This window comes from Hemicordylus capensis, chromosome 1 (assembly GCF_027244095.1).
Source record: "Hemicordylus capensis ecotype Gifberg chromosome 1, rHemCap1.1.pri, whole genome shotgun sequence".
Taxonomy (NCBI): domain Eukaryota; kingdom Metazoa; phylum Chordata; class Lepidosauria; order Squamata; family Cordylidae; genus Hemicordylus; species Hemicordylus capensis.
In genome coordinates, this window is record NC_069657.1 from 245536777 (window position 1) to 246558021 (window position 1021245).

At 43.0% G+C, this 1021245-nt stretch overlaps 3 protein-coding genes, 7 long non-coding RNA genes and 1 other non-coding gene across 32 annotated transcripts; 6 read left to right on the plus strand and 5 right to left on the minus strand.

The window, feature by feature from the left end:
* Positions 1-32791: 32791 nt before the first annotated feature.
* RUNX2 (RUNX family transcription factor 2) lies at positions 32792-399696 on the minus strand. 8 transcript variants are annotated; one of them, XM_053284098.1, is made up of 8 exons: positions 399574-399696; positions 399224-399348; positions 294045-294343; positions 275356-275512; positions 259087-259191; positions 206752-206925; positions 174562-174723; positions 32792-33755 (listed from the first exon to the last, which is right to left on the minus strand). In XM_053284098.1, the coding sequence occupies exons 2-8, from the start codon at positions 399279-399281 to the stop codon at positions 33043-33045; spliced, it is 1668 nt and encodes a 555-aa protein (XP_053140073.1). In that variant the 5' UTR covers positions 399282-399348; positions 399574-399696; the 3' UTR covers positions 32792-33042. The 8 variants fall into 8 exon arrangements, with proteins under 8 accessions (XP_053140073.1, XP_053140075.1, XP_053140076.1 ...); XM_053284100.1 differs by lacking the exon at positions 259087-259191; XM_053284101.1 differs by lacking the exon at positions 206752-206925.
* Positions 55228-55386, minus strand: LOC128341416 (U1 spliceosomal RNA). Its single transcript, XR_008314415.1, has one exon. It is a non-coding gene; the product is annotated as a U1 spliceosomal RNA (small nuclear RNA).
* On the plus strand, positions 161774-204203 carry LOC128339738 (uncharacterized). Of its 2 annotated transcripts, XR_008313191.1 has the most exons (3): positions 161904-162134; positions 162813-163002; positions 203879-204203. It is a non-coding gene; the product is annotated as an uncharacterized LOC128339738 (long non-coding RNA). The 2 variants fall into 2 exon arrangements; XR_008313190.1 differs by lacking the exons at positions 162813-163002; positions 203879-204203 and adding an exon at positions 162223-162744 and having other exon boundaries at positions 161774-162134.
* LOC128339739 (uncharacterized) lies at positions 218505-263433 on the plus strand. The gene is made up of 3 exons (XR_008313192.1): positions 218505-218627; positions 230654-230846; positions 263296-263433. It is a non-coding gene; the product is annotated as an uncharacterized LOC128339739 (long non-coding RNA).
* Positions 344093-346228, minus strand: LOC128339741 (uncharacterized). Its single transcript, XR_008313194.1, has 2 exons — positions 346063-346228; positions 344093-344420 (listed from the first exon to the last, which is right to left on the minus strand). It is a non-coding gene; the product is annotated as an uncharacterized LOC128339741 (long non-coding RNA).
* Positions 346311-723225, plus strand: SUPT3H (SPT3 homolog, SAGA and STAGA complex component). 9 transcript variants are annotated; one of them, XM_053284109.1, is made up of 14 exons: positions 346311-346427; positions 349154-349237; positions 360136-360239; positions 540670-540754; positions 584096-584182; positions 585885-585975; positions 593817-593962; positions 626654-626729; positions 642189-642301; positions 645838-645945; positions 648813-648998; positions 653594-653704; positions 719175-719260; positions 722727-723225. In XM_053284109.1, the coding sequence occupies exons 2-13, from the start codon at positions 349220-349222 to the stop codon at positions 719214-719216; spliced, it is 1167 nt and encodes a 388-aa protein (XP_053140084.1). In that variant the 5' UTR covers positions 346311-346427; positions 349154-349219; the 3' UTR covers positions 719217-719260; positions 722727-723225. The 9 variants fall into 9 exon arrangements, with proteins under 9 accessions (XP_053140084.1, XP_053140083.1, XP_053140081.1 ...); XM_053284113.1 differs by lacking the exons at positions 346311-346427; positions 349154-349237 and adding exons at positions 358331-358545; positions 397716-397788; XM_053284108.1 differs by lacking the exons at positions 346311-346427; positions 349154-349237 and adding an exon at positions 356378-356419.
* On the plus strand, positions 461428-466340 carry LOC128339742 (uncharacterized). Its single transcript, XR_008313195.1, has 2 exons — positions 461428-461539; positions 465602-466340. It is a non-coding gene; the product is annotated as an uncharacterized LOC128339742 (long non-coding RNA).
* LOC128339740 (uncharacterized) lies at positions 718203-768337 on the minus strand. The gene is made up of 3 exons (XR_008313193.1): positions 768210-768337; positions 722454-722617; positions 718203-718510 (listed from the first exon to the last, which is right to left on the minus strand). It is a non-coding gene; the product is annotated as an uncharacterized LOC128339740 (long non-coding RNA).
* Positions 768338-782786: 14449 nt separating this feature from the next.
* Positions 782787-838252, plus strand: LOC128339919 (uncharacterized). Of its 2 annotated transcripts, XM_053284451.1 has the most exons (10): positions 782787-789245; positions 790942-791043; positions 798588-798729; positions 801425-801456; positions 833373-833396; positions 834121-834149; positions 835370-836194; positions 836377-836502; positions 836780-837010; positions 837931-838252. In XM_053284451.1, exons 4-10 carry the CDS (start codon positions 801425-801427, stop codon positions 838116-838118), a joined length of 1455 nt encoding a protein of 484 aa, XP_053140426.1. In that variant the 5' UTR covers positions 782787-789245; positions 790942-791043; positions 798588-798729; the 3' UTR covers positions 838119-838252. The 2 variants fall into 2 exon arrangements, with proteins under 2 accessions (XP_053140426.1, XP_053140427.1); XM_053284452.1 differs by lacking the exons at positions 782787-789245; positions 790942-791043 and having other exon boundaries at positions 798536-798729.
* LOC128339921 (uncharacterized) lies at positions 791251-913739 on the minus strand. Of its 3 annotated transcripts, none has more exons than XR_008313327.1 (4): positions 913591-913739; positions 894704-894829; positions 801699-805032; positions 791251-791549 (listed from the first exon to the last, which is right to left on the minus strand). It is a non-coding gene; the product is annotated as an uncharacterized LOC128339921 (long non-coding RNA). The 3 variants fall into 3 exon arrangements; XR_008313326.1 differs by lacking the exon at positions 791251-791549 and having other exon boundaries at positions 800708-801814; positions 804269-805032; XR_008313325.1 differs by lacking the exon at positions 791251-791549 and having other exon boundaries at positions 800708-805032.
* LOC128339920 (uncharacterized) lies at positions 913725-922418 on the plus strand. 3 transcript variants are annotated; one of them, XR_008313324.1, is made up of 4 exons: positions 914696-914805; positions 915454-915521; positions 916416-916670; positions 922092-922418. It is a non-coding gene; the product is annotated as an uncharacterized LOC128339920 (long non-coding RNA). The 3 variants fall into 3 exon arrangements; XR_008313323.1 differs by lacking the exons at positions 914696-914805; positions 915454-915521 and adding an exon at positions 913725-914179; XR_008313322.1 differs by lacking the exons at positions 914696-914805; positions 915454-915521 and adding an exon at positions 913728-914170.
* Positions 922419-1021245: the final 98827 nt, after the last annotated feature.

Here is a 1021245-nt window from a genome sequence, read left to right on the forward strand (position 1 = left end):
CCAAAATGATGAAAAAGCATGCTCTACAGAAACCAGCTGAGCCAATATTTAAAGTCTTTTTAATTTAACAGAGCCCATTTTTACAGTATTCAGGATATGTTGCTGGCTTAACTACTTGTCACATGATCTCCTGACCAGATGTGCTGCTGTGTATCTAGGAACGGACTAGCCAAACCACAGCACTTTCCCCTTGCTTGTAGCTTGTTACTGTAACTCAACCATACACCTCTCGGTTACAGAAGCACCACATTACTATGTGGTATAACAACAATAACACAGAAGGGGGATTAAGTTAACCATAATATTAGCATGTATCTAAAAATAATAACAATAAAAATCATGAAACTACCCAGCTCAGACAGATTAATTTGTCAGCCCAGAAAACTCATCAAATATAAAAGCCTCCAAGTATGTGCTTGTTTCAAAACTTCCTAATTCCCTCCCCCGCACCACACGCATACACTTGCAATAGAAACCCTTTACCAAAAAACGAAGGAAAAAAGGGGGAAAGGCTTCCTTTAACTTGCTTCAGCAAAGCAGTCAGCTCTTTTGTTCAGGTTTCTTTTTGTTCATAGTCTTGCATGCCATTTTCAAGGGCAGCCTGTTCAGCGTAACTTTTATATGACAGTGAAATCTGAAGGATCTCTTTCTAAGCAGATCATATGCCTCCAGGGCCCAAGCATCATTTCTTTGGGTCCAGTATAAACTTGTAAAGTGGGTCCTCCACACATACATAGGGACCAGTACAACTGCCGCCTGGCTCTTGTCATGAGTAAGCCTCGGGGCTGCATGTGTTAACCCAAAGGGATCGGGTGAGCCCCCCCTTAAGGTAAGAAAATAAGAACATCCCTGCTGGATCAAGCCCAAGGCCCATCTAGTCCAGCATCCTGTTTCACACAGTAGCCCACCAGATGCTGCTAGGAAATTCCCCAACATCAATGCATTAAAAAAATAGACACGAGCCATTCAAGAATTCCTGGTTGGGGCTGCCTTTTAAACCCAACCCGGGTATCGCCGCCCCACCATATGTTACCATCCCAGCGATCTAACGGGGTTGCCCTATTTATGTTGCCACTGTGACTGCATGTGCTTGTGAACATACATCTTTATTGCTTCATTTTTGGAGAGCAAAGCACATAGTGCCCATCTTGCCATCCCACCCCTTTTCTCTCCTGTTTTCCAAGGGTGGGGAACCAGGGACAGAGTGGGAAGAGGGCATGTCCCCATATGACTTTCCCATCTGACAGGCTGACAAGCTTGGGATGGGATGTGTGACGTTGCCCATCTGTTGGCCAACTGCTTTATTAGATCAGCGATAAGGGGTAGGGCAAGTGCTTGGAACGGTGGCCAGCGAGATGCGCCACGGGCATGGAGCGACCACCCTCTTTGTGATTTTGGTTCCAGAAACAGCACACAACTACAGTTATGGTGGCGTCCACATTCGGACGTAACACCGCCACTGCAAAACCTTAGGTTGGGGCAGTGAAACTCACTACAAACCAGTTCAAATTGGAGTTTGGTGAGGGAAACCGCTGGTCGCTTTGCTGCAAAACTGTCGTTTCATGCATTCAGATGTACACAGATGCCAAGCTTTGCCCCATTTAACTGTGGCTTCGTGTTACGTACAAATGCAGCCAAGATGTAATGTAGGAGAGCCTAGGATAGGATCACACAGTTTTGTAGGTGGGACTTAGTTTTGGCACAATTTTTTTCCTCCCTGCATGAGGTGGAGAGTTGTGAGAGAGTTCTTTTAATCTCCGCTACACTCACTGATACTGACACAGGTGGGAAACATGCTGCTTACAAGACAAACATGCTGTTTACAAGTTTCACCCACATTCACATATCAATTCACATATCAATAAGTGAGAAAAACTGTCTGTGCCTGTGAGTGTGTGAATTTTCAACACAAAATATACATTTTCTTTTGCTATGACAGGAAAAAAAGGACAGTCCTACCCACCAAGGAAAAGACTTAAAGCATGGAGGTCACCCCTTGTCCCTTGTCTTCACTCCCTCATCTTCTAGTGCCCCACTTACAGCCTCTTCAGTCACTCCCCACCCCACATTTCTCCATGCTAGAGTCTGACAGAGCATTTTGCCCAGGAAGATCCCAGTCAGGTTTGGGGTGAAGAACTGAAGTGCATGGGCCACAAGATGAGAGATCCCAGGATGGAGGAGGAAAGCCAGACCTCAAGCATAACCCTTAAAGCATAGGGGTCTCCCCGGTACCTTGCTTTCTCTTTCCCACTTTCTCTTTTCCCACTTTTCTCTTTCCCACTTTTCACTGTAAGCACATGACTTACAGCTGTTTCTTCCACTCTCCAACTGAAATCTGGGGTTGTGGGCTTGGAAACTGTGAGGATCTTTTCCTATTAAAGAGATTTTCCATGTCTGGAGCTCACTATATTGCTCACTATTATCTACCTATCTAAAGCTGCTTGGGCCTCACTCACTGACATGAAAATACCCTTTGGTTTAACAGAGTGTCCTTGTGCACCCCCACTGCTTCAAAAGGGCTTCCTCTTGTTTTCTTCATTGTGCAATAGCATGGGTGTGCAAGGACACCTTGTCAAACAAACAAAACCTCAGAGAACAATACTTGCAGCTGCTATTACCAACCCATCCAGGGAAGGGGTATTGCTCAATCTACAGAAAGCAGCTGTGGACACCATTGTATTTCCACTGCCATTCCACCCACCGCCCCAATTTTCTGATAATTTTAATGATAATTTTTACATTTCTAAAGGGGATTCCAATAATTCTAATCTAACATAAAGGTAAAGTGTGCCATCAAGTCAGTGTTGACTCCTGGCGATCACAGAGCCCTGTGGTTGTCTTTGGTAGAATACAGGAGGGGTTTACCTTTGCCATCTCTTGTGCAGTATGAGATGATGCCTTTCAGCATCTTCCTACATCGCTGCTGCCCGATACAGGTGTTTCCCATAGTTTGGGAAACATACCAGCGGGGATTCGGACCGGCAACCTCTGGCTTGCTAGTCAAGCCATTTCTCCGCTGCACCATTAGGTGGCATAGGGAAGCCTATATTGGATTAGAAATTTTGGAATCCCTTCCAGAAATATCATTTAAAATATCATTAAAATTGGAATTATTCCTGATATATCTGATATCATTGATATTGGACCCCATATTGCTATTGGATATATCTAACTGCACAGGCCTAATAATCCTCACCTTTCTTTGATATAAGCATTTCATGCCCCCAAAGCTGGTTTCTGAGCAAAAGCCTGAAGAGTTTTACCAGGATGTCTGATTAATGTGCTTACAGTCTTTCTCACACAGAAAATCTGAAGTTAAAAAAAATAACCTTTTCAATAGGAAATGGTTTTAAGTACTATTTGTTGTCCAAAGCAGTGTCTAGGTATGTATAGCATGTATGTTTATTGCGACCTCCTCACTCTGCCAATGTAAGTGATCTGGCTATGGTGGAAGTGTAAATTACTTCCCAAGTGGTAGGAAGTTAGAGGGACAGACAGCCCCTACAAGATCTGCTTCATTATTGGAAGAGAGCCCTGAATATTCATGACCTTTTTGTGATATCTGCTTCTTTACATGGGGAGCATGCAAATGCTGAGATGGTGCTAAGCTGAAGAGCTGCATCCATTTCTTTAAAAGGAAGCTGCATCTACTTTGGGCCCCTCTCCTTGGCTCCTTCATTCCAACTAGCCACAAAATTTGTTTCCATTTTACAGGTGCAACTTCCATTTGCTTCTCCAGTCCCCATCCTAGCTCAGTATACCCACACTGAAGAAATATCTCCTAGCCATCAAAAGCCATTGGGTTGGCATATTTGGGTACTGTGGTCTTAAAAACATCAGTGGACTAACAGCAAGCTATCAGGTTAAACAAAAGATGGTCACCTCTTCAGCTGCCTCACCACAATGGCATTTACTTGAGGTTTGCGTTTGTTGTCACCGAAAATATCTTTTCTTTGTATTGCCTGGATCAAAGCCAAAAAGGGAAATGCACCAAGAAGAGCAAATGCCTTGCTAGGTTGTTCAGAACTCTCCTAAAGGCCCAGTTCAACTGTTAACCATAGTGTTGCCCTAGAAAGGACCCAGAACCCTCTAGGAAACTACATTTCCCAGCAGGCTTGGCACCCACAATGCTGCTGCAGTACACTGCAGTACACTTATAATGAAGGCCATAGCAGCAGCCTTTCTTGTCACCACCATTCCCACTGGATACGTTTGGGAAAAAGGGGAAGGGGAAGAGGGGATCACAAGCCTTCTTTAGACATAACTGAAAGGATGCTCTACAGTAGTAGAGTGTCCAAAGCAGGGCCAGACGTCGTGTCACAGCCCTGTCACTTGCCTCTGGGAGCCCACTGCTCATGGTTCCAGTGGCATTCATCTGGAGAGGTGAACACCACTTCTGTCATGGTGGGTGCTTCCATGATTGGGAGGCTGGGGTGCCACAGCCTTCTGACTATGAGAATGCCTGCCATCACAGAGTCGGTGTTTGCCTCTTCAGATGAACACTGCTGGAACCATGAGCAGTAGGCTGATGGCAGGGATGCACGGACCGGCTCGCATTGAGCCAGGCATGACGTCAAGCCAGCCCGGTTTGATAAGTCCAAGTTTGAACAAGACTGGCCCCCCAAAGGGGTGGTGCCAGTCCAAGTTTGAACTGGACCGCCTCCAATTCTAAGAATTGGCTCATGGGCAGGCTCTGAGGGTATATCTGTAAAGCAGAATCCAGCTAGGATCCCCCTTTATAAGTAAAGAGGATTCTCTAGCCTAAGAAGGAGGGCAGTGAAAGGGGAATCTTTTAACTTTAGTTTCCCACCAAAGGTAAACATCAAAGGTAGCGGCGGGGGCTCCTCCAAATGAAGGCTGCGGCCCAGTGCAAACCCTTAGATTGGCCTCTGCACGTGCTCACAGGCCATTTGTGTCACCATAAATTTTCATCTGTGAAAGCCACTCTGCCCTCGCCTCACATGTGCTCTGCTGCTCAACAAGCCATCGGCTGAGCTCAGAGCAGCCTCGCTGCAGAGGGATGCAGCTCCCTTATGGCAGCAAATGGATGCATACCATGCCAGTCATTTATTATATTTAGAAACCTGTCATAATTTGGAAGTATATTTCTCCAGACAATGTGAGAGCAGTTGAAATAACCCATTATTGCAGCCCATTATCGAACCCCCAATTATTTTCTTCATCTCAAGTTCGCACGTTCCCCCTCAGAGGCGGAGGTGGGGATTGGTACTAAATTTCTTGGTGGTTGTGGTATTTCCACTCACTGCAATTCTGTGGAGGAATTTTTCCCTCTTACATCTCCTGGTTGAACTCTGTGTTTTCTGTGTCCGAGCAACACTGCCCTCAACATGTCCTCCTGTCTATAGATTTATAGTCAAAAGCAACCATATCCTACTGATTTGCTCAGTTCCACCAGTTTTCTGATATGCTCACTATAACTGTGTTCTCCATCACAGCAAGCACTCTGGCTCCCTTGTCTTGGCCTGGGGGCATCTAGCATTTGCATATAAACACCTAGGCATGGTATCCCTTTCGGAATGTCCTCTGCATGTGCTTTCCCCCTATGGGAAAGCTTTAGCCTCCATAAACAGCTGTGATGTCTTTCTGACTTAGATAACTCATCCTTGCATCCTCAAGGGATGAATCTTGAACTGGAGTCTCCCCAGCTTCTCTTGGTGTTCCCCCAGAAGTCGGCTTGAAACTTTTTATATTAAGCCTCAGCAATTGTTCCATTATGGCTGCAGTACCATTTGTACAGACTTGTCTTGTTTCCAGTGCCTATTAAATCTCAATTCATCTTCCTGACACCAGCGTCTCATCCACTTACTGAGACCTGGCAGCTCTGCCTGTTTAAGCAGCCCTGCACATGGAACAGGCAGCATTTCTGTAACCTGGCATGTCCTGGACATCAAGATCCTACTTAGCAACCTTTTTCTTTTCCTAAGACTAAACTCCATTATTTCCTAATGTCATTGAGGCTGCCATGCACCAAGACCACAGACTCCTTCCCTGCATAGTCTATTAGTTATGCTGCCAATGTTGAGACGGGGGGCGGGGGGGGGGGGAGAGGGAGGCTCAAAATAGGAGTGGATTGGATTCTATGGCAAGTCAAGCTCTGCTGTCCTGAAATTCTTATTCCAGTAATAATTAAAATGGAAATATATCACAAATGTAGATGCTGATTTGGAGGTTGCCATTTCTCAAAATAGGCATTCAGAGCTGCTAGTCTCTATTAGTGCATGTTTTTTAGAAGTTAATTACTTTAAGCCCTCTGTTGGGGCTCTGAGTAGATATGAATGGATGGAATTGCCTGGCTGTGTCCTCACCAAGAAACTCCTGCCTCAAGAGAACCACCCCTCTGACCCAAGAATAAAGGTGGGTAGTGGGATGGAAGGGGAGGGACTGCTATATGTAGGCATACTGGGAAGCATTGCCATGCTTAACATCCGGTCTTAAGGTGCAGATGCGGATATGCAAGATAGTTTCTGGCTAGCTGGCCAGTACACTCAAGAAGCCAGGGGATGTCCTCAGCCCTCTTTCAAGACTGTGAAAGTCGCATGGTAGTCATAAAGTAGAGGTGGAAGGGGAGGTGGATAATGCCAAAAAGAGTGATGGACATGGCTGAAGTTGGTTCCATGACCAACTGTTCTAGGGCACAGACATTCAGTGTATCTAGAAATTTGACCTCTTTGTCATTACCTGACTGTGAATTTACCCAGTCTATATGTGGGTAATTGAAGTCGTCTATTATAACTGACACCTCCCTGATTTCCTTCTGCAACTCCCAGTCACTGTTGTGTTTTGATCTGGAGGTCAATAGTGTTGGAAATGGAGTTCCAGTGCATTGACCTTTTGCACCAACTATCCTAATGACCACTAAATCAAATAAATAAATAATAAATAAATAATAGAGGCATTGGGAGTAGAGGTAGTTAATGAGGGTCTCCTTAGCTGTCCCTGCTTTGACTCTACTCTATGATCCCTGCCTTGACTCCTCTCATCCTTTCCTCTTAGAGAGTAGATGGAAACATATCTCTCTCCCCTACCTATCCATTACGTAGCTGATAGTACTAGATATTTCCTGTCCAAAATGTATTTCACCAATAAACCTATTTAGTTTAGATTGTAAAACAATCTCCATGCTTGTTCTTTCAATAACTGCAACAAAAACCTAAATAAACACAAACCCCAACAGATAGCTCGTGCCCAGTAGCACATTTCCTTTCAGGCCTCTTATTGTCATCCACAGTATTTCTGTGGAGGACTCCGGTCTTCCTAGGTTTTCTAGCTTGTTAGAGTCTATCCCTACTTTAACATACAGTGCTACTCCACCTCCAAGGCACCCCTCCCTGTCCTTTCTGTAGAGTTTATATCCAGGGATAACAGTGTCCCACTGGTTCTCACTGTTCCACCATGTTTCTGTTATGCCCAATATATCTATTTCTGTGTTAGCAACCAAGCACTCCAGCTCACCCATCTTGTCTCAGAGGCTTCTGGCACTGGCATAGAAGCACCTGTATGCTGAATCTCTTGATTCAGGCTCTTTGATCTCTCTGACCCGCTAGCACTGCCCTCTGTCTGCTCTTTACACGGTTCTACTCTGTCCCCTTCCATTTTATCCGAAACTATTACACCCTCACACCTTAAGGGATGACATTTGCCGAACCAGATACTGCCCAGCTCCTGTCGGCTATTTCTGTATAGTCTTGCAAATAGCTTGGAGCCCAGTGGTTGATCCTTTGTGGTTAATGTGGATAGCACTTCTCCTGCACATGGGCCTAATGACACTGGTGGATCAGAATTGCTGGATGGGATGACATTGTCACTAGGTATGGAGTCATTGTCATCATCATCATCATCATCATAGCTTGAAGCCTGATGTGCGCTCTGTATTGGCTTGAAGTGATACATTTCTCGTGACTTAATGATTATCCGGCTGGGCTGGGATCATGGTACTCTTTAACTGTGTTATTTGATAGGTCATTTGATAAAAAGGCAGTAATAGTTTATTCCAAGGCTGGTGGTTTTTCACTAGAACCATGTCACCCACTTTAAATAATATTGTGGTTGCTCACCTGCATTGATCAGTATACTGCTTCATTGCACTCTTTGCATATTTATCATATTGACATATGTGATCAACACTGCCTAGAGATGTCTATATCAGGTGGTATAGAAATATGATAAATACATAAATAAATATGACAGTGTCCTGACATGGAGTGTCAAGCTGAAGCAGTTTTGTCTGAATGTGTCTGCCAAACATAATGGTAGCTTGTGCCACACCAGTAGAGCAGTGGGGAGTGGTCTAGTAGCTGTGGAGGAAATGAAACAATTCTTGGTTCAGATTGGTACCCTCTGCTGTGGCAATCTGGAGAACTTTATTGAGTGTCCTCATGAACCTCTCAACATCCTCATTGGCTTGTGGCTAGTAAGTTGTGTGTTTTCCATGTATGAATCCCAGATAGTGTGAGAATACAGGAAGGGCATTTTCTGTGGCCAAATTGACCAGTCTGCTTGACAGGAATTTTAGGAAAATCCAGGCTTTGGAGGCCTGTGAAGTCAAGACTGTGCCTATCAGTTTGTTTCCAACAGATTCCAATATAATCTGTTTTCCAAGTAGTGTTCAAATGTCAAAAGGTGATCTTTTTAGAAGGCACACGAAGGTACAACTTGGCAACTTTCCCAGTATGGGTGAGGTTCTATATCAAGTGAATTGAAAGGATAAGATATATAACCAGATGGGCATAAACCACAGAAATCCCTGTCTGGTTCTCTTATGATACATTCTTTGGTGTAGAGTTTCGATAAAATCACCTAAGATACAAAAATACCTGTAACAATTGCGCAAATTCTATGTAAAATCATAGGTCATGGATAATAGACAAATAAGGGTATAGGTCAAGAATGGTTGACAAATTTAGGTATAGGTCAAAAGTAGTCTGGCCAATCAATATTAAGACAAACAAGGGGACAAATTTGAGAGGGTGATGCCCAGACAAGATATAAGAGTGGGGTAGCAACACAGGAAAAACAACTCATGCAGAGAGGGACATGAAGGAAGAAAAGCAAGGGGAAACTAGACAGATAGCTCTCATCTAAAAACATCTAGATCTCTGATTATTGATGGTTAGAACAATTGATGATTAGAACTTCTCCCCCTCTCCTTTTCTCCTAGACATTGAAACTTGTTTGCTTGATTTGTAAGATATTTTTACTCTACACATTAAAGAGGTCTAAGAATTTCATCTGATCTTTTTTTGGTAAGATCCCTGGGAGGCCGGGAAATTGTGGCAAGCTGTGGGATCTGCCACAATAATTTGCAAGGCCCAAAAGGCTACAAAGTTCAGTAGCAGTAGTAGGCACAACAGCATTCTGTATTGCCATTACTTTTGGGGGGTCATCAAGGAAACCATCTTTGGAAAGATATAGCCAAAAAACCCCAAGGTGGTTTTGTTGAATTCACAATTGTTCTGGTTAAGAGATTCTCTTCCTACGAACATTGTGAGACTAGAGGAAAGTGAGAGTCATGCTCCTCTTCTGTGGTGCCAAACACCAACATATCACAACATACCTAACAGGGACTTCAAGGTAAATCCCCCTGGTGTGCAAACGCATACTCACACTCCTGGGGAACTTTGAAGTAAATTTGCCATCTAGGAAATCCCATGATGTATCTGGAATTAGGGTGGAGTTCAAGTTGATGGTAACCAGAAGTAAGATCAAGCTTGGAGAAAGCTTTGGTTCCATTAAGATCAACAGTGATGTCATCCACAGTGGGAGTAATGGGTCTCTCTCACTTGCTCAGTTGGGTAGGTGCATGTCCACACATATCCTGATTATGCCCAGCTGTTTAGGTTTGGGGGCAACAACTATTGGGGAGATCCACAGGGTAGGGCCATCCATGAGCCCATTGACATCAAGTTTTTATTTATTTATTTATTTATTTATTTATTTATTTATTTATGTAACATATTTTTATACTGCCCAACACTTACATCTCTGGACAGTTTGCAACAAAAAAAGACAACAGAAAAGTCAAAACATCAGTTAAAACAAATAAACAACAACAGAGAAATTAAAACATTGGTTAAAATAAATCACAGCAAAAAGTTAAAACATTATAACAATTTAAAATTTAAAACAATAAAACAAGTTCTTCCAAGTTTCTCAACTCTTCTTAGTTTCCTAATATGGAAAGGAATATGTGTCTGTGTTGCAGGGTAACTGGCTGAACTCGTTCACCAATGTGAACTTCCTTTTCAGCGTTCCAGTGCCTTGAAACATGTGCTCATACTCGTAGAGATTTAAAGGAAGTGGAGCAGGGAGTATAGTCCAGAGTGCTGTGATGAGTCCTAAGGCATTGGCTGTGTCATAGGTGATAAAAGTATCACCACTAGGTGTAACATACATGGGACGCGTAACAGTTATGTTCTGGAAGGAATGCCTGGAACATGCCACACAGAGGCAATGGAGTTGGAGTTACATGGGGATACACTTTCATGGTTGAGTGCAACAGCAGCGGTTTCTGAGGAAGTGCATCATAGTCTTTTAAAGCTTTTAAAGACTTGGCTTTTTACCCAGGCTTTTACATAATCGTTTTTTACTGCTGTTCTTGTGTGTTTTTTATCTGCTGTCTTGTTTTTATGTATGTTTTTAGCTTGATGCTTTTACTGCTTTTATTGTATGTTTTAATTTTTGTAAACCGCCTTGGGGAAAACCCTTTTAACGAAAGGCGGTATAAAAATGTAAAAATAAAAAATAAAAATAATAAATAGTCACACTGGGCCATCACATTTATAGTCGCACCTATGTCAATTAAAACACAAATTTGGTGTCCTTTTATAAAAACATAGCAATGAGGCAGACCCTTACGGTCAGAATTAGTTGGAGCTGGAGAACAGACAGTATAGATATATGAGTTACCTTCCCCTGAAGATCAGCCCAAAGAGTATTTGCTTGCCCATGACCCTGCTGGTGAGGATGTGAGATAATCTGTAAGGACCTGCAGACCAATGTTCCCTCTAAGGCATGCACATGTGTGCACTCACACAAGTTTTTTGATGTTCACTCAGTTAATTTGAGATCCTGCTCAGATTGAATCAGGAAGGCTCCACTCTGAATGCATGGGTGCACGCACACTGCCTTGATACTGCTGCCCAGAACAAAACTCATTCCACACACACATATGAAAAAAATTAGAAGGACAACTGCTGCAGACTCTTGCACAATGGTTCTGCTTTCCACAGGCATGGCAAGTTGTGTCCCGGGCAGGGCAAACACTCTTGTGGGGATAAGATCCACCACAGTTGTAACATACCTGTTGGGCTGTCTGCTCAGGCATGTGCTGTGTGGTTGGAGATCTGCTGTATGGTTGGAGATCAAGAAAGTGTTGGCTGCTTACAATTGGGATATCTCTGAAGCGTTTGTACAGCTTCCATTTGTGGGGCATGGCTTCCTTGTTTAATCAGTTGGGCATGTTGTTCAGTCACTTCATTTGCTTGAGCAGAGTCCACTATTTTGGTAAGAGTCATCTGGGGTTCATGCAGAATTTGTTGCAGAAGCTTGGCTGAGGATCTTCCTTGTATTATCTGTGTCCTTATGATTATTACATCACCTGTCTTTGTAAATGTGCAAGGTGATGTAGATGGATGTGATATGCATCAGTACTTTCTCCTTCCTTTTGCCATGCTTGCTGGAACATATACTGCTCAAAATCTGTTTCTGCAGGTCTTAAAATACTTGGTGAGTGCTAGCTTTGCCTTTTCATAATCATCACTATCTCCATTATCAGGTAATTTTTGGAAATGTGGTGAAATTCACTGCCTGCAAAATGTAACAGCATTACCCTGCTAGAACAGAGCATAGCGGACAGGGATAGCAAACAGGATGCTGGAGTTTTGCAGGAATTTAGCAGTAAGTGTGCGGGGGAGCCTGGAACAAGCCCCTGTGATCACAAGGAGCCCAGCGGAGAAAAGAACGTAAATACAAATCCCTCCCTCATATTTTTGAGAAAGACTGTTTGGACAGTTAAATAGCTGACCATTACAGCTGAGACCTAACCTTCTAATAAACTGTCTCTAAATACTGTAAACAGCCAACAAAACCAGTATGAAGATAGAAAGTCAGCAGGGGAGGAGGCACTTCAGAGAGTCACATGTATGACTATTTGCCCCATGGGCAGAAATCCTGGGTGTGTGCTCAGTGCAAGGAGCTCCTGGCTCTCAGGGAACAAATTCGTTCCCTCGAGACCAAGGTGGCGGATCTGGAGAAGCTCAGAGAGACAGAGAGGCATGTGGACGAGACCTTCAGGGACGTGGTAGAGGCATCCCACTTCAGAGCTGATAGCTCCTCTGCTCTCAGGGAGAATGAAGGTCTTGGGCAAGGATGACACTGATCTGAGGAAAAGGGAAAAGCTCCTTTAGAAGGGAGTCCTTCCATGGATGATGAGCCCATATCCTCTCTCACAGGGGATACTCCTCTGGGGGGTGGGGGCCTCCTTGTGGTGAGTGATTTGATCATTAGAGGTATAGAGAGATGGGTTTGTGACCTGCGTGTTGACCGCAAGGTGACTTGCCTGCCTGGTGCGAAGGTTGTGGACATCACACAGAGTCTAGATAGGCTCTTAGGCAGTGCTGGGGAGGAGACAGCTGTCGTGGTGCATATCAGCACCAACAATATGGGGAAATGTAGTCGGGAGGTCCTGGAAACCAAATTTAGGCTGATAGGTAGCGTATTGAAGTCCACGACCCCCAAGGTAGCATTCTCAGAAATGCTACCTATTCCACGTGCAGGCATAGTGAGACAGGCAGAGCTGAGGGGTTTCAATGTGTGGATGAGACATCAGTGCCATGAGGAGGGGTTTAGGCACTGGGATACATGTTGAGGCAAGCAAGGCCTGTACAAAAGGATGAACCAAGATGTAACAAGACTGCTGGCGCTTAAAATCAAAAAAGTTGCAGAGCAGCTTTTAAAATGATGACTGGGGAACAGCCGACAGGAGCTGGGCAGTATCCCATTTGGCAAATTCCATCCTTTAAAGTGTGAGGGGGCAAAGGATTCAGATAAAACAGAAGGGGACAGAGCAGAAATAAAGAGCACATAAAGAGCAGACAGAAGGCTGTGCCAGCTGGTCAAAGAGTCAAAAGAAAGATAGCATACATCAGGTGAGAGATTCAGCGTATAGGTGCTTATATGCCAATGCCAGAAGCCTCTGAGCCAAGATGGGTGAGCTGGAGTGCTTGGCTGCTAACACAGAAATAGATATAGTGGGCATAACAGAAACATGGTGGAACAGTGAGAACCAGTGAGAACCTGTTATCTCTGGATATAAACTCTACAGAAAGGACAGGGAGGGGCACCTTGGAGGGGGAGTAGCACTGTATGTTAAAGAAGGGATAGAATCTAACAAGCTAGAAAACCTGGGTGGACTGGAGTCCTCCACAGAAACCCTCCACAGTGGCCTGAAAGGAAATGTGCTACTGGGGGGATGCTATCGCCCTCCTGATCAAAATGCTGACAGTGACTGGGAGTTGCAGGAGAAAATTTAGGGACTGAGAAGCATCAAGGAGAGGCAGGGCTGTAATAATGGGTGACTTCAATTACCCAGTCATAGACTGGGTAAATTCACAGTCAGGTAATGACAAAGAGGTCAAATTTCTAGATACGCTGAACGACTGTACCCTATAACAGTTGGTCTTGGAACCAACCAGAGAGAAGGCGACCTTGGACTTAATCCTGAGTGGCACCCAGAACCTGGTGTGTGATGTCAGTGTCATCGACCCTTTAGGGAACAGTGACCATAGTGCCATCAAATTAAGCATATATGTGGGGAGAGAATCACCAAGGAAGTCTAACACAGACATTTTGAATTTCAGAAGAGGAAACTTCTCCAAAATGAAGAGTATGGTGAAAAGAAAACTGAAAGGGGAAATCAGGAGAGCCACTTTGCTCCAGAATGCATGGAGTTTACTGTAAACCACAATACTAGAAGCCCCGTTAGATTGTATAACCAAAAGGAGGAAAGGTAACACTAAGTCCAGGAGGGTGCCAGCATGGCTAACGGGTACCGTCAAGGAAGCCATAAAAGGGAAGAAGACTTCCTTCCAAAATTGGAAGTCATGTCCAAATGACGAGAACAGAAAGGAACACAAACTCTAGCAAAAGAAATGCAAGGTGACAATAAGGGAGGCGAAAAGAGAGTTTGAGGAACATTTAGCTAAAACCATCAAGGAGGATAACAAAAACTTCTTTAAATACATCAGATGCGGGAAACCTGCCAGTGAGGCGGTTGGACCATTAGACAATGAGGGAGTGAAAGGCATTATTAAGGAGGATATGGAGGTTGCAGAGACGCTAAATGAGTTCTTTGCGTCCGTCTTCACAGCAGAGGATACTGAGCATATACCTGTTCCTGAACCAGGCTTTTCAGGGATGGAGGCTAAAGAACTTATAGAAGTGACAAGAGATGATGTTCTAAAGTGTCTGGAAAAACTGAAAACTAGTAAATCGCCAGGGCCGAATGGCATCCATCCAAGAGTCAAGAGAAATTGCCAACCTCCTTGCTAAAATATATAACTTATCCCTGCAGTCGGGCTCTGTACAGGAGGACTGGAAAGTAGCAAATATAACACCGATTTTCAAAAAGGGATCCAGGGGTGATCCAGGAGATTACAGGCCGGTTAACTTAACGTCCGTTCCAGGCAAATTGATGGAAAGCATCCTCAAGGATAAAATTGTAAAGCACCTAGAAGAACAGGCCCTGCTGGGAGAGAAGCAGCTTGGCTTCTGCAAAGGTAAATCTTGCCTCACCAACCTTTTGGACTTCTTTGAGAGTGTCAACAAGTGTGTGGATCAAGGTGATCCAGTTGACATCGCATACCTGGACTTCCAAAAAGCTTTCTACAAAGCTCCTCATCGAAGACTCCTGAGGAAACTTAGCAGTCATGGGATAAGGGGACAAGTACATGTGTGGATTGCTAACTGGTTGAAAGACAGGAAACAGAGGGTAGGGATAAATGAAGAGTTTTCACAATGGAGGGAAGTAAGAAGTGGGGTCCCCCAGGGATCTGTACTGGGACCGGTGCTTTTTAATTTATTCATAAATGATCTAGAAGTAGGGGTAAGCAGGGAGGTGACCAAATTTGCAGATGATACCAAACTCTTTCGGGTAGTGAAATCCAAAACAGATTGTGAGGAGCTCCAAAAGGATCTCTCCAAACTGGATGAGTGGGCAATAAAGTGGAAAATGCAGTTCAGTGTTGGCAAGTGTAAAGTGATACACACTGGGAGCAAAAACCCCAACTTTAAGTATACGCTGATGGGATCTGAGCTGTTGGTGACTGACCAGGAGAGTGCTCTTGGGGTCATGGTGGACAGTGTCGACACAATGTGCGGCAGCTGTGAAAAAGTCCAATTCCATGCTAGGGATCATTAGGAAGGGGATCGAAAATAAAACGGCTAATATTATAATGCCCTTCTACAAAATGATGGTGCAACCACACCTGGAGTACTGTGTACAATTCTGTTCCCCACATCTAAAAAAGGACATTGTAGAACTGGAAAAGGTGCAGAAGAGGGCAACCAAGATGATCATGGGTTTCTTAACCTTGGGCCCCCAGATGTTGTTGGACTACAACTCCCAGAATCCCCAGCAACAAAGGTGGTATCTGGGGATTCTGGGAGTTGTAGTCAAACAATATCTGGGGCCCCAAGGTTAAGAAACCCTGGACTAGGGCACCTTTCTTATGAGGCAAGGGTACAACACCTGGGGCTATTTAGTTTAGAAAAAAGACAACTGCAGGGAGTCATGATAGAGGTCTATAAAATCATGCAGGGTGTGGAGAAAGTGGACAGCTAGAAATTCTTCTCCCTCTCACATAACACTAGAACCAGGGGTCATCCCATGAAATTGATTGCCAGGAAATTTAGGACCAACAAATAGAAGTACTTTTTCACACAATGCATAATCAACTTTTGGAATTCTTTGCCACAAGATGTGGTGACAGCCAACAACCTGGGTGGCTTTAAGAGGGGTTTGGATAACTTCATGGAGGAGAGGTCTATCATCAGCTACTAGCTGGAGGTCTAAAGGCCACCTCCAGCCTCAGAGGAGAGCATGGATGGAGAGCATGCCCTCAACTCCTGCCTGTGGCTTCCAGTGGCATCTGGTGGGCCACTGTGTGAAAGAGGATGCTGGACTAGATGGGCCTTGGGCCTGATCCAGCAAGGCTGTTCTTCTGTTCTTACCTGCTTAGTGGTGGGGTAATTTTCTTTTATCACAAGAAACAGATTTTCTACTCTTTCAAGCCAGTGGTCCCATATGCATTTCAATGTAGAATGGAGGTCATGAACCGCAAATTCAGGTAAAGCTGGAAGCGTACCATTTAAAAACAACCAGAGATGGGGAGATTCTGATTTCATTTGGGAGCGTATTCCAGAGCCTTGGGGCAATCCTAGAGAAGGCTTGGTTTTGGGTCGCCACCAAGCGGTCTGGTGGCAACCTCAACTGGGCCTCCCCCGTTGATCTTACTAGGTGGTGGCATTGCGAGTCTCACTGTGCAGGTACACAGAAATGGCTCGCCGGATCGAGCCTCCAGCAGGCCCAGCCAGGCCCAGTCTGGGACCAGTGGCTTAGCCACTGCTACAACCACAGAGTGCCACTCAGCTCTCAGCCCCCACCCACTCCCGACCATGTGGCACACACAAGGGACAGGAGATCGTGCAGCGCAGCAGCAGGCATGGCACAGCAGGGGCAGTGGGCTGCAGGAAGACCATCCAGGATATTTGGAGGCCCCCTCCTGGTGCTGAGGACCAGACTTTGGACCAGAAGTCCATTCAAAGAATGCCCCTGGCCCTGCCTCCAGCCTACAACTGGACTAAATAGTAACTAAAGCACCATTCAAGAGCTGGTCCGGATCAAGGAATGGATTAACCAGAAACACCACAAGGAGGAGGATCTGGGTGACTTTAAGTCCCCTCCTTTCCATTCTGAGGTGCCTGGGAGGGGAAGAAAATGAGGAAGTGGAGACAGCAGGACCACGGCTCAGGTGGTCTCAGAATGCACAACCTTTCTCTTGACAATGGAATATATTTACAGCAGAGTATCTTGACTCCTGAGCAACTAGTTGTCTGTGTTTGGTCAGGACACATGGTAGATCTATGTTGCCTCCTCAAGCTGGAGCATCACTATTATGAGGGAATTTCCTTGGAGGTTACAAGGAAGAATCTTGTGTGTTGGGGGTGTGTGTGCTTCCTTGAGGTGTAAAGGGAGCATAGGCTTGTGTCCTTTGTGTTAATCTTCAGACAACAGGCTGCCTGGGTTTAATCGGACATTTCCTCCAGTAGCTTGCATCAGTACAACTCACAACTTTTGTACAAGGCATCTTCTTACAGATGAGGGGGTGAGCCTAGATCATGTGTGGTGCCCTCATCCAGCATTGTCATTTTGTGATACAGAAATACATATTTGTGCTTTGGGTGGTGCTCATCTTTTTCTTCCTTTCTTTAAATCTAATCTTTTGAATCCAGTAGAGGGAAGCATTACATAAATATGTCAGCCACAAACAAAAGTTATCTTAGATGTTTGCAGTTAATCATCTGAGTTGAGTCCATAAACAAATATGTATCTTACTATTTTAGCATCTGGTCTGAGGTGCAAGATTTCTTAAATGAAAAGAAAGCTAGCTTTTTTTTTTTTTAAAAAAACTCCTTTTAATTGACAAATCTGTCTGTAGAGCAGGGCTTGTGTTTCTTCAAATACAGAAGTCTGAGAAATGAATTTTTCCAGGGAAAATCCTGCTTTACATTTAGCAAATATAAGCTAAACTTTGTGTTATTTGGTTTAATGGCGGAGGTGGTTATGTATTGAGAACATGAGAGCCTGATGGATCAGATCCAAGGTCCATCTAGGCCAGTGGCCACATGGCCAGCCAAAAGCCTCTGTGCCTCATAGGCATGCCCAGGGTGTCAGTAATGGGAGGGGAATCCATCACGGAGTGATGCACAACTTGTATAATACAACATGATACATTGTCGTGATGAAAGATGATGACCTTCATCATCTCCTAATCTCCATGATTACATATCATAATATTAACACAAGATAAATCTGATGGAGCTGCCAGTGGCAGCAAATAAGACAGATGAACTCAAACTGGAACGACATGCTTGTGCAACATTAAAGAGAGTCTATTGTAGCTGCGTCCATTGGATGATAATAGAGGGGCAAATACACCCCCATGACTCCTCTCCCATGCATGTCTGTGTCACATCTTGTTCGTGACTCACTTCCTAGGGGCAGACAGGCAGGCATCTTCCCCTAAAGTCTTCCCTTAACATCTGCATCTAGAACAGAACAGGATGATTTTGTCACACTGTCTTTAAACATAGTGGTTCTATTTCTGTCATCATGGCTAAGAGCTCTTAATAGACTTGCAGGCCAATGTATGCATGTTTACTGAGAAGTAATTCCTACTGTGTTCAGTGAGGTGAGTCTCCATGGGATTGCAGCCCTAATCTCCATGATTGTGTCTAATCCTTTCCTAAAAGCCATTTAAGCAAATGGCTATCGATGCACTTCACTGTAGTGAATCCCACAAGTTAATTATGCATTGTTTACACCCAGGTGCCAAACTCTGAATTAACTTGAATGTAACTCTGCCTCCTTGACAAGAAACAGTTTTGGTGAAAATCTCCTGCCAAGCCCTGTCATCCCCACCCCACCCCTGGGACATTGTGTAGATGATGCTGACACTCAACTCCTGTTTAGCTGGTAACCCACTTAGAATAGCAGTGTTATGGGGTCAGCACCTGTGGTCTAGTTGGCGGAGAGGAGGCTTCCTCAACATTATCTTCCAAATAGAGCTGAAGCAGGCCAAGTTGTCCATCTCTGAACAAACTTCAACATGGGTGGTAGGCTAGAGTTTCACTAGAATGTATTTTTTTTTCATGTGGGTTGGGTCCAGGAAAAGTTTTGATGAGATCAGAAGGTGCTCTCTATTTCTCTCTTTGACTGGATTGTTCTTATATCAGTTTTAGGCAGGATTCACAATTGTCAGCCTTTTAGTACGTAGTCTCATTCCCCATCTGTTCTATTGCTTTCCTCCATTCAGTTTCACTCTGGTGTGTAGATCTTTGATCATACAGGTTGAGTGTCCCTTATCTGGACATCCAAAATCCAGAATGCTCCCAAATCCGGACACCACGCTGTAACAAAAACATGCAATCAAAACTTACTTATTTGAGAAGGCTGCACACATCTCATCCCCCTCATTGCCCACCCAGGACATTGCTTCCCTGGTTCCGTCATCCCAAGCCCACTCCCTGCTTTCCTCCCTTGCATCACCTCCCCCCATGGCTCTGGGGTCTCCACACACCACACCTACATTGGCAACCACCGAGTTCTCTTCTCCAAGGGGGGGGGGCTGGAAAGGAAGGCGCCCTTGCCGAATGTTTCTTCCCAGTCACCTCTCTAGGAACCTGGACGCCCTCAGGTTAACCTTTAAACTGGCCTGTTCTAAAATCCAGAAAAGTCCAAAACCTTGAACACTTCTGGTCCCAAGCAGTCCGGATAAGGGGTACTTGACCTGTAATAAACTGAATTGAATTTCACTCTACCTTGAATTCCTACACAATTTTCACTGCTGTATCTTGGCATTTTTAGTTTTCAGTCCATAAATTAGGTCTCGCCTTGGTTGTAATTATAAACTTGAAGGATTGAGCTAGAATTTAAGTAGTAATTACTGGTTCACACATAACTGGAAACCGGAGATCCTGTCACCTCCAATTCCCAAACCTGAATGTCTGAAATGAGAATTGGAGTGACACAAAAGAAGCCCGCACAGCCAGCTTCCCCACCTCTCTGCACTCTCACTGACTGCAAAGCGGCCCCTCTCCTGAATGTATGAACATGTATGGGGGAGCAGGAGGAGTGGGGTATGGAACTGTGGGACCACTGGACCCACAGTTCCCTGTTATATTGAATGGGGACATAATTTGAAGAGTACATACATACACACCAGTTTTGGTTTGGAAAAATCACAAACTGAGCAACAGAGCAGTGGGTTGGAGATTAAAATGTATGCAAACAATATTTTGGAAGACTTTTATCCTTAATGTAAACTAATTATCCACCTTCCCCCTCTAGAACCCCTTATAATTCTATCTAGGGAAACGTAATTCTTGACATTGAAATATCCAAGAGAAGAGCTTCCAAATGAATCAGATGCCAAAATGTTATTGGAGGACTTGCCACCCATTAAAAAGAAACTTGCATCTCATTTCTTGGCTCAAAGTCAAAGCCTCTTTCCTAAAGGAGGTGCCGAAAAAGTGTCTGGGTATTAATTCACATTTGTGAGATATTTTAGTACTGCTATAAATCACACTAAATCACAAATCAGGCTTTAAACAGGAGGGTCCTTAAACTTCCTTTTTTTTTTTTTGCTGTATAAGGTTGTGAAAAATAGGGAGAAAAAAGCCACAATGGAAATGCTACACAGGGACAGAGATGGGATGGAAAGGAGGAATGTTGTTAGATTTTAATTGCCTGTATAGTGGGATATTTCACCAAATCGTTCAATAAATCATGTTGGACATCTCCAGTTGTAGTGATAAATGAAGCTGAAAGTGACTTTGTTGTAAAAAAAAGTATAACGATCAAAGGAGGGGGGAGATACAAAATCCCTCCTCTAGCTGTGGGGAGTCCCGGGTAGGCTGCCACCATCACCTTTTTAATAGGAGCAGATTCACCTTTCCAAGGGAATATTCTGGGAGAGTAAAGCGGAAAAGCCCTCCCTACAAGAAAGGCTCGAGCAGTCTTAGGCCTTCAGGAGCGTGTGACTAGGGCAGGGCCCAATAAGGAGTGACACTCTATAACAACAACAGGGATTTATTAACGATGGAAGACTCTCATGAATTAGGAGTGGAGCTTGGCAGAACCTGGGGTTTGGGAGGATTATCAGACTTCAGTCCTGATAACTGGACTGGACACAGTTTTAACAGTGGATCAGTAAAACCTTGACTGGTTGGAAGCCCTAGTTACTGGGATGTTGTCTCAAGATACTCTGAGTATGCCCTCACTTTGAGCCGGTAAGCATGATCAATGATTGCAGATTTTCTTCTTCCCCTAGTCCATATAGACTTTAGGGGGCTGGAGGTTATTGTTATGGTTTGGACTATGACAGACAGCTTAGGGGTTATTCAGACTATACAAGAAATTTCCACCAACACAATAGGTGGTGAGTCTGGTCCAGACGCGAACCGAACCAGGCAAACTGGTTTTGTGCACACGGCTCAAGGGTGGCTCCTTAGTGAGGTAAAGTGAGGGGATGGCCTCAGGCAGCACCTCTGTGAGGGACAGCAAGTACAGGCATCCTGCTTCACCCTCCACCACCCGGGCATCACCTGCCTGTGACCCTTCCCTATTGCCACTGGCATGCACTTTAAGCTTCAGTTTAAGCGGCAAAAAAAGAGAGCTCACTGCTCAGATTGAAACTTAAAATGCATCCCTGGCAGGGGTGTACCGCTAATGAGGCAAAGGGAGAAGAATGCCCCCTGGCCCACAGCCTCTGAGTGGCTCCTCCAGGCCAGTCCTTGCCCTCTCAATTCGGCCATGCAGCATGCCTGCAAGGGAGAGCAAAGGCAGCTGCCTGCCTGCCATATCTCTCCCTGCTTCCCTGCCCATGCAATGTGCTTGTGAGAGTGAGAGGGAGCTGCTGGGAGCCCAAGGTGATGGAAGGAGCTAGAGAAGCAAACTTCCCCTCGGCGAAGCTTGCTCCTCCCCGGCAGGCTGAGGTAGCTGAGAATAATTGTTTGGATCGCTGCTGAGCCCTGTCCTGCTGTTGGGGGGAGGGGGCAGTTCTATCTGCCTTCTGTTGCCCAGGCTGGACCTGGAGGTGGAAGAGGGTGGGAGACACTACAAAGAAGACAAGAAAAAGTAAGTCCCCACTCCTTTGGGGGGTTTTCTGCCAATTATGGCACTTGGACTTCAGTTTGTAAACTGTCTCTCTTCAAAGGGGAAAGGGGAAGAGTTTCATGTGTGTGGAGGCGTGGAGAATGGAGCACCCTTGTGGAGATCGGGTCTGTCTTGTTTGTTTCATTTTTTGTGCGTGTCTTCTCTCTGTGCTTTCAAAACTTCTGAACTCTGCACAAGGAAGACAAGAAAAAGTAAGCCCCTGCCCCCTGTTTTTGTTTTTTTGCAAATTGTGGAGCTTGGACTTCAGTTTGCAAACTGTCTCTCTTCAAAGAGGGAAGGGGAATAGTTTCATATATGTGTGGGTGTGGAGAATGGAGCACCCTAGTGGAGATCGGGTCTGTCTTGTGTATGTTTCATTTTTTGTACCAGTGTCTGCTCTCTGTGCTTACAAAACTCCTGAACTCTGCAAATGTCCTGAAAAAGCAAAAGCAGCAGGAGCAGGAGGGAAGCTGGGAGAGGGGGAAACTTACTTCCAAACACTCAATTCAGTGATGCCGAGGGAACGAATGCAAGACAGGAGAGAGAGGCATGAGGGAGCAGCTAAGCAGCTCCTGCTTTTCTGAATGGTGGGTCTCTTTCCCACCCAGCCCCCAAGTAGCATTAAAAAACAATAAAAATTCCAAGGTCTCCCCCATCTTCCCTCAAAAAAACCCCATTACCTTGTTTTTTTTTCATCTTTATATTCTTGAAAATTCTGTTGTTTAAATACTAGGTCCTTTAGAGACAGAGAAGGGAGTGCATAAGAATTATGCAGGATGTGGGAATGTGTTAAGTTGTGTGTTGAAATGTTTCTGCTAATGCATATTTGCATGAATATACTTGATTTATATTATTACATTCTTGTGAGTTCAGTTGCTGTTTGTGCCCTCAAGAACCCACGTGTGCCATGTTGTATGTGTGTGTGGGTGTGGAGGGGCGGGGAAGATGCTTGACTTCCCAGTCAGTGTACACAGGATTGCAGTTTTATTATAAAAGTATATCAACACAAAGTCCCAGGTGGTGTGGTTGTGTTTTGAAATAAGGGTCAAGGCTTTCAAACTGAGTCACTTGGTGACAACCTTAGATTGGAAAAACTCTGAAAGAACCACATTCAAGCACTGGTTTGCAGGATTGTTTGGATGTTTTAATTGTAAACTGCCCTGAGCCATTTTGGAAGGGTGGTATAAAAATTGAATAAATAAATAATAAATAATAATGTTAAATTAATTTGCATTGCTCTTTAAGACATGTTGTTTTATCATGGAAAACCTCTACTGTGAAAAGCCAATATACTTAAAACACATCATGTAATTTCTACAAGTTGCCTTTCCCATATTTTGCAAATTGTTTTGTTGGGTTTGAGAACAACCGCCCATCATTTGGTCCATATATCTTGGAGGGGATTCAGATGACAGTTTGACTATATTACATGTGTCCTTAATGGTCTTCTGCAGCAGAGACATGGGTCCAGGAGAAGGAGAGGAATGCAGCGAGGGGCCCATTTTAAAATCTTGTCTCTGGGCTCACTCCAACCTTGGTACACCCCTGGTCCCTGGCAAGATGGGGAAGGGTGGGGGTGGGTGCACAAGGGGTGGCCACACCCTCCCCCAGCCCAGCAGAGCACATTTTAAGCTTCCATTTGGACAGCAAGTGCTCTTTTCCCTTACCCAAACTGAAGTTTGAATTGCACCTTTGCCAAGATGGAGAAGGGTGGGGTGTGTGCTAGGGAAATCAGTACTAGTTGTGTGTCCCCTGAGACTTGGGCCTTGCCTTGGGCAGCACCAGTGCTAGAGCCAGCACTGGATCTGGTCCTGGCTTCTCTTCACTGCTCCTTTGTAAACTGGTGAATAGGAGAACCTGGGACCAGGTGTGGTGTATGTGTCCTCTTTCCAGCACAGTGGTGGAGAGGAATGTGGGGGAGGGAGGGAGGGAGGGAGAGTGTGAGTGCTCTGACTCCAGCTTCTCTCCACTGCTTCATTGCTGGTGAATAGGAGAGATGGCACCTAGCTCTTTCCCTCTCTTTCTCTTTTCTTCTTTCCAGCATGGTGTTATTGGGAAGGGGAGACAGCAAGAGCGAGCCCAGGCAGTCACCTCTGCTGCTGAAGGCTATCTAAGCTATCTCCTGTGCAGGTGCCCCAAGCCACTAAGGCTGCCGTCTGAGCTTGAAGGCAGAGCAGGGCTGCTAGGAGGCATGTGGAGGCAGGAGCAGGCTGGTGGGCTTCCACTGGTGAGTCTGGAGGAGAGCTCATTCTGCAAAGATGCACCTAAGGTGACTGCCATGAATTCCGCAATTTGCTTCATGGGGGAGCCACCCCTGCCTTTTCCTGTTCGTTTATCTAGCCATGGAATCCCATCAAGTGCTTCTCTGAGCTTCTTAGAATCAGATTTCCTGAATTCTAAGGCAATGGTCTAACTACACTCACATTTAACTTTCCATTAGATCAAGAATTCCAGAATTGCACGATCATTTTCCCCCAAAGTTCCTATGTCCCCAACCTCATTGGCCAACTCTTCCCTATAGGATCAAGTTAAGGGAAGCCAATCCCCTCGTTCCTTCCTTCACCTCCTAAAAGAAGAAGCTGTCTGGAAGGCATGTCAGGAATTTTTTGGAATTTCTATGCTTAGAGGAGTTTGTCTTTCTACAGATATCACTGTACCGTAGTTAAACTCCTCCATTACTACTAATTCTGTGTTCCTTGAAGCACCTTGAAGCACCATTTGTTTCTGGTAAGCATCATCCATATCTCCTCCTCCTTGATATGGCAGTCTGTCATAGACTTCAACTACAATTTTGAGTATACGTTCTTCTCCATTTATTGTTACTTAGATGCTCTCCACCAGGCTACTATGTTCACTCTTTTGGATTTCTGTGCAGGTGTACACATTTGTGCCATGGAACACTGCTATATAGTATTTTCCATTACAATGATGATCTTTTAAACAAATTATATCCTTCAGTAGCTACATTTCAACCTGGGAGCCACCCTTCAAATCTCAATTATATCTATCAAGTGATATTTAACTTCTTGTATTGTTGCTGACATCCACCATAAGTGGTGCAGTGGGAAAATGCTTGACTAACAAGCAGAAGGTTGCTGGTTTGGATCCCCACTGATATGTTTCCCAGACTATGGGAAACACCTATATTGGGCAGCAGTGATCTAAGAAGATGCTGAAAGGCATCACCTCATACTGTGCAGGGGACGGCAATGGTGAACCCCTCCTGTATTCTACCAAACAAAACCACAGGGCTCTGTGGGTGCCAGGAGTCAAAATCGACTTGATGGCACACTTACTGTTTACTTTATTGTTGTTGACATACTGTGCAAGGGGACATAGGCAACGTGAGCACTACCCATTCCCCTGAACATGTGTAACCATCTGCAATCAGGCTATGCCACAGGGTAGTGTGAGTGTTCACTGGTGAGGACTCTATCCACAGAGTTGCATGATGCCCATGGAGCATGGAGCCTTTACCACCATGTGCTGCTGCCCTGTGGCACAGCCTCATCACAACTGTTAATATGCATGTGGAGGCTGGGGCACAGAAAATATTGGAGCTGACTACCATAGAGCCCTTGCATAGTAGGTCAGTCTAGGAGTTCAAGTGCATCTTATTTGTTTTGCATACTCTGTGCGTTAGGGTATCAACACTAGAAAATAGTATCCATGGCTTGCAGTGTCTCTGCTGCTATTTTATTTTGAGGTTTGCTAAGTAACCCCACAACTCCTCCACTTTGTGCTGTAGCATTTTGGGATGTCCAAGCCACCCATTTGGCCAGTCTGGTTTGAATCTGGACCGGATTTGAACCGGCCCCATCCAATTTCACGTTTGGCCAAACCAGGTCCGGTCTGGTTCAGCCATCGAACTGGGCTGAACCGGTATGCAGGCTGGTTTGGGGGGTATACTTGTAAAGAGGAATCCAGTGAGGATTCCCCTTTACAAGTAAAGGGCATTCCCTATAGAAATGTGGGGGGTGGGGGAGAAAGTGTACTTTTTGCCTTTAATTTTGAGGTGGCAGAGATGGAGACATTGGCGGTGGCAGGGGCTCTAACTCCCCTCCTCCCCCCCACCGCTGGCCTCCTGAAGAGCAGCCCGAGGCAGCTGTGGCCTGGTTCAGGCCTCCACTCTCATTGGTAATCTTTTATTATCATTGGTAGCTCCAAGAGGCAAGATTCAGGCACATTGAAACAAAACAAACCTGTGCTTATATTTATTTATTTAAAAGATAGTTTGCCATTCAATCTGTCCTACAGCCTCCCACACTGCTCCCCCGCTGGTTGTGTGAATGACCATGATGTGTTGATGTTCATTAGCTTAGATAACTATAAAAGGGGATTAGACAAATTCATGGAGAACAAATCTATTAATGGCTACTAGTCCTCATGGCTATATGGTACCTCCAGGTTCCCAGGTAGCATGCCTTTGAATTCCCATTGTAGGGGGGCAACAGCAGAAGAGGGGGGTGCTGCCCATCTCCTGCTTGTGGGCTTTGCAGAGGCATCTGGTGGTAGGCAGATGGTAGGCCAATGTGGGGGAAATGATGCTGGACTAGATAGGCTTTGGCCTGATTCACCAGGGTTCTTCTGACTGCCATGCTAGTAAGAAAGCAGGAGAGAGTTGCCAGTTAAGTCACTAGATGCGCTCTCTAGTCCACCACCACAGTGGCTTTTCAGCATTCAAAAAATGAGAGAGGATGTCACACTTCTGCAAACCTTTGTGGATTTCCATGAAGTAGTGCCCAATTTATAATTATTTACAAATGCTGATTAAATTAATTTATTGTGTTTTAGTGTGTTTGGTTTTCAAAAAAACATATTTTACTGTAAGCCACCTTGAACTCAATGATAGTAACATTCTAAACTCTTGGGGCAAGATTACCATTTTGCTCACAGGATACACAAACTTGATTAATTTTCATGATTCTTTTTATTTTTAATGAAACTGGAAGAAACTGAGTTGCAGTCTTCAAATCCTTGAAGTGGGGGTGGGTGGAGGTGGGGGTGTAGAATTCCCATTCGTTCTTTCTTTAGGATTGAAAAAAATGTTCCTTATTCCATCTCCATATTGACTTGCTTTTAGTGCACACGACACATGCAGAGGAGAACTTTATATTCAATACACTAACATGTGTACTCCACAGAAAAGAGAACCATTCTTTCTCTTCATGGAGAGTTACAAAGAAACTAAAATTCCATATGTCAACATCTTTGAACAACATGAAGTTAGAAAATAAAAAGCAATTTGAGCTTGCGTCTCAGTTGACTTAGCCAGCTTCCCCATGATACTCTTAAAATGAAAAATTAATAATGCTTGAATATGGGATACCCTGTAAAACGCACACACACCGGAGAGGAATGAAACACAAGATGCCCCTACACAGCCATTGCCACACACAGCGCACCATGTTTCACTGCAAAAGGAATAAGGATAATCAGGCAAATTAATACATACTGTATGTACATTTGGCTATGTATGTCAAAAGGTATGTTGGTCACAAGCTTGCAGATCTTGAGAAGTATGCTGATAGTATTCTGAGCCCTCTGCTTTCTGCCCTGCTCTTAGGAAAGTATCCCATGCCCATGGCAAAGGTCTCATAGTGTGTGTTCCCAGTAGCATACAAATGTGAGCCAGGTGAAAAGTATGCACACTTCACCCAATATGTTTGAGCCTTCTGCCCATTTGAGAAGAGTATTACACAAATTGGATATATTGGGCGTTCGCTGGTACATGCCATTCACATATGGTGATGTCACATGGCACTTGTGTTTGCAAGGACCAATCTTGGGATATTAACACAGGAAACAGCTTCTGAACTGGTCCTTTGTACAAAGAATATGAGCTGAACTTCTGAACTGAGCCTCTTTACATAGCACAAGATATATAGGGATCAAGATCTAAAGTGCTGAGGATACAGTATTATGTGTGGAATAACTCCACTAGTGTACCATAGATTTGCAAGAGGATTTGTGGGTGTAGGGGAGAAGAGTAAACACTCTCTCCTCATCCGCTGCCTGCAAGGAATCTTTTTACTAAGTCTTTGTCCTACCTGTTTGTATATGGATGATAGCATTTGGATGTAGTAGGGACTGCCAATATTCTCACATGGGTGATTAGACCACCCAAATTCTCAGAGCCTTGAAATGCGTGAAACTGAAACTCATCTAAACTTGAGAGACACGGTGGCATGGGTTCCAATGGGAATCTGAAGGTATGCAAGCCGTATTACTTTGTGGGCTGAGAGAGGGCTCAACGCGGGAACATCTGCAGACTATACCTGCATTATACTGCGTAGAGAAAAACACACTGAAGAGACATCTTATCCCAAGTAAAGAACTGGCTTCCTGGCTTCATGCACCGCTAGTTTTCAGCAAAACGAATGCAGGAGAAATGCCTCTCGTTGCTTCTTCCAGATTCTGTTGACTGCATGTGTGTGATTTATTTGCCACCTTCTTGAGTTGCAGTCTAAAATACCACTTATAGGCCTCTGATCACCAAAGGTCCAGAGGAATTATAAGGAGCTGAACTGCACATTAAGCAAAGGCACCATAAATCTGCTGGACATTTTGTTCAATTTTTTTCAGTCAAACTTAAATAAAAGAAAGGAGAGCTGGGGAACAGCCATGCTGCCAAATCTTCACTGCATATGCATGATTCTGTAATTTTACTTCACGTTAGACGTCTACAACTGCAGCCTTATGGATTCTGATTTCAGAATTTGGATATGCCTCTCAGGCATACCCAGTCTCTGTCATTTATTTGTGCATGGGAATCTACCTGCACTGTTGTTATCACATTATATTAGTATCCAATCCTTCTTGCATGGAGCTCAGGATGTCATATATATATTATCTTCACAACGACTTGGTGAGGTAAGTTAGCCTGAGAGACAGTATGTGATCAAAGCTCACCCAGCAAACTTTATGGCTGAGCAGCATTTGCATCTAGCATGAGCCAGCGTGGTGTAGTGGTTAGAGTGCTGGACTAGGACCGGGGAGACCTGAGTTCAAATCTCCATTCAGCCACGAACTTGCTGGGTGACTCTGGGCCAGTCACGTCTCTCTCAGCCTAACCTACTTCACAGGGTTGTTGTGAGGAGAAGCGTAAGTATGTAGTACTCTGGGCTCCTTGGAGGAAGAGCAGGATATAAATGTAATCATCATCATCATCGTCATCATCCAGGTTTCCTTGGTCTGACATTATATCTACTGTACTGGCTCAGGACTGGGTGCATAGTGTCTGATTCTACTGGCTTGCCTATTCAAGGGTGGGGCACGTACATTGGTTCAATCCATTTCCAGTGCTGCTAGAGCGCTTCAGTGGCCCCTAAGAACTGTGTCACACTTCTGTCAGGAATGATGGGGAAATTGTCACTGGAATGCCAACACAATTCTTAGGCACCATAGAACCTTTCTGTGCTCCATAGCAGCATAGATGGGCTTTGGAGATGGACAGAACCAGCTTGCATGCCCCACTCACTGTGTTAGCCACTGAAAGTATTAGAGATGTTCCTGGGAAAGAGAGGTCAGTTTCCCTTGTGACACACTTGCCACTTGGCTTCCCCGCCATCTGCATGAGTGGCAAGGGTGACTGACACGAGACTGAAATCTGCAAAGCAAGCAGAGTTCCTTCTGTTGGCAAAGAGGATTTGCAGGAGGATCAGGGTCAAACTGGATGTTAAGCCAATTGCATGTTTAGGAGGCCTGCATTGAATTGGAAGTGCCTCTTCTTTCATCAGAAACAAAGAGGTAAGCTAATGGTCAAATCACAGAATTCTAGAGCAGGAAATAGAAAGCAAGTCCACTCCATGTGAATGCCCACATATTTGGAGACATCTTAGCATATTTCCTTCATCTTCTCTGATTCTGGTTGATTGCAAGGAGGAGATCTTAACTCACCATTTCCCCACCAAAAATCAAATTGCTTCAAATACCTACCAACCCCCAACCAACCCACCCACTTTGTGATATGCAGCAACAATGTTTTGGAGAGTAAGATATCTTCTGTGCATTTCTTTTTTTAATGACAATGGCCTGGTTCTAAGGCTGGTGAAATGAGCACTTATTGTTGACCCCATTTTTTAAAATAAGTGTTGGCCCCTATGAAGGTCTTGTAAGTGGACTAAGGGGGAAGGCAAGAATTTCAGGCAATAACTCTGTGCCCCTCAGTTTGCCATGTTTCCACAATGTCATGCCTACAACAGAAAAAGCCCTCCTGGCTATAACTGCTATAAATTGCAATACATTGCCAGTTCTAGCTCCCAATGTGCTGGAAGGTATATGGAAGAAGATTCTCTGTCAAGTGTCCTGGACCTAACCTATAAAAAGGAAATGCCAGAACCTTGAATTTGACCTGGAAACAAACTGGCAGCCAAAGGAGTTCATGAAGAATCTGTATCAGATTTTCCTATAATCAGCACTGATGATCAACCTGGCTACTGCATTTTCTACCAGTTTGGGCATCGAAATCATTTTCGACAGCCCCACAGAGCACAGTCTGAAACCCCACAGAGTCTCAATAGGAGGTTTCCAGAGCATGTTCCATGGTGGTAAAATCCCCTTCTTCCAGGAAATGATATAAAATGATCTATCAATGGCAGTGATAGAACATGCTTCTTTCAGATCACTAATTCGACTTGGTAATCCCCTGGAACCTCACTGCTCAGTGAAGTGGAGACCACATAATATTGGTGAGGAAAATATTCACATATTGTGAGCAAGGGGAAAAAAGCTATTTTCATTCATTAAAATGATTTCTAAAATGCAAAATATTTACAAGGCAAGAATGCAATTGATTGATTGATTAAGTGCCATCAAGTCGGTGTCGACTCTTAGCGACCACATAGATAGATTCTCTCCAGGATGATCTGTCTTCAACTTGGCCTTCAAAGTCTCTCAGTGGTGCATTCATGGCTGTCATAATTGAATCCATCAGCTGCGCAATCCTATTTTCTTCGAGGATAAATCCCATTTTTGCTGACTTGTAAAAGTCTACCCAGTTTTTGTCATGTAATTATCTTTGGAAATGAACATTGTACTTACTTGGTTGTTGACAGTGCAAATCTCCATCTTTGCCTCTAAACAGTTATGCTCCTAAATGCTCCATTCTTTAGTTTCACAAAACTACATCTGCCACTCATTCACAAATTCCTCTATTAAGAATCCTGCATGTTTACGTTCATTTATGGCAGAACATCAAGTATACCTTGGTTATTCTAGACATTATCCAGATTCATGGTGGTGTCTCCCTTTTAGCCTCATGTCAATGTAACTTTAAGCAAATATGTAACCCCATGTAAACAGCACTCCCATTTATTTTGGGCACCCACCAAGCCATTTAGATACACTAAGCTATGTTGTGATTCAGGATCAGAAGACACTGTACAGATACTTTCAACCTGACATATAGTGCTGTCTACTGATTTTCAGTCATTGGATGCTGTATCTATGGACTCCTAAGGATATGTCTTTATAAGATTTATTTAAAGATAGCTTTTACTCATTCAGTACAGCCAATCCCTGCAGCTCTGCATCTGCATCTCCAGCCTATTCTGGTTCCCAGTCTGCATGTATGACCTGAAGGGATAATTGCCAGACCAGAAACAACCAGGCAGTTTTTATAACACTGTGGGCAGAGAGATTGCGCCACAAAGGTTTATCAGCAGCTTTTTAGGGAGACCGCTCCTGCATATCTATGGCTCAAAGCTGGATTAAGAGTGCAAGGAGTTATAATACGGATGCACTCTTATAATATGGCCACTACACAAGTTACAGAGTGACTTACATACTGCTCAGCAAGCCGCATTTCGATGAGGGCTGTAGGCTTGCCGCTTCCATGGCACTCCTAGTGACAGTGGGAGAGACTCCATGCGAACAACACTGTGTTCACATGAAGTCTCTCCTGCCATTGCTAGGAGCACCGATGGGCTGATGAATGCCACAGAAGCAGCAAGCCCACAGCCCACTTCAATGTGTGCACAGAATGTAAGCCAGAGCACAGTATGAATTCTATGTGTCTATGTAGTGCATATTATCACATTGGCTTCAGCATCTAGTCTGAGTGCACTGAAAACCTGTGTGGATCGCCTTTGCTGGAACAGAGTGTTTACCCTGTTCACTGAGCAAATTACATGTAGCTCGGCTAGCTATAGCTGGATATGGCCGGGGTTCAGAATCTCTGGGCAGCTGCTAAGGGCCTGGGACCTGAGAAGGGCCTGCTGCTGATTCTTTGAGGTCTCCTCTGGGCCAAGAGCTTCCCTAGGAGGAGAGCTGGTCTTGTGGTAGCAAGCATGACTTGTCCCCATAGCTGAGCAGGGTCTGCCCTGGTTGCATCTGAATGGGAGACTTGATGTGTGAGCCCTGTAAGACATTCCCCTCAGGGGATGGAGCCGCTCTGGGAAGAGCAGAAGGTTTCAAGTTCCCTCCCTGGCTTCTCCAAGACAGGGCTGAGAGAGATGCCTGCCTGCAACCTTGGAGAAGCCGCTGCCAGTCTGTGAAGACAATACTGAGCTAGATAGACCAATGGTCTGACTCACTATATGGCAGTTTCCTATGTTCCTATGTTGGTGGCAGAGTGACTTTATCAGGGCCCACAGTGGTGAGATGCAGCCCATGAAGCACAAATTGCTTGATGTGTCCTTCAAACCTGGAGCTACATCTGGCATGTTTTCCAACTAGAAGAGTCCAGCAAAACCAGTGTTCTGCTTTAGGGAACTTTCGGTTTCATCTAGGTTTTCATCTTCATGGTGCATGAAATACTTGTGTTAATTAAAAAAGAAAGAAAATGTTATGTATCTGCAAATATTGTAAAGATGGAAAGAAAGGGACATAGTACACATGTAACGGATATAAACAACTTTATAGATGCAAACACAGTCTTCACATCTGTGTTCCCACAGTAGTAGGAAGGGAAGCTGAGGAAGCCTACACAGCCTTTCGTCTCTCAGGAACAGGGCAAATAATGATCAGCACCAAAACCACTGCATCTGCACTTGGACCTCTTGCCAACTGTATCTTGCCCCTATCATCCACGTTCCCAATAAAAGAATGCAGGAGACTTTCAAAGGAGATACCCTGAACGAATTCCTTTCTTACAAGCCTGAAGGGTTTGTGGGATCTCGCTGAGGGGCTAAGGATGAGGCAAGGTGGCTAAGAGCCCTCGCTATGGTCGAAAGGTGGCTGTTCATAGTCTGCAGTTCTGCCAGGATGTCCTGTAGAGTCACAGGTGCTTGTTCGGAATGTGGGGGCATGTCCTGAAATGGTGGCGGTGAACAAACAGATTCAGGGGGCTGCTGCTTGATGAACCCTGCTTGAACAGTCCCCGCCTCATTGAGCACAGGCAGGTATGTGCTTCCACACCTCTTCAGGCGCTCAGCCAGAGCAGGGCCTGTTGAGGGCTGTTCTTCCTCCTTCCCCCGCATGGTGGTGGTCATCACCGAAGCAAGGTACGGTAGCCAGTCAATCAGGTGGGGGGCCTGGCTAGGCGAGATGGCGACACCTGTAGGTGAGTAAATGCAAGGTTGGGTAGCTGAAGCAGAGGCAGCTGACGGTACAGCCGGAGGAAACCCAGGAGGCAGGGAGCAGAGGGAGGCAGATGATGGGTTTACTGTGGCAGAAGCTGATGTCCGTGGTGGCATTTCAGGATTCAAGGCCAAGGTGCAGGTGGGGAGTGGCGGTGAGAATGTGGAGGCCTCACAGCCATAGGGAGGGGAAGGCGAGGGAGGTGCTGTGAGAGGTGCAGGGTCTTCAGAAGATGAGGGTGAGGCAGTGGCAGAGGGCGTGTCAGGGGTGCATGGCTCAGAGTCTGCAAGAAAAACAACAAGAATCATGCATTATCAGCCATATCCAGGCATTATCAGCCATATCCTTTGGTAACCCAGGTGGAAATACACATTCTGAGGTTTACCCCATCATGAGCATATCCCCCCTGGAAAACCTCATACTTCCAGCCCCCTAGCTTTTTATCTCCTTGATACCAATCCGATTATACGCCTCCTTCCTTCCCCACTTCCTAGGCACCCTCCTTCCGGTTTTGGGCTCTGCAGGAAAGGGTATGCAGTGTGTAACAGTCCCTGCTTGCTAAAAGAATGGCAGCAGCTCCCCAGGTCACCACTCAGTAAGCGGAGGCTCTCCTTCCTCCTGCTGACCAAAGACTAATTCAGGGAAGGACAATGAAAACCACGTCCCCACACCCATTCATGCTAGCTGGGCACACCTCCATGCTGTGGAAGGCTTCACCATCTCCCCCCACCCCACACAAGCAAAGACTATGCTACCTTACCTCAGTGTGTTAACTCTCAGCTCCCTCACACCAAAACACACACATATAGAAATAAAATTGAATCAATAATAATAATAATAATAATAATAATAATAATAATAATAATAATAATAAAACATGCACACACACCCTCACCACCCAGCACTGCCTCCTTCCTCACTACCTCATTCTCCTCCACAACTCTCCGCTGCTGCAGACATACACCCTCCTGAGGAGGAAAAGGGAGTGAGAGGGGTAAAAGCATTGCCTGCAACCAAGAGACAGAGGCTGCCATCCAGACTAATGAAATGCACATGCAGCAAAGGAAGGGTGTGTGCAGCATGCTGCATTCCAGACTAAAGTGGCACAGACCCTCATGCAACCTTCAGGGACGTATTTGTTGCATGGCACAGAGGGCTCCAGAAGGTAAGGCAGATCGGAGGGTGGGGCGGAATTCACTCTGTGCAAGCACTCACCCTGCTTTAATATAGAATGCAGTATGTGTGCTACATTAGGCTGTCCGTCAGAATCTCTTGATCCTCTTGATTCTCCTCAGGGCTGTCCTTAGGGCATGGCAAGCAGGGCAACCGCCCCAGACCCTGCTCTCTTAATCCCCATTAGAATTAACTGGAAGGAGGCCCTGCACTGGCTGGTTTGCTCCAGGCCCCAGGCCCCACCAGGGCTCTCGAAGGACAGCCCTGATTCTCCTCTTGGGCACTCATGGTCAGAAATCTGGGTTAACTTGCTTGAACTATTCTTAGAATAAAAGAGAAAACAAAAGCCCTTTCTGATTTACCCACATCTATTGGTGCAGTGATGTGTATTTCCTTCTCTTCTTCCCTCCCTCCCCCTCTGCTCCTCCTCTCCCTCTTTCCCTGGTTGCATATGAATGGGAGACTAGAAGTGTGAGCACTGAAAGATATTCCCCTTAGTGGGTGGAGCTGCTCTGGGAAGAGTAGAAGGTTTCAGGTTCCCTCGCTGGCATCTCCAAGATAGAGCTGAGAGAGATTCCTGCCTACAACCTTGGAGAAGCCTTGGAAAGAGAGCTGGTCTTGTGGTAGCAAGCATGACTTGTCCCCTTCAGCTAAGCAGGATCCACTCTGGTTGCATACTAAAGGGAGACTAGAAGTGTGAGCGCTGTAAGATATTCCCCTTAGGGGATGGAGCCACTCTGGGAAGAACATTTAGGCTCCAAGTTCCTTCCCTGGCATCTCCAAGATAGGGCTGAGAGAGATTCCTGCCTGCAGCCTTGGAGAAGCCGCTGCCAGTCTATGTAGACAATACTGAGCGAGATAGACCTGTGGTCTGACTCAGTATATGGCAGCTTCCTTTGTTCCTAAGCCTCTGCCAGTCTGTGAAGACAATACTGAGCTAGATAGACCAATGGTCTGACTCAGTATATGGTAGCTTCCTATGTTCCTATGTTCCAGAGTGATTGTTGCAACTATTCAATTCAATTCAATTCTATTCAATTCTATTCTATTCTATTCTATTCTATTCTATTCTATTCTAGCAAGAATTATAGTGCAATCCATCTCCAAGGAAGTTAGTAGTTAAACATCTGTTGATTTTAATGGTGTTGCATTGTGGCCTTGGATTGGTTGACACTAGCAAATGATTTCCGTGTGGCCTCTCCCAACCATCCTTGGGAATGCATGGTTCTTATACCAACTGGCACTCCACAGATATACAAAGAGATTGCGAATAAATGGCAGTGACTGGAGGAGAGACAAGAATCAGTCAGGAGAAGAACAGGAGAATCTACGAGAAGGGGTGTAAAATAAAGAAGAGACAGAATGAGCCACCTTAAAATTAAAACTGTATTGAGAAAGGTGCAGTTGGAGGAATGATGGGAACATTAACAACGCTTTTGCTGTGAAAAGGAGTCTTTGTTGCATGCTTTTCTCAACCTATCTCAACACTGAACAGGTGTCCTAAGACTGCAGACCAGCACAGATGCTGCAATTCCAATGAATACAAAGGTATTAAGCCATAAGGGACAGTGACCTAGTTGGAGTTCCAGGTTTGAATCCAGGGTATTCAGTACCATGTTCTTCATTCAGTCCAGTGAACCACAGAGCCTATTGGATTTAGTTCATCCATCACTAAAAGCAGGCTTCTGCCTGTACCTTATCTAGCGATCTGTTGGGAGTTAATGTTTTGGTCTGCTTGCTTTCATTGCATCATTAGTTTTATCTAGCCTGAAGTCAAACCACCTCCAGCTGTGATCTGTTCATATCAACAAGGTTAGCTCTGGCAGAGAGAAGCTCTTGAAGAAAATGTTGGGACCTATTGTGGATTGCCATGTCTACAGTCACAATGCAGCTATTCAGGGTTTTGAAAGTCATTATTAAAATGCAGATGCCTTTTTTTAGGCCCAGTGGAAAAAATGATAACAAGAATTTGTACCCTCTTCCGAAGTATGTACATTAATTCACATTAATGTGCATGTAATGTAATGTGAGCCTTCCTGTATGGTTCACAAGAATCACAAGACAAATTAGCATTGATATTTTCATTCTAGTGCATCTCTATAAGTATTCAAATGAGTAACTGAGCTCACTCAAACAAGCAAAAAAACCAAAATAGTCTTATACATCATTTTAAAACAATGAGCCGGGTCTCATGATCAGTGAGACCCAGTTTGGGGAGCAAACAGGGAGAGCGGGCTAAGCCCGCTCTCCCTGCACACGAGCAGGGCGGGAGCCCTGGGCAGCTGTATCGGCTGCCCACACGATTGCCGGCTCCGTGATGGAGCTGGTGGGGGCTGGGGAGTTCGGGGGCCGAGCAGCCCCCAGAAGCTCCAGTATGCCCTGCACGAGTGCGCAGGGCATACTGGAGAGACCTCCAGAGCCAGGAGGTGGCTTTTCGCCTCCCCTCCGGGGTCTACTAACGATCAGAAAAACCGAGTTTGCAGAGTGCTCACTCCGCAAACCCGGTTCAAGGGGAGGGGTACTTATGCGGGTTAACCGCTGGGAGGCAACCGGGCTCGGCTGCGAGCCCGGTGGCTCGCACGATCATCTGAAATTGGGCTAGGCTCCCCTAGCCCGATTTTGGCTGTTCGTGGGAATAGCCTCCTTATCTATCTATTATATATTTTGAAAGAATTGTTTGTATGTTTGTGCAAAATAAAGTCATACCACAGATGACCTACAGATACTAAATTTTGCATGAAGAAAAAAATTAAATCTTTCCCCGAACATATTCTGGTGTAAAAATTAGTGCATTCAGCTAGGTAGCTGAATGCACTAATTTTTACACCAGAATATATTCGGGGAAAGGTTTAATTTTTCTTTGTATTTTTAAGATGAAATTCTGAATATAATCATCATAATGTAACTGTTATTGTTCTCAACAGATTTTTAACAATAATCAGATCATAATCCCAAAATGACATCATGCCCCCCAAAAGTGAAGATCTTTCTCAGATTCACACATACCATATGTTTCAAACTGTTCTTTCACTTCTCCTTTGCAAGCACATCAATAAAAATGCTATTAAATATATTTACTTTTTTGAACTCTCCTATAAGTGTAATCTATGCAAAACGACTTTGCCTGGCCAATGACGGGCCTCACCTACTAGTCTTCAATAACTGTTGTAACAAGTCTCATGATGACTGCTAAGAAACTGTGTTGTTCCTAAAGAAATTAGCAGGAGACTATCTCTTGTTTGATTTCTGCCAATATCAGTAGCAGGTCTTCTCCTTTATGTCCATCAAAGATGCCTAAATTTACACCTTTCTGCAACTGTAGCACCACTGTGGACTCTCAGGAACGTAGAGAAGATGTGCCTCAAAGTCTTGTCCAGATGAAGGGTCAGAGTTCTGAAGATGAAACAGATAAGAACCACAGAGGCAGAAAGGAGCTAACTTTATTCTTGTTTACCACTAGCTGGAAAAGTCTAACAAACAGCCAACAGTGTGTTGTTTTGTTTTTAAATATTATATATTTCTAAAGGCCTCTTTCGGGGTGGGGGTGAGAGTATATAACCTGGATCACCGTATAGTTATCTCAAAAGGACATTCTGAGATAAGAGCAGAAATGATAGATACTCATCATTCTCCCAAAAGGTAGGAATGTGACAAACCAAGGTTTATTCACTGGCTTGGCACCGTGCGGGGGGTGGGGCAGGGAGCAGGATCTTTTATTATTATTATTATTTTAAGGAGAGCAGGCCTTTACCTGCTCTCCACCGCCACATGCAGCTTCCTGTTGTAGCGGTGCTTGTCCCAAGAACACGTACTTGGTGCCAGGACACACAGGACATCTATGTGTGGCATGGTGTTGCTGACCGCGCAAATGGCACCCGTGCAGGTGCAAAGCAGTGTTCCCTCTAAGGTGTGCGCATATGTGTGCACTCAGGTGTTTTTTTGATGGCCACTCAGTAAATTTTAGATCCCGCTCAGCTTGAATCAGGAAGGCCCCACTCTGAATGCAGGTGTATACACACTGCCTTGATACTGCCGCCCAGAACAAAACTCATTCTGCACACAGATGAAAAAAATTAGAGAGAACACTGGTATAGAGCCATGTGCATCCCTGAGCTGTGACTGGATTCTTGGGACAAGTGCCTCCCTCTGCAGCAGGAAACTGCATGTTGCAGTGGAGAGCAGGTAAGGGCCTGCTTTCCTTTTTAAAAAAGTTCCTGCTAACCAGAAAACATTAACCAGAAAACCAGTCTGCTTCTTTAAGAACTTTAGAAGGAATCCTGGTTTACCACAAATAATCCCTTCTTGGCACCTTGTTGGTGGTGTGGCTCTGCTACATATTAGAAGCAGGATCTAGCCTTAACTCTGCCTCAGAAGGGCAATGGGAACTCATCTTGCTTGCTTATGGAATCTGTGAAACGTGTTTGACTTCCCTCATCAAGCTTTTTCTGTTTTCAAGAAGAACCACTCCCTTTTTAGATACTATCTAAATATCTAAAGCTTCCCTAAACAGCACAATATGTTGATTTTGTAAAAAGAGATAAATGAAGTGACGGATGAAAACATAATTTTTTTGTGAAATGATATTCTACAGGCATCACTTTCACTCCTACTTTGTTGCCTTTTCGTCTGTTTGAACTTTGTGCATGGGTATCTTCTAAAAATATGTTCTTCTGTTTTAGTACTGGGAATGTTCCTGGGAACTTGAGGGGGGAGCAGTGATGGGAGTTTTCTGCAAGAACAGCATTTATCATTTGTGACCCACTGGGCCCAATGCAGTCCACCAACCCTGTTGGGCGCAGGGCTGCCAAGTGTCCAAGTTTGGCATGGACAGTCTAGAAATCAGGAACCAGTCTAGGAAACTTACCTAATCCAAAAGATTTCCAACCTTGTGTTATAGGAAGATAGGAACCTAGGAAGCGGCCATATACTGAGTCAGACCATTGGTCCATCTAGCTCAGTATTTTCTACACAGACTGGCAGCAGCTTCTCCAAGGCTGCAGGCAGGAATCTCTCTCAGCCCTATCTTGGAGATGCCAGGGAGGGAACATGGAACCTTCTGCTCCTCTCAAGGCAGATGATGGGGGTTATAGTCCAACATCTTGTGGTAGCAAGCATGACTTGTCCCCTTAGCTAAGCAGGGTCCACCCTGGTTGTATATGAATGGGAGACTAGAAGTGCGAGCACTGTAAGATATTCCCCTTAGGGGATGGAGCCGCTCTGGGAAGAGCATCTATGTTCCAAGTTCTGTGAAGACAATACGGAGCTAGATAAACCAATGGTCTGACTCAGTATATGGCATCTTCCCATGTCCCTATATTCCTAACATCTACAGACCAAAGATTGGGAAACCCTTCCTTGAAATAGCATGGTCCAGACATTAATCTCTAACCAGGGGTGTAGCTATAATTGAGTGGATCGGTTCAAAGAACCCGGTCCCCCCAGATCCTGAGGGCACCCCAGCTCCACCCCTCCCTATTCTCTTCATTATCTCCCTTACTCTGAGGGGCTGCTGTGGAGAGGGGTGAACATGGGCCTCCTCTTCCATAGCTATACCTCTGTCTCCGATGCAAATAAAGCTCCCACTTGCAATGAACCTTCCTAATGCAGATGGTTATGTGCCACATGTGAAAAAGAAGAGGAAGGCAAAACTTATTAAGGTACCAACAGGAATGAACAATTTTGTAAAAGAATCCAGATGTCTCAAGCAAGAGAGCTAAGCTACACATTGCCAAATAGGACTGGGTAATGGAGCACGATATGAGAATTCTTCTTCACTTCAAAACCTGAAGCAAAACACATCGCTTTTTCGTCCTACTAACACAAATCCACATAGGAACATATAGGAACATAGGAAGCTGCCATATACTGAGTCAGACCATTGGTCTATCTAGCTCAGTATTGTCTTCACAGACTAGCAGTGGCTTTTCCAAGGCTGCAGGCAGGAATCTCTCTCAGCCCTATCTTGAAGAAGCCAGGGAGGGAACTTGGAACCTTCTGTTCTTCCCAGAGTGGCTCCATCCCCTGAGGGGAATATCTTACAGTGCTCACACTTCTAGTCTCCCATTCATATGCAACCAGGACAGACCCTGCTTAGCTATGGGGACAAGTCATGCTTGCTACCACAAGACCAGCTCTCCTCTCCTCCACCTTATTCACTATTCTGCCTGGAGTTATGACAATCCCTTATCAGAGATGTGATTTCACATTTCAGTAGGAGAAGGAGGTAAAGAATTCAGAAAATGAGCAACTGGGCGGTGAAGAGTTACGCATCTTACCCCTCCCTGATGATTTTCCCCTATAAATGCCCCCCCCCCAGCAATTCCATCTGGGCAACTTTAGGAAGCCTGTTTTCCTCCGAACATCTAGTTGGGCTCTCACAGGGGTATCACTTCCTCTCAATTGCACATTGGCCACGGGTATGTTGCTCGCTATAGAACATCTGTCCCATGCACATAGTTGATTTCCTTCAGCACAGTGTAGTTTAGCTGGAAATGATTCCTTCTAAATGAAGATTCTAAAGTCCATTAAAAACCCCAATCCTTTTCAGATTACCTGGAGGAAGGCAACCTGCTGCTGTTTTATGGAGAGAGTATTGCAGCTCAAGACAGAGCCTACCACCTTAAAATCCTGTCTGAATTACACCCTTAGGCATACAGTACATCAGGCCACCACAGAGCTTCTCTGCATGATCGCAGGAAATCTTTTTAGAAAGAGTAAAAATCAAATTGCTTAAAACGAAATGGAACATGAACCCAGCTATTGGTTTGACTCAGGATATGGAACAAGAAGGAAAAGACAACTCAGTTTTTGGTGAATGCTTGAGTTCCTGCCAGTATTGTACTGACTTGAAACGGTAGTAAAAACATTATTCAAATCTCAAAGAAAAAGCAATGACTCAACATGGAAAGGTTTCAGGGATGATTTCAGTTCAATGGAAAGCCAGTCTATAAAAGTGAGACAGAAGAGAGATCCATAGAGCTGAGGTCAAGCTGAAGGGAATTTTTTTCAAAGGTACAGAAGTTGTATTTGAGTCCCACCTAAAATGGTTTATTTATTTTTTACAAAAAGAAGAAAGCAAAAGAGCCTACTTATTAAAAAGAGAAAGTGTGTTCTGTGGAACATGGAGTGAGACCGTGATTGCTCATAAAGTCTAGGTCTGAGTTTGCCTTTAGGTTTGTGGGAAGCTTATTATTTGTTTCTGCTGCTTGGATTCTTAGTCATATCAGCCAGCTAACTGGTAGGTGGTGCTATTCACATTGCTCTACCCAAGTAAAAAATGAGATCAGACCTAGAAAATGGCAAGTCCAGCTATGTGTCCAGAGTTAGCATATGACATTATTACAGTTGCTGGTTTGGACGCATCTCTAAATGTAGTTTTGTATTTATTAAAGAGAACCCGGAAAGCCTTGTCTAAATATCAGGGGAGAGAGAGAGAGATGTCTGGCTACAACATGAGACAAGTGGTTTCTCCTTTTCATTTCTTTACTGGATTGCCTGAGGAGGAATGGGGGAGGGTCATTTGGCAGGATGAGAAATATTCAACGTGCCAAAAGGAAGAAAGACCAAAGGGTCACCTCTTTTGGAAAAGGAAAACTGCCTGATTTTGGAATGCAACAGGGCTGTAAAAAGACAGCATTTTGTCTTTAACAAGGCCTGAGAGTTAGGAACTCAGCCAGCTGGGTACTCCTTGCAAACCCAAGAATATTAGAACTCTCAAGGTCAGAAAGAGTCAAGACGCCACCAGGAATGTGAAGAGAGACAGTCTGGCTATGTGGTGATGGGGAAGAACTGAGGTACAGCGTCCTGAGGTCCATAAATGAGTCAACAGATTGAATGAGGTCAGAAAGCCGTCTTCAGAGAAGGAAGTATTGTCTTCTAAGACAAAATATATGGATAAACCCCTATTCTCTGCACACATACCCATCTGATGGTGAATGAAACAAAATAAGAAAAAATACATTCATTTCAAGAAAAAAATGTTTTAACTTTTATCTGTACTGTAGGGCCCACCAAATGATGTGAAGAATTTAAGACAGTAGCAAGCATTCCCTATATCCCATATCATAAACTCTAATATTACTATTAGATGTTACAGCTCAGCCCTGCTACCAGAGCAAAGAGGCAAAGTGGTGATTCTCTTATATTTAGCAGGGGGAGAGCAACTGTCCCTATCCAACCCTAGCACAACATCCCTCCAGTGGCTATTGCTGGTGCCAACTTTATGTTTCTTTATGTGAGCCCATTTGAGATAGGGAGCCATCTTTATTTGCTTATTATTATTGTTTATATGTAAACCAGTTTGAGAATTCTTGTTGAAAGGCAGTATATAAATATTTGTAGTAGTAATGCTGTTGGTAGTACAGCAACAAGGGTGAATAAATGTCTCTTATAAGGGGTCATGCACATAGACATGTACACACATACACACACACATAGAATCCAAGGGTAAGTGTTGTGTATGCAAGAACAAGGCAGTGGAGTGAAATCAGGAATATTAGTAGTTTAATGAAATGGATATTATGTACAGAGATGCGCGTGCAGACTGCTTTTCAGCCTGCTCTTGCTGCAGGCTGTTAGTTAGGCCCACCTCTACTCCAGGACTGGAATACAAATAGCTAAAGCCTCATTCAAAAGCTGGCCTGGATCAAGGAATGGATTACCCCAAAACACCACACACACAAACACACACATTTACATTTGTTTTGGAGTCCTTTTTCTGTCTTCCTGCTGTTTTGAAAGTTGCCTTTTTTCTTGGCTTCTAGAGACCCCGATCTGCCAAAGGACTGATAGTAACTAATTCAGAGAAGATCAAACAGAGATGGATGGAGAATACTGAAAATCTGTGCAGCAGAAATCTATACTCTAGAAGATATTCCCTACTTTCAGGAACCTCTAGTATGGGAAGATGAATTAAGATCAGCACTCTGGTCATTACCAAGTTGGAAGGCTATAGGAACTGATGGAATAGCTATAGAAATATATAGAAATATATAGAAATATATAGATATATATGTATGTATGTATTATTTCTCTACTGCCCTGAGTCATTTTTGGAAGGGCGGTATAGAAATCAAATCAAATAAATAAATAAATATGGCAAGCAACAGAAGAAGAATCAGTCAAGGCTCTAACCAAACTATGCCAGCAAATGTGGAGAACGACACAATGGTCAACAGATTGGAAGAGGTCAGTCTACATACCTATACCAAAGAAAGGGGACTTAACAGATTGTGCAAACCATCACACAATATCCTTAATTTCACATGCTAGCAAAATAACGTTCAGGATTATCTAACACAGATTAGAGACCTATGTGGAAAGGGATGTGCTGGATGTTCAAGCTGGTTTCAGAAAAGACTGAAGAACAAGAGACATCATTGCTGATGCATGCTGAATAACTGAGAAAGCCAAAGAATACCAAAAAGAAGTCAATATGTGCTTTGCTGACTACAGAAAAGTCTTTGGTTGCATCAACCATGTCAAGTTGTGGAATATCCTTAGGAAAATGGACGTCCCAGAACATCTCATTGTTCTCATGCGAAACCTATACACAAGAAAGAAAGCCACAGTCCAGATAGTGAAACAGACTGGTTCCGGATCAGCAAAGGAGTAAGACAAGGCTGTATACTTTCTCCTTATTTATTCAACTTATATGCTGAACATATATTTATTTATTATTTATTTATTCTATTTCTATAACGCCCTTCCAAAAATGGCTCAGGGTGGTTTACACAGAGAAATAACAAATAAATAAGATGGATCCCTGTCCCCAAAGGGCTCACAATCTAAAAAGAAACATAAGACAGACACCAGCAACAGTCACTGGAAGGACTATGCTGGGGCTGGATAGGGCCAGTTACTCTCCTCCTTCTAAATAAAGAGAATCACCACATTAAAAGGTGCCTCTTTGCCATTTTAGTAGGGGTTGTAGCAGGGATATACTGAGAGAAGGATATACTGAGAGAGGTATATACTGTTATTAGCAGGGGCTTGCCAAGTTAGCAAGGATATACTGAGAGAAGCTGGATTGGAAGAAGATGAGCGTGATTTTAAAGTTGGAGGAAGAAACATCAATAACCTGCGCTACGCTGATGACACCACTCTGATAGCTGAGAATGCGGATAATCTGCAAGCTCTAGTAATGAAAATCAAGGAGCACAGTGAAAAAATGGGACCACAATTAAATGTAAAGAAGACTAAACTAATGACAACAGGTACAGCAACCAGCCTCAGAATTGATAATGAAGACATTGAAGTGGTAGATAGCTTCTGCCTTTTAGGATCGAGCATCAACAGTAAAAGATCCAGCAGTCAAGAAATATGCCACAGACTAGCACTTGGTAGGCTTGCAATGAAGGCCTTGGAAAGGATATTTAGATGCCGTGATGTGTCTATACATACAAAGATTAGAATCATTCAGACAATGGTTTTCCCTGTGACACACTTGGATGTGAAAGCTGGACTTTGACGAAGCAAGATAGAAAAAGCATTGACGCGTTTGAATTTTGGTGCTGGAGAAGACTTTTGAGGATACCATGGACAGCCAGGAAAACAAACAAATGGATCATAGAACAAATCAATCCAGAATTTTCACTCAAGGCACAAATGAACAGGCTCAAACTACCATACTTTGGACACATTATGCGAAGACCCAGCTCCCTTGAGAAGTCTATAATGCTGGGGAAAATTAAAGGAAAAAGAAGAGGACAACCAGCAGCAAGGTGGACTGGATTATGACATCAATGAATGTACCACTGAGAGACCTTAAAGGCCAAGTTGAAGACAGATAATCCTGGAGAAAATCTATCTATGTGGTCGCTAAGAGTAAACACCAACTTGAAGGCACTTAATCAATCAAGAGACCCCAGCAATAGTGGGATAACAGCCCCCGCAACTTTAGTGTCGCAAGTCTAGGGGCAGAGCCAACTGAGAGTGCTCTCTTCATCTAAGTTGCATGTGTTTACAAGTCCCCAAAGAATAACATCCACACATGATATCAGGTCATTATAGATCAATCTCTTATCTATTTCCAGAAGAGCTGGAAATGTTGTTATCCTTATGGACGCATAACTGCAGCACCTGTGGGCAAGAGGGAAGTACCGACAGATACATTGGTTTCACAAAAATCTAAAGAAAAAAATATAAAGGGGTCAAACACCCCCCCACTGCCCCAATGTAACTCAATGGTGTAGAACAGGCCTGCTCATCTTAGGATGCCCAACTGCTTTTGTACTACAACTCCTATAATCCCCAGCCACAGTGACCAATAGCCATGGATTATGGGAACTGTAGGCCAACGTCTTCAGGAGGGCAAGAGTTGGTGGGGGGCAGCCCAGGTGTAGAATGTTTGCAGAGTCAGGGAGCAGTTAACACACAACTGAGTGGGCTGAGATGAAACTCAGCAGCAAGTGTGGGGGAAGGAGGGCTGGAACAAAAAGAGTGGGAAATTTCTCACCTTGAAGAATACTCCATCGAGACAGTCACAACCCCTTCAGCTTCTGAGGGGGGAAGTGCCGAAAACATTTACCATGCTCAGCCACAGGTTCAGGTAACACATGCACACCGAGGATATACTGCAACATTTTGTTGCGGGTCCATACTTGTCTAACATAATCCAGACTACAACGGTGTCACAAGCACAAAACAAGAGCTAAATGTGCATGCAGAACAAATTACACAAACAGGTGAGCCCATATGAATGTTTGTTTATTTATTTTTAAAACATTATACCCTGTCTTTCTTAAATGAATTTGTGGTGGCTTACAAAAATATAAATAATACCATAAAATATTAAAGCAACAATTACTTTCTTTATCTAGAAGAAATGAAACAGTGGGGCAGGCCACAAACATTTATACAAACGCTGCAGAGGCCTCCCAAAAAAGAATGCCTTTAACTGCTGCTTAAAGGCAGTTAAGGAGGTGGGCATCCAAGTTTCAGGGGAAAGGGAGTTCCAGAGAGCAGGGACATTGTGGAGAAGGCCCACCAAATCTGGCAGTCGGATGTGCAAGGGAGCCTCTCTAGTAGATCTTAAGGGCCAGGCAGATTTATTTGGGAGTTGGCAGTCCTATGGGTTCTTGTATGCCCTAAGCCATTAGGACAACAAGATTTTGATTGGACAACAAGATTTTTTTATTGAACCAACAAACTACCAAAGCATACAGTACTTTACCAAAGTACAATTATATACAAAGTGGGTGTTTGTACATCATATATATACAAAGATTTACACACAAGGATTTGGTAAACAACAGGGTTATAAAGTACTAGTGTTTTCAGGCCCGTTAAATAACGGGCGCTAGTAAGTGCTCTGGGCCCACCCCCACTCCCTCTTGCCCTCCCCCCTGCCCAGAAGACTCTTCTACCTTTTATATGCTCCCTGCAGCGGGCCCCGGCTTTCCCCGCGGCAAGGCCGGTTCCGCCGCAGCCGCCTCTGCCCTCCCTGGTCCCCGCTTCTCCTTCGTTCCGGGAGACCCCCCCCCCGAGTGCGGCCGCCAGCGGGCCCAGTCCTTTCCTGTTCGTCCTGCCACCCCGCCGCAGCCCCCGTTCCCGCTTGCTGAGGCCGCGGCTTCGCTGCCGCCTCGGCCGCACTTCCGTGGCAGCGGCCCTGTCCGTCCTGCCACGGCCCCCGCTTGCCGAGGCCGCGGCTTCGCCGCCGCCTCGGCCGCACTTCCGTGGCAGCAGCCGCTGCCATCGGGGCCAGTTGCCCCGCCGCCGCCTCACCCGCACTCCCGCCGCCAGTTGCCCCGCCGCAGCCACTGCCACCTCTGGCTGTGGCCACGGCTCCGCCGTCGCCGCTTCACCCGCACTCTCCTCCCGGCGTGGACGGCAGCCACTTCTCCTTCTCCCAGCCCCAACATGGCCACCGGGTGCTGGCGTTCGCGGCTGCCTTGCTCTGTTCTGGGCATGCGCTTTGCGCATGCCCAGAACAGGCAGGCACGAACGCACGCTTGGTGTCCGTCCACGGACAGACACCAAGCGTTTTATTAGAGAGGATATGCAGGCAGTACTGTAACTCGGGGGAGGGGGGATTTCAAGGCACATCAGGTAATCGGGGGGTGGTGGTGTTTACATCAAATGTCCATTTCCACAATTTGTCCCATTGCTGTTTAGAAGAGATACACTTGTCTTTCTGCACATAACCATACAGACTTTTCCAGAAGAAAATTTGCTGTCTTATCCATGTGGACCTCTTGGGTCACATCTTCCCTCCCTGTTCCTATGCAAGAACATTGCATAAATAACAAACAGGTTTACTAACCTAATTACAAGAAGGGGAATGTTCCAATTCCCTAGTATGAGGGTGCCCATTCCGTCCCATTTAAAGCCATTAGGGCTTTAAAGGTAATAGCCAGCACCTTGAATCATAATTAGAAATACACTGGTAAATCAGTGCAATTGGTATGATGTTGCGGTGATATGATCCAAATGCCTAATGCTCATCAGGACACCTACCATCACATTCTCTACTAACTGAATAGACCATATTTTTGAGGAATTAAGTATTTAGACCACATTTTAAAGTACTCTCCCTACTCCACAGGTGTGTGTGGGGTGTGTGTGTGTGCTAGTATAACCTGACTGCTGCAGCTAGCTGTCCCTCTGTTGCTCTTGCTGCATACAGAGATCCCTCCACTGTCACCGCTTTCCCCATGCCAAACCCAGTGACCAATGACCCACTGGCAAGGGATCGGGAGGCAGGGAGTGGCTCAAGCAGCAATGGATGGGTGGGGGCTGATGAATCTAACACCAAGATTTGGAGGGTCCTGAAGGACTGGGAGCTGTGCTGAAAGGCAGTTTGGGAGAGCCTGAAGCACATGATCTTACCACCTCACAGCAGATCATGTGGCAGGACTCCGTGCTCCCTGATCAGCAGAACTGAAAGAATACACCAAAAATCAGTCTTATCCCTGTGTCTTACCCACTAGCTTATCCAGTCATTCGCCCCACCCCCGTACACTGGGTAATAGCCAAGTGCTGAATAGAGGAACTTATACAGCAGTATACACCCCTAAACAGCAGATTCCGGGCACCCCTGCTGAGTTTATATTCAATGAATGTATCTGATCCCTAAGGCTCAAATCCAACTCCAAACCCCTCTCTGATTCTGCAAGTTTGGCAGAGTTCTTGCAAACATTTAGCTAGACAAAATGACTAACTGACCACACACACATACAAGCTAGATGATCTATGTTGATGTTTAACTATTGTATTACAACGTTGATGGTTTATTTTGCTGGGCTTCTGTCTGTAAGTATTATTCTTGTACTGGTCTGTGACTGTAATAAAGTACTGAATAACTGATCAAATAAGTTAACAATGACCAAAATTCACCAGGTCATTAATGAAGTAAAGTTAAAAAATAAAAACAGACACAGCATCACAATTCTACCAGAGAAACGGGGTGGTGGTGGTGGTGGTGGTGAATCATTAGTAAAGCTAAGGCAGATCAGAAAGTCAATTTTTGCAAACATGTTTGCATCCACCAAAAAGCATTCCCATTTTGCAAACATTTTGCAAATATTTGCAAAAAGCACCCTCATTTTTTCAGGAGGTGGTTGAAAAATTTTGAAAATGTTTGCAAAGCATGCCTTGTTATGGCCTCAGCATGCAAGCTGATGGTCCTTCTTTTATTATGCTTGCTGTATGCATAGCATGACAAAGGAGGGAATCAGCTGGGGAGCACATTTGAGTGTGGATGGTGTCTTTGTAGGAGATGCACATTTGAATGTGCCCTCCAGGACATCTTATTATTATTGTTATTGTTATTGTTACATTTATATCCCGCTCTTCCTCCAAGGAGCTACATACTTGAGTTTCTCCTCACAACAACCCTGTGAAGTAGATTAGGCTGAGAGAGAAGTGACTGGCCCAGAGTCACCCAGCTAGTTTCATGGCTGAATGGGGATTTGAACTCGACTCTCCCCAGTCCTAGTCTAGCACTCTAACCACTACACCATGCTGGTTCTTTTATTTCAATCCACAAACCATAAAAACAAAAACAAACCTTTGGTTTGAACACCAAGCCTAAGTTAAAAACTAAAAATCATAGGCCTAATTAAATTGTACAGCAGAGTTAAATATCCAACAACTAATTCATAACTAGCACACTATAAGATTGAATTAATACAAATTGGCCTGTCTCAGTATCTTTGTCCTTTGTTCTAATAGCTGCCACAAGAAACTTAGCCATATTTTTAGTAATTGTTATGTTAGAATCAATGATATGTTTGCATCAGTGATCAATATGTGTATATTTTATTTTGATTTTATCTGTGCAGAATAAAGTATGATTACCTACAAATACCAAATTTTGCATAAATAATGTTGCCACTTGATGTAGCTGAAAGCACTACTTTTTATGGTGGAATATGCTGGGTGAAAGGTGTATGTGTATGTGAGAGAGATTCTGAATATAATTATAATATTTTAATTATTGTTCTGAACAGATTTTTAACACTCAATAATCAGATCAATAATTTAAAAATGACATCATGCCCAAGAGAAGCAAAGATCTTTCTCACCTTCAAATGTACTATGTATGGTCATTATTCAATAAAATGAAGGATGCTTGAAGCTGAAACCCTACAAATTTCAAACTGTCCTTTTATGTTCCTTTTGCAAGCACATTAATATAAAATGTTATTACATATAGCTTTCTTAAACTTCCCTAGTAGTGCAATCTATGCAAAATGACTTTGCCTGGTCACGATGGGCCTTACCCACTAGTACATATATAAATAATCAGAATTCCCCAGATTGGGGGCATATCTGGATTTATATTCCAACAGTAGAATTTCATCCAAGATTCAAAGTGAGAACATTGTGGTTTTGTTTGCCTTCTTCAATATCACTATATAACCAAATCTGATTGGTCCCATGACATCATCATGTACACATTCGTTTCTCAACATGTTGTATGCATAGTCCAGGAGGTCTATGAGACACAGCTGGGGGTTACAGAGTGGGAAGGGAGGGGAAAGAAACCCAGCAAGGAAAGTGCTTGCCTTTTGCAGCTGGTTACTGAGAAACTGAGCTGCTTCACTCCTGCTAACTGAGCAAAGAGGCACCCTTTAAAGTGGTGATTCTCTTATATTTAGCTGGGGGAGAACATAGCATCCCTTCAGTTGTTGCTTGTGTCTACCTTATGTTTCTTTTTTAGACTGTGAAATTGGTACAGGAAACCATCTTATCATTTAATTATTTTTCTATGTAAACTGCTTTGAGAAATTTTGTTGAAAAACAACATATAAACATTTGGAGCAGTTGTAGTAGTACTGCCAAGAATTATTCCCACTCTCACACTCCCTTTCTCTTTTCCTGTCTCTCTATCTTGCCCCTCCCTCCTCTCAAAATAATGGCCAACACAATCGGCACATTATGCGGTGTGTAATGGTTTATATTTCCCAGCAATTTGGCAGTCCATGCTTTGCACCACACTGTATTCAGCCCTCATAGCTTTGGCCAACATCACTTCTAGCCCAGGTACTGTTATAACATATCAGAACCAGAGGTCTATAACATATCAGAACCAGAGGTAGCAACTCAGAAGTATGGTGAAATATAGGCCTGTGTCTGATTTCAGTTTATTAAGAAATGATACCTGAACTCAAGGTGAACTAGGATGTTGCTCTCCCTGCTCGGTGGAGCAGGAGGAATCCAGCATTGTTTTGTAAAATGGGTGAACACAAAGGCTTTGGCCTGGGCTACTCATATGCTAAAATGCATCTGACTTACTATGTCTATGGAAGAGTCTGCCAGAGGCTGATTTTCCCCCTTCCTGTTGCAAGAAGCCAGTGTCAATCCTTGTCAATTGCTCTCTATAGAAATTCAACATAGCCAAATGCATACACAGTAAATGCCAGTAGATTTTAATCCTCACCTCACCAATGCTACAAATCTCACACACACCTTTTCATGTATACTTTAAATATTCTCGTTTTCAATTAAACACTGGGTAGAGGTACACAAGCTGTCTCACGCAGAATATCCTGAATCCCCTTACTAACTGCTGACTTTTTAACACCTTTTGGGAAGATGCCATTGTGGCTCTCAAGTGCAGATTTGCCTTGGGCAATGCTCCCCACCCCTCCCTTCCTGAGCACGCAGTTTACAGAAGATGAGATTCAGAGATCTCTCTGGACTGGGAATATCCTGAAAAATTAAGATTTTGTTCAGAAGGTAGCAGCTAGTTTTCACCTTTTTGGACACCCAGGAAAAGAGGAGATTTTGAATAGATTCTATTCAAGGATCAAAGAGAAAAACACTATAAAGAATGAGGCTTTAGACAGAGAGTTCAGCAATCTTTTGCCTACAGCAAAAAGCTGCTCACAGAATCCCAGGGTCTGCTGCTAAGCCGCGGGGCAAAGCAGGAATTCTGTTCATGAACAGAAACTACAGCAATGCCTGAGTTTTGCTGCCCAAGCTGCCTGATCTGAGCAACTGCACAGCTCCTATCTCAGCGAGCGCCTCACTCCTTCAACTGAAGTGATCCTCTGCTTTCAAGTCTCTGATCCTGGGTAAATATGCTGCTCCTTTACAAGCCTTGGAATTCCCTCCATCCTTTCCCTGCTCCCTTCTCCTTCCCCCCCTTCTTTTCCTCTACTAATCTCCTCAAAAACCATGCCAGTCCTCAGCCTCTCTCAACCCCCTTTCTGCCTGTATTTTAATTGTATTAGCCTTTAGGAAGATTTAATGCACACACATATGTTAGTTAGGCACACGGGTGAATATTGGTACTGGTTAGGATGCTCTGTTTAAATACTGTTGCTAATTTGGATAGAGGGTTTTGCTTTCTGCTTTGCTAGATTATGCTGTTAGTCTTTATACTCAATAAAGTCCATTGAATCCTTTTGAGTAGTTTGATCTCCTTTCTTCCTTGCATCTAGATCAAACGTGGTCACCAATATAAAAGAACTTGGCCCAGACCTATTTTATATACTAGCTAATGAGCATATTTAGTATATAGATCAGGCCTGGTCTGTAACAGTACCTACCTGAGTTGTGCACCCCTAATGTGAAAGGAGGTAACCCTACCCTAGAGTGGACATCTGCCAAAATCTGATCCTACATGTACAGTCATTCTTCCAGAATTTGGCACACATTACTGTAAATATAAAATCAACTGGACCCCCCCCCCAAAAGTTAGGGTGTACCTGCTACTTAAAAGCTTGACAAACACTGCACTACATGATTCTTAACTGGTTTCTTTTCTCTTAGGAGAGGAGAGCTGGTCTTGCGGTAGCAAGCATGACTTGTCCCCATAGCTAAGCAGGGTCTGCCCTGGTTGCATATGAATGGGAGACTTGATGTGTGAGCACTGCAAGATATTCCCCTCAGGGGATGAAGCCGCTCTGGGAAGAGCAGAAGGTTCCAAGTTCCCTCCCTGGCATCTCCAAGACAGGGCTGAGAGAGATTCCTGCCTGTAACCTTGGAGAAGCTGCTGCCAGTCTGTGAAGACAATACTGAGCTAGATACACCAATGGTCTGACTTAGTATATGGCAGTTTCCTATGTTCCTATAGTGAAGAGAGAGGAAGCCCTGTTAAGTTTTGCAAACTGATGCTGACACAGCAATGTATCACAGAAACTGGCTGCGAATACACACGGAAACCAGTGTGGAAAAGAGGCGGTTTGGGGCTGCTTTTTGCACCTCTCAAAATCACACTTTTTGCCTCAACAATATTCAAGAAAAAATTTAACACCAGTCTAATTATGAAAAGAATTCCAGTTCCAATAATTATGTAGCGATATATAATTAGGTAGAATAATTATGTATGTACATGTTATGCATTTCACCTTTAGGTGGAATATGAGTAACTGGTGGCCACTTGTAAACTTGCTGTGGGAACCCTGTTGACCAAATGGTGAGGCAGATTTCACCACATTCCTGCCACTGGCTGGAGATGTGAGGCATGGAGGCTTGGAAAATCCACTTTGCCATCTGTCTGTATCTTAGAGATGGCTAGCTTCCCCTTTGTATCTAAATTATGCTACTGATTTCATTGGAACTTAATTTGGACTGCTGTAAATATATCAGATTACAAGATTTCATAGTCACAGGTCATAGTCACAGCCATTCTACACAACACAGAAATTTCAAAACATTGTCAGAAAAACGTATAAAATGGGTTGACATCTTTTCATAAATCTGTCAGATGCTTGACCAGATTATTCTATCAAATAAAATTGCCTAACAAACAGTTCATGAAGATTGTTTTGTTAAACTGTTGTCCAACTAAACTATTTTTAGAAGAAATAATGTCTTCCAAGTTTTAAAAATAAAGTTTTGCTGGAAATTTTCTGACCAGTTCTCCTAATTGTGATGGCTCTGAAGGAGGCCAGAGGGTAATCTGCTGTTATTAAAATAAACAAAAACCTCAAAGGAAAAAACGAGAATATTATTTTTTAAAATATAGGATAAAGCTGAAGCACAAGGCAACACAATCTAGGATTTTCTGAGATGAAATTAATCCTTGTTTCTCATCAGATCTTGTCATCAGGATGCACTGTTATTTTTTCCCACGATATGGGAAAGATAATGACCCAGTCAAATAACTGTCGTATGTTACATCTAACTACTGGTGATTTAAACATTCATGTAGCAAAATGGCCACAAAATAATTGAAGTCCCATCCTCTATAATAAAGAGCCAGGGTGTGCGTCCGTGTCTCTGCGCCTGTGTCTTTCTCAGCCATTCTGAGCATGCGCAGATATGGCCGCAGAGACACGGCGGCCATGTTGGCTCCCGGTCCGGGAGAAGGAGAAGAGGGGACCGTGGAGCAGAGGCGGCGGGTCCAGGCCAGCCGCGGGGATAGGAGAGGCGGCGGTGGGTCTGGCCCGCCCGCCAAAAAGAACAGGGGCAGTGGCGGCCGCAGGGAAGGGAAAGACGCCGGGGGCGGGCGGGCGGCCATGTTGGTCGGCCCAGGCACAGGAAGGCCAGAGGCGGCCACGGGGAGGGCAGAGGCGGGGGCGGCGGGTCCAGCCCAGCCACTGGAAGAGGAGAGGCGGCGGCAGTTTTGGACTGACCGCGGGGCAGGGAAAGACGGCGGCGGCGGGACCGGCCTGACTGCGGGGGGGGGGGGGGGAATACGGTGGAAAAAGATGGCGGCAGCGGGACCGGCCCAACCGCAGAGAGGAGAAAAACGGCGGAGCCAGGATCCGGACCGAGCACAGGGAAGAGCAAAATGGCCGAGGCAGCAGAGGAAGCCGGGCAAGGGGGAGAGGGCGGGACGAGCGTGGGGAGAGGAAATACGGCGACAGAGGCCGCCCTACTAGTGCCCGTTATTTTAACGGGGTTAAAAACACTAGTGTCTTTATAATATCAGAAGAGAACGATGTGAGACTCATTTCTAGAAATGCTCTTCCACTTCTCTTCAGGCCTGATTTTTTCTAAAGTTACAAAGACATGAATTTTCTGACTGCTTCCTTACACCTTTTTTTTTTTTTTTTCTTTAATGTGGGTAGTGAAAAGATAGGCACAAGGCACAACACAAGTAGCAATTATTCAGTAATCCAAAAGCGTTCAGTTTAAAATGAGAGTTAAGCTGCTTTACATTTTCAATCGCGCTCAGAAGAATGGAAATTGCTCTAAAAAGAATGGAAACTACCACAAATTATGCAGTCAAGTCTCCCTCATTTGGGGAAATTGCAAGGGTCAGCACACCCGAAGTGCAATGGATGAGCCTCACCCTGGGAAAACCACCTTCATGATCATGGTGCCCATCTTAACTTCATGATCTTGGTGCCCATCTTAACATCCACATCAATTAAACTGTAAAGACTTCATACAGTCTGGTATATGATGATGGCTTTGGAAATGAGGCTCCACCCATACTTTGCCTTGGTCTTTCAGTTGGGGATGGATGCATCCAGGCAGACATTTAACAGGTGCAGTTCAATAATCATTTCCTAGAGATGCCCCAATGAATTTCTGCCTGATGCATCTCTGATCAAGAGATCAGAGATGGCTTCTCTCATTAAAAACTTAGGAGTACAGTGCCTATTTTTGTGCAGACACCTGTTCATGTGGCTGAATTTCCAAACGCATTTCCTTCAGGCCGCTCAGAAACCATAGTCAGCCAATGACTTTCAGCCACTGTTGACCTGAGGTAGATTCAGACTGTTGACATGGAGTCTGAAAGTTCTTTGATCTTTTTAAATATGTTATCCTATCTGTCACATAAATAAATAACCAAATATAGTAGCAGAACCACTTTCCACTGCTGGGAGAGCTACTTACGTAGAATGTATCTTGCTTGCCTTTCTCTACCTTCCATGTTCATCCTAAATGAGCAAAAATATTTGTCCTGGGTTGTGGATCATCCAGTCTACTAGCCACAATGACAACTGCATGTTTCCCATCTTAGAGGTGGCTGCAGCTCAGCCGATGCACATCACTCAGGTTGCTCAATGTTTGTCAAGTGCTTTAATACCCTGAGATGCAAAGGCTGAATGTAAAAGCCATCATTCATTAAGCTGCTGCCCACATGTTCAGAGGGGCGCATTCTAATTCTATGACTGAAGGCCACATAAAGAGTGAAAATGTTCCTTTCTGAAAGGGTAGTGCAACCTGCTCCAGTGAACAAAGCTATTTTTGTCATTTGTATTGCTATTCTTCTTTTATATGGGCAAATGGAGGATCTGGAGAGCAAATTATGCCCATCACTTGCACATATATTCTCTCATAATGTACACTGGGGCTTTCCTGTTGCCCAGAAGGCAATTGGTTAAAGAGAGTGAAAGTATCAATCAATCCAGCTCATTGTTCAGCTGTAACTGTGACATAAGTATCTAATTCTAAAACTGGATAGTTAAAACAATATAAGAAAATCACAGAAGAAGGTGAAACAAGGTAGGGAGGTACCTTTCAGCCATCTTGAAATGGCTGTTGTAAGGGCAGCTCAATAAAATGGCTCATCATGACAAAACACTGATCTAATCTTCCATACTATTTTGCCATAGTTCCAGAGACATTCTGTGCAGCATGAAAGCATAACTCACACTAGGTCATCCTGTCTCACTACCAAGAGGAGAGCTGGTCTTGTGGTAGCAAGCATGACTTGTCCCCTTAGCTAAGCAGGGTCTACCCTGGTTGCATATGAAAGGGAGACTAGAAGTGTAAGCACTGCAAGATATTCCCCTCAGGGGATGGAGCCACTCTGGGAAGAACAGAAGGTTTCAAGTCCCCTCCCTGGCTTCTCCAAGATAGGGCTGAGAAAGATTCCTGCCTGCAACCTTGGAGAAGCTGCTGCCAGTCTGTGAAGACAATACTGAGCTAGATAGACCAATGGTCTGACTCAGTATATGGCAGCTTCCTATGTTCCTAGGTGTATACAGACTGGATCAGGCTTGTAGTCCACCTTGCCCAGCAGCACATTTTCAGTTATATTCAACAGCATATAGCCTTTTACAGAGTACAGTGCTCAGTTATGACCTTAGAAGGGACACGTATGGGGCCAAATTCAGTACAGGGCAAAATTCAGCCACCACTACATTCAGCCACAGATCCAGAAAAAACTTCCCACCCACGCCCTCCTGCAGAATACCGCCTTCCTTTCATCTTCTTGGTGACCAACCCATAAGGCTCCTGTGAACTACCCATTAATTTCACTCCATCATTTCAGAATCTGTGATCAGTATTGTCCCTTATGCTATCTTGAACATATGCATGTATTTCATTTCATTTATTTATCTTTACATTTATATCCTTTTCTTCCTCCAAAGAGCTCAGGGTGGTGTGCATGGTTATTTTCATCCTCACAACCACCCAGTGAGAAAGGTTAGGCTGCAGGATGGGTGACTGGTGGCCCAAAGTCACCCAGTAAGCTTCATGGCTGGATTTGAATGTGGATATCCTCAGCAGCCCCAAAGGCACTCTGACCACTACACCACACTTCATTTGTTTATGTATTGCCATCCCTGGCATTTTGATCCAGAATGATTCCCTAGCCTAGGCAGTTCACATAATCCAGCAAAGTACTTTAAAAAACCAAAACCCTCTATTACATGATTATGCTGTCCATTGGCTGGACTTTTACCATTCCCAGCATCATGCTGAACTGAAAATGGATCCTCTGGAGGGGGTAGAAGGAAAGGGGAAATGTGATTTAAAACTCCAAAATAAAAATGAATATCTATCACCACCACCAATTATTCTTTATACTAGCTGAACCCGCACAGAGTATCTGTGTGCTCTTTGGGGCTGGCGCTTACCTCCCCCCCCGACCTTCTGCCCCAGTCTCTGCTTCTGAGTCCAGCCGTCTCTCCTCCCCACCACCACTTCTGCCCCCCTTTTATCCCCCCCCGGGCCTTGCCTCCGCAGCTGGGCCCGCTGCTGTCCCTGGCCTCTGCGGCCAGGCCGCCGCCACCATGGCGACCAATCCTCCTGGGTACACGTCAGCCAATCAGGTGCCTCCACCGCCCAGCCAATCAGCTGGGTGCTGGGATGCACATTCCAAAGCGCACTCAGGAGAATTAAATATATAGATAGCCTGGATTGCTTGAGACCAAAGAGGCAGAGCATTATTATTTGTTTTGTTTGTTCGATTTATATACCACACTTCCAAAAATGGCTCAGGGTGGTTTATGCTTTTAAAGGAATTCTTCTGGCTAGGGACAGGATTAGGCTTTCAGGAATTTACGCCACTTCTTTCTTCACCTCAAATCACCCCACCACCCGAAACTAGTCAATACTCTCAGTAACACCAAGCCCAGCTGATGTGAGCATGAGTCGCACATACGAGATGCCAATCACACGGCTTAGAGCACTGTTAGAAAGCACTCAGCGCCTGTGATGCACGATGAAGAACCTGACTAAAACAGGACGGCTGCTTTGCTTCATTTGGAAAGCTGCAATGGAATGCCTACTGTTGTCATCTACTGGATGCATACTTAAATTAAATGCTTTGGTGAAGCCCAATCTTGATCCCAGAGAGCATGCATTTTTTCCTATAGATCATAACCATTTTTTTTAAAAGTACCAAGTAAAACGTAGATAAGACTCAGGCTGCCTTTTGAAGATTTATGATAAGAAAATGATTCCTTTTGTAATGTGCACGTAACCAGAATATATAGCTGACAATGATAATCATTAACAGGTACTAATGTTATTTCAAAACAGAGTGGAGAGAGAGATAGACTAAACTACTCGTCCTCTATGCATCCAGTAGAGGAAATCCAAGCTACGATAATTAAAGGCAAATAAAGTCTAGAGTGAAAATTCCTGGTCTCCCTGAGATAAGAGAAAATGTGTTTCTATCTATACTTCATTTATTTCTCTTGAAGACTCTAATTTGTTTTTAAGCTAATAGATCAAACATTCTTGTCACAGTTCGTACAGCTTTCTCAAATATGCAAGGAGTACCCACCAGGCTAGGACCACCAGCAAATTTTTATGATTTCTTTACACTACAAATATTTGGCAGAACTCAAATCACCCAATAAAATAAACTTGTGGATTTATCTGCAGTTTTAGCATCTCTCCCAAGTATTTTTTGGGCTTCTTCCTAAAATAACTGGTACTCATAATATTCAAATATCAAAAGAAAATACATCCCATTTTTATGTCTCACTACCTATCTGTTATTCAAACAGAAAGTAATCTTCACAGTCAGCCAGGTGAGCATATAAAGGCAGTACATAATCACCTGGCTGATTATGAAGAAGTATACAGGTGTCCCTTGTTCTTCAGGGGGGTTCCGTTCCTGCCAATTTCCGCACATAACACATAATAACGAGACCTTGAGTCTAAGGGATTTGGGTGGGGGGTTAGGTTCCTTGAGCTTAAAAAAATCACTAATAAAGCAGGGAGGGGCAGAAATAAGGGTAAAAAAGCATAGTACTTTGTTCTCCAGGTCTCCAGGAATGCCCCGCAAATCCCCCAAATGCTCTTATTTTTTGATGATGATGATGATGATGATGATTTTTACAAAACAGAGCCACAAAATGGCTATGCACTTCAAAATGGCAGCTAGAAATTACATCCGAAGTTATTCCCAGCCACTCAGGAACTATGGATAGGTGAAAATTGCCTATATTTCATGCTGGGGATAAAGAAGCTGGGTCTCCATTACCTGAAAAAGATTTTAATACATGAAACCATGGAGAATGAGGGTCTCCTGTATGAAGAAGTCATGGGTCCACCCAGTACTGCCAACAGCTCTACAAGATCTCAGACAGGGCTCTTTCCCAGCTCTGTTATCTGAATTTCTTTTAATTAGATATGTCAGAGATTGAATTTGGGACCTTCCATATGCAAAGCATGTGCTCTACCAATGAGATGCGGCATCTATCAGAGAGAGACACACAGAATCACCCAAAGTCTCTGTAGCACCTTTTTTTGGTTCTTATGGTCCCTCAAAGTGGTGGGTGAAACATTTTGCAAAAGTCATACTTTGCAGCTGAGCTAGCAGCACAGTCTACTTCCTTGAATTATTGCTTTTTGTTAGCTGGGAACCCAAAAGGTAAAGTAAAGTAAAGTAAAGTAAAGTAAAGTAAAGTAAAGTAAAGTAAAGCGTGCCGTCAAGTCGATTTGGACTCCTGGCGCCCACAGAGACCTGTGGTTTTCTTTGGTAGAATACAGGAGGGGTTACCATTGCCTCCTCCCATGCAGTATGAAATGATGCCTTTCAGCATTTTCCTATATCGCTGCTGCCCGATGTAAGTGTTCCCATAGTCTGGGAAACATATCAGTGGGGATTTAAACTGGCAACCTTCTGCTTGTTAGTCAAGCATTTCCCTGCTGCGCCACTTAAGGTAGTCAACCCAAAAGGTACTAGCATCTAAATGTAGATGCCTGTGGCCTTGCATTGTGTTAATGTTCATCTGGAAGAAAGGTACATTTGGGGCACTAATGTCAAATCAGGGCTTCTTAAGAGAAGTCACTAAAGTCTTGCTTAGAAGTGACTTTGGTCAAGGTTTAGGCAAGCTGGTAGAGGAATACATAGGCATAGATCCAGCATGTTGGCTAAAGATGAATATTGCAAAAAGCTCTTGCTGCTCTACATTCTGTAACCTGAGCACAACATTGTTTACCATTAACTCCCTAAATGTAATGATAAACTGCCTCATCTTAGGTGAAACACGTACAATAGAATTCACCAGGAGCCTGATCCAGCATTCACAAAAACCAAAGGAAATGTTTTCTGTAGGTTTCAGTGAACTGCCTGCGAATTCAAGTCTCTGCACTTCAACTTCACACTCTGTCAGCTCTTTCCAACATTAAAAGCCACAAAAAAGTCAACAGTAAAAACACTTCTCCAGCCTGGTGTCTACTTCATTTTTAAAGCCAGCTGAACTCTGTGGGAGAGGGCTCTCTCATAACATTGCCTTTGACAATCAGAACTGGCTTTTCTTTCCGTAGTTCCCCAACCAAAGCAGATTAACGAGTTTTCCATGAATAGAAGTAGGCTGAGATCAAGGCAGGGATTCCAGGATTCATAAAAGCCTTTCTATCCCTGAACATTCAAACAATACATAATTTTAAAGGGTTACTTACAGTAGGCCTTACAAACTTCAACTTCATAAAGCACTGGAATGTCTGTTAGCTCAAGTCAACTTCACATGTTTTCCAACAGATGGGAACATGAATTTTGTTTCCAGAAATCAAAAGATGATCCTTTCATGAGGCAAACTGAGGCAGTCCCTCCAAGCAGTGGACTATTGTGGCAGAATGATGGGGCAGAGAAGCAAGATGTCCCCATTTCATGGCCACTATTGGAGCAGCTCTTCCAGACCAATCTGATCCTTCCAAACTTTGCAAGGAGCATGGGGAGAAGAGAGATGACTGCTTTCCTTTCCTCACACCCCTCCAAAGCTTGCAAAAAACATCATAGGAGGCTGCTGGCAATCTTTCCTCCTCCTTGACTCTTATGAAGTCAATGTCGACTCCTGGCGACCACAGAGCCATGTGGTTTTCTTTGGTAGAATACAGGAGGGGTTTGCCGTTGCCTCTTATACTACTTTCAAAAGTGAGCAAGAGTTGGTTTTGAAAGGGGACTGGCCCTTACCAGGGGCATGAGGCAACACAGCATTTGGCACCTCACCTAAGGCACTGCAGTACCTTGAGCCGCCCCTGCAATGCTCTCACAATTTCAAGGTCTTACACTGGAGCTAGGCGACTTATTGGATGCTCCCAATGGGATCATAGAGCTCATTCATACAATCTAAAACTTTTCTACCGTCTGGAAGCAAGGCAGGAGGAAAAGCTACCCAGGTTTTCCTCTAACCTTGCTTCCACATAACCAAAAACTGGGAGCACACACAGCTCCCAAAACCGGGTAGAATAGTTTTTGCTTGTATGAATGACCTCGTTGGATGGCTAAAGGGCTGCAGCAAATGTGCATACTTTGAATGCGTGTAACTAGTCTTGGCTGAGGTGGTTATCTAGTGGGAACCACTCCATGCTTTTTCTGGGAAGGGAACAACTGCTTTGACTGGTATCTGTCAGGAAGTGGGGGTGGTGGCAGCGGGTGCCTCAGTCAGCACTGCTGTGGGCTCTTAACTGGCTAGCAGAGTCTGGCACTGGTGGAAGCTGCTGTTGGTTCCCAGCAAGGACAGGCTTTCCACTCCCCTTCATCGATGTCCTGCAGTGGCAGCTGGCCATTCCACTTGCCATTGCATGTAACTGATGCAATTTATGTATTGTTTTGCATGAAGTGGGGCTAGCCTTAGGATGGGTGAGTGGGCAGTTTCCCAGGGTGACAGCATGCTGAGCTTGCTGGCGAGCTGTTTGTCAAGTGGGCCATGGGAGGGTGGGGCACTGAAGGACGCTCTGCCTAGGGCACTATTTATGCCTGCCCAAGAAGAAGAAAGTGGGTGTCAGGTTTGTGACCCTGGACTTGCTTTTGTGATGTGATACTCTTTTTTCCGGCACTGTTGAGCCAATGTTTTTGAGTGAGAGCTTCCAACATTTGAGTTATGCAATAATGAGGGCTAGAATACCATTTCAAAAAATGAGTCTTGGGAATTCAATACACCTAAAAATTGCACAGAGGTCCCTGAAGATGTGGCTTTGGGATTTGTTGCCTAAGCCTTCTCTCTGATCTGCAGAGAGGTTGACCACATTAGATTATTTGATTGAAAACTATTTTCCTTAGCTTTACAATTGGTTTACATGCATTAAAATAGCAGCATATTGCCATGTTCAGTAATAATAATAATAATAATAATAATAATAATACAAACAGACAAACATCTGCCACACAATACACCAGATATAACTGTAGTCGAGAAGAAAGAAAAACAAGTTAAAATAATCGACATAGCAATACCAGGCGATAGCAGAATAGAAGAAAAAGAAATAGAAAAAAATAACAAAATACAAAGATCTACAAATTGAAATTGAAAGGCTGTGGCAGAAGAAGACCAAAATAATCCCAGTGGTAATTGGCGCCCTAGGTGCAATTCCAAAACAACTTGAAGAGCACCTCAACACCATAGGGGCCACAGAAATCACCATCAGCCAGTTACAAAAAGTAACTTTACTGGGAACAGCCTATATTCTGTGACGATATCTATCATAACAGCAAGAACATTGAAAATAAAATTCTGGCATCCCAGGTCCTTGGGAAGGACTCGATGTCTGGATAAAACAAACCTGTCAATAACACCTGTCTGACTGTTTAAATAAATAATAATAATAGAAACAATTGGAGAAAATAACTAAATACAAGGACCTTTAGACTGAAATTGAGTGACTCTGGAAAAAGAAAACAATAGTGGTGCCAATAATTGTTGGTGCCTTTGGCACAGTACCAAAAAAACTTGAAAACCATCTTGACACTTTGGGCATCAATAAAATCAATAAAATTACAACACATTAACTACAGAAGGCCATACTACTCGAGACAGCATGAATACTACAACACTATCTTTAATTTTTCTTTAGTTATCCTAGACCCTTGGAAAGGGCCCGATAATTAAAGTACCCAATCCAGTCAATAACATCTGGTAGACTGTGTGTAAATCACCAATAATAATGTTTATATACTTCTTTTCAACAAAAACATTTTCAAACTGGTTTACATGGGTGGGGAGAGAAGGTGCATCATCATACTTATTTATTGTAAACTGCCCAGAGATATTAGATGGGGCAGTATAAAAATATGAGAGAGAGAGAGAGAGAGAATATTCTGTCACAAGTGGTAACGTTGGAGTGAGTGAACTTAAATTCTAAGTCTCATAATGCATAATGGAACATAGGAACATAGGAAGCTGGGCTGTCATATACTGAGTCAGACCATTGGTCCATCTAGCTCAGTATTGTCTTCACAGACTGGCAGTGGCTTCTCCAAGGTTGCAGGCAGGAATCTCTCTCAGCCCTATCTTGGAGAAGCCAGGGAGGGAACTTGAAACCTGCTGCTCTTCCCAGAGCGGCTCCATCCCCTGAGGGGGAATATCTTGCAGTGCTCACATATCAAGCCTCCCATTCTCCCATTCAGCTCCATCCCCTGATGCATTGAATAGCTTAAGAACTGCCTATTTTGTGGATTTTTTTGGTAGATCCTTTTTTTGTCTTTCCTTATAAAGGTGAGATTTGATACACATACAGTAAAATAGATCTGCTTACAAGTAGGCATTAGATAATGATGAAAATAATGAAGGGAAGCTGAGCCACGTTGCTACAGCTAGATATACTGTTATTACCCCTGTGTAATGTCATTTGCACAAATCTTGCATTTGTGAAACTTGCATGAATACGGAGTTATTAGGCTGCTGTACTGTTACACAGTATGTCGGCCGATGTTTGGTATGTGGGGCTATAAGCATGTATCTTAAATCACTTTTCCTAGATGTCTGGCAGAACTGTAGCTTTCATTTAGAGAGTTGCTGAGTGTTGCACAAAATATAAACATCTAACGGAACCAGAATCGGTCATCTGGAGACTTCCCAGAGACTAGGTTCAGGGATGTGATTCAGGGGCATACCAAGGTTGGAGTGGGCCTGGAGACAAGATTTTAAAATGGACCCCTCACAGTATATTTAATTATATACTACTTTTCAACAGTGGCAACAGCCATTAAAGGGATGCCCTTCTGGGGATGGATAGGGCCAGTTGCTCTCTCCCTGCTAAATAAAGAGAATCACCACGTATTTCTTTACCCATCCCATCTTCTGTCTCTGAAACCATGATGGACCAGTGAAAAGAGGATCTGGGGGTCAAGAGAGTGTCAGAAGGGAGAGAGTAAAAGAGGCACAAGATCTCTGCTCAGATTACCCCTTTTTCTTAAATTAAAAGTGGGTCTTTCTTATTTTAACAGGCAACAACAGCCCCTTTTGAATGGCAGTGAATGGCAGTCTGAAGCTCAGTGGGGGGCACCATTTAAAACATGTGGGGTGCTTATGCTTAGTTTTTGAATTCGAACCATATTGCGCCCAGCCCAGTGATATGAGTAAAGAACACATGCCTCTGAATTCAGAAATGGATAAAAAATTATATCTGACCCAGAGATTGTCAAACAGTGTCCCCAGTTATTTTTGGACCTTCAACTCCCATCATCCACAGCTACAATGGCCTTCGGGCTGGTGGGAGTTGTAATCCAACAATGTCTGTGGACCCCAATTTGACAACTGGATAATTTAATGGATTAAGTAGACCTCATTTACTGTAGAAGCTTTATGCCATAGTGAGCATTCATATGGTTCCTCCTCTTATGAAAGCTCCGTTGTTTAGTATGGTGGAAACCCCTCCATCAGTGCACGTGCACAGCCTCCCCTCCCCTCCACACGCTCCGTTTAACCCTGTGTTTTCTTGCTTGCACTCTTTCTTTTCCACTGCTACTTTTTCACCCCCCACAAACTACATTATGGGTCACCTCCCAGTATGGGGCCAGGGTGGTTCTCTGGGGGATTTGAGCAGGGAAGCTTCGGCTCTCACCCCAGTTCATTCCTGCAGCTTTGAGATTCCTGCCTGCAACCTTGGAGATGCTTCTGCCTGCCAGTTGGTGTGTTCTTAGGTTCTTCTTATGTTCTTATAGACTATACTGACCTAGATGGACCAATGGTCTGACTCGGTATAAAGCAGTTTCCTATGCTCCTAATGTCATTTTACTGTTGTGAGGAGCATTTGTAAGTCGCTTCAAGAGCCAAGAGAAGCAATTTTATGCTGTGTACTGTATGTTAATTAACAGACTTATTTAAAAATGTTCAAAAAATGATGAGGCTGAGTTGTAGGGTATTGTGCTTCCCAGCATTCATATATCTGAGGTTGCACACCCTTTTATAGTATGTGCAAGACTAAGGAAATACCTGTCTTCAGATAACTCCTTACTCGGTGTCTCTCCATGACTCACTTTTACATGCCTCCTTCTGGATCAGGCATACACACACACACACACACAGGGCTCCCCCCAGAAGTGCATACGCATGCATGTGCGCACACACACCAGGAAGTATTGAATGCACAAACTTTTTTTTCCTTCTCCCCCACCCCCAACATTCCACCATGTGCAAAATCTTGCCTGTTGCCTCTGTGTTGAGGAGGCTTGTAGCTGCCTCCTCCTCCTACTACTCCTCCTCCTCCATCCACCTCCACCAGTCTTTTTTCGTGGCCTCCCCTCCATCGCCACCGAGCCCTGCAAGCCGGGCGGCACACACGTGCACTGCATGCACACACACACACGCCACTGCTGGAGAGGACCGGTGGGGAAGAAAGGCAGCGGCGTGTCTGCCCGGGCCAGGCTTGCTGGGGACAGCAGAAACAATTGATCCTTTAATGGATTTGGGTAGCTAAAGAGCCTAGAGTCAGGGGAGGGATGGTGCATTTTCACTAATTAGACAAATAGACAGCCGAAAAAGTGGAAGGAAGAGTAAACAAGACTGAGGGATGGATTGGAGAGCCTGGAGAGGGGGAAGCTGGCAAGGGATAGGAATGTAAATAGGAAGGTCTAAAGGCTGGGAAAGGTGGGTGGGGAAACTGCAGCTGAATAGTGAATAGAAAAGGAGTCGAACAGATAAACACAGCACGGGGAAGTGACGGAGATGCAAGGCAGCGAAATAAATGGCAAGACAGAGAGAAAACAGTCGCAAGGGAAGCACGGCAGCCCAGAGGTATAGCAAGATGAGTAAGCTAGGTGAATGGAGAAGGAGGGAGATGGACACCAAGCAAGCGTAATCCCTTCAGCAAATATCCAGCTAGAGATGTAGGTCCAACTAGATGTCATTGGGTTATTGATGAGCTTCCTTCCTGGTGCAGAACTAAACGAAAAGAAAAGGGACACAACACACGATGATGGGATTGGTTTCACTCCCTTCCCTTCTCATTATCAAAAGGAGGTTTTCTGAGGAACAAAAGTACCAAGTGCCGCCCAACTGCATGCTGCTCTTGTGCCCTGCATTACTCAGAAGCAATGATATCAATAGGCTTTCCTTTCCCTCAAGAACTTGTGCATAGGCAGGCAGGCAGGTGGCTGCTGACCCACACCACCCCCCAACTGGAAGAGAGAGGGCATACAGGCGCAGCTGCTCAGGTCTTTCCTTGAAGGCAAGGGAAAGCATGCTACATCGCTGTCCTTGCCACTCGGAGGCTGCCAGCCATTGCACAACCTGCCCGAGCAGGCGGCCACAATCAGGTGTGTGTGGCTGGACTCTGGGGGGGCCTTTTGAGGCAGTGGGCCAGGAGACAACTGGCTCCCCTTGCCTAATGGATGGTACGCCCCTGATGTGATTGCTTCTCAGGTGGGGCAGCCACAAGCTGCAGAGACAAAATCTACATTTCTTTGTTTGCATTGGGGTGAAAGATACAGTGGCTGACATGATGCTCACAGGTGCTTCTGAATTGCCCACGCAACTGTGATCATATAAAACAACACCTGTGCTGTTGTGGTACGGGTCTGGTGCATTACTTACAATTGCATAATTGCACTTCTGCAGCACTCTGCACTTTATTTCCAATGTATGTAGCACTCCAGAAGTGTGATCGCACCATTGTGAGTAGTAGTGTGTGAGCCCAGTTCCATCACACTGCAGGCACTGTTTTGGACACGCACAGTGGTGCAGGCAGTTCAGAATCAGCCAGTAATCCTGGGGCAGGTCTGGAATAGTGTTTGCACTTACATTGTTCTATGGCCAGAGAGAGAAGGCGGTTGATATAATAAAGCATATTTGGCCTGTAATTGCCTAAAAATATAAAGATCTAGGCAATCCTGATTTGTTTTAATAAACTAGAGTTTCCTGAGTTTGGATATAACAGGAACTGTTGTTAGTTCAAAAGTGGAAGCTTTCAAATATATTTGCCTACAACTTTAAGGTGAATTCTGAAGTTCCTGACTAGATGAAAAATTAGAAAAATTTTAAATGAAGTTAAAATGTGTTTTGATATTGGCTTGGTTCAGACAATAATCAAAACCATAATTTAGTTGTCGTGCCTTCACCTCATGCTCCTCTGTGTGCTAGAGGAGATTGAAAGCTTCCATTTTTGAACTAATCACAGTTCCTTGTTACAGCCAAATTCAGGGAACTGTGATTTGTTAAAACAAATCAGGATCAAATTGAGGTTTAATATTAATATCCCAGATTGTTTACAAACCACATTTTAAATAAAGCACTGTCCCGCAAATGAACAGCCCTGAGGGATCAGGCCCAAGGCCCATCTAGTCCAGCATCCTGTTTCACACAGTGGCCCACCAGATGCCGCTGGAAGCCAACAGGCAGGAATTGAGGGCATGCCCCCTCTCTTGCTGTTACTCCCCTGCAACTGGTACTCAGAGAGGCATCCTGCCTTTGAGGCTGGAGCTCACCTACAGCCCTCCTACTAGTAGCCATTGATAGACCTCTCCTCCATGAAGTTATCCAAACCCCTCTTAAAGCCATCCAGTTTGTTGGCTGTCACCACATCCTGTGGCAGAGAATTCCACAAGTTGATTATGCGTTGTGTGAAAAAGAACTTCTGTTTGGTGGTCCTAGATTTCCTGGCAATCAATTTCACGGGATGACCCCTGGTTCTAGAGTTATGTGAGAGGGAGAAGAATTTCTCTCCATCCACTTTCTCCACACCATGCATGATTTTATAGACCTCTATCATGTCTCCCTGCAGTCGTCTTTTTTCTAAACTCAAAAGACCTAGGTGTTGTAGCCTTGCCTCATAAGAAAGGTGCTCTAGGCCCTTGATCATCTTGGTTGCCCTCTTCTGCACCTTTTCCAGTTCTACAATGTCCTTTTTTAGATGTGGTGACCAGAACTGTACGCAGTACTCTAGGTGTGGCTGCACCATAGTTTTGTATAAGGGCATTATAATATTAGCCATTTTATTTTAACTTTTATTTTATTTATTTTATTTTATTTAAATGCAGCTGCAATAGTGAAATGCAGAGGCATGGCAAGGCTGAAGTGAACCCTGAGACTATAAGTAAAGATGGGCCCCAGGGCCTCTTGCCTTCTTCTTCTTCTCCCCCACTCCATGTTTTTACTGCAGGCAAAACGTTCTCTGCATACCCTTTATCTTGCTCTGATGCAAATAATATCACACACTCCCCATACTCCAATCAGGAGGAAGCAGCTTGCCGGTAAGTCAGGGAGGAGGTTGGAGAGAGCAAAGAGTGTGCTGTATCCTTGGCAGAAGACTTCCTTTCCTCATGGGCCCAGGGACAACATTCCCCCACCCCCCGCTTGAATAATAGCTATACCCCTGGTGAACTGTGGTTAGCTCAAAAGTGAAAGCAAGAGCTTTCAAGCTCCTCTCACATATGAAGGAGGAGAGGTGAGGGAGAGCATGTGAACCCGACGGGAGGGAAGATATGTTCATAATCATCAAAATCATGATTCAGATTATTATCTGAATCAAGCGAATTAGATTCTTCCAGGAGAGGGGACCAATCTTGACCTTGCCAACAAATCATACCTAAAGCAAAATTTACCGCCAATGTGTATGTTCCTATTTGGGCAAAAGACGAGAGGAATTTTGAGGGGAGTCAAGAGATTAAAGCTCTTTTAATCTAAAAGAGATTAAAACTAAGATTTGTAGAATCTATTTTGGTGATAGCGCTTTCCCCTAACAAGGACACTGATTCTTCTGAACTGGCTGAAAGTTGGTACCACAGCCTAGTATAGACTGGCAGCTACACAGGAGACTCTGCCAGGGTATACTTGTGTAATCTGTGCTCATCCTTTACTGTGCCCCTTATATATAAGTCCCAGGCACAACTAGAATGTTTGTAGTCTCATCCACTTTTAACAAGGAGGCATTTCAACTCAGGACTAGAGGGGAAGTGCAGCCATTATGGACAAGCAGGACTGTTTACGTGCTGCAGAGCGCAGAAGGGAATGAAGCCAACAACTGTGTAGGTCGAGACATTACAGTTAAGCATATTGCCCAAGGCCACACAGGGAGTGAGTGGCCAGGACAGTAATTCATACATTCCTGACTCATAGTTGCTACCACTCCTAAAATACGGTGGACTGGAACTATTTTGTCAAAATCAGATCAACATTTGAAGTGAATTGAGGGGCACAATAGTTTGGATTCTCTTGCCCACTTTTTTAAAAAATAAAAAAACTAACTGGATCAACATTAGAGGTATCTATTTGCAGATTTTGTTCTGTGTGCATATGTATGCGTGTGTTCTATAATATACACACATATCTAGCTTTCTAAAATCTTCCAACCAGTTAAAATAAAAATGCCAAGTTTTAGCCCATAAGGCTTTCCTTTTTCCCCTGTACTCCCCTCTTTTTTCTGGCAATGTTTTTAACCCCTGAAAATAGAGGTTTATTGTGGAAATGCTGACAGCTTGTTAAGCAGAGCATCACATTTGCAACACTATAATTATGTCTCCTTCCAACCAATCCAAAGAAAACATGAATTTCTTGTTCAAACAAATCTTTGAATGGTTTTAGCTCCAGATTTAAATAATTTGGACCAAAAGGACTACCTCATCATGTATTCTAAACCAGCTCTGTAGTGGGGAGATGTGCAAGAAGATAAATGGAGACTGATTGGACCATGTTTGTGTAATTGGAGTCATGTCTCTGCTTGTCTCGACTGAATAAGTAAAAGCCAGATCAACATCTTGGTGATGATTATAATACATATTTTCAGCTGATTTACAAGTTCCATCTAGAAGTGTAGGCTGTTGCTGTCCCACTGCCCTACACCAACCCCCACCTTATCCATGCACATCAGCCTATCCCACGCCTTTAAGATAAATATTTGTAATGTCAATTTATCAGTGGCACAGGTAAATGTGTTGTAATGTATTTGTGTTTTCTGTTCTCTAAGAAGAAAGGTGTCCACAGTGATTTTGAGCTGGTGGCAACTGCAGACAAATCTCTCTGGATTATCTCAGTGGGTGATGGGGCTCATGGCAAAGAAGACGTTCTCTTAAATACCCAGGGCCTAAGCTGTTAAGGCTTTATAGGTTATAACTAGCACCTTGTATTTTGCCCAGAAGCCTATTGGTAGCTAGTGTAGTTCTTTTAGTATAGAAGTAATATAGTCTCTCCAAGATTACCTGGAGACCAACCTGGGTGCCGCATTAGGTACCAACAGCTGTTTCTGGACTACATACAAAGGCAACCCCACATAGAGTGCATTGTCAAGGCTGGAGGTTACCAACATATGTACCACTCTTCTGTGGTTGTTTAGCTCAAGAAATTGATGCAGCTGGAGTATCAGCCAAAGCTGATAGAAAGCACCTCTGGCCACCACCTCAGCCTGGAACACCAGGGAGAGGTTTGGATTCAGAAGCACCCCCAGGACTGCATACCTGTTCCTTCTGGGAAAGTGCGACCCGATCCAGAACCAGCAGATCTAAATTGTCTCCTGAGTTGTCCGACCCTGCACAATATATAATTCCATCTTATCTGGATTCAGTCTCAGTTTATTATCCCTCATCCATTCTAGGCATCTAGGGAGGTTATGCCTTCACTGTCTAGGCATCTAGGGAGGTCATGCCTTTTCCTCAGAATCAGAATCAGATCAGAATCATTTTATTTGCAGCCATGAGCCAAACAAAGCCTTCTCCTGATGATGTTGACATGGCGGAATAGATTTGGGTGTCATCAGCATGCTGATAATATGTGGTTCTTTTAAACTATTATTATTTTATCTCTTCTTCCTTAAAAGGCTTAGCGTCATCACTCTACATAAACAGGTAATGAAATATTGGGAAAATGCATGTCTTTTACACACAGGCTGGCATCCTGATGAAGGGAGCACTGTTGCAGCAAGAGAGTCAGAATAGTCGATGAACTGCATCAGTGCTAGTGAGAGCACCATGAAATGATAAAGGATTCCTCCAATCTATGATTGGTTGAACTGAGAAACAACACATTATTTAATCAGTGTATAAGCAGTATAACAGCAAAGAACTTTTACTGTTCCAAAATAAATGATAAAGTAAAATATAATCAATTGAAACTAAATTGGTGTCTGTGGATATTTTCTTTTCAATTGATTATATTTTACTTTATCATTTATTTTGGAACAGTAAATGTCCTTTACTATTATACTGCTGGTACGTTATCTTCTATGATTTATATTTTCTACTGCTATATCACATGAAGCATTATATTGCTATCTTGTTATACAAAGAGGCGGGTCTCACGATCCGTGAGACCCACTTTTCCCCAAACTGCGGGGAGAGCGGCCTAAGCCCACTCTCCCCACAGACGATCGAGCAGGGAGCCCTGGGTGGCTGGATTGGCCGTCCACACGATTGGCGGCTCTGTGACGGTCGGCGGGGGCTGGGGAGCTCGGGGGCTGTGTGGCCCCCAGAAGCCCCAGTATGCCCTGCACAAGCACGCAGGGCATACTGGGGAGGCCCCCGGAGCCAGGAGGAGCCTTTTTGCCTCCCCTCCAGGGGTCTACTCATGAGTAGCCATGGTGCGGAGCCGTGGCACGGCTACTCATGAGCAGAGAGCCCAGTTTTGTGGAGCACTCGCTCCGCAAACCCAGGCTAAGGGCAGGAGTACTTGAGCGGGTTAACCACTCGAGAACCAGCCAAGCCCAGTGGTTCTGACAATCGGGGAAAATAGGGCTAGGCTTTCCTAGCCCAATTTTTCCCGATCGTCAGAATAGCCCCTACATCTGGTCAAAGACTGTAATAAAGAATTTACTTACTTACTTACCTACAGACCTTCGACACATTGGCTGACATCCTTATGAAGGAAGCACCAATGCAGCAAGAGGGTCAGAATACCAGACTAACTGCACCAGTGCACTTGGGAAGGGGTGATTTTTGATAGCCTCCCCTTCCTCAGGAAGCCCCTGTGTCACCCAAAGATATGTCCCTAGAGCAGGGCTGTATGACTTTTGCCCTCCAGCTGCTGTTGGACTACAACTCCCATCATTCCCGGCCACAGTGGCCAATAATCAGGGGTGACAGGAATTGTAGTCCAACAACAGCTAGAGGGTTGGAGTTGTGCAGCCTTACCCTAGAGTGAGGATAGTGGGCATTGCCCTCATTCTTCAGAATTGTGCTACCTTTGATTATTTTTCTGTTTGTCATTTCCCCTTAAGGTGGTTTGTTTGATTGATATTTTGTTGGGGAGGGGTTCTTTAAATAGTTATAGAATAATGCTGATTTAAAGCATGTTGCTGATGACTAAAGAGTATCCTCTTCCTATCATTCCCGAAGGGCATATATAGTGTGAGCATGGTCCTGCCCAGTATGAGGACGATACAGCACCTGCCTATGGAGGGAGGCATGGAGATGGGAGTGACAACAGGGACATCTGGGGGATGGAGGAGTCTGACCATGCCTCCATAGCACTATCCAATCGAATGAATGAATGAATGAATGAATGAATGAATGAATATCCTGTGTGCCACCCTCCCCCCCCCATCAAGTTACTTGAGTTCTAGATTTTGAGTAATTTGCAGTGCGCATTGAGGGATGATTGGATGGGGATATGGGGTAGACCTCTTATTCATCATGTTTGCCTTGCACCTGTGAGCACCTGCTGAGGTGAGTCTTGCTGGGATTCTACACTTAGGTAGGGAAGAGGATAATGCTCTAAGATTATGGATAGAGCATAGATCTTCAGGCTAAAACCATTTTTAAGAAGCCAACCTCTTTGCAAAAGATTGAAGGTACTGTTGAATTACATCACTAAGGAAAGAAAATGAATGGAAATGGATCTACTTCCAAAAGCCCTAGTCCAAAGGTATGTAGCAGCAAACTACTCAGATGCTACTGTGCATGGAGGATATAGTCACTGAACAGGTGGTTGGCAGCATCTCAGCTTTCACAGAATAGATAGTCTCCTTGAGGGTTCAGGTGGATGGAATAATCCATGTAGGTGCCTTGATCTAGCACTGCAATGACCTTCAGTACTGGACTTAGGTTATTTTACCCTTTTGTAAATGCAGGGCCCAATGGAGAATGGGATCTGCCTGCAGAGGTCTATTTCCTTGGGCAGATTGCTTTGCTGGAGTTGAAAAAGAAAATGTGCAGCAGGTTACATCTTTTTGATGAAAATGTAACACCACTGTCATTGAGATGTTATTTGAAGCATAGCCTTTATAGTTATGCCACATTTTTAACTTGCTACAAAAACCCATATTTGAAAATTGACTTATTTAGCATGCCATTTAAGAAACATTTCCCCATACAAAGTACACAGTAGTTTTAAATTACTTTGCTTCATTGTGGTGGTGGTGGTGGGAGTTAACTTCCCAAACTTAACATTTCCCCCCAAAATCAAAAGCATAATAAACCATATTATTAATCACATCATCACATTCTTCCTTTTAAAAGCTGTTATTAAATTTTAAGTAAAAGATAACAGGAAGCAAAATATTCTATTTCAGTACTATGAGAATTGATTGACAACATGCCTGAAATTCCCATTTTTCCTGTGGAACATAATTTAACATTGTAATTTTTTTTTCTAGAATACCAATTTGTTATTTTACTGTTTTATTTCTGTAAGATGCTTTCACTATTTTTAATCAAAATCCTAGAAATAAATATATAACATGTGTAAAAAATCACCAGCAGTGTGTATATCTGTGAAAGGCAAAAAAAGAGGGATACGGATAGTATAATATGACTGGATTATGCTTGGTGAAATTAAAATATTTTTTGTACTAAATTTTGCATAAACAATCCTGCCACTTAAATTTGCTGCATGCACTAATTTTTACACTGGAATATGCACAGTGAAAGGTTTAATTATTTTATTTTTATTCTTAAAGGGATTTTGGATATAATCATAATATTTTAACTATTATTGCTCTCAACAGATTTGCTCAATTATTCCAGTATGACATCATGCCCAAGAGAAGCAGAAGATCTTTCTCTGATTCAAATTTACTACTATTTACAAATTTACTATTATTATTTACTTTGTCAGATTCAAATTCACCATATATGGTCATTAATCAATACAATGAATAATGATTGCAGTTAAAATCCTACAGATTTCCAACTGTTCTTTTACTTGCCTTTTGCAAGCACATTAATAAAAAAATCTATTACATATTTTTAATTTGCCCAGTCAGTGATGGTCCTCACTTACAAGTATGTATATATTTGCTAGACATAATAGGCCTGTAGCAATTGGCCCTCCCTGACCCTAAAGAGTGAACTGGAAGTGAATCCTGTCCTGACTGACAGGCAGTGACCTCTAGGGGGATCAGCGGGACTACGGGACCTAGAGGGCCTTGCAGCAGGAAGAGAAGCATATCTTTGTTCTCAGGAGGAGGATGAGAGAGGACGGGCAGAAGGCTTAGTGGGGAGCATCAATGGAGATTTTCCTGCCTCGTGGTCAAAAGCTAGCCTGAAGAATTCTCTCATGGAAGGACATCTGCAGATCCTTGAGAGACAGGATTGCAGGAAGCCTGAAATCTCTCCTGGAGTTTGGGGTGAGTTCAAGGGGGAAGGAAGCCAGAGCTTTTGGGCTTCTGAAGGGTTTAGCGAGGGAACAGTTTGTTAGTTAGCTCATGTTAGATTTCTTTATTCCTATGCTTTCCAAATTCTTACAACTGGTTTATTGAGTTTTATCTGTAATGTAATAAACTAAGAAACACTAGCTGGAGCCCTTTTTATCTATCCAAGGGCGCTGCAAAAGTCTCTGTAACCTTTAAAGATGCTTTTAAAGGTTCCTATATCCCCTGTTCCTTGCAACAGGGGGTGCTTTTTAAAAGTATTCTTGTAACCACTGAGTATCTTTACCTGTAACTAAAAGCTGAGAAAGCCTCAGACTGAAGAAGTCTGTAGTATTTTGAATACAGTTTTCTCTTTTTGTTCTTTGTATTTTACTGGCCTCTGAGTGGATTTTTAACTCAGGGAAAGGGGTTTTACTCTGGTGAAAATATGCCTCAATGTTAATTACTTAGCAACCTACCAAGTTTTCTCACCACGTGGAAGCTGCACATGGAGGTGCGGGGATAAACTCTGTTAAAAAGGTGGGTGTGGTGGTAGTGATTGGACTGCCAAAGGAATAGTTTAAGTTTTAAAGGAACAACCTATGTTGAGCCCACATGGGCTTGCTCTGAGACAAAGGCTGGGCTCAAATTCGCTACAAGGCCCATTCACATATTATGCTCAAAACTTGTACAAGTGTACACTAGTACAGATCTGTACACAGGTACAGTCATTCACATATTATGCTGAACGCAAGTTCATACACTTCCTATCTGTACCATGCATTTGAAGGACCTGTATCCAAGTTCACTTTTAAAATGAATACAGGTACAGTCATTCACACAAACATGTGTATGAGCTTACAAACATCTGTACACTTGTGCAGCATAATGTCTGAATTGGGCTAATATTTCCACTGCATAGGATTTGAACTGGTTGTCTATCAGCCCAGCTTTTCCTCCAACAGCTTCCTACACTACACTATCCCTCCCCAAGCTATTGTTTTACACCAGTCATGGAGGCTGTGCACATGAACAGTCTACCTAGGTTAGGGCTGCCCTATCTGGGTAGGACTGATCGTGTACAGTATCGGGATCAAGGCTGATCCCAGTGCTTGCCTCCCCCAGTAGCCTGAGGTGTTTTTACCTGGGCTTTTACCTTGGTTAAAGGAGCCAGGGTTTGGGGATCCAAGGTCAGGCATGCAGCCCAGCCATACACAGAGTCAGATGGCTAGAATGTCTGACTCACGAGGGAATCCCTAAATGCATCGCACTGCTTGTGTGGTGCATTTAGGGATTCCTGGAGGCTGGGACTCATTATCCCTGCCTCCAGTGACCCGCACTGACAGGAACAGCATGGATCATGTGGGCACATGAGCAGCGCATCCCACATGTCAGATGGGATTGTCTGGGGTGGGGAGAAAGGTAAGCTTCATCTTGCCTTCCCTCCGCACCCTCCCCACCCGCACTTGATGGTCATGTGCACAACCTTATGATCTGGTGGGGAGAGCTGCTGAAGGAAAAGTTGCCAGATGATCTCTGATGCATTTGAATATGAGAACTATTTCCCAGTAATTAGCACAGCTTACTGTTTGGAGAAGCTAGGTTGGGCTGAGAGATAGTGACTGCCCAAGGTCAACGGGTGAGCTTTATAACTGCGTGGGGATAAAGATTTCTGCTCAGACAGGAAGAACAGCTATGAAGATAATTCAGAGTTAGAGAGAGGCTTGGTTACAACGTATTCCATCTGTGCATTAATATAGCTCACATGTTTACATTTTGGGAAACATTATTATTATTTTATTTTTTTAAGAAGTCTGCTTTACAGAGTCTCCGTAACACTTCTTCGCCTTTTTGGGCAAGGACACAGTTGCTGTGCTAATACTGACAATTGTGTCTTTGTTAACCATGGAAGGATTAGGCACACCCTCTCGCACCTCAGATTGAAAGGAGTCTCTTTAAAAGTGTCTTACATCCTGCTTTACCTGCAGAACAGCAATGGAATTTGGATCATTTTCTATAAAAAGCTATTTCAGTTTCCTTTTATTGATGGAGAATAAAAGAAAGGGTGTGATTCAATAAACATCAGGAACTGGATTAGAAGAAGTGGTTGCAAGGAGGTGTGAATTCTGCCCACCCTGCAGAAGCTGAATCACTTGACACTTCAGGGTGGCAAATAAGTGCATTTCAGGCCCCCCCCCCAACCGCCCTTTCCACCTTTCAGATGTTAATTTCTACCTTTTAGGAATAAAAGCACTATGTGAGCACTATAAATATATTAGTAAAAGAAAGAAAATACACAATATTGCTGGCTTTGAGGTGTGAAACCATTTTGGAAATGGAGACCATAACTTTTACAGCTGTAAATAAAAATATGTGTGATGATCTGTCTACAACAGTTTCCAGCAAATGGGGTCTTTCAACAATAGTTTATAGGAAGGAAAAGTAAGATGGATGTTTTGTTATTTGTTTCCTCAAAAACTGGTAGAAAGTGTATTATTAACAAAGGTAGATTAACATTAACATAGGTAGATTATTTCATGTGTAATAGAAGCCTCCGTTTAGAATTGGAGTGTAATGTTACCTCTTTCCAAAACAGGATTGATTGATTGATTTAACATATTTAACATATTTAATTGATTTAACATATTTAACATAAACTTGTGTCTCTGGGAGGTTTACAGTTAATATCATTTAAAACATCAAATCAATTAACAATTAAAATTATTTAAAACATATAAAACCCAATATTAAAAATATAAATCTATTTAAAAGCTTGGTGAATAAATGTGTCTTCAGTGCCTTTTTAAAAGTTGCCAGAAATGGGGAGGCTCTTATTTCAATAGGGAGTGTGTTCCAAAGTCCAGGGGCAGCAACAGAGAAGGCCCGTTCTCAAGTAGCCACCAAACGAGTTGGCGGCAACCGCAGAAGAGCCTCTTCAGATGATCTTAACAGGCGGTAGGGATCATGGCAAAGAAGATATTCTCTTAAATACCCAGGGCCTAAGCTGTTCAGGACTTTATAGGTTATAACCAGCACCTTGTATTTTGCCTGGAAATGTATCAGCAGCCAGTGTAGTTCATTCAGCACAGGATTGGGGAGGGATAGTGTAGTGTAGGAAGCTGCTGGAGGAAAAGCTGGGCTGATAGACAGCCAGTTCAAATCCTGTGCAGTGGAAATATTAGCCCAGTTGGGCTAAAAATATGGTCTCTCCTAGATGACCCAGAGACCAACCTGACTGATTCTGAACCAACTGCGGTTTCCAAACTACGTACATACAAAGACAGCCCCACATAGAGCGCGTTACAGCAATCCAACCTAGAGGTTACCAGCATATATACCACCATTTTGACATCATTCATCTCAAGAAATGGACGCAGATGGCGTATCAGCCTAAGCTGATAAAAAGCACCTCTGGCCACCACCTCAGCCTGGAACACCAGGGAGAGGTTTGGCTCCAGAAGCACCCCCAGACTGCATACCTTTTCCTTCTGGGGGAGCGTGACCCCATCCAGAACAGGCAGATCAAAATTGTCTCCTGTGTTCTGACCCTGCACAATAAGTACCTCCATCTTATCTGGATTCAGCCCCAGTTTGTTATCCTTCATCCAGCCCATTACTGCCTTCAGGCAGGCATCTAGGGAGGTTATGCCTTCTCCCGATGATGTTGACATGGAGAAATAGATTTGGGTATCGTCAGCATATTGATAACACCCTGTACCAAATTTCCTGACGATCTCTCCCAGCGGTTTCATGTAGATGTTATACAATATCAGAGACAACATGGAGTCCTGAGGGACAGCGTATGGAAATTCAGATTTTGAAGTACAACAGTCTGCAAGAGACACCATCTGGAATCTGCCTGTGAGGTAGGAGTGGAACCACTGCAAAGCAGTGTCTCCCACCCCCAATCCCCTCAGATGTTCCAGAAGGATACAATGGTCAATAGTATTGAAAGCTGCTGAGAGATCCAAAAGGACCAACAGAGTCACACTCCCTCTGTCAATTGCCAATTAGAGATCATCCATCAGGCTGACCAAGGCAGTCTCCATCCCATAGCCCACCCAAAAGCCAGTCTGAAATGGGTCTACATGATCAGTTTCCATACTGTCTGAAGCTGGGAGGCCACCACCCTCTCAACTACCTTGCCCAGCAATGGAAGGTTGGAGACCAGCCATTATTTATTAATTATTATTATATTATATTATATTATATTATATAATATTATATTATATTATATTATATTATATTAATTATTATTTATTAGTAATTATTTAAGTCTGAGGGATCCAAGGCAGGCTTCTACAGAAGCGGTGTAATGATTTCCTCCTTAAGACAAGTAGGCATCCTGCCTTCCCCCAGAGAAGCATTTATAATCTCTACCAGGCCCTCTACAACAGCTAGATAGTATAAGCTATGTCAGGCAAGGATCCAGAGGACAGGTGGTATGCAGACATTGTACAGGCACAATAGAGCCTGTATAGTTAAGATGAGATGTGAAACCTGTATCATACTATTATAAGCCCTAAATATTCTACCAATAATAAAATTCAAAGCATTCTTCCAATCTCTCTGAAATCTGGCATGGAGCAACTAGATGACACATGCCACAACCCCTCCAATTTATAGGCAGATTCACTGAGAAGCAGCTGTGATACAGTAGTTTGAAATTTGATCCCCCTCACTTGTTGGAAATGTACCTAGGTAAAGTGTGTTGTCAAGTCAATTTTGACTCTTGGAGCCCCGTGTTTTTCTTTGGTAGAATCCAGGAGGGCTTTACCATTGCCTCCTCTCATGCAGTATGAGATGATGCCTCATACTTATATATTACCATTGGGATTATATCGAACCAGCAACCTTCTGCTTGTTAGTCAAGCATTTCCCCCCTGCGCCACTTAGGGAGTAACCTACCTTTAAAAAATCATTTTAGATGAATCCAAGAATTTAGGTCCATAGTGAAATGCATTTTTAAAAAAGAATTTCCAGATGTCAATTGGTCTGATTGATTCTCCCCAATAGCAACCTTTCCCCTCAATAAACATGGCTACCTTTCCCTTTAGCTGGGTGAACCCCTTGAACCACTACAGCAAGCTGAGTTGTGTGTCCTAACTTGACCAGTGAGTAGCCCTTTTGTGGATTGCTATAGATTTCACAATGTATCATGCAGAAATCCACCATATATATTTGTAGCCAGTAACTGCATATGGATTGCAAACTTGTTGGATTTCTGACTGGACATCTATTATAGTTGGCATTTTGAGGGAGCACCATACCTTTTAGGAATGCATGAGGCAGAAATTCATCAGAGGCATCTATAGAAAGTGATGAGAAATCTACACCTCTTGGATTTCTGCCTGGCTCCATCCCTCCCCTGCCAAGTGTGTGACTACAGCCTAATTTGCAAAGTCAGCATAATATATGATTCTACAAAATCTTTACCACTTACATAGTGTGACAGTTAAGATGACCACTTTTTGATCAAATCGAGATAGTGATCCAGAGTACAGAGCAACTTCGCTATCCACAGATTTGCAATCCACAGTTTAGTGTATCTGTGGTCAGGTAATTGACACCCAACCTCAGCATATGCAGGAAAAAAATGAAAAAAGGGGTTTAATTCACGTGTCTACAGGTAAAGGGCTAGTGGCTGGAAATGACCTTGGAGGTCATTTCCAACTCCTATTTTAAGAAAAGGAGCCATTTTGTGGCTCAATTGTGTTGTTTAAAAATACAGACCCATTAATGTTCATGGGGGAAAACTGGATTATTTAAAGGGGTGGGGCAGCATTGCTGGACTGCTAGAGCCCTGCAGAGCATGTTAGGGCACTTTACTTCATGTTTCCCCCTTCATCTTTGCCCATTTTTGTGCGATTTTTGGGCCTCCAGGAACCTAGCCTCCACAATCCCATAGATTTAGTTTATTTATTTATTTATTTATTTTAACATTTATATCCCACTCTTCCTTCAAGGAGCCCAGAGTGGTGTACTACATACTTGAGTTTCTCTTTCACAACAACCCTGTGAAGTAGGTTAGGCTGAGAGAGAAGTGACTGGCCCAGAGTCACCCCGCTAGCATCATGGCTGAATGGGGATTTGAACTCGGGTCTCCCTGGTCCTAGTCCAGCACTCTAACCACTACACCACGCTGGCTCATCTCCTCTTTGCAGTTTCCTTATCTGTGGTAAATGTGGAGAACAGAACCCCTGCAAATACTGGGGTCCTCCTGTACAATGAAGACTTAATTTGTGTGATATGCACTTTTTAAAAATGTTTATGCAAATATGTGGATTTACTTTAATAAATGCATTGACTAACTTTAGTGTACAAAGTGAGTTTCAAAAAATCAAGCTCGGCCTGCTCAGTACATTGAAATATATATTTACTTTATGTATTTTAAACAATGTAAATAAGATCAAGGAACCACAAACCAAACTAATAACAAAATTAGCTTTCTCTGTGAATGTGGTTGCTTGCGATATGACTGAGTCCATGTGCATGCTCTCCACAATCCCACCTGCTACAAACAATATGCTCTCACTTCCAATCAGCACTATACAAGTTAAACGTTTCTCCTATGACTCAGGAGCAGAACATAAGCCAAGATGAGGAGTACCTGAAGATAAGGGTGGGAATTCCTGTTCCCTCTTGATTTTCAAGCAGCATCTAGTAGAACCTAGTGATCCTCCTCAGTGAGTCTTGTACTTCTCCTGACTCTACCATCACATTTTCTATAGCAGATGGGTTTTATTAGAGACCTTGCTCACTGGCATGATTTAAAAGGTTCTTGACATCGAAAATGGCAACAGTAATCAGCCAACAGTATATCTTTCTCATTTAAACAATATCATTATTATTTATCTTGGTCTACATCCTTTCACAGAGTGATGCAGTAGTGTAGTTGACTGTGGGCACCAATCCTGTCCACCCTGAAGTGTGCCGTGACTACATACCAAGATTCCTCCCTGGAATCTTTGAAAATAAGCAACTACGTTAAGTAAACCAAAGTAGCAAATTCTCACAGCCAAGCTGCCAAAGAGGAAGATTTATTTTTGTCTCATGAATTGGTGGTTGTTCAATCATTTCAATCATACCTTCAAGGAAATGGTGAAATGGATAAAAACAATAAGCACGGGACAGGCAGAACCAGACTTTATGAAGGCAAAGATAGCCAACAAAGATAGCCAACAAGCTTGTTAAATCTTGGCTTTTTATCCAGGCTTTTACATGATTGTTTTTATTGCTGCTTCTATGTGTTTTTACCTGTGTATAGTTTTTTGCGCTTGTATTTTATAGGTTTTAAATTTGGTTTGTTTTTATATTTTTAGCTTAATATTCTTATTGTCATTTTATTGTATGTTTTTAAACTTTTGTAAACTGCCTTAAGGTTGTTTTTAATGAAAGGCAGTATAGAAATGCAACAATCAATCAATCAATCAATCAATCAATCAAACAAACATGCCTTGCAGTGCCTGGTTATATTCACACTCTAACAACATTTCTTGGATGTCAGAGGGAATTAGGACTGGAAAGGTATTATGGTGGGATCAGTAGTGTATGCCACCCATCCACACCCCTTCACCAGCCACACCCCTTGCACAGGCATCAGATGCACATCCATGCAGGGGGCATGGCCCTTCAGTCTTTTCTAGTCAGCTGATCTTTTATCTGTCAACTGGGTGCTTCCTTTCTCTCCCTTGCTCCGAGTGAGGGAGAGGAAGTAAGCACTCAGCCGACGAATGAAGCACTCACCAGCTGGAAGGGACCGGCCCTCTCTCCCAGTGGTGAGCACTTTATTCACTAGCTGGGCGCTTTCTCTCCCTTGTTGGAGCAAACAAAGCACCTTATCACTGGGAGTGGGTGAGGGGCCACACATTGTACCACCAGCAGGCAAGTGCTTCGTTTGCTGGCTGGATGTGGGAGGAGGGCAAGGGGGAGCCCTGAGAGAGGGGCTAGGGGGCAGCATGGTGGCACCTGGGCCCCAGCACTCCAGGATCATTTGTTCTCTCTTATCCAATAATGGCTACACCCCCTGTGTAGGATAACAAGACAAAGTGAACATAATACTGGTGCAAAAAACAGCTTTCAGATCTTAGGTACTACATACGGTAGCAGGGCTGTGGGGAACTTTGGGGGGCCTCTTCATCCTTGTGAGCCGCACATGGAACAGATGGAGAAAGCACTCAGTCTCTAGGAGAGGAGAGCTGGTCTTGTGGTAGCAAGCATGACTTGTCCCCTTAGCTAAGCAGGGTCTGCCCTGGTTGCATATGAATGGGAGACTAGAAGTGTGAGCACTGTAGGATATTCCCCTCAGGGGATGGAGCCTCTCTGGGAGCTGCAGGAGGAACTGCAGATGGAGCTGCAGAAGGTTCCAAGTTCCCTCCCTGGCATCATCTCCAAGATAGGGCTGAGAGAGCCTCCTGTCTGCAACCTTGGAGAAGCCGCTGCCATTCTGAGAAGACAATACTGAGCTTGATAGATTAATGGTCTGACTCAGTATATGGCAGCTTCCTATGTTCCTATGTAAAGTGGGGTCAAAGCAAAACATACAGGCTGAACCTTCTGGACTCTCACAATACTTCTACCCCTAAGACTCCCAGCCATAAGGGAGCAGGCAGTCATCTTCCACAGCTTGGCTTTTTAAATGATTTCTTTTCTTCCCCTGCAGTCCTGGAAATAGTAGGTACATTTCCTGGGAAATGTCTTTTCTGAGGTTGCAGCAATGGCCATAGCCTCAGGAAAGACTACAAATCCCAGTAGTATCTGCACTTTTCTCAGGACTCCAGGGGAACTAAAAAAGTCATTTTGAAAAATCAAGCCATGGAAGATGGCTAGGAGTGATTGTAGAGGAAACCTGCCTGTCTTCTGCCCCCTCCCTGATCCTGAAGTAGTGGGGCCAAAGTGCCCAAGCTTTGCTTTGGAGGACCAAAGGGTTCAACCTGAAATGAGACCCCCTTGAAGAAGGTCCAAAGTAAAAGGGGGAACTCCTCCAGTTCAAATAGGGGAACCCCCTGAAGTGCTAAGTTGGTCCCCAAAGCAAAGTGGGGCTGCTTTGCGCAGCTCTGTTACATGTTACATCACGTTTTGTACTCATCTAGCCTGGCCAGTGTGGCATAGTGACCAAGTGGTCTTGGTTAAGCCACTATCCCTTCCCAGTAAGCTTCCAATGAAAAGCAGAACCCAAAGAATCTCATGCTTAAAAAGCAAATCTTTTTTTTTAAAAGCACAACCAAACCCAAAATTATGCACTTGAATGACACATTTGCAAGGTAATGCTCTTTTGTAGGGCAGCGACTATCAGGCTCTACTTGAGGAGCCACATCTCAGGCCGTGTGAGCCTTTGTAAGGTCCACTGACCAGAATAGCCCTATACAGATGTTTGAAAAATGAAGCTCTGTGCTCATGCTTAGAGTGTCCAAAGTGGGTAGGAAGCCCTCCCTCAGTACTGTCACTCAACATCTTGACTTGCCATACATGGTTACAGCAGGGTTTGTGTGAAGAGGGAAATGCCGCCATCTTGGTGTCTGGTGCTTCTGTGATTGGCAGCCTGGGTCACTCGAGGCTGCTGGTCGTGGAAGTGCCGGCCCTCACTGTTACGGCACCTCCCTCTTCACACAAATATGAATGCGAATGGGAACAAATATTTATATACCACTTTTCAACAAATGTTCCCAAAACGGTTTACATAAATATAAATAATGAACTAAAATGGCCCCCTGTCCCCAAAGGGCTCACAGTCTAAAAAAGAAACATAAGATAGACACCACTGGAGGGATGTTGTGATGGGGGTGGATAGGGCCAGTTGCTCTCCCCCTGCTAAATAAAGAGAATCGCCACTTTTAAAAGGTGCCTCTTTGCCAAGTTAGCACGGGAATGTCACCTTCACAGTGAGTAGGCGAACTGGAGGGGGTGAGTGATGCTCTGGGGTGGGACTCCCAACCTGCTTCAGTGCTGAAACCATACAGGGCACTTATCTTCTATCATGTTTGAACAGGCTAATAGATTGGATAAAAGAAAGCATCCAATGAGATGAACTTAGTTTAAAAGAAAGAAAGTCCACAAGCCTGCTTTCATTCACTCAGGGAATCTCCCTCCCCTTCCTCCCTAATTTGGGGTCTGCATCTTCTCAGCTTCCAAATCTGGCAGCAGGATTTGTACTGCAGTAACCTTCCTGTGTCTGGCAACCTCTCTTGGGGCAGAAGTTGATAACTGAAGCCACCCTCTTGAGCCAGGGAACTTCGTGGCCAACTCTGACTCTGCTCCCCACTAAGAGCTGCCCTGCTGGGGGGGTCCTGCTTATCAGAGGGCCTAGGATTGCCTCCCCCTTGCCCAACTTTCCACCTAGCCTCTTAGGCCACTGAAGTCAGCTCCAGCTCTGTGTTGTGAGGAACGAGGGTAGGCAGGTTGTGTAGCCATAGAGGGAAGGCTTCTCCAGCTTCAGCCCCCAGTGAAAGCAAGGTGAAGAAGGGCTTGCAGCATTCTTGGGGTGGGTGGGGGGGAGGCACAAGCCTAGGGATCCCTTTGACACTGTGATTTCCCACCTACAACCCAAGAACAATTTTCACCATGTGCTCTGCTGCTAGAGACTACCTGCCACCAAGTCAGAGGTTGGGGTGACTAGAAGTTCATCTAGTCCAACTCCCAGATGCAAACCAAGACTATCTGCACGAAGTTTTTCACACGGGGCTTCTAAAGCCCTTTAACTCGCATCTCCTCCAGAATGTAGGGGCTGCGTTCACGTATCAGCCAGGTTTACCCCCGAAGTCCCTGCGAGTTATCGGGAAGCAGTTCACACATAATGCTGGTTTTTCACTGCACATTAGGGTATAGCCCGATTTAATATCCAGGGTGTTAAAAAATCCATTATTTGCATTGGTTTTTTGGGACAACTTCGATTTTGCAGGAAAGCCTCCCAGTAAAGCCTGCTGAGTGTCAATGTCCCAGACAGATCACCATATGCAATCTAAATTGCAAGATGCCCAAGAAGAGAGCAGGTGCATTGAAAGATGCCGACAAAAAAAGTGCTCCATGCAAGCAAGTCAAAGCAAATGCTGGAGAGAAAGGCATTTATGTGAATCCGCCCTTGGTGCCACAACTCCTGTTACAAAGAGGCCGGCTTGTACTTAATATTTGTCATGTTACTTCAGCACAGAATCAAAAAATGAATACAAGCACTGAAATTTGGCCTGGAAAATCTATACATTCAGACACCTCCCCCTTATTCATCTCCTAGGGGAACAACACACATTCAGCATTGTGTACTGGACAAAAGGGCATGCACAGACTCAATGGCACTGAAGTGCTGCCAGCTCCTTATTGGCAGCTGACATAGTTTCCCAGAAGCCATTGAACCTAAAGGGGCACCATAAAATCTTTAGGTAACAAGACAAGAGCTTAGTCTATATGCCTGGGGTTGTTTACATAGTAATGCTCTAGTTAAAGCTTATTAATTAACTTGTTAGCACATGAACTCGAGGCAAATTAGAGTTTCCAAGACACTTTAACACTGTTTAAAAATATTAGCCCTAGTGACATGCAATTAAGCATGCCATGTAAATACCAGCAGCATTGCAATTAGGGACGTGCTGTTCAGTTCAAGGTTTATTACAGTCTATGACCAGCACAACAAGGAAACAGAACAGAACATATAACACAGTTATAAAGGGATGTGCATGAAATGGATTTTGCATTCTGTTTCGAGTTAGAAACAAAACACAAACAGCCAAAACATCTCGTCAGAAACATCATTTGAGCCAGTGGTTTCAAAGAAACAACTCAAAAGATTTCGAGTGTTTGGGCCATAGGGAACAATGAGGGAAATCAAAATAACTCGTTGTTCCGCATGGATAGCTCCTAGGGACACCAAAGTGGGTTGGGTGGTAGAGCATGATGGGTGCTACCTACCATAACTCTTTCCTCTGGATTCTACACCACCCACCCAACTCACAAAAGAAATGGGCAAGTGGGTGATTTTAAACAAATTTTTAAACTTCTCCCATATGGGGGTTTGGGTGAAAGGTTAAAAAATGTGTTTAAAATCACCCACTTGCTCATTCCTTTTGTGGGTTGCGTGGTAGGTAGCACACATCATGCCCTACCACACAACCCACTTTGGTGTCCCTAGGAGCTACCCATGGGGAACAATGGAGTGTTTCGAGTTCCCCATTGTTCCCTATGGCCGGTACAAGCTGCTCTCACAGAGTGCACAAACACAAGTTTTGCATTGCAAATTGCAATGCTTTTTGCAACCCTGCCTTGAAAAAGAAAACCAGTGCAGAAACACAAGTAAAAGGTAATCTGTCCCTCCCAACACACATTTAAAACACAGTCCAAAAAAGGCCAAAAAAAGAATAACTGACCCAGAATCCACTGCCAGCCACAGTGCCTGCACTGCAGCAACATCATTGGCACAAGTTGCTCTCTCACACTTCTTACATTAGGACTTGTCCCCAGACCCCAGCCAGAAAAGACACTGAGACTTGTTCATTTTGGGTAAAGGGCCACAACTTTTATTTCACCAATTACAAGGCATAGCGGACCGACATCAAATGGGGTGGGGGCAATTAATTACCCCCAAGCAACAGTGCGGGCCTAACAAGGCCGGGTTGGGACTCGTCATCCCTCCCCGTACCTTTAAAGGGTGACACACCTTGGCTCAGGCAAGTGGCAGGTACAACCTGCCCCTCACCCTCAAGGCCAACCCCTTTTAAGGGGCCTGAATACTTCTAGGCCTTCACCCACCCCGGACCACACAGCCCAAGGGTTGGTGAGTTCCTGAAGCCGGTGCCATAGTGAATCAAACTCCCTGAGCTGTACAAACCACAAAGGGAGTGATTGACCAATCCACCAGTTAGCTATTCAAAGGTGCTCACCAATGTTTCGATCCTGAAAACGCCCCCCAGCCTACACTGTTCCCGCCAAGCTGTGACCTGCCTAACTCAGCTAACACCTGAGAACAGAATGGAGTAGGTGGAAAAAACCCCAACAAAGGCCAATTTGTTGGGAGCAAAAAATTCCTACTCGGCCCCCGAGGGCGACCAGTCCTAGACTTGCTCTGCATCAGGGAAAGGGAGGGTGGGGAACGCCCAAGCAAGAATGAGGGCTTGGAGTGGGCCGGCCCGAGCAACGGCCCCAAGCCCCGCCCACTCCCCGCTCCCAACCAATGAGGCTGCCTTTTCTAGCCTCGTGCAGGGTGGCTGGGACAAATCGCCCTCCCCTCTGCACGAGGCCAAGAGGAGGGGCATTCTTACATTGCTTCCTAGCACTGCAAAAGTTGCCACAGCATCACTTTTAGCATCAAGTATAGCCTGCACTGCAGCAACATCATTGGCACAAGTTGCTCTCTCACACACTATTAGGACTTCTTACATTGCTTCCTAGCATTGCAACAGTTGCCACAGCAGCACTTTTGCATCAAGTATAGCCATAAGAAAAATTAGAGCAATTTCAGCCATATTTTGACTGAGTACACTTTGCAATTCAGATTGCAGAGCAGATCAGAGCAGTGAGTGAAACACAAGTTAGTCTCAAGGCCAGACATGGAGCTCATCACAGCAATCACCAAGAAATATTATACAGTGAGAGAGTCCATTTCTTGCCACAACTCTATCTCACAAACAAAACAAACCACAACTCAAGGAAGGAAGGCACCTAAGTTCTGCTTTTGTCAATTTGAGATCCAGCAAAAGCAAATAGTTATCAGCAATAGCACAGCATATTATACCCAGTGCTGAGAAAATAAAACCTTCCTTTCTCTTCTCTCTTCTTAAAGAAAGACACACGCTAAGGGCTCTCTATCTCTCTGTCTCTCTGCCTCCCAGTCCCTTTGAATACATTTTGAAATCCCCTCCATTTGTGTTCCCCCTCCTTCCTCCCCCCAGTCAATGGGGGCACAGTTGCCCATGACAACACTTGGTTTGTATTATAACACACCAACCAAGAAGCAAGGCGATCACAAGCCAATCAGAAGCCAGTGCCAGAAAACTAATAGACAAGGAAAACCTTTCCTCCTACCTTGCTTCCACACAATCACTTCTCCCTCCTCCTCCTGCCTAGTTGTTTGCACTCACACAACTGAAAATTGGGAGCACACATAGCTCCCAAACCTGGCTAGAACACAGTTTTCATTTGTGTGAATGACCTCAATATTTGGTAGAGCCTTTGTTTTAAATATTTTCTAGCCCACTGGAAAGGTGGGATACTGTATATACTGTATAAATAAATAAGAAATAATCCTTGTTCCCTTCAATGTACATATTCTTCAAAATATAAAGCCACTGTGCTACTGGATAGTTGCAATAGTTATAGGCACCGCAGGCACTATGCAGTCAGTTCTAATACTGATGGGAGTAACTACTGTAGTCCTTATATGCAGAAACAGTTGGGTGTAATGTGCCTTTTTCAAATGCAACATCTTCCGTACTGGGTGACCCACTCAAGGTAACCACCAGTACCAGCACTGGAGCCTGAAGTGCCAGTAAATCCAAGATTCAACCAGGCTCCACTCATAACCTTTTCCTTCCCCCTTCTTCCTTCCTTCCTCTTCCACGTGCATCTGTTTATTTTGACTGTAAGCCTGCGGGCAGGATTTTGTCATTGTTAATGTTATGTTACATACTACACAGTGCCTTGTTTTTCAGGCACTTAAGAAATAATAAAATATTATAACCCACCTGGAGCTTTCCCAGACAGGCAGCTTTATTGAGGCAGGAAGTGCCTAAAGCTAAGCCGTTCTGAGTACTGCACCAAACTGCTACTATTTATGGAGGCATATACTCCACAGTAATTGTGAATTGTCAGGAGCAAAGCTGAATAATGCCACAGGCTGTATGAACGGCCCCTTCGGCCACTGTCTTGACATTGCTGTAAATGGTTCCCTCATATGGACTCTTCTTCAGTCAAAGTGTAGCATAGCTGTGTTCAGTCACCATTTGGAAAAGCTCCAGGTTCTGCCCTAACTGGTAAAATTGCAAATGTATAGACGAGGGAGCCAATGAGGCTATTCACATGAGCAGTCCTTCCCAGGCTTGTGCAGCCCGACCTGGCTAGGGCTGCATGTGTGAGGTGTTGGGATCCAGGCCAATCCCGGCACTGCCTCCCCGGGTAGCCCAGGAATGTATCCCAGGCTTTTACCTGGGCTAATGGGTGCGAGTGCTTTTACCCAGGTCCCCAGTTGGGTGAATGCTTGGGCTGCATACAGCCTAGCATATGCAGAGCCATGAGGGACTCACGGGGGAATCCCTCGGTGCACCACACTCATGGTAGGATATCTGGAGGCCGGGAGGCATTTTCCAGACCTCATGAATGCTCTGAGGCTCACAGCAGTGCCAGTCTTTTGGGTACACAAGCTGCATGGCTACGACCACCACTGGATCATCTGGGGTGAAGGTAGGTGCTCTCCTGACTTCCCTTTCGCCGGCCTTCTCTGCCTCAGAAGAAGGTCATGTGAATGACCTTAATAAGTAGTAAAAGTCAAGTTGTGCCATCATGTCGGTGTCGACTCCTGGTGACCACAGAGCCCTGTGGTTTTCTTTGGTAGAATACAGGAGGGGTTTACCATTGTCTCCAGTGTGAGATGATGCCTTTCAGCATGTTTCTATATTGCTGCTGCCTGATATAGGTGTTGCCCATAGTCTGGGAAACACACCACTGGGGATTCGAACCAGCAGCCTCTTGCTCCCTAGGTGTGTTACTTCCCCGCTGTGCCATTAGGTGGTCTACTTACTGTAAATTTGGGCAATAAGTGAGCAGCCTTTTTGTCCAAATGTTGGTTTTTTTGGGGGGGGGGGCGGGGGGGGAGATTGACAGAAGATTTGCAGCCTGCTCAGTTTTAGTTGAAGCAATGCTTCAGCTATCACAGGAGCTCTCCGTAGTACAGGGAAGGTCTGGGTGGGCAGATAAATAGTACAGGCTCCTCCAAGTCCTTCCTGGGAGAAGCTGCAGCTCACAATAATGACTGTGCTTCAGATCACAGCAGTAGCATTTCTAATGCTAGGGGTCTGCATTTGATCACTTAAACTTACAGGACTGTGAATATATGCACATCTGTATGATCTCAATATTCCCCAGTATTCCAGGCAGCTGTGTGATTTGCTGGCAAAAAGCCAGTTTACAGCTGCATTGTAGTAACTACTCTAATCATCATAAGGAAGAAAGTGCTAATCTAAAGTCCTTTCCTCAGCATGATAATCACACTGGGGGGGAAACAAACAAACAAACAAACAAACAAACAAAAATCCACAGAAGTTCACTCTAAGTAGAACTTTGTGTGGATATATCTCTGAAGTTAGCAACCATGTGCAAGCAATATCTAAAAAGAAAAGAAAAGTGTAAAAGAGAAGTGTAGAGACAAAGATAGGTTTCATCTGTGGATGAATCAGGTTGGGCCTTAGAATCATGAACACATGCTTAGAATCAGAATGTTAGAAACCTAAGACCACAACTTTGTTCTTTTTAGTCCCTTTTTAGCCTACTTTCCTTAAGGAAAGTAAGCTTATGAGATCACCCAGCATTTTGTATGTGTCTGTGTCCTCCCCCCACCCCCGATCAACTGTGCAGTGTCTTAACCAATATGAACCAAATGGATACAGTTGTAGGGATACACAGGGACACCTCAACGGTGCAGTTTGTGATGATGTCATCCACACTAATCTTTAATTACTGCCTAACCAATTAGAACCAGATTTGCTACAGCTGTAGTGAGTGACATACCTCAATGGCATAGTGTGTGATGATGTCATCCACCCCAGTTCAAGATGGTGGACATGTGGATATTAGAGGAAGAAGTGAGCTAACTTGTGAAAATGGTAATTATCAATTAAGATTATAGTGAAAGGAAAGTAGGCAGATTGGTTCTTACCAGAACAACTTGTTATACATCTTTTTAGAACTCTTCATTTTTCAGGGTCCTGTGAGGAGGAAGAAATATTCAACAGTCTGATGTGCCAACTACTGCCATAAATAAGTTTTAGAGTGTCCCACTACCCAAACATCTTGCTTTGTCAATGAGGTGGCACACTGGAGAGTTAGTATCTATTTTCATTAAAGGCAGTGTGTACCTTTCCAGTCCAGAAATGTAAAATGTACCTGACAAGTCAGTGAGTTGTATGGATGTGTATGTATATATAAGCACAGATAATCTTTAACATATGTTAAACATTGACTGTATGGGATCACTGACAAATTATGAATTGCTCAGGAATATTTTAAACTTATGAATTAGTGGGGGAAAGAAATATTCAGTTTGGAAGCGGGGAAAGATTGTATCTAATGTGCTATACACACGCTGGAGATGAATGTTAATTTCCCTTAAAGAAATAAAACCAAAGTAGCCACGTGTTTCACCTGGCAAACTTATTGATGGTGGGGCTTGTTCCAAGAACGTTCTAAAAAAATCCTCACCTCCCTTTTTAACCTCTAGGAAATTCCCTTTTCATGGAAATGAAAATCCCATCTTCCCCACCCACAGCTTTCAAGACTGTGGCACTTTTGAAAAGCAACTCTCAGTAAGTTGTGGCCACTTCCCACTGGAAGCAGTGAGCCTTGTCGCAAAAAGCATGCTATCTTTTCTCTGCATGGATCATATTTTTCGGTAAGAGCATTTTTTTAGTGGTGGATTTAGCCAACTTCCTATGCGCCTGTTGTTGTTTTTAATTTATTTCCTCTATCTTTGAGTGAAACCTTTACAGAGAGGAATTGCAAAAGTAAAATAAAAAAGGGGGGGGGGATAAATAAATAATGAACAAAAATGTCCCTTTCCCCCTCTCATTTTAATAATGAATGTTTGGAAAGCTTTAAGCTGCAGCAGTATTTTGACACTGTGCATAGTACTGGCCCCCTCCCCATATTCCTTTGAGGTTCATCTTTCAGACCACAGCTCTGTTCTGCTGCCAACTCTTTGGAAGTGTTTAGTGACTGGAGAACTGTTGCCTGCTCTCTTCAGAACTTCACACTTCATTTTTCCAGGTCCCTGCAAGCGGCAGCAAATATTTCACCAGCCTGGTTTGCTGGCTACCACCATAAATCAGACTTAGAACCCAAAAAAATATCCAGGCCTGTCAAGCGATTAAGCTTTTCTTTTCAGGTTGGATCTACTGGTAAATGAGGGTTTGTTTCTTTTCTTTTTTTCATTAAAGAAAAAGAGGTAAAGGGGTTTTAAGGACTGGCAACATCCAAATGATACAATGCAGAACATAACTGGATAGAAAAGATTTGAAGAAGTCTCAAATCCGAGAAATGGCTTTTCTTACAGTTGCTTTACAATGGAATAAGAAGCTGTACTTAATTTCCATGAAGTGTCTGATCTATTGAGAGCTGTTGTGGTATTGGTCCTTAGCAAAAGATTGTCCTTTATATTAGACTAAAACCAATTGGTCCAATAAAAGGTACAATGCACTCCCTTTTAACTCAGACATGTTGGCTGGCATACAGAGCATACACTATTGCAACGAGAGAGCAGCCAAACAGAACTTCCCAACTATATGCACAGGTGCAGTGGGGAAGCAGCAATTTTTGACACCCTTCCCTTCCCCAGGAAGCCTTCTGTGCCACCTGAAAATATGTGCCTGAGGGCTGCACAACACTGATGCATTTCCATCATATCCATTTCAGAGCTTCAGTCTGTTCCACCTGGGGCACAAGGTGACTATTATATGCCTGCTGAAAGGCTATATCGAACAGATCTCTGTTGCCGCTGCACTTGTTATTCTCTCACAATGGGTTTGGACCAGGGCGGAGCCACCAATGCCCCAACAGCTCCCGACTGTCCCATGAACATTGGCCCGTTGGAGAAACTGAATTTGAGAGAGCTGCCACAGTCTGGGGAGAAAAGGCTTTGCAGCCTGTGTACCTGCTGCGAAGCAGAGCCAAGGCTGGAACCCGGGGACAGGGGGCTGAGACAGAGGAAGAGCTGGAGGCACAGCCTCCAAAGGACATGCCGCTTTAGGCCTGCCCTGATCGCCAGGCCAGGGGGGTTGGGTGGAAACACAGTAGGAGCTGCTAACAGGCACTTGTCTGCTGGAGCTGATGCCCAAGTGGGAGTGAGAGTAGGGAGAGTGAGCAGCTGGGAGGGCAGACTCTGAGCTTGTCTGGACAGTGGACTGCCTGGCTGAGCAAAGCTAACTGAGGCAGGGAGCTGCGCAGGGTGTGAGCAAGCAAGTGAGTTGGGGCATTGGGGTGACTGGCCGGTGGCACCGTGAGCAGCAGCAGCAGCAGCAGCAGCAGCAGCAGCAAGGGGCTGCATGTACATGAGGGACATTTGCAGGGAGGGGCAGGGGGACTCTGTTAAAAATAAAAACTACAAAAACTGGGGGGGGCAATGTCCATTTATTGAACACAGCCCCCCTCTCAGCTTCCTATGCCACTGGACTTTAGACAGAGGCAGAAAAATATTTGTTTTTAAATAGCATTTATTCTACTACGATGACGACGACGAAGATTTATATACTGCTCTTCAACCAAAGTTCTCAAAGCGGTTTACACAGAAAAATAAATAATATATAAATATGATGGTCCCTGTCCCCAAAGGGCTTACAGTCTAAAAAGAAACATAAGACAGATACCAGCAACAGCCAATGGAGGGACGCTGTGCTGGGGTTGGATGGGACCACTGCAAATCAATTATCTTCAGCTACATTTCTCTCTCTCTCTCTCTCCCTCTCCCTCTCCCTCTCTCTCTCTCTTCCTCTCCATTTCTATCCCACTCTTCCGCCAAGGAGCCCAAAGCGGTGTACATGCTTATGTTTATCCTCACATCAACCCCGTGAGGTAGGATAGGCTGAAAGATACGTGACTGGCCCAGAGTTACCCAATGAGCTCCATGGCTGAATTATAAGCATAAGCAGCACACACAATCGCAAGAACCATTAGACAGAGTGCTTCCAATTCAGAGTTAAGGTAGGTGATTTCTTTGCTGAGAAATATGTGCATAGACCTATGGTCACTACTTGTTGACAGATTGTGAATGCTCAGAAACTCCCACCAGGGGCGTAACTACCATTAGGCAAGGGGAGGCAGTCATCTTGGGGCCCCACTGCCTCAAGGGGCCCCCCAGAGGCACATCACATGACTCCCCACCCATCCATGTAGCACCCCCTATGAATTATGTTGAGTCTCTTGGAGATCGGCAGGAGCAGAGAGTTAAAAAACTAGATTCAATGTGAACTAGATATTCACCGTATTCATAATGGGGATGTGAGTGTGAGTGCACGATATATTGTGAAGTGTGTTTGTGTGTGTACATCAGCGAGGGGCCCATTTTAAAATCTTGTCTCTGGGCCCCCTCCAACCTTGCTATGCCCCTGACTCCCACCTGCCTGGGTGTAAAGAAGAAGCTGAGATGATGGCAGCAGAGTCAAGGTCAAGGGCTGACATTGCCAGACAGATATCGATAGGGCACATCCAGCAGAGATGCACCGAATCAATTTGGTGCAGCGGGCTCGCCAAATCATTTCAGCAGGGTGGGGAGCAGTACCTTTAAACATGAGTAAAACCCGTCCTTACCTGCTCCTCCACCAACCCACCACATTTCCTGGTGCAGCACTGCACCACTTAGAAGTCCACACATGGCTGCGGCGCTGCACCCGGCAGCCTATGCACGGTGGTGGGATGCACATGGCCATCGCGCTCGTGCGACGGCCATGTACGTGGTCAGCAACACTATGCTGACCACACACACCATGCTGACCATGCAACATCATGCTGACCACACACATGGCCACTGCGCATGCACAGTGGCCATGTGCGTCCTACCGCCACACCACATGGGACACACATGGACACATCCGTGTGTGGACTTCTGGGTCCAGCATCACACCACCAGCATTGCACGAGGAGATGCGGTGGAGTGGCAGAGGAGCAGGTAAGGACTGGCTTTACTCGTGCTTAAAGGTTCTCTATCCCGCTCCCCATCCTGCCGAAATGATTTGTGCACAAAGGAGCTTTGAGGCCATCTCTGTTCCCTTAGCCCTCATACAGTGGGGAAGAGTAACTCTCAGTGAAGAGAATCACTTCATCACCCCCTCTTTGCCACCTAGTCTGCTGAGGAGGCCCATCTCTTAGAGGCCCACCTCTTAGAGGAGGCCCACCCAGGTAAAAGGGGGGCCATGGAAGACAATTTGTTGAGGGCCCCTAGAGGTGGCCTGGACCTTAGAGTGAAATCTGGTTAGACATTTCTACCCACCATTTGTTGGGTACCTAGATAGTGTTTTAATGTAAACCTTTCAGTAAGTACTGGAAGGGAAGGTAAAAGTAGGCATGCTTGAAAAAGATAAAGACTGAGACTTACACACATTCAGAAAATATGGGGGGGGGGAGAGAGAGAGAGGTTAGCTTTATCATAAAATATATAACATCTTCAGTACAAATACTGGAAGTGTCCTGAAATACATACTCAATATCTATATCATTTGGTCATATGATATGCTGTACAATGCATCATTCCAAGCATTTAATACCAAACGTGGGGAAATGGGGGAAGTAAAAAAATGGGTGCACGGCATTGTTTGCGCACTATGGGGATAGAGGGGGCAGCATCTTGTCATTAGATGCTGGGGGCTTGGGCCGGGTTGGGCTTTAGTTAAGAAAGGCTAGGCCTTATTCTGTGCAACCAATGTGGCAATTCTCTCCAGTGACATGGCAAGTGATTTGCTTTTGTAAACAAGCCTCATCATGCCCTGTACTTCATGACCAGTTAAAAGGAAGAGAGAAGGAATGGAGGAAGTTTTGTGTAGTCGGTCAGTTCAGCTCCTGGCAATGGAGAAGCAACGTGGTGAATGAAAAGCACCCTAAAGGATGTTCAGCTTTTAGGATTCAGAAGGATTGCCTAGGGGCTTCTTCTCCAAAACAGATGGCATGGCTCTGAGCAAGCTACATAATTTAGTTTTCTAGACATGGCATGGACACTGCAAGGAGGTTGTTCTCTGGATTCACAGGTGATATCCTTGGCACGAGCAGATGAAGTGGGGTGTCTTTGAGTGACAGTCAAATTACTCTTCGTGAGCCAGTCAGATACTCAATAAAAGATAAATTTCCAGGCTCCCTTTTGTGCTTTCAGTGAGTGCAACATTTGCCTACGTTCCCTGACTTTCCCATTTTTTTCTTATGTCCAATATGATTACTTTCCTTGTTCATTCTCCTCTTTGCATTTCTGCCCATATTCCACTCTGTTTGCTGCCTGCTATGCTTCTTGCAAAATGTCCCACCCCTCTGACCTTTTTCATTGCCGGCATCTTGGGTGTTCTACACTAGACTCTGAGTCAATTAATTTTCCAAATTATAGCAAACTCAGCAAGCCAGTCACAAGCAGCAAAGCAGGAAGGATACATTTGCTGGAGAGGAAGAATATTTTGCTCTATAATTTAGCATGTTGTGTGGCAAAAGTGAGCAAGGATCTGGTATGGGCCACAATGTACAAACAGTGGCTTCTCATATAACATTTGAAATGCCAACACCACGTTCCACAGTAAAACAGAATTAAAAAATGAATGAAGCAGAAATTTAAAGTCTGGTTTGTCCTCTTGCTGAAGAAAGCATGTGGAGATCAAAACGTCCTTGCTGGAAGATTTCCATGACAGAGAAAATTGCAAATATTTGACTGGTATTATCCATAGTAACAGAATTCACATTTTGTTCTAAAATGGTTTTTGATTTGAAGTGAGAAATTGTGAAGGGGGCAGAGTTTTTGAATCCAGTACTGGGTCTCAAGACTTGTAATCAGAAAAAATCTTGCTCTGGTACACTAATACCTAGACCCCATCCTAAAAATGTATTTGTTGTCTCAGCACATCTTTGAGTTAGGCTGCTTTGTTTGGCAGAATTTACAGCATATCCTGCTATATTTTGTTTCTCATGTTTTGGGTCATTAATCAGCAGTCCTGTTAACACTGAGTTGAATCCAAAGGTGACTTTCCACATGTAGCTGCTTCTGCCAGTGGAAGGGCTGCATTACACTTTGTGCTGAAGTGTTGCATAAGAAAAGTGAAACTAAATCCAGAGTTGTTCTTCCACACGTTGCTCACATTCTTGTCTTAGTGGACACATGAGAACTGCTATAGAACTTATCACAGCACTGCACAAAGCTCCTCCTTAAGCTCTTGTGCAAGCATTTGTGGAACAGTGCTAACAGCTAATTCCATTCTTCTCATGATTCTTTACATCCAAACCTATTTAAATATCTCTCTATATAATACGCTAAGGTCGTAAGTGGCAAGCCCTGCCCACACAGTGCTTTACCAATCGCAGGTAACAGAGTGGAAGCACCGCGGTGATTGTGCAGTAGGGATTCCATATGCAGATAAGGAAGAGAAGCGGGTAGGGGGGCGAGTGAGTGAGCAAGCAGCAGGGAGGGGGTGAGTGAGTGAGTGAGCAAGTGGTAGGGAGGAGGTGAGTGAGTGAGCAAACAGTGGGGAGCAGGCGAGTGATTGAGCAAGTGGTGGGGAGAGGGCGAGTGAGCAGGTGGGGAGGGGGTGAGTGAGCGAGCGGGGAAGGGGTGAGTGGTGGGGAGGGGGCAAGTGAGTGAGCGAGCAGCAGGGAGGGGTGAGTGAGAAAGCGAGCAGGGAGTGAATGAGCGAGCGGCAGGGAGGGGTGAATGAGTGAGCGAATGGAGGTGAGGAGGTGAGTGAGTGATTGAGTGGTGGGGAGGGGGCAAGTGAGGAAGTGGCAGGGAGGGGCAAGTGACCAAGCAACCAGGGAGAGAATGAGAGGCAGGGAGGAGGTGCATGAGTGAGTGAGCGGTAGTGAGGGGGTGCATGAGTGAGCAAGCGGCGGGAGGGGCCCAGCAAGCAAAAGAGCAGTGGGGAGGGGGCAAATGAGTGAGTGAGCTGTGGGGAGGGGGCACGTGAGAGTGGGTGGCTGAGGAATAAAGCAGGGGCTGTGGCAAGGGGGGACAAGGAGAACAACAAAGTCTTAGTACACAGATGTTCTGTGTGGGTTTAGCTTAGTTTTAAATATTTATTTGGTACTCCATTTGGTACTCATGGAGAAATGTAAACGGACAGAGTTTTTGCATAAGATAACTACAGGTTGCTTACCTGTAACTTTGGTTCTTCTAGTGGTCATCTACACTTTTACACCAATGGGCTATGCACCTGTGAAGAGACCTCGTCGGAACCTAACAAGCTCAATTCTCTTGCTTTGGGCGGAAACCCCACCCCCAGCCACTATATGTGGCTGCACCACTCCACATCCCCTCAGTCACGGAGTCAGACCCCGCAGGGAGGACGGGAGGGCGTGTAAAAGTACAGATGACCACTAGAAGAACCAAAGTTACAGGTAAGCAACCTGTAGTTCTTCGATGTGGTCTCTGTCTACACAAATGGGCGCATAACAAGCTAGCACCCAAGGAGGAGGAAAGAAACAGAAGCAATATGTAATCTGCCAGAAGTATTTCTTTCAGAAACAGATACATCAACTGAAATGGATTGCAGGACACTCCTGCCAAATACAGCATAATTCTGTGCCCTGGCATCAATAGCATAATGACGGATAAAGGAGTGGGGCCCAAGTAGCTGCCTGGCAGAGAGCATCCAAGGGGACCACACAGTCAAAGGCAACAGAGGCCACCACAGACCTGAGTGAGCCTTAACGGTTGAAGGCAATGCTTATGAGCCAGTTGATAGCAAAGCTCAATTGTAGAGAATATCCATCTAGACATGGACTGGGCAGACACTTGAAGACCCTTACATGGCCCATCATAGAGAACAAACAGGGAAGAAGTTTTCCTCCACTCAGCTGATCTCTGAACATAGAAGGATAATGCCCTCCTACTGTCCAAATGATGTAACCTGCGCTCCACATCTGAGGAACGGTTTTGGAAAAACACAGGTAGACTGAGTGGCAAGGAACAGTGAAAGATAGAGACCACCTTAGGAAGGAACTGGACATCTGGCCTGAGCACCTCTTTGTCTTTGTGAAACTCAAGGTATGGTGGGTCAACCCTCAGGGCCCACAATTCACTCACCCTCCTAGCGGAGGTGACGGCTACTAGAAAGGAAAACTTCCAGGTCAAGAGATGGAAGCCAAAGGCTCAAAGGGAGGCCATAGCAAACCGGCCAAAACCACATAAAGGTCCTAGGCCAGAGACATAACAGGGTCGTCCAGAAAAACATGGGACAAACCTTTTAGGAATGGGTTCTTAATGGGTCCTTAAACCAAAAAATCCTGGTTGTCAGGGAATGCACCACAATGGCAGCCAAAAGGACTCTCAGGGACAAGACTTTCAAACCAGACTCTTTAAGGGATAGTAGATATGTACAGACTTCCTGTACAGAGGAATTTAACGCATCAAATCCATGCAGAGAAGCAAAGAAGCAAAAGTGAGTCCACTTATGGCCATAGGATTTTCTAGTGGTCTGCTTCCTGGTCGCAAGCAAAATGCCCCTGAGTCTTAGTGGGAAGTCAGCAGGACCCTCCAAGCTGTTAGGTTCAGGGGTTGAACATCCGGGTGGAGCACCCGTCCCCCTTCCTGTGACAGGAGGTCCGGAAGGGCAGGGAAGCACATCCAAGCCACCGCCAGCCACCTCAGGGTTGGAAACCACAGTCTCCTAGGCCACCACGAGGCTACCAGGATGGCCCTGGCATGATCCACCCTCAGTTTGCACAGGACCTTCAGAATGAGGGGGAATGGAGGGAATATGTACATCAGAGGGCCCGTCCATGATAGGATGAAGGCATCGCCTAGCGAGCCCTCACCTTCCCCTTCCCTAGAGCAATAGAGGGCACATCGAGCATCGTCCTGGGAAACAAACAGATCCAGAGTTGGAACACCCCATTTTACAAACAGGTCCTTGAGAACCCTGTGGTCCAAAGTCCACTTGTGGGAGACTGTCATCAACCCACTCAATGTGTCCGCCTGGACATTCAGGGAACCCTGGATGTAGGTCGCATGAGGTGACTGCCTGTGCCACGCACCAGTCCCAAAGGTCCAGTGACAGGAACAGAAGGCTCCTCAAAGACGTGCTGCCCTGCCAATTGATGTAGCCTTTCGCCACCAAATTGTCTGTTTGTATCATCACCAAACATCTCGCAATCACAGGCAAGAACCCTTTGAGTGCATGGAATATGGCCCCAAACTCCAAATAGTTGATGTGCTGGGTCCTTTCCCTGGGGGACCAATGTCCACTCAGGCAAAACCCATCCAAGTGTGCCCCCAACTGAGCTCTGACGCATCAGTCATTATCACTCAAAGTGACCGGGGAGCCTGGAAAGAGGCGCCAGTCTCTTTCAGATGGCGAGTCTCGGCCCACCATGCCGCAGTCTCTCACACCCAGCGAGGGGGTGTTTGATCGAAATAAGCTGGATCCCGAAGGGGGTCAAATACCAAGAACCACCTTTGAATGATGCGCATTCGAAGGTGCACTTGAGGGAGCATGAAAGTGGTGACAGCCATGTGCCCCAACAAGCGCTGCACCGAGTGCATCATCTGTGGGCCCCAGGCTAGAAAAATGGTGGCCAGCCTCCTGAAAGTATGTATGCAGGTGTCTGGGAAGAAGACCTTCTCAAAGGCCGTATCAAAGATCAGCCCTATGAACTGTATCCTGCGGGTTGGTTCCAGCTGAGATTCTTCAAAGTTGATCTGGAAGCCCAGAACCTACAGGGTATCCACAACCGTCTCGAGGGCATTGAGTACCTCTCGTCTGGTGCTCACCAGGATGAGCCAGTCATCTAAATAGGGCAGGACCTGCAACCCTCGTTCCTGCAGGAAAGCAACCACCGGGCCAAGCATTTTGTAAAAACCCTCAGCGCTGTCGTGAGGCCAAGCGGCAAAGCTTTGAATTGAGAGGGGATCCCCCTTATCTGAAAGTGCAGGAAGCATCGATGCTGAGGGTGTATCTAGACATGGTAGTATGTGTCCTTCAAGTCTAGGGAGACCATCCACATATCCTTTTCCAGGATGATCAATATAGTTGGTATTGATAGCATGACGTTTGTACACCAGGTGCCTGTTCAGGGCCCTGAGGTCCAGTATAGGACACCGACCTCCGTCCGGTTTTGGCACGAGAAAGTACCTGAAATAGATACCAGGACTCTCCGGATTGGTGACCATGTCTATTGCATCCTTTGAAGGAGAGCGGAGACCTCCTGGTCCAATTCCAGCGTATACAGTGTAGTTACAACCCTGGACATGGGTGGTGTCCCACTGAACTTGAGAATGTAGCCCAAACGTATGGCCATAAGGACCCACTGGTGTGTGGTCACCTTGTCCCACTTGCCACAAATGGGTCCAGGCGAGTCCAAAAACACCCTGAGTCATTGTTTCTTTGGAAAGGTATTTGGGAGCTTTTTCTGAAAGGCCAGCTTACTAGGCTGGAGGCCCTACTTGTATCGGGACTGGAACCTGTTGCTACAAAAGGAGCGCTCAGACAAAGCTTGCTGCTGGGAAGGGTTCTTCTGCTGTTGATAGGGGGACCACCTGGCAGACTTCTGCGGTTTAGGTGTTGAGGATGAATAAGCCATGGACCTCGCCATGCTCCTCAACTTCTGGAGCTTTTGGAGCGTGTTGTCTGTCTGCTCCGCAAAGAGGCTGGAAACTTCAAAGGGGAGGTCCTCAACCCTGGTACGGGCCTCATAGGTCAGACCTGAGGAGCACAGCCAGGCATGCTGCCTGAGTGCCACAGACATGGCCGTTACCTTGGCAGTGCACTCCACCGAGTGTCTAGCTGAGAATATCTCTTGTTTCACGACCTGTATTGCCTCACGTAGAAATGCCTTAGTGGGATCGTGTTTGTCCTGTGGCAACAGGCCTAAAAAGGGAGCCACCTTCTCCCACAGAAAGTGGTTATAATGGGCATTGTAGGCCAGATAGTTGGCCACCCTTAGGTGGAGAGCCAAGGCCGAGTAAAGCCATCTCCCAAAGGAGTCTGATTTTCTGCCCTCCTTGTCACCTGGAATCAACTGGCTGTGATCTCTGGCCTTCTGTAGAGATGCTTCAACGACAATAGAATATTGGGTCGGATGATTCTGCATCCTGCAGTTGCACCCTGTAAAAGTTCTCCAAACGCCTATTGGGCTGAGAAAGAGTGGCTGGCTTCCTCCAATGGCCTTGCATGACCCCCAACAATGCCAAGTTAAGGGGCAGAGCAGCCGGTATCTTGGCCTCTGCATCAATAAGGCTAAACAAGGGGACCAGTTCCCCTTTCTGCTGAGTACCGAGGCTCATGCCCAGGGCAGAAGCCATGCAGGCCACATATGCAGAGTACTATTTATAATCCTCCGATGGAGAAATGGGCTTAGAGTCCTGTATGTCCAACGAAGATGACCCGTGGGAAGCAATGTCCGATCCCAGGGAGCTAGGATCGCTCTCACAGTCCGATTCAGGAAGCGCCAAAGAATCTTGGGCCAAGGCCACTGAAACCGTAGGGGAGTCCATCTTGCTTCCTACAATGTTCGGTATCGAGGCCAGAGACTCCGTCAGCAGTATCTGAGCAGGCTGCAGCACCTGTTGCAGAGCCTGAATTGCAGAAGGCAAATCGCGGTGCTCAGGCCACTCACTAGAGGAGCGCTGTGGGAACTGGGAGTGAGGCTTCCCTTCTGAGTGAGAGGGGAACTCACGCCAGTCCCGGACAATTCCAGGTCTCCCACATGCGGGATCTTCTCAGTTTTGAGAGCCATATTGGAGCCTAGCATAGTTCAAGTAGTCCGAGCGATAGACCTCCTGGTATCGTCCATAGGCTCCTGAGTCCTGCTGCCAAGCGCCATAAGATAAAGGCTCAATCTCATCCATGGGGGAGCAGCAGTCTGTCATACGGTACCGATCTGCGTGCCCGGGTCCATGACAGTCCCATTCTCGATCCTGTCTATAATCAGAGGAGTGATCATCCGAGTCACAACAGGAACTCCGATCCCTAGGAGAGAGACGCTCCTGGTGTCTCCAAGGGGGTGAACAACACCGAGGAAGCCACGACGCATCTTCTGTGGGCTTGTCCGGAGAATATGGTTCTTCCTCAGACAAAGCGTATGCATGTTCATCCGTTGCCACCAACAGTTCTCTACTTGTTTGGGCACGATCAGACGCCAAGGTGAAGGAGTCCCCGGCCTGTGGCGAGCTAGGCCGAATGGAAACCAACGACTTCGATACTGGTGGGGCTGAAGCCCTTGCTGAGACCAACTTAGGCTTCTTGGCCAACAGGACCTCCGACCTAGGAACCAACACGGTCTTCGTCATCTTCGGGATAGGAGGGAGGTGTTGACCTGCCAGCAAATCATGAGGCAACTTCATATCTTCTTCTTCTTCTTCTTTGGCTTCAAGACCAAGGGAGTCGGAGAAGGATCCAGCACCGTGGGCAGAGAACACTGAGGCAAGTCCTCAGAAGGCACCGAAGTGCTCGAAACCATCAAGGGATTGGCGATGGAAGACACCGAAACCAGTATTGAGACTGGGGTTTCGACTTCCACTGGAGAGGATTTCAAATGCTCCAACTGTACCAAAGCCATCTTAGCTGACCTCTTCAATGATAAGGCTTCCGAAGAATGGACAGCCAAGTCCCACAGGGCTGCGCACAGGCGAGAAGCCCTATTCTTGCAAGCCTGCTTCGTAAACTTCTGGCAATGAAGACAGGTCTCGACAGAGTGAGATTCCCTCAGGCACAAAAGACACTCGGTATGAGTATCGGGGGAAGGGATCTTAGATCTGCAGCGAACACATTTCTTAAAGTTTGTCGTGCCCGGCATAAACACCGTAGGCCAGCCAGCCACCCCACTCCATCCCGGCCAGGATTGGAGCATCAAAGAGAGGGAAAACCATAAAAAAACCAAAACGCCAAGAATAAAAACCCTACTACATGAGAAATAAGAAAGAAAGAAAGAAAGAAAGAAAGAAAGAAAGAAAGAAAGAAAGAAAGAAAGACTGAGGGGAAGAGGAATGGTGCAGCCGCATATAGTGGCTGGGGGCGGGGTTCCCACCCAAAGCAGGAGAATTGAGCTTGTTAGGTTCCGACAAGGGCTTTGCGCAGGCACATAGCCCATTTGTCTAAAAGACAGAGACCATTTGTGTAAAAGAAATAGTGGGTGGCATAACACTTTTGTTGCAATGGCACTCTGTCTGTGGAAGCTCCTTCCATGATTGAAGGGGTCCCTGAGTGAGCACCACTCTCCTTTTCATGCAACTGAGTTTCTGCAATGTTTGCATGTATCCAAGAGCGCACTTGTGCAACTTTGTGTACATGTAAGAGTGCACTTGCACAACTGTTTGCATGTGTTACAACATGCACAGAAGCTTGCACAGTCTTAAGCATACTTATCTCCATGTTGGATTGCAGCCATAGTGTTTAGGGGTGATGGACTGTTTTTCTGGAAGTTGTCAAGAAGAGCGTTCAATAATGGTGACACTTTTCATTTTGCAAAATAGTAAAACAAAAATAGCATTCAGTCTATGCTGTGTGGCGAATTGGACTTGGACAAATGAGACCTGTTGTGTAGCATCTGCTCTTCTTACATAATAATTCGTGCTTTCCAGTGTTACTAATACATAATTTGTGCTGGTATAGAGAAAGCACTAAAAGTGTGGACTGTGAGCCAGGAACTCAGGTTCAAATCACACCCATGAACCTATTGAGGCTGTTCTCATATGCAGCCCAACCCAGGCTAGGGAAGCCCAGCCTGGATTAGCCTGCATGTGAGAAATGCCTGGATTGGGCCTGATCCTGGTGGGGCAACACTATCTAACCTGTCTTTTTAGCCTGGCCCTTAGCCGAGGTTAAGGGACCGAGTGCTCTCTTAACCTGGGCTTACTGTTTGTGTGCAAGCTCAGTCTGCTTCCAGCCCAGCCACACACAGAGATGGACAACTAGAGTGCCCAACTCCTGGGGAAATCCCTCAATGTACTGCACTTGGTGCTTTGTGGGATTCCCGGAGGTTGGGACACATTGCCCCATCTCTCAAACACATCTGGGGAGAAGATGAGAGTATCTCTCTTTTTCATCAGACTCAGGTGAGGTGGTGACTGTCCTGAATCAATGCCTGGATGCAGCAATGGACTGAATGAGGGTGAACAAGTTGAGACTCAATCTGGACAAGACAGCAGTACAGTTGTTCGGTGGTTCCTCTGCCTGGGTGAATGATGTTCAGCCTGTTCTAGATGGGGTTGCAGTCCCCTTGAAGGATCAGGTTCACTATTTGGGGGTGCTCATTGATTCAGCACTGTCATTAGAGGCCTTTTTGGTGGTTGCACCCCATTTATAGAATAGCCTCCCCAGTGAGGTTTGCCTGGCTTCATCACTTTGTTATTTTAGGTGCCAGGTACATACCTTTTTGTTCTCCAAGACCTTTTAAATTTTGATTTTTAAATTTGATTTTGGAACTGACTTTTTAAGTTTTAATATGGTTTGGTTTTGTATTTTTATTTTTGTGTGTTGGTGATTTCATGTGATGTGTTTTTATTTGATGTTTTAATGCTGTATTGTGAGCCACCAATTTGAACAATTTGTTACAGGGCGGCTAACAAATAAAATTATTTATTTACTTACTTACTTACTTACTTACTTATTTTGTAAGAAATCCAGTTGAGAAACTGTATTTTAAGCACTTGGAACACACTTGAAATGTGCCATATAAATTCTTTGCATTATTAAGTATTCATTCACTTGTCCTCCCTTTAATCTATTACAGAAATGATTGATCTGTCTTTATTTCTTCTTTAAAATAAGAAGTAACTATATTCAAGAAACCTATGCCTATAGCTGCATTTTAAAAATGTGGCATAGCTTATGATGGTTCATTCTGTACACTTTCCTTTTCCTGTATCTTAGCCATGCAGGTATCATCACTCAATAACCATACTGTGACTATAATGCTTCTCACATGGATTGAATTGGGCTTTATTGATGGCAAATGTTGTTTAATGTGCTTTCATGTCAAGAGAAAATCTGAAAAAGAGGTTTTTTTATAGTGTGTGCACCCTATGAAGCCTTTGCAGTACATTACACTGTCTAATGCTTACACTTGTATGAAGCAGGGGCAATATTTTTTACAGGGCAGGGGGGTTGAAGCAACCTCCATTTCAAAGAGAGCATATCCCTGGTAGATACACTTACAGATGATTGGTTCAGTGGCAGGTGGCAAGATAACCTGCACCTTTTTTGAGCCATTGCATTTAAGTACAATTTCAGATATGAGTCTATGGAGTGCCTTCCCCAACAGAGGGAAACCGGGTCAGATAAAATAGGATGCATATCCCTACCCTTTTGGGGTGGTATGGGGAACGGGTCTACAGTCATCACAAGCATATTAAGCTTAGACATCTTTCCCCTGCTGGTCTTGTAGTAGCAAGCATGACTTGTCCTCTTAGCTAAGCAGGGTCACCCTGCTTGCATATAAATGGGAGACTTGGTGTGGGAGCACTGTGAGATAGTCCCCTTAGGGGATGGAGCTGCTCTGGGAGGAGCAGAAGGTTCCAAGTTCCCTCCCTGGCATCTCCAAGATAGGGCTGAGATTCCTGCCTGCAAACTTGGAGAAGCCTCTGCCAGTCTGTGTAGACAATACTGAGCTAGATAGACCAATGGTCTGACTCAGTATATGGCAGCTGCCTATGTTCCCTCCACTTTACGTAAATCTTTTCTGTTATTGCTGTCAGTGGCTCTACAATTGCTCCCTGAAACATGCAAAGATTTCTGCCTATGTGGTTCAGCTTCTGGGTGCATTTATTAACCATGCAAGTGATAGTTCTCTCAAGAGGCCAGATATTGTTTATGTTATTTGGGTAAACAGTCCATGAAGCTGAACCATATTGACAGAAGTCTTTGCCTGTACCCATATCAGTGTGGGAGTGACCACAGAGGCAATCGTGCTGGAAAAGGTACATGGAAAGAGACCTTGCTTTGGAAAAAGCAGCTTCCTATGCTAAAGAAAATCTTCCAGGGGTGTGTGTGTGTTGGGGGAGGGATTGACAGGCACCCCATACCATATTCCATTGGTTTAAAAAAGAGACATGCTTATAGAGCAATAAGCCTCTGTTAGTTTGAAGATTTCATTGCATGCTAATTAACTTCAGTGGTAGAACCTCTGCTTGAGGCTCCATGATCATCTGGTTCCCCAAGGGCTAGAGATCCCATCCTACCTCCACACATATTCAACCAAAGGTGACACTACTAACATTGCACTTCAGAAAAAATGGGTGTCTAATTCTTGCTATGGCCTTTGGGAAACGTGGCTCTAATTCTCTTTGTATCCCTGGCATCACTGCGTTCCCCACCTCAAACAATAAGGTGAAACAGCCCATGAAATGTATTGTCACATAAAGTAACGTGTGATGTCGAATCGGGTATTGACTCCTGGAGACCACAGAGCCCTGTGGTTGCCTTTGGTAGAATACAGGAGGGGTTTACCATTGCCATCACATAGAGGCTGGATCTTAATTAAGTATTAGCTTAAATCAATATAATTAACAGGTGTTAATTTTATGGGTAATTGCTATGAATCATCTTGATGAACTGAGGCTGTAGACTCAACACTGTGATACTGACTTTTATAAAATTGCTTTGGAAAGGCATATGCAGTGGAATATCAGAATTGTCTTTAAAATATTCTATATGTCAGTGGTCATAGTGCTTTATAAAAACTTAATATCATAAAAATGCTCAAGAATAATTTTATTTTATGAGAGCCAAAGTAGACACAATGGTAGCAGATCTGCATGTTTAGCTGAGAATGCTGAATCTTTCCCTATCTGCGTCTTCTCTCTCCATAGCCCCTCTTTCCAAATGCTTTTTCTCCTAGCTAAGGACTTCCCTGGGATCACAGCTTGCTGGAGCAGGAAAACACCTAGATGTAGACTTTGGATGGGGTACTCCTCTCACTCCTCAGCACTCCTCTCCCAGGCACCTCTTGCTGTTAAAGCACACCCACCTCTTTCAACGTGCCTTGGCTTACACACACAGATCTCACACAGTTTGGCCCTCCGTGTATACTGAAATTTGATCAGAAACCATCTTGAGACTTAGAGACCTAATGTGACTGATGTTAGCTGAATGGCCTTCAATGGCATGAATTGTCACAATTCCAGAAGGCAAATTGGCATGAAGGTCATATGGCAGCCCTAGCTCCTTCCTCCCCTTACCTGCAGTGACAGTGACAGGCCATTGATCTAGCGTTTCAAATGAGGGACAACTATAATCTTGTTTTAGGATGCTAAGGTGTCTTTTGATAAGCTAATGGCTTGCTAAGAGTCCAGGATTGTTGTTGGTGGGTATTTAATCAATGGAAAGTAATGACAGTAGATGCTCTCCTGATTGCTGGGCTTCTTTCTCCAGCTTTTGGAATGTGACACTCAACCAGAGACTGGAGAAAGATGACAACCTTTCAGGCAGTGGGAGAGGATAAAGAAACAGTTTGAAGCCAGATTGCAGTTTAAATGTAGAGAGGGGGAGATTTATTTATTTTTTAATGTGAATGTGAAACCCTTTAGAATGCAGGCTCTTTCTTTGGGAAACGGATACAAGGTTAGCAGATTGGTTGCCAGAATCGACTTCCTTAAAGTAGGCTTTAAGTAGGCTTGCTAAAAGTAGGCTCTGCTTTTATATTTGTGAATAAAGCAAATATGCCATAGACAAGTCTCAGCAAAAGAAAACCCTCTAGTGCTGCCCCAAGAATTTATCGCAGTTCAGTGTATAAAATTATAGAGAGCCATTGCAGTGTATAGTGTTGGACTAGGACTAGAGAGTCTGGGTTCAGTTGCCACTTGACCATGGAGTTCATGGGGTGATCTTAAACCAGCCAGCTCTACCTCACAGGGTTGATGTGAGGATCAAAGGCAGTAACCCATGTATGCTTCCTTGAGCGCCTTGGAAAAGATGAGTAATAAAAATAATATATTTGATGCCCTCTTTTCTCAAATACGACTCCAACTGGAGCATCATCACAGTATTCCTGGTAATGCAGCAAGTTGGATTTGCTTCATTTTCATGTCTCAATGCCACTCATTCCCCACAGTGGGAAAATGCACCTCAAGTGTGCAGGGAAGGTCAAAAAGAAGTCAGTCTGGATCTGAAGTTCCAGTCCATTACCTCTTATACGACAGAGGAAGGAGGTTTGGTTTACTACATTTAAGATGGCTTTTTTAAAAATTTGAAAAAGCATATTTGCACTGGAGTTCCTGCCTGCATTTCCTGTGTGTTAGTTTGCCAAAATAAATTACTGTGCATATCGTATAAGCAACTACATCTTTTTTTTAAAAGAGTTTCTGTTACCACCAAAAGGCCAATGTTTTATTGATTTGTTGTTGCATCTGGACTAGGTTTCAATTTACTGATAGTTCAGCTGACCTTTCCATTTTGCCATGATTGTGGCTGACCCATTTTCACCTAAAAGAACTCCACAGAGTTCTTGCAGGACAACCTCTTATTTCTCAGAAACCCTGGATCTCATTCCCTCAACTCTTTCATATCTCCCTTGTCTCTAAAAAGTCGCTAAAAGCCCCATATTTCATTAATTTGTGATCACAAGATCTGGCACAGCCAACTGCTGTTTAACCATCTTAAATCGCAACCTCTTTGTGTGACTTGGAATGGTGGAATTCAACCGAGTCTGATCAGAAGCTCATGTAAAGGAGCACCTGAAGGGCTCTTTATGTGCTCCAGGAGAAGCCTTTCCCTCCCAGCCTTGCCACTGATCCTTTAAGCAGGACTGAACATACAAAGCAAATGCCATTTCCCATTCTACATAGAATCAAGCTCAGGTTTGCTGCTGGGTGTAGATTCCACAGGGAGCTGCAGCTAATCTAGAGGATGAGACTGTAGTTCAGTGGAAGAGCATCTGCTTTGCATACAGAAGGTCCCAGGTTCAATCCCTGGCATCTCCTGGTAGGGCTGGGAAAGGGCTGCTAGGGCTGGTTTCTGAAACACCAGAAAGCTGCCTTCTGCCAATCAGAATAGACAATACTGTGTTTGATGGACCAATGGTCTGACTCAGAGTAAGACAGGCTCTGGTGGACTTATATGTTATACATGTTTGCAAATGCATGATTATTACAATAGCTATAAGTTACAGTCATGTTTTTAGGTATATCCTTAAGTTAAGACAACTGTACACCAAAATACTGAAATGTGTGACATTATTGCAAGCACCTCTGACAGACACATGCCAAATCTGGGCAGACTCATGAGACAGGCAGAGATCTCTGCAAAATTGGGAGAAAGAACCAAACTTCTTATACAAAACATAGGCTATGAAGATGCAAGATGAAAGCGGTTGCTTTGGGTTCCCTATGTTTTAGCCTTTCTGACCCTAGTGGGGTCCATAGTTGAGCTGTGGGTTGCTTTGATTAATTTGTCTTAAGTTTTCTATATATCACACTTTATTTCCTCCTTCCACTCGACAGAATCCAAAGTGCACCTAACACCCAATTCTTAGCCAGGTTTTAGAACCAACCATGGCAGGTAAATGTTATTTGCGTGTCATATGGTTGGAATCATGGATGGTCAGGTTAAAAAGGCATCAGTGACCATTGTGAATAAAAAAGGAAGACTAAACATATACTTTGGGGATACTCCCCTTGTACAAGCCTTCTGCATGAGGGGAGATTTTTATATGGGGCATTTTCAAAGCAATTGCCCAACTGCATTCTAAGGCAAGATGTTTACATTTTACATTTTTTACATTTTATTAGGGGTGTGCAATTGGGATTTTCAGTGATTTGGTTCGGGACCTGAACCGAATCACCCCTGTTCTGTTTTGTGCCCAAATATGGGCCACTCGAATCACCCTTGATTTGGTTCGGATTCGGATTTAATCCGAATCTGAATCGATTCGGGGGGGGAAGGGGCCCAGGGGCAAAATATTGGAGTGGGGTGGAAGTGTCCAATTGGTGGAAGCTACCACCCCAATTTCAGGGGGATTGGGCAAAGGGCTGGTTTTTGGGGAATTTCTGAAGTTTTAGTGACTTTGGGGCCTCCATCCATTAGGCACTATCTACCAGCCCACCCCACTCTTTTGGGGCAGATCCACTTTCTGCCCCCAATCTGCCCCAAAGACACCAAAACTTCAAAAATTCCCAAAAATCAGCCCTCTGCCCAATCCCCCTGAAATTGGGGTGGTAGCCTCCACCCATTAGGCACTACCACCCCACCCCACTCTTTTGGGGCAGATCCACTTTCTGCCCCCAAACTGCCCCAAAGTCACTAAAACTTCAAAAATTCCCCAAAAATCAGCCCTTTGTCCAATCCCCCTGAAATTGGGGTGGTAGCCTCCACCCATTGGGCACTACCACCCCACCCCACTCTTCTGCCCCGGGCCCCACTTTCTGCCCCAATCTGCCCCAAAGACACAAAAACTTCAGAAATTCCCCCAAAATCAGCCCTTTGCCCAATCCCCCTGAAATTGGGGTGGTAGCCTGCACCCATTAGTCACTACCACCCGACCCCATTCTTTTTGCCCAGATCCCATGCTATGCCCCCGAACTGCCCCAAAGTCACTAAAACTTCAAAAATTCCCAAAAAATTGGTCATGAGCCGAATCACCCGAATATTTCAGCCCCGAAATTCGGGTGATTTGGCTCGGCCCCCCAAAATATCGGGGGGCATCGAGGATGATTCGGTTTGGCCCCGAATCACCCAAAATTGCTCATTTCGGGCACAGATCGATCTGTGCCCGAAATATTTTGCACATCCCTACATTTTATATCCCACTCTTCCTCCAAGGAGCCCAGAGCGGTGTACTACATACTTAAGTTTCTTTTTTCACAACCCTGTGAAGTAGGCTAGGCCGAGAGAGACGTGACTGGCCCAGAGTCACCCAGCTAGTTTCATGGCTGAATGGGGATCTGAACCCGGGTCTCCCTGGTCCTAGTCCAGCACTCTGACCACTACACCATGCTGGCTCATGTTCATGGCAGAGGAAGGAGTGGCACTTCATCCAAAAGAGGACATTTGAAGAAAAAGCTCTACCTTAGGATAAGCACCAGCTTGTGCCCGCATGTCCTGTTTGGCTTTACAGCAATAGGCAGTGTGCACTTTCTGGGTTGCTTCAGTGCAAAAGGTAGCTACCTCAAGTCAAATTCCTTCCCTTTAAACTTCTAGAAGATGAGAACATATTCAGCTTAGAGAAGCCAAGCGGCTGAGTACTATTTCACAGTTCTGAACCATTGAAATGGATTCTGGTGCCCTGTCACTATGTTTGAAGTTGGAATGTTATGTTACATGATAAGTCAGCGATCTGCCCCTGGCCAGGAGCCTACAATCAGCAAAGTGCCAGGCTTAACTTGGATATCCTGTTAAAAAAAATATCTTTCATAGAGAAATATATTGCTTTAAAAAACTGAATGTACCCTGTTAACTAATCTCATAAAATGTGCTAATAATTGGAAACATATGTAAATGTTCAAATTTTGACTGAAAGGCAGTTTTCAAAATCTCCAGGCAAAAATACAAAAAATAAAAAATACACACACACACACACACACACACACACACACACACACACACACACACACACTGTTCTATGAACAGTTCTGGTAATTTATATTCAGGAAAATGGTTATATATGTAACTAGTTTAAGAGTTCTGAAATGTCTCTGAGAAAAGCCTTTTAATTGAGACTCCCTTGTCTAATTAAATTAAGGGCCAAACTGGAGGAGATGCTGGGAGATTTGTGATCAGATCTCCCTCACCCTGCCTTCTTTTCTTTTTTTAAAGTTCAAAGCAGTTGCAAGGACTTCCAAATCAGATGAGGGAAATAACTGGTGCTGTAGGAGGGGGTGTTTAACCCTTCCACCTCACACCATTTTTCTGATCTAAATCATACACACATGCTCACACACACACGCCCTGAACCTGCTAGCCCTGCAGGGCATACAAAGGGAAACAAGCAACTCAGCTGGAGGTTTTAACCCGCTGCAAGCCAAGGGCCTGTGCAGCTGGGAAGCTCTCCTGCACAAGATTTATTGAAGTAAAAGGGAGGTGCCCCCGAGTGGAACAGCTTGGTGTTGTGCAGCTCTTATTCCATCCAATAGGGCTTGTGCAAGAAAATGTACTGCTTTTTGCTTAGAAAAGCCACCCAGTCCAGCTCCATGCTGCAAACCCACCACTGCCCCACAGACCACCTGATACAATCTGGACCAAACAAGGAAAGAGCAGCTGCTCTACAGAAACGGGCTGGTAGTAGAGTGAGTTGCTTTAGATAGCTCCGTTTTTTAAAAAGGCACACCACCTACTTCAGGATGGCAAAATAACCAAAAAGCCACTAGCCAACCCGGCCTGTTGAAAAACCTCTTCCCAAACCTAAATATGTTGAACAGTCCAACACGACACATAAGCAAAAAACAAAACAAAACAAAACCAAAAAAAAACAACTATTCACTAAGGCACTGCAGAAGAGAAATGTTGCCAGCAAATGCCACAATACTTGACAACCTGTCACCAGCAGTACCATTTAGTAAGAACAGGGAGCATCCCCCTGCTGCATTGGGGCATTGTGTTTTTTGTAATTTAACCTTGCACATATAATCTTGCTTAGCCAGACTTTATGTCTTGCAAAGACCACCACCCCACATCTGAACTGATGCCCCTGCTAACACTGTATTCCAGTCCAGACTGCTTTTTCAGAAACTGGCATCGTGGGCAAGGTAGGATTCAGGGAACCAAAATACCCATGAAAAGTCTGCTCTATTCAAGTGGGTAGTGGGGTTGTGGGGGGGGGGTTGGGGGGGAGGAATTTTCCCCGCATGTATTGATCTGCTGAAGAAGCCATGAATCAATGCCACATAACTCTTGTGCATGGCAAAATATTTTGATAGGTATTATCTTGGGTCTCATCGTCACCCCATGTGACCCATGAGTATGACCTAGAACACACTGAAATTCAGTTGCACATTGCAAGGAAATTTTGGTAGTTGTAAGAAACCTGTCTTTTCAGGGAACCTGCTCTTCTAATTGAACCTGCTCTTCTTGCTATGCTTCTGAGGAACCCTGGGCTTCCCGAGAACTTTTGTTTCAAAACAAGAGTTCTAGTGGTTCCCCAATGGAGACAAGGGTTGCCTTTGAACATAACATGGAACCACGAGTTCTATCGACCTGCAGTTCCATGTCCCCTCGCCCTGTTCTCCCATCTGAATTTGGACGTTCAGGAAAGCTCCCTTTCTACAGTCTCACTGACTGCAGAGAGGAGGTATTGGGGCTGCTGGGGCTTCCTTCTTGACTGAAGAAAGTTGAGGGAGGAGCCAAGAGCAGCTGGAGTGAAGGAGGAGCAATCAGACTGGAGTGCCAGTGTTCAGCTGTAACACTGGCACCGCAGAACCGTAGGCCCAGGAGGCGGATCTCACTACAAACCGAATGTACAAATCTCTGCCAGGGGAGGGAAACAGAGGGGGGATTTTTCCGTGAAACTGTGTCTGCCTGAACTTAGACATACTTAAAATGAAACCAGAAGTCCCTTCACCTCTGGTTTAGTGTTATGTGTGAATGCAGCCAATGTCTGTGTGAAACAGCCCTGCTTCCATTCAAACATAGCTTCAGCCCCCCGCCCCCGCCCCGCCGAGGGATTACAATTTCAAGGAGCACCTGCACCATTGCCAGGACTGAAGGGAAACTCTGCCAGAAGTAATTTTAAATCTCAAGCTGCCACCACTGCTCCTTCACTGCAGGGAGAAAGAGGAACTATCTCCAACCTGTCTCCTACCCACAGAAATACCTTTTGGTAAGTACCTTCAGGGGTCAAAGAAATAAGGACAGGCCAAAACAAAACTTTGGCATCCCAAATCTGCCTGATTTGCTTTGATTTGGTCCAGATCTGGCACCCAATACTTAACACAACCCTAGCAGACATATACAAGCTACACAGAAATGGAAGCAACTTAGCACTGCCCCTTTTCACCCAACCAAGAGAAAAACGACAAACTAGGTTGCAAGGAGGCAGGGTAGGAGATCCACTCTTCATCGGGCACTTGCATGACCTTTCTTAGGGAGGCCCAGTCTATATTCTGAGAACGGTTTGTTACATAATTTCCCACACAAGCATTATTATGTGCTATATTTATCTATTTCCAGTACTTCCTTGTTATTCTACAAATCTGATGCTGTCATCTCTATTTTACTGAAAACGTTTACTACTGTTAGTAATGGAGAGCTACAAGAGTGAGCATCACTCATTACTTGCAATCTTTTTCTTTTAAAAAACAACCCCTTATTGATCAATATGGGTGATCTCAAATAATATAGTGTTCTATTACATCTGAAGTGAAACAAGAACTTTCAAATGGAAAAGTTTTATAGCTATTTCCTTTCAAGGATCTTATAGTACATTAAAAGTGCATCTTAGGTTTATGGTGACCTCACATTGCTACTGTCAGACTCTAATATAAAATCAGAACTCTGGTACAAATAGCATTTTTACACAAGTCTGCAGTAGAGCCAAGAAAAAGTTAGCACTTATTTCCTGAAATTCTATCCTCTCCCTTAATCACAACACTGTCATTTAGAAGTTTCACTTTAATCAAAGCAGAAAGTTATAGCAAAACAAAGGAAGAGAACAAGTGGGAAACACTATGTTAAAATTACTATCTTGAATCCATGGGTGCCTATCTAAACAGAGGGTGACCTGCTCATGAAAGGCTGTTTTACACTCAATGCTAGTGTGTTGTGAGAGAGAAAACTAAATCAAGACATCCTTCCATTTGAGACAGAGTTGATACCTCTTGTGCAAGCAAATACATGAGAACAGCTATGGAAGCTACCTATTACAGTACTGCACAAACTGTTCTGCTAAGTCTTGCACAAGGATTTGTGAAGCCGTGCCAGCAGCTATTTTTGTTATGCTCCCAGTTCTTTGGATCCAACTCACTGGCTCCTGTTCAGGGTTTTTATTGTTTTCTATAGTAGGCATATGACTTGCTAAGCAATGCTTTTAAAATTTTATTTCCGTAGACTCGCAAAAGATAGGAGTCAAGAATATATTCAACTTTTAATTTTGAAGGACAATAATCAAGGCAGCGATCATGCAACTGAGGAAAGAGACACCCCCAAACCGGGGAAATACACTCAATAATCAGTTTGAAAAGAGACAGGAGTAGGAGTGCAGTGGTGGGTTTTCAATCTTGATTCTGTGATCTTGCTGCCAAGCAGGGGTTTACAAAGCAACGGCCTCTGGAGAGTTCTCATACTTTCTGGCTTATTCTCTCGGTGTTCATCTTAACAGAATTCAGCTGTTCCCCTTTCTCACTTATCCAGGGTTTAGCAGTGAAGTGTTTAGCATCTGGTCTGGCTATTATTATAAAAATAGAACATCCTGCTCAGTTGAGAGAACACCACCATTGGCAATAAAGGGACCCATATCTTTTGAAGCCGTCAGGATCCTCGATAACTGCCTCTATCTATGTCTTGTGTTAGTTTTCCCTCAGCAGACCAAAGAAGCACAGCATTCTTCTCTTGTTAATTTGCTGCTATTTCTTTCGCTTGCATTATGCCCATCAGTCAACTTTGGACCAAGATAATTCATCATAGGAAACACTGCACAAGATGTGGATCTCACATTTCTTTAATGCAATATGATGAGATCAAGCAACCAAGGACAGCAGAAGTTTCTTTTTTTGGTTGTTGGTTTTTTTTTGTTCCTAAGAACTGCGGAAATGAAAAAGTAAACAAAGTTCAGGACTGCATCAGCATCCAAACTGCTCTTTAAACCAACCCCACTCCCCAGACTAGACAAGAATGAAAGCTGAGACTAGTGAAAGACACAAAAGTTGTGGTTATTATTTGCATAGTTTCTAATTCTCATGATGATCAAAGTTTCTCAGAACTTAAAAATTGTGGGTCTTGCAATAAAACTATTATACCCTCTTTTGGACCTCTACAAATCAAAACTAAAACACAAATAATCACATTTTTGTTACTTCAGTTAAGATATGAATTCATATCATATCATAAGATACCAATTCAATCATTTTTTTGGAAATTTCATTTTGAAAAAATTCAAAACCTCCTATCTGCCTTGTGCTGCAATTCTAAATCCACTTTTTAGGGAGTAACACCCATTGTACTTAATGTGACTTATTTCTGAGTAAACATGCATTGGATTGCACACATTATTTATTTATAATAGCCTGATTCTATGCATGTTTAACCAGAAGTGCCATTGAATTGAGACATAAGACTATAACCCAAGCAACAGAATGTCAGTTTAAGAAAATATGAATGCTGCAATCCTGTGTGTCATCACACACACAGGAAGACTACTAAATTCAGTTTAAGTAACTGCACAGGGTAGCAATCCTAATACTTACTATTTCTTACATGGAGATAAGTGCTATCAAATCTATGGAATTTGCTCCCATGTAATTGTCCCAGTTCAGAGTGGACTACGTTCATGGTTTTCATCTATCAAAACTAATCAAAACTAATATCAAACTAATGGATTATTGTTGCGGGGGCTGCTGGATATATATATTTATTTTTTTCATTACATTTCTATACCACCTCATTGAAAGGCTCTGGGCATTGCACAACAGGAAGAATATTACAACAAACAGCATTTAAAACAAACAGGTTAAAACAATATAAAAACAAATCGATAACAATTCATAGCCATTTAAACCCAATTAAAATACTTTTTAAAATATAGGAAATGCTTGGATTCAGGGCAAAGCTTCATCTTACATAGAATATATTATTTGTAAGGTGACTTAAGTCTTGAAAAGCCTCTTCATTTACACAAAGCCACTGCGAGGAACCTCAATCCAGATCAGGACCATCACATGTGGGAAGGGGGTTAAACCTTTCCCCCTGCACCATTCAACCTTTGAAAATTATTCCCTTGAGCTGCTATTTGCTCCCAGAGTAGAAATAGCCATTTCAACGGCAACTAGCAACTAGGGTGGCAGGCATGATTTTCGACAGGAAAATGACACAGAGGGAAAGGATTAACCCCCACTCCTGCCCAAGTCTAGATAGGTTATCCCACAGCTGCTTTTTATTAAAGAAGTGGTGTTTCTGGTTTTAAGTGCACTTCTTAATAACGCAGTATGACATTAAGACACATTCGCACAACTGGGCGGGTGGATGGGAAGCCTGGGTCCTACTCACCTTTCCCACAGATGATTGAGAAAATGTTGCATGGGAGTGCTCCCTGATGATCTGAGCTGCTCCAAGCAGAGCCTCTCTGAAGGACAGGACAATGTGTCCTGGCCTCCGGATATCGCACAATGCACTGCACAACAAGTGTGGTGCACTGGGAGATCCAGGGACATAGCTAGGGGAGAGGAGGCCTGTGTTTGCCCCTCTCCCTGGTGGCCTCTCAGAGTGAGGGAGATAATCAAGAAAATAGGGAGAGTGGAACTGGGGCCCCCAGGTTCTTTGAATGCATCTGCTCAATTATAGCTACACCCCAGGGAGATCCCTGAGGAGTCGGACGCTCAAGGTGCGCAACTCTGTATATGCAGAGTCGAACATATACATGACCCCACACCTGAGGCAAGCAGACACATCACCCCATACCTAGGGTAAAGGGCAAACTCATGCCCTTTAATCCAGGTAAAAGTACAAAACCCCGGCTTGAGGGGGAGGCAGGGCCGGGATTGGGCTTGATTACAATGCTGCACACAAGCAGCATCAGCCCAGGTAGGGTTTCCTGAACCTGGGCAGGGCTGCTCATGTGTATAACCGTATTCTCTTTCCATGTAGTGTGCAGCTTGGCCCTCAGTTTCAGCCAACATAGGTGAGTTCAGGTGGTCAGAGCTAGAAGTGCCTGCCACTGAGTCCATGAAGGAACTGTGTGGGCACTCCAAGTTGATGGATATGGGTGGCTGGTTTTTATTTTTGGTCTCCTCTTTGGCACACAAGGAGACACCCTTAGAAGGGCTATCTGCACTTCTTGTTTGTTTCTCAAACAAGCTTGTTTCTCCCTGTGAATCACCCATTCCCAATTGGTGCAAATGTGCATAGGATTATTGGGTGTTACATCGGATGAAGAAAAGGAAAGGCTTTTTACACAGGTTGTATGGGTTTTACTCTGCTCTCACCCAAACCCATATTTCTGCCATTGACCTTAAGTATTAAGAAGGGCCAACATTCATAGCCCTTCCTCTGCAAATAAGATAGAGGCTGTTCACACGAATAGCCCCACCTAGGCTTGGGCAGCCCTACCTGGGCAGGGCTGCTTGTGTGACACACTGGGATTGAGGCCGATCCTGGTACTGCCTTCCCAGCTAGCCTGGGAATATTACCCGACCTTTTACCTGGGTTACAGGGAGTGAGCATGCCCTTTTACCCAGATATGTGGTTGTGTGAATGTTCTGGCTGCATGGAGCTCAAGCAGACACAGAGAAGGGTGCCTAGAGTGCCCAACTCACGGAGGAATCCCTCAGTGCACTGTGCTCATCACACGGTGCATTGTGGGGTTTATGGAGGCCAAAATGCATTTCCCTGGCCTCCTGAACACCACGTGGCTTGTGGCAGCACCAGTCATATGGGTGTGTAAGCCACGCAGCTAGGATCGCCGTTGGATAGTCTGGGGGGAAGGTTGGTGCTCTCCTGCCTTCCTCCCGCCAGCCCTCTCCAGCCCAGCAAAAAGTAAAGTGAACAACCTTATACTTTGCAACTTGCTCTATGCTAAACCGTTTAGGCACACTTTTGAAAGGGATACAGTCCAAGATGATCTATGAATGCTAATGTAGACAGGACACTCGAGTTTCTAATAGATTTCAGTCCTCATATATTCAGATGCAATATATGTCATAAGGATCTTGTGTTGATGCTCTCTTACCCCCCATTGCTTTGTAGTCTGCATGGCAGATCATGGCAATTGTGGGATCAGCACACAATGGCAGAATCCCTATGGTGGAAACCCGGATATGCCTTTCTTTTTTCACGGCACTGATTCTTTTACATTTTGTGGTATGCCAACACTCCAAATTCATGCAGTCATTTCTGTGAGACAACTGGTTTCTTGTTTTGTTTTGTTTTAAACCATCCTGGTACCCTCTGATTTAGGGCTGCTATTTGTCTTATTCCCTATAGCACAGAACATTTTTTAAAAAAATAATATATCATCATTCCACTTTATTTTATATAAATGTTTGTCAAATTTATTCAGATGTTTGGGGCCATCAGGCTAGATGCACACAATTAATCAGGATTTCTAGGAATTTCAGATAGCTGTGGTTAAGGCTTTATATTTTTAAATAGTTGCTTCTATTCTGCAAAAAGTGAAGGAGCTCTCAGCCAAGGGGTGGTATGATATTTCAGTACAGACTGGCTCCAGTCAGCTCTAGTCTATTTACAAATATAAACTAGATAATTATGGAGATGCAGCAAAAGACAAAAGAAGCAGGGAACAACATTAACAAAAAGCCATTTTATTGAAAATGAGATTCAAACCTCAAAATTAATATTACAATCATGAGAGAATGCCAAACAAATTCAATTTACAGTTGCAACATACAATACAAATAGTCCCTTTGAAGATAAAGTAAACCCTTCCACAATCGCTGTCTGTGGCGCAAAAAAGAATGTGTTTGTACAATATGTGCATGAGAAGCAAATCTTGGGCAACAGCAATTGGAAAAAAAAAAAGAAAGAAATTAAAGCTTGTATTTACAGGAAATGCTACAAATATTTTGTTCCAGCAGAAATTCAAGACTGGTAAAGCATATTTAACAAAGCAACAACAACCAACCAACCAAAAAAAATAAAATAAAGTGGAATGTTGCTTAGTGTACCTATGAAACAAAAATTACTGTAAAAATATGATTTCTGGCTGAACTATTTAAAAGTATTGCAATAAAAATGAAGCAAGGAATTATCTGTAAACGGCTACAAGGCCAGGTAGAACATGCTGAAATGAAATGCATCACAGAGACACAGAGACTAAAAAAACTGGGATTTCTTTGATCTTTACTGATGACTTTTACAGGTTTAAATTATTGCTTTTGTTCATGGCTTTTCAGTGATTCCTGATACATAACTTCACCAGGACTCAAATGGCAGGCTCCAACAATAAGGTGGAGCAGTATTCCGGTAAACATGACAGTGCAAAAGATTCACCTCTTGACAAGGCATTGGGGGTGTGTGGTGCGCTAGAGTGAGGAAGCAACTAGTATCCATGCTCAGGGGGACGGTTAGCTGGGAACTCAGTATTAAATGCAGCGCCCTCACAGTCAACTAAAGTGTTCCAAAAAATGCTGCTTACCAATTCATCTCATCCTTATCCCCATCAGCCTCACCCAAGCAGGGAATCTGGAATTAATCATTCTCTTTTACCCAACGACATTAACTCCTGTTCTCCTGTAAATACATCTTTGGTACAATCTTTGGAAACAGTTTTGTACGTGCAGTTTCACATCTTTGATTACACAAACTGGGCCAGCATTTCTTCTTGTTGAACAAGTAATTGCCATCCTTGGAGAATCACAGTCCATATGATTCCATAATGTTAGTATCTTCACACATGCTAAGAAAATGTACTTTTTAAAAGTTGTGTTTTTTGGAGGGGCGTGAGTATTAAAAATGTGTGATCATTTTATAATAATTGCCAGTTCAAAACTAATACAGAACTTTGACAAAAACAGTGATAACATTAGGAGCACAAGTCATTTTGAATGTAGTGTGTGTGTGTGTGTGTGTGTGTGTGTGTGTGTGTGTGTAGTGTTATCAAGTGCCACCCAGGACTGAATAAAAAAGTTGCCTGCTGAGAGCTAATTTCTAAAAAGAGAAAAGTATGTTATGATAACACAATGAGAGGGAATAGAAAAGGGCCTTGTGCTCTACGGGGGTGCATATGCAAGGTTCTCCCCTGCCACCCTTTAGTTATTATTCAACCTTGCAAAATGAGCCATTTTATCTATGCAGTTTTAACAACAAAGCATGAATTGGACATGTTTGGGGGCATATAAAACTGCACACCTGAGTAATCTGGAGTTTTAATCCCAAATGATCCAGTTTTAAAATGTGATGATACAGAAAAAATTACTGTAGGTACAGAACAAAACAGAAAAATGATCTATGCTGGATTATATCCAGGAATATAAAGCAGTACTTGCATTTTACAAGAACAACTTTCTTTCTTTAAAAAAATGTATTTGGGTTGCTGCCTGCAGCCACTGTAACACAAAAACATCCCTACAAAAATTACTTAATACACATAAAGTAAAATCTTTAAAAAGCCCTTTTCAGCAATAAAAAATAATGTACAAATATAGTACCTTTATTAAATACGCAACAGCTTTTGCACTGGCAGTTCATTTTTCCCCCTCTTGCTTAATAGACAACAAAAACAACAATCCCACAAAACTTGAAATGTGTAACCAGACACTGGCTCTTTTAAGTGCTGCTGAAATGAACAACTTATTTTACAGATACAAATAAATCGACAGTGGTATGCTTCAAGCTACCACAAACAATAAATAGGATCAATAACAGCTTCCATCTTTGAAGGAAACAACATATCAGGCAACTGTCTCTTACTTACAAAAAGGGTACTTGATATATAACCTTTAGAAGGCAAGGACATTTCTCATAAGGAGAAAATTAATCATACCAAATTGTCAGGAATGTTCTGTGGGAATGTGGAGTCTCTCTAGTGGGCTGCCTTAGCAATCAACAAGTGATGAGGTTGACACTGTCCACTTAAATCATTCCACTGCATAACAGTTTCACCGTTCCTTATTGTTGGGGTGGCCAAAAGAGTCCCCGTAGCTATCATTAGTTTCAGCAGCATTGCAGTCCAAAGAAAATACTGCTGACTGCATGCAGTTAAGGCCAAAAGCAGTGCAAAGAGGAATGTGGAAAAGATTGAAAGGATGATGCATTCTGGGAAGCTGGCACCTCCTTTTAAAAGAGTCGAGCTACAACCCGCTCCACTTCCTGCTTAAATTAAGCAAATATGTAAATCTGCTGAATAGAGGAAGGTTGTGAGATTTCAGTCTTTAACCTACTTCCCAGTGAAGTCTAAAGAAGAGTTCTCAATAACTTCAAGAATTCTTGGGAACTCAGGCACCTAACAAGCTGCTAATCTTGTGTGTCATCCTGGCAATAGAACTTGGAGTGGTGGATGGGTGGATTAAGAATCCCAGGTGTGTTTATGTATCACAAAGAAACTAGGTGTGTGGCCTTAAAGTGACTTTTGTCTTCAGTATTCAAGCTTGAACAATTAAATATTGCTGAACACTGAGCCTGCAGAACACAGATCTGCACTGCAGTGGTTCACTTGTGCTTTTTCCTTTTTAACACGACTGCCATCTCTCTTGAAAAAGGACATAGTTACTCTAGCATTTAATGCTAGATAAGAGTGATAAGTTTAGTAAACAATATATTTTTCACGAAGAGTTTGTTGCTTTTTATTGAGAAACACACAAAACTTTTGCGATTATTCCCCTTAAATGCTTTCTCCTTATTTAGCATAATAGGTTTCTAAATGCTGATCAAAAATTGAGAATGTTTGGCATTCACCAACATGCATTGGCTGGAATCCAAACCCTCCTCTACATAGGTAGAATATGTGTCCATGTGTGCACAGGGAAATTGGAGCTACACTATTTCCTTCTAGTAGTAGCCCCCTTACACCTGACAGAAAATCCTTCCAGAGGACCTGCCCCCACCCCCCACTCCACCAACCTAGGAAGAGGAGAGCTTCAGGAGTGCACTGGGCCATCACTAGAAGGGCAAAGCTGAAGACAGAAGGAGGTTGGGAGCAAAGCACCAAATGAAACCAGAAAAACAGAAGGTGAATCCTGAAAGATGCTGAAAATATATATTTATTTTATAAACACACACCAGGCCTTATTATTTCACCTAATGCATTTAAGAAAAGTCATTACAGAAACGAGGAGGGTAGACCCAAACTAAACCAGAAAAACAGGAGGCAAATACCGAAAATGCGGAAAAAATGTATAAGCTTTTTGTCTATAAACCTGTTGCCTCTGAAGAAGAGCTAATTTGCTCAAAATATGTTAGGTGAAATAACAAGAGCAGAGTGTTTTTCCAGAAGCTGAAAGGCTCATGTGTGAGCAGAATGCTGCCTGTGGTGTTTTGGATCCTGCCCATTAAATTTTGAGGAACTACACAGAAATGTATTCAAAATATTTTCATTCATTCTGCATCTCTTTCCAGCTCATTTTTGACAGATTAAAAAGGCCAGACTGTGTTAAAGGCAACCAAACATCCAATAACATTTTATACAATATCTCCTTCATAAATTAAAACAATGTGCTACATCCAAATTCCTTTGAAATTGAAGCATTTTTAAAAATCACACTGCAGCTGGTTTATACTGGAATTCAGAATTCAGGCGTGGGCTTGAGGTTTTACACAACTAAAAGTCTGTCACTATTTAAAAACAACAAACATTTTTAGAGACCAAAGTCAGCATATCATTACATTAAGAAAACTTTAAAGGGACCAAATATAATTAAATAATTATAAATATTTCTTTAAAATTATATGACAATTCTTTTTTTTTTTGCAAATAATCTCAATTTTTACATATTTATAACTTAACAAAATAAAAAAAAAAATAGCCAAACACAAATACTATCTATACTGTTTTGGTTTGAGTAAGATATATTGCCATTATCTTTTGTTTCTTGCATAAGAAATCAGGTTTCATTTTTGTTTTAGAGATTCCCTCCCCTGCTCAAGATCTTTTTTGGTTAACTGGACTAAGGCAAAAATAATGACAGAACTGCATAACAGAAAACAAACAAGGTTGTCTTGATACCTTGTACGAAGCTCTTTCAGCACAAAATAAGCCGTGCACTTTAAGGTTCTATCTTTCATTTGCTGCAAGGCTTTGATAAGATGGCTAAAGTGTCACTGTAATCTGAAGGTATTTTGGTATAAAAGGAAGCTCTTTTTCTATGTGCACAAACACAAGAAGTAAATTGCACTGTGCATGCATAGGGGTCCTGTATATTATATGATTGCAACTGTACCTGAAGTTCAAGGTGTTTCAGTTTAATCTGAAAATCAAACGGAGCACAGGCTTTGTCTTGATAACTGTCAGGAGTCCATTTCTCCTTTCTTGGCAAAAGAACTCGCTAATTTTTATTTTATTTTTAAACAAGAGTCTCAACAAAATGGGCATCATTTGTTGTGTCAGAATACTTATTTTTTTTACGCTGAAACCCAGGCAAACATTCTCAAGATGGGATTAAAAAAAAAGTGCTTTGATCCACACTGACTGAAACTATGATGTTGGCAGGTTATTCTCATGTGGTACGTATAGAATTAGCTGTTAACATACATCCCCATCAACAGAATGTATTAAAAAAACGAAAAGGAAAAAAAAAACCAGGCACTTTATAATTAGCTGACTTTTTTTGGCTCACAGACTTTAGGCCATGCAGATGAAATTTCAGTATGGCCTCCAAACAGATTCATCCATTCTGCCACTAGAATTCAAGACTGTTGGGGAGCTGCTGTGGCTTCCGTCAGCCTCCACACCGTCATTCTGGTTAGGCAAGTTAGGGTTTAATAGTGTGCTGCCGTTGGAAGTGGTGGTACAGGGAGGAAGCATTCTGGAGGGGGAGCGGTCTCCTCCTGGCACCATGGGGAACTGGTATGATCCTGATGATGTGCCATAGTAGAGATATGGAGTGCTGCTGGTCTGGAATGGTCCACTTTGGTTTTGGGAAGAGCCTGGGTAAGGTGGCGGTAAGTAGGTGTGGTAATGAGTGGTGGCTGACATACCCAATGACATGCCTGAGGTGACTGGCGGTGTATAAGTAAAGGTGGCTGGATAGTGCATTCGTGGGTTGGAGAAGCGGCTCTCAGTGAGGGATGAAATGCTTGTAAACTGCCTGGGATCTGAAAATGGACCCAGCTCTGAAGCACCTAAAAAAATTATAACAAAAGATGGGGGGAAAATTCTGTAAATATCCATTTTTTTCCTTAAAAGTGATGATATAATTTATTTATTTTTTTAAAAGAAACCCAAGAACAGCAAGCCATACTACATACACACTGCAAAAAATGGCACCTTATATAAACAGTGGTCATACATAACCCGCAAGAGTCCACTACCACAAATACAGGTGCGCTGCTAACAACAATGGACACATATTTTCTGTAATCCTTTGCACTTCCATGTTTTATCATAATGCACTCAAGGTTCAGTATTAATTAATGAGAAATCTACAAGTTTTGAATTAGTATCTTACCAGGACAATAGCTAGGGAGGTTGTCCATTTTGACTCTCACTGTACTTGCAGCCAGCCTTTTACCACGATAAACCTGGACTGCTTTATAGTATTTTCTGCAGATGCTCTATAGTCAATGCTGTGTATGTTCTGCACATCCATGCACAGACTATATGCACAGCACTATCTGATATCCTAACATTTTAGCATTCATTATGGCAGGGAGAAAATCAAAGAGAATATGACTTTTCAGAGGATTCAAAATATCTATAATCTTGTTCATGAGCTGGAAATGATGCATGGATGGGTGGAGCAATTTTGTTTAATATGAAAATAATCACTGGATGATGGAAGTGCAATTGATATGGATTCTTTTTAGGAAACAGCCAATGACCATGAGGACGAAACATTTAATGTAAGAGCATGCACTGAAATAATGTGCAGATGTATTTCTTCTCATCCCATTTAAAATGGCTAAGGGATTAAGGAATGGGCCATGAGATTGTGCTCTCCCTCCACTGTTATGGACAAATTCCTTCCCACTGTCCTCCATGCTATCTTTCACCATGGTTTGATGTTATTTCCACCCCAGTGTTAACCATGTTTAATGCTAACCAGGTTGTATTAACCTAGGTTTTTAAATAAGGCACTGAAGCGGAAGGGAGTGTGTAATCATTGGCTCATTCCTGATTTCTTAACCATATTATGAATAATAAGGAAATGGAATGCTATTTCTGCACTGGCTCAATGTGGAGGGGAAAAACAAGGCAGAACACTTTAAGAGGAAAAGTGTTTCATTAAAAACTCTAAATATAGGCAAAGATTGCAATATAAAATCACCGACTACTACCTATCTACTTATAGCAAGAATCTCTAAGATGATGAAGAGAATGATGAACTCGACCATCTTTAAACTTTTGGTTGAAAACAACTTTATAGAACTTATGGGATTATTGAGGTTCATTTATCTGTTTACCCACCATGACCATCAAATCCTCAGTGTTTTAAAAATAATAATTGTAAATATTGCAAAGACTGATTACCCCAAACAAAGAAGTCCAGTTTTGCAAATAGCCTAGATTTCTGATTGGTCAGAAATTACTTTGTCAATGGACTAATCAAATATTGGTCAGATAATTGCTGCTACATTTGCTGCCACATAATGATAAAAACAGGCAAGATCATCAGCTATGCCCATATATTCCGGGCTTCTGGAATATTGGACTGTGCTCAAATAAGAAGTGTCATTCAGTACATTGACAGAGTTCTACCAGTCGGCTGGCCAGTCATCCAGCCCTACTAAGCTTCTCAGTCAGCAGGAATTTTTCACGTCTCCAGGTGAATAGCCACCAGCTGCCTGGCACGTGTGGTTCCTTCTACAGAGTGTACTAGAAGCCAGACCGCCACCTTAAGGGAACATTCAGCCAACAGCCATTGGTTCATGTCTGATTGTGTTTTTTAGCCTCCAGCACTGGGGATGTGCATGGAACCAGTTGGGTGCTCCTTTTCTGGAGCACTGAACTGGTTCCGTTGACCTGCGTTCAAACCGGTTCGGTGGGCGGAGGGGTTGCTTCAAATGACAGGGAAGGCGCTGCCTACCTGTCACCCCCGCCCCACTGGCGCTCTCCCCAAAAGTCCTGTGCTGCATCACCATGCAAATAGCCGGCCCATGTGTGTTGGCCATTTGCATGGTGACGCTGAACAGGACTGCAAGGAGGAATGCTGCAGCCCACGCTTTTGGGAAGAGCGCCAGTGGGGGAAATGGAGAGGAGGCAGGTTGGGTGGGCTGGCACTTCAGGTGGCTGTTGATCGGACAGCATTGTAAGTTCTGTGCCTACCCCTTTATGCTGGAGGAAGGGAAACAAAGGATTGGGCTGCACTGAAAAAGAGCACTAGACAGGCACAAGTGAAATGAGAGGATAATAGAGGGTTTCCTTTCTGAGGGCAATACGGAAATGAATGTTTGCAAGGTAAATTAATTGAGGGGCACTGAATTGGGGAGGTCTGAGTGGAACATTAATTTGCAGGTAGGAGAAAATAAATGTTTTGGTGGTAAATTTGGTTGCAAATTTGGTACACAGCTTGGGGATGACCCTGGACTCAGCTTGCTGCTGAAAGCTAAGGTGGGGCAGCTAAGGCCAGGAGTGCCTTTTTCCAGCTTTGACTTGTCTACCTACAACAACAACAAATATTTATATACTGCTTTTCAACAAAAGTTTCCAAAGCAATTTACACAGAGAAATAATGAATGAATGAATGAATGAATGGAGATGGCTCCCTGTCCCGCAAGGGCTCACAATCTAAACAGAAACATAAGATAGACACCAGCAACAGTCACTGGAAGTACTGTGCTGGGGGTGGATAGGGCCAGTTACTCTCCCCCTGCTAAATAAAGAGAACCACCACCTTAAAAGGGTGCCTCTTTGCCCAGTTAGCAGGGGCCTATTGCAATCCTTTTTGGAAAAAGCAGACCTGGCCACTGTCACCCATGTTTAACTCCCATCCTGGGTAGATTATTCCAACACACTCTATGTGAATACTCTTGAAAAGCACTTGGAAACTACAGCTGATAGAATGCATCAGCTGAATGCTGCAGCCAGGCTAGTGTTGGAGGCAACAAGTATGAAGCACATTATTTCTATTATTTTTGCTCTTCACTGGCTCCCTTTCTGTTTTCAGATACAAATTAAGGTGCTGGTTGTTACATTTAAAACTCTAAAACTGTTTGGATCCAGGGTATCTAAAGGACTGCCTGCTCCCACATGAATCCCCTCACCTGCTCAGGTCATCAGGAGAGCCTCTGATCTCTGCTGAAGCCAGTGTCTTCCAAAGTTCAGCTGACAATCCCAGGGGACAAGGCCTTCTCAACAGCCGTGCCCAGACTCTGGAACTCCCTACAACTCCTGCTAACTGGGCAAAGAGGCACCTTTCAAGTAGTGATTCACTTATATTTAGCAAAGCTATTCTCTCTATTCATCTCCCAGCACAATGATTTTTTCTGTGGCTGTTGTTGGCAGCTCCCTTGTTACTTTTGCTCTTTTTAAAAAAGATTCTCTGGGGAAAGGAACAATTTTTTTTCAGGTCTCCCTATGTAAACCGTTTTGTGAACTTTTTGTTGAAAAGTGGCACATAAATATTCTAAATAAAAACAAACTCCCCACTGCAGAAGTTCAGATCACCCCACTCCTCCTTGGTTTTTGCTGGATAGCCAAGCCACATCTGTTTCACTGGGATTTTGAATTGGATAGTACTAGAGGTTCTCTTAATTGTACGTTTCCTGTTCTCCTTGGTCTTGTTTTAGTTTGTTTATTGTATTATTGATTTTAGCTGTGATGTCCGCCACTTTGGGGCTGTATGAGAAGCAACATAAAACATTAAATAATAAAATTAAAATGAGATTCATTTGATGTCTCAGTGTGTTTATGTCTCAGATCCACCTTTGCCTTGATCTCAGTTGGTCACCTTGGGTAAGTCACATCTCTCAAACTCACTAGTTTTCTTTCTGTAAAATGGATGCTGGAGAAGCAAACGCTGGGTCAAAAGAGTGGTTTGGTCTTGTGGCACCTCTGTCGTGCATTGTCTCTGCAATCTTGCACAGGTCTCTAGTTAACATCCAGCCCTCTCACTGTTTCCAGCAGTAGCCAGACAAATGCTTCTAGGAAGCTTTCCAGCAGGATGCATGGTCAACAGTCCAGCTGCTTCTCTGCATTCAAAAGTATCCTGTCACTCAACATGGAGGTCCCATTGGGCTATCATGGCAGGGGGGATTTCTATGGGCAGAATTAGGATGGAGCAGGCAGGAGGACCTTTAGGTGGGTGGACCTGGGGGAAGGTGTGACAGAGGTGACTTGGCTAGGGATGTGAAAATTGATTCAGGTACAAATCTATTTGTACCCAAATCTAGCAGATTCGGGTGATTTGGAGACAAAACAAATCACCCCTGTGGTCCATTGGCTAGATTTGGGTACAATCGAATCGCGCCTGATTCAATTTGAATCGATTCAAGATTCTGATCCCTCCTATTAATTCCCCAAGATTCCTAACTTCCATTTAAAAAAAAAGCTAAGCTCTAGCCCTTGTAGAAGTGGCGTTATGGAGCAAAATGTGTGGTCACTATTTTTCAAGGGTTTGGATTCTTTGTTGTATAATAACTTTCCCTCAATGAATCCTCCCTATGAGGATTCATTACACACATTCATTTCTTCTATTCATTTTGACTGTCTTTTCGACAGTGCCAACTGTCAACTGCCATGTGCCAACTACACCCCACTCCCAACCGCAAGGCAGTGGGGTATGACTCAGTTTATGTTCTAGGACTTTTTTTCAAGTGTTTAGGCTCTTTGGTGTCTAATAACCTTTCCCATTCATTAATTCGATTTCTATACCGCCCTTCCAAAAATGGCTCCGGGCAGTTTACACAGAGAAATAATAAATAAATAAGATGGATCCCTGTCCCCAAAGGGCTCACAATCTAACTTTCCCCTGCTAAATAAAAGAGAATCACCATGTTAAAATGTGCCTCTTTGCCAAGTTAGCAGGTGTAAAATCCCTATGATGATTCATTACACACCAAAGAGTCTAAACACCTCAAAAATTCCTAAAATATAAACTGAGTACCCAGTGGCTTGTGGGGTAGTTGGAACACAGGATGCCACTAATTCTCCACACCCACCTGCAAAGCAGTGGGGTCAAAATGAACAGAAGAAATGAAGGTGTGTAATGGAGACACCAATGAATCTAAACACTTCAAAAATTCCTTAAAAATAAACTGAGTACCCCAGTGTGTGTGTGTGTGTGTGTGTAGTTGACACGTGGCAGTTGGCACTGTCTAATGACAGTCAAAATGAACATAAGAAACGAAGGCGTATAATGAATCCTCCAAGGAATTCATTATGAAGAAAAGTTATTAGACACCAGAGAATCTAAACATTTCAATATTCCTAAAGATTAAAATGAGTACCCTACTGCCTTGCAGGTGTGTATGTGTGGGGTGTGTGTGTGTGTGTGTGTGTAGTTGGCACATGGTAGTTGACAGTTGGCACTGTCCAGTGACAGTCAAAATGAAAAGAAGAAATGAAGGTGTGCAATGAATCCTCATAGGGATTCATTATGAGGAAAAATTATTATACACCAAAGAATCAAATCACTTGAAAAATAATGACTGCACATTTTGCTCCATAACTCAACTTCTACAAGGGCTAGAGCTTAGCTCTTTTTTTAAAAAAAAAATGAAAGCTGGGGATCTGTTTTAGGGTTAAGACATGGCAATTTCGAATCCCCATTGTTTGCTATGGCAGAAATGTTCAAAATCAGTAAAACCTAAAGAAATTCACTAAAAATAAACCAAGTGTCCCACTGCCTTGAAATGTGGGCATATGTGGCACCCATGGGGACCTACCTACCACCCAAATTTGGTGCCCCTAGGAACTTGTTAGGTGGTCCAAATCCAAATTGAAACAAAGCAAATACACATCAAATCTGGGGTGATTTGGAGGGGGTAGATTTGAATACAAAACAAATCAGGGGTGACTTGTTTTGGGCACAAATCAAATTTAAAAAATGAGCTGTGCACACCCCTGGACTTGGAAGAGTGGATGGGACCTGGAGCATCCCTTCCTTTATGGAGACACTAGACTTCTGCCTGGCTAACTGCAATATGGCAGAAGTCATAGATTGGCTCCTAGAGCAGTTGCTGGCCTGCATTAAAATGTTAACACTAAAAATGTTAATTTTTTTTTTTTTTAAAAAAGCTTACTTAGCAGTGGTAGGGGAAGGGACAAGCAGAATTGGGACCATGGTGCACTGGAAGGGCTTTTTTTTTTAACCCTTTCCCTCTCATGCCATAGTCCTCCTAAAAATGCCCATCTCCCCCTGAAGCTGCTCAAATTGGCACCAACTCTTCCCTCCTGAGAGCAACTGAAAAAGATTAAAGACACTTGTATTTCACTTTAGCTACATAGTATTCTCAATGTTCAGCACACTGAGGCATAAGACCTTGGGCTTGAATCTGAAAATATATCCTGCCTGAATATGAAAATATAAAGGACTTCAACCAACCTGTAATAAAATTTAAAGAAGCATGGATGTAAGATTTCTCCTCTTTGTCTTGAGACTAATCCCTAACTTGTACCTTTTGCAGCAAACACTTTTTCTGAGCAGGCAGCAGGCAGGGTTTCCGCCCCCCCCCCCCCCACTTTGGTTCATGCCTACTGAACAACAGCCAGAGGCAATACCACCCAGAAACAAGGTTCTGATTTTAGAATGCTGCTCCTCCTCCTCCATACTGTGAAAAGGGACTAATATTTACTGGGGAAAGGCTCTATAATTTCCACAAATTCAGAAAAGACTGCTTGTGATCCTCTTCCTGCATTACTCCCAAGTTTATAGCTTACAGTTATACAAATGGAAGTTAAATGAGAATCAGGTCCAGGCATTCATACAAAGATAAATGTGTAATTTGTATAGTCTTAGTGTAGTGAATACATTGCTCCCACAAACCATTTTTGACCATTTATAAGATTATTATTTTTAATCCCAGTGTTAAAAAGCACAGCCCAACAGCTGAACAATGAACTCCACTATCTGCCTACACTGGAAATCTACTTGTTTGGATTGTTGAGGTCTGAGGATATGCTTCAAGAGAACAAAAGGGCACAAGCTGTGATTCTGAACTCATACAGCTATATACAGTAGCTGAAATCAGTGAGACTAGCTTCCAAAGAACTGTTTAGGATCTTGGTTCCAGACTTAGTAAGGAGATAGTTCATTAAAAGCTAACAGCTTTAACTATCAGATTCAAGGCTCACCTTGCACACTAACAGTGGCCAACCAGATGCTGCTGGGAAGCTTAGGAGCAGAGCAAGATGGAACTGGCCATCTCTAGTTGCTTGCCCTAGGAACCGGTAACATCTGTTGGCAACTGAAAAATTGCTTTACACTTCACTTTGGACCAGCCAAAGGCTCTCTTTCCCAATGCCAATTTATATTTTTGAAGAGGTAGAGGTTAGGTTCTTATCTGATGATAAGAACACTTATTTTTATCCAAAAGTAAAGTACCCCTGACTTTCAGGAGAACATGGTGCCTATAAAACTGCAATAGTTTTATCAGGTGCAGCTTCTCTTGCAGAGATGAAAAAACCACACCTGCTTGAATTTGCTCTTCTACACAACCATCAAAAGCACAAGAGTACAGACAATACTGACTAGATGGACCAATGGTCTGACTCAGTATAAAACTGCTTCCTGTTTACCTACATAAGGGCATCTTTTGCATCCAGTAACCCTATCTGAAAGATAATATAACGTGTTCTTAATACATGTGAGTTTTTATTTTGAAATTTAACATCACATTGTTGCATGATTATTTGTTATTCCAATGAGAAACTCCCTTACTGAATTGCTGGCAGTTAATTTTTATTTGAAAATGGTTATCTATTATGTGCCAACACTTACTTTTCACAACACAATCCCCATTATGCACTGGTCTACTGCCTTTTTAAAACCCTATTAGAATTATAGCCTCCCAAACTGCTCTATACTGACATTTTTAAAAAATCAAACTGTTCTGTGCTGACATTTTACTTTGTTTTTGAGTTTCCGTATTTCCTCACTGTACTAGTGCTCTCCATTGGCTGGCTCCAGTCCTGCAAACTCCTGGCATGCAAACACAATACTTGGCCCACCCTCTGCAAACAGCCCTTGTATAACAATAAGCACACACTTATGCATCTGTAGAGCTAAGTTTCAGGATAATAGTGAATATATTAGTCATTTGTTTTGCAAATAGCCTTCCCTACTTCTTGACAAATTCCTACAGTGGCTTTTCATCAGATGTAACAGAAAAGGTTTAGGACTGCTCACAGCATCTTAAAAGTATCCCTTCAAAGAAGCATGACAGCATTTTTTCCTAATCTATACTTTATGAGCAATCTTTGCCATTCCTGTCAATCTACACACTGCAAAGAGAGAAACTGAAATGTGCATCTTTAAGCGACTTTCCCCATGGACACAATATAAATAGCCCAGAAAGCCTCTTTTTTAAAAACAACAAAAAAAAAACCATTTTATATCCCACTCTTCCTTCAAGGAGCCCAGAGCGGTGTACTACATACTTAGGTTTCTCCTCACAACAACCCTGTGAAGTAGGTTAGGCTGAGAGAAGTGACTGGCCCAGAGTCACCCAGCTAGTATCATGGCTGAATGGGGATTTGAACTTGGGTCTCCCCTGCCCTAGTCCAGCACTCTAACAACTACATGACGCTGGCTCTAATCACCCTAATGGTAGCAATATATTCCACATGGGAAGCGGAGTCTGGGTTAGGTGTACAGGCTGCAGACAGGCGACCTTGCTGGTCACAATCCCAACCTAATGCCAATGCAGGTAAGTTTCCATCATGCACCACTGAAGCTAATGGGAAGCACCAAACACTCCTGTTCATCTATTGCAGTGATTCTCAAACTTGGGTCCTCAGGTGTTATTGGACTTCAACTCCCATAATCCCCAACCAAAGGCCACTGAGGCTGGGGATTATGGGAGTTGAAGTCCAATAACACCTGAGGACCCAAGTTTGAGAATCCCTGATCTATTGGTTCTGCTAGGAACACTCTCACGGCTCATTCTTTTTTGCACGGCACATAAAGCAGAACAGTCACCTGAGACAGAGTTTAGATCAGGGGTGGGGAACCTTGGCCCTCCAGCTGTTGTTGAACTACAACTCCCAACATCCCCAGCCACAATTATTGTGACTGAGGATGGTGGGAGTTGTAGTTCAAAAACAGCTGGAGGGCCAAGGTTCCCCACCCCTGGTTTAGATGCTGATCTTTGCATAGGGCAGGCTCCCCAAATTGTATCAGGTCCCCCAAGGAGGAGCCTTGGGGGAGCTAATACAAGGCTCCCCAAGGAGAAGCCTTGGAGGAGCTTATCAGGAGAGTTGTTGTTGCAAAGCTGCACTGGGACCTATAGAATGGAAGAGCCCCTAGGTAGCGACACTCATTCTCTAAGTCAACAGCAACCCAGTTACAGGCCAAGTTCAGACGTACAAGATAACCACGGTTATAGCTGGCTGTGGTTGTAACTACAGTATGCCTGAATGCATGAAACAGTGGTTACGGACCGAAAGCTAACTCCGTTTTGCCTCACCAAACTGCAATTGGAACCTTCCATTTTCTCTTAAGCTTTGCTGCTGACTCAGCTATAACAGCGGTTTTGTGCCCATTTCCAAACTGCAATTATAGGTGAAGCAGCACAGACCTGCCCAAGGACGTGGCTGCTCCATGCTTTCAGCACTTCTCGCTGGCAGCCTCTCAGAAAACCGACCACGCCCTTCCTGTCAGCCATGCAGCTATGGAGTTGCCCGGCTATAGGGATGCTACCATGCCCCATCCCGGACTGGTCAGCATGTCAAGCCCCACAGCCAATCGGGGGCATCCCCAATTCTTGGAATCTGGGACTCTCCTCTCCCGGGAATCCACGCACCAGAAGATCTGCATACAGTGGCACATCGGACCCAGCCAAGGAGCTCTGAATGGGTTTGAGGTTCCCGCCCAACCCCTGCACCCATATCACCCATGCAAGAGGGTATGCCCTGGCAAATGGCCCCCTCATGGCAGGAATAGCCAGCACGTGCAGGGTACCCCCTCTCTGGCCGGGAGCAAATATTCCAGGGGGTGTTTCTGTCTGGCTTTGAGGGGCTGCCACAAACAGGGATTCAGGAGCAGCAAAGTTCTACTTTCTTCACATATAGGTTGGAGAAGGAGCGGCCAGTTCCTTCCCCCTTTTGAGGGGGTTCATGCCCCCACAGGCTTACTCTTGATCAAGGCTAGTCACCAGGCTCAGTCTTGGGTTAACTGAGATCCTGAGATCCTTTTTCAAGGATCCAGCTACCTGACCTGGGGCTCACTTGCCAGGCATGAGAGGGAAAGGCCATGGGGAAACCCCATGAGAAGGACCATTGCAGGGGTGGGTGGGAGAGAGAGAGAAATGCCCAAACATATCATAACTGATTCAAGAGGGCAATACATCCCCTTTCCCCAACACCTCCCTCATGAAAGTGTCAGGCCACAGGGGCTCTGAATAGAGCCAAGTTGCCTTGTGGAGGTGAGCCTGGGGAAGGCTACCCCGAAGACTGCTCTCCTTGTCTTGGGGACTGCAGACAGGCTCCTGTGAAACCGATGTACATGTACACCCTTGTCAGTGCCCAGGAATGGCTGCCCCACTGTCTTGGGGTGGCCAGAGAATGGGTGCCTCCCTTTCTCCCGGGAATCCCAGCGCCGGGAGATCTGCATACAGCATGACACCAGAGCAGGATCTGGGAAATCTTGAATGGGTTTAATGGTCTTTCCCAGTGCCTCCCCATCCCCTCTGTGCATGTACCTGGGCAATGCTACATGGAATGTCTAGATGTCCTCGGGGTGCACTGAAGCCCATGGGGTTACTCATGAGCAGGGCCAGCAAGATCAGGATCTATCCAGGTTTTGGGAAAGATTCTTCCTAGTAGGTAGATTCATCCTACGTGATAGCCCATGAGGACTATGCCCACTCAAAAGAGTGTCAGGCCACGAGTGCTCTAATTAGAGCTGTTGTGCTGGGCTTCCGTGCATTGGGAAGCAGCGCGCAGGGGTCTCCTAGAGACTACTTTCCTAGTCCCAGGAATGACAGCCAAGCTGCCATGGAAAGAAACCGTCTGCCTTGCTGGGCACACCTGTGCACAGGTGCACCCTTGCCTCCGGCCCTTGCAGTCAACCCTGCTGCCTTGAGGTCAGGGGAGCATAGGAAAGTGCCCTCTCTTGCAATCCCCCACACTGCTTCTCTGCATATGGCATTGGTGGTTAAGTTGGTGGCTCAACTCATGAGCTCACAGCCCATGGGTGGGGATAGCGCCTTGGCGGGCTCAGAATATCCCTAGTAGACTGGCCCTCTCATGAGTGTGATAGCCCACTAGGCAGCAAACTGCTTGCAACAGCTTTGTGATGGGTCTGGCTGGACTGCTCTGCAGGGATCTCCCCTCGCAACATCTTCCCTGGTCATGGTGGGACAGACTCCCCCATCCAGGATCCTTTGCCCTCCCCCATCTGCATATCCCATTCTAACAAATGTGTTTCCCCCCTCCCCTCCGGCACTGAAAACAGGATTCCATCTCCCCCAGGTCCCCCAACCCCCCAGGAATTAGAGTCTGCATTATGGTTTTGGTGTGTGTGGCTACTTTGGGAGGGGGTGACAGTGCCATGGCTGGCAGAAGCAGTGCTGGCATTGCAGGGAAAGCCCTTTCCCTGCTGAGGGTGGGCAGGTGGACCACTCCCAAAATGCACAATCGCACTCAGCACACTCCTTCAGGATCATAGTAATTGTGACCACACCATTGACATGGTGACACTTTACCCACAGTTTGATTGCGGAGCTGACTGAGAGGCTGAGCAGCAGGAAGGGAATCCTCTCTCCTGCAACTGCACTTTTGCTGGCTGTGGTTTGTTGATCGTTTGCAGTGCGAATTGGAGTTAGGATTTGTAACCCTGGCCATGAGTAACTGCAGTCATCCTGTACATCTGAATCCGGCCACTGTCACTGTCTGTTCCAGCTGCAGTCCTTTACCCACCACACTCCTGGTGTCTTATATTTTTTTCTAACTGCAACCCTCCAAGACACAGAAATGCAAGGATGTTCCCCACCCCTGTGCCTTGAAGATCATTAGCCAGGTCTGCAGCAGCAGAGACCAGTGAGGAACCAGTTAGTCCTGTGTGGAGTTGCCAGGGTTGTCCTTTCAGGGTGGAGGCACTCTGTGCTTTTCCAGAGTCCATGGCAGAGACAACAATATAATAGATCCCGCAATACCCAGCATGCAGATGCAATGGGGGTGGGGAGCTGTACCTGCTTCCCTGATGATGTTCATGCAGATGTCAGAGCCACACCAAGAACAGAAAAAGCATTTACATAAGAAAATATTACACTTAACGTGTGTTAAAAAACATAACCATTTCAGTTGTGTTTCAGTTCTTCTTAGGTAGCAGACAGGAAGCCTATTTTGTTACTTTCTTCTGCTGCTGCCTCCCTCCCTCCCTGCCACACACACACATGCAGAGGGGACTGCATTCATTCATCTTGCTCATGTCTTTGTCACTTGGCATATGAAAAAGGGGGAGGGGGTCCCAACAGTGAAACGTCCTCTTAATGTCTGTCATCCTTGGTTGCTGTTGGTGTGAGGTAATAAAGCAAGCAGTGTTCCTGACATGGGAACAAGGGGTAGGGATGTGCAAACTGTTTGAATTTGAACCGGTTTGGTTCGAATTCGAAATGAACCAGCCATCAGGTTCGAGCTGCAGGTTCGAATTTGAACCAAACTGGGGGGTGGTTCGATCAGAACCTCCAAAAATGGGTGGGGTGGTAGCTGGCACTCATGGGTACCTACCACCCAACCCCCAAAGCAATCAGACACCCAAAGCAATCAGACACTCGTCCCCCAAATCAGACAACCGTACGATTTTTGAATGGATTTTTGAGAGAGAGAGAGAGAGAGAGAGAGAGAGAGAGAGAGAGAGAGAGAGAGAGAGATATTAGAGTATAATGGGACTCGAACTAGCCCATTATTCCTTATTGTGGAGCACCCATGGGTGCCAACTAACACCCAAACCCCAAAGCAATTGGACACTCTTACAATTTTTATGAATATTTTAAATATTTTTAATTATTTTTCGCATAGGGTATAATGGGACTCGAACCAGCCCATTGTCTTCTATTGTGGAGCACCTAGGGGCACAAAAGTGGGGTGTGTGGTAGGCACCCAGGGGTGCCTACCACCCACGAAACCCTAAAGCAATTGGACACTCCTCCGATTATTCGTGAATTTTTAAAATATTTTTAATTCCTCATAGGGAATAATGAGGATTCCAGCAAATGTATCGCTTCACGTCAGGGAGAAAGGGGTGGCCTAGAGTGGAGTGTGGTGGGTGTTAGTGCCCAAGGGGGGCAAGGAAGCTACCAGAATTATTTCAAAGGAATTAGGCAAAGGGCAGATTTTTAAGTGATTTTTGAAGTTTAAAGGTTTTTCTCCATAAGGAAGAATGGAGATTTCAGCAGCCCCATAACTGCACTTGGGGGGTGCTGCAGTGGCCCAGAGCGAGTGGTGGTGTAGTGCACAGAGGGTGCCAACTGGTACAGGCTTTTGTTGTTTCTGAGCTGTTCTGAGTGTAGATTCTCTGGTAGCAAATGAGATTTTTGATTGCCTTGGGGTTTCATGGGTGGTACGCACCCCTGGGTGCCTACCACACACCCCACTTTTGTGCCCCTAGGTGCTCCACAATAGGGGATAATGGGCTGGTTCGAGTCCCATTATACCCTATGAGAAAAAATAAAAATAAATTTCAAAAATTCATTAAAAAATGTACGAGTGTCCAATTGCTTTGGGTGGTAGGTACCCATGGGTGCCAGCTACCACCCCACCCACTTTTGGAGGTTTGAACTGGTTCAAAACAGTTTGAATTCAAACCAAACCGGGGGGGGGGGGTTCAAGCAAAACCAAAACTGAACCTCCCCCTCCCGGTTCAAACCCAGTTTGAATTTGAACTGAACTGGGCAAACTGGTTTTGTGCACATTCCTAACAAGGGGTTGATCACGAAGTCCACTGAAGAACGGACTGGGCCCTGACAATCAACCTGAATGTGAGGGAATCTGGTTGAATGGAATGAAGGGGGCTTATCCAGTGAAAGGTATCCTGGACATGACTGAGTCAATGACCTGAATGAGGCACTGGGGTCTTTAAAACACTCCCTCTTGCTTCCTGTACAGCACAGTACTGCACTCCCTCCAGTATGTGTCTTCCTTCCCCAGTCATCCCTCTGTGTGACCATGGTCAGGAACTGAACTTGGGAGTCTGCACTGTTCCATTAGGCTAAAGCCAAGTCAGGGCATTTATTTTGTTCTATATGTCTATGCTCCTTGACTGTCCTTGGAGAAGGGACAGTCACAGTGCAAAACAGTAATTATAGCATGTAACCAATGAATGCTGTAGGGCCCCAACCTGGCGCAGCCTCAAGGTTTCTATGAAACCCATGAAGTTCTGAGCAGCACTTGACATGGAGACCTCAACATAAATGGCAATTCCCCAGCACAAAAAAGCTGGGGGGCTCCATATGTGCCAGCTCAGCCAGAGAATCCACTAGGCGGTTGGGTGAACAGCACACCAGCAGAAACCTTAACAAAAAGTGCACACAATCAAGACCAGACACTACTTGTGCTGGACATCTGAAAAGACAACTATGGTGTATGATGGCATCCCCGACTCTCTGTTCTCCAATTTGAAGTTGCTGCTGGATTGATTATGAGGTTCAAACAAGTGGGATCATTCTAGGCCCACTTATGCAGCCAGGTTTATTAACCTGAGCAGGTAGGCTTGGTCCTCCACAGCCAAATTATAAAAGAAACTTAAGCAGTTGTATTTGTATACAGTCACCAGCAAGAAAATCAAAATAAAAGAACTAGAAGATGTTGAATCTCAAGATGAGGGTAAGTTATGTTTAGAGGAAGAAGAGCCCTTAAATGTCTCAACTCCATTCTCCTATCACCCCATCTTCTCCCATCACCAGCTCTCCTTTGCCCCACATGACTGTATTGAGGCACCAAGGCCACAGCTATCTCCATGCTTGCCTTCTGTCTACTGGGCATTGTGATTGGAATGGCACCCCTTCCTTATCTATCTGGCCCTGGTTAAAGAGTAGTTGTTTTTGAGGTGTACTGCTCTGCCAAAGGATTTGAACCTGCTTCTGCAGGAAGTCTTGGTGTTAGTGGTTATAGGTGCTAGTTATTGACTTCCTTTGCCATAGCAGTCTGCATTGGAAAAGATGCCATGATTGTTTTCTGGTTCCCTAGTTGTCCATTGTGTTTGGAGGGTGTGCATGTTGGGCTGGGTGATGGCACATGGTTCAGATTCACCATGTATTAATTGGTGACTTCCCAGCATGGCTAATGTGAAGGTATGTCTTCATGATTGATGGGTGATGACATGATTACCAGGGATGCTGTGGGTGTGACTGTCAGTTGCTATGTTGGCTTTTGTTTCTAGAACTAATGGTTTGGTGTTGTCTTTGCTGCTGATTGGGGGGCGGGAGGAACAATTAAAATCCATGTGGTTTCACTTATTTTGATGCTGAACTCTTTAAAAAGAAAAGAAAAAAGACCTGGGTGTCTTCCAGTAAACAATCCTTTGTTTTTGCATTAGGGTTTTTTTTGGGGGGGGGGGGCATTTTAAACATGTGACTGTTTCACTGGTATATGCATGCATTTTCTCCTGTGCCATGATCACTTCTATGCTGACATCTACAAATGCCTATGGGTATTCATTTTTCTGTTAATGAGTTCTGATGTTATATATACGAAATAATAAAACTTTTTTTCACATTTACAGTACTGTGGCCCATACTTTTCAATTGTTTTAGACTATAATGTAATCTGCACAGATTAACTCTTGTGAATAAAACACTGATGAGAACTTTTAAGGAGATCACAGGATAATTTTTTAATCTCCAAACACCAGCATTTGCCTTATTCAAGTTCTGTTACTGGGAGAAATTGTCCCTCAGGATATTACATACATCTGTTTGTGAATGATCCTTACACAACCCATTGTTCATCTAATAATTACTAAAATGGTGTTTGCATTTGGGGGTGACATTTGGAATGTAGTACATTACTAATAGGATAGGGAGGAACTTTTTGCAATATCCCTTTATAGGCCTTTAATACTGGACTCAAGACAGGAGCAAATCAGATTATGAATTCAATAAATTGAAACAATTAATTAATAGACTAATGTGCTGCAAGAAAAACAGGATCTCCCAGCACTGCTTGTTATGGATGTAGCTTGCTGTCCAATGCCAACCAAGTCCCCTTTCCATATCCTTATCCCTGACACCAATTAAGAAATAGAGGGAATATATATTATCCTGACAAACCAGTTGGTGTCTTTTCTAAAGATACAGCCTCTTGGTTTTAAATGAAAAGATTATAGTTAGATTAAACTTTATAAATATTTGTAGTGAAATTCTTGGCAAGGTTCCCCTCAGCTTTTTGTAGATTAGCCAGGGGTGGCTCTTCCATGAGGCGAGGTGAGGTGGTAGCCTCAGGCAGCAGATTACTAGGGCACCAGCCAGGGGGCAAAATGCTCCCCACCACTGCTATCAGAGCAGCTCTTCGAGACCAATTGGACCCTTGCATGCTTGCAAGGAGAACCTCTCCTCATACTTCTTGCAAAGCTTAGAAGGAGCACAAGGAGAAAAGAGGAGGCTGCAGGCAACCTTTTTGCCCTTGGTTTTGAAAGGGAATTGGCCTATATGAGAAGCATGGGGCAAGGCAGTACTTAGCACCTTGCCTTAGGCACTGCCAGCCCTGAAATTAGGGCCAGCCCTGAGATAGGAACATAGGAAGCTGCTCTATACCGAGTCAGACCATTGGTCCATCCAGCTCAGTATTGTCTACACAGACTGACAGCGACTTCTCCAAACTTACAGGCAGGAGTCTCTCCCAGCCCTGTCTTGGAGATGCCAGAGAGGGAACCTGGGACCTTCTGCATGCAAGCTTGCAGATGCTCTTCCCAGAGCAGCCCCATCCCCTAAAGAGAATACTTTGCAGTGCTCTCATGTAGTATCCCATTCAAATGCAAACCAGGGCAGACCCTGCTTAGCAAAGGGAACAATTCACATTTGCTGCTACAAGACCAGCTTTCTTCCTGTTAACTAAGTTGTTGTGCTTTCATAATTCCATAGAGACTTCTGTAATATAATAAGCCCTTTCTCATAATCAGTGAGAAAGGGCTTGAGGGAGAGTGGGGAGGAAGGCTTCTAGCACTTACCTCCCTGCAGACGATCCCCCTTTTCTCCCTGGGCTGGTGGATCACCCATCCAGATGATCGCTGGCAGCTCCCAGCAGCACAGAGGGTCAAGGGCTGGGTAACCCAGCCCCTGGAACTCCCATAATGCACCGTGTGAGCGAACAGTGCATTATGGGGATTCTACTGCCACTGGCTGGGAGGCTGCTACGGTTTTGGCACCATGCAAAGCAGCATGGCACTGACACACGATCATTTCACCTGGGCTAAGGGCACACTCGTGCCCTTAACCCTGGCTAACAGGTGGGGCTCTTTGGTGGGTTTGCTGCGGGGCTCCCAGCAGTTCTCATGCACAGGTAAAACTGGGCTTGGCTTCCTTAGCCCAGTTTTGCCCGTGCATGAGAACAACCTCACTGAATGCATTTACTACAGCAATGCACATTTGTATGGGGATGTTGTAAGCAATGCTCTGATATTTCTGGTGCATTTTTTTTTACTTCCCATCTTTCCTTCTGTCTGTCTACATACCTTGTATCTTTCTTTACTAACATTTCATACTCAGACAGCCTGTTCCCCTCATTGTTGCAGTGCTCAGTCATTCCTTTGCAATGAGAAGCAAGAGAGAATTCATACACACAGGAGCAAACCAGTCCATACTGCCAGCAGCAATCACATATATAGGTGAACATTGTCACCCACAGCCCCAGCACCCGGAGTTTCATGTATCTGTGGTTGGGCTATGTACACCTGGTTCAGTATACTCACGTAAAAAACCGGTTAAAAACCACATATCCTGAAATGACCTCTGAGGTTATTTGCAGCCACCATTTTGCTTAGCAGAGCCATTTTGCAGCTCTTGATTGGGAGAAAAAAATTGCCCTATGATTTTTCATGGGGAAATTGTGGATTTTGAGGTGGGACAGCTGGAGACCCTAAGAGCATGCCACAGAACTCTTTTTCTATTATTTCTTCTGTTCCTAGCCATTTTCTCCCACTTCCAGGAACCTAACCCCTCAATTCCCATCGCCTCAATGGCTCATTATCTCCGGTTTCAGCCAAGAATGGAACCCCCGTGGATAACAAGATCCACCTGGGTGTGCCCCCTTCCTGAGTTCCCAAGTGCCAGCAACTGTAGAGGCAATTTAGCTTGAATACGTCCCCAGAAGTCCACATTATATTGTACACACAAGCGCAGGCTATTTCTGATGTTTCTAACCTAGTTTCAAGGAAAAGGATATTCATGTGCCCATGTGGTATACATACAAATGCTCCCAGCAAATTCACAGAACACATATCCCTGCACTAGGAAATATCTCTTTTGAGCATGCTTACCTTCTGCTAATACAACCACGCAGAAGAAAAATAAACCAAAATCAACATCATGTTTTTTTCAAAAATTCTGCTTGAAGTGACTGTCTCATCATGAGGATTCCACATCAGACTTGTAACCACCCATTGGCTTGGTCACCCATGGCAAATAAGAGTTGCCTCCAGGCATGTAGACAGGGAAACTTTTGTAAACTGGCAGATGGTTAGTTCTTTAAAAAGCCAAAAATAGGCCACAAATACTTAAAATAGTTATGCATGGGCAGCTAGGCTGGTGAAAATGTGTGGACTAAATAGTAACTTTTGTTGACTTATTTGTAAGATCGTTTCATGTAGTCAGCTTAGAGTCTGATCAGATAAGTTCCACTTGATCTACTACATACAGGGTAATGAGACATTCAGTGCTTTAAAGCCTACTGATGTTTTTAACTGAATCTTGGAGGAAAGATTTCAGAAACTGTTAAAAGGGTGATGGCAATGGTATAGTATGTAAGAAATGGTATATTGGAAGACATATCCCCATGGAAATTGATGGTAACAGATCCAGTTCTCTCTGATATTCTCTGCAGATCTATAATTCCTATTACCTCAGAGCTGTCTGTTGTGCTATGCTGATGATCAACTAGTGTCAAAACTGTGGGACAGTAGAATAGCAGGAAAAATGGCTCAGAATTGGCAATATTATTAATATAGCGCTCTTCAACAAAAAGTAGAAAAAAGTGGCTTACACAGTACAATGAATAAGACTGTCTCCTGTCCCAAACGGCTCACAATCTAAAAAGAAACACCAGCAGTGTCTAAAAAGGAGACACCATCAACAGCCACTGGAGGGGGGCGGGGCTGGGCCAGTTCCTTCCACACCTGCTAACTGTAAGATGGCCACCACTTTAAGAGGGGCCTCTTGCACAGTTTGCAACGGTTAGATTTTAGATGTAAAACAGTAAACAGATTGTTTTTTCTTTATGCCCATCACAGAAATATTTCAGGACTATCAACAGAAGCATTATCACTGGCAGTTGCTGACTTCTGAACAAGCTAAACACCTATTCTTGTTTTAGTCTCAGTATGAAGGCCAGCTCAGAGACTTTTAAAAGTCTCAGTTCTGTTGGGCAAGATCCAGACTAAGCAAGTCATGGCTAAGCACCAGTGAAATAAATAAGACAAGTTAGTCACGAGCAGCTTATATCTGACTAATCTCAATGGCTGACAAGCCCCGCAGCGCAATGCAGGATGTGCAGACCTGCCTGCACTGCATTGATCTAAATCACCCGATGCTGCTGCTGCTGCTGCATTCAAGGGGAACAACTGGATACTTTCATTATTTCTTTGGGGGAAAGATGAATAGGAGACAGAGAAACAGAAGTGCGAGCTTAAGGCACTTTCTGGGGTGCAGGACCTTGACCTGGGGACCCAATGTAAGGTAGTGTCTTGTAGGAGCACATGTGCTGCTTGTTTCCACCTATGCTCTATTTGTAAATTAACAAAAATACCAGAAGCCTCCAGTAACCTCTCCTCCAAAAGAAACCAAAACCCAAGTGTGCTACTCACTGCTGGAGGAACTGGGGAGCATGTAACAATATACACAAAGCTTAGCAGGCTATTTTATTTTTGCAGAAATATACCCACGCTGCCAATTTCTGCATTGGTTTACAGTGTTGTAAACTGTCCTGTGATATTTCAGTGAAATAAAATACCGTTCAGTCCCTACAAACGAGAATATACTATTCCATGACAATCCTATTCAAGAATATATACTTCTGCTTCCTCCCCCTTTTCTTTTTGGAAAATACATTTCCTTGCTGTTTAAGAACTTGATTAAACACTTTTAAGCAAAGAGAAGGAAGATACTCTTTGAAACTGAATCTACAGCAGGACAGAAGCCAACACGCAGGGCACCATGTCTTCTAGAAAAGGCCACCCACAGTGCCACTGTGGTCATATGACTTCTCTGTCACATCCTGAAGCCATTTCCAGCCCTTGCATGGGTTTGTACTCCCATTTAGAAGAGGACGGGATATATTGGGAACACACATATGGAAACACTTTCAGAGAATCCGTTTCCATGAAATCCATAATGAGCCAAGTGGCTTCAGATGTGGTGGCGTGCCTCAGATTAGCCAAAGGGGGGCTGGGGAAAAGTACAAATCCACCCTTTCAGCCCTTATTTCAATTTCGTTAAACACACACTTACACACACACACTCACTCACTCAACTGACTACCAAAATGCTGGAGCCAACCCCCCACAACTTAACCCTACACCAGAGAGAGTATGCCTTAGGAGAATCTGCCTAATGCTCTCCTAAAAATAGCAACATTAATATCAATATCAATATTCTTATCATAAATCAGGAAGAGCCATTAATGTCACAACAGCTGCCTGAAGTGGTTTAATTAGCTTTTTTCCTAAAATGCAACAAAGAAGGGTTATGTGCAACGTGTGTGTGGGTAGGAGGTAGGAAAGGACCCTCTATTCAACATGTGTGGTCAATTAACATCTTTTTCCAAATTTCAGATAAGATGATAAATTGATAGTCATGTAAAACTCAGAAAAACACTATTCAGACAGGACACCTTCAGGCTCCATCCTCTCTTCCTTCAGCCTATTGGTTGCCTTTGGGACACACTAAAACCAGAGATTCCAAATTGGATGATATTAAGCAAATAGTACACTGAGATGACAGTGCCATAAACTGCTTTGGTGTCAAGTAACCCCAGATCCCAGCTCAAAATATCCCCTGACGTTTCTTTTTCCTTTCCCCTCATTTTTAAGCAAAAGCAACCTTTGAAGGCTACAAGCCTAAGTGGAGTAACATGGGGATTATTTCTTTCCCTCTAGGGAAAAATGCAGCTTAGAGGGCGCAATTTGATAAGGAAAATGGCCTATAGGGAATGAGATAAGTATACACACACCAATGCGCAAATATCCAATCCACTGCAGTTTCTCACAGCTGCTTTGGGAATAAAAGACATGCAGCTCAGCATCATATAGAGTTTGGCCCAAAGACTAGAATGATATGAATGACACACCAGTCCTAATATAATATTCTAACTTCTGCCTTCAACCCTCCCACTTAGATCAAAGGGCTTTTAAAAAAGAATTTTATACTAGGGTTCAGTTTAGTAAATTAACTTAAAAGGTCTACATTCAGGAAACAATTTTGTTTTGACTTTCCTTCCAAGAATTTTCTGCATATTTTAGAAAATCAACTTATACCCAAACACGCAATGTAAGTTTCACTAATAAAGACTTTTAAAAAGGTATCTTCTCACTCCATGTAATCAACATGATTTAAAAACATTAATTGTCACATTAAGCTCATACATTTTCAGTCTCGAGCAGTGCTTTTTCAAATATGTCTACTTTCTCTCCTCCACAACAGGTCTTCTAAAAGTAAAATGACACAACAAATTTCATATCAAGGGGACTGAAAGTAACAGCTGATGCTCAGTGTCCAGATATCTTCCCTCCAGGCAGCAGTTTTGGGAGACATTTCGGATTCTATCAACTCTCAGACTTCCATATTTTCCTCACTGGGGAACAGATACGTATTATATAGAATGCAGTTGTACGTGCGCAACAGATATCAACTATTCAGTGTCTGTGACATTAGCTGGAACGAACAACAAACGTTATCTTCTTTCATGCCCAGCACAATTTTGTAACATTTGCCTTCAAACATCTCTTTATTGGTGTTTTGTTTTTTTTAATCTTTGTAGTCTGTGCAGTTCCTTAGTATACCAGATTGTTGCAGGATTTATCAGCTGACATCCAAGTTCCACTTTCCTACAGCAGCATTTCAACACCCCACCATTTGTAAACATTTTGTACTTTCACTGTTATGCAAGGAGGGGAGTTGGTCTTTTGGCAGCAAATATTATTAGTCCCCTTTGCTAAGCAGGGTCTGCCTTGGTTTGCATTCAGATGGGAGACTACATGCGAGCACTGTGAAATCTGGGGCCAAAACTCAGTGGAAGAGAATCTGCATGCTGGCATTAAAAGCATCCCAGGTTCAGTTCCTGGCATCTCCAGGTAGGGCTTGGAGAGACTCCTGCCTGAAATCTTGGGAGAGCTACTCCAGTCAGTGTAGAAAATACTATGCTATATGGACCAATGGTCTGACTTAGTATAAGATAGCCCTTGAGTTGTCCGTACAGCTGTAGCAAATTTGGTTCAAATCAGTTAGGTGGTTCACAAGTTAGATCACTTGCACCTCAAATGTTTACACATCTGTCATCTTCAACTGCTGTTGATGACATCACTGCAAACTATGCCATTGAGGTGCCCCTATGTGTCACTCACTACAACTGTACCAAATTTGGTTCAAATTGGTTAGACTGTGACAGTCTACAAGTTAACCCACTTGCACCTCAAACATTCAAATATCTACCATTATGAACTGGGATGGAAGACATTATTACAAACTACACCACTGAGGTGTCCCTATGTGTCCCTACAGCAGTAGCAAATTTGGTTTATATTGGTCCAGGCATTGCAAAGTTGACGGGGCGGAGGAGGCACACTGATGGACGGACACACAGACACAATCCCGAGTAGTCTCATAACCTTACTTTCCTTAAGGAAAGTAGGCTAAATATGGGCTTCCCATATTCCCATGAAACCTGAGTGAATCCAAAGCTTAACTCACACTTCCTCTGTGGTCACATTTTGTAATGTCTTCATTGCCAAGCCATCAGTAAGATAGTGTCAAAACTAGGGCACTAAAACGATACAGCTAATCACTGTCTTGCACTACTACGGCTGCTGGCAAAAGGCTGAGTTGTGATGGAGAAAGACATTCACTCTGCACAGTTCAGATGTAGATTCTATGCTGTCCAAATGAACTGTTGTAAATAAAACAGGTTGTTCTGGTAAGAACTAATCTGCCAATTTTCCTTTCATCATCCCTACAACTGTACCAAATTCAATCCAAATCAGTTCCCACCTCCATCTCAAACGTTCACACGTCCACCAGCTTGAACTGGAGTGGATGACATCATCACAAACTACACTGTTGAGGAGTCCCTATGTGTCCCCACAGCTGTAGCTAATTTGGTTCAAGCTGATATGGTTCAAATCAGTTAGGCGGTTCACAAGTTAACTCATTTTTACCTCAAACATTTACACATCTGTCATCTTGAATTGGGATGGACATCATCACAAACGACACCACTGAGATGTCCCTATGTGTCATTGTCTACAACTGTACCAAATTTGGTTCAAAATCAGTTAGACAGTCCACAAACTAGCCCACTTGCACCTCAAATGTTCACACATCTGCCTCCTTGAATTGAGATGGATGACATCATTTTAAACCACGCCACTGAGGTGTCCCTATGTGTCCCTACAGTTGCAGCAAATTTGGTTCGTGTTGATCCAGGCATTGTGAAGTTTGGGGGGAGACACATGGATGGATGGATGGATGGATGGATGGACGGACAGACAGACAGACACATAATGCCGGGTGAACTCATAAGCTTACTTCCTTAAGGATAGTTGGCTAAAGAGAATGGACTGGGGTAGGAAAGGAGAGAGGAGCTGTGGTTGTGATAGGAGGGGAGTGGTGAGTTTAGTTGTGATCCTATCTACCATTCCAGGATCACAGCCAATTCCTTATAGTATTTGGACAATGTGAACATAAAATATAAGTCATAATTCAAAGCACAGCCACTATATATACTGGCCAGTCTATGACAACAACCCCACACCTCAACCAGCCAGGCATACTAGAGAAGATTCAGAGTAGCCCTGTCACCAATCATACATAAGACAGGAATGTAACAGCTGAAGAAGGAGAAGGCCTCTGCAATTCCATGGCCCCTGTGAAAATTGCTCTTCAGATATTATCTGCATCATCTTTAAAATAAAAGCTACTGCTGCAATTCCTAACAAGAACTTCAGTCATTTCCCCCTATTTAGTTTGGCCAATAAGAGTGCCATATTTGGGTTTTGCTTTTTTAAGCAGATAATTTATGTTCTGTTCTAGTCCATATCCCAAATATACTGCATTCTGAAGAATTCAGCACAGAGTGGGTATCTTATACTGTTGCCTGGCTATAAAACTGTTAACCAACGTTGACAAATGTGCTCATTATGGCAAGCTTGAGGAGTCCTCGCTTTTCTCCCAAGCTTGGAGCTGGGGAGGAAGCTGGGAGATCATGCCTGAAGTTGGGCTGTACTTCTACATGCCTCAGAGGCACAGCACAAGTTGGGAGATGTGCAGAGCTATGGTAATCACAATTTTGGGCAGGCGAACAAGGCCTGCCAGAATCTATAAATCCTGGTTGATTAAGAAAACATTAGTCAAATTGGCCCAATCTTAAAATAGATCTGCTTCCCAGAGCAGAGGGGAATCAGAAGAAGTGTTACAAGCATTAGTCAAGGCAATTGTCATAGACACTGAAAGTGAGATTTTACAAGAATCCTATTTTCTCATCTACCCTTAAGTTTATTATGTTGTAGGGATAGCTTCAAAAATGATGAGGTATGCAAATTCTTTATACCTATCCTTTAGAGTTTGGATATTTTATAATAATCAGACTTTATTTATTATGTACCTGAAATTACTATGCACTGTATAACATATTTTGAAAAGACAACTCCCTGCACACAGACCCACTATCTGAAACTGATGGACAGAAGAGAATCAGGTTGAGAACTTGATGGGAAACGGGTGTTGGGAGCAGGAGTGGAAAGGGGAAAAGGCAGCCCTACACAGGTTAGGGTAGCCCAGCTGGGTTGGGCTGATTATGTGGAGTGCTGAGACTGCTCTGGATCCTGGCATTTCTAACTCCATTAGCCCAACTTTTAACTTCAGCCCTTAAACAAGGTTGGAGTGCACGAGTGTGCCCTCAAACCCAGGTCCAGTGTCATGTGAATTCCCAGACTGCACACAGCCCGAGCAGTCATAGAGACGGGCACCTAGAGCGCCAGTCTAGAGGGGGAATTCCCCAACGTACTGTGCTGTTCACATAGTGCATTTTGGGATTCCTGGAAGCCAGGACTCATTTTCCCAGCCTCCAGTGACTCACGCTGCCCGGAGCAGCTTGGATTGTGTGGGTGCATGCCAGTGTGCCAAAGAGGAGATTGTCGACCATCTGGGGTGAAGGTAGGTTTATTCCTGCCTCTCTCCTCCCCTCTCGTGGTCATGTGTATTATCTTAATATGAAAAACAATAGATTCTGAATCAAAAACTATCTTAATACACATTAAGATAAAACATAGGGTTTTTGAAAAAATTCCTTAAAAGAAGAGAAGAGGAAAGACAAATACATCAAGAATAAGAAAGATATAAGAAATATATTAAGAATGGAAGTAGCCACTGCAAATGATACAAGATGAACAGCATGGAGGCAACAAGAAGTCTAATGAGAAAATTTGATTGAGCAGAGAATAAAGAACAAGAGGCCACATGAGGACGAATCAAGGGGGAGAGATAGGAATGAACATGGAGGGATCTGAAAAGTAAGAAGTATATAATGAATTAAGATAGGAAAAGGTAGGCAGTGAAAAGTAAAGAGATGATACATGATCAGGACAATGAGACACAGAAAAACAAAGCACAGGAGGACTGAAATAAGAGAAGACTAGGAGTTTCAAGACTAGTAAGAAGAATATTTGTATCATCGCTAATATTGAAATAACCAAAATGGGAACTAGAGTCTCAACAACATCAAAAGAATTGGGGCTGCATTCTCACACCCATGGCAATAAGGGTTAAAGAGTTAACCATGATCGCCAAGCCCTGTGCAGTCTGCAGAGAGTGATGTGAGAAGCTGGAATCTCCAGGCAATCAAGATCAAACTGGGATTGCCCTGAAATTCTGGGTTCTCAAGTCACACTCTGCGGGAGCATGTGGGGCTTGGTGATCATGGTTAACTCTTTAAACTCTCTCACCATGGTTGTGAGAACATGGCCTGGGTGAATCTTTGCAATATTGATAGAAAAATATTGGCAAGTATCTGTAGAAAAATTAATGTATAAATGAAGGGATAAATCAGAATAAAGCATACCAAGACTACAAATAGTAGAACACATAGTAAAAAATATTAGCAGTAAGAGCAACTGAGGTGCCAGGAGAAAATTTTGTGGGGAAATATGATTTTTGTTCACATTGTTTCAGATTGTGTTGTGACATCCACAATTAAATTGCTGTTAGTAATATTAGCAAACATACTAGACAACATTAGAGTAGAAAAATAAACTGAGTATCTCCAACATGAGTTTGATAATACTTCAAATCAATGGAGTGAATCAGCTAGCCAACCAAAAGAGTATACAAGGAAAAAAGGGCCCAAGACTGAGCCCCACAGGATAATGGAAATGGAGAAAAAATACTACAGTTACTAGCAACACAAAAAATCAATTAGAAAGTTAAGGAAAATAACTCAGGAAAGGAATATATCCCAAGTGACCTATATGCTATAGAAAGAACAAGAAGAGCAAACATAAGAGAAAATCCCATAACCCTACTAATCCTTATATGATTTAAGGTATTTTGCCAAGAGTGGTTTTGATGGAGGGTGCAGCATTGTCAGTTGAACAAGGACTGCAAAATAGCTGTGCCAAAAGTGACATCAGCACAGGACAAACACTGAGACATAAAGCTTGTATGCCAGTTTGGTCATCAAGGAGAACCATCTTGGGAAGTGTTGCAACAAGACCAACAAACACTCATGGGGGTCTGAGCAACAAACAAAGAGATGAAGGGTGCACCAGAAAAGAGGTAGTGCTGTGGATGTAGGAGAAGAGGGCACGGCAGACATAAAGGAAGTGGAGTTCCCATTCAAGGGAGGGGAAAAAATATTGGAGAAGTATCCTCCACTATATGGAAGGCAAAACAACCTTAGAGAAGAGAAATATATTTGGCCAAAGAATAAGCTTGTCACAATGAAACACAAGGAAGAACAGATAGGCTCAGAGAGCTCCAGTTTCACTCACACACCAAGCCAGTGTGATGGAAAAGAAGGAGGAAGTTTTTTTAAACAGAGCCAAAGTTTGCAGGATGCGAGGGGCTTGAACGGTTTGGACATGAAATACTTGAGGACAAGTGGCAAATTCCAGGTCAAGTGAATGGGTGAGATGTCAGATCCATACTTCTGGATCTATTCCATTGTGTCATTTGTATATGGCCACAAAGGACGTCTCCAGCACGGGGAAGATCCTTGAAGTATGAATGCATCTCAGAAGCCAGAACTTGAAGAGGAGAGCAAAGTATGGCAGTGGAATACAAAAATGACAGCCATGGATCTGGAAGCACAGTCAGTCATATGATGGAAAGTGTGGATTTGTTGTTTCATGAGACAAAAGGCCCAATTCTGGAAAATAAGAGCAAAATTGTGCTTAGAAGTAGAGTCGCTTTCCCCATGAGAGCTACTGGTAATGTGAGATGCATGTTTGGAAATTCCCAATGCAAAGATGAAGAACGGAGTTAAAGAAAAACTTTCTTGCCAGCACAGCATTAAGTTTGTGACCTCCCCCACGCCCTGCCCTGGGATCCAATGGAATGGGGAGTGACTTGTGTCTGTTTTGAACCTGAGGGGCTTCCATGATCACCAAGTTGGCCAGACATGGTCTCTAAGTGGCAAAGTGTAGGAGGAACAGAAGGCAGTTTATCTCAGGCAGTTTTTGCAACATCAAGAAGTGCAAAGGACACCGCGAGCATGACTAGGGTGGGAGCATCTGCTTCTGTTAGCTGAAAAATTCAACAATTTCAACAATTTCAAATTTCAAGATATGGCCATATGGGAGAGCTGCTTGGCATAAAGATGGGGATCTTCAATGGGACAGGCAGGTTTAGTATGGCCTACATGTTCAGATGGGGAAGATCCAGATACAGTGTTGGATGTCAGAGAAAGCAATGCCCTCAGATTCAGAGTCAGAGTTGGATGGAACATCAATATTCATGTCAGACCTGGAACAAGGGGAGTGCAGTTGAATTGGAAGTTGTGTGGTGACAGGCTACTGGAGTGAAGGTAGCACCGGCAGTGGTATGGATAATGATGAGAGAGGCAGAGGTAAAGTGGAAACAATAGGCAGTGGTGAAGAAGAGGTAGATAGCAAGAGACATGGTGGAGCAGCCGGTGGTGCTGAGGAGTGTGTGTCCTGCAATGGGTGACCGAGAAGTAGGAGAGAGTGGAAGGACTGAAGTAGAGGCTGAAACATAGCATTATGGCATAGGTTGACAAGGTGTTATACTCCCAAGGGGTTTGGGAAGCAACGGTCGAAGGCAGAGGTTACCATAAAAGTGGTAACTGGCATGCAGCCAGTAAGGAAGTTACTGCCAGTCATCCCAGTGGCAACCCCATAATATGTGTTTGAACTAGCTCATGGCTGCAACTGCAGAAAAAGCAGAGGGGGGAAATGGATGAAATGAAAGTCAAACCAAATAGAGAGAGAACTGAGAGGAGAAATAAAAGGGGGAGGGGGAGAAATGAGGGGATAGAATACAAACTTGCATAGTTATGATAAATGAATATAAAGTTCTGCTGAAGTAATGCTGCAGTGTTTGAAGAAAGAAGTGTGGGTCACAACCAGTTGAATGTGTACTCTCACTCCATAGGGGTGTGGCTTGTACCAAAATTCTTGAAGCTTAGCTCTAGAAAGTTCCAAATGAGGCTCTGAGCAGGTGCAGATCTCTCAGTTGTGAATGCATGGAGACCACAAAGAATGGTTTCAAATAATTCACTGAAAATTTAGAGTAAAGGAGAAGTTACACCTTTGTACACTGATAGATGCCAAAGGAAAAAGAAAAAGTTAAATATTAAAAATCAATGCAGAAGAACAGAAATTCTAGAAGTAAACTAGAATACAGGTCTATATTTATTATTATTTATTTATTTATTATTTAGCATATTTCTATACCACCCAAAATGCAAGTTCTATATGACTGGACACGTGTTAAGCTGTGTTTTTTTCAAATTTTGCTCCAAAACACAAAAAATGAAAAAACACAGCTTAACATGTGTCCAGTCAGTGTGGCTGTTAAGATGCTGCATTTGCTTAAGCAATTAAGCCAAAATTGTATCATACCAATCATCCTCTGTTCATATGTTCGGGGGAAACTAAACCAAGAATCTGATACTATGCTCTGCTGTGTGGGCAGCAAAAAATAGAGAAGAGAATCAGGCCTGAACTTCCATTGCCAGGACCAGAGAAAGGCTGATCCAACTCTGGCTACGTTTAGAGATGAGCTCACCCCAAAACATCCCAGCTCACCCTGAAAACCATTTTGACTTTTGGAATGTTCCTGTCAAATGCTCACAGAACACAATAGGTTGAAGTGGGGTTCCCTGCTTTCCTCCCAGTTCCCCACCTTCCTCAAGTGAAAGAAAAGCCTTATTTGGAGGAAAGGCAGAGAAACTTCAGTGATGTGGAACGTCATTTTCAGACTTCAGTGATGTGGAACGTCATCTCCTGCTGCGGACGTCATTTCCTTGTTTTCTATTACAAATTATGTTCCACATATCATTTCCAACTAAGGAGAGGCCTTGAAGGGCCTCTGATGTGGAAGTGAAGTCTCTGCACCTGGTATTCCTTCCCAAGATAAGGCTTTGCTTGGGGAAGAGGAGCAGCTGAGTAGCAAAGGGTTCAGGGTAAAAACTTCATTCCAAATTGGACTCAGTTCAAAGCTTGCACCATCATTACTTTTATTTGTACAGTAATCACATAACTGTTCAGGAAAAGTCCTAGTGCCTCACTAGCAATAAGGCGCAAGCATTCATCTGAACATTTAAAACCAAAAAAATCTGTACAAGCCCTAAGTATCATTTATTGACAGCACCTCTCTACACAGGTGACCACTTCTCTATGTAATTAGAACTGCAATGTGATTCAAGAATTTTTAATGTTTACTGTAAAGTTAGTTTTCATCTGAACCCATCCCTTAACATGAATGCATATAAATAAATATATTCCCCAGGAAGACATAGCCATCTTCATAGAGACCCTCACTTTCATTCAGATACGGAGCTTGTCATAAAACTTGCATCTTAGGTATCCTTGGAAAGACTGAATACAGGAGATGGAAGCAGCTGCCAAACAAATACAAGATTGTAAGCAAGAGCCTTAAAAATTCTAGCTATGCCTGGTGCCTAGGAGGATACATTCCTCTCCTCGGATAGTAACAGAACATATAGAGAGCCCGATGGTTCAGAGCGCAGGTGATACAGTAATCAGAACCTGCCCAGCATCTTGCCTACCACAGTGACAACTCAGATGCCCTTAGGAAGCCCAGAAAGAGAAACAAGTAGGCAAATAGCCCTCTCCTGCTGTCACTCCCTTGCAACTGTTATTCTGAACCTGGAGTTAGCATATAGCCATCATGGCTAATAGCCACTGACAGGCTTGTCCTCTGTGAATGTGTCTATTCCCCTTTTATAGCAATCTAGGCTAGTGTCATCACATTTCATGACAGTGAATTCTATAGATTAAATATGCACTGTGTGAAGGAAGTATTTCCTTCTGCCTGTCTTCAATCTCCTCCCAATCAGACTCATGGGATAACCCCAGGTTCTAGTGTTATTGAAATGGAGGGATACTTTTTTCTATGCACCTTGTCCATACCATGCATAATTTTAGAAAACTTTATCATGTTCCCTTTTCTAAACTAAAAAACCCCAGACCAAAGACAATATATTCTTCAAGAATCAAGATAGCAATGCAAGTGATCTACACAAGTATGAGATCACATGCTATTCTTCTGCCTAAGCCACTGTTTTACTGCCACTGCGCGTTAATTCCGATGCGCTCCTATTGATCCCACTTACATATCTACTGTTAAGAACCCACTTTTAGAATCAGCTAGAACTTACCAGTTCTTAAGTTTCAATATCCAATTCAAAATCTTAACCTGTTTGTTCTCCTTTAAAAAAAAGGGGGGGGAGTAAAATATGATTCTAGCTTTTGTTATGAAATCAGATTTGGGAATGTGATTCTAATGCCCCCTAAAACAGAATATATAAAGGAAAACTCAGATCTTAGTAAGCGGTGTGACTTAACAAAAAAACAGAACACCCAAACTTTTCATTGCACTGATTGCAACAGCAAAACATGTATTCAAATCTTAGTCCCATTGATTTCAAGTACTTAACTTTGAATGGATCACATCCAAAGTCTTCCAGGCCAATATGATTACTCTCTCTACACATCATTTAAAAATTGGTTCTGGAAACCTGGAGATAGAAGATAAAATGTGGCATGTGCTACTGTTGTGACTGTAATATGATGTATGTAGTACAACATACTTAAAATGTAAAATGTGCTACTGATATGCAATGTGTCAAAATACCCTTGGGCATATAACACATCGGTAGTTATGTTACCTACAGTGAAGTGTGCCGTCGAGTCGATGTCGACTCCTGATGACCACAGAGCCCTGTGGTTTTCCTTTGGTAGAATACAGTCGATCAATCAACCATCTTTATTTATGATCAAGGATCAGAAACATCAGATACTATTATTTTAAAAATACAGTCAATAACCAGGCAATAATAGCAGTGATAGATGCCAAACAATCATCTAAAAAAGAAAGCTTAAAATAACGACAATCCTGCTAACTCAGGGCATAGCTTGCAGACAGCAAAACAATAGTTTGCAACATTTAAAGAAATGGCATCATCATCAGACAATAAAATTTGCAAATAGAAAGCATACGAGTGCCCTGGATATTTTGACAGCAATGGTAAGATTAATTGAGCCCGAACATCTCTGTAATATAGGCAGTACATTAGAACATGATCAGAAATTTCAACAACCCCAGCATCACACGGCAAACCCTGGATCCATAAGGAAACTTCTTGAATTTGCCTTCAAAAACAGCTGTAGGTAAAATATTAAATCTAACCAATGTTAAGGCTCTTCTTAGCTTGGGGACTGTGATGGAATATATATATCTAGCAGGTCTCAGCAGAGGAGAACCACTGCTAAGAAAAACATATCTTGGTAAACTGGCTATATCCTCTTGGAGGTCTAAATCTATCAAATGTTGCACCAAGATTCTCCTGGCTTTTTCATAGCCCATTGACAATAAAACTTCACTTGAAAACCCAATTTGGGCAGCTTAAACTCCATTCCCCCCCCCCCCAACTTGACTTAAAATTATCAGTTCATATTAGTTAAGCTAGGCCAGCTGAAGAAAAGTGCAATTTAAACCAATACACAAATGTGCATTTCCAAATCTTAGTCTCCATTTTAAGAAATCCAGCCTTTCTGCGTAAGACTGTTGAGGGGACACATCGCGCTACCTGAAAGATGTTCCTTAAAAATCTTGTTTGTATCTTTTCAATGTCAGTAACAATACCTACCAGCCTCAACTGAGCTCCATAAAGAAGTTGCGACCCAACTTTAGCCTGAAAAAGTTTCAGCGCGGCAGGAATATAGTTGGCCCCTTGAGAGCTATAAAATGCTTGGACAGCCGAAGCTGACTTAGAAGCCGATTGGCAGATGTATTACAATGGGCTTCCCACTTCCCTGAGGCCTGAAAAATTACACCTAAGTATTTTAATGCCTTGACTTGTTCTATCAATTGCTGATCTATCTTCCATGTATGTACTTTTGGGCGTTTCATAAAAGGAAGAATTTTGGTCTTCTCATAATTAATTACCAATTCCTCTTCCTTGCAATATGCCGCCACAGCATGAAGTGACCGCCTCAGGCCTACTGGGGTCACTGCATCAGTAATCATTGCATCATCCACATATAAAAGAATTGAAATATGCCTATTTGCCCATTTAGGTGGGGGAAAAGACTGATTACTCAACTGAGAGACTAGAATTAATATAGAAATTGAAAAGTGATGGCACTAAAATACAACTCTGGCTAACCAGGAGGGGTTTATCATTGCCTCCTCCCACGCAGTCTGAGATGATGCCTTTCAGCATCTTCCTATATCACTGCTGCCCGATATAGAAGTTTCCCATAATCTGGGAAACATACCAACGGGGATTCGAACTGGCAACCTCTGGCTTGCTATTCAAGTCATTTCCCTGCTGCACCATTAGGTTACCTAACCAAGGATATTTTGAAATACTGCATAACAATTGAAAAAAGGAGTTCTCTGGAATCATTTAAAAACAACAACACCACTCAAACATGGATCAATTTGAGTCTTTTTAGCCTACTTGCCCATACCTATCTATGTTTCAGCTGGAACAGAATTTTGCAAAATTTCAATTTCCGGACTCTGAAGCTGAAATTTAATCTAAACATTTGCCATATGAATTTTTTAGTCAAAATTTGAAATGTGCCTGTTTTGAATGGCTAGATGAATAAATTGAGTTAGTATAAAATGTAATTATACAGCAAATACAGCTATCAAATATAGATTACTACTGCATGTCTGCAGACCATTACTGTAAGAATTCACTGCTGAGTGTTCAATATTGTCAAATACTGACTGCTACTCCATACCAGATGGCAAATATTGTTGAATATTCACTACCACATGATAGATACTGCCCAAAACGGATGGTACTGCCAGTCAGTTGCCACATATTGTCAAAAACTGGCTGCTACATGTCAAATACTGATAGGAGTGCCAAAATTCGTATTGCTGAACATCGTTCCCGCATCCTTCATAAAGTGGTAGAGGCTCCTCTTGTGGCTCACTATATAGACAAGCAACATTCTGCAGATGATATATGGTTTTTTATTCTGTACAAATATAGGGGGTCTTCTTTTGCTTTAGAAGATGTCCATCGTGTTCTCCTTCAAAAAGAGGCTTTATTCATACACTTCTTTTCCGCAGAGACACCTTGAGGTCTCAACTCTTATAATGATCTCTTGTGCTTCTTGTAACTTTGGAGCACGTGGATATTGTTCTGATATGTCTTTGCATCCTGTGTATGAATTCTAGTCTCTCCCTTGTAGACCTTTTAGTTCCTGGGTTTGGTTAGGTTTTTGTGGCTTGGTGGCCTTTTTCTCCTCTCATGGGTTTTGCCAGCTTGTGGGTTATGCGGCTCCCTGGTTGGGGACTGGAGGACCCCCCTGGATATAAGGTCTCCTCTTGAGGTTGTATGGCTTTTTGAGTTTTGATGTTGTTGCTTTACAGTGGTCACTTTCTGAGTTATTAAAGTATTGTTTATTATGATTGTGGCTATTACCACTGTGTGTTTTTTCTGTGTTCCTCTGGAGCAGTTTACTGGCTTCACGGCATTTGAGTAGTGCCTCTGATTAGCTTTTTGAACTAGTGATTGGTTATCTGGTTTGACCAAACAATTACTGTTATTTTGGCTATTACCACTGTATGTATGATTTTTCTGTGTCCCTTTGGAGCAGTTTACAGGCTTCACGGCATCTGAGTAGTGTCTCCGATTAGCTTTTTGAACTAGTGATTGGTTATCTGGTTTGGCCAAATAATTACTGTTATTTTGGAATACAGCTGCAGAGGCTTTCCTGCTAATTAGCGTTCTGTTATAAGCTGTGGAGTCTTGTGGAGAGTTAGTATGCTTTTAGGCTTTTACCTGCCTGGAAGAACTTTATTGAGTGTTACTATGTTCTGAGCCAGCATATGTGAGTATATTTACAAATTAATTTTTATATTGACCAGCTTTTTTCTTCATGTATAATAATCATTTTCATGTGATATTTTTGATTGTAGTATTGTTAATATAGCAATGGAGACTGATGAAATGTGCACCTGAAGAAGAGTTTAGCGAAACAGCTATTTATCCTGGGGCAGCTGTTGGTGTGCCTTTTCCAGTCTCGTGCCCGTTCCGGTCTCTTCAGTCAGCATTCAGCAGACTACACAGCATGTACTGTTTTCCTGTTATCAACTTTTGAAACCTTGAGTACAAGTGATTACATCCCTATCATCGCTCCCAACTATCAGACTTCAAGAGCTGTTATTGTAGATGTGAGCGAATTTGGAGCCACATATTGATGCCAACTTCTGGCTGTTAGGTTTTTTGCTTCCACCAGACTCAGGGCTCCTATTGGGAGTTTACTATCTATGTGCATTGTATTCATTCATTCATACATGCTGTTTGTAGATGTCTACCTGGCTGGTTTTGTGTATAGCATATTTCAGTCATACACTTTTTGCATATATACTGGTTTGGGGTATATTCTATATCATGTTTAGTATGTTTATTGATTAAATCTTATTTCCATCTTATTTCTATTCAATTGCCTATTAGATCATTCTGTTCACGGTTTGTTTTTGTTTTTCTACATGTCAAATACTGTCAGACCAGACTGCTCTTTCATGCCTGCTGTCAGATCTGTCCAATGTTTATTGATATTGAAAATCTTTTGATGTCAACGACTGATGCTGAAGAACAAATATCTGCCATGCATTCTATGGATATTTCTGTATCCAGGACCAGACACTCTATGAAGAATATTTGCCATCAAAGACTGCAGAGGAGAATTTTGATAGGTAGGTTCATTTCACCTCTAAGATTTGATATAGAACCATTCAATTGTTTCACATTTATTGATGAACAAATGGTTTCAAAACGTATGAAGTAAAAAAAATCTGGCACATAAATCTGTTTTGGGAAGATACCGGATATATACACAGAAAGGTGGTGACATGTTTACCTTCTCTGAGGTTAAAGCCAAACTGCCTTTGGAGATGAGAGCTGGTCTTGTGGTAGCAAGCATGATTTGTCCCCTTAGCTAAGCAGGGTCCTCTCTGGATGCATATGAATGGGAGACTAGAAGTGTGAGCACTGTAAGATATTCCCCTCAGGAGATAGAGCCACTCTGGGAAGAGCATCAAGGTTCCACGTTCCCTCCCTGGCATCTCCAAGATAGGGCTGAGAGAGATTCCTGCCTGAAACCTTGGAGAAGCTGCTACCAGTCTGGATAGACAATACTGAGCTTGATGGACCTATGGTCTGACTCAGTATATGGCAGCTTCCTATGCTCTTATGTTTAGTGCTACTTAATTATAAAGCACTCTTTGTTAGTATTGATCTCAGTTTGAACTTTATTTGACTGAAGAAAGCTGGTCAAGAAAAGGAGTTCCATTCCATTTTGGTTCAGACGACATGCCTGAACTGGCCTGCCTACTATACAACTGTGCACAAGAACATCCCACTCCACCTTCTTCCTTTCTCCGTGTGTGTGTGTGTGTGTGTTTGCAGGCTGTCTGAACTGCCGCCTCACACCATTAGAAGAGGGAAGGCGTGCATACTCATGAACGTATGTCTCTAGGCTCAGGGATATTGTTCAAACTGCAGATTTTTATTTTTTTTAAAAACAAACACTTTTATCAAACTACCCACCTGCAAATTATCCTAGATGGAGAAATGATTTCTAGCTACAGTGCTTAGAGCCCCAATCATGTAGCCCTCCCATGTTGAACATCCCATTGACTTTAGTTTCAGAAACTAGGGTGGTAGGATCTGTTCCTTTCAAATGTCTGGAATCAGACATTTCGTTGTCCCTATTAAGAATTAGCATATTGTTTACAAAAAAGCCAAAAAGGCCAGCTAGGAATAAATCATTACCAAAGCAGTTCAGGCTGTGAGGCCTTATTCCAGTTTAAGTTAATATAATTTTAATGAGCACTTCAGAAAAGGGATATGGCGCTTATGGAAAATGTCCTTAATTAATATCAGACCTCAAATTATGGATAACAAAAAAGGCAGTATCATTTGGTCTCAAGCTGGAACTCAAGTATGTTTTGGCATCATTACTAACTGTTAGCAGCAAGTTCTGAAAACAGATGCAAATCCTGATATGTGCCCTAAATATAAAACACATTGCACAAAAAGCTCAGATAAAACATATATCTATGCACTCACACACTGATTGCAGTGTGCTATTTCCTGCCTGTACCAGCAACAAATATATTCCATTTAAGACAGTTCCACTAGTTTCTTTCTACTAACAGTTTTTAAACTCAAACTACTATGAATATATGAACTCGTTTCATGTTTTCTGTCAAAGATTTTTCTGTTTTCCTATCAATATTAATTTTAGATACTGTAAATGAAGGAATTATAACCTAAGATCAAAATAATCAACTTCTTTTTGTGGGGGGAGGGATCTTGATTATTTATTTTGGGGCCTAAATATGGAAATGAGAGCCTAATTTTAGGACATAGATATCTGAAAATCCTGGTCTATATTCTCAAGTCAGGAAAGCAATCATCTTTCATAGCATTCAAATAATGGCATTAATGAAAAAATTCAGACAGACAGCATATTTAAAAACAAAAAATGATTCTAATCTAGGGTCTACCCAAATGCAATTGTTTCTACTATACCTTTTCATTCTTCTCCTCTTCCATTTTTAAAAAGTATTCTCAAATGTAATTTACATGCAATTTTCTTGTGAAATTAGATATTATTTGTTTCTGCTGAATATGTTTTTCTAAAGAGACTGAAACAGTCCATGAGGAGAGATTGTGTTCTTGGCATCCTGATGCACAAAAGGTATGTTAGAGTTTCTGGTAAAATACAGGGTTGCATCATGAAACAATTTGTTCTAGTAAGAACTAATCTGCCTACTTTCCTTTCACTTTAGCTACAACTGGACTAAATTTAGTCCAAACTGGTTAGGCAGTTCACAAGTTAGCCCACTTGTGCCTCAGACATTCATGCGTCCACCATCATGAATTAAGGTGGATGACATCATCACAAGCTATGCATCTGAGGTGTACCTATGTATCCCTACAACTGTACCAAATTTGGTCCAAATCGTTTCCCACTTGCACCTCAAACATTCACGTGTCCACCATCCTGAATCAGGGTGGATACAAATACGACAAATATTTATACACTTCTTTTCAACCAAAGTTCCCAAAGCGGTTTACATACAGAAATAAATGAATTAATGAATAAATTGAACAGCTCCCTGTCCCCAAAGGACTCACAATCTAAAAAAGAAACATAAGAAAGACACCTGCGACAGACACTGGAGGAATTCTGTGCTGGGGTTGGATAGGGCCAGAATCACCACTGATGACACCATTAAAAATGACACCACTGAGGTGTCCCTATGTGTCCATACAGCTGTAGCAAATTTGGTTCAGATCAGTTAGGTGGTTCACAAGTTAGCCCACTTGCGCCTCAAACATTTACGCAGCCACCATCTTGAATCGGCGTGGATGATATCACAAACTACAGTGAGGTGTCCCTGTGTGTCACTCACTATATCTGTACCAAATTTGGTTCAAATTGGTTAGACAGTCCACAAGACAGTCGAGCTCGAAACAAAACGCAGACAGCTGAAACATTTTGTTGAAACAGGATTGAGCTGGTAGTTTTGACAGAACAAACACTTTTGAGTGTTTTGGCCATAGGGAACAATGGGGAAATCAAAACACCCCATTGTTCCTCATGGGTTTCGAATAGGATACTACGGGAGTTTGGGGAAAGGTTAAATATTTGTTTAAAATTGTCTGCTTGCCCATTTCTTTTGTGGATTGGGTGGTAGGTAGCACCCATCATGCCCTACCATACAACCCACTCTGGTGTCCCTAGGAGCTATCTATGGGGAACAATGGGGCGCTTAAAGTTTCCCCATTGTTCCCTGTGGCCAGAACAAGCTGCACACACAGATTTGCCCTGAAAAACACTGCAGAAGCACACAGTTAATGTGCCAATAGGGGCACAATTTCCCATGACAACACTTGAGTTGTATGATAACAAGCCAAGCAAGGAGATTGCAAGCCAATCAGAAGCCAGTGCCAGAAACTCAATCAGTTAGGGAAAAACAGGCCTCCCAAATGTCGCTCAAAATATCAAAAGATTTTGATTGAAACAGAGTTGTTTTATTCCAAGCTCGAAACAGGCCCTTTACTTAAAGAGCATTTTATATCAAGCTTGAGAGACTCAAAATGGCCCGTTTCAAATAGAAACGTTTAAACGTCAAAACATTTTGCACATCCCTAGTTTGGAGCCATTCTGTCTGACTTTGCATATATTTTTTGCAGAATACAAACAACAAAAAGGCAAATGAGGTTGAATGTAAGTGAATGTAAAGTGTTGCATATTGGAGCAAAAGCATCCTCATTTTAAACAGTATACAGTGTACTGTGCTTGACTGGCCAGCAAACTCGCCTGACCTGACCCCATAGAGAATCTATGGGGCATTGCCAAGAGAAGGATGAGAGACATGAGACCAAACAATGCAGAAGAGCTGAAGGCAGCTAATGAAGCATCCTGGTCTTCCATAATACCTCATCAGTGCCACAGGCTGATAGCATCCATGCCACGCCGCATTGAGGCAGTAATTGCTGCAAAAGGGGCCCAAACCAAGTACTGAATACATATGCATGCTTATACTTTTCAGAGGTCCGATACTGTTCTATTCTACAATCCTTGTCTTCTTGGTTCCATGTAATATTCTAATTTTCTGGGATTGTGGATTTGGGGTTCTCATGAGCTGTACGCCATGATCATCACAATTATAACAAATTAAGGCTTGACTTATCTCGCTTTGCATGTAATGCGTCTGTCTCATATATCAGTTTCACCTTTTAATTTGCATTACTGAAATTAATGGACTTTTGCACGATATTCTAATTTTCCGAGTTTCACCTGTACATGAAATTAAGTATGTGTTTGGGGGGGGTTTTTTGCTCCAATGTGCAATGGGGTTTGTACTGTTGGTAGCAAACCAGTGAAGAGAACTTGGGGTTGTAGTGCAGCTATGATGAAAACCCAGTCTGTGGCAGCTGTGAAAAGCAAATTTCATGCTAGGGATTCATCAGGAAAGTGATCAAAAATAAAACTGCCAATATTGTAAATGCCCTTATACAAATAAATGGTATGGCTACACTTGGAATAGTGTGCAGTTCTGATCACCCAATCTCCAAAAGGATATTATATTATAGAGATGGTTATGGTGTATAAAACAACAAGCAAAATGATCAAAGGGCTGGAGTTCCTTTCATCTAAGGAAAAGTGACTAAGGGGGACCTTCAAGAGCACCTTTCTTATGAGGCTGCTCACCTGGAGCTATTTAGTTTAGAAAAAAGATGATTGCGAGGAGACGTGACAGAGGTCTATAAAATCATGCATGGAGTGGAGAAAGTGGATAGAGATAAATTCTTCTCCCTTTCCCATAACACTAGAACCAGGCATCATCCCATGAAATTGATTGTCGGGAAATTTAGGACCAGAAAACGGAAGTACTTTTTCACACAACGCATAATCCACTTGTAGAATTCTCTGCCACAAAATGTGGTGAAAGCCAACAACCTGGATGGGTTTAAGAGGGGCTTGGATAACTTCATGGAGGAGAGATCTGTCAATGGCTACTAGTCGGAGGGCTGTGGGCCACCTCCAGCCTCAAAAGCAGGATGCCTCTGAGTACCAGTTGCAGGGGAGTAACAGCAGGAAACAGGGCATGCCTGCAACTCCTGCTTGTAGGCTTCCAGCGGCATCTGGTGGGCCACTGTGCAAAACAGGATGCTGGACTAGATGGGCCTTGGGCCCGATCCAGCAGGGCTGTTCTTATGGATATGAGAGATGTATATAAAAGCATGCATCATATAGGGAGAATGGAGCCCCTCTCTCATAACACTAAAACACATAGAACCTCTACTGAAATGTTAGCAAGAACTTCATGACAGACAAAAGAAAGCATGTCACACAATGCATAGTTAATTTATGGCATTCTTTACCACAAAATGTCGTGGTGGCCACTAGCTTAGGTGGCTTTAAAATATTAGACAAATTCATGGAGGTCTAGCATTTGTCTTTAATGGCTACTAGTCATTTACTTGGAAGAGAGTTCTAGTGAAATACTTAAGCACGTGTTCAGTATAGACATGCCAGTTTAACTAAATAATTACAGTGCACTAATGAGGTCATGCAAAACACAAGGGACTAAAGAAAGACCATTTTCTCTCTAAAAGGTATATTATAATGCAATTCTAAACAAATATGGAACACCCCAGACAAAAGCACACTTCTGATATTAATCAAAATCCCTACTTGCGCCAGTTTGATACATGCAGTGAGATGACACCCACAGTTCTATTCCTCAGCACCTAACTTAAGAAACTATAATCCCATTCATAGAACCACGAATAAGAAGGTTGGAGAAAGTAAACCCAGCTATCCAGGCTTGTGGGGACCCATGGGAATTCCTTCTATCCAGCATGCACAAACCTTGGTAGCCCACTTTTTTATCTGGTTCTTTAACGAGGTAGGAGGAAAAGAGGAAATGCCCTACTTTGGAGTTTGCGGCAGTTCCCTGCAGCCAGCAGCCAGGTTTGAAATACAGAGCTGTGGCTACAAGGGCTGTTTGCTGTAAATGTGCCACTTTGTACAGCAGTCTCTATGGTCCATTCCTCAAAATGGCTTGAATAGGGCTGGGCCTGCCTTCTGCCCCCTCATGGCCAATCACAGGGCGGATGCTGACATCATGAAGTTTTCCCTTCTCCTGGCAGTGTGATGCATGCTAGGAAGATTCTCTCAATCCTGGCAGGATCTTTTCTGTTTCAAGCTCCTGGTTGCTTTTCTTGTCTGGGCACGGGGTTTGCAGAGCCAAACAGAGGCTCTGCTTGTCTGACTAGAATAAGGTAGGAGCTCTTCCCCTGCTCAAACTACCTCCATATGATCATATGGATGGCCTCTCTCTTTCAGAACATGTACATTTTAAACTCAGGCTTTTTTTTACTGAGCTGTTATCAGAGGGCTTTTGACTTTTAGATAACTATTAAAATCAAGTTATATTTCACAGAAACTGCAACTGACTAGCACATCACTGACTGCTTAAGGATCAACTCTAGGTGACATCCTGGCTACAATGAAATCAACTGCAGAGCTCTCATTGATTTCAGTGGGACAAAAATCCTCCCTTTGTTTAACTGTTTATAGCTCTTACTGGACAGGATTCCATTATCTCTCTTAGACTTCCTCTCCTACACATGCACAAGCACTCTAATTGTCCACATGCATCTATCTGTAAGTTCATAGTTTGTTCACACAGGGGCATATAAAAAAAGTAACACTATGGTTGCCAGATGTCTCATTTTAAAGACTTACGCTTTATTCAGCAACATCTTAGTCCAACAGAATAAAACTGATCTCTCTTTTCATGGAACTCGTTTCCATCTCTCTTTTCATGGAACATGGAACTACGAGCCCTTTCTCATGATTGGTGAGAAAGGGCCCAAGAGAGAGTGGGGAGGAGCGCTGCTTGCACTCACCTCACCACAGATGATCCCTCTGCTCTCCTTGAACAGGAGGATTGCCCACCCACACGATTGTGATCAGCCGCCGGCAACGCGGAGGGTCAGAAGTTGTGACGTGAGTGCATGGTGCTTTATGGGGGGTTCCCCCAATGTAGGCCAGGAGACCCACAGTCTCCCAGCCCGGGCTGCAAGCAGCCAGGGCTGGCAGGCAATTAAAAAAAATGGGGCTAAGAGAGCGCCAGCTCTCTTAACCCCATTTAAGAGGGTAGCTGACTTGGTGGGTTTGTTGCTGAGGTCCCACTGGGATTGTGCACGATCCTGGTGGTTCACACACGAGGGCAGGACTGGGCTTGGCTTTGTTAGCTCGGTTTTGCCAGCACGTGACAACAGCCTCTACATGTCTCTACAGCTCTGAACCACTTCCTTAGTTTTGCAACTTTAATCTGCAGCTCTAGAATATTTTTGTTTGTTTGTTTGTTTGTTTTGTTTAACACATTTGTATACTACCTAAAATGCAAGTCTCTGGGCAGTTTACAACAAAACAATTTTAAAAACTGATAAAAAGATTAAAACATTTCAACAATTAAAATTTAAAGCATTAGAACTATTAAAAACACAATTAAAACAATGGAGTGGGTCTCACGATCAGTGAGACCCGGTTTCTCCCCGCACACGAGTGGGCAGGGAGCTCCGTGACAGAGCCGGCAGGGGCTGGGGAGCTCAGGGGCTGCGAGCGCACAGGGCATACTGGGGAGACCCCCGGAGCCGGGAGGCGGCTTTTCACCTCCCCTATGAGGGTCTACTCGCGAGTAGCTGCGGCGCGGAGCCGCGCCACAGCTACTCACGACCAGATAGCCCAGGTTTGTGGAGCGCTCGCTTCGCTAACCCGGGCTATGGGGAGGGCTACAGGAGCGGGTTACCCGCTCAAGAACCACCGGGCTCACAGCCAAGCCCGGTGGTCCCCCAGATTAGCAAAAATTGGGCTAGTTTCTCCTAGCCCGATTTTTGCTAATCGTGTGAATAGCCCCAATATCTAATGAAAAGCCTGGGTGAACAAATGTGTCTTGACTGCCTTTTTAAAAGTTGTAAGAGATGGGGAGGCTCTTATTTCAGCAGGAAGTGTGTTCCAAAGCCTCGGGGCAGCAACGGAGAAGGCCTGTCCCTGAGTAGCCACCAGACGAGCCAGTGGCAACTGCAGATGAACCTCTCCAGGTGACCTCAATGGGAGGAGTGGTTCATAGCGAATAAGGCGTTCTCTTAAATACCCAGGGCCCACGCTGTTTAGGGCTTTATGGGTTATAACCAAAACCTTGTACTTTGCCTGGCAACTTATTGGCAGCCAGTGTAGAGCTTTTAAGATAGGAGTGATATGGTCTCTCTGAGATGACCCAGAGACCAATCTGGCTGCCGCATTCTGGACCAACTGCAGTTTCTGGACTATGTACAAAGGCAGCCCCACACAGAGCGCATTGCAGTAGTCAAGTCTGGAGGTGACCAACAGATGTACTACTGTGCTGAAGTCATCTATCTCAAGAAATGGACGCAGCTGGCATATCAGCCGCAGCTGATAAAAGGCACCTCTGGCCACTGCCTCAACCTGGGACACCAGGGAGAGTTTTGTGTACAGAAACACCCCCAGACTACGAACCTGTTCCTTCTGGGGAAGTGTGACCCCATCCAGAACTGAATACATTGTTTTATGTTATATGTGCACATTTGTATGCATCTTTAAAATATGTCCCACTGTAATTCATAACTTTCAAAAGGAAGGAAAACACATAGACAACATAGTTGCCCACCGTATGAGTGGCACCTTCTTAAACACTTTAAGAGCCTTGGGGCAATACTAGCCCTATTCAGTCACTGTATGCATGTACAGATATCTGTAAACATGTACAGATTTTTGTGTGAATGACTGTATACATGTTCACTGTAAATCTAGGTATGGGTCCCCTCAAATGCAGGGTACAGATAGGAAGTGTACTACTGTATGTCCATTCAACATAACTTGAGAATAACTGTACGTGCATACAGATCTATATGATACATAGATTATATGTGCATTGAACATCATGTCTGAATAGAGTTACTGTTTTCAGGCTAGCTAAGGAAATGCCACCCATAATAATTAACATACTAATAGGCACAGTAGAATTAGGGACTGTGTGGGATGCTTAGGCTTGCTTAAGGATATGAAAATTCTTGAGGCTGCCAATGGTCTACGTTCCTTTTTTTTTTTAAGCCTCAAATATTCACATGAATATTTTTAATCTTATTCAATGAATAAATATTGTTAACCATTATAAAAGGTAATACACAATTACTTGTATTAATATTAGTGTACTTGTTTTACTGATTTTGTGAACTGCCCAAGAAGTAATATACTGGAGGGGCGGGGTATAAATATTCTAAATAAATATATTAAATTTTAAAAAGAAAGCAACTAGAGTTGTACGACATATCAGTACTCAGGACTGCTAGGAGCTTGCCTAACATTACCTTAGTACCAACTGGAACCTCTGGCAGCAGATGTCATCCTCCTTTTGCTCTAGAAAGATCACATTCTGACAATATCACAATGGTGAGGGGAGGCCACATGGATCAGTGGCACTAAAGTAAAATCAGTAGCCACCTTTGGAATGCCTGAATGGTTTACCAACGGCATGTTTTGTTTCCTTTTATAGCATCTTTGGTCTACTCTGGAGGGCTTTTTAAAATTGTTTCAGTTTTTATAAATATCCATTTTAATTGCCTATTTTAAAAACTTCAGTCCCTTGTGACCTTTTTGGGGCAATGTTCTTTGGTAAAATATAGACCAATACAGCACATGTGCTATAATACTCACCAGCCTACTAGCTTACGTCAGCTTCTCTTTATTAGGGAGAAGGGGAGAAATTTGCAAGGCAGAGCCTAGCAGAGGAATCTTCTTCCCAAACAGTAAAGGAGAAGTGAGACAGTTTGTTTGCTTGCTGCACTTTGTTAGTATGATTTCTAAGCACATGGGCTCTTCCACTTGTTAGGCACTCATGTCTGAATGAACACTGACAAGCAAGGGCTGCAGGGCAAGAAAGTTCCCCAGCTGCTGCAGTCTCAGCCTAGCTACTTCCTGCAGGTACTGCCTGCGGCAAAGCTGCAAAAATAACTGCTTTGGCAATCCCAGGCCATACTTGAACTGAATAAAGATAGTGTAAATTTAAAAAATAACAACCCTTATTTAGACCAGTTCAAAGAAAAACATGCTTCACAGTTGACAGTTAGAACAGAGATGGCTGGCTGGTGTTTCCAGAAGCCATGAATTTACACCTATCCAGTATGGACATGACAATGAATGTATCTTGCTCTCTGAAGACACACTGGGGAGTTGAGACCAAAAATACTTTTGCTGCTCTTTGTTTGAGAAATTAAAAAAAATCTCTCTTCTAAGATAAAAGAAATGAAAGGATTTGAACTAATCAAATCCTATATGCCTCTTGGCTGTAGTCCAGCCTGTCAAAAATGCAGTGAGGTGAAGTAACACTTATATAGCACTATGTCGGAGCATTTCAGAGAAAGGCGAAAAAACAAGACAGACATTCACCTGGCTGGGAGTCAAACAGGTGTATGGAATGAGAGTGTCTGAGACAATAACAAAGCCTTGCAAACCTAGGGTGGGGTAAGAAGAGCCGATAGAGTAGCCCAAGTTCTTCACGCTTTAATAACAAATAATAAAGTTTTTCTTATACTACACATAGTTCAGGAAGAGAGGCCACTAATTTCCACACCTGTCTCTTTAGAGCATCGGTTTTCCAGCACTGGAACTTTTCATTTAGCTCCCACCACCACCACCACCGCCCCATGACAAAACACAGAGGATGACTGTCTGCAATTACATGCTGCATTAGAACACAACAAGCAGATTATTTCACATAGAAATATATTGCTCTGAGGGCTGTGTGTGCGTGTGTGTGCGTGTGCACTGACGCACGCATGCACATGAGTGTATGCGTACAGATATACTGTATAGAGAGATCTGTTTAATATGACTGATATTGGTGTCAGTCTTATTTAATATAAGTTTCTAAAAATTTTCCTTTCCTCTTCCATAATTACACATAGTGATTTGTCCAATTCATTCCAGCAAGTGAGCTTCTAATAGGGATTTTATGTATAATTAACTAAGCGAAGTGGCTTTTTAAAACTATTGTCTTTAAAGGCATGTGTGAGTTTTCAACCTTATTATGATAGATATGTAGACCTTAGTCAGTAATAACTAATCTAATTTATGAGAGTCCGATTATAGCAGGGATCATCCAAAAGAAAGAAAACATTTAACTGTTTACATAAAACAGACAGAGCAAAGCAAATGGTGTGAAGCAGACTGAAGCTATGAGATCTTCACACCCTGAAACCATAATATGAAAACGACAAATATTATATACTGCTTTTCAACAAAAAAAGTTCCCAAAGCGGTTTACATAATAAATATAAACAAATAAAATGGCTCCCTGTCCCCAAAGGGCTCACAATCTAAAAAAGAAACAGAAGATAGACACCAGCAACAGCCACTGGAGGGATGCTGTACTAGGGATGGATAGGGCCAGTTGCTCTCGCCCTGATAAATAAAGAGAATCACCACTTTTAAAAGGTGCCTCTTTGCTCAGTTATCAGGGGCTAACTGAAGCCCCTGCTAACATAAGGCTAAAGAAAGATGAAGGGGTTCAGCTTATAGAGCAATCCCAAATGGTTTTGCTAACCTGCAGGTGCGGGTAAGTATGCTGCAATAAGTATTAATCTTCGAGGCAGCCTTGGCCTTTCCTATTTCTATCTGAGATAACTAGTTCAAACATGGTCTTTACCTGAGAGCCGTCTGGGCACATCGGTGATGGCAGGAAGCCCTGTGCCTCGTGTGGAGGACAGGGGTGTTGTGGAATGAATGGATGGTGAAGTCATCTGGCTCAAGTATGATGGGTAAGACTGGTCATAGGACCATGGAGGGGATGACTGTGCTTGTCTGGGGTCTAAAAACAAAACAAAAGAGAAAAGAATTTAAAATGAAAGACTTACAGACAGAAGCAGCTGGTGGAATTCAAGAGCTGGTGGCATTCGAGAGCCTTTCTATAAGATGAGAATGTGTGAGAAGTAAGAACCCCAAACACTAGGCCCTTTTTCTTCATGACTCCATGGCCTGTCTTATATTGTTTCAGAACTGACAAAATCAGTGGGACTTCAGAGAGATGAAACTTAAGATATATGAAATGAATGATCACTCAATTGCCTCCAATAGCTTCATTCATATGGGGCACTAACTCCTTCTTAGAGATCAGATCTTGGCGAGCAAAGTAAGGGAGGCTTCACAGGGTTGTTCATTTAATCAAGATTTTAACTAAATCTTCAGTGAGAAAGGATGAATAGGCAGTTGATAGAACATGCAAGTAGGTGCTGAGAATTTTGAAAAGCTGATGTGAAAGTCTTCAGGGCCGTGGGGAGCTAAAGGAGCAGGACAGGAATCAGTGTGCTGTGAGAGAAGGGATTTCAGCTTTGCAATCAGTCTCTTTTCCAGGAGTATTTGAACCTCTCAAATCTTCAGGTAGGTTTTATTACTACAAGTCCCAGCATGCAGACCTGCAAATTTAATATCACTTTAGTCTGACAGACTTAACTCTGACTATACAGAGGAATTTATACCAGAATAACCAAAAAAGAGATAAGGGGACAAAAAAAACCCAAGCCTTTACCTGCTCCCTCCTCTTTGAAATGATTCTCCATGGAAAATATATAAACAACTTCCTCAGGAGTCTCCACTGCTCAGAAAGCCAATGTATTGAGTCTACACTACTGGAGAAAACTACATTCAAATTCAGACTAGTACCTATATCTGTTTTTGGACAGTGGACTGCCAGAAAACCTGTGAGTTATATGGGAAAATAATATACTGAAAACTAAAAAGTTCATATAAACTCCTTTAAGTGACTTCTTAAAGATAAGGCAAATAATGTATAATATAACATAACATATATCAACACAAATATGACAAATATTATATACTGCTTAGCAACACAAGTTCCCAAAGCGGTTTATATAGATAAAAATAAATGAATAGAACAGAACAGAACAGAACAGGTCCCTGTCCCCAAAGGTCTCACAATCTAAAAAAGAAATATAAGATAGACATCAGCAACAGCTACTGGAGGGATGCTGTGCTGGGAACGGATAGGGCCAGTTGCTCTCCCCCTGCTCAATAAAGAGAATATAACCACTTTTAAAAGGTGCCTCTTTGCTTAGTTCGCGGGGGTGCAAATTTGTTGGATCATATAGTACACTATCCAACAAAGCTCTCTCTCTCTCTCTCTCTATATATATATATACACACATGCTCAAACATAACACTGAAGTTCTTACCATAGTCCTTTGCAGTGCAGAAGAGGCAAACTGTTTTTCCATTTAAAATGTGGTTTGCCTTTTCAGCAGTGTCAGTAGCTGGTATGGAAACTTCGGTGAAACTTTTGGCTGTGCTAGAAAAGTTCCCCATGTATGCCTATAGCTTTATTAGATTGTGACCATTATCACAGTTTTATAATCTTCTTGTTTGACTCCTCTGCTGTCAGCACAAAGCTCTGTTAATATCTGCATAGTCTTACACGATTTCCTTTATTTTTATTTTTATTTTTTTAGGGTGTGGCAGAACTTTTCTTTTTTAAAGTTTATGCTGAATCTAAACTAGATTTCAGAGTGGGGGGGAAATGAAAAGTAAAGATTAATCTCTCAAGTTGTTTAGTAACTTTCAACAGAAAACAAAAGGCCTTCCAGTACTGCAGAAGTCATCCAAGAAGGAAAGTACCATTAATCCCTTTAGATTTCATTTGGAAAAAGTCACATCTGGATACCAGCCCAATTACCTACATACAAGTCCAAATGAGTATAATAAAATAATATATGATGACTTGGGTTCCAGTAACCACTCTAACTCTGATTATTTCCCCAATACCTGCAATGAAGGGAATATGTTCTAACTTGCATTTTCTGCACCATCAATATATATATTTTGCTGGGTTGCATTAGGTAAAAGAAGTAAAAATATGGTGAGGCTGATGAACAGCTTATTTTTCAATGGTATCCAGTGATTTGAATAAATTCTCATCTACAATCAGTTTTTTGTTTGTTTTTTGTTTTGTTTTGTATAAGAACCAAAAGCATTTCCTATGTAAAAGAACTTCTTTCTGGTAACTGTGCCTCTTGCTGTCTCTGGAATGATATTTGTCTATTAAAGATCTTTCAAGATTCTTTCTACTGTTTCCAAAGCAACAAATCATTTCTAGCTTTTATTCAAGATAATATCTTAGAAGAGCCTCAAATCTCTGCTGTGCCAACATAAACATAATAATCACATGGCAAAAGAAACACCCCCTTTTCAGGAAATTCATCCTGTTATAAGAGAATCCTTTCTCCCCTTCCATACAATAAAACCTTGGCATTGCAGCTTCCCCACCCCCACCCCTGTTCAGACATTATTTGTTTGAAGAAATGTCTGGAAAGCTGATACTTAGAAGCAAAAACAACTATATAGAAAGTATATGAAAAAAGTCCATTTCAGTTTAATTTTGGGAGGATTTTCCTTCACTCTGCAATTTACATTAGAATTATGTCATAGAAATTATCAAAACAAACACCACTGTGAAGTCTAAAAAGTGCTTCCTAATTGCAGTGAACTTCTTTGTTTTAACAATTTGGCTGGTTTAACAAAAGGTTAAACCTTTTGCTTTAACATGTTGCATTAAGGCCTTTCCATGTTCACTCAAGCTCCAAAATGCCAGGAAATTGAGACTGTTAAGGGCCACGTCCTGAACAGTGATGTGCGGAACCGGCCCAGGGGTTCAGTTAGGTGGTTCGAGGTTGAACCGCACACACCGGTTCCATCCGGACCAGAACCACACCCCTGCACAAATCCACATTTATTTATTTATTTATTTATTTATTTTTAAAAAATTACCTTCAGCCCCTTCAGGGGCTTCCTGTAGGCCACTGGGGGGGGGGTGTCCATGAGAATTCCCCCTCCCCCCACCTGCTCACATCACCACCGCGGCCCATCCAGAGCCACTGTAAATCGGCGCAGTGACCATTTTGGAGGCTGCCGTGCATGCGCAAATGGCCGCTGCAAGGCCTGGCACAGCCCAGAGCCTTACAGAGACCATTTACGCATGCGCGGTGGCCATTAAAAAAAATTAAATGGCCACTGCAAAAAATGGCCACCAGGCATGTGCAAATGGTCTCTGGAAGCCCTTCGAAGGGGCTGAAGGTAAAATTCTTTAAATTTTATATATATATATATATATATATATATATATATATATATATATATATATATATATGATTTATTAATTTGATTTATTTGTAATTGATTTATTTGAATCAATTACAGTGATCAGTCAATCAAAGTTTATTATGGTCTATGACCAGCACAACAAGGGGGGGGGGGAATACAATTAAAATATAAATAACAGTTAAAAAAAATAACATATCAACAGTCTAACCCACCAACAATATTATAAGTGATTAATTACAGTGATTAAAAACCCCGAAATTGGGTTTTGAATTTTAAAATAGACCAGATATTAAAAAACCCCAAACCGGACTGGACCGGACCAGCGGGGGTTTGAAGGTGTGCTGGACTGAACTAATCTGGTCAGGTTCGAGTCCGGTCCGGACTCAAACCGAACCGGGCCAGCTGGTTTTATGCACACCCCTAATCCTGAACAGTCACATTAGGCAATATGGATATGGTGTCCTATGCTGTGGTTAGTTCAAGCTTTATCACTGTCTTGGAGCTGAATGGCTGTCACTGTCTGCAGAGGTAATATGATGGCCTCCTGGCTGGCTGCAGCCTTCCCTCCACAGCTCCTGCTCCTTTGTGGATGAAGGAGGATGTCAGGCACTTTCACTTTGACCATAACTGGAGTGCCTGAAGCCCCCTGCCAGTGGTTCCTCTAATTTTCTTCATCTCTGTGCAAAATGAGATTTGTTCTGGGTGGCAGTATCAAGGCAGTGTGCGCACACATGCATTCAGAGTGGGGCCTTCCTGATTCGACCTAAGCGGGATCTGAAATGAACTAAGTGGACATCCAAAAACTTGTAAGCATGTGCACGCCTTAGAGGGAACAGTGTCCCCTGCCCTCATCTGCCACTGTATGTCCCTCAAAGGCTTCTTGAGGGCATGAATTGCTACATGTGCTTCTTCGTTTCTGAACCTGCAAGATCAGGAATCGGACAAGCAGTGGCACACCTAGTAGTTTGGGCACCAAGACCACCCCCCCCCCATGAGAAACACACACACCCTGCCATGAAGTCCCGCTCCCGCTGCTGCGAACCCCCAACTGCCGACCTTGCCAGTAATTCTAGCTGCCATGTGCGCAGCTGGGGGTGGGGTCGCGTAGGCAGAGCGGGAGTGGCAGAGGGCCTGGCCGTTCGGCCCAGCAGCCCTTCAGAACTGTGAGACGCTCCAGCGCACCTGCACAAATTGCCCTCAACTCACCCTCACTCATGCATGTGGTGGCTAGAATTACTGGCAAGATCGGTGGTTCGGCCTCACGGCGGAGGGGAGGCCCCCTGGACGTTGGAGACTGGGGCCCCAAGGTCCAGGGGTAAGAACGCCTTTGCACACAAGACTTGTGGGTGTTGTGCAATCATCGTAACACTGATCAAAATAGAGCATGTGCTTTGTTGTGCATGATAGCTTTGCATGATATCATGCTGGCACTAGCAGTACATTAGTCTGCATCCTATTCATTTCTCTCACGTAGTTAACAAAAATCAAGATATTTTGAAATGCTCTACTTGTGGCTGTCCTTCACTCAACAGGGGTTGGACTAAATCACTGATTCTCAAACTTGGGTCCTCAGGTGTTATTGGACTTCAACTCCCATAATCCTCAAGCAAAGGCCACTGAGGCTGGGGATTATGGGAGTTGAAGTCCAATAACACCTGAGGACCCAAGTTTGAGAATCCCTGGACTAAATGACCTCCAAAGTCGTTTCCTACTTTGTCGTCTATGTGGATGGTCTTGGCTGCCAGTTGGGGCACCTGTAATGTGAAATGGTAGCTTCAGTCACACGGACTCCATGGATCTATTCCAGTGAATAGACCATTATGTGACTTGTATCCACCAGTCTGCCACTGATAGGCATTCAGCTCCAAAGCAGAGGTTAAGCTAGAAGTAACCAATAGGGATTGCCTAAAAGCAAGTCTGTTTTTTAGGCAACATGTCACTCCATTGACCAGTTATGGTCAAAGTGAAAGTGCCTAAATAATGTGACTGTTGAATGAATGAATGAAATCGAAATCAAATGAATGTTCAAGGCATGGCCCTTAACAGTCACCATTTCTCAGCATTTTGGAGCTTGAGTTAACATGGAAAGCCCTTAACACAGCATGTTAAACTAGAAGGTTTTATTAAAGGAATTTGATTACAGTTTGGGACAGCTATGCCCACAACTTTCTAATCAGAGTTCCACCTAAGTATGGCCTCCTCTGACAGGCAGCATCTCACTGGGAAATCAGGATGGATACTCAGGAAGTATGCATTCCACAGTGATAGTGGAATTCATATTAATTATGTATTAATTAATTATTAATACATAATTAATTACTATTAATTTATTATTATTAAATTATTATTGTTATTGTTATTGTTATTGTTATTACATTTATTATTTATTTAGAATATTTCTACCCCGCCCCTCCAGTGCACCTACTGCTCGTGCACTACTGCTAAGTGTATTCAGTTTGAAGGAGACTGATCCACTAGTTTATTTTAAAAATCTGCACATGTTCTGATAAACTCCCTTCTCTTCATAGTTTGCTCCTTGGAGAAGCCGCTGCCAGTCTGTGAAGACAATACTGAGCTAGATAGACCAATGGTCTGACTCAGTATATGGCAGTTTCCTATGTTCCTATGCTTGGTTAATTGTGCATCAAAATTAAGTTTTTGCTAATTAAGTTTAAGTTTTTGTTAATGCAAATTGTCAATTAATTCTCAGGGTTACCAAATGACTGGGAAAATGGCCTAGCCTGCTCTTAATTCTCCTGAAAAAAATTGCTCCCCTGAAACTACTATTTGCCCTGTGGGGTATCTATATGGCAAGCAAGCAGAGAGGCCAAACTTAGCACAGTCAAGGAGGAAGAAATGATGTTAAAAGGAACAACCCCATGGCAGTAAATTTTAGTTGAGGGTTGGAAGTATGAGGTACCTTATGTTTTATAACCTATTACCTCAGCTTATCCCTCTCCCGCAACCTCCCCCAACAGTCCTTGAATTTGGGAAGTCTCTACTGGAAAAGTGGGCTATGCCTCCTCAGTGCACTGCTGTTGAGAGATGATACCGTAAATGCCCCCAATAATACAATACGATGCAACACACACACACACACCTCAAATTCCAGTAATATGCCTGCTACTGTGTGCGCTGGCATGTTGGCGACTTCCGGTGATATCCGGAAGACAAGGGCAACGGGATGGCAGGGAAGTACGTTGCCACCCCGATGGGCATTAAGAAACACGGACGCCAGCAGGGGGGAAAGGGGCGGGAGGGATAAGTGCACCCTTCCCTGCTCTTAAAGGGAGACCTTTGAGCCTCCCTGCCGTGGTTCCATGCACATCCCTACCTGCTACAGGGGCACTTCCAAACCCAACAGTGCCCCAAATAGCACCAAACTACTATTTCCCACTTCAGCTTTTGTAGCTGAAGCTGTTACTGGGCAACACAGGTTCTTCCTGAGCATGTGCCACTATCAACCCTATCACCCACTATAAGCTAAAATGGGCTGATTAATTCCACATATAATAAAGAACTACAGATGTGGAACTCTACTCCTAGGGCAAAGCACATACTAGATGTTCCCTCTAACCAAACACACATAAAGTTTCCTAAAAGACAGAGTACAAATGAAGAAATTGCCCAATAAAACCTATGAGCGGGGAAACAACAAAAACACGTCAAACGGCTTGTCACTCAACAAATTTTAAACTCCTATAAATAAGCTATTTCTTATCCTTTCTACCTCATAGTCAGCATGGATTATTTTCAAACCCACCACTTCTAAACTGCCAAATTTCAAAACAATCTATTAAGCTGTTTTCTAACTATAAGTTGTAGCACAGACTGGGGCTATTCACACGACCGCGAGGGTGGGCGGGGAAAGCAGGGTTAACCTACCTTCCCCAGACAATCGCTCTTTGCTCCCGGGTGCTTAGGCTGCACACCCACATGACCCATGCTGTCAGGAGCAGCGCAGATGACTATCCATACTGCTCTGGGCAGTGTGGAGCAACAGAGGCCAGGTCTCATTATTCCAGCCTCCAGGTATCCCACAGTGCACTGTGTGCTGAATCCCCCAGTGCAATGAGGAATTCCCCCACTAGGTGCCCATCTCTGTGTCAGCGCAAGCTGCCTTTGCACCCTTAACCTTGGCTAAGAGCCAGGTTTCTGCGCTGGGTTTGGCGGCATGGGACCGCTCGGATCCGCGTGGATCCGGGCAGTTCTCACGGGTAGCCAATCTCAGGCTTGGCTGCCTACGACAGGGCTTGGCTGATATGAGAATAGCCTCACTGTCTTCTAATACCAATTAGCATATCCCAAAGCAATACAGCAATAGAATTCAAGATGCAATGGTAAACTATTCTTAATTTCTTTTAAATCTACAGAAATTCACCTGACATTGGAAAATAGTTAACAAAGAAAAGCTGAAAATTAGCAATTGTCAGAAAAAAAGACTTTTGAAGGGATTTTATTATTATTATTATTATTATTATTAGTAGTAGTAGTAGTAGTAGTAACAACAATAATAATTTAATTAATGTATATACTGCCTGATTCCAATGGCTCTAGGTGATTCACAAAAATAAATACAATAGAGACAAAATAAAACAAACTGTTAAAACAATTCACAACAATATACAACAGGCAAATGACCAGTGTACATGTGTGGTGGCCAAAAAAAAAAAAAAAAGGCCTCCATGTGTGCACAGAGGGCTGCCAGGGGAGGAGGAACCACCGGAGAGCTCCCTGCAGCCGCTGCAGCACTCCCCAAGGACTCCACAGCCCTCGGCAGTGGTAAGACATTCCTTTTTTAACTCAACATTATCGCACCCCCCACTCCACCCTTGAACTGGGCCCAAACTGGCTTGAAATCAAACCAAACTGGGCCCAGCTCAAGGGGGTGCCAAAAACCGAACATGCCCAGTCCAGTTCGAACCTGGTTTTGATTGAAACCAAACCGGGCAAAGCGGTTTTGTGCACATTCCTAATAGACAGAAAAGGTATTTGGCTATTTCCAATTTAAGGATCCAAATAGTGAAGTAAAGCAGTCTTTCTTCAGTATTTCATGGGCTTCTTTAAAAACTCCAGCATAAATTTTGTGCCGCTTTCAGTGCTGCGTTCATTTTGATTTGGTTGTGACTCATTATTGTGTCTTCTTTTCTACTTATGTATAGGTAGTCGAGTGTTTATCAGATTGGAAGCAAAACAGGGCCACCCAACGATAAGGTGGTTCTTTTTACGTACTTGGAATGCTGAAGTACCTGATGCCCTAGGAATGCTGAGGTACATTAGCTTGTAAATTAAAGGAGAGAATAAAAGAAAACAAACAGCCTGACAAGCCCCCAGAAACCACATAGTGTTGAAAGTGGGGTGAACCCAGAAAACTGGAGAGAGGCAGAGAATTGGCCTCCTTGAGCCCTTTCCTGGCATTAGGATTAAGGAGTTGAAAGATTTTGCGGCCGGTCCCACTTGTGTATACTTGAAGTGAACTCAAGTAGTTGTGTTTCCTATCAAAATGGGGCCATTACAAAATAAGGAACTAGTTTCTTACATACTTGGGTGCCTCTCCAGGTACAAAGTAGTAAATATATATTGTACATTAAAAGTAAAGGAATCCTATCTTGTTCATTCCATTGTTGGACTGAGTGGTCAACTCAGTTTTTGCAGCTTCCCTTCCTCATTTGATCATTAGCATCAAAAACCACATCTGTGCGACGTGGGATTTTTAAAAAATGTATTCTATGCACCCCAATATTGGAATGAAAACCCACCCTGTTTAAAAAAAACATTAAGAGCAGCAAGGCTATCTCTGTGCTATTCAACTATTTTGTTAAATTTTAGTTTGTTTACAGCCAAATTACATACTCAGAGCAATTGCATGTTCATTAAATACATGCTTGCTGCATTTGCTTACAAAGCTGGGGTGAGAGAGGGTCTAGTTTTTATATCAAAGTACTCAGGGGAGGTAAATGAACCCTGTCCTCTCCCACTTTCCAAACCTTGAGAACATTAGAACAGCCCTCTGGATCAGACTCAAGGCCTATCTGGTCCAGCATCCTGTTTTATACAGTGGCCCACCACCAGATGCCTCTGAGAAGTCCACAGGCAAGAGGTGAGGGCATTTGGAGGCATCTTGTCTCTGAGTAGGGTGTGCTAGCCAGCTGGAAATCAAGCCAGCTCACACTCGAACCAGCTCAGCCCGAAGTTTCAACCTCAAATAAATCAGGGTCCGGTTCAGTCTGAGGTTGAGCTGAGCCAGCCAAGGTTGGTTTGGTGCCCTTGCTGCAGAGTTTAAAAGCATTAAAAATTTTACTCACAGTGGCCGTGGAGGGGGCAGCTCCCCCAACCCCCGCCGGCTTCCCTCCAAATGTCCAAGGCTGGCCTGGGCCTGATTTGTGCCCATTTCGGGCCTCTGCAAGTGCATTAAAGCCATTTGTTTGGCCAGTGTGCACAAACAAATGGCCTCCAAGCATGCAGAGAGGCCCGAAATGCGTTGAAGAAGGCCTGAAGCCCTGGACACTCAGAGGGAGATTGGCAGGGGTCGGGGTGCTGACAGGGCCCCCACGACCACCACAGCCACTGAGTAAAAATTTTAACCCTTTTAACTCTACAGTATGGGCTTCAAACCAGGCCTAATCCAATCCAAATTTGAACCCAGCCAGGGACCCAGTTCTGGGGGTGCAGTACCAAGCTGGTCCGAATCCAGTTTGGATTTGAACCGAAGCAGAAAAATCAGTTTTATGCACACCCCTACCTCTGAGGCTACACACTACTGGTTTTAAGCAATTTCCCCCTACCCTATGTTAACAGGTCTTAAGAGAATCCTGTTGTACAGTAAGCCCACTTTGCCAAACAGAAACCTTTATTTAGTGCTGGAGAGGTGACGTAAATAAAGTGATGACCACTGTGAAATTAATTAGGATGATGATGAAGGAGGAGGAGAAGGAGGAGAAGGAGGAGGAGGTGGTGGTAGGAGTAGTAGTTAGGGGTGTGCATGGAACCACAGAGCTGCGGTCCAGCACTGGGGTGGGGGGTTCCTTTAAGGGCGGGAGAGGGTTTACTTACCCCTCCCGCCGCTTTCCCCCCTCCGGCTCACGTATTTTCTGTAGTAATTGGGGCAGCAGGATACCTCCCTGCCACCCACCCCCACCCCCCCGGCTTGGCTGCAAAGGGCTTTTAGAAGCCTTTTGCGTGTGTGCACACGCACATTTTCTGTCGTAATCGGGGCGGCAGGATACTTTCCTGCCGCCCCTTCCCCCACTTGGCTGCAAAAGCCTTTAAGAAGCCTCTAAAAGCCTTTTACAGCCAAGCAGGGGAAGGGGCGGCAGGAAGGTATCCTGCCACCCCGATTACTACAGAAAATACATGAGCCGGAGTGGGAAAGAAGCAGGAGGAATAAGTAAACCCTCCCCTGCCCTTAAAGGAACCTCCCCACCCCAATCCACCTGAACCCGAACCGCCCATGTCCGGAGGCCTGTAGAATGGCCTCCGGATCAGTCCAGGCACATCACTAGTAGTAGTAGTAGTAATAGTTCACAAAGTGTTCTACATAGAATCAGAAAATTCTTCAGGTGGCCTTCCCCTGTCCTTCTGTTGTGGATAAATGGATTTTCTTGTTACTTCAGGCTGTGAGACTTGCCAGGCACTAATGTGTGTGTCTCTGTGGGTTAGGAGCTCCAAACTGACACACAAATCATCATGAGCTCTGACAAGCACAACATGCTTTTCCAATTGTTAAAGGAAAGGAACTGTTTAATTAGAAGAAGCCTGGTTTTGCCTAGAGGAATCCTGAGTGCAGTATGGTGGCTGATATGGGAGGAGGGGAGAGTCCATGCAGAATCTGAAGAAAAATAACCCACCCAACAGATTATAGAGCATCACTCAACTTACAGAGGGGCAAAAGAGAACACATGTATGGAGAAAGGGGTTAACATGGAGAAAATGGTTAGATTTTGGAATGGCAAAAAAGTGCCTCTGAAAATATTTTGCAGTGATTACTAATAGCAGCCCTTCTTGTGTAAAACATTTCTGTTATCCCTGCATGAGTGTGAAGAAAAGTGCTGATTTCAACAGCAGAGCATTCACAGTGAAGCCTGTTGCACACTATGTTGCTTAACTTAACTTCTTGTACAGTTTGGCTTGCAACAAGCCAGCAACCAGCAGGGGTAAAGCCTTAACTAATATGCAAACAGCTATTTCCTGTTTGCACTACCACATAGGTTCTATTAAGAAGGAAACACCAAATATTGCTTATTCATTTCATCCGAAGTTTATTGCTACACTGACTGTTCTTACAGCCTTGCAAGTTACTTGACCTTTTTTCTTCTCTGTTCTATTCAGGGAGGCTTTTGTTCCTGGTATCTATTCCAGCAACTACATGTTGCCTGCCTACCTGCAAGACTTCTTCAGGCATTGGTTGAGCTGCAGGGATGTCATGGAATGTTCACCAACATTCCATGCCAGCCAGCGTGGTATAGTGGTTAGAGTGCTGGACTAGGACTGGGGAGACCCGAGTTCAAATCCCCATTCAGCCATGACACTAGCTGGGTGACTCTGGGCCAGTCACTTCGCTCTCAGCCTAACCTACTTCACAGGGTTGTTGTGAAAGAGAAACTCAAGTATGTAGTACACTGCTCTAGGCTCCTTGGAGGAAGAGCAGGATATAAATGTAGTAATAATAATAATAATAATAATAATAATAACAACAACAACATTCTAATTGCTGAGAATTAGGGAAACAATTGAATATTTGAAAACAAAGCAACTTATTTATTTATACATACATACATACCATCAAATTATTAAATCTCATTGTGGTTTACAAGAAGTCAATTAAGACAATTAAAATCAATTATAACAATTATTTTATTAGTTATTTATTTAAAATATTTGTATTCTGCCCAGTAAACTACTGCTTGGGGTGGCTGCTGTGTTGGTAGCCGAAAAAATGGAGGGAACACACAGGCCTAAAAACACAACTACTCTTTATTGTTACACTCAGGATCTGCAGAAGTTCCACCCAACCACTACAGCGCCCCAAAACTACATGAACTGCAAAAAGTGCAACTAACCATCACAGCATGCCCTGGCATACATAACAGTGGCTCACAACATTAATACCATAGATACAATAAATTTTAAAAAAATTAAAAAGTTAAAAGATCAAGCTAAAAACAATTAAGAACAATTAAAACAATCAACCAAAAGCCTGGTTAAACAGAAGCACCTGCACCCTTCACAGGACCTAAAGTAAATCTAAAGAAAAGAAAATGCTTTAAATCGTGAGCCACTGAAAACAGCTCCCTGCATGTGCCTGCTCCCTTTGGAGCAAAGATGAAGATACGCAGCCTGTCCCCTGCTCCCACCCAGTCACAGGGAAAGGGGGGTGGCAGGTCAAGAGAGCTGCCAGATCTCAGACAGAGTTCGGCCATGAAAGCAGGGAGCCGGAGCCTCCTATGAGTCTGACTCCTGACTGTCAAAGGCTCCCTGACATGGCGGAACTCCACCCAGCAATTCCTCATGGAGGGCAAGTCAGGTCCACAGGCCCATAGCAGCACACACCCCTATTAAGTATACCTAGCAACACTGAGCACATGAGCATTTACTGAGCTTGCAGAGAACTGCTGGCATGTGTCCCTTGAAGCTTGGTGAAAGTTCAAGGGGGGCAGGGTGACCCCTCTCTCAGAAACTGGTAGTAGAACTGACCATTAAACTGCACCTCTCAAGCAGGCAACTACAAATCCACTTGCCAACTTCTCAAGAAGCGGGCAGACCTCATGCTCAGCAGTAACCCAGCTGCTGGGCATTCTGGAGGGGGTGGCGAGTGGCCATTGCCTCCAGCAGCAAGTCAGTGGTCAAGCACCACAGAGGGACAGCAGGTGGCCCTTGCACCCAGTGGTAATGCAGCTGCCAAGCTTGGTGAAGAAAGCAGAAGGCTCTCACACCTAGGAACGATATCGTTGTTGGGCACAGAGAAGGGGAGTGATGGGCAGGCCTCATGCTCACTGGCAACCCAGCCGCTGGGCACTGTGGAGAGGTTGACAGGTGGACCTCACACCTGGTGACAACCCAGCCAATGGGCATTATGAAGGGAGCAGTGGGTGGTCCTCACACACAGCAGCAATGGAGGATGGGACAGCAGAGGGAGCGGTGGGCAGCCCTTGTGCCCAGAGGCAACTCAGCTGCTGGGCTCTGTGGAGGGGTGGCAGATGGCTCTTATGCCCAATGGCAAGGCATTTGATGGGCATGGTGGAGGGGGCAGCAACTGTCCCTCATGTCTATCAGCAATCCAGCTGCCAGAGATTATGGAGGTGGCAGTAAAGAAGTGAAGTGAGATCCGCATTCCCAGAAGCAACCCAGCTGTTGAGAAAGGTGAAGGGGACTAGGCAGTCCTCACACTCAACAACCACTGAGCTGCTGAGCATGGTGGATGGGGCGGTGTGCAGTCCTCACATCCTCCTGTGGTGGCAGGAGGTGGAGGGAGTGACCCATGGCAATGCACCTGCTGAGCATGGTGGATGAAGCGGTGAGTGGATCTTGCAACTAGCAGCAACTCAACAGTGGTGGAGCTTAGCTTAGTGGTGGAGGTGATGGTAATGGCCCAGGAGTAAGAGGTGAGTAGCCTCCTCCAAAACTATAGTTTACCCTCTCCCCCACAAACCCTCTGGTGTTAAAAAGAAAGAAAGCTTGTGCAGCAGCAAAGCCACCACAAGAAAACCAAAAATAAAGGTTTTCTTTATTAATAAATACTTATGTACAGTAAACCCCACCGTCCAAATGTCCAAATTCCCAAAGTGGCAAAACTGTGGTAAAAAGTGATTGCGGTGGCGGTGGTGGGAGAGATCTGAAAATAAAGGCCAAACATGCCAGCCATATATAACAAGAATGTCCTGGTGATTAATGGCTTTACAAAATGGAAGAAAACTATGGTTTGCTTTTGGAGAGCATGAAGAGGGTTAATTATCAAAACAGGGGCTGGGGAGAGGCTGTGAGCCAGGCTCTAGATCTTTTAAGTACCTAACAATGGCTCTAAGCAATGGTGCTTGCTGAGCCCTCAATATGTGCTGCTCTCAGACACTGTAAATAACACAGAACTGTTATTTTAAAATGATATGAAAAGAAGAAGAAAATAATACTGGAAGACCATTAAACTTAAAATACCAAACAAAAATGACAGTTTTAATGACAGACCTTCAAAACCTTTGTTACCAGCGGGTCACAAGAGGAAGCTGCCAACAACCTAAGTCTGTAATGCATTTGCATTTTTTTAAGCAGTGGTTTGAAGCTACCCTTCTTTTTCTACTCCTGATATACCACAGCCCTTGAGAATGTGCTCCTGGCTATTAATTTGTCCTCCCACAGGCACTCTCAAATTTAAAAATATATTAACTCCTTTGTCTTTAGCACAACAGACTACTGACCACAATACAGAAATTTTGGAGAGGGGGCTGATAAATGGAAGTACTGGCACTCTTACATCATTGTGGAATTTATTAAAAGTTGCTGAAGCCTGCTCAATCAATAGCAATGCGGGCACGGAAGGAGGACATCCAGAGGAGGCCATAAAGCTGCCCAATAACCATAATCCCAGCTTTCTGGATTCCCCAAAACCAAAGCAACATAAAAATGGGCCCAACACCTATCTAATCCAGCTTCCTGTTTCCCAGAGTGGCCCATGAGATGCCTCAGGGAAGCCCACAAATAGGAGATTAAAGCATGCCCTCTGTCTTCCAGATGCTCCACTGCAACTGATATTCAGAGGCATCCCAGAGGTAGCCTATAGTCATCCAGACTAGTAGCCATTGATAAACCTGTCCTCCATGAAGTTGTCTAAGCCCCTTTTAAAGCCATCCAAGCTGGTAGCCATCACCACAGCCCCAAGGCCAAGCATTAATATCTTTAGTATTAATATTTGTGCACATTCTCCAGAATGTGGTATTCCATCGGACAAATGTACCCTGCTGGGTAGGATGTTCCTTTATCGGGTACAATTTTATCATACTCTGCAAGTGGTACGCGTGGAACCCAGCAAACTGGTAATCTCACCAATTCATGCAGCTACTAGTTCCAACTATGAATCTGCCTAGCTTGAAATTCTCTGATGCAATGAAAAAAATTATCTCAAAAGTTATTTCACAGCTCAGAATGCAAGATAAAGGTCTGCACAGAAACCAACTTTGCTTTTTAATGCAAGTCTGTTTTTTGTCCAGGTCCTGGACACTCATGACTGCTCAGACAGAGCTAAACAAACATCCCCAAAGGGGAATTTTTAAAGCTGCAGGCAGTTAAGGGTAAAGGCAAGGAAACTCTGTAGGAGGCTTCAGGGAAAATGAGCTGTAAAATCCCTGAGCTCATCTATCCAAATACCCCCCAGGTCAGACCAGCTTTTCAAAGGTTCTTTATGCATTCTCTGCCTACTATCTTCCTAGCCTATATTTTTCTTTATCTATTCAGCTTATGAGGAGGCCAAAAGAGAAGTCTTCCCTCCCGCCCCTCAGCAAGTCCAAAGGTGTTTTATGCAACTGATTAATTTTAAAATGTATATCCAACTCCTCCTCCGAAAAGCCCAGAGTGGTGTGCATGGTTTTAGGTTTATCCCCACAATAATCTTGTGAGGTAAGTTAGGCTAAGAGTTAAGTGACTGACCCAGAGAGACACCCATTGAGTTTCATGGCTAAATGGAGATTTGAACTCAGATCTCCACGGTCCTAGTCCAGCACTCACCACTACACCATGCTTGCTTTTATTTGCATTTGATATGAGGCTTTGGGGAGGGGAAGTCCTCTTCCCCTTCTTTGTTAGAGATCCCTAACCTCCCTCACAGAACTGCTATTCCCACTATATCCTGGGGAGAGGAGAGGGAACAGCTTTAAACAAACGCTTTAGCACAGACACACCAGTGGGGCGGGGCAGAGGACAATACAGAACTACAGTAGAAGGCATGCATGTTGATCTGGTCAGATTTCTGAATACTGTCTGAAAGTGAGGCATCTGTGAGGCATCTACAGCTACTAGCTTTAAGCTTATACGATTTCATGATTCATCTCACAAGTCTGTGGAAAAAGTCTGAGCTGATAATAAGCACACTCTCTCTCTATCAAAGAGCACTAAACAAAAAAAGGAAACATCCAGGAGACTTTGCAGAGAGCAAAACATACACATCAAGTCCTATATTTACCAATCAAACACTTCTATAAACCTAAACGGAATGAGTTCACAGGAGTTTCCCCAAGTCTGAGAAGTGAAAACTGAGGTGTGTTTTTTTTTTAAAGTTCCTCATGGTTCAGACCACTTGACTTTGCATGCTGTTATTTCAGTTACTAAAGACACAGATTGCCTATAGATCAGATGGTGCCCTAGTGGTGATGGAGCATGAAACCTCACTTAACTCCCACTTACAGTTTCTACGGCTCCTTCAGTGAGATTCCACCATGCACACTGACCACATTTTTACCATTATGCCTGCGGCTTTTCCTGTCTCGTATATAATAATCCTTGCTGGCTGTATTTTAGAAAAACAACAGATTTTTAAATTATTATTATTATTATTTTCTTTCTAAGATGCAACAATTCACTGTTTAAAATGGACTGGAAAGAAACTTGATATATACAGGCATGTTCTATAAGCTTTTAGAGCAAAACACACACAGCAGTAGCACAAAACATTGAGTTGACAAAGCTATTTATTTATGAGTAATATACCGGGTTCCAATTGGGTCTGTACTTCCTCAGGAAAAATATTTGCTTATTGGGCGATTTGTATTTTAACGACCTTTCAGTGTTGGTTTTGTAGCACACTAGTTAAAATGCCATGTTGAATAAGAGTGACTCTCTACTAATCTATGCCTTTGCATGCCTTGAATAGCCCAGAGAGACAGATGTAAAGTGTGTGCATGTTAGAGAGAGCTAGAGAGCACACAAATGGGCAAACAGGATACAAATGCATTCCAGTATTAAAGGAGGAAAAGAGTGAATAGGGAGAAAATACACAACCTGGGGTGGGGGGAGGAAATTTAATTCTTGAGTCAACAGCTACTTATTTGTTACTCGGATGGGATTTGATTGGGCTATTAAATACTACAGTGGTCCCTCGACTTACGAAGATAATCCGATCCGAACGCACGTTCGTAGGTCGGAATTTTCGTAAGTCGAAAAGCGCATCCACGGAGGTCCGGAACACTCGTAAGTCGAGGAAACCACATCTAAAAATTCATAGGTCGAGGAAGCCGCATCTAAACTGGCAACGACTTCCGGTATTTTTTGTCGTTCGTATGTCGAAATCTTCGTATGTCGAGTGCTTCGTAAGTCGAGGGACCACTGTATTTATGGTTACTCATGCATTAATTAAGCCAGACCACAATTGGAATGAAAGAAATAGTTTGTGTATAGATGTGGACATCCATTATTTTTATATTATTTTTATTATTTATTTATTTTTTCACTTGTGTAGTGAATGGCCCCTCCCCTCCCCTCAAGAGTGAACCAGAAGTGAACCCTGCCTTGTCTGACAGGCAGTGACCTTTAAGGATCAGCCACTCAGCACATGGTGGGCGGGACCTAGAGGGCCTTGCGGCAGGAAGAGAAGGGTTTCTTTGTTCTGAGTTGGAGCCAGGCAGGGCTAACAACAGGTTGGCTGGCCAGGCAAATGGCTGCAACCAGGAGGAATACAATCCTGGGAAGTTAGAACTGCAGGGGCCTGAAGTCTCTACCATGGATTTGGCGAGTTCAGGAAGGAAGCCAGGGCTTTGGCTTTGGGGAAAGGTTTAGCCAGGGAAGAGTTTGTTAGCTCACGTTAGACTTCTTACTTTCCTTTGGTGTACTTTACAAATCCTTACAACTGTTCTATTGTGTTTTATCTGTAACGTAACAAGCTAAGAGAAACTGAGCCAGCACCATTCCAGCAGAGCGCTGCAAAAGTCTCTGTAAACTCTTAAAGGGTTTTGGGTTTTTTTTGTATTTTCTTATGTCTATGTTCTTTGCAGTTGGGTAACCATGATTTTTAAAGTGTTCCGCCCCAAATATCATCTGAAGGTGCTTTTTGAAATATTCTTGTAGTTACTGAGTGTTCCTTTTACCTGTAACTAAAAGCTGAGAAAGCCTCAGATGGAAGCAGTCTGTAGTATTTTAAATAAAGTTTATTTTTCCGTTTGTCCTTTGCTATTTTAACCAGCCTCTTTGAGTGGACTTTTAACTCAGGAAAGGGAGGCTAGAACGGGGTTTTTGTCTCTGGCACAACACACGTCTCAATTTGATTGCTCAGCAATTCTACCAAGTTTTTTCATCATGTGTAGGCTGCACATGGAAGGTGTTTTGTACTTTTCCATTAGTAAAGAGGAGAGTTCCCTGGAATTTTGCCCTCACTGTTGGGGGCGGATTAAACTCTGTTAAAAAGTGGGCATGGTGGCAGCGATTGAGCTACTAGAGAGAACAGTTTAAGTTTAAAGGAACAGCCTTTGTGGGTGAGAACAAGTGAGAGGATGATTGAGCTTTTTTTTCCCCTCACGTGGGATTGCTTTGAGACAAATGCGGGATTAAATCTACTAAAACCTGTATTTCTCTTTTGCCTCAATTATCAAATGTCAGATGTGTCAGCAGGGGCAGGCATAAGGTAGCTTGGGAGCTCCTGGGGTTATCTGAAGTAGCTCTACAGGTATTTGGCCTTGCTTCTCCCTCCCTTAATAGGAACATAGGAAGCTGCCTTCTACTAAGTCAGACCACTGGTCCAGCTAGTTCATCGACACTGTTTGGCAGAGGCTCTCCAAAATTTCAGGAAGGAATCACATGTAGTCACACATCCCAATGCAAAGCAACCCTGCTTAGCAAAGGAGACAATTCATGCTCACTACCGCAAGACTGGCTGCTTCCAACCAATACTGCAGATCTGACTGACTAGCTGAGTGAGCACATGTGCATGCCTATCTTAAGCTCTCTCTTTCCCAGAATGCTCAAGGTTGCTTTTACTTTCTCTTCCATTAATTTCTCTCCAGTTTCTTCTAACAAAAAACCTCTCTTGCTCTCCTCCTGTTCTGTAGCAAAATTATTCTTGAATTTAGGAGTTTAATGTATTTTTGTACAAACTGCCATTTTGTGACTGGTTCCACTTTCCAAGCTGTTGGGAGCTCCCAGAATTCTGGCAAAGAAAAGAAAATGAGTAGCTTCCAGAAGCCTTAAGTTTGCCCGCTCCTGAGATATAGTATTACTCACTATTAATGTCATGGTTTTGCACTTTGAAATTAATTTAGTGTGGGATTAATTTCTCATTGTACCATCATGTTTTGTGAAGTGCAGTGATGAGAACATTTCATTTTAAGATCAGGCTATATAAATTGCAACCCGCCAAGTTAAAAGCAACTTACCAGCCACACATGGTGGCCTGCAATGGGAATGCAAAAAACTGAGGGATCATTAAACACTTTGCAAACCACAATATACATCTTTCAAATTTTGTCCTAAAGATTTATTTCCCAATGCAGCAAACCTCAGATGTCACTAATTGCTAGTGAAAGCAGGCTAAGCATTTTTCAGTTAAAGAGAAAAAACAGTTTTAAGTTCAAGGTCAGTTTAATTTTTGCACCTAATATAGGGTGGGTTCAGACCTCACATGAAACTTCTCTTGCAACTGAACTTCACACAACATCCCTCAGCCCTGGAGCACACTCTCTCTTCCCAATCCTCAGGTATCTACTTCCTTTCTAGGTTAAGATAAGCTACAATTGGTCATGATGTCCAAACCCATGAATCTCTGCTTATTCTTAGCTACTTGCTTCAAAAACCTGTGTCAGTCCTCAGGTTCAGGTTCTCTGAAGCAAGTAACTAAGAATAAGCTGAGATTGGTGAGTTGGACATCATGACCAATCATGTCTTAGCCTAACTTAGAAAGTAAGTAGAGGCTCATGCAGGGACAGGGAACACACAGGGGTGGGGCGGGAAATGCACAATTCCAGGGCTGAGGGCCATCATATGAAGCTCAGTTTCAGCCAAGATTCACATGAGATCTAAACCCGTCCATATTTTGCACTAATATGTTGTACTGAGGTAGAAACTGGGATTTATATTTTTGGTAAGGATTGCATTTAGGGTGGTAGTCTAATGAAGTTATTTTCAAAACCTTCTACCTTCAATAAACAACAGGTTATTCACCTGTAACTTTGGTTCTTCTAGTGGTCATCTGTACTTTTACACCAGTGGGTTATACGCCTGTGCAGAGACCTTGTCGGAACCTAACAAGCTCAATTTTCCTGCTTTAGGCAGGAACCACGTCCCTAGCCGCTATATGCGGCTGTGCCACTCCTCATCTCCTCAGTCACGAAGTCCGCCTTTAGGAGACCCCACGGAGAAGACAGGAGGGCATGTAAAAGTACAGATGACCACTAGAAGAACCAAAGTTACAGGTGAGTAACCTGTAGTTCTTCAATGTGGTCTCTGTCTTTTACAGCAATGGGTGCATAACAAGCTAGCACCCAAGGAGGAGGGAAGAAACAGAGGCAATATGTAATCTGCTAGAATCATTTATTCAGAAACAAGTACATTAACTGAAGATAGACTTCAGGACACCCCTGCCAAACACAGCATTATTCCATGTCCTGGCATCAATAGCATAATGAAGGATAAACAAATGGGGCGAAGCCCAAGTAGCTGCCTGAAAAATAGTGTCCAAAAGAACTGCACAATCGAAAGCAACAGAGGCCACCACGGACCTGACCGAGTGGGCTTTAACAGTAGCAGGTAACTGTTTATGAGCCAATTTATAACAAAGCTCAATTGTCAAAACTATCCATCTGGACATATAGTGAGCAGAAACTTGGAGGCCCTTACAAGGCCCCCTAGTAGTGCACGAATAGAGAAGGAGTCTTCCTCCATTCCGCAGACCTTTGGAAGTAGAAGGAAAATGCCTTTTTAATGTCCAGGCAATATAACCTATGCTCTGCATCAGAGGAAGGGTCGTGGAAAAATACAGGCAGAGTTAGTGGCATAGAACGATGGAACATAGAGACCACCTTAGGGAGGAATTGCACATCCGGCCTAAGTACGACCTTGCCTTTGTGGAGTTGTAGGTAAGGTGGATCCACTCTCAGTGCCCGCAATTCACTCACCCTCCAAGCGGAGGTGATGGCCACCAAAAAGGCCACCTTCCAGGTAAGAAAATGGGGGTCAGTGGAAGCCAAAAGCTCAAATGGGGGCCTCATCAATCCAGCCAAAACCACAGACAGATCCCAGGTCGGTGACACCACAGGGTCATCAGAAAAAACATTGTATACAGAAGGGTTACATACATCAAACCCATGTAGGCTAGCAAAAGACCTGAAGCGAATCCACTTATGATCATAGGCTTTCCTAGTGGACTGTTTCCTGGCTGCAACCAAAATGTCTCTTAGTCTTGGTGGGAAGTCGGCAGGACCTTCCAAGCCATCAGGTGAAGGTCTTGAATGTTTGGGTGGAGCACTCCACCACTCGGCTGGGCAGTAACCAAGCCACCACCAGCCTCCTCAGGGCAGGAAACCAAGGCCTCCTGGGCCACCAAGGCTGGCTCTTGCCCGCTCCAGCCTCAGTTTGCTCACCACCCTCGGAAAGTGTGGAAATGGAGGGAATAGGTACAACAGAGGGCCCGTCCACGACAGGACAAAGGCATCTCCCAATGAGCCCAAGCCCTCGCCCTCCCCACCTCCAGAGCGAGGGCACACCAAGCACTGTCCCTGGACACAAATAGGAACCAGAACACCCCCCTCTGTGAAAATGTTTGTGAGAACATCCTGGTCCAAAGTCCAGTCATGTGAGACCGACACCATCCGGCTCAATGTGTCCACCTGGACATTCATGGCCCCTTGAATGTACACTGCTTGAGGCAACACCGCATGCACCATGCACCAGTGCCAAAGATCCATAAACAGGAACAGGAGGCTCCTTGACGATGTGCTGCCCTGTCGGCTGACGTAGGCTTTTGCCATTGTATTGTCCATTTGGACCGTCACTGAATAACTCACAATCACTGGCAGAAACCCCTGAGTGCTTTGAAAATGGCCAGCAACTCCCAAGTAGTTATTGTGCCGAGTTTGTTCCCTGGGGGACCAATGTCCGCTCAGGCGAAACCCATCCAGGTATACACCATAACCAAGCTCCAATGCATTGGTGGTAATCACCCAGTGACACTGGGGTGTCCTGAAAGCAGTGCCCACGGTCAGATGATGGCTCTCTGCCCACCATGCCACAGTTTCCCAAACCCATTGCAGGGGTGTTCATTCCAAACGGGCTGGATCCCGAAGGGATGTCTAGACATCCCGAAAGATGTCTAAAAAACAGCACTGGATTATCCATACCCAAAGGCATGCCAGAGCGAGCACGTAAGTGGTAGCTGCCATGTGCCCCAACAAGCGCTGCACCGAGTGCACAGTCTGGGGACCTCCAGCTAGGAACACTGAGGCTAGCCTTGATAGAGTACGAACACATTCTTCTGACAAAAAGACCATCTCTGAGGTCGTGTAGAAGATCAATCCAATGAATTGAATTCTGTGGGTAGGTTCCATTTGGGATTTCGTGAAGTTGATCTGGAAACCCAAGCCTTGCAGGGTGTCTACAACCATCTTGAGGGCATCCAGAACCGCCTGCCTGGTGTTTGCCAGGATCAGCCAAACATCCAAGAATGGCAGTACTTGTAGGAAAGCCACCACTGGGGCTAGACACTTTGTAAAAATCCTGGGAGCCGTTGTGAGCCCAAACGGCAGGGCTTTGAACTGGTAGGGTCCCCCCAATCTGGAAGCGCCGATGCTGGGGGCAAACAGACAGATTATAATATGTGTCTTTTAAGTCCAGTGATACCATCCACATGTTCCTTTCTAGGATAGTCATGATGGTTGGTACAGACAGCATCCGGAATCATTTGTATACTAGATATTGATTCAGAGCCCTGAGATCTAAGATGGGATGCCGACCTCCATCCAGTTTCAGTACTATGAAGTACCGAGAATAAAAACCAGGACTCCCTGGATTGATGACCTGCTCTATTACCTCTTTGGATAGCAGAGCGGAAACCTCCTGGTCCAATTCCAGAGTGGATGGAGTCATCCCGATCCTTGACACAGGTGGCGCCCAAGCGTATGATTGTAAGGACCCACTGGTCCATGGTCACCTCATCCCATTTTGCTGAAAATGGGGCCAGGCAAGTCCAGAAACTCCCTGAGTCATTGCTTCTTTGGAAAGGGGCCAGGCCATTGTTTTTGGAAAGCCTGTTTGCTAGGATGAGGGTTCGATTTGTATCTGGACTGGAACTTGTTGTCACGAAATGGACGATCAGAAGAGGATCGCTGCTGTGGGGAAGCCTTCTGCAGATAAGATGACCATTGGGTAGATTTTTGTTGTTTAGAAGCCGGAGAGGGATAGGACATGGACCTCGCCATGCTCCACAGCTTCCAGACTTTCTGAAGCGTATCATTAATCTGCTCAGCAAATAGGCTAGAGCCCTCAAAGGGGAGATCTTCCACCCTAGTGCGTGCCTCATACGTCAGTCCAGAGGAACGCAACCAGGCATGACACCCGAGGGCTACTGATGTGGCCAACTTTGGCCGTGCACTCCACCACGTACCTGGCCAAGTATAGTTCTTGTTTGGCAACTTGTATTGCTTCTCGCAGGAATGCCTTGGCAGGATCACACTTATCCTGTGGCAGTAGATCCAGAAAGGGAGCCACTTTCTCCCACATGAAGGGATTATATCTGGCACTGTAGGCCTGATAATTAGCCACTCTCAAGTGGAGAGCTGATCCCGAATAGAGCCTCCTCCCACAGGAGACCAATTTTCTGCCCTCCTTGTCACCTGGGGCTGACTCTAGGGATGCCTCCACAATGATGGAATTAGGGGTGGGATGATTCTTTAGGAACATGGTATTATCCTGCAATTGCACCCTATAAAAGTTCTCCAAGTGCCTATTAGGCTGCGATAGGGTTGCTGGCTTCTTTCAGTGCCCTTTCATGATCCCCAGCAAGGCCGAGTTAAGGGGTAAAGCGGCTGGTACCTTGGCCTCCGCATCGATAAGGCTAAACAACGGGTCCAATTCTCCTTTCTGTTGCGTGCCGAGGCTGATGCCCAAGGCTGAGGCCATTCTCGCTATGTATGCAGAGTACAGTTTGATAGCTTCTGATGGAGAAACAGGTTTAGAGTCTGACTGTATATCCAGGGGAGAGGAGCCCGGGACACACTTTCCAATTCTGGAGAGCTAGAAGCACTGTCAGTCTTCCAGTTCAAGTGGTACTGAAGACGCTTGTGCTACTGCCCCCGAGACTGTAGGGGATTCCAGATTGTTACCCTTATCCACCGGTATTGAGGAGGGGATTCCAGCTGGCAGCACCTGGGTAAAGAGCAAGGCTTGCTGCATATCAGGAGCCGCAGAAGGTGATTCACGCCACTCCGGACAATCCCGAGGGGAGCAATGAGGAGATCATGAGCGTGGCCTCCCTTCAGAGTGAGAGAGGGGCACGCTGTAGTCTCGAACAGATCCGGAGCCCCCATATGCTGGATCTTCCAAGTAGTGAGGGCCATAACGAGGCCTGACATAGTCTGAGTATTCAGAATGGTAATCTCTACGATATCAATCGTAAGATCCGAAGTCCCGGCGCCAAACGCTGTATGAAGGCACCACTCATACAATCTAGGCTTCTTGGCCACCGATTCTTCGGCTTCTTGGCCATGGCCTACCGATGCAGATTCTTCACCTTTTTCAGGATTGGGGGCAAGTGTTGCCCCACTGGCAAGTCTTGAGGCAACTTTGGCTTCTTCTTCTTCTTCTTCTTCTTCTTTCATTTCAACACCGAGGGGGTTGCCGAGGGATCAGGACCAGCTGGTAGAGGGCACTGAGGCAAGTCCTCTGAGTGCACCAAAATGCTCCAAGCCATCGAAGGAATGACGATGGGAGGCATCGATACCGGTATCGAGGCCGGAATACTGACATCCACTGAAGCAGAATCAGGATGGTCAGGCTGTACCGATGAAGCCATTTTAACTGACCGCTTCAGCAATAAGGCTTCCAATGAACGGAGAGCCAGATCCCACAGGGCTGCGTGCAGGTGAGGAGCCCTATTCTTGCGAGCCTGCTTCGTAAACCTCTGGCAGTGAAGACAGGTCTCGACAATGTGGGATTCCCCCAAACAAAGAAGACACTGGGTATGAGTATCAGAGGAAGGGATCTTAGATCCACATCAAATACTTTTTTTTAAAAGTTCATGGTGTTCGGCATAAACACCGTAGGCCGGCCACCAAGCTCTGTCCCAGGCAGAGCTCCAAAGGAGGGGAAACCCCACAAAAAATAAAATGCCAAAAGAAAAACATTAATATGCGAAGAAATTAGAAGAGAGAAGAAAGCAGGAAAGAAAACAAGGGGATAGATCACAATCCTACTCATTGCAAAGCTGCAGACTCCACGATGTTGACTGAAGCGTGGATGACGAAAGACTGAGGGAATGAGGAGTGGTGCAGCTGCATATAGTGGCTGGGGGCGGGCTTCCCGCCTAAAGCAGGAAAATTGAGCTTGTTAGGTTCTGACAAGGTCTGCGCAGGTGCATAGCCCATTGGTGTAAAAGTCAGAGACCACGTCAAAGAACCCTTTCAATACATCTCCTGAAATGATCCAAACTATTCCAGAGCATGTTCTAGGCATGCACACTTTACACATGTCAGCCAACAGGGGCTCCACTATCTCTCTGAACTAAGAGTTTTCTCTAGAACAGGTTTGCATAACATAAGGCCCAGGGGCTGGATCTGACCCACGGGGAACTTTTTGTTGAATATTCTGCAGCAACAGCAGAAACCATGAAGAGCTCTTGGCCTGTCCTTCTGACCAGCAGCAACAGCTCAAGGCAGTTGGCCACTCGAGACCAGATGTCCCCTGCCCATGGGCCAGAGCCCAATGACACCACCCCTCTTTGCCCTCATCTTTACCCTGACTCCAGCTCTCTGCCCCATCACTTTCATTAATATTTGTAATAATTAATTTTAATGTAATTTAATTAATGTGGTGAAAATCTATCATGGCCCCTGCACAGCACATCATGTTTGGCTGAAGCCCACTAGGAAATTTGAGTTGTGCAGGGCTAGAACATAACTCAAGATTCCTTCTAAGGTTCCCTCTAAAGCGCTCCCTCTAAGGCACGTCCCCTCTAAGACGCATGGCTGTGTGCCCGCTCACAAAATTTCAGCCCCAGCACAGAAGATTTCAGCAGACAGGCAGTTTCACGCTGCACTCCAATGGCTGCTTAAAATGTTAGCAGTCTTCCCCCAACTGCCACTGTGTTAGCCCTTGCTGTGATCAGAGGGGGGGAAATCTGCTTTCTCGTGCAAGTGAGAGAATCTATTCTTCCACTCTAGCCTTGGCAAGAGGCTACTGCAAGCCTGCGCCTCCTCTCGGAGCAGCTGGCAGCCACTCTCTGGGTTCCAGGAGCCTCTGGCTGCAAGCAAAGCAGCCACGTCGCTGCCTGCCTGTAAGATCTCTCCTGCCTGCACTGGAGCCCAGAGAGAAGCTGCCAGCCACTCTAAGAGGAGGTGCAGGCTTGCAGGCATGTGTGTACTCTCCCCCCAGCCCCTACCACCTTCTGCAACTTTCTAATTAACTGATTAATAAAGCTTTCTAATGGACTGATTAATTAATGCATCCCTCCAATATGTGGCTAGAGGTGGCATTGAAAAGTGGGAGCTGGGATGAAATTGAGTCCCGTCCCCTGCCCATGGCCATGCTCAACTCGGAGCCAGCCTCAAGAGTTCACTGGGGATGCACAAGGGTAAATACCAAAGAAGGAAACCACAAGCAGGGAGGGGGGTGAATGGATGGCACAAAGAATGGGCGGAAGGGAGTGGAGAAAGCAGCTGGAGGTGGTGGGGGCTGGCTCGGATGTTTTTCGCATGGACATGTGTGTGTAAACTGTAGGTGTGTCGTGTGTTTGTAGAATGTAGTAGAGGGAGGTGTGTGGGATGGGAAGGAAAGGAGTGTATCAGAGGGAGATTGTGTGTGTGTGCATGTGCGTGTGTGTAGAGGGAGGTGTGTGGGATGGGAAGGAAAGGAGTGTATGGGGGGGAGTGTGTGTGTGTGTGTGTGTGCGCGTGCGCACGCGTGTGTGTGTAGAGGGAGGTGTGTGGGGTGAGAAGGCAAGAAGTATATCAGAGGGAGTGTGTGTGTATGTGTAGAGGGAGGTGTGTGGGATGGGATGGGATGGAAAGGAGTATATGAGTGAGTGAGTGTGTGTGTGTGTACACAGATCATGTTCTTTATCTAACTGGAAATTATTGCTCAAAACAACAGACTAAAGGCTGGTTAAGAGTATCTTTAAGGGGGCTTACTCCCAAAGTACTTGTGCACAAAACTGCAGCCTTAAGTACTATAAATGAAACTGCTTTCAGTACCATTGGAGTTTCCAGATAGTTTATTCAGGAGATCACCCCCTGTATGTTTGTTTAACAGGCCAAACACTTCATTTACTTGAGTCATCAACAGAAACTATTACTCCTGTAGATTCAGGAAAGACCCTTTGGGACATTTTATGTGAAAGAAAGTCCTCAAACATTGGTGAAGTCTTCAATTGAGGAACATAGAATTTAGATTACCGTTATCTAAAGCCAAGCATTTCACTGTAGCGAGGTTGTGTATTGCATCCCTCTTGCTGCTGGTATTTAGCTAGCTACAGGTACAGCAGAAGAGTTAGTTAATCTGCATTCTTCCCATTTCTGCATTTCCCTCTCTCACCTGTCTATAATGAATCCTTTTGCCAAAATCATGGAGGGACTTCCTAATTATTCCCAAGCCATTACCTGAAAGATATGAGCCATTTGGGGGATATGGAGTGATCCTGCCTCACTGCAGGAATTCCTGAAACTTTCAGATCCCATCCAGGATTCTATGCAATTAAGTATGCTGGGTGGGGATTTAACCTCAAGGGTGTTGTGCTCAAATTGCAGTACCACAGTAAACTCAGTAAGTGTACTGCTGCCCACAAATGGTCCAGTCCGTTTAAAGCCAGTATTATTGCTTTTCAACAAGTGCAGTTTGCACTTTTAAACTGTTTATTTCAGTGTCATTCGCGTTGTTGTGATGCTAAACTAAATGCATTACATTCTTATCTAAGTGTGTGACAATCTGAACGTATGACATTCGTATCTCCTTGTTTTCATTATACTTAAATGTGAAGCAGAAAAAAGTAACAATCCAATTTTATAAATAGAATTGTAAAATACATTTATTTCCTTCCATATTTGTGTGTGTGTGTGTGTGTGTGTGTGTGTGAGTGTGAGTGTGAGTGTGAGTGTGTGTGTGTGTGTGAGAGAGAGAGAGAGAGAGAGAGAGAGAGATCTATAGTGGTACATAATATGGCACACTGCCTTGATAATGCTGCCCAGAACAAACTCATTCTGCTCACTGATGAAAAAAATGAGAGGGAACATTGCTCTATAACATAACTAGCACTCTCCCTAGCTGCACAGTGCACACTGCAAGGAAAAATCAATAACAACAAGTTGCTATTCTCACTGATAACTTTCTGAGGAAACTCATGGTTCCCTAGAACAACTTGAAAATTGCTGCTATGCTGTATACCATCTAGATATGGTTAACATGGAACACAGACAGCATTTTTTTTACCAACTTACACAGAACCACTTCTATAATTCACAAGGATACATCCAATCTGTCATAGTAAACGAAATGCTTGACCGACAGTATCAAGAAGACTAGAAAACTCCGGTGCTAGTAGAATTTTAAAGCTTGAGACACTTTGCTTAAAAATTATTGTTGTGCTAACACTACAGTTTTTTATAGTACTAACTCAATATAAATCATGCTGGATATTTGTATAATGCTTGACTTCTGATCTGCAGGCCCTTCCTTCCTTTTTTTAGCACAGAACACTTTGTAATATAGCGGATGACGACGATAAGACTGATTTTGGATAATTACAGCACGAGAGAGAGAAAATGTGCAGCCATGTGAGTAGATGCAAACTTCCAGTCACAGTAGAAATGATCACTGGCAAGAGGCAAAGAACATTTCCAGTGTCTGGCAAGGAATGTGTGTGTCCCTCTTCAGTACAAGTCACTCTTTTGTAAAGTAGCACTACTACTGTCATCTGCATATTTACTTGCATTTGGAAGAGAAATTGTAATCTTTCCACTGTCAGCTCTTTAGCTATACAGAATGAAGGGTTAACTTCACATTTTCTTTTAATGGTATTCATGACTCATATTCTTTTAAACATCATCTACAATTTACATGATATTAAAGTGCTGCAGTGATTCAGAACAAGACAAAATTGGTAGGTTATTAATCATAACCCAACAGCAGAATTTCTTTAGAATGAATTTATGTGAACAAGAACAGCATATGACATTTCAAAAGCTTTAAGTAACTCTATGTTCCATCTATGTGACAATATAAATTGATCAACGAATGGGCACTGACATCCCAATGAACAGCTTGCATAATGAGCAAAGTTGCTCTAGTGCAATAAGATCATGTAATCACAGTAAAAATTGATTTGCACAAAAGTTCCCTTTAAAGGAAATTTCCCTTTAAAGGAAATGCGATGTGCTGCATTGTGCAAGTGTAAGCATTCTTGTGGTAGTGCAACTCTAGTCTGGAACACAAGATCCAGACTTGGCACAAGTAGTTAGTGCAGGAGCTTTGCACTAGCGCAACACCCTTCTGCAAGTGCTTCATTAGTTAAGAAGTCAGCCAGAGCTGAGAAGATAACTTATGCTCAGTTACTGGTATAACACTGTACTAGGAATGTGCATGGAACAAATTTTGCAGTTTGGTTCAAATTTGGATCAAATATGAATTGATCCGCTGGTCCGTGAACTGGATCAGTCAAACCAAGTGAGCAGTCTGGTCCATTCAACCAAACTGGTTTCACGGTTCAAGGGGCTATGCTTGTAAAGGGGACTCCAGTGAGGATTCCCCTTTAGAAGCCAAGGGGTGGAGGGATCCTTGAAAAGTCTTCTAAAGGGCAGCCGGAGGGGCGGCGAGAGGGCACCTTTAAAAGTAGATAGCCCAAGTGTGCGGTACTCACTCCAGAAACCCTCCTGTGTAGCAGCAGTGCGATCTCAGCCTCCACAGATGCACGAAGGCCAGAACCACATTGTCACCATGTAGGCAAGTTGCTGGAGGGAGCACCATATACTTGGACTGCACCAGGGCGTGTTTGGAGGAACAGTGATGGTCACTGCCAGGCCACTAAGCACCTTAATCTACTTTTAAAGGTGCCCTCTCACTGCCACCCTTGGCTGCCAATTTGACTTTTCAAGGATTCTCCTACCCTTTTGAATTTAAAGAGGAATCCTCACCGGGTTCCCTTTTACAAGCATAGCCCCCTGAACTGCCCAACCAGTCCACCATGGACCATGCTCGGTTCAATTTGATGGTGGATTAGACTGCGTCCAGTCCAGTTCATAGTCAAACTGTTGAACTGGCCTGGTTCGAGGCAAACTGGTTCACGATCAAATGGTTCATGCACACCCCTAAACTGAACAATAAATAAACTAAGAGAGTCCAATTTACACATTTTGGACCTCAGAAAGAAATATGAGAAGAAATTTATTAGAGGTTCCTGTTCACTTTCTGGGAATTTTTATGTTCTCTTGAGAAGGAAGAAATGACAAGAATAAGTAAAATACTACTAGTGGAATGGGAACCACTTCCCAATGGCAAAACACCCCTCACATTTCTGTTCTACCAAAACCACCTGGGAAAGGCCAAATTTATGGGTCCTTTCCACTCCACTGTTGCTTTTCCGGCTGGGCCACCCAGGACCATGAAAGTTCTGTACTAATATCATTTGTCCTTAACAATGTTATCATGTGGCCAGACCTAATTGGTTGTGCAACTATATTACTTACTAGGAAGAAAGCTATTTTTCAAACAAAAAATGGTGCCAATACTGCAGTTGACTGAAGCTGCAAACAACAGGGAACTGGCATAAAGATGGTGAGTGTTTCACAATCTTTTATGAAACATTTTTAGGTCCCTAAAAGCCCCCTTTTACGCTGAAAATGTTCACTGCAGAACATTGTTTGGCCTTATGGCAGGGGTGGGGGAGGGTTTCAGGATGATTAAAATGAAATTGTATAAAACCAAAATAAATATTCATCTAAGTTCCTCCCTGCAACACACAAAATAAGCATTGGTTTGAATCCCCCCCCCCCGCCGCTTTTTTAATAAAGCCTCATGGCTTCAGATTTTCTCTCCTTTCTCTCTACATGTTCTGTTTTGAAAAATGAAGTCAATCTCTAGGCTTGAAAACAGAATGTATAAAAGTCTCAATACAACCTGCTTCATGATTTATTGAGACAGAGAGAAGCCACAATGTGGAATAATAAATGTGGCAAAGCAGAATTTTTCTTGGCAATGCTAATGCTGTGCAGGCAATCCGCAGAAGCCATTCTAATAAATATGCACAGCAGAAGTATTTACATATATTTTATCAATGCATGCAGATCAATGACAAAAGAGATGAGGCATTTCTCCAGTTTCATCTTCAATTTAATTTCTTGTCAAAATGTTGACTTCAGATTATAAAGAAGAATAATTCTAGTAATAAATACTATAGGGGCGGGGGGAATCTACCCCACTTAGCTTATACACACTTATACTTTGCACTTGGTAACAATCTTACTCTTCTATATTTTGAAACAACACCCTCCCCCACGTCAAAAAAGGCCTATAGTCAATTATCACCATAGCCCATATAAAACAAGCCTATGGTTCTGTCTCTTACCTGTAATCTGACTCTGTCCTTGTGGATTAAAAGGGCTTGGTGCAGAGTTCAGAGAGGGCCGTGGGCTCTGAGTCGGGACCCCTACTCTCATACTGGGGTGAGGAATGCGCCCTAAATCACTGAGGCGCTCAGAGAACAAACTAGGTTTAGAGTCATCAAGCTTCTGTCTGTGCCCTGGAAACAGCAAATCATAAAATAAAAAGTGTTGTTAGCATGACTTAACAATGAATTATTAAATAATAACTGTTCTTTTAAACAACAAGGACAAAATAAATTTTAGACTTAACCTAGGCCTAGTGCAGGGAATGAAATCAGAACTGGCTCACCCATTTACAATATTCCTATAATGAAGGCACTTGTTTGATTCTACTTATACATGTGTAAATCACTACCTATTTTTGCAGCAATGTACACAAGTGAAAAATCATCACCTGTGACAATCTAGAAACATCTAGAATGTTATAAGATATAGAACATGCCTTGGAGTCTATCATAAAGTGCTAAAAGGGGTACAAAAGGTTTTTTTTAAAACCCAGCAAAAACTATTTAGTTAGATCATTATTCTGTAACTCTTATTATTTGAGGGTTTTAAAAAACCAAAAGAAAAATATTCATCATACAAGTAAATGGCGAATCTCCTTGAAGGAGGAGGGGAGTGGATGACGTACTATCATAGGAAAGAATAATAACCTGATGAATGCTCCCAGGATTCAGTTTCCCTTAAGTTTACCCACCACTCTTAATCATTGCCCAATTTCAAGGGTCTGCTTTGTGCTTTTAAGTCTCAATGAACTCTATTATCTATTTTGATCTCTTTTATTTATATATTTTTTATTTATTTCTATCTCATCTTGATCTGAAGACTCAAACATACCCTTTCATCTTAAATAGTAGCTTATTATTATTATTTTTTGTCTTTTTGGAGTTTTTTGTCCTGACCATTGTATTGCTGTTTTACTGTGTACCTGGCATAATATGACTACTGTAATACATTCTGTGTAGGGTTGCCTTTGTACATAGTTCAGAAGCTTCAGTTAGTGCAAACTGCAGCAGCCAGGTTGATCTCTGGGACAACTTGGAGAGACCTTGTGCTGAAAGCATTGCACTGGCTGCCAGTATGCAATGGTGGGGCAGCCTGCTTGGGGGCCCCTTGACCCTCTGGGCCAAGGGACATTTGCCCCTGCTTATCCAATGGATGCTACGTCCATGAACCAGCTCATCTGACAGTGAATTGGGATCAGGCCTTTTCTGCAGCAGCACCCGAGCTTTTGAATATTATTCTAGCCGAAATATGGGGTTTGAGGCTTCTGCGGGCCTTAAAAAAAAATTAATATTGTTTCTGTTTTAAATTATTTATTTTAATTGGTTTGTAAACTGCCTAGAGAGTTTTATTAGGTGGCAAATAAATAAATAAATAACCAACCAACCAACCAACCAACCAGAGTAGGTACATTTTAATTGGGCTATTTTCTATTCTCTCGCAGAAATGCTTGACTATGTTTCTATACTAGATGGCTTAATTTTTATGTTTGGCTTCCTTTCTACTTTCAACCAAGGGGAAAGACAAGCATTGTAGTAAAACAGATTATTAGAATAAGGATAGGCAACTGAGGACACGAAGGCCTACTGCATTTCCCCTGGCTCAAAGCTTTGTCCTGTACACCTGTCAGCTGCCTTCTCCTGAACTGTATATGCAAACATGTTTCCTAAAGTATATGAAATAATATTTCAACTGCCTCCTTCAAGAACACTTCACATTGATGAGAGAGAATAGGAATACGGCCTTTCCTATTCATAAGTAGCTTTGCCAACATGTGGCTAGGGAACATTCTCAGTCCCTCAGAGTGCCTATCCTGTCAGTAAACTAGCTTGATATCTGGGCACTGGACATCACATTTAAATATGCAAATAAAATTCAGTGCAGGTAGCTGTGATTTGCACTATTGCTACTCCATAAGTAGCAACCGGCTGGATCAGATCAAGTGTCCATCATCCTGCTTCCTACTGTGGCCAGTCAGACGTCTCTGGGAAGCCACAGACTCCATAAATATTGCTCTATAAATCTGTCTAATCTCCTTTTAAATCTAACTTGAACCAACCATGACTTGGTGTGCGCAGGCCAAGATCAATTTTCAGCACATTATTACATTAAAATTCATTAACAATATAAATGAAAGCAATTGTTCGTTACCTGTGGATCTTCTCTCACTGTCAAGAGACCCACAATTTTAACCAAGGGGAGTGGTCAGAAAATAGGCCCTGTTCTTGCTCAGTCAGTGGGGCACCTGAATGCACCTGGAGCCCCAAACAACTCCTCTCCTCTCTCTTAATGTTGCTTTTAGTCTTCAATCCAAAGCATGCTTACTTGGGAGTAAGTCTCACTGGGCAGAACATGGAATGTATTTCCACATAAACAGACCCAGAATGGTGCTGTAAAGCAGTTTCTGGAGAGAACAGCGGATGGCTTCTCTCAGAGAAGAGGAAATGGACTGAAAGAGTGGCCCTCTGCAGGATGCTGATGCTGCTCCAACCCTCTCCATGCAACAGTGCTACTGCTGCTCAATCAGCAGCAATTGGCTCACTTGCTTGTTAAGTTCATTGCTGTCACATGCATCTCATCTGATCTCAAGGACCAACTGCACTGAGCTCCTGCTGCTCATCAGCAGGACAACCCAAGAGCTCTTCATGGCTCCTGCTGTTGCTGCAGGAGATTCCTATCTGGGGGGCAGAAAAAAATCAAAATCCTGGGCCTTAGTTGTACAGGTCTGATCTAAAACATTGTGCATTACCATGTGGCGTGAATGCCATAAATGAATTATATGTTGTGTGAAGTAGTACTTCCTTTAGTCTAGCCTGAATCTACTGCCTATCAGTTTCCTTGAATGACTTCAAGTTCTAGGATTATGCGAGTGGGAGGAATTCTCTCTCAATTTCCTCTACTTCATGAATGATTTTATAAAACTCCACCATGACCCCTACACCATAACTTATCTTTTCTCCAAACTAATAAGCCCGCAACATTTTAGCTTTTTCTCACAGGGTGGGTGCCCTTTCCTTCATCTTTTCCAACTCTACAAATTCTTTTTGAGATGGAGCAGTCAGCAGGGTCGGCCCATCCAACAGGCAAATTAGGCAGTTGCCTTGGTTACTAAACAGAGAGGGAGATCGACAGCCTGGGTCACGTGCCGCCCCATGAGTTGAAAATATAGTCAATTGGGGTGCGGGTGCTTGCCTGATGCCCCACCACTGATGGCTGCAGCAACAAGGGAGACAAGGAAGAACAGGGGCAAAGGGACCACCACTGCTTGCCCCCTTCACCCACATGGGCGCCCCTGGCAGGCAGAGACCTCCTGTTGTTCGAGCTAGTAGGCAAGAGGGTGAGTGATTGGGCAGGAGAGTGAATGAGTATTCTGCATCCCTGTTGCCCGCCCACCCACTTGCTCTCCTTGCTGGCTGCCTCTAACACTCGTGCCACAATGCTGGCCTGCCACAGTGCATTATAATGGACAGCCAACATCATTATAACATGACATGACAGGCTGGCTGCCCCGGTGGCAGACAGAGTGGCAAGGAGAGCAAGCAGGTGGCCAGGAAGGCAACGGGGACCACTCGCCCACTCACGCAACAGGAGGTACTCACATGGGCAAAGGGGGCAGGGAGTGTCAAAACTAGGCTTCACCTGGGGTGCCAGAAATCCTTGGGCCAGCCCTGGAAGCTAGAACTGTACAGAAATATTCCAAATGCAGCTACACCACATAATTATTCAAATACATTATGACTGCAAATCTTATTTTGAATCCTTAGCATGGAATTTGCCTTTCTTGACTTTCATAAGAATATAGGAGCATAAGAACAGCCCTGCTAGATCAGGCCCAAGGCCCATCTAATCCAGCATCCTGTTTCACACAGTGGCCCACAAGATGCCGCTGGAAGCCACATTCAGGAGTTGAGGGCATGCCCTCTCTCCTGCTATTACTCCCCTGCAACTGGTACTATGAGGCATCCTGCCTTTGAGGCTGGAGGTGGCCTATGTCCCTCCAACTAGTAGCCAATGATAGACCTCTCCTCCATGAAGTAATCCAAACCCCTCTTAAAGCCATCCAGGTTGTTGGCTGTCACCACATCTTGTGGCAGAGGATTCCACAAGTTGATTATGCATTGTGTGAGAGTCTCTGTGTGTGTTTTATTTGCCAGGGCTAGCAAACTCCTAGCATTTTCCAGGGCTAGCAAAAACAAAAGTGTTTTAGTTTGTCCCTGCCTGGAGGAAATGGAGTCAGCTAGGGCTGTGGGAGGTCCCACATTCCTTTGACCCACATCCTGTGTCTCAGTTGGAAGCCTACTCTGTAAAGAGCAGAAGCAGCCTTGAGGAGGTGAACAAGCTTTTCTAAACAGAATAACATCTAGCCTCCCCCCCCCTTCAAACTAACTAACAGGAAGAGGGGAGATTTTGAGGGGCTAGTTTCTCTTTAAGGGATAAGTCCCAGTGTGTGTGTGTGTGCGCACGCGCGCCCATGCACGCTAGCATTTGCCAGGGCTAGCAAACTCCTGTGTTTTTGTTTTCCCTGCCTGGAGGGATGGAGTCAGCTAGGGCTGTGGGAGGCCCCACATTCCTTTGACCCACGTCCTGTGTCTCAGTTGGAAGCCTACTCTCTACATAAGAGGAAAAGGCCCAAGAGCATAGCGAACAGAGGTAGCAAACAGGATGCTGGAGTTTTGGAGGAGTTTAGCGTGAAGTGTGTGGGGGAGCCTGGAACAAGCCCTGGTGATAACAAGGAGCCCAGTGGAGAAGAGAATGTAAGTACAAATCCCTCCCTCATATTCTTGAGAAAAGCTGTTTGGACAGTTAAATAGCTGACCATTACAGCCGAGACCTACGCTTCTAATAAACTATCTCTAAATACTGTAGACAGCGAACAAAACCAGTATAAAGATAGGAAGTCAGCAGGGGAGAGGGCACTTACCAGTGTATTGACAGAGTGCCACATGTATGACTATTTGCCCCATGGATAGAAGTCATGGGTGTGTGCTCAGTGCAAGGAGCTCCTGGCTCTCAGGGAACAAATTCGTTCCCTTGAGACCAAGGTGGCGGATCTGGAAAAGCTCAGAGAGACAGTGAGGTATGTGGACGAGACCTTCAGGGACGTGGTAGAGGCATCCACGTCTGATAGCTCCTCTGCTGTCAGGGAGAATGAAGGTCTCAGGCAAGGAGGACATCGGTCTGAGGAAGAGGGAAATGCTCCTTTAGAAGGGACTCCCTCCATAGATGATGAGCCCATATCTTCTCACACAGAAGATACTCCTCCTGGGGGTGGGGGCCTCCTTGTAGTGGGTGATTCAATTTAGAGGTATAGAGAGATTGGTCTGTGACCTGCATGTTGACTGCACAGTGACCTGACTGCCTGGTGCGAAGGTTGTGGATATAACGTGGTTTCTAGATAGGCTCTGAGGCAGTGCTGGGGAGGAGACTGGTATCGTGGTGCATGTCGGCACCAACAATGTGGGGAAATGTAGTTGGGAGGTCATGGAAGCCAAATTTAGGCTGACAGGTAGCGTATTGAAGTCCAAGACAGCCAGGGTAGCATTCTCATAAATGCTACCTGTTCCATGCACAGGTACAGTGAGACAGGCAGAACCAAGGGGTTTCAATGCGTGGATGAGATGTTGGTGCTGGGAGGAGGAGTTTAGATTTGTTAGGCACTGGGATACATTTTGGAGCACGCAAGGCCTGTACAAAAGGGATGGGGTACACTTGAACCAAGATGGAACCAGACTGCTGGTGCTTAAAATCAAAAAAGGTTGCAAAGCAGCTTTTAAAATGACGCCTGAGGAATAGCCAACGGGAGCTGCGCAGTATCCGGTTCGGCAAATGCCATCCTTTAAAGTGTGAGGGGGCAAAAGATTCAGATAAAACAGAAGGGGACAGAGCAGAACCACATAAAGAGCAGACAGAAGGCTGTGCCAGCTCGTCAAAGAGTCAAAAGAAAGATAGCATACATCAGGTGTGAAATTCAGCATATAGGTGCTTATATGCCAATGACAGAAGCCTCCGAGCCAAGATGGGTGAGCTGGAGTGCTTGGTTGCTAACACAGAAATAGATATAGTAGGCATAACAGAAACATGGTTGAACAGTGAGAACCAGTAGGACGCTTTTATCCCTGGATATAAACTCTATAGAAAGGACAGGGAGGGGTGCCTTGGAGGTGGAGTAGCACTGTATGTTAAAGAAGGGATAGAATCTAACAAGCTAGAAAACCTAGGTGGACTGGAGTCCTCCACAGAAACCCTGTGGGTGACAATACAAGGCCTGAAGGGGAACGTGCTACTGGGGACATGCTATCGCCCTCCGGATCAAAACGCTGACAATGACTGGGAGTTGCAGCAGGAAATCCGGGAGGCGTCAAGGAGAGGCAGGGCTGTAATAATGGGTGATTTCAATTAACCACACATAGACTGGGTCAATTCACAGTCAGGTCATGACAGAGAGGTCAAATTTCTAGATACGCTAAATGACTGTGCCCTAGAATAGTTGGTCTTGGAACCAACCAGAGAGGTGACCTTGGACTTAATCCTGAGTGGCACCCAGAACCTGGTGCGTGATGTCAGTGTCATCGACCCTTTAGGGAACAGTGACCATAGTGTGATCAAATTCAGCATACATGCAGGGAGAGAATCACCAAAGAAGTCTAACACAGACATTTTGAATTTCAGAAGAGGAAACTTCTCCAAAATGAGGAGTATGGTGAAAAGAAAACTGAAAGGGAACATCAGGAGAGTCACTTCACTCCAGAGTGAATGGAGTTTACTCAAAACCACAATACTAGAAGCCCCGTTAGATTGTATAACCAAAAGGAGGAAAGGTACCACTAAGTCCAGGAGGATGCCAGCGTGGCTAACAGGTAATGTCAAGGAAGCCATAAAAGGGGAGAAGACTTCCTTCTGAAATTGGTAGGCCTGTCCAAATGAAGAGAACAGAAAGGAACACAAACTCTGGCAAAAGAAATACAAGGTAACAATAAGGGAAGCGAAAAGAGAATTTGAGGAACATTTAGCTAAAAGTATCAAGGGGAATAACCAAAACTTCTTTAAATACATCAGAAGAAGGAAACCTGCCAGTGAGGCAGTTGGACCATTAGACAATAAGAGAGTGAAAGGAATTATTAAGGAGGATATGGAGGTTGCAGAGAAGCTAAATGAGTTTCTTTTTTGTTGCTACCACACATAGTTGATATGTTCATTAAGCTATTCCCCCCAACCCAAAGATCACTTTCTTTGGATCATAACTGCCGGTTCAGAGCCCATCAGTACTGCTACATACACACTATGTTCAACACACATTTACACCTCTTTATGCATGTACAGTTCATGTCTTATCCTGAATGCCCATACAGCAGTATACTTCCTATCTGCAAGTTTGGGTCAGGAGAGAACACGTGTGCATGCATTCTCCTCTCCCACACATTTAGGATAGGTCAGTGGATATCTCATACATACTGGCTCAGTAAAGACCATCTTTTCCTAGTTAAGAGAGGAAAGAAATATACAGAAACAAATGGATGCCCTATAAACAATGAAGAACAAGAAACCAAAGATGTGTCTATCAGACAATGTCTCAAGTGGCTTTTAATGATGTTGTGATGGCAGTATTATCAATACTGTTAATACCTCAATAAATTGTATTCAATATTTTCTTATTTGTGTGTAAACACTGAAGACTGGTCTGTCGTTCCCTTGCTGCTTCTCTCTATTGACTTTCATTACTTGCTGCACTCTCTCTTTTCCAGCCTATTTTTCATAGTGAATATTATCTTCAATATCTGACTTGAGCAAACAGAACCAACATAAACATGTGCATAAACTCCCCTGAAAATAAATCCTTGCCCAAAGTGAGTTTAATGTCCAACCCCCTCCATTCTGCTGTCTGTGTAAATAGTATCTTTCTTTAGAATCACAAAATGCTTTAGAAACTTAATATATATAAAGCTATACCACCACAATATCATGACCAGTTCTTCAATCATCACTATCCTTCAGTCTTTCTCTATATACCCCCATCTGCTAAGACCAATTAATGATATGTTGCCATTACCTAGCACTCATACACCCCTTCTTTTAGATTTGCAAAATATGTATTAATTTAGAGGATTTATATTCTGGTTTTCAATCAAATGGTCTTCAAGGCAGTAATAATAAAATTTAAACAAGCAAGCAAAAACTCCACATGTACACTGCTTAGCAGCCTTAGTCCTCTGGCTGATGGTAGAGGCTAGAAGGGATTTCCTCTTTGCTGCTGCCATCCCTGAACAACTGGCATTTGGCACAGAGTGTCCTTTTCTGGCAGGAAGGGGGAAGGGGGCTCCCTGCAGCTCCTCTTTCCCTGGCCACTGGAGAGGACCAGGCTGGCTGACAGGATGTTCTTCCTTGGAGGGAGGGTGTTTAACTTCCCAGCAGCCCTTGGCTCTCCAGCTGAAACTTATGGGAAGCAGGAACAATATTTCCCAGGATCAGCAACAGTGGTGTCTGGCAACTGATCAATAGACAAAGTCCATCTTTACATAACAGGCTAAAAACATGTTTCTGTTGCCACTGGCTAAACAACTGTGTTGTTACAGAAAGATCACAACAATTCAGCAGGTAAGATTAGAACGTGCTATATTTCTTCTTTTTAGGTTGTGAGCCCTTTGGGGTCAGGGGGCTATCTTACATATATATTTTTCTATGTAAACTGTTTGAGAACTTTGGTTGAAGAATGGTGTACAAATATTGGTAGTAGTAGTAGTAGCGGTGGTAGTAAATTCATCCTTTGCATATGTACAACTTGTTAGTTAAAAGTGAAAAGTCAATCTGAATGGGTTAAAAGCATTTACACCGGAAGTAGGAGATAGGTTGTATGCTGTTACAGAAGGAAACAAAGGCAAGAGGTGCTCAAGAGGGAGAGGGCCTAAGGGATGGAAAGAGCAGTGGAAAGAGGGACCAGGAGGCAGAGTACATCAGGAAGCATAGGAGGCAAGAACCAGCATTCAAGGTCTCTCTGAACACAGAGAGACAGGGCAGGGCCCCATGGGAAGAATAACCTTATAAAGCAAGATCGTGTGCACAGCATATTAAAAACAACTTCACTATTCCAACAGTACTTGCTGTTGGAAGTTCATTGTAGGTAAGCAAACACTGACTGATATCCAGACTAAGTTACTCCATAGTAACTCAGGGCTAACTCTAAAGGACTACTTAATTTCAACTGGACTTTCATCAAGTAATTTAGTCAGGCTGTCAGTTACTGAGTCTATTCTAATTTAGTAGATAGCTAACCTGCATTTAGTAATATCTGGGAACCTGTCAAAACCAATGCCCACTGCTCTGAAGAACATTAAAATGTGTGCTACTGCTGTTTTGAAATTTAACATAATACAACAAGCCACAAAGACTGAAATCTGAGTTAACCCTGTGGTCAGAATTGTTTCATTTATTTTTAAGATTTGAAGTATAATTTCCAAAAAGGGAAGTCACACATCTGGGCACCAAATGCAGGCACATCTCATATAACCTACCGCACTGGAAATACATGACTACTTTTAGAAGGTCTCTCAGAAGTATGGAAAACTGGATGCACAAGCCATTATTACTTCTCTCCCCTCGTAAGACTGCAATATCTGGACACCTGCAGTTTTCATGCCTTAATAGTCATGGACCAGGTAATCCACAAAAAAGGTAATCCAGAGGAGCCCCCACCACCAATTCATGTATGTGTGTGTTTTCCATCTTCACTACACAACAGCACAAATCTCCAGCAAAAATAACTAAATAAATAAATAAAATAATCAACCCAGCACAACATCTGTCCGTTGAGTGTTGCTAGCATCTACCTCATATTTCTCTTTTGATTGTGAGCCTTTTGGTGCCAGGGAATCATCTTATTATTTTTTCTATGTATTTATTATATTATTATTATTATTATTATTATTATTATTATTATTTATTAAATGTATATACCACCTGACTCCAAAGGCACTAGGGGGTAAACTGCTTTGAGAACATTTTGTTGTTGCTGAAAAGTGGCATATAAATATGCTAAACAAGAACAACAAAAGTAATAGCAGCTTCTGAAAAGATGATCTATGAAGGTGACAAGCAAAGAAAACATTATGAGAACAGGGATGAAAACCACACCAAGGAAGCCTGAGGGCAGTTGGCGGGGGGGGGGGGGAGGGCAGGGAGGGATAATGTGCCACTGTGTAATACACATGATAAGCACATGGTTCAAGTCTAATTTGGCAACAGTTAAAGAAACAGACAGCAAGATGCTATGGTGGGGCAGCCTGCTGAACTTCCACGTAAGCTGAGTTAAGACAAGCCCTAGGTTGTGGGTTAAGCAAACAGCACTTAAATCAAGTGAAGGCATCAGAGAAAATTTTTGACTGAAAAGAAAGCATCACAGTTTATATAATGAGTGTGAATATTCGCCTCCCACCCCCAGCAGTTATCAAGGAAACTGTTTATCAAGTACAAACAGGACATTCAGGTGATCATTTATCTATCAGATGAGCTTCGACCTTCCAGATAAAGGAGAGCTCAATGGCAGCCCACAAAGCAGCGGAATCTTGCCCTACCAATTGTTATCAACATGAATGTATTACTGAAAGGCAACTTGTTAAACACCTTAAAGAGAAAAATATACATTGTGGAACAAAATAAGGACATCCCTAACCACCTTTCACTCAAATGCCTATAATTGTATATAAATGCCTATAATTGTATACCAAGTATGTATATCAAAAATAAGGCAGTTTTCATGGGCAGCCAAGCCCAGATTTGGCTGCCTAAACCTGGGCTTGACTGCTCGTAAGAACAGCCTCAATGAGCAAAGTGAAAGGAGAATTTGAAGAACATTTAGCTAAAAGAATAAAGGGGAATAACAAAAACTTCTGATGTCTTTAAAGACATCAGAAGCAGGAAACCTGCCAGGGAGGTGGTTGGACCATTAGAGATGAAGGAGTGAAAGAGATTATTGAGAATGTGAAGACTACAGAGAAGCTAAACGAGTTCTTTGCATCTGTCTTCATAGCAAGGATACTGAGCATATACCTGTGTCTCAACTAAGCTTCTCAGGGACAGAGGTTGTGGTGCCCGTGCATGCCCAGAGGCCAATTATGTTGCCTCTGCGCATGAACAGGCAGGGGGTGGGGAGTTGGGCATGGTGGGGAAGTCCAAGTCTATGACTTTGCAACATTTTAGCTAGTTCCAATAAAGAGTATTACCATGCTGTGGCTTTAGAATTTCTTTCCTAATGGATCAACAATGTGGCCAATTTTGGGGCATTTTCAGCCGATTGGGAACCTAACCACCATAATCCCATAGGTTCCCTTAACTCGATATTCACAGTTTCCATATCTGCAGCTGTAGCCCAGAATGGAACCCCTGCCAAGGGAAAGAAGTACTGTACTGGGAAAGAAGTGAAGCCCACGATGAGATTCACATATGACTGTCCTGATTATTCATAAAGTGGTATTTGTGTTGTAGTCCATAGGTATTGAACAGAGAAATTATGACACAGAAGTGGAGCAGCAAAAATGTATAAACACTAACAAGAAGTTATATTATGTTTATAGAATGTTAGGTACTTCATATGTTTTTATGGGGTTACATATTATAATTACTCTTACTTTTTGAGTTTGTTGGAGCAAACTTTACCAAAGGGAGAGAATGGAACCTTCTAAGGTCTAAGAATGAGCCTTCTAAGAATGGTCTTAGAAGGACAGCTACAGGGAGGGGCGGGGGAGTTCATTTTAAAATCAAGCCTCAAGCTGGCAAGGCAGCTGGTTACATGTTCTCTCCCAGGAGCAAAGTGGAAGTGAAGCATCCTGCCCCCACCCTATTACAGGTAAAGGAGGGAGAGGAGAAGGAGAGAGCCATGGTGGGGGGGGGATGAAAGAATGTTGGGGCTCTACAGCAACAGGACCTGACTCGACAGTTGAGAGGACTGCTACTGCCTGGTTATGTCTTATGGGAATCGGAAATGTTCAGCCATGCACAGTTCTAGTAGTGCACTTCACACTATCCTAATGAGAGAGTAAAAATGATCTGGGCTTTGACAAGGGCCCACCTTCAAGAAACAGTCAAACGTTCTGAGGCAGTTAAGAGAAGGAATGAAAGTTCTGCAACAGCTGAGGGAGAGATTGCGAAGGAAATGAAACTGTTAAAACCACCGAACAGTCTAGAAAATGACTATGAGTTTTTATTAGCATGTGATACGACTCATTAACAACACAATGTATGCTCACCAATCCATTTTCCAGTAATTATTTACAAATTTCTTTAAAAGAACTGACTGTTTCTCATCTGTGTCTCTGGAGTACAATTACAACAGGCTCTCCTTCAGTTTGGCACAAAGCTGAGAGAGATTTAAAATCCTAGGCAACTGATACCCACTAAAAAGAGACAGCTGGTGAGGTCCTAGAAAAGTATTCTCTTTACTTAAGCATAGGATCGGACTGCATGTTATGACTTTTTCCCCCTCCTGGATTGTGCCCTGTGTCTAAAGAAAGTCTACAACAGTTTGTTGCAATGCCCGTGAGTGATGTTATTTCCAGCGCAATAAGGGCAGACAATTCATCTTTCTGTTCTAAATTTCAGGCACTCTATCCATGAGAGTGGATAGACTCAGCTCTAAAGTAACCATCTAGCTTAGCTCTGAGGGGAAAATAAGGGCATCATAAATCAAGTGCAATCAACAAAGTTAGTGCTTCTCTAACAGGGTTCCAGAAATAAGTCAGGAAAAAAAGAGCTACTGTCTACTAAAACCATATTAATACAAATGTTTATTTGTGACAAACTGTTGCTCTCCTTGTTGGCTTCCCTAAGCAACCCCTCTGGCTGTGCCATACAATTCAAGGTTGTTTTTATTTTAAAGGCAACAAAACATACCCAAACCATTTTTATCCCAGAAAACGGAAATCTTGGAGTCCTTCCAGTCTACTGGGTAGACATAATTATGAGAAGAGATATATAATCTACCCAAAAGACATAATTACATAATTAGGCCCTAGGCTCTAAGTAAGAAAAGTTCTTATAGTTCCTCAGACAAGGTGCTGTATAGTCCTTGTAACTTTTACTCACTCATTGAATTGGGTGTGGGGGGGGGGATGCTTTAAAAAAAAAAAAAAAAAGCTCAAAGCACTAGTTTGTGCTTTAGATGGGCTTTTTCTGGTGGGAGAGGTAAGGACATTTCTTTCCCTCCTAAATGGGTATAAGTAAGGGGAGGGTGCATTCAGTCCTAAGACTCTCCTCCACTACCATGTTGACTGAAAACTCATGTCTTAAAATGCAGCTTTTAGAATCCAGCTTATGGCCGAATTCCGACGTAACGCAAAATTGGAGGTTGGAGAACCCACGCTTTCAATTTTAAACTGTACACAGTACTGCAGACATTCATCCTACCATGGTCCATCAACCTCCGGTTCCAGGAGGTTGCAGGCTTCCCATCCCTGCTACTCAGCCACTGAGGCCGATCCCAGCAAGCTCTACAGCAAAACTGTGGGCAAAGCGGCAGCACGTCAGCAGAGCAGCCGTGATTGGCCATGATCTTAAAGGGGGCATGTCGAGCACGACTGCACATTTTCAGAGTAGTCCACCCACCCTTGGCATGGAAATGGCATTTAAATCCCTTTAAATGCCATGCCAGCACTTATTCAGATAGTGATGGCACCGCTGCCCCCCCCCCAAGAGCCCTGAACCAAAATAGTCCCCCACACAAGCATGATTTTGAGGGTGGGCTCGGGGGGGGTCACTATTTCCCTGTTACTCATGAAAGGGAAGGGAACATGAAGACCCCCTAGGGGGGAATATGTATATGAGGGAAGGCAAAGGATCCTGGGGGGGGGGTCTGCCTCACCATGACCTAGGATGCTGTTGCGAGGGATCACCCCATCAAAGCAGTCCATGTAGACCAAACTACATTCCTGCTTTATCGTCAGCTTGCTGCTGGTGGGCAATCCCTCTCATGAGAGGGCCAGTCTACTAGGGAGGACCATGGGGTTGTAAGTCCTAGATCTCCCATCACACTGCATGCTCATGAGTTGAACTAACCCAACAAAGGGGCCCTGCTTGCGTGGGGCCCCAACTCTCCATGGTAAAAGATAAAACAGAAGCACTGCAACCCACCTTTCCTGTGCAGCCTTGCATGTACCCAAAGGAGATTTTGATGCTCCATTTGTCAGACTTTAGCCATGTGCACAGATGAGACATCGGGTGCATGGACGGATCTTTAAACCCATACAAAATTCCCGGATTCCCGGATCGCACTGTATGCAGATCTGCCAGCGCAGTGAATCGTGCAAGAGAGGACCCCCAATTTCCAGGGGCCACAGATGAACAAGGTTGCCATTTGGGGTCATGAGCAAGGGTACACATGATCACATGGGTGGATGGGCTGGCAGGGGGCATGCTTTGACAGCTACTTGGCAGCAGCTGCCAAGACAATGACAGCAGTTGCCGGGGTACCCACCCCTGTGGCAACCTGGCTCGATATAGAGCCCCAACAGGAGGGGTGGGGCTGGTGCTCAGAGAGGTGACCAGTGAGAAGTGCTGCAGTAAGAAATGCTGCAGCCATAGAGTGGCCACAATCCCAGACGGGTCTGTGCCTCCGTCCCTATGATTGTAGTTTCAAAACTGGCATAAAACAGCAGTTATGGCAGCATCCAGGATCAGACACAATGTTTTGACGGCCAAACCTCTGGTCTTGGCAGCAAACCTTACTGCAAACTGAAGGTTCACATTGGAGTTTGGCAAGGAAAACCACACTTTTGGTTGCTTTTGGCTCAAAACCACAGTTTCATGAATTCGAATGTAATAGAATTCTAACCTCTGCCCCATTTAACTCTGGTGTCGTGTCATGTCTGAATTCAGCCTATGTCAAAAGCAGTTTTTAAATACATTTCACTTGGGAGTGGTTTCCATCTGGGGAAAGAAATCTGCCTGTAAGATAAATTAAGTATAACATATGAATTTCCCAAGACTCTGACCTGTCTCTCCTGCAGCCCCTTTTCTTTGTAAATAGACCTTCCTGAGATTTATCCAGTCTCTTATTCCGGGACTTGCAAGAAGCAATCAAGAAATCTACTAAAAGAATAACAATTAATGCAGGGTCACTACCAGTCTTCTGGGTAGGGTTTGAAAGAACAACCCCTGGGGTGTATGACAAAGCACTTCTTAAGCATCCCCAACACAGAACTATATGCAGTCACTGAGATAAAGTGCAGAATTAATTTCATTTATGTTAATACCCAATACACTCAGTTTGTCTTGCGGGCAAAATTCTTTCCATTTGGTAGAGTGCATTTAAGGACCACTTGTGACACAATCAACATCTAAAGCTGCATCTTCACACCTGTATTAATGGGCCTAGGCTGAACACTATTTGCCTGTGAGAAAGTCAGTAAAGTGACAGGACAGTCTCCTGTTGTGCATTCTGCCTTTGGAGTGTAGAAGAGGAAGATCACTCCATCCCAAAAGAGTTTTGAGACATTACAGCAATTCATATGACCAGATTTGGGGGGGGGGGCAAGGTCAGAAACCAACTCACCTTCCCCCCAGATGATCAAGAATATGCTGCATGGAGAGTGACTCATGCTCCCAGATGATCTGAGCACAGGGATCGTGCTCAACCCTGGTGCTGCACATGAGTAGCCTAACCCAGGCTGGGCTGCCCTAGACTGGGTTAGGCTGCTCGTGAGAATAAGCTCATTATTTCTCTCCACTTAAAAATAATACTTAGCATTTGTATAGCACTTTCAAATGCACAAAACACTTTACATACATTATCCTCTTGTAATCCGCACAACTTTGTAAAATAAGTAATATTATCTCCAGGGGCGTAGCAAGGTTGGAGTGGGCCCAGAGACAAGATTTTAAAATGCCCCCCCCCCCCGGTTTTGTAAATTCTGAACGATGCAAGTCATTTAATGGTACTAGAGAAAGACATGCTGTTCTGGTAGCTCCAGGTCTTAACACTCACATCAGTTTCGGAGGATGAATACAACTGAAGGAAGCCTGGGCGGGTGTGTGGCTGGGGGAGTCAGTCATGTGACTTGCCTCTGGGGGGCCCCCACAAGGCAGTGGGCCCCCAGACAACTGTCTCCCCTTGCCCGATTATAGTTACGCCCCTGATTATCTCCAATACAGCAGATGGAGAGGCTCAGATTTGAGAAGGAGTGACTTGTCTAAGACCATCCAGTTAATTTATGGCAGAGGCAGGATTTGAATCAAGAAAGTTCCTGTTCATAGCCCTGTCTCTTAGTCACTGCACTACAGCTCTCTTGGATAAGACTGCTCAATAAAACATCATTACCACATTCAGTTCTTATGAGACAAAGAAAAAAAGTACTATATCACACACTCAAAGGAGTATTACTTTTATTTACCTGACCTCTCCTTTATTTTTCTCTTTAAATGAAAGCATCACTCTGAATATGCCAACATGCCAGATCAATATGGTTATTACTATCATTAAAAGACTGAAACCCAACTCTTGCCAAAAATAAAAATAAAAAATCTGTCAAGCAAATTTCCAGTCTTCAGTTCAATTCCTTTGATATGCTAGTGTCTGAGCCGTTCCTTTCTTTACCCCCTTTCTGCTCCACCCATTTCAATGTTTAGGCAAGGAAGGGGGGAAGTTTACTGCATAATTTCAAAGGCACAAGACCTCCTGATTTCATCAATTTATCAGTATCATGCAATCTAAAGAATGAGGAAATGCTTTTTTAAAAAGTGCTCCACAAAGATCCTGCCAACATCTTTAGCTTAGTCTTGCTACAGTGAGTTGCAATAAAGATCAGAGGAGAAAAAAGTGATGGGAGGTGGAGGAGAGGCAAATGAGAGAAAATAACTTGCTTGAACTGGAATATCTCCAATTCCTGACAGAATGAGATGGTTTTTCTTAACGCTTGTGAAACCTGTTAACTTTGAAATAATAGAGAGTAAGAGCGAGCGAGAATGTAAACACAACCATTATAACAGATTTAAGGTACTTATTTTTAATCTAGTCTAAGACCCCTCCAATTGTATACTGCTTTGGAATCCTTTTGCTTGTCAAACTTCAATAAGGTGCACTTAATTTCTTTCCAAAACCAAGGCTGAACACTGTGGTTAAACTGGAGTTCAGGCACAGAAGGAACAACAGTTAAGCAACAATGAATTTGTGGATACATGTAACTGCATACTTCATAGATTCACAGAATGCCCAATTCAGGCATTATTAAGGCAGTGGACACTGTACTGAGGACACTGTACTGGGAGTATATTGACTTGGTGTCTTAATCATGAGGAAGATTTCTCCTTGTGTACAGCATTTGTCTCTGCAGACAACTGTTGTATGCGTGGAGAGTGGGCAAGGTTTAAGAGAGCTCACTGGCTCAGAGGGTGGAGTTGGTCAGAGAACTCCCATGGGCAATGTACCCAAGTGCCCATACTTTTACTAATGCCTTCCACTATTGAATTGCTCTTCTGTTTCTCTTAAAGTTCAGTCGAAACTGCTTTTGCATAAGAGTGCAAGTACTTCAAGCAGCACATCTGCACGCTGGAAACACAACTTAGATGAGAAATACGTCATAGATTGTCAAGCAACTGTATCCAATCTAAGCACCACTTCCAGAGTGTGAGCACATTACTTTAGGTATTTGCACTGTTGTGCAAGAGCACAAGACTATCAGTGCTTCTATAGGAGCCCACAGAAGTGCATATGGATCAGCACCACTCATTATGCTGCACAACATGTGGACCACTGTCCCTACCATTCTGGGCTTCTAGGCTGTATTCTTCATTGCGACCGTTCTATTTTTAATATGAACATATAAATATATTGTTCATTTTCAGCTCGTTACTAAGCTTTCAGCAGGCAGTTGATGGACCCACACTAAAAGACCATTGTGTTTAGATCCCCACAAATCAAGTTTTAAGCAGATAATTTAAGAGAGTTTAAACAGCAGATGGTTCTAAAAACCACATATTTCTAATAATATTCAGATGGCTAAAGAGACCTAGAAATCAGCAAGATGTCCATCCATTTTTGTATACCTGAACAGAATTCAGACTTGGGAAAAAGTGATCAGTTCTCTCAGATTCTCTCAGGACCTCTGCAACAGAACAGCAGTTTATCCACATAACCATTCAGGTTTAAGCTGTTGAATAATTTACTACAGGTCTTATAGACAGATACTTGCTCTATCCAGCCATGCGTAATAAATTGAGTCTACGATGTTAATCTGTATTCTTATTGTCTGTAAATACCAAATAAGGGAGAGACACACACATCCTGAGATCCATTTCTTTTCATTCCAAGAAGGAGTTAGGTTACTCACATTCAAACCTGCAAAGCCAACACACATTCCAATTACATTCCAGCCCAAAGACATACATACCAACTAATGTGAAGAGTATCACATTATTGTTATATAAAGGCCACTTAAAATCAAATTTGCAACACAATCATATAGATGGTTCCTTGGAAGCAAGTCTCTCGGAATTCAATGGGCCTTACTCACAAGAAAGGACACATGGGTTGCAGGCTAAGCAAGGTAAGTAGAAGGCAAGGACAGCCTTTTAAAAAGTAAAATAAAATCAAAGGCAGTTTCTGAGATTGGCTGAATAGGCCAGACAGAGTATTATTTGTTCTCAGTTATAAAGGCAGAAGTTAATTAATCTGAGGTTTAAGACTTGACTTCTAGGAAGCTAGAAGCATAAAATGCTCTTTAACCATTGGCCTAAGCATTTTCTACAAAAATCTATGCACTTTTTAAAATAATAATGTCAAAACCAGGCATCACCTTTAAAAGGTTTACAGATTCCTGGCAGTTCCACAAAGTTAGGTTTGTGGCATCTAATCTCTAATGACAGTTTGATGGATGTCTCTCTTTCTTCCTTCTGAAAGGTATAAAGAACTGGTAGTTTCCCCAGTAAAATTACACTTAACACACTTCTTGCTTTTACACTTCCCAAAGCCTAGCTAAAAGGGTAGAATATGATGAAAGTCCTGTGCTCCTAGTAATGTATGGGCTTAATAGGATAGCAGGTATGTCATAGATTCCAGTCTGTTTTACTTTGGGATAAAATTCATCCCTGTGGAGACACCTCCTTCCATCTATAAACGGAGATGCCTTTGTCCTGTCACTAGGCATCTGATCTAAAAAAATCCTCCCCAACTAAGCCCAATTGTTTATTCTATCTTGCCAGCCTTTAGCCCCCTCCCTTTCTCATTTTAGCCTAACTAGGGGCTTCTCGTATTGTAACCTGAAGATAAGAAGACACTTCTGAGACTCTGAACAGAGTGTTATATGTGAACAAACACTGACCCTTGGTTAATTAAATCTGAGAGCATGTATTTACAGTGTTGTTGTGATGCAAACACATAGGTGATTAGGTGTTTGCTTGCCAAATGGAAACCAGCCTCTACTGCTACCCCGTCAGTCATCCCTTCTCTTTTCCAACGAGCCCAAGGATGCCATCTCACATATGCCTTGCAAAGCAGAATTAACCAAACAAATATAAGAAAAGAAAGCCAGATTCAATAATACATATAAATTTTAAACTGTGTAACCTAAGGTAAATCACACAAAATAAGAACTGACATGGTCCTTTGGTTTGCTCTTCAAACAATCTGAAAACATGTAACTCAAAATCAAATTAATAACTAATTAGAATACTTCTGATTGGGTGCCTACGTTTTTGAGCTATCTAGACCTGTAACTTTCTCTACGTCACAATTTTCTCATTATCAATATCTAAAGGTGATACTCCAGTGGTCAGCATGCTGATCATGAATTTGCAGTGATCTTTGTTGGTTAAGGATGTTCATGCACTTTTGCATTATATTCCTAGTACATAGAATTTATCCTTAAATCAATAATGGTGGGTTCTTTGAGCATGGGGAGTTGTGAAAATTATATAACATTGGGAGGACAGATCTACACCCAACCTTCAAGTTTGGATAGCTGATATGTATTCCCTATTGGCATGTGAACTGGTTTTTTAATCGAAAAAAGAAAAGGAGTTTTTAGCAACCCAGTCTAAGTTTAATTAACTGTTTGTGGTTTAATAAGAAAAATCCTTGTGGGGGAAACATTTCCCACCCCATATTAAAGATAGCATCACATAAATACTATGTAAATGACTGAGGGATTATTTTGGTTTCCTTTTTGTCAGTATATAATTTATGTTTTTCTTCAATTAATTATTCATATGGATTATTATTTATTGTTCATTTGTTCAGTTGAAATAAAAGCAAAAAATACTAGTCTGCATTCCATTTCATCCTAGTTTTCTCATACGATTCTTATTGGCTGTGGGAAAATAATTCAAATGTCCCTGTTCCTTGAGTCCTTATTTGTAAAACAGTTAATACAGGACTCCACGGAACTCCAGCCTGAAGTTAATATTTCCACTGAAAGATCATGAGATGCTCGATTATATAATGTTATTCAACAGAGATAAAACAAAACACAAACCAACCAAGAAGTAAGTTTGTTTGCTTTACATATCTGACATCTTTTAGACTAGGGATCTGAGATACTTGCACGTAACAACAGCCCTGCTGCTTCAGGCCCAAGACCCATCAAGTCCAGCATCCTGTTTCACACAGTGGCCCACCAGATGCCTCTGAGAAGCCCACAGGCAAGAGATGAGGGCATGCCCCCACTCTTGCTGTTGCTCCCTGAAACTGGTATTCAGAGGCATCTTGCAACTGAGGCTGGAGGTGGAACCACCAGACTAGTAGTCATTGATAGACCTGTCCTCCATGAATTTGCCAAATTTGCCAATTTGCCTTTTAAGCCACCCAAGCTGGTAGCAGAGAATTCCCGTGGTAGAGAATTCCACAGGTTGATTATGCACTGTGTGAAAAAATACTTCTTTTTATTGGTCCTAAAATTCTCGGCCTTCAGTTTCAAGAGATGACCCTGATTCTAGTGTTGGGGGAGAGGGAGAAAACCTTCTCTCTGTACACTTTCTCTATTCAAAACATAATTTTACACACCTCTATCATGTGTCCCCATAATCACCTCTCTCCCAAACTAAAAAAGCCCTAGATGCTGTAGCCTTGCCACATAAGGAAGGTGCTCCAGGCTCCTGGTCATCTTGGTTACCCTCTTCTGCACCTGTTCCAGTTCTCCAATGTCCTTCTTAAGATACGGGAACCAGACTTGTACGCACTACTCCAAATGTGGCCGCACCACATATTTGTATAAGGGCATTATAATATTAGCATTTTTATTTTCAGTCTCCTTCCTAATGATCCCTGGAATGGAATTAGCCTCTTTCACAGATGCACACTGAGTCGATACTTTCAACAAGCATCCACCATGACCCCAAGATATCTTTCTTGGTCAGTCACAGACCACTCAGACCTTTATTGTCTCCTTGCATTTCCTTTGTCAGAGTTTATGTTCCTTTCTGTTCTCTTCATTTCGGTGGGATTTCCATTTTTTTGGTACATGAAGACAACATGATTCAGAATCTACCATGAATTACTGAGATCCCTCATTAATATGCAATACTGTGACTATTTTCTTTTAAAAGCCCACAATAATTTAGCATTAGAAAAGCAAATTCCCATGATTTCCCCACCCACCATCAACTTAGAAAGCTTTTTTAAAAAAATAGACATATTTGTGGAGAATAAGTATACCAGTGGCCATGGGAACCAAATATGGTATTTCCACATTCAGAGGCAGCATACCTATGATTGCCAAATGCCAAGAACAAAGAATAGGAGAATGGCCAGCTCCACTGTGCCTGATTTGTAAATTTCCAAGAAGCATCTGGCTTGTCACTGTTACAGACAAAATGCTGGATGCAATGAGCCTTTGATCTGCTCCAGTAAGGCCCTCTCCCACAATCATTCAATTGACAAAAAAACTAACATGGTTCGCACAAGAGGCAACAAAAGGTTTAGAAGCAACAAATGGAAATTAAACTGATATTCTCACAATGAAATATCATTGTGAGGAGAGCTGGTCTTGTGGTAGGAAGCATAACATGTCCCCTTAGCTAAGCGAGGTCTGCCCTGGTTGCATATGAATGGGAGACTTGATGTGTGAGCACTGTTAAGATGTTCCCCTCAGGGGATGGATCCACTCTGGGAAGAGCAGAAGGTTCCAAGTTCCCTCCCTGGCTTCTCCAAGATAGGGCTGAGAGAGATTCCTGCCTGCAGCCTTGGAGAAGCTGCTGCCATTCTGTGAAGACAATACTGAGCTAGATGGACCTATGATCTGACTCAATATATGGCAGCTTCCTATGTTCCTATGAAATGCTGTGCCAGATAAAAGATCCCAAATGAAGTTCACTAGTCAAAATGTATATAGTCACACTAATGTAACTATGTGTATATAGTTACACTAATGTGTAAGTTTTGCTTATGGCAAGTCAAGTACACATTTCAGCGGTACTACACAGTGATGTAGTGATGTGCATGGCACCTTCGACTAGTTTTTTTGGTGGTTCCCACTCCCACTGCTGCCACCAGCTGCTCACCCATCTCCCTCTCTCATCGGCACTGGCAAAGAGTCAGCTCGACACACACAGAGCCAGGGCTGGGGGAGTTTCACACCACAAATGTCAGCAAAGAGCCAGTGAGTGGACTATTGACATCATCACCCAGCATGTTTGGCCAGATAGTGACGTCATGAGGCCACTGCTGAGGGTATAGGAAGAGAGGCAGGTGTGCGAGCAGTGCCCGTGAGAAGATGGGCGAGCATATGTGCTGGCTCATTGCTGGTGCCAACAAGGGAGGGAGGGAGGGAAGTGGCTGTGGAAGAACATGGTCGCTCAATGATAGTCCCACCTCCGATTTCACACTAACATGAGATGGAGCGACACAGCAGCATGCCAAATCACTTTTAATAAGGAGTTCTCAAACAATGAATCTGGTTTAAAAACATATACTCTGTTTATTATTCAAATCAAATAACTGCTCAGAAGGCTACGGTTATGCATCTAACAGATTGTCCAACCTTGTTCACAAATAATAACTACATCTAACAGTCAGTGTCAACTTGTTTGAGGGGCTAAATGTCGTACCTGACAACTGCTGTTGAGCAGTGATGGAGGGGAAGAGGAGCCCTTAAGAACCTCTTACCTTCCCGGTCGCCACTCAGCTGTGGCAATCATGTTGAATCATGAGGCTGACATCCTGACTAAACTACTCAGAGGAAGCCCTGTTGAAATTAAATATGCCTTTAGAGCAGGGTTAGATGACTTTGGCTCTCCAGCTGTTGAACTCCCATAATCTCCAGCCACAATAAATTGTGGCTAGGAATTGTAGTTCATCAACAGCTGGAGAGCCAAGGCTGCTCATCCCTGCTTTAGAGTAATTTCTGAGTCATATTTTTGAGTATTTTTGTCTGGATCTCAGTTACAGAATATTAAGAGTTGTAAAGGACCTTGGGAGTCTTCTAGTTCAAGCCCCTGCTCAGTGCAGGAACTACATGCTGCCATCCTGCACCAGTTGCCACTGCTTACATTTCTTGTGAACCTGTGAGCCTGTGTCATGAACTGATGCTAGTGGACTATTTACCAAGTACTAAAGGACCATCAATTGCATAGCAACTCCGAAGCTTCTGTTCATAGTGCTGTCAAACCAAGAGACTTGCCAGGCACAATTTAATTTGAAATAATCAAAGCCAGTTGTAAAAGCCTAATTTGCCCCAGAAGGAAAAAATATAAAAATAAAGTTAAAGTTATACAACAGCAAAGAGAGAGAAAATGGTGTCAACAAGGCAGCATTAATCTGTTAAGAAAGTTTGGAAATAAATCAATTATATTGTTGCAAGCCAGTATCACTTCTTTTGAATGAGGAATAAATTCTGCTCTTTGAACTTACAATAGTCAAAATGATTGTTGAAAATTCTTTACTCTTTTTAGATTCCAGCTGCAAGTTTTGAGTTTTCCTGAAGTCAAATGAAGCGAACTGAATTACTCTGAAGTAAACAAAGTAAAGACTGCATCTTCAAGAGGCTGTTGTTGGGTCACAGCCATCTCGCTGTTGTGTGAACACAAGACTAATTTATACTACTGCATTTGGCAACAGAGCATGGCTGGAAGTAACTTACCAAAGGTAAAGCTGATCAATAATTATTGATAAACTTAATATCATAATTTTAGGGAGTGAAAATATAATTGATAACTACAGTTTAAACAGTGGAGTTAAGAGGCTTGGCTGAAGAGGATGTTCTTATGAATTGGGTCCTAAGGAAACTCTAATAAGACATAAAACCTACTCATGAAGCCTTGAAATGTTTCTAGTATGCCCAACTTGCACCCTGGTAGCTGTTTGCAAGGGTAAATAGCATTAATTAAAACCCGTCATTTCTTCTATTCTATTTACATGTTTCACTTTAATAAATACAGCAATATGGGTACAGTATATGGTTGCTTGAAGAGGTGCTGCACATTTCACCAATTTTGTTGGTTAGAATTTCATACCTGCCAACATGTCCCTTTTTCCCATTCAGGTAAATGGGAAAATAGGGACATGTTGACACATATGAAATTTTACTTGCTCCCATGTCCTTTATGCTCAGTTGGATCTTCCCTGCTGGAAGTACTATGCCCAAGAAAACACATGCCATATTTGACTTTCAGGGTCAAGGGCTTACAATGCAGAAAATTTTGAAAGTCTTCTTCACTATACTGGCACTACTGTGCCAGTATAATTTCAGCAACAACCATGCACAAAGATGCAACTCACAAAGTGTAATATTGTCCTCACACAAAACACCTGCAATTTCAGAATGTGATATTCACTTCCAAATGTGTTGTGTTTGCTTATTTGTTTGGGCCTAAAAAGAAAGAAAGAAAAGAATACAGCATGCCTCAGGTTTTTTGAGTTAGGCATGCAAAGGCTAACTGCAAGGGCATTAGCCAAAGCCAAAGAACCACAATGTGACCTAAAAGAGTAGAGTTAAAGTGTATGTTTCTGATACTCAGCAGAAATCCACTCAGAAAAAAGTGTAAGAGGTCATGTCACACAAACAGTAGCTGTAGAATGCTTACTGCGGGTGGTGAGAGGGCAGCTGTGAAAAATATGGCTTCCTACTGGCTGCATCATGTGTGTGCTCAAAATCAGGGAAAACCTATATGCACTGGGTCATCACTGACAGATGTTTCACAGAGAGAGAGAGTGCACATAGTGCTCTAAATGAACATTTAGAGAGAGGTGTGCGCGTGCACACACACACACCTCTCTATAAATGTTCATTATGTTCTGCCTGGTTAATCATAGCATGAAGATTCTCTCTCATGTACACCATTTGAAATCTGAAATGTAACAGTACTAGGCTGAGTGCAACATTCTTCCTATTAAACATGGAGGCGAGTCTCACGAGGTTTGAAGGAAGAAGAGAGCTTAGCCCACTCTCCCCGCAGACAAACAGGAAAGCAGCCCTGGGCGTCTCCGTCACGGAGCCGGTGGGGGCTGTGGGGATCAGGGGCCGTGCCCCCGGAAGTTCCAGGATGCCCCACATGAGTGCGCAGGGCATCCTGGAGAAACCCCCAGGGCCTGGAGGCTTGTTTCAGCCTCCCAGCATGGGTCTCCTTGTGTGTTGCCGCAGCATGGAGCCACGCTGTGGTAACACACAATCAAAAAGACAGGGTTAGCCGAGTGCTCATTCCGCTAACCTTGTCTAAGGGGAGGGGGAATTAGGAGGGTTTGCTGCCAGGAGCCACATGGCTCCCATGGCAGCTGACGACTGGGCAAAAGCGGGCTAGGCTCCCTTAGCCCGCTTTTGCCCAATCGTGAGAATCCCCTCATGGAGTTACATCTTTCCCACCAACTGAGCCCAGAACTATTCCCATTTTACCTTTTTTACAGCACCACATGCTCTGGAGCCCATGACCCCACTCTGCTTGCCCTGGTAGGCAGAGTGTTGCAACCAGAGGTGCTCTTACCCCTGGACTTTGGGGCCCAAGTCCAGGGCCTCTGCAGCCCCTGGGGGCCCCCAAATCCTCTTTAGCCTGTCCCGGGTGGTGTGGTCACCCAGCTGAGCATGACAATGCTTAATTTGCAGCGGGGGAGGGACCAAGGCGTTTAGGTCCAGGCTCCAAAATTACCTAGCTGCCCCTCTGGTTGCAGCTGTTGATTCAAACAACACCGTTTTGAGAGAGGGAGGTGAACCTTTCACTCTTATCTGCCATGCCTAGGAACAAAATGCAAGTGTCGTCGCAACTGGCCATCTCTTTGCATGCTCTGCAGACTTGTTCAGAAGGAGATCCAAACGCTGGTTGCCTTTGATAGACTGGTGCATATGACTGGTGCATAAATGGCTCTTAGATGCCATTTTGTTTAATAATACTGTCTCTCTCTCTTTTTTTTAACCCTTTGAGCCCTTTCACAACAATAAATATGATGAATATTTATATACCACTTTTCAACACAAGTTCCCAAAGCGGTTTACATAGATATAAATAAATAGAAAGGCTCCCTGTCCCCAAATGTATCACAATCTAAAAAAGAACAGATATCAGCAACTGTCACTGGAGGGATGCTGTACTGGGGATGGATAGGGCCAGTTACTCTCCTCCTGCTAAATAAAGAGAAAGCATATTTGCATATTCACATTACATAAAGAGGCTATTCTCACAATCGGGGAGCCTAGCCCGATTTTAGAAGACCGTGAGGAACACCGGGCTCGCAGGTGAGCCCAGCTGCCTCACAGTGGGTTACCCACTTAGGAAACCCTCCCCTTAGCCCAGGTTAGCAGAGCCGCCTCCCGGCTAAAAAGCAGTCTCCCAGCTCGGGGGTCTCTCCAGCATGCTCTGCGCACTTGCGCAGAGCATGCTGGAACTCCCGGGGGCCACACGGACCCCAAACTCCCGAGCCCCCGCTGGCTCTGTCACGGAGCCAGTAGTCATGTGGGCGTCCAATCTGGCCACACAGGGAGGGCTTCATGATCGTCTGCGGGGAGAGCGGGCTTAGACCACTCTCCCCGCAAACCCTCTGGAGGCGGGTCTCACCGATCGTGAGGCCCACCTCAAAGATTGTGTGGTAGAGCTCCTGGCTCTTGAGAGCTAGAGAAGCCGGCACGATCACCCACACAATCAAAAGCTGAGGTAGAACAGTGGTGGTTTCTGTCTTACCTCAGTTTAAGCCTAGGTACAAACGCCAGCCTACCCAGTTAGGCAGGCACTGGGTAGGAGAGGTTCCCATGGCTCCAGATGAGCCCCTGTACCTGGTTTAACCCTCTTCTACCTACAGAAGTTTGGTCATTAAAATAATCTCTATGTATTTTAGGGTCATTTTCATGCATAACAGTAAGACATTAATTCAGAATTCTGGAACACCACACACTTCTCTTGCCTTATTTATTTATTTATTTATTTATTTATTCGTTTATTCATTCGATTTCTATACCGTCCTTCCAAAAATGGCTCAGGGTGATTTACACAGAGAAATAACAAATAAATAAGATGGATCCCTGTCCCCAAAGGGCTCACACTCTAAAAAGAAACATAAGATAGACATTAGCAACAGTCACTGGAGGTACTATACTGGAGGTGGATAGGGCCGGTTGCACTCCCCCTGCTAAATAAAAGAATCACCACATTTAAAAGGTGCCTCTTTGCCAAGTTAGCAGCCCAAGTTAGCGAGGGTTATGTGCTTCTGTGCTTATCCTGTTAAGTTAGCAGCCAAGTTAGCAAGGGTTAGAGGGGTAATGTGCTTATCCTGCTGCTCCCACAGCAAGTTCAGTGCTATACTGGACATGGGGAGGAAAAGTATGCAAGGAAAAGGTGCCAGTGAGCACAGTGGTATTCTTCAGAATGTGCCCCTCTTGATAATCCTATAAGCCTTTCCTCTGTTGCTCTTGAGGGCAGGACTGTTTAAAAAAGAAGAAGTTTCAATTCATTATCCTATTCCCCAACCCCCACCCCGCAACCGTGTATGCACCTTAAGGTATTCTGGAGGCCTGCTCCCTCTGTTCACCTTGCCCTCAAAGAGCCATCTATGGATATGTGAATTATTCTTGTGTGTGAAATCCAAGAGGTGCGAAATATCCCACCAAGAGGTGAGATAAATTCTCTTAAACATTCACACCTCCACACCACCACCCACCTCCAAGCAAAAATAAAAACAAAACAGTGGTTGGTGGATATACTTTTCCATGTACAGCTGCTTAAGTCCTATAGATCGTTCAGGACTATCAGAAAGAAATGGTCAGTATATTAATTTCAGAGCCTAGTTTAAAAAAAAACAAAAAATCACAGGATGCACTCCCCCCTCTTCACTGCTCTAGGACAGATTTGGTTGGCAATTCATTTGACAGACATACTAGCCAGTGCTGATTCAGTGTCCCACATCCCATGCTTCAGGATGGCTATCTGGATTTTAGACTTTTAAAAGTACAGCAAGAATGTTCCTTCACTTGCACGGTTAGGAGTAAATAGCCCACTTGAGCCTCAAACATTCATGCATCCACCATCTTGAACTGGGGTGGATGACATCATCACAAACTATGCCACTGAGGTGCCCCTATGTGTCCCTACAACTATTTCAATTTGGTTCAAATTGGTTACAGCCCACAAGTTAGCCCACTTGTGCCTAAGACATTCACGTGTCCACCATCTTGGACTGGGATGGATGACATCATCACAAACTACACTGCTGAGGTGGTCCTGCAACTGTACCAAATTTGATTCAAATCAGTCCAGACACTGCACATTTGTTAAAGGGACACACATGGACACACAAAGAGAGCTGGAGGAGAAATCTTACTTTGGTTAAAAAGGACCACAACAAACATTTCAAAACAAGAACCGCTCTGGAAGGAGAATATGTCCTTGTGATATCACATGGGTCAACAATACTTCTGCTGCAGGTAGGAAGAACTGTATGCCTCTGAGGTCAATGCTGAACAAAGGACAGTGTTTGTCATTGCAAAGCCCAGCTTCCAGTGGCAGCTCCTATTGACCCTAAGTATAAATCTCTGACTTACAGAGCTTAGGGTTTGGTCTTGTGTTTTGGTCAAGTTGAATATCCCACAGAGTCCTGCTGGTATCGTGCAGAGGTGACCATTCCCATTGCACTGTGCTGTTGTTGCCCAGTACTAATGTGGCTCCTTTAAGGAAAATGAAGCCCTCGCTAGACCCAGTACCATACTGGAAGGTGCACACAGAGTACTGGGAAGTGGAGTCCTTCCCAGTGCTTTCCCCATGGAGCTTTATGAGGAAACTGTTGGGAAGGAATACACTTCCCATCGCTCCATATGCCTCTTACAAGATGGTGCTGGGGGTTGACAGGACTTCATTTCTCCTAAAGCCCATCCCCCCAACCCCAGTGCTGGTAAGGGTGCAGCACTAGACAAAGGTCAGTATGCTGGGAAAGGACTTTTAGAATGAAGTTTTGGGTGGTTGATGTTTTTTGCTAGAGTGCCCCTCTCATGAAAAATAGTGAAGATCATTGCTCTGTCTCATAATACCAAGTTATGCAGATCCACTCTCAGTCTAATACTGATTTTTTTAAAAAATACACCAGCTACTAACTTAAAAAGCAACAAGAGAGAGTGCATGAGAAAGTAGAACAAGGAGGACAGAGTAGGAAGGGAAGGGGGGGGGAGGTGACAAACTGAGAAAAGAATGTACATGTACTTTTTTAAAAAATAAGATACTTTGTATAATTTACCCAAAGTGGAGTTTAAAAAAAAACACACCACCTTGAATTTATTTATGACATTTATAAACTGCCCCATCCAGAGGCTCTGGGTGGCATACAATTTTTTAAACAACATAAAAATAAACATCAATTAAAAAACACTACTTAAAACAATATTAAAACAATTTAACACAATTTAAAGCCAATTTAAATACTTAAAAATAATTTTAAAACCTTGGAAGGCCAGGCCAAACAAGTAAGTCTTTAGGGCTTTCTTAAAGGCCAACAGCAAGCCTAACTGTGGATATCTGCTGGGAGTTCATTCTATAGGCCAGGAGCAGCTACAGAGAAGGCCTGGTCCCAAGTTGCCACCAGACTTACTGGTGGTAAATGGAGACGGACCTCTCCATATGACCTTAACGTGCGATGGGGATCATAGAGAAGGCGGCACTAGGGATGTGCGAACCGGTTCGAGCTGCAGGTCCGAATTCGAACCAAACTGGGGGTGGTTCAATTCGAACCGGTTCAAACCTCCAAAAGTGGGTGGGGTGGTAGCTGGCACCCATGGCTACCTACCTACCACCCAAACCCCAAAGCAATCGGACACTCATACAATTTTTTATGATTTTTTGAATTTTATTTTTATTTTTTTCTCATACAGTATAATGGAACTTGACTCAGCCCATTATTCCCTATTGTGGAGCACCCACAATGGGGTTGGTTGGCACCCTCTGTGCACTACACCACCACTCATTCTGGGCCACCCCAGCATCCCACAACTGGCTTTAAGGTTTTTCTCCATAGGGAAGAATGGAGGTTTCAGCAGCCCCATAACTGCACTTGGGGGGTGCTGGGGTGGCCCAGAGAGAGGGTGCCAACCACCCCCATGGGTTGATAACCCATGAGGTACTGGGTTTTGTTGTTTCTGAGGTGTTCTGAGTGTAGATTCTTCCGTAGCATATAAGATGTTCAATGACAAACCATGAATCCACTCTATTTGCTAACCTTAAAGACACATAAACTTCAAAAATCACTTAAAAATCAGCCCTTTGCCCAATTCCTTTCAAATAATTCTGATAGCTTCCTTGCCTCCCTTGGGCACTACCACTCACCATACTCTGCTCTAGGCCACCCCTTTGCTCCCAACGTGAAGCTATACATTTGCTGACACCTCAATGCTTCTTTATGGAGAAAAACCTCAAAGAAGCGTAAACTTTAAAAATCACTTAGAAATCAGCCTTTTGCCCACTTCCTTTCAAATAATTCTGATAGCTTCCTTGCCCACCTTGGGAACTACCACCCACCACACTCCACTCTAGGACACCCCTTCCACCCCCGACGTGAAGCTATACATTTGCTGCAATCCTCATTATTTCCTATGAGGAATTCAAAAATACTTTTAAAATTCACCAATAATCGGAGGAGTGTCTGATTGCCTTGGGGTTTTGTGGGTGGTAGGCCACCCCCCTGGGTACCTACCACCCACCCCACTTTTGTGCCCCTAGGTGCTCCACAATAGGGGATAATGGGCTGGTTCAGGTCCCATTATACCCTATGAGAAAAATAATTAAAAATATTTCAAATATTCATTAAAAAAATGTATGAGTGTCCGATTGCTTTGAGGTTTGGGTGGCAGGTACCCATGGGTGCCGGCTACCACCCCACCCACTTCTGGAGGTTCGTACAGGTACAAATCAGTTCAAATTCAAACCAAACCAGGGGGGTTCACGCAAAACCAAAACCGAACCATCCCCTCCAGGTTCGAACCCGGTTCGAATTCGAACCAAACTGGGCAAACCGGTTTTGTGCACATCCCTAGAAGACACTATCTAAGGTAGCCCAGACTCAAGCTGTTCAGGGCTTTAAAGGTAATAACCAGCACTTTCTATTTTGCCCAGAACCATATCGGAAGCCAGTGCAACTTTTAAAAAACAAGTATAATATGGTCTCTCCGGGTTGCCCTGGAGACCAATCTAGCTGCCACATTATTTATTCATTCATTCATTCATTCATTCGATTTCTATACCGCCCTTCCAAAAATGGCTCAGGGCGTTTTACACAGAGAAATAACAAATAAATAAGATGAACTAACTGAAGTTTCTAACTGAACTAACTGAAGTTTCCAAATTATGTACAAAGGCAGCCCCACAGAGAGCGCATTGCAATAGTCAAGCCTGGAGGTTACCACCAGGTGATGCACCACTGTTTTGAGATAGTTCTCTTCAAGGAATGGATGCAGCTGTGGAATTAACCGATGTTGATGGAAAGCGCTCCTGGCCATAGCCTCCCCCTGAGAGACCAGGGTGAAGCCTGGATCCAAGAGGACTCCCAAGCTCTTGAATAATCTCCCTTGGTTTGAGTACCTTCAAGTATAGCACCTTATTCAAAGCCCATATATCTTGATACATCCTCAGAAAATCTACCAATTTTGAGTCACTTACATATTTTAAGTCACTTTATATTTTAAAGGTTTGGTTTCATGGATCTGTAATGTGGACATGTACTTTTAAATGGGTCCAATTTTAAATAGTTAGGGTACAGATGAATCCTGGGTCTGAAAAAGCTAAAAACTATTGATGTGTGGTCCCTCAGTCAAAGCAAAACATGTAGCTATTTTAATTAAAACTAGCTGGCCCTGTGCAGAACATCTGCACTCTAGTTCTCTGCCTCTTACCTCTCCCTAGACAATCCAGCTCCCTGCCCTGCCTTCCCCACCTCAACCGCCTTAAGCCATTCCCTGCTATCCAGGATGGCTGCTGAGGTGGCAAAACCTCCTTTACTTGGGGCCTCCTGCTGCCCAAATGTCTGATTTTTGACAAATTTCAGGGGACTCTGCACATGTGAACAGCCTGACCAGACACTTGGGCAGCAGGAGGTCCCAAGTAAGGAGGTTTTGCCGCCTCCACTGCCATCCCTGCCTCAGTCTCCCCTCTCCTGTGCACAACTGGCCACATCTCTGTTCCCCCGCCAGCTGTTCTGGCCCCCTGCACCCCACCTCCCCTCTGCCTCCAGGTGAGGATGAGCCTGAGCGCTTCCTGGAGGGCTGGAGGAGTGAGGCACTCTGGTGGTGAGGCGGTGGAGAGGAGGAAGCAGGGACCTCGGCCCCCACTCATACTACTCTCAGCTCCAAGCACGGCAGAAGCTGCCCCTTGCTCAGCCCTCCTCCGTCCCTTCTCTCTCCTCGCCGCTGACGCCCTCCTTCTGCCGCCACCTTTCTGCTCCTCCTTGGCAGCAGCTGTCCATCACCCAGCCCTCCTCCAAACTCCCGCAAGATGTGCCACATACCACGGGATTTGCAACATACCTCCTTAGGCTTTTATAGATTAACAGAGATCGATAGATAGACAGATAGATACTCAGTTATTAAAACACATAGATTTGAGGAGACATAACAGTAGTTGAACTCAGCTTGCAGTGTCCCCATTGCTGTACAAAACCCCTCAAAACAGCCAATTTAAGAAGCCCAAGTTTACTCTTTAAAAAAACCAAGCTAGATTCTGAAGTAAGGCTAGGTCTTGATTAGACGACGGGGGGGGGGGGGGGAGAAGGAAATTGGAAAAATAAAGTTTAATTCAGTGATTACATGCAAAGTTTTTTCTAAATGTGATAGACCCCAGTTCAAAACAAAAAAGACCTTAACTGAAACTTTCATAGATGTAGTTAGAAAGCACAATTTATTTTTTCTGCCTCCATTCAACTATCAGAATTCCTATGCAATGAATCGATTACAGTTGCTAACATACATAATTCTCATTACAGCTGAGCTTTTACCATTGGTTTTTTACCCACTGTAACTGTTATAATACACAAAAGAAGAATATTTATTACGCCGACATTAAAAGCTGAAGTTGTAGTTTGATAAGAAGGGAAAACTTGAATACATGGGAAAAAAAGTTGCTCTATAATCACACCTCTTCTGAGAATAATGCCATATGTTTTAACAGCAATTGTTTTCCTGAAGCAAGAGAGGATTTTTCAATCCAACCAAAATAATTATGCAAACAATTTCACTATTACTTTCACTGGAACCAAATCCATGTGGCCCTTTCATACTCAAAGACACCCTTACAGACATTAAGCCATTGTTACATAAAATTCCCTAAGGGGTGGGTTACTGGATGAATTTCCTGGAAGATTATAACTTGCGACAGTGTATTAGGCATACCTTCAACTGCTGCTACTAATTCCCCTGAGCTAGCAGAGGGCAAAAGTGAAGAATGCAAACTTTACAATAGGAAATGACTATATTTTGAATGGACTTTGGTGTTAATCAGAATTTATTTATGAGTAAAGGCTTGAGATTCAGTCTCATGAACAGACTACTTGTACCAAACTTTTGGGGATGTTATCATGCAACAGGCATTTCATCCCCTCAGCAAGCTCTCCATGACTGAACCCTACTAGCAGTAGTGCACTGAACTAAAAATACAATGTTTTGTAGGAGGAAACCAACCCTAGGGACCGTCTGGGCTCAGGAATAGGAAAAAAGAAGCCTTCAATAAAGTATGCTGGAGTGCCTAAGGCCTGCCACTGCTGCTGGTGTACTTAGCTGGGTTTTTTGTTGAATAGCAGACCTTCTCATGACAAGTGACAAACTACTTTTGAAAGTCCACTCAGTTTCAAAAGCAATTTGCCATGTGACACAGTCAGACAGCTGCTGTTAAAAAAACCCACAAGCCAAATCACCCCTCTTAGGCATACTGAAGTAATTACTTTATTGTATTTATTTATTTTTACATTTATATCCTGCTCTTCCTCCAAGGAGCCCAGAGTACATGGGCAGTGTACATGGTTCTGTTTATCCTCACAACAATCCTATGAGGTAGGTTAGGCTGAGAGATACACAACTGGCCCAGAGTCACCCACTGAGTTTCATGGTTGGATAGGGATTTGAACTCAAGACTCCGTGGTCCTAGTCCAATGCAGAGGTTCAGGAGCAGCAACTGCAGCTGCCTGAAGTCCCATGCTTATCAGCTGGACAGGGAGGGGAGGGCACCGAATTGCATAGACCCAAGTCTGATTAAAGATGCCAATGAGGTTTTGGAGGCTTTGGTTGTAAGCAGAACTACTTAAGACAGTGCATGCAGGTAGAGAACAGAAGAATGCTGGAAAAGCAACACAAGGTCAGCTATGAGGACAATGAGATGCTGTCCCTTTAACCATCAAGGAGAGAGAAGACATAGTAATCTGGAAATTGGTGTCCAGAGACTTGGAGGTGTAGTGGTTAGAGTGCTGGACTAGGACCGGGGAGACCCGAGTTCAAATTCCCATTCAGCCATAAAACTAGCTGGGTGACTCTGAGCCAGTCACTTCTCTCTCAGCCTAACCTACTTCACAGGGTTGTTGTGAAAGAGAAACTCAAGTATGCAGTACACCGCTCTGGGCTCCTTGGAGGAAGAGCAGGATATAAATGTTGTTGTTGTTATTATTATTATTCCACCTCTGGCCTATGTAGGAGCAAGTTGCTCACTGGGAGCTATCCAAGGTGCTGCAACTCCAACTGCCTGCCCTGTCCATTCCTGATTTTGGTACAGGACACATATCTCACACCAGGTGCTGGGCATACTTAGGATTAAGTCCTGAGTTGCTTCTCCTTGGTTCTGTGACCAACCAACTGTTCTAGACCACTTGCATTTAGAGTACTGTATCTGGAAAGTTGATCCTTTTGTAATGACCTATTAGGCATTAACATCAACTTTTTCTCCTCATGACTTCCTCATTTCTCTCTCCATCCCGCCTTTAGTATTTTGGAAATAGTAAACCCCAAGTACTAGATTACTTTCTGGGTTTTGTAATGTCAATCACAGAAGTTCTATAGAGGAGTCTGCTCCTCCTTTTTAATGGACTCATTGGCTGACAACCAGACTAAATCACCACTAACTCATCCCATTAATTTCAGTAGGTCTACTCAGGAATAATTAGTCTGGATGCCAGCAAATGTACTGTTAGACATCTCTGAAGTTCTCATTGTTCTACGAGGCTTCTGTTATGCCGACTATATCTATGTTTTTGTTTGTTACCAAGCACTTCAGCTACTCCATCTTGGCTTGAAGACTATAACATCCACATATAATTTTAGTAACATGATATCTTATCATAATCATATCATAACCCTATTTTAGCCATTTATCCTGGTCACACAGACCAATTTTATTTGGAAATTATGCTGGCCAATTTTAAATCTGTAATTTCAGATAATGTGGCAAAGTTCTGTTTGGTGGTGTCGAAGCTCCGTAAAGACTGTATTAGTAAATTGAACATTTTGTGATTTTGTAAACTTTTGAAATTCTTGAATTTTCTTATTAATGCTATTAATTGTTATTGTTTGTTAACCTGGTCTGTGACTGCAATAAACATACTACTACTATCATTAGCATATAGCCTATAAATTGTAACCCTTTCTAAAAGTTGTTGATGTGTGCATTTTTCTATATAACCCTTTTGCTGCTTTGGCCAACTGCCATAGGATGACCTGGAACTTTTGTACACTCATCCATGGGCATCTGGAGTGGAGGCAAGAGGGAGGCCCCAGATTGAGCCAGTTTCCCTTGAATTCAAAGGGGCTTACTCCCAGGTAAATGGGTATAGGATTGCTGGCTTTGCAACCCCATCCTAGAAAATGTCCTGCGTACACCCATGCACTCATCCATTAGGGATAACCCATCCCAAACTGGATGCTGGCCAGCTCCAACTGGCTTCCCCCCAGGAGTCAATTTAAAAGCTACTTTGTAACCTTTTTGATATTAAGTGCCAACCAATGTTCTCTCTAATTTTTTTCATCTGTGTGCAGAATGAGTTGTGTTCTGGGCAGCAGTATCAAGGCAATGTGCGCACACATGCATTCCGAGAGGGGCCTATCTGATTCAAACTCCGCAGGATCTAAAATTTACTGAGTGGACATCAAAAAACTTGCTAGCATGCGCACGCCTTAGAGGGAACACTGGTGACAGTAGTCTGGTTCCATCTCAGTTCAGGTTGAGCCCATTCCTTTTGTATATATTTAGCTTGTCCCAAAATATTATCCAGTGCCTAACAAATTCAAACCTCTCCAAAATGCACCATGTCTCATTCATGACCCCTCAAGCTCTACCTTTTTAGCTGACTTTGTACGTGGAACAGGTAGCCTTTCTGAAGTTGGAGGCTCTGGATTTCAACTTCATGCCAAGCAAGGTAAATTTTGTTTCCAAGACAACTCAACCACATTTCTCAATGTGATTGATGGAAACATGCTCCACAACTGCCAGCTTCTCTCCAGCATAATCTACTAGCCTATGTAGATGATGCACAATGACTACAACTTTCACACCAAGCCAGCAAGTCATCATATCTACTACCATCTCTCAGTGGCCCACGTATTGTTCAGCCTGATGTGGGCAGTGCCAATCCAGCTGTGCTGCTATGTGCTCATGGTGAAGTACCAACAGTTTTGAGTCTTTGTGCAAGAGTACAAATACTTAAAGTAACACACCCACATTCTCAAAGAACAACTTTGATCAGAAATATATCACTGATGGTCAAGTGACATATTTCCTTTCAAAGTTGCACTTCTGGAGGGTGGGTGTGCTATTTTAAGCATTTGCACAAAACTGTTGGCACTTCACTAGGAAGCCACAGCAACATGGGCAGATAAATACCACCAGCAGTAGGCTACACAAGATAGGCCAGTGTTCCTAATGATCAGGTAGGTCATTAGGAGATTATCAGTTAATCACTGAAGGAACTGGTTCATTATTCAAGAAGTTTCCCTCTTCCTCACACAGCAGAAAGAAAATAGTACAAGTGATACTCTGCACAAAAGCTGGGTAGCTCTCTTTCACTCATACATGCACACACATGTCTGTGTCTATAGCTATGACTCATTTACTGGGAAAGGTCACCTGGCTGATTCAAGTTTTCCTCAGTGCTTTGCTGTTGGAGCTCCCTTGTACATGTAAAATTGGATTCTCTTGTAAGCTCGCCATAAATTTATGCCCCTAGTTAGTTCTCCCAATTTCTACTCTAGCCAATCAGACTAAGAGGGCTCAGTGAGGAATTGTTTAGATGCCAATTATAGAGATACAAAATTATTATATTCTGATCTGATTTTTTTTAATGCAGGAGAGAAAGAAAGAGGTGCTGATAGAACCAGAAGGGGGATAGATTTATTTAAAGGAAGCAAATTCCATATTCTAAGCAAATTTAAATTTAAAAATAAAATAATACTGATACATGTTCCCTGGGTACCCTATCTAAACATTCCCATATCAATGAAAAGTGAAGCCCTGTTCCCCCTTTTTTGTATTCTGTCAAACGAGTTGTATTGTTTTGTTTATGTGATGGGTCATTGACCGTAATAAAGATTAATTCATTCAAGTGAAGCCCTGTAATACTTTTAGATTGTTCTTTAGAGTGAGAAAACAGAATATGGGCTGGCAAATTGTCCTTTTTTGAAACAAAGCTATAGTTTGGAAGTTTAAAAAAAAATTCTGGAACACTGGTTCAAGGCACAATACACTTTTTTTTTTTTAAATGTCAGAGTAAATGAAAACCAATATTAGCCATTGGTGACATATTGGGACTTTAACCGAGTAAAACCACTTATGATTTATGCTGTGAACCTTTCAACATTATGCTCCTCAAAATCTTCATGTAAAGATTTCTCAAGGAAAGTTCTTGCTCTTCTTACCAGTAAACACCCTTAACTGAAGAAACTATTTGAGGCTGTTTCCTTATTCATATAGCATTAAGCAATGTAAAATTCACATCATATAAAAGATACCAAAGGAGTGGGTATGGGTAACAGACTTTACCCTTGAAAAACTCCTTCTCAAGGATAATAGTTGTTTGCTGCTTGTTATCAGTCATGAGACACTGATTCTTCCTTATGACACCCTTCCCATCAAAACAATCACCTCTCAAAATGGCAGAGATCTTGGAAGATGTTTTTAAACAGGTATCAACAGACTCAATTTTTGACAATATAATGGTTGTATGAGCTTGCACTTACACAGAGCTTATTCCCTCTCTTTGGTATCTTCTCCCACTTTTCTACTGTGCACTACAAGTGCACTCTACTTACATGAATGTGCCTGTTATGGACAATCACTTACACCAGATAAAGAATGGAAACATCCTCTATAGCGTCAGTAAGAGCTAGCCCTGTATACTGCACAGATTGTCTTAGTATTATACATGCCAGATCACATGGACCAGTAAATTCACTAGATCTATGAAACAAGAGGCAACAGTATAAATCCTAAGGCTACAGCTTCCATTGTCCACTTGTGATAATAAATGAAGGTGGTTGCTATATCTGATCCAAAAGACTTTCTAGATTATCAGCCCTCACACCAGCTTTTACTCATAATGATATGATTTTTACTCATAATGCTAACTTTTTAAATTTTAGATTATTGATTTGTTTAAAACTGTTTTTAGCATTTAATTGATTTTAATGTTCTGTTTAGGTTTGGAGCAGCATACAAATATGATAGATAAATAAATAAATAAATAAAACAACCCCAATTCAGTCTGGCACGACAGCCCTCCCACACATTTGATGATGGGGGTATTCTTGCTGCAAAGGGGATAACCTCATCGCAGGGATAAGCAAGTTTACAGCTCCTCCCCCCACCCCATCCCACTTTGTAAACCAGACTTAAATGAGCACTGCAATATAGGCTCTGAACAACAGGGGAGCACAAAGCTGACACAGATTGCCGGTGGAGGGTGGGGGGGAGAAGAGACTTATGACTCTTTTTATTTTTAAAAATTAGTATGGAAGCATTTCTGCTTCAAGAATGTTGCAGTAGGGAAGGAGGATGAACAGCCACCAAGCATCTAAGAACATTTTTTATAAAAAGAGAAAGGGGGGGGGGAAGAAAAATAGTTCACAAATTAGCACATTACGAGGAGGAAATGGTGTCAGCTGTCACTAATGATGTCACACACACTATCCAATTGTTGCCTGTGATGCTCAACCAAACATATATGACATCTGGGAGAAGAACCACATTTTCCCAGCAATAAAACACTGGTGTTTGAAGAAACTGAATTATTTCCCCACAACAGAGGTGCCATCATAAGGGAAGACATCTGGATCCTGAGCAGAAAATGAGTACCAACTGATTCTTTATTGCACTATAAAATGTTTGTCTGAAAAGATCCTACATGGAGTGCACTGTATTTTCTTTAAAACCAAGGACCAGAATAAATCCTATCCAGAGGGAATCATAAGGCTACATACTGAAACAATATTTTTAACCCCACCCTTCATAAAATGCTTCCTTTTCCCCTTATTGCGGTATTATTGCCTCCTTTCAATTTGCCATACGGTATACAATAGAGAGTGGCCCCAATTCAGCTAAAGCCAGTCATTACTAAATTCTATAGAAACCAAAAGAACTAATCTGCTAACAACTAGTTCCCACTCTTCGCTGGGATTTGGTCACAAACCAATTTAGCAGGACTAGGGCCAGAGCTTTAACCCAACTCTAGACTCATGCGACAGCATGCTCCAACTTTAATTATACAGATTACTTTCAGAATGATAGTGTTTAGAGTCCTTGAGAATAATATGCTAAATCCAAAACTAGGTTGTTGCCATTGTTTTTAAGTTTATGGCTTTGGGGAGTTTGAATTGAGTGACATGGCAACTATGAACAGAGACTACAGTGGCCTTAGACAGGGCTCCTCCATCTAGGAATGCAACACAATCTGAAGAGCTTACTATCCCACTTTTCAAATTATATTTCCCTAAGCTTTTAATAATTTGGTGTAGACAAAACTAAAAATACAGAACTTAATAAGCATTAAATACAATTATAAGTGCCTTTTAATAGTATCATGACATGAATGTAAAGAACAAAACAAAAAAAAACCACCCCAAAAATTTCTTGTGCATAACAAAATCTAAATCCCATATTAACCAAAGTGTATATATTTACCTATTCTCAGAATGTTAATCAAATTCACACTCTGTAGATGGTAGTCAGGTTTGCTGTGGTGGTTACCATGAGTTGTGAGCAGGAAGAGAAGCCTGTCCGCTTGAACACATGCCAAAGAACTGTGGCCAATCATATTTCCCCTGCATATGTCCAATGTGTGGCCAATCATATTTCCCCCGCATATGTCCAATGTGTGGCCAATCATATTTCCCCCGCATATGTCCAAGGCACACATCCTCCCTTCACATTTGATGTGTTCACCACAAGTCATATTTCTGCAGTTATCAGTAACATGTGAATCTGTCCAAGGATTGTGTTGCTAACTATTTTTAGTATACAATACGGCTCCCCACCAGCCCTAGGAAAACATTTACAAATATTGGCCCACATATTGTGTAGCCTCCTGAAGCTGTAAAGTGTAAGGCTGCTTTGAGCTCAGCTGATGTCTTGTTGAGCAGCAGAACACATGCAGGGTGAGGGTGGAGAGATTTTTTGCTAATTTTCCCAGCCTCCAATAGTGTTCTTTGAGTCAGAAATATGTCCTTGAGAGCTGCACAAGCCTAATGGACATATTCCTGGACAGCAAAGAGCACTAACAGGCAGTGGGAATCAGCAAAAATCACTCTGCCCTCACCCTGTGCATGGTACTTGACAAGATGTCGGCTGAGCTTGGAGCAGCCTTGCTCCACAGGGATGCAGCTCCCTTACAGTAGCGGATAGCTTGTGGGCCATTAATGAGTAATTAATGTTGACATTTATTGCTTGAAAGTTGACTTAAATGAAAATGGCTTGATGCACACACAACACTCAATAATGGTTAGAGTTATAGTTTGTTGCATGAACCCTGGGGTAAGATCTTGAATACACAGTGAAACCATAGCTTAGCTTACCAGACAAGAACCTGCTCCCAAAGGATGTATATGAAGAGAGACTAATGAGTCATTCTTGGTAATCCCTAACTTGAATTCTCTATTAGCCTTCAGGAGAGCCCTTAAAACGTATCTGTTTGGCCTGGCTTTCCAGGGTATTTTAATTGATTTTAATATTTTAACCCAGTTCTCAGGGTTTTTAATTACTGCGACTGTTTAATTGTTGTTTTAAAATATTTTTAAATTGTTAATTGTTGTTATATATTTTTTTAATTGTTGTTTTAGCTCTTTACTGTTTTAATGGTTTGTTTTAATTGTAAACCGCCCTGAGCCATTTTGGAAGGGCGGTATAAAAATCAAATAAATAAATAAATAAATAAATAAGTAAGTAAGTAAGTAAGTAGAAAGGCTGGAGAAGTGAGGAAACTGCCTATACTAAAACTATCACAGTTTACTTGATGCAAAAATAGCTGTGGTTCAGATGTAAAGAAGTAGAGAAAAGAAGGAGAGTAGGAAGCACACAAGCCTGAGGTTCATGCTGGCTCATGCACATCATGCCAAACCATGTTTTGATGTTACATTAGAACAGAGTCATGATGATGCATCTTGGCTTATTGCCAACCCTTAACCAGGATTTAAGCATCCAGACTCAATATTAATAAGCCTAGACTGGGCTAAGGAAGCCAAGCCTGGGCTTGGCTGCCCATAAGAACCCGGCAGCACCTCAGCAGCAAGCCCACCTAGGAAGCCCACCTTGTAAATGAGGTTAAGGGAGCAAGTGCTCCCTTAACCACAGTTCTTTGATCATGCCAGTGCTGGTTGCTTACAGGCAATGCTGAAGCACTGATGGACGCCTGCCCACTCATTGATGGGCAGATTCCCACAATGCACCAGACACTCACACAGTGCATTGTGGGATTTCTGGGAGCTAGGAAAAGACCCCACACCTCTATGCTTCCTGGGGCAGTGGCAGACCATCTGAGCATGTGATCCGCGTGCCCAGATGTTCCTCGGAGATTGTCTGCAGAGAAGGTGGATTTTTGCAGCCTTCCGAGACACCCACCCACCTTAAGAAGAACGACCTTAAGAAAAACAAAACAGTTAATAAAAACAATTTATCCAGCTCTATGCATGACATAAAGCTCTACAAGGAAATTGCTTCCATCAGATTCTAGTCCACTGAGCTGTTGGGTCTCACTCTGCTTTAATCCAAACCAATAGTACCCTAGAGTATATCAAATGGATTGTTTGACTGAGTCACCCAACAGATCACAATCCAGATCACTGGGAGACCCACAATCCTTTGTGGGAGAGAAAGAGAAAAAGAAAAAAGGTCTACTGGTCGCACACAATCAGTTACTTGGTTCTCTGGATTGCAGTCCTGGTTCTAAATATACAACATTTGCCCTAAAATATTATTAAATTTTCCATATTGTTTTACGATAATATATAAGTAATATATTTTTTGTCATGTTCATTCATATCCCATCTGATATTTGTTTAACTTCTAAACTGTGAAATACACAGAAAATGTAACAATGCTCTTCATAACCTAAAAAACAGGACAATCTTAAGGATATTTACTCAGAAGCAAACCTCAATGGGAATTGTTACATGGTAAGCCACCTAATAGCGCAGCGGGGAAGTAACATGCCTAGGGAGCAAGAGGTTGCTGGTTTGAATCCCCACTGGTATGTTCCCCAGACTATGGTAAACACCTATATCAGGCAACAGCAATATAGGAAGATGCTGAAAGGCATCATCTTATACTGTGTGGGAGATGGAGATGGCAATGGCAAACCCCTCCTGTATTCTACCAAAGACAAATCACAGGACTCTGTGGTCGTCAGGAGTCGACACTGACTCAATGGCACAACTTTACCTTTAAGTATGCTTAATTGAGGCCTAAACAGCACTATATTGAAATAGGATCTGGATGCAGTTTATAATTTTTTAAAAATTCCTAAATAACATTACGCCTCTATTTTTCAAAACACACTGAAACCCACAAAGATGATAATAGGGAATCATTAATCCAACGTAATCACTTTAAAATGAAACGAGTTTGCTCAGACCCTTCCAAAAATCTGGGGAGCTGAATTCCCAAGGGGATCCATAAAGCTACCCAGCATCATAGTGTCAGGCAGAAAGGAAGCCTTGCTTCTACATGCCTCAAAGGGATATGGACAGACTACTTAAAGAGTCAGTGAGCACCAATAAAGACCTGACAGACAAGGTCTGTCACCCATTTTTCAGGCCATCATGTTCTAACCCCCAACTCAGCAAGCTTTTGTTTATCAGGCAGACTTGTGTCCTACCCACACTCCTTCTCCCTTCTCTTTCTGGCAATGTGCACTGTTGGACTAGAACCTGGTATTGGACTATTGAGAGTGCTTTTCCCCTGGAAGTTGCCCAGGGATCTTCATTCAAGGTTTTCTCCTCACTGGGTGGCTTCACACATATTGCAGCAAGTAAGGCTGCTGTGAACTTCCATTTCCCCATAGAATAATGTACAGCACTTCCCTCTGTAAATATCTGTAACCAACTTCAAGTTTAGGTTACGGCTGTCAGGAAGCCCGAAGGAAGTGATGCAGGATAAGCCAACATTTCTGGGTTCGGACAACACAACTGGCACGGAAGTTGCAGCTCATGCTAGGAACACACATGGAAGGAACCAGCAGTTCACAGCAACCTCACTTGGTGCATTATGTGTGAAGATGCCCACCGTATCCTGACTGGAAACCAACTTCAATTTCCCCTTCCCCATCCTTCCAATTGCCAAAGTTCATCCTCTCATGCAACTTGTTCTTCACTATGGAATGCTCATGGTTTGCTTCCAGTGTGCATGTTTGGAGCACGCATTTGCTCATTTGAAGACAAAGCTGTGCAACTTATTTGGCATTGCAAACATGTTTGTTCTTTGGGGCACTTGTGAAGCACATTTTGTTCAAAACCCTTGCCTTTCTGCATTCTGCTTGTACAGTTTCATTAAACTCTAAACCAGATCTATACAACCATAATGGCTGTACAGAACCTGAAGTTCAATATTAGACTATAATAAACAATATCTCTTCATTACATACTCAAGTCACACAAGAAAATATATTTAAATAAACTTTTGTTGAGCGAACAAAGGCTTTCTGAGGGCAAAACACAAAGCACACATCCTGTTTTTAACTGCTGTGAAAATTTCTGCATAAGAGATGTTAAGGGTTTAGCTCTTTGGTATATCATCCCATGTGTCTGAGTAAAATTACTGCTAGGCAAGGAATGTTTAAACAGGCAGTGGATCCCCTTGCATCAGTCCTACGAAATGTTGCACAACACAAATGCCTCTAGATGTGTCATTTCCTGCTTGGCCCCCAGCCCAGTTCCTGACAGACAAGCACACAAAAAATTAAAGAAGAGATTTAAAGCTCTTGTATTCATAAGCACATTCCTCCAGACATCAGACATACCCCTCCACCTCCCTGCGTTGGAGGGACTTCTTGAGAAAGACAGAAAGAGAGAGAAAGAGCTTCCTAAAAACTGTCACAGTGGAACTATAGGAAAGAATCTGACACATTTTGGTCATTATGCAGGCTGTCCAGTTCTTCCTGCTTGCCATTCATAGCACAAACACAACAGCGGAATGTTTGCTTCTATCTTTAGCCAAATGTGTACCTCACAATTTCTGAATGCAGACAAATGCTCCACAACTGAAAGATTGGTACACTGCTATAGGTAGCTACCTTTGAATTATCAGCAGAATGTGGGTGTATGATTAAGCATGATATGATCCTGTATCACAGAAGAGGGAGGTTGGAAAAATCCAGGAGAGCAACTAGTCTAGCACCCAGACCTAGAGCAGAACATAATATATCTAAATAATGTGTGGATGTCCACACTTTAAGAACTCCAGAGAAGAGGTTTCCACACCCTCTCTCATTAGTTTCTTCCAGCGTTGAACCGGATTTATTGTTAGAAATATCTTCCTAAATGTCCTTAAATTAACTCGATCTCCCTGTTTGAAGTAAATGCTTCCTAAAAATCACTGTCTGAAGTTCATTGCAAACTGTAGTTTGCCTTTTCTATATAAAATCCCTTTAAATATTCAAAATCCATCAGCATAGTCACTCTTACTCTTTTTTCCCTCTAGAGTCCAGGATCTAGACTAAGCAGCTGAGCATTCCAGACCTTTTATTATTCTGTCTCACAATCCTTCTTGAACTGAAAGTGCAGAACTGAACACAGTGTTCCATATGATGTCTCACTAGTGCCAACCATAAATGCACAAATACTCCCAAAGCCTTGGAGACAATGTTCCTGTTCATACATCTGAAAGTGTCATTAACCTTTTAAGTCACAGCAGCACACTGTTATTTTCTTCAATTTGCAGACTTTTCATCATAACCCTTACAGCTTTCTCCAAAGCATGGCTGCCTTCAGATAAATTGCTACAACTCTTAACTAGAAGGTATGTCAGAAGGTTAAAAAGAAAGAAAGAAAGCTCATGCGATATGTGGCATTTCTGAATGTGCAAATCCGCCTCTAATATTGGTCTTCCGTATGGGGAGGGGTGTCGTGAGTTCAATCCTGATCCAGTCAAATAAAAGAGCTGTAAGTTAGGACGAGGATTTAACACACGAGCCCATTCTCACGATTCCGCGAGTTGGCTTGAGGGCAGATGGCAGAGAAGGCAGTTGCAGCTTGCCTTCCCCGCAGATAAGTCTGGATAGAGTTGCTGAATGGGCACCAGGTGAGCTGCTGCTGCCCCATGCAGTGCAGTGGTTCAGGGGCCGGGATGCATTGTCCCTGCCCCCGGAAATCCCACAATGCACCACGCAAGTGAGCAGTGCATTATGGAGATTCCCTCGGCAAGGGGCAGCCGCCCATCAGGGTGTCAGGATTGGGTGAAAGCAGCTGATGCCAACACACAGTCAAGTAAATGCAGCGAAAGGGGCGCTTGCTCCCTTAACTTCATTTAAGAGGCGGGTTCCTGAGGTGGGTTTGCCCCGAGGAGCTGCTCTGCACCCACAGGGTCCCACGAGCAGCCAAGCCTGGCCTTAGTTACCCTAGCCCTGTCTTGGCTGCTCATGACAACAGTGTCTCAATATTTCTTTCCTATGGCTTGCCTATCTATCTTGGCAGTCAATATGGCAATACTTGGCTTCCACAGTTGCACTGCCTTCTCCAGCAATAGCAAGTTGTGCAGAAGCTGGAAAGGAGGAACAGCAGAATGGGAGCTTATGTGAAGAGCAATAACAAAGCATGCTGAATCAAGAGAGGGATGAAGGCCAGAGGAGCAACCTAGGCTGCAGGGATTAGTGTGACTTCATTTGCCACGTACACACCAATGGGGGCTTCAGTTTAATTAAACCCACCATTTGCTTCCGTTCCTGCTCCAATGTAACTGAGAAAAGAGATAAAATGAAGAAGAAATGTACATCCTCTTCAACTACATATTTCCAGTCCTGAATTGTCAAGAAAATGTTAGCAGAATCATGCACTCTCCATCCTAGAGATATAGCTATTATTGAGCAGATGGGTTCAAAGAACCTAGGCCCCCCAGCTCCTGAGGACCACCCAGCTCCACCCCTCCCTATTTTCTTCATTATCTCCCTCACTCCAAGGGGCCTCCAGGGACAGAGTGAACACGGGCCCCCTCCCTCCTACCTAAATCCCCTGCTCCATCCTCTTCCCAGAGTGTCACTTTCTAAGAAAGAAAGAAAGAAAGAAAGAAAGAAAGAAAGAAAGAAAGAAAGAAAGGCAACTTCCTCTTCAGGCAGCAGGCAGAAGAAATCTCTGAGATTTTTCTCCTAAACTTGACCCTATGGATGAGAAAGATATGCCTCTATCCTAAAGATTGTGCAATACAGAGGTAGCCCCAACAAACGTAGCCAGTATCATTTGTCTTTGTTCATATGAACACAGCCTTCACTGAACACAATTGATCAAAACTTGGCAACAGGTAGCATTCAAAATGTGAATGCTATTTTTGAGCCATTTAACAGAATCAACCCTGGATTTGTCTCCAAGTGAACATTCAAGTAGGAACTACAGTCAGCCACAGCTCCCAGTCCCTGGGTGTGTCTACTTGACATGCATGCTGCACTCACTAAGATATACTCCTAAAAATTTAATGTGTGTGAAGTGACCCTGAGAAGCACAGGGATGTGAAATGGAAATCTTAACGGCTCTAAAAACTTGAATGATTTTTTTCGGCACAGGTGGCCAAAGCTCTCAATAGACCTCTCCTTCTGAAAGTGAAACTCTAATCCACAGGCACCCAGGACTGCTGCTCCTACTTGCCAATTAAAATTATGCAGCATTAGTTCCCTCAGCTCTACTTGCCAAGAGAAGGTCAAAGTGCCTTGCCTATAAACAAGCTTTACAAATTCAGGATCTTCAGCATGATGTCATGTCTTAAAATGATAAGCTGGCAGCCCAAGTAACTGACATTCTGTAAAGATGTGCACAGTGTTATGTTTATGCTACTTAGAATGAAGGTTCTAATAAGTCATCGTCTGTGTTCCTTTAAAGAGGAGTTTTATAACAGAGATGAATCACAACGGCAAAAGATCAAAGTTTAAAAACATCAATGATGCCATGGGGTATTTTTTAATCTTGTAATGAATGATGATCATGTGCTCTTGTGAAGTTGGTCCAACTGCCAACGCCAGATGTGTATATTAAGAAGTTGTTTGTGATGTGACAGGCCCTGGTTCAGCTGAGAGAGAGAGAGAGAGAGAGAGAGAGAGAGAGAGAGAGAGAGAGAGAGAGAGATCTCCGAGTGGAATAAGTGCAGGTCTTCACAGAGAGAGGGACGGTCTGTTGAAGCATAACCTTATGTTATGTTATGCAACTTAAGAGTGTGTGTGTGTGCGCGTGTGTGTCACACACACACACACACACACACACACACCTCTATCAGAAATTCTTGTTGGAGAGGCCTCATAATTCTTCTCAGCCATCTAGGGTTTTTTTGTCTAATGTAGATGCCAGCTGCATTAATTTATTACAGTAATTACTAATATACTAGTATAAATTAGTCTGAGTATAAATTAGTCTAAGAATTGGAATTCTTAGGAGGAAATTAAATCTCAGCATACATCTGTATAAAGCACATTGGTAAATAACTTTTTGAAAGAGCAAATTTTTTTGTGAAAAACTCTCTTTTTCTACCCTTTTTTGGGGTACAAATTCTTCCAATTGGTAAATTTGTGGCACCATTGATCAGATCTGAGAAGTTCTTTGGCTGGTGCTATCCTCATAGAAAGGAGATACTATTGCCAAGTCCTCGAGTCATTCCAGCATAGCCCCATTCACAGATTCTGTTCTAAAGCGCTTATTGGCAAAAACAGCCAAAGTTGATCAGGATGCAAGCAAAAGATATCCCAGCTTACTCTTCTGAACAGCCCATTTCTTCATCTATACAATCAACCTAAAGTGTTCATAGATGTATTAGAAGATTCAGAACTCTTTTCTGATTGCAGCACAATAAGCAAGCCCTGCTATCAGAGCAAAGAATTTCCACAGGATCATCACCAACAACTTTAGTATGCCAATTGCTTTTTACTTTGCACAAGTCTTAATATCCCACAGTGATCATCCTTCAAACACACACAAAGAGAACAACCAAGAATCTATTGAGTAGTTCTCTAAACACAAAGTAGCCCCCAGTCTTAGATAACCAGCTAGGCAGAATACTGAGCTAAGTTGCTCAGAAACAGCTGATCACCATAACATGTGGAGCCCTTTCTAATAGCTAAATTTACATCCATTTGCTTCTTTGGACTCTGAAGGAAATTCTAAGAAGTCAAAGATTTGATGTAAGTGTGATGAAATATTATGCATAAGGAGGATTTCAAGATTACATTTGAAAACTGTTTTATTTTCATTCTGACCCTATGGGAGAAAGACACATGCTGTGCAGCATGCATTATCCCTAGCAAAATTTTGCTAAGTGCTTGCTACTGAAATGTTTGCTCCTTGCTAAGTTACCACATGTTGTGCTGATGTCCACATTTAGGCACAAGCCTGTTCTTTCTCCTACAATTTTAAATACTGTCTGCCCTGCTTGGAAGTTTCTTGCTTCAAAGATACATCAGCACAATGTTTCAGACTTCCAAATGGGAAGGACCAAATTAACTCCAGATGTAGAAACTTGTTAGTGTTTCACCATGGACAACAGTCTTTCAAAGTCACTAAATGCTAACAGTTGCAGGTGATAGAAGGGCCTTTTTCAAGAGCAGGAAGCTTTGCATAGGTGAACAGAAAAGACAGGAAGCATCTATGATAAAAATGTAGAAAATAGCCTTCAAGAGGGGCAAGCAAACTCCATTTGCAACAAGACTAAAAAGAGGTTCCTGGTAGTTCTCCATTCTTAATTAGGGAGAAACGATAAGGAGAAGGCAGTTTCTTGGTAAACTGGAAAAAATGTCAGAATTTCCAAAAATGGCTTCTGGGTACAGACTCTTGGCAAAGTATCATCATGCATAAAGCAGCAAGAACTGGATTTGCACTCCTGGATTACTTTGGGAAATACTCCTGAAAAGTCTCATTAGTCATCAAAGGAAAGCAAGTGACTGAGATGCTTCCATTAGAAGGGATTGTATTTCTATTAATGTGGTTATTCTTCAAATAATTCTTAATCTCCAGATATAATGTAAATACAGGAATTCTTCATTAATTCTAACCAGTTTCTAAATGATATTAAGTAGGCAGAGGAATCTAGGATTCAGTGATACCTGCCTTATAAAAGGACACTTACCAGTTAACACTGCCCCAAAGACACAGACAGCAAAACCAAGATGGATTAACCAAGTCTGACAGTACACACACACGCAATACCCCACTATCTATAACAGTTACTGAAACATGATTGAACACAACTGTCATAATGAAGTCAGCAGTCATTTAAATAGATTATTAGTAATTAAGGTGTATGCATATGTGATGCCCAACCCATTGGAGAGGAAGAATGCAGATCTGCCACAGAGAACATACCAATTACTCAGCTTCATAAGCAAGCAGTAAGGAACTAGGAAGCAGCTGGGGTCAGCAGGCCAGTGCTGACATCAAGGCTTACCCAGGCTGTGAACAACTTAGCTTTACAAGGCCACTGGCTCTACTTGGCTTGACACTCCAGAGACGGGAGATGCAGGAAAACAAGCCAGGAAGAGTCACCCTCTGTGGACCTAAAACTTCTCATCCAGCCAGCTTCCATCTCACTAGAGGTGTTTTTATGCCAAGTCGCACAAGTCATTTAAGCCACTGTGAATTAAGGAGGTAGAACTTGGATAACTCCCAATTCTTTGGAGCAGTTTTATCTTAAAGACCCATTGGTCCTTAGTAACAAACTTCTCTTATGCTATAAGCGACTTCTGTAGTCCCTTCAAGGGCTTGGAGGCAGATCTATGCCAGATGTGCTCAGAGCAGCACCTACCAGCACTCTAGGGCTAGACAAGGGCCGTTCTCTTGTCTGACAAAATGCTATAAAGGAGAAACAGGTGAACAAAACCTTTAAAAATATTGCTAGGTGCAGGAAGAGGATAAGCGAAATGTTGTTAGTATTTCAGTGCTTTTACAGTAAATTGTTGTGCTCCTTATTCCCAGACGTTCTGTGGCAGGTCTTCTACTAAAAACTGATTGTCTAATATTGTGTGGGACACAATTAATCAGCAACTTTTAGAATGAACCATCTGATATTTTAACACAACTCTGGAGCAAAACACAGACATTCTACTTTACATTCTTCCAGATACAGAATATCTTTCCTCTACTAAATGGAGAACACAGTCACTCAGGTTCTGGGATAACATGTTCAAACACACCTAACTAAGGCTTATTCAAATCTGTGACTTACTCCTGAGCATAGAGACCCAACTATCACATTTAGGCTAAAGTGGGAATGCAACCCTTAAACAGTAATGGATATTTAATCCCTAGCAATTCACACCTCATTAATGCAAAGTAAAACACCTGCTTTCTAATCTCACTGCATTCTACAGAGATCCAGAGGCCTGCCTGGCCTCCACTTGAGGTCCTCCTCACAGGGCTAATATTACAAGAAGTAACCAAAGACTAAGCATGCACATAGGAATGTGTGAAGCTGAATATACCAAGTCAGACCATTGGTCCATCTAGCTCAGTATTATCTACACTGACTGGCTGCAGCTCTCCAAGGTTTCAGGCAGGAGACTCTTTCAGCCCTACCTGGAGATGCCAAGGAGTGATGTTATTCCACTGAGATATGGCCTCATCCCCTAAGGGAAATATTTTACAAGACCTACAAGCAGTCATCCATTTAAATGCAAACCAAGATAGACCCTGCTAATCAGAGGGGACAATTTATGCTTTCTACCACAAGGCCAGCTCTCCTCCCTCATCTAAGACCCTCTTCACTTGCTATCCTTAGAGAAGATCCTGGGAACTCAAACCACACAAGCGCCTCTCTGCATGGTTAACCATTATGTGAAGCAGAACCCAAATGCATTGCATGTATTTCAGTCCTACTAAGGAAACCCTTCAAAAGAGAGAGGGGCTGGCATGGCTAGAATTGATCTCAACCATGTGGGTGCCACTTCACACAACTGGCAAAATATGGGGAGACATGCCTATAAAATCTAAGTCTCTAGTAGGAACCACACTGCTCAGATAAAGCAGTGATTGAGATCTTGAACCTTCCCAAAATCATAGAGGGTTACAAAGCTCCATTACTGAACCGAGCACCCCTTCTCTAAACCAGATTACTGGAACAATTAGCCTCACTTACAGAGAGGCTTCTTTGTGTTGGATCAACAACTACCATATAAGTGAGAACCAAAATTCAATTTGGTGAAGACACTATATCAGACACTGAAGGTATGTCTAGCTGTTTACTTCCACAAATAAACAAAACCAGACCCTAAATCACAAACAGAGAAGAGTACTTACTCCTTGGCTCTCTTGGTCCATCCACTGTCACCTTTATAGCTCTGTGGTATGTAGCAACTTGGGGGGGATTTGTAAGGACTGTTATTGTCAAGGTAAAGCTCTTCCCTGTAAGGAAAGGTAAAAAGAGAAAAGGGTGGGTGGGGAGGAGGAGAAACAGGAATGACTACAGGAATATGGTTGCACATATCCTCAAGGGGGGGGGGAATCAAAGGCACTCACAATCCCAAATACTATGAATCGTTAAGCCCCACTGGAACAAAGAAACATTCTTCTGCTCTGGTTTGGCGCTAATGTTTGGAACTCAGCCAAACGCTGCAAATTTAAAATTTCTTGCTTTAATATCACATTATGAGCTAATGGTGGGAAAATAATTAGTGGTTCCACAGAGGCAATGTCTCTAACAATAAATGCTAACCAACAGGCTCTAAGCCCATTATCTAAGCTTTGGGGCAGGACACGCTTGTAAGCACCTGCAGGCGTTTGCTCTCAGGACATGTCCAGACAGCAGCTTTCAGCACTGTAGTGCATAATGGAGCCAGGCGAGTCAATCAGAGAAAGGCAGGTTTCTTATTCACTGAGATACACTCCTGTGATGAGTGCTGGAAGGAAGCTGTGCAGAGTCCGGACTGGCCCTCCCGCCATCCCTGTCGGCTGTAGGAACTAGCAGCATCCCAATGCAGGCTGAAGCAGTGCTGCTGTTTACAGAGATGTGGGGAACGCTGAAACTGGAATTCTCCAGGCAGGGCAGGCGGGAAGGGTGTGCAAATCTGTATGACTGAACAGAGTGCCACACTTCACGAAGGGAGGGCATTGTGCAGGTGTACTGCTGGAGGGCAAAACTGATCATACTTGGACTTTTCATAGGGGGGGTCAATTTTAGCCTAGAGCCAGCCCTGCCTCTCAGTGTGCCTCAGAGAATGTGTCCAGGGCCTTTTGGCTTTTGTAACAGAGCTTCCTACAAAGGTAAGCCAGGAGACCCTGGAGAGATGAACAAACCTTTCTTTTTTTACCCAACAAATGGTGTACACACTGAGGCGGTTCACATGAGCAGCCCTACCCAGGCAGGCTTGGGCTGCCCTACCTGGTTAGGGCTGCTTGTGTGAAGCGCCAGGATAGAGCACTGCCTCCCTCAGATAAAACAGGGTGTTTACCCAGCCTTTTACCCAGATCCAGAGTTGTGTGCATGCTTCGGCTGCCAACACAGAGCCAGGCACCTAGAGAACCCAGCTGGAGGGGAAATCCCTCAATGCGCCGTGCTCATCGTGCAGGGCATTGCGGGATCTCTGGAGGCTGGGACACATTTTCTAGGCCTCCAGAATGCCACACAGCTCACGGCAATGCCTGTCATGTAGATTCACGAGCTGTGCTGCGCAGCTCATCTGTGGATTGTCTGGGGAGAAGGTGGGTGCTATCCTACCTTCCCCTCCCTCCCCAGCCAGGCAAAAGGTCATGTGAACAACCTTACTGTTTTACCTTGTGTTTTACAAAGTAACAGAAGCAGCTAACAGGTTCCAATCCTGGCCTAAGCAGCTTACAATATAAAGAGGTGGGGAAAGATGTTTGCATCAGTGAGTGTGGGGGGGGGATCTAGGGGTAATGAGACCGGGAGGATAATATCCAAAGGGAAACCAGAAGGATTGAAATCCAAGGAAGGACTTGCCCTGGAGAGGCAAGGAGAAATAAGATGTATGGTGCTTGCTGATCTAGAAAAACAATAAATTGCAAGGCCACATGAAACATTTAAAATTTCCTTCTCTGAATTGAAAGTAGTTGACAGATCCAACAAATACCTACAGCAGCCTCGCATCTTAATAATACAAGCCAAATGTAAGGTGCACCCTTATGTTCTGCATCCTAGGGATGTGCTCAAAACACAATTCAGTTTCTGACTTGTGGCACAATCCCTTTAAAAGGGCTTACCCAGCCCCTTTAATGTGGAGGAGAGCAAGTCCATCCCTGCTCCTCCTCTGATCACCACCACTGCAGTAAGCCCGGCAATCCTCCCCAGGTATGCCCACGTTCTGCCAGCGCTCTCCCCCAGCAGCCTGCGTGTGACACTGGCAAACACACTGGCTCCACGCATGCATGGCGACTATTTACATGGTCAGCATTGCTGACCACACAGTGGCCACCATGCATGCACAGCGGTTATGTGCATGCTGGCGTCATGCTGGGGGACACCCAACCAGCATGCGGGCATAGCTGGAGGGAGCGCCAAAATTACCGCAATGGCAACAATAGGAGGAGGAGCAGGAATGGACTTGCTCTCCTCTACATTAGAAGGGCTGGGTAAGCCCTCAATTTTTAACGGATTGTGCCACAATTCGTAAGTCAAATCACGTTTCAGCACATCCCTACTGCATCCTATTGATCACAAGCAGGACCACCTCAGCACTGCTGCAGGATTCTAGCATGCAACAAGGCAGCACCATCAAATGGGAAACAAGTGTAGCCCTCTTTGGCATCTATGCCCCTACTCTGAAAATGGGAAAGCCATATGCAGACTTGGTCTGATAAATCGAGGGGGCTTCCTTCCTTCTACTACCAAGAGCCCGAACTGCATTGGCTATTTGCATTTTGCTTGTCCTGTGCATTTCTGAATATGGAACAAGACACATTATTTGCTTCTGGGCCATGACATGCTGGTTGAACCAGAATAACTTACTGTGAGCAGAAAGGCTAATCCCACTCTGTCATTTACACCAGCGTAAATCTGTTCACTAGAGCAGAGTTACTGTTTATTACACTGTGCAGCTGAAAGGAATTTTCCTTTCTCATATTTTACTTCACATGGTTTTATTATTTAATTTGTTTGACTCCACCACAATAAGATGTGGAAAGAATATATATTGCTCCTGGGAGCCATTTAACAGGGAGCTAGTGTCTCCTGCTTTTAATATGCCTGTGGTAATAGGATGATATCATCATTACTGGAACAAACTGGAAAATTCCTTCTCTCTCTCTCTCTTTCACTTAGACATATTCCAACTATTAAACTTAAAAATAGCTATCTAGTGCAAGCTGCTTTGCATGCATAAAATAAGTCCCACTGCAAAATCTGCAAGTCAGCATGTTGAAAAACTACATTTTAGATGTACATCATGCACTGTAAACCTGCAACTGTTAACAGCATTAAGAGACAAAACTGTTTAGAAAGAAAGAGGAGAAAGAGCAAAGGAAACAGAATCTAAAGGCATGTTCACTATAGGAAGACTGTAGCCTCTGTTCTGCAGAGTCACTGACAGTTCTAATCAGTTAGATATGCAACCGTTAGTCATTTCAGATAGTCAAACTGCAAACTGTTTCGAGACAGGAAAAGGTGGGCGTGCAACAGTGACTCAATAAAACAGTCAGCAATCTCATGCCTTATGGCTCATTTAGGCTCCCGCTTTACCAGAATCTTAAAAAGGTCTTTTTCTCTAACCAGTGACTGTTTTCCTTCACACACCCTTCCCCCCTGGTTTGAGGAGCTCTTGTGGGCTTTAAATCAAAAGCCAAATCTTAAACAATATGTAGCAGCACAAAACTTAATACAGTCTTTTCAAAGCCTAATACAGAACAGGTTATATATATATTTTTAAAAAACCTAATATGGAACAGGTCTGTGGCTGTCAGATCCAGTAAGCGGGCTTTCTTTTCAAACTCAGCTCTCAAAACCTGCTTGAGACCCACATCATTCATTATCAGGCATGTGGCTTCAGACCATCTTGGATATATATTTTTCAAAAGAGAGAGAATGTGACAGTGAATTTTGCAACAGTCATAAGGAGTCAGAAGGCTCGCTTTATGCAATCTGAATTCCAAAATGGGCAATGTCCTAACAACACAAGGCACAGCTTGTGCAGAAAAACCTGTGTTTTTAACATGCAACATTGTGGATTTTTAAAAATTACTTTGCAGTAGCAGGCAGATTGGTATGGCATAGTAAAAGTCAGCTGCTAGGGAGTACATTACAGCCTCCGAAAAACATGAGACCTTAGGTAGAATATTACTTGGTTTAATCTTAACTGATCAGCCTTGAATCTGGCAAATGTTGTTATTTATCATTGCTGGGGTTTGTGATTGATATATATCATTTATGATGTTTTATTTTATAACGTTTTATCATATTTGATTGTGTACTTTTCAACATCTCTGTACAACCACTCTGTGGGTGCAGAGAAACCAATAGCTTAAATAGCTAACTTAATAATATCTTCTGCTTTACAGGGTACTGAAATAATAAGGATATGCTCCTCATGAATGCACAGACATAACAGACCAGATCAGTATGTAATATATACAAAAAGATGTATTCACTACAAGAGAGATACAGGAAGCACGGCTCTTAGGAGAGAGATATCTGAACAGAATCCTAACAAGACTAGAGTTCTTTTTGAATCTACTCACTTGTGAAATAGCCTGTTTGAGTAGTGGAAAATACTTGCAATAAAGTCACCTTATCCCAATTCTATTTATTAAACACATGTCTACTAAATATGGAACACTATTCACTATTTATGAGTTAGTTTCCATATCACAGCAAAACGCAATCGGACTATTGTTGTGTTTAAACCCACCAGTGACATTTAAGCTCCAAAGTGCACAGACAGCAGCTACCACCGGTGTCACTGGGAACTACTGGAGGCCTCTGATGGCAGAATTACTCTTTAGCAATGACAGGTCTGCTGCTTCTATATTTGTTTTTAAAATACGGTTCTGCAATCAGTTACACATCCTTAAATCCCATGTACACCAGGAAGAGCATGTGGGATTGCCCAGCCTTCAGCCACAACCCAAATTATTGGGCTGTGGAGCTGAAGATCACTGAAGTCATCAGATGTGCCTCCAGACTATCAAGCAGCAGTGAACACTAAACCATTTTTGTTTAAATAACCAGAGTTGCCACTGCACTCAAAGCTCGCATTTCCAGTGCATTGTTAAAACAAAGAATGGATGAGGAAAGGGACAAGGGACACATGTAAAACTGCCCTATGGCAATGAGCATGGAACCTGCCCTTCACAAAATCATATATGTTGCCTTATTTCAGAGATTCAGTGCTCAGGCAATGTGGTTACAAGGGCGAAACTGGAGTAGCAGTAGAGAGATTGTCACCCTCTTAAGTTTACCACTTTATGTCTTGGTGCAGTGGGTGGAATGATCCTGCCAAATCATTTATTAAAGAATCTTAGAAAACTACTGCACCTTCTGAATATCTAACAAAACCCAGTGAAAACAAAGGCTGCCAACATCTTAAATGTTGACCTGCTTGTTCTAATATCGTGCTTCCAAGCAAACATATGTAAAAGTAGAGGGAAAAGAAAAATACCTGAGTTTACTTTAGAATGCTTTGATGGGGGGATCTTTACGCAAATGGACTGCTATGCTATTACAAAGTGGGGAAATGCTTGACTAACAAGCAGAAGGTTGCCGGTTCGAATCCCCACTGGTACTATGTTGGGCAGCAGTGACATAGGAAGATGCTGGAAGGCATCATCTCATACTGCGTGGGAGGAGGCAATGGGAAACCCCTCCTGTATTCTACCAAAGAAAACCACAGGGTTCTGTGGGAGCCAGGAGTCGAAATCGACTTGATGGCACACTTTACTATAATTCAATAATCTGGCCAATGTCTTTGCCCATTCACATTGCAATGAAGAAATAAACCAAGCAGAAAACACTGTTAAGCTAGTACAGCAGTAACAATGGCCCTGCAATGCAAACCTGCCTCCAGTAAAGTACAAAAGATTAATAGACTTTATATGTTTTTGATATATTCTATAAAACAGAAGCAAACAAAAACAACCACGGGGGCGGGGGGAGACTGTTGATAGTTAAATGTCCCTAAGTGACCATGTGGGTTTCCCTCAACTAAACTATATTAGTTTTCCAAATCAATGCAATACTTACACTGTGCAAGATGTTGTGCTTTATGTGGATGCTTAGGCCACATTAGAGGCACAATCTAGCTAAAGTAAAGCACTTTAAGTGCCACTGATAAAGTTTCTCCCATTAAAATCACTAGGATTTATTTTTAAACTGCCTAACATTGGTTGGATCATGCCCAGATTCTCTTTCTATCAGCTGCTTTCCACAGGTTTTTACTAGTTTCTCTGTGCCTTTAAAACTTACTTCTTGTGGCTAATTACTAACTTTAGTGCTCTTTTTATGGACCTCACTAGCTAAAAAGTCATCTGGTACTACTGCTTTACTGTGTCCCCAAACTGTGCATTCTTCGTCATTAGCACATCTGAGTGTAGCTGACATTATAGCAGGCAGAACGGACGTGTGTTGAGGAGTAATGCTGAGAAGAGAGATTATCCTGGACAATAGAGATTTTTCAACCAGATTCTGTATATTATTCATTTAAAGGTCTCAGTGCCCTGATCTTAAATATTTGTGCTGTTGTATCACCTCGCAGCCTAATTTAACAACCCTACAAAGCTGGTAAAATGTCTTGTTCATTGCAGCAATAAGGTTAAGGAGCTGAGAATTCTGTTACAATGTTGGGCAGGAGTTAAAGTGTAGCGTGCCACTGAGTCAGTGTCAACTCCTGGCGAGTTTAGGAGAGGAGAGCTGGTCCTGTGGTAGCAAGCATGACTTGTCCCCATAGCTAAGCAGGGTCCACCCTGGTTGCATCTGAATGGGAGACTTGATGTGTGAGCACTGCAAGATATTCCCCTCAGGGGATGGAGCCGCTCTGGGAAGAGCAGAAGGTTTCAAGTTCCCTCCCTGGCTTCTCCAAAGATAGGGCTGGGAGAGAGTCCTGCCTGCAACCTTGGAGAAGCTGCTGCCAGTCTATGAAGACAATACTGAGCTAGATAGACCAATGGCCTGATTCAGTATATGGCAGTTTCCTATGTTCCTATGACCTCAGAGCCCAGTGGATTCTCTTTGGTAGAATCCAGTAGGGATGTGCACGGAACCGGGCAGGGTGGCCCGAAGGGGTGGGGGGTAGGTATTTAAGGGTGGGGGAGGATGCACTTACCCCTCCCCCTGCTTTCCCCCCACTGGTGCTGGTGTCCAGTAAAATCTGTTGGGGCGGCAGTGTACCTCCCTTCCACCTCTTCCCTTCTTCAGCCAGAAGCGGACGGAAGTACCATGCACGTGTGCACATGTCACGATCATGCACACCCCCGTCTGGCGAGCGCAACGTGCATGCGGTACTTCCAGCCGAAGAGTGGAAGGGGTGGCAGAGAGGTACGCTGCTGCCCTGACAGATTTTACTGGACACCAGCGCCGGTGGGAGGAAAGTGGGTGGAGAGGTAAGTGCACCCTCCCCGCCCTTAAAGACCTCCCCCCACCTCTGAATAGTCAAAATGGCCAGTGTTTGAACCTGTTCAGAGGCCCATAAAAGGGCCTCCAAATAGGTTCGTGCCTGTTTCCCTAGACATCCCTAGAATGGGTTTACCATTGCCATCTCCCACACAGTATGAGATATGCCTTTCAGCATCTTCTTATATTACTGCTGCCCAATAAAGGTGTTTCCCAGAGTCTGGGAAAGATACCAGCAGGGATCTGAACCAGCAGCCTCTGGCTTGCTAGTCAAGTCATCTCCCCACTACACCATTAGGTGGCTAGAAGTTAAAGTACAAGTAGTTAAATGAATAGTAGTCTATGCTAATCATAACCACTTTACAAAAGTTACACTGCTAAACTACTTTTACTTATAGTAGTTAAACTACAGGAGTTAATTAGCAGTGATAATTACTTTCATCCATTAGCAAAAGCACCCCTATTAATATTTAAATAATTCACTATTTATTATATTGAAACATTATATACATACCATAGGAGTACCAAATCAGGCACTAAAAATACAGGAATGCCTACAATTACCAGTGGAGTATGTGATAACTGTGTCCTATAGCTGTTAGGAGCATCCTTAATTGTAGCACTTCTAAAATGGCTGGCTGCACTTTGAATATTTTAGCAGTTTTGGCCAAACACAAGAAGAGAACAGTCACACCAGAAGGGTGGTGTTGCTGCTGTTTGCTGTTTATAGGCCCAATTTCAATAGTGAGTAATTTTTTTAAATAAGTAAAAATGAACCTTATGCTGAAAAAAAGATCTCTCTTTTGAATTTAACTCCATTGTTTACATTTTTGCTCCCCCCCGCCACTAATATCCCCAAGTATGTTTATATGCCTTGAGGATAACACTACATGCATTTGATGAAGTAGGTTGTAGTCCCTGAAAGCTACAATAAATTTGTTAGCCTTTAAGGTGCAAGAGTGCTCCTTATTGTTTTTGCTGAAGCAACACAGCTACCTTTTCCCAGACTTCCAAATCAATGGGACTCTTTCTACTGATCATGAACAACATTGGTTGTTACCTAATTAGCAAGCTACTGCCCATCCTTGTCTAATAGGGAGTAAAAGGCATTCCTCCAAATATATCTATTTAACAAACACTGTAAAGTCTTCATTTTTGCTTTTATGCTTTTGTTTTAAATTTTTAATCAGATTTGTTTAATATTTTTTCACTTAATATTTTAATTGTGTCTTTTTTACCATCTTGTGTTTAATTTTTTTTGCTGTAAGCCACCTTGGGATTGCTTTAATGAAAGGTGGTATATAAATTTAACAATCAATCAATCAATCTTTCTGATGACAGGAAGCTGGACTCATAGATTCATAGAATTGGAAAGGATCATGAAGGTTTTCTAGTCCAACACCTGCTCAGTCCAGTTCCTGCCCAGTTCAGAAAACCACTACAGTATCCCAAATGGATGCTTGCCCAGGCTCTGCTTGAAAATCTCCAGTGAAGGAGAGCCCACCACTGCATGAGGCAAACTGTTCCACTGTCTAACAGCTCTTACAGTTGGGAAAATCTTCCGAATGCCTTGCCTAGATCTGCTTCCTTGCCATTTTAGCCCAATGGTTCCAGAAATGCCTTCATGAGCAACAGAGAACCAGTCCGCTTCTCCTTCTGTGTGCCAACCCTTCAAACATTTGAAGTCAGTTATCATAGATCCCCTTATTCTTCTCTTCTCCTGGCTAAACATATCCAGCTCTGTCAATGGCTCATCATAGAACTTGGTTCCCTCAACCTCTTGGTTGTCCTCCTGTGAACCTGTTCCAGTTCAATAACATCTTTTTAAAATATGGTGCCCAGGACGGGACATAGTATTTCAAGTGAGGTTTGACCAGAGCAGTAGAATGATTACTTTTTGTGTAAGAAGAACACTAAGCTTCTCTTAATACAGCCCAAGATTGCATTAGTTTTTTAGCAGTTGCATCACACTGCTGGCTCATGTTCAACTGGCGCCCACTAAGAAACCGAAGTCCCTTTCACATGTACTGCTGCCAAGTCAGGTATCCACCATCCTATACTTGTGCATTTGGTTTTTCTTGCCCAAATGCAGGACTTTACATTTGTCTCTGCTAGACTTCATCTTGTTGGTTTGAGCCCAATATTTAAGCCTGTCTGGATCAGGCAGGATTGTGATTCTGTCTCCTAAAGTGTTAGCTATCCCTGCTAACCTCATGTTATCTGCAAATATTTGCAAGTTTATAAACTGCTTAAATCAGAGGTGCAATTTCCTGCTAAGCCCCACCTTTGGAGGGAGTCCTCTGCCAAAAAGGCAGTGGCGCACTGGATCTGATCCTCCACCATTCTGCCAGTGGTGCCTACCTACTTCCTCTCCCCACCACCGCCACTGAACTGCTTCCAAGGGCCGGGACATGCAATCGCAACAGTGCTGTAGGGGCAGCAGAAGGAGAAGCAGGTGGTTGGAGAACTGATGGAAATAAATACAGCTGGACAGCCCCACCACTCCAACCCTTTGCAAGGCTATATTTGATACTAATGCTAAAGAGGATTTCAGATGACCTTTGTGGAGTGTTCCGATATCAGAGCTTCTTGATAAAGCCACAGTAAACAAAGGAAATGTGGGGAAGAAGATACAGCAACAGATTGAAAATTCAGACTCTACAAGTGTATTTAAAGAGACAAAGATAAAACCAGAATCAACTTAGAAGCAACCAGCAGAAACAACATAGGCACAGGCATGGGTATTTTATTTCCACCCAGAAACAAAAATCTTTTTTTTTCCCTTCCCTAAGTCAAAATTTCTGTGTCAGCATCTCCAGTGGCTTCTAGAAATGAAGCTGCTAGTTTTCTCCTATCAACCAGTCTATGTGTAGACAATCTTGAGCTAGATGGACCAAGGGTCTGACTCGGGAGAAGGCCGCTTCCTATGTTCTAACCTGGGAACATATGTGCTGCATCCCTTAGACACTACCTCTGTCCTATTGTAATCAGTAATGTCTAAGAAGAATGCCTTCACAGTTATTCCATCCTTGCACCAAATCTGAATTCCAAGAGTGTACAGACAGGTGTCCTTGGGGACGGTCCTACAGCTGCAGAACTCCCTTCTTAGGAAGCTATCATATACTGAGTCAGACCATTGTTCCATCTAGTGCAGCAGCATTTCAGACAGCAGACCACTGTATCCTCCAACAGGGATTCCCAGATGTTGTTCACTACAATTCCCTGCATCCCCAGCTGCAGTGGCCTTTGGCTGGGGATTATGGGAGTTGTAGTTAACAACATCTGGCAACCCCTGTTAGAGGGAACACTGCAGCAGACATTCCCTGTCTTACCTAGAAATGCCAAGGATAGAACCTGGGATCTTCATGCTCTACCTCTGAATGATAGTTCCTTCCTGGGAGTCTTGTCCAGTGTTCCCTCTAACAGGGATTCCCAGATGTTGTTGACTACAAGTCCCATAATCCCCAAGCAAAAGCTATTGAAGCTGGGGATTCTGGGAGTTGTAGTCAACAACATCTGGGAATCCCTGTTAGAGGGAACACTGATCTGGTCCCCTTTTGGAAATGTAGCAAGACATTTTTATGTAAGTGGACTTTTGGTGACAAAGCAAAGCTTTTAATTGGGCATGAATTTGTAGCTCATGTTTTGTTTTGCCAATTTTTTACTTCCATATTTTATGTGTGTGTTTTATATTGTAACCTGTCCTCAGTCACAGGGATAACACAAACCAAATAAATAAAATCTTAACAAAATTCCTGCTATGTGTATAGTGTGTGCACTGCTGTTTGCCACTGCTGCGTTTTTTCCTGCTATTTTAAGCAGTGTTATAAAAATCCATCATTAATGATAACTCTTTTCTTTCTTGCTCTCTGCTCTGTGTCTGGAAGACAAGTCTGGACCAATTTCTCCATCCTGCCTCTGGCAGCAAAATGGAGCTAGCATTTCAGATCCTCCACCAAATCCCAGCTGCTTCAAAGGAAAAGCCCTACTTTCTTCCGTTAAGATCATAAGAAATATAGGAGGAGGGGGTCAGCTCTGTTTGGACATAATTACACTTCATCAAAAGAAGCTTTCTTCATCTTCCATGCGTGAAAAGTCTGCAAGCAGTTAAGTCTGTCTTCCCCCCCTCTTTCTTTCTTTCTTTTTTTAATATAAAAATTGCTATTTGGGAAAGTAGCCAAAACTTGGAAAGCCAATATAGTAAAACTGTGCACACACCCTTTGTTTTCCTTTGAAGTTTCTTAAATAAATATGTTGAGAGTTTGTAAAGTATACTATCACTTTTCGTAGATTTTACTCATATTGATCAGAGAAAGATTCTCATCCATGGGAGGTAAAAGTGGGGGAGACTTGCACAGTGATTCTTTAGATACTCACTTCATTTCCTACTGTTTAATAAAAATGTATATATCATAGGTTTCAAATGAGATTCAGAGCGCACAAGTGCTACAACATATTTCTGTACTTTTTCAGCACTAGTTATGGGACAGAACTACTGTACTTCTATGGCAGACTGTTTTGAAATAGATGCCAGAGAGCCTTCAAGCTCAATCAATCAACACAGAGATAAAGCAGAAATTAAAACTATACATTACAAAAGGAAAGGAGCTTAAATACACACACACACACAACAATTTATAGGATTCACACCTTATCCTAGAGGGCAGTGTACTCAATTATTTTATATCAAATTACCTGTGCACTGGAATTGTTCTTTATTATATATAATTAAAATACATTTATGAGAAATACATTGCTGGCCACATTCCTAAAAATAAAAACCATTCACTGTGAACAGCCCTTTCTGAATCACTTCTAGCAAATGATTATTATAATCACAGTCACCCTATCTGACTGAAGTTATGGAGGGAGTGGTCAAGAACTTTGATTTCGGCCTCTCTCACAACTCAGGGACGCCGCTTTGTATTCTCAGGCTCGCATTTGTGTGCACTGTATATCCCAGAGTATTCTGGTTTCTCTGTATTGAGGATTGGTGGTTTTGTTTTTAATGAGGCAGTAGAATCTGAACCTACGTTCTATGTGTTATATGCTGAGCAGAGAAGAGGATCAGGATTGGGATTCCCAGTGCCCTGGTGCTGACCCAGATCTTTGCTGCTGTTTTCATGAAGGCACAAAAGTACCATGCTGTGCTGTCTTCTAGGGCGGATAACAGACTGAACAGAAGCAAGCCCTTCTGTTCCATCCTAAGATATATGGAACAGGTGGTCCACAACTCCTAATACCAAAACACAGGGGCAGCTTATTCATGGATGCCCCAGGGCCTCAGGTGAGGCCTGCGCCCTGGGGCAGCCAGTGCAGGCATTCTACCCTGCCCCCACCCATTCCTGCAGGCATTGCTTCATCTGGTCAGCCACTCCCCAGCTCCTCATCATAGGAACATGGGACACTGCCATAGACTGAGTCAGACCATTGCTCTATCTAGCTCAGTATTGTCTTCACGGACTGGCAGCGGCTTCTCCAAGGTTGCAGGCAGGAATCTCTCTCAGCCCTATCCTGGAAATGCCAGGGAAGGAACTTGGAACCTAGATGCTCTTCTCAGAGTGGCTCCATCCCTTAAGGGGAATATCTTTCAGTGCTCACACTTCTAGTCTCCCTTCCATATGCAACCAGGGCAGACCCTGCTTAGCTAAGGGGACAAGTCATGCTTTCTGCCACAAGACCAGCTCTCCTCTGCTCCCATCGCCCTCCCTTTCTCCCCCCTCCACCTTGAGGCCTAGCCCAGCCCCCTGACATCATTGCTAGAGGGTGGGGCCAGCCCTGCCTCCCTCACCAACACCACCTGTCCCTATCTCCCCACCACCCTAAAGGAAAAGGCAATGCAGGTTTTAAACTATAAGTGAGGTATAGCTGTCCAGTTCTGCCTCTGCTAGCTTTGTATAGCTCACAACATAATTTGTGGTGCAAGCCTCTGCTTGTGCCACAATGGATAGAATATGTAGTCCTAATTAAATAAAGCAGAAAATTCCTTTGCTTTGTGGATTTCTGTATTTATTTGCTTTTTTAAAATGAGAATTGTCAGTTTTGTTTGAAGCATCTATTCATACATTAGTTTCAATTTTGAATCAGCTATAATAGTTTTAAAACAGGCCTGCTCAACTTAGGCCCCCCAGCTGTTTTTGAACTACAACTCCCATAATCCCCAGCCACAGTGGCCAATAGCCTGGGATTATGGGAATTGTAGGCCAACATCTGCAGGAGGACATCCTTTTCAGTACTGCTATTTAGGGATGTGCATGGAACCGCCGAGGGGGGGGCGTGGTTCAAAGGCAGGGGGCATACCTTTAAGGGTGGGGGAGGGTGCCCTTATCTGCTGGCGCTCCATTTAAAAAGTCTCAGTCGGGGCAGCAGCGTACCTCCCAACCGCCCCGGTGTTCTCCTTGGCCAGAAGTAAAAGGAAGTACCCAGCGTGTGTGCGTGTGGGCACACATCGTACTCGCACTAGGTACTTCCTTTTACTTCTGGCCAAGGAGGACACCGGGGCAGCTTGGAGGTATGCTGCCAACCCAACAGAGACTTTTTAAATGGAGCACCAGCTGGGGAAACATGGCGGGAGGGATAAAAGCACCCTCCCCCACCTTTAAAGGTATGCCCCCTGCCTCCGAACCACCCCCCGTCGGTTCCGTGCAGATCCCTACTGCTATTGCTGTTAAAATGTCTGATGCTTGGGGGCTAGATTTCAGATTACAGAAAACTATTTTTAAAACGGAGAGGCAACTCGGATGAATCTTCTGGGAACTAGGAAGTCATATTCCCATTCTAAAGTAAACAATACTTGACTCTCACTAACCTAGCAACTCTATTATTTATGGAACCCGACCCAAAATTTACTGAAACCTGCAATGGCTTTTCACTTATCTCAGTAAGCATGGAATTAAACACACAAAGTGGGCCTTTACTTCCATCTTCCATAGAAACAACACAATTGAGCGGGGTCCTCCCTCATCTTGGGGAATTCTTTGAAATCAGAAATAAATCCAAATACTCTCTCCAACTCACCCTGTTTACCAGAATAGTCCCTATTTCCTGGTAAGTCACTCTCCCTTCTTTTACCTTTTGGGGATACTTCATTTGATTTTTGCAAGAGTAATCTGCTAGAGTTGTCATTGTTCAGGTTCCAGCCCCTAGTTAAAGTCTCTGAGTGGAGAGCAATATATCTTGTTTCTGGCACACATGCATGCAAACACATATAGTAATACAATATGGCACAACCTACTATTCCACACATTTCCACTGCTGAGGTACTGAGTTTTCAGTGATGCAGAAATGTGTTTACATGCATGAGTCTTAGGAGGAGATAGAAGTATTATAACTGTGTTCTCATTTTCATGTGTAAAATTGTAAAGAGCCTATCATAGTAGTTAGACAGCCTATCACAGTAACTAACCTTGCCTGCAAATGTTTCTTCGCTCCTGTATGCCCCGCACTACCTTCCCTTTTCCCAAAACTGACCTTCCAGCAGTAGTGATAGAGGGCACAGAGGGCAGAGCTACTTCTCAGGCCTTCATTAAGGAGATGGCAACCCTAGAAAACTATTATTTCTGTGATCTTTGAACTAGGAACTTTTTGTTGGTAATAACATGTTTGAGTTTAACAAAAGACTGAAGAGCAGCCCTTCCTTTTGCACACACATAGCTTACTGTTGCTGCTGGAAAGTAAGTTTGGGGGGAAAGAGAAGGGGACAACTCAACATGATCCAATCTTGTTTACAAGTGGAATGAAAATTCAAAGGAACCTTGACTCATATCATAGAAAGCTCATTATTTCTGAACTAGAGGAGTTCATTTCTGAATTCACCCACCCCCAATTCCAAACTTCAGCAACATCAGATCTTAATTCTTCCTCCTATAAACTGAGGAACAATTAAACTATTTCAGCTGGAATCCTATGCACACTTCCTTAAGAGTAGCGTGCTGACTTCTGAGTAAGATTCTGGCTGCATAGCTAATACACAACTTTTTTTTTTCCTTTCCATTTTTCTCACCATATTGTAAAAACATTCAAGAGAACTGCATTTGCTGCAAACTAAAACAAATATTTTATCTTGCTTCCCCACCACCACATATTTGCTGGTGTCAACTAGAGGTGCACATGAATCAAATTTTGCTATTAAATTCGAGCTTGAATCAAATAGCAAAATCGCAAATTGATTTGTCAAAAACAGCCAGCTTGCCTGGCTGACTCAATGGATCAACCTCAAACCACTTGAATCAATTTGAGTTATTCGAGAGCCATTTTGAGGCTGGTTTTTTCTGGGGAGAGGTGGGAAAATGGGCTTCAAAATGGCACCATTTCCCCAGGATTGCTGGTCTACCAATTGGGGTCAGCGAGTAGACCGACCTCCTAGGTGGTCAGACGCACCAAGTCCAGAGTGGAAGACTCTACCCACCAACCCCAATAGCTACTTTTCTAGCCCTAGAAAAGTAGCACCATTTTGAGGCCCATTTTTCCAACTCTCTCTGGAAAAGCAGGCCTCAAAATGGTGCTTTAATCACTCAAATTGATTCAAGTGAAATCAGGGGTTATTCTCTTCAAGCCCAAATCAGGCCCTTTATTTTGAGGATGAATTAATCGAGGTCTAATCCCCAAATTGCCCCCCAATTTGACCCAAATTGATTTGAGGTTGAATCAAATTGCACATCTCCAATGTCAACAAAATTAGCAAGCAGTTCTTCTGTCAATATTTTTTTCAAAAATCAGATTTCTTAAAAACCAAGAAAACATAGGCGAGAAAAAATACTTTTTAAAATAGACTAATCTATAGTTTAGTGTGGAATCAGTTTTAGGACAAGAATTTAGATCTATTCAGGTCTTCACATCACACATTCAAGTGAATGGAGCTCCTACACATACAGTTGTTCCAGCATTCAGTTAATGCATGGGGATTGGGGGCAGAATTTTCCATCTGCCACTCATCTGCATTCATTGATGTTCAATGGGAATAGGGCTGCAGTTTTTATTTGTCCATTTAAGAAGTAAGTAATGTAAAGGTCTACCTCTTCCACTTCTGCCCACGAATCTCAGGTCATTAAACCGGGCCACTTGATTCTTCATTACAGCAGAGGCATTCCTCAGCTCTGCAGAATAATTTTCATCATTCCCAGCCATGACTGTGACCACTGTCCCATCAGGGACTTCTCCTAAAGCCACCACCTGTAACAGAAAAGACAAAGCAACAGCCTCTTAAAATAATGTGGCTCCTGATCTCAAAAGTAGGAACAAACAGAGGTCCTGCAGCCTGGCATTCTGTCATAAACCAGATACAAACTAAGAGGCATCTCCTCCCGCCCCGATCCAACTGGAAGTTTTTCTTTTTATATCACAACAAGTGAATTTTAGCCCGTTGAAAAACGGGCGCTAGTAATGCTTTCGGCCCCCGCCGCCGAACCTCCCAGCTGCCCGATCCCACCATTTGTACAGGAAAGAGGAGCTCGCCAGCAGAGCTCCTCTTTCTGCAAAGGCTCTTCTCAAACTGGCACTTTGAGCGGAAAGGACGCCCTTTCCGCTCAAAGCGCCAGTTTGAGAAGAGCCTTTGCAGAAAGAGTAGCTCTGCTAGCGAGCTCCTCTTTCCTGTAGAAATGGTGGGATCGGGCAGCTGGGAGGGCGGTTCGGCGGCGGCATTTTTCAGGGCCAATTTGGCCCTTAGTAATTTGGCGGGGGGACGGGAATGGTGGGATCGGGCCCCAAGGTTTCCCCCCCCCCGCCCGGCTTTACTGGCGGCGCCAGGCCTCGGCGGCGGCTCCGCCGCCACCTCGGCCAGCTTCCCCGCCGCCTCTTCCCCCGGCGCCTCTCTCCTTTATTTGCGGCGGCCGCTTCTGGCCCCGCCGCCGCCTCACCCGCACTCCGCCACCTCTGGCCGTGGCCACAGCTGCGCTGCCGCCTCTCCCGCACTCTCCTCCTGGCGTAGGCGGCGGCCACTTCTCCTTCTCCCGGCCCCAACATGGCCGCCGGGTCCTGCCGTTCGTGCCTCCCTTGCCCTGTTCTGGGCATGCCCAGAACAGGCCAGGCACGAACGCACGCTTGGTGTCCGTCCACGGACGGACACCAAGCGTTTTATTAGAGAGGATGTACTTATCTAAAGTACCTGACCCAACAGGGAAAACTAATCCAACAGGATTAGTCTTGTTCTTTGTACAATGGGATAACAAACTGGAGCTCTATTTGCATAAACTGTAAATGAAACCTCTTTTTAGTAGAAAGTTAGATATTAATACCTAAAGCCAACTCATTTTGGGGTTCTGTTTGGTTTCAGTTAGGTTTCTAATGTGAAACCCATCACTTACAGTAATTCTGAGAACCAGTTCAACACACTTCCATGTGATTGAGTCCCACATCACTGGTAACATCTGTATACAGGAACTTCATGGAACAGATGAATGATATGGTTATTTCTCATGCCAGTGACACTAGTCCTTGGGGTGTGTGGGTGGGGGGGGAGTTGATTCTGACTTGCCAACATTCCCTTGTGCTGACACAAGAACCCTGACATATATGTGTTCTTGAAATCATTCAAGATTTGAACTCAGAGACCCAAGTTCAAATCCCCATTCAGCCATGAGACTTGCTGGGTGACTCTGGGCCAGTCACTTCTCTCTCAGCCTAACATACTTCATAGGGCAGTTGTGAGGAGAAACTTAAGTATGTAGTACACCGCTCTGGGCTCCTTGGAGGAGGAGCAGGATATAAAATGTAAACATAAATTTTAAAAAACAATAAATTCCTTAAATTAGCTATAAATGTCTCAACTTCTCATTTTTTAAAAAGGGGGAATGCATGGTTTTCATGATTACGGAGAAAAATATAAACACATAAGGTAATTTTATTATAAAAGAACCAGGACTTTCGTTGATCAGGGTTCTTTATTCAGCACTGCTCCCAGTTCCTCCTCTTGGCCTATAATCCCACACGTTTCATGATCTCCCTCCATATCAAAGGAAAGGCACAACAAAATTCTCACTTTTGGAAAGAATTACTATGTTGAAACATGCATGCACATTAACTAACCATTATTTTGCAGCTTTTAAAACACAAAACTCAGGTCTGTTGGTCCTAGGATTTGGGATTTTAGCAGTCTATTTTAGACTTTCTGCTGATATTCCAATTCATACAGTTGTAACACAGTACCTAAAGCACAACAGCACTGTGAAGGTTGTCTATCAAGCATGTAGCTTGCTAGGCCCAATGTTAGCTATACTACTACGCTATTAAATATACTTTAGTAGTCTAACAATGTGTGGATTTCCCCTGTCCTATTAGTTGATGCAATAAGAGGCCACTACTTCTAGATTACAAATGAGATCTCCATGAAATGACTTGAGAAGACAATGAAGCTCTTCTCATGATCGGTGAGAAGAGCTTCTTCACCCTCTGATCCTATTCGACACTATACCTATACAATTTAGTATAGTTTCAAATTGGAAGTTGATATCAGAGAATCAACTTCTGGAAAAAATCATTTCTTGAGAAAAATGCTGCAATAGGACTTGCACCACCTCAGAACTGATTATCGGTTTTATGTGCCCTAGAACATAAGAACAACCAGGCTGGATCAGACCCAAGGCTCATCTAGTCCAGCATCCTGTTTCACACAGTGGCCCACAGATGCTTCTAGGAAACCCACAGGCAAGAGGTATGTGCATGCCTTCTCTCCTGCTGGTGCTCCCCTGCAACTGGTATTGAGAGGCATTGTGCCTCTGAGGCTGGAGATGGCCCACAGCCACCAGACTAGTAGCCATTGATAGACCTGTCCTCCATGAATGTATCTAAGCCCCTTTCAAAGCCATCCAAGTTGGTGGCCATCACCACATCCCATGGCAAAGAATTCCATAGATTAATTATGTGCATTGTGGAAAAGTACTTCCTCTTGTCGGTCCTAAATTTCTTGGCATTCAGTTTCATGGGGTGACCTCTGGTTCTAGTGTTGTGAGAAAGGGAGAAAAATTTCTCTTTGTCCACCCTCTCCACTCTCCATGCATAATTTTATACATTTCAATCTTGTCTCCCCTTAGTTGCCTCTTTTCCAAGGTAAAGAGCCCCAGATGCTGTAGCCTAGCCTCATAAGGAAAGTGCTCCAGGCCCCTGATCATTTCGGTTGCCCTCTTCTGCACCTTTTCCAGTACTACAATATCCTTCTTAAGATACGGTGATCAAAGCTGTACACAGTACTCCAGACATATACAAATCTATGGTGCGGCTAAGGGGATTATAATATTAGCATTTTTATTTTAAAACCCCTACCTAATGATAGAAAGTAACAGCCATAACATGATGTCCTATAATATTGGGACTGCAACCGGGTTAAATCCCTAAGATGGGAAACATGTTGCTGAGGGTCAGTGATACGTTTCCAATCTTACTGAGTGCTTCTGGAGTGTGAAGAGTGTTCAAAGGTATTAACTCTTTGGTGCAACAGCACGTGCAAAGGAGGACTGAGGGAATGGTGCAAGGGTTCCTGGAGTGTCTCCGCAGAGCCTCCTAATGCACGGGCTTCGGCAGTCAGCCCATGGCAGCCAGTATCTCTTTTCTGCAATATATTCAAATAACGGAAATATAGCTCAAGTACAGGGTGATCAAACACTAAACACACTCTTTCCTGAATGCTTATTCTACAGGTGAAACTTGGAAAATTAGAATATCGTGCAAAAATCCATTAATTTCAGTAATGCAAATTAAAAGGTGAAACTGATATATGAGACAGACGCATTACATGCAAAGCGAGATAAGTCAAGCCTTAATTTGTTAGAATTGTGATGATCATGGCGTACAGCTCATGAAAACCCCAAATCCACAATCTCAGAAAATTAGAATATTACATGGAACCAAGAAGACAAGGATTGAAGAATAGAACAATATCGGACCTCTGAAAAGTATAAGCATGCATATGTATTCAGTACTTGGTTTGGGCCCCTTTTGCAGCAATTACTGCCTCAATGCGGCGTGGCATGGATGCTATCAGCCTGTGGCACTGATGAGGTATTATGGAAGACCAGGATGCTTCATTAGCGGCCTTCAGCAATTCTGCATTGTTTGTTCTCATGTCTCTCATCCTTCTCTTGGCAATGCCCCATAGATTCTCTATGGGGTCAGGTCAGGCGAGTTTGCTGGCCAATCAAGCACAGTACACTGTATACTTTTCAGAGGTCCGATATTGTTCTATTCTTCAATCCTTGTCTTATTGGTTCCATGTAATATTCTAATTTTCTGAGATTGTGGATTTGGGGTTTTCATGAGCTGTACACCATGATCATCACAATTATAACAAATTAAGGCTTGACTTATCTCGCTTTGCATGTAATGCGTCTGTCTCATATATCAGTTTCACCTTTTAATTTGCATTACTGAAATTAATGGACTTTTGCATGATATTCTAATTTTCCAAGTTTCACCTGTATTTACAGTGTGATCATTTACATTATTTTGTTGGAGGGCAGTGCCAATTTAGGAATATGCCTGCTCTGGGTGGGATCAGTGTTCCCCTTGAAAACTAGATTTGTAATCTAGTTAAAATGGCAAATGCTTCTGGTTTCAAAATTGCTCATGGATGCCAAAGTAGTGGCTATGATCCAGAGTGATTTATCATAATAGATAGGTAAGACCATTGTGAAATCAAATCAAATCTTTATTGTTACAGTCATTTGACCAGCAAAGTATGACCATTGTTGGAAAACAAGGATCTGGCCATTTTCATTCTTTATCCTCTTCCAGTTGAGCTGGGGCCTCCGTTGAGGCAGGGATCAAAGAGGGACACAGAGCTCAGACAGCTCCATGGGGGAAAGGGGTCAGAACCTCAGAGAGCTCCAAGCAGGCAATCGAGAGAACTGCATACAATACGCACAGAATAGATGTTGCTCCAGTGGATGCTGGGAGCTGGCTGCCCGTTTTACAACTGTTGTCCAGTAGAGAGGACTGGCCCCACCCCTTCTGTAAGGAAGGCTCGATTGTTTAAAGGGGACTTGCCCTTGTCCATTTTTAATAGCACTGGCTCCAACAGTGCTAAGGGACCTATACCTGGATTAGCAGGTCCTCGAGGGACTCCTCTAAGGCAGGGACATGTCTTTGGGTTGTGGCGGGAGTACTGGCACTGGTTCTCCTATTGTGGGGGATCCCAACAGTGTGGGATCACCTGGGGTCTGGGTAATACAGCCCTTCCAACCTGTCTCATCCCCTCAAGTGGGGTAGGGGGTGGGTCCCAGATCTAGGGTAATATCTTGGTTAACTTCTAGATTCAACTCCTATAAAATGCTTTATATGAGGCCGTCCTTGAAGATGGCACAGGAACTCCAGCTGGTACAGAATCTGGTTGCCCATTTCTTATTGGGAATATGCTTCTGCAAACATAATATCATACCTGTCCTAAAGCAACAACATTGATTACTAGCCTGTTTCCGGGCCCGTTCAAAATGCTGATTTTGACCATTAAAATTCTAAATGGTGACCTGTTTCCTTCAATATGATCCCCTCCCCCACCCCTAACATTTAGAATGGTCAATGAGGTCTTGCTCCATGATCCATCAGTTAGGAACACAGGAACATAGGAAACTGCCATATACCGAGTCAGACCATTGGTCTATCTAGCTCAGTATTGTCTTCACAGACTGGCAGCAGCTTCTCCAAGGTTGCAGGCAGGAATCTCTCTCAGCCCTATCTTTGGAGAAGCCAGGGAGGGAACTTGAAACCTTCTGCTCTTCCCAGAGCGGCTCCATCCCGAGAGGAATATCTTGCAGTGCTCATATATCAAGTCTCCCATTCAGATGCAACCAGGGCAGACCCTGCTTAGCTAAGGGGACAAGTCATGCTTGCTACCACAAGACCTCTCCCAGTTGGAAGGAAGTTTAGATTGTCATCAGAGAGGAGCAGGGGCTTTTAGGCTGTAGAGTCAGAATTAGAATTCTACAGCCTGGCACTTAGGCTGTAGAATTAGCCCCACTTGGTCTGTTTGGCATACTCCCTCTCTTCCTTTCAGAAAGGAGTAAAATATCTTAATTTTCTTGTGTCTTTTCTGTCTGATGTTTACAAGATAATTTTGGAGCTTTGAGACTATATCATTGTTTTATATTCAGTTTTCCTTGTTTTTTTAATTGTAGATTTATATTAGCTAGTGTTACAATAGATATTGCTCTATATTAATACCTTTATTTTGGTCTTTGACCAGCATAAGATAAAACATAACTGTAGCATTAAAAACAGTCTATGCCCGTGGAGACAGTAACTGTAAAGTTGAAGCTAAAAGTTTATTGTTGCTGAGCTAAAATCTATGGAGTATTATAAAATTAATTAGAATATTATAAATTAAATGCATAGAGGCTAAGGGACTGTGAGCATAAAACTAACATCTATAAGAAGCTATAAAATAGTTAATATTAGAATTAAAGTTTTATTAAAATATGATAAAATGAAAACTATAACTGGGTAGCAGGGGCAGCAGTGCAGATATGAGCATTGTCAGGCCTGATTAATTCTTGCTTGTGGTCAGATCCTGGTCCTTGGATGTGGTCAGAATTTTGTATATGCTGCCGTGCAGAACTTAAGAAGTGGCAGCTGGCGAGGGTGGCACTGGCGAGGGGCGAGAGGCACCATTAAAAGTAAATTAGAAGGTGCTTACCAGTGGTACTGCTGCACCAGCAAGCTGCCTCAAGCACCGGCACTCTGCCTGGCATCCCGCATGGCGGCCATGAGGCACAGGCACTCACCTGGCCTCCACCCTTGCGCATAGTGCCAGTGCTGCTCAGGATGCCAGGTGAAGCACTGCTGCTGGAGGCAGCTTGAAAGTGAAACAGTTCACCTTTACTAATTTACTTTTCAAGGTGCCTCTCGACACACACCCCAGCACTGCCCTCATCGGCCACCACTGTAGGCAACATTATGGGTTACCAATGGGTTGCAGTCAGAGAGTAGTAGGGAGACGCAGAACTAGCTTGTGTGGGCTGGAAACCTTGTAAATAGTTGGAGAATGAGGGGATCTTGCTCTATTCTTCTGAATACTTTTAATAGTTTTATTACTATTGTAAACTATTTTGAATTATGGTTGCAAAGCAGAAATACAAATATTGGGCAGAATACAGACTAAATTAATGGGATGTGTTAGTTATAACTTGTGTTTTGTTTATTTTCCAATGGTACTTAATAATAACTAACTTAATACGGATCCTGTCCATTTTAATCAAATGCATTAAAATTGTATTGCCCTCCTAAAAATTATTCTATGTAATAAAATCACACTTATTCTCAACATGAGAAAGCAACTTGTAAATGCTATCAACTTAAGTGAGATTATGTTCAGCGTAAGTATTGGGTTGTATCCAAAGAAAAATAGCCATGACTAAGACCACTGAAATCAATGAGAAAATAGTGATGCTCACAACCTGTGGGTGGCGCAGCAGGGTGGAGGCAGGATCAGTCCTAACTCCCTCAGACAATCTTTGTTCTTCTGTGCAACGGACAGATCATGCACCCACATAAACTGTGCTGCTCCTGGCAGTATGGTGTTCTGGAGGCCAGTGGCATGCACCTCCTGATGCTACCTGAAGCCCAAGCAGACACATGACTGGGAACCCAGAAGGAAGGGTGCACTCATGCCCTTCTAAAGTAAAGTTGTGCCCTTGAGTTGGTGTCAACTCCTGGCAACCACAGAGCCATGTGGTTTTCTTTGGTAGAATACAGGAAGGGTTTGCCATTGCCTCCTCCTGTGCCGTGTGAGATGATGCCTTTCAGCACTTTCCTATATCGCTGATGCCCAATATAGGTGTTGCCCATATTCTGGGAAACATACCAGCAGGGATTTGAACCAGCAACCTCTTGCTTGCTAGCCAAGACATTATCTGAATAAAAACCTCGTGCTACCTGGTGGGGCAGTGCTTTTGTGAACAGCCTTAGCAAGTCATTACTTTCTCTAGATATAATCCATTATTTAGACAAACCATGTAAAAATAAAAATAAAAACCTGGTTCAGTCATAATAGTGAAACCTAGTAAATCTCAATCCAGTCTTCCTACTTTCCTGATCTAGCTGGGACAGTCACTTTTTTCAGAGACCATACCTAGGGAAAGCCACCTCTTCCCATCATTCCTATTTTCATGAAACAATTACACTTCTTGCCATTGCCATTGTTGCATTATACATACCTATGACCACTAAAACTGTGTCTCAGCATGGGCATCATAAATCATGTGCTTACCAAAATGGTACTATCTCTCTGTATTTTTGCCACCCACTTAATCATAGTGATGTCAAAATCCATAATCATCACATACTTCTACTTATGTAGAAGCCCCTGGTGGCACAGTGGTAAAACTGCCGCCCTGTAACCAGAAGGTTACAAGTTCGATCCTGACCAGGGGCTCAAGGTTGACTCAGCCTTCCATCCTTCCAAGGTCGGTAAAATGAGTACTCAGAATGTTGGGGGCAATATGCCTTCCATCCTTCCGAGATCGGTAAAATGAGTACCCAGAATGTTGGGGACAATATGCTAAATCATTGTAAACCACTTAGAGAGCTCCGGCTATAGAGCGGTATATAAATGTAAGTGCTATTGCTATTGCTATTATGTGATCTGTGGCAAGCCAATACATTGGCATAAAATGAAAGCATTTTTTTATATTTAAAAATGTTATTTCCAGCACCCCCTCTGAACCTTCCAGCCCAAAGTCTCAAATGCAAATTAGATGCTTCTACTGTAGGTTAGGTCTCTCCAGTTCTCCCAAGGCCATTGCAATGAAAATCTTAAGAGGGAAAGGGGTGAAGAACAGGAAGAATTTGGGTGAGGATTGTGTTTTCCTATGCCTAATAATAAATATTACCAATTTATTGATAAAATGCCAAGTAAAATATTTTATAAAGTTCTTTTTTGCACTGTGCTGGAAAGTTACTAATAATCAAGTAATAATACTTGGGGGGGGGGGCTTATAGAATAAGGAGGCAGGGGCAAAGGAAATAAGGAGTGGTAGTGTTTTGGGAGGGGTTGTGGAGGAAAAGGATTGTGGGCTTTATTAGAATTATTTATTATAGAACTCCTGCCAAAGCTCAAATACAACCTATTCCTGAATTCTAAGTGTGTGGGGAGGTAGAAGCCTGCAGTTATTAACAAGTGAAGGAAAGGCACTCACATGGTCAGAGGTGATTTCCCCCCTATTCTAGGGCTCAGTCCTGGCATTGAAAAGACTTCTGGCATGAATCCTGGTGAGATCTTAGCAAAAATTAAGTCAAGAGGAAGATGACAACGAGAGACTGCTGATAAAAAGAATTTGGGGGGGGGGCAGGTTTATTGCTGTGCCTCAATATTCCTTAGCTGTACAATAGTACTAAAGTCCTTTAGGGGGTATAAATGCAACACAATGCCTCTATGCATGTTGTGTGAGTTTGATTTGCTGTGTAGGTATAGCCTGCTCACTGCTTTTGTCATCTGGAGCCATCTGCTAGCACACACATTTAAGTCCCAAGTTTTACTCGTTCGAGTAAATATTGAGTCTAGATTGTATTGGTTCCACCACTGTCCACCAAGTCATGTCATGGGACTGCCCAAAATCACCCCCAGCCCAACCCACTAGTTCACAAGAGTGTCCTTATTTTCATCAATGAAAGGAATGGTGTATTTTCTTGACCCTGGAGACAGTCATGCAAAGTACAAATGAATCAGTTTTCTGCTAGCCAAAGAAAGATCTGCCCAACTCCTACTTCACACTTTCCTGAGAAGTCCCCCAGTTTGCTTAAACAGCTTAAACTGTCTACTTCAAAGAGGGTTACTGTGAACTGAACATATAAAACTCTACTGAGCTGGAGAGTGAACCAGAATTAGCAAAGTTTCTGGATTCAGGTTCTGCTTATACACTGAATTCTCAGACTACACTTATGGTAAAAAAAATTATTCCATGTACTATTGCTCAGATATAAAGTCCAATCTAGCTCAAATAAATATATCAGGTGTAAATGCTACATGTGATCTGAATCTAAGAAACAAATACTTGCCACTTAGACCAATATTTTTAAATTCAGCCTAAAATCTATAATTCATATGCAGTCTATAACTCATTCAATACCATTATTTTATTTAAAACTTAGGGGGGGAACAGTCTAAAACCTAGAAAGACATATTTCATTGTTTATTCACTTAATTCACTTATCCCATAAACAGTAGGAGAAGCATCCAGAATGGTACTAGCACAATTCGAGGACTCGCCTGAAATCCGACAGATTACAACACAGAGCGCGTTTAAAGATCTATGCTCAGGCAATATGTGCAGCAAAGAAGCAATCTTCTCTGCCTGAACTGCATCCGCAAGCTCATGCCCAGCGCAGTTGTTCAGGGTTCTGAGAGGGCTAGTAGGTGCCCCTCCTCCGTTGAATCAGAATCTAGAACAATCAATTACCCACTGCAATGTTTTTAATGAGTTCTTTGTGGATAAGATATCTCGTATTCAGGCAAACTTAGATTCAGATCCCACAATTACTGCAGTGTCTGATGCGGAAGTGTCCAGCCACTCCTCTTAAGTGGTTAGGCTGGATCAGTTTCAGTTTGTGACTCCTGAGAATGTGGACACGCTGCTTGGAATTGTGTGGCCTACTACCTGTTCTCTTGACCCTTGTCCAACATGGCTTATACGATCTAGCAGGAGGGCTGTTGTAGAAGACCTGGTAGATATGATAAATGCTTCTTTGAGGGAGGGCAGGATGTTTCCTTGCCTTAAGGAGGCAATTATTAAACCTCTTTTGAAGAAGCCTGCATTGGATCCCTCAGGGTTAAGCAGCTATAAGCCTGTCTCCAAATCCTGTGGCTGGGCAAGGTAATTGAGAGGGTGGTGGTCCCAGCTCTAGACAGTCCTGGAATAAACTAATTATCTAGACCCATTTCATACTGGCTTTTGGGTAGGCTATGAGGTGGAGACTGCCTTGGTCGGCCTGATGGATGATCTCCAAATGGGAATTGACAGAGGGAGTGAGACTCTGTTGGTCCTTTTGGATCTCTCAGCAACTTTTGATAGTATTAACCATTGTATCCTTTTGGAACATGTAAGGGGATTGGGGGTGGGAGGCACTGCTTTGTAGTGGTTCCACTCCTACCTCACAGACAGATAGTATCTCTTGGAGAATGCTGTTCTTCAAAATCTGAACTTTCCTATGCTGTCCCTCAGGGATCTATATTGTTTTCAATGTTGTTTAACATCTAGATGAAACTGCTGGTAGAGATCATCAGGAGATTGAGATTTGGTGCAGGGTGTTATCAGTATGCTGATGACACCCCAATCTATTTCTCCATCTCAACATCATCAGAAGGCATAACCTCCCTAAATGACAGCCTGGAGATGGTGATGGGCTGGACGAAGGATAACAAACTGAGACTGAATCCAGATAAGATCGAGGTATGTATTGTGTGGGCTCTGAACTTGGGAAACGTTTTTGATCTGCCGGTTCTGGATTGGGTCACACTTCCCCAGAAGGCAGGAGGTACAGAGTCTGGGAGTGCTTCTGGATCCAAACCTCTCCCTGGTGTCCCAGGTTAAGGCGGTGGCCAGAGATGCCTTTTATCCACTTCGGCTGATATGACAGCTGTGTCCTTTTCTTGAGATAAATGACCTCAGAACAGTAGTACATCTGATGTTAACCAGTAGATCTGACTACTGCAATGTGCTTTGTGTGAGGCTGCCTTTGTACATGGTCCAGAAACCACAGCTGGTACAGAATGTAGCAGCCAGGCTGGTCTCTGGGTCTTCTCAGAGAGACCATATTACTCCTGTATTGAAAGAGCTACACTGGATGCTGATAAGTTTCCAGGCAAAATACAAAGCGCTAGTTATAACCTATAAAGTCCTAAACCACTTAGGCCTTGGGTATTTAAAAAAAAATTTAAAAAACATCTTTGCCATGAGCCCCACCACCCTTTGGAGAGGTTCATCTGCAGTTGCCATCGGCTCGTCTAGTGGCTACACAGGGACAGGCCTTCTCTGTTGCTGCCCCGAGGCTTTGGAATGTACCCCCTGCTGAAATAAGAGCCTCCCCATCTTTAAAAGGCAGTTAAGACACATTTGCTAAGCCAGGCTTTTAATTAGATTTACAGTTTTTAACATGGTGTTCAACTTTAAATTATTTTAATGTTTTAACATTTTAATTTTGTTTTAATTTGTATTTTATGGTGAACTGCCCAGACACATATTTTTGGGTGGTATATAAATGTGATAAATAAATAAATAATGCTCATGCAAGCTATTTTCCCTAGCCTCTGCTCCCCAACACAGCCCCAAGCCCCCCGAAGAACTATGCTTGAGTGTCAAAGGACCCTTGAGAATGGCACCGGAAGCAATATGGAGAACTGGGGAGAAGAGCTTTGCCCCTCCTCCTGTAGTCCCTCATGTTGTACCCTGCACCATTACCAAGGATCCCTCAGTCTTCAAGAACACTACAACCCTTGCAGTTGCCAGTCATCCCTCAATCCTTCAAGGGCTCAGGGGGCTGCAGCAAAGAGGAGTAAGGTGTGAGGAAAATGGCTTGCACTAGTGCCTTTGTGCCAGCACTGCTCTGGATGCTACCTAAGTGTCCTATAGCCTTTTCCAAATGTCACCTTCCACACTCATCCTGTTACCATGTCTGAAAGCTAACCACTCCCAGAGGTCATTCCCAAAATCAAAAACTGTGTTCTACCCAAGCTTGGAAATTATGTTTCAGTTGTGTGGAACCAAGGTAGAAGGAAAACCTGGGTAGAAATGATTGTGTGAAAACAAGGCAGGAGCAAAACCTGGGTAGCTTTTCCTCCTACCTTGCCTCCACATAATCACTTCTACCTTGCTTCCACACAACCTAAAATTGGAGCACACACAGCTCCCAAACCCAAGTAGAATACAGTTTTTGATTGTGTGAATGGCCTCATAGTCTTTTCCAATCCTCCCTAAACTCATCCCTTCTAGGGGAAAAAGGTTTGTTTGTTTAAGGATAAAGGAATACACATTTGTGAGAAACAAGGTGAAAATGAGCAGGCAGCTTCTAAAACATAAATCAGACCAATAATGTCTTAAAAGATATTTAGAAGCAAATAAATTTTTGCTTCTAAATGCTTTAGAATGTTTTTTAATATGCAATGTTTATTGTAATCTGCAACATGAAGGCTGAGCAGGCTGCTAAGTATCTAATTTCCAAAGGTTCTATGTTTTTCCCTTCCAAAATTAAAGGAGTTTTACACCAAGTCTCAGGGTATATAACAAGACTGATAACAGTCATGAAACACTCAAATTGTATTTTGAAAAGCAGTTTTTGCTGGCTTGCCCAAATTCAGTCCAATGAGACTTGAAATGGACAATGTGTTTAACCTGAAGACAGGAGCTACAAATGTGAAGTAAATGTACTTCGGGCAGCAATACTCTACACTGCAAAGATTGTTTGAACAAGTACTCTGGATAAATGCTAAAAAGTTCTTTGAATGTACTAGCTATAACACCACCTGATGGAATACACTTTTATAAAAAGAAATATCGATATGCAATTTAATTACTACAAAATCCCCTATATTAAAAATATTTTTTACCTAGCTATTCCCAAAAGTATATTTAATACATTTTCTGTAACTATAATGCTGCCCTGTAACTTAAAACAGAGTAGCTGATTTGCACTACACTTTGTTTGATTTTTTTTTAAAAGACATCTGCACTTACAATTTATACACCAAATTTCAGCTTGAAGCTATTTAAACCAGCTGAGTTATAAACCCTGAAAACTGAAGTTTAGGTAGAAATGCTGACAGACCCTTAAATACTACAGTGCTACTGAACAGAGCTTTACTACCATGCTGGGGTTTTGGTTTTTCCCCCCCTGTTCCTGATGTTATCATAAAATCCTTTTGCTACTTTTCCTATCATCAAGGTCAGCAAAATGTTTGCAGACTGGACTACAATCCTACAGTCCTTCAACCACTTACTTTGGTACAGTCCCACTGACTCCAATAAGGCTTCTTTGGAGCAAGTGATTTAAGTACTGAATGCAGCATCTTTGTGAAGACATAATTATCGGCCCTAAAATAGCTATTGCCAGTGGGTCAGATGCTGTATATCCTAGTTCAGACCCACTATATAGAATGATTCATGGGAATTTATTTGAATGAGTTGGCTTCAGGCCCACTGTACCACATTCCTTCTTACAAGAACACTATTAAATAGCTACAATACTGTCTTAATACATATATTTTGTTATCTGCCACTTGTAAAGTAAAGCTGTGATACTAATAGAATTTTACTGGAAGGAAGTTCCTTTAAAAGCAGTAGAACAAATAAAAATGTTTACGGTCAGGGTGCTGCTCTTATTTTTCAGAAAATTCAGCCATAAGTCCACCACTCCCTGCTTTTTCCTTCTGAAAAAAGCAAACACTACCATTCCATAATGCTTGACCAGTGTGATTTTAAAGATTTATAATCAAAACAGCACAGTACTTCATCAGTACATACTTCATCTACTACAACTGAGCTATGGTAGATTTAAGATACTGCTCAAAATTACCATCAACATAATCTAGTCAAACCAATTGGTGCATATAAAGAACTATGTTTTAGGAGGTGGTCTATTTTACTCGTGTTGAGTATTTTCAACTGGCAATTTATTCAGTTTATGATACCATACAAAGAATACACCATAATAGTATCTTAGTGTTGTTAATGCTCGATTGGTTTGCATTCCTTTTAAATAAATAATCTTTCAAAAATAATTTTGTTCATTTCAGTGAACAATGAGTCTACAGAGCTATCTGCAATTTCAGTGTCCACAATTAAACACCTTTTTCGCAAAATAGATAGATATGCAGCATGTGTAACAATTTTTAACATGCAAAAGTTTATGTCAGTAGATAAACTAGATTGCACAAACAGTCATCTTACATCCTAAACACACTTGTTTGTGAGGAACTTGGCCAATTTCAGCAAAACGTACTTCCAGTCTACAGTCTTTTATTAGTTTTTTATAAAACAATATTCTAAGAGAAACATTTACTTTCCACCCAATATAGTTATTGATCTCAAGTACAACACCATGGTATAAGCAAAGTGCATTGCTGTGTCACATAATACAGATGGAATCTGAATTTGCATGCTGTAGGTATGTCACAAAAGTGCTCAGGGAAGAAGTCAGCATGTTTGACAGCTATGTTGGTTTATGATACCATACAAAGAATATACCATAATAGTATCTTAGTGCTGTTAATGCTCAATTGGGTTTCAAAATTTAGCTGGTAAAGAGATAAATGCATGTATATGGACAGATGCGTAAACTTATAAAAAGACATCTCTTATTGTATCAAACATGCTCTTGATAAGCTATCAGGGGTGTAGCAAAGTTATATTGAGCCCAGAGACAAGATTTTAAAATGCCCCCGCTCACTGAAGCTCAGCTCATGAGGTAAAGAAATCTTAAATGAGGCTGAATAGTGGTAACAAAAAGCATAGTAAAATGTCATTTAATCGTTCTAGAGAAGGACATGCAGTTCTGGTAGCTCCAGGTCTTAACACTCACATCAGTTTCGGAGGACGAATACAACTGAAGGAAGCCCAGGTGGGTGCGCGGCTGGGGATGTCAGTCATGTGACTTGCCTCTGGGCCCCCCCCCAATGCAGTGGGCCCCCCAGACAACTGTCTCCCCTTGCCCTATTATAGTTACACCCCTGATCTGGAGACTACCTCCCTAACACTTCAAAAATGAGCAGTAGGTGTATATTAATTGCACTGAAGTCTGGCAAAGTTACAAAAAAACAAAGCATGTGGGACGGACACACACACACACACACACACACAGAGGCTAATTTTCCAGGAGATCTATCAACTTTCTATCTGCAAGCTATATCATGGAGGACTAAGACAGAAAATGATAACAATCAGCTCTAAGGCACAGATCTTTTACAGTCATATTGGGGATGACTGCACAGCAGGCTGTGGGTGAATTAACCTTCAAGACTTTTCCATAGTAAAAAGTTCAATGACTTTTTCAATCAACTTGTAACTGGAAGTCCAGTTAAGCTAAGATCCAGAGCTTCATGGACCTTTTGTTCACCAAACTTTGAACAAGCAACAAACTTCTGCTTCTCTGAAGCTGTGACAACAGCGACCAAGCGCATGGCATGTTAGCCCTTCAATCAAAGCTAATGCCATTAGATTTCCAAAAATCTGTAACTGAAAAAGTTGTTGCTTACTGGGGGGGGGGGGAGGGACACAGAACAGCAGCCTAAATTCACTTTATTTCTCTCTCAAATGGCAAAGCTAGTATTACTGTTTTCCATACCAACAAATATCTAAATTCTTCCGTCTGCATATGATTTCAACTCAGATTTACATGTAACAACAAACATGGCCATGTCACTTGAGGAAAAGGCTAGGACCTGGAGGAAAGAGGATGGTGGGACTGACTCTGTAGCCATGCCCTATATATACACTAAGTCCTAATGTTAAATTTTTAAGTCTCATGTGTTACCCACTGTTGGAGCAAATGAGTGCCTTTGAATATCCCACCATGTACAGAAATGGGCAGAAATTTGCAGCAGAAGGTTGAGAAAATTGCTGACAAGTGTAAATGCATGCACAAGAGGGAAAGGAGAAGGGAAAAGGTATTCTACCTTTTCCAACATTAGTAGGGTGTGAACATTTAGTAGAAAATCAACATTCCTGATTTAGGTCTGGGTGGTATTTAGAATTTAAATGATGTGTGATTCTCTCATAACACAGGCTCCATTTGCCCAGGCAAAACAAGCATCTCCTGGGCAAACATTTCCTAATTTGTCCAGCAAGAGTCCAGCACAACCTCCCATTGGAAGAGGAAAGGACATTGCTTCCCTCCACCCCATCTTTTTCAATCTTAGGCCCAATCCACAGCCCATCCTTTTTGTCACTAGCTTAAAGGACCTTTCACCCTTGTACACAGTGAATCAACAAATCCCCTTATGTGAAATACATATGCCTTGACAGCTTCCAAAAATAACTTTCAATCTAACACCTTGGACGGACACACCCAACTGCACACACACACACACACACACACATACCCCAAACCAAAAATAAAAAATAATCCAACAACTTCCCACAATGGTCTTGGAATTTTTTGCTGAATTATGTTGCTAAATCAACAGAGCATCCAGAACAACACCATAACACTACCACCCATTTAGTATTTGTGACTACAGAAGTCAAATGAAATGGCTCTTGAAGCTGTTGGTAAATAAATGGGAAAGTGTAGTACTGAAAGTTTGAAACATGTGAGAGGAAACACTGAGGGGAGCTAAACTACCACTTTCTTCCATTCTGGAATTTGTAGCTTTGAATGACTCCCCAAAGATTGTGCCTGATATGCTGGTGTTAGATGTTGTATGCCTTTGTGGTTAGGCTGGTTATTAGTTTGGGGATTTGCAATATTAATAATATAATAAACCAAGCAGCACAAAGTAAAAAATACACCCACTTTATTGTACTTGAAGTATGAGATGCTCAGCCATCAATGTACCATAGGGCTGCATACACTAAGAAGGATATTTATTAATTTAACATTTTTATGTGCATGTTGCTTGGTACGGCTAACTTCTGTGGGTAGTTAAGTGTTTTTGTTAACTGTGGGATAAGGACAGTGGCTATGATACTAATGAAGAACTGAACAGAATATAAATAGAGATTCGGAATTTCCTAAAAATGCATGTGCCATTGACTGCAATTAGGTTTATTCATGAGCTAGGGATAGAGCCATTATTGTTAGTCTTTACCTGACAGTTTTAGAACATCCTTCCTGAAGCTATATTACCTGTACAAATATAACTGGAGTATATGGCTCCTGAGAGTAGACTGGGGAAGAGGCGAGGGTTTGTAGAGAGTTAAATGAAGTTAATTATATTTGTGGAAAAGGCAGGCAGTAGCTCCCTCAGGAGAGCAAAACCTTGGCTGCCCATGAGAAATGACATCTGAAATAAATGGTAAAGATTGTTGGGCAGCAGTGGGGCGGGTTGGGGGGAGAGACTCCTAGAACAGGAAAGGGCCCAATAGGTCATGTTTTACTTTTGAAGTTAGGGACTAGTAAAGGGTACTGCTGTATATCTCTGAAATAAAGAATTAGATAGGTGTACACCTACACCAAGGACAGATATTATATTCTGAAGAAGGGCCTATCTCAGGGGCAAAGGGTGAGTTAGTGTTCACAGGAGACAAAGCTCTCCTTTTCAGAGAAGGGAAACGGTATTTCTATGGAGGCCAGCAGAAAATAATTGACTTCTAAGGTAAGAGAGATACTGGGGAGAAAGGAGGACACTTCACATCTGAGGTAAAGTGAGAGTGGGCATGTGGATAACAGAAAGGTATCCAACCCCCCCCCCCAATGAGGTTTGTTGGGGGGGGACAGACGCTACTTGAAGGCATGGGTGCTCCTGTCAAGTATGGCAGAAGAAGGTGCCACATCGGTGCAGGAATGGGAATGGGTACTTCTAGTGGGGACAGAAAGGACCATATCCAAGAGGTTCGAGGGGCACGGGGGAACAGCCAGGCGCGCGCGTGAATGCTGTGGTAAGTGGGGAGCGTGCAGTGAGTGCAAAGGGCGGGTAAAATCTGCCAGGAGCGCCACAAGGGCCAGCCAGCGCCTGTCGCTTTGCCCCCTACTCACGCCAGGAAGAGGCGAAGAAAGTTGCCTTGGGCCACAGAGGAAGGACGGGGGGTTGGGGGGGGGGAAGGCTGGAGAAAGTTTATCCAACTTCCCTTACCTTGAATGCCACCGGGAGCGTCTTGTTGCAGCGCCAGTGTGAGGGCAGCACGGAGCACAAGAAGTTGGGGCTGTCGGTGCGGACCAGCTCGGCCGGGTGATCGGCGATGATCTCCACCATGGTGCGGTTATCGTGGGGGCGCAGCCTGGGCACCGCCGCCGCTACTGCCGCCGCTTCCTGGTGCTGCTGCTGCTGCTGCTGTTGCTGCTGGGCTGCTGCCACCACCGGGCTCACTTCGCTCATCTTGCCGGGCTGCAGGCTGCTGGACGGGGGGCTGAACCTCCGGCTGGTGCTGGGATCTACGGGAATACGCATCACAACAGCCAAAGTTAGCGAGTTTTGCGGGGGGGGGGTTAAGGGGGTGTCGCTCGAGGCGGCGTTTGAAGTGGGGCCGAGGAGCGGAAAAAAGAGTGGGAAACGAGGGGTGGATGGAGGAGGATGTGGGGAGGACGGCGGGGGAGAGAGAGAACAAGATCCGAGTAAGTTCAGGAAGAGGGGAAATCAGAGTTTGGTGTGAGTTTTTTAAAGGTGCTGCTGAGTCTGGGGGAGGCAGTGGGGCGGCTGAGCGGCTTCCCGGAGCTGCCTCCTCCTGCTCTCTGCAAAGCCCCGCTGCAAAGTCTGCCGGCTGCTGCACAGCTGCGAAGCGCGTCTCTTCCTTCCTCTTTGCTTTTTTTGCTCAAAGTCTCTGCGTGTTCGCTCGCTCGCTCTCGCTGTCTCTCTCCTTTGCTTCTTTTCCCTTTTTTGCCTTCCCTCCTGCCACCACCGTCTCTTCCTCAAGGGCTACACGGTGGTGTTCTCCCCCCGCCGCCACCCGTCCTTATTTTCTTCTTTCCTTCGGGGGGGGGGGATGTTATAAAGGGTTGGTCGGGCGAGGAGGTGAACGGGCTTCCTCCTGAGCGCTCCTTCCTGCTGCGGCGGCGGCAGCGCCTGCCCCTTGCAAGATGTGTTGGTTGCAAGTACTGAACTGGGCAGCTAAAAGGGAATGGCCCGCTTTCCTCCAGGGAGGTCTTCCACCACCCCTCCCGCCAAAGGGTCTTGATCGGATAAAATCAGGATGCCAATGAATTTCTCAGCTTTTCCGATTACTAGTTTTGCCGCTTCTAGCGGGGGTGGGGGGAGTGTGCTCTTTTGGAGAAGCGCCTTCTCTTTGCTGCACAGGACTCGGTCGCTCTCTTCTTCCGCATAAGCAGCAGCAAGTTCTTCGGGGTGGAGTGCGGCGCGGGGGTGGGGGGATAAAAAGTAGTCAAAATAATAACAATGTGGACAGCAACTTTAGACGGCTACTGAGGAAGGATCAAGAATTTTTTTCCAAGATCGCACTTCCGACTCCCTGGGAAATAAACGAGGCGGAATGAACAGTCAGGAGAAAGTGGGGGGGGGGGGGGATTGTCGGGCTGGTTTCTGAAAGACGCTCGAGGGAGTACTTGCTGTGGAAGGCAGCAGCGGTACGATCCTGCTCCTCTTAATTAAGTCGTTGCTGTTCCACAAAGATGCATAGATTTTGAGCAAAGCCCCCCCCCCAGCCTGCCTTAATGAACAACGGGGGGAAATTAAAACTTTCGATTTGATCAGGTTAAAAAAAGTCTTTGAGGGTGTTCTAGAAAAAAATACATATGGGGAAAGTCTGAAATAGGAGGAGGAGGAGGAAGGAAGCTTTTTTTTTTTTAAAGTCCCAAAATGAGGGAGGGTGATGAGGTTGGGATTTCTAATGATTCGATTTTTGTGGTTTATATACAGGACTCTCCGGCTAAGGCGATCATTATGCTGATGAGAGTCAGCAGCACGTGGTGTCTCCACCAGTCCTCAGACTCCTGCAGCCATCAAAACAAATACCACAATGTGCTTTCCTTCCTTCCTTCCCTCCCTCTCTGCCCAAAGAGAAGGCGCTCTGCTCCTCCAGAAGAGTCGGACTCCCCTGCTGAGAATTGGTGGGGGCAAAACCAAGGATCTGTACTTCTTCCAAGGGGTTCCCGTGCTCCCATTAACATCAGCATCTCTTTCTCTCTCTCCTTTTAAAAACACTATAAGAATATTTTATAGGTGATCATCTTGATCGCAAACAAAAAGCAAACACCCCCAAAGACCCGTGTGGCCAGCGTCACTCCCCAGCGCCCAGCACTTCCTCGAAGAAATGAAAATTCCTTCACAAACTAGCAGAAAGGTACAGCGCGTGCCTGGCTTGTTTGCTCTCTTTCCACCCACATGCAACAAAAGGCAGCTCTTATTAAAAACAATTTACATACCCAATAGTAAAATAGCGTAAACGCCTCCCAGAGTAGATAACAACCTATCAAATCCTTTCCTCGGGCCTTCTAATGTCTAAGGTTTGGGTTCGGCTTGATGCTTCTACCTTCCAAAGAAAACTTGCCAGCGGTCAGCGTGTTCGCGTGCGCGTAAGGGAAAGAGATCAGCGAGAGAAACCGGAGGGCAGGAGTGGGGCTCCTTCTCCCCCACCCCCGCGCCACCGATGCTATATCACAACAGTCCTGGGAGTGTTTTAAGCATCGTGAAAGCCAGACTACCCTCCCCACTCTCGTTCTGCCACGGGAGTGCTTCCACGCAGAGAGGCGATCCAAAGGCAAGGGCACCTGGAAGGAGCGGGCCATCGAGGTGGAGAGACGGGCGGGAGCTTGCCTGCCCTTCACCATCCCAGCTTCTCTGGGGTGATTTCAAAAGCACTACGCGGAAGGAACGCACGCGTACACTCGTACCCAACACGCGGGATCCATCGTTTCGTCCCACTCCTGTTTCCGCGGACAGAAACGAGAGCTTACGCTTAGGGAGGCGGGAAGCGAGGAGAGAGGGTCGTCCGGGCTATTTCTAGGCTACAGATTTAATTGTACGTTCGCCTCCCCCCCCCCCCCCGCCCAGCCCTTTCCCCGCGCATCCTTCGGTCACTCGAGAGAGATCTTTTTCTGGCTACTTCAAGCCACTCACTTTGAAGGTTTGCATTTCGATTCCAATTTCCATTCCGTCTACAAAAAGGAGTCCTTGAAGGGAACTTGAACTTTTTATTTCCGCTTTTTTCCCCTTTGGTGTTTTCTCCCTTTCCAGTCTACCTGCTCTCCCCTACACACACTCTCTCTCTCTTTTGTTCATCAGGGGTGCAGATTTCCCTCACACACCCCCGCTGCCAAATCTAATAACCTATATCTCTTCTCCCCAAAAATGCCTTCCCCTCCCCCGCAAAAAACAGACAAACAAAAAAAAAATCATAGGAGTTACTCTTCAAGCTTTTCCTCTGCCCCCACTCCTGAATCCCAGCACATCCCTGTCTCCTGTTCCTACCCCAGATCTTTTGGAAGGCACATATGCGATTGCAAACGACTATAGGAGAAAGGTATATCGTTCCGCAGGCAAAGTAGCTATACGGGGAAAGCAGAACGTTTGCAAATGAAACTACCTTATCTGATTATATTTCTTTTCAGTCATCCATAGCCCAGTTAGGATAAATTACTTGGACTAATGATGTTTACCACCACAGTCCTAAAGTATTTAACTGGAAGCAAGTCCTGTTGATTTCGTTAGGATTTACCTCTATGTGTTAATGTGTTAAAGATTAAAATCATTAATTCATTCTAATGCTTAACTGGGCTGTGGATTGGCTTTTAGCAGTTTCTATAGGGCCTTTACACTGTATGGAAAAACACTTTATTGCATGCAAAATTAACAATAGTACCAACAGGGTTTCTAAACTAAACAGATATATAGGCCTGCTTTTAGTAAACCACTCTGACAGCCTTTCTCAATTCAAGAGAACGTTTTAGAATAAGGAAGCTACTCCCAGTGTAGGGCCACTTAAAATAGACTGCCGTCATTTATAATGTGGAAATAAAGTTTTCCACCAAATGCCTTCACAAAGTTTTAGGCTTTTGGCAAAACTGATCTTCACGCTCTGCAAAAATTTCTTTCTGCTGAACACCAACTAACAACAGCTTACCAAATCCTGGAAGGAGCCACAGCTCAGAGCATTCGTATTTCAATTATTATGAATACCTTAATTAAAGTAGCCTAGCCATTTTGACTTGAAAGTAAGTCTAATTGATTCTATGCTAAGAATGCTTAGGACTGCAGCCATAATATTTATGGAGATGAAGAAAGGCTGTATGGATTTTACAGATATGTATGTATGCTATTGTTTATATAATCTGAGCCATAGATGTGTCTAAAAAGGCCCAGGTTAACTAACAGATCCTATGGTTTCTTATACCATTCACATGAAGAGATGCAAAAGATGTCAAGAAGCCACAGAGGTGTAAAAAGTGAAAGTGTGCTATGGGGAAGGAGGCACAACCCAACCAAAGATGAAGCACTATTGATTTCAAAAAGCAAACACTTCAATGGGATGCAAAAATGCTGTACCCTAAATTGATAATCTCTATTTTTAAAAAATAAAAGATTCATTAGCCACTTTTAAAAACAAATCATTACATTTTAAGAAACAGCTGTGTAATAGGAAAGTTTTTGTTTGAAATTGACATTTTGCCTTTGTAAGTGCCTTATTAATAACTGCCTAATTTTCATCTTTTATTAAAATATATACCTAAATCTCCCTAAGCCCAGCTATTAGAGTGCGGTTTTAATTTTGTTTTAATGTTTCCCAGTGTTTTAGAGGCATAATGTAGGTTCATGTGAAACACTTATTTCATCTATAGAAAAACAAAACACCATACTTGTTAGTGTGTTACCAACACCCTTTATAGGTGACAAATTTGACAATCATCATTTTTTGGCCTGATGTATGTTGAGATTTGTTTTTATGTATTCTCACTAATATAAATAAAGCTTCAGTGTGGAATGTTTAATTTTATGTTCATGTTTACTATTATATCAGATATTTTGCAGCATTTTAGCCATATCATAAATCATGGTTATTTTCTTCTCCAAAAAAAAGTATGCTTCATTCATGCAGCAGGCATTAACAATAAGCTAAAAAAATGTCTGACCTTGGTTGGAAAGAGCTCAGGGGCAAGTCACCCGTTATGTTTGTAGTGGTGTGGCCAGAACCAGTATTCTGGCTTTGCCTTTTTAGCTGTGGGTTGACTGCTCAGTTACCAGAACCTGTCCAGATCTTATTTTATATAGACAGTTATTCAGAAGTGCAAAACAATATATTTTGTAATATGCTGTATGATGTAATATTTTAATCTTATAATGTATTATGTTTTATTGTTGCAATTGTTTTATTGATTGTAATTGCTATCCTAAGAGCCTTTTTGTTTGTTTGGGCTGAAGAATGGAATATACATTTTATAAATAAATGCCATTGATAGAAATGGCGTAGAATCACTTCAGCTGTTCTATTGACTGTCTACACCTAATCATTTTGATTAACAGGTCCCATGGAGAAAGATACAAGACTATGAACACTCTGGTAGTCTGTATTAGGGCCTTTGATCTTGCCCAATTGATTTATGATCTGGGTGCAACAAGAAAATCCTTGATTGCTGTCCTGAAATGACAGCCAAGCACATAAGACATGATCCATCCAAAGTTAAGCACGTTTAAGTCCCATTTATTTCCGTGTGAATTGTGTTAAACACATGCTTAACTCTGACATTTAAATCAACAGAACTTACATCTGCTTTGCCTGGATTATGCCCATAGGTTCAGAGCAGCACCATACAAGGGGGAAGAGTTTACCAGTTGGAGAATGTTGCATATTCAGGGACCAAATACATTTTGAATGTCAACAAATTTTGAATGTATATTATGTATACATTTTCTGATCTAATGGTTGGATGAAGCAGTGGTTCATTTACAAAAGAATGCTGGTTTTTAGAGCAAGAAGATCGAGATTCAAATCCCCTCTAGTGTTGAAGATCACTGGGTGATCCTGGGCCAATCTTAGTCTAATCTACCTTGCAGTAGGACAAATGTGGATTATGTCAAATGTAGATACAAGGCTGAAGTTTGTCTGAGGGTTGGTTGTTTTTTAAATCATTGTTGTATCCTTCCTGCTCCAGGTATTTCAGGGCATTATACATGCTTGGTTTGTTTTTGTGCAAGATACTGCCCAGTGCAATGCCCAGCAATGCCAGACTTCTGTATAAAGGAATATGAGAGACACTAGTGGAGACAGTGTGCCGGTTGTGAAACATCAGTTCCATGTTCTTTTATACCTATGTTGGACCTTACTGTATTGAGGCTAGCACAGTTGGCATGTCTGGAGCAAAAACAAAGTGCTGGGCCAGGCACAAAGCTAGTGTATTTTGCAGGGGAAATTCTCCCGGTCATGTGAGTGTGCCATTTGGGGTGGTCTGTGTTGAGGTGTACAGCACCAGTCCCTTATTCTTTGATACATATACCAGACATTGCTCGGCTGCAGCCAATGCATTTAGCAGTATCTTGGGCAAAAACAGTGTGTTGGGCCAGACATGATGCCAGTGTGTTGCAGGGGATGTTCTCCGGGCTATGTGGGTATGCAATTTGGGGTGGAGAGCAGGACTAAAGCTTATTTGGGGGTGCAGATCGCAAGATCCTTTCTATTAGATGTATACTGGACATTACTGGTTTTGTGACAATACCTTGTGCTTGTGCAAAAGGGGCTGGGCATAGTGCTAGTGCATCTTGTATGGGAAAGTCCCCTGGCCAATGTGGATATATGATTTGTGGGGACCAAAGTCTTGTTTGGGGGTATAAAACACCCAGTTCCTTATTCCTAAGTGTTGTCTGAGGGCATCATGTGATAAAACATTTTGTGTAAAAGCAGTGCTTTGGGTCAGATGGAACACTTGTGCATCTCAAATAGGATAGCCTTCTAGTGTGGGTGGGTTCATGATTTGTGGTAGCCCAAAGCTTGTTTGGGAGTTCAGTTGTATGAAAACTGCAGATCCTTATTCAGGCTGCTCATGCAGCTCTGTGCCGAACGAGGAACTGGAAACTAGGAACCAACTTCAGCCTCATCCTGTAACTGCCCTGAGTTGCTTAGAGGGTGAGGGATATAAATGTGATAAATAAAGAAAAGCCTTGGCAGTTCTGGCATTCAAACTGCATTTTCCAGAAACCAAACCATCAAACCTTCATGCTCTATTTTCAAAATCAGATGTATAGAGGTAGCCACATGGCAGTGGGGGGAAACACAACACACTATGTGCAGAGAAGCATTATCTTTTACTTTATTTGTTCCAGTGTAAAAGTCTTGCATTGAAAAATTTCTGAGGGCTTAAATTAAAGTCCTATTAATATTTACTGCTGCTAAAAAGTTTAAGTTGTGTTTCTCATAATTTTTTTGTTTATTTAACATATTTCTATACCACCCTAAACTTGCCTCTCTGGGTGGTTTATGTATAAACAAACATTAAAATAATTTAAAACCCACATTACAAGTATTAAAACTATAAATCTAATTAAAAGCCTGAGTGAACAAATATGTCTTCAGTGGCTTCTTTAAAATTGCCAGAGATGGGGAGGCTCTTATCTCAACAGGGAGCACATTCCAAAGCCCAGGGGCAGCAACTGAGAAGGCCCATCCCCAAGTAAGTAAAGTGTGCCGACTCTTGGCACCCCCAGAGTCCTGTAGTTTTCTTTGGTAGAATACAGGAGGAGTTTACCATTGCCTCCTCCCATGCACTATGAGATGATGCCTTTCAGCATCTTCCTATATCTATATGCTGCCTGATATAGTAGCAGCAGGGATTTGAACTGGCAACCTTCTGCTTATTAGTCAAGCATTTCCCCGCTGTGCTACTTAAGGTAACCCATCCCTGAGTAGCCACTGAATAATCTCCATTATTTCTAAAAATCTAGTGCTGAAAGCTGGGAAAGAGTTTACTCAGCTGACATCACTGAGATTAACACAGAATGCACTACAGATCTTCCACAGCATGTTTTAAATTGCTAATAACATGGACATCAAATATTGGCGGTAACTGTCCTGAACTTGTTCCTAGCTGGGTGCACAATGGGCAAATTGAACTTGCATAATATTACTAGCCTTCAGTGTGTGCCACATGTCTTCTTAACAATATTTCCATAGTGAAACCATTTTTTCTGAAATTTCATATACATTTTATTTGCCAGAACAGAATATTTTTCCTGAAAAATTTCAGATAAATTGGAGCTGCATTTAAGTACTATTGATTGAATCCTTTGTGCCTTTTCTTAGACTGTTGACATTTATTATGGATAAAACGTGTTTCTTATGTCTTGAATTGGAAATTCAGAGCATAATTCTTTTCCTAGATACAAATGATGAGTTTTAAACCTAGCCATTTCACTGGGACTAGATTTTAATAAACTGGAATTAAGATTTTAGCTTCAAACTCTTTTCTCATTTGATTTATTGTGAAGAGAGCTCAGATGTGAATAATAATGAGAAAAGGTTTATACTAAAGTGACACCTGAAGAATATTATAGTATTGGTCTAAGCAGCCACTCTAGAGCCTAAGAAGTCTAAGACCCACCATAATCTCTGACTAGGTGATATACTGTGGGACAGGGTTGGGCATTAGTGTAAGCTTCTGTACAAAGGAAATCAATCTCTACAGGAGTTAGATCATCTCTGACTAGCTGAGATATACTTCAGAACAGGGTGGGCATCAGCTAACTCTGGCGCTACTGGTGGTTCCCAGACTTATCTGAACTAGTTCTCTCAGCCTTTGGGCTTCTCTTCTACTTTCCTTTCAGTCAGTACTGCAAATCAGATTGCAGGTTGTGGTGGGGAGATCACCATATTTTTTTTCTTCCTCTCCTCATCTCTCTTTTTTACTTCCCCCAGAAAAGCAGCCCATCCTGGTCCCCTTCTGCAGCAAAATTCTGGAATTCAGTAGTCTCCCACCTTCCCTCACTATCCCCAGTACTTCTCAGTCAGCTATCTCCTGCTCCACCTGTGTGCTAAATCCACTGATCAGAAGACTGGGCAGACACGGAGGGAATTAGACTGGGCAGACAACCAGGAATGGATTTTTTCCCCCTGTGCTGTGAAGTACTCAGAACTCTGAACCTCGGTTTTCTCTGTCTCTAAAACAGGGCTGTGATTAAGAATGCAATTCCCTGCCTTGGATTCAACAGCTGGTCTTGGGCCTATCTCTCAGCCTCCATATTCACTGGTTGCCTTTGTTCATGCCTTTTGTAAGGAGGGCCGATGTTAAAAACCCCTTATTCTGTAGTTTTGGGCTCTGTGTGTGTGTGTGTGTGTTTTACAAGCTGTCATTATTTTGTGCTGGTATGTCCCAAGGCTGGCCAAACAAACAAACAGCCAGCTCCTGGAAGGCTTCGGTCTGCCCACCCCTGCTGTAAGAATCAAGTGTAAAGTATGGGAATGTGCAGAACTGTTTATGTAGATGAAGCATTTATTTTCAAGAGCATGTCAGACTAGCCTCTGCATTGGCTCCCTGCGGCCTTCTGAACACATGGGGGTGCAGATCCGCCACCAAGCATTTGAGGAGTTCCCTTGTTTTACTGTACCACTTCCAGCTCCTATCCCAAAAGTGTCTTTCCTCCCTCAAAAAAAGCATGTAAGTAAGGGGTTCCTCCTCAGGCTGTCCCTCTCTCTGCATCCCTGTGAACACAATACAAAATATGAAGATATACATTTATAAAGACACAACTAAGAGATGTCCTCAGGATTACCATATCTCCTCCTCCCACTGGCTGGATTGTGAGGCTTTTTATTTGATAGGACTTTTATAATGACCTTCTATACATTTGATGTCTAGAGCTATTTACTGTGTTGATTTTATATGCTACAATCCACATTGAGCCAATGGAACAGGGCAAGATAACAAATCTAAATAAAGAAGACTAAAGTTTCTGACTGGTCATAACAGAGGGAAGGGGTTCGACGCACTAGAGCGGGGGGCAGCTGCTATTTGCATGTTTAGCCTCATGGAAGAAGCATAATTTGATTGTGAGGACAACTGGAGTGTGCAGGTGCATCCAACAGTATCCTGTGCTGGGAAGGGCTTCCCAATAGTTCTATCAAAAGTTTTGATGGGCACCACTTCAAAGTTAAGTCACTAATTCATCCCTATTGTAATGGAGTCTGCTGTTTCCCTTGCCTTATCTGCCTTACCTTCCTGGCCTAATTGATTCATTAGCACCAGGCGATCTCTCTCTTGTGGGAGGGGAGTTTAAGAGTTCATCCTAAATCCAGAATGACCTTGTATGCCAGATAACTCACAGTAGCTAGTTCTGGAGTCTGCTTAGCCAGGCCCCCACATAGGGAGAGGGGATGTGAAGCTAATCCCCTTTGCAATTTGTGTTACTTGCACCCAAATCTAGGGGTGACCAGTCCACTGCCAACTAAGCGACTTGTCCCCATGTATAACATAAACTGAGAGCTCACATTGCAGTGCAGCTCCTGAGCATAGCAAAAGTGCAATCTCCAAGTCAGGAAATGCAGCTGCAACCAGGGAGGCTTCTGGGAGTGGGCAGAATAAGCTCAGCTGGTAACAGCTCATGCACTAACTGTGCAACTGCTGACCATTAGTCATTTCTGTCCCTGTGTCTCTCTAGGCTCTCTACAGGCTGGCTCCAACAGGGGCAAAGATAGGGACATTTCCTGCTTCTGCTGCAATGCACACCACCAGGAGGCTAACAGAGTAACCAGCTGCACAACCAACTAGTGTGAAACTAGCAATTCCTTTGAGGGTTGCCAATCTTCTTGTTCTAACAGAGATCCTGTACCTTTAAACGCTGTTTGACAGACAGATAAGCAACAGATGAAGCCATAGCTTTCATGGGGATACAGCAGTGGGAAAAGTTGCACCTCTTAGTCTTTTGTCTGCCATGCAGTTTTCAAAGGCACAGAGCCTTGTGGGGAAAAGAAGCAAGTAACCCTGTCTTGCTTTAAGAATCCACTCTCTGTCACCAATACTGTTTGGGAGTTTTACAGTTGGATGATCTGCTGGGATCTTCTCCACTTTATCCCACAGGTGTGTGCAAGGGGTGGATGGGTCATGGGGTGCATGGTTGTCAGAGACTGCAATCCCTCAGTCATCTGGCTGACTGGGCTCTAACAAAGTTCAGGCTCCGAACAGCTCACCACCCGCTAGTTATAACTGGTGTGACCAATCATGCCATTGAACTTCATGAAGTGGGCGGTAGCGGTGGGTGGGGAAGGCACATAACAAGGTCTACAGGGGTGATAAGCAATCAACCTAATAAACAAGGAAGGGATGGCTGGGTGGGATGAAAGAGACTAGGCAAAATGACAGTCCACCTGAGTCATGACAGATGACTCTGCAAAGCAAGAGCAGAGTAGAAAAGGAATGAGACCATTGGCCGGTGATGTTGTTGTACATTCTGAAAGGTAAGGAAGGATAGGGAAGAATAAGGAGACAAGAGTAGTGGGTGACAGTGCAGTTAGGTACTAAAAGGAAACAATAGTAGTAAGTTGTAAGTTTGTAGCTACAGCAGAATTTTCTTTGACAGAACTTGGAACAGAATCCAAGGTTCCTGGATACTAGATTACTCAGATTTCATGTTGTCACATGTGAAGATGACTAAAAACGTTTAGTTACATAAACATGTATACATATATCGTTATAAAAGTAAACTGTAGGCTTATCCCACACTATTTGATTGCATACAGGCTTTAGCATGGACCAGTTCTTGCCACCATTCATAGGTTAGAGGCTGATGCAGAAGAAACATTTCTTAAAATAAGTTATTCATTTTTTTTAAAACCCCACGATAAAATAATGTCCTTAAATTACAAAGCTTTTTCTTCACACAATGACTCTAGATGAGTGATCCTCTTGATAACCAAAGACTTATCCAATTCACATGCAGCAACGATGTAATTATCTGTGGGTGTTACATTTTCTAGTATGTAAAGTTGCTGTTCTTCTGTCCTGGTTTATATGACTTATGGAGAAGATTATTCTTCATTTCTTAACCAGACTGCAATCTACCTGCAAATATGATACAGCTGGGAAGACAAATCCTATGGTTCCGCTTCACCAACATAATGCTTGCATATTTATAAGCCTGTTGCACTTCCAGAAGCAACATAATAAACAAAACAATACCAGTGGAAACGAGATAGCATAGCAATATAAATAGCCACTCCCATAGCAATTCTAATGCCACCAGTCAATCATGGCATTTGTACACCAACAATCCCCACAGTGCCCATGCAAGGAAGGTGCCAATCAATCAACGGCAACCACAAGAACCACTCCGTCACAGTGAACCCAGTTTGCAGCTCCTCTCTCTCACACAAAGCACAAGCACATGGCCAAGAAAATCTCACATTTTCCTCCTCAGAGGTCTCTGTAGCTCACTTCTTAGGAGGGCAGCAACTAACATCTGGACACAAGCTGGGCTTCCCACATAAAATCCTTCAGTAGTGGATGCCAATTTCATCTGGTAGACCACCACTTGTTCAGGGACAAACAGAGAAGTGTGAAGTGTCATTACAATCACAAAAGTCAGCTAACTCCATAGCCTAATGGGCAGGAGGCCTACATGTGGAACTCAAAGGCTGCAGGCTCCTCTAGGAGAAAGACCAAAGTCCCACAGTGGTGCCAAAGTTCTGACATGTACAATGTCCAGACAATATACACAACAGGTGTATACTGGTGTCTGCATAAGGGGGGCAAGAAGGGACACCCAAGGGAACAATTTCAATGAGGAAGAATGTACACTACTAATACAAGGGCAAAAGAGACGGCAAAAGAGACGGCACAAAAGAGAGCTGCATGGTAGCTCAGTGGGGAATGATGCACAGGAAAACAGGAAATGGGGGTTCAGTTCCTTCCCACTCTGAGAACGTTTCTACTCCTACTATGGATATTGCTACTATGGATGTCCACAAGGCAATGTCTACCTTTAAAGAGTATAGATGGCAATGGTAATTTTTGATGGGGAAAGGAGGAAGAGAGAGCAAGACTGAATGAAGAAGAAAAAACCCATTACAGAAAGCAACAGTCTAACCATACCATCACAGATTAAAGAGAGGCCTTTGTAGAGTCCTCAGGGTGCCTATAACATGCCCCTACCCCATGTATCACACCCAGAGATCCTAGCCATACAGCCCAGCACTGAAAGTATTCTGTGTGGAGTGATAGAGGAACAGTGTGGTCCTGACATACAAGAGATCCCAAGTCTGATCCCTGGTTTCAGGCAGGGCTGTCCTTAGGGTGGGGTGACTGGGCCCTTGCCCCACGCTGGCACAGTGCAGCCTGCCCTACTCTCTCCCCCTCCCAGACCCAGGCACTGATCTTTCCCCACAGCCCAGCCAGAGCCGATCTTTTGTGTCTATGTGCAGCTTGAAATGCTCCCAGGCAAGCTGCTAGAGCTCAGTATCTCTCCGCCTCTCAGCTGTTCGGTGGGTGGGCGAGGCTTCCAGAGAGGCCTCCATGCAAGCCTCCCTGAAGTATGAAGCTCAGGAAAGAAGCAAGCAGGCAGGCAGAGAATGTCCCGCACCAGAGCTCTCTGCAGAACCTTTGCCCAGCCCAGCCTTAGTAATGGAGGTATGATGGGATTTCCTTTTTGTGGTTATCTCCCCCCGCCCCTGAATATTAGGCTTGTCATAGGGCTTTGGTATTGAGCAGAGATGTAGGGCAGAGTGGGAAGAATATGCTTCTTTAAATTGAAGTGGATTGGACAAATCGTTGGTTTTTAATTTCCCCCCCTTTAATTAAAAAAAAAGACCATCCAAAACGTCCAATAAGTGGCTTACTTCATGGCAGAAAATTACAAAAATTTCTGGAACTGGAGTCCCCACTTAGGCCATCATTCCTCCCCCATATGGAAGAATCTGTCCTTTGCCTTCATAAAAAAGGGGTAAAATCCACCCCCCTTTTCTGCCCCAGCCCCAGATCACCTGTCCTGGAAACATTTGGCATAGGGCTTTGGCACTGAGCAGAGATGTAGGGCAGGGTGGGAGGAATATGTATATTTAAATTGAAGTGGATTGGACAAATGGTTGGGTTTCGGGTTTTTTTAACCATTCAAAATGTCCTACAAGTGCTTTGTTCCATGGCAGAAAATTACAAAAACTTCTGGAATATATATTTGTTTATTTGTGTATTTGTTTATTTATGAATGCACTGTGCTCAAGTTGATTTGCAACCCAGAAGGTCTGAGAACTGTGAAGCATGTGTTGTGCTTTTTATTTTTATTTCTTTAGAAATGCACTATATGCCCAAGCTGGTTGGACATGTCCAAAAACCTCAGTTACTCACACTATTTACACTGTATGCCATCAATCAGTATGATTCTGTAATTATATAAAATGTTAAGGAGGCCCCGCACATGCTGATCCACCCCCAGCCCCGCACCCCACCTTGGGACAGCCCTGGTTTCAGGCTTCCAGAAGAATTGGCCTGACACAGACCTGACACCAAGCAGTGGGAGAGCCAATCACTACCTGCTATGTGAACCGTTCTCATTCTGATAATGCTCTGATGCAGAGGTGTACCAAGGTAGTTTTAGAGCATGGACCTAAAGGCCTTTGGAGGGCGCCCCCCACCATTATCCCCCTACACACACCATGACACACACAGTATTTTTAATACAGTATTTAAAACATATTTTTAATGCAACCGCGTTATCTGGGACAGACTTAAAGAGGATTTGGGGGCCTCCAGAGGGTGTGGAGGCCCTCCACTTCAGCCTGGAAGTCCAGCGGTAAGAGCATCTCTGTTCTAATGTATTCTAATGTAATGTCTCAGGGTGCCTGCCTTGCATGTTGCCCAGCCATCTTCAACCTAGCCAGCCAGACTGCTTCCATATCAATTTGGTTGGTTCCCAATGTCTGCTGGTCATTTTCCCAGCACCTTATCAACCTCCCACCATCAACACACTACAGCAGCACGGCTTGGTTTATTATAATGGCAACAATAACTGAGAATGGGGGTGGGAGTTAGGAGGATATTGAGCAGCTGGGATCTTCCTTTGGTGCTCCAGTGGCAACACCATGGAAAAAACCCATAACCTCACACCTGGTGGGATACTGTGGTGGAGAACCCACTGCCCCTTTCCAGTGTGGTGCTTTCGTTGTGAAGACAGTATACGTCTGCAAGCAGACGTTTAGCCCCAAGCAGCCAAGGAGAGGGTTGTTGTCCTGACAGAGATAGATCTTCAGAAATCCTGGGATGGAAAAGATCAAGAATTCTGGACTAGACAATCACATTTGCTAATTACCATGAATAGGTAAATTTTTGAGGACTGGGCAGATCCTATTCTAATATCTTATTACTAGCCGACCCGCACAGAACATCTGTGCACTCTTTGGCTTCCCCCCCCGCCCCACTCTCTCCTGCCCTCCCTCCCCCTTCTGCCCCACTCTCTCCTGCCCTCCCTCTCCCTCCTGCCCCACTCTCTCTTGCCATCCCCCTCCCCGCACTGAGTTCTTTACCTCTGCTGCCACAGGCCTTACTGGGTGGCGGGCGGCCAAAAAGGGCCCCGCCACCACTGCTCCTCCTCCCGGGTGGTGAACAGGGAAGTTTCGCTTCCCGGTTCCTTCCCGCCCCGGCCTCCCACAGGCGCCTGGCTTCTGCAGGAGGGGCGGGGCCGCCGCCTAGTTTCCGTGGGTGGGGCGGGCCCACGGCTGGGCTAAGTACCAGCTCCACAGCCCACTGCTTGCCTCCGCAGTACACTCCCCCCATTTCTGCCCCAGTCCCCTCCCCCAGCCTTCTGTCCCAGTCTGCTCTCCCCCCCCAAGCCTTCTACCGCAGTCCCCTCCCCCCCAAGCCTTCTGCCCCAGCTTGCTCTCTCCTCCGTTTCCCCCTCTTTCTTTCTCTCTTTTTTTGCTCTCTCATTCATGCTCCCCCCCACCACGCTTTTTAGCCTGCTTGTGTTTTCCCCGCTGGCCGTTGCTGCCTCCTCCTTCCTCCAGTCCTCAGTGTCGGACTCAGGCTGCCAAGCGTTCAGCCGGCTCCTTCCTGCCTGGCCCTCCCTCTAGCGAGCATCTTCCGAAGTGGCCAGCCGTTTGTCTCTGCCCAGCCAGGCTCCACCGCTTTCTCTCCCCGCAGCTTCCTCCCTCCCTTCTGCCCCAGTCCGTTCAGTTCTCCTCTCCGCTTGCCCGCTTTCCTTCTTTTCCTTTCCTCCCTAAGTGGCCACTTCCAGCCAATCCGGCACCTCCGCTGTCCAGCCAATCCGCTGTGTTGCCGGGACGCATCCCCACAGAGGCACGTCTACGAGAATTAATATAATAGATCCTGAAAATCAGGCAATAGTCAAAATTACCTGAAAGATAATTTCTCAGTGTTTGGTAAAATATACCCAATGCATGCACTCGCACATGCACCACCTGAATAATTAGAACATATCAAAACAACTACATAGAAAATTCCAAGTATCCCTGAGAAATATTGCTGGTGTCAAACATTCAATCCTGTGGAAATGATGCACAGCCTGATTCTCAGAAGTGAGTCTCATGGAGTTAAATGGATCTGACTGCTAAATAAATGTGCACAGGACTTCATCCTTAATTGGTATCCAATATTGCTCTAATATATGAGGGAGTGTCTCAGGTAGATGGAACCCAAACACAAACATTAGTAAATAATTAATCACAAACACTATAGCAAGATTGAATTGCAACACATATTTTATAGTGTCTTCACAGCATCACTTAGCATCAGTTAGTAACTTCAGAGTGAGAAAGGGATGTTGTTGCTTGTCACTACATAACATCACATAAATATTGAACAGGTCTTCATGATACTTGTGAAAGTACATTCTAGATGGCAATTACAAAAGCAATTAAAATAACTGGGAGAAATATAACATTTTCTTTTTAAATATATCATCATCCTTATTATCATCATCATCATCATCTGCCTTTTGGATATAAACACTTCCACTTCTTTTTTTAACCCATGGCTAATCCGAAGCATTGACCTGAGGGAAGATGTGAGAACTGTGCAGAACAAATGAGAAAGAGATACATATTTGTTGCACAGTGAAACGATTGTGCACAAACTCCTCAGGTAATCAATCTGACTGTGCTCACTCTAACTCCAGTTCACTTAATGCAATTTACTTTCTAAGAGCTTCAGAACACACAATTTAAGATGTTTTCCATAGCTCAATAAATAATGATTTTGTGATGTTAATTTTTTTTCATAAGATACAACTTATAACATAACAATCAATTGCAGCCCTTTTAAAAACCAACTGAATTAAAGTAGCTTAAATTCAAGGATTTTGGTTCCTTCTCCTGTATATCAGGAAAATACAATACTATCCTAAATCCACAGAAGTAAGTTCAGTCCAAATGAATGGGGCTTGCTTCTTAAAAGCTGTGAATAGTGTGGAACATATGTTACAAATTATATGATAAATGTAAAATTTGACAATGTTTTGTAAATTTTGTAAATTTATTAATAGAGTTTCAAATATAATTGGTATCTGAACAGGAACTCACATAGGATAAATGAATGAACCTTTTAAACAGACAACTAATGTCTGTTCTAACTGTAATGCTGCACACTGCAGTTGGTGAAACCCAAAGTGAAAAAGAGCAATCTGCACCAGGATCAATTGCTATGTGACAAAACTGTGTGCGCTTGGCAGGTAGTCTACATGATGCATAAAAAAGGTATGACTTATTTGGGGTCGTAAATGGTAGCAATATATTTTGTCACAAAGCTAATAGCACACTAAACAATGGGAAAGTGTTGCAAGAGCAGATATGTTCTGCATTAATGATAACAATTAATAATTAATGATAATAATGATTAACATGTTCATGACAAGTCTGCAAGATTTGCTAATGGATTCTGAACCTCAGATGGCTGAGAACTATTACTGGTGGAAGGGGCTTAGCAACAATTGAACAAAGGGGGACAAATGTCCCTGGGCCCCCAGGGGGCCCCTGCTGACTGGTTGAGAGCTTGCTCTGTGTTATCCGCCGTGTATCTTGCTGAAGAAAGTGTGTGTGTGGGGGGGCATCTTCACTGTTTGTAACACACCTGCTAACTGGGCAAAGAGGTACCTTTTAACGTGGTGATTCTCTTTTATTTAGCAGGGGGAGAGTAACTGGACCTATCCACCCCCAGCACACCATCCTTCCAGTGACTGTGGCTGGTGTCTATCTTATGATTCTTTTTAGATTGTGAGCCCTTTGGAGACAGGCATCCATCTTATTTATCTATTATTTCTCTGTGTAAACTGCCTGAGCCATTTTTGGAAGGGCGGTATAGAAATCGAATAAATAATAATAATAATAATAATAATAATAATAATAATAATTTGTCCCAGAGCCCACTCTAACCTTGCTACGCCTTTAGTCTGCCTACCTCTGTGACTAATTGAACAGGTAGGCATAATCCTCCTGGAACAACTCCTGTATTGAAGGAGTTACACTGGCTGCTGATATGTTTCCGGGCAAAATACAAGGTGTTGGTCATAACCTATAAAGCCCTAAACGGCTTGGGCCCTGGGTATTTAAGAGAACGTCTTCTTTGTCATGAACCCCACTGCCCATTGAGATCATCAGGAGAGGTCTGTCTGCATTTGCCACCTGCTCTTCTGGTGGCTACTCAGGGATGGGCCTTCTCCGTTGCTGCCCCGAGGCTTTGGATTGCGCTCCCTAGTGAAATAAGAGCCTCTCCATCTTTGACAATTTTTTAAAAGTCTTTAAAGATGCACCTATTCACCCAGGTTTTTAACTGATACTATTTTGATTGTTTTTAATGTTATTTTAGAATATTGTTTTAAAAATTTTAAATTGTCATATTTTAAATTTCTTGTTTTTGTTTTAACTAATGTTTTAATGTTTTTATTTTGTTGTAAACCGCCCAGAGACATAAGTTTTGTGCCGTATAAAAATATGTAAAATGATAAATAATAAAATAATAAATAATGCCAACCCGCTTCCTGACAAGAATCGTGACATGATACAAAGCATGGAAGGCCCTATGTGTCTTCAATCGTCCTGAAGAAGGGGAAATTGTAACAGATGTCATTTGCCATGCAGGGATAAAAATAACAACGCCTGCTAAAAATAACCTCTTTTATATGACAAAGGTCACACTGTTCCTGCTTTGCCTGCCTGCTCTGGTTGCCCTCCTCCTTCATCCTCTGTCCCAATGCTATGTTGTCTTCAGCCTCTGCATAGAATGTTAGTGTTGGAAAGGACCTTGGAGGTCTTCTAGTGCCAGGGTTCTCAACCTGTGGTACTCCAGATGTTGCTCCACAATTCATTGATAATAATGGGAGTTGTAGATCAGCAATATCTGGAGAAACACAGGTTGAGAGCTCCTATTCCAGTCAACCCCCTACTCAGTAGAGGGAAACTACTATAACAACTCTGATAGATGGCTGCAGCATCTTCAGCAAAGAAGTGTGCGACACTGCATGAGGTAGGCTGTTCTACTGCCTAACAGCTCTTTCAGTTAGGAAATTCTTCCTTAAATTAAATTAAATTAAATTAAATTAAATTAAATTATTTATTTAAAATATTTCTACCACCCAAAATATCTGGGCAGTTTACTATCATATCATATCATATCATATCATATCATATCATATCTCATGCTTGACTAACAAGCAGAAGGCTGCTGGTTCGAATCCCCGCTGGTATGTTTTCCAGACTATGGGAAACACCTATATCGGGCAGCAGTGATATAGGAAGATGATGAAAGGCATCATCTCATACTGTGCAGGAGATGGCAATGGTAAACCCCTCCTGTATTCTACCAAAGACAACCACAGGGCTCTGTGTATGCCAGGAGTCGAAATCAACTTGACGGCACACTTTACCTTTACTGTCCAGCCTAAATCTGCTTCTTCTCCCCCGCCCAGCCCATTCGTTCTAGTCCAGCCCTCAGGAGCAATAGAGAACAAGTCTACTCTTTCTTCTACATGACAGCCCTTCAGATATTTGAAGACAATGGTCACCTTCCGTTAATCTTTTCTTCTCCAGGCTAAACATATCCAGCTTCTTCAGCTGTTCTTCATACGACTTGGTTTTCAAACCCCTCACCTTCTTGGTTGCCCTCCTCTGAACCTGTTCTGGTTTATCAAGGTCCTTCTTTAAATGTGGAACCCAGAACTGATAATGGCTGATCTCCGAGTTAAGCATGCCTAAATTACTTGACAGAAGTCCCACTAAAATTAAGTAGTCCTAGTAACATTGGAAGCTGCCATATACTGAGTCAGACCATAGGTCCATCTAGCTCAGTATTGTCTACACAGACTGGCAGCAGCTTCTCCAAGGTTGCAGACAGGAATCTTTCTCAGCCCTATCTTGGAGAAGCCAGGGAGGAAATCTGGAACCTTCTGCCCTTCCCAGAGCGGCTCCATCCCCTGAGGGGAATATCTTACAGTGCTCACACATCAAGTCTCCCATTCATGTGCAATCAGGGCAGACCCTGCTTAGCGAAGGGGACAAGTCATGCTTGCTGCTGCAAGACCAGCTCTCCTCCCCCTTAGAGTCCCCCTTAGTCATTAGAGGAACCTGAGTAAGACCATTGAGTAACTTAGTTTGGTTGTCAGCCAGTATTCCAAGTGAGGTGTGACCAGGGCAGAACAGACTCGGAATGGAACAATTACTTCTCATGATCTGGAAACAATGTCTCTGTTATGATATGATGTCTTTGTATGCAACCTAGGATTACATTAACTTTTGAAGCAGCTGGTGTTGTCCACTAAGATATCTAGGTCTCTTCCATACATGCTGCTGCCAAGTAAAGTCTCCTCCATCCTGTATTGTGCAGTTGATCTTTCTTGCCCCAATGCAAGATGTTACATTTGTCTCTATTGAACTCGATGTAAACCACTTTGATAACTTTTGTTGAAAAGTGGTCTAGTAGTAGTACTAGTAGTAATTTGTATATGTAAAGGCTTATAGATCCTTGTAGTGTCCTTAGTGAGATGTGGGTCAACCAGTTTTAGAAGATGGGGAGCAGATTTCTCCCTTACCTCCTCAGCTTTTCTAATAGCCTCTTTGTTACTATTGTTACAAGGACATGGGGGAATAATTTCGATAAAATTGAGGGAGGCAGGGTAGGACTCCTCTTCTTTAAGACCTCCCTCCCTTCTTTAAGACCTCCTCTTCTTTAAGACCTCCCTCCCTTCCCCCTCATAATTTAAGCAGCATATAGGTCTGACTGGACTCTTACTTCTTGGTCAATCTAGAATGCAGTGGAAGGAAACTGGTTTTAGAGATAATATTCAGATGACTTTTTTGTCAACCCAAGTCATCCTAGGCCACACAGCGGGCCATTGCACAGGCATGGCAGCCTCCAAAATGACAGCCATGCAGAGGGGGAAAGGCCGACGAGGGCCTGAAGAGCGCATACGGGAGGCTAGCAGGGCAAACCTCCATGGATCCTGCCGCTGCCTTGAACAACTTCCCCGGAGGGGGTAAGTATAATTTTTTAAAAATTGTAATTTGTTTTTAATCGCAAGGGGAGGGGGGGTTGGTCTGGGATCAGACTGATGAGGAGATGGTTTGGTTCGACCCCAAACAGTCAAACTAAACCTGTTCGATGTCGAACTTGTTCGACGTCAAACCTGTTTGCAAATCCCTAGCAACCAAAGAGCCCTGTGGTTGTCTTTGGTAGAATACAGGAGGGGTTTACCATTGCCATCTCTCCCACACAGTATGAGATGATGCCTTTCAGCATCTTCCTGTGTCACTGCTGCCTGATATAGGTGTTTCCCATAGTCTGGGAAACATAACAATAGGGATTCAAACCGGCAACCTCTGGCTTGCTAGTCAAGTCATTTCTCCACTGCACCATTAGGTACTCCTGTTAAAATCTAAATGGAAGCCACACCCAATGTTTGTGTCCTAATTTACGTTTGGGGAATGGCATGAACACAAGGGAACTTCCCTGCCCTCCTCCCCCACAGCAGTCCCCCAAGTCCCTTCTCAGTGTCACTCCATGGAGGGGGGGGGTGGACCCTCAGGAATCTGGTAGAATGGGGCACAGGGAGCTGAAGTGGAGGGAGTGGAGTTCTGAGTTAACTGACAGTGCAATTTGGGTGCATTATTTCCTCCCTTGCATCTTTTCATACCAAATCCTACCCCATTCCCAAGAGTACCCAGACCCTCAGGAGCAGCGTTTGAGGGGGCTGCTGTGAGGAGGAAGGACAGTTCACTGGCCCTCATGCCATTGCCCAGACATAAGTTAGGATATAACCCACTGATACAGAAGTTGCACATCTTATCACGCACAGAAAAAGACAGTGACTAAATTGGTGAGACACTCAGTACATACTCTGAGACACATTTATTTATTTATTTGTTGATATAGTTTTGATTTTCCAAGACTAAGGCCTACCGGTAGCACTGAAAACAGGTTACCAAAATGAACTCTCCTCTGTCCAGGTTCAGATATAGCCCTGGTTCTGCCTGGTTGCATAAAAAGGTTTACCATATACCAACATCACAGAATGTAGAATTGCTAGTTTTGTAGGGGGCACATTGATTCCCCCACCCACTCACTGCAATTCTCTTGCAGAATATATTTGTATGGGTTGCATGTTAGGCAGTATAATTATAAAGCTGAATTACTTCAAGGAAACCGACTCTTTCTCAGAAAGTAAAACCAAGCATTTGAAACTGATATATTCTGCAAGTTAACATGTGCATGTGCAACTTTTTTTCTAGAATTTAAACACTGAGCCAGAAAATTAAACAAAATTGAATACAGAAAACCTCTCTAATTCCTACATCCCTCCCAGAGTGTTTCTTTGGTGAGAATAAAATATTAGTAACAGCAAAATAAGCCACCAAACAGAAGAAAACTTGAGGTATAAAAAAAATAATCTTCCCAAATATGGCATGATCAAAAACAACAGCACCATCATAGATCATCAGCACACAGAAATATTTGGATGACAATAAAGGCATGATTTGTTGATCATATAACTGAATTGTCCATGTTGGCATTTGCTTTGACCTGCTGGAAGGGGAAACAAAACCATTCTGTCCCAATGCAGATGCTTCCATTATTGTGGCATTTACAGAAGCTCTGGCTGGTCTTCAGAGCATGGAGAATTCTCGTATTCAGGAGCGTAGCTACAACTGAACAAGGAGGGAGGGGCACCTTCTAGGTGGGTGGCAACTTGCTCCTAGCTCTCACCATTGTGCCTCTCTGAAGAAGATGGCGGGGAGGCAGGGGCCCATCTTCATGTTTTGTTCCAGGGCCCACTCCAACTTTGCTACATCCCTGCTTGTATTATACACATGGAATGCTTTCTTTTCAAAATTATTGGTAAAGAATTGTTTTTTCCTATTCACAGTGTGCAAAATCCCTCAGTATCAATGAGGGATTTTGATTTCAGGGGAGAGAGCTAACAGAACACAAGCCTCTCAAGTTACAATGGTTCATGTTCCTTTAATGACTCTGTTGACAGTATGGAGACATTTTTGTGGTGTGATGAATCCACCCAATCTCCCGTTGTGTTTTCCTCAATGGAAACTCTCTCTGTGAAGCTGTAGCCTTCTGCTCAGACAGCCGCTTCATTACCGTATGGTCTCTGTGTTTAAATGACACCCCAGCAGCATTGAAATTCTGGTATGATTGATGTAAATTACACACTATGCAGGAGGAAAAATCTCTCTTTTTTCACTTTTCATATTCTGCGGAGCAATAAAAGTAAAAAACAAATGACAGAGAAAATCAGGTCTATCCTAATGTGAAATTTGGTACACATTATGGTTTGAGCTTACTCCAGTGTATGGAAATTCTGAGACAGCTCATAATGACCTAAGTATCTTAAAGGTGACCTAGAGAGGGAGAAGAATTTTTGTGGCCTTTTTTGGTGCTTTATGATGGGTAATGAAAGCCTGACTTTATTAAATGGGGGGGGGGGACTTATGAAGTTTAGAAAGCCCTAAGGAGCCTTGGTCAGACAGCAGACACAGCACAATTTGACTGCAAAAGCATTCAAGTCATAAGAAAGAAGAACGGCTTACTGGTTCAGACTAGGGCTGCAGCATTGTGCCCACACTTCACCTGGGTTTAAGCTCATTGAACACAGAGGGACTCACTTTTGAGCTCTTTGAACACTGAGATCGTTCACACAAGCAGCTCTGCCTGAACTAGAGCAGCTCTACCCAGGTAGAGCTGCTTGTGAGAACTGCCAGAATCGGTCCTCTCCTCCTTGGTTGGGTAGCCAGGGTTTTTTACTTGGGCTAAAAGTGGAGTAGGAGGATGCGCCCATGTCCTCCTACCCCACTGTCCAGTTGTGTGGCACTGGCAGCATGGACTGCCAGCAACCTGTATGATCACAGAGGCCGAGGGGAAGAGCGTCCTGGCCTCTAGAAAATGCCTACAATGTGCTGTGCTGCTCTTGAGGTGCATTGTGGTCTTCCTGGAGGTGGTGCATTGTAGGCTTCCTCTTCGCCCGGTTTCTACATTGGCGTGTTGCTCATCACGTGGGCGCGTGAGCTGTGCTGCCGAGGAAGAAGTGCCAATAGTGTGGGGGGAAGGTAAGCAGGAGCTTGCCTTTATCCTGTCCTTCCCAGCCCCAAGCCAGCCTTTCTTATGACTTGAGAATGACCTCATATAGTAGGATCATGCTGGAAGGCCCACCTAATGCAGCATTCTGTTTCCAGTCAGCAAGATGCTCTGGATTCTGGATGCTCACAAGCAAGAAAAAGTAAAATGTGCCGTCAAGTCAGTTTTGACTCCTGGCGCCCACAGAGCCCTTGTGGTTGTCTTTGGTAGAATATAGGAGGGGCCCACCATTGCCATCTCCCGCACAGTATGAGACGATGCCTTTCAGCACCTTCCTATATCGCTGCTGCCCAATATAGTACCAGCGGAGATTCGAACTGACAACCTTCTGCTTGTTAGTCAAGCACTTGCCCGCTGAACCACTTAAGGTGACGCTCTCAAGAAAGGTAAGAAGGTAATGGCCAGGGGTGCTGCTATAATTGGACAAGGTGGGGTAAATGCCCCTGGGCCCCTGAGATAGGGGACTGCTCTTCACTCTCCCACTTCTATCTCCCCAGCTCATTGGCATGTTGATGGCTTCTGACTGGAAAACTCATCTTGGTTTCAAGCAAGATGACTCTTCTCCAGGAGGAGAAAGGGGAGGAGTGTCAGACAAAGAATGTCCCTTCCTCCTCCTCTCCTTCTGACTGGCTGGCTAGTGCTCAGGTTTTGCCCATTCCTCCTTCAGCTCAACAATGAGGGAAATGTCGCTCAGCACCAGCCAGCCAGTCATGAGGAAAGGGGGCCCTGGATGCTGCCTGATACTCGTCCCCTCCTCTTTCCTCTGGAAGCTGAGACAGAGCTGAAAGATCTTCAAATACCTTTTTGGACCCTGCACTCATTCAAGAGAACAGGGTAAAACAATAATATGCATTTTCTGTGCTCCCCACTCCCCAACAGCAACTGGGTTCAGGTTACCCCTAAATACTGGGGCAAAATCTGGGACTAATTTTTCCCTAGAAAACTTTGACTGTGTTGTGTGAGTGGGTGAGTGAGTGTGTGTGAGAGAGAGAGAGCACAAGCAAGTAAGAAAGATAGAAGCATCGTTGGATGTTATATGAATATATGAGGTGATTGCAGTAGCTATGGATACTAAAAAAAAATTCTGAGCCACGGGGGTGTGTACGTGTGTGTGTGTGTGTGTGTGTGTGTGTGTGTGAGAGAGAAAAAGTATATCTCTGTGTGGGGAGTGTGTGATATTATTTGCATAGGCGTGGGCATGCCAAAATGGTTTTGTTTTTCACAATGCCCTTAAGAGTTCTCCTGCAGCAAAGACTTGTGGGGGATGGGGAGGGGGGGAAGGCAGGAAGTCCCAGTAGTACATGACCCCGCTGGAGTGGCCAGTACCATTGGTGAGGGTGAATGTCCATTGTGATGTTTGACAAGGTTTATACCCCTAGAGCTGATAGCATTGCAATACTTTCAGCTTCCAGTGAGTAATCATGCTTTTACTGTTCTGCCCATTGGGACCATCTTGCAGTAGCCAAATTTGCAGTGGAGTTTTTAAAGCATTAAAAATTTTAAAAACACAAAACCTACTATAACATTGTATTGAAGTTGTCAGGGGAATGGGAATGACAATGGGCAGGAGTGTCTTCCAAAGATTACTCCATGGATAGAGTACAACATTTTTTTCATTGTTACCCTAACTGTACCCTAACCTAACCCTTCCCTCTGTGCAAAAATGCCTGCAGTTTTACCCTACCTGTTATAGTAGATTGTTTGAACCGTTTTTGTCTATTTTGCTGTTATGCTGGTCAAAGACTGAAATAAAGACTATGCTATGCTACTTGTGTGTTGGGGTAGACATGAAGAAAGGGTGATAACACAGAGAAAGCTGTAAGTGTAACAATGCTATCACTTATTTTCTATCTCTGGGAGAGGGGGATAGACATTGCCAAAAAATCACTACAAGCATTCATCCCCTGAGATGGTGTACATTATTGGGCCTGGCTCATGGACTACAGGGAACCATTTTAACTACGTGCCTGAGGGCCCATTCCAATGGTCCCTGGTAATGGACATCCCTTGCTGATGGTTCCTGCCTTGATTCCCAGAGATATACTGCCCCTGAACATGTGGGACTTCATTTAACTCTTGCGGCTACCCTACCTCCATTGCCTAATCCTTCACTGCCACCATTCTTTTGTTATTATAGCAATAGCACTTACATTTATATACCGCTCTATAGCCGGAGCTCTCTAAGCGGTTTGCAATGATTTAGCATATTGCCCCCAACATTCTGGGTACTCATTTTACCGACCTCGGAAGGATGGAAGGCTGAGTCAACCTTGAGCCCCTGGTCAGGATCAAACTTGTAACCTTCTGGTTACAGGGCGGCAGTTTTACCACTGTGCCACCAGGGGCTCTGGTCTTATGTTATGAGAAGTATGGATCCACATCAATGTTGCGGTATATATCCCACTGTGCCTGTGTTACTTGAGCCTGTGGCTGAGCATGGTGAAAAAACAAAAGTTAGCAACAAAGACAGGAATCCCTATTCTAACTTGGGTCTTCGTTCATATGCAAATTGTATTTGTTCTGATTTGGGGGTTTGTTGGTGGGAGGGCACTGGTGCTCATTCCCAGCTCCTTTTCACCCAAGCCTGAAGTTTCAAGAGTTACAGGCTGGTGAGGGGTCAGATGGATGTTTTCATCAAGATTTGCTGAGTGAAGAAGCAAAGAGAAAGAAAAGGATTGTGGAATAGGTTATACTGTATCTAAAAGTGAGTGTTTTTAGTGTATTGTGTGACTGTGTGTGCATGTACACATACAATGATCAGCAGATTAACAGATTCAGTGCAGATCTTTCCCCTCCATTCCCCAGGAGAGTTCACACACATAGACCCCTTTCACACGATCAGTGAGAAGGGCTTGAGGGCGTGTGGGGAGGAAGGCTGCTGAATCTTACCTCCCCCACAGACAATTGTTGGGTCCAAGCTGGATCTCCCACCCAGATGGACACGAGTAGCCCTCAGCAGCATGGAGGGTCGGGGGCTGGGATGTGTCATCCCGGGCCCTGGAAATCCCATAATGCACCACACGAGTGTGCAGTGCATTGTGGGGATCCTCGCGGTGGGTAGGTGCCCATCACTGCTACAGTGCTGGCAAAAAGCACCCTGCACACAGTTTGAAAAATGGGGCTAAGGGAGTGCTCACTCCCTTAACCTTGTGTTTAAGAGTCTGGCTCGACGGGCGGGCTTGCCGCTGAAGGGCCACTGGGATTGGGCACAATACCAGCAGTTCTCACACGGTCACACCTGGGCTTGGCTGGCTTAGCCAGCATGATAACAGCCTCATATAGTTGTTTTAATGTTGTGGGGGGCACACACCATGCATTTAAGTGTGCCAAACCCCTTTCCTCTCAGAAACATAAAGGTATGGAATGACTGGTGAGAAATCTAAAGAGATTTAGAACCCCCCCGCCCTCCATAAGCAGAAGGGCTTGTGATTGTTTTGAAGGAGTCTTCTTCAAGCTGAGAAATTTCCTGCTCTTTTTGTTCAAGCCCTCTTTCCCCCATCTTGTTACTGAGTTCTATTAGCTATGTCCACCTGATTGTCTATTAACTGCACTCTGAGCCTACAAACATTCCACACCAATGACTTACATGGGGGCTGTTTTAGGGAGGTTTTGCCTGCTTAGATGTTTTTTCTTCAGAATTTTTGAATGCTGGCATATCTGTGGGTTACCCTGAGTCTGCTGGCACCTCCCAGCTCCACTCACACACAGGCATTCAGTTTATTCATCCATGAGAATCATAATGTTTCCAGCTCTTTCAGAAATAATATAGAGATTAATTGTGCATTAGTACTTTGACCTGCCTGCCTGTGAACCTATGGCTAGCCAATTGCAATGCATTGGGCTCTAAATTGTGTTATTTATTATTTGCTTACTTGATGTTTTTATTACTATTCTGATCCACCCTAGGAGTTTTGTTAAACTGAACTGTTAAACCAAAGGATAGTGTACAATGGTTTTAAAATAAATAAAAAATTATCTAGTATTATGAGAGAGAAAATCCTCTTCCTGTCTACTCCACACTATAATTTAGTAATATATTATTGTATCACTCCACCTCAGACTTATTTTTTTCTGAGCTAAAGATCCCAAACTTTTCAGCCTTTTCTTATAGGAAGGCTGCTCCAGCTCTTTGATCTTTTAGTTATAGTTATATCCTTTTCAGATGGGCAGACAGAACTGGGCCCTATGCTGTAAATGTGGTTACATCATAGAATGATATTACATCATGATACTTGCAATTTTATTTAGCTTATTTTCTGTCCCTTGTCTAATAACTAGATTCCCCCATTTCACCACTACAGCACACATAACATTGATAAACTTCTCACCAGAACCCAGGTTCTCTTTCTTGGGGATCCTTAGTCATAGGCAGTTTAGTTTCTCAAAAGATTCTATACAAGCAAGTATTTTAGCAAGTATTCAAGCCAAGATGGTATAGTAGTTAGAGGGTTGGACTAGGAAGACCTGCATTCAAATTCCCACATTATCAGTTATCTTTCTATCTATCTATCTTTCTATCTATCTTTCTATCATATTTTATACCACCTGATATGTACATCTCTAAGTGGTGTAAACATTTTAATATTAAAAATCACAGATTGAAATACATAACACAAAAATATAAAACAAATCATCAAAATTATTAAAATTAATTCTAATTCAAAGCTTGTGAGAATAGGAGAGTCTTGAAGGTCTTCCTGAAAACAAACAGAAAAGGAGATGCTCTTATTTCACCAGGGAGCATATTCCAAAAACTTGGGGCAGCCACAGAACAAGCTCGGTCCTGGCAACCATAACCAGACCTCGCCAGATCGTAAAAGGTGGCAGGGTTCATGACAAAAGAGGCGCTCTCTTAAATTGCCTGGACCCAAGTTATTAAGGGCTTTATAGGTAACTGGCTTAACCCACACAGAGCATCTGCACGCTAGAATTTGATAGCTCCCCTCACCCCCTGCCACAGCCCCCCTCACTTCAGAGATCTCTCCACCCTCACCCGAGCCGCACTCCTGCTCCCCGTCCTCCATCTGGTTGCTTCCACCCCCTCACCCCTCTTGGTCACTCCTCCATCCCTTTACTCCATCCCCTTCAGCCATCTTGGTTGTGGCTGCCAGCGTTGCTGGTGCCTATTGGCCAAGCTGCAGCCCCTTATCCATAGAGACCTCCCCACCTGTACCCAGGCCCCACTCCTGCTCCTCCCCACTGGAGCAGCCGTGGTTGACCATGCCCTTACAAGCTGCCACTACCACCATGGCCACTTGTTGCCCTCAGGCCTGTCCCTTGCTTGCCTCCGCCAATGGCCTCAGTAGCCACAAACAACAGTAGTGGTTGACTGGGCCCTTCCTTGCTGCCAGTAGGCACTGCCATGGCTGCTTGTTCCCCTCAGGCTGCTGACAGGCTCGAGCCCATCCCTTACCCTTCATTCTTTCTCTCTCCCCACCTTCTTTTTCTCTCTTTCTCTCTCCTCCACTTGCTCTTCCCCTGTCTTTCTTCCCCTACTTTCTTTTTTCTTTCTTTCTCTCTTTCTCTCTCTTTCCCTTCCTGAGTTAACAGATCTTGTTCATCTTGTTTCCTCATCTAATTCACATAAAGGCAGCCTACTTCTCCTGAAGGGGCTCTTTCCTCCCTCACAACCCCTCACTTTGCAGACCCCTGCTCACTATCCTTTTATATATAGACTAGTGAATTTAAGCCCATTAAATTAACGGGCGCTAGTAGACCGCTATTGCGGCTTGCTCTTTGGGGCTGGCTGTTCCCTTCTCTCTCCTGCCCCACTCTCCCTCCCTCCCTTCTGCCCCACACTCTTGCCTCTCTTCCCCTCCCTCCCACCCCACTCTCTTGCCCTTCCTCCCCCTCCCACCCCTCTCTCTCACCCTCCCCTCCCTCTTGACTAACAAGCAGAAGGTTGTCAGTTCGAGAGTGCCGCCGCCGCTGCGGGCAGCTGGGTGGCCGGGCCGAGAGTGCCACCGTTGCTGTGGGAGGCCAGGCGGAGAGTTCCGCCGCCAAGAGTGCTGCCCGCCGCTGCCGCCTCTGCCCTCCCCGCAGTCCCTCCGTTCCCGCAGCCGCCGCTTCCGGCCTTCCCGTGGCCGGGCCGGCCATCCAGCCAACATGGCCGCCTGGTGCCTGGTGCTGTATCTTCCTCGGACGTTCTGGGCATGTGTTCCGCGCATGCCCAGAACGGCCGAGGAAGACACGGGCTCAGAGACACGGGCGCACACCCAAGGCTTTTATTATAGAGGATTCCTCTCCTCTACCATCAAGAACATCTTCCTACCAGTAACAGTTGCATTCAAACTGACCTTAACCATCACAGGCTCCTCCACCTATCTGCATATAGAATCCCCACTGCCCAATCACCATGGTTCCACAGACTCCTCCCCCCATCTGCATATGGAATCCCCACTGTCCAGTCACCACGGTGTTTCTACTTGCCAACTCTTGCAAGAGCTGCAACACACAGGATTAGCCACAGGTATGCCTTAGAGAAGTGTGTGTGTGTGTGTGTGTGTGTGTGTGTGTGTGTGTGTGTGTGTGTATCTCCAGCACTTTGTATTTAACCCAGAAACATATTGGCAGCCAGTGCAGTTCTTTCAAAACGTGAAGCTTTGAAGCTTACTAGGTGGCCTTGAGCCACTCACTCTCTCCCTCAGCCTATCCTACCCTACCTCACTGGGTTGCTGTGAGGATAAAATCCCATGGATGCTGTACCTTCAGTTCCTTGAAGATAACATTGGTATAAGATGATATTAATATTAATTTAAAGGAAAGTTATGCTTTATGGACAGACTCCCTGGGGCATCTGCCTTCTGTAAAATACTGCCCCTTCTTCACTGCCCAGTGAAAATGATGTAGAACAGCAGAAACTACAATGTACTGGTCAAAGTACTACAATGTACTGGTCAAAGACTAATAAAGTCTATCTATCTATCTATCTATCTATCTATCTATCTATCTATCTATCGTCTACTGCAATAACAACAAATATTTATATAGTGCTTCTCAACTGAAGTTCTCAACACTTCCTTCTTGTGCTGGTCTCAGACCGTAATAAACTTCCAACTGAACTGAACTTTCTTATTTAAAATAATAAATAAATAATATGGTTCTCTGTCCCCAAAGGGCACACAGTCTAAAAAAAAACTTTAACTGAAAAATAAAACTCCAAATACATCATTAAAATATGATTATATATCCACTGAAATCAGCAGAGGGCAGCTCCATTAAGCCCCCTCTTGTGGAGAGGAACTAACCAGACAGTCCTCCAACGCAAGGCATCTCTTCAGAACACAAACATAAAAGCACTTCATGTCCTTCCCTTCCCTTTGTGGTCTTCCTTGCATCAATTATAGGTTGTGAGCCTATGGGACCGGAGGCCTGTCTTGTTCCCCTCACATGTAAAATGCCATGTTGTGCCACCCCAATAAGTGAGAGTCCTCTTACATTTCACAAGGAGACAGTAGTTATCTCTAATTATCCCCAGCATTTTCTGAGTAGCTCTTTGCTGGTGTCATTCTTGTTTCTACTTTGTTTTTAAACTCTATAGTCCCATTTGGGTTATTTGTTTGTTAACTGCCTTGCGACTTTTGTAGTCAGCAGATATTCCCATGTATTAAATACATTTGGGACTGGACACCATGCTTTCATTTCTAATGCCATGAGAACCGCCGTGGGAACTTTATTTTTGTTTTTTTTAAACATATATAAATATTCTAAACCAATAACAATAATCTTTAAAAGGTGACACTATATGAAACAAAATAATACCAAAATTATTAATAAGGAGCCATTGTTTCCCAGCATTCCTTGGGTAGAGAAGAGTATAAAACCTCCAAAGCAACCAGAAATAAACACTAGAGAAGCTTAGAAGTCTGTGTTGAGGAGAAAACTATGGGTTTAGTGCCTTTGAGTGTGTGTGTGTGGGGAGGGGGATAAAGTAAGTTAACTTGTAGGTCTAGACCAGCCAAGACTATCTATGGGTATTGTCCTACACAACACACTGTGGGATAAAGCTACCAAGTATATTTTCAGGAGAAGGAGAAGGAGAAGAAGAACTGTTCCCATCTTTACCACTCCCTGGACCAGAGTGTGCCTCTTCTCCCAATGAGAGAAAAGCACGTCCGCATGCACGCCTAATGCATTTTGCACACCTTAGACAGCTGTCGGGCAATATTTCTGAGCATGGTGAAATGTGCTAGGCTCCACCCCCTCATTCAGCGGCTACGTGCTGTTTTCCCCTTCCCGTTAACTGGTTCTAGGGCATCAGCTTCTCTTTCTCTTGTGGTTCTTAGAGGTGGAAGGAAGTTATAATTATTTCCAGTCCCTCCGCTATCCTGTCTGTCTCTGGACTGCAGCACATTGGAGTTAACTGAGTCTCTGTGCAAGACACCCTAGGCAGCAGTTTCCTCCTTTGCACATCTTTTCTCCCTGAATGTGTTTGAACCAGGGACGGAGCCACCATTGGGTGAACGGGTTCGAAGAACCCGGGTTAACACTAATCAAAGGCCGCGAGCGTGGCTCCAGACATGCCCCCCACATCTGATGTCAGATGTGGGGGGTGTAATTTTGGGCCCAAATGGGGCTGCGCGGCCCTCTTTGGAACCGAAATTGGCTCATGCTGCATTGGCAGCGTGGCTGGAGTGACTCTCATTGCCTTAAAGGCAGGGAGAGCTGCTCCTGGTCTCGCTGCCAATGCATGAGGGCCAACTGATCTCCCTCCCAAACAGGGCCGCAACAGGGAGAGTCACTCCAGCCCATGCTGCCCCATGCAGCGCTGGCCAATCTCCCATCCACACTGGGCTGCACAGCCCCATTTGGGAGGGAGACCATGCACCCATGTCTGACATCAGGCATGGGGGCATGGCTAGCTGGCCCCCCTGCATCTGATGTCAGACACAGGGATGAGGCCAGGGGGCCGGAGCGGCAGCCACACATTTGCCGCTGCCAGCCTCCCTACGCTCCTGGTTTGAACTATTGAATGAGTCACTAGCAGCACAATATACTGAGGAAAGAAACACAACATACCATGCTGCTAATAACTAACTAAGCAAGCGAGGTCAGTGAGGTGGGGTAGTGAAGGGGTGGGAAAACCATTAAAGTATCAGTGATCCAAAAAACTTCATTTTATGATGAGAGTTAAGATGTTTTACATTTTCACTCTTGCTCTAAAGAGTGCTAAGGTGCGCATCTTAACTTCCACACCATATAAGCTGCAAAGACTTTGTACAGTCTTTGTACAGATGATGGCTTTAGAAATGAGGCTCCATGCACCACACTTTTTCTTGATCTTTCAACTGGATATTGAGCTGGGGAAGGATGCATCCAGGCAGACATTTAACAGGTGTAGATTTCCTAATCACTTTCTAGATATGCCCCTGATGAATTTCTGCCTAATCAATTTCTGAACAAGGCCATGTGTAGGTACATGGAGCCTCACTTCTAAAGCCATCATCATATACCAGACTGTACATAGTCTTTACTGCTTTCTAAAAAAAAATTGTTTTTTTTGTTTTTTTGTTTATTTGATTTTGTTGGGGACCCCCTGACCACAACATTCGACCCAGAGCTACCAACCCAGAATTATATGGAACCCAGACCTGTGTCTGATTCCATTTTATTAAGTAATCAATTAATGCCTGAATTCAGCTGAACTGACCAGTGCAGACTTCATGACTGCCCAGTAAATGATTTGTGAAGGCAAGGGGTAATCTAGCATTGAGTATCAGTGCTTGTGAAACTCACAAGAGACACAATGGGTCTTGCTTGATTACCAGTCTAACACTGCTAAAATTAACTTGCTCTCCAGTAATCCCCTTACCTAGCTGACAGGATGCTTCTGCCTTAGTTAAATGTATTGATTCACTAGCTTCACTCATGTACCCTTTTTGATGTTACTTTAAACATTCTTTTGTTATAATTACACGCTAGATAGAGGTACACAAGAAGTAATTTAATTGCTGACTCACACAAATAGATCTAATTATTTCACTAACTCCTGACTTTTAACATTCTTGGGACCAAGAGAGGCACATTTACTTTGGAAGTGACAATGAAACAATACTCTGCTAACAGGAGATGAACTGAGATCCTGTGTTCCCTGACTGACCTAATATCCTGAGTTAACTTTGATAAGTAAAAGACAATATCCAGAGGATAACAGGAATGGACACCTTTTGTGATCAAAAGGGACATCAAAGGGACATCAAAGGACAAAACAGCTATAAGAAGGGAGTCTTTGCACATGGCAGTCAGCAATCTTTGCCTAACAAGTATACTTGCTCAAGAGCCATCCCAGAGTTTGCTGCCTAAGCCGTGGGGCAACAAGCAGGAACTCTGTCCATGGACAGGAACTGTGACTTCTGCTGCGCAGTGAGAAGTAAAGACTTCCCCAGCCATGGTGCTCTCACGCTCTACCTCACTCTGAGCAAACTGCTTGCTTGACCAGCCTGCTTGACTGCTAGAAGCTTGCATCACTCCCAAGCTCCTGTTCTCCAGCTATAGCATTTCTCCTTCAGCTGAAGCCTCACCGCTCTCAAGCCTCGGACCCTGGTAATATGCTGCTTCCACAAGCCTTGGATCCCTCCATCCTTCCCCTTTCTTCTCCTCCCTCTTCCCTCTACTAATTCCTGCTCTCCCCCAAACCATGCCATTCCTCAACCTTCCTTACCCTCCCCGCCCTTTTTCCATCTATATCTGAATTATATGAGGCTCTAGGAAGATTTAATACACACACATACAATAGTTAGGTATACTGGGTGAATGTTGTTGCTGGCTGTGGTTGAAATATTGTTAGAAATACTGATAGATGGTTCTGTTTTCCGCTCAGTTAGATAGATGTTGTTATTCTTTTATACTCAATAAAGCCCATTGAGTCATTTAGGATTGTTTTGGTCTCCTTTCTACCTTTGCACCCAGACTATACATGGTCACCATATAAAAGAACTGGTCACTTTGTGACACTGATGAAACAAGCCTAATTTCATATGCTAGCTCTGGAGCATATCTAGTATAACAAATCAGGCTTGGTTCACAACAATTTATATACCACCCTTCCTAAAGTGGCTCAGGGTGGTTTACACTAAAATAAAATACAAACATAACAATTAAAATCAAAAACCAATTAAAACATTAGAATTACAATTAAAACTAGATAGTATTAAAACTGGATGTCATTAATAAGCCAGGCTAAAAAGATGGGTCTTTAAGGCTCTCCTGAAGGCCTCCAAGGAAGACAAACTCTTATATCCATGAGGAGTGTGTTCCACAACCTAGGGGTGACAACAGAGAAGACCCTATTCCAGGTTGCCACCAGATGAACTGGTGGCACCCAAAGATGGACCCCTCATGTTGTTCTCAGTGAGCGGTGAGGATCCTGTAGAGAAAGACACTCCCTCAGGTAACCCAGATCTAAGCCATTCAGGGCTTTAAAAGTAATAACCAGCACTTTGTACTTTGCCCAGAAACTTATTGGCAGCCAGTGCAACTGAGAACAGGCATAATGTGGAGTGGAAGTTAAGATGGGCACCTTAACTTGCAATTTCCATTCTTTTTAGAGCACAAGTGAAAATGTAAAGCACCTTAAAATGAAGGTTGTTGGATTACTGGATTTCCCAGCATTTTAAAAAGAAAAAATATGATTAGACACTAAGGGGAAGAGCTTACCCAGCAGGAAGGATGTGGGTGCCCATCATTCTTTTTCTTACTCTGTGGTTTTGAGCACTGCTCCATGCCCACCTTGGGTGCTCATCTCTTGGCAGCCACTCAGCCCCAGCGGTGCAGCTAGGTTTTTGCAGAATCTGGACCCCAGTATGCAAGGTGTTTTTTTTTTGTTTGTTTTTTTAAGGAAGAAGTTGTTTGTACAGCAACTAAATTATTCATGGGCACCTTCCCTGTGTCCACAGATAGAAGGAAGGAGGAAAAGGGTGGGGTGGGGAGACAGAGAGAGGAATGAACAAGTGAAAGAAAGGCAAAAAAGAGAAAAAAGAAAATAAAAGAAAGAAGAGGGAAAGGGAGGGAGAGATCTGATAAGTGGAAGGAGGGAGAGAAGAGAAGGAAAGAAGGAGAAAAAGAAAAGAAAGACAAGGAGAAGGAAGAAGATGAATAGAAAAGTGAAAGGAAGGAGAGAAAGCAAGCTCCCTTGCAAGCCCAGCAAAGGCAGATTTTTTATTTTTTTTTATTTTTGCAAACTGCCTCCTCCCAGCTGACCGGCCAGTCACATACACCCCACCTGCCTTGCCTTTGAGAACAGCCTGACCCAGGCACCTCCTCTGGAGTAGCTTTTCCCAGGCCGGCCCAACGGTGTGAGTCTGTTCCATACTACTAGCCACTGCTGGCACATGGTTGGATGGAGCTGGGAGGAGTGCCTCCACTGGTAAAACCCTTCCCAGCCTGGCTCAACCCTGCTAGTCTCCTCCCCATCTCCAGCTGCAGCCTGTCACTGTTGGCCAACTGCCAACCAGCACCAGCAATGCACAGACCAGGCAGAAGGAGAGGGAGAAGAGGACAGTGAAGGAAACTAGGGATGTGCACAAACTGGTTCGGAGGCCCTTTTACAGCCCTCCAAACTGGTTCAAAGGTCCAGTGGTTCAACCTGTTTGACGGTGAGGGAGTATCTTTAAGGAGAAGGGAGGGTGCTCTTACCCCCCCCCCCGTGTTTCCCCCGCTGGCATTGTGCTTAGGAACGGTCCCATGGGCAGCAGTGTACCTCCTTGCCCCAGTTTGCATCAGACCAGAAGTGCCCAGTGCGCACACATGTCATGCTCGTGTGTGTGCACATTGCACTTATGTGCACCAGGCACTTCCGGTCCTACCCAGTGCCACAAGATGGGGTGTATGTGAAGGCTGACTGGCCAGCCAGCTGAGAGTAGCCAGTTCCATGCACATCCATAAAGGAAACAATGGCTGGACTTGAGCGACTCAGAGAGGGTGAGAGCCAGCCGCCATATTACCCCTGCTAACCGGGCTACCCCTGCTAACTGGGCAAAAGAGGCACCTTTTACCGTGGTGATTCTCTTTATTTAGCAGGGGGAGAGTAACTGGCCCTATCCACCCCCAGCACAGTACTTCCAGTGACTGTTGCTGGTGTCTATCTTATGTTTCTTTTTAGAATGTGAGCCCTTTGGGGACAGGGAGCCATCTTATGTTTTTATTATTTCTCTGTGTAAACCCCCCTGAGCCATTTTTGGAAAGGCGGTAGGTATAGAAGTTGAATTTATTATTATTATTATTATTATTATTATTATTATATTGATTGTGGGCAGTGCTGTGGGCACCTGGAATGTCAAAATTGCTACTAGGTGGGCTCTTTTCTCTTAGTGTCAAAGATGCATTTTTCTGCCTTTACAATTATAACTTCGGGGTACAATTATAAAATACCAGGGTTTTTTTAGGTCTTGGCGAGTTAAATAAAAGGCGCTTCTCTGGCATGCACTCTAAAAGCTGAAGCTGCCTAAATGGACTACAAAATAATTTAAATAGCTCTTCCTCAGTCCAAAAGAATATCGCCAACCCTTTAAATCCCTGTTCAAAAGAGAAGAACTTTAAACTGCACTATCTAATCCAGTTTTCAATGGATCTTCACTAGGGATGTGTACGGAACTGAGTGGGGGAGGCTTGAAAGCGGGGGGGGGGTGTGCACTCACCCCTCCCACTACTCTTCCCCCACTCAGTGTCAAATGGGGTGGCTCTGCCCCTTGCCTTCATGTAATGGGTTTGGTCGGTCTCCACCCAACCGGGAGGAGAGTGTCCATCCCAGGTGGGCTTTTGCCCCTGCAAACGCTACAAGATGGAGCACCAGCGAGAGAAGAGCTCCCTCCCCCACCCTTAAAGCAGCACCCCACCTTCAAACTGGTGGAACCACCACTGATTGAACTGGTTTGTAGGCCCATAAACAGCCTCTGAACCGGTTCCATGCACATCCCTAATCTTCACCATATTTGCATGGGAGGTGTTGCTTGTCACCCAGTGAATGTGTGCTGATGGCCAGGCAAAATGGTTTTGATTATATAAGTAATAGAATGTTTAGGGCTTATAATGTTGGAAGTATCCATCTTAATTATACTGGCACGGCTCTGCCAGTATAATTAACCTACCAAATCTCATGTCTAGGTTTTAGTTTTAGTTTTTGAATGTGGGCTGTTTTTTGTTTTTAGATTTTCAGTTCTTCGTTAAGAATATAATTTGCCATCAAGTGCTACTTGGCAGCATCTTTGACTTAGACTTTAATGTGTGGTTTGGCCTAGATGCTTTGGGTGCCTCTGAGTTTCCTGATTTATTCAGATTTTCAAAGAGATTAAGTAATACAGGGATAGCTAGGAAAGCTCGTTGTGCATTTATTAAATCAAGTTCTTTAACAACACTGGATAAGGATAGATACAAATGGAGGAGGGAGTTGGATGTAGAACATAAATGGGCAAAGGCATTAGCTGCTATTAGTAAGACATTGTAAGATTTCTGCCCAAGACTGATTCAGCAAAAAAAAATTACTTGAAACTTACTGGATGCCAACTCACTTCTTCTCATTTGTTTCATTAAATGGTGATAATTGCATGTAATCTACAAGAAACTGGATTACTTCCACTTATTTTGGGAATTTGGTGCACTTGTTCTGGAAAGATGTCTTGGAAAACATAGATATAGTTAAATTAACTTTCGCTAATATTCTAAGGTGAGCCCACTGCACAAAGACGCGCCTGCCTATTCTATGGAGGGTTTCTTAGCTGCGCAGCATGGAGCATGAAGAGTGGGGATGAATCCCCCCCCAATTCCTTCTTCCTTTGCAAATCTCCTCCCTGCAAATCTCCTTCTTCCTCAGGGTGGTTTACACAGAGAAATAATAAATAAATAAGATAAGATGGCTCCCTGTCCCCAAAGGGCTGACAGTCTAAAAAGAATCATAAGATAGACACCAGCAACAGTCACTGGAGGTACTGTGTGAGTGTGGATAGGGCCAGTTACTCTCCCCCTGCTAAATAAAAAGAATCACCACGTTAAAAGGTGCCTTTTTGCCAAGTTTCACATCTCATATTAGCAATATTTATTTATTTGACTTGTTTTGCATACAAAGCAACATTCATTAGTGAATCACATTCTTACATGTGTACATGCAAATAGTAATGAGAAAGAGGTACCCGAAGGTGCCTTTGGTGTCATGTTTTGTTTTTTTTAACATTGGCTGACATGTGCAGGCTTATGAGGGTGGAATAAGAACTGCAAGCAGCCAGGAAATGGCAAGAACCCAGCACTGCACTGAATGAGCAGAGGGGAAGTGATTTTTATTTCTCTTTCCTCCCTGAAAAAGCACTTATTGTGTCCAGGAATACATACTTGAAGGTTGTGTGGCAAACCTAGCTTATTTCATTTCCTGGCTGCTTGGGAGGATGAGCTCTTGCTCTGCCCTCGTAAGCCTGCATGCCATGTCAGCCATTGGGTTTTAACTCAATGTTGCTTTGGCTCAGAAGATGGCCTTGTATTAGGGATGTGCATGGAACCCGTGACAGCCAGTTTGCCAGTGTGGTGTGTGTTACTTTTAAGGAGCAGGGAGGGTGCTCTTACCCCCCCCCCCACCAGCGCAATCCCCCTGCCTGCGCTCTGTTTAAAAGCCATCCCATGGAGTGGCAGCAAGGAGGTACGCTGTCACCCCATGGGACCATTTTTAAACACAGCGATTGCAGGGGAACGCAGCCGGGTGTGTGTGTTAGAGCACTCTTCATGCTCCTTAAAGGTAACCCCACCTCGCCATTGAATCAAACGAACCACCTGTCCTTAGAACCGGTTCAGAGATCTGTAACAGGGCCTCTGAACCAGATCGTGCACATCCCTACCTTGTATGGCCTTTGACAGAGAAGTTGGCCTTGTTTTCTTACCTTTATAAATAGAATATAAATAGAAGCATTAGTGGTGTGAGAGAGAAGGATACAGGTATTATGAAGAGCCTGGTATGCTAAAAATTGCATTTTATAAATGCATAAAAATTGCATTTTATAAATGCATAAAAATTCATTTTATAAATGCATCATGTTTTTGTTTTATGGGAGAGGATAAATTGTATTAGAACAGTATCATAAATCATTCTGGTCCCTCACAGGGAACTAATGAAAACATTGCAAAACACCTCCTCTTGATTATGGAATATCTGAGAGAGCATTTCAGTGACTGCATTTCCCAAACTCCCTGGATTCCGTTAGTTTGTATATCTTTGGAACTACAGAAGTTACATAAACGTGATTTACAAATTAAAAACAACAACAACACTGCATATACGTAAAGCTTTATACGTTCCAGAAGAAAATATTTGAGAATAGTTAGTAAAATGCTGAAATATTCAGGGCATTTGATTTCAGAATGTTTCCAGGACTGAACTTGCTTGGTAGTTTATAACCTAAGTGTAATGGAAACGAGCAATGAATGTAGTTGATGAGCTGTTTTATGGAATACCTTGTTCGAAATCCCCCACAAAGCAACAAGGTTTCTTTGCTCCTTGGTCTGAGTACTGTCTTACTTTTTAACGCTATAGTGTAAAAATCCTCATTTTTATAAGTTGTTTCTGACTCCTTTTTCATCTTCTCTTTGATATTAGTGTATGTGTATTCAGCCATGGGCATGATTGATGTAATCATTCTTTGCACTAATTTCAGCAGGTTTTTGACTAGGCTTTTTATTTTCAAACCATTAAGGATATCTTCTGGTGAGCTTTATGCTGTTGCTGGAGGTTTTTTATCCAAGTCACAGAACCTTGTTTGTTCAAGATCAGTGTCAAAATTTGAAGAGTGGCTTTTGTGGGCTTATTAAAATGCAACAAAAGTATCTGAAATGTGATTAGTCAAATAGTTACATGTCAGCATGCAGCAAACTGCAATTTAATCAACGTACGTATGTTTTGGCAATTACGTTTGCACAATACTCCTAGGCACTGTTGAAGAAATGGAGCTAATGACATTTCTGCATGATCTCCTAAAACAATAAGACATGCTAGATGGCGCATTCCCAGGTGATTATATATGTACCCCAAGGGGCGTATTAAGGCATAAAGCCTAACTCAAGACGTGTGATAATCCCTCAGAAATTAATTGGGTGGAATGTTTATTGCTAGTGAGAAATGTGATGTACAAAAGGGTGGGATTGGGGAGGAAACAATTTAGACCTGTTTGTGCTCTCTGTTTCTTTGAGGTTGATGGTCTTGGTGAGGGATCTGTTTAGCATGAAGGAGTTTCAATTGATTTTGGAATAATTCCTTCTCACAATGATCAAGAAAGCATCGCAATTCATTTTGTGCCTGTCTCTCAGGATTCCACAGAATAATTTTGTTCAATTTCAGCTAAAACTAATTTCCTTCTCACTCTCATATACTCCAAAGTTTGTCTGGGAAAATAAGGAGTAAAATAATAGATCAAACACAGCTGATCACTGATTTCTTCACAACCACTGAAGGACTGGGCACAACTGGACACAATATAGAAGCAGGAGGATGGCTTCAAACAAGACTAATCTGCATGGACAGATCTTCTATGTTGGAAACTGTGTGTGTATCCTGCATGTACACCATTATGGGTGGCAAATGCATGTATGCTATTTCACCACTGGAAGCTGCATTTGACAAGGGTACTCATACAGTAGTTTCCTATATGGAAGTGATATTTGTGTATGCCATGGTGCAAAGAGGCCCTAAGACAACAAGGGCTGATATCCTGACAAAATGTACTTGAGATAATTCCATTGAAATTAAAAGGACAAGTTAGGCATGCTCCTGACTACAAACCTTTATTCTTCCTAGGACTGCAATCTTGTTTAATCCAATTATCAGGTGCAAATTCCATTTAAATCTGTGGGACTTGCTTCAGAATAAGGATGCATAACCTTTGCTGTGAAACACTGAAATGTGCTTAATAAAGGCTCATCTGTCATCTGTAATGCAACCCTTGCATTTCTAACAAGCTAAATATTAGTGCAAAGAACCATTACCATTTCTAAATGTTTTTCTGAAGACTCGTCCCGAAACAGACGCTTTATCAAAGAAATTAAGATAAATGTCCAGCCCTGCCCTGGTTCCTCCTGTGTCTCTGCCTGTCTTCCTCTCTGTTTGATCTGCAAGTTTTTTGAATTATAACCACCACCCACTTTTGTGTTCAGCCTAGAATCCTTGCTAGCTCTAGACCTTCTTGCTCTAGCCCTTCAAGCATTATTGTAGCCATTCACATGGTCACCTGACAAGGTCCTTTCCTGCATTGATATGGAATGTAATCCCAACCCGTATTGACCACAACTACAATGTCTGAAGAGGCAAATGCTGTGCTTGGGTGAAACATAAATTATTAGGAATGATGGGATAGGCTATTACTGAGTACAACAAAGAAACTGTACTGCTATATTGTAATTTATAAGGACATTCATGATTAGTATTTGTTAACCTTCATAAAATAATTTCCGGGGCTTTCAGATAATTTTTGTCTAAAATTGCTTTTAGCTGATATATCTGATGCAATTTCATTAAATGTTGCCAAGTTTTGCTCAATAGCTGGGAACGTTTGTTGGAAGCTGGTAGCTTCATCAGTTTCAATGTATAGTTTGAGTGCCGGTGTTGTTATTAGTTAAATCTTGTTATTGTTATTAGTTAAATCTTTAACTGTATTACGGATTTTTATTACGGATGTATTACGGATATTACGGATTCTTTTTCCTTTTGTTTTTTGTATTGGGATTTTGTATAATTTCATGTTTGATTTTCTGTTTTCTGACTCATTCATTCATACGTTCAAGAAGCTGTCACCGTTTACAAAGGTGATTGATTGATAAGAAGCAACAGATGGATGGGAGAAGTGTGGGAGTGAGAAGGGTAAAACAAAAATAATTAAAAAGCACCCCCCTCCACATAAGCATACTGCTTAAGAGATCTTAAGATACTGGCTTTGATGCAGAGCAGTTTGTATGGCCATCAAGGTGGAAGTGGCTCTGACAACTGGAGATGATGCAAAGGTTTTGGTTCTTCATTTTAATGGGATCTTTTCCTAACTCTCAGGTTTCTGTATCAGTCATATAACTGCATTCAGCCACTTAATTAGTAGGTAATGAAACAAAAATAATTGTATTAACTTTTATAGTTTTCAAGAAAATACACTTTAAAGTTAGCCTAGCAACAGTGGAGACTGAAAACACACCTCTTTGGCTGATGTGATTATGAAATCATGTTCTTGTTCTGTTCTGGGGCAGGTAACAGGACTTACAATTATTAAGGTGAGCAAACTACATAGGGAAGGAGGGGGAATTGTCCAACTCTGCTGCCAAGTAATGAGGTTGCAGCTCTGATATGGGTGGGATGCTGGGGTTGGAGTGTGGGGTGAGCAGTAGGCAAGCAACAGGCAGCATCTGAGGTGGGGGGAATGAGCCTGAGGAATCCTCTCTGATACTGCAGGACTTTGGTTAACAATAAGGCAAGAAAGAAAACAAAGCACTCTGCACATGAGTTGGCACCATTGGTAGTTCATCTTGGCCTTTTTATTTCCTTCACCATTAACTGCAGAACTGTGTTTCTTGCCTTACTGTTAACGGCACAGTGCCCTTCCATCATATTCCCAGGATTAAAGAGTAGGGATTCCAAGGCAGATGGAATCTTCCTTGGCAGGGGTGGTAGGCCTTTTATCTATCACAATTCAAGTTATGCCATTGATCTGCCAAATATCTCTGGAGCTAAAGTACCGTACGATCAGGGTCCCCCAACCACCACCACCAAATGTAAAAGGCACTTCCATCTCCTCCACATTTGTTAGCCAGTCCCCTCCTGCTCTGCTCCTATCTTCATCTTCTTGGCCTTCCCAGCTCAGGGTATTTCCCCCTTTAGGGACATGAGAAAGACTCAGTCGGGAAACACAGCTTCCCTGGTCTTTCAGTGTAACTGAATAATCACCCCCTTGCGAAGATGCTGTCTGTAGCTTGCCTTCTACTCCCCCCACAATCCAACCCCAGGAACACTAGAGACAGTGTTAGAGCAAGTTCCTCAGGCCCCCCTTCCAGTATCCCCCCAAATCAGAGCTGCTACCACCTCATACACCAAAGGCTTGCTGTATCGGAGAAAGAGAGAATTCCTCAGTTCCCCTTCCCCAGCAGTATCCCACCCAAATCAGAGTGTAAACTCCTCATTACTTGCTAGCAAGGTTAGATGATTCCTCCAACTCCCCACCCCACCCCACCCCATGTAGTTAATAATTTTAAGGCCTGTTAGTTGGCCAAAAATCCCAGCAGAATAAGCTGCAGTATCTCTGCCCAGAGCAGAACAAGGAAGTAATGTCACAATCACAACAGCCAATGGGCATGTGTTTTCAGACTCAGGATTGATGTCAAGATTGCAATTTCCAGCTAACTTTAATTATGTTTTCAGGAAAACTGTAATATTTAGAGCACTATTTTTACCCCTATAATACTGTATGAGTAACAGTTGATCACAATGAATTCTCCTGCTAACTTGGCAAAGAGGCACCTTTGAACGTGGTGATTCTCTTTATTTAGCAGGGGGGAGAGTAACTGGCCCTATCCAGCCCAGCACAGAACCTCCAGTTACTGTTGCTGGAGTCTATCTTATGTTTCTTTTTAGATTGTGAGCCCTTTGGGGACAGGGATCCATCTTATTTATTTATTATATCTCTGTGTAAACCACCCTGAGCCATTTTTGGAAGGGCGGTATAGAAATCGAATTAAAAATAAATAAATAAATAATTCTGAAATGTAGGAAAATACAGGTGGTCCTTGTTATCTGTAGACTTGTGGATCACGGTTTCATGTATCCGTGGTTGGGTCTTAGATACTCAGTTTCTTTATTCGCAGGTAGAAAAATAAGCAAAATTCTCCTATCTGCAGTTTTGAGTGGCCAGAAATGACCCAGAAATAGCTTCCAGTGTCATTTCTGGCTGCCATTTTACAGCAAAGAGCTATTTTGTGGATCTTTAAATGTGACTGTTTTAAGGGTTGGGTGGGGCATTGCTGGAGACCTGGAGACCTGGAGAATGTGTTTTATTTCTGCCCCCTTGCTTTTTTGCCCCCTCCTTTTGGTTAGGAACCTACCCCCTAGATTCCCATAGGGGTAAGGTTTTATTATTCATGGTGCCTATAGGCAAGAATGAAACCCCTACAAATAACTAAGGTCACCTTTACCCCATTATGGTACCTTATGGTTTGTAATTTGGTTGTTTTAGCTTTATGCTGTACGTTGCTTTGGAAATACATATTGAAATCTCGTAAGTAAAAATAATGTGATCTTTTAGGAAGGTGGTAAGGTCTGGAAGTCATTAAGGGTAAGAGATGTTGCAGGGCTGGGAAGTACCAAAAAATAAGCAATATGATAGGTCAGAACAGGAGTGGTTATTCTTTGAAGTTTTGTTTATCTGCATTTGGGGGCAAATTTGATGCACTCAAGCTGAGAAAAAGGTTGATAGGAAATTGAGATGTAAATATCATTAAGTTGAAAATGATTGGATAAGTGCTACAATGACTGACTGGCTTGAAAAGCAGTACAGCTGATGTTAACCTTCTTAAACATTGTTGCTGGGTGTGGTGCTGGAGCAAAATTCTGGTTTATGATGCTTCACTGGCACTGCAGTTGTAAACCTCTCCATCATAAGGTTATAATTTGCTAGCACAGTGAGGGAAGCAAGTTGCACTAGATTCAGGAAACCATAAGGAATCTGAATGAGCTGATGGATTGAACAAGGTAAATAAGATCATAATGGCAAGTGAACTTCATTGATGGTTCAGTCCTCATGACCAACCATGGCTTGCTCTCACCATAATTTGGAAACTCAAGTCCTGGTTTATGTTTTATGTTCAACAGGCATATATGACACATGACATTTAGAACTTCTTGACTGTGTTTATTTTCTGCATTTATACGGCCGCCCAGGGAGGGCTTGATGCTTATGTGCAGGGAAAGCAGGCTTCGCTCGCTCTCCCTGCCAAACCTCATCCAGCTCTCCACATTGCTCATGTGGAGAACCTCTAAAATATAGTTAAGCTTCCTTAACCATGGTTTGATGTCTGAACTGAACCATTATTTCACTACTGTCACATGAAAGGTGGTTAAAGTTGTCCTTTCAAAAGCTCTGTTTGCAGGAACCTGGCCCATGTCACGTCACACTTTAAAAAAATAATAATTTTCTGTTGCTTGTATGTGAGAAGTTGCATGAATAATCACTAAGGTAGTAATTACACTTACAAGATTTCCCCACGTTTTCAAAAACTGAACCAGTCTTATATGAACTGATGTTGGCAAAATAGCATCTGTACTTGAACATAAGGACAGCTGTTCTGTACAAGATTGCAACTTGAGGCACTGTGAGCCAGCTCAGGACATGGGTATGGGAGTTCTGGTTAACAGGACTGTGCTGGCAGATGCAGCATTGCACCAAGGAAAGTGAGGATCAGATTGGAGGTGACTCTCTGAAGGGCTTTTTGGATACAGAACCAGGTATGCTTGTGAAAAGCTTAGCACCTAATCTTTGGAAACAAACTGTTTCACAGAATTGCAGCTGCACAGAGCAGAATAGCCCCATTAGCAGGCACAGAATGCTACTGTAGGCATGTTGACCCAAGCCATTCTGTATAACATCAGAGCTTTGTCTGTTTGTAGGGTTGGGGTACCAATGGCTTAAGTAAACAAGTCATCTGCGTGCGCTTAGCCCTTCTTAGTACTACTGCAAATCACATCCTTCTGTGCTGCTCCTGTTTTCTCAGTAATTGCTGTTGGTTTCCTATTAATTCGATCCAGACAACATACAAGCACATAGAATAATATTCCGTTTTCCAGGCATGTTCTTAGCATGCTATGAACGCACTAATAACTTCAGGCTTTGTAATGCAATACTTTTCTGTTTCATTCAAGCCACAAATGCAATTTGTGTGGTTTGCCAAGAGAAGATTTGATTGGGAGTGTGGTTATATTTTGAAAAGACCGGAATAGCACTGTTTCTGAATGGGGGAAGTTATTCCACTAGGGATTCCTGGGCTGGAATGTGTTGGGCAACTAATCATTTGCCACTGTGGGCATGGCTGGGGAAATCCCAGGCATTTGGAACCCCTAGATGTTACTGGCACTGAGGAAATGGAAACATCTATTCAGCCCTGTACCAGAATGACACCTTAAAACAAACCTGACACTGGCACCTAAATATTTGGAATATGTTTCCAGCACTGACTGCTGGTGAGCTCTGGTTTGTGATGTAAGCAAAGAGAACTGATTTATGTTAAAAGAAAAAAAGAGTTTCTTGCTAAAAGGGTGGGACTAATTGATCTTGGTACAGACTCAGTTAGCTATGCTAAAAACATCTAAAAACTTCTTTGCAAATATTCTGATTAATAATGTCCAGAAGCTCAGGTAGGTTCACCTTGGTAGTTAAATCATGCTGGTTGTCCAAGTAACTAAAAGGCTTTCTAAACATCACCCAATGAAGTATATTTTGGTGTGAGGCTTTTGTTACTTATCATGAAATGCCACCCTCCCAGAGGCCACAACTATGCTTTTTTCTCTGCAATTCATCTTTATGACATTTGGGTCATTATGATAGACCAGTTTTTTCCACATACTGGGATGGGTTCAAACCATAATTCACACCAAATTTCATATTAGCACATGCCTGATTCCGCCACCCCCCCCCCTCGTTTGTCTCTATGCAAAAAGTCAGAAAAGATTTTGTCTTCCCACTATGTAGCATGTCATTTAAATTGGTTAGGAAGATGCTGTAGCTACACCAAAGCTGCTGTATGCGGTTACCGCCAACTAGAGAATCAGGATGTAATGCACTGTACCGTGTGTGTGTGTGTGTGTGTGTGTGTGTGATTGGAATATCTGAGATATTGCATTTCTACAACATGTGGTTTTTTGTATGGGGCACAACATACTGGGATGTTCTCCTGAACTTACCTGACTGAAATATGTGGCATCTGTGCAAGTCCCCATTCTCATTTCAGGGGACTATCCTCAAGGGCTGTGCCAGCAGTGCAAATCTTTGTTTCCTACTTGTTGCCCTTAATGGTGCCACTTGAAGTGGTTGCCACACGTAATCTATAGCCATGCCTAATAGCTTATGGTGTTTCTACTAAAAATGCCATTATTTGCCCATAATATCCACTCTTTTTCCACCTAGCAGATATTATTAGTCTTCCAGCAGAGAAAAAACCTTGTGTTGTGATATGTGTAATGTGTATCTACTTGTGCAAAATTTTAGCAGTCTTGTTAGAGATATAAACTAGACAACCTGCAGTGTCCACAGATTGCTGGCAGGGGAATAGGAAGAATTTAGGCTGCAGTTTTCTCCTTAATGGTGTGATCTGCTTAATAGTAGCTACAATCTTCAAAAATTTCTCATTGTTTTTAAGACATTAGTGGGAATAGGCTCTACAGAAAGCTGAGCTGCAGAGGGACAGTGATTGGAGAGTGGATGAGACATTCTGTTGAATAAAATCCATAATTTGGGAACTCAAATGCAATGCAGAGTATCCATTTGGGGAGTGAACAAGGCTTGTGCATGCTTTTATTCCATGTTAGTAATGATTTATGACACTGTATACATTAAAAAGTGAGCAACACAGGAAGCTGTCTTGTACCGAGTCAGGCCATTGGTCGATCTAGCTCTGTATTGTCTACACAAATTGACAGCGGGTTCTCCAAGGTTACAAGCAGGAGTCTTTCTCAGGAGATGCCAGGGAGGGAACGTGGAACCTAATGGCACAGCATGGAAATGACTTGACTAGCAAGCCAGAGGTTGCTGGTTCAAATCCTCGCTGGTATGTTTCCCAGACTATGGGAAACACCTATATCGGGCAGCAACAATATAGGAAGATGCTGAAAGGCATCATCTCATGCTGCGCAGGAGATGGCAATGGTAAACCCTTCCTGTGTTCTACCAAAGACAGCCACAGAGCGCTGTGGTTGCCAAGAGTCGACACTGACTCGATGGCACACTTTACCTTTACCAGAAGATCAGCTGTCCTCCTATGACTATATGTATAGTATCATATATAGACTACATGTTACTATCTGCTAAATAGAATGGGTGTTAGTTTTTCTCTCTCCAAGCCTAGAAGGACAAGCATCACCAGAATGAGATTTTTTTTTTTAACAAAAGGTCCTATATTAAAGAGGAAAATTAAAATTTTGGTGCCCCCTAGAAGAATACAGAAGAACACACATGCAGGTATGTCATATACTGGCTCCATTCAGACATCATGCCAAACCATGGTTATGGAGTTTAATTGTGTTTTGGTGGGACATCCAAATTGACAAACCTTGGTTTGTCATCCACCAGCAAACCAGAATTGGAAACTGGTTTGAAGCAGCAAGGAAAGTGAGGATCAGATTGGAGATGACTCTCTGAAGGGCTTTTTGGATACAGAACCAGGTATGCTTGTGAAAAGCTTAGCACCTAATCTTTGGAAACAAACTGTTTCACAGAATTGCAGCTGCACAGAGCAGAATAGCCCCATTAGTAGGCACAGAATGCTACTTTAGGCATGTTGACCCAAGCCATTCTGTATAACATCAGAGCTTTGTCTGTTTGTAGGGTTGGGGTACCAATGGCTTCAGTAAACAAGTCATCTGCATGCGCTTGACAAACCTTGATTTGTGATCCACCAGCAAACCAGAATTGGAAACTGTGGTTTGAAGCAGATGTACAAACTGTCATCTGAATTGAGAAACTGTAGTTATGATTATTTCTTTATTTTTGGGGGCCAGGAGTGCTGAGGTGATGGACAATGAAAGTACTCCTCAGTTGTAGTTCCCTAAGCACACTTCCCTCACTGTAATTTCCCCACAGTCTTGCTGTAGTTGGTGACTTCCTGCAATTCAAGCTCTGAGTGCTTTCCAGTGCAAGAGCAAAAAAAAGGCCATGTAATTGAATCAGAGGAGGCAATGCTGATCAAGAGATCGTTGTTATCCTTTGTTCTCTGTCCATGCTCTCAGTCCTTTGAAGATGCTCAAAAGGTATAGGTGGGAAGAGCTAGGCATGTGGCATCCAGAGATGTGGGTTTTCTGGAAAATTTTGAATTGGAAACGTTTTTGGAAAAAATTCCAGAATTTATCCCCATGAAATGTTTTTCTCAACAGCATGAAATTTTCATTGCCCTCCCCGAAAGAAACAACACTGTACAAATTTTCTAAATGCCCTAAATAGATTGTGATCTTGTTTGACCTATATTCAGTAAGAAAACCTTACCATATTAATTTTTCATTCTGTATCTCAAAGTTTTTCAAGTAGCCAAATAGTTGAACTGAGCTATTTCATTAGGGGGAACAAATCAGTGAAGAAACTGAAAATGGTTTAAATGTTATACTCAAATTCAAAGCTTTATGTGGAAATACATTAAGAAATGGAAAACCTTCTGTGGAAAGGGAAAACTTTCAAACATAGAACAAGGAGAAATTTTCCAACTCCACATTCTTCTCTGGCATCCCACCTTTTTAAAAAGCTTTGCAACATAATGATGGTTTATACCAATGTTCAGGTGAAAGTCATAGGCAGCAGGGAATAAGTTCAGGAGGAGAATGTTCTAAAACCTGAAAAGGCAGGAATGTGGTGTGTATTTGTCAAAACTGAGAGCAGCCCAAAGGTTTCTGAGCAGACAAGTCTGTGGAATAGCTGCTCAATAATGCTGAGCAGTATACCATTTTGGCCAGTGGTTGGGCTAGTATGTTGGTATCATATCTGAGGGATCTTTAAAAAAAAGGGGGGAAAAGACAGGTGAGCCAAAAGATGGTGTAAACCAGGGATTCCTAATATGTGGTACTCCAGATGTTGCTGAACTACAACTTCCATCAGGGCCGGTTCTAGAATTTTGTGGGCTTACTGCACAATTAGGTTTGGCCGGGGCCCCTCTGCACAGCTAATTTCCTTTGGGCTAAAGAGTGGGGAGGTTGTCGGTACCTTGATCCCTCAGCTCTCCTCTGCCTCAACTAAGTTGGCAAGAACAATCTAGAACAAAAGAAAGAGAACTAACAACAGCCTGCAAACAACTGCTCGTTTTTATTTGCCTCATGTTCATTGTAGAGGTGATCCAGTAAAGCTGACTGTCAGGATATTTAGGATGGAGAAAAGGAAAGCGTTCTTCACATTGTGTATAATTAATCTAAGGAAACCAGTGTACAGAACGTACACTTTGCATTTAGAAGAAAGTCCTAGGTTCAATTTCTAGCTGCAAGGTTCTTGGGTAGCAGAGCTGGGGAGGAGTTTCAAGAGCTGCTGCCAGTCAAGGTAGACAATACTGGGCTAGATGGACCAAAGTGCAAGGCAGCTTCCTATGTCAAGGGGAAACTTAAGGAATGGAGCCTCTGCTTTGCATGCAGAAAGTGCTGGGTCCTTCAGCTCTCTGTGGCTGGTGTCATCCTCAGCTGACCCCATGGCTCCTGCCTCTCCTCCTCCCAGTATTGAGAGGCCAGCCTGTCTGAAAACCCATTTTGCAAGAGTTAGGTTTCTGAGACTCTCTCCCTACCTGCCCCCATTGCGGTTCTGCACAGACCCCAGCCCAGCATGAGGTCCCCTGCAAGATGGGAGTTGTAGGTCATCAACATCTGGAGTGCCACAGGTTGGGAACCCCTGGTGGAAACCATTGTTGGTCTGTAAGGAAGTAAAGCTGTGGTTCTGATTCTAAACTATAGTGTCGGGATGCCATATTACCTGGTCGCTTGGGTGGCCCTGTGGAGGCTGGAGAAGGGCGTAGCATCCCTCCCCTGAGGCTTTTGTTCCCTTTAGGAGGCAGTGGGGATAAGAAGGGCCCAGGCAAGTTGGATCCCAGGGGGGTTGAGAGGGCAAGGCAGGGAGAGCTGCAGGAAACAGCTCCAGGGAGACAGCTAGGTTGGGTGTGGCAGGAAACAGGAAGCCAGGTCAGGAAGGGGGCGGGGCTGGAAGTCGGCTTGAAGCCCTGTCAGCTCTGCACTGGGGCATTTAAAGACAAGGATGAGGGGCTGCTTCTGAGTATGGGAGCCAGGAGCTCTCCAGGAGAGGGAACTGGCTGAATGCAGCAAGCCAGGAGGAGGACTCAGGTGACAAACTAACTTCCTCCCCTGGCTGTTCCTGAGGCTGATCTTTCTGAGGTTGCTCCAGTCATTCTGGAGTTTAAGAAGGACTAGGAGTCCACCTCGACCCCTGGGTATAGTTAGCACCACTGACATATAGTTAGCACCACTGTTCCTTCTAAGGCGTGCAAGTGTGTCAAATGCTCACACATTTTCTGATGTCCACTCAGTTAATTTTAGATCCCACTCAGGTTTAATCAGAAAGGCCTCACTCTGAATGTGTAGTGCCTTTATACTGCCGCCCAGAACAAAACTAATTCTGCACACAGATGAAAAACAATTAGAACACTGGTTAGCACAAATCATGGTCTGGCATAATATCTAACTGAGCTTCTGCCTTACTGATTACTTTTCACTTGATAATGTACTGCTGAACTTGTGAACTACTTGCATTGAAAAGAAGCAGCCTATCTGCAGACTTCTCAGCTAGTTAGGAACATAGGAAACTGCCATATACTGAGTCAGACCATTGGTCTATCTAGCTCAGTATTGTCTTCACAGACTGGCAGTGGCTTCTCCAAGGTTGCAAGCAGGAATCTCTCTCAGCCCTATCTTGGAGAAGCCAGGGAGGGAACTTGGAACCTTCTGCTCTTCCCAGAGTGGCTTCATCCCCTGAGGGGAATACCTTGCAGTGCTCACACATCAAGTCTCCCATTCATATGCAACCAGGGCAGACCCTGCTTAGCTATGGGGACAAGTCATGCTTGCTACTGCAAGACCAGCTCAGCATGCAAAAGCTTTGCATGAGTTTGTTCCTCAAGCAGTAGCAAATGCTTCACTGCTAGCGTCAGGAGGCAGTGTCAGGACTTTGAAATTGAGATGACTTTCAAAGGGGTGTGTGGTATCATATGGGCGTCTACTGTTCAAAGCAGGGGTGTGGGGGGAACTCCCTTCTGAACTTGTCCCAAGGGCTTGGGTGCATCTCAAGTAAATCTCTGAGCTCCAGTGTTTAAGATTAAGTGATTGTCATCTTCAGCAAATGCAAGTCTCACGACTTCATGTGCTGCACAGCCATTGATGGATAAACATGCATTTTATATTTTGTAGCTCACAGAAGTGGAATACCAAGTCTATTACTAGCAGAGGCGTATCTAGGGAAAATAGCGCCTAGGGCAAACACTGAAATTCCGCCCCCTGTCCAAGCATCTGACACCCATCTTTCAGATAACTTTACCATAATATCAGCTGAAAAATACAAGTCAAGCTCGTTAATCTTTTAATATTTCAAAAACTATTTTAGCAGTGGACTTAGCCAGATCAAAAAATGCTGGAAAACTACAAATTTCAGTATGCCGGGGCTCATGAAATACCCAAATACTATGTGGAGGTGTACTTGGAAAACTAAACAGAAGTGTCTGTCTAATTCTCTACTATGTATTGTAGCATCACCATTACATAAGTTTTAAAAATCAATGGAGAATTTGACTTTTCCCAGATACTCTGTAAATAATTAAAGGATATGCAGAGTAAACTGTGTCACTGCTTGGAATATAATCTAGTCTTTCAGAAAGACAGTTAAAATGAGAGAAAGAGAGCAAGAAACTCCCAGTGGGCCTTAATATTAAGGATTTCACACTGATTCAAAGACAAATTCACCATTAATAGCCATATTAGCAAGACATCACATTTAACTCACTTATCACAAGAAGCAAAGTAAGAGCAAATGAATACAATCCTAGCTCATAAGCATCAGCTCAGTATTCACAAGCCTTGATTCTCTGTACATAGTGCCAATCTGAATATGTGTACAGTGACTTATATTATATATTATTATTTTTTTACCTGTAGCCCCTTCGGGGGGCTTCCTAAAGGCTGGGGGGTTTGCAAAGGTTCCTCCTCCCCCCACTGGCCTCTAGGGCCTTGCAGGGACCATTTGAGCATGTGCAGTGGCCATTTAATTTTTTTTTTAAAAAATGGCCACTGAAAACAAAATGGCCACCGTGCATGCTCAAATGGCCTCTACAAGGCCTGGCATGACCTAGGGCCTCACAGAGGCCATTTGAACATGCACGGTGGCCATTTTGTTTTTGGCAGCCATTTTTTTTAAAAAAGTTAATTTTACAAAATGGCGTCCCCCTTCAAGTGGCGCCCAGGGCACGTGCCCTGCCTGCCCTACCCCTAGATACGCCCCTGATTACTAGGCATTGGAGTTTTTCACTTGTCATGTGCTATAGCAGACAAGAAACCAAGAACATTTGGGACAAACTTCATCTGCAGGTAGAGGCATCCATAACCCTTATTTTACTTCACTGGAAGTTGCCTGAGGCTGAGTGTAAAAGGTAGACCACACACATGTAAACATATTTAGCTGTTGATAAGCCATATTTATAAAGCTTCTACAAACACAAGTTTGAAAAGGGGACAGATCTGTGGAACTGAAGGAACGTTGGATATTTGGGTCAATTAATTCCCTAGTGTTTTTTTAATGCCGCACACATACTTTGTTTCACGGAAGTGTTCGTTTCATAGTCTAATTGAGGATTATGTCTCTTATTCTTAGCACATTTTTCAAGGACATTGAAACTTCACCTTTTAACTTTCATATTGCACAATAATTAACCATTATTAAAATTAAAATTCTGATTAAAATCAGAAGCTGTATTTGCTTGGAAGGTGGAAAGCAAGGTAAGAGTGCTGGTTTCTGAGTTGCAATGCCATACAGGAAAATAATATATCTTTCTTTGTCCTATCAGCGTTGTCATCGTGAAGATAATTGACTGTGTCGGACATGACTACATAAACAATACCATGGTCAATGCATGCAGCCTCTGGTGTCGGTGAGGAAAGAGTTGTGTTTACCTGTTCTGATCTGGCAGATTTAAAGTAGCAACTGTATACCCTTAATTTTTCAAACCTGCATTTGTGACCCCTTCTTAATTGAGCCTTCATCTATCCCAACTCCCTAAAGGCATACACCAGAGATCAACTCAGGTAATTTTTTTAGCCTAGACCTAAAGGCCTTTGGAGCCCACTTCCCACTTGCTGGAGGCCCTCCCCCTCTGCAGGTAAAGCATTATCCCACTACACACACCATGATACACACGTTGAGGGGATTATTACAATCGGGCAAAAGTGGGCTAAGGGAGCCTAGCCTGCTTTTGCCTGATCGTCTGCTGCCATGGGAGCCGTGTGGCTTCCGGCAGCAAACCCTCCTAATTCCCCCTCCTCTTAGATAAGGTTAGCGGAGCGAGGTTAGCGGCGCTCCGCTAACCCCATCTTTTCGATCGTGTGTCGCTGTGCTACGGCAGCACATGAGGAGACCCCTGCCAGGAGGCTGAAACAAGCCTCCCTACCCTGGGGGGTCTCTCCAGGATGCCACATGCACATGCGCAGGGCATCTTGGAACTTCCAGGGGCCATGCGGCCCCCAATCCCCGCAGCCCCTGCCAGCTCCATGACAGAGCTGGCAGTCATGTGGGCAGCCAATCTGGGCACCCAGGGCTGCTTTTCTGCTCATCTGCGGGGAGAGCAGGCTAAGCCCACTCTCCCCGCAAACCCCTTCCCGGCAAGTCTCACTGATCATGAGACTCGCCTCAGTATTTTTAGCATGTGAGTTCTTGAGGGCACAATCAGCAACTGAACTCTCAAAAATGTAAGAATATAAAACAGGTATATTTATGTAAATATGTATTAGCAGAAAAATTTCAACACACAACTTAACATATTCCCATCCTACATACTTCTTTCCCCACTCCCTCCTCTGCCTCTAAAGCACCCAGCACAGGTCATAATCACACTTGGCCACCTGGAATAGTGTGGGCCAGCGGTGATCACCCAGGACAGACTAAAGAGGATTTGGGGCCCCCCAGGGGGTGTGGAGGCCCTGGACCTTGGCCTAGAAGTCTAGGGGTAAGAGCGCCACTGAAGGCAACAAAGGAGAGCAGCCAGTGTCTTGGTTGTCTTGGTGCGCCAGGCATTCCAGCCAGTGAGGCAGGCAGGCAGAAGAGCTGAGAGCCAGCCTTGCGAAAGAACACACTGTTTGCCTTGCCTCAGCCCTGGGAAGTGGCAGCAGTTGTTGGAGCTGGTCCAAACCTTCCCCCTGGAAACAATCTTTGCAGCCTTTGCCCTCCCTCAGATGGAATCTTGCTTCTGTAAAGATCATTGCACTTTTGGGCTCAATTCAGATGTTATGCGAAACCCTATTTTAATCCTGGTTCTGTGTGATTCGAATAAACTGGGATTTGCTGTGATGTCCATACTCAGCAAATTCCAGTGTGTTATAAACCAGGAACAGAAGTTTAAAAGTTCCTCCGCTTAGACACAAAAGGGGAAGGGGGAGCATGTGTGTGAACATCGCATGCAGCCAGGATCTAAACAGGGCTAGTAAAGTTTTTTCATTGAGCTGTTAGATCCAGTGGCTTGTGTGGCAAAGATGGCAAATGGCTCACCAAGTGGTGATTGCTGCCATGTAGAACAATGTCAGCCATCCCCATTATGTTGCCTGGAGACTTCTGTCTGGTTTGAATGAGCATTCCCTACTTTATGAGACCTTTTGAGGATGATGGATATACAGTAGCATGGTTTTTCTATTTTGTGCAAAATTTAGCCAGGAAAAACCATTTATTGAGCCTCTCTGAATGTCACTATGATGGGTGTAAAATCCAGCGGTTTTCCTGGCAGTACTTGTTTTGCCCTGTCTTCACAAGAGAGAAGAGCCCAGAGAATGTTTCCTGAATGAGGGGACCAAGGAGAAAACAAAACATGGGCATAAAGTGTCCTCATCACTGACAGTCAGCACAAGGAGGTCATTCACACAACTGGGCAGGCAGGTGGGGCGTGCAGGAGAAGGCTTGGCTTCACTCACCTTCCCCCCAGATGACTGGCAAAAAGTTGGTGGGAGCGCTGTCTGCGATCCATTGTCGGAGAGCCAGATATCCCACAATGCACCAAGCACAGTGCATTGAGGGATTCTCCCAGAGATGGGTCTAGAGCAGGGATTCTCAACATTGGGTCCCCAGATGTTAGGGACATAGGAAGCTGCCATATACCAAGTCAGACCATTGGTTGGTCTAGCTCAGTATTGTCTACACAAGACTGGTAGTGGCTTCTCCAAGGTTGCAGGCAGGAATCTCTCTCAGCCCTATCTTGGAGATGCCAGGGAGGGAACTTGGAACCTAGATGCTCTTCCCAGAGCAGCTCCATCCCCTGTGGGGAATATCTTGCAGTGCTCACACTTCTAGTCTCCCATTCATATGCAACCAGGACAGACCCTGCTTAGCTAAGGGGACAAGTCATGCTTGCTACCACAAGACCAGCTCTCCTCCATATTATCTCCTCCATGTTATTGGACTTCAGCTCCCACAATCCCCAGCCCTAGTGGCCTTTGGTTGGGGATTTTGGGAGTTGAAGTCCAATAACATCTGGGGATCCAAGGTTGAGAATCTCTGGTCTAGAGTGCCCGTTTCTGTGCGGCCAGGCTGGAAGCAGCCTGGGCTTGCACATGAGCAAGAAGCCCAGGTGAAGGAAGTGCTTGCTCTCTTAACCTCCGCTAAAAGCTGGGCTAAACAGCTGGGCTGGGCGGCACTGCCCCACTGGGATCAGGCCCAATCCCAGCCATTCTCATGCGCAGCCTAACCCAGGCTGGACTTCCTTAGGCTGGGTCAGGCTGCACACGAGAACAGCCTCAAGATGTGGGTTTTCCCCTAAAGCTCTTATATTTTGTGGTGATTTGAAAGGAGTGACCCATTTCTCATGGTCCAGTTAGAGAAACAGTGTGAGGACTGCACATTAATAATTTAGTAAGGAAGCAGAATAGGCAGGGACATAACATTATTTCCTAGGATAGAATGTTTTTATTACTAATAGGTGTTTCACTCAACATTACTTCTGAGTTGATTGAAGAGGGAGTTGGATAAGTTGATGATGTCCTCTGCTTTGAACAGCAGCATTGTAGCCCTTATACTTCATGCTGGGCTATGACCGTAATAAAGATTATAGCCTGTTTCACAAACTCTGAATAATCCAGTGTCTCTACCAAACTTTTGTTTCATCTTAAACACTTCATTACTTCTTCGTGTGAAGTAATGTTTCACATTACTTGCTATATCATGACTTTGAAAATAAACAGAATTGCTAATACAGATGTTCTGTCTTTCAGTGTCCTGCCCCCCTACAAAGGTAGACTGTGAGAGTGGATTCCATAACAACTTAGGAGGCTTACTTTCCATCGGTAATGAAGCCACTACAGATGAGGACATTAAAGTAACTGTATGATGTCTCCATCATGGGTCCAGCTCCCAAGTTAGCATACCACTGCAAAACAATATTATTGGAGCATTTGCTGGTGGCTTTCAAGAACATAAGTTTCAAAATGTATACAGATATACAGCTCTAGCTTACCCCTAAATTAATAATAAGGTAACCTACATGGTTAGTTCCTGATTTGGGCTGGAGTGGAAACTACTCAATGTTCATTGTGTAAAATAACATGTTAAATAGCTGAGAGTGTATGATCGCTTTCATATAGATGACTATAATTTTCTATTAAATGAAATGTTTCTCCTTTCTTTTAAAACTGTTTATGAATACCAGACTTTCTTCAGAGAAGAATAATTTGGCAAATATCATGTAGATTTAGCTAGAACCTCATAATTACTAGTTTTAAATAGTGTTAATCAAGTGTTATCTTCTTATGGAAGTTTATGTATAAACTAAAGCATACTGAAATAATCTGCAATCCCATCTGAACATCTGAATTCATTTTGTAGAATATGGCATGCAGCTGCATTTAAATTCAAAGCAAAAACAACTGCAGTACATTGACCCGCTGAATATTACAGTAGGTTTTGAGTTTCATGTTAGTTGGATTTATTGGAGAAAATTGATTTGAGTGCTTCTGCTTTTGGCAGAGTTTTTTAATGTCCGGAAGAAAGGAAATAGGACGTGCATATGATGTGACTTTGATGTGTAAAGAAGTTAATTATCTAAACCATCTAACAAATCTTGGCTGGGAAGTAATTATTTTAAAGGGTTAGAGGGTGGTCTCATGAGCTGTTGGGCTCATATAAATAAAATGCTGTACACCTATTTGATTTCTAGGTTATATAACTTGGCTCCAGCAGAAATTGCCAAAAACTCAATGCCCTGTGATCCCGTGCACATCTGTACAGGTGACTCACTACATTTGACATCTGCTTGATGATAGCAGTTGTACAATCAGGAGTTTAGGGGATAGGGAGAGCAAGCTCTGAAGGATTACCTACCCAGAAAACTACAACTGGCACAGAGTGCGGACAGAGGACTATTTGTTGGCTCCTGGTGTGTTTCAGAGCTCAGATCAAAGTGCCAGTCATTCCTTTGCAACTTTAAACCAGGGGTGCACAACTTCAGCCTTCCAGCTGTTGGACTACAACTCCCATCATTCATGACTACTGGCCTCTGTGGCTGGGAATGATGGGAGTTTTTGCTCCAACAACAGCTGGAGGGCCAAAGTTGTACATCTCTGCTTGAAACAGTATGAAGTCAGGACTGCCTCTCCTGCAGGATCCTGACCACCTGCTGAGGTCTTTGGGAGAGGCCCTGCTCTGAAACCTACAGATTGTTGCTAAGGATGCAGGGAAGGGCCTTCTTGGATGCAACATCCAGACTGTGAAGCTCTTTTCTCTCTGTGGTTCATTGGACTCTTTCCATATTGACCTTTTGACATCTGCTGAAGAGCATCTTTTTTTGTGTTTGGGGGGAGTCTTTGATATTAGTTAACTTGTCCTCCTAATTGACTGCTTTGTTGCTGATTTTGCTCCTGGTCTTCTGCTGCTTAAGAGTATATTTGCTCAATTTGTCATTTTAATTGATTTTTAATTGTATTTTTAAAAAATTGAATTTTTCCTGCATGCTTCTTTGTGGGCCCTTTTAGGGTGGCAAAGCAGCCTATAAAATTTTAACATAAATAAATATTTTTAGTAGTCTGCCTAGAGAGGCTTTTAAAATAAAACCAATGTAGTATATATATATAAATGAAAGAGATTTGGTAAAAACCCTAATATTTATTTGCATTAGCCCTCCCAGTCAGGGTTGGAAAATCAGTATTTTGGATTTCTTAGTACACACTTGTATGTGTAGAGGCAACCCTGGTGGTTGGGATTTCATAGGCCTGCTCATATGCACCCAATGGTCCCTCTAACAGGAATTCCCAGATGTTGTTGACTATAACTCCCAGAATCCCCAGCTGCAAAGGCTTTTGCTTGGGGATTATGGAAGTTGTAGTCAACAACATCCGGGAATCCCTGTTAGAGAGAACACTGTATGCACCTAATAAAAGCTTGTTTTGGCAGCCGTGTTGTCTTTCTGTAGCAGTTTTATTCATTCATTCATTCGATTTCTATACCGCCCTTCCAAAAAAGGCTCAGGGCGGTTTACACAGATAAATAATAAATAAATAAGATGGATCCCTGTCCCCAAAGGGTTCACAAAGTTTTCTAAAGTTTAGGTAATAGCAAGCAGTTGGCAAAATCTTTTGATATAGTGAACTGTTGCAGAGGGAGAGGGAAGGCAGACTAAACAGCATAGTTACTGTTCCTTCTGAGACAATGGCACATGGAATAGCAAGAGGTTGTAGTTCAACGGCTACTGGTTTTGAACAAAACATTCAGCACAGACAATTGGTATCGCATGACTGGGTATGGTCCATGGTTTCTGGGTGAGGAGTAGAGAGCCAACCATGGATGGAGAGTGCTCAGAGCATTCCTGGTGGAAGAGCATTCTGAGGTCTGTTGCTTTGAGAAGATGGGAAAATGGTAAAGAGCGACAGAGCTGCTTAACATCTATTTTGCATATTTCTTGCACAAGGCAATTGTGATCCAACCAGGTAATAGATACACAAATGAAGGAGGGGAAAGTACATCAAGACAGGTAAAGAGATGGTAAGATAACATTAGCTACTTTAACGAGTTTGTCTCCAAGCTCAGGGGGATTACATACCCAGGTACTCAAGGAACAGGCTTGAATACTGGGCCAAGCCAACAAGATGGTATTTAATTGAGAAAAGTATGAAGTCTTGCATATGAGTAAGAAAAACCAAGTGCACAAGTATAGGATGTGGGGCACCTAGCTTTGGAGCTGTTGTATGAAAGGGATCTAGGTGTCTTAAAGAACAACGAGCCAGCATTGTGATGCATCTGCTAAAAAAGCTAATGCAATCCTAAGGTGCATTAACTGATATAATGTCCAGAGCAAAAGCAATTGTTTCACTCTATTCTGTGCTGGTCAGATGTGACTTGGAATACTGTGTCCAGTTGTGGACCCTGCAATTTAAGAAGGATGTTGATAACTGGAACAGGTTCAAAGGAGGGCAGCCAAGATGGTGAGGGGTTCAGAACTGAGGGGTCTGGAAATATAGTCCTGTGAGGAATGGTTGAAGAAGCTGGATATGTTTAGCCTGAAGAAGAGAAGACAAAGGGGAAAGGAGAAGACAAAGGAAGCAGATTTAGGCTAGATGTTAGGAAGAATTTCCCAACTGTAAGAGTGGTTCAACAGTGGAACATTCTACCTTGTGCAATGGGGTAGAGGGTGGGGGACTCTTCTTCACTGGAGGACTTAAAACAGAGGCTGGACTGTATACTTGTAAGAGATGGAGTAACAGTTTTCTTCACTGAGCAGAGGGTTGGACAAGATGACCTATAAGTCCCTTCCAATTCTAACATTTTATGATTCTAAGAGATACTTTACAGAGAGGCTGTACAAAGCCACTTATTTACTATTGATTTACATTTATACCCCGCTCTTCCTCTAAGGAGCCTCAAGAGGTGTACATGGTTTGTTTATCTCCACAGTAACCCTGTGAGGTATGTTAGGCTGAGAGATACAGTAAGTGACTGGCCTAGAATCACTGAGAGTTTCACTCTAAGCACTACACCATATTGACTCTTTTTAAAGGACAGATGTGGCAAGCCTTGCTCTTATAAAGCACTTGCAGATACTTGTGAGGTTGGAACTTTGATGGGAGCTGGACATATTCGGAAAATGGTAATGGTAATTGGATCTAATTTCAAGAGGTCTGCTGGGGAATTACTATTTTACAGCACAGTTTCACTTTATGACCTGGTCTGTTTCACCATGTTCCCTCTCTGAGCTCTTTGGATGAAATGGGAAAATATATATTAACTAGTAATTTTAAGCCCGTTGAAATAACGGGCGCTAGTAGGATTGTATAGATACGTTTGTTAGATCCTACTGAGAGTACTGCCCCACTCTTCCCCCTTCCCCCACACCCCACACTCTTGGACACCTGTGGTGTCCCGCACTTCTTTCTGACGCCAGGAGGAGACAGAGTTAAGTGTAGGCGTCAGAGAAGCCGAGTCTGGGGTTTGCAGGCGGCTTTGGCAGCCTCAGGGGGGCTGGTATGGTTCGGGTGTCAGGCCGGTCCAGGATGGACTCGCGAATGTCAGAACTGTTCAGGGGCTGCTGCCGGCCTGTGGGGAGTGGGAATGGTGGGGCTTTGCGTGGCTGCGCTGGCAGCGGCTGTGGCTTCGCTGGTGGCGGCGGCACTTCTAACGGGCGGAAAAAGAACGGGCGACACCAGGGAAGCAAGGCCAACAATCCTGCCGTACCTGCCACCGGAGGTGAGCGAGGTGGAGAGGTGATGAGTGTGGGACTTGGCTGGGAGAACGTTGTGTGGAGGGCGTCCCTGGGCCCACTTGGCCCTCCTCCGCCTTGTGGCCTGGGTCTCCGCCTGCTCTGGCTGAGGCGGCAGCTCTGCCGCCACCTCGGCCGTTCCGGGTTCTCTGGCCGAGGCCGCGGCTCCGCCGCCGCCTCAGCCAGCTTCCCTCGCTGCCTCCTTCCGGGTCATTTGGCTGCTGTGGCCAAGGCCGCGGCTCCGCTGCCGCCTTGGCCATTCCGTGTCCTCTGGCCGAGGCTCCTCAGCTGCAACGCGTCCTCTGGCCGAGGCCGCGGCTCCACCAACGCCTCGTCCGGCTTCCCCCGCTGCCTCGTCCTCCCGCCTGGCTTCGGCGGCGGCCGCTTCTCCTTGGCGGCCGCTTCTCCTCCTCCAACATGGCCGCCTGGTGCCTGCGGCTGTATCTTCCCCGGACGTTCTGGGAATGGCCGAGAAAGACACGGGCACAGAGACACGGGAGCACACCTAAGCCTTTTATTATAAAGGATATAAAATATATCCTGAATGATCAAGGAGAGTGCAGACCTTCCACTCTTGAAAACAGTTAATATATTTAAAATCAGAACTGTGAACCAATGGGGTAGAAAATACAATGCTAGTTATAATAATTTTAAAAATTGTTGGTTTTACAGGGAATTTTATGTTTTGGAAAATATACTCCGGTGAAGGGTAAAATAATAATTGGCAAATATAAGACTGCTCATATTTTAGATCGCTGACTGGGAGCAAGTGATACCAACATCTGCTTCTCATTCTTAAAGCTACTGCTGCTGCTAATAAGAAGAAATAAGTAGACCTTGGATAAATGAAGGTTTACCAGATCTTTGTAAATCAGGCAGATTAGTGGAAGTGAACCACCAGCATTTGCAATGCTTATAGTACTATAACTTTTAAATGTAATATCTGACGCTTGGAATAAAAGACCAAAGGATATGTATGAAGTAGATATAAACTTTCACATATAAAATAAACTCGGGAAATAATAGGGAAGGAGTCAAAATTTGTCGTCCGTCCACCATCCCTCTCAATCTTGCCAATGTTGGTGGCAAGAAAATGCAAGCCAGCTGGATTTGTCCTGAAATCGGGCGAACTAAGCAAACCCAGCGCATTCCTCCCACATTAGTGGCCAGGGCTCTGCAGAATGCGCCTGGCCAGCCCTCGCTTCGCTGTGACTGGCTGAGTAGGCGTAGCTGAGGCTCAGCCCGTCCTGCCTTCAGCCTGACTGACAGGCTCAGCAATGAGGGAGATGCCGGCGCTGAGCATCTGCCATGATCTCTCTCGCTGCCCAGACTGTCAATCAGGCTGAAGCAGGGCTGGGCTGAGCCCGAGCATTTCGTCAGCCAGTCAGGAGGAGGGAAGGCGGGAGAAGCTGCTGCCGGTCAGTTCTCCCCCTCCCCCTCGCCGAGGATTCGTCTCTCCCCTGGCTTTGGAAGCCGAGGCGAGCCCTCCGATCCTGAGCAAACAGCGTGGCGTGCTAGTGAGTCAGGGAGTGGGAGCGGGAAGAGCGAGCACGGCGCGGCGTCTCAGCTTCAGGGGCACGGCGCGTTCGCCCGGTTACACTGGCCAGAAGACGTCGGGCGTGCTTGCCGCCGTGGCTGCAGGGGCTAGGAAGGTCCATTATTGGGGCATGTCCCAGCTGGGCCCCAGTGTGGAGGCAGCCCTGGGAAGAGGACAGGGGATAGGAGAGTGAGCAAAGTATCGGGTGGGTGAGCACCCTCTCACAGCTGTTTCTGTAGTATGGTAAATTAGGTATCCGTAATAGAGGGAAGAAGGTTAGCAATTGCATAGGTGAAAATGGTCCCTGGGTGCCTTTCGTCTCTCTCGCAGAGTCCTTCATTTCAATTCTAGCATCTCCCTTGATTCGTGTTAAATGTCTACTCTTGGTAATGGTTAAATTTTAGGAAGGTGAGAGAGAACTGATTATATTGTCACTTAAAAACAAAGAAAAAAGTTATTAAGAGTTGAAACTGTTACCCTTCTATATCAGGGCTGCACAACTGCAGCCCTCCAGCTGCCTCTGAACTACATCTCCCATAATTCCAAACTACAATAGCCAGTAGACAGGGATGATGGGAGTTGTAGTCTAACATCTGCAGCAGGGCTGAAGTTGTACAGCCCTGTTCTGTACCCCCAAACAAGTGTTGAGCACCATGGCATGTTGATTAGGGAACATAACTTGCATGAAAACGTGAGGACAGGTTGTTCTAAACACAGGATTATATAATCCCTTTTCCTGTTAGTTTTAGAGTGACATTAGGCCCTGAATGTTATGGGTGGGTGGGGTGGGAACCAGGAATACAAAAGCATATTTATATGTTCCTTCAGACACAGACCAAAGATATATAAAGGAACTTCATTTGACTCCACCCCCTCCTACCACAGTCAGTACTATTAAAAATTTAGCATAACACTGGGCCCTGACTGTATTATGTTGTTGGGGAAGGGGGCATATTTGCTAGAGGACATGGTCTGAAGATGCTTGTAACAATCATCATCTAAGTGTTGAAGAATATATTGTTTATTTATGAGTGTAAAATTAGGCTCTGTGCTTTGTTTTTGGAAAAATCATAAGCATATATTTGCACATTCTGAAAGCATGTTCAAGCACACCTCTTTTAGTCTTATATTTATTTATAAAATTACATAAACAGGAACCTCACATAATGCCCCCCCAATCAATTCTAGAATATGAGGCCTAATATAGACATGTTTTCTTATGATACAAGAATTTCTAATAAAGGGAGGGTTTTCTTTGAGGAACTCTGGCTTAATGTTTTATCTCATTCTAATTCCAAAATAAGCATATGTTTTAGTTGAATTCCACTTGTAAATACACTAATTACTGTAGTGTGTGTGTATAGCATACCTATTTGCTATAATAATTTTGACTTCAGTTGTCCATCAAAGAGGTGGACAAAAAAGGCTTTCATGCTGTTCAGGAGATTATGATCCTTTCAGAATGGAGCTAATGTGTGTATGTACCCTGTGGAATCTTAATTTGCTACTTTCCATATGTGGTGCTTTATAATGTATACCTGCAAACACTGTTCTCCTTTTGGTTACTCAGATGAGCAATACTGGAGCTATTCCAATGTCGACTCCTATCCCATCGAGCAGTGGAAGAGGAACTGGGAGATCCACAAATTTGATTCCTGAACTGCAAAGTATGATGTAAGTGTATTATTGTTCCCATATCTCATGCTATTTGTGTACTGTATTAGTTAACCAAGAAGCAGAGTCAACGGAGGACAGGACAGATTTGTCCAATATACATATTGATCCAACGTTGCAAAGTTTGGAAATGAAGAGGTATTAAATATCATAGCATCGATTCTCCTTGATAGACTTAAAGTTATATGTAGTTGGAATGAACATGGTGGTAAATAAGCAAGTACTGGTTATGCTGTACTGTATACATTTTGCTGCTGTTGTACTTTTGTTTTTAAATCTGCTTGACGTGCCCTAGAATCAAAAGAAAGTATTCAGTTCAACAAACAGGACTTATTTGAGTTTCTTTTAAAAATGCCTGATAGTAGTCTTGCAGTTACCTTTTTATTATCGAAGAGAATATGTTATCTGATGAAATAATGCAGTTTGTGACCAAATTAATGTGTGGACTAGGGATGTGCATGGAACGGGTTTTGCATTCTGAGCTCAGAACAGAATGCAAAATGGTTTAATGTTCCGACCAGCACACTGGGGCGACCTGGTGTTTTCATGAAAAAAAGCCATTCCATTCGGAACGTTCTGAGTGTTCCGCCTTTAATTAAGATAGTGATTACTTTAAAATTAAAGATTACTTTAATTTTAAAAGGTACTTCTTGCCCAGTGCCACCCCCCACTAGCTTAATTTTTTTAAAAAAAGTTGGAACACTCTGAACATTCCAGACGGAATGGGCTTGTTCTGTTCTGAGCTCAGAATACTCGAAACAGCCCATTCCAAGCTAAGAATGTTCTGCACATCCCTAGTGTGGACAAGTTATACTTCACTCTTGAAAATAAGTATAATCATTACAAAGAATGATTTATTGTAAAATGGCACAGGGATATGGAAATCTGGTTAAATTCTGCTTTGAGATGAGACAGGAAAGGGTTTTTTTTAGTCTCTGAATATCTAATTTTTACCAAGCCAAATTCTTCATCTTGAATACACACACCACTACTACTGCTACTACTAAAAGCCATGATCAGGAAGACTATGCATTTAAAGTTTGATTACTTGCCTTGTACAATGGGCAAGGCTACAAATTTTGATTTGTTGGAAGGAAACCTATTAATCAGAGAAGTTGACCTGCCAGTTCATGTCATTTTCTCTTTTATATAGCTCCAAGATGCATTGGTCTAGAGAAAATGGGGGAGCTAATGAGCTCTTCTTTCTCTATAGATCATTATTTCTGATTTGTCAAGCAATCTAAAGAGAATTTTCAACCCAAGATGGTCTTTTAGAACTGCAATAGGAAGACTGGCTGGATTGTTATGACTGAACCACCTAACTATTTAGTGGTAGGAGCTGGGCTGCATTTGCAAAAATTGCTGTAAGATGTACTTTAGACAACCCTGTGATTTATTGTAGTAATGCTAATTCTGAAGTTACGTATCTATAACAGGGCTGCACAACTTTGGCCCTCCAGCTGTTGTTGAACTACAGCTCCCATCCTCCCTGACAATGAATGTTGCTGGGGATGATTGAAGTTGTAATCCCACAACAGCCTGAGGGCCAAAGTTGTACAGACCTAATCTAGAGGAAGTTATGCCCATCCCTCAGAATAAATTGTATGAGTGTCTAAAACTAGGACAAAAGTCGTCTTGTTACTCTAAACAGCAGCATTTCATAAGCAGATTAATAACCATTCAAAGCCTAGACTTGTTTCACTAAATAGTTTATTATTTTAATCAAGAATTGCACACTTATTAGAAGTGCATCAAAAGAATGTGACCTTCTTAAAATGACTTTTTAAGAGAAACAGTTTGGATAGCTTTTACTGCTAGTCTTTGTTAGAACCTTCAATACTGAGGGACATTTGAAGTTGCTGCCTTTAAATAGATGCATAGTATCAACTTACATATTTAGCCATATTTAGAGGCAGATCTACATGCACTAGGAAGGTTCATTTCTGTAAATTGTAGATTTATTGCTGAGTAGTCAAACGTAAGGCCAAAAAGAGAACTTATCCATCCTTCTGAGGTCCCCACAGCATCTTTAATGCACTCTACACAAATTTATTAAATAATACTTTATTTGGATCTAAGAAGTGATGCCTTAGTAGGACAAAGGGGCTGATCTACCAATGGCTGCTATTGCATACTCCAGCATCTCTCAATTGGCTTGCTTAAGTCACCTGAATTGTTCTAGTATGCTACTGTTTGCCTGTGTATGCCTCTTGTGTGCAAGTAACCAAATTCTTCTTTGTGGCATACTGACAACTAAATATGGTCAGGGCGGATTAAGCTAGTGCGGGGCCTGTAGCATATGTTATGAAGGGGCCCCAAATTTAAAAAATGAACATAAATATTGAAACATAAAATTATGGTTGTATGGTGTATGGTTGAAAGTATATCATTTTTAGACACTTCCCCATCATTGAATACAATTGTTAGCATTATTTATGCCTTGACAATGCAAGCAAACAAAACAAACAAAACCACATTGTATCAGCCCAGAAGCCAATGCTTTTTGTGTCATTAAACAATCCTGGCAAACATTTGACAGTGGCAGGGGGAGAGCAGGTAAAACAGTGGGTGAGGCATCCTGGTAAGCAGAGCACTAATCTAATGGGCAGAAAAAAGTTTGCAATTAATAATAATACAAAATTGACCTTTGCTTTGCAAACAACTTTGCAAAACGCCCCCCACCCCTCTTTTGTGTTCAATAATCCGCACACAGACAGGAGTCACTGTGGCAGGAGCTGGAGGGCTGAGCCCACTTCTCAGCAGTGCACGCTCTTTAAGTTTCCCCACGCATACCTGGTGTGCTGGCAGCAGCCCCGGCTCTTCAGATTTGTTTTGGGGGTGGTTAGTGGGCTCGGTTCAGCACACAGGCAGCAGCACACCCTGTGGGAAATGGCGGCGGCGGGGGTGGCAGGTAGACAGTCAGTGACACGCTCTCTTCGTCAGCATACACAGAAGTGTGGTGTCGCGTGCGGAAGAGAGAGAGAAGGCCCACGGAGCGGCTATGGGTGACAAGCAAGTGTGCGTCGGTCGTTGGCCGTTGTTGTCGTCGTCACTAAATAATATAGGAGGCTGTGTGGGCCCCACAGGCATAAGGAGGGAGGGAGCGCGTACAGGGCAGGTTGCCTGCCCCTGTTAGCCCCACAAGAAGCAGCACGTGGGCAAAGGGCGGCAGGCAGCCAGCCAATTGGAATCGGGCGGTGGCCAACTTGTAACTGCCCCTCCCAGCAGTAGGTAGGTTTCCATAGGGGACAAAAGTGAGGGGAGGGTGAACCGATGAGTTGGTGGGTGATTGCTCCCTGACTATTTACAAAGCTGCATAAGTAAAGTATGCTTTCCTCTTTGACTCTTTTGCAAATATTTTTCTATATCCGTCATATGATATTTGAAATCACATATCTCTTAGCCTCAGTGGTGGCTGCTGCCTCTTGGGGTTGGGGGGCAGAGGGGAGGAACTAATAGTAGGCAAGTCCAACCCTAAATTACAAAGAACCAGTCCATGGTTTTCTGCATCTGTAAAGTTGTTTACTTGGCTCAACCAAAATCTCTTATCATTCACACCAGCATTTGGCAGGTGGCTATTGAGTGCTAAATTCATCCCTTGGTTGGCTGTGAGTAAAGGAATCCTGCCCTTTGAGTGGTTCATGGTGGGTGTCAGTGTGGAAAGTAGCAATGCCCTTTCTCTCTCTTGTTCTCAAATCCCCATGCCTCTTCTTCCCCTTAGTAGCTCAATCCCTCCTCCTATCAGCATTGCCTCCATTTCTCCCCTTCCTTGCAGTCTCAGCCCTCTCCTCCTCACCCCATGCAGTACTAGGCTAAGAAGATCAACTTAGTGGGCAGGGGGAAGATTTTGAATCTTGAATGCCTGTTTGCAGGTAGCACCTGCATGCATACACCTCACACTGCTTGAAAATACCTCAATGCATTTGGCCACGCAGAGCCCACTAGTTTCCTTTCTTCTCACACACACCTTTTAAGCAAGCCTCATTTCTCCCTTTCTCACAATAGAAACATTTCTGGGATATGTCCTTGGGCTACAGTCCTATGCACAAAGCAGTTACTTGGGAGTAAGCCCCAATGATTTCATTAAGGCGTTATTTGGAATAAACTGTATAGAATTTGCAGTTCTATGTAGCATTTACTTGAGAGAATCCTTTATCAGATTTGAAAATTAAACCATATAAATCACAAACCTGTCCAAAGTACTTAGACTGAAGACTTCGTTCCATACTACTACCACTCACCAAAAAAAGAGAGGGGCAAAACACAAAATACCTAACTAGCAGCAAACAAACTGGCATAAGGACTATAGAGTGGGGGAGCTACTTGGCTATTTTGGACTGGCCTGGTTTCCAAGCTGTGCCTGTTAACTTGCTCATGAAGAGAAGGCAGTAGTCTCAGAATTCTTAAAAAAACCCACCACACACACTTCTGCATTAAAGACACACACATTTAAAACAGGATAAGTCTGAAATTGTCCACTTAGTAGTTTCAGTTAAAATGCCTTGTGTATTTGGAAGCTACAGCCCCCTCCCCCTTCTTCACCCTCAAGAGGTGAGAGAGACTATGGATAAAGATAGAGGAACTAACAGGAGGCTTTGCTTAAAGTTCCAGAACAAGAGGGAATGCAGTAGGGCTGCTTGCTTGTTTGCCTGTTAGTAAAATATCTACCCAGCGGACCTGCCAGTCAACAATATTCCCCACTTCCCCTCTCATTCTCTAGAGCTCTGAATGTTGCCAAGATTTGCTAGTAGCCTTTTTAAAAAGAAAAGAGAAAAGGTCTCCAAGCAAATGCTGGAGAAATCCAATGCCTCCTGAGGGCTTTGTTAGGGTGCTGAGTGAGGAGAAAAGGACTGGCTTCTCTCTGGAGAGGGAGAGAGAAAGGTAGCCAGGGTTCCTACCTTGAACTCCATTTGCTTAAAGACTGAGTACTCTCATTTTGCATACAGATCTCCAGAGAGTCTGCCCAGCCTGTCTTGAAGGACCCTGGGGAATCAGATGACTGTGGGCTGACTTTGTTTGCTGGCTATTAATATGTGCCTTTTCTGATTGGTTGGAGGCAGAGGCTACCTCTGCCCACCCTTAGTGGGGAAAAGAAAAGAAAGGCAAATCCTGATTGGTGCTGGGGCACTAAATATGCAATGTGGGTAGTGATGAAGCATGGTAATAGCTTCATTTTGGGGCAAAGGATCCCACTGAACACCCTGATAATGAAGAAAGGACTTAACAAAGGAATTTAGAAAAAAGACTAACACTCAGGGTTATCTACTGGCAAGTAGTGGAAATGCAAGAATAAAATTCAAGTAAGAGAGACACAGAGAGCAAGAGTTGGTATGTTTGGTGAGAGAATGTAGAGTTGGCAAGAATGTGAGGCTGGCAAGGAGCAGGGGGCGGGGGCAACACCCCTCTACCCCAGATGAAGAGCCTGCATTGCTTAGTTTAATGTTGCTTTTGTAGACAAAAATTATATTGACTTGATTGTTAGTATTATTTCTGGAGTCTGACCTGAATCTCCCTGTGTATTCCAGTATTCACACTAAGATCTTCGCAAATGCAGATATCCCCTTTAATAATCCATTAGTGAGGTTGTTCTCAACAATCACATAAAAAGGGAAAGCCCGTGCATATGCAGGAGCTCCGTGTGTGTGCTGGAGCTTTTGTGCACATATTTCTTATGAGTACATTAGATCACATCAGCATGAAGGCTTCGAAAAAGCTTTGAGTGCTAAAAAAAAAAGTTTCAGAGTGTATCAGAAGTATTTCATGTATCTACGTGAACTGTGTGTTATGGTTCAGCTCAGATTAGGGGTTCTGTAAGTGACCAGTTCTGTGTTGTTGTTTTTAAACTCCATGCTGCTGACCTATATATTAAGTTTTATGATTCAAACACCCACTTCCCAAGGCATCCGGTAGTATCCACATACGTATCCAATCATGGAAGAAATCTACTCAAGATTTGCAAAGCATTGCTTGATGTTAATATTCTGTGCTGGAATGTGCAGCACTAAAGGATGCCAATGGAAAATACTCTCAACAAACTGGAAACTCAGCAAATACTCTCACAGAGCTACTATGCCCTAGTGGTGGCTCCTACCCCTACTTTGGAAATAGTAGTATTAAGTTTCATTTCAAATACTTTTCAAAAATCATATTTCCTTGCTCTGAACCAGTCTGACTTTTAAAAAAATCTGAAAGACTTTATCGAAATTGAATAATGCATATTTTGTTCTTTGGGCTGGGAGGAAATACAACAGAACATTACTTGGGCTCAGAAATCAAAGGAAGGGCATGAGTCTAGGGAGCTATGGAGGGCCAGGCAGATCCTTTGGGTAAGTAGCTGAGGAGACTCTATTTTTATATCATTGTGGACTTCCTGATTAAGCACTTTCAAAACTCCCCTCCCCGCCAGTGTACACACACTTTCTGTCAGTATAGAAGTTATTGTTGGCTATGCAAGTGGAAGACCTAGACGTCTTCATACTGTTTCAGGCCTGATGCAGTTTCTACTTTACAAGCTATCCAAACAAGTAGACTTTGATTCTGAGATACTTTTCACCAACTGTGCTGTTGACTTCGTTGGGGCTGGTGGAATTCTTCCAGTAGATGTGTTTATTTATTTGAAAAAATGGATATTATTAGCAGAAAAATAATTACATGACAGGAATAGACTGTGGATATAAATGTTAAAATTGTTTCCTTTGGCTTCTGCATTACAATAAGTTGCCACTTTAAAATAACTATTCTAGATTCCTGCAGAAACTTTAAAAAACCCCAAACACACCACCCATGTAACTTACACTCTAGTCCTAAAATACATATATTTGAAATAAGGGACATCGATTTTAATCTCCTTCCACCGTAGTGCCTTAGGAAGCCACATTATTTTATAGAAATGATTTTTGATCTTGTGAACGTGGCCTTACCATTAACCTATTTTAAGCATGTGGGTTTTCAAATTTGCTACTTAAACCACCCAGTTATACACAGTCAGACTGGCAGATTAGATATGTTTTTAGAAACTTCAATAGCAGCTACAAGGCAAATCTGATCAAGGCTACATCTCTAGGGGAAGAGCTTTTTAACTTGCTTGTTGAGAATGCCCCCCCCTTCCCTTAGTTGCTGCTTGCTCCATAGGGAAAGATATACTGGTAAAACATGCATTGTGTGATGAAATCAGATAAAGAAATTCGGATAACTGCCCTGATCTTTTCTGCCATCTGCTGCAGTATTATGATATGCATATGTTAGTCAACTGATAGAAGTGCAGGTTAGTGAATCAAAATATCATGCGCTTTGGACAAGAAGTTTAGATATTAGGAAATGAAAAGCCAAACCAGATTTAATTCTGTTGACAGGCTTCAGGATTTGATTTTAGAAGGTCCAATTTCAAATTATTATTCCATACAGCATTGCATCTCAACATTACTTTATGTGCCAGTTATTTAAAGTTATGGTTTTATTCTATTGGAGATGTCACTTCCTTTGGTAAATATTCTCACAATATTAAGCATTGCCCCCCAACTCCAGAACCCTCTGTGCACACTGATTCACCCACTGGGAGCACACTGATTCACCCACTAGGAGCAGAAGTCGGATAAGTTCAGAAGCATCCCTTTGTACATGTGAAGGGGATGTTGAAGTTAACAGGGAAGGCCATTTAAGCAGTACAGCTCTATGTGGATATTGGACCTGGAAGGAGCTGCTGGTTCAAGGCATGTGCCTGTTAAATTGTGCATTGGGTACATCTGAAGCTGTTGAACGGAGAGAGGGAGAGGGCAGGGAGAGAATGGAATTGCTAAGCTGTCTACTGCTGCTTGTAATAGTTTCCAAACGTTTGTCATCTGTGCTTTGTATTTTAAAAAGTTGGAAATATGAATGCATATTGCATTTTGTTTGCATCAAAACACATCTTACACTTCAAATTCAGTTAGAGGTGAGCATGATAGAAGCTAATGTCTTGAATCTTGGATTACTATGTTTTTAAATGATAGTTCTTCATAGACGGATTATTAAAACAGTTCTTTCCTTAAAGAATTTATATATGCTGAGATATCTGCCATAAGAAATACCATATTTTGTAAGAAGGAACAAAAGAGCTTCCAAAATGAGGGGCTTGAGTTTCAGTAATCTCTGCTGGGGGATTAAGCCAGAAGAGGTAATAACATCCAAAACAGAAGAAACTTTATCAACTGCTAGAACAGTTTTTGATGCCAAAGAATGCACAAACATAAGAGCAAACATTGTAGTAACACATCTAAGACTTCACATCAACTGAAAGGAAGAAAGAGTAGATTACATCAGATGAAAACATTGTCTTTCACAAATTGTTGTGTAGTATTAAATGCTCATAGTAATTTCTTTCTCTTGTAAACCTTTTAAAAAATTCTTTCCTAATATGTATTAGGAACACGAGAGGGGAAAAAAGTTAGATTCTTTGTTGTGCTGTGTGCTAAGTACAAAATATGTCTCTTACTACTTTCTCAGTAACATAAAATAAAATCAAGTCTGAATGCAGGTTCTCGAGTCACATCATTTTTGCAAACTTCTCTTTTGGGGGAAAGATGAGTGAGGAGTGGCCCAGCCATGTCAGGTGTAGCTTGATACAGTCAGCTTTCTAGACTGGGGTTGGCCAACTGATGACATGTCAACTAGATCTAGCCCCAGAACAATTTTATCTGATTGTAAGATCCACTTGACTAGCAAGCCAGACTGTTCGAATCCCCACTGGTATGTTTCCCAGACTATGGGATGTTCCCCAGACTATGGGAAACACCTATATCGGGTCGCAGTGATATAGGAAGATGCTGAAAGGTATCATCTCATACTGTGAGGGAGATGGCAATGGTAAACCCCTCTTGTGTTCTACCAAAGAAAATCACAGGGCTCTGTGGGTGCCAGGAGTCGACACCAACTTGAAGGCACACTTTACTTTTAAGAAACGTAGCACAATTTAGGTCATTTTGGGATTAAAATGTTGGCTAAAGTTTTATTCAACAATGAGATTTGGTGATAATCCACACTTAAGTGTTTTATTTCTTTCCAAGTTTATATGTAATATTAAGGTATATGTACTCCATTGCTACGAAATCTTTCTTACTAGATTGTGGGGACTTTGTGCAACCAGGCCCATATATGTCTATAAATGTGTGATTTATGTATGTATGTATGTATGTATGTATGTATGTAATAATGTATTGTAAAGTATACTTCAGTGCTAGTATAGACTCTGAAATTATAGGTGTTGACCAACCCTGTTCTAGACAACTAGCAGTCCAGCTTCTTACCTAGATATGCTTTGTACTTTGGCTATCCTGTTTTCACATTGTATCTCCTAACGTTTCAGTATTTCAAATTTGCATGTCGTTTTGATGTGCATCAGTAAAACAATCTTTCTCTAGGGAGTTAAGTTTGGATAATATTGGAAGGAAATGGCAGTAATGATCTTGCCTGTGAGGATGCTGGTTAACCAAACTGTAATTTGAGGTTGTACAGGATTTCTCCATTACATTCAATCCTTGTTTACCATACTTGAAACCAGAAGCTTTGCTGAGACTGCATTGTGCAAAAATAACTATTTTGTCCAGTTGAACTTAAAGTCTGAATGAATTGTTTTAAGAGTTATAATATATATCTGTGATTAGGGAAGGGAATAAATGTGCTTGAAATTCTGTAGTTCCCATGATTCCTCCTCCCCAAATCATTCATATATCAAAAGAAGTAAGGAATAATTTTTCAATCACATTCATGCAAACTTCCATGAAGAGGTTGTTGCTAAAGGGGTTCCTCTTTCTATTAGGAAACTTGGTGTAAAACAGAAAATAAGAATACTACTCAGTATCCACATATCTTATTTCACATATTGAAAGTGCATCATCTACATCTCAGCTATCTGCCCCGCCCCCCACAAGACATGGAAGGTTGGCCAGACCCATAAGTGTGTGTGAGTGTGAGAGAGAGGGAGGAGGAGGGAGAGAGAGAGAGAGAGAGAGAGAAGGACACTTAGTGCAGTGATCTTCCCTATTTTTCAAGCAGGGGCCATGTGGGCAAACAACAACAAACAGTGTGATAGCCATTTCCCACCTTGCTGACCTCCATGTAGTGCTGTTCTTTCCCCGAGGTCGATGGGGCTCCTTTAAAGAAACAGCATAATGAGCCCCGGTGCCATCTTGGAAGGCATGCATGGAGTGATGGGGAGCGTAGTCCTCTCCAGCACTTCCCCCATAGAGCTCTATAGGAAAGACTGCTCTTTCCTGTGTTCTGTGCACTCGTTACAAGATGGCTCGATGGGGCTCTGTTTCCTTTAAAAGAGCTCCACCAGCAGTGGGCAAGGCACAGCACTGCTTGTAGGGAATGGTTGGCTCCACACAGGGCCTTGGGGACAATGGAGATGGAGAGCGCGGCTCCTCCGGGGCCACCGTTGTTCTGCCACTGCCCGGGAGCTGCCGGCTACCTCCCCCACACTGGGTGCTCCGCCAGATGATCTCTAATTCCCCCAATTACGTGGTGATCCCAGTGAGAACAGGTGGCCCCTTTAAGGGAGGCATGCTCTCATTAGCATCTGGAGGCATGCCAGCTTGGCAGCATCATCAGTCTGTGCTGATAGTGGTGAAGATTGCTGGTCAGGCTGCTCGTGGCAGAGAAGAGGTAGAAAGCAGGAAGGCAGGTGGGTGACTGCCTTCTGCCCATCCTTAAATCTTGCCCCAGGGCCATATCCAACCTTCCTACACCCGTGAGTTAGGGTGCTGCACTTAGGGTTGATGGGAGCTACCATTAGCTCCTGGGCCTTGCAGTGTAGAATACTGACTTAGTGAGTTCAGGTCTTGCATTCTTGAACATTACATAGGAACATAGGAAGCTGCCATATACTGAGTCAGACCATTGGTCTATGTAGCTCAGTATTGTCTACACAGACTGGCAGCGGCTCCTCCAAGGGTTCAGGCAGGAATCTCTCTCAGCCCTATCCTGGCAACGTACTGTATGTTTTGGTAGTTTGTTGGTTTAATAAAAAAATCTTGTCCTATTAAAAAAATAAATAAATCTTATCCTATCCTGGAGATGCCAGGGAGGGAACTTGAAAACTTCAGCTCTTCCCAGAGGGTTCCATTTCCTGAGGGGAATATCTTACAGTGCTCACACATCAAGTCTCCCATTCATATGCAACCAGGATGGACCCTGCTAAGCTAAGGGGACAAGTCATGCTTGCTACCACAAGACTAGCTTGTAGTATGATATATACTCTATCTATCTATCTATCTATCTATCTATCTATCTATATCACACCAACTCACAACTAGTTTCCACAGGGTGAGTCCATAGTTTAATGTAGGCTAAGGTGGGAGTGACTCTAGTAACTCTTCATATTCTCATCTTAAGTAGAAAGTGCCATGAGAATGGAAGAGGAAACAGAAGCACTTTTAATCCCCTATACTCCAGTCTGCCTGGGTGAAATGGGGCCAGGTTTGGGGTGTATGGACAGACAAAATTGTGTACTGTTTTGCTGTCTGCTTGCATCATTGGTATATCTGGGTCTCTTAGATTTAGCAATGTCTGATGTAACAGTAGACACTGTTCTGTTTTAGTACTTTCATGATGTTGGATATTATTTGACTAAAAGAATGAGCATAACTGTGATTAGACATTATGCAATTTGGTGTACTTTATGCCACAATAAAAATTAGAGTGAAGGTCTTAATTGCTCGTTGCTGTAGATAGGACAAGTGTCAGGATAAAATTATCTCCTATAATCTGTAGAGTAGAAAGCTGAACATATTTGCTCCTTGCCTTCACTGAAAGCAGTGGTGGCATTTTCTCAGCTACAAGGGGTTCCAAGGCTACTGCCAGTACTTGGGATGGGACAGTGATAACGGTTTATTCATGCATCACCTAGGACAGGCTTGTGACTCACCCAGTCAAACCAGTACCACCAGCCATGTAATGTGACTTTCAAGGGGCTTGACAGCCATCTGGTTTTTCAATCACAGGTGGGTGGAGGAAACAGATGTTTGATTGAAGCCCTTCCTGGTGGGCTCAGTTTGGCTTGTCACAGTTGTTTATAGATGTGCATTGAGGTTTCTGTAATTGGTGTGGTAGGACAGGTTTGGGACCGAACGACAACAAGGAGTGGCAAGGTGGCTGCTCTTTATCAAGTCGTCTTGTCCTTGGTACTTATTTGGGAAGGGGTTGCACTCCTCTCGTCAATTCTGTGGTGAGTGACCACACAGAAGGACATGCTGCATGCTGTAGAGGGGCTTCATAATACCTTTGGTGTCAGGGATGTGCACGGAACTGGTTCAGAGGCCCTTTATGGACCTCCGAACTGGTTTGAATGGCGGTTGGTTCTGCCGGTTTGAAGGCATTGGAGGGTGCTGCTTTAAGTGTGGGGGAGGGTGAACTTACCCCTCCCGCAGCTCTTCCCCCATCAGTGCTCATTTTTCAGTAATTCCATGGGGCAGCGGTGTACCTCCCTGCTGCCCTGTCTGCCTCCATTTACCGGATATACCCGGAAGTATTGGGCGTGCTTGCATGCACCAGCGCAAGGATGCGTGCGTCATGTATGGGTGCACGACAGGCATGACGCGTGCCCAGTACTTCTAGGTATATCCAGTAAATGGGGGCAAACGGGGTGGCAGGGAGGTACGCTGCTGCCCCATGGACCTCCTGAAAAAGGAGCGCTGGCAGGAGAAGAGTGGCGGGAGGGGTAGGTTCACCCTCCCCCTCACTTAGAGCAGCACCCCCCTTTGAAACTCCCACGCCCAGTTCCGTGCACATCCCTGGTGACAGTGGCTGGGCTCCATTGTGTTGTGTTTGTACATTAGGTGCAGTTATTTTGGTTTATCACACAAGTTTCTAATAGCTGTGAATAGTGTGGGAGCCATTATGAATGGAGGCACATGTTGGAGTAATTATTACAATAACTGAGATAGTAATAAAGGTTCTTTCTGAATGTTGCAGAGAACTGTAAAGAACCTTTTTAAATTTGTCTACCTTCTCTCATGGTTTTAGGGCAGGCAACAACATGGTAAAAACTTTTAGTCGCTCTAGCAGTCCTTTGACTTGGTTCCCAAAAACATCACGCCCCCCACCCCGCCTGCCCATATATTATATTATATGCTTGCTTTGCTAATTACAACATTCTGAAGGGACAGTTTGTTTTTACTCAAGAAATAATGATGGTAGCGTTCCCCACTTGGCTTTGGCTACCCCCCCCCCGCTTTTAAAAGATAAAACTTAGATCAGGTAGTGGCATTAGGAAGTAGTATATGCATACCTAATATTTCCTTTCCTGAGTCTTCTATTATTTTAGTGCAGGGTATTTTTCTTTCCAATAACGTGATTTAAAAAAAAAAAATAGCTGTAACCATTTGCATAGTCATCATTTTCAGTCATTCTGCCATCCCGGCTTAGACTGACTTGAGTGGAGTCACTGTTTTTCTAATTCCAAAAATAGATCTCCATAAGAGAAGATAGTTCTTGACCCTTAAAAATGATGGGCCGTCCATGTAAGAAGGGGACACTTAGTCATTCTTTCATTGTACTGTTCTTGCATTGTTAACAGATGGCCGATTGTCTCCCTTGATTGTGATTCAGTCATTGGTAAAAATACTTTGAAGTGCTGTGCTATATGAGACAAAGCTGGAGTACAAAATAAGAACCTTGTTATAACTGAATTAGTTATGAATCAATCTGTATTGGTTATGTTGTTTTGAATATAAAGTCAGCAGTGTGTTTCATTCAATTATTTCTGAGTAAGAGGGTGGCTTTGATTAGAGTACAATGTCATACTTCAGTTTTAAATAGCACAGTGCGCAAATGAATGATTTTTACTAAATGCGAATACAGTAATCTATAGCCTTTTGTCAATCAGTGTTTCTAGTTGAACACTCACACTGGTGTTCTAATGAGGATCTGGTCTTGAAGGCTATAGGCCACCTCCAGCCTCAGAGGCAAGATGCCTCAGAATACCAGTTGCAGGGGAGCAACAGCAAGGGATAGGGCATGCCCTCATCTACCTCTTGCTTGTGGGCTTCCCAGGAGCATCTGGTGGGCCACTGTGTGAAACAGTATGCTGCACTAGAGAGGCCTTGGGCCTGATCCAGCAGGGCTGTTCTTATGATCCTATAAGCTGCTTCAGTGAGGCCATGACTTGGATGATTGTTGCCCCTGATGGTTTTAGCCTGCTCTGCTAGGCTCAGCCTTCAAAGAACAACAACAAAAACCAAGCTATATGGGAGTACAGTATGCACAAAACACCTCATTCCCAGTTACGTGCTTAACCAAAAGCCAATTGTAATGAAACAGTCTTTTGAAAGAGGCTCTGGCAAATCAATGCGGAAAGGCTTGTGCATTTCGATTCGGGTACAAAACGTTTTGTGCCCGAAAATGGCAATTTCGGAGGTTTTGTAACTAAAACAAAATCAAGAATTAAAAAACAGAGATTTTTGTTTCCAAATCGAAATGACTGTGTTTCGGACAGAATGCTTTGTTCTTTGGAAAAGCACTGCAATTGAAATTGACTTCTCTGACTCTCTCCACTCCAGCTGAGGCACTGAGTGATTAGCAGAAGTTAAGATATGCAAAAAGCTTTTGAGCTTGAATGGTTTAGTTAAGTATGTGTTGTATTCAGTGTGATTGAAATGCAAACTGACCATGCAAAGGGATTTGGAAGACAGCATTTTGAGACAGAAATACCCAAAGATCTTTGGGAGCTCAATGCAATTCCAAAGCTCTTGCTAAAAGCCATGGTATAAATTGTGTGGAGAAGCTTTTCGAGAAGCTGGTTAGGAAAGTTCTGAAATTAAGTTCTGAAGTTTTTCTTTCCAAAGGTTTAGAAAAAATCTCTTGACTTGTTCAGGGGTCTTTTGAAGAGCTTTTTTCTTTTTTTGGTGGTGGTGTCTAAGTTTTGATGCCCAAGTTGAGCAGTCTAATGTAATTTAGGCCACAACGTAATTTGGTGGGACATGATGTCTAAGCCAGTGGTTCACAACTTTTGCCATTTCAGGGACAGGTCATCCACATGGGACTACAGGAGACAAAAGGAGGGGGTGGGGAATATCCCTGTCAATTTATTGACATCCTCAGGAATCTTAGTTGCTTCTCTCTTTCTTGTAACCATGATCCATGGTTTTGCACTTTATTAAATGCAGTGATGATAAATCTCAACAATTCTGAACAGTAGGCTGATTTGTTTGGGCTACGGCTCACTCCAGTTCAGTTAAATGAACATTTGAAGCTGTTCCATAGTACCAAGGCAGTTTTATTTTATTTTTATTTATATCTCGCTCTTCCTCCAAGGAACCCAGAGCGGTGTACTACATACTGGTTTTTCCTCACAACAACCCTGTGAAGTAGGTTAGGCTGAGAGAAGTTACTGGCCCAGAGTCACCTAGCTAGTATCATGGCTGAATGGGGATTTGAACTCAGGTCTCCCCGGTCCTAGTCCAGCACTCTAACCACTACATCACGCTGGCTCATTGGTCTATCTTGCTATCTCAAATGACCTGTGGTCACTGCTCCATGGGGAGGGAGTGTTTTTATTGAAAGATTGCTTGAATCCACAAATGGGTTGTGCTGCTGTGCTAGTGCCACAGGGACAGGCTCACACCCGCTGCAAAATTCTCAAATAACTGCCAAAAAATTAAGTGTCATTATTGTTCATCATTCTCTTCACTCTTTCAACTTGTTTATGTGGGGCTTCAGGGGCAAAACAGTGGGTTGGGTGGCAGTGCCCCAAGGGTGGTGCACCCAGATTCTAAATAGGGCAAAGGGCTGATTTCTTAGGAATTTTTGAGGTTTACACGTCTTTAAGATTTTCCCCCATAGGGAATAACGGAGGTTTCAGCAGCCCCATAACTCCACCTGGGGGGCACTGGGATGGCCTGAAGCGAGTGGTGGTGTAGTGCACAGAGGGTGCCAACCACCCCCCTGGATTGCTAAATTGTTGGGGGTACTGGGCTTTGTTGTTTCTGAGGTGTTGAGTTTAGATTCTCTGGTAGCAAATGAGATTTTTAATGAAAAACCATGAATCCACTCTCATATGCTACTAGAGAATCTACTCTTAGAATGCCTCTAGAACAACAAAACCCTGTACTTCATGGGTTGGCAACCAATGTGGGTGGTTGGTACCCTATGTGCACTACACCGCCACTTGCTCTGGGCCACCCCAGTGCCCCTCAAGTGGAGTTACGGGAGTGCAGAAACCTCCATTATACCCTACGAGGAAAATCTGAAAGACGTGTAACTTCATTAATTCTTTTAAAATCAGCCCTTTGCCAAATTCCTGTGAAAAAATTGTGGTAGCTTCCTTGTATCAACTGGGTACTACCACCAACCACACTCCACTCTGGGCCACCACCCCCCACGTGAAACTATACTTTTCCTGAAACCTCCATCATACCCAAGGGGGAAAATCTGAAAGACGGCATACTTCAAAAATTCACCAAAAATCAGCAGTTTGCCCAATTCCTTTGAAATTTTTGTGGTAACTTCCACTCATTGGGCACTATAAGCCCCACCCACTCTTTTGACCATGTGACCCGTTTTAAAATCTGAATTAATTCGGATTCAGATTTGGATTAATTCGGATACAAAACAAAACGGGGTTGATTTGGAAGGCTTAATTTCGGACAAAATACAAAATGGGGTTGATTCGGATTTGGTACAAATCGAAACAGAAAAGTACAAAACGTGCAATCCTAGCCGAGCTCCATTATTGAAGGGTAACCACAGAGAGTGCTTGTGTAGTATTCTCAGCTGATTTTAAAAACAATCATATTGAGAGAGATGGGTGGCGCTAGTGATTCTTCTTTCTCAGGCACATGTGCCCTGAACAGAATATTCTTGGGATGGAAGAAAGACCTATAAGGGTCTCCTCCTGTCCCTACCAACATAGCATCTGATGTTTAATTCCTTTATAAGAGACATGGAAATTGATACAAAGCAGGTCTTACACTCTGTTTACACTCAGGTATTTTCCTGAGATTCTGGAGTAATACAGGGTGATCATGGCAGATGGCAATCTGGATGATGTAACTCTGTGAAAGGGCACACACTTTGGATGTCTAAGGGGGCCCGGGTTCAATCCCTGGCATCTCCAGTCAGTTGTAAGGATCTTGGGCAGCAGGTTGGGAAAGTAAACCGTGCCTGAGACTTTCAGCTGCTGCTGCCCATTGGTGTAGGCTAGTGCTGGAATTGATAGAATAATGGCATGACTTAGTACCACGCAGCTTTATATGAGAGTGAATCCAGATAAGACAGAGGTATTTATTGTGTCGGTTTGGAACTCGGGAGATGATTTTGATCTTCCTGTTCTGTATGGGGTCACACTTCCCCAGAAGGAACAGGTACGCAGTCTGGGGGTGCTTCTGGACACAAAACTCTCCCTGGTGTTCCAGGTTGAGGCAGTGGCTAGAAGTGCCTTCAGCTTCGGCTGATACGCCAGCTGCATCCGTTTCTTGAGATAAATGACCTCAGAACAGTAGTCCAGTCTTGACTACTGGAATGTGCTCTATGTGGGGCTGCCTTTGTACGTAGTCCGGAAACTGCAGTTAGTCCTGAATGAGGCAGCCACTTTGGTCTCTGGGTCATCTCAGAGAGACCATATCATTCCATCTTAAAAGATCTACACTGGCTGCCGATAGGTTTCCAGGCAAAGTACAAGGTTTTGGTTATACCCCATAAAGTCCTAAACAGCTTGGGCCCTGGGTATCTAAGAGAACGTCTTTGCTATGAACCACACCGCCCATTGAGATCATCTGGAGAGGTTTATCTGCAGTTGCCACAGGCTTGTCTGGTGGCTACTTAGGGACAGAACTTCTCCATTGCTGCCCCGAGGCTTTGGAACACACTTCCTGCTGAAATAAGAGCCTCCCCATTTCTTACAACTTTTGAAAGGGCAGGCAAGACACATTTGTTCACCCAGGCTTTTAATTAGATATTGTTTTAATTGTGTTTTAATAGTTTTAACTTTTAAAATTTTAATTGTTGAAATATGTTAATCTTTTTATTGGTTGTTGTCTTGTAAACCGCCCAGAGAACTTGTGTTTTGGGTGGTATAAACATATGTTTAATAAATAAATATGTTCAGGATATTGCACAACACATATAAAGTTTCTTTCGCCTCCCTTTTAGATCTAAACAGGAAGTGTAAGAAACATATGTTAGTGTGAAACATTTCCATGTATATTTATTTGAAATATTTATATCCTGCCTTGATAGCCAAAGTAACTTAACAATAACATGCATCACATACAAAGCAAGTTAATAAAAATATTTATAAAAAACTGCTGCTTAAGTAAGCGTTAAGGTGCTTGCCATGTTCTCGCCTGCTCTAAAGATCACGGAGATTGTAAGTTAAGCTGGCTGTCCTAAACTCTGCATTACGTAGGCAGTAAATATTTTTATTCAGTCATATATTATGCTGACTTTACAAATTAGGCTCCAATAAATGTACCTGCACTACACTTTTGTCTTTCAGCTCTGCTTTGGACTGGGAAGGGGTGTGTCCAATCAAAAATTAAACAGGTGCAGCTTTCCCAACCACTTGTTAAAGATGCAGCTGATAATGCCTCTAGACACACCACCATTTTCACTAAAGGTCTAAAGCTAAACACTGATGAAGCCAAAGGAGTCTCCTTTGGAAGGGAGTTCTGGTTTCTGGTGCCTAGGTACCACATCCAAGAAGGTGCTAGCAAAGAACTTAGAGCAGGTTCTCTGATGTTGACCAGAGTGAAAAAGGCATGTCGTTGAGACAGTGCCATTTTATTAGTAATGAATCTAAATTCCAGTGGTTGGTGTGGTGGGATAAAATACTTTAAATAGCATGAAGCCATTTTCAGTAATGTGTTTAAAACTCTAGGAAGAGGTAAAGATTTGAGCCCTACTGTTTTCAAGCAAGTAACTGAGTTTTTGTAATCTTATAATTTGTCTAAAGCGAAGCATCATGCCTTACAGAAATATTTGTATTACTTGCTGATGTTTTCATGGGTTTGATGTGTGGAAGCATAGGGGAGTGATGATTCATCTAGTCAGTAAATATGTAGGTAATTGTTAAAATGGTTGTTACTGTATCTGTTTATATGTTGGGTTGTCTGGGGTGGGGGGATGTTAGTTTGGGAAAAGAGTGAAGGAATCCAGCCTGTTTATTGTGTGGTTTTTTAAAAAAAGACACCCACTGAAAAGTATAGTGATAAAGAGAGAGTGATAAATCAGAATGTTTATGGCTTCTCGCTCTCCTGCGTTTATAACTTCATTACTCTATAGTAGTCAACATTCATTGTTTTGTAGCTCAATCACTTGCACTAAGTCATAAAAATTCCTGGATAGATGCACCTGGCAAATAGTGTTTCTTTTAATCCTATTTTAATGACTACTTGATTAACATGGAATTAGTTTCATTTAAAAACTGTTTATGTACTAGCTCATCCAGGTCAGGAACCATGTTCTAATGGTGAAAGATGCAATAATTATGAAATGGAATGTCTCTCCTTTACAATACATAAATAAAAATATTGTACAAATATGGCTAAACTTATGCAAAGCAGCGGGGTTTTTTTGGCATGCTCTGTTACTTTTATGGGTTCAGATTCAAAGAGAAAAAGCATATTATATTAGTCATAATAGCCCAAAATGAAACTCCTTTGTTTAGAGGTAGTATATCTTTGATTACCAGACCTGGGAATAAATTAGTGGATGGATTTTGAAATCATGCCCTGCTTGTAGGCTTCCTAGAGGCATCTGGCTAATTTATGGTGGAAAGTGGAATGCTAGATAGATCTTCCACAAAACATTAATTTTGTCCTTGATTAAGACTTCTGCAATATTAGAAATCGCTTAACTTGAATTAGTGATGTCTTAACAGTGAAATTATTGTTTCTTCATGCTTGCTTGGTGACCCAACATTGGTGACTGACCCAAGCATGTGATTCTAGTGTGCTAAAGGTGGTGGTGGGGGGGGGGGGGAGGATCATGCAAGCCTGAAATCTACTTGTTCTTGCTCTAATTAGTCACAGGCACTACCCTTTCCCCATTCATCCCTTCTAGTGATGAGCCGTTTGATCATGAAAATAAATTAGTTCTTTTTGTCTTGGGATAACTTTAGGTAGAAAAACACTATCAAAATTTTAGTAAGCTATAATTTGAAATTAGTTATCAATGGCTCAATTCATATGTCACATTCACTAAACCATGGCTTGAAAATTGGGAATGTGATGTAGATCCTCATATTTCCACATCCCCTCTTTGATAACCACAGCTTAATGTTAAGTGTGCATTCGAACTATTTCGGATTGCCCCAAACCATGGTCTGTAACTTCACTTCAAGTGATGGTTTATAGGCAATTCTGGTTAACCAAAAGAAACACTAAACTGTAGTTATAGCAAACTAAGGAGGGTGGGGGGAATTCACAAGCAAGGAGGGAAGTGAGAGAACCTGTACAAAACCTGTGGCATTTTACCAATCTCTGAACATATGAAGCCACCATATTGTATCTTACCATATCACCTTACTGGCAGTGGCTGTCTGGGGTCTTGGCAAAGTCCTTTAGCAGTTCTCCTCCCTGAGATACTTTAACTGGAGAGTGTGTGGGATTTTCTGCATATAAAGCATATGCTATACCACTTGGCTATGGCCCCTTCATTCAGATGTGATGTTTGAAATTGTGCCACTATGGTTTTACAAAATGGTAAAATTCCACTCTGCATTTTATGAATAGAAGCAATGCATGTAAGACGTTGGAGACAATCCATTTCAAGTCAATGGCACAGTTAGGGATAAAACTAGATATTCCGCTAAGCATGTGATTAGGGCTAACATGCTTCTTTATTTAGTAAGCGGCTGCTGGATCGGGACTATGGCATTTTTTTGTGGGGGGTGGTAGTAATAGTGGTGAACTCCCGTCAAGTCTCAGAAACTTTCCAAGATCCCCACATTTTTAAAATAATAAAAGCAAATAGGCAAAGCTCTTGAGGAGATCAGCTAAAATGATAAAGGGTTTCATGCGCAAAATAAGAAGAAATGTAGAATATGCTGGTAATGTTAATTTCAAAGGTACTGGTAAGCAGAAGAGTATGATGTATTTTATAGTTCCGCTGTTGATTTGAATACGTATTTAACTAAAGTTTTTATTTTGTCATGCTTACAATGGATGACAGGTTGCAGCTGATTAACAGCTTACACTGTTCAACATATCCCTGTGTAGAAACTGATCACTATACAATGTGGAAAAACCTTGGGGCTGGAAAACTGTTTAGGTCTCATCTCTTCGTTCCCCCATTCTGTAATATTGTTACTGTTATTGCATTCAAACTTTTCTGTAGAGAGGAAGACCGGTAATATCTTTGCAAAAGATAATGGCCTGTGTGAGAACCTCAAATAAGAGGTTATCCACACAATTGAAAACTGTGTTCTACCTGGGTTTGGTAGCTGTGTGCGCTTCTAGTTTTTGGTTGTGTCGAAGCAAGGTTAGAGGAAAACCTGGTTAGCTTTTCCTCCTGACTTGCTTCCATACAATCACTTCCATGGTTTCCCTCTAACTTTGCTTCCACACAACTGAACACACAGCTCCTATATCTGGGTAGAACACAGTTTTTGATTGTGTGAAGGACCTCTGTGTGTTTTTCCCATTGAGTTTTGGAAAGAAGATCTAACTTAGTGGAGGTGGGGCGGGTTGCATGACAAGGCAAGCAGCTATTTACAAGTCTGTTGAATGGAAGATGAACTGTGTGGGGCTATTCCCATGATTGGGAAAAATCGGGCTAGGAAAGCCTAGCCCGATTTTTCCCGAGCGCAAGAACCACCGGGCTCGGCTGCGAGCCCAGTGGTTCTCCAGCAGGTAACTTGCATTGGTAGCCCTCCCCTTTGGTAGCCCGCCCCGCTCCGCAAACCCGGGCTATCGGATCATGAGTAGCCGTGGCTATCGGATTGTGAAAAGCCGTCTCCCAACTCCGGGGGTCTCGCCAGCATGCCCTGTGCGCTTGCGCAGGGCATGCTGGAGCTTGCGGGGGCCAATTGGCCCCTGCTCCCCCCAGCCCCCACCGGCTCCGTCATGGAGTTGGCAATCGTGTGGGCGGCCGATACGGCTGCCCAGGGCTCCTGCAGGGATTGTCTGCAGTTTCGCCAAAAATGGGTCTCACAGATCGTGAGACCGGCCTCTGTGTGTTAACTGCAGCACAGCAGGTTTAAGAGGAGATATTGACAACCAATCTGGACTGCACCTACAGCTGACCCTTGGGACAAGTGGACCAGGGAAGTGATGGAATCGCTGGAGATTTTGAGGACACCGAGCATTCATTAGCAAATGAATTTAAAAACAAAGTAAAATTTTGAACCATAACTTGCATAACTTTTTTTTTTGAGCAGTGGACTTTGCTGCAAATGTAAATTTTCCTTTTCTGTTTGTCTTCTGTGTTATATGGCTATTACCATTGATGCATTGCTGTCAAGCACATTATTTTTTTCTTTGAAGAAAATGATTTTACATAAAACTCTCCACTGCACCTGGCATTTTGCTGTTTCCCTCTGCAACTGTGGTGCTTTATAGAAATGTAAGCGGACAGGTATCAAGAGCACTAGGTATCTTTTTACAGTACAATATGAGTAATCTCTAATAGTTTTATTTCTTTGGCATTCATAATGTATTGGTTATTTCCTTGCTGTCTTAGAGAATTTGAGACGCTTGTGCTCATTTACAGTGAATCATAAAACGACAGATAGTCTCTCTGGGGTTAAAACGTTTGGAAACCACTCCACCTGTTATAGCTGGAGTTGCAAAAGTACATTTCAGGTGGTTTTCAACTTTAAAAATGCAAAACAAGCCCAGTGGGAATTAGTTTTTGGACTGAAGATGAGTCTCATAAGTTATTCTCAGCACACTTGAAAGCTCTACAGTTTCTTACTACTGTACAGTATGAGAACCTCTTTGCATGGCTGCTAGACTTTTCCTTCCCTGACAATGATTCACTGCTTTAGTGCCAGATTGATCACCTGGATGGATAGGTATGAAGTAGTAAGGAGTCTCTTTGTACAGATGTTAGTCATGTTTGAAACAACCCTCACTTTCAACTTATTAGAACTAGTATGCTGAAAATGATGGCTGTTTAAAACATGACTAATGTCCTTCACAGGCAGTTCTATTATATATTTGTTACACAGAACAATCTACATGTCATTTGTATGCTTTTTCTTTCATGGAATTGCAGTCAGTGTAGAATATTAGTTACGATTGAAATGATTTTGATTAGAAGAGTGGTCCTTGCTTTTATCCTCCCTGTGCCAAACAGTTCTAGTGCACCATGCATCCAGTTGTGATTGAAAAACCAAGTCTTGGGTCCAGTTTGAGTGCGAACTCCAACTAGCCTTAATTGTGATCAGTCTTACTACCAGTAAAATGGCAGCTAAGCAGGAAGGAAGGATTTGTTCCAAAAGGTAAGGGGCTGGTGGAGTGGGTGATCCTGTGGCCTGCCTACGATTTCTTAACCATGGCTGCACTGTCTCTTAGTTGCACCTGCAGGTAGCTTTGATTAAAACAAAATGCAGGTCACTCTGCAGGCAACATTCCTCCCCCCCCCTTTAATGGGCTTGGGAACAAATGGATCATTTGGAAGTATCTTATGTTATAGAAGCCATAGGCAAACAAAAATCTGTAGTACAAACCCACCTGTGGCTATTTGGAATTTGGCAGCACAGGTATAGATTATGGCAGGGATGTGCAACTTTGGCCTTCAGCTATTGTTGGACTATAACTCCCAGCCATAGTGGCCATTATTAAGGAATGATGGTAGTTGTATTCCAACATCTGCAGGAGGACAGAAGTTATGCAGCCTTGGATTAGGGACTAGTTCTTATGAAAGTGCTGTTTGAATTGGACCTCTTCACATTGCAGGTATGATATTAGGAAAAGGGGCATTACCCCTTTGCCCTGCCATGGCCCTGATCCAGATTGCTACTCCCCAGAGGATTTCTGTTTACCCCTGGAGGTGGGGGGGGGGGGAGAGCTCTCACTAGCATTCTCTGAAGAATGCATTGGGCTGTACATGATGCTCTTTAGCATACAAGGAGTAATGATAAAGCGTGCCGTCAAGTTGATTTTGACTCCTGGTGCCCACAGAGCCCTGTGGTTTTCTTTGGTAGAATACAGGAGGGGGGTTACCATTGTCTCCTCCTGCACAGTATGAGATGATGCCTTTCAGCATCTTCCTATGTTGCTGCTGCCTGATATAGTACCAGTGAGGATTTGAACCGGCAACTTCTGCTTGTTAGTCAAGAATTTCCTTGCTGCGCCACTTAAAGTGTACTGTATGGTAAAATATACAGTAGACAGAAATATAATTAAACACTAAATTACTAATAAAAACACTTGCTTTTGTTACTTTGGACTGTCTTGTCAACATTTATTGAATTGCATCCAATATATTGAGTAGTTTATATGCCAAATGGAACATTTGATTCCACCTGTTATTTTCTTTTTGTCAATACTGATTGGTAAGTGGACATTCACACATATATTCAGTGGTGGTTTTTGGCCTAGCCACCCTACCTGGTTTTGTCTGTGTGAAAAGCTTTTATCACTTGTATTTATAATAAATTGTTTATATTAAGAAGATCCATAACTAACTTTTAGAGGGGTTCCAGTCACGGTTTTTGCTATCCATGTTGGCAGGCTTAATCTGAATGGCTGAGAGTTCTGGTGTTTGTAGATGACATTTTTTAAAATTTCAGATCAAGAAGTTGTTCACATGCGCAGCCAAGCCTGCTCTTGAACCCATGGGAGTTGACCTGCTGCTGGTGTGGTGGCGGTGGTGGCAAACCCACCTTAGAGGGTATCTTAAAGGAGGTTCAGGGAGCAAGTGGTATAGTGGTTAGAGTGCTGGACTAGGACCGGGGACACCCGAGTTCAAATCCCCATTCAGCCATGGTACTTGCTGGGTGACTCTGGGCCAGTCACTTCTCTCTCAGCCTAACCTACTTCACAGGGTTGTTGTGAAAGAGAAACTCAACTATGTAGTACACCACTCTGGGCTCCTTGGAGGAAGAGCGGGATATAAATATAAATATAATAATAATAATAATAAGTACTCCCTTAGCCCCATTTTTAAAATTGTCTGCAGTGCCAGCTGCTTTTAGCTGGTGCTGTAGCAGTGATGGGTGCCTGCCCATTGCTGCGGGGATCCCCACAATGCACCACACACTTGCACGGTGCATTATGGGATTTCTGAGGGCCGGGACAATGCATTCAGGCTCTTGACCCCTCCATGCTGCGGGGAGCTGTGGAGGATTGTTGTGCCATGCAATAGTCATCTGTAGGGAAGGTAAGCAGTCCTCCCCTGCCCCCCACCCTTCGGCCCTTCTCACGATTGTGAGACCGGTCTCCAAGATTTAAATTTCAGAGACTAGGACAACTAAAAGTAATTTCCTAAGGTTTTAAAACATCTTCTATTATGCTGGTATAACAACTCATTAGAACGCTGATTTGCATCGCTCAGAAAACAGATGAGTTGCAGGAGACAAAACCAGATAAAACCAGAACCTCTTGATGTGATTCTATTTCATCATTGGATAACTGATCATGTAAACATTTCAGGCTTCTTGTTTCTAGTGTTTGAAATTCTCTGTAATCAAAATTAGCCCATGATAACTTGCACAACCTTTGCAGTTGTTATCAGGATACTTTCTTTTTGGCGTGCAGATAAGCACGTTTTGATTAGAGGCTTAGCATCTTAGCTCAATTGAATTCTCATCACCATTGTATTGTTTTGTAAGTGTATTTGTAGAAATACACTTCACTTTGGACAGCTACGTAAGTGGCTCAGGGTTATGCTTCCCTTTCGTTTCTACAGAATTTTTTTTTCTGAGCTCCATACCAATGAGAATATATTGTGTCAGCTGTCTTTCATACAATATGTACCTGAACATGATGCTGATAGCTGGTAGCAGCCCATGTTTCAGGTCGTTCCACATTAGATATTCTTTACATAACAATTCCTTATTTCAAGAGGTCAAATGTCCCTCATTTTGCCCTTGACAAACAGTCAAGAGTGTTCCTAACCTCAGCCACAGAACATCATCACCTTGCATGCAACAATCCCCACCAATAAACCCATTGACTTGGTTCATGTGCAATAGCCAAACATGGAGAGATATTGTGTCTAAGCCTTGGGTACTCCCTCCTCCTCCTCCTCCTCCTCCTCCTCCGCCGCACTCCATTTTCCTCCCTCACTTTGTTTGCAGAAGCTATAGCATGCTGATGTGTCTGAACCTTGTCTGCAAATCAGAACTTGAGATCATAGTTTAAATATGGTTTTCAGTTCCAGTTTACAGGTAAGCTACGACTTTCACAAATAAGGAAATGAGGGAGGGAAACAAAGTGCACAGGGAAGCAAGAAGAACATGTGTCTGAGACTCAGGCACAAGTGGCCAAGCCTTGATTTGCTGTTACAGGTGCACCAAGACACACTGAGGGGTATGTTACCCACAGAAGCATCCCAAAGCTGTTCGCTCCCCTCCCCTCCTGGGGCTTACATGCCATGGTGGAATGCCGTTGTATTTGTGCAGTTAAAACAAACACACACGCTCCCCAAAGGAGCAACCAGTGGTTCACAGTGTGGGTGATGTTGTATCTTCCAAATGCAAGGTGTTCTAGAGCACACTTGCACAGTTGCTGAAATTCCACGAGGGAGTTAATGTGCGCTAATGCAAGTTGTATTTGGAAGATGCAGCACCCCCCACCCCCAGTAGTGTGTAAAATACCCCTGGAATGCTGTTACGGTATGTGAGCCACTGATCCTGGGAAAAGGAACAATTTACATACAGAAAACACAGGAGGAATATCACAGGAACACATAAGAGCAATGAAGAACAAGTTGTAGTTGGGTGTAACCAGTTCTGTTACTTGAACAATTTGAACCCCATCAATTCATCCTATTATGGGATCAGTTCAAACATGTGTACACTTTTTGATTTGAAGGTATACTTGCCCATTTGTTATGGTATGGAATGAAATGATGGGTGCAAGTTGCATACTACCTATATTAAAAAATACATCAATTCTTGCTTTAGAATGAACACCAGTGGGTAAAGTCAATTCAAATGTGCAGAATAGCATGTACTAACTTTTGAATCATATGATCATTGTTTTAATGTGAACTTTTTCATTAACATGCTTTGTTTAATTTAGCATTTATATTGTGTTGTACTCTTCATGTTGGGTTATTTTGTTTGGTTTGTCATTCTGGTTTAGAGTACTCTTCTTGTGCAATTCTAGAACTGTACAGCTTCAGATTGGTGGTGGTTCCCTGCATGTGGAAAGCTAACATACCAAGGGAAGACATTTTTTATCTGGGCTTTCTCCCTAACATGCTTATTGCTCTGTGAAGAGAAGTGTGTGTATATGTGTGTGTGTGTGGGGGGATTCAAGCTTGAAGCTGCTGACTACAGCTTGAGCTATCAAGCTGAAGTAGTACCACCCCCTTGTTCCATGATGCTCCATTTGGCTTTAGCTTTTTTTATCACCTTTCTCATATCCCTCAGTCATTCTCTTAGTGGTCTCTGTTTGGCCTCACAATTTAGAAAATCCTGATGTAAGTGAACAGATCCACTATTTCATGGACTGTCAGGCGTTTTCTCTAGTTGATTTCTTATTTTTGGCTTCTTGCCTTATTTCACCAAGCTTTCAAGATCATAAAATTCTGGTAGCTCAAAATTACTTTAGATTTATTTTCAGGGGTCAGGGTTACCTTTCGTATTTGTCAGTGTTGAAGTGTGACTTGCTGCTTTTGAGAAAGTAACAAACATAATAGTATGTAGAGTATGATCCGAGGTGAATTCTAAATCAGCCTTAATGTTCAACAAAAGTATCCAGGATACATATTTTTGAGGGGGGGAAAGAGAACATATAGCCGTCTGGGCTGCTTGAACAGATATATAGAAATACCAGTTGTAGAATTTTGGAAAGAAAGAAAGATACAACCCTCTCTGTATGCTTTTTGAATGTTAATAGCATGGAGCTCTCTCTCTCTCTCATATCCCTGCTACAGTAAACTCTGTATTTTTAAACCTATGTTTACAGATCTCTTGATTGATTCATAGACCTAGGATAAAAGATGTATTTAGACATAAACACCACAGCTCTAAAAGCAAGATGTATCTGTTTCCATTGACAGAATTTGCTGAAGTTCTAGGCATACTTATTTAGCAGGGCTACTGCTCAAATTTTGTTAAGGAAATGGTTGGATATTAGATTAGACCTGCATAACTGGCAAAGCCACACACAGCCTGCCAGACATGTATGATGACTGCCCAGTACCTTGAGTCTGATAAGCTTCTTTCTTTCTTTTCCCCAGAGACTATGAAAACAAGTGCGTTCTCAAGCACATGGTTAAAGCACATGGGCTTGAGGTCTGTAGTAGGGCTTCTGGGTCCTAGATGGTGCAAGTTTGTAAAAAATAGTCTGATAGCTTAGAAACTCTGTGAATGGATTCTGATGCCTGCTGACCACTATTCCTACTCTGCCCCCTTTTATGTCAGTGGTTCCTGTGTAGGAACAGGATTCAGGGGACTGCGTGCCTGTGTCCCTCCAGGCAACTAAACGGAGGCATGAAAATAAGGCTTCTTAATCAACATGTTAGAAAATGTAAATAATCTTGAAAAGTGAGGAGGACAGTCTTTTATACCCTTTAGATCTTAATTTATTTATTTTTTAGATTTCTCAGAGATGTATCGTATTATGAGTGTTAGAAATGTTTTGCTCTGAGGATATGTAGCATTCCTGTAAAGGTTAAACTAATAAAAATGATTTGGCCACATTCCTTAAGCATGGCTAGAACAGGTAGCCCGTTGTTTTAAGGTACACTTGAATTTCTGGATCAGATCATTATAGTGCAGCAGAAAGGTTTGCTCAAGGTGTGTTACTGTATGCAGACATTCCATATTTCTTCTAGACGAGATCATCTAGCTGAAAATGTCTGATCATGCAGACGATTAAAACATGACCTTCAAATCTTGCGTATTCATATGTAAATTGTACTGTGTTTGCTGTAAATGCTATATAAGACTTAGAATCCTGGAAGATGAAGATGCTTCAGTAATTGATAAGACTCAGGTATGTGAACGGCTATACTCAGCAGAAAGAGGGGGGTGGGAGAGAAAGCAAAAAGCAGCACCTTTTAAAACATTTTGGGGATGGCGAGAGACTTAGAGATCGAGATGCTGTTGCATTTTGTCAGACTCCCAAAAGCTACCACCTTGATTCAGCTGTTTTTTAGCTTCTGAATAAATGACAAAATGTAACTGCCATTCAGCCCTGTTTGTTCAGTACATCTTGGGAGCTCTGCAAATGGTGTTTGCATTTTACTTCTGTAAATCACACTTTGTTAAAAAACAACAACCCAGCAACCCTCTTGTGTTGAATAACTACTGTGTCTGTTGTTAAGGAGCTAGTGCATTCATTATGTATTCTGGTTTTACCCATCATATATTGTTTTAGGCTATTTCATAACTGATGAGTGCCTAGGCTGTATTAGCATTCTAATATTGGTCCTCTCCTCCTGTCTTGTCTAAACCATTCTAGACTGAGGCTCACACATTTTTAAGTTGTTTTGTGGAAGGAGGTGGAGGCAAATTGTTGAGACTTGCTTTTTAGATGTTTATGGAAACTGAATGGTTAGAGAAAACCTTTATCAAGAATGCAAGCATTGAATAACATTGAAATGTCTTTCTTTTAAAAAGGGAAGAACAACATTTTTGTTCAGAATTGGAATATTCAGTTTCCAGTGTAAACATAAACATAGAAAACTCCTCTCTCTCTCTCTCTCTCTCTCTCTCTCTCTCTCTCTCTCTCTCTCTCTCTCTCACACACACACACACACACACACACACACACACACACACACACATAGATTTATTTAAACAATTGATCAGATTATGTTTCTAGAATTCACTAAACATATAAATGTTTTAAATAGGAGAATATGTTCTCTGTTTTGTATATCTTCATGGAAACTTAACCATTCTCATTATGTGAAAACTTAATTAGATTTTTTGATTAAATCTTTTTAATGTATCATAACACTGACATTTTAATAACAAAAATATTTATTGTAATAATTCATGCTTCAGGTTTTGCAGTTAAATTATTTGATTTTTTAAAAATGTGATGGTTTGATTAGGTCAGTCAGTTTAGCTTGAAATATTTGTTTGCTTGGGTCTGAAAATGAAGCTCAGCTTTTGGTCCAGTAATCCACTCTTTAAGGATGAAGTAAGCTATCATTTTTATCACTCTTCTGACTGAACTTTTACTAATAAAATGTCTGTAAACATACTTTCTTGTCGTGAGTTTTTAGTTTTTTCTAAAGACTTTTGGTTTATAGTTAGATGGGAAAAAGTGACAGGAGTGATGTGAAATTAAATGACATGTGAAGTAATACAAAAGTAGAGTATGCATCTTAAACTCACATACTGGGTGTGGATTGGAAAGGCAGTGAAATTAAGTGAATGTCCTTTATGCTTAAAAAAAAATCCTTTAGGGAAAAAGAGAAGAGTTCTACTAATGTATACTAGTTTACGCTGCCTGAATAAACAGTCACTGTTTTAGGACCTTGTCATTTTAGATAAGTTCATTGTTATGTTCACTACACTTCTCACTCAATTAAGTGGCTTCAAAAGGATATTTGAGTTGAATTTTAGTATTGCTTATTGCAAATCTTTGTGAAGTTCTATTTGACCGGAGTAGCACTGATTATTTTGAGGAATAAACACAGCGCAAACCTGTACTACCTTTATGTATTACAAGGCTGTTTTTGTACTTGTATTGTACATCACTGACCCTAACTCTCTATTTATTCCTCAAATGCTCCACAGTGCTGCACTGTGAAACTCCTTTGATATCTTAGAAAAACAGCATTCCAGTTGTGTTCTGACTTATTCCTCTACATCATGAAAATCAGTTCAGTAACTTAAAGAGAAGGAAGGACCACTATATAACAATTATGGTTTTCTGAAGTGTATTTATGTGCAATTTCATAGGTGATCAAGATACACAGAATGCTTCACTTTTTGCTTCTGAATTATGTAGATACTGAAAATTTCTAACCCTTTGAGATTACAACGCAAACCTGATCAGCTCAGTTCCTAGTATTTATGTGTTCTATCCTTTCATTTAAATATATTCCTGTGACTTCTGGACATTTTCTTTACGGGCAAGAAAGTGTGATAAGCTAACAGTTAAAATAACAAAGGTCAATGCAGCATACTCTTTGTTCCCATTCTAATACATGACTGCTTTTAAAGATGTATCTGCAGCATTCTCAACAAAAGAATCTCAGCAAGGTGGCACAACCCTTTGCAAAGACTGACATTTACTTAAAAAAATAAATGAAGTACAGTTTAAAAATCTGTGCACTCAGTGGTACTCCCCCCCCCCGGTTTGTCTTTGGAAACAGTAGCAAGCTCTCCCCCCACCCCATGCCCCGTTAAGGCTCTCTGAGTGCCTACAAGCGCTTAGCGTGCCTAAAGGAGCTTTCTGAGTTACAGCCAAGGTCTAAGGCTATACTTAGTGTTAATCTGCACAGAAAAACACAAAAAGTATTGCAACAGTTAGTTATAGCCTTTATGTGAAACACTAGAACAGGATTACGATCTCAGTATTTAAGACCAGGGCAAAGTCTGAAGGCACATGGGGTAGAAACTTTGCTGAAGCTAAGCAGGGCTGCCTGCTTAGTGCCTGTCTGGGGGACCTCCTGGGAACCCTGCATACGCTGCCTTGAATATTGTTGAAGAAAAAGCAGGATATAAATGTTCTAGAACAAAGCATTTTATTTGTTTTAACTCTGTTACTAGGTTTATAGCTGCAAAAATAAATACAGAATGTTTTGTTAAAGACATGTCTACTCTGCCTCAATACAGAAGCACACAAGGCAGCTTACAAAGCAATAACAGCCCCCCCCACTAAAAAGTAGTGCACACATGTAGTCCATGTAATTTGCTTTAAGAGTAGAAAGTTACTGTTCATGCTAATCTTTATTGTTTTAAAAAATTGCTTTCTTTAGTTTTTCAAAAAAGGTTAAACACATTATCTTTAAAACAGCTTTGACGATAATGTGCTTAACCTTTTTGGACAATTAAATATTCATATGGAAAGACACTTGTACAGTGACCTTAAATTGCTTTCCTTAGAAATAAGAACCACTGATTTCATTAAACGTGCTTCGAAGTAAGTGGCTTACATGCCATTCCTAAACGGGCTCACTTCCAAACAATGCATTTCAGACTGGGATGTCAAGCAACAATCCTAAATCCATGAGTGGGAAAGGTAAGTCCCACTGAACTTCCATGGAGGGAGGGGTGTGTGTGTGTGTGTGTGTGTTTGTTTGCAGCCCATATCTATCAAAAATGCTCAGCAACAAATTCCATTGTATTGAATTTCTGCCAAAATGTCTCTGCCTCAGGGTTTTTAGCTCTAATATGTTAAAATGTAAAGCTTTTGTTAATTCCAAGAGTGCCTGACTTTAATGGATGTATCACTACTTTAAAACCAGACAGTAGAGGAAATAATGGTTTTAATCTCTACTTTAATCATAAGAGTTTGTGTGTGTGTTTTGTGTTTTTTGTTGTTTTTGAGTGATAGAAAGTATTCTGGACATAGACTGCTGAAAAATACAGGAAAACTGATATAAATAACCCCCCCCCCAGCAACTTTATTCAGGAAGTGCAGTGTGTTGTTTATTTTAGTGTAGGCAGCTATTACTCTGTGTTGCAACTGAGTTCTCTTCTGTTGAAAGATGGTGCAGACTTACACAGAAGTTACACAGAACACTTCATCCTATGTAATTAAAGATTAGCTAATTCTCAGTTTTAGGGAGAGTCAGTGTGGATACATATGAAACTGTTTCATATTTATTTTCTGATACAGAGGTGAAATTGGAAAACTCTTTTGTGTTATGCTTTAGAAATGGCATTTAATCTATCTTCGTGCATAGTTGCACAGATTAGAATTTATGATTTAAAAATTTCAGTTATTCTTTCAGAACAGACAAATACTTAGAAGTCAGTACAACATTTCTCTCTTTCCTCCCTCCCACCTTTCCCATTTCTCCAAATCCCCTGGGCAAGTTTGTAATGAAATAGAAAACTTAGAACTACATGTTGAAGCTCAGGGCAGTAATCTGACTGCTGTCAAGTAGAGAAAACTATCTCTTTCTGCCCCTCTTTCTGCAGGAAACAGATGCATGGATAATGGATAGTCTCCCCCCGCCCCACCCTGGAAGTGTTAAACAGCTTTATGATACAGTAACTAGTGTGTAAAAAGTCACTTTGATGCTCATCTTTAAAATGTTATTCTTAATGGCTTGTGTGGTGTGTGTGTGTGTGTGTGTTTTAACATAATGGCTGAGATCCAGCAGCACAGCATTATGTGTGTGCGAGACCAATAAGCTTAAGTGCACCATACTTTTTACTAAATTGTAGTATTTCTTATAAAGAGTTTGTTTATGCAAGTAGATGCCATTAACATAAAAACAAAAACATCTGAGGAGTAAACAACAAGCCCTAGCCTTGTGAGTAGCTTCAGGTGGAGGGACACCACTGAAACAGAAACTTGGGGCTGCAGTCCTGCACACTGATTGGCTGTGCCTCTACTTTAGCAGGATTTAAGCAACTTAATATCAACCTAATGTTATACTTTTGTCAAGAGTATAATTCAGTTGTAACTTCTCCATTGGTAACAGTCGCCTTGTTGGCAGAGGCAGTCTCTCTTGAATATACTGCTGTGATGGACAAAAGCTTGTGGTCAAATTGTAAACCTAACAAACTTTGCAAAAGCAGTTCTCTTGAACAAAATGCATTTCTTAATTTGTTGTTGACCAACAATCCAACTGTATATTTGTTTACTTGAAGCCAAAAAAGGCCTCACTTTGTCCAGTGGAAGCTTCAAGTCAGTTTTCAAGGGAGTGGACCTTGAGTAATACATTTTTGGGGCCAAATTGAGTGTGTGTGTGTGTGTGTGTCTGTCTGTCTGTCTGTCTGTCGGTTGTTTCTCTTGAGAAAAATTGAGACATACACTTAAAATATAAGCAAATGCTTGGCAGTTCTTTAAACTGTGCTGGGAATGTTTGATTCCTATAATGTGTTAAGCAGTGAGCTTAAAATGTGTTAGGATTTACCATTTTAAACTTTCTCACTGTTTTTATGCTCTAGGGCAAACTAAATAGGTCAGTTTATTATAATGTTGTATTGTGATATTTTAAGTTTATTGTATTGTAATCTTGAAGGAGGCTTCTGAATCTGTTCTGTCATCTGTAATGCTCAAAAGTATGTTTTTTATGGATACCTATAGCAAGAGTATTACTTGTGTGCTTCTACCTCTAGTAGTTTGACAGAGAAACTTGCAAAGGGAGGGACTGTTAGATGCTGAGTGCCTATGCAAGTTGGACCTGAACAGGCTGTTTTTCTCTTGTGTTATTTCTTCTAGTATATTTTTGTTGTTGCCATCTGGTAGGCAAAATGTTGCTCATGTGGACATTTGAAAATTGTATGTTTACCTATTTATTCATTTTACATGAACTGAAGCCATGAAGATTCTAAAATAAAATTGAGCTTTGAAAATATATAAAGCCAATTCTGTTTAAGAAAGAAAACTAAGTGTTCTATGAAATGCATTTTTAGGCCATTATTAGACCACCTCTGAAGAAATCTCATATATGTGAGAATGTTCAGCATTGCTGTACCATATTAAAGTGGGGGTGGTAGAATCTTAATATTTCTGGTAGGCTCGTTAATATAGCCTACCAGGTTTGACATTTGTCCAGTTTAAGGAATTTGAGGTGTTACCCCTACTTTGACTTCAGTTTTCAAGTATGCACTGGTGCATCATTAATCATAGGAAATGCAAAAATAAATAATATAGTTCCCTTGGATTTTTCATGTGAATACTTACCTTTTCCTTTTTTTTTTTTGTATATACAGTTGAGGTATTTTGGTAACCCCTAACCTTTTACTTCAACAAGGAGGTACAGTATAAAAATATTACCACAGTCTTCATAGGAGCAGCTCTCTCTTAAGAAAACCTCTAGATGAATATTTATTGGAAAAAAGCAAAAGTTTCAATACAGACTGACTAAGCTCAGCCTCATTTCTATATTTTAGACCACCAGTATATAAAATTAAAAGCACATGGAATTTGAATCACTAGAAAAGGTTTGTAATTGATTAGTGCTGTATGAAAGTATTGAAGTCGAGTACGTTTTGATTTGTGAATGGTTCTATTCAATAAAGATTAATCCTGTATGCTTGATAAAAATCTTACTCTCTCCAATGAATTAGGTTTTTTCACTTTCTCAACTGTCAAATATTTTGGTGTTCTTTTAACTAACTGGAACATTTCTCTTTTGAGTGAATTTCCCTCAGATTGGGGAATACTTGAGCAGTAAGGGAAATATTGATATCTATTGCCAAGTAAATAAACCAATTCATTTTGTTGTCCGTATAGCTTATAAATGTGAAAGGCATGACATACAAACACTATTGCAGGAAGGGATGGCCATGGATTGCGACTGGGAATCTGTTCCTCCTTCACTTCCTCTCTGGTGTTTGGCCTGTCTCCTTTATTTTATGGTATGCAGATCTAGAAGTTGAAATTGCTTCTTTCCCCTAAGTTTCATAACACTTTTGGATTTCAGAATTTTAGAGCAGGTATATTTTTGCCTAAATTGCTTGAATTTTGCCCTCTCTTTTGTACTCCTTACTCCGCTGTTCTCCAATTGACTCCAGTAGAAATACCCTGAAGTAAATAACATGGATTGTACTCATTGGTAATACATATTATATGTTTTCAGGGAATATGCATAATATTGAGGGCACCATGATATATGTTCCCTTTTTTGATTAACTAGAGAAATTAAAGTAAGCGTAATTCATAAAGTATGCCAATTCTTAAAATGTTGCATACAGTTTCAGCAGTTTCAATAAAAACTGTGGGGGATGTACAATATGAACATTGAATAATAATGAGGTCTCCTCATCCCATATATATTCTTCACTTATATATGTGCTGCAAGATCAGGTGTAAATTGTGGGTATAGTCCAGTGGGAAGTTCTTCACCACAAGCCCCACTGAAATGAATGAGAGCTGCATAAGAACACTGCTGCTCCATTCATTTAAATGAAGTTCCCAGTGGATTGTGCTTGAAACGTATTGTGAATTTTACTTCAAATTTAATATATATTTATGATTGCTGCTACATGTACAATAAATAAACCAGTTTAACTTGAAACAATGTAAATCAAGGCCTAAACATTGATATAGGTGTGGTAATTATACAGATTATTACAAGAAATGGAGCACAGTTATTGGCAAATTCAGACCCTCTTTCTCCCCCCGCCCCCAGCAAATGTACAAGGATATACTTCTTATGGTTAGTGAAACTTCCATCAGATTTAAATTCTGGTAAATCAGATGTTTCCTCTCTCTCCAATATCAGCCTTTGTTCGTTTCCTAATTGGTAGTTGATATTTTGATGTCTGATGAGGGAAACTTCTGATTTATTAGTGCTCCAGTAGGATAGATTACTGAACTTGGTGACTAATACAGGACCAATGCCAATCATATTCCCAGTGATATGAATTCGACTACTTCATTAACGCATATCAGCTGAAAGTGACTAAAGACTGCTGACCTATACTTCTCTGTTGGAAGACAGCAATGAAACAGAAACAAACAGACTAGTTTAAGTATTACTACTGCCAAATCATCAAGAGGAATTAATAATTTTCCACTGAAAAATTCATTATAGCTTATAATGAATGTGTCATGTGTCTCTAAGGACACATTCACTTGGTTGGCTTTATTTAAATGTGGTACATTTGGAAAGATGCTTTGCCCATATCCCACGACTTTTCAGGTAGCTTAAAGAATGACCCAAAGTAGATGAATTAAGTAGTCAGCATTACATGTTATGATAAGTTTAGCCAACTATATTTCTTATAATCTCTTTTTGGATGTAAAAGCAAAAGAAAGTCCCTATACATGTAAACTGTATTTCCTGTTGTAAACAGTGGGATAATGTGGTCTGGCTACGCTTATGCTGTGCTTCATTAAGGCAGAAGTTTTGTAGGAAAAATATAAATCTACCTGCCATTTTAAAAAGCCTCAGGATTTTTGTGTTCACATTTTAGCATACTGCCTAATTACAGTGCAACTTAGTGTGACTAACTTGCAGAAGGTAGGTTTGAGGCGTAGTGCTATGTAATTCATCAGATGTCTCAGTATATCAGAAATTAAATAAGTCCCTCTGTTTCATGGGTACAATTGCTTCATGTCTAATTGTGCTGTTAGATTTGCAGTGGACTCATTTGCTTAAACAAGAGCCAGCTGAAACGTGTGAAGTAGGAGGGGTAAAGTGATCTCCAACCTTCAACTAGATACAATACAAGCTCAATGTAGGTACATACACTGAAAGCATTTCAAGCATCAATCGGGTTTTTTTTTTTCTTGGAAGGAAAAGAAAACCCATTAGCTTTTACAGCACCAACATAGTTTTGAACCAAGATGGACAGCATTAAGAAAATATTGTAAGTGTTTGCCTTTTTTTGTTCTTTATATACTGTTAATATTCACATGCTTTTAGCAGAGACTTCTGTAGTGTTTCAGATGCGGGAATAACCATTGCTCTCTGACCACTGGTTAACAAACAGCCTTTGGGTTTAGAAGCAAGCTTTTTACCACATCTTTAGAAGCAAAATTCTAACTGTATTGCAAACTCCATAGAGGTCAGAGAAGCCATTCACTGTATTGTATTCATGAACTCTAAAACAAAAATTGGGAATCTTTTTATTTCATGTGGTATTAATATATGTACTGACATAATTTCAAAAACTGATCTTAGACAGGAAAGATCAAAGAGCTGCTAGAGGTACTGCTTTACAACTCAGAAGCTCTCGTTATGGATGGATATTCAAATAGGTGGAGTGTATCTGCAGAGCTAACTTCTAATCTTATATTTTAATTGTCTGTTTTGAGAGGTATTTTATACATAACTTCTTTAAACATGTTACTACAATTTTTGAATCATTCTGATCTGCATCTTTGTTCTGTTTGCTACTTCCTAGTTTTGATGCCAAAAGCCTTTTGGCTTATGTGTGTTTACCTAGAATTGCATCGTCTGGATCCTGTCAGTTTTGGTACATTATAAAGAACTTTTTTTTAAAGTGGAAAGAACATACACAAATGCACAGGATCTTGGGCTCTATATACACATTTGCAAAGCTCGTGATTCTAAGCATACCTGGAAATACGCTTCAGTTTTGGCTTATGTGTGTTTACCTAGAATTGCATTGTTTGGATCCTGTCAGTTTGGGTGCATTATAAAGAACTTTTTTTTTAAGTGGAAAGAACATACACAAATGCACAGGATCTTGGGCTCTATATACACATTTGCAAAGCTCATGATTCTAAGCATACCTGGAAATACGCTTCAGTTGAAATCTGAAAAATTTACTTCCACTTAAAGGTGTTAGGATCAGGATGCTAATTGGTGTGTGTTAATAAAAAAATTGCATGGGGTGTGTGGATAGGTGTTCTCAATTTTCATCATATATTGGGAAATATTTAAATCAGTCCTGTTTGCAAGTGGAATTCTGAAGCGGCTGGCATGTTCTTTCAGGTCCTTTTTATATGGTGTGCTCAATATGATGGTCAGCATATTCAGTCTAAATTTTGAATCTGCTGACTTCACAACTGTGCTTTTCCCAAGTATATATTTCACACTCACAAAGAGAATTGCAGAAGATGAGCACACCTGCTGCACAAGCAGTAGAGGGGACAGTAAAGCGATCTAACATTAGCTGAGCTTTCCGGTATAAAAAGGAATGGCTATGGTAACTTGTATATTCATTACATTCAGACATCTTCTTTAAGAGGGGGAAAATGGAAAAGGCAGAACATAAATGGCAAGCAGCTTGTGACAATCAGCAATATTTCATAGTATTTGGAAGCATGAACACTTACCCCAGAAGAAGTTTTGCTGACAAGGTGTCACTGAGCTGAATAGACTGTTCGATGCCATAGCTCTCCCCTCGGTCACACAGTGTGTGGATGGATCTTCTGGTGCAAAGACTGCTTGGAGCCTTATACTGAAATCACAAACCATAGCCAAGCTTTGTTTTAGTTTTACAGCATGCCCGGAGTGCATAGATTCTATATTTGTGTTTTTTCTTCTCTGTCAAAAAAAATAAAATAAAAATCAAGTGCTGGTAATTTAAAAAGCAAGGAAACAAAACAAAACAAACAAAAAGAAAATGAGCAAATATTTGAAGGACCTACTATTACTGAATAGGCTGTGGTTTGAGATCACTTACTGACTCTGCTGGTCTCGGTGGCTGCTGGTGACCTGTTGAGATTAACCATTTAAAAACCAGAGGCTTCTTGCTGTGTCCTTCTGGAGAAAGTTTGCACCGCACTTGTGGTTCTGTGGTTGTTTGTGAGGCGAATGAAGCATTCACACAATCCAAAAAAGCAAAAGCTTTTAAAACTCCTTTTTTTTTGCAAGCACTGTTACTGGAGAGACAGAATCATGTGGTTTGTGACATCATAGTAGTCAAGTAAAGTGGGACTGCCCAACACTGTGACTTTTCCTTTCCTCCTCCCCCCTTTTTAAAAAGTTTGACAAAAGGCCCGTGGTAAGGCCCTTCCTGGCATCCAGAAGGATATAGCTTTTTAATTTTTGTGACTCATGAGGATTTGGAGAGAGTACAAAATGCTCAAAGAGTCTAAACTCCTGTGCAGTTAAAGCATATGGGCAGCAGAACTTCATTTATACTCTCCCAGTTTTCCTGCCTCTCCCCCCCCACCCCCCGACCTTCTCTGCTTCCTTATTGTGTCTGTGGAGAAATATACCAGAATTGGCACAAATGTCTGTGTGAAATTCTGAACAACAGTGATGATTTACAATAATTTACATCTTTGGATTGTATCACGATCTTGGGGTCTGCTTCATATTTGCCGGGTAGCTGGATTCCTTCTGTTTTTCTTTTTCTTCTTGTCTTCCTCTGCTTGTGAATCTGTAACTCATTGTAAGAAACTCTACCTTGCCTCAGGTTCTACTAGCAGACTGCTTACCAGAGCTGTGTGTTTTGGGCTGTACAGTAATTGGCTGTCACTGAAGTGTTAGTCTGGGGATTCCTTTGCAAACCTTAAATCATGTCTGTCTAGGTTACGTGCTCCCAAAGCTAGTTGGCAGCTTTATGTAATGAACATTAAGTACAATTATATGTCAGTATTCCCCCTCCCCCGCCTTGTTTCATAAAGAACTGTCATCTGCATATTGTGACTTATGCATTTTAAAATGGAGACAGCAAGGATGCAATATAGGGGATATTTGATATTGGCTGTGATAGTTCATGCTGAATGGTTATATACTTAATGTATTGGAGAAGAAAAAACTGCTTAAAAAGATTTCATCATTCAATGGGAATGATTCTTTGAAAGTGAAACAATCAAATCTCATGCATATGCATCATGTGGGCACTTAATGGCATGAACACTGATATGACATCTTGAAATGTATCAAAATATGATTATCTATCAGAAGCTTGAACTATGGTTGTACACAGCGGGTTAAAATGAAGGTGGTGTTGTGTCTATAATTTAGGCTCTGAAATAAATTGCAATGTACTGTGCAGACCAAAGAATAATGTGCACAGACATTGTGTGTTAGCGTTTTTGATTTGCTCATTTGTGTTTAGAACTAAATTGGAAACATCATTGACAAAAGTCTGATCCCTGGCCTTTCAGCCCTGTGTGTGTGTGTGTGTGTGTGTGTGTGTGTGTGTGTGTGTGTGGTAAAATGGTTGTAGGGTACAGGTATTGGTACTTCATAACTTCCATGGCATTCTTGGGGAACTAGGCTAATTGCTAGCAAAATACTGAGCTCTTCCTAAATGTGTTATAGAATTTGCAGATAGAATTTCTAATTGCATTTGGATGTTCTCCTTGCTCCCACATAGAAGAATGACTAGAAATGGCGCGAGCATGACATCTGGAGAGGTTTGTGTCTTCCGGAGAAGCACAGTAAAGTGGGGATGATGACGACAATGATGGATAAAGAGGAGGGTGCAAAATTGGAACAGCTTGGAGAAAAAAGATCTATGTTTAATCTGTTCTGGAACATAATTCTTTGTGTCTTTTTAGAATAAGAGATGTTGTCCTGAACATTCTCAAGTTGTCTGTCTCTGCTCAGTGTTACCTCCTGCCACGCCTTACTTAAGACTGTCATCAGATTTCTAAACTGACATGTGTAAAGAATTCCTTGTAGGGTCAAATTAATTGAATGGTGACACAGATATATGCCAAATAATAAAAACAAACACATTATCCCAATTAGTTCTTTCATACAGATAATGTACATACATTAGACATTATTCAATTTTTATATAGCAAGTTTAGATGTTTACTTTTTATGGCTTGATTCTGTGTACAGTTACTTGAGTTAGTCCTACTGCGTTCAATGAATGTTACTCCCAAGTCAGTATGTATAGGACTTCAATCTTAGTAAGCAGATTTTATCTGGGAATATACTTTCCTTAATTGGACTTCATTTCTTGTAAAGTACTTCTAATCTTAGGAAGAGGATGCTGGTATTTTTAATTTAAGTTGGTAATTTATATAAAACAGCCATAACATTCAGTGAGAGACGAAGCTATATCTTGATTTGTTATTGAAATCTACAATTCTCGTAGCCTCTTGATTTTGTAGTTTTAGATAGCTTGCCTAATATTGATTGAGGTTTTTTTTGTATTAATGCCACTATTTACATAGCTTTAGTAAATTTTGTAGTATTTCCTTTTCTGTATTTTACCTAATGCTATGACTTTGAAATTTACTGCACAATTTCCCATATTGATGATATCAATCTATTTAGCTGACTTGCACTGTGGAAGATGAGGTTTATTTGAATGTAATAAAAATGCATCTCCTTGTGCACTGTATAACTGCATTTAAAATCACGTTATTTATATTGTGCATTTATTTATGCTTAATTCTAATAGTATCACTTATGGGGAAAATATTTGGGACGTAAGGAAACATGATGTTTGCTTAAGTATCGGTGGTGCTTTGGTATTTGTCTCATCAAAACTTCTTTGCATTTTTTGGAAAGGAAAAGGAAGAGAACTTGTGCACAAACATTTGGTTTTAAATTGTATATCATGCAGTTGGCTCTGTTTCAAAAGTAAGAACTTTAGAAAGGTAAATATGTTCACTTCCAAGGAAGTAATACTACACTTCAAATTTTTTGTCAAAATTATTTGTCTCCTCAAATTCTTTATAACAATTTCTTAACAAAACAATGAAGCTAACATTAAGATTTACTATTACCCTAAGGACTGATGACATTCCTATCCAGAAATTTCTGATGTGGTTTGATATCAGCCACTGCATGGCTGGACCTTTTGGTTATATTTCTTTATTTGCCCCAAAGCAAATGTTTTGTGAACTGAATTGATAAACAGGTAGCTCTTGGCATGGACAGGGAAAAGAATTTGGGGCTAATGGTCATGCCATGTCATGTCACTTCCAGCAGATAATGGAGAAGATCTTTCACCACCTGATATTAAAAGCAAGTAATGATACTTTTAATCGGAGCAATTGAGCTTGCAATTTAGCTACAAAATCATAAACATGCTGATTTCAATCCTCCCCCCCCCGTTTACACCCAACTGAACCACAAAAGTTCACAATTTGTCTTGAAAACCTGTAATCTTTACTTCTTGTGTGGTGTTGAAATATTTGTATGTGTGTACATGAAACCGCATATACATAAAGAGCTGTATTTTTGAGAAAATGTATTTGTAGTGAAGGTTTTTTTAGCAGTAGATTTAAACTGTTGTCTATTTAAGAATGCCTTGTATTGATAGCATATTGATTATGCTGCCACAATAAATGACATTGATGCCATAACACAACTACAGGATGGCCCCTAACTTTTTAGCAACCTTGAGGCATTAGGTCTGATTCCACTTGTGTCAAATTTTGTGTTGTTTTCAAGGCATAAAGTATTGTGGCATGACTTCATTGTTTCACAAATTGGCCACAAGTCTCTCTCCTTTGTGTTCTAGCATTTTCAGCAAGTGATACATTTTCTTATAATTGTCTCCCCGTAATTTATTTAGTATACTACACTTAACATACAATATATAATTATGGGATTTTAGCATTTTGCTTCAACATGTTTCTGCCAGGACTTGAATTTCTAATTTGGAATAGATTAGATATTGCCAATGATCCTAGCTTGTCATAGAAAAATTCTGCTATTGCCAAAAGGCCAGGCAGCTAATTGGCGTACTTCATTATATTTAGCTACCTGAATTGGTGGCATAAGAGCTCTTTTTTTCTTGTTTCATTTTTTGGCCACATAGTGGACAAATGTTATCTTCAACAACTGATAGGGCCACTTTTCCGTGCTGTTTTTGAAATTTCCTTTATTTCCCCCCCTTCTTAGATGACTTAACAGTAAGAAGTTGATTTCAGAAGACTAATCAGTTTGTGAAATGTGTAGGTTTCCCCTAAACAAACATTTTTTGTGTGTAAGTAAATCTATAGATAGCTTTTGCTTTGATTATTTTCTTACTACTTGGTTTTCTTTAAAGAGATGTTTTTACCCTAGGAACTCACAATGACTTATGCTGGATTTTATGTTTTTACCCCTGCAACAGTTCCGTGAGGTTGGTTATGCAGAATTAGTGACTTGCCCAAAGTTATGCAGTGAGTTTCAGACTGATTAGGAATTTGAACCATTGTCTCTCTGGTCAACATACAAAACTCTTTCAATACCACCTCTTTGGCTTTCCCACTGCACTGTCTTAGCCATTTAATATTAAAGATAAGTGTCTGGCTAAAATGGGTATCTCTATAATAGAGATAAGATGTACCAAAGAATAATTCATTTGACTTCTTAAAGGGTTTTTTTTGGGGGGGGGAGGTAAAGAAAGGGTCTCCAACAGAGAGAAAAGGGAGAAATTGTCATCTTCCTATGTGTGTGGGGGGTAGGTGGGTAGCCGGGTAGCCATTTAGGAAGGCTGGAGATTTCTTTCCTTTGCTTTGTTTGGTTGAATTGTACATCTTTAAAAGTGTGGCTCAAGAAGGGAGAGGGCGAGAATGCCCTCAATAAGTTACATGCCAATAAGAAAGTGCAGATGTCCTCTAGCTTTTCACTGGGTCTATGAATGGCAGGGAGATTCTCTGGTACAATCCGGTGACGAGGTTCTAGAGAGAACCTCTGAGCTGCTTTGTCTTACTGGGTTGTGGATGGGAACTCTGACAATTGCTTTCTCAAAGTTTGGTTCCTCTAACTAGAGTTATGTAGGAGTTTAGTGAAGCTAGGAAGACGTTTCTGGCTGACATCCTGATTAAATTTACTCGAGGAAGTCCCATTGAAATTAAAAGCACAAGTGAGGCATGCCTAACTTATCCTTTTAATTTCAATAGGACTTCCTTGAGTAAATTTAGTCAGGATGTCCGCCTGTGTCTGTTTTGGCTGGAGTTTAAGTAGGATATTCTCTCCCACACTAGATCTTGATGAAAAGGAACCACCCTTCTTAATTTCCCAGCTACTAGAAAATTAGAAGCTGGGCTCCTGGGAACCTCAAGCACACTTCTTGCATACAGGGATTGTAGCCTTAATCTGCAATTGGTAGCTGGTTTAAAAAAAAAACCCCAAACCCTTGGTTTTAACAGCAGTTTAATATTGCATGAAAAGCTTTTGTATCCTAATAGTCAGACCTGGGAGATGTATCACAACTCATTGAGTTAGTTTGTAGCAAGCCATTATCTAGTTGGTCTTGGTTCTCTGTACAATGAGTATATTTAATGATATACTGAAAAGGATCTTGTGAGATGAAGAAGATTGTGTTGTAGAAATAAGCACGTGCTGTAGAAATAAGTGATAGTTTCAGTATTTTAAATTTGTTACTACCAATAAATTCATTTTTTCTGTGCTGTTTGTCTTTCAGAATGTGTAGAACAAATTAACATACCTTTTAATGTAATCCTACTGCAGACAGTTAGTCAGCCCAAACCATTATCTTTTTTGTTTTATTCTCCAGACTTGTTTTCCTTTTAGGGTGGGGAAAAAAAAGTCAACTTTGCACAAAATATGGGAAACTTGTCTCATATAACAGCTGAGGATGTGGCTAGGTTAAAGCAGGAAACTGCTACCCACAATGCAATGTTACATACACTACCACTTAATAAAATTTATTTCAAACATGCTACTGACAAAACCAAAGAAAAATAATATCCAAACTATGCTAGTTAGTACTCTAAATATATCTTGGGAAAAGTGAAAGCAATCCCTCTAGAGCCTTTTTGCGTGGTGTATAGACTACTGCCAATAATTAAAGTACAGGAGTATTCTCAGTAGTTGGTGGACTGAACTATTTTTAGATAATATATCCCTAGAAAATTAAGTCACAGGCTTTTAACACTGGTTAAACAGCTCTTTTTTACTTAGTTAGCAGGGCGAAGGATTTTGTATGTTTGTGTGACTACCCATATATTTGAAGGGGCTACATGAATTCAAATTTCATTGTGTTTAGATTAGGTATATTGGATTTATTTTCTTTTGCCATACCCAGACAATCCCTTTCCATCCCCTGTCTATAATAAGTTATTACTAAATATTTTAGCCAGTTCATGTTTTGACATGGAACATAATGTTTCGAGGAAACAGCACACACAAAATGTTCACATTTGTAAGCATCCCACAAATGAATATCTCTCTGTGTGTGTGTGTGTGTGTGTGAGAGAGAGAATAAATAAATAAATAAATAAATCCTATCTGTCTATAACTTGTCCCTCTATAATCCTGTCATCATCTGGTTCTACAAATCAGATGATCTTAGTAAGATAGCTAGTGCAAGGGGTGTCTTTAAAATGTCTATTAGGGATTCCTCTAAAACATTGGTTTTAGTGTGATCTCCATGTGCAAATATCCAGAGAGTCTCTCTCTCTCTCGAAATAGCACAGATCGGTGTGTGTGAGAACATGCATGTTAAGGGTGATTCCCTGATGGAAGAATTTTGAAGTGTTTCCTGTATGACTGAAGAAACCTTATCAAGAACAGCTGCTGCAGTGCTATGAATCCTATCCATGGACTCATGGTGGTCTGCTGAACAACGTTCTTCAACTTTGACAGGTGAGACAGAGACTCTCCAGTGCCACTGTTTTTGGATGACTCTAGCTGTGGTTGGAGAAAGTGCATCTTGCCAAAATATATGGGTGAGACCACACACAGCCTTTAAAATAGTCATTGTAAGCTTATTTTTAGGTAATATGGGTCTTGACAGTTCTTTAACTTGCATGCCATTTTCACTGCTGCTTATAGATTTTTTCATTTATTTTAGTAATTACAATTGCAGATTTCGATCTGCATTTGTAAAGTTACCTCACAGCATTTGCACTAGGGAAGAATACAAGCTAATTATTTTAAGGCCCCAATAAAGATTCAGGTTGAAATAATATAGCCGAATGTTCATGCTATCCATAGTTCTGTGCTGAGCTTTAAAGCTCAAGTCCTTACTACCAGAGGTGTAGTTAAGCAATAAACATTTGTTCCAAGCTTCACATTTATACTTGTTCCAGATGCTTCTGGCTTGTTAGGAATTATGTATGTTTCAGACATGAAATCTGTCCAATTGGATTAATAGAATCATTTAAAATATTCAAATGGTAGACAGTGAAGCATCAGCAAAAACAACTTTTGGAATTATTGGGCACAGTGTATTTTGTACTCGATATGTGGCACATATTTTGAGTCTCAACTTGATATGTTCCAAGCAGTGAGTGTTTGGGAGATACTCCGTAGGTTAAACGGAAGTTATATCTACATTTTTTTCAGAGGTGTGCAGTTGTGCTGAGGCATTCTTCAACCATGTTCATGGCAAGGATGCTTCGTGAAGGGTGTATTAATGTGCAATAATATGCTAGTGTTTTTTTTTTTTTAAGGACAATATTATGAAGACAATGAAGGTAATTCCCTTAAATATATGTATTTGTTGATAGTCATAATTCTTACTTGAACATCCTTACATCAGCATGAATAATTTCCTCACATAGAGTGGTCTGAACCTTCCACAAATGCCCAGAGGAACTTCATTAGCCTCACACGTAGGGAAAGTTATGGAAATAGGCAAAGGTAGCACACTGATTGTAGGGCGAGGGACTGAATTTTAGTGTTATGTTTCAGTTTTATACTTTGACAGTGAAGGTCACATTACCTGTCAATTTGGAAGGGGGCCTCCTTGAAGGTGTTAGATCTAGCAGAATAAGTAACTTAATGCATTGTGTCACTGTCCTATCATTATTATCAGCATTACCTCCCACCTTTCTGCTTCCAACTGAGTATACCCCAAACAGCTTACATTGAAAGATTAAAAATCGATTTAAAAACAGCAGCAAAGGAAATAGTTCTGTTGTTGAGGGGCACTTTTCTGGTAGACTGTTTTATGCAAGCTATTCTTGAGCACTCCTGATCCATCTCATTTTGCTTTGGGGTGAGTTCTCTCAGGTTGTTCTACCAGTAGTCTTCCAGTCAATTCTAAAAGAGGAGTTGGGTTCCTGTTCAACAACATGCTGTGAACAACCAATCCTCATCTTTATGATTTTCCACTTAGCCAATCAGTAAAGCAGCTCGATTAAAAGAGTTAAGTGCTTTAGCATAATTTTACCACGGAATCTACAATGGGGCTGCTTTTTACAACTTCTGCACTATACCTGTACAGGAATGCACCACTCTGAAATCATCTGAAGGTATGGCACATGCTTCCCTTCATTCTCTGTTGACCACTCCTCCTATTCTTCTCAGGCAATATATATTCTCCTCTATGTGCCCCTGTTCCACCTACACTATTAAAAGATCTCTGTAGTCAGAAGTCTTACCAATTTTTCTATCCTCAATCTTTTGGTCTGCAGGATATAAAATTCCACCCCTGTCCCTGGCTTAACAAGTAGGCTGAGAGCCAAATTGTTCATTAATTAGAATGGGGCAGAGCTTTGTTAAGATTGTACGATTTCACAATGCTGGCGCATGACTGAATGTATCCTTTTATCAAATGTTTCCTCCATTTGGAGGGAAGGCTGTCGTGTATTCCTTCTTCTCAGCAGACTACTCAACAGATGTGGAGTTCTTGATAGGAGGGGATATTCAGTCACCTATTTACATTCTGAAGTTGCAAAATCCTAGGAGGATTGCACACCATGTAGTTCTCTTAAGGATATGCACTGGCTCTCAGACTTATTTGTTTTACAGAGACCTTGCCATTTCTGAAACATTGTCATAATGAACCTTCCTCAGAACAAGACGCCTGTTTTAAATCTTGCCAAGGCCAACTAGGATTTTTTCAGAAGTAATGTCAAGAATGCCCCTTAGTTTCTTAAACATCTCTTCTGCATAGTGTTAATGTGATGCGGAAAGCAGAAGATGGATTTACCGATGTGGGAAATTCAACCACTGGTTTTGGAATCACTTAGGAAAATACCTTGAGAATGAATGAGTTAAATGAACAAATAAACTGTCAGTACTCTTCCCATTCTTGGTCAAGCAGAGAAAGGAATATATTACCTTAGGTGTAATGCTTCAGTACTCATCAGAGGCATATCTAGGGAAAATAGCGCCTAGGGCAAGTACTGAAATTGCGCCCCCTGTCCAAACATCTGACACCCATCTTTCAGATAACTTTACCATAATATCAGCTGAAAAATACAAGTCAAGCTCATTATTAATCTTTTAATATTTCAAAAACTATTTAGCAGTGGACGTAGCCAGACCAAAAAATGCTGGGAAACTACAAATTTCAGTATGCTGGGGCTCATGAAATACCCAAATACTATGTAGAGGTGTACTTGGAAAATTAAACAGAAGTGCCTGTCTAATTCTCTACTATGCATTGTAGCATCACTATTACATAAGTTTTAAAAATAAATGGAGAATTTGGCTTTTCCCAGATACTCTGAAAATAGTTAAAGGATATGCAGAGTAAACTGTGTCACTGCTTGGAATATATTCTAGTATTTCAGTAAGACAGTTAAAATGAGAGGAGGAGAACAAGAAACTCCCAGAGGGTCTTAATACTAAGGATTTCACACTGATTCAAAGACAAACTCATCATTAATAGCCATATTATTAAGACATAACATTTAACTCACTTATCACAAGAAGCAAAGTAAGAGCAAAGGAATACAATCCTAGCTCATAAGCTTTAGCTCAGTATTCACAAGCCCTGATTCTCTGTACATAGTGCCAATCTGAATATGTGTACAGTGACTTATATTATAGTTTTTTTTTAAAAAAAATTACCTGTAGCCCCTTCAGGGGGCTTCCTAAAGGCCGTGGGGGGGTCTGCAAAGGTTCCCCTCCCCTCGCTGGCCTCTAGGGCCTCGCAGGGACCAATTGAGCATGTGCGGTGGCCATTTTTTTAAATAAGGTATCTTAAAAAAAATGGCTACTGAAAACAAAATGGCCGCTGTGCATGCTCAAATGGCCTCTGCGAGGCCTGGCATGGCATTTCAGTGGCCATTTAAAAAAAATTAATTTTAAAAAATGGCACCCCCCCTTCAAGTGGCGCCCAGGGCACGTGCCCTGCCTGTCCTACTCTAGATATGCCCCTGGTACTCATGGGAAGGGAAATGTGTATCCGCCCCACTATTGGGAAGCCATTTGAATCCATTCCAGTCAGAGTTCTGGGCATACATGTTGTAAGGGGCATGCACACACAGTTTCTCTATAATACAAGCAACAGTTCTCAGAAGGTAGGAAACTTCCAGTGATTATATTAAAAAGAACAAACCCTCCCCACAGGTGCACAATCTAAAAAAGATAAGGCCAGAAGCAGAAGAGGTATAAAAATAAGGAGGAAAGGAGCAGGAGAGGCAGGGATTAGAGGTCAAAGTCTTGGGAGAAGAGGAACATTTAAAAATTCTATTTAAATAGTTGAATGGTGGATCAGTGTGGATGTTGGGAGGCAGTGTGTTGTAGACAGGGCAGCAAGAGGGCACGAAGCCTTATTTAGACATTTAATTGTATGTGCATACAGGTATGTGTACACATGGACATTAGGGATGTGCACGAAGCATTTCGTGCACATCCCGGGATGCAGAGTGGGCACTTTAAGAGGAGGAAAGCAGGTCTTATCTGCTCTTCCATAGGCCCCTCCCCCCCTCAGTGCTGCACTGTTGGGATTAAATGCCCTGCTGCAGGGCTGCTCCCAGCAGAGTGCGGGTCATCGTCGTCACAGAAATGGCATCTGAGCATGTGTGGACACCATCTTGAGTGGCCAGCATGGTGTTGCTGACCACTCAGGATGACGTCCGTGCATGCTCAGACACCATTTCTGTGGCGACGAAGCCTGTGCACTGCTGGGTGCACCCCTGCACCCACGCGGCGGGGTGTTTAATTCCGTCAGCGCCGCACTGGGGCAGCAGAGGGGCCATGGAGGTGCAGGTAAGACCTGCTTTCCTCTTAAAGTGCTCGCCTACCCCCACCGAAAACAATTCGGTGGGGGAAGCTCAAGGCGTTTCAGTGCCTCAAAATAGAGGTGCTAAAATGCTTCATGCACATCCCTAATGCTCATGTTTTGGGATGAATGAATGTACATGTACTTTTAAAATAAGCAGTGTAGAGGCTCTCTCGAATGTAGAGTGAATGTGTGAATAACATGTGTGTGCATAACACAGCACGTAATGTGTGGATAACTTGTACTTGTGTAACACTGTACACCAGGGTTGCACAACTTCAGCCCTCTTTCAGATGTTGGACTACCACTCCCTTCACACCACTGAATTTGTGAGACTTGCTTCCTGAGTAAATGTGTTTAGGATTGTACTGTTAACTACTCATGTTCTCTTGTTGGTGCTTCATGTGGAGTAATGCTGACCCCACTTGACGGCATATTTATCTCCTTTTTCAACAAAACAAGTTGTCAAAGCAGTTTATATAGAGTAAAAAGATGGTCCCCTGTCCCCAAAGGGCTCACAGTCTAAAAAGAAATACAAGACAGACACCAGCAACAACCACTGGAGTGTTGCTGTGCTGGGGCTGAACAGGGCAGAAGCTTTCCCGCTGCTTAATAGAAAGAGAATTACCACTTTGAAAGGTGCCTCTGTGCCCAGTTAGCAAGAAATCAGGCAGACATAGTACAAGGTCTATACCCCCTATATTATTAAACACAGAGAGCTTCCCCATCTCACTCTTGCATGTCCTCAGAGTTATATAAGATGACACTACTTATCTCTAAGTGATATAGTGCCAAGCAGATTCTAGTTGGCAAGAGCTTTTATAATAAAGCAAAATGAGTAAAATGACTAAACTGTATATTGAAGGTTCATACGTTTCCTAAACTGACTTGCATGTGATCTTTAAAACGACAAGTTTAAAAACAAGTCTATTTCTTAGGAAGTTTTAATTTGCAAGTAGACATTAGGAACATAGGAAGCTGCCATAAACTGAGTCAGACCATTGGTCTATCTAGCTCAGTATTGTCTTCACAGACTGGCAGCAGCTTCCCCAAGGTTGCAGGCAGGAATCTCTCTCAGCCCTATCTTGGAGAGGCCAGGGAGGGAACTTGAAACCTTCTGCTCTTCCCAGAGTGGCTTCATCGCCTGAGGGGAATATCTTGCAGTGCTCACACATCAAGTTTCCCATTCATATGCAACCAGGGCAGACCCTGCTTAGCTATGGGGAAAAGTCATGCTTGCTACCACAAGACCAGCTCTTCTCTCCTTGTTGCTTTCCAGTCAGTCTTTTTCAGGCACTTGATCATTCTTCCTCTGCCATGATCAATACTTCAGGCTGATTCTAATAGGCATTCTGTCCCTCCTCCTTCCCCCCACTGATTGGACTCATCAGGTAAAGCCACACTGATAGCAATATCAGTGGCGCAGTGGTAAAACTGCTGCCCTGTAACCAGAAGGTTACAAGTTCGATCCTGACCAGGGGCTCAAGGTTGACTCAGCCTTCCATCCTTCCGAGGTCGGTAAAATGAGTACCCAGAATGTTGGGGGCAATATGCCAAAATCATTGTAAACCGCTTAGAGAGCTCCGGCTATAGAGCGGTATATAAATGTAAGTGCTATTGCTATTGCTATTGCTATATGCTTGGCTTCAAAACCAAGGAGGCAGCTGGTGTGTGGAGGCAGCTGCTCACACCATGCTTGTCTCAGCACATTATTGCATGGTTCCTGGAGGAAGGTGGGGGCTCCTTTACAGAAAGCAAAGCTCTGTACTGTCCCAGTGGCATCTGGGAAGGCACACGGGAAGCACTGGAAGGTTTCCTTTTAAGTACTTGCTCTATAGACCTCTGCGAATTATAGCTCTCAGTGCTCTTTGTGTGCACTTTGCCGTTCTCCCCATGTGCCTTACCGGCTGTCACTCTTTCACTATGGGGCTCTTCTTCCTGTTGAGGATGTCTCTCCTACACCAGAAGAACAGCTTGGAGATGTGTGTGCTGGAAGTGACCGTCTCCATGGAGTTCCAAAGGGGTGTTGTGCACTTTTCAGCTCTGGACATTTCGAAGCACAGCCTTAGTGTTTGAACCCTCAGAAATGTTCTGGTTACTGTTGAACGTGGATTGAGCATAGTTGGGAACCAGAAGAAGAGAAGTAGATAGGTTTGGCACTTCAAGTTCCTCACTGTGTTTTGGCTAGAGCCGAGCCCAAAGTACACACTGTTCTTCATGCACAGTTTTGTCAGTGCTGAAAAGTGTCCTTGCGGGGGTGGGGTGGGGGGAACGTTCAGAAATTTGTGCTTCCAAATTTACAGTAATTGGGAAACATCTCCCAGTGCTTTCAAAGTGTATCTTGGTTGTCAGTGATGTCAGCAAATAGCCTGATCTGCTTTGCTATGCACATTTGTGATGTCACAACCTCCACACCATGGTCCCTGATTTGGTTGCTGGGTGGGAATCTGACAGATGCAGCTGCAGCTTAGGGAAACTAATGACAGGGAGAGCGAAAATGTTGCTATTGCCACAATTAAAGCATTTTAACTCCACCCCAGATAGTTAATTCCTTACTCAAACACTGAAATGTTAGATCTAGAAATTGACCTTTTTTTTGGCCATCAAATTCCAATTTGAATAGCATCAAGATAAGTGTTCATAGAAATAATTGCCATACATATTCTAGAGCAAAGATGATCTTGGTTTACAGACTCATCCCTAGGAGACAAGACACTTTAAACAGTTGCTGTATTTGGGTCAAGAGATTTCATAAGATTTCATTGTTACACCATGAGCCAGTGTGGTGTAGTGGTTAGAGTGCTGGACTAGGACCTGGGAGACCCGAGTTCAAATTCCCATTCAGCCATGACACTAGCTGGGTGACTCTGGGCCAGTCACTTCTCTCTCAGCCTAACCTACTTCACAGGGTTGTTGTGAAAGAGAAACTCAAGTATGTAGTACACTGCTCTGGGCTCCTTGGAGGAAGAGCGGGATATAAATGTAATAATAATAATAATAATAATAATAAATTGTTTGCTGTTACTAAGTGGAACTAAGTATAGTTATCTATAATCACCATGGTTGGGAGGGACAATTTTTTAAAAAATTATTATTATTGGTTTCACCCAGTTTTTTATATGCCAGTGCTATCAGAATAACTTTGCTATCAAAATAACATGCCATAAGATGGGGGCTCTGTAGAACACCGCGTGACTACAGGAATTTCATACATACACATCAGAGAACAGTGGAATGATTTCATCCTGGGACCCCTAGCATCATGTTACAGATTTATTGTTAGAATATAAATTTAGCAAGCTAACCCATATCATTATGGATCTATAGTTATAAGAAACTTTTCTGCTTGGAGAAGGAATTAAAAAGTAAACTTTAATGAGAAGTAGCATGGCCTTTTACAGAACATATAGTGTTAATATTGTAATGGAATACAATCATGTCACATCTGGCAAACTTCATTTTGCCTTTTTATGTTGTCTTCAGCATTTTACAAAATTTTGGGCTTTTTTGCTGATTTACATGATCTTTTACTTATTAAGAAAAACTAAATATGACTTTGTTGCTTTGTGGCATTCAATTTTGTTTAGGGTGGGTTTGCTGTAGCCCTGCAGCAGTATTGTTTATAGCTCAATTTCAAGAAAAATAATACCAGACTTTTGAAAAATGAAACACTTGTAAAAATTTGTGGCATGGCTACAAGTTAAACATATATTGATGAAAGAGCCATGAAGAATACCTAATTTGGATGTCCTTCAGACAAATTGCAACAAAATCATTGAGGGTCTTGGGTTGCGGGCAGAGAGAGAAGAGGATGGTAGTTTGACTCTTTTTGTTGTTGCAGATCTTATGCAATTGGCTTCTGTTTACAAGTCATACTTCTTCTGGCACTGGTGGAATGTGATATTTTGCTTACTTGTGTATATATGAGCAGAATAGCTTGTTGTGTCTTTAACCCTGTTTAAGATGCTTTGTACTTGAAATGTGAGCATTAATTATGTTGCATGAATAGAGATTATATTCATGCATTATGGCTTTGGTTTAAATAAGTACTCCATGGTACCCAATGTACTCACTCACATTGCACTGTGGACCAGTTCATATAATCCGTAGAATAGGGTGGTGAAACATTTCAGATTTGCCTTTTCAGAGTGCAGTTAAAGAAAGACAGCTTTTTTGCAAAAATAGATTCCATAAAGCGCCCACCCTTTCTGTTGCTCATATCCAGACTAACTCTGCAAGGGAGAAGCTATTTTTGCTGCTCTCCCCTTCCCCCTGAGAACCACTGTGCCTCTCAGAATATACCCCTGAGGGTCCTGCAACCCCCAGGGACATATTTTTTGGAAGGCATTCTGGTTAGAAGGAAGGGAGGATTGGCAAAAATTTCCCTGCCATGATAGCACCAGCTGGATTAGTCTGGATGAAAGCCTCTATGTATGCTAGAATTTTTTCATGTATGGACCACTCCACAACCTAATGGAGGATAATACAGAAAAGGCTTTTCCACTTGATAATTTACAGTATAAATTATTCCTGTGTGAACTTGACAGACTGATTGTGTCTTTTTTATGTGTTATGTGTTGCTTCAGAACGGATTTCTTTTTCTAGTATTTTTGTACATATCATATGAAGGTTAAATTTGTTGGACTTAAGAAGCAGACGTAAATTGATAGGGTTCACTGAAGAAGAACTGATTAAAAATGTTTGATTTACAATACTAGGAAGTATTGTTAAATATTGTGCACACATTCATGGTATCAGTATTGCATTCACTATATTAAAAAGAAAAAAGGTCTAGTCCAGACAGGCTTTCCTAATCCCACATTCTATCACACACTTTACCAAAAATCTGCACCTGTTTGTTCACATCTTTCTTACCCCCTTATATAATACAGATGACCAAAATGATATTGAGTGGAAAAGCTCACCCTATGGTAAAGTTGTCTTGAGGGGCTCTTAAATCTGCAATTCTCTAATGTAAAGGAATTTTGTTCTTGATTTTGTCCAAGTTCTCTTGAATTTGAAGTGAATAGTGTGACCTACCATGGACTTTTAAAAAGGTCCAATGTTATCCATTATTTCCTGTTTTAATACTTTGTGTATTGTGAAGGACTTACCCTGGGTACTATTAAAGATCATCAAATGTTCATATTCCAGACTCTGTTCTTCTGCCACACACCCCTTACCCTGCAGATTTTTAAACAGATTGATTACATGATATAAATTATCAGCTTAATTCTGTTTACTAAATCTTTGCGTGTAGAGCCCTTAAAGTTTAGTCACAGATCTCTTCTTGTACTGTGTGTTCATTCTAGTTTGTTGCTCTATAAAAGGTGCTGCTTTGAAAAGTACTTAGAACTTTTTCTGAGAACAAGACATTTCAACTGAAATCAACATTTTGTTGTTAGAAACAGAGTAACAGCTGTGACTCTGTAAGCTACTGTTAGTGGTTTCTGGAAGCTAATTTGTCAGCTAGCTGGCACACTGAGTTCATTTGCCAGAATATGCTGATGTCATCTGCCCCATAGTTTTGTGAACAGGCAAGGTCTTCTACCAGTATTTCTGAAAAAGGGCTCTTTCCCCACCCTTGACATATGATTGTGTTATTGTCATATAGTTCAAGTGTAGATCATTCTTCATTAATCTGAAAAGAGTTGTCTGGCATAGCTTGAAATTATAGTACATCCATTTAGTATACTGTGTTGAAGCAGTCTCTTGAAGAATAGATTCCTCTACCACATACACATATTCTAATGTACTCGTTTTAGACAAGCACAACACTTAGTTTTTATCATAATGGAGATTAGTTTTTTGTTAATTACCTTGTTGTCTTATGTAAGTTGGAATTTAGATCAAATTGATTTAAAGTTAGATGAAGGTGTTGATGCATTTTCAGTGGCAAACTGAATTTCACAGACTGTAAAAGCTATAAAACTGTTGTTTTAATCTTGAAACTTCAGATTCTTGGATCAGAAAAATCTAAGCTACAGTTTTAAAAACATTTACTTTTTCCTTTATGGATATACCAGCTACCATAGTACTAAGTGATATAGTATTTACCCTATGATACTAGACAAGCTGACTTTTAGGTGATTGGCTGGCATAGTCCTTCATATCCATCCTCTATCTGCCCAACCTATTTTCACTTGCAAACTTTGTATCTAATCCATACATTAAGCAGAAGCATGATAAATATCAATGTATACTGGAATCACATTTCTCTTCCTCCCCCCCCCATTTCTCAGGCCTTTTTAATTTTGATTTTTAAAACTTTTTAAAAACAAAATTCTTAAATTGTTTTGTATTGTATTTTTTGTGGGGTTTTGTTGTTACTTTGACGTGTTGTGGTTTCATGTGTTATGTGGGGTTTTTTTTACTGCATGTTTTAATTTGTTGTGAACCGCCTTGAGAACAAATTTTTAATAGGGTGGCTAATTGTTATTATTATCATGGTGAGGTCCATGCATCACACATGGTAAGAACTGTGTGATCCTTGAGTAATATCTGGAGCCTGTGAATCTCACCATGTGTAAGATGTACAAACCTAATTACATATTTGTGGAAAGAAGCATAAGGTTCTCATCCTTTATGTAATGTATGAAGTGGCTCTTTGTTTCAGGGCCATTTCTAGCCATGTGCCTTATACATGCAGCCCTGCTTGAAAGTACCTTTGTGTGGCAGCTGCTGTATGCCATTGACATTTCAGATTTGCCATGCAGGTCACTTACCATTGCATATAGCAGGCCATTGTGCCTGGAGATGATGGGAATTGTAGTCCAACAACATATGAGTACCCAAGGTTGGAAACCCCTGCCATATAGCATTGTCACTGTTCCCTCTAAGACATGTGCATATGAGCATGCTCACAAGTTTTCTAATGTCTGCTCAGTTAATTTTAGATCCTGCTCAGGTTGAATTAGGAAGGCCCCACTCTGAATGCATGGGTGCACAAAATGCCTTGATTCTGCCACCCAGAACAAACCTCATTCCACACAGAGATGAAAAGAATTAGAGGGACCACTGAGTATAGTGCTCCCATTTCTGGAGCAGCTTGAAGCCCCTCAGCAGAGTGGTCTCCATGGTCAGCCTCAATGTACAGGAAATGCTAGTCAGGTGTAATGTTCCACTTGCAACAGGTGGTTTCCAAGTAGTAACATAGGAAGCTGCCATATACTGAGCCAGACCATTGGTCTATTTAGCTCAGTATTGTCTTCACAGACTGGCAGTGGCTTCTCTAAGGTTGCAGGCAGGAATCTCTTTCAGCCCTAGCTTGGAGAAGCCAGGGAGGGAACTTGGAACCTTCTGCTCTTCCCAGAGCAGCTCCAACCCCTGAGGGGAATGTCTTACAGTGCTCACACTTCTAGTCTCCCATTCATATGCAACCAGGGCAGACCCTGCTTAGCTAATGGGACAAGTCATGCTTGCTACCATAAGACCAGCTCTCCTCTGTTGTTGATTCTGTTGTGGGAAGAAACGCTGAGCTGTTTCCCATGTGTTTCCCAAGATCAGCCCCAGTGCTTGTATTAATCTATCTGCACATGCTCCAACTATTCCTAGTATTTGGTTCCTGTCCCTTGTAAATCACTGTTTCTCTTTTTGCCTTTTGGAGGATGCCCCGTTAAAATTGTCCTTGTGTGGCTTGATAGTGTTGCCATTCTCCAGGGTTTGGTTCCTCCCATGTCTATACAGAAGACTCTATGGGCAGGGAATGGATTCATAGTGTTACATTCATGTAGATGTATGTGCATGAACACAAGGGCGCTATGAAGTGCCTTTGGGTGAATTTCAAAAGGAAACCACCCTACAGGTTTGTTTTTTGGGTCAAACTAAAATATGTTCATAGACTATAATTATAAGAGCAGTATATGGGGATGAGAGATAACAGACCTGATCAGGTGGTGTACATGCAGCACAGTCAAGTGCGTGTGCTCACATCCACACCCAAAATGCAAAGACAAAGAAGGTCAGTGAATAAATGGAGGATTTGGAGACTACCTGAGTGCCACACCAGTACCTCGCGAGCCAGCAGTGCGAATGCTAGCAGATGCCCCTACTCTCCCTTTAACTCAGTAAGAGTTTCAGTCTACCAGCTGGCCTGCTGGAGATTACCTGAATCCTGCCCAGAACTCAATTCCCATATTGACCTTATGACATCCCATGGATCAGCATAAGATCAAGGTCATGTTATAGAATTTGGCAGGATGACTCCCTTCCAGAGACGCAGACTCCACCAACTTCCTCTCCCAATTCGACATAATTCTGGTGCAGGATACCTGGACAATGGATGACCTTACGTTCAGTGGCTGCCACTCATACATAGTGGGGGTGGCACCTGGGACAGGCCGTGAGAGGCTCAATGGAGGACTGGTGATATTAGTCTCCACGATGACGACACTCTTTACCTCGCTCAAACAATATGCTATGGCTATTCTAATGCACTTTGGTCCTAACTCGCTATTAATATTCAACACGTAGCTTCCATCACAGCGATGGAAACCCCAAGCCAGCTCTGTATGGGCTGAACTTGATTGCTATACAAATAACCTTCTGGCCAATCCTGAAGTGCTGGTGGTGTCGGGGAACGACTTCAGTGCCAGGCTGGGGCGTGATGACTAGGGATGTGTAAATAGGTTCAACGTCAAAGGTGTTCAACGTCAAACGAGTTCGATTCGACCATTTGGGGTTCGAACCGAACCATTCCCGGTTTGGTTTGACCCTGGACCAAACACCCCCTGACCATTCAGGGGGTTCATGATTTCTAAAATATTTGTAATTTAAAAAAAAACCTTCTAAAAAACTTTTTTAAACTTTTCTTTTTAAGAATTCCCCCCCCCACACACACACACACACCAAACCGGGCAGGGTTCGAGCAGGTGCCAGACTTAACTGGCCCGGTCTGGACGAATCAGTTCCATGCACACCCCTACTGATGTCTACACCCTATTTTCTCAACATAATAAGCTCCCCACCCCCTGCTTAGAGACTGAGCTCCTACCCCTTACCTGCTTTTCAGAGGAACTGAGATTAAACTATGTGGGTCTTTGCTTAGCACAGATGACTGCCAGACTTATCCTCCTGATTTTAAATGGCTCATTTGTAAGTGATTATCCAGGGGAATTTACCTATCAGTCCAGCTCCAAAGCAAGTAACATTTTAGTTTTATAAAGTGGCTAAAACAAGATATGTAAAGTAGATTATCTAACTGGGAGAACTGAGTGCTAACTGGGAGACCTTGGGTTAGGGCGGTATAAAAATGTGTTAAATAAATAAATAAATAATAAAAAATATTTATTTATTATTTATTTATTCGATTTCCATACCACCCTTCCAAAAATGGCTCAGGGCGGTTTACACAGAGAAATAATAAATAAATAAGATGGATCCATGTCCCCAAAGGACTCAGAATCTAAAAAGAAACACAAGATAGACCCTAGCAACAGTTACTGGAGGTACTCTGCTGGGGGTGCATAGGGCCAGTTACTTTCCCCCTGCTAAATAAAAGAGAATCACCATGTTAAAAGGTGCCTCTTTGCCCAACTTTGCCAAGTTAGCAAGGGTTAGTCAGTACTTAAATAAAATTATTTAAGGAGTGAAGGTATTTTAAATACTGCCCCAGTCCTATAGATGTTCTTACATTATGCTGTTGTTAATGTTGCTTAGTGCTTCCACTTTTCATGTGTATTTGCTTTCTTCTCGGCAGTTGGCGCTGCGAGAGACACAATGCTGCTGGCCTAGGAAGTGGTGGTGATGCTGCTGCTGCTGGGAGTGGAGTGCGCACTAGAAGTTGGTGCTCCAGCCCTCTCCTCCTGGATTAGAACCAGCCTCCTCTCCTCAGCCTGCCTAACCTCTTGAACCAGGAGGTCCCCCCATCTGGGCAGCTCGTCATGGGTGATGGTGTTGCCCTTCATCGTTGGGTCACATAGGTAGGATAAAACATGCTCTGCTGATTGACCCAAGAATTTGCTGAGCTGTTCCACGACTACAATCCTCAGTTGACGTGCCAGGGCACATACTTCTCCAGTGGTCAGCAACGTCTGGAGGTCACCCATCATCTTCTCCAGGAGAAGAGTGGCGAGCAAAGCCTGGCTCAGTGTTGCTGTCTCAGCACACGAGTTATACATGGCAACAAGGAACAGCTCGAGTGTTGACAGTGAGGTCCTAGTCTGTGTTTGATATGTCGCACACTCCTTACCCGGTAGTAGATGGCCACCTCTTGCTCCTGCAGGTGCTGGAGCAAGAGAGAGGTGTAGTTCCACCGGGTCAGAACATCCCAAAGGATCAGTTGTTTAGGTAAGAACATAAAATCAGGCCCAAGGCCTATCTAGTCCAGCATACCACCAGATACCTCTGGGAAGCCCATAGGCAAGAGCTGAGGCCATAAAATAATAATAAACTTGCTTTGTTAGCCACCCCATAACAAATTTTTCTCTGGGTGGCTCACAACATAAAACTAAAACATCCAGAAAAAACTCACAACACATTAAATCGTATTGTATTGTAATTTTATTTACAGTCATTGACCAAACAGAGAATAAAGACTAATAAGCATTAAAATGTGTATACAGTTTAAAATTGGGATGATGTCCCATTATACCTTTTAAAAGCAATATAACTAAACTTAGCTACAGAAATAGAAATTAAAGCATCTTTATCTGAAAGCAGATGTTTTACAAGGTTATCATCGGATTGATCTGCCAGTTTACATATTAAAGGAGCAATAAGACATTCCCTGGGATATAAATGGAGTTTACAGTGGAGAAGGATATGTGCGACAGTTTCTGTATCTCCTGATCCACAACTACAGTGTCGTTCTTCTAAAGGCACACCCTGAAACCTCCCAGCTAGAAGTGCAGATGGAAAGGAATTGACCCTTACTCTTGTGAATATCCATCGAAACTTAGAGAAAGTAATTGTCGACAGATATTTTGCGGGGGAAAGATCCATATTAGTTCTTATAACTCTATAAAACTCTGGAAGCGCAGCCCAGTTTTCTTGGATCTCAATATCAACAAAGCGTTGTCTCACTACTCTTTCTGCATTCGCTAAACCCAGTTCCAGCAGTTGAGCTGGGTCTAAGCCTAGAGAGGTGAGTTTTGTACTTACTGTAGCACACCATAGTGACTGGGGACTAACTGAGAGAAACTCAGGAATTAAACCAACTGGTCGCAGATGTATTTTCAACCAGAAATAAATAATCAGAAGCCAGGCCCGAGATTCAATTTTTATAAAGCCAGCCTCTGTCCTTAAAGTCACATTTGCTGTACATTTTGGAGTGCCAAATAAGTTCCTCAAGAACCCTGATTGGCTTCTTTCCAAAGTGTCAAACCTTGAGTATGGACCTAGTTGTATACCATACAATAATTGCGGAATGACCTTTGCAGTATAGAGCTTTAAAGCAGCTGGTATGAAGCCTGCACCCTGAGTTCTAAAAAAATCTTAAGATTGCTGCTGTGCTGCGTTTTGCCGACTCTGTGACCATACTTATATGTGCTGATTTCCCAGCATTGTGTTGAAAAATTACCCCCAAATATTTTATTTGATTTACCTGTTCAAGTTGGTGTCCATCTAGCATCCATACAAATTTTTTTACTTTGTTGGTGAAGCACATAATTTTAGATTTGTCGTAATTGATCTGTAGATGCTCCTCTCTGCAGTAAAGTGCTAAGGCATCTAACGCTCTTTTGAGCCCGACCCTGGTTTGAGATAGTATTACCGCATCATCGGCATACATCAGGATTGGGATTTTCTTGTTAGCTAGTTTTGGTGGATGAGTGTCAGATGTCTGCAGACACTTTATCAAATCATTAATATAAAGGTTAAATAAGTAAGGGGCTAATACACACCCTTGTTGCACCCCTTTCCTAATGGGTACTAAGTTCGTAAGACTACCAGCATGGTCTAAACTCACTCTTAAAAAGGAATTTTCATGCTCACAACATAAAACTAAAACATCCAGAAAAAACTCACAACACATTAAATCATAACTGACCAAAAGAAAAAAAAAAGTAAACACAATGTTAAAAGTAATTAAAAATCAGTTAAAAATCAAAAATTTAAAAGGCCTGAGTGAACAAAAAGGTCTTGACCTTGACCTCAACAAAGTGATGAAGCCAGGTGAATCTCACTGGGGAGGCTATTCCATAAGTGGGATGCATGCCCTCTCACCTGCTGTTACTCCCCTGCAGCTGGTATTTAGAGGCATATAAGGTAGGCAGAGCTCATGCTGCATTTCCCTAAGCATCTGCCTACCCTTTTTGCTCCAGTGGAAGTGGGCTGCTATCTTGTGGCACCTCTCCACAAGTGCAGCCGTGGCAGCAGCAGGACCTTCAGGGGCGGTGGGGAGGCCTTGCCGTTGCCTGGCCTGAGCCTCCTTAAGGCCAAGTGCATCTGACATGATCAGGTGCTGAGTGTGTGTTGGACAACAGACGGGCTTCCCTCAACATGTTGGCATTATTGTCGGTGACTAGGAACCCTTGGTGAAGGTTTGGCTGCTGGGCAGACATTCTTCGTCTTAGCATTCAATGGCCACCAAGAGTTCATCTGCCGTGTGTGCAGTAGGGATGTGCATGGTCCGGCAGCGGGTGGTGGTGGTGGTTACCTTTAAGGAGCAGGAAGGGTGCTCTTACTCCCCTGCCGCGTTTCCTAACTACAGGTGCTGCCTGCTCCTGCCATGCAGTCACATGTGGTGGCTCTTCCCCCCGCCCCCCGCGCTGTGCCCAAAATCGCTGCATGGGCTGGCAGCGTACCTTCTTGCTGCCTTGGTCAGCATCAGACTAGAAGTGGTTGGTGTGTGTGCACACTCCACGCACGCGCACCGGCCACTTCCGGTTTGATGCTGACCGGGGCAGCAAGAAGGTATGCTGCTGCCCGCACAGAGATTTTGAGCACAGCGCCGGGGGCGGGGGGAAGAGCCACCACAGGCGACTGCATGGCAGGAGCAGGCAGTACCTGTAGTTAGGTGAGCCTTGGTGCAACAATACATATGGGGATGTCAACTTAGGGAGTAGGCCACTCTTGCTGCCCACTTCCTCCCTCTACCTGCCATTCTGCTCCCAGCTCTGCTTCACACCCTCCCAGACAACTTGTGGTTTTTAAATTAAAGCCTTAGCTCTGTTCGGGGGCGGGGTGCCTTTAGGATGTGTGGGCTTGGTGGTGGTCATTTATTATCCTGTGGGTGCCACACTCAGTACTTCTATAGCACCGTAGTGTACACACACAAGCTAGAAAAAATAAGTCCTTGCAGAAGCATGCTTTAACTTTTTTGGGAGGGAAGCATGCAACAATGGGGTAAGGGAGGGAGAGAGGGGTGGGGGAAACCACCAGCAGGAGAATGAAAAAAAAAAACACCACAGGAATCAGTTAAAGTCACTGGAGTGCTTGTAACTCAGGAAAACAAAAGCAATTGGTTCTACAAAATAAAAATAAAAATGAGAGAGAGATATAAGAAAAGGTACTCTCTGTCTCTCTCCAGTCCAGTGTCCAGCAGCAGGCCCAGCAGAATAGCAGTGTCTACTGCAGTGCAGAATGAAAGCTGTCGCTCTGCGCTGAGTCAGCACAGTGATTCAGCAGGGCAGCAGCAGGGAGTTTCTTCCTCCTTCCAGAGGCAGAATGAAGTCAGGCAGGCAGTATCTGCCTGGGCTTTAAATACAGTTGAAACTCCCTCCTCCGCAGTCAATGGGGGCAGAGTTGCCCTGACAACACTTGATTGTGATAAGTCAACCAGGATATTGCAAGCCAGTTGGAAGGCAGTGGCAGAAAACCAATCACCAGGGTAAAAACAGATGACAGCCCTCCAAAATGGCACCCGTTACACCGCTTGAACTATCAAACCATTGAACCCAGTTCAGTTCAGTTCAACTGCAGACTGGGCCCCTTTCCTGAAGGCTGGTCCAGTTTGCATTCGAACCACTTGAACCAGACCCGTTTGCTTCAAACTGTCCGTGCACACCCCTGGAAAATATGTCCCTGAGGGTTGTGCAGCCCTTCAGCAGGAACTCAGCAGCAGGACCAGGATTTCTCACATAGTGCTCATGCTTCATTAGTCAGGATGTCAGCCAATGCTTTTAGGATTTAGGTATGTTGGATTTAGGTATCCAAACAGTGCTCTTTCTAATTTCTTTGATCTGTGTGAGGGATTAGTTTTGTTCTGGGAGCAGTATCAAGGCAGTGTATGAACACATGCTTTCAGAATGGGGCCTTCCTGATTCAACCTGAGCAGGATCAAAAATTAACTGAGCAGACATCAAAAAAGTAAGAGTTAGTGGGAACACTATATCCAATTCCCCAGCCCTTACTCCACTTTGGATCTGAAATTTACCATAATGCGTGTGACTGTGGGAATGGTTGTCCCCTCTGAGGTCACGTTGCTCAACAAATTGCAGAAAAATCGTTTCAGGGGTTTCTGTGGAGGTAGTTTGAGGCCCCCCACTTTTTAAATTCTCTCCAATAGACCCTTTATTACGCAGAATAACATGTTCTGCTCCAAGTTGGTACACATCAATAAAAACGTTTTGGCGTACATGCCATCATCAGTTAAACGAGCACAGAAAAAGACCTCTTCTGTTCCCCAGCTATTAAATTCTTTAACCACATAACACTCTGTTGACTGGCAGAGAGATAGTGAGGGAAGAGAGAGAGAGAGAGAGAGAGAAGAGAATCACCTGGTTTTTCTCACAGGCCAGTGAATCTTATAGCATCAGCCAATGCCTCTTGAGCATTGATGTCTGGTCTCAATTTTTCTATAAACAATGCTTCCCCCCACCTTTGTAAATTCCTTTCAATCCCCCAAACAGATATTTTAGTAGGCACCACTTTGCCTCTGTACTTTTTCCTCAGATGACCAGGGCTTTGTTCTCTGTGTACAGTGCTTTGTATCTGCTATGTTCTTTATATCTATGTTTCAGTGTTCTACCGGATTCTCCAGTATAAATGAAGTGCTGCCTAAACATTGAATTTTATATATTGCACCTTTCTTTCCGCAATTTCTTCTCACTGTTCACAGTTTTCGCAGTCTTGTGCATCACATCTCCTACCATACGATCTGGAGTTAACTAATTGTTTTTTTTAGTGTTATTGGTGCTGAGCAAACCACATTCACTCTAATTTCTTGTCTTTCCAAGATTCTCTGGGTTTGCCATGTAAATCTATTCAGAATAAATAGTATTTTTAGAACAGGCAAACCCTTAATGAATCTAGCTCTTCTCCAACTCTTTGAAACAGGCAGTTCATACCCATTCTTCCTGATTGGGGTTTCTGTTTTCTCTCTAGATTCCTTTTGATGTTCAATTGTAGGCACATCCTCCGCCCTCTTTGTCACATTTTTCATAGTTTGTATTTTCACTATTTTGGGGTGTGTTGACTGATTCTTTAATAAAATGTACTTTTTGGCTGATTTTTCTGTTCGATTTGGTCTCTGAGTGATTATTTTCAGTTATATTTAGGGATGTGCAAAAAATTCCGGGCACAGAACGATCTGTGCCCGAAACAAACAATTTTGGGTAATTCGGGGCCGAACCGAATCACCCCCGATGTCCCCTAATATTTTTCGGGCACGAGCTGAATCACCCGAATTTCGGACCCGAAAAATTCGGGTGATTCGGTTCATGGTTGATTTTTGGTGATTTTTTGAAGTTTTAGTGACTTCGGGGGCATAGCATGGGATCTGGGCAAAAGGAGTGGGGTGGGGTGGTAGTGCCTAATGGGTGCAGGCTACCACCCCAATTTCAGGGGGATTGGGCAAAGGGCTGATTTTTGGTAAATTTCTGAAATTTTCATGTCTTTGGGGCAGATTGGGGCAGAAAGTGGGGCCTGGGGCAGAATAGTGGGGTGGGGTGATAGTGCCTAATGGGTGGAGGCTACCACCCCAATTTCAGGGGGTTTGGACAAAGGGGTGATTTTTTGAGAATTTTTGAAGTTTTAGTGACTTTGGGGCAGTTTGGGGGCAGAAAGTGGATCTGCCCCAAAAGAGTGGGGTGGGGTGGTAGTGCCTAATGGGTGGAGGCTACCACCCCAATTTCAGGGGGATTGGGCAGAGGGCTGATTTTTTGGGAATATTCTCATTGTATCATAGCAAATGAGATTTTTTTTTCAATTAGACAACTCTCATGACCCCACATTCACTTTTTCACACTCTCTATTACTATGAATAATATGAGGAAGTAATCAATTTAGCACACTTCACCTTATGAAGACAAACCTCATAAAAATAAATTCACCAAAATTCACCCCTCTGCCCAATCAATCTTAAATTGGGGATGGGTGGTAGCCTCCACCCATTAGGCACTATCTACCGGCCCACCCCACTCCTTTGGGGCAGATCCACTTTCTGCCCCCAATCTGCCCCAAAGACACCCAAACTTCAAATATTCCCAAAAAATCAGCCCTCTGCCCAATCCCCCTGAAATTGGGGTGGTAGCCTCCACCCATTAGGCACTACCACCCCACCCCACTCTTTTGGGGCAGATCCACTTTCTGCCCCCAAACTGCCCCAAAGTCACTAAAACTTCAAAAATTCACCAAAAATCAGGACTTTGCCCAATCCCCCTGAAATTGGGGTGGTAGACTCTACCCATTGGGCACTACCACCCCACCCCAAAATTTTGCCCCTGGGCCCCTTTTTACCCCCCTGAATCGATTCGGATTCGGATTAAATCCGAATCCGAACCGAATCAAGGGTGATTCGGGTGACCCAGATTCGGGCACAAAACAGAACAGGGGTGATTCGGTTCGGGTCCGAGCTGAATCACCCGAAAACCCGAATTGCACACCCCTAGTTATATTTCCATATCTAGAAAAAGGAAGCCAGTCCTCCTCATTTGGCTTTTGCCTTGTGAGTCTTATACACCCTCCCTTATTCAATTTTTCAAATATTTCAACTGCCTGCTTTTTAGTAGATGAGATGAATAATTGAGTAATCTGTGTACCTTTTATACAGAACGTACCTTTATTGGCTATTTCATATATGAATACCATCAAGAGAAGGAGCATCAATTCTGATGTAATTCTGTCAGTGGGAGTAGGGTTAAGGTTGTGTGCCTGCCTCTGAACCCATTTCAATTTCCTTCTTAAAATGCAGTGCCTAGAACTGGGCACACTATTCCAAGTGAGGGAGTACAGTGCAGTGCAGAACGGAGTGCAACTCGGGATGGCTTTAGTTTTTTTAGCAGTTGCGTTATGCTGTTGGCTCATGTTCAACTTGTGATCTTTCCCATATGTATTGTGATCAAGCCAGGGCTCCTGCATACTGTATTTACACATTTGATTTTTTTCTTACCCAAATACAACACTTTACGTTTATCTCTGTTGATCTTCATCAGCAGTTGAGCCTGTCCAGATCAGTTTCAATACTGGTTTTGTCTTGTATGGTGTTAGCTTTGTGTCATGTACAGATTTGATAACCTCTTTACTTCTTCCACGTCATTTATGAAGATGTTGAACAGCACAGGGCCCAAGTGTGCATTTTGTGGCACTCTACTTAATACTTTTCTCCAGATTGATGTGTAATGATTAATGAGCACCCATTGGGAACAGTTTTTCAACCAGCTGTGAATCCACCTACTAGTAGTATAATTTAGCCCACATTTTACCATCTTGTCAATGAGGATATCATGGGAGGTTTTTGCAAATACTTTTCAGAAATCAAGATAAAGATGTCCAGAGCATTCCCATGATCAACTAAACTAGTAACTGTCAAAAATGGAGATGAGATTAGTCTGGCCTGAATTGTTCTTGAGGAAACCTAGGCTGGTTTTCACTACATTCTTTTCTAAGTACTTGCAGGCAGACCACTTAATAATCTAATCCAGGATCCTGCCAGCTGTTGATGCGAAGCCAACTCGCTTGTAGTTTCTTGGGCCAGAAGGAAGAGCATATTCAGTCTTTTCCAGCCAAAGTCTCTTTGATCCTGTTTGGCCTTGGAAGGGCTGCTACCAGTCTTTCAGCATGTCTTTGTGAGACCAAGCTGCTTCCTTCCTTCCTTCCTTGCCCAAACATTTCTCCATCACTTTCAGTCTTTTTTCCTCTTTCTTGTTGCCTGTGTCCTAGTTCCTGGAATGGAAAGGTAGGGAGAGAAGATGGTAGTTCCCTTGATGGGAAAGGGGCAGCAGCAGAGAATGAGAGCAAGGTTGAATCAGCTTGTGGTGGTGGGTTTTGTTTTGTTTTGAGAGAGAGTGTTTGTATGTTAGGAGACAGGGAAGGCCAAGGAGGGAGCTCCACCTTTTGCCTTATCATTGCATCCACTATGTATATAATCCCTATGATATGTGGTGGTGGGAGGCCAAGGAAGTTATTCCTCCCTCGTTAAGTGTGCTCAGTGCATGGTATTTTCAGAATTGGGTTTGTGAGATCTCATTGGTGGAAGAGGCAGATACAGGTCTCTGATCCCTGCCTACTGCTTCAGATTTATTGTAGATACTTAATGGAGTGTGTGCATGTATAGATGCATGTAATTAAAAGCAGGGCAGATTTATTTATTTATTTATTCATTTCATTTCATTTCATTTCATTTATAAAATGCCTCATCCAGAGGCTCTGGGTAGTGTACAACAACTTTTAAAAGACATAAAAACACACAATTAAAAACACAGTGCTAAAAACAATATAAAAACAATTTTAAAACAATTAAAACCATTTAAAACCAATTACAATACCTTTAAAAAACAACACGTAGTACATTTATTTAGTACAATGCCATACTGCCCCATATAAAAAATGTCCTGGGGTGGTTCACAGTCTAAAAACTATTAAAACATTAACATGATTAAAACAATTTAAAAATACAAATAACTCTTACAACCAGAAGCTTTAAAAGCCTGGTTAAACAGGTATGTTTTCAGGTCCATCTTAAAAACATTCAGAGAAGAGGAAACTCTAATTTCATTAGCAAGCATGTTCCAGAGTTGTGGGCAACTCTAGAAAAGGCCTGGTTTTGAGTCACCACCAATCGAGCTGGTGGAACTGCAATTGGATCTCCCCAAACTATCTTAATAGGTGGCGGGGTTGTTGCTGAAGAAGGTGTTCTCTTAAATATCTCAGACCAAAGCCGTTTAGGCCTTTATAGGTAACAACCAGCAACATATTGGCATCCCAGTGTAGTTCTTTTAAAATAGGTGTAAGATGATGTCTTTGGGCAACCCCGGAGACTAACCTGGCTGCTGCATTCTGTACTAACTGCAGTTTTCGAACTACGTACAAAGGCATCCCAACGTAGAGTGCATTGCAGTAATCAAGTCTGGATGTTACTAGCATATGCACCACTGTTTCAAGTTCATTTATCTCCAGAAATAGGCATAGCTGGTGAATCAGCCGAAGTTGATAGAAAGCACTCCTGGCCACTTCCTCAACCTGAGAAATCGGGGAGAGGTTTGGGTCCAGAAGTACTCCCAGACCCTGTTCTTTCTGAGGGAATGAAACCCCATCCAGAACATGCAGATCTAAACCACTTCCTAAGTCTCAACCTCCCCACAATGAGTACCTCCGTCTTGCTTGGATTCAGTTTGTTTGTTCTCCCTCTTCGAGCCTATTACCATCATTACATTACAATGGGCTGGATTACTTATCCAGCCCATTACCAGGCAGGCATTCAGGGAAGTTAGGCCATTTCCTGATGAAGCTGACAAGGAGAAATAGAGTTGGGTGTCATCAGCATATTGATAACACCTTGCACCAAGTCCCTGATGATGTCTTCCAGCGGTTTCATGTATATGTTAAAAAGCATTGGATACAGTGTGGAGCCTTGCGGTACTCCATACTGAAGCTCTTGTTTTGAAGAGCAACAGTCTCCAAGCGACACCATCTGGAACCTACCTGAGAGGTAGGAGCAGAACCACTGCAAAGGCATGCCTCCCACTCCCAACTCCTTCAGGCGTCCCAGAAGGATACCATGGTCAATGCTATTGAAAGCCATTGAGAGATCCAAAAGGATCAATGGAATCGCACTCCCCTGTCACTTCCTAATTGGAGATCATCCAACAGGCTTACCAAGGCTGTCTCAACCAAATAGCCTGACCGAAAGCCAGCTTGACAGGGGTCCAGATAATCTGCTTCCTCCAAGACAGCCTGGAGCTGAGACGCCACCACCCTCAACCACCTTGCCCAACCATGGTAGGTTGGAGACAGGCCTATAATTGCCTAATTCTGAGGGATCCAATTCAGGTATTTTCTAAAGTGGCCTAATAATTGGATTAATTATTGGATTAAAAGTGGATTAATTTTTAGGTGAAGAAAGGGAGGAAAGATACTTTGTTCCTTGCTCTTCCTTCCTGTCTCATGATGCATATTGCCAGTACCCCTCCCCTAGCAATCTCTTTTTGGCAGCAAGTGTAATTTTAAATGGAATCAGAGGGGCTGGTGTTCTCCCATCTTAGCACTTCTTGTGTTGACTGTGTCAGAAAAGAATCCGAAAAGTATACAGTGTACTGTGCTTGATTGGCCAGCAAACTCGCCTGACCTGACCCCATAGAGAATCTATGGGGCATTGCCGAGAGAAGGATGAGAGACATGAGACCAAACAATGCAGAAGAGCTGAAGGCCGCTAATGAAGCATCCTGGTCTTCCATAACATCTCATCAGTGCCACAGGCTGATAGCATCCATGCCACGCCGCATTGAGGCAGTAATTGCTGCAAAAGGGGCCCAAACCAAGTACTGAATACATATGCATGCTTATACTTTTCAGAGGTCCGATATTGTTCTATTCTACAATCCTTGTCTTCTTGGTTCCATGTAATATTCTAATTTTCTGGGATTGTGGATTTGGGGTTTTCATGAGCTGTACGCCATTATCATCACAATTATAACAAATTAAGGCTTGACTTATCTCACTTTGCATGTAATGCGTCTGTCTCATATATCAGTTTCACCTTTTAATTTGCATTACTGAAATTAATGGACTTTTGCACGATATTCTAATTTTCCGAGTTTCACCTGTATACAAGGCCGGAAAGGAAACGTGCTACTGGGGACATGCTATCGCCCTCCAGATCAAAATGCCGACAGAGAATGGGAGTTGCAGGAGGAAATCAGGGAGGTGTCAAGGAGAGGCAGGGCTGTAATTATGGGTGATTTCAACTACCCACACATAGACTGGGTAAATTCACATTCAAGTCAGGACAGAGAGGTTAAATTTCTAGATACGCTAAATGACTGTGCCCTAGAACAGTTGGTCATGGAACCGACCAGAGAGGAGGTGACCTTGGATCTAATTCTGAGTGACACCCAGGACCTGGTGCGTGATGTCAGGGTCATTGACCCTTTAGGGAACAGTGACCACAGTGCCATCAAATTCAGCATACATGCGGGGAGAGAATCACCAAGGATGTCTAACATGGACATTTTGAATTTCAGAAGAGGAAACTTCTCCAAAATGAGGAGTATGGTGAAAAGAAAGCTGAGGGGGGAAATCTGGAGAGTCACTTTGCTCCAGAGTGCATGGAGTTTACTCAAAACCACAATACTAGAAGCCCAGTTAGATTGTATACCCAAAAGGAGGAAAGGTACCACTAAGTCCAGGAGGATGCCAGCATGGCTAACGGGTACCGTCAAGGAAGCCATAAAAGGGAAGAAGACTTCCTTCCGAAATTGGAAGGCCTGTCCAAACGAAGAGAACAGAAAGGAACACAAACTCTGGCAAAAGAAATGCAAGGTGACAATAAGGGAGGCAAAAAGAGAGTTTGAGGAACATTTAGCCAAAAGTATCAAGGGGAATAACAAAAACTTCTTTAAATACACCAGAAGCAGGAAACCTGCCAGGGAGGCAGTTGGACCATTAGACAATGAGGGAGTGAAAGGGATTATTAAGGAGGATACGGAGGTTGCAGAGAAGCTGAATGAGTTCTTTGCATCTGTCTTCACGGCAGAGGATACTGAACCATATACCTGTTCCTGAACCAGGCTTTTTAGGGATGGAGGCTAGAGAGCTGAGTCAGATAGAAATGACAAGGGATGATATTCTAAACTGTCTGGAAAAACTGAAAGCTAACAAATCACCAGGGCCGGATGGCATCCATCCAAGAGTCCTCAAAGAACTCAAATGTGAAATTGCTGACCTCCTTGCTAAAATATTTAACTGATCCCTGAAATCAGGCTCTGTACCAGAGGACTGGAGAGTAGCAAATGTAACACCAATTTTCAAAAAGGGATCCAAGGGCGATCCGGGAAATTACAGGCCAGTTAGCCTAATGTCCGTTCCATGCAAATTGATGGAAAGCATCCTCAAGGATAAAATTGTAAAGCACCTAGAAGAACAGGCCCTGCTGGGAGTGAGCCAGCATGGCTTCCGCAAAGGTAAATCTTTCCTCGCCAACCATTTGGACTTCTTTGAGAGTGTCAACGAGTGTGTGGATCAAGGTGGCCCAGTTGACATAGTCTACCTGGACTTCCAAAAAGCTTTTGACAAAGTTCCTCATCAAAGACTCCTGAGGAAACTTAGCGGTCATGGGATAAAGGGACAATGTGTGGATTGCACACTGGTTGAAAGACAGGAAACAGAGGGTAGGTATTAAAGGAGAGTTTTCACAATGGAGGGAAGTAAGAAGTGGGTTCCCCCAGGGATCTGTACTGGGACCCGTGCTTTTTAATTTATTCATAAATGATCTAGAAGCAGGGGTAAGCAGCGATGTGGCCAAATTTGCAGATGATACCAAACTCTTCCAGGTAGTGAAATCCCAAACGGATTGTGATCAGCTCCAAAAGGATTTCTCCAAACTGGGTGAGTGGGCGACAAAATGGCAAATGCGGTTCAATGTTAACAAGTGTAAAGTGATGCACATTGGGACGAAAAACCCAACTTCAAGTATATGCTGATGGGATCTGAGCTGTCGGTGACGGACCAGGAGAGGGATCTTGGAGTTGTGGTGGACAGCTCGTTGAAAGTGTCGACTCAATGTGCGGCAGCTGTGAAAAAGGCCAATTCCATGCTAGGGATCATTAGAAAGGGGATTGAAAATAAAACAGCTAACATTATAATGCCCTTATACAAAACTATGGTGTGACCACACTTGGAGTACTGTGTACAGTTCTGGTCACCACATCTTAAAAAGGACATTGTTGAACTGGAGAAGGTACAGAAGAGGGCAACCAAGATGATCAGGGGCCTAGAGCACCTTTCTTAGGAGGCAAGACTACAACACCTGGGGCTTTTTAGTTTAGAAAAAAGATGACTGCGGGGAGACATGAGAGAGGTCTATAAAATCATGCATGGTGTGGAGAAAGTGGAGAGAGAGAAATTCTTTTCCCTCTCACACAACACTAGAACCAGGGGTCACTCCATGAAATTGCTTGCCAGGAGGTCTAGGACCAACAAACGGAAGTACTTTTTCACACAACGAGTGATCCACTTGTGGAACTCTCTGCCACAGGATGTGGTGACAGCTAAGAACCTGGATGGCTTTAAGAGGGGTTTAGATGACTTCATGGAGGAGAGGTCTATCAATGGCTACTAGTTGGAGGGCTGTGGGCCACCTCCAGCCTCAAGGGCAGGATGCCTCTGAGTACCAGTTGCAGGGGAGTAATGGCAGGAGAGAGGGCATGCCCTCAACTCCTGTTTGTGGCTTCCAGCGGCATCTGGTGGGCCACTGTGCGAAACAGGATGCTGGACTAGATGGGCCTTGGGCCTGATCCAGCAGGGCTGTTCTTATGTTCTTAATCTTAGCAATTTTATCCTACCTCCCCCCAACTCCTGTTAGTGTCTCTGGTTGTCTGTACATGGACATATCGTAATACAGGGAGTGATATTTTAAAAATCGTGTATGAACTACTATAGAAAATCATATTTAATCTAAAAATGCAGAGGAAATAGTACTTGTTAAACACTGGGTCATTTCAGGTTAAACTAAATAAATAAAAAACAGCTTAATTCTGGTCTGTATTTTTTTTTTTAATGAATAGTTGGAAATTCATATATTCAATTCCTAATAAAAGTCATGGATGGAATTACATTCCATTCAGTGGAAGGGATCAGCAGATCCTTTCTTGTCTAACCAAAGCAGAGAGCACCACTCACCAGAGTTGCACGCCTGAATGTACAGTTTGAGTCCATGGACTTGATTTTTGAAAAGAGGAGTTTCATGTGGACTGAATTCCCTTCTACAAAATGGGCACCTTTCCCAGAGAAAACATGATACTACTTTGCTAATCAAGATGGAGCCTTATCCTGCAATGGGACCTACATTTTGGTCTTTTCACCACATCATTTCTGTTTTCTATGTAGACAAAAATAGACATAGAGTAAACCAACCCCAGAAGTCAATTACAGGGTTTTATAGTGATGTACTGTGAAAAATTTGGTCATGTTTTTCATTATACGGAATGTTCTTTCCGAAGACATAAACAGAAAAAAAGCACATATGTTTGATTTTTGTTTTTTTTTAAAAAAAACTTTGCTTAGGTCTTTAAAAATGTTGAAGATGTTTTTGGACAGTTCCAAATGATCAGCATCATAATTACATGATAAAACCTCTGTGTAAAGGCAGATTTGGGTTATAATTATTTTACTGTTAGAATTTGGTATCCAAGATATACTTGGAAATATCTTTTCATATGAATGTAGGAAGATGAATAAACATTCCCCCCCTTTTCTAATCGGAATATGTGGATATGACTGGTCTTTTTATATTCTGTTTTTCAAGAATCATATTTTTTTGGTGTTAAAATAGATGAGAAGCAATGAAACTGCAAGGCAGTGATTTTATCCAAGGGACACAATTAGCTCAGTGAACAGAAATAAGATGCAACTAAACCCTGAGCAGTTGGAATTCTATAAAGAGGGAGCAATAGCATATGGAACTCCATATCCTATATATACTGCTGTTTTCGACCAAACAAACTAATAAAATTTGTTGTAGTTTGGGTGGATTAAAAACATTGTTTGTACCATCTTCCTGCCATACTGTATAAAAGTGAGCTTGAATCATGTCTGATTGAAGAGGAGTGTTGAGCTTTATTGGAATAGTAAATGAACTCCTGAATTTTTAGCTTTCATATTGGACATTTTGCCTGCATTAAGGTATCTTAAGAAAACAGTCTGATTCATGGTAATTTTATCTGTGTCTTCCTGAATTCAAAACTAGCCTAAGATAATCTTTTAGGGCTCTTATTGTGGTTGGAAACCAATGAATGAGATATCAAATTAAAGCACATGTGTGGATTTACATTTTTTGTTTGCCCCCAGACAGATGAATTCAAGAGAAGAGAAACAAGCCTGCAGGAAATACAGGTCACAGTTTTAGGACCCTCTACCCCACAACATTGCCTGTGAAGCTTTAGCTTTGCTATATTGAAATCATAGGAATCTATGTTCCTAAAAGCTCAGGAAGCTGCCTTATACTGAGTCAGACCATTGGTCTATCTAACTTAGCATTGTCTACACTGACTGGCAGCAGCTCTTCAAGCTTTTAGGCAGGAGTCTTTCTTTTCCAGCCCTACCGGGAGATGGCAGAGAGTGAACCTGGGACCTTCTGCATGCTAAGTAGATGCACTGAACTACAGTCTTATCCCCAAAGCTAAATAAATTAGTCCTATATAAATATATACAAATTAATAACCACCTTTAACTTGTGGAACTTTGAAATCAAATATAAAAATTGTAGCTTAAAATTGAAAATGTTATATCAAAAAAGAACAGGGAATATCCCCTCATTTGCCCTCATGCTTTTTGAAATAATAAATTCATTTTAAGATTAGTGCTTTTTAAATTGCATTCCAGTTATCTTCCAGTTTAAGAATTGATATTTTCACATGAGATGTTCCTTGCCGTTGGTTTTTTTAAAGTATGATATTTTTTCTAAGAGCATTGATTTTGAAATGGTTTTGGAAGAACCAAAGGGGTGGTTTAAAAAGATAAGAGTGATAACTCATTTACTGATTAGACTTCTGGGCATGTCTGATCCTCCAGCCATAAACACATCCCGAGCTAGTGTCAGTGGGCACATGACGTATTCCCAGTTGCAGCTCCCTGAGCCTGCTGAAAAGCTGTTCCTGGTGGTCAAGGGACCCTTTGCAACCATGTCTGATTTGGTGCTGTTGGCTGCAGGGGGAGGGAGGGCGGGCGGGCAGGCCCTGACACAGAAGAAACGAGGGAGATTTCTTATGGTAAAATGAAGGTGTGAGGGGGGAAACGTTGAGGAGGGGAACATGCTCTGGCAATGGAGTAGAAGAGGCAGCACAGAAGACAGGATGGGTGACACTGTGAGTCATCTGGCCAAGCTTAAGTATTTTGGGAAAGTGATGTACCTTTTGAGGTGGTGGTTTTTGTACCTCAAAACCAAAAATATGCCTCTAAAAATAATCTGGATAGGTTGTTGGATTTTGCCAGCCACCTGTGTGATATTTCTAAACATGAATAATAAAACACATAACCTACATATATCCTAGTTCAAATCTAAGGATGCTTTTAATTCCCTCCCTCCCACTTTAATCTTATTTTATTTTATTTTATTTTCCTTCCTTTACAGTTAAATACATCTCAAGGCTGCAATGCTTCAGAATACAATAGCATATTCAACATATTTTCCCATATTATTTCCTTGTACTTTAATACTACACTGTATTAGTAGAAATAATGCATTCCCATTGGATGAATCTTTATTATACTCACTGCACAATAATCTTTTAGGATAAGTCAGGGGCTTTCCATAATTGTTCTCTAAAACCTTACTAGACTGCTTCCTTCTGTTCTGGGCTGCCAGGGAGATGGACTGACTTCTTTTTCTGGGCGTAAATCTCTAGTCCTTCAGCTAACAAAATCATGTCATCCTCAGCTGTAAGGCAGACAGGTGGTGTTTCGTTCTTCCATGATGGGGTGCGGGGAGGGCGTTGATGAGTCTTTCATAAACACCAGATTCTGTTTTCCCTAACCAGATTTCAAGAGCGGTATCTCTTTTTGTGCAGCAATGAGATGTTCATTGGTATGCCTTTTTGTAGAAATATAGACTGGCACATTTGTGTTGCAGCCATTGGGCATAAGGGATGCATGTCTGGAATGTTCGGTTGCATGCTCTGAATTTCTTGCTGACCTGCCATGCCCCACCTTGTTGGGTCAAAGCAGAAGGCAGTGGTGAGGAGATGCATCTGAGCTGGAATTAAAACTTCTTTCTCAGCAGGTGCTTCCCATCACTATCTCTACTGCCATTAAGCTTTCTTCTCCAGGGGAGGAACAGAGCTTATCACCTTCTGCTCATTTCTTCTTCCTCTCTCTATTCCTTCTGTTTCCATTTTTACACCACCACCACCTCCTTTGGCCCTAGCAACTATGCTGCTCTTGGGCACGAGGGCTGCCCATCACCCTCTCCATTTAACCAGCAGTTGGGTAGCTGCTGCTGAGCATGAGGGTGAGGCTCTTATGCACTGAAGAGAGTCAGACCCCACCAGAAATGCCTTTTCCCCGCTTGAGTCCAAATATAGAAGAATAGGCCTTGCTGAAGGAGAACCAGCATGGCTTCTGAAAAATGTAAATCTTGCCTCACTAATCTTTCGGAATTCTTTTGAGTGTGTCAAAAGTCAGTTTCTCTTCAATTATAAAGATGATGATGATGATGATAATTACTACTACTACTACTACGACGACGACGAATATATCTCCACATCCTCCTTAAGCATCTCTCTGACTTGCTTGTCATTTTATGGTCTCTCTGCTTCCCTGGCAGATCTCCTGCTTCTGATGTATTTAAAGAAGTTTCTGTTGTTTGCCTTGATGATTTTAGCCATACCTTCTCAAATTCTTAAATAGTAAAAAGGAAATAAAACCCTTTTCAGGATTCTGTTAGAAAAACAGAAAGAAAGAACCCGGGTTTATTAAGAGAGCCTGAGAAAAATTAATTTCCAACTCAGTCGACTGATGTCTGACTTTCATGCTTCATAATGTAACACTTTGCTGAAGGGGGCAACTGGAACCCATAGAAAGGTGAATAGGTGATGGGTATATTGGAGTGTCATGTTTTCTATGGCTAACCAGTTCACATCATGTTGCAGCCTGAGATCAGTTATACTTGGGGTCAAGACACCACTGCAAATTGTACAGCAAGAGAAAAATGATTTCAAGCTGAGATATGTGCTTTTAAAATAATGATGACTAATGCTCATGCAAATTGTATTCATTTTTCCTGAATATGCACACAATAAGGCATATCTTAACGGTATCATTTTTCTACCATATTTTGCCTGTGCCCAAAATCTACTGGAATGGATCTCTCATTCATGGAATTTCTTGTTGCAAGTTTTCTCAGGACACATGGCATGCTGTTATCCATATTCTAACATGCAGTGGTAAGGAGGTGATGGTCTATGCATTTCCTGTGATCTAGAATTCAAATGTTAGTGTAATAACAGGTTGCCACATTATTTGAATTTTTTTTGTTTGAATGGAAGATGTTTGAATTCTGGAAAACCAGAATTGTTTGTATGTGATCATAATTGTATCATCTATAGAAATATTCTGGGTTGTTGTAGAGTTTATAGCACGTCATTAAATGTAACATTCCTGGTACCTCTTCTTGGCAGACTCTGTGTGTGTTCAGCAAAATGGTGAAAGGTTATAGGAATTTGGGAGGTCTCAGTGCTTTTCTTCCTGTAAATTCTGTTAAGGCCAGAGGCCTTGCTGTTTTTTCATTGAACAGCCTGCATTTTAAAGCTACATATGGGGGAACCATGATTTTGCACTATTAGAGTCAAAATGAATTATTCTTCTTGGTTCTCAGACACACAGCGTCTACACATTCTGGGATCAAATTCCAGAGGCTTATCTATCTTTTGCTGTAGATCAAAAGTAACAAAAATTATCGTTGCTTAAATTTTATTGTGGCATAGTGGTCTGCAGTCCAGTTCATCAAACATATGAAGTTAATCCTCAGTAGGCAAAGGTAGGTGTGTGTGTATGTACCACCCCCCGCCCAACAAACAGACCCTGGTATAGGAAAGAAAACTTGGGAAACAGCAAAGTGACATGAAAGGTCTAAGCTTTTAACAAGCTTAAAGTTGGTAACAGTTCAAAATTGGGGTTAACTTTGTATTGCTAAGACTTTAACTTTGTAAAGCTGGTAAAAAACAACACCCAACCAAAAATCTCTTGATTGAGGCTGTACTGATGGGGTCAAGCCTCATTATAAATTCTGTTTTGTTGCTTCACACTCTAATGTCCTTTTTGAAATATTTCTGTTGAAGGACTATCATTTTAAAGTCTGCAGGTAAAGCGTCCTACTGGATTAAAATGTTCTCCCACTGGTTTCTGAATGCTGGTGTTTTTGATGTCATATTTGTCTTTTGCATAGAGACTGACTCATTCCTAAGTAGACAGCAGGACACTATTAGCAGTTATAGCATATATCGCATTGGTGAACAAGTCTTACCACATTAGAGTTAACCTCATAGTAGTCTGCAGAATTAATTATCACCTGTAATGAATTGCTACCATGTTAATCATATTTGTGTGTGTGTGAGAGAGAGAGAATTTGTTTTGAAGGGACCTCAGGCCTCTTAGCTGGGTTCAGATTATGTGACTACTGTAATCCGGAGTGCAAATATGGACTATAAGGAGGAAGGAAAACAGAATAATTGATTAGATTTAACAACTGTCATGCTTAAGTCAAGACTAACATCTTAAATTCCACAGAACTTGCTGTTTTGATCACAGCTACATTGACTAATAGCTCGAGACAGTCTGAGAGTGCCTGCCGTGATACGCAGGAACAATGCTGTAACTTTTTGCAGATCATACTTGGCATGCTGTGCTAAAGAAACTCCAAAAAATCACTGGGTTTCTTTTTGTTTCTTTATATAGGATTATAACTGATGGCTAATTTTCTGTGGAACTATTCAGAGCTGGAATTTAATTGAGGAATTGTGCTACCTCTTCTCTTAAAAATGGTAGAAGAAAGTGGAAAATGCTACCTGTTAAAGGACCTGGGTACGTTTGGCATGTTTGTGACCTGAAAAAGAGAAGACTAAGGGGAGAGGACGGCTGTCTTCAAATAACTGATGGACTGTCAAGAAGGAGAAATATTCTTTGTTGCTCCTGAGGTCAGGACTACAACTAATGGATTGAAATTACAAAGAAGCTGATTTAGGCTAAATATTCGGGTGACCTCTCTAACTGTAAGGGCTGCTTGATAGTGGAATTGTCTGCCATGTGCAGTGGTAGCCTCTTCTTCGCTAGAGCTTTTCAGAGGCCATCGGCTGAATATCCATTAGAGACATAGCAGTATCTAAGCAGGCAATTAGCTAGAAGACCTTCAAGGTCCCTTTGAACTCTAAAATTCTGTGATTAGTCTAGGTGAAATCTGTTTTATGTGGTTCTGTACTAAAAACTTACCTGGCCAAGCAATTTGGGGCTTGAAACATTTTTTCCCCCTTATAAAAGGAATATTTAGTTTGCCTTGTTGAACCAAATATATTACGTTATGTCATCTCACAATATAAGCTACCAAAATATCACCACAAAATATAGAATAATTCTAGATTGAAACATACACTTAAAAACATATTACAATTTTTAAAAATATATATTTTAATTGCTTGTTACGCAGATATGAGCAACAGTCTTTTTTGAATTATGTATTTTGTCATCTCTTTCACTTAACCACGCTTACAAAAAAAACACATCTTTTCCCACTTCAGCAGGTGTCTTTGAGAGAAAAGGATCTGAATAATTTACTAGTAGGCTGAAGCTATTCATCTTCCAAATATCCAACATCCTCACAAGACTTTTAACTTTGATACCTTATGGGAGGCAACTCAGGCCTGTCAAGCAGCTGATTCGTTGCACTTTGAATTAAATTGCTTAATGTGGTTTTGAGAGCCTAGTCGGTTAATGCAGAAAATATTGTAAGTTCCAAATCTAATAGGAGTTCTATTTTCAGCATTGCAATTTTTCTTAAGTTCACCAGCCGCTACAGTGAACCAGTCCAATCCAAGGAATCCTGACAGCAAGTAAGACTGTTTTATGTTTTGTTTTTTGCTTGAGAAGACTTCTATTGGTTCCTGACAAATAGTGAGAATCTAGAGAACCTTTTGGCAAAGCTGCATTTTTGTTTTCTTGGTGGTTTCTCTATTAGTCTCAAGCACAGTCTTCTCCAACTTTCCTTTTTGTGTTGTAGTTAGCCATACTATTTGATTGTATTTGACAGACTATTCAAATAGTAATAGGTCATACTGTTTGATATTGGACATGCTATAGTGATATTTTTGAGGCCATAATTGTGGTAAGTGCAGTATTTGAAGAGAAAAAAAAGTGTTGGGTTTTATCCAAAGAAAGTTAAGCATAACTAAGTCCAATTGAAATGAATGGGATTTAAGTTAAGCACAATTAACTTATCTCATGGATTTCATTGGATACAAATGCATTTTTATCTGGATTGTTTATAGTAAGGCTGTCCTGTCACCTGATCAAAGACATTTTAGTTGATTGGTCATATTAGTTTTAATTAACTGATTAAATCTGCATATATTTTATGACTAAATATTGAAGGGAATAAAGCTTAGATTTGATCATGCATATATGTATTTAAGTTTACTGCAGTATATACGCATATGTGTGTTCAACTAGTATTAAATATTCATCCCTTCTGAAGTAATCTGGACTGCAATATTTGTCATGCCAGTAACATTAGACCTTAATAAAAATGTGAAAGTCTTTGTGTTTGACAGTTATTGCAGTTGTGTGCTAACTTTACAACTCGTTGTGTGTTTCCTCCCCCCCCCCCATTTTTGCAGCTCTTTGATTTGCTTAATAAAACCAAATTTTTTCTCTTGTGGGTTTCAGAGAAAACGGTGAAATAATGAGTTTGAAATACTCACATTCATGTTGGCGATCCGGCATTACTTAATAAAAGACATGTTGTCATCCTACAATTTCAGCAAAACCAACAAAAACTTGAATGTGTTATTGTTATCTTGCGCGTGCATGTGTGGACACTTTTCCTAAGGAAGAATTAACAAATCCCCATATTCACCACCTCCCACCCCAAGGGACACTCTCTCTTCTCTACTATGGGTTAGACACTAATTTCTGATGGAACAAGGTCCTCCCAGAAATGGAAGGAGAGTCGTAGTGCAAGAACTCCTTGCATGAGTGCTACACTCCTGTTTTTGGAGGGAGCTTCAGAAATTTGGTCAACCAGTTTAAAATCAGTAACACACACATATACACCAATGCGCATAACACGATACACAGGGGATGAAGGTGGTCAGTGGGCAATTCTTCAGGTCTTTGGAACCAAAGAATAATCAGAAATAACTTCCAAATGATTTGAAACATGTTGACCAATTGTGTATCAGGACAAAGTTTTATTATCAAACACTATTCAAATAGTAATCTGAAAATAACCAAAAGCAATAAGAGAAAATCTCCCAAAATGTAATACACAATATAATATTATGTATAACATCCAATCTGAACATCAGACCTGGATAGTAACATTAGACATAGAAAGGAGCCACCACCGCCACCTGAGACTGCAAGGACAGCGTCGGGTAAGAAGCACCCCCAAGCTGCAAACCTGGTCTTTCAGGTGGAGTATGACCCGATCCAAGACCAGATTTACCTCACCACTTGGATAATCAGTTTTACCAAACAGAGCATTTCCATCTTATCTGGATCAAGTTTGTCTCTTTGCCACCATCCAATCCAGAACAGCCTGCAGACATCCACTGCTTCCCTGGTATTAGCTGACTTAAATGATAGGTAAATCTGCGTATCATCAGCATGTTTATCTATCAAATGTATTATATCGATGACCGCAATCCATACCCATGGATGACCTCTTTCCAGTGGTTTCATGTAGATGAAAGAGAACGGGGAACAGATTAGAACCATGTGGCACCCGTAGGCCAATGGCCAAGGGGTAGAACAGGCATCCCCAAGGGGTAGAACAGGCATCCCCATCACTATCTCCTGAGTATGATCCTCAAAGTAGGACTGGAGCCACTGTATCACGGTGCCCTCAAGTCCTAACCCAGAGAGGTGGCCCAGAAGGACACCATGGTCGATGGTATTGAAAGCCGCTGAGAGATCTAAGAATCAACAGGGTCATACTCCCCTACATACACGGCAGTTTATGTTCCATATCCAGGCCAGAGGCCAGACTGGAAAGGATCCAAGTAATCAGTTTCATCCAGGACTGCTTGGAGCTTAGATGCCACCACACACTCCAATACCTTTCCTGGAAATGGCAGATACCTTGCCCAGAAATTGCGCATTTGGTGAGCTTATGTGGGAACAGGATGCTGAACTATATAGGCATTGGGCCTGATCCTGCAGGGCTGCTCTTATGTTTTAATAAAGCTAAGAAGGCCTGGTATGAACACACAAATCCTTGTACCTGTGTAGAAGTTTCATGTAGCCCATTGGATCACACCACTTGTGTGGTAAGCACTTGGTAGGCTTGTCTGCTTAGAATTTTTATTTTTAAGGCAATTTTTAATTTAGCTAGTGAACTGTTATCTTGGTTGCTGTTTGGTCCATTTTTAATGAGAATTGGCACAAGCCTCTCACAGTTTATCACTCTTAAACCTATTGATTCCAAAGGGAGAAATGTTAAACACATGCTTACTCATCCACTGGAATAAAGGAGACTTAAAAATGTTTAGCACTGGCTGAACCATGCACACCATTCATTCATTCAGTAGTGGTTATGTTTTTTTGTCACAAGTACTTACCTAGGGAAGCTCTGGTTTACATACTACTACTATAAATATTTATATACCACTTTTCAACAAAAAATCTCCAAGTGGCTTGCATAGGAAAATAAATGATGGCCCCCTGTCCCAAAAGGGCTCATGATCTGAAAAAAAAACATCAACACCAGCAACAGCCACTGAAGGGGTGTTGTGCTGGAATAGGATAGGGACCATTGTTCTCCCCTTGCTAAATGTAAGAATATCAGAACTTTAAAAGGTGCAGGTGCTCCTTTGCTAACATAAGGAGCAAAGATATATTTGAAAGTTTTACTGTGGGGCAAACACAGGTTATTCATATGATTTTAAAAAATCATTAATTAGACCTTTGCAATATTTCAGACAAATATTATTTCATATTACCTTATCATGGGAGCAGTCTGTTCTCTTGTTGTGCTCATTCCTTTAAAAAAAATAATGCAAGTTGAGCATGGGCAGGTCTGCTTCTGTATTTTCAGGTAACTCTCAAATGTGTATAAAGAAGCTCTAGCTGCTGTTTTATACCAATGCCAGGATAAGCTGAATTCTATTTAAACAAATTCAGCAAATGTGTATGATTTATCGTTTTGCATGATTCTGTCAGTTTTGCTGTTTTGTTTCATCTAGTCTGTTAGTTGTGTGGCAGGCAAATGTTATCTAGACTTCTCTAGCTTCCGAATTTGGCACATGTGGGCATTGCCCACCTATTTCAGAGTAGATCTTTTCATTCATTGTGGGTAGACACTTAAGTTTGAGATGCCCCTTAACTTAAACTTTGTGGCCTATGGCCTATTTACTGCTGGCACAAATGTGCACTGCTCATATACGCACCTATATACTAGGACTGTGCATCATATTGACCCAGTAATTCATTCTGAAATGAGGAAAGCTCTATTGGGGCATTTTTCACTGGAAATGATTTAGATGAAAAATCATCCAAATACTGATAGGTGTTTTATGAACATAGAAAACGGACTTATACTGAGTCAGGCCATTGGTCCATCTGGCTTAGTGCTGTCTGCACTGACTGGCAGCTGCTCTCCAAGGTTTCAGACAGTCTCTCAGTCCTACCTGGAGATGCCACGGGTAAACCTGGGACCTTCTGCATGCAAGCAGATGCTCTACTATTGAGCCATGGCCCCATCCCCTAAGGCAAATATTTGACAACAGAGTGCTTATATGTAGTCTCTCAATCAAATACAAACCCAGGTGGACCCTGCTTAACCAGGGGGACAAATTCATGCTTGCTACACAAGACGAGCTCTTCTCATTACATATCTGAGGGTGAGGGGGCTTATCTCCTTGAGTGAAGGTCTGTCTGTTCCTGAAGAAATCACCTTTCTGGAAGGCAGCGGGAATTATTTAAATGGCCACCCTTCCTTGTATTGTCTCACTCTAGAATGTACCAGGGCAGGAAGCAATGTCATGATGTTGTGTCCTTTTGTGGGGGAGAGGTACATTACTGGGAGTGGGGAAATGGCTGTGCCTTATGGTTATAGGCAGCTGATTCTTTGGGATAAATGAATCTTCATTAAGTCTTCATGGTGGGTAAGGCCCCTGTCCTGCTGCAGCAAGCCAATACGGATGCATTGGCTCAATGTGATTTCGGAAGCCCCTAATATCCGGTGCATGATTCCAGCATTACTGGGATCAGGGCAGTCCTGATAATGCTGGCTGTGCACAGCCATACTACACACACTCTCCTTGGCTTGGCTAAGGTATTCTGGATTTTTTTAAAAATTGAGAGTGTGTAGAGTCTGTGCATTTTTTTAAAGCATGCAGGACCCACCCACCCCATCCTCTGTTTACCAGCCTTGAAAAAATTAAAATTTAGAATAGTACATTCGTGCACATCTTCTATGACGTTAAAAATTGAATTACTGATATTTTAGTGCTCAGTAAAGAGTTGATTAAAGTTGAGTACTACAGGCCAATGTTTCATGCCTCATCAGTTATTACTTTGAGCAGCAGCAGCAGAGACTCTTGTATCCAAGGTTTAAGAGAAATGAGAAGATCCATGTGTCTGATTACTGTAGTAACTAGAATTCTTTCCTAGTTGTACACATCTATCAGTTGTGAAGCAGTGCAGAATTTGTAATATGTAAATTGTTATACTATTGTTAGTACTTATGATAGCCTTAAATGATTTTGTCATATTTATATTGTGTCTGCTCTCCAAGGGTGGTGAACATGACGTGGTTCTCTTTCATTCTCCCAGCACCCTGTGAAGTACGTAAGACTGGGGTGGTGGTGGTCCATAGTTGCTCAGTGAGCTGCATCACCTAATCCTGAAACCATGGCCTAGTTCAGATATCACGCAGAGCCAGGACTGAATGCTAGGTGCCCCCCCCCCCAATTCCCCCCTAGCCTCCTTCTCCAATTGCCAAACCAATCTAGCTTATTCTTGCCAGATTTGGGAACTCTGGCTAGAATAAGCCAGGATCACTGGTTTGGATTCACAACAGATCCTGCCTTATTCTAAGCCACAGAGTAGGATCCTTCCTCCCCTTGTGTGTGAATAGGGGTGGGGGTTCATGCAGGGAAGCATGCATTCATCTGAGGCTAGGGGATGTTGCAGAAAACCAGGATTCAGTCCTGCCTCTGAACTGGGCTTATGTCTAGCACTCTGTCCACTAGATTACACTGGCCATGGAAGATTTTTGAACATTTTGGCATGGTTTGGTTGTGTTTTGATTATTCCTACTTCTGTGTATTTACTTACATGTTTATCCTACCCTATTTCAGTGGCTCAGCTGGAAATATTTCCAACATATAACTAGAGAGAAACATATTTTATAATTTCCAGCAGACGCCAGCCAGTGTACGATATCTGCTTGTGCTTCTCTTTATATGATCCTTTCCCAGTATTCTCCACACTCCCTTGCTCCTGCTCCAACCCATATCTTATCCCAAGCTCATATCCTCCATTTTCATTGGAGAAGGCCATGACACTTTCAGTGCAACCTCATCCTTAGATCTCTGGAATCATTATAATGAATTTTATCAAAGACTTACACGTCCCTCCCACTCACTTCCCAGCTTTTCATTTAGGAGAACTGCAAACTCCAAAATGTGTGTTCACCAGAGTGTGAGGTAGTCACTGACCTGCTGAATTCCCCCCACTAAGCCGGGGGTTCCCAGCTTTGGGTACCCAACTGTTGTTGGCTATAGGCATTGCAGTACATCAACAGCTGGAGACCTGAAGTAGGAAACCCCTGAATAAGTAAACTAAATCTCTTCAGTTTGACATTCTTCTACATTCATGGTGGAGATTAAGGAGTCTCCCAAAAGGTCTCTGAATCACTATTAAGTGCCTACCTACCTATCAAGTGGCATTCATCTTTATAAATCACCTTGAGGAACTTGTAGAAAGGTGATAAATAAATAGATAGATAACCCTTGTGGCAAGCAAGGTTTTTAATAGCATTGTGTTATTAAATTAATACAATGAAATTAATGGCTATAAGGAGGATTGTACGTATTCTTCAGCTTATTGAATGTTTTCTCTATAGGTAGTACACTGGGGAAAATATCACTGAAGAAGCAATTATCCAGAGATTCCCAAGCAATTATCCAGAGTTGGGTCTTTCGTTTCTGTGAAAAGAGGCAGATCTGTTGACCTTGACTACTTCCATTCCCCCTTCAATTGTGTCGGAACTGGATCCTCCCTAAAGCAGGGATAGGGATTCAGTGCTCATACTCATATCAATGCAGAGTGGCTCTCAGCCTTTCTTAAGCAGCTGGCCTTGTCTTCAGACTGCTGTCAAACTGGTATGGCCAACGTATCCCTTTACGATTAGCCCTTAGCCCTTCTTTTTTGTCTCTGGGGTGCTAGGAGGGTCAAGTCAATGATACCAATTACATTCCCACTCTTTGGAGCCAAGTCATGGATGCAGTGGGGGGTCACAAGGGGAAAGTGAAAGGAGGGGTTCAGGCTGGCTGCCTTAAACACTTGTTTTCCCTACTTGAAAAGTTAATCTATTCTATGCAGTTACTTTACAACAGGACTCACCTAAGATAGAAATGTTATCCATAATGTTGAAACATAGATGAAGTTAGGAATCCTATTCCTGGGGAGCTTCAGAGCCAGGTGCATGGAACTCACGAGGGGAACAGTTCTCTTGGTTGCTGGCAGGGAACATTAAAACATCAGTAGAATATGGTGAAATCTTGAGTTATAAGCTTGTAAATGTGTTTCATTGTTGCTGTTTGCCTGTAGCCACAGTTGCATTTTCTGTTGAAGACCCATGGAGAACATGTGGCTTTAAATGCCCAGAGAAGCTCCTCTGCTATTCTTCAATAACTATGGACAAGAGGAGGCCATTATCTACCCACAGCACTTGAACTGTTCAAAGCCAAGCCACTAGCTCAACTCCTCAATGATGCTCGGTTGGGCCCCTTTCCCAACATTGCGACTCTGGAACACATACAATCTAAATTCCTGAGGGCAGCGCTCCGTTTTTCGAGATGTGTCTCCAATGCCACTCTGCGACTGGAGACAGGCTCGATCAAGATTGAAGCCAGGGTATGGGCGACCACTCTGTTATTGACTCAGATTATCCTCTCACCCAATTGGCCTTGCCCCCTTAACCCTACATGGCGACTACCATTCTAGTTAGATACAGACATTGAGGCCAAAATGAATATGCTGGGCCTCTCCCCACTGACCATGCTCAGCATGGGCTATGATCAGCCAAAAGCAACCATTAAGCAGCACATTACAGACACTGAGCGCCAAACTGATCTCAGCAGTGTCCCAAAATTTTATATTAGTGATGGGCTTAGATATTCTGCTTCTTCTGCAGCATATCTCAATCAATTGGAGGTCCCAAGCCAAAGAAGGGCATTCATCTTGGCTCGCTGCTATAATCTCCCCTCATCAGTGCTAGAAGGCCACTATAGGAGGATCCCATTTGCAGACGGTCTATGCCCCTGTGGCTCAGGGCAGATTGAAACTACTGAGCATCTCCTCCTATACTGCTCGTTCTATAGAGACATTCGTGCCTCTCTCATTCTTCCACTGTTAAGCAAGTTCCTGGGACATCCGAGACAGTTCTACAGTTTCCTGCTACTCTCTGACCTTAAACCTACGATAGCTTATAGTGTTGCCAGATACTGTACGGCTGCGATCGGCATCCACCGGCGGATGACGGTCTCTGAGCCTTTTTAGCCTTGATTTGATTCTGTAATTGCTCACGCCTCCCCTTTTACTCCTTTTATTGGTCTTAACGTTCAATATAATTTTACTTTGACTTTTTAAAGCTCTATTATATTATGCTTTTTAAACTCTATTTTATGTCCCCTTTTAATGTCTTTTATGCCTTTTAATGACTTTTAGACATAGTAATAGTATTAATATTGTTTTATGCATTTACATTTTTAGTATTTTAGTACTTTTAGCTCTTTTAGCATTCACATTTTTAACACCCTCATACATTCTAAGTACTATTAGTTCTTTTAATGTTGTTGTTGTTGTTAATTCGATTTCTATACCACCTTTCCAAAAATGGCTCAGGGCGGTTTACACAGAGAAATAATAAATAAATAAGATGGCTCCCTGTCCCCAAAGGGCTCACAATCGAAAAGAAACATAAGACAGACACCAGCAACAGTCACTGGAGGTACTGTGCTGGGGGTGAATAGGGCCAGTTACTCTCCCCCTGCTAAATAAAGAGAATCACCACATATGCATCATCACATATGTAACTACCTTCCATTTCCACTTTTATTTACTTGTATTCTCTAACATGTATTTTTATGCTGGTCTATGACTGTAATAAATGATGATGATTTCTGTTGAAGATAAATGAAAATGGTTTCATTTAAATTTTGATCCAGGACTTGAATAGGAGAAATCCTTTCTCTCCTCCTCTACATGGTACTTTAAAAAAATTATGTGCATTAGTATATTTATAAGCCAAGAGCCATTTTTTTCTGGACCTAGAAAGCAAATCTTAATTTTTGTGAATGTATAAAGATTTACATTTTTCCATTCTTGCTACACATAAGCTTGAATTGTTCATTATTCTTTTCTTCAGATAAAATTCTAAATTATTTTAGAACCCACTGTTTTTAGCATGTCTCTCTCCCCCCCCCCCATTCTAGATTTGGCAGGATTCATGCTTCCTTAAGATTTCTGAGCTATGTCTAAGTCTCAGCTTGTTTCATTCATATTGTGAAGCTAATGTTGTTTCCCAAGCCTTGGAGATATCCTGACAATGTAATTACAGGTTTATGCAGCGGCTATGCAGACGTGATTATTACCAATAGTATGAATAATTGCACCACTTGGCTGGCTTGTGGTCAGGTACTGTCTAGATACCTGGATGTGGAGCAGTTACAATTAAAAACAAAACACTGAAATATGGAGATATTGCTGAAATACCTTTCAAGGCGTAGCTTCAGAGCAAGAGTGTTTTTCATTGTCTTAAGTGTGCACAGTGGTTAAACTTAATTGATAGCAAATCCTCTATGGTTAAAAACGTGTTTATTTGTTTTTTTGAAAGTTACTGGAATAAGATGGTATGCAAAAGTGTTACACAATTTCATTGTTAATGTGTTTCCCACCCTGTCTAGAAATGTTAATTCCTGTACCTAGAATGCAAACAGTGTGAACTGCATCTACGTAGGAAAACAGTTGTGATTAAAAAACTATTGTTGGGATCAAAGGGAATGCTGAAATAATATTTTGGCATAGACAAGTGATGTATTGTACACCCAGTGAAGAAGGGCTTATCCAGAAGATTGTTTTGAAGTGTGCACCCATCCCATTTTATCCTATGGTGACATAGTCTTATAAGTCCAATTGAAAGGCAATTGTGCAGTATCCTATCCAAATGTAATGGATAGGGTGGGGTAACATCCCTGAAGTGGAAATAGTTCTCCTCCTCTCTGTCAAAGACTATGTGATTTGTCAAGAGGGGGAGCACTTGGCTAATGAAGAGGGTCAGATTCAGATTACCTGCTGGGGGCAATACTGAACTAGTTTGCCTTTGAAGTTAGTCAGCTTCAGACACTGAGCTAACCCTTTCTTTGTCGCAGTGCTAGTGACATGGATCTAACTTGGCATGAGAGGAGGAAGGGGGTTGTCCCTCATTAGTGATGTCACAGGTATTTTCCAGTAGATTTTCGTGATATCATACAGCCATATTCCAGGCAGCTCAGCAAAGCACCATGTACTCTTATTTCTTTCTTTTATTTAATTAATTTGTATACCGCCCACTACTGAAGGCAGTTTATATTTTTAGCTATCCAAGGAAGGGAATTTTCCTCGGAAAGGTAAATGTTTGAGTGCTTGAAAAATGTAATACTGTATTACCAAGTCAAAAGGAGGAGAGCCGAGCCACTGGGAGGAAGCATTAATTCTCCCCTTTGCTAAGCAGGGTCCACCTGGGTTTGTATTTGAATGGGAGACAATATGTGAGCACTGTAAGATATCCCCCTTAGGGTATGGGGCCACTCTGGGAGGAGCATGCTTGCATGTAGAAGGTCCCAGGTTCCCTCCCTGGCATCTCTAAGATAGAGCTGAGGGAGACTCTTGCTGCAGTCTGTGTAGATCAGGCCTGCTCAACTTCTGCCCTCCTGCAGATGTTGGCCTACAACTCCCATAATCCCTGGCTATTGGTAACTGTGGCTGGGAATTATGGGAGTTGTCCAAAACCAGCTGGGTGGCCAAGGCTGAGCAGACCTGGTGTAGATAATACTGAGCCAGATGGACAAATGGTCTGACTTTGTATAAGGCAGTTTCCTGTGTTCCTAAAAGTGAGACACATTGGAATCCTGCACAAGTAAGGCAAAACTGCATATTTGCTTCACTAAAAATGATAATCTCAAAACATCTTAAGATGTTGCCTTTCATTTTAGCAGCTTCACTTGGTATAAGAGCATGCAAGTTCTTGAGCTTTAGTTAATGCAGATGTTACACTTGCCATGAATATACAGCAGCATTCGATATGATCATAATACAGATGAACACAGCCTTAAGAGAAGCCTGAGCATGCCTGATTATCCCAGAATTCATGGTGTGGATCCCTGAGGTGGAGAGCAGGAGATTCTGCTTAAAGCTTCTACAATATTTGTACTTCACCTTCCCTCTTCAGATGGGACCTTCAAGATGGCTAACAGTCCTGATAAAAAAGTAAATTAAAAATAGAAAAAATAAGCTCAGATGTATTCAGAAAATTGAATATAACAGTATGTAGACCAAAATTCTTAGATTTAAACTACATGGGGGACTAGATGGAACCATGCAGAACTGTGGAAGTCAAACCATGGGAATGAGTAGCAGTCCCATAGCACCACTTTCTGAAACGTACTCCCTCCGAAATCACCAGGATTACTATTAAGCCGTGCTCCAAGACCCGTCTCTGTCAGGTGGTACAGAAGGATACCATTTTGAAAGCCACTGACAAGTCCAGCAGAACCAACTGTGATGTACTGCCCCTGTCTAGTTCCTGGTGAAGGTAGTCGTGATCGTGGTGATCTCAGTCTCATGATCAAATTGGAAACTAGATGGAAAAGAATCAAGATAATAGCAGATGAATTAAATATTAGAATGATCCAGCCTCCATTGTGGTTGGCACTGATAAGGATTCCTCCTTCGGTTTTCTAAAGCATGGTGTATATTGACAGGGAAGACTTTACTTCAAGTTCCCTGCATGTTTCCGATGATCTTGTGGAGGGGTGGAGTCTTGTTTTGTTTGGCACTGGGCTTTTGCAGAAGACAGAAGCAGTTCTGTAGCTTCTGCGTTGTTCTCTAGCACATATAGAAGGTAAGAGGTGGTCACTTGTGGTGAGCAGACAATTGCAATTGTAGAAGTGCTGCTCCTTGGACCAGGGTAGTTCTGTGCAGACACAAAACTGGTGATTTTCTAATACGGTAGTAATCAGTTTTATTCTTTCTATAACTGATAATTATCTCTCTTTCCAGTCTGCTCTCTTGATATATATTTGCATAACATTTTGATTTCTTTATTAACAGGTTTTAAAAACTGTTACAGCATTTCATTGTTTTGTGGCTGTCATTGATTAACATAATTCTTCTCTGGTTACACAGATTATTAGCTTTTGGGTCTGCCTGGATCCACTACTGCATTTGGAACCAGGAATGCAGTAGCCTCTCCCACTGCCCATCAGGTGAGGCTCCAGCTAGGGATGCCGTGAATTTCCCTGATTACTCCAAGGGATCCTACATGGCATGCCATCACTGAGGCCTCTGGGCCACTCTCCTGTGTTGGGTGGGTCTCTCCCATGCTCCTTATTAGGCCTCTTGGTGCCAAATACTTTCTCCTTAAAGAAATGGAAGGTTGGCCCAATGCATCTGCTTAGCAGTAAGCCCTCTGATAGTCCGTGGCCTCAGCAGGTGCCCCTGTGCAGTAGCCCTGAGTGACCCTGGGCAAGACTTGCCAAACCTTTCCCCTCCTGGAAGAAAGAAAGGTGCAATTGTGCTTATTAATAGGCTTTACCATCCTTGGATTAAAAAAATGAATCATAGTAAGGTGTGGTTCCTACTCTGTGAGTTAGTGGTTTTAACAAGGCCAGTAATGTACAACTGAGAACCTTTTAGGGAAGTAAATCGTTGAGAAACTTAAATCTAACTCATTCTGCTCAATATTCCTACTGTTTTCATCTTTTAAAAGCATGCTGTGTCTTAAAGTATCTTTTGAGAACAAAAGTAAGTGCATAATACTATGGTTATAACCACAATGGAAATCCTTGGCCTAAAGCCCTTCATCTGGTGAGGCTGCGACTAGGGATGCAGCAAATTTCCCTGATTACTCCAGAGGAACCTGCATGGCATGGCATGGCATCACTGAGGACTTGGGTTTTAGTTTTGATTCTAAAACAAAACTAAAAAGTTTTGTTTTAGAAACTTTTTTTTTTTAGTTTATGAAGTGTAGGGCGACACTTTATCATAGGCTGGTGGTTGTGATGTTTGGCTGGTCCAGAAGTACACAATAATTGACTGAAAATACACAGGATGCTTCCCCACTCTCCAGGTATAAAAGAAAACAAGATTATTTTCCAGTGAATCAACTCAGGAGTTTTCTATAAGAATATTTTCATGGGCATTTCCTTCCCTTGGGATTCAGCTCACATTCATTTGTTTTTGCCTTCTCTCTCACTGCCATTACCTCCCTTTGTTTTGTTTTGTCCCTTACTATGGAAATTTAGGAAACTACAACTAACTACAAATATTTACCACTTTTCAACAAAAGTTTTCAAAGCAGTTTATCCATCCAGTTCTTTTCATTGAAAGCCAAACCAAATTAAATGATATTGTGGCATTTCTGAAAGTCAAACTCGAGTGGGAAATGAGTATTCCTTTCCATATGCCCTAGTTTCCTGGTTAAATACATCTCTGGAAGTCCCTCTGTCTACACACAGTGAAAGCCTTTATTCTGAGCACCTTGTCATCTACTGCCCACTCTCATTCCCAGAAAGGACAGGACATATCTCCTGCTTATCAGAGTATCTTGTTGCCTGTGGCTCTGCTTTCATGACCTGCAATTGTGGTCCTTCGTTGTTGGTACCAAGAATCTAAAACATAGATAGTTGATCTCTGGGGCAAATCAGTCTGTTTTGAGGGGATACCCTTAGCATCCAATCCAGAGATCAGAATGGAGGGAGCAGAGGTGGGTGGAAGGCATAGCTTTGGTCCACTATCATCTACTCCTTTCTCTAAATGGCCTCCTGATGAAAGTAGTTGTAACCAGGATGGAGTCTAAAGTATGATACACTCAACATTATATTGGTCAGAATTCCAACCAGTCATGTTCCTAGTAACAAGAGCACTTTCTGCAATCATGGGCATCACCAGTTTAAAACTAAGCAGAATAATCAGGACATAGGAAGCTGCCATATATCGCATCGAGCCATTGGTCTATCTAGTTCAGTATTGTCTACACAGACTGACAGTGGCTTCTCCAAGATTTCAGGCAGGAATCTCTCTCAGCCCTATCTTTGAGAAGCCAGGGAGGGAACTTGAAACGTTCTGCTCTTCCCAGAGCAGCTGCATGCCCTGAGGGGAATACCTTGACATATTTCTAAATGCAGTCAGGATACAAGTATATAGTTCTAGAATATATTTAAATCTCTGTGCCAGTATTCCCTTTTTCTTAATTTTTTTGCTTGCTGCATTGTGTGTGTGGTCATAAAAATGGTGTGTTTGAAATTGTTATAGGGAGCATATTACTTCTAAATTTGTCTGTACATGGGTGGTCACTGGCTTGATACTGTAACTGTGAACCATACTCATTCATTACATATAGCTTTATTGTTTAAATTTCTTCCTGCAGTTAATTGCTCTCATTACATGGTGATTTTTTTTCAGCTTTATAAAGTTTAGTTTTCAGCTTTGTGAAGCCCTTTGACTGCATAAAGTCAACACTGCTAGAATTTATTGAGAGAGTAACATTTAAATTAGTACTGTATTAAGTAAACTACTGATGTTTTTGGAATAAACAGAATGTTGAACCTTTTCTCCCAACTTATATACCATTTGTCCCAATTTAAAGGTTTTTGAGACTCTATATCTGATTTTTCTTAATGTTAAAGGGCTCCACTGCAGAAAGTTCATACTGGAGTCTGTCTTTTTCTGTTGTTCATATGTGTGCTTTACATAGACGGATTGCAGTCCATACTGTGTGGACCTTGCACAGAGTTAAACGAACAAAGGATTGACCTATTTGCTTCACTGTCAGGAAACATTATGCATATACATCCCCATTGCACATGGAACTTTCTTCAAGACTGACTTGAATGAGTTATCTCTACAAAGCTCTGTTGCAGCTTGAGACACTGCATATATACTCAAACTCCTGAAATGAATGTTGGCAAGTCCGGTATTCATGGATGCAATGACTTCTCTTTGGGGAGTTTGAGAAAGAAAACAATGTCCCTGCACTGCAGGAAGTATCACTCTGTTCTGCAACAGATAATATTTGCCATGTGATTATAAAGTGTGGCGGGGGTGGAGGTGCAAGACTTTATAGAAGATATGTCAACAGGAAAATTTTCCTCTGGAATGAAAACTTTGGACAGGGCCAACAGGCATGGTAAGATCAATTAAAAATGTGTGTACTCAGAACGGCGCAAAGATAGATGGCACTGTATACCCTGGAAGTGACTTTCACAATGAGGTGCTGGTTTGAACTAAAAGATGTGGGGTGGGATATTTTTCTGGATAAATTTCCATTTCTTTACTTTCATTGGCTGACATCTGGACTAGCATTGCACATGTGCAGCAGTGTGGGTTCCAGATTAGTGCTGCACTGTTGCTTGAGCAGAGGAAGGAATGGCTTTTGCTTGTCTTCCCTTCCCTCTTGATAAGTCCATGGTAGGTCTGTATTCCATAAAAGTCCAAATACATAGTTAAGATAACAAGGGATGATGTGCCTTGTTCTGCTGGCATTCAATAAAACACTGTCATGTAATAGATTTATTACATAATTTATTTATTTACAATAAATCTATTATATTTATGCTATCCTCTCACCCTCATCTTGGCAGTTAATTTCACCATTACTGCAAAATGATATAATTTCTTTACATACTCATTAACAATAGGAACAGCTCTAAACTTCCAGTATCTTGCATAGCAATAGCTTGGTAGTAGCAAGCGTAGAACCAACTGGTTCAATATATTCCTTGGGTAAGTTTTTCATAAATGATAATGGAAATAAAATAGGATCTAAAACCAATTCTATTTGCAATATGTTTTCCATTGTTCTCTTAATTTGAGTCCAATAGTTTGTGGCATAATCATAGAGCCACCAAATATGAAAAAAGCTGCCAACCTCTTGTTTGTATTTCCAGCATCTATTATTGTAAGTTCCATTAGTTTTGTTGGTATTTGGGGGGTAATATGCTAACATGTCATTATCTTAATATAATTTTCCTGTATATTCAAGCATACGAAAAATTACAGCTAGATATCTTCCCAAATGTCAAAACTGATAGGATACATCTTGTCCCCATTTAATCATATAAGCTTTTACTTGTTTCTCCTCACAGTTGGTTTAACAGAAATCTGTATGTTTTAGACTGAGTCCCTGTTACAAATAACTGCTCAAAAAGCATGCATTCTCTAATTTGTAAACGTTTAATTTTTCTGTTCTATTCTTTAATATCTCTTAATTGCAAGAGAGAAAGGGCAATAATCTCAAATTATATCCTGGTGGAAAGAGAAATAATCAGCAGATGTGATATAATGTTAAAATAGGATTTGGGGGATGGAGTGTAGAGCTGCAGATCATTGAAAGCAACCCTAAATATGTGTTGGACAGTCTACATGCCTCATTTATTAATAGTAAAATAACTGAAACCAGTACACAGAGGGGGTTGGCTATGGGGGATGCTACTGTAGTTCTTTCATTAGTGATCAAAGATATTTTGCCTATAGTTGCATCCTGTGTAGCCATTCCTCCCCCTCCTCCTGGAACATGGAATGGGGGGAAATAGAATGGTAATAATTCATAATCATTATGTCCATTTTTGAGTAAATATCCCTGTGATTAATGAATATGGTTAATGCTCAGGGAAAATATGAGAGCTGAGAGCGCTTGTTTTCCTGATGCTAAAGGTTTGCTTCACCAGCCTCCATTCTGTAGGGGTAGGTTGTACCAATTGTTATGCTAGTACATTTTCAGAGAATTTGACACTATGCCGGTGTATCCGTGATTTTACAATCTTGCAAGATAATCTGGTAAAAGCAATTAGCTACTGACTTGTCTTATGAATTTTTAAAAATTGAATTTTAAAATTAACAGTTCTGATTGCTGCGTGAAGTATGGGTGCAAAGTGATGCTGGATCAAACTACATGATTGTGCTTGTTTCTTTTAAGCTAAATAGCAGCCAGATAAGACCCCACCCCGAGTGGAATTATATCATAGGACAAGGGGGCTTTAACCTTTCCTTCCCTGCTGTAGTCTCAGGAGGATCCCCTTGTGGCTACTACGGGGGGCGGGGGGAAGCTCTATCAGCAACCATGTTGAATGTGTATTTTTATCCTTCGGTGTGTGGAACTTGTAAGGTACATAGAGAGTTCTAATTGAGTATTTTTCATTGCCAGAACATTGTAAAGAATGGACCATGATTTTTAGTGGCTAAAGTTGCCTACTGTTTGTTGATACTACCCATTAAACCTGGCTGAACCATTGGAAAATCCAGAGATTGAGGCCTGCTTTCTTCAGTTGTTTCTTCAGCACTTAGTTGGAGTTCTGGAGACTCTTGAGAAGTGAAAAGGGCCTGACCTATTGCTATGTGACCTTTGTCAGAGATGGAACTAGGACAGCTGAGCAACATTATATTTTGATAACATTGGTGATCAGAGATGGTCTTCTGAAGATGTACCTGGCATAGTCATAACAAATTCTGGGAAATATGCCTTGAATTTCAATTGCCTTGAAATTAAACCTCACTAAGTTCAATGGGAATTGTTCCATGGTAAGCCACTTAATGGCGCAGCGGGGAAATAACTTGCCTAGGGAGCAAGAGGCTGCCAGTTCAAATCCCCACTGGTATGTTTCCCAGGCTATGGGAAACACCTATATCGGGCAGCAGCGATATAGGAAGATGCTAAAAGGCATCATCTCACACTGTGTGGGAGATGGCAATGGTAAACCACTCCTGTATTCTACCAAAGACTACCACAGGGCTCTGTGGTCACCAGGATTCGACACTGACTTGATGGCACACTCTTACTTTAGTTGAGTTTTAAGTGTGTCTGTGGAGTGGTTGTGCGTGTTGCAGATTAAACCGGTAGAAGCACAGCCTTCCCTTGTTTCTTATTATAATGTTCAAGGCATAGTAGGTAGAGGTTAGGGTAGTGGTTTGTAAGCACAATGTCCAGTATACATAAGCAGTGGTTTTGTGGGGGAAAAAATAGTAGCGTGAAGGCATGGGGGAGGGGGCAGGATGCTTTCGGCCCCTGTGGTATTCCTGTTAGCTGTTCTGGTGGCTGTAATTGGTCTAAATTGAGAGTATTGGAGCTGATTCCTGGAACCAAAATTCCTTCAGCTGAAGGTGGACGAGGGCTGTAGGAGAGAAATTTTTGGCATGTCTTGTGGTAATGTAGTATTGGGTTAGCACAACTCAAAAGAAGAATATGAGAAGGCATAGCAAGAGTTAGTGGGGTCAAGGGCAGTGTGTCAGAAGGCCAGTTTACAGTATGACTGTCTGAAGCGGGAAGGGAGAACAAGTTTTTTGTTGTAATTTGGGGTTGACTGCAAAGAATCAAGATGGGAGAGATGAAAAGGAGTGGTTGAGCGTTTGGCTATCTCAGGAAATTGCAAGATAAATATGGATATTGAAAGGTGGGGTAAAGGTCTTGCAGCATTACTTAAAGAAACAGCTACAGTGAGAACCATGTTTTATTCATAGCCTTCATGGAGAAATTGAGAGGTGTTACAAGTACAAAAGAGCAGTTTGTTCAGTGATGGTGGGGAGGAGGTTGCCCTGGGGGAGAGCAGGGGAGAGTTTGCTCCCTTGGGAACAATCTTGGCAGAACATGTTGGGGGGATGGAGAGGAAAGGGCCGTTCTCTCTGCTCCACTCTTGCTTGGTGAGAGGAGGAGGGGAGCCACTTTCGGGAAGTGGCTATTCAAGTTCATGGTGAAAAGACCTATGAGATAAAAGCCCTAAAATGAGACATGCACAACTCGATGCCCGAGACTCAGCCTGCTGCCCCTTTCAAGAAGCAAGTTCAGAGGTAGAGGAAACCATTCTGGGAACTGAGCAGGGGCCAGAGAGGGAAGTGGAAGAAGAGAAGGTCCTCCAGATTATCTTGTGCCTGCCTGATCATTTGTAAAGTTAAGTCAATGTTAGGGTACCCCTAGAGGAGCAATGAACCTGGAGACAAGACTTGTGAAAAATAGATATAACACTTATTGGAATAGAAGCGTGATGCAAAGCAAGAGGAACTATTTGGAAACGAGGGTCAAAACACAGACCAGTTTTGTGGGCAAGATAGTTAAGACTAGAGTACAGCTAGGAGCAACTAAATGAGCAACCAAAAGGGAGGGTGGGCATGGAAGGGTGAGATAGCAATAGAATATAGAGCACAGAATTTGAGTTAGATAGGCTGTGTACCTTTCCTGCTCAGTTGAACTTATGTGCATTGCCTTAGAAATACTGAACATTCTCTTTAGAACTTTCCTTCAGAGGACATGGACAGGAGGTGGAGTGCAAGCACAACACCCAAGACTGTGCATGCGCTTACAGCAGTCTGGGAGAGCACTGAGAGTCCTGGGCAGTCTACTGTATGAGTACTGGACTCACAGCAAACCCACTTCAGGAGGATCTCAGCCTGAAATAGGGTTCTCTCTGGGTTTGTCCATTTAGGGAGTCTTGGTCTTCTCAAGCAATCAAAACATAAGACCTCATGAGTTCCCAGGAACTCAGGGGGCTAAAATTATGTAAGATCCTAGTTCTAGTTCTAAATCCCAAAGGAGAGACTGCAAAGTGGGATGGGAGATACTGAAAAGTAGGATATTGAGGGTACAATTGCAAACAATTCCCATGAGGAGGAAAAATGGCATCTCAATAAACTAGTGTGGCTGCTCTCCAGACAGCTGAGAAGCATAAAGGACACACATGGAAATTGGAAGGAGGGGCATAAAACCAAACAGCATAAAAATAGATTGCACCATAGGAATGGTATCAGAAAAGTTAAGGATCAGAATGAGTGGAAGCTTGCAAGGAATGCCAAAATCAAGAAGGTGGTGTTTTACGGATATGTCCAAAACAAGAGGAAGGTCGAGGAAGTGGTAGGTCTTTTGTTTGGAGAAGGTGGTGAAATGGTTACAGGTGATGGAGAGGGAGTGAGAGAGAGCTTTTTAATGTCTATTTTACATCTGTCTTCTCTCACAAGGCAAATGTGGCCCAGCCAGGCAATAGATGCATGAATGACGAAATAAGGGAAATGTGTCTCAAGATAGGTAAGATATAATATCTAGCTACCTTAAATGAGTTTACATCTCTAGGTCCAAATGGATTACAGCCCTGGCTACTGAAAGAGCTGCAGATATGATCTCAGAACTACTGTCTGTAATCTTTCAGAACTCCCTGGAGAATGGGTGAGGCACTAGAAGATTGGAGACAAGCAAATGTTGTCCCTACCTTCAAAAGGTGGAGAAGGGAGGAGCCAGGAACCTACAGACCTATCAGCTTGACTTCAATATCTGGTAAAATCTTAGAACAGATTAAACAGTCTTTCTGTGATCACCTAGAAAAGAATCTGGTGGTTAGTAGGAGCCAGCATGGATTTCTCAAAACAAGTCTTACCAGACTAATCTCATCTCCCTTTTAAGAAGTTACTAGTTTAGTGGATCGTGGGAATGCTATTGCCAAAGTGTATCTTGATTTTGGCAACACATTTGATCTAGTCTCCCACTATATTCTTGTTGGTAAAATGTGGGCTAGATTATCCTACTATTAGGTGGATTTACAGCTAGCTGCTTGAACAAGTGTACCCACTGAGTACTCTTATGTTTTCCTGGAGCGGAGGTATTGAATGGTTTGTCATAGGGAACTGTCCTGGGCCCTGCTCTTGGAAAGGGACTAGAAAGGATACTTATTAAAGCACATGACACAAAGCTAGTGGGGATAACTAACACCTTGGAAGATAGAATTAAGATTCAGACCAGTTTGGATAGGCTATAACATAGAGCCAAAATGATCAAGATGAAGTTCACCAGGGACAAATCCTGCATTTGGGTGAGAAAAACGAAATGCACAAGTAATTTATGGAAGAGACCTGCTTTGGCAACCATACATTTGAAAGAGACATAGCTGTCTTAGTGGATAAGAAGTTGAATATGATCGAGTGGTTTGATGCAGCTTCTGTAAAAGCAAATGCACTCTTGGGTTGCATTAATTTTAATTTTTAATGTTGGTTTTAAATGATTTTAATGTTAATGATTTTAATGTTTAAATAATTTTAATTGTAAACTGCCTGGAGATGCAAGTTTTGGATGGTATAAAAATATGTTGAATGAATGAATGAAAATAAATTAACAGAATCATAGTGACCAGATCAGCCGCAAAACACTGAGTGGTGGGCATAGCCAGCCTCTGATTGGGGCAGATCTTGGCCCAAGGGCAACAGAACCTGCAAGGGCTGTTTCTCATTTCCCCAATCATCCTAATTGGTCCTCCAGTCAAACACCGATATGGAACAGCCTACCCCAACCTGTACTGTTCCGCAAAGGAGGTGTGAATCCAGAAGTACTCCCAGACTGCGAACCTGTTCCTTTTGGGGAAGTGTGACCCCATCTAGAACAGGCAGATCAAAATTGTCTCTAGAGTTCTGACCCTGCACAATAAGTACCCCCGTCTTATCTGGATTCAGCTTCAGTTTATTCTCCCTCATCCAGGCCATTACTGCTTCCAGGCAGGCATTTAGGGAGGATCCTGAAGAAGTAGACATGGAGAGGTAGATCTGGGTATCATCAGCATACTGGTAACACCCAGCTCCAAATCACCCGATGATCTCTCCCAGCAGTTTCATGTAGATGTTAAAAAGCATTAGAGAAAGTACAGAGCCGTGAGGGACACCATACTTAAGTTCAAATTTTGAAGAGCAACAGTCTCCAATTGACACCATCTGGAATCTATCCGATAGGTAGGAGTGGAACCACTGTAAAACAGTACCTCCCACCCCCAACCTCCTCAGACGTTCCAGAAGGATACTATGGTCGATAGTATCGAAAGTCGCCGAGAGATTCAAAAGGACCAACAGAGTCACACTTCCTCTGTCAATTCCCAATTGGAGATCATCCATCAGGCCGACCAAGGCAGTCTCCACCCCATAGCATGCCCGAAAACCAGTTTGAAATGGGTCTAGATAATCAGTTTCCTCCAAGATCGCCTGGAGCTGAGAGGCTACCACCCTCTCAATTACCTTGCCCAGCTATGGGAGGTTGGAAACAGGCCTATAATTGCTCAACTCTGAGGGATCTAATGCAGGCTTCTTTAGAAGAGGTCTAATGATTGCCTCCTTAAGACAAGGAGGCATCCTGCTCTCCCTCAGAGAAGCATTTATTATCTCCACTAGGCTGTTTACAACAACCTCCCTGCTAGATAGAACAAGCCATGTTGGACAAGGGTCACGAGAACAAGTGGTAGGCCTCACCGCTCCAAGCAGTTTGTCCACATCCTCAGGAGTCACAGACTGAAACCGATCCAGTCAAATCACATAAGAGGAGTCATTGGGCACCTCCAGCTAAGACATCAAATTAATTGTGGAGTCTCCATCTAGGTTGGCCTGAATCCGAGAGATTTTATCTGCGAAAAGCTCTTTAAATACATCACAGCGGGTAACTGATGATTCCAAATTCTGGTTTGTGGGGGGGCAGATACTAGTCCCCTCACAACCCTGAACAACTCTACTGGACGTGAACTCGCAGAGCCAATACAGGCAGAAAAGAACCGCCTCTTTGCTACACGTATTGCCTGAGCATAGATCTTTAGATGTGCTCTATGTCGCAATCTGTCAGATTCGAGTCGAGTCTTCCTCCACTTGCGCTCCAGTTGCCTACCTTGCCACTTCAGCCCCCATAGATCTTCCTTATACCAAGGGGCCAAATTTGAAGCGGGTTGGAGGGGACGCTTGGGAGCAATCATGTCTACTGCCCTGGTGAGCAAGTTGTTCCAGTTTTCAACCAGGGCATCAACAGGATCACCAGTAAAGCCAGCATTAAATCCCTCCAAGGCTTCTTGGAATCTTAGTGGATCCAATAACCTCTTTGGGCGGACCATTCTAATGGGCCCCTCGCCCTTGCAGAGGTGGGAAGTGGTTGTAAGTCCAACCTTAACCAGATGGTGATCCGTCCATGATTTCATCATGAATTAGGTGGGAAAAGGCCACCCCAAAAGCCCAGTCGGGTGTGACCCAAAAAATTCCTACTTGGCCCCAAGGAGGTGACCTTATAACCCTCACTAAAACACAGTGGGCAGGCGGGTGTCTCTCCCGAGAACCATAGAGAATGAGTGAAGGGAACTGGTTGCTTATGCTGCTGCTCCCTTGCTCCCATTGGGCAGCCACCATCACGTGCCAGGGGAACAAAATGGCAGCCCCCGTGCTCATTGATGGTGCCTGGTGCACAACTCTGCCCCCCCCCACCTTATCATGAAGTATGGCATTGGGGAGCGGTTGAACTTCCTGACTGTAAGAGCTGTTCAGCAGTGGAACTGTCTGCCTTGTGCTGTGGTGGGTTTTCTTTCGCTGGATGTTTTCATATGGAGGCTGGACAGGCATCTGTCCGAATTGCTGAAGCAGTTTTCTGCATTAAGTAGTGGGGTTGGCCTAGAAGACTTTATCTATACACTTTTCAGTCATCCTTCTGAGGAATGAAGATTTTGCTACTCCAGAAAGATTTTGGTTTGACTGCTGCTTAATTTCTTTTCTGGATTTAGAACATTTTAATATTATTAATTATCCATTTAAATTCTTCTGCACTGACAAATCTTCCTGTACTGCAAAACTGGTGTGTTGCTGGATGAGCACTAATTTACAACCTTTCTCTCTGTTAAAAGAAAAAAGAAAAGAAGCAAACCAGTATTTCAAAGGGCTTCCATTTAGGAAGTGCTCTGCTATGTGATTTTGGTGAATATGGTTCCACTTTCAGTGTTCGAGCAGAATGTGTCACACCTACTTTTCCAAACCCATAGCAATTTACTCCAGTAGTAATTTTAGAAATAGAAATATTTCATTTGCGTTCTGTTTACAGTGACCCAAATGCTCCATAGGGTATTTTCAGATTATCTTGACATTTCACCTTTTTAGGTTTTTGAGGTTTATGAATAAGCAAGAATCTGTTTTAATACACTCAAATAGCCTATATGGTAAGTTGCACATATCACTGTTAAGTGATGTATAATTAATTTTCTGCTATGAAAGGCCAGATAATTAAAAAATGCAAGTTGAGTTCTGAAGGCAGGGTGTAGTTAGTTATGCACAATGTTCTATCAGGGCAGGGAGTGGGGTTCAGAATCAGATTTTGTTAAATGTGAAAATAGCTACATATTTAAGATTTGAGCAATACTCTTTTTTTTTAATAGAAAAGAAAAAGAAAAGCCTGTAAATTAAAACAAGAAGCTGTAATCTTCTGGAAATTTAGCTCTAGGCATCTTGGTAAAAGCTTTAAGAACATTAATGTTTTATTTGGAACTGGTGTAGAAGAGGTATTATTTTAAACGAAAAAGAAGTCTACAGCTATCTGGTTGTGAATGTTTCTCAATTACAGTGGCGTCCGTGATCTTTGGGTCTGGATGAAGATTTGGCTAGAAGTCCTCCACATCCTTGTCTGTTGTTCCCTCTGGAAGAGAAACAGCATGTGTGAATTATATGTCCTCTAATCCACTCCATACTGCAGAAAGGAAATTCTGTGAAAAATTATTATGTATGGTTCAAAATTACAGTGACACATTCCCTCCTGCTTTAGCTAGCTATATGTTAAAACATTCATGAAAATGCCTGACCGATGATGATGTTGCTGCTATTGTATTTGTCAAATACATGCATGTGAATGAGAAGTTACTAGAATCTGTAGTTACAAGTTAGATAACCACATTTCATCATTAATATTACTTCCCATATTTAATTTTATATAAAATGTAATGCTTTGAAATGGGAATTTTACTTCTGAGCATGCTGCCCAGGCAGTTGAAATAAATTGCTATGTTGGTAATGCTACTGAATAAAATCTATGTTTAGTCATTCTTGAATATGAACTTAAGGAAAATAGGAATATTGTGCTATGCATCCATATAAAATATTTGCACAGTTAGAGATTGTAAGCTTTTAACAGAATTTTAAGATCTTAAACTTGAGAAGCTGAATAACCGACCTTTTTTTGCCAGACTTTGCCCTTTGATTTTTGTAAAAAAAATTATTGCTGCTGCTGTTGTTTTTTACCACCTAGAGTTTTTGGAGGAGGTAGTATATAAGGAAATTTTAATAAATAAAGTATAAGAAAACTAAAAGTAACTGCTTACTCTGCTATTCACTTACACTATTTTGAAAGGTATGTTCTAGTATAGGTTACTTCAGTGCCTTTACTTGAATCATAAATGATCTCTCCTTTGCGTTTGTATTCATCTGAATCCTTTAAAATGTTTGGTGATCCATATGTATGTATCAAAGGATCTTATTTAATGTGGATTAGTTAGTCCCAGTTGACATTGTGTTTCAGTATTAGAAGCTGAGAACTGAATGGTTGTACAGAAATGCAATAACAGCTGGGCAATGTTAGCTTTTTTGGTGTTAGCTTTTGCTGGAAATTTTAGGATGTAAATATGAGTGGCAGCTAAAAGCACAGATCTTTTGAATGCATTAAGTAAATAGTTCTGGCATTGGAAATTCCATCCCTCTATTGAGAATAATTCATTTTAGATTTTATCGCATGTTGACAAAACAAAACTTTTGATTTTCTGCATGTTTACTCTTTTCAAGATGCATGATTTTCTGCATGATTACTCTTTTCAACATCCTTAATGACAGGCCTAACACTACAACTTGCTCTTTAGTTTAGATCAGGGCTGTTCAACTTCATCCCTCCTGCAGATGTTGGCCCTAAAGGTAAAGTGTGCCATCAAGTCGATTTCGACTCCTGGTGCCCACTGAGCCATGTTGTTTTCTTTGGTAAGATACTGAAGGCGTTTACCATTGCCTCCTCCCATGCAGTATGAGATGATGCCTTTCAGCATTTTCCTATATTGCTGCTGCCAGATATAGTACCAGTGGGGATTCGAACTGGCAGCCTTCTGCTTGTTAGTCAAGCATTTCCCTGCTGCTACAGTTCCCATAATCTCTGACTGTTGGACACTGTAGCTTGGGATTCTGGGAGTTGTGGTTTAAAAACAGCTGGGAGGGACCTGTTTAGCAGCCCTGGTTTAAATAGATATTATCGAAGAAACTAATATTTCAAAATAGGGTTTCCTATCTAATATGAATACAACAAATATTTATATACCGCTTTTCAACAAAAGTTTCCTAAGAGGTTTATTTTTTTAATGTAACATGTTTGTTTATTTAACACATTTGTATACTGCTCAAAATGCATATAGAGAAATAAAAATAAAGATGGATCCCTGTCCCCAAAGGGATCACAGTCTAAAAAGATTGTTTCTCACAGTCTAATAAGATAGACACCAGCAAACAGCCACTGGAAGGGTGCTGTGCTGGGGATGGATAGGGCCAGTTGCTCTCCCCCTGCTTAGTAAAGAGAATCTCTATTTTAAAAAGATGCCGCTTTGCTCAGCAGGGGACTAAGCAAAGCCTTGCAAAAGAGAAGTATCTAGCCTAAAATATCAGCTGTCCTAAAACTATATATATGTATTTTTAGGTATATGCTCCGTTTTGGCTGGCTTATTCAAGAGGTTGGACTCCCAGCAGTAGCAGTTAGGTTTTGGCAGTACATAGTTCAAAGTTTTAGGGATATTCACCACTCTCATCTATCTAATGAATATTAAGTATATGATGGAAGAGTTAGACAGAGTGATATATTTTTGAGTGGCTTCCATGTAGATGGATCACTACATAACGACATGATATTTATGATATAATACCATACCTCATCATAGCAGAGTTCAAACCAAGTCTCTATGGGTGAGCAACAATTCCACAAAGACTGGTTTAAAAACAAAACCCTGGAACTACAAGCTTTAAAAGAATGTGCAGTGAAAAGTGGTTTGTTTGTTTTTTAAAGTTTTTCCACTGACTGTCATAATTTCTTCAAATATTAATTAATATTAAAGAAACAATTTAAGCACATTCTATACAAGGTAAATTACAATAAATTATAAAAGCTCTGTAAAATCCAGCATGGAGTTAAGTCAGGGCTTCAATTGGACTCAAGTAGGCATAATCGTCTTAGTAATAATTGCTAGGATGTTTGAACTATAATTAACTTATATTTTCCTAATATATGGTATGGTTCTCAATATTTTATGTGGAGGTTGTTCTGTAGGCTATGTATGTATAATTTCCTTTGTTAGAATTAGTCTCGCTTACTTATACACTCTAAATAAAACAAATCCATGACAAAATACCAGAACAACTAATTACACTTACTTAATATAGGTAAGCAGGGTCTGCCCTGGTTGTATATGAATGGGAGACTAGAAGTGTGAGCATTGTAAGATATTCCCCTCAGGGGTTGGAGCCACTCTGGGAAGAGTAGAAGTTTTCAAGCTCCTTTCCTGGCATATCCAAAATAGGGCTGAGAGAGTTTCCTGCCTGCAACCTTGGAGAAGCCGCTGCCAGTCTGTGAACACAGTACTAGCTAGATAGACCAATGGTCTGACTCAGTTTATGGCAGCTTCCTATGTTCCTAATATAGAAGTATATAGTATTCATTTATCAACCCTAAAATACCATAATATTAATTAAATGGGAGGGAAAGAAGAACTCTGATGTGCACTGGAATAATTGATTTCTTATTGTTTGTAGTACTTCACTACCACAGTAAAGATTAAAGTTGAATTAAATAGGCACAGTTTACAAATTGAAACAAGATGTCGGTAGATATGAAGATGGTATGCTTTAATATATATGCAAACTAAAATGATGCTTTAGAGTGTTAAAAGCACTTCAGATTTATTTATTTGGTTGTCCAGACAGATGCTCCAGACAACGCAAATCAGCTAAAAACAGTATAAAACAAAATCAAACATAATAAATAAAATGAAACCAGAGAGACCAGAGTAAAATAAACAGGGTGAGTAATGTAAATGTCAGCAAGCTAAATACTTGCCTAAACAAAAAGTGTGGCAAACCACCCCCAAAGAGCGGGGAAAGTACACTTTTCTGGGAAGGGAGTTCCACAATCTAGCACTGCCACAGAGATGTCATATTCTCCCCTTTCCACCAATTGCCATCTCATGTAATGGGACTTGCAAAGGGCTCTCCTAGGTGACATCAGAGGATGGGCAGGGCAGAATAATATGGGATTTCATGGGAATAATATGGGATTTCATTCAATCAATCAATCAATCAAATTTGTATACCACCCCAAACAGTCTCTGGGCATTTACAACCTGAGGTGATCTTTAAGGTATCTCCTCATATGTGATGAGGTGATCTTTAAGATATTCTGGTCCCAAATTGTTTAAGGGATTTAAAGGTAATAACCAGCACCTTTAATTAAATCCAGACACAAACCAGAAACCATTGAAATTGAAACAGCAATGGAGTGATATGCTCTACAAAACTACCTCTGGTTAATAGCAGCTTGAATTTGTGGATGTTTTTGAACACTTCTTAAGGGCAGCCCCATATAAGATAGAGCATGTTACAGTAATCTAGTCTTGCTGCAAGTACAGCATGTGTCGTCATAGCTAGATCAGCTTTCAGACTGGGTGCAGTTGACAGCAGCTGAAGCGGGACAAAGGCACTCCTGCCACTGTCACCTCTTGAAAACGGAAAAGACTTGTCAGATCTAGTAACACCCCCAGACTGCCAACCTAATTTTTCTAGGCAGTGCTACCCCATCCAAAACCAGTTTAATCCCTATCACTTGGAGCACTTCTGTCCTGTCTGAATTAAGATTGAGCTTGTTCATCATCTGTCTGCTCATTCTAGAGATAGATTCCAGACCTCCTCCTTGAGATTGTATAGAGCTGTGTGTCATCTGCACACTGATGACAGTGAACCCCAAATCTCCAGATGACATCTTATGATAAACAGAATGTATGACATGATGGTATCCTCTGACATTTAGCTTTTGGCTTACGGCATTTCAGTCAGGAGTCCCTCAGCTGCACTTTCTGGAACATACTCTAGGAATGACCACAGCTACTGAAAACTAATTCCTTTCACAGCTGTGACCCCATCTGTGGCAAACTATGGTCAATGGTACTGGAAAATCTCTGGGAGATGTAGCAAAACAATTGAGGTAGGGGAGTTTCAACAGAACCTGTCCAGTTTCCAACATAGATACCCCCACCAATGTGACAAAGGCTGTCTCAGTCCCAAATCTAGTTCAAAAATAAGATTGAAATGGGCCCAGATAATATTGGAGATGAGATGGCACTGTGCACTTGAGTACCTTGCCCAAAAGCTAGATGCTAGATACTAGCTGGAAAGTATAGCCAGTACAATGGCATGAGGTAACGTGTTAGCAGTACTGCTACTGTGACTTTTTAGCTTGCCAGGACCATACCTTATTTCAAGGAGACATTAGCCACCTCACTATCTACCTGAGCTGACCTGACCACCTATAGCTTCCTTAACCATCCAGAATAGGCAAGAATCAAGCACATAAGCAGTTACTCTCAAACCTCCAAGAATCTTGTCAGTATCCTTAGACAATACAAACTGAGCTTTTTGTTCTCTTTGCTTTGCATTTGTGGTATAATATATTGTTGCCTGCTTTCAAAATATGGTGGGCTAAAAGTGTAACTAAATTATATTAAAAAATAGTCAAATGTATAACCTAATATATTTTGAAGAATTTGTGTGACATAGTTGTACTTCTTGATGACCTACAGATACCAGATTTTGCATTCACAATCCTGTCAGCGAAATTAGCTGAATGCACTACTTTTTACATTGGAATATGCTCAGTGAACATTTAAAATTTTCATATTTTTAAAAAAGAAATTCTGACCATAATAATTGTATTTTAACTGCTATTGTTCTCAAAAGATTTTAAACACTCAATCGGATCAATAACTCCAAAACAACAACATGCCTAAGAGAAGGTGATCTTTCTCAGATTCAGATTTACTGTGATTCAAATTTACTATATATGGTTAATTTTCAATAAAATGAATACTGTTTGAAGCTGAAATCCTACAAATCTCAAACTGTTCTACTTGCCTATTTCTAAGCACTGATTAAAAAGTTCAGTTATATATATATATATGTGTGTGTGTGTGTGTATGTATGTGTGTATATATAAATTGCTTGAACTTTTCTGTAAGTGTAACTATACAAAATGACTTTACTCAATCAGGCCTCGCCTATTAGATGTAAATAACTGTGTACCCATACCAAAATACTAACTGAGGTATAACTCTGGATAAACCTTCAATCAATGCATCAAATTCATATGCACATATCAGATAATATAATATGGTATTAAGTAAGCCTTTTATCATATTGATATATGCAATGTACATATCTCCTTGATTATTTTCAAGGTTGAAATGTTGTTGATATCTTGTCAGACTGGCACAGACTCAGTAACTGTCATGTTACTGACATCCAGACTAATGCATGGAACGGTTTTCAGCACTCTCCCGTTCCCTCTGAAGCTGACTTGCATGATGGCAAAGCTTTCACCTGGCTGTCAGGCACTTTTGTACTAGTACAGTGCTAGTCTGAATGTCAGCCACAGTGCTGGTATATATGGATTTCAACATAATTGGTTTAGTAGGTTATACAGATTGAAAAAATAATTCCCTCCAACAATTAGTGCAAATAGATAAGAAAAGTGTTTCATTGTGATGCAGATGCTAATTATTAGAATGAATGAATCTTTATTTCTGTTGCTATTTATTAGAATTTTGAACTCTAAAGTAGTGTTGGGAATTTGCAGGAGAGCTTTTATTGGTTCACGTTACTGTCCTGGCTGTCTTGTGTATTAGGACCTTACAGAAGTGGTTTGCTTGTGTAAACCACACTTAAGTTAAAGGTCTGGCATCTTTGAATGGTACTTTCCCCTGTACTGTTGATTCTAAAGGATATACATTTTTCTGGATATTTGTGACATTGACTCTTAATATAGTTGTCTTTTAAGAAATGCTCAGATTAATCATGTAAATAATAAGTCTAGATTGCATTCATTCTTTCTTTTCAACATGTGGCTTTTAAATTACCCCTATTTTTAAAGGTAAGGTGTGCCATCGATTCGGTGTCGACTCCTGGCGACCACAGAGCCTTGTGGTTGTCTTTGGTAGAATACAGGAGGGGTTTACCATTGCCATCTCCCACACAGTATGAGATGATGCCTTTCGGCATCTTCCTATATTGCTGCTGCCCAATATAGGTGTTTCCCATAATCTGGGAAACATAATCCCATAATCTGGGAAACATACCAACTTGAATTCAAACTGGCAACCTCTGGCTTGCTATTCAAGTCATTTCCCACTGCGCTATATGTGGCTACCCCAATTTACCTTGTATGAAAATACCACCTTTCCATGTGATTTTATTAGCCAGCAGTTGTATTCTTATTCAGCAGTAGTGATGTGCCTGGACCGGTTCGGAGGGTTTAAGAAGCCTTTTGCAGCCAAGCCGGGAAAGGGGCGGCAGGGAGGTATCCTGCTGTCCGATTTGTAAAGGAAATACGGGGCTGGAGTGGGGAAAGCGCGGGAGGGGTAAGTAAACCCTCCCCCACCCTTAATGGAACCCCCCCACCCCAGTGCCAGACCGCAGTTCTGTGCACACCCCTATTCAGCAGCAATTGGCAGACTGAATGTTTGTATGGATTATGCTTGATGTAGAAGGCCTTTTAGCCTATATCACTGATGGTCAAGAGTTAGAAGTTAGATTGTTGGTTTTACTATACTTAGTACGCAGTGTGACAGTTTCATGAAAGATTTATATTTTCCATTCTGAAAAGGTTGTTTGAAGCACATGTCCTCATTTTTAAAATTAAAATGTGCATGCAGTATTCTCTTGCAATGGCTATATGTAAGGGGGAGGGACAATATTCTGCTTAGGTAACAGAGATGTAACAATGAGATGGTTTGGGGTAGAGGTTAGAGGTAGCCCCAGGTTAATCTTCTATAAGTGGCAATTTTATATGGAAAATGGAAGAAGAAAAAACTTTACATGGAAAATGGATGGATATCATAGAAGGGGCTCCAAAAGCCTTTCTCTTCATACCTTTCTCGTCATAAGGCATATTTCAACTGATTTCATCTTCTAGAGTAAGATGTCTCATTTAGTAGCAGGCATTATTAGAAAACAAATTATAGCATCTTTATTTCTATTATGATAAGTTGTATCTATTCTAAAACAGTGTGAGCACAATGGCACTTATGTGAATAATTTTTCCTCTTTGAGCCCCCTGAATAATTTTTCCTCTTTGAACCCCTCTAGTGGTTTGGAGAGCCTTGGGAAAGAAGTGGGATGCATTGTAGGGATGTGCAATAGAATGGGAAATTTTTCATGAACAGGTCACAGACACTAAGTTGTATTGCACTTGTGCTACCTAAGATTCAATACATAATCTTCAAAAAATAATGGCATACAATTGGGGGATTACATGTTGAATTAAGATATGAGGAGTGATCAAGGCAGAGTTGTGCACCTTTTAAGTACCACAGATTTGAATGTAATAGTTTACTTGATTTAATTTTTTTCAATAGAAAATAATCAGGGAAAGGAAAAGGGAATCAGCCTTTCCCACTGAGAACAGTAGGATTTAAAAACACTCAACTTTGCACAAGCTTTGTCCAAGATTAGGATCATTTAAAGATCAGAAAGAGAAGAAATGCAAAATTGAACAATTCTCAACCTCAGTGCCCAGGAAAGTAGTTTTCATTTTGCTTTCAAGGCCAAACTGCATATGTATAATGCACAGTTGTGTGTAATTGTTGTGACAGAAAATAAAAACACTCATGGGAACCTGCCATCTTGTATGGAAGAAACTGGTAGTGGTGGCGCTTGACCTAAATTTCTTGTGTATTTTCCTAGTCAAAATATCACCTCCCATCTTCTTCCTCTTCCTAGTGGGGAGCAAAACATACAAGAACCTGGTTTGTTTCCCCTAGTTGGGGAGAAAACGCTTCTTGGGGAACAAATTTGAGCAGGGTTAAGTACTAGGCCTGTCCTTCAGCTTCTTGGAGTCTTTATAAAGTGTACTGTGACCCCAGTGCTGTCACTTGCAGTTTAGCCATCTCCACACAGTACCATGTACATCCAGTGTGGAGGGACTCCTTGACAGGAAGCTGAGCCCAGTATTGCTCTGGTGCTAGTTGGGAGAATGCATGGGACATGGCGGGAGATATGCATAGGGAGTGATAGTTTCTCAAAGGTCTTTCTGTCGAAAACACTTGGAGAAACTCCCCCTCCCATCACTCACAGTTGACACCTCCTGCTGTGCCCTACACAGTGTCCCAACTGCTGCCAGAGCTTCCTGTCAAGGAATTCCCCTCCACCTCCCCTGAATGGATGCACATGGTACTGTGCAGAGGCAGCTGCCTCCATTTGGAGTGGCTGAGGTACAGCCCTATTGAGTACCTCTCCCCATCCTGCTAGTTGTCTTCCCAAGGTTGTAACGGAAAAGGTTGTGCTTCCCAAGGTTGTAACTTGTTTAACTGAAAAGCAGTTACAAACAAAAACAACATGAAGTGACACACAACTTTATGTGATGTAGTGTTTGGCTGTAAAACATTATTCAATCCTAATCTTAGTTTAATTGTGTGAAGGATTTGCTTTTTAAGGAGGTAACATGTTTTTGTTTGTGTTTTAGTTTTACTTGAAGTCTGGCTAATTGTCTTGTACACACATGTAATTCCAAATGTGGCTCAGCACAAACCTACATTTTCCATAATTAATAGAAAGATTTTCAACGAGTCTGTAGGTAAGATAGCATATAGATAAGAAAGGAGTCTACAATAATTCTTGTCCTCATTCACTATGGTTGTAAACAATCTTTTTGTAATGTAAGTATTTCTGTGTAGAAAAATGCATGTACATAATAGAAGTTGCATTTTGATAATTGCACAAACATCTGTGTAAGTGCAGTTACAAATTGAAATATGTGTGTGTGCAATTTACATAAAGTGTTGCGTATTTATGTGGAAAAGAATGGATGACATAAGTTGGGCAAGCATGTCCTGCTAACACAATTCTAAGCAATGTTTACTAGAAGAGATGTGATTCTCTTTAAATTTATCTTCTTGATTATTTCAGTCTATGGAAGGAGATCCTCAGTGGTGCTCAGCTGTCCTGAGATCTAAATTATGCAGTAGTCTGTGTTAGCTACCAAGTGGAAACCACATATTAAAGCTCATGTATTTACAACAGGATTTTTCCTACTTAAAATTATCCTTTGCAAACAGCTTTAAAATTTAAACCAATATTTTTCTTCTAATGAGCTTTTGGCATTAGTTTTCTATAACAAAGCATAATGTCAGCAGCAGGCAGCCCATCTACAGTACATATATGACTAAGGCAAAGAACACACAAATTAGTAAAGAGAATTCAAGGTTGCTGAGCTAAAGTTACTTTTATTTTAAATGAACAAACTCCTCAAAATAGAGCTGTGATGCCTTAATTGCTTAAATTGGACTGCAAGTCTTCATTTTATTATCTACTTTATGGCAAGTAACAAAGATAATATTTTCAAGGAAAATTCACTTAATAAAATGAATTCCAAATTTCTACTGATGTTTTTTTAAGAACTTATGATATACTAAAGGATAAATATTCATGATTGTCTAAACTTTCTCCATCCCTTTTTTTTGGGGGGGGGGGACTTTTAAAACTGTCACTAGTCCTTTTAAAAAATAACTTTAGTGCTATTCTAGTACTCAGTTCATGCTTGGAGTTCTTTATCTCCTAGGAACAAACTGGAAGAAGTGGGAATGGAAATGAATATTGAAGAGTAATTAAGAGTCCATTGCACTGTTCCCTCTAAGGCGTGCACACGTGCGTGTGCTCACAAGTTTTTGGGTGTCCGCTTAGTTAATTTTAGATCCTGCTCAGGTTGAATCAGGAAGGTCTCACTCTGAATGCATGGGTGCACACACACTGCCTTGACACTGCTGCCCAGAATAAAACTCATTCCGCACGGAGACTAAAATTAGAGGTCCGTTGCCTTCACTTGAGTGCATAAACTTTTCAGTTAAAGTCCTGTAATCCCCTATGGATAGGCATTCTTTCTATTTAACTGTCTGTCTTTTTAAAATGGGGTATTTATTCATTTATTTATTTATACCCCGCCTCTCCAGTGTACTACTGCTCAGGGTGGCTCACAGCAATACAATAGACCCAAGATACAATAAAAGTAATCAAATTAACTAAATTAAACAAACAAACAAAAAGTTGCCTAAAAACCACAATCATTATTGGGTTCAAATTAAAAATGAAAATTATAAAAAGCTAAAGAACCTACCAGATATAACAAAATAATAATAATGGAGCATTAAAAATTCTCCTTAAAAAGGTGCGTTTTAAGAAGTTTTTAAAGAACACTGAGGGAGGGAGCATGACGAAGCTCTTCAGGGAGGGCATTCCAAAGCCACAACCGAAAAAGCCCTGTCTCTAGTCCCTGCCAACTGGATATCTGTTAGTGGCAGGGTCATGAGCAGGGCCTGAGATGATAAGCGGAGGGCCCTGGAAGGTTCATATGGGTGAATGCTGCTGGATAGGTACCCCGGCCCCAAGCCATGTAGGGCTTTAAAGGTAAATACCAGCACCTTGAATCTAGCCTGGAAGCAGACCAGCAGCCAATGAAGCTGATGCAGGATGGGTGTAATACTCGTGAAGTGACTTGCACCCATGAGCATTCTTGTGGCAGCATTCTGAACCAGCTTCTGAACAATCTTCAAGGGCAGCCCCACGTAGAGCACATTGTATGAGTGACTGAGGTCAGGTCCAACTTCTCCGTTGGGTCGCAGCTGGCATACCAGCCATAGTTGGTAAAAGGCGCTTCTGCACACCACCACCTGCTGTTCTTCCAAGGACAGTGTTGGGTCCAGAAGCACCCCCAAGTTGTGGGCTTTGTCTTTCAGAGGGATCGTGACCCCTTCCAAGACCAGATTTACCTCTTTACTCAGATGATCAGTTCTACCAGCCCAGAGCACTTCCATCTTATCTGGATTGAGTTTCAGCATGTTTGCCCCCATCCAGTCCAGAACAGCCTCCAAGCCCTGGTTCAGAGCATCCACTGCCTCCCTGGTTTATGTGTAGAAATGGTGGGTACCCTTGGGCTGGCAGGGTAGGAGAAGATCTCTGCCCTTCTATTAAAAAAAGGACACCCCCCACTACTAAGAAAAATAGGGTTAGAAAACCTCTTGCCTCTAACTAAAACCATTGAGTAGACGGTTATGGGTTCCTCATGCTGCCATGGAATATACCCAGTAGCAGAGGCCCAGTGCTGTGCATGGACTGCAAAGACTTTTTTGGACTGGGGGTAAGCAAGCACAGCTAGTTTCCCATCAGCCCCAAAGAGAAACTGCTGGATTGACTGATTCTGGAAGCCTGGAGCTGCTGGATGGAATATGGCTGGGCAGGCTCACTGCCACATCCTGAGAAGACTTGGCGCTGGTCCATCCCAGAGTCCTTTTGCCACAAACATTGTGTAAGAATTGTTTATATTGCTTTTTCTTTAAATCTGCTTTGTTTTTGCTAGAATTGCACAATTAAATGATGACTCAAATTTGACACAATGGGCATGATCCAGTGACATAAATGGGACTTTACATGGTTGGGTCATGGTCAGAAGTACGCACAGAATCTGTCCAAGTGGTATAGAATTCTTAGAATTTCAGCTTCATGTATAGAAGGGAAGCAAATTTCAAGCTCATATGTTGGTCATGAGTTATGGGCTCACATGCTATCTCCACCTCACCTCACAAGTGGCTTCCCTCTTCCTAGATTAGCACTAACTCTGAGAGGCCACAGTTGTATCCTGAGATTGGGCTGACCTCCCCAGGTTTCCTTCACCTGTTGGTTCCTTTCTCTATCCCCAATGAGTACCTTAGGGACAGTTCTTGGGCATATGCTGCCTAATACTTTCTCCTCACTTTGGTGATAAAGGGAGGACCGAGCTCTATTTTCACCTCCAGATCAGCTGCAAGGTGAAAGGAGAATGTGCTCCAAGACATATACCGTAGTACTTTACGTATTACTGGCTTTTACAGTTGGAGAAAAGTCAATACAGTATATCTTCTGAAGGAAGAGTCCATAATCAACTTTTTTTTTACATTGATGATGTAAACTGCCTTGGGACCTATGCATAAAAGGTAGTCTGTAAATGCAGATAGACAGGCAACACCCCTACTCTAGGTATTGAATTGCAGTTGGCAGCTGCCAGGACTGCTTGGCCTTCAGTGCAGGATGCTTGGCTGCTGTTGCTCAAACTAGTAGGGGAATCCGTGAGAACGTGATGATAGGTGCTAGACTACTCTACCCAAGCCTGGGAAAAGAAAGGCAGGTTTCTTTTAGGGCAATTTTTTTGGGGGGGAGGGGAAGTAATTTTCCCTGTTGATTGTCACCTGGTTTTTTATACAGTGTTGTTGTGAAGGCGCCCCCCCATGTTGAATAAGCTGTGCATCTGTTTCAGGCAGGTGGTGGCGGGGAGAAGCTGGCTCCTTGACTGCTGGTATGACTGGCTCCAACCCAGTGGGCTACCAGCAGGTATGGCTGCTAAAGTGATTTAACTCACTGAAATCCTTATAAAAGCTAATCACGGTTGACTAAATTATATCATGAAATAAAGTTCAGTTTAAAGATGCAAAAAATTAGATGAACTTTTTTGAACTTCTAAAAAGGCATATGAATATGAAATACTACTTTGAACTTGACACCACTAATAATGTGGTGTGTGTGCTTATGCTGCTTCCCCTTTCTCCTGCTTGGGTTACAGAGAGCCAGGGGTTTCGCTACAATTGAACAAGTTGGATGACGACTTGCTTTTTGCTCTCTCTCTCCCTCCTCTCCCCCTCCTCTCCAAAGAAGCAGGGAGGGGTCATTGGCCCATCTTCACTTTTCTTGGCCCAGGGCCCACTTTAGCCTTGCTACGCCCTTACAGGAAGCTACCTATAAACAATCAGTTCATTTAGGTTTATGTTGAAAATAAAGTGTCACATTCATCTTTAACTGCACATCACGTTAAAACACATGTTGCAAAATCTAAAAGTACTTGAAACTGCATTTCACATACGTTGCAAGCATATCTTGTAGATCTTCCTTTCTTGTCCCCCTCATATACAGCATTCATTGTAGTAATACATGAACTGTAGAACTGGCTTTGTTGAAAATTCATCCACTGTATCACGCCCGAAGAATCTGTGGAAAACGACAAACTTGTGTTTCATAGTAGGAATGATTTTATTCTGAAAAGCAAGGTGGGAGGATTTTGATGGAATATATTAATGCCAGGGGATATCTAAGGTGAAAGATGTTTGTGTAATGCTAAACATAACTAGAGAAAGTGTGGTTTTAGCAAAGGTACCATTGCTGTATTTTATCAAGTGCCAGAAATTGCATAATGAATGTCTTTCATTTTTTAAAAAAGAGAAACACATATATGCACAAATGCCACCCAGTTAGTTGAGATCTTCCTAATTTTACCTGATTGTATTTCTGAAGAAATATGGCAAGGCCCTCGTAAATTTTCAACATGAACTGCATTTTTGTTGCCAATTTCCATATCCTTTTAAAAGTGCTGAAGCGTGCATTTGCTATTTATGTTTGCAGTAGACTGAGTACACTTTTACTATTTGTGGTTTTAGAAATTGGAAACAACCAAACAGTGGTGCTATGGTCTAAAAAAATAAATTTTAAACAGCTGTGGGATAGTATTTTTAGAATGGTAGGAGTCCCTATAAAGGCATGGTTAGCACTCTGCCTTAAGTACAGCAGTGATACCTTGTGAAACTCTAAGAAACCAGCATTCCATTATCTTCAAATTTGCATTCAGATCTCTTGAAGGAATTTCAGCCAATGGAAGGCAATACTTCTGGAGATGAAGCTGCCATTATACCAAGATACCATTATATCAGGAGCTTATAGAGTTCTGCCCCATCTCTCTCTAGTACATATTCTGTTCATACTGTTTCAAAGTTGCACTATGCAAATGAAGATTGTACCCTGCCATTTTCCCTAATTTTGCACTTTTGGACTATCTTTAGCTATATTAAAATCAATTAAAATTAAGAAAATGTAAATCTACTACATTTTTTCAAGTAAAGCAAAATCCTGTTTATTTCGATCAGTTTGTTTGTTTGTTTATAGCCATAAAAACATTTTACTCCAAAATTAGATAGATAATATGAAAAATAATGGGATGCTCAAAAGTCCAGATTAACTCATAATAATTCAGAATAATTAGACAGGTTGTATCAGCTGCCATGTACCATGTTGTAAAATTCTGTTTAGTGTAGCCTTTTATTGGGAGGCCATGCAGTATAGATGGTATAAGAAGTGTGAGTTCACAGGGAAATACACATTTTCAAAAATATAAATCACTAGTAAAAATAGTTCACCTTTCCACCAATGATTTCCGGAGTGGCTTATGTGTAAAATTGAAACATAACAGAATAAAATGCAAAATAATAAAATTAAGGCATACCAGAATAAAATTATTATTTATTATTATTATTTATTCATTTTCTATACCGCCCTTCCAAAAATGGCTCAGAGCGGTTTACACAGAGAAATAATAAATAAATAAGATGGATCCCTGTCCCCAAAGGGCTCACAATCTAAAAGAAACATAAGATAGACGCCAGCAACAGTCACTGGAAGTAATGCAAAATAAAGCAGATTAAAACAATAATAGAGGCACAACATCAGTATTAATAGTTAAAAACAGTGATTAGTTCCATAATTTTGTCCTGCCAAGAACTTGGGAGAATATGACAACTTTCACCTGGCACCTCAAGAATAGTAAGATGGGCACCAAGTGAAAATGTTTGAAGAGGACATTCGATAATCAGGGTACCATGACAGAGAAATCCCTGTCCCTGGGCATTAATGCTTTATCATTACAAACAAGCACTTTGAATTCTTCCCAGAAAACACTAAAGGCCTTTTAGCACTGGAGAAATATGATCAACATTGCAGGTTGTAGTTAATAACCTGGCCACTGTGTTTTGAGCACATGTAACCTGGATATAACCAAGGCATGGTTAACTGTGGCATGATTGTTTTTATACTGAATGTAAATAGTGCATGCAACACTCCATATGTGTTCCGAATGTGCATCCTTTATTTTGTGCTCAGTCCTGGGCTCAGCAAGGGAAAAACAGGCCTCCGAAGTGGCACTCAAAATGTAGAAATGTTTCGAATCAAAATGGGGTTGTTTTGTTCTGAGCTCGAAACAAAATGCCCTTTAAATAAAGGGCCTGTTTCAAGCTCGAAACACTCGAAATGGCCTGTTTTGAGTTGAAACGTTTCAGTGTCAAAATGTTTTGCACATCCCTATTAAAAAGCTCAGTAAAACATTTTTCTCATTGGGTTGAAATTTCCATCCAGAGGGAAATTTATATCCCTTAGGGGGAGAAACTGGCTATCTAATTAGAATATTACATTGCTTTTAAGCCTATAATACTGGATATTGTATGCAGTTTTACACCTCAAAATATAGATAAATTGCATCCCATCCCTCTCATGAACCAAAATGCACAAAACTACATAGAGTTTATCATGGAGGGAGCGGAAATTGCTTTCAAGCAATATTGACCATTGTGTGGTTAAATTTAGAATCTTACTTTATGGGATGGAGCATCTGTGAATTTTTCCTTCCCATTTCCTTTGGGTTTCTGCCCAGTGTATTCCAGCAATTTTTGTTGGAACAACAAGTTTTGTCAGTCTACAAATAAAAGGTGTTCCTATAAAAGACAAAACTTGAGTGGATATTAAAAATAAATAAATCTAGCAGTGTATCAGGATATTTAAAAATACCTGATATATGAAGAACATTTGAATGGTTAGGCTAATTTAATTGTGTTCAGTGGTGTCATGCTAATAGAAATGTTTTGGAAATCCTTCTCTGTGGTGTTACGTTTTAAATTGTTCCACTGTGGAGTGTGTGTTTTGTCACCAGTTGTGTTTGCTCCATTTTAGCTTGTTAATTTCAGACTTCAGAAATATATTTTAGTGGGAATTTCAATAACTTGATGCTAAACAATGCATTTAAAATTAGGACAGTTATTTGGGCTTGCTGAAAGAAGCTGTAACTTTCAAATCCCATGCCACAATAAATCAACTGGCTTCTAATGCCTTGAAGTACTTTTTCTTCTTGTTAGCACCCCCAGGCCACAATGAAGACAGGACACACTTAGTTGGAGTAAATAAGGGCCACTTTGTTGTTGTACAGTGGATAACAAACTTGTAATGATGTCCCTAACTAATCAGAGTGCAGGTACTCCTTCCATGCGGTGGCCCCTCCTAGTGAGGGCCATCCCACGCCAAGGCGAAGGGCCGGGTCCTGATTTGGTCAGGCTTCATGTCCTGACCTTCTCTCACCATGAGGCTTCCCTGCTGGGGTATGTGTCCCGACCCACCCCAAAACCAAGCCGCCAAAGCTCTGAGCTGGTGAGTCGTGCCACCCCCCAAGTGGGGGCCGCCAAAACCCTAAAGGGCTGTTCCTTGATGCCCCACCCCCACCCCAACTGGCCCTCCAGCCAAACACTGATACTGAATCTACCTATGCAACACCCGCACTCTTTTGCCACAGAAGTGGGGCAAACCTCTGTTTAGTTCCACTTCCTCCACCCAGATAGCACTCGCTGGAGACCATGTTGCAAGTTCCAGAGGAACAACTCATTCCCCCGGTTGGACAAATATACTTCGTTCTGCCCGTACAGGGGGGCTGAGTCATGCACCCGGGTGTCAGGATGCTGTATTACTTGCCTGCGAAGGGCGATGACCGCTCTCCCAATCTCCCTATTCACTTTCTTGCATGTGCTATTGAAGCACAGAGATCCCCCCTGGTCCCTCCAACTCAGCCTCAGAAGCAAGTTAGTCCAAACCAACTGCATATATGGCCACCTGGTGGCCAGGCCCCGTAAATCCTTGATTGCTTGAAGAATCAGGGCCTTGCATTGTAGCAAACCAATGCCATTGCCTCCCAGGTGAATGATCAATACCTGTGGTGCCGCCCCTATCTGGAAGGAGTGGGTGCCATACTTTCTCGGGTCGAGGCCCGCCCTCCTCAAACCCTCCTTCACCAGAGCCCAGAACTGGAAGCGGGTCAAGGGGGTCGTGTCCGCATGGTGGAATAGCTGACCGTAGCCCTCCCCACGCATGGCTAGGTAAGCTTGCATGGCCTGTACTAGGCAAGGGCCCACATTAGACCCCTCGGCCAGGGTGGTGGTAGCACCCCTGCCCTTCTGGTTGTTCTTTGCCCGACGCAGGAGCAACACCACCCTGTCCCTTTCCAACCAGGCATCATTGTACTGCAGGGCCCGAGCCGACACATCAAACCTGGAAGTGGCGACCAGCTCGCTGATTCTCAATGCACCAAAGAAGGCCACTAGGCAGGAGGCCTTAAGCAGCCAGACCTCAAAGTTGGAAAAATTAATATCGTTGAAGTGTGGTAGCGGCTGTTGCAGGGTTGTTGGAGCCAGAGGGATCCTTGGATCTGGGTGTGAGGGTTACTATCCATGTAGTAACCACCTCCGAAGGCAAAACCCAGGAGGTCAAAGTTATCTGGGTGAACCAGCAGGAGCCTGAAGGCTGACTTGATGTCACCCTTTCTCATCAACGCGCCCCTCCCCTGCACCTGGATCATCTCCACTGCAGCTTCAAAAGTTGTATATTTCACAGAACACAGCTGGTGGGGTATAGCATCATTCACTGATCTGTTCGCAGGGAAGGAGAGGTGATGAATCAGGCGGTATTCCCCTTTGGCCTTCTTAGGCACCACCCCAGGGGGGAAACCCTAAGGCTCAAGGAAGGGGCCTACTCCCGCCCTTCCTGTACCTCCTTATCGATTTTAGCCCTAACTTCTTGTTCCAACCCCCACACCGATCACATATTCTCTGCCCAACAACCCACCCTAGGATCCCGATAAGGGATCCGGAAACCCCATTGAAACCCCTCCCTAGGCAACCCCTATCTTGCACAACCGGGTAGTGCTGCCGTAGATGCAGCAGGTGCCCCAACTTAATGGGACTAGGTCTCTTTTGCTGGAGCAGGGGTTCCACCTTTTCTGGTGGCCTGCCCATATTTTGGGCCAGTATGGAGCCAGCGGCCCCTCATACAGCAGCTGAAGGTGTGGGTTGCCCTGCAAATGGTGCAGACATGCCAAAAGCGACACTGACGGTGGGAGCATGCTCCCGAAGATGCGAATTCCAAGCACAGCTGGCGAAACTGGCCTACTGACCCGGGCATCTGGCCCCTAGTGGGTGCTGCAGCAGATTTTGCTATTAAGTGTCCTCAGAGTACTCCCCATTCACTGGCCGGTTGAGGCCCATGATCCTCAGCCAGAGCAGTTGATAGTGACAATCCCAAGGGAGGGCTGGGTTCATGGCTGAGTGCCTTCTTAACCCCTCATAATAATGGGCCTAAGAGGGCCCGCTGAACTCTGAGAACGCATGATAGATAATGTCTAGATACTTCACCATAGATGCTCTCCGCGCTGGCTGTATCTGCAATACCACCCCCATGTACACCATGTACCCGACCAGCCAGTTCGACCAGTTGCAGTCAACCACCTTGTACTTGAGCCTTTCCTTGTCTTTCAGGTCTCTCTTGTCCCCATCTCTGGGTTCCGTTTCCTGGAACAACAATGAGAACATATCCACATATTAGTTCCTCTAGATTTTTTCCTTAGTGGCCAGCAGCAAGTGATCGCCCAGGGGCATAGACATCTCCCCCTCGGGGTAGTGTTCTATCTTGTCATTCATTGCCACTGATCCCCTGCCTTTGGCTATCTGTCCTGGGTATGTGCTTGCCGCCTTCTCGCCCCCCCTTCAACTCCCAAGGTGTAAGCTGTTGCTGCTGGGCAGCTGGTTCCGCCTTCTTCTTTGTTTCCCCGGCAGTCCCTGTCACGCTGGGGGCCGAGTAACCTGTTCCCACTGGCCATGCCGGCATTCCACCCCAGACATTGGCCAGGTGCCCAGCCCAAGGGGGATAGCCCAACCCCAGTCAGACTCACCAAAAGATCTTACATCTGCGTAAAAGGTGTTCCGATTGGGCTACCCCCCAGGTCTGGCAGCATCCGCTGACCCAGTCACCTCCCCTTTGTCTTTCTCTAGTGCTTCCAGCCTCGCCTCAGTTGACTGTAACAATTGCAGCTGCTTGTTAGATAGATTCCCTCCTTCCCTGCGCCCTCCTTCCTGACCGTCTTGGAACGCTCACCACGAGGGGCCTTTCTCTTTGCTTCCAAAGGGTCCAAGCAGGACAAGATCCTTGCCATGACCAGCTGTCCGTCATCCTCTGAACCAGAGGAGGGCTCAGGATCTCTGGGCTGTGTTGGAGGCCGCTTGGGGCGGGGGCCTTCTCCTTGCTGGCTGCTTTCCTTGATGGCATGACTCAGAAAGGTCAAGAAGAGCCAGCGAATGCTCTGAGTAATGCAGCGGTCCCCAGTGAATTTAAAGAATGCCCCAAAGAATTCAACAAATGCCCCTAGTTAATGAATGCCCTCAATTAAACTACACCACCCACTGAATTAATAAATGCTTCCCACTGATTTAAGAAATACCCGCCAATGAAACAACTGCCCCAATTACTAAAGCCCTGCCAATGAATTAACTGCCCCACTTGATAAATGTCCTCCAACGACTTAAAAATGCCCCCAGTGAATTAATGCCCAATTAATAAGGCTCCCAGTCTCAATCAATAAAGGCTCACCATTCAGTACCAGCTCTCATATATCAATGAATGCTTCCCCGTTAAGCAACACCCCCTCCCAGTGAAATGAGACACCACACTGAGTTTTAATATCACTCGGGCCCAGAAAAGGCCCCCGGTTGCTCGCTCCCTCGACGCTCCACTCGGCACCGCTCTTCCAAGGCTGCAATCAGGTCCGTCCCCTCGCACGCCACTCCACTTGGCTCTCAGCTCTACTCGGCTGCCTGGTGCGTTGGGCATGCCCATGTGGCCGTCCGATGCCACATGATGATCGACCGCTCGAGGAGCAACGAAACAGCACTCCCTCCTCCTGCCTGGCAGCCGAGGGACTAAATAAGAGGCCTGCACATTTGCATGTGGTTGCTCGAGGTGTGACCGAACAGCGCTCCCTCCTCCTGCCGGGCAGCTGAGAGACTCCTGGCAGCCGAGAGACCAAAGCAGAGGTCCGCACGCTGCACGTGGTTGCTAAAAGGAGCGACTGAACAGGGCTCCCTTCTCCCGCCCGGCAGCCAAGAGACCAAAGCAGAGCTCCACATGCTGCACTTGCTTGCTCAAAGAGCGACTGAACAGCGCTCCTTCCTCCTGCCCGGCAGCCAAGAGACTGACTAAGATCTGTCACAGGGAGCGGCATTTAAAGAACATATCGAGCACAGCTTAAATTTCTGAAGTGCATTGTATATATTGATCAGATTCTGAATGAAAAAAGTTCTGACTTCCTCAGATGCACGCTTTGAAGTTTTCTGTGATGAAATAGGGTTTATTTCTATTATTTTTGCTGTTTTGATAAATTATTGATGTGAACCAGCTGAAAGTTGTGGACAAATTACAGAAAGCCAAAAGTAGAGAAAACACACATTCTGTAAATGATAATGTTAATTGCGTATTTTTGTGGTGCAGTTCAAGATTACTTAATGAAGCATGTGTAATTAAAATTTACATGGATATATTCTGTTGCACAATTTACATTGGAAAGATTAATCATTCATTTTAAAATAAAATATGCTTCCAGCAGTGGCGGAGCAGGACCACCGGTGGCCTGTGGGTGGCGGCAGCCCTACAAGCCCCGCCCCCGCGTCTGACGTCAGACGCTGGGGCGTGGTCTGGCTGAACGGAGCCTTGGCTCCGTTCAGCTGGAGAGGAGAGAGTTGCCCTTTAACTACGGAAAACGAAGGATCTATCATGCGCCTGCTCAGCCTCCCTCTCCCCTTTTTACTCATTCTCTTCCTTAGAAGCAAAAACGAAAAACTGATATATATTTCTATTGCCCTCCCGGCTTAATTGCAAAGTTGACTGGAAAAGATAACTGCTATCTAGTGAAGTTAATCTCCTTATCTGTGCTTCTCTGGGTAAACCTTGAGTTTAATTGTGTGTGGCGTGTGTGTGTGTGTGTGTGTGTGTGGCCTTGAGATTTACCCATCAGAGTCCCGCCACCCACTCTTGAAGGAGAAACAATTGGCAGGATGGCAAAGGGCTACTGAAAAAAACATCCTCACACTTTGTAGAAATTCTTCGGATAGCAAACTCAGCCATCCATCTTGTACAATGCAATCCTATGCATAATTCTTACTTAGAAGCAAGTCCCACTGAGTTTTATAGCCTAATATATGAGCACAGGATCCTGTGCACACTCTGGAGTAAATGAGGTGGGAAGTCTGCAGCTTTAAGCGGAGATAAATCATGGGGACTATTAGCATAAAGGACTGGAAATGCAAACACATACCCCAGCAAAAGTGCTGCAGGCAAACTGCAAAACCCAGTGGCCAGTTTGAAAACATCATCCACCAAGAGACAAGCAGAGAGAAGAATCGTCAGCGTACTTGTGCCACTAATAAACATATACCCTGTTTCCCCGAAAGTAAGACCTAGCAGTAATTTCTGATGTACCGCTAATTGCCCTAGTGCATTTTTTGGGGCTAAAATTAATATAAGACACTGTCTTATTTTCGGGGAAACACGGTATTGACTTCCCAGTCAGTGAAAGGATTCCAAAATTCCGGAGTCAAATTATGCATGCAAATAAAGGTGGGGGGAGTAGATCGCTTCTAAGAGGCGAGAAATCAAGACATAGTGCTGGATGAGAGATGGGCTTCACAGAACAGGGGCGATAGGATTAGAGCTTGGGTGGCATAGAGCTGATGCAGGGACTGCCTTGAAATGAGGCGCGGTTGCTTCTGAGGCGGCTTCCCTCTCTGTTCTCCACAGTCACCCGCCCTCTGGGAGCACCACTTGCTCCTTCTTCACAAGGGCAGCAGTGACTTCCCTGAACAGCAGCAGCAGCAACCAGCCCCCTCCGGAGAGGCACCTGATCCGCCTCTCCGTTTCCGCTCTTTTCTTCGCTTCCCTCCAACCAACAAAGCAGTGCGCTCTAGGACCTGCAACCCAAGCTGCGCCTTACCTTGCTAGGGGGAGCTGCGGAGGCCGCGGAGCGACTCCTCCGAGCTGATGCAGGCAGATTTCCAGGACACAGGCAGCCGCTGCTACTGCGCCTCGGTTGCTCTTCTTCCCCCCCTTCTCCCCCGCCCTCAAATCCATGCCTCAGATGCCAGCGGGGGGGAGAAGGGTGGTGGGAAAAGAGAGTCAGTTAGCAAGAGCGGGGAAGAGGCGGGGAAGTGCCGGCCACTGAACAAACCCCACCCTCCCAAATCTATGCCTCGTCTGCCTGCCTTTGAAATGTGTGTGGGGGGGGGGAGGAGAGGCAGCGGCGGCTCCTTGGAGGCAGCGGCCCGTGCGCTTTGAACACTTTCGCACTGTGGTAGCTCCGCCAGTGGCTTCCAGTAACTACATGAAGTCCTTGAAACAAAACATTAAGGAAGTTTTTTAAGCTTTTAAATTTAAACATTTTGATAAACTTTCATAGGTAATCAAATAGTTTTCTTGTGCTTTTGTAAATAAATGGAACATTTTACTTCACAAAAAACATTTTCAGTTATTCCTAAATGGGGCTTTATTGTTTTCCAGCATGCTCTTAAGCTAAACACTTCACTCTCTTCTAAACCAATGCCCTTAGTTTAGATGATTATCTTTTATTGGTGTGTGAGGTCTTAGTTGGTGGGGAAAAAGCTGGAAGGCAATTCTATTTGTACTAAAAATTGCCTGCCTGCCTGCTGCTGGTTCCCTAAATCCAGCCTCTCTCCCTTTTTAGCCTACTTTCCTTAAGGAAAGTAAACTTATGAGATCACCTGACATTCTGTGTGGCCGTGGCTGTGTCCCTAAACCTGGCAAGGATTGCACCTCTTTCTGTCCTGTCCTGTTCTATTCGAAAAAGTCATGGGAGTTTGCTCCAGATTGGGACCACAAGCGGGGGGGGGGGGGGCAGCCCTTTCCTTCTCTGCTGCTGTGTGTTCTCATTGAAAATCACCTAGTATTTGTTTCCATTATACCTATTTGCTGCAAAGGCTTATCGCCATAAGGCTGATCTCTTCTCCTGTACCCCTTCGCACCATCCTTGTGGGGAGTATTGGAATTCTACTTCCTTGCTTCACTCCTCAGTTGGATAGCTCTTGGATCCACACATTTACATCACCACCAAAACTGTGGCCAGATACACATGGCAAAACTTAAGTTGTCTGCTCCACTTAGACCATTCTCCCAGGCCAAGCTATGTGGAAATCCAGACTTAAAGACAGATGTCCGCACACTTCACTGGAAACAATAGACCAATTTCAAGTTTTTCGCACTTGACAAACCTTTCTGACTAGGGAGTTCTTACCATTTTGGCCTCCCTGCTACAGACATCTAGCAAGATCTGCAGCTACAACATTCATGAATATCCATAGTCAGCCCTGCTGCATGCAGCATTTCAGAACCAGCCTATTCTCAGTCCTGGAAGATAAGACTCCCTAGCTGTCGAAATGAACATTGACTCTCGGATAGGATCAAAATAGACATGTGATTCTTTAGGGCTTGGCATTGGAGTCTCCCAGGATTTTGGTACTGGGAGACTTCAGTGTTGAAGTTGGGACCAATTTGTCTGGGGTGGCTCAGGAGTTCATAGCGGCCATGACAACTATGGGCCTATCCCAAGTGGTCTTGAGACCAACACATATTGCTGGTCACATGCTTGATCTGGTCTTTCACTCTGAACAGGGTGGTGTTCCGTGGGTGGGGACTCCCCAGTGTCATAGACGGACCACCATCTGGTTAAGGTTGGACTCACAACCATGTCCCATCTCTGCAGGGGAGGGGGCAACGTTAGAATGGTCCGCCTGATAAGGTAATTGGATCCAACAGGATTCCAAGAAGCCTTGGAGAAATTAATGTTGGCTCTGCTGGTGATCCTGTCAGCACTCTGGTGGAGAATTGGAATAATTCTTCAAGGCATGACATGATCACTCCTAAGGGTCCTCTTCGACCTGCTTCTAAACTGACCCCTTGGTATACAGAAGAGCTACGAGGGCTGAAGCAGCAAGGTAGATGACTAGAGCGCAAAAGGAGAAAGATGAATCCAACAGATTACTACATAGAGCGCATTTGAAGATCTATGCTCAGGCGATATGTGCGCCTAAGCGATTCTTTTCCTCCCGTATCGCGTCTGTAAGTTCACGTTTGATGGAGTTGTTCAGGGTTGTATAGGTACTAATGTGCGCCCCTTCCCCTTTGAATTGGTAATTGAACAATTACTTGCTGTGATGTTTTAAATGAGTATTTTGTGGACAAAATCTCTCATATTTGGGCCGACTTAAATTCAAACTCCACAATTGTTACAGAGTCTGATGCTGAGGTGTCCAGAAGCTCCTCTTATGTGATGACCCTGGATCCGTTTGAGTCCTGAAGATGTTAACAAGTTGCTCGGAATGGTGCGGCCTACCATATACCCTCTTGATCCTTGCCCAACATGGCTTGTACTATCTGGCAGGGAGGCTGTTGTAGAGGGCCTGGTAGAGATTATAAATGCATCTCTGAGGGAAGGCAGGGTGTCTCCTTTTCTTAAGGAGGAAATCATTAGACCGCTTCTGAAAAAGCCTGCCTTGGATCCCTCAGAGTTAAGCAACTACAGGCCTGTCAACAACCTTCCATGGCTAGGCAAGGTGATTGAGAAGGTGGTGGCCGGTAAGCTCCAGGTGGTCTTGGAGGAAACTGATTATTTAGACGCATTTCAAACTGGCTTTCGGGTGGGCTGTGGGGTGGAGGCTGCCTTGGTCGGCCTGATGGATGATCTCCAATTTGGAATTGACGGAGTGTGACTCTGTTTGTCCTTTTGGATCTCTCGGTGGCTTTCGATACTATTGAACATAGTATCCTTCTGGAATATAAGAACAGCCCTGCTGGATCAGGTCCAAGACCCATCTAGTCCAGCATACTGTTTCACACAGTGGCCCACCAGATGCCGCTTGAAGCCACAGGCAGGAGTTGAGGGCATGCCCTCTCTCCTGCTGTTACTCCCCTGCAACTGGTACTAGGAAGCATCCTGTATTTGAGGCTGGAGGTGGCCCACAGCCGTCCGACTAGTAGTCATCAATAGACCTCTCCTCCATGAAGTTATCCAAACCCCTCTTAAAGCAATCAAGGTTGTTGGCTGTCACCACATCTTGTGGCAGAAAATTCCACAAGTTGATTATGAGTTGTGTGAAAAAGTACTTCCGTTTGTTGGTCCTAGATTTACTGGAAATCAATTTCATGGGATGACCCTTGGTTCTAGTGTTATGTGTGTGAGAGAAGAATTTATCTCTCTCCACTTTCTCCACACCATGCATAATTTTATAGACCTTTATCATGTCTCCCTGCAGTCATCTTTTTCTAAACTAAAAAGCCCCAGGTGTTGTAGCCTTGCTTCATAAGAAAGGTGCTATAGGCACCTGATCATCTTGGTTGCCCTCTTCTGCACCTTTCCCAGTCCTACAATGTCCTTTTTTAGATGTGGTGACCAGAATTATACGCACTACTCCAGGTGTGGCTGCACCATAGATTTGTAGAAGGGCATGATAATATTAGCCGTTTTATTTTCAACCCCCTTCCTAATGATCCCTAGCATGGAATTGGCCTTTTTCACAGCTGCCACACATTGAGTGGATACTTTCAACGAGCTGTCCACCACGACCCCAAGATCCCTCTCCTGGTCAGTCACTGACAGATCCCATCAGCGTATACTTGAAGTTGGGGTTTTTTGTCCCGAAGTGCATCACTTTACACTTGCCAACATGGAACCGTATTTGCCATTTTGTTGCCCACTCCCCACTTCCCTTTGGAGCTCCTCATGCACTTATTTTGTATTTCATTACCCAAAAGAGTTTGGTATGATCTGCAAATTTGGCCACCTCACTGCTTACCCCTACTTCTAGATCATTTATGAACAAATTAAAAAGCACTGGTCCCAGTACAGATCCCTGGGGGACCCCACTTCTTACTTCCCTTCATTTTGAAAACTCTCCATTTATACCTACTCTCTCTTTCAGCCAGTTAGCAATCTTCACATGTACTTGTCCCCTTATCCCATGACCGCTAAGTTTCCTCAGGAGTCTTCGATGAGGAGCTTTGTTGAAAGCTTTTTGGAAGTCCAGGTATACTATGTCAACTGGATCACCTTGATCCACACACTTGTAGACAATCTCAAAGAACTCCAAAAGGTTGGTCAGGCAAGAATTCCCTTTTCAGAAGCCACGATGCTTCTCTCCCAGCAGGCCGTGTTCTTCTATGTGCTTTACAATTTTATTCTTGAGGATGTTTTCCATCAGTTTGCCTGGAACGGATGCTAAGCTAACCGGCCTGTAATTTCCCGGATCACCCCTGGATCCCCTTTTGAAAATCAATGTTACATTTGCTACTTTCCAGTCCTCCGGTACAGAGCCCAATTGCATGGTTAAGTTATAAATTTTAGCAAGGAGTTCAGCAATTTCACATTTGAGTTCTTTGAGGACTCTTGGATGGATGCCATCCGGCCCTGGCTATTTGTTAGTTTTCAGTTTTTCCAGACAGTTTAGAACTAGGGATGTGCAAAAAATTTCAGGCACAGAACGATCTGTGCCCGAAACGAACAATTTCGGGTGATTCGGGGCCGAACCGAATCACCCCCGATGTCCCCCGATATTTTTCGGGCACGAGCCGAATCACCCGAATTTCGGACCCGAAAAATTCGGGTGATTCGGTTCATGGCTGATTTTGGGCGATTTTTTAAAGTTTTAGTGACTTTGGGGCAGTTCGGGGGCATAGCATGGGATCTGGGCAAAAGGAATGGGGTGGGGTGGTAGTGCATAATGGGTGCAGGCTACCACCCCAATTTCAGGGGGATTGGGCAAAGGGTTGATTTTTGGTAAATTTCTGAAATTTTCATGTCTTTGGGGCAGATTGGGGCATATTGGGGCAAAAAGTGGGGCCTGGGGCAGAATAGTGGGGTGGGGTGGTAGTGCCTCATGGGTGCAGGCTACCACCCCAATTTCAGGGGGTTTGGACAAAGGGGTGATTTTTTGAGAATTTTTGAAGTTTTGGTGACTTTGGGGCAGTTTGGGGGCAGAAAGTGGATCTGCCCCAAAATAGTGGGGTGGGGTGGTAGTGCCTCATGGGTGGAGGCTACCACCACAATTTCAGGGGGATTGGGCAGAGGGCTGATTTTTTGAGAATTTTTGAAGTTTGGGTGTCTTTGGGGCAGATTGGGGGCAGAAAGTGGATCTGCCCCAAAGGAGTGGGGTGGGCTGGTAGATAGTGTCTAATGGGTGGAGGCTACCACCCATGCCCAATTTAAGAGTGATTGGGCAGGGGGTGAATTTTGGTGAATTTATTTTTATGAGGTTTTTCTTCATAAGGTGAAGTGTGCTAAACTGATTACTTCCTCATATTATTCATAGTAAAGGAAAGTGTGAAAAAGTGAAAGTGGGGTCATGAGAGCTGTTTAATTGAAAAAAATCTCATTTGCTATGATAGAATGAGAATTCACACCTTAGAAGTTTTTTCTGAGGTGTGAATTCTCATTCTATCATAGCAAATGAGATTTTTTTCAATTAAACAACTCTCATGACCCCACTTTCACTTTTTCACACTTTCCTTTACTATGAATAATATGAGGAAGTAATCAGTTTAGCACACTTCACCTTATGAAGACAAACCTCATAAAAATAAATTCACCAAAATTCCCCCCTCTGCCCAATCACTCTTAAATTGGGCATGGGTGGTAGCCTCCAGCCATTAGGCACTATCTACCAGCCCACCCCACTCCTTTGGGGCAGATCCACTTTCTGCCCCCAATCTGCCCCAAAGACACCCAAACTTCAAAAATTCTCAAAAAATCAGCCCTCTGCCCAATTCCCCTGAAATTGTGGTGGTAGCCTCCACCCATGAGGCAATACCACCCCACCCCACTATTTTGGGGCAGATCCACTTTCTGCCCCCAAACTGCCCCAAAGTCACCAAAACTTCAAAAATTCTCAAAAAATCACCCCTTTGTCCAAACCCCCTGAAATTGGGGTGGTAGCCTGAACCCATGAGGCACTACCACCCCACCCCACTATTCTGCCCCAGGCCCCACTTTCTGCCCCAATATGCCCCAATCTGCCCCAAAGACATGAAAATTTCAGAAATTTACCAAAAATCAACCCTTTACCCAATCCCCCTGAAATTGGGGTGGTAGCCTGCACCCATTAGGCACTACCACCCCACCCCACTCCTTTTGCCCAAATCCCATGCTATGCCCCCAAACTGCCCCAAAGTCACTAAAACTTTAAAAATTCACCAAAAATCAGGATTTTGCCCAATCCCCCTGAAATTGGGGTGGTAGACTCTACCCATTGGGCACTACCACCCCACCCCAAAATTTTGCCCCTGGGCCCCTTTTTACCCCCCGAATCGATTTGGATTCGGATTCGGATTAAATCCGAATCCGAACCGAATCAAGAGTGATTCGGGTGACCCAGATTCGGGCACAAAACAGAACAGGGGTGATTCGGCTCGGGTCCGAGCCGAATCACCCGAAAACCCGAATTGCACACCCCTATTTAGAACATCATGTCTTGCCACTTCTATCAGGCTCAGTTCTTTAGCCCAGGGATCTTCAACGTTGGGCCCCCAGATGTTCTTGGACGACAACTCCCATAATCCCCAGACAAAGGCCACTTGGCCTGGGGATTATGGGAGTTGAAGTCCAAGAACATCTGGGGGCCCAACATTGAGGATCCCTGCTTTAGCCTCCATCCCTGAAAAGCCTGGTTCAGGAACAGGTATATGCTCAGTATCCTCTGCTGTCAAGGATGCAAAGAACTCATTAAGCTTCTCTGCAACCTTCATATCCTCCTTAATAATCCCTTTTACTCCCTCATTGTCTAATGGTCCAACCTCCTCCCTGGTAGGTTTCCTGCTTCTGGTGTATTTAAAGAAGTTTTTGTTATTCCCCTTGATATTTTGGCTAAATGTTTCCAAACTCTCTTTTTGCCTCCCTTATTGTCACCTTGCATTTCTTTTGCCAGAGTTTGTGTTCCTTTCTGTTCTCTTCATTTGGATAGGCCTTCCAATTTCGGAAGGAAATATTTTTCCCTTTTATGGCTTGCTTGACGGTACCTGTCAGCCATGCTGGCATGCTCCTGGACTTAGTGGTACCTTTCCTCCTTTTTGGTATACAATCTAACTGAGCTTCTAGTATTTTGGTTTTGAGTAAACTCCAATCATTCTGTAGCGAAGTGACTCTCCTGATTGTCCCTTTCAGTTTTCTTTTCACCATACTCCTCATTTTGGAGAAGTTTCCTCTTCTGAAATTCAAAATGTCTGTGTTAGACTTCCTCTGTGATTCTCTCCCAGCATGTATGCTGAATTTGATCGCACTATGGTCACTGTTCCCTAAAGGGTCGATCTGAGGGTTGGGGTTGGGACGCACTGCTTTGTAGTAGTTCTGCTCCTACCTCACAGGCAAATTGCAGATGGTGTCTCTTGCAGACTGTTGTTCTTCAAAATCTCAACTTTCGTATGGTGTTCCTCAGGGCTCCATATTGTCTCAAATGTTGTTTAACATTTACATGAAACTGCTGGGAGAGATCATCAGGAGATTTGGTGCAGGGTGTTATCAATATGCCGATGACACCCAAATCTATTTTTCCATGTCAATGTCATCTGGAGAAGGCATAACCTCCCTAAATGCCTGCCTGAAGGCAGTAATGGGTTGGATGAGGGATAACAAAATGAGGCTGAATCCATATAAGATGGATGTACTTATTGTGTGGGATCAGAACTCGGGAGTCGATTTTTATCTGCCTGTTCTGGATGGGGTAACGTTCCCCCAGAAGGAGCAGATACGCAGTCTGGGGGTGCTTCTGGATCCAAACCTCTCCCTGGTGTCCCAGGTTGAGGTGGTGGCCAGAGGTGCTTTTATCAGCTTTGGCTGATATGCCCGCTGCATCCATTTCTTGAGATGAATGGCCTCAAAACGGTGGTACATATGCTGGTAATCTCTAGGCTAGATTACTGGAATGCACTCTATGTGAGTGCATTGGAAAATGCAGTTGGTTCAGCATGCAGCAGCCAGGTTGGTCTCTGGGGCATCTTGGAGAGAACTCCTGTGTTGAATGAACTACACTGGTTGCCAATATGTTTCCGGGCAAAATACAAGGTGCTGGTTATTACCTATGAAGCTCTAAACAGCTTGGGTTCTGGGTATTTAAGAGAAAGTCATCTTCACCATGAGTCCCACCCCCTGGTAAGATCATCTGGAGACGTTCGTCTGCGGTTGCCCCCAACTCGTTTAGCGGCTACTCGGGAACGGGCCTTCTCCATTGCTGCCCCTGGACTTTGGAATGCACTCCCTGTTGAAATAAGAGCTTCCCCATCTCTGACAACTTTTAAAAAGGCACTGAAGAGACATTTATTTCACCCAGGCTTTTAATTAGATTCATGGTTTTAAATTTTCAATGTTGGTTTTAAATTATTTTAATGTGAATGATTTTAATGTTTAAACGATATTAATTGTTCTGTTTTTATTTTGATGTAAACCATCCTGAGCCACTTTTTGGAAGGGTGTTATATAAATCAAATTTAAAAACAAACAAACAAGGAATTAAAATGTACAGTTTTACAAACATCAATGGAATGAAAGACTTGCTTGCATTCACATCTCTTCCTTAGACTTTAAGTTGCATGTAATGCAGTAAAAATAGCTCCGAATATGTTAATTCTTCACCCTCTCCACCTAGATTTTTCTAAAATAACCCCCTGTGTCACCATGTACTCGCAATGACTTTGACTCTTTAGTAATAATAATAAATAAACTTTATTTGTTGGCCTCCCCATAACAAATTGTTCTCTGGGTGGCTTAGAACACAACATTTAAAAATGAGGTAACACACAACACATTAAATCACAACAGACCAAAAAAGGAGAACAAAGATACAAAATAAAATACAAAACAATTTAAAAGACATTTTAAAAAATCAGTTAAAATCAGATCAAAACTTAGAATTTACTGCCTATGATGTAACAGTAGGTCAGTATGATGGGATTGCCTGGTTACAGTCCCGTTCTCCACTGATTAATCTGGTCCTTGAAACCTCTGGGATTTACTGACATGACATTCCTGTTGAACTATATCCCGGCATTATGAGATTCTCAGTCATAGGATGTGGCTGTTGTGCTTACGTGGTGGTCAAAAGACTGATTCTACAGCATTGGAGGGACAGATACAGTATTTGCCTTTTGTGCATCAGTGGACAGAATACCTAATTGCTTTGTCCATTTTTCAACAAGCAGCCTTTTGGAAACAATGAGGCTTCCTGTGAGAACTGTCAGTAGCTGCGAGGCTTCTGGCAGTGCCTCAGTGGCAAACCTGCCTAGGGGGTCCGCTGGCTAGCCAAGATTAAGGGCGTGAGCATGCCCATATCATGGGCTAGCTGCTTGTGTTTCAGCACTGGCTGCTCCCAGCTGGCACAGGAGAGGGCTGTGCATGGGATTTCTGGAGACCAGGATGATGCGTCCCAACCCCCACACTTCTTTGCTGCTTGTGGCAGCCGCAGACCATCTTGGCTTGCAATTAGCATGCCCAGAAACTCCCGGAGGAGCGTCTGTGGGGAAGGCAAGCTTTTGCTGCCCTCCCTCCCTCCCACCCTCTAGCCCTCTCCCTGGATCATGAGAAAGGGCTCAGGACCTCATAGACACCTATTCAGCTATTGGAGTCCACACAGACACCTCTGCATTACCTCTGTCAACTCTTTTTGGATGTTTCATACACTATACACATGAAAGGCCACCTTGTTATATGAGCTCTCATCCCCTTTATCCCTCTCCTCATAACCCCCCTCCCCTTATTTGGTTTGTGTTGTAATTGTTAGAAAATATTACAAATATGACAGAAAAATACAGTAAACTTTAAATAAAAAGAATGGACAGTATATTTACTGCTACACTGCTAAAGCTACGATTTTCTTTCATGTATGCAACATACCCTTCAACTTGTTTAATTAGCAGTTTCTCATGTATGATGAAAGAAAATAATCCAGTTTGCTCTTTACGTGTTTGTGATTTCTATAGTTGTCTGATTATAACATCTTTGCGTGAAAGTTAAGATCCACTGAAACAGGTCTTACTTTCATAATGATAGCTTGGATCATATGACCATGTGAAGTTGCCTTAGAGAAAGTCAGGCCCCTGGTCCATCTCGGTCAATGTTATCTGCACTGACTACAACAGCTCCTTAGGGTTTCAGGCAGGGTTCTTTCCCAGCCTTACCTGCAGAGGCAAGAGATTGAACCTAGGAGCTTCTGCATGCAAAACAGGTGCTTTGTCACTGAGCTACTTCCCCACCCCTTTTGGATTCAAAGAACAGTGAGCAACATCCTGTCATGACTGAGCACCATTGGAATAAATGAGATGGTAGTTATGGCGAACGTAAGCCTTATTCATGGCCATGGGACTTAGTCATGCCTTAGTCTGGATGTTGCCCCCAGTGTGACTACTTCTGCACAAGGGTGCTTTGGACTCCTCAAACAGCTCCCCATTCCATGTGACAGCCCTCTTTTGAGATGAATGGGCATTTCAAAAGTTGCTTGTGTTATGTCATAGAGTCTGTTGTACAATGGAATAGCTACACATATTTCTCACATTTTATCATTGGTTTTGAATCATATTTAACTTTGTACATATGTGTGTCTTTCTGATACTCCATTCTAGAGAAATATGCAAGACTCCATATTTCAGAGCACCATGTAAACAGTATTAATGTTAACAATGTCACCAAATTGTGCTCCACCACATTGTCTGAATTGTCTTCCCTTTATTATACAACATTTTGTCCCAAGGAGCTGCTTTTCACTAACTTGATGGTGTCCTTGTTGAAGTGGGCCATAGCCAACTCTGCCAATTTGTACACATCCTCCAGCAGCCTTCAACCAATCAGAAGCTTTACGCAGCCCTTCAATAGGCAGTTGCCCAAAGTATGGTGGCGAGAGAGTCAGCATAGTCTAGTGGTCAGAGTGTTGGACTAGGACCAAGAAGACCCGAGTTTGAATCCCTATTCAACTATGAAACTCACTGGGTGCCTCTGGGCCAGTCATGTATCTCTCAGCCTAACCCTACCTCACAGGGTTGTTGTGAGGATAAAAATAAGCATGTACACCACTCTCAGCTTATTGGAGGATGAGTGGGATATAAATGTAATAAATAAATAAAATTTAAAAATTAAATATAATTGCCCATATGTGTAACTATGTATGCCCTAGAGGCTAAAGTACTAATTACTAGAGCTTATAGCCTAAGAATGAACCTGGGTTGTTGGAGTGTGTGTGTGTGTGTGTGTGTGTGTGTGTGTGTGTGTGTGTATGTATTTTGTTTTTGTGTTTTCTGGCTTGTATCTGCCTCAGTTTTTCACTGAGTACAAGATGTTTCCAATCCTAGGCTTTAATCCCCAAGTCATTTTGTGTCTTCTGTGATACTTTGATCATCCTTTTCTTCTCTGACAGAAGTATGCATGCCCCTTGCAATAGATACTTCACAATATCCTAGGCAGTGCTTAGCAGTTCCTGGTAAGTAGTGTAATGGAGATTTCCCACATTGCTTCTCTTAATCAACCAGAAGCCTTAGGATGCTACTTAGGAAGGTTTGGCAGTATAACCGAAGCAAGTTCTATAAATAATTCTGGTATGAAAGTAAATCTTGTTTGTGCATATATTCCTGTGATTTATAGAATTTCTTTCTTCATCTGTCAAAAAGGTAGAGTTGTTAGGTTTGTTTAACTTGGCCATGGCGTATGGGTGTTGATTTTGTTGGTCAGTTAACCATAATTGCTAGATTCTTAAAGAGGATTATATTGTCTAGGTCCCTATTTTACTACATAGTAGGTGTTCTGAGAGATCAACAAATGTGTTATTGCAAAACTAGAGGTAAATATCAGTTTATGTGAAGGAATTATTCACTTGCCTAATCAGTTTAGATGAATCACTCTTCTTTGAGCTCCAAGAACCTTAGTTAGGTTTGTCCCACAAGTAGTTTCTCCTGGAAAAGGTGTTGTTTTATTTGGTCCACAGGACTTCCTCTTGGAATTTCTGAGCTTTGACCAGTTAAAATGTCTCTGTGTGGTCTACTGCTTGAGGGTTTGAAAGGAGGAGCTCACCCCTTCATTTTTCCCTGAGAAAGAGCACCACCAGCCTTCCTTTTTAAAATACCTTTTAAAAATGAGGGGGGGCGGAAATCTTCCAGGATTTAATCAACAGCTTAGATTGGATTGTGCAGCAGTGTGAGTCTGAAGATGACTTTTTTAAAGGGCAAATTCTATTCTGACCTGGTAATTTGAAACTAGTCAAAAGAAGTCTATTTGCCCCCCCCCGCTCATACATAAGAGTAGTATATTTTTAAAAGTCTGTGCTGATTTTTGTTTTCTCTTAAGTTTTCCTTAAAATGGTTGAAATCATCAGGAGAGCAATTGTCTAACAATTTCAGAATACATAAAATATAATGCTGTGTTGTATATTTTTCACTTCCTTCCTTTCCAAAAATTTCCTCTTAACCCCTAAACTTTTTCTTCAGACTCAAAGAACATAAGAACAGCACTGCTGGATCAGGCCCAAGGACAATCTAGTCCAGCATCCCATCCCATACAGTGGCCCACCAGATGCTGCTGGAAGCCACAGGCAGGAGTTGAGGGCATGCCCTCTCTCCTGCTGTTACTGCCCCGCAACTGGTACCCAGAGGCACCCCGCCCACAAGGCTGGAGGTGGACTACAGCCCTCCAACTAGTAGCCAATGATAGACCTCTCCTCCATGAAGTTATCCAAACCCCTCTTAAAGCCATTCAGGTTGTTGGCTGTCACCACATCTCGTGGCAGAGAATTCCACAAGTTGATTATGCGTTGTGTGAAAAAGTATTTCCATTTGTTGGTCCTAGATTTACTGGCAATCAATTTCATGGGATGAACTCTGGTTCTAGTGTTATGTGAGAGGGAGAAGATTATCTCTCTCTCCACTTTCTCCACACCATGCATGATTTTATAGACCTCTATCATGTCTCCCCACAGTCGTCTTTTTTCTAAACTAAATAGCCCAAGGTGTTGTAGCCTAGCCTCATAAGAAAGGTGCTATAGGCACCTGATCATCTTGGTTGCCCTCTTCTGCACCTTTCCCAGTTCTACAATGTCCTTTTTTAGATGTGGTGACCAGAATTGTATGCAGTACTCCAGGTGTGGTCACACCATAGATTTGTATAAGGGCATCATAATATTAGTCGTTTTATTTTCAACCCCCTTCCTAATGATCCCTAGCATGGAATTGGCCTTTTTCACAGCTGCCGCACATTGAGTGGACACTTTCAACGAGCTGTCCACCAAGACCCCAAGATCCCTCTCCTGGTCAGTCACGGACAGCTCAGTTCCCATCAACATATACTTGAAGTTGGGTTTTTTTGTCCCAATGTGCATCACTTTACACTTGCCAACACTGAACCGCATTTGCCGCTTTGTCGCCCAGTCCCCCAGTTTGGAGAGATCCTTTTGGAGCTCTTCACAATCAGTTATGGATTTCACTACCCGAAGGAGTTTGGTATCATCTGCAAATTTGGCCACCTCGCTGCTTACCCCTGCTTCTAGATGATTTATGAATAAATTAAAAAGCACGGGTCCCAGTACAGATCCCTGGGGGACCCCACTTCTTACTTTCCTTCATTTTGAAAACTCTCCATTTACAGGTGAAACTCGGAAAATTAGAATACCGTGCAAAAGTCCATTAATTTCAGTAATGCAAATTAAAAGGTGAAACTGATATATGAGACAGACATATTACATGCAAAGCGAGATAAGTCAAGCCTTAATTTGTTATAATTGTGATGATCATGGCGTACAGCTCATGAAAACCCCAAATCTCCAATCTCAGAAAATTAGAATATTGCATGGAACCAATAAGACAAGGATTGAAGAATAGAACAATATCGGACCTCTGAAAAGTATACAGTGTACTGTGCTTGATTGGCCAGCAAACTTGCCTGACCTGACCCCATAGAGAATCTATGGGGCATTGCCAAGAGAAGGATGAGAGACATGAGACCAAACAATGCAGAATTGCTGAAGGCCGCTAATGAAGCATCCTGGTCTTCCATAATACCTCATCAGTGCCACAGGCTGATAGCATCCATGCCACGCCGCACTGAGGCAGTAATTGCTGCAAAAGGGGCCCAAACCAAGTACTGAATACATATGCATGCTTATACTTTTCAGAGGTCCGATATTGTTCTATTCTTCAATCTATTCTTGAAAATTGGTGTTATATTTGCTACTCTCCAGTCCTCTGGTACAGAACCTGATTGCAGGGATAAGTTATATATTTTAGCAAGGAGGTCAACAATTTCACATTTGAGTTCTTTGAGGACTCTTGGATGGATGCCATCCGGCCCTGGCTATTTGTTAGTTTTCAGTTTTTCCAGACAGTTTAGAACATCATCTCTCGTCACTTCTTTCTGGCTCAGCTCTTTAGCCGCCATCCTCGAAAAGCCTGGTTCAGGAACAGGTATATGCTCAGTATCCTCTGCTGTGAAGACAGATGCAAAGAACTCATTTAGCTTCTCTGCAACCTTCATATCCTCCTTAATAATCCCTTTCACTCCCTCATTGTCTAATGGTCCAACTGCCTCCCTGGCAGGTTTCCTGCTTTTGATGTATTTAAAGAAGTTTTTGTTATTCCCCTTGATGCTTTTAGCTAAATGTTCCTCAAACTCTCTTTTCACCTCCCTTATTGTTGCCTTGCATTTCTTTTGCCAGAATTTGTGTTCCTTTCTGTTCTCTTCATTTGGAAGGAAGTCTTCTTCCAATTTTGGAAGGAAGTCTTCTTCCCTTTTATGGCATCCTTGACAGTACCCGTTAGCCATGCTGGCATCTTCCTGGACTTAGTGGTACCTTTCCTCTTTTTGTGTGTACAATCTAACTGGGCTTCTAGTACTGTGGTTCTGAGTAAACTCCATGCACTCTGGAGCGAAGTGACTCTCCTGATTTTCCCTTTCTGCTTCCTTTTCACCATACTCCTCATTTTAGAGAAGTTTCCTCTTCTGAAATTCAAAATGTCTGTGTTAGACTTCCTTGATGATTTTCTCCCCACTTGTATGCTGATTTTGATGGCACTGTGGTCACTGTTCCCTAAAGGGTCGATGACACTGACATCCCGCACCAGATCCTGGGTGCCACTCAGAATTAAGTACAAGGTTGCCTTCTCTCTGGTCATTTAGCGTATCTAGAAATTTGACCTCTTTGTCATGACCTGACTGTGAATTTACCCAATCTATGTGTGGGTAATTGAAGTCACCCATGATTACAGCCCTGCCTCTCCTTGACACCTCCCTGATTTCCTGCTGCAGCTCCCCCTCACTGTCAGCGTTTTGATCAGGAGGGCGATAGCATGTCCCCAGTAGCACGTTCCCTTTCAGGCCTTGTATTGTCACCCATAGGGTTTCTGTGGAGGACTCCAGTCCACCCAGGTTTTCTCGCTTGTTAGATTCTATGCCTTCTTTAACATACAGTGCTACCCCTCCTCCAAGGCATCCCTCCCTGTCCTTTCTATAGAGTTTATATCCAGGGATAACAGGTTCTCACTGGTTCTCACTGTTCCGCCATGTTTTTTTTATGCCCACTATATCTATTTCTGCGTTAGCCACCAAGCACTCCAGCTCACCCATTTTGGCTCAGAGGCTTCTGGCATTGGCATATAAGCACCTATATGCTGAATCTCTCACCTGATGTACGTCATCTTTCTTTTGACTCTTTGACCAGCTGGCACAGTCTCCCATCTACTCTTTACGTGGTACTGCTCTGTCCCCTTCTGTTTTATCTGAATCCTTTGCACCCTCGCACTTTAAAGGATGGCTTTTGCCGAACAGGATACTGCCCAGCTCCCATCGGCTGTTCCCCAGGCGTCATTTTAAAAGCTGCTCTGCAACCTTTTTGATTTTAAGAGCCAGCAGTCTGGTTCCATCTTGGTTCAAGTGCAGCCCATCCCTTTTATTGCTTTTATTGCCTTGCTTACTCCAAAATGTATCCCAGTGCCTAACAAATCTAAACCCCTCCTCCCGGAACCAATGTCTCATCCACGCATTGAAACTCCTCAGCTCTGCTCTGTACCTGTGCGTGGAATAGGTAGCATTTCTGAGAATGCTACCTTGTGGGTCCTGGACTTCAATATGCTACCTATCAGCCTAAATTTGGCTTCCAGGACCTCCCGACTACATTTCCCCACATCGTTGGTGCTAACATGCACCACGACAGCTGTCTCCTCCCCAGCACTGCCTAAGAGCCTATCTAGACACTGCATCATGTCCGCAACCTTCGCACCAGGCAGTCAAGTCACCGTGCGGTCAACACGCGGGTCACAAACCTATCCCTCTATCCCTCTAATGATCGAATCACTCACTACAAGGAGGCCTCCACCCCCCATGCGAATATCCCCTGTGCGAGAGGATATGGGCTCATCATCCATGGAAGGGGTCCCTTCTAAAGGAGCATCTCCCTCTTCCTCAGACCGATGTCCTCCTTGCTCTATACCCTCATTCTCCCTGTCAGCAGAGGAGCTATCAGCCCCGGAGTGGGATGTCTCTATCACATCCCTGAAGGTCTCGTCCACATGCCTTTCTGTCTCTCTGAGCTTCTCCAGATCTGCCACCTTGGTCTCAAGGGAACGAACGTGCTCCCTGAGAGCCAGGAGCTCCTTGCACTGAGCACACAACCATGACTTCTGCCCATGGGGCAAATAGGGGCAAATACATGTGGCACTCTGTGCAATACACTGGGAAGTGCCCCCTCCCCTGCTGGCTTTCTATCTTCATACTGTTTTTGTTGACTGTTTACAGTATTTAGAGATAGCTTATTAGAAGTATAGGTCTCCGCTGTAATGTTCAGGTATTTACTGTCCAACCAGCCTTTCCCAAGTATATATGAGGAAAGGATTTGTACTTAAATTCTCTTCTCCACCAGTCTCCTTGTGATCACTGGGGCTTGTTCCAGGCTTTCCCGCACACTTCCTGCTAAACTCCTGCGTCCTGTTTGCTATTCCTGTTCGCTGTGCTCTGTTCGCTATGTTTTTGGCCCTAAACCTCTTATGTAGAGAGTAGTCTTCCAACTGACACAGTATGTGAGTCAAAGGAATGTGGGGCCTCCCCCAGCCCTAGCTGGCTCCACCCCCTCCAGGCAGGGACAATCAACAAACACCAGAGTTAGCTAACCCTTGCAAATTCTAACCCTTGCAGGGACAAACACTAGAGTTAGCTAACCCTTTCAAATTCTAACCCTTGCAGTTACAAACCCACACACAGAGACTAGGACTTATCCCTTAAAGAGAACCCAGCCCCTGAAAATCTACCCTCCTCCTGTTAGTTGGTTTGAAGGGGGGAAGGGCTAGATGCTTAGAAAAGCTTGTTCACCTCCCCAAGATGTGTCTGCTCTTCACAGAATAGTCTGTCCATGGCCTTTGTCCACAGATCCCTCTTCCTCAGCCTGCAGTTACCTGGAACTGTCTTACAAAGTTGTAGCAATTTCTAAACAAATGTATGCGAAGTGCTTTGATGCCCGCATAAATGTTTGTTTATGCCTAATCTTTTGTTATAAGGTTCTTAGAAATTGCCTAATTTTTAATCAATGGTACTGTATTAGCTAAATCAAAATAGAATACAAGGCTGCTATGCCTGCTTCAGACATAGTGGTAAACCATAGTTTAGCTCTTCATGAATGAGCTTAATGGAGCTGTGGGCAAATACTCTCACTCCCCTCCCCATGCACAAAAGGAGAGTGAGAGCATTTGTTCACGCTATAAAACAAAGTGCAACCCCCCCTCCCAATTACATCAAACTCAGGGGATTGCAGTTTAATTGACCAGAGTTAAAACAAATTAGAAAACCAAAGTTTGATATTTTAGCTTATTCTAACTCTAGATAGTCGCTTTTGGACTTTATATGGTAAGGCAGGATCTAAATATATCTAATAAAGAAATACATAGTGATTAATGACCACGGTTGGATGTATCTGTACATCTGTTGTTAGCCATATTTATATACCTAATTACAACAACCAATTCTCAAAGTGGTTTACATAGAAAAAGCTTTTAAGTTGTTAGCTAAATAAAATTGGAAGAAGCCAGATTAGCAAGCCATGTTTTGAAGGATTGATTAATCAAGTACCGTCAAGTCGGTGTCTACTATTAGTGACCACATAGATTCTCTCCAGGATGATCTGTCTTGACCTTTAAGGTCTCTCAGGGGTGCATTCATTGTCATAATCGAGTTCATCCACCGTGCTGCTGGTTGTCCTCTTCTTCTCTTTCCTTTAACTGTCCCCAGCATTGTGGACTTCTCAAGGGAACTGGGTTTTCACATAATGTGTCCAAGGTATGATAGTTTGAGCCTGGTCATTTGTGCCTTAAGTGAAAATTCTGGATTGATTTGTTCTATGATCCATTTGTTTGTTGTTTTCCTGGCTGTCAATGGTATCCTCAAAAGTTTTCTCCAGCACCAGAGTTCAATAGCATCAATGCTTTTTCTATCCTGCTTCTTCAAAGCCCAGCTTTTGCATCCATAGAGTGTCACGGGAAAAACCATTGTCTGAACAATTCTAATCTTTGTAGGTATAGACATGTCACGTTGTTTTGATATCATGGCTTATTTTAACTCCAGTTAGTTAACAAACCTCAGTCCACTGAGTTTACATGTAAAAGGAAATTCTTCTGTGTTATAAACAGAAAGCAAAAGCTTTCACTCTCCTCTCACATGCTTGTGGCTCATGCATGTAATCTGTTGCATCAAAACCAGGCTATTGTGCTGCTGCTTTTTTCTTGTTTGAAGATGGGAATGCAAAGATTCTCCAGCACTGCACATTTGGTCTAGCTGAGTTCAAACAAATATTTTGCTGTTGGTTCAAAGTAAAGTGGTTATACTGTGTGTGGCTGTGAGCCAGTTCAACACACCAGCTCTTTTACATGTTATCTGTTCCAGCTACTGTTACATTTCTATGCCTTTTCTATTCTTACACCAATTCAAACACCAATTTCCAATCATACGGTATCTAAACATTTTCTTAAAATCATGCTTGATAATACACTAGTCCACTGTAGTTCTGTTTCTACAGATTGCATGCTATCAGCCTTGGGAAGAGTTCTGAACCAGCTGGCATAAATTTAAAACAAAACTGTGTACCTTAAGCCACTGTGGCTGAAAGCAGTCAAAACCAATAATGATACAATGGACATGAAAAGTTGGTAAAACAAAACAAAACTTGGAAAGCCCCAAATAAGAGGAGTTGTTAGAGGATGAGGGGAGATAATGTTTTGCTTACTGTACAAAGCATAAGCACTTCTCATATACCTATATTTTCTGAAATAAACTGACATTTTCTCATGTGATTTGGGCATCATTTTGCTTTTTTGATCTTTGGGGTTAACTGTCTGTCATTTATTTATTTATTTTTACATTTATATCCCTCTCTTCTTCCAAGGAGCCCAGAGCGGTGTACTACATACTTGAGTTTCTCCTCACAACAACCCTGTGAAGAAGGTTAGGCTGATAGAGAAGTGACTGGCCCAGAGTCACCCAGCTAGTATGATGGCTGAATGGGGATTTGAACTTGGGTCTCCCCGGTCCTAGTCCAGCACTCTAACCGCTATACCATGCTGTCTCTTGTCATGTATTGGCAAAAATGCCAAATCCAATAAAATAAGTAACACAGAAAACACTAGAGACCCCTTTAAACGGACAATGAAAGTAGTTAGCCATATAGTGTTTGAATGGTTTGTAATTAGATGAAAAATGTGAACTGCACAGGTAACTTGTATCAGCCTAAGAAAACTTCTTGAGATGTAGGTAACCAAGAAAATGGTGCTAATATAAGAATACACCAACATAGATCACTACCTCCAAATCTAGTGGTGGCTTATAGCAATGGTTCTCAAACTTGGGTCCCCAGATGTTGGACTACAACTGCCATCATCCCCAGCACAATGCCCTTGTGGCAAGAGAAGATAAAGAGTCATTGTCCAACAATATTTATGGTCGCAAGCTTGAGAACTCCTGGCTTATGGACTTCAAATTCTTGACCTTCCAAGTACGCTGTATTTATACCACTTATAGGTGTGGAGAGGGGCATAGTTTTCCAACAGTATTTTAATAGTGAAAAACAAATCTTGTCGATGTAAAATTTCTCTATTGAGGAAGTCTACTATAGCTTACTATCAAGGTAGTATATCCTACTATGATATGTAGGACAAACCAAAGGAAGTACTTTTTCACACGGTGCATAATTAAACTATGGAATTCTCTGCCATAGGCTGTGGTGATGTCCATTAGCTTGGATGACTTTAAAAGGGGCTTAGACAAATTCATGGAGGACAGGTTTATCAATGATTACTAGTCTGCTGGCTATAGGCCACCTTCAGCCTCAGAGGCAAGATGCCTCTAAATAACAGTAGCAGGGGAGCAACAGCGAGGGCATGTCCTTACCTCTTGACTGTGGGCTTCTTGGAGGCATCTGGTGGGCCAGTGTGTGAAACAGGACACTGGACTAGATAGGCCTTGGGCCTGATCCAGCAAGGCTGTTCTTATGTCTGTCTGTCTGTCTGTCTGTCTATCAACTCTGAATTTTTTTCCTTAACATAAAATTGTGATTTTAGCTTGGTGTTTCCAGGGTTCCTTTTAAAAATAAATTGAAAATGCCAATTACTGTATTGGTAAGAACTGCATCTGCAGCACTTCAAACTGTGGTCCTTTGCAAGTAGCTGATAACATTAAGCACATTAAGAGTCTAGACATTACTAAAGCATTGGTCATCAGCTCACAGGCAAGTCGAAATAACAGGAGACCAGAGTCTAAAGATGTTTCTTATATTTTAGCAGTATGATTTAAGCATAGATGTCATATGCCGTTTAATTAGACTTTTACAAACAACTTTGTGTCATGTTATCTGTAATTCTTGTGAACTCAGTTTAAGTGTTCTAGAGAAAATCAACATAGTCAGTTTACTCATACTACCAGATTTAGATAATTTTCATTTTCCTGCCTGGGGATCTGTTTTCAGAAGCTTCAGCATTATCACCATAAGATGGTAGCAACTGAAAAATAATCCACTTGGATCAGACTGATATAGCTAATAAAAGTACTTTAAAGAGAGCACTCTCGTAACAAGAGCCCTGAAAATGTTTCTAACTAAATTGTAATTTTTAATGTTTTATTCAGCTGGTACTAGTTGTACCAATATTCAATGGATTGTGAAAGTAAAATAAAATACCTTGAAATTTTATATTTAAAATATCAAATTTTCCCCTTTCAGGCAGCTATTTGTCAACTTATTGACTCAAACTCTTAAAAAGCAAGTAACTTGCAGAATCTAAAAAAAAATCAGAAGGTATTTAACAGTATCTATCTGTAGTTCTTGTGGCCTCCTAATGGCATAGCAGGGAAGTAATTTGCCTAGGGAGCAAGAGGTTGCTGGTTCGAACCCCCGTTGGTTTCCTAGACTATGGGAAACACCTATATCGGCAGCGGCAATATAGGAAGATGCTGAAAGGCATCATCTCATACTGCACAGGAGATGGCAATGGTATACCCCTGCTGTATTCTACCAAAGACAACCACAGGGTTCTGTGGTCGCCAGGAGTCGACACCGATTCGACGGCACAACTTTATCTGTAGTTCTTGGATCGTGGTGGTGGTGGTTTTTAATCTGAAAAACTTTTCTGGTGGTGCCAGGGAGGGAACTTGGAACCTCCTGCCTGCAAGCATGCAGGTGCTCTTCCCAGAGCGGCCCCATCCCCTAAGGGGAATATCTTACAGTGCTCTCGCATGTAGTCTCCCTTCAATGCAAATCAGGACAGACCCTGCTTAGCGAAGGGGACAGTTCATGTTTGCTACCACAAGTCTGAATCTCCTCTTCATCGTCTTTGAGAATTGTGCCCCATGCTTGATTAAATCAACAGCTAACCTATCAGACAGCTTTAACAGTTCTGTCCACTTCTTTAGGAGGACTGATTCCAAGTTACATCTTCCCTCCAAACTGATCCGTGCTATCAAAATACTGAATTAAACAGCACTGAACAGCTATCAAATGGTACTGAATTCAATGCCCCAATCACCCATTTGTCAAGTATGCACATACTGGCATACGTGTACTGGTCCAGTTCAGGCAGTCCATGGATGGTTGGATCATGAACACATGCCTAAATAAGGAGCCTCTGAGCCGGCATGCTTCCTCCTCTTTCTTCCCTTGTGTGACTAACTGTGTAAAGAAGAAATCATGATTAGTTAAATTACACTGGTTAGTTAAATTGATTGGTTAAATCACACTTTGAGTGCCATCCAAACCTGAGAGCCCAGTTTCACGCCCTGATTTGTAAACCAAAGTTAAACTACATCTCTTAGGTTTAAATGATGCATGGGACTGTGACTTAACTAATCAGAACTCCCTCACCACAGCTCTATGCCAGGGATGGAGGAGTAAGGTGGCAGACTTTGATTTCCCTAGATCTCCCTGTGTTTATCATCCAGCAAACCATAGTTGAACTGGTTGTCTGAACCTGACTACTGTGTCTGCATTGGAGCCAGGTTCTCTAGGATATTGCCAGGTGCAGGATGTAAAACCATGGTTTAACTTAATTATAATTAGTCTGATTGTCCAAACTGAGGCCATTCAACAAGCCATAACCAGTTTGACTCTGACAAACAAGGATCTGAAGTCATGGTTTGAAGTTGCTTTGTGCTAGCTAAAGTTTTTCACTACATATGAAGCCAGGTTTGGTTCTTGTGGCAACTGGTTTATTCCATTGCACTGCCTTCATAGTGTGCTTAGCTACAGAGACATTGAAAACTGAAACCTGTAAGTCTGCCCCGCTGACACATTCCAAGATTATTCTTGTATAGCAATAGTCTCATTTCCACCTGATCACCCTTTGCAATGCATAGTCAGGCAACCTTACTGCTTAGCTGGCTTGCTAAACAAACAAATACAAAGGTGCAAAATAGTTATCAGGAAAATAAAATATACAACAAGCAGTTATTCTGAATACTTCTGAAAACATGGTACTGTCAAACATTACTGAATTTGAGGATGTACAGTATTCTCGGAGCTAGTTGAATCGATGGAAGGGACAGGGTATGAAGCAGTGAAGTAAGCTTATCCAAATGAAATTACAGTTTAGAGTACCAAGCAGTTTGGGGCCTGCTTGCCAGTAGTATCAATTGCCCTGATGTTGGGAGGCTGACCGGGGTGGGTTAGATTTACAGTAGGAAGTGTAGTTCTTCAGGAGAGCTGTAAGGAAACCATTAATTGTTCAGTTAGTGTTTGAGAGAAAGGAAGGGGATGGCGGCAAAAAGAAATATTCCTTATTCAGTTCTGTCTCGTTTCTGCCCTGGCAGAAAGTTTGACAACATTTTGTCAAGAGTTGGGCATCCCTGAAAGAGGATAACATGTGGAAACTCTCAAGGAGAGAAGCCAAACTGTCATTGTAGCAAAAGGCCATGGTTTGTTGATTTGTCTATGGCTCCAATAGTGTGTCATGAAACAAACTGTGGGTAATTTGAGCTATTGTTTTGTGTTACATCTGATCTGAGCCTATACAGGCATGTTTCTTGTCATTCTAGCAATTTTATGAACATATTCATGAACTTACATTTTAATAGAGCCAAGATTTTTATGTACTACTCTATTAAGTTAGTGCAAATCTTCTTTTGTTTTCTTAACCACCATAATCGGTCCTAATCTATGATTAATTATGGCCCACATAACCCTTTTAATTTTCAAAATGGATAACCTCTGTTATGCATTCACAGTGGTAACACACGTGAGGAAGGAATGGAGGCTGAGAAATACTAGCCTCAAGTACACACATATCACATACTAATAGCACCAAACTTGTGTTGCCACTAAGAACACACTCAGCAGGCAGCTGCAGCTATGCCACTAAGCACACACTCACTTTCAGATTTAAAGAGTTAATCATCACTGGCCCTTTAAGTTGTGTATGTGCACTTGTAGTTGTTACGTACTTTGCAGCTATTAGGGTATGCATCAGATTGGAACAGTATGCAATGCTAGCCATATCAGGGAATTTCTCACATGAAACTATTCCAGTGAAAAACATACCAGACAGCGAAAATAGATTTGATGCAATGTTGCATCATATCAGCGTTGCATTAAACCTATTGGAGGATTGCTGGGGCTTACATTACTGGTGCTCCCCGAAGACCAAATCTCTTTCTTTCCCTCATCATCTTAGCCTATTCTACACCATGGCAAGAAGCAATGTCATTATGTTGCATCCTTTTCCTGATACATTATGGGGGGAAATGACCATGCCCTGTAAACTATAAACTATAATCTGGCCCTTCTAGCCTTGGGTAATTTTAATGTCATCAGACTGTGAAAAGGCCTATGGAATTTTTGCATTCAGCAGCTCATGACAATAGGGCTCAGGAAGGATGTTGCAATTTTGTTAATTAAAAAGCACTATACAAATGTTTAGGATGTCTACTAGATGTTATCCAATGGAAAAAAACTATTGTTATCCTGCATGAAGAACAGGTGTCTGCATTTTGTGGCTTAGGATGTGGGTTTCTTCAGGCCTGGTTGTTCCATATGCTGGGGAAACAAGCTAAGTATGCAAAGCAAGCAGTGTTCCTAAACTTCCCTGTGTTCATGCCCCAATAAATGTGTAAGACAGGTGACTTATCATCGCCATCTCTTTTTGTAACAGGGGAGCTCAAACTTCATTCTAATGTTTACATAGATGCCTCTGTGCAAATATGTGAACAAATTGATGCTGCAGTATATAAGCTCTGTATCTTTCTGTCACATGCAGAATGGTGGATGCGTGGTTAAGATGCTTCTGTCTTGAGATATGGAACTATCCAGGCAAGGTGTGGGGCACAGAATTGGAGGGGACCTTGTAGTCTGTCTGGTCCCACTCCCTGCTCAAAGCAGGAAACCCAAAGCTAGAGCATCCCCCAACACGTGGCTCTCCTGATTGAAACCCTCTCTAGAAAGGGGGCACACACCATCCCCCACCCCTAACAAGAAGGCAGGAGTTGCTATACAGATCTCTGGCCTGGTGTTCAGTTATAGTAACTTGTGAGCTGTTGAGAGAGAAATCACACAACTAATGGAAAGATCTAGATTTCCACAGGTGACCAGATTACTTCAGGGTGAGTCTCATGCTGGGGTAACTTGATCACCTTCTCCATCCTACCAAACCACAAGAAGAATTTCCATACATCAGCTTCAGATGAGTGGTAGAATATAGACTTGCTTGATTGTCTCTGGATTAACACAGCCAACCAAATTACCATGTGGGATAAGTTAGCCCTCTTCTTTCATATGTACTAAAGTCCAGCAGTACAGATGACAGTGGCTGGTTTTGAACTATTCTGTAGTTGCTGTTGCTCTGTCTTTAATTACTGACTCACCCTTCCATGCATTGGTCCAGTGTTGCCACTTTTTGTGGTGGTTTGGTTTGCATAGGGAAATGGAAGTCTGTATAGAAAGCAGATGCACAGTGTAGGAGGCCCTGAATTCAAGACTCTTTCTCACTATCAAACAGAGATGATGCCTATAAAATGCTATAGTATACATTTTATAAATATTTCGCAATGGAAACTAGATGACATACCAAGTCGTATGGTATGCTAGCCAGGCTCCGTAACAAGTGGTATGGCTTCTTCACGTTCTCTATGTGGATGAGGAAACCTAATCCTTTGTTAAGGCTTCTACATATCAAGCTTTGCCACACATTCGTATGTGTGGCAGAAAAAAACAATCTAACTATATTTGCATGTATACAGATGACCAAACAGGCACATGGTAAGCTCAGCACCTATATGGCTCCATGTGAGCTTTGGATCTACTGAGAAGGCAGATAGTTGCTCATGACAAGAATCCATTGCCTGGCACTGAAATACAAGTGCTGAACTGGGGCTGCTGTTAAATCCCTTGCCTGCTGCAGACATTCAGCTAGGCTTGTGCATGAAGTTGCTTCGGCATCAGTGGGCGCATGTGCGCTTGCTACTTCCAGCCACTTCCGGCCGATGACGACAACGGAGCAGCAGGGAGGAATGCTGCTGCCCCGAGGAGCTTAAAAATAATGGAGCGCCGGCAGGGGAAATGCGGTGGGAGGGGTGAGTGCACCGTCCCCCACCCTTAAAGGACTACCCCTGCCAGTGCTGAAGCGCCAAACTGGCCCCCGGAGCCAAAACGTTTCGGAGGCCTTTATAATGGCCTCCGAAACATTTCAGGCACAAGCCTAAATTCAGCATCTCTAAGAGGAAGTAGTTCCTTCCTTATTCCTTGTTTGGCTTTTAAATATGCCTATGGAAACCTAGAATTATGTCTTGTAGTTCAAATTCATGATAGAATTGGGAAACATTAACTTGTAAAATTGCAACATAGAAAACAAGCTGTGCAATGCAAAAGACACTGCACGCAAGACAACACCATCTCTTGCGCTCTCTCTCGCTCTCTCTCATGCTCACCCAAACTGGTATGATACATCTGGCATGCTGTACCGTATTTTACGGACTATAAGACGCTACAGACTATAGGACGCACCTTAATTTTAATCCAGTTTTTCAGGGTTTTAACATATTAAACTGTTATCAACTGTACCGAAAAGTCCTGCTACCGGTAGCGCCAGGAAAGGACTCTCAGCCTTGCTTCAGTTTGTTCTCCTTTCTTCTTGCCTCAGATAAGTCCTCTTTCAATTGCTGCTACTCCACTCCTTGTTTTCTCTTCAACCTGCTTCTGACTCTATTAAAAAACAACAACACCTCTTTCGTTTCCCAGCTCTCCGCTCCTCACCAGTATGCACATACCAGATGAGGGAGCTCTGCTTTCTTAATTCTTTTCACTTTCTTCACTCCTGCTAGCTCCAGGAAAGGACTTTCAGCCTTGCTTCAGTTTGTTCTCCTCGCCTCAGATAAGTCCTCTTTCAATTGTTGGTACTCCACTCCTAGTTTTCTCTTCAACCTGCTTCTGACTCTATTTAAAAAAAAAAACACCACCCTCTTTCGTTTTCCAGCGCTCCGCTTCTCATCAGTATGCACATACCAGAGGAGGGAGCGGCTACCACTTTGGCTTTCTTAATTCTTTACACTTTCTTCAGCTGAATATGCTTGCAGAAAGTAAAACAGAAAGCTGAAAACAATGGTGTTGCTGGTGGTGATGTAATTGCACGATCGGGGAATCCTCAGGATCGGGGAATCCACAGGGTGAGCTGGAGCGGCAGTCCCCAGGCTGCACAGAGTTAATAGCATCATTTAGCATTGTTTGCTGGGGGATACCCCCCCCCCCCGGGCAGGCTTGCGAGTAAAAGACGCGCCTGAATTTTGGTGGCTATTTTTCGAGTGAAAAAATGCGTCTTATAGTCCGTAAAATACGGTAAATTGCACAACAGAAAAATATTGCACAGATGTCATACATAAGTCAGACAGTGGCATTATAGGAGGAACTGTTGGTTATAAATATTTTGTGACGTGGCTAAGCATCTTCCAGTCGAAAGCATCAGTATTTTTAGTTCCAAGGGTGTTAATATTTATGAATGGTTACATTTCATAAGGCACTATGTCATGGTGCTCAGTGTTTTACAGCCAATCTTTTAATGATTTGTTCTTTCATTAAGAAAACTAATGGGAATTTTCTGTGTGTGCAGAGAGCATAGAATGATCATTAAAATAGCTCTCTCTCTTCCTGATACTTTCCTGTACTGGTGGTTATTAGGATTCCACACGGTTATTGTGAAATCCTTGTACCAAGTCTTGTACAAGAGGCCAAACACAAGCCTAGTTTAACTTGACAGCTAGAAAGCAGGACCTTATCAATGTGGTCTGTTGGCTCTTTAGCGGGAGGAAAATGGCTTGAGGCAGAGACCAGTTCATGTTGAAGGCAGTTCCCAATAGCCACTCCCCCTGGGGTGTGGCCTTCAGTGCTGTAAAGCTACAGGACAGCTTCACGCTCCCAAACCCTCATAAGGAAGAACTGCTTGTGATCCATTAGTGCACCATGCCACTTACCCCACCTTTGCCCAAGCCCACCTGCCTCTTTCAAAAAGAGCAAGTTCCAATAGCATTATCTGAACATTATACGAGAGCTTCAAAAGTCAATATGAGGCAAGTGGGGAAACCCCAGGAGGCCAATGGGCGATCTTGGTGAGAGAGTTCTTCCTGTCCCTATTAGTCGACAGTGTACTACCAAACCAATTGTGTTCAAAGTGGGTGGATGGACTATAAAAGGTTATTATACATCTCTTTAGTTAGTTAGTTTATTTGTTGATTTATTTATTACATTTCTATACCACCCCATCCAAAGGCACAACAGGTAAAATACTACAACGAACAGCAATTAAAACAAACAGGTTAAAACAATATCTGGCACAACAGGTAAAATACTACAACAAACAGCATTTAAAACAAACAGGTTAAAACAATATAAAAACAAATCTAAAACAGTTCAAAGCCATTTAAAACCAATTAAAAATACTTAAGAACAATTTAAAAATCTTGGAAGGCCAGGCCAAACAAGTAAGTCTTTAGGGCTCTCTTGAAGGCCAGCAATGAGCCCAGACTACAGATATCTGCCGGGAGTGAATTCTGTAGGCCAGGAGCAGCTACAGAGAAGGCCCAGTTCCAAGTTGCCACCAGACGTGCCAGTGGTAACTGGAGACAGACCTCTCCGAATGACCTCGGTGTGTAAATAAGATAAAAGATCATAAAGAAGAAGGCACTCTCTAAGGTAACCTGGACCTAAGCCGTTTACGGATTTTAAAGGTAATAACCAGCACTTTGTATTTTGCGCAGAAACATATTGGCAGCCAATGCAACTGTTTGAGAACAGGCATAATATGATCTTTCCAGGTTACTCCAGAGACCTGTCTGGCTGCCTCATTTTGAACTAACTGAAGTTTCCGAACTACATACAAAGGCAGCCCCACGTTGAGTGCATTGCAATAGTCAAGCCTGGAGGTTATCAGCTGATGCAGCACTGTTTTGAGATCGTTCTCTTCAAGGAATGGACGCAGCTGTTGAATCAGCTGAAGCTGATGGAAAGCGCTGCTGGCCACAGCCTCCACCTGGGATACCAGGGTGAGGCCTGGATCCAAGAGCAATCCCAAGCTGCTTACCTGTTCATTCTGGGGGAGTTTAACCCCATCCATCATAGGAAGATCTAACTCATCCCTCAAATTCCAATCCCCCACAATGAGTACCTCCTACTTAGATTCAGTTTAATTAGTTGTCCCTCATCTAGCCCATTACTGCCTGTAGGCAGGCGTTTAGGGAATGAATGTCATTTCCTGATGACAATGATGATGATAAGGAGAAATAGATTTGTGTGTCATCAGTGTACTGGTAACACCCTGCACCAACTATCCTGATGACCTCACCCAGAGGTTTCATGTAGATATTCAAAAACATTGGTGACAGAATGGAGCCCTGAGGGACTTCATATAATAGCTCCCATTTCAAAGAACAACCATCACCAAGTGCCACCATCTGGAATCTGCCTGAGAGATAGGGGTGGAACCACTGCAAAGCAGTGCCCCCTATCTCCAACTCCCCCAGGAGATCCAGAAGGATACCATGGTCGATGGTATCAAATGCTGCAGAGAGATCCAGAAGAACCAACAGAGTCACACTCCCTTTGTCAATTCCCTGGTAGAGGTCTTCTATCAAGCTGACTAAGGCTGTCTCAAACCCATAGCCCGCTCTAAAGCCAGTTTGAAATGGGTCTAGAAAATCCTCCAAAACTGCCTGGAGCTGGTTAGTCATATATCAACCACTTTTTGAAAGCATCTTTATTGTGTTTCAGTTTATTGGATTAAAAAGGCTACATATTTTTTGTGTAACTTCAGTTTTTGTCTTTTAAACTAAGCATTAATATATGCACACAATTTCATTTGTTTCTTAGTGAAATTTTCCTCATGTTTTGGGGATAATTTTGGGCTTCTGAGCTTTGGGGTCTAAGTCAGTAACCAAAATGTAATTAATGGTCCATTGATGCAGTAATCTTCCAAACGTTCTGCCTTTGTTTTTGTAGCAAACAGATCAAAACTAGAGTTACTTTAAAACATCAATATTTTATAAAATTCTTCTTTTCTTGTTCCAAAAATGCTGCCAAATTGCACTTAAATGAAGTCTTCTAAAGAAAAGCATGTTTGAGTTCTTAACTATAAATATATTTTTGTGATTTTAAGACGAATGAAGTATTTATAATGGATTGAACTAGAACTTCTCTGCTCTGTTATCTTTATAATGTCTGCCATAAAGTGCTTCCAGGCGACATCTTGACTTCTCTCTCTCTCTCTCTCTCCCTCTCTCTCTCTCCCTCCCCCTCTCTCTCTTTTTACTGTTCTTCTCCTTCACTGGTGCCTGGAATAGATTATTGTGGGTTACAACGTTTTTAAACATTTTAAATATTCTGTTTGAAAGTTGAAGACAGGATGGTAGAATTAATGTGAAAATAAACTGGGTTTTCCTGAAGACTTTTAATCATGTAATATTTAAGTTCCTTTCATTAATAGAACACATTAAACACCTAAAAATGTATTAAAGGATGCATGGCTATACTAGTAACATGCTAAGTCTTGACTTAATTGTGTCACAGTAGCAAGTATTGTTCTGAAGGGGTTTAACTTCTGTAAATACAAGCTGAATTCCAAGCTTATAATTCTAGATTCCTATCATAGTGTCCAGCAAAACAAGTCTTAGGATATGGAGTATTTAGGGCAGTCCCAGCACAATGACACACCTAATGTGTGGGTGGTGCCAGAAATCCGCTAGGATATTGCTCTGGCTCAATCAGCATGCACCTTCCTCCTCTGGCTGTGAACCCATCGGATACTGTGCAGGGACATTGCAGTGGGCAGTTCTGTGACATACTGAAATGACTGAATAGGAGAGTGGGATGTTGAAGAGTTTTTCCGCTTGCCCTTCCAAAGGCATTTCAGATTTCCTGAAGCAGTTTGTGTTGGTGTTGGTGAATGTCTGTACATCTTGGTGTACAATCATACCTGTTACAAAGCAGACGACCGGCCCTGTAGCAGGAACATTTCCCCTATTTGCGTCTTGCAGGTGGTTGTACTTATTATCTGAGCTGTAAAAGCTCAGTTTGGGGTAAGGTCATAACTAATGCATAACTTTCTCTGTGTAAACCGCCCTCAGCCATTTTTGGAAAGGCAGTATAGAAACTGAATAAATAAATGAAATAAATGCAAGATAAATTACTATGTTAGGACTGTTATGTTTGTGTTCTTCCTATAGAAATGTGAAGGCCTGGAAAAAAAACTGGACAAATTCAGGGTGAGGCGGGGCAGCTTTTTCTCTTTTCTTTTTCCTGATGGAGTTTTTTGTGTTTTTCCAAAAAAAATTGAATTATTTAATATTTTATTTCATGTTTATGAATAAAATATTTAAGAAAAGTGCTCAAATATATTCATATAAGGAAAGGTGTTCCGGCCTTTACTTTCCCAAGCTTCTTGCTTGATTCCGATTCCTTCAAACATGAAAAGTTTAATGTTGAAAATAGAAGAAACTGGCTTACAGAGATGCTGGATTCCTTGTAGTTCAGCAGACTGCAGTTCATTTTTGTAACAAAAATTAAACAACATCTAAAAATAAATTACCACCTTTGGACTAATTGTCTTGAATAAACTACTAAATGTAATATAGCAAACATGATCAATGTTATGAACAAAGGAGGGTATACATAATTCCCCTAAAGACCCTGATAACTGAGCAAAGAGGCACTTGTAAAAAGTGATGATTCTCTTTATTTAGCAAGGGGAGAGCAACTGGCCCTATCCATCCCCAGCACATCACTCTTCCAGTGGTGTTGCTGGTGTCTATTTTATGTTTCATTTTTAGATTTTTAGATTGTGATCCATTGGGGATCATTGTATCCATTATTTGTATACTGCTTTGGGAATCTTTTTTGAAAAGTGGTATATAAATATTCATTGTATATTTGTTGTAAAGGGTGCTTTAAAATGCATATTGCTTATATTTCAGTTTCCCCCAAAATGTCTGTTAGAGACATTTCCCCCCCACCCCAGGGAAAACTTTTTTAAAAAAGAAATTCTATATCTCTAGTTCTTCCAAAGGCATCTTGATTGTCTGCTGCTCTTTTTTTTTGTCTTCCCCCCACCAAAAAAAGTCATTGCAGGGTTTTTTATATTATACAAATATAATATAAATAATGCAAATAATTTCATGTTACTTTTGGCAATTTATTTTTAGAAGCCCTCCTGTCTTATAAATTGCCAGGGTAATTTTCCTCCTCTCAGCAAAAAGCTACAGGACTGTTAAACCAATTTGCAGTACGATTTTTGTTCAAATGGTTGTGCCATAAATTCAGTTCAGTTCTAGTTGCCCATGGGCAAGAGAATGTAGAAGCAAAGGTTTCGCATTGCCCTAGGGTAACCAGCTATGTAGACCAAACCTTGCAAAGCTGTTTCTGACATGTCGAGCTGTGAAATTAGATCAGTTGCGTCAGTAGCAGCCACATGGTATGAAACTTGGGCAGCTGACCTAGTTGCAAGAGCATTAAAGACTCAGTGTGCCATCAGAGGGCACAGGTAGGGACTAAAGAGTAAGCCAGCCAGAGGAGCGGTCCAAACAGAGGCAACACAGGGGAGAAGTTAGTATGGCACTTGCAGCTGTACTGGTGGTGGGATTTGCAGCTAGTTTTGCATTAACAAACCTTTGGCTTTATTCTCCTGATGTCTTTGTGTGTGGCCTTAAAAATGTGTAGCAAGCTTCCTCCACATATTCTTACCTTCAAAACAATTGGCATAGCATTTAAATGAAAGATGTTATGTGAAGGAATGAAGAATTAATGCTATGTGTAGCTTCCAGAAATTTAACACCTGCCTTTTCTACTGAACAATTGGATTATTGGAAACTGAGTCTTCTATTTAGTGTCCCAGTAAAGATACGGGCTTACAAGTGAACATTTAGCTCTATTTCCTCTGTTTCTCATGCAAAGCTTTGACTGTCTATCTATCATCTATCTATTCATCTATCTCCTGCTCTTCCTCCAAGGAGCCCAGAGTACATGGTAATGTTTGTCCTCAAAACAACCCTGTGAGGTAGGCTAGGCTGAGAGATACATGACTGGCCCAGAGTCACCCACTGAGTTCCATGGCTGAATGGGGATTTGAACTCCAATTTCCCTGGTCCTAGTCCGACACTGTAATCACTACACCACACTGGCTCTACAGTTTTATATAGTTGATTACAGTACAGACCAGAAATCAGAATAGTTTGTTTTTAAAATGACTTCAAACCCATTTTAAATGCAGTTCATAAGAGCTTGTACTTTACAGCATTTTGACTACTACTAATAGTCTTGCAGTTTTAATTTTGATTGAAAAAAAACTATGAAATTTTACCTCTAGTTAACGCAGTGTGTACACACATTGGTATTATGTTTTGACTTGCTCTTCTCTTCATCACCCTTTCATCCTTATTCCCTTGAGAAAAGAGATTTGGGCTGTGCTAAATTCGTTTATCATTGGATGGTATTGTTGAGACTGGGACAAACTTATTCTTTATTCTACAGAAATGATTGATCACAGTCCAGTTTGCATTCTCTAGAAGGACTATTGTCTCTTTTCTTTCCTGGTTCAGACTGAAGCTCTCTCTACCAAATGGAACGTATTAGCTCTCACAACTGGATTGAATTATGTTATATGTTTTATTTTTTGTCAGTCAGAGGATTTATTCAGTTAATTTACGCTGAAAGTGCTTAACTTGAAATGTAACCATTTTGGGACTGACTGAGATACTGCCTGTTCTTGCTTCATGTTGCTGTAAATCAAACAGAGCAAGTGGAGTTACTGTTTAACATGCATAGAACAAAATTTAGTCTGGTCGTGGACTTTAACAGTTGAAGGCTCTTCTCTCTTGTATTGTTCTAAACAAATTAGTATTTCTTGTGCTAATAGTATTTTCGAATATAGTAAACTTTATGATTATGTGACTATTCCAATTATTCCGTAAGGGATGATTATGCTAATGGATTCGGGGATTTGAGGTCATTACTCCTTTCTGAAGGAACAAATATAGTTGAGAAGTAACTATGTCAGAGAAGAGTGTACTATGCATACAGCCCAAAAGCCAAATATTTGTACTGGGTGGGATGAAACAATAGAAGACCGAATATTCAGTGCAGGGGTGGCCCTTTCATGAGGCAAGGTGAGGCAGTTGCCTCAAGAGGCAGATTATTGGGGTGCCAGCAGGGCGGTGAGATGCCCCCCACTGCTGCCATCAGAGCAGCTCTTTGGGAACAATCTGACCTGTGTAAGCTTTGCAAGGAGAACCTCTTGTCACACTCCTTGCAATGCGTACAAGAAGCACAAGGAGAAAAACGGGGGTGGCTGGCCAACCTTTCCTCCTTTCCACCCTCTGCACCACTTTCAAAACTTGCTGCGTTAGGTTATGAAAGGGTGCTGTCCTCCAGCAGGGACAATGGGGTAAGGCAACGTGGTGTCTTGCCTCAGCTTCTGCAGTACCTTGGGCCACCCCGAAGCCATGTAATTCATCAGATTAGACATTTCATTTTCCTTTACATATACTAATGCCTTATCTCTAAAAAATATTTCCACAAGGTGGCTTATAGAGACAAATATAAAGTATAAAGCCATCAGTTCAAAAATTAATTCAAACATATCTACATAAACATCCAGTTTATGTTGCTAATGATACAAACCATCATACAGAATGGAAACATTTTTGGAGTTTTCATCTAAAAGTGCAGGGAAATGGGACTTGGCCCATTTATGAACTGCCTAGAGCCATCTGGATGAGGAGGTAAAACAGTCTAATAAATAAATAAAATTTCCCCATGGAGAGAATCCCACAACAATGGAACCACCACCAACATGACAAAAACAAACAAACCCCTGCCTCAGGTACCTGTTAATAAGATCTAAAATCATGGCAGGCTAGAAAGCAGAGCTGTGATTTTGGGGCTCAGGTGTTCCATATGGACAGAGAGAGTTCTTAAACTGGTTGCCAACTGTTTAGGGCTTTAAAGGCTAGTTCAAGAACTTTAAACTGATTACAGGAATGAATTGGTAACCAGCATGATTTGTAGGATTGGTATATTATATGCAAGCAGTCTTGCTACTACCAGCATCTTGGCAGCTGTATTATGCATCAGTTGAAGTTCATGCAACCCCACAAAGAGAGCATTACAATAGCCTAGTCTGGCTGTAACCAGTGAATGAGTAACTAAAACTGAATTGGAATCACAATAGAAGTCTTTAGATTGTGAGCCCTTTTGGGACTGAGTACCATCTAATTTATATATTATTTCTGTGTAAACCACTTTGAGAACTCTTGTTGAAAGGTTGAAATAAATTTATGTTGTTGAAATAAATATTTATTGTAGTAGTAGCAGTAATAATTAGGTGGCGGCTGGCAAATCAGTTGAAGTTGGTAAAAGGCACTTTTGACTACGAATGTCAGTTGAGCATTTGTGGATAATATTTGGTCCAGGAGACAAACCCTGCCCCCTAACTCCATATTTGGTTTTTGGGGGAGAGGGGTGTGTGCATCCCATTCAAAACAGGTTGCCTGTCTCCATTCCATATTGGCAGAAACTCATTCATTCTTAAATCTTGGAAGGCATTTGTTTAACCATTAACCAACCTGACATTTAACAACAGGGCCTTTAAGCTCCATGAGTCATTGATATGCCGACCAAGAATAACCAGGCAAGCGAGAAAACTGGAAGGTGAAATAGCCTGTAAATGTACTGTGCCGCTTACCTGGGTTCTGTGGTCTCTACAACAACAGCTGCCCCCTACCCTTTATCATCTTGATGGTGCCCACATCTCTCCTGGTATTAATTCACCCCTTGGAACTTAAAGTCCCTTAACTCAGGGAAATAACTAACAGGCCAACTAGTTACAAACTGCATTTTTGTTGAAAAATTGTATGTAAATATTTTAATAATAAATCAAAGATGTAGCCTCACTAATTAAGACGACCTAACCCGCAGTCATACATATAGCACAGACAGAAACAAAACTTTATTTTACAGTAGCCAAACTCCTTTTAACGAATGGTTGTTTTATATAATGGGCAATTTACCTGACATTCTTATTTATGTAACTTTTTGAAAAATGTATTCTGTATGGAAACAGAAACTAAATAATTTTTCAATATTGATACATTAAAGCACAATTAAAACAAGTATATATATTAAATGCTACAGAAATAAATAAAACAATGTTATCTGCTTGAATTAATGATTATTTGAAATAAAACCAAATCCTTCATGAAGTATGTAGTAATATATTTGTTCAGTGAATCCTGTTAATTCATCATACCAGAGAACTCTTCAAAGACCAATGTCAGTAAATGATAAAATAACTGCATCGTCTGCATACAGCAGCATGGGAACTGATCATGTGACCAATTTTGGTGGATGTGCATTGGATGTTAATAGGGATTGAACCAATGAACTGATATAGTAGTGAAATAAGCTTCTCTGCAGCCATGTTTCACTCACTTATGTGCTGAAATTGGACATGATAGATGGCCTTGAGGATTGCATTTCACTTTCAGATAGATATGTAGCATCCAAATGAGTGCAAGCAACCTGCTATCTATAGAAGAGGCTTCAAATTTCTCCCACAGTCTGTCCTTAGATATAAAATCAAACACCAATTTAAAATCGACGAAGACTGCAAACAAAGCTCCCTGTGGTCTTGAGCTATATTTCTCTGCCAGATGCTGGAGGATCATGCGTTGATCTATGGTAGAGCGATCTACTCTAAAACCTGCTTGTTCTTTAGCTATAATGTCATCGCTATCCATCCACCCACAACTTCCAGCATAAATGCCTAGCATATAACTTGCTCACTACACTAAACAGACTAATGGGATGATGATGATGATGATTGATGATAATTTGAGGGAGTGGTTTCTCCCCCTTTTAAATCATAGGATTATAGTTGCTAGGCCCCAGTCTTTGTGGACCTGTACTGTACTATCAATAGCAGTAAAAAGTACTGCCAATATTGTTTTTAATCTGATTATACTGGTGTATAATCACTGCCAGGTGCTGTCCCCAACTTAGTCTGCATTACCAACTTTTTTATTTCAGATATCGTGGTTGCTGGCCATGCAGGTAGTTTTGCTTTGTACCCAAGATGTCACAGTATCCAATTCAGCTGCATATAGGATGATAAAACATGTTTCTCATGAATTTGCAGGAATGTAACATCTTAGGGGCAGTCCTCTATTATTATACTCACTACAATATGCCAAAAGGAGTGAGAATCTTTCAATCTAACTGCCTGGCTCAACTTCACCCCGGTTTCCCTTGGCACTTCCTCCTTTTTGTTCCTAATTAACCTGGGGTTTTTTTGGTGTTTGTTTTGGGGCAGTAGTGCTGGTGGAATTGATTGCCAGCTATAACTCTCAAACTGGGCTACAAGGGCATGCTTGGCCAGCACACGTTCATGATCATGATCAAACCTAGGTTGTGATCTGCCTTAAAAACGGCCAAGGCTAGAGGCACTAGATTCCTTTGAAAGTATTTCTCCCCCCCCCCGCCCAAATCTAAAGACAGCTTTTTGATATAACTGTATAATCATTTCAGCTGAGTCTGCTGTTATAATTCTGTCATAAAGGTGTGACATATTCTCTAATTTATTAAAGTCCAAAACAGATTTTCTGGCTTAGGCCAACTAGCTTAACAACAGGCCTGCTAACTGGGCAAAGAGGAACCTTTTACCGTGGTGATTCTCTTTATTTAGCAGGGGGAGAGTAACTGGCCCTATCCACCCCCAGCACAGTACTTCCAGTGACTGTTGCTGGTGTCTATCTTATGTTTCTTTTTAGAATGTGAGCCTTTTGGAGACAGGGTTCCATCTTATTTGTTTGTTATTTATCTGTGTAAACCGCCCTGAGCCTTTTTTGGAGGAGCGGTATAGAAATCAAATTATTATTATTATTGCTTGTTTACACAGTCAGACAGGTGTTATTGACTGGTTTGTTTTATTCAGACATCGAGTCCTTCCCAAGGACCTGGGATGCCAGAATTTTATTGTCAGTTGTTATAGATATTGTCGCAGAATATAGGCTGTTCCCAGTAAAGCTGCTTTTTGTAATTGGCTGATGGTGATTTCTGTGGCCCCTATGGTGTTGAGGTGCTCTTCAAGGTCTTTTGGAACTGCACCCAGGGCGCCAATTACCACTGGGATGATTTTGGTCTTTTTCTGCCACAGCCTTTCAATTTCAATTTGTACATCTTTGTATTTGGTGATTTTTTTCTATTTCTTTTTCTTCTATTCTGCTATCCCCTGGTATTGCTATGTCGATTATTTTGACTTGTTTTTCTTTCTTCTCGACTAAAGTTATATCTGGTGTATTGTGTGGCAGATGTTTGTCTGTTTGTAGTCGGAAGTCCCATAATATTTTTACATCTTCATTTTCTACCACTTTTTCAATTTGATGGTCCCACCAATGTTTGGCTACAGGTAGCTTGTATTTTTTGCAGATGTTCCAGTGTATCATCGCTGCCACCTTGTCATGCCTTTGTTTGTAGTCAGTCTGTGCAATCTTTTTACAACAGCTGATCAGGTGGTCCACTGTTTCATCTGCTTCTTTACAAAGGCGGCACTTGCTGTTTGTTGTGGATTTTTCTACTTTTGCTCTTATTGCATTTGTTCTTAGTGCCTGTTCTTGTGCAGCCAGTAGTAAACCCTCTGTTTCTTTCTTCAAGTTGCCATTCTTAAGCCATTGCCAGGTCTTGGTGATGTCTGATTTTCCACTTATATTGTGCAAATATTGATCATGCAGGGGCTTCTTTTTCCATTTTTCTGCTCGGTTCTTGACTTGTTCTTTCTTGTAGGCCTGCTTTGTTTCATTGGTGTTGAATAGTTTCTCGTTCTTGACCATTTGAAGTGCATCTTCTTCACTGTCCTTGATATATTCTTCAAGGCCTCTTTTCTCCTCCTCTACTGTTTGATGGACTTGCAGCATTCCTCTTCCACCTGAGCTGCGAGGGAGGTATAGCCTATCGACACCACTGCGGGGTGCAGAGCATGATTGATGGTCATGATTTTCCTGGTCTTACGATCTAGCGTCTCTAGCTCTGCCTGGGTCCAGTCTATTATTCCTGCAGTGTATCTGATAACAGGTATAGCCCAGGTGTTTATGGTTTGTATGGTGTTCCCGCCATTGAGTTTGGACTTGAGGATTTTTCTAACTCTCCTGATGTATTCAATTCCAATTTTTCTTTTAACTTCAGTGTGTGCGATGTTATCAGCCTGGAGAATGCCCAAGTATTTGTAAGGTTCTTTCTCTTCCAGGTTCTTGATCTTGCTTCCATTGGGCAGTTCTATTCCTTCTGTTTTTGTTATTTTTCCTCTGTTCATTATTAATGCAGCACACATGTCTAGTCCAAACTCCATTGCTATATCGCTACTGAATATACGGACAGTGTTTAGCAGTGATTCGATTTCTGACTGGGACTTTCCATACATCTTCAGATTGTCCATGTACAGCAGATGGTTTATTTTACTGGATGTTTTAGATGTTTGGTATCCGAGGCCTGTTTTGTTTAGTATTTGTGAAAGGGGGGTCATGGCGATTACAAACAACAGAGGGGATAGTGAGTCCCCTTGGAAAATGCCTCTTCTAATGCTAACCTGTCCAAGTGTCTCACCATTGATTGTTAACTGTGTACTCCACATGCTCATTGCTTTTTAAATAAATATCTGAATGTTTTTGCTGACACCAGTGGTTTCTAAACATTTTAGTATCCATGTGTGAGGCAATGAATCGAAGGCTTTCTTGTAGTCAATCCATGCAACACTTAGATTTGTTTTTCTTCTCTTGCAGTTTTCTAAAATCATTTTGTCAATCAGCAGCTGTTCTTTTGTGCCTCTGGTGTTCAGGCAATTTCCTTTCTGTTCAGCTGGAAGCTGTTTGTTAGTTAATAAGTGTTGCATCACTTCATCTGCTGTTATTCCAGTTAATAATTTGAACATGGTTGGCAGGCAGGTTATCGGTCTATAATTACTTGGAACTGCACCTTTTGCTGGGTCTTTCATGATGAGATGAGTTTTCCCAGTTGTTAGCCATTGTTCAATATCACCACCTTTCATAATGTGATTGAACTGTTTTGATAGTTGTTTATGAAGGCTTGTTAGGTGTTTAAGCCAAAAGCCATGCAGTTCATCGTTGCCTGGTGCAGTCCAATTTTTAATTTTCTTTGCTCTTTCACTTATTAATTCTGGTGTTATTATTAGAGCTTGCATTTGTTGGTTACATTTTTTGACCTCTTTCATCCAGCCTGCTTTTTTATTATAATCTATTGGATTGTCCCATAATTTCCGCCAGAATTGCACTGTTTCTTCTTTATTTGGTGTTTCTATGTTTCTCCTTCTATGCTTTGCTAGAAACGTCTCTGATTCGACTGGAATTGGAGATTCTGCCTGTGTTGTGTAATTCTGGCTTCGTATCTGCTAATCTTCTTTGACACTGCTGTTATTTGCTGCTTTATTATTTCCAGGACTTCTCTAATTTTCCTTGAATCTAGGTGGTATTTTTGGATCAGATACTGTTTGGTGTTTTCATTCTTCAGCTTCTTGTCTTTCATATCTTTCAATTTACTAGCATCTGATCTAAGCCTGGAGATTTTATTTTCTAATCGAATCTTCCATTTAGGTGATGTACTGCTTTCTTTTTTGACAGGTCCACTGATCTTATATCCGAGCTCTTGTGTTGTTATTGTTGCTGCACTGTACATTAGTTGGTTTGTTTCTTGCAAATTATTGGTTGTATTTCTGCAAGTGCAGCATTGACATCTTTTAATGCCTGAGCAAGTTGTTTTTTGGCAACTGTTTTTAGATCTGGAAGTCGAACCCTGGTGGTTGTTTGGTTCATGTGCTCAGTTATTTTTTGCTTTAGTTCTTGTTGCTTTTCTGTTAAACGGCATTTGGGTTTTTGAGGTGAAGGCAAAGGGGAGGTTGCCTGGTTTTGATTTTGAAACAGTTCACCAACAGTGGCATCCTCGATTTCCAACACCTCCTCTACCTGCGCCTGAGCAACTTCTTCAATTGGTGATAATTCTTCAACCATATCTTGAGCCTGTGTTGCTCTTTGCAGTTCTTCCAGCTCAACTCCTGTGAATACTTTATTTCTTATTATGAATCTTCTCTGGTCTGCTAGCCTTTGTTCTGTTATTTCTGTGTCTGGGTGCTTCTCTTTCCAAATTTGGTACATTCTTTTTAAATAACCTCTTCTAGTTGGACTAGACTTGTAATAGCAGATCATTATTTCCTTGTTGGCATTTTTCGTATATTTTTTTCGGTTAAGCAATGTTTCTTCCAGTAACTTTGCTGTCTCCAGCCCTGGTTGCTCAACTGAAGATCCTGAGTCCTGTTGCCCACTTGCCACCAGATGTCCAGGGACTATAGCACCTGGCGCGGTCCTTGTTGACCCGGGCGACAACCGATCCGGTATAGATTTATTAAAGTTATGTCTCACCATATTGTTGATGGGAGAGGCACTCTTTGTCTGGCTCCTCTGGTGAGACCTGTCCAGTATGGTTGGACCTCTGGCATAGCTCTCACCTTCATCAGAGCACACAAGCCCCACAACCACGCCAAGGTAGTACCTCACTGGGGATATTATTATTATTATTATTATTATTACTACCAGACCATCTGATTCTTTTATATCCTGGCCCCGTTATCATATCAGCTGGAAACCTTCCCATAATTCAGATTTCCTGTTCTTTCACTAGTATTTCTAAGGAAATTGGGAGGTGATTACTATCTTGCCGAATTGACACAGAGAAATGGACTATGGCATTCAACAAATCATGGGAGACCAGCACTTGGTCCACACCAGAATGTGTATTCTCCTTATCAATTCTCCCAACCTGCCCCATATAAGATAAAAAGTTCCAACTTAGTCACCAATTGCATTAACCAGAGACCTCTCTTATTATATTTATTAGTGTTAGATTGTTGCCTTAAGAGGGGGCTTCCTCGCTTATATGTTGGTGGCACTGACTTATAATGAGTATAGAACGACATCATTAGGGCCAGTTTTGGCATTAAAATCGCCTGCCACCACTGTTGTGGCATTTGGGTATCCTTCTAATATTAATTGTAAATCGCCCAGAGACACATGTTTTGGGCAGCATAGAAATATGTTAAATAATAAATAAATAAATATGGCCCAGTGTTCTTTGAACCCTGTGTTCCATTAGAGGGAAAATAAATAGCAATCAAGAGGCTGTAATAATTATACTTCATCACATTCGCTAAAGCAACCTGTTCACACAGATCTAATTTGGTTACTTCTACATACACAAGTATGACCAATCTCCCCACCACCACCACCGCCGCCCGCCGTCGCTGTCTTCCACAGAACCAGCTTGCAAATCGCATGTAATAAATCCATCTATTAATATATTCTCCTGGGCCCAAGTCTCTTATAGCAGAACAATAAATAATAAATAATTTACATATACCCTCAGCTACCCAAGTTTTCCAAGGGGAGATGGTGGCATAATTAACATATGACACACATCTGGGGAAGTATAGAGACCTCCACAAGTTGGTTAGAACAATCCTCAGGGTGTCTAGATGTACTTCTAATGCAGTGCTCAGAATAGGGCTAGTCTCATATCTGAATTCGCATAACCACTTATTGGTTGAAATTAAATTGTAATCCATCGGACTGCCCCTTTCATTCTGTCAGACAATTTTGTATCTGGTTGGAGGAAAGCAGTTGTGGAGAAACTTGGGAAGTATGGTTTTCTTCCATCAGTGCTGATCTCCCTAGGTTATTTAAAAGCAAGGGAATTAATTAGACAACACATTCGGGATGTGGCTCTACAGGAGGATAGGGCATGGACCATGAGTTGCACTGTAGTAGGAAATCCTAATAAAACCTTTGCCCCAACCAAATACCTCTATAATCTGACATCCTCAAAACTTTGAAGAGTGTTTACTTTAGCATGCTTTAATGTGTTTCCCTCTGCTTTGTTGGAAGGGAGATACCTGGGTATACCTTACTCCCAACATTTGTACCCCTGACATTCAGGTATTGTGGAATCAATCAAGCATGTGATGCTGTATTGTTTATTTTATGAAGATGTGTGCTCCTTGCATATACTCCCACTTTTGCTTGATTTACCAGGTAGGATGGATGACTTCTATATGCACTACCTCCTTTCCAATGTTAATCCCCAAACCACTTTTCAGGGTATCAAAATTCTGTGCTACAGTGTCTGCAGTAAGAAAGCAGCAGGTCAACTCCTTAACTAATTGTATGCAGAAGTTATAGTGAGGGATTGGGGTCATTAGTATAGTATAGCTTGTTAATTGTATTTTATCCATCTTATAGTTTATGCATGTTATATACCACATTATATATGTTTGTTGGCCGGATTGTTTTATCATACCATGGTCTCCTCTGGGTACAGGAAAACCACTCAGATGTCATGGGTTATTTTACTTGGGCGGGCAAGGGGGAGGTGGTGGTTGTGGTGGTGGAGGAGGGACATAAAAGCTGAATTTTAGGAAAACTGCTCAAATGCATCAGGAGGTTAACACTTTACACTTACGGGCAATGATGGTGTTCATGCACGTACTTTACGTGGATATTTGTAAACAAGAAAATGAAGAATTTGGTAGCCAATTGAAGAAAGTTTAATAGACTATGAGGAAGTAAATTTAGTGAGTAATTCTCTAGTAGAAAAGTGAAGTAATGTGATCAGAACTGATTAGGTCAGCTGTGAAAATGCAAGAGATTTGAGAAAAGAGTTAGGAAGCACTCTTCCAAACAAAATAATATTACAGTAGTCAATTGGAAGTCGTAGGTTAGTGCTCCAATAGAATCCTTTTGATAGAAAAACTAGACTGCCACTCCCACTTTATCGGCAATCAGCAAACATGTTAATTGCCTCAAGCAGCTAGTTTGGCCCTTAGAGGACCCCCCCCCCCCACTTTAACTCAAGAGATATTGTTGCATAGGAAATGTGGCATCCAGTGTATTTCTCTTTTTCTGTAAAGAGCCCATTTTTAAGCAACAGGATTAACAAGAGTTCAAAAGACAAGTCGACTACCATAATTTCCTCCCTACATATATCTCATTTTAAAGATGCTTAGTTGCCAATCTGCATTTGAAAAAGGTGAACAGTGCCTGAGATTTATAAGTTAATATAATTACCAATTTGGAAGTTTCAAGAGTCTTCCTAAGATACATCTGCATATTGTGGAGAAATAAACTCTTGACACTAATAATTCACTCCTGCTAAATGCAAAGGCATTCTGTTTTTAGTCTGAACATGTATGAGGCTGCCTTTGTACTGTTGGTCTATCTAGCTCAGGACAGTTGAAGCTGTGTCTGTGTAGGTCTCCAAAGTTTCAGATGGGAATCTTTGCCCGGCTGACCTGAAGATGCCAGAGATTGAACCTGAGAGTTTCTGCATGCAAAGCACATGCTCTACTACTGGGCTATGGCCTCATATATTTATTTTCTTTTTCTTTTTTTGCTAGTAGGTACAATTTGAAACTGAACTGGTCTCAAAGGTTTTTTAATTTGGTGCTTATTTAGTTGACAATAGAACTGAACTATAATCCTTAATTTCAAAGTTTGCTTATTTACAAATAGGAAAGATCCATAACTTTGAATGGATAAGAGGACCAGTTCAGTTGTCATGTGGAGCCAGGATTTGAATTCTAGTTGGTGTGGTGTTCTCTAGCCCAATGATCTTCGTTGTTTTTCGTTGTTAACACTTTGGTAAAAACAAAACAAAAAACCTTCAATGTGAGAACCATTCCCTATCATGCTGACTTCTGTGCAGTGCTGAGCTTTCCCCAGTGCCAGGGAAGCCTTTAAGAGAAATTGAGCCCCTTACAAGATGGTGTTGGGGCTCAACAGGGCTCCATCATGAGCTCTATATCCACCTGAAAGGACTACACTTCCCAGTATTCCATGTGCACCTTCCAAGATGGCACTGGGGTTCAACAGGGCTCTGATGGCCCTTAGAGAAACTCCACCACTATTGGTTAAAATCCAGCACTGTGTGGTGGGAATGGTCACCTCTGTAGAATTTTCTACTGTAATTATGGGCAGAAACGACGCATTGGCATAATAGCTGCAGTAAGGAAGAAAGGTTGAAAAACTACGGGACCCACCCCCCAAGAAAAAATGCCACATCAGCATAAACGCCACAGTTAGGGGGGGCACATTATTTTTTCAGTTGTGCTGAACACTTAAAATGTTACTACAGCTTGATCCTGAATTCTAGGGTAAACACCACAGGCGGTAATAAACAACTTTTAATAACATACCCTCCTTTCTACCCCAAATTATGGTACTTTGAGTGCAGCTGGCAGAGTAATGTGGGAAGGACACAATTAGAAACCGAAACTCAGATCAACTTTAAAGACAAATTTAAAGAGAGGAAAACTGTCTGGGGGTATTTTCTCCATGATCAAGTATCTCATCTGATTTTATGTCTGATTTTCAATCTAATCTTTAGAATTTCAGCATTATTAATTAATTTTATATTGGTAATAAATCTGAATGTGTGTTCAGATCCCTGACCATCATGAACCTTACTGCAATTAGAGTCCCACAGTGAATGGATGTTTCAAACTCCATGACTAAGCCCCAACAAGCAAAAGACTGCTTCCCTCATTGGGTACCCGAACCTTAAGATCTTTGGCAGCCCTCCAAAGGAGGTGAGGCAGGTGGCTACTACGGAGATGGCCTTTTGGGGGGTTGCACCGCATTTATAGAATAGCCTCCCCAGTGGCACAGTGGGGAAATGTTGAAAGGCATCCTCTCATACTGTACAGGAGGGGGCAATGGTAAATCCCTCCTGTATTCTACCAAAAGAGAACCACAGGGCTACGCGGACACCAGGAGTCAAAATTGACTTGAAGGCACACTTTACCTTTACCTCCCCAGTGAGGTTTGCCTGACTTCATCACTTTGTTCTTTTAGATGCCAGGTAAGGACCTTTTTGTTCACCCGGGCCTTTTAAATTCTAGTTTTCAGACTTGATCTGATTTTAAACTAATTTTAAAATGAGTTTTTAAGCTGCTTTGTATTGTATTTTTTATTTTATTTTCTTCTTTTTTTGTCTGTTATGATTTAATGTGTTATATGTTTTTATTGTATGTTTTAATCTTCTGTTGTGAGCCACCCAGAGAACAATTTGTTGTGGGGCAGCTAACAAATAAAGTTATTGTTGTTACAAAGAATTCTGCAAGAAACCTCATGCAGGATTATCATCCTTTGCCTCAGGAAACCTCAACAAGTGCAGGAACCCGATAAACCAAAAGTGAAAAACCATTCCAAATTGTATTGTCAACTGAGAAGTTAAGAGGCACTCAGCTTAATGGGAGTCATACTTTGAGTAGAAGGAGGACTGAAGGACTCTAAAGGATTTATGTGATTAATGTGGCTTTGGCAGAGTTCTTCCTTTATGCCCTTCAGCGGATCCTCTGAGACTGGACCTTGATTTGACGGGGCATATGGTTGCTACTGATGACACCCAGACTTGTACCATCTCTTATTGATTGATTGATTGATTGATTGATTGAGTAAAACATTTTTATACCGCCCAAAATTTACATCTCTGGGCAGTTTACAACAGAATAAAAACAAAGTAAAACGTTAGTTAAGACAAAAATGAAAAATTTAAAACATTACAACAATTTTAAAATTTTTAAAGAATGTATTTTAAAACAGTATTAAAGCCATTAAAATAATATTAATTAAAAGCCTGGGTGAACAAATGCATCTTTAAAGACTTTTTAAAAGCTGTCAGAGATGGGGAGACTCTTATTGCACTAGGGAGCGCATTCCAAAGCCCCGGGGCAGCAGCGGAGAAGGCCCGTCCCAGACAGGTGGCAGCTGCAGACGGACCTCGCCAGCAGATCTCAGTGGGTGGTGGGGTTCATGACGAAGAAGGCATTCTCTTAAATACCCAGGGCCCAAACTGTTTAGGGCTTTATAGGTTATAACCAGCACCTTGGAAACATATCGGTAGCCAGTGTAGCTCCTTCAATACAAGAGTTATATGGTCTCTCCGAGATGACCCGGAGACCAACCTGGCTGCCACATTCTCGACCAACTGTAGTTTCCGGACTACGTACAAGGGCAGTCCCACATAGAGCGCATTACAGTAATCCAGTCTGGAGGTTACCAGCAGATGTACCACTGTTTTGAGGTCGTTCACTTCAAGAAACAGATGCAGCTGGTGTATCAGCCAAAGCTGACAGAAGGCACTTCTGGCCACTGCCTCAACCTGGGAGACCAAGGAGAGGCTCAGATCCAGAAGAACCCCTAGACTACGTACCTGCTCGTTCCGAGGAAGTATGACCCCATCCAGAACAGGCAGATCAAAGTCATCTCTCGAGTTCAGACCCTGCACAGTAAGTACCTCCGTCTTAGCTGGATTCAGTCTCAGTTTGTTATCCCTCGTCCAGCCCACCACTGACTCCAGGCAGGCATTTAGGGAGGGTATGCCCTCTCCCGATGATGCTGACATGGAAAAATAGATTTGGGTGTCATCAGCATACTGATAGCACCCTGCACCAAATCTCCTGATGATCTCTCCAGCCGTTTCATGTAGATGTTAAACAACATTGGAGACAATATAGGGCCCTGAGGTACACCATACAAGAGTTCAGATTTTGAAGAGCAGCAGTCTCCAAGGGACACCATCTGGAACCTGTCTGAGAGGTAGGAGCGGAACCACCGCAAAACAGTGCCTCCAACTCCCACCCCCCTCAGATGCTCCAGAAGGATACTGCGGTTGATAGTATCGAAAGCCACCGAGAGGTCCAGAAGGACCAACAGAATCGCACTTCCTCTGTCAGTTCCCAATTGGAGATAATCCATCAGGCTGACCAAGGCAGTCTCCACCCCATAGCCAGCCCGAAAGCCAGTTTGAAATGGGTCAAGATAATCAGTTTCCTTCAAGACTGTCTGGAGCTGAGAGGCCACCACCCTCTCAGTTACCTTGCCCAGCCATGGAAGGTTGGAGACAAGCCTGTAGTTGTTCAAGTCAGAGGGATGCAGGGTAGGCTTCTTCAGAAGCAGTCTAATAATTGCCTCCTTAAGACAAGGAGGCATCCTACCTGCCCTCAGAGATGCATTTATAATCTCTACCAGGTGTTCTACAACAACCCCCCTGCCAGATAATATAAGCCATGTCGGGCAAGGGTCAAGAGAACAGGTGGTAGGCCGCACTATTCCAATCAGCTTGTCCACATCCTCAGGAGTCACAAACTGGAACTGATCCAACCTAATCACACAGGAGGAGTCGCTGGACATCTCCACATCAGACACTGAAGTAATTGTGGAGACAGAGTCTAAGTCAGCCCGAATACGAGAGATTTTTTCCACAAATAATTCATTAAACACATCACAGGGGTTAATCGATGGTTCCAGATTCTGATTCAAGGGAGGAAGGGCACATACTAGCCCTCTCACAACCCTGAACAACTCTGCTGGACGTGAACTTGCAGATGCAATACGGGCAGAAAAGAATTGCTTCTTTGCCACACGTATCGCCTGAACCATAGGTCTTCAAATGAGCTCTATGTTGCAATCTGTAGGATTCAAGCCAAGTCTTTCTCCACTTGTGCTCCAGTTGTCTACCTTTCCGCTTCAGCCCCCATAGTTCTTCTGTATACCAAAGGGCCAATTTTGAAACAGGTCGGAGAGGACGCTTAGGAGCAATCATGTCTACAGCCCCAGTGAGTTTGCTGTTCCAGTTCTCCACCAGGGCATCAACAGGATCACCAGCAGAGCCAACACTACATCTCTACAAGGCTTCTTGAAATCCTGTTGGATCCAATAACCTTCTCGGGTGGATCATCCTAATAGGCCCCTCGCCCCTGCGAAGGTGGGAAGTGATTGTGAGTCCAACCTTAACCACATGGTGGTCTGTCCATGACAATGGGGAAATCACAGGATTCCCCACTCATGGAACACCACCCTGATCAGAGTGAAAGACCAAATCAAGCGTGTGACCAGCAATGTGTGTCGGCCCCGAGACCACCTGGGATAGGCCCGTAGTCGTCATGGCCGTTATGAACTCCTGAGCCGCCCCGGACAAATTTGTTCCAAAGTGAACATTGAAGTCCCCCAGCACCACAAGCCTGGGGGACTCTTACACCAAGTCCGAGACCAAGTCCGTCAGCTCAGTTAGGGACTCCATTGAGCAGCGGGGCGATTGGTATACCAACAGAAGTCTCAGTCTGTTCCTGGTCCTCAGACTTAAGTACACATATTCAATATGGTCTGACACTCTAACAGGGATCCTGGTAAGAGAAAGATTATTCTTATAGACCACAGCCACAGCACATCCCCACCCACGGTCCCTCACCCGCTCCTCAACAGAGTAGCCTGGAGGAAGAAGCTGGGACCACACTGGGCCCTCAGCCTCCCCCATCCAGGTCTCTGTAATACATACCAGGTCGACACCTTCATCCAGAATGAAATCATGAATGTTTTCTGATTTGTTCTGGACTGACCTGGCATTACAGAGGAGCAAGGTGAGGTTCCAAGCGTAATTGGCACTGCTCCCCAAGGTCAAATTCCTGGCAGGACAGCCGGAAGGGGAAACCGCTATTAGATTTCTAAGTCCCTTCCCCTGTAACGGCCCACTGACCTGCCAACGTTACTTCTTCTGTTCCCCACCACAACCGGAATGGCCGTCCCACAGTCAGTGGACACGCTCCCTGTCTCCCCATCTCCAGTTAATCCCAGACACATTCTAAGATTATCTCACCCAGGACTAATTAAAACAGAAGCTCCACTATTAAATCCCCCCCCACGCATATACACACATACATACCTAGGCCAGATAGCATGTGCACGCTCTTCCTCCCTCCCTCCCACTCCCCCAGCCCAGTAACATCAATGAACAAAAAGCAGGCAACATGTCATTAGCACATTGAGAGTTTTCCTGCCTGTGCTCCATTTCATTGGCTGCCACATATAGGGGAAACTCACAGTGATGCTACATCACACATTTAGCATAAGATGTAGAGAGAATCAAGGACTCTTCTAGGGCCAGCAGAGTGGAGCTGGAGTTTCCTTTTCCTAATCTATAAAGCAAGAGTGCCTGAATATTTGTGCTATGATTTTTTTTCCTGCAAGCTTTTATTTTTGTTGAAAGTTAGAGAGACAGCAGATAAAATAGAGTTCATAATAACCATTGCTGTATGTCATCCAAGAAGTACTTTTGCATGGTGAAATAGTATTGAAATACTATATTTTTCAGAAAATGTTGCATGTTTTATGTTGTTGATTCATAAGTAGTACCTTTTAACTTCTCTAATAGTTCTATCTGAAAGCTTTTAGGACTAAGCAACAGCACAAACATTTTGATTAACTATATAAGACACTTTCAATGCTTTTAGATCTGTTTGGAGAGTATACACAAGAAACAATAACCACTCTGTAAAGTACTCTGATGAGATTGTGGAAGAAGCTATTTCTAAGTACAAAAATGAGCATAGTAAGGATTTCTTAAATCATCTTGGTTCCTCTTCATTTTTAAAACTGGATTCTCAGATAGAGCCTCTGTCCTGAAATGCCCTTTCCCCTGTTGCTCACGATGAGGCTCTGTTAGAGTGACTTTGTTCTAACCAGTAGCACTGGTAACGCTTTTAAGAAGTGCTCAGGAGATTAGGCCTCATTGTCTGACTTTGAAACAAAACAAACAGAGTTCCAGATGTGGACTCTTTGGGCTTGTATTTATGTATGTATATTTATATGCTAGGTGCATGTTCAAGCTATTGCTGTGGCAAAAGTACGTGGAGCAGGGCATCCCGTTCAGATGAGCTGGAGAATTACTTAGCTGATGTCCAAGTGTCCCACCCAAAGATTCCATTGGAGAAAAATACAGTATTGATGTGGGATGGGGGGCTGGTTAATTTAGTTAATACTTGTTACTATCCAATCCCTGTGTGCCACCCTTCCACAACTTGCCATTTATAATTCCTTCAGCACCAGGACTCATTTCCCCAATCGCCATCTTCCTGGACCTGAAATGCCCCCAGTTTCTAGCTTCCCACCATGTAAGTTGTTGTCATCCTGTGTGTTATTACTTGCTCTCTTATTACGACCAGTTTAAACATCCCTATTATCCAAGTTTTCCCAGTGGTAGCCACAGGCCATTGACCCTAATTCCCTAACCTCCCGCTTGGCGCAAAGACAGGCAGAGGAGAAGCTTGCAATTTGCCTGCTCCATGCTTTACTCTGGTCCAGTACACTGCACTTCAGTCTTATGCATAATGCAGAATAGGGAGAAATTGTAGTATGCAGTATGTGTCATTGCCTTGTTAGCTGTTTTGCCTAGCTAATTACTGAAGATGGTTCAGTAATATATGTGGAGGCTGATAAGGGTGCCATAAGCTTGACTGGAGATCTAAAGAATCCCAGGTCAGGGCCCTAGCAAGGCTTGGCAACCTGAAGAGATAAAATATGTGCCGCTGACTAGATAGGGAGGCTATTCACACGATGGGAGAAATTCGGGCTAGCAGAGGCTAGCCTGATTTTCTCCCATTGTGAGAACCATCGGGCTCGGCTGCAAGCCTGGTGGTTCTTAAGTGGATAACCCGCTAAACTACCCCTGCCCTTAAACCAGGTTTGCGGAGCGAGTGCTCCGCAAATCTGTTTTTTTAAATTGTGTGTTGCCGTGCTTCTGCGGCGCAGCAGCCCACGAGGAGACCCGCAACCAGGAAGCTGCAAAGCAGTCTCCTGGCTCGGGAGTCTCTCCAGCATACCCTGCGGGCTTGCGCAGGGCATGCTGGAGCTTCCTGGGGCCGCGCAGCCCCCAAACTCCCAAGCCCCTGCTGGCTCTGTATGGACGGCTGTTGCAGCTGCCCGGAGCAGACTGACTGCTCGTCTGCAGGGTCAGTGGGCTAAGCCCACTCTCCCCGCTAACCCTTTCCAGGCGGCTCCCACTGATTGTGGGAACCGCCTCAGAATGTGATAGGGGTTGAGGTTTCACATCCTTTTCCACACAAACACATGACCTGAAATTATGGATGGGGATGAATGCGCGGAATGAGCCTGTCCCTCCCCCTCATTCATTCATTCATTCATTCATACTCTCTCTCTCTCAAACTGAATTTGTATTGCTGTAGAACGGTTATGATTGCTGCTGCATATTATGATGATTACTCCACTTAAAGGATGCTGTAGAAGTTCTACCTAAGCTAGTGAAAGATAGCAAAACCATACTTAAATCCCTACTCTGAGAAATCATTTGGAGTATCATATCAAAGGAGTTTATTCAGTTGGTTGTCTCAAATTGTGTTTCAAATATTTTTATACTCCACTTGTATTATGTAGTCTAATTCTTCTTTGTTGCTAATTTAGACAGTCTGATTTTTCTGGTAACATCTGTTAACTTGTTAAAAAAACCATTCTTTCAGGTTTTCTTTGGGAGATGCTCGCAGGCCACTCTATGAGTCGGCAGTATTGGTGGAAGACGTTGTGCACACTCAGCTGATTAATTTGGTAAGAAGAACTTTTAAACTTTCTAGAATTTCATTCAGGCCCTTTTTGGGACAAAGTAGAGAATGCATAATTGGACTTAAGCAAACTGTATTAATGGTTGTTATTAACAGATTAAGGTAGGAGACTTGATGCTACAAACACAGGAACATAAGAAACTGCCATATACTGAGTCAGACCATTGGTCTATCTAGCTCAGTATTGTCTTCACAGACTGGCAGTGGCTTCTCCAAGGTTGCAGGCAGGAATCTCTCTCAGCCCTATCTTGGAGAAGTCAAGGAGAGAACATGAAACCTTCTACTCTTCCCAGAGTGGTTCCATCCCCTGAGGGGAATATCTTGCAGTGCTCACACTTCTAGTCACCTATTCAGATGCAACCAGGGCAGACCCTGCTTAGCTATGGGGACAAGTCATGCTTGCTACCACAAGACCAGCTTTCCTCTTCTAAGGAGAGGCTGAGAAATATTATGCAGAGTTGATGTGGTGTATCTGTCTGTCTTTCTCGCACACATGCATGAATGCACACACATCTTCAGGAAGTGCTCACACTCTTTTTAAAGGAAGTACATGTTGTTATTGAGGCTACACAGTGCACTCATAATTAAGATATTACTGGGGTCAGTAGGCGTCTGAAGGATCAGTACAATCCCAATGGGGAGTCCAAGCATCCTGTCAAGCCTCTGGACCTTTAGTGTGATAGTCCTGCTTAACAGGGCAGAGTCAAATATGTGCACCTGATGTCAGGCAGAACACTACTGACTTCTTTAAAAATCGACTACAGTATGTACAAGTTAAGACCTTTTCATTCTTCATAGCTTTAAGTACGTGATTGGTGGCTGCGGCTTTTATTGCCTTAGTCTCACTGACTTTCACTCATCCACATTTTGGGCACAGGTACCAGGACAGTTTGATACACAGATGACAGGAGTCTTAAAAGGATGTGCCTCCTAGCAGGGTCAGTGCCCAAGCCTTGGATGTCAGGCTCAGTTGTTTACGCTGATGGCTGCTGCTGTTGATTGATTCAGCAATCAAGATACTCTCCTTGCAGACTGCATTTTTGATGTAGATTGGGTGGAACCTTAAGCTGATCCTAGATGTCGAAAAGAAGTTACAAAAAAAGCAGCAGAAGCTGGTTTTTGAAAGACTGACAAATGTCCATTGCTCTCCCTGGGTAGTAGAGAGGCAGCCTTTGTACTGTCTCTTGTATGTCATCCATTCTAAGGAGGAAAGTCATTTTGATTTTATACTGGGTTTTTAGATTCTTAATTCCAAATAGATTACATTTATTAGTTGATCTTGGGTATCTTAGAATAATAAGATGCTGAAAGGTCCAAAGAGACTGAATGCAGATTTATAGAAAGACCTTTAATAAGGTCCAAGTTCTTGCCTTAACTTCTTGATATCCATTTGTCCTGATGGAAGGAACAGCATAACAAAACACAAGTCAGGTCTTTGACTGTCAACAAACATACTTTGTTGACAGTAATTCAAAATTGATATCAGAAAGGAGAGCTGTGATGTCTGTAACTCAATAAATATGACAGCATATTTCCACAGTATACAAATGTATCATTTTGAAAAGGTAAGAAAATTATTTGAAAAGAATCTCAAATTATTTTAGAACGATGCTGCTTTTGATGATTAGAATCAGGAAAATGCAAATCTGAAAGCATTCTGAAAACCATATTTATCCTTAGGTTCTCATTCTGTATTTAACTAGAGTACATTTTATTGAAACTGAATAAAATTAGCACAAAAAATGAAATGCCAGTACTCTTGTTTCATAAGACTGTCAAGATAATAAAATGCCCAAGGCCAACATAATTGTATATATCCTATTACTAAGAGCAAAGTATTCCAAAGTCAATTGCCCTTGGACACTGCAAAATATTTCAGTATCTGGCTGACATTTTAAGGCTTTTAATGTTTTTTTGAATGCCTTTTTTCAAGGCTTCTGCTAATGGTGTATACTGCTTGGTACATATGAATTCATAGCTTTCAGAATGTTATCTGTTAGGGGCTATGTCTGCTTGCAATGTGATCTCCTGTGATATGGATCACCATGCATAACTTCTCTGTACTGAGTTTCAATTTCATTCATTCTTATCCAGCCCATTACCAACCCCTGGCAGTCATTCAAAAAGGAAACTGCCACACCTGGTTCAGATGGAAAGGAGAAATTCCTGGGTGCTATCATGACATTCCAAAACTTGGGAAAAGCTCATCAGAGGTCTTTTTGGAGACTGAAGATACTATTCCTAGGGCTACCCATACACCCTAAGGGCGGCTGCCATGGCTGCACTCATGTTGCTCTCTGTGAGTTTGCTTAATCACTCAAATGACAGAGAAGCTACTGTCTGCAAGTCCTTGTCAAGACTTTGGAGCCCAGACCACTAGGATTATTCTCTTCTCACTGATCGTTGCTATCCTTCTCTTCCCACCACAGTCTTCCTTGCCTCATCAACCTGGATTCATGGGATAGGGTTTCACATTGTCATGATGAGATGGGACTTTTGTAACCATGGACTCTTGAGTGAGAGGGCTGCCTGGGCTTCTCAGCCTCCAAATGTCATGGTCCTTGAAAGTGCAAATGTTTATATGCTGCATACAAATGCCAGTGTTGCCTTCAGTACTGTTTTCAAGTCAGCTCTCCTTTCCACATGATGCCAGATGTCTCCTTCAGCTACAATCCCTTGGCAAGAAAGCCTGGAAGTTAGGCGTCATGGATAGCAATAACTATTCCACCACTGTACTTGCTGCTCAAATCTGCAATTAGGAGGCCTGAAGAGGCTCCTCCTGTCACTTCTCAAGAGAACAGCTAATGCTCTCCTTGACAAGTTCCTGGGCAGCTTCTTTTCCAGATGGAAGCTGCCTGTTTTGCAGAGCAGCAAACCAACACAACCTGCCACAGCTGAGACTGTAGAGAAGGCTGTGGCTATTGATGCCGCTCTCAGATGCCACATGTGACTTCACTTCACTTTGTTTGGCCTCTCTGCTACGATGAGTTGATAATAGCAAAAAAGCCACTAGCTTCTCATTATAACCAGCCAGGAGCCACAAGAGTCATAAGGGTGTGCTGTGGCATGAACCAGTTCAAACAACCTGCTGTCATTCTCAGCTACCAATCACTGTAATCTATCCAATAAAGAATGAACAGAGGAGGACTTGGATATATCTCTTTTAAAGACTCTGAAACAATGCTGGCATCCAAGTTGGAGCAGATGCAAACACTGGCAAAGAACTCTGCAAAACTATTACAGTGGGCTTTCCAGAGAAGGAGAGACAGATTTTAAAATCGTCACCACTCTAAAGCTCTGCTGGATGAGACTGTTGATGTAAAGTTGGCAGAGAAGGCAGACATCTCTCCTGCTGTCATTGCCACAAAATAGGCCTTCAGATTCAGACAGACTCACTGCAAGATTTTCTCCACATGCCCTCAAGCCATTGCCTTCCTTTCACATTGACTGTAACTCCCCATTAAATCATGGAGAGGCCATACTCTGTCAATTGGAGCAAGGACCTAAGCTTTATAGTGTCAGATGTTGACTATTCTGGTATCAACGATGGCTTGGTAATATGGGTAGTAACATCATCTAAATAATCTCTCCAAACCTCTCTGGAGTCCATTTTCATCTACAGAATCTTCAGTCTATCATGTGTTCCTAGAAGCAGTTGCATGCACACACTTATAAATATACTTGAACAAGGTAGCTGGTGCGGAAGGTACAATCTTTATTCAGTATGGGCACAGGGTCTTTCTGCTCACTTTTCCTATGTTGCCTCTGAACAGAGTATCCAATTGGAAATAATTGGGTCCATGTTTTGTCCAGCCAGATCTCTTACCAGATAGGCCTTCTCATCCAGAATTAAATCATGGCTAACAGTTTAAAGAAGCAATACTGCTTCCTGTGCAGGACACTAATTAGAGAGGTTATCAAAATAAGACAAACTAATATACTTTGTGATTGTATAAAATAAAGGAAGTGGAGATCCCATAGGGATCTAATGAATCACAGGATGGAAACAATCTTCTGGCTAACTAAACATTCAGGCTTAGTACAAAGTCATAGAGTATATATACAATTCAGCAAACCGGAAAATACTGTATGTTTACATGAATGGATAAAGAAGGTCACAAAAACCATCTGGGCAAAATCCTTGGAGTATTCATTCTGTTCCTACTGTAGATTTAGTTAAACTACATATCTGCCATGCCGTAGGCTCATGGCACACCTGTCTTTAGTACAGCACCAAGCTGGGAGAAAGAAATCCTGCAAAGAGGCCTGTTATCATTTGTCAGGATGTCAGTCAGACCAGAAGAGAGTGGCAGATTTCCGGAAGTGTCATACTCTCTTGTTGGTAGGCAAGAAATTACAATTAAAATTGTTTGCTTTGTTAGACTTTCAAATAAAGGTTTGGAGTTTACTTAGATTATTTTAAAGTTAAAATCTGCATGCATTTCTGTGGATGTTCTAAAAGATGATAGCGAAAAATTAATGTTAAACGTTAGAGGTAGGTGGCCATCCAGATAGGCTATAGTTAGATTATTTTAATATATCACCAGAATACCCTCAGGTGCTTTGTACAGCTAGGATCCAAAGCACAGAGTTCAGTTAATGAAGCCTCCTTTGTAAAGCAATTAGCCTAACCTATATCCCTCTGCTGCACTAAGGTGCTGCAAATCCAGTTTGCTGCCTTAAAGAGCATAGGTTCTGTTAGCAGGGCCCAGTTCAGCTGGCTGGACCTAGGGCAGAGTGAGAAGGAAAGAGGGAATGGATGGGAGGAAAAGGAGAGGAAATGAGAAGCAGGGCGGTCAGTTCCAAATTATGTCAAGAATGGGATGGTAGCTGAAGCAAGAAGAAATGAGGTGCATAAGGGAGGAAGGGAAAGACTTTTGGTTTGTAAGTGTAAAATCTTGAAAGCAGAACTTCACACGTGGAACGACCACTGAAGGAAGCGACAGCCCCATGTCAGATTGTCCCCCACCCCATAATGTGTAGTGCAACTTGCTCATTGATTCACTTTCCTTGCCTTTGCCAACTGCAGCCAGTTTGTGGGGCTAAGCACACCTGGTAATTGGATGATAGAAGTTGCCTACATACTTCAGTGGGAGGCAGCGGCAACTCCACACAGCGCTGTCATTTTCAGCAGCACCCTGTGTTTCTTATAGTGTGTAGTTCTGCCTCAACTTTGCTGAAAACCTAGTTTATTAAGGAGTCACCTTGCTGTTAGTTCTGTGTAAAGATGAGTCACCTTGTTTTCCAAGTTGCCCCCCCCAGTAAAAGATTTATTTATTTATTTATACATACATACATACATACATACATACATACATTTCTATACCGCCTTTCGTTAAAAACACAACCCCAAGGCGGTTTACAAAAATTAAAACATACAATACAAAAGCAACAAAAAACATCAAGCTAAAAACATATAAAAACAGCCATAAAAACAATACAACAGATAAAAACACACAGAAGCCGCAGTAAAATTATGTAAAAGCCTGGGTAAAAAGCCAAGTCTTTACAAGCTTTCTAAAAGCCATGATGGAGTCCAAGGAACGAATGGCCACTGGGAGAGCATTCCAGAGTCTAGGAGCAGCAACAGAGAAGGCCCTGTCCCGAGTACACGACAGCTGGGCCCCCTCAGATGTCCTCGTCAGGCGGGCAGCAACCCTTGGGAACAGGCGGTCCCTCAAATAACCCAGGCCCAAACCGTTTAGGGCTTTAAAGGTCAAAACCAGCACCTTGAATTGGACCCGCAAATGAACCGGCAGCCAGTGCAGCTCTTTCAAAATGGGGGTGATATGTTCCCAACGGGCAGCTCCAGATAAAACCCTCACTGTGGCGTTTTGCACTAGCTGCAGTTTCCGGATATTCTTCAAGGGCAGCCCCACGTAGAGCGCGTTACAGTAATCCAGCTGCGACGTGACTAAGGCGTGGGTAACCGTGGCCAGATCTGCCTTCTCGAGAAAGGGACGCAGCTGGCGCAACAGCCGAAGCCGTGCAAAGGCACCCCTGGCCACCACCTCCACCTGAGCTTCCAAAAGCAGAGCCGGGTCCAGTAGTACCCCCAAGCTGCATACTTGCTCCTTCAAGGGGAGTGCAACCCCATCCAGAACCGGTAGAATCTCCTCATCCCGATTGGCTCTCCTACTGACCAACAGTACCTCTGTCTTATCCGGATTCAATTTCAGTTTGTTAGCCCACATCTAACCCATCAAGGCCTCCAGCCCCCGATTCAGGACATCCACCGCCTCCCTAGGATCAGATGACAAGGAGAGATAGAGCTGAGTGTCATCCGCATATTGCTGACAACTCAGTCCAAGTCTCCGGATGACCTCTCCCAGTGGCTTCATGTAAATGTTAAACAGCATGGGGGACAAGACCGATCACTGCGGGACCCCACAGGCCAACGGCCACGGGGCCGAGGAGTAGTCCCCCAGCACCACCTTCTGGACCCTCCCCCCAAGAAAGGACCGGAACCACTGCAACGCAGTGCCTCCGATTCCCATACTCGAGAGGTGGCCCAGAAGGATACCATGGTCGATGGTATCGAACGCCGCCGAGAGGTCCAGCAGAACCAACAGGGACGCACTCCCCCTGTCTAGTTCCCGGCGTAGGTCATCCACTAGAGCGACCAAGGCAGTCTCAGTCCCATACCCGGGGCGGAAGCCAGATTGAAAAGGGTCCAGATAATCCGTATCATCCAAGACCCTCTGCAGCTGGGACGCCACCACACGCTCCATCACCTTGCCCAGAAAGGGAAGGTTAGACACAGGTCTATAGTTGTCCAGGTTGGAGGGATCAAGGGAGGGTTTTTTTAATAGTGGTCTTACCACCGCCTCCTTGAGGCACGATGGCATCCTGCCCTCCCTTAATGAAGCATTAACGATCACCTCCAACCATCTGCCCGTCCCCTCCCTGGCAGCTTTTATTAGCCATGAAGGGCAAGGGTCAAGAGCGCACAAAGTCGCCTGCACACTGCCCAGGATCTTGTCCACATCCTCAGGCCGCACCAACCGAAAAGAATCCAACACAATGGGACCAGATGGTACCAGAGGCACGTCTGCTGGAACTGCCAAAACTCTGGAGTCCAGGTCAGCACGGATGCTAGCGACTTTATCTGCAAAGCGACAGGCAAACAGATCACAAAGAGCTGTAGATGACTCCTCCCCCATTCTCTGGGGGGATGTGTGGAGCAAGGTTTTTACCACATGAAACAGCTCTGTTTGTCTGCACTGAGCAGACGCAATGGAGGCGGAGAAAAAGCATTTCTTCGCTGCCCCCACCGCCACGGCATAGTCCCTAAAATGGGTTCTAGCCCGTGTTTGGTCGGATTCGTGGCGACTCTTCCTCCAGCGTCGTTCTAGCCGTCGTCCGAGTTGCTTCATCACCCTAAGCTCCGAGGAAAACCAAGGAGCAGATCGGTCTCCACCAAGCCGGAGAGGGCGTTTAGGAGCAACCGTGTCAACAGCCCGGGCCATCTCTCCATTCCAGAGATCAACCAGGGCCTCGACAGGCTCACCAGCTCTGGACACTGGAAACTCCCCGAGGGCCGTCTGGAATCCAAGCGAATCCATAAGCCTCTGGGGGCGGACCATCCTAATTGGCCCACCACCCCTGCAGAGGGCAGACGGAGCAGTCAAACTAAACCCCACCAGAAGATGATCTGTCCATGACAAAGGAATGATCTTAAATTCCCCCATCTCCAGATCATTTATTTCCCGGTCTGCAAAAACCAGATCCAGAGTGTGTCCCGCCACGTGGGTAGGGCCCGATACCAATTGAGAGAGGCCCCTGGTTGCCATGGAGGCCATGAAGTCCTGAGCCGCACCCACTAGGGGGGTCTCAGCATGAACATTGAAATCCCCCAAAACAATAAGCCTGGGGGAACCCAAAGCCACCTCCGAGACCACCCCCACCAGCTCAGGTAGGGAGACTGAATTGCAGCAGGGTGGTCAGTACACCAGCAGAATCCCCAGCCTATCTCGGTGGCCCACCCTCAAGGACAAACACTCGAAATTCTGAGATTGCCTGACCGGGCACCTGGAAACGGGGAGGGTCTCTCGAAAGATGACTGCAACGCCTCCTCCCCGACCCTCGAGGCGGGGCTGTTGCACGATCTGGAAACCTGGAGGACAGAGCTGAGAGAGACCAACCCCGCCCAGCGCATGCAACCAGGTCTCCGTCACACATACCAGGTCTGCACGCTCATCCACAATCAAATCGTGGATAAGAGATGTTTTTGCATTAACTGACCTGGCTTTCAGCAGCAGCACCCTAATCCTCGAGGGAGTGTTCTCAGAGCTCCCTGGGGTCAGAGGGTTGGGACAGGGGCCGGAAAAAGGAACAGGCCTCAATTGCCTGGACCGATTTCCCCTGTAACGGCCTGCCCAACTCCCACCGCCATACCTCCCTCTGCCTGCTACCCGTGATATTGCCGCCCCCACTCCGTACCCAGTTTTTCGCTTTCCCAGACACATCTCCCCAGACTAACCCACCACGGCTTCTTGGCTTAATAAAAACCAGAACCAGACTCGCGTAATCTTCTGCTGGTTTCTTAATTGTGGGAAGACGGATCTTCAAGGCAGAGGAAAGAGATCTTCTGGGCCCCAGGCAGCTTGCCCCACGTCTGAGAGCCACAAGGACGAGAGCCCTTGTGCTCACGCCAAGAGGCTCGCGCCCTTGGGCCAGCCAGCCCTATATAGCAGCCAAAGCCCCAGCACAGCAACAGCCCAAGGAGATGCTGTTACACACCTGAGGAGGGGCAGAAACACAGACAGCAAAGCAGTCAGTGCCCCACCCAAGCTGTTCCCTCTATCTTCTTCCCCCAGGACCCTTGGGCCAGCCAGCCCTATATAGCAGCCAAAGCCCCAGCACAGCAACAGCAAGATGGTTGCAGAGGGACAGTTTTGCAGCATCAAACTTGCTAACTGGTTCATCTGAAATTTGTAAACCACTTGCGGGCAATGCCAATCAAAATGGGTTAGCAGGATTAGCAGGGGTAGCACGTTCCAAATGACCAACTGCAGCACTAAATTCCTGTACCAGATGCTTCTTCCTTCCCCCTCAACTTTGGTGCTGTAGTTGCTAGAAGTTGCTGCCATCTGCATGCAGCCTTGACAAGTAATGACGGATTAAATTAATGCCTAATGTTGTAAGGTACTTGGATGTTTTTTTAACAACCACTTCAGTGGCATTTGATAGAGAGAAATCATTGTAGCTTCTAATGGTCAACTTATCTGATTTCAAGTGAACCTGATGGTTTGGGAATCAGTTTTTCTAAGGAAGATTGGCTTGTTAACAGCATTATGGAGTTACAAGCAAATGTGGTCACAGCTGGTTCTGGTTTTTTAGCTTATCCACCTGACTGGAAACAACAGGTTTTTGATATTTTTCCATTTCTTACACTGACACCTAGTGTTCACTGTTTCTGAGCTTTCTACTACTTAATGTTATTAATGAGTTGCTAGAAAGAGTAAAGCAAGACCTCTCTCAAAACAATACCTTCACCCTTAGTATACTTCTAATATATCGTAACTCTTACAGTTTTGCTTGTCTTCGCTAAAGGGGAAATGCTCAGTTTTCTAAGTTTTTTTTAGCATGATTTGTGATGTGTTTGAGTGTAAAAATCCATCTGTTGCTAGCAATAGCACTAGCACTTACATTTATATACCGCTCTATAGCTGGAAGCTCTCTAAACGGTTTACAATGATTTAGCATATTGCCCCCCCAAAATTCTGGGTACTCATTTTACCGACCTCGGAAGGATGGAAGGCTGAGTCAACCTTGAGCCCTTGGTCAGGATCGAACTTGCAACCTTCTGGTTACAGGGTGGCAGTTTTACCACTGCGCCACCAGGGGCTCTTAGCTAGCAGAGATTAATCTGGATTTATCCACAAAAGGAAAAATAAAATGAAGACCTTCAAGGAAGCCACAGTGCATAATGGAGAGCACTATGAGCCATGTTGGCTGTATACTCTTACTGCTCATAATTGTCACCAAGTTTTAATACTTGCTTCTGTAATTTAATACTACAGTGAAAAACTCTTTGATTTTACAAAATTGTGTAAAAATAATGTTGACAACATCCACTGTGCACATGAAAGGCCGTAGTCCTGATAGGACTTCCCTAATTCACTGATGCTTGACCCGAAGTGTTTAGTGCCAATCGCATGACAACATCCCTGGCCATTACCTGGCTTGGAAGATCTTTTAGTGCCTCCCGTGGTGACATCCAATGCTCCCGATCTGCAGATACAAACTCATTATAAAGTCCCTGCTAAATGAGCAAAGAGGCACCTTTCTAAAAGTGGTGATTTTCTTTATTTAGCCGGGGGAGAGCAACTGGCCCTATCCAACCCTAGCATAGCATCCCTCCAGTGGCTGGCTGTTGCTAGTGTCTGTCTTCTGTTTATTTTTACCTTGTGAGCCCTTTGGGGACAGGGAGCCATCTTTATTTATTTATTTTTATTTCTCTATGTAAACCACTTTGGGAAGTTTTGTTGAAAAGTGGTATAGAAATAGTAATTATGCAGCCTTGGGCAGCAACATGTCTTCTGGATTGCACTTTGAGAGGCGTGCATAGCCCCCAATACCATGTAATGGCAATAGTAGTTAAAGAGTATTTATCTGTCCTAGAGCATTTGCATCCCTCTCTTGCCAAAAGCAGCTAACAATAATTAAGTCCAAAAAAGGAAGTGTAAGTACATAAGTAGCTGCCTTATACTAAGTCAGACCATTTGTCCAACTAGTTCAATGCTGTCTACTCCAGGGCTGCTCAACTTTGGCCTGCCTGCAAATGTTGGCCTACAACTTACATAATCCCTGGCTATTGATCCTTGTGGCAGGGGATTATGGGGGTTGTAGTCCAGTTTGCCTAGGGAGCAAGAGGTTGCCGGTTCGAATCCCCGCTGGTATGTTTCCCAGACTATGCGAAACACTTACATCGGGCAGCAGCGACATGGGAAGATGCTGAAAGGCACCATCTCATTCTGCTCAGCATATGGCAATGGAAACCCTCCCCCCTCAATATTCTACCAAAGAAAACCACATGGCTCTGTGGTCGCCAGGAGTTGACACCGACTCGAGGGCACAGCTTTACTTTTACTAGTCCAAAAACAACTAGAGGGCCAAAGTTGAGCAGCCCTGATCTACTCTGGCAACAGCACTCCAGGGGTTCAGACAGGAGTCTTTCTTAGCCCTGCCTGGAAATGGCGGGGATTGAATCTGGGACTTCTACCTACCACTAAGCTATGGCACCATCCCCATATTAGGCAGGGATTAGAACAGTAGCTAAAACAGTTGAGCCTCATGAGGATCCCTTCTATGTATGTAGCTGTACGGACGGGATGGATGGATCATGTCCACTAGGAACTAAACAAGTTATTTGATTGAGCCCTTTAGACAATAAATAAAGGATTTTCTCTCCCAACAGCCAATATGGAGCCATTATTTTTTAAAAAATATTTTTATATATTTATAGCCCATTCTTCCTCCAAGGAGCTCAGGGTGGTATAAATGGTTATTTTGAGCCTCACAAGGAATTCTGTCAAATAGATTAGGCTGAAAGATAAGTGAGTTTCATTGTAATAAACATGTACATGCTATATACTGTAGAGTTCAAATATATATATTTTAGGCTGCAATCTTAAATATACTTAGGTAAGCCTCATAAAACACTGTGGTTATGCTTCTGAATAAATCAGTAAAAACTATAAAATACCTGCCCCCCTTAAAAAAAACACACACACCATAAAAAAAGACAAACAGAGGCAGGAGAGCTGAGAGACCTGGTAGCCCCTAGGGGTAAAAGCCTGAACAAATAAAAAAGTCTTTAGTTGTTTTTTCAAAGCAGCCACAGATGTCAAAGAGTGGACATTCACTGGAAGAGCATTCCAGAGCCTAGGGGCAACAGCAAAGAAGGCTCTGTCCCGTTTGCATGACAATTTGGCTTTTTTCAATGTATGCACACGTTGAATAGGGTTATAGTGTATGAATACTTTAAAACATTTTGCTTTCCTGTCAAATGTCTTGGGTTTTGTTTGGGCTCTTCTTTATTTAGAGCTTGAACATTACAAGTTGATTTTTTGAAACTGCAGTAGTTTCAGAATATTTTACTCCTGGGCTTGATAAAACACTGAGACAGAAATTACTCTGAAATAACTGCCTGCCACAACAATTTTTAGCCTTTTATACTTGGAGCTTAAAGGAAAGGGAGAAAGAAAAGGCTTTATGAACTTTCATGCACTTGTTGCTTGTCATGTTCAATGTGATGTCTGTCTTCTATTGTACATAGGTTTCTAACTGAAACAGACAACGAAGCTAAACTAGCAACCAATCCATTTGTAAATGCTAAGAATGCAGTAAAATTTGATGCCAAAATAACTTTTATCCTAATGGACTAAGGAGTTTGACAAAGTTACTTGAAATGTTATCCTATATTCTTTCAATAGGACAATGAGTTGATACAGCCAAATTAACTGGCAATTTTAACACAATTAAGCTAAAATATATTTGGGAGCAGCATACACACTGAGGCATATCCTGAAAGTCCTCCATGATTTATAAACCTTAATATTTTTCTTTTTTATTAAAAGAAAAAAATATTACATTTTTAGATTGTCAAATTGGCTGTCTCTAATTGGCTGAAACAGTCCATCAGGATATAATCGTTTAGAACTGTTCCTTGCTAGGGTGCAACCTTTTTTCTTTTTTCTTTCTTTTTTGCTATATCACTGCTAGATTGCTTTTCCATCTCTGAAAATGTATATTAGGATAGCAATGACTGCACTAATTTAGTAAAACACCAGTGTATGAAATAAATTTAAGAAAAATATTTTTCAACATTTGTACAATAAACAGCTCACAATAATAAAATTAGATTTATAGGTGCATAAAATTAGCTCACTATGTAGATTTTGAATAACAAGTGTTATTAATGGTATTAAATGATACCATGTGACTCCTGCCTCTGATTCTTAGAAAGGTGGTTGCGGCAAATACTGGGGGACAGATGTTTTTTCGACTCCAGTCCATTCTACTACCATAACTGCTGTTCAGAGCAGATGGTATCAGTGGCTTCCATAGTTCCTAACTCTGAGACAATATCAGTTGGAGCACTTGGGTACAGTGATGTATAAACAACTCTACCCAATCCTTTGTTTCAGTCCTGTGGGAGTGAACTTCCTCTCCTGAGCTGATGTCCACTTACTGTAGCTTCTCTGCTCATGGCCCTGAAGGTTTATGGCATAGCTCACTTTCTCCTTTTTTTATTTCTAAGCAGCTAACAAAATAGAAAGGCACATTGCAATAGTGTGTTTAAACAAAAAGTAATAATAAAATGTAAAAACCTTAGCAATCAAAATTTAAAACAAATAATATCAATATAGAGTTGCCATGCCCCCTGAAATTCTGGGTTTCACCCGGATTTTAAGCATCTCACCCAGATTGCTTAGCCCACCCAGATTCATCCGGATTTCAGCTTTCATTAAAAAAAAAAAAAAAAAAGCTAAGCCGTAGCCCTTATAGAAGCAGAGTTATGGAGCAAAACATGCAGTCATAATTCTGCTCATAAATTATTTTCAAGCCAATTTACATAATATGCAAATTAGGCACCCGGATTTGGAAAGCCAGAATATGGCAACCCCTAAAAGGAGGCTTTACTGACTATGATGAGCAGAGATGAAGCCGGGTTGACTGTTCTTGAAGACTTTGGTTCCACAACAAAAGAAGCAGCATCACTTTTGCCCTCTCATCACTCTTTTAGGGTGGAGGAGAGATAGTTCAGGGTCTCTGAAGCTGACCTCAGTGCTTAGGCAGCTGTGTATAAGCTTTTGTATTGCACTATATACTTCTAGTTCCCCAAGGCTGAGGTAGCCAGAACTGCCACTGACATTGGCGAGAGTGAAGAGCAACTCCATTAAGCTCCTGACCCAATTATTATCTGCTCCACTCTGATATGTGGTTGGGGGGAAGGAAGTGTTGTAGTTCTGGGGAGGCTTTGCTTTTTCCCTCTCCATTATTGTCAAAACAGCTAAGATGCAAGTAGACATCCAGCTGTAGGTTTGAGAGGAGTCGATTCCTTACTTTTAGGGTGGGAGATAGACATGTGGAAGCCCACCCTGTTGATCAATATACATTATTCAAACATGTTCACATGCTGCCTTCAAGTCCTAAATAATGGACAGGTAGAATGCATATCTGGTAGAAAAAAGTAGTCAACACAATACACATGTGTAAACATGCAAAACAGAATGACAGCGCATGTAAAAAGTTTAAGCAATTTTCTTTTCTTTGTCCTCTTCCATTCTCAGTCCTTGATAACTACAAATTTCAAAGGTTGTTGCATGTTCCTCTTCCTAATTCCAGCTCCTTCTGCTGTACTATAACCTACAGAATCTCCAGATTCCAAGTGCCAGTCTAGTTCATTATCCACTTATAGCTAACCTGGATCCAACATCAGTTTATGGACCCTCATGCATCTTGTCATTACTCACAGTCAGTGATGCAGGACCATAACCACTACTCTGGATATGATGAAAAAGAAATCTCAGGTTGAGCATCTGCAAAATTCCTGATGATCTCTGTTAGTAGGCTTTCATGGGTTTAAAACAGTGGAGATAAGATGGGGCTTTGTAGAATACCATAAGACAACTCCCATGGAACAAGCACTATTCAAACATGTTCATAAGCTGCCTTCAAGTCCCAAATGATGGAAAAGTTGGATACACATCGGTTAGGAAATCATAGTTAATGCAGTACACCTATATATTGTGTAGTCATGCCATTAGCGAATGCCTGGCTGGGTAGGAGTGTACCACTGCAAAACAATACTCCTCCCACTCCTTCTAAACCCAGTCAAGAAGAATTGGATTGTCAGTTGTATCAGGACAGCAATATGAGCAGGTACAGCAAAACTAATGGAATCACATTCCTTCTCTTGATTCCCACATACCCATTGGGGCAACAATGGTATCTTGATCCCCAAATCCAGTCAACTTCAGCTGAAATGGATCTACATAAGTATCTAGTTGATAAACCAAGATGCAGAGCTCCAAACCACTTTGGCCTACAGTGCCACAAAAATGCTAAGCAATGTTGAAAACAGTTTCACAAGAATTATGCCTTTAATATTTGCCATAGGGATATGCACGAACGGAGGTTTGTGCGCAGGTTTGGTGCCGAACTGGTTCGGACACTATTTGTGTGCCAGCACCTCACGTGGGTATTTGAGAGGAGCGCTGCCTCAGCAGGAAGCTGCATGGGGCAGCCGAGAGCAGGTAAGGATCTGCTCTCCTCCTTTCGATGGATCCCACTCGCTACTCCCCGCCCCCGTGGTGCTGAACCTGTGCACAAACCTCTGTTCATGCACATCCCTGTGGCAAATATTAAAGTCATAATGATGTCATCTTTTTATTCCTGTGAAACTGTTTTCAACATTGCTTAGCATTTTCGTGGCACTGTCGGCCAAAGTGCTGCGACATTCTGCATCCCTAATTTGCCAATGCAGAGAAATTGCTTAAATCTCAGTCTGAATCAAGGTCCGTTTGCCCCACGTATGAAGAGTTCTGTAACGCTTCAGTGTATGCAAGTACTAGGGGAAATCCTGTAATGTTACCAGAAATAAGTCAGCATCGAGGCCTATGCCAAGGTGCTTGTTTCACAGTATATTCTTTATGATATTGAGCATGATGTTCAATGAGAGCATCCCATCTGGATGCTATTACCTGTAGGATGTGCAGCTTGTATATATCTTCTGGAGGTTAGCTTCTAATGTTAAACAAAGGAAGCCGATTAAAACCAGCTGTAAAACATTTTCATAGTTCATATTTTTTACAGTGAGTATTGAGTTACCTTGCACATGACTACATGTCTGTACTAAAAAAAGTAAATATTTCATCTCATTTAAATTAGTATAATATTGAATTTTTTTAGCTGAATTAAATGTAACAATTTCCTAACTTGGCACTGGAATTTAATGCTGCTGACATCACTACGTATTTTATTTGCTACTGGGAAATAATTGCTCATTTATTGATGCAGTGTGCTGCAATAAGCACATTCTGGGTGCAACCCCAAACACAAACATTTTTCAATGTAACATATGACATTTATTCAGTTTACCAGTGATGATTGCCAAGGAAATGTGTAATGTTGCTGATCAAAAAATAGTTACACAGAATTGTCAAATTAGAACAATTTCTATTTAAATATTTGTTGAATAATTCCTATATGGATATTTTGTGTGTAGATAGATAGATAGATAGATAGATAGTTTGCTCTCAGTAAACCTCCAAATGATCCATTCTAATTCTAGTGTGATAAGGATATCATATATAAACTTATGATGCTGCCTTGTCAGATCATTGGTTCATCTAGCATTGTCTGTGCCAGGCCTGCTCAACTTTGGCCCTTGGTTGTTTTTTGGACCATAACTCCCATAATCCCCAGGCACTGTGGCCAATAGCCAGGGATTATGGGAGTCATAGGCCAACATCTGCAGAAGGGCTGAAGTTGAGCAGCCCTGGTCTATGCAGACTAGCAGCAGCTTTCTCATCTTTCTCCCAGCCCTTCATCCAGCCTGAGATCTTTTTAGCCAGAAATGGAAGGAGAGGTATCTTCTGCAGTACTGGATCCAGGTTTTTGTTGTCCTTGATTACCATTGGACTCTCTTTGGAACTGGCCCTTTCTTTTCTAACCCTGTCCTCCTTGACTTCTCCTTTAAATGAAAAACAAATTTTGTCCACCATGACTATTATAATTTCTGACAGTGCAAAGATTTCACATCACTGCTGAAAATATGGAATACTGCACTGTCTTTGGCCTGACTACAAGTGGCATTCTGGTAGTTGCATGGAACTTCCTGTTCGGTTCCATAGGTTTATGATGAGATGAGATGTGATGCTGAACAACGGAACACAAATTAACAGGACTTCTCTCTTCTAAGAGTTCAGCCAAGATAACCGTTCATATTTCTCAGAAACAAATGATTCACTTCAACATACCAACGCTGGGATATGGTCAAAACAGTCAATTACAGTACTAATGTAATTAGCATTTAAGAGTCACTGAGAGGGGAAGAACAGCAAGATGGGAAGATGTACCTCCCTAGACTGCTGTCCCTTCATTAACTTTGCTGCTGCAAGTTTTAAAGGAGATACCTTAAGAATCTCCCTAACGGATCATGCCAAAGGCCCAAATTCCTGTCTTCCCATGTTAGCCAACCAAATGCCTCAGGGAAGCCAAGAAGAGGGCACGAAAGCAACACCCCCATCCATTTTATATCCTCAAGGTAGTTGGATATACTGCCTCTGAACATGGAGGTTCCATTTACCTATAATGGCAAATATCACTGCTAGACTTCCTCTGCTCCATACGTTTGTCTACTCCCCTTTTAAAGCCATCTGAGTCAGTGGCCACCATCACATCTTGCCACAGCATATATAAATCAAATGGATATATTAGATGAAGAAGAATTTTTGCAAGTGAGGGGAGTTGTCAGTGGGGTTTGGGGTGAGTGGCCCCCACGACCACCTTGAAGGCCCAGTGTCCTATGCAACAAGCCTATGATGCTGCCCCAACCTCTGTGTTATGTCCGATTGCAATGTTAACTCTCAGGAAGGAAGGAAGGGTTTGCTCTTCCTCGTACAGAGAAAGCAAGAGGTTTCCTCTTTTGTCCTCTCTTCTCCCCCCACCCTTCTGTCTCTTTTATTCTCCCCACTTTATTTTGTCACTGAGGGTTGGGGAGTGGGATATGGATGGGAAAGATAAGCAGGATCCAATGCAGGAGAAAGAATTGTAATAGAAGAGACTAAAAAGAAGGATTTCTGGATATTTGTAATTCTTTTGATGCAAATTGAACAAAATATAGTAGTTTTTAGAGGACATTGCAGTAGTTGTCACATTGACTTAAGACCAATGCTATAAAACACATTTATGTATGTAAATTATATTGCAAGCTAAAAGCCTGTTAAACGTCATTTCATGTCAGGCAAACATTCAAGATGTACCATTTCAGTATTGTGGGGTTGGAGGGAGCAAATCAACATCCACAAAGAGCCCTATAATTGCTCAAATGGGAATATCAAAACAGAAAGTAGCAAACAAACTTTTCTGAGAAAAATGTTTTGAAGTTGAGAAAGCACTTTGAGAACGATTAACATTGTTTGTTGTAAATGTTCTCATCTCGGAAGAGCCAAGTCTTGCCCCACAGGGCAAATGGCCAAGGTTATTTCTCATCTTTAATATACACACTGCAGTTTTATCTCCAGCCAATTGTGTCTCATTTACTGTGTTTTTCTCCCCTTGTATTCTGTTGAACCAGCTAATTTAGGGAAAATAAATGGTCTGGTATGTGCACACAATTTGAACATCAATGATACAGCCCAAGAATAAATTTCAAAACACTGGAGCAATGAGGCTTTTTCATTTCACCAATTAGTAGCCTATCCTTCCTAGGCAGATAGTGTATCTCATGTACGTGTTCATAAGGCGATGAGCTGTACTATCATATGAGAGTTAACAAGACATGTTGTACCAAACAAGCGAGATTTACAGGAGCTTTTCTTCTGACGCTCTAAGGGACTGTACATTTTGGCACTGATAAGTGGACTCACTAATTGACTTAGATGAAGTGTTAGGCAGTCTCAGGTTTGTCTCCCTGAATTTTTAACTTCCTTTGTTGCTATTAATTGCATTCTTAGGTTTGTGTTATGAGCTTCCTGTATGTTGCATTAGTAATCCTGAAATCTGATTCCAGACTTCAATCAGCTAAAAACTGGCTAGTTCCTTTGACTCTTCTGCAGCCACTGGATGAGTTGCTATGATCTCATGAAATGTTTTTTAAAAATTGAAACAGGTGAAGGAGAAAGTGTCAGTAAGAGACATGGGCAACCAGTGAAGCTTCTGGAAGAGAATGCTGAGCTTAACAGCATTCAAATTGCTCTGGGCTTAGGGACCAGAGAGTCAAATCTATTTGTATAAAAGGAGGAAAGGCAGAGGCAGGGAAGTGGAGGCCTGGGAACTGTGTGGGAATGGGCCTAACATTTGGACAGTGGTGGACTTAAAAACTGGAGATCTGAGTGGGTAGTGGGTGGAGGAGGCAGTAAGTTGAAATGACAAAGGGGCCAAGAAGAAAGCAGAGCTGAAAAGCAGCCTTACATAGCTTCTAGGGACAGGAAGGAAATAAAGGGTTGTGTAGGTCAGGAAGCTTTAGGAGGCCTGGAGATCAGAGGAGAGAGACCTACTAGCTGTGGACTGAGCTGTTGTGGTGGAAGGGAATTACTCAGCATAGAGCATGACTTAGAACAGTAATGATTAACTCCTACATGTAGATTGTTTGTGGGTGGGTGAATAGGTACTTCAGATAGTTGTTGCAAGAGCCCATCTACTTTCATGTCTCTATTGCTATCATTTATTTTCCACCATCTAAGGTGTTTTGGGAGGGGGGGTGTTTCTCGAACTAGGGCTCTCATCAGCTGTAGTGTGGCATGTTAGCTCCTGCACCACCTGCTTCAGGAACCATTCAGACAGAGTTATGTTATTAAAAATGCCACCGAATCTGCAGCTCCACCACACCTGAGTGGCTCCATTAGCTGGCTGTAAGGGCCAGCCAGACTCCTCTGTGTCCTGTAAAATCCCAACTTGTCCTGCTATGAGAGGATCTCTGGCTAAGCTGCTGCCTCATTACTCCATCTGCACTGCAACCTCCAGAACTCAATCTCTTGCCTGCCTTGGGCGACACTGCCTTCGACTGACCGTTCTGATATTTGGTTGCTGCTTTTGGAATATGAGCTACTTGCTTCTGACCTTGATGATTTGTGCCTCCCAACCCATGAAACCAGACCACTTTGGCAGGCTCATGAGCTAGGTCTCTCAATGGAACTTGATCATTATCGCTGGTCTTTTCCTATCTCTGTGGTTTTAACTGGGGACGGGTATTCTAGGCCCCAAAGAAAAAGACGAGAGCAGCAGCCCTGTAACTCAGTCACGCACTTATTATCTCATAGCAAAGCAACCAGTCGATCACTGATAGTGACCCATGAGGGCTGCCACGGAGGCTCTCTTTACCTCCCATCCAGTGTTCCCTCTAACAGGGAATCCCATTTGTTGTTGGCTACAACTCCGTAATTCCCAGCCAAAGGCCATCACAGCTGGGTATCCTGGGAGTTGCAGTCAACAACTGGAATTCCCTGTTAGAGGGAATGCTGCTCCCATCCCCCAAATCCAGGCAAGGAGACCAATGAAGTACAACATATTGAAGCAGCTGTGGCAGCATCAGTTTTGCCAGAGCACACAGCCTGCCTTTTTCAAAGGAAGGGGAGTACAAACCTCATTAGTCATATGTACATGACTTGACTCTGTGCTTGAGCAGCAGTTGGGGGGGATTTAAGAGATCAAGGTGGAAGAAAGAGGCAGACTCTTTCCAGTGCACATAGGCAGCTACATACAAAAAGCCTGTATCTTGCTCTGAATGCTAAAGTAAGTGACAAAACCAAATGCCCCTAATGGTTAGCCCAGGTAAAACCACTATAAAGGAAAGGTTGTGCCGTTGAGTCAATATTGATTCCTGCTGACCACAGAGCCATGTGGTTTTCTTGGTAGAATACAGGAGAGGTTTCCCATTGCCTTCTCTCGTGCAGTATGAGATGATGAGGTTATTTTCATGACCAGCCAAAACTGGGCTAATGGAGCCCAGCCCAGTTTGGGCTGGTTGTGTGCTGCAATGGGAGCTGTGTAGCACCTGGTGGCAAGCCTGCTTAAATACACCCCCGCCCTTAAATGAGATTAGCAGAGAGTGTGCTCTGCTAACCCCATTGTTTTGACTGTGTGTCACCGTGGTATGACTTTGCACTACAGCCACTCACGAGTAGTCTCCTGACCGAGGGGCTCCTCAGAATGCCCTGCATACTCACGTGGGTCATTCTGGGATTTCTGGGGGCTGGGAGGCCCATGAACCCAGCTGCCCCAACTGGCTCTGTGATGGAGCCGGTAATCATCTGGGTGGCCCAGGGAGGGCTTCCTGTTCATGTGCGGGGAGAGTTCTGCTCTCCCCGCAAACCTCATTCAGGCTCTCCCCACTGTGTGGGGAGCCTTGATGCCTTTCAGCACCTTCCTATATTGCTGCTGCCTGATATAGGAGTTTCCCATATTCTCAGAAACTCACCAGTGGGGATTCGAACCAACAGCCTCCTGCTTTCTAGGCAGGTTGCTTTCCTCCTACTCTCTACATCTACTAAAATGTTTTGTGTTTTTTTTAAATCATTCTGAGCCCTCGGGCTGCTGTGAACCAGCTGAACTAGATGAGGAACTGTACTTGTCAAGCCTACAAATCTGGGAAGTGTAATTTGCACATTAAGCAAATGGAGAGAATATTTCCAGCAGGTGTTTTCTTTCTGCACCTGCCCAGGGAGAGGGCAAAGGGAAGTATTTCTACCAAATAATTTGCTACTATCAAGAAATAAAGTGTGAAATAAAGAAGATCTTCACACTAGCCCAGCAACTCTTCATTCCCTGCAACAGGACCAGGTTCACACACGAACGCTTTCATTTGGGAGTGGGGAGTCATTCTGAGGAGGCATGAGAAGAGGAGAGAAGTTTTTAATTTTCACTTACCATGAATATATGAATCACAAGCACATGCCTTTCCTGGGGCTGCTTCAGAGTAGGAACCGACGGAAAGGGCTCCATGGACCTTTGGCAAGACCTGACCTATTGAAGCAGGTCATGTACCAGTGTGCTGTCCCTAGCAAAGGGGAGTTTTAGTCTGAAAGCAATCCAGAAGACCTAGATTCTATCTAAACTAGAACTCATTCCTAGTCTGGGATTATGAATTCCATCTAGCTGGGAAATTACTTACTCTCCTTTAGAAAGGAGAGCTGGTCTCAGAGAGGAGAGCTGTTCTAAAGAAGAGAGCTGGTCTTGTGGTAGCAAGCATGACTTGTCCCCTTAGCTAAGCAGGGTCTGCCCTGGTTGCATATGAAAGGGAGACGAGAAGTGTGAGCACTGCAAGATATTCCCCTCAGGGGATGGAGCCACTCTGGGAAGAGCAGAAGGTTTCAAAGTTCCCTCCCTGGTTTCTCCAAGATAGGGCTGAGAGAGAGTCCTGCCTGCAACCTTGGAGAAGTCGCTGCCAGTCTGTGAAGACAATACTGAGCAAGATAGACCAATGGTCTGACTCAGTATATGGCAGCTTCCTATGTTCCTATCTACTTGTATCATTTTTTTGCAGGTGACATGCTGCTGGCACAAATTGCTCTAGTTCTCCAAAACACATGCAGCTAAGTTGAAGGAAGACCTAAAACCATTCTTGCAGCAGCAGCAGTGTCTTTGACCTAGATGTATGCATTCATCCTTCTCACAAATCTCATATTTTTCCAAGCACACGAGGTGCTTAAGGGACCATACTCAGTTGTAACACGGGAAGCGGCCTGTTGTGTGAAGTGGCTATAGCACAAAACCTTAATGTTCAGATCCCTGCCAATTCCCCGCAATTGTTATTATTCAGCAGACAAGATGCTCTTCCTCTTCTTGTTCTTGATCCCATTTAGCCCAGTGTTAGGGGACTTGTTTCTTGAAAGCTTGAGAATATAAGCTGTTTAATGCTAAATGAAGAATTAGTTGGCTTATTCTTTAATTGGAAATATATTGGAGCAATGACTAAGATGTTCAAAGAATGTTGGAACATCTGCGAGTGCATGGCACAGCATCTTGATTTTAACAACCCTGTAGGTACCCATATGGCAAATTATCACCCTATTGAATCACCTTCACTTTGAGTTCTTGCCAAATAAAAGATTTAGCTGATAGAAAATTGGCCGCAGTACAATTGCTTTTGGATTAGAACTCTGATGTTAAAAAGCTGGATCAATGAATGTGTTTTTTCTGCAACAAGAAACGTATCATGTTTCTGCACATACTTAAAGGTGAATTTAATTGAACAGATTACTTTAGAACTGATGTTTATCAGCTGTTAAAGGTTATAATAAGGTCATACATTCTTAATGCTGTTAAACACAATAAAATAAAGTCAACGTGTTTGACTTATATGCTGCGTTTAACACGAGTGTTTCCAGTGTGACTTACAAATAAAACTAATAAGAAAACAATAGTGCAGTGTCAAAATAAGTAGTTGAAAACCATATCATGAGAAAGCAGAAGGATAAGGCAACACAAAACTGTGTTAAATAGGGGGTTAAAAATTCAGGTCCTGGGGAAAAAAAAGATCTGCACCTGGTACCAAAAAGACACCAGAGTAGGTGTCAGGTGGTCCTCCTAGGGAGCACATTCTGAAGACTAGGCATCCCCACGGAAAAGACACTCTCCCCAGCTGACACTCCTTGTACTTCATATAACAGATTCACCCAGAGGAAATTCTTCAGAGATTATCACAGTAGAGGGATGTGTTGACATCAATATGTCTTAATGATGCTAACCTGTTTAATAGGTTTTATACATCTTTTACATTAACTTGTTTCACGTAGTGTGCTTTTAACAAAAATACCACTGAATAGTCTGTTTCAAAAATTAGTGGAAGGGTAGGACATCCTCACAGTCTGTGTGAAGATGAGGATGCTGCTGCAGCCTGTATCTGAATAGGGAGTGCTGGGAGGGCTCAGTCACATTTTAGGTGATAGATGTGTCTGGATAGACCAGACCTGCAGTGTCCAATGACAATGCTGAACTGTTCTGGTTGCTGGAGACCGCTGCAGATCTGATCTGATCACATTTCATGTCTCAGTGGGTTGTGCTGATTCCCCTCTTGGTGCATTTCAGCAGCAGGGCCTTAACAATTCACCCTTTGGTGTGGGTCACAGCCTAACTATTGAGACTTGTGGGCTGCAGTTGTGCAGACCATCAGCATGCTCTTGCAATGAGTTGTAATTAGTATGTACAAAGTGGATATTGTTTTGTACAGAATTGTATGTACAGAATTGTTTCAGTCTAACTGAGATTGCCTTGATCATCCTGACTGATGAGTTTTGCTAGAAAATGTACAGAGTCCTTTTTTTATTTTCCTGGAGCACAAAGTGGTTCTCATTGATCATGGTAACCTTCTGCATTAACTCTTGGAGCTGGGGGACCATGTTGTGGTTCTGCTCCTACGTTCCAGAAGGTAGTGCTAGGTGTCTATTCTTTTGGATGGGAATTCTTTTGTGAGGTTCCTTAGGAATCCATACATTCTTCTGTGTACATTTTGACATATACATGATTAAACCATTATGGGAGGTTATGCAGATGTTTAGAGTAGTCATCCAGCTCTACTTCTCCTTTACTTGTTTCTTCACTTGTGTCTGGCCTAAATTCAAGGTGGTGGTGGTTACCTTTTGAAGCTCTCCACTGTGCCCAGGGTATTTGAAAGAGCATCTTCTCCACATGCACCTTCCTGCTCTTAAAATAGAGTTCATTTTGACCACAATAGAGAGGACTTCTTCAACTAATGGCGGCCTCCAGAACTACATGCCTGATGAGGTTTGCCAAATTTAAGATATTGGCCATTTTTAAAACAATCTTTTAAAGGCTTCTTCAGATAGACTTTGAATGTGTAATATATCATGCAGTGTTCCTTCTAACACGGATTCCCAGATGTTGTTGAGTACAACTCCCAGAATCCCCAGCTGCAATGGCTTTTGCTTGGGGATTATGGGAGTTGTAGTCAACAACATCTAGGAATCACTGTTAGAGGGAACATGGGTGCCATGTACACTGATAGAGAATCAACATCAACAACCTAGTCCTAGAATAGAAATACACTCAGTGCAGGAGAACGGGGGTGGGGGTGGGGAACATACTCAATGGGAGAAACACAATACTGAAAAAAGGAGAGAACTGAAGCAGAGTGGTAAGGTTTTCATGGGATTCATAATTTTATGGACTCGGAAAAGTGCTATATTGGTGAAAAGTCTGGCTAGTCTGTTTCTCCTTTCTTTAGCAAGGGGTTTGTATAGCTCATCTATCTAGTAATTAGTAGGGATGTGCATGAGCTGGTTTGGCACCTCCTTTGGGAAGCGCCGAAGCAGCCTGGGCGCCTGCAGCCGAACTGGTTTGGCCGTGCAGGGAGCAGTTCCCTTAAGCAGCAGGTAAGCAGGTGCTTACTTGCTTCACTGCCACCCCACCACCTCACTTACTTGAGCAAAGGCTGCGTGCAGCGGTGGCATTGTTTCCTACAGGCTGTGTGCGGCGTTGGCACACACATGGCCGACGCACCTTTGCTTGAGTGAGCGCTGCACCCAGAAGAGTGGCGGGGTAGCCTCAGAGCAGACAAGGACCTGCTTGCCTATTCCTTAAGAGAACCGCCCCCCGCCCGCATCTGCATAAATGGCTCATGCACATCCCTAGTATTTAGCAAAAGTAGAAGGGTAAGTTTAATATTCAGTATACCACAGGGCTCTGTGGGCGCCAGGAGTCGGAATTGATTTGACGGTACACTTCACCTTTATAATATAGTCAGATATAAAGCAACAACAAAAAATTGTCTATGAAACACTTCACTCTTCTTTTCTCCATATCCTTTTAAATATCTCCTGTTTTAAATGCATTTCAATTATGTTAAGCTGTAAAAAACTAGCATAACAAGGGAGACATTTTTCAGAAACTCCAAGCAAGTAGAAACCAGAAATTATAAAGAAAGCTACCTTGCAAATGCCCTTGCTGTATATGCAGTGAAATGTTTTGACTAACATTTTTTTTTCGTTAGGCACTATATAAACATGAAATAATTATTTCTGGTAATGCTTCAGTGAAGCTATCCAAAACACAATTTGTCATGTGAACCTATCCAAATAGATCTTTGGCTTTTATTTGGTGTCAGTCATAACTTTAAGTATAAGGCAGGCAACCTGTGATCCCTCCCATCCCTGCAAAGAAGATTCAGCCCACCAGCAGCCCTATATGGTGACCCACCAAGGACTCGCTCAGTCTCCTGCTTTTGCTGTCTGTCTTGTGCTGAACGATCTGAGTGGGGTGGGGGCAACCAAGCACTTCTCAGGCCGCAATGCATGACTGGTGGGCTGTGTTTGGCTTTTGTGGGTTTAGCTTGTGCTAGGACATCAAGATATGTTACAGCTTTTGTGAAATTTAAAATATCACTACAAAGTGCTAGTCAAAGTATATAATTTGAGTGGGAATAGGCTGATCTTCCTAATTGATATAGTGTCCACATTTCTGGATTTTGAAAAACTTTGCTTCCTGCTCATTAACTACTAAAGCATTTAAGTCACTTATCCTTTCTGGATATGGTGTAAATATAGAATATGTAGAATATAAAATTGAATAGGCTGTACTTGGGGATTGGAAAAAACGTATAAAGGTCATAAATTTCCATATTTGATACACACACACACAATCATATACCTTGAGTCTTTCATGTAGTTAATGTTGCTGACTCTGAAAGTAATAGTGGGCATTCCCTGGTATTTGTGTGTGTATTTGTGTGTGTGTGTTTTGTGTGTGTTAACTTCTAAAGTTAATCTTGGTTTTTGTGGGGGTTTATGGGGTGAAGAAAAGAAGAGAGACCTGGAAAAGGATCAAGGGAAACGGAGTAGAGGTGTATAAGAGACATATCTTTTTCTCCTGCCTGTAGTCATCCACAGTCTTCTGGATCAACCAAGTGTTGATAATTACATAATTTATGCCTTATCACTCAGGGAAACATGGAGACCTAGTACAATGCTGCCAAAAAGGAACACAGAAAGCAGTCAGCATCTACTGAGTCAGACGCTGGGTCCATCTAGCTCTATATTATCTACACTGATGGGCAGCAGCTCTCCAAGATTTCAGGCAGGAGTCTCTCCAGCCCTACCTGGAAATTCTGCCAGGAAGTGATCCTGGGACCTTCCGCAGCCAATCGGAAAAGGAAGAGGGAGGAACTTCCTAAAGAAGCTTGTTGAAGACAAGCTTTGGATGCCACGATGCCACCTTCTGACCTGAGGTTCGGCTGTGAAACTGAAGTGTGACCGAGGGTCCAGATTCAGGCTTGGGATTGGAAACCTCTGGTAGCTTTTCTTTCAGAACAGCAGGTTCCTGCATTCAGGCCATGGCAAAGCTGAACCACAGGCATGGTTGCCTCCTCTTTGCTGTTATGTGTGAACCTCTGCCATGTTGTTTCCTCATCCCAAACAAATTATTTAATCTCTTCCTTTGTCAGCATTAATCGCGAAGTAATGGTACATCAGCACCAGTGTGAACTATGGTTGACTCCAGTTAGGTTCCCATGTAACCAAGGTTTACAAACTAGCTTCAAAATCTTGGATAGTTTTAACCATAGTTGTGGTTATTGCAGTTTATAAATAAAATTGTGGTTTAGTTTTGTGTTTTGCAAATTTTGCGGGTTAAGTTGATATATTTATGCATTTGGTTTATATTTCATTCTATCCTGTGCACTCAGAACAGCTTACAGTATTTTTTCCTAAGTGTTAATTGCACAATTTTAGATCAGAAAACTACCGTGTTAATTTCCCACCCATAAAGTTTCTGTGGATTTGGCCTAGTTTTCTTCAGCTGAGGGATGCTGCCCCTTGCAGTGTGATTTACTCCTTCCTAGAACTTCAGTTATTGTATTAGATGTTTTAGAAAACGTATGTGGTGAACATATGAGTTCTAACATTTCCTTGCTGCAAAGGTCATGGTTTAGTTTATTCCTGGAAACTTGCTCTGTGTAAGTTGAAAATTAAAAAATGAGCTCAAGCATTTTTGTTGAATGATAGTGAGGCCCTGAAGGTTTTCTCTATTTTTGTAGATTAAACAAAACAACAACAAAAACGATGTATCCATTTTGTAGATATGTGGTAGACAGGGGTGTAACTATAATAGGGCAAGGGGAGACAGTTGTCTGGGGGCCCACTGCCTTGGGGAGGGACCCCAGAGGCAAGTCACATGACTGACTCCCCCAGCCATGCACCCGCTCAGGCTTCTTTCAGTTGTATTCATCCTCCAAAACTGATGTGAGAGTTAAGACATGGAGCTACCAGAACAGCATGTCTTTCTCTAGTACCATATATCACACACATATAAAACACAATCTTATTTATTTATTTATTTATGAATGAATGAATGAATGAATTTTACTATCCTTTTTGTTACCACTATTCAGCCTCATTTAAGATTTCTTTACTTCATGAGCTGAGCTTTGGGGGGGGGGGGATTTTAAAATCTTGTCTCTGGGCCCACTCCAATCTTGCTACTCCCCTGGTGGTAGATATGGTTTCTTTTATATTCTGCTCTTGAGAATTAGTTCGATGAACTTCTAGAGGGAAAGTAGGAGTCTTGTTTTAAAAACACATCTCACCTAGCTTCATTATAGTTTGATTTTGTGATGTTTGGACAATTTCAGCTTGATTATTCTTAAGCGGTAGATGTGGCTTCAGTATGCCTTTTCTCCCAGTTTGGTCCGCTGTAATCACATAATAGATTTATTTCATTTCATATTTTTGCAGTAACAGTAAAGAGGAAACTCTCTGTTCAAGAAACTCACTCTCTCTCTCTCTCTCTCTCTCTCTCTCTCTCTCTCTCTCTCTCTCTCTCTCTCATACTGGTCTTCCATATTTTAAAAGCGAAATTTATGAAAGGAGAAATTTATGTGGAATAGTCAGCTGGGTTGGCAATCCTGTCTATTAGACATGCCTTCTTGCATGTCTCTGTTGCTTTCTCTGTTTTATTAGGTGCCCCAAGTCCCTGAAGTTTTTACCTCTTGTGTTCAAGCAATGCCAGAGGACAGGCGAGTCCTATAGGGGCTGCTTCAGCTACTGCAGGGCAAACTGCAATTTGTGCCACTATCACTAAAACAACATTATATGCTGAGCAAGTGGAAAAGAACTATGGAGGTCTGCCCTACTTGCCTCTAAAAGTCCTGTTGTGTCTGGGGATGTATAGAGCCATTCCCAACAAAACTAGGGCCACTCAATTGCCCCCTTGGGATCCCATGCATTGAAAGTGCTCCTCATTCTGCCACCCCCTGCCTTGGAGCAGAAGTTGGGAGGAGGTCTAGCTCTGCTCAGGGGCTGAGAACTTCAGGCTGTGTGTCAGAGCTCTAATTCCATTCAAACTGTATTTGATCTTCTCAGTCCAAAGGTCTGGGTGCTTTTTCCCAACACGTGTAATGCAGGTTTCTCATTTTTAGCCTACTTTCCAGTAGGCTTATGAGATCACCCAGCTTTCTATGTGTGTGTCCGTGTGTCCTGCCCTATCATCTTTGCAATGCCTGGACCACTATGAACCAAATCGGGTGCAGCTGTAGGGACACCTCAAGGGCATCGTTTGTGATGATGTCATCCACCCAGATCCAAGATGGCAGATGTGTGAACTTTTGAAGCACACGTGGACTAACTTGTCAACTGCTTAAGTGATTTGAACCAAATTTGCTACAGCTGTAGGGACACTTAGGGATGCCCTAATGGTGTGGTGTGTGGTGATGACATCCACCCCAATTCAAGATGGCAGACACATAAACATTTTTTCCCATTTTATATCCCGCTCTTCCTTCAAGGAGCACAGAGCAGTGTACTACATACTTACGTTTCTCCTCACAACAACCCTGTGAAGTAGGTTAGGCTGAGAGAGAAGTGACTGGCCCAGAGTCACCCAGCTAGTATCACGGCTGAGTGGGGATTTGAACTCAGGTCTCCCCGGTCCTAGTCCAGCACTCTAGCCACTACACCACGCTAACTCGCTTTGAGGTGCAAGTGGGCTAATTTGTAAATGGCTGATTTGAACCAAATTTGGTGCAGCTGTAGGGACACATAGGGATGCCCTAATGGTGTGGTGTGTGTTGATGTCATCCACCTCAATTCAAGATGGTGGACTTGTAAACATCTGAGGTGCAAGTGGGCTAACTTGTAAATCACTTAACCAATTTGAACCAAATTTGGTATAGCTGTAGGGACACATAGGGAAACTTCAACGGTGTAGTGTGTGATGATCCATCCACCTGGATCCAAGATGGTGGTCACATGAACATCTGAGGCTCAAGCTGGCTAATTTGTGTACTATCTAACCCATTTGAACCAAACTGGATACAGTTGCAGTGAGTGACACACAGGGATACCTCAATGGCATAGTTTGTGATGATGTCATCCACACTGATTCAAGATGGCAGACTAAACTTTTGAGGTGCAAGTGGGCTAACTTGTGAACCGCTTAACCGATTTGAACCAAAATTGTTGCATCTGTAGGGACACCTCAGTGGCGTAGCCTGTGATGATTTCATCCACCCCAATTCAAGATGGCAGACACATAAACTTTTGAGGCATAAGTGGCCTAACTTGTAAACTGCTTCGCTGATTTGAACCAAATTTGGTGCAGCTGTAGGGACACACAGGGACATCTCAACGGTGTAGTTTGTGATGATGTCATCTACCCCAGTCACCGATGGTAGTCATGTGAACGTCTGAGGTTCAAGCTTGCTAATTTGTGGACTGTGTAACCCATTTGTACCAAATTGGGTACAGATGCAGTGAGTGACACACAGGGATACCTCAATGGCATAGTTTGTGATGATGTCATTCACACCGATTCAAGATGGCAGACGCGAAAACTTTTGAGGTGCAAGTGGGCTAACTTGTGGCCACTCTAACCAATTTGAACCAAATTTGCTACAGCTGTAGGGACACATAGGGCTGCCCCAATTGTGTAGTTTGTGATGATGTCATCTACCCTGATTCAAGATGGTGGACGTGTGAACCTTTGAGGCACAAGTGCACTAACTTGAGGACTCTCTAACTGATTTGAACCAAATTTGGTACAGTTGTAGTGAGTGACACACAGGGACACGTCCATGGTGTAATTTGTAGTTATGTCATCCACCTATATCCAAGATGGTGGACACATGAACATTTGAGGTGCAAGGGATCTAACTTGTGGACCTTGATTTCAACCAGATTTAGTCCAGTTGTAGAGGCAGTGTAAGGAAAGTAGACTGATTAGTTCTTAATAGAACAACTTGTTTTATAGCCAGGAAATCAGTCAGGTTAAGTATTGTTTTAGATTTGTATGTTACTTGTACACTACTTCAGTTTGAAATGGGTCAAAATATGCTTTTAGATATCCTAGTAAAGCTCAAGTGAAGCAAGAGGGCAACGCTGTAGCTAGAAATGATATTTTGCCTTTCTGTGTTTAATTTGATAAATCAATATGTTATTTCCTTATGTAAGCAATTTGAGGATGTAGTATTTGAATAAATGCTACTTTCTACAGCAACAAAGAAAGTGTTTTCATAAGTTCACAATATAGCATGTAATCACCACTTAGCATGAATAGTAACTAACAAAAGAACATTTTACTGACTGTCTCAAAATAATGCAAATACTTGCCTCTGTGTGTTCCCCAAATGTGTTTTAAAATATCAGAAAAGAGGATATATGATATCATTTAAACCATTGCTTTTAAGAAATCCATATAAGGTTGCATAAACTTGAGAAACCTTACTATTATTATTTTTTAAAGGAGTCTGAGGCACAGTTCCTACAAGTCATTTGTCTAATCTTCACTATGTGTATGTGTGTTCGAATGTACATTCTAACATTTACATAGCATTTACATAGCTTTGTGAATGGCAATGTTCAGATTTGTTTGGGAACTTGTCTTGTTGTGATATCTCCTGATCATATGCTTTGATGCTCCAGCAGTCCCTATTTACTTGTGACAGTTCCTGTATTTTGGTCCTTATCCCTGATAAATCGCTGTCTCCATTTTATCCCTGTTGGTGCCTTATTAAATGTATGTTTGTGTGAGTTGCTAGAATTGTCCTCTTGTAAACTCGAGCTGTTGCATCTTGGAAATGGGGGAGGGGTTGGTAGGAAGTCATGTGTCTTTTGTCTAGTGCACATGCATGTAAATGTTGAAGGGTAGTGTTGTGAACTATACCTGGTTTCGCACTCTGTACATGCTCAGAGGGAAAGAGGCAAAGTCACATCATACACAAACTGAGTTGGTTCTTGGAGATGGTGACCATGTAGGATCTGGGCGTGCAAACAGAGATAGATAGAGAGACACTCAGAAAGTTCAGTGGGCTTTATTATGAAAAAGTTGCTCATCAGGACAAAATAAAAACATGTTTCCGATTCAAGGTGTAGTGTAATGTGCCTAACTAACATATGTGTGTGCAATCAGTAATTACAGCTATCTAACAATCTAACAAATCCTAAATAAAACATTTAGAGAGAAGCAGAGAAAGAAGAAGGGGGGGCTTAGGAAGGGGGGTAGCAGTGATTAGTAGGGAGGAGGAAAGTAGGGATCCAAGGCTTGTGAAGGCAGCATATTACCCAGATCAGAGGCTGGAGAACGGTGGATCTTTCAGCTGAAGGAGAAAAGCTTTTGGCTGGAGACAGGAGCTCTTGGATCAGGCATGCAGTTTGCTCAGAGCACGACTGAGAGTCAGAGCACCATGGCTGGGAAAGTCTTGACTTCTCACTTCGCAGCAGAAGTCGCAAACAGTCCCTTCCCCCATGGAAAGAGCTCCTGCCTCTAGCCCCGCGGCTTGGGCAGCAAACCCTTGGATTACTCATGAGCAAGTCTTGCTTGTAGGCAGAAGATTGCGTGTAGGCACAAGACTGCTTTTAGGCAAGAGACTGCCAGCTCTCTTGCCTAAAGTAGCCTCATTCTTTATAGTTATATCTTCCTTTGATCTCTCATCATCTTTCCTGGGTCCCAAAAGGGGACAACTTGCTGCTACCTTATGGATAATGTCTTTTGATTATTCAGGATATTAGCCCAGTCCAGGGAGATCTTAATCCCATCTTCTGTTAGCTTCTATCTTGAGGAGGGGACATTGCCCAAGACAAATCTGCCTCTCGAGCTGCAAATGGGCATCTTCTGTTGTCCCCAGATTTGGGCCTGGTCCCAGAAGGTGTTAGTAAAAGGACTAAATCTACAGGTGTTCTCCTAGGGTGGAATTTCTATAGACAGCAACTGAGTAATCCCCTTTGGGCATAGCAGAGCCATCACTGACAAAGATTAACATAGATTTCTTGCAACAGGAAAGGGGAGATCAGCCCCTGGCCTCTTCCACAGACATTATCTGATAGTGAGTTACATTTTAGCATTTTGATTAGCTTAGGCCTAGCCCTTGTGTTTCTGTGAGTGCCCATTTCACAATACAATGCTGGATTGCCTCTTCTCTCACAGACCAGTTGAGATCTGGGATGTCAGTTCACCCTGAGCCCAGGCATTAATTGAACTCTTAATATAAAATGAAATCAGACACAGGCCTGAATTCCATATACTTCTGGGTTGGTACCTCTGAGTATAATATGTTGTGGTGCCCAACAGTAGGGAGTTCAGTACTGATCTGGTTCCTGGTGAGAGAGGCTCCCCAGAACAATTCGTATCTGTCGGATAAAATAGCAGAATAACCTGTTGTATGGTTCTGTCCTAGCCAAGTTTGTAACTTCTGCCTAGGAGCATTCTAAAATATTGTCTGTTAATTAAAAGCTTGCACCAAAGCTTGTTGGCACAATCTGGAATTGTTGATATTGAAGATTCAGGAGGTCTAATAAAATCATTTAAATAGACAAGTGGAATCAGCTCTAATTGGCAAGGGTGTAGGGAGCTTTGCAGAGAGTGGGGGACAAAGTTTGACTTGCGTGTTCTTTCGCCTGTGCAAAGCATGCACACCCCAAGCCATGCCCTCTACATTGGATGTCAGATGCAAGGGGGTGGGGCCATAACAGCCCCTTTCTCTGCACTGTCCCCACCTCCTTACATCTGACATCAGACACAGGGGAGGGGCCAATGCCTGGGGGGAGAGGAGAGGGCCGTGCCTCACGCTCCCACCCAGTGAGCACTTTGCTCGCCCGCTAGGTATGGGAGGGGGCAAGCGGGTGTCCTGGCTGAGGGCAAGAGGGAGCCTTGAGGGGATCCCCCAGACCCTTGGGGCCTGGGGACAATTGTTCTCCCTTGCTCAGTGGTCACTACGCCCCTGCTCATTGGTTTTTCCCATGGCAGATTTTAGGATTATGTAAAAGCACTTAGAAAATTGGCATGGTTTGCCACTTGTTGATCTTGCCCAACTTGTCCCTCAAATTATAGAAACTTTTTTTTTAAAAAAAAATCCATTTTAAAAACTGGAAACAGATTGCAAGTAAGAGGCCTGTATTTGTGCACTGCATCCGAGTTTTTCTGTCAGATCTCCTAAGTACCTTAGGAATGCCCCAGGGCAGAACTTGCAAACTTCAAGTTTCAGAATGCCCCAGGACAGAATTTGAAAACTTGGCTAGGATGGAACCATGCAACAACAGGTTATTCTGTGCTATTTACCCAGCAGATATGGATTGTTCTGGGGAGCCTCTCTCACCAGGAACCAGACCAGCACTGAACTCCTTGCCCTTCAACATTTTAGATTAAAACCAGGACAAGCTTGAAACAACTCTATTCTCAGACCAAGAATCAGTGCCCAAGGCCTTCCCTCCACCCAGACACATCAAGACACATGGCTGAAGATTCTGTTCCCACGGCTGTATTCATTTACTCTGTATCAGGCAGTCCTTCACTAATATGGAAGTTAAGAAGGCATTTGTTTTTTGGGTTAACAATTTGCTAGAAGAAAAGGATTGCCCAACAATATTTTACACATAATATGCCTCAGCACCTGCAGTGTGGGAAATGACAAGCTGTGCACTGTATGGCACCTTAGTATTCATGTGCAGGCAGATTTTTGGTGTGGTGACTGTGAGGGTGGATAGCACAAAATAGAGAAAATGCCACTGAAGCATATACACTCTTTCCCCCTTTTCCCATGTTCCCCGTTTCCCTCTGGGCAGCTCTTGTACCAGATGCCCATATTTATTTATAAATTTAAAGCAGGTTCAGTTTTAGGATGAGTGGATGAGCTTAAAAGGAAATTATTAGGGAAAGCGTGGTTAGCTTGCTGTTTTAAAGAAAATGTTTTGTATGGACAGAATAGCATCTTTATAATTATTCATAAAGATACTTGAAACGTCACCTTCAACACTCCGTTTGTAAAACATTGCTTTGAGGAGTTCAGTGATTCACTGTTTTTCAAATAATGTTGACTTGTAAAAATCAAACAAAACAAAAGGTTTTTTAAAAATATATTTACATCTTAGTAAATGGCTAAGCTTGTAAAAACGTATGACATTATTTAAACTTCTAAAAAAGTTTACCTTAAGCAGTTATACACTTTTAAAGCACAACAAGGCATGTATAGAAAATTGTTTAAGTAATAACTATTCTGAATCTCCATTAATAATCAACTATTGTAATATATTGCCGCAGTGGAATCTGAAAAGTTGAGGTTCTGATGTATGTCTATAAATACCAGAAATTACAGCTAACTAAATGTAAATTGTGTTATAATTTCACTCATACTTAAAGTAAATGTGATATTTCTTAAAGCATTATTTTTTGGATTTCATTGCATTAGAAGTATTCTAATATTACATCTTAGTTTTATGTCAACACACATGTTTAATAAAGATTAAACATATGAAATATATCAGAATCAAAATTAATCCTTCAGGGCTTTATTAAAGAGCTTGGCTGATAAAATCTCTTGTTTGAAAATACAAGCAGTGGGCATTTATGTTGAAATAAAGGTAGGGACTATGGGCAAGAAAACATTCTGAGACTGATATTTGACAGTGTAATAGTGCAAGTTAGTAAGTTGCAAAATGTATCATCTTTCTTCTGAACTTCAGCTTTACTCCTTTCGTACCTTTGCATTCTGATCATGTATTACCTCTCTATTTTCCTCTCTGTCAATGACATTTTCCAATCAATATCTATTATAAACTTATAAGGTTTTTCATGGCGTTGCTTTCCCTCTCCTCCTCCTTGCTTTCTCCTCATGTGCCCTCTTACTCTCTGCACTCTGCTCGGTCTGGTTAGGTCTCCTATTTCCTCAGCACTCTCTGTTCTTCTTCAGTCATTGGCTGTGGCCTTCCCCACTGCTTGGAACTCTTTCCTCTTAATATCTGTCTTTTCTGTTCCCTTTTTAAATTTAAAACAGCTTTTAGAACCTCCTTGTTCTGCACTTCATTTGCTTTTAGAACGTCTTATGCTGCTGCTGTTTTTCTTTTTCTTTTCCACATTTCTTTTGTTTCTGTCTCCCCCTTTCCCGTCCATTCTCTTACCTTCCTTATAGCCAAGTAATTTTAGGTGCTGTATAAATAAAATATAATGATGGCGATAAAGTGCTTTTTTTTAATAGTCAGAACATACTTCATAGAATCATTAAAGCTATGGTTCAGTTTTTAAAATATTCCCCAGTCATTCTTGTAACTTTTAAGATATAATTACAGCAAACACTGCTTTCTTTGTTGCATACAAAATAGGGAGGGGGGGAGATTTAATTTTCACATACAAAAATTATGTTGGTTATGTTGATCTAGTGCTACATAATTTGAACATTCTTAATAAAAATAATTGCACAATGGAACGTTATGATCTGGGTTCAGTGACTGGAATTCTAGCAGTACAGCATACATGTAAAAGCCAGTACTCTTCTTCCAAATTTCTAGTGGATCTCTCCCATTTAGTTTATTTCAAATCTAAGAATTTTGAAAACTTGTGGCATATAGTCAAGATACCGTTCCACTAATGGAAAGCTTCTTCCACTCATGAAGGAATTCTTTCCAAGTTAGTGGAACGGTGTTGCATGAAAAAAGTGACCTCTTCATCCAGAGGAGTTCCTCTGTTTGCCTAAGCGCTTGCAGAAGAAATTACGTTCTTTTCAAAACCTTTCATGATCCAGTAGAGTTTGTATGCTACAGCCTATATCTTCTTTACCATGTTTCTCTTACTGTAATGCAACCCTCAGTATATTGTGGTACTGCACACTGGTAGAGCATGAAGTCATTTTCTCTTTCCACCTTGTAGGCAACTAGTTAGTCATGACTGAACCTCATGGAAAATTGGGCATGTTAGTCATAATTTCAGTGGATTTCAGTGGATTTTCGTCCCAGTAATTTTTGGAACCAAGACAATATTTTCATATTTCAGGATGTGGTAAGTAAGAATGTAGAGGAACAGACCAATGTGATTCCAGCATTTTCAAATTAGGCATGCTATAAGGAATTTGATTCAGAAATGTGTTTATCCATTAAAAAAAAATAGTTGATTACCTTTCCTGAATTTTAATCCATTAAAAATCTTAATTTTAATCTTTGTTTTATTATTTATTTATTTATTTATTTATTTTATTTTTAATCTTTGTTTTATTGTTTAAAAGTTTTATTTCTATATGTAAATTGCTTTGAAAACTTAGGTTAAAAGTGGAATATAAAGAACTTGAAATAAATAATACAAATAACAGTATTAATAGGTAAATGGCTATTTAGTTTTTTAATATGGATATGTAAAAAATTACTTTCAACATAGCAGGCAAATGGACAAATATTGCAGATAGAAGTGATTTTAGTGTGAAATAATGTTGCAGAAATGTAATATTTAAAGGTGTGGTAGTATGTTTTGTTGGAAGTGTCAAGTAACAAATTCAAGTTTCTTTCCATGTATGTTGGATTTGTTCAGTCATTAAAATATAATTCTAGAGAATGTGGCTATCTGAAGGATATTTGGATAGCTGAAAGATCTTGTTTTGGAAAATGATCTAGAACTGACAACATGCTTGTTGGGTAATTTCATTGCTATGGAAATGATTATAGCTACCACCCATGTTTGATTGGTATGAATGGTATGAATGGATTTGGACAATTGGATGTTTTGTGTAAGGTAGTTTATTATAGACAAGCTAAGGAAGGAACATCAGCAGATCAAATGGAGTTTAGTCCTACTGATTTCAGTGGAAGGTAAGCATGCTTAACTTTCTGTTTTCAGTGAAATGGTTTCTTTTCCCAGTGGTTCTGTTAACAAAGGAATTGCTTCATTTATAAACTGAGTCAGAATCCTATCTAGCACTTAGTTTATTATGGCATTATTCTATCAAAAAGAAAGTATTAATATTTGGTGAGTAAACTCCCTTGAAAGCCACCTAACAGCGCAGCAGAGAAATGACTTGACTAGCAAGCCAGAGGTTCCCGGTTCGAATCCCCACTGATATGTTTCTCAGCTATGGGAAACACCTATATTGGGAAGCAGTGATATAGGTAGATGCTGAAAGGCATCATCTCATACTGCACAGGAGATGGCAATAGTAAGTAAGTAAAGTAAAGTGTGCCGTCAAGTCGATTTCAACTCCTGGCTCCCACAGAGTCCTGTGGTTTTCTTTGGTAGAATACAGGAAGGGTTTACCATTGCCTCCTCCCACGCAGTCTGGGAAACATACCAGCGGGGATTTGAACCGGCAACCTTCTGCTTGTTAGTCAAGCATTTTCCCGCTGTGCCACTTAAGGTGACGGCAATAGTAAATCCCTCCTGTATTCTACCAGAGACAACCACAGAGCTCTGGGGTCACCAGGAGTCTACACCAACTCGACGGCACACTTTACTTTTACCTAAACTCCATTAAGCCCAGTGGGATGAATGGATGGACAGATGTGTGTATAGGATTAAACTGCATGTTTTGTAAATTAGGACATGTGATATGAGGAACAATATATATATATAAAAACATTGGATGTTCTTGAGAATTATGTTTGCCACCCTTCTCCCACTGAAGCCACGTGATTCTCATTTTTAATAGAATTGATTGGTACTCTGTGGCCACAATTCAATCTACAGGTGTACTGAAATAACTGGCATAAGCATATCCAACTCATAGTTTTTCCATGTTTTTCCTCCTGTTCAGCAGAGATTTTTATTATACTATCTGTTTAGTTCAAAGGGTTTTGTAGCTTTGAAAAAGATGTGTTGTATTATCAGTATACTAACATCACTTTTCTATGTGCTTATTAAATGTATGCTGGATATAACTCTGCATGGTTCATCCAAACTGCACCAATGAAATATTCATCCTATTCTTTGTGTTATAATTTTACCCAGCTTTTCTATACTTTGTGCTGGAAATATAAGTACCTTGTGTATCCTTAAACTAATCAGGATAAGAAGTCACTTTGCTTGTGCCAAAGAAATAGAACTATCATTTTTCACATTCTTATACTTTCCAGTTCAGTTTCGAGTAAGATTATGTTACTATGACTTCTAAATTCCTGAAAATTCTCTTGTCTTTGTAACTGTAAAGGCCTTCCTGAGCATTTCAAAGGAAAAATGTGAAGCTTTTTCACACAGTATGTTTTGTGCTGTGCATACCAGATACAGTTCACGATTTGTGTGCATGTGATTATAGTTGGGGGGGGGGAATTAATGCAGTCCAGTATTATGATTTATTGACTGAATCTTTTTCCTGCTGAACACTTGCCAAAACTGAAAGCTCCCCCCACCCCGCATATTAGAAACAGCTACTGTTTTTGTTGATCTTTTTAACTCCTGAATAGACCCATTTCAAGTCATACCAGCATGGGATCTTAGATTAATAATATACTTATTCAGCTACTACTACAGAGTAAAATCATTGCTAGTATGGAATATAAAGGCTAGAATTTCTTGAAATTATTTTCAGGTGCATTCGTGAAAGATGAGTAGGAAGGCTTTAAGCTTTTTTTATATAAAATAATCTGATTTCTCTTTGTTGTCTCATGTTACAAATGTGAAAGTGAATTTTAATGTAACTTAATTTTGTAAGCCTCTGTCTACACCAGCACCTTTTTTCCTTTGGTATGTGTGTGGGGGGGTATCTTTCATATCCCAGTATCCCCACATAGCACTTTGTGAGTTTCCTGTGTTTATCCATTTCCTCATTTTCCAGTTAGTGGGTTATTCTTTGTGGGAGATTTTGGTGGTTTTTAAAAAGGAGTTTCTATGTACACCTGCAAAGGATCAATAATTTTGAAAAACAGGGAAGGGGAAAGTTGAGATGTGTTTGTGGGAATGAAAAGGAAAGAGCAAACCACTGGTAGAAATTAGTAAATTGGTGGACTTCTGCATAATTAGAAGAATAAAATGTTAGAGTTGGGACATACCTTTGGAGGTCTTCTCGTCCCACCCGTACTCCCCATTCAGTGCAGGAAACTGATACAGCAACTCTGACAGATGGCTGTCCAGAGAACCCACAATTGCAGACTGGTCGAATTCACACTTAACACAGAACCACGGGTTCAATGGACCCGTGGCTCCACACACCCCCTCCCTCTGCTCTCTCATCCGAAAGGAGTTTCCTCCTTCAACTCCAGTCCCATGGGGCCAAAACTGTGGTGACAGTATTTGTATGTAATACTGATGCTGCAGAATTATTATTATTATTTCTTGTTTACACAGTCAGACAGGTGTTATTGACTGGTTTGTTTTATCCAGACATCGAGTCCTTCCCAAGGACCTGGGATGGCTGAATTTTATTGTCAGTGTTGTTGCTGTTGTTATAGATATCGTCACAGAATATAGGCTGTTCCCAGTAAAGCTGCTTTTTGTAATTGGCTGATGGCTATTTCTGTGGCTCCTATGGTGTTGAGGTGCTCTTCAGGTTGTTTTGGAACTGCATCTAGGGCGCCAATGACCACTGGGATTATTTTGGTCTTTTTCTGCCACAGCCTTTCAATTTCAATTTGTAGATCTTTGTATTTGGTGATTTTTTCTATTTCTTTTTCTTCTATTCTGCTATCCCCTGGTATTGCTATGTCGATTATTTTCACTTGTTTTTCTTTCTTCTCGACTACAGTTCTATCTGGTGTATTGTGTGGCAGATGTTTGTTTGTAGTCGGAAGTCCCATAATATTTTTACATCTTCATTTTCTTCAACTTTTTCAATTTTATGGTCCCACCAATTTTTGGCTACAGGTAGCTTGTATTTTTTTCAGATGTTCCAGTGTATCATCCCTGCTACTTTGTCATGCCTTTGTAGTCAGTCTGTGTGATCTTTTTACAACAGCTGATTACATGGTCCACGGTTTCATCTGCTTCTTTACAAAGGCGGCACTTGCTGTTTGTGGTTGATTTTTCGACTTTGAAAGTCAAATAATAATAATAATAATTATTATTATTATTATTATTATTATTATTATTATTATTATTATTATTATTTCAATTTCTATACTGCCCTTCCAAAAATGGCTAAGGGCGGTTTACACAGAGAAATAACAAACAAATAAGATGGAACTAGAGTTCATGTCGGTGAAACTTTACTCTGACCAAAATTCAAAGTGTAGTTTGGTGAGGAAAACCGTGGGTCCCTTTTCACCCTTAAATCTGGTTTCCTCAATTTGGACGTGTGGCTTGGGAAAACGGAGGTTAACGGACCTCCGGCTTCCTATTACGTCCAAATTCAGCCACTGTTTCACAGTCATTCGACTCTTACAGTTAGGAAATTCTACTTCATGTGTAGCCTAAATAGTATTTAATAGTGACTGTGCTTCCTTGTAATTTCAATCCATTGGTTTTAGTTGTGCCTTCAGGAGCAATAGAAAACTAGTCTCCTCCTCCTCCTCCTCCTCCTCCTTATGTGACAGTCCTTCAGGTATTTGAAGACAGCTATCATATCTCCCCTTAGGCTTCTCTAGACTAAGCATACCCAGCTCCTTCAGCTGTTTCTCATAGGACATTTGGTTTCCATGCCCTTTACCATGCTGGTTGCCCTCATCTGAACCCATTCCACTTTTCCCATGCCCTCCTTCAAATGAAGGGCCCAAACTTGGATGTAGTATTATTCCAAGGGAGGCCTGCTCAGTGCAGAATAAAGTAGAACTATTACTCATTGTGATCTGGACACCATGCCTCTGTTCATACAGACTCGCTTTTTAGCAGCTGCACCACACTGCTGGTTCATGTTTAATATGTTATCCACTAAGACACCTTGGTCCCTTTCAGATGTATTGCAGTCAAACCTGATCTCCTACATCCTGTACTTGTGCACTTGATTTTTCTTACATTTTCATTTGTCTCTCTTGAACTTCATCTTCTTGGTGTTAACACCATACCTGTCCAAATTGGCTTGGATCGATTCTGTCTTCTCAGTTGTTAGCGAATGCCCCTCTGTTTCATGCCATCTGCAGAGCTGATTTCCATGTCCCATGTCATTTATGAAAATGCTGAGCAGCAGATTGCCAGGACAGAACCCAGTAGCACCCGGCATGATACATGATGACATGGAGATAATAATGAGTATTGGTTAGGTATGGTTGTTCAACCAGTTGTTAATCCACTTAACAGAAGCATCATCTACCCACATTTTTACTAACTTGTGACTAAGGATATTATAGGGAACTTTATCAAATGATTTGTGAAATCAAGATACTCTATGTCTACAGCATAGTAGCTCTATTGCGGAGAGCGCAATAAGTAATCTGGCATTCCTTGTTCTTGACAAATCTATACTAGCTCCTACTAATCTCCATATTTTTTCCCCTAAATGCTCCCACAGGCACTCGGTAAAAGTCAAGGAGCCTCTGGCCCTGTCTCCCTTGCCAGTCCCACCCTTTCCCCCCTTGCTGGGCTCCCTCATCTGCCAGCTATGCTGCTGCTTGAGGTTGTAGGCTGGTGGCGGCAGCAGCAAGGATGGAGCTTTTTGCATGCAGCGGCATCCTGTCCTCACTGCCTCGCTGCTTCTAAATCAGAGCAGACCAAGCAGACAAGCTTGATAGAAAGCATGGGGAGAAGACTGCAAGAGGGAGAGCAATCCAGTTGTTGGAGCTAGCAAAGCAGCAGAGATGTGAAGAGGCCATCCCTGCATGCAAGAAGCCCTCTCCTTGTTGTTGCTGCTGCCGTCTCCAGCCTATGTTACAACATCAATTAATGCATCACCTGAAGAGTGAGGCAACCCGGTGAGGAAGAAGAGGGAAGGCTGCTGTGTTGTCTCCTGGGTAGGGCTAGCTGACTGGGGGGTGGGGAGCAAAAGCACACAGGGAGGGTGACAGAGTTGGTGAGGAGCCAGGGGCAGACAGGTGACAGAAAGCCCAAAGGAGGTGGGTCAGAGTGTCCACACTCACTGTCCTATGGCACAGTCTCAAAGTTCGTTTGATCTTTGGGGATTATAGAATCAGTACATAACTTAATGTTTTGGTCCCTGGATGTGAAAGCTAGATGGTTGTCTCCAATTCTAGAGGAAACTCATATTCTACCATTCTTTGTAAAATATATTTTAAGGAGGAAAACTCCCAAAGATAAAGTGATGTGAAAAGCAGTTGCCAAAATAAAGTCAGCAAAACAGAAAATTATAAAATGGATAATGAAGATATAGACTGTAATTTTACTGGTGTTTGTTTTCCAGTGCTTATCCTCTGGAACTCTGGATTTCATTACTGACAAATAGTACTTTACCCTGGAATTTTTACATGCTCCCTTGCTTTTTGTTTATTGCCATGGTCTGTGGCCAATATGTTTAAATAAGTACATTCCTACAAAGTGTAGCGCTGACACCACTGGTCTCACCTTCCTTCTTTGTTTACAGTTGCAGCAAGCCTCCGAAGTTTCTCAGATGAGAGGAGCAAGAGTAATCTCTCCAGAAGATCTTCTTTTTTTGATGCGCAAAGATAAGGTACAATAATCAAAATGTATTGTAGGTGCAACATATGCAGTCAGCTTAGGTATCTACCCATTTTAAAGCAAGCTATTTATAAATGAAATTGTATTGTTATAACTTCTGTCCAGCTCTGTTCCCTATGCTGTATTTACTCCATGTGTTCCTTCACCTTGTGCAAATGTATGAAATCTTCAATTTAAATTGAATTCCATCAAGCAGAATTCTCACTTTATGAAAGGGGGAGGGATCTAACCCAAATTCTAAAGGTCTTCTGAAGCCTAGCTCATCCTTTTTGATGTGCCTCGCATTAGCAGTATCCCAGCTGCTTCAGCTTCTTGGCTCTACTGCCTTCCCAGTGTAGGTCCACATCACCCAGACTTTGTCTTAACCAGTGGTGTAGTTGCAAATTCAGATGTACCATGACAACCCCCATAGCTACAACCACCCCAACAGCCACATCCCATAGCCATATCCACCCAATGCCCACACACCACACTTAAATGCAATAATTTTGGGAGTTCTGTTGCAAAATATCAAGGATAGTTTCATAGTCCTACAGAGACTGAACCTCACATAGTTCTTTGCCCAGAAGAGCAGTCTGGATTGTCAGCCACAAAGGGAGGAGTATAGTGCTTGTAACAGAAGAAAGGAGTAATAGCTCAATTGTAGTCTGATATTCAGTTATGGAACAAAGCTATTAGAACAGCAAGAGCAACATATTATTTTCATTTAAAAAGCAAAAGGCTTGGCGTCCCTGCTGAGACCCTGAAGGAAAAAAACGTGCTGGGATTACATCCCTGCAGCACTACACTACTGGTCCTAATCAGGAGAAGAAAGAAACCATTCCCTTTTCATGCGCGCACACACACACACACACACACACACACACACACACACACACACACAGAGCTTATCTAGTTAAAAGGTGTTAACATGTAGGTAAATATATGGGAGAGCCATTGGAATCAAAGTTATGCCAAGACTGATGCTTGGTAATGCTAGGAGAACTCAGTCAATGTGAACTGATTAGCAGGCTTTGCCTTTTTATTTGAATGTTGATGTGCAAAAATATTACATGGATGGGCTTGAGAAAAATAGAGGATTCTTAATGGATGGATCCATTTAGTATTTTTTTCTTAATTCTAAAGACTGTAGATGATTGACTATTTAAAAGTCCACAAGCTAAATTGAATCAGCATCAAGTGCTCTATGGATGGTTATCCTTCTGTGAAAAAAATGCAAGGATGTATGATCCTTTTTCCAAAGAGAATAAAACTGGCTTTGCCAGAAGCAAGCTGTTCCCTTCGATCTCCTGCTTTATTCACATGCCTTCTAGGTTCTGCGGGAGCTAGAGGAATGCTGAATGCTTTTAGGCTTCTGCATTGTGCTGTCCGATTGGCTTACTGACTACTTTCTACCTACTGCACCCAGCAACACAGGCTGCAGCTGAATAAACAGCATATTTTGTACAACCAAGGCTAGAATTTGGAATATATGTGCACAAAGGATTCTGATTTTATGTTCATTAACTGCCTTAGTTCAAATTAAGCTTGAATGTCAGCAAATGGTATCATGTCAATGAGTGTGGTGTTCATGTATGTATGCAATTGTGTGTGTATGCTAAAAATACTTTTAGATGGCAGCAGTGACTCTCACTCTGGCAGCTAGTGTCTGCATTAATTCTCATTAGTGTCTGTACTCTTTTTTTCCTTCCTAGAAAAAGCTTAGAAGGCTACTTAAATATTTGTTTTTCCGAGACTACAAATCTAAAATTGTCAAAGGCATTGAAGAAGATGATCTTCTTGAAGGTAGAAAAACTTTTAGATAAGTTGCGTTTCTGTGGGGAATATTCAACATATGCACTGTGTATATCAAATGGAAAATATATTCCTCATGTAGATAGCTTTAGACATCCAAAAATATTTACTTGGTTGGAAACTCCATTTAACCTTGTGCTTTTCCATGGTGGATTGCTTATAAAAGTACAGTATGTCAGTCCAGCAACCAAATGATAAGTAGAGCTGCTTGATGTCAAGAGCTGTGTTGAACTAAGGAACTGGTGCTGATTAAAAGGCTTAATTGATTTCAGCATGTATAATTTACATGTGGCAGCCCACGTGCTCAAGGAGGAAGGTGTTCAGTTTCAAAATTCATTTGAATAAGCATTTTTTTTAAAATAATCATAATCTAAGTCACTTAATTCTGATATATAGCTAGAAGGTATTTGCAGTCTTCAGTAGCCGATGTATATTGAAAACATAGTTTTTCTCCTTTTTTGAACTAGTCACAGCCAGGATATACAATCACTGGACAGATCTTCAGTAACTGCAGATCAGTAGCATAACTCCCTAAAATTATAGTTAGTCACTTATCCCTTCTGGTTGCTTAAAAGATAACTTTTTTTCTCCTAACAAGTTAACTTAGAAGATTTTATTTTATTTATTTATCTAACGTATTTATATACCAGCCAAAACGCAAGTCTCTGGGCAGTTTACAATACAATATAAACAACAAATAAAAAGGTTAAAACATTACAGCAATTTAAAATTTAAAAGAATGTTAAAACTATTAAAAACCACCAAACTATTAAATTTTCCTCCTCATCTCTATTCAGGAGGACTTGAAATGATTGTTTTACTAAGCAGTTCCTTTAAATGTTCTTGAAATTCAGTGTTAAGGTTCTCTGTAACCTACAATTGCTTGTATTCTTAAATATTGAATTGAATTAATATATGTGTTGCTTAATTCTGCCCCATTTCTTGTCAAAACATAGCATTTCCGGGGCTGTGGCAATTTAGCAGTGGTTATGACTGAATCAGTGGTAATGATTGAAGCTTCACCACAGCTCTGCCCTAAGCCCTAAACAGTTCTTTACATTTCTTCCTCACCCGTTTTCACCCACCCCTCCTATTTTTCCTCTTTAAAAAAAAAGAATGGAAGATTCTTCAAGTTTACAAAATGAACAGAAACCAAGCTTCTTTTCATAACAGGTTATATGGTGTCAGAAAGTCCACTTTGTCAAAAATTACAATCCCAGAGTGATAAATAAGAGACTGAAGAGAAATAACTTGTCCAAGGCCAGATAGTAAATCTGTGACACACACAAAAATGAAGACCACACTATGGCCCAGATCAGAGATACAGTAATGCTAAACTAGAGCTTGTTTAGCACTGCATGAACAAACCTAAGAGAGCTGCAGGCCCTTACACTACCCCTGCAGCAAATGAGGGCTGAGTCCTAAATGGCCAAAACACCAGAATCCCTCCTGGATCTGAATTGCCACTGAGGAAGAGGTTCAGGGGAATTGTCTGAAAGTTTGATTCTGAATTTGAACTAGATCAGCTTTTTTCTCATCACCTCCTCAGTTTACAACCATCACTCTAGATAAATAACCAGACTGTATTTATTTTAAAATTCTTTTATTTAATCCTTAAGAATATTCAGCATTATAATATATACTTTAATAAATAGTAGCACTATACTTCTTAAACATTATCAGGTGTCTAATTTTGGTTCTTCCATGCCCAAAGCCAGCACCACCTAATAAAGGGATATGGTGTACCTCTTTTGAGGATTACTAATTTACTTGTGCCAGCCAGGCATGTTGAAGGTGTTATAGATTTTAAAATAAATAACCCTCCCCCTCCACACACATGGAAATAAAGATGAGGAATCTTTAAAAGGCCTGAATCTTCACGTGGCCAGTAAGTCTGTGGCTTTTTGATGTGTGAAGCCATAAAAGACTCCTGTGCCTTTATGACAGATATGTTGACTATATCTGTGTGTGCGGGTGTGGATAGAGTATTTTCTATACCACCATCAAGCAAATGTGTTTCTTAAGGACTACTTACTATGACTGATGGGGAGGGGCCATACCTCAGCAGCCGAGCATATGTTTTTTTCCTGCAGAAGGTCCCAGGTTCAATCCCTGGCAGGGGTCCCTCTAATTTTTTTCATCTCTGTGTGGAATTAGTTTTGTTCTGGGCGGCAGTATCAAGCCATGTGTGCACACATGCATTCAAAGTTGGACATTCCTGATTCAACCTGAGCGAGATCTAAGATTAACTGAGAGGACATCCAAAAACTTGTGAGCGTTCGCACGTGTGCACACCTTAGAGGGAACAGTGATCCCTGGTATCTCCAGTTAAAAGGAACAGATAGCAGCTGAGATCCCGAAGAGCCACAGCCAGTCAGATTAAGCAATCCTGACCCAGTATAAGGGTCAGTATAAGGCAATTTCTGACCCACTATAAGGCAATTTCATATGTTCATATGACCTTTTGGAAATGTGAATAAAGCAAAGGATATCTCTGGGTATATACAGAATATGCTTTCCTTATCATTAGATAACCACAATCAGCATCTTTTTATCTGAGATTAGGGAAGAAGGGCATCCAGATTGATATATGTGTGATTGTCAAATCCTTGTTTTAGAAACTGAGTGCAGATGGTTAAGTTGGAAAATGACTGATCTGGAGGAGGAGGAAGGACACTAGAGCTATGTTTCTATTTTTGTATTGGACTAGAAAGGAAACAGGATTTATTTGGGAGTTATGGAGAAAGGCAAAGGCAACTTGGAATCTGATGCAGCAAGATGGGTCTTTGGAAAGGGAAGTGAAGGGGAGACAGAAGCTCTCTTCCTTCCCAAAACTATTCCTCTTTGTCCTTGCTGCAAATAAAAATCTCCCCTTAACATCCGTATAGGAGTCAATGCTGCTTCTTTGACAGGTACCACTGAAAGAAAATGAAGCAAACTGGGGGCGGAAGTTTACAAACCTCAACCCAGAAACCAAAAACATCAATGGAAAACAGGAGTCGAATTTATTAAGAGGAAGAAAAAATTGGCCATACATGTTTCAAGCGTTATTCATCAGGAATAGAAAGTATTGATAAGAATAATGAGTATTTTCATAGGAACATAGGAAGCTGCCATATACTGAGTCAGACTATTGGTCTATGTAGGTCAGTATTGTTATCACAGACTGGCAGTAGCTTATTTGAGGCTGCAGGCAGGAATCTCTCTCAGCCCTATCTTGGAGAAGCCAGGGAGGGAACTTGAAACCTTCTGCTCTTCCCAGAGTGGCTCCATCCCCTGAGGGGAATATCTTGCAGTGCTCACACTTCTTGTCTCCTATTCATATGCAACCAGGGCAGACCCTACTTAACTAAGGGGACAAGTCATGTTTCCTACCAGCTCTCCTCTTAACCTTAACGTTTGAACATTATAAGCTTGGCAAACTGGAATCTTGATCCAGGTAATCGCAAAGTTGGGCAATATGAAAACGACACTTTGCCAATACAGTTGTCCCTTGCCAACTGCAAGGGTTCCATTCTGGGAAACCGTCGCAGCTGGTGAATTTGCGGTTGGGAAGCAATAGGGAATCATTGCAAACAGGGTTAGGGGAATCGCAGTTACGAAACTGAAAAACAAGGTAAAAAACAAATGAACCCTCCCCCCCCCATGCCCAGAAATGAACACCCCCCTCCAGATCCCTGGAAACGAACCCCCCGGACCACCGGAAATGAACCCCCCAGATTTCCAGTAATCACCCCCACCCTTTAAAAAAAACTCACCTAACTGCAGATACTCAGGTCATGGTTGGCGAGGGTGGTTACAATTTCCCAGTCGCGGATACTCAAATCCGCGATTGGGAAAACCGTGATTGACAAGGGATGACTGTACAGAACAAGGAAGAGAGATAGGGTTTGAAGCCTTTGTTTTCTGATTTTTGTCAGAGTAGCAGCAAGGGTTTTGGTGAACTGTACAAGGAACATTTGCTGTCAAAAGGCATTTTTCCTTTCTTTTTTTCTTTTATTTATTTTTATTTTACATTTTATATCCCGCTCTTCCTCCAAAGAGCCCAGAGTGGTCTACTACATACTTAGGTTGCTCCTCACAACAACCCTGTGAAGTAGGTTAGGCTGAGAGAGAAGTGACTGGCCCAGAGTCACCCAGCTAGTATCATGGTTGAATGGGGATTTGAATTCGGGTCTCCCCAGTCTTAGTCCAGCACTCTAGCCACTCTACCCACTACACCACACTGACTCAGAGAAGCATGGGGACTCCTCTTGGAGATACGGTTCCTATGTACAGTGAGGGAAATAAGTATTTGATCCCCTGCTGATTTTGTCCGTTTGCCCTCTGACACAGAAATGACCAGGCTATAATTGGAATGGTAGGTTTATTGTAGCTGTGAGAGACAGAATAACAACAAACAAACCCTCAAAAGCCCAGTGCCCAAAAGTCAGCGATGGATTTGCATTGTAGTGAGGGAAATAAGTATTCGATCCCCTATCAACCAGCAAGATTTCAGGCTCCCAGGTGTCTTTTCACTATATGCAGGTAACGAGCTGAGATGAGGAACACCCTCTGTAAGGGAGTGCTCCTAATCCCAGCTTGTTACAGTACCTGTATAAAAGACACCTGTCCATAGAAGCAAGCAGTCACTCAGCTTCCAAACTCACCACCATGCCCAAGACCAAAGAGCTGTCGAAGGATGTCAGGGACAAGGTTGTAGACCTGCACAAGGCTGGACTGGGCTACAAGACTATCGCCAAGCAGCTTGGTGAGAAGGTGACTACAGTTGGCACGATAACTCGCAAATGGAAGAAACACAAAACAACTGTCAATCTCCCTCGGTCTGGGGCTCCATGCAAGATCTCACCTCGTGGAGTTGCAATGATCATGAGAACGGTGACAAAGCAGCCCAGAACTACACGGGGGGAACTTGTCAATGATCTCAGGGCAGCTGGAACCATAGTCACCAAGAAAACAATTGGTAACACACTACGCCGTGAAGGACTGAAATCTTGCAGCGCCTGCAAGGTCCCCCTGCTCAAGGCAGCACATGTACAGGCCCGTCTGCAGTTTGCCAATGCACATCTGAATGATCCAGAGGAGAACTGGGCGAAAGTGTTGTGGTCAGATGAGACCAAAATCGAGCTCTTTGGCATCAACTCAACTCGCCGTGTGTGGAGGAGGAGGAATGCTGCCTATGAGCCCAAGAACACCATCCCCACCGTCAAACATGGAGGTGGACACATTATGCTTTGGGGGTGTTTTTCTGCTAAGGGGACAGGACACCTTCACCGCATCGAAGGGACGATGCACGGGACCATGTACCGTCAGATCTTGGGTGAGCACCTCCTTCCCTCAGCCAGGGCATTGAGAATGGGTCGTGGATGGGTATTCCAGCATGACAATGACCCAAAACACACAGCCAAGGCAACAAAGGAGTGGCTCAAGAAGAAGCACATGAAGGTCCTGGAGTGGCCCAGCCAGTCTCCAGACCTTAATCCCATAGAAAATCTGTGGAGGGAGCTGAAGGTTCGGGTTGCCAAACATCAGCCTCGAAACCTTTCTGACTTGGAGAGGATCTGCAAAGAGGAGTGGGACAACATCCCTCCTGGGTTGTGTGCAAACCTGGTGGCCAACTACAAGAAACGTCTGACCTCTGTGATTGCCAACAAGGGTTTTGCCACCAAGTAATAAGACATCTTTTGTGAAGGGATCAAATACTTATTTCTCTCACTACAATGCAAATCCATCGCTGACTTTTGGGCACTGGGCTTTTGAGGGTTTGTTTGTTGTTATTCTGTCTCTCACAGCTACAATAAACCTACCATTCCAATTATAGCCTGGTCATTTCTGTGTCAGAGGGCAAATGGACAAAATCAGCAGGGGATCAAATACTTATTTCCCTCACTGTATTTAAAGATGTGAATTAACCAAAACATAAGACATCTGCCTTGGGATGTCTTATGAAAGGTGGTATAAAAACTGAGCAAATAAAACAAATAGATTGAACAAATAAAATTAATTTGTAGGAGATCCTTGTATCTTAGCTCAACATATGAAGGGGAGATATTTATTCTTGTTCTGGAAGTATAACTTTTGACCACTGTTGGACTTTATGACACAATCTATATCCTGTGATGTAAAGTAACTTCGGTGGGTTTTTTGGTTTTTAAACTAGAAACATCTTCAATTTAAAAAAATAAACCAAACTGTATTGAGAGTTTCCCAGAGAATCCTGAGAATTTAGCTCTTTGAGGGGTTAGCAATCTCTAGCAGAGAGTTTTCATCATCATTTCCAAAATGACAATTTCAAGAATTCTTTATGGGGAAAACATAGCAATTAAACTGGTATTAAATATTTAACCCATTAAACATGAATTTTTGTTGTTAAATAGATTGATATTGCATAAATTGGCCACTCACCCCCGGCAATGCTCTCCACTCCATGAAGGAGCAGACTCGCTCCTCACCCCCAGCAATGCCCTCTGTTTTGGGGGAAAGTGGAGACACTGCTCTTCCCCAGAAATGCCCTCTGCTTTTGAGGGGGATGGACCCTCCTCCTTGCTTGCCCCCACCCTACATGCTCACTCCCCTTTCTGGTTGTGCCTGTCTGGCTTATACAAGTGATAGACTGATGTGACCACAAGGAGGAGGAAGAAACAAGTGGGGATGGGCAGGCTTGTCCTCTTCCCTATGGTTACGTCTGCCTTTCTCAGGCAAGCAATGAACCAATGCAAACAGGAGAAGGAGGGAATAACCTGCATTGGTTTGTTGTGTGGCTCAGGTGCCATGGCAAGCTGGACCTGAGAACTGCCAAGCCCTGGAGTGTGTGGATGCACTCGCACTCACCCACATCCACACACCATGTCTATGCTCCTTATCTATTTCTGTTTAATCTCACTTTCTTAGTAACTCATTCATCTATTACATTTTCGCCCTGACATGACTTCTAGCACATCACTTGTGGCAGAGTCAAAATTCCTCTAAATAGACTCATTAGGTCCTATTATCCTGCTGAGCCTTTTAAAAAACAAGATATGCTGATGGATCACATGGAAGACTCATGCAGTTCTATCCAAAGGTGCCTTGTTTGAATAGATAGACCCTTTGTTTCGCACATAGTGGCGTTCTGGTATCCACAGCAGCCCTCAACCCCATCCTACACTGTTCTTGAGTAGATTTTATGGGGAGGAAAGGGAGCTGCTGTGGCAATGAGGTGGCAGAAATGCCATTCATGTATTTTCTATCTAACCCATTCACAAAAATGTGTTCAGTATGGATCTTTGCCATAAATTGACAGTTGAGAAAGTCACCTCAGAGTGAGGAAACAGTAATCTGAAATAGCTACCAGCATGAGCAATGTTATAGTTTTGTAAACCTCACACTCATGGTTTATTAAACAGCTTTGCCCCAAATCTGAAACTGACACATAGTCAAAGGGAGCCTCAAGCAAAGTCTTAAAATGTCAAACTTGATTCTTTGTCTGTACTGTGTTTTGCATATACATGGGTTTTGGTGCTGTATTTACCTGAATCCAAAACAAGGTTTTTTCCAAGTCCTTTGATGTTAGAAATGGGGTGGGGGCACCTTAAATTCAGGGTCCACATCCTTTTGAGTTAATAGTATAAACTATAGTTAACCCATATTTTTTAAGGGGATCATCTTAAATTCAGGGTTGTCTTCTGTTTGGGTAAATGCGGTATGTAGTGTCTATCTGTATGTGCTAATTAATGCCATTTGTTCATTTAAAGACTGAGGCTTTGGCAAAATATGGGAATGCGTGTGATCACTTGGGAATGAATGCACATGCATTCCCAAAACAATATGGTTTGTTTGTTTTTCACTTTCAGACAAACTCAGCAGCAGTAGCAGCAGTAGCTCCAACAAACGTCAAAAAATCGCTCAAGACTTTTTAATCTCTATTGATCAGACTGGAGAGCTCTTGGCCTTGTTTGAAGATGATGAGATTGATGATGTAAAGCAAGAGAGAATGGAGGTAAGTTCTGTACCTGGATCCTACTTGGCACTTTTACATCACAGAATTAGCCAAAGAGCATTTAATCTACTACCTGTTCTATGGTAAGATCCTCAACTCACAATCTCTGTCTACACGTCAGCTTAGCCCTCTTATATTGTAATCTTCACAGGTTGAACAATGTGTCTCATGTAGAGTTGCTGTGCACCCCAAAATTCTGGGTTTCAACTTTCATTCGGATTTTAAGCATCTCACCCAGATTGCTTATCCCACCTAGATTTGCTCAGATTTCAGCTTTCTTTCTTTTCTTTTTTTAAAGCTGAGCTCTAGCCCTTATAGAAGTGGAGTTATAGAGCAAAACGTGTAGTCACTATTCCGCTCAAAAATTATTTTCAAGTCAATTTACATAATATGCAAATTAGACACCCAGATATGGAAAGCCAGAGCATGGCAACCCTAGTCTCATGTGAAAGATGCCTTGGCCAGCAATGAATATTTCAATAAAGCAGAGTGTTCATGGCAAGTGAGCAAAGCCATGCCCTACAGCAAAAGGCAGAACAGAAATCCCCCATATATAGTACTCGCTGAAGTCCTCAGCTGCATGGCTATGTAATAAAAGCTTGGAAAGCAGGTTATAAATTTATTAAATAAACATTTTCTGTGATCAGGAACTGATAGGTTGATAATTGTTGTGTAGTGAGTTGATATAGCTTGCCATTTCCCAGCTATTCCATGATTCGTTCTCAGCTGTTGGCCATTTAAGTAAAAGTGTAAAAATGAGCAAATGGCTTGATTTCTAGCTGTTATAGGGTAGCATCCTAAAGTTTTTCTGTAATACATTTATTACCTTGAATTATCTTGGAATGTTAGAATTGAGTATATGTGGTATTTCTTCACTGGTCAGAGTTGAATAGCTATTTCTGCATAATAAAACCCTCCTAGCAAGTTAGCCATATATTTAACTGACTGAAGTCTTAATGTATGCAACATTTCTATTAGGCTAATCTGTGGGTGTGCAAGTCTTTTTCTCCACTTTGGGAAGTGCTAGTTAAGATATTCGTGACATGACATTTCCCCTCCGTTATTCTCTTTTGTAACTTCAAGCATCCCAAATCTTTGCTGATTTGCATTGACATGAAGGACAGTTTGCACCTGTGTGTTTTACCATGTTCATATTCTGCAGTTTTCCTCCTTGAATCATAATAGGAACTTGTACTTTACATTAGAACTGGGAGGGTAGCATAAAAAGATTATGATGTTTATTCGTATCCGGTCACCATTTTGCTTTACAGTGCCCCTCCATAAGACATTGCTTTCTGGATAGGATAGCTTATAATGAAGACTCTGGCATCTCCTACATTTACTTAATGGGTTTAACTAATTGAGAATAAAAATTAACTACTTGAGGGGGGAAATTATCACAGCAAGATTTCTTTTTATGTCACTCCACCGTGACAATGGCTCTATCAATAATGCAAAGCTGCCTTGATTCTCTTATTAGCAAGGAACCTCTGTGCTGGCTGTTGGACATTAACAAGGGACGGAAATCTCAAGCTGTAATGTTCCTATATCATGGACTGTTCCAGATCCTATTCTCACTAAGACTTGTTGCAAATATAATACTGGACAATCTGTTAATCATAGTCAAGAGACTGAGAGCAGCTTGGCTTTTTCTTCTTCCTTCCTCTCTCTGTTGGCTTCAACCATGACTTAGCATCTGTGCAAATGATGGGCAACACCAGCTTATCTCTTAACCAAAGTTTGCAAACCCTATTCAGAATTTGGTTAAGATGAGATCTTTGGTTAAGATGAGAACCAATGTTCTCAATGCACTTAACTGTGCAAATGATGGGTAATGCCAGCTTCTCTCTTAACCAAAGTTTGCATACCCAATTCAGAATTTGGTTAAGATGAGAACCAATGTTCGCTGTAGTTGGGAGTCCCAGATGTTGTTGATCATAATTCCCATGCCCAGCTGCAGTGGCCTTCGGCTGGGGATTATTTTATTTATTTATTTATTTATTTTTACATTTCTATACCGCCTTTCGTTAAAAGAAAACCCCAATTATGAGAGCTGTAGTCAGCAACACCTGAGAATTGCTGTTACAGGAAACTGATGGGAACCATGTTGGCACAAATGCAGTTCTAAACCATGATTTAGAATCAATAAAGGAAGGGATGAGGGTATTCACATGTGGGAGGCGAAAGGGAAGAGAGTATGTATGTTCCTCTCCCAATTTCCTCAGCATGTTTTCCGAACCATGTATCAGTTTCATTGAGCCTGCACAGAACTAAAGACAAACTAAGGAACTAGATGGAGTTCAAACTACAGTTGAAGTGTCAGTACCTTATACTCCACTTATACCATGCATACCTATCATGGAGATCTTTTAATAGAACTGTTAGAGAAGGCATGGGGAAAGAGCTGCACCTTACACTTTTCAAAAGCATGCTTACTACCTTTATATGCTGATGCATCTTTTTAAAAGGAGTGTGGGTGTGTGTGAGAGAGACATTTTTTAAAATTAAAAAATAAACTTAAAAACTTGTTTTGTTATATTGGAAAAATTAAATTTTATTGGAGAATGGGGAAAGTATTTTATTTGTCAAAAGCTGGTTGGTCAATAAGCATTCATTACGCTTTCCCCTGGAACTTTTAAAAACAAAGCAGGGCTTTAAGAACCTTACAAGAGAGTGTTCCATCCCTTAAAATAAGGAGGTGGCAAGTATATAAAGTACAGAATATCTTATTTACCATGTTTTGTAGAATATGGCTTCTGCATGCTAAGTTTTGGAGGGCATCCAGTGCACACTTTAAAATCTTTAACAACCTTATTTAAAGAATTAGTGTACTTAAATCATGAACTGTGATCTAAAGGCTATGTTCCTTTTCGGTATCAATTACCTCAGAAATGTGTGGTTATCTTGGTTTGGCCAACTGCAAATGCTTTCAGTTCCACTTTGCCCTGGGCCAAAAACATGCTCAGTTGTCCAAAGCAGATGATAAACATGTATTTCTGATGTCATTATGGCCCAAACAGGATATGATTGTTCAGTGGTATGGTTTCACTTAGGATGAGTTATACAGAAAGCAAACATTGTTTATGCCGAACTTCTTTCAACCCATCTTTGTAAAATTACAAATTTTTAAAATTACAGTCTAAACTGAATGATGTGACTTTCCAGGAGATACATCATGTAGTGGCATCACTGACGTAAGGAAAAGTGCTGTGGCTATTATAGAATATTAACAAAATATTTTTAAATAAAACAACTTACAATCATTTTCTAAATGAAAAATATCTATGTAACTCATTTAATCGCATGGGTAGGCTATGTTACTGTTAACTTTCTTCTAAGATTAAGGAGATTTGTTGACACAGTGATGGGGATAACTATGAAAATAAACAAAAGTCGGATGACGGTAGCATTCAGCACTGTAAAAGCAACTAAAAATAACAGCAAATCATTTTATTTTGTGTTAATAGAGTTGATAGGTCCTATCAATTTACATCTTAAGTACCTACAACAAATGGTATTGAGGTGGAGGTATACATATGTGAAACTTGAGAAATTGTGCATTGTTTCAAGCAATGTTCCAAGGAGGTCTCACCTACTAACCAAAAACTTATCTGCAGTAAAATACTTGATACCTTTTGATTGTAGGCAATAGAGTACTGTATTGAACTCAACCTGCTTTTGCTTTAACCAGGTTATCAGAAGTACTGAAGTTGTCTGTTTAGAACTAGTTTGATTCAGACTTTGCAAGCTCAAAAGTGTATTAGAATGCACAGGGTATTCTCCTGTGCAGGATACACAGAAAATTTAAAAAGTTTTTTATGCTAATCCTAGGCCTTACTTATAGTACCTATATTAGGAATATGTGCTGAGTCATAAACACACAAATATACATTACCTGATGAATGTAGCATCAACTGGTGATTTGCATGTACAAATGAGAGACTCAAGATCCAACACCACAAGTCAGATTTTCATATTATCTTACATACATGGAATATATGTCCATGTATGCACTTTAACTCAAATCACTTCACACATTGAGCTACTCATTATCAGGTATAAATGCTAATGCAGACATTACACTTACCACCAATATATAAGCAGAAATGGTAACTGTGTGAACTGATATTAAAACATCCCCCTTCCTAATCCAGCATATGTTATTCTATCAGAAAGTGTGTGCTAATACACTGAAACCGAGCATGCTTTCACCCCAGGGGAAAGGGCTGAGCCCCGCTTCCTGAAGACACTGATTGAAAAATAGAACAAAAACCTAACCCCATCAGTTCAGAAAGGGCAAATCCTGAATCGTTCTAACCTATTCCTAGCAGTCTGGTCCTATACATCCACACACAGGTTTGGGGGAGGGAAATAATCCTCTCCCAAATATAATCCCCCCCTTCCCCTGGGGTGAAAGCTCGGTCTAAGCCAGAACTCATGAATTCATGGAAATCAGGGTTCAGAGGCATTTGACACATCAAGGGCAGATGATGATTCCCAGAGACATGGGTGGACAGGAAATGTATCTCCTAACAAACCTGCTGAAGAGTTGAGCTGGTGTGGAATCGCGAACCTGGGGTTGGGTCCGGAAGGCAGGTTGTGGTGGTAGATGCAACCCCCTTAAATATGGCAAAAACCATGTGTCTGGAAAATTCCAGAGAATTCCTGCCCTCTGGATGTCAGGACAAAGGAGGACAGAGTTGGGTAAAGAATATGTTAAGTTGAAAACCTTGGTGCCAGACATGTGATGGGCTTTACCTGCTGGAACAATCACCCTGATGGACTGGAAGATGACCCTTTTGTTTGTCCAGGGACTAAGTAATCCTGAGAGATCAGGATGGCTAATGGGTTTCTTGGGGGCTGCAGGAAGGAATGCAGTCAAACAGTGTTAGCAAACAGAGACAGGTAAAGGGGCTTCTAAAGTATCAGTCTCAGGAAGCCTAAGTAGATTTTGATACAGAAAGTCAATCTTGGGGCATCAGCATAACTCTGCAAAAATACGAAACCTGTTGCCAGGTTTCTCGTATATATTAGATCTTTTCTGATCTTTCCTTTGCCAAAGTGTACACATATGTTTCCTGGATTTTAAATAATGCAAGTCCCCCAGGCCAACACTATGTAAAGGGGTGCACGGAGGGGTATTCAGGGTGTCCAAAGTGGCGACTTCCCATAACACTAATACCATCATATGTTGAATTGTGCTCTAAATGGTGGTTGTCCTTAGTAGCCTACCTTTGTAAGCCCATTGAGGCCAAAGGAACAGCATGTAACTACTTTAAAAGATGATGTACAATGTTGCATACTTGTGCATGCTCCATTGATTTGTAGACAACTCTGTGTGCTTTCATAGATCTTGGATAAATTTTAAATGCATCTAAAGCAATATTATGTACAGTCTTTGAAAGGTGATGTTCATAAAGGTGCTCATTACACTTTCATGCACTTCACCAGCATACAGTTCTAACTTACCTTTCCATATGAAAGGTTCTTTGTCCAATATAAGCTTTCTATGTTGTGATAAGATAAAGAGAAAATATTTTTAAAACTCCACATATTTGTTTTTTATAGTTGAAATTATCTATCTATCTATCTATCTATCTATCTATCTATCTATCTATCTATGATTTACTGTGAAATGTCTTTTCTTTTTAAATAAAATCACTTGCTGTCACTTGCTTTATAATGGGGATCTTCCCGCACCCTGTGCGCGCACACACACGTGCAAACACAAATCTGAACTGGAATGCAAACAATATCACACTTTGTGAATGTTGAGTTTCAGTTGTTGTTCCCTTAGGATTAAAAGGAACACCATTCATCTGTCACTCTGCCTGCTAGTTTAGGGATATATTTCCAACTCTTGGGTGTTACATAGCAATAATTCAGCAGCACAGGCACCGTACTGCTTTCATAGTACATTTCATGTTTGAATAAACATTGGAAGGCCCATAACTTGAATAGAAGAAAATAGTACCCCCCAAATAGACTTCATGCCAACCAAGTTTGAAGGTAGGTTCCATCTGGAGACAGCTGGATGAAAAAATGTGGGACTGTTAAAAAGGTCCTGCAAAACCCACCAAAAGAGAGATTAAAAAATGAATTGAAAGTCCAGCCTTTTAAAAATAGAGCTTTTGAAGGCTGCTGTTCTAGCAACAAATATATTTAGTTAGGTTAACAAGTATATCATTAGTTTGTTAGCCGAGAAAGCTATTGATACTAACAGAAGTGATTGCTTTGTTTATTTTAGGGTTGTGGGGGGGGCATACTCTGAACCAGACTTTCAAAATGTTGATCTAACAGTAGTAACCATGGATAACATCCAGATATTGTTCTTGAGGCCATGTGCTGGACTGTTTGTCTTCTGTGGTTCTGCTCAGTCAAAATGTGCAGAATCTGCCAGCACCATATAGGCAGAGTAGTGCCTGTGTTGTTAATGTGAGGTGTAAAAACTTCATTCTGCCATTGTATGTCCAGAACATTCTGTTGATCCCAAATCCAAACCACCTGTCCAATTCTCCTGAAATTTGACAGAGAAAATTGAGGCAAGAACACCACAATCTCTCAACAGTAAGTCTTACTGTAATAAGTGGAAGGAGCAGTAATGAAAAGAGAATATTGGAAATAGAATTTTTTAAAAATGGATGAGGTGGAATAGAACACTATTTAAAAAAAATGGGAAGGGGATTTCAAAAAATTGGGGCTGGGGGCTGTTTAAAAAACAAACAATAAAGCTCATCTCCTCTGTTCAGTCCCGCCCAAGTCCTGCTATGCTGCTTCATCATGGCAGCAGCGGGGGGTGGTTCTTGGGAGGGTTGAGCAAAGTATGCCAGGAGGTATACTCCCAGTAGGGTCAGCCAAAGCGTGAATGTCATCCCAGATGCCCAGCTAAAGCAAGCAGGCACCTATATTGGACAGCAGCGATATAGGGAAATGTTGGAGGCAGATGATCACTTCAGTGACAAAGGCATCATTTCATAATGTGCGGGAAGAGGTAATGGTAAACAACTCCTGTATTTTACCAAGCATACCACATGGATAGACAAAACAGAATGATTGTCAATATAGTGCCAGATGATGGGCCCCTCAGGTCGGATGGCTCTCAACATGCTACTGAGGAACTGCTGAGGATCTCTCAGAGTACCGATGGTATTTATGGCGCGGTTAGATTAAAGCCTTTTGGACGTCTAGCTGCTGATGTTGCCATGTGCGAAAAGGAAATCCAAAGCTGCAAAGACAGAATTACAATGGGGATGTGGAAATGAATCGACTACAGATTGACATCTTGGGCATCAGTGAATTAAAATGGACAGGAATAGGACACTTTCAGTCAGAAAATCATACCATTTACTACTCAGGACACAAAAAACAAAAAAGGAACGGTGTTGCTTTCATAGTCAGGAAGGATATCGCAATGACAGTACTTGGGTACAATGCGTTCAGTGACTGCTTAATATCAATTAGATTTCGTGGACAACCCTTGAACATGACAGTTTTTCAAGTCTATGCCCCGACTGATGCAGAAGAAGAGGAAGTTGATGGGTTTTATGCTCAAGTTCACTCTGAAATTGACAGAACATGCAAGCAAGATGTGCTGCTGGTGGCTGAAGATTAGAATGCCCAAGGTGGAAATGGTAAGGAGGAAAACACAGTTGGACTGTATGGCCTAGGAAACAGCAATGCAGCAGGAGAACAACTTGTTAGTTTCTGCCAAGCCAATGATCTCTTCATTGCTAACAAATTCTTCATACAACCAAACCAGTGGACCTTACCATGATGGAGTACACAGAAAAATTGATTATATTATTGGTGCAAGGAGGTGGAAGAGCTCAGTTATAACAGCAAAGATGTGGCTGAGGGCAGATTGTGGAACAGATAACGAACTGCTCATGTACAAGTTCCAAGTCAAGCTAAAGCAGAAAAACAAAGCTATCCAGTTTCCATGATATGATCTTGAGAATGTACCCACCATTGTCAAGGAAAACATCAGGAACCACTTTGAAGTTCTGAACTTCATTGATAGGGAACCAGAGGAACTGTGGAATGAAATCAAAGAAGTTGTTAAGGATGAATGTGAAAAGAGACTGCCAAAGACCAAGACACAGCAAAATGGATTTCAGAACAGATGGTGGAAATTGCCAACTAGAGGAGAGAAGCCAAAGTCAAGAAAGAGAAAGACCTCAGGAAGGAACGTAATGGGGAATTTCAGAAAGCTGTTAGAAGAGACAAGGAGCAGTACTACAATGACATCTGTTGTCCTTCTGTGGTAATAAATATATAAAATAGGTTTTCCGTATGCAGCTGATGCATCTCTCTAAGGCACAGTGCTTCATAAAATGCTACCTATAATAGTAGATGTCCAGAGAGAAATTCAGCAGGTCTACAATCTATCCACAGTCATTGGTTATAGATGCACCTGATGGATTTCTGCTTAATGCATTATGACATTATTCTCACTGCATGCATTTGTTTTCTCCTACCTGGAGACTTCTGTTCAGTGGTATTTGCTACCTTTATCAATGTATAGTAGGGCTGAGAGGTCAGAATGATCGGAAGCCCGATGTCTATATTCCTTCTCCCAACCACGCTGAGGCAGACAATAATGAAACAGTTGCTAGAGGTAGACTGGTTGTGGGGAGTAGGGTTGTGGGGAGTAGTTATTTAAATCCCGACCCAGCACTGGCATGGGGAAGGCTAGACGGGTCGTGAGAATGCTGGGATCTAACATGTGGAGTTGTGCAAGGGATGCTGGGAATGAGTGCAGTGAGGCTGGAGAAAAGGTGTGGGGTGCCTCCCAGCTCTGAAGGGTGCACCTGTTGAATTTTTGCCTGAATAAATCTCCCACCAGCCTGATGTCAACCTGAAAGACTAAGGTGAAGTTTGAGTTTATGGAGTCTGCTGTATAGAGCCAACACATGCTTGTTCTTCATTGTCCCTGATATGGCAGGGGGAGAAGTGTTCTGTTCGTATATTTTACAGCTTAATTTTAAACAAGTGCATGTAAACATAAATTCTACTGAATTCGATGGAACCTGCTTCCAAGTAAATTTGTTTAGGATTAGGAGAGATGTTGCTGAGAGAGGGCCTTACCCAGAAATAAATATGTGTTTTGAAAGACATGTGTATATGGCAAAGATCTGGCTCTGACATCCAAAACCACAGTATTTTCCTACCTCATGTATTTAGTTTTTGCATGACCACTAGTGCGTGAAGCATCCCCAAATCCTTGTATTGAGATGCTAATTTTCACAAAAAAGTAAGTTTTTGAATTACATTTCTAAAAGGAATTACAGTTAGTATTTAAATGCTGGTAAAACCTTACATTGTGAATTGTAGAATGAAATAACTGAAAATAAGGTTTGAGTCTGATTAAACAAAAGAAGGATGAGCCTTCCTGTCCCAGATTTTATTTCCCAAGGCCTAACAACCATTTCCAGGACGTTGTCAGACTTCTAACTTTCCCCCTCTATCATTGTCAGATGTTGTTATTTAAAGTTTGTTCATCCACTTGTGTGGGATTCATATGCTATAATATACAGCACCGACGACAAGAGGACTGTTATACTGGGGGTGTTGTTCAAAGCATTGTTGATTCTCACAGGCTGCAGACATCTGTAGGAAAAGCACCATGCTACTCATAACATCTGGTAATAGGTCCCAAATCATTATGAAAACCAAATCAAACAACTTTTTGAAAAAAAGAAAAAGAATGCACACTTTACATCCGCTTTCAAATAATTGGAAATATTTATAAATGCCAGCCGTGTCAGTTCATATCAAATGCTAATGATCTTGTACCCAATCATCGTATATTATCTCCAAATAGATTGTAGGTTCCCAAATGTTTAACCACACACATCTCAAAATTAAGGAGCTTCTCACCAGCAAGGGAACATAAACTAGTTTTATTCTGCATCCCAAAGCTGCTGAACTGGATTTATAGTTGCCTAATGGCACACTTTACCTTTTAAATGGACAATTGCCAACAATTGCCATTAATAGCTAATTACGCAGTTCACCCAAACTAAAATTAACAGCAATCTCCCCAGAAATGTAACAGTCAATGACTATTCAGTTATTATTGAAATTGGAAACAGTGTATCCAGGTACACTGGATAGCCACACTTCCTGACACCACCATGTTCTGTAGCCATCCCCCATTCTCTCATTCTGCCCAGATACAGCATTTGTTTGCAGAAACAAATACTGTAGCCAGAGGAGGTTGAGATATCTTCACACTTGTACATGTTTTTGTGTGAATGACTGTACTTGTGTTCATTATAAAAGTCAACTTGGGTACAGGTCCCTCAAATGCATGGCACAGATAGGAAGTGTACTGCTGCACCTGTGTTCAACATAATATGAGAATAACTAAACCTGTGTATATTGAATACAGCTTGTGGAATGTAAATAGGGCAAAACTCACCCTGAGTTCAGCCTTCCCCTTGTACAGACAAAAACTTGGTGTGTGTGTCTGTCTATCTATCTATCTATCTACACACACACACACACACACACATACCCCTGCTGGATCAGGCCCAAGGCCCATCTAGTCCAGCATCCTGTTTCGCACAGTGGCCCACCAGATGCTGCGGGAAGCCACAGGCAGGAGTGGAGGGCGTACCCTCTCTCCTGCCATTACTCCCCTGCAATTGGTACTCAGAGGCATCCTGCCTTTGAGGCTGGAGGTGGCCCACAGCCCTCTGACTGGTAGCCATTGATAGACCTCTCCTCCTTCATGAAGTTATCCAAACCCCTCTTAAAGCCATCCAGGTTGTTGGCTGTCACCACATCCTGTGGCAGAGAGTTCCACAAGTGGCTCACGCGTTGTGTGAAAAAGTACTTCCGTTTGTTGGTCCGAGACCTCCTGGCAAGCAGTTTCATGGAGTGACCCCTGGTTCTAGTGTTGTGTGAGAGGGAAAAGAATTTCTCTCTCTCCACTTTCTCCACACCATGCATGATTTTATAGACCTCTATCATGTCTCCCCGCAGTCATCTTTTTTCTAAACTAAAAAGCCCCAGGTGTTGTAGTCTTGCCTCCTAAGAAAGGTGCTCTAGGCCCCTGATCATCTTGGTTGCCCTCTTCTGTACCTTCTCCGGTTCTACAATGTCCTTTTTAAGATGTGGTGACCAGAATTGTACACAGTACTCCAAGTGTAGTTGCACCATAGGTTTGTATAAGGGCATTATAATGTTAGCAGTTTTATTTTCAATCCCCTTTCTAATGATCCCTAGCATGGAATTGGCCTTTTTCACAGCTGCCGCACATTGAGTCGACACTTTCAACGAGCTGTCCACCATGACCCCAAGATCCCTCTCCTGGTCCGTCACTGACAGCTCGGATCCCATCAGCATATACCTGAAGTTAGGGTTTTTCGTCCCAATGTGCATCACTTTACACTTGTTAACACTGAACCGCATTTGCCATCTTGTCACCCACTCCCCCAGTTTGGAGAGATCCTTTTGGAGCTGATCACAATCCGTTTTGGATTTCACTACCTGAAAGAGTTTGGTATCATCTGCAAATTTGGCCACATCGCTGCTTACCCCTGCTTCTAGATGATTTATGAATAAATTAAAAAGCACCGGTCCCAGTACAGATCCCTGGGGGACCCCTCAGGAGTCTTTGATGAGGAACTTTGTCAAAAGCTTTTTGGAAGTCCAGGTAGACTATGTCAACTGGATCACCTTGAGCCACACACTCGTTGACACTCTCAAAGAAGTCCAAAAGGTTGGTGAGGCAAGATTTACCTTTGCGGAAGCCATGCTGGCTCACTCCCAGCAGGGCCTGTTTTTCTAGGTGCTTTACAATTTTATCCTTGAGGATGCTTTCCATCAATTTCCCTGGAACGGACATGAGGCTAACCGGCCTGTAATTTCCTGGATCGCCCCGGATCCCTTTTTGAAAATCGGTGTTACATTTGCTACTCTCCAGTCCGCTGGTACAGTTATATATTGTAGCAAGGAGGTTGGCAATTTGACATTTGAGTTCTTTGAGGACTCTTGGATGGATGCCATCCGGCCCTGGTGATTTGTTAGCTTTCAGTTTTTCCAGACAGTTTAGAACATCATCCTTTGTCATTTCTATCTGACTCAGCTCTCTAGCCTCCATCCCTAAAAAGCCTGGTTAAGGAACAGGTATATGCTCAGTATCCTCTGCCGTGAAGACAGATGCAAAGAACTCATTCAGCTTCTCTGCAACCTCCATATCCTCCTTAATAATCCCTTTCACTTCCTCATTGTCTAATGGTCCAACTGCCTTCCAGGCAGGTTTCCTGCTTCTGATGTACTTAAAGAAGTTTTTGTTATTCCCCTTGATACTTTGGCTAAATGTTCCTCAAACTCTCTTTTTGCCTCCCTTATTGTCACCTTGTATTTCTTTTACCAGAGTTTGTTTTCCTTTCTGTTCTCTTCGTTTGGACAGGCCTTCCAATTTCAGTAGGAAGTCTTCTTCCCTTTTATGGCTTCTTTGACGGTACCCGTTAGCTATGCTGGCATCCTCCTGGACTTAGTGGTACCTTTCCTCCTTTTGGGTATACAGTCTAACTGGACTTCTAGTATTGTGGTTTTGAGTAAACTCCATGCACTCTGGAGCGAAGTGACTCCTGATTTTCCCTTTCAGCTTTCTTTTCACCATACTCCTCATTTTGGAGAAGTTTCCTCTTCTGAAATTCAAAATGTCTGTGTTAGACGTCCTTGATGATTCTCTCCCCGCATGTATGCTGAATTTGATGGCACTGTGGTCACTGTTCCCTAAAGGGTTGATGACCCTGTCATCACGCACCAGGTCCTGGGTGTCACTCAGGTCCAAGGTTCCCTTCTCTCTGGTTGTTTTCTAGACCAACTGTTCTAGGGCACAGTCATTTAGTGTATCTAGAAATTTGACCTCTCTGTCCTGACCTGACTGTGAATTGACCCAGTCTATGTGTGGGTAATTGAAATCACCCATAATTACAGCCCTGCTTCTCCTTGACGCCTCCCTGATTTCCTCCTGCAACTCCCAGTCACTGTCGGCATTTTGATTCGGAGGGCGATAGCACGTTCCCTTTCCAGCCTTGTATAGTCACCCACAGGGTTTCTGTGGAGGACTCCAGTCCACCTAGGTTTTCTAGCTTGTTAGATTCTATCCCTTCTTTAACATACAGTGCTACCCCTCCCCCAAGGCACCCCTCCCTGTCCTTTCTATAGAGTTTATACCCAGGGATAACAGTGTCCCACTGGTTCTCACTGTTCCACCATGTTTCTGTTATGCCCACTATATCTATTTCTGTGTTCGCAACCAAGCACTCCAGCTCACCCATCTCACACACACACACAACTTGCTTGGGACAACTTGGTGGAATATATAAAAAACATATTGGAGCTCTCCTCTAATGATCAGTGAGAAGAGCTCGGGGGTGGTCTGTGAGGAGAGAGGGTTACATTCACCCTCCCCGCAGATTATCTCCTCTCCTTCTCTGGGTGAGCGGATCACCCTCCCAGATGAGCGGCAGCTCCCTGGTGGCTGGGACGCACTGCTGCACATCGCCTCACCTTCAGAGCTCCAATAATGCACTGCGTTAGTTTGCGGTGCATTATGGGACTCCCCCCTGCAAGCAGCCGTGGGGGTTAAGGGTCCGCTGGCTCCCTTAACCTCATTTAATAGGGTGGCAAAATAGGTGGGTTTGCCACCGTGTAGCCGCCAGGATCAGGTCTGATCCTGGCGGTTTACATGCACATGCAAAATCAGGCTGGCCTCCCTTAGGCCAGTTTTGCATGTTCGTGTGAATAGCCTCATTATGTATTGTTCTAGAGAAGTCAAAGTGGGTGTTCCTTCCCAAGTTGTCCATTCTAACATGCACCCCTTTTGCCATTTTACTGTAGTCTGCATAAGACGTTGGTCTTCAGCAAAAGGCTTTGAAAATGTCCAAATGATCTGTACCATTGAATATATGCCAATGATAAGCCTATCTCATCTGGGCAGTAATGGGAGGGATTAAATTGAATAGAAGTTGCTCAGAGACTTTGAGTTTCAAATTGTACTCTCTTCTAAATCCCCATTTAGCATCTGCCAGCTTAACATTCAGCTACCCAGTCCCTCTGTGATATTAGATTGGGTAAGCCAATAGTGTGTTTGTTTGTTTGTTTGTTTGTTTGTTTGTTTAATGTGTATACCGCCCCAATAAATGCGTCTTGGTGAATAAATGTATAGTTGGTAGTATCATAGTTGGTAGTCCCAACATGTTAGCCCAACACACTCTGGATCTGGTTTTTTCAACTGGACAGGAGGAGGATGATTTGAAAGTTGGGAGTATGCTCATAGGAACATGAGAATATAGGAAGCTGCCTTCTAAAAAGTCAGACCATTGGTCCATCTAGCTCAGCATTGTCTACACAGACTGGCAGCGGCTTCTCTAAGGTTGCAGCCAGGAGTCTCTCTCAGCCCTATCTTGGAGATGCCAGGGAGGGAACTTGGAGCCCTCTGCATGCAAGCATGCAGAATCTTTTCCCAGAACAGCCCCATCCCCTGCGGGGAATATCTACAATGCTCAAACGTGTGTCTCCCATTCAGATGCAAATGAGGGCAGACCCTGCTTATCAAAGAGGACATTTCATGGTCAAATCACTTCCTTCTGAGGTTTAGTCTCTCAGCGCCTATACCATTTTGCAATGTTAGAGAACGTATTAAAATGATCCGCCCCTGGAGACTGATGGAATCCAATGGATTCCTGAGGGCCCTGGGGTATTTTCTAGCTGCTATGTCAGGCACTCCTGTTGAAGCTCTAATTGCTCTGTGGAATAGCGAGATGGCTCGGGCAGTTGACACATTTGCTCCCAAGTGCCCTCTCCCTCAAAGCAGAGCCTGTGCAGTGCCCTGGTATACACCTGAACCAAGGGCGATGAAGCAAGCTGGGAGACAACTGGAACATAAGTGGAGGAAAACTCAGGGTGAGTCTGAGGTTAGAGCTCACTATCAAACCTATTCTGTGGCAGTGATGTAACAGAAGAAACTCCCCCCCACCATTGCATCCTCTCAATGTCTCAGTGGGACTTTTCCAGGTGGTGCAGGGCCTCTTGAAATCTGGCCCTGGGCAGGATGTATTAGAACCCTTGGTTGCACACTGTGACCCAGTTGCACAGCGTTTTGAGGGTAAAGTCACATACGTTCACCATGAGTTGGACTCTGCAGTTGATGCAGTGGCATTGGTAGAGGTGTCCAGAATAATACCTGATCTAGTTCTGCTGGAGGAGTTTCAATTATTGGTGCCCAAGGATGTGGACAAAGTGTTTAGTCGAATTCTGCCAACCACATGCATGCTTGACCCTTGCCCTTCATGGCTTATTAAATCTAGTCGGGAGGGAATTTCCGCCCCGAGCAGTAGTGCACTGGAGGGGCAGGGTATACATATTTTAAATAAATAATAAATAATTTCTAGCTGGATCCAGCAGGTTCTAAATACCTCACTGAGAGAGGGAGTGGTCCCAGCTCCACTGAAGGAAGCTATTATTCGACCATTCCTAAAGAGAGACAATCTGGACCTAGAGGATGTAAACAACTATAGGCCTGTGGCCAGTATTCCTTCCCTGGGCAAGATGCTTGAGCGTGTAGTGGCTGACCAACTCTAGACACTCTTGGAGCAAACTGATTATCTAGATCCATTTCAATCAGGCTTCAGGGCTGGCTTTGGAACAGAAACTGTTTTGGTCACTGTGGGATGACCTGTGCAGAGAGAGAGGCGGGGTAGTGTGATGTTGTTAATTCTCTTGGTTTTTTCTTGTTAATTCTCCATTGCTTTTGATACCATTGACTGTGGTATCCTTTTGGAAAGGCTGACTTTCTTGGGTGTGGTGGTAGTTCCACTCTGCTTGGAGATGGTTCCGTTCCTAACTCAAGGCCTGTTTCAAAAGGTGGTGCTGGGGGATTACTGCTCAACCCCTTTGCAGTTATGCTTTGGGGTTCCGCGGGGTTCCATTCTTCCCCCTATTTAACATCTACATAAATCTGCTTGGAGAGGTCATCGGGAGATTTGGTCTGAGGTGTCATCAGTATGTGGATGACACTGTTCTCTCTCTCTTTCTCATCAGACACAGGTGAGACGGTGCCTGTCCTGAATCATTGTCTGGATGAGGGTGAACAAATTGAGACTCAGTCCAGACAAGACAGAAGTACTTTTGGTGGTGCCTTCCTCTGCTTGGGTGAATGATGTTCAGCCTGTTCTAGATGGGGTTGCACCCCCCCCCCCAAGAACCAGGTTCACTGTTTGGGGGTTCTCATTGATCCAGCACTGTTGCTAGAGTCTCAAGTGGTCTCTGTGGCTTGGAGCGCCTTTTATCAGCTTCAGCTGATACTCCAACAGCAACCTTACCTGGATAGAGATAGATGGGCTACAGTTACTCCTGCTCTGGTAACCTCTCGCTTAGATTACTGCAGTGCATTGTATGTGGGGCTGCCCTTGAAAATGGACCAGAAACTGCAGCAAATACAAAATAGGGCTTCAAGATTATTAACTGAGACTGGATGTTTTAATCCTATTAAAACACCAGTGCTTTGTCAGCTGCATTGGCTCCCAGTACATTTCTAGGCCCAGTTCAGAGTGCTGGTTTTAACACTTAAAGCCCTAAATAGCTTGGGACCAGGTTACCTGAGAGAGTGCCTTGTCCCATATGTCCTGACTCGGACCTTAAGATCTTCTTCAGAGGCCCTGCTCCTGCTAAATGAAGTGAGGCAGGTGTCTACTAGGGAGAGGGCCATTTTGGTGGTTTCACCCTGCTTATGGAATAGCCTCCCCAGTGAGGTTCGCCTGGCACTATTACATTGTTCTTTTAGATGCCAAGTAAAGACTTCTGTTCACCCAGACTTTTAAAATTCGATTTTTTAAAAAACTGACTTTAAAAACAAGTTTTTAAATTGTTTTGTATTGTGTGTGTGTGTGTGTTGTGATTCTTATGTGTTTTTGTTGGATATTTTAATGTTGTGTTGTGAGCTGCCTAGAGAACAATTTGTTATGGGGTGGCTAACAAATAAATCATCATCATCATCAAGTTGCCCTTTGCTATAAAGCCTCACTGTGAAGTCACAGCAGATCAGCTACTGGGTAATGTAGACACGTTAGAGCATGAAGATGTGACTGCAAAACGGAAGAGTTCTGAGGATAAAGTAGGAAGTGTGGAATTTTGGGGAATTACTCTGTGTGGATTACTCTGGGCAGTCAACCTGCTAGTTATGCAATATAATTATATTCAAAAAGGGCTGTTCTTTTGTTGATCCAGCACATGCTCACAGGCAAAACAAATCCTGGACTTTTCTTTTGAACACAATAGCTTCCTTGCTCATTTTGATATATTGTGGAATTTAACTGGCGCTTAGGTTATCGCTTCCCTTACCTATGCCATGAGGAGACTGATACAATAAAAATGCATGTAGATTTTTTTTAAGTGTGTGGCTTTAGTACTATTTTTATTAATTTGAATATTTCCCCAAAAAAAATCTGTTGACTTGCTGGAACATATAAGCAAAATAATTATACATCTTGAACAAATTCCAAAGCTAGTGTTGAAATGTTACACAAGTGCCTTATCAAAGAACTAACTGCAAAGACCTATGTTAAAATAATAAAACACAAGATAGATATACAGACTGTATTCAACACAATACACAACACAATACACAAATGATTCACCAGCACTATAAGCCATTTTTAAAATGCCTACAATACTCTTACCTGTTCTTCAGTGCAATAACAATTTGCATGACAGTCCTTTGAATCTGGTTTATTCTGTATAAAGGCAAGCAAACACATGAGTTTCACAAAGATGAATAAAGTTTCTCATGTTTGCACACTGGATTGATATGTATAGTATGGAAGGGCAGGATATAAACATTTTAAATAAATAGGTAAATATAAATTTTAGGAAGTATACACTTTGTTTTCAAGCACAAAGATTCCTGGAGGATGTTAAATATAAGAATCTGCCCCTTCACCCCAACCCAGAGGCTAATAGCTGATGTTCTCTTGAGGTTTTTCCTGGTTCTTCGCTGTAGCAGGTTCCAGAGCCAAACATTAATTTCCCTTATTTGCCTTTCTCATCATAAAAAGTGATATGGAGCAGAGAGGGCAGCAGTGGGGAGGAGGAAGGAAAACTGGGAATACAGACAATAGTCTAAATTGATTTCTGCACAATATTTTTTTCATACAAATATATTTTCTTAGGAAGAATGGCAGTTTAGTCCCCAAATAGCAAAGCAAAACCAGTTTGGTGAGAAAGCAGCAAAGCAAGAGGTCTTGAGACAGTTCTTTAGTACTGAAGAACTACAAGGATTTATTTAAAGAAAAGGTTACAAACAGGTGTGAAAAAGCCTGCAGCTTAATTTCAGCTGTAGCTCATGACTCTGCACTTAATGTATTCTAAATTATAATAGGAGGTGGAAACGGAAAGTTGGTGAATGACCAGAGTTTGTATGTTCGTGTGCTGAAAAGCACTAGTACAGAATCTGTATTATACAGGTATGGGCTTCCTATATGAGAATAGAAGAGAGATTTTTGACTAGCTACAGGTCCAGGTCCTAATGCATTACCATCAGCTGTAGTATAAGGCAGGTATAAGGAAATTCCTATTAACAGCTGGATTTGTCCTTGTGGCCAAGGTGTAGAAACGGTAACTCATGTTTTGTTATATTGTTTATTCTATAAGGATATTCGTTCTGAACTGATTGCCCCTCTTTTATTGAATATCCCTGGTAGAACTGAGGATGGGTATGTTTCTTTTCTGTTAGGAGACTGTAGTGAATGTATAACACTGAATGTGGCTAAATTTTGTGCAGCAGCAGTCAAGATTAGATCTAAATTGTTTGAGTAAATGGTATTAGAATGATTGGTTCACTAATTCCCCCCACCCCCACTCCTTTTCTGTATTTTGTGAAACAAGTTGTATTGTCTTGCTTTTGTTATGGGTCATTGACTGCAATAAAGATCCATTCATTCCTAATGTTTCAAGGTTGCAAAGCATTTGTGAACTGTTAGGAAATGTGTTTTAATATTTGATCTGAGAAATGTGTTCCCCACCCCCAAACACAAAATCAAGAAATGATTATTTTTCCTGTTGCCTTTCACTGGGTGCAAAAGGACCTTAGCCCAGAATACTTGTAAAGACGATATTCTTCTGATTATTTCAAGTAAGTGCAGTAAAGAATGAACTCTTAATTGGAATGTGAAATTTAAAGACTGTTGAAGATTTTCCTCAACATGACTTTCTTTATAAGAAATTGCCTCTGTTTGCTAATGAGCAGGAGTCATATTAAACTTTCAGTATAGTCAGAATTTTCAGAGCCCTCTAGCTGAACTCCCAGCTCCCATTATAGAGCTTCATAAATCAGAGCCTGATGGCTCTTTCTCTCCATTTGTCCCATTGTATATATGCATGCGCAGATGAAATCTGCCCTTGTTTTCAGATTTAATCCAATATGAGATTCCCATGTCCAATACTATGTGTTAAGTATTTCTCACACAGGTTGCAAGATGTTTGGTACATTTATAGTGTGCTTTTCAATTGAAATTTCCCCCAAAGTGACTTTCAGTTAAAGTGGTGTTTTGAAAGGGAGTTGGCATCTGCATTCTTTCATTTCTAAAAAGAAAACAAAAACACTACCTGAGGTGAGTATTACTGTGTATCTCCCAAAGATGTCCGTCTTGCTGTATGTTTAATTATTTTATCTAAAAGGATTATATTCCACCTTTCAATTTATAGACTGCACAAGGCAGTTAACATTATTATTTAAAGTAGTTCATTATTAAAACATTACTAATGCAATATCAAAAATAAAGCAGAGAATAAAATGAGCCACATTTACAAATATTTATTTGAAATCTCTAATTTATTAACCTGTATTTAAAATATCTAACTATGTATGAGATGTTTCTGAAATTTGACCCAAATTAGTCTTGCTGGCACACTGGGCTAGATATAATGCTCTGCATGTTGATAGTGCTGAGAAATGCTTATATTTTAAACAATACATTTCTTGACATTTGCTTCCATAGAATGTTGGTTAGATAATAGTCATAAGTGAAACTTTATGAAGGGTTCAGTGCTAAGACAACAGTGAATCTTATCTCCTGAAAGTAAATGTGGGGTATGACAAAGAGAACAAAAGTCCGTGATCTCACATAAATATGTTATTTCTATGGAGTGTTCTTACTAGAATCTTTAAAATGTCTTGACAAAAATGTCTCTCCTAATGTGTTGTTTTAAAATAGTGTATTACTTAAGCAAATATTTAAATATTAAATTAGCTTTTCTGTATGCTTGATGTGAATATAATTCTGCCTGCCTGCCAAGTATGTCAAAACCCCAAGCCTACTTTCGTTTGCCAGGGTAAATGTTTATTTTGTTTTCCCACATAATGTGCTCTTTAAAGTGTCACCAACATACCAAATCTGATTGCTTTTTAATAGAGACATGGTGAGGCTTTTTCCCTTCTTTTTTTGCTTTCATTAGGAAACAGGATAAATTATCAGTAAAGCCCATGCTAATGAATCCACATACAGTCACCAGTCTTTGCACTCCTTTCCCCCTTCCACCCTGTTGGACTCTCCCCTGAATCCCAGGATAAACATTCATCAGAACAATTGTGTTGTTATATTAATACTTGAATCTCATTTTCTTATATATTTAGAACATTATGAAACAGTGGTCTGATCATGAGGACTATGCAAACTTTTGCTTTCCACTGCAGTCTGACAGTTGCATTTTATGAATACTCCTTGGTTGTTTCCAGAATCATAACTTGTCTGTGCATGGTAGATTCTTTCAAAGATGTTATTTGGGAATGAGGCGGGATAATTATGGACACAGTGGGATGCAAACAACTTTATAGCTTTCTCCTTGGTTTTTGGTTTACATAGGTTTGTTTTTAAGAGGGTTTCACTTTGCATTTCAGGTTGGAATAAATCCTCAAAATTAGTGTCCTCCAACCCTACCCATAACAGCCATCTCCAACTTTCCTTCTCTGCAACTTTAATGAGCTTACCATTCCATGATGTGAATTGAGCTAGTCCCATTGAAATAGTTAAAGACTTCATGCATTGTGTTCTATATTTTTAAGCACCAACTATTTTCAAATGAAAGCCACACTAGAAAAAGTGTTCATGCTTCAATCAGATAAAAATTAGGTTGAGAATAAACGATTCTTCAGACTTCCCAAGCCCATCAAACTCACCCCTCGAGGTGGGATGGGAAATTGGCATCCGTGTCCTAATAGGAGATGCCTCCTCCCCAGTCCTGTGGGAATCAATGCAGAAATTAAATTGGGCAGACCAGAATTTGCTGTACCTTCTGGCACTTTTTAACCCAACACCAATAATCTTCTGCGCAAGTGAATGTACAAAAATTCTCATGTGTGCAACCTGTTGCTGATTTGAGGACTTGGGGTTATTAATCACTAATTTGATAATGGCAATAGAAAGGGAATAGAACAAAACATCTGTGACTCTCAGCATAAACCACACATAGGGAACTTTAATTAATACCAAGGTAAACTCTTTGAGCTTCCTCCTTCTCAAACCAAATTGGAGTAGGACTGGAAATTCAAAATTCAAAGAGTATTTCAGAGTTCCTTCAAAGGAGAAATTTTGGAGAATTTTCTCAGATGGTTTCTCTATAATATTAGGTTGGGATGAATAGACTCTGAGAATTCAGTCAACCTCACCAGTTCAGTGTGGGTCTACCACTTATCCAGGTCTTGGCTTGTAGAAGAAGAAAAATTCCACTGGCCTCAGGATCCTATTACTCCTTAAAATATTGCGTCCCTTTCAGGAATCCTATATCCCCTTGAAGTGGGGCTTGCCCCACAGCCAGTGGGCCAATTCAGACATGTCATGGAACCAGGATTAAATCCAGGCTTCATATAATGTCCCCTAGCCTTGGGAGCAAGCCCACTGCCCCCCTATTTGCTTGTGAGAGTCAAAATAATTCTACTTCTGATTCTTCATATCCACATAAAGCAATCCAGGCCAAAGTTTCAAAGTAAGGGCCCCAAGTTCAGATCTTGGTTTATACTGGCCGCATTCACATGTCATGTAAAACTGCAGTTAAATGGGACAGAGGTTTGAATTCGCAAACATCCAAATATGTGCAATTGTGGTTTTGCAGCAAAAGCCACCTGAGGTTTGCCTTACCAAACCCCAATTTGAACCTTCATTTTGTAGTGAGTCTCGCCACCGTGGCCTGAGGGTTTTTTTGGCGGCAGCATTATGTGAACACCGCCATAACCGTGGTTTCATGCAATTTCTGTAACTGCAATCATAGAGAGGGTGGCACAGACCTGCCTGGGATTGCACTCACTCCATGCTTCTCACTGGCCGCTTCTCCAAGCACTTGCCCCACCCCCTGCCTCCAATCCAACAATGCAGTTAGAACATAAAAACAGCCCTGCTGGATCAGGTCCAAGGCCCATCTAGTCCAGCATCCTGGACTAGCAACACAATGGCCCACCAGAAGCCACAGGCAGGAGTGGAGGGCGTACCCTCTCTCTTGCCATTACTCCCCTGCAACTGGTACTCAGAGGCATCCTGCCTTTGAGGCTGGAGGTGGCCCACAGCCCTCTGACTGGTAGCCATTGATAGACCTCTCCTCCTTCATGAAGTTATCCAAACCCCTCTTAAAGCCATCCAGGTTGTTGGCTGTCACCACATCCTGTGACAGAGAGTTCCACAAGTGGCTCACGCGTTGTGTGAAAAAGTACTTCCGTTTGTTGGTCCGAGACCTCCTGGCAAGCAATTTCATGGAGTGACCCCTGGTTCTAGTGTTGTGTGAGAGGGAAAAGAATTTCTCTCTCTCCACTTTCTCCACACCATGCATGATTTTATAGTCCTCTATCATGTCTCCCCGCAGTCATCTTTTTTCTAAACTAAAAAGCCCCAGGTGTTGTAGTCTTGCCTCCTAAGAAAGGTGCTCTAGGCTACTGATCATCTTGGTTGCCCTCTTCTGTACCTTCTCCGGTTCTACAATGTCCTTTTTAAGATGTGGTGACCAGAATTGTACGCAGTACTCCAAGTGTGGTCGCACCATAGTTTTGTATAAGGGCATTATAATGTTAGCAGTTTTATTTTCAATCGCCTTCCTAATAATCCCTACCATGGAATTGGCCTTTTTCACAGCTGCCGCACATTGAGTCGACACTTTCAACGAGCTGTCCACCATGACCCCAAGATCCCTCTCCTGGTCCGTCACCGACTACTCAGATCCGATCAGCATATACTTGAAGTTGGGGTTTTTCGTCCCAGTGTGCATCACCTTGCACTTGCCAACATTGAAGTGCATTTGCCATTTTGTCACCCACTCACCCAGTCTGGAGAGATCCTTTTGGAGCTGATCACAATCTGTTTTGAATTTCACTACCTGAAAGAGTTTGGTATGATCTGCAAATTTGGCCACCTCACTGCTTACCCCTGCTTCTAGATCATTTATGAATAAATTAAAAAGCACCGGTCCCAATACAGATCCCTGGGGGACCCCACTTCTTAACTTCCCTCCATTTTGAAAACTCTCCATTTATACCTACCCTCTGTTTCCTGTCCTTCAACCAGTTAGCAATCCACACATGTACTTGTCCCCTTATCCCATGACCGCTAAGTTTCCTCAGCAGTCTTTGATGAGGAACTTTGTCAAAAACTTTTTGGAAGTCCAGGTAGACTATGTCTCTCCCCCCCCCCCCAATTCAATTTTTATTAATTTTAACAATAGTAATATTGTCATTCATTACAAATACACACAAAAGGGTGGACTTCCCACACACATCTCTTCGTGAATCAACAGCTAAGTTTCCTCAGGAGTCTTTGATGAGGAACTTTGTCAAAAGCTTTTTGGAAGTCCAGGTAGACTATGTCAACTGGATCACCTTGATGCACACACTTGTTGACACTCTCAAAGAAGTCCAAAAGGTTGGTGAGGCAAAATTTACCTTTGTGGAAGCCATGCTGGCTCACTCCCAGCAGGGCCTGTTCTTCTAGGTGCTTTACAATCTTATCCTTGAGGATGCTTTCCATCAATTTCCCTGGAACGGACATTAGGCTAACCGGCCTGTAATTTCCCGGATCGCCCCAAGACCCCTTTTTGAAAATCGGTGTTACATTTGCTACTCTCCAGTTCTCTGGTACAGAACCTGATTGCAAGGAAAAGTTATATATTGTAGCAAGGAGGTCGGCAATTTCACATTTGAGTTCTTTGAGGACTCTTGGATGGATGCCATCCGGCCCTGGTGATTTGTTAGTTTTCAGTTTTTCCAGACAGTTTAGAACATCATCTCTTCTCACTTCTTTCTCACTCAGCTCTCTAACCTCCATCTCTAAAGAGCCTGGTTCAGGAACTGATATATACTCTGCCGTGAAGACAGTTGCAAAGAACTCATAACGCTTCTCTGCAACCTCCATATCCTCCTTAATAATCCCTTTTACTCCTTCATTGTCTAACTAGTGTTTTTAAGCCCATTGGATAACGGGCGCTAGTGGAGCTGTGCGCTCCGGACCCCGCTGCCATTCCCCCTCCTGCCACCCACCGCCGCCCGCGGCTCCGGCCGGGCCCACCGCTGCCCGGGCCCACCGCCGCATCCAGTTTCCCCCGCCGCCTCGTCTGGCGGCCATGTTGGGCGGCCAGAAGCGGCCGCCCCGAAGAAGCCGGGTAAGCGGTGGCGCGGCCAGGCCTCGGCCATGGCTCTGCCGCGCCGCGTCCTCTGGCCGAGGCAGTGGCTTTGCCGCCGCCTCGGCCAGTGTCCCCCGCCGCCGCATACTCGGCTTCTTCGGGGCGGCCGCTTCTGGCCGCCCAACATGGCTGCCGGGTGCTGGCGGTCGTGTCTCCCTTGCTCTGTTCTGGGCATGCGCTCCGCACATGCCCAGAACAGGCCAGGGAGGCACGGACACCAAGCCTTTTATTAGAGAGGATGGTCCAACTGCCAACCTGGCAGGTTTCCTGCTTCTGATGTATGGAAAGAAGTTTTTGGTATTCCCCTTGATACTTTTGGCTATATGTTCCTCAAACTCTCTTTTTGCCTCCCTTATTGTCACCTTGCATTTCTTTTGCCAGAGCTTGTGTTCCTTTTTGTTCTCTTCATTTGGACAGGCCTTCCAATTTCAGATGGAAGTCATCTTCCCTTTTATGGCTTCCTTGACGGTACCTGTTAGCTATGCTGGCATCCTCCTGGACTTAGTGGTACCTTTCCTCCTTTTGGGTATACAATATAACTGGACTTCTAGTATTGTGGTTTTGAGTAAACTCCATGCATTCTGGAGCGAAGTGACTCCTGATTTTCCCTTTCAGCTTTCTTTTCACCATACTCCTGATTTTAGAGAAATTTCCTCTTCTGAAATTCAAAATGTCTGTGTTAGACGTCCTTGGTGATTCTCTCCCCGCATGTATGCTGAATTTGATGGCACTATGGTCACTGTTCCCTAAAGGGTCGATGGCCCTGACATCACACACCAGGTCCTGGGTGCCAATCAGAATTAGGTCCAAGGTCACCTTCTCTCTGGTTGTTTCCTAGACCAACTGTTCTAGGGCATAGTCATTTAGCGTATCTAGAAATTAGACCTCTCTGTCCTGACCTGACTGTGAATTTACCCAGTCTATGTGTGGGTAATTGAAATCACCCATAATTACAGCCCTGCCTCTCCTTAATGCCTCCCTGATTTCCTGCTGCAACTCCCAGTCACTGTCAGCGTTTGATCCGGAGGGCGATAGCACGTCCCCAGTAGCACATTCCCCTTCAGGCCTTGTATGGTTTCCCCACATGGTTTCTGTGGAGGACTCCAGTCCACCTAGGTTTTCTAGCTTGTTAGATTCTATCCCTTCTTTAACATACAGTGCTACTCCTCCTCCAAGGTTCCCCTCCCTGTCCTTTCTATAGAGTTTATACCCAGGGATGACAGTGTCCCACTGGTTCTCACTATTCCACCATGTTTCTTTTATGCCCACTATATTTATTTCTGCATTAGCAACCAAGTACTCCAGCTCACCCATCTTGGTTCGGAGGCTTCTGGCATTGGCATATAAGCACCTATACGCTGAGTCTCTCACCTTGTGTATGCTATTCTTTTGACTCTTTGACCTGCTGGCACAGGCTCCCGTCTGCTCTTTATGCGGCTCTGCTCTGTCCCCTTCTGTTTTATCTGAATCCTTTGCACCCGCACACTTTAAGGGATGGCTTTTGCTGAACAGGATACTGCCCAACTCCCATCGGCTGTTCCCCAGGTGTCATTTTAAAAGCAGCTCTGCAACATTTTTTATTTTAAGAGCCAGCAGTCTGGTTCTATCTTGGTTCAAGTGCAGCCCATCCCTTTTATACAGGCCTTGCTTGCCCCCAAATGTATTCCAGTGCCTAACAAATCTAAACCCTTCCTTCTGGCACCAAGATCTCATCCACACATTGAGACTCCTCAGCTTTGCCTGTCTCACTGTACCTGCGTGTGGGACAGGTAGCATTTCTGAGAATGCTACCTTGGGGGTCCTGAACTACAAAATGCTACCTATCAGCCTAAATTTGGCTTCCAGGACCTCCCGACTACATTTCCCCATCATGTTGTTGTTATTGTTGTTATTTTTAAATTTATATCCCGCTCTTCCTCCAGGAAGCCCAGAGCGGTGTACTACATACTTGAGTTTCTCTTTCACAACAACCCTGTGAAGTAGGTTAGGCTGAGAGAAAAGTGACTGGCCCAGAGTCACCCAGCTAGTTTAATGGACTAGTTTAATGGAACTCAGGTCTCCCCGGTCCTAGTCCAGCACTCTAACCACTACACCATGCTGGCTTTCGTTGGTGCCATATACCACCGTTGGTGCCATATACCGCCCTGAGCCATTTTTTGAAGGGCAGTATAGAAATCGAATGAATGAATGAATGAACGTGCACCACGACAGCTGTCTCCTCCCCAGCACTGCCTAAGAGCCTATCTAGACGCTACGTGATGTCCGCAACCTTCGCACCAGGCAGTCAAGTCACCATGCAGTCAACACATGGGTCACAAACCCATCTCTCTATCCCTCTAATGATTGAGTCACCCACTACAAGGAGCCCCCCACCCTCCAGAGGAGTATCCCCTGTGTGAAAGGATATGGGCTCATCATCCATGGAAGGTGTCCCTTCTAAAGGAGCATTTCCCTCTTCCTCAGACCGCTGTCCTCCTTGCCCAAGACCTTCATTCTCCCTGACAGCAGAGGAGCTACCAGCCCCGGAGTGGGATGCCTCTATCACATCCCTGAGGGTCTCGTCCACATGCCTCTCTGTCTCTCTGAGTTTCTCCAGATCCGCCACCTTGGTCTCAAGGGAATGAATTTGTTCCCTGAGAGCCAGGAGCTCCTTGCACCGAGCACACATCCATTACTTCTGCCCACGGGGCAAATAGTCATACATGTGACACTCTATGCAATACACTGGGAAGTGCCCCTTCCCCTGCTGACTTTCTATCTTCATACTGGTTTTGGTTGGCTGTTTACAGTAGTTAGAGATAGTTTATTCGAAGTAGTTTATTATCTGTTTATTAGATAGTTTATTAGAAGGATAGGTCTCAGCTGTAATGGTCAGCTATTTATCTGTCCAAACAGCCTTTCCCAAGAATATGAGGAATATGAGGAAGGGATTTGTACTTACATTCTCTTCTCCACCAGGTTGCTTGTGATCACAGGGCCTTGTTCCAAACTCCCCCACACACTTCCCGCTAAACTCCTGCAAAACTCCTACGTCCTTTTTGCTATCCCTGTTTGCTATATTCTCGGGCCTTCACCTCTTATGTAGAGTCGCCTTTCAACTGAGACACAGGATGTGAGTCAAAGGAATGTGGGGCCTCTCCCAGCCCTAGCTGACTCCACTCCCTCCAGGCTGGGACAACAAAGTAAAGCACTGGAGTTTCATAGCCCTAGCAAATCCTAGCCCTGGGAAATTCTAACCCTAGCAAATAACACACAGAGAGAGAGAGAGAAAGAGAGAGAGAGAGATTAAGACCTACACCTCAAAGAGAAACAGCCCCTGAAAATCTCCCTGTTAGTTTGTTTTGAAGGGGGAAAGGCTAGATGTTTAGAAAAGCTTGCTCACCTTCTCAGCTGTGTCTGCTCTTCACAGAGTTGCCTTACAACTCTCTGGCAATATGGATGATGCCACATTTCATCCCAAGCTTGGCAGCCTGTCACACAGCAGAGTCACACAGGGGCATGCCCTCTTCCCACTCTGTTCCTCCCCCCACTTGCAATCTAGAGAGAAAGAGAATAGTATAACAAGATGGGTACTATGTGCTTTGCTCTCTGGAAATGAAGCGACAAGATGTATGTTCACAAACACATGTATTTGAGATGGCATCTTAAGTAGGGCAATCCCATTAGAGAAGGCAACATATGGCAGGGCGGCACCACCTGTGGTTGGGTTTAAATGGCAGCCGCATCCAGGAATTCTTGAATGGCTCTGCTCTATTTTTTGCACAGTGATGGTGGTGGGGAACGGGGACCCAGCCCCTTCCTCTTGGGGAACATGTGTAGTCCCTAGGTTTACTCACAAAAAGGGCCGGGCAGCAGGATCAGCATTGTCCCCCATGAAAGGAGTGATTCCTCATCTGTGGTGGAGACTGATGCTGCTACTGAGCGGACTGCTCACTCATGGGAGACCATGGGGATACCCCTTCACAACTCATGAGAAGAACTGTCTGTGGGGACAGGGGTGTCGAGCTGAATCACTAATAATATGTGATTACATTCTGTTCTCCCACAGACTCCTCTCTCATTCCATGGAGTTTCATGCCATGGAGGGCTGGCTGGCAGATGCTGTTCAGCCTGGTTGCTCGATACAAGAAACCCATAGGATCAGGTTGCCTGGCAACAGATTTCCCTGTCTTGGCAATTGCCACAAGGAAACTTTCAAAGTGTGCCCTCTGCCAGACTGTCTGCACATTTGAACTTGTCCATCTTTATTTTTGCCCAAAGTTGCAATCCCACTCTCTTTGGGTTGCTGGATATCGGGGCTCCTCTCTCCCACAATTCCCCACAGCAGCAGATCTGCATATGCCACAACACCAGTCTGAACCTGGGAAATCTGAAGGAGCGTAAAGTTCTGTCCCCAGTCCTCGTGTTTCCCCAGTCTGCCCATCCAGCTACGCCCGGGACACATGGAGCATCAAAATCTCCATGTGCCTTGGAATCTGAGGACCACATGTACACTGGTATTTAAAGATGGCAGTATTTTAGCCACACTTTACATGTTTGTTGCAGGAAGCCCTAGTATAATATTGTTGTAGCTGCAGCAGGCTTGTAACGTATGGATCGACTGAGAGTGCTTTAAAAAGCTGAAGTGAGAAACTAGTGCCAGTTTAATCCTCATGTTGGGACTGGAGACTATGATTATTTATTATTTATACCATTTCTATACCACCCTTCCCAAAATGGCTCAGGGCAGTTTACACAGGGAAGGAAGGAAGGAAGGAAGGAAGGAAGGAAGATGCCTCCCTCTCCCCAAAGGGCTCACAGTCTAAAAAGAAACATAAGACAGACACCAGCAACAGTCACTGGAGGTACTGTGCTGGGGGTGGATAGGGCCAGTTACTCTCCCCCTGCTAAATAAAGAGAATCACCACGGTAAAAGGTGCCTCTTTGCCCAGTTAGCATTAGTAGATATATGAATCTTTTCAGACAATTGTCACTGAAAAAGAAAATTGTCACTGAAAAAATCTGTCATGCTCTAGTCAAAATGTGTTTGGCAAAAGTACAAGACTGATCAGATATTGGCAAAACTAATACCTGACACTTCATCTTTCAATCAAAACGCAGTACTACAACCACATGGGAATATTTGTCTACACTTCTCCCATTCATCGACATGACACTTTTGAAATGAATAATCGGATTTAATCTTTCCAGTCAGGCACACAGACGATTTCAATGATATCTTATTGATCATCTTTTGCAAATTTTATTGTGATATATAAATATATTTATTATATGAAATGTAGTCCGGATAGTTTTCAACCATACAGTTTTACCACTGTTACTATATTAAAATATTAGCATACAGTATTTGGATTCTTTCTTGAGGATTTGATAAATCCATCAAGGTTAGAATGAGTCATCTGTCTGTCATGTTCGATAGATGCTTGAAGACCTCGTAGGCGATACTAGACAATGGGATGGAAGTGTGAAGGGATGGGAGTTTTAGCAGTATCTTCCTGATGAAAAAGCTAGAGGGTGATTGTGAGTCCTAGTTTTTTGTAGCTCACCTAGCTGAGTAAGCTATGGTTGAACTTCCTGAATTCATCCCAGTTTCCCTAAGAGAGAAACAATCACCTATGGATATTCCCACAAACAAGAAATAATCTCAGGGAGAAGGGAAAGAAACATCCCCTGATGCTTCATTTTCCTCTAGGAGTCTTTTCAGGTTGAGATCTTATCTTGCCTTTGGAATAAATGATATTTTTCTGATGTGGAAAAGATTCAGTTATACAATGTGCATGTATAAACCATCTGCATGACATCAAAGACTGATACTTCTTACATACGCATTCAAACTAATGGATAGGACAGAAAGAGCATTCAGCTTTATAATGCAAGGATAAGTGAGAGATAACAAAGAATTGCCTGTGTATCTGTTCTTTATTGCCAAATCTGCACTTTTATCACAACATCCATCAATCTGTCACAAAATGTTTCATTAGCTTCAGCATAAAACCCAAAGTGTGTCTAATCTTTAAAATGGTTTATGCCCTACTGCCCTTTTTCCTTTGGTTTCCACTTTAAGTTGAAAGTAGATTTAAGAAGAGCAGGTCAGTTAAATTGCATAATGAAAGTGCTGAGGTAAGTTTTAAGACTTAGAGGGTTTGAAATGAAACTTTCAACTCTGTGATATTTAACTACGTTATAGTGCCTTTTTTGTTTCTCTGTTCATTAAAAGCAGATTTTGTTCAGATACATTAACTAGGGCTGCCATGTTCAATAGATGTTTTCGTTCACAGCCTCTGTGCAATCCCATATTTGGGAAAATACTTGCATAGTCACAGTGCAGAAATTTCTAGAGCTCTGAGGAACCATTTTTACCTGTTACCTGGCTTACGTATTTGTTCATCTTGTGCATGAACCAGAAGAAGGGTGTGGGTTTCCTATTCCCTTCCCTTGTACCAACCACAGAAAGACTGAATACTTAATGTAAGCTGGACTGTAAGCAAGCACATACAACGAAGGGCTGGCAGGGTCTACCATGGCAAAGGGGATCAATCATAGTTCCTGGGCATGGGTTTCCTTTGTATTTGCATTCATGCGTCTCCCTTTGAGAAAAGATTTGAACAAGAAACTATGGTAATATGGAGACCTATATGAATGGGGCACATTGACTGGATTGGACACATTGCATGGTTTTTCTTATAGGATAGCAAGCTGTATGTCGTACTCATTGTGCTGTCCATACAATGATGGATCCTTCAGAATTAGGAAAGTATGATGCCCTAATAAAGGTTTCATCATGTATATGTCAAACAGTGGGGGTATGTAGCCATGCTGCCTATATTTTTACTCAAAATTTAGAGGTAGGAAACTTGCCACAGCTCCTATTTAATAATGATTGTAATTAAGTCACCCTTTGGCCTGTTGCTTCCTACCTGCTGGAAAAAACCAAATAATGGGTTGAGATAAAGTTATTTCGGATGGAGCCAAATGCTTCTAAGGCATTGATCTTTTTTGTTTTTAGTGTTCTACTCTGTAAGAAGCACATAATGCTATCTACTTTTTTTCAAAATGACACTTATGCTGCAAATGCCAGCTTCTATCTATTGCATCCTTCAGTGTGGTCCAAAGAAAGCATACAGATTATTTTTATCTATCTATCTATCTATCAAACTTGTACACCGACCCAAACTTTTGTCTCTGGGAGATTAACAATAGCATAAAACAGTGAAATATATACAAAAACTTAAAACAATTTAACAATATAAAAATCACCTACAAATTAAAACCTTAAAAGTTTAAGGAGCTGAAAAAGCTTGGGTGAAGAGCTGAGTTTTCGAATGCTTTTTAAAAATTGTCAGAGATGTTGTAGATGTTGTTTATTTTGAATTGTATATGACAGTTTTGAAAAACTGTCACTTTACTGCGTAGCATGCTGCATAACTCCGCTATCTGAAAGATAAATTAATTTAAGCAGTTAGGCACTATGTTAAGATTCTTTCCTCTTCCCACCCCATTCCCATTTCAGCAGGGTCAGCTCTTCCATAAGGCAAGGTCAGGCCCTGCTGCCCCTGCCTTCCACTACAACAAATGCTGCCTCACCAAGCCTGCCTGTCCACTGCCTCTCCTTCCCCTCGCCCCATTACCTGCTCCCACCACTCCTCCTCAGGGTCTTCTCTTGGGTCTTGGGTTACTGGTGAGCAGCACGTACTGCCAGTGGGTGTAGGGGGAAAAGAGTGGGGTGTTCCACACACTGCTGTGATGGAGTCATGACATAGTTGTGGAACCAGTTGCACACAATTTAGGCAAGGAATGTTGAATAACACCAGTCTCAGTCTCATCTGGATATAGGATTATCCTTTCAAGCTCAAGGCTCCCTCTCCTGAATGGGTTTTAACTTACGTGACTAAAGTGAGTCTGCACTGGACTGGCTTACCTGGACTTTTAAGCCTGTGGTTGTAAGAGTTTTGTAGATGTTGTTTATTTTGAATTGTATATGAATAAATGAATAACACATGTTTATATTTTCTTTTTTAGAGGGCAGAAAGACAAACACGAATGATGGATTCAGCACAGTATGCAGAATTTTGTGAAAGCCGTCAGCTGAGCTTTTGTAAGTTGTGTGCCATAATAATTGTGCTATATCGGACTATGATTTTAGATATGCTGATCCAACTGGCAAGCTAATGTGTTGTAACCAGTTAGATTCAATGTGGAGCATTGTACTTAGGTGTATTTGCGCATGCGCACACACAGAACAACCTTTGCTTTTTAGATACCGGAGGAAGAAGCAATCTTTATCTCATGCTCAGGACATGGAGAATTTGTAGGAAAATGATTTGCAAAAGCAGGTGTGGCTTTATCCATGGCAGTGCCCTCACTGATGGCTAGGGGCATAGGTTTTAAAGCAGGAGGAAGTAACTTGCCTAGGAAGCAAGAGGTTGCTGGTTCGAATCTCCACTGGTATGTTTCCCAGACTATGTATATCAGGCAGCAGCAATATAGGAAGATGCTGAAAGGCATCATCTCATACTGCGCAGGAGATGGCAATGGTAAACCCCTCCTGTATTCTACCAAAGAAAGCCACATGGCTTTGTGATGGCCAGGAGTAGACACTGACTCGACGGCTCAACTTTACTTACTTTATTCAGGCAGAAGTCGGAGCCAGGAATTGAACCAAGGCTCAGAGAATAAGCCAAGAATAAGAAACTAGAGCCTGTGAATATGATGAATATTTATATGCCACTTTTCAACCAAAGTTCCCAAAGTGGCTGGCTTAGAAATAAATAAAATGGTTCCCTTATCCCCAAAGATTTCACAATCTTTAAAAAGACACATAAGATAGAGACCAGCAACAGCCACTGGAGGGATGCTGTGCTAGGGATGGATGGGTCTAGTTATTATTATTTATTATTATTATCACATTTTATATCCCGCTCTTTCTCCAAAGAGCCCAGAGCAGTGTACTACATCCTTAAGTTTCTCCTCACAACAACCCTGTGAAGTAGGTTAGGCTGAGAGAGAAGTGACTGGCCCAGAGTCACCCAGCAAGTATCCTGGCTGAGTGGGGATTTGAACTCAGGTCTCCCCAGTCCTAGTCCAGCACTCTAACCACTACACCACGCTGGCTCTCCCCCTGCTAAATAAGTAGAATCACTTCTTGTCCCAGCAGTGTTTTAGCCCAGAGAAAGTAGTTCTTTCTGGTAAGGTGAACCAGTGACCAGCCTGGATGGGTAATGTCACTCTGGAGCCGAGAAACCATATATTATCTAGGGAATGCTCTTACTCTATGGCCTTGGTGGCTTACCACTTGAGGCAGCAGTTCCCAGATCAGTAAGTTCTTATTTCTAGCCTCAGTAGCACCTAGCAAAGGGGGTTAAAAACAATGGCCAACATTCAGACTAGCCCTCCACCAATATGCCAGTGTTTTCTGTTGCATGTGGTGTGGGGATGGGGGCGTGTGAGAGTTTTTGGCAATCTCCCTTTCCCTCTGCAGACAAATTAACATAGTTTACATCTAAAGACTAAATATAAACATAAAAACTATTTTAAAAGCTAATGTAAAACTATTTTAAAAGCTAATGTAAAAATGCTCTTCTTCAGATGTTAAAAGTTCAGTTTTAAAACTCATTGGCCAACATCCAGACTAGCCCTCTCCGGATGTACCAGGTTTTTCCATTGTGCAAAAGAGGAGGGGAGATTTTGAGGAATATCTCCTTCCCTCTGCAGTCACTTGTTCATGCTGAAACTATATTTCTGAGGGTGATGGGCCCTCAGGGAGATAATTCTAGAGGCAAAGGGAAGGGGATATTGCTCAAAATCCCACCGCCCCTTGCAGCTTTTTAAATTTCAACTATATTTTCTTTCTTAAATGAGAGAGAGAGAGCGCTCCAGATTTTGAGGGACAGCAATCAAGTACAGAACCCCTTTCTGAATAGGATGTCTAGTGCATGAATATCTGGTGGACATAGGGATGGGTGTGATCCCAGTAACTGACCATATTTGTCTTCCATGTAGTTAGAATTGCATTAGGTCAGTGGAGTTAGTAGTTCGACGGTATTTGTGGTTTGATGTTACATTTTCCCACACAAATCCCGGTGACTTTCATTCCATCCTGTGGGAAATGTTATATATTTGTGGGAAAAATTCACCTTGCTCCTCCCTCCAAAGATACCACCACCACCACCACCTGCAGTGTGCTTAGGATTATTGCTGCTATACTGCTTAGCTCCTTCCCTAAATAATATTTACTGTGTTATTTACCGTATAATACTGCATATCATTATACAAAATTATGGAAGTTAGGCTCTGCATAGACTATTTTGTGATGCTCTCAAATGTGTCTCATAATTGTGATTAGCTATACAGACAGAACTTACTGGCAAATGAAAAATTCAAAGGTGAATCATTCAGATACAGTAATCCCTCGACCTACGAACTACTCGACATCCGATGTTTTCGAGTTACGAGCGACAAAAAAGACCGGAAGTAGTTGCCGGTTTAGATTCAGCTTACTCGACCTACGAATTTTTAGATGTGGTTTCCTCGACTTACGAATGTTTCCAGACTTCCATGGTGCGCACTTCGACTTACGAAAATTTCGACCTCCGAACGTGCGTTCGGAATGGATTAAATACGTAAGTCGAGGGACCACTGTAGTGTTATAACATCATAGGAGTCAAAGCTCACTCTCTTTGCCTAATAAATGTTGTCAAGAGAGCAACATTATCAGTAGTTTTCAGTCAGTTTACATTCAAGGCACCCTTTGATTTGTCTGTTGATGCACCTCTGCCAGGGAAACCCATTATGCTGCAGACTGTTCTAGAGTGGGTTCTGTGGTGTGCACTCAGCTTCGTTCAGAGTGCGGACCTTGCCTATGGAGCTTTACTGCCTCTGCTTCAACTGAAGAAAGGTGTAAAACCTTCAGAGCAGTTGAGCTGCTCTGGAAGTTCCCTCTCTACATTAAATCCAAATGTACCAGTTCCTCTCTGGAGTTGAGCACCCCGCCAAAATGGTTCTGCAGTTTTCCTGGATAAGCTAGCTGTGTCATGGCCTTGATTGGTTAACCTCCATAATGTCATTAAGAAACCTGTCCTTCAATTCTTGAAGTAGTTTTGCACTTAAGCCATTTCCTTTAAAAAAAAAAAAAAGTCAATACATTGACAAATAAATTCATCTATGTTTATGAGTTTATGATTTTTTAAATTAAAAAAAGAGATAACCCTCCTTGCACTAGATTTCCAAGCAAGACAGGGGAAGTAGGGATGGCAGCTCACCAAGATGAGTTGCAGTGGGGGGGAATGCAGCTGAGGTGTGGTGTGATTTAGGGTCCCCATGAGCAGCAATAACAGCAACAGCAACAACAACTACTATTACTACTTTATTTATTAGCCATAACAAATTGTTCTCCGAGTGGCTTGCAATTTAAAACATAGAATAAAATATGCAATTAAAACACACAAAACAAAAATTACAATAAAATGCAAATTCAAAATACAATACAAAAACATGTTAGAAACATTTTTAAAACCTATTTTAAAAATCCATTTTAAAAGGCCTGGGTGACAGGAAGGTCTTCACCTGGCATTTTTTTTAATTGTTACATTTATATATCGCCTTTCGTTAAAAGACAACCCCAAGGCGGTTTACAAAAGTTAAAACATACAATAAAAAGGCAATAAAAACATCAAGCTAAAAAATATAAAAACATATAAAACACAGGCATAAAAACAATACAAGAAGTAAAAACACACAGAAGCAGCAGTAAAAACGATTATGTAAAAGCCTGGGGGAAAAGCCAAGTTTTAACAAGCTTTCAAAAAGCCGTGATGGAGTCCGAGGAGCGAATGGCCACTGGGAGAGCATTCCAAAGTCTGGGAGCAGCAACAGAGAAGGCCCTGTCCCGAGTACACGACAGCCGGGCCTCTCTCATTGTCGGTACCTGGAGCAGGGCCCCCTCAGATGTCCTCGTCAAGCGGGCAGCAACCCTTGGGAGCAGGCGGTCCCTCAAATAGCCCAGGCCCAAACCATTAAGGGCTTTAAAGGTCAAAACCAGCACCTTGAATTGGACCCGGAAACGAACCCGGCAGCCAGTGCAACTCTTTTTCAGAATGGTGGTGATGTACTCCCAACGGGCAGCTCCGGATAAAACCCTCGCTGCCGCGTTTTGCACTAGCTGCAGTTTCCGGATATTCTTCAAGGGCAGCCCCACATAGAGCGCGTTACAGTAATCCAGCCGCGACGTGACTAAGGCATGGGTAACCGTGGCCAGATCTGCCTTCTCGAGAAAGGGACGCAGCTGGCGCACTAGTCGAAGCCGTGCAAAGGCACCCCTGGCCACCGCCTCCACCTGAGCTTCCAAAAGCAGAGCCGGGTCCAGTAGTACCCCCAAGCTGCGTACTTGTTCCTTCAAGGGGAGTGCAACCCCATCCAGAACCAGTAAAATCTCCTCATCCCGATTGGCTCTCCTATTGACCAACAGTACCTCCGTCTTATCCGGATTCAATTTAGGAGCAAGGGCGTTTAGAAGCAACCGTGTCAACAGCCCGGGCCATCTCTCCATTCCAGAGATCAACCAGGGCCTCGACAGGGTCACCAGCTCTGAACACTGGAAACTACCCGAGGGCCATCTGGAATCCAAGCGGATCCATAAGCCTCCGGGGGCGGACCATCCTAATCGGCCCACCACCCCTGCAGAGGGCAGACGGAGCAGTCAAACTAAACCCCACCAGATGATGATCTGTCCATGACAAGGGAGTGATCTCAAATTCCCCCACCTCCAGATCATTTATTTCCCGGTCGGCAAAAACCAGATCCAGAGTGTGTCCCGCCACGTGGGTAGGACCCGATACCAATTGAGACAGGCCCATGGTTACCATGGAGGCCATGAAATCCTGAGCCGCACCCACTAGGGGGGCCTCAGCGTGGACATTGAAATCCCCCAAAACAATAAGCCTGGGTGAACCCAAGGCTACCTCCGAGACCACCCCCGCCAGCTCAGGTAGGGAGACTGAAGTGCAGCGGGGTGGTCGGTACACCAGCAGAATCCCCAGCCTATCTCGGAGGCCCACCCTCAAGGACAAACACTCAAAATTCTGAGATTGCCTGACCGGGCACCTGGAAATGGAGAGGGTCTCTCGAAAGATGACTGCAACGCCTCCTCCCCGACCCTCGAGGCGGGGCTGCTGCACGATCTGGAAACCTGGAGGACAGAGCTGAGAGAGACCAACACCGCCCAGCGCATCCAACCAGGTCTCCGTCACACATACCAGGTCTGCACGCTCATCCACAATCAAATCATGGATGAGAGAAGTTTTTGCATTAACTGACCTGGCATTCAGCAGCAGCACCCTAATCCTCGAGGGAGTGTTCTCAGAGCTCCCTGGGGTCAGAGGGTTGGGAGAGGGGCCAGAAAAAGGAACAGGCCTCAATTGCCTGGACCGTTTTCCCCTGTAACGGCCTGCCCAACTCCCACCGCCATACCTCCCTCTTCCCGCTACCTGTGATATTGCTGCCCCCACTCCGTACCCAGTTTTTCGCTTTCCCAGACACATCTCCCCAGACTAACCCACCACAGCTTCTTGGCTTAATAAAAACCAGAACCAGACTTGTGCAATCTCTTGCTGGCTTCTTGATTGCAGGAAGAAGGATCTTGGGGGCAAAAGGAGAAAGGTCTTCTGGGCCCCAGGCAGCTCGCCCCACGGCTGAGAGCCACAACGACGAGAGCCCTTGTGCGCTCACCCTTCAGCTCGCGCCCTTGGGCCAGCTTGCCCTATATAGCAGTAGAGCCCCCAGCCACAGCAGCAGCAACAGCCCAAGGAGATCCTACACACCTGAGGAAAGGTGGGGCAGAGGGAAAGACAGCACAGTCAGTGCCCCACCCAAGCTGTTCCTTCTTTCTTCTTCCCAGAAGAATAGGCATCCAGAAGAACAGAGTGACAATGCCAGGGGAGCCTCGTTGGGGAGGCTGTTCCATAAACCGAATGCCACTACTGAAAATTCCCTCTCCCTAGTCGCTACCCACCTCTCCTCGTTTGGCGGTAGCACTTGGAGCAAGGCCTTTGAAGAAGATCTCAGGATCCAGGTCAGGACATTTGGGGCAAAGTGCTCTCACAGGTAACCCAGCCCCAAGCCATTTAGAGCTTTAAAGGTTAAAACTAGCACTTTGAATTGAGCCTGGAAACATAAGAACAGCCTTGCTGGATCAGGCCCAAGGCCCATCTAGTCCAGCATCCCGTTTCGCACAGTGGCCCACCAGATGCTGCTGGAAGCCACAGGCAGGAGTTGAGGGCATGCCCTCTCTCCTGCTGTTACTCGCCCGCAACCGGTACCCAGAGGCACCCCACCCATGAGGCTGGAGGTGGCCTACAGCCCTTCAACTAGTAGCCATCAATAGACCTCTCCTCCATGAAGTTATCCAAACCCCTCTTAAAGCCATCCAGGTTGTTGGCTGTCATCACATCTTGTGGCAGAGAATTCCACAAGCTGATTATGTGTTGTGTGAAAAAGTACCTCTGTTTGCTGATCCTAAATTCCTGGCAATCAATTTCATGTAGTGTTGTAGTGTTATGTGAGAGGGAGAAAAAATGATCTCTATCCACTTTCTCCACACCACATGTGGTTTTATAGACCTCTATCAAATGGACTGGAAAGCCAGTACAGCTGACAAAGAATTGGCATGATATGATCAAAATGCCCAGCCCCAGTTAATAGTCTTGCAGCCCTATTTTGGACCAACTGCAGTTTCCAGACCATTTTCAAAGGCAGCGCCATGTACAACACATAGCAGTAATCTAAATGAGAGGTTACCAGAGCATGGGTAGCTGTGGCCAGGCTATAGTTTCTACATCCAGGTAAGGTTGCAGCTGGCATATCAGCTGAAGCTGATAAAAGGCACTCCGAGCCACAAAGGTCACTTGAACCTCTAGTAACAGTGCTGGATCAGTGAGCACCCCCAGACTGCGAACCTGGTGCTTCATGGGGAGTGCAACCCCATCTAGAACAGGCTGAAAATCGTTCACCTGGACCAACAGTACTTCTGTCTTGTCTGGATTGAAGCTCAACTTGTTCACCGTCCTCCAGTCCATTGCCAGCACTGATTCAGGACAGTTACTGCCTCACCTGCATCTGATGAAAAAGAGATACAACTGAGTGTCACCTGCATAGTGACGACACCTCAAGCCAAATGATCTCTTCTGGAGTGGTGTCTCCCATACCCGATCCAGAAAGTGCTCTCCCTCTCCCCACCCCCATAGGTCATCCCACAGAGCAACCAAAGCCAGTGGTTGCAAAACCAGTCCAAAACCAGTCCTGCAGTACAAACTTAAATGGATCTAGATAGTCTGTTTTCTCCAAGAGTGTGTGGAGCTGGTCAGCCATCTCTCAGTCAAACTGCTTGCCCAGGAAGGGGATATTAGCCATAGGCTATGGTTATTAACATGCTCTGGGTCCATATTACTCCATTCGATCAGAAGAACAAAATAATTGAATAGTGGTATTTGCGTAAGGGATAAGGGCAGAGGAAGAGAGGTCAGCCACCTGCTTTTTGAACCAGGATATGGAAGAACTGGGATTGAGGGAGACATCAAGTTCATATTTCTCAGATATATGAATTCACCTCATTAGGGAGTTGTGTCACACGAGGTGAGAAAATTCAGTTGTAGATGATGAGCAAAGTTTTTGATCATTACTTAGTAATTATTTCAAGCAAATTTCACACACACACACATATATATATATATATATCATATTTTCTGTATTTATATTTGTAGCTTTCCCCCATGGGGCTTATTTTGAGCAACACCAGTCATCAGTGCATGCCGCTGTTGTGCCCCCAAACATAATGAAGGCATTAGAGCTTTACCAGCACAATAGATGTGTTTGTGGGTCAGTTACAATGGTTCTAAATTAATGGGCTTAATCATAACAAAAAAGAAATGGCTACAGAAGCAGTTAGATGATATTTAAGGGCTAGAAGTCAGAGAGAGCGTGCACACATTAAAAGATCCTCTGAAAACAAAGCATGACAAAATAGCACAAGACATTGCAATAATAAGTGAAAGCACCCACAACAGCGTCTTTAAATGAAAGGCACTTATCTTGTTTTCCATAACAAGCATTTGATTTGGAGGAATGACTGATTCACTTGCGAATCACAATGTTAAAAATAAATGACACATCCAAGATTGTGTCCTCTGTAAATGTCAAACAGTAGGGAAGGCTGATTTGTAAGGGGTGTTTTTGCTATTTTGTGAGCTCAGACCATAACATGACATCTGTAAATGGTTAGGCATACTATTCTTCAGATTAAAGTCATTTCAACATCTGAGAGGCTTCTGATGAAGTCACATTTTGCACCTAATAATTATAATCAAAACTACACCAGTATATATCTTCAATACGCAAAATAGTGGTATGGAAAACTCTTGAACTTGAGAAGCATTTTAAAAATAAAAGCATGGTATCATTATTCTATAAGACTCTGCAGTTGCTTGGTAGCAGTCACAAAATAAAACAAAACAAAAAAGTGGGCCAATCTGAAAATGAGAGTGGCTATAATTTCATAATTTGATTTAAGAACCTGCTAACCTTTGAAGTACTACATAGAATGTGCTTTAAACATGAAAGCTGAAGGGTGGATCAAAATGGCATGGACTTTGGTCAAATACCATAACTGAATTGGCCAACTTTACATGGAACGTTCTATAATAATATTCCATATATAGCATATGACCTGAGTTTTTTCAGGTTACCCTGAAAGCATTGTACTAGGATCAAGTTATTGTGTCTTGAACCAGAAACTACTGACACATGTCAGTATACTGTTTCTGAGGTCACACTGTAAAATCATCATTTAAAGTGAGTGAGTGAGTGAGTGAGTGTGTGTGTGTGTGTGTGTGTGTGTGTGTGTAAAATCCCGTGCTATTTTATGTACTTAAAAGTCTCCTACCATCAAGCAATGCATAAATACATTATACTGGCCAACACAGATGATAATTACATAATCCAGATTCCACATGTACCACAGATACAAAGAACTTAAAAGTGCATTATTTAACTATTTGAATACAGCTGCAATTTATTTATTTATTGCATTTATTTATTTATAAGAGCCCCTGGTGGCGCAGTGGTAAAACTGCCGCCCTGTAACCAGAAGGTTACAAGTTCAATCCTGACCAGGGGCTCAAGGTTGACTCAGCCTTCCATCCTTCCGAGGTCGGTAAAATGAGTACCCAGAATGTTGGGGGCAATATGCTAAACCATTGTAAACCGCTTAGAGAGCTTCCAGCTATAGAGCGGTATATAAATGTAAGTGCTATTGCTATTGCTATTTATATAACAGTGATTCACCAGGTGGCCCAAAGGTGCCCAATAGACAATATAAAGACCCAATAAAATATATAATAAAAACAATCAAACAGTGAGTATCATCCAACAACTGGACAGAAACAAAGGGTCCAAATTATATCCCTCCTAATCCATGATTTCCCATTTCACTAGGCACACCTTTCTCTTCCCTTTGAATAGGAGCTGATTTCACCAGCACTTGTGCTCACCTGGAGACACCTGCACAATCTCTCATCACCCATCCCACAGCCCTGCTTTTATTATTTCTTGTTTGCACAGTCAAACAGATGTTATTGACTGGTTTGTTTTATCCAGACATCGAGTCCTTCCCAAGGACCTGGGATGGCTGAATTTTATTGTCAGTTGTTATAGATATTGTCGCAGAATATAGGCTGTTCCCAGTAAAGTTGATTTTTGTAGTTGGCTGATGGTGATTTCTGTGGCCCCTATGGTGTTGAGGTGGTTTTTCTTTCTTCTTGACTACAGTTATATCTGGTGTATTGTGTGGCAGATGTTTTCTGTTTGTAGTCGAAAGTCCCATGATATTTTTACATCTTCATTTTTGACAACTTTTTCAATTTTATGGTCTCACCAATGTTGGGCTGCAGGTAGCTTGTATTTTTTGCAGATGTTCCAGTGTATCATTGCTGCCACCTTTTCATGCCTTTGTTTGTAGTCATTCTGTGCGATCTTTTTACAACAGCTGATTAGGTGGTCCACTGGTTCATCTGCTTCTTTGCAAAGGCGGCACTTGCTTTTTTTTGTTGATTTTTTGACTTTTGCTCTTATTGCATTTGTTCTTTGTGCCTGTTCTTGTGCGGCCAGTATTAAACCCTTTTGTTTCTTTCTTCAAGTTGCCTATCTTGAGCACTGCCAGGTCTTGGTGATGTTTGATTTTCCACTTATATTGTGCAAATATTGGCCATGCTGGGGCTTGTTTTTCCATTTTCCTGCTTGATTCTTGGCTTGTTCTTTCTTGTAGGCCTGCGTTGTTTCATTGGTGTTTAATAATTTCTCATTGTGCATCTTCTTCACTGTCCTTGATATATTCTTCAAGGCCTCTTTTTTCCTCCTCTAATGTTTGATGGACTTTAAGCATTCCTCTTCCACCTGAGCTGCAAGGGAGGTATAGCCTATCTACATCACTGCGGGGGTGCAGAGCATGATTGATGGGCATGATTTTCCTGGTCTTACGATCTAGCGTCTCTAGCTCTGCCTGGGTCCAGTCTATTATTTCTGCAGTGTATCTGATAACAGGTATAGCCCAGGTGTTTATGGTTTGTATGGTGTTCCCGCCATTGAGTTTGGACTTGAGGATTTTTCTAACTCTCCTGATGTATTCACTTCCAATTTTTCTTTTAACTTCAGTGTGTGCGATGTTATCAGCCTGGAGAATGCCCAAGTATTTGTAAGGTTCTTTCTCTATTCTATTTTCCCTCTGTTCATTATTAATGCAGCACACTTGTCTAGTCCAAACTCCATTGCTATATCGCTACTGAATATATGGACAGTGTAGCAGTGATTCAATTTCTGACTGGGACTTTCCATACAACTTCAGATCGTCCATGTACAGCAGATGGTTTATTATACTTGATGTTTTAGATGTTTGGTATCCGAGGGTTGTTTTGTTTAGTATTTGTGAAAGTGGAGTCGTGGTGATTACAAAAAACAGAGGGCACAGCCTTGCTATTATTATTATTTCTTGTTTACACAGTCAGACAGGTGTTATTGACTGGTTTGTTTTATCCAGACATTGAGTCCTTCCCAAGGACCTAGGATGGCTGAATTTATTGTATTATCAATGTTGTTGCTGTTATTATTATAGATATCATCGCAGAATATAGGCTGTTCCCAGTAAAGTTGCTTTTTGTAATTGGTTGATGGTGATTTCTGTGGCCCCATGGTGTTGAGGTACTCTTCAAGGTGTTTTGGAATTGCACCCAGGGCACCAATTACCACTGGAATTATTTTGGTCTTCTTCTGCCACAGCCTTTCAATTTCAATTTGTAGATCTTTGTATTTGGTGGTTTTTTTCTATTTCTTTTTCTTCTATTCTGCTATCCCCTGGTATTGCTATGTTGATTATTTTAACTTGTTTTTCTTTCTTCTCGACTACAGTTATATCTGATGTATTGTGTGGCAGATGTTTGTCTGTTTGTAGTCGGAAGCCCCATAATATTTTTGCATCTTCATTTTATTTATTATTATTATTATTATTATTATTATTATTATTAATTCAATTTCGATACTGCCCTTCCAGAAATGGCTGGTGGTTTACACAGAGAAATAACAAATAAATAAGATGGATCCCTGTCCCCATAGGGTTCACAATCTAAAAAGGAACAAAAGATAGACACCAGCAACAGTCACTGGAGATACTGTGCTGCGTGTGGATACAGCCAGTTACTCTCCCCCTGCTAAATAAAGAGAATCACCACGTTAAAAGGTGCCTCTTTGCCAAGTTTAGCAGGCCTGTTGTTAAGCTAGTTGGCCTAACAGCAACATACAAAGTGTCACTTCACTGTTACCACCCCATAGTTCTTCCTCCCCTCACCCAGAAAAAAAGAAGAAAGATGGAAAGCCCTCACCATTACAGTCACCCGAAGGGGGCATCCCAAAAGGATTAGTGTTCTGAAGTATTGCCCCAGAAGTGGCCACCACATCCTAAGGTCTGGCAGCTCTGCCAACAGACACATATATTACACAGGCACCATATTAAGAAATAAGTATGAAGACAATTTGGAGGGGGAAATACACATTTTTACAAACAGGAACTTCTGACGCTGAGGGTTATTAGTACAAGAGACAATCCGGGAATGCATGACAAAGAGCTCAAAATCTATACATAGTACAACACTTAAGGAAGTGTGGCAAACCACAAATCAGATAAATGGATATCAGAGAACATTCAAAACCAATGAAAAGCAGAAACCTGTAACATGAAACCCATTTTCATACTTCTACCATTAAATGGTGCTTAATAATGCAAATGGGGAAAGTTAAGTTAATCTTAAAACTTACAGGACAGGTATGTTTGCACATAGTCTTGAGTGCAATATACCTCTGCTAACTGAACAAAGAGACACCTTTGAAAGTGGTGATTCTCTTATATTTAGCAGAGGGAGAGCAACTGGCCCTATCCAGCCCCAACACAGCATCCCTCCATTGGCTGTTGCAGGTGTCTACCTGTATGTTTCCTTTTAGGTTGTGAACACTTTAGAGACAGGAGACCACCTTATTGATGTATTGTTTATTTTCTATGTAAATCCCTTTGAGAACTTTGACTCAAGAGCGGTATATGAATATTCATGGTAGTAGTAGCCGTAATATCCCTAGAGCCCTTTCTCACGACCCCAGGAGTGTGCTTGAGGGCGGGTGGCAGAGGAGGCCACAGCAGCTTCCCTTCCCTGCAGACAATCCAGAAGAGTTGCTGGTCACGCGGATTGCATGTCAAGACGAACCACTGCTGGGCCTCAGGGAGTGCAGAGGTTCGGGGGCTGGGATGTGTCATCCCAGCCCCCAGAAATCCCACAATGCACCACTCAATGCATGGTGCATTGTGGGGATCGCCCCGGCAACAGCCGGGAGCCTCCTTCTGTGTCTGCACCATCTAGGAGCAGCCGGCCCTGACCCACGGGTTCTTAGCCTGGGTTAAGGGTGTGCTCACGCCCTTAACCTCAGCTAACTGGCAGGCTCCCTAAGCGGGTTTGCTGCAGCTCCTGGTGGTTTTCACAGGCATCCAAGCCTGGGCTTAGCTCCCTAGTCTTGGCTGCTCGTGAGAACAGCCTCATAGTGTCACTTTACTGTTATTGCAAAATATAAACCAGCAATATTTGGTGGTTAAGCTCTGACATTATACAGACACAGATAAGGCTGTGCTTGTAAGCTACCCAATTTCAGTATCAATCATTGCTGCATGAGGTACCCCCCGCACGCCGCTGCATGCACACAATTACACCTTCAGTTCATCCAAATGCACCCACCTCACATCCATGCACATACCCAGCCACACACACCTTCCTCCAGTCATCTACCCATGCACTCTTTGCATCCAGCTGTTTGCATGCACCTGGCATCCAGCCAAGAGGTCATCCACCCATCCGCATATACCTGCTAGCCAGCCAGCCAGCCACACTTGCCAGCCGGCCCTACAGATGCAGCTCTCACCCTGCTGCATGCAAGTACCTTCCATCAAGCCATCCAACCCCATCCGCCCATCTAGCTACATGCGCTCAGTCACTCTTCTCTCCCCACCCACTTCCACCCCCAACTCTTACCTGCTGCTGGACAGGGTGAGGCTCAAGCTGGGCTTGGGTCACCAAGTGATCCACACTGCAGCACGGTTGGGGTACAGTGTTGCTGCTGCTGCTGCTGCTGCTGCTGCTGCTGCTGCTGCTTTCACTCCCTAGCAGCCAGGCTTAACTGTGATGCCCGTGGAGATAGACAGAGACACTGTTCCTGCCCTGAGTATGCGGGTGGGGAGATGCCGCTATCGCCACCATTCTTGCTGCTGCGTTGGCCTGACAGCCATGTGGGTAGGCAGTGAGCCAGTGCAAGTGCTGCTTCTGTTGCTCCCCTGGCAAGCATTCTTCTGCTGCACCCTACTGGTCATTCAGGCCTGCCAGCAAGCAAGTGCACCATGATCATTCCTGCTGCTTCTGCGGTGGCACTGCTGCTCTGGAGGTGAGCTGCTTGTCTCCAGACAGGTTTGGTGCTGGGGGAAAGAGATGGCAGGAGAGAGGGAGGTTGCTGGTGCTAGCTCAGCAACTGAGGCAAAGAGAAAGCAGCACTTTGTGCATGCTCTCTTGCATGCTTTCCCCCCGCCTGCTTCCAACACCAGTCATGTCAAGAGACAGGCAGACAAGTCTGGTGTTGGAGGGAAGAGAAAGTGAGAAAGAAAGGCAGAGAGGAAGGTTGGCACAGCAGAGCAGAGGAGAGGCCAGTGAGCTCTGCTGGAAGCATATTCATGCTGCCTCATGCCATGAAAACAGCCACCAGTGACACAGTGCCCCAGCAGCTGAGACTGGCAGTGAGGGTGAAGAAGGGAGGGCATTGCCTGGGCCGGTGAAGGAGGCAGAGGGTGGTAAGAGGGCCAAGCGACAAAGTGGGGAAAGACTGGAGCTTGGGCAATGGCAGCAGAGTTGAGGCTGGGGTGGTGGCAGCAGACAGGTGAGGTGACACCTGCAGGGGGGATGCCCAAACATACCACCTGGTCTCATGGGGGAGCTGTCCCTGATCCTGATAAAGTTAGTATTGATTGATTGATTGATTGATTGAGTTCCGTCAAGTCAGTGTCGACTCTTAGCATTGCTAAGTTAGCAACCACATAGATCAATTCTCTCCAGGTTGATCTGTCTTCAACTTGGCCTTTAAGGTGTCTCAGTGGTGCATTCATTGCTGTTGTAATCGAGTCCGTCCACCTTACTGCTGGTTGTCCTCTTCTTCTCTTTCCTTCAACTTTTCCCGGCATTATGGACTTCTCAAGGGAGCTGGGTTTTCACAAAATGTGTCTGAAGTATGATAGTTTGAGCCTGGTCATTTGTGCCTCGAGTGAAAATTCTGGATTGATTTCTTCTGTGACCCATTTGTTTTCCTGGCTGTCCATGGTGTCCTCAAAGGTCTTCTCCAGCACCAAAGTTCAAAAGCACCAATACTTTTTCTATCTTGCTTCTTCAAGATTGTCACTACTAAGTCCTACTAAAGTTGAAGGGAGTTCATTACAACATATTTAAACTTAAATGTGATTTAGTCTTGATTAACCTTGTTTGGATTCAGCCCATCAAATACAGCACTCCAGACTGTTCGAAGTACTTTATGCATTATCTCAGTCATGCTTACAACAACTATTTTATCCTTGTATTTTTCAGGCAATAGTGAAAGGAAGTCTGAGGTTTGCCTAAGGCCATCTAGTGGGTTCATGCCAAAGTTGGAGACTTCTTTCAGCCCCTGCATGATAGTAACTCTGATTAGCTGTTAGCGCATGATATTGGTTTACTCTGGATCACAGCTAGTATAAGAACAGCCCTGCTGGATCAAGCCCAAGAAGGCCAATCTAGTCCAGCATCCTGTTTCACACAATGGCCCACCAGATGTTCAGGATCCAGAGTATAAGTAGTTGCCATTTTATGGAACAGTTATTAGCTTTTGCTACATATATATAACTAGCCACAAGAGAAAACAAATATGATGTTAATGTTACAATTCTTTTGTGTATTTTTTTGTACAGCCAAGAAAGCGTCAAAGTTCCGAGACTGGTTGGACTGTAGCAGCATGGAAATAAAACCAAATGCAATCGCCATGGAAATTTTGGCTTATTTAGCCTATGAGACAGTAGCACAGGTACATTAGTGTGCTGTACAGATCAAATAATGTGAGAATATGTTTACTCTTGTGATACATTCCCCCACCCCAGAAATTTTCTTTTTGCGTACCATATGATTTTTGTTGTGCCATATATTTGACCTTTCATTTATTTTGTGCTATACTGTGAAGTGTAGAATGATGCTATGCACTGTTCCCTCTAAGGTACGTGGCTGTGCCCCTGCCCACAACGGTCTAGTCCTCTGCTAAGTTAATTTTAGCAGCCACGCGGCCTTTCACCCTGTGCTGCAACAAAAGCCGGTTATTGTCTTCGCTCTGTCTTTGGCAGCAGCACAGCAGAAGGCAAAGCATGTCATCCTGCTGGCTTCTTCCTGCTCCTCCATTCGCCTGCCAGGCTGTAGACAACAGTGGTTACTCCTCATGAGCAAGTGGCAGCAATGCAGTGGTTACTGCTCCTGCCTTCTGCCAGCTCCGAGCTCATGTGTATGGCGTGTGCAGCAGCAGACTGCCTCCCAGTCAGCTGCAGCACGCACGGCACAAGCACAACGAGGCAAAGTGTGGCAACTTGGCCAAGGTGAGCTGGACGGAGCGAGGCTGACTGTCTAGGTCTGGAGAGCTCAGCTTAGCCTGCCTCTGTGTGTTTGGCCCCTGGGCACTGCTGACCCCCAACCCCTCCCCCCGGCTCTTCTGAATCAGCCTGGCTGGCCGGTTCCTCCTTCCTGCCCCCCGGCCACGGCACCAGACCAGTGCTCCTCCTCAGTCCTCAAAGCACAGCCCACCACTCTGTGCCGGGATTCTTCTCCCCATTGCAACAGCTCCCATCCGTGCTCCTCTACAGGAGCCTACCCAACTCCAGCATTTCTCCTTTTAGAGGATGACGGACTCTAAGGCAGAACAACAAGGACTGAGTTGTCATGAATGACAAAAGAGGGATTCACTTAAGAGGGAAGGGAAGGCGATATGAATACGATGAATATTTATATACCGCTTTTCAACCCAACTTCCCAAAGTGGTTTACACATACATACATACATATGCTCTCTGCTCCCAAAGGGCTCACAATCTACCAGCAATAGCCACTGGAGGAATGCTGTGCTGGGGCTGGACAGGGCCAGTTGCTCTCCCCCTGCTAAATATAAGAGAACCACCACTTTTAAAATGTGCCTCTTTGTTTAGTTAGAAGGGAAGGGAGATAGGGAGGAGAAGAGGATGAATCAGGCCCCTGGGCAGGCACCACTTTCTAGGGGTTGGGAGGAGGGGACCTGCTTTGGGGCATGTTGTTTTGGAGTTCTTGGTCTGATTATGCAGTGTTAAAAATATGTTGAGAACAATAACATGATGTTAATAATAATGTGATGATGATTATACCCAGAATTTCTTCTTTAAAGTGTTTTTTTTAAATTATTCAACTTTTCTCTCGGTATATCCTGGTGTTGGAGGTGGTGTAAGCAGAAGGGAATATTTTTTCATATGTGGTGGCCCTGTGAAAAGGTGTTATGTTTTTGGCAGAAAATATTTGGAGAAATAAGAATTATAATGAAACAAAATGTTGAGCATTCTCCGGAATTAGGGTTATTACATATTTTTGTAGGAAATAATGCCAAGTTATAAAATAAAGAACTTGTAATTTTTTTAATCCTGGCAGCAAAAACACAAATTGTTCAACAATGGAAATATTTGGATATATTAACAACTGAGCAATGGTATAATGAGGTGTGGTCAATTGTGCTTTTAGAAAAGATCACTAATAGGATCAGATTACTGCAGGCTGTGAGGATAGAATCACAATTTCACGGTATTTGGGCAGATTATATTTATTATATTAACAGTACTAGATTTGATTCTGGATTCTCTTGTGACATTTGGAAAACATGATTGTTCCATGTGCTGTTCCATGTACCGGAAACAAACTGGCAGCCAGTGCAGCTCTTTCAAAATGGGTGTGATGTGATCCCAACGGGCAGCTCCAGATAAAATCCTAGCTGCTGCATTTTGCACTAGCTGCAGTTTCAAAATATTCTTCAAGGGAAGCCCCACGTAGAGCACATTACAGTAATCCAGCTGTGACATGACTAAGGCATGGGTAACTGTAGTGCATTCAGCTAATGTAAGTGGCAGGATTGTCAGTTCAAAATTTCCACAGTATCTACAGGTCATTAGGAAGTATGTTCAGAATTTTTTCGTAGAAATAAAAACAAATATTTCAGACTTTTTATTATGAAATATTTTAAGTATTAGTAAGGGATAAAGGTGAATTTACTGCTGTGCTTATAGAGTACTGCCATAGTCTGGTTTGTGCAATTTGATCATTTTGGGTAGGCAAGCTGTGTGTAGCACACACACACACCCCCGGGAGATGCATAGGAATCAATATATGTGGCTGTTATTTAAGAGTACCAGCACCTCTATCTATCTATCTATCTATCTATCTATCTATCTATCTATCTATTTATTTATTTATTCTTTAAAAAAGTCGTCTGGCATCCACACAATTGCACTCTAACCACTATACCACTGGCTCTGAATTGTGTGGGGTACTGAGTGCGGGAGACAAAGGAGAATGAAATCCTCATTTTAGTTATGAAACGAGTGGAGTAGCTAAACATTATAAACTAAAAAATCTATGCGATTCATATAGTGTTTTGCTTCTACATGCCCTTCACGTGTCAAAACAAATCATGTTTGATCTCTCACATGCAGCTTTAGTTGCAGGTTGGTCTAGACCCCTGAATTTCTGTGATTCATATTGCATACATGGTTTTTCATTTGAAATATCCTTGTTTTATGATTGTCTTGTTTTTAGACTCATGGTCTTCGTATATGCTCCCTTTTAGGTTTAAATCTTTCTGCTTTACTTCTACCTTGCTTTTAAATCCAAGTGGTTTGATATGGTTGTTTGAATAATCAATAAAATTCTATTCATTCATTCAGAACAATCCTATACTGGCTACTCTAAAAAGTAAGTCCCATCGAGTTCAATGGGGTTTACTCCCAGTCAGATGAATTGGTATAGGATCGTAAACAAAAGCACTATATTAAAAATATTATAATTAAATGTGAAGTGAAAGAAAGTAAAAATACAATTTTATAAATATAATAGAATGATAAAATACACTTCTTTCCTTTTTCCAGAGAGAGACAGAGAGTGAGTTGTATCTATAGTGCCACATAATGCACATGTGCACACACTACCTTGAAAATGCTTACCAATACAAAACTCATTTCACTCACTGATGAAAAAAAACTGAAGTAACACTGATACTATAGTCTCATAGCAAGGGCATATGGAGCAAGGTATGTTCAGTTCACCAATGATCCTATGCCATAATTGAAAAATCACTTGAAAACTTAACGATCTACATGTGAAAGGCACAGTTCCAGACCTGTCCAAACACACATTACATAATAAGCTGAAATGTTTTCCAGAAGTAAATTGAAATATAAACTTTAAAAGATGACATGATCTTGTGGTACACATCCTTGCTAATGAAGTAGCTAAACAAGTAAATTCTGGCTCTTTGAACCTTGGTTTTTAATTGCCTTTGTTTCCTTAGCTGGTGGACCTGGCTCTTTTGGTCAAGCAAGACATGGCTCCCAAAGCTGGTGATCCTTTCAGTCATGCAATATCTGCCACATTCATTCAGTATCGCAATCCTACTGAGGTAAATATGTTCCCCATAAGGATATGTATAAAAATGAACAATATTTTATATAGTTCAGTTCAAACTTTTTTTCAGTCATCAACCTCCAAAAAGAAAATAGACCAAAAGCTTAGGCCCTGGGTATTTAAGAGAACGTCTTCTTCGCCATGAGCCCCACCACCTGTTAAGATCATCTGGAGAGGTTCGTCTGCAGTTGCTGCCAACTCGTTTGAGAGCTACTCAAGAACGGCCCTTCTCTGTTGCTGCCCCTGGACTTTGGAATGCGCTCCCTATTGAAATAAGAGCCTCCCCATCTCTGGCAACTTTCAAAAAGGCACTGAAGACACATTTATTCGCCCAGGCTTTTAATTAGATTTATAGTTATTAGTATTTTAAATATTGGGTTTTCAATGTTTTCAATGTTTTCCAATGATTTTAATTGTTAATTGATTTGATGTTTTCAATTACTTTAATTGTTTACTGCCCAGAGACTCAAGTTTTGGGTGGTATAGAAATATTTTAAATAAATGAATATATTTACATAGTTGTGACAACAAAATAGAACGAGACAGTATCATTCTAATTATTTTCAGAAATAAACAAGCAAAAACCCCGAACACCTATACAGGCAGACTTTGTTACTCGTGGGGGTTCCGTTCCTCCCCTACTACTATGCGGAATGAAACCCCCAGTCACCAGGCATTGTGCCTATGGGGAAAGGAGGGGTTAGGTTGCGGAATGGACCAAAAAGGTGGGGGAAAGTGGGGAAAAACAGCAAAAACCCAAAAATAATTGAAACTGTTTCCTATACCATGCTCCCATGTGTTCAGGAGTGTTGCCTCTCCATCTATGCATTCACACTGCTGGTTTCTGTGTCTACACAGTGCCTTGACTCAAGAATCTTCTAGAGCTTTACCTCAGTCTCTTTGGTACAAACCTGTCCTCTACGTGGCACTCACTCATGTAAGAATGGTTCATGCCAAAGCTCCCTGAATTCTTCATTGACCTCACAGGTCAACTCTCCCTCAGTGTCACTGGTTGTCTCACAAAGAATCTTCTCCTCTTTCAGGGAAATCTCCAAATCTTAGCACATCTTACCTCACTCTTATTTTGTTCTTCTTTTTTCTCTGTCTTTTAATTTTCTAATACTTAATTTTGATGATTTTATTTTTCCTTGCACTACCTCCCCCCCCCCTTTAAATCATCCTCCAAGTCTACAGCCCAAAGCTTAGGGCAGCAAAAGTCTTAATCAAAACATGTACACTTTTTGGTGGTAAACTTCCCATTTCTGATTGCCATGGTAAGTGCCTTTCATGTTTAGGAAAAGGCCATAAAATGGTTTGGGGCCTTGATCACCACAAGTTCATACACAAGCACATAGAAATTGATCCTCATGTCTGGAGGCACTTTTGTGGTAAAACGTCTCTCATCTACAGATTCCTTGACATGACTACACCCTCCATCCTGGTAAGTCAACTTGCTACTTAGCCAGCACTGTAAATGCACAGGAAAGTTCTTCCAAGTGTTCATGTGTGGAATCTCATGACCCTCCTTCCTCCCTGCTGTAACTTTTTAGCTAGTTATTTAGCTTGAACAGAAGAGATTTCAGCATAAACCCCTCCCACCTGAGTGAGTGCTACCTAGGGTACAGGGTTTGTACCAAAGAGACTGAGTAAAAGCTCTAGTCTAGAGTCAAGATTCAGAACCCTGTGGTGTGATTGTACAATGACCACTCATAGAACTTCGATTACAGGTTAGAAACCTGCCTTTTGTGTCCACCTGTGCCCTCATGAGTGTGTTTTGTTTTGGTGCAGTACAGAGTAACCTAGGAATTAGGTTAAAGAGTAACCTAGGAATTAACTGCATTATGTTGTGGAGTTGAGAAGATGTATTGGTAGGGAAGAGCTCCAGCCTGCCATCCTTCCCCACAGTAGATTGAGGAAGGAAAAAAGAGATCAAGCTATAGTCCCTTCCTCTCAAGCAAAACTAAATTGGAGGAAGGTACACAACAAGCCAATTTCCAGAAAATCTGTTTGCAGGGAAGATCTGTAGCCTGATCCATGAAGTAGCAGATTTCATGAGTGTGTCTACTCATGAGGAAGAGCACGTAATCTCTCCCTTGACAATGCAAACTGCAGTTCTGTTTGCAGTTAATGTTGGCAGAGAAAGTGGGTACCTCTTTAAAGGGACAGATCACTTTAATGTATAATTGATAATGTTAGATTAGTATGTGGGAAGGCTGGGTTCAGGTCGCTGATTTTTGTGTGCATTTTAGGGTAGAATTAGTCCCAGCAGTAAAGCTGGAGCATATCCATCTAACCCAGTTTACCAAGTGTCCCCCTGAGGTTCTTAGGAGGGTCCTTACTCCAAGAGGGCCACTTGATAAACTGATTTAAGTGTGTGTGTGTGTGTGTGTGTGTTGCTACTCCAACTTTACCACTGGAACTACAGGTAAATATTGCCTAAAATCAGTCAATCAGTTGCTTCCACCTCCTGTTGGGTTGAAGAGGATTCATGTCGGGGGGCAGGGGGGGTAGATCTGAGTAGGGCACTGAGTGAAATTTCTAATTTCTACCCACCCAACTCCTTGTAGGGTTATTCTACACTCTCTGCATAACTTGCTGAGAGGACAATGATTAACATGGGGTGAGATAAAATTAGTTTGATTACTTCAGTCAGATTGGCCTATGCAGGCACAGACTTATAGAGAATGATGCATAAATTGGACAGTTTAGTACGGTATTTTCTTAACTCTAAGTGACAGTAACCTTGAGCCAGTCACCACTATCTATCAACCTGACCTATCTTGTAAGGTTATGGATAAAACGGGATGAAGAAGAGCAGTCATAGGTCAACAACCACTGTTTGTTTTGTTTGATCCTTTCTAGACGCATGTTTTAGGGCAGACTCCAAATATGAAGACCAGTCCCGATTCTCCTGAAAACACGCCACCGCCTACACCCACACCTCCAGCAACAGGCCCACAACACCCTGGGAAAACTCAGTCTGGAGCCATGGGGAATGGCAGCATTGGTCAAGACTCCTCCAAAGCCAAACCACGGAAGAAGAAGAAAGTAGGTTTAAGAATACAGTGCAGGGGGGAAAGAATTTCAGCTTCTTAAGGACTGTATTCTGTACAGTGCTTAAAAACAACTACTTTCCACTTGAGCTTTTGTGATGGCATGGTCTGCAGTTCCAAATTTATATGGAAAAAATAACATTTCTCAATACTGGAAAACACTGATGTTTTGCCATTAGTAATGGAGGCATCATATTACAGGTGATCACTTTATTCTACACTTAGAATCCTTTTGGAAGCAGCAGCATTGCTATTTTGACTCATGCATTAACTGAATCTTTATTTAAATTAAATTAAATTAAAAAATTAACCCCATTTGAGAAGAATCCTGCTGAATTGTACCAAAGGTTCATGTAACCTAGCATCCTTTTCCTGATTGTGGCCAACCTGATGCCCCTGGGAAGGCCACAAGCAGGGCATGAAGACAACAGCTCTCTCCTGCTGTTGCTTCCCAACAACTGGAATTCACAAGCATACTGCCTCAGAACCTGGAGGTTACTACTAATTGGTAGATCTGTCCTCCAAGAATTTGTCTAATACATCTTTAAAGCTATCTAAGCTAGTGGCCATCACAACACCTTGTGACATGAATTCCCTAAATTAATTGTTCATTTTGTGTAAAAGTACTTTTTTGTGTGTGCTCTGAATCTAGGTCCAGGCAATTTCATCGAATGACATTGAGTTCTAACAATATGAGGGAGGAAGAAAAACTAGTTTCTGTCCACTTTGTCTGCACTAACATTGTTTTTATAAACCTGTATCATGTACACCCTTAGTACTTGGGTTTTTTTCTAAATACCCAGATGCCTTAGTTTTTTCTCCTAAGTGGAGGAGTTCCCTGATCGTTTTGGTTGCCTCTTCCCGTACGTTTCCCAGCTATAATGGTCTGGGATGGTATCAACTTGTACACAGCATTCCAAGTGTGTCCCACCTTAGAGTCTAAGGATTTCACACCTGTGGTATCCTGAGTGGATGTTTTCATTGAACTGTATGTGACAACCATGAGATCCCTTTTCAGGTTTGTCACAGTCAAAGTGTACAAAGAAATTTTTTGCCCCAGTGTGTGTCAGTTTGCACTGACTTCTGTTGAACCTAATTTACCATTTTGTTGCTTATTCTCCATGTCTGGAGATATCCTTTAGGAGTTCTTTGCAATCTGCTTAGCTTTTCACTGCCCTAATAATTTGGTGTCATTTGCTAGTTTTGCCACTTCTGGAGCCCTCTCCCTTATTCAGATACTTGTAGGACCCACTTCTTCTCTCCAGTGTCAAAATAGTCTACCTGCTCTTACTCTCACCTATCTGTTCCTGAGCTGGTAGATAATCCATAGGAGGAGCCTCCCTTTTATCCAAAGATTGACTCAGAAGTCTTTAGTAAGGGACTTTGTCAAAATCTTTTTGAGAAATTAAGCATGTAAAGTTTACTTGATTGCCCCGATTCAAATGTTGACACCCTCAAAGAATTCCAAAAGGCTGATGAGTCAGTACTTTGCTTTGCAGAAGCCATGTAAAGATGGTAGTCCATAGATGGTGTAATGAATTGTGCTTATTCAGACTGAAAATGGGAGAATGATGGTAATAAACATTTGCTTCTATTATGCAAAAAGTATAATTTTGAACAGAAGTTTAAGATGCTCTGGAGATTTACTATTTTACTTATCAGAGGGCTCATTGTCATTCTTTTTAGTTAACTTTTTAATCATGTAAAATGATGTTGTGAACATGTCCTAGAATGCTCAGTTACTTGCGTTCTGCATCCTGGAAAATGTTGGTTTTCTTTTATTTTCTGTGTCATGGTATTAGTGAGTCTGTTACATACTGATCATCCCAAGATCACATTACCATATGAAATATGTAATCTTAGGGGTAGTTTCTTCAGCTCACATAGAGGTCATGCGACTCACTGAACTTTAAGATCTCAGTTTGTCATAAACATATATGAGAAAAGAGGTTGTTGTTGTTGTTTTTTTTAAAAAAACTGACTTCAAATCACATACCTGTTTACCAATGAAAATCTCACTTCAGGTCAGGAGGAGTGCCCAAAACCTTTTAATCATTTGTCTAGAAGTAGGCCTGATTAAAGATCTGCTTTATTTTTCGAAGCAGCAAACACTCAGAGCTTGAAACATGTACATATGCTGCGTCTATTCAGCGGTAGTGTTGCAGAGTACTCTTCCTTTGCTGACTGATATCCGTAAAGGGAATGGGAAATCCAAATATTTTCTGCTTGACCAAGCCCTAAAGCAGTATGAACAGCATTCTTCATTATGCACCTAAGCTGTTGTGACACTTTGACTGGCCCACTGTATGGCTATCAAAACTGGCAGCCTCATTAGCAAGATTGGTTAAGTCAGATTGTATAGCTGTCCATAAGCATTTTAAAAGAATCCATTTCATAGCTTAGTAGAAATACAGAATGGGTAGTAAATTTAAAGCTGAACTTAAACAGAAGCTTCAGCTCCCAATTTGAGTTTAATGACAGCAGAGCAAATTATCCACATTAACATTAGACTTCCATAAATGTAAAAGAGGAAGGGGTAAACTCTGAAAATCCACACACATACCCCTCATCCTCACTGGAAGGTAACAGGATAATTTAATACTAAGAAAAAAATACCAAAATCAGTCTTCCCTAGGACTTAACGTTTGTCCACCACCAGCAAACTGTGTGTTGTTCCTGGATTACAAAACTGTACAGTTTTGGCTGGTATTTTGTTTATTAACAAAAGGTGTTTTGAAAATGACGAATTAACATACATGAAAAGTGGAACTTGTGCTGTAGGAGAGAAACTGCGACCCCCAGTAGCAGAAAATTTCTGTGACCCCCAATAGCAGAAACTGCGACCTCCAGTAGAATTAAGAATTAATTAAGAATTAAGATTGCAGTGGGCATAAGCATGCTGAACTCTATGTTGCCAATGTGAATAGGTTCAGTATATCTTTTTAATTGACAGTATTAAGTACACAAGCCATGGATAGCAAATATATGACACTCATACCAACAATACATACTTTGGTTGGTTGGTTAGATGTTTCTTAATAAAACTACCTGTGGCTGTGAATCCTCTTAATACAAGGGAAGCATATCTTCAGGATTCCTGGCCACTGACACTTCTCCTAGGAATCCATCAGATGCCTGGAAGAGGCTCTTCTTCCCTTCCCTCGGCCTAGTCTTACATGCAGGTTTCTTTCCTGTGACACATAGTTGCTTTCGAGAGCTGTACAACCATCTGACAAAGTAACATGTATTTCAGAATCCTAACTCCTCCTTTTCAAGGCTTAACCATGGAGTTGTTAGGAGTTAAGACTTTCCAGCCTGAAAAGAAATCCTGCTTGAATATGGAATGCTATAAAAGTCACAAAATTAAAGATAAATGGTCCATGTCTAGGAGCAAATATTGCTGAATAAACAACAAGAATCTCCTCTGGTGGAATCCTACCAGCCTTTGTGCAAGATAAATAGATGTGAGCTTGGCACAACAGGTACATCACGCTAGCTATTGATTTTTTTGGCAGTGTTGAACATTTGTAAGCAAACGGACCTGACTGCAGGGAGTGTCAACTGAGATCTCAACTAGTCAGTGATCACAGCCAAAACATCGTAGAAATTAAACTTTCTGAGTCTCATCCGGGGTTGCGCACAAATGACATCACAGCAAGTGCAACACATCAGCTATGTAGGACACAATGTTATGAGTCAAATGGATGATGTGCCATGTATGTGCTGTATGCAGAGAATGAGAAGACAGGCCCCTGCCCCAAGAAGTGCACAGTCTAAAATCATCACAACAGAGAAAAGGGAGGAAAATGAAGATAGAAAAATGGAAGAATGTGCAGTTTTTCAAACCACATTTTCATGTAAGGAGGCTTAGTTGCCAAAGAATTATGATATGTGACAAAAATAGAACTGGGCTGTATTTCTTTTGTTATATATGTTGTTTGTTATATTGTGTTTGTTATATTGTCTCAGAGCAAAAATGGAGAAAGGGTTAGATGATGACTACTACCACTTCTTCTACTTCTATACAGCTTTCCAACAAAGGTTTCCAAAGCGCTTCACATAGTAAGATCAATAAGGAATAAGCTGGTTCATTGTCCGCACAAGGCTCACAGTCTAAAATGAAATATAAGGTAGACCAGTGGTAGACCACCAGGAGCCACTGGGGGGATGCTGTGCTGGGCTTGGGCAGGGCGCCCTTCCTATGCCTTGTTCTAAGAGCATCTGCAGCTTCTTGCACCAGCACAACTTTCTAACTTCTGGAAGGTATTGCAAGGAAGTTATCCCTTGTTTTTAGCAGCAAGCATTGTGTAGTCTTCGGATATATTTAAGACTTGGTCTTCTGGATTTGGGCATTTGTTCTTCTGTGTTAAGGGCAAATGTAGTAGTGCTCTCTTGATCTGTTAGGGAGAGGCAGAAATGTTAATAGGTTTCAGGTTTTGTTTTTTATTATGTAGTACATAGCAACCGTTGTGTCCTAGGAGAAAAAAAGGAACCAGCCCATTTTGCAAAAGTTTATTTTCTTCATTAACGCACTGTATGCTTGTTGTGTGCTTTTGATTTAGTCGTCGCATTTGTGTTTCTCTGTTGCAGAGCACTGCAGCTTGTGGTGTAGAGACTCAGAGTGATGCCATCCAGCCTGCCCACATCAGAGAGGCCATTCGGCGCTATAGCCACAAGATTGGCCCCCTTTCCCCATACACGGTACGTAATAACAGAGTTATAAGAAGCTATATTTATAATGTTAAAGAACTTTGATTTTCAAGTGGTCAAATGAAGAAGCTTTAGAATTGTTGAGAGCAATTTGTGGCAGCTATAATTTTTCTTTATAAAATAGCATAATTCTTTTGGGAAATAAAACAGTATTTTCTGTCTGTTTTTGGAAAGACACAAAAGTTTTTTCTTGTAAATATTATTTCCTTTTAATTTGTAAATTATTCTTTTTGTTTGTTTTTGAGTAAACCTAGTTTCTGCAAAGTTCTAAGTGCAGTTATTTTAAATTACTAGGTATTGCAATATTGTGAAGAGTGAATAATCTAAAATTAGTTTCATGCCAGATCTTACTTCTGTCAGAGATTAGTCTCTGAAGTGACATGTTTAGAAGTTCAGAAATATTGGTTTTCAAGGAACCTTCACCTTATATTAAAATACAGCCTAGGATGCAACTTGCAATGAAGCCTCAATGGAACATGTGGCCTTAGCATACAATTTAAAATTGGGGAAATATATATTTAAAAGCATGTGGAAGTTTTTATTTATGAAGAAGTCATCTTTTTCTAGGAAGAATTATTTTTTAAAAGTATAATTCTTACATGAAGAGTAGAATTCTAAGTATGCAAGGAGTCAGAAAACTAATTCAGAAATTAATGAAACAAAAATGTAGAGCCCTATATATGCTGCAATGCATGTAACTCTTACACCTGCATGCTTCCCTGCTCATTTTAATAGAGGGGCCAGCTCTACTCAGCATTTTTCTACAAGGGATTGTTAGGACAATGTAAAGAAATAATAAAATGTGTTAGAAAATGTTCCAGGGGAATTGGATGAGAAAGCAAGAAAGAATTTTTATTTACTATTAAGGTAGTCTAACTTGCTAGTGATAGCTGTCATACATACTTATATTCATGATGCTGATAGTTCAGTGCAGGATAAACTTGAGTAAGGAGTAACATCCTAGTCAAAATTGCAATAGCACCCCTCCCCTCTTCTAGTACTTAGCTAGATTACCTGCTCCTGTGGCTTCTATGGACCAACATGTGCACCCATTTCCCTTTCCCTCTAGTACCCCTTCAGGTCCTGACTAGCTGTGCTGCTCATTCATCCACATCTCATGCCTGCTGAACAATTTGCCCTTGCTGCTGACATCTCTTCTCTATTGCTTGGTCCTTTCTTGTCTGCTGTATTCTCAGGCCCTTTCTCTTTCATTCATCCCCTTTTATTCCTGAGCAGAGAAGCAAACACCAACACCCCTTAGGAATATTTTAAAGGCAGGGTTTCCCCCTTTGCTTGTAAAGGGGAAGCCTTGCTGGATTCCAGGCTCGGACTGGCCATTAGGTCAACAGGGCATATTCCCGGTGCGCCCTACCCACGCGGTGCCCCTGCGCCCCAACTCTCACCCTTAATTACCTATTCTGCTCAAAACCTGGTGCCCTCCCCACATACATTCTGGCGCCCTCTCAGTGCCCCCAGTCCGGCCCTGCTGGATTCCCCTTTACAAGCATGCCTCTCAAGCCGAATCGAACAAGTTCTGAACTGGTTCAGCCTGGTTCAGCCCTAGGACTGAACCAGGGGGCTGGTTCTACTTGAACTGGCTTAGGTCCAGCAGTCTGGTTGGAATTCGGCTCGAATTTGAACTGAGCCACTAGAATCGGTTTTGTGCACACCCCTAATTTCTAGGGTTTGTCTTTCGTCAAAGACCTCTGCTTTCCTCATCTGGAATTTTAGCTTCATTAAGTATTCAAGGTTGTATGATTCTGCTATTTCATATAACACAACCCTGATTAAATATATGAATTAAATATAATTCTAGACAGATAAGACTAAGAAATCTAGTCATGAAATGCATCTTCGGGTCATATGAGCAAAATGGTGATTATTTCATATATTTAATCAGAAGTATAGATACAATTGCTCACTTCAGTGGAGCACATAATTTGCTTGGACGGGGTGGCTGGCTGGATAGGAGAGATGTGCATGGATCTCCCCTACCCTGTAGGATCTTTGTACTGCCCATGCTCACTGATGTGTTTGTTTTAGTGAGCTCTATTGAGCCTTGTGAAATTCTTCTGCATGGGTGCCTGTGCTCAGCTGGATCATGCCCATTATCATAGCTCCTCTTAGTTTGTTAATGATGTGAACCCAGGGTTCCGTGTGTATTTCTGACCAAGATTTCTATTAAAATTAGAGCTGTTGGCTCATGTGTTTTAAATAGAATTATAAGCACGAACCAAATAAAGCCAAACTCAAGGTTTTCTCCTGGGTAAGTTGCAGCTAAAATGAAGCAAAAATGACTGGCTTTTTTGCTGTTGAAGATGGATCCACCATGCAGGTTTGCCAGCTCTCTTCTCCCCTTGTAGATATTAGAGGGGTCCCTCTGACTGGCATTTTAAAATATTTAAAATATTTGTTCCTGAATTTGATGGAAGAAGTAGTATTAATTAATGCTTTCCTTTAAAAGAATGTATGGTTACATTTTAAGTCATTTAATGCTTAAAAGAAATTGTCCTCTTTTTTTGAGAATTTCCAAAAGGCATTGATGTTTTATAAAATACATACATGTATTTCATAAGACACTTCTATTTATAGATAGATATAGATTTGAATTCAGTCAATCGATTAAAAGCAAGATGATAAATCTTTAATAAGCTGACAAGCTTAGTTTTGAGGTACGATTTTCATTTATTGCTACTGCTTAGTTTGCCATTATGTCTTCATTTAAAGTAGATTATATGATTGCATAATTTGCAGTTTCAGGGGTATGTGTTTTTTTGTCCAGTTCCCCTTCATATGTGCTGCTGATTTAAGATTAATCCACTTGCGCTGACAATATGGTCATTCAAAAGACAGTGGTTTTTTATGCTGAAGCATTAAAATATGACAGGCTGTGAGTTTCTGAGAGATTATTAAGCACCTCAGGTGAAGCTGTTATGGCAGTAGGCCAAAACGTGTCTCCAACTAAATGAAAATTAAGTTGGCATTCTCTACTGGGAATAACTTGTTGCTATGGGATGGAAATTGTTTTAAAGGAAATATATAGACTGCTGCACTTGCAAAGTATTTTCCTTCTTGGCAGTTTGCCTAAGTTTAAGTTCCATATCAATTTAATACAGGATGTAATACAAAATAGGAAATCGAAGGGTCATTGCACATGATACGACCACCTCATGGCAGCCACATTACATTGCTCCCTGTGTTGACTGTCTCCAGGTAGAGGGGTTGTGTGCATTGTCTATCCCATCAGATTATTTCCTCCATTCCACCTCCGGACCTCACAATAAAGAAAAGAAATAGCACAGTCCACATCGTGGAATAGTACACACAAATGCCTTGCCACATGGAAACAATTTCTGTGGGGAGCACATGAAAGCACCTCTATATGGGGCAATTCCATGGGTAACAGAATCAAGCATGTTACCACTTTTTATTTTTATTTTTAAATTATAAAGTTCTTATTATACCCACTGGCAAGAGAAATATCTCCTACTGTAAGTTGATTGTTTACGCTTTCTTTGCTTTAAAAAGTTTTTTAATGAATTCTGTCTATGTTTTAATCTTTGTTTTAAAATTCTGGCTGTTTTTACGTCTTTGTTAACCGCCTTGAGACTTTTGTAGTAGGCAGTGTACAAATGTTTAATACATTAATACTCTCCCCCAGCAGCCTGCTCGTGACACCGGCACACAGGTGGCCTCCCCACATGCATCATGGCCATTTGTGTGGTCAGCAACATTTCCCCATCTTGCTTACTTGTGGAAGTTCAAATGAGGATTTGAACTCTGGTCTCCTTGGCCCTAGTCCACCATCTAACCACTGTACCACACTGGTTGCTTCATCTATCTGGATCTTTGCCATCCCCTCTTCTCTTCCTTGTCCTCTTGAGCCCTCTTACTCTGTAGAAAGAGTTTGGTGTCTGTTGACATGGGAAACTCTGCAGCCACCAAGGATCCAAACTCCTGAAATTGCTCCCAAGGCATGTTAAGGGGCTAAGTCCCAGCTACACCATAATAGCTTCTGCCACAATTGTCCCCTTTCAGTCACAGAGATTGTCGTGAGCAGGCACACCTTTCAAAATGGCAGCCATGTGTAGCCAAATATTATTTATTTATTTATTTATTTACACAGTCAGACAGGTGTTATTGACTGGTTTGTTTTATCCAGACATCGAGTCCTTCCCAAGGACCTGGGATGGCTGAATTTATTGTATTATCAATGTTGTTGCTGTTGTTATTATAGATATCGTTGCAGAATATAGGCTGTTCCCAGTAAAGCTGCTTTTTGTAATTGGCTGATGGTGATTTCTGTGGCCCCTATGGTGCTGAGGTGCTCTTCAAGGTCTTTTGGAATTGCACCGAGGGCACCAATTACCACTGAGGTTATTTTGGTCTTTTTCTGCCACAGCCTTTCAATTTCAATTTGTAGATCTTTGTATCTTGTGATTTTTTTCTATTTCTTTTTCTTCTATTCTGCTATCCCCTGGTATTGCTATGTCGATTATTTTAACTTGTTTTTCTTTCTTCTCGACTACAGTTATATCTGATGTATTGTGTGGCAGATGTTTGTCTGTTTGTAGTCGGAAGTCCCATAATATTTTTGCATCTTCATTTCCGACAACTTTTTCAATTTTATGGTCCCACCAATCTTTGGCTACAGGTAGCTTGTATTTTTTGCAGATGTTCCAGTATATCATCCCTGCTACCTTATCATGCCTTTGTTTATAGTCAGTCTGTGCGATCTTTTTACAACAGCTGATTAGGTGGTCCGCTGTTTCATCTGCTTCTTTACAGAGGCGGCACTTGCTGTTTGTGGTTGATTTTTCTACTTTTGCTCTTATTGCATTTGTTCTTAGTGCCTGTTCTTGTGCGGCCAGTACTAAACCTTCTGTTACTTTCTTCAAGTTGCCATTCTTAAGCCATTGCCAGGTCTTGCTGATGTCTGATTTTCCGGTTATATTGTGCAAATTTTGACCATGCAGTGGCTTGTTTTTCCATTTTTCTTCTCGGTTCTTGACGTTCTTTCTTGTAGGCCTGCTTTGTTTCATTGTTGTTTAATAATTTCTCATTATTGACCATTTGAAGTGCCTCTTCTTCACTGTCCTTTATATATTCTTCAATTATTATTTCTTGTTTACACAGCCAGACAGGTGTTATTGACTGGTTTGTTTTATCCACACATCAAGTCCTTCTCAAGGACTTGGGATGGCTGAATTTTTTATTATTATTTATTTACACAGTCAGACAGTTGTTATTGACTGGTTTGTTTTATCCAGACATCAAGTCCTTCCCAAGGACCTGGGATGGCTGAATTTTATTATCAGTATTGTTGCTGTTATAGATATCATCTCAGAATATAGGCTGTTCCCAGTAAAGTTTTTTTTTTAATTGGTTGATGGTGATATCTGTGGCCCCCATGGTGTTGAGGTGCTCTTCAAGTTCTTTTGGAATTGCTCCTAGGGTGCCAATTACCACTGGGATTATTTTGGTCTTTTTCTGCCACAGCCTTTCAATTTCAATTTGTAAATTTTTGTATTTTGTGATTTTTTCCATTTCTTTTTCTTCTATTCTGCTATCCCGTGGTATTGCATCTTCTTCACTGTCCTTGATATATTCTTCAAGGTCTCTTTTCTCCTCCTCTACTGTTTGATGGACTTGCAGCATTCCTCTTCCACCTGAGCTGCGAGGGAGGTATAGCCTATCTACATCACTGCAGGGGTGCAGAGCATGATTGATGGTCATGATTTTCCTAGTCTTACGATCTAGCGTCTCTAGCTCTGCCTGGGTAGAGTCTATTATTCCTGCAGTGTATCTGATAACAGGTATAGCCCAGGTGTTTATGGTTTGTATGGTGTTTCCGCCATTGAGTTTGGACTTTAGGATTTTTCTAACTCTCCTGATGTATTCACTTCCAATTTTTCTTTTAACTTTGGTGTGTTTGATGTTATCAGCCTGAAGAATGCTCAAGTATTTGTAATGTTCTTTCTCTTCCAGGTTCTTGATGTTGCTTCCATTGGGCAGTTCTATTCCTTCTGTTTTTGTTATATTTCCTCTGTTCATTATTAATGCAGCACACTTGTCAAGTCCAAACTCCATTGCTATATCGCTGATGAATATGCAGACAGTGTTTAGCAGTGATTCGATTTCTGACTGGGACTTTCCATACAACTTCAGATCATCCATATACAGCAGATGGTTTATTTTATTGATGTTGTTTTTATTATTTATTTATTTATTCATTCATTCATTCATCCATTCATTCATTCATTCGATTTCTATACTGCCCTGACAAAAAGGGCTCAGGGCAGAAATATGTTAGTGCTCCTAAGGAACCGAACCATGGTGGGAGATGAGCAGAGAATCCTACTGTTTATAGAGAGAGAAAACAAAGAAATAAAAGGCTATATTTTTTTAACAAACCGTTAAATATTATAGATGTCTAAAATGTTCAAAATAGATCAGTGACAGATTCAGAAATAATGTCCAAAAATCTGATTTCGTTTCCAATGTACTTTGCTTGTTTAATACAGTATTTATATTATTAAATGATTTTTTAAAATATCACCTTATAGTAGATGTTCTCTTGTGAGTATATATAAAATCAATTTGAAAATTTGCTTATGTCTATGGTCACTTAAATAGTGGTGACATGCCTGATTGAGTTACCCTTGGAATTGCCCTATGGTCACCATAATCTTGTCAGTATAAAATTATACAAAATTTAGGATGGATCTGTCATAAATGAAGACACCCAAGTATTTACTGTATATAAATATCCATAGTAGTAGTATTTGAGATTTGCAATAACTGATACAAATGTTACCAATGAATATGTTTTACTGTTTTGTCCTTACTAATTCCATTCCATTCCATTACTGTCTGAAACGAAATCAGACACTGCAGTCCAGCAAGGTGAGTTGTTCATGTGCAATGATATGCTGAATTACAAGATTTGGTCAGCGTTGTGTGGTTTTAGTTTAGAGGCTGCTTCACCAAAGCCTGCTGCTGTTTAAACTTGTTTAAATTTAAACTTTTAATTTAAAAAGTTATTTAGAGATTTAACAGGGCAGACTACTAAATAAGAAACAGACTGCAAGGTACTGCACTCTTCAGGGTTGCAGCCACTGTTTACAGCCACTGTGTACAGAGTCACCAGTTGCAATTTTAAACTGCTCTGTGCGTAATCTAAGACTTAATTTTAATCAGGGTAGATAGCATATTTGCACCAGCTACAGTTTCCTTTTAAGCAGTTCTCCCATTTAACCTGCAAACTGCTTTTCAAAATGCAGTCTTGAGAGTTTTCTGAGGCCAATTGCCAAGGAGTTGGGGATGGGGGAGTAAAAAGAGTGCGTTCCCTTGGGGAATACAACAGATGTGTTCCAATGGCTCTTCTTAATTTTGCCTTTGTTTACTTTATAATTGGAAATAAAAACATTGGAATGGAGTGTGTTATGCAGAGGCTCTTAAATATGCCTACTATATAGCCTCCCTAAGACAGACAGAAATTTGCCTCCCCAAAATTAACGGAGGCAGAACAAACTGCTTTAACTAGGAAGACTCTCATAATCTTTCTCTGGGAGGTAAATGAGTTAAGGGAACTTCTAGATGAAGAAGACCACCCCCCTAGTTTTCCTTTCATGTGCTTCCACATTGAACCTCATGTGGAATGGCAAGTGATCTTCCAGAATGGAGTGAGTATAGCACCACTTTTTGATGTGCATTCCCCTTGCGTTCACACTAGTGTGCAAAGCTATTTCATCAAAGCTGTACATTTTTCTCTCTCCTTTCTCTCTCCTTTTCTTTCTGCTTGTTTTGTTAAATGAGTATATTTCTGGTTTATCCGACTTCCGCAGCATTGCAAATTCAGTCCCACATTTATACAGATAAGAGAATATGCAGTCATTCCCCTCCCCCTGTACATTAAAAAGAGGTGCGTTAATGATTTTGCTTTACAGTGAATGAAGGATACGTGTGGCTGTTTTCAAGGCATGAGGTTAAAGATTGTGATAGTGATAAAATTGGTCAATTTTTTAAAAAGAAAGCAAAAGTCGTGTAAAGGGCAATGACCAGCACTCAAGTTGCAAAGGTGCGTTCAGTTATGGAAAGCGGGGTGGGGTGGCAATGGCTTTGGGGGACTGATGCTCCAATATGTCACCACCTGTGCATCAAACCTCCCCTCCTCAGAATCAGTCTTTTGTGCTATGGCCCCCCTACACTTTTGCTCATGATACACGTTGATTTGATATATATTTTTCAAGTCATACTATCTGAGCAGTGAAAGAAATGGGTGTTCCACAGGAATCGCACACAGGAAGCCAATGATATCATATAGACCCCCTGCAAAATTTCCCATAACAATGAGGCAAACCACAGCCTGAAAGGGCTGTGAAAGGAAATGAGGAAAAGAATAACAGTTTACAGCATATTTTAAAGCCTCCCATGGTAGACTCCCCAGAGCAGGAAAATAACATGATAAATGATTTAAGCAAGAGTAGGACTAGATTATCTTTTGTGTGAGTTCTGTTTGTTTTGCTCAAGGTCACCTTGTGAATTCCTCCACTGCAACAGAAAGACAATTGTCACTTTACATTTTTGAGAATCTTGGAATTAGTCAAAGCATCGCCACTGTTAACTTTTTTTAATCAAATAACAACTGGACTGCTTTTTATCAAGTACGTTTCATTAATCTATTTTTTCATTCCTTACCTTCTGATGTTTAATTGTGCTGAGGAATTTGATATATGCAACTTCTGATCTCTCATTATTATTTCACTGTGTTTGGCTTCATCTGATATTGATAGTAATTGTAGTTAATAAAATAAATCAAACCATTTACTTGGCATGCTGTAATATATTCTCCAACAGAGTTTGGAAATCTAGGTTTGGACTTAATAAGCGTTTTGTAGTGAGTTAAATACTAGTACTAAAGTAGTAAACATGATCCATTAATATTTCTTCTATTCTAAATAATTACCCCATGCTGCATAACAGTTCAAGGCACTTACATACTTACAGTATGTGCCAGATGTTTCTGCCATGTCTGTCTCCTACATTAGCAATATATGGGCGGTACTAATTTTTGAAGCATAATGATCTATTATATATTTTGAATGGGTTGGTTGGTGCAAAATAAAGTCATACTTCCCATAGATAAAATCTCAAGAGTGACCTTGAGATTCTTGTGAGTTGCTGTTAGAACAAGGAAACGACTTGTAAACTGATGTTTAACAGAAGGATGGCTTTGTGGCCATGGGTGTTAACTTACGTTTTTTGATGTCTGGAAAATATGAATTCTACTGTTTGGTATTTTACTGCCATTTCTGGTGCTGTAACCATGACCGTTCTCCCCCGCCCCTTCTTCTTATGGTCCGCAATCAATCAATCAATCAATTACTGATTGAAGTTATACTTAGGAACATAGGAAGCTACCATATACCAAGTCAGACCATTAGTCTATCCAGCTTAGTATTGTCTACACAGACTGGCAGCGGCTTCTCCAAGTTGCAGGCAGGAATCTCGCTCAGCCCTATCTTGGATGCCAGGGAGGGAACTTGGAACCCAGATGCTCTTCCCAGAGTGGCTCCAGAATATCTTACAGTGCTCACATGTAGTCTCCCATTCAAATGCAACCAGGGTGGACCCTGCTTAGCTAAGGGTACAAGTCATGCTTGCTACAAATTTTGCATACACAATCCTGCCACTGAAATTAGCTGAATGCACTACTTTTTACACCGAAATATGCTCAGTGAAAATTTAAATCCTTTTTATTTTTAGAAGCAGTTCTGATTATAATACTTCCTGGTTACCTACAGATACAAATCTCGCATACACAAGCCTGCCACTTAGATTAACTTAATATGCTACTTTTTATGCTGCAATATGCTGGGAGAAAGGTTTGCTTTTGGGGGGTATGTTTTAGAAGAAAATTCCAAGGCATCATCCCCAAGAGAAACAAAAGATCTTCTTCAGATTCAAATTCAGATTCAGAGAGCCAGCGTGGTGTAGTGGTTAGAGTGCTGGACTAGGACCGGGGAGACCCAAGTTCAAATCCCCATTCAGCCATAATACTAGCTGAGTGACTCTGGGCCAGTCACTTCTCTCTCAGCCTAACCTAATTCACAGGGTTGTTGTGAAAGAGAAACTCAAGGATGTAGTACACCGCTCTGGGCTCCTTGGAGGAAGAGCGGGATATAAATGCAATAATAATATTTATTTATTTATTTATTTATTTATTTATTTATTTACTGTGATTCAAAATTATCACATATGGTGGCAATTCAATAAAATGCATGTTTGCAGCTGAAATCCTACACATTCCAAACTGTTACTTTACTTCCATTTTGGAAGGGCATTAATAAAAAATTATATGACATAAACAGGTTGCCCCCAAATAGCACTTTCGCCCATTTGTGGGCCTCTTCCCTGTTTACCAGTTTAGTTATTGTGGGGAAGGAAGTAGTTTATGCTATTCACAATTTTATTTTATTTTATTTTATCTTTTTTTTTTTAAACCAACTAAATTGATAGGCAGTTGAGATAGCCACTCTCCCCGCTTCTCAGCTGGTGCACAGGGAGATTTAAAGCAGCGGCTTGAGATGTGCAGGCTCTTCCGTCCACCCTCTCTCACCTCTTGCGCCACTTCTTTAAGCTTCCCTGCGTATCCTCTGAGAAGCGGGGAGAGTGGCTGTTTCAGCGTTACACCTCCCCACACGTCTCAGCTGATTCTCAGAGAGATCTAAAGTTTAAATAGCCACTCTCCCTGCACAGGCTGTTCCATCCATGCTTGCCATGAGAGTGGATTGCTTAGCTAAGGAACCTAACCCTATTTGGGGGAGGGGGTTAGGTCAAACACTCCAGTGTTGCGGTTTCCCCAAACATTGCCCCTGTGATATTAGAGGGCCTCTTGGGTTTTATGTCTTTATTTTTTCCTAGCAGTGTAATCTACACAAAATGACTTTTCCTGGTCAACAACAGGCCTCACTTGCTAGTTCCTTATATTTACAAAGCAGTGTATCTGAGCCCAGACTCCTCAGGAGCCTCAATGGGGACAAGTCTCTCTTCCTAGTAAGAGGAAAAACTCTGCCCTTACAGAAAAATGGGGGGAGGGGGAATCTGAGGGACATCTGCCTCCCCTCTTCAAGTGCACGCGCAAAGGACTGCTGGGAGTTTTTTTTAAGCAACGTCGGGGAAGGGGCAGCAGGGAGTTGTCCTGCCGCCCCAATTACTCTAAACATTATGGTGCCAAGCGGGAAAGCGGCAGGAGGGGTAAGTAAACCCTCCCGCCGCTCTTAAAGGTACCCCCCACCCCAGTGCCAGACCGCAGTTGGCGGTTCCGTGCACACCCCTAAGGGATGGGCTGAGAGGATGTGCATCTTGTGAACAAACACCCAATGCTTCCCATCACCTGTGGAGTTTTCACAGGTCTCAGCTTGTAGTACAGATCTGTAACTTGGAGAAATACAATTGTCTAAACCATTCCACCCGCCTGCCCCCGCCCGTATGGAAATGGGAGCCTGTTTACTATGAAACTTCTATTTCGCCTTTATGTTTCTAAATAATTACTCAAGGTACTAACCCACATAATAGGAGATCCAACACATAGTTTGTAAGCCATCTTATATAATAAGATGCTTGGTGTCTGCGTCCGTGTCTTTTTCGGGTGTTCTGCGCATGCGTGGTGCACGTGCGCAGAACACAGCGAGGGAGACATGGACGCAGGCGCCGGCCGCCATGTTGACCGGGTGGTGGAGAAGCCGCAGGCCAAGGAGAAGCGGCCACCGCTGACGCCAGGCAGGGGGAGGAGCAGCGGCAGGCCGAGGAGAAGCCGCCGCCACTGGGCGGCCGTACCAGGGACAAGCGGCCTCTGCCGACGCCGGACGGCCGGGCAAAGCGAGGAGGCAGCGGGGGAAGCTGGGCGAGGTGGCAGTGGCCCCGGATGGCGGCGGCCCCGGCCGGAGGAGGCGGTGGGCCCGGGCGGGAGGAAGAGCAGCGGCAGGCCGAGGAGCGGCCGCCGCTGGGCAGCCACGCCGAGGACAAACGGCCGCCGCCGGACGGCCGGGCAAAGCGAGGAGGCGGCAGGGGAAGCCGGGCGAGGCGGCAGCAGCCCCAGATGGCGCCGGCCCCGGCCGGAGGAGGCGGTAGGTCTGGCCGGGAGGAAGCGGTGGGGGAGGGCGGAGAAGGCTACTAACGCCTGTTAATTTAACGGGCTGAAAGATACTAGTGGTTTTATAAAATGTTAGGCAATTGGGGGTGGAGATAATACTTTTGCAGAACCAGTGTAGTATCCAACAAGCCTCTTCTTTATATGTATTGCCCTATTCATACATTACATGAGTGTACAGATAAGTTATACAAGTATACAGATGTATGTGTTTGTGTGAATGACTGTACCTGCATTCAATTTAAAAGTGAACCTAAGTACAGGCCTCTCAAATGCATGGTAAAGTGTACTTCTGTAGCTGTGTTCAGAATAACATGTGAATAACTATACCTATGTACACTGTATACTCATATGAGTGCTGAACATAACATGTACATAGGGCTTATTTCTTGTTCTGATTTAGGGAAATAAATTCTAAATTCACATTGGTTTAACACCTCTAATTTTTGTGCCACTGATTTTGGTGTAAAGCCTCTTCTTGATTTGTCATGGTTTAACATCAGAAATGAGATTGTAATTGTCACAGTTTTAAAACGGTTCCATTTGTAAATGTGATCTGTAAGCAGCTGTACTATTTATTTATTTAGCACATTTTTATACCGCCCCAACCCAAGGTCTCAGGGTGGTTCACAACAAACAAAACCGAAACATTAAAATCAATTAAATACTAAAAACAGTTTAAAACAAATCAATAAACAATCCAAAAATTAAAAAGTTAAAAAGCTAACAGAAATAGAAATACTAGAAATAGAAACAGGAACACAAGCTGCTAGCAGAGCTCAGAAAATAAGAGGTCCCACTCAGTGTCTTTCATTTTCATTTTCCTTCATTTAGTCCTTCATTTTCAGTGTCTGTTCAGGTATGATGGATGTGCTTTGTACTAAGGGTAGTTCTTCTGGGTAGATGACACAAGTTTTCCCTAGAGCACATTCAACAGTATCTGTGTACATGACTACAGATAACTGATATATACAATAAATTAGATATTGTCATAGTATTTGTTGTATGAAGGACTTGTATTCATGGAACATTTTAAAGTCAGAGCCGATCATTTATAAACCAAAGTATATAAATAAGAATGTAAATAGAGTATTTCAAACCATAAACTTTGCAAACAAGTTGTTCCCTGGTGCATTTTTTGATACTTCAAGTTTTGCCATGTACATTTAGAGTGCAAATTGCTATGGTAAGGCACTCTAATATAATTTGACATGGTCATTATTCTATCCCAACACTGAATCAAATGTTTCCAGTTGGACCTTGAAAATGGAAGTTCTCTCTGCCCTCTGGATAATGAAGAATTTAGTAAGATTTTTCTCCTTGTCTGTGGCCAAATTTTCTCTTAGACTTCCTTTTCCTTTACTCCATTTGTGGTAAATAATCCACATGTTGTTAAGCAATTGGAGAGCTCTCTGTCCAGCCCCTTGGCTACTCTCCTAATTTTTATGCTTCTATTTTTTGAACACACACATGCCATCCCAGGTTGCTGCTGCTGCCTACTGCCGGATTTTCAACTGGCTAAATGCCGCTGGTGTCTTTTAAAATTGCTTTTCTCCTTTATAAGTCACTGGTCCTCATAACAGCCACATCAAATTACATGCAAAATGTATATAAGGGGATTAGAAAAGCACCAGCACCCTTTGCTTCCCATTACTCTGTCTTAGCCCCCTATAAGGCATGTTGTTGTGGGTACTGCTTCTGTTTAGCATTCCCCTAGAATAATGATGATCACATTGTTTTAGGTCATGCATCCCTCTCTGAATAGTGACCTTGGAGACAATATGATAGATGCAATGTCAGTGCAATTATCAGGGTTGCAAAGACTTGGTTTAGGACTGAAATAACAATGAACTCTCTGTAAATGCTTAGGGGGGGGGGAGATGATTAAAACCTTCCCCCATAATCCAAAAATGTCCAAAAGTTCCATTGTCTTCTGACCAACTATCAGAAGACTAAGATCATGATCTTCACAAAAAGACCCAAGTCGTATAACTGGGATATCAATGGTCATAAGATCGAGTATGTTAGATGCTTTAAATTAAGGATGTGCATGAATTGATTTCTTTGATTTGATTTGTACCTGAACTGAATCATCCCCAATTTGTTTTGGGTCTGAATCTCCCCCCCACCGAATCACCCTGATTCTATTTGTAACTGAATTTTCTGATTCTGAATTGATTTGGGGCAAAAAAGGGTTTCTGGGGGCAAAAGAGTGGGGTGGGTGGTAGTGCCCAATGGGTGGAAGCTACCACCCAAATTTCAAAGAAATTGGGCAAAGGGGTACATTTTTTAAAATTGTTGAAGTTGGAGCATCTTTAAGCTTTTTCCCATAGGGAATAATGGGGATTTCAGCAACCTTAGAACTCCACATGGGGGGGGGCACCAGGGTGGCGCGGGTCATGGTGGGTGGTAGTACCCAATGGGTACAAGGAAGCTACCAACCAGATTTCAAAGAAATTGGGCAAAGGGGTGGTTTTTAACAATTTTTTTTAAAATTGGTGCGTCTTTGAGCTTTTCCCCCATAAGGAATAATGGGGATTTCAGCAGCCCCATAACTCCACTTGGGGGCACCAGGGTGGCCCAGAGCGGGTAGTGATGTAGTGCACATAGGGCGCTAACCACTCCCAAAATGACAAGCCTATGGGGCACTGGGTTTTGTTATTTTCAATGTCTGAGGTGTTCTGAGAGTAAATTTTCTGGTAGGAAATGGGAATGCATTCTTTCTAAGTTCATTCATCATTTTGTATCAGAGAAGATTATGAATGAACAACGATGAGCAGTGATAGGGGATTCTAACTTTTGAACTTAGAACCAGTTTGGTCAACGATCAAAATGTGGTTCAAGTGGACCAGTTCAACTTAGAAAAGCAGTGGGGGAGCAGTAAGAAAGGAAATCTAAGGTTCTTATGGCCCAGCGTGGTTGCTGGTGCCACCACTCACCACCCCCTAGTATAGACCAGTCACTGCTGCATCCATCTTTAAGCAGTCCACCCATGTGGTGGTGGCACAGTTCTGGCCCCCGCGCATGCGCAGCCAGCCTGCTTAAGGATGACTGTGTCAGTGACTGGGCTGTGCTAGGGTGGCGAGCACCATCCCCTTTATTTGTAAAAGGAAACCCTCACCGGATTCCCCTTTACAGGTATTACTGCTCAAACCGCCGAACTGGTTCGACAGAATGCAGTTCAGTTCAAATTCGTTTTGAACCAACCCACGTTTTTGGTTTTGTGCACACCCCTCTTGGGTTGATATCTGAAAGGTACAAGTTATTTTTCTTTTCTATATTATTTTGGTTTTATTGTGGCCTTATGTTCTGATTTGGTTATGGGCCGTAATAAACTTGAATAGTTAATAGTCCATAAGTTCTCCCTTGTAGTTTCAGTAGCCCACTTGCTGCATAGCAGTAGGTGGGTAGAAGAAGGGCTGCATGTGTGCAGGTCATGCAGCCCTCAGGTTCATATTCCTGCAAGCTGAAAGGTCTTTTGGATGAGAAGAGAAAAGCAAAGGTTCCTCTTCCTCCATACCTACTCAGCTGCACAAAAAGCCTTTGCCACAAAGCCACTGAAGACTCCCTGTGAATGTGCAGCCCTTCTTCTGCCAACCTACTGATGTGTGGGATGCAGGCCAGAGTGTTGAATTGACCACACCTGGTGTTCTGTGCATGCCTAATTGAAGCAAATATGGAAGGTTCTAAGAGAGTGCTAGATTCTGATAAGAGTTTTGGAAGCTAGTTTGGGCAGGAGAGAGAGTGCTGACCATATGGCAGCTGGTTAATGCAATAGTCTCTGTTGATGCTAGGGATGTGTGAAACGTTTCGGGTACAGAACGATCTGTACCCGAAACTGCCTGTTTTGGGTGATTCGTTGCTGAAACGAATCACCCTCTTGTCCTCCCAAAATGTTTTGGAACCAAAACGAATCACCCCCATTTCAGCTCCGAATAATTTGTAGTTTCGGCCCTCCATTTTGTGGTCTATAAAGTGCTTTTTCTTCCTCCCCCATTTTGAGTTCTGACATCTATTTGAATTTCCTGCCTTTTTGCCTCCCTTTGACTTCAATGCAAAAAGGTCTGATCTGATGTCTACTTGGACTTTGGGTCCCAGGGCCAAAAGAGTGGGGTGGTGCGGTAGTGCCTAATGGGTGGAGGCTACCAGCCAAATTGCAGAGGAATTGGGCAAAGGGCTGATTTTTGGTGTCCAGGGGCAGAGCCACCATTGAGCCAACAGGTTCAAAGAACCCAGGCCTCTGCCCCTCTGGGGCTGTGCCTCATGCCCCAGACACGCTCCCCCACATCTGACATCTGATGTGGGGTGTGTGATTTAGTTCAGAAATGGGGCTGTGCAGATGAACTAAAACCATGCCCCCACGTCTGATGCCAGACGCAGGGGATGTGGCTAAACACATGTGTCTGATAGCTAAGGGGCCATGGCAAAACCTAGGCCACCATGCCGCCAGCCTTCCTCTGTGACTTCCTCTGTCAGTTCCCAACTGGAGATCATCCACAAGGCCGACCAAAGCAGTCTCCACTCCACAGCGTGCCCGAAAGCCAGTCTGAAATGAGTCTAGATAATCGGTTTTCCTCAAGATTGTCTGGAGCCAGAAGGCCACCATCTTGCCCACCTAAAGAAGCTTGGAGATAGGCTGTAGTTGCTCAGCTCTGAGGGATCCAATGCAGGTTTCTTCAGAAGTGGTCTAATAACTGCCTCCTTAAGACAAGGAGGCATCCTGTCCTCTTTCAGAGAAGCATTTATAATCTCTAGCCTTCTACAACAACCACCCTGAAGCCACATCAGGCAAGGGTCAAGAGAACAAGGTAGTAGGTTGCATCGTTCCAGGCAGCTTATCCACGTCTTCAGGAGTCACAAACTGGAACTGATCCAGCCTAACCACATAAGAGGAGTCGCTGGACACCTCCGTAGCAGACACTGCAGTAATTGTGGAGACTGAGTCTAAATCGGCCTGAATATGAGATATTTTCCCCACAAAAAATTCATTAAACACATCACAGTGGGTAATCGATGGTTCCAGATTCTGTTTCAAGGGAGGAGGGGCACATACTAGCCCTCTCACAACCTTGAACTACTCTGCCAGACATGAACTTGTGGATGCAATATGGGCAGAACAGAATCACTTCTTTGCCGTACGTATTGCCTGAGCATAGATCTTCAAATGGGCTCCATGTTGCAATCTGTCAAATTTGAGCCAAGTCTTTCTCCACTTGTTCTCCAGTCATCTACCTTGCTGCTTCAGCCCCCGTAGTTCTTCCATATACAAGGGGCCAGTTTTGAAGTGGGTCAAAGAGAACACTTGGGAGCAATCATGTCTGTTGCCTTGGTGAGTTTTTTCCAGTTCTCCACCAGGGCATCAACAGGATCACTGGCAAAGCCAACACTACTGGCAGAGCCAACAACTCCAAGATGGAATTCTGTTGGATCCAATAACCTTCTCAGGTGGAACACAGAAACATAGGAAGCTGCCATATACTGAGTCAGACCATAGGTCCATCTCACTCAGTATTGTCTACACAGACTGGCAGCGGCTTCTCCAAGGTTGCAGGCAGGAATCTCTCTCGGCCCTATCTTGGAGATGCCAGGGAAGGAACGTGGAGCCTAGATGCTCTTCCCAGAGCGGCTCCATCCCCTAAGGGGAATATCTTACAGTGCTCACACTTCTAGTCTCCCTTTCGTATGCAACCAGGGCAGATCCTGCTTAGCTTAAGGGGACAAGTCATGCTTGCTTGGTGTGGACCATCCTAATAGGCTCCTCACCCCTGTGAAGCTGGGAAGTGGTTGTGAATCCAACGTTAAGCAGATAGTGGTCTGTCCATGTCAATGGAGAAATCACACCCCACGCACGGAACACTACCCTGATCAGAGTGAAAGACCAAATCAAGTGTGTGACCAGCAATATCTGTCAGTCCTGAGAGCACTAGGGATAGGCCCATAGTTGTCATGGCCAGGGGTGTAGCTATAATTGAGCAAAGGGGTTCAAAGAACCCAGGCTCCCCAGCTCCTGAGGGCCCCCCAGCTCCACACCTCCCTATTTTCTTCCTCAATCTGAGGGGCTGCCACAGAGGGGGGTGAACACAGGCCCTCTCTCCCCTAGCTACGCCCCTGGTCATGGCCTCTATGAACTCCTGAGCTGCCCCAGACAGATTGGTCCCGAAATGAACATTGAAGTCCCCCACCATCACAAGCCAGGGGAACTCCAACCTCAAGCCTGAGACCAAGTCCATCAGCTCAGTTAGGGACTCCGTGTCAATCTATCTCTATTGACATCCAACTTGATTAATCTGAAAAGAATCCTGCATTGTCAGGCAGCTTCTCTTTAACAGCCTATGGTGCTAAGCATGTTTTGATGAAATTCTGGAAGTTCTGGTACTACATCTGCAACTTGCATAATTTATGAATTGCTCATGGTATGTTTAAGAATGTTTATAAGTTGGACAAAAAATCCTCAGAAAATTCTATTCCTTAAGGGTAAAATTCTTGCCATGGAGAAAAACAGGGAGCTAGGTTTGTAGTCAATGGAGCTCCATCAGTTTTTAAATGCTTTGTAAAGTATCCCTAGGTACTCCTTTTGCTACCTAAACATGACTATATTAAAAAGTTACATAGTTAGTGTTATATTTCAGGATATTGTCTTTTTGTACATTACACTTTGTATTTGGCAAAAATGACCAATTCCATAAAAGCAGTAGGAAGTCAGGTCTCAGTATGGAACCCTTGTTTCCCTCTCCCCTTTACCCAAGGTTCCTCCCTTCAAATTTATGAAAGAAAACATTTCTTTCTGTGAAAGGTTTTTGTACACCAGCATCTGGAAGTGTTTATTTCAGTGGTGTGTAATCTATCTGTGGATTTAGTTAGCACCAGACCCCCTTTTGTGTATTCCTGACTTAAAATTTTTATAAATGATCTTGTTGAATTTGTGCCAGTGTGCACATGGTTTGGCTGATTGCTGCATATATCCTTTACCTGCCAGTCACCTTTGATTTATATTCCTTCCCCTCTGTTTTTGCCTTCCAAAACTGGTGCCACTGAACTGTCCCCTAAATCATCTTATTGGATAAATTACTCCAAGATGGGATGGTACGTTTTTGACTGCCTGTGGATAAAGGCACATTCCTGCTGTTGGTCCTCACCAACTTGGTGTCTACCCATTTATGAAGGGGCTTTAAATAAGAAGAATTGAATTGTTTGCCACTTTATTCCAAGCACAATACTGAATCTATGGATGATGATATGTAGAAATGAATTTGATGAGAAATTACTTAAGGTACTAGTTTGGGATTTATAGACATTCTAATTTTTTAAAAAAAAATTAGCAGTGTTCCTTTGTGAGAGAGGCTCATTACTTCTGAAAAGACGTGGAGTTACAGAATTGAATGATGAAAGGATTAGTACTAAAAGCAACCTTTGTGCAATGCAATTGAGTTAAGACAAGCATTTTTAAAAGCTGTTTTTTTAGCAGTCTATGTTGTGAACATGATAATTTATAAAATCTGTTTTTAAAAAAATGTTTAAAATTGTCATAAAACCACCCAGTCACTTTTATGGAACTTCAGAAAACTAAAGGTTTTGTAAATTTAAATTAACTTGGAGAGTTTTATGAAGCATCTTTTGAAATAAAACAGGTGGCTTGACAATAATTTAGAATGGGTTTGGTTAAGAGTTTCAATGGGTTTCATATTTCTAATATGATAGACCAAAGAGTGCATTGCTTAGGGTTGGTTGACACAATGATGTATCACTTTGAGCTAGGTTTCCAGTAGTTTATTGGTCATTAAACACACGGTTAGACTTTATGTTGTAGTTCCTAGGAATCTCTACAGGAGTTTATGTTTGTACACAATAAATGTTTTTAATGAAGGTGTTAGCATGAAGGCTCTGATTCAAGAACTGACTAAATAATATTTGGCACCTGCCGTCTAAGATGTAAGGTGCCTGGGCTCCTCTGCCTATAAATTGTCCCTCTACATTTTGGAAGATTTTGTTCACAGTGCCAAACATGGTGTGTTGTTGTTTTAAGGCACTCTGTATATGTTTAAGGCACACATTTTAGGGTTGAACATTAGCACTGGAAAATTCCAAGTTTATAGCCTGATTTTCATTAATTAGGCACAGAGGCACACACTGTTACTGAAATCAGAAAACAAACAGCTAGTTTTCATGGAGAACTGAATGGCTGACCTCCAAACTAACACTGCACACATGCAGTCAAAGTATATTTGCCTGCAGCTGCTGTGCTCCTGCTTTAGCAGTAGAGGCCACACAATTTCTGCCAACTTCCCCTTCCCCCAGAAGTGCACTGTGCAACTCACAAATATGTCCCCAAGGGCTTCACAACCCTAAGGGACATATTTACAGGTTGTCCAGAGTGCTTCTGGGGGGAAGGGGAGATTGGCAAAAATTGCCCATTTTGTGTGCTGCTTCCTGCACTGATGAAGCAGGAGTGCAGTTGCTGCAGATTTATTTATTTATTTATTTATTTATTTTATTTAATTTAATTTATACCCCGCCCAAACTTACATGCATCCTTTGGATGACATGTATCCTTTGGCTGTACATGCAGAGCATTTGTTAGGATGTCAGCCAACATATATGAATGGCCTGGATACAGGTGAACCTCAGAATCCACAGTGGTTCTGTTCTCCTTGGATGCCAAAACCGTATTAAGTCAATGGGATTGTAAGGGTTAGGTTTCTTGTGGGGAAAATGGCGAGAAAAGTTGAAAAAGGCAAAATAAAGTGACCTACCGTGCTTCGTAGGCCTCCAGCTATCCAGCAATGACCCCCAGAAGTCCAAATTATTCCATTATTCTGTGATTTTTTTCACACACAGATAGAATTTTTCTTACTAAATGAGCCACAAATGGCTCCCTTTTTACAAAATGGCAGCCGGAAATGACCTCGGAGGTCATTTCTGGTTGTCTCTAAACAGCAGATAAGTGGAATTAACCATTGGTTTTCTACTTATGCCAAGGTCAGGTGTCAATTACCCAAACGCAGATACACAAAATCCATGGATACATGGATAATGAGGTATGCCTGAAGTTGGTAATACTCTACTATTAAGCCTTTTAAAAAATGGGATTCAGAAACTTTCCTGTTTTTCCTGGACAGGGCAGAAATGTTGTAGTATTCCTCTTCCCATCTATTGTCCAGTCCTTTGCTGTTTCGTAATCTGAATCATTTTCTTTCTTGCTTGCTTAAATGTTGCATTTGGGCAGTGGTTCCTGTACACCTGTTCACTGTTGCCACCAGTATGACAATTCATTGTGGCAGCCCAAGAGCTTTGGATGTCCGAGGTGGGGCACCCAATGCTTCCTGTGCCCCTGCCTCTGCCTTATCTTCCTCTTTTTGTTGTCATCATCAGTGCCTGACTCCTACACTTGCTGTGTTTGAAAAGGAAAGGATGGAGTGGAAGAGGAGACGGTCTTTTCTTTTCCTTCACATTTCCTCTTCCACTCCATTCTCTTTCTTTTCAGATGAGAAGTGGGAAGATGATGGAGTTACTTGTTGTGGGAATGACCGCCAAAGAGGAGGAGGATGTGGGGGCTGAGAATGAGAGATGAGGAGGGCAGCCTGTGAACAAACTGTGGCAGGAAGCAGGCAACAGCAGAAGCTGCTTCAGCCCCCACTCTCACTAATTTGTCCTTGAGATGACTGTCTCAAGTTGTCTTGGAGCTGGCTCTGACACAATACATAGATTCATTAAGTGCCTTCAAGTTGGTGTCAACTCTTAGCGACCACATAGATAGATTCTCTCCAGGATGATCTGTCTTCAACTTGGCCTTTAAGGTCTCTCAGTGGTGTATTCATTGCTGTCGTAATCAAGTCCATCCACCTTGATGCTAGTCATCCTCTTCTTCTCTTTCGTTCAATTTTTCAAAACATTATGGACTTCTCAAGGGAGCTGAGTCTTAGAGTAATGTTTCCAAAGTATGATAGTTTGAGCCTGGTCATTTGTGCCTCGAGTGAAAATTCTGGATTGATTTGTTCTGTGATCCATTTGTTTGTTGTTTGCCTGGGTGTCCACGGTATTCTCAAAAGTCTTCTCCAGCACCAAAGTTAAAAAGTGTCAATGCTTTTTCTATCTTGCTTCTTCAAAGCCCAGCTTTTGCATCCATAGAGTGTCACGGGAAAAACCTTGGTCCGAATGATTCCAATCTTTGTAGGTCTGAAAAAACTTCATGGCATCTAAATATCTTTTCCAGGGCCTTCATTACATCTCTACCAGGTGCTAGTCTGTGGCGTATTTTTTGACTGCTGGATCCTTTAGTGTTGATAGTCGATCCTAAAAGGCAGGAGCTATCCACCACTTCAATGTCTTCATTGTCAATTCTGAGGCTGGTTGCTGTACCTGTTTACATTTAGTCATAGTCCCATTTTTTCACTGTGCTCATTGACTTTCATTACTAGAGCTTGCAGATCATCTGCATTCTCAGCTATCAGAGTGGTGTCATCAGCATAGCACAGGTTATTGATGTTTCTTCCTCCAACTTTAAAACCACGCTCATCTTCCAATCCAGCTTCTATCAGTATATGTTCAGTATATCAGTATATGTAAATATAAATAATTTGAATAAATAAGGAGAGAGTATACAGCCTTGTCTTACTCCTTTGCCGATTTGGAACCAGTCTGTTTCACCATGTTCCATCTGGACCGTGGCTTCCTGTCCTGTGTATAGGTTTCTTATGAGAACAATGAGATGTTCTGGGATGCCCATTTTCCTAAGGATATTCCACAACTTGACATGGTTGATGCAATCAAAGGCTTTTCTGTAGTCAGTAAAGCACATATTGACTTCTTTTTTGTATTCTTTGGCTTTCTCAATTATCCAGCGTGCATCAGCAATGATGTCTCTTGTTCCTCGGGCTTTTCTGAATCCAGCTTGGACATCCGGCATTTTCCTTTCGACGTAGGGCTCGAATCTGTGTTGGATGATCCTGAGCATTATTTGGCTAGTATGTGAAATTAAGGATAATTGTGTGATGGTTTGCACAATCTGTTAATTCTCCTTTCTTTGGTATAATGTAGACTGACCTCTTCCAGTCTGTTGGCCACTGTGTTGTTCTCGAAATTTGCTGGCATAGTTTGGTTAGAGCCTTGACTGCTGCTTCTTCTGTTGCCTGCCATATTTCTGTAGCTATTCAATCAGTTCCTGTAGCCTTCCGACTTGGTAATGACCAGAGTGCTGATCTAACTTCATCTTCCTGTACAAGAGGTTCTTGCAAGTAAGGAATATTTTCTAGAGTATCTTGGATGTTGACGTTCCTGCTGTACAGATTTTCAGTATACTCTTTTCATCTCTGTCTGATCTTCTCTGAATCAGTTACTATCTGTCCTTTGGCAGCCCTTAATATACCAATTCAAGGTTGGAACCTCCTTCTGAGTTCAGAGATCTTTTGGGGGGAAATTCCTTGTTTTTCCATGTCTATTTCCATCCTCAAGGTCTTTACAGATGTCATCATAGTACTGCTGCTTGTCTCTTCTAACAGCTTTCTGAAATTCCCTATTAAGTTCCTTCCTGAGGTCTTTATCTTTCTTGACTTTGGCTTCTCTCCTCTTGGCAATTTCCACCGTCTGTTCTGACATCCATTTTGCTTTCTTCTGTTTTTTGGTCTTTGGCAGTCTCTTTTCACATTTATCCTTAACAACTTCTTGGCTTTCATTCCACAATTCCTCTAGTTCCCTACAGGGTGGATAAAAATCAATGATATTTTTAAAAATAAAAAATGGGTTTTTTAAAATTTAAATCAGTTTTTTAAATTTAAATCAGATACAAGAGTGGTTTACCATTGCCTTCTCCTGCACAGTAGGAAATGATGCCTTGGTTGTTGTCACTGTAGTGACCGTCCGCCTCCAGCACCTTCCTGTATTGCTGCTGCTCAATATAGGTGCCTGCTTGCTTTAGCTGGGCAGCTGGGATGACTTTCACACTTTGGGTGACCCCCAGAGTATTTCATTCATCCCTCCCAGGAACACCCGCCACCCGCCCACCACCACAGTGAGGCAGCATAGCAGGACTTGGGGATATGTATGTCACCATACATAGCTATTCTAAAAACTCAAAAATCCAGATATTATTATCCTGTGACAAGGTCCTACCTTCGTTTGGGACACTGCCTGAGATTAACAGGGAGCATATGGGTACATGAATGCACTTGTGTAAGTATAGTGTTTAACAAAATACAAATCCATGCCTGCAATTTGAGGAGGAGAAAAGTGCTTATGTATGGGAAAGGTATGCAGATTATTACTGAAAATGGTTAAGGCACAAAACTGTAATGAAATATATCAAGCCTGCTGGTGTTTATATATTGTGCTTGACATATTCCAGAACAATGCAGTTCTGGAAAGATTGCAGGCATTTTCAGGGCATTTAGATGAGTTGCTTCTCAGCTACTAGATTTTCATATAAAGAGACTTGGCAAATGTACAGCAGCAACCTACAGTAGCATTCCTTGCTTGTTAATGAATGCAAGGGATAGTAGCTTCAATGTCTCTGTAAACCGCCCAGAGACAACAGTGTGGGGCAGTGTACAAATTTGATAAATAAGTAAATAAAATGTAGGTCCCGGACCACCATCACCCTATTTTTGTTCCAGGCAGGCAGCAAAAGTAAGAGGGTTGTTGAATTCCTCTGGGCCACCATACATGGCTGGTGGGATGCATCTCAACTTAAATAATATGCTTAAAAAAATTCCCTTACTTACCAAACTAAATGAATTCTACAATGCCTTTTCAGCCAAAAACAGCAGCTGACATCCAGACTAAATTTACTGGAGAGAGTTGCATTAAAATTAAAAGAACAAGTTAGGCATGCTTAGGCAGGATGTCAGCCAGTATCTGCAGATCGTTGTCCATTTAGAGTTGTAACAGTATGATATATATGTATGATATATTATGACTTATAGTGAGCTTCACCCTAACCTTTCATGCTGACCAGGAGCTCTTTCCATAAACAGAAGGAGAATTGCATTCTTGAAAGGGTCCTTCCAAGAGCATAGCTCTCCTTCCATTCATGAAAAGAGCCCAAAGTGTTGCAGCATGAAAGGTTCAGATCCAACCCAGTGCTTGTTGTGTTTCTTTGGCACTATTTTCTAACTTGCAAAAAATGCATTTGTGTTGGTTTCTATGTTATATAAGCAGTTGTCACAGTTTTAACCATGCTTCATTTCAGAGAAATGCTGATGTACGTACTTTTGTAGCTTTCCCCCTCTTTATGTTCCTGTACAGCTGTGAAAATATTTGCTTGAGATGACTATTAAATATATTGAAAATATTTGGAGTAAAAATATCTGCAATGATCGCCTCTATTAAAATGCAGAAAATTGAACCAAAAAGAGATAATATTTGTGTAAAAAATAAACTAGGATTGCACATTTACAAAGAGTAAAATAATTATAGTGGCTGCGTCAGCTTCCATTATCAGCTCAATATGTCATGTGTCCGAGAAGCAGATTCACTTCCAAGCAGTTGTGGGCACCGTGGTGTACAATTTGTATGCATCAATGCAGAAATGTGCATACTATTACATATACATTTTGAACAAAACACACTAAACAAGTTACCTTCATTATAGTAATATGAACAGTCATTTTTGCATGTCATTGGCCCATTTCCAGGTGTCACCAAATTAAGCTGCATTAATACTAACCCTGTACCTACCGAGGTTTTGCATAATGGAGATATATATAAAGATGCCCAGGCAACTTTCTAATACCAGTGTTAATACTCTACATTGTTTTGAAATGTTATAAAATGTGTTATTTTATTACCTGGGCTTTTTTTTTTTTTTAAAGCTGCACCAACAGAGCTTGTTACCCTATTTTCCTTGGTTTATTTATAGGGATGTTTTATCAAAATGGCTATATTAAAAGTAATAAAGATATAATACTCTCCTAAATTAGGCCATAAATGCCTAATTTGGAAAACTAATATATTTTATTATTATTCAGGAATGGAATTATGTATATTAAAATATGCAGCTGTAGGGAAGTCTGGATTCAATGTAATGGAAGCATATGAATGGCATGATCTGTTAGTGTGTCCATATCTGTGGTCTATATTGTCTTTAGTCCCAAACCCAGGCAACATTCATACATGTGTGCAGTTATATAGGCAGCCTGAATCATAAACTGGTAAAGCCAGAACATTTGTACCCAAGTTGCAATTCTGCATGCAAATTGAGCCTTATTCCTGCCCCTGCCCCTGTGCTTTAACCCACTATAATATTTTGAGCTGTGTTGGATGTCATTTCCAAAGCTCCACTGGGTTTCAGGAGTGGCTGCTTTTTGTGGGGGTGTCACATATTTGTGTATGCGGCGGGGGGGATTGTACACACACACAGACTTTAACATATCATGTTGCTAGCAGTGTTTAAAAAGAGTGTGCAGTTTCCAACTCTAAGAGGCCAAGAGTCTCAAAAAACTATACCTAACGAAACAGTGATGTAGTAATTGAGCATTGCCAGTGTTACTTGGTCGCATAAACACTTCAGTCACAATATATCACTGCTTGCTTTGATTGTACTAGATGTATAACACCAGACAGAATGGGTTCCCATTCTCTGGTCTAGGTTGTGTATTCAGTATATTTTCCAGATTTGGTTTGTATTTTATGTTTGTACCATTAAAACCATTTGATGAATTGCTACTCCCCTCCCGCCCCAGTTCTGAAATGCTGCATTAGCATCTTTCTGCCATTCTGGATAAAAGTTTGTTTTTATTAATACTTCACATATTCAACCGAATATTGTCTCTGTTCTTGAGTTTTGCAACTTTTTTTTAGTGCTTTAAAAACCCCTGTAAAACTGGTCTTGTCCAGAGATGATACTGGAATGAATGAAATCATGTATACATCACAGACAAGCATACCTCTGTGGTGCTTCTCAGTGCTTTTAAAAACTATTGTCCATCTCTAGCCATAGGTTAACAGCTATATATCAATTTTTGTCTTTCATTAAAACATAAGTGTTTTAATACTTATAACACTTATTTAACACTTATTTAACACTTGTCAATAAGACTGTTTGCTCTTTGGATGCATTGCCATTACAGTCAGGTGTTAAATTGTCGCCACTGATAAACATTCTAATTTTGATGAAAGTAAACATTTTTAGAATATGTACTTAAGGATGTGTGCACTAAAACTGTGATGATTTGTTTTGCAAATTTTTCATGCTTAGTACATTGTTCACTGCCATTTTTAACATCTGTTGTTCAAATAACTGTTACCAACATCCATATTCATAGCAGCGACTCGGTAATTTAACCATGAAACAACATAGCAATGGTAGTAACTGAGCAATTGCTCAGCACGCAGAGTACCCATGCAGTGCTTTTTATTGCTTTTACTATGGCTACTACTGTTTTATAGGGTGATATTCTGGTCCCCTTTGTATTTGCTTTAGTTATTGAGGTATGACCTCAAACAAACTGACAAGAACTTGGGATTTCACATGGATTCCTCTCCAGCATCTTTCTAAAAATGTTTGTGCTGCTGCTACTCCTGTTGGACCTTTCAGCTTGCATTTGAATCTGTGCAGGGACATACCAAAATGGCAAAATGTACCATAAGCTCTTGAAACAATTAAGCTGAAAACATGCCATTGCAGGGTCAGTTGCTGAGGTGGCTTCCTCAGGTGGCAGTTTGGCAGAGGCAGCAAATTAGCCACTTCCTGTGGCCCGCCACTTTTGGCTGTCTGCCTCACCAACTTCTCTGTTAGCGGACAGTCAAGCATCCCACCCATTGGCAGCAGTGGTAGTGCTTTTGATATTGCTGCTGCACAATGCTTTCTTCTCCAGCTCATCCATTTCCTACAAGTCAGCGGGCAGGGAACAAAGCCAGAAGAGAAGTATGGACACCATACTACTTTATTCCATACCCGTTGTCTTTTCAAAAGGTAGGGAGTGTGAGGAGGAGGAGGAGGAGTAGCCACCACCACCACCAACTAGTGAAATATGGAGGTGGTGATTGGGGAGTGGAAGGAAATTGGCACACTGCATGCTCTGTGGGATGGGAATGGAAGCATCACCCAGGGTGGGGTAGGGTGGGGGGGACAGGCAGGCCTGTGTCAGTGTGCTTCCTGGAAAATTGTACTACCTGGAAAAGTGTGGTGTTAGTGTGGCAAATTAAGTGGCAGTGAGATGGTGAAAAGCTGGAAATATCTAGCCCTTTTTGGTTTTGCTTTCTCAGTAAGAGGCAATCAGTGTGTTTGGGGAAAGCACATGGCACATCTTTCCTAGGACTGGAATATGCAGATGGTGAGTAACACTTTAGAATCGTCCCTCACATTAAAACTTCCCTGTATGTAGGAATCTCAACAATCTGGGAGAAGACTGGGCTAGAATGCTCCTACTAGACAAGGTATTTTTTCCTACACAGGAATGTACAGATGGGGGTGGGGGCATCCTGTCATGTAATCAGCCACTTCTGTTCTGAAGTGCTGCAAACACCTCATGTGTCCAGCTTTTTCAAAATGTCCAGGGAACCAAAACTGCAGGCTTGCATAAGAACAGCCCTTGCCTGTCTAGCTCAGCCCATCTAGACCAACATCCAGTTTCACACAGTGGCCCATCAGATGCCTCCAAGAAACCCACAGGCAGGGGGCAAGGGCTTGCCCCCTCTCCTGCCGTTGCTCCCCTGCAGCTGGTACTGTAATTTTGGGCAGAAACACCACATTGGCATAAAAAGTGCAGTTAGAGGGGGACATCGTGCATTATTTTTTTTCAGTTGTGTTGAATGCTTAAAATTTCACTATAGCTTGATCCTGAATTCTAGGGTAAACGCTGCATCAATGTAAACACCGCAGGCAACAATAAACAGCTTTTAATAACATACCCACCGTGGCCCTTCTACCAATATTATGATATTTAGCAACATCTTGCCTCTGAGGCTCTACCTGATAAAGCTATCTTTTGTTGAACATCGTAGAGCAATGACTGCGGCCAGACTCAATGCCCTTCATTCTGCCGTCCTGGAAGGGCGTGTCCGGAAAATCCCCTATCTCCAGAGATTATGTCTGTGTCAAGCGGGAGAGGTTGAATCTACTGAACAGGTTCTGCTGAATTGTTCAAAGATCCTTTACAAGGACCTAAGAGAAGAATTAATTTCCCCCCCTTTTAAGAGATCATAGATCAACCTCAGGCTAGGAGAGAGTGGAGCTCTTACTCACAGACTCGGATGATTTCATCTCGGCAAGAGTTGCCAAGTTTCTTTGCATTGCAAGTAAACTTCGCATAAGATATGTTGAGAGGGTAGATGTGGGCATAGCTCATTAGGAGGGTGGACAGATTTTACCTATCTGAAATTTTCCTATGTATGATACTGTAGCTTTTATTGTATTGTCCCTATTATATTTTCTTTTGATACTACTGATGCGATGAGATGTATAGTTCTCTGTGTGGTTTTGTTGCAGTGAGAGGCCGTTGGCTGTAATAAAGTTGTTGTTGTTGCCTCTGAAGCTGGAGGTGGCCTATAGCCACCAGCCTAGTAGCCATTGATGGACCTGTCCTCCATGACTTTGTATAAGCCTCTTTTAAAGACATCCACACTAGTGACCATCACTACATCCTGTGGCAGAGAATTCCATAAGTTAATTATGTGCTGTGTGAAGAAATACTTCCTTTTGTTGGTCCTAAATTTCCCGAGTGCCACTGATTCAAGAAGTGGCAGTGAGTGGCAGAGGAGCAGGGTATGCATCTGCTCTTTTCATTTTTAAAGATACCAGGGATGTGTTTCAAATCACGTGTTGAGTCGTGATCCATGCACATCCCTACTACCATTATTTCCATGCCAATCAAAGCAGGAGCACAACAGCCATAGGAACTTAGCTGGTTGCCTTATACTGAGTCTGACCATTGGACCATCTAGATCAGTATTGTCTACACTAGGGCTGCACAACTTTGGCCCTCCAACTGCTGTTGGACTACAACTCCCATAATCCTTGGTCATTGGCCACTGTGGCTTAGTATGATGGGAGCTGGAGAGCCAAAGTTGTGAAACCCTGGTCTGCACAGACTAGCAGCGGCCTTTCCAAGGTTCTAGGCAGGAGTCTCTCTCAGCCCTATCTTGGAGATGTCAGGGAAGGAACTTGGAACTTTCTGTATGCAAATGCTCTTCCCAGAGCTGCCCCATCCCCCAAAGGAAAATATCTTATAGTTCTCACTTGTAGTCTCCCATTCAAATGCAAGCCAGGGTGGATCCTGCTTAGCAAAGGGGACAATTCATGCTTGGTACCATATGTCCAGCTTTCCTCCCATAGACCAGTGCATAGAGACATACGTTTGGGCAGTATAACAATATGTTAAATAAATAAATAATAGCCAGTGCAACCACAGTCCTCACTGTGAATGGCTAGTCGGGGCGTAAATAAAAACCTCACTTCTAAAATGTGTTTGTATATTCAGAATGCACAATATTGTGTGAAATCTTTTGAAAGGTTATGAAGTGTGTTTTCCTCTGAAGGAGTTTCATGGACTGTTGCTGATATTTCTGTTGCTTCTTCATTGCATGATAAGGTATCTTATGGCTCACTCCAGTTGAGGCTCATTTCTTAAAATAACTCTTGAGATAGAACGTTCATAACAAACATTCATGCAGAGGGAAAGAAATGGTAAACAGTTTTTTTCCCATTTCAAGGTCATTTTATAGATATTTTCTCATGAAGAATTATTTTAACTACAATTTCATCATCTTGTGCTTTTTCTGCTCCAGTCCAAATTCATATATATCTTTCCCCCTTCAGCACAATTGCATTGGTTTTCTCTCAGAGGATGTTATTTAAACTTCTACCTATGCTTTTAATTCTTTTTTTTTTAAACCTAACTACAAAGGACAGAGATAATTCCCATCTGCTATAAGTACAAGAAAAAACTGTCACCTTGGTTCTTAGTTTCTGGTATGAAATCCATGTCTGTACTGTTGGGGACAGAAGACGAAGAAGTTGAACTAAACTAAACGTTCCGCTTTTCTCTGTTTTTTCCAGTCACAGATTTACACTTTTATACACACATTGTTACACTCACACCAGTTCACAACATACCATCCCATTCTTCTAACAGTCTGTCACTTTCGTGTGACTATGAAACAGAACCTCAGTTGCATTTATGCAAATAGGGAGCAGGCTTGATTCTTAATGACTGGCGGCATCAAGGTCAGAGGACAGCTCTAAACGTTCTTCCACAAGCACACAAATGTATCCATTTACTTTCTCCTATAAAAGTTTCTCTAATCATTCCTAGCGGGGATGTGCGAATCGATTTGGATACAAATCGATTTGTACCCTAATCTAGCTGATTCGGGTGATTCGGAGACAAAACGAATCACCCCTGTGGTCCATTGGCTAGATTCGGGTACAAATCGAATCGCGCCTGATTCGATTCAAATTGATTCAGGTTTCGGATCTGTCCTATTAATTTCCCCAGATTCCCAGCTTTCATTTTTTTTAAAAAGCTAAGCTCTAGCCCTTATAGAAGTGGAGTTATGGAGCAAAATGTGTGGTCACTATTTTTAAAGTGTTGGGATTCTTTGGTGTATAATAACTTTCACTCAATGAATCCTTATGAGGATTCATTACACACCTTCATTTCTTCTATTCATTTTGACTGTCTTTTAGACAGTGCCAATTGTCAACTGCCATGTGCCAACTACACCCCACTCCCACCCACAAGGCAGTGAGTTACTACTCAGTTTAAGTTAAGTGCCTAATGGGTGGAGGCTACCACCCAAATTGCAGAGGGATTGGCAAAGGGCTGGTTTTTGGTGAATTGTTGAAGTTTTCCATAGGAAATCATGTAGGTTTCAGCAGCCCCATAACTGCACTTGGGGGGTGCTGGGGTGGCCCAGAGTGAGTGGTGTTGTAGTGAACAGAGGGTGCCAGCCACTCCCATGGGGTTTCTAGCCCATGGGGTTCAGGGTTCTGTTGTTTCTGAGGTGTTCTGAGTGTAGATTCTCTGGTAGCAAATGAGATTTTCAATACAAACCATGAATCCACTCTCATTTGCTATCATAGAATCTACACTCAGACCACCTCAGAAACAACAGAACCCTGTACCCCATGGGTTAGCAACCCCATGGGAGTGGCTGGCACCCTATGTGCACTACACCACCACTCACTCCGGGCCACCCCAGCACCCTCCAAGTGCTATGGAGGCGCCCTCCAAGTGCTATGGAGGGCGCAGCCCTATGGGGCTGCTGAAACCTCCATTATACCTTATAGGGAAAAACCTTAAAGATGAGTAAACTTCAACTATTCACCAAAAACTAGCCCTTTGCCCAATCCCTCTGCAATTTGGGTGGTAGCCTCCACCCATTAGGCTCTACCACCTCACCACACTTTTCCACCCCAGATCCCACTTTATGCCCCAAATCTTCCTCAAAGACACTAAACCTTCAACTATTCACCAAAAACTAGCCCTTTGCCCAATCCCTCTGCAATTAGAGAGCCAGCGTGGTGTAGTGGTTAGAGTGCTGGACTAGGACCGGGGAGACCCGAGTTCAGATCCCCATTCAGCCATGAAACTAGTTGGGTGACTCTGGGCCAGTCACTTCTCTCTCAGCCTAACCTACTTCACAGGGTTGTTGTGAAAGAGAAACTCAAGTATATAGTACACCGCTCTGGGCTCCTTGGAGGAAGAGTGGGATATAAATGTAATAATAATAATAATAATAATAATAATAATAATAATAATTTGGGTGGTAGCCTCCACCCATTAGGCTCTACCACCTCACCACACTCTTCCACCCCAGATCCCACTTTATGCCCCAAATCTTCCTCAAAGACACGAAACCTTCAACAATTCACCAAAAATCAGCCCTTTGTCCAATTCCTCTATTGGACAGATCCTCTAATTGGACAGATCCTCTATTGGACAGATCCTCTAATGTCCAATTCCTCTATTGGACAGATCCAAAACACAAATCGATTCGATTCGGATTGGCCGCGATTCAGATCCAAATTGAATTTGGGGTGATTCGGATGGGTCAGATTCGGATCCAAATCGAATCAGGGCTGTTTCGATTCGGTTACAAATCAAAACACAGAAAATCCGAATTGCCCACCCCTACTGTACTGTACAACACCATGGCAAGCCTGCCCCCTCTGCCCTTGACACTTGGTGTCCTGTAGGGCTGTCAACTTGAAGATTTTATTTATCATTCAGCTTTTATACTGTCTGTCATAAGGCATCCCAAGATGGTTTACAAAAGTTAAAATACAATAAAATTGCATAAAAATCACATTTAAAACCTTAAAATCAATCAAAACCATAGAACCCGCCCCCCGCCCCCCAAACTCAATAAAAAAGATAAACAGAAGCAGGAAAGCTAAGAGAACTGGCAGCCCCTAAGGGGTAAAAGCCTGAACAAATAAAAAGGTTTTTAGTAGATCCTTAAAGCCTGTAGGAAACACATACTACACAAAACCTAGAACCCCAGAAGCTCACATAGATTAGATCTTTTTGTCCACTGTTTACTTCTAAGAAGAGACTGCAGTTGCACACACTAGCTGATTGCATCAGCCCACTGAAATGAATCAGATGAACCCAAATGCACACAGAGCTAAAAGAGTCAATTTAAACAAAAGTCCTCTGCATTTGGCCTCAAATTTATATTTAAAAGTTTGTATCCATCACATAAATGATTCCAATAACTGACCTGTAATGCTTTTGTAAGTGTGGCTGGGAAAGATTCAGTTCCTATGTATGGCATATTGTTGTATAGTTTCCTTTATTGAAGGGGGAGTGGTCATTGTCCATGATCACTGTTGTAATACTACGCAAGTCAGTGTGAAGTCTGATCACCTGATTCTTCACTAGTGTGAGCATCACATAAAAGATTATGAAGTGGCAGCTCTGGATGCAAAGGAAGACTGTTGTCTAGCCACTGCCCAGAAGATTAGCATTATTATGCTCCCACAACCATTAAGAAATCAGGGAAGATTGTAGGAGCAAAACCATGTGGCCCAAAGCTATACATATCCACTTCTCCCTGCAATAAGCTGTTGTGTGCTCCCTTCCCAAGAGGTCTTTTTAGGAACCTTCAATAAACATGAGATATTAAAACATGTGATACTGTGTGTATGTGTCTGCAGGCTGAATAAAAAATCCTGTGATCTGCTACCATTTACATAAAGTTCCACTGTTCATTGCCTCAAATTCCATCGCTACAAAATAGGTATGCTCTAACACTGAATTGATTGTAGAGAGACAAAGAGTGTGGGGAGGAGATAGGTTATTGGAACACTTTTCTGTACAGAGCAGTGTGTTAAAAGGAGCACCTTTTTAGTTGGAAAAGGGCTTAAAGTAGTTATAATGATAAATGTCCACATTTTCTGTTTGTTTTTCATGTAACACAAAAAGACCATTTTTACTAAATTAAACTGATTTTCAGCCCAGATCCTGAGAGACCTGTTGGCATTCCTGATCAACACATTTATCAGAATATGTTCATTTATTTTGAGACCCTTCTATGGGTCTCTTAGGCACTAAGTACTTAATGACACATTTTTGCTGGTAACAGGGCAATGGCTAAACAGCTGCTGTGTGTTTCAGTAGGCAGAATAATATAGTAAGTCTTCTGACAGAAAATTCCCTATGACTGAGATGAAGGCGGGCCATCATTTATTCCAACTGCTGGAGGTTTCCATCTGAAAGTTTCAGAGGCTGGGGTTCATGGGAAGGAGAACCTGTTGAATCTGGAGAGCTGAAAATAAGAATTGCAGGCATTTCTCAGAAACACCAGTCCTATATCCTCTAGTAATCACCATATCTATGTTGTGTTGGATATCACCCCCTCTGGTATTCCTGTTGTGGATATTTTTCCTCAGGGTCATAGTATCACCACCACCCTCTCCTGGTGTGAGACAATTAAAACATTCTGATTTTGCACTTTGCTATCTTGGGAACACCATGTCAGTTGTGCTGAATTTATGTGGAATGTGTTCACATCTATTACTAAGTCCGCTCTTTGGGGCTGCAGCAGGTTAACGTTAGAGCTGTGCAAACTTTGAAATGCCAGCATCCAAATTGGGACTGGCAAGTACCCAGTAAAGTCTGGAGTTTGCAAATTTAAATCATTTTCAACTCTGAACTGTTCTTTTTTTAGCTTTATGTCATCACATGTGAATTAAAACCAAGGAAACCTGGTTGTAGCAGAGTTTAACCTATGGCTGCTTGCTGCTGTAGTTCAGAATATTCTGTTTGAAACTTTAAAAAAAAAACATTGCCTGGTTTTAATGCTACCTGAGTTCCTTTTAGATGTTCAAATCATGTACAGTGAATTATTTTGGATCAGCAGACCTCTATCTTTGACCCCTGTGAGTTCACTAGACTGTCTATGTGGTCCCTCTATATATACACTCAGGTTGTGTCTGGGAACCATGTAAAAAGCCAGGTTCTGGTCACCTAAAGATAAGCCTGTGTGTGTACATTGGGATTGTGTGGACAATCTAGTGAACCTTTGAAGGTCAGGGGACGGGGGATTAGAGCCAGAGAAGGGCCTTCTACTGAGATTCCATTCCACCTCATATGCATTCAGTGTGCATTCTTTGAATGTTTGAAGATGGTTCATGTCATTCCTCAATCCAGTATGTATTGCCTAGTAAGATATATCCTAATGAAAGCAATTAGCAGTCACAAAAATTCATTTAGCTGGCCAGTTAGTCTTTCTCAGGGAAGTAAGATGAGAAAGAGTTGTTTAAACATCCATTGCAGAAAAACATGTAAACTAATTTCCCTTTGCTTATTTTTTTTTTAGAAACAGACTGATGGCATTTTATTTAGTACAGTAATGCTTAACACAGGTTGATCAGTTATGTGAAGAAACACAAATACCCACAAAAACACAAATTTTGCCCTCAAAATGCAAAAGGCCCTTGTGGATTTAGCCATGGACCTTGGAGATCAGGTCCATGGGCTCCTCTGTCTGGAGTGGGGGCTCCAAATGATTGGAGGGCCTCCCCATAGACAGACCACTGCCCTGTGCCAGCTGCCCTGCGCCTGCCGCTGCCCTGCCAATATTTGTCATCCTCACTACCAGGGTGGGGGTGAGTGGCTGAGTGGAACAGGCCTCCTCCCGGTGGTGGGGGCAGTGGCGGTGGTGGGCCACGGACGCAGCGGCTTGACGGACATGCCTGTGCAGTGAGTATTGCATGCCCGTGACATCTTAGGCATATGATGCTCACCACCACCACCAGGGGGAGGCCTGCTCCACTCAGCCACTCACTGCACACCCACCTCAGCAGTGAGGATGACAAATATTGGTGGGGCAGCGGCCCCCGATTATTTTGAGGCCCCTCTGGTGACAGGAACAGCAGTGGTGGTAGCCACAGGTAAAAATAAATAATGGGGGCCTCACGGGGGCGGGGCTCCAAAACCCTTCAGATCCAGCTTTCTTTTTTGCCCTAGGTGCATCACTGCTCAACACTACAAAATGGTGGCAGGAAAATGACTTCAGAAGTTACTTAAGTAGTCATTTCTGGCCACTCAAGAACCGCGAATAGGCAAAATTAACCCTATTTTTGCCCCGTGACTAAAGAAACTGGGCCAACTCCCACATTCCTAACTACAACATACTAGCAAACTATGTGCATAGAAATATTCCATGATTTATCAGCAGCCACAATAGTACATGGACTTTCAAAGGGGGGTTGATATGTTTTCTGAACAGTACACACAAAATGTGTCTGCACTTCTTCTTTGTATTATTATTTCTTGTTTACACAGTCAGACAGGTGTTATTGACTGGTTTGTTTTATCCAGACATCGAATCCTTCCCAAGGACCTGGGATGCCAGAATTTTATTGTCAATTGTTATAGATATCGTCGTAGAATATAGGCTGTTCCCAGTAAAGCTGCTTTTTGTAATTGGCTGATGGTGATTTCTGTGGCCCCTATGGTGTTGAGGTGCTCTTCAAGGTCTTTTGGAACTGCACCCAGGGCGCCAATTACCACTGGGATGATTTTGGTCTTTTTCTGCCACAGCCTTTCAATTTCAATTTGTACATCTTTGTATTTGGTGATTTTTTCTATTTCTTTTTCTTCCATTCTGCTATCCCCTGGTATTGCTATGTCGATTATTTTGACTTGTTTTTCTTTCTTCTCGACTACAGTTCTATCTGGTGTATTGTGTGGCAGATGTTTGTCTGTTTGTAGTCGGAAGTCCCATAATATTTTTACATCTTCATTTTCTTCAACTTTTTCAATTTTATGGTCCCACCAATCTTTGGCTACAGGTAGCTTGTATTTTTTGCAGAATTTCCAGTGTATCATCCCTGCTACCTTGTCATGCCTTTGTTTGTAGTCAGTCTGTGCGATCTTTTACAACAGCTGATTAGGTGGTCCACAGTTTCATCTGCTTCTTTACAAAGGCAGCACTTTATTATTTATTTATTTATTTATTTATTTACACAGTCAGACAGGTGTTATTGACTGGTTTGTTTTATCCAGACATCGAGTCCTTCCCAAGGACCTGGGATGCCACAATTTTATTGTCAATGTTGTGGCTGTTGTTATAGATATCGTCGCAGAATATAGGCTGTTCCCAGTAAAGGTGTATTGTGTGGCAGATGTTTGTCTGTTTTATTATTATTATTATTATTATTATTATTATTATTATTATTATTATTAATTCAATTTCTATTCCGCCCTTCCAAAAATGGCTCAGGGTGGTTTACACAGAGAAATAATAAATAAATAAGATGGATCCGTCCCCAAAGGGCTCACATTCTAAAAAGAAACACAAGATAGACACCAGCAACAGTCACTGGAGGTACTGTGCTGGGGGTGGATAGGGCCAGTTACTCTCCCCCTGCTAAATAAAGAGAAACACCATGGTAAAGGGGTGCCTCTTTGCCCATTTAGCAGGGGATTTTTATGTTCTTAGAACATAAGAACAGCCCTGATGGATTAGGCCCAAGGCCTAACTAGTCCAGCATCCTGTTCCACACTGTGGCCCACCAGATGCCTCTGGGGAGCCCACAGGCAAGAGGTATGTGCATGCCCTCTCTCCTGCTGTTTCTCCCCTGCAACTGGTATTGAGAGGCATCATGCCTCTGAGGCTGGATGTGGCCCACAGCCACTAGAATAATAGTCATTGATAGATCTGTTCTCCATGAATGTGTCTAAGCCCATTTTTATGGCATGCAAGCTGGTGACCGTCACCACATCCCATAGCAAAGAATTCCATAGATTAATTATGCACCATGTGGAAAAGTACTTCCTCTTATCAGTCCTGAATTTCCCAACCTTCAGTTTCATGGGATGACCCCTGGTTCTATTGTTGTGGGTGAGAGAAAGAAATTTCTCTCTGTCCATTCCATGCAAAATTATCCACTCCATGCATAATTTTATACACCTTGATCATGTCTCCCCTTAGTCGCTTCTTCTCCAATGTAAAGAGCTGCTGATGCTGTAGCCTAGCCTCATAAAGAAAGTGTTCCAGGCCGCTGATCATCTTGGTTGCCCTCTTCTGTACCTTTTCTAGTTCTACAGTATCCTTCTTAAGATACGGTGACCAAAGCTGTATGCAGTACTCCAAATGTAGCCTCACCATAGATTTGTATAAGAGCATTATAATATTAGCATTTTTATTTTCAGTCCCCTTCCTAATGATTCCTAGCGTGGAATTTGCCTTTTTCACAGCTGCCGCACACTGAGTCAACACTTTCAATAAGCTGTCCACGAGAACCGCAAGATATCTCTCCTGGGCTGTCACCGACAGCTCAAATCCCATCAGCATATATGTGAAACTGGTGTTTGTTGCCCCAATATGCCTCACTTTACACTTGCTTACACATTGAACTGCACTTGCCATTTTGTTGCCCGCTCCCTCAGTTTGGAGAGATATTTTTACAGCACCTCACAATCTGTTTTGGATTTCACTGCTCTAAATAGTTTAGTGTCATCTGCAAATCTGGCCACTTGGCTGCTTACCTGAACTTCTAGATCATTTATGAACAAGTTAAAGAGCACTAGTCTCAGTCCCGATCCCTGAGGGACCCCACTTCCTACTTCCCTCCATTGTGAAAACTGTCCCTTTATTCCTATCCTCTGTTTCCTGTCCTTCAACAGGAAGGGACAGGAGAGGGACATTCCTGTCCCTCTCCTTCATACAGAATGCAAACTAAATGTTGATAATATGGTCAATATGCAGACAATTTGTTAGCTTCAGTCTGACAATAGCCAGTCTAGCATGTAGATTTTGTACATGGGACACTGACGGTCTCCCCTTAATGCCGGTGTAATAGAACCAATTGTTCTTTCATCTAATGGGCATATTCCTTGCTGTACCTATACTGTCACCTTGTGCTTTGATGTCTTCCATTCTGTCAATGTAGTCCCATTCATACATTACATTCAACACTTGTAAGAGTGTCCAGTATATCTAAGTACAGATCTGCATACAGGTACAGTCATTCACATGTTCCATTGAACGCAGGTACAGAAGTGCACGTCCTATCTGTACCATGCATTGTAGGTCCGTGCACTGTAGGGCCTGTTCACTTTAAAAGTGAACACATGTACAGTCTTCCACACAAACACGTGTATGAGTGTAAAGACATCTATATACTCATACAGCATGACATCTGAATTGAGCTATTTTCTCTTAAGTAACATCAAGTTATAAGAAAAGGCATGCTAACTGAGGAATCTTCCTGGCTCCACAATGCAGTATCTACTATCAACATGATTCCATGTCATTCTTTTACATATCAGAAGCCGTATGTTAAGTGAATTAACAGTGGCTCTTCCCCTGCTGCCAGCATTTTCATAATGACAGAGTTTAATTCATCTTTGATATAGCATAGTCCTTGAATCTTAAATTGATTGCAAATTCTTTCCACATTGGGATTAAAGTAACAAATTCTGCATCAAATGTAATATTATATTGAATCCTTTCCCAGTTGAAGCTGAAAATAAATTCAGTAAGATGACTGTTATTTCCTTTTGGATTAGATCCTCTCACCAAAGGCATCCTGAGTGGCAAGCGTGCCATGACTGCAGTTTGATGATTAATGGTTTGGCAGTGATCGTTAGGGGTTTGCTTGCTGGTTACAGCACTATCCTTGTGGGCAGAACACCAATGTTCAAGAGCAGAGGAAGATGATAGAATGTCAAGAAAGATTAGGTGCAGTGCACAAAAAGCAGATAAAACAGCTGTTTGCAGATTTGCGTCCTGGTGAGATCTGGCTAATGCTGAATAAAGGGATAGTTGCATTTGTACCTACTGAAGTCTTTCTGTGCTTCCAGCTAAAATATTTGTCCTTGGCTTTATAATAATACATTGAGCTGAAATGCCTTTTCCTACAGCTACGAATATGAATGGCTTGCTGTTAGCTCACCCATCACTTACAGAAGAATTTATAAGAGTTTTCATGCTTGACTGTTAAATCAGCTGACATCACCTTCGCCTTAAATTACCACAGCACATGATTAGGGGAAAGCAATGGTGTGTGCTAATTGTCCTAGCAAAGAGTCCTTCCATGTTGCCATGTCCCCTGTCCCCTTCAGAGTGGTTCTTTTCTAAATGTAATTTATAATGAGTTTAATTTGCATCAGTGTTTGCTGGTACTGCTTTCCTGTGGCTTGTTAGCTGAAAATTAGGCTGAAATGTTCTCGGCCATGGCTATAGCTACTCTCCAGTCTCTAAAATACAATTACATTGGAAATGGTATAGCACAAGAAGGCAAACGTTCAGAATGGAGGTGAAAAAACAGAACATCGTGAAATGTCAAGCCACATTCTTGTAGGGCTCTTTTTACTATATTTCCATAAATGCTGAGGGAATTATGTTGCATATACTTGAAACTGTTTATTTTCATTTTTGGCTTGATTTTCTAGCATTGAGAAAACCATGTCTAATGATCTTGAGCATTCTTGAAGAAAAAAACCCTTATATTTTACATAATGGTTTGCATGTGTGAGTTCCCTCTGGCAGGAACACTATAATTAGCCTGTCGTCTCCCTGAGAGGAGACTATCTGTCTTAAAGATACAGTGGCGAGTCGTGCTCCTGCTAGAACATTGTGATTTTGTTTAAAAAGATAATCCCCTTTTTTTCACTTATTATTTCACATTGTGATTTCATTTTTAAAACCAATATTTTTTCACTTATTCATCTTTCTGCTTCTTTGGCTCAAGTTTGTCTAGAGGACAGCTGAGTACAAACCGTTTTCTTCCTTCCTCATTCGGCAAACCATGGCAAAAAAAGATCTTGGCTTCTTGACATTAATAACTTAGCTTCATCTGAACTTGGAACTGTTTGGGCAGGCTTTCAAAAATAAAAAGTACAATAAAAAGGAACTAGGCTTCCTGTTTGAGTCATAAAGTAGCAGATACATCTAAGGCTCACTTTCCTTAGGGACTGTCCATATTCTGCCCCAGAGAGTCAAAAACGTGGAATATAATTTCCTTGCATGGCTTTTATTGTAGCTATTAAAATACAATCATCTAGAACAGGGTGGTGGCTGACAAGAGTTGTATGTTTCAGTCTTTTGTGGTCTTGTTACTAAAGGAGACTAAATTTGGCAGAAGTGCTTTCCTGCTTTTGGGCAGCCATATGTGCCTTTAATCGAGATTGGCGGGGGGGGATAAAACAAAACAGAAAATTAAGCCACCACAGAGCCAGAAAGTATAACTAGCTCAGTGTTGGTTTGGTTGGCCTGTAGTGTTGTAACTCTTGCTCATGTCATCATTGGAACTCTCTTCCCGGCAACGACCGTGAAACTTCGAATGATCACATTCTTTCTGATCTTGAAATGCTATGGTATGGTGGACTGTGAAGGAAGAGATGCCCTTGGGGTTAACTGACATATTTTGGACTTTCACGTATGTGAGTTAGGAAAGAAGTCTGGTTGCCAGGATAGGTGATTCTGTCAAATCCCTTGTTGACATGGGGGTACTCTACACCATGGGTGTGGACCCCATTCAATTCCTTGGTGGTTTTTGGAGTTAAGGGGAAATTGAGGATAACTGCGAGAGAAAACTGTGACTTTTATATTTCTACCACTGAGCCTTGGAACAACATCCCCTAGGGGGAATATCTCACAGCAGACAGCACTTGCATGTAGTCACCCATCAAAATGCAAACCAAGGTGAACCCTGCTCAGCAAAATGGACACTTTATGTCACTTACAGCAAGGCCAGCTCCCCACCCCACTCCTTAGGTGGCTATGGGGGGGCATAATAGACATTTATAAAATTATGCATGGAATGAAGAGTGAGCAGTTTTAGCCTACTTTCCAGTAGGCTTATGAGATCACCCGGCATTCCGTGTGTCCATGTGTGTGTCCCCCGCCCCCCGCCCCCACCATCAACTTTGCAATGCCTGGACCAATATGAACCAAATCAGGTACAGTTGTAGGGACACATAGGGACACCTCAACAGCATAGTTTGTGATGATGTCACCCATCCCAATTCAAGATGGTGGATGAGTAAACTTTTGAGGTGCAAGTGGGCTAACGTTTGAACCGCCCAAACGATTTGAACCAAATTTGCTACAGCTGTAGGGGCACATGGGAAAACCTCAATGACATAGTTTGTGATGATGTCACCTGCCCTAATCTAAGATGGCAGACATGTGAACCTTTTGAGGCACAAGTGGCTAACTTGTGGACTATCTAACCAATTTGAACAAAATTAGGTACAGTTGTAGTGAGTGACACACAGGGACACCTCAATGGCATAATTTGTGATGATGTCATCCACCCTGATTCAGGATGGTGGATGTATGAACCTTTGAGGTGCAAGAGATCTAAATTGTGGATCTCGATTTGTACTAAATTTAATCCAGTTGTAGTGAAAGGAAAGTAGGCAAATTAGTTCTTACTAGAACAACTTTTTTTCTCCTTCTCTCATAACACTAGGAGTCAGGGTCCTCCAGTGTATCTTAACTGATAGGAAATTCAGGATGCAGAAAAGGATATACTACTTCACACAGTGCCTGATTTATTTGGAGAGCACTGCCACAAGAGATGGTGATGATCATCCACTTAGATGGCTTTAAAAGGGAATATAGACCAGGGGTTCCCAACCTATACAATTTAATGTGGCTGGGGATGAGGGGAGTTGTAGTTCAGCAACATCTGGAGTACAACAGGTTGGGAACCCCCGATACAGACAAAGGCATGGATGAGAAGTCTCATCACTAGTCATAATGGCTACATGCCACCTCCAGTTTCAGGGACAGCTTTGAATACCAGTTGCAGGCAGCAACAGGGGACTTTTCAGCACCATCTGGTTGACCACTCTAAGAAGGAAAATGTTAAGCTAGAAAGGCCTTTAACCGGACTACGCTTAAATTTTTGTGTACAAGTTCTCAAGTTACACAGAACTTTAAATCTATTATATTTTGTGTACACTTTGTTTTACAAGAAAATAATAGGTACCAAATATAGTGATTTTCTGAATCAATCATGCCTTTTCAATTTGAGCCTGGTACTATTAGAGTATGTGTGTGATATGAAAGTGTTTTGTCAGGTCATCTTCTCATTGGTCAATTTCACCTGCCATATGTACAGTCTTGGTTCATCATAAGACTGTTAAATAAATTTTGCAATCCAGCATTAAACATATTTAGTTGGATGCAAGTCCTGCTGTATTTAGGATTGCAGCTTTTGTCAAACAGTTCTCTTTGACTTGTGGAAATCAAGGAATAAAGCAGAGGGGGAAATGGCAGAGGCAACTTGCAGTGAAATTAAGTATAATTTGTGAATTAGCTATCATAAAGTTATACTATTGGTCCAGAAGTTATGTGATTAAAACTCCAATCCTCAAAAGGTTGACAGTACATATATATGCAAATATATTCTTTTCTATTATTTGTTGTAGATTATAATTTAAATATGAAACTCCTTATGATAAATGTACTTTTAAAAGGTCTTTATTCCTACTCAAAAATATGATAAAATATTAAGATCTCTTAATATGTTTTTCCCAACTAATGCTCTCTTTATGGTTTTGTAATGCAAGGATATTAATTGCTAATGGCCTAGAAGAAAGCATTCTTTCCTAGTTCATGAGGTGTATTGAGCTTTGCTAGCAAATCTTTTCATTTTTCTTCACTATCAAACAAGGCTATTCATGGCTGCCTTTGTGTGAGTATGTGCAACACAGACAGACCCTTTCCAACTCTGTTTACAATCTGCAGTAACAGTATCTCAGTCCTTGTTCCAAAGTACATAGATTTTTGGAAACCTATCCAAGGTTTTCCATATCTGTTTTGGCCAAAATAGCTGCAAAAACATCATGAACTTGGTGCGCGTCATTCTTCATAGTGTTATTAAAGGAATCATGAAGCACAGAAGTGTCCTGATGAGGATTATTTTATTGACCTAATTGAGTGCATCTTTTTTGGCTGCCATGTTGAAGAGACAACAATCATTACTGTTCACCATTTCTCAGGATATAAAACAGAGTACTTCAGTCATACACCTCTCACAGAACTTTCTGGTAAATTATGCTGAGAATTACTTATTTTCAAAGGGTGGCCACTAAGTTTCATGGCTGAGTAAAGATCTGAATCTTTGTCTCCCATATCCAAGCACAATACCACACTTTAGATCTCTTCACACGGTACCTCGGCAGCACTCACACTTACAGCATTGAAAGTGGGTAGGAAGTCCAGCCCCAGGGCTGTCACTCACTCCCTGCACTTCACTGCACCAGGTAACAAAAACAACAAACAACTTTATTGCCGGGATGCCATGTTACCTGGTCACTTGGGTGACCCTGTGGAGGCTGGAGAAGGGCATGGCATCCTGCCTCTGAGGCTTTCATTCCCTTTAGGGGGCAGTGGGGATGAGAAGGGCCCAGGCTGGTTGGATCCCAGTGGGGTTGAGAGGGCAAGGCAGGGAGAGCTGCAGGAAAAGCTCTAGGGAGACAGCTAGGATGGGTGTGGCAGGAAACAGGAAGCCAGGTCAGGAAGGGGGCAGGGCTAGAAGTAGGCTTTAAGCCCTGTCAGCTCTGCACTGGGGTATTTAAAGACAAGGCAGCTGATGAGGAGGGGCTGCTTCTGAGTATGGGAACCGGGAGTTCTCCAGGAGAGGGAACTGGCTGAATGCAGCAAGCTAGTGGTGTGCACGGAACCACGCGGCGCAGTCCGGCACTGAGGGGGGGTCTACCTTTAAGGGCGGGGGGGGTAGAACTTACCCCTCCCGCCGCAGGGGTAAGTTCTACCCCCCGCCCTTAAAGGTAGACCCCCCCCCTCAGTGCCGAACCGCTGGACCGGTCCGTTTCCAAACCGGTTTGGAGGCCTCCAACATGGCCTACGAACCGGTTCATGCACATCCCTACAGCAAGCCAGTAGGAGGACTCAGGTGACAAGCTCACCTCCTCCCCTGGCTGTTCCTGACCTTTTGGGGGTTGCTCCAGTCATTCTGGAGTTTAAGAAGGACTAGGAGCCCACCTCAACCCCTGGGAGTCTAACATTTGTTTGTTATCTGCCCCATAACAAATTGTTCTATGGGTGGCTTACAACACCCCAAATACTGCCGCCCCGAGCAGTAATGCACTGGAGGGGTGGGCTATAAATTTTAAATAAATAAAACCACTCTGCTGAGCAGGAGATCCAGAAGTAGCCCTGCTTACAGTAATGTAATGTAGCTCAGTTATGTGGATGATGTGAGGAACTGTTTTACTTCCAACCCTCATAGTTCTAAGAGAGAACACCTTAGATGAGATTCAAAAAGTAAACTCCAAATATGTGCATTATTTAACCTTCCTGATTTTTAAATGTGCTCAGAAGTACAGGTTGTAATTTATTACAGACTGGAAACCCCACTATGAAAAGTATGTACTATGAAAAGGGATGTACTATGCACGTACATCCCCTCCCCGCCTCCACTTCAGAATAATTGGCTTGACCTACTAGTATTACTAATACTGCTACAAAGATTTATGTACTGCTTTTCAACAAAAGTACTCAAAGCTGTTTATATAGATAACTAAATAAAACGGCGCCTTCTCCCCAAAGGGTTTACAATGTAAAAGGTGATATAAGGTTAACACCCAGCAACAAACACTGGTGGAGGGATGCTGTGCTGGGGTTGCATAGGGCTAGTAGTTCTCCCCCTGCTAAATATAAGAGAATCGCCACTTTGGAATGTGCCTTTGTGCTCAGTTAGCAAAGGTTAGCTAACTGAAGAAGGCTGCTATCAGTAGCAGTAGTGCTATCTCTGGGCTCATTCTACAAAGTGAGAACAATGGTGAGCGGGAGACTGCGTTCTTTTCTCCATATGGAAAGCATCTGCTGTTGGCATAGTATCTCTCCCTGTAAATAAATGGCTGCTGTTTCTCATACACACTGTAAAGTGTGTAATACAGGTCCAATGTATCAAGTTGAGTTTGTAGAAATGTTGATTATCACCAGATTTCGGACCCAGGCCACTCACAAAAATACCAAAGTAATTGTTTCAACCAGACAGATGTGAATGCTTTGTACTGTGAGGGGCCAAAACTGAATGTAAGAGCAGCTGGGAGAGTAGATGTCAGTTAAAACGTTTCCAAAAATAAAAGGAAACAAAACAACCCCTCACCATTTTATTATGAACCTTTTAGCTGCAGTCCTCTGAGAGCTCCTCAGATTGAAGCCAGCAGAGCAACCTGAAAATTAATATCAATTACTGAAAACAAAATGCCACATCAGTAATGTTAAGGGTCTGTTTTAAAACCCACAAACCCAAGGCAAGTCAGAGCTACTGTAGAGCTAAAAATATGAGCTTGACATACAAGAGTTACCACAAACTGCTTTGCAATCAAAAGCAAACGAGCAAAAAGGGAGCTGAAGCTGAGCAGAGATTAATGCTGTTGAAGTGGCAATACTCAACTCTGTGGGCCTAAATCCACCAGGACTTCACCTATTTAGCTCATGACAGTAAACTCTATAGAAGGTTTGACATTTGTTAGAAAACTTACATTTGACATGTAGTTTTAAATTTTCATTTGAGTTTAGTTAAATTTTAATTTTTCTACTGTGACACATTCCAGTAAATCAGTTTTCTAGGATTAGTCAGCTTTTTAAAATTATATTAAAAGAAACTTTCATTTTTGAATTAAATGTAATTGACAATATTTTGACTCAGTAGCACGTGTAATTTTTCCTTTCTTTTCCTTTCCTTTTCTTATCATCCAGGGCTGCAATCCTATGATTAGTGGATCAGCTGTTTCGTCCCATTCTTGCATCATATCACATTACATCACAGCTCACCCATCCCACTTATCAGACAAGTAGCCTGTGCGAGTTGTGGGGAGTGAACATTGCTCTCTGCCATTCATTAATGTCCTACTATTCAGGGAGCAAAAATGGCTAGACCAGAAGCTGCTTGCCAAAAAAAAAAAAAAAAAAACCCCGAGCCAGGGAGAGGGTGAGAAGGAGGCAAGCATGTTCCTTTTAAATGCACATTTCAGTCTGCCTTGCTGAAATGGCTCCTAACACTAAATGCATGAAAAATGGGGTGGATTGAATAAATTAGCAGAATCACAAAAGGAAATCACTCTAGGAAATAGTTTTACATTTATAATCACTGGAATACTCCAGTGAATGTGTCAATCTGTACTAAATAAATATATTTGTTTATAGACATGTTCAGTATTAGCTTCTGCTCTTGCCCAGTACTTTGCCAAACAAAATCCCACTAGAAGTAGGATGTTCGCACCCGAGTAGGAGTTTCTTGGATAAATATTTTTACTATATTGAGACCAAAACCACTTCTACAAATTTCAGACTTTGATTGAAATAGTATATTTCTTTTGCTTTTTATTTCTTCCCATCTCCGCCACTGGCAACCACTGATGCATTACCTTAACTTCTCTTACCTCCCACTGCTTTGGTGAACAAGAGCCTCAGTGGAAACTGAGCACATCAGGCAATAATGAGCACTGAGCAGTAATAGAACTAGCCGCACCCAAAGCCTTTGCCAGTGAAGGGCCGTGGAGCCTGAGAAAATCTCTCTGTTTGTAGAATAGTTCTCTGTGCTTATATACACTAGACGGCTTCTTATTTTCCCAACAAATGAAAGAGGATTTATCAAATTAAAGAGAAAAGAAGAATGCACCTATGATAAACTGAACACACTTTTCATAGAATACACATCACCCAGGCAATTATGTATGTTTGTTTTAATATATGTGTTAAGGCTGCAATAATTTTTAAAGGGGGGGGGGATCTGTGCCCAAGTAGCCAGTAGCTACAGCATCTAATGGAAAATATCTATTTTTCACCGAGTCTTTTCAATTGCTTACATGGAAATTCCACTCCTGTAGCCCAGTAGCTGCCTATTTCAACATCCACTTCAGTGATCCTGGTATTTGGCCATAAGAAACAATGGAGAGAAATGGCCTAATGCAAATAATAATTATACGGCATGCTATATTTTGAAAGAATTAAACAAACATTCGCCTTGTAATCCACTGAAACACTCTTGAGAAGTAATAGTATCCCTGTTTAAAAGACAAGGAAACTGAAACGCCATAAAGGGCAAGTAGGTCTTTTTGAGGCCACACAGTAAGTAAGTAGTGAAGTTAATATTAAATCCCAGCATCTTCTGGCTCCTGCAACATGCCCCCTTGTAGCCAGCTCAGTTTTCTGAACCACACTGTTTCTCTTCCAAGCAAATTGGCTGAAAATACTCAACAGAGTTTGTCAGGAATAACAATATCTAGGACACAGATTCATTTGTCTGGCCAGAGCAGCATTTCCAAATAAATGTTTGTAACTAAATGAAAACTTGAGAGGTTGTATGCTGCCCAATTACTAAAGGGTCTAATCAGGCCACGACAGGCTGTACTAATAATCTTTGCTTATACTCTGTGGGAGGTCTTAATGGCAGTAGGGTACATGTCTGAATTTGTGTGCTCTGCACTGATTCGTAAAACAAAATACAACCTTACAGTTGTGTTCTTTTTCTGTATGTCTCCCTCAAGGCTTCCAGCCTAACTTTATTTCCAGAAGTTCTCTTACTCAGAAAAATGAGTCTATTAAAGTTTGTGGCAGTGATGGGAAGAACTTTGCATAAGTATATTTGTTTTGCAAAAGCTTCTGCCAAATATTGTTTTATAGTTCTTTTTTTTTTTCAGCTTCTCTCACCATTGTTGACAGTAGCCTCTGAGTAACTTGAAATGATGGTTCATACCCTACCAATTTTCCTCTTTGTCCTTTTGGCAAATTGTTGATGCACTATTCCCGCACCTCAAGTTTTTACTGGAGCAGAAGCCATCATCCTTTTGCCTTGTTTTCCTTCTCCATGATGATATCAGACAAGCCTTGGGAACAGCATTTGCTAAAGGCATTTGATGCAGTGACAGCAAAATAAATTAAGTGACTAGCAAAATTTAGCCATATGAAGCGATGTAGTTTGCCACTCTGCTGCTCACACAGGACCAGTTGTCACTTTCCCAGGAGAGTAGGGAAGGGGGAAACTGAACTGTGAAGATTAAACAAACTGAAACTAGAGTGATGTTCAAATTATTGCCTTCAGCGTTGGAGCACCCCAGCAGGATTCTAGACTCTTGTTTGGAGAGGCAAAGGCATAACCCCTGCTAACTGGGCGAAGAGGCACCTTTTAACATGGTGATTCTCTTTATATAGCAGGGGGAGAGTAACTGGCCCTATCCACCCCCAGCACAGTACTTCCAGTGACTGTTGCTGGTGTCTATCTCATGTTTCTCTTTAGAATGTGAGCCCTTTGGGGACAGGATTCCATCTTATTTGTTTTTTATTTCTTTGTGTAAACTGCCCTGAGCCATTTTTGGAAGGGCGGTATAGAAATTGAAATAATAATAATCCCCCAGTGAGCTACTACCTTGGCGTGGTTGTGGGGATTGCGTGCTCTGAGGAAGGTGAGAGCTGGAGTCCCTGGACATCTGGTGGCAAGCAGGCTACAGGACTCAGGATCTTCAGTTGAGCAACCATGGCTGGAGACTGCAGGGTTACTGGAAGAAACATCGCTTAACCGGAAAAAATATACGAAAAATGCCAAGGAAATCATGATCTGCTATTACAAGTCTAGTCCAACTAGAAGAGGTTATTTAAAAAGAATGTACCAAATTTGGAAAGAGAAGCATCCCGATACAGAAATAACAGAACAAAGGCTAGCAGCCCAGAGAAAATTCATAATAAGAAATAAAGTATTCACAGAAGCTGAGCTGGAAGAACTGCAAAGAGTAACACAGGCTCAAGATATGGAAGAAGAATTACCACCAACTGAAGAAGTTGCTCAGGCGCAGGTAGAGGAGGTGTTGGAATTAGAGGATGCCACTGTTGGTGAACTGTTTCAAAATCAAAACCAGGCAACCTCTCCTTTGCTTTCACCTCAAAAACCTGAATGCCGTTTAACAGAAAAGCAACAAGAACTAAAGCAAAAAATAACTGAGCACATGAACCAAACAACCACCAGGGTTCGACTCCCAGCTCTAAAAACAGTTGCCAAAAAAAGACTTGCTCAGGCATTAAAAGATGTAAATACTGCACTTGCAGAAATAACAACCAATAATTTGCAAGAAGCAAACCAACTAATGTACAGTGCAGCAACAATAACAACACAAGAGCTCGGATATAAGATCAGTGGACCTGTAAAAAAAAAAAAGTAGTACGTCACGTAAATGGAAGATTAGATTAGAAAATAAAATCTCCAGGCTTAGATCGGATGCTAGTAAATTGAAAGATATGAAAGACAAGAAGCTGAAAAATGAAAACACCAAACAGTATCTGATCCAAAAATACCACCTAGATTCAAGGAAAATTAGAAGTCCTGGAAATAATAAAGCAGCAAATAACAGCAGTGTCAAAGAAGATTAACAGATATGAAGCTAGAATTTCACAACACAGGCAGAATCTCCAATTCCTGTCGAATTAGAGACGTTTCTACCAAAGCATAGAAGGAGAAACTGCAAGAAACATAGAAACACCAAATAAAGAAGAAACAGTGCAATTCTGGGGGAAACTATGGGACAATCCAATAGATTAGAATAAAAAAGCAGGCTGGGTGAAAGAGGTAGAAAAATGTAACCAGCAATTGCAAGATCTAATAATAACACCAGAATTGATAAGTGAAAGAGGAAAGAAAATTAAAAATTGGACTGCACCAGGCAACGATGAACTGCATGGCTTTTGGCTTAAACACCTAACAAGCCTCCATAAACAACTTTCAAAACATTTCAATCACATTTTGCAAGGAGGTGATATTGAACAATGGCTAACAACTGGGAAAACTCATCTCATTATGAAAGACCCAGCAAAAAGTGCTGTTCCAAGTAATTATAGACCTATAACCTGCCTGCCAACCATGTTCAAATTATTAACTGGAATAATAGCAGATGAAGTAATGCAACATTTATTAACTAATAAGCAGCTTCCAGTTGAACAGAAAGGAAATTGCCTGAACACCAGAGGCACAAAAGAACAGCTGCTGATTGACAAAATGATTTTAGAAAATTGCAAGACTCCCCCCTTGTTGTGCTGGTCATAGACCGTAATAAACTTTGAATGAATGAAATTGCAAGAGAAGAAAAACAAATCTAAGTGTTGCTTGGATTGACTACAAGAAGCCTTCGATTCATTGCCTCACACATGAATACTAAAATGTTTAGAAACAACTGGTGTCAGCAAAAATATTCAGATATTTATAAAAAATGCAATTAGCATGTGGAATACATAGTTAACAATCAATGGCGAGACACTTGGACAGGTTAGCATTAGAAGAGGTATTTTCCAAGGGGACTCACTATCCCCGCTGTTGTTTGTAATCGTCATGACTCCACTTTCACAAATGCTAAACAGAACAGGCCTTGGATACCAAACATCTAAAACATCAAGTAAAATAAACCATCTGCTGTACATGGAAGATCTGAAGTTGTATGGAAAGTCCCAGTCAGAAATCGAATCACTGCTAAACACTGTCCATATATTCAGTAGCGATATAGCAATGGAGTTTGGACTAGACAAGTGTGCTGCATTAATAATGAACAGAGGAAAAATAAGAAAAACAGAAGGAATAGAACTGCCCAATGGAAGCAACATCAAGAACCTGGAAGAGAAAGAACATTACAAATACTTGAGCATTCTCCAGGCTGATAACATTGCACACACTGAAGTTAAAAGAAAAATTGGAAGTGAATAATACATCAGGAGAGTTAGAAAAATCCTCAAGTCCAAACTCAATGGCGGAAACACCATACAATCCATAAACACCTGGGCTATACCTATTATCAGATACAGTACAGGAATAACAGACTAGACCTAGGCAAAGCTAGAGACGCTAGATCGTAAACCAGGAAAATCATGACCATCAATCGTGCTCTACACCCCCGCAGTGATGTCGATAGGCTATACCTCCCTCGCAGCTCAGATGGAAGAGGAATGCTGCAAGTCCATCAAACAGGAGAATTTGATGGGAGAAAAGAGACCTTAAAGAATATATCAAGGACAGTGAAGAAGATGCACTTCAAATGGTCAATAACGAGAAACTATTCAACACTAATGAAACAAAGCAAGCCTACAAGAAAGAACAAGTCAAGAACCGAGCAGAAACATGAAATCATAAGCCACTGCATGGTCAGTATTTGCACAATATAAGTGGAAAATCAGACATCACCAAGACCTGGCAATGGCTTAAGAATGGCAACTTGAAGAAATAAACAGAGGGTTTAATACTGGCTGCACAAGAACAGGCACTAAGAACAAATGCAATAAGAGCAAAAATCAACCACAAACAGCAAGTGCCGCCTTTGTAAAGAAGCAGATGAAACCGTGGACCGCCTAATCAGCTGTTGTAAAAAGATTGCACAGACTGACTACAAACAAAGGCATGTCAAGGTAGCAGGGATGATACACTGGAACATCTGCAAAAAATACAAGCTACCTGTAGCCAAAAATTGGTGGGACCATAAAACTGAAAAGGTTGTCGGAAATGAAGATGCAAAAATACTATGGGACTTGTGACTACAAACAGACAAACATCTGCCACACAATACACCAGATATAACTGTAGTCGAGAAGAAGAAAAACAAGTTAAAATAATCGACATAGCAATACCAGGTGATAGCAGAATAGAAGAAAAAGAAATAGGGGAATAAAACCAAAATACAAAGATCTACAAATTGAAATTGAAAGGCTGTGGCAGAAAAAGACCAGAGTAATCCCAGTGGTAATTGGCACCCTGGAAGACCTTGAAGAGCACCTCAACACCATAGGGGCCACAGAAATCACTATCAGCCAATTACAAAAAGCAACTTTACTGGGAACAGCCTATATTCTGCGACGATATCTATAACAACAGCAACAACATTGACAATAAAATTCAGCCATCCCAGGTCCTTGGGAAGGACTCGATGTCTGGATAAAACAAACCAGTCAATAACACCTGTCTGACTGTGTAAATAAATAATAATAATATTGGAAACCCCTCAAGGGAATTTAAATACACCCTCCCCTCTGTGGCTTCTTCAGTTCAAGTCACCTTGAAAGGAAGGCAGGCAGATGTGAATAACCTGTACTTCATTCTGCTCTCCATCAATATTAGGCATTTGTATTTTGGCCTGATTGTGAAGCAACTTAACTAAAGCCATTATTACTAGTGATACAGCACACACATTTATTTTGTATTGTACAGAAGCAAGCAACACTGAGTTGCATGTAGTTTCTTTCTTAATAATTGCTTATATTTCACCATTTAATTATTATAACTTTAATCTTGACCCTTCTTTGAATGTGGTTTGACTAAGAATTTGGAGGAAATTAGAGCAATAACCTTTTTTGTCACCTTAAAAAAAATGACGTTTGTACTTCAGGCTATGAATCGGTACAGAATAACTTGTTTGATAGTATGATGGCTTATGAAATTTCAAAGTCAACATTCCACAACTAAAATGGAAAGATGAAGCCAAGATAAAGAAACATATTTACTATTACAACTAATAATCGGATAGGTTCCCAGATATTTGAATACATTTGAACTGTAATGAAAGCTAACGAAATATCCTTCCCTTCCCCCCACTATACTGGCAGCTAGTTTCTGGTCCAAACATTTATGCAGTTTAAAAAAGCAAGGTTCCTTCCTCTGTTTTTAAATCAAGATTAATTTTCCATGAGTGGTCTTAGAGTTCCACATAGTGTAGCATAGTAAGAAGTTAAGGTATGCGGTTGTGTTGTTTTGGTTTTTATAGTTTCACACACACATCTCTGAATACTTTGAAATGCAGACCAGGTGAAGGCTAAACATTCCAAAACCAAGGACTGAATCAGAGAAGCAAGGAAAGAAGAGGATTTCAGCTGAAAGAGTTTGGGATGTCAGACTTGCTTTTCCTTGTGGAATGAAAGCTTGTGCTCTTATCAGGCCTTAACTGAAGGTAACTCTCAGGCCTCAGTCCTGGAACCTGTTTTCGTGCTAGGGCATAGTCCTGAAATGTGTGAGGTAATAATAATAAAGTAGGCATGATACTGGGAGACCAGTCATCAAATCTGCCACCGATTTCCCCAAGGATAAAAGCAGCTGTGGCACTGGGAGTGGGAAGTCTAACCTTTTCTCTTTATTTTTTTCTGTTCCAAATTGTATCTCATCTCTGAACCTCTTGTTTGTCCCCTAGGGGAAAACATCCAGGTACAATACAAGGATAATTCAGATTGGAGAATATGGGATGGGGAAATGGTTAAGGTTTCTACTGCATTCCAATACACCCTCCCTGCGGCTGCTTTTGCCTTTGTGGAAAACTATAGAGGAGATTTAATCATTGGTCTCCCAACATCATTTCTACTTTGGCCCCAAGATGTTGCCTCTGAGAACTAGCCCACTTACGGAAAAATGAGACAAAGGAAGGTTTCTCACTTGTAACGGTAGTTCTTTGAATGGTCTTCTGTGCAATCCACTTGGGTTTGCGCCTGCACAGAGCCACTCTCCAGATCCTTCTAGAGCTTTTCCATATAAGGAAAAAAAGAGCGGGAAAACAGCTCCTTCTAGCTGATAGCTCACTTCAGTCTGAGCGTCCGCCATATACTTGAACCATGATTAGCATACACCTCCGGCTGTAGCGGGGAGGAAGGCTGGTTCATGTGAATGCACAGAAGACCACTCAAAGAACTTCTGTTACAGGTAAGAAGCCTGCCTTTCTTCTTTTGTGTTCTCTGTGCATCACAATTGGGTTGCACCTGCACAGAGCCACTCTCCGGATCCTTCTAGAGCTTTACCATATAAGGAAAAAAGAGCAGGAAAATGGCTCCCTCTAGCTGATAGTTTCTACACCTTTGGCCGCCGCCTTCTGCTTTACTGCCTGTCTGTTGCCAGAATTTGTGCTTAATTAGCAAGTATTCTTGCTAACAGTGAGATGTGTAGTGCACATCCATATTATGATGAAAGTCTCAGCAGCCTCTGTCCACGAGGGAATAGTGCAGCAGGTAACAAAGAGAAGAGAGTGAGGCTTGGGGAGATAAAGGTCATAGGAAGGCCCATAGCAGCATCTTAAATTACGATAGTGACAACTAGTCCATCATAGTAATAGTTCAGGTCATCTCCCCCATGGGAGGAATAATCATCAGGAGAGCACAAGAGTCTCTAATATCTGGAAAAGTGTCTCTTTTTCAGGGAGTAAGGTCTATCCCAAGAACAGCTCCTGCATCTCTATTGGCTAGATTTTCTGGATGAGATACTAGGGCTCCTGCTCCTCAACCCTTGAAACTGTGGGCTTGTATGTGCACTTCGTAGGTTGGCCTCAGAGTCTGGGGAGTCTCAATCAGAGCTGCTGCAACTCACCCCCCGCCCCCCGACCACAGAAATACTGCTGGGAGCATGGAGGCTGCAGACATGTATTGACCTCCAGATATCCCACAATACATCATGCCACAAGCCAGGCTTAGGAGTGGAGTGGAGATGGGCTGGGCTGGGCAGGAGCGCTGGGATCCATATGGATCCTGGCGCTCCACATGAGCAGCCTTGTCCAGGTTAGGCTGCTCATGAGAACAGCCTCGCAATGTCATAAATTTCAGCAAAGAACTTGTAGAGTTTGTAGAGTTGGAGGATGCCTTTTAGTCCATCTACAGGTGAAATTAGGAAAATTAGAATATCGTGCAAAAGTCCATTAATTTCAGTAATGCAAATTAAAAGGTGAAACTGATATATGAGACAGACGCATTACATGCAAAGCGAGATAAGTCAAGCCTTAATTTGTTATAATTGTGATGATCATGGTGTACAGCTCATGAAAACCCCAAATCCACAATCTCAGAAAATTAGAATATTACATGGAACCAAGAAGACAAGGATTGTAGAATAGAACAATATCGGACCTCTGAAAAGTATACAGTGTACTGTGCTTGATTGGCCAGCAAACTCGCCTGACCTGACCCCATAGAGAATCTATGGGGCATTGCCAAGAGAAGGATGAGTGACATGAGACCAAACAATGCAGAAGAGCTGAAGGCCGCTAATGAAGCATCCTGGTCTTCCATAACACCTCATCAGTGCCCCAGGCTGATAGCATCCATGCCACGCCGCATTGAGGCAGTAATTGCTGCAAAAGGGGCCCAAACCAAGTACTGAATACATATGCATGCTTATACTTTTCAGAGGTCCGATACTGTTCTATTCTACAATCCTTGTCTTCTTGGTTCCATGTAATATTCTAATTTTCTGGGATTGTGGATTTGGGGTTTTCATGAGCTGTACACCATGATCATCACAATTATAACAAATTAAGGCTTGACTTATCTCGCTTTGCATGTAATGCGTCTGTCTCATATATCAGTTTCACGTTTTAATTTGCATTACTGAAATTAATGGACTTTTGCACGATATTCTAATTTTCCGAGTTTCACCTGTAATCCAGTTCCCTGCTTCATGCAGGAAAGCCAGATCTGGAGCATCCCCAAGAAATGGCTGTCCAGCCTCTGTGTAAAGACGTCCAATGAGGGAGAGCCCACCACCCTGCTGGGTAATTGGTTCCATTGTCCAGGTGCTCTTACTGTCAGGAAGTTTCTTTTAATGATCAGCTGAAATATACCCTCCTGTAATTTAATCTGATTAGATCTATTTCTGCCCTCTCAAGAGAGAGCCTCTTCTGTGTGACATTCCTTCCAGTATTTGAAGAATGCTCTCATATTCCCCGTTCATTCTTACCTTCTTCAAGTGATGCATACCCAGTTGCTTCAGTCTTTCCCCACAGGCGTTTTTACAGACACCTGACCATTTTTGTTGTCCTCCTTTGAACCTGTTACAACGTGTCTAAAGCCTCATTTAACAAGTGTTAGGGGTGTGCAGGAACCAAAAATCACAGTTTGATTTGAATATAAACCAAATCTAAGCCATGCTGTCGAAGCGGCAGTTCAGTTGAACCGACCGGCTATCTGTTTCACCGAGCCAGTTCGGTGGTTTGGTGACTAATACTTGTAAAGGGGAACCTGGTGAGGATTCCCCTTTACAAGTACAGGGGTGGGGGATCCTGACTCTAGTGAAAGGGCAGCAGGGGGAAGTGGTGAGAGAGGTAGTAAAATGGTCTTCTTACTGGCCAGGCACATGCTCACCGGGGGGAGTGAGTGGCTGTGTGGGCAGCGCACTTGACTGGTAAGCAGACCATTTTACTACTTCTCTCACAGCTGCCCCCGGCCTCCTGTTCGATGCCAAACCGGTCTGCCAGGCTTGGTTCGGTCCAGTCAAAGACCAAACACCCTCAGTTCGGTCTGCAATCGAACCTCCAAATCGACTTGGTTCAAGGCAAACCAGTTCGGCACAGAACCACTCGTGTACACCCCTAACATGTGGTATCCATAACTGGACATAGTATTCCACATAAGGTCTGACTAGTGTGGAGTAAAGTGGAATGATGACTTCTCATGGCTTGGAAACTATTATTCTAGTATCTTTGTTGGTATCAAAATCAGATTGACCAGCTGATCATTTACCAGATCCTCCTTTCCCCCCTTTTCGAACACAGGGACAACAGCCAATTTCTATTGTTGTGGCACCTCCCCTATTCCCCAGGATATTTCAAAGATATTTTCACTAGCAAGTTATTTCAGCAGGGGCTATAATCCCCCCCCCCCCATTTTTGTCTTAGCAAATGTTTTAACTTTGTTTTTATTCTGTTGTAAACCGCCCAGAGACGTACGTTTTGGGCGGTATAAAAATGTTTTTAATAATAATAATAATAATAATAATAATAATAATAATAATAATAATATTAAATTGAAGAAGGGTGGGGGGTGACAAATGTCCCTTGACCCCGATGAAGCGAGGCCTGTAGGCTGTGCAATGACTTGCTCTTTGCTGTTCCCCTCCTACCTCTCCCAAAAAGAATATGAAAAGGGCCCATCTTAAATTTTCTCCCCCGGGCCTACTTCAATCTTACTACACCCCTATATATTAGTATCATTTTCATCCAGCCCTGAAAATGTGAACTCATTTAAAGTAAATAAATATTTCCAGACCAACTCCTTACCCTGCCTAAGCTGCAGTCCGGACCCCTCACCATTCATGCTCTTTTGTGAGGTTGCACACAATTCACTTTTTGGGAGAAGACAGAGAGAAAATGGTTGCTTAGCAGTTCCACCTTCTCTTTGCCACCCATTAACATCTCACCATCCTTATTGAGTGGTAGGCCCACCATTTCTTTCCTCTTCCTTTTATTTGAACATATCTGCAAGGATATTTTTGCTCTCAGCCAGCCTCACATTGTTCTGAGCTTTTCTTTTCCTGACACTGGCTCTACAGGTCTGGGTTACACTCCTGTATTTGCCCTTATGACTTGTCCTTCCTCCTATTGCTTGTCATTTTTATTTTCAGCTCATCAAGCTTTTTGTGCTGCCATATTGGCTTTTTTGCCTTCCATTTTTCTTTCTCATAGGAATTACTTATGACTGCTCCTTTAGTAACTCCTCCTTCAGACATCTTGGGCTCTTTTTCCTGTTAGTTTATTTAGGCATAGAATCTTGCCTAGGCTTCTGAGCTTATTAAATCAGCTTTTCTGAAATCCAAGATACATGTTTGAACAATGCTCACCTTTAGCTTTCCCTATGATGAATTCCAGCATTATATGATTATTTTGACTCAATTTTCTCACTACTTTAACCTCATTAACCAATTCTTTCCTATTGGTTAGGATCAAGTCAAGGACAACCAATCTCCTTGTTCCTTCCTCCACCTTCTTCTGAAAGGTGAAATTGTCAGAAAGACATGTCAGAAATTTGTTGGACGTTTGATGCTTAGCAGAGTTTGGCTCCCAGAAGATATCAGGGTAGTTGAAGAGTATAGTTTATTCTTCTTGTATTCTCCCTGTAGTACAATATTTGCTGTAAAATTGTGGTAATGGAAATCTTAGTTGTTGTCTTGAATAATTTAGGGCATGATGTTGGCTTTATTTTTATTTTATTTTTTAAAAAATTAAACTATGTTTAATGTTTCCTGCATACATAAATTTGATTTTAAAAAATCAGTGCTTATGTTGCATATTGACTAAGAAAATATTCTCTCTTTTTTTGGTGGGGTTTTTTTTGGGGGGGGGGGGCTGGCACATCAGCATAGATTGATGCCATCACCCCACTGTGGCATGCCCAGTTCAGGGAGTGCATCCTGGACTCTTTCAAGGTCACTTACAGTCAGAGTTCAATAAATTCCCTTTGGAGTCCTTTACATCCTAGCAGAATAAAAGCCAGAATCTATTGTCAGAATAGTTTGTCCTCTAGATGTTTCTGGCATCCTAGTTATAAGGTGCTTGAGAAAGCCCAAGACTGATACCATCGAGGAAGGCAAATATATATTTTCCTGGCAATGATTGTCATTGTATGGCTCTTTTGGCTTTTTTACAAGCCGAAATGTGGAAAGTCACACTGGTAGTTTTGTACCACTGCAATATTGATGCACGGTCTTCCCATACTAAAAGGCTGGTGCAGGTACCTCTCAATATAGTTGTCAGTTGAAAATCGTGGAGTAACTTCAGATCTGTAGGCGTTCATCAGAAAAGGAATAACAGGTCCTATAAAATACTGATTCGCTGCCACATTGTGTTTTTTATATGTCACTCAGCATACCTCTGTCCATCCTCTCTCATACCCGTTGTCTTTTTTGCATAAAGGTGATTGCATGTTGCTCAGATCATTTGTTGTATGCACTGCAGGGAAATGGTTTTGGAAGGGAAAGATTTAAATTGATTTGGCGGGGAGGGGGTCTTTATTTATTTATAAAAATATTACAATATTTCTATCTTGCCCCTCCAGCACACTGCTGCTTAGGATGGCTTACAATAAAACAATAAATAATACTCATAATTATGGGTGTAGCTATAATTGAGTGGATGGGTTGAAATAACCTGGGGCCCCCAGATCCACTCTGTCCTATCTTCTTCATTATCTCCCTATCTATCTATCTATCTATCTATCTATCTATCTATCTATCTATCTATTTATTTATTTGATTTCTATATCGCCCTTCCAAAAATGGCTCAGGGCTGTTTACACAGAGAAATAATAAATAAATAAGATGGCTCCTTGTCCCCAAAGGGCTTACAATATAAAAAGAAACATCAGATAGACACCAGCAACAGTCACTGGAAGTACTGTGCTGGGGGTGGATAGGGCCAGTTACTCTCCCCTGCTAAATAAAGAGAATCACCACATTAAAAGCTGCCTCTTTGCCAAGTTAGCAGGGGAATGGGGGCCACCAGAGAGAGGGGTGAACACGGGCCCCCTCTCCCCTAGCTATGCCCCTGCTCATAATAGAACAGCAAGAAAAAATAGCAGCTAGGTTTAAAACTGAATTAAAATAGGAAACCCAATTTTAAAATGCTTCAAAAAGGAGGAGTTTCAGATTATTTTAAAAGCAAAACAAGGAGACTGATGAAGCACTAACTAAAGCTGAAACAGACTGAAATACTCTGTTGAATACAGTAAAATAAAATTGATTTGAAGATGGTATCTTCTTTCAGGCATGTAAGCATTCACTTACAAGAGACTGGAAAGTGTGTTTTGGATATTAAGAAATATATAATAGTTCACTAGATGACCTGAATCAAACCCGGGTATATGTTGTAGCCAAAAATCCATTCCAAAAACAGTGGAAAATTTACCTATTTAATCTGAATCCAAGTTTATATTCAGGTCCATTTATCTCAATATAAACTGCACAGTAGCTTTAAATGTTGTATTTGTGTGCTTAAAGTTGTTGCTGTGGTTATAAAACAGTTAAAATTTCAAAGTCAAGAAGGTTGATGCATTATTTTTCAATAATGTGAGCTCTAATAGCTTCGGCGCAGGTTGCAAAACTCTGGCATCTTTACTCTTGTGGTTGTTGTGGTATATTGGAGCTCTTTTATAAGGTTAGTGTTTGAATCATTATATTTTTATGACATTGTCTTACTTTTTTTATTTGAAGCAATCTGTGCTTGAACTTATCCTCTCTTCCATGCTGTAATTAATACATACAATTAAAAGGCGAGTTTTGGAGTCTCACTTATGCAGTGGGCTCCCAGCCTTGAAAATTATAGAAGAAATACTCTGCACACAAGGAAAGAGATTTCCCATTTCATATAAAAAGCATGTCTTCACAGGAAGCCTCTGTGTTGGGTATGGGTCTGAATTGCTGAACAGCTTACTTTTAAATAATTGGAAATATCTCTGAATATCACAGAGGATAGTCCAATTATCTATATGTTGGTTTGGTAGATGTTTACCCTTTGTTAAGCGAAGGGGGTCGTGAATTGGTCCAGGTGAGAGCTGGCCTTTCAGGTCCCACAGGTGAGAGCTTTGGGAACCTTAAACGTAATGACCCCCCCCACACACACACACACACTGCATTTAGAGTTGAAAAATCAAGGCAACAGCTTTATAGTGTCTGCTAAATGGAATTTGTCTCCACTTTCTTTTGTTGAGTGGATCAGTTGTTTACTCTTTTGTTTCTGGCTCAAGTGTGTCACAGAGAGCTTTATTAAATGTATTGAGGGAGCAATAGGAAGAGCTTAGGATAGAAGTGTCCTGATTGCTGGTCTTTGGGGAAGCAGGAGATATGGCAGCCAGGGCTGAACAGGCCACTTGAGGGAGAATGTGGTTAAACTGCTAAGGATGAGCCCCGTTTCTTTTCCGTTCCCATCCAAGCAAACTCAGGCTCAGATATACAGTATCAAAATCTTGCCACGCCTACCTGTTGCTAACAGATGTGTCAGTGCATGCAAAAACAACTGCTATCCCGGCCTGGTTTGCATCGCTGAGGCCTGCCTAAACATTAGTTACCAGTTGTTTCACCAACTGCCTTCTGATTTTAATAGCTACTGCTAAGGACACCTGGGACAGCCTATTACTTACGAAGTATATACTAATCATATGCCACATCTTTACTAAGTATATAGTATTCATATGCCATATCTTCATCTCATATGGCAGGTTGACCTTTGAGTTCAATGTTTGGAGTCAGACAAGATGATCTGGGAATGTCAGTAGTGCCCTTGTCCTGGTGTATAGGCTGGGCCCTGGTGATGTATAGGCTGACAATGATCCTGGCATCCTGGCCTCTGCAGGGATGGGAACCTGTTCAATTGGTCTACAGAGATATTTCCTGATAGCTCTGGAGAAAATTCCTGTTGAGATGCTTGGTGATCCTCTTAACATTCTGGAATATGGAGATATCTTAAGCAGTAGACATGATCAGTCCTAGATGTTCCATCCCACTGACTAGAGCAAGACAGGCTTTCTGGTATTCTAGGGAACTTGGGATACTTCCTGGAATGCCAGAAGCAGTTGGGATGATAACTGGAATGCACTGTTCCCTGTAACCGGGATTCCCAGACGTTGTTGACCACAACTTCCATCATCCCCGGCTGCAGTGGCCTTTGGCGGGGGATGACGGGAGTTGTAGTCAACAACATCTGGCGAGCCCTCTAACAGGGAACACTGCTGGTATGCATATAGATGAATCTGACCGAATACAGTCTAGAGCCCCTTTTGAAGGCCTACTCTGTGACATACCTGCTAAACAGACAAAGTGATGGCTTTTAAAGTAGTGGTGCTCTCATATTTAGCAGGGAGATAGCAACTTCCTTACTCATCTCAGCATTAGCACCCTTCCTAATGCTTGTTGTTGGTGTCTCCCTTATGCTTCTTTTAGATTGTGAGCCCTTTTGAATCAGGAAACCATCTTCTCATTCCTTTTGCTATGTAATCTACATTGAGAACTTTTGTTGTTAAAATAATCTACTGATGGGGATAGTCTTGGAAATGGTATTGAGATTGGTAGTCTTGAGAAATTTCATGCCAAGGCTCCCAGATAGGAGCAGCTTAGGATTCCTAGCCACCGTAGCAACTATGGACCTACCTCAACGGATATCTAGTCCAACTTGTTTTGCATACTTTGGACCTGCTTTTTGATGGGCAGGATGTATGCGATTTGGAAATGGGGGAGCGTAATATAACTTTCTTGTCGATGATCAAATCATCATCTGATAGGGTTTAGATTATTCAGAGGTTTATGGATCCATTATAGCCCTGTGGGTAATTTCCCAATTCCCAATGTCACAGCTAGCAACTCTGCTGAAACACTGGTGTTGAGGAGACTCTCCAGGAGGTTGGCATTGTCACTCCTAAGTGCGCTGCCTGTCTTCACAGAGTCAGACTGGCTCCTTGGTTTATCTCAGAACTTAGGATAATGAAGCAACTCAGACGATAGCCAGAATGCTGCTGGAGGAAAACTTGTATCTGTTCTGACTTGGTCTCTGCAGAATTTGGATTCTTTGATTGACTTTCCTACTGACCAAAGTACCTCCCTCTTATCTGGATGAAGCCTCCAGACTGAGGTTTTAATCCACATAAGGTAGAGAGGTTATTAGTCATTAGGAAAGCCAAGAAAGGGGATCCAACCTTTGTTGAAAGAGCAGGTACATATACAGCTTGGGGATGCTTTGTTCTTAGATGCCCAAGTGGAATCCATGGCCACAACTGCCTGTGCACAGCTTCAGCTAGTGCCAGCCCAACCCCTACCTTGAGCAGGCAGATCTGGCCACAGTTGTCCATGCCCTGGACATGTCATATTTGGATTACTGTGTAATGCATTACAATGCATACATGAGGCTGCCCTTGAAGAGCATTTGGAAGTTTTAGCTAGTACAGAATGCTGCAGCCAGAGATATGAATATATCACCCCAATTTTGGACAAGATTTGCTTACCAATGTGCTTTCAGATCCAATTCAAGGTGCTGCTTTTTCCTTTAAATCTCTAAATGGCTTGGGCCCTGGATATCTGAAGGACCATGTGCTCCTAGCAAAATCTGCCTAGCTCACAAGATCAGCTGGAGAGACTGTGAGGCCTGTTTGTCATGTGCACAGGACAGGGTCTTCTCAGTTATTGCCCTTAGGCTCTAGAATGCCCTTCCCAGAGCTTTGCACCCTATAATGTGTAAGAAGTTTACTATTACCCTATAATGTGTAAGAAGTTTAGTACTTGGAATAATCTGCTTTTAAATTAGCATTTTTGTTCTTAATATTAATGCTGCTTTTATTTTCTATTGTTATTGTTTTGGGTTTTTTGTTTTTATTGTTACATTATGTACATCACCTTGGGAAAATGAAAGGTGATTAATACACTCAATAATATTCTAAATAATGATGGTTCAGGCTATCCTAATTGTATGGGGGAGGAACCTGGGTGTGTAGATCTCTCCTTCCATCTGGCAAGCTTGAAAATCCTTAGAGAAATAAATGAAAATAATTCAACATTAGGTACTGTGTTGAATACATTTCTCACCTGTTATAGCATCAGCTTTGGTCATTTCTTCCCCTTTCCAAAAGCCTATAATACTAGGCAGTGTCAGAAACAGCAGCACTATTGGGAGATGTCCAGCTAGTCTATGAAATATGGGTTATTGGCTAGATATTGTCCTGATACTGATGTTTGTTTGTATAACTGAAAGAACGTTTAGCCCAGACTGTTAAAGGACTCGGATAAAACTTAAAATACTATAGTAATTTATTATACCTAGGACAGAAATGAATCTTGTACATGGTGTAAAGATTGTATAGGTTTGTGAAGGACAGAAAGATGGGGGGGGAATAGCAGTTTTGACACACACACGCTCAATTTATTTATTAGGTAATTAGCAAAATAGGATGTCATATTTTTGCACATATCCTGAAATAGAATCCCTAACCACTTGCTAACCACAGTGATCTTTTAATAGAAAAAGTGGTTGCTTAATGCTTCCCCACCAGAAATGTTAAGATTAAGCTTGCTATTAGATTGCAGCCAGAACAGTCTACAAAACAGGAAGAAAGCCTTGCTATGCTTTCTCCCTCTTTTCCTTGTTTAAGTTGATGTGATAATTCATTACAGATTTTCTCTTTCTTTGACAGAGTGCCTACCGCAGAAATGGGATGATTTTTCTTGCTTGCTAATATGGATGTGGCTGGAGCAACAGGAAAGACAGTGTTATATTAAGGTGATTTTTTTTCCCCTGTCCCCTTCATGAAGTGGGGGAAAATAAAAACAAAAAACTCTGTCTGTGTGTACTTGTGAGTGGGCTGGCTTGTTGTGACTATCAACTGGCTGACTCTGTCTCTTTTTTCAGCCCCCTCAATCGCTACTCTTGTTTTCTAAATGGAACATTTAGCGAATTAATGGCAGGATGTTTGGGATATTGTGTAGGTGGATGAGAATGCAGGTCACACAGTTTTGAAATTTCCAATAGATTTATTGCTGTCAGCCCACATATCTAAGCTGCAGTGTCCTTTTTTGTTAATTTTAGTTCATGACTTTATATCCTTTTATAAAGCAGGTTTAAGACCAAAATAAATCAGAGTATGGTTTATTTTCTACTCATTAAACTGCAAATTATCTTGCTTATTTTTCCTTATCAAGAAAAGAATTTTGTGTGGTGGTTGATATATTTGTGTTTACAACAATAAAGCCATTAGTCATTAAATGTAATTCAAAAACTTACGTATTGCAGTGGTTAAGCACAAGAGCTGTTAGCCAGGAAGTTTCTGATTAAAACTTCATCCCAGTTTATGATTTCACTGGACAAGCCATCTCTTAGTCTCAGGTCCATTTGAAATATGGATATAATAATACTAGTTTACCTTATTGGCTTTTATTAAAGTTTTTTGCGAGCCCAAAAAAACCATTCACAGTGGGCGATCTCCTGTAAGGGTAATCCTGGTGCATCTCTGCATCAGCTGTGGTGGCAGCATTCAGTCACTCCCCGTGCAGAGGTGTGGCAGAATGAATCACCCTCAGAGATAGCTGCCCATGGTGTGTCTAGATCAGGCCTGCTCAACTTTGGGCCCCTAGCTGTTTTTGGACTATAATTCCCATAATCCCCAGCCACAGTGGCTGGGTATTATGGGAATTGTAGGCCAACATCTGTAGAAGGGCTGCGGTTGAGCCCCTTCCATTAGGAGGCACAGGAGGATTCCATCAATCCTCTTGGCCCCTTCCATTAGGAGGCACAGTCAGAACACCAACTCATGGACTTTCTTGTAGGCCAGTTGATTCTCTTTCACACTTTCGGCACATTTTGCAGGTATACTGTATTTTCACCAATATACCCCATGGGGTATACAATTTTTTGCAATCCAAAATGGGGGGCGGGGCAGCTGCCGTCTCTGGAATTAAGTGGATGTAACATTATTTTTACATAAAAGCAACTGGATTAATATCTCCATTTATTTACTTAAGTAATTATTACTTAAGAATTATTACAAAGAGCACTTTGTTGGGTTCTAAACATAAAGTTCCCTTTATTATATGGCAAATTGTAAACCAAAATAAAATTTAAATCAAAGTACAGTAGGACCTTTAATCTTCTGGAGAAATTAAAGTATTGCAGAGGCTTCCAGGTGTGGGCAATGCAAGAGGTTTTTTTTACGTAAGTGACTATCAGCTGTGAGTTATACTTGGTGTGCAGGTTATACTCATGTGTGGGTTATATTCACAAAAATACAGGGCGAAAAAGTTTTCAGCAGCATGACTGAGATTATGTATTTGAAGCTCTTCAAACACTTAGGTTAAAATGCTATATAAATAGTAGTAATGATAATCTCTATGTTCTGTATTTGGATGGGGGCTTCCTCATTCTTCTTAAAAAGTCATGGGATACAGATTGCCACTGAACATATAGAGCATTCCCCCCCACCCGATGCTTTGGACTATGTTCTTTATTCTTAAAAGGTGGGCATTTGAACAAGAACAGTGCATAAGCCATGCCCAGGATCAGATAATGTGCTTTTCCAGCTGAGATAAAACAGCCAAAGTCATAGTGAGCTTCAAAAATCAATAATAACATTTAAGACTTCCTATTACTGAAAGCAGTGGGTAGTACGGTGATTCAGTTCGAGTTAGAACTGAATTCGAACCTAACTGCCCAGTCCACAAACTGATTCTAACGAACCAACAGGCGGTTTGGTCTGTGCCTAGAACTACGTTGAACAGGTTCAACCCGGTTCTAGTGCTTGCCAACCAGATTCCTCTTTACAAGCATCAGATGAACCCCACAGAGCACTCCCCTCCCATCAGCATGGGTCAGCAGAGGCCCGGTTTGAGCCTCCACACATGCACAGAGGCCATTAGAGTTACTTCCGCACATGCACAGAGGCCATTTGCATCAAATTTGCGTGGTGACACAAATGGTCATGCCATTTGCGTCAAATTTGTGTGGTGATGTAAATGGCCTCTGCACATGTGCGGAGGTCACTCTAGTGCCCTCTGCACTTGTGTGGAGTCCCAAATCAGGCCCCTGCCAGTCCGCACCAATGCGGGTGGAGTGCTGGCGGGGCATTGCCAGCCCACCACCGCCAAGGAGCTGGTGGTGGTGCATAAGTTAACCTCCTGCCCACCATTCTTCATAGGGTTCCCCTGATGCTTGTAAAGGGGAATCCTTACCACATTCCCCTATGCAGGCACTAAAACCACTCAAACCAGCCCAAAACAGTTGATCCAAACCAGGCCCGATTTGGGCTCAAACTCCAACCAGCCCCCCTTTTGGGAGGGCTGGGCTGGTTCAAGCTTGAACTGGGCCAGTTTGAATCAAACAGTCAACCCAGTTCAAGTTTGAACCGGTTCACAAACCCCTAGTGGGTAACATCCAGGCTGAGAGCTGTACAAATGGAACTAATCTGCCTGAGCATGGGGAGGGTTCTCCAATCTCCCTTTCTCTCTCGAGTTCCCTGTGCACTCCCAAAATATGGTTGGGGGACCATCAGCAGATTTTGGGGGGACAGCGGGGGCTGCAGAGGGAGGGGAGAATTGGCAAAAATTGCCCCTCCTCCCTTTGCACAAGCAGAAGAGTTCAACTTGTGCAACTCTTAGTCTGGATTTTACCCAATAAAATGTGGTTAGTGACTGCATCACAACTTCGTTTGGTCCAATGCCACTTTTGTGTTGAAACAGAGCTGTTCAGCTCTTTGATCCCATCGTACTCCCACTGACTGTTCCAACTTTCTCTGAGTTCTGCTGAAGAATGCAGCTATTCTTTTTTTAAAGACTATGTCCCACCTATTCTTCTTTTCTAGCTCATGTAATGAATGCCTTTACTTTTGTTCACTCTGCACTTTTTATTTTTTATTTCAAAGAAAATAAAGATATTAAAAATATTATTTTCAACTGTAGTATTATAGAGCAAGTACTGTATTTACCTGAATCCAAGACGAGGTTTTGATATTAGAAATCATAAGGATGTCTTAAATTCAGAGTCCTGCTCCTCTTGAATAAATGCAGTTATCACTTGTATTTAACCTCTACTTTTTAAGGGGGTCATCTTAAATTTAGAGTCATCTTCAATTTGGGTAAAAACAGTAATCTGGAACAAAAGAAATTTGGAGTCCATGTTTTCCAAGTGCTACATGGGAGCGGAGCCCATTCTTTCTATGTTTCTTATCGGTTTTGTTTTGTCTATATTTTTCCTTCAGGGATTTATTTGTTTATGAAGATTTCACAGTACAGAGCAAAGGTTCTGTGATGAGCTCGGAACAGGGAAAGGCTTTGGGTATCATTTTGGACTGGAATGAAATTGAATGTTTTGTTTCAGGCACATACCACCATTGATTACTGGCAAATGCTACATCAGTAGAGTTAATTAAAAAGGGCCCAAAACTATAAAGATTCCAGAAGATGTTAATATTCAGCCAACAGAATTATTAAATGATTGAATCTCCAACCACCTCACTGGACAACTCTTCAAATTGGAAATGTGGATCATCTCCTAATGACTAATACTACTGTTACATTCAATATTTTAGTGGTATAACTGTACTTTAAAAACAGTTTTTGCATGCAATTTTTCTGGAACTAATCTGCATGTTAAACGTACTAAAAATAACATGTACTATACAGTATATTAAAAAACCTTTCTGAAGTTCTGTCTGTGCTTGCTGAAATGTATGATTAAACTTTTCTTTTTTATCATCACTTCTTATTTTTCTTGGCGTCCATAATGATGGAAAATTATATGCTTGCTGTAAACATCCAGACTTTTTAAAAGGACACCAGCATTTATTGTATTTGGTTTCGATCTGCAGGCATATAGGCAAAAGAAAACATTTTGGGCCAAGAATACTGGAACAAAAATTCCTTTTCTAGCTGTATCTCTCCCAGATTTTACATTTTTTGAAAAAAATTGCATGAGCAGAAAAAGCACTGGCATTTATTTCTTACTGGTATACTTACAACCCCAGAGAATGAAGAATCAACATATATTTCTCTTAAAAATATGACAGATCGTGTTTTTGTTGGTCTGCTGTATATTTGTCTGTCTTGAATAGTCTGACAGGCAATTATTTATAAAATCTAGGTTTGCCCAGTAAGCCCATATAATAACCTTTCTCTTCTCTACATAAGCCAAGAAGCAAAAATTATAAGGAAAACAGGCTATGTTTTGTCTCACTATCTTGGACCAGCCTATATATATTCACATAATGGATGAATAGAACATTCTTTGAAGCTTTCACTTTTCTATCCCATCTCATATTCTTATTCTTTATTCTTATACTCTGATCTTAATCACATCGCTTAGATGTAATCAGAAAAATAATTGGGACTGCCATGTGTTTTGGATGAAAGTCCCATTGACAATAATAAGAGAAGTGTTGGGACAATGTTGCTGATCCTGTTTTAGAATCGTCATTCATGGGCTGCATAGGTGACATTCCAACACAGACTTAGGTACACTTAAGCCCACTGAAATCAATCAACGTGTTAACTCTGTGTTGGAATGTGGCCAGAAGGAGTAGGCAGCCAAACTAAATTTTCAAGAAGGAAATTGTGTGGTATAATTTTTGCAATATGGAATAAGTCACTTAGGATCAAGTGCTATATATTAACAGACCTGTGATTATATACCTTTCAATTTGCAAATAATATTGGTACTGAGAGTGATTGAGTTTGTTCAGGGTACAATTCTCTACATGACTACTATCCACGAATGCATCTGATGGGGAACACTACAGCATGGTGTAGTGGTTAAGAGTGCTGGACTAGGACCGGGGAGACCTGAGTTCAAATCCCCATTCACCCAAATACTTGCTGGGTGACTCTGGGCCAGTCACTTTTCTCTCAGCCTAACCTACTTCACAGGGTTGTTGTGAGGAAAAACTTAAGTATGTAGTACACTGCTCTGGGCTCCTTGGAGGAAGAGCGGGATATAAATGTAAAAAATAATATAAAAATAATAAAAAATAATGAGAGCATATATACATGCTCATTAGAATCTTCCTCGGCATGGGAAGTAATATCAAAGAGAAGGCTAGGCTAGAAATTCTGTATGAAGCACCATAAAACATGGCCATCTTAACATTTTGAATTGGCCCTTAAGTTTATTTACACTGGAACCACATAAATAATTTGTCACTTGCAGTTTTGAGTCAGGATTCATTTTCTGTGCATAGAGGCCTGAATTTAAGTAGACCTGAATACGGAACCAGGCTTAAGGGCACGCTTGGGCCCTTAACGCTGGCTAACAGCCAGGGGGTATGGAGCTGGGTTTGGCGGTGTGGGAGCGCCGAGATCCGTGGGGATGCCGACGGTTCTCATGGACAGCCAAGCTCGGGATAGGCTGCCCACACCTGGGCTTGGCTGCTCATGAGAACAGCCTTGCTGTACAGGACAAGAAACCGATCTGTGTTTGAGTCTGTTTGCTTGTAAAAGAGTCATAACATCTGCATGTTTAAAGCATGTGGAAGTGAAACCTTAGAGGAAGCTCTTTTTCATCGCAAGTCAAGGTTTTAGGCATCTCCAAGAGCTTGAATAAGAACAGCTAATAGAAGTTCTACAGAGACTTTTCCTGCAACAGTGTGGAAGTTTGTTCCTACCCTCCTTGCAGCATGGAAGGGCTGTCATCTTCCATTTCAGTCAGTCAGAATTGATGTTACTTCACACTCAGGAGGCTCTCAGCAGCTTGCAAGGTTGGGCCTTGGAAGTAATTTCTTTGGATCAGGGTGCCTTGGGTCAAAGCAGGATTGCTGTGGAAAGAATGCTTTTCTGGCATTCCTCAGATTTAGAGGGGACCACATTTGCATTAAAGCTCTGCCGTCAGCCATGTGCAGTTCTCATAAAATATTTTATAGCTTCCTGTCTAGCTCATGCGGAATGTTTCATAGTACATAAACACTTCCACAGATAATTTAAGGATAAATAGATAGTGACATTTGTCACAGGTCTAGCCCCAAGTTGAAGACTATTCTATTACAGTTTATTGCTTAAGTGAATCTTCTTTTTCTTTTCTTTTTTTCTTTTTTTTGAGTCTAGGGACCAGGTTAGGCTTTTAAAAATTGAACTGTACATCTGTAGAGAGCAGCACTACAGCTAGGAAAACTTGGTGGCATGCACTAAATCTTTGACTTTTTCAGAGGGCAACAAGCCAATGTTGTGCAACAAACCATCCCTGGAGGAATTGAATGTACATTTGGTGGCTTAAGTAAGGCCAGATGGCCTTTAAAACCAGTAAGGATAGAGTGTGTGTGTGTGTGTGTGTGTGTGTGTGTGTGTGTGTGTGTTTTAAAAAGAGTAGCTGTTCTAATGCAACTTTTTATGGTTCCTTATGACAATTATACTTTTTAAAAAATCCTATATTGTGGTAAGATGCGAATCAGATACTAGAGCTTTCATAAATCATTGATGTGTTGGCAATGGAAGATGACTACATATTCTGCTGAAGCCTTCAGCTCTTATTCCTAGGAATGATATTAACTACTGGAGTGAGTATCGATTGCCCTTTCTCTATAATCGGGACAAAAGTACAGTTATTTCACTTTGTTTCTAAAAATGAGGAGGAAACCAGACTAGAAAGACCAAGGAAGAACAATGCATAAATTTAAACATGAGGAAATCATTTTGTTTTGTAGTACCCTTCATCCAGTAATTAGGAAATCGTTCTTCCTAACTATGGGAAATATACACCAAAAATGATAGAAATTGTAAGTATATTGAAGAGTTTGCAGGTGGGGGAAAGAATGCGGTAAAGTGTGTATGTTCTAGATTTTTTAAAGGCACTTGCATTTTCTCATAAACCAAAAAGTGTGGACCTCATAATCTGCCTCAACTTCAACCCTGTGGAAGCAGGGTTAGAACATAAACACTTTCTATGGTTTCATGTGTGCTCTCTTTCAACTTAGCTTCCATGTACCCACACATTTCTTTGGTCTTTCACCCCCAATCCGCTTTCCCTGCATATTGATGGGAACACTGAAGCTCAGGACAGTAGCCTCATTGCCTGCACATTGATCTGCTTTTCCCATATGCTTTCGTTTGGGCTACATGTTGATGTTAGTCAACATATGTTATTATAGGCTATATATGGTTGAACAAGGTTGAAAGATGAAGGATATAAATAGTGAAATCAGATGGGATATCACATAAGGGGGCTCACTAATCTTTATATTTGCCCTGTAAGGTGGGTTTATATATCCCTATATAATCCCTATTTTAATTACCTTCATAATTTGTTCAATGGTTCATGAAGTACACTAGATACATACCATAATCCACTGAAAGTTCACATACTGCTCCAAAAGTGGAGTTCAGGGCTAAAGCTGAGAGAGAAGGGCATACAACAATCCTGGAATGTACAGTAGGTTATCACAGAGGTGAACTTGTCATGAAAGGCAAGATACACATTTAACAAATAAAAATTTCCTTTCAAATGAACATGACACAAATCTCAAATCACTTGCATACCAAATTACTGGAGAAACTGAGCCAAATCACCCCCTAAAACTGAAGTGACAATATAGACAATTGTGCAATAGACAATTGAACAAACGTAGACAATTGTGCAGAAAACATGTACACATGTTAAAGATCAAAACTGAAATGGATTTCTTCATGGTATTGCTCATGTACATGCAGTAGCATTCTACCCTCCCCTCATTTTGACACCCATCCATCAAAAATGGAAGCAGTAGGGAAGCATGCTAAACCCCACTAACTGAGCAAAGAGAGACCTTTTTAAAGTGGTGATTCTCTTATACTTAGCCAGCGGAGAGCAACTGGCCCTATCCAATGCCAGCGCAGCATCCAGTGGCTGTTGCTGGTATCTGCCTTATGTTTCTTTTTAGATTGTGGGCCCTTTGAGGACAGGGGGGCCATCTTCTTTATGTATTATTTATTTTTCCATATAAACAGCTTTGAGAACTTGGTTGGAGAGTGGTATATAAATATTTATCGTTGTGGCTGCAGCAGCAGCAAACTTGCTCCTATCATAGTGAAAGCATAAGCCAATCACTGTTCATATTACCCATTCCTACCTCTTGCAGCTGGGGAAAGGATGTACCTTAGGCATTAACTGAGTGTCAAGGCAACGTCTTCTTTCTCCACCAGCCTCAGTTCAGTGTCACAGACAGGCTGGCTTTACCTCCTCTCTTAGACAAGGAAGGAGCAGGTGGAGAAGGCAGCACTGCTTGGTCTGGCTTCCTCATCGCTTCAGCAGCCATCCTGAGAAAATTCTCTTAATGTTTCTCCAGCAGAGGAACCTGAAATTCTCTTTCCAATTTCACTTTGAAGAAATTTCAGTTCTTTGTGGTGGCAGCCACAAAGATGCTATCTTATTCAAAGTTTATTACGGTCTATGACCAGCAGAAGGGGGGGGGGGAGAAATATAATTAAAATATAAATAATTTTTAAAAAACACAAAAAAACAAGTCAACAGTCTAACCCATCAACAATATTATAACTGAAAGGTTATAGAGCAGCACTAGGACTGTTAATTAAAAACTGGCGCACTCTTCGAGCTGCGGCACAAAAGCCCGCCACTTTCCGAGTAATAGCAATAGCACTTACATTTATATACCGCTCTATAGCCGGAGCTCTCTAAGCGGTTTACAATGATGTAGCATATTGCCCCCAACATTCTGGGTACTCATTTTACCGACCTCGGAAGGATGGAAGGCTGAGTCAACCTTGAGCCCCTGGTCAGGATCGAACTTGTAACCTTCTGGTTACAGGGCGGCAGTTTTACCACTGCGCCACCAGGGGCTTCTAATGGCAGGTATGCTGTCCTCAAGCAGGAAAGCCACTTGTTGGCTAGGCGAATTTCCTGGGAAACGAGCCAACAGTGGAGATATTAGTTCTAAACGTAAGTCCCTATAAAAGGAGCAATAAAGCAAAACATGTTCAATTGTTTCAACTTCCCCATCACCACAGGGGCATAGACGCTCCGCCTAAGGAGTCCCACTGTAGCGACCTTCAAGGACAGCAGAGGGAAGGCATCTACATCTGGCCTGTGTAAAAGCCAACCTATATCTGGGGATGTCTAATTGTTGCCGATAAGATAAAGGAGCAACAAGGTACCTTGTGGTATTGTTACAGTAGAAACCCGGAGACTTAGATAAATCTTCCTGCCGCTCCGTGTCTAATATTTTCTGTTTCACCAAGGCACGGGCTTGTGATACTTCCATTTTGAGTAGGGTAAGCGGAAGCAACCCCAATGTTGCCAGTTTAGTAAGTATTCTGCGTTCCCAGGAGGCATGAAATGACTCTTGTAATGTGAGAAATACTAAACTACCATGGGAGTGATGGATTTTAATCCAGTAAAAAATCGTAAGTATCCAATATCTAGCCTCCACCTTCACTAGACCCGTCTCCAGTCTCAATCTGGCATTAGAGACACAATGGGGGGGTCGAAAGTACAGCTCTAAGAAATTTAGATTGAATTCTTTCCACCTGCTGAAAACTAGATAAAGGCCCTAGCTGTGCACCATATGTAAGCTGAGCAAGAGATTTGGCAAGAAAAAGTTTGATAGCAGAGGGTATAAAACGCCCCCCCTTACTCCAAAAAAACCTGAGAATAGCGGATACACTCCTTTGAGCATTCTGGGACACATAGGTAGCATGTGGCTTCCTAGAGCCCGAGGCATGGAAGAGGACCCCCAAATAATTGAAGGTAGAAACTTGCTGAATAGGGTGGTCATCAATTTTCCAATTGTGATGTTTAGGTTTTTTACCGAGGGCCATGATCTTTGTTTTAGCATGATTAATTTCAAGACAATTTCCTTTACAATAGGAGGCCAATACCCCCAGGGCACATCTGAGACGCACAGGTGTTCTTGCTACCTCATGGATCCAGAAACTCAGCAACAAAGGTGCTATGAGAAATTCCCCTGAAGGGTTCCATGAGGACTCGCTTCCTTGGTATCTTTTTACCTCAGCACTGCCCACTGTCACTCTTGTCTCATCTCCCACCCTATGGTTCACTATGGCTCACTATGCAGACACATGGAGAAGGATGGCAGCCCTCAGTAGTATCTCTCTGAGCAAGCAGCTCCTCCTTCTTTTTATAAGAATGGGGAGCTGAAAATTTAGTTTGGCTGCCTACTCTTTCTGGCCACATTCCAACACAGAGTTAACGCGTTGATTGATTTCAATTTTCCATCATAGCATCTTATTCCATAAAGAATAAGAATATGAGATGGGATAGAATAGTGAAAGCTTCAAAGCATGTTCTATGCATCCATTATTTGAATATATACAGGCCGGTCCAAGATATTTTAGTACACATGACCAAAATATGGCTGATCCGCCATTGGGGGAATGGCTGTTTCTTTTAATTACACTTTATGCTGCTCTGACCATAATAAAGCTTGATTGGTTGATTGATTTAATTAAACTTACACTTAGTAATATGGGCCCCCTCTCTCCCATATACCTATTAAATTTTCAGAAAAATATGATGTGAACATCATAACTGAAATATATATTTTTATATAATATGCATAGGATATGTCAGATATACCAGTTTTGATTAGCTATTAACTGAGACCAGAAACGGCTTATTTTTGTTTACTGTTGTGTACTGTCACACAATTTAATTCAGTAATACAAAAACCTCTGGTCTAAGATGAGAGTTAAGATGTTTTCCATTTTCGCTCACGCTTTTTAAAAAATGCTTTCCACTCCCCAAGACCATTTTTCAGGGATTGTTTCATTGTTCCCTCATTCTATGGAAGCAAGTCCAGCTGAGTTTAATAGAATTTACTTCCTTCTAGGTGTGCACATAGAATTGCAGGTTGAGTTATCAAAATGCTGCTGGGAAAGGCATGTATACTCCAGCCTAGCATCCTCTTTCTCACAGCTACATGCATCCAGAAAGCTCCCAAGCATGGGAGCTACATGCTTCCAGAAAGCTCCAAAGAAGTGCAGCATGGAAATCTCAGAAGCCTTTCCACTCAATGCCAACAAATTATTGTTGTGGTGTAGACTTCTCTTGAACACGGAGGTTCTACATGAGAGCCCAACCACCTGTGAATATGGAGGCTTCACTGCTTAAGTATGGCCAGGTGAAGCTTCTAGTTTGGCTTGTTGTAGAATCTCCATGTTCAAGAGCAGTCTACAACAAAATGATGGTTTCTTGGTGCTGGGTAGGAATGGTTTTTAGAATTTCTTTGAGGTTCCTTTTTTGGAAATGCTGAGCATGGGGACCTTGGTCCCAATACTATACATTTTTATTCAGAAGTAAGCCCCGGAGGTCCCCCCATGAGTAGCGTTCCCTCCTTCTATGCTTTGCTGAGGGGCTGGGAGGAAGGCGGTGGGGAAGAGAACCCACATTCTTACCTGGGATCTCTGCTGGTCCTGATTCCTATGTCTGTTTACTCAGAAGTAAGCTCCAATGGAATCAATGGACTTTCTAGTAATTTATCCCAGGCTTTGTTGAGGGGCTTTGCCTCCTCACCATTTGTGGGAGTGAGAGTAAGGGGGCAGAGGGAGAAAACAAATGCCAAGAAAAGGAGAGGGAGGGGGAGGAATGGTTGTTTAACTATACAAGTGCCAGAGTGCTCATAGACTGTCCTTCTCAGGCACCTATGTTCAGAACTGGGAAGTCACTCACAAGAAATTGCCAGGACTTGCCCCTCCCAACTTTGGCTTCAGAATTTCCAATGGGCAGACTCAGTTATGCTTTTAGCTAACCTTTCCTTAGTTATTTTTCTTGTTATGTGGATTTTGAACAATAATTACACAAAAACCACTAGATGTTTTTCAAACCAGCAAAAGGCACCAGTCCAGTATGGACTTTAATTTGAAGGGAATGCTAAACAACATTTAAACATTTTAAAATATACGTTATCTGTGGTGAAAAAATATCTCCAACAATTTGAACCCTCTTTTTAGGATTTAAAAACTCCTGTTAAACTGCTGCATCTCAGCCATTTTGAAACAGATTTGAACCAAATTTGGAGGAGTGATGTCTCTTGCCCTCTAGTTGAGGTGTGCACAATTCCATTGGGATTGGCTAAATACAGTTGATTTTATAAGCGATAGAATGTTCAGGGCTTATAATGGCAGAATGTTGGTAACACTCCTCATCTTAACTATACTGGCATGACTGTACCAGTATAACTTAACACTATCTTTGTAACAAGCATGAAATGAAGCAGAGGGAGGGATAATGATGTGAAGGAGGGAGGGAGACGGTTGGAGCAGCCCAGGTGCCATGCCATGCGATTGAAGGTGGTGGGGCTGCTGCAACCTTTCATCTTTGCATGGATTCTTGCAAAGGTCAGATGGGAAACTCCTGGTCCAGCCCTTGGCTCTGAAAAGGTGCAGTACAAAGGGTGAAGATTGCTAGCAGCCTCCCCCCACCCTCCATGTACACATATGGCACCTTTGCAAAGGCTTTGCACCGTTCAGATTCATCCAACCCCTTTAAGGGTTCTGCAGGGGTGCTGCAAAGGAGGGAGGGTTGTCAACAGCCTCACTCCTCATGTGGCAGCCTTTCAGAGACGGGGTCAAGAATTCCCAGTCGAGCCCTTGAAAGCCAAGTGAGGCCCTCCTTACCTGCTTGTTACAGCAGCAGCTTCTTCTGCTGTTCCTCAGTTGCAGGGGAGTAACAGCAGGAGAGAGGGCACACCCTCAGCTCCTGCCTGTAGACTTCCAGTGGCATCTGGTGGGTCATTATGCTGGACTAGATGGGCCTTGGGCCTGATCCAGCAGGGCTGTTCTTATGTTCTCCTTGCCACTTCCTGCCCTTTGCCTGTTCAAAAAACAAGGGAAGGGGAAAGTTGGAGCAGCATGTTTAAATATTTACTGCTGCTCCGACCTCCTCACCCTCTGCTGATTGAACAGGCAGGGGACAGGATGTGGAAGGGATGGTGGAGAAGTGACAGTCAGCAGCAGTGACTGGTGCACAGCAAGAAAAATATTTTGGGGAACAGTGATGGGAACCATCACTCGCCTCACCTTATTCCCCATGTGCCTTTGCTTCCCCCTTCTACTGGTGGCTGGGGTATCTTGCTCAGTCTAAAAGCAACCATTTTGGGGAGAGAAGCAGGCTTCCTCTGGGAAGATTCCATTTGCCAGACATGCTCGTAAGTTACTCTAAATGATTTAGTAACATGATGAATTTGAAACTTCTCTTCATAACTTAAGGAACAGTGGGATTTATACCAAATCAGAGAAAGAAAGACAGACCCCTGCAACATTCTTGAATTTTTTGTGTAATCTAAACTGGCAAAAGTGATTCAAAACCTCAATCTAGAAATACCTTCATTGGGTATTTGACACCAAATCTTGAGCCTCAAGCTTTTCAAATTTCATAGTAATAGGAGAAACTGAAAGTACACTTTTGGTGGGCACAAACAGGAGACCCTCTAAAAGCTGTTCAGTGCTTAAAACTACCATAGTTCAGTCATAGATAGATTCTCCATGCCAGATGCCAGAGCAATAGGATAAACAATGGCTATTATAAATAATTTATAATAATATTATAAATAGTAAGGAATAGTGGCTGACTATTAGTGGCTGACCGCCCACACCGCTGCAAACACCTTTTAAAAAATCTCCACCAGTGCTCCTGCACAAATACTTAAACTTGCATGATCTGACTTTCATGACACTACTTCCAATGTGTACAGAACCAGGTGGAAGTGGTTCAGCAGCAGGGGTGTATGTGTGCACATCTTTAAGGGCGGGGAGGGTGCACTTACCACTCCCACCACATTTCTCCTCCCGGCGCTCCATTTTGTTAAAGCCCCTTGGGGCGGCAGCGTACCTCCCTGCCACCCCGTCGCCACGTCTCCCAGAAGTGACTGGAAGTAACAGGTGCACCTGCGCACACCGGGCACGAGCATGCACATGTTGCAAGCACGCACACAGCATGCGCACGACAGGGCTTTAACAAAATGGAGCGCTGGCAGGTGAAATTAGGTGGGAGGGGTAAGTGCACCCACCCCCTCCCATAAAGATGCCCCCCCCCCCCGCCGTCAAACCGGTGGAACTGCCAGCTGATCAATTCCGTGCACATCCCTAGTGGAATGCAACCCTGCTACTCTTAAGTATTTGCACAAGAGTACAGGCAGGTTTTTAAGGTGCTCCCAGTAGCACAGGTGATTCAAAACCACCCATGTTTCACTATACAACATGCCAGCCAGCGTTTTTAGGAATCGTAAGGGGCTGGTTCTGATGATACCTCCCAGGCCTACAAAATTAAAAGGGGGACACACTGAGTTCATGCCTATGGCAATGCCGTTGGCAACATCCTGATGCCCTTCTAATGCATACTTTTTTCGTGTGAGGGGGTGCTGTTTGTCCAAATGGCCACTCTACATGTGCTCCAGTTTTAAGTTGATTATCGAAAATCTGAAAAATATCAGCCACCTTAACTGTACAGCTGCTTTCATGGTTCTGTAATTCTCTGCCAAAATATCCCAGGCACTAGGATCCCAGATTTTATAGAATTCACCAGGTTTTCTAAATATGTAACAACTAAGTGTGTCAAAAATTGAGGAAATCTGTTCTCCAAAATGTGTATTCCTCTATGTGTATTTCCCCCTGTGCTAGCAAGTGCTGCATTAAAATTGTGATGAAATTTTACATCCTTGTATACTGTCATTGGTGCTGATTCTGGTGTGGGGGGGTATTTCCTAGTAGTCCTTTCTATAGGGATGCCAATAATTTCTTGGAGGAGAATACTTGTGTAGATAATTCTTGAAAAATATTTCTACAAAGGACTAGGGAAGCCTACTGAATACAGCTCATGCTTCATATTCCAGTAGCACTGAATCCAAGACACACAAATATCAGCCCTGCCTGTGCAAAGCCAAAACTATGATGTCGTTTTGGCAAACCCATCCTGATTTTCCTTTCATTGCATTACAGACAGGAATTTAAATGTGACCTAAATCCATGGACTCAAATACCATATACAGTTGTTGTTTAAAGGAGGTGAACAAGAGTTATGGTTCCAGCCATATTTATAAAGAGTCAAGACTATTCTATGGTAATTAACAGGGTTTACAAAACCAAACATGTACATTAAAAGACAATCTAATAAAATGATATGAGAAGCAAAGAATGCAAATTGAAATAATTTCGTGATTTGCGCAGTGTGGCTAGTAGTTTTATGACACTCGTGTATTGGGGGTGGGGGGAGTTGTCGGAGGTGCATGCTAAAGAAATATCTCACTACTTGCTGAAATTATATTTGAAACTTCCTTACATTTTATTATACATGGATTGTGCACTTGGCTGCCATGTGCTTCCTTCAGACTCCCAAAGGTAAGTCTATTGTGCCCTCTGGGGGGTTTATACTGATTTAACTTAGAATTTTATTTCATTATTAATTTTTTTGCTTATCATAAAATATCATTGTTGGTTTTTTCCCCTACTTTGTGCCTGATGAACAAGGAAATTTATGGCTTTTTTTAACATCAGGAAGTCTAGGTTTTCCTGACATTTTATTACTTTGAATATTTGAAACATTTCAATCCCAGACAATAAATAATACGTGATTATTGTTTTCATACGGAAAACAGGCTATTCCTGTCCTGCCCCTGCCCCACCCCACCCCAGTTTTACTATGCAACTTTATATTGCCAAGTAACAACCCAAAATTTATGGACACTTGAGACTTGGATATTAAACTGCCCTCAAAAGGCCAGATATGGCTTCCAGTATTTACTTACAGGTTAGGGACGAACAGGATATTATCCAGCAGAATGTAAGAAGCTTTAGGTGCCATGGGAGACTTTCAGTGGGAGAGTGAGGCATGTGTGCGGGCATTTTGACAGTAGCATTTTCCATGGGGGGCTTGATCCTGCTTTCAGTAGAACGGTCAGAGGACACAGGCATCCGGTTTTCAGTACGAGCATTTACCCAAACAATTCCTTCTATAACCTTTAAGTGTCACTGCATTTTTAGGGGGGGGGGATCCAACACTATGTATCCTTGTAAACGTTGCCCATCTCTCAAGTGCCATTTGTTGTGATGGTTCAAAAGTCTAGTGCTAAGTTTTGCAGTGTTTGGTTACAGCACTACATCACAGTTGGTAGACAGCCATTTTTTTAAGTGCAATATTTTGTCAAAGATTGTACATTTGGTTTTCAATTCCTGGTGCACATGCAGTGCACTGACCTTCCTGGGATTTTCAGGTACAGAAAAGAAATTTAAATGAAAGAAGATGGAGGTCTTAATCCAGTGAGGTACCCCTCCATGTGTATGGAAGCAGGACTTGCCTATTTTCCTTAGTGGCAGGGGGAAACTCCATGTATGGCACAGAGCTCCAAGTTCCATGGCAGACTAAAATTAAGGCCTCATGAATATACAGAAGCCACATTTAGCTGAAAAGCAACAATGGCACATAATGGAGATTTTTTCCTAAACTTTAGAATTCTAGGGAACATAGAAAACTGTCATATACTGAGTCAGACCATTGGTCTATCTAGCTCAGTATTGTCTTCACAGACTGTCAGCAGCTTCTCCAAGGTTGCAGGCAGGAATCTCTCTCAGCCCTATCTTGGAGAAGCCAGGGAGGGAACTTGGAACCTAGATGCTCTTCCCAGAGCGGCTTCATCCCCTGAGGGGAATATCTTGCAGTGCTCACACATCAAGTCTCCCATTCATAAACAACCAGGGCAGACCCTGCTTAGCTATGGGGACAAGTCATGCTTGCTACCACAAGACCAGCTCTCCTCTCACTCATTCATTGTGTTGTCAACTGTTACTCATACAATACCTATAGAAAACAAGTAGTTCTAGTCAGAACTAATCTGCCTGCTTTGCAACTGGACTAAATTTGGTTCAAACCAAGGTTCACAAGTTGCACCTCAAATGTCCATGCATCTGCAGTCTGGGATTGGGGTGGATGACATCATTACCAACTACACCACTGAGGTGTCCCTGTGTGTCACTCACTACAACTGTACCAAATGTGGTCCAAATGGTTAGACAGTCCTCAAGTTAGTGCACTTGTGCCTCAAATGTTCACATGTCTGCCATCTTGGATCAGGGTAGATGACATTATCACAAAATATGGAATTGGGGCAGCCTTATGTATCCCTACAGCTGTAGCCAATTTGGTTCAGATTGGTTAGAAGGTTCACAAGTTAGCCCATGTGCGCCTCAAAAGTTTACGTGTCCACCATCTTGAATCAGGCTGGATGACACATCACAAACTATGCCATTGAGGTGTCCTTGTGTGTCACTCACTACAACTGTACCTAATTTGGTCCAAATCGGTTAGACAGTCCACAAGCTAGGCCACTTGCACCTCAAACGTTTGCGCATCCACCAGCTTCAATTGGGGTAGATGACATCATCACAAACTATGCCATTGAATTTCCCCATATGCCCCTATAGCTGTAGCAAATTTGGTTCAAATCAGTTAGGCGGTTCACAAGTTAGCCCACTTGCGCCTCAAAGTTTATGGGTCCACCATCTTGTATCGGGGTGGATGACATCATCACGAACTACACCACTGAGGTGTCCCCACAACTGTACCCGATTTGGTTCATATTGGTTCAGGCAATGCGAGGTTGGGTGGGGGGGGGCACACACATGTAATGCCGGGTGATCTCATAAGCCTACTGGAGAGTAAGCTAAAAAATAAGCAGTGCTCTAGCTGTTATAGTTTTCCTTTAAAATGTACTTTAAAGTTATCTGAAAACTGCAATCCTGGAAAGGAGCTGAAAATACATGCCCATTGGCTGCTGTGATTATGACATCACTTGCCTGTTTTGTTTTGTTTTCTTTTCTGGAGAAGATATACTGCAGTTTATTCTGCTATGTTTTCTCTGCCTTCTTTGCTGCCAACTATAGTAAAGTAAAGTTGTGCCCTCGAGTTGATGTTGACTCCTGGCAACCACAGAGCCATGTGGTTTTCTTTGGTAGAATACAGGAGTTTACTGATTTATTTGGTAGAGTAGAGGAGTTTACTGATTGTCATCAGTATGAGATGGTGCCTTTCAGCATCTTCCTATATCGCTGCTGCCCTATATAGGTGTTTCCCATAGTCTGGGAAACATACCAGTGGGGATTCCAACCGGCAACCTCTTGGTCCCTAGGCAAGTTACTTCCCCACTGCGCCATTAGGTGGCTTGCTGCCAGCTAATAAGCTCTAAAATTATTAAGGTGAGAAACTACATGGTGGGGGTGGGATTCACCTAACTTTGCTGCCAACTAATGCAGAAGTTGCAGTTCTGATTTGTGGGGGAGGTACTGTGGTGGGGAGATTCACTCTTGATATTGCAGGCCTTGGGTGAGGGGCTATTGAAGAGGGGCTTAGAAACTCAGCTCATGGTTCTTGCAGATATTGGTGAAATGAATAGCATAACTCTAAAAATACAGCAGTATTTTGAAAGGCAAACCCCCCAAAACAAAACAGGATATTGATATACCCTTCCAGAAGGTCTTTCTCTGCACCCAGAAAAGGGTACCTGGTTGGAGAGCAAAGTTGTGCTAGAGCACTAGACTTTCATTGGTGGATGAGATCTGCCTTGGAACCTGCTGTCAGAGCCCCAGAATAACTAATAGTGGTGCCAACACATGGGCAGAGTGCCTTTTTCTTTCTACCACCATTAACTGTTGAGTGTGTTTCTTGCATTGCTGTTAATTCTTGCATCTATACACCCAGGATTAAAGAGCAGGGATTCCAAGGCAGGTGGAAACTTTCTTGGCAGATGTGGGGTGGTGGGGGTGTGTGTTTTCCCCTAACTTAAGTGATGCCACAGATCTACCTGATATCTCTGGAGCTGAAGATCAAGGCCCCCGCTCCCATAAAAAGGGGGGGGGCACTTTACTCTCTGCACACTTACTAGCCATCCCCTTCCTGCTCCATTCCTACCTCCATCTTCTTGGCCCTTCCAGCTCAGGCTATTTTCACTAGATCACTCTAGGATCACTAGAGATGGTAGTAAATAAAGAGTTCCACAGCCCCCTCAAGAATCCACCCCCCCCCCAAATCCAACCTGCGCCTACCTCATACACCAAAGGCTTATAATATCACAGAGAGTTCCTCAGTTCCCCTACCCCAGTATCCCACCCAAATCAGAGCTGCAACCTCCTTATTAGTAGGTAGCACAGTTGGATGAATCCTCCACTTCCTCCCCACCATGTAGTTTCTCGCCTTAATAATTTTGGAGCCTGTTAGTTGGCAGCAACATCCCCAGATCTTCCCCAGAGGAGATCAGGAAAGTAATGTCATAATCACATCAGCCCATAAGGTGTGTTTACAGTCTGTTAGGTTAATTTGAAAGTATATTTTCTTGAAAACTATAAAACTTTCAACAATGATTCTTCTTTCACTACCTCTTAATTATATGACTGAATGCAGTTATGGGACTGATACAGATATCTGAGAGTTAGGAAAATACCCCAAACTTCATACCAGGGGAACAGAATCTTTATAATGCATACTGATTGAGAGGAACCTTTGGCTCCAACCTTTGGCCTGTTCTGTAGTAACCAAACAATTAAGCCTATAAGGCCTAATAGCACAATGATAGACAGAGAATACTTGGGCACCGTGGCGTGGCAAGGTTGGAGTGGGTTGTGAGACAGGCATGTAGGAAGCCAGTACTGGTGGCAGTGTGGATGCAACCTACTGGCGGTGTCCTCTAGGTGCCCTAGCCATGCCCCCTGAGTCTTGACATCAGACACAGGGGGTGTGGCCATATGCAGCTCCATTCAGAAGGTGCTTTAGCCAGTGCTAGGTTTCCCAGGTATCTTTCCCTGGGAATGCCTTTCCCTGCCTCAAGAAGCAGAAAGACACATTTCCAGCCAGGCTGGGAACCCAGTACTGGCTGAAGCGTCTCACAAACAGGGCCCCATTTGTGAGACACTTCAGCCATCACTGGGTTCCAGCCTGGCTGGAAACGCATCCCTCTGCCTTTCGAGGCAGGGAAAGGTGCTCCCAGCCAGGCTGGGAACCCAGCACTCGCTGAATCACCTTGCAAACGGGACCGCACAGCCCCATTTCCACATATAACCACACACCCTGTGTCAGATGCAGGGGGCATGGCTAGGTTGGATGGGGCGGCTCCACAGAGAGTGGCGGCTGGGTTCTTTGGACCTATCTGCACGATGATGGCTCCGTCTCTGCCCTGAGACAAAAAGTGAAGATGGATTCCCACCTTATTCAGAGAGGTGCAAGGGGGAAAACAAAGAGGAAGTTTTCACCTAGCCAGGACCCTTCTCCCCGCCCCTACTCAGGGGTGTGGGGACATTCGTCCCCCTTATTCAAATGTAGCTACGCCCTGCTGTGGCACAGAAGCAAACTCCGGCTCATTTTTTAACATGCCATTCTCTCTTACACAGCATTCCAGGAGGGCTGGAAATAAAGTTCAGTGTTTTGTCCCAACTTTGTTTGCCTGGTCACATTTGGTAAACAGAGTATTTCTCTTCATTCTTCCTGGAGCCCAAGCTAACACTGCTTTCCTGTTTACTTTCTTGTCAGAAGTGTCATCAATGGTGTCATGCTCGTTCTAAAAATAAGTTGTGTCTGTGGCCTTTTCTAAGCAGTGCTTTTGCATTAATAGAGCACAGAAGTGCCTTAACAGAAGATAGTGGGATAATATTTAAAAATAAACAAAATAGTTTGGAGCCAAGTGGCGTACTTTTTTTAAAAGCAGTGTTGGCTAAAAGAGCCTGGAGGGCAGCTCAGCCGATCTGCAGTGAGTTGCTTTCTCTGCAGCTTACTGCCTCTTTTAATGAGCCAGCTCTCTGATAATTCTTCATTTGCAAGACTAGGCGGCCATGCACATGAGCAGCAAAACCCAGGCTAGGCCAGCCTTGCCTGGGTTTGGTGGTCTGTGTGTGCACTTCTGGGATCTGGCTCAATTGCAGCACTGCCCTCACAGGTAGCCCAACTTTAAACCCCAGCCTTATCCAGGGTTAAGGCGCAAGGGCATCCTTAACCCCAGCGCTAGGCAGCCCGATCATACACAGAGACAGGAGCCCGTCTCACAGGAGTATCCCCCAATGCATGGTGTCCCTTCACTGCATGGTGCATTGTGGGATATCTGGAGGCTGAGATGCATCACCCTGGTCTCTGGAGATCCACTTGGCTTGGAGCAGCACAGATCCTCTGGGCGCACAAGCCGCACTTCCAGGAGCATGTCCGTGATCGTCTCGGGTGAGTTGGTCCCTGCCCACCCTCCCGCACAGTCGTATGAATAGCCTTTAAGTTTGCAGCCCTGCCTGGAAGCAAGTCTCACTGAAACTCAGTAGGACTTAATTCTGTGTAAATATGGAAAGGATCAGGCTGCATGGCTGCAAGCATACCAAGCAGTTAATCCCACTGAACCCAGTAAGCCTCACTTCTGAGTCAACAGGTTAAAGAATGCACTGCTGCTGTTGTTTTATGGTTGCTGGCAGCTGATTACTTCATTAGGGCTAATGGTCAGCTGGCATGTCTGTGAGGCTATTGGAACTACTGGTCAGAAGAGGTTCTTCCAATCACTTTCCAGAGTGTTTTTAAAAATGCAGCCAGCAGAGCTTGACGGAGATGGCATCTCCTCAGTCAAGAAGTGTGTGTGTGATGCAAATTGTACAAACACAAAAATTCTTGCTAGAATAAGCCCATTATTTTCAATGGACTTACTCGTGTGTGATGCCATTTGTGCAATTTTTGTCTTTGCACAATTTGCATAACTTACACAACTTGGACACATACCTGCAATGTTGCTGGGCTGATGTGCCCTTGCACGATATGTCGGCCACTGGCAGCTGACATTTCCCTCAGAAACACCCTCAAAATTACACTATGTCAAGACTAGTTCTAATCCAAACAGGCCCCATGATCTGGTGGCAAAGTTGGAGGGGCTGTTTTCAGGGCTGGGTCGTGAAATTCTTTAAGTTTAGCACTGGTGACAGGTGCCATTTTTCCTTTCTTTAAAATAACATTGTATGCGCCATCTCTGTGGGCATGATGGCAGCATTGCTGGAAGTGCTGGAATTCTTGCCAATGAATGGCTCCATCTAGCCCACACACGCACACACACACACACACACACACACTAGCAGCCGGTGAGGGCACCAGTGGAGGGGTGGCGAGAGGCACCTTTAAGAGTAAAAGAATTGGTGCTTACCCCCGCTCTCACTGCACCTGAATGCTGCTCGGAGACGCAGCATGCTGCCTAGCACCCCCTACAGCGGGGGATTACCTCCGCCACTCACCTGGCTTCTACGGAGCCGATTCCCGCCCCGCCCCCCCAGCCAGGTGAGTGGCAGAGGCAATCCCCTGCCGCAAGGGGTGCGGGGGGCATGCTGCTTCTCTGAGCAGCGTTCAGGTGCGGTGAGAGCAGGGGTAAGCACCAATTCTTTTAAAGGTGCCTCTCGCCACCCCTCCACCAGCGCCCTCACCAGCCGCTACTGCACACACACACACACACACACACAAAAACCCAAAAGTCCCTTAGAATGAGCCTAAATCATGACACTGCATCCTTGCACATTCTGGGCGGAAGTGGTGGCCAGGTGGAGCTGGCTATCAGAAAGAGGTCAGCTGCAGCAAAACATGACATGAACTTGTTAAAAAGTAAAGAAAAGACAAATGATTAAAAAGAACATAGCCAATGCATCACGCTGAATAAACTAATGTAGCAGACAAGAAGAGCTGTCAGAAATTTAAACAAGTCTGCTTTGATTGCACGCTAAAAACATACATCATGCTGCTAACTGTTTCATGCTTGCCTAGTACACAGATTTTTTTTTTCCTTTGAAAAATGAGGCCATCCCACACTGATCCCCATTGATTGCTGGTACACCTCAATTTCATGCAATCCAGCTGCCAAGTCACAATACTGGTAAAAAACAAAAAAGCAATGGAGGCACCAACTAGGAGGCACGTAGTTGGTGCCTCCACTGCCACTGAAATGGCCGTACATATTGTGATACTCTGATCCTAGCCCTGTTTACTCAGAAATGGGCTCTGCTGAGTACACTGAGATGTACTCTCGAGTAAGTGTCCTAGGATGTCAGTCGGTCACCGGAACCTATTGGATAACATGGGAATAGATTTGGTGTCCCTGCCTGTTCCCTGTGAGGGCCTCTTCTACCTGATGGCCAGCAGTACCCTCACAGTAATAGGCACGTGCCCAGGAACAACCCCCTCTCCTCTGCTGCAGCTGTGTGTGCATATCCAGAAGTGAAGCTCTGTATGAGGAAAGCTGTCACCAAACACAGATCTCCTCCAGTAGATTGAGTTTTTTTAGATCTAAAGCTAAATAATTTTGAGTGCAGATTTGTTTAGAAGCTAAAGGTAGAATAATTCAAGATGCTCTTTTAAATGATACCATTTCCAGCATATCACAACTTCATATTTCCAAAGTGATCATAGAATTTATATAGGATGGACTTGAGATAAAAAGTGGTTTGTTTAAACATATACACACATAGCTAAGCAAGACAGGTTGGATATTACTTTGGATATAGTTTTCTCTTTGAACATCTATGTTGTAGCTCTCATTCTAGATTGAAAGATTTCAGCTCCAAGCTTGAATCCATGTTCCAGGGCCCCATCTATCTTTATTCTGCATCAAACCACACATTCATATTGGAATGGCTGTGATTTCGAGAGAATCTGGATTCCAGACCCAACACTGAAAGTACTCTCCAAACACATTATCTGTCATTGATTAACTGGAAAGCTGAATGGCACATGGGCTTCTGGTGTCAAGAGTGTAAGGAATGATGGAATATTGTAGCCTGCGGTGCATGCCCCACCTTATGACAGATTAAATGGGTCCGCTGGACTGCAGCCAAACACACCAATTTTTCTATATGTTTCAGCATTGCAGCCGTCCCTGCTCCTACGATATGCCCAACTTTTGGTCATCTCCTTACCATCACTGCATCGTGTGTATTTCAGTTGGAAGAGTAACTCCTAGCAGCTCTAAGTGAACACTGCACTCATTCGCCTCTGTGTTTTGCACAGCTACAATAATTATTTGCTCTCCTTATACAAAGTTAGAGGCTCATGATTTGCTTGGATGTACAGAACAAAGGGTTTTGTCTCCTCTCTGTCATGAACCTCTGAAAACAGAGCTGCTTCTCTGCACTTTCCTCAGTTCTCCTCATGCACCAGCTTCAGCGGCAATTCGACCAGCCAAGACCGCTGCAGGCAATGGTGCTAGAGACCAGCAAGCTTAGGAAAAACAGGACTCTCTTCCCCACCCCAGTGTAAGAGACCCAAAGCAGCATGGTGCACGGGGCATGCCAGGAGGTATTCCAACCCCCTTGTCCTGACCTCAGCTTCCCATCCCCAAACCCAGCTCAAGCCTTTCCTTTCTCCGCGCAGCTGCAGCTGTGAGCTTTCTTTTCTCCCTTTGCACCTTTTAACTGTCAGTTGCTCAGGCTTCTCCTCTCTGGCTGCTAACTTCCCCACTCTCCTTGACTTTTGAAAAGGCAGGGGAGGGGTATGAAGCAGCAGGATGTGCAGGTCCACACTTCCTGCTGCTGGGTTCCCTGTCCTCAGAGGCACAGCAGGAGGTGGAACCAAGCATCCGTGGCAAGGCCTGGTGAGGTAGCAGTTTTCTTCCAATCCACCGCCTGAGGCAGTCATCTATTGGGCCTCATTGGAAGGCTGGTTCTGCCATATGTAAACCAAGCACACACAGATGCTGGCATGTGATTTGGCTGACCTTCATGATATTGTCCTCAGGCCGCACGCTGCCCATGCATGTCATTCATTTTTATGCAGTGGCAGCTGCCTGCATTCCCAAGACCCAGCTCCCCCGCCCCTCCATTTGCAGGAGACGTAACCTCTGAAAGAGCTGCAGCGCATTGTTGGGGAAAAGGTTGTCCAGTATTACGGAAGGAGGCAACCTAGAGAGACGTTTCAAAAGAGTACACGGTGGAACTCCAGACTACCCTGAGAGATTTTTTTGCTCTCCTATCCTATGGATCCAGGCAATCATACAATGAAGCTGGCAGCATTCAGATTCTGCTAATGAGGGAGATGATCAATTTTAGTCTTCCAGTTAAGTCATAAACCTGAACTCTATTGCGATAGTTAGAGGAAGACTATCTATCTGTCTGGTACATGTAGATACTGACAAAAAACCTCTAGGTCAGTGGTTCCCAAACTGGGAGCCTGCACAGGTTGCTGAACTACAGCTCCCATCATCCCCAGCCACAATAAATTGTAGCTGGGGCTGATGGGAGTTGTAGTTCAGCAACATCTGGGGGCTCCCAGTTTGGGAACCACTGCTCTAGGCAGTTTACAAATCAGTTAAATACTTTAGGCTTCAAAGCATCTAAATTCAGGGGAGCTCCTTAATCTGGACAGGTTATTTGGGTTGGAGGAACTGTATTGTGGTGGTTCTGCTCCTACCAAGAAGGCTGATGCTGCAAGATGATGCGTGATCCATACTTTTTATACTTGGGAATCTTACAGTGTTCCATCTTGTTCCTCATACTAAGGCCACTTACTCCACCATTTTACTTGCCTCCCTGCAGATGAATCAGAGGCTTCCCCTTACTCTGTCGCTCATGCGCACATGAGTGCCTGGGCCGTGAGTGGCAGAGCTGTTTTCTAGAGGAGGAAGTCCTCCAAGCAGCACAGTGCATTGGGGGATTTCCCTGCTGCTGGGCATTTTTTACTCCCAGCAATATGGACACTCTGGTTGCAAGCATTAATTAATTAATTAATTAATTAATTAATCATAATCAGTCAATCAATTTTAATTAATTAATTAATTAATTAATTAATTAATTAAGATTTTTGTGTGCATTCTTACCATAGGAGATTGACTGTATTCTCTGCTATTGTAACAAGATTCCAAGTTGCTAAAATTGACTTGCCTATACTGTTTAACTTCTTTTCCCCATCTGCACACAGACCATAATCTTTTAATTCATTTTGAGTAGTTCAAAGCAATAAGATGACAGATGGTATTCAGTTTATAATACCCATTTCGTGTGTGTGTGTGTGTGTGTGTGTGTGTGTGTGTGTGTGCACGCGCACACTCTGTATATAATTCTGGCCTCTATGTTGACTCTATTCACAAAAGAGAACTCTTGGGTCATTATCAATTTTAAAAATGGTGGCATTTAAAAATGCATTCTAACATACAATATATATTGTGATGTCACTTCATAAATCCAGAATATAACCATACTTCTAAATATGGTGTGCCATTCTGCTTATCCAGCCACTCTCTCTCTCTCTCTCTCTCTCTCTCTCTCTCTCTCTCTCTCTCTCTCTCTATATATATATATATATATGCGCAAAACAAGAAAAATGTACAGAGGCAAACATTTTACTACCATTCTGCACCAAGACAGGTATCTGTCTCTGATTCTGTGCTTTTTAGGGAGCACTGCTGTGTTTTCAGAGCAGAAAACATTTAGTAGAGTCAGTGGTCATTGGATTAGACTGTGATTCAAGGGGTGATCAAGATTTTTCTTTGTCTCACAATGTATATTTGAAAATAGTTCCATAAAATTGTGCTCTTCAGCCCATCTCTCACATGTTTAAAAAGATATATTCTGGGATATCAAACAAGGCCTGTTCTGTATGGGTTTTTTGGTGGTTGTTTTTTCTTTGCATGTACACTTCAGACTTAGTTTTAGAGATGATAGATTTTCCCAGTAAATTATTTTAAAGAGACTGTAGATCATTAGTAAGGCTGATATTGGAAAAACTAATTGCAAGATGATAAAATGTCTGTTCTCAAAGAAATAATACCCTGTGCAAGACGTTCCTGCAACGACCTGTAACTTATATGAGGGGCAATATAAAATTCTTCATTGACACTATGATGCTGTGTCCTGCTGTGGTCAATGAAACTGACAAACCACAAAAACTGCCGGAGAGATTGTGGTTTGGATGACATTTTGAAATATCATCCTAAACTAAAGTTGTGTGAGGTAAGAATAGTGAAAGCAAAATTACAAAGAAAAAGTCAAATATTGTGGGCACAAACAATCTAATCATTCCAGAGGATTTTGAGAGCGTTAGGCATGTGTTTGTTTCTCCCACTGAAATAAACAGGACATAACTTGAACTGGTATACAGGTAGTACTTGACAGCAATAACAACAGAATGGTTATTGACAGCAGGGGAAACATATTAAAAGAGATAAAAGAAATAGGTTTCCTATAATGTCCATTCATTGTGTGCTTATTTAATTTAGAGTTTGTGCATACCACCTTTCTACCCAAACACTTACAAGGTAGTTCAATGAATATTTCATTTGAATTCCCTGCATGTTGTATGTAGGACAGTGGATTGGATTAGATTCTTAACTAAGGGCAATTCTGTACCCTCAAAACTGATAACACCCATGACACTTTAAAATACTCTTTCAAACCTTGTGGGACAGAAACCACAAGCCTTTTACAGCCCCATTTCAAAAAGTCAGCAGCCTCTCTCGTGGTTCCCCCCCCCCTCTAGTTCCCCATTAATTTTTCATGACAGCCTACTAATGTCAAAAGTATTACCAAGCCTATATTTAACGTAGCTTTAGTTGCAGCTGCCTTTGTGGAAAATTAAATACTATAGAAAATCTAATGCGGATGTCCTATGAGTCACTGTTGGGTATGGTTCCTTTCATTAAGAGCCAGCAGTGCTACTGCTTTCGGAGAAATGGGAAACAGAAGATCTCCAAGAGAGACACTATAGCATGTGTTAGGCAGCTCTTGAGCTGCCCCAACCAGTTTCATTCCTCCTCTAAATAAGACAAACTGACTTGGATGTTCACCATCATCAGACTGGAAATTCTGTCCTGTTTCAGTGCTAAGCAACATCTATTCCCAACTACACAACAGGTGGGCTTTTGTGACCATCCCGAGCGTGGTGGCTGCTTGGCACACATTGCTGTGCAGCTGCAATTGTGGTATGGCAATGGTTTCTAATGTCCTGCCGTAGAGTTCAATGATCATTACTGTACTTCTGCAACCACCACATGGCACTGTGGGGCAACAGGACCGTGATACAGCCTATCCCTCTGTAGTATTGGGTGCCCAACTATTGACTTCCCACGGAGCTGACGTTCTTTCATGGTGTATTCTGAACTCTGAAAATGACGGTCGGAATCTCCCCAATTACTTTGCGGTGTGTCACTGCATGAGCAAGAGAGACAGAGCTAACAGTTACATGTGCATATTGACAGTGGCTGAAATGACCGGGAGCCCTCCATCAACAGTAGGGACACATTGGGGCTGCTATGTAACTTAAAAGTCAGTCTCAACAGTGTAGTGATGGGGCTGCTGTAGAATGACTTTAAAGCACTTCCGGGCAGCAGATTAGCAGATTCAGTGCGCATCTTCCCCCTTTATGCGTCAGACTCAAAAGGAAACTTTACAACAGAATTGTTAAATGAAGACTAGGTTGTTTCTAACTGTTCCAAATTGGATGCCACAACAATTGCTAATTCTGCACAGCCATGGGCTGTTCAGATGATACAATGGGCTGGTTCATGATGATACTTTTTAATCCCTTGCTATGTAAATGGGGATGTTCCAGGAGAGCGTCCATCGTGATATATTTTATGGACAGCATGCCTTCCTGGCATGTTCCTTTATCAAATGTAGGGGAAATAGTGTACTAGTAAACTAGTATTTGGAGCATGAGTAGAGTGGCTGTTTGGAGCACCCCCAGCCCATGTGATAAAGGAATGAGCCAGGAGGGTGTTGCAACTTTAGCAAAAGATGTCACAATGGGTGCTCTTTTGTCATGTCCCCCTTTTAATTGCACAAGCCAGTTTGAGGGGAGGAAAGTATCACCTGAACTAGCCTGATAGTGTTTTAAGTTATCGGTTTGGATAATGGTTACAAATGAAATTGTGTCATGTGAACTGGAACCTCTGCAAACTGCACTAGTTTTGATCTGACATAGATTTCAGTAACATAATTAGTGGGGGACAAGTATGAACCCCCACAAACCAACGCGGATATAAACATCTGCATGACCACCTGAGAGTTTAAACCTAACCTTACAATTATTAGGTTGATCTAGTTCCTTATGTTGCAATGAAATTAACGTTTGGAGAATGAGATTTGAAAACATGATCTAGTGCTGCTGTAAGGATGATCTGAGGACATATGTGCTTTATTCAAAGGGAAGCCCAATAATCTATTATCAGGTAGCATTTTGATTTCTGCTTTTTTGCATCCCACATTTCCCCTTCTGTCATTCTGACTTATTGGTCAGAATGACTGCATCTTAGCACAGCATTACACGTCAGATTCATATTTTGCTGGCCTATTAAAAACACTACTCACTCACTCTTTCTTTTGCCTATGTGCACATAGGACTTTTTTTACACCACAAATATGTATATTGGCTTTGTATGGTGGTTTCAGTCATTCTAGAATTCTGGGAACTGTAGTTTGGTGGAGATGTGGGCAATTTTCTGTTAGAGATTCTCCACTGAACTACAATCCCAGAATTCCTTGGGAAGGGAAATGGCAAGTAAATCAATTAAAACATGTGGTGCTGACATGCCCTTGAAGTGTGAACTCAGCCTTTATGTTTCTGGCTCTGCTGATGTTTCTGGGCACGGCATAGCTTCTTTCACCATTTGGAGTGCACATTATGATGAGAGATATCCTCTCTTTCAAAAAATTTCCTTTGGAAAATCGTAGTAGTAAATTTTTCCTTTTCGTTCATTTCTGTTTCCCTTCCTTAGTTCTTCTTAAGTGGACTCTCTAAACTTCTGGTGGTCAATGCAGGAGGCGGGGGGGGGGCAATGTTACCAGACCCGCTTGTTTCGCCATTGGGGGTTAGTTCAGTGTACTCCCTAAACTGAAGCCTCTGCCATTTTTTGTCCCTATGATTGCTTGGAAGAGAAACACTGGCTACATTCCAGGTAAATGGTCATTCTGATGAAGTGTTTTCCTAAAAAGCTAATACTCAGGTCCATTTGCAAAAGACCAGCCACAAACCCAAGTAAAGATGCGCTCAGGGGCGTAACTATAATAGGGCAAGGGGAGACAGTTGTCTGGGGGCCCATTGCCTTGGGGGGCCCTCCAGAGGCAAGTCACATGACTGACTCCCCCAGCCACACACCCGCCTGGACTTCCTTCAGTTGTATTCATCCTCCGAAATTGATGTGAGTGTTAAGATCTGGAGCTGCCAGAACAGCATGTATTTCTCTAGTACCATTAAATGACTTGCATCGTCTACAATTTACAGAACCTTTAAAAAAATAATTTAGGATGATGTTCTATAGTGGCAAATGAGAGATAGATAGATAGATAATATATATAAATTTTACTATGTTTTTTGTTTCCACTATTCAGCCTCATTTAAGACTTCATGAGCTGAACTTGGGGGGGGGGCATTTTAAAATCTTGTCTCTGGGCCCACTCCAACCTTGCTACGCCCCTGGACGCGCTTACTGATTGTGTTATGGCATAAGCAGGTGAAATACATCACAGACCCACCTGAACACTGAAAAAAGGAACAAAAGAGAAAGGATGCCAGCTCTCTTATCTCCTAGTTTGATAAGACGCTCCCAAGGTGAGTCAAGATCTACCCAACGTTTCCTCCCTCTCGTTATCAGAATTGAGTGAGTCTGTGCCGAAGGGTGTGATGTTCCCTCCTCTCTTTCCTTTTGTCCAGGTGATTGTTCTAGCAATCTCCCTTTTCAATTGTCCTTTGTCATGGAGCATACAAGAAAGCATCACCCAGACATAACCTAAACATAATTAATATTCACAACTTGTCAGGAGCTGTAACTCCTGAAGTCATCAGGAAACCCTGGGAGGGGATCATCTGCTGGACTTGCCATTGCCTTAGGTCATGTTTTTGCCTATAGCCCCCTTCCAACATGGGATCATCCTTTTGCTTTTGGGATCATGACTTGCTGTTGCCATTGCATCTGCCACGCTTGCTGCCTGTGCACCTGCGTGCATCTTGCCATCGGACACTGCCCCACAACACTGCCCGGGTGTGCCAATGACCTTGTTCTGTGTTTGAGCTCCCCAGAGAGAAGAATTCCCACAGTGAGATCTAGATAGATATGACAAACAGCTTTCTCTCTCTCTTTTTTACCCTCAAAACTCTATCCCTCTTCTGAGTATAGCAACTTGGTAATGTGCCTAACCAACCACTTTTTCATTTCCATGTCCCCCTATTATCCCTCAATAAAGCAACTCTTTGTTTTCAAAGTCACGTCTCCATCCTCTTTCTTCCCTTTTCCAGTGCGTCCACATTGTGGCCACCTCCTGCACAACTCTTAAGGTATTTTTAATTGCTGTTTGTGGGTCGGCACCCATTTGATGCTAATTTCCCCCACCTGAGCCAAAACATAGTCACGGAGGGTGGTAGCTGACAAGCCCCTCGCAGATCTCATAACAGCAACTCAGAAGGCAATGCAAACTGAGACATCATGGGGGTAGGAGTTCTATTTTCAACTGACTTTCCGCCACCCACCCACCCCGGATTGGGAGAGGGACTTGGGCTAGGATTTTATCATTCCTCCCTTCTGAGTGCTACCTGTTGCTTGCTCCCCTTAGTTGCTAAAACATCTTGCAGTTGAGCCATGTTTGTATGATAGGGTGTGTGAGAGACACACTTATTGGACTCTCTAAACTTCTGGCCCTTTTATAAAGATGAGTTGGCCTGTGGTGGTGGCCTTCAGGGGTGGGACTGAGGGCTGGGGCAGACTATCTTGTGTTTGCTTCCTTAAAGAGAGATTCCTGCTGACCACAATGCTATTACTGCGGAACACTTTGTTGGGTCTACTGCAGGTATGTGTATTGGATTGTCCAGAGATGGGGAGCCAGGGGGCAGCTCTGGGGCAGCTCTTCCAGTGGTGGTGGTGGGGAACTGATGAAGATATGGCATTGGAAGATCAGCAGGTCATTACAGGGGAAGGGAAACCAGAAACTTAATAGCTGTTTCCCCTTCCAGCTGGCCTGCCAGCTCTTTGACCTTGGGAAACAGTGTCAATCACCCACAGAACTTCCACTTGCTACTTTGTAATGCTAGGTCGGCCCAAAAAAAACACAACTGAGATCATTCAAGACCTGGTTGTGGATGAAGGAGCTGACCTGGTATGCATAATGGAGAGCTGGTCAGTAGAGGCTAGTGGTCTGGTGTGATCCCAACTTCTCCCTGTGGGATGCTCTGTGGTAGAGCAGGTGAGAGGATGTGGGCAGGGAGGTGGTGTGGTTGTAGTCTACAAGAATACCCCTTGCTTACCAGGATCCCTGACAGGCTTATATTGAATGTGTGTACCTAAACCTAGGGACCAAGGATAGACAGCGATTTCTGTTGGTGTGCCAATCACCCCACTGCCCTACAGAGTCCCTAACTTTGCTGACAGACCTGGTTGCAGAGTTGGCAATGGAGTCACTCAGATTCTTCATAGTGGGGGACTTCCGTGTTCATTTTGGGACCAGGTTGTCTGGAGCAGCTCAGGCGTTCATAGCAGCCATGATAACTATGGGCCTATCCCAAGTGGTCTCTGGACTGATGCATGATGTTGGTCACACGCTCAATTTAGTCTTTTGCTCTGATCAGGGTAATGTTCCATGGGTGGGGACTCCAATTATTTCCCTATTGTACTGGACAGACCAACAGGTAGGACTTGCAGTAAAATCCATCTCTTCAGGGGGAAAGGACCTATTAGGCTGGTCCACTCGAGAAAGTTATTGGATCCAATAGGATTTCAAGAAGGCCTGGAAGGATTTCAAGTTGACTCTGCCGATGATTCTGCCAGTGCAGAACATGGAAACATGGAATAGCAAACTCACTAGAGCAGTAGAAACATTCACTCCTAAGTGTCCTCTCCAACCATAATTAGCACTGTGGTATTCAGAAGAATTATGGGAGCTGAATGGGCAAGGTAGACAACTAGAGCGCAAGTGGAGGAGGGCTCAATGTGAATCCAACAGATTACAACACAGAGAACATTTGAAGATCTATGCTCTGGCAATAATGTTGGCAAAGAAGAGGTTCTTTTCTGTCCACATTGATTCCACAAGTTCACATCCAGCAGAGTTGTCTAGGGTTGTGAGAATCCTAGACAACATCCCCCCCCCCCCGAACTTGAATTCGGAACCTTTGATCATCCACTCATTTTTAAGGACTTTTTTGCAGATAAAATCTCCCGTATTCAGGCCAAACTGGATTTCACGGTTATTGCAGAATCTACTAGGGAGGTGTCCAGCAACTCTTCTTATGCGATCAGATTGGATCACTTTTAGCTTGTGATTCCTGAGGATGTGGACAGGCTGCTTCGGATTGTATGTTCTACAAGCTGTTCTCTTCTGTCAAGTTGGACAAGGGTCTCTTGACCCTTGTCCAACCTGGCTAATTTCATCTGCCAGTGGTACTATCAGAGAGGGTCTGGTACATATTATAAATGCTTTTCTGAGGGAGGGCAGGATGCCTCCTTCTCTTAAGGTGGGCCTGCCTTTCTACATAGTCCAGAAACTATAATTGGTGCAGAACCTGACAGACAGACTGGTCTCTGGGATAACCCAAAGAGACTATATAACACTGATCTTAAAAGAACTGCACTGGCTGCCAATATGTTTACAAGCGAAATACCAAGTATTGGTTATTACCTATAAAGCCCTTAACTGCTTGGGTCCTGGGTATTTAAGAGAGTGCCTCCTTTGTCATTAACCCTCACATCTATTAAGATCATCTGGGGAGGTCTGGTTACAGTTATCACTGGCTCGTTTGGTGGCTGTTTGGACTCGGCCTTCTCTGTGGCTGTCCCAGGGCTCTGGAATGCACTCCCTGTCAAAACCAGAGCTTCTCCATCTCCAGCTGTTTTTAAAACGACCCTTAAGACACACCTGTTTTCTCAGGATTTTCATTAATGTTAAATTATTTGTTTTAATCATTTTATTCTGTTTGTTACTTGTTTTTTAACTTACATACACCGCCTAAGGATGCACGCCAGGTGGTATATAAACATGATAGAGTAATAAGTTGAGTCTTAAAAGCTCCCAAGGATTCTGTCATATAGTCTGAAATCTGTCCATATATGCATATTGGTGTCTATGTCATACATTGGTACTGATATCTCATTAGTGACAGTATGTAGATCTCTCTGGTGGAAGGGAACCTGCCCAAGCAAAGCAAGAATTTCTGCCACCGGTAGGACCCATGTTAGCTTCCATCAACACCTTCCAAAACTGTCATAGCTAGTATATTTGTGCTAGTCTCAAGCAATTGGGGTCGTCTAGCAGCTAAGATTAGCTCACATCTATTAACCACACCCCTGCCTTGGAAGGCTGGATTCATTAGGGTGGGAAGAAATGGAAGCCACCCGGATAAGTCCCTTTGATCCCTCTGCCCCACTTCTCTGAGGGAGGAGAAGCTGACTCTCACTGGGATTCCCTGGGGACAAGCTTCCTGACATCAACAATGGTAGCAACCGCAGGTTCCTTTGGTGTGCCAGCAAAACTGGTTTCCTCAAGACTGTTCGTTACTCGTCTTGTGACCGGAATTATCCAGAGAGCTGAACAAAATGTAAGTGACAGAGGAACAAGTTACTTAGCAATTGGCTGTGAGCAGGAAATGATTACAGCCGGGATTCCTACTGTATGAGAAACCCATCCCCTTGCTAGCTACATCTTGAAGCATTTTTAATATCAAGAATGCAAATTTCTGCACACGCCTGTTTGTTCCTTTGCAAAAGCTGTTTCTAGCTGTGGCACAAAAGGAAATCCAGGGAGACAGGCTAATAGACATTGAAGGCTGCTAATGAAAAGATTAGGTCCCTGAGCTGTCCAACTTGTCTTCCTTAAGCACATGTTTACTCTTCAAGTCAAACAATCCAATCTGAGTATTTTTACACATACATAGGGCTACAGCCTACACCACAGACAACAGTTCACCATTAGTGTTGTCTTGAGCAGATGTAGCCTTCTATTTGGTGATTTAAGAGAGAGAGTGCAACAGATGACAAACCAATGTAGATGCTGATAGAATTTCCATGTGTTAAAGATTATTCCTGAAATACTGGCTCTAATACCAGAAATTGTGTTTCCATATCTCCAGCTCTCTCTTGGTATTAATGTTGTGCATAAAGAATACATTTTTCAGCTGAAAACAGGAAACACCAATATTGTAACAAAGATCCTGTATCTGGGTACAGGATCAAACTAGAAATGACTTGAACCATGTCTTCTTAAAGGACAAAAGTAGCTGCAGAGGTCCCCAGTTTGGATTAGGAACAGGATGGGATTGGGCCTTTCCCAATTTCCGCAACAAAATCCCTTCACCCGCTGAATAGCAGCTTCTGGGGAGGGGTTTGATTTTAGTGGGAAAATGGCAGGGAAAGAGTTATGTCCTCGTTCTTCCATGCCATGTGGTTGCTATCCCTCATGGCTGATATTGAGTTAAAAAGCGGGGGGGGGGGGGGAGCGAAGCCTGAGAAAATGTGTTTAAAGACCTAGTTTTGACCAAAGATGCTCTGTACTGTGCCGTTCTCAAAAATACTTTTCCAACATCCAGTCCTGAGAGTGTTCCTTGTTTAGTAGGGAAATGCAGTAGTAATGCTATCACCACAAATGTTATGGCCTGTTAATCTTGGATCTAGGAGTTTTGCAGCAGTGTAATTGGTAATAACAATATTATTTTAAAACACTACTTTAAAAGGTATTACGCCCATTCTGAAAGAGAAACTATTTCATAAGTGTTTTCACAATCCCTCCCCCTCAACTAGAAAAACAATTCTTCAAAAATAGGGGGGGGGAGGAAGGAACTCTCCCCAGGTTTCTGATTTATTTTTTCTTAGCTACATATATATCTGTCTTTGTTAAAAAGCATCTCATTAATACAATATATTGTATGTAACTGAAAATAATTCAAAAGTATAAACACAATCCTGCACTTTCCTATTCCTTTACTGAATAAATAAAATCCATTTGTGTATGGACTTATCTACTGTGTAATCTTCCATGGAATTTTTAAATAGGGAATCATAAATGTAGTTCTCCTAATGTTTCTCCATTCTTTCACGTTCTCTGTGCCTTACCATAGAATCACAGAATTTTATTGCTCGAAGAGGGCCTTGGAGATCTTCTAATCCAACCCTTTTGTTCAGTGAGGGGAACTGATACATCATCCCTGGCCTCTGTCTGAAAACCTCTAGGAGTGCCCACTACATGAGAAAGGCTGTTCTGTTACCAAGCAGCCCTTAAGTACAGCAAAGTTGTGCCCTCAAGTCGGTGTTGACTCCTGGCAACCACAGAGCCCCATGGTTGTCTTTGGTAGACTACAGGAATACAATTTACCATTGCCATCTTCCACGCAGTATGAGATGATGCCTTTCAGCATCTTCCTATATCACTGCTGCCCGATTTAGTACCAGCAGGGATTTGAACTGGCAACCTCTTGCTCCCTAGGCAAGTTACTTCCCCACTGCACCATTAGGTGGCTCAAGCAGCCCTTACAATTAGGAAATTTTTCACAATGCCTAGCCTAATTTTATCCCCTTGGTTCTAACCCTGCCCTCAAGAGCAATCAAGAACATCATAGCAAATGATCAGCACTGAGATGGAAGAAGACTCAGTATACAGCTTTTTTCTACTATGGGAGGGTGCTCTTATTGCATGATCTGCTTAAGGGAGAATGGCTGTATTTGCTTCTTATCATAGCCTGCGATACCTACAAATGTACTTGGGCCTCCTTGGCCTCTCCGGATTCATTCCTCACATATGTCAAGTTTTCTCTCATTTCATAGATCAGTTTGTTAAAAAGAAAAATCAGATATATTTTAGGAGGTGTTTGTGCTCTTGTTGGCTGCTGGACAGCCATATCACAAGGATTTCCCTCTGGTGTGGAACACAGAGCCCTTTCTGTATTAGAGTGGAATGCAGTAGCTAATCGCTGTACAGTGGCCCATAAGAATACCAGCTACCCTTATAAACTTTTTATAGCTGGGGAAAATAAACATGTGGTTTCAGAGCTCTACATAACCAGCGCTAGGAGAGTTTGAGCTTGCTTTTACCAAACTAAAGAAGAAAATTCTAGCAAGGCTAACAAATTGATGTGGCAGTCAAGGGACTGAACTGGGAAATGCACATGATCAGACTGAAACTTTTTAGACAATACACAGAGCTGTCTCCAGAATCATAATTCTAGCTCTGCTTTAGGCAAATGAAAATAATGACATCTGACCGCCACTATTACTACTGCTGTTATGAAGGCACAGAAGATAACATTCCCCACAACTTCCTCACAGGTCAGCTTTCTAAAGACCAAATTATATTATTAAAGATGAAATCATATATCCCAATTATGACAGGCTGAGTGGCAGAGGATTTGGAAAAACCAGCAAATCTCCAGATACACCTCTGCCATCACCTGTGCACTGGCTCAACTGCATGACTATGCCAGAGGCCTGCAGAACTCCAAAACTTCACTATCTGCATAACTCCACTAGTACAAGGCCCAAACCCAAGCAAAGACATGGGTATATTGTGCATGGACAGGGAGGAGTGGACTTATACTAAATCCTATATCCTAGTCAGACACCAGACATGCCCCCAGTGATGGCCTAATGTCACACCAATTTCAAAAGTGCAGCAAGTCAACAAGCACCCACTAAACTCTGTTTGGAGCAAACCCCCAAAGACAAACACTGACCCCCACCCACTGCTGTCTGAACACTCACATGAGCCTTTATGTTTTTCAGGATGGAAGTCTGGCCCAACAGAGCAGAACACAGTCATCCTTGCACACAGAGCTCCACTGCAGTTTCCCAGGGGGAAGGGGGAAGTCTTGCCTCAGTCACTGCACTCTCTCCCCAACAGGGGGCAAGGCGGCAGGCCTGGAGGAAACAAGGCCCCGCATGAAAAGCACTCAGGTTGGCACCATTCTCACCCAGTCATTCACTCATAAATACTGACAGTGGAGAATGGTCCAGAGACCCCTGTGCCCACTGGGCTGTTCATTGCTCATTACTCTTTCAGTCTCTCTGTGTTCTCCACAGGCTGCCCTTCAATAGGCCCTTCAACAACAACAACAACAACAATAGACGCCGAGGACTAGGCTTTCCACATGCCCTAGACTGCCCCAGGGAAGCCCACAGCATGACTAGGAGCAGGGAGCAGTGAGATTCCAACTGTTTCCGTGGGGCTGCCAACCTATATGGCCTAGTCAGGCCCCTGTCGCTTTACAAGCATCATAAATGGACAGTTAAGTGATAAGTGCAGTCAGACCCAACCAGCACTGCTGTCTGTAATGCAACCTGCAAAGGCAGAGGAACCCTGCTGGGTTAAGACAGTTGGCAACTCCACTCCTTTCTTTCTTTGGGATGTCACTCTGTCTCTGATGCTGTCCATTAAAAGCTTTCGTTTCACAATTGTTGTCAGTCTCTAGCAGGGGTTAGCAGATAGGGATCCCTTTGCCCCATCATAATGGGTTCTTACCTCAGTGGTATTGATCCAGGCCAGCTTCTGAATGGAGCTTTAGCTACTTGTATTCCACTCCTGGAGTAGAGGCGGGGCTCACAAATAGCCAGCAGCAAGAGCACTGAAAAGCAGTCTGCGCTTGCCTCTCTGTACATAATATCCATTTCATTAAACTATTCCTATTCCTGATTCCACTCCACTGCCTTGTCCTTGCATACTGCAACTCTTTCCCTTGGATTCTACAGTATTCTGAACTATGTTTCTTTTTAGAATGTGAGCCCTTTGGGGACAGGGAGCCATCTTATTTGTTTTGTTTCTCTTTGTAAACCGCCCTGAGCCATTTTTGGAAGGGCGGTATAGAAATCAAGTTGTTGTTGTTGTTGTTGTTGTTGTTGTTGTTGTTATTATATAGCTGGCTGCTCTGCTGAGTGGGTTCCTAGGAGATGGCAAATGCCCCATGATCTGTCTCTCCACTTTCTCCTGCTGTGGCTGGGTAGCATGTACGAGCAGCAGAGGGTTCAAGACCTGTCTGTTCATCCTCTCTTGCTTCTGACATGGGTATTGCTGGTCACATAGGGTTGCCAGCATTCCATTGTCTGAATATGGGACACAACAAGTGGTGGGGGGAGTGCCTGGGGGTGGGGCAGGGTCATCTGTGGACGGGGTCATCCTAAAAGCCTGAGTAACAATACATTTGTAACAACCACAACAAAACAAGCCCCGTGATTTCACAAAGCTTCTTGTTCACACAGACCATCCCACACAGACATAGAGCAAGTGTCAGGTGAAAAATTAAGAGAATCCCCCAGGTTTACACACACAATACATCCCCTCACCTTCCCCACTGAAAGCCTCACTGAAAGGCTTTTTTATCTGCCAGAATGGGTAGTTGGTTAGCAGGAGTCCGTATGTCTGTTAACATTTGATAAGTATTTATTTATTTATTTATTTATTTATTTATTTATTTATTTATTTATTTATTTACATATTTTTATACTGCCCAAAACTTATGTCTCTGGGCGAAAAGTCACTGGGTGTCTGGGTCAGACACTTATCTCTCAGCCTAACCTACCTCACAACAATTAGCAACTTACAAGGTGTAAATAAAATCAGGCAATTGCTCCTGCAAGTTTGCAGAGCAACTGGGGCTTCTTTTTTGAACTTTGTTGTTTCTTTCACATTATAAGATGGACTTCGCCCAGACTTCAAAGGGCTGAATGCAAATGCATGGAGGGAGGGATTGAAGGAGAGCCCAGGCTCTGCCAATAATATGGGAAAACAGCATCCTGTTTGGGACAAGAGATTTTTGCCTCAGATGCAGTATAATATGGGACTGTTGGGAATGCTACAGACGCAACAGTCACGCAACAGACAGGTTTGTCCCTGGTCTTACCATTCTCTCTGGCTGGGCTTGAGACTGCTTTGCCTGGCCCCTATTATAGGACTCTATGAAGTGAGCTACCAAAGAAGAGTAAAGTGTGCCCCCAAGTCAGTGTTGACTCCTGGCGATCACAGAGCCCTGTGGTTGTCTTTGGTAGAATACAGCACGGGTATACCATTGCCATCTCCTGCACAGTATGAGATGATGCCTTTCAGCATCTTCCTATATCGCTGCTGCCCTATATAGGTGTTTCCCCTAGTCTGGGAAACATACCAGCTGCAACCTCGGACTTGCTAGGCAAGTCATTTCCCTGCTGCACCATTAGGGAGCTTATCAGAGAAGAAGCCTGCTGCAATTCAAGCTTCTCTTGTTGTTTTCACAACAAGTGGCTTTCTTTATATTAAGCAGGGGAGAGCAATGGGTCCTGTTCAACCCAGCACAGCATCCCTCCAGGTTGTTGCTGGTGTCTGTCTTGTATTTCTTTTTAGACTGTGAGCCCTTTGGGGACAGGGGGCATTATTCTCCTTAAACTTTTTCTATGTAAACTGCTTTGAGAATTTTTTTTGTATGTCAGTAATAGTGGTGTGCCCGAACCGGTCCGGCGGCCATTCCAAAGAATGGCCGAACTGCCGGACCGGTTCGGACTGGGCTGGTTCAGGTCCGGGTGGGGGGTATATCTTTAAGGGCGGGGAGGGCTTGCTTAGCCCTCCCGCCTCCTTGCCCCCGCCAGCGCCCGTATTTAACATTATAGGGGCGCTGGAAACCAGCCGCCCCCCCCCCCCGCCGCCGCCACCGCCGCCGCCGCGAAATCACTCTTAAAAACATCCAGCCCTCCCTCCCTCCCAGCTAGCTGCCCGCCCGCCCCCCCACCCACCCACCCAGTCGCTCACCCGGTCGGTAGATACTAAGCGAGAGGAGCTCCGGCACAGAGCTCCTCTCGCTAGGAAGGCCTCCGGGAGAATGGTGGCTTGCGCGCGCGCGCATGCGCGCGCCGCAAACCACGCCGTTCTCCGGAGGCCCGGTCTACCCGCCGGGAAAGGGCCGGGTAGACCGGGCCTCCGATCGCTGGGTAGACCGGGCCTCCGATCGCCGGAGGCCCGGTCTACCCAGCGATCGGAGGCCCGGTCTACCCGGCCCTTTCCCGGCGGGTAGACCGGGCCTCCGGAGAACGGCGTGGTTTGCGGCGCGCGCATGCGCGCGCGCGCAAGCCACCATTCTCCCGGAGGCCTTCCTAGCGAGAGGAGCTCTGTGCCGGAGCTCCTCTCGCTTAGTATCTACCGACCGGGTGAGCGACTGGGTGGGTGGGTGGGGGGGCGGGCGGGCAGCTAGCTGGGAGGGAGGGAGGGCTGGATGTTTTTAAGAGTGATTTCGCGGCGGCGGCAGTGGCGGCGGCGGGGGGGGGCGGCTGGTTTCCAGCGCCCCTATAATGTTAAATACGGGCGCTGGCGGGGGCAAGGAGGCGGGAGGGCTAAGCAAGCCCTCCCCGCCCTAAAAACAAGGCCCCCCTTCGGTGCCGGTCCGGACTTCTCCGGACCGTGCACATCCCTAGTCAGTAATAGTTGTTGTTGTCATCTTTTCCTGTTTACGGAGGTTGCTTCATCCCAGAGGGACTTGAATCCTTGCCCGGCGGGAGGGCTCTGTTACTCCTGTGTCTTTCTCCCCTTTTAATGCATTCAAAAAGGTGATTATTGGCAGTGTGTGATCATTGTGAATGAATCCCTTTATTACAATCTTTAAACAGCTAAAATACAACACAGTGTGATCAATCAGTTTTGTCCGGTGTGTTGTGTGGGGTGATGTCTCAGGACCATTCCCATGACCATGTGAGTGAATTGGTTCCATCAGTGCCTGGCCCATGTGAGAATGTCATCAACATGCTACTCACTTTGATGGGTGCACACCATGGACAATGCTATTGGGGATTGGCTGGCACAGTTGTGCCTCCCAGTTTTATTTTAACGGTTCTTATTTTCTCTTCCTGTCTTGTGCTCGGCAAGCATAGGCTCTTGACTATGTTATATTGGTGCAGTGGTGATGCTGTCGTAATTACACCATAGATTGCTTGGTTGGAGATGGGCTTAAGTCCAGCAAGCCTCTTAAATTGGAGATGGGCTTAAGTCCAGCTTTTTGGGTTAAAAACCAAAAAGCAGCTACAGGAACTCTAGATCTAGATTGGGATTTCTGTGTGTGTGTGTGTGTGTGTGTGTGTGTGTGTGTGTGTGTGTGTGTGTAAAATGTTAGCCAACGAGAGCCAGCATGGTGTAGTGGGTTAGAGTGCTGGACTAGGAATGAGAGCCAGTGTGGTGTAGTGGTTAGAGTGCTGGACTAGGACCGAGGAGTCCCGAGTTCAAATCCCCATTCAGCCATGAAACTAGCCGGGTGACTCTGGGCCAGTCACTTCCCTCTCAGCCTAACCTACTTCACAGGGTTGTTGTGAGGAGAAACTTAAGTATGTAGTACACCGCTCTGGGCTCCTTGGGGGAAGAGCGGGATATAGAATGTAAAAAAATAAAAATAAAATAAAAACCTCTCCCTGTGCTATTTCCTCATGAAGTGGAAGTATGGTGCAAATCCAGCTCTAGATCAGTGCCCTCCTTTAGTTTTTTAATGAATATTTTTTTAAAGGCCATTACTAGTCCTAAGCATGTCTCTTAATGATAAATTCTACATAACAAAGAAGTTTGGCCATGAGAAACCTGCAAATTGGTCTGCCCAGCAAAGCATTAGGTATTTTTTGAATGGCAAATTATTTACTTATTTATATGCCCCACCTTTCACAATAGCCCGAAGGCAGCTAACATAAAACCTTAAAATAACAATTAAAAATTCACAAAAACACACAACATAAGACCAGGACAGAGGGCAATAAAATACCAAATGCAGCATTGCATTTGGATACATAGACACATTACTGCAAAGCTGGATCCCTTGCCATAATAGCTACCCAGAAACTGCTAATATATTTTTTATCAGCAGTGTCTGCTGTTTTGATGACAAAATTATATAGGAAGATTCTTGGATATTCTTTCTGTGTTTTGAATATTTCACAAAATATGGGACTATAACTAGTGTCCTATAGCCAAAGGCCTGGCTGATCAGTTACAATCAATATATGGAACTAGTATTGTTAAGCCCGTTGAAATAACGGGCGCTAGTTCCCTTTGTTAGAGTTTGCTATTGGCTGGCTGGGGAGAGGGGGAGGGAATGGTGGCTGTTGGCGCTCATTTGACAATTGGGGGGGAGGGACGTTGGACCTGGCCGCTGCTTGAAACTTTATTTGATTTGAGGGGTGTGTGTGTGCTTGTGTGTTACTCCGAGTGCCCCCCCCCCAGTATTAAGGGCCAGATCGGCCCATGGAAATGGTGCCGTTGCCGCCGGCTCCGCTGCCCTCCCGGCCACCCTTCCTCCGAAGTGTGGAATCCTTAGCCCGGGCCAAATTGGCCCACGGAGCTGCCACCGCTGCCTTCCCGCCCGCCCTCCATCACTGTCCCGGCCCCACCTGCGGCCATTTCGGACCAATCCCAGGTCCTCCTTGCACGGCCCCACGGGCGGCCATTTCTGCTCTCTCTTGCAAAGCCTCTGCCCGTACTGTCAGTTTGGACGCAAAGGACGCCTATTGCGTCCTTTACGGCCATAGTGTCAGTTCGGGCAGAGCCGTTGCAAAGAGAGGAGCTCTGCTTGCGAGCTCCTCTCTCTCACTGAATTTTAGGAGTTTTTCTCCCGATGGACATAGCCGGGGTAAGGAAGGCTCGGCAGTTGGGAGGGAGGGCAGGCGGGCGGGCGGCCCACGGCAGTGTTGGGTGGGAAATGGCCGCCTGTGGGCCTGGAACGGTGGTGGAGGGCAGGCGGGCGACGGCAGGAGGTCGAGTGTTTGGTGGCTTTGGAACACTGGCGTCGACGGTCGTGTCTCCCTTGGACTGTTCTGGGCCTGCGCTTCGCGCAGGCCCAGAACAGCCCAGGGAGACAGGGACGCAGATCCCCAGCGTTCCAAGGCCACGGACACTCACTTAGCCTTTTATTATATAGGATGCATCTGCCTTGAGCTCCTGCCCACCTCTCTGGGTTCCTGGCCAAAAATTGCCAGGTTTTCCCATATGTGTCCTCCACACTTTATTGATTCCAATGGTGCAGAACTCACCCTCTACTAAAGCAGCATGTAATTCTCCTATCTCCACTTCCCATAATTCCACTTTCTTACTAGCCATCAACTTATTTAGTATGTTCTCCTTTTTTCCATATTATCTCTTAATTTCCTCTTAATTTCCAATAAAGCAAGGGATTCCTTTATTGTATTTAACAATGGTGAAGGGATTCTTTAAAATTCCACTGCCTGACAAGATTCTTCCGTAAATAATTACATTTTACCAACCTACAGACTGGTGAACCGGGAACAGATTTAATCTCAACGCACGCACGCACGCATGCACGCACACACACACATTGTAGGCCAAAACTGGATTAGATAGTCCCAACCCATAATGCTAAATCAGACACCAAAGCTGAATAAGTGTTCAGAAAAATATGTTTATCTAGATAGCACAAAAAAAGGAAGATTGAATTTTACAGCCACCTAGGTGAGATATCAGGAATAAAAAAAACCAGTCTGCAAACCAATTAATCCATAAGAGTTGAATGTTGGAATGTTTAGCTCCTTTGATGATAACCCATTGATGATAACCGGGACTAAACTTATATATGCAAATACTCCAGCTTAACTAGGGCTGCCTGCGATTTAACCAAGTATTCTCAGGAACCCTGTGGCAGAGCAGATAATTAAAATATATCTCCCGGATTCCCCTCTACTGCTTAGTTTTCTGTCTTCATCTTGTTTGGTAGACTGTTCCTGAAGAGCCAAATTGAACACACTGCCAACACACGTCTTTAGAAGATGTGCCTAAGTAGGAAGTGAACCAGAAGTGGTCCTTTAATTTTAAAATTAAACTGAAAAATCCAGGCTAGGCTTGGGACACATGCGGGGGGGTTATCACTCTTCCCTGCGCTGTTTTCACCCTGGAAATCACCCCTCATCACAAATTTGTTCCCAAATTGCTGCTTCAGGTGGGCAATGTGGTAAAAACAGCACGGGGGGTTACGAAACACACACCCCCTCCGCCCACTGCTTTGCCACCCTGCCAGACTGCATTGGGCCCCTGTTCCAGCTTATTTTTATAGATAAAGTCTGGTCCACATCTGCATTACGCATGTCTTTTAAAGATGCGTTTAGTGTCACGTGTAGTTTGGCCCTAAGGCAGCTGTTCATAATGAAAGTGATAGGGAGCCTGTTAAACAACTGAAGAATGATGGCTAATATGTCAGGATGTGGTTATTCTGTGTATATGTTTATGACAATCTTGATTGTTCTATTGTAAACGTATTAGTGATCTAAATGAAAAGTGAAAGGCTCAGCTCCCCCCACTCCATATATTGCTTTTCCAAAAGAGAAGGGGGGAAATGACATGCATTTATAAAAATAATTCAACCGGGAGCTGAATTGCTTTTTGGACTTGAAGTCTGCAACTTGCCTGCATAAACATTACATCCGATGTTTAACTTCCACATTTGTGTGCCAGCACAAAATGTCTATCTTCTGTGAGGTCTTCTGGGCTCTAATTTGAGAATTTCAAAACGCTTGAACATATATCTGCTTTCGAGAGAGGTAAATGACCTGCCAATAAGTGATTTGCAATATGTTTTCCCATGTTTTACATTTTCATCATTTCATGTTGCAACCTAATACTGATAATGTGAAATCCAGCTACTCTGACTAAGCTAGGAATGGACAAGGCTTGGGAAACATTGTGTGTGTCTCTACTTGACAACAGTGGAGGTGCTGCAAACTTGAGCCTTGTCGTGCAATTCAACAGCAAAAGTAATAACTACGGTATTTTCTGGGCAGGTTTCCTATTGCTAGACCAAGAGGGTTTGAGTTTCATGAATGTACCTTTGACCAGAATTGTATACACTGAAGTCATCTGAGAATCTTTGGGATCTACTGGAAATTTAGGGGAAGATCCTCCACAGTTCAGAGGCTGTGGACTAAAATATATTGTGGATGGCATCGGGCAGCAAGACTGGTCTGTAGGTGGAGCCTGTTTTACAAAGCTATTGCTGTTCCTACCCATCTCCTCATTCACCCTACTCAGGGGCAGAGCCACCATTGTGCAGTAGGGTTCAAAGAACCCGGGCCGTCAATGAAAAGGGCCGCTGGTACCCTCCTTGCACATGACATTGTGCACAAAGGGGACATGGCTTGATTACCGAAGGCACTGTCCCAGCCCTCCCAATTGCATTTCCAGCCAGTGTTTGCTGACTGGGGGCATTTATTTTCCTTTCTCTCCCTCACTGGAGGGAGAGAAAGGGAAATACACACAGCCAGACAGCAAACACTGGCTGGAAATGAGCTCAGGAGAGCCTACCTGGGCTCCTGGGCCACCCCCTTTGCATGTGATGTCACATGCAAAGGGGTGTGTCCTGGAATGCAGGGAACCCAGTCGGGCTCTCCTGAGCTCCTTTACAGCCAGCATTTGCTGTCCGGCTGTGTTTATTTCCCTTTCTCTCCCTCCAGTGAGGGAAATAAATGCACCCAGCCAGCAAATGCTGGCGGGAAATAGAATGGGGAGAGCTGGGGCAGGCCCTCTGGTGATCGGGCCATGCCTCCTTTGCGTGTTACATCACGTGCACAAGCATCATGGGGGAGGGGCGCTAGCAGGAGGAACATGGGCCGCCCTTCCGCTGGTTACACCACTGACCCTTCTACTCCATCTATGATGAAACATTTGCTTAGTAGTGTATCTATATATTATTTCCGAAAGACTTGGAAAATGTATGATCCTAATGCAGGCTGTCCTTAGGGTAGGGCAAGCAGGCTTACTGCCCTGGAGCCAGCTCTTTTAAATTCAAAATTAACTGGAAAGGGGCCCTGCACTGGCTGATTTGCCTCAGGCCCTGTACTCTGCCAGGGCTCTCTAAGGACAGCCCTGTAAGGATCTTCTGGACAGATAACTGGAGTGCCTGCGGGTGAGTGGGAGGTATTGGCAGACTTTGGGTGAATCTAAAGGAAAAACCCTAATGGGGCCAAAATCCCACCAAACTGCCCCCCACAAAATAAGTCAATAGGACAGAATGTTCATGGAGCTAATGGAAGTCAGTGGCAAGGAGGAGGGGGAGGAGAAACAGAAACAGTGGGGAATTTCTCAGCTTGAAGAATACTCCCTCAAGACAATCACAGCCTCTTCTGCTTCTGAAGTGGAAAGGTGTCTAAAATATTTTGGTTTTCTCATCAGCCATTTTGCAGCTTTGTGTTCCTTAGGGGGAAGGGGTTGGACACATTTAAGCTCTTGATGTAGTGGGTTAACCCACCTCCTATATAACATAAAAACAACTGTCTCTGTGTGTGAACTCTCTTGAGAAACAGAGGGAACTGTACACTGAATCTGTTCATCTGTTGATCATTGTATGTGTGCATGGGCACACAAAGTCACACCATAAACTAACAACTTTCGCCGTTAGAGATAATCTTTTCCACAATCCCTTTTTCCTTCCTACACCTTCAGCAAATATTGATGAAAACATTAAACTGACCCCACACCAGCCATTAACTCTTGAAGCTTTAGAGCTGGATGAAAAGGAGCTGGAAATGAGCACCAGTAGCTCACCCCCCACAAAATATACATAAATATACATCACCAGGCTTTTGCCCTTTAATTTTTTAAAAATGATTGTTATTGTTATTGTTCACTGCCTAGAGTCTTTGGAGGAGGCAGTATACAAGAAATTCTCAATCAATCAATCAATCAATCATTAAAAAAAGACCCAAGTTGGAGCAGAGACTCCTGTCTTTATTGCTAACTTTGGTTTTTGAACCATGCTCATCCACAGGTTCAAGTAACACATGCACACCAGGGATATACAGCAACATTTGGGTGTTTGACTGTACTTGTTATAGTTATCTTTCCCTTGCTGCTGTACTTGCTATTAACCCATGCAGAAATGTCATGGTCTTCTTCACCCAGAGGGCTCTCAGTCTACGAAAGAGGCAATACGAGGTTGTGGGTGGGCGGGCTTAGGGACTGACAATGTGAGCAGCAGAATATTATGGGATATCTTGATGATGGATGAAATAGCACAAGTGAAGATTAAGTCTTATCCCAGATATCCTTTTTTAAATTAAAAAAACCCCATTCCAGTGTAACTCTCAAGGGGGGAGGGAATGCAAATGTCCATCCAAGTTCTGTGCCATGTTTATTTATTCAATGGCTACATGCTAACATATACAAATCAAGTTATTTATACTGAGCTTTCCTTTCCTTTGCTACTCTGAAATCCTTGTTATCACTGATAGTGCGAAAATATCCAATATTGTGTTTGTTCTCAGCTATATGACTATATGTGTTGTCCTATTATTATAACCAGCAAAACAACAACACCCTGAGAAATAAAAAAGGGTTTGAAAAAATTAACAAGTTGTAAACTTTCAGGGTGAGCCTCATTTCCACTTGGTTTACACCCCCTGCCCCTTTCTATGTTTCAACAGCTGTGTAAGTTTTCATATTTGCTGGCTAGACCATCATGCTGTCCCTGACTAATCCATTGCAAATGTCATAGACATTCAAGAGATGCTTTTAAAAGGGGACACATCCTCTGCTCTAGCATAGGTCAAGTGTTTACCAACACAGTGAACCCTTTCTCACAATTGTGTGAGAGGGCTTGAGGGTGGTGGCAGGGAAGGCAGCAGAAGCTCGAGTTTCCCACAGACGATCCAGCTGCCGGATCTGGATGGGTCAGGACACATGGATTAGGGATGTGCAAACCAGCTCGAGGTCAAGCCTGTTCACCATCGAACTGGGTCAGCAAAAGGGCTCACCCTTGAGCCGGACTGAGCCTGGTTGGGCTTGACCTTGAGCTGAACCCCCCTGGGCCAGCTCAGAGCCAGTTCAGGGTTTGAATAGTAAAAAAATAAAATAAACAAAATAAAATTTAAACTCACCGGGGGCCTCCGGGGTGCTGCCGTGGAGAGGTGTTTAAAGGTTCCCCTTCCTCCAGGTTTTCTTTGAGCTATTTAGGCCCAGTTTGGGGCCTTTTCAGCCCTCTCCCGGCTCGTGGTGGCCATTTGGAAGACTGCTGTGTATGCACACTGGTTATCTGTGTGCCGGGGTCATGACCCAGGCATACAAATAGCCAGTGTGCATGCACGGCAGCCTTCAAAATGGTCGCCACGAGCTAGGGGAGGGCTGAAAAGGCCCCAAAATGGGCCTACATGGCCCAAAGAAGACCAGGGGGAGGCCCGCAGGAGGGGGAAAAACCTACGGAGACCTCTGCGGTAACCAGCAGCACCCCCCAGCAGCACCCCCCAGCAGCACCCCAACAGCACCCCCAACAGCAGCACCCCCCAGCAGTAAGTTTAATTTTTTTAAACAATTTGAACCCCAAACCAGCTCGAACTTTTGCTGAGCCGGGGTTCTAGCTTGGGGGCATAATACCAAACATGCCCAGTCCAGTTCAAGTCCAAACCGAGCAAACCAGGTTTGTGCACACCCCAATGTGGCTCGCTTACACAGACGGTCTGCTGCTGCCCCAGGCAGTGTGGAGGTCGGGATGTGTTTTCCTGGGCCTCCCCAGAAACCCCACAATGCACTATGCAAGTGTGCAATGCATTGTGGGGACCCCCCAGCAACAGCCGGGAGCCTGGTCCTGTGCCAGTGTAGAGCCTGCTCCTAGGAACAGCTGACACCGGCACACAAGCAGTTAGAGCATGCTTGTGCCCTTAAGAGCGTGCTTGTGCCCTTAACCTCAGATAACCAGTGGGCTCCATAGGTTAGGCCATGAAAATGGCCTCTGCGTGTGCATGGAGGCCCAAACCAGGCTGCAGTCAGGTTGGTGGTGGGGCTTAGAGGAAACACCACCGCTGTCCCCTTCCACCTCTGATCTTTTCCCATTGCCTTGACTGTGACCTCCTCTAAAGGTATGGAGGCGCCTTTCTCTCTCGACCTCCACCCCCATACCTTTAGCACACGGCTTAGGGATGCCCCCTTTCCTTGTAAAGGGAAATCTTCAAGGATTCGCCCTTACAAGGATTCCCAGAAGTTAGTTCTTAGAACCAAAGGCCGGTCCAGTTTGAACTCAGAGTGGCACCAGGGCCGGTTCATACTCGGACTGCCCGAAGCCTGGTTCGATTCAAATCACGGCTTGCACATCCTTATCCATAGATGGGTTTGCCACTGCAGCACCACTGGGAACCACACAGCTCCCGCCAGTTCTCACGGGCAGCCAAGCCCAGGCTTAACTGCCCTAGCCTGGTCTTGGCTGCTCATGAGAACAGCCTCAGTCTGTAGTTGAAGTGTGGGAATGCTGGATGCATGTATCCTTGTGTGGACAGTTCTGTTCCCCAATATGAACTCACCCCATGTGTAGTCACAGGATGCACTGGAAAGGAGAAGTGTGCTGAAAAGCCGTGCATGCAACTATAGCATATCAAATAAAAGTACATTTACATGCAGCACAGACAATTCTAAAGAAAGCATGCGGTCTGTCATGAAAGCAGTTATTTGTGCCTTGCAGACAACTGGAAAGGTTTTTACATTTTTGCATCTGCTCCTAAAAGCACCTTTGATCATTTTTCTTTGCTTTCTATGCATGTATGTAGGGTGGAATGATGAAAACAGTGAAACATATAGTGCTATCAGTGTACATGGCATTTATTTATTTATTTATTTATTTTACATTTTATATCCCGCTCTTCCTCCAAGGAGCCCAGAGCGGTGTACTACATACTTGATAGGGATGTGCACAGTCCGGAGAAGTCCGGACCGGCACCGAAGGGGGGCCTTGTTTTTAGGGCGGGGAGGGCTTGCTTAGCCCTCCCACCTCCTTGCCCCCGCCAGCGCCCGTATTGTACAGTATAGGGGCGCTGGAAACCAGCCGCCCCCCCCGCCGCCGCCGCCGCGGCGAAATAACCCCTAAAACCAGCCAGCCCTCCCTCCCTCCCAGCTAGCTGTCCGCCCGCCCGCCCACCCACTCACCCAGTCGCTCACCCGGTCGCTGGATAAAAAGCGAGAGGAGCTCCGGCACAGAGCTCCTCTCGCTTGGAAGGCCTCCAGCAGAGTGGTGGCTTGCGCGCGCGCGCATGCGCACGCCGCAAACCACGCCGTTCTCCGGAGGCCCGGTCTACCCGCCGGGAAAGGGCCGGGTAGACCGGGCCTCCGATCGCTGGGTAGACCGGGCCTCCGGCGATCGGAGGCCCGGTCTACCCAGCGATCGGAGGCCCGGTCTACCCGGCCCTTTCCCGGCGGGTAGACCAGGCCTCTGGAGAACGGCGTGGTTTGCGGCGCGCGCATGCGCGCGCGCGCAAGCCACCATTCTGCTGGAGGCCTTCCAAGCGAGAGGAGCTCTGTTCCGGAGCTCCTCTCGCTTTTTATCCAGCGACCAGGTGAGCGACTGGGTGAGTGGGTGGGCGGGCGGGCGGACAGCTAGCTGGGAGGGAGGGAGGGCTGGCTGGTTTTAGGGGTTATTTCGCCGCGGCGGCGGCGGGGGGGGGGCGGCTGGTTTCCAGCGCCCCTATACTGTACAATACGGGCGCTGGCAGGGGCAAGGAGGCGGGAGGGCTAAGCAAGCCCTCCCCGCCCTTAAAGACATACCCCCCACCCGGACCCGAACCAGGCAGGGCCGGACCGGTCCGGCAGTTCGGCCATTCTTTGGAATGGCTGCCGGACCGGTTCGGGCACACAACTAATACTTGAGTTCCTCTTTCACAACAACCCTGTGAAGTAGGTTAGGCTGAGAGAGAAGTGACTGGCCCAGAGTCACCCAGCAAGTCTCATGGCTGAATGGGGATTTGAACTTGGGTCTCCCTGGTCCTAGTCCAGCACTCTAACCACTACACCACGCTGGTTCGAACTCTGTCCCAAGGAGATTACAATTTAAATCTATGCATTAGGTAAGGCAACAAATTGAGTAGATTTAGCAGTAATACCACAAAAAGGACCAGTCAATTTCTAGATTAATAACTGGTTAATGAATCAGAATCAGAGTGCAGGAATAAATGGAAAAATTTCACAATGGAAAGCAGTAAGAAGAAATGGGGTCCCAAAGGATCTGTATTGGGACCAATGCTTTTCAATTTGTTCATAAGTGGTCTGGAGTAGAGGCAGGGGTGTAATTATAACAGGGCAAGGGGAGACCTTTTAAAAAATAATTTAGGCTGATGTTCTATTGTGGTACATAGGAAAGAGAGAGAGAGAGAGAGAGAGAGAGAGAGAGAGAGAGAAGCTCTTTGTTACCACTATTCAGCCTCATTTAAGATTTCTTTAATTCATGAGCTGAGCTTCAGTGGGGAGGGGTGCATTTTAAAATCTTGTCTCTGGGCCCACTCCAACCTTGCTACGCCCCTGAGTAGAGGGTATCTCTTTAAGGATCTCTTTAAACTGGGTAAAAGGGCAATAACATGGCAAATGCCGCTCAATGTAAAGAAGTATTAAGTAATTGATGTATACTGGGGCAAAAATTCCCCCAGTTCACATGTACACTGATGGTGTCTGAGCTGTCACTGATTAATCAAGAAAAAGATCTTGGGATTCTGGTGGATAAAATGTCAACCTAATGCGTAGCAGCTGTTGAAAAAGGCAAATTCCATGCTAGGGATCATTAGGAAGGGGAATGAGAATAAAACTGCTAATATATAATACAATTATACAAATCTATGGTGTGGCCACATTTGGAGTACATTTGGAGTACTGTGGTACAGTTCTGGTCACCATATCTCAAAAGGGATATTAAAGAAATGGAAAAGGTACAGAAGAGGGCAACCAAAATAATCAGGGGTGTAGAGTAGGGTCCCCAGATGTTATTGGACTTCAATTCCCATAATTCCCAACCAAAGGTCGCTGGGGCAGAGGATTATGGGAGTTGAAGCCCAATAACATCTGGGGACCCAACGTTGAGAACCTCTAGTCTAGAGCACCTTCCTTATGAGGTAAGACTACAGTATCTGGAGTCACCTAATGGTGCAGTGGGGAAATGACTTGATTATCAAACCAGAGGTTGCTGGTTTGAATCCCCACTGGTATGTTTCCCAGACTATGGGAAACACTTATATCAGGCAGCAGTGATATAAGAAGATGCTGAAAGGCATCATCTAAACCCCTCCAAAGACAACCACAGGCCTCTGTGGTCACCAAGAGTCAAAACTGACTCAATGGCAAACTTTATCTTTACAGTATCTGGGGCTTACTGAAGGAAGGCAACTAAGGGGAGACATGATAGAAGTTTTTACATGTATGCCTGGTGTGGATCTTTCTCTCTCTCTCTCTCTCTCTCTCTCTCTCTCCCCCTTCCACCCTCCCTCCTTCAACACTAGAACCAGGGGTCATCTCTTTATTTATTTTATTTTTATACCGCCCTTCCGAAATGGTTTCTGTTTTAATTGTGAACCGTCCTGAGCCATTAAAACCATGAAATGGGTTGCCAGGAAGTAATTAGGAGGTATTGTTTCACACAGTGCATAATTAATCTATGGAATCTACTGCCACAAGATGTGGTGATGGCCATTAACTTAAATGGCTTTAGAAGGGAATTAGACAAATTCATGCAGGACAAGTCTATCAATGGCTACTAGTCTTGATGTCTATCTGTTACCTCCAGTTTTAGAGGCTGGATGGCTCCAAATAGCAGGGGAGCAATGACAGGAAAGGAATTATGCACTCATCTTCTACATGGGGGCAGCTTGTTGGCTACTCTGGGAAGCACAATGCTGAAATAGATAGACCTTGACCCCAAAGGGCATTTCTTATGTTCTTAAACAGTAGGGAGGGACAGGAATATCATGGGTAACAAACTACAAAGATAAGGCAAGAATTGGGGTTTGAAATATTTAGTTCTTGTTTCTTTATATATCCTTGACCATTTGATCTCAGAACGTCAGTTCTTAATTTGTAGAATGCGGGCAGCAAAGCTGTAATTTTGCCAATTTTTTAAAAAAGCTTGGAACTGTCTTTGTCTTGTTTGTGCATTTTGTCTTACTTGCTCGAAAAACAAATTAGCAACCCAATTGCAACCAACCCAATCCAGACATTACATTGTAATGCATACATGCATTTTAATCTGAATGACTGCCCATGCATTGATTTTAAAAGTGAACCTGGATAGAGGTCCTCTCAAATGCAGGGCACAGATCAGAAGCGTACTACTGTGCATGCATTGGGCACAACATGCAAGTAACTATATGTGCGTTCACTGTATACAGACTATACACGCATCAACCACAAGGTGTGAATAGGGCTAATATTGCACTAATTTCAGTTGGTATCTCTCCAGAGTGTATAATGACAGCAAACACATCATGGCCTGAAAAGCCAGTTGAGCCACCTTGAAAGTCAAGAACTGTAAAAAGAGCTTTGCCCTTAGGACAACTCTCACCTGGTGAGATTTTTAAATTGCTTTTCGGCTAAGAAAGCAAATCCTTCAGCATCAATCAAAAATTGTATTTCTGATTTATTCTGTTTAGATAAGGGGTTAAGGAGACTGGTTCAGAGTGTCTTTGTGCTCTGATGTGGGTGGAAGTTTATTCAGCCACTGAAATAGACCTGTTACGCTCTCCTACTCCCCTTCCCCAGCGTGCGTTTTCTGTGTCTTACTAAAACATATGGGCCTCATTCAGGTTAGAGACTAAACCCTTTTGCTCAAGCGCTGGTTAAAAATTATGACCTTGTATAATGAAATCTTTGTTGATGAGAACTTGAAATAGCAGCTCAGGCTGCGACTTATAGGCAGAATGATGATGGAAATCAGTTAATCATTCCACTTCCCAAAAATCTGAGTGAGAGAGAGCAAACTTGAATCAAACGAGAAATGTCTATTCAGTGAATGAGTGCAAATATAGTAAGGCTGTGGAATTTATTTTTTTTAAAGGAAACAGTGAAATGATAGAGCGATAGATCTTGTTACACAGCGGGCTTTAACTTTCTCCCGAAAGGCTTTCATAGCAGTTGTTGCAAATTATAGAAGTTTAGAGTCCAGTGACTGTAGTTCTCTGTATTTTTAAAACAGCCTTTTGGAAGCATTTTTGTGATGGGATTTTGGGGGTAGGGGTGGGGGTTTGTGTGGATAAAATATTTAGGGTAGGAGAAAGAAAAAGTCTTTTTTTGCTAGAATCTTTTATTGAGCTGTAGGCCTGGAAATGATCTGAAGAACAGCTAGAGCAGGGGTGCACAACTCAAATTGCTTTTAAAGGTAAAGTGTGCCGTCGAGTAGGTGTCGACTCCTGGCGACCACAGAGCCCTGTGGTTGTCTTTGGTAGAATACAGGAGGGGCTTACCATTGCCATCTCCCATGCAGTATGAGACGATGCCTTTCAGCATCATCCAATATCACTGCTGCCCGATACTTTTACAGGGTCCATATTTACATGTTATTTACTCAATAAGGCCATGCTACATTAACTGTTGGATTTTTTTTACCCCAGTATGTTTTTTAATCTGTTCTCAGTTGGTGCCCTTTTCTCCTTCTCCCCATCATAGTACTCTCTCTGTACCTCACCTCAGAACTTTGTGAAACCCTTACTTACTCTTCCTTCACCACGAAAAAACTGGTCCCCAGGAAGGTTCCTACAAAACCCAAGTGAATGTGTTCCCATGGGGTTGTGCACCAATTCCATGGGTGAAGGGGAGCCAACCCTGGCATATTTGGAACCCTGTGGCAACCAGACCAGTCTTTAGCTAACTGTTCAATTTGGACATCTATGCCTGGCCACCAGGCATAACTCCTGACCAAAACCTTCATCTTAACCATGCCAAGGAAATAACATAAGAACAGAAGAACAGCCCTGCTGGATCAGGCCCAAGGCCCACCTAGTCCAGCATCCTGTTTCACACAGTGGCCCACCAGATGCCTCTGGGAGCCTACAGGCAGGAGCTGAGGGCATGCCCTCTCTCCTGCTGTTACTCCCCTGCAACTGGTATTCAGAGACATCCTGCCTCAGAGGCTGGAGGTGGCCTATAGCCCTCTGACTAGTAGCTGTTGATAGACCTCTCCTCCATGAAGTTATCCAAAAACCTCTTAATCAAGGGCGTAGCAAGGTTGGAGTGGGCCCAGAGACAAGATTTTAAAATGGGCCCCCCCTCACTGAAGCTCAGCTTATGAAGTACAGAAATCTTAAATGAGGCTGAATAGTGGTAACAAAAAGCATAGCAATATGTTCTTTCTATCTATCTATCTATCTATCTATCTATCTATCTATCTATCTACTATGTGCCACAATAGAACACCATCCTAAATTATTTCTTAAAAGGTTTTGTAAATTGTGGACGATGCAAGTCGTTTAATGGTACTAGAGAAAGACATGCTGTTCTGGCAGCTCCAGGTCTTAACACTCACATCAGTTTCGGAGGAGGAATGCAACTGAAGGAAGCCCAGCCGGGTGCGTGGCTGGGGGAGTCAGTCATGTGACTTGCCTCTGGGGGCCCCCCCAGGCAGGGGCCCCCCAGACTACTGTCTCCCCTTGCCCTATTATAGTTATGCCCCTGCTCTTAATAAGGCATCTGTCTTCATCGGCATCTGTCACTCCCAGGCATACTATTAGATCTTTTATCTTCTGGTTGAGAAGGAATGTCCCACCCCCTCCTCTTTCTATTTGGATGCCAAGGTAATAGGAGATGCTTCCAAGTTCCTTCACCTCTATTTTCTTCTTCAGGTGCTGTACAATCTCATGGCTGTCTTGTTTTTCTTCATATGCAGTAATCAAGTCATCAACGTAAGTCAGGATGTAAGTCCATCTATTGCCTCTGAATCTTGAATATAGGCAGAGATCAGCTTTTCCTCGCATGAACCCCTTCTTAAGTAGCAGTTGATTCAGCTTCTCATTCCATGCTCTGGCTGCCTGCTTTAAGCCATAGATGCTCTTTTGTAGTTTGCACGCAAGCCCTTTCTTTCCAGGTTCCTCAAAGCCTGTTGGCTGTTGCATATAGATGTCTTCCTCGATTTCCCAATGAAGGAAGGCAGTCTTTACATCCAGGTGGTCAACTTGCATCTTTCTGGCTGCTGCCATGCTGAGCAGTGTCCTAACTGGTGTGTGTGTGTCACAACTGGTGCAAAGGTCTCATCGTAGTCCTCACCATAGATTTAGGAGTAACCTTTGGCTATTAGTCTGGCTTTGTAGCACTGTACATCCCCTTCTGCATCTTGCTTGACTGTGAAGACCCACCTGCATCTCATAGTCTTTCTTCCAGCGGGTAGTTCCACAAGTCTCCAAGTCTCATTTTTGTGCAGGGAATCAATTTCTTCTAATACTGTTTTTTTCAGTTTCTCAGCTTCATCAGCTGGCATCTTTTCTACAGTATATCTCGCCATGTGGTGGGTTCTTGTATCTCTCCTTCTTTGGTCATGAGTGAGAGCCTTTTGGGTGGAACCCCTTTGTTGGACCTCTGTGATGGCTTTAGTTTTTGTTCAGGCTGTGCAGCCGCTTCTGAATCTGCTTCTGCCTCTGGCACATATTCTTTGGGTTCAATAGGAGTCCAGTCAGATGGTTCCTCTTTTGCTTGGATCTCGGGCACAGGTTCTGGTATATCACCTCTAGCTGAACCCTGTCTTTCATAAAAATACACTACACTGTGATACACACTGTGTGTATCGCATTTTGGCCAGGCACATATCCAACCAACACTCCAAGTTCCAGGGGTGTAACTATAATAGGGCAAGGGGAGACAGTTATCTGGGGGCCCACTGCCTTGGGGGGGGACCCCCAGAGGCAAGTCACATGACTGACTCCCCCAGCTGCGCACCCGCCCGGGCTTCCTTCAGTTGTATTCATCCTCCGAAACTTATATGAGTGTTAAGACCTGGAGCTACCAGAACAGCATGTCTTTCTCTAGTACCATTAAATGACTTGCACCGTCCACAATTTACAAAACCTTAAAAAAAATAATTTAGGATGATGTTCTATTGTGGCACATAAGGGATATATATATATATATATATATATATATATATATATATATATATATATATGCTTTTTGTTACCACTATTCAGCCTCATTTAAGACTTCTTTACTTCATGAGCTGAGCTACAGTGAGGGGTGGGGCATTTTAAAATCTTGTCTCTGGGCCCACTCTTGCTATGCCCCTGCCCAGTTTACATCTGCAATTGAATTTGGTTTGTTTGGCCTTTGGGACATGTGCATAAGTCTTTGATCTGAACACTCTGGCTGAATAAACACTCTGATATGGTTTAGAGAGGGTTTGTGTTCATGCCACAGTTCAAATGGTGTCTTGTCTATTGCTTTGGTTGGCAATCTGTTTTGCAAGTAATTTGCAGTCATCACGACTTCTCTCCAGAATTTATTTGCCAAGCCAGCATCAAGAAACATGCATTTGGTCATTTCTAGTAGAGAGCGATTTTCCCTCTCTGACACACCATTAAGTTCAGGTGTGTATGCAGGAGTAGGTTCATGTGAAACCCCATGTTCCTTTTAGGAACCTTTTCATGTCATTTGACATGTACTCACCTCCATTGTCTGACCTTAGTCTTTGAGGCTTTCTTCCAAATTTAAGAACATAACATAAGAACAGCACTTCTGGATCAGGCCCCAGGCCCATCTAGTCCAGCATCCTGTTTCACACAGTGGCCCACCAGATGCCACTGGAAACCTACAGGCAGGAGCTGAGGGCATGCCCTCTCTCCTACTGTTACTCCCCTATAACTGGTATTCAGAGGCATCATGCCTCTGAGGCTGGAGGTGACCTATAGCCCTCCAACTAGTAGCCGTTGATGTGTGAGGAGTTGTGAGGTGTGAGAACAATCTTGTTCATGATGGGAACAATCAGTGTAGCCCAGACCACTCACTCCAATCAGCCTTAAACAATATGCCCATGGTCAAGTCTTTCAAGTTCTTTTGCTACAGCATTCTTAATGGCAAGTGGAACCTGTTGAGCTTTTAAGAATGTTGACCAGGCTCCCTCCATCAAAATGATACTGGCCTTAAGATTCTTCAGCTGACCAATGCGCTGCTCAAAAAGGTATTCGACAAAGGAGTGTCCAGATGTTGAGCCCAGCTCTCTTAATCTGGCTACCAGGCTCTTGTGTCTCCTCGGACTCCATGGAGCTCAAGGAGATACAGAGATGGGTGCCTAGAGCACCTGTCTGATGGGCAAATCCTCCAAGGCACTGCACTCATCATGCAATGCTTTGTGGGATATATGGAGACTGGGAAAATGAGTCCTGGCCTCTGTTGATCCACACTGCCGGGAGTAATGCGGATAGTAATCTGTGCTGCTCCCAGCAGCATGGGTTGTGGCTTGTGTGCTGCAGGGGAAAAGAGGGATCATCTGGGGGAAGGTAGGTTGAACCTGCCCGTCTGCCCATGTGTGCGGTCATGTGACTAGCCCTTCTGTATGAGGAAAAACAGATACAGCTGAGCTGGTGTCTAGTTCCATCCAAAATGTTTTGTGTTCTATTAGGGTGGTGATCCATATGTGCTCTGTATCCTCACCTTGAAAAGCGGCAGTCTGTACACAGGCAATACTTAAAGTAGCTAACTGTTCTTCACTGCTGTCATCACTGCCCCTAGTATCTGATATGCTGTGATGGCTGCTCTGATGCTGCTGTACATCACCGTTGCTGCAAAGTTGCTGGGCCTTACTATTGCTCCAATGTGATATCGCAGACCGGCACACTGATTGTACACACACACACACACACACACACCCTTTCCCCACACGTTTTAGAGGCGGCAGTTAACAGAATTATGTCCAGCTTGCCACCATACCCGCATTTTCCCTTGGGTTCTAGTTTTCCTTTTGACTCAGAGTGTAATGAAGTGCTACAAGTCCTGCAGGAAGTGTGTCAGCTACCACACTCCATAACTAGGTTTAGGCTGAAGTGGGGGAAATTAGCATCAAATGGTGCAGACCCATGAACAGTAATTAAAAATACCTCAAGAGCTGTACGAGATAAGCAGCTGAGACATGAACACACTGGAAAGGGGAAGAAAGGGGATAGAGACATGACTTTGAAAACCATAGTTATTTTATTGAGGGGTAATGGGGTACAGGAAATGAAAAAGGGGTTGGTTAGGTATGTTACCAAGTTACTATACTTGGAAGGGGGATAGAGGCTTAAGGATAAAAGACAAGAAAAAGGGAAAGGTGTTCTTCATAACTACCTGAATCTAGCTGTAGGGAATCCTCCTTTCCGGGGAGTTCAAGCACAGAGTGAGCTCATGGGTGCACCAGCAAATGGCCAGCTTCAGGAGTTTCCTGATGATTTCAGGAGTTACTGCTCCTGATAAGGTATTAATATGAGTTGATTAGGTTATGTTTGGGTGATATTTTCCTGTATGCTCCATGACAAAGGATATTTAAAAAGGGTGGTCACTAGAACAATCACCTGGACAAAAGGAAAGGATACACCCTTTGTCACAGTCTTGCTCAGTCCTGAGGGAGGAGATGTTGAGTAGAACTTAACTCAGCCTTGGGAACTCTTATCAAACTAAGAGGGAAGAGAGCGTCCCTCTCTATTCTTCCTTCTTGCAACTTTCAGGTGGGTCTGTTCTGTATTTCACCTGTTTATGCCATAAGGCAAACAGCAAGGGCATTTCCTTGGGCTTGTTACAGGTCTTTTGCAAATGGATGCGAGTATTGCCTTTTTAGGAAAACCCCTTGTCAGAACAACCATTTACCTGGAATGCTGCCAACATTTCTCTTCCAAGCAATCATAGGGACAGAAAATGGCTGAGGCTGAAGTTTAGGAAGTATACCAAAGTACCCCAAACTACCATGGAGGCTGAGGAGCGGATGCCAGCCAGGAAAGCATTCCAAAGCTTGGGGGCAATGACTGAGAAGGCCCTGTTCTGTGAACTCGACAGCTGAACCCCTTTCACCATCGGCACGCAAAGCAGAGCCTTCTCCGAATATGGTCCTGTAGCAACATCACAAATTCAGCAAAGGATTTAGGGCATGGTTTATTTGGATACATCAAACTGCGAAGCACACGGTATATCTGGCCCCCGTCTCCCCCATATAATTTAATAATGCTGGAACCTTCTTTTCCTCTGGCGTATCATGGAGTACAAAATATTGCTTGAGGTGCTCAACATACAAGGCCCAGTCCTCCACAGAATCATTAAAATGGTCCATACTTTCTCTTACTTTATCTTACCATACTTTATCTTTGGGAACCCATATCTGTTTATTTAATCACATGTCTGCCTTTGCTGCAGGGTTGTAGTGGAGCCAGGACAGGGCAGGTCAGGTACCCAGCACTTCTCACGGGGCCGGGATGCTGCTGGGTCACACCCGTCCTCTTGCTCAATGGGGCCAGCTTCCCCTGTCTGCTGCCCATGGCCTCTCTCAGCCCAGCCAAACTGTAATGCTGCAGAAGAATTTCCTGCTCTGGAAAGGCTCTCTGCAGGCTGCTACAGCTCCCTCTCTGCCCCAACTCGCAGCTGTTAGGTAGGTGGGTGGGGCTTCCAGGGGGCTATCTGCAGAAGCTCTTTTCAGTCCCTGAAACACTTCCCAGGAGGAAGAGTGGCCAGTGCTGGTTGCCCACCAGAGTGCTGTGCACACTCTCTGCCCTGCCTTGCCTGTGCTGAGAGCCTATGCCTTCCTCCTCCTCTCCTGTCCCCTCTGCCCTGCCCTCCCTGTCCTGAGAGCCTGTGCCTTCCTCCTCCTCCTCTCCTCCTCCTCAGAGCCAGCAATGGAAGGTATGAGATTTCGCTTTTTTCAATATCCCCCCCTTGTATATTTATGGAATGGCTTGCTATAGGGCACAGATGTAGGGCAGGGTGGGAGGGCTCTAAATATTGACTATGAAACGGATTGGACAAATTATTTATTTTTAATGTTTTTTTCCCTAAAAACGTCAAATTCTGCCCTATAAGTGGCTTGTTCCATGGCAGAAAATTACAAAAACTTCTGGAATCTTCCATCTTTATATTGGTGGCATTTAAATCCAGTAAAATTAGCATATCACCTCTCATAATTATTCTGCTCAGTGTTGGAGGCAGTGTAAGCAGAAGGGAATATTTTTTCGTATGTGGTGGTCCTGTGAAAAGGTGTTATGTTTTTGGCAGAAAATATTTGGAGAAATAAGAATTATAATGAAACAAAATGTTGAGCGTTCTCTGGAATTAGGGTTATTACATATTTTTGTAGGAAATAATGCCAAGTTATAAAATAAGGAACTTGTAATTTTTTTAATCCTGGCAGCAAAAACACAAATTGTTCAACAATGGAAATATTTGGATATATTAACAACTGAGCAATGGTATAATGAGGTGTGGTCAATTGTGCTTTTAGAAAAGATCACTAATAGGATCAGATTAATGCAGGCTGTGAGGATAGAATCACAATTTCACGGTATTTGGGCAGATTATATTTATTATATTAACAGTACTAGATTTGATTCTGGATTCTCTTGTGACGTTTGGAAAACATGATTGTTCCATGTACTGTGTTATTTTGTTACTGTTCTATGTTATTATGTGAATATTGTAAATAAAATAAAGCAAAATAACCAACACAACAACCTTGAATTGAAGCCCTCCCCCCCACCCCGGACCATCATTTCACCCCCATGTGGGAGAACCTGCCCCTTGCCTTCATAACCACAGTTATGCTCTTGCTCCTCCTCCAGAGGCTACTGCACATAAAGAGCAATTCTTGAGGGAGGTGGCTCTCTGTGGTGCCAGGCTTTTGAAGAAACTAGGGGTATGTATGGAACTGGTTCATGTAGTTTGGTTCGAATTCAAATCGAAGTTGACCCAAACCGATGGTCCGCAAGCCAGTTCAATTGAACCAACCAGCAGCTGTTTGGTTGAACTGGATTGAACTGAACCAAACTCAAACCAAAACAGTCTCCCCAAAAGGAGGCTGGTCCGAGTTTGAACCGGACCAGGCCCAGTCCAATATGACCCCGTTTGAGGGCTGTGCTTCTAAAGGTGAATCTGGTAAGGATTCCCCTTTACAAGCAAAGGGGTGGGGGAATGTTTTATAAGTCATATAAGGGTGGCCAGCGGGGAGTGAGAGGGAAACCTACCTGCTTGTGAGGCAGCGATCGCACAGTGGCAGCAGTACTCTCCCCTGCACCCCAGCAGCGCAGCCCAGCGACAGCCTGATTCCAGCCGCCTTGTAGCCCTTGAACTGGGTTGAACCGGGTATGCTTGTAGCCCTAACTGGGTCAAACCATTTCAGACTGGATCAGGCCCAGTCCGGTTAAACTCGGACCAGCCACCTTTTTTGGGGGGGGGGGCAGTTCAGTTCAAGTTCAAACTGGTCGAACCGGGCCAGTTCAAATTGAACCCAGTTCAGTTTGAACCAGTTCGGCACACTCCCCTAGAAGAAACTTTAACTATACATGTCAACTGTTGAAGAGTGCATGCTTCACCTGCATTAGAGGACTGCTGCCACCTTGCTGGGCCTTGTCACGGCTGCTCAGACTCATCCTGGCCAGCACTGCTAACTTCCCTGCTCTCCCTAGCTCTGGGGGTGAGGAACAGAGCAGCAGGAAGTGTGGGCTTGCACTTCCTGCTGCCCCATTCCCTATCACCTGCCTTTTCTAAAGAATGGGAGAGTAGGAAGTCAGCAGCAGCCTGAGAGGAGCCTGAGAAGCAGTGGTGTCAGATAAGCATCCAATAAGGAGATGGTGGGGGAGAAGATGTTCTGGCCTGGCGTTAAGGGGGCTGGTTCAGACTGGGCCAGGCCTATGCTTTTCTCAAGCCTATTCAGAATCAAACTCCACGAGCCAGACTGCATTATGCACCATGACAGCTTGAGATCATCCTCTTTTATTGGGTCTGATGAGCGTTTGTGGAAGGGAGCTCAGTTGAAGCTCATTATGGGGACCATGGGTTATTTCCTTTGTTGTCCATATTTCCTGACAGTGGGGGTAACTTAAATTAAAATAGGGAGATGAACAATAATTGGGGTTTCTTACCTATAATAGTAGCAACTGACATAGCATTTAATGGAAGCTGACAGCTAAATACCCCGCCACAGCAGTAAAGTGTCAAACAATGCATATGAAAATAAACAGCCCAAATGAAAGCTATTTCTGCAGAGGCTGTTGGCACGCTTTCTCAACCCTAGGCAGGTTATTTGAGATGGTAATTGCTGCCAAAGAATCTTTTATTTTCTTTTTTTTAATATACCTTATGAGATTTACCTCAAGGCGGAATGGAGCACTTTTATGGATATGCTTAACTTCAAAACAAGCAAAATCAATACCAGAGAGAGCAAAGCTGTCTTATGCGGCTGAATCTACACTTGTTTGTGTACCTTCAAAACCTCAATTTCAGTTGACTGGCAGAGATGGGAATAGCAAGAAGGTCAGGTTTTTCTTAGGACATTTGGATCTAGGCATCCAAATCCAACTTGTTTGCAATTGTGTGTAGCCCAGTGACCCTTGGAATCTCGATATAAAATTGCTTTTAAGGTGCCATTATGATTCAGTTGATTTGTGATACATCTTTGGGGCCCAGTAGGGCCCTCAAAGTGGTTTACAACATGTTAGTTATTCCATATACTTATCAAGGCTGCACATTTACTTGAGTATAAGTCCTCTTGAAATAATAAGCAGAACTTACATCCGAGTGAACATCATAGAACTGGGCTGGAAAATATATTAAAATCCTCAGTAAAACATACATCCTGATTAACATCCTGAGTAAGGCAACAGCAGCACACGAGGAGGATGCAGCCACACTGTGGAGAGTTTCCAGAGCTTCACTCCTCATTTCTCCACTCTGCTTCCCTTAGAGGTGCTTTGTATCCTCTAAAAATATGTCTCTGGGGGCTGCAAAACCTTCAGAGACATATTTTGGGAGGGCACAGGGCATTTCTGGGGGAAGAAGAGAGCAGTAAAAATTGCCCCTCATTCTCCCACCCTGTATGCTTCATGCTGCAGAGCTCTGGTGGCTCTCCTTTCCTTAGCATGGGCGCATCTTCTTGGTGTGCTGCTGCTGTCTTAGTCAGGATGTTAGCCATTGACTCCAATCAAACAATAGCATTAAAAAGAAAACCACAACAACAATGGCACTACTAAGATCACAGCAAAGGGATAATGCTTTAAAAATGCTGTTGATGTACAATTGTCCTGCTGTGCAAGAACAGGTTTCTGCCTGCAGATCTTCTTTCTAGATCAAGTCCACATCTACAAAAGAATGCTACACATGAGGCAAAAAACCTGCCCCTGTGCACAGGGTACTCCTTTCTGGTTCAGGGCTGGTTAGTGCTATTAGTGTGATAAAATTTCCTGTTTTGGAGGGGTGGCAGATTGATTGCAAAACAAGTTGTCCTAGTATGAACTAATCTACCTACTTTCCTTTTACTATCCCTACAGCTGGACTAAACTTGGTTCAAATCGGTTAGGCAGTTCACAAGTTAGCCCACTTGCATCTCAAACGTTCATGTGTTCATCATCTTGAATTGGGTTGGATGACATCATCACAAACTATGCATTTGAAGTATCCTTAAGTGTCCCTACAACTCTACCAAATTTAGTCCAAATCAGTTCCCATTTCCACCTCAAATGTTCACTTGTCCACCATCTTGAATCAGGGTGGATGACATCATTACACAATATGCCCTTGAGGTGTCCCTATGTGTCCCTACACCTGTAGCAAATTTGGTTCAAATCGGTTAGGTGGTTCATGTTAGCCCAATTGCACCTCAAATGTTCACGTGTCTGCCATCTTGAATTAGGGTGGATGACCTCATCAAACCATGCCGTTGAGGTGTCCCTGTGAGTCACTCATTACAACTGTACCAAATCTGATTCAAATTGGTTTGGCGGTCCACAAGTTAGCTCTCTTTCACCTCAAATGTTCATGCATCAGCTATCTTGGATCAGGGTGGATTACATCATTACAAACCAAGCCACAGAAGTCTTCCTATGTGTCCCTACAGTTGCAGCAAATTTGATTCAAATCAGTGGTAACCTTTGTGCTGAAGACTGATTGCAAGCATCACCTGCTTTCCACCAGTAGCTGAGCAGCACTATCAAAGCTGAATATTAGTTCCATAGGGAGATTCTCAGAACAGCTGTTTATCTTCTTGAACTGCACAGGATTGTTTTCAGATTGAGAAACACTCTGAAAATGGAAGTTTTACCAGTTATCCACAGGACCATCAGATGACATTGTTGTCATTGCACAATTTCTCAGCGCATCTGCTGGCCATTTGCATCCAATCTGTGATGAGAATGGAGTCTTTTACAATCTTAAGAGCTGGAAGAACAACAGTTTCAAAAGACTCAATTCTCAATGGATTCAAATTCTCAAAAGACTGGCATCGAGTGGCCAGTCCATCCAGCAAATGGATTGGCAACAAATGGCCAGCAGATGGTGCTGCAAAGTTGCATGATGAGCAATGACGTGAGAAGCGGTAAGAATTGTGGACATGTGGTAAGAACAGATTTATTTGTTTGTTTGTTTGTTTGTTTGTTTGTTGAATTTGTATACTACCTTTCATTAAAACAATCCCAAGGCAGTTCACACAGAAAAATTAAAACAAGACTGTAAAAATGACACAATTAAAACATTAAGCGAAAAAATAAAATCAGAGATCTAACGAAAAAGATTTATAAATACATGCATAAAACATTCAAAATACAAAGAAGCAACAGAGGAGACAATCACATAAAAGCCCGGGTAAAAAGGCAAGTTTTCACATGATTTCTAAAAGCCGTAATGGAGACCAAGGAGCGAATAGCCACTGGGAGAGCATTCCAGGGTCTGGGGGCAGCAACAGAGAAGGCCCTGTCCTCTGTGCACGACAGCTGAGCCTCCCTCATTGTTGGCACCTGGAGCAAAGCCCCCTCAGATGACCTCATCAAGCAGGCTGCAACCCTTGGAGCAGGTAGCCAGGGCCCAAATTGTTAAGGGCTTTAAAGGTCAAAACCAGAACCTTAAATTGGACCCGGAAACAAACTGGCAGCCAGTGCAGCTCTTTCAAAATGGGTGTGATGTGATCCCAACGGGCAGCTCCAGATAAAATCCTAGCTGCTGCATTTTGCACTAGCTGCAGTTTCCAAATATTCTTCAAGGGAAGCCCCACGTAGAGCACATTACAGTAATCCAGCTGTGACATGACTAAGGCACGGATAACTGTGGCCAGACCTGCCTTCTCAAGAAAGGGACGCAGCTGGCACATTAGTAATTTCCCAGATCTCCCCTGGCTTCCTTTTTGAAAATGTGAGTTACATTAGCTACTTCCCAGTCCTCTGGTACAGAGACTGATTGTGGGGACAAGTTACATATTTTGCTAGGAGATCAGCAATTTTACATTTGCATTCCTTCAGCACTCTTGGGTGGATGTCATCTGACCCTGGCAATTTGTTAATTTTTAATTTTTCGAGACACTTTAGAACATCCTCTCTCATCACCTAAAATTCTTCAGCCTCAACCCCTGAGAAGCTCAGTTCTGGAGCAGATATATGGTCAGTATCCTCCACCAGGAAGTCAGAAGCAAAGAAATCATTCAGATTCTCTGCAATCTCCTTATCCTCCTTAATAATCCCTTTCATGCCCTCATCATCTAAGTGGCCAACCACCTCCCTGGCAGGTTTTCTACTTCTGATATATTTAAAGAGGTTTTTGTTATTGCCCTAGACACTTCTAGATTATGTGCTCCTCAAACTCTCATTTTGCGTCCCTTATTGTCTCTAGCATTTCTTTTACCAGAGTTTATATTCCTTCCTGTACTCTTCATTTAGGCAGGACTTCCATTTCCTGAAGGAAATCTTTTTCCCTTTTATAGCTTTCCTGACTCTACTTGTCAGCCATGCTGGCATCCTCCAGCATGGTACCTTGGTGGTACCTTGGTGGCATCCTCCAGCATGGTACCTTGGTGGTACCTTTCCTCCTTCTTGGTATACATTCCAACTGAGCTTCTATTATCATGGTTTTAAATAAATCCCATGCTTTCTGGAGTGACTTGACCCTCCTGACTTTCTCTTTCAAATTCCTTTTTACCAGTCCCCTCATTTTTGAGAACTTTTGTCTTTTGATGTCCAACACAGGATGTTGGACTTCCTTGACAACGCACAACGACAAAGATGAATATTTATATACCACTCTTCAACAAAATTCTCAAAGCAGTTTAAATAAGATGGTCCCCTGTCCCTAAAGGGCTCACAATCTAAAAAGAAACATAAGGTAGACACCAGCAACAGCCACTGGAGGGATGTTGTGCTGGGGTTGGATAAGGCCAATTGCTCTCCCCCTGCTAAATATAAGATAATCACCACTTTTAAAAGGTGTCTCTTTGCTCAGTTAGCAGGGGTTAATATATGCTCCACTTGCATATAAGCTGAACTGGATCACATTATGATCACTGTTCATTCCCCAGTGGTTCTACAACACTGACATCTCACACCAGGTCCTGGGCACCGCTCAGTACTAAGTCCTAGGTTGCCTTCTCTCTGGTTGGTTCTGCAACAAACTGTTCTAAGGCACAGTAATTTAGCATGTCACATGTCCAGAAATGTGGCCTCTCTGTCAATACCCACACATGAATTTGCCCAGACTATTCAAGGTTAAGTGGCACACTGGGGAAATGCTTGACTAACAAGCAGAAGGTTGCCGTTCGAATCCCTGCTGCTACTATATCGGGCAACAGCGATATAGGAAGATGCTGAAAGGCATCATCTCATAATGCGCGGGAGGGGGCAATGGTAAACCCCTCCTTTATTCTACCAAAGAAAACCACAGGGCTCTGGGGGCGCCCGGAGTTGAAATCGGCTCGATGACACACTTTACCTTTATGTGAGGGTAATTAAAGTAACCCATTGTTACATTTCTGTCTTTCTTTTGACATCTCTCCAATTTGCTTCTCCAACTCCTGGTCACTCTCAGCATTTTGATCTGGAGAGCAATAGCATGTCCCTAGTAACACATTTCCTTTCAATATTCATATTGTCACCCATAATAATTCTGTGGAGGAGGCTTCTGGCATTGGTATATAAACATCTATACACTGAATCTCTTACTTGGCATTGGCATGTGCTATCTCCCTTATCGTCCCTTGACCTTTTCCACCAGCTATCGTGTATTTCTACTCCTGGTTCTACTCTGTCCCCTTCTAGTTTATCTGAAACATTTGCAACGTTGCACCTTAGGGGATTTTGCTTGCTGAACCAGATACCACCCAGTTCTTGTTGGCAATCCCCCTGGCCTCATTTTTAAAGATGCTCTGCAACCTTCCTGATTTTAAGTATCATGCTGGTTCCATCTTGGTTGAAGTGGAGCCCGTCCCTTTTGTACAGGCTTCATTTGCCCCAAAATGTATCCCAGTGCCTAACAAATCTAACACACACAAACCGCACCACTGTCTCATCCACACATTGAAACCTCTGCTGGATAAGAACTTCAGTTTTCAAATGGACTATTTTCTCTATGTGGAAACACCTCAGAACTGGGAAGGAGTTAGACTTGAAAAAGAATATTCTACAATTTGATTTTTAAAAAAAATCTGCACCGGCAGCAGGAAAGAACTGCTAAAAGAATAAAACTGCACCAGTAAATTCTCAACCTTGAATGTTCTCAAAGATAGCCAACATTTGAATTTGTAAAATTCTATTGCTTCAGGGCACAATGATGGTTCTGTGAAAAGTTAAATCTATCTTCTTTTACATATGAATGGATGCTGATTATTAGCAACAGTGACCAACTTGGCATCAGGAATTAGTGTCTCTCACAGGGGCGTAGCAAGGTTGGAGTGGGCCCAGAGACAAGATTTTAAAATGGACCCCCTTCACTGAAGCTCAGCTCATGAATAAAGAAATCTTATATGGGGCTGAATAGTGGTAACAAAAATCTCATATCTATATCTATATCTATATCTATATCTATATCTATATCTATATCTATATCTATATCTATATCTATAACACGTCATCCTAAATTATTTTTTTAAAGGTTTTGTAAATTGTGGACGATGCAAGTCATTTAATGGTACTAGAGAACGTCATGCTGTTCTGGTAGCTCCAGGTCTTAAGACTCGCATCAATTTCGGAGGATGAATACAACTGAAGGAAGCCCAGGTGGGTGCGCAGCTGGGGGGGGGGTCAGTCATGTGACTTGCCTCTGGGGGCCCCCAAGGCAGGGGGCCCCCAGACAACTGTCTCCTCGTGCCCTATTGTAGTTACGCCCCATGTCTCTCAGCAGGGGAGGTAGAGTCATGCATTCTCTAAAAAAGGCAGTTTGTTTTAAGGTACGGAAGTAAGAATCAGGGGTGGAGCCACCATTGTGTGAACGGGTTCAAAGAATCCTGGCTGCCCATGAAAATGGACTCCGAAGCCCATAGGGGTGTGTGGCTCGGACTCCGGAAGAGCCCTGAGCGAACTCCCCACACCCAGGCTCTGGAGAACCCCGAGCAAGCTCTCCCCTGTCCTTTTCAGGCAGTGTTCACTGCCTGACAGCCTTTATTTCCCTTTCTCTCCCTCCAGTGAGGGATTTCCCTTTATTTCCCTTTCTCTCCCTCCAGTGAGGGATTTCCCTTTATTTCCCTTTCTCTTCCTCCAGTGAGGGATTTCCCTTTATTTCCCTTTCTCTCCCTCTTTCTCTTCTATCTAGTAAGAGAGAGAAAGGGAAATACCTGCTGTCAGGCAGCAAGTGCTACCTGAAATGACAGGGGGAGAGCTCACTGGGGCTATCTCAAGCCCAGGCCACTCCCCTTTGTGCATGATGTCATACGCACAGGACTTTGCCCGAGGGGCTGCTGGGTAGGGCCGGATCCAGGCCGCTGTGCAGCTGCCTCCACGCCTGGTAAGAATTTTTTTTTTTTGTGCATGGGTTTGGCACAAGGTCACCTGGTTAGCTATGTGTTTGAGAAGGAGAACTGGACATGGGTTCTTTCCCCACCGCTTCATGCCTTCTCTGAAAAAAACAGTTTGTTTTAAGGTATGGAAATAAGATTTTTTTAAAAAAATTGATTTTTGCTTAATCTGAGCATGGAATTGTCACAAAGTTGTCTGTGTAGCTCAGTGGCTGAGAAGAAGAATTGGATATGCATCCCTCCCCCACACACTGCTCTGAAGACCATGGTATGGCAATGCTCAGTTTCCCTGTGGGTCCCAAGCTGTGGCTGGATGCCATTGCCCATCACCCTATTGTCCTTGCAGCAGGGCATGATGGGATTCAGAGTCCAACACTAGGAGGCAGGCCAAAGTTGGGCAACCATCCTCCAGGTCAGGGGTAAGGTGGCAATCCTGAGGTGTGGGACATGTGTATCTCTATATCTCTAGGCCATTCACTGGTTAAATTAGACTTTATGCAGAAGATCAAGATTAAGAAAACTTGTGACTTTAAAGACAATTAATAGAGCCAGTGTGGTGTAGTGGTTAGAGTGCTGGACTAGGACCAGAGAGACCCTGGTTCAAATCCCCATTCAGCCATCAGACTTGCTGGGTGACTCTGGGCCAGTCACTTCTCCCTCAGCCTAACCTACTTCACAGGGTTGTTGTGAGGAGAAACTCAAGTATGTAGTACACCGCTCTGGGCTCCTTGGAGGAAGAGCGGGATATAAATGTTAAAAAATTAATTAAAATCAATCAATCAATCAATCAGGATCCGCAAATAGATGAGAGAACTGGACTTCAGCACTGCAGGAGGGGAGGTTTAATCCTTTCCCCTTACATTGTTTTCCCAATTAAAACTGTTCTCTCCCTGAAGCTATTTGCCCCACAGTGGAGGGACTTACCATGATATTGATACCTGTACATTTCCTCCTGTCTGCAGTTTCTATTTCATTTGGGAAGCTCCTCGTTGCTGCTATTGGTTTTGGGGGACATTGCAGGAAATCCTGATCGTGTATCTTCTGCGTCTAGATGTCCCATGAATGTAAGTGTGGATGCCAAAGCATGGATGCACTCATTGTTGTTGTTGTTGTTGTTGTTTTAAAGAAACAAAGGTGACTGCAATGATACCATTGCTGTAGTTCTAAAGTACGGAGTGAATGAGGACAGACAGTGAAAAAGGTAGCATGGAAAAACAATGAGGAACAGTAATGGATGAATAATAAGGTAGCTGAGTGCATGTGGGGTCAAGTGTTTTTATTGGAAGTACAGCAGCCAGAGAATACACTATTATTTTTTCCAGGAACATCATTCTCTTCCTGTGACATAACATATGGTGAGAGACAGCTGGAGCATGGTCTTTCTTTTCTTTGGCAGCCTTCAGCACGAAGCTCTTGCCTGATTACAGCATATCCCTTTTATACCCAACGCTGTACTTCTCACAGTCCCACCAGGCCAGGCAGACGTATCTAGTACTGTCCAACAACTATGGCTTTAACTGCACAGTGTTCCATTTCTTCAGCTTAAGGAGGGCCAATGGTATCTTCTAGACTGGATGGATGGAAAAACAGCAACAGCAACAGGGCAGACTCCAAGATCACCAGCCCTTTTTTTTTTTTTAAAGTGAATTCTAATTTAGCTGTCCCATGGAGGTTGAGGTTATCGTAGTACAAACAGGAAATGTTACTGTTCACGAAGCAACTATTCATGTTGTCTAGTTCCAAACCCCATACATGTGTGTGTCTCAATCTTGACAAGTTGACCTCCAAATCTGTCTAGTGCTATATATATCTGAGGCTGGGTTGTGAACCAGGAAATCTCAAGCACACATTTCACCTTTGCCATGGACTCCATAGTGTCCATTGTATTGGGCGAGGTTGTTATTTAGAGAGTGGTCTGGAATTTTGTGGCTGACATTTAGACCAATGAAACTGTCGGGATGCCATGTTACCTGGTCACTTGGGTGGCCCTTTGGAGGCTGGAGAGGGGTGTGGCATCCCTCCTCTGAGGCTTTCGTTCCCTTCAGGGGGCAGTGGGGATGAGAAGGGCCCAGCCTGGTCAGATCTCAGTGGGGTTGAGAGAGTAAGGCAGGAAACAGCTCAAAGGTACGAGCTGGTAAGGTAGGAAACAGCTCTAGGTAGACAGCTCGGATGGGTGTGGCAGGAAACAGGAAGCCAGGTCAGGAAGGGGGCAGGGCTAGAAGTAGGCTTGAAGCCCTGTCAGCTCTGCACTGGGGTATTTAAAGACAAGGCAGCTGATGAGGAGGGGCTGCTTCTGAGTATGGGAGCAGGGAGCTCTCCAGGAGAGGGAACTGGCTGAATGCAGCAAGCCAGGAGGAGGACTCAGGCTGTTCCTGAGGCTGACCTTTCTGGAGTTGCTCTGGTCATTCTGGAGTTCAAGAAGGGCTAGGAACCCACCTCGTCCCCTGGGAGTCTGACAGAAACACCCATGGGAGGATTATTTGCACTACTGCAAAACTGTTGGGCGAGCTAACTACACTAAGTTTGTAGCTTGCATTCCAGACTGTCACACAATCATAAGCCTGCTTGCAGTTGTGCCACATTTGTGCAATTGTGGCACACCTGATTTATTTTAATCCTAAATATTTAGCACAACAAAGCCAGTGCTTATTTAGCGCAACTAAGATTTGTTGCTCTTGATGTTGGCCAGTGCCTTAATGCAAACTCCAATCATACTCAAAATGGACAAATTCCAATCATGCTAAAAATGAAGTATTATTTCTAATTGCTTATTAACTTTCACTATTGATGTGGGAAGACATTTCATCCAATGGAGAACCTGAGTAGTCAAGTCAGTGCCTATCAGTGTGGAAGTGAAATAGGGCTATGCAAAATAGGTTTTACGCACTTGGGAGACACCCAAGATATGCAAAAGCTGGCCTGGCCCATCAAAGCTGCATAGACCCCCTTCTCTGCCAATCAACACGCCCCCCTACCCGCCACCAACCACCCAATCGCCCTCCATTTTTCAAGCTATTCCTACAATGTGCAGAGCACACCATGAGCTAATCCCTTGCAGATTTCCCTTCCCTGACTGGTCTTCCTTACCTCCCACTTTGCTAGTCCCCCCCACACTCCCCTTACCTGGTGGGGGCAGCAACAGCAACTACTGATCCTCATCCTGCTCCTGTGTCCCTCCTGGTTGTGTTCTATCCTGTCTATCCTTTCACCAAAGGGTGGGGAAGCTGGAGCAGGGAAGGTCACAGCTGGGACAGAGGCAGGAACAAGATCAGTGGTGGCTGCTGTGGGCACATGCCATGACCACTGGGAGAGATTGGGGAGGACAGTGTTAGCCTGGAGCCAGGTGAAGTGGACAGAGGCGGTGGCAGCCAATTGACTGTCTGAGGTAGCTGCCATATCTGGCCTCCTTGGCAGGCCTGTCATGCACAGAAGGACTCCTGAGGTTAACCTGCAACATTTTCTTGTAGGCTCTTGCTGTTTATTTTCTGATCAAAACCATGTTTTACTCAAATAAAGGTGCAGGCATTTTGGGTTACTGTGAAGGGAAGCCTGTGTACGTGGTCCCCCTGCCCCAACCCCATAACAATGGAGGGTTCCCTTATGAGGTTTCTCCTCTGGCTGGATGTTAGAACAACTTCCCTGAGTTTATGTTCTGATGTAGAAAAGTGTGGCCTTCTTCTTTAACTCTTACAGTATAGAATTCCCACTGAACTCAGTGTTGTGGGTAAGGTGGGCATGCAACACTTACCTTCTCTTCAGTTACACAGGTTGTAAATACAATAGGATTATTAAATGAAATCAAAAGATATATTTAATCAATTATAAAATAATTAGAGTATTAAAAGGGTGACTCATCTGGCTGCACTTAATTCATGGAATGCCCTTGATTTCGAGAATTCATAGAGGAGTCCACTGAGTTCAAATGAGTTACCTGCTAACTGGGCAAAGAGGCACCTTTTAACATGGTGATTCTCTTTATTTAGCAGGGGGAGAGTAACTGGCCCTATCCACCCCCAGCACAGTACTTCCAGTGACTGTTGTTGGTGTGTGTCCTATGTTTCTTTTTAGAATGTGAGCCCTTTGGGGACAGGGAGCCATCTTATTTGTTTTATTTCTCTTTGTAAACCGCCCTGAGCCATTTTTGGAAGGGCAGTATAGAAATCGAATTAATAATAAAAAAATAATAATTACCCCTTTAAAAAACCTTTTAATGACTTGGTGGATATGGGAGGGTAGAAGACAGGGAGGGAGAGATGCATGCTACTTGTGAGAAAGCATCTTTGGGTTCTGGGAGATCAGAGATTTCTCTCCCATAGGGATTGGGAGGGGCCGTGCTTTTTTCTTGCCTCACCTGGCAAAATGTCGTGGGGTCTGCTTGCTAGCATTCTGCTTGATTAGGGACAGCTGGGTCTGCAAGGCATTTGTGCTGGCAAGAATGTGTGCCATACTCTTGATTCCAAGGGGTTGTGGTGGTAAGGATTTGTCATGCAGGTAGGCTAGGTTTTCAGCTTGTGATCTGGCTCCAGTTCAACCATGTGGCAGTGTGAGTTCAGCCCCAGCAAGGAATAAGGCTGGGCAGATGTGAGGGGATGTTGGATGATGGTGGTTGCCTTCTCTTCCTGGGGAAATGATTTCTCTCTCTGTCTATTGATGATCTCCATCCAGAATTTTTCTGTCATGCAGTTCATAGGCTGGGTGTGATTAGGGAGCTGGACATGGTGAATGTGGGCATCTGCTGGAGGGTTTGAGCATCTTGTCCTCAGCGCAGCTATAGGAAGTGTACAGGAGGACATTCCCGGCTTCCAGGCCTGGGGAATGGCTTGTAAGTCAAGACAAGCACAGAGGAACTTGTTCTCTTCAAAACTGGGTGCTTGAGAGGAATCTGTGTATTACATGATAGCAGGGCTGGTGTCCGAGGTTAGGGTTATGGACAGGCACCTGTTGGTGTCATGCCCCCACTCAAGGACATTGGAGAGGAGTGGGAGGCAGGCGACTTGCTAGAAAGTGGGGAGGCGCCTGAGGAGGAGCAAGCTGGTAATGTGAATGGGGAGGTAACTGAGGCAGGCCAGAGTGTGTGTTTGGCACAGGAGGGGCCAGCAGGGCCGGGTGATCTTTGGAGAGAAAGGTCAGGATCTGAGCCAGAGTCTGAACAGCCACTATCTCCTCAAGGACACAGATGGGGAAAATGTCAGAAACAGGTTAGCGAATTACGAAGGAGTAGTCGGCTGGCCAGAAGCTGGAAGCCAGATTGAATCTATGGCAGCGGGTGGGGGTGGAGTGTTGATTAAGTGCATGTGGCTGCTGACTAGAGAGAGAGAGACTATAAATTGGTTGACTATAAATTGGGCAGCCTGTGCCTTGAACAAACTGCTGGAAACACTACGTCAAATCGGCTTGGAGCTTTTGTTGGATTGATCGTGACTTCGGAATTTGGGCTTCTCACTCCTCACTTCTGTATTCTTGGTGAGACTGTTAAACCTGACTGTCTAGCAGTAAAACTGAAACTTGAGCTCCTGGCTATTGTGCCATATATTTCTGGCCAGCATCTTCTGCCGAGTGAGCGCGTGACAGTTGAGGCCCACACTCTGTAGTGGGCCCACTCTCAAGAGCCTCTCTGAATCTTGCTGCTGATTCCCTTCTTCCTCCTCACCATTGCGACTTGCATGCTTGCACTTTCTCTCTGCTCAGGGAGGTAGTGACAGGGAGGCGAATGGAGGCAATGCCTCCCCAGATGAAATTTTCTTTCAGTCTTCAGATTCCTAACATTTCAGTAACTTAGAACCTCAGCTTTTAGAAATGCAGCTTAGACATGGAAAAGGGGAGTGGGGTGGGGCAAAGGAAATATGAGCAGTGTCTAGAATCCAAGGGAAGGAGTTGTGGTATGCAAGGACAAGGCAGGCAGTGGAGTGGAACTGGGGATATTCATAGTTTAATAAAAATATATTACAGAGAGGCAAGTGCAGACTGCTTTAAGCCCCATTCAAAAACTGGCCTGGATCAAGGAATGAATTAACCAAAAACATGACACAGTGGTCCAGAGGAGGGCAGTGGGCAAAATATGGTTGTACAGAGGAGGAGGAGCTGCCACTGCCTGCTCACTTGCAACTAACCCACCAGCTCTTTTTTGGGCAGGCAATAGTGGTGTGGAAGAACAGCCACCTTAGCTGGCAGCAAGATGGAGGACCGTCCCCCCCCCCCACTGAAGGAGTAGAGCCCCCTGAGGCTGACCCACCCATGGAGCTGGCACCTGCAGAATGATCTCTAGCATCCAGACATCATAAAGATGCTTTAGGTTCTCAGTCCAATTTTGCCTATCCTTGTCTCTTTCCTTTGGGTGCACCTGGACACAGAGTGGCTCCACTTAACTCTCAAACTGGTCCAACTGCATGTTCAGGATTTCCATAGTACTGACTTCTTCCATTGGTCTTTTGTGCCTGGAAAGCCCCTCCTTGGAGCAGGCTTTCAGAAAGGAGGCAAAGATCAAACTGGAGCAAAAACAGGAGAAAATGGAGAAACCAGAGCAATGCATGAAAGGGAATGGAAGAACAGAAATCTCTGTAGACAAGAAAAAAAATTGGATAATAAAATGCTATAAGAAACTGGTATTGGGTGGAAATTAAAGGACAGGGCAGGATGAAGAAGAGGTTAATATATTCCCATTTGAAGAGCAAGGCCATTCCTAATAACCGATTCGTTTTAATGTTATTTCCTGTTACCTTCTGAAGGTAGTAAGAACGTAGCATGGCAAAAATTATAATTTTAGCTGAATTGGAGGGCTTCTCATCCTACCTCATTAAAGAGCTGGGTAGGATGGAGGCCTCCAGCCCAACAGCTGCTTAGGAGACAATTGCTTCCTCCCCCTCCTACCTTGTTTTTTACTCACCGACGATTGAAAAGTGGGAGCATGCAGATCTCCCAAACTTGGGGAGGAGGCTTCTCCTACTTATTTCATGATCGTGAGAACCAGCCTAATGTTTGAAAAGTGAAAGGATGACATTGGATGGCAACTACTATAGTTATAAGTTTCTCTGTGTTTTGATGTTTTCCTACCTTGCTTTTTTGCTCACAATCGGGGAATGGGGACCAGTTTATACATTCAGCAAGATCAAGCAGTAAAGATTCTGGAGGGTATTGCTTCATGGTGCAAGTGCGTAGGTGTATTATGTGTTGAATGCTGCCTCAACAGAGGAGGAAAAAGCCTCTCCCTCCACTTAGAAGCATAGCATGTCAGTATAACGGTGAGACTGAACCATTTCTCCTGACATGTTCCTTTGCAGGGAGCTTTTTGCATGGGGGGAAGTTGTTGTTATTATTTTAAAAGTATACTTCTCTATCTAAAGGCTGAATTGAAACTGTCCAGGAAAATCCTTACAGTTTGATTGTATAAACTGGCCCCACTATACAGAGGGTAGTTATGCATGTGAATTATATTGTAAGATGGTTCAAGTATCTAGAGTGACAAGCAAATTTTAATTTCCTGCCGAAAAACCTCTCTGTTTCCCCTCTCTAAAGCTTGGTTTACAGCCCATCACTAATTCCTAAGGGCATTTGAGACGGAGTACATTAAGATCTCAAGATACCGTAATAGTAGGTTCAGTCTGAACTGGATGTTTCTTAGAGATAAGTCAGAGAAAACTGAACCAAAACAAAATAGTGAGGTTGTTCTTTGCTACTTTTAAGATATGTAAATAAATGTACACTGTTTTTTAAAATATTGGAAGCTTTTCAAAACCAGTGGTGGAAATTTTGGTTTAAGTAATAATTTGGGAATGTAACCTCACTCTTGTGTCCCAGATGGCTATTAGTTGGTCTCCTCGTGTACATTATTTTATTGCAAGCCATGCATGCCAGCATCTCACCTTACAAAAATGATGGGGGTGGAGGTTAGGAAACCAAGGATTTGCCATTATCCAAACACAGTAAAGCATTAGCCCTGCCAGTGATGAAGAATGTATTTCATCCTTGAGTGAAACTGGCCTTTGAGGGGTGGTGACACATAATATAAATTGGCACCGTCAACTCAACAGGTGTCCTTCCTCAACTGGCTGTGTTTCACACAGACCACAAAGGAGGGTGGACCTCAGCTACTTACTTCCGAGAGCTCCCTGAGCAGATGTTGTGCTTCCCTCCCCACCACTTTTTTTTTGGCAGACTCTTGTTCTTTAAATCCTCTCATAAAGAAAGTAATGCTGCTACTACTAATTGACCAAGCAGACAAAGCAAGGAGCAACCATACTTCTGCTAGTTTTAAATATATCATTGCAATCATTCTTTGAAGAAGGGTAACTTTTGGGCAGGTTGGTGGTGGAAAGGCAACTTTAATTATATTGCAGATGGAGGGAAGCAAGTGTGTGTTAAGCTTAGTCTGGATTGAGACCCAAAAGGCAGGGTCCTTCCTCTTTGTCGTAACACTATAGGAGTTTGTATTCTCTCTTGTGCCGTCTGTTTAATCTCCATGGGGATCTCCATCTATCTGGCTGGCAGGTTGTATTACTAGCCCTGCACTTGTAACTGATCTGTTCACTGGTTTCTTCGGGAGAACTGCTATTGATAAATTACTGCACATGGCAGTGAGTGTTAAATTGCAGTGTCATTGCTTTTCATCTAGGGAGCTTTCTTGGGAACTTTCCATGATGAGCTGGACAGCTAAAGAGCTTTGGGCAAGATGTAACGTACAGCAGACATAACTCATTCTGACCAATAAACCCAGGGAACAAAATGGATAGAAAACTTCAAGATCAAATGCACTGGTAGGATAAATGTGTCTGCAATTATGCTCTTTGTGAAATTCATCTTGTTCTGAAGATGCCGGAAACAATTACTGCTGACTGATACCAAGATTTTAAGCAGGAACATAAGGCCCCCAAAGTCACTGGATCATAGCTTGTGTGTTTCGTGGAGAGATCTTGACATTGCCCACAGCAGGACCTTCTTGGCAGAAAGGCCACTTTTTATGTTCTTGTTTAAATGGGACACACACAGAAGGGGGACAACTCTCCTTAGTTTCATCCATGTCTGAAAGCATGTGACAAAATTGTTGCAATTATAATTCACACTCTCTCCACTCAGAGTCCATTCACACATTATCAGAAGCAGTGCAGTTGTACAAGGCTGGCTTCTGATATGGTTTTCACATGGAAGTGGGGCTCAAAGCCTTTGCAGAGGATGCATTTCCCCCTTAGTATTTAATCTCTAATGGATGGTGGTGGTGGTGGTGGTGGTGGTGGCGGCGGTGGCGGTGGGGTGCAGGGAAGGAATGCAGCCTTGATGCAGGGGAATATTTTCATTTGTGGGGCAGGCTCATAACTGTACACACACACACACTATATATATATATATATATATATATATATATATATATATAGCTCAGAGTTTCCAATCTCCCATGGCTGGGCAAAGTAATTGAGAGGGTGGTGGCCTCTCAGCTCCAGACGGTCTTGGAGGAAACTGATTATCTAGACCCATTTCAAACTGGTTTTTGGGCAGGCTATGGGGTGGAGACTGCCTTGGTCGGCCTGATGGATTATCTCCAGCTGGGAATTGACAGAGGAAGTGTGACTCTGTTGATCCTTTTGGACCTCTCGGCGGCTTTCGATACTATCAACCATAGTATCCTTCTGGAACGTCTGAGGGTGTTGGGGGTGAGAGGCACAGTTTTACAGTGGTTCCACTCCTACCTCTTGGACAGATGGTGTTGATTGGAGATCGTTGCTCTTCAAAATCTGAGCTTAAGTATGGTGTCCTTCAAGGCTCCATACTCTCTCCAATGCTTTTTAACATCTACATGAAACCGCTGGGAGAGATCATCAGGGGATTTGGAGCTGGGTGTTACCAGTATGCTGATGACACCCAGATCTACTTCTCCATGTCAGCTTCTTCAGGAGCTGGCATGTCCTCCCTAAATGCCTGCCTGGAAGCAGTAATGGGCTGGATGAGAGAGAATAAACTGAAACTGAATCCAGATAAGACGGAGGTTCTTATTGTGTGGAGTTGGAACTCCGGATATGACTTTGATTACCTGTTCTAGATGGGGTCACACTTCCCCAAAAGGAACAGGTTCATATTCATAGTTCATGGGAGTACTTCTGGATCCACACCTCTCCCTGGTTTCTCAGGTTGAGGTGGTGGCCAGGGGTGCTTTCTATCCCCTGCTATTTCTATTTCTATTTCTACCCCTGCTAACTGGGCAAAGAGGCACCTTTTACCGTGGTGATTCTCTTTATTTAGCAGGGGGAGAGTAACTGGCCCTATCCACCCCCAGCACAGTACTTCCAGTGACTGTTGCTGGTGTCTGTCTTATGTTTCTTTTTAGATTGTGAGCCCTTTGGGCACCAGGAGCCATCTTATTTGTTTTATTTCTCTCTGTAAACCGCCCTGAGCCATTTTTGGAAGGGCGGTATAGATATCAAATTAATAATAATAATAATAATAATAATAATAATAATAATAATATCAGCATCAGCTGATACGCCAGCTGTGCCCGTTTCAAGGACCTCAAAACAGTGGTTGGTAACCTCCAGATTTGACTTCTGTAATGCTCTCTACGTGGGGCTGCCTTTGTACATAGTCTGGAAACTTCAGTTGGTTCAGAATGCGGCAGCCAGGTTGGTCTCTGGGTCATCTTGGAGAGACCACATTACTCCTCTGTTGATAGAGTTATGCTGGCTGCCAATTGGTTTCCGGGCAAAATACAAAGTGCTAGTTATAACTTATAAAGCCCTAAACAGCTTAGGCCCTGGGTATTTAAGACAGCGCCTTCTTTGCTATGAGCCCCACCTTCCATTGAGGTCACTTGAGGAGGTCCATCTCCAGTTGCTGCCAACTCGTTTGATGGCCACACAGAGATGGGCCTTCTTGGCTGCTGCCCCGAGATTGTGGAATGCGCTCCTTACTAAGATACGAGCCTCCCCATCTCTGGCAATTTTAAAAAAACTTCTGAAAACACAGCTCTTCAACCAAGCTTTCTCAGGTTTTTAAAACTTGTTTTTAAATTTTTCTGGCTATTTAATTGTGGTTTTATGATGTTTTAATTGTTAATTATTGCTGTTTTATGCTGTTTTATAATTTCTGTTTTTAAATTGATTATAATGGTGTTGTTTTAATGTAAAGTGCCCTGAGCCTTTTGGAAGGGTGGTATAAAAATTTTATATATGTAATTTGCATAGAATCACACTGTTCACAATTGTACACTACAGAAAAATAACACAATGAAGACACATAAATTAACACAATATAACACATATCATTCATTATTAAAACATAGTAAATTGATATCTGAACTTCAAACTGCACTCAATTACCCTGATTCAATTTATGTTTTTTATAGTCTCCAATCTCATTGATAGATCATAAAATAACAGGTCCTGAGGAATATTTTGACTTAAAACATCTATTCCAAATATTATGCATTTATTCCAGTTTGAATAAAAACTGTTTGTTTTATAGATGCTTTCACAGTCTTCCTTATACCTAAAAAGGTGAGTTAATTTAACCACATACAGTTTTTACTATATTTACCTGAATCCAAGACTAGTTTTTTTCAAAGTGCTTTGATGTTAGAAATCAGGGGGTTATCTTAAATTCAGAGTCCTTTTTCTTTTGGGTAAATAAGGACCTGTATTTAACCTCTGTTTTTTAAAGGGCTCATCTTAAATTTAGAGTCATCTTGTATTTGGGCAAATTCGGCAATATATGCAAGCAATTTGGAATATTCACCTACCTGAGGATCCTCTACTGTCTTCCACTTGCTTGTGATTTCAATTATAGTCTGATTGCCCAGATTAACTGCCAATTCTTGATAATCCTCTGGAATCAGATAAATATTCTAGAAGTAATCTCAAAGTAAAAGAGAGGTTGATTATTTCTCTAATCACCTCTAGACTTCTCTCCAAAAGATGTCTACTTTTCAACAAATCCACCATGTTTTGAAATTGTTTATGTTCTGAACAATTCCAGTATAAGTCTGGAATCAAATTATTACATTTATTTAATTTAATACATATGATGTCATTGATATAGTACTTTAAAATGGTTTTTAGAAATGTTGCAATGCTTATTTTAATCAAAAGATTGAGTTCCAATTTATTTCTGTAATTTCTTTCCTACAATCCTTTTGGCAACCAGCCTTCAACTTCTGAATCCATTTCTAACCTCCTGCCTTTTTCTAGATCAATAACTCATACATTTTTGAAATAAGTTCTTTCTTTTTTTAGCCAAATAGCAAAAAGAAAGTTACCTCACAAAGTTTTTACCTTATGGAACGAAAGTGAAGCACTCTTGATTTAGAGATTTGACTAGACACTATGGATACAAGGAACTAAACATAGCAAAAGTATGACTGATATTGCATTTGGGTTTCCAAATTGTGACTGATATATGGGGAAGGGTCTTGAGAAACCCACTCCTTTTGTAATCTAGAGGTAGAAATTAAAGCAAATATCTCAAAATGTTTTCATGTTTAGAACATGAAATGACTTCCAATGACCTCATGGAAGAGATCCACACAGCTTCTGGCCTTGTGAGGGAGGGAGGAGGGCTGGTCTTGTGGTAGCAAGCATTACTTGTCCCCTTAGCTAAGCAGGGTCCACCCTGGTTGTATTTGAATGGGAGACTCCATATGAGCACTATGAGATCTTCCCCTTTGGGGATGGAGCCGCTCTGGGAAGAGCAAAAGGTTCCAAATTCCCTCCCTGGCTTCTCCAAGATAGGGCTGAGAGAGTTTCCTGCCTGCAACCTTGGAGAAGCAGCTGCCAGTCTGTGAAGACAATACTGAGCTAGATAGACCAATGTTCTGACTCAATATATGGCAGCTTCCTATGTTCCTATGAATGGTTCAGCACAGATTCAGGCTGTGGGACAGGCTGAAGTTTTTGAAGCTGATATGAACATGTGGTGAACCAGAGCATGTATGATAGACATCTGCTGTGAGTTACCCTGTAGTGGAAAAAGTGAATCCAACTTTTGATGTGAATCCAACCTCATGGAGACCTTTGCTGGTAAATACACAAAATAGTTGCTTGTCTTGGGAAAAGCCTGGATGAGAATTTAGTTTTGTCTCCTGCTTGAGCCACAAGACTACCACCCCATCCCAAACCAACACAGGCCTTTTCAATCAAAGTTCTCTCTTAGCATTTGATTTCTTTGGCTGCCTCTCTAATGAGTGTCTAGTTTTGGTGTGCTGTCTTTTTATCCGGTGCTGCTATTTTGACAAAACTGTTGTTCAGACTAGGACCTTGCTCTCCCATGAGTTCAAACATATTCCAGCAATCTCAGTACAATTATACACCCACTTTCATGACTATGGAAAATCCTCTCCCAAAACATGACCATATTGTTAAAATAAGGATGTCTGGCAGCACGTTAGTCATTGCTTTGTGGGGAAATGAGAGGTGTGTATCAGTGGCTGCTTGCTTCAAACAATATACTTTTGCACATGATTCCTGTAGCTAGAGATGGTCCTGAGGGATCAATTGGAGGCCACTTGTATGCATGGGCTAGCCTGAAGGCATCTTTTACTTGCCAATTGTCTGAAGATCTCAAAACTTGCAGTTTTATTTGGAACTCCATCAGACAAAATAGTGGGATAAGATCTTATATGTCAATTTTAGATTTCAGCATTTTCTGCAGACAAAATCCTGATTAACTCTTGGTCAGACCCAGGTTTTGAGATGAAGGTGTTTCTTAGAAATAAAAGTATTAGAATGATATTTAATACTTCTCCTTTTCATCTTCATTAATCTATTTCTTCTTTTATCTTCATCATCAGGAAATGGCATTAATTCCCTAAATGCCTTCCTACAGGCAGTAATGGGCTGGATGAGGGATAACAAATTGAAACTGAATGCAAGCAAGACAGAGGTGCTCATTGTAGGGGCTCAGAATTTGAGGGATGAGTTAGAGCTTCCTGTGCTAGATGGGGTTGCACTCCCAGGCAGGAGCAGGTATGCAGCTTGGGAGTACTCCTGGACCCAGACCACACCCTGGTATCTCGGGTTGAGGCTATAGCCAGGAGTGCTTCTATCAGCTTTGGCTGATTCAACAGCTGCGTCCATTCCTTGAAGAGGATGATATCAAAACAGTGGTGCATCGGCTGGTAATCTCCAGGCTTTATTGCAATGCACTCTATGTGGGGCTGCCTTTGTATGTAGTTCGGAAACTTCAGTTAATTCAAAATGCAGCAGCCAGATTGGTCTCTGGGGCAACCTGGAGAGACCATATTATGCCTGTTTTGAAACAGTTGCACTGGCTGCCGATATGTTTCCGGGCAAAATACAAAGTGCTGGTTATTACCTTTAAAGCCCTGAATGGCTTAGGTCCGAGTTATCTTAGAGAGCACCTTCTTCTGCATAATCCCCACTGCATGTTAAGGTCATCTGAGGAGGTCCGTCTTCAGTTACCACCAGCACATCTGGTGACGACTCAGAGGCGGGCCTTCTCTGTAGCTGCTCCTGGGCTGTGGAATGTACTCCTGGCAGAAATCCATAATCTGAGTTCATTATTGGCTTTCAGGAGAGCCCTTAAAACCTATCTGTTTGGTGTGGCCTTCCAGTATTTCTAAACTGTTTTTAAACTGTAAAGGTTTGGCCTGGTTTTCCAGGGTTTTAAAAACTGTTTTAATTGTTTTAATAATGGTTTTATGTTGTTTTTACAGTTTTTGATTTTAGCAGTTAATTGATTTTAGTTTTATTTTAATGTAAACTGCCCTGGGCCATTTTTGGAAGGGTGGTATAGAAATCAATCAATCAATCAATCAAACAAACATTTCTCTAGGAAAATTCCTGGTTGATAAATTCATTTATATTGGTTTTAAAGCACAACAAAAGACACCATTACATATTTTTGCTTGAAGGTAAGTTTCATATCATTCTGTATCTGGCAGTTTTGGCAAGCAGGTATCAAAATTTATAAAGCTAAAAGGAAAATCTTAGCTCCGGATAGTTGTCTGAAATAATGAAGGACCACATCCACTAATCTGTAAGGCAATTCTGGTGGAATCAACATCACATTTGTCATATTTTCATTTAAGTGGACAAAGAGAGGCATCTCAAAGAAACCTAGAAGGAAGCAACAAAATAATTTGAAATATTTGTTAGCAGATACATTTTTATAGGGGCGGGAATTGCAGTAAGTCAGACTTATCCCTTTTCAAACTGGTATATTTTTCCTGCTAGTTATACAATGACTGTGCTACCAGGTGTTTCCCACAAAACTGATGGGATGCAGATTACCCATTTCTCAGATTACTACTGGCCCATATACCGTAATTTTTGGTAGAAACGCTGCGGCCGGAACATTTTAAAAAGTTGTTTAAAGGCACCTGCAGTGTTTACCCTGGATGCGGCATTTACTTGCAAATAGAGGTGAAGGAGGTTGCTGAGGGAGAGTAGATGGTGGCCGTGGAGGCGGACAATGGGGTGCAACAAGGATGCTTTGGCGATGCCAGGCTCAGCAGTCCATTTTAAGGTGGACTCATAGTCTGTTTTAAGGGGGCACCACAGGGCATGGAGGAGGAGGGATGGAGGGGGGCAAGGAAGGTTGAAGAGACCATTTTAAAGTGGTGCACTGCAGGCCATGGAGGAGGAGGGGTGGAAGAGGAGCAAGCTAGGGGAAGAAGAGCGGGTGGCAGCAGCAGTAGCAGCAGCATCAAATGAGCCAGTCCGGCTTTCCCCACTGAGAAGGAGGGGTGGCGGCAGCACAGCAGGGCCCTCTGACTGAAGAGAGGCTCCATACTGTGGAGAGGGCCTTGAAGCAACAGAGTTCCTTTCCCGCTTTTCCTTGGCCATATTTAATTGGTTTAGGCAACATTTACGGCAATATTGTGTTTCTGATGGGTTTTTGAAAAAAGTCCGCCTTTCCTCCTCAGTGTGGCGTTAAAGCTGATGCGATGCCTCTGCCCAAACTTATGGTAGAAAATACACCTTAGTAAACAAGAATGTAGTTGGCATCTGCAGTTGCATAACTGAGGAAATTTTCACTTGGGTAGTCTTAGACATGGACTGAACCTGCTAACAACGGGGAATCCTGCCTGCGAATTATGATGCCACTTTCTCATGGGCAGCAATAAAATTGCTTCACCGTTCTCCCATAGCATTCTAGATTCTCACACACTGTTTCTGGTGTATGTTAATCTCTCAGTGGTGAAATATATTATGGTAGCCACATCAGCAGAGGATGAATGGCTTCAATAAATTCACCTCCTCTGCTGTGTGACAAGATACCATGCTGTGGAAAGCCACAGAGAGAGAGAACACATTTGGGGGCGGGTGGGTAGGAAATAATTACCATTATTCTCATAGTGTTCATTTTAAAGATATGTGGGTGTTTTTTTAATCATGCTGACATCAGTTTCAATCCCTTACTGCTTCTACCTTTGAATAATTGTCAGTGTTTATTCAAGCCTCTGGAAAAGTATATTTGAAAGAACTACAACACCAAATAAACAACGGCTGCTCCTGCAGTGGCAAAGGCTAAACTGGCTGGGCTCCAGTGAACACAGTGGGGAAAGTTTGATTGATACAAACCAAGATCCCTGTTTGATACATGATCGAGTGCATAATACTAGTACAACATTATGTTGGGAGACACTTTGGTGGGCTTTGGGGGCAGAAATGATGAAGTATAAAATTTAAAATAAATATATAATGCTGCGTTTTACAATTGTTTTGCAGGGTTGGAGTAGGGCGGGTTAGCAGAACAGCATTTCACCCCAGGTTTGTTTGTTCTCCCTGCTGTGCACACAAAAAGCACCATGGGCATGCAGATTGTGTGCAGCAGAATAAAGTCTGGGGTCTGTCTATGGTATGTGTTGCCCCAACTGTACTTTTATGAATGTATCTTCCTTTGAAGTTCAGACCAAACGTGGTCTTGGCTTTCTCTGCCCCAGTAAACTTGCTCAGTGTGGTGGAGGAAAGCCTCAATCTAGGATTATTGATCCAAGAGTGAGATCCTGTTTACTCTGAAGTAAATCCAGTATAATGCAATGGAACTAATTTCCTGGGAAGTGTACCTAGGATTCCAACTTTTTCCACATTACAGGATTAAAAAATAAATATTGGAGTATTTGCACGACTGTGCTCTAAGGACAGGAAAAAGAATGTTATTTTTATTTTAGAGTGCTCTTGTTGTGCTTAAAAGTAAGGCAGGGTAAAAAGTGTGATACACCTACATTCCAATAATGCTGGCTGAAAAGTGAGTCTCATTGGCTGCATTCAGACATAATGCCAAACTGGAGTTAAACGTGACTACGACTGGAACTCCAGTACTCGCCAGCAGTCTACACCAACTTGATGGCACAACTTTATAACTTTAAATGCCCTTTCCATGCTGAGGGCGGGAGGAGTGATCTGAAAATATATGATCACTCTTGGCATTTCCCCTTCGAGATCATGGCTAATTGCGCCCACCCTGCAGACATGGTGATACTTTCCCCACAGTCTGGCCATGGAACTTGCTGGGATCTGCTTTGGAGGCCAAACAGAAGGAAGGGGCTCCCCTCTCCTGCAACTAGAGTTTGGCGGGCCACAGTTTGGCAAATGTCTGTGGAGTTATGAACTGAAACCTCAGCCACATTTAACTCTGGTTTGCCATTATGTGTGAATGCAGCCATTCAGGGGTTTTGGATGTGCTCTGGGGTGAATATACAGCTTTCTTGAGAAGGGCAGGAGCGATTTTAGTTATCAAGGTTACCATGAGATGGCAAGTGCTGCTGACTGACAAAGGGCCCTTGGCAGTCATTCTGGCTCTGCTTCCCACTCACCCCCCAGAAAAGTAGAGGCTGAAGGGGGAAAGGCAGGACTCTGGCAGCACAAACATACACGGGACCTCCCTGGGCGAGACAGAGGCAGCTCTCAGAGGAAGAAGTGGGAAGAAGAGGTCTCTCTGCTCCTAGACTTCTCACTGACTCCAATTCCAGATAGCAGGATCTGGGACAGCCCCGTGTTCACCTTTATGGTCTGGATATTAAGGGTTGTGGGGGGAAGGGCACTTTTATTGCCTGTCTTTGTTTGTCTATATCAAAACAGTGGAGACCGATGGTGTGAATGCTTTTTTCAAGTAATGGGGAAAAGGAATATTAGGACAAAGCACATCATCCTAACCTCACAGATCACACTTCCTCCTACCAGGTGCATCAACTGTGCTTTGCCTGTCCACAGGTGAAAGAGTAGCACTTCAATTGTGTTTCAAATGATTAACAAAAATCCCGACAAACTAGTTCTTGAAAAAAATTGGAGGATCATTCAGAAACCACAAAAATAATAATCAAGGAATGGTTGAGCTCCCCATAAAAAGTGAGTGAATGAAAAAATAGCAGTTCCAGACAAAAGCACCCATAGTCCAAGACGTAAATTATTCCAGATATTGAGTTTTATCTGCATAATGTTGTCTGCCTTCTTACTACCCTTCACCTCTCTTTTTGGTTTATTTTTGGTTTAATTGTTTTATTTATAATGCACAAAATGACCTACATCCAGACTAGAGGAGAGCTGGTCTTGTGGTAGCAAGCATGAATTGTTGCTTTTGCTAAGCAGGGTCCACCCTGGTTGCATATGCATGGGAGACTACATACATGAGCACTGTAAGATATTCCCCTCAGTGGATGGGGCCACTCTGGAAAGAGCACCTGCATGCTTGCATGCAGAAGGTTCCAAGTTCCCTCCCTGACATCTCCAAGACAGGGCTGAGAGAGACTCCTGCCTGCAACTTTGGAGAAGCCACTGCCAGCCTGTGTAGGTGATACTGAGCCTGATGGACCAGTGGTCTGACTCAGTATAAGTAAGGCAGCTTCCTATGTTCCTAGTGTTGCACTAGCATAATGCTGTTGCACTAGTGCAAGGACATTGCGCAAAGAAAGGAAGTTCTGTTCTAGACTAGTCTTTACACTATGGAAGATGTTGATACACTGTAGTGCAGCCTTCTATAAGCAACTTTGTAGTGCAATCTTCTGTTTGTTCTAGAGAAGATCTTTCACTAGTGATTGTGCAACACCATGGAACACCACAATTTTGTGCAGCTCCCCAATTTTGTGTGCTTTTTAGCTTCCTCCATCGCACTAGTGAAACATGAGTTTGGATATCAGCTAGTTTTTGTACACAAGCCCGTATTATAAAATGTAACAAATGGATCTGAAAGGATTAAAACTCTGTTTACACTATTTAAGTTCTATGTTCTGGAAGTTAACAGACTTCCTTATTTCCAATCTTTCTGAAAGAAACTAGATAGATAGATAGATAGATAGATATTTTTTGGTAAACGAGATATATTTATATTTTGCAATGTAATAAGTATCGTGTTTGGAGCGTAGGAATCCATGCACAGGGAAGCTGCAAACCGAGCTAAAGTGTGAAAGACGATGTCTGTCCTTGCAGGAGCTCTGCTGAGTAAGTTAAAACATCTCCTGTGCTAAGAACAAAAATGACATCATTTCCATAGTATGCAGACACAATGCCTCATAATCTGCTGGGGAGACTGTGGACATTGGGAATCCATCTTGCAAAAGCTGGCAACAAGTTTATGAAATCCTAGATGTCTTTTGGTGTGTTTGTGCATGTTTTTGTTTTGTTTTGTTTTTGCAGAATATGGAAGGAGCTCTTTCATCTTTCCAGCCTGGCTCCCCACCTGCCGTGTGCTGCTGATTTAATAAGGGCTGAAAGGGATTATCAAGTTGTGAACTTGTTTGCTTCCTACAGGGACCTAATGAATGAGGGGATTTGTTTGATTCAGGCCTAGCTGAATGCTGCTTAAAGTGATCGAGGGCTTGGCTTCAGGGGATAGGGGAAGGTGATCTGCTTCTTCATATATGGTTACTGTTTGAAAACTACATGATAAAATGGTGAGGAGTGCTCTCTGTTAGTTTTGTAACATGTACCCTTTTTTCATTCCCCACAAAAACTTGTTTGGGATTACACAATCTCAGTCATGTTTTTTCAGTCAGTTGTATGAGCTCAGCATTCAATGATTAATTTGATCTTTCACATGAAAGCAACGGTTGTTTCTGAAAATCCCACTACACACATTATGAGTGATGAGTACTCTTCACATATGGTCACTTTTTCTATCTCTCTAAGAGGTGATTCACACACATTTCCCCAACCATTTTCAGTTGCAGCAAAATGAACATTTCATTTTCAAACTCGCCTCTGCCCAACAATTCTTTGAGATTATTTCAAAGCACTTAATAAGAGAGAAGAACATTTCGCCAGAATCAGGCTGGGTCACGTAGGAAACTCATGCTGAACCATGGGACATGGGGAATTTGATTCTGCTCTGATCTATATTGACTACACCATTTTTTCATCCCATGGCTGATTGGCATATCAATTAGTTGACAAGCTGTGAGCTCAAACCCTGCCTATCATATTGATTGATTGATTGAGTGATTAAGAGTCATCAAGTCGGTGTTGACTCTTAGCAACCACATAGATAGATTATCTCCAGGATTATCTGTCTTCAATTTGGCCTTTGCACCCTAAGTCGTGCATTCATTGCTGTCGTAATCGAGTCCATCCACCTTGCTGCTGATCGTCCTCTTCTTCTCTTTCCTTCAACTTTCCCCAGCATTATAGACTTCTCAAGGGAGCTGGGTCTTCACATAATGTGCCCAAAGTATGATAGTTTGAACCTGGTCATTTGTGCCTAGAGTGAAAATTCTGGATTGATTTGTTCTATGATCCACTTGTTTGTTTTCCTGGCTGTCCATGGTATCCTCAAAAGCCTTCTCCAGCACCAAAGTTCAAAAGTGTCAATGCTTTTTCTATCTTGCTTCTTCAAAGTCCAGCTTTCACATCCATAGAATGTCACGGGGATAACCATGGTCTTAACGATTCTAATCTTTGTAGGTGTAGACATGTCTCGGCATCTAAATATCCTATCCAAGGCTTTCATTGTAACCCCACCAAGTGCTAGTCTGCGGTTTATTTCTTGACTGCTGGATCCTTTACTGTTGATGGTCGATCCTAAAAGGCAGAAGCTATCTACCATTTCAATGTCTTCATTGTCAATTCTGAGGCTAGTTGCTGTACCCATTGTCATTATTTAGTCTTCTTTACATTTAATTGTAGTCCCATTTATTCCACTGTGCTCCTTGACTTTCATTAGTAGAGCTTGCAGATCACCCGCATTCTCAGCTATCAGAGTGGTGTCATCAGCATAGTGCAGGTTATTGATGTTTCTTCCTCCAACTTACTCTAAGAAAAGAACAGCAGCATACATTCTTATTAAGATAAGAATGCTTATCTTAACTTTTGTCCCACATGCTGTTGTATCATTCTCTTCTCATGTACAGTATCTAGTACTTCCTTAGCTTCCAGCATCAACAACCTTTTTATGTCACAGGGAAATAAGAATATAAGAACATCCCTGCTGGATCAGGCCCAAGTCCTGTTTCACAGAGTGGCCCACCAGATGCCTCTTAGAAGCCCACAGGCAAGAGATGAGGGGATGCCCCCTCTCCTGCTGTTGCTCCCCTCCAACTGGCATTTAGAGGCATCTTGCCTCTTAGGCTGGAGGTGGGCTATAGCCTCCAGACTAGTAGCCATTGATAGATCTATCCTCCATTTGTCTAAGCCCCTTTTAAAGCCACCCAAGCTAGTGGCCATCACCACATCCCATGGCAGAGAATTCCATAGATTAATTATGCACTGTGTGAAAAAGTACTTCCTTTTGTTGGTCCTAAATTTCTGGACCTTCAGTTTCATGGAATGACCCCTAGTTCTAGTGTTGTGTGTGTGAGAGAGAAACATTTCACTCTGTCCACTCTCTCCATGTCATACATAATTTTATACACCTCCATCATATCTCCCCTTTGTCACCTCTTTTTCAAACTAAAGGGCCCCAGATGCTGTCGCCTTGCCTCATAAGGAAGGTGCTCCAGGCCCCTGATCATCTTGGTTGACCTCTTCTACACTTTTTCCAGTTCTACAATATCCTCCTTAAGATGGTGACCGGAACTGTATGCAGTACTCCAAATGCGTCCGAACTATAGATTTGTATGAGGTCAGCAAATGGCATCTCATTCTTCAGTTATGGTTCCAGTAGCTTTTAGAAATGTTGCTCACTCTACTGCTTACTTCAGCCACAAACATTTCATCTTTGTTCTCCCATTTTATAAAAATGTGTCTCACTTAAACTAGACTCCAGCTATAATTGAGGGCAGGGTGGGGCCAGGCCAAAATTACAGCTTGATTGCTCTATTCCTTGTAAAAATCTCCATTAAGGAAATTCACATATTGTTGCTCCCATTTAAGAGCAAAATGTATTGCTTATTCCCAATATAGGGCTATAGCCTTCATATAATGCCAGAAAAAATCTTTTTTATTTTCTTTCTTTTGTTGTCTGATTTCTATTGTTTGTTGCAGCCAAATAAAAATGCCTTTTATAATTTCATGCAATGTGGGTCAATCTGCATGCATCTTCTTTTAATATGACTCACATGCTTCATGTACACTGTAGACAACAGGAAAGAACAAGAGCAGACAACACATGCCTGAAGAACACCCCAAGGCCAACCTTGGATGTGACATCAGTGACATCAGAAATGCATGAATGCATATCCACATTCTCATTCATTCTCATTCTCTCTCTCTCTCTCTCTCTCTCTCTCTCTCTTTCTCAAATGTGGGGGATTTAATTTGATTGAGACCATCACATGAGTTGGGTTTAGGCTTTCCCTTGCCCTGCAGCACTGATCCAGATTCCATATTGTGTTTGCATGTTTTCTCCTGCACAGCTAATAGCAGCTCTGTGATGTGTAAGATCTGGATCAGGAACATGATGTGTGGAACATGGTATGTGTGGGGGTTTGTGCACACAATCAGGGGCATAGCAAGGCTGGAGTGGGCCCAGAGACAAGATTTTAAAGTGCCCCCCCCGAAGCTCAGCTCATGAAGTAAAGAAATCTTAAATGAGGCTGAATAGTGGTAACAAAAAGCATATATATATATATAAAATTTTGGACGATGCACGTCGTTTAATGGTACTAGAGAAAGACATGCTGTTCTGGTAGCTCCAGGTTTTAACACTCACATCATCGATTTCGGAGGATGAATACAACCGAAGGAAGCTGGGCGGGTGCGCAGCTGGGGGAGTCATTCATGTGACTTGCCTCTGGGGGGGGCCCAAGGCAGTGGGCCCCCAGACAACTGCCTCCCCTTGCCCTATTATAGTTATGCCCCTGCACACAATATTTTTGCTCCTTGGTTGCTCTACCTAGAGTACAACATCAAGACTGTTTTACCTACTTCTCAAGTGGCTTGAGAATTTATCTCAAGTGGCTTGAGAATTTACTAAAAGTGAACAGCCAGCATTTCCAAGTCCAAATGGCACCTGAAGCGGTGGGCCAAGCCACTACCCTTCATCCTCATGGCAGCCACACACCCCACAGCCTTTTGGGTTCCAAAGAGTGACTTCTCCCCCAACCCCAACACAAACTCTAGCCTTTCTGGTTCTCCTACTAGTCCCCTTCAGTGGTCCTTCTTATTTTTTTCATCTGTGTGTGGAATGAGTTTTGTTCTGGGTGGCTGTATCAAGGCAGTGTGTGTCCTTCAGAGTGGGTCCTTCCTGATCCAAACTGAGCGGAATCTAAAATCTGGGACAGACATCAAAAGCTTGTGAGCGCACACCTTAGAGGGAACACTGCTCCCCTCACTTTCCCCTTTCCCTTCTTGGTGCAAGAAGGAGGAGCAACTTCTCGACATGCTGAGGAGCAACTTCTGATCTCTCCCCTTATCTCTCCCCTTCACTCCCTCCTTACCAGTTTGGGAGTAGTGGCAAGTGTCGCCGCCTCTCCTTGTCTCCCTCATGGTTTCTAATTACTGCATTTTCTTTGTCTGCAGTATGTGGGGCACAAATCAACAGGATGTGTGGGCCCAAACTTTTCTTTTGCTCTACCTCTTGAAGGCAGAAAGAGTAGGGAAATTAGATGCCATGAGGGAGAAGAGGAAGAGCCTGAGCAGTGGAGCAGCAGCTGAGGTGGTGGTGGCACATTGATGCCACGGGGCATCCCCATTGCTTCCAGCCTACCACCAGAGATGGGTGCCTTATCAGGCCTCATGGAAGGGTCGGCCTGGAATCACCCTGGAGCCTGGAAGGGCATTGTAGCTCAGGGAGCCATTCAATCTATTTACACGAGTGACTCACCACAAAGAGAACAGATCACAAATCCAAAGGTCCCTAATTCTAACCTGGGCATCTCCCTGACTGTAGTTCATGTGAAATGAATTAGGGGTCTTCGTGCAGTTTCTGGCACTCTCACTAGTATTCTTGCCAGAGAAACCCAGGGATGACTGCGCTAGGAGAGTGAGCTAATTGCAAGTTCTGAACGAGAGAGCCACAACTTTGAATGGCTGGAATAAAATAGTTGTAATGGCATCCTTTTTTGGTTCTAACTGGCAGAATTCTTGGCGAAGGAAAGAGGTGTTTTCAGAAACAGTGAATGGAGCTCCTAACACATTTTTCTACCATTACTTGAACAAAGCTCAAAGCTCATCATTTTTATATTCAGCTTAGCCAAGAGAGCTTCAGAGTCGTTGACTTTCAGAAAATGCAAAGCTGAACTGTCTTTTTTCCTCCCTCTGGGACAACCACAATTTGACATTGTGGGTTCCAAAATGACCAGTAAGTGATTTCATGTGCTGGAAATGAAGAGAGAGAAAGTGGGAGGGTTGTGTGTGTGGAATTTTCTCCCTCCCTCCCTCCCTCCCTCCTCATTTTAAATGGATTTCTTATAAATGTACAAGTGTGTCTCAATTCCAAGCCACATCAAATCATTCCTAAAATCTGTATTTTAAAAACTGGAATGTGCATAATATGTGCAGCTTAGGGAATAAAATGCAAAAAGATGTTGGTGCTGGACTATCAGTTGGAGGGAGGGTCTGGATCTAGAACACAGGAGCATTTCCAGATGGGGCTTTTAGCTCTCTTCTCCTTTGGAATGGAGGGCGCATGTTCACGTGTCAGCCAGATTTACCCCGAAGTCCCTGCGAGCTATCGGGGAGCACTCCAGACACAATTCGGGTTTTTCATTGCATGTTAGAGGATAGCCTGATCTATGTCCAGGGTAAAAAATTCCACTTTTTGTGTCAGTTGCGGGGGGGTGGGGGCGCAAATTTGAACTTGCAGTAAAGCCTGGTCTCTAGAAACATTCCAGCTTCCCTAAATTGCATGGGCTTGGCCAGGTTAACAACCTGATGAGGGAAGATGTCAAAGTGTCTCTCATCAATAGGAGGTAAATCAAACCACATCACTGCAAAATATGAACACCATTATTGTAGAGGTACCCAGTTAAGCAATCGATCACATTGTCTCATGATTTATGTATCAGCTCTGTCGTCCTGGAGCTGGGTAATCATGTTTTTGTGGCACAATCCTGAAGGGGGGGAATGGAGTCACATATAAAGAACAGACGTTTTTTCGATGCTTTGTTCTGAGTAAATTGAGATAGCATACAATCATTCTGCATGACCAGGAAGGCTAACTCTAGCCATTTGTGAGGTAGGGGCTGTGACTCACCTGGGTGAAGGAACATCTGAATTTCTGCCTTACTAAGTCCCTACTTGCTCCATGCTTTTCTTATTCAATTATTTTTTGGAACTGCCATTCTTGGTTCACTCACATTTTATAGAACATCTCGATGACACTGTTGCCAGATTTTAACACTGTCACAGTCTGACAGTGTTTTCTGCAATCCCATGTGTCTTTTAAAAGTGATTTATGGCAATTGTTTTTCTAACAAAATTCAGCTGCAGCTTCAACTTGTCCAGCATTTTCAGGTCTTCTGTGATTTGATGCTCCTGTTGATTCTGTTTTATTGATGCTCTCTATAAGTGTGCCTCAGAATAAAAAAGGTTGGGGGAAACGGCTTTACTGTGCCAAGATATTTGTACAGATTCATATAGATTGTGTGCCTGCTCCCCCACTTCTCCAAGCAGTGAGAAGTTCCAGGGGTACACCACTACTTGGATTCTGGCTTCTTCTGGAGGAGAGATAACTGGAGAATTTGTAATATAGTATTTGCTTTATTTAAAAATATACACATTGAAAATATACAAGATGAGTTGTAATCCCAGAGAGCAAACTCTGCACCCTAAAGTGCTTTAGACTTTCTTCCCAGTTTCTTCATTACATACTCTCCAAAACTCTGTCTATGTCTTTCTCACATCTAGCTTGAAAACCTCTGGGTTTCCGCCCCCACCCCGCTCCTGACCACTTAGACATCTGGCTGGGAGCAGCAGGAGTGGCAGGCGGGGGGGGAGGTGAGGATGAATCATATTACACTCTTAAATCAGCCGCTCCCATCAGCGGGGAGATATATGCCCTCTTACAAAAGTAGGCCAGCTAGCATTCATAGTCATAACATCAAATTCCCTACTACGCTATTATATTATATAAATATAAATAAATTGTGTTTGTTGTTATTACCCTATTCCTTTCCTGTTGCTCTTCCTGTTTCCCGTTGGCTTCTGATAAGCCTGTGCCTCCTTGTTTCAGATATTTTTTACCACATATCAACATGTGTTCAGTACATTACTCTGTTGCCAACATGTTGGGGACCCTCCGATATGGCAATCACACCCACAGCCCCATACCCTATTGTCACAATGTAATTCTTTTGGTGGTCAGAAGTCACACGTGCACAATTTATCGAAGAACTGGTAATCTAGAGTGTGCTACCTAAGAATGACTGTGGTTAGAATGTGTGTGTCAGGCGCGGAGGGGGGGCAGCGGTGTCCCGGATTCTGCTGCTGTGGCCCCCCTAGTCCCACCCCCTGGGTCTGACATCAAGTGCAGGTAGTGTTTAGCCATACCCCCATGTCTGACATCAGATACAGGGCCATGGTTTAGCTCCCAAACAGGGCTGTACGGCCCCATTTGGGAGTTAGATTAGCCAGTGCTGTGTTTGCCTCGTGGCCCCATTTGGCCGATTTAGCTCCCTGCATCCAACATCAGACTACTGGCGTCAGCTGCGGTGTGTGTGTCTGTGGCGCTAGGCATGGCCCCTGAGGGGTGGCGGCCCGGGTTCTTTGAACCTGTCTAGTGTGGCTCCACCCCTGGTGTGTGTATTCATTGCTAGTCTTGTCACTCATGGGCTCTTGTTCAAGCAAAAAACCCCAAGAATCTAAAAGTTCTCCTTGCTTTGTGATAGACCTCACTTTTAAATAAACACACCACACACACACACTGGAAAAGGCATCCTGAGGACAATATTTTAGCATACAAAGTAAATATATTAGTATACAAAGAATCAAGTGGTTATGTAAAGAATGACTTACATCAGCAATTAGTGCTTGTCATCTTTTTTGGGCTAGTGTGGGAAAAATGTTCATCTTTTAATTTTGGCTGATATCCCGTGGAAGCTTTCATTCAGACTCATTCTTACGAAATGCAGTGTGAGTATAATAGCCAGAACCAGCCCTAATTAAGTGAAAAGATCAAAAAGGGGTCTGTGCTCGACTCATCATCATCATCAGTTTTATTACGGCCATTGGCTCGACTCCCCAACATCCTTCTCCCTTATCCTCCAAGGACTGTAGATCTCATTTGGCTTTGGGAGCAACCACTTCCCTTCAAACACAGTAGGCCTGCTATGTTGCTGATCCTGGTTGTAATAGGGAAGTAAATCCTTTGTAAGCACAAGCAGGACCCCTCTAAAGTGTTTGGTGAATGGAACCACAAAGTGCTTCTTCAGTGAGCTGAAGCATGGTTGCAGATGCCTGATCAAGATCCACTCCCTTGTAGGCCTGGCAGAACATTCCATCTGTTAAATGGGCTGAGTCTAGTTAATATGAATTAAAATTCTGTGTGGACAATCTTAATGTGGTTTAAGAATGCCAAGTAGAGATTCAACAAATTCTGATGCATTATTGAGTTGTTTGAGGTAAGATTTGCATTGACTTTACAAAATGCTCCAAGATTCCTATTTAGCCTCACAGTACCATGGGTCTCTTTTGGCCTAAATACAGCACTCTTCTGCACTCTTCAGAATTTGCATAGAAGTAAGTCCTTAAAGATCAGGCCTCCTCATTATACGGCATGTGCATCCATTATAAGGTTCTGTGGAGAGGACAATAGAGATATAGCTATATACACAAAACTGGTACTAAGAACTATGGTTCAAGTCTGGGCTAAATGAGAAAATGACCATTTGCTTTATAGCTGCTTCCTTCGTAAACACAATGCAACACCATTGCAATTCTCTCCAAGTGTCAGATTAATTCTGACACAATTGTGACCTTGTCACTAAAATCAGCCTTCTTATCCATGGATTGGGAAGTACTCAGTGTACACTTGTATTTTCTTCTTCTTCTTAAGGATCCAGGACATTACAGGCCTGCAGCCTAATATTTGTTCTGAGTAAATTCATGAAAAATATTAGCTAAGGAACAATCTGCATGGTTTCTGCAAAGGAAAGCTCTGGCTCACCAATCTTTTGGAGTTCTTTGGAAGTGTCAACAAGCATATGGACAGAGCTGATCCCGTACACCTTTATCTAAAAGCTTTTGTCAGAGTAACTCACCAATGGATCCTAATTAAATTTAGCTCCTATCTGGACTGGTAACTGATTAAACAATAGGAGGCAGAGGACAGCAGTAAACAGTAGTGCTTGCAATGGAACACAGTAAGCAGTGGAATCTTCTGAAATATCCCTGTTGGGATCATTGCTATTTAACTTGCTCCTAAGTAGAGGTAGAGCAGTGAGGTAGCCACATTTGGGGATGGCAATTGTGATTTTTAGATGCTAATTATATATACAGGTATATATATATATATATATATATATATATATATATATATATATATATATATATATATACACACACACACAAAATTTAAAAATGGTTTTTAGATGCTGAAACTCTAAATGGACTGCAAATAATTCCAAAAGAATATCTCAAAACTGAGTGAATATGTAGTTCTGGTTTTCTGATTACCCCATCTCAACAAGATCAAGGCAACCAAAATAATCTGTTTTAGATTAGTCACCTTCTCTGTGAGGAAAAGCTAAAGGTTTGGGGACAAGTGTTTAGGGTAGTGATCTTTGCTGTTTTCCAAGCAGGAGCCATTCTTTTTGTTTGGCTGGGGGAACGTTTAGGTTATGAGTCCTTTGGGGAGAGAAAGCCATCTTATTTATGTATTATTTATCTTTTCTATGTAAACTGTTTAGAGAACTTTGGTTGAAGAGTGGTATATAGATATCCATAGTAGTAGTAGTAGTAATAATAATATGAAAGCCATTTCCCACTGGGCTGACCTCTGCACAGTACTGGACTTTGCTCAGTGCTGTGAGGGCCCTTTAAGAGAGATGGCACCCTCCCTTAAGAGCTCTAGGAGGAAGCTCTACACTTCCCGGCACTCCGTGTATGTCTTCCAAGATGGCGCAGGGGCTCCAGAGGGCTCTGTTTCCTGTAAAGGAGGCCCCTGGTGCTGGGCAAAGTGCAGCACTGCACAGTAAGAACAGTTACCTCCAAATGGTGCAAGGGGGACTATGTAGAATATTCAGCTTCGGCCATAGCTTCACACAGGCCCAATAAACAAAGTCAGGGAGCCACACTTAGGATTGATGAGGGCCACCTTAGGCGTTACTGCTTTAGGGGGGAAAGAGATGATTTGTGGGGATCATGGAAGTTTATACATTTTGCCTGGGGAGGTGAAAGTGGATAGAAGGAATGGTTTTTGGGGAGGGGGGCTAGAATACTAGAATACTAGAATAGTCCTCTTCAGACAGGGTGGGAAGGGACTCTGTGCTTGTCTACAGTGTCGCAAGAGCAAGTCCAGAAGTCCCACCCTGGTGCTGATATGCCAAGAAGCATCACCCTGCATGAAGAGGCAAACACCGTAAGCGTGATGGCAGTTACTTTCGTGATCAGAAGGCTGGGCTGTCCCAGCCTTCTGATAACGGAATCAAGCATCTTCCTCTTCATGCAAACATTGTAAGTGTGGAGATTGTGGCAGTGTGAGGCTTCTGGGCATGTCGGCACTGAGGCAGGGCTCACCAGTACACTCTTGGGGCTCTGTGCCTGAGTCCAGTGTCCCTTTTCTTTTTCTTTACATGTCTGAAGAGAGTTTATGTGAGGTCATTCAATGAACTTGATTGGCAGTAGAATCTAGTGAAGATAGCCCCTAGTTTAGACAGCTTTCAAAGGTGGTAGCCATGATGGAATCTTCGACATGAGGACTGTATGTTCAGAGGCAGTATGTCATTGAGTACCAGAAGTGGGGCAACAACTTCATCAGGAGAGGGCTCCTGCCTTCATTACTTGCTTGTGGGCTTCTCAGAGCCATCTGGTGAGTTCTATGCCTGTGGGTCAGTCCCATACATTGAACAGCACAGGAAAAAGCTTCATAAGCAACAAAGAAAAAAAAGCTGGTCCAGGCTTCCACCACTTTAAAGAAAATATTTTCTGAGCATGTTTGAAAAGGTGTAACTGTTTCCTTCCCATTCCCTTTGGATGAGGATTGTAGGGAATTCTTCAAAGCAAGGTTAGAGGAGCCAGATCTTAGTGCTGGCAGTTTGTAGTCAGGGTGTTTGGTATGATCAATAAATTGGCTGTGGCTGATCTCTGGGTCTGTTGGTAAAAGCAGCTTGTTTTAGGGATTGATGGAGCAAGTGAGTAAGTCCAGTAGCTCTTGAGCCAAACCTTAAAGTACACTCAAAAATATATATACAGAGCCAAGAATTGGGATTTCAGTACAAGAGTGATGTCATCATTACTAACTTGAACTGCAGTCAATCTAGTCATCTGTTCGCAATTTTGAGTTATGGCTGATGAAGTCTGCCTGCAAGCCAGCAAAAACCAAGATCAGGAACTATAAACACTGAATCATGCCACTGGTGATGATTAGCTTCTTGGCATTAGCCTCAAGGGACACAGATTTCTTCCTGCAGCAGCTTAGAGAGAAGTCTTATAAGCAGGGATTTGGGGGTACCTTGATAGCATCCGAACAGGATAGTAATTGGCCATTGCTGTGTTGCCACTGATCTATTTGAATCCACATCTCAGAGCCTCAACATTATGTTTTGGCTCAGAAGGCTCAAATGGGGTGTGGGGAAGTGAATGCCTACCTCAGGTCGGCTGCCTGAGCCTAATCCTGCACCCCTCTTCTTTCTCTTACAGGAGCATCATATGCTGCTTCACCTCACGAATGTGGCTTAGAGGCACAAGTTATTTGGCAGTTTCCCTTACCCAGGGCAACAGATCTTAGATATGCTTCCTGTCCTTCACACCTAACTTATGTGAAGGGATACCCCTCTTTCTCATCTCTCATGGCAAAACCCCTCAAACAAAAAACACTCTTAGCTTTCCCCACATAGCAAACTGTGTCTGTACCTGACTGGGAGGGGCCACAACCTGCTCCCCTCCCTCCAAAACCCATCCCCCTCCCTCCAAGCAACCATCCAGTGCTCCCTTCCACTCCTACTCTTACTTGAGATTCACAGGCCACACCAGGAACCCCAAAACAGCTGACACAATCATACATTCAACAGTACTGAAGTCTTACATAGGAACACAGGGGGATGCCATATACTGAGTCAGACCATTGGTCTATCCAGCCCAATATTGTCTGCACAGACTGGCAGCAGCTTCTCCAAGGTTTCAGGCAGGAATCTTTCTCAGCCCTATCTTGGAGAAGCCAGGGAGGGAACTTAAAACCTTCTGTTCTTCCCAGAGTGGCTCCATCCCCGAGGGGAATATCTTACAGTGCTCACATGTGGTCTCCCATTCATATGCAACCAAGGTGGACCCTGCTTAGCTAAGGGGACAAGTCATGATTGCTACCACAAGACCAGCTCACCTCACAAGATTTGTTAGATTTGCATATTTGCATACCAAAGCAGTACTGCTTTTCATAGCCCTAACAAAGATTGTTAGGGCTATGAAAAGCAGTACTGCTTTGGTTTTAGGGCTGCCTTGGTGCTTCAGGGCCCCTCAGTTAATGCAGGAGGTGGTGGTTCCTGCTTTGCTTCAGCCTGATTTGAAGTGGTTGCTTTGATTAGGGCCCCTTGCCACTCCCAGAGGTGCACCTAGGTAATTTTGGAGCCTGGACTGAAAGGCCTTTGGGGGCCCCTCCCCCCCCAGCTGCAAGTTAAGCATCATTTTTAACATGTAGTTTCTTGAAGGCACAAACCACATCACCCAGGACAGACTAAAGAGGATGGGGGGGGGCTCCAGGGGGTGTGGAGGCCCTGGACTTCGGCCCCAAAGTTCAGAGATAAGAGCGCTTCTGGCCACTCCTCCAAATCCTGAAGGTACTTACTGGCCTGGGCAGAGGACATGAGACAGCCTGGAGGCAGTTCACCTTGCTCTCAGTGATGAGGGAGCTGTGGTGGCAGCTACAGATTTAACAAGAATGGCCAGCATGACACACAGCATTACATGCATGGGAGAAGAGCTGCACGGTTGCAAAGAGCCTATGCTGAAGGGCTTCTTGCACAGCTAAGCGGGGCAGAGGGGGGAGGGGGAGCCATTTTCCTGACTCCTCCTTGCTGAAAAAGACCATTCCACTTGTATAAATATGTGACTCACTCAGGTACATATTTATGCAAGTGGAAAGCTCTTGGACAGTGAGGGGATGTGGAAGTGGCTCCCGCTCCCCCTCTGCACCCCCTTGGCTGTGCAAGAAGCCTTCAGCACAGGGATGCTGAAGGCGTTTGGAAACATGCAGCCCTTTTCCTGCTTAGTGCTGTGTATCATTCTGGACACTTCCAACAGGGTTTTCTCTATAGTCCTGGAAATGGCAGGGGTGCTCCTGGGTGTGGTGTTTTTGGTTAACCCATTCCTTGATCCAGGCCAGCTTTTGAATAGGGCTTTAGTAACTTGTATTCCAGTCCTGGAGTAGAGTCGGAGCTAGCAAACAGCCAGCCTCAAGAGCACTGAAGGCAGATTGCACTTGCCTCTCTGTAAAGGTAAAGTGTGCTGGTGTCGACTCCTGGCGACCACAGAGCCCTGGGGTTGTCTTTGGTAGAATACAGGAGGAGTATACCATTGCCATCTCCCACACAGTGTGAGAGGATGCCTTTCAGCACCTTCCTATATCACTGCTGCCCAATATGGATGCTTCCCATAGTCTGGGAAACATACCAGCGGGGATTCGAACCAGCAACCTCTGGCTTGCTAGTCAAGTCATTTCCCCATTCAACTCAATTGCTTTGGCCTTGCATACCACAACTCTTCCCCTTGGATTCTGCACTGGGAATGGTAATATTTTTTGTGGCTGCCTCATAGGACATCTCTAGCCACTAACCCCTCACTGCTGGGAGAAAGTTAAATGATCTTCAGCCTGTTTCCCACCTGGGTGTTTTCCAGACTAGACCCTACAGTGGGGTCAGGGCGTATCTTGGAAGTGTCCTTCCACACTTCCTGCGTCATGACATCGCAGTCCCTACAGGGACAGCAGGGTGCCGTTCACATTTCCAACACCTTGTTGCAAATATAATTGCTGTGATATAGAACAAGGACGTTGCACATGAAACGTGAAAAAGTTGCTGGGTTTTTTTGGTTGTTAGTTGCTGCAAAACTGCTCCGCCTGCTGTTTACATTCCGAATGCAACGTTCCCGAATGGAGGCATTTTGCTGAGGTTCCAGCAGCTAGTCAGGAAAGCGCCCTGGTCTGGTAAGAACTTTAAGGAATCAAGGGAAGGAGAGGAGGAGGGGGGATCTGCTTCCATGTAGACCAGATCAGATGTTGATTCAGTTCAGGCCAAACTGGGCCAAATTTGATAGGCTTCTGAAACTTCACACATCCCTAATATTTGTGTTCAAGGATGCAAAAAGGGTTGTGCACTGTATGGAGACCCTTGATTCTTGCATGTCTGACAACTCCAGGCTATTGTAAATGCCTGGCCCCTACTCCATGAAAATGCGAGAGCACATTAATTCAGGACAACAAGCAATGGCGTTCGAGTGTATATTACCCAGACAAATGCTTTGAAAACATGCTCAGCCGTGGTGTTTGAATACCACTTAAGAAAATGATTGAATCATACCGAGTCTGACCTTTACAAAACCACAATGGTAACCCATAAACCACAAGGTTGGAATCAACTATACAGGACAAGTACATCCATCACATTAATGTGATTAGCATTGCAAATGCAGCCGAGTGAAAGATATTACAAAGACCCACCATGCCCTCAAATAGCAGCCTTAGTGGTCCCACGCGCCAGCCAATAGGACAGTCAAAACAGAGCTAGGAGTAGCTCTGTTTTTGAGGCAGGCAAAGCAGTGGGGGATGGGGAGGTTGACCACTCAGGTTTGGGGCTAGGCCCACAGTTCACAGCACGACTGCCCTTCCCAGGAGATGGGAAACAGGTTGGCTCCCTGCCCCAGGGGTCCTCTTGGCCTCCCAGCTTGCATCTTCTATGTGAAATTGCTTGTCTCCCTAAAAGAAAAATCACTGTGTGGCGCTTAAATTTCTCTCTTTGCTAGGCAGCAGAAATAAAATATGTTTAAGTGGCAGTAGGGTGGTGGTGGTGGTTAAAAATGTGAGTGGTTCAACTTAGAGGACATCATGACTCAGAGGTTCCCAAACTTGGGTGCCCACATGTTGGACTACAACTCCCATCTTCCCCAGCTATGATGGCCAAAGGCAGCCACAATGGCTACTGTAGTGAGGGAAGATGGGACATGTAGTCCAACAACATCTGGGAACGCAACTTAGAGCACTCTTAGCCAGGGGTGGCCAGAGAGGACGGCGCAGGGGGTGGCGGAAAGAAGTTCCTTTAAAAGTCTTCCCTGATGATGCCACCAGCAGCTAGAAGCCACAGGGATCCATGGCCTCCCGCCTGGAATCCCGCGTGATGGCTGCCCCACCTATGTCACTCGCCAGGCCTCTGCACATGCATGGCAGCCATTTGCATGGTCAGCAACACAGTGCCAACCACACAGATGGCTGCCACGCATGTGCAGAGGCCTGGTGGCTGCCCCATAGGTGGGGCAGCCACCATGTGGGATTCCAGGCAGGATGCTATGGATCCCTGTGGCTTCTAGGTGCTGGTGGTATTGCCAGTAAAGCCTTTTAAAGGGACTTCTTGCCCCCACTCCCCACCCTCTGTGCCGCCCTCACTGGCCACCACTACTCGTAGCTTACCTAAAACTTGGCAGTCTGTTACTTGCAAATGTGGTGTTTGCAAGTGTGGTATAGTGGCTAGAGGGTTGGACTAGGACCGGGACTGGTGGGGGGACCAAAGTTCAAATCCCTGTTCAGCCATGAAACTCACTGGGTGACACTGGGCCAGTCGCTTATCTCCAGTCTAGCCTACCTCACAGGGTTGTTGTGAGGATAAACAGAGCCATGTACACCTGGGCTCCTGGGAGGAAGAGCAGGATATAAATGTAAAATCAATCAATCAAACAAACAAACAAATTCAAGGTATATTTTCTCTGCATAGTTGAAAATATTCATTGGAAACTGAATACTTGATAGAATTCCCTTCCACTAGCTCTAAAGTTGCCTTAAACACAGAACTCTGCTCAGATTATGACTAGTTTTTGACATGAAGTATTTCCCAGACTATGGGAAACACCTATATCAGGCAGCAGCGATATAGGAAGGTGCTGAAAGGCATCATCTCACACTGGAGGCAATGGGAAACCCCTCCTGCATTCTATCAAAGGGCTCTGTGGTCACCAGGAGTCGAGAGTGTGATCACAGGGCTCTCTGGTCGCCAGGAGTCGAGAGACTCCACTCCAGGGCACAATTTACTTTACTTACTGCAGCTACTTGTATCACTGCTCTAATTGTTATGTTTTCAGTGACAATAGGTTCCCTCCCTTTCCATTGTTTCCTGAGCTATACCAAGTGTGAGAGCTTCCTCTGCTGTTGTAAATGGGCTCTGCTCCTTTCCATCCTATGTCACTCACAAATTCTGAAGCAGGGGTTTCTCTAATCCTGTCCAGATGAGCAGGGGATTCCAACAGGAATCTATTTTTGCTCTTCGGCTTTTGACTCAATGCTACTGTTGGGCTTGAGTTCATTCACAGAAATCTCTTTGGCTGCCCTACAGACTCTGTTCCTCCACAGAGCAGGATTTGTTTGAGTTTTGCTCAGTACTGTAGCTGTGTGTGCTGTCTAGCAGGAGCTATTTTAGAATAACTGAAATGTGCTCCTCAAGAAACAGAAGTCAATTATTTTGTTAATATCCAGGCCTGTTTTTCACATTAGAAGCAAGCGTTCCATCAATCTCAGTGGAGGTTATGTTTAATTGTGAGTGTCTGCATTACAGCAGCAACCAGAGACACAAGTTTTGGGCAGTAGAGAAATGTTTTAAAATAATAAAATAAAATAAAATAAACTTTGTAACCCTACCCAAGCCTTGGACATCAGTTGTGCTTTTCTCTGTGCAAACATACAGTACAGAAAGAGCTGCTCTTCACAGCCCAGTCTGGTTAACAGTTAATTGCTGCTCCTCGCAAGGCGCTTTCACCCAGAAGTCTCAATGAAGTCGGTGGGACTTCTAGGGATGAGTTTCAAGAATGGAGGCGACCTGAATTTAATTAAGAAAATAGCTTTGAGTGTAAGTGCAGCATAGAGACAGGAAGAGAAGGACAAATTACCATTTAGATGGTAGGATTTATGTACCAGGCAGTATTTGAATATGGTAGATAGCTAAATAAAAATTAATTAACTAATTAAATAAAAATACTCCTGTATTGGGGCACTCACTTTCAGAGACTAGTTCAGAAAGTCTCTGAACTGAAGACAAATCAACAACTTGCAAGAGAAATGCTGCCATTTATCCTTAGTAGTAGTAGTAAGTTTATTGCGGTCACAGACCAGATTAACAAACAATCACAATTAATAGCATTGATAAGAAAATTCAAAAATCTCAAAAGTTTACAAAATCACAAATATTCAAATTACTAATACAGTCTTTACGGAGCTTCGACGCAACAAAACAGAACTTTGCTACATTATCTGAAATTACAGGTTTAAAATTGGCCAGCATAATTTCCAAATAAAATTGGGCTGTGTGACCAGGATAAATGGCTAAAATAGGAGCAATAAATTTGGTGCGAGCGTCCTTATATAACTGGCAATAAAGAATAACATGGGTGATAGATTCTATATCCCCTGAGCCACAGGGACAACAGCGCTGATCATAAAGAAGTCGTTTGAATTTACCATCAAGTACTGCCGAAGGGAGAATGTTCAATCGCGCAAGGAGCCATTTATCCTTTATTTCACAGCATTCCAGTGTAGGGGTGTGCACGAACCCAGTTGGAGGCCCTTTAAAGGGACTCCGCATGGGTTTGAACAACCGGCTGTTGAGCAGGCTTGAAGGTGGGGGTGGGGTCTGACTTTAAGGGTGGGGGAGGGTGCACTTACCCCTCCCTCTGCTTCCCCCCCCCCGCCGGCACCCCTTATGCAAAGGCTCCTTTGGGGTGGCAGCATTCCTCCCTGCCGCTCTGTTTCCTCTTTTCCTGGAAGTACCAGGAAGTACCCAGTGTGTGTGTGTGTGTGTGTGTGTGTGTGTGTGTGTGTGCCGGTTGCGTGCACACACGGGCATGTGTGAGTGAGAGCGTGGCAGGTACGTCCATGCGCCTGGCACACACATGCATCCCGGGTACTTCCTGGTACTTCTGGGAAAAGAGGAGACGGGGCAGCAGGTAGGTATGCTGCTGCCCCAAAGGAGCCTTTGCATAAGGGGTACCAGTGGAGTGGGGGGGAAGCAGAGGGAGGGGGGAAAGTGGAGGGAGGGGTAAGTGTACCCTCCCCTGCCCTTAAAGTCAGACCCACCCCCCACCTTTGAACTTCCCCTGCCCGGTTCTGTGCTCATCCCTATTTCAGTGTAGTCATTGGTAGTCAAAGGCTGAGAGCATGCTTGTCACAACATTTTCTGCAGATGCTTCAATGGCCTCCTGTAAGGTGAAGTGTGCCGTCAAGTCGATTTTGACTCCTGGCGCCCACAGAGCCCTGTGGTTTTCTTTGGTAGAATACAGGAGGGGTTTACCATTGCCTCCTCCTGCGCAGTATGAGATGATGCCTTTCAGCATCTTCCTATATTGCTGCTGCCCGATATAGTACCAGTGGGGATTCGAACTGGCAACCTTCTGCTTGTTAGTCAAGCATTTCCCCGCTGCACCACTTAAGGACTGTCCCTTTTATCATATGTGGGGCTTTGGACTAGAATGGAGAATGGCCATTCAGATAAAATCATGCCACACAATAAAGGGATGTGCTTGGGGGATGTCTACAGAAGATGACATAACACGTTTTTGGTGCATCCCCTTTTTAATCATGTGAGCCAGTAAAGTCTCATCTGAACTGGTCCATTATGGAGCTTCACCCAACCAAAGCTCTCCTGAGGCCCAAACTATAGGTGTTGGTGGCAGATGCACATCTTTTAACTGACCTCTGTTATGGTCAAGCTTTATATTTAAGGAGCCAAAGGAGCACATTGATAGAAGTGCTGAACCCTCATCACTTATGGCTTTTGCTCCCTGCTTCTCCCCCAGACTCTTTTCTCTCAGCCAGACTCACTTAATGATTGCAAGTATCTTCTGGAACTTTTCTGGGGAAGAATGTGAAATGTTGGGTAGACTAGAGCGGAGAGTTCAACAATCTGCTCTGGATCCTTTTGGCCATTTAAATAATATCTCACACATACACTTTATATGTACATTTACAGATACTGGTCTGGTACTATCAGGTATGACACAGGTGGCCCTCATTATCCATGGTCCCAGCATCCGCAGTTTTGCATATTGTTGGTCAGGCCATGTAGATGCGACCTCGTTATCTGTAGTTTTAAAAACAGGCAAAATTTGTCTATCCTGGGTGGCTGGAAATGACTTCTGATGTCATTTCTAGCCAGCATTTTGCAGGACAGAGCCATTTTGTGGCTAAAATAAAATCCCATGATTTTTCATGGAAAATTGGAGGAATTGGAGGTTTGGGCGGGGCATTGCTGGACAGCTGGAGGGTATAGTACAGTACTTTGTTTCACTTATTTCTGCCTCCTCCCCACTTTTTAAAGCCTTTTTTCAACCTCAAGGAACCTAGCCCCCCAGTTCTCATTGACTCAAGGTTCTGTTATCCATGGTTTTAGGCCAGAACGGAACCCCTGTGGACAGGGGTGTATCTAGGGTGGGGCAGGCAGGGCATGTGCCCCGGGCGCCACTTGAAGGGGGGAGCCATTACTTATTTATTTTTTTAAAAAATTAAAAATGGCCGCAAAAAACAAAATGGCCACCGTGCATGCTCAAATGGCCTCCGTGAGGCCCTAGGCCATGCCAGGCCTCGCAGAGGCCATTTGAGCATGCGCGGTGGCCATTTTGTTTTCAGCAGCCATTAAAATAAAAAATTTTTTAGAAATGGCCACCACACATGCTCAAATGGTCCCTGTGAGGCCCCAGAGTCCAGTGGTGGGGGGGAACCTTTGCAGACCCCCCACCACAGCCTTTAGGAAGCCCCCTGAAGGGGCTACAGGTAAAAAGAATTTTAAAAAATTAATATAATATAAGTCACTGTACACATATTCAGTTTGGCACTATGTACAGAGAATCAGGGCTTGTGAATACTGAGCTGAAGCTTATAAGCTAGGATTGTATTCATTTGCTCTTATTTTGCTTCTTGTGATAAGTGAGTTAAATGTGATGTCTTAATCATGTGGCTATTAATGGTGAGTTTGTCTTTGAATCAGTGTGAAATCCTTAGTATTAAGGCTCACTGGGAGTTTTTTGCTATCTTTCTCTCATTTTAACTGTCTTTCTGGTGGCGCAGTGGTAAAACTGCCACCCTGGTGGCGCAGTGGTAAAACTGCTGCCCTGTAACCAGAAGGTTGCAAGTTCGATCCTGACCAGGGGCTCAAGGTTGACTCAGCCTTCCATCCTTCCGAGGTCGGTAAAATGAGTACCCAGGATGTTGGGGGCAATATGCTAAATCATTGTAAACTGCTTAGAGCGCTCCGGCTATAGAGCGGTATATAAATGTAAGTGCTATTGCTATTGCTATTGCTAAAAACAAAAGCAATATAAGCACTGCGGAGAAAGCTGCAACTGGTGAGCTTTCTCCTGCCCCCAGTCCACTGACTTTTTACTTGCCCCCCCCCCCCAACTACCTATATTCCTCCCCCACTCCCCTCCACCCTACATACTGGGTGAATATGTATGTATACAGGTGAAACTGGGAAAATTAGAATATTGTGCAAAAGTCCATTAATCTCAGTAATGCAAATTAAAAGGTGAAACTGATATATGAGATAGACGCATTATATGCAAAGCGAGATAAGTCAAGCCTTAATTTGTTATAATTGTGATGATCATGGCGTACAGCTCATGAAAACCCCAAATCCACAATCTCAGAAAATTAGAATATTACATGGAACCAAGAAGACAAGGATTGTAGAATAGAACAATATCGGACCTCTGAAAAGTATACAGTGTACTGTGCTTGATTGGCCAGCAAACTCTCCTGACCTGACCCCATAGAGAATCTATGGGGCATTGCCAAGAGAAGGATGAGAGACATGAGACCAAACAATGCAGAAGAGCTGAAGGCCGCTAATGAAGCATCCTGGTCTTCCATAACACCTCATCAGTGCCCCAGGCTGATAGCATCCATGCCACGCCGCATTGAGGCAGTAATTGCTGCAAAAGGGGCCCAAACCAAGTACTGAATACATATGCATGCTTATACTTTTCAGAGGTCCGATATTGTTCTATTCTACAATCCTTGTCTTCTTGGTTCCATGTAATATTCTAATTTTCTGGGATTGTGGATTTGGGGTTTTCATGAGCTGTATGCCATGATCATCACAATTATAACAAATTAAGGCTTGACTTATCTCGCTTTGCATGTAATGCGTCTGTCTCATATATCAGTTTCACCTTTTAATTTGCATTACTGAAATTAATGGACTTTTGCACGATATTCTAATTTTTGGAGTTTCACCTGTAATTGAACATATTGTATTCTATGTATATCGTGCATTCTTTTGTTGCTAAGGTAAGAAGCACTGCAGCAGGCCTTTTGATTCCAACCAAACCACAACAGTAACTATAGCCCCCATAACAAAGTTCTCCACAATAATTGTTACAGTCTTGGGCCTAATACTTGCGTTAAAACTAGCAGTCAAAACAACCCTAATATTACACAAACATAACCAACTATACAACTTTTCAAACCAACTTGAGTTCTTTAACATGACTGCCCACCACAACCTACCAAAAACAACAGTCTTTATTGGACAAAATCTCTCAACCCATGTAAACAATGTGTTATGAAAGCTCCCGGTGGGCTCTCTCCTGTTTTTCCCCAGTGGGAAAGCTTTCTGACTGACCATAGTGCCAAATGGAGCCCGGTTATAGTGACTACACCACCTTAAGTGGTGCAGAGGGGAAATGCTTGACTAACAAGCAGAAGATTGGCAGTTCAAATCCCCACTGGTCTGTTTCCCAGACTATGGTAAACACCTATATTGGGCATTTTGACTCCTGGCGCCCACAGAGCCCTGTAGTTTTCTTTTGGTAGAATACAGGAGGGGCTTACCATTGCCTCCTCCTGTGCAGTATGAGACGATGCCTTTCAGCACCTTCCTATATCACTGCAGCCCGATATAGTACCAGTGGAGATCCGAACCGACAACCTTCTGCTTGTTAGTCAAGCATTCCCCACTGTGCCACTTAAGGTGACTGATAAAACAATATACTGGAGAGTAATTGCAGTGCTGTTGGTGGCAGCAGCAGCCAGAGGGGCAGGAAGTGAAGGATACATACCAGCTGATAGAATGTCAACAAGACAGTAAGCAAAAGCACTTCCAACAACAACAACAACATGTGGTTTTAAAACAGTGGCAAAAATAATAGCTATAAGCGAGCAATAGCTAGAATGCTCCTGGCCTATCCCCTAAAAATGTAAGAGTAGCATCCTTGGGAGGATTCATCCATCCACTGTGGGGCCATGAGCTGCCATGGTGGGTCTTTGGGGAGGCCAAATAGGCGGTCCCTTAGTCCAAGGTTCATTTTGATATGCAGCTGGGTGCATTCTATGCAGTGCATTTTTTAAAAAAATGTGCAGTGGAAACTAAGATGTTGTGCAGTTGAGCCTATGGAGTTTAATAAGGACAAGATATTGAATATTGTTTGTTTTCCATTTCATAACCTTATACAAAAAGTACATTACAGCCTTCTGTTTCTCTCGCTCATTCTTTGTGAGGCACCATCATTTTTCTTGCTTCCCCTCTTTCTTTGTTCTTCTCATTTCCCCCTCCTTCCCTCTCTGTCACTTTCTATTCATTTGCCTCTTCTCTTCTGTTAGCAAATGCTGAAGAAAGGAGATGCTTGTGGATAGGGGTGGGCTGCAGCCACTGCTGGTGCAGAGTTATAATAAACCTGCATGAGTCCTCTGTAACATCTGAGTCCTCTGTAACTCATGAAAGAGTGCAAAGGCAACAGCCACACCCACTGCATGTCCCCAGCATCTGGGATTCAGCCTGTGCACCTGGAGGTTCTCTATAGCCATCCTGACTAATCGCCACAGAGGGGTCTCTCCTCCTCCATGAATGTTTCTAACCCCCTTTCAAACCCATCTAAGCCAGGGATCATCACCACACCTAGTTCCACAAGTTAATTGGCTTTCTTTTTTGTGTATTCTGAACAGAGATGGGCCTTAGTGCTAAATGTGATGTAGAGGGATTTCCTAGCTAAGGGACTTCAGCAAGTGATTAGGTGGAAAACATGTGGGGAGCAGGGAAGGCAGGACAGGGGTGACTCTTGCCTGGTGCTTTGACACTTTGAGCTGACACAGTGTTTGGATTCAAACCAGAACCAGTGTGGCCAGTAACTGATCTTGCGATCTCACAATCAGCCACAGAATTCTGCGGTCATGGTTCCCCTTGGAGACCTGTGAGGATTCTGCAGGAGGCTCACCTGGCAGCATTCTAGATAAGCTGCAGCATCTTTGATAAGTTGGCTGTCTTTGGCTGTCAGTTTATCATCAGCTTATCATCTTAGCTGTCAGGATGGGTGGCTGCTGGTCATGGGTGAACTGTAGGTAAGTCTCCGGCATGATGGGGAAGCAAAATCTAATGGCTGCCTGGACATGGTTTTTAAAGATGCCCTTCCATTGTTTTACATGCCATTGCGCTCCCTATGTGAACTTCAGTGGTCACAAGTTCACCACCAGTATTCACACCACACAGCTTCTCCTTGAAATGCAGGTGGCCCTCGAAGGTCACTTGCTGGGCTGATTTCCACTGTATTTCTTAAGCTTACAGGTCCTAGACCTGTGAAACTGTAGCACCCAGGAGCTACTGGCTGGCCCCTGTAGGCCCACTTGGAGGTTTTTTTTGGGGGGGGGAATCCTGCCCACCAGTTGAAGCTGAATTCAAAAGCTGCCCCCCCAAACCCCCATGTTATTTCCAAGAACATGCCTAACCTTTTCTTCTTTCATGTTCCCATAGGTCTCACCCAGAGGCAGAACCAAAGTGAGTTGCTTTTTTCCCTCTTGACTCCTCTTAATGCTTTTGGCTCTGGTGTGGCCATCTGAAGGGATGGGTGTGGAGGGGGTTGTACAGACATAGCCCAAACCCAGGTAAAAGTGTGCCATCGAGTCGGTGTCAACTCCTGGTGACCACAGAGTCCTGTGGTTGCCTTTGGTAGAATACAGGAGGGGTTTACCATTGCCATCTCCCACGCAGTATGAGATGATGCCTTTCAACATCTTCCTATATCACTGCTGCCCAATATAGGTGTTTCCCATAGTCTGGGGAACATACAGGCGGGGATTCGAGTTGTCACAAATTTAAACCCTCTTATTCAAATTTTAAAAACCAAAACAGTATGTATGTTCTTTTAGCCGAAGTGTCCCCCTTTGCGGGGGGGAGCTTTCTAAAAAGTTGAAAATCTTCTCTGGAGAGGGGTGGGAAAGCTGGCCTCATATCTATAAACTACAAGAGTGGGTCTGCCCCCCGCCCTGTTAACCAGTCAATCCCCAAGTGAAAACAATCTGAGCAAAATGTAGTGAGTGACTTCCAATAGCAATTACTTTCACTGCTCCCAAGTATTGAATTATCCAAAATTAGCACGGCCTTCTAGAAGGATTATGGGTAAGGGCATGCTTGGGATGGCACAGCACCCCCTAGGATTACTGGAGGGACCCCTCAATTTCCTGTGATTCGCTACTAAGAATGTTTCTCCTTATCTCTGCAGGGATAAAGATGAAGAGGGGGCACAGACAGGTAAGTGGATGATGAGAGTGCATGCTTCTTCTCAGGGCTCCTCAACCCCCAAGGGAGTGTCTCCTTGGAGACCTGTTTCACTTTGACAATGGAGAGAGATAGGCAGACGTCCATCTGATGGATGAATGGCAGGAGGGCAGGTTCATCCACCTCTATCCTTTGCTGCTGGCACTTGTTGCAGCCAAAAGTGTTGGAGGAGACCAGGGGGCCTGGGTGAGTCACATCTGGATACCCTCCCTTCTAGGAGAAGATGGGGAAAGGGCTGTGGCAGCAGACAGGCAGGTTTGGTAATTCTCCCTTGGAGGTGGTGCATTTCTGGAAAAGCCCTGCAAGAACCTTTTGCCCACACCCAGCCCCAAGACATCCTCTGGACCTTGTTCCCCCTGCCTTGGAAAAGCTAGAGCTAAAGAATGCTGGTGTCTTGTTTCCAAAGCATCTCTTTTTTTGACAATTACATGGGTTAAGATGGAAATGGAGGATCACCTGCAAACAAGGGCAACATTTCCTGGCCAATGAGCTCTGAGATCAGTCCAAAGAGACTCTTTCTTTCTCTGATCCCAGTTTTTTGCCCCTCGGAGCTGGGCCTGCATTCCTCAGATCATAGCTATGCTTCCTGCTTATGGCATCCAGGCAGATTTTCAAGCCCCACCCCTACCCCCACACATAGGTCAAAAGGCTGTAACTGGGGGTTGTTGCTTCAGCCAGAGAGCAAATGCATTGTTTAGTCCATGTGAACCATGAGCTCCCACTCTGCTCAAAGGAGAAGCCTCTTTCCTCACAGGTATGAGGAAAGAGGGCCCATAGTCCAGTAGTGGAACAAGTGCTTTGCATGCACAAGGTCTTGGGTTGAGTCTTCTTCATCTTCTGTTAAAGGATTTAGCTAGCTAGGAAAAGGCTTCTGCCCAAGAGCGGCTGTCAGCCAGAGTAGGGCAAAGTGAGCCAGGGGTATGACTTGGTAGAAGGCAGCTGCATTGGTATGTTCAGCAGATAGAGCCTGGCCATTGCACTCCCTTCTGAAGCATAGTTGGTGAGGGCTGTCTTGCCAGTGCTATGCAATGTATTCCTCTTCATCCCTTGCTTGTTTCCTTGGGTGGACCGCCTCATCCACAATCCCAGGCTGCATCCCAGCTGGTTAACCTAGGCAGAAAGGGGAGGCAATTTCTATCAGGGCTATGGGCCATCCTCATTTCCAGATTCCTGCTTTATTTCCTCTCTTTCAGGTCATTCCAGAAATCCGACCCATGTTGCTCCATGTCCTGGGGGACCCATGTTGCACCATGTTCTGGGGGACCCTCTGGGGGAAGAGCCCAATGAGGCAACCTTGGTGCCAGGACCACTTCCAGGACTTCATGTTCCCACTGACATTCTGGGGAAAGAGCTCAATGAGGAAACGTCAATGCTAGGATCCCTTCCAGAACCTCGCGTCCCCACAGATATTCTGGAGGAAGAGCTCAATGAGGAAACGTCGGTGCCAGGATCCCTTCCAGAACCTCATGTCCCCACTGATATTCTGGAGCAAGAGCTCAATGAGGAAATGTTGGTGCTAATATCCCTTCCAGGACTTTGCATCACCAATGACATTCTGGGGGAAGAGCCCAATGAAGCAACCTTGGTGCCAGGACTCCTTCCAGGACTTCGTGTACCCACTGACATTCTGGGGAAAGAGCTCGATGAAGCAACCTCAGTGCCAGGATCCCTTTCAGGACCTTGCATTTCCACTGATATTCTGGAGGAAATGCTCAATGAGGAAACCTCAATGCCAGGATCTCTTCCAGGACCTAGCGGCCACACTAATATTCTGGAGAGAGAACTCAATGAGGCAACTTCAGTGCCAGGATCCCTTCCAGGACCTCACATCACCAATGACATTCTGGGGAAAGAGGTCAATGAGGAAACCTCAGTGCCAGGTCCTTCCATCCCCACTGGCACTCCAAAGGAAGCAGCTTTTGTGTCAGAGCCCTTACCAGAGCCTTCCATTGCTGACAATTACTTTGAGCAAGAAGTAGAAATCCTCAAAGGATTACAGAATGACTATGTCCAGCGGCGTAAGTATTGTGGCACCTCAGAACCCTTTTGCATAGACACCCAGCACAAAGTTCAGCTGGAGTTTTGATACTCAGCCCAGATGATGGACCAAGCACTAGCACTGCCCTTTTTTTGCAAAACACCAGCACTCAGCCTGGTCAGAGCATAAAACATTTGTTCCTTTTTGCTCTCTTTGTTGCAGAAATGAGGGTTCGCCGCATTTCCCAACAGTTCCCTCGTTCTCTCTGGGCCGTCAACCTGAAAATTGGACACACACGGACAAGGCTCATCCGCAGTGAAGTTCGGCTGCAACGGTGGGGAAAGGAAGGTACGTTCGGAGCATACCCCTAAAGTTGCTGCTGGGTTAAAAATGGCTCTTTTGCTCTCTGTTTCCTTCTCCTGAATGTTGAAATGTTTGATTTGAGTCTGCATCTAAGTTTTGGAGGGGAGGCCTGTGGGTGGGTTGTCAGTGCTTGCTGAAGTGTTCCTTCGTTTTCTGTCTTTCAGGTAACCAAGCTCTGATGCTTGTAATTCAGACAGCTTCTCATGGTGAGCAGTGAGGGCAAGTTTGCGGCTGACCACCTGTTGCTTCTTCTCTCTTACAGATGTTCCTGAAGGCCCTGCTGCATGTCTCCGCCCCCCTGGGTCCAGTTCATTATTATCTTCTGCCTCGCTGGAAGTTGGCTCCATCCCACCCTCCACCTCCACCTCTTCTTTCCTCCTGCATCCCTCTCCCCCTCCTCCTCCTTCCCCACCTCCTCTAGAGCCGGACCTCAGCAATGTAAAAGAAACTCTGCAGAGTTTGATGGATTTGCAGTTCCATCAGCTGAATGACAGTAAGTCTCACAGAGGCAGCACCCCTTTTCCATGCTCATTGTTGTTTTATAATCTAAAACACTTATAGTCTAAAAACAGAGATGGGCAAGCAATAGAGGAAGGAGAGGGAAGTTGAGGTGGGACAAGCAGGGGAACGATGTGTATGTATTTCAGCTGCACCTCCTTAGGACCAGGGAGACCCGGATTTGAATTCTCATCCAGCCATGAACCTCGCTGGGTGACTTTGGGCCAGTCACTTGTCCCACAGTCTAACTTAACTTTTAGGGTTGTTAGGAGGAAAAAAATAACCATGTATACCTCCCTGAGCTGTTTGAGGAAGAGCAGAATGTGAATACTAAATTCATGAATGCTAATAATATGAATGCTAATACCAGCCCTTTTGAGTTCAAGCTGGGCTGAAACAAGAAACCAAGGAGGATGACACACAATTGTGCTTATCACAATCCTCCTTATAGCATCGTCAATGTACATGGGCAAAAGTTCCCGGCCACCAGGAGCATACAGTCTAAAGTTTGGCTTTGGAGAAAGAAGTGAGGAAGAGGAAGAAAGCATAAGGGGCATTCAGTTCAAGCTGATGGAGCTGCCTCTGCTGAGGCATTAAGCCAAAAGCTGCACAGAGGAGGTGGGTTGCATTGGAAGGATAGGAGAGAGGGAGAAGAAAAAGAGTAGTTTTAGAGAGCAGGAGACCTCCAGATGGCTGAAGACAGAAGCTGGAGGAGCAAAAACCAACCTGACAGGGTGCAAGTTGGGAGAGGGGGGAGGATCAGTGCAGAGGGACAGGGTGGGGCATAGCCATGGTGGGTTTTCAAGGTAGAGATGAGAAGTCTGTGCTGGGCATGGAAAGGGACTAGAAGTCAGTGCAGGGACTGGTATTGTGGAGGACAGGCCCCTTGACCCTGTCTGTTTTCTTTCCTTCAAGGCCAAAAAGACCTCCGCAGCTGCCAGGAATGTTTGCAAAACCTCAAGGCACTGAAGGGACAGCTCCGGAGACTGCGGAGCAGACTGGCAATGGTGGAAGCCACTATGGGGATCCTGGTTCCTCCAAGGGAGCTAGATGTTGATGAGGAAAAAGAGAAACACAAAAACCAGACAGTGCTTCATACATAGGTAGCAATAAAATGCTGCATATTTATTTTAAAAATATTAAATATTTGTTTTAATAGGATAGGATGTAGAGATAAAACAGCAATAGAACATGCATATTTACTGCCTAAAAATTAAAAAGTTGATTTTAAAGAAAATCAAGTTGTCTTAATTTGAATATTCTTTGGGCAGAGTTGGGTAAAAATGTCTTTGGGTCAAACCCAGCCACAGAAAAGGCTCTATGGCCAGTCCACTTGGGGCCAAGAGATGTTCTGAGAAGTTCAAGAGGTAGCTCAAGATAGACTGCTCCTTACCAGGAGGCTTATACAGAGCTTGTCTGCCCCAATATGTATGGCTAGGAGGCCTGATTTTGGCCCTGAAGAGGGATCTGCCTCTTGTGGAAGAGGATGGAGTGGTGATGCAGAAGGGGAAGCTTGATTTAGGGCAGGGCTGCACAACACCAGCACTCCAGCTGCTGTTTGACTACAGTTCCCATCTACCCTGACTATTGGCTAGTGCAACTGGGGACTATGGGAGCTGTAACCCAACAACAGCTGGAAGGCCCAAGTGGTGCAGCCCTGGGTTAGGTGAACCACTCAGGGCTGCTGGGTGGCAGGAATAATGGAAACGAGGCCAAGTGTTCCAAATGGGAAGGAGGCCAAGCGTTATTTTCCACCAAGAGCCAAAGCAGCGGCTGGAGGCTTGGATCCAGGCAAGGAGTCAAGCTGAGTGACTTATTTGGCACTGGGGGAGCAGCTAGGAGGTGCCCCCCCATTTCCTTTGCAGGAAGAAAAGCCATGGGGGTGGCTCTCTGTAGAGCATGACAACTCCCAGTAGAGAACAAAAAAGGCAACATCGATATCTGCCTCCTCCCAGGGCCTTCCGGCCCTGCTGATCTTCCAAGGAAAGAACCAAAAGAAGCAACCTCCATATCAGATCCCCTTCGAGGATGTTCCATCCCTGCTGATCTTCCATGGAAAGAACCCAAAAGAAGCAACCTCTGTATTAGGCCCTCTCCCAGGGCTTTCCATCTCTGCTGAGACTCAGAGAAAAGGACCTAAAGAGGCAAACTCTGCATCGGGTCCCCATCCAGGACATCCCATCCCTGCTATGAGCAATCTCCCAAGTATGGGCAATCCACACTTGGGGGAAAGAACTCAAAGAGACAGGAGACGACCTCTATATCATGGAAGTTCTGTATCTGATCTCCACCCAGGGCAATACATCCCTGCTGATACTTCAGGGAAAGACAATGATGAGGCACTCTACATAGCAGGTCCCCTCCCAAATGCAGGATCAGCAATGAGAATATACTTTTAGCCTCCAGGCCATTTTTCTGCAAGAGGAGAGAGAAGGAAAGCCTGAATTGGAACACTTGTCACTGCAGATGATAGATTTGATATGACTATGAAATAAGACAGCAATGCAGGAAACACTGCATTTGAGCCTATCTTAGCTACACAGTTCAGTGACCAAATGCCTGTCCTTGACCATCTCTAAGAGCCCTTAAAGATGGTCAAGGACAAAGACATGTTTGCTCTTGATGCTCACGGTGCATGCACTGGGAAGAGTCATTAGAATCAACAGAAGGTGCATTGTGAATGGGATAAATTTTGGGCTTAGTACCTAGAAAAACACTTTAGCATAAGAGTGCTGTGTCCATGAATGCAGTGGATAACGAGGGCTGCTTTACACATGCTTGCAAATGTGCATTTGTCACATTCATACTGGTCACATTCAATAAATCAATAAACTGCCAGGTTGGCCAACTGGGATGACTTTATCTTGTTTTTCAGCACCAGCAGTTTCTTTCCCTTGCTGTTTAATTAGAGAAACAAGCCTTGGATTTCTGTTATTTATTTATTTTATTACATTTTATCTCTTGCTCTTCCTCCAAGGAGCCCAGAGCGGTGTACTACATACTTAGGTTTCTCCTCACAACAACCCTGTGAAGTAGGTTAGGCTGAGAGAGAAGTGACTGGCCCCGAGTCACCCAGCAAGTCTGATGGCTGAATGGGGATTTGAACTTGGGTCTCCCTGGTCCTAATCCAGCACTCTAACCACTACTCCACACTGGCTCTGTACTGTTTTGGGAAACAGATTTGTCATGCCAGAAGCACGTGTCCCAGAATGCAAAATGTCTATTTGACGGAAACGTTAAAAACAATATAGTTTGACCATGATCTGCTTGTAAGCTGCTGTAATGAAGGAGGGCTGGCTGCGGGGTCAGAACTGGTCTTGCGTTAGTGAGCATGAATTGTCCCCTTTGCTAAGCAGGATCTGCCTGGTTTAGGGGATGGGACTGTAGATCAGTGGCGGAGCATCTGCTTTGCATACAGGAGGTCTCAGGTTCAATCTCTGGCATCTCCAGTTAGGGCTGGGACAGATTCCTGCCTGGAACCTTGGAGAGCCTCTTGCAGCCAGTGTAGACAATACTGAGATAGATGGACCTATGGTCTGACTTGGTATAAAGCAGTTTCCCATGAAGCAGAACAGAGCAGTTAGTAGACGCCTTAGTGTTAAGGGTCTGTAACACTGGAGTAGTGCAGGGCAGCTCAACTTCGGCCCTCCTGCAGATGTTAGCCTACAACTCCCATATTCTCTGGCTATTGGCACTGTGGCTGAGGATTATGGGAGTTGTAGTCCAAAAATAGCGGGGAGGACGACCAAAATTGAGCAGACATGGAGAGCTGAGATTATAGGTAGGAGATTTAGTTTTTCATTCCTTAACATGCAGCCAACCCCAGGGAATTTATTTTTAGACCCGCTGTTATGAGTTGAATTTTTAACCATAGTAGTAAGTACTTTATATATAAGACTCAAGGAGAGACACGATGTTAAAATTCCTCTACAGTTCTCTGGTGTTCCTGCTACTACTGCTGTCCTTGGGGGCCTGCAGCAAACCAAGAGGGTATCTCCCCTCCAGGAAATGTGCTGTCAGGCTGCATCACATGATGCTGACCACACAAATGGGGCCCATGCATGCGTGGGTGCAATTCACATAGACATGCATTTCTGTGCTGGAACTAACAGTGCAATTCTTTCAATTTTTATTTGGAAGGAAATCCTTCTGTGTTCAGTAGCACTTACTTCCAGGCAAGCATGCATAGGATTGCTGAATTCTTGATAGATAGCTCATTTTGCCAGCTAACCGGTGTGTTTTCAGCTACATATTTTAACGAGACGTCAGGATGCTGCATTATTGGGATCCATAAACTGTGTAATTAACTTTGACATCCTGTCAGATTCTGATAACTGTGCATTTGACACAGTCTGGCTAGAGTGGCTTCAGCATCCAAAAAATTACTAATGGACCAAACTATAACAAGTGTCGGGGCACTCTGCAGTTTTCCGACGGCTTTACTTTTGCAGTTTCCGAATAGCTTCCAAGTTGGAGTTGGCTTGATTGCAGCCACAATGAATGGTTACAGTGGTGTTGCAGTAGGAAGGGGATTTAAAATGGCTTTACCTAACAGCTCAGTTGAATGAAATGGTTTTGAGTCCTCCTGCCAAGTAAAGAGAGGCATATAGAAAGGAAATAAGGGTGTCCAACAATATCATTCAGAAAGAACGTGCTAGGTTACTATAGGAACAGTTTCTCAGAAAGCTGGACGTTGGAGCACTCTCAGCAGGCTTTGTGTGCTGTCTTATCATTTCCTGATTTGTTAAAAGGCAAACCCTCAACCTAAAAGAATACCAGCGCTCAGTAAATGCTGTATCAAAACACCTGCATGGTTGGTGAGAAAACAAAGAGGCAAGAAAGAACTGGAGGAGAACTTGTCAATTGGGCGGGGGTGGGTGGGTTTGGGGGTGGGTTTTTTTGTTTTCTCTTTTTGCTTTGTAGACATGCCTCTCTCTCCTTTTTTAAAAAAGGTTAGCGTGAAAGGGTTAACAGAGAGGTCATGTTGGTTTAAAAATTATGGTTTACCTTACAAGCTGGGTTGCCTTAGGTCATGGCGATACAATTCCTTCCCCTTGTCCTGTGAACCGGTGGTTCACAAAGTTTTTACCAACACAAGGAAGGAAGGGAAGGTGGGGGGGGGGGCTGCCAAGTCCCTGAGCAATGCAGAACAGACTTACCTGTTTTTATACACTGTTTAACTAATTATTTTAAAAAGAAACAGCCAAGTTGGAACAACTGCCTTTTTCTTCAAGAAGGAACTTTCCCCCCCCCCCCCTCTTTTCCACTTACTTTCTTTTTTCTTTTTAACCCCTGCTCCAGTGCTTGCTTTGGCATTTGGAATAGGTCCTGGATACCTGACACCTCTTGAAAGTGTAGTTTGGCAAACAGAAATTGAGATCAGCTCCAAAAGGGCCCAGTGCTGGGGCTGCTTTGAAAACACCTGGGTGTCTCTTGTGCCGACAAGAACCAGACCCCCTTCTGTACAAATAGCAACCCTCTTCTCCTTCCCCACTCCCCCATCCACCACTTTCCTGCAGTGCAATTGTACAAGAGAAATAGAATAGAATGCTAGTACTGTTCCTTTAAAAGACAGGTGCCTTGTGAGACTGAGGAACATTTCAGTGGGCAGGAAAAAAAGCCTCACAAAAGGAATAACTACTGTTTTCAGGAAAGGACTTTGCTTTGGAGAATTTATATCTGCAACTCGTTTGTTCAAGTCCAGAATGCATAAAGAAGCTCCTAGCAATTAAAAATGAAATCTTCCAAAAGCAATCAGTAGTCCTAAGTGGAATGACCTAGGATCATGCAGTTGCACGCAAGTTCTTTTTCTGTCTTTACCGTGTATATTTTCCAAGGCCAAATTGTGGGCTGGTTTTCAATAGCACCATATAAAATAACAAACACGTAGTCCTAGGAAAACAATTTTTGAAGTCACAGTGGAACCCACTGTAATGCAGGAGACTGTTAAATGCATCTTGCCCCTCACTCCCTTGCCGCCAACTGGAGAAAAGTGTGAATTGTTAAACCAACAAAATAGTTAACACATCATAGCATTGGGTGAGAAAGCGAATGAGGAATAACAAGGCAGGGAAGTTTTCTAACGGCAACCTGCAATTCCCTTTACCTTTACTGTTCACACTCTGCCTGTCAAAAATGGTCTAGCTTGTTTCTAGTGTTAAAAATACAGCAGAAGAGGGAACATTATAGTTAAAAGGGGTAATGATAAATTAATTCGTGCACCCAGTGCCAAGAATAGCTCTCTAGGTTAGCTCTGTAGGAGTTGCCTTTGTATATATAGAGAAGGTTGAGGGAACAGATTTCTGTTGGGGGAAAGATGTAGAGTCTAACGTTTAAAGTGAGCCTTAATTTATTACTGAACTGTGAAAAGTGAGGTCAAGGTCATTTTTCCCCAGTAGCTTCACTGTGCTGCTTGATTTCATCTGGATATGGCAAAATCCAAGAGTTGGAAACTTTTTCTTCTGCTTCAGATTTCTCTAAAGGCCTGGAGGAAAAGCCTGTTTCCAGGAGATTTCCACATCAAACACTGATGGACAGATTCTAAACCTGCAGCTGAGCTGGCATCCATCCTTTTCAGAGAGAAGTAAATAGGAATATATCACCTGATTTGGTCACTCATTTTAATTTGTGTGCCCTCTGCAGAATAGTTCAAGAGGCAGCTTCTTATGTGTGGCTATTAGAGTCTTACCCCACTCCCCCCCACACATACACCCCAATATGCTGCAGGAAACTAATTTTGTTTGACATAAATATTGCTGTCAGGCAGGCAACCAGAACATGGGTTATGCTTTTAATTTGGGAGATGTGGCCCATGAGATGGGGCAGCAGGTAGTGCTGACCTCGCGCCAATACCAGCAGGTAGAGGAAAACTGGCCCAGGATTGTGTGGCAGCTGATTGACCAGTGAAGGCCTGCCCAGGAGATGGCTAGCCATTAGCTCCACACCTGTGCAGTGCTGACCCAGTTTCCCTCTGCCTCTGGTGCGCCATCTTGATTCCTAGCAGGAATGTGGGCTTTCACAGGCACCTCTTACCTCACTTTGTCAGCTGCATCTCCTGAATTAGAGACAACAATGATTCTCTGGATTGCCAAGGGGAAGGGGAAAATGGGACTTTAAACTGGCTTTGTTTTGGCTTAATGAAAGGGTAGCTAGGTGTAATTAACTCATTCAAGGAAATAATAGACATTCCATGCAGAAGAGGAAGGACTAAGATAAACTCCTCTATTCTAAATAGTTTGTCACCCCCCACCCCCATTCTGGAGGTTTTCCAGATGGCAATTTACAGCAGTTAGACTAAGGTCACAGTTGTGGGGTGTTCAGACAGCTAAGTGAGTTGCCGCTGCTTCATTACAGTTACCATTGTTGGGTATTCAGACAGTGAATGGCATTTCCTGACTTTTTCCCATGCCTTTTTTTCAATTGGCCCTCAATGCATGAAATGAGTCTTTGAAAAGTATTTTAAGTAGTAAGCCAAAGATATGAGCCAGCAGATGGTGCAGCAAATATAAGAGGAAGGAAAGTCTTCCGCATGTAAACAGCATCAAAAAAGACAAGATGCTAGTTTGTTTGTTTGTTTGTTTAACATGTATATCCCGCTCTTCCTCCAAAGTGGTATACATGATTACATTTATCCTCACAACCACCCTGTGAGATGAGGTTAGGCTGAGAGATATGAGAGTGGCCCAGGGTCACTCAGCGGGTTTCATGGCTGAACAAAGATTTGAACTCAGGTCTCCCCAGTCCTAGTTCAACACTCTAACCACTATACTACACTGGCTATGAGAGATCACATAAGTATCTGGGAAGTATATGGACTGTGCAAGGAGAGCACTGATAGCAAATTATTGAGAGTGCTGGGCTCTTTTCATGGGCATTGTTGGGAAAGCCTGGGAACAGGAGGTCATTTGGGACTAGAGGGATGTCATTTGGGGCTATAGTGATATATCCTCTAGAACAAAAAAAGAACAATTTAAAATAGTCTGGAACGAATAAAGCCTTTTTAGAATGAGGCAAGTAAGACTCGCCTTGCCTCCTCTAGAAGCCCATTCCAATTTAACATGACATCATGTTGCTGGAGTTGAAATCCTATAATTATTAGGGCCCTCTATCCAGTCATCTCTTCCATATCCTTGTCTTTGATCTCTGCTCATACACCAGCCTGTTGGATTCAGGAAGTGGAAGTGACATTTTGGGCTTAATTCTTCTTCAGATAATCCTTGGTAATTTTTTCAGCTTTAGATGTACATTCCAAGCTGCTTGATTTACATAAAGATGTATGTATCTGTTTGCAGGTAATTGACAAGAATTCCAGTTTTAGCCTTTAATTGTGCTAAATGGTGTTGTGGAGGCCACAACATACCTATGTTATTGCAGAATGGATTTGGAGGCAGTTTTAGTAGTGCCAAAAATGGGGAAAGGAAAGTCAGAGGAAATTATGTGTATGTTGAGATTAACAAATTTCAATTTTGGTTGCCATGAGAGCAGATATCTTTGATGCCAATGTCTTAAAATAGACATTCTCAGAAAAGTGAAAGTATTATTTTCTCCTTTCATTTTTAGGAAGCATGTAGCTATCCTCGTATATTTTTTCCTTTTGCTTAATTTTCTTTTATTTAATTCTTCTTCTGGAAACACTGAAACTTCATCTTCGTTTTTTGCTTTTTTACAGGCTTGGGGAATTCAGCTTTATCGCCACATGTTAAATTGTGAACAAAGGAATATTAACATCCAAATAATAAATTAGGAGATGTGGGTGTTTGTGACAAGAGTAATTTTGGAAGGATCTTCTTTCCTGTGTGACCTTTACAGACATATTACTAGACACAAAATGGACTTTTGTGGGGGGAGAAGAAAAGCAAAAATTCCTTACCTCTTCCTCACTGACTGCCCGGTGCTGCAAGCAAACCTCAAATTGTTTTGGTTAAGGGGCTCCTTGCAAGGATGGAGCCCTTGCTCCACCCTCATAAGGCTGTGCAACACGTCAGCCAATGAGGACTGGATATTTATTTATTTATTTATTTATTTATTTATTTATTTGCTTTCTATACTGCCCTTCCAAAAATGGCTCAGGGTGGTTTACCAAGAAATAACAAATAAATAAGATGGATCCCTGTCCCCAAAGAGCTCACAATCTAAAAAGAAACATAAGATAGACACCAGGAACAGTCACTGGAGGTACTGTGCTGGGGGTGGATAGGGCCAGTTACTCTCCCCCTGCTAAATAAAGAGAATCACCATGTTATGATATGTTTAGCTCTGGGAAGAGCATCTAGGCTCCAAGTTCCTTCCCTGGCTTCTCCAAGATAGGGCTTAGAGAGATTCCTGCCTGCAACCTTGGAGAAGCCGCTGCCAGTCTGTATAGACAATACTGAGCGAGAGGGACCTATGGTCTGACTTAGTATATGGTAGCTTCCTATGTTCCTATGTAGGAACTCACAGAATATAGATAACAAATATATGGGAAGTATATTTTTGAGATGATGGTTAGCAGTGTGCCCGAACCGGTCCGGCGGCCATTCCAAAGAATGGCCGAACTGCCGGACCGGTCCGGACCTGCCTGGTTCGGGTCCGGGTGGGGGGTATGCCTTTAAGGGCGGGAGGACTTGCTTAGCCCTCCCGCCTCCTTGCCCCCGCCAGCGCCCCCCGCCAGCGCCTGAAGAATGGTGGCTTGCGCGCGCCGCAAAGCACGCCGTTCTCCGGAGGCCTTCCGAACGAGAGGAGCTCTGTGCCGGAGCTCCTCTCGTTTTTTATACAGTGTTCGAGCGGGTGAGCGAGCGAGCGGGTGGGTGGGTGGGTGGGAGGGCAGCTAGCTGGGAGGGAGGGAGGGCTGGCTGACCTTGGGGATTATTTCGCCGCCGCGGCGGCGGCGGCGGGGGGGGCGGCTGGTTTCCAGTGCCCCTATACTGTTCAATACGGGCGCTGGCAGGGGCAAGGAGGCGGGAGGGCTAAGCAAGCCCTCCCCGCCCTAGAAACAAGGCCCCCCTTCGGTGCCGGTCCGGACTTCTCCGGACCGTGCACATCACTAATGATGGTTATGCCAGCTGGGGCTGGGTGAGGTGTCTTCACCTTGAGATCATGTTGGATACAGAACCAGGACCTATCAGGGGAAAGTGCCCTGGAATTTTCAAGACTGAGCAACCAAGGTGGTTTTGGTCCCTTTGTTAGGTCAGAAGCCAGACTGAAGTAGAGCTAAATAGGATGCCTCATCCAAAATCAGATGGGGGGTTAGAAACTGGCCTACAATTGTTTAAAACAGATGGTTTGGGGGCCAAGGGCTTCTTCAGTAAGATATTTTCATCTTTAAGAAGGGCTGGTAACTTGCCCTCTTTTTGTGAGGCATTAATGATAGTCTGCAGCCATTTGGCCATCTCTCTTCCAGCAGCTTTTATCAGCCAAAGTGGGGGAAGGATCAAGAGTGCACAACACAACACTCTTACACTGCCCAGAATCCTGTCTACCTCCTCAGGCTGAACTGGTGGAAATGAATCCATAGCAGGACCACATGATACCTTAGCAAAACACTGGATACTACTGCTAACTGAGCAAAGAGGCACCTTTCAAAATGGTGATTCTCTTCTATTTAGCAGGGAGAGAGCTACTGGCCCTATCCAACCCCAGCACAGCATCCCTCCAGTGGCTGTTGCTGGTGTCTGTCTTATGTTTCTTTGTACACTGTTAGCCCTTTGGGGACAGGGATCCATCTTATTACTTCATTAATGTTTTCTCTGTGTAAATTGCTTTGGGAACTTTAGTCAAAAAGCAGTATATAAATATTTGTATGTATGTACTGCAAAAACCCTGGAGTCGAAGTCATAACTAATAGAGTGAGTTCAACCACAAAGGAATGTGCAAACTGGTCACAGGGAGTGCCAAGGGCTCTTCATCGGAACCCCTTAAGTAGAATGTAACAACATCTGAGCCACTCAAAACAATTCTGTCGCCCTATGTTGTGCAGAGTCACCTTAAGTGGCGCAGCGGATAAATGCTTGACTAACAAGCAGAAGGTTGTCAGTTCAAATCCCCGCTAGTATGACTATGGAAAACACCTGTATCAGGCAGCAGTGATATAGGAAGGCGCAGAAAGGCATCATCTCATACTGCACGGGAGATGGAAATGGTAAACCCCTCCTGTATTCTACCAAAAGAAAACCACAGCGCTCTGTGGGCGCCAGGAGTCGGAATCAACTTGATGGCAAACTTTACCTTTACTTTACATGGTGCAGATAGAAGGGTAGCACACAGGAGGGAAAAGCATCACACCAACAAACAGGAAGAAAGGAAACTGGAATGGTGCAGTCGTATTTTTTTTTAAAGGGTAGATCCCAACACATTTTAAATAGAACTCTTCTTCTACACAAATAAAATATATCAATGAAGGAACAGATAATAGGAATAGTTATAAAAGGAACTATGTGAAACTACACACAATTTAGAGAATAGATAAAAGCAAGCCATAATTGTTATCTTATAAAAAGGATATAAGATAAACCTCAACTACAAAGACAAAAGAGATTTTAATAAATAACTTCCAACAGACTAGTAAGGGAGGAGGGCTGGTCTTGGTAATAACCATACATTGTCCTCTTTGCTAAGCAAGGGCCATCCTGCTTGCATTTGAATGGGAGGCTACATGTGAGCACTGCATGCAAGATATTCCCTTTAGGGGATGAGTCTGCTCTGTGAAGACTAAGAAGATTCCAAGTTCCCTCCCTGGCGTCTCCAGATATGGCTGAGAGAGACTCCTGCCTGCAACGTTGGAGAAGCTGCTGCCCATCTGTGTAGACAATACTGAGCTAGATAGAGCAAAGGACTGCTTCCTGTGTTCCTAAGTTAAAACACTATACACTATTCCTATAACCAATAATATCTTACTCCAATAACTATCAGCCCATACTTCCTGTTCCTAATCGGACAACACCACCCTTGTTGGTAAGGGTTTCAATACTTGAGTCAACTATAGCCTCTCTTGTCAATCAAGAGTCTGTGATATTAGAGAAACCCTTCATGGGCCTGACTCTGGTATCATTTAATGTTCTCCTAGGTGTCTTGACTCTCAAGGTTGGTTTTCTCCTCAAAACATCTTAACCATTTATACAATATTGATAATATCCAAATATAATTTAGATCTATTCCTATGAAGCCATTAGTATTGTACCACAAATGAACATAAAATTCACTGTTCAAACAGTGGTCAGAGATACAACCAGCCCCACAATTGATGTCTTTATTCAGTCCAAAAGGGGCCAAAGTTTTTTATTGTATATATCCAAAAATGTTCTCTCCTAGTAACCTATTATTGAGATTTCTGTTCATGTTTGGCCTTTTCAAAACACCAGAATTGTCAATCCTCCGTTTTATGTCCATGCTTTCAAAAATGTCTTACTGGCGGTGCTTGCATTTTCTTATTTCTAATGCAACTCTTATGAACCTGGTTTTAATGGCTCTGATGATTTTACCCAAATACGTCAGCAAACAAGGGCATTTGCTCATGTATATCATCCCTTTTTGTATAACAAGTTAAAAAGTTTCAAAGTATATATTCCTGTGAATTAAGTAGATGTTCAAATGACTGAAGTCTAGCACAATTGTGGCAAATAATAGAATTACCACAACAAAATCGACCTGTTGGCATACTCCCATGGCAAGGGCCAGCCTTCTTTCCTGATGAATCACTCATTTTACTATGCACTAAAATAGCCCTCATGTTCTTACTTAGTTTACGTGCAAACATAGATGACTTCTCATATCTGGAAATACCCCTCAATAAGTACCAATGCTTCTTAATAATATGTTCAGTATGACTAGAATGTGTACTAAAAGGAATTGGAACGATCATTCTATCTGAGACTGTAGGAATATTGTTTTTTACTACTAACAAATTTTCTCTCCTAGTGGCTTTAGCTTTGTAAAAGGCCTGTTTGTTTGGGTAGCCTTTTTCTTGTATCTGCCTCCCCAGGATATTCACCTGTTTTTGGAAAGAAAAAGATGTGACCCCTGGTGGCGCAGTGGTAAAACTGCCGCCCTGTAACCAGAAGGTTACAAGTTCAATCCTGACCAGGGGCTCAAGGTTGACTCAGCCTTCCATCCTTCTGAGGTTGGTAAAATGAGTACCCAGAATGTTGGGGGCAATATGCTAAATCATTGTAAACCGCTTAGAGAGCTCTGGCTATAGAGCGGTATATAAATGTAAGTGCTATTGCTATGTGCTACGTTTTCTTGTTTTCTTTTTTCTTTATAACAGAAAATAAAATTTCAGAAAATAAAAAGATAAAAAGAAAATTATACAAATGCAGCAAATAACACCTCCCATATGTCTTATACATCAACTCGGATTTCAACTCTCTATTGTATCAACACTATATTCTATCGGCTCTCATTTCAATTTAGTCTATTGACCTCCAATTAAAAATTCTAAGTAAATTAGGGATCAAAGTTAATCAATAATAAAGTCAAAAACATTTCAGTCACAAGTTTATTTGCAGAGAAAATCCAGATCTCAGATGAGGTATCCAACCCTGTAGCAAATTGTATTGTATAAATGGTTCCCAAGTAAGTTCAAATTTATCTGCTGGTTTATTTATTTTTTTTGTACAAAGTAATCCTTGCCATGGATGCATATTCCCAGAGTTTAAGTTGCCATTCCTCTAACGTCGGGACTAAATGTGTTTTCCAGTAAGAAGCATAAAGGATCCTAGCGGCAGTTATCATATATAAAGACAGCTGATGTGCTAGATTTTCTATGTAGATTTAATATGTGAGAGTATGGTAAATTGGTCTTTAAAGTCTTAGGGTGGAAACTGTCATATTTAAGTAAGGCCTTTACCTCTTACATCTTTCTGTACACATCCATTCTCAGACTACCATTAACCTTACTAATTTCCACATCCAGACATGTATTTTGTCATACCCATACATAAGCTGGAATTTAATAGAGGGTTGGATGTTGTTTTAAAAGGACTTGAAATTGCATGTCCCTTTCAGAACCTGTCCAAATTATGAAAATGTCATCTAGGTATCTCTTATATAGAGCAAAAGACCTGATAAATGCATTATCTTTCAAAATATAAAACTGTTCAAAAATATTCATAAAATGTTTAACCAGTTCAGGAGTGCAACAACACTCCATAGCAAGCAACACCAGAAGCTTGCCAGTAAAACTGATCTAAAAATTGAAAGAAAGGAAAAACTAAGTGCTACTTTTGCTAGGTTTTTGAGAAATAAAGTACTATGATTAGGTTTGGATCTTTTATTCAGCACAACATCAATGGTTTCTAATGCTTCATCCTTTGTATTGGTGTAAAGTTATTCCACATCGATGGTAACCAAAATACAATGAGATGGAGCTAACTTGTACCTTTCAAGATGATTAAGAAAGTCAGTTGAGTCTTTAAGATAAGTTGGGATATTGGTAACAAATGATTTCAAAAATGATTCCAAGTATATTGAAATAGATTCAAGAATAGAGCCACACTCTGATACAATGAGTCTACCAGGTCCTGGTGTAATATGTTGATGTATTTTGGGAATAATGCAAAAAAACTTTTATCCTTTGTTCCAATTCCAGCAAAAAGTCATAAGTAGTTTTAGAAATATATCCCATGTTCAGTCCTTCATTTAATATTTCCAAGATCTTTGTATATACTTGGTTAGTATATACTAACCATATATACTAGTTTATATGGGGTTGTACTTGTAATGTAGCAGATCATTAAGTGGGTAGCAGGCCTGACTTCTTTTATATAGTCATCTTGATTTAGAATTAATATGGCTTCTCCTTTATCTGCAGGTTTTATTACAATATCCTGTTGGTTCTTAAGACTATATAAAGCCTGACATTCCATCCTGGAAAAATTATACCAAGTAGCACCATGCTTATCCTCCAATTCTTGGATTTCTCTATTAGGGATGAGCACAAGCCTGTCTGGCACTTCCATTTTCAAGCACCGAACAGCCTTGAATGCCTGTGTGTGAGTCTGCTCGTTGGGCGAGGAGGGGTACTGTTGGGGACACCCTGATCCCAACATTAAACCCAGAGTTACCAACCCAGAATTATATGGAATCCAGGCCTGTGTCTGTTTTATGAAGCAATCCATTAATGCCTGAATTCAGATGAACTGACCAGTAATTGGTTTGTAAAGGTAGGGGCAATCCAGCATTGTATTCTCAATGTTTGTGAAATGGGTACTCAAAGGAGACACAATGGCCAAGCTTGGTCTCCTATCCAAATGCTAACATTTAAGTTACTATCAGATAATGTCTCTGGGAAGCTAGTTGCTGAGCTTGCATTTCCTCTGATAGAAAAGCTGACACCAATCATGGGTGATTGCTCTGCAACCCAGTGAATTGTCTGTAATTGCCAGGGGAAAATCGTGTCTTTCTCTGAAGGAATATCTGCTATGTAAGAATTAGAAGCATTATTTATACCCTATTGTTGTCTTTAGAATTCCACCCTAGGTAGATGTACACAAAAGAAAATGATTTAATTACTATCTCACACCTATAGCTTCGATTCTTCTTTTGCTAACAACTTTTTAACACTCTTGGGGGACCAGGTGCCAGAAATCTGGGGACAAGAAAAGATGCCCATTTGCAAGATCAGAGATGCAGATTTGCTTTGGGCAAATCTAAATAGAACAATCTCCTCCCCAAACAGCAGCTAACAGGGGATGGAACTCAGAGCCTGGGCTGAGCTAGTATCCTGAACTAATATCAATAATTAAAAGACAATATCCAGAAGGTAACAGCAAATTGTCACTTTTTTTGTGATCCAGGAAGGATGAAGATATTTTGAATAGACTCTATAAAGATCAAGGGTAGAAACGACTATAAGAATTGAGCTCACTGAACAGAGGGCTAGTAAGCTTTGCCTAACCAGCAGATCTTTTGCTCATGTGCGCATCACAAATGCCTCCTGCCTAGCTGCGTAGCGAGGCAGAGGCCTGAAACCTGCAGACATGAGGCTGCTCAATGATTCTTGCCATGGGGCGAAGAATCAAGGACTGGCTCTGTCTGTGAAATCCAGCTCCAGCCTTTTTGCATCTGAAGCCTGCATCGCTCTCAAGCCCCAGCAATGAACAAGTCCTTTGAAGCCTTCTTCGTGAACTTGGTGAGATGCCTATTCAACACACAGCCCAACCGGCTCCCCTCTTCCCTCCTCTTGCCACCCCTTTTCCTAAGCCCTCCCTTCCTTCTCCTCTCTTTGTTTCTCTCTAAGTGTTTTAGCAAGATTTATTAGACAGCTGTAATTATTGATTGCACACACATATGATAGCTCGGCACAATGCACTACACCTTGAATCAGAAACATGTTTAAATTGGATGACCTGTTTGAATTTTATCCTTATGAGCCACTTTCTATAATAAAGCCCATTGAATTATTTAGAAGTATTTTGGGTCTTCTTCTTTCTGCCTTCACGCCCAGACTATACATGATCACCGTATAAAGAACTGGTCACTTTGTGACACTGGTGAAACCAGCCTCATTTCATATGCTAGCTCCAGAGCATATCTTGTATACACATCAGGCTTGGTTCACAACAGTCCCTTTAAGAGGCAGGGAAGGAGCTCCTTACCTGCTTGCCCCTGCCCCATCACTCCCCTCCCTGTGCAGTGCTTGTTATAGAAACAGCTGTGCAGGGTTGCCGCGCTGCCGTGCTGCTTCCTGCAGCCCTGCATGGTATTGGTACGTACATGGCCGGGCCGCATGTGTACTGGCCATTTGCTTGGTCAGCATTGTGTTGATGACCATGCAAATGGCTGGGGCATCTGCACCCCTGCCATGTGCATACCGACTTCGCATGGGGCTCAGGAAGCAACACTGCAGCACCATGTGTCTGTTTCTAAAATGAGCGCTGGTGGAGGGAAAGCAGCAGGGTGGGGGCGAGCAGGTCAGGAGCTCCTTACTTGCATCTTAAAGGTACCCCTCCCTGCTCCATAAGGGAATGCATGAAAAGCTCATGCACATCTCTATGCTCTAGTTACCACTTCTTGGAAGACTTTAATGGTAGGGATTACTATAAGAGGGATTAAAAGTAGATTTAAGTTTGAAGACTGCTTCTTTGCTGTGAACAAAGGGAATATTATCTCTGAAGAAATCAGCCAATCTGATGTTTTGAAACATAGCCTGCAGTTCCATCATGGCATTGAAGGAATTATAATCTGGCATGCACAGAGGCCAGAATCGGACTGCACTGCTGCGGGGGCAGGGGGGGGCTGCCGCTGAGGACCCACTGCTGTGCTGCTGCCACGCCACTACTGGTAGGGTGCCCTCTCACCCCTTGAACCCCTTTAGAGGTAAGAATCACCTTTGCTTGTCAAGAGGAATGCTCACTGGATTCCCCTTTATAAGCATAAGAACATAAGAACAGCCCTGCTGGATCATGCCCAAGGCCCATCTAGTCCAGCATCCCATTTCGCACAGTGGCCCACCAGATGCCACTGGAAGCCACAGGCAGGAGTTGAAGACATGCCCTCTCTCCTGCTGTTACTCCCCTGCAACTGGTACCCAGAGGCACCCCGCTCCCGAGGCTGGAGGTGGCCTATAGCCCTCCGACTAGTAGCCGTCAATAGACCTCTCCTCCATGAAGTTATCCAAACCCCTCTTAAAGCCATTCAGGTTGTTGGCTGCATTGTTCCTCGGACTGGGTTGAACTGGGCTAAACCGGTTCGCTGCTAACTGGGCCCAGTTTTGTTCACACTTGGACCAGCCCCCTTTTTAAAAAGCATTGTATTTCATTACCTCTGAGCCTCAGTTCTGCCACTGACTTGGTGACACAAGTCAAAGGCAATTGTATCATCAATATCACAAACCTCCTGTAGTTTGGATAGAAAGGTGAAGGATCCAAATGATATTTCAACCTCTTTGCCTCTTCCTACCTTTTTATTTTTATTTTTACAAAATTGTATCTGACTGGAATAATAATATTTGCTCTACAAGAGATGAATTGTTACTTCAAATTCAAATAGAAGTCTGGAAGTGAGGCAATGTAACCCATCACATCACTTTTTGAAAACTTCTTCCAAAGCAGAAAGGGGTGGGGTTTCTCTTATTGCCCTTCAAATAGCTCTTCAGAACTCTGCCCAGCTCGCTCCAAGTAAGAAAGAGTTATGTCTGGAATATTTCACTTCAGCTTTCAGAGAGCGGCTTTGTGTATCCCTTGGTGTATGAGCCCTGGATGAATAGCAATAGCAGATTAAACTGTTTATTCCTTTCTTAGCAATAATGTTTAGGTTGGAGAAAGCCTTCCAAGATATATAGAAATTCTCATGCTGAGTAAGGGCTCCTTCACTTTTTGCTACTGCGGCTGCTTCTTTCACACTATTGGCATTATTATGTGCACCTTTCCATTCATTACCACGATAGGAAGGACTCCCAATGTGGTCATTATAATATAAGCCGCTTATTTTTTTTTTTCAGGGTTCATAATTCAGTTGGAAAAAAGTCAGAAAATAAATTAAGCCCATAAACGCATGTTTTTAGAACAGGCTTTTCAAATAATTTATTTTTAAATATCCAGTCAGCTTATAATGATATCAAAGGGAAAGGGTGGGGGGGAAATGAAGTTTCAGGTTCTTGTCTTGGGCTTCTGTATAAAAGTGAGCATTATTTTTTAAACTGAAACCATCCAAGTAATCTTCAATAACTTGTTTTTTCAGAATGATTTTAAAATTTCTGTGCAAAGAGAGACTGGATGAATAATTTTAGTTTAGCACTTAACATCTTCACTTATATTTTTCATTAGACTTTCCCCCAGTACATTATTGTACAGGTTAGTTGCAAACAGCAAACCTCACTCAACAAAGCATTTTTTTTTAAAAAAAATGCTATGACACAGCCATCCTTCATTGGATTTTATTGAAATTTGGCCTGAATGTACTCCTTACCAAGTAGATTCTTCCTGTAAAATTCCATGCTGATAGGACAAATTGTCTTCATTTTATTATTAGACTTTTTAGGCTTTATAATGGTAGAACTCTGAAAGACAAAGTCTGTAGCTTGGGGGTGTTTCTGAACCAAACACGGCCCTTGGAGGCACAGGTGGCAGCGGTGTGCAGGGGAGCCTTTTACCAGCTATGGATGGTATGCCAGCTGCGACCCTACTTGAAGAAGTCAGACCTAACCTCAGTCACTCATGCTTTGAGTGCTTTGAGTAGTCCAGATTAGACTACTGCAATGCGCTCTACATGGGGATACCCTTGAAGGTGGGAACATGGGAAGCTGCCATATTCTGAGTCAGACCATAGGTCCATCTAGCTCAGTATTGTCTACACAGACTGGCAGCTCCATGGTTTCAGGCAGGAGTCCCTCCCAGCCCTATCTTGGAGATTCCAGGAAGGGAACTTAGAACCTTCTGCTCTTTCCAGAGTGGCTCCATCCCCTGAGGGGAATCTCTTACAGTGTTCACACATCAAATCTCCCATTCAAATGCAACCAGGGCAGACCCTGCTTAGCTAAGGGGACAAGTCATGCTTGCTACCACAAGACCAGCTCTCCAGCTCAGAAGCTTCAGCTGGTCCAGAATGATGCTTCAAGGATGCTCATGGGCACAAGTCATTTCATGAGTGTCTCACCCATTCTGCAACAGCTTCATTGGTTACCAGTCTGCTTCTGGGCTAGATTCAAGGTTCTGGTCTTGACTTTTTAAGCTCTATGTGGCTTGGAGCTGGAGTACCTTTTGCGCCACATTCACCCATATGAACCTGCCAGGGCCCTCCATTCATCATTTCAGGTCCTGCTCATGGCCCCGCCACTAACAGAGATCTGGTTGGTGGGTACTAGAGATAGGGCCTTTTTGGTTGTGGCCCCCCTCGGCTTTGGAACACCCTCCCCAAAGAGCTCCACCACATTCCCTGCCTCAGTTTTTTTTTTAAAAAACCATTTAGAACACATCTTTTTAAAGAGGCTTTTAAAGGTTTTATTAGCTGCTTATATTTTGTAGGCTTTTTAGTTTTTATAGTTCTCAATTTTTAGCATTTTAAATAACTTTTAATTTGAAACTTTTAAAAAATTAATTGTAATTGTCATTTTAACCTGGGCTTTTAAGTTGCTTAACTTAGTTTAATTTTATTAGTCTCTTATTTTACCTAGTATCTGTTTTATTAATGTGAACTGCCCTGAGCAGTAGTGTACTGGAGGGGTGGGGTAAAAATATTTCAAATAAATAAATAAATAAACCCAAGATGCCTTAATAATGGGGCCTCCTGCGAGTTCATAATCAGTCATTCCCTCTGTTGTTGCTGCTGCTGCTGCTGACATCTGTACATGTGGACATTCTGTGGATCAATCTGGTTATTCATCCACATTCTGCTAAGCCATCATATCTGAATATTTAACCACTAGGAATTAACACTGGGGGTTTTTTCCTTTGGGAATAACTTCTGCAGAGCCTAAAATGTACCACAATAAGCCAATAAAGCATTATTTCTGAAATAACTCTTGGAGCTCCTCGATAGATCTTTTAAGGCAATGAGAACTTCCACATAAACACATAGACGAGCATCAACACATGTATTGTCGATCAACACAATACATTTACAGATCTCTGTCCATGAACATAACCCAACCCAGGTAGGGTTATTTCCAGTGATAGAACTGGTATCAGTTCCCCACTTTCTATATAGCAATGCCCATGTGGTTACTTTAAAAGTGTATCCATTAACTTTAAAAGTTGCATCAGAAATGGCTTCAAATATATCATCTCAACATATTCTGTGACTCTTTGGCTTTATCATAAAATGTGCATGCCAAGCCAGGAGCCTTAAGTTCCTGGTAGTAAAAATAAAATTTCCCAATGGAGTCCTTGTAAGGAAGACCTGACCTCACTTTATTGAGAAGATGAAATATGGAGTTAAAGTTGATAAATTTGAATGTATGGTCCCAATCACTGTGACATCAGCTTTTTTATGTTGACCTTAATTTGAACAAAGAACTATTTCACCTTTCTTCCGATTCTTAGGAAACCCACTTGGAACTGTTTTTAAAAAGGAAAAGTATTTCTGAAATATACAGTCGAAAGCAATTACTTTCTAGACATGTGTATGAGAGAGAGTGGGAGGGGGAGGGAGGTTGCATTTGCATGTAATGCCAAACTGGAGTTGAATGGAACAGAGGTTGGGATTCATTTACGTCTGAATGCGTGAAATCGCGTCTTATCAGCAAAAGCGACCTGCTATTTCCCTCATCAAACTCCAATTTGAACCTTGGGTTTGTAGTGAGTTTTGCTGCTCCAACCGGAGGTTTGAAGGCGGCAGTGTTATGTCCAAATGCAGATGCCACCACAACTGGGGGTTTGTGCTGTTTCTGGAACCACAATCATAGAGAGGGCAGCCCAGACCCACCCAGGAATGTGCCCGCTCCATGCCTGCCACACTTGTTGCTGGCTGCCTTTCTGAGCACTTGCCCCACTCTCCTGTCTCTGCACTCCTAAAGCCATTGCCTGGCAACAGGGATGCCGTGTTGTCCCATCCCAAGCCTCTAAGCCTGTCAAAGGGGAAAGTCACATTGGGGGATGCCTGCTTCCCACTGTGTCTCTTCTTCCCTCTCTGGCAATCAAAAGAGAAAGGGGATAGGATGGCAAGACGCCATCCCATATTTGGGCCTACAAAAATGATTTAATAAAAAAGTTTATTCACAAGGACATGCAGTTACAGTGACACCATAAACCAAGCAATCCAGTTTAGATCGCTGCAAAGATGGCGGGGCAGTGATACCTGGAGTCAGGTTTAAGGCAGCCCCACCCAGGAATTCTAGAATGGTTCCTCTCTAATTGTTGTACAATAAAGTTAGGGAAGGGGGCCCCAGCACCTTCTCCTTAAGTAAAAGCATGCAGTCTCTGGTGTGACTCTGGAGAAGAACTGTACAGCAAGAGCAGTATTCCCTCCTATGTGGGATGGATGAGGATATGAGGATGGATGCTGCTCCAAAGTGGATGGCTCTCTCATGAGAGTGAAAGGCCATGGGGAGACCCATGCACTGCTCATGAGAAGAACTGTCCTGGGGCAGAATTGTTAATAATGTGCAGCAATGCCCTTTCTCCCAAGGACCACTCTCATGAGAGTGAAAGGCCATGGGGAAACCTATGTGGTGTGGGCCGGACGTCAGCTACCGCCCAACCTGGTTGCTTGACACAAGCAAGCTGCAATTACAGGTATCCCAGCAACACCTTTTCCTGTCCTGGTGATTGTTGCAAAGAAGCAGTCCTTCTGCCAGTCTGGCTGTCCATTGGCACATATCCATGTTTGGTTTTGCCTAGTATGACCAGCCTACTGTCCTGGGATCGCTGATCATCAGGGCTCCTCTCACCTGTGATTCCCTGTGGTGGTCGATCTGCATACACTGATGTGCATACACCACAATGCCAGCCCGAACCTGGGAAATTTGAATGAGAGTAAAGATCTATCCCTGGTCCTGATGTTCCCCTAGTCTGCCTACCCAGGACTGCCTGGACACATGGAGTGGTCACTACTCCTTGGGAGTGGGAAAGGGTTGCCTGGAGAGGAGAGGGTTACAGTGTACAAGTTCTATTATTTACCAGAGAGAACAGGGCCCCCACACAAGCAGGGCCCCCTTGATTTGGATGGGTGAAGTGGTTAGAGTGCTGGACTAGGGCTGGGGAGACCCGAGTTCAAATCCCCATTCACCCAAATGCTTGCTGGGTGACTCTGGGCCAGTCACTTCTCTCTCAGCCTAACCTACCTCACAGGGTTGTTGTGAAGAGAATCTTAAGTATGTAGTACACCGCTCTGGGCTCCTTGGAGGAAGAGCGGGATATTAAATAAATAAATACATACACACATACATAAATACACTGTCTGATGGATGCCTGAAGCTCACTGAACCTCTGGTCCTCCCCAGTGGACTGGCCCTCTCATGAGAGGGCTAATCCTGAGGCGGCAAGCTGACACAAGGGCAGGAGTGTGCTGGTGTGTGTGTGTGTGTGTGTTTTCCTGGACTGCTTTGCCTGGGTCAGCCATCCCAAGAGTGTCCTTTGTCAAAGTGGACCAGACCCCATGATCCTTTGTCCTTGATGGACCAGGAAGAAGGTGTGGCTCCCCTGCCCTGAAACTGCAGGTTGCCAGGCTATGGTCGGATGAACTTTTGCAATGTGATTCTTCACGGTTACAAAAATTAACTTCAGGTTTGTCTACCCGTGGTTTGTCACATGTGAATGTGGGGGGTGAGGGAGAGAGAGAGAGAGAGAGGTGTTATGAGTCACAGCACGTAAAACTTTGGACTTCCTTAATGTTTAAAAGGCTTGTAGTAATTTAAGCTATCAGTATTGGCTTCCCAACAATGTCTTGCAGGAGCAGGTTAGCATAGCTCATTCTTTTATTCCATTCTGAAAACCTGGGTATTCCATACATAGGCAGCAGTTCTGATATATAATCCATGATCTTATCTCTGTCTTTCTAAAAACAGAACGCTAGAAAAAGCTACCATTCAGAACCTCTCAACGAGCCAGTCCCTGATGAACCACTTGAATGTAAGTCCGTTGAATTTGAAATATCCTAAGTGTGACAGGAAAACTGCTCTCTTTCTAGTCCATGGGGAGAGCCCAGAGATGGTTTTAACAAGTGTGTGTATTTGAAACATAATCTATTACAGTGGAAATGTTAATAGCAAAGAAGTCAGAGTGCCTAATAGTGTATCAAGCCAACTTCTGTAAATCAGTGTCTGTGGGTTTATACATTGTTCATAAGTGTTAATGTCTTCTGGAGAGCTATTTGTTGTTATGTCAAGATGGGGGGGGGGATATGCTCTGATTTGCTGCCTTCTGCTCTGAAGTCATTCTTATATTATTCAAAGGAACAAGAAAAAGAGAGGCAAACATGAATCAGAATACTCTTAAGTAAAAAATCAAGAGGGAGTTCTGATTCTTTGGTGTGCGGGTGCTGTCAGTGGAAGAGCAGCCACTAGCTGTGTTTGGTGTTCTCATTCCATCTCTCTAGTCAGCCTGAAAGGAGGCAAGAGAGAGAGGACACAAGGAGTGACGTAGGCTCACTTGAAAATGGGATTTTCAGTGAATGAGGCAAGTTTTCTTTACAGTGGGATCCGCACATTATTTAAACTGGTATTGAAACCACATCAGTTTAAATCATATTAAAATTAGCACTGCACTGAATTTTTGTGAAGTTCCATTTGTGATGTGAAAAGTTGGCTTTTCAAGAATGCGAATCACTATTTATTTATTTATTTATTTATTTATTTATTTATTTATTTATTTTTAAGCTTACCTTATTTTCAAAACCACCCCTTTTGGTGTCTGTTCACAGTCATCATGGAACCATGCAGCCAGTCACATTTGCTTACGTAATTACGTCAGTGGAAGACAAGCAAAGCCCTGCCCATTGCCCTCAGTTTGAATGGGGGAAGAGGAATGCATCCATGTTTCTCAGGCAAGCACTCTGCTATTGCTCCAGCACATTAATAATTTCATTACCTGCCAGTGCTATGTGGCAAGTCCTTCATTTCACATGATTTATTTATTACCCAGCTGTAGGGCCTTGCAAGGTAGGTTCATCAATCATATACAACAACAGAACCACATGTCATAACAGTCAATCTAATTAAATTATAGGATGTAAACAAACAGGCATTAATAAAAGTGTAAAAAATAAAAGTGCATTCCATATGACTTTACTTAAAATTCAGCTTTCTATCTCTTACTTTTCTTGCCACCAAAGCAAATAGGGGGACTCTACAGGTGGCAAATGGATCACAATCTGCTAATAGGAAAAAAATGCTATCTATACATTTCTTATTGTGTTGTGGGGTAGGTTCAAGAGACACCCCCTATCTGGAGAGAATGTGACCCAGTGGGGATGGGAATATTGAGACAGATGGTCATGTGTTCTTCTTGTGTTCTTTTTACCACGATTTATGTTTTAGAGATATTATGCCTCTTGTTTCTAGATACCCAGATAATTCTGATGTGGTTTATATAAATTCACTTCTCTCTGATAAACACACTGATGTCTCATATCAAGTAGCCTGATTTTGTATGGCTGCACTTAAGATTCCCACATGTTCTGTTAGAAATGGTTAATTTGGGTTTTTAGGTTGTTTCATTTTTTCCCTATTCTATTTTATTTTTCTGTAATAGCTTTTACACATGTATCTATGTCGATATAGCGATATCTATATATCTGTATCTGTCTGTCTATATAACTATCTATACTAATATTTACCCTTAAGGTACTTTTCATTTGGGTTTGGATTGAAATGTGTATATTTGATCAAAGGTCACAATAAACTGCACTGAATTGAACATTTCTTATGTTATTACTTGCCTTCATCCTTACCTGGTTTTAATCATGTGTAGATGAAGCATGATTACATGGAAGAAAATGTGGATGAAGAGGTACATCATGTTCCAAGCTGTCCACCCACACAATTTTACTTTCAATTGGATGAAGGTATCCAAATGTGCTTCTCCATCCACCTTCTGCATTTCTTCCCCAGCTCATCAACTATACATGGCTAGGTCAGGGAAGAGACTATCAGCCTGGTTCTCCTGGTAATGGGGCCATGTTCCTTCTTCCTCAGAGTTCTGTTTTCCTGCAAACAGTTTCACACCTTGTCAAAAAGGGGTGCAAACACTGTTGGGAAGGGGAAGGCATGTTTCATGAGAGGCGAAAATGTTCAGCGCTAATTAAAACCTATTATTATTATTATTATTATTATTATTACATTTATATCCGGCTCTTCCTCCAAGGAGCCCAGAGCGGTGTACTACATACTTGAGTTTCTCTTTCACAACAAGCCTGTGAAGTAGGTTAGGCTGAGAGAGAAGTGACTGGCCCAGAGTCACCCAACAAGTATCATGACTGAATGGGGATTTGAACTCAGGTCTCCCTGGTCCTAGTCCAGCACTCTAACCACTACACCACACTGGCTCTCTCTACCAACCTACCAATGATCTACCAATCTATCAATGATCTAGTATTTACCAATGATACTAGACCAGTTTACCCATGTATAGTTTTTATGCTTGTATTTTATAGATGTTTAATTTGGTTTGTCTTTATATTTTTAGCTTAATATTTTTATTGTCATTTTATTGTATGTTTTTTAAACTTTTGTAAACCGCCTTGAGATTGTTTTTAATGAAAGGCGTTATATAAATTTAACAATAAATAGATAGATAGATAGATAGATAGATAGATAGATAGATAGATAGATGTAAGTAACTTGGTGAGTTGTGGAAAAGATTCTGCAACATAATAGATGCGTCAACAACATAGGGAATAACATTATACTGAGCTAGGTAGATCAATGATTTAATTCAGCACAAGGCAGCTTGTTATGTTCTTCATTGGTTGTCTGAGTACAGCAGGACCTCAACACTGGTAAAGCAGAGAGGAGAACTGGTCTTGTGGTAGAAAGCATGACTTGTCCTCTTAGCTAAGCAGGGTTTGCCCTGGTTGCATATGAAAGGGAGACTTGATGTGTGAGCACTGTAGGATATTCCCCTCAGGGGATGGAGCTGCTCCCTGGCAGCATCTCCAAGGTGAGAAAGACTCCTGCCTGCAACCTTGGAGAAGCTGCTGCCAGACAATACTGATCTAGATGGACCGATGGTCTGACTCCGTATATGGCAGTTTCCTATGTTCCTAATGTAGCAAGGTTCATCAAATAAGATTTTGAGCAGTCTTTATTTTAAGTTTGAGTGATCCTTATGTTTTGGTCTACCCAATAACTCATGACAATGAATGCATGAAATTGGGCAGGAAACATCTTGCGACAAAAACTGTTGGTAGGCATTGTCTAACCGAGGGGATTGGGAAGAAGGGAAATGAGAGCCTCTAGTGAAATGTAGACACAGGAGATAATGCACTTATGTACATTGTCACACAGTCCTGTGTGACAGGCACAGTTGCTTCTTAATTCTGTTGGGATCAAAGGAGAATGGTGTCCAGAAGTTCAAAGCAGCCTAGACAGCTCTAACCACATGAGAGACCTAGAGGGAAGTCTCAAGCCACCCACACAACGGCTTGAGGAGTTTTGCCAAGAAGCCAGATCCTTCAGGCAAGGAAAAATAGCTTGCATCTGGATCCTGTGTTTTGAAGCCCAGTTTTAAAGGAAGAGAGGAATGAGGAGGAGGAGGAGTGGGAAATGTGTTCTCCACAGACCAGATTGCATTTTGATTTGAAGCATACAAGGAAGGAGTTTATTATTATAATAGTAATAAGTCATTTCTCTTTACAAATGCAGTACAGTCCTCCTGTGACTGGCAGATCAGCTCAGAAGAGAATTAGAGCCATTCCTACTGGTGTTTCCAGTATGCAAGGTAATCCAGGCTGCCTCTTTATTTTTAAAACAAATAGGAGCTCTTTGTTTATCTGAATCCATCATGGAATAGGGGAGATATTTATCAGCTCCACCAAACATGAGATATGATAATGCATTTTGTAGACCTATGAGGGAATAATGAATTCAGTAATCTAAAAGATTACTTTTACTTTGGTTTAAGTAAAAGTTAAGCCGCTTTACTTTTTTATTTGTGTTCTAAAAATAATTGAAATTTCAAGTTAAGGTGCCTATCTTAAATTCCATATAAATTTTAAAGACTTTGTACAGTCTGATATATGATGATGGCTTTAGAAATGAGGTTCCATGCACCCACACTTTGCCTTGGTCTTTCAATTGGACATTGGGCTGAGGAGAGATGCATCCAGGCAGACATTTAACAGGTACAGTTTCCCTAATCACTTCCTAGAGAAATTCCTTAATGAATTTCTGCCGGATGCAACTCTGATCAAGACAAAGTGTAGGTGCATGGAGCCTTATTTCTAAAGCTATCATCATATACCAGATTGCAGGGGCGTAGCAAGGTTGGAGTTGGCCCAGAGACAAGATTTTAAAATGTACACACCCCCCCCACTGAAGCTCAGCTCATAAGGTAAAGAAATCTTAAATGAGGCTGAATAGTGGTAACAAAAAGGATAGTAACATTTGTGTGTGTGTGTGTGTGTGTGTGTGTGTATTTATATATGTGTGTCTATAGATAGATAGATAGATGGATGGATAGATATAGATATAGATATAGATATAGATATAGATATAGATATAGATATAGATATAGATATAGATATAGATATAGATATAGATATAGATATATAACCTATGTGCCACAATAGAGCATCATCCTAAATTATTTTTTAAAAGGTTTTGTAAATTGTGGACGATGCAAGTCATTTAATGGTACTAGAGAAAGACATGCTGTTCTGGTAGCTCCAGGTCTTAACACTCACATCAGTTTCGGAGGATGAATACAACTTGAAGGAAGCCCAGGCAGGTGCATGGCTGGGGGAGTCAGTCATGTGACTTGCCTCTGGGGGTCCCCCCAAGGCAGTGGGCCCCCAGACAACTGTCTCCCCTTGCCCTATTATAGTTACACCCCTGCCAGATTGTACAAAGTCTTTACAGCTTTTATGGCGCAGAAGTTAAGATGGGCATCTTAACTTGTAATTTCCATTCTTTTTAGAGCACGAGTGAAAATGTGAAGCAGCTTAACTCTCATTTAAAGTGAAGACTTTTGGATTTCCAGGTGTTTTAAAAAGGAAACTATAATTAGCCACTATGGGTAAGAGCTTACTCAAACCACAAGGTAAAACATCCTGATGTTGAACACCAAAAACTTAGGAAAAGCTTCACCTAAAATAAAGTCACACTCCCTCCCCCCGCCTGAAAAAACACAAGTAAATGAAACGAGTGGGTTCAGTAATAGTGACAGTGTGATAAAAGGTTGTACACATTAAGTGATATAGCGATTCACAGACACAGGTGTGCACACAGGAGTTGACACATAGAGATATACACCCTTCACCCATTCCAGTGTCCTCCTCGTCCCAGCCCTGGCCCTGACAAGGTGGTGTTCCTGCCAGCTGCCCTGACTCCAGGGCTCAGATGGCCTCCGTGCATGTGCAGAGTCCACACATGTGCGGGCCATCTGAGTCCTGGGGGCCGAGGCTGGGGCAGCCGGCAGGGAATGCCAACTTGCCGGGGCTGGGGGCTGGGGTGAGGTGTGCTCCCGAATGGGTGAGGGGTGCACTGTGGAATGGAGCAGCAGGCGGGAGCATTCCCTGCCAGCTGCCCCACCACATGGCCTCTGATGGACTCTGCACACGTGCTGAGGCCATCTGAGTCCTAGGGGCGGAGGCCAGGGCAGCCAGCAGGGAACGCCAGCTTGTGGGGCCTGGGGGCTGGGGTGAGGTGTGTGCCGGAATGGGTGAGGGGTGCACACCATAACGAAGTGGCAGGTGGGAGAGGTATGCAGGAGGGGTGGCAGCAGGGTCGGGGCAGCTGCAGGGGCAGAGTAGTGAGTCAGCCGCCATGTTTATTGTGGGCAACGTTGTGGGCACTGTAACCTTAAACTTGTTACTGCATAGACTCTGTTGGCTTTAAAGATTCGTTTTTCTGCCATTTAAAACCCAGCTTTGAGGATCAATTGTAAAATAACAATCAATTGGGTCCCAGGTAGATAGACAAAAGGCACTACTCTATCTAAGCCATTTTCCAACAGATCTTCACCAAATTTGTCGGGGAGGTGTTTCTTGTTACCTAGTGAATATTTGTTGATGGCCAGGCAGATTGGACGATGTGTGGTCATTTGGCCAGGCAGATTGGACAAATGGTTTTGATTTTATAAGCAATAGAATGTTCAGGACTTATAATGGTGGAACACTCTCCAGCTTAACTATACTGGCACAATCATGCCAGTTTGATCAATTTTCTCACACTAGTAGGGAAGATATAGGTCTTGTTTTATTTCCAAGTTTGCCACTAGTCTTTCCTAAGAGGTTGACATATCTATATTATTAATTCTCCTGGGTGTGCCTTGGAATGTGCGTCCTGGCGCCCAGCTGATTGGCTGGGCGGCAGAGACACCTGATTGGCTGAGGTGCACCCTGGAGGACTGGTTGCCTTGGCGGCGGGCCGGCTGTGGAGGCCAGAGGCGGCGGCAGGCCCAGCCTGGCCGTGGAGGCAAGGCCCCGGAGGAGAGAAAGAAAGGGGGGCCAGAAGTGGTGGTGGGGAGGAGAGGTGGCTGGGCCCGGCACGGGCCAGCTGTGGTTAGGAAGCAGAGACTGGGGCAGAAGGTGGGTCGGGGGAAGAGGTAACCGTTGGCCCCTAAGAGCGCACAGATGCTCTGTGTGGGGTCGGCTAGTTGTAGTATATTTTTGACTTCTCAGACTTCATGTCTGAGAAGAGATGGAATTATTAATACTATAAAGATGGGACTATTAATACTGTAATGCAGGTAGCTATAAGCTACATGTGTCTTACCTATCAATGCTTATGTAGTGTTTAAACGAGGAAGTTGATGTGATGCGGCTATGAGCAAGTATGTAAGACCAAGGGAAACTCACATGACTAGCTGGCACTTCCGTGGCTGTAGCAATCTGTATTCACCTAGTTCCTGAAATACTATATTACAATAATTATGGGGAAGCTTGTTTGTTTTTTGGGTGCAGTAATAGAGCTCCCTATTAAATAACTGGAATATTTGGTCAGTAATTTAATGTAGATGGGAGGGTTTCTTTAGAGGGTGAGGGATTAGAGAGGCCCAGAGAAGATGAACCCTAACTGGAAAAGCATCTGACAATGTGCTTTCAATTGCTAAGGCTTTTTGAGGCTTTGGTGGGGGGCAGGGAAGCACTTCCCCTAGTGTTCCTTGATACCAGCTCTATAGCCTGCAACAAACTACTAAACCTTACAGTTTCTAAAGATAGTAATGCTTCCCTCCTTGAAAAGGCAGTGAGGTTGCTGTAATATTTTAATGTTCATTACTTCTCTTGGAAGATGGAAAGTTATTGCTGGGGACCAATACAAAGACAATTACATAATGAGGTGTTTTACTTATTGAAGGGCGGGGGAGCCCACTTCACCAAATGCTGAATGCTGAGCTTGGGCCTGGCTTCTTGCTGTTTTGTAGAAGGAGGCCACTGCCACACTGTGTAATTCTCCAGCAGTAAATTGCCTAGGGGCTGAATATATCCCCTGAAACCACAGATTTGGGAGTCAGCCAGGAGAGTAGAACATCATTTCTATGACTCACTCCACTGACTTGAGAAAAGGTCTCTGTGCAGCCGAGCCATTTGTATTGGGATAAACGCTCCTGAAAATGGACATATACTGGGATCTTTCCCTGGTTTGATCAGTTGCTGTTTTTTCTGTTAAATGAGTAAAAAAAACTTCTGCCATTGAAAAGCTCCTTGATTTTTTCTTTTGATTTTTTAAAAAAATAATTGTATTTTAGGGGATTGCTAGCCAACTTGGGAGTCTTTTGAAGGTGGAAATTGGTGGTATACATATTGTAACGAAATGAAATACAAATAAAGCAGCAGAGCTTAAATGGTGAGGCAGAAGCCCTAAGCAGACACTGCTTGTATTTGCACATAATGTAGAACCTCAGTTCCAGTGGACCCGTGGACCCAATGGAGCCGTAGGTCCCATGGACCCGCACGGTTCTACTCCCCACCCCGCTCTCCTGTCCAAATGCAGACGTAATGGAGAGCACTCTCTCTGCAATCAGCAAGACTACAGCCTGTGGTTCCGAATTTGGTTCAGACTGTGTTGAACCTCAGGTTGGGGCGACAAAACTCACTATAACCTAGGGTTCAGATAGAGTTTCAAAAACAAAACCTTGGGTCGCTTGTCTCATGGAACTGGAGTTTCGTGCATTCAGATGCCACAGTGAGACAACCTCTGCCTCCTTAAACTCAAGTTCCACGCTATGTGTGAATGTGGCCTGTTCTTAGGGTTAAAGAACACAGGGAAGTGAGGAGGTCAGGACTGTATCTGCTGTTATTGCCTCCCTGAACACTTCATATTCATCTGATCTTTTGAGCAGAGTTGGACACATATTGTCTCTGCCAGTATGACATGTATCTTGCAAAAACTGACCAGGTTGATTGGCTGCAGCCATTGCACATTTTCCTCCTCCACCTGTCCTCAGAGCAGTTTTGCACAAGGCGTCACAGATTCAATGAACTTCTAGCAATACTTTTGGTCCTGAATTGAATGTGGCCACATGCAGAACAGGAACAGGAGGAAGAATGGGAGAGACCTGCATATGGCCACAAATGCAGGGGAGGCACCTAATTTAAAAAAGTAGAAAAAGATGGGGAGGAGCTTTTTCAAAGTGCCAGTGATTTATTGTGCACAGTGTGTTTCAGAAAGAATACATCGCCGGGGGCTATTTGAATAGCTCACACATTCTTCTGGGATCTTGTTGATTTCTTCTAAGTAATCCCTCCCCTTTTAACAGCAGTTTAAGTGGTGGGGCAGAGTTGCCTTTGCAGAAATCAACAAGAAACCTGAGTAGAGTATGTGAGCCATTCAGATAATTCCTGATGAAGGATTTTTTTTCTTTCTAAAACATGTTGGGCACAATAAAACATGAGTCCTGCATATAATCATATTCGCAAGTGCCTGTGTGGCTCAGGGCAGGTAGAAACAGCAGGACACGTTCTTCTGCAGTGCCTGTTCTACAGGGACATCTGTGCCTCCCTCATCTTACCACTATTACATGGCTATCCTGGGCGAACAGAGCAGTTTTACACCTCTTTGCTGCTCTCCGATAGCAACCCTGCCGCCACCTACAGTGTCGCCAGGTGCTGGGCCTCAGCGATTAATATCCGGTGGACGATGACCACGGGTGCCCAGAGCCCACCTCTATGAACTAGAGGACAGCCATGGCTACTGCCTTAGTGTGGCAACCCAACAACCTATAGACCCACAACTTCCTGGCTACTATTTTACTGGCTTATATTTTTGTGTATATTATATGATATCCTTTTAATACATATTAGCTCTTATTATTTTAAATGATGACTGTCATGATTTTATATGTTTTAAATCTTTTTAAACCTTTTCCTACTTTAAAAGCATGCAATGTGATCTAGGGTACTGCTACATGGTTTATTCCTATGCTTCTTATTGCAGCCATAGTTAAATCAATATGTAGCCCAGAGTCCACTATGTCTCTTATTAGAGCCATAGCTAGATTTTTAGTGCAGTCACATGCCTATTTTTTGTATTTTAAATCATTTTATGCTAGTAATGTATGTTAGTGTCTTTTATTTTTCTTATTGTATATTTTAAATCATCTTATGATAGTCTTAGAGTATAAAATATATTGCTACTTAGGTTTTAAAATGTACTTTATGGTGGTCTGTGATTGTAATAAAGATTGATTGATTGATTGATATAGTCATGTTTAGTTAGGAACTGGAAGTGTCACAGGAGCTTGACTGGGTCGGTGACCCCATTAACTGAACTAGAATTTGGGGGAGAGAGAGAGAGAGAGAGAGAGAGAGAGAGAGAGAGAGAGCCACTGTGACTTCTGTTTTAGAGTTATGCCTGTTTTCACATTGTTTGTAATAGAGTTGCCTTTAGACAACTCATACTGATCACAGTTTTAACACCATTTTACCATACATCTGCATCTGATGAGTTTAGTTACTACCACTTTGCAGGATGATACAGATGACCAAGCTATCTTTGAATGAGAGCTTGCTCCAGGGTAGCTGGTCATCGGTGTGGACTCAGAGGAAGTGCAACAAGTCTTGTTGCTACCAGCTCATTTGGTGGAGACTTGGGACCAGCCTTCTCTGTGACTGCCCCAGGGCTTTGAAATATGCTCCCTGTTAAAATAAGAGCATCTCCATCTCTGTTTGCTTTTAGGAAGACCATCAAGACACACCTATTCTCTCAGGCTTTTAACTGAAATTAATTTTAAACTGTGTAATTGTTTTCTATGAAATTTTTAAAAAACTTTTTTAAACCTGTGCAATTGTTTTATTGTTTTAGTCTGTTTTATCTTGTTTTATATTGTGTACACCGCCTAGAGATATGCATAAACAAACAAACAATTGTGGTGTTGTGTGACTGTTTGAGTGGAAAGCCTGTCAGTTTATCTTTGATAAAAAGACTCAAAAGCAGAGCTGGGCCTTTGCCACAAGCCATGAACCATACCAGGAGACTGAAAACCTTAGCATCACATGCAATATTTTGGTGCATGTCTAACTGTACTAAAGATGTGTCAATATAAGCAAGAAAAATAGCTGTAAAACCTCTTGTATACTAAAGTGCTTTGTACCTAGCGAAGATGCTGAAATATGCAGAGGCAGCATTCTTTCTCTCTCTCTCCAAACCCCACTTGTTTAGAAAACATAGCAAGGTGAAAAGGAGAATGCCTTTTATTGCACAGACAGCATGCCAGGGGTATCAGGTTTATGCGCACGCACGCACACACGCACACACACACACGCACACCAAAACAAAACACTGGCCAGGTTCCTTGAAGCATGCTGAAGATCTAAAGCTCTGTTGCCACCTTGTGGCACAGACACTGATGAGGTTGTACTTTTTATTTACAAGCTTCAATGAATTGAGTTAATCCTTCACAAGAACCCAGAACAAACAAACAACCCCCCCCCAAAAAAACAGCTGTGCAAGGCAGGTGTGGGGGGGATGCTCCCTAAGCTTCTAGTAGGTGGAGTTCTCTGCAACTTAAAGCTTACCTGTGCTTTTACTAAGTGATAATTTTCAAAAAATCATATCCTCTTACAGCCTGGAGTATAATTGTTTACTTCAGTTCAGAGATGAGACCACGACTAGAGTGGGAGAGGTAGTAGTTTGCTGAGCCTGCTGAGTAGTACCCAAGGAAGAGGAGGGAGGCTCAGTGTCCTTACTGGTAGGTGTTGAGAGGTGGCATTAAGAACATAAAAACAGCCCTGCTGGATCAGGTTCAAGGCCCATCTAGTCCAGTATCCTGTTCCACACAGTGGCCCACCAGATTAGAAATAGATGAAAGCTGGACCAGATGAAAGCAGATTTAGGCTAGACATCTGGAAGAATTTCCTGATGGTGAAGAGGTGTTCAGCAGTGGAACAGTCTGCCTCATGCAGGGACAGGATCTCCTTCAGGGATGCCGTGGAGGTTTCCTGCACTGAGCACGGGTTTCACTAGAAGATGTCTAAGGTCCCTTCCAACTCTAAAATGCTATGACTCTATGGATGAGCACCATGCAAGTACACATCTGTTGTTGATTGCCAGAAGGATCCTGCATGGGCACAGAGAGCTGATGTCAGCAAACCTCACAGAGCACTACTGCAGTCAGTATTTGTGCATCTTCATGGTGTTGACCCATCCTTTCTCCAGTGCCCCCTGGTTAGATCCCGTCTCCTTCTCAGTTAGGTCTCAGAAGCTACACCAAAGAACTATCTCCAGCTCCACTTCGCTGACTGTATCTCCTGCAGTGGCCGTAAAAAATATTTCTCTGGGCTTCCAAGCTGGCCACAGTTCAGTCTCCAAACCTTCTAGCAACAGCACAGTTCAGAGTCTGTAGTTCACAGACTTCACCAATGGTTCAGAGTTGCTTAACCTTCTTGCAGCAACACCTCTGCCCAGCTAATTACATTAAGTGGCTAACATCCAGACTCACAAAGTGCTCGCACTTCTAGAGGCTGCAGGAGTGTGATGGGAGCGCTCACGCAACTCCCCCCCCCCCGTGGAGGCTCAGTTTCATGAGAGCCTTTGGACTCTGGAGTGCTCCAGAGAATGTGTTTTCAACACTTTCAGAACTCTTCTGGAGCAGGGGGAGCACTCCCGAGTCTAAAAGCTCTTGAGCAACTGCACTCGCACAGGGAACAGGGGGAGGTGCACAAGAGCTCCTATGGCTGCCATGCCCTTCCAGCCCCTGGAAGTGTGTGTACTTTGTTAATCAGGATGTAAGCCAATGCTTTTAAAGGGTGACTGTCTTTATTTTCATTTTGCATCTCTAACTCTCATTTAACCACACGTGTAGATTTTCTTCACAGAGGCTGGGGGAAGGTATGCTATTTCTAATCAGTACATAATTTCTAAAAAGAGAGAAGCTGGGGTTCAGGCACTGTTGGAAGTCACACGCGTTGCTTTGTAAAGACTATCTCCCTAATTCCAGGTGTGTGTGAGTCCCCCCCCCCCCCCGATACTTCATTCTGAAGGGAAAGGCAGCTGAACACGAGACATTCTTCTTTATTAGCACTTTACCATGCCCAGGATTAAGTCTTATACTGAAAATAGTTTCTGGATCTGTGCCCTGGTAAATTCTGACAACAATAAAGCCCTGCTTATACAGTTATTTAAAAGTGCCATTTAATTTTTTTAAAAAATAATGCTGTTACATACAGTACATACAGAAGGAAGGACATCTTGCCCCTCAGCCCAGTTTATGTGCTGGTATAGCTCCCTACCCCCAACACCATGCCCTTTACACTACAAACTTAACAATATTCTAGTGCCACAAAGCAAACTACAAAGACATCAGTCTGCCAATGAGTTCCATAGAAACATACACATTTGTCACATTCGCATGTAACACGGAACTGAGGGTCCAATGGACCCGTGGTTCCACCCTCCCCCAGAACCACGCACACATCTATCTGCATTCAGACATAAGGGCCAGGACCTGAACTGCAGCCAGGGAGACTTCAGAGAGGAGGGGGAACTGGCTGTGCAGGCGGGGGGTGGGGCTGGCTGCCGGGCTTCCTCCTTTACATGAAGGACAGCTCTGGCAGCCAATTGGAATGGAGAGAGGGAGGAGCTTACTCTCCCAACACTAGTTTCAGAGAATCCAGCCTCCTTTTTTTATTTCAGACATACAGCAGCCTGCTGCTAACCTCAGGTAGGAGCAGCGAAACTCACAACAGACCGAGGGTTCAAACTGGAGTTTGGGGAGGGAAACATCAGGTCACTTTTCCAATGGGGTTGGGGTTCCATGCATTTGGACATACAAGAAATTCAACCTCTGCCCCATTTAACTCTGGTTTCCCATTACATGCGAATGAGGCCATTGTCTGTTTCCTTCCTCCAGCCGTTTTGAAACTGCTAGTGGATGGGATGAAATGCTGACTGCACTGGCTTGACACCCTAGACTGCTCATGAATTTAGTTCTTGGCATAATTTGTCACTGAATAACTGCCTAATTTTTTTGGGGGGGGGGTTGCCTCGTAATTTCTGTTCTAGATGTTTATCAGCATTTGGGGGGGGGGAAGTATTTCAATCTTTTTCTTTTCTTTTCCATTTTTCATGCAGGCATTTGTCTAATATGCAAGTTAGGGGTGTTTGTGAGAAAGAGGGGGAGGGGAAGGATAGGGATAGATTAGAATAGCATATCATGGAATAAAATCAAGAAAGCAGAGTAATTATCCATTTAAAAATGAATAAGGGATTATGAAACTGACTAGGATTTGAGTAATTAATTTCAATTTCATAGTACATAATCAACAGTTTGATCCTATTCATATTTACATGGAAATAAGTCTCACTGAGTTCAGTGAGGTTTACTCCCAGGTAAATATGTATAGGATTGGGCAGCAAATCAGTTGATTGCATTCAACTAATGGTAAGGATATGATACGATGACTCTTGATTCAACCTTGTATAAGTGAGATTGAAATTCAAAATTATTAGCAGCAGCCTGGAGGGAAATATAATTATCACAGAAGAGATTTAGACTTAAAAAAAAAAAAAATCAGAGTTTCTAACCAATTTGCTGAAATACAATTTATTGGCAGAAACAAAGTTGAATCTTTTTGTTTTAAATGTTTCCATTGCAAAGAACAAGATGCTTCACAGCCTCCACTATCCTTTGTTAAAACAGAACTGTACCAAATCCTTAACTTTTGCTCTCTTTTGAATTATTGAAATGAAATTCATTTTTAAAATATTGTCCACATTTATTCTAAAAAAATGTCAATCATGATCATACAGTAAAGCAGATGCAAGGCAGAACTGTTCTGAATGAAGATCATTTAAGGATTACTCTTCCTTGCTCCCTTTCTTTTTGTGTTTGAGTATATATGCGTATACCAATCCTCTTTTATCCAGTCACAATCAGAGAGTTGTAAAATCTGCATTTAATTGCAGATGTTGTAAAAATAATCAGAAGACTAAACAAGCATTAAACATGTGCATTCTTTACTTGACTGGGTGTGGAACAACTTTCTGTTAAAATGCTTATAAAGCATTAAACCACGAGTCAAAATTTCTTTAAGAAGATGTCTTTTCTTGTTACTGTTATGTTACATTTGAGGGTGTTTCCTACTCATGCCAGGAAAAAGGGTTGATGGGGAGTGTTGGGCTGTCTTGAAAAGAGGGCTTTGTTGTTAATGATCCCTACTGCAGAATACAGAGAAATCTTTTTGGCTTTTAGGTTTTTTTCCCCACACAGATAAAAATTGCTGCATATCAGCATTTTATTCTGCCTCAGCCTGCTTTTCTCCCCTCATTTGAAATGTTATTTATTGTTCCTTTGCTACCTTTTACACAGTTAAATGAATGGCCACATTTCATGTCAAACAGACCCCCGTGGAATTTGATTTTTCTTTTAAAGGCGTGAAAGATTTTCTTTTTTCTTTTTAAAAAAATCAGCATAAACAATGGGGAATTGTTTTTGCTCCCTTCCTCTCCCTTTACTATTTTGTATTTCCTCCTGTAAACATTCAATCAATCCCACCAGGGCGAAAGGGTAGTTTGTTCGTTTGAAATGGGCTTGCTGTTGCCTTTTTAGTACCTTTAGAAATCCAGGCGCCTGAGCCAAAATGAGGTCTAGAGCAGAATGTTTCCTTTCTGTGGGACCGAACACACGAGAAGGTGCCAGTAGGTGGTCATAGTTCAGAGGCTTCAAAATGCAGATTAAGCCCAGCTGAAGCTTGCCAAACCTTTTTCAACCCTGTCGAAGTCCAAAATAAATTCACACCTCCTCATTTCTGTCCTATTAATCAATCAATTCAAGAAACTACAGTCTGTGGTGGGTATCAGTCAGAGGCTCGTCTGTTCACTTGGGCTGATGCACAGAATAAATGTTTTCATATATTTTAAAATTAATTTTATTTCCTGCATCTATACTTTTATTTTTTTTTCTCCAAGAATGCAACTGTGACTACCTGTTGTCAGGAAGGACATAAATTTAAAAGTTAAAATAACGCCATATTCCACTATTTATTTTTTTAAAAATCAAAATAGCAATCTAAAAAAAATAAAATAAAGAGGAAACTGTGAAGCCAGTTTGGTATAACTGTACAATAAGAAGATTTATTTTTCATTTGGCACTGTGTGAAAGTTTCTAAGTTTAAGCCAACAAACATAGCTAAAATCCATTCCTTCCCAGCACAAATACAGATTTCTGTTTTATAGAGTTCTTGTCTCTTCAAAATCAAATTGTTGAGCATGGGGAGTGAGAAAGGTGACATTCAATGATGATATTTAAACATCCCTCCCGCTTTGTACCTTCCTTCATAGATTTTTAAATGGATTAGAAGAACAAATTAAAAGGGCCCTTTAGTTAAGGCGAGTAGCAAAAATATGTTCCCACCATTATAAGCCTCATCAAAATTGTATTGCTTATAAATATAACATTTGTTGAGTGAATACCTTGAAACCTAGCACGCATCAACTATTGGACAAAGCCCACACATGTGTCTTAATTTCAAAGCAATCTGATAACTATTGGCACAAATACAGCAAGTTTAAAAGTGCTGAAAATTGACACATGGTCCTTTTTTGTCCAGTCTTTAGAAAGGTGTGTGATGTATTTCTTTCCAATGTGGTGAAAATGACTGATATCCTCTGTTCAGGCTTGTCTAGGAGGGGTGCCTTTTAGTGGTCTGGTGAGGTTTTGAGCAGTGGTTCAAGGGTTATTAAGGGTTTCCTGCCCCATTAAAGCCTATGGCTAGCAAGTCTTGGCAAAGTTATACAGAGTATGGCAGGATTGATAATGAAGCGGGAATGCTGACATGTTTGCCAGTATTCTGACATTGTCAGGGGAAGCCAGCCTCTGGATTCTAATGCAAATGCAATACTGATCCTTTAGTTATGGAATGTGAACTCTAAGGGAAGGGAGGGAGGGGGGCCAGATGGGAAAGACAGAGGGGGAAAGCCAGGTGGGTCATTAGAGCAGTGTGGGGGAGAAGCTGTGACAGTTTGGAGGTGTATCAAATTAATTTGAAGATGCATCCTTTTCTGCCCTTCCCCCACCTCCTCTTGTAGGTCAGGCAGAAAGTGACTGCCTCACACTTCCTCAAAATTACCTCATGCTTCTCTCAGCTGACAGCATCCTGCTGCCCATCCCCCATTGGCAGAATGCTGATAGGAGAACTGCACTCGACTTCTGTGATTACAAAGAGGAGAGCTGGTCTTGTGGTAGCAAGCATGACCTGTCCCCTTAGCTAAGCAGGTTGCATATGAATGGGAGACTAGAAGTGTGAGCACTGTAAGATATCCCCCTCAGGGGATGGAGCCGCTCTGTGAAGAGCATCAGAGCTTCCCTCCCTGGCATCTCCAAGACAGGGCTGGGAGAGATTCCTACCTGCAGCCTTGGAGAAGCCACTGCCAGTCTGTGAAGACAATACTGAGCTAGATAGACCAATGGCCTGACTCAGTATATGGCAGCTTCCTATGTTCCTATGTTCCTAAAGTTCCACTGTGCAGGACTACTTTAACTATACGTAAAGGATCCCTGTTGAAGTGTCTGACTGTATTTTATTTATTTATTTATTTATGTATCATATATTTAATTTAATTTAAACGGGTTAAATATTGAATGTGTACCTAAGTTTTGGGACCAGGGATAGATTGGGATTTCTGTTGATGTACTGATCACCCTGCTGCCCAATGGAGTCTCTAACTGAGCTGAGGGACTTGGTCTCAGGCTTGGTGTTGGTCTCCCAGGCTTGTGGTGCTGGGGGACTTCAATGTCCACTTTTGGACTGATCCGTCTAGAGCGGTTCAGGAGTTCATAGCGGTCATGACAACTATGGGCTTATCCAAAGTGGTCTTGGGACCAACACATACTGCTGGTCACACGCTTGATCTGGTCTTTCACTCTGAACGGTGTTCCTTGGGTGCGGACACCTGTGATCTCCCCATTGTCATGGGCGGATCACCATCTGGTTAAGGTTGGACTCGTGACCACATCCCACTTCCGCAGGGGCGAAGGGCCAATTAGGATGGTCCACTCAAGAAGGTTATTGGATCCAATAGGATTCCAAGAAGCCTTGGGGGGATTTAGTGTTGGCTCTGCTGGTGAACCTGTTGACACTCTGGTGGAGAACTGGAATAATCAGCTCACCAGGACAGTGGACATTATAACTCCGAAGTGTCCTCTCCGACCCGCTTCAAAACTGGCCCCTTGGTATACGGAAGAACTATGGGGGCTGAAGCAACACGGTAGACTAGAGAGCAAGTGGAGAAAAACCCAACTCGAGTCTGACAGATTCTTACATAGAGAGAAGATCTATGCTCAGGCGATATGTGCTGCAAAGAAGTGATTCTTTTCCTCTCGTATTGCATCTGCAAGTTAATGTCCGGCAGTGTTGTTGAGGGTCATGAAGGGGCTATTGCACACCCCTTCCCCCTTGAATCAGTACTTGGAACCAACAATTACTTGCTGTGACATTTGTAATGAGTGTTTTGTGGACAAACTCTCTCGTATTTGGGGCGACTTAGATTCAAATCCCACAATTACAGAGTCTGATGTGAAGGTGTCCAGCAGCTCCTCTTATGTGATGACCCTAGATCAATTTTAGTTTGTGACCCCTGAGGATGTGGACAAGTTGCTTGGAATGGTGCAACCTACCACCTGCCCTCTTGATCCTTGCCTATACTATCTGGCAGGGAGGCTGTTGTAGAGGGCCTGATAGAGATCATAAATGCTTCTCTAAGGGAGGGCAGGATGCCTCCTTGTCTTACGGAGGCAATCATTAGACTACTTCTGAAGAAGCCTGCCTTGGATCCCTCAGAGTTAAGCAATTACAGGCCTGTCTCCAACCTTCCATGGCTGGGCAAGGTGATTGAGAAGGTGGTGGCCTCCCAGCTCCAGGCAGTCTTGGAGGAAACAATCTAGATCTATTTCAGACTGACTTTTAGGCAGGCTATGGGGTGGAGACTGTCTTGGTTGGCCTGATGGATGATCTGCAATTGGGAATTGACAGAGGGATTCTGACTTTGTTGGTCCTTTTGGATCTCTCAGCGGCTTTCGATACTATTGATCATCGTATCCTTCTGGAACATATGAGGGAATTGGGGGTGGGAGGCACTGTTTGTAGTGGTTCCGCTCTTACCTCACAGACAGATTCCAGATGGTGTCTCTTGGAGAATGCTGTTCTTCAAAATCTGAACTTTCCTATGGTATCCCTCAGGGCTCCATATTGTCTCCAATGCTCTTTAACATCTACATGAAACCGCAGGGAGAGATCATCAGGAGATTTGGTGCCGGTGTTATCAGTATGCTGATGACACCCAAATCTATTTCTCCATGTCAACATCATTGGGAGAAGGCATAATCTCCCTAAATGCCTGCCTGGAGGCAGTAATGGGCTGGATGAGAGATAACAAACTAAGGCTGAATCCAGATAAGACGGAGGTATTCATTGTACAGGGGTCAGAACCAAGGAGATGGTTTTAATCTGCTGGTTCTGGATGGGGTCACACTCCCCCGGAAGGAATAGGTACACAGTCTGGGGGTGCTTTGGGATCCAAACCTCTCCCTGGTTTCCTAGGTTGAGGTGGTGGCCAGGGCTGCTTTTTTATTGGCTTCGGCTGATATGCCAGCTGCATCCATTTATTGAGATGAACAACCTCAAAACAGTGGTACATATGCTGGTAACCTATGTGCTCCATGTGGGGCTGCCTTTGTATGTACTCTTGAAACTGCACTTGGTCCAGAATGCGGTGGTCAGATTGGTCTCTGGGTCATCTAGGAGAGACCATATTACTCCTGTGTTGAATGAACTACACTGTCTGCTGATATGTTTCCGGGCAAAATACAAGGTGTTGGTTATTACCTATAAAGCCCTAAACAGCTTAGGCCCTGGGTATTTAAGGGCCTAAAATACCCTTTATTTTAAAATAAAGGGTATTTTATTTTAAAATTAAAAAAAATTAACTTAGAACCCCCTGAATCAGAGGGGGTGGGTTTGGCTCAATATTGAGCCGTCAAACTGAGCAGTCTACAACGAAGTGGGAAGTGAGAGTGCTTTGCTCAAGTAAGAGACAGAGAGGCTATGCAGATGGGGAGTGGCGGGGGGAAGCTACTACCTTCCCCCAACTATCTCCCCCCCCCAGACAATCCTACATCTTATCATGGGCACACCATCTTGTGCCCACACAATCTGTGCTGTCTGGTGCAGTGCGGATCACTGGAGGCCGGGACTCATTTTCCCAGCTCTGGGAGTTGTTCTGAATAAAGCTGAGTTACTCAAACTCCAGGCCCAGTACAGGAAGTTCTGTTTGACTTCCCTGTTAGCAGTATTCACGAGCGCATTTTCAGTACCGTTTTCCAGCCAGTTGTGAATCCACCTGACACTATTTTAATTTAGGTTGCACCTGACCATTTTCCTAAGAAAAGCACCATTTTCAAATGCTGTGCTGACATCAGGACACGTTATCTCCATAGTATTCCCACTGTCTGCTAAGTAACCCAATTTTTAAAAAAGAAGGGGGGCGGGATTCCGATTCTGGCAGGGTTTATTCTTGAGAAATCCATGCTGGCTTCTACTAATGGTTGCATTGCTATCAAGATGCTTACAGATGGACTGTTTTATAACGAGTATCTTCCCTGGAATCAAAGTCAGATTTATTAGCCTATAGATTCCTGGACTCTCCTCCCCCCCACCCCGCCCTTTGAAGACTGGCACAATATCAGCCTGTCACCATCCTATGGCACCTCACCTGTTCTGGATTTCCCAAAGATAACAGTCAGTGATTCTAAGGGTACATTAGCAAGCTCTTTTAATATGCTAGGATGCAGTGACCCTGAAGACCTGAACTCGTTCCAGGAAAAGCTTTACAACCTGATTTTGCTGAATACATAAACTGGACCAGATGGAGCTGGGATGGAACTAAGTGGATCAGGCAACTGATGTAGTTTCTTCCCATGCTATTATCACACATTCTATTAGGGCCAGAAGAGTCCCCAATTTTTTCTTGTCACAGGCAATAGAAAATGGTGTCTCTGACAAAGGGTCAGATAATTTTTACATGATGTGAGCAGCGTGGCTGCCCTCCAACATAGTTGCATACCACACTGCACCTGTAACATTAAATGAGGAGATGAAGTGGATGTGGTATGAGACATACAAAAGAACATAAGAACAGCCCTGCTGGATCAAGCTGAAGGACTATCTAGTCCAGCATCTTGTTTCACACAGTGGCCCACCAGATGCTTCTGGGAAGATCACAGGCAAGAGCTGAGTGCATGCCCTTTCTCCTGCTGTTGCTCTCCTACAACTCCCTTGCAATGTAGAGGAATCTTGCCTCTTAGGCTGAGGTGGCTTATAACCCTCAGACTAGTAGCCATTGATAAACTCGTCCACCATGAATTTATCTAAGCCCTCCTTAAAACCATCCAGTCTGGTGGCTGTCAACACATTTTTTGGCAGAGAATTCCATAGGTTAATTATGCTGTGTGAAAAAGTACTGTGTGAAAAAGTACTTCCTCTTGTCAGCCCTAAATTTCTTGTATCTTTCCACCATAGAGCAACACTGGCTCAATATAGAGCCCCAATGGCCTATCACTCTTGTGAGAAAGCAAACTGTGGGAGAAGTGAATGTTTTGCCATCAGGCATCATTACTGAATTTGCTTGGCATTTCTTTCCCCTCGGCTCTGGTGGTCCTTCTCATGAGTTGTGATGGGGTGTCCCCATGGTCTGGCACTCTCATGAGCAAGTGGTCCACTCAGAATCAGCATCCGTCACTGCCTGGCCCTTCTCATTACTAAGCCTTGGGAGCAAAAAACCCCAGAGGGAAAGGGACTGCGCCCTCCCCCCCCTTTTTTGTTAAAAAATATAGGACTTGTTTCCCCTTCTCTCTGAACCCTCAGCTCTGAGCATATGCAGACCCAGGGGCAGGGGTAGGGGCAGATTAAGCTTTTTGCTGCCCATAGGCAAGAAAGCTCTTGCAGTCCCTTTACCTTAAACAAAAATGGTTTACCTTTTAAAATATAAGGTAAAAGGGGGGACTTTCTCCTTGTCCACTCCACCCTTGTCACAGCTGCCGCTGCCCACAGAGAGGGGCAGAAAAATTTGAGGAGGGGCAAAATTTGCTGCTCCTCAAATTTTGCCACAGTAGGTGGCAATTTTGCCTACTCTGCCTCTCCATTAAGCCACCACTGCCCAGGGGCCCACACACATTGGCATTCTCTGCCTGCCACCTGCTATCTGCTGGGACCCTGACAACCACTGTTGCTGAACACTTCTGCAGCAGGTAAAGCCTTTCTGATGCCAAGTCACCCTTATTAAATATGGACAGTGTTGGGGGTTGTTAATTTTACCACCAGTAGGAAGAGAGCACACACTCCAGTTACAGAGTAGGTAGCAGAGGATGGTTTAGTTGTTGCTGCTATTTAGAGAAAACACATGGAGATCATTGTAGAAATGCTAAGTATTTATTGGTTAAATACACTTGGATAGGAAAGACCTAAACCTAATCTAAAGGACTACATAATGGATAGGTAAGGAGAGAGAGAGAGATGTTTCCATCTGTTCTCTAAGAGGAAAGGAAGGATTGTGACTCAGCACAGGAAGTGCGGAAGAGTCAGATCAGGGGTCATAGAGTAGAGATTGGTAGAACAGTTAGGGAGACCCTTACTCACTATCTCTACTCCTAATGGTAATTAGGATAGGATAGGATAGGATAGGATAGGATAGGATAGGATAGGATAGGATAGACCCAGCGGTCATTAGGGTAGTTGGTGCAAAAGGTCGATGCACTGGAACTCCATATCCAACAGGCAGAAAAACAGCATGTTCTGCGAGGGGCATAGCTGTGTTAGGCACAAACACACTAGACAGCTTTTGTGGAGTGCTGCTATCAGTTTGAGAAGGGCCTGCTGGGTGTGCACAAGTTTATCTCCCTAGACGGCCGCCTGCTTGACTTGAGTGGCGAGAAATGTGCAGCCATGGGTGGGAGCGCCGCCCTACTGTCCACCATCCCCATCTTTCTCCCATCCCCCATATTGGAGACGCGGGGCTCAGTCTGCCTTGACAGTGGCAAGAAGATGAGAGTAGCTGAGAGAGTTGTGTCTCTTTAAAATCTCCACATGTTTCACTGTTGCCAGGCAGAATAGGGAAGAGAGGGGGGTGGATGGCAGGGGTGTGGCGCTTTGTCTGCGAGTCGGCCAGCGAGAACTGTGGCATGCAAAGAGCAGCCACGTCTCTGGGCAGGCATGCACCACCGCCTCTATAAGTGTAGTTTCGATATCTTCACAAAACTGCGGTTATGTGTTTGAACATAACCCTTCAGCGGCCAAACCTTTGTGAAAACCAGAGGTTCAAATCCTTGTTTGTTTGTTTCATTTATATACCACCCTATATAAAATCTCAGGGAGGTTTACAATCCAACCAAAACCTAAAAATCATATAAACCAACTAAAATTATCATAAATAAAACTTTAAAACTTTAAAACGTCATAAACTAAAAGCCTGATAAAACAGGTGTGTTTTCAAAATTCATTTAAAAACAACCAGAGATGAGGAAGTTCTGATTTCATTTGGGTGTGTGTTCCAGAGCCTACAGGCAATCCAAGAGAAGGGCCAGTTTGGCGTCACCACATCCCCCTATAATCTTAATAGACGATGGGTTTCATGAAGAAGGAGGAACCAGGGATGTGCAGAACATTTCAACATCAAAACATTTCAACATCAAAACATTTCAACTTGAAATGGGATGTTTCGAATGTTTCAAGTTTGAAACAGAACTTCCTCTAAGGGCCTGTTTTGAGCAGAACAGAACAACTTCATTTTGATTGAAACATTTCAACATTTTGGGTGCCATTCTGGAGACCAGTTTTTGTTGGGGTTTGTGATTATTTTAGCAAAGCACCAACAAGAGAAGCTACCCACTCCAGTTTCAGAGTAGAGTGCAGAGTTTAGTTGCTGCTGCTTAAAGGACACACATGGAGATTGTTGTACAATCTAAATACTAAATTGATTTATTGGTGAAGTACATTTGAGATAGGAAAGACCTATTCTATCAATCAGGTAGAGGTAGGGAGAGAGAGAGAGCTATTTCCATTTTCTCTCTAGGAAGAAAGGAAGAGGACTGACTCACTACAGGAAGTACCTGAGGAGTCATAGCAGGGGTCATAGATAGAGGCAAGCAGGGACAGGTAAGGAGACCCTCACTCACTACCTCCACTCCCAAAGCCCCTAGTGGTCATTAGGATAGTTGGTGCAAAAGGTTGATTTATTGGAACTCCATCTCCAATAATTTTTCCCTTGCTAATTGGTTTTCTGGCACTGGCTTCTGATTGGCTTGTGATCCCTTTGCTTCTTGGTTGACTTGTTATCATACAAATCATGTTGTCATAGCCAAATGTGCCCCCATTGACTGGGGGGAGGGAGGAAGGAGGGGCAACACAAAAGGAGGGAATTTCAAAATGTATTTATTTCAAAGGGACTGGGAGACAGAGAGAGAACCCTTATAGTTTGCCTCTCCTGAAGATGATACATCAGGAAAGGAGAAAGGAACGTCTGATTTTGTGGTTTTCTTTTCTCAGCGCCAAGTATAATATTTGGTGCTATTGCTGCCATAACTATCTGGTTTTGCTAGATCTCAGATTGACAAAGGCAGAACCTAGGTGCCTTCCTTCCTTGAGTTGTGGTTTGCTTGGTTTGTTTGTGTGAGATAGTGTTGTGGCAAAAATGGACAATGGCAGCTCTATGACTGCTTGGGTGTGTATTTCTTGGTTGTTGCTGTGATGAATTCCATGTCTGGCCCTGAGACTAACTTGTGCTTCACTCACTGCTCTGTAGAGATGTGTGAACTGTCTCACCCTTGAGCTGAACTGGGGTGTGGCTTGGTCTGGTGGCGAACCAAGCCAAAATGTGCCACAGATCAGCCCGCACTATCATTTAGGAGGCAGCCAGGGAGGTAGAAGGAGCCCCTGCTGTCCTCTCCATGGCTGCTGTGGCCATTGCCAATGCCACCCACATCCTGTTGCACAACAGCACAGTTTTAAAGGTAAAAGTGGGAATCTCCTTGCCCCCACCCCCCTCCGCAGCCCTTTACTCGTAAAGGGGAATTCTTGCTGGATTCCCCTTTATAATTAGAGCCATTGAGCTCTCAAACCAGCTCAACAGCCAGACTGGACTGGGACTGGGCTCATCTGAGCCTGAACCAACCCCCCAGGATGGCTCAAATCTGGTTCAGATTCAAGCCGAATTGGGCTGGTTTGTTCCATGCACATCCTTACTGCTCTGGTTTGCTCTGCAATCTGCATTGCAAGGTGCACTTGATCAAAACGTGGCTGAAGTTGCTATAGTTGAGCTTATGGCTATGCTTGCTGCTAACAGTGCTGCTGTGGCAGTTCTTGCTATGCTAGGAAAGTAAGGATGGAGTCATAATTGTGTGTGAGAGAGCAAATTGTACCAATGATGTTACTGCAGCACAGGCACTGGCAGTGGATTCTGGGTCACTGATCCTTTTTTGGCCATTTTTGGACTGTGTTCGAAATGTGTGTTGTGTATTTGGAGGGACAGATTCCCTTTTACTATGTGATCCTGCAGTATTTTTCAAGGTTGGGTTGCAAAATGCATTGCATATGCACCCATCATGTTCTACCACCCAACTCACTTTGGTGTCTCTAGGAGCTACCTATGGGGAACAATGGGGTGTTTCAAGTTATCCATTGTTCCCTATGGACAGAACACTCAGAAGGTTTCCGAGTTTTCACCGGAACAAAATTGTAACATTCTGGCCATCCACATTTCATTTTGAGCTTGAGACGAAACACGGAATCCGTTTCATGCACACCTCTAGGATAGATGAGAACTCTGTTCAGACATTATGAACACTTGTAAAATGAGTGTACAGTATACACATATACAGCTATTCATATGTTATATTGAACACAGGTACAGCAATACACTTCCTATCTGTACCATGCATTTGAAAGGCCAGTACTTAGGTTCACTTTTTTAAATGAACACAGGTACAGTCATTCACATAAACTCATGTACAAATGTACAGATATCACTTGTGTGTACATACAGCATAATGTCTGAATAGGACTGAAAGATGGAATTGAACCAGTATTTTAACTACAGTAGAGCTTTGCCTCATTTCTCTCACATTTTCAAAAGGCAGGGATGTGAATGTGTTTAGATTTCTTTCTTCTAGAACATTTCCTCTTCTCAGCTGGTGAGCTCTGTTTTTTCTCAGACTGTAGAAAGCAAACTCTGAATGCTGCTATTAGGTCAAGCCATTAAGGCCTTGTGGTTACACATGAAGGATAATTAAGGGTGATTGTGGTAAAACTAACTCTGGCTCTGCAACTGCAAGCCCTATTAAACAATTAATCACAGCACTAGGTGGTTATTCATTAACCATTTACAGCTCATCCTTGAGTCTGAATAGACTAGTGACTTTGAAGATCTGTTGCTTATTCATAATAAAAAGATTAATGGAAAAGCCCCGGAGAACTGGAATTGTACTATACTGCTTCTCCTAAACTCTAGCAGCTTTTCATTCCTTTTTGGGCTGGAAGGTAGAGTATAGCCAATTTGAGGGGAACTGCCTCAGAGACCTTTGTCCTTTTACAAGGGATGCAGCAAGCTATTTGTTTATCTTCCTCTGGCAAAGGAAAACCCATTTTTCTGGGTTTAAGGGTTTGGTGATAACTAACATTTTTTCATTATGATGAGGAAGAATGAGAACAGTGTAGCATAATCACTTTTAGGGCAATTTAAAACAATAAATATATGTGCTTCTAGACTGTATTTCATTATAGAAAGCTATCAAAATCTAGAGTAATTCTTTTCCAGATTAATTATTCATTCAGATTAGTATGCATAGCTTTTTACTATTTAAGAGAGCTGGAGAAGAACAGAAAGTCCATAGGTGGAGATTTTCCAATCATTGTACTGGAATAATAATAAGAAATAAAGCCCACACTACTAGGTCTGGACAGGCTTGAATATTGGGCCAAAACCAATATGATGTGCAACAGACACAGACAAATGAAAAGTCCTGCATTTGGGCAAGAAAATCAAATCAAATGCACAACCACAGGATGGAAGAGACCAGGTCTGGCATGTGAAAGGGCCCTAAGTGTACATGTGGAAATGGTCCTAAGTGTTTTAGTTGAACATGAGTCAGCAGTTTATGCAGTTGCTAAAAAGCCAAATATGAACTTAGGCTGCATTTAACAGAAACATAGCGTCCAGATCATGAGAAGTAATTGTTCCACTTTATTCTGTGCTGGTCAGACCTGACTTTGAATACCATGTTCAATTCTGGGCCCCACATTTTAAGGAGGCTGTTGTTAAACTAGAAAGGTTTCAGAGGAGGGCAACAAAGATGGTGAGTTCTGCAACATTTATGAGAAATGTGTGCCTTTTTTCTTGTCCCCCACCCCTGCCTGCTGGGCCATTACCAGATGGCAGGCTTAATCACAGGACTATATGACTAATCATTAGTCATATAGAAGCTGCAGCCTGAAGCAGAAATAATAACAACTAGCTTAACCTGCGCAGACCATCTATGTTCTAGTACTTGATTGCTCCCTTCACTCCCTGCCACAGCCCCCTCACCTCAGAGATCTCTCCACCGTCACCTGAGCCACACTCCTGCTCCTGCTCCTCCTCCTCCATTCGGTTGCTTCCATCCCCCTCACCCCTCTTGGTCACTCCTCCATCCCTTTATTCCACCACTTCCACCCCTCTTGGTCATGGCTGCAGCATTGCTGGCACCTATTGGCCAAGCTGCAGCCCCTTATCCCCAGAGACCTCCCCCCCCTCACTAGAGTCTGCTGCTCCTCCCCACAGGAGCAGCAGCACCTGACCAGGCCCTTCCTTGCTGCTACCACTGCCATGGCTGCTCGTTCCCCTCAGGATGCTGACAGGCCTGGGCCCATCTCTTGCCTGCCTGCCTCCCTCCACTTGATAGTCCCAAACAGTAGCAGTGGTTGACTGGGCCCTTCCTTGCTGCCAATAGATGCCACCATGGCTGCTCATTCCTCTCAGGCTGCTGACAGGCTTGGGCCCTTCCTTCTTTCTCTCTTCTCATCCCTTATTATTCTCTCTTTTTCTCTCTTCTACTCGCCCTTCCCCTCTGCCTTTCTTCCTCTCCCCCTCCCTCTCTCTCTCCCCCTCTCTCTTCCAAATTTAACAGATCTTGTTCATCTTGTTTCGTCATCTAATTCACAAAATTCTCCTGAAGGGGCTCTTTCCTCCCTTATGACCCCTCTCTTCACAGACTCCTGCCCACTATCCATATATATTCCTCTCCTCTACAATCAAAATCATCTTCTGACCAGTAGCAGTTGCATTCCAACTGTCCATAACCATGACAGGCTCCTTCTCCCTATCTGCATATGGAATCTCCCCTGCCCAATCACCATGGTGCTTCTGCTTGCGAGATCTTACGAGAGCTGCCACGAATGGCATTAGCCACGGTACACCTTAGAGAATTATATATATAGATTCTGGGGGCATTCGCATAGGGCTGCTTTGTTCCTTTTGAATTTTTCCATGGAATGTTCATACTGCTTGCTCCCAGGCCATTCTCAGATCCCTTCTGGTCAATGGCATTCTAGAATGGGTGGGATGCCATGCCTCCTCCCCCACCCCACCACACATGTGTGGTATGTGCTTCCCAAAACTTCCATCTTAATGGGGAAAATAGTTTTAAACTTGTTTTTAGGGGGTCTTCTGCAAGACCACCAACTTGCCATGTCACCGCCAACTTGCAACATCAACGCTAAAACAGAACACACACCCCCGACACACACACATAAAGCCTGCATTAAAAATGGCATACTTCTCCTAGGTCTTTTGCCTTTGAAATTTGCATTGGTGCCAATTGATCCTTTTTAAATTTATCTTTTACTTGTTTTTTTGTTGATTGGTTGGTCTTGACTTCCACAAGACCGCTGACTCAGCAGACTAATAACATCATCTGCTCTCGCACGATCACCCAGCAATTTTTTTTTAAAAAATGCAACTCCCCATCCCAAGGCTTTAGGAAAAGTCTATCTATCCATACATAGTCAGCCCCTCCATACATCTCAGAAGAAATGTTGGGTTACTTTGAAGTATCCCAAAAAGCCATGTAAAAAGTGGAACTTTTTAGCAAAGGCATAATTCAGGCTAAGCTCCAGTGCACAGGGGAAAATCTGAATTGTGTATGGAGTGCACCTCATTATCTCACAGGGACTTTGAGGTAAATCAACCCATGTGCGAACTTGCACCCACCACTCCTGGTGTACTTCGAAGTAAATTTGCCATCTGGGCCCTGGTGGTCAAGTGAATGTTCCCCAAACCCAGTCAATCACATATATTTTAACCAGTTAAAAAGAGAGCTCCTAAGGTATTCATCTATAATTGCTGTATTCCCCATCTGAAACTTCAACTCAGAACAAACTGCTGTTACTTATATAAACAGCATTTCTGTCCCTTTCCCTCAAGTATTTATAAAACACCTATCTCCTTGGTATCTGATTGCTGATGTTGGCTTGGGGGACAGTGGAGTATTCATAACATTCAGCTTCCATAGCTGTATATTTTCTTAATTTCAGCCCAGGACATAAAGGTCTTACTTTCCACGTGGAATATTTTAAAACACATTTTTAGCTATGGTGCTTATCAAACAACTTGGGATGGGAGAAGGATGAATCACAAACTGCCATCAAGCTCCTCTGTGCCTACGAAGTCTGACAAGTGCCAGGGAGATGATATATTGACTCCCTACTTTCAGGCCAACATTGTTTCATTCTTTCCATATATTCTCCTCTGGACCTGTTTTTACATTACTTGAACTGCATGGTTGTCACTCCTTCATTCTTCATATTACTAATTACTCTCCATACTAGAATCACCCATCTTCCAGACCATTCCTGATGATCTTAATGAGCGATAGGGCTTTAAAGGTAATAACTAGCACTTTGGACTTTGCTCACAAACATATCGGCAGTCAGTGCAACTGTTTAAGCACAGGCTTAATGTGGTCTCTCCGGGATACCCCAGAGACCAATCTGGCTGCCGCAATTTGAACTAACTGAATTTTCTGAACTATGTACAGAGGCAGCCCTACATACAGCGCATTGCAGTAGTCCAACTTGGAGGTTACCAGCTGGTGTACTACTGTTTTCAGGTCATTCTACTCAAGAAACAGACAGAGTAGTCAAATCGACCATAGCTGGTAAAAAGAACTCCTGGACACAGCCTCCGTCTGAGGCACTAGGGTGAGACCCAGATCCAAGAGCACTCCCAAGGTATGAACCTGTTCATTATCGGGCAATGTAACCTCTTCCAGAACAGGAAGTTCTATTCCATCAAGTTAACCTCTGCTAAATTGTCAAAGAGGAGCATTTTAACGCGGTGATTCTCTTTATTTAGCAAGGGAAGAGTAACTGGCCCTATCCACCTCCAGCACAGTACCTCCAGTAACTGTTGCTGCTGTCTACCTTATGTTTCTTTTTAGATTGTGAGTCCTTTGGGGACAGGGTCCATGTTATTTATTTATTATTTCTTTGTGTAAACCACCCTGAGCCATTTTTGGAAGGGCAGTATAGAAATAGAATAAAATAAATAAATAAATAAATAAATAAATATTGTCGTCGTCGTCAGAACATAAGAACAGCCCTGCTGGATTAGGCCCAAGGCCCATCTAGTCAAGCATCCTGTTTCACACAGTCGCCCACCAGATGCCGCTGGAAGCCTACAGGCAGGAGTTGATAGTATGCCCTCCCTCCTGCTGTTACTCCCCTGCAACTAGTATTCAGTGGCATCCTGCCTCTGAGGCTGGAGGTGGCCTATAGCCCTCTGACTAGTAGCCGTTGATATACCTCTCCTCCATGAAGTTATCCAAACCCCACTTAAAGCCATCGAGGTTGTTGGCTGTCACCAGATTTTGTGGCAGAGAATTCTACAACTTGATTATGCATTGCGTGAAAAAGTACTTCCATTTGTTGGTCCTAAATTTCCTGGTAATCAATTTCATGGGATGACCCCTGGTTCTAGTGTTATGCAAAAGGGAGAAGAATTTATCTCTATTCACTTTCTCCATACCATGCGTGATTTTATACACCTCTATCATGTTTCCCCACAGTCATCTTTTTTCTCAAGTAAAAAGCTCCAGGTGTTGTAGTCTTGCCTCATAAGGAAGGTGCTCTAGGCCCCTGATCATCTTGGTTGCCCTCTTCTTCACCTTTTCCAGTAACCTTGCAGATTACGACCCCAACATGGAGCACATCCACCCTGCTTGGATTCAGCTTCAGTTTATTATCCCTCATCCAGCCCATTACTGCCTGTAGACAGGCATTTAAGGGGCTAATACATGATAGCCTAACCCAGCGGTTTCATGTAGATGTTAAAAAGTGTTGTTGACTGAATGGAGCCCTAAGATACGCCATATAATAGCTTCTGTTTTGAAGAGCAACTGACACCAACCACCACCATATCAAGTCTACCCAAGACATAGGAATGGAATCATTGCAAAACAGTGCCTCCTATCCCCAAATCTCTCAGGCAATCCAAAAGGATACCATGGTTCATGGTATTGGAAGCCACTGAGAGATCAAAAAATCCCAGCAAAGTCACACTCCTTCTGTCAATTCCCTGGTGAAGGTCATCAGGCTGACCAAGGCTGTCTCAACCACCAGTTTGAAATGGGTCTAGATAATCAGTTTACTCCAAGACTGCTTGGAGTTGGTTAGCTGCCAACCTCTCAGTCATCTTACCCAACCATGGCAGGTTGGAGACTCAAATCCATCACCAGGGGATCCAGAGCGGGCTTCTTAAAAAGAGGTCTAAACATTGCCTCCTTCAAACAAGGTGGCATCCTGCCCTCCCTCAGTGAGATATTAATGATATCAACCAGGCTAGCTCCAACAACCTCACTGCAAGATAAAATTAGCCATGTTGGGCAGGGGGTCAAAGAACAGGCAGTAGGCCGTACTGCTCCAAACAGCTTGTCCACATCCTCAGCAGTCACAAACGGAAACTGATTCAATCTAATCTTTCAAGAGGGATTGCTAGACACTGGCCTGCAGAGTCCAGATCAGCCCGAATGAGAGAGATTTCATCTGCAAATAACTTATTGAATGCATCACAGTGAGACATTGTTTCCGGAAACAGATTTGAAAGGGAAGGGGCTTGACTTAAATTCCTAAGAATCCGGAACAGCTCTGCTGGATGATAACTTGCAGATGCAGAATGTGTAGAATAAAATCACTTCCTTCCTGTATTGCCACAGCATGACCTCCAAATGAGATCTATGCTGTGTCTTATAAAATTCAAGATGAGTCCTTCTCCATTTGTGCTCCAGTCATCTACCTTGCCGCTTCAGCTCTCATAGCTCTTCCGTATACCATGGAGCTAATTTTGAAGTGGGTTGGAGAGAGCTTTGGAGTGATCGTGTCTACTGCCATGTTAAGTTCCCTGTTTCAGGTATCCACCAGGGTATCGACAGAATCATCGGCAGAACCAGCACCAAAACTCTTCAAGGCCCTTTGGAATCCTACTGGAATGGTCAACAGCCTTCTCGAGTTGACCATTCGAATGAATAAATAAATAATAATAATGTCCACACACACACACACACACACCCCGCAGGGTCAGATGTGACTGTGAGACCAACCTTAACCAAGAAGTAGTCTGTCCATGACAATGGCAAAACTACAGGAGTCCCCACCCACAGGACACCCACCTGATCCAAGCAGAAGACCAAATCCAGGGTGTATATCATGTCGGGATTTCCTACCCTCCTTCATGAGACAGGGTTGTTTACCTAGTCAAACGGCAGTGTGCCAAGAGAAGCAGGAGGCTCCAGATGCTAGGACAACCCCAGTAGTTAACTTTCAGAAGTCAGGAAGGGCTCAGAGAGGTATGCAACAGCTGCTATCAGCTCCACAGCTGCAGACGTGTGTAGAAATGCTAGTGAAGGGAGTGGAGTTGGAGAACTAGTCCCCTTTGGAGGCTAGGGATTGGGTGGCCAATCCACTTGCCTGGCAAGGGAAGAAGGAGCAAGCTGGAAGCGGGGAGGAGTGTCCTAAATGTAGGGCTTTATTTATGGCAGGGGGTGCCGATGATGAAATGATGCCGATGATGAAATGGGGATGGGGTTTGTTGGTCTGCTGGACTCCTGGAGAGGAGCTCAGACCTTTGCTCCCGCTGATAGGTGAAGGAAGGAGTGGAGTGACTATACTTCCCTCCTCCCCCAACTCTGAGGCAATGCCCATGCCTATAATTTAGTTCGAGAGGGTGGGAAGGTTAAATAGAGAATTCCTCTTCCCTAAACACAGGCAGATCAATCAGATCATGGATGATTTTGATCTTATTTTGAACCAACCTGGCATTACAAAGGAGTATGGTTAAGTTCAGTCGGGAGAATGTGTGCAGATAGTTTTAAATGAGCTCACAAGAATTAGTTTTCTTTTCTCCCTTGACACCTCTGTGGATATGGTCTCCCTCTTCCTCTGCATTGTGTCAAGTTGCAAGACCACCCAGAAAGATTTGTGGGACTGTTGCTGTCTTTGAGATAGTGCATCCAGGATGAAAAGCTGTATTCTTTATGGCTGTACCACACCAAGTAAGCGAATGCATCCGAATGGCAGCTCTTCCAGATCCACAATTGCATATGTGTAGGAAACATGTAGATGAGGGTGTTTAAAAGAAATGTAAAATGATGAGCTCCAGTTTCCTGCCACCTTGGCCACTGCTGCTGCCACTGCCGACAGTGACGAGGAGCTAAACAACATGCCGCTGGGCGTGTGAAAAGTAAGCAGGGAAGTGGTGGTAGGTGAGTATGTGCCACTTCTCGGCTAGCTTTTCACATGCCAGGCATTCGCATGCTGTTTAGTTCTGCTGATGCCAGCAGTGGTGGTGGTGGCAGCAGCGGCAGCAGCAGCAGCACCCCCCCCCCAGTAAAATAAAGGTCTGATCCTTTGGGGTGTAGAAACATCCCTGGAACTCACCCAGGGGTCACTCATTTTCAGCAACAACTATTTGGATAAAATCTAGTTCTGTTCTGCCCTTTGTAGCATGCTCAAATGTGCAGAGAATTCTGGAAAGTGACAGAATACTTGAGGGAAGAATGGTTTCTGGCATACTCTTGTACTAGACACTATTCTACAGATTTATCATTTTGTCAACATATGCACAGTATGAATGAAGCTTGCTTTGCTGTCAGGAAAAAATATTTCTCATATGTTTGTGGTCAAGTTCCGGAGACCTGATAGATGCTAATAATTAGCTATCCCCATTTAACCTGTGCACAGCTTCTTTTGTGGTAAAGACAAAAGCTTCTTGAAATGTCTGTGAAGGACTCAACAAGAAGCAAATGTCATAACTATAAATAGCTATTTGCAGAACTGTTTATCAACTCCTATCATAATTTCCCCCAGAAATTAGGCTAGACATAATGGATGGCCACTACCTCTTGGCTAATCCTCTCTCAGACTAATCTATAGCATCACAACATTCTATGATGGTCCTGCCTCTGACCCTAAACAGGGTCCAAACATCTAATATGACAGAATCTGCTTGGATTTTGATTATTTCTTTTGGTCCAGAATATTGGGAACATCCATTTCTCACTTAATAAGGCAGCTGTAATCGAACAAAGTCCACCACCTGGAATGTTTGCTGTTTCACACCCCATTTCTGATCCACAAACAATTTTAAATTTTGCTGCTTCTCCCTTACCTGATCATGAATCTCTGCATCCTCAGGGTGAGATGGCATGGAAAGCACTATCAGTTGTTGCCATTGGCTAAGTCTAGTGGTAGCTTTACATCTTCTAAGTAGTTCAAAAGGTGATTTTTTTCCTCCCTGTAGTGGAAGGAGTAGTTTGATAAGCAAGGGTTTCATGGATTGCCTCTTTCCAGGGTTGTTGTTATGTACTAGCCAGTTGCAAACATTCTTTCACTAATCTGTTCATTCTTTCCACTAAGCCATTCTCTGGAGGATGGTACAAGGAAAGAGTCTTGTGTTTCATCCCATGTGTAGCAATCGGCCCTCCCTTACCCTAAAGAGTGAATCGGAAATGAACCCTGTCCTGACAGACAGGCAGTGAGCTCTGGAGATCAGCCACTCAGCACACGGTGGCCAGGGCCTGAAGGCAGGAAGTGAAGGTGGTCTTTGTTCTCAGAAGGAGCCAGGAGGGCGATGAGAGAAGATGGAGAGCAGGCTACATGAACACCGGCCATGAAGTCTGGCGCCCTCATGGCCAACAGCCAGCCTGGAGACATTCATTCATTCATTCATTCAATTTCTATACCGCCCTTCCAAAAATGGCTCAGGGCGGTTTACACAAAGAAATAATAAATAAATAAGATGGCTCCCTGTCCCCAAAGGGCTCACAATCTAAAACAAAACTTAAGATAGACACCAGCAACAGTCACAGGAGGTACTGTGCTGGGGCTATATAGGGCCAGTTACTCTCCCCTGCTAAATAAAGAGAATCACCATGATAAATGGTGCCTCTTTGCCAAGTTAGACATGGCCAACAGCCTGGAGACATGGCAAACAGCCAGCCCAGAGAAGGACATCTGCAGATACTTGAGAGACAGGATTGCGGGAAACTTAATTATCTCCTGGAGCTTGGGGTTAGTTTAAGGGGGAAAGAACCCACAGGCTTTGGCTTCAGGGAAAGGTTTAGCCTGGGAACCACGGGTTAGGTAGCCTGCGTTGGATTTCTTTTTATTTTGTGCTTTTACAAATCCTTACAATTGGTCTATAGTGTTTTTATCGCTAATGTAACTAACAGGAACTGAACCTGAGTCCTTTTATCCTACCAGGGCTCTGTAAAAGTGTCTGTACCCTGTAAAGGTACGTTTAAAGGTTCCTTGCAACTGGGGGTGCTTTTTAAATTATCTTTGCAACTGGGTAATCATGATTTTTAAAGTGTGCAACTCCAAATACCAGCTGGAGTGCTCTTTGAAAATATTCTTGCAGTACTGAGTGTTTCTGTTACCTGTAACTAAAAGCTGAGAAAGTCTCAGACTGAAGCAGTCTGTAGTATTTTGAATAAAGGTTTTTTCTCTTTTTGTTCTTTGTATTTTACCTTGTCTCTGAGTGGATTTTTAACTCAGGAAAAGGGATTTTAAGCTGGTGCAAACATGCCTCAATGTTGATAGCTCAGCAACTTACATTACCAAGTTTGTTTTTCACATGTAGACTGCACATGGAAGGTTTTCTGTACTTTTCCAGTTGGTAAAGAGAAAGAGAGTTTCCCTGGAATTTTGCCCACACCAAGGTGCGGGGGATTAAACTCTGTTAAAAAGTGGGCGTGGTGGCAGTGATTACCAAGGAACGGTTAAGTTTTAAAGGAACAGCCTTTGTTGAGTAAACATGGAGGGAATGATGCAGCATTTTTCTTTCCCCCATGTGGGCTTGCTTTGAGACAAAGACTGGACTTAAATCCGCTATTCACTACACCATGGTTATGCAAGTATAGCTCCATTTCAAGTGAGGTAAGCTGTGTCCCATTGTCAGTCACTAGTTATTTAGGAGGAAGACCTTACCTCACAATATTTACAGCCATGAATTGGATCACCTTGTTTGTAGTAATGTCAGCAAATGAAACTTTTGACCACCAGGAATAGTACTCCACCACCACTATAACAAATCTTTGTTTTGCGGGTTGGTTATCAAAAGGCCTCATTATATCCAGAGCAAGTTTCCCCCCAGGGACCATCAGTATACTCTACTGGAGTCAACAGGGTGGTAACAGTCTTCTGTGATTTGTCATATTTGTCAGATACAGCACAAGCCATGCAGTGTCAGATTCTGTCACACTAAAAACGCTGTCAGGAAGTGGTTCATTTGCCCCATCCTTATCATATAGTGAATCAGTAATGGACTTGATAGCAGACTTGCAAACCTTAGTAAAGTGTCTCCTTCTTTGCACCTGTTGCAAGTGACCAGGACAGTGAGCAAAATTGGCTTTGTGGGCAGAGTCAGTAGCAGCTGTAGCTCTTCCTTTCTTTTGCTGCCACTTTCTGGGGCAGTGCCATATGAGAAGATTGGGTTTGCAAGGATTTAGACTGAACAGCCTGGATTTCAGGAGGTTGGGTTTGGGGTACCAAAGAGTTTTACCTCTTACCGCATAGTCTTACCGCATAGCCTCATGGTTTAAAAAACAATTATGTCTTTCCCCCCATACCAAAGTTTTTTTGCATTTAACCCCCCCCCCAACAGAAGCCTGTTCTCCAGCCCTCTGTACCCATAATATATCAGTATTAATATACTCTGTCCAGCAGCCTACAGGCTCTGAGTGGGCAGGAAGGCACAGACTCTAGCCTCCTTCCTGCACCCATTTATGCCCCACCCCAAACTGCAGCATTCTGAGGCTATGGCAAAAATGAACCCTAAGCCCACTAACCCTTCCGCAGAGTACACACACACAGGTATACTATGCTTCCCCCCTACACAATCTCAAGTCTAGTAGTATATATATATATTATGCAATTCAAATGCCTTGGATGGTTTGTTGTTGTGCCTGTATTTCGGGGACTTCATGGATGGGCACAGGACAGGGTGTGTGTGTGTGTGTGTGTGTACTTCTTTGCAATGAAGATTCGGTCATATTGTGACTTAAAGCATCATCATCATTTTTATTCAAACAAGATTGCTTGCATCAACAATAGGTTGTGCTGGTGCCACAGGCTCCAATCTGTTGCAGAAATGTCAAAAAATGTGCCAAAGAACTGTGTGCCATTGTTGTTATCATCACGCTTTTACTTGTGTAGGTGGGAGGGGGGCCAAACCTCACTGTTTCACTGGCAGAATGTTGTTTTGCACCCTTCCTTATTTAATCCACTTTTATGGCCGGGTGCCACAGATGTAGCTGTGTCTGTTGCTTGTGGATGAAAAATGCTTGGGGGAGGGAAGGCAGAGCACATTTGATGCTGGCCCTAGTCTGCTGCCCTAGTTTGCTGCATCTGTGATATCACACTTGCTTGCTTGCTGTTACCCTGCATTGAAAGGGGGCATGTGGGACAGTGCATTTCATTGTTGTTTTACACCATTGTGTGTAGATCAATTGCATTTCTGGTGGGGGATAGTGGGACACAATGGATGTGGTGAGTGACACAGTGGATGTGTGTGACCTTTAGAAACCTTGTTCTTTGCAAAGCTCTGCTGTTGTTTATGTGTGCTGCATCCACCCTATGGGACAATGGGAACAGACAGTGCCCATTTCTGCCTGTGGGTGCCTCCTAGGAATGCCACAGTGGGTCAGGTGGTAGTACCCCAATGGGTGCCTGCTACCTTCCAGGTTTCAGAGTGATTGGGCAAAGGGTTGATTTTTAAAGAATTTCTGAAGTTTGAATGTCTTTGGGGCAGATTCAGGGCAGAAAAGGGGCTTTGGGGGCAGAAATGTGGGTCAGGTAGTAGTGCCCCAATGGGTGCCTGCTACTATCCGGATTTCAAAGGAACTGGGCAAAGCGGTGATTTTAAAAGAATTTCTGAAGTTTGCGTGTCTTTAAGCTTCCCCCCAGGGAATAATGGGGATTTCAGCAGCCCCATAACTCCACTTGGGGGGCACCAGGGTGGCCCAGAGCGAGTGGTGGTGTCATGGACATAGGGTGCCAACCACCACCATGCCCACAAGCCCACGGGGCACTGGGTTTTGTTGTTTCTGAGGTGTTCTGAGTGTAGAGTCTCTGGTAGCAAATGAGAGTGGATTCATGATTCAAATTGGGGGAGTTCCAATTTGGGTACAAATCAAAAGCGGCTGCTTTGTGTGTGGGCAATTAGCTAAAAACATTTTACATTTTTAAAAAATACATAAATATGTACAGACATGTGGGCAGATGGGCAGAATATCCCTCCACTGGAACTGTGACACTGTTGGAGAGACACCCGTACCCCAACATTAGACCCAGAGGTACCAACCCAGAAGTATATGGAATTCAGGCCTGTGTCTGATTCCATTTTATTAAGAGTTCAATTAAATGCCTGAACTCAAGGTGAACTGACACCCAGGTCTCATGACTGCCTTGGCTAACTGCTCTTTGAAAGAGGAGGCAATCCAGCATTGTATTGTGAAATGGGCACTCACAGAAACACAAGGGCTAGGCCTGAGCTATCAATATGCTAAAATGTAACTCACTATCAGATAATGTCTGTGGAAGAGGCCAGAGGCTGATCTCCCCTTTCCTGCTGCAAGAAGTCTATGTTAATCCTTGTCAATGATTGTTCTGCTATGCCCAAAGGGGATAATCAGTTGCTGTCTATAGAAATTCCACTCTAGGAAAACACCTGTAGATTTAGTCCTTTTACTAATACTTTTTAACACCTTCTGGGACCAGGCCAGGAATCTGGGGACAAGAGACGATGCCCATTTGCAGCTCAGAGATGCAGATTTGCTTTGAGCAAAATAAAACATCCCCTCCCCAAAATAACAGCTAACAGAAGATGGGATTGAGATTACCCTGGACTGACCAAATATACTGAGCTAATATCCTGAGTAATTAAAAGATAATATCCAGAAGGTAACAGCAAATTGTCACCTTTTGGGGACCCAGGAAGGGTGAGGATATTTTGAATAGACTCTATGGAGATCAAAGGAAATACAACTATAAAGAATGAGGCTTACTGGACAGAGTCAGCAATCTTTTGCCTACAAGCAAGACTTGCTCATGAGCCATCCCAGTTTGCTGCTAAAGCCGCGGGGCTAAAAGCAAGAACTCTTTCCATGGACAGGAACTGTCTGTGACCTGCTGCGCAGTGAGAAGTCCAGACTACCCAGCCACGGTTCTTCACTTTGCTCTGAGCAGCTGACCCCAGCCTGCTTGACTACTTAAAGCTTGCACCCCAGGCTCCTGTTCTCCAGCACCCACGTGTCTCCTCCATCTGAAGCCTGCATCGCTCTCAAGTTCCGGCAATGAACAATTCCTTTGAAGCCTTCTTCATGAACCTGGTGAGATGCCTATTCAACGCACAGCCTAGCCTGCTCCCCACTTTCCTCCTCCTTACTAATCACTGCCACCCCCGTCCTGAGGCCCCTCCTTCCTCCTCTCTCTGTTTCTCTCTAAATGTTTTATTAGGATTTGTTAGATTATTAGATAGCTGTAATTACTGATTGCACACACATACATTAGTTAGGCACATTACACTACACTTTGAATTGGAAACATGTTTTTAATGTGGATTATTTTATCCTGATGAACAACTTTCTATAATAAAGCCCATTGAACTTTCTGAGTGTGTCTCTCTCTATCTCTGTTTACGCACCCAGATCCTCCTACATGGTCACCATCTCCAAGAACCAATTCAGTTTGTGTATGATGTGACTTTCCCTCTTTCCCTCTGAGCATGTACAGAGTGTGAAACCAGGTGTAGTTCACAACACACACACACACACACACACACACACACACACACACAAACCTTGCCACCACTCGGCGCTCTGGAGAGCTCCGATTTCCCCCTGATTGGGGTCTGAGAAGTCCGACTTGAACTGGGCTGGCCAACTTCAGGTTTGGATTCTCTCTGAGCCTCTCCAATTTTGGTTAAATTGGACTATGTCTGATTTTACTGATCTGGGTTTGCACAGGCCTAGTATATAGGTAAGGGAAGGCCTGCTTTACCAGCCCATGCAACATACTCATTGGGACATCTTTTCTAGACATCGTGACTCCCTCCCAGAACATGTCTGTGCCTGTATTGCATTGCGGTGGGGGGGTGGGGCTGTTCATCTGAATGACCTTCCTAGACACACTATAAATGGTGCTTTAAGCTAAAATTTGGAGCGTGGGTAGAGTGGCTGATTAGATGACACCCCCCCCACCTGAGATAAAGAGAAATGCCTGGAGGGTGTGGAGTTGTCCACAGAAGACACCTCGATGGGTGTGCTCTTGGCACGTCCCTGTTTAATCATGTGGGCCAGTTAGATATCATCTGAGCTTGCTAATGGTCAGCAGAAAATGATGTGCAAAGGGAGCAAGGAATAATTTTATGAAACTGATAAATGTCCAAAATGTAACATGCTCTGCCCTGAAATGGGCAGAGATCTCCATCAGCCTCCTCACAAAACTAATCCCTACATTGTCTTGGGAGGATTCTTCTATAGTAAAACATTTGTTATGTAAATATACTTTTCCATTTAAGGAGCCAGTTGGAGAGGGAGAATTCTCTAGAATGAAGTTTCTAGGAAATGCATGCATTTGTAAAGGACCAGGCACTCTGGTGGACAGATCTCCTCTTCACAGTCCTTGGGTTATATATTGGTCCTGTAATTTTCTCAAGAGCAGTTGTAAGTGGGGTGTCTTCAGAGGAAACAAATCTATAATGCCAACAATTATAAGTCTGAATGGAATTCTGAGAAGGATTTTTTTAAGGGGTGGGGTTGGGGGAGTGCGCTTTAAAACTTGATTAGTCATTCTTTAAGTCCTAGGTCTCACAAAATAGAAAATGGAATCTATACCCATTCAATAGAGAAGTTAATAGTTTATTTGAAATAAAGGAAGTGCCAAGGGAACTGGAATGAAGTAAATGCAATCTATGCCATAAGACAAGGACTAAGGTGATGTCAAGGAATTGCAGATTTGCAGTAAAGTTTGCTTTTGACAGTAGGCAAGGTCTTGGAGTCATTAGTAAGGGATGAGATCACAAAACATCTGGAAAAATCTGGGCTGATATAAAGTAGCCAGCATGGTTTCTGGAAGGAAAAAATCTTGTTTGACAAATCTGACGGAAATGTTTGAGGACATAAAGAAGAAAACCAACAAAAGTATGACACACTGAGAGTAATCTCCTTGCGTTTCACAAAGGTGTTTAGCAATCTATCAGACAGGGAACTGATACATATTATTACATATGCGTGCCTGGAAAGCATAGTGAAAGACACCTCCTTTGAATGAATTGGAGATATATACAGTGATTAATAGCAGACTTCAATGGTAATAGGTGATGGGTCGAATAAGAAGGAGGTCATATAGAACTATCACTATTTTACAAATGCTTTTCATACTGAATACACTATCTTCCATGGTCAATTACTTTTACAGAAGAGAGGATGGAGTACAATCTTAACTGAAATCTCAAACTGCCTCCAAGCTTTTAAATATGACTGTCTAATCCTGAAATGAATTTGGGTATTTAATTTGATATACACTATACCAAACTGAAAATCCTTCACTTTCTGTTAGTATCCCCAATTAGGGATGTGCACGGAACCGGTTCGGAGGCCCTTTATGGGCCTCTGAACCGGTTTGAATGACCGGTGGTTCCACCAGTTCGAAGGTGGGGGCACACCTTTAAGTGTGAGGAGGGGGCCCTTACCCCTCCTGCCACATTTCCCCTTCCAGCGCTCCATTAAAAAAGTCTTAGTTAGGGCGGCAGCCTACTTCCCTGCCGCCCCGGTATCCTCCTCAGCCGGAAGTAAAAGAAAGTACCCGGCGCATGTGTGCATGCCGGGCATGTGTGTGCTGGGTACTTCCTTTTACTTCCAGCCGAGGAGGGCACTGGGGTGGCAGGGAGGTAGGCTGCCGCCCCGACTGAGATTTTTTAAATGGAGCGCCGGTGGAGGAAACATGGTGGGAGGGGTAAGGGTACCTCCCCCCACCCTTAAAGGTCTGTGCCCCACCTTCGAACCACCCCCACCAGTTCTGTGCACATCCCTATCCCCAATTTGTGTTTAAACTGATGTAGCTCCAGAAAAAAAAAAATAAAGAAATAGGGGGAAAAGGGGAAAGATAGACTTGGGTGAAGAGTGGGGGAAAGGGTTATATTTCTATTACTATGAATATTTATATACAGATCTCCAACAAAAGTTCTCAAAGCAGTTTACACAGAAAAATAGTGTTAATTCATTCCAGATCACAATGTGGCCATTTAAAACCACAAAAAGAAGAGCTCAGCAAGAATGTATACCAAAAAGAAGGAAAAATGCCACCAAGGCCAGGAGATTGCCAGCATGGCTAACAAGTAGGGTCAAAGAAGCTATAAAAGGCTTCCTTCATAAAATGGAAGTCCTGTCCAAATGAAGAGACCACAAAGGAACACAAATTTTGGCAAAAGAAATGCAAGGAGACAATTACAGAGATGAAGAAAGAGTTTGAAGAGCACATGGCAAAAAACAACAGGGAGAAAAATAACAACGTTTAAAAATACATCAGAAATGGAAAACCTTCCAGGGAGGTGATTGACTTGTTAGAAGACAAGGGTGTGAAAGAGATGCTTAGGGAGGATGTGGAGACTGCAGAGATGATGAATGAATCTGTTGTTTCTGTCTTCATTATAGAAGATACAGACAGATACTTGTGTGCCTGAACTAGACTTCTCAGGAAGGGAATCTGAAGAATGGAGTCAAATAAAGATGACAAGAGATTTTATGCCATCCTAAAACAACAACAACAACAAAATTTAACAAATCACTGGGGTCAAATGGCATCCACACAAGAGTTCTTAAAGAACTCAAATGTGAAACTGCTGATCTTCTAGCAATAATATGTAATAATATGTAACTTCTCCCCAAAATCAGACGCTGTGCCAGAATATTGGAAAGTAGCAAATGTAACAACAACTTTCAAAAAGGGGTGCAGGAGGAAATCCAGGAAATTGCCAGTGAGTTAGCTTGACATCCATACTAGGAAAATTGATGGAAAGCATAATTAAAAATAAAATTATAAGATATACAAGACAAACCTTGCTGAAGGAGAATCAGCATGGCTTCTTTAAAGGTAGGTCTTGCTTCACTAACTAACCTTTTGGAGTTTTTGCAAGTGTCAGCAGGCATGTGGACAGAGGTGATCCTATAGATATTGTATATTTGGACTTTCAAAAACCCTTTGATCAACAAAGGCTCCTGAATAAACTTAGTAGTCATGGGATAATGGGACAGGTTCATTTATGGATAACTGGTTAAAGGACAGGTAACAGAGAGCAGGAAGAAATGGACAACTTTCACAGTGGAAAGAAGAAGTGGGGTCCCACAGGTGTTATGTTCTGGTCTTTCAGGAAAAGACAGATACATTTGATCTTGAGTGACAAACACAACAATTTTATTCAGTCTTCCATTTTGGAGTTTGGTAAAAGTGAAAAGAAGTGTAGGGTGCACTCTACTACCCCCTGTGGTAGCCTGAGATAATGCATTGCCCTTCTATCTATACATTACATCCCCCTCTTTAAAAAAATTAAATTAAAAAAAAGTAACCCAACAAGTGTCTTTCTCATTGTGGTACATAGTCCTTCCAGATCTTTGCCTTCTAATAGCCAACCATATCTGGAATACTGCTTTTGTTCTCCTTGCTGATTATTTGAGACCATTTCTGTTTCTAGTCTTTGAAAAGGTTTTTCCTCAATTGTTCTGTTCTATCTTTTGAATATTTCTTTCTGTCCTCTGGGTTATTTGGTTCACTTGTTGGTTCAGGTTCCTTGTGTGCTGTTGTGGCCTTTGGCATCCCATAATGCCTGTACATGTCTGATGTTCCTTCTGCTGTTCTTTTCTCACATATTATTATTAATTTATTTACACAGTCAGACAGGTGTTATTGACTGGTTTGTTTTATCCAGACATCGAGTCCTTCCCAAGGACCTGGGATGGCTGAATTTTATTATCAATGCTGTTGCTGTTATTATAGATATCGTCACAGAATATAGGCTGTTCCCAGTAAAGTTGCTTTTTGTAATTGGCTGATGGTGATTTCTGTGGCCCCTATGGTGTTGAGGTGCTCTTCAAGGTCTTCCAGGGTGCCAATTACCACTGGGATTACTCTGGTCTTTTTCTGCCACAGCCTTTCAATTTCAATTTGTAGATCTTTGTATTTTGTGATTTTTTTTCTATTTCTTTTTTTTTCTATTCTGCTATCGCCTGGCATTGCTATGTCGATTATTTTAACATGTTTTTCTTTCTTCTCGACTACAGTTATATCTGGTGTATTGTGTGGCAGATGTTTGTCTGTTTGTACTCGGAAGTCCCATAATATTTTTACATCTTCATTTTCTTCAACTTTTTCAATTTTATGGTCCCACCAATGTTTGGCTACAGGTAGCTTGTATTTTTTGCAGATGTTCCAGTGTATCATCCCTGCTATCTTGTCATGCCTTTGTTTGTAGTCAGTCTGTGCGATCTTTTTACAACAGCTGATTAGGTGGTCCATGGTTTCATCTGCTTCTTACAAAGGCTGCACTTGCTGTTTGTTGTTGATTTTTTGACTTTTGCTCTTATTGCATTTGTTCTTAGTGCCTGTTCTTGTGCAGCCAGTATTAAACCCTCTGTTTCTTTCTTCAAGTTGCCATTCTTAAGCCATTGCCAGGTCTTGGTGATGTCTGATTTTCCACTTATATTGTGCAAATATTGACCATGCAGTGGCTTATTTTTCCATTTTACTGCTCGGTTCTTGACTTGTTCTTTCTTGTAGGCCTGCTTTGTTTCATTGGTGTTGAATAGTTTCTCGTTATTGACCATTTGAAGTGCATCTTCTTCACTGTCCTTGATATATTCTGCAAGGCCTCTTTTCTCCTCCTCTGCTGTTTGATGGACTTGCAGCATTCCACCTGAGCTGCGAGGGAGGTATAGTCTATCTACATCACTGCGGGGGTGCAGAGCATGATTGACGGTCATTATTTTCCTGGTCTTACAATCTAGCGTCTCTAGCTCTGCCCGGGTCCAGTCTATTATTCCTGCAGTGTATCTGATAACACGTATAGCCCAGGTGTTTATGGCTTGTATGGTGTTCCCGCCATTGGGTTTGGACTCTAGGATTTTTCTAACTCTCCTGATGTATTCACTTCCAATTTTTCTTTTAACTTCGGTGTGTGCGATGTTATCAGCCTTGAGAATGCCCAAGTATTTGTTAGGTTCTTTCTCTTCCAGGTTCTTGATCTTGCTTCCATTGGGCAGTTCTATTCTTTCTGTTTTTCTTATTTTTCCTCTGTTTATTATTAATGCAGCACACTTGTCTAGTCCAAACTCCATTGCTATATCACTACTGAATATACGGACAGTGTTTAGCAGTGATTCGATTTCTGACTGGGACTTTCAATACAACTTCAGATCGTCCATGCAGATGGTTGATTTGACTTGATGTTTTAGATGTTTGGCATCCGAGGCCTGTTTTGTTTAGTATTTGTGAAAGTGGAGTCATGGCAATTACAAACAACAGAAGGGATAGTGAGTCCCCTTGGAAAATACCTCTTCTAATGCTAACCTGTCCAAGTGTCTCGCCATTGATTGTTAACTGTGTACTCCACTTGCTCATTGCTTTTTAAATAAATATATGAATGTTTTTGCTGACACCAGTTGATTCTAAACATTTTAGTATCCATGTGTGAGGCAATGAGTTTAAGGCTTTCTTGTAGTCAATCCATGCAACACAGATTTGTTTTTCTTCTCTTGCAATTTTCTAAAATCATTTTGTCACTCAGCAGCTGGTCTTTTGTGCCTCTGGTGTTCGGGCAATTTCCTTTCTGTTCAACTGGAAGCTGTTTGTTAGTTAATAAGTGTTGCATTACTTCATCTGCTATTATTCCAGTTAATAATTTGAACATGCTTGGCAGGCAGGTTATTGGTCTATAATTACTTGGAACTGCACCTTTTGCTGGGTCTTTCATGATGAGATGAGTTATTCTAGTTCTTAGCCATTGTTCAATATCACCTCCTTGCAAAACGTAATTGAACTGTTTTGATAGTTGTTTATGAAGGCTTGTTAGGTGTTTAAGTCAAAAGCCATGCAGTTCATCGTCGCTTGGTGCAGTCCAGTTTTTAATTTTCTTTGCTCTTTCACTTATTAATTCTGGTGTTATTATTAGATCTTGCATTTGTTGGTTATATTTTCTGACCTCTTTCACCCAGCCTGCTTTTTTATTATAATCTATTGGATTGTCCCATAATTTCCGCCAGAATTGCACTGTTTCTTCTTTATTTGGTGTTTCTAGGTTTCTTGCTGTTTCTCCTTCTATGCTTTGATACAAACATCTCTGATTTGATTGGAATTGGAGATTCTGCCTGTGTTGTATAATTCTGGCTTTGTATCTGCTAATCTTCTTTGACACTGCTATTTGCTGTTTTATTATTTCCAGGACTTCTCTAATTTTCCTTGAATCTAGGTGGTATTTTTGGATCAGATACTGTTTGGTGTTTTCATTTTTCAGCTTCTTGTCTTTCATATCATTCAATTTACTAGCATCTGATCTAAGCCTGGTGATTTTATTTTCTAATCTAATCTTCCATTTAGGTGATGTACTACTTTCTTTTTTTACAGGTCCACTGATCTTATATCTGAACTCTTGTGTTGTTATTGTTGCTGCACTGTACATTAGTTGATTTGTTTCTTGAAAATTATTGATTGTTATTTCTGCAAGTGCAGCATTGACATCTTTTAATGACTGAGCAAGTTGTTTTTTGGCAACTGTTTTTAGAGCTGGAAGTTGAACCCTGGTGGTTGTTTGGTTCATGTGCTCAGTTAATTTATGCTTTAGTTCTTGTTGCTTTTCTGTTAAACGGCATTCAGGTTTTTGAGGTGAAGGCAAAGGGGAGGTTGCCTGATTTTGAAAGAGTTCACCAACAGTGGCATCCTCTATTTCCAACACCTCCTCCACCTGTGCCTGAGCAACTTCTTCAGTTGGTGGTAATTCTTCTTCCATATCTTGAGCCTGTTTTGCTCTTTGCAGTTCTTCCAGCTCAACTCCTGTGAATACTTTATTTCTTATTATGAATCTTCTCTGGTCTGCTAGACTTTGTTCTGTTATTTCTGTTTCTGGATGCTTCTCTTTCCAAATTTGGTACATTCTTTTTAAATAACCTCTTCTGGTTGGACCAAACTTGTAATAGCAGATCATTATTTCCTTGTTTGCAATTTTCATATATTTTTTTCGGTTAAGTGACGTTTCTTCCAGTAACCCTGCAGTCTCCAGCCCTAGTTGCTCAACTGAGGATCCTGAGTCCTGTAGCCCACTTGCCACCAGATGTTCAGGGACTCCAGCACCTGGCACGGTCCTTATTGACCCGGGCGACAACCAATCCGGTATAGATTTATTAAAGTTACATCTCAGCATATTGTTGATGGGAGAGGCACTCTTAGTCTGGCTCCTCTGGTGAGACCTGTCCAGTATGGTTGGACCTCTGGCATAGCTCTCACCTTCCTCAGAGCACACAAGCCCCACAACCACGCCAAGGTAGTGCCTCACTGTGGGTTGTTGTTATTATTATTCTCAGTTGTCTCTTGTTTCGCCTGTATTCTTGCCCTTTCAGTGTCCACACTATGTATGAATGTGGTGTTTCTGAGACACTTGCCATTACTGCTTCTTCCCAATGTCCATTTGGGTGTCAAATTCTTACTATATCTCCTTCTTTCAGTGGTTTGAGTAATTTTGCACCTCTGTCTTAATATGTTTTCTCTTTAAGCCTTGAATTTGTAATGCTTTTCCTGATCTTTCTTTTGTATTTCCATTGACTGTTGTCTATTTGTGGTTGGTAGACTGGATTTCAGTCTTCTGCTCATAAATAGTTGTGCGGGAGAGGCATCTCCTACAATTGGTGTATTTCTGTAGTTCAACAGGCTTAACTATATGTCTTCACTGGTTTGTTTTGCTTTTTTTGTCATGTTTTTCATAATCTGTACATATTTCTCAGCTTACCCATTTGACTGTGATTAGAACGGGCTCTAACGTGGACTATCAAGTTCGTGGTTGTTTTATTGATGCAATCTTGTCTGGGTCTGGTTTTATTCCTTCAGCAGTATGTGACCAAAGTAGTTTACACTGTTGACTCCAGTTTGTATCTCTTCTAGTATTTCATGGGCCTTTTTTTGCAAGATTTCCTGAGCTGAGGGAATTCCAAAAGGTAATCTGGTGAAGCGTCAATGATCAAATGGTGAGTTGACAGTTGCAAATTTACTGCTTTCCTCATCTAGCTTCAGTTGCCAGTAACTGGATTGTGTATCCAGCACACTAAAATATTTGGCTTTAGACAGCTTGTGTGTGATATCTCCTAGTATAGGAAGTCTGTAGTGTTCTCTCATGATGTCCTGATTTAGGTCTCTTGAATCCAAACAAATTCGTAAATGTTCAGAATTTTTCTTCATTGTGGCCCCCCATTCTTTGGGTGCGCTTACCCATTCTGTGGGTTTGCCTACCTTCATTAATACTCCTATGTGTTCCATGTGCTTAAGTTCTTTCTCACTTTTCTCTTTCAGAGCAATAGGAAATGTTCTTGGTGCATGAATAAATGGTTTAGCATCTGGTTTCAGTTTTATTTGGCATTGGCCTGGTAAAGGTAAAGCTAAAGTGTGCCGTCAAGTCGATTTCGACTCCTGGCGCCCACCCACAGAGCCCTGTGGTTTTCTTTGGTAGAATACAGGAGGGGTTCACCATTGTCTCCTCCCATGCAGTATGAGATGACACCTTTTAGCATCTTCCTATATTGCTGCCTGGTACACAGCCTAAACCTGTAAACACATCTGCAAAGCATTCTTTAACCCTTACTTGCGTATTCTGGGTTCACCAGATTCACAATTTTTATCCAATATAATTGTTTACATGCACTTAATCCTAAAACTGCTTTTGCTGCAATGCCCACTAAACAGAATTCTAGAGGCTGTTCTCATGAGCAGAACTAGGCTAGGCTGTTCATGCGGCATGCTGGGATCCACACAGATCCCAGTGCTGCTGTCCAGCCTAACCCCACTCCTAAGCCCAGCTCTTAGGCAAGGTTAAGGGAGCAAGTGCTCCCCTAACCCAGCTGCCAGGCTCGTGTGTCTCCTTGGCTCCACAGAGCCAAGGAGACACAGTCCCCCAAGGCACCAAGCTTCTTGTGCCGTGCCTTGTGGGGTATGCAGAGGCTGGAAAATGAGTCCCAGTTTCTGTTGCTCCAAACTGCTCCTGGGAGAGCAGGTTGGGTAGGTGCGCAACTTGCACACTGAATGGATCAGCAGTGATCGACTGGGGGAAGGTAGGTTGAACCTACCTTCCCCCAGTCTGCCCACCATCTGCCCACATGGTTGTCTTAATAGCCCTACTCTTCAATTTTATTTGCAAGTACATTTAATGAATGTCCTCCATATCCTGCTAAGACTGGTATATCTACAGTTTCTAAGTTTGCCTCATCCACAAACATTCTGTGGTACTTTTTTCCCCCTAGTATGCAGTTGACATCAGTTCCTGTGTCTAACTTAAAGTGAATTATTTTCTTATTTCTGCCTATTTTTATATCCCAGTTTCCTTTTTCCCTTTGCTTTCTGCTTCTGTTACTGTTGCCAGAAACACTGCACTTGTGCTGCCTCTTGCAACTGAAGATTCCAATTTCTCTTGTATTTGATATACTTTTCTCTGTTTTTTTTTAATTTTATTTTCTGGAGTACATACTTGTGCAAAATGGTTTCTCTTTCTGCAATTGTGGCAAAAAGCTTTCCCCATGCTGGGCATTCCTCCACTCTGCTGTGTTATTCTCCATTCCTTTTACAGTACCTTTTACAGACAAGTTTTATCTCGACCAACCAACACAACAGCTTTATTCATTCCTCTATTTTGGATTTTGGTAAAACTGAAAAGAAGCGTAGGGTGCACTTTGCAGGGGACCTGTGGCATACCTGCCAAAATGTCCCTATTTTCCCATTCACCCGAATGAGATATTTTATTTTATTTTATTTTTACCTTTCTATCCCACTCTTCCTCCAAGGAGCAGAGCAATGTACATGGTTATGTTTATGGAATGCCCTTCTATCTATGCATTGCATGAAGGATCTGTATTGGGGGCTAATGCCTTTTAATTTATTTATAAATGCTCTAGAAACTGAGGTAAGCAGTATGGTCATCAGATCTGCAGATGTGACTAAACTATTTAGGGTGATGAAATCCAAAATGGATTGTGAGGAGCTCCGGAAGGATCTCTCCAAAGAGGGTGAATGGGCAACCAAATGGCAAATGTGGTTCAATGTAACTAAATGTAAAGTGATGTACATTGGGGCAAAAAATGTCACCTTCACTTATGCACTAATGGAGTCTGAGCTATCGTTGATTAACAAGGATAGTTGTGGGGTCATGGTAGACAGCTCAACTCAGTCTGTGGCAGCTGTGAAAAAGGCAAATTCTATGCTAGAAAACATTAGAAACGGGACTGAAAATAAAACTGCAAATATTATAATACAAATCTATTGTGCAGCCACAATTGGAATATGGTATTTAGTTCTGGTCACCATATCTTAGAAAGGATATTATAAAACTGGAAATGTTGTGCAGAAGAGGGCAACCAAAATGATCAGAACACCAATGTATGAAGTAACTGTAAGGCTACAACATCAGGGCTCTTTAGTCTAGAAAAAACACAACCAAGGAGAGGCAGGATAGAGGTTTATAAAATTATCCATGGTGTAGAGAAAGAGAAGTCCCCCTGCCACTTCTTTCACACCACTACAACCATGGGTAATCCCATGAAACTGATTACCAGGAAATTTAGGACGGATAAAAGGAAGTACTTTTTGACACAGTACCTAACTGAGTTATGGATTTCTCTGCCACAGGCTGTGGTGATGGCTACCAGTTTGGAAGGCTTTAAAGGGGGATTAGGCAGATTCATGGATGACAAATCTATCAGTGGCTACTAGTCTGCATGGCTATAGGCTACCTCCAGGTTCAGAGGCAATATGCTTCTGAGTACTAGTGCAGGGGAACAACAGCAGGAAGAAGGGTATGCCTTCAGCTCCTGTTTGTGGGCTTCCTGTAGCCATCTGGTGGCCCACTGTGGGAAACAGTGGGCTAGACTAGATAGGCCTTTGACCTAGGTAAATGAAAACATAAGGGAGATACCAGCAACAGCCACTGGAGGGATGCTATGCTGGGGTTGGATAGGGCCAGTTGCTCTCCCCCTGCTCAATATAAGAGAATTGCCACTTTAAAAGGTGCCTCTTTGCTCAGTCATCAGGGACAATGATTAAACTTGTATTGTTTGATTTAGACCCACTGGGGGGAGCCCTATTTCACTGCAGCCTTGGAAAGACTACAGAAGCATCTGTGCCATTCCCAGGACTTCAGGGGGAAATGAAAGTAATTTTAAATACAAGTTATGGAAGATGCTTCCTGCTTCCTCACAGTAAATAGCGGATAAAGGAAAGTGGCATGTCTTTTGCCCCCTGCCTGATCCTTTTAGGGCAAGGGAGTGGAGCCAAAATAAAGCTTTGGAGGGCTGAAAGGTTCAGCCTAAAGCAAAGCAGGATTCCCCTGCAGCAGATCTGAAGTGAGTATGGGACTCCTTCAGAGCTCTGAGGTGGTCTCTGAATCAAAGAAGGGCTCCTTAGCAGGGTCCTACTAATCAATATTTATTTTCCAACATTGTATGTTGTTCAATGCTTTGTTTTTAGCAAACTCCTTCATTGCTCTTTTCATTAAAAACAACAGAGGTGAACATCATGAAACTGTCGCTCTTAATTGATAGCAGCTTCTGTTTGGCCACATACTGAGCTTCATAGGTGAGCATGGATTTGAAACTCAGATTCTGGGTTCATAATTTTATTATTTATTTGTTTGTTTAAAATATTTATTATTATTATTATTATTATTACATTTATATCCCACTCTTCCTCCAAGGAGCCCAGAGCGGTGTACTACATACTTGAGTTTCTCTTTCACAACAACCCTGTGAAGTAGGCTGGGCTGAGAGAGAAGTGACTGGCCCAGAGTCACCCAGCTAGTTTCATGGCTGAATGGGGATTTGAACTCGGGTCTCCCCGGTCCTAGTCCAGCACTCTAACCACTATACCACGCTGGCTCTATATCTAAAATATCTCTATACATCCCAAAACTTGCATCTCTGGGCAGTTTACAATCAGTGGCGGAGCCTGACTGCCAGCGGCCTGTGTGCAGCTGTGGCGGCGGCCCTGCTGACCCCGCCCCCCACATCTGACGTCAGACGCAGGGGCTAGCCACTCCAGGTAATCTGCAAATCAGTTTCAGCAATCCAAAAGCTAGAACTCAAAACAGGATACTCAATGAAAATTAAAAGAAAAGTCACAAGGACTATAGCTAGAGCTTGGAGCCCATAACGAGGGAAAATCAAAAGAAAAACCCAAAGAGTTCAAAAAGGGGGAAATTCTAAATTTGAATCCGTGATCCAAACTTTTATAGTCCTTTATTTTTGGGGAATGTCCTTCCCTCCCAAGAGGATGGTTTTGAGTATTTGTTAAGCTTTGATAGGCCACTTCTATTTAGATGATACCACACATCTTAATTAGAAAGACATCATTATAGAATTACAAAGTATTGCCTGGGGTGCAAAATTCTAAATTGTTGAAGTTACAGAAATCAAGAATTGTTGACCTTTGACACGTTTGCAGAAATATATTAAGATTATACTAGTTTATCCTGCGCAGAGCATCTGTGCTCTAGGACTTTGTTGCTCACTCACCCCCTCAGCTAGTCTCCCCCCTCCCTCTCAGCCTGTCTCCCCTCAGCCAATTGCCCCTCAGCCAGTCTCCCCTCTGCTAGTCATCTCCCCTCAGCCAGTCTCCCCTCAGCACAGGCATATCTAGGGGTGGGGCAGCCAGGGCATGTGCCCTGGGCGCCACTTGGGGTGGCACCAGTGCCATGCTGCTTCCTACCCCATCCCCAGTTCAGGATTTATTTTTTAAAATAATAATAATAATTTTTTTTACCTGTTGCCCCTTTGGGGGGCTTCCTAAAGGCCATGGGGGGAGGTCTGCAAAGGTTCCCCCTCCTCCCGCTGGCCTCTTAAATCACCGTCACAAGCCCATCCCAGACTGATTTTTGGCCCTTTCCGGCCTGCAAAAATTGGTGCGGTGGCCATTTTGGAGGCTGCCGCACATGCTCAAATGGCCTCTGTGAGGCCTGGCAAGGTTTAAAGCCTCTCAGGGACCATTTGAGCATGTGCAGTAGCCATTTTGTTTTTGGCGTTGCACATGCTCAGTAATCCTATAAGCAGGCCAACATCCCCATTTGTTATTCCTTTGTTGCAGATAGGAAATTTGCTGGAAGAAAGTCTAACTTAGTGGCAGAGTCCTGGACAGTGGAATATGGGGCAACTGAAATAAGTTGAGAGGGCAGAGATGTGGATACTTTTCATGGATGGGATTCAGAAGGAAATCCTGTCCATGACAACTGCTAGGCTAGTTAGATGTTAGGCTAAACATCTAAGCTTGGACACCTTTTGGAACCACACAAGAGAGACCTACCTCTTTGAACTGGCCTGTGGAAGCAAGTGTGAAACTGGAAAAGGTTAAGAATGTCAGTGGTATTACAAGGAGATTAATTTCAATATGTTTTGCCTTTTATTTGCCATCTCTGACAGCTTTTAAAAAGTCTTTAAAAACACATTTCTTCACCCAGGCTTTTAATTAATGTTGTTTTAATGGTTTTAATGCTGTTTTAAAATATTATTTAAAAATTTTTAAATTGTTGTAATGTGTGTGCCCCCCCACCCCCATTTTTGTCTCAATGAATATTTTACTTTGTTTTTATTCTGTTGTAAACCATCCAGAGATGTAAGTTGGGTGGTATAAAAATGTTTAAATAAATAAATAAATAAATAAATAAATAAATAAATAAATAAATCTGCCCCACACTTTTGCTGTTTTGGGGTTACACATCTAAACCCTAATCAAAACACAGAAAAACGATTTAGAAGGCACCCTGCATTTCAGGATAACCTTCTGGGATTTTTAAAACTTAAGATCTTTTGATAACAACTTAGTATGTTTAATGTAGTATATGTTCATTCTGATTCATTTTGTTAACAGAAATGTTTTGCACTAGTCTTGGCAAGGATAGCAGGAACAGGTGGCAGTCAATCATTTCAATGAAAGGAAGTGTGAACACGACATTTCTACACAAAATTTAAAAAGCAAACACAGGTAGTCAGTCCACATTTAAAGGGCATTGTAGCTGGGGATGATGGGAGTTGTAGGGCTGCAATAATGGGAAACTCTGCAGTAAAGGATGGGAGCGGGAGAGGAGGACGATCTGGGCAGATAAACACTTATGATGGACATCACAGAACTTCATTACATGGTGGTGATTTAAGAGGCCGGTGGGGGGAGGGGAACCTTTGCAGACCTCTCACCACATGGCCTTTAGGAAGCACCCCGAAGGGGCTACAGGTAATTTTTTTAAGTAATGTAATATGTCAATGTATGGACAGGGGCGCAATTTCAGTGCTTGTCCTAGGTGCTATTTTCCCTAGATATGCCTCCTCAGCCAGTCATCTCCTCTCAGCTAGTCATCTCCCCTCAGCCAGCCTCTCCTCAGCCAGTCTCCCCTCAGCCAGTCATCTCCCCTCAGAGATTGAGCAATGGCATCCATCACTGCCGAGTCTCCTTGAGAGGAGGATGGCTGAGTCAGCGCTTCCCTTCCAACCTGCACGGATGGCCCTCAGTACACTCTTATGCCCCGGCTTGGCTGTCCTCCTCACAAGGAGACTTGGTGCCGCCGGATGCAGTTGCTCAATGTCTCTTTTTTCTTTCTTTGCCTCCACTTCGATCTCCCTCCCTTCTCGGCTGCAGGTGCCCTTCTGGCAACTCTCTCTCCCCGGAACTCTCACAAGAGCTGCCATGCATGGGATTAGCCACAGGTACGCCTTAGATTACACACACACACTATGGCCGAATGGCCAACTCTTAGCTAAAACTCTTAGCCATCTGTGTTCTCATAGTTTTTCTTGCTACAAAATGAGCTAGTTACTGTAACTGACCTATATCCATCCAAATCCACATATCTGACTTCATAGCTATGATAATTTTCCTGTTCTTTGCAGCTAAAGTGCCTCCAAAGCCATTTTCAAAATAACTTATCAGCAGTTCACCAGTATGAACAGACATGAACCAGAGTCTTTCTATATGCATTCTTGATTCAAAGCATAGAAGCCACTTATGTGATAAGGTGATTACATATTAAAATAATGGCCCTATGGTATATATGTGTATACGCTGAAAAATGCAAGCCCCATTCTCCTTCAGTATAACAAGAAAGGTACCCTTTCCCCATAAATCAGGTATAATTCAAGGCACATTTAAACACTTTAAAATATCTTTGATGTGAATAGGAAAATTAAACAAAAGTTTAAACCTATCCCACTGAAATAAATGGGAATTAAAAAGGCTGACATTTGGCAGGATTGTGCCCGCTGTTTTTATTCTCATGGAACTTTTAAAAATGGCTTCACTTGATTTCCATCAAAGATTGCAATGCGGAGAAAATTGCTCCCTAGCTAAGAACTTTGATATTGGGTTTCAGTCCTTATGCTATTGGATTTTTACAGAAAAAGTTACAAAACCTTCCATATAGAATAGTTTATATAATGAAAGCACTGGCAAGGGCTTTGCTGTAGCATTTCCAGATGTGCTACTGCAGTCAGGGATGGGCAAACGCAAACTGATCAAAACTCTTTCTCCAAATCATGAGCAGCACAAGTTTTCCCTTGAATTGAAAATGTTTGGTTTCCCCCTTTTCCTTTCCTTTGTTTTAGATCATGTAACACCTTTGGGATGCACATGGGAGATGGCGCTGTAGCTCAGTGAAAGAGCATCTGCTTTATATATGGAAGATCCCAAGTTCAATCGCTGGCATCTCCAGATAGGAGAGACTCCTGCCTGAAACCCTGGAAAGCCTCTGCCAGTCTGTGAAGACAATACTGAGCTAGATGGACCAATGGTCTGACTCTGTACAAAGCAGCTTCCTGTGTTCCTATGTTCACATATGCAGCTGCCATAAAGACATTGTGGTATGTATGCCATTTCTGTTTCTGCTTCAAGCGGGGGGGGGGGGGAATGGAAAGGGAAAAAAGATCCATCCAGCACTGTCAGACCGCCCTGATATGTATTCTCTGCTGGCATTTTAACTTCCCCCACCCACCCACTGGCCACCACCCACCACAGAATGGCAAAGAAGAGGAATTTTTAGAGATCTGGTCTAATTTTAATGAACAGTTTATGGCTTAAAGACAAATATCCTTGGTAGAGATTTTTTCCTTTATTATTAAAATCACTATTATCTTTTTGTGTGATGTTTTAGTTAAAATAAAGAGAAAAGGGGAAAGGGATCTCGCTAATACACAGAGGTGCACCTAGGTAATTTTGGAGCCTGGTCCTAAAGGCCTTTGGAGGTCCCCCCCTTCCCTGCAAATTTAGCATCATTGTGCTCTGCCAGGTGACCACACCACCTGGGAAAGACTAAAGAGGATTTGGGGGTCCCCAGGGGCTGTGGAGGCCCTAGACTTTGGCCCTGAAGTCCAGGGGTAAGAATGCCTCTGCTAATACATTGCTAAACTATAATTCTGAATATGCCCTCAGATTCAGGCAACATTATGGGTGATTTCTTGTTCTGACATGGGATTGCACTTATTTTGATGAAATGAGTATGAATCTATGAAAACCTTTCAGTCTAAATGTGGCGGATTCACTTCCAATTACAACAGCAGCAGAAGCACAAATCATTTCTTAAATTTGATGCAGCCAAAAGCAAGCACTTGTACATTCCAGCACATCCATAACTCTCCCATTACATGGAAAGCCACACTGGCTATTTAAGACTTCTTCTTCTTCATCATCTTCTTTCTATTATTGAATTAGCTTTGAGCACAGAGTTGCATCCTCCCTGCCTCCCTTTCTTTGTTGTATTTTGAAACTTCTGACAAAGCTGGGCTAATTAGTAGTGGAACCACAGGACTAGGAACCTCTATGGAAGGCAGGCTCCTCTTTCTACAACTTCCTGCAGATTAACACATATCAGCCATGTTTTAGGGCTAAATTAGACATGGTACAAGTGCAACCTCACATCTTCATTTAGTTACTTACATACTGAATTGTAGTTGCAGGGAGCTGCAAAATCTGACCATAGCAGGGAGAGGACAAAAAGACATTTAACTTCAGGCCCTTTTTTTGGATCAAAATTACCCCCAGCTGTCTTCCCATCCATATATTTTCTTCTATGGAATATATAAGGCTGATTTTGATCAGAAAAATTGCTCACAGGAAAACGTGTGGCCATGCAGGTGCACTTTACACTTTAGTGGACAAGGTACACTAAAGGGATCTGTATTTCTTTGTTGGCTTGGCAATGTCTCCCTTATTTATTTTGTCTGATTGGCCTTTAACCTGAAAGTTAAGGCCAATAAGGCCAAATAAACAAAAGAGAATGAGCCGGGTCTCACGATCCGTGAGACCCGGTTTCATTCGGTGAGCGGGAAGGGAGCCCTGGGCAGCCAGATCGGCCACCCACACGATCGGCCACCCACACGAGATGGAGCCGGCGGGGGCTGGGAAGCTCGGGGGCCGCGCAGCCCCCTGAAGCCCCGGTATGCCCTGTGCGAGTGCGCTGGGCATACTGGGGAGACCCCCGAGCCGGGAGGCTGCTTTTAAGCCTCCCGGCTGGGGGTCTACTCACGAGTAGCTGCAGCGTGGCGCCACAGCTACTCACAAGCAGTTAGCCCGGGTTTGCGGAGCGCTCACTCTGCAAACCCGGGCTAAGAGGTGAGCTACAGGAGCAGGTTAGCTGCTCCAGAACTACCGGGCTCGGCTGCGAGCCCGGTGGTTCTAATGATCACAAAAATCGGGCTAGGATTTTCTTAGCCCAATTTTTGTGATCGTAAGAACAGCCCCAATGAATGAATGAATGAATGAATGAATGAGGCAAAATAAAATACACAATGGCCAAGGCAACATTTGTATGGTCCCTAATAACATTTTAGGGAATTGTGTTCTTAGGCATGGTAGTGCTTGTAAACAACAGAGGTGAAGCACTGCATATGCAATCATGGAATGCTAACCAGACTATAAAACAGGCTGCTGTCTATCTTGTCGAGTTGGCTCCAAACACTAGTGCCCATGGACAATTAACAAGAGCAATGTGTGTAACTAAGCATTGATCCAGATAGCAGAGTGTCAGAGTAATGTATCTCAGGAGAGATAAACAGAGCTGAGAGTCCAGATTTTTCTAAAGGAAACTTTTTTTACTATTTAAAAGAGAGTATCCCAACCATCTGGCAGTGAATACTGGAGTTTTCATAAAATGAGTTGAAGAAGGCTGTCACAGATAGAGAAGGGGAGAGGGGCATTATGTGAGAGTGATCCTGGGCAGTGAAGATGGGAAACGAGATGGTGGGGAACAGGGAAGATAGTAAAATAGAATTTTTACCTCTCCTGTTCTGCTGAGGTGACAGGACTTTGAGAGAAGGATTGGATCACAAAGAGGGGATTGAGGGTTCCATGCTGCTTTAAGGCTTTCATCGGGCTTGGGCTGGATCAGCATCTTGAGGTGCCTGCCTAGCACATCCTCCAAAGGTTTCCAAAGATGTCTGGGAGTCTGTCAAGCACAAACTCAAGGAGGTGAGGCTTGTGCCCAAGATGTTCCAAGAAGCCAAGTTCCAAAGTGTAGGCTGCAGGGATAGTGATAGGCAAGGTAGTAATTACTTCTCTGGAAGGAACATTCAAAATGTCTGCCTGGAGGCAGTGATGGACTGGATGAGGGATAACAAATTGAGATTTGTATCTACTGCAAAAATTCCACGATAGTGTTGTGGAGTGCATCAAACAATGGGGCAGCTGCAGGGCAGTAGATATCGCCAAGGACAAATGGGGTGGGCATCAATGACAGATTAATCGAGAGCTCATAGGCAGGCATGGGCGTAGGAATGGCCAGGCCTTGTAGGGCCCCTGGCTCAACATCTGTGCCCTATTATTGGAGCAGGACAAGGTTGCTCTTGCCTCTCAATCCCCTCATCCAAGCATCCCCGCTGGTTCATCCCCACTGAGCAACCTTCTTGACAATTGCCAGGCTCTTTCCTGGGAAGGACAACGGGTCCTCTCCATCTCCATCAATTTATTTACACAAATGCCAAGATACATTCCATTGTAGAGTCAGACCGTGAGGGACAGGTGTATTGGAATTAAACTGTGCAACCTGTGCCCACAACAGCATACAGTAGGTCTCTTTTCACAGCAGCAGAGTCTTTTGCTCTGCTTCTGGAGAAGAGAACCTTTGCTGTGGGTACATTGGCAACCCCTGCCTGCCACCTTCCATCTTCCCTGTTCCCCAGCAATGGTGACTGCTGTTGGTGTACACCTGTGCAGCAGGTAACACCTTTCCTATGCCAGGCCGCCTTTGTTGGGTGTGCATGGGACAACAGCAGGGGTTGTCCTGCGAGGAGCATTGCTGTGTTAGGTACATAAGCACTAGGAAACCTTTGTGGATCTGCACTATCAATTGGAGGGGGCCCTGCTGGGGTGTGGTATGCACCTGTGTTTCTGCATGGATGGCTGCCAGCTTGGCTGGAGCAGTGAGACATAGAGTGCCTCCCCAATGCCCCTGACCCCGTTCCTCTCCAACCCCGAATCTGGGTCTGTGTGTGTGTGTGTGTGTGTGTGCCCAGTCCCCCTTGATAGCCGCAGAAAGCTGGGAATAGCTGCAAGGGTTGTGTCTCTTTAAATTCTCTTAACGTGTCATGGTTGCCGGGCTGAATGGGGAAGAGAAGGGAGGATGGTGGGGGCATAACGCGATGGCTGAGAGATGGCCAGCGAGAGCTGCGGTGTGCGTAGAGCAGTCAAGTCCCTGGGCAGGTCTGCGCTGCTGCCTCCATTATTGCAGTTCCAGAATCAGCATGAAACCAGGGTTATGGCAGTGTCCAGGTTCAGACATAACCTTTTGAGGTCCAAACTGGAGGTCTTGGAGGCAAACCTCTGTGCAAACCGATGGTTCAGATTGGAGTTTGGTGAGGCAAACCGCAGCTTGCTCTTTGCTCAAAACTGCGGTTTCACAAATTCAGATGTAATGGAGTTCCAACCTCTGCCCCATTTATCTCCGGTTTTGTATTATGTCTGAATTCAGCCTCTTTGTGTGGGGTGTGTGTGTGTGTTTATATTCAAAATAAAATCATGTTCCTTTCATTCTTGTCCTTGTTTTTAAACACAGCTATCCTAAAACCTCCTTATTTACTTTACACATCTACTGTGTTTCTATATAACATAATGCATCTCTCTGTTGTTGTTGTTGTTTGTTTTAAAGAATGTGCTTTGTAGCAGTACCTGACTTGAAGGGTGTTTCCACATGTCAGCTTCCCCACAAATCATAACCACAAATCCAGAAGTGAATGAGTTAGCACCTCATAGAAGTGCCTGCTACTGCTGAATTCTGAATCTACTATTGCTGGTTTTGAATGATGATTGCTGCTCTCCCTCAGTAATAGTAAATTTAGACTAGTGGTGATGAGCATGACGATTACCACAAGCATCTGGCTTGTGGGTGTCTGCATGCATGTTGGGATGTCAGGGATCAGCATTTCTGTCACCTGCAAAAGCACTCCAATTGCTGGAGAAAGTTGACATCCTGAAGAACCTTTACATAGTAATTCCTATGAAACAAATGGGAAATAGGGATGTGCAAAACCGGTTCGAATTGAACTAGGTTTGATTTGAACCAACCCAGTTCGACCAGTTCAAGCGCAAATTGGATTGGCCCTCCAAAAAGGGGGGCTGGACTGAGTTTGAGCTGAACCGGGCCCAGTTTCACCTCTCGTAAAAGATTCCCCTTTACAAGCAAAGTGGGGGAACCCTATGGGGCTGAAAAGGGAGGTGGAAGGTCACCTTATGTGCTGCAGTGGTGGTACAGGTCCTTGGTGGCAGCGGCCTGGCAGTGGCTCCCCTAGGCCCCACCGGCATTACTCCCATCAGCGCAGGCCTGCAAGGGCCTGGTTTGGGCCTATGTGTAAGGGCAGAGGACATTAGAATGACCTCTGCGCATGCACAGAGGCCATTTGTGTCACTGCTGCCAGTGCCAGCAGGGCCTAGAGGACCCGCTGCTGGCCTGCCACCACTGTTGCTGAGGAGCCGTACCGCCATTGTGGTGCATAAGGTGATCTCCCACCCATCCCTGCCTTCCCTTTTCAACTTCATAGTGTTCCCCCCTTTGTAAGCATGTAGAACTGCATCAAACCAGGCTGGACTGGTTCAGCCTGGTTCTAATGAAGAACTGAATCGCCAGCCAATTCTAACAAACCACCTGGAGTGGTTCCTTGCACACCCCTAATGGGGAAAATAAACCTGAAAACCATCCCCACCCTCAAAATATTGAAAATGGCCAATTGTTTTCCTGTTTGCAAACTTTCAGTTTAAGAACTAAATATGTTTTGTCAATGTGCCTCTTTCCACAGCTGTTTTTGTTTTCCACCATGTACGAGAATTAAATCATTGATTGGAATTAAAGTTTCCCTTTTAAGGACTCAGAAGAGACTTTCACTCTCTAATTAAGACAATGCATCTCCTCATCTTCTCAGGGGAAGAACATATGGTATCCGCTTTCTGGATGTTCCGGATGGGAGGAGAACAGCACACTTGCAACTTCAGCACTCACACCCTTCTCCTCCTCCTTTGTTAGATCCTTCATTCATCGGTCTTTTCTTATTTTCCATAACAAATTTCTTTCCTGTTCCTTTGCTTGTCAATCTTCAGAGAGAAAATAAAAATGCATTTATCAGCTACAGGAATCCATAATGAATATTTGGGGTTCTGTGATTTAGTTTCATATCACATAAGATAGTTCATGTCTCCCAGTAGATAAAAAGACACTTCTCACAGAGCAGCTGCTGCAGAGGGATGTTCCAATGAAGCCTATAATGGAGGATGTCCAAGTCATATTGGATAATAACAGTACAGCAATTAGCAGCAATTAGAGTGGATTTTCTCATTTCCTACCAGAGAATCTATTCTCCGAACAACTCAGACATTGAAAACAACAAAACCCAGTGCCCCATGGGCTTGTCGTTTTGTGGGTGGCTGGCACCCTATGTCCCTATGTTTGTTGGTGGCTGGCACCACAATCCTCCCTGGGCCACTCTGGTGCCCCCAAAGTGGAGTTATGGGGCAGCTGAAATTCCCCATTATTCCCTATGGGGGAAATGCTTAAAGATGCACAAACTTCAGGAAAAAATCAAAGATCACCCCTTTCACCAATTTATTTGAAATCTGGATGGTAGCAGGCACCCATTGGGGCACTACCACCTGACCCACTCTTCTGCCTCCAAAACCCCCTTTCTTCCAGACATGTCAACTTCAAAAAAATATTAATAACACCCCTTTCTCCAATTTCTTTGAAATCTGGGTGGTAGCTTCCTTGAGCCCATTGGGCACTACCACCCACCACAACCCTCTCTGGGCCACCCTGATGCCCCCCCCCCGGAGTTATAACTAAGGCTGGTGAAATCTCCATTATCCCCTATGGGGGAAAGCTTAAAGATGTGCCAACTTCAAAAAACCTTTTAAAAATCACCCCTTTGCCCAATTTCTTTGAAATTTGGGTGGTAGCCTCCACCCATTGGACACTACCACCCACCCCATTCTTTTGCCCCATTGAATCCCTCCCCCCCCCCCAAAATTGATTCAGATTCAGATTTGGAAAATCTGGGTCAAAATTTAATCTGAGGTGATTCAGAGGGTACAGATTCACACCTCAAACAAATTGGGGGTAATCTGTTTCAGGTACAAATTGAATTAAAAAAATCAATTTGTGCACATCCCTAGAGAAAAGTTGTTCCATGTTGTCTTTCAAATAGATCCATGCATTCTTGTATAGTAAAGGAAAAAACAAAGTGTTCCCCACATCCCTGAACAGCGAGAAGTTCTGAGGGTGCAGTGCTACTTGAATTCTTGTTTATTTTGGATGAAAGATCACTGGAGGCTCATGGTGACTCTGTAATATTTGGTTTATTTATGAATATACAAACATTGGATGGAGCTGAAATAGCAGGGCTCTCCTACAAGTCAGAATCAGGTTACATCAGTCCCCCAGAGAGAAAATCTTGCATTCTGAGATGTTAACACCACCAGTGCTTTGATAGTCTGGATATTGGCCACTGGTTTTTACTCTGACCATTTGCACATGTGGTGGGGAGGGGGAGTGACCTTACACTCGCACATCAGTCTCTCCCATCAGGTGAAAGATACTTGCCTTCTTACAAGGCTCTTATGATTTCCTCCTCCACCGTGATCTCTCAACCATTAGTTCATCCATAGAAAGATCAATTGGCCTCTGGGCCCATTAGCCAGTGATGTGCCTAACCAAAGAAGAGGCCAGCTGCCATTTATGACTGTACACTTGTTAACCACACAGGAAAGGAGGGTGGAGAGCAGCACTGTGGGGGAAGTGTATCCTTTTTTGCAGCATTTCTGTCCCCCTACCCCGCTTTCTCTTTTAAAAGCTTATATGAGCCGTTCCCAATGTAAGGGTGCAGTGGTCAGCACTTAGTTCCTTACAAATATAACCCCAAACAGGCACCTTTTAAAAATATATTGCAAAATGGCACTGGCTTGGAATGTGACCCATCACCATTGGTTTCATGGACAGAAGATAAAAATTGCCTGTGACATCATGCTGCCACAGTAGACTTAGCACTTTAGCCTGCAATGGATGTACTAGCAACAACTGGAAACTGCATTTCCCAGGGTTTCAATACTGTGGCTTCTGTGCTGGGAAACCACAAGTTCCATGCAACAGGGAAAGATGTAGACCCCCTGTTAAAAATGCTGACGCTATTGGGCACTTATTGTCCAATAAAACAGACGACTGAATAGGCCCTAAAACAAGTACATGATAGTCTCTGATTTGTTTATTGTCCAAATTCTAAAGCTCTACGTGGCAGGTGACTGGGATACCTGAAGGACTGCTTTCCTCCACATCAGCCTATCCATACACTGAGATAATATTTTGAGGGCCTTCTTTGGGTGCTCCTGATGTTTATGCTGTTTTTATTTGCCATTTTTATTGAGTGTGGGTTTTCTCGTTGGAAGTTGCTCTGGAAACGTTATTTGAAGGGTGGGGTAGAAATTTAATAAGTAAATAAATGAACAGATAGATAGATAGATAGATAGACTTGGTACATGGAGTCCCATTTTGCCAACATGGCAAATAGCTGTTGCTAGATCTATCTTCCATACATTTGCCAAATCTTTTTCCCCTTTCTTCCACTTTCCCTCCAGTGATTATGGCATTCATAAGGAAGAGAACTGTGGTGAAATGTATACATCTCACTGCTGTGATTAACACCCTGTATTCATGAAATATGATGGATTTTGTCAACACCCATAATGTGTTTAGCTGCTTGTGGGACTATCTGGATTAGGAAGCCAGTCGGTATCTTAGGTAAATATGATATAGGAGACAAAGTGAAGAACCACTCAGTGATTAAAAGATGATGGAGAGCATGATGGAATTGCATATATGTACAGTTGCAAAATTAGAAACCACCATCAAAAAACAAAAAAGCCCGGATCAACCCTGCAGATTATATACTAACTCAGAAAAAATGTACAACTGAGATCCCATAACTGAAACCAATTTCTCCAGAATCAGTTTTTCAACAAACATGTGGACTGGCATGTGGAGCATGCTGTGTTGAGGAGATTGAAGCTTGATTGTGGTTTCATATCTAGCATTCCTGAGTAAGTTGAGAACTACAGACCTTATTCATAATCATTGGGTGCTTGAGATGGGGAGGAGGGATGCTTCCAGTCAAACTTTAACTGAATTCTATGGAATATTTCCCCCTGTGGTTCATTTACCATCTTCAGATTTGTCCCAAACTGGACTGTGACCCCATTGTATGAGAGACTCCATGGATGAATCTATACAAAAGGTACTATTTAATGAACCCATGCCATTTCAGACTTGGCTTTCACCCATTATAATTTTGACATTGTCATTTTGGCAGCCCTTTGAAGCATTTTCTGTTTTCCAGTCAAATCCTAGACACAAAGCACTGCTTTTCAGGGAGTTGTGCAGTGTGCACGACTATGGGAAGTCACAAAGGGCCATTTTTTGGACTCATGGGAGCTGTTCACTGCCTGACTTAGCCCAAAGGGCCAAGTTTTGGGAAGCCTCAGGCAATGCATAAGGCAGTTATGCAGTCCACAATGACCAAGGTTGGGAAAGGACTGAGCAATAACCACCACCCATTCCCACAGGGCACTTAATGTTGTGCCAGGTTAGGGCTGTAACTAAGTTGGATGCGAACTTCAGTCTGGAGTTCCTTAAAACTGGCACTGTTGCACTGGTGTTTGACTTGGAGTACTTCCTTCTAAGCTAGTTGTAAGACATTTTAAACTCCAGTCCAAAACATGAGTGCAAAATACATGCATACCCTATCTACTATGAAGGGCACCCAGAGCTTTCTCCTTCAAATACTGTGATTATACAGGTGAGTATCATTAATAATTGACATGATAAAAATATATGTTGCACGGGGATGTAAAGGTAAAGTGTGCTGTCGAATTGGTGTGGACTCCTGGTGACCACAGAGCCCTGTGGTTTTTCTTTTGGTAGAATACAGGAGGGATTTACCATTGCCATCTCCTGCACAGTATGAGATGATGCCTCTCAGCATCTTCCTATATTGCTGCTGCCCGATATAGGTGTTTCCCATAGTCTGGGAAACATACCAGTGGGGATTCTAACTGGCAACCTCTGACTTACTATTCAAGTCATTTCCCCGCCGCACCATTTCCAAGTGTTATTTGTTACATTTGAACCACCCTGTCCTCTGAGAAGCTCAGACCAGTGTTTTATCCCAGGAAGTAAATTAAGCTAAGAGATAACATCTTCCTGAAAGCCACCCTGAAACATCCAGCACAATTAAACAGAAATCTAAAGAAACTGGTTTTTCCACAGTATAAGCCCAAAGCTCTCTAAGGATCCTTCAAAAGGGATCTTAAAAACTGAGATACAACATGTTGCAATTTCTTCATTAGGGGGACATCCACCCAGGATATCCCTTTTCCCATGGGGCGAGGGAGTTCTGAATCTCAGAGAATTCTTCGCACTGCACCAGACACCAATTCCTAGGATTCCTTGGGGGAAACCAGAATAGGCAGTGATGTAAAACCAATATAGCCATGCAGTGTAGACAGATAGTTCCTTTGGCTGCACTGTTAAGCATACTTTCTATGAAGAAGGAAGTCTCACTGAACTTAGTGGCACTTCCTTCTGATAAAATTCTGTGTTATGTTCAGTATAGTACAATTTTATGTGCCGAAAGCATATGCAAGCAGTTCTATAATGTGCAATGCTCCTAGAACAAGCATTCAGACAAAGTGATCAAAGGGTGTGGAATAAGGGTGTTGGAGCTTAGGGCGATGAAGCAACTCGGGTGATGGCTGGAACGACGCTGGAGGAAGAGTCGTGACGAATCCGTCCGAACACGGGCTAGAGCCCATCTTAGGGACTACGCTGTGGTGGTGGGGGCAGCAAAGAAATGCTTTTTCTCCGCCTCCATTGTGTCTGCTCAGTGCAGACAAACAGAGCTGTTTTGTGTGTAAAAACCTTGCTCCACACATCCCCCCAGACAATGGGGGAGGAGTCATCTACAGCTCTTTGTGATCAGTTTGCCTGTCACTTTGCAGATAAAGTCGCTCGCATCCATGCTGACCTGGACTCCAGAGTTTTGGCAGTTCCGGCAGACGTGCCTCTGGTACCATCTGGTACCATTGTGTTGGATTCTTTTCGGTTGGTGCAGCCTGAGGATGTGGACAAGATCCTGGGCAGTGTGTGGGCGACTTCGTGCGCTCTTGACCCTTGCCCTTCATGGCTAATAAAAGCTGCCAGGGAGGGGACAGGCAGATGGCTGGGGGTGATCGTTAATTTTTCATTAAGGGAGGGCAGGATGCCATCGTGCCTCAAGGAGGCGGTGGTAAGACCACTATTAAAAAAGCCCTCCCTTGATCCCTCCAACCTGGATAACTATAGACCTGTGTCTAACCTTCCCTTTTTGGGCAAGGTGATGGAGCATGTGGTGGCATCCCAGCTGCAGAGGGTCCTGGATGATACGGATTATCTGGACCCTTTTCAATCTGGCTTCCGCCCCAGGTATGGGACTGAGACTGCCTTGGTCGCTCTAGTGGATAACCTACGCCGGGAACTAGACAGGGGGAGTGCGTCCCAGTTGGTTCTGCTGGACCTCTTGGTGGCATTCGATACCATCGACCATGGTATCCTTCTGGGCCGCCTCTCGAGTATGAGAATCGGAGGCACTGCGTTGCAGTGGTTCCGGTCCTTTCTTGGGGAGAGAGTCCAGAAGGTGGTGCTGGGGGACTACTGCTCAGCCCCGTGGCCACTGGCCTGTGGGGTCCCGCAGGGATTGGTCTTGTCCCCCATGCTGTTTAACATCTACATGAAGCCACTGGGAGAGGTCATCCGGAGACTTGGACTGAGTTGTCAGCAATATGCGAATAACACTCAGCAATATCTCTCCTTGTCATCAGATCCTATGGAGGTGGTGGATGTCCTGAATCGGGGGCTGGAGGCCGTGATGGGTTGGATGTGGGCTAACAAACTGAAATTGAATCCGGATAAGACGGAGGTACTGTTGGTCAGTAGGAGAGCCAATCGGGATGAGGAGATTTTACCGGTTCTGGATGGGGTTGCACTCCCCTTGAAGGAGCAAGTACGCAGCTTGGGGGTACTACTGGACCCGGCTCTGCTTTTGGAGGCTCAGGTGGAGGCGGTGGCCAGGGGTGCCTTTGCACGGCTTTGGCTAGTGTGCCAGCTGCGTCCCTTTCTCGAGAAGGCAGATCTGGCCACAGTTACCCATGCCTTAGTCACGTCGCGGCTGGATTACCGTAATGTGCTCTACGTGGGGCTGCCCTTGAAGAATATCCAGAAACTTCAGCTAGTGCAAAACGCGGCAGCTAGGGTTTTATCCAGAGCTGCCCGTTGGGAGCACATCACACCCATTTTGAAAGAGTTGCACTGGCTGCCGGTTTGTTTCCGGGTCCAATTCAAGGTGCTGGTTTTGACCTTTAAAGCCCTTAACGGTTTGGGACCGGGGTATTTGAGGGACCGCCTGCTCCCAAGGGTTGCTGCCCGCTTGACGAGGACATCTGAGGGGGCCCTGCTCCTGGTGCCGACAATGAGAGAGGCCCGGCTGTTGTGCACTCGGGACAGGGCCTTCTCTGTTGCTGCCCCCAGACTTTGGAATGCTCTCCCAGTGGCCATTCGCTCCTCGGACTCCATCACGGCTTTTAGAAAGCTTGTTAAAACTTGGCTTTTTATCCAGGCTTTTACATAATCATTTTTACTGCTGCTTCTGTGTGTTTTTTACCTGTTGTATTGTTTTTATGCTAGTATTTTATAGATTTTAAATTTGGTCTGTTTTCATATATATTTTTAGCTTAATATTTTATTGTCTTTTATTGTATGTTTTAACTTTTGTAAACCGCCTTGGGGTTGTCTTTTAACAAAAAGTGGTATATAAATGCAACAATAAATAAATAAATAAATAAATAAATAGCCCACTCCGAATTCATTTAATCAGAAATCGTTTAGCCAGTATGGAATGAAAAGCCTTTGAGTTGATATATGACTCTTCTCTCACTACTGAAAGTCTTTCACCTGAACAAAGCATCCTCAGCATGGTGCTGAACAGCTACTTCTCTCCATCTACCTAGCTTCATTGTTTCAGGCCCCCACTGGCCAAACCTGTTCATCTGACCCTGCAGCATCTGGCTTCATGTATCCTCAACAGCTTGCTCTGTACTGCTCAAATTGCAGTTTCATTTAAATCATCCCTTAAAAATGCTTCCCAAGAGCCCGAGCTTAAATGGAGTAGCAATGATTTCTTATATGAAAATCCCTTCTTCACTGAACCCTAACATGGCATGTGCCTGCCAAAAGACGCTTCCCCCCTGGTCGTCATGAAACGTGCCCTCTGCTGCTTGCCAAAAAAACTTTCAGAGTGCTCATCTCTATTATAGCAGCAAGCACCATAGCAATAGGAAGGGTGTTTTTCTGAGAGAGATAATACGCTGTTCCAGGAGATGCAATACAAAATCCTCATCATTTGCAGCTGTAAACTGTGGTGCAATGTAGGTATATAAATATGTCATTCTACATTTATCATCCATGGTGGATGAGTGTTGTCTAGTCTGCCAAAATCTATGTCCTAAATTGGAATGTTTGAGTTCTCAAATCCAAGTTCAGATTACTTAGGATGGAACTAAATGCTACAAGGCATCTAATTTCCTTCATAGTTGAATGCAGGGTTAGGTGGCCATTGCAGAATGAAATGGTGGATGAAACGGCTTGCTTAACCCTTTCTATGCCTGCTGATTCCTTGCTGCAAATCCCCACCCCTGAACATATTAAAATTAATTTTCCCTTAGGCTCCAAAATCAGAGATTAACCCATCTGGGGGATAAACTGGTCTAGGGGACATTGGCACAGGAGAATCAACAGCCCCCAAAGGGTGCTGACCTCCCCTTCCACCTGTCGGTCCTCCCATGTCAGTACCTTTCTTATATTCCTGTTAGCAAAAGGAGGTTTCTGAATATGTATTTGAGAAGGTGTGGTGGTTACTTCTGGTATAGATAAAGGTGGGGGGATAGCATTTGATATGGCAAAGTGCTGTAAGCCACTGGGGTGGGGGGGGGGGGGCAGTGCGTGAAGGCAGAAGCATTTGAAGCCCAGCATCTGGTATGGAAGATCTTCAGCCAGCCTGGGTAAGCTACCCTCTCACACAGCTGCAGTCTTTTTTGTTTAATCATTTGCCCTGGTCTCAAACATTGTGGATGGCATTGCATTTTCAGTGCTACCATATCATCAGCACTTAGAAAAGTTCATTATTTTGTTGTTCAGTCACATACTGTTGGACCTTCTTGTCTACACTAAAAGTTGTAACATCAAATAATGGGTTGCAACATGAAATTGAACATCTGCAGGGGAAACATATACATCTTTCATTGAGTGTGGCTTTTGATTAACTCACAACAGTTTGCTGAGGTTGACAGTTGTTGGTTAACTCAATCTCCTAGCCATTTTTAGCCTACTTTCCTTAAGGAAAGAAAGCTTATGGTGGGGGGGTGGGTGGGTGGGTGTGTGTGTGTGTGTGTGTGTGTGTCCCCGTGTCCCTACCAGCTTTGGAATGCCTGGACTGATTTGGACCAAATTTGGAACAGTTGTAGGGATACATAGGGACACCTCAACAGCATAGTTTTTGATGATGCCATCCATCCCAATTCAAGATGGTGGATGTGTGAATGTTTGAGATGCAAGTGAGCTAACTTGTGAAATGTCCAACTGATTTGAACCAAATTGGAAACAGATGTAGGGACACATAGGGGCAATTCAAGATGTCGGATGCATGAATGTTTGAGGTACAAATGGACTAACCTGTGAAGATGATAATGATCAGTTAAGATTATAGTGAAAGGAAAGTAGGCAGATTAGTTCCTCTAGAACTTCTTGGGTTTTGTTTTTGCACTTTCTCTCTCTTGCTCTCCAGCTTAGTAGAGAGTTGTGCTATGCATTTTGGGGCATTGATAATGACATGTGCACATTGGAACATCTGAACATATGCAAAGTGTTTTACCCACTCTATTAAACTCTGTTGAGCATTGAAAGATGCTGAAAGGCATAATCACATACTGCATGGGAGATGGCAATGGTAAACCCCTCCTGTATTCTACCAAAGAAAACCACAGGGCTCTGTGGGCACCAGGAGGCAAAATCGATTTGATGGCATACTTTTCCTTTATGTATTGAATCTCCAACAAATTTCTGACATACCTTGCTGTACTTCCTCTTTCAGAAGGTGATGGAAGGAACAAGGGGATTGACTATTCTTGACTTGATCCCAGCCAATAAGGAAGAGTTAATTAAGAAGGCTGAACCAGAGGACATTTTGGGAGAAAGTGAGCATACAATGCTCTTGGCAAGCAAGAGTTCAGAACAAGCTGAAGCTGGAAAAGGATGCTAAAAGCAATGAATACGGCTTTTTAAAAAAGGGTATGTTTGAAGGAAGAGGAAGGAAATGGTAGGCCTGCTGCTCAATAAAAACGGTAAAATATTAATGGTTGCAAAGTAAAGGCAAAACTGCTGAACTCCTTTTTGCCTCCATATTTTCCCAAAAGGAGGTCTGTGTGCAACCTCACAAATGCAGCATGACTTCTGGTCAAGATGGTGATGTAGTTAGACGCACTTCAGCATGCTCTGGAGCATCCTGTCTGATTTTCTTATCCTGAACTGCTTAATCTCCTCATAACAGTGGAGACTTCCTCATTAAACAGGTGATTACTTTTCCTTTCAACTGGGGAAGTCCTGCTGGTGAATTTCATAATGGCTTTTAAGGGAGGAGGAAAGTTCAGCCTCCTTCCCCAAGCCATCCTATCCTCCAGGAAAGCTCCTAGAGGAAAAGGGAGATCTTATGACATTCCTTAAAATTATGTCTGCCGATTTAAAATCCGACTTAAAAAACATTACAGCTTTGATTACCTCACTTCAAGCTTCTGTTAATACTATTACTGCTAGACTGGGGGTGTTGGAAGATAAATATCTCAATGAGAAGATAAAAGTTATTCTGCTTAACCAGCTTTGGACTTATTACAGAAATCCAATAAGAGCCTTCAAGCGAGGGTGTGCACCCTGGAATTAGAATCTCACCTTTTGAACCTGCACATTTTGGGATTCTAGATCATCTGGGAAAGACGGACTCTTATCTCCTTTATTAAAGAGTTTCTTTGCAAAACATTTTCCCTGCTGGAGGCGTATAAGTTGGAAATCAAAAGAACATCATGTTTCAACTTCTCTCTCACGTGCCACCAATTAGGGGTGTGCACGGTACCAGTTTGGCTCATTCAGTTGGAATCCAAAATTTAATTTGAACTGGCCCGGGCCACTTCTGGGTCCAGCAAAGTTGATGTGTGATGTTGATGTTAATTGGGTGGATTCGGGGCAGAAAGGGGGATTTGGGGGCAGAAGAGTGGTTCAGGTGGTAGTGCCCCAATGCGTGCCTGCTGCCACCCAGATTCCAAAGGAATTGGGGAAAGGGCTGATTTTTAAAGAATTTCTGAAGTTGACATGTCTTTGGGGCAGATTCAGGGCAGAAAGGAGGCCTGAGGGGCAAAACAGAGGGTTGGGTGGTAGTGCCCCAAGGGGTGCCTGCCACAAGGTTTAAGGTTTTCCGCCCTAGGGAATAATGGAGGTTTCAGCAGACCCATAACTCCACCTGGGGGGCACTGGGTTGGCCGGGAGTGAGTGGTGGTGTGGTGCACCTAGGGTGCCAACCACCCCCATGGGTTGCTAACCCATGGGGTGCTGGGTTCTGTTGTTTCTGAGGTGTTCTGAGTGTATATTCTCGGGTAGCATATGAGATTTTCAAAGACAAACCATGAATCCACTCTCATATACTACTCGAGAATCTACACTCAAACAATCTCAGAAACAACAGAACCCAGTACCCCAAGAGTTAGCAACCAATGGGGTTAGTTGGCGCCCTATGTACTCTACACCACCACTCGCTCTGGGCCACCCTGGTGCCCCCCAAGTACAGTTATGGGGCTGCTGAAACCTCCATCATTCCCTTTGGAGAAGAACCTTAAAGGTGTGTAAACTCCATTACTTAATCAGCCCTCTGCCCAATTCCTTTGAAATAATTCTGGCAGCTTCCTTGCTCCCACTGGGCACTACCACCCACCCTGCTCTGCTCTGGGCCACCCCTTCCCTCCGACATGAAGCTATACTTTTGCTGAAACCTCCATTATTCCCTATGGGAAAAATTTACACTTCAAAAATTCACCAAAAATCAGCCCTTTGTCCAATTCCTCTGAAATTTGGGTGGTAGCTTCCACCCATTGGGCACTACCACCCCCACCCACTAGTTTTGCCCCAGGGCCATTTTTTTAAAAATCCAAAACGTTTCAGATTCGGATTTTGCAATTTCGAACAAAGAACAAAATTGGGGTGTTTCAGATTCAGATTCAAAATGCACAACCCTAATAATGATGACTTGACATGACAGTAGTATAATCCTAAGAATGTTTAATCAGAAGTACTGTAAGTTTGTGCTTGAAGTGCTGTTGCCAGTCAGTGTATAGACACTACTGAGCTAGATGAACCAATATTCTGACTTGGTATAAGGCAGCTTCCTGTGTACCTATGCAGTCTGAAATTCTTAGTCCAATGTATCATTTTCAGTGGGCAGGGTGGCAACCACATACTTTCAGGTAGTCCACAAGTAGGGCATGAAGTCAACAGTCTCCTGTGCTATATATCCCCAGCATATATTTGTGGCATGCTCTTTCTGAACATGGAGGTTCCATGTGGCTATATTTGTGAAAGGTGGTACAAAAGCATAAACAAAAGAAGCAAATTCCTAATTATTTATTTAATTATAAATAAAGTGCCATTCATGTACATGGAGTTTTACCAAAAATAAAAGGATGGGTTTCTGCCCCAAGGGGCTTAGAATGTAGGAAAACCCTATTGAGTACTAAGCTTTGGTACCAGGGGAAGCATCATCCACCCCTCCCCTCCCCACTTGCTGTGTTGCACTACTCTTACAAATTGACATTTAGGTATGAAGCTCTGAGCATGAACACAGTCTTCCTTGTACAACTTCCTTCTCCACTACAAGCCCCAGTGATCTTTGCACAGCATCATCCACCCCTCCCCTCCCCACTTGCTGTGTTGCACTACTCTTACAAATTGACATTTAGGTATGAAGCTCTGAGCATGAACACAGTCTTCCTTGTACAACTTCCTTCTCCACTACAAGCCCCAGTGATCTTTGCACAGTCCTTCCTCGCTGGCTCCTCTCCTTGGAGGCTGGGCTTGCCTGAGAGAAGGGAACATTTTGTTCTTGAGGGTAGGCAATCCTGTCCCCTCACCAGCTTGACTTCATGATCTGAGAGTATCGAATGCCTATCTGTACATGCACATGACCACTCAGCAGCATGGCCTGAGAGCATCCTGCTCACCTGGAATGTAAGGACACCCTCTTGTCCTTTGCCTCAAGCAGCAAAATGTCTTTGGTTGGTCTTGCTTAGATGAAAGGCTGGAGGAAATCCTCATCAACTGCAGATAGCACTTACATTTATATACCGCTCTATAGCTGGAGCTCTCTAAGCGGTTTACAATGATTTAGCATATTGCCCCCAACATTCTGGATGACCCTAAAATGGGGAAGATAGCTAAAATCTTCCCCAAAGAAGACAGGAATTAAATTCAAAATGGCCTTCACAGAATGGAAAACTAGACCGAAACTAACAAGATGGAATTCAACAAAAGCAAGTGTGAAGATCTGCACTTAGGTAAAAAGAATCAAATGCACATATATAGAATAGGGGATACCTGGTTTGGTAGGAGTGCATGTAAAAAGAATCCCAGACTTGTAGTCAATCACAAGCTGTGTGGTGCAGCAACAAAAAAGCTAATGTGATTTAAGGTTGCATTTATAGAACCATAACTTTCAAGTCATGAGAAATAACTGTTGCACTGTATTTGGAATAAGCAAGAATAATGTGTGGCACCAGGTCTGGGTGCTGCACTTTTAAAAGGATGTAGACAAATTGAATGGATTCAAAGTAGTGCAAGAAAGGTGCTCAGGGGTCTGGAAAACAAAGCTTATCAGGAAAGGTTAAAGAAACTGGACATGTATAGCCTGGAGAAGAGAAGACTGAGGGGAGAGGCACACAGTAACCATCTTCAAATACCTGAAGGATTGTCATATGGAAGAGGACAAACAATTGTTCTCTGCTAGGGCAGGAGAGTAAATTTCGGTTGAATATTAGGAGATGCTTAGGAACACAGGAACATAGGAAGCTGCCTTATACTGAGTCAGACCATTGGTCTATCTAGCTCAGTATTGTCTTCACAGACTGGCAGTGGCTTCTCCAAGGTTGCAGGCAGGAATCTCTCTCAGCCCTATCTTGGACAAGCCAAGGAGGGAACTTGAAACCTTCTGCTCTTCCCAGAGCGGCTCCATCCCCTGAGGGGAATATCTTGCAGTGCTCACACTTCTAGTCTCCCATTCATATGCTACCAGGGTAGACCCTGCTTAGCTAGGGGCTCAAGTCATGCTTGCTACCACAAGACCAGCTCTCCTCTCTAACAGTGAGAGCAGGTAACAAGATGGATGTTTGTTGTTTCAACCACTGGTCATAACACAGTATAACATAACATAAACACAAACACATAATATAAGACACAGAGGGGGATGGGCAAAAACCTTAACTAATTAATAAAATAAACATAGAATTGTGACAACACTAAAATACCAAGCTGTGGTTACATCACTGGTGAATACTATAAGACATAGATAAATGTGAAAAACAATACAATGGTGCACTGTTGAGATTGATCAGATACTGCAAAATAAATCTATGTTTCATATAGTGAGGATACCATAGTGAGAACGTCAAGGACTGAACCAAACCAGCATCTCAACTAGCATCCTACTCAAGCCAGTTATGGATTCCCCCCCACCCCAATTCCAAGATTTAAGTTCCTCTAATGCGGGCAAAGAATACAATTGCAGGCTGTAAGCCAGGGATCCTCAACGTTGGGCCCCCAGATGTTGTTGGACTTCAACTCCCATAATCCCCAACCAAAGGCCACTGGGACTTGGGATTATGGGAGTTGAAGTCCACTAACATCTGGGGGCCCAACGTTGAGGATCCCTGCTGTAAGCCATTTACGACTCCATGGCCTGAATGAAATCATTAATGTAAAAACTGAATAATAAGGGAGCCAATAAACAGCTGTGTTTGACCCCTCTCTTTAATAAAATACCATCAGATAAAGACCCTTGTTGACTCAGTGTCACCCCCAGCTATGTGATTGAAGTGTAGTTCAATGAGCAGCCTAGAAGCTGCCCATTGATATCAGTCTTCTCAAGCTTCTCCCCCAGTCTAATTCTATCAATTGAATTGAAGGCTGACATAAGGTTAATACATGAAACAGAGAATTTTTTAATGACCATTAGTATATGTTTGAATCAAGGTCTTCATTGTTGTACTGTGACCTTTATGAAAGCCTGCCTGCTCTGGATGGAAAAGCTTTTTTGTCTCTGCCCAGTTCTTCAACTTATTTAAGAGGTATCCAGTACATAATTTGGAGGAAACATCCAAAAGACTATCAGGTGATAGTTAGAAGGCTCCTGCCTATTATCCTTTTCTAAAAATGGATATATTATACATGTTTTCGATTTGGGAGAACAGTACACATATTGTCAATTTCCGAGAAAACCTTTGCCAATATGGGAGACCACCAATGGACATTCAGTTTGAATACCTCGGGGGAGGGCACCATATCCTCCTGGGGGCTTTCCCCAAGAGTCGAAGCAGTGATCAGTTGCTTGCACTCTACTTCTAAGACAACAGGCCACACTGGATGTAGGTCTATATCATGAAGTGAGTATTTTAAGTAGCAATGAGGACAGGTATGTAATAAGCACAGATAATGGGTCCAATTATTTGGGGATGGGCTCTTGCTTGCTAGTGTCATCAAGCAGAGGCTGGACAGGATGTTTTCACTCTCAATTTCCTGCAATGGGCAGGGGGTTGCCTAGATGGCCTAAAAGATCCCCTCCAACTCTATGATTCTATTCCCCAACACTGGATAACCACATCCTGCTCCCTCACATAGAGGAATAGGTTGGAGGATGTTCACATAGTGTTCACAGATGTCAGCCTGGCATTTTCTTTAGAAATTAAAACATGTCACCCAGTTGATATAATAGCCTCCACAATCACCGTGTACACCAGTGAACACTGGAGTACAACACTGGCAGTAGAATCTCTTCCTTTGAATTATTTCAAGAATAGGTGGGACAAGGAACTTTGGGCGATGCTTTGGGTCTGGGGTTCCATATTTCCATGTTGGAGCTGGGAAGTGAATTGGTTCCTCCTTTAGCTGATAAGAAGTGTCTGTGACCTTGGGAGTTTACATTGAAATAGTGTTAGTTCTATACAACATGCTTATGTTCAAATTGTATGAGCCCTAGAACAGGAATCATGAAAATGTTTGAGCTCCTGGGGAGCAGCTTTACCTCTCGAATGGACTCAAAACCAAGACTAGAATATTATGCAAAAGCATGCAACCTTATCATGCAGAAGTAACCCCACAACCATAAGCAGCAGATGCCAGAGTGTTCTTGCACACAGTTGTGGAGTAATAGCACCATCTGTTGATGAGTTCCAACTTTTGTCTTAAGATGTGGCATCCATAACAAAAGGATATTTAGTGTGCCCTGCCAACACTGTGGACTTCAAGCATATCGTTCATTTTTCTTCACATGAGTGAGTATTTACGTAAAGTGAGTACTCATGTAAAGAGAATTAAAGGTGCTGAATACTTCAGTGTCAGGAAGCCAATCTCCTGCACAACTGATGTACTTAGATTTTATTCAGCCCTTTCCCCCTCCCCCACACACAAACACGGATTCCCTGGTGTACATCAAACACAACCGATAACTAATACAGCTCAGGAAATGAATCAGGTAGGTGATTTGCATCTGGGGATTAGCAGGGAAGAACCGGTTAAAGCGTCTTCCTACCACACCTGGGTCCTAATTCAAATCGGATACAGCCTTTTTACACCTGTTCGGAGTTTTACACCTGTCTGGGCATAGCTAGGGAAGTGGGGGGCCTGTGTTTGCCCCTCCCTCCAGCGGCCCCTCGAAGTGAGGGAGATAACGAAGAAAATAGGCAGGGGTGAAGCTGGGAGGCCCTCAGGAGCTGGGGCCCCTGGGTTCTTTGAACCCATCCACTCCATTATAGCTACACCCCTAGTCAAGACTCTACTGCAAGTCTTTATTGAAAGCTCGGGGAAATAGTTCATATACTGCTCTCTGACCTCACTGCTGCAGTGTGCCAAAAGAAAGCTAGATGAACAGCAGCAAACCCTGAAATGGGTGGCTGTTTTTTCTTGGACAGTGACATAAGAATTTCCAGGATGAATGAGTTCTCTCACCACCTCCCAGCTCTACCAGGGCTCTGGAATAACATTCACACCAAGCTTCCTAAGGTGCCAATCTGGACATTCTGAAGGGGGTTGCTGATAGATGAAGCTGCTAGGAATCCAATGCCCTGTGAATCACCAGACTGGTGAGGAAATGAGAGTGGGAACAGCCAGAGCAAAACATCCTGATCCTGTTGCACCATCCGCTTCTCCTCCACAGCATGTCTCAGAGGCATGGATGATGGAAATGCTATTATTACCCAGACTCTGGCAAGAGCGGTGGTGATGCTGCCAGCACCTTGTGTTGGGGGAGACAGCTTAAAAGACAATAACAGAGACTACCTGGCAGCCTCTGTGAGTGTCCTCCTTTTTTTGTTTCGGATAATGCTCAGCACAGTTTGTGCTCTCTTGGTGTTGGGGTTGTTAAATAAGAGGGGGTTTGTCTGAATGGTAGCTTGAAGCCAGGTCGTGAAAGCACCTGGCTTCTGCAGAGCAGAGAGAAGGGGTGAGTGCACCATCCTCTGCAAATACTTCATTGCAACAGCACTGCAGCAGCACACAACGAACACAGCAACCCTGCAGTGTGGGGAAGAAGAACTTCATTGTGAGAGCGGGAAGCACCTGTCCATGGGAAAGGGGGCAGGACGTTTGAAGGGACAATATTGTACTATGCAAGAAATGGGTGATGCTGGACACATATAGGTCTGGACTGTCAGGGCTGCAGCAAGGTCACCCAGCCAGGGCCTGGGACACAGCATCGTCTTGGGGCTCTCCTCCTGCACTCCCCCAGATGCTGTCAGTAGAGGATCATACGTTGGAGGCCCCCAGCCTTGTGGGACTATCTCGGACATATTCCTGGCACAACAAGGGCTTTTGCAGGGAGGGAAGAGAAGGGAAAACAATTGCCCCCTCCCCTTTTGCGTGCCCAGCATTCAAAACAAGCCTCAAACACTGCTCACTTAGTCACTCCTTGCAAAGACAGAGCTCTTGCTCCAGCCTCCTAAGACTGCACACAGATTGCTGTGAAGCGCCTCAATGTGGTCTGCAGGGCTCGCTCTCCCCGCAGATGAGCAGTTGCTTGTAGCTGGGCAGCTGGATTGGCCACCCACACAGCTGCCAGCTCTGTCACGGAGCTGGCGGGGGCTGCGAGGATCGAGCGAGCGTGAGGGGCATCCTGGAGAGACCCCTCGAGTCCATGAGGCAGCTTGCAGCCTCCCAGTCAGGGGCCTACTTGTGTGTCACCATGCACTGTGGCGACACACGAGCAACCAAATGAGGTTAATGGAGTGCTCGCTCTGTTAACCTCATTTAAGGGGAGGGGGAATTAGGAGGGCTAGCCCCCTTGGGAGCACCGGGCTTGCCTGTGAGCCCTGTGGTTCTCAAGATCCCTGGAAGCAGGCTAAGCTCCCTTGGCCGGCTTTCCAGTCATCGTGGGAATAGCCTCAGTATGTCAGTCGCTGAGTTGAAATAGACTTACTCCTAAATAAATGTGCATAGGAGTACAAACTAGGCTGCAATCCTCTGCCCTCTTACTCGGGGGTAAACCCTACCAAACGCAGAGGGACTTATTTCTGAGTAAACATGCAGCACTCAGGCTGCCTCTGGACATTTATATATGAATAAGCCCCACAGACTCAGTGGAACCTTTGTATAAACATGCACAACTCAGGCTGCTCCATATCCTTGTTTAATGGCATCCTGTCTCTAGTAACTCTGCAAAGTCCAGCTTTGACCCTGGACCGAATCTGCAGTGTCCTCATGTCTTGGAAAGCAGATATTTTGTGAAATATGGCATCTTCTTCAAGCAGTGGAAACAACATTGCAAAGTAGAATCTCTCTATATAATTCTCCTGAGTGTGCCTTGGAATGTGCGTCCCAGCACTCAGCTGATTGGCTGGGCGGTGGATGCGCCTGATTGACTGAGGCACACCTTGGAGGACTGGTCGCCGTGGCAGCGGCGGGCCCGGACATGGAGGCAAGGCCCAGGAGGGGGGAAAGAAAGGGGGGGCAGAAGTGGCGGTGGGGAGGAGAGGCAGCAGGGCAGGGCTTGGAAGCAGAGACTGGGGCAGAAGGTGGGGGGGGTAAGAGGTAACCCAAGGCCCCAAAGAGCGCACAGATGCTCTGTGCAGGGTTGGCTAGTTATTTCTATTTACCAACGAAGAACTGCCTCCTTAACTGGTGTCTGTTGCTGGTTTTTGTCTTATGTTTCTTTTTAGATTGTGAGCCCTTTGGGGGCAGGGAGCCATCTTATCTATATATATAATTCTCTAAGGAGTACCCATGCTTAATCCCATGTGTGGCAGCTCTCATGAGAGTTTGTGAGCAGAAGCACCGTGGCTATTGGGCAGTGGGGATTCCATGTGCAGGTAGAGAGGAGGAACCTGTGAGAGCAGAAGGACCCTGGTGATTGAGCAGTGGGATTCCATATGCAGATAGGGGGGAGGACCTTGTGATGGTTAAGGACAGTTGGTATGTAACTGTTACTGGTCAGAAGATGTTCTTGATTGTAGAGGAGAGCAATCTATATATATATAAGGATAGTAGGCAGGGGTCTGCAAAGAAAGGGGTCGTGAGGGAGGAAAGAGCCCCTTCAGGAGAAGGAGGCTGCTGTTGTGTGAATTAGATGAGGAAACAAGATGAACAACATCTGTTAACTCGGGAAGGGAGAGAGAAAGTGAGAAAGAAAGAAAAAAGAAGGGAGGGGAAGAAAGACAGAAGGGAAGAGGAAGTGGAGGAGAGAGAAAGAGATAAAAAGAAGGAAGGGGAAGAGAGAAAGAAGGAGGGGCAAGGGATGTGCCCAAGCCTATCAGTGGTCTGAGGGGAACAAGTGGCCATGGTGGTGCCTATTGGCAGCAAAGAAGGGCCTAGTCAACCACTGATGCTGTTTGGGGCTACCGAGGCCATTGGTGGAGGGAGGGAGGCAGGCAAGAGATGGGCTTGGTCCTGTCAGTGGCCTGAGGGGAATGAGTGGCCATGGCCATGGCAGCAGTGAGGAAGGGCCTGGTTAACTGCTGCTGCTGCTCCTGTGGGGACGAGCAGGAGCGGGGCTCTGGTGAGGGTGGGGAGGTCTCTGGGGATAGGGAGCTGCAGCTTTGCCAATAGGCACCACAACACTGCAGCCGTGACCATGAGGGGTGATAGGGGTGGGGGTGGAGTAAAGGGATGAAGGAGTGACCAAGAGGGATGAGGGAGACGGAAGCAACCGGATGGAGGAGGAGGAGCAGGAGTGTGGATCAGGTGAGGGTGGAGGAGAGATCTCTGCGGTGAGGGGGCCTGTGACAGGGGGCAAGGGGAGCAATAGGAATATAGGAAGCTGCCATATACTGAGTCAGACCATTGGTCTATCTAGCTCAGTATTGTCTTCACAGACAGGCAGCGGCTTCTCCAAGGTTGCAGGCAGGAATCTCTCTCAGCCCTATCTTGGAGATGCTGCCAGGGAGGGAACTTGGACCCTTCTGTTCTTCCCAGGGCGGCTCCATCCCCTGAGGGGAATATCTTACAGGACTCGCACTTCTAGTCTCCCATTCATATGCAACCAGGGCAGACCCTGCTTAGCTAAGGGGACAAATCATGCTTTCTACCACAAGACCAGCTCTCCTCTAATCAAGTACTAATCAAGCAATCAAGTACTAAAGTGCAGATGCTCTGTGCGGGTTAAGCTAGTTTTTTATTATTTCTCTATGTAAACTGCTTTGGAAACTTTTGTTGAAAAGTGGTATATAAATATTTGTTGTTGTTGAAAAGAACGACAGAGCTGAGCCAAGCCATTTCAGTGGAGTAAAGTAGGGTTTGAATGTAGGCTTCTTAAATACCATGCCAATGTCTTAAGCTACTGTTCTTCCTGAAAATTCATGAGCACTTCCTCTAGCCAGTTCTTATTAAGCTAGCATTTCCACTGTAAGCAATATTAAGATTGGTGAAGCCTTTTTATGAGAGAGAGAGAGAGAGAGAGAGAGAGAGAGAGAGAGAGAGAGAGAGAGAGAGAGAGAGAGAGAGGAACTGCTGCATAAGAAACACAAACGCACAATAAAATGATACCCCCATCGCTTGGATCACCTCCTAGTCCAAACCACCTATCACATCTTATTAGAGCAACGTGGAGCCCTTTGGAATGGAGGTGCTGGGCTGGTGTCTGTTTTCAAAGAAAACTTCTGGGAGTTTTCTTCTGGATGAAAAAAAATTAGAGTGTTTTATAAAAACCAGAGAGACACGGATTCCTCGCTGCCGAGCAATTGTTTTATTTTAAATATGATATTAAAGAATCTATTTCCCTCTCTTTCTTTGCGTCACTGGGGATACATTTCAGTGTACATCTTGAACTGGGTTTTATAGCATTCTGATTTCCAGTGGCATTTGGTTTTGATAAAGTCTAGATTTTTTTTATTTTTTTATTTTTTTATATTTTTTTTGCCTTGAAGCAGTTCATTCCTTTGGCAGGCATACAGAGTCTGGCAATTGTGAATTCCCCTTCATTGTTGCCAGCAAAAGGAAGGCTTGAACTCTCTTTCAGCTGTAGCAGTTTTGGAAGTTTGGAATCAGAGCAGTGAAGAGAGGTGGGGAAAAGATGAAGAAAAAAAAAGCCCCTAAATCTGTTCTCCTCTCTACTGTAAATTACAACCCTGCTTTTTTAATTTCCGTTCCCAGCACAATGTTATTCATTCACTTCCAAAATAAACAGGGGGCTTAGAGACCGAACAGCTTGGGAGAACAAACTGTCCTCTTTTCACAGTCTTTACCTGTCAAGAGCCTGATTAAACACATATATCTTGATGATGGCAAGTATCAAAAGGTATGGTGGCCTACCAGGAGCTTTACTGTCTCGAGGGGCGGAGTGTCGCAGAGTCAATTCTTCAGCTTGGTCTTTGGAGAACTGAGACATTTTTGTTTGATTCAGACCCCAATTGGGGCTAGAAATATGACAACTTCTTTCCTAAGGGGGAAAGAGCCTTTATACACACCGACTAAATGCCACATTTGGAAGAAGCGTGGTTGACTTCCTGATGCAATAAATAACTTGTAGTTTGGGATTATAGCTATATTCTTTCCTTAAAGGTGATTCAGATCTTGTATTGTAAACCAGCAGTTTGGTGAGAAAAGAAAACTTTTGTTTCTCATCCTTCCCTCTATGTCAAGTTCATCCCTGGTCAAATTTTCCGGACCTGGTACACTTGCATTAATGAGTCAAAACTCCTGTTGATGACAATTTACTATATAATCAATGCTGTGGTGGAAGAGGATTGCATCTGCTGGCACTGTCTATGAGCTTCAGGTCTTCTGAACAGAATGAGGTCATTCACACAACCAGGAGGGCAGGGCGGGTGTGGGGGAAGGCTGGTTAAACTCACCTTACCACCAGATGACTGCTGCCATGTTGCTGGGAGTGTGGACCACACTCCCAGATGATCTGGGCTGCGTGGCACAGCATAGAACTCTGGAGACTGGGACATGTTGTCCCAGCCTCCAGAGATCCCACAATGCACCATGTGACATGCACGATGCATTGTGGGATTCCCCAAGGAAACGGGTGCTCTAGGAGCCCGTATCTGTGTCTGCTGGGGCTGAACGTAGCCCCAGCGAACATGTGATCCTGGAGCCCGGGTTCACTTGAACCCTTAACCCTGGCTAAGAGCCAGGTTTGAAAATGGGGCTAGGCAGTGCTGCCCCATCAAGATTTGGCCTGATCCTGGTGGTTCTCACAAGTAGTCTAACCCAGGCTGGGCTTCCCTAACCTGGATTAGTGTGAGCATGAGAATATCCTCAATGTGTTTTAGAGGTCACAATTGTGCCTTTAGAGCCTATGTAAGTAAAGCTTTTACACTTTTACAGAAGCTTTGTTCAGAAGACCCAATGAATAAGTGGAGGTTGGGGCCAACAAGTGCAATCCTGCTATCCACCCTTCACCTGTTGATGGTGCACTGAATTGTCATCTGTACTAAATTGTGTCTTCTGTTTCTGACATTTTCTTAACTATCATGCATACTTTAAGGGAGACAGGGAGGACTAGACAAGATTTGGACACTGGCCTATAATAATATGATTGAGGAGGAAGATTGAATTAAGATTTAGCAGGGTACCTTTTGTTCTGCTATTTTCAAATTTGGAAAAAATAACCTGATTTTATTTCACCACAGTGCTGTAGTAGAATCCCTATTATCTGAACCTCTGCTAATATCTGGATTATTATAATCCACTATCCCCAGATCTGTGGAACTCTATGTGGAAAGCACTCCTTCTTATGGGGAAACTGGATTCTCCAAGCAGGCAATCTGGACAAAAGATCATTTGCCATATGTCTTGTTTCCTTCCCTTTACCAGCATATAAAATTTTCTCCATAGCTTCAACTCATTTCCTTCTCAGGTAAACATTCAACTCTGGGTCTCTTCCCAAAGTATATTTTGCAGATCTCATTGTTTGGGATGAACAGAATATAATATCTGTGGTGTGATATCCAACATACACTTTTGCCAGTTGGTCTGTGATCAGTCCCAGTGACCTGTGAGCTGACTGTCTTCATCCCATGAAACCCCACACTGTCCAAGACTCAGTGGTGGCTTAAATAATTCCTGCCAACTTAATTACTCCTAGCTACTGCACCCTCTAAATTGGGGCTGACCTCCATTCTCAACTGCCCCTTAGAAAATATCCCTTTGAAGTTTAGCATGTACAGCAAACAGACTATAGGCAGGTTCATGTGACCTGTGAGCACACTCCTGTGTGGCATGTTATCCAAACCAACCCAAGTCCAGTGGGCAGCCAGCCAACCTGACTTGCTACCAACCTTGTCAAGCCAATTTCATCCCATGGTTATGAATCTCAGGTTGGAATAATTAACAAGTTGGGTTGGCCAATTTCCAACCAGACTTGGGCAGGTTCAAACAGTATGCTGCACAGGAGCGTGCACACTACAGGAACCTCCTCTTCCCTCTCCTGGATATATTACCAACCTGCAGGAAGTTGTGTGTATTGATGCACTGAAGGATTCCTCAAGACTCCTTAGGATATGTCCCTTTCCTTCTGATTAACACTTTGTTGTTGAACCTCAAAATTAGCCTCAGACTTCTTTCCTAGTAAGCCATGGCACCAACAGAATGCTTCCATTGATTTCAGTCACTTTAGATGATGCATGTATCTTTTTAACTGGGGAAGAAAAGGAAGAAGTGAGACAGGATGACAATGGGAGAAGGACAGAAGATCAAAAGTCAACAAATTGAAAAGAAGAACCAGAAGAAAAAGAATCATAGCAAATATGGGATGGAGAAGGGAGGATTTGTGCATTCAGCTTGGTGAGTCACAAGTTGTGTGGCCTGGCACTTCTTCCTTTCCCAGGAAATATAGGCTCCTTGGCAAATCTTTTTTTATTATGATGGCAAGAGATAAGTTCCTCCTTTTATTGGTTACACAGGAAAATGCTGACTCTGTAAAATCATTTTTGTTGATTTCTTTGTTTCATAAAAGAAATCAGAATTCTGGATGCCCTCTCAGACATTCCTGTTTATATAAATGGACCTTTCCCCCGCTCCCATAAGGCTGGGATACACAATAATGATTGGTTTATAGAAAACCAGCCAGATGCTCCTTTTTATCCAGTCCCATCAGCCAGGAACTAAAGGGGCAAAGCTCAAGTCAGTTTGACAGGCAGCAAATTTAAAATGGATGTGAGGAAATACTTCTGCTTGAAACATATAATCAACCTGAGGAATTCCCTCCCACAGGAAATAATTGAGGCAAAGAATGTAGGGAGTTCAGTTAGATATTTTTAAAAGGCTTATATGGTTATAGAGACAACTGTTATTATGTGTCACATGCAACTATGTACCAGCTAGGAAGGTGGAACAAATGTTACCTATAAAGATGTTGGTAGGGGTCACTTAATGGTCATAAGGATCCAATGCACAAATGGAGTGCGCTCTCTCTCTACACACACACATGGAGTCCAGGTCTACCATTCTCAGCTAGAGTCTCTTCAAAGCTACGGAACACTCCCATCTAAGCCAAAGCTGAACACACACTTATTTGTTCCATATTTTCAATTACTCTCTTTTTTTTCTGGAGCTTTTCCTTCTTCTTTTAAGTCTATCATTTCTATTTCTCTTCTTAAAAAACAAATAAGCCAAAAACTTCTAATCCTTTGTCCTGATCTAGTTATCATCCTATTTCACTTCTTTTTTCTTTCTGAAGTTTTCAAGCACATTGATCGCTCTTGCCTTATTTTCCTCTCTAAGAACTATCTTCTTGAGCCTTTCCAGTCTTGTTTATTCTCTTTGCAGTCAGATGAGAAGGCTCTAACTCATATTTTGAATTATGTTCTTGCAGCAATAGCTGAGGGACTGGCTTTTCTCTGGATCTCCCCCCCCCCCCACCGCCTTTGATATAAGAAGCCCCTCACTTCCCTGTTCTTTTCTCAGGTGTCTTGGCTTTTGAGGTACTGGCTCACAGATGGTGCAGCATTTTACAGGTGTTCTACAGCAGCCCCTGGGGTGCACAAAATGCCGTGGAACACTGTGCAGTGTGCAAGCTACTGATTTCTTATATAGCCACTCATAAATTGTTATATTTCTCACTCATAACGTGCTTGCATTTCTGACCACCCAGTGGCCCACTGTGACCAATTTGTTAGACACTTTGCAGATACAATCACTTGAATCCATTCTGATCTGGGTGCCATTGTCGATGCAGAACCTGCAGTAGGATTCTAGAATCTCATCAATAAATCTTCATATTTGGTACTAGATAAAAGGGCAAGATAGAGCTGAGTGTCGTGACTATACTGGTGACACCTTGGGCCACATTCCTGGACAACATCTCCCAGAAGTTTCATGTTAAATAGCATGAGGGACAAAGCAGAATTCTGCAGGAAAGGCCAAGGTGCATGTCCAGAATCACCTTCTGGAACTGCCCCTCCAAGAAGGACCAGAACCACAGCAGCACAGTTTCTCTAAGCCCAATTCCAGAGGGATAATCCAGAAGGATACTATTGTCAATCATATCAAAAGCTGCTGAGAAGTCCAGCAGAACAAACCAGGAGTCACTCTGCCTGTCTGGTTCCTGTTGTAGGCCATCTACTACAGTGACGAAAGCTGATTCAGTTCCACAATCTTGTCTAAATAATGGATTGAAATGGCTCTGGATAATACAGACCATCAAACAAAACCTGGAATTGAATGGTCACCATACATGCAAATAACCTGCTAAAAAATGGCATATCTGAAACTGGCTGGAATGTCCAGCACGTTAGGGCTTCTTTAACAAGGTCTTACAACAGCTTTCTTCAAATGGGCATTAACCACACCCTTTACCCACTCATGTGGTCAGTCTTTCTCTTCCAAAAATCCTATTTGAGCTGAAGGGAATGAAAGATATCCATAACAACAAGGCCAAGCTGATAGAAGGGCCATGGTGCCTCACCCCTCCCTTTGATGGAGCTAGTTTCATGATGACTGAATTGTCTTTAGCCTGCTCTATAGATGAATTGCTCCTAGGCTCTCCAATCATGTCTCCTTGCAGCCTAATTCTTTACTGTGTAATTGCTTCATATGACCCTGTTTTCCTGCTTGTGGCAATAGTTGGTTTCATAGCACAATCCTGTGTACAGTGATATCTTACTTTTAGACTTCCCTATGGTGCCAAATGGTGCCCTATGGTGTTCTGGGCTACACATGTATTTGCTAGTATAGCTGCTCTTAAGACTTCATTACATTATGTAATAAAATGAAATTCTGGATTATACTTAATAAAAATACATTACACAGAATGAAAACGATGGTGTTATAAACTTCTTATGTTAATCAAAAACCAGTGACATTCTTCTTTACTCACAAGTCATATTTGCTCAATTCATTTATGCTTCTTGAATTATTCAGAATCGCAAGGATGGGACATCATCATCATCATCATCATCATCATCATCATCATCATCATTATTATTACATTTATGTCCCGCTCTTCCTCCAAGGAGCCCGGAGCGGTGTACTACATACTTAAGTTTCTCTTTCATAACAACCCTGTGAAGTGAGCCATAGGCTGGCTACCTACCTACCCATCTCTGTTAAGTACTCCTAGGTCACTTCAGCAGTTGAATTATTGTCTTTGTTAAAAGGGCAAGCACCGAGGTCATTGTAATAAAATCAAATGCTGAGTGGAACATTCAGGTTTTGAAGAGATACCTAATCAACATGTGATTTTTGATGCACTGTTCCCTTTCTAAAATGCCGAATACTGGTAGTCAAGTCATTTGAAAGAAAGATAATTCTTAATCTATGATTAAGCTGAAATTCTGCTCAGAGTTAGACTGTTGGAAGTGATCGTGGAAGTGAAAATAATTTCAGCAGATTAACTGAGTGTAGGATTGCAAATGTAAAACCTTAAACGAAAGATTAGCAACAGGATGCCCCTTGGTCAAATATACCTACACAGGTAGGCTACAGAAAGGATCTTTATCAGCAAATAATAAAGGTGGGCAGAATGTTAATGTTCACAATTTTTGTTCGTGTATGCACATTTGTAGTGCCAGATTAGATTTAGTGCCACTTTTTAGTGCCAATAAAACCTTACTCTTTGAGGCACCAATCTTCTGAATACTCTGTTAAAAATTTTTTTTACAATGTTTTATATTCCCCAAATATTCTGTTGACATGACCCCTTGTTATATGCTATTTCTGAGGTTTGAAAATCAGACTGTTGGAGAGGTCAAAGATGGAACAAACTGTGGTTTCAAGCAGCCTGTTAAAAATAGGAATGGGATTCAGTAACAAGCAGTGAAAGGGAGCCTCCACTTCCCATTTTGTGTCTAATCTGTGAATACTTGGATTACTGTGGTCTGCAGTGCGATCTATCTGGCAAAAAAATGTACGTTCATTGAACTGTACCTTTTTGCTTGCTGATGAAGAGCATTACACTCTTCTGTCAAGCCATCTCCTGCTAGTAGTCTAATCCTAGAGCAGAGAATTTAAAAAATAATCCAATTTTAATGAATTGAAAGATGTACCTCAGATTGACTTTTTCCTGTCCAGATTCCATTCTAGCAGCACGTGTCATTGTGGCTCTGGAGAAATCAAGAAACCAAAACTCTGCCATCCCCACTCATCCCATGTAGCAGTGAATTGGCACCAAAATAGAATAATATGGACTGCTTAGTATTCCCTCAAAAAAATTAATAAACCATGACATCTAAACAATCAAGGGAGGAGAGACCATATGTTGTTAGGAATGGCGATTTGTCTTTATTGAGGTTGCGACGTTATGCATTCCTAATTGAGGCTATTATGCCTTAACAATAACCATAGCTAAGAAATTAGCGTAGATGATCGTTCCATATGGCTTTGCTCAGCATCAGCTCCCCACAAGTGTGGCAAAGTGCAATTGAATGAGCCTTGCAACAAAGTCTGGCTGCTCCTGTGAAACTCTTCTTCCGTTTGCCCAGAGTCACTTCCAATCACAGAGCTATATCCAAATAAATGGAGTACTAGGTGGATGCCCAGTTACTGGTAGCAGCTGTACCAAGAAAATGGGCAAGGTTTATTTTCAAAGAAAAATCTATGGAGTCAACTGACTAGCCACAAATCTGCATTGCACAGGAGGAAAACTACCGGTGTTCACTACAGTTCACTGCATAGCTTACCTCCTGTTGGTCTCACTGTTCTCTGCCTTTCATGAGATCTGGATAGTAGCAGGCTCCTCCCACCACCACCATCCCAGTACTCTCATTTCCATGAATGAAAACAGATTACATGTTTTGCTGGTATTCTGCCTCCTGTCTGCTTCTTCCGCTGCTAATTTTTCTCTCTGTGCCTAGTCAACTGCTAGGGACTGCTAGCAAGTATCCTAGTTGGTGCAAATGCCACAGATATGGGTTGTGTACATTAATCTCAATGCTCCCATTTCACCTATCAGTTAAATGTAATCCTGTATGCATGAGCACTTAGTTCTTGGTATAACAGACCACCACAGTCCAACAGAATTAAGTGTGCTTAAGCCATTGACTTAAGTGTGCTTAAGCCAATGAAGACGTGGTGGACAGCTTCTGCCTTTTAGGATCGACCATCAACAGTAAAGGATCCAGCAGTCAAGAAATACGCCGCAGCCTAGAACTTAGTAGGGTCACAATAAAGGCCTTGGAAAGGATATTTAGATGCCACAACGTGTCTACACCTACACAGATTGGAATAATTTGGACCATGGTCTTTCCTGTGACACTCTATCGATGCGAAAGCTGGACTTTGAAGAAACAAGATAGAAAAAGCATTGACGCTTTTGAACTTTGGTGCTGAAAATTCTGCACCAAAAATTCTGCACCAGTGAAAATTCTGGATTGCTTTGTTCTATGATCCATTTATTTGTTTTCCTGGCTGTTCATGGTATCCTCAAAAGTCTTCTGATACCATGAACAGCCAGCAAAACAAACAAATGGATCATAGAACAAAGCAATCCAGAATTTTCACTCTAGGCACAAATGACCAGGCTCACACTATCATACTTCAGAAACATTATGTGAAGACCCAGCTCCCTTGAGAAGTCCATAATGCTGGGGAAAGTTGAAGGAAAGAGAAGAGGATGACCACCAGCAAGGTGGATCGACTCGATTATGACAGCAATGAATGCACCACTGAGAGTCCTTAAAGGCCAAGCTGAAGACAGATCATCCTGGAGAGAATCTATCTGTGTGGTCGCTAAGAATCGACACCGACTTGACAACACTTAATCAATCAAGCCATTGACGTCACTGGGCTTTTAAGCAGGTTAAACTGTAGTGGATGGCAGTCTTTGACTCTTAACAACATATTTTTGTTCTGCTCTGCCATGCTGCACAGTAAGAGATGAAGTTAATGGAAGAAGAGCTACTCCAGTGAAGAGCTGCTCCAATCTTAGTGAAGAAGAGGCCAGTTGCAGCTTGATTTTTAGCATCTGCCATCATGTCCATAATTAGATATAATGGACAAGCTCAAATCCACTTCAAGGGAGCACATGATTCCATGGCTTGTTTCATGCCCCATACATGTGAATGGTGATAGGGTAGAGATTCTGTGATAAACTGGCACGTATACACCAGTGCTGAAAATGCTCTCATTTTCCTAGCCCCACTATTAGCTGGAACAATCAAGTCCTCAGGTAGTTCTAAAGTGGCATATTAATAACATGCATTCAGGAACTTGGATGATGTGCCAGGAGTTCCTCTCCCGAAAGGGAAACTGTGTACAGTCTCACTAAAGAAGTATGAGAGCCGAGGGATAATAATTTCAACTCAAGGTTGATAAGAAGTTGGTCAGGAAACACCTGTCGAACTGATAAATTCAAGTCTCCAGGGCCAGAGGAATTGTCTCAATGGGTACTAGAAGACATTTCTGAGGCACTCAGAACCTCTGTCTGTCTTTGATAATTCCTGGAGAATGGGTGAGGTGCAAGATTGGCTATGGATTAACGTTGTTCTGATCTTTAAAAGGAGGGAAGAAAGGATTTGGGAAACTACAAACCAGTAAGTCGGACTTCAGTACAAGGGTAGATAATAGTGCCTGCACTACATATATATCAGCAGTAGTTCAAATCCTCACAGAGGTAGGGCTGATTGTTAAATATTTAAGTCCTACCTCTGCAAGGATTTGAATTACTGCTGATATATCTGCTGTGCAGGCAGGCATCTGTATTGAGAGGTGAGACCTAGTTAATTTTTCAAATGAAGAAGAGCTTTTGGATATATTTCAGACTTTTAGATTATGCTGAGAATATATATGGGGTGGGTGTGTGTGTGTGTGTGTGTGTGTGTGTGTGTAGTATATATGGAGAGTATATATGGTGTGTGCTTGTATATTGGGAGATTTTTCTTCCATGTTAAGATGCTTTATTGTAAATTCGTTATATTCTGTTGTTAAAGGAACATATTCCATGCAAGTGTGAATGTTATTGGGAGGACAGGTAAAGAGCATAAACTGGGGGGTGTTATACTGTTAGCCTAGTGGTTATATTTTTCCACTTTTTATCCTTGTATAATGAATTCCATATTCACCTATATACATTTTGTAAGGTGTATGAGAAATACCTCCATAGCAATTTATTGCCACTGAAGAATAGCAACAAGCAATTGTGATGCAGCAACTAATTACAGAAAGGAATGCTCACTGTTACAGCTGTAACTACCCACTGAAGCAGCAGCTGAGTACAGACAGCAGTGCTTACACATGCATTGTAGAATGTGGAGCTGACTTTATCATCTCACTGAAATGGAGTAAGCGACTGACGGATGTGGATTTTAAAACATCAGCACATATGGCATAAGAAGAAGTCTATATAGACTATTGTGAACCTTTTCTACATTTGTGCACTTTTGGAAGTTTGGGGCTCATGAAGTTATAAAACAAAGGAATTATTGAAAGAACTACTGGATGCTTTTAAATATTGATGGACTGGGTATCAACATTATTGTTCATTTTAATGTGTATGTATATGTGAATTTTGATTAAGTTTTTATGTATTATTTTGAGTACATATGTGGATAATTTTAAAACAGTATATATTAAATATCCAGCAGTTTTCATTCTTTGATTTGTTTTGAGAGAGATGCTTATAACATTGAGTTGCAGTGGAGTATGTCTCCTTAATGTCCTTTTATAGATCTGTGATGAATAGAAGCCAACATGACAGGAATAAACCCTGTCAGACTGATCTTCTCTGTTATTTTGATCAAGTTAATGGCTTCGTGGATTGTGGGAATACTGCGGATATAACTTATCTTAATGCAGGAAACTTATCTTTGACAAACTTCTCTATTACATTTTGGTTAGCAAACTGGTCAAATGCAGGCTAGATGACAAAACCATAAGATGGATGCACAACTGGCTGGAAACCCACTCAAAGAATTCTCATCAATGGCTCCTCATCAAACTGGAGAGGAATTTTGAGTGACTTGCAATATTGAGTGACTTGCAATATTGTAGGCCTGGTACTTTTCAACATTTTTATCAGTTACTCATATGAAGTGGTAGAGGGAATGCTCTTTAGATCTGCAGCTGACACAAAGCTGGGAAGGTGGTTTCCTAAAGAAGGCAGAGCATACGCTTGAGGCCACACCAAGGAGGAATGTGCATGAACCAGCCCGACACCTCCTTAGGGAAGTGCTGAACTGACTCGGGTGCCCGCAGGCTGCAGGGAACAGTGTCACAGCCATGCATAGCCTTTGGTACAGCAATCACCAAAAGTCAGGGGATTGACCAGTTCTCTTAAAATTCATTACAGGGGGCCCTGACCTCCATTCCCACATGTGTGGTGAGTTTCAACCCTTTAAGGCCAACCAGTAATTTTTGGTGATCTCCCCCCGCCCGATTTCCCCATTGATCACTGGGTGGGGGGAGGGAATCTGAATTTATGTCAAAATTCAAATTCAGAATTTGATCTGGTATAAGATATCACCAGAGCCCATGGAATCCAAATTCAATATTGTCACATTTGGATCTGGTCGAATCAGAATCAGAATCTTCTGAATGCGCCCAAGCCTAGTATAGAACAATGTAGTTATGGTCTACTTGTGACTAAGCTGAATACAACAGCATCCCACCTACAGTCTGAATATTCTATTAACCCATGAAAAGCCAGGTGTTAGATCTTTGGAAGAGTGTGTACATTTGTTGAAGAATGATTGATATCCAACTCCCAGTGTAAGAGTAGATCAAATTAAATCACAATCAGAGAGCTCTGAAGAGACAGAAGTAGAATTTGTGGGAGAACTACGGAAGCATTCTTAAAATTGTCATTATGGTGGAATTCTGACACAAATGTTGAGGGAAAAGCTAGTATGTGGAGTGAGTAATTTAAAAAACAAAAACAAAACAGGCTGAAATGACTGAATTGCAGTTACCTGTATTTTTAATGCTGACCCTAGAATCCGCAAATAGATGTATACAGAATTTACAGGCAGCACTCTTGGGAATTTGCAAATGTACCTGTGTAAATGCCTTAGGAAGATTGCTACTCCTCTGGAGGAAAGCACACACCAAAGCTCTGCAGATATAAACATGAAAAATGCCACAGACATGGTCTGACAGGTCACATTAGATGAGAATGCAAAGTTAAAGAAAGGGATGCAGCAATGTGGCAAAGCAGTTTGAAACTCACAGAGCCTCTGAATTAGAGGAGGCATGTTTTGAAGGAGTAGATGACAAAACAGTCTAGACTATCAACAGGAGAAATGAAACAAACAAACAAAACCCCCCTAAGGTGGTGCCTGTTCATATTGGACTGCATACAAACAAAACAAGATGTAGTGTGTAGGGGTGTGTACCTAACCGTCTGGCCTGGTTCGGCGAACAGAACCAGGCCAGTTCGGTCCAGCCCCCATCGAATCCCACCCAGTCCGGTCCGGTGGGGGTCTGTGAATTTTATTTATTTATTTATTTATTTATTTGATTGATTGATTGATTGATTGATTGATTGATTTTTATACCACCCTTCCAAAATGGCTCAGGGCAGTTTACAATTAAAAACAGAAACCATTAAAACCAATAACAATTATAAATATGAACACTAATTAAAACACAGTTTAAAAAACAATTAAACTATCAGAACAATTAAAACCCTGAAAATTAATGATAAATACCTGTAGCCCCTTTGGGGGGCTTGCTGTAGGCCACGGGGGGTGTGGTGGTCTGTGAGAGTTTCCCCCCTCCCCCCGCCGGCCTCCCTCATCACCTCCGAGGCCGGGTAAATGTAGTATTTTTGGCCCTTTCGGGCCGCCATTTTGGCCGCCACTGCACATGGGCAAATGCCCTCTGTGAGGCCTGGCACGGAGGCCAGAAAGGGCCAAAAATACTACATTTACCCGGCTGCGGCGGTAACGAGGGAGACCGGTGGGGGGGGACCCTCGTGGACCCCCCCCAAGGCCTACAGGAAGCCCCCCGAAAGGGCTACAGGTATTTATCATTAATTTAAAATTTTTAAAGAAAAAAAATCACAGACCAAATTCACGGACCTGTCTGGTGGTTTGGTTCGATCCCAAACCCTTGAACCTCCGAACCGAACTGCCGGACCAGTTTTGCGCATCCCTAGTAGTGTGACTCTTAAGAGTCAAATATATATGATGCCTAATGGAAACATGAAGAGTCAGCTTCACTGTCAAACAGGAAAATTACTTTGTGCACATCATACAGGAAAAGCTCCAAAGACATCAGGCAACTATACCATCTAAGGACAAAAGCCCTCTTCACACTTTACTCACCCCAGCAGCATTCACGCTTACAGGGTGTCCAAAGCTACCAATCACAGAAGTAGGGATGTGCACGGAACCTCCACACTGCGGTCCGGCACTGGGGTGGGGGGTCGCTTTAAGAGCGGCGGGAGGGTTTACTTACCCCTCCCGCCGCTTTCCGATGTGGTGCCATAATTCGTAGTGTAATTGGGGCGGCAGGATATCTCCCTGCCGCCCCTTCCCCGCTGCTCCTCTGCAAAGCGCTGCAAAGCTCCCAGTAATGCTTTGTGCGCGTGCGCATGTCAGTGACGTGGCACGACGTGCGTGCGCGCGCAAAGCATTACTGGGAGCTTTGCAGTGCTTTGCAGAGGAGCAGCGGGGAAGGGGTGGCAGGGAGATATCCTGCCACCCCAATTACACTACGAATTATGGCACCACATCGGAAAGCAGCGGGAGGGGTAAGTAAACCCTCCCGCCGCTCTTAAAGTGACCCCCCACTGCCGGACCGAACCACCCAGCTCCGGAACGGTCCGGACCAGTCCGGAGGCCTTTTCAATGGCCTCCGGACCGGGCCGGGCCCACCCCTACACAGAAGCAGCAACCAACATGGTTACAGTGGGTGCCTTTTCACACAAACACTACTATAACCATGAGTGTTTTGGCCCAGGGGGTGAGTGACAGCACTTGGGCAGACATCCTACATGCTTCCAGCACTGTAACTATGAACACTATTGCATTCAAGATTGTGAAGAGGGCTAGAATGTCTGTTGACCCTGCTTACAAGTCTTAAACCAGGTCAAATGTTCCACTCCTTGCCTGTCATTCACGCCCCTGGCCCTGGTCTTCATGCTTACTGCAGCATTAAAAGACGAATGCTGTAAGTGTGACTGCACAGCTTTCCATGATTGGGAGACTGGGGCATGTTCAGAAGACGTTCTGTGAACAGTAGCATTCAAAATGGCAGCCACACTACATAACTTGGAAGTGGCTGTTCCTCTCCAGTAACAGATGAAAGGTTAATTCCTAGCCCTCTAAAGACAATGAAACAACTCCTAGCCAATGCAGCAGAATGACAAGATTGGCTTGTCAGTATGTAGCATCCAACCAGGAACTCTCAAATACATATTTATTTTAACGTCAGTAAGATGAGTATATTGGCAAAGGGGTGAGAGAGCGGGTTGAGGGAAGGAATCATGTATCATTTTCTCATTAGAATGGAATACTACATTTTCTCAATATAATTTCGTATTCTGATTAAACTTCATTTTTGGAACAAAAATATTCTTGGGCAAAAAAAATGTTGATCCCCTCTGGATTTGTTTTAAAGACAGAAAAGACTGCAATGTTAATTCAGCATGGCATTCATAATGTGCACTGTAGAACTGCAACTTAGAGATTGCAGCTTTATGTCATGAACCTCTTGATCAAAGAATATCTAAGATAAGACAAAATTCAATCCTGCTTTAAAGTATTTACTCATGAAGGATAATGGAACCATTGCTGATTTTAAGGAATACACACTAGAGGAGGATCAGAGGATCAGTTTTTATTCAGAGATTGTTTGGTTTGTCAGCGATGAACATTACACTTTCTACAGAGGAACAAAAATTAGGTACACAGCACTTTTTGTAGATAATTTTTTAAAAAAGAACTAAAGTCTGTGCCCTGAGGAATTTACAATCTGAATATGGGGAGACACGATCTAAAAAATGAAGGGAGGGAAGGGTGGAGAGGAAGGCAAGGGTAATGAGAGAAATGTAACCAAATGCAATTAGGCAATCAGGCTTTATTTTGTTTGGGGCTGAATACTAAGGGGTTAAGCCAAAAGTTTTTTTAAAAAAATATGAGTTTTGAGGAGGGATATGAAGGAAAAGAAAGAGGCCCTTCATGTACGTACTGGGGGTATAGGCATAAGGGGACACAAGGGAGACTGGGTGGAGACCTTTAAGGAAGCAAGAGACATGTAGTCATTTGGGAGTTGGAGGAACTACACTGATTGGCATAAGAAAAAATAAGGGGGGGGAGTTAAAGTGGGACATGACTTAAAGAGTTTTGAAGGGCAATGTAGATTTACTCATGAGAAAGCCTAATGGAAGTAAAATAGATGATCTCAGGAATAACTGCATGTAGGGCTTCAGTCTACACAACACTGAGGTTTGGGGTTGCCAGACTTCAAAAAGTACAAAGCTCATGTTTTCTTATGTGGTTGTGGAACTTGATCAGGAACTCAATGTAACCTCCCTCATTGACAAAGTTAAAATAGAAAACCAATCATAGCCCTCTTAGTTTTAGTTTTGTTTTTAAAAACACACACACACATAGCTACAGTTGCTATTGACAGCATTCGAGAATGGGTTTGTTGATTGAAGTTGATAGCTGAAGATTCAGAGGGAAAATTAAAGTCAAGCACAAGTATATTTAAGCACAATTATTTTAAACACCAAATTGGCAGTAATATAATCTGTGTTTTTGTTAGAAATGAAACAACCCAAAAGGCTGGCTCTGGTGGTAGAGAGACAGTGTAAGAATAAATCTCATTTCAAGTAGCTTGTGGACATGATTATCCAGCTAAGGTGAAGCACTATATAAGTACTATTGGTGTTAATGGGAGGATGTTGTGTCAGACAGAAATCAGTGGAAATTTAAAATTTCACTTTGGCTGGACCACATCTTGTGTGTTTTGTATGTATCCAAGTATTACAAATTTACATTCTGGATTTAAAGTCAGATGCCATTTCAAGATTAAAGAACAGATTTTGAGCTTTTTCTGGCATGGGGATTAATCCTCCTGGGGAAGAAAAAGGCTAAATGTAATGTCATGTGCTAAAGGAGATGCGGAAGAGGGGTGATGTATCTAAGGGCTGTCCCCTCCTCCAGTTTTTCTCTCAGTCAAGGCAAACCTTTCAACATGCCATCAAAGTACTAATGATACATGTTTGGTAAACTCGTGGAAAAACAACTGCCATCCAGGACTTGATCATGGGAGAGAATGCCGACCTTAGTGTCTCACTGAAGACTCATTGAACGAGGCAGGCTGGATTAGCTGTCTAACTTTTGTCTTACCAATTTTTTGGTCCGGCATCAGCACAAATTCAGTTACTGGGGAGGTGGACTTGTGGTAGTATATTGGATTTCCATCTCCCTCTCTAGCTTTTTGTTTGGTCTCTCTCATGTCCCTTCTCCGATTGGGAGGTTGGCAGCTGGCAAAAGCCATTAATTGTGGTCCCTAGAATCGTGGGTTATATTTTCTGTGTCCATTTCTAGCCATTCGTTCAGGTCATCCATCCATCCCTTCCTTCTGCATCCTCTTGAACTTTTTCCTGCTAGCTTTCCTTCTAGCATTAGTTGTGGTATTTGATATTTTACTCTGCTGAGGATAGGTCAACAATACTCCAGTTTGCATCTCTTGATTGTCTGTATAATTTGTTTATGTGTTTTTGCTTTTTGAAGTACTTCTTCATTTGTTGTTCTGCTGGTTCATTCAATCTTATTTATTTATTTAATACATTTGTATACCACCCACTACCAAAGTCTCTAGGCGGTTTACAACATTAAACAAACCAAGAATAAAACATACCAAGAATTTAACAGTTAAATTCCGGCAGCATCTGGTGGGCGACTGTGCGAAACAGGATGCTGGACTAGATGGGCCTTGGGCCTGACCCAGCAGGGCTGTTCTTATGTTCTTAAAACATAAAACCAGATTAAAATATCCATAAAAACACCAACTAACCAAAAAGCTTGGCTGAAGAGATGTGTCTCCTCTCCAGTTGTTTCCTAAAGGTCAACCAGAATGGAGAAGCTCTAATCTCAGCAGGAAGAGAATTCCACAGTCTTGGGGCAACCACAGAAGAGGCACGACTCTGAGCCAGCACCAGACAAGCTGGTGGCACCCTCAGATGAACCTCCCCTTAAGATCTTAATAGGCGGAGGGATTCATAACGAATAAGGAGTTCTCTTAAATACCATGGGCTAAGCTGTTATGGGCTTTATAGGTAATAACCAACATTTTATATTTTGTCCAGAAACCTAATGGTAGCCAGTGTCGATCTTTAAGAATTGGAGTAATATGGTCTCTATGGGATATCCCAGAGACCAATCTGGCAGCAGCATTCTGCACCCATTGCAGCTTCCAGACTACGTACAAAAGCAGCCCCACATAGAGTGCATTGCAGTAGTCAAGCCTGGAGGTTACCAGCATGTGCACACAGCTGTCTTAAAATCACTCCCTTCCAGGAAGGGTGCAGTTGGTGAACCAGCCAAAGCTGATAGAAAGCACCCCTGGCCACTGCTAGGGATGTGCACGAACTGGTCCGGAGGCCATTATAAAGGCCTACGAACCGGTTCAAAGGCAGCACTGGTTTGAAGGTTCAGTGCCAGGGGGGTGTCTCTTTAAGGGTGGGGAAGAGTGCATTTACCCCTCCCGCCGCTTTCCCCCCACTGGCACTCCATTTTTAGTAAAATCCATGGGGTGGCAGCGTACCTCTCTGCTGCCCCTTTCCCCATTCTTGGCTCGAAGTAACTGGAAGTATCGCCAGCTTGTGCGCCCATCACGTGCACAAATGTGACAGGTGCACGCACAGGCGATACTTCCGGCCACTTCTGGCCAAGAATGAGGGAAGGGGTGGCAGGGAGGTATGGTGCCACACCATGGATTTTGCTAAAAATGGAGCACCAGCATGGAAAAAGTGGTGGGAGGGATAAGTGTACCCTCTCCCACCCTTAAAGAGGCACCCCCCCGGGCGTCGAACAGCACCTCCGTGGTTCCATGCACATCACTAGCCACCACCTCCACCTGAGGTATCAGAGAGTGGGTTGGGCCCAGGAGTACTCCCAAACTGCTAAGCTGTTCCTTATGGGGGAGTGTAACCCCATCCAGAACAGGCAGATCTATCCCATTTCCTGAACTGAGACTTGAGTACTCTTAAGTATTTTTGAGTATATCTTGAGTATTCTTCTGAGACACCGCATATCAAAGGCTTCCAGTTTTCTATGTGCTTCTGTTTTGATGGTCCAGGTTTCACACCCATACAGGAGGAGAGACCAGATATAACATTTCATCTTTCTAATTCTGAGTTGCAAATCTACTTTACTCTTGCAGAGGAAGATCTTCAATTGGTTAAATTTTGTTCTTTGGATTTCTTTTGTTCGGTCATTATCATGATAAATGTTTTCCCCTAGATGACAGTAATTTCCAACTTGATCTAGGTTTTTGCCCTAGTTATGCTAGAAATGTGGACGAATAGGAAGTGACTTTGCTTTTGTTCACTATTGGTAGACCTACTCCTTGCCAAGAAATTATTGGTCATGTATTACAGTATATCCATGATAATAAGATCCTAAAGGTGGATCTCCCATTAGAACCTGAGATTTTTTGTTTATGGTCATATTTGTGAGGATTAATGCCTAAAAATAATGAAACTCTATTTGCATTTGATTTTAGTAGCAAGGTCTATGCACTCCAAAATTTGGGAAAGAAAGGATGCCCCATACCTTAGAATGTGATACTCTGGGACCTTATAGTACCAAGAAAATTGCTTAGTATATGTGTGTTAGATGACAGAATAGAGTGCAAATAAATTTTGGGAGTGAAAATCATTTGTAGTGTTTTGGAACTCTAAGCAGCACACTGTCCGTGCAGTCCCTTTCCCTGTTGTAATTATGCTTTTTGTTAAGTGAATTTTAGGGATATGCCCAAAGGGCAGTTCGAAGCACGGTTCGAGCACTTTTAGGGAAATTGTACTGGGAACTTTAAGCAGGTCCTTACCTTACCTTAACGGTTTGCGATCGGGATACCTGAAGGACCACCTGCTCCCAAGTGTTGCTGCCCGCTTGACGAGGTCATCTGAGGGGGCTCTGCTCTGGGTGCCGACAATGAAGGAAGCTCAGTTGTCATGCACGTGGGACAGGGCCTTCTCTGTTGCTGCCCCCAGACTTTGGAATGCTCTCCCGGTGGCTATTCTCTCCTTGGTCTCCATCATGAATTTTAGAAAGCATGTGAAGACTTGGCTTTTTACTCAGGCTTTTATGTGATTGTCACCATTACTGCTTCTTTGTATATTGTATGGTTATTTGTATGTATGTATTATAAATTTTTAAAATTAGATCTGTTTTTATATTTTAGCATAATATTTTAATTGTGTAATTTTTATAGTCCTGTTTTGATGTTTTCTATGTGAACCACCATGTGATTGTTTTTAATGAAAGGCAGTATATAAATTTAACATTAAATAAATAAAAATAAAATCCACCACCCCATATAGCTTCCTGCTGGGGAGGCGCACATCCCAATAACCCCCTGCATGACTGGGGAGGCGCTCATCCCAATAACCAGTCCACACATGTGTGGGTGCCATTTGTGTGATCAGCATGGTGTTGCTGACCACACAAATGGTGCCTGCACATGTGCAGATTCCATGTGTGTGCTGGTGCCATGCAAGGGGTTACAATTTCCCAGTACAATTTCCCTAAAAGTGCTCAAACCACACTTCAAACTACACTTCGGGCACATCCCTAGTGTATTGTATTAAAATTGTTTCAATGTTTTGATCAACATTCCAAAGTGGTTTTTCATTTATGCAGAGAGCAAGTGCTTCTCTTCAGCCCATCACAGTGTCTTTCCCAGTGTACTGTGTGCTTGTGTCTTCTGTTCCTTTTTTAAGATTGTGAGTATTTTGAGATAGGAACCTAATTTTTTCTTTCCTTTTCTTATGTCAACTGGTTTGAGACCCATTTTTGTTGGGAAATATTCTAAATAAATATTCCAAATAAATAAATAAATAAATAAATAAATAAATAAATAGTTATAATGCTGTTTTACGTATGTGCTATTTTATTATGAATGGCCAACATCCAGACTAATGAGGCATGGATGGAAGAACATTTTGCATGGGCAATGGAGGAGGGGTGATATCTGCGAATTTCCCCTCCCTCTGCAAACTTTTGTGCCTTTTGAAAATATGTCTCTGATTGTCCAGCAACCCTCAAGGACATATTTTCAGGAAGCTCGGAGAGCTGCAGAGGGAAAGGGGGATTGATGAAAATAATCCATCCCGTTGCACTTTCAAAACTTTATTTCATGTACACGTTGTTAGTCTGGATATCAGCCAGTGAGGATGTGAACATGAGCAGTCCTGCCTAAGTCAGGGAAGCCCTACGTAGGTACAGCTGCTTGTGTGCAGCACTGGGATTGACGCCAATCCTGGTGCTGCCTCCCCCATGAGTTTTGTGCCCAAGCTTTTACCTGGGCTAAAGGGTGGGAGCACATTTCCTACCACAGGTCTGGAGTTATGTGTATGCTCAGGCTGCACAGTGCCTAGAGCACCTGCCTCCTGGGGCAAATCCCCCAATGCATCGTGCTCATTGCACTGAGGGATTCCTGGAAGCTGGGAAAGTGAGTCCCGGCCTCCCGAGATCCATGCTGCTCCATGCTGCCTACCCTCCCTCCCCACCCTGGAAATGATCATGAGTATAGCCTGAGTGCCTTTTTCTTCTCTTTAAAGGTAAATATGTTTTAGTTATATCTTAACTCTTTATGTATGTAATTTTTAACCAACAGTAATAGTTAATATATAAATAAACCATTAAAAGGGAATGGATTCATTCAACATCAGCCCTCTGAAAAAATTTATTTATTTATTTATTTATTTATTTATTTATTTATTTATTACATTTATAAACCGCCCCATCCAGAGGCTCTGGGCGGTGTACAATAACCTTTAAAAAGACATAAAACCCACAATTAAAACAATGCTAAAACAATATAAAAACAATTCAAAAATGATTAAAACAATTAAAAACCAATTAAAATACTTTTAAAAACAACAACACTTTACAAGCCTTAGAAGGCCAGGCCAAATAAATAGGTTTTTAGGGCTCTCTTAAAGGCCGACAGTGAGCCAAAACTGTGGATATCTGCTGAGAGTGCATTCCATAGACCAGGAGCAGCTACAGAAAAGGCCCAGTTCCAAGTTGCCACCAGATGTACCGGTGGCAACTGGAGACGGATCTCTCCAGATGACCTCAATGAGCGATGGGGATCATACCGAAGAAGGCGCTCTCTAAGGTAACCCAGACTCAAGCCGTTCAGGGCTTTAAAGGTAATAACCAGCACTTTGTATTTCACCTGGAAACATTGTCAGCCAGTGCAGCTGTTTTAAGACAGGCATAATATGGTCTCTCTGGGTTACCCCAGAGACCAATCTGGCTGCCGCATTTTGGACTAACTGAAGTTTCCGAACTACGTACAAAGGCAGCCCCACGTAGAGCGCGTTGCAGTAGTCAAGCCTGGAGGTTACCAGCTGATGCACCACTGTTTAGAGATGTTTTCACCACGTTCTCTTCAAGGAATGGATGCAGCTGTCGAATCAGCCGAAGCTGATAGAAAGCGCTCCTGGCCATAGCCTCCACTTGAGATACCATGGTGAGGCCTGGATCCAAGAGCACTCCCAAGCTGCGTATTTGTTCCTTCTGGGGGAGTGTAACCCCATCCAGCACAGGAAGATCTAACTCATCTCCGATCCCCCACAATGAGCACCTCCGTCTTGCTTGGATTCAGCTTCAATTTGTTATCCCTCATCCAGCCCATTACTGCCCGTAGGCAGGCATTTAGGGAGTGAATGCCATTTCCTGATGATGATGAAGAAGATGATGATAAGGAGAAATAGACTTGGGTGTCATCATCAGAATACTGATAACACCCTGCACCAAATCTCCTGATGACCTCACCCAGCGGTTTCATGTAAATATTAAAAAGCATTGGTGACAAAATGGAGCCCTGAGAGAATCCATATAATAGCTCCTGTTTGAAAGAGGAACAGTCACCAAGCTCCACCATCTGGAATCTGCCTGAGAGATAGGAGTGGAACCACTCCAAAGCAGTGCCCCCTATCCCCAATTCCCCCAGGCGATCCAGAAGGATACCATGGTCGATGGTATTGAACACCGCCGAGAGATCCAAAAGAACCAGCAGAGTCACACTCCCTCTGTCGATTCCCCAGTAAAGGTCATCCATCAGGCCGACCAAGGCAGACTCAACCCCATAGCCTGCTCTAAAGCCAGTTTGAAATGGGTCTAGATAATAGTCATATGAATTAATGCTTACAGCACAATCTTGTCTGTGTTTCCTTGGAAGTAAGTTCCATTGTTCCCTGGGGGGGCTTGCCCATAGGAAGTGTACATAGGATTGCATAGGATTGCAATCCTATGTGAGGGATTGTGGGGGCATTTCCTTCAAGGCTTAGTTCAAAGTAGTGGCTATGACCTAAAGCCCTAAATGACCTTGGTCCAATCAGGCTGCCTGCTCCTCCTCCTTGCACCATGACCTCAATGAGGAACATCTTCTTAGGTCTACATCAATTTGGCAAGTAAGAACTCTAAGAACTGTATGGATTACTTTTCTCAAGGATATTTTGCTCAATAATCTGAGTGGTTGCTACTTTGTTTCATGGCTGTCGGGTTATTAAAGATACATTAGTTTCTCTGGTTGCAACCTAACAGAATTTCCAGTTTGTTTAGTGGCCTCTTCTCCTTGGCCAGCAGTTTAATCTACAGACATAGTAAAATGATCATGCTTATTTCCATGCAGCAAAAAGCTTCACCATCTGCTGTCTGCACATCAAACTGATGTTAAAAGCACAAGATTAAATTAGCTCATTCCCCCCGCCCCCTGGCAATCTGGCAACCTTCCTCTCATTGGTCAAAAATACCAATTGTGTGTTGCATTTGCAATGACAAGCATCCAGACGAAACACACAAGAGTGGAAGAGCTTCCCAGCATGCCACAGTTATTTTAGGTAATCCCCCCTTCCCTGTGCAGCCACCTGTGCCTCTTGAAAATATGTCCCAGTGCATGGCCATCCTTAGGGTGGGGCTACTGGGACGATCGCCCTGAGCCCCACTCTGGCACAGGCCCCACTCTGGGCACACTGCAGTCTGCTCTGTTCTCTCTCCTATTCCCAACCATTTATCTTTCTTCCCGCAGAACAGCTGAGAGCTGACCTTTTTTTTTTTTTTTAGCACTGTGCAGGCTTGCCTGCTATTGAATTGAAAAGCTCCCTGCACAGTGTGCACACCCTGCTACAGCTCCTTCCTTCTCCACTGCTGCCTCTCAGATGTTTGGTCGGTGGGTGGGGCTTCCAGAGAGGCCTCTTGCTGCTGGCCTCCCTGCAGCCTGAATCTCTTCAGTGCTGGCTGACAGGCTGCCTGCTACAGACCACAGGGAAGGAAGAAAGGAGGCAGTGGCCGGCACTGGCTGCCCATGCCCACCACAGCGCTATGCATACCCTCGGCCCTGCCTTGCCCAGACTGTGCCTGTCCAAGACAGTCAGACTCCTCAGACCTAGTAATGGAGGTATAATATGATTTCCTTTTTGTGGCTATCCCCCACCCTTTGAATATTTATGGAATGGCTTGCCATAGGGCTTTGATACTGGGCACAGATGTGGGGCATATTGGGAAGGCTCTGAATATTTAATTTGAAATGGATTGGGCAGTATCTTGATTTTTAATATATTTTTTAAATTGGAAAAAAACCATCCAAAAGAACAACACCTGCAAGTACTTGTTTCATGGCAGAAAATTACAAAAAATGTCTGGAACTGAAGGCCCCCACCCACCACCACCAAGACCATCATTCCATGCCCATATGGAAGAATCTGCCATTTACCTTCATAAAAAAGGGTAAAGCACCCCTCATTCTGCCCCAGCCTTTAGATCACCTGTAATGACTTGGCATAGGGCTATCTTGTTGAGCACATATATAGGGCAGGGTGAGATGGCTATGTATATTTAATTGAAATTGAATTGGACAAATTGTTGGTTTAAAATATTTTTTAGAATTTTTAAAAAACCCATCAAAAATGTCCTATAAGTGGCTGGTTGCATGGCAGAAAATTACAAAAACTTGTGGAGTAAACAAAGAATATTGTATTCTTTGTGAGTGAGAACTGTGAAGCAAGGGTCATGTGTTGTGGTTTTATTTTTATTCCCCCCCCCCCCGCCCCACCAAATGCACTATATGCCCAAACTGGTTGGACATGTTTTAAAAAAAACTCAGTTACTCACACTGTTTACACTGCATGTCATCAACCGGTATGATTCTGTAATCATATGAAATGTTAAGGCTGCCCCGCACATGCTGATTCGCCCCCAGCCCCTGTCCCTGTGGGTTGGTGAGTTCTTAGGTACATATTTTAGAGAGGTACAAGCAGTTGCAGGGGAAAGGGAGAGAGCTGAAAATTGTCATTTCTCCCTTATGTGAGGGGAAACGCTCTTCTGCTGGGGCACTGTTAGCCTGGAAGTTGGCTAGTGGATTAATTGCGCACTGTCCTCTTAAGTACAACTATGCTTTCAGATGCCCCATCATTTTCTTCCCTTGGACTAGGAGAAATCCTGTGCAGCCTGTGTGCCCTGCCAGAGTCCTGTATATAAACCCTGTTTAATAAACATGTTATTTCACTAACACCTGTATGGAGCCTGAATCTATAGACACACATTTAAAATATCTCTCCACCTCCGCACCGCCCATTAGGATCATATATATCCCTTCATGAACATTTCAGATCAGTTTTTAGTCAGCAAGAGATACGAAGAATGAGTGTTTGTGGCCGTAGAGCTGCCATGTATATCATGTGATTTGATGTAAAAAGGAGTATCTAAAGTGCCATGTACTATTCTACGGCCCCCAGAAATGGTAAGCATTCAAGTATAAACATTCCACAGTCATAAGTAGCTGTTGACATTATTTCATGAGTAAAGACAAATAAGCAACTGACTTGAAAAAATACAAATGGAAGAAAATGTGTCTCTCTCTCTGGCTTCTGTCAGCTCCACCCCAGCTGAAAAAGCAGCTGCCATACAGCATATGAGAGAAGAAATAGCTAGTAAACAAAAGACAAAACATACCTAATTGGAAACAGGTCCCAGACAGTGCTATGGGATGGCAGGTAACTAAAAGAATGGGACAGTTTGAGAGATTTTTAAAACACTAAAAATATGGGCAAACTCCCAAGAGAACTGAAGAAAAACATAAATTGGCTTACAAAAGTAAATAGTCAAGAAAGAGAGAAGGAGGTAAAAGAAAAACATAAGTGGAGGGAAGAGACGGAAGCCCAATATAGCAAGAGGAAAATATAATAACTACCTGTATGTAAAACAGAAAGAAAAATGGCCATTTAGCCAGAATAATGTTCCAAACTCTGCTTGGCCCGTAGTAGAATTCCACATGGAATTCTCACAGGCCTTGGTCTTAATTCTGGAGTATGATATTTATAAAAACAAATAACGCTATACCTGCTGACATGTCACGTGCTAAAGAAGAGCATTAAAAAAACCCTTTGCTTTTCCAATTGTCATCTTGAACATTGACCTAGTTCAGAAGCTAAGACAAGGGAACCTGGGTTTCCTTAGGCATTCCTTTCCTCCTTGCCCAGCACCTCACAACTGGTTCTTGTAACAGTTTCTTCAACCAGAATCTATGCAGAATGCCTCATATGCAACTCCACATTTCTCTGTTGTAACAACCGGCTGATGACACAGTAATGAAAAATAGCCACAAAGTATCTTTGAATTTTTAAACTTTCTGATTAAGTACTGGTATTATTATTATTATTATTATTATTATTATTACATTTATATCCCGCTCTTCCTCCAAGGAGTGTACTACATACTTAAGTTTCTCTTTCACAACAACCCTGTGAAGTAGGCTAGGCTGAGAGAGAAGTGACTGGCCCAGAGTCACCCAGCTAGTCTCATGGCTGAATGGGGATTTGAACTCGGGTCTCCCCGGTCCTAGTCCAGCACTCTAACCACTAAACCTCGCTGGCTCTTGTTTAGACAGTGGTCCACAAACCGTGCCATGTCCCACGAGCGATGTTGGATTCTGCTTGGCCTGTAGTAATCTTTTGCAGTTTGTTTGTTTGCAGGGCCGGCGCAATGTGGTAAGCGAGGACTGCATCGCAGGGGGGTGCTGATGTTGGGAGGGCGCGTGCTGTTCCCATCCCTCCACTGTGCCTTTCCCCTGTTGTCATTCCCCTTTCATTCCCTTCCTTCCAGGGGCGCCCTCGCTCTAGGGGTGCCTACACTTCCCGCTGTCATGTTCCCAAGACCAGAGGGCACCCATCGCCTCTTGCCACCAGCCAGGGGATGAGGCCCAAGCCAGGCCAGGCCACCACCACGGCTTGGCAAGCCCAGCTCACTCGGTCTGGCCAGGGGTAAGTGAGAGGAGGTGAGGGTGCCTGTGCAGTGTGAGTGATGTGAAGGCCCGAAGTGGTGGGAAGCAGGAAGGAGCAGCGGAGAGAAGGTGCGAGATTAGCAACCCACAGCCTGCTGTGCTGAACATTTGAGTAAAGTTAAGGGGGGGGGAGAAGGCGTGGAAGAGAGAAGGCGCAAAGCCTTTCAAACCAATTTTTAAAAAGGGAATTTGTTGGTTTTGTCCCTAGAGAGCCACTTTTGACCTGCAGCCAGGTCCTCCTTCCTGCTTGACCACCTCGGATAGGTGCCACCTCGGATGGGCAGGTGGGCAGGCAGGGGCTTGCTTCCTTCCCCTGGGAAGGGAAAAACTTTATTGCCTGGTGGAGTATCCTGGGCTCTGTTAAACAGTCGGCCGAAGCTCTGGTTCTTTCATGCACTTTTAACAATCGTGGGAGTTCGGGGGGCGGGGGCGGTGGGGTGGCTATTGGGTAGGGACTGGACTGGGGGGGGGATCCATGCTCAAATTATTCAATTAATTAAATAATTGATAATTAATTATATGTTAATTTAACTTGAGAGAGCCAAGTGCATTGCATTTGGCGAGTTTAGCGGAGCCTAACTGCACAGGATCAGTTTCCAATTGTTTTGTAATAGTGTATTATATATGGAGATAGTAATTAAAATATAGCTGTAAAAACAAAATACAAAGCAGCTCAGAGAGATAAGCCCCTACCCGTTATTCATGCAGATCAATCAGGGTTGCTTGAGAGGTAACAGACAACTAATTCTTGATCCTGTTTTCTCCACCTTGTGAAATTCTGGCCGAAATCCATTTATATTTGTTTGTTCCTACTTGCAGGCTTATAATGTACTTAACTTTGATTTACACACCATCAAAGCACTGATGATCACTTGGTTGCTTTGAAAATGAAACTACTAGGGCATACTGAATGATACTTACTTTAGAATTAATGGCAATCTTCTTAGCTGTGGCACTCACACTAGGGAATTTTAAGGGTCAGTTTGACTGGATGGCACAGTGGGGAAATGACTTGACTAGCAAGCCAGAGGTTGCTGGTTTGAATCCCCACTGATATGTTTTCCAGACTATGGGAAACACCTATATTGGGCAGCAGCGATATAGGAAGATGCTGAAAGACATCGTCTCATACTGCACGGGAGATGACAATGGTAAACCCCTCCTGTATTCTACCAAAGACAACCACACGGTTCTGTGGTCGCCAGGAGTTGACACCAACTCGACAACACACTTTACCTTTACTTTGGCTGGAGGAAATGTTTAATTATTCTTGTTGGATGTTGTCCTGTGCCCCTTTGGACTGAAATGGTGATTTAGACATTTTAAGATTTGTTTTTTTTTAATAAGAGGTCTTCAAGTATAACTGAAATTCATTCCTACAGTAAATAGAAGTTGATTGTACAGGTCTCTTCCCCACCCCCTCAATCAAATAAATCAAGAGAGGGTTGATATGAACATTTCTGTTGCCCTGCCGTTGCTGAATTTGAAACTGCTGCCTGTGGTTTTTGAATTGTTGTGGGGTTTTTTTTTGCTGCAGTCGTTGCTTTGTTTTCTTTTTGTTGTGCTAGTATTGATTTGTGTTGTGGTTGGTTATGGGTTTGTTTGTTTGTTTGTTTGTTTGTTTTGCTGTTAGCTGCCTTCAGTTTCTGTGGGTTTCAAAAAGGCCACCCATTCCTCCAGCATAGAGTTGCCAACCTTGAGATATGTTACCTGCTCATTCAGAATTTTTGCCTCAAATCTGGTATTAGCTATTTTGTTGAATACAAAATAAATATAACAGATATTTTGAGCTGTGGAAGTAAGAAAAAAAATTATTGCCCCTATATCCTGATCCATCCTGCATAGCAAATACAAACCACCGCTCAAACCACCCCTTTGTTTTTTTGAGGGGTTAAGAAAGATATAACAAGTTGTTCTAGTAAGAACTAATCTGCCTACCTTTCTTTCACTATCTCTACAATGGACTAATTTTGGTCCAAATCGGTTAGGCGGTTCACAAGTTAGCCCACTTGTGCCTCAAATATTCACATGTCCGCCATCTTGAATTGGTGGATGACATCATCACAAACTACTCCATTGGGGTGTTCCTGCAACTCTACCAAATGTGATTCATATTGTGCAGGCATTGTGAAATTGATGGGAGACACACATGGACACACAGAATGCCAGGTGATCTCATAAGCTTACTTTCCTTGAGGAAAGGCTTTTCCTTAAGGAACATACACTAAAAATTGCTGTCACATCCCTCTTGACGACAATTCTACATTTCAAGTTCAAAGCCACACTTTAGTCCATGTACTCAGTTTGAAGAGCAGCAAGAAAAATCCCTGTACCTTACAGAGTTCTGAAATATTTTTGATGGATAAGTGAATCCATCCAAAAAAGCAGCATCTCCTGAAAAAATATGACGGGACATGACCAAACTCTCTCACAACATTGCAAGAATTCTGTATGAAAGAATGGTCTTCTGTCAAGTCTTTTAAAACCATTTGTTAACAGAAGGTGCTTGCTGAATGGCCATTGATGGCTGTTGGGTAGTAGTTACTGTATCCATTTTAACTGCTGGGTTAATAATAATAATAATTATTATTATTATTACATTTATATCCCGCTCTTCCTCCAAGGAGCCCAGAGCGGTGTACTACATACTTGAGTTTCTCTTTCACAGCAACCCTGTGAAGTAGGTTAGGCTGAGAGAGAAGTGACTGGCCCAGAGTCACCCAGCTAGTTTCATGGCTGAATGGGGATTTGAACTTGGGTCTCCCCGGTCCTAGTCCAGAACTCTAACCACTACACCACACTGGCCTTCTTAAGGGAAACAGTTTGACCTGGCAGATCGAATGTAACCTGCTAAAGAGAAAGAAGTCTTTTTTTGCAAGCTCCCTGGCAAGAAGTGTCAGGTGTTGTGGATTCAAGGGTATGCTGCCAGTGGCTTCTGTGAAAACTTGCTGCTTTATGCTCTCACATCATATATCCTGGTCAGACTGGCAGGACATGTTTCTAGTAACAGCCACTCCCTCTTGGGTTCGTGTGCGTACATGTGTTTTATTATCTATAGTGGCACATAATGTGCACACACTGCCTTGATACTGCTGCCCAGAACAAAACACATTCTGCTCACAGTTTTAAAAAATTAGAGGGAACACGGATTGTGGGTGGAGCTACAAGTCATTGGCTATTTAGTTTTTCGTTTCACTTTTATTTTGTTTGCTTTGATCACATTAACCCTTGGACTATGACAGCCTGTTCATATGTTATTAAGTATTTACAGCTCAGTTCTTGTTTTTATTCCAACTATGCATTTGCCCTTTCATGCCAATGTTCTTATTACAGCATTCGATTTGAAGGGGAAATCGTATCACTGTGTGAACAAACTGAGAGTTTGTAAAGGAGTTTGGGAAACGTGGGTGGGGGAGATATAACCTGCCATTAATACTGATGAGGGAGGGGGCACCAATTTAGAGGTTGTAGGGGGCACCACAACCCCCAACACCAGCCCTGTTTGTTTGTCCCAAGGGGATCCTGTAGAAAGTGTTGGGGAGGAGTCAGAAATGAAAAGAGAGGCAAAGGAATAGGAGAAAATGGAGTTGTTGCCGAATAAACCTTTACTTAAGATTTGGTTGTATGTATGAAGGAAGTGGTTATAAACCAAGTGGTTTCCATACTGATTGCGCTACTGAGAGCATTTTTTTTAATGCCATGGTTGCACAAGGGTGTTGTCTGCAAATGCCTAAACTTGTGCATACACGTGTCACTATATGGCCATTATTTCCATTTTAGGCATTTGCAGAACAAAACTCTTGTGCAACTAAGGCAATTGTTTGTAATACCCACAGCAGCATAGGCCGTGAGTAAACTGCCCCCAGGACACTGCTCAGTATGAGGGCCACAAACTTTAAAAACCAATTTGGTAACTGGTTCAGACACTGTGACCTGATGTAAATCGATTTCATGCAAAATAATGTCGAACCCACAACTGATTTAAATCTGTAAGAAATAACTGAAAGTGATGCTGGTTGTTTGTCCCCTTCCCCTACAGTATAGGTCAGTGTCAGCACAAGGCACCCTTGGGCAAATGCAAATGGGGTGTGTGTGTCCCTGAAGGGGCCCCAACACACCAGGAGGACCCCCATCACAGATGCCTGCACTGCCACTAGGCCCTCTAAATCCTTCCATGCAATGTTACATTGGGGGCCTCCATATTCCTGCAGATCCAAGTCAGCAGGTATCCAAGGATACGGTAGGTAAATATAAAGACACATGTTAGTTCTACATGTTGTATAGTTAAGTTAACAAACATTAAGATAAATCAAGGAATGTGTCTTTGTCATGGGCAGTGAAATTATAATTTGAGATCCTGGCCTACAGTTGCTATGCTAATCTAGAGAAACAAGCAAGAATCACTGAGTATATTTTAACGGAGCTGAGCTATGGCTAACTGGGTCTAACTAGTATCACTGTATAAGTGCGTTTCCAAACACATGTTATCATAGCTCCTACCTGTCTCTCAAGGATCTGCTGATTTCCTTCCCTGAGAGGATTCTGCAGGCTAGCTTTGACCAGGAGGCAGTAAAAGCTCCATTGCTCTCCACTAAGCCTTCCACCCATCTTCTCTCATCCCCTGCCTGGCTCCAATTGAGGCAACAAAGAACCCCTTCACTTCCTGCCTCAAGGCCTCCTAGGCTGCAGTCATCGTGCGATGAGTGGCTGATCCCTAGAGGTCACTGCCTGATGGACAGGACAGGATTCACTTCTGGATCACTCTTGAGAGTAAGGGAGGGGCCGATTGCTACAGCCTGATATGTACATCTCTAGGTGGTATACAAAATTTAATTTAATTTACTTTTTAAACCCCCAAATGGCAGACAATGCTATTGCAGGGCTTCAGGGGTGCTGCTGCGGCCAGGGGGCGAGTCTCCTGATTCACAAATCAGTTGTGAATCCTCATGAAGTGTGAAGGATCCTGTTGAAAAGGTGAAAAGGTGTGATCAAGTGAAAGTGTGTGAAATTGGTTCAGTCTATTGAATGTATGTATTGATGGTTTTGTCCTTTTTAAATGGGCAATAGATGAAATAGATTCACATGATGAAAGTTGATTGTTCTTCCTTCTGTTTGGGACCACCCCTTCTTAGTAACTGCCTAATAATGCCTGCAGTCTCAGCTGTTTCTTCCACTAAAGTGTTACTGAATGTTGCAAGGATAGTCATAAGATTTCCCCATTGGGGCAAAGAGCAGTTTAAGGGGTGGAGAGATTGAGATAAGAAAAATGGTGCTTGAATTAACCAAGTCCCCCTGTGTTCTTTTAAAAAGAAGGGCATGTCAGATGATCTGGTCATGGATCTCCAGTAAAGGTGTGCATTAAACCGGCTGGCCCAGTTTAGTTCAAGTCTGAACCAGACTCAAACCAGATTGGACTAGTTTGGTTTTGCTCCCCTCAACAACACCCCCCCATTCACTTCGGGGCGGGGGCTCAAATCTTGTTTTGATATATTTTTTAAATTGCTTTTATCCCTTCCAGACGAGGGGGCTTCTCTGAGGCTGTGCAGGGGGTGTCCCTGAAGGTTCCTCCTCCCCCTGATGGCCTCTCTTATGGCTTAAATCACCTAGTTTGGGTGATCTTCGGTCTTTTCTGGGCCTTTCTCCAATCATGGTGGCCATTTTGGAGGCCATTGTGCATGCTCAATGGGCCCCTGCATGGCTGGATCGTGACCCAGGCCATGCAGGGGCCCAATGAGCATGCACGGCGGCCTCAAAAATAGCCACTGTGATGGGGGAAAGGCCTGGAAAGGGCTGAAGACCATTGAACCAGGTGATTTAAGCAATATTGGAGGCCACTAGGGGGTGGGGGAACCTCCAGGGACACACTCCCCCGGCAGCATTGGAGAAGCCCCCCAGAGGGAGTAAGTAAATTTTTTAATTTTTTTAAAAAAATATGTTCGCAAACCCCCCTCCCCAAACAGCGGGGGGTGGGGGGTCGGTCCGATGTTGAGCCGAACTGGGGTGTGTGTGGCTTGACATCAGGCTGTTGAACTGGTTCAGATTCGAACCTGTTTGCACATCCCTAATCACCAGGATCTTTTCTACCTTGACCTTTAGTTCAGAGCCATTTGTTGCTTCTTGCCTGAGAGACAATCCTTATGCCGTTACCCATGTAGAAACCTTTTCACTTTGAAGAGTTTTAAATGATGCATGTCTTCCAACACAGGGTGGTAGAGGGAGCATGTAAACCCCATTTGAGTTTACAGATGTGCAAACCATGTCTGGCCATGTCAGAAACACTTAACATTAACAGTTTTCTAAGTAGAAAGTCAACATCATTTTGTTTCATGGACGACTACCTTGTCTCTAAACTAGCTTGGACTCCCTTTAAGAGGTAGCTGAATTTTGAGCAGTGGACTTAACATCCTAGAGTTTTATTTACAACTCTTTAGAAATATCTGAGAGGCTGCCTGAACTAAATATGAAAATATATATTTTTTGCTACCTACCTAATGTGTAGAATCCAGAACTCTGCACTGGTCACAATCATACCTAAAACCCTTATAAAAAGGAAAATAGTGTGAGTGTGTCCAGATGTGCATAATGTGAGTGGTGAGTCTACCATGGAAGAATACACCAAGGGCTGGTTAGGATGATTCATCTGCTGTCTGCTCACATGTGATAAGGACATGCATACACTGTGAGCGCAGATGTTCTTATCCCTTCTGACAATCTAGAGTGCCCTTCAATAATAGCCTGGGGAAGAACAGTTAGTCCACATGTGCACTAACACATGTAAAGGGGTTGTTTGTCCCAAATTTTGCCCGCCCCCCCCCCCCGATTAGGAAAAAGTGCCTCTAAAAACTGGGAGTGGAGGAAGAACATTTGTGCCCACACCATGTGCAAATCCTTATTGCATATGGTGGGATCAGCAGATGAAGGCAGGGGCGTAGCTATAATTGAATGAAAGGGTTCAAAGAACATGGGCCCCCAGCTCCTGAGGGCCCTCCAGATCCATCTCTCCCTATTTTCTTCATTGTCTCCCTCACTCTGGGGGGCCGCCCGAGAGAGGGATGAACATGAGCCCCCTCTCCCCTAGCTACACCCCTGGATGAAGGATTATCCAAACAAACTCCATAAAGCTATTCTCACAAGCAGCAGGACAAGTCGCTTAGTTGGCAGTGGACTGGTTGCCCCTAGATTTGGCTGCAAGCCTCACAATTTGGAAAGGGGATTAGATCCACACTCCCTCCTTCTGTGAAAAAAGTCCTGGCTAAGCAGACTCCAGAACTAGCTACTCAGGTGTCGATCATTTCGGACTTGGAATGAAATCTAAACTCCCCTCTTCCTCTCACAAGAGAGATAACACCTGTTATTAATGAATCACTCAGGCCAGGAAGGGAAGGCAGATAAGACAGCAGACTCCATTACAATAGGGATGTGTCAGTGATATAACTTTAAAGAGGTGCCCATCGAAACTCTTGATAGAACTATTGGGAAGCCCTTCCTAGCACAGGATGCTCTGGATGCACCTTCACACTCCAATTGTCCTCACAATCAGCCTTGAATACAGTAGGTGATTCACACACCTTCCTAATCAGGAGGGAAGATCAGACACAATGTATTCCAAAAAGGTTGTCTGGGCTCCCCTGTACAGCAAAGTATGACAAAAGAAAAATGCCCTCAAGGCACGTTTTGGGATATAAGTATCCCTAACTCCAGGACCCACCTGGGACTCCCACTGTGAAACATCTCAGTGCTTCTCACTCGGGACCCCATCAGACTGCAATGAGAAGCTCCAGCAGATCACCTTGGTGTTCCCCTCTTCAGGACAGGTGATATAGCGTCTTGCCCAGCTTCTTCAGGGCTGAACCTATCCTTTCTCTTATTTCTGAAATCTTGCCCCTCTATCTTAAAGCACCTCTCTAGCCCACCTGAGAGTTTACATATAATTTGGAACTAATTTAAGCTAAATGTGCCTTACAGTAGTCTATTTTATATTTGCATTGCATTTACGTTAGGACCACCTAGTGAATTAACGGTTTGGGCCCGGGGTATTTGAAGGACCGCCTGCTCCCAAGGGTTGCTACCTGCTTGACTAGGACATCTGAGGGGGCCCTGCTCTGGGTGCCGACAATGAGAGAGGCCCGGCTGTCATGCACTCGGGACAGGGCCTTCTCTGTTGCTGCTCCTAGACTCTGGAATGCTCTCCCAGTGGCTATTTGTTCCTTGGACTCCATCATGGCTTTTAGAAAGCTTGTAAAGACTTGGCTTTTTACCCAGGCTTTTACATAATCATTTTTACTGCTGCTTCTGTGTGTTTTTATCTGTTGTATTGTTTTTATGCCTGTTTTTATATGTTTTTATACTTTTTAGTTTGATGTTTTTATTGTCTTCTTATTGTATGTTTTAACTTTTGTAAACCGCCTTGGGGTTGTCTTTTAACGAAAGGCGGTATATATATATATATATATATATATATATATATATATATATATATATATATATATATATATATATATATGGGGTGGGAGGGATAAATAAAAAAAATAAATTTCAATAAACTCTTTTTTGTTAATTAAAACCTCTGTCTCAAGATGATCTTTTTGCGTTTATATGCTTGCACAGATTAAGGCTGATTGGAACTGTCTCCCCCTTTGAGCTAAATTCCCCACATTTGCCCGAACTAGGGGTGCCAACCAAGCACCCTCGAGGCAGTTTCATCAACAGGGGAGCCGCTGGCACTCCTGCTGCTGCCCCACCGGTGGCCGCTTATGCAGCTTGTACTTGTGAGTACAGATTTACTCCCCTCCCACCCCTTATACTCAGGACAATGCCCCCTACCCCTGTACTGGTAAAGAGTAATGCTCACCAGATCCTCTTTACCAGTATATCTCTGAACTGGCTCAGTTAAAACATTAAAATAATTTAAAATCTAACCTAATGTTAAAAACTGTAAGTCTAATTAAAAGCTGGCATGAACAAATGTGTCTGCCTTTTAAAAAGTTGTCAGAGATGGGGTGGCTCTTACTTCATCAGGGAGAGCATTCCAAAGCCTCGGGGCAGCAATGGAGAAGGCCCGTTCCTGAGTAGCCACCAGACAAGCTGGTGGCAACTGCAGATGAACCTCTCCTGATGATCTCATTAGACAGTGGGGCTCATAGTGAAGGATTTGTTCTCTTAAATACCCAGGGCCTCAGCTGTTTAGGGATTAATAGGTTATAACCAGCAGCACCTTGTATTTTGCCCAGAAATGTATTGGTAGTCAGCGTAGCTCTTTTAGTAGAGGAGTAATATGGTCTCTGCAAGATAACTCACAAAACAACCTGGCTGCCTCATTCTGTACCAACTGCAGTTTCTGGACTATGTACAAAGGCAGCCCCACATAGAGCACACTGCTGTAGTCAAGTCTGGAGGTTACCAGCATATGTACCACTGTTGTGAGGTCATTTATCTTGAGAAACTAATGCAGCTGGCGTATCAGCCAAAGCTGATAGAAAGTACCTCTGGCCACCGTCTCTCGCCACCTGGGACACCAGGGAGAGGTTAGAATCCAGAAGCACTCCCAGACAACGTACCTGTTCCTTCTGGGGAAGTGTGACCCCATCCAGAACTGGCAGATCAAAATTGTCTCCCAAGTTCCGACCCCGCACAATAAGTACCTCCGTCTTATCTGGATTGAGTCTGTTTGTTATCCCTCATCCAGCCCATCACCATCACCCAAATCTATTTCTCCATGTCAATATCACCAGAAGAATGCCTCCAGGCAGGCATTTAGGGAGGTTATGTATTCTCCTGGTGATACGGACATGGAGAAATAGATTTGGGTGTCATCAGCATACTAATAACACCCCATTCCAAATCTCCTGATGATATCTCCCAGGTGTTCTGTGTAGATGTTAAAAAACATTGGAGACTGTATGGTGCCCTTGGGGAATGGGATGCCATATACAAGTTCACATTTTGAAGAACAACAATCTCCAAGCGACACCATCTGGAATCTGCCCAAGAGGTAGGAGTGGAACCATTTTAAAGCAGTGCCTCCCACCCTCATCCCCCTCAAACGCTCAGAAGGATACTATGGGCAATGGTATCAAAAGCTTCCAAGAGATCCAAAAGGACCAACAGAGTCACACTCCCTCTGTCAGTTCCCAATTGGAGACCATCCATCAGGCTGACCTCTTTAATGGAGTTTTCCTTTCTATTGTGTATCACGGCCTCCACCAACAGTAAAACCTATGGGTGTGGTAATTTTATTCTGCCCATGTACTTGGAAAGGATCTTTGCAAGTCAGTTGCTTCTCGAGGCCTCTTCTGAAGGAAGGCAGAAGATGCTTATGGCAGATCTATAAGAAAAAGACAAGGAAAGTTGCTTGAGCAATTTCCCAACACGAACAACATATGAAGCTCCTCTGGTTTTGTGGTCTGCACTCTGGGATTTGTCTGTGGGAAGCCTGCAGGGGTGTTGCAACCTGCCAGGGCCAATAAACATCACTTTCAGGAGCAAAGGAACTCTGAGCCAGCAATATGAAAAGCAGGGGGGGAGAAAATGAGCAGAGAAATGTGAAGTTAATAAAAATACTTTATCCAATCAGGCTTCCAAAGCGAAGTGAGCCCAGCCCCAGCCTGGAAGCAGCAACCAGGCGCTCTGATTTTTCACTCGGCTTAATGATCTAATGGCTTGCAGAGCCTCTTCATTCAGCTTTATGACTTCCACGTTTACTCTTTCCATTTGCAAGTTCAACTGCAGTGCCTGTGCTCTCGCACTCTCCGGGTAATCTCTGTTGAGCTGTAATTGTAGGGCTAGGCTCTGAACTGATAGTTTTGAGTTTGCCGCTTCCAGCCTCCCGTGGAAATAATTGACAGTCAAAGATGAATACCATCAAAAGCCGGCAAAGGCAAAGTGGCTTCCCTTTGTGCATGCTTCTGTGTTAGCCCTGGCATTGTGCTAGATTTTTCAGTGGCAGCAGCAACCAGAAGAAGCACTTCTTGGCAGTTCCATTTGTGTTAAATTTACCTTCAGATCAAGTTGCTATCTTTAATGGCTTCAGGGCCTTACCCTTACCTTTTATCTTGGGGTTTCCTACCCCAGAGACATATCTTTTGGAAAAGCCAGACTTTGCTGCACAATATACCATTATAACCAAGGTATAGCCAGGCACCATTTCCCATGTGCCTTCTGTGAATAAAAGTACGCCGGGGTACACATGTGTCCCAAATGCAATGGGCCCAAATCCTACTAGGCTATAAAACAACTCTAAAGAATGAATGGTGTCATTTGAATCATAATCAAAGGTTCGCCTCCTGAAGTCTATGCAATACAGTCCCCTGCTTTTAAACGCGGATTAGAAGAGGCTGTAATGAGTGCAAAGCAATAGATTGCAAGAGCACACAAACCAGGGACTTACATGATGCATAGCATTACAAGATGTAACGCTGCACCCCAGGGCAGCCCTGACACTGTTCAGAAGCAGGGGTTGCTCAAGAAGCACGCCCCATTGTGGTAAATAGGGTAAACTTTGGTATGCCACTTGCACAACTGCTACTACTGAATGTGTCAGGGCTACCTTAGGAGTCCACAGCAGCCCCGGAGTACAGTGTTACGTCTCGATAACATGGTGCATCATGCAAGCCAGTCAGGGTCTGCACTGGCTTCTCTGATGCTTAGCATTTGTATTGTACTTTGGGGTTGCTTCATGTACATTATCTTAATGCCATCCTTAGAACAACCCTGTAAGGTCAGTAAGTATTATCCTCCTCTGTAGTTGGTAGGGATGTGCAAAGTGATTTGGGTACAAAATGATCTTTACCCAAATCTGCCTGTTTGGGGCAATTTGTGGACAAAACAAATGGCTAGCTGGCCAGATTTGGGTCCAAAACAAATCGCCCAGATTTCAGACCTGAAAAATTTGTAGTTTCAGACCTCCATTTTGTGGCGATATCTCTTGCTGTCTCCATTTTGTGTCAGGAACTTTTTTTAAACCACCTCCTCCCCCCACCAAGCTTCAGATTGGTGACCTACAGTGTGCCACGATTGGCTGGCAATTTCCCCTTGGTTCCAGATTGGCTTGTTTCCATTCATATCTTGTGTTGCCAGGGGTGACTGACCCAGCATTGGCTAGGGTAAGGGTCAAAGAAGGGACACGGGTGGGGGGAGTTCGGAGGAGGGATTTTCAAGGAGGCAGTCAGCCACCATTCTGTCTTTCTGCCCCATGGGAGGAAGGAAAGAAATAGCGGGGGGGGGGAGAAAAGCTGTGCTTTATCTTGCCTGCCTGCTGCCTGGAGTGGATTCTCTGTTTTTTGTTCCTGCTTTCCTGATTGAGGAAAAGTGAAGAGCATTTTTTTTAACCCCCCTTCCTGCTGCTGAGAGAATCACTGCCTGTGCCTGCTGTCTGTGCAAACTGATTTGAGTACAAAATGATTTGTACCCCAATCTACCTGTTTTGGGAGATTTATGGACAAAACAAATTGCCCTTGTGCTAGCTGGCCAGATTTGGACCCAAAACAAACCAGGGGTGATTCGATTTGGGTACAAATCGAATTTTAAAAAACCTGATTCGTGCACATCCCTAGTAGCTGGGGCTGAGAGGGGAGTGACTTGCCTGAGGCCAGCTGGCGATGAGTTCATGGCAGAGGCAAGATTTAAACAAGACTTTGCACCTTGGGTTCTTAGCCACTTTGCTACACCAGCTCTCTCTTTCAAACACACATTGCCTTCTGCATGTAATTCTAAAGGGTTAATTTCAAGCTATAAATCTTGAAATGGCTAGACTCTGTATATGCGAGAGAGACTGCCTTTATACTTTGGCTGTGTTACAGTCTCCAAGGTGAACTGTGGATCTCCTTGGTTATTCTATCCACACCCTGAGAGTTTGCAGAGAGGGTTTCTCAAAGACATAACCATCCTCTAAACCAGGAGTTCCCAACCAGTGGTACTCCAGAGGTCACTAAACTACAACTCCCATCATCCCCATCTTCCGTTTATTGTAGCTAACAATTTATTGTTATACACCTGGAGTACCATGGGAACCCCTGCTCTAAACAAGACCTTGGGCTGATATAGATAATACATTCCCTGCCCATGCAGTTAGAAAGGGGACAGGCCTTGGAGAAGCCACTGCCAGTCTGTGAAGACAATACTGAGCTAGATAGACCAATGGTTTGACTCAGTATATGGCAGCTTCCTATGTTCCTATATTTTCTGGAGACGTCCCACAGCTTTATCATGTGGCAGGGGCTGTTCATCTGAATGGCAGCTTTAAACATGACCCCAACACTTGAAACAAATATTTGGGTCACATATAGAGCTGCCATTCAGATGAACAGACCCCCATGTGATAAAGGATGTGCTGGGACCATGTCAGGACATCCATGGAAGACATCATGACAGGCATTCTCTCGGTTGTGTCCCTTTTCTAATTGTGTGGGCACAGGGAATGTAGTGTTCTTGCTGACCCATTCTTATTTGTAATGGATGCGTAGGGATCACTTTATATTTTCATTTTTGCAAGACGTGCATCTGGAGTAGGAACCACCATGATAAGATAAAAAGGTTTCATGCACCATCTTGGCTGCAACTGCTATGAAAAATAATCTATATTTCCTTCCTTGCAGTGGCTGCCTGTACATATTCACCCTGGTTACAAGAAGGGTGGAGAATGTTGCTAAAATCTTAATCTGGTTGAAATATTATTGAGTATTTAAGGCTCTTTGGGAAGGGACATCTTTTTATGGTTGCTTTTAAATGTGTTTTTGTATAGCCCATATTGAAGACAGATCATCCTGGAGAAAATCTATCTATGTGGTTGCTAAAAGTCGACACTGACTTTACGGCACTTAATCAATCAACCAATATCCCATATGTCATGATCCAAATCTCTGATTTCTTGCTCTGAGATAAACTTAAAGGTGCAATGATCTCTACAGAGCTTTGAGAACTGAAAAATGTAGCCTTTGATCAAGTCACAAGAAACAATATGAATGACATGTCTGCCATGAATCCTTCCATATATTTACTTTACCATCTTTCTTTCCCTCCTTTCTCCTATTTTATTGTGTGCCAGCAATCACGACATTGGCACAGAATATTTTCTGGGGATTAATGATCAGTTGGAGTTAATGATTCTCAGCTGCACTGTGAGCCATTAGCCATCCACCCAGATGGTGTTTAATCCCCAGCATTTATCCTTACAGTGTTACTGCTGCATTGAAAAAGTGAGAAATGGCCTTTTAGACTTCCATATATAGACTGGGAGGAGGCAGTCTCTATTTTCAGTGAAAGTCACTGATAAAGATAATTCCACCAATGGAATCGGACATCTTTCCCAGGGTCTGGAGGAAAACTTGTCTGGAGCATTTTCATGGCTGAGTATCATCTGATGTCTCAACAAATGACTTTTAGGTGAATATATGAACTGGTTCTATTAGCAAATGTTGTGTTGGAGATGATGTGAGGTGACACAGAAGCACTATCTGTGGTGTTTGATCTGTGACAGCTGTTTCACATTTGCAGCACTTGAAGTCACTGAATTATTTTAAAACTGTTCTGTGAGAACAAAAATAAAATCAATTGAGTGATGAACATGTATAAATTTGCCCTAACTTTCATAAGTCCCTTTGCATGAGTGAAATGAGTCCTTATTTGATAAAGACATTGGAATGAATACACACAGAAGTTCAAACTGGCTTCAGAGAGTACCTCAGCCAGTATCTTGTGCTGAAGCACCATCTGCTAGCAGATTTTGGAAGGAATAGGTCCAGAAATTTGTTGGAATCTAGGCAAAGAACATGCAAGTAAGGCAAATGCAAGTCACTAGTGAGAACCCCGCCCTTGCAATTTTTTGTATCAGTTCTGCAGTCCTTAATTTGGCCTCACTGCGCACCCCCACCCCCCCCACCCCCCGACACACAGCCAGCAGCACAGAGGATTTATTAGGGGTTAAGCCAGATTCTGGGGCTTGGAAGGCCTTTGGAACATCCATTCGCTGTTCAGCCCTGACAGGTGCTGACTGACACCAGCCTCTTTGCAAGGTGAATTCCATTTACCACCATCCTTCCCCACCATTACATGGTGGCTTATAAATTCAAGATGCTAAGATCCATGTAACAAATTTTCATATCATCATCTTATATGATTTTCATATCATCATCATCATCATCATCCTCAAATTTTCATATCACCATCATATCACCTTACAGAAAGCAAAATGAACTAGTTCCACCTGGATTTCACAGCATGGTAACCATAATCACAATCGTATAATGTTTGAGGGCTGTGGGGTGTGGGTGGAAGAGTGACACTCCTAAATCCACTCCTAAACATCTTGAAGAACATGAATTCTCCAGACTGCCAGTGCCTTCACAACTTGTATCATTAATCAACTTATTGTGTGATTGGGAACTTTCTCTTATTTTCATCAATAGTGCTCCAAATCTATGTTTCACAGTACCAAGGCAGCAAATGTACAGTAGGATCCATGTAAATCCTCCATAACAGTGCTGAAATCTGCCATGCTGGTATTAATATAAGAATCCTATGGACTATTTATTGACTCACAAGTAGGGCAGATGTTGATATGTTTAGTGACAGCCCTTGTGACTCATCCTATAGATCATGTCTGTGGCTTGGGAGCCACTGAGTCATGCACATGACCTCTCTGGCGGGTGGGGGAGGGGAGCCTTCCTCCCTGCACACGATCACCCTTCTCGGTTTGCTCTGCTGCTCACAGTGGCACACAAGCGGTGCCGCTGTGAGTGACAGAGCAGGGAGGCATAGGATGAAGTCATCTGGCATCCCTCAATGCACCTCACTAGGGATTGGGATCAATCCTGGCGCTCCACACGTACAGACAGACTGTGGGGCTGGTTGTCTCAAAGCAATGTATGAATGTATGGAATGTATGGGGAACCCGCTCTCAGTCCTATATTTTGCTCAATTATCCATATGCATTCTGAGCCATGCCGCTAAAGTTTAACTCCAGCGGCACATGGGAGGGCTACCCTCTAAAGGTTTTTGTTGACATAAGCAGAAGCTGCTTAATAGCACAAATGTAGTTCTTGTTCATTTCATCTTCATCACAAAAGATTTTCTCACTGGATTGTGCCCATAGATTTTATAGAGGACCAATGAGAAATTTCGAAATATCACCATAGACCCTAAACAGGTTAAAAGCAGCACTTCTGTGACTGCACTCCTGTGGTGCTTTTAGTGGCTGTAGAGTTGTCCCATCCACACTGAGCTGGGGCTCAATAGATCAAATGTGGAGCTTAGGTATTCTTTTTTTTTTTCCTTCAGAGATCCTCCTAAGCAAGGTTTTCTCCAGACATGGAAGATTTGCGAGCTCCCAATGTATTCATGTCACCAGACAGGGACTGTCCATGTGCCGCTTGGTGTGCACTTACATATTCTCTCCTGTGCTGGCTGCCAACTCTTAACCGACTGATCAAAATGGCATAAAACAAGATTAGTATCCAAAGATCAGATGTAATTCCCTGGTGTCACCCTTTAAGAGTTTCAGGTGGGAGATAAAGAAAAGCTTGTAACCTTACACCTTATGATGTCCAAATTGTTATGTTGCATAGGAAATCTCCTTTCTCTCTTACAGCTCCCAGCGGACTTTCACTGATGAGTGAATGGGCCATCTGTTTAATTTCATGATTAACATATGTGGTCTACAGCCACAAACACTTTCCCCTCAGTGCTGTCTGGCTGCTCATATCTAAGTGGGACTGATTTCCATCCAAGCACAACAGCAGAACACAATTAATAAGGGGGTAATGTTGTGATAATGATAGCTTCCACAGTTCAACAGGTGTGGCTCTCATGCGTCAATTGTGACTCTGAAGAAGGGTTCGTGTCAGACACACATCTTAAACCTATATAAACAAAAGGTAAGCTATATTAAAACACAGCCGATTATCCTTAAATGTGCCTTATATCCCAGCTCTTAACATTGATAATGGCAGAGTAACCAGGGATGGCCAGTAAACAGAGATGTGCACAAAACAGTTCAACACCTCCTTAGGGAAGCGCCGAACCGGCCTGAGCGCCCGCGGCTGAACTGGTTCAGCAGGACGGGGAGCAGTTCCCTTAAGAAGCAGGTAAGCAGGTCCTTATCTGCTTGGCTGCCACCCTGCTGCAGCCATGAGAGGCCTTTGGTAGAGCAAACGCTATTCCCAGAAAAGCAGCAGAGCAGGTAAGGACCTGCTTACCTGCTTCTTAAGGGAACCACTTCCTGCCCTGCCTGCGGTTTCCTGAGCCTCAGCCTGTTTAGGCTCATCCCTACCAGTAAAGGTACAATGTGGGATTGCTTTCTCAGGTAGCAAATGTGGGTGTCATGAAAGGCTGTCTTAGATCTGGGTGCATTAAGGGGAGCAAGTTGACATTTATTATATGTTTACTGGTAAGGAGTGTGTCACTTTCTTGGGCCAGTCCCGATAGAGGCAAAATATCATAGTCTGGTGTTGTCCTAATATAGTTTGTGTGCCCAATTCTATCCTAAGCCCTTGTATGTGATTGGCTTGGCATGTGCTGGGTTTGGACCAATTAATACATACCAATTAATTAATGGAAACCAATGACAATTTTGCCTTTGATTTCAATGGAGATTTTAATCTATCATTCAGACAGCTAAATTGGCCCTCCATTGGCCAATTGGTCAAGGAGAGACAGGTTTTATGCCATTAAACATATCACAAACTGATATGAGAAGCTGCTTTTGTTTCTGTCAGGCCCATCACTCTCTGCCCCAAAGGGTTTCAGCTGTATTCTGGGAAACCCTAGAGTCCCTTGGAAGCGCTGGTAAGATTATGGCAGATGAACTTCCCAGAAATAAATCGTCTCTCATCTTCCCCTCCAGCAGACAACCACAGGGGAGTAGTATTCTAGCCCTCTGAGTTCACAAGATGGTCCAACAGTGTCCCAAGTGAAGTGAGCATTGGCTTTAGAATATGCCCCATAATTCTCTACAATGTGAGGGGACAGATGAGCAGGAATTCCTTGGCAGAGAAATTGATATAGGAAAGGTTACCTGAAGGTGGCAAGTTTGAAAAATACAAATCGTAGCTTAATACTGTCGACTATGACTGGCAATGTCTTTTCAGGTATCTCAAGCACAAGTCTTTCCTGGGCCTACTTCCTAAAGGCCTTTAAGTGAAGCTGCTAAATGGAATTTGGCCTTCAGGCATGCAAAGGATACCACTGAGTCTTGTCCCCTACTCAACTGCAGAAGAATGGAGACAGAAGCAAGAGTGAAGGTATGATACAGGGTTTGTTTAGATTTCTTCCTAGTTCACCATATAATTATTGGGCCCAATATGGGGCTAACAGCACAATCCTACACTCCACTTACACTTACACAGAGGTGTTTAGTGTTTTTAGTGTCACAACACAACAAAGCATAATATAGAACGACTTACATACTGTGCAGCCAGCTGCCAGTGAAAACAGGTGGTGTGAGCGCTGCCTCCATCCACCTTGAAACTATGTTGGGGCACCTGACAGTGATGTGGGAGGTATGTGTGCTGCAACAGAGCACCTCTGCCCAACTCCCACTGGGAATACTGGGAATCAAGTGGAGCTGCTCTGTCACAGTGCGCCATTTGGACAGAGCCTCCCACACTTTTGCCAGACATGCCAATGCAGTTGCAGGATGGACTGAGGCAGCACACACACCACCAGTTTCCAATGGTGGGCGGCTGCACAGTATAGAAGCCACTGAATAGTGCAATATCTATACTCTTGCAGTATTGCCTTGACTCCATACCAAGCTTTGTTACTAGAAACCCATGGCTGCAACACAATCTGGAATGAAATGCATATCTATCATAACTCAGTGCTTGAGGAATCTTGGGACTACAAAACCCATGATGCAGTCAAACATCAAGGGTTGAGGGCAGCCTTACATGTTATGTTAAGCCCATAACTGGGGTTGACACACTCACTTTTAATAACTTAAATAGCAGCCACTGAGAGCCCCCCAATCAGATTGGATTGGGAGAGGCAGGCTTCAACATTTCACCCTGCTATGGTCCTGATTCATATCAGCCCTCTTCCACAATTATTCCAAACAATTTAGAAAGTAGTGAATCACGGAAGTGCATGTGGAATCAAGAAAGTGTTGAACTGCCAATGAATATTTCCATAGACATGCATTTCTCAGGATGGAAAATAGAAATAGTCATGATACGCTTCCAAAGAGTTTTACCTAGCCCGAATCAGTGTGCCCCAGCAATAGCACAGCACTTTCAACATTCTTTCCTCGAAGTGGTATTGATGTTCAAATCATTACTGGGCCTCCTAAAGTGCAAAATCTGCAAGGATCTGGGAGGGAAAGAAAACTCATTTAGGCTACAAAGAGGTAATGCTCATCTCATAAGCACACAAAGAATTAGTCTATGCTTTCTGATTCGCTGCTAGTATGTGAGCAGTGGGCATACATCATTAAGTGCTTGAAAACTGACAGCAACTAATCACTTACAGAAACCCCTAGTCCATCTGAAAAGAGTGTGCCAAGAAAGCTCACATCCAAGGTTTCACAGACACTTCCCCCATGCCAGAGGATGATCTTTGAACATCTGTTTCAGCTCTGCACATGAAAGAATCATAAGCGCATTAGCTTGCATATTCAGTCATCCTCTCTCTGAGGGGAAGGTGCTTGTCAACTGACAAACCTCTCTACAGGAAGTAATCATCCGTGCTGCAGCAGGTACTTGGCAAGCATGCCTGTGATGATGAACTTGGCATCGTACCTGCCTAGTAGAATCAATTGAGAAAGAGAAGGGAAGAATACCATGGGGTGGGAGAGACCTGGGACTGCAGGATAGCGGGAGATGTAAGTCTTCACTGTCTATTGGGAGAGGGCACAGCAAATTTGTAGCCCACTGATTAATAGAGAGGGGGTGGTCAGCTATTCCTCGGGAAAAGATCTTAGTTGCACTGAACCATTGCATTATTTTGCACCCACCTTTTCATATAAGCTAGAGGACAATGCATTGTTTCTAAAATGAGATTATCTGAGTTTCACACTTGCCTGAAAAACATTTCCATTGGCCACCGTGTGCAGTGGATGTGCTGAAAAAAGCCACTCCACACATTCTCAAAGGCATTTTCCACTTCTATTATTGCATGCCCTTTTTCCAAGGCTTAGTCTTGGTGTTGCAAATAGGGTTTCCAAGCTGGAGGCTTTAAATTAGGCCTGCTTCAGGAAACTCTGCCCTTGCTCAAAAGGCTCTGATTGGCCGCATTCACACATAACGGGGAACTGGAGTTGCAGGGGCCTGAGATTTCCTTACCGTTATGTCCAAACATGTGCAACTCTGGTCCCATCCCTTCCGTGGCCCAAGGTTTAGCTCTAGAGATTTCAATTTGAACCCTCGGTTTGTAGTAAGCTTCGCTGCTAAAAACCAGGATTCAACGGGGCCTCTGTTGCATCTGAATACAGCACTGGAGGCTGCATTCAGTGGACTGGAGTTGAGTGAGGAAGCTCCTCCCTCTTTCCTTGCATGATTGGCTGTGTGGACTGTCCTTCAAGCAAGAAGGACAGGACAGTGTGTGTGTGTGTGTGGTGGGGTCGGAACAGCTGGTCCATTGGATGATGTGTGAATGTGGCCTCTGTGTTTTATGTGTTGCAAGAATATAGGGCTGAATGTTGGTTTTGGAAGGTGATTCTGAAGCTGAACGTTGGTGAGTCCTTTCTTACTGATTGTTCTTCGCAAGCCCTTGTTAAGACAGAGTTCCTTTTTACATGTTGAGAAGCAAAGGCATGGTGCATCTTTGTCTCAACTGAAATTACGAACTCCATCAAATCTGATTGCATGGTCTTATGCCCTGCTATCTCCTTATCCACAAGATGTTCACAAACCTCCCCTTTCTGCATTCTGTGGCTCTCTGGAGATAGAGCTAGCATAATGTAATGGTTAGACTAGGATTGGGGAGAACTGAATTCAAACCCTTGTTCAGCGATGAAACACATTGGGTGACCTGGGCCAGTCACTTATCTCTTAGCCCTATAAACTATAACACAGTTCTGGACTCCTTGGAGGAAAAGTGGGATATAAATACAAACAACCAAATAAATCAGGGTTTGAACCTACAGTGGTAGCTCTAAAGGGTTTGTATCCTTTTTCTTTTTACATGTTTACTATTTCCCAACTGTATGTACACTTCTTTTGAAAGCATACAACCCCCTATTACCCTTTCCTATGAATCTGAAGATATGGAATGAAGAGAACCTTGAAATTATTTACTTGTGTCTCTATTAAATAAATTGCAATGTATTATCATAGTCTGAGCTCTGGTGTCCGACACTGGGGCTATTCTCACGATCAGCAAAAATCGGGCTAAGAGAGTAGCTGCTCCAGATTATGAGTAGCCATGGCTACTCATGAGGAGACCCCTGGAGGGGAGGCAGAAAGCCACCTCCCAGCTCCGGGGGTCTTGCCAGCATGCCCTGCACGCTCACAGCATGCCCGTGCGACTCCCACTCCCCCCAGCCCCCTCCAGCTCCATCACAGAGCTGGCAATTGTGAGGGTGCCCGATCTGGCTGCTGAGGGCTCACTCTGTGATCGTCTGCGGGGAGAGCGGGCTTAGCCGCTCTCCCCGCTCACCCCTCCAAATCGGGTCTCACTGATCATGAGACCCAGCTCACTGTGTGGTTTCTTAAGTGTGCAGCAACCCCATTACATCACAGGATGCAGTCTAACATAACCCTGCAATGAGGGCAGTAGAAAACATTAAGGCCGTAGGGTTGGTCAGTCACAGCAATGGCTTCAAGCCCTGCTTCAAGCCGTGCAGCTCCTTCCCTCCAGTCTCTTATGGGAGATGGGGAAGAGCCTTCAAGGACAGGATTCTTGTCCAAGATTATTCTGCAACTCCAGGTCAACAGCCTTAGGAAGCTGTGTGCATTCCTGATGCACAGAGGCACTTCATCCCCACCACTGCTGGAGAAGAAATGACCACAAATAATGATGATATCTTCAAATCCAGTTAGTGACATTAAGACAGGTCTTCTTAATATTTTCCCTGCTTTAGAAAAATTGGCTATAGGCCAACATTTTCCTCAAAGACAAAACATATGCTCACACATTTCTATCAGAACATTTGTTTGCTTTCTTGCACCATCTGGTGGCTTCTGCCATAGCAGTGTGTCATATCTTAAACTTGAGTGGTAACTATCTTCATTCATAAATGTAATTTCCTTCCTCCACCACTAGACATAATTTCTTTTATGTGACCCGTACTCTTATCTAGACAATCAAAAAGAAGAAGAAGAAAACCTATTAGATCAGTCCACTGAAAATACAGAAGAGACAGACCCGTCAATATATGCCCATAAATAAGTGCAGACAATTTTCCGAGCTCATTCAGTCTTCAAAACTATGTTGGACATTCCCTTGGAAGAGGTGATGTTTTGAGAGTTTTAGTACTTCCTGATTTCTGCTGAGCCAGAAATGTTGCAATAACAGCTTTTACACAATGTGTTGGCATGTATAGTCCAGAGTCTAGCCAAAAGTCCACGGAGTGTACAGACAGCATGTAAATGATATCTCAAGGCTCTCTCCCCCCCCGCCACACAGACTTTTTTTTTTTGCTAGCTCATGTCTGGAATAACGCAAAGTATACAAGGTGGGGGTGGACTGTCATGCACATTCTTTTGGATAGACTAGGATTTTAGTTCAGTTCTTGGCTCCACCTCTGCTAATTACAAAAGTAATGCAAATCAATGCTGCATTTCACATGCATCCGTTATGTATGTCCTTGCCAGTGTAGCTGTTTCTTTGCCATTGCTTCCACCAGAGTATTCCTTGCATTAGAAATCGGCTCAAATCAGATGAAGTTTACACTCCAGTCTTCTCCTTATACAACCATCCTACCAAACATCCAGCCACATAATGGCACCGCGGGGAAATGACTTGACTAACAAGGCAGAGGTTGCCAGTTCAAATCCCCACTGGTATGTTTCCCAGACTATGGGAAACACCTATATCGGGCAGCAGCTATATAGGAAGATGTTGAAAGGCATCATCTCACACCGTGCGGGAGATGGCAATGGTAAACCCCTCCTGTATTCTACCAAAGATAGAACCACAGGGCTCTGTGGTCGCCAGGAGTCGACACCAACTCGATGGCACACTTTACCCTTACCAAACATCCATAGACAATGCCTGGATAGATTGCATGTCTGTAAAATCCAGTGCATGGAAGCCTGAAGAACATAATCAAAGCCCTTCAGGCAGTCTAGGAACTGCCCATGCCTTTGGGGCCTATTGCATTAGAATGTTTTAATATATGCATTCTGTTTAAAAAAAATGCAACCAGATGCATATGTCTGTGTAGGGGAAGAATGGCAGTTCAGTCCCCAAATAGCAAAGCAAAACCAGTTTGGTAAGAAAGCAGCAGAGCAAGAGGTCTTGAGACAGTTCTTTAATATTGAACAACTACAAGGATTTATTGAAAGAAAATGTTGCAAACAAATGTGAAAAAGCCTGCAGCTTAATTTCAGCTGTAGCTCATGGCTGAAGAAAGACCAAAACAAAGAACCATCTCTGGAGAGACAAAATGGAAACTAACATTGGAAAAACAAAGAGGGGAGGAGTCCAGCCCTTTTATCCATGACCCTAAAACCCTCCAGTGCTCATTATGAGACACTGCAGCTGAGAGCTGATGCTGCCAGGGTCCTAGCTCCAACACTCCTTCTCAACGGCTTGTGCTGCTGTCTATAAGTCTTAACTTCTCTCATGAGGTTTTGAAACGATCCATGGGCAATGGCTTAGTTAGCACATCTGCTACCATTTGCTCACTTGTACAATACATCAATTTTACAAGTCCCTTTTCTTGTGCATTCCACACATATTGATATTTTGTTTCAATGTGTTTTGTTCCAAATTCAATTTTCTGCATTTGTGAGATCTGGATGCAGCTTTGATTATGCTCGAACATCTTAGTGGGTTTTGGTTCGTCTGTGTTGAAATCCGACATTAGCTTGTGCAGCCATGCCACCTCTTGACATGCTTGAGTGGCAGATGCATATGCTGCCTCAGTAGATGAGGGAGCAACTAATGATTGCTTGCAGCTATGCCAACTGACTGCTCCACCACCATAGAAGATTACATAATGACTGATTGACTTCTGGTCTGTTTGATCCTCAGTCCAGTCTGCATCCATATAACCTACTAATTTGGGTCTACTACTAGCAGGCAACTTTAATTTTATATGGATTGTCCCTTTTTGGTACCTGCCTAGTCTCTTTACCGCAGTCCAGTCATCTTTGCTGGGTGTGCTTACTTTTCTACTCAAGATTCCCACAGATGCAGCTATATCTGGTCTTGTTATCATAGCTACATATAAAAGTTTTCCAGTCGCTGCCCTGTACTTACTGTTGTCTGCCAGAAGTCCACTCTCCTCCTTCTCTTTTCAGTAACCTGTTTCCATAGGTGTACTTGTTTCTTTGGCCTCTGTAAGTCCCAAATACTCTAGTAAATCATTTATTTTCTGTTTCTGGTTAAACAAATAGCTTCCATCCTCTTCTCTCTCTATGTGTATTCCAATATAGTTGAAACAAGCCCAAATTCTTTTACTTCTATCTCACTGTTCAGGTGCTTTATTATTTCAAGGCTGTCCTCTCTATTTTCATAATAAATTATCAGATCATCAACAAAAGTAAGTATATAGGTCCATCCGTTGTCTTTGAGCCTCAAGTACAGGCAAGGGTCAGCCTTTCCTCGGGTAAAACTATCGTTGACTAGCAACTGGTTTAATTTGACATTCTAGGCTCTTGCATCCTGCTTTAGTCCATAAATAAGTTTCTGCAGCTTACACACAAGTTTTTCTTTACCAGGTTCTACAAAACCTGGAGGCTGCTCCATATAAACATCTTCTTTGATGTCTCCATCAAGAAATGCAGTTTTCACATCTATGTGATCCACTTGCATTTTCTTTACTGCAATGCTTAGGAGTGTCCATACTGAGGTGTGTTTAACAACGGGAGCAAATGTCTCCTCATAATCTTCCCCATATATCTGCAAGAATCTCTTTGCCACCAGTCTCGCTTTGTAACTCTGGACATCTCCTTCTGCAATTTTAAAAATCTACTTGCACCCCACAGTCTTTCTTCCCTCAGGTGGCTCTGTGAGTGTCCATGTGTTGTTTTTGTGCAATGATTCCATTTCTTCTTTCACAGCTTCCTTCCAGTTTTGTGCTTCAGTTGCAAGTATGTTATCAATTTCTTTCTACATGCTTGGTTCATGAAACTTTTCTCCCTTTGCAATGTAGGAAAGTTTCTTAGGTGGAACTCCTTTATTTTGTTGTGTTGAATGCTGCACCCTTTGTTTGTCATCAGCATCCTCTTCTGCTGAATTGCTGCCAGGTGTAAAACTTAGAGTGGATCCTTCCTTTTGGTCATATTGCCTTGATTCTTTCTCCAACTTAAAATTGGGCTCTAAGCTTGGCAGTTCACTAGTGGTTCGTTTTTCATTTTCACTGAAGTATGCTACATTGCATATTTTAATTGTTTCTGTGGCAAGATCTAAAATCCTATATCCTTTACACCCTATGGAATAGCCAACAAGTATTCCTTCCTCAGATCTACAGTTGAGTTTGGTCCTTTGGGCTTTTGGTATATGGGTGTATGCTTTAGATCCAAACACTCTTATATGACTCAAAGTGGACTTGTTACCATGCCATAACTCATGTGGCATTGTTCCTGTGGCCTTTGTTGGCAATCTGTTTTGCAGGTAAGTAACAGTCATCACTGCTTCTCCCCAAAATTTAGTAGCCAAACCAGCATCTATAAGCATGCATCTCGTCATTTCCATAAAAGACCAGTTCATTCTTTGTGCCACTCCATTTCCTCCCGAGTATAAGGAACAGTCTTTTGGTGTTCAATGTCATCCTCCTTTAGGAACCTTGTAACATCATTCCCAGTGTATTCACCACCATTGTCAGTGCGGAGGTTCTGTGGCTTTCTCCCAAACTTATTACTCCCTCTTGCAACATATTCTTTTGGTGTTTCTCATAATTGTCCCATTTTACTTACAGGTATATATATGTGTATCTAGAATAGTCATCAATGAAAGTAAGAGCATATTCCCTCCTAATGTATTAACTTGTATAAGTCCACAAACATCACTTTGAATCAGATCCAAAGGATGCTGTGTTTCTCTGTGTGGAAGAAAAGCAGGCCGTGTTGCCTTTGCTCTTATACAGCATGCACACTTTGATTCAGTGCCACAGGAGGCTATTTTTAGGCCCTTTACCAAATCAAACTTTTCAGCCTGATGTATCATTTTGGCATCTCTATGGCCTAACCTTCTGTGCCACAAATTCAGACATCCTTTGTGTGTGCATTCCTTCACAGTGTTGGCCTTTTCAGTCACACATTCTACTTCAAACAATCCATTCTCTTGTAAAACTGCTTTCATAAGCAATCCCTGTTTATGGATAATGAAACTGTGCCTTCCTTTAAATTTTACTTTGTAGTACCTTTCTGTAGCATTTTTTACAGACATAAGACTTGTTTCTAGAGTAGGCACATACAAAGCTTCTTCAATTGTTAATCCAATGGTTTCTCCTTTCTCCAGTTTGCGGAGCAACTGTGCAGATCCTTTCCCTTCTGCATATATTATTTTTCCATCTGCCAAATATATAGGAATTATACAATTTTTATCTAGGTTTATAAATCTCTCCCTTTCTCTAATCAGGTTGCTTGTAGCACCTGAGTTAATGCAAATGCCACTGTTGCATTTCTCAGATGTAGCTTCCAAAACTTTATCTGTTCTTGCAAAGTATATCCTTTGCTTATTAGCTTTAGTCCTGATTGCTTGAAAGTTCTGTACTCTGTGTTCCCAGATGACTCACTGTCTTTGCAACTTTGTTTTGCTTGCCTTTTGTCTGCAAACTCTTTATTCTTGGGACCGGCAAGTGTTTGGGGCTTTCACAAATAAAGCATTTCTTTTTTCTTTGCAAGGTTCTAAATGCATTTTCTTCACTTTCCTCTGGTTGCCTATCATCCCTTCTGCACAAATCAAAGTCCTCTAGATGGTTAATTACAAATTGTAAGTCTGCATCCTCCTTGACTTCCAAGGCACTAGTCACACTATCGAAGTAATGTGGCAAACTATTCAACAGCAACCCTATCAAAACTGCATCTGGCATGATTACTTCTTGAGCTTGCAGTTGCCTAGACATTTCTAACATTTCATTTATGTGCTTGGACAGACTGTCCCCTCCTCTTAGTCTTTGATTGCTCAGTTTTCTTACTAGATGCATTTTCTAAACCACAGACTTCTTTTTATATAATCCCTTCAGAGTTTCCCACTTATTTGCAATTTTCTTTGTATCTTAGATACACTAAGATTGGGTCACTCACTGCCAAGCAAGTAATTCCTGATGCCTTTTCATCTGCTCTGTCCCATTCTTTCTACTCCTTTCCTGCATCTGCAAGCCACTGGGTGTGCAGAACACTGCCAATTCCATAACTCTTGAGGAGCATCTCCATCTTGAAAGTCCAGAACTCATACTCAGTACCTTGCAACTTTTCAATCATCTGGAATCCTTGTGCTGTCTCCATTTTCAAAGCTGTTCTCTTTGCTTTGCTTTCTATCTAACTCTCTAGGCTTTTCTCTTTTATCTACTGGCTTCTGGGCCCATAACCCTTTGTAGGGGAAGAATGGCAGTTCAGTCCCCAAACAGCAAAGCAAAACCAGTTTGGTGAGAAAGCAGCAAAGCAAGAGGTCTTGAGACAGTTCTTTAATATTGAACAACTACAAGGATTTATTTAAAGAAAATGTTGCAAACAAATGTGAAAAAGCCTGCAGCTTAATTTCAGCTGTAGCTCATGGCTGAAGAGAGGTTTAAAACAAAAACAAAAAACTACAGCCATCTTTGGAGAGACAAAATGGAGACTAACCCTGGGGGGAAAATAGAGAGGGGAGGAGTCCAGCACTTTTATCTATGACCCTAACCCCCATCCCCAGTGGTCACTATGAGTCATTGAAGCTGAGGGCTGATGCTGCCAAGGTCCTAGCTTCAACAGTCTGGGGATACAGAAAGGCATGCTCTTGTCCCTCCACTAAGCATAGAAAGGAAAATTGAGCAAATAACTTTGGCTCCAGGTATCATTTGTTGACACTAAAGGAAAAAGGTACCAAGTGTACTTACAAGAGTATTGCTAATGCTGGTTACTCTGGATGACTTTTGGTTCAGTCATTATCTCTCAGCCTAACCTACCTCATAAGATTGTTGTGATGATAGAATGGGAAATCCCCATATATGCCACCCTGGAGATGGGCTACAAGCAAGAAATAGAACCAAACTAAAAAGCAGTTCAGATGGTGTGTCCCCCACAACAAACCAGAGTTAAACCCAAACCTAAAACCTCAGAGTTGCTTTAACTCTGATCTGGAATGGAATCCCTAAACATAAAAAGTGGTAGACATTTCAAAACCTGTTGGATGGATGGATGAACAATGGCACTCAGGAGATTTTTTTTTTTTTGTGAGGTGGTGAGCGATCCTCTCTGCTCCAGTTGTGTTTGGGGAAACGATATTTCCCAGTAATCCATCTGAAGCATAGGGCAGAAGGAGCAGGAGAGAGTGGTAGGCAGGGCCTGTGAGTCCTCCTGGTGCTCAAGGAGAGACTTGCCCAGCCACAGACTGTTATCCAGTAACAAGGCCTCAGCATATGCAGGATTTTTGGATTGAGGCTCAAAGCTTCTTATGTTTCTTTGGCACTGGAGTTTCTGCTGCATTCACACATAATGGGAAACCATGGCTCCAGTGGACCTGCGCTCCCCCCCTCCCCTTCACAGATGTTAGAAATTTAGTTTTGGAGACTACAGAGATGAGGGAGGGGGGACTACAGAGAGGAGGAGGAGGGGTCTACAGAGAAGGGTGGGGAGAAAGTGATTTGTCATAACTCTCCCTTCCCCGCAAAAAAACTTATTTTATACGGGAACATGGTTACACAGCCATCACAGATATGTTCCTGGATTGATTTCAGTTATTTTCTTTCAGATTTAAAGCAATTATGGGTTTGATATTATTCTGCATGAAAGATATCCAAACCACTTAAAAACCAGTTCAGAGCATCTGAACTAGTTACCAAACCACTTTCAAAGTTTGTTTACAGTTTGTATTCTGGGATAGAAATGGGGTAGATAGACAGACAGATAATAAATAAATAGATCCTCCTGTAGATGATTAACTAATCTGGAGAACATCAACTGGATCCTGCATAACTAGTATATGTTAGCACAATGTATTCTTGGTGTGATAAAACCCCTGTCTAGAAAGGCCTGTTTTAATTATTATGCTCAAACGTGTGTATTTTAAGATGTTGTTTTTTAAAAAATAACATCCTAGCTGTTCTTTCCTTTGTCTTACAGAATATTGAGAAGCTTGAGCAGTGATAAAACAAGGATTCAAATTGCTTTGTTGAGTTGTAGAATAATTTAAAAAACTGGCACAATAACATACCCACCTTTCCCATGACAGATCTGAAGCCAAACTAACAGCTTTTAGGAAAGTTAGTGATGCAGAGGTAGTTATTTATTTTATTTATTTGATTTATATTTGATTAAGGGTAGGTGGGGAAGGAGAAGGGGTGAAGTGCAGAATTTTAATGATTACAGTTCACTAAAGATAGATCTATCCAGAAAGCCATTATCACATAGGTGCATGCACATCAGTCTTTATCAGACATCCACAGGAAATAATCAGCCCACAAAAAAGAGCAGAGTTCAGAGTCAGTTTGAAGACATTACACCAGGCCGGAGGGTGGCATAAGACATGGTCTTCAAAACACACACTTGCAAATACAACTTGAATCCAATGCTCATGTCTGGTTGGGGAATCTTACTTTCTATATCTGTCAAATGGAATGCTAAACATACATCTTCATTAGCAGACAATTGTGCATTTCCTGAAAGTTAAATGATGGGACAATTTGGTCAAATTCTCAGGTTCAAAAAAGCCCCAGTTCAACAATGGTGCATAATTCCTTTATCATAATTTATGAACAATGGGAAGAGGGCAGCCTAATGGCCATAATGATCCCATCTGGTCTTAAAATCTACTGTATGAACTAATTCTAAATTATTTTCATTCATAATATATGTTTGCGGGAGTGGGCTGATCTTTATAAATGGTTCTAAACCTATACCGTAGATGTGTTCATTATCCAGCTACACAGTAAGTACTTATAACATTTTTATAGAAGGCAGAGCTGTCTACAAATGGGAATATAGAGGCGTACAGAGGTGGAGATAATTAAGCATGCCTTCCCTCTAGTATGTTAACACTGTTCATTTGCTTGCATCATGATTCATGTAGTATATTTGAGATTAGAAACAACAAAGAGTCTTGTGACTCCTCTTCAAGACTAAAACATGTACTGGGATGCAGGTTGTCGTGAACCTAAGTACACTTTCAACAAAAGAGAAAGAGGGGATTCTCCAAATGCCTCCAGATTAGTCTATTAATTGCCCAGTGTACTTTGAGCATCAAGGGCTCTATAAAACAAGAACATAAATATAAAAGTCATTACTTTCATAACTATTACTTTCATAAACAGAGGTGCACAATGCATCCCTAAAAAGAAATCTCCAGAAAATATTGTCATGAACAACACATATGAAAAGCATAAACTTTTAGAATACTTATATATAACTAAGCAAACAACCACCCAAATAAATATACTATGAGTACAGAGGGAAGAAAAAAATACGAGTAGAAACACAGCAGAACCTTGCACAAGCAAAAGGAACTTCTACTCACGTAAGATGCATAGTTGTGGAGAGGAGTGGCGGACTCCCCCCCCCCATTCCTTGCCTACAGTTGCAGCCTAAGGGTATGCAAATTTTGTTCTCATTTCATTACTCCATTCATTTTTTTTGTTATTTAAGCCTTCATTCATTTCACTTGGACTTGCATTCATTTCATTTCTAATTATTTGTGTTTTGTTCATTTTCATAACTGATTTGTCTTTCTGGTTGGTTGGTTTTTAACCCTTGCAGGTGGTGGTAGCTCATTTATGGGGGTGGGAATGGGAGTGCCTACTGGCAGCCACCATTTTCCTTTACAATGATCTGGAACATGCTGAGCCTGGGACATGATGGGGAAATCAAAATGGCAGCTGGCAGCTGCACAAAGGAGCTACTGCTCTTACTGATCTGTACTATCAAGGGGGAGACTGTCAAAATGGCAGCCACCAAAGCACCAAATCTGTTGGGGAAAGTAAGCCCTTTGCATTAATGTGTACAGATGGGATTCTGAAAACATGTTTGTCCATCATATAGGAAGGAATACAGAAACTGAGGTAAACGTAATCATTTCGCTTCAGTAATGTTTTTGAGTAACAGTAATATTATACTATTGTCTAATAATAAAACTAGACAAATAATAGTCTATAGACAAATAGTAAATAATGAAACTAGACAAAATCAAAGACGCAAAACTGCTTTGTGAATTTCTTGGACTTATTGAGTAGGGGTGTGCATGAACCATTCAATGTAGAACCGGTTTGCATCAAACCAGGCTGGTTCCGCAGTTTGTTCTTAAACTGAACCGGAGCCGGTTAAGTCCACAATCAAACTGGGAAAAATCCACTCCAACGTGAACCAATTCTACATGGAATGGTTAGTGGGCCGGCGGCAGGGGGAGCAACAAGAGCTCTTACCTGGCTTGACACTGCTCCACACTGCTTGCCACCCCCATCCCCAGCTGAATTGCCAGCCAGATTGTTGTTTAAACAAAGGCCGCCCATGCGGCATCATGGCACCAGCCTCCGCCCATTCACAGAGGCCTTTTTTTAAAAAACTGGGGGAGGGTTTTTTTTTTTTAAAGGAACCACAAGTTCTGCAGACTCTGAGAGTCTATCAATTTGAGTTTATGGTTGACAGCCATTGAGACATGGAGTCTGTTAAAAGAAGGTGTTTATCAAAGGATAAAAACCACCCAGAGAGTTGTAAACTGCCCAGAGACGTAAGTTTGGGGCAGTATAAAAATAAATACATACATACATACATACATACAGGAAAACAGAAGAGGAGGAAAAAGAGGAAATTGGTCGGCTCAAACCTCTAATAGCTTATACAGTAGTAAGCATCCTGGAGGAGGGACACATACTATGAAGTTTTTTAAAAAACAAAGCCACCCCTCCCTGCATGCTGCAGGGATGTTTCAGGAAGAAAAGGAAAAGAAGTTCTCCTTCCATTTCCAACTCTCCAGGACCTGTCTCCCACACCCCCCCACTATCTAACAACAAATGTTCAAGTCTGGGCTGGCAGTCAGCCCCAAAGCTGATAGTCTAGAGGGGAAGACCTCAGGGGAGTGGGAAAGAAGAAAAAGTATTATTTTCCTCTTCTCCCTCTCCTGAAATCCCAATCAGTTTCGTGTCAGTATTGTTTGTCTGTAAGTTTATAGGCCAAACACCATCCCACAGCAGTATGGAGTAGGGTTGAATGCTGCTGCAACCATCAGCCAGCTTATATAGCCAGCAAACCTACATCTCTAGACATCTAGCTAAATCCAGTAATCTAGCCAGAAAAGGTGTGGCAGCTTTCTGCACTGTGCCTTTATGAGCTGGCTGTTTGCAAAGGTTTCACAGCTATTTCGTAGCAGAAAGAAAGCATCTTTGGAGCAAGACCATCTGATGTTACAATAACCCATTCTGCTGGCTCCCATGAGGCACAAAGGTGTTGTAAAAATCTTCAAGTGAACTCAAGGCAGCTGGTTGAATCATTTCCCAGTTTTTCATATGACTCATAAAATTGGTAACATGGTGAGGAAATTCCCTGAAAGCTTTTTGGCAGACACTACCAGCCTGACCAGTAGCTAAGAATCACATAACTTTCAAGTTAGTTGGAAAAGGAGTAACACGTGCTTAGGGCTTAAATGTGGGGTCGATTTAAAATGTATTCCTGTCATAGAGGTCAGAACAGTTCTGCTAGAGGACCAAATGACTCAAGTAATATATTTGTAGCTTTAGTGCACAGAGTCATTTTTATTCCTCGGCGTTCTTACATGTACAAAACCAGTACAAATAATGTGTGATAGACAGTCTGCTGATGTAACTCCAGTGTGTAGCATCTATGGAAAATACTTCCCTTTTCTCTGGCATCGCTAGTCTAATTCCTGGATTGCTAGTGCACATTGAAGTGGTACTCATGCATGTCCATTCTAAAACTCCTTCTTATGTGGCTTGGATTATCAAAAAGATCACTTTTGGACTGTTTTTCCCCCATATTTAGAAAAAGAAACACATAGGTGTTGGTTTGCATTTCAGCTTGCAAACACTTAACATATTTTGACAAATGTTTAGATGCTCTTGAAAATATATACTTCCAGGACTTGTTTACTCTCCCCCACCCCCAAGAGAGTTCAGAGGAAGGCAGCCATTATAGGCTAAGACTTCTTTATTGTGTGACGGGAAGAGACAAGTTCAACGAGAAGTACAGGCAGGAAGTAGGAAGGGACTCTGCCCCCAATTAGGATCACTGTTAGCAAATGCTAGTGCCACCTACTGACTGGTCATATTACAACAACATTTCCACACACACACACACCCTCCAAAACAACTTTCTAGCTTCCGTGATTGAATTGGATCTTAGTTGTAACAGATCCCCTTTAAAAGCATATGATTACTCCCTGTGAACCATTTTTTATTGCCCCAGTCAAATATTGGCCATATGTGCTTCCAGACAGGACCAGATATACGTTGTATTTAGGACTTCCTCAATGTATTCTGCAGTCCCCATGACTATCCATGGTGACTATGGTCCTTTTACATTGGCAAGCTGGCTCCCTAATGGCAAAACCTGTACTAGAAACTCTGCTCAACCATTAAGTCTCTTCAGTGACCTTGGACCAATGGCTCTCTCTCAGCCTACTCCTTCCTTGTAGTTGGGAAAAGGGAGACACGGCTGAAGAACTCTTCATACACTGGAAATAGGACCTCCTTTTTGGCCAGCCCTGCTCCAACAGCCTGATATCCAGTAACAGTGTAAAGGTAAAGGTAAAGTGTGCTGTCGAGTCAGCGTCAACTCCTGGTGACCACAGAGCCTGTGGTTGTAATTGGTAGAATACAGGAGGGGTTTACGATTGCCATCTCCTGCACAGTATGACACGCTTTCCATGGGAATAAGAGACTCCTCGTCTCTAGCGGCTTTAAAAATGTGTCTGAAGACTCATCTTTTTACTCAGGCTTTTAAACTTTTTAACTTTTAGATTGTTGATTGATTTGTTTTAAACTGTTTTTACCATTTAATTGATTTTAATGTTTTGTTTAGTGTTTTGTTGTGAACCGCCCTGAGACCTTGGTTTAGGGCAGTATACAAATATGTTAAACAAACAAACAAACAAACAAACTTAGATGTACCTGTAAGCATTTGGATTAATGTGATATTAAAGGTACCTTTCCCCACACTGTCTCATAACTTAAATTTCTCACCATCTTTTTTTTTAAAAAAAATCTGGAACACTTGGAATGTTCCAAATGAAATGGGCTTGTTCCGTTCCTAGCTAGGGACAGACCCCCTTTTAAGAAGTGTTCTGTTCTGAAATCCGAACACTTGAAACAGCCCATTTTGAGCTTGAAACCTCCCAACTCAGAATGTTCTGCACATCCCTAGTACAGACTGACTGTAGGCTTTTTTCTCTTTTTTTGAAGGACTTGATCTTATTTTCCTCTGGGCAGACCATCTCATTGTAGTGAACACATGAATGGCACTCCGCTTTGCGGGGTGTAACTGAGAAGAATTTCATTGACTGGCTCATGCCGTTGGTATGCTCACAGATAATTAGGTTCACATATACATTATCAGTAGTCAGTATGTCTCAGCAACAAATAAGAATACACACTTGTAAACAGACACACCCCATTAGTTAAAAGGGCTGAGATAAACTTGCTCCCAAAGAAGCATGAATAACATATTGTTTTGTTAAACATTTCAACAGAGGGGACAGATTGTATTTCAATGACTTGGCCTCATTTGTGCCTGCAAAGTTCAAAAGGATTAAGAGTTTTGGAGAACATATGAAAGGGGGCTGCCTGTGTTTTTGCCTGTGCAATGCAGTTCACTTGAAGAGACAGACATCCGACGCCTCCTATAAGCTCATCAATGAGAAGGGAACATTTTAATGCCTATGCTGGTATGCACAATTTAAGTGGATAAGAATTCAGTATTGCTACTATACACAACCCCATGGAAAAACTTCCTTCTCACTGTGTTTTACCCATCACACATTTGGCTTCACTCTGCAGTACAAAACTGTCATAAGAGCATATGACCTATTGGATCAGGCCCAAGGCCTATCTAGTCCAGTATCCTGTTTCACACAGTGGCCCACTAGGTGCCTCTGAGAAGCCCACAGGCAAGAGGTGAGGGCACACACTCTCTCTTGCTGTTGCTCCCCTGCAACGGGTATTTAGCAACATGTTGCCTCTGAGGCTAGCAGCTATTGATAGACCTGTCCTACATGAATTTGTCTAAGCCCCTTTAAAAGCCATCCAAGCTAGTGGCCATCAATCACCACATCCCATGGCCGAGTCTGCCACAGATTAATTATGTACTGTGTGCAAAACTACTTCCTTTTGTTGGTTCTAAATTTCCTGGCCTTCAGTTTCATGGGATGACCCCTGGTTCTAGCATTATGAATAATTGTATAAACCTACATTATGTCTCCCCGTAGTTGCCTCTTTTATGAAAATGAAAGCACCCCAGATGCTGTAACCTTGTCTCATAAGTAAGGTGCTCCAGGCCCCTGATAATCTTGGTTGCCCTCTTCTGCACTTTTTCCAGTTCTGTAATGTCCTTCTTAAGATACAGTGACCAGAACTGTAGGCAGTACTCCAAATGTGGCCAAACCATAGATTTGTATAAGGGCATTATAATATTAGCAGTTTTATTTTCAACCCCCTCCCTAATGATCCCTAGCATGGAATTTGCCTTTTACACAGCTCTGCACATTGAGTCGATACTTTCAATGCGCTGTCCACCATGACCCCAAGATCTCTCTCCTGGTCAGTCACTGACAGCTCAGACCCCTCAGTATATATGTGAAGTTGGAGTTTTTTGCCCCAGTATACATCACTTTACCCTTGCTTCCATTGAACCACATTTGCCATTTTATCACCCCCATTTTATCAGTTTGGAGAGATCCTTTTGGAGCTCCTCACAATCTGTTGTGGATTTCACTACCCTAATCAGTTTACTGCCATCTGCATATTTGGCCACTTCACTTGTTACCCCAACATCTAGATCATTTATAATAAGTTGAAGAGCACTGATCCCAGTATAGATCCCTGGGGAACCTTACTTCCCTCCATTGTGAAAACCCTCCATTTATACCTACCCTCTGTTCCCTGTCTTTCAACCAGTTACCAGTCCACAACTGAACCTGTCCCCTTATCTCATGACTGCTACGTTTACTCAAGAGCCTTTGATGGGGAACTTTGTCAAAAACTTTTTGGAAATCCAAGTATACTATTGTCAACCAGATCACCTTTATCCACATGCCTGTTGACACTCTCAAAGAACTCCAATAGCTTAGTGAGGCAAGACCTGTGCTTGCAGAAGCCATGCTGGTTCTCCTTCAGCAAGGCCTGTTCTTCTATATGTTTAACCCCTGATAACTTGGCAAAGAGACACCTTTTATCATGGTGATTCTCTTTTATTTAGCAGGGGGAGAATAAATGGCCCTCTCCACCCCCAGCACAGTACCTCCAGTGACTGTTGCTGGTGTCTATCTTATGTTTCTTTTTAGATTGTGACTTTGGGGACAGGGATCCATCTTATTTATTTATTATTTCTTTGTGTAAACCACCCTGAGCCATTTTGGAAGGGCGGTATAGAAATCAAATACATACATACATACATACATACATACATACATAACAATTCTGTCCTTAAGTATGCTTTCCATCAGTTTACCCGGTCCCAAAGCTAAGCTGACTGGCCTGTAATTTCCTGGATCCCCTCTGGATTCCTTTTTGAAAATCGGGGTTACATTACCTACTTTCCAGTCTTCTGGTACAGAGCCCGATTGTAGGGACAAGTTACATATTTTTGCTAGGAGATTGGCAATTTCACATTTGAGTTCCTTCAGAACTTTTGGGTGGACGCCATCTGGCCCTGGAGATTTGTTAATTTTTAGCCTTTCAAGATAGTTAGTTTTAACTGTTTTAACTGTTTAGTTTTCCTCTCTTGTCACCTCATATTGGCCAGGTTCTTCAGAAGCTCGGTTCTGGAGTGGGTATATGTTCAGTATACTCCGCCATTAAAACAGATGCAAAGAACTCATTCAGTATCTCTGCATTCTCCTTATCCTCCTTAATAATCGCTTTCACACCCTGCTCATCTAAGGGGCCAACCGCCTCCCTGTCAGGTTTTCTAAGTTTTTGTTATGCCCCTTGACACTTCTAGTTATATGCTCCTCAAACTCTCTTTTTGCATCCTTTATTGTCTCCTTGCATTTCTTTTGCCAGAGTTTATGTTTCTTTCTGTTCTCTTCATTTGGGCAGGACTTCAATTTTCTGAAGGAAGTCTTCTTCCCTTTTATAGCTTTCCTGACTCTACTTGTTAGCCATGCTGGCATCCTCCTGAACTTGGTGGTACCTTTCATCTGTCTTGGTATACATTCCAACTGAGTTTCTATTATTATGTTTTTGAATAGGTTCCATGCTTTCTGGAGTGATTTGACCCTCCTGACTTCCCCTTTCAGCTTTCTTTTTACCAGTCCCCTCTTTTTTGATAAGTTTCCTCTTCTGAAGTCCAATGCTTGTCCAGTGAACACGGTTCTTTTAAAATTCTCTTCACTGCCCCTCTCTGCTACATCTTGACTATTTGGAGGATTTACCAAATTATTATTAGTTTTCTTTTTTCCAGGGGAGGATAGTAATATAGTTGAGGAAATAGAAGCAGTTTAATCACAATGACCCCGCTGAGCATAATTTTCACATCTATAGTTAAGATGAGTGGCTTTTTCATGTTTGGGTGGCAAACTCTGCTAACATTTCATTCATTCATAATATTTCTATTCCACCCTACAGGTAAAAAGTTCTCAGGGCAGTTTACAAAGTTAAAGACAACTATAGAGATCAAGAAACATTTAACAATAATAAAACAACACCAAGATAAACATAATAGCATTAACACCAAATGACCAGTAGATGAAAGCAAGCTGAGCAAACTATGGTGCTTGTTCATACACCATCTAGGTATTAAAGGTGATGACCACCATTTTGAATTGGGCCTGGAAATGGACTGGGGCCAGTGAAATTGTTTAAGCCTGGAAGTGATGGACTCCTTATATATGGTCTCAGTTAGTAACCTAAATGGCAACTAACTGGAACTAGGGCATGGGCTTGGAACCCATCTCTGTACCCATACCCAGTACAGACAAAGCAACTGCCCACAGCATCTCTGTCTTGTCAAGTGCCACCATCAGTTCACTGGCACTGCCCCCAGTCCATTATTGATCCCAGGAAGTGGTTCAGCACTTCCTTGCCTTTACCTGTATTAAATGAAAAGCAGAGAGACAGATGGGTGTCATCAGCATATGGCTAGGACATACTTTCCCTTATAAAGCCTAAAGATTCTAGGGACATAGGGACATAGGAAGCTGCCATATACTGAGTCAGACCATTTGTCTATCTAGCTCAGTATTGTCTTCACAGATTGGCAGCGGCTTCTCCAAGGATTCAGGCAGGAATCTCAGCCCTATCTTGGAGATGCCAGGGAGGGAACCTGGAACCTTCTGCTCTTCCCTGAGTGGCTCCATCCCCTGAGGGGAATATCTTCCAGTGCTCACACATCAAGTCTCCCATTCATATGCAAGCAGGGTGGACCCTGCTTAGCTAAGGGGACAAGTCATGCTTGCTACCTCAAGACCAGCTCTCCTCCTAGAAAGGAGGCATCCTGGTTAGCAAGCTCTTGTCCATAGGCGGAACTGGGGGGCAGGCAGGGCACATGCCCTAGGTGCCACTGAGGTGGGGGTGCCATGCCACCCCCACCCCATTGCCCACCTGCCCAGCCCCAGGGCCCCTCAGCCACTTGCCTCTAGCTCCAGCTGATCGGTGAGGCCTAGGATCGGCAAGGCCTGCAGAGCTCTTCTCTCCCCGCCTCTCAGCTGATTGGAGGGTGGGCGGGGCTTCCAGAGAGGCCTCCAAGTAGGCCTCCATGAAGCCTGTACTCAGCAGGCCATGCAAGCCAGGAAGGAGGGAGCAGGCAGAGTTCTCTGCAGCAGCAGCAGACCCTCTGCCCAGACCATCCAGCACAGCTTTTACCAGGTAGGCTGTGAATTCCTTTTTGTGGTCCCCCCACCCTATAGGAATCTGCTTGCCATAGGGCTTTGATATGGGGGGTGGGGCGAGACTGAGAAGTCTCTGAATATTTAATTTAAAACAGACTGAAAAATGTGTTGTCTTTAAAAACAAAACCTATCTAAAGAGGCCTATATGTGGCTTATTTCAGGGCAGAAAATTACAAAAACTTCTGGAACAAGTATATTTTAATTATTTTCATTCATTCATTCATAAATGCACTTATGTTCAAGTTGTTTTGCAACCCAGAAAGTCTGAGTGATAATTGTGAAGCATGTGTTGTGCTTTTATTTATTTTATTTTATTTTATTTCATTTTATTTCATTTTATTTTATTTTTCTTGTGTGTGAACTGCTCCCCAATAACTTGCAGGGACTTCAGGGTAAATCTGGCCAACATGTGAATGCAGCACCTCCATTCCAGAGGAGATGTGTGTTAAAGGGCTTTAAAAGCCTCCTGTGAAAAACCTCCTGGAATCAAACTTTACTGAATTTGTTCAGAATTCTGAGAAAACAAACATAGGCTCACCCTGCATGGTTGAAAGTCTCCTTTGCTAATCTGCAGCAACGGGGCCATTTTAATAATTAGCATTGCTAGTGTGTTCTAGGCATTAAAAGTAGCACAAATATATAGTACTCAATGTATATCACTATATACTGTGAATTGTGCATGTGTGTATTCAGTGAAATGTATTTCCAGGCAGCATACTTATTTTGAAATATCAGACTTAAATCCTTGGGGGCCTGGGATGTGTGGAGGCCCTGGACTTTGGGGGGCTGGGGGCCCATTTTAAAATCTCATCTTGGCCCATTCCAACCTTGCTATGCCCCTGGCGGTCACTACACATGGGTTTCTGCACAACACCTGCACAGAAGAAACTTCCATATAGAAAATGTGTCTCTTGTAAATTGACTGTGAATTTTCCATCCATGACTGGGATATCTGAGAGTTAGAGTCAATAATAAAAGAACAGCACACTGCTTGTGACAGGAAGCACACTGCTTGTGACAATGATTTCTTAGTCTGGCAGGGGCTGGTTTTGGCCCTGGCAGAACTTGGCTGTCTTGCTCCTGTTTCAACTGCCTCTGTCTAGTGTGGCAAACTAATGTATCCTCCTCCCTCTTGGTGTCAAAGTAAGCACTAGTGTGGTGAACGCACATATACCCCATCATGAGCCCAGGGGCGTAGCAAGGTTGGAGTGGGCCCAGAGACAAGATTTTAAAATGGGCCCCCCCTCACTGAAGCTCAGCACATGAAGTAAAGAAATCTTAAATGAGGCTGAATAGTGGTAACAAAAAAAATAGGGTTTTTAAAATATATATATAAACTATGTGCCACAATAGAACATCATCCTAAATTAATTTTTAAAAGGTTTTGTAAATTGTGGACGATGCAAGTCATTAAATGGTACCAGAGGAAGACGTGCTGTTCTGGTAGCTCCAGGTCTTAACACTCACATCAATTTCGGAGGATGAATACAACTGAAGGAAGCCTGGGCTGGTGCATGGCTGGGGGAGTCAGTCATGTGACTTGCCTCTGGGGGCCCCCTCAAGGCAGTGGGCCCCCAGACAACTGTCTCCCCTTGCCCTATTATAGTTACACCCCTGCATGAGCAAACAGTCATCATAAGACAAAGGCTGGCAGGAATCATTTATAGACACACACACACACCACCACCTTCTTCTTCCCCTATTTTGCTAGTGGCTATTTGGGCAGGTGATCCTCTAGGACAAAGTCATGTTTTTTAAAGAATGAGATGAGACAGAGAAAATGACACTTGGAATCCTCACATAACTCCTGACTGTTCTAAGTCTTTTACAGAGATGGCTCATGTTTTCAGGTTTTGATCAACAACCATGTCTAGATGGTATAGTGTTCCTTTTAACAGGGATTTCCAGATATTGTTGACTACAAGTCCCATCATTCCTGTTTGGACAGGGATGCAATTTCAGTGCTTGCCCTAGGTGCTATTTTCCCTAGTTACGCCTCTGCTCTTGTCCTCAGCCTGAGACAACATTTTCTTAATTTTATGTAATTTCCTTGTTTTAATATTGTAAACTGCTTTGGGTGCCTTTGTCTAGGCAGAAAGGCATTATAAAAATGCAATAAACAAACAAATTCTACTCTATTCATCATAAACTGGCCCTATCCACCCTCAGCACAGTACCTCCAGTGACTGTTGCTGGTGTCTTTCTTTTGTCTCTTTTTAGATTGTGGGCTCTTTGGAGACAGGGATCCATCTTATTTATTTATTATTTCTCTGTGTAAACTTCCCAGAGCCATTTTTGGAAGGGCAATATAGAAATTGAAGAAAGAAAGAAAGAAAGAAAGAAAGAAAGAAAGAAAGAAAGAAAGAAAGAAAGAAAGAAAGAAAGAAACTAAGTTCAGGATAAATTCTTCATCATCCACCCACTTTACAAGATCTTTCAGAAGGGCCTTTCTCCATGTGCCAATACTTACTGACTGAGCAGATTGGCATGAACACATGACCATGCCAGGACTGGGACCCACCTTCTTTCCTGGGAAAACAAGTCCATTAGCTTAACCCTTGTTTTCTTGAGAAAGGTTTAGGGAACTTCTGATTGGCTTTGCTCACCAGGTGGGAGACACGTGGGCCAATACTGTCCTTGTTTGAGTAAGTGACTATCCTCTATAATAAAAAGGTAAAGTGTGATCCCGTGTCGTCCGTGTCTTTCTCGGCCGTTCTGGGCATGCGCAGAGCGCATGCCCAGAACTGCCGAGAAAGATATGGCCGCCCAGACACGGGCGGCCATGTTGATCAGCGGCAGGGGGACCGGGAGGACAGAAGCAGCAGCGGGGGAACCGGGAGGGCTGGGTCGGCAGCAGGGGAACCGGGAGGACTAAGGCAGCAGCAGGGGAACTGGGAGAGCAGAGGCGGCAGCGGGGAACAAAAAAAATTGGCGGGGAGAAAAGAAAAGAGTGGGGGGGTACCTTTAAGAGTGGCGGGAGGGTTTACTTAGCCCTCCCACCGCTCTCTCGCTTGCTGCCGTAATTATGTGATTAATTGGGGCGGCAGGACACCAGCCGCCCCCCCACCTGATTAGGGGCCAAATCGGCCCAAATCTCCCCCCCACCTGATTAGGGCCCAAATAGGCCTGGGAAGGCGTCCTTTGCACCCAAAGCACCAGTTCAGGCCGAGGCTTTGTTTGTGAGCTCCTCTCTCCTTCTTTTTCCATTATGGGTCCCTGATCAGCTAGAAGGTTAGGACTCGGGCAGCTGGGAGGGCGGGCGGGCGGGCGGCGGCAGTACTTTGGGCCGATTTGGCCCCTAATTGGGGGGGGGGGCGGCAGGGGCGGCTGGTTTCCTGCCGCCCCAATTAATCACATAATTACGGCGGCAAGCGAGAGAGCGGCGGGAGGGGTAAGTAAACCCTCCTGCCGCTCTTAAAGGTACCCCCCACCCAGTGCCACTAGCGCCCGTTATTTTAACGGGCTGAAAAATACTAGTATCTAATATAATAGCTGTGACTCAAGCTAGATCAAGGGTTTCTAATAGCTGTGACTCAAGCTAGATCAGTTTCTAGATTAATTTGCTTAAATGGATGGTAAACTTTTCTGGCTGGTGCCAAGGCACTCTTACCTCTGGACTTCCAGGTGGAAGTCCCGGGCCTTCACACCTCCTGGGGCCCCCCAAATCCTCTTTAGTTTGTCCCAGGTTGTGTGGTTGCTATGCCACCAGCCTGTGCTGCGCCGGGCAGCCAAATGTGACCTCAGCTTTAGAGACAGAGTGGGGAGTGGGTAAAGAAATATTTGGGATGGGAATATCTTAAGCTGCATGTTGAAATGTTCCTGCTGATGCACATTTGCATAAATATACCTGTTTTATATTCTTACCTTTCAGTTGCTGTTTGTGCCACCAAGAACCCACGTGTTAAAAATACTGTGTGTGTATGGAGAGAAATGATGCTTAGCTTGTGGGCGCCCTTAGGTCTAGGCTCCAAAATTACCTAGGTGCACCTCTGGGCTGGTGGTAGCAGCTTGACTAGTTTCTAGATCAGCCCTGCACAACATAAGGCCCGGGGGCCAGTTCTGGCCCGCGAGGACATTTTTGATGGCCAGGTAGCCAGCATTGGCAAGATCCCCAAAATTTGGCATTTGTGTGGAGCTGGAACAGTCAGGTGTCTACTGACTGAGAAAGGACAGGGCTTATTTTCTGGCCACTATCTGTGATTAAAATTGAGGGCCCCTGGGGGAAAGGAAGGACCCATAACCAACTAGTAATTGCTTTAATATTTACCTTTATAATTAATTTTACTGCAATAATCAATGCACTGAAAATTGACTTTGGCCCCCACATACATCGTCATGGTTGTTTCTGGCCCACTGGGATGTCTGAGCTGTGTACCCTGGTTCTAGATGTACTGGGATGGTCTCTAGATTATGTGTGTAAGGCTGGCTGGCTCTGAAATCATTCATACTTTTATATTTCCCCCCAGACAATTATATCAGAGGCCTATTAGCCCTTTCTTATTCAGGAGAAAGGAGGGGCACTAGATGCTTTGTCTGCACTCAAGCATCATTTCCAAATGTCACCCCCTCCCCAAGTCTCTGTCTTGCTCTGTACCATTGGACCTGGAGTCCTTTCCTTAGCTGGGATACAAGTGGGGTTGAGGTAAGCCAGAAAGCGGGGGGCTCCTCCCCCAGTGTTCCCTCTAACAGGGATTCTCAGATGTTGTTGACTACAACTCCCAGAATCCTCAGCTGCAATGGCTTTTGTTTAGGATTATGGGAATCCCTGTTAGAGGGAACACTAGTCTCCTCCAACAGTAAAGTAAAGTTGTGCTGTCGAGTCGGTGTCGACTCCTGGCGCCCACAGAGCCCTGTGGTTATCTTTGGTAGAATACAGGAGGGGTTTACCATTGCCTCCTCCCACGCAGTAGGAGATGATGCCTTTCAGCAGCTTCCTATATCGCTGCTGCCCAATATAGGTGTTTCCCATAGGAAGTACTAAAAGTAAATTTAAACCTTTTCATCCTGGATTTTTAAACCAACACTTTTTTGAGGGAGTGGAGTAATCAACTTGTTGAGTTCTAATGCAAAGCAAAACACACAATAACGGTGTGTGTGTGTGTGTGTGTGTGAAAGTTTTGTGTATGCTGTTGGAAAATATTACTGAGGGAAATATAAACCAAAAACTGGTTTAATGTCCCTTGTTTGCCCTATGTGGCAGAAACTACTTTCCATAAGGTCAGATATAGTTTATGTACACAGACATGCATACACTGCCCCATTGAGCTCATGCAGGAAGGAGAATGCATGTCACTAGCTGCACTGTGTTACGATATACGGGTTTATGCAGCCTGCTAACAGCTTGTATTAGAGGAACTGGTGAGGAAACAGTTAGCATCCTCAGACAGCACTGAAATGAATTCTGCATTCAAAATCTGCCTCAGAATGGAACAGATCAAATTTTGAATGAGCTAAAATCCCCATCAGAATTTAAATACTGATTTGGGGTATTTGAATATGAGCCTCATAGGCGCTCATAGGCATTTTTTGGGTGGGTGGGGGTTAGGGCAAAGCATATACATACAAATGTGAATATAGAAATATGAATATAGAAATTCAGATTCAGGCCATGAATCCAGGGGGGCAACTGCCTCCCTTGACCAACCCCCTGCGTGCCCCCATGGCCCCATATCAACTCCATCTCTGAAATCCTACATCAATTAAATCAAGAAACCATTTCTCTGTCTAGGTTATTTTTAAAAACATCATCTCAAAATGCAAATGATTTTGCTCAAAAGCAGAAATTTAATAAAGCTCCCGTCTGGGGGGAAAAACTAATATCTGTCAGTTTTTAAAATATATCTTAGTTCAAGTATAGTAGCCTTGAAGGGTCTATGAGGAGTGCAATATTATATACATCGTTCTGTTGAATTTTTATTTTACTAATTACAAAAAAAAAAAATAAAAAAATCCACCCAAGTTAAATACTTTAAAGTATTGATTTCAGTGCTCTCTACCACAGAAATCAACAGTGTGTAAAAGTGAATCATACTATTAGGGAATTAGGGAATCATACCCTAATTTCTTGATTAATTACTAATGGTTAATTATTTATTATTATTATTATTATTAGTAGTAGTAGTAGTAGTAGTAAAATAGATAGCTGAGTGCATATACAGTGCTTGCCCCTCACAAGACAGCATACTTGTAAGTGAAAACAAAGCATAAGGGTGAATATTATCAATCTATTAATTGTTCGAATAACAAAAACAAAACAAAAACAGTGCTCTGTTATCTACAAATTTATCTATGGGATAAAATATACATTTTATGTACAGCTCAAATATTGTTAATAAAAGCAGCCAGCAACTTGCCAAATTCTAATAAGACGCAAACTTTTCAGGTGTAATTCATTTTTCATTGGTTGCCACATTCTTGCAGCATAGTAACTTTATTACAAATCTATTGCCATAGTTTTCCATTTCCCCCCTTAACTCACAGAAACATATAGTCATGCCATCCTGAGAAGGTTCATAAGCATTAATATCCTTAGGAAGCTTAATTCTTTATTTTCTCCAATAAATCTTTGGTTAGACTCACATAATGGCCGGAAATGAAAGAGCTCCTAGGGCCCCCCAGGGACTTGGACCTGCCTGGGGTCTTCCTTGAGAGTTGCCCACTTTGAGATGTCATCCCCAAGCCATATCACAAACTCCTTTTATTTCTAAAGCAATTTGCCATGTGGCACAGAAGGTGGCTCTTCCAGAAACACAAGTCCATAACTCACCATCTGGGCATGCAACAGACCTCGTTGCACAGTTCTTTGAATCCTGCTCATAACATTTTAGAAGCGCTTTGACTTCTTTGTAACACCTTGACAGGCTTCTTCATGGAGAGCGGGGGAAATGGAGCACGTTGTTTACAGGGCAAAAGAATACAGAACCTTTTTCAACGGGAACAATCTTGATTTTAATTAGGTGCTCAGGGTCTGTTTTACTGGGCAGCTGCTGAGACTCAGAAGGGCCCTGAAATTATCTCTGAGACCATCTCTGTGCCCATAACCTTCCTGTAGTGGTGATAGAGCAACTCTCTTGGGAGTCACCCAGATGGGGTTGTGTGTGCCAATGGAGGGCAGTTTGCTAAGCTGTTCCTGTCGGCATTGCCCGGTACTTTGAACATGTTTAATATTATCAAATTTCAAAAGTTGTTCAGCAATGCTTAGTTTTAGCTGGCAGTGACTTCAGGCTATTCCTTATACTCTCCATCTCTTGGACAGGACAAAATATAACCTCGCACCAATGTGTCCCATAGAAATGGAGTGTATTATTCCTTGTGATTTAGCCACATCCACCTTCTGCCAATTGTAACATAAAACTTCAGAACTGGGCACTGAAAATTACTGTCAGAGCATAGATGCTTGTCTTGTAAAATAATATTGCCTCAAAGTCAAAATATCTAATTTGAATTTCAGTCCAACCTCATTGATCCAAATCATCTCCAAGAGATCTGAATCGTTGGGAAAGTTAGTAATACAAATAAATAGAAATGTTACAGTAGTACCCAAGCCAAGAAACTATATTGGACAAAACAGTGAGCTTATGTAATGAAGGTTTGGATACTGTGGTGTACCAACATTCAGACAAGGGAAGTCTGTCACATAGCTGCGGGTCATGTTTACACTTAAGCTCATGGCGTGTATGTGTGTATGAATAATATATGTGAGAGGAAGAGAAGGGTGAGGTGTTTATCTAACAAATCTGTAGTGTGCACGCACATTGGCTTGGTTTCTTTTGTTATCTGCTCTGCAGGGGTTTTCGGTGATCTGCCATGGACTCACCGATGGTCCTTTGGATGAAAGACTTTTGGCCGCGAGTGTTTCCTATTTGTAGACATGACAAATATTTCTGAGTATGTCTTCTAAATGTTATATATGTGTGTGTTACATCTACATTTGCATGCAGTTTGTGCCTATGCAGAGGACCTGCGTGAGCACTTTCTGTTTGTGGCACAATTGGCATTGAAATTGTGCTTGATTGATCTGTGTGGGACTGTACTCTGTATGGATGCCTTGTTCAGAGCTAGGAGACTTATAAGTTACATGCAATAACTGCACATCTTGGATGGATCAGGGGCGTAGCAAGGTTGGATGGGCCCAGAGACAAGATTTTAAAATGCGCCCCTTCACTGAAGTTCAGCTCATGAAGTAAAGAAATCTTAAATGAGGCTGAATAGTAGTAACAAAAAGCATAGTAAAATATAACCTATGTGCCACAATAGAACATAATCCTAAATTATTTTTTTTAAGGTTTTGTAAATTGGGGACGATGCAAGTCATTTAATGGTACTAGAGAAAGACATGCCGTTCTGGTAGCTCCAGGTCTTAACACTCACATCGATTTCGGAGAATGATTACAACAGAAGGAAGCCTGGGCAGGTGCACAGCTGGAGGAGTCATGTGACCTGTCTAGGTGGGGGGGTCCCCCAAGGCAGTGGGCCCCCAGACAACTGTCTCCCCTTGCCCTATTACAGTTACGCCCCTGGGATGGACAGGGTCAGCCTCTTCCTACTTCTCATCACCTAGGGTGGTGGCTCTGCCCTTGGGTCCTTGCCCTGACACTCCGGGATGTGCAACCCCATTTATGTACCTCCCAGGCCTACCTGGGTATCAGCTTTTTGTCTTGAAAGAGTTGGCAACTCTAGTATCCCACATAGGTGGCTCCAGTTCGGTCCCTCTGCCCCAGACTAGTCAATACATCTGCCTTGAATTTTTTTCCCCTCCAGGACACAGCCACAAAATAAGATACCATTAGCTCTCCTCAGGAACTCTTCTGTTCAGTTGTCAGTTCTGAACTTGTCATCCGGAATAATCCTGCAAGAATGTATCTGTGCTACAAATTTAAACTTTTACCTTTCTCCAGTTCTGGGCAGATGGGGCGGGGTAAGGATCACTAGCAAAGAATCCTCAACACCTTCACCAAAGTACATTTTCTGTGGAGGAAGACATAGCAGTTACTCTAGTGCAGGCATCCCCAAACTGCGGCCCTCCAGATGTTGCTGAACTACAACTTCCAGCATACCCAGCCACAAAAAATTGTGTCTAGGGATGCTGGGAGTTGTAATTCAGCAACATCTGGAGGGCCGCAGTTTGGGGATGCCTGCTCTAGTGTGTAACTGATATACTTTTGTTGCAAGATAGCCCCAAAGAGTAATGCTCTTCCCTCAGGCTAAGTAGTAATAGAGTATGTTTGGGCTATCCTAGGCTGTGCTTCTATTGCTGCAGCCAGAATTACAGTTTCCTGGAGGAAGGGAGAATTTTAAATTTGTAGCACAGATTCTTCAAGGATTACTCAGGATGATAAGAACAACATCTTATGGTGTCAATCATTTCCCTTCAGAGAAGGAGAAGGAGACCAGAGTCCAGAACTTTCCTTGCTTTCAGTTTGCAACAGTTTGTTCTATTGCTATATTGATGGTAAAGCCCAATGAAACCAAGAGTTGAGTGTGGGTGGGGTAGATCAGAAAACATCCAAGATCCTGTCCAATTCTATGATTCTAAAGCTGCATTTGCACATAACGTGAAACTGGAAGTTGCTGGACCTGTGGTTAATTTTTCTAACAGTGAATTGCATCACAGATGTTCATCCAACCCTGGTCCGGCAACTTCAGTTTTCAGGGCAGGGAAGTTCCTCCCTCTCTCTGGTCCACCGAGGCCACATCCCAGCAAGCTCCATAGTGCTCATGTTGCCAGACTTGGGCAATGCATCAGCACATCTCCAGGGTGGCATCCATTAGCCATGATCTTCAAGGGGGTGTACTGAGCACAATCATGCCTTTTCAGAATGGTCCACCAGCACTCAGCAGGGAGAGGGCATTTGAATCCCTTTAAATGACATGCCGTTCACACCGTTCTTCTGACTGCAATTGCACTTCGGATCCTGGGGTCTGGCCCCTCTGTGACCAAGGATGCTCTTGTAAGGGTTCACCCTGGCAAAGCAGTTCATGGAGACCAAACCACACTCCTGCCCCCAGGGGACTAGCACTTTCATGAGAGGGCCAGTCTACTGGGGAGGACTTTAGGCTCACCAAAACCTGTGGCCTTCCATTGGACTGCACACTCACGAGTTGAGCTAACCCAAGAAAGGGCACCCCACTAACTCTCTCTGGTTAATGATAGAACTTTTGTACAGCAACCTTCTTTTCAGGGAAGCCTTTCACACATCCAAAGGAGACTTTGATGCTCCATGTGACCATTGAAGCTAGGTGGGCAGACTGGGGAAATACTGGGACTGGGGATGAATCTATATTCTCATTCAAATTTCCTGGGTTTGAACCAGCATTGTGCCTTATGCAGATCTGCCACTGCAGCAAATTGCAGGAGAGGGGAGCCCCAATTTCAGTGACCCCCAAGAGAGTGGGGTTACCATTCCGGGCAGAAACAAAGATGGACATGTTCAAATGGGTGGGCAGGCTGGCTGAAGGCATCCTTTGACAGCTTCTTGGTGGCAGTTGCCAAAACAGGGAGAGCTATTGCTGGGGTAGCCATTCCCGTTGCTTGCTTGTATAGAGCAATCTGTCTGGAAGACATCTGCTCTCCTGCCCCCATGGCCTGACATGATCGCGAGAAAGCAGTTTGTGTGAGAAGGAGATGTCGTCACACATCGTTAGTGAAACTGTCCAACACCGCTTTCCCTACAGAAGGTTCTTCTCATGAGTTGTGAAGCGGTAACCCCATGGCCTTATACTCTCATGAGTGAGCTCAGGAACATTATTCATCCTCATCACATATGAGGAATTGCTTCTTTCACTGGGGTAGTACTGATCCTGCTGCCCAGCCCTTCTCAGGAGTACGGTTTCATGACCACAAATGTACCTCCAAGGGAAAGGGGCTGGGCTCCCCCTCCCCAACATCACTGTACCTTAGCCGTTCAAGAATTCCTGGTTGGGACTGCCTTTCAAACCCTATGCCGAGTATCCCTGCCCTGCCTTGCCAGTGCTCTAATGGGGCTGCCCTACTTAACGTTGCCATCTTGAGTGCATGTGCTTGTGAACATACATCTTTTTTGCTTCATTTTCACAGAGCAAAGCTCACAGTGCCTGTTTTGTTATCCCATCCCCTTTCTATCCTGATTGCAAGGAGGAGAGGGCAAGGGGCAGAGTGGGAAGAGGGGATACTCCTTTGTGACGTTGCCATATGACAGGCCAACAAGCTTGAGATGGGACCTGACAGCATCCCTGTTGCTGATCAACTATTTTCTTGAGTCAGAGACAAGGAGCAGGGCAAGTGCCAGAGAGGTGGTCAGCGAGAAGCACCGCAGGCATGGAGCAGGTGCGATCCCGGGCAGGTCTGTGCCACTGTCTTTGATTAAGGTTCCAGACAGTGGACGAAACCACAGTTATGGGACAGTCCGTATTTTGACATAATGCTGCAGCTGAAAAACCTCAAATTACGGTGGCGAGACTCATTACAAAATGAAGGTTCCAATTGGAGTTTGGTGAGGCAAACCTCAGGTCGCTTTTGGCATGAAATCACGGTTGCACACATTTGGACATCACGGAGTTCCAACTTCTGCCCTGTTTAACTGTGGGTGTGTGTTATATGCAAATGCAGCCTATGAGACAATCTGGAAGCAGACATGTGCTGAATTAATATAAAGTGGAGGGCAGAGCCATTCAAAGGACAGGAAGCAGGAACCCGTCCCCCCCCCCCACCACCCATGTTTTTCTCCAAAACTAATTTACTGCAGCTACTTTTCTGCTGGTTGGGCTGCAACAATGGAAGTAACCCTCACCAGGAGGTAGCAGCTGGGGTGAGTCAGTCTTATGGGGGAGGGGGACCATGGAGAAAAGGTAACTCTAGACTCTTGCCTGCCCATGCCATACTTCATATTGCTCTCCCTGCTTTACATAAGTCCAGAATAACCTAAGATGGGTTTTCCCATTTTTTAGATTGTAGAACAACAGTTAGTGCAGCATCATTCAGAAATATTTGTGGCATGCCTATGATTTATCCAGTTCAATATATACACCACAATGAAACATAAAATCTGAAGAAGTAATGTGCCAGACATCATAAGAGTTAAATAAATAAAAACATCTTCCCTCCCAGTGTGTGCTCCTAATCCGGCTTTTTAAAGTGTTTTATTTTACAGACGCTAGGAAGTGATTCCAGTGTCACATTCCTTATTCTACTGCATTGTGTGTTATTTTCCATAAAAGAATATGGAATGCTTTTTTCCTTTCCTTTTTCTTTTTAGCACTAATAGGTCCTGAGTATGATGCATACAGTAAATGTGGCAGTGTCCTTTTCGGGGAAGGGAAGTGCAGTAGTAAGCAATAGATGGAAATGGAAATAGAAGCTGCATATCAACACATCTGTAACTTCCTAGGCAAAAAAAAAAAGTGCCTTGTAGTTTCTTCTTCTCATGCCATATTTTATGTTTGTGGATAGTTTTATAAATGGCCAGTATGCTTCCCACTTGACCCCCCACGAACACTCAACAAATACTGGATTCACCCCACCCTACCCCTAAAAAACCAATATTGTGTGAACAAGAGAACTACTCCCCACAATCCCAGTAGAGATTTTTGCTTAACCAAATCTAAAGTCCTAGACCATTTTCTGAACGTGGTTTTTGGGGGGAGAGTCATCAATCAAAGTCTTAGGTAGAGTGTATGCTGAGCAAATATGTAGATATACCATTGGCAAGGAAATGGATATTTTAAAATGCAAACTCAGAATGTTTGAAACCGATTCAAACCATGTTATAAAAATAAATCACTGTAGTGCTGCGGTTCGGTCACTTGAAGCAGCGAACTGCAGTAAAAGGCCATCTTTTATGAGAGGGGATGAGTTGATCATGAATTAATCATGACCTCCTACATCACAGCTCCACACTGTGGACATACCACCTTCCGCTGGGGTC

Bases quoted from the DNA above. Each gene is read 5' to 3' on its own strand.
- SUPT3H (XM_053284106.1), top strand. From the start codon at position 356,881: ATGGTGGGGCTTTGCGTGGCTGCGCTGGCAGCGGCTGTGGCTTCGCTG. The intron at 585,976-593,816 runs GTAGAAAAACTT...TTTCACTTTCAG, and splicing joins AGAAGATGATCTTCTTGAAG to ACAAACTCAGCAGCAGTAGC. The intron at 593,963-626,653 runs GTAAGTTCTGTA...TTTCTTTTTTAG, and splicing joins TAAAGCAAGAGAGAATGGAG to AGGGCAGAAAGACAAACACG.
- RUNX2 (XM_053284098.1), bottom strand. From the start codon at position 399,281: ATGGCATCGAACAGTCTATTCAGCTCAGTGACACCTTGTCAGCAAAAC. The intron at 275,513-294,044 runs GTAAGGGAAGTT...TTTCTGTTACAG, and splicing joins CGCTCCCGGTGGCATTCAAG to GTGGTGGCTTTAGGAGAAGT. The intron at 174,724-206,751 runs GTAAGAGACAGA...TTTTGTTTTTAG, and splicing joins AGGACAGAGTCAGATTACAG to ACCCCAGACAAGCACAGTCA.
- LOC128339919 (XM_053284451.1), top strand. From the start codon at position 801,425: ATGCTTTCACAGTCTTCCTTATACCTAAAAAG. The intron at 834,150-835,369 runs GTAAGTGGATGA...CCTCTCTTTCAG, and splicing joins TGAAGAGGGGGCACAGACAG to GTCATTCCAGAAATCCGACC. The intron at 836,503-836,779 runs GTACGTTCGGAG...TCTCTCTTACAG, and splicing joins GCAACGGTGGGGAAAGGAAG to ATGTTCCTGAAGGCCCTGCT.